Source organism: Bombyx mori, chromosome 12, assembly GCF_030269925.1.
Source record: "Bombyx mori chromosome 12, ASM3026992v2".
In the NCBI taxonomy this organism is placed as follows: domain Eukaryota; kingdom Metazoa; phylum Arthropoda; class Insecta; order Lepidoptera; family Bombycidae; genus Bombyx; species Bombyx mori.
Window position 1 is genome coordinate 2,877,563 of NC_085118.1, and position 1,048,807 is coordinate 3,926,369.

The 1,048,807-nt window shown below is 38.2% G+C and overlaps 27 protein-coding genes and 7 long non-coding RNA genes across 62 annotated transcripts; 16 read left to right on the forward strand and 18 right to left on the reverse strand.

The window, feature by feature from the left end:
• Nucleotides 1-8,355: 8,355 nt before the first annotated feature.
• On the forward strand, nt 8,356-13,999 carry LOC119629303 (uncharacterized). 2 transcript variants are annotated; one of them, XR_005245327.2, is made up of 2 exons: nt 8,356-12,894; nt 13,385-13,999. It is a non-coding gene; the product is annotated as an uncharacterized LOC119629303 (long non-coding RNA). The 2 variants fall into 2 exon arrangements; XR_005245326.2 differs by having other exon boundaries at nt 13,388-13,999.
• A 642-nt stretch (nt 14,000-14,641) lies between these two features.
• LOC119629308 (uncharacterized) lies at nt 14,642-16,340 on the reverse strand. The gene is made up of 2 exons (XR_005245332.2): nt 16,166-16,340; nt 14,642-15,564 (listed from the first exon to the last, which is right to left on the reverse strand). It is a non-coding gene; the product is annotated as an uncharacterized LOC119629308 (long non-coding RNA).
• Nucleotides 16,341-34,453: 18,113 nt separating this feature from the next.
• On the forward strand, nt 34,454-36,308 carry LOC134199814 (uncharacterized). The gene is made up of 2 exons (XR_009974451.1): nt 34,454-34,572; nt 34,893-36,308. It is a non-coding gene; the product is annotated as an uncharacterized LOC134199814 (long non-coding RNA).
• A 23,560-nt stretch (nt 36,309-59,868) lies between these two features.
• Nucleotides 59,869-63,649, forward strand: LOC101746995 (ribonuclease Oy). Its single transcript, XM_004929379.4, has 3 exons — nt 59,869-60,129; nt 60,980-61,260; nt 61,548-63,649. Exons 1-3 carry the CDS (start codon nt 60,089-60,091, stop codon nt 62,012-62,014), a joined length of 789 nt encoding a protein of 262 aa, XP_004929436.1. The 5' UTR covers nt 59,869-60,088; the 3' UTR covers nt 62,015-63,649.
• On the reverse strand, nt 63,632-67,500 carry LOC101746859 (UBX domain-containing protein 1). The gene is made up of 6 exons (XM_004929378.4): nt 67,114-67,500; nt 66,647-67,040; nt 65,812-65,996; nt 65,102-65,281; nt 64,484-64,602; nt 63,632-63,794 (listed from the first exon to the last, which is right to left on the reverse strand). Exons 1-6 carry the CDS (start codon nt 67,161-67,163, stop codon nt 63,745-63,747), a joined length of 978 nt encoding a protein of 325 aa, XP_004929435.1. The 5' UTR covers nt 67,164-67,500; the 3' UTR covers nt 63,632-63,744.
• Nucleotides 67,501-68,973: 1,473 nt separating this feature from the next.
• On the forward strand, nt 68,974-85,080 carry LOC101740240 (cGMP-dependent 3',5'-cyclic phosphodiesterase). Of its 2 annotated transcripts, XM_021350089.3 has the most exons (16): nt 68,976-69,280; nt 71,156-71,272; nt 71,352-71,447; nt 72,149-72,285; nt 73,164-73,269; nt 74,127-74,252; nt 74,958-75,106; nt 76,331-76,556; nt 77,712-77,866; nt 78,831-78,989; nt 80,387-80,475; nt 80,875-81,064; nt 81,739-81,880; nt 82,186-82,331; nt 83,908-84,004; nt 84,636-85,080. In XM_021350089.3, the coding sequence occupies exons 1-16, from the start codon at nt 69,158-69,160 to the stop codon at nt 84,759-84,761; spliced, it is 2,184 nt and encodes a 727-aa protein (XP_021205764.1). In that variant the 5' UTR covers nt 68,976-69,157; the 3' UTR covers nt 84,762-85,080. The 2 variants fall into 2 exon arrangements, with proteins under 2 accessions (XP_062527339.1, XP_021205764.1); XM_062671355.1 differs by lacking the exon at nt 74,127-74,252 and having other exon boundaries at nt 68,974-69,280.
• Nucleotides 85,064-100,325, reverse strand: LOC101747131 (phosphopentomutase). Its single transcript, XM_004929380.5, has 13 exons — nt 100,031-100,325; nt 99,598-99,765; nt 98,196-98,287; nt 95,662-95,907; nt 94,627-94,849; nt 93,136-93,320; nt 91,400-91,605; nt 90,918-91,039; nt 89,098-89,274; nt 87,982-88,078; nt 87,247-87,400; nt 85,889-85,989; nt 85,064-85,300 (listed from the first exon to the last, which is right to left on the reverse strand). Exons 1-12 carry the CDS (start codon nt 100,097-100,099, stop codon nt 85,896-85,898), a joined length of 1,833 nt encoding a protein of 610 aa, XP_004929437.1. The 5' UTR covers nt 100,100-100,325; the 3' UTR covers nt 85,064-85,300; nt 85,889-85,895.
• Nucleotides 100,326-115,405: 15,080 nt separating this feature from the next.
• On the forward strand, nt 115,406-124,274 carry LOC101735338 (acylphosphatase-2). The gene is made up of 3 exons (XM_004929381.4): nt 115,406-115,594; nt 121,501-121,627; nt 124,087-124,274. The coding sequence occupies exons 1-3, from the start codon at nt 115,531-115,533 to the stop codon at nt 124,199-124,201; spliced, it is 306 nt and encodes a 101-aa protein (XP_004929438.1). The 5' UTR covers nt 115,406-115,530; the 3' UTR covers nt 124,202-124,274.
• Nucleotides 124,275-126,238: 1,964 nt separating this feature from the next.
• LOC101740376 (uncharacterized) lies at nt 126,239-157,183 on the reverse strand. 7 transcript variants are annotated; one of them, XM_062671363.1, is made up of 9 exons: nt 154,417-154,497; nt 154,275-154,303; nt 151,971-152,100; nt 150,967-151,120; nt 148,377-148,574; nt 142,694-142,841; nt 137,658-137,810; nt 129,486-129,669; nt 126,239-128,831 (listed from the first exon to the last, which is right to left on the reverse strand). In XM_062671363.1, exons 3-9 carry the CDS (start codon nt 152,098-152,100, stop codon nt 128,557-128,559), a joined length of 1,242 nt encoding a protein of 413 aa, XP_062527347.1. In that variant the 5' UTR covers nt 154,275-154,303; nt 154,417-154,497; the 3' UTR covers nt 126,239-128,556. The 7 variants fall into 7 exon arrangements, with proteins under 7 accessions (XP_062527347.1, XP_021205814.2, XP_062527346.1 ...); XM_021350139.3 differs by having other exon boundaries at nt 151,965-152,100; nt 154,417-154,494; XM_062671362.1 differs by lacking the exons at nt 154,275-154,303; nt 154,417-154,497 and adding an exon at nt 156,853-157,183.
• Nucleotides 157,184-162,197: 5,014 nt separating this feature from the next.
• On the reverse strand, nt 162,198-224,042 carry LOC101740648 (START domain-containing protein 10). Its single transcript, XM_012693133.4, has 6 exons — nt 222,752-224,042; nt 195,009-195,156; nt 179,724-179,856; nt 172,853-172,969; nt 171,965-172,115; nt 162,198-166,981 (listed from the first exon to the last, which is right to left on the reverse strand). Exons 1-6 carry the CDS (start codon nt 222,920-222,922, stop codon nt 166,622-166,624), a joined length of 1,080 nt encoding a protein of 359 aa, XP_012548587.1. The 5' UTR covers nt 222,923-224,042; the 3' UTR covers nt 162,198-166,621.
• Nucleotides 224,043-224,644: 602 nt separating this feature from the next.
• Lzm (lysozyme) lies at nt 224,645-228,799 on the reverse strand (the record flags this gene model as incomplete). The annotated part of the gene is given in 3 exon segments (NM_001043983.1): nt 224,645-225,607; nt 226,440-226,595; nt 228,657-228,799. Coding segments are annotated over 3 exon segments (414 nt in total). The 3' UTR covers nt 224,645-225,476.
• Nucleotides 228,800-235,727: 6,928 nt separating this feature from the next.
• Nucleotides 235,728-238,898, reverse strand: LOC119629295 (uncharacterized). The gene is made up of 2 exons (XM_038014624.2): nt 238,307-238,898; nt 235,728-238,061 (listed from the first exon to the last, which is right to left on the reverse strand). The coding sequence occupies exon 2, from the start codon at nt 238,059-238,061 to the stop codon at nt 235,923-235,925; it is 2,139 nt and encodes a 712-aa protein (XP_037870552.1). The 5' UTR covers nt 238,307-238,898; the 3' UTR covers nt 235,728-235,922.
• Nucleotides 238,899-239,451: 553 nt separating this feature from the next.
• On the reverse strand, nt 239,452-244,770 carry LOC101735753 (uncharacterized). 3 transcript variants are annotated; one of them, XM_062671360.1, is made up of 8 exons: nt 244,692-244,770; nt 243,605-243,762; nt 242,758-243,018; nt 242,106-242,198; nt 241,563-241,945; nt 241,070-241,249; nt 240,425-240,587; nt 239,452-239,610 (listed from the first exon to the last, which is right to left on the reverse strand). In XM_062671360.1, exons 2-8 carry the CDS (start codon nt 243,662-243,664, stop codon nt 239,524-239,526), a joined length of 1,227 nt encoding a protein of 408 aa, XP_062527344.1. In that variant the 5' UTR covers nt 243,665-243,762; nt 244,692-244,770; the 3' UTR covers nt 239,452-239,523. The 3 variants fall into 3 exon arrangements, with proteins under 3 accessions (XP_062527344.1, XP_004929441.1, XP_012548597.1); XM_004929384.5 differs by lacking the exon at nt 244,692-244,770 and adding an exon at nt 243,872-244,507; XM_012693143.4 differs by lacking the exon at nt 244,692-244,770 and adding an exon at nt 243,872-244,063 and having other exon boundaries at nt 243,605-243,757.
• Nucleotides 244,771-247,130: 2,360 nt separating this feature from the next.
• LOC101735613 (N-acetylgalactosaminyltransferase 7) lies at nt 247,131-258,616 on the forward strand. Its single transcript, XM_004929383.5, has 6 exons — nt 247,131-247,505; nt 249,015-249,174; nt 249,871-250,042; nt 250,730-251,666; nt 252,262-252,412; nt 253,595-258,616. The coding sequence occupies exons 1-6, from the start codon at nt 247,313-247,315 to the stop codon at nt 253,743-253,745; spliced, it is 1,764 nt and encodes a 587-aa protein (XP_004929440.1). The 5' UTR covers nt 247,131-247,312; the 3' UTR covers nt 253,746-258,616.
• Nucleotides 258,617-259,063: 447 nt separating this feature from the next.
• LOC134198680 (tubulin-specific chaperone C) lies at nt 259,064-261,154 on the reverse strand. Its single transcript, XM_062671369.1, has 3 exons — nt 261,053-261,154; nt 260,501-260,582; nt 259,064-260,447 (listed from the first exon to the last, which is right to left on the reverse strand). Exons 1-3 carry the CDS (start codon nt 261,152-261,154, stop codon nt 259,462-259,464), a joined length of 1,170 nt encoding a protein of 389 aa, XP_062527353.1. The 3' UTR covers nt 259,064-259,461.
• On the reverse strand, nt 259,064-261,803 carry LOC101735477 (protein CEBPZOS). The gene is made up of 2 exons (XM_062671368.1): nt 261,543-261,803; nt 259,064-261,311 (listed from the first exon to the last, which is right to left on the reverse strand). Exons 1-2 carry the CDS (start codon nt 261,673-261,675, stop codon nt 261,181-261,183), a joined length of 264 nt encoding a protein of 87 aa, XP_062527352.1. The 5' UTR covers nt 261,676-261,803; the 3' UTR covers nt 259,064-261,180.
• A 3,722-nt stretch (nt 261,804-265,525) lies between these two features.
• LOC101740793 (spondin-2) lies at nt 265,526-276,387 on the reverse strand. Of its 2 annotated transcripts, none has more exons than XM_062671357.1 (11): nt 275,777-276,387; nt 275,022-275,198; nt 274,382-274,596; nt 273,510-273,701; nt 272,510-272,716; nt 271,523-271,777; nt 270,797-270,953; nt 269,850-269,955; nt 269,027-269,198; nt 266,194-266,290; nt 265,526-265,848 (listed from the first exon to the last, which is right to left on the reverse strand). In XM_062671357.1, exons 1-11 carry the CDS (start codon nt 275,796-275,798, stop codon nt 265,787-265,789), a joined length of 1,662 nt encoding a protein of 553 aa, XP_062527341.1. In that variant the 5' UTR covers nt 275,799-276,387; the 3' UTR covers nt 265,526-265,786. The 2 variants fall into 2 exon arrangements, with proteins under 2 accessions (XP_062527341.1, XP_012548600.3); XM_012693146.4 differs by having other exon boundaries at nt 265,526-265,851.
• A 1,012-nt stretch (nt 276,388-277,399) lies between these two features.
• On the reverse strand, nt 277,400-287,368 carry LOC101740935 (spondin-1). 2 transcript variants are annotated; one of them, XM_012693145.4, is made up of 10 exons: nt 287,092-287,368; nt 285,767-285,978; nt 285,129-285,320; nt 284,001-284,207; nt 282,574-282,831; nt 281,987-282,164; nt 281,379-281,478; nt 280,074-280,245; nt 278,323-278,446; nt 277,400-277,545 (listed from the first exon to the last, which is right to left on the reverse strand). In XM_012693145.4, exons 1-10 carry the CDS (start codon nt 287,273-287,275, stop codon nt 277,469-277,471), a joined length of 1,704 nt encoding a protein of 567 aa, XP_012548599.1. In that variant the 5' UTR covers nt 287,276-287,368; the 3' UTR covers nt 277,400-277,468. The 2 variants fall into 2 exon arrangements, with proteins under 2 accessions (XP_012548599.1, XP_012548598.1); XM_012693144.4 differs by having other exon boundaries at nt 281,340-281,478.
• A 958-nt stretch (nt 287,369-288,326) lies between these two features.
• LOC101735886 (engulfment and cell motility protein 1) lies at nt 288,327-291,666 on the forward strand. Its single transcript, XM_004929385.5, has one exon. It carries the CDS (start codon nt 288,435-288,437, stop codon nt 290,658-290,660), a length of 2,226 nt encoding a protein of 741 aa, XP_004929442.1. The 5' UTR covers nt 288,327-288,434; the 3' UTR covers nt 290,661-291,666.
• A 402-nt stretch (nt 291,667-292,068) lies between these two features.
• LOC101736014 (transmembrane protein 87A) lies at nt 292,069-306,694 on the reverse strand. The gene is made up of 11 exons (XM_004929386.5): nt 306,436-306,694; nt 305,567-305,627; nt 302,940-303,028; nt 302,336-302,515; nt 301,359-301,508; nt 299,794-299,969; nt 298,713-298,820; nt 297,119-297,337; nt 295,685-295,805; nt 294,219-294,366; nt 292,069-292,338 (listed from the first exon to the last, which is right to left on the reverse strand). The coding sequence occupies exons 1-11, from the start codon at nt 306,523-306,525 to the stop codon at nt 292,115-292,117; spliced, it is 1,566 nt and encodes a 521-aa protein (XP_004929443.2). The 5' UTR covers nt 306,526-306,694; the 3' UTR covers nt 292,069-292,114.
• A 276-nt stretch (nt 306,695-306,970) lies between these two features.
• On the forward strand, nt 306,971-309,756 carry LOC101736149 (mesoderm induction early response protein 1). The gene has a single exon (XM_004929387.5). It carries the CDS (start codon nt 307,182-307,184, stop codon nt 308,394-308,396), a length of 1,215 nt encoding a protein of 404 aa, XP_004929444.1. The 5' UTR covers nt 306,971-307,181; the 3' UTR covers nt 308,397-309,756.
• A 1,190-nt stretch (nt 309,757-310,946) lies between these two features.
• LOC101736285 (KIF-binding protein) lies at nt 310,947-313,993 on the forward strand. The gene is made up of 2 exons (XM_004929388.5): nt 310,947-312,800; nt 312,913-313,993. Exons 1-2 carry the CDS (start codon nt 311,843-311,845, stop codon nt 313,731-313,733), a joined length of 1,779 nt encoding a protein of 592 aa, XP_004929445.1. The 5' UTR covers nt 310,947-311,842; the 3' UTR covers nt 313,734-313,993.
• Nucleotides 313,994-316,254: 2,261 nt separating this feature from the next.
• On the forward strand, nt 316,255-318,844 carry LOC134199914 (uncharacterized). Its single transcript, XR_009974577.1, has 2 exons — nt 316,255-318,015; nt 318,502-318,844. It is a non-coding gene; the product is annotated as an uncharacterized LOC134199914 (long non-coding RNA).
• Nucleotides 318,845-322,137: 3,293 nt separating this feature from the next.
• On the reverse strand, nt 322,138-349,413 carry UGT46A2 (UDP-glycosyltransferase UGT46A2). 2 transcript variants are annotated; one of them, XM_062671305.1, is made up of 4 exons: nt 348,408-349,413; nt 327,664-327,889; nt 324,565-324,781; nt 322,138-323,309 (listed from the first exon to the last, which is right to left on the reverse strand). In XM_062671305.1, exons 1-4 carry the CDS (start codon nt 349,263-349,265, stop codon nt 323,027-323,029), a joined length of 1,584 nt encoding a protein of 527 aa, XP_062527289.1. In that variant the 5' UTR covers nt 349,266-349,413; the 3' UTR covers nt 322,138-323,026. The 2 variants fall into 2 exon arrangements, with proteins under 2 accessions (XP_062527289.1, NP_001243972.1); NM_001257043.1 differs by lacking the exon at nt 348,408-349,413 and adding an exon at nt 336,256-337,107 and having other exon boundaries at nt 323,027-323,309.
• LOC134199811 (uncharacterized) lies at nt 332,927-333,862 on the forward strand. Its single transcript, XR_009974447.1, has 2 exons — nt 332,927-333,169; nt 333,706-333,862. It is a non-coding gene; the product is annotated as an uncharacterized LOC134199811 (long non-coding RNA).
• A 10,640-nt stretch (nt 349,414-360,053) lies between the features above and the next one.
• On the reverse strand, nt 360,054-364,459 carry LOC101736486 (protein cornichon). Its single transcript, XM_004929389.5, has 4 exons — nt 364,263-364,459; nt 364,086-364,198; nt 361,515-361,658; nt 360,054-360,228 (listed from the first exon to the last, which is right to left on the reverse strand). Exons 1-4 carry the CDS (start codon nt 364,410-364,412, stop codon nt 360,201-360,203), a joined length of 435 nt encoding a protein of 144 aa, XP_004929446.1. The 5' UTR covers nt 364,413-364,459; the 3' UTR covers nt 360,054-360,200.
• Nucleotides 364,460-365,601: 1,142 nt separating this feature from the next.
• LOC101736625 (endoplasmic reticulum lectin 1) lies at nt 365,602-373,288 on the forward strand. 2 transcript variants are annotated; one of them, XM_004929390.5, is made up of 8 exons: nt 365,602-366,029; nt 366,099-366,330; nt 366,684-366,848; nt 367,344-367,639; nt 368,719-368,772; nt 370,005-370,169; nt 371,571-371,733; nt 372,934-373,288. In XM_004929390.5, the coding sequence occupies exons 1-8, from the start codon at nt 365,871-365,873 to the stop codon at nt 373,251-373,253; spliced, it is 1,554 nt and encodes a 517-aa protein (XP_004929447.1). In that variant the 5' UTR covers nt 365,602-365,870; the 3' UTR covers nt 373,254-373,288. The 2 variants fall into 2 exon arrangements, with proteins under 2 accessions (XP_004929447.1, XP_021205756.1); XM_021350081.3 differs by lacking the exon at nt 368,719-368,772.
• A 1,531-nt stretch (nt 373,289-374,819) lies between these two features.
• Nucleotides 374,820-791,852, reverse strand: LOC101741218 (CUGBP Elav-like family member 1). Of its 15 annotated transcripts, none has more exons than XM_038014367.2 (13): nt 791,656-791,852; nt 786,749-786,780; nt 754,917-754,983; nt 527,632-527,743; nt 521,807-521,927; nt 518,070-518,152; nt 481,121-481,169; nt 384,783-384,961; nt 383,829-384,093; nt 382,839-383,057; nt 382,344-382,370; nt 379,995-380,120; nt 374,820-379,525 (listed from the first exon to the last, which is right to left on the reverse strand). In XM_038014367.2, the coding sequence occupies exons 3-13, from the start codon at nt 754,958-754,960 to the stop codon at nt 379,254-379,256; spliced, it is 1,497 nt and encodes a 498-aa protein (XP_037870295.1). In that variant the 5' UTR covers nt 754,961-754,983; nt 786,749-786,780; nt 791,656-791,852; the 3' UTR covers nt 374,820-379,253. The 15 variants fall into 15 exon arrangements, 14 of the variants coding, with proteins under 14 accessions (XP_037870295.1, XP_012548680.1, XP_012548678.1 ...); XM_012693226.4 differs by lacking the exons at nt 754,917-754,983; nt 786,749-786,780; nt 791,656-791,852 and adding exons at nt 541,043-541,523; nt 597,773-597,824; nt 714,036-714,240 and having other exon boundaries at nt 382,839-383,021; XM_012693224.4 differs by lacking the exons at nt 754,917-754,983; nt 786,749-786,780; nt 791,656-791,852 and adding exons at nt 541,043-541,523; nt 597,773-597,824; nt 714,036-714,240.
• A 31,210-nt stretch (nt 791,853-823,062) lies between these two features.
• LOC134199815 (uncharacterized) lies at nt 823,063-826,424 on the forward strand. The gene is made up of 3 exons (XR_009974453.1): nt 823,063-823,199; nt 824,047-824,328; nt 825,540-826,424. It is a non-coding gene; the product is annotated as an uncharacterized LOC134199815 (long non-coding RNA).
• A 31,823-nt stretch (nt 826,425-858,247) lies between these two features.
• LOC101736768 (sodium-dependent nutrient amino acid transporter 1) lies at nt 858,248-893,261 on the forward strand. Its single transcript, XM_004929391.4, has 10 exons — nt 858,248-858,468; nt 880,418-880,661; nt 881,844-881,986; nt 882,279-882,319; nt 884,460-884,552; nt 885,427-885,690; nt 887,770-887,977; nt 889,178-889,394; nt 891,842-892,098; nt 892,623-893,261. Exons 1-10 carry the CDS (start codon nt 858,385-858,387, stop codon nt 893,061-893,063), a joined length of 1,992 nt encoding a protein of 663 aa, XP_004929448.1. The 5' UTR covers nt 858,248-858,384; the 3' UTR covers nt 893,064-893,261.
• An 18,288-nt stretch (nt 893,262-911,549) lies between these two features.
• On the reverse strand, nt 911,550-915,646 carry LOC134199816 (uncharacterized). The gene is made up of 3 exons (XR_009974455.1): nt 915,201-915,646; nt 912,348-912,469; nt 911,550-911,640 (listed from the first exon to the last, which is right to left on the reverse strand). It is a non-coding gene; the product is annotated as an uncharacterized LOC134199816 (long non-coding RNA).
• A 13,897-nt stretch (nt 915,647-929,543) lies between these two features.
• On the forward strand, nt 929,544-930,272 carry LOC101741359 (histidine-rich glycoprotein). Its single transcript, XM_004929503.1, has one exon. It carries the CDS (start codon nt 929,544-929,546, stop codon nt 930,270-930,272), a length of 729 nt encoding a protein of 242 aa, XP_004929560.1.
• Nucleotides 930,273-950,357: 20,085 nt separating this feature from the next.
• CYP338A1 (cytochrome P450 6B2-like) lies at nt 950,358-955,798 on the reverse strand. Its single transcript, NM_001282222.1, has 2 exons — nt 954,538-955,798; nt 950,358-950,847 (listed from the first exon to the last, which is right to left on the reverse strand). Exons 1-2 carry the CDS (start codon nt 955,760-955,762, stop codon nt 950,678-950,680), a joined length of 1,395 nt encoding a protein of 464 aa, NP_001269151.1. The 5' UTR covers nt 955,763-955,798; the 3' UTR covers nt 950,358-950,677.
• A 12,493-nt stretch (nt 955,799-968,291) lies between these two features.
• Nucleotides 968,292-969,032, forward strand: LOC119629237 (uncharacterized). Its single transcript, XM_038014416.1, has one exon. It carries the CDS (start codon nt 968,292-968,294, stop codon nt 969,030-969,032), a length of 741 nt encoding a protein of 246 aa, XP_037870344.1.
• The last annotated feature ends 79,775 nt before the right edge of the window (nt 969,033-1,048,807 follow it).

Here is a 1,048,807-nt window from a genome sequence, read left to right on the forward strand (position 1 = left end):
AAGAGTTACGGTGAGTCACGCGTTAATGACGGCGCCGGGTAATGACCGCTGCAGGCTGCACATCGCCCGCCCTCGCCTCACCCTCGCGCCTCGCTCCTTGCCCCTCCAGCGCGAACACCCTCGCACCTAAAATCGCACGACCACGATCTGCAATGGTCATCGAACTCCTCGTGCACAGCTCAAAGCAAAGCAGCTTAAACTGGTTTTCGCAAAAGTTTTCGACAGCGCCGAATTAACTGTGGGTTTATCTGCCCGTGTGTCACATACGAATGTGTATCTACGTTAAACATATTTAGATGTCGGTTCGCAAAAACACAAACCCGAACATTAAAAATAAAGTGTCGTCACAAAAAACTACAGTTTAACTGACTAATTCACTCGACGGGCAGTGTCGATTTTCGAGCGGAGAGATGCCGGTCAGAAATCATACGTTGAATCAGTTTAATCATATGGTTTGGTATTTGTTTCGCATTTCAATTACACGTTGTACATTAGTCGGACGCGAATTTCGCGTGACGCCAAGCGGACGCTGTGATATTTTCCAACGGTCTCGTCATTACCGAGGTGATTGCAAAACGTTTTTACCATACTATCAAGTCTAGAGCGGTTCGGTTAAGATTCAATGACGATTTTCGCACAAGCTGACATTGGAAAAGGACAAGTTCATTTTAAATGTAACGAAAATATTATTAAGTCTTTGTTAAGACGCACAATCCGAACAGCCAATAAAAATCCTAGTCTCGCCTGGGTGATTCATAGGAATGCCTCTAATTATCATTGTGAACGCAAGGAATTCGTCTTGTAAATTAACGTGAAAAGAGATCGAAGATTTCCTAATACGTTCTGATCTTGGCGTCTCATTCTATTCAAAATAATCTTTTACCATGAAACCCTTCGGAGAATTTTAGGTTTCTTGTCAAAATGAACTAGCCCGGGTTTCTGTCTAGACGACCTTGTACTCTTCGGGGCAGACCGAAATATCCGAACTAGTTCGATACCTACTGGCCGGTTCCAGGTATCAGCCTAATGGCACCTCGCTTAGCAATTGGGTGCAGTGACACGAACGGCCAATGTGACTCAGTCAGTACACGACAAAGACCGTTTGTTAAACACAGACCAAAAAAGATACGATCGAACGAGGCATCACAAACAATTTCGTCCGTTGATTGAATTGTTTTTTTTTTGTTTTTTTTGTTTTAAATCGAATAAAAAAAAAACGTGACGTTCGACCGTGAGGAGTTTGAATGAATATTAATTACGTTTATTATATCTGTTAAAAATGTACAGTTTCGGCAACTGTAACTGAAAGTATTGTTTTAAAAGCCTTATTAAGAATAGTTGTTATTCTTTGGAAACCATTTCCAATGAATTAAATTAGATTATCTACATATATATTGTATTTAATTAAAACAAAATCGCAAATCTCGTCTGTGGATTGCTTTGTAATTTCTAAGATTTTTTTATTGCCGTTTTTGCAATCGATTATGATATTTCAAATAATGTGATATAAACTATTTTTACGGATTAATTCTACAGTTATTTATTGCCAGTAACATTATTTCGGACGCTTAAAATACTTTTAACGTTTTCGTGGTCAAGGAACAGTGTACATAATTCGAAAATCGGTGAAGTACTTTTTATACGCCAAAAACCATAGAAAATAAAAATAAAATCATTTCGGACACATTCAGTGTATACCTAAACCCGTAATATAAAAGGAGCAAGAGAACCTAGCGAATCATTAATTACTGATTGAGTACACACGTTGATACTACATATCATGTGTCAATGACACTAATTCTGTTATTATTCTCTCAATCTAAAACACTAAACAAAACTTATACTCCGTGGCACGATGAGGCTAATACGCGAGAAAGTAGACCGTAGAAATTTTGTATACATAATTTTTTAGATATTTTTAAACTTATTTCTATGCATATTCACTAATTATATAATTTCCTCTTTGTGTCATAAACTTAATACAAAAAAAAACACAATTTATACTGCTTTGCACTAAATAAATGTTGCGAAAAAAAAAAAATACAACATGAGATCAATGGAATTAAAGTTCGCAGTGTGTGGGCGAGTGTCTCTATATACAACCAAGGAGCTTTTATCGAATATCTATTTTTAACACCCTTGCAATATTCCACTATGGTTCTTGTACTTTCTAGATTGAGCCGCACTGATGACTAATGTACAAACGTAGCGGATCTGATTCCTCATTTTGTCTTGAGATTTAGACAGGATTTTGTTCGAGTCTCGAATTTAATTATTTTAATTAGTGTATGTACACGTGTAGGTGTGTTAGGTGTGTACACGTGTATGTACACGACAAAGGGAAGATCTTCCATCGAACGGGTGATATTGCTCGGTATAGCGACGGTCCGAATGTTGTTATTCGGAACTATGTATTATATTTTATATGCAAGCGTATCTTGAAAATGTTGTAAGCGAGATTCAGGCATTTGTCAAATATTTTGTGTTCTGTGATGACTACCGCGACATGTTTTTTAATCTACTCAACAATATTAAGAAATTAACACTAGATTTGGAGCTTGGGAATATATATTTTTTTCATTTTCAATACCTGTTCAAACGACCTAAGTATCTACAGGTAAATGAAGAGTAAGAAGAAGATGGAAACACAAGTAAGCTAACTTTAAGTGGCCTACGTAATACTATACACACGACAACCAATATGCCGCCGATATATTATAACCCACCAATATACCATACACTATAGTAACAAGACTAAGTTATTCTAAAATATTAGTTATTCCAAATTTAAGCTGTATCGCATAATAATTTCAAAAATAGGTGGAGCACTGATATCGACCAACGCCAGTTCACAGCCGTTACTCAAGGTAAGAAATTAAAGAGGCGGGTCAGTGATAAAATGCTATTATTCCTACTGCATATGGAAAATGGAGTTTATTAGTTAAAAATACGGATATGCGACCTTAAAGACCACGAGCTGCTTCATTAGCTGTCCGTCTATGGTAGGTGGATGTTTTTCTCTAATTCTTAATCCTCTAGTTATAGTACCTTAATTTCTGGTGCTTAGACATAAATGAGCACAGGGGATATCACTGCGTTACCTATTTCTGTCGTCAAGCAACGGCAACGCGGCTATTTTAAGGTGAGTAGTAACAATTGTATTATGGTGGTGAACTGATTATCTGCCAACAAAAATAAGTTATGAATAAAGCTATGCGTTTCTTGCTTTCATGATTTGGTCTTCAGTAAGTTCGGATGATTCAGTATAATTTATTTAAGGCAATCATAATCATAACATTTTATTTATAATTGTGTCTATTGTGGCAACACTTGAACACGTGGACAACACTAGTCGGTTGTAATTGTACAAAATTTCCGGTCGTGCTTAGCATGTGTGTTGTATTATAAATAAAAGGCCTTCTTTCTAAATCAAGTTTAATTGAAGCTAGCCAGCGACCCAACACAAAATACAATCCACTGCCCAAAATAGAGTACAATGGGCGTATTCATAATTAAACTACTAACCACGCATGTCGCATATTCTCTGGTTAATAGTCGGACAAATTATTGAGAACCTCTGGCCTCTTTTACAATACTTTTTCGTTTTTTCTTTTCGATCCCTTCGAATATTCAAGGTATATACCTATACCTACATACTATTTCATGGCGCCACGTCTTTTAGTGAACGTCATACAAAAGCATATGCTTAAGATAGACTGCCGTCAGCATATACTTCTGAGATATGATAGATTTGCACTAGCATTGTTTTGGCACCATGCGTCATAATCGAGATGATTAAGAAAATCAAAACTACTTTTAGGGCTTAATCTCGAATTTTTCTCGTCATTGTCATGTCAGTGACAAAGAAGACTGTGAACCCTTCGAAATGCTGGAAATAATATAATAACAATAATAAGAGCGAGATTAAACCTTCAAAGTAGTTTGAATTATATCAGCGACTCGTGAAAACCAAAGGAAATAATATTATTGAGATTGAGAACTCGAGTCTACAATTTCTCCTGTGGTTGCTGCAGCCCACATGCATTGGCACTAAGTTGTCGTTTAAGCGGTTCGGCTCGAAGGACCATCCAAATGCAACTCGAAACTTGAATCTCGTCACGTTCAACAGTGATTACGGGCTCTAACAAACAATTAGCTACAGGTCGAGACCCGTCATCGAATATACAGTAGTACAAAATGTGTTCCTACCTAACTACGATATTTAATTGAAGCGAAACATAGCTGAGGAAAGACTTATACATCGTTGATTAGTTTGTACCTTATTTTTCGGATAACGATTTACCTATTTTCGTGTAAGTGGGCCACATTCAATCACCGTTTGCATAATTTTATGCGCTAAATTGAGAAATATAAAAGAAATTCACCATTATCTGCTATAATTAAAGAAGTAATTTATTTAATTTTGATCCTTCGTGTCTAAACTATTCGGCGATATTGTGAGACATTATTTTTAAATGATAATTAATAAATTAGAATACCGGAATGTATAAAAATAGAAAATCGAACACACATTCGAACGCTTTGAGTATTGATCTTTCTATTTAATGATCCGAGGCATTTTGCTATAGAAGTTTTTTTTTATATATTTAAACATCGAGAATAGTTTTTTAAAGCTTAGATGGGTGGACGAGCTCACCTGGTGTTAAGTGGTTACTGAAGCCCATACACATCTACAATGTAAATGCGCCACCCACCTTGATATATGTTCTAAGGTCTCAAGTATAGTTACAACGGCTGCCGCACCCTTCAATCCGAAACGCATTACTGCTTCACGGCAGAAATAGGTAGGGTGGTGGTACCTACCCGTGTGAACTCACAAGAGGTCCTACCACTAGCAACAAGCTACCCTCAACGAGTAAACATGTTCGAGCAATACGCAATGAAAGCATTTTAAATACCGCCTTAATAAATACTGAATTTAAAAATATTGAAATCGATCGATTTTGTCCAACGCTTAATACGAAACGAGGCCTCATTTTTTATCTGTGGAGACAGAACGGTGCTATTGTTATCTATTCGACAGGCCAAACGGAATGCTACAAGAATTTTCTAAGTTTTTTATTTATTTTTTACATCACGACTCCGCGACGGCTACTTATCAAGCTTTGTTGTTAGTTCACTGCTTATTAAATGTTTTTTGTGCTGAAGCGACGTAGTTATTTGGGTTCAGATTTGCTTAAAATTGCAAAATTAATTTGTAATTTTTTCCCCCTACCTATTCTGGTAGCCTCGAGGGGTTATTCTAGATTGAGTTATTTTTTTTCTTTCAATGGTAACGGAGTTTTGAAATGTGCCTATAAAATACGAACTATCATCTAGTACGCATATTACAGTTGACCGTAGCATCAACTTGCAACCGTTGCATCATAATAGTTAATTTCTTTTTTATAAGGTTCTGACTAAAAAATAGATTGGCACAGATCAATGAACCTTTGTTGAATTAGATTATGGAATCAACGCAAAACAAGTGAATATCCTGTTATTGAAATCTTCCGTGACACATAACATAAATAATACAGTTAAGTTCAAAAGGATAAATTTAAATAACTAACAGCAGGATAAACTAAATTTAACAAAATTTAATACCGACTTCGGCAAAGAAAAACGAGAATATCATCAATGTAGCCGAAGTCAATTAAATATGCAAAGCTAAAAATACACACCGCAACATACCTGCTATATTTTTTATATTTTCCAGAATTTCTATAAATTAAACGGTTGTCTGGAAGAGATCGCTTTTAGCCATAACACCGCCTATTGTACAAATGTATCTGCTTTTTTTGATTGTTTTTGAATGTAAATTGTGTTTTGGTGTGCAATAAAGTGTATTCTCTCTCTCTCTCTCTCTCTCTCTCTAAAAATAACTCAAAAAAATACTAGTGAAGTCTTAATAAAATTGAAATGGGACCATATGAGTAGCACCACCTTACAAATTAAAATTATACCATAGAATATATTATATGCATATAGCAAATCGGTGCACCTAGAAAAAGTTCTGAGGTAGGTAGCGACTTGGTTCTGCCCCTGACATTGCTGAAGTTCATGGGCGACGGCTACCACTTACCATCAGGTGGGCCGTATGCTTGTCTGCCTATAAGGGCAATAAAAAAAAAGTTCACAGAAAAAACCAGTCGAATTAAGAAACTCATATTGTTTTTAAGTCCTTTAAAAATGATCATGGCACGTACCAAAATCAAAATAAATCAAATTCAAAATGTAACATGTCCAGTTTTTAAAGCTCATATCTAAGTATTAAGCTAATATTTCCAGTACGTAGCGTAGAAAAAATATCTTCAAATTCATTTAAAATGCCTATTTTATAAATCGACGCTTGAAAGGCAAACGTGACTAAGCGACAATAACTGCTTTGTACATAAATGATAGGCAATAACCATATTCGATGCGCAAAAAAAAAAAAAATTCTAGGTCTATTAAAACCATTTCAATCCTACAGCTAGATTCGTTAAAATGGATTTTTTTTCAGGTATTTCTCAGGTATAATTTAAATTAATTTCAACTTTAAATTAGTTTACTGTAAATTTCACGCATTGTCGCTTAGTTACGTTTGCCTTTCAAGCGTCGAAATCATCCGACTTTGCAGGCTGAGTATTTAGAAAACAGTCTCGAGACGATATTGTATTAGCTGAGCTTTATTTGTTTTTTGACCTAAACGCTGACGTCAAGAACAAATGCGAAGCGATTCCGAGTAATAAACAGTAACTCAATATCATCGCATTCATTTTATCAACAGAGTAATTGTTTTAGCTTTTGTATAGTCTCGAGGAAAGAAAACATATTATTTATATAAGCGAACTAGCTGACCCGGCAGACTTCGTAGTGCCTCAATCGATAAATAAAATACCTAAACTTTTGTATAAAATAAACTTAAAACAAACAAAAGAAATACGTCCGACGGGGGACACATCAAAGGGAAAACAAAATTGTTATTTTTATTTAATTTCAAGCTTTTTCATATGTATCTACCTTTTAAACCTTTGTTGGACTTTCACAAATAATTCAAGACCAAAATTAGCCAAATAGATCCAACCGTTCTCGAGTTTTAGCGAGACTAACGAATTCATTTTTATATATATAGAATATATTTTATATATATAGAAGATGTTTAGTAACGAAAACTAATAACAACTGTGTTATTCAATATAGATTCCTTGGTAATGCCAATGCCAATTATTGGCAGATCGCTGTCGACAAACAAAGCCAGTCACGAGTCACGTACTTAAGCGGTTGTGTTAATAGTGTTTTTGTCTTAATTCTTCTTCATGTTTGTCTGCTTTTGTCACTTCTACTGTTTTCCTTATTCAGTAATATAGTGTAAACTAAGGAAAATCTAGACCCTTTTTTAAATTTAGTTTCTAAAACAAAATGTTCGTTTTTTGTAGATCGTGAGTTTTCAATTTAATGTTATATTTAAATTGAGATAAAAAAAAAATTGTTTTCTTGTTCTTGCTTAAAACCTAAGTCATTTATTATTGTTTATTTTTCCAAGTATTGTTTTGCATAATGTACTGCGGATTTCTGTTCTTAGAATTGCAATTAGGTACTGTTCATTGTTTTCGTTTTATTGGCGGTTAATATACAATCATTTAATAAGATTTAATTACTCGTCGTGGAAAAAACATTTTGATTTTAATGGGTTAAAAGTTATCGGAATTTGTCTTCAATGGTACATTTGCAGGGCGAATTAGATTGGAAAAGTTAAATTTCATATGTATACAGGTAAAATCATTTTCATTCAACGTCCGCTCTCCCTTTGCGTTAAAACAAAATTAAAAACATTAGGGTATTGTGAATAACAAAAAAAAGAACTTCACATTGGCTTTTAAAATCGAACAAAACTAAAACTGACAAGCCAAGTACACAAACTCAACAGAATGCATCGTTTTTAATGTGAATTCTAAACGCAAGATATCCTGTATCGTTCTACCCACGAAGAAACAATACTCGGGACGCGAACAACGTGACTTAATTAACATTTTAGTACAATTTTTTTTTACTAAACCTTAAATAAAAATACATACTCCAAATCCGACGTTCTTTATTTTTAAATATATTCCGAGAACCAGATATATTTAGTTAGATTTGTTTTTTTTTATCCTACCTAAGCTGAGAGCCTTGAGAGGACATATCTGCGTAACCTTAACTAGTAGGTGAGCTCACGGGGCTCAAACCTGACGTCGTTGCTAACACGAACCCTAGCAAGAGCCTTGCTTCGCAGAATCTACCACCGGATCAGAATCGCGACCCACTGAGAAGATACGGCGAGAAACTCAATGGGCTGTGTCTGAGGGTTAATTTACTCGTCGAGCCCTTCGTCGCAAGTGACGGGTTCGATGAGAACGATGACCGGGTTTGTTTTCTAATCAACGTAATTGCAAACATAATTTGGAGTAAAGTTGCCAACATGAGGTGGGATTTTCAACAATCTTCATCATTCTATTTGTACACGATATTTAACAGCTGTTACTAAGATAAGTCATTCTCTTTGCGCCGAATATAAAGATGTAAATTCTAGTGGCTGCCATTGTCTCACAAATCTAATCTCTCCCCTACTTTTAACTCTACTTAGTACTGAACAGCATTATAGGGAAGTGGCAGCTAAGTCAATGAAAGAAAATTACTATTATGTTATAACCATCTCCGATTTTGAAATAGTATTGTGTACTGGTGGTAGGTCCTCTTGTGAGTCCACACGGGTAGGTACCACCACCTTGCCTATTTCTGCCGTGAAGCAGTAATGCGTTTCGGTTTGAAGGGTGGGGCAGCCGTTGTAACTATACTGAACCTTAGAACTTATATCTCAAGGTGGGTGGCGCATTGACGTTGTAGATGTCTATGGGCTCCAGTAACTACTTAACACCAGGTGGGCTGTGAGCTCGTCCACTCATCTAAGCAATAAACAAAAAACTTCTGTGTTTAAAATCGATTCCGAACCTATGTGCTTAGTGCGATTTTTTTACTACTCGATCACGTAAAAGTTAACCTAACTAAATTAGTATGGAGTTGGAACAGCGCCCCTGGCGGCAAACGTAGGAATGCTGTCCAACTCCATAAAAATTTGACGTAACTTTTAAGCGATCAAGACGCTAAAAAACTCACACTAAACACACTGAAAGCGTTATTAGTTTAAAAAAAAAACAATAATCAGTTTTAGAACGCCTCGATCTACGGTAGCTTACGTCGTGGAATTAAAAAAAAATCTAACACACGACACGAACATAATCTGCCAAAATCTTTTAGACTGTAACTCGTTACAACAAAGCGAATTGACACAAATATATTTTGAGCGTGACAACAAAAGCATTTAATTCAATTAAGTTTCACTTAACTATTTTTATTTGGCTATCCATTAGACTGGTTAATTCAGTGGACGTGATCATATGAAATTTTCGTTGTTATCCGAAACAATAAGGTTAACAACTGCGGGAGCTCTAGTCGACTATGGTCTACCGAAGGGAGCTCCGGAGGTGACCCACTGATTTATGGGGGACACAATGATAGAGCTGTCAAAAAGATTAGAAAATTTGTGTTTTATTGCAGACCGTCTAGGTTTCAAAGACTTTTAATAAAGACTTATTCTGTTCAGAATCTAGATTATTAATTATTTTTCTTTATGATTGTTAAGAGTATTTGATACCACCAGTTTTTGTGTTTTTTTTTTATATTTCAATATTCAATATTTTACTGGTGGTAGGACCTGTTGTGAGTCCGCGCGGGTAGGTACCACCGCCCTGCCTATTTCTGCCGTGAAGCAGTAATGCGTTTCGGTTTGAAGGGTGGGGTAGCCGTTGTAACTATACTGAGACCTTACAACTTATATCTCAAGGTGGATGGCGCATTTACGTTGTAGATGTCTATGGGCTCCAGTAACCACTTAACACCAGGTAGGCTGTGAGCTCGTCCACCCATCTAAGCAATAAAAAAAATTCAAAAATATTTTAATATTTCTAATGTTTCTTCTTCTAATGTTTCAATATCAAAATACCATTTATGTCACCTGTGTGACACCTGTATGTCACCTGTGTGACATAAATGGTAACATATTATAACCTCCTTTAAAATTTATGTCATAAATCATATAGAGGTTACATTCTTTTTTAGAAAAGATATTCTAATGATATTCTTTCAACAATTCGTATTTTTTTTTCACGATTGATATATTTAAACCTTTCAATATGTCTATCTAAAATTCTTTGATTGTGCGTATGTATATTGTTGCCAATGTCATCTAATATAAGTATACGAAGAAAAAATTTAAGCTTAGCAACAACGCAATTCGAAAGAAAAACTTTCTAAAGGGCGTCTCGAGGTTAAGAGTAACAAACAGAAAGATCTCCCTTCGTCCGTCGCCCTCGGGAGGGTCTCGACTGGGGAGAGCCGACCTTCCTCAACGACCTTGGAGGGGTAAGGTCAATTCATACAGACGGAGTGAGTGACGTCAGTGTCTGATCTTACAGGTCCACTATTCACAAATTCTTTTGCTTTTACTACAATGAACACAACACTTCAAAGGGAATTTTTCTATCAAATTTTTTGCAAAAGAATTGGAAAAATAGCTAGCGTAAATTTAGCACTTAATAATAAACAACATTATGAATTTTTGACGGAAACTCGAGGTACGAAGCTGTGTGAATTATTTTATCTATATATTAATACGTGAAGCAAAAACTTTGTAGATATCCCTTTTTACGAAAATTGCGCGGACGGAGGAGTATAAAATTTTCCACACTTATAGAGAATATAGAGAAGAAGTGCACAATGCTAATATTTTTTGAAGATAATGCATAAAAGATACATTAAATCAATAAAGAAAACATTACACACACTACTATGTATTTGACGCACACGCATTCATACTATTTATTTATTGTCAAACTTTTGTTCTTGACGTCTGTGGTCAAATTGAGAATAGATTAAATATTGTTTGTCTTTATTAATATTTTTTTATAGTGTAGTCTTGGCGAAATTTGTGATTATAGAAGTATAATAATAGTCTTTGAAAATAGAATCTTAATAGTGTACAAACTTATAATTTCAATTAATTATAGTCGAATTTCGACTACTGCGGGACCACTAGTTTTGTTTAGTGTTGCTTCCGGTTCAAACGTGTAATAACGATGGTTTATTAACTGCTTAGCATCCATAAAAGTGTTCAAATGTGCGAAAACTAAACAAAATCGCTGAACGTGAGTACTCGGATTCGTCTGGCAACAATGGTACCGTAAGAGTCCAATTGCCATTCTTAAAAAAATAAGAAGAAATGAACATTAAAGTAACTACCTACACATAATTACATTTTTGTATAATTTTTTTTCATGAAAGTTGTGCTTAGACATAGTTAGACAAGTCCTGATGAATCAAATAAGCTAAAATACGTGAGATCCCGGATCCTATAGACATCACCACACAAAAATCAATTTTATAAGAAATCATTCACTAGATGTGGTCAGCGGTTGCATCATGTTACCTACTGTAATATAGCGTAATGCATTCGGTCAAATTTAATTTATAAATATCAATCTAAGCAAGAATGAAAAATAGCCTAGGTCCATCGCAAGAAATATCATTACGGAATTGTTTTGTTACCTTTAGGTATTCTTCACAGGCGAGAATTTTATATTTACAAAACTTTTTCTGTCATTAATCTTACCTTAGTTCGTCAATGACCACGAAAATTTGAAAGTATTCGAAACATTGGCAATCATGTAATGATAATTAAAAAAACACGAAATTAAACCATAAAAATTGTTTTATAAATATGTCTACGTCTTTTAATAAATTATGTATATAATATCTAATTTCACGTTTGCTTCCTAGCAGCAGTACAGCACGTGCCTTCGAAAGAAGCGGTCACAGGTAAGAAAGTACATGGCACTGTTTTTACAGGCGAACACACGGTCTGTCAGACGGTAAATATTCTCATTCGCTCATGACCTGGAACTTTTTTTGGGAATGAAGTACTGTAGTTGACTCGGAGACATTGCCGCCTCGGATTATCTTCGCTTGAAGTCCGTAACGTTTGAAGAATGCAATGCAGCACCTCAGACGCCGTGAGCCACTACGGGTCCCGTCTCCACCGATTCCAGCTTCGACCCAGAACTCAGATCTCAAGTTTGGATAGATTTTATTACATAATATATTATACTTACTTATTACTGGTGGGAGGGCCTGTTGACCTGTCCACACGGGTAGATACCACCGCCCTGCCTATTTCTGCCGTGAAGAAATGCGTTTCTGTTGGAAGGGCGGGGCAGCCGTTGTAGCTATACGGAGCTATCTTATATCGTAAGGTGGGTGGTGCATTTACGTTCTAAATGTCTATGGGCTCCAGTAACCATTTAACACCATGCGGGCTGTGAGCTCGTCTGTCCATCTAATTAATAAATAAAAATAAAAAAAAACTCCGGGAACAACTTTTTATAGATGAACAAGCTCACGGCCGGTCAATACCATTGTGCTTAGTGTGAGTTTTTTTAACGTTCTCGATAACGTAAAAGTTAACACAAATTTGTATAGCGTTGGAACGCTTGCCTACGTTTGCCGCTAGGGGCGCTGTTCCAACTGCATACACATTTGAGTTAGCTTTTACGCTATCCAGAACGTTAAAAAACTCGCACTAAGCACACGAATGTGTGGACACCCATAGACACAGCCCACTGAGTTTCTCGCCGAATCTTCTCAGTGGGTCACTTTTCCGATCCGATGGTAGATTCTTCGAAGCACTGCTCTTGCTAGGGCCAGTGCTAGCAACACTCCGGTTTGAGTCCCGCGAGCTTACCTACACGTCAAGGCGAAGCTGAAATAACCTCTCAAGGCTATCAGCATTGGTAGAAAAAAAAAGTGGAGCCAACATGGGTACGTATTGCCTTGAAACATGAGATTGAAGTCTGAATCGATGCCATTAAAACTTCAATCAGCCTCAACCTACGTTAATTTTGTTAACACTATTAAAATTTACAACATACAACATCTACTTGAACTCTTCATTAAGCTTCAATACTAACTTAATATGCTCAATTTGAGTGAGTCCTCTTGTGAGTCCCCACGGGTAGATACCACCACCCTTCCTATTTTTGCCGTGAAGCAGTAATGCGTTTCGGTTTGAAGGGTGGGGCAGCCGTTGTAACTATACTTGAGACCTTAGAACTTATATCTCAATATGGGCGGTGCATTTACGTTGTAGATGTCTATGGGCTCCAATAATCACTTAACACCAGGTGGGCGGTGAGCTCGTCTATCCATCTAAGCAATAAAAAAAATAAAAAAAAAGATTGTAAAGTTTTAAATTAAATATACCACTATAAATGCGAAAGTGTGTTTGATAATTTTGGTCTTTTTTTTTCAGCAGTAGCGGAACAACGTGGACTATTTACTGGAAACCTTATGCATCACCACGAGCAAGCAGTCACTCGCTTTAAGACATGAGGTCATATTGAGTCAGTCGAAGTCTCAAATGCAGTATAACATCAGATCCACCCATATATGGCTTAATAACCCTCTAACCTTTCAAATATGGCGATGTTTTCAAGGTCAGAGGTTCAGCTTCGTCATTTTGCTATTGGGATATCCCCAGTAGCAAATATTGATATCCTCAATGTAGTAATGTTGACATTCACAACAGTTCTGATATAAATGTACACCTAAATAAACAATTGAATATATTATATCGAGTCAAAGAACAAACTCAAATCAATTAATGCAATGTATACACATACCTACACAAAATTATTACTGAGAATTATTCATATTTTATAATTAGTCCGATATGTTTTAGGCGACGACACGTCGTTTGCAATCACGAGAACTGTGACTATTCAAGATTTCAGAAGAATTCAATTCTATTCATACATCTGACGTCACATTTCAAGTGACATTCAGCCAATAATATTTGTTATTATTTATTATAATACATATTACATTTAATTAAACGTTCGTTTAATAAACTTAGTTTATTGTATAACATCTGTCTTTTATTTAGGTATACTACAGGTCCCGCAGTAGTCGAAATTCGACTATAATTAATTGGAATTGTAAGTTTGTACACTATTATGATTGTATTTTATACTTCTATAATCACAAATTTTGCCAAGACTACACTATAAAAAATATTAACAAAGACAAACAATATTTAATCTCAATTTGACAACAGACGTCAAGAACAAAAGTTTGACAATAAATAGTATGCATGCGTGTGTGTGTCAAATACATGGTATGTAGTGTGTGTAATGTTTTCTTTATTGATTTAATGTACCTTATATGCATTATTTTAAAAAACTATTAGCATTGTGTACTTCTTTATATTCTCTATAAGTGTGAAAAATGTCATACTCCTCCGTCCGCGCAATTTTCGTAAAAAGGGATACAAAGTTTTTGCTTCACGTATTTCATTTTTGATGCACCTACAAAGTTATTTGCTGCATCACGCTCGATCAACTGGCCGAGAATTCCTTAGGCTTAAATTCCGCTAACGCTGAATAAGTAATACATTTCATATTCAATTTTGTATGTATGTAAAGAAAAACTTTTATTATTTAAAACTTTTTAGTTTTTAAAACGGAATTTTCTTCAGTGTCATTCAGTCTGTCATCCAGTAAAAAGAAAGTTTAGTTTGTTTAAAATATCAATTTTATTAGATTAAGGGCTTCAAATGTTTTCTTATTAAAGATATAACAAAAAACGCAATTATTAATTAATTGTTTTTTCATTCTGACGTACCCAAAAACATTATATTATGTATTAATTAAAAACGAAACTAAACTGTTAATTGTTTTATTGTTGTTCATTGTATAGACCCCTGTACAGCTTCTAATACTACAACTAGGTTTTGTAGCAATAATAAAAATATTACAAAATTACCACTTTAACTTTTGATTCGGTACCGGCTTAGCACTATAGTTGATTCCTTTCAGATCCTCCCGATCCACTCTATCCAATCTACATGCTTTCAGGCATTCCGAATACCAGTCACCTTTCTCGTCTAACTCGAGAGTTTGACGTCCAACTTAACCCATAGAGACAACCTATAGACTTTCAGGCCGGACCTTCTTAGTAGATCCCGATTCCATAGAACGGAGAACGAGCTCACGGCTGATCTGATTTAAGTGACTACTCAATCCCATAGAAATATGACGGTCAACCTTGGACCTTGAGACACGAGGGCGCAGTCCCAATTCTGTAGCAGCACGACTACTCTACCCTTGAAATCGGACTTCTTCGCAACTTCACGGCAGACAACTTTGCAGCAGAGATTGAGAAAATGTTGATGCCTGCCTGTGCAAGCTTTATAGTACGCTCTACCTACAGTAATTATGCAAATTATATTTTTCGCGGGTTTGATTTTATCACAACGTGGAAAGACCGTCTCCGATATACCCCATAGAACTGCTTTAGCTACCTCTTATCCATTCTTATCTACTATATCTGCCACTCGCAGCCTCTCAGTAGCTTGAGTCTGCCTCTGGTATTGCTGAAGTCCATGGGCGACGGAGGCCTGTCACCATCAAGTGGGCCGTATGCTTGTCCCGCCTACAAGGGCAATAAAAAATAAAATAAAATAAAACTACAACATCACTAAATTACTCTGAAACTGAATTTTAGCGTTACCGTGCTTTATGCCTAAATTTTTCATGCGTCATTTGAATCATCTGAGAATTAGTCACCACCACAGAATTCCTAGGAAATTGTAAAAGACACGAGGCTAAGCCTACACCGCTCTCTGTGTAGTCATTCAGCAACGTTTTGTCTTTAAAAGGTGCCCGTAAATTATAAGAATCACTTAAACTACTAATAATGTCACATTAGCATTATATTTTCCACACGTGGTTTGGAATTTGTAATCGGATTCACTCGATTTCGAAACAGATTCGTGATCGAACTGAGCATGAAATAAAGAGGTTTAAAAATATTTGCAATTTATATTAGTATCGGAAGTCTTTTATTTTACTTTATTTATATACTAGCTGACCCGGCAGACTTCGTAGTGCCTCAATCTATAGATAAAAGACCTAAACTTTTGTATAAAATAAACTTAAAACAAACAAAAGGAATCCGTCCGACGGGGGACACATCAAAGGAAAAGCAAAATTGTTATTTTTAATTAATTCCGGGGATTTTCATATTTATTTACCTTTTAAACCTTCTCTGGACTTCCAGAAATAATTCAAGACCAAAATTAGCCAAATCGGTCCAGCCGTTCTCGAGTTTTAGCGAGACTAACGAACAGCAATTAATTTTTATATATTATTATATAGATGGATAATCAACCATTTAGCCATAAAATAAAAAAAAAACCTTGACATGTCTTCTTCTTGACATTTCAAATCTGTCAGTTGTTTTTTTTTTAAAAGGCATCAAGTGTCTTTGTTTCGCTCTTTGAATGTGTTTGGCAGGAAATGACGACAGAATATAGTAGATAAACTGTAATACTGTAGCCTCACTTCGCAGATAGATACGTACCTATGAGAAAGCCGTTATTAAAACGCTTTGTTTAATTTATTCATTTAAAACTAACAGAGCTTGTTATTACAATGACATAAATTGGGAACAAGCTGTCAACTGTGAGCTCTCGTGAGCACAATCCACACTACTTTCACAGCAATATGATTTTCACTTCTCAACTGTTACCACGACCGACGTACACGAGCATGGGATAAATTGTATCTAGATTGACAGAAGCAAAAACTAAGCAATCTTTCTGAAGATTTTGTTAGTGAAAATATGGAAATAGTATTTTTTTTAAATAATAACAACACCGAACATTTAATAGGTACATGGGACTTTTTGGCGGGAACACGAGGACTGAAGTTGTGTGATTTGTTTTATTTTGTCTATTTAGTGTTTCTTCAGGTTTAAATGTGTAATAATGGTGGTTTATTAACTGTTTAATATCTGTGAAAGTGCACAAATGTGGGAAAATGAAACAAAGCTGCTGGACGTAACTTCTCGGGTTCCGCCAAAAAGTCCACTGAAAAAATCTCAGTAAATGACCACCATTTTACTGCGATTATATTTCATCCCATATCATTTCATTTCATTAAATTTCATCCCAGTTGATTAATGTCTCAAATTAATCATCTTCATTTCATTTCACTCCATATTATAATTTTTCATAAAATTAAGAATATAAAGTAAAATAAGACATGACTTAAAGGTCTTAGTTACCAGGTCATAAAATCTCTTAAAAAAAAAAAAATAGGTACATGAATTATGAAATGAATCTAAACCTTGAGTTGTTCTAATTATGGTCGATTTTCCATACACCAATAAGCGAACAAATGTTTATAATTTAATTTAAAATGTATAAATTGCTCGTGAATAGAAAAACAAAACTTGAATCCGATTATTAACAATTAGATCCGACCTTCTGTCTCTAATGTGAAGATTACCAATTAACATTATTAATGAGGTAATTATACATTATCTAACTACCCAGCAACAGTGCTCGCATGAAGTTTACAGGTATCTGTTGCGATGACGCCCGGTCGTTAACCCGCGACCTTGTACTGCCCACCGCCCGACGCGTCATGAAGATAAACAATCAATAACTCCTACATCTAAGACGTTTACGCATTGGCTTGTAACTGTTTTTCTTCTTCTCAGTCCTTCCCTAATTGTTGAGGATCGTGACTCTTCCATAGTTTTTCTATTTTCTTTCTATTTTTTTTTTTATTGCTTAAGATGGGAGGACGACCTCACAGCCCACCTGGTGTTGATTGGTTACTGGAGCCCATAGACATCTACAACGTAAATGCGCCACCCACCTTGAGATATAAGTTCTAAAATCTCAGTATAGTTACAACGGCTGCCCCGCCCTTCAAACCGAAACGCATTCACGGCAGAAATAGGCAGGGCGGTGGTACCTACCCGCGCGGACTGACAAGAGGTCCTACCACCAGTAAATATCTATATTTTGCATGGTGGAGAGCTTTGTAGATTCTGAGTAGTTCAGACAACCGCTTTGGGCTTCGGTCTCTAGGCCTTCCGTCTTCTAGTTTCACGGTAACAATGAGCCTCTCAAGATTATTAGAGCTTCTGTGGGCCATGTAACTGAAATATTTGATTCGATTCACGACCGTATCATTGGCACTCTCCAGTTTCTTAAACATTCTTCTTCTTTGGTGCATTTTTTCGGAATGATTCGCAAGTTCAGCGCTAACACCGTATTTCCAAAGCGTTTCTTTGATGCCCTCAGTGGCTTTCAGGGTCCACATTTTTGAGCCATGACTGAGACGGAAAATACGTGTATTCGAACTATATGTAACTTGTAACTCTCAATTCATTAGCAATAATAGTCACAAAAAAGACCTAAAAGCATGAAGCTGGTACAGCGCTTAATAAGACCGCCACCAAGCTGTCTATATCTGCCGTGTGAGAATAATACGGTGCTGTTTTCAATAAAGGCGATATTCCAAATGAGGTTTCACCATTTTGTCTCTGTCAATGGCCACCGTGAATCTCTCCAAAGAATACAAAACGCAACACCCTGTATTAAATAGGGATATTGAGAACATAAGCCTAGTTTGCAAAATGAATTGCGAACTAACTTTTTTATTGCCTCTGCGGACAGACGGACAGACGGGCATAAAGTCCAACTGATGGTAAGTAGCTACCGCTGCTCATGGAAGTCAGCAATTACAGAGGCACACCAAATCACTGCCTCGCCATAGTATACTTAATTATTAAAAACTGGAATGTCTTAATTTTGCTTCTGATATGGTAATGTAGACTTGTAGACTAATGACTGTAGACTAAACAAAATGTATTGTTAATATATTTTCAGTTAAGTGGATACATCAAGTTTTTTTACGACGAAACTGATATCTAAGAGAAAGAAAATATAAGTATGTAAATAGTGTGTACATTAACTTAATTAAAAAAGTTAATTTGAATGTTTTTGTACTGTGCATTATAATTTTTTTTAATTGTGTTTGTGTGCATAACGACAGAGACTACGGTTACGATTTAATCCCGCCTTGATTAAAAATCGACGGCTATGTGTCTGCATGTTTGTTTGCCGAAGTTGTAGAAAAAAAAATCACTTCATTTAGGAACGAGTCTAGAAAATCTGGTTTTGTATCGCACAATTAAGTATCGCCAATCTGCCTATTAGCTATGTTATATGTTATATTATGTTATAATAGTTATGTTAGAGGAAGTCTGAAAGTGGCACCTGTGACAGAGAAGCTGAGGAGTGCGCGTTTGGAATGGTATGGACATGTGATGAGACGAAATGAAAATGAGGTTGGTAAGAGAGTGTTAACTATGAATGTGGAAGGATATAGAGGAAGAGATAGACCTAAGAAGAAATGGATGGATTGTGTGAAAGACGATATGTGTAAGAGGGGAGTGAGCGAAGAAATGGTATATGATAGAAGAGTATGGAAGGAGAAAAAATGTTGCGCCGACCCCAGGTGACTGGGAGAAGGGCAGGATAATGATGAATCTGCCTATCAGCATAGGTTTCGATTAAAAGATTCCGATGTCATTATAAATTACAATTGTGAATTTTTAAAACTCCGCTAACCACAGGACAGCCCGTGACCTGACCCACCCTTTTAAGTAGTAAAAAGCACTTGAATTTACCTCTCCGTCACCAGTTTCGCTCGCGTTGACTGATTTTTATTTTGCTTGGCTGAGTATCTGTATGCATCAGTAGAATGAAAATTATTCTACGCTTTTTCCTAAGCTTCAAGCTATTTACATAGCGAATATAGTTTAAATCCATTCAGTGGTTCGAACGTGAAAATCTAACATCGTATCAGAATTACTCTCGTATTTATAATATCAGTAGCGATATCGTTTGTACAGGCTTTTTAATTTTCAGACAATTGAAAATCAGCTGACGTGGTACAATTACAACACAAAAGTGCACCTAAGCTACTTTTTCCCCTACGTAATAGCTGGTAGCCTGAGAGGTTATTCCAGCTACTCACGGATTGGTAGATAAGCTCATGGACTCAACCTGGCAAAGTTGTTAGCTCTGGCCTAAAAAGAGTGGTGCCTCGCTAAATCTATCAACGGATCGGAATCGCGACCTACAGAGCAGATCCGGTAAGAGACTCAGTGGGTTGCATCTATGGGCCTCATCTCAGCCGATAGCTGTCCACTACTGAATATAGGCTTCTCCAATCGATCGCCAGTGCCTAAAATGACAATAATGCTTAACTTAGAAAATATGCATGTTGGATATAGTGCTCCGTTCAAGTTTCATTCGCGCATCAACTACAAGTTTTTTTATTTTCCTACCTAAGCTGATGGTCTAGAGAGACCATGTCAGCGTCGCCGGGCTAGTAGAGTGTTGCTAACACAAACCCAAGCAAGAGCCGTGCTTCGCAAAATTTACCACCGGATCGGAAACGCGACCCAATGAGAAGATCCGGCGAGAAACTCAGTGGGCTGTGTCTGTGGGACAGGACGTTGGACGTAAATTTTCATTGCAAAAAAAATTTGTTTTTTTTATAAATGACGTTGATTCTTAAAATTTGTAATCTGTTTACTTATAGAAGTTTGCTATTTCTATTTATTACACAATATGTAGTCTGTATTATCTATAGGTACCCGTAATCCCCCCTTTTTTTTCATATTACGCTGTGAAAATAAGTTAACAATAAAATAAAACACTATAAGAATCAAAGCTTATTTTATTATCCAATCATTCCTATTTCCTTCAGACGGCATAACCTATATTTCAAAGTTAATTAAAACTTAGTAAATTTAAGAGTAAGAATTACACGCATTTCATGTATAACAACATATTCACATATTTCATAACAACATATTTCACTGGTGGTAGGACCTCTTGGTAGTCCGCACGGGTAGGTACCACCACCCCGCCTATTTCCGCCGTGAAGCAGTACTGGGTTTCGGTTCGAAGGGTGACGTAGCCGTTGTAACTATACTGAGACCTTAGAAGTTATATCTCAAGGTGAGTCATCATTTACGTTGTAAATGCTTATGTGTTCCGGTAACCACTTAACACCGGGTGGGCTGTGAGATCGTCCACCCATATATGCAATATTAAAAAAAAAAAAAATTGAATTGTTTGTCCTTCTCTGGTATATAAACTGCTAGTCGATTTATCACGAACCAACAAACAAAACACTGTCGTATTTATTATAGCAGATAAATCCAGTGCGGCTAATGTTATTTGCTATGATAAAAACTATCCTATACGTTAATCCACATTATAAATTATCTTTATGCGAAATTTTATGAAACTATGTTCGGCCATTTTTACTTGATTTGCAGGATTGACAAACATCAAATGACGCAATATTTCATATCTATATATTAATACGTGAAGCAAAAACTTTGTATCCCTTTTTACGAAAATTGCGCGGACGGAGGAGTATGAAATTTTCCACACTTATAGAGAATATAGAGAAGAAGTTCACAATGCTAATTTTTTTATAAAATAATGCATAACAGATACCTTAAATCAATAAAGAAAACATTACACACACTACATACCATGTATTTGACGCACACACGCATGCATACTATTTATTGTCAAACTTTTGTTCTTGACGTCTGTTGTCAAATTGAAATGAAATATTGTTTGTCTTTGTTAATATTTTTTATAGTGTAGTCTTGGCGAAATTTGTGATTATAGAAGTATAAAATACAATCATAATAGTGTACAAACTTACAATTCCAATTAATTATAGTCGAATTTCGACTACTGTTGGGACCTCTAGTTCAATTTTAATATTAGTATACTCGTAGATTTAAAGATTGACGCATTAATGATTCAAGATATATGAACGTATTCATTATTTTAATATAATTGATTTTTAGATTTTAAATTTAAAGAGATAAGATAAGATTTTTAAATGGAAACCCTTAATATAAATACTGACTCAGAAACAAAAATCTAATAATACAGGGTGCGGTTTGTGACTTAATTTTGAGACCGTCATTTCGAATCTTGAATTATCAAGTCGCTTAATCCGAACAAGCAGTCATTTATTTAAATAGGTATAGTATTTGGTAATCTGTTATAGGTTACGTAGGTTTAGTAATTGTTTATTTATTACGTAAAAAGATGTGTGGTGTCGTGGGACTCCGGATAGGAACGAAGTTCCTTATTATAAAAATATTAATTTTAAGTTCTATTCGAGGTATAAAGAAAATAAAACTGGAGGTTTCGCAACAACCCATGGTCATTCCGAACTTATCGTGGTACGCTTCATTCACGGTTGTTTGCATAAGAGTTAGTGTATTGCGCAAACGAACACTCTGAGATCGTGGTCAATGAATGATAAAAAATATGCATTTTTTTTAAAGTTATTACAAAGTTAAGTTGTACACTGTGTGCATTATTAATAAAAAATTTACGCCACGGACGCTTTTTCCCGGTTAGGGTACCCCTCTGCATCGTCCCATCATAAGGAACATCGTTCCAATAATTTTACGGAGACACATTTTTTAAAATACAGCTGTCAAAAAACTTACATTTAAATTAACGATTTGAGAATCGAATGCAGTTGGAATATATCACTATGCCAACTGCAAGCGTACCAAGCTATGTTATAATTTTTATTTAGAACCAACCATAAATGAATCTGTAAATGTCACACAGCCCACTGAGTTTTTCGCCGGATCTCCTCAGTGGGTCTCGATTCTGATACGGTAATATTAGCAAAGTACAATAGTGTTACCAAATTATCTCTGGTTAAGTCCATGAGCGCACGTACCTGTCCGCGAGAAGCTGGAATCGCCCCTTAGGCTATCAGGGAGTTAAGTAGGAAAAACAATTCAGAACGCTTTACACGAATTACGGTTCCATAGATTATGCTATTTATACCTTTAACTAGCGACCCGCCCTCGCTTCGCTTCGGAAACTGTAATTTATTATTGATTTCTCCACTATTTAATGGATGTTATTATATGTACATATAAACCTTCCTCTTCAATCACTCTATCTATTAAAAAAAACGCTTCAAAATCCGTTGCGTAGTTTTAAAGATTTAAGCATACATAGGGACAGACAGATATAGGGACAGAGAAAGCGACTTTGTTTTATACTATGTAGTGATATAGCATTTAGCTAGTTATTACGTTTAGCGGGTCTGTCATGTTTATTACATTTACAATTGTTTACAGCGCTACTAATTAATTACATTATCGTCTTTGGTAGTGTTCGTACAGGAAAACGTTTCCTTTAACAATTGGTCTTGTTTAAATAATTAAATCTATCGCACGATTCATATAGCTTCGCTTGGAACTTTGTAAACGTATCGTGGATGTCAATTGTATTTATGAACCTATTTCTAAAAATTACCTTGTAGTTGATTGACGTTGTGTTTCTAAGCCAAATTTTTTTTTTCTACCTATGCTATATAGCCTTGAGAGGCTATTTCTTATTAAGAAATACTTGTTAAAGAATACTTTATTACATTCTAGCAAAAAAACAGATCATTGATTTTATTTAAAATCAGAAACTTACTTCTTGTATTCAGTTAAAACCAGCCGATCTTTGATTTAACTTTGATGCGAAATTTACCAAACTTCATAGGAACACCCGCTGGGCGAATTAAATTTTTTTTCCTACCTCTGCTGATAGCCTTGAGAGGCTATTTCAGCTTTACCCTAACGTGTAGAGCTCACGGGGCTCAAACCGGAGTGATGCTAGCACTGACCCTAGCAAGAGCAGTGCTTTGTAGAATTTACCACCGGATCGGAAACGCGGCCCACTGAGAAGATCAGGCGAGAAACTCAGAGGGCAAGCCAATAAACTATATACTTAAGATGAAAATAAATTAACACCTGTTTAATTAAATAATTAAATAATTAGATCGGTCGGTGTGGTATTGTACGAAAATAGTCTACCACATTCCCGTCACGGTCTATGAAATGAACGAATATTAGTAGCGCTTTTGAACATTGACGTCATAGTACAAAATGAAGCGTTACCTGTCTATAGTGAAATTAAAATGTTTATAGCTTCTATATTTCTGAGTTTAAGTCAACCTTAAACTTGGTCGTTTAAGGTTTAAGGTTGACTTTTTATGAAATAGAAAATACCGTAAGCATAATAATAGTTTTATCGCGTTGAAACTTTACTTATATAAAGTTGATATTATCCGGGTGATCCGGATGATATTCCAACAATATGGATAGCTCGTCGATCGATAGAGCTGGCGTCGTGATGATCATGAAAGGCTGGTAACGGAGCCCTTGTTAACTCACTGATCATTTGACCAAGTCGACCCGCTATCTCGTTCTAGGACGTAGCTTCGTCACGATGACTGCTGATGATAAGCCATTTATTATAAATTGAACTAATAAACGCTGCAGAAAAAACTTTTTTTTTTATTGTTTAGATAGGTGGACGAGCTCACAGCTCGTTAACCTGGTGTTAAGTGGTTACCGGAGCCCATAGACATCTACAACGTAAATGCGCCACCCACCTTGAGATATAAGTTCTAAGGTCTCAGTATAGTTACAACGGCTGCCCCACCCTTCAAGCCGAAACGCATTGCTGCTTCACGGCAGAAATAGGTACCACACCTACTCGTGCGGACTCACAAGAGGTCCGCAAACTTGCTTAGAAGCTTTAGATTTACAAATTATACCATTAGTTAATCATCGAAACAAGCTGAGTGTTGTTAAAATTCACTACGCTTTTTAGAGAAGGGACGGAATTTGCTCCTTTTATGCTGAGAGAAAATGTTTGATGTACGTTTTAGAATCAAGTACAGATATAGGAGCATATAAGGCACATTAATGTATATGTACCACATTTTTGCATGTCTGCGTGTATTTTTAACTGTGGGCGTCGGGCGACGCGACCTTGCGACAGAGACGAAACTCCCACCACTGATCAATAAAATATCGGTGCTTTCTCAAACTAAATTGATCCACTGCTTATTTAATGTGGAATATTGACAATGAATCGAGTTCTTAAGCAGTAATGTATGCCTACAAAAGCGATTATGTCGCGGCAGTGTAGTGTTTAATGGCGATGGAATGGACAGGCTACTCTTCGGTCTCGTTCGCCAATTTCGCAGTGATAAGTTCATCGACTCGTTACAAGGATGTGTGAATCAAACGCAATAAAATGATATGGTTGTTCGCTCTCTGTTTATGGGACGTCATTGTTTTCAGAAGAATAAGCTTGTTAATAACATTTAAAAAAAAATCCACGTGATTAATTTGCTTCCGGATCCGAAATTAATTTGATTCAAAGTAGAATTCAGTAATTCTTATCCTATCAAATCTATTTTTTTTTTTAATTTATAACTAAATATTTGAAAGTACGCATTCAAATTTATAGCAAATATTGTTAATGGGTATAACTCGTTCGTAATCAACCTTTTTATGACTATGGCATAATTAAATTAATCTAAACTGGCCTGCTCCATATACATTTAAGAAAAACAAAAATGCCATTATAGATATTTGTGTAATGTTATATTCGACAAGATAAAAGTTCAAGAAATAAATACTAGGGTTTACGAACTCGTTTGAGTCTGGAAACGTATTGTAGCGGGTAGCACTCATAGAATACCTACACGATATTTGACGGACGCCTGAATCGCGCTACCGATATTTTCAAGATAAGGGCATATATACAAATTCCGAACGATAACCTTCCCCGGTCATCGTTCTCGTCGAATGCGTCGCTTCCGACGAAGCGCTCGACGAGTAAATTAACCCTCAGACACAGCCCACTGAGTTTCTCGTCGGATCTTCTCAGTGGGTCGCGTTTCCGATCCGATGGTAGATTCTGCGAAGCACGGCTCTTGCTAGGGTTCGCGTTAGCAACGTCGTCAGGTTTGTGCCCCGTGAGCTCACCTACTAGTTAAGGCTACGCTGAAATAGCCTCTCAAGGCTATTAGCTTAGGTAGGTAAAAAAACCGTTGTACTTTTGCAACTGACCTTAGAACTCTTGTCTCAAGGTAAGTGGCAGAATTTACGTTGTATTTGTCTATAGGCTCTCGTAACCACATAACACCAGGCGGGCCATGAGCACGTCCACCTATATAAGCAATAATAATAAAAACAATATTACCCATGCGGTGGACGACGACGTGGTATTTTGAATTAATTAACATATTCCGCAAGATCTAGGTTTTCAATATTTTTAAATAATTCGTTAAATTAAATTGAACTATTACTCCTTTTTAGAAAAACATATTTTACTTATTACGTAATCACAGTTCGTCCAATTACTAAGTATTAGTTGGTCGTTGTCTTTTTGCTATAGAATAAATAGCCTTCAATGTTCAGCCTTAGCGCGTGACCTTTGACCTTAGTGCTAATGAAAACTGAAAACACTAATGCACGTTAATTATCTTTAGTTCTTCTTATTTTTATTCAATTCAAAATTTACTAAAAAGCGTAATAAAAAAAAAAAAACAGTTCTACGACACGGAATAATAATGAAGAAATGTACATAGGTAGGTACCAACTATGTTTTTGTTGCGTGTTGAAAATTAAGTAGTAAGTAACAAAATCGTAAATTATTGCATTAACAATGTCAATTTCAACAATGTCAACAGGTAACTAGCCTTGGTCAAATTTATAAATAACAGAAGTTACGTGTTATAAACGTGAATGAAGAAAAACGGAAGTTATATTTTATATATTTTTATTGCGACTAGAGGTCCCGCAGTAGCCGAAATTCGACTATAATTAATTGGAATTGTAAGCTTGTACGCTATTATGATTGTATTTTATACTTCTATAATCACAAATTTCGCCAAGGCTACACTATAAAAAAATATTAATAGAGACAAACAATTCTATTCTCAATTTGACCACAGACGTCAAGAACAAAAGTTTGACAATAAATAGTATGCATGCGTGTGTGCGTCTAATACATGGTATGTAGTGTGTGTAATGTTTTCTTTATTGATTTAATGTATCTTTTATGCATTATTTAAAAAAAAAATTAGCATTGTGCACTTCTTCTCTATATTCTGTATAAGTGTGGAAAATTTCATATTCTTCCGTCCACGCAATTTTCGTAAAAAGGGATACAAAGTTTTTGCTTCACGTATTAATATATAGATTTCAAAGGACAAGTAAATTTTGTTTCTTAAGATAAAAATTATCGACTTAAAATTAATATTAATGCAATAATAATAAAAAAATCCCAAACTGTTTTTAATTGTTTGGTATTAAAATGTGACCTTGTATTTTAATTTATTCCAAAATGTAACTATTCGCATTACCATAAGTGTTCTAGGTCATGCACTAAGCGTTTCGACCTCAGTATTCTAAATAAACGTATCCGTGCCAATTCTACACATGTTAATTTGCTAAACCAGTTCTTCTGAACTTTTTTTTTCACCTCTCCTTTAACATATTATTTATTTATCAGGAACCATTCCCTGATAACGTCATACTACTTTTCCGATTTTATCATTACGTAATTACATAAGTTAACTGCTTTAACGTGGAGTGCTCTGTGGAATTGTTTGAGATGATACCATCATCTTGTTTTTACCTTCGCACAGCCCGCCACCGAAGTAGAGTTCATCCATACTACCTGGAGCCACTGCGTTCATCCACAATGCGTTTCCAGAGATCTTTTTAGTTTATGTACCATCCGGCTTTGGAATGAGTTCCCTTCCACGGTGTTTCCCGAGCACTATAACATATCCTTTTTCAATCGAGGCTTGTGGAGAGTACTTAATGGTAGGCAGCGGCTCGGCTATGCCCCTGGTATTGCTGAAGTCCATGGGCGACGGTAACCACTCACCATCAGGTGGGCCGTATGCTCGTCTGCCTACAAGGGCAATAAAAATAAATAACTTCTTAGTATTTCTGATGATTTTTCTAACAATTATCTACCAAAATAATTTTAACATTACCACCCATCCCCCGTGCCGTAGATTGAGAATCGCTGTGCTAAACGATGTGCAACTATGTTGATATTGTTGTGTATTTAGATATTTCCTATCAAGAAACGTTTTAATTTTTAGCCAATGTTTTGAGGATTAAATTGTATTTAGTTTGCTATATATTACTATTTCATTAATGTATTATATACCTAGAAATGTTCTATTTTAACCGCATCTGTTCTATTTTAGGGGATTAAGATTTCTCTGTACTACTTTCTGGTCCATAACCTATCGATCGATTTGCAGATACCTTGTCACGAGACCAATGACCAACGAACATGCTGTCATAGGTTTTATTTCGCATACACCCTGCGTTGCCCAAGCCATCTTATTTATTATGATCAAAATCTTATGCAGTATATAACCTAAGCTATAAACTATCATTGTACAAAATTTCATTCAAATCGGTTCAGCCATTTTTTCGTGATTGAGAAGCAAACATCCAAATAGAGGATCTTCGTAGAAGAAAGATGGAATACTAGAACTGTCAGTTCTTTTATATGGCTTTCATGGGTAGGCGTAATGCTGGGAGTCCTCAACAGAGCGAAGCGGTATTTCACGCCTGGACAGAGACTTGCGCTTTATAAAGCGCAAGTCCGACCTCGCGTGGAATACTGCTCTCACCTCTGGGCCGGGGCTCCCAAATACCAGCTACTTCCATTTGACTCCATACAGAAACGGGCTGTTCGGATGGTCGATAGTCCTGCTCTCGCGGATCGCTTGGAACCTCTGGGTCTACAGAGGGACTTCGGTTCTCTTTGTGTTTTATACCGTATGGTCCATGGGGAATGCTCTGAGGAATTATTATTCGAGATGATCCCCTCATCTCCTTTTTATCATCGCACCTCCCGCCATCGGAGCAGAGTTCATCCATATTATCTGGAACCGCTGCGTTCATCGACAGTGCGTTTCCAAAGATCTTTTTTGCCACGTACCATCCGGCTTTGGAATGAACTCCCCTCCACGGTGTTTTCCGAGCGCTATGACATGTCCTTCTTCAAACGAGGCTTGCGGAGACTACTTTATAGTAGACAGCGGCTTGGCTCTGCCCCTGGCATTGCTGACGTCCATGAGCGACGGTGACCACTTACCATCAGGTGGGCCATATGCTCGTCTGCCTACAAAGGCAATAAAAAAAAGGCGAGCTTATGGTCCACCAGGCACTAAGTGGTTATCAGAGCCCATAGACATAAACAACGTAAATGCGCCACCCACCTTGAGATATAAGTTCTAAGGTCTCAGTATTGCCCCGCCCTTCAAACAGAAACGCATTACTTCACGGCAGAAATAGGCAGGGTGGTGGTACCTAACCATGCGGACTCACAAGACGTCCTACCACCAGTAATATCTTCCCCTCTCGAGATGGGTGACAAATCAAGGTGTGAGTTTTAAAAACTACCACCAGTAAAAAGTCTCAATTTTTATAGTACAACGGCTGCCCCACCCTTCAAACCGGAGCGGCTTACTGATCCGTAGCAGAAATAGGTAGAGTGGTGGTGCCTTCAAAGCTCGTAGGTATGTAGGTGTACAACGAAATTTTTTGAGTAATCTAAGGCAATGCCACTTTAAACCATCTCTCTACATCGTTGCGGTATCTACGTATTGTATGTGTTCCGGACACCGCTTAATATTTATAAGTGAAAGATATGTTTAGCATTTTTGCCGTATCAGGCGTAGACAGAAATAAACTATTACCCCTCATTCGACTCGATTATAACTATATGTATAATACAAGAGCCAAACGCTAACAAATGTGTTGACCAAAAATTGAATTTAACTTTTTTGACCGCACTTTTTCCGTAGCCGTCGGAAGCTTAGCGCTTCATTATTGTTTGGTTCTTTTGAATTACCGAATTTAGAATGATGAATAACTCGTTTAACATTAGGACATTATGTACTCTGGCCGTGAACTCCTTTGCCTGTTTACTGAAGCAAAAAACGTGTTATTAACTCAATGTGACACTGTCAGTCTACTCTTCGATTTTCACGAGTCGAAGACCACGGAAGCTGTTTAATATTCGAAACATCAAATAAAACATAACATCAATTTAAAAAAAAAACGCGAGATTAAACCAGAAAATTCGTTATAATTATATCAATTGGACACTTTAGTTGATAGAAATTTGGAAGCGACTATTCGCGTTTATTTGAGGCCGTCAGCGCAAAAGTGGCCTAACCCACAATTTTTCATATTCGTGCTTATATATTTCAATTTATGTAAAACATTATAAATGTTGATACAAAACCGGCCTATCCCTAGTTCCACCTATGGCTTACAGATAGATGGCTTTGTAAATATTATTATTGCGCGTAGTTTTTGCGAAGCAGTATAAAAAAAATTAAAACCTCATTATCTCCGTACTAACTAGCTATAGTAAGCTTAGGCCACTTTTGCGCTGACTGACTCATTTACTTGATGAAAATGAATCTATACTTATATATAAAAATGAATTGCTGTTCGTTAGTTTCGCTAAAACTCGAGAACAGCTAATTTTGGTCTTAAATTATTTGTGGAAGCCCACAGAAGGTTGAAAGGGTGGATAAATATGAAAATGTTAGGAATTAAATAAAAATAACAATTTTGTTTTCCCTTTGTTGTGTCCCCCGTCGGACGGATTCCTTTTGTTTGTTTTAAGTTTATTTTATACAAAAGGTTAGGTCTTTTACTTATCGATTTAGGCACTACAAAGTCTGCTGGGTCAACTAGTTTGCAATAACAGTAATAGTGAATACAAAAAAAAAAAAAAAATTACCATATCCAAACACTCGATAATTAATCATTAACAATCCAGCACACGCCCACATGTGAAATCAATTGTGTCGAAGAGCGGAACACATGTGTATGTAGAGACAGCGTTTAGATGAATTTGCTCTTGTTCCGACCGTTCGTTGTTGTACGGTGACAATAAAATTTTAATTACACAATAAATATTTCTGTTTTAGCCACTGAATAACTCAACGAAGAAGTGATTGATAACAGATTAAGAGCCTTCGAATTGATTTTCTTTAATTTAGAGCTGTAAGCATTCGCCGTAGTGCTTTTTAAGTGATAGATAAAAAAAAATTATGATTGAAGGATTACTGGTGGTCCTTTCCAGTTTCACCAGGACAGGTGGGCGAGCAGAGGCTCAGCCAGGAGGGGTGGGATTTGCTAACAGCTGCCCAAGCGCCTCCGAAGGAGACCTAGCAACTCAAGAGCAGCTGCTTCGCGAATCAATCTACTACCGGATCGGAATCGCGACCCGCTGAGAAGATCCGGTGAGAAATTCAGCGGGCTGATTCATAGGTTAGGTTGCACGTCGACCTCTTGTTGAGTTCGACGAGTACGGTTACCGGAGTGCCTAAGCTTGCTCCTAGTGTTAGAGCTGAAGGTGTCGGTCATAGATAATCATTTCAACTAAACATATCTCTTTGTAACGTAAATCTAAGTCAAAAAAATACAACCTGCATTGGAGTCATATTATTATAGTGTTTTTGTGTGTTATAATGCAAAAGCAAAGTAGCTGTTAGCTGAGTGATGTCACGCACGCAACCCATGAATGCTTTGTAAAACGAATTAAAATTACTTGATGTTATATATAGGTACTACTGAGTTCGAAGTATTTACTGGTGATAGAGATTCTTTTGAGCCTGCAAGGGGAAGTATCACCACCACCCTGCCTATTTCGGCCGCAAAGCAGTAACTTGTTTCGGCTCGCACAGTGAGGCAGCCGTTAATGTATAAAATTGAGACTTAATAACTCATTTCTGAAGATCGGTTACAATCCGTAACCACTTAACGCTGTTTAAGAAAATAATTAAAAAATATTTTGCATTACCTACGGATCAAAGCGTCTCGTAACTTTAAAAAAATCTTAAACTGTTACCGAACCTCACAGATATTATAGCTAAAGCCACGGAAAACGATAGGAACATAAAAGTATATCATCTTTAAATCAGTACAATATGTCTGCACTAATTCATGGTAACCCTACGTTTAGATCACAGCTGATTTATCGTCGTCAATTATTTTAATTTCGAAACTATTGCAACGCGGAAAATATCACGAATTAAATTACGTTGAAATTTACACAACCTAATTTTTGTTTTTTAAACAATGTCTTATCACGTGTGACGATGAGGGCATTTTAGCTTGTAATTGTATGGTAGGGTATGTTGCGAGCTCGTAGGGATGATCGCCATCATGCTAGCTTCTGACGGGATGTAGAAATTCATTCCTATTTGATAGTTTTACTGGTGGTAGGACCACTTGTGAGTCCGCCGTGAAGCAGTAATGCGTTTCGGTTTGAAGGGTGGGGTAGCCGTTGTAACTATACTTGAGACTTTAGAACTTATATCTCAAGGTGGGTGGCGCATTTACGTTGTAGATGTCTATGGGCTCCAGTAACCACTTAACACCAGGGGGGCTGTGAGCTCGTCCACACATGTAAGCAATAAAAAAAAAGTTAGGAAAGACTGTATAAATGTAGAAATTTCGTCCTCTCGTCTCAAGTTGGACAGCGGATGTCAATCGTTGTGTCTTTGAGCTCTCCTAAGCGCTTTAAATCAGATGTGTCGTAGCGTAATCGGCCAGCATAACTAATTTATAAATAAATCATGAACAAACTCCATTATGCGTGATAAAAAAAAACCTAATACGGAACGTGTAAGTTCTCAGATTTGCGATCTTGTGTCTACATAACGCACGTCACGAAACCACTAGAAGTGTTTTCGACCTAATAGATCGTGCACGTGCAACCTAGTTCTATCATTAGGACACCCAGAATCAAGTAGGCATTTGACACTTGTCAGTTATCACAGAATATTCATTGACAAGTCGCTGTTAATGAGTTGCATTAGCGTTTGACGTTTTGTAGACGCTAAAACAAGTCTTTTTAAGCTATTGCATAGCTTTTATCGCGGGCCTTGAGCGCGGCGACCGAATCATGAAATTCCGTAACGAAAAAAACCTAATACCTACATGGGTTCAACACATTCACACGTTGCGCTTGTGTAATGTATATGAATAAGCGCGTGGCGTGACGACATATTGCATGCGCATCATGAAAAGTCTGCCCATCTCTCTCTCGCGCGGTCTAGCTTATGAGTGTGAAGGGGACAGTTAATGTTTTGCTTTTATTAATGTTTAATATGGCGTGGTATCGTTTTATTATTGTTTGAATATTAAATCATCATTGTCTAATTATAATTGCATAAGTTGATAAAAAATGCTAGCTTCACCGCGGCAGTTCCCGAGTGCCACAAGTTTAGATCGGCAAACGTATTCGAGACCCGAAATTGTGATCACTGAAAAAAAAACATATTAGAAGCTGAACGTTGTCTATTAGCATGAAATAAAAGAATGAAGTTTCAGTAACATTGAAATAACAGTTATCGTTTTAACACGGAACACGTGATTGTTACGAGGAGGCGCTGGTGTGGACGCTGGCACGAACACGTGCGTTCTTACCACAGGTCCCCAATCAAATCAAAGATATAAATCCACAGGATAGTTATTAAGGATAATCGATCGAATGTATCTCTGCTTCAGTTGCTCGCTTCGGGCATTTCAATATTGCAATAATTGTTGCGTTATAATACTCATTGTAAAAATGAATATTAAAAAAAAAATCTAATATTTAAAAAAAAGACATGCCCGCTGAGTTTCTTGCCAGTTCTTCTCAGGACGGAGGCTAGTTTTTGTGAATTGGCGGTAGTTCTTTTTGACGTTCAACAAGCATGTACTTTCATTTATGTTGAATAAAAAATGTTTTGATTTGATTTGATTTGGTTCAGAAAAGTATGTTAAAGAAGTAACAGCCGACTCTCCGTTGCATAAAATGTTTTTCTTTAAAATCTTCTGAATTGTTTAATTCATAAATAAAAAAGTTTCTATTACACACATCGAGCGATATAAAAAAAATTAAGTAAGGTTACGTTATCGTTTAAAAGTACTGAGACCGTGACGATGAAAACTGTAAATTATTCGAAACATCGGAAATAATATAATAATCTATATATTAATACGTGAAGCAAAAACTTTGTATCCCTTTTTACGAAAATTGCGCGGGCGGAGGAGTATGAAACACTGCACACTTATACAGAATATAGAGAAGAAGTGCACAATGCTAATATTTTTTTTAAATAATGCATAAAAGACACAATAAATCAATAAAGAAAACATTACACACACTACATATCATGTATTTGACGCACACACGCATGCATACTATTTATTGTCAAACTTTGGTTCTTGGCGTCTTTTGTCAAATTGAGAATAGATTAAATATTGTTTGTCTTTGTTAATATTTTTTATAGTGTAGTCTTGGCGAAATTTGTGATTATAGAAGCATAAAATACAATCTTAATAGTGTACAAACTGACAATTCCAATTAATTATAGTCGAATTTCGACTACTGCGGGACCTTTAGTAATTAGAAAAAACACAAGATTAAACCGTAAAAGTATCTGTAATTATGTGTAAGAAAACCGAAGAAAATAATTTATTAAAATATATTTGCTCTTAAAGTTCTGTTACGAGTTGGCGCGCGTGTGTCAGAATAAGTCGATATAAAATCGGTACTTGGTTTTACTGTAAACTGGTCGTCGACCTAAGACGTTTTCCTCGTCTGATCGCATCTGACTCATGTTTTGTTTATTTATTTTTGTCAACAGATCTTTCTGTGACGCAGCGTGGAGGCATGTTAGTAAATCGTATTCTTGTTCTTTTTTTTTTTTGCTAAATTCTAACTTTATTAAGTTCTGCTCTTTTAAATGCATTTTCTTTTCTGTGTTTAGGCTATACTAATATTATAAAGAGGAAATATTTGTTTGTTTGTTTGTATTGAATAGGCTCTGAAACTACTGAACCGAGTTGAAAAATTCTTTCACTGTTTGGAAGCTACACTATTTAAGAGTGACATAAGCTATAGTATATTTTGAAAAAAATTAGAGATCCTTACTAAAACTCCAATAATGTAACCCAAGGTGTAAAAAAAAACCTAACCCCCTACCACCCCACAGGACCTTAGTGTCGAGCACCGGGCGCCCCCGCACCCAGCAATCGACGGCCCCTGCAAGAGCCGGGTGAGGGCTTTCTGTCCGCACCACCCGCTCCGCCTTCACTGCCTACGAACCGAGGTCAACGACCTCCTCCTCACGACTTCCTCCACGGTTCATCGGCATGCCCAATTCTTCATAAAGCCCTGGTCTTCCTTGTGCCGGACGGAGGCTGGACATCTATCGGAGTCGACGTCTCGCCAAGTTGGCTTCGGTCTGCAGTAACGGGTGCGGCCGCGGTGCAGCGACGTCGTCTCTCCTCGATTTTCTTGGGGGCCTTACACAGGCCTTGCCCCCCGAAGTGTAGTCCGCTAGTCTCCCGGCGGAAGCGCAGACGGTGCATCGCGGTGCCAGTGTGCATCCGGATGCCACGTGGCCGGTCTGTCCGCACCAGTAGCAGTCGTGACTGTGGTCAACCGACGACGGGCACCGGGCGCCCACATGGCCCAGCGCGTGGCAGCGGTTCATTGTAGCCTCCGGGCCTCCAGCAGGCGGACGCGAACAACGCTCCACTCAATGCGCAGCTTCGTCACTGCGACAATCGTCTTCGCCGCTGCTATCGGGTAACAAACGAGAACTTGGCCCATTCCTCCGGGTCCAGCCTTGATAGAGCCAGCCTTGACTGCATCGACGGAGCATTCGCCGCTGTATTTTACAATGATAATCCAATTTAGTGCTCACTAATACTCAAGATTGAATCGCCGGAAAATATGTTAAAATAATGAATTATTATAATTAATTAATTTCATGATGACAATTATGTTTACGAAATTATTAATGTGGGTTTACATCACAACGATTCCTGGTAATGAATGAAGGCCTTGAAAAAAGTTCATTGACCTTACATTACGTATATATTTCAATTTAAATTAATAAAATTTTTACGTCATCTATTATTTATATAATCATAAGGTTGTTTATGAAAATTCTTGAATATTTCACGTTCTAGAACACATTTTGGTAATTAAGTATAAACAGACGCAATTTTTTTTTCTTCTAATGACTTAATTAGTAATTTAGTTACCGACAAAGGATGAAAATAATTTTAGTTTTTTTGTACGAATAGCTAAGGGAAAAGTCTGGGAGACAGTAAAACTTTTTTCATTTGTGAATGTAGAGCGTGAGCTATATCAAGTATTTGATAAAATATAGGATGCATTAAAATCGTTTTCCAAAAAATTAACATGTATACAGTTTTGAAAATACAAAGAATCATCACGATCAACACATATTTTATTATTTTATTTAAGTTATTTTCATAGAACGTAGTACGAAGAAGAACTTAGCCGGTGATTGGGGAAACGTGGATTACCGCCTCGTGCATTATAAGTTTCACTAAAACAAGATTTTAATAAAAAAAGAAAATGAACTACAACAAAATTAGAATATCATGAATGCAGCCGAAGTACGCATTATTAAGAACAACTAAAAAACGGAATAACTTAAGAAGCATCATGTTTCAATCCAAAAAGTGATCATCAAAATCGGCTCAACTAGAAAAAATATTCTTAAGTAATACACGCACATAAAAAATTGAATCGTATTGACAACCTCCTCCTTTATTGAATTCGGTTAAAAACGACAACTAGGTCTGCGTATTCCATGAGGAATGGACTCGATATCTCCGTCGTCCTTTCGAAGTTTATCAACTTTATCTGGAACGAGCGATCTTATCATTCACGCGTTAAGCTTTAGATAGAAATCCCTCTACGGTATTTCTAGAATGCAACTGCATGTTTTCCTTCAAACTATGGTGATCAGTTTTCATGGCGTAGACTTTACCTTCCTGTCGGAGGCAATGACTTATATGTTATAAGCTGGTATTTTTTTTAAGCCCCTGGTGAGTCCGCATGGGTAGTTACCACCACCCTGCCTATTTCTGCCGTGAAGCAGTAATGCGTTTCGGTTTGAAGGGTGCGGTAGCCGTTGCAACTATACTGAGACCTTAGAACTTATATCTCAAGATGGGTGGCGCATTTACGTTGTAGAAGTCTAGGGGCTCCAGTAACCACTTAAAACCAGGTGGTATGTGAGCTCGTCCACCCATTTAAGCAATAAAAAAGAAATGTTTTGACTGACTTGGTGGAGCAATAGTCAGCGCCCCTGACTGTTACGCTGAGGGTCGTGGGTTCGATTCCCACATCGGCGAAAGAGTCTTGTGATGAACACGTTTGTTTGTTCTCTGGCTGAGCGCTTATTATCTATATACATATATATTTAAACGTATATAAGTATGTATGTCAGTCTTTGGTACCCCTAAAGCCCACTGAGTTTCTCGCCGTATCTTCTCAGTGGGTCGCGTTTCCGATCCGGTGATAGATTCTGCGAAGCACGGCTCTTGCTAGGGTTCGTGTTAGCAACGTCATCAGGTTTGAGCCCCGTGAGCTCACCTACTAGTTAAGACGACGCTGATATAGCCTCCCAAGACTATCAGCTTAGGTAGGGAAAAAAAAGGTCCCCTAAGACAAGGAATCCTAAATTAGGGATCGGGACCGTGCGTGATTTGTTCCCAGTTTTTATCATTATTATTATCTGCCTCCATTTCGTATACAGCACTATAAGGTCGTCACGTGGCTCCTTGCTGATAAAAACAGAATGGTTCGTTAATTGTCCGAATTCGCGAAATCCCGAACGCCATTACAACAACTCAATTACAATATAATATCTAAATGGCCGCTTTGTTTTTATGGCTATAATCATATATTTTATGGCATTACTGTGTTGCTCTATTCAAATATAAATATAATGATAATACCTATTATATCTAGTTGAATAAAATGTCAGTAAATTAAACAGATGGCGAGATGAACTCACCGTTTCGGCTTTCGTGGTCACACTACATTGGCTTAAAACTTTTTAACGATAAAATGATAACTTGATTAATTTAATGAATGATAACTTTTTTGTGTGGGTAGGCGAGCAATACACACGCAAATTTTTCGCCCCTGCTAATATTAATTAGATTAAAATTATAAAAAGGATAAAATAGTGATTGTTTAATGCTGTAATTGTGTCTTAATCTTACCTATTCTCGCTGTTTAGTGTTATACAACTTTTAGCAACAATAAAACACACTTGTTTTGGCCGTAAACTTTACTTGCACACATCATGGATCTGAAACTTATAAATAGTCTAGAAAGCCTCGAGAAGCTTTTCCAAACACGTATGAACGACTATGACCTGAAGCTGCAGAAGGCATCTACCGGAGCTGTTCCAGCACATGTCGATATTTCAACTTTATCGCGTGAGTTTAATGATTTTAAAGCTTTTGTGTGGCAAACACTTTCTCAGATGAAGACCCAGATTGAGCTTCTCAGCCTCGGGTTGGATAGGCATGAGACCATGATGAGAAGAAAAGTTCTACTTCTACATGGTATTCCTGAAAATAAAAATGAAAAATTGCACAAATCTATTGTTGAAGTTTTCACTAGAAACATGAAACTCCCTGAAATTTGCATAGAACATATCAACAATTGTCATCGGCTCGGCAATTCTCAGGGCAAAGTCAGACCTGTCCTAGTGCGTTTCTGCAGCATGGAGCATCGCAATGTTGTATGGGATAATAAAACCAATCTGAAAGGCTCTGGAATCACTGTCTCTGAATTTCTCACCAAAACGAGACACAAGATCTTCACTGCTGCCCGACAACATTTTAGCGTCGGTAACTGCTGGTCAGTGGAAGGAAAAATTGTCATTCTAACACCTGACAAAACTCGTCATAAAATTGAGTGTAAGTCTGAACTGGACGCCTTAACATCCCGATACCCTGCTGCTGCGGCCATCCATAATTCTCCACGGACCAATGATGACCGCGAGACTGCCAAATCTCAGCCAAAAGTGACCAAATCAAGTCGGCGCCGCGTTTAGGCACCTATATCGGCGCTTTTTAAATTGCTTTGCTGGACTTCCACACAGCACATCTTAAAATAAATTAATATGTAGTGTGCAATGGTAGTTTGAAACACTATGGAGGTATCTACTTTATTACGTACAAAGTTTTATTAAAAATAAAAATAAGAATTGTCATACATGCATGTGTTTTAAATTGTCGGTAGTCGGTGATAATAATATGTTTCATGTATTCTAATTTTTCTTTATATGCTTATATTTATATGGTAATTGTATAGTTACTGTTTGGTTGGTTTATGTATCACGGATCAAATACTAGTTAATGTCGAGAGAAATTGTTTTCTGAATAATATGTTTACATTATTTGACATCGACTTGACATTGACATTTTGCTTTCAACTAAACTGTCTTTTGCGTTTTGTTCTTGTTGTTAGTTGACAAAACATACTTTGTGATTTGCGTTTTATTCGTGTTCTTTGCCAAAAAATCTGTGTGGTGCTGTGTGGTCATAAAACTTTTTTTTTTTTTTTTGTAAAACATGTCCTTTTACTATGTACTTTATAATTTAAGGTTTTTTTTTTTTTTTTAAATGCTAATTTCTTTTGTGTCTAGCAAGCATATAATTTAAGTTGTCTTTAATTTTTCTCTGTTCAATCTCTGTCACTAGGCCAGCGAGTTGGTAAGGTAATCCACTGGGTAATTGATTAATTTGGTTTTTTTTTTTATTTTTTTATTTAAGTTCCACTTTGGTTCTTCTGCATATACACATACACGTCTTAATTGTGCACGTCTGAAATCTATTAACATATCAATGTATGAAACTGATGATTTACTTGATCTCAATGATAGTTTCTTTTCGTGTACCTCTTCATCTGATAGTTTTGTCAGTGTGAATAGTAGCTCTTCCACAGTTCTGACCCTACATGATCGGATCGCCCAATGTTTTTCTACTTATTCCAATAATCTTAATATAGCCCACATTAATGCTCAAAGTGTTCCTAGTCATTATACTGACCTTCTGTCCTCATTTAGCAACTCTCCGCTTGACGTCATACTTATTACTGAATCTTTTTTAAAACCCTCTCTTCCTTCTTCATTTTTTTCACTCCCTGGATTCGTACTGATCAGAAATGACCGAACCGAGAAGGGGGGCGGTGGCGTGGCTATCTACCTGCGTGCTGAAATTCCATTTAAGGTTATAAATGCGTCACCCTCTCCTTATTCCGAATCCGCTGAATTTCTTTTTCTTGAGATCTCCATATTTCACTCTAAACTCCTACTTGGTGTTTTCTATAGCCCTAACCTCAATATTGATTATTTCAATTCTCTTGATTCTGTCTTGCTCGAACTCTGCTCAAATTACAATCATGTAATCATTATGGGAGACTTCAACACTTGCCTCATCAAAAACAACTACCGATCTCGTCAACTTCTATCTTTACTGTCTTCTTTTAACCTTCAGGTCTTACCATCTTCTGCTACTCATTTTTCTCCTAATTGTACTCCTTCTTTACTTGATCTCATGATAGTATCTTCTCCTGATAATGTTATCACTCATGGTCAACTCTCCGCTTCCTTTTCTTATCATGACTTGATTTATCTCTCCTATCGTGTTCGACCCCCTAAACGTAATTCACAATTTCTCCTACTTCGCAATTACAAGGGTATTGATCTGGGAGCGTTGCGACGGGATGTAAATAATACCGACTGGTCTTGTATTCTTGAACACCATAACATTAACGACATGGTCAATTCTTTTAATTATAAGGTAATCAGTTTGTTTGATCAGCATGCCCCCGTCCGTCGAGTTCGAATTAAACATAAACCTGCACCGTGGTTAACGCCGGATATTAAAACTCTGATGGCTCGCAGGGACAAAGCCAAAAGAAGATACAAACGTTGCCCCACTGAACACAGCCTGGCCATATACAAAGCACTGCGCAACCGGTGCAACCGTTTGTGCAGAGATGCTAAAAGACTTTACTTTCACAAATCACTTGAAAATCGCAGCCCTGCTCATACTTGGAGATTCCTTAAATCTGTCGGCATTGGCAAAACTCCGGTCTCTTCTGTCAAGGATACTGACTTGTGCGCCCTCAATAAGCATTTTTCTCTCCCTCCTGTGTCACTCAGTGATTCGTCAAAGACGACCACGTTGCTTAAGATTTCAAGTCTATCCGTACCCCGGATCCCTATTTTTGACTTAAGTCCAGTCTCGGTTGCTGATGTCCGTAATTCCTTTTTCTCCATCTCATCCACAGCTGTTGGAATTGATAACGTATGCTCTAAAATGATTGCCCTAATTCTTCCAACAGTAGCACCTATACTTACCCATATTTTCAATTTTTCCTTTACCTCTAGCAACTTTCCTGATTCTTGGAAACAAGCCTACGTTGTTCCTATCCCAAAAAGCCCCAATCCTATTTTGCCATCTCAGTTCCGGCCTATATCTATACTTCCTTTTCTTTCCAAAGTCCTTGAGCACATTGTCCACCGTCAGCTGTCGTCTTTTCTCCTCTCCCACAATCTTCTTAGCTCCTTCCAATCTGGTTTTCGCAAGGGCCACAGCACGGTTACAGCTCTTCTAAAAGTGACCGATGACATTCGCTGGGCCATGGAAAACAAACAACTAACTTTATTAGTGTTGTTAGATTTCAGCAGCGCTTTTAACTCTGTTGACTTCGATGTTCTGCTCGAAATACTCAAATCAAACAATATCTCCTCGTCTGCTATTAACTGGTTTGATAGTTACCTTCGGGGGCGCTCGCAATGTGTCCGTCTTGACGAGACTTTCTCGGATTGGCAGAACGTCAGTGCGGGCGTTCCCCAAGGTGGTGTTCTTTCTCCTCTTCTGTTTTCTGTGTTTATAAACTCTGTCACTAGGCTTATATCTTCTAAATTCCACCTCTACGCAGACGATCTCCAGCTATATTGCCACTTCTCGGAGCCTGAAGTTGAATCGGCTATTGCTGCGATGAACAGTGATCTGAAGTCTATCAGTGAATGGGCAAAAGCCTACGGTCTGCACATTAATCCGGGAAAATCACAGGCTATCATTATAGGGGGTAAACAATTGCGCAGTAGACTCAGCGATCCTATACTCCCCCCAATTTATTTGGATGGGACTCAAATAACTCTAACCGATTCAGTTAAAAACCTGGGTGTTATTGTAGATCGACATCTTTCGTGGAGTTCTCACGTTGCTGAGATTAGTAGGAAGGTGCACTTTGCCTTGCACTCGTTGAGATGTCTGCAGGGCTTCTTACCTCAGCATACAAAAATATCTCTCGTCCAAGCTCTCATTCTACCCATAATTGATTACGCCGATGCCTGCTACTTGGATGCCACTGAGGAGCTCTCAAACAAGCTTGAGAGGATGCAAAATCTATGTATCCGTTTTATATACAATCTCAGAAAATTCGATCATGTTTCTCATTTTCGCAAAGAACTTAAATGGCTCCCTATACGCCTTCGTAGGAATACTCGAATATTATGTCTCCTATTCAATATCTTACATAAGCCCACTTCTCCCTTATATTTACGTGAGCGATTCTCTTTCATTCGTTCTCCTGATGCTCCCTGCAGGTCCAACCAACGTTCTGTTTTGTTATTCCCTTCCCACAAAACCAATTTCTATTCTCACTCCTTTACTGTGCACGCGGTCAGACTGTGGAATTCGTTGCCGGCTGACATCCGAGTTTGCAAGTCTGTTTCTGTTTTTAAATACAAGGTCAAACAATTTTATCTATCATCAACCGAATGATCATGGTTCTATACTCTTCGCATATACGAGTGTTACTGTGTTACTTATAATATTTGCTATGTGTATGTGCTATAATTCTCATGTTGTATTTGTTATTTTAGTTATGTGTTATTTGTTCTACACACACTTATCACATTTTATTATTATTCTCATTATCCTCTCGCAGGTCTGCTGGAAGAGATTTCTCAAAGAAATAAGCAGTGCCTTTGTACATAATTTTCCTATTACTCTGTACTGTGTCTTGTTTTCTGTGTGTACATAAATAAATAAATAAATAATAAATTTTATTTTTGGGACAATGAACACTCCAAAATGGATCGATATGAAAGCTATCTATATATTTTTTAACTACGGGGTCGTCTGTGATCAAGAAAACTGTAAAGTGTTCGAAGCGTCGGGAAGAGCAGAATGACACAAAAAAGTGAGAAGCAACAAAAGAAGTGAGAAGCTAGAATAGAAGCGAGAAGATAGAAAAGAAGCTTTTTTTTTTTATTGCTTATATGGTTGGACGAGCTCGCAGTCCACCTGGTGTTAACTGGTTACTGGAGCCCGTTCAATAGTAGTTACAACGGCTACCTTACCCTTCAAACCGAAACGCATTACTGCTTCACGGCAGAAATAGGCAGGGCGGTGATACCTACCCGCACGGACTCACAACAGGTCCTACCACCAGTAAAAACTAGAAGCGAGAAAAGAAGCGAGATTAAACCGTAAACCGTAGTTTAAATTACGTTTATGTTTCAGTTACGTTACGTTTACGATTCGCGATAACCGATAAAAATAGTTGCCGTAATATTTGAGCCTTCACCTGATGGCGTTCCACCATTACGTTGAAACAATACGAACAAATAACACGGCCGAATAACTAATAATTATTTTGTTATCATCAACTAGAAAACAGTGAGAAGCTTGCCTCTCATCAGAGAAGCAACAAGTTCGGCCCAATATATTCACGTGTCTTGAAAGCTATTGACCTGAATTGTCTCGACTCGTAATTAATATTGAAATAAGCGGTTTTTTCAAAGGTTTCTAGAGTACAATAAAAAGAACCGCTAAACATTGAACATAAGTTATCTGTGGCTGATTTAAAAAAAAAAAACATGGCTGAGTGCGCATAGCTTTCTTCGGATCATTAAACAGCCATACTTTTAATACATTAACGGTGTAATTCGAAGAGTGGGATAGAGTAACAATAACGTATCGCGTCGCAAGATCTATGGCAGTACTAACGTTTTGATGCCCATGGACTCTGGTAATCACTTAATCTCAGATACACCGCGAGCTCGTACATCCGTCGATGTATTTTTTAAGTGAAACTTCTTTAGGCGCGTTGAGAGTAAAATTTAAATCGTGACAGATTCGTTACGGATAGAGAGAAAAGATACAATTTAGGACTAGCGAGAGTGAGAAAATAGCCAGAGCGTCTCGCTAGCTAGGTCGTTTTTCTTATACACAGCATTCCCTATTACAAGGGTAATTTGATTTAGGAATGAAAACTGAAGAAAACCTCAATATTTCACTCCGCAAAAGAAGTTTCATTTTCACGTGCACCAAGTTGCACGGGCATCATTTTTTCTTATCTATGATCTTCATAATAATCAAACATATGCGACCTTCTGAACATTGGTCACAACATCTAGAGGAATATTTTCATTCTATTAATGAAGTCGTCGTGGCATAAAGGATAAGACGCCCGGTGTTCTCCTTACCAGCAATGCGATTGTGCCCGTGCTCAAATCCCGGGGACACGTAACAATTTTTATAATGAATTTACTCTTGTTAACTTATGTTCTCTTCCACGATAAACATACCTACCATATAATATAGAGTTTTCGATATTTCTGATCTGTGTATCCTTATATTAAACTTTACGTCAAAACTATATCGTTGGCATCCTGTAGACATTGAAATCAACGTACTTCGATTCCTACCCAAAGTGGTCCTATACGAAGCTCACCACACGCCGCATCACCAGTCAATATGGTAATGAACGCAGGATTCCATTGTTCATTGTATTGTAACATCCGACTCATATTTTTATTTTATTTTTTTTATTTTTTTTATGATTGAAACTTTACTGGTGGCCCGAAGGCCTTTCCAGTTTCACCAGGACAGGTGGGCGAGCAAAGGCTCAGCCAAGAGGGGTGGGATTTGCTAACAACTGCCCGAGCGCCTCCGACAGGAGACCTAACAACTCAAGAGCAATTGTTTCGCGAATGAATCTACTACCGGATCGGAATCGCGACCCGCTGAGAAGATCCGGCGAGAAACTCAGCGGGCTGATGCATGGGTTAGGTTGCACGTCGACCTCTTTGTCGAGTTCGACGAGTACGGTTACCGGGGTCCCTAAGCCTGCCCCTAGTATTAGAGCTGAAGGCATCTAATGCAAAGGTTATTGGATCTGATGGATCCGTAAGGACGTGTCTAGGGCGTCGACGGTGACTGGCTCCTGCATGATCAGGATTCGGGGAGTAGTCAGCGGCGGCAACGATAAGGCGATTATCATGACGCATAGCCTTATCGAAGTATCGTTCCGACGCTGACTTCATGTATTTCCGAATTGATTCGAGGCCCAGGTCGTCGTGTAGGTCAACGTTCCTCACGAACCACGGAGCCCCGACAGCTAACCTGCAAAAGCGGGATTGTAGGGATTGGAGGGTGTCTATGTGTGTGCGGGCCGCGTGAGCGAACACCACACTCGCGTAAGTCATGACGGGCCTTATGCAAGTTTTGTAAAGTGTCACCTTGTTCCGAAGGGACATTTTACTTCGCTTACAGATCATGGGGTAGAGTCTACCGAGAATAAACGCGGCACGGTCACGGACTGATTTTATATGCGGGCGGAATGTCATCGATGCATCCAGGGTAACGCCCAGGTACTTGACCTTCCTGGCCCAGGGTATGGGTTGTCTAAAGAGAGTAATCGGGGGTGTGAGATTCCTCCTCCTAATCCGGGAGGAAATCCGTGTGGAGCTTCCCCTCTGAAATAGCACCGCAGTACTTTTCGCTGGGTTGATGTCTATGCGCCATTTTCGGAACCACTGTCCTAGGGCTAGGGCTGCGCTCTGAAGCTTCTTCGCGATTAGGGACTTATTTCTACTAGAATAGTAAACAGTCGTGTCGTCGGCGAATAAAGCTAAATGGGTCGGCGGCGACCGGGGAATATCGTTGACGAATAAGCTAAATAGGAGGGGTGAGAGGACAGAGCCTTGCGGGACTCCAGCTGTAAGAGGTCGTGGGGAGGAGCGGGTTCCCTCGACTCGATATCGAAAAGAGCGGTTCGACAAGAAGTCCCGTATGATGAGCACGAGACTATCCGGCACGCCCATGTTGAATAGTTTGAAAATCAAACCATTGTGCCAAACTTTGTCGAACGCTTTTGCGACGTCGAAGAAGAGAGCTCCCGTGTATAACGGTTTTGGTCGATTAAGCCCCACAAGAATGTGCTCCGTGAGGCGGTGCACCTGTTGAACGCATGAGTGATTTGTACGGAATCCGAATTGTTCATCGATGAGAATGCCCTTGGATGAGACGAAGTCTCTGAGGCGTTTGTAGAGCAGACGCTCATACAGTTTGCCTAGAGACATGAGGAGGCTAATCGGGCGGTAGCTCGTCGGATGATTTTTTGGTTTACCGGGTTTATGTATGCCGATAACGTCCGCTTCTTTCCACACCGCGGGAAAGATACAGTTCGCCATAGCGGCATTGAAAATAGATGCCAACATCACGATGAGTTGGACGGGTAGAAGTTTAATAACGCGGTTAGATATACCGTCGGAACCGGGAGCCTTGCGAGGACGTAGGTCTTTGATCAAGTCTTTAACTTCTATCGGGGTGACGGGTGGTAACGCATCCGATGGTGGCAAGGAGGCTCTGCGTTCTACCTCACTGTCTACTAATTCTACATGAACAGGGTCCACGGATTGAGTGCTGGGCGTGCACTGGGTTTGCAATGTATCGGCCAGCAGCTCTGCTTTTTCGTCATCATCGAACGCCGCGAGTCGGCCTGAGGGGCCTACGAGGGGGGGCATAGTTACTACCGTATCCGATTTGAGAGTACGAGCTAAGCGGTAGTAAGACCTTTGGGAGGGCGCGAGTCCTTCTAAGAAATCAGACCATCTGGCATCTCGGACTTCGGCGATGCGAGACTTTACGTCGCGTTATAGGGCACGCATTCGAATACGATTTTCCGCGGTAGGATACCTGTCGTAGGCGCGTATCGAGGCGTTCTTAGCTCTAAGGAGTTCCCTAATATCGTCGGACAATTTGAAGCGGTGAAGGAAGTCCTCCGCTACAACTTGTTTCGATGACCTATCTAATGTCGAGGTGATGTGTGACGTTAAGATGTCTATGGCTTCAGCGGTATCCTGAGGAGACGGGATAGAGTCCGGGTTAAACGGGAGCGATGGTGGATCAGATTCAGCCAGGCTGATGCCCAGCGTGTGCCAATCCACCACAGTCCTCGTGACGGGAACGGAATCGGGAGCGCGACCGAGCTTCATAACGACGGGACGGTGGTCTGAATCTAACTCTGAAACCACTTCGATCGAGTGTAAGCGCAGAGTTACGTTTTTTAATAACGCTATGTCGAGTATATCCGGGCGATGCGCGATATTTAGCGGGTAGTGAGTCGGGGTTAGCGGAGCGACGATATCGAAGGCGAGATCATCGACTAACGCGTCAAGCCGCCTGCCATTCGGGGTTGTGGTGTGTGAGTTCCACCTGATGTGTTTACAATTTAGGTCGCCCGCCAGAATGACAGAGCTCCCCATACCGAGCAGCGCCTCGATATCACTGCTTAGAACGATCTTATCCGGTGGAAGATAAACGGACGCGATAACGATCGGCGCGTGTCCCGTCAGTGAGATTCGGCACACTGATGCTTCGATATTAGCGAGCGCGGGAGGATCGAGCGGGACGCAATGCAGGGCTCTTCTATAGTAAATGACGGTACCACCACCACGGGCAGAGAGCCTGTCGTTCCTGACCATGTTATAGTTCGCGATTTTAGGGTCACGGCGCGCGGGCTTAAGTAGGGTCTCCTGCACTAAAAAGATATCAATTTGATGGTCACGCAAAAAGTCAGAAACCTGATCACGTTGATTTGCGAGACCGTAAGCGTTAAAAAATCCTATCGTTACGGATAGGGGCTTTATTCTACTTATATACGCCATTGATTACCGGCGGAGTGAGGGGAGGACGTACGTATTTAATGACGCGTATACGTCGGCGTATTCCTGCACAACAGCGATAAAGTGTTGCGCAGTGGAGGCAGCGCGAATGGCGTCGCCCAAAGCGTTAACGCGCTCAAAGTTGGTCGACTGAAAGAAGTCGATCGCTAAAGCGAGATTTTCGGACGCGGTCGGAGGGCAAGTCGCGGGAGAGGGACGAGTCGCGGGGGCGGGACGAATCGCGGAGGAGGGAGTTGTAGCCGTGTTCGTGTACGGCAGCGGTTTTGCCCAGGCCGAGACACTGGGCACCGCCGCCGGAACGAACGCTGGCTTAGCCTGCGACGCAGAGGGTGCCGAGACTTTGATGTCTGGGCCGGAAGCTCGGAGGCGGTTTTGGCGGGCGACGCGGCGATTTATTTTAGGGGCTCGGGGGCAACCACGGTAATTCGCGGGGTGACCCTGTGTTCGACACAGGACGCAGCTAGGCGGTTCCGCCGCGGTTTTTTGGTCGCGAGCGCAGAGGGCCGTGGCGTGATCGCCCAAACACTTAACACACCGGGGGCGCGCGTGACAGTTACGGGAAGAGTGCCCGTACAATTGACAGTTATGGCACTGGCTAGGAGTGCCTTTTTTATGGGGGGCTTCGATGGCGATACCGGAGAGCCTACAGACGGTCTGTGTGTTGAAGATTTTCTTACCCTCGGGGGTAGGCTGGAGGGTGACTAGAACCATATTATATGGCTCCCTACCGCGACCGGTGTGCATACGGTGCACAGAATTCACTGGAAAGCCCTGTTCTAACAGATCGGCCTTGACGAGCTCTACATCTAACTCTTTAGGGATTCCGCGTATTACAACGCGGAGTTCGCGCTCCTCCTGGAGCGTATAAGTATGGAAACTTATACGTTCCTTACGGAGGTAAGAAGAGAGGGTCCTATGGTCGTCGGGTGTTTGAACCTTAATTTGAATGCCGTTCGCGAGGTTACGGGCATTCGTGAAATTTATATTTTTGGCCTTAAGGGCCAGGCAAACTCGATCCCAAGCTGCCTTCTCCTGAAGGATAACCGGGGGAGGGGTCTGGGTTTTATTTTGTGCCACCGGACGCGGCAACGGAGTGGCACGGGCTGGGGGCGCAACGGGAGTCTGAGGGCGGGGGCGCGACGCGTTCACGGCTTTGCTAATTTTAGCGGCCGCGGGAGCTCGAGACTCCGCGGCACGCTTCTTACCCTTCTGTACCAGGGTGAATCCATCCGTCGATGAGGCGGGGGCGAGGTCGACCTCCATGTCCGAGTCAGAGTCGGAGCACGAGGAGGCGGGTGCAGGCGACCTACGAGCAAGTGTAGGTGTTTTAGAGGGCGCGACGGAGGCCGCGGATGATCGCTCAGCTGAAACGATGGTCACGGCGGACGACGCAGCAGCTTTTCTCGCCAGTATAGGCGACACGGGAGCGGCAGGCACGACAGAGGCTGCGGTGCTCAATGCAGAAGCTCTGCACGCAGGTACAGGCGACGCAGGAGCAGCGAGCGCGGCGGAGTCCTCGAGAGGGCTCGCAGTGTGATTGGCCTTGAAGGCCAGAAACTCTGAGGCGAGCTGTGGGTGGCGAAGTCGGAGGAATTCCGCGAATACAGCGTCCATGATCGCTGAGTACCCAGGTGGGGCGGCCCCGGGTCTTGAAGACACTCGCCTTGCGGCGAGGCCCCAACTTCTCGGACCTGAGCGGTTCTATTGAACACAGGTGGCAATGCGGCGCGATTACTACAGGACAAAGAAAAAGCACAACAAAACAGAAATTACAAAAAGAAACAAAACAAATAAATACTTGCAGGAAAACACTTTGTCGGCAAATGTTCCACGAACACAAAAATAACTAAACCAAAACAAATAAAAGCTTCCAGGAAACACACTTGGTCGGCAGATGTATCACGAACACAGGCCGCGCGAACAATGGCCGGGCTAACAAAAGCCGAGCGAACAAAGACCGGGCGATCGAGTGGACGATGAGCACGTCCGCACGTGACGGGTGCCTCTATCGGAATGGCGACTCATATACAATACGTACTCAACAATATAATTTTAAAATCTATCGCTTCATAGTTCATTTTTTTTTTATGATTGAAGGATTACTGGTGGCCCGGAAGCCTTTCCAGTTGCACCAGGACAGGTGGGCGAGCAAAGGCTCAGCCAGGAGTGGCGAGGTTAGCTAACAGCTGCCCGAGCGCCTCCGAAGGGGTTCATAGCCCTGCATCATCACGACTGCTCTTTTTCCTTTTTTTATTGCTTAGATGGGTGGACGAGCTCACAGCCCACCTAGTGCTAAGTAGTTACTGCAGCCCATAGACATCGACAACATATATGCCGCCACCCACCTTTGAGATATGAGTTCTAAGGTCTCAGTACAGTTACAACGGCGGCCCCGCTCTTCAAACCGAAACACATTAACTGCTTCGCGGCAGAAATAGGCAGGATGGTGGTACCCGTGCGGACTCACAAGAGGTCCTACCACCAGTAATTACGCAAATTATAATTTTGCGGGTTTGATTTTTATTACACGATGTTATTCCTTGACCGTGGAAATGAATCGAGAATAATTTTCAAGTACGTATTTCATTAGAAAAATTGGTACCCGCCCGCGGGATTCGAACACCGTTGCATTGCTAGATACGAATACACCGGACGTCTTATCCTTTAGGCCACGACTACTTCAAAGTCGACTCCTTGGATAGTACATTCGGGACTTGATACGCAATTTATTATTTTTTAACCTTTTTTCTTGCCTTTTTATGTATACAATCACATAGTTCAACCCGGTGGTAATTGGTCGTCTTTCGTGGACGTCAGGAATACTAGGCTGTCCGCCGATGAGCCTAAGCATCAGTCCTGCTCCAGGCTCGAAGCACCGCTTCGCTCTGTTTAAGACTTTCAACATTTTAGAAGTTTAACTTTAACTTCCGATGGCTCCCATACTAAACACCGCTTGAAATGTGGATATAGTAATAGTAGGAGGTTTCCGATCTATTTATACCGTGAAGCCCTCATTCTTAGGATTTAAGGGTTGGACGATTGCTTATATATACAATACAATGAAGTTTCCGACCTCTAATCGCAATATGGACTTCGGAAGCCACACAACACAAGCCGTATCGCAAGTTCGTACACGAGTTTACTAAAAAAAAACTTAATTATTCGTTATTTTTCGTCTTTTTTTTTAAACCTATACTGATAGCCTTGAGAGGCTATTTTAGCTTCGCCCTAACATGTAGGTGAGCTCACGGGGCTCAAACCCGTGTGTGTGCAAACGGAGTGTGCTAAAACTGGCCCAAGCAAGAGCACTGCTTCGCAAAATCTACCACCGGATCGGAAACGCGACCCACTGAGAAGATCCAGCGAGAAGCTCAGCGAGCTGATGCATGGATTAGGTTGCACGTCGACCTCTTTGTCGAGTTCGACTAGTACGGTTACCGTGGTCCCCACGGAATAGATAAATAAGGTAAACCTTATTTATCTATTCCGTGGTGGTCCCTAAGCCTGCTCCTAGTGTTATGTTATAGTGGGCTGTGTCTATGGGTTAATTCGCTCGTCGAGGCCTTATTCGGAAGCGGCGGGTTCGATGAGGACGGTGACCGGTGCTTGTGGTACCTGAAAGCACCGTTAATGGATCGGGAGGATCCGTAATGACGTGTTTTGGGCGACGGCGACTGCTTACCATTCGGTCTACAGGATCGGGTATGTAATTTCCAGCGGCCACGACAAGAGGGTTCTCATGTCGTGCTGCAAAGTGGCGCAATGATGCCGACTGTAGATAGGTACTTACTGACTGAGTCAAGTTCCAGGTCATCGTGGAGATCCACGCTCTTTAGGAACCATAATTTTCGTCACAATCGATACCTTTCTAACACGCTTTTATTATCTTAGTATGTATGTATGTTTGCACGTGTGTATTAAGGTATTTTTGAACGTCATTTTCACCAACTTATATAATAATTTTAGTGCCCGTATATTTGTAAATTATTTCGTAAGAATAAGAGGGTAAGGCAATTTGTTGAAATTAAATAAATAAACTGACGATTTTATGTTAAAATGTTTTGAATGTAAAGCTTAAACGCGCGCACGGAGGACATGTTGTGCCAGTGAGTAAGCCCTGTGAGCAGTCGTGACTCATTTCCGATTCGAATTCCAGATGACGTCATAGGGTGTGCGCCCGCGCTCCGTCGAGAACGCATTCCGTATTAGAAACAAGAGCGCTCATTGGTCTGTTGAGTGTCACGTTATTTTTATGTCAAAATAATGTATCGTAAGATTTGAAATTAAAGAATGTTGATTGGTTTAAAAGTGTCGAGAAGGTTTTTTTTAGATGGCAACAAGTTATCGTTTTTAAATTGTAATTAAAATTTAAGTCACCGTGTTTGTATGTATTCATAATACGACTTGAATAAAATTTTAACAAAGAATACCTATATTTAAAAAAAAACGAATAAAAATAAATTATGTTTTTTTTGTCATGTGGAGATCGCTGGACCTACGCGTTGGGGGCGGTAGGCGGGGCAAATCTGAGTTGAACCGACTAAAGCCTCAGTCTTGCTCAAAAACCGGCACCCGAACCTGGGATCAAACAGGATACATCGTTTGAGGCGGGCTGGATCAAGGTGACGCGCTTTGAGCGGTTACTATGTACCCCCGCCACCTTGCCTCCGAATCGGAATAAATAGTTCAGTTTTCATAGCTCAATTTAAAAAAAAATTAACGATGAAATCTGAAAGGTATCTTATTCTAAAGTGCGATTGGAATTATAGAATAGTCAAAGAGCGGCCATAAATGTTCGAAGTGAAATTTTATCTGGAATTCTTAGGAAATTGAAGAAGAAAAATTATCTAGAATTAACAGTCTGAAAGTGGAGCTAGATTGCCAGCAGATATGATGAAATTAGTATGTCTATGACTTAAAACCTACAAATGCGAAAAAATTTATTAAGGACATTAAGGATAAGTAACTGAAGCGAGATGAAATAGGATTGAAATAAAGCGTTAGTAGATGGTTTACTGCTACTTTACTGGATACTTACTGATACTTTTCCAGCGGACTTTTTGCAAGAACTCAAGAAGCTACGTTCAGCGACTTTGTTTCATTTCCCCACATTTGTTCATTTTCATAGATACTAAACAGTTAATAAACCACCCTAATTGCAGATACAAACCCGAAGAAATACTAAATTAACAAAATAAAACTATCAATACAGCTTCGCTCCCGCGTTTCCCGCTAAAACGTTCATCAGTAAGAAATACCAACATGCGAAAAAAAATTATCATTACATAATCCACCGATCCACCGGTTCGTTTATATGATGACAATTCATACACTGGTAACAATAAATAAACAGAATAAACAAAGTGTGAAGATTATTAAATAAAGTATAGGATCGCGTGCTATACGCAGTTAAACTTCATTAATTAATCAGAAATGAGCAGAAAAAACGCGTCACGCCTCTGTAAGCGCGCGCGCGTTTTTACAGCCGCTCATCACCCGGAAATGCACGCGTGTGCTTACAATCAGTTTTTTATTTATTTTGAAATCACATAAATTTCTAATAATAATAAGATTCAGTGCATTGGCCTCTTTAACAGATAATAAAATCATTTAACCTCTTTGTAAATTAATTTCGTTTCGTCCTGTCCGTTAAATTTTAAAATTGAATTTCAAACACAGATAAAAAATAATTAATTTTGAAATCTAATTGGACTTTTTGGCGGGAGCACGAGCGCGAACCTGTGTGAATTGTTTTATTTGTTAATTTAGTGTCTCTTTGGGGTTAACCGCGTAATAACGGTGATTTATTAACTGTTTAGAACAGGTGAAAATACGCCAATGTGGTAAAATAAAACAGTCACTGGACGTAGCTTCTCGAATTCTTCCAAAAAGTCAACCAAAGTCTTTGTAAATAATTGCCATTTTTTACAGTTGATTTTGTTGATTACAGTCTTCACTACAAATCAAAATCACCTCATTTCAACCATATCATTTTTACTACATCTTATTCTTCAAATAACAGAATTTATTAATGATTAGGCTGTATGGTCTAATACTTTTACCTTTTCTGTTGCAAAGCAGAACTACTACTGAATTATATAACCTTACATACATACGACCAAGCATATTCGTTCGCGAACTAGTTTAGTGAAAGGGGAAATTCCTTAAATGAAACAAAGCTCAAATAAATATTAAAATAATTAAATGACAACATTAATCGGTGGGATAAAAAATTAGTTGACAAAGATAGGAGGAAAATGACTTTTGCCTATTTATTTATAGATTCTATATTATTTTTGCAGGAATTTACTCTAAGTCTAATATTGATCAGCCACAAATTATTCAAACGTTTGACCTCAAAACGGTTGTACGAAGTTGGGTCGTCGCCTCCATCTGCGCACATCGTGAACTTAGGACAGGGCACACGGTCAAGTTCACGTTGTGACGTGTCCGACAATAACACATTGTAAATAACAAAGTTTTAACAAAAACCGACCTCAAATAGAAAAAAAAAGATATTCCAAAACAAACTGATATACACTAAAAACAATAATCATCGAAATCCGTTGGCGTGATATTGAGTTATTGAGTTATTCATCTATTTGTCGCGCACGTACTTAATGCAAATTTAAGACATATGGTTTTCTCGTGAATACCACTATCAGAAATGGACTAAATTGAAATGGGACCACACGGGAAGCGTCAGCTTTTTAATAAAAAAAGAATCATCAAAATTGATTCGCCCAGTCAAAAGCTATGAAGTAAAAAACATACACAATTGAGAGCCTCCTCCTTTTTTGAAGTCGATTAAAAAACTAACTCACCGGATACATAACTCGATCCTAGTAGCAGTGTCTAAATAGGCATCGTGGAGAGCCGTCAATAATAAAAACGCAAAACACAAAAAAAAACGGACTTTATATTTTGAGCTTCTATCGCAATGAAATTCGCATATTTTTCTACATGACTAATTTTACTATTTATGATAAAAGCTGATAACTCCAATTATTATTAACGTCAATAAATATTTTAAGGCAAACTAAAGTATATATAGCAAGCATTACACTGGAACGTTGTGCCAAAAATAATCTTCCGATTATGATATGTTTTCGATAAGGTATATTTCGTTGTATTCATAACGCGAAGAGAGTTTATTCTGGTTTGTCTCCGTGATATTCTCCTTGCGAAGGGGCGCGGCGCCGGCGGTTCGGTGTCGTTGTCCGTGCGACTTTGTTGCAAGGTGCCCTTCGATTATCTGTTTGTATAAATTAATACAACACTATGTAAATTAAACGTTGACAAAGAGATTATTTCGGGCATTTTTTAGGAAAGATATTAATGTATTGGCTCAGCGACTTGAAGTCGACTTGGTATAAATACCAAATCTCCCAGAAGAAAATGCGTTAGCCCACTGAGTTCGCGTTTCCGATCCGGTGATAGATTCCGCGAAGCACTGCTCTTGCTAGGGCCAGTGTTAGCAACATACCCGGTTACAGCCCCGTTAGCTCACCTACACGTCAAGGAGAAGCTGAAAATTAAATAGCCTCTCAAGACTATCAGCATAGGTAGAAAACAAATGCAGCTGTAAGAACGTCCCCAGCGGCAAACGTAGGCAAACATTCCAACTCCATACAAATTTGAGTTAACTTTTACGCTAACGAGAACGTTAAAATACTCGCACTAAGCACACGGTTCGTGTTATGATTAATAAACAAGCATAGGTAGGAAAAAAAGGGAATACGCGTAAGTACCTATATACATAGTTATTAGTGTTTTGTTTCTTCAAGCAGTCGCATTACTTACAATTATATAACACAGGTGGTAGGTATGTACCTACCGATCTACTTATTCTTAGATTTCTGATATATTCAAAAGTTAAGTGAAGTTAAGTAAAAAATATATTAAAGTAAAAAATAATAATATTAAAGTTTCGATTGAAAGTTAACATTTACTAATATTAATCTTTAATGCGCTCTACGCTGTGCAAAAATGAAAACGGAGTCAAAATAGATCGATCAAAACAAAGACAACATTAAACGGAGAAATAGAAAGATAGGAACAAAGTGTTTGAATAGAGAACCTCTTCTTGAAGTAGGCTATAAATAAACTAACGTGTAATATGATCGTTGTTGTGTCAATTAACTGTGGTTATTTGTGATTTATACGCCACCCGGTTCGTAAAACATGATTCGTAAAACGATATTTTGTTCTCGACATGAAAAAAATGTTTTACGTTTGGTAACAGAAATAATTTGCAACTTTCAAAATGGAAAATTACTTTACCCTACCATTACCATTACAATGGTTTTAAATAATTACTGACTTATAAATAGCATTGAAATTCACTTTGTTACGTCCATAAACTACGGCCCACCTGATAGTGAGTGGTTACCGTCGCCCATAGACTTCAGCAATGCCAGGGGCAGAGCCAAGCCGCGGCTTACTGTTGAGTACTCTCCACAAGCCTCGTTTGAAGACGGACAAGTCATAGCGCTCGGGAAACACCGTGGAGGGGAGCTCATTCCAAAGGCGGATGGTACGTGGCAAAAAAGATTTTTGGAAACGCACTGTGGATGACCGCAGTGCCTCCAAGTATACCTATGGATGAACTCTACTCCGGTGGCGGGCGGTGCGATAGTAAAAACGAGATGATAGAATCATCTCAAACAATTCCTCACATCTATTTATATCTTAATTATAAAGGTTTGAAAAAGCTTAATTTTATAAATCAAAGAATTAACCACTAGTTCACCTCGAGAATAGCTGATATTTAGCTAAAAAAATACGGTAGGTACTTTAAAAACGTTACGACTTTATGGTTGTATGAACAGATAATGTATTTTTTGCTTAGGCAGTGAGCCTAGTATTTGAATCAATTTAATGCAGTCTTGCCAGCCGTAGCAAAACCCGAGCCTTTCCCAGATCTTATAATTTATGTTCTTTTTATTTTGACTTTCACATAAATATTTTACATATAATTTATTCTTGACAGAAATTAAAATAGAGAGTTTGAACAATTTGTTTTCATTCAATGATAACGGTGTGAGACATTTTATTGTTAAATCTATATCACTAGTATAAAACAAACGCTTTCTCTGTCCCTATATCTGTTTGTCCCTATGTATGCTTAAATCTTTAAAACTACGCAACGAATTTTGATGCGTTTTTTTTAATAGATAGAGTGATTGAAGAGGAAGGTTTTTAGGTATAATAACATCCATTAAATTGTGGAGAAATCAATAATAAATTACAGTTTCCGAAGCGAAGCGAGGGCGGGTCGCTAGTATTTATGTATATAAAAATGAATTGCTGAAGGTTTAAAAGGTAGATAAATATGAAAATGCTCGGAATTAAATAAAAATAACAATTTGGTTTTTCTTTTGATGTGTCCCCCGTCGGACGGATTCCTTTTGTTTGTTTTAAGTTTATTTTATACAAAAGCTTAGGTCTGTTATTTATCGATTGAGGCACTACGAAATCTGCCGGGTCAGCTAGTAAATAAATAAAAGACTAGTGCTGCGCTCCCTTCACATCCAACTAAATAAGAAAAGCATAATATTTAATAAGCGCATTTGCAGAGTACCAATCTACAATACAAAATATGATACAAAAATGAACGAAAACTATATTGAAATTTTTTACGTATTTTATTGATTTATGAACCGGCAGCACATTGATTACTGCGATTTAAATGCAAACATGGATGCTTCGCGTTAATTGCGATCATTGTTTCATAGTTCCTTAACGCATCCGTTGTATTGGATTGCAACTTGACCATTATATCGTGATGCACGCGACTGTTTTTCATCGGTGCACTAGAGCGGGTGACGGGAGAAAAATGCGGAATTATGTTACACTGAAATAAAACGGTATCTACATTTTTTTTTGATGCGACGGGTCAACGTACCTTTGTTGCTTTTGCGCCTAGTCATTATGTAGAAGAAAAAAAAATGTGTGTGTGTGCAAGTCACATACGGTAGAAGTGAAACTTGTATAAATAAGAATAATCGCAAGGGTCAACCGCCATCCACTCCGCAGTGCAATGGATGGAGCGGTCTAACCCTGAGGGAACCGCCTGCATGATCACGGTATCTCTACGCCAACTGTGTAACATCTCGTCATCGCGATTCAGGAATTGTTGAATTTACGTGCAGCAACTCTGTTGATAACAAACTAAATAGAAATAATTGTAAATCATCTTTTATAGTAGGAATGAGGTAGCGCCCTCTGTGAATTGATATTTTAACTTCACGTTTAATTTTTTCGTTTCATCGAGTTTCAAATCACATCACAACGATTCTAAAGAAGTTTCACTTCAAAAAGTTAGGTATTAAAAGTTTCAAAAGTAACAAGCACTACGACTATGAGTGTATCTACAAGAATACTAGGTACTTAAGAAATGTCAATTGAATTTAGTGTTCCCATAAAAACAAGACATGTAAAAAATGATATAAAATATACATTGCTTCTGTGAATATTTTGAGAGCTTATCATTTCGGAATGAAAAGCATTTCATCGCATCAGGCGCAATCTTTTCTTTCTTCGTCCATCCATTTCCATGACCATCGTCGTTATTGTTTCCATTGATCTATGATGTTCCTCAATGAGCAAACGAGCTCATACGGATTAATTGGCGTTAAAATATTGCCTGAGTCTTTGGCATAACAATAAAAACTCCTCTTGCTCTTTCCATTCTTAAAACCGAAATAGATGACAGCTTCAGGACAGAAACAGATATTGCTCTCGAGTTCACAAATACATGTTCTTCTCGTTCTTCTTGTCTTTATCCTACATGTTATTATGTGGGGCTCTTATCGTATTGCATAGGGTTTTGAGATGAGTTTTGCATACGGCCGCCCGCCTGATGTTAATCCTTGGCTAACGTCTCCAGTAGTATATCCATTGCAACGTGCCATTGGGGTAATTACGTGCCGAGAAGCTGAAATAGTCTCGCAAGACTATCAGCATAGATAGGAAATAAAAAAATTAAAAGTGCCATTGGGAGGAAGTTTTCTGTTTAATCTTTTGGTGTTTTCTTTAATTTTTTTTAATGATTTTCTTTGATTGTTATAAGCATTCATTAGTTCAGAGCTCTCAATACATCTATTATTAGTAAACACGTTCAACCAATAAGACGGTTAATACCTTTACTAGCATTTAGTTAACTAACATGCTAAAAAGCGGTGCGAGTCTTAAGTATATAAAAATCTTCAGTTATTAAAATATACATAATAATAATAATATGTACATGATCTATTATACGAAAAACTATATGAATCGAAACGAAATGAAGTTGATTAATTCGATGATTTAATCAATTGGGAAGTAATTAAATGAAACAAGATAAAATCGGATATTTTAAAGTCTCAGTAAAATGGTAGTTATTTGCTGAGATTCCAGTGGACCATTTGGAAGAACTCGAGAAGCGTCTTTTTTATATTGCTAAGATTAGTGCACGAGCTCATGGCCCATATTATGTGTATTCGCTGGTTACGGCAGTCTACAGATATCTACAACGTAAACGTGCTTACCCAGTCTTTTCAGTAAAATGGCCCGCCCTTAAACCGGCACTAAGGATGCGTGGCAGAAATAGGCAGAGTGGTGGTACTTATCTGTGCCGACGCCGTCCGAAGACGTCCTACCACCAGTAAATAACCAAATTATAATTTTTGAAGGTTTGATTTTTACTGCACAATGTTATCCCTCACCGTGAATGTCAATCGTGAACATTTGTCAAGTAAGCATTTCATTAGAAAAATTGGTACCCGCCCGCGGCATTTGAACACCGGTGCATCGCAAGATACGAATGCATCGGACGTCTTATCCTTTAGGCCACGAGTAGCCACTTTGTTTCGTTTTCCTACATTTGTATACTTTCACAGTTGCTGAACAGTTATAAAGAATCATTATTACACATTTAAACCTGAAGGAACAATAAATTAACAAAAAAAGCGATTCATACAATTTCTAGAAACTATTGATATGGTTTACGAATTACGTACTTTTTCATTAGATTCAGTTTTGTTCCTTGTTAAATAAACAATACTGATATGTATTTAAAAAATAAGCGACTCATGGGCTTAGTTTTCGTTGCCTAATCCATAGGTATGTCAACCAAAAAACTTGACATTTAACATTTTTGACAATTGAAATTAATGTCATTATTAGATATTTTTCACTTTTTTATTCTAGTAATCTAGTTGGAAAAATGTGGTACATATATATGTATGTACTTAATGTATTTTAAAACGATTTAAACAATTCTCATATAAATTTCATTTAAGATTTTTTTGTAAGCTATGGTATATGTAACTAAAATTCAAAGCAGAAATATAAAATATTGATCATTTGTAAAAATGTGGAGAAATTTGAGTTATGCTATATTTTTGCTGTCGTGGTATGTATGAAAAAATAGAATTTATAACCTAGAGTAAAGACTTTTTTTATACATTTTAAATTTATTTCATCTATTTCTGATAGGTTGACGTATGAGAGAATGTTGCAGATTTTCATAAAAATAATGTTACATAAATCAGAAATATTGGCACGGTTGATGTGTATAATAAATAATAAGTTTGTTTGCAGTTTTTTCATTTAAATTAGTTACACCTATTTTTTGGAACAGTGAATTTGAAATAAAAACAAGACAGACTCAGTAACAACACAAAGACTGACTAATTGGCAATCAAATCCAGACCCATAGAGCAATACAGTGTAACAGGACAAGCACTAGTCAAATCTACAAAGAAACTTCCTATAAGTTAATCATTTCTTTACAAGAATAGCAAAAGAAAAAGATATGGGTGTCATTATATTCAGTGGTTATATAGTTGAGATACTCTCCTTAATTAGTCACCCAATTAAAATCTTAACTGAATGATCATATATAAAATTGGCCTGCAATTGAGATATAAAAAAATATGTCTATGATTGCAAAGGTTTTTTTTTTATTTTTATTTTATAAATACAATTGTAAAAATAAACTGTCATCAATTGTAATGGCTTCTAGTAATCACCAGTTGTTACCAATTACAACTTGATCACAAACTCCTCTGCACTGTGTTTCATGAGTTCCTTCCGTTAATGCTTCTTTAAATGAGGTTTATAAAACACCTAAGCAGCAGCCCAGCTATCCTCGATGTCCATGAGCATAGGTGACCACTATATTATAAGATAGACAACATCATCACTGTTAAGGCAAAAAATTAATCAAACTTGATTGAAAGGGTTTAAATTTAACTTTGCAGTTTTACATATGCAGAACTAAGCGACACAAAAAATAATGAGTGGGATTTTCTAATATTCACGCAACACTGGCCGGCGACTATATGCAGAATATGGATGGAGAAACCTACGCACTCTTGTATTATGCCACACGAGCAGAATTCATGGACTATTCATGGTATATGGCCAAATAAAAATCACTCCATGGGACCATTTTTCTGTAATAAGACTTGGTCATTTGACCCTGATCAAGTTAAATCTATTGAAACAGACTTGGAAGAATCTTGGGGCAATATTGAGAAAGGTCAGTGTAAATGTATCATCATATTATTATATGAGGTTCATATATACATGCATACATGAACATGTTTTTAAATGAAAATGTAAGATAGATGGCCACAGTTGAAATTAATAGATTTTGTCTCAGTTTTCAATGTTATTTAGAATTTAGATTTTTTTTTAGTGCTATTTTATATGTTTTGCTTAGCCTTGACAGCATATATAAATACTGCCATCTCCACATTATGTAAATTATGCTATTAATTGATGTAATTCTGAGTTACACATAAAAACTTTTGATTCTTATTACAGAACAATCATTGTACAGTTTATGGGCCCACGAATGGACAAAACACGGTACTTGCGCCGCATCAATCGAGCCCCTTAACTGCGAGCTGAAATACTTCACGAAAGGGTTAGAATGGCTGAAAAAGTATACCATGAAAAATATTTTGAACAATGCAGGTATCACCCCTTCAGACATGAAAGAGTACAAAGCTATTGATTTTCATAATGCTGTGAAAACTAAACTTGGATTTAAACCAATGGTTGAATGTCACAAAGTTGACGGTAAACAATTCTTGTTTGAAATACGCATATGCTTCTCAAAGTCACTTGAATTGATTGACTGTGAAGATACACATATGACTAATACGGATATTATTACGAATTGTAAGCCAACTGAAGGGATTATATATCCGGTAAATGAGAAACCTCCCAAAAGATATTTGATACAGCTTCATAGATTATTGTCATGGTTACGTTGGTTCACAGTGTAAATACTATTTATTCGCTACAAAGAAGCCTTCAAGCCAATCTACACTTATCCTAGTGAAACAGGTAAAGCCTCTGAGCCCCCCATACATCCCATAAAAGTTATAAATTTCAGTGGCCATCATCGTCACCTTAAATTTTTACATCAAACAAGGCAATTAATTAAAACTTCTATTTGCGTGTCTCTTAGTGTGCTGCAGTATTTCTTTTTTCAATTAACTCAACAACTTGGGTAAAAACACCATTCAACCCAATATTCGTAATTTATCTACATCATGCATAAAGTGGCAAGAATGTCAGCTTCGCGTCAGAAAAAGCATGATGATCTGGTAGTATTTACCTATACTGACTTGCAATTACGCCATACCACCAGTAAATGCGATTTTGTTTTTTATTAGTCATATTGATTCATAGCGGAAGCAGTAGGTATGATAGTACACACTTCAAAGTTGTGTGGGAATTAAAATGATTATATTATCTGACACGTGATTCGAACACAACCATAGTCGCTTCGCTTGAAACGACTACACCGTGTGTCTTGTCCGTTAGGCCACAATGATTCTAGTTAATATTTTTTTATTTGAAATAAAATGATGGCACTTATGTTAGTACTTAAAAACGTTAAAGGCATAGAACAGTACCTACTTAATTAAAGTTTACAACATTTTAAAGGATTAAAGTTAATCATTATTGGAGAAGTGCTTAGACAATTAGCGGAATTATTAAATAATTAAAATAATCATCAACATGAAATATAAACAATTAATTAATCAATATTTTTTAATGATTTTTTAATTTTTATTTAATGAAATCTGTGAGTACCTATTCCTAACAACAATACCTGATAATTTTCTATAAAGCTCTTTTACTTCTTTGATATTAATTCCAAATCAAGATTTTTTCTAACAATTTTAATGAAATTACTAAATATATATTTCATTGATCTGTGTTTCCCATTATTATGGGAGTCATAATTTGGCCTGAATTATCTATTTATCCTTTGTATAAATTTGTACTAATGTTTGAATGTAGTTAACAAACAATCATAACTCATGATATTATTTGTCATTTGTAACCTAACTATTTACAAACTTCTCTATGTCGGTTTGTTGTTTAGTAGCCCTGATTTGTACAATGAGCATAGGTGTGACCAGATTGATGTCAATATCTTTAAGTAAATATACTTTGTATTCAATTGGTGTACATTGTACATTTGTCTTGTATGTATATGATGGTGATACCCATAACTTAAAGAAATACTAGCTTCGGTATGAAAATCAAATGTGGAACGCAGGAGGTGTTGGCGTTTCGTTTTATTTTATAATCGTTTTAAATATACTGAAACTGAATGGATTTGATATGAAATGGTTGGCATAAAAAAGCAGCATGATCATTGAATGCTAGTCAAAATTATTAATTGTTAATATAGCATAACAAGATTAATCAAAACAGGATATATTATTACATTAATATTATAGCCAACATTTTCATATTTTATTACATTATTATTACGATTTGATTATTTAAATATATTTTATATTTCTTGCACATATTCATTCAATGTTTACATGCAAATCATTTTACGATAAGTATCTGTAATATGTATATTTTTGAAATAAAAATTTAATATGCACCACAAATCTTTATTTCCCAAATGGATATTAATTTGTATAACCCATGTCCTGTTTTGTGACACTCAGGCCTATTCTGAAGATAAACTGAGTTATTGTTCTAACTACTGTCCTTGGCTTTTCGAGACTATAATCACTGCAGATGGTACAAGACCTGAAATTGACATGAATAAATTACTTATACTATAAATCAGGGGCTCCCAAACTCATTTTGTCTACAGCCCACTTTGAGAATAAATTATTATATAGCGCCCCCATTTTTTCAACTACTTAAAAACCACTATAGCGTGAGCTCAGTCGGTGTCTAAGAGTCCTTCTAGATGAAATAACAAATCGCCTACACAACGCCCCCATTTGTTTTGGGTCTCTTACTACCCCCCTTAGCCCTGCAGCGCTCACACGGGGGCGTTATCGCCCACTTTGGGAAAGACTGCTATAAATAAACTTATATACTGGGTGTTAGACCGCTTTCAAAATCGAAGACAGACGATAGTACTCATGACACCTTTGATGATGGGACGGAAAAAAGTCAATACTGATTTTTTAAAAAAAATATTTTTAAAACGTTTTATTAGATTTTTTTGCGCGATAGTGTCACGATGAACCAGTTTGTTTGCTCATTGTCTAGGTGTTTATTATCTATTTACGTTTATAAGTATATGTAGGTTATAATGTTTGTCTCTGGTACCTATAGCCCAGGGAATTCTAATTTGGGGCTTGATACATGATTTGTTCCCAGTTATTATTATTATTACAAGGCAGTACTTACAAAATAGGGGATAAGTAATATTATGCCAATCGGTAATCATCATAATAAAAAATATATAACTAATTATATTTTACCCAAAAAATCCAGAGGTTTATCATAATCTTCACTGGTAAATACTTTTTTTGGAAATGTGGTCATTAATTTGTAGTTATCTGATTGTGCATATTCATGTGCATGCATTTGTAAATACAGTCTGTAAAAAAGTAAACAATGTATTAATATAAGTATTACTTAATACAAATGTATGAGTTTTTATAAACAAAACCAAAGTCAAACATATGGATAATAGATAATCACAATATGGTGTTGTGAATTCCTATTTGAACATTGGGAAATCTGTTATTGCATACAATTATTTTCTATTTAATAGATGAGCAATTAGCTTGATCTACACATTGATAGCAAAAAAAGGAAATGGTTTTATAAATGTTAAAAAAGAAATTGCACATACAAGTTTGTGACATAATTTAAGAGATCATGATGTTCTGACTACACTACACTTGGGGTCACAGACAGCCACAAGTCATGTTATAGTTTACATTTATTTGTTACAGAAACATTGTTTCTAAGTGTATACTATATATAGGTATATACATGTAACATTTAATATTAACATTACATCATTGGAAATACATTAAGTTGGTTCTTTTTTGCCATTACTATAGACTTTTAGCAAATATTTTTATATTTACCGTACTGCAGACAACTGTTCTTTAGCTCCAAATGTCTGTGAAAGAGCCCTTCCGTCGGGTAATCGCAGTTGTATTCTTGCTTGCTCATATGATACTTTGGGGTTCGGAGCTGTTGTTGGTATGGCGGCAGGGGTGGGTGCTGGGACTGAAGGTGCTGCTGTTTTTCCTAATGCTGCTAATCTGAGAATTGAGGTTTTTTTACTAAATTAACAATGCAATCAAAGCATAGTTTGTGATTAAGTGATTCATTGAAATATGTATTTGAAAAATTCATCATCAATCAATGATATGAGTCGACTATCATCAAAGGCGGCAATCTGACTTTTGGACAATGATTGGTAAATCAGAAAAACGAATTATTGACTTTGTATTCCATCGGCAGTCACAAAACTCTTCGGAACGACATCTTAGATAAATAACAGGTTAACTATTAACCTTTATTTAATGCAGGTTTTGAACCGTATTCTTTGAAGGAGACGATTATATTCAAATAAATCTGTATTGACATATCAATAAAATTTTGTTGTCCAAATGCACAGATTGCCGCCTTTGATAATAGACGACTCATATGCATATTGCAATATATATGGTAGATGACTGTCAAAAGCTTTGGTAAAAAAAATCGACCTGGCCAATAAAGGTTATGTACAAAATTATCATTATCGTTAAAAGGTGGATTTGATTTGCTTGTTTATCACAGAGAAACCTACTTTCTAGCCTGTTTGTCCGCTTCTATTTGAGCACGGACACGTTCTCTAGCCTTCTGGTCTTCAATTTTCTCCATCCTTCGTTGTTCAACCAGTTTTTGCATCTCTTGCTCTTGAAGTCGTTGCTTGGCATCTTGTAATTCTTTACCAGACTTGATTCGATCACGTTCACGATCAAGAGCTTCAGCCTGAAATTGAACAAATTATCTTGTTTTTTTTTTGGTTGATGGTTCATGCTCCAGCTGTCTTTAATTATTTGACTGTCAGTCACACAGCATATAAATTATATGTGGAATAAGCCACTATTTAAACACCACATCAACTACACCAGTCTCTCAATTGTACAGTAAGAATAGTTGCTTGTTACACTAAAATAAAATAATAATTTTGCATTATAAATAGGCAAGGTGGTCCCAATGCAGTTATTGGACACTATCATATTCATTTTATATTTAATCTGTTAACGATACTAAACTAAAAATCTTCCCCAATGTGCCAATAAAATTTCAATCTAATATTGTTACATATACGCAAACAACCCTGACAATATTCTATAATCATGAAATTGTCTTAACTTAGAAAACTCAACTTTACACCAAAGCCATAAAACTATTCCAAAAATTCATCTCATATTATTTTTATAGAGATAAAGTTGAAAATTTGCATGTATTTATAATAATATGGTAAAAAGTGATTTAGCACAAAATGCAAGTTACAACATTTATGCTTTCTCCTGTCGATATAATCAGTAATGTGTAGAACTAATTTAAGTTTTTATTTATTGTTAGAAATATTAATAATTTAATCTAACAAATCTATTATGAAATCTTAGTGATACCTTTTCTCTCTCTTCTCTTTCCTTACGCTTTTGTTTCATTCTCTCTTCTAGGAGCGCCAGTTGCGCCTTCTTTTCCTCTTCAGTTAATGGTTTTTTTTCTTCAGTAGACTCTGAGAAACTACTGTGATTCGTTTTTGCGGCGTGGTACTCAATCTCATCTTGATTTTTGAACAGCTTCCCACATTCGTCGCATTTTAAAGACTTAGCATCACTTTCTTCTGCTGTAGGAGTCTCAGTCGAAGGAGCCGGAGTTGAATCAGGGACAGGTGCTGAAGACTCGCCAGCTTGTGAATTAGAGGGTTCCGAGGATACTGCGAGGTCCTCGGCGTGAGCCAAAAGCCACTCCATGGCAGGCTCTACACCCTTATAATTGGTCACGGCTAAAGCTTTTTCTCTAAAAACACAAATCATTGTGAATTGTTTTAATTTGGTATAACCTCCAATATTTTATAAGTGTAAATACATACGCTCGTTCTTTGGGAAAACCCATCTCGATCAATGTCTGTATTTCTGCCATTATTTAAGTTTGCAAATAGTATGTTTATCGTGAAATTAGCAACCTTTTATTTTCAATTCTAATCATTACTCAGTCCACCCGTCAACGGTTCTGTGACAGACAGCAACTGACAAGTGAACCTTGTCACTTGTCAGTTGTCATAGGTGTCGTTGTCACTCCTGAAGTTAATAAGTACCGTAGGTACCTACCTACAAAATACTAACTCTGTGTTGTCACCACTGAAGTAGGTCTATGGTTGTCACTAAATTACAATATCCAACTTTATCCAAGTGTCATCACAGGCTTATAATAATATAATGGTTTTGTGCAAGTAAAAAATTAGAAGTAGAGGATAAAAGACATGATTTTTTGTTTATTCTTATTCTCCTGCTCTATGTCAGTATCGAGATTGTCGTTTCACGATGTCGTTGTTGCCATTGACCCCGGTAACCGTACTCGTCGAACTCGACAAAGAGTTCGCCGTGCAACCTAACCCATGAATCAGCTCGCTGAGTTTCTCGTCGGATCTTCTCAGCGGGTCGCGATTCCGATCCGGTAGTAGATTCATTCGCGAAGCAGCTGCTTTTGAGCTGTTAGGTCTCCTTCGGAGGCGCTCGGGTAGCTGTTAGCAAATCCCAGCCCTCCTGGCTGAGCCTTTGCTCGCCCACCTGTCCTGGTGAAACTGGAAAGGCCTCCGGGCCACCAGTAATACTTCAATAATAAAAAAAAAAATTGCCATTGTTTTACGATGTCCATCCAATGCTGATAGTAGTCTCTTCATATACACTCCATTCTTTTCGATATCTTGCCTTTCGCATCCAGTACCTACTGGTGGTAGGACCTCTTGTGAGTCCGCACGGGTAGGTACCACCACCCCGCCTATTTCTGCCGTGAAGCAGTAATGCGTTTCGGTTGGAAGGGTGGGGCAGCCGTTGTAACTATACTTGAGACCTTAGAACTTATGTCTTAAGGTGGGTGGCACCTTTACGTTGTATATATCTATGGGCTCCAGTAACCACTTAACATCAGGTGGGCTGTGAGCTCGTCCACTCATCTAAGCAATAAAAATAAATAAAAATAAAAAGTTATTTTGGCCAGGTCGTGCATCTACATCATTAACTCTCGCGCTCTAAATATAGTTAAGAATAGTACACCGCAACCCATCTGCTATGTCTTTTTCAGAGTTTCTCTAAATAAAAACGGTTGCTTGGAAGATATCGCTTTTAGCAATGAAACCGTTTATTGATTAACAATCATATATATTTGTCTGTTGACTGTTTCATAATGCTATCTTTTTTTTTCTTTTTATTGCTTAGATGGGTGGACGAGCTCACAGCCCACCTGGTGTTAACTGGTTACTGGAGCCCATAGACATCCACAACGTAAATGCGCCACCCATCTTGAGATACAAGTTCTAAGGTCTCATGTATAGTTACAACGGCTTCCCCACCCTTCAAACCGAAACGCTTTACTGCTTCACGGTAGAAATAGGCAGGGTAGTGATATCTACCCGTGCGGACTCACAAGAGTTCCTACCACCAGTAATTACGCAAATTATAATTTTTTGGGTTTCATTTTTATTACACGATGTTATTCCTTCACCGTGGAAGTCAATCGTGAACATTTGTTGAGTACGTATTTCATTAGAAAAATTGGTACCCGCCTGCGGGATTCGAACACCGGGGCATCGCTTCAACACGAATGCACCGAACGTCTTATCCGTTAGGCCACGACGACTTCAAAACTTCTGTGTTAATTTAAAGTTTACAAACATAAGGTTTATCTCTCTCTATCTTACTCTCTCAAAATCAATATAAAAGGAGACATCACAATTCATAGGCAATATGGTATTAAATTTGACTTTACGCACAGCCAATATTTTTTATATTGAAATTTGACATATAATTTCAAAAAAGAAAAATATATTGTGTGAAGATATTTTATTGTTGAAACGTGCGTATGTGATGTATTGTTTTTAAAGGGAGTTCAGCGAGAAAAAGTTACAGTCTCATAATATGGCCACACGGAAAAGCAGAAGAAAAAGTGTACAGAATAGCGATCCTGGCAAGATATTGGATTTAGTGATGAGTCTTTCTGAAGACAATTGTGCACCATTAATTGTAAAACAAAATAATTACGTGAGCGGCCTTTATCGATACATTTCTTGTTTATTAAATAGCGTCTTATGATGGAGCGAGGATTGTGGAACTCATTTCCACATTTTTAACTGTGTAGGTATTTTCTAGCTCAAGAAAAAGCGAGTCGGACAACTGTTGCTCTAAGTAAACAGTTCTGCGAAAAAAGTGAACAATCACAATTAAATTCAAAATGACGATAAAGGACAATGCCCAAAAGTGGGTCAACTTTATGTCTAAACTATTTGTACTTGAAAAACTATGCCTTATTTTTTCACGTTGTTTAGTTTATGTATTAACATTTCTTTCAACCTGGCATTGTTTTCCAAAAAAATAAATTACTTATTTGATAACATCCTAAAACTATTCATGCCATCGTTTTTAAATTCGCCAATAGGCAAAGGGCTTAGCCCATACCGCAAACCTATATGCTGTCAAACGAAAGAGTTGTTTATGACTTGAACAACAAATAAAAAAAAAATAGCTATGCTTATAATTCACAGGCTTCTTAGTTTATTTTTGTTCAATTTAATATTTATTGTAATAATAATTATTACTTAAAACCATGAATTATTTAATATTTTTAGATATTAATGATTCCATTAGTAAAAATATCAATGGCCTACCATGACTCTATTCTTATTATTGACATAAAAAATATATAACTTCGACAGACTAGGCTGTATAGGCTACGCTCTTTGCCTGCTTATTGGTGAATTTAAAAACAACAACAACAATATCGTTGCCGGCTTCCGGATTTTCATTTCATTTTATTATTAATATGAGGATATAATAATAATAAAATGTACGTAAGGGCTTATTTCGAGCAACATTAACCACAATTAACTTATTTAATACTGTAAATAATGATGAGAGCGATTATTGATTTCGAAGAAAACAATTAACAACTTAATTTTAGCTGCAGAAAAAAACAGATTTCTCTTATACCTGGGTGAGAATATAAAAATCGTTTTCTGAATATGAAACGATATTTCTTTGTCTATCAAATTAAGTTAAAACCATCATGACAGGACAACTTTTTTTAAAACTCATAGCTCTGGCCCAGCAAAAAAGAATCAGAAGCCAAAAAAATAACATAAAAAACTTCAGAGGTGTCAAGGGACACCCGGATGGAACGAAGTTCCTTTCGATTAATTAGTGAAGAAATTGTAATATTTTTTTTAAGTTATAATAATAAATTACGGCATTATGAAGAAGAAAAAAACAATACTGTGAACTTAATTACTATTGTTGAAACGCTATCTCGAGAAACTGTACTCATTACGCGGACCAATGGATACGAGCAATGTCACGCGATAAGCGCCTACACGTTGATTGGTCAGAATGACGGATCTAAAAAGTGTCGTGACAACTTTTCGTAAGAATTTTTTCCGTCTAGCCCCCTTTCACAACGCGCGATAAGGAACTTCGTTCCAATAAATTAACGCCGTATCTACGATCTATGTTACCCTTTACTGGGGCTCTAGAATGAGAAAACTCCTCACGATACGAACTATTTCAAAACCGAGCACTTTCTGTTCTAAGTCCTTGACTAAACCAAAGCATGTCTTAAGGCGTTAGCCGAAGCTTATCGCTATCAAACCGTGCGCCGACATATTTAATTAATATTATAATTAACACATTTAAGTTACAAATAAACATTAATTACAAAATAAAATAATAGCATATTTAAAAAAAATCGGTTTTTCGGTTACATCCGTCATAGTTTTATACGTGGGGAAGAGCAAAGGGCTCAGATTTTGGGAGCCAGACAAAGAATTGTTACTATACTTCGGAGGCATGAACAAACGATTTTTGTTCATACCTCAGTAGTGTTATCAAATTAATTTATTGATAATACAATTTTTATCAACGCAGCTGAAAGAGGAGTGCAATGCCGAATTCGTTATACAGATCATAGTCAACACTGAACGAATGGAAGCGTACATAGAGGCAATAGGATCGACATTGCTGCAGAGAAAATATAACATCCAAGTAGATATTCAGAGAATGCAGTTTTCGACGAATTTTAATTATTTGTTCACATAAATAACATAAAACACTATCCTTCCAGATGCCGTTAAAATTAATTGAAACACTCAAATCGTCTGGAGATCAAACTGATTTATTGAACAATTTTGAAACAGACTTCCAGACAATATTGGCTCCGGTAAAAAAACTGTAACCAATTTAAAAAGTGGAAATTTACTTTAAACTTATTAGGCATTCAGAAAGTAAGCTAGGATAACGTTACTAATAATTTTACCTGATTGCCATATGACCGTGTCTTTCGATTTAAAATCAGGCATAAGGCATAATGCCGAAAGAATTAAACTAGGTAATTAAGTACCTAGCTTAATTCTATTTAGTAGGAACCTTGGCGAGAACGTGAGGAGCGTCATTGTGTGATTTTTTTTATTCTGCTAATTTAGTTTTTCTTTAAGTTTAGACTTGTGATAATGGTAAAAGTAGCATCTGTGGAAGTGCACAAGTGTGGGAAAATAAAACAAAGTACCTAGCTGTACGTGGCTTCTAGAGCTCTTCAAAAAAGTTCATTGATGTCTCAGTAAATTTTCACCATTTAACTTCGTCAATTGATTACAATGGCGTATAAATCAACTTCACCTCGTTCCGGTCATTTCATATAACAGAATATGTATGTATTTTGTTACAATAATTGAAAATTATAATAAACTCGACACTGGCAACAATGGCATCGAAAGAACCCGTTTGCCGGACTGAAAAAACAGTATTATGAGTCCTACGTTTTCTATCGGCTTATCGGCACATGGTATCCAACAAAAACATCGCTTCTAACACAATATTACAACAATTTTTTTTTTAATAATTACCTATTTCGATTTATTTTAGTACTTCCCCAAAGACAGTTCTAAGAAGCGTCTTGTTCTCTATCCGGTGATTGACAAGCCCTTCTCAGTTATTGTCTGCGTGGTAGCCCCAAAAACGTCTGAGGACGCAGTGCCGGTCATCATTCGTGAATGCTTCTTGTGAGTTTGTCTGGTTAATTTCAATAACAGTATGCCTGTTTTTAACTCGTTCTTCCGAACTCGTCCTGTGCATCGAATAGAATGTTTTAACGTAATTTTTGAACCAACTTTAAGACAATACAATAATAACTTTATTACTTCGGCGTAATATTTTGATACTCAGATAAACAAAATATTATGTTTAATCTATTCCTCAGAATCGTCTTCTTTAAGCGAGTAAAGTTCAAAAATAACAATCAAGTGTGATATATTAATAATTATAATTAATAAATAATAATTGTGATTACAAAATCAAGGTACTGTATCATCTCAGTTAAGCTACAATGTGTAGCGGGGACTTAAACTTACTTTGCGTTCTGTTACAGACTCCCCATGTTAATTAAAGGGATGATATATCCCCTGTAATCACCAATGATGCTCAGGAAGCAGAGTAAGAAATCTCTTGGTAATAGTTACCGACCGATAGTCACCCCCCGGGAGCGGTCTCAGACAATAACTACTTTCTGCCAATTTTTAAAATTCAATTGTTTGAGAAATAGAATTAAAAAGTGAAATCTCTCCAAAAATTCTTTTTTTAAAACTTAATCTGGAAACTCAGTTGACAGTACGAAACGCGTCACCCAGCTTACCTTAGATGAGTCGGGCCTTATCCGAAGTCCGGACGCGGGCTCAAAAGCCACAAGGAGATTTCGGTTCGATATGCTCCGCCTACCGCACCCAACGCGTAGTTGGAAGCCCGAGAATTTCTTCTGGACCCCTAAAAAAATTCTTAACTACCATGTAGTCTTAGTTATTTTTTGTAAATCTCTATGGAACTACAATTGAGACCATAGAGAACATGTCGCACGAAATTTAATATAATTATCATTGTTGTGTAGATTCACTTGGCCGACGTTGAAGAAGGCCATTTCTCTAGAGCACGAATGCTCGTTGAAACAGAAGTGCCAGCAGTTGTTGAAGGTTGCCAAAAGACTATTTACCCAAGTATGTGACCATAATCGATAAGTAAAATTTAATTAACTATTGCGATATCCTTGTTCTTGTTAAGGCGTTATTAGTAGTTAGAGATGTTAGGGAAGAGCATACAGTTCAAACTTTGACCAAGGGTATCGCGACAGAATTTGATTTTTTATATTTCTAGGCTACGGTTACCTATTAAAAATAAAGATAAAGAAGCCTTTATTAACAACCTTAATTCACATTTAGGTACATACTATTGCATTCATCTATTTCTTTTTGCATTTGACATCGGCAAAGATTGTTTTGCTTTCGCATAGGCCTCCCCCAAATCCTGCCATAAGTCCCGGTCGTGGCATTTCCTCTTCCACGTAGAGCCTGCAACGGCCTTTATGTCGTCTACCCACCGATGACCACACGACCTACCCACGGTCGTCCTTTTAATTTTTTGCCCTCTAGAGTGTACCACCCGGTTACTAATTTAGCCCATTTTTCTGTTTTGCTTATTGTTAAATGACCTATCCATTTCCACTTTAATTGTTAATTGTGTATGATACATCCGTTACTTTTGTTTTCATACGGATATCTTTTAAATTTTTTTTATCCTTTCTTTTTTTTTACTGCCCCTGTGGGCAGACGAGCGTACGGCCCACCTAATGGTGAGTGGTTACCGTCGCCCATGGACTTCAGCAATGCTAGAGGCAGAACCAAGCCGCTGCCTACCTGCCAAGCTGCTGCCTGCCATTTTACCATTCTTTTAACATTTAACATGCTTCGCTCCATACTATTTCTTCTGAGTTAAATTACCTATTAATAAATCTAAAATCGGATATAAATTCCAGCTTGGATATGTTTTTACGAATAGAATTTTGTTCACCAAACAGGTGGCATCATTGGAGACGCTGCTAAAAATTGCCATGGAACAAGCCAAGCAGTTGACCAAAGCGGAATACTGCTCGGTCATGCTTGTGGATGCCTACAAAATGGAGTTGGTCGACTCTTTCAAACAGGTCATCACTAGATGTAGACATACCTACAGCTATTATTATAATTCGTTCTCATGTTTTTAATAATAAAAAAATAGTCTATGGAATTAATTTGCTCGTTTAAATTCAAAATACGGGCGCCATTTTTTCTTCTTGTGCGTTGCTGGGACCTGAAAATGTTAATTATAGATTATATTTTTCCAATCAAATAATTCATTTGAAAATTTTATAACATTAATTTTTATACTAATAACAATTAATTGCAAAAAAAAAATGTTACCTCAAAGCTTTTGATGTGATAACGTCTTCAAAATCGATGAACATCGGCTGCTCGCGCGAAAAAGTGTCACGTTCCGCCTGAGCCTCAGCGTGCAAGCGAGGACACGGAACAAGCGATAGAGAGGCACAATCAACCCAACCGTTAATTTATCGAAAAAATTGACATTTTCAATTAACTCCTTTGTATTATACAAAATAATGATAATTCAGTGATAATAACCCCATTCAATTCATAAAAGTATGCAATTTTTCATCAATGTGTCTACGATTTTAAAACGTTATCACGTAAAACTACCGTCCGTAAACCGAATTTACAGACAACAACTTTTTTTTTTAATATAGTGTATTTTAAATATAAAATAGTAGATTATATAAAAATCTATAGTATGTTCTATTTGGGAATGAAATATCGCATAGTCATAGGTTCAAGTGAGTTCGTATTTGATTCAGGATGATAAATATTCGGAACGACGGTTTCCTATGGACATCGGCATCGCCGGGGAAGTTATAAAAACCGGAGGATTGATCAATGCGAAATCCGCTAAAGAACATCCAAACTATGATCCTCTTATTGACGGACTGCCGGGAATAGATTGCAAGTCAGTTTAAAAACAATAAATAGAATGATTATTTATTTATCTGTGGATTTGAATACAATCACTTATGACGTTAATATCCAGTTACTCTCAAATAATTAATAAAATTAATAATAAATAAAACAAAAAATTAATATAACACGCTTTTTTTATTGCTTAGATATGTGGACGAGATCACGGACCATCTGGTTAAGTCGCTAGTTAAGAAGCCTATAGACATCTACAACGTAATTGCCGCCACCCACCTTGAGACACGATTTCCAAAGTCTCAGTTTTTACAGTACAACGGCTGCCCCGCCCTTCGAACCGAAACGCATTACTGCTTCACGGCAGAAATAGGCAGGGTGGTTTCAAAACGTACAATAGACTTGAAAATTTTCAAACTTATCAAGGACCGATGACAATACAATAATAGTATTTGTTTAACATGATAAAAAAAATAACTTTATTTTAAAAATTAGATGGAGTTACTACTAAACCGTGTCTTTTAAAAAAAAAATGCACTAACAGTGACTATTTACATACAATAAGATAGGTCGTATGCTTATCTGCCAAAAAAAAAACTATACATATAATATATTTATATCGGGTTAAAGATATTCTTTATTCTCAAAAGAATTACATAAATTCACTTAAATGAGAATATTAAATAGTTATAATTAATTCAGATCGTGCAGTACATGACAATAATTTATAGTAACAACAATGTGTAGTTGATGAAGCACGAGTACATAATACTAAGCATATTGTCAATAGTAAGATTTGGAGTTTGCAATTCTCTCTCAGTTTAACAAAAGGTTTCAGAGTTGGTAAAGATGAACTCCAGCAGAAAAGCGGCACCGTAGGGTAGGTAGCCGGAGAAGGAGTAATTGGTGGTTCCCACCCGTGCGGTTTTAATTGCCCAATTTATATAGTATAAAGTTTTCGAGTTTATATTTTTACTAGACGCTGTTATTCCTTCTCTGTGGAAGTCAATCGTGAAGATTTGTTTAGTACGTATTTCATTAGAAAAATTGGGGTACCAATTTGGCCTGCGGGATTCGAACACCGACGCAGTCGCATCGCGTATAGGAGTGCACCGAGCGTCTTAACCTTTTAAGCCACGACGACAACATCAACTGCCCTCTTGAAAAAATCAACAAAAAAAATTATCCAAATTGTTTTCCGTGCATGTATTCCTAACAGGTCGATTCGGAGCTGGTTTAAAAGATCAATGTTACATTTTAGAACGATCCTTTGCTTTCCCATACGGGAGCAGACCGGAATAATAGGCGTGGGGCAACTCATTAACAAGATCGGCGATCCATACTTCGACGCAATGGACGAGGAAATGGCGCTGGCGTTTAGTGTCTATTGCGGCATATGTATCATACATTCCGTGGTCTATCAGAAAATACAAGAAGCCCACATCAGGAACACGCTGGCTATAGAACTCGTCATGTACCATATGAAGGTATCTGTTTTTTTATTGCCTCAATGGACATTCTAGCGGCCAATGCGATGGAAAATTGCAGTGAAGTAAATGTAAGTAGTGCAGATTCATTCATACTATCTTCCCTTAGCGGTTTTTCCCGAGCGTCATGACATGTTCTCCTTCAAACAAAGTTTTGTGGAAGCCGTCGGTATCGGCTTAACTGTGTCTCAGATATTTATGATATTCACGAACGATGATGACCACTCATTATCAGATAGACCGTAAGTTGATCTGTCAACAAAGGCGATGAAAGTTCAATGCATACCTGTTAGAAAATAAGGTTTGTGTCTGTGTTTATTCTTGATTTGTGTACTCATGGGCTGGGGCATAGGCTTATCCGCTCGAATCTTCGGTTAAAAACAGGACTGATGGATTCAGTCAAAAGCCTCTTAGTACTTCAGGGTAGGTTTTCATAGCACCATAAATATTTATAGTACAGTAGATGGTAAGACGTAAATTTTGCGTAAGTGTTAATGGTAGGACGTCGCGTGAGTTGGATCGATAGATACCACCGATCTGCCTGTTTTTGGCAGTCATTGATTCAGGTTTGAAGGCTGTGCTCCAGTAACTAACTAGCACCAGATGGGCAGTGAGCTTATAAAAAAAGTAAGCATTACAAACATAGTAAACATTTAAAATTTTATCAATGCCGATCATTCTAAGTTAAACTGTATTTCAGATAGGCTTTAAATTGTATAATAGCGACCTCATCGATACTAATGCAGGCCAGCCCTGTTAACACAAGGCAGCTCACCGTGAGCACTCGTGAACACAGTAAAAGCTCCGTATTCGCACTTCCTTCATTCGCGTTTTTACTATTCGCAGATTAAAAAAATGCGACCCAATTCCTATATTCACAGCTAAAAATTTCTTTATTTGCGGATTTAATCAGTACATGGGTACCTCTACATACACATGGATAAAAAAGGATTCGAATATCCAAACGAATATCCTTTGTTAGCACGCTTTTTCATATTCACGGAACGTATACCCAGCGAATAAAGAGCTCTTACTTTGTACTTCATTTTACACACCTACAAATTTTGTGAGCGAAAATAAAAATACTTGTAATTGCGTCTGTTCGCGTACAACGCTCACATAAACTCACCCGAGCTCATCAAGTTCATTCCGCAGGTGGGTGACGCTGAAGTAAACCGTCTAACTCAATGTACCGGCTTCCACAGCCACCCACACTTGACCAGTCTCCATTTCAATCCGAGGGCCCTTTCCCTCAGAGAACTTCCTTGTTACGTTATGAAGATTTTCGTTGATCTCGGCTTCGAGAAAAAGTAAGTCATGAGCTGAGACATTCTGAATGCTATTTCACGGTGTGTTTGTGTTTTGTGTTATGCCAGCTTAATATCCACAGCTTCGTCCACGGAATAGTGGCTTCATCTATGTTCCTTCGAAGGGTTACCAAGGCTTACTATTAGCATGCCGAATGACATCTAAATCAATTGGTTTGTGCGTATTAATAATACTGTTGGCCATGTAATTTCTAATGTGTAACAGAATGAAAAGAAATCCCAATTTTTATGAATTACCATTTTTTTCGCTAATTTTAATGGAACATTACTAGTTATATTCTATTCCAAATTATTCTTTGTCGACTTATCAAATTATATAAAAAACCGTAGGTACATTATTTCTAAAAATGTGCGCGAATGAATTACTCCCACTCTATTTTAATTGTTTTTCTTCGATGATTCATACATAAATGCAAACAGCGGTCGATCTTCGAATACTGCTTATCAATTTAAAAACCGTCAGTGTCGCCAACTGTTTGAAAACTTTCCCCCTAAAGCAATTTCAAAGACCACTAAATTCAAAACAAAACTCCCCAACGACGGAAACAATAGTTATTTAATATTTTTAAGTATTTTTCTTTAATTTCATTACATTATGAAATTGTTATTTTTGTTGATGTACGTAGAAATTGTTTTAAAAGATACAAATAAAATTTTATCCCTAAAAATATCCCCAAAAAATCTCTGTATAGATTTTTTCCCCCTAAATTTGGGGGGAAAACTCTGGAATTGGCATCACTGAAAACCGTTCTTTCTGACTTTATCTTTCTGTTCCCTTATTTTAAAGTTGTCATCAACACTAGGACAAACGGTGACATACCTTGAATATCCTAAGCACAACGTAAAGTACTATATCCACGAAGCAAACATAGTCTGGTGTGGTCTAACCGCGGGCCTTGAAGTTACGAAAACAAAAGCAATAGTAATTGTTGGCTTTTTAATTCAGATTCAACATTAAAAGCCAGAAACTGGCCCGTTTCATATTGTACGCCAAGAAGGGGTATCGCGATGTGCCCTATCACAACTGGCTTCATGCGTTCAACGTAACTCAGTGGGCATACGCTGCTCTCGTCAACTTCAAACTTGTACAACAAGGTTACTTGACGTAAGTACCATTTTATGTCAAGTTATATAAGAAAGTATGGGAAAGGGATGGGTTTATAGTTGACGGACGTTGCCAGACCGTCAAGTCTCTTAAATGGGCCGTCAACTGGCTCTAGTCACATAGAGCTGCAATATGCACAAGGGGTATAGACTCTAAAAGGCTTTTCGCTGCAAAGCACTTTTAGGGGCGCTCAAGTTATTTTTGGTTTTATTTATTCCAATGATGAGTGGACGAGCTTACGGCCCACCTGGTGTTATGTGGTCACCGGAGTCCATAGCCTATACAACGTAAAATCTACCACCCACATTAAGACACGAGTTCTAAGTTCTAGTCTTTTAAGGACAACGGCTTCTCCGTCCTTCAAACCGAAACGCATTGCTGCTTGGCGACAGAAACTAGCGGGGTGGTGGTACCTACCCGATCAGGCTCAGAAGGCGCCCTACCATACCACCAGCAAAGCTCTGACAGTAGTTCATTCCTTAAGCAATTTTCACCTTAGCATTTACATTATCTTGATAGGATTGTTGTGAATTATTAATTACGTATCGAGGGGTGAAAGGCTATTTCGTTTAATGCGAAATTATTGCAATTTTACAGAAGCGCCATTTTAAGTAAAAAGTTGGATTTTTTTTTTTATATGGGTGGACGAGCTCACAGCCCACCAGGTATTAAGTGTTTACTGGAGCCCATAGACATCTACAACGTAAATGCGCCACCCACCTTGAGATATAAGTTCTAAGGTCTCAGTATAATTACAACGGCTGCCCCACCCTTCAAACCGAAACGCATTACTGCTTCACGGCAGAAATAGGCGGGGTGGTGGTACCTACCCGTGCGGACTAACAAGAGGTTCTATCACCAGTAAAAAATGGAAAAAATATAATGACAAAATTGTGATAAAGATAATTGAAGTTCAATTAAAACATTGAATTGTTGATACTAATACAAAATAAAACGCATCTTTAATTACAAAGACAAGTGTCGCGTATTAAGTGAAATGTCGTTTGAGCAAAATAGTTTTTCACTCCTCGTTCCATTAAATGTCCCAAGTTAGAAACGAATAGGACAAATTGAAGAGCGTCTTAAATTGTCGACCGACTGAATTTCGAGAATTTCATACTTCGCTAATTAATATAATTATAATTTTTACTGGTGGTAGGACCTCTTGTGAGTCCGCGCGGGTAGGTACCACCGCCCTGCCTATTTCTGCCGTGAAGCAGTAATGCGTTTCGGTTTGAAGGGCGGGGCAGCCGTTGTAACTATACTTAAGACCTTAGAACTTATATCTCAATGTGGGTGGCGCATTTACGTCGTAGATGTCTATGGGCTCCAGTAACCACTTAACACCAGGCTGTGAGCTCGTCCTCCCATCTAAGCAATAAAAAAATTATCTTTAGGGAACTACAAGCCTTGATGTACTTGGTCGCTGGTCTGGTACACGACCTGGATCACCGTGGGACCACTAACAGCTTTCATATACAAGGACGTAAGTGAACATGTTTACGTACCTACACAGAAAGTTCTCTTGTCACACATTTTACATACATAAAACAACATCTTAGATGTAGTTTAAAAATTAATAAAGAGACAATATTGTATTTGTTTTAGTATCACGTTACCGAATGACCGTGGGTTGTTGCGAAACCTCCAGTTTAATTTTCTTTATACCTCGAATTGAACTTAAAATTAATATTTTTATAATAAGGAATTTCGTTCTTATCCGGTGTCCCACGACGCCACACATCTTTTTTTTTTTGTTAATTAGGTACAGCAAAGTAGGCAATTACAAAAACGCACAGAAAATGAATTTTATTAAATTCTGTCACTGATCAAAATTTCGGTGAGTCTGCGAACATTATAGTTTCTGCGCGACGTTTTATTCTAGAGACCACATTAGCGGCCTTGTATTCGAGCGAAAGTAGCGTGATGGAACGGCACCACTTGGCCCAGGCCATGTGCATCTTGAACACGGAAGGATGCGACATCCTCGAATCGTTACCGAGAAAGGATTACGACAGAGCGATCCTGATGCTCAGAGATTACATCCTGGCGACGGACTTGTCTAATTACTTTAAGTACGTTATTTAGCGTATTTCGATAAGTTTTCGCTATGACATATCCTTCTTTAAACGAGGCTTGTGGAGCGTATTAAGCGGTATGTAGCGGCTTGGCTCTGTCCCTGGTATTGCTGAAGTCCACGAGCGACGGTAACCACTCACCATCAGGTGGGCCATATGCTCGTCTGCCTAGACGGGTAATAAAAAAGGAGCTAGTCACTAATTTATTTAGAATGACTTGACGTGCGTCTTCCGCAAGGAACAACATCAAGTTGTATGAAAGAGAAACGTAGAATTTGTAAATTTGCATCATTCGGTGAAACTCGTCACAGTCCAATAGGGTCAATAGATTCAGCGATCATTGACATCATAACATGAATGCCAGCGCCTACCTAGAGACATGAGGTCGACTCCTCAATTGTATCACATAGCGGCTGTCCCACCCGTTAAATTGGAACGCAGGAGCGCATCGCGGCAGAAACAGGAGGGACCTTTTTACCTAACCGTACCGACGTGCGTCTGGTTGTGAGCTCCGCCCCACCATCACCAGTAACTAGTACGTGTTGGCTGTATTTCGTTTTCCCACAAAAAAAAACTCCTGGTAATTCACACCGCGCAGCACCCGTCAGTGTGTTTCCCGATTTCAGTCAATACAAATTAAACATATTGTAGGCAAACGTTTATTTTTACAGGAACCTAAGCGAATACAAATCGATATCCCAGGATTATTTGAAGGGTAACCGCGCCCACGTGTCGTGTCTACAGGCGTTGCTAATGAACGCCGCCGACCTCAGCGACCAGCTTAAAGACTGGGCCAGTGTCAAGAAGACCGCAGTTAGTTTACCTACTGTCTAAATCAGGGGTTCCCAAAGTTATTTTGTCTGTTGTCCACTTTGAGAATTTTTTTTTTGCGCCCCCGTTTTTTCACCAATTTAAAACCACTATAGCGAGAGCTCAGTCGGTATCTAAGAGTTCTCCTAGATAAAATTAAGAACGCCCTAATTTTTTTTCTGGGTCTCTTACCGCCCCCCTTTAGGCCTGCAGCGCCCACCAGGGGGCGTTATCGCCCACTTTGGGAAAGGCTGCTCTAAACGAAGCTCCATTGTTTTATCGTAATTTCACAATCGCGTTCGCTGTAGGCGTCAGTGCTGACGGAGTTCTTCAAGCAGGGCGACGTGGAGAAGAGCCGCGGCGACCTCCCGCTGCTGATGATGGACCGCGAAAAATGCTTCATACCGCAACTAGAGATACAGTTCATGCAGACCACATGCGTGCCGCTCTTTGAGTTAGTTCGAGCAACTAGAGTTTAGTATAAAGAAGGCCGCCGTAAATAGGATGCGATCAAAATTACCCTAAAATAATGACGTAGTATTTTTGGGGTACCTTCTTCGGTTTTCAGGTCAGGTCTGTAGGAATAATTTAATTACGATTACGTCAGTTCACGGGGCTCAAACCCGGCGACGTTGCTAACACGAACCCTAGCAAGAGCCGTGCTTCGCAGAATCTACCACCGGATCGGAAACGCGACTCACTGAGAAGATCCGGCGAGAAACTTAGTGGGCTGTGTCTGAGGGTTAATTTACTCGCCGAACCCTTCGTCGCAAGCGGCGGGTTCGACGAGGGTGATGACCAGTGCTTGAACTACCTAAAAGCACCGTAAGTGGATCGGGAGGATCCGAAATGACGTCTTTGGGGCCACGTCGACTGCTTTCCATTCATTCCGCAGGATCGGGAATGTAGTTACCGGCGGCCACGATGAGAGGGTTCTCGTGTCGTGCCACTTTCTCGAAATGGCTCTATAGCGTAAAAGTTAGCTCATATTTGTATGGAATGGGATCGTTTGCGTACGTTTGCCGCTAGGGGCGCTATTCCAACTGCCTACAAAATTGGGTTAACTTTTACGCTATCGAGAACGTTAACAAACTCGCACTAAGCACACTGATCACGAAAACAATAAGCGCGAGTGAATAATCCGTAAAAGCAGTTCCGCAATTTTGTGTTTCATTTCTCTATTACGAGTATTATCTGTAAGTTACCAGCGCTCGCTGAGAACGATCGAAATTCGACCGTAATCATTGACGCCGTAAGACTTAAAGTCGTTCGTTCGTCGTCGTTTTATATTTGACGTTTTCTCATGTGTTTCATTACCGACCTTCCTTTAGCGAGTCGTCTCTTTAAAATTAATACTATTTAAAATGCTGGAACAATTTCGATATTCCCATTTAATAATTAGCTAACGAATTGCTTGATAGTGAAAATGGACTTTTGATTTAGACACAGGACTTTGATTACAAGAAAGATGTCATCACCAAACAATTCGATTGACGCAATAAATTAATAATAAGAACAAAGATAATTAGTTAAATAGTTTTTAATTGTGAAAGTTTCAACAGGGAATCTCACTACATCACGCATCTAATGTTCCCTCGCTGCTGTGTCCGATAAAAAATATTATTTTTAATTACCCTCATAGACAGACTAGCAGCAGTAGGTAAGCAGTTACCGTCCCTCATAGACGTCATGCCAAGGAGACAGTCACTGCCTACACCTAGAGAATACTCCTCAAACGTTCTTTGAAACACGGACACGGAAACACGGACGTTTTGGATACGTCATAGCGCTCGGGAAACACCGCCCATTGTAATTCAACACAGAACCGGATGATAACGGATGATAAAATATCTCTAGACTGTAGACGGTTGCAGCGGTTCCGGGTAGTAAGGATGAACTCTGCTCAATAAACTAGAACCTCCTCAATAGATTGCTGTCCTGGTGAAACTGGAAAGGCCTCTGGGCTACCAGTAATCCCTCATAAAAAAAAAGATTACTATTTGAAAATAACTAATTACAATTGTGTTCAGGACTTTAGGTAGAATTATACCCAAAGCCACTGTGTGTGTGAAGATCATTGAGAGCCATATCGAGAGGTGGGAGGCCGCCAAACCAATTTTTGCTGAGGTAATAAATACTATTTTTTAGCTTACCTTGAATGCTGACTAAATCCATAGACATAAATTAACACTTTTTAATATACTGAGATGGTGAATGCACTTTATTTCTACTATCCATACAAGAAAGAAATAAGAATACAAAATGGCGGCAAAACATTCTGACTTGTGACAAATGAAACCCGCAAAATTATAATTTGCGTAATTGCTGGTGGTAGGACCTCTTGTGAGTCCGCGCGGGTAGGTACCACCACCCTGCCTATTTCTGCCGTAAAGCAGTAATGCATTTCGGTTTGAAGGGTGGGGCAGCCGTTGTAACTATACTGAGACCTTAGAACTTATATCTCAAGGCGGGTGGAGCATTTACATCGTAGATGTCTATGGGCTCCAGTAACCATTTAACACCAGGTGGGCCGTGAGCTCGTCCGTGGGCCGTGTTTTATTCGATCGACTTAGAAATCGATAACCGTAAACACAAATCGAATATCGATCACGAATCGATTCAATAAGTTTTACCTTTTGTTTACTAAACAAATCATTAGGACCGTACGTACATACGGGGACTATACCTATACATAGGGGATTAGGGGTCATTTTACTCAAAAATGATCTATATAAGTTTACTTGATATTTATCTGAAGGTGCCAGCCACAGCCGGCTTGTCAGTCCTAATGAGTCAAGAACTGGACAACCTTATTGAAATAAATTTAAAGGAAATGGAGAAGTTACGATTAGAAGCAGAGGCTGCCAACGAGGAAACTACATAGACACGTGTGAACGACCTTTTGTGCCCATTTTTTATTATAACAAAATTAATAGGATCTGTAATGAATTCATCGGTCAAATTGTTCAATCGGATCACAGAAAATTCTAAAACATTATATAAAACCTTTTTGGAGTTTTATTACCAACGAAAAAATTATGTTGCTTGTGTACTCATTTTGAAAATATTATGACTTTATTAGGTAACTTAAATTTATATTATTGTGGATTTTTTGCTTTTATTTTTAGTGTAACAATAAATTTATTCTTAAATTAAAAGGTTGGGACGAAAATAAATAAAAAAACCTTTTATTTAAAACATAATGTATTATTTCACCTATAATCAGTACAGATAGATCTACACCGATCATGACAATACTTTAAACATTCTATCACACAATGGAATGAACATTAATTTCTTTGGTAAATAAACATTAAGAAAAATTATCTTTAAATTAAGATTCTTAGGAAGTCGTTATTTTCTGAGCTCCAGTTGACGTTGAAATTACACTGAAAATTGCATTTCATCTGCATGCTGCAATTTCTGTCGTAACAAGATTTATTAATAACATATTATAATGCTATTTATAAATATCTCCTTCAGAGTTATAAACTAGGCAAAGTTATAAATTAGACAATGTTTTTTTTTTATTGCTTAGATGGGTGGACGATCTCACAGCCCACCTGGTGTTAAGTGGTTACTGGAGCCCATAGACATCTACAACGTAAATGCGCCACCCACCTTGAGATATAAGTTGTAAGGTCTCAGTATAGTTACAACGGCTGCCCCACCCTTCAAACTGAAACGCATTACTGCTTCACAGCAGAAATAGGCAGTGTGGTGGTGCCTACCCGTGCGGACTCACAAGAGGTCCTACCACCAGTAAAAACAGATGTCGCTAGTGTCAGCATACGATAATATAGAGTAACATTTCCCCTTTGGAGCAAGATACATCGTAAGAGAATGAAGTTGATCTATCCATTATGTTTGTCTCTTTCGCTCCGTTTTAGCTGCTAAATGTATAACATTTTTTTCTTTTATCAACAATTCAATATGGTATGTTTATTAAGAAGAATAAATTAAAATACATCTCTTCTCGTTACTCTGTGAAACTTGATTTAAAATACTAACTTGCTTATTATCCTATCAGACCGTTCTCTTCGGGCTGTAGGAGCTCATTGATGAACTTTTGAACGATCTCCTTTAGTTTCGATTTCATTTCCTCTTGTTCACTGCAAAGAGTATCGTTAGATTATTAGTAATAGCGACCCGCCCTCGCTTCGCTTCGGAAGCTGTAATTTATTATTGATTTCTCTACTATTGAATGGATGTTATTATACATGTAGGATTTAATTATTTAATTATTACTAACATTTCTACTTATTGTAAAACATTTCTGAACGAGTGAAAGATTCTGAACGCATGATGTGTGAAAGGGACAGATGTAGCTCTAAGTCGCTCTCTCGCACGACGCCGCCATTAGGAGTAAGACGTGTTCAAAGTGCTCTCTAAGAATTAAATAAAAAAGTATAGTGAAACCCTAGAAAAGAGTATTTCATTTAGACCCACACCTACATACATATAACTCTGATAAACAACATTTACATTAAGCACTGACAAAAACAAAAACAAAATAGCGTGGAGCACTGGCACAAATGAGTAATAGTCTATACACTACACGGTCAGCTGCTGCGAACTACGAGTATAGGCGCCGCCATATTAGCCTTGGCTGCTCTGACGAGCGCCTTTCACTTTATCCCTACTCCGCGGCCGATCGTCACGCGACATGTAACACACAGACGAAAAGCTTTGAGACGATGTAATAAAAGTTTCACTTTAAAACTCAAAAAGTGCACATAGCAGATTTTGGTTTGACAACGACGATATCTATACTAATATTATAAAGCTGAAAAGCTTGTTTGTTTGAAGGCACTAATCTCAGGAACTACTGGTCCGATTTGAAAAATTCTTTCAGTATTAGATAGCGCATTTATTGAGGAAGGCTATATAATATCACGCCAAGACCAATACAAGCGCAGCACCAATAAAGAATGTTCCAAAATCGGGGTTTTTTTTTCCTTTTGAGAGCTTCCCCTGCGTGCGCTGCAGAAACGGTTAAAGTTTCGCTAAAATAATGTATGACAGAATTGTTCCCCTTTAAAAGACCTAAAAAAAGTTGGCCATAGCATATGTCTATATGTTAAGGATGATTCACTATAACGTTTTTTATGCTAACCAAATTTGTTCTAAAATAAAGCATTCTTTGTGAATTATTTTCACGCTTTTTTTTTATTGCTTAGATGGATGGACGAGCTCACAGCCCACCTGGTGTTAAGTGGTTACTAGAGCCCATAGACATCTACAACGTAAATGCGCCACCCACCTTGAGATATAAGTTCTAAGGTCTCAGGTATAGTTACGACGCGTTGGACGAAATCGCGGGCAAAAACTAGTGATGATATAAGATGATGTAGTAGTGGAGTCCCCACCTGACGGTGTCGGCCCGGCAGACCAGCTCGGTGTAGTACTTGAGCTTGGGCTCGGTCCCGCTGGTGCGCACGCACGCGCTCAGCCCCGTGTCGCAGCGGAACATCACCATCTCGCCGCTCGTGTAGTCCTGGTCCAGCCCGGTGCCTAGCACGCCTGACAACGACCTCCCTTTGTAATGACTTAGTTAAATAAACTAGGCACCCCCAGTAGTCGAAGTTCGACTATAATCAATTGAGAGTATAAATTTGATCATTATTATGATTCTATTGTGAAATATATTTTTAAGGGATTTTACGACCTGATAACTAAGACCTTTAAGTCATGTCCTATTTTAAGTTATATTCTTATTTTTATGAAAAATGATGAAATGAAATGAAGATGATTAATTTGAGACATCAATCAACTGGGATAAAATGAAATGAAATGAAATGAGAGAATATGGGATGAAATACAATCTGAGTAAAATGGTGGTCATTTACTGAGATTTTTTCAGTGGACTTTTTGGAGGATCCCGAAAAGTTACGTTCAGCGGCTTTGTTTTATTTTCCCACATTTGTGCACTTTCACAATTATACTAAACAGTTAATAAACCACCGTTATTAAATATTTAAACCTGAAGAAACACTAAATAGACTAAATAAAACAAATCACACAACTTCACTTCTCGCGTTCCCGCCAAAAAGTCCCTTAGAGCAGTTACTTTAAAAACTAATGTTGTATGTTCATGTACTCACGTAGGTGGGTATCGGTGCGGGGCGCGGGGGGCGCCGTGACGCCGGCCGTGAAGTCCGTGACGCGCGTGACGCCGCACGAGCCCACCCGCCGCGGGTACTGCGGGCGAGGGGCGCTCAGTCGGCGGTTGACATTGTCACTGACAGTGCCAGCCGCCGGCGGTAGGAACACGTTTTTACTGGTGGTAGGAGCTCTTGTGAGTCCGCACGGATAGGTAACACCGCCCTGCCTATTTCCGCCGTGAAGCAGTAATCCGTTTCGCTTTGAAGGGCGGGGCAGCCGTTGTAACTATACTGAGGTCTTAGAACTTATATCTCAAGGTGGATGGCGCATTTACGTTGATGTCTATGGGCTCCAGTAACCACTTAGCACCAGGTGGACTGTGAGTTCGTCCACCCATCAAAGCAATTAAAATTAAAATAAAACGTTAATTATATTACATTCGTATCGAGCAGCACGACTGTGCTAGTGTTCTCATACGACAACCTGTATCAGTTTTTCTAACGAAATACGTACTTAACGAATGACTTCCACGGTGAAAGAATACCATCATGTGTAATAAAAAAATCAAACCCATAAAAATATCGAGAGGCGAAAGGTTATTTGTTTTAAACAAAAATTTTTAAACTTTTACAAAAGATCCATTCATATTTAAAAATTGAAAAAATTATCAGCAATTGGAATGGAGTAAATTTAATTGAAGTTCAATTAAAAAACATCTGACTGTTGATGCCAATACCAAATAAAACGCACCTTTAATTACAAAATTACAAAGATAAATGTCGCGTGTTAAAGTGAAATGTCGCTTAGACCAAATAGTTTTTTACCCGTCGATGTAATCCATGTAATTACTGGTGGTAGGACCACTTGTGAGTCCGCACGGGTAGGCACCACCGCCCTGCCTATTTCTGCCGTGAAGCAGTTATGCGTTTCGGTTTGATGGGTGGGGCAGCCGTTGTAACTATACTGAGACCTTAGAACTTATGTATCAAGGTGGGTGACGCATTTACGGTGTAGATGTCTATGGGCTCCGGTAACCATTTAACGTCAGGTGAGCTCGTCCACCCATCTAAGCAATAAAAAAAAATAAAAAAATCTATATATATAACAGATCTCACTTGACCGGGTCCCTCGTAATTCCTGATCCTCCTGAAGATCTTCTGTATGGTGGAGGGCTCGTGGCAGATGTAGTAGGAGTTGTGCGACACGTGGTACCCGTACTCCGCGTAGAGCCGCTGCAGCTGGGAGCCTAGCGACATCCCCTTGGAGCGAAGGTGCGACGCCAGGGACGCCACCTGGAAACGAAGAGTTGGACGGGCATCAGTGCGAGAATTTACTGCTGTTTCCGAGTTGAAAAGTCAGCATCGCTGTCAAACACATAAAATTCAGTTTTAGTATATTATCTACTAGCGACCCGCCCTCGCTTCGCTTCGGAAACTGTTATTTATCATTGATTTCTCCACTATTTAATAGATGTTATTATATGTACATATAAACCTTCCTCTTCAAATCACTCTATCTATTAAAAAAAACCGCATCAAAATCCGTTGCGTAGTTTGAAAGATTTAAGCATACATAAGGACAGATATAGGACGACTTTGTTTTATACTATGTATTAATGCTGTTTGTACCCAGTTAGGTACTAATGACTTTTTGGCGGGAACGCGAGGAGTGAAGTTGTGTGATTTGTTTTATTTTGTCTATTTAGTGTTTCTTCAGGTTTAAATGTGTTATAACGGTGGTTTATTAACCGTTTAATATCTGTGAAATTGCACAAATGTGGGAAAATGAAACAAAGCCGCTGGACGTAGCTTCTCGGGATCCTCCAAAAAGTCCACTGAAAAAATCTCAGTAAATGACCAAAATTTTACTGATATTATGTTTCATCCAATATCATCTCTTTTCATTTAGTTTCATCCCAGTTAATTAATGTCTCAAATTAATCCTCTGCATTTCATTTCATTTCACTCCATATTATCATTTTTCATAAAAATAAGAATAAAATAAAAATAAGACATGACCTAAAGGTCTTAGTTACCAGGTCATAAAATCCCTTAAAAAAATTTAGTTACTAATGACTTTTTGGCGGGAACGCGAGGAGTGAAGTTGTGGGATTCGTTTTATTTTGTCTATTCAGTATTTCTTCAGGTTTAAATGGGTAATAACGGTGGTTTATTAACTACTAGCTTTTGCCCGCGACACCGTCCGCGTGGAATAGTTACTTTGGCATAACGCAAAATTTTACCCCCCACTTCATTTGCGTAGAAAGCGAAAACATTTTTGAATTATAATATAATGTTAAGGAGCTATTTAAACCCCTATTTTGAAACATTATTTATTGGTGCTCCACTTGTATTGGCCTAATTGTGATGTTATATCGCCTTTCTCAATAAATGGGCACTGACAAATGGAATAACACTGAACAAAATTTTCAAATCGGACCAGTTCCTAGATTAGCGCGTTCAAACACACAAACTCTTCAGCTTTATAATATTAGTATAGAAGTATAGATTTAGTATCTGTGAAAGTGCACAAATGTGGGAAAATGAAACAAAGCAGCTGAACGTAGCTTCTCGGGGTACTCCACAAAAAGTCCACTAAGACTTTTTCTCAGTAAATGACCAACATTTTACTGAGATTATATTTCATCACATATCATCTCATTTGTAAATTTCATTTGTTTTTAATCATTTATGTTATGTCGCGATTAGTTGCCTTCGTTTTTTATTATTCATAAACTGTAAATAATGAAAACTGTGAATTATAAAAATCTTATTACTTGACGCCGTCTAATGCAGAAGCCGTCAGCGACGCTGACGTCATTCTGTTTAGTTGTTGTCATTGCCTTCCATAATGACAGAAAATAAGACTCACTTTTCCAAACAAATAGTAATGTTGCGCCGATATATATAATACATTTATACTATACTATACTTACTTGCACCGCGGCCGAGACGCCATCTTTGTCTGGTACGCGCACATCGCACATGTAGCCCAGGGCCTCCTCGAAGGCGAACACCGGAATCTTGTTCTGCTGTACCAGCAGCAGGGAGCAATTACCTGCGGATTCCATTTAGTTTTTATTATTTTTTTATTGCTTAGATGGGTGGACGAGCTCACAGCCCACCTGGTGTTAATTGGTTACTGGAGCTCATAGACATCTACAACGTAAATGCGCCACCCACCTTGAGATATAAGCAGTTTGGTGGTACCTACCCGCGCGGACTCTCAAGAGGTCCTACCACCAGTAATTACGCTAATTATAATTTTGCGGGTTTGATTTTTATTACACGATGTTATTCCTTCACCGTGAAAGTCAATCGTGAACATTTGTTGAGTACGTATTTCATTAGAAAAATTGGTACCCACCTGCGGGATTCGAACACCGGTGCATCGCTAGATACGAAAAAACCAGCTCACCCATCCACTTGAAGCCGGTGAGTGTCTCCACAAACTGTCCCTTCCCGTCGACGATGGCGCGCAGCATCTTCGAGCTGACGATGCTGGCGATCACGTACAGGTCCTCGGCATTCGCAGACGGGTCCTTCTTGTAGTGCTGCGTCAGCAGCCACCAGCCCAGCAGTGCGCCCATCTCATTCCCACTGAACACCTTCCAGGATTTCGAACTGAAGAAAACGTATGAAGTGATTAAAAACAATTGTGTAATGCTTTTTTTCTATCTAAGCTGGAAACCTTAGCGGGCTATGTCAGCGTCACCGAGCAAGTAGGTAAGCTCAAAGGGCTCTAACCTAACGACTACCTAGCACTAGCACTAGTCCTAATAAAAGAAGTGCTTCGCAGAATCTGTCACCAGATCAGAAACGCGACCCACTGAGAAGATCCGGCGAGAAACTCAGTGGGCTGTGTCTGTGGGTTAATTTACTCGCCGGCCCCTTCGTCGCAAGTGACGGGTTCGGCGAGGACGGTGGCCGGTGCTTGAGGTACCTAAAAGCATCGTCAGTGGATCTGGAGGATCCGAAATGACGTGTTTAGGGCGACGTGTGTAGTGCATACACGAATATAAACTAATGAAACCAAATGATTGTGGGCGCCATCTGGTGTCTAGCTACAGAACTACGCAAGGCGACATCGGCGCTGTGAAGTGTGACAAAGCACCGAAGCGTTTAGTAAAACTAGTGGTCGCCTGGTAGTCGAATTTCGACTATAATTAATTAAAATTATAAGTTTGTACACTATTAAGATTTTATTATCAAAGACAAATACTTCTATCATATTTACAGATTTCGCCAAGACTACACTTTAGACAAATATTAATAAAGACAAACAATATTTAATCTATTTTTTTAAGGGATTTTATGACCTGGTAACTAAGACCTTTAAGTCATGTCTTATTTTAATTTATTTTCTTATTTTTATGAAAAATGATGAAATAAAATGAAGATGAATAATTTGAGACATCAATCAACTGGCATGAAATCAAATGAAATGAGATGAGATGATATGGGATGAAATATAATCTCAGTAAAATGGTGGTCATCTACTGAGACTTTTTCATTGGACTTTTTGGAGGATTCCGAGAAGTTACGTCCAGCGGCTTTGTTTCATTTTCCCACATTTGTGCACTTACACAGATTATAAACAGTTAATAAACCACAGTTATTACACATTAACACCTGAAGAAACACTAAATAGACAAAATAAAACAAATCACACAACTTCACTCCTCGCGTTCCCGCCAAAAAGTCCATATTTAATCTATTCTCAATTTGACCACAGACTATAAGCAATAAGAAAAGTTTGACAATAAGCAAATAGTTTGCATGCGTGTATGTGTCAAATATATGGTAGTGTGTGTAATGTTTTTTTTATTGAATATACTTTTTATGCATAATTTAAAAAAATATTATCATTCTGCACTCCTTCTCTATATTATCTATAAGTGTGGGAAATTTCATACTCATCCGTCCGCGCAGTTTTCGTAAAAAGGGATACAAAGTTTTTGCTTAACGTATTAATATATAGATATGGTATCGAGTAAACGTTCGGAAACGCTCGGCTGCGTCTTAGGAGAGTTGTGAGAGATTTTCAAACGTTCAGATTCCCTAGCGTGTACGTGAACAGCTTCCGACTGACGACTTCACGATTGTTCTGCGACTGAAAACAACTAACGATGAGGAAGCAAGACCTCAACGCACCTGTCGTCGAACTCAGCCACCGCCAGCCGGTCAGCGTCAGGGTCGTTGACCAGCACCAAGCTGACGCCTCGTTGCTCGGCCTCTTGCTTGCTCAATGCCAGACACTCTGACTCCTCGGGATTCGGGAATGTCACTGTCGGGAAATCTGGATCCGGGTCTTGTTGTTGCTTGACGCTGATCGGTGCCTGACGAATAAGATGACATTGTTGTTGTTGCAGACGTTTTTGACTTATAAGAGCATTGACTTATACAAATGTATAAAAGTTAAATAATCATCACCCTCCGTATTCGCCAGACCTTGCTCCAACGGACTACAATTTTTTTTTCGTGATTTGAACTATTTTCTACGTGTTAAAAGTTTTCTTTCTAGGAAGCAGTGCAATATGCTTTCTCACAGTTTATAGAATCTAGATCACCAGAGTTCCATCGCAAAGGCATAAATGATCTTCCTATTAGATGGCAGCAATGTATAGATAATAATGTTAGATATTTTTATTCAATAAATATGTTAAATGAAGAAAAAAAATGAATTACAATTTTTCAGTAGAAATCGGCAATTTCATACTTTAGCCCCTTATATAAATCATTTGTACATAACGCGTGCTAAATTGTCGTATGAGCGCGTTATACGAGAATACTCCTACAACGCGGAACCAGTCCATCGTGTTATAGCGGGGATTATTATAATTGGTTGATTTGAAATTGACGGATTTCTCGAGATGGTTTTTTATATGAGCGAACAAGCTTACGACTTATAACGGTTCCCATAGAGATCTCAACGTGGTCGCCACTACCCATGTTGAGACATGAGTCGCAATTCTATTGTATAATAAATATCCACTTTGTCTATTATAAATATAAGCGACTGGAACGCTTGCCTGCTTCGCGCCATTAATAGGCAAGTTTGTGGTTCGTCTTTAGTAATTCTCTTTTCATGTCAAATATTGTATTTTGATTTTAAACCACTTTCCTTTAAGGACTACCATTAAATTCTGATATATATCTTACGACTGCGACCCGAAGTGCGGCTATACCTAGTTCTAGCCGGCTAAAACTAGGTGTAGCCGCACTTCGGTGTTTAAACCACCTAGGTTCACCTACCCACCTAGGATTTTTTTTTATTGCCTTTGTAGGCAGACGAGCATACGGCCCACCTGATGGTGAGTGGTTACCGTCGCCCATGGACTTCAGCAATGCCAGGGGCAGAGCCAAGCCGCTGCCTACCGTGACAGATTTGTTCACGGCTAATATTAGGTGTAGCCGATTTCCTTAGCCGATAGCCTTCTTTATGCTGGCTACAACTAGATGTAGCCAATCAGCCTTGAGATATGAGTTCTAAGGTCTCAATTATTACAGTACAACGGCTGCCCCACCCTTCAAACCGAAACGCATTACTGCTTCACGGCAGAAATAGGCGGAGTGGTGGTACCCACCCGCGCGGACTCACAATCCGTCCTACACCCAGTAAAGTGATATTATATTGTAAGATACCTTCAATCCGGCCGTTTTGAAAGCCTTCAAGACATATTCGTAGCCGACGCCGTGCATCGCGCTGTACACAACATCGATGGCGGCTCTCTTGTTCGTCTCCAGCACGTCCTCGTGAAGGCTGTCCCGGATGTACGCCATGTACCTATCCGTCACTTCCGTTGTGCAGTCCCGGACTAATTCGTGAGCTCTGACTTCGGTTATATCCCAATGATCGTCTGGTATGCTGTTAATAACCTCAGTATTACACATAACGGAATAGAGAAGGCGTCGTAAAAAGATTTGATTGGGAGAGGATATGCTAGAGAGGTAATGTATGATAGACTTGAATAGAAAAAAATACATGCTGTAAAGACTCCACATAGTGGGATAAGACCCGGAATAAGAATGTCTGAATGAATATAAGGGTCCGTTCACACACAAGAGCGCGCAATCGGAGCCGGTCGGCTCTTCTTATTATTTCACACGCAACGCGTTCAAGCATTCTGAATGAAAAAAAGTGCACATGCAAAAATAAACTTTACTACAATTACGCAAAACTCTGTTTCTAACGTGATAAAAATCTGCTCTCCTCTCCGAGCAGGACTGTGTGAACGGACCTTAGGACTGCACAGATCGTGTAGCAGTTTTACGATAAATCGGACACATGAAACAATTTATGTGACCCCCAAATGACCGGGGCGTGTATGCGCGTAGCAGAAAATAGTATTGAATAACAGCTGCCCATCTTCATGTAATAAAAATCAAACCCGCAAGATTATAATTTGCGTCATTACAGTGGTAGGACTTCTTGGGAGTCCGCGCGGGTAGGTACTACCACCCTGACTATTTCTGCCGTGAAGCAGTAATGCGTTTCGGTTTGAAGGATGGGGCAGCCGTTGTAACTACACTTGACACCTTAGAACTCATATCTCAAGGTGGGTTGCGCATTTGCGATGTGGATGTCTATGGGCTCCAGTAACCACTTAACACCAGGTGGGCTGTGAGCACGTCTACCCGCCTAAGCAATAAAAAAATATATACAAGCACAAAACTCACTCCAAGCACTGCAATATCTCATCCAGTATGTTGTCGTCATGAGGCGATATAATTTGCGAACCGTTCGACCAATAAACTTTGTATCCGTTGTCCTCCTTCGGGTTGTGGGAGGCCGTCACCATGACACCGGCGGCAGCGCCGTACATTATTGTGCCAAACGACACGAGTGGTGTCGGACAAACCATTGAAAATAAATGGACCGGTATTGATGAAGATATGAACACCTTCGTTGTGAGTTCCGCGAATCTGAAATGAATAGGCGCTCATTTTTTTTTTGTTTACCCACAAAAATACGTAATACAGACATAATCACCCCCTTTAAGCCACCCCAATAAAGAAACGAATCTAAAATGGCGGCGGCGATCATGCGCTCTCACTCTAAACTATTGCTGTCTTTAGTCGCACACGACGCGTACTGCATGCAAAAAAAATTTCAGTTCTGACTGGTAAATAATATCACTCACAAACAAGGAAAAGTCCTTCACAGTGATGCACCCGAAATCGTGTATAACGTTATTAAATACTTTGAAGAGGAAAATAATCTCGAGAAATAAAATAAAATAAACAAAAAATAAAGAAAATAAATTCAAATTTTTTTTTTATGTCTTTTTACAATAAACAACTTTTTCTTTTTATCTTTCTTTTTATTTGTTGACTCTACCATCTGTCAGTGCAGGTACATAGACCCCATTTTCGGTTCGTTTATTTATTGGCGCGGCTTATTATACCTTTGGTAGGACAAGATCCCGATAGCTGAAATCGCATCCTTTCAAACGGTGTGCTTAGTGTGAGTATTTAACGTTCTCGATGGCGTAAAAGCTAACGCAAATTTGTATGCAGTTTGCCCTAAGCCCGTCATTAGGGATCTTCCCGATCCATTAACGGTGCTTTTAGGTACCTCAAGCACCGGTCACCGTCCTCGCTGAACCCATCGCTTGCGAAGAAGGGCTTGACGAGTAAAATAACCCATAGACAGCCCACTGAGTTTCTCGCCGGATCTTCTCAGTGGGTCACCTTTCCGATCCGGTGGTAGATTCTGCGAAGCACTGCTCTTGCTAGGGCCAGTGTTAGCAACACTCCGCCTTGAGCCCCGTGAGGTCACTTGCACATCAAGGAGAAGCTGAAATAACCTCTCAAGGTTATGAGCATAGGTAAAAAAATGCAGTTGGAACAACGTCCCTAGCCGCAAACGTAGGCAAACATTCCAACTCCATACAAATTTGAATTAACTTTTACACTAACGAGAACGTTAAAAAACTCGCCCTAAGCACGCGGTTCGTGTTATTATTAATACCCGTCCGTTGGCGTTTTGACCCCCAGAGACGATCTGTGACATCTCGATAAACACCAGATAAGTTACGATAAACATTTGAATGAATCTATGGAAACATGATATCGTGCTGCGAATTGTTTTTAATTAACACATGCTTCTCGCGACAGTCGTGAATAAACATATATACGCAAAGTTATTGTATGTATAGACTGGTATTCTGTGACCACTCAAACTGTAATTCAATCTGGAAATCGCAAAATGTGGTCATAGTCTCCTCATTGGAAGCATATTCCTAAGAAATTGAGATGTAAATGTAACAGCTTTTACGATTTAATCTCTTGTTTTTATCGTCATATTGTTTTAGAGGTCAAGACAACCATCGTCCATGACCACGAAAACTGTACAGCATTCCAAACGTCAGGAATATTATGCTGTATTTTACTATGAGCTGTCGCTGTCGCAAGCCGTTCATATTGTCGGCAAGCTTGGTAAGTGCTTAGTAGCAAGCGGATTGTAGTACAAATCTACCAATTAAAAAAAGTCGAACGAGATAGAAGTCTCTATGCCACTACCTAGGCTGATGGTTTTGAGAGACCATATCAGCGTTACCGGGCGAGAAGGTATGCTCAAGAGGCTCAAACCTAGCGTTGCTAACACGAACCATAGCAAGAGCCGTGCTTCGCAGAATCTACTACCGGATCGGAAACGCGACCCATTGAGAAGATCCGGCGAGAAACTCAGTGGGCTGTGTCTATGGGTTAATTTACTCGCCGAGCCCTTTGTCGCAAGCAACGGGTTCGATGAGAGCGAAGACCGGTACTTGGGGTACCTAAAAGCGCCGTTAGAGGATCGGGAGGATGCGAAATGACGTATTTTGGGCGACGTCGACTGTTTACTATTGGGTCCGCAGGGCCGGCTTTGTAGTTACCGGCGGCCACGATGAGAGGGTTCTCGTGTCGTGCCGCTGTATCGAAATGGATTATTTAGTGGACAGGTTTTAATGACATACAATAATTCGCCAGCTTTTCATATAAAGATCACGACTTCGTCATGAAAAACCAACGACAAAAGAAAAAATATTTAACAACCAGTGATCTGGCACTAATGTAACTATGTTCATTGCAGTGGTAATCCCTTTATATTTGTGGATATGTAGTTTCATATCAATGGAGCTAATGGTTCTAGAGATTTAGATGAACACATATATTTGGACATACAAATTCTTTTATATATAATATTTATATAGATGTTTTTATTTTACCTTTTACTCTGATGTCTTCCATCAAATCCAACCACGATTCCATTTTTTATTTGCGCATTATTGGATACCTTTTGTATATATGAACATATTCCCTGGATGAGAAAAAAACATCAATAACTATAAATGTCAGAAATGTTTGTTATTACCAAAATCAAAAAATAATTTCATTTGAACAAACCCCATCAAGCTATTGGGGCCAGCAACTTTTTATATTGCATATAAAATTATATTATATTGATTAGTTGGGTGAATGAACTCATGGACCACCTGATGTTAACACATTAACCTCTAAATATCATGCATGCATGTACATTTTATAGATTTTTGTAACACTTTATTTTTGTCCTAATTATTCCTTAATAAAAAAGAGTGGTACATTTTCCTAAGGAAATTTGTAAGCAGCCCTAATGGCTTGCTTCAATGTCCTGATAAGTTGCAAGTGAGAGTGTAAAAGTGTAGGAGGAATAATTTTGATGAAAAAAATATATGCACAGTCAATTCAATCTTAGTCTAATTAAATATACATTTTCATTCAATTCCTCCAGTCAGCATCAGTTTCTTTGTTATATACATATAATGTTCAGTGTCTGAATGTACTTTCATTCGTCTGAATTTTCAGTTCCCAGTCCCATATCCCAGAAGAAAATCCTATTTTTCATTGAATATTACTTATATTAATTTGTTTCACACCTGGTCCTCATGCCAGTTTGTGGTTACTGAAGTCTTGATACCATAATATGAGTCTCAACACCCAGCATGATACTTGCAGAGATTCTCTTTTCAGTTTAATTAGAATGTCGCGAAACACAAATTTTGTTTTCAATCATTGGTAACATTTTTTATCAACTTTAAAGGCATTGTGAGAAAACTTATAAAAACTAGTTTCATTGACACAATTGTGTTATTGTGCAATGGATTATGCAAGGGCTTATTTTTATTACATAACTAGCTGACCTGGCAGACTTCATAGTGCCTCAATCGATAAATAAAAGATCTAAACTCCAAAAAATAAACTTAAAACAAACGAAAGAATCCGTCCGACAGGGGACACATCAAAGGGAAAACAAAATTGTTATTTTTATTTAATTCTGAGCATTTTCATATTTGTCTACCTTTTGAACCTTCTCTGGACTTCCACAAATAATACAAGACCATAATTAGCCAAATCGGTCCAGCTATTCTCAAGTTTTAGCAAGACTAACGAACAGCAATTCATTTGTATATATATAGATAATAATAATAATAACATGATTATCATCTGACAAGAGGCTAAAGAATAATCATTTTTCAATTACTCTTTGCAAAGTTCAAAGACTTGTTCCCATTCCAAGTTAACTAGAAGAACTAATTACTACTTTAAGTGATTTATCAGAAAATCTATTACAGTTTAATAATATCATACTTGAGCAGTCTGTAAAACCACAACATCATTCATACACGTGTATCCAGCACCCATTCGTCCACGTAGACCAGCCGTGCCAAACTTTTGGCGATGTAGCATCGTCTTCTTTAATTTCTCCCATCTTGAATTTTTAATATCATCCAATACTTCTTGACGTGTTGTGGGATTCTAAATTAATAAAAAATAGAAGTCTATAATCTGTAATTTTTTTTCCTAGAATTATAATATTGTCTTAGGCCTAAAACTATAATGCTGTTAAATAAAAAATACAATTATTAAATTTTATGAAACCATAATTTTTATAAATACATGAATAATTAAAAATATCGGGGTTAATTTTATTTCAGAAATGTTACAATACACGAGAAAGATCTAGTTCATTTGCCGAAGTCATTCAAGGACGCTCTGTTTTAAAGCAGACAATCCGGTTTACCTTATCGTGTTTCAGCCAGGCATTAACTGCTGCATCTAATTTAACGTCTCCACTATTACACACACTCATTTTAAAGTTAAAAATCAATTTCAATCGCTTTAGGAATCTTTTGGAATGTTGGTACTATATTACTACTGAAATCTTCAGTTACAGTTATATAGCAAATTAACGACTGGGCAACTTGAATAAGACAACTACACTTCTCTTGGTACTCAATTTAACTGATAAATTAACGTTTGATACGAAATAAATTTCATCATTCCTCATCATTCTCAATTTAGTTGATTTCAAGAAATCAGCTGTCAAGTGTCATTTTTCAAGTTTAGTACTAATATTCCAATATAGCCATTATTTCGTTGGCATACGGTGCTAAATCATATAAAAGTTTCAGTCGCTTTTTGAACATTTGACATTCAATTGTACAACATTTATGAGTTATACACTCCCAAGCACGCAGATTTTTATTGTAAATTGAAATTTACTTTTATCAGTACCTATCTCTAAAATTATTCGTCTTGTGGTTACAAAATAATTGCATACCCTATTAAAATATCGACGTAAATTTGTAAATCTATCATGTCGTACGGTCTAATGGACGCGTTTAGTAGGTTGTTAGAGGGGGCTATTTCAATACAACTGAATCTTCAACAATATCTTCAAATCCTAAAACTAATTGGGCGAGTTCGTTTTGCTAGTGTGCGAGTGTTACTGTCGATTAAGTTTTGATATCGATGATCCTATTCGAAACTAATTTCGTAAAAATCGGCAAATACTATTTATTATACTACTATCTACTATTATACTGTTCGCGACGGACATGAATAAATGCAGCTTAATAGATATTGTTCGCGACGGACATTGATAGTTTAATAGATAAATAGTTAAATAGAGATATGTTCGCAAAGTACAGCGAGATTTAATAGAAATAGACAATGTCCGCAAATAGATAGTATATGAAAAATAGCTGTGAAATAAATAGATAGAGAATGTCCGTAATGAACATAGTAAATATATAATAGAAATGTCCGTAATAAATAGTTATGTTAAAAATAAGTTAACATAAAATAGATAATAAATAGTTTATAATAGAGAATGTCCGTGATAGACAGTATGTTAAAAAATAGTTAGCATACAAATGTAAATAGATATAAGTAAATTTGTAAATATTTGTTTGAAAATAAAGATTGGTCCTCGTGGTCTTTAATTTGGCGTGGGAACGCAGGAGCGAGTCACAATACGGGCGACTAATAGAGCGACTAGGCAAACAATAGGCGAGCGAGGCGGCCGAGAGAACAATAGACGCCCACCGTGCTCGGACTCATAATAGCGCTGGCCGAGTGCGTGTGGGCGACCATAAATAAGGGGCCTACCTCGCTGCAAATTCTGGGATTCATTCTCGCTCACGACTCGGTCGTGCGCGGACGTGCTTTCCGATCCGTGGCCCGCTTGCGAGCCGCGTCTCTGAACTCACAGTTGTGCTCGACAGTGTAGTGACCGTGAATACATCGTGCTTACAATTCAGTAGTGCGGACGTGCCGATCCGTTGGTCGCTTGCGATTTGCGTCTCGGAGTCCATTTTTGTGCGCCAAAGTGTTGTAACCGCGAACCCACCCTTTACCAACTGCCTTTTTCAAGGCAAAACCAATCGCTACGTTCAGCTTCCTGTGGCACTCACAGGCTAGCGATTTCCTAACCCTTCCCAAAAACAACAGTCTTTTTCAAGACTAGACCCCCGCTCGCGATTCTGCCTGCTGTAGCACTATACAGCCCGAGCGGGTTCCTTTCCTTTTCCCCGCCGATTGCCGTTTTCACGGCATAGGCATTCCCCCCCCCTGCTCCTTGCTGTCCTGCAGCACAGGGGGGTTACAAATCCTATCCTATCCGGGGCCTCGCCTTTCGGCGAGTTCAACAAAAGTCCCGGGGCCGCCCCCCCCGGGCAAGAAGACAGCAAGATGATTGAAGATCGTGACAGTGTCAGTGATAGTGATTTTGTCGGGTTCCTCCGGGAAAGGTACCCGACAATTAGGGCCGAATATCTGGCATATAGGGCCTCTCGTGGCAATCCCTCCCCCCCCGCGTCCGTCGCCGCGTATTTCAAACGTGCCTCGGAGGCACGCCGCGCACCCCCCGCCGCCGCGTCAAGTTCGAGCGCACGTTCCCACGATGCGACTCACGAAGCGCCTAGCGCTACCCCCACCCCCGCGCCCGCGTCGGTTACGTCATCACGCGCTACGTCCGCCGCGACCTCGATCGTTTCAAGTTCAGGCTCCGATACCGAATCGGAGATGGATTTCGAATCCGCGTCAAGCCCTCAGCCTGGAACTTCGGATGGGTTCCAAACCGTAACGCGCGGTAAAAAGCGTACTCGCGCCGTGGAGTCCCGGAGCTCCACGACGAAGCAGACAAAATCCGCGACCGCCTCCCGCCCGCAGGTAGTCGTGACACCGGAGTCGGACTCCGCTCGCCGCGTAACCCCGCCGCCGCGTCCCAAGCCCGCGCCCGCTCCTAAAGCAGCGAGCCCGGGACACCAGTGCTACGAGGCCCCGATTGTTTGTGCTGTGCGATTGTGTGTGCCCAAAGTGCGAGTGTTCGATCTAGCGGTGTTGTTTCGGCGCGGAGACGTTCCGAGCAACGTAACGCAGGACCCGGGAACAGGTGAGTTGTTCGACACTTTCTTTCTTTAACATCAGTTAATTGCGGGTAGTTGTCGTTCAGCCTGGAAAAGCTGCGTACTCATTTTATTCTAAGAATAAAAACCGAGTTACGTTAGCGCCTCTGAGTCTGGCCATCTGTGTCCGTTCCCAGTCCTCCCCTACCCTTCGGGGTTAGGAGGGGCTGTTACTAAACCCGCGTAAGCCGATTTACGGTGGTGGACCACGGCAACGTCGGGAACCCGTAATAGTTTGTTCTTAGATTTAGTAGTGTATAGTAGTTTTTCTTATTCCTTATTGTTTAATTTATAATTTTTTATTCTTTTTCTATAGTATTATTTAATTAAATTAATTTTGATTTTGATATTTTGATATTAATTATTATAATTTCACTTTAATCACAACTAGCGCCACTGTGGCAGATTCATTTCTTTAAAGCTAAGTTAATTTAAATATACCCTCCATACTTGTAATATTTTAATTTTGTAAATACAAATTCAATTTTTATGCTTCCATATTGGCGAACTGACCGACCTTTGTAAGTGGCCATTAATAGTATAATCCACCTTTATAGTATATAATCATTTTTTAGTAATTTTCTCTTTGATAATTAGTACGAACACACCGTAGGTTTCCCGCCGTTGCTGGCTGATAGTGGTTGTTTGTAGATTATAGATTTAAATTAATTTTATGTAGCTGTCGGAATTCTATCCCCACCTTACTTACAAGCTGGGGTGGAATCTTGCAGGTGCATTGGTATCGTGTCGGGGCGATTGCGCTCTCGACGCGTACATGTACAAAACTGTTAATAGTTCCTTTTCTTTTTTTAAGTTAATTTCAATTTGATTTTCATTTATTTTTATTTTATTTACACCATATTATTAGTTTATTACTTATTAGATTAAATAGGTTAAAATTTAGATACACATAGATTGGATCGAGCCGTCAGTGGTAAGTCCATTGTACTTTAGTAGATTTGTTTTCCTTTTGTTAATTTCTTTATGCACACTACGAGTGGCCGGCCGCGGCGGGCGCCTGCAGGGTGGATCGCAGAGTGAGTGTAAGTCTGTTTAATCCTTAGTTTTATTTCTTTTTGTTTGTCTTAGTTCTTTATATTCTACAATTTTTACAAATTTTCCCACTTACATTATAGCATTATTATTTAGTCAATTAAGTAGTTTAATTCAATTAACTTAAGCACCTCTAAGCTAACAATACATTGGTCGGTAACTAGCTTACAGTGTACAAATACCACGGATGTACCGACAGTCGTGGTGACCGTAAAAATATTGGCTAGAACATGTCGGGGGGGACATCACCCCCCATAATCAGCACACCCGGCCCGTCCTGCAAGGGACGTCAAGTGATGACGAACCTCAGATTCCGACCTTCACCGGCAACCCGTACAGTCTCGATGGGACTCGGGACGGACAGTCCGCCCGGGCCTCCGGTCGCGGCCCAGAGGACTCCGAGGATCGAACCGGAGGAAGATATCCTTCCCCCGTTGACCGATCCCTCTGGGCCCTCTCGGCCGCGGAAGAAGGCCAGGTCAGAGTCCGACCGAGGCTCATCGAGCGAGAAGGACAAGCGTCCAAGATTAGGCCCCTCGTCTAGATCGGAGGGAGAGGAGAGTGCGACCACATCCTCTGCACATTCCTCAACCGAATCGGTCACTCCTTCCTCATCTAGGTCTTCGTCCCCCTCTGGGAGTCCAATCCCAGCCCAACCAATTCCAAAGCCTAGGGCTCCCGCCAGGACAGGGACAGCCCTAAGGCAAGTAAGATCCCCTCCTCGATCTCCTTCCCCAACTCTATCCCCAATCCCGGTAGACTCAACCCGAGGTGCCCCCGCCCTAAGCGGCACGGCGGGCAACCTGGACTCCACCAGGTACATGGACCTCGAGTCTACCAGACCTCAACAGGTCCTTAAGCCCAACCCCACTCCCTCTACCTCCTATGCTGCCATGGCAGCTAGGCCAGGTATCCCTACCGCCCAGAGGACTTCCCAATCCTCACGAGCCCCTCCCCCGAGGCCGAGGGGTCGCGCCCAGGAGGAACTGCGCCGACACCCGCCAATTATGGTGGAGGCCCTTCCAAATTGGTCCCGCCACATGGCGGCCATTAGGGAGCGCCTAGGCCGTGCCCCCTCGGCGCGACCCTTCGGCACCGGTTTTAGATTTCTGCCGACGTCGGTTGAGGAGTATAGGGCGGTCCAGGCCTACCTTTCGGAGGCCTCTGCCAGGGACGGTACCATTAAATGGTACTGTTACGCCCTGGCGGAGGAGAAACCTTCGAAGGTGGCAGTCCGGGGCCTCCCTGCCGACACCGACGAGGCAGAAGTCATCAATGCCTTGAAGGAGCTGGGATTCCCGGCTCGATATGCCAGGTGCATTAGGTCCCAGAGAGGGCGTCCGGGCTGCGTGTTTCACGTAGCCCTGGACCACCTCTCGAAGGACGACCTCGCCCGCTTGTACGCAGTCAACGAACTGCTGTACCTGCCGGGGGTGACGGTCGAGGGATGGCGTCCAATCCGAGGGCCTGCTCAGTGTCATCGCTGCCAGGCCTTCGGACACGCCTCCTACAACTGTCATCGTGCGGTCCGTTGCGTAAGGTGTGCCGGGGAGCACATCGTATCGGACTGCCCGAGGCCGAGGGACGGCCCGTTATCCTGTGCCAACTGCGGGAAGGACCACGCCGCCGTCGACAGACGGTGTGCGGTCTTCCGCAAGAGGGCCAGGATGATGGGAGTAACCGTCCCTCCTCCTGCCCCACAGGCGCCTCGAGCCGGGAGTACAGCTCTTCCGGCTTCAGTACCTGTAGCAAAAGGGAAGGGGAAGGGGAAAGGGAAAACTTCCCAGCCCCCTCCCCCTTCCCACTCCGCTCCGTCTGCGGTGGTGGTGGAGGCATTGCCATCGGCGTCTACGCTGATGGCACAGGCCAACCCGCCACGGCAGTCAAAGAAAGTCCAACCTACTCCTGCTCCCCGTGGTCGCACTTCTGCTGGTGCTCCCACAATATCCCGTCCGACTAGCGGCATTACGACCCTAAACAAAAAAAGGGAAAAAAACAGGAGGAAAAAGCTGAAACGGAAATTAAGGAAAAGAGAGGAACGGGAGAATGCAAACGGAGGCATTCCGGTGCCTACAGTGCAGAGCTCTGCACCACAACCAACTGACCCAGAGAACATGGAGGTCACAGAAAACTCCACTCCGGCCCATACGATACCAAGCCAACCATTGCCTTCGGCCCATTCGGCCGATGCAACCACTACTGCCAACATAAATAATTTGCCCCCCCTCCCCCCCCGCCCACAGCGCGAGCGGCGCAGCGGTCGGCAGGCCTCCCAGCCTGTCGGTTTTGCTGCCTGGTTGCTCACATTGTGGGAGAAATTGTCCGAGGTGATCTCCGGAGTAATCCGCGAGATCGCCTCGGGAGCCAGTCCCTTCGGGGCGCTCCTGTCGGGGTTCTACCGAATGATTGCGCAGTTCAATGGCTAGCCAGGAGCTGCGCATCATTTATTGGAACCCCGACGGGATAAAGTCCCGAAAGAACGACCTGCTTGTTCTCGCCCGGGAGTACAACCCAGAGGTTGTGCTCCTGGGCGAGACCAAGCTTCGTCCTCAGGATGCGTTCAGGATTCCTAACTACTTCATGTACCGACGTGACGAGCTTACCCCTGCCGGGCGGCCGTTCAGGGGCACTGCGGCCCTCGTCAGGCGGGACGTGGTGCATGATCAGTTGGATTTGTTGTCCTTCACATCGACAAGGTCGGTCGGTGTGAGGGTACACACCTCGGGGGGAGATATGCGGATTTATGCCGCGTATAGACCCCCGGGGCCTGAATTTCACCCTGAGGATATAAGACGGGCCCTGAATCACGACAGCCGCCCAGCTCTGCTGGTCGGGGACCTCAACGCGAAGCACGTCGCGTGGGGCTCCCGACTTAACTCAGCAGTGGGCAGGCGGCTGCTAGAAGATGCCGATAGGGGCGACTACTCTGTGGTCGGCCCCGACGAACCCACACACGTCCCGACCACCGCGCGATATCAGCCCGATGTGCTGGATGTGTGTGTGCACAAGGGGCTACGGTGCCCCGTAACGATCGAGGCACTGTACGACCTGGGTACCCCACATCTCCCTATCCTGGTGACACTGGGAATGGGGCTCACCCGGGTTGCGACCTCGCCCCTACGACCGAAGGTCGACTGGGAGCTCTTTAAGAGACGACTAGTCGACCTTCCCGTGATTCAGGACCCCAACACCCCTGATGGGGTCGACGATGCGGCAACCCGCCTTGTTGACTCCATCAGGGGAGCGATCGACCAGGCGACGACTCTTGTGCCCAGCGGCGGGCCCAGAGGTATACTCCCGGCCCATCTGAAGGCGATTATTCGCCGGAAGAGGGGCTTGAGGAGGCTCTGGGCGACAACTCGTTGTCCCAGGATAAAGCGCGAGCTTAATGAGCTGGAAGCGGAGCTGGCGACAAAGATTAGCACCTTTAGGGGCTATTCCTGGCAGGAGAGGATCGAGGAGGCCCGCGAGGACCCCTCCTCAGTATCCCTCCACCGGCTCTGTCGCCAGCTCTCAAATCGGCCTGCCCCGACTTGTCCACTCGTGGACGAGAGGGGCAACCGATGCTTCTCGGCTCAGGCCCGCGCCGATATCCTGGCCGAAATGCTGGAGCGGCAGTTCGCTCCTAATGACTCTGCACCCTCAGAGGCCGCATTCCACCAATCGGTGGAAGAGAGCGTAGCAAGCCTACTCTCCTCCCCGGTGCCACCGTTGGGAGATGGTGATCTCATCACTCCCAGCGAATTGCGCCTCATCATTAAGCGGATGAAGAGGCGCAAGGCGCCGGGCGAGGACGGTATTCCCTCCCTCGCTTTTTTCCACTTCCCTGAAACGGTCGTGTCATTTATGACACGGCTGTTCAACTCCATTCTGTCCACAGGACACTTCCCGGGAATTTGGAAATTGGGCAAGGTTATCGCCTTGCCCAAACCCGGCAAGGACAGGAGAAATCCCTCCAGTTATCGTCCGATCACGTTGCTGTCGCACGTGGGCAAGTTGTTCGAGCGGCTGCTGCTGAGAAGGATGTCGCCGCACATCCTTCTCAGACCCGAGCAATTCGGGTTTCGTAGCGGCCACTCGACAACGCTGCAATTGGTCCGCGTCATGCATCACTTGGCGGATCGGTCCAACGCGCGCCAGTACACGGCCGCAGTCTTTCTCGATATCGAGAAGGCCTTCGACCGTGTCTGGCATGCGGGACTGATCCACAAGCTGTTGCAGAACACGGACCTCCAGCACGCCTACGTGCGACTGCTGGGGTCGTACCTGGAGGGAAGATCCTTCCTTGTCGCGGTCGAGGGCGCCAAGTCGTCGGTGCGCCCAGTCACGGCCGGAGTTCCGCAGGGGAGCGTCCTGGCACCATTCCTCTACGCTCTCTATACCAACGATATTCCCACGCTCGAGGGCAACCTCCAAGCGTGGGAAGCCGACGTGAAGTTGGCGCTGTTTGCCGACGACAGCGCCTACTTCGCGTCATCCAACTTCCCCTCTGCGGCCATTTCGAGGATGCAGAGGTTATTGGACTTACTGCCCCAGTGGCTGGACCGATGGAGGGTCGCGGTCAACGTGGGGAAGACTGCGGCTATTCTCTTCGGTCCAGTCCGCACAACAGTCGTCCCGGGACAGCTCAGTCTCCGTGGCGCTAATGTCGAGTTTAGATCCAGCGTCCGGTACTTGGGGGTCGATATCGACCGGAGTTTGAGGATGACCGCCCACGCCATGTCGGCGTTGGCGGCAGCTCGCTATGCGAGATTCCTCCTCCGGCCGGTGTTGGCCTCCAGGTTGCCGGTCAGGACTAAGCTCGGCATTTATAAGACGTATGTCCGTTCCCGTATCACGTACGCAGCTGCGGCCTGGTATCACCTCATCCCGCAGGGTATGCGGGAGAGGTTACAGGTCCAGCAAAATCTGGCTCTTCGCACGATAGTCGGAGCAGGGCGTTACGTCAGAAATGACGTAATCGCCCGGGATCTAGATGTGGAGTCGCTCGAGGAGTTCATTCGGAGGCTAGCTCGTAATATGTACGAGCGGGCTGACGGTGGACCCCACGAGCATCTCCACAATATAGCTCCCTTGCACGCCAGACCACCTGATGGTAGGGCGCTACCAAGGGAGCTACTGGAACCCCCGGCTATGGTAAGATAGTCGGCTTAACCGGAGTGATATGGGAGTGCTCATAATGAGTGCCCCCATGGGACTGAGCTGTCCACACTCGTCACTTCCCCCCACATTGTTGGGGTGCCCCCCTATGGGGACCCATTTTCCACCCCCGAGGGTGGACCACTCCCCCGTTTGGGGAGTGTTTAAGTCGGCCCCTCCCCGTGACGGACTTCTCCTTCTGGGGAGCCCGGAGCGGGTGAGCGCCATACTAGTGCCGCGGCTCCCCCTCTGACTTGTAGAGGCGGGGCCGCGGCATGGGGCCGGTGGCGGGCCCCTCGTATCCGCTGACTGTTGTCCTGTGCTCTTGTAAATAGTAGTGTAGTTTAGTTTTAGTTAGCTTGTAGTTAGTCAGTAAGGAAAAAAAAAAAAAAAAAAAAAAAAAAAAAAAAAAATAGCTTTAAGAAGCAGAGGACAGCAGCCGGCGCCGGGGTGTCACCGCCGCGGGCATCGAGCCGTCACCAGACTGCACATCGTATTATATATAAGTATATATAGATGTAAATTGCCGCCGAACACGCAGCGAACAGCGTACCTATCCCCAAGTCCTCCCTGCATCATCTCACCCCTGCCCTATGATGGCAGGGAGTTTCAGCCCGGGTAGTGGGGTTTGCCCCGAGGCCCGTTCCGTACCCCCGAAAGGGGGTACGACGACCCCCCTTCTTCTCTCTCCTAAAGCAGCTGCCCCGCCCCCGCTGATTCTCCAGGAAAAAACTGCGTGGAACCGCGTTTCCCAGGCCCTTCAGGCAAATAAAATTAATTATACCCATGCGCGTAACGTCGCGCATGGGATTCAGATAAAGGTCGCAACGCCGGGCGACCATAGGGCCCTCTCAGCATACCTCCGAAAGGAGAACATAGGTTTCCACACCTATGCTCTTCAGGAGGACCGCGAGCTCCGCGTAGTGATACGCGGAGTCCCTAAAGAACTCGACATCGACTACATAAAGGAGGATCTGACCGCTCAGGCCCTCCCGATAGTTAGTGTGCACCGGATGCACAGCGGGCGGGGCAAACAGCCCTATAATATGATACTCGTGGCGTTAGAACCCACCCCGGAGGCCAAAAAGAAGATCGCATGTCTCACGACAATTTGCGGCCTATCCGGGATCTCAATCGAAGCCCCCCACAAGCGTGGCACTCCCGGGCAGTGCTACAGATGTCAGCTTTACGGCCACTCGGCTCGTAATTGCCACGCGCGCCCCCGCTGCGTAAAGTGCCTCGGCGACCACGCCACACTAGATTGCTCGCGTGTTAGGGAAACCGCGACCGAACCCCCAAGCTGTGTCCTATGCCTTAAGCAAGGGCACCCCGCGAACTACCGTGGATGTCCTAGGGCTCCGCGCAAGCGTTCAACCCTCCCAGCTCCGCGAACCGTCGGCCCAAAGACTTCGGCACCCTCAGTGCCGAAACCTGCCTTCGTGCCGGCTGCAGTTCCCACGGTTTCAGCGTGGAAAAAGCCGCTGCCGTATACGAAGGCGGGAACACAAACCGCACCCCCGCCCCCGCTCGCGACACGCCCCGCGCCTCAGCCCCTGCTCGCACCTCGCCCCGCGCCCGCGTTCCGTCCCCCGCAACCCTCTGCCGCCAACGACTTCGCGCTCGTGCGCGACTTCGTCACCGCGGTGAACTTCGACCGTCTGCGATCGTTCGCTGACGCTATCCGTAGGTCGACAACCCCCGAACAGCGGCTCGCGGCCGCGTTCGATCACATGGACGTTTATGAGTCCGTGTCGCGTACGTTATAAAATCTTTACCGGTAATCAATGGCGCAAAAAGGTAGAGAAAAACCGTATTCCCTTACGTTAGCATTCTACAATGCTAACGGACTCGCGCGGCAACGCGATCAAATTTTCGAATTCCTCCGCGATAATCTTGTAGATATTCTATTAGTGCAGGAAACCTGTCTGAAGCCCTCGCGTCGCGACCCGAAAGTCGCGAATTACGTCATGGTTAGGAATGACAGACTCACCGCCTCCAAAGGCGGGACTGCCATTTACTATAGGCGGGCCCTGCACGTTGTCCCTCTCGATACTCCCTCGCTCTCACATATCGAGGCGTCAGTGTGCCGTATCTCGCTGACGGGACACCAGCCGATCGTCATCGCATCCGTTTATCTCCCCCCGGACAAGCCCCTTCTGAGCAGTGACATCGAGTCACTGTTCGGCATGGGAGACTCCGTCATCCTGGCAGGCGATTTAAATTGCCACCACACTAGGTGGAACTGCCACAGTTCAAACATAAATGGTAGGCGTCTCGACGCGTTTATAGACGACCTTACCTTTGAAGTAGTCGGTCCCCCAACTCCAACATGTTATCCGTATAACATCGCGCTCCGTCCGAGCACTATAGACCTGGCACTGCTGAGGAACGTAACTCTGCGCTTGCGTTCCATCGAAGCAATGTCAGAGCTCGACTCGGACCACCGACCTGTCGTTATGCAGCTCGGTCGCCCCCACAACCCAGTCACTGTTACGAGGACCATGGTGGATTGGAATAAGCTGGGCACGTGCCTAGCCGACACCGCTCCGCCAATCCTCCCCTACGGCCCGGATTCGAATCTATCCCCCGAGGACACCGTCGAATCCATAAACATCATTACCGATCACATATCTTCCGCGATCATTAGATCTTCTAAAGAAGTCGATGTGGAGGACAGCTTCCACCGCATCAGACTGTCCCCCGATCTTAGGAATCTCTTAAGAGTTAGGAACGCGGCAATCCGGGCCTACGATCGTCTTCCCACGCATTCAAACCGGATTCGGATGCGTCGTCTACAACGCGAAGTCCACTCCCGCTTAAGCGACGCGCGTAACGATAATTGGCATAGTTATTTAGAACAACTCGCGCCCTCCCACCAAGCATACTGGCGACTAGCTAGGACTCTCAAATCCGAAACTATAGCCACTATGCCTCCCCTCGTACGCCCTTCAGGCCAACCACCGGCATTCGATGACGATGACAAGGCTGAGCTGCTGGCCGATGCACTGCAAGAGCAGTGCACCACCAGCACTCAACACGCGGACCCCGAACACACCGAGTTAGTCGACAGGGAGGTCGAGCGCAGAGCTTCCCTGCCGCCCTCGGACGCGTTACCCCCCATTACCACCGACGAAGTTAGAGACGCGATCCACAACCTACAACCTAGGAAGGCACCCGGCTCCGACGGCATCCACAACCGCGCGCTTAAACTCTTGCCAGTCCAACTGATAGCAATGTTGGCTACAATTTTAAATGCCGCTATGACGCACTGCATCTTTCCCGCGGTGTGGAAAGAAGCGGACGTTATCGGTATACATAAGCCGGGCAAACCGACAAACGAAACTTCTAGTTACCGTCCGATTAGTCTCCTCTCGACGATAGGAAAAATTTACGAACGGCTCCTTAGGAAACGCCTCTGGAATTTTGTTACCGCGAACAAAATTCTCATAGACGAACAGTTCGGATTCCGCTCAAAACACTCGTGCGTACAACAAGTGCACCGCCTCACGGAGCACATTCTGATAGGACTAAATAGGCGTAAACAAATCCCGACCGGCGCCCTCTTCTTCGACATCGCGAAGGCGTTCGACAAAGTCTGGCACAACGGTTTAATTTATAAACTATACAACATGGGAGTGCCAGACAGACTCGTGCTCATCATACGAGACTTCTTGTCGAACCGTTCGTTTCGATATCGAGTAGAGGGAACTCGTTCTCGTCCCCGTCAACTGACCGCCGGAGTCCCGCAAGGCTCCGCGCTCTCCCCGTTATTATTTAGTTTGTATATCAATGATATACCCCGGTCTCCGGAGACCCATCTAGCGCTCTTCGCCGATGACACGGCTATCTACTACTCGTGTAGGAAGATGTCGCTGCTTCATCGGCGACTCCAGATCGCAGTAGCCACCCTGGGACAGTGGTTCCGGAAGTGGCGAATAGACATCAACCCCACGAAAAGCGCAGCGGTGCTCTTCAAAAGGGGTCGCCCTCCGAACATCACTTCGAGCATCCCACTCCGTAGTAGGCGCGCAAACACCTCCGCCGTTAGTCCCATCACTCTCTTTGGCCAGCCCATTCCGTGGGTCTCGAAGGTCAAATATCTAGGCGTCACCCTCGACAGAGGGATGACATTCCGTCCCCATATAAAAACGGTACGCGACCGCGCCGCGTTTATTCTAGGACGACTCTATCCAATGCTTTGTAGTCGAAGCAAACTGTCCCTCCGCAATAAGGTAACTCTCTACAAAACTTGCATACGCCCCGTCATGACGTATGCAAGCGTAGTGTTCGCTCACGCAGCCCGCACCCACTTGAAATCCCTTCAGGTTATTCAATCACGATTCTGCAGGATAGCCGTCGGAGCGCCTTGGTTCCTTAGGAATGTGGATCTCCACGACGACCTGGAGCTCGACTCTCTTAGTAAGTATCTACAGTCGGCATCGCTGCGCCATTTTGAGAAGGCGGCACGACATGAGAACCCTCTCATCGTAGCCGCTGGAAATTACATACCCGACCCAGTAGACCGAATGGTAAACCGTCGACGTCGCCCAAAGCACGTCATTACGGATCCTCCTGATCCATTAACGGTGCTTTTAGGCACCACAAGCACCGGTCACCGTCCTCGTCGAACCCGTCGCTTGCGACGAAGGGCTCGACGAGCGAACTAACCCATAGACACAGCCCACTGAGTTTCTCGCCGGATCTTCTCAGTGGGTCGCGTTTCCGATCCGGTGGTAGATTCAGCGAAGCACTGCTCTTGCTAGGGTCAGTGTTAGCAACTCTCCGGTTGAGCCCCGCGAGCTCACCTACTAACGTTAGGATGAAGCTGAAATAGCCTCTCAAGGCTATCAGCATAGGTAGGGAAAAAAAAAAATGCAAATTCAGTTCGAGACAGCGAGCCGACGAGTCAAGACCTCTCCAGAAGAAGAGGAGAGAGCCGTCGAACAAGAAGAGACTCGCTCCTACGCCCTGCGCCGGTCAAGCCACGAGGACCGTGTGAACGCCATACTTGAAGACTTCGTTATTTTCCTCGAACCAATCCCAGCACCCGTTCCGCGACAGCCACTGCGGCAATACTCGAGCCACCACGTTTCAACGAGAGTAAGAAGTCTAAAAATCACACGTGGTGGCCGAAACCTGAGCGGTGGCCGTCCGGAATATATACTATCTATTACTATTCTACTATCAACACATTACATGAATTTATTGTACTAGATAAAATAAATTAAAAAAGGTTGAAAGGACAAATTGTTCGGGAATGGTTTGCCCAGTTCCTAAAATCCAAGACCTTCAGGATATACAAATAAATTAACAAATATTTTATAAAAGTTGACTGGGAATATGAGCACTGGTGGTAGGGCCTCTTCTGAGTCCACGCGGGTAGGTACCACCACCCTGCCTATTTCTGCCGTGAAGCAGTAATGCGTTTCGGTTTGAAGGGTGGGGCAGCCGTTGTAACTATACTTGAGACCTTAGAACTTATATCTCAAGGTGGGTGGCGCATTTACGCTGTGGATGTCCATGGGTTCCAGTAACCACTTAACACCAGGTGGGCTGTGGGCTCGTCCACCCATCTAAGCAATAAAAATAAATAAAAAGAATATGAATACAGAATAATCCTCCACCCACATTAAAAGTGAGCGATTGCGACACAGGACGTTCGATTAGGAAGCCCTGCAATCACCGGTGCTTTAATTGTAATTGCTGGTCGCCGGAACCGACCACTCCGAACCCCAGGATCCCAGGGTCCAGCATCATCCGTTATTGTTTTAATTTGTACTTGTGTTCCAATTGTTTTAAATCTGTGACGAAGACTTAGATACCTAGCTACATACTACGTACCTTACCCTCCTCTGGTTCTTACATTATGTGTTAAATACAATACGAAAGAAAAGTATTGATGGGATTTAAACACGAATGCTCATTTATGTAGGTTAAAAAACGAAATATAATTAATATTTCGTATTTTAACCTACATAATTACTACCTACATTAATAATTAATTATTTTTAAATAAATAAGTATGTTTATCAAATAAAAGTTAAATTTGTAGAATTTGGTAAAAACAGAGTTGGTTTCTTACTTAAATGGGTAATAATTAGTGTAATGACAAATAACTTATTATATAAAGTTTTTACCTACCGCTTTAATCTTCCGTTTATTATTTTATTATTTCCGTGGTTACGAATAGTTTACAGTTTGCGTCACGAATAAATAACTAAAGGTTTTATTCATCGTCATTTGATTATTGTGTCCTGACCACCCTCGAATTTTCTTGAAGGTAGTTGTTTACGTCGGAAATAACAAAATTTAAAATATTAAACACCGAATTAAACCGAAGTCATTTTAATTAGGTCTACGAATCGGGATAATCGAAGAAAATGCTAAATAGTAGGTACAGCTTAAAAATAACTAATCGGTTGATGTTATGTATTGTAGTTGATTAACGGTTATCGATTTTGATGTAACACAATGGTAAACATTGGCATTTAAATATATACCTATATAGGTATAACTTTTTGGCTGATCGATGAGCAGGCAAAGTTTGGCAGTTGGATGAGGGACTGCACACTGACCGCCGTCTTGGACAGTTTGCGTGAATTTTTAATTTCTTTACTATATTGTGACGGTGTTTGTTGTTATGGGCGGCGAGGACCCAAACACTTTGGCCACTGTGGAGTTCGAAGTTTATGGCCAGGTTCAAGGTCGGTTTTTTTTAATTAAGTCTTTTTACTACAGTTGAATTTGAAAGTGGAAAAGAATGAAATCGACATTTGAACGGCATTACATTTTAAAAAAATTACTAGGTTTTTTTGATAGGATTAAATAAGTCTGAAGCAGAAGTAAGTAATTAAACAACAAATGTAATTACACAAAAACTGCTCTGAACGAACTTTAACAAAGTATACGTTTTCGTTTTTATCCCAAACTTTGTTCTGTCCTTTGAATATTTTTAAATATTTTATATTTAAACTAAAGTCAATCATTAAATACGTAACATCGATCACGAATATCGGTTTTGCTCCACCCACAGCTAGTAGGCCGAGCGTATTTATTGCAAAAAGAACTTTATTTACATTAGTTAGAAAGTCGAATTATTTCATTATCGTTTTCGATACCTTTCGATATGGTGATCGCTCAAGTGCGATATAAATAGTCGAGCCGCTGCAACTGGGTCGATGTCAATGAAAAATCTGTTAGCATGCTTATTTGGCTATCCACCCATTGCACTAGAACAAACCATAAACCCGCAGCAATCATTACTTATACCAGTGGTCGGGGAACTTTTTTAATTATTACTCCATAATATTTTTGTGTAAGTTGATACTACCCCATGGCGAAGAAGAAAAAAAAACGAAATCGCTTCTTTTTAGCATCTTTCATATTAGAGCACCCATGATAATTTTGAAAAGAAAACAATAACTAAATTTTTTATTTAAACATTATTTATTCAATAATTAATTAATGTGTTCTATCTCATTCTTTCGCCGGCTGAATCCTATACATTTATGTGTTTGTGTCTCTATGGAATTATTTTTCCGTTTCGTTCATAGACCTATATAGTAGGGACACGACATATTGTTCTATACGTACAATTGCTTATATAAATAGCACCCATTTTGAAGGCACATACATAAACATATATCTATCTCGTTCTTACTCAGCACTTTAACTCGCAGGAAAACAATATAACAGTATTTCAGTGCGTACATAAAATGAAACATGAATATACGTAAATATCTCCGTCTCCGTCTAATGAGGCCGAAAATCCGCCATGTTTAGCGCGCCAAATGTCATTGTCACGTCAGTTCGGCCGTCTGTTTTGGGTTGTACATTATTTATTGACTATGATATCGATTTAATATGATTGATTATATAAAATTTCATAATTTATCATGCTTAAAACATACAAAAATAATAATTAAAACGTATTTTATAGGATCTCAAGAAAGTCGATGTCCTAAAACTATTATCTATATGTATTTAAATTCATTATGGAGCCCTCATCCGAAAAATCCATTTTTCGGTCGGAATCTATTGATCATGACACTAATCATAAATACCACTTTAAAATATGTCATCAAAACATATTTAGACATTCTGTTTAGATATTTCGGGAAAAAGGTTACCGACAAAATCTCTTCGGAACTATTTAAATAAAATAGTTTTATTCCGCAGTGAGTAAAACACTATTGTAAATTTGTTAAATATTTAATAATTAAGTGATTTTAGAGAGGAAGTCACAAGGAATGACGTTTGTAATTAATGAATAAATGTTCTGTAGGTGTTTTTTTTTTCACGCGGTCCCTTGATAAGTTTAAAATTCAAGTGAGAGTGATTCAAATTGTGCGGCGTACCTTCCTTGAGGTGCGCTGCGGTAGTGTGTTACGGACTTTAGAGTCAGCAAAACAATTAAAATAGATTGTAATAGTCTAAGAAAAACACGTACTCAAAATACGATAACATTTAGCATGCTAGAAATGGGCTGATGGCTTTGAACTACGCCATATCTTTATGTTTTGCGACAAACGACAACTTTATAAAATCAGTGTAGCAACTTTTAAAAATCATCATATCGTTTACTTGGCAAATTCGAAGGACGAACTTGTCTTAGATTTCACCCATCTAAATAATATCATATTTGCACATAACAATATACCTACTTACTTCTCATTAAAGTATAAATTCTACAAATAAATAATACTCAACAATATTTAAAATAAAATGAGCCAAGAACGTTTATCGATAAAACCTGATAACATTGAAATCTTTTGTACAGCACTAAAGCCGCCATGTTTTGTGGCCAGATGACGTCACAGTGGCACGAAATTTTGGTTGATGTTTCATTTCCATAGGTTTCCTACTTCATTGGTTTCGTTTCATTTCGTTTCATCGAGTTTGAAATCACAACGATTCTAAAGAAGTTTCACTTAAATATATACTTTTTACTCACAAAAGTTTCATTTTTACCCCCCAAAATTTCATTTTAACCCTTTTGTGGCAAAGTACTCGGTTCCCCGACCGCTGATTTATACTATATTTATCATACATATGATTTATTTATCAAACAAATTTGCCCACTGAGTTTCTCGCCGGATCTTCTCAGTGCTAGGGCCAGCGTTAGCAATACTCCGGTTTGAGCCCCGTGAGCTCACCTACACGTCAAGTCGAAGTTGAAATAGCCCTCGAGGCATCAGCATAGGTAGGAAAAAAATAAAAATTTAATCAAAATTAGTCACCGAAGCTTTACTTACTTATTTAATATTAGACACACATTCTTTGGAACATCGTTTGACGAATAATGTAATATAAAAGAAGGTTGTACCCGAAGTATCACAGGAGAAAAGTTGTTTTATGGAAAACAACAACTATCTACTAGTAAGCTTCTCAGTCTTATGTAGTCTCCTTACTCTTGTCCGTCTTACACTTGTCAATAACCCACGATGTTTCTCGCCGGATCTCCTCAGTGGGGCGCGATTCCAATGCGTTAGTAGATTAAGTGTAGCACTGTTCTTGCTAGGGCCAGTTAGTAATTCTTTCAGGTTGACGTCATGAGCACACCAATCGGTCTGCATGAAGTTGTAGTGGCCCCTTAGGGGCCATCCATAAATTACGTCACACGAATTTTAGGACTTTTGAAGACCGGCTTTTATCAGGTACTTCATTTTCGTTTTGAATTTGAACATCAGGAACATCCTTGGTGACGTTGCATGAGAGATAAATCTCATAGCGAGAATGCTAAATTATTAAAAACTATAGTTCAGTTTCGTAGATTTTTAAAGATTATTCTCATCTAAACTTCGTGTTTTAATATTTTAAGTTTTAACATGCTACATCACAAAACTATTGACCCCCATGCCCCTTGTCACACTATGTCACATTTCGGTGATACCTCCCTCCCCATCAACGTGTGACGTAATTTATGGATAACCCCTTAGGCTACCAACCACGGAATAGATAAATAAGGTTGGAATGGTAATGTAGGCGGGGCAAGCGTGCCACTGTTATGATCGTACAAACATAACTCGACCGATTCTTTCATTCACCGCGTTTAGTGCGCTTCGGACTACTTTGGCGAACAGATCTCCGCTTTATAGTGCCGTGTTGTGCAATTATAACTTGTAAAACAAAAAATCAGACCTCAAGTATAGAGCGAGGAGGTATATCTTTCGATCGGTAAGTCGAAATTACCATTTAATTACAATATTATTTGTCTAAAACATAAAAATATACTGAGCATTATGAAATTCCAAACATTAACAATATTATTGCAGCAAGTTATAAATAGCATACATTGCGCGATGTGTACTCGCCCAATGAACGCAATGACCAAGTCAGCTTCCAATGTACTACATGCATTGCGTTCTCTACACTTCAATCTTTGAAATTTCGGCCTTTGCCCTGATTGGCCGTGCAGTTTGTCGATAGTGAGGTGACCATGTGGTGAAATAAATTCATCGACAGAATTCTCGACTATATTTACATTTGACATGGATAATTTTTGCATTATTTTATATTTCATTAATGATACCTAGTATATTCTTAGTGAGACGTATTTTGAGTAAAATAAATATGTATTATTATTATTGAATTATTATCATTGAATTAAAGTGAAGGTATAATATAAAGGGACATGTAGACCTCTAATTTACGGGTATTTACTATATTGTCTAAAACGTATTAAAATCTAAGTAAAATGCTATTTGACTTATGCAGTAAATTAAAAATTTTAGGTTTCCTAAAGAACCTAACGCCAGGGAACAATGGATTGACGTGACAGGTAGAGGAAACTGGAGACAAAGACGAGTACTATTTGCTCTAAGCATTTTACTGAAAATGATTTTATTATAAAAAAAATCAGAATACACTTAGTTTTGAAAAATTCATTCGCAATTAATAGCAAGTGCCAACTGCTTAACAAATACGTTTTATTCCAGCGACAGTGACTATTTGTAATTAATAAAAGTAAAATAGTTTTTTTTTTCAATATTTATTTCATGTTCCATTTTCTCCATTCATTCATCAGATAATTTATCGATAAAGAATATCGATTTTATCAAGCACTAGCGTGTATGAACATTTTTATTGCCTTTTTGCGTGTGTGAGTGTGTATGCCTACGGGTGTTTTGTGCTAGTTTGCGAACGAATATCTGTCCTGAGATTTATGTGTGGGTGTTTTTGTTGTGTGCGAAATACTTGTAATCACAGTGTGTGTATGTGTAGAAATTAAAATAGTGGGGATGAAGCGGCGACACTGGTTCTAATACAAAATTAGAGCAAAGGCCTTTCCAACCTTATTTATCTATTCCGTGCTACCAACGATTAGGCTGCCGATCCCGTCCACTCTATATTGTTCCTCAGTCACGATTTCTTTCGATTTCCAGCGTGTTTTTTTTTTTTTTTTTTTTATATGATTGAAAGTTTACTGGTGGCCCGAAGGCCTTTCCAGTTTCACCAGGACAGGTGGGCGAGCAAAGGCTCAGCCAAGAGGGGTGGGATTTGCTAACAACTGCCCGAGCGCCTCCGAAGGAGACCTAACAACTCAAGAGCAATTGTTTCGCGAATGAATCTACTACCGGATCGGAATCGCGACCCGCTGAGAAGATCCGGCGAGAAACTCAGCGGGCTGATGCATGGGTTAGGTTGCACGTCGACCTCTTTGTCGAGTTCGACGAGTACGGTTACCGGGGTCCCTAAGCCTGCCCCTAGTATTAGAGCTGAAGGCATCTAATGCAAAGGTTATTGGATCTGATGGATCCGTAAGGACGTGTCTAGGGCGTCGACGGTGACTGGCTCCTGCATGATCAGGATTCGGGGAGTAGTCAGCGGCGGCAACGATAAGGCGATTATCATGACGCATAGCCTTATCGAAGTATCGTTCCGACGCTGACTTCATGTATTTCCGAATTGATTCGAGGCCCAGGTCGTCGTGTAGGTCAACGTTCCTCACGAACCACGGAGCTCCGACGGCTAACCTGCAAAAGCGGGATTGTAGAGATTGAAGGGTGTCTATGTGTGTGCGGGCCGCGTGAGCGAACACCACACTCGCGTAAGTCATGACGGGCCTTATGCAAGTTTTGTAAAGTGTCACCTTGTTCTGAAGGGACATTTTACTCCGCTTACAGATCATGGGGTTCCAGCGTGTCTCCTGCCTTCGTGAAGATCATAAATGTTAAAGTTTTATATCACGAGCGCTCACTTTGGTGTGATATGTATGAATTGTTTCGCTCAATAAGCAAAATTTGCAGCTAAGTGAATTTCGGTTTACTAATAAGTACCTAAATACATAGTTTTCCGTATGTGTACATAATTTTCCTATTCCTCTGTACTATGTCTTCTTTTTTGTGTGTACATAAATAAATAAATAAATAAATAAGTTAACACTCCATGAATACGTAATGTAAAGATAAGTCCGCTAGCTAACACGTCGAATGAAATGCCAAATTTAGAGCGTCAGCTGATTTTTAATCGATTTAAATTACATTGCGTGTCAAGTTTTGCAGTAAAAAGGACATTTTTTATTTCGATTACATCGTTTTCAGCGTTTTCGGGTACAGAATCGCCATAATTACCATTAATTTCCTAAAACTAAAGTAAAACTTTCCATCAGGTTGCTATTTCCCGAAGTACTGCAAGGAGTTAGCGCAGCAGCTGGGCATCGGTGGCTGGGTTAAAAACACGAAGAAAGGCACCATCGTTGGGAAACTACAGGGGACGAAAGCGCAACTAGACCACATGTAAGATTGTGAGAACTGTTTCAAATTAACTCATGATACCCGGCCTTGTCTCACTATAATATTATCTAATGTCCCAAAACACATAATTAAATGGAAACAAGGACCTTTGTTCAAATAACTAATGCGCCATCTAGTCTACTGTTGAGTTACACTAGAAACTAGTAAAAGCTCCTGAAGACGCATCGAAAGCTAAAAAGTTTATATAAAAGTAATTAAATTACGTGCTATCATATGACGCTTAAGCCAACAAACTATAAACCACTTAGATTCATTAATTTATACATAGACTATCAATTAACAATAGGCCTGCTCAATGGAAAATGGCAGGTATCCCTGTGATCCGCCTAACAATATACTATCAGTTCATTGATGCTAAAAATCTATATTTTATATTATTTATACCTATTCTATATTTTATTAGTGGTAGGACCTCTTGTGAGTCCGCACGGGTAGGTACCACCGCCCCGCCTATTTCTGCCGTGAAGCAGTAATGCGTTTCGGTTTGAAGGGTGCGGCAGTCGTTGTAACTATACTTATATCTCAAGGTGTGTGGCGCATTTACGTTGTAGATGTCTATGGGTTCCAGTAACCACTTAACACCAGGTGGGCTGTGAGCTCGTCCACGCATCTAGGCAATAAAAAAAAAGACTAAGATTTGACGATGGTCAGTCATTAACATTCTAAAATTCCTGATAAATCTCTATATAAAAGTCGATGTGTGTAATATATGTATGTTTAAGTATTCCTTATAGACTCCGAAACGATTGAATCAATTTCGATGTACATATTTATTTATTTATTGCATAGATTGGTTGACAAGCTCACGGCCCAACTGGTATGGGCTGTAAGTAATCACATTAAGTGGCTACCGGAGCCCATAGACATCTACAACGCAAATGCCACCACCCACCTTGAGATATGAGTTCTAAGGTCTCAGTATAGTTACAACGGCTGTACGGCGAAACGCATTACTGCTTGATACCAGTAACACTTTCAGGAAGGCGTCAGATTAGCCTAGAAAGCGGCAAAGCAAAATGAGTTGAGGTTATCATATAGTATATCATCTTATGTCTTTCGGTTGACAATTATTAATCAGTTGTCTTGTCTTTTTATCACTTTAAAGAATATTGGAAGTCAACCAAAATTCTATCATCAATGATGCGGAAATTCTAATTATGACTGGCAGTTTCATGTCAATCAACGAGCGAACCTAATTAAAAACCGAACAAGAATTAGGTATCTCTCGTATTTGGCGTCTTCTTGCAAATTGATTATTGTTTATATAGACGTCCTGGGTACATAACCATAAATTAAAATTAATAAACCAGTAGAATGCGTTGGGTCTCATCATTCATTCTCCTGCCCTTCCCAGTCACCTGGGGTCGGCGCAACAAGTTTTCTCCTTCCATACTCCTCTATCATATACAATGGTCCAAGAATTGTCTTCGCTCACTCCCCTCTTACACATATCGTCTTTCACGCAATCCATCAATTTCTTCTTTGGTCTAACTCTTCCTCCAATGCGTTGTGTCTATGATTAAAAATCAATTAAAAAATGGGTTCAATAAAAATAGTAATGGAATATAAACCAACGATTTATTGAATAATTATTTATGGTCTGCCTATTTTTTGTCCCCATTTCCGGAACTACTGATTGGAATTTCAGGTATTTTTCACAGGTAGAAATAGATTGAAAATGTGAATATTAAAATGATCTCTTTCACCTGTTTCAAATACCTTTTTTTTAAGGCTGGGGAATCCATTTACTGATATCCGGTCGAGGTGAGTAACGGATCAGGAGAGGAAGAAGGGGAGTAGAGAAGGACCGAGGTCCTCCACCTCCCCCAATTTCTCACAGGAGACTACGCCTTGAAATAGGCGCGCGAGGCACTTGCCCCGCAGAACCGACTACCGACCTGTGTGCTTAGTGCGAGTTTTTTAACGTTCTCGATGGCGTAAAAGTTAAGCCAATTTTGTATGCAGTTGGAACAGCGCCCCTAGCGGCAAACGTACGCAAGCGATCCCATTTCATACAAATATGACTAACTTTTACGCTATCGAAAACGTTAAAAAGCGCGCACTGTTTCAAATACCTAATACGCATTGGCAGCACGCGATATTGTAAAAATATGTTTTACCAAAGAAATATATTCAAAATTAGTTTAACAGTTTAATTTCGCGTTTTTTACGTAGGTACATTACATCAAACATTAATTAATTGTTATTAAATATATCAGTCGACGAAACTGTATAAAGTATTCGATACATAAAAAAAAACGCAATAAATAATTCGTAAGAAGCTTAATTTTCTCCACGATTCGAATCGCAGTGCTCATCAAAATTTCATTAGACGAACGACAATTTCATCCTTTTTTATTTTACCGAAAAACAACTACCGAACCAAACGAATATAACTATCTACACCGGGTTGAACATGTAATAATGTCCTTTGATTCCAGGATCAACTGGTTAAGTACAACGGGCTCTCCAGGGTGCAAGATAGAGAAATGCGACCTCACAAACTGGGAGTACGTGGCTAGAATAGCGTACACTGATTTCAGTATACGATTCTGACTGATAACAATGAATGTCAAAAATATGAGGTGCTTGTTTTAAATGCTATCAAAATAAATGTGATTTTACTTAATTTAGTTTCTTTGCGTTTCTTTATTATTTTCATTAATTACTATTCTATTATATTGTTTTTCTTCCTCGACTTGTGTCGGCTTTGATAAATATCCCGTCCCGTTTCCACAGGAAAAAAGATATCAATACCCCAAAATTTTAATGAGATTTTATTTTAAAAAAGAAAAAAAAGAATAGAAAATGACTAAATGATGGAGAGAACCCCAGCGTGTGTTACTATAGTGTTATTGGGGTTTCTCTCTGTAAAAAGTTTATGTAATTTACCTATATATCCTGGTCCTTCTGATCTGACTAAATAACAAAACATTAATTCCCTTATTTCTTCCGTTGACCACTTTCGTCTCCTGTTATCGCTAACACTGTTATTTGTGGTCGTTGTAGATGAACCGACAGAGCGTGTGGGCAAAGCCCTACTCTGCAAAGTGTATAATTATTTAAAATCATATTAATTATACAATATTTACTTTTTTATTTATTAAAAATACAATTTTTAAAAACACTAAAAAATAGATTGGCGCTGATGGCGGTGTCTACGACACAGGCCACTTGTGGTTAGGACTTCAGAGTGAGAAACCTCCGCACAATACGCACCGTATCGAGGATAACTGCCTTCTGTATCAGGCCCCTAACCCAGCTGCATAATGAAAGTTTCATAAGGTGTTGACCGAAACTTTTCGCTATCAAACCGTGTACCGACACAACTATTGGAACAATGATAGTTGAATCAACATGCCACATGGCGGTAGTCTCGTGGACCAGGTCTAAATATTTTATTGATTTGTCCTTTTCTGCCTTCACGAGGTTCTCGTCGTGAGGGTTGGTGATATCAACCAAAACTGCTCGACGTCCAAACCTATCTATTATCACAACATTTGGCTTATTGGCAACAATAGATCTATCCATGGTAATAGATCGGTCCCAGTAGAGCGTAACATGACCATTTTCGAGAAGTGGTTGACGTTGGTATTGATAATAAGGTACAGCAGAATCAAGAAAACCATATTACAGAGAAAGTTGTTGATGGGTAATTCTACTTGGTTTGGCTTGGCCACTTGGCTATGTCTATGTAAGTATTCGCCATTAGCAAAACGAGAACAGCTAGAATCAATATGTCTAACAGACTCTCCCGAACGGTGGCATGCTCGACAAATGTTAACCGTCCCATCCTTTAGTATATATTTCTGATAGTTGTTGGTCATGATAGCTTTGTCCATAATTAGAAAAATGAAACCTTCAGTTTTCCCAAAGAGGCTATTGAATCGTAACCAGGCCGCAGAAGCTAATTGTTCCATATTTTCTTAATTACATATAATTACAGGGTATTAATACATACAGGCAAGCACAGAAATTATGAATTCCATTAAAAGTATTTAAATACCGTCAATTTTACTGGTGGTAGGGACCTCTTGTGAGTCCGCGCGGGTAGGTACCACCACCCTGCCTGTTTCTGGCGTGAAGCAGTAATGCGTCTCGGTTTGAATGCTGGAGCAGCCGTTGTAACTATACTTAGACCTTAGAACTTTCTTAAATTTCAAGGTGGGTAGCGCATTTACGTGGTAGATATCTACGGGCTCCAGTATCCACTTAACACCAGGTGGGCTGTGAGCTTGTCTACACATCTAAGCAATAAAAAAAGTCACGGTGGGTGGCAGAATTCAACTAGGTAATGATATTTAAAGATCCCGAACCTAACCGCCGAACAGGAGGTAAAACCCACCTATTGAAAGTAAACAATTATCGAATTCTCCTTTTCATTGAAATTGTCGATAAATTTCTTCCTCCATGTTGGTCATCACTATCGTTCATGAACACGAGCAGTAGTTAGGATCGCTCGCTACCACTGTCAAGCTCCCCAAACAACGTAAGAGACAAGCACCCAACGCGTAGAAGGCTTGTTCGAAATATGCCACAGCACTATTCCATATATCGAATGGAAAAATAGCATGAAAATAAAAATATCCAAAATTATTTCACAATCAGTTTATTATTGCATAATCTGCAGATAAAATTATGTACAAAAACAATCAGCCCTGCAAATCTAGTGGATCACTTATATACATGTGTATCACTATCTTTATAATCTTGTTATAGAACAAGATGGCGTAAAAAAAAAACTATAAGACCCTAAATTTGTATAAAGACAGCGAAGACATTAAATTCGTAAAATGTGGAATTTCTATTAAAAAAACAAAAAATCCACCTTGTCCCTTGTCATGGCTATCTTAATTTGGTTAAATTGTGTTCTACATACACAATAGTAATTTAAAAGTTTTTAGTGGAAATACGTAGGTATTTGTGATATGTACCGAGGCTTCAATGTGTTAAAATGTGACAACATTGAAAAAATGCGTTTCAAATATTACTGTTATTTTATTTGTTATATGAAAGTAGAGGTAGGTACCTATGTAAAAATGATTTGGCGTTGTTGAAAATTGTCCACAATTTTTTGACAATTTCATTCCATTTCACACAGATAATTTTAAAATACAGCGATCCATTTTGGAGAAATTGATATGTAATAAATTAAATAATTTCCGAGGTAGATTAATTCAATACGTATATCATATCTAAGTGTATCTAAAATATATTTTGTAAACATTAGCATAATATGTATAAACATCTATATGAATTTTCTTCTATTTACAAAATAAACATGTAAAAATAACAGTTTACAAGTTGCTTTATATGTGATCCCTGTGTTCAATTATGAAAAATATAACATCGCTCATAGATTATCATTGTGATTTTTTTTACAGAATTGTTGTTGGTTATTCTTAGAAGATTTCGATATCACTAACGTAGTACTATAAAACAAAATAGATGACTTTCAGGTGGCTACTGCAAATAGTTTTGTTTCATATGATATTTATCGGGATTTATACAATTTTTAGTATTTAATTATTTTCAGTTCTCAAAATAACTTAATAATATAATTTACGAATTCTGTTGTATATACGACACAGATGGCTTCTTTATAATAATATACGCACTAGGTACTCTAATGTTTACAATTTTTTGTTGTAAAAGTATTTTAAGAGTAATGTGAAGAATATAAAAAGATACTGATACTTACGGAGGTACAGAACCTCAGGTCGGATTATTGGAATGTCAAAAGCGAGGTCATCGACTATCATAAACTGTTCTTCAGAAACTAAGCTTGAAAAAGGTTATGTCTTAACGCTCAGAGAACACCGTGTAGAAGATTACATTATAGGATTTGATTTTACGAGGTGCACAATGGGAAACGTCTTGTACTTGAAGTAAGAGAGATTGAGGTAGACGAGATTTTTTGATTATTATTTGATAGTCTTTGGTGATCACGATTGTCAAAGTTTGAGGGAGGTACCATCTCGCACAATTGCTTAGGGCAATTCCTATGAAACATGCTAATAAAAGTAGACCTAAAAGCCGTAAATGAGTTACAAATCCACTCAAAAAACTAGGATCCCAAATAATTCGAAAACCACATTTTTGTAGTAATAATTTGTTGTTTTTATTCGGAAGCCCGGCTTTGAGGTGAGACCATTACGCACCCCATGCGAGCTCTCACTCAGTATTTTTGAGTTTTATCTTTAACGAAAATCTTTTGTAACGAGAGAATTTCCGTCGTGTCACAAACACCGCAGCTTTTCAAAATCAATTTCCGTTTTAGCTTCCTTCCGTTCCGTTTTAGCTTTCTACGCAAATTTAATTTCATATCTGAACGTTATAATAACAAAATTATTCGTACGCCTTGAATTAAACAAATAATAATTTTATTTTACAGTTATATTACTTTTTTAAATCAAAGATAATATTTGCGGTTTTGTCGTTCTAAACTTCCTTCATTTTGTGTACGAAATGGTCATTCAAATATTCGTAATATCCGTTATTTGATCACTAAATTAGCTTAGCGACTAATAGACAAACCTGTAATCGCAAAAATTAGACGAACGGTTATGTATATTATGTATTGGTGCATATGATATGTCATTATTTTACATACAAATGGAGCTGATGAGCTGAAAAAGGTTTGCAGTTTTATATACGGTACCGACATTTCATGTGTACCAACATAATATTATTGTTTGCTATCTGCTAATGATTAGGCGCTCTAATTTTAAATTAAAGTAATTCTTTGTTGGAAGTTTGATAAATTAGAAGAAGTTTATGGGAATGTTTTTTTCAGATATATCACTAAAAAATAATTTAGTTCTGTTATAACGATCCGGCTTCAGCAAGCCGTTTAGTAAACGTCTGCTCCAATCTCTTGGAGTCGCGATCTAGCGAAGTCGTCCTCCAGACTAGACTTTGTCTTCGGGCTGCAGAGGTAGACTAGCGCCTTCTTGTCTTCTCCCCTCTTTAGCGGCGGCAGCAAGGGCTCTTTTATGTCTCTTCTTAGTTCTCTCTTTGTGGACAAATAGTCTTAGATAATGACACGGGAATACTACGCATTCTCCGTCCGGTTCCTCGGCGTCAATGTAGACTCCTCGGACGAGGATTGAATTGGAACAGTTCAATAAGACGAGAAGGCAGAAACTGACGATATGTGTGCACCAGTTGCTGAATTTCGGCCAATCTGTTAAAAATCAAATAAATTTTCAAAATATATTTCAATTTTATTTTATTTAAATTATTTTCTTAACTTGACTAGCTGTCACCCGCGGCTTTGCCTGCGTGTTCAAGGAATAGTGTCGATAATTTTTTCTATAGTGTCACGGAATACACCTAAACACAATAAAACAGTAAGTATCCCGTTGGAATGTTTTTTTTTTTTTTTCGGAATTAAAAGTAGCCTAAATCACTTTTCTGAACCAAAACTATAATAAAAAAAATACATGTCAATTGCCGTTGTTTCATTTCGACCTGAAAGATGGACAAACAAATACACTTTCACATTTATAATATGATGTTAAGCATGGATTTTGGGTAGTTAGTGTAAACGAGGAATTGGGTAAGAATAATAATTTTGAATTGCTTTTTTTTTACCTAAGCTGAGAGCCTTGAGAGGCTATTTCAGCGTAACCTTAACTAGTAGGTGAGCTCACGGGGCTCAAGCCTGACGACGTTGCTAACACGAACCCTAGCAAGAGCCGTGCTTCGCAGAATCTACCACCGGATCAGAAACGCGACCCATTGAGAAGATCCAGACTTAGGGTCTGAGGGTTAATTTACTTAAGGACGATGACCGGATATTTAATTTGCCTATACTTTACTATGCATAAATACGAACCAGGGAAGAAATAAACATTGAGCAAGCCCCACACTCCTCGCCAGACGTTGACCGTCGCGAAAAACGACACGAGATGGTATACGTCGGCCAGGAGGAGTCTCGGCGCGCCTCGGAGACGTGCTGCAGCCCAACACATCGGGACTTGAAGAGAGAACGTCATAATAACCAGCGCGTAACCTAGTGCCTGAAAAAAAAACAGTCATTAATCTTAGCTTTATGGTATGGACATGTGATGAGACGAAATGAAAATGAGGTTGGTAAGAGAGTGCTAACTATGAATGTGGAAGGATATAGAGGAAGAGGTAGAACTAAGAAGAAATTGATGGATTGCGCGAAAGACGATATGGGTAAGACAGAAATGAGCGAAGAAATGGTATATGATAGAAGAGTATGGAAAGAGAAAACATGTTGCGCCGACCCCAGGTGACCGGGAGAAGGGCAGGATAATGAGTGAATGAATGAATCTTAGCTTTAAGCAGCCACTATGTTCCATCTTATACTGAACGGGTGCCCATAGAATACAACTTGAATAATGACGGTAGGTACCACCTATTTGCCTATTTCTGCCGTGAAGCAGTAATGCGTTTCGGTTTGAAGGGCGGGGCAGCCGTTGCAACTATACTTGAGACCTTAGAACTTATATCTCAAGGTGGGTGGCGTATTTACCTTGTAGATGTCTATGAGTTCCAGTAACCACTTAACATCAGGTGGGCTGTGAGATCGTCCACCCATCCGAGCAAGAAAAAAATATATGATACACTGCATAAATAATTTTTAAATATAGCATGCCTTGATTATCTCAGAATTTGAACTCTAATTAATGACTACTTCACGGCCGAAATAGGTAAGATTTTTTCAATGGGTCGCGATTCCTACCCGGTGGTAGATTCTGTGAAGCACAGCTCTAGCTAGGCCTAGTGCCAGCAGATTCTCTCAGGTTGAGTCCGTGAGCTCACCCCTCAGTCTGAACGTAGTTAGAGTAACCCCTTAGGCTACCAGCGAATAAGTAGGGAAATAAAAAACCTTGTGAAACCTTCAAAAATTAAAATACAATTATCCTAAATATCTAAGTATATGTAAAATTTTGTCATTAGTAAATAATTGTAAATCATCTTTTATAGTATGAGATAGCGCCCTCTGTGAATTAATTTTTAACTTCACGTATAATCCTAAATTAAAATTCACTACAAGAGGTTTCATACACACGCTAGTATTAAAAAAATCTTATAGATGGCGCTGTATTAAAAAAGCACTACACTGAAAACGTCTAATGTGTTCTATCTCATTCTCTCGCCGGCTGAATTCTATACATTTATGTGTTTGTGTCTCTATGGACTTAATTTTTCGTTTCATCGAGTTTGAAATCACAACGATTCTAAAGAAGTTTCACTTCAAAAAGAATTCATCAACTGATTTCGATACGTTTTCGTCCAATATTCTTCGTGTCTATAAACACTAGTACTGTTATCTGTACAGTGCGAAAATACCAATATCCATTTTGTATACTTCAGACGAGCTTACTGCTAACAACTTAAGGATGTAAAAAAATTTCAACGATTATAAGTATATACTCGTAATATTATTTTGTTATAACATAAACAATTAGTTCACAATAGACGTAATGTAGACATTTCGATTGTCTTTATACTTCCCTTATCATGTTTGTGACGTTTATTTATAAACTACTGCATTATTCAGATAATCGACGCTTTCAAAATTATCTAGTGTCACTACACATACTATTGTACGTCTCTGTCATTATTTGTACGAGTAATAGCAAACGTTCGCCTCTTTCTCTTACTATTTCCAGATCTCTCATTTCGAAAAGCAGCTGTTAAATTAATAGCACAAGTTTAAGCGCTTAATGTGCTTTTTTTTATTTATTGCTTAGATGGTTGGACGAGCTCACAGCCCACCTGATAGACCATAGACATCTACAACGTAAATGCGCCACCCACCTTGAGATATAAGCTCTAAGGTCTCAGTATAGTTACTACGGCTGCCCCACCCTTCAAACCGAAACGCATTACTGCTTCACGGCAGAAATAGGCAAGGTGGTGGTACCCACCCGCCCGGACTCACAAGAAGTCCTACCACCAGTAATTACGCAAATTATAATTTTGCGGGTTTGATTTTTATTACACGATGTCATTCCTTCATCGTGGAAGTCAATCGTGAACATTTGTTAAGTACGTATTTCATTAGAAAAATCGGTACCCGCCTGTGGGGTTCGAACACCGGTGCATCGCTACATACGAATGCACCGGACGTCTTATCCTTTAGGCCACGACGACTTGCTTATTAAACTCTTTTTAATTATACAATATATTTTTAAATACGTTACAAAAAATAGGTTAACGTTGCTCGCGAGACTTCCGATAAAATCCACTAGTGATTAGGTAATTGTGAGAAACCTTCTCATAATAAATGCCATTATTATTGTATAATCATTACCTTTTTTTTTGTTCTTTATATAATATTGTACTATGGCAACACTTCCAGAAAATATACGAAAAAAAAAAAATTAAAGCACTTACACATTTCACATTATTGTTGATCGTTTCAAACTCCACTATTAATGCTACCTACAATTTCGTTGTGTCAAAAATCTTTTATACCTACTGTAAATAGCTTTACACTGTTACAATGAACGAATATCTGTGAATGAATACTTAAAAAAAATCTAATATTTAAAAAAAAAACATGCCTGCTGAGTTTCTTGCCAGTTCTTCTCAGAACGGAGGCTAGTTTTTGTGAATTAGCGGTAGTTCTTTTTGACGTTCAACAAGTACGTACATTCATTTATGTTGAATAAACATTTTTTGATTTGATTTGAATTCCGTGATAATGGCCGAAACGGCTGAGACGTTCGGCAGATTGATATATTTATAAAATACTAGCTGACCCGACAAACTTCGTATTGTATACCTATATATATATATATATATATATATATATTTTTTAATAGGTTTGGGTGTTGATGCGCCCTTGTCACCGAAATCTTAATTAATAAAAACCTTTAGTTAACTGATCGATTTTTACTTTTTTTTTGTACACAAACCTTGCTATGACGAACACAAAATTTTTTTTATCCAATTTGTGGCCGGCGTTTTGAGGTTTTGCACGTACATACTTTATGCAGATTCATTTATATATATAGATAATGAGTGTGTATATCCAAATCACAGTTCACATTTAAATTATTTGAACACAAAATCAAATTATTTTTTTAAATACTCTGCTATATATAATTAAGAGGCTGCTAAAATGTACCCTATAAATAAATCGTAATCTGTTGATTGCTGTCCTTTGTTCACCCCTCTGAATGATAAGATAATATTATATTACCTAAGAATGACATAAATTACGAAGGAGCCATTGTACATATAATAGATGATATGAACTAGGGTTGTATTTGTCAAAGATTAGAGAGGCGCCGCATGTGCGCCGTCCTTTAAATGAAAGTATTGATTTAATTTAAGGAAAGTATTCACGCGCTCTTTATTTGGAAATGGAAAATTTTGTGCTGGCTTCAATAGATAATATGAGCCTACGTAATACTAAAGAAATATCTGAAGTGGATAATGTTAAAGGCACATAAGAAAACGTTGAGCTAGACAAGGATCTATACATAAATTGGTTGTATTTATAGTATAGGATAGATGTACAGCAGGCATAGATGCACAGGATCTTCGGTTGTGACAGTAAATGACAGGGAAATAAGCGGAAAAATAATGCACGTACCAACATTAGGTATATTGCGTCAAATTATCGAGACACACTAGCTTAGATGAATTATTGATCATAATAATGCTCAGTAGTATTTTTTATTGATGTTAAAGAATCTCACAGCCTGCCTGGCAGAGCTGGTCCGGTAATCATAATAACACCTCGCTTATTTCTATCTCAAAGTTCTAATGAGTTTCCATTAAATAATACTTTATACCTCACAATTCCGGCCTTCTCAGCTATATCTATATAATTAAAGCATTTTTTTTGGCTTAGATGTGTGAAAGAACTCACGGTCTACCTGGTGGTTATTAAAGTACCATATCAACCAACCGAAATGCCGTCACCCACCATGAGATGTGAGTTCTCAATTTCTATTTTATAAACAAGTCATTTTTCAAACGGAAACGCATATTTACATAACGGCAGAAATAGGCAGGGTGGTGGTGGTTTTATTTTTTTAACGCTGGGGAATCCGTTTGCGGATACCGACTACCAAAGATAGAGACAAGTGGAGAGGAGTTGTGCAATGGACGAGTTGTGAAACGCCACCGAACAAAACACGACCTTCAGAAACGAAGATGCAGATTCAGAAGACATAGGTTCTTTCAAATGGTCTTTAGTTTCGCACCGACCTAATCTGGATCCGAAGATGTAAATAACGAAGATTAACGAGGCATTTTAAGCTTTCGCAGCTACGTATATTACACACACTAATATTTAACGGATACGATCTTCAGATGTAGGTAATAAGTTACCCATATTTCGGTGATTACGGGTAGCCTATTGAATAGTCTACCGAGTTTACATATTAGCATGTGTAAGATGTATAAGTTTTTTAGGGTAAAGTAAGTAAGGCCAGATGATCTTACATGACGATAGTCTCGACTTTGAATATTAATGAGGAGTTACTGGTGTACACCCTTGGCCTCCTCCACAATCTACCTCCAAAGCCTACTACAACTTCCCCGTAAACCAACCTTATCAACAATATGATCAATAAAACTTTTTCTACTTGACCCTTGGGCTATTGTGGCCCAGTGTCCTGATGCGTGGCTTTCATGTGTTCGTACCGGAAAAAACAGAATAGCCACTATCCAAACGAGATTGTCACACGATTGACGACGAGCAACATTGAGTTATCTATTAAAGAGTTTTCAGATTTTATTATAATATGAGGGAGCATCCTAAATATTAGACTACAAGACAAAGTCAATCGAGCGTGTGAAGACATTTCTTGGCAAACCAGCCGATGATCCAAATGTTATTGATCGGAACATGTACGTACGCAAACATATCTTGAAAATGTCCTTAGATGCAGACATCTATGAAAAATATTTTGTTCAATAATAGCTATTCGCCACGCATACTACATATGCATATGGTATATGGGTAAAGTAAACACATTTAAGTGGAACTGGATATGTTGTATGATCTGATACGAAAATAGTCAAAAGAAATCACTATGTGCGTACCTTCATCTATAAAAAAACGGACGAGACGAACGGACAGAACAAGGGGAAAATAGATGTGAAGAAAACAGCTGTACCGCTATGGCGAAGGAAAACTGCGAATAGAAAAATATAGGAAACAATACAAACTTTTGCTAGAAGGCAATCTGACAATTAGAAATAAAGTGTTTTGGATGTGTATTGGAGTATATAGACTACAATAACTTTATATCGGTTGGACTGCGAGCTCGTAAGGCCCTAAATCGCAAATAAACAGCCTGTGTAGTTTCATTGGACTTGATCAGCGGAAGTAATTAATAAGTGGTCAGCACTAAGAATAGCTGTAAAATTCCATAAATATCCCTCATTATTCAATCAACTAAAAACGGGTAGAGTTTCAGGAAACATTAGTAGCTGATGAGTTGAATTACTTGAAAGGAAGTTGTGGGTGCACAATTAGAAAACCAAAGAAGAAATACAAAAAAGAATACAAATTCTGTTAGTTTTAAGAAACTTTGGTTGGGAACTTTATGTCCTGAGAGGTGTGTTGACCAAAAATGCATTTAGATTTCGACGTGTTAGATTTACTGTTTGTAGATTGAAAGTATATAAACTGTTGAATTTGAAATAGAGATTATTCCAGAGAAGCTATTTGCTAATGATATTAACAAAGAACCGACGATACTAACATTCCTAGAAGAATTTAAAAAGAAAAGAAAAAAAGTCTCCAAAATGACGTCTGACAATACAAAAAATACAAAAGTGATTACAGAATATACCCAAAATTAATTCAATGGAAACTGCCTTGCGGAAAATCTTTATTTGTTGCTTTGTTATCAACTTAATCGAAATAACCAAATTACCCAGCTGACCGTTACTAGTCCAAGGTAATAAAATGACTGTTGAAATACAAACATTAATATACGCACTACGTACTAGCACTTGTGTTGAGGGGACACAAGACTGCTGAGAGGAAGAATCAATTGCGTGGCGAATGTACAATGGCCATTGACTCAATACAGCGTATATCGTGTAAGCGGGAAAATAGCATCTCTAGGTTTCATTGTAGTCAGAAGATTTAGTTGAACAGATACTTTTACTAATTTTTATATTACAGAGCCAAAAATAATATGTCAAAACTAAGAACATATTTAATTAAGATGTGATAAACTAGCATTAATGTAATACTTAAACATACAAAAGTAATGATGCAATAAGACGTTTTTTTTTGTTAAATAAAATCCGTATAAATTATATAAACAAACTTGGTAAGTCAGAAATATTATACAAATATAGTAACAAAACAATTGTTACTATATTTGTAACAATTGTTACAAATATAGTAACAATTGTTACAAATATAGTGTTATAAATATAGTAACAAAACAATTGTTACTATATTTGTATAATATTTCTGATTTCGTTTTATCTTAAGACAACTGTAACTGTTGTTTACAAAGATTGAAATATTAGTGATTTCTGAGGCTTTATAGGGATAATAGGCCCCAGAAATCATTAGTTTCTAGGCGATATTTTTTGTGCCTAGATACTAAAAACATTCCTTAACGTGGAAACCTTGTACCACTCATGAAAGTCGTCATGGCTTGAAGGATAAGACTTCTAAATGTAGAAACCTTATATCACCAGCTGAAGTCGTCGTGGTCTGAAGGATAAGACGACAGGTGTATCTTTTTAAGCGATGCGACTGAGCCGATGTTCAAATCCCAGCAGACAGATATTAATTTTAGTAAAGAAATACACACTTAATCATCATCATCATCATAATCGGTTGCTCTTAGCAGAGCAATAGTGGTCATGTAGAATTATTGCTTATTAAAGCCTTGACAGATGTTTTCCATAGTTTGCGAATCGAGGCCCGGCGCATGCACTCGTTAAGTGGGGTTCCACTAAGGTCTTTCATCTGATCAGTCCGGCGCATGGGGATTCGTCCACGAGATCTCTTATCATTGACCCTACCCTGAACAACAAGTTTCTCGATAGACTCTTAATACACACTTAATACATGTTCACGATTGACTTCTACGATGAAGGAATAGCTTCGCGTAGTCGAAATAAAACCCGCAAAAATATAATTTCTGTAATTGGTGATAGGGCGTTCGGTAAGCTGACGTAGGTGGGTATATAAAAGAGAAAAGAAGCGCAATCCATCCATTTCTTCTTAGGTCTACCTCTTCCTCTATATCCTTCCATATTCATAATTAACACTCTTTTACCAACCTCATTTTCATTTCGTCTCATCACTTGTCCATACCAACCCAAACGCGCACTTCTCAACTTCTGTGTCACATCTTCCACTTTCTGACTTCCTCTAACATATTCAATCCGTATTCTATCCATTCTCGTTACTCCACACATCCATCGCAACATTCGCATCTCTGCTGCATGCAATCGCCTTTAATCCGCCACTTTAGTGGTCCAACAAGCTGTTGAGCCTTGTTGAAGTTTATATATATATTGACACATTTATACACGTATATACATGTCAATGTTATATAAATATACATGTCAATATGACTAGAACAGAAATACTCCTTAATATTGATGAATTTGACGGAGCGACTTCTGACGGAATGGAAAAAGGAATAATTCGAATGTGCACGTGAATTTCATGAAAAGGATAATGTACAACAATCATTTCACTGAAAAAGCCTACCAATGGAGTACTAAAGTAACCGAATCGCCAGGAATACCGTATTTTTTCAGGTATGAGGGGATTTATTCTGGAATAGCTTCTAAGGCTACCAGCAAATAGGTTGGGGAAAAAATAAGGCATTACGATTTTCAGCAATCACACAAATCGAACTACAAGAGAATAATTTAAAGGCTTATAATAATTTATAGGCCCCCTAAAATTGTAAATAATCAAAATTTTCACCAATTGCAAAACAATTTTCTCATATTGGGACATCATTAGCTGTGTCATATCTATAGGCACTCTGACTTTATCATGCCAAATCCTCTCCTAACTTACCAATGAAATCCACAAAGATTTAACTAGGTTGTCTGGTAAGATAAAGATGTCCAGTAGAGCCCAGGAGCCTCGCCACACGAACACCACTAGCGAGCCAACCACGCTCACTGAGAACACGCAGTCCAACACGTAGAGCGCCATGTCTTTACTGTTCTGTAAGAAATTTTAATTTTAATAATCTTAATAATAATAATCGTTGGTCTCCAACGTAGGAGAACAACATTATTTGAGTAATAACTGGTATTAGGACATATTGTTGGCCTGCACGGTTAAGTATAGTGTTCCAGATTAAAGTGTGAACAATCTTTTTACGAAATAATACTACCAATAAGGAAGTATAAGCCTCTGTACATATTATATCAATAAAGTCCAGAGATTAAGCCACGGTATCATCATCATTATCATTAGACTACAGAGGTTCACAACTGGATCATCACCATCATCTTAGGCTTACTGTGGGCCTTAGCCCGGTCCAGTATGTCTCTCCAAACTCTTCTTTACATGACTTTCTCCTTCCACTTTTTGACACCAATTCCTTTGTAGGTCCTGCTTTACACCATTTAAACATCTGAGATTGGGACTGCTACACCTTCCGTGGCCATCTGGTTTGCCTTATACTAGTTGTTGAATTCTGGTCTACATTCTAACTACATCTCAGGCATTCAATTTCAATAGTTTTTTATGATATCATACAACTCATGCCTAAATCGCGTCCAGAATAGATCGTTTTCCTGCACAGTCCCGAATATTCTTCAAAAGATCTTCGGCTCGAACACAAGTAGTTGGATGTAGGATACTCAGACCAAAATGTCTATAGGAACCTAACCCTCAACGCTATAGCAAATTTATACGGTGTTTGAGTAAGTGTATTAGTCATGAGGCGTCTGATGCAAAAGAACTTGAAGGGTATGATGAAGTGTTAACCCAGGTCCTCAAATAAAACATGCAGCCCAATAAAAAAATCCTATCACTGGGAACTCAATTGTAAATGATCGTGATGTAAATGATAACCTCCTAGATCCGTTGCCTTTGTAAAAGGTATTTATTTGCTTGTCAAAAACTTGACCTTGTTATAATTTGTTTTCAGTGCAAACAGCACAGCAGTCAGTTTATAGTTTGATTGGAAGATTTATGGCCTTTTATTTTTGTAAAATAAAATATTTAACCACCTTTTTTATATTTACGACCAAGATTAAGACTTAGGCATATAGAGAAATTATTGAATTTTCGGACTGTAATTGATTTGTCAATATAAATGTAAGTCAATATAATTTAGTATGAATACTGGTTTCGAAACAGATGACCGTGTGTTTAAAGATTTAAAAACCATACACAAAAAATTGGAACTTATAAAAATAACCGGATAATCTGGATACAAATGGGCACACCGCACTTCCCTTTTTTTTATTCGGCTCGAAGGACCAAAAAAGGGATGTACAATATGTCCAGGCTTCCCTTTTGCTATGTTAACGATAAGAAATCGGATGACTTGAGAGACTATTTACTGATAAACCTAAACTAACTGATAGATGATATGGTACAAATAATTTTATGCGAGTAGGCGATGACTTTTTGATAGCGGTATAAAAATTTAATACGAAAACACAATTTTTTTTATTGTTTATTCACTGATAGCCTCGAGGAGCTTTATTAATTTCTCTGGGTTGGTAAGCGAGTTAACAAAGCTAAGCCTGAGAGTATTTATACCTAGCTAGGCCTAATTAACTTCAGCTCGAAGCAGGGGAGCGCTTTGCTGAATATACCCCCGGAGCGAAATCGTGAACAACTGAGTAGATCCGGCGAGAATCTCAATGGGTTGTGTCTATTGTTAAGTTTTAGCGCCGTTTGATCTCGCGTTTATTTTTTTCATTTTATTGATTCCTACGACTCAAATACATTATTTTTTTCGTTTTGACGATTTAAGTTTTATTTGTCGACATTCTAGTATCGTCCGACCTACCGCACTATTGTCTGAGTCTCGTCTCGCGTTAAGCCGTAAATTGAATTTGAATATTTTAAATCTTACGTCACCAATAATTTATTAGCAAAATATACAATTGACATATCTGCTAGGCCTACATAAGTGAATCAAGTAAATAACTGAGTTATTTGGAAACGGAAGGTCAGGTCCGGCTTATTTACTTCTTGCTATGATGGATTAACAAGCTCACGGCTCAGCTGGTGTTAAGTGTTTGCAGGAGTATATACGCCAACAGCGTAAATGCCGCCACATACCTAGTATGAGTTCCAAATCACGGATTTACAGTACAACGGCTGCCCCATCCTTCAATCTGCAATGCATTACTGCTTTACGGCAATAGGTAGGTGGAGGTACTTACTCTTGCTGGCTCACGATAAAATACTACTCCAAAAATCTTAGGAAAACAATATTTGGCAGGTAATTTTTGAGTTACGCCTATTAATGCATATATAATTGACTTCGATTACATAGTTCTTATTTTAATTAGTTGAAGCAGGCTTTCTTTTTTGGTAAAATGTTTGTATTATTGTCTCATCTAGTTATTTTACGTATTTTCAACAGCCTTTAATGACGTGACGCGTAATCAGGTTTGTTCTATTGTAAGGTTTCAGACATTCATGTAAGTGTATAAAAACAATACAACGTAGAAATGTTTGTTTAACGGTAATAAAAATGTATATTTACATAATGTTTTGTTCAATAATGTTTTGATCATTAGTAATTTGTATTATTCTGTGTTGTTATTTTGAAGTGGCAGTGAAATCTTTCAAAATTTAAAAGGGAGTTCCCCTTTTTTTTGTTCCCTACCTATTCACTAGTAGCCTAAGGCGCTATGCCAGGTACGCCCAGACGGATAGGCGAGCTCATGGGCCTCAAACTGAGAGAATTTGCTAACACAGGCCCTAGCAAGAGCAGTGCTTCGCAGAATCTACCACCGGATCGGAGTCGCGTCCCACTGAAAAGATCCGGCGATAAGCTCAGTGGGCCGTGTCTATGGGTTAGTTCGCTCGTCGAACTCTTCTTCATAATCGACGAGGACGGTGACCGGTGCTTGAGGGTCCTAAAAGCACCGAGAGTGAATCCGGGGGATCCGACAAAACATGTTTCGGGTGACGGCGGCTTTGCGTTGCCCCGTCGCGATCGGATATGGGTTCATTTTTTTTTTTAAATATTATAGTGATCCGAGACAAATCACACACGATAATCTAGCCCCAGACTAAAATTATGCACCAGAGACTGATATAAATATGCTACTATATACGTTTGAATATATACATTGATAACGAAACACCCAGACAAAGAGCAAATAAATTTGTTCATTGCGCGAATATCTGCTCGATGTGGGACCCTCGTTCCAGCAGTCAAGGGCTTTACTATGAAAACGAGTTGATCACCCTAAAGTACCCCTATAAACACAACCGGCTGAGTTTCTCGCCGGCTCTTCTCAGCAGGTCGCGATTCCGATCCGGTTGTACCTCACAGCCCACCTGGTGTTAAATGGTTACTGGAGCCCATAGACATCCACAACGTAAATGCGCCACCCACCTTGAGATATAAGTTCTAAGGTCTCAGGTATAGTTACAACGGCTGCCCCACCCTTCAAACCGAAACGCATTACTACTTCACGGCAGAAATAGGCAGGGCGGTGGTACCCAACCGCGCGGACTCACAAGAGGTCCTACCACCAGTAATTAGACTAGTAGTAACCAGATTTAGTGAAGCACTACTCTTGCTAGGGTTCATGTTAGCAATTTTCTCAGTTTAAGCCCGTTAGTTCACCTACTGACCCTCAGTAGTTAGTATAGCTCCTTAGGCTGCCAAAGATTAGGTAGGGAAAAATACCAAAGATACCAGGTAAACAATTTTCTAAGAATAAATAGGGAATTGTAGAAAGATTTGACGAAAATGAAGCTGTAAAGAATAAGAGAAATTTAGGAAATTTATCTGTTTTATGTTAAGCGACAAAAACTATAAAATTTATTACGTGCTTAGTATTTTTACTCAGTTTACGAAAATTGAGGGTAAAGAAACTGTCAACATTATACAACATATATATAATATTATATTACATAACAAACATGGACGTTCTAAAGTACAAACTTCAGATCTCAGGACAACAAAGAAATATCAATTTAGATATGATTAACAATAAGGTCACGTTGCAGGGAATCACGAATCCACGTGTATATCGGATGACAACAGGAAACGAAAGGTCAGGGCAGGAATAAGATCACACTAACCGTGCGGAACATTGTCGGAACCGCGAAGTAATCGGGCGGTGAATCCACGGCTACAGCGAATGGCGCCGCGCTGATGTTGCGCAATGTGCGTAGCGCCGCGAGCGAAAGCGTCGCCGCCGCCGTCGTGGACAGCAGCGTCCGCGCGCTGTTGCCCGTGCACTCGTTCAACAGGTTCCATACACCACGCCAAGCACCCACACAACCCACTGCGGCCACGCACGTGCAACAACGCGACAGCGCGTAGTACGTCAACCGACCGCGCTCTGGCTGCAGTAGCTTGGCCAACTCGGATTGTAACGCGCAAAACGTCAAGTCACAGAGAAGACCGAAACCAGCGCTGATGGCCGCACTAGCGATCGGATGCTCGGGTAGCACATACAAGTCCATAAGGATCCATGTTGATTTCCAGTAGGCGACTACGGCGGGCGCGACCACTGTTGCTGCGAAGAGGACGTCGGCGGCGGCGAGTAAAGCGGCGTGGGCTCGGGATCCGCCCGCGAGCGTGTCAGCGAGTCCAGCCGTGCTCCCGCGCATCTCTCACTGACTCACTAACAAGTGCGGCGTACTGCCTCCCGCGCCAACCAGCGCGACTCTAATTGTATTATCAGCGCGTCCCACCACCGGAGCCGCGTGTTTGCTCTCCGGGATCCGACCGCGATTACTACGATACCGACGGATCTCTGCTTAATCGACACCACAGTGTAAATAACTAGCGGTATCTACGTTTGTATCAAAAAATCACTGTTGTTTTTAAAACAATTTGGTAAACCAATTTTGATTTGTTGACAGATAGAATATAGTATCGAAAAACTTACAATTGTCTTGAACCTCGTAGTGAAAAGGTATGTCGCTTCCTTCCCGTCAGTGTACAGCAAAAAAGGTGAGGCGAGAAAGTTGCGCGAAGACCGTAAGAGAACGGCAGAGAAGTAGAATATGAACGTGAGAACTGCTATCAGAATAGTCCTAAAAGTAAAGATGATTTAATTAGAATAGTAAAATAATATTATATCATTGGAGTGTCTAATCTTAGATTCAATTGATGAAAGATTAGATACAGATGTAGTATATACAAAGACCATATTGTATATATATAATATAATATGTATGTAGTAGTAAGATACACGCAATACAGAAATATATATACCTATACAAAACAACACCCTCTTGTCGTGGCCTCCGGAAATTAAATTCTCGATCCTGTGGACCGAATGGTAAATAGTGGACGTCGCCCTAAACACGTAATTACTGATTCACTCGATCCATTAACGATGCTTTTAGGTACCTCAAGCACCGATCACCGTCCGTCACCGAACCCTTCGTCGCAAGTGACGGGTTCAGCGAGTAAACTAACCCATAGACATAGCCCACTGAGTTTCTCGACGTGGCTTCTCACTGGGTCGCATTTCCGGACCGGTGGTACATTCTGCGAAGCACTGCTCTTCTTAGGGCCAGTGTTAGCAACACCTCCGGGTTTGAGCCTCAAGAGCTCAGTGATATAGCCTCTCAAGGTTATCCGCATAGGTAGAAAAAATTTAGATTCGCCCAGCATGTGTTCCTATGAAGTTTGGTAGATTTCGGATCAAAGTCAAATCAAAGATCGGCCGGTTTTGACTAAATACAATAAGTAAGTTTATGATTTTAAATTGAATCAATGACTTGTTTTTTTTTTATTTTTTTTTTATTGCTCTTGTAGGCAGACGAGCATACGGCCCACCTGATGGTGAGTGGTTACCGTCGCCCATGGACTTCAGCAATGCCAGGGGCAGAGCCAAGCCGCTGCCTATCGCTTAATACTCTCCACAAGCCTCGTTTGAAGAAGGACATGTCATAGCGCTCGGGAAACACCGTGGAGGGGAGCTCATTCCATAGCCGGATGGTACGTGGCAAAAAAGACCTCTGGAAACGCACTGTGGATGACCGCAGTGGCTCCAGGTAGTATGGATGAACTCTACTCCGGTGGCGGGCGGTGCGATGGTAAAAACGAGATGCCGGTATCATCTCGAACAATTCCTCAGAGCACTCCCCATGGAACATACGGTACAGAATACAGAGGGAACCGAAGTCCCTCCGCAGACCCAGAGGCTCCAAACGATCCGTGAGAATGGGATTATCGACAATCCGAACGGCCCTCTTCTGTATGGAGTCTAATGGAAGAAGCTGGTATTTGGGAGCCCCGGCCCAAAGATGGGAGCAGTACTCCACGCGAGGCCGGACTTGTGCTTTATAAAGCAAAAGTCTTTGTCCAGGCGTGAAGTACCGCTTTGCTCTGTTGAGGACTCCCAGCATTTTGGACGCCAACTTGGCTTTGCCTTCCAAATGACTCCGAAACTGGACATCGCTCGAAATGTCGACCCCAAGTATCCCGATACTCTCGGAAGGTTGCAGGGATATTCCTTGGAATTGCGGCGCCATGACAAAAGGGTCCTTCTTCGCAGTGAACGCGCAAACTTGTGTCTTTATCGGGTTGAATTGAACCAAGTTCAATTCACCCCATTCGGAGACTCGCCCCAGAGAGTTCTCCACTTCAGACACAAGTTTTGATCGTCTCTCTTGCACTGCGCTCCGAGAGAGACTCTGATGGCCGATATATCGCGCATCCCCCGTGCTGTCATCCGCATAGCAATGCATGCCATCAATAGACAGCATGTCATTGATATACAGGATGAAAAGCGTGGGGGAGAGCACCGAACCTTGTGGAACGCCAGCGTTACTGGTCATGGTATCAGAGCAGTCACCGTCTACAACGACCGTGATGCTCCGCCCATCCAAAAAGCTAGCGATCCACTTGCAGAGTCCCTCGGGGATTCCGTAAGATGGTAGCTTCGATAGAAGTGCCCTATGCCAGACCCTGTCGAAGGCCTTCGCGATATCAAGGCTCACAGCAAGAGCCTCGCCCTTGCTCTCCAAGGCTTCAGCCCACCTGTGAGTAAGGTATACAAGAAGATCGCCAGCTGAGCGACCGTGACGGAAACCGTACTGTCGGTCACTGATCAGCTGGCGATCTTCAAGATACTTCAGGAGTTGTGTATTTATAATTCGCTCCATCACCTTGGAAAGCAAGGAAGTTATCGCGATAGGCCTATAGCTCGACGGGTCCGACCGGTCACCCTTCTTGGGGATAGGGTGGACGTGGGCGGTCTTCCATGAAGACGGAACCCTGTTAGCGCAATAAGAGAGGCGATACAAACGCGTTAGCGCAGGTGTCAGCTCAGGGGCGCACGTTTTCAGAACCACTGCGGGGATGCCGTCTGGCCCACTCGACTTATGGACGTCCAGGAGTCGGAGCTCCCGCCTAACTGCACACTGTGTGAAGCAGATATCCGGCAGGGAGCTATCACACCGGGGGATGTTCGGTGGTGTGGCACCCCCGTCGTCCACAGTCGAGTTCGAGGCGAAGAGTTTGACCAGAAGGTCAGCCTTCTCTTTCGCGCTGTGGGCCAGAGTGTCATCGGACTTGCGCAGTGGTGGGAGACTAGACCTACAAAAGTTTCCTTCTGCAGCTTTGGCGAGCGACCAAAAAGCACGGCTCCCGGAGGGATAGCTCTTTAATCGCTCGCCAACTCTAGCAACGTGCTCCGCCTTCGCCTTGGCAATTACCTTCTTGTAGGACCTGGAAGCGACGTTATATTTCCGCCTTTCCCCTGAGATGTTAGGATCCCGACGTCTCCTGGCATTATCCCATGCCACGTATGCGGACCGCTTGAGGAGTGCAGCATCCCTACTGGCATTGTTATACCAGGGTCTGCTGCGACCCCCAACGGGCACTTCAGAGGAGGGAATAAACAATTCCATCCCCCGGAGCACCACGTCTTTAAGACGGTCCGCACAGACGTCAGGATCAGCAGAGGAAAAGCAGAACCGCCCCCATGGGTAGGATGCGTAAAATTCACGCAATCCATCCCAATCTGCTGACATATACCGCCAAACTCTACGATACCCGGTCGTCATTCGACGACCAGGACGAGAGAGTGGTACGGCAGCACGAATAAGGCAGTGATCAGACGATCCAAGCGGAGCGTCGACCACCACACTGTATCCGGCCGGATCCGTGGTCAGCAGAAGGTCCAACAAAGAAGGTTCGTGCCCCTCGATATCTGGGACACGGGTGGGCTGTGTCACCAGCTGGGAGAAGCCGTAGGCCAAGGCGAAATCGTAGGCAGTCCGACCCGGGAGGTCAGTGGTTCTGGACCCCAACCATTCTTGGTGGTGAGCGTTAAAGTCTCCAAGAACCACTACCTCCGCAGATGGGTACTGCTCAAGCACGCGGTTAGTCCCCTCTTGCACATGCTCAAACAGAGCTGAACCTGCATCACTGCTGTGGGACCTGTACAGGCACGCGTAGATTCGGATACAGCCCCCGTGATCCACGCGCAGCCACAAGAGGGACAGGTCCCGTTGTTCGAGGCCCCGAAGTCGGCGACAACAGACATCCGCCCGGACGAATACGCACACCCCGGCTTTACGTAGGAAGTTGTGCTCCAATACGTAGCCGGGGTATTCAAGGTATGAGGTATCGTCCGGAGCAGATATCTGCGTCTCCGTTAAAAAAAGCAGGGCAGGCTGCGCCGTCTCAAGGTGGTGGTGTACGGCGTCAAGGTTGCTATGAAGGCCCCTGACATTGCTGAAATCCACATTAAATGTGGAATGGGGAACCGCCTGTAAAACCCTTTTCTTTTTTTTAGACTTCATAAATTATATTTCCGGAGAGTAGGATTGGGAGAGGTAGGATGTTGGAGGTGAGATCGAGGCAACACCTGAATGAAGCGCGGAACATAGTACGTGCTCGACCACGGGTTGCGTGAGAGACTGACGCAGGGCATGGAAGGGCCCCCAGTCCACCCTGCGTACGATCGCCGGGATCCACTCCGGTCTCCGACTCCGGCACGACGACCGCACGACAGGATTTTGCACCGGTTGGCGGGACAGCTTCCCGGGGCGGAGTTTAGTAGAGACACCCGGGTTCAGGTCCCCTACTGACCGGCGGGCGGCAGCGGATACCGTTTCACTAGGTCTCCCTATACCCCCGTCAACCAATCACGCCCCGTGAGCTTGCACGCACGTCTGCTCCGCATGTTCCAGACGTCACCAAGATTCACCCCCAGCAAGGAAGGGGAAAGGGAAGGAATAGAACTGGCTCTCCAACCCACACGCCGGAACACAGCTAGGCTATTTGGCGGCGGACTCTAGTTGGAGGGTGGTCGCCAGCCAGTCGGACAAGTCCTACCACCGATTATGAATTCGGCTCCCGTTTTGCACCACCCAGGGGTCACTTGTAGGGAATCGCGGGTTAAACCTACGGAAGCGGGAAGCACCAACCCCCAAAATTCTTTTTTGCTAGAATGTAACAAACATTCTTTAACAAGTATTTCTTCAAAAAAATACATTTCCTACTTGAATCGCTACTTGTTAAGGGCGTGAAAATAGCCTTATTATTCACTAATATTTATTGATAATAAAAATTTAATTCATTATGCAGCACTTGTCGTTTGGTTGATGAAAAGAGCTAGTATTTATGAAGAAGAATTGTAGTATGTAGTTTGGTTGGCCCAGAACTTAACACTTGTGATAGTTCTAGCCATCAGAGCAATAAAAATATATCTTACCTATCTATATGCATAGTTCAAGAATAATCCCAGCCTTCTGGAATATTTAGATATGTATAAAATTTTGTGAGCCCTAACATACGCTACATACAATATATACGTACATATACTATTGGTATTTATGAATATCACCTACCATTATAAACAAATTTATTATTTTTTCGTGCATACACATCACGTTGTTTGTAGATAATTTATGCCAAAGCATACTAGGCTGCACTAAAAGCATCGGGAATGGAATATTTCCACTGCTCCTGTCATATTAAAAGCAATAAATACATTTTTAAATAGTAATGTTGTGTCACTTCGTTAATTCCCGAAATTTTCAGTGCCGCCCTCGTAGCAAGACTCGCCAACGAATGAACAGTCGTCTTTGTGAGTTGAACATTTTCAACGTTTACCGAGACTGCTGAAGGTATATTTTGCTATTCCAGCCTACTATCATTGCGGATTACTGACTGAGATGACACATTTTTTTTATTGCCCTTGTAGGCAGACGAGCATACGGCCCACCTGATGGTGGTTACCGTCGTCCATGGACTTCAGCAATGCCAAGGGCAGAGCCAAGCCGCTGCCTGTTGCCTAATACTCTCCACAAGCCTCTTTTGAAGAGGGATTGTCAGAAGATTTGTCAATGGAGCCAAGTAGAAATTCTTCCAGTCTGCGAAGAATGACGCATTACGTAGAGTCCTCTAGTCTAATTTCTCTCGTCACAGACTTAAAGAATGGTCCACTGATCCATGAACATATTTTTGAAAGTCCGTAACCTGACCGATCTATCCACGAGCACTCTTTGGCCCGCCATAAGCCAGCTATCAATAAAAATTGTTGTTAGTATGCATTGGTCGTTTATCTCTTATAACATTTTATAGGCAAACGCTCTGTTTCAACTAACCTATGAGGATCATCAGGATCAGGTATAACAGTGCTCAAGAACATATCCAGTACGCCCCAACCGCCACGCCACATTGTGAGATTGGACAGCACGAAGATGTAAGTATATAATTTGGACAAAAGCCTTTCTCGTATCCACCGGAGTACGCCACCGTTCTCGCCACTCCAAGCGCCGGCAGATCGGGCCAGAAACGTAGCTCTGAAATTGTAAAAGGCTTCGTTACAAAAGAACATTTGAAATTCCCCTTTTCTTTCAATATTTCTGTATCGAATCATTAACTAGAAGTGGTCAGAGTATCTCAACTCATGTCTCCGGGATGGCAGTAGCATTTACGATATAGCGTCTATAGATTCGGTGAGGTGCTTAATATCAGGAGGCTCGAAGCCCGCCGGCCTTGCTATTGGAAACGAAATGTAGCGGTAACTTCACAAACGCTAACAGTTTGCGATGGAAAACATCGACCATGCTGGTTTCATTCCAAAGTAATAACAAAAATAATCCCCAATACTTCTACAATACGATCTCGCATTGATGCTATAATACCTACATTTTCTCGAACAGATCTGTCTGTAATAACGAAAACTGAAATGATTACAAATCAAATCAAATCAAATCAAATCAAAAAAAAAATATTCAACATAAATTAAAGTACATACTTGTTGAACGTCAAAAAGAACTACCACCAATTCACAAAAACAAAAACTAGCCTCCGTCCTGAGAAGAACAGGCAAGAAACTCAGCGGGCGTATAATCTTTTTTTTTAAATATTTGATTTTTTTTAAATACTAATTTTTACAATGAGTTTTATAACGTAACAATTATTACAATATTGAAATGCCCTGAGCGAACAACACATTCCCACTTTGTGCAATCTTCTAGATAATCATTGGCTTTATTGCACAGATGTTCTTTAATAGTTTTCTTAAACCTATGTATATATAGGTTCTGAACATCTTGTGGGATTTTGTTGTACAAGCGCACAGACAAACACCCGAATGAATTTCGTATCTTATGTAACCTACTCATCGGCACAACGGCAAATTGATACCTGTCTACTAATACTCGTATGTATTTTCAATTGAATCAACGGAAGCCTCTCCGAAAATATTGTTAAATAGTATAATTGTTAATATCTAATCATAATCTAATCATTTAGAATTTGCAAAAATAAAGCAAACGGTTTATTAACACACAATCTTCAGTCGCATCAGGCGTTTAAACTTTTTTTTCCCTACCTATGCTGATAGTCTTGAGAGGCTATTTCAGCTTCGCTTTGACGTGTAGGTGAGCACACGGGGCTCAAACCGGAAGTGCTTACACTTGTCCTAGCAAGAGGAGTGCTTCGCAGAATCTACCACCGGATCGGAAACGCGACCCACTGAGAAGATCCGGCGAGAAACTGAGTGGGCTGTGTCTATGGGTTAATTTACTCGTTGAGCCTTTCGTCGCAAGCGACGGATTCGGGTAGGTCGGTGACCGGTGCTTGAGATACCTATAACACCGTTAATGGGTCGGGAGGATCCGTAATGACGTGTTTAGGGCGACGTCGACTGTTTACCATTCGGTCTACAGAATCGGGTATGCGTCATAACTGGGAACCTTTGTGGGCTTATAATGAATGTAGTATAACAAATATAGTAACAAAACCTGTTTTGTCTGAAGGTTTTCTATAATTGTATTGCATAGATGGAGCTCATGATCCTTTGGTGATTAATAAAACATCGTAAATAAACGATGCCACCTTGAAACATGAGGTGGAAATCTCAAGGAAGCCTGCACGCGACAGCTTCGCCGCAGAAACCGGGAGTATGGTAGGGAGTACATCCCCGTGTATTTCCAATAGCAGTGCAACATCTGCTATATATTTTACGAGACAGAAGAGACGAGCAAAACCATTGACCCAAGATAACTGTTAAGCTAACAAGTTAAGTGAATTCACGCCGTTAATACATGCGACTTCGCAAAGGCATCTTAGTTTCGACTGGAAGTAGTTCAGAACATTTCAGTCTCTTATTGAAATAAACACGGGTTTATATATCTTCACATAAACTGTGTGTTAAAAAACATTTCTCTGTTTTTATTGCTTAGACGGATGAACGAGCTCACGGCCCGCCTGTTCTGAAGTGGTTACCGGGGCTCGTAAACAACGTCAATGCCACCATCCACCTTCAGACATAAGTACTAAGTCTTAGTTTTGTAGTATTAATTAATTAATTAATGATTATCTAGAAGATTGCACAAAGTGAGAATGAGTTGCTCGCTCCGGGCATTTCAATATTGTAATAATTGTTACGTTATAAAACTCATTTTAAAAATTAAAATTAAAAAAAATCTAATATTTAAAAAAAACAATTGACATGCCCGCTGAGTTTCTTGCCAATTCTTCTCAGGACGGAGGCTAGTTTTTGTGAATTGGCGGTAGTAGTTCTTTTGACGTTCAACAAGTATGTACTTTCATTTATGTTGAACAATTTTTTTTTATTTGATTTGATTTGATTAATTCAAAGTCGTTCAATATCGACCGCCACAGATTCGAATCTTAATAACACGATGGCTAATCCTGAGTTAGGCCGTCGTGTCTCTTGATCACCTTAAGAACGCGAAGGATATATGAACGATAATTCCCATGAAGTATGATTCAGCGAACGGGAAGTAGTTTTCGTAGATGTCCATTATTTGCCACGTGCCACGCCACACAGACACCACTAAGGGCGCAACCACGAAAGTGCTAAACACAATGTCTCCTGAAACAACACAATTTACAATTAATAGGTGCTAGGGCCTCTTGTGAGTCCGCGCGGGTAGGTACCACCACCCCGCCTATTTATGCCGTGAAGCAGTAATGCGTTTCAGTTTGAAGGGTAGGGCAGCCGTTGTAACTATACTGAGACCTTAGAGCTTATATCTCAAGGTGGGTGGCGCATTTACGTTGTAGATGTCTATGGGCTCCAGTAACCGCTTAACACCAGGTGGGCTGTGAGCTCGTCCACCCATCTAAGCAAAAAAAGAAAAATAATAATATAATTAAATTGCCGGTATTGTCAGGTCAGGGTCGCATTCTCACTTTCTTCGGACATGTGTCCCGACGGGGTGGCAACTCAGTGAAGCGCCTTGTGGTGCAAGGCATGATTGAGGGTACAAGACCGCACAGTGGATTATCATTAATTACAATGGACCGACCAAATAAAGGCAGCTCTAAACCCGTCAACGAGTACACAAGAGAGCGGCGGTACGCGAGGAATGGCGACGTCTTGTGAAGCGCACCATCAGTGTCCTTAGTGCGAGTTTTTTAACGTTCTCGATATCGTAAAAGTTAACTCAAGTTTGTATGGAATTCGAACGTTTGCCGCTAGGCGCGCTGTTCCAACTGCATACAAATTTGAGTTAACTTTGACGCTATCGAGAACGTTTAAAAACTCGCACTAAGCACACAAGACACAAAAGTATAACAGGCTGGTCTTATTTTGTCTCATCTACACGATCACTTAGAGAAAGAGAAGAATTACAAACGAACAAAAAAAAAAATTAAGGCACATGTTACTTTCTAATTTTGAATGGGAACATTTCCCTTTCCTTTCAAACGAATACCTGTACCGTAGCTAGCCTTGTCGCAGGAACACTCCGTGACCTCTGTATCCTCACTGAGGTCTTCATATTCTGAGGCGTCATCTTTTGTATCGTGGGGAACCACTTCGAACAGACTGTCTTTGGCGTTTGGTGGCATCTGTACATAGGAAATCGTGTGGTAACTGTTGCCAAGACTTCAATAAAAACAACGAAGTACCCCTTAATTATAAATAACCAATGTCTGAGTCTTGTACGTTCTATTTATAAGCACATAAAATAAAAATAAACAATAATAGATCCTCATTTAAATAACAACATATATTTATGAATTAAAAAAAACTGGCTTTACGCTTAACTAATTTCCCTTAACTAATTTTATTATTATTGTGACAGTACCGCAACTGTGAAAACATGTTTCTCGGTTTGTTTGTGTACTGAAAATTTCTACTGGTAAAAGTGTTGCTTCAAACCGAAACGCATTACTGCTTCAGGGCAGAAATAGGTAGGATGGGGGGTACCTACTTGTGCGTCACAAGACGCCCTACCACCAGTAATTACGCAAATTATGATTAATGCGGCCTCTTTGCACGCATGTGCATGTGACTAGGAGATGTATGGAAATGGTAGTGCAAGGTAGAGGGGGGAGAGATCGACCGGAGAAGACATGGATGGAGTGTGTGAATGAAGATATGAGAGAGAGGAGTGAGTGTTGAGATGACGGCTGATAGAAGAGAATGGAAGAGAAAAATTAGCTGAGCGGCCCCACCTAGTGGGATAAGGTGGAGAAAAAGAAGTGTTCTTTGCAGGAAGGAACTCGTCTCATTGCTTGAAGCATATATACATACATATATGTAGGTGTAGAATTTCGTAATGTTCGCCTACTCTGAGTCTTATTAGGAGGGAGGGATAAATATTTTGTTCACTTTATTTTGTTGGCTCAAATGTTTTCATATTATCTGATTTGACTGTTTTAAATAGATAGATTTGATTCAGTACGACTTTTCATACTATCTGATTTTATTTTATTTTATTTATTTATTATGCGCACAATACGAATTACAAGTTAAAAATATACACAAAAATAACAAGTAAAAAAATAATTATTGATTTACCTGTTATCTTTAATTCCACACGATGTAAGTAAGCTATTAAATGTGTATAATCTTGTATTAAATGTAAAGTGTATGGTTCCAGGTGAAACGGTAGTCTTTCTAAAGCAGTATTTTTGTATCGATATATTTCAAACTAATTCAAAGTGTTGTAGCACTCTCTCATACGTTTTATTGTTTCAAACGTGTACAAACCAAGATACTTGGTGTCAAAATACTTATTACTTGCGACCTTTAGATACAGTACGGCTTGATTCTAGAATGGATTTTCGAAACGTTTGAAAAATTGTATTTTGTGGTATTCTTTTTCTAATTTTACTATTTGAAACGGGTAAATAATGCCTTTTTCTAATGAAATACGTACTCAACAAATGTTCACGCTTGACTTCCACGGTGAAGGAATAACATCGTGTCATAAAAATCGAACCCGCAAAATTATAATTTGCGTAATTACTGGTGGTGGGACCTCTTGTGAGTCCGCGCGGATAGGTACCATCGCGCTGCCTATTTCTGCCGTGAAGCAGTAATGCGTTTCGATTTGAAGGGTGGGGTAGCCGTTGTAACTATACTGAGACTTTAGAACTTGTATCTCATGGTGGGTGGCGCGTCTACGATGTAGATGTCTATGGGCTCCAGTAACCACTTAACACCAGGTGGGCTGTGAGGTCGTCCAAACATCTAAGAAAAAAAAAAAAAAAAAATTAATCACGCACGCCGGCCCAGTCGACGAATTCATTTTATAGGAACTGAGACAAGACTGCCGGTGAGCATTTAAATACCAGACGATTAAACAGAAGACAAGGAACAGAAGCTGGTTTGGATTGAACTCTCGGACGAGTCTGGAACTATATTTCTGATATCCAAAAAGCCCTTGAGAAATACTTTTTACATATTGTTAAAGGTAAGTTTAAATTAAGTGAGCAGGAAGCAGAAACAATGGCATCACCAGAAAATTAAACTAGTGCCTTATTAAATATAATCTCCGCAGAAATAGCTCGTGCAAATTATTTACGCTTTAAAAAAAGCCCGTAATATTTTTAACTCGGATAACTTAGTAAACTTTAATTACTAATCAAGAATGTGGAATTCAAGAAAACTTGTTTGTTTTTAACCAACAACTTTTAAGTAAATATTGTTTTATTTTTCTTCTAAATTTCAAACAAGTTTAATTAAACAAGGAGCTCTGTTTATTATTAGCCTCCATTCAAATTGATTAACTCACCTTAAATCGTATGTCCTTAGATCACAGTCCTAAAATAAATCATCTTATTTCAAAAACAACAATAAAAATACGAATTTAAATATTAAAAGATATACGTATGACGCATTCATGAGAAAAGACAAATAAATGAAATTCTACGAACTTGATATTTATACAAAAGAAAATTTACGGCGCCGTCAGAGGCTAATGTGTCGCGCGGACTCTACGAAGGACACTACTGATCAATCGATCGAATCGCTACCAATTTAAATAACATCATTTAAGAAAAGCAATTACAACAAAATCGATTCAAGAACGTAATTTATCACGCCACTTTTTCCAGTGGTCGCACGCGTCACAAAAATTTTCCGCGGTACCGAATTAAAATTGTAAAATGTTTTTAATTCTCTTTCTGTTCGTTGGTGGCTTTATTCAGATACAAAAACTACTAATGATCTTTTATATTTGTTTTTGTCGTAATTTATACTATAAATTATAACTGAATGAATTGTTGCATGAACGATTTGTTTTCTTGTCAAACCAAAGTCCTTTGTTTGTTACCGCTTGTGAACTGAAAATAATCAGTATTCGTTGCAAGTTAGCTGTTAGCAGCGACACCAGGGGTACGACTAGAACAATATTATTTTTTTAATGCTGAGGCCGAAGCGCACACGTAGTCGCGCCTAGGAGACTCGTGAGGTATGCGAAACACGAAAAGACTTTTTCTTTATTGCCCTTGTAGGCATACGGCCCACCTGATGGTAAATGGTTGCCATCGCCCATGGACTACAGCAATGTCAGGAGCAGAGCCAAGCCGCTGCCTACCGTAAAGAGACTCCTGCTCACCTAAGATAACTCAACCTTCATGAGTGCCCAGGACTGATGAGAGATGAATATCAATATGAGACCTCACCGCTTATGACAATATACACTATTATTACGATCGATCTTTAATTTACATACACATCAATGAAGATAATGGCATACCTAGCCTAGCCTTAGGCTACCAGTCTCAAAATACCTACCACCGTAAATAACCAATAACAGTATCGGGCCGGAAAAGTTTACATTGCCCATAACATTCCTTTGCGTAGCTTATTAATATTCCCAACTAAACCTTGTTCGTTAATAATTCCTATTAGTTTAATGTAATTAATGTTAGCTCTATGTATTTGTTTTTATAATCTGAACATGCCAGCAACAACGAGGCTCGGATTTTGCAATGTAGTTAAACCAGTAATATTTTATTACCTAATCATGTGTGTATCTATACTTCTATACTATCTAAATATATACTAATATTATAAAGATGAAAGATTAGTTTGTTTGTTTTTATTGAATAGGCTCCGAAACTACTGAACCGATTTGAAAAATTCTTTCACTGTTTGGAAGCTACACTATTTCCGAGTAACACAGGCTATAATCTTTTTTGAAAAAAATTAGGGATCCTTACTAAAACTCCAATAGTGTAATCCAATTGCGGTAGGCAGCGGCTTGGTTCTGCCCCTGGCATTGCTGAAGTCCATGGGCAACGGTAACCACTCACCATCAGGTGGGCCGTATGCTCGTCTGCCTACAAGGGCAATAAAAAAAAAAATGTGTAAAAAAATTACCTAAAATATTCTTCACATCGCGTGCCCTGCGAAAACTATTGATGATAGAATAAAATGAAGAATGTACTACGACTTTGTACAACACATTATTCTTTACAAAAAGTGTCGCGACAGCATATGTCTAACTATCATAGTTATGCCGCAATAAGTGATTTTTTATTTAAAAAAAATTAAAACAACGTCAAATATCGTTGAAATTTTTGTTAAAGACCCGAGCGGAGCCGGAGCGGGCCGCTTGTTAATTAATAAAGTTCTGCAAAATTATAATGTGTTGACTCTAGTAACAACATCAACCGAGGAAAATATTATTCATTGCTGTTTAGATCATTTAGTTAGCTCGATGGCATTACCGGTTTATGTTTTATTTACATTTAATAAAGGCTTGCAACTATTTACTACCTAGATGTATATCTAATATATAAAATTCTCGTGTCACAATGTTCGTTCCCATACTCCTCCGAAACCGCTTGACCGATTCTCATGAAATTTTTATGCATATTCAGTAAGCCTGAGAATCGGCTACTATCTATTTTTCATACCCCTAAGTGATTAGGGTTGTCCACCCCTAACATATTTTTTTTATTTGGACATTTTTTTTGTTATAATGAGGTATTATGTGGTTGAATGAGGTTTTGTTATTTTAATTATATATTCCCTCATCGTTCACAGCACTACATACCTCTTTCACTCATTTACCACATCCTTACACACTTACAATAAGTTAGTTTTTTTTTTCTACACTAGAAATTCTCTAGAAATCTTATATATGGCAAAACAATGTTTGCCGGGTCAGCTAGTCTATCTATAAAATACAAAGAAAAGGCGATTTTGTCACTGATGCATTTGTATATTACGTGGTTACATCCAAGAGATTATGGAAAAGAAGAGAAGATGCAAAACGGTTTAAGATCGTATAGTATAGTGGTGCTGGAATACGCACTTGCAGTCTTAGAAGTGAAGCAGTCGTATTGTAGTCTATCACTGACCTTAATGTTTTCGCCAACGCCAATACCCCTAAACAAGAGGGTTCTTGACAGTATCTTGCACTATAAAATAACACTTTAAGCAAAATTTAAATGAGCAGACACTTTGGGATCGAATCCTAGTGAAAATCACTAGCACTTTCCAATTAATGATTTCAGTTTTAAATAGTGTGGTGGTTAATAGAGAAGTGCCTTGTTTTTTCGTAACACGAGCGCTACCACGGGATTAATAAGAGCATATGGCTTAAAGGAAAAAGCAAATAAGTTTGAATAATTCACTATCCTTTATCTATTTACTTTTTTACGCTTCTAGGTATTCTGACGCGTTGCACACGTAGAAGACGGTTATTTATTTTAGACGCTCTTCCAACTTGTAAAAGACAACTGGCGCCAACTAATAAAAATCTATTAATATTCCATTTGGACGTAGGAAATGAATTTAAAATATATATATTATGTGTGTCCATTTCGCAACCCATCAGTAAGAGCTCAAGAAGCTTGATACCGGATTCATACTATTAGGTTGTTTTTTTTTGAACGTGAGAGTATATGGAAATGAGGTTATAATATACGAACTCGTCAACTACGGAAAGTGTGCGTCAGTGTTTAAGGCAGTGGTAGACCCGGGTCTGGTCCAATATATACGTGCTTCTAGATCAATCTACGGTTGCTTTTCTCGATCTAGTTCTAGATGTAAGCCACTTCAGGAACTCGCTCAGTACCAGCCAATCAAGGTACATCGTCCACAGTGTCTGTAGCTATCGAGAATTCCCCAGTATAATAGCCGGCAAACTTCTTGAGCATTTGTCGACGTCGTGGGGGTAAGTTCGCGCATGGTACACTCACGTGCAAAAACATTATTTACTCTGCGTCATAATGCTATTAAATTATTAAAATCAACATATTATGTATTTATTTATATATTTATTAGAACATTAACAAAAAATATAGGTTAATAATTGTAATAATTTAATCTTGGGGTAAAATAGATATTCCTTCTATTAAGTCAAAACTAGAGCTGTTGCCAGGTCTTGGTTCAGTTGAAGCGAAGCTGGTATTTGTAATTTTTTTTTCGTTATAATAATCTTGACCATCATCATCATCACTGTTTTCATCACCCGAGTCGCTATCATCGTGATGAGTCGACATAGGGCTCATCGGTGTAGTTTACAACTCGTTCGGTTCGGTCTTCTTTTTTGTCTATAATTAATTATTTTTTGAAGATATTCGATTCGTAGTAATCGAATTTTACTTTTTTCAATTACCAGCTTCCGATAACTTTCTGTTTTTTTTCCATCTGAAGCCTAGCTCTTTCATAATTCGTCGTAAGCTTCATTCCGAGACATTAAAATTTATATCTTCTTAAAATTTTTCGAAGCCTTTCTACGATACGGAGTTTCGCTGCTTGTTATGTAGTTATTATGATTACATCTTTTTATTACAGATTGAACGAAACTATCCATTCCGGTAACTTTCTTCTTCCCTGACACGGCGAGCAAGCCAGAGCCTTTAGCTTCGTTAATAATGCACCTAACAGTACTCACTGATGTTTTTCTTGCTTCCGAAGTGTTTTACTTTTTCCATATAATTCTTCCCCTGTTTTATAATGAAGCAATTTACGTCGTACATAATTTTTCTACCCTTTCGTTTGAATACTACACCAGTTTGTCGCGGCATAGTGTATTTTTTATAAAAAATCAACAAACACTCAACATATAGCAATGGCAACAAAGTCAACAAGCAATTATAACAAATAACTTAACGATTAATAACGATAGACTTTTTACTGTACGCAAGCGTACTTTTGGGAGCAAGCGGAACGAGGGCGCGGTGCGGGGCGCAAGGTTCGACTGATCTACCAATAACGCGCTCGATACGATTTCCCCTGCCGTCGCGCCTCACCCTCACCACCAAAGTGATCTAAAATTCGGTTCTGCGCAGTCAAGGTCATTTGCTCAAGAAGTTAGCCGGTTACTATACTCGCTTCGAAGTTCACGGAAGCTATTGCTTGGCTATTAAGTATACGGGATCCCACATTGCCCACATAACATTATATGATCACTGGAGTCTATAGACAATACAGCGTGAATTCGTTTTGAGAAATAAATTCGAATTTTCTATTGTATTGTTTTTTTTTTATGATTGAAAGATTACTGGTGGCCCGAAGGCCTTTCCAGTTTCACCAGGACAAGTGGGCGAGCAAATACTCAGCCAGGAGGGGTGGGATTTGCTAACAACTGCCAGAGCGCCTCCGAAGGAGACCTAGCAACTCAATAGCAATAATATTGTATTGTTTAAAAGCTGTCTAACCCTCTTAAAGTGAAACGCACTAGCTGCTTCGCGGCAGATATAGGCAAACTGAAGTTTCATCCATTATTCTCTTTGTTACTGAAACTGTTTATCAAATTGGTATTCAAATTTCCACACACTCAGTGTAACTATTTAGATTTACACATAATGAAAACCACGTATGCAATAATACCATGTATTGATTTTATTTATGCTTAATTTATTGAATTCAACAAATACAGGTAATATTAATCAATAACACGGCTACATATATGAACAGTATTCTACAATAAACTTGCAATAGAACTAATGATTCTTAATTGATTGCCTGTAGAAAATAAAATCCATTATATTTTAGAAGCAAGAGAAGTTTCTTTTTTTCTTCATTTTTTTATTACTATAGCGATGCTTAGTAACATTTTAAATAAAATAAATGTAGACTATGATTTAGAAATTCAAAAACTGTTCATAATTTTACATTAATATATTGAACACTGATCTTAAAATTACTGTTCAATACACTGCACACAAAAATAAAATAAAACTCTGAGGACCTTTCAAGGACCTTTGACTGATCAATTAGATGAATAATATATAATGATGTCATTCAACTTAGATGCTCTATTGATCCATCTTGCATAAAATATTAAAATGCTAATAAAAACATGACGCACAAACACGAGTAATTTAAATAATGAAGTAGTCGTATTTTTTTTGTATAAAAAAGGCAAAAGCATTTCACTTTTGTCTTTTCGGGTGAATTGTATAACATATATAATCACAGATTATTAACCAATAAGATTGGTGACAGCTGAAATTAGTAAAAAAATATCACTGAATATATCATTATCATCATTACACAAATCCGAAACACATTCCAGGATGAATAGAAATTTCTAATTTTGATGCCGAAGGACACAAAAGAACAAACGAAAAGCTGGAAAATGAATTAAATGATATTTTACAGAATTATTTATGTTAATCTGAACTGTGGTTTATCATTTAAGTCGCAAAAGGTCAAAGTTTAAAACAAAACATTATGTGCTGACTTCAAGTATTGTAATCACGTATGCTAGTCATTAAAAAACATGTCCACATTAAACCCAAATAAGAACAAAATAATTATGTTCATTGATTTAATTATGAAAATGTACTTTGCACAGAGAGTGAGTCTGGCTGTCCAACGAGGCAACGTAGCCAGTATCTTGGGGACTGTGCCTCCTTCAAGCGCGTTGGAAGATCTGTTCTACTGTGTGGGTTGAGTTATGTTAAATTATTTTGATTTGACTTTTTGTTAATAAACGAGATTTAAAAAAAAAATGAAAATATAAAATTTAGAATTTTTATTCTAAAATATTGTATGTTAATAAACATATATGCAACAGAATTAAGATAAGATTAAAAACTATAGTCTAGACGTCGTGACTTCAATAAAAAAAGGACATAAATCTTAGAGATTCGTATTTCGGAATATAAAGTAAAATGATTAACATTTTATGTCGCTATGTCTGTATCGATTGGCGAATAGGCGAAAGTGGATGGGAAGAGCCATTAGTTGATATTTATTGTTGGCATAAATTCTAAAATGATGGAAATCCAAGGTCGTGGCTCATCCGGCTTTATATGGATACCGAACGCCATTGAAACCACACAAAAATAAAATAAATAATAGTTTAAAAAATCTAACAATATACGCTTTTATAGAAAATCCATGCATACAAATAAGTAGTTATTCTTATACCATGCACCCCATGCTTTTTTACCATAAAATAATTTTTTCTTACACTATTTTTAATTCAAATTTATTTTCAATTTTTTAGTTGCATTTTCTATAAAAGCGTATTTTGTTAGTTTTTTTAAACTATTATTTATTTTTCATTTTTTAGTTGAATTTCAATTTTTTTTAATTTTTTTTAATATTGAATTGTCATCGGTCCTTAATAAGTATACCAAATTTCGAGTTAATCCGACGTTTTGAGTGGGGGTCAAAATCATGTTCAAAGATTCCGTTACAAACATACATACGTCTGAAGCTAATAAAAGCGTATTAAAAATAACAAATAAGATTAAATTATTATGACTTCATTTTCAATTGTCAATTCTTAATTTTACTATAACTAAAATAATAAGCCACAGCTCGCGTACAAATGGCACAGAACACAACCAATTCTGGCGGTGTCAAGATGATATTAAGCTTGATGCGGTCATCCTGTCATCGGTGTTAAAATACCTGTTCCAAACATTTCCTCGAGTATAATTATCACCTTGGCAGGAAAAACGGTGACAACCTAGAACAGTTGATATTCATCGGGAAGGTCACGTGAGAATTACACGAAGTCACAATCCTATACGATCAGATCCGCACCAAAATGGACACTTCAATGTGATATTCTACCACTTGTAACACAAGAAGCTTCTGAAAAGTGTCGCTGTAATAAAATAACACTTGAAGAGAAAATTACTATACCTTCAATTTGAATCGGGAACATTTACAAACAAATATAACTATATATTACAAATAAAAATGATAATTCAGTACGTAAATAAATTACTCGCAATCATCGCGATTTTTTTTTCTTAAATGGGGTATGTTTACATTAATTTCTTTAAAATTAATTCTGCTATATTTTTGCTGTGTTGTAATCATAATATTATTATTCATATAATTTTATTGAAACATCACATTATAAATCAAAAGTGGTAAGTCACTCGTAATTAGACAAAATCAAATTCGTGCAAATTAAAATAAGTTAAATGTTCATAACAGCTGTAACAATCGTAAACCTTTCTAAATTTATTTTTTAATATTAAGTACGTATTTCTTTATAATTATTTAATTTGTAAACCATTTTGAAGCTTGACCCAAGCTGTCTTTCCGTTTATAGGATGGCTCCAATATACTATTGTATTATGTAATAATTTGTCTTAGAACGAAACAAAGAATTGTTATTATAACTGTAACATTTATTTATACATTAACTTTCGGTTTTTCGATGCGATGTATTTACGCAAATTAAAAACTAGCTACTAAAAACCAGTTTTTAAAAATAAAAACGAAATTTTATCACTAAGTTCTTTAATGTATTGTCAATCGTCTAAAACTTGTACTATGCACACTTAAAGCATCTGAAATGATAATTCGAGGGGTGAACGACTGACTCGTGCAACTTTACATGAGAAGCATTTAAACATTAAAATTTGGAAAAAATATAATAACATAAAAACTTCTTCAGCTATATTCATGGAGTAAACTTAATTGAAGTTCAATTAAAATCATCGGACTGTTGATGCGAATACCAAATAAAACGCATCTTTAATTACAAAGATAATTGTTGCGTATTAAGCGGAATATCGCTTAAAACAAATAGTCTTTCACCCCTCGATATAATGAAAAGAAAAACCATTAATGAAGAGAGAGGAACCTCTCCAAATTACATTTATTATAAAAATACTTGACCAATTTACCGAGTCCGGTACAGTTTGCCTTAATAATTTAAGAGAAAACACACTTTTTTAGCAGTTCTTATGAAAAATGTTTAAATGAACACTATATAAATATTACTAATGACATGCAATTTCTAGCTATGAAGCCCTTCAAAGAGAAATCCCGTAACACAATGTAGTATAGGTATGTATTAAATATATTTAACTACGTAAAATTGAGCACTTAAACGCTTGAGAATATTGGAACGCTAAATAGTTATTCTGCAACAATATAACAACATTGCTAGAAAGAACAGAGACGTATTTAAGTGATATTTTATAGATGCTACAACATACATATAAGTCCATCAGCGTAAAAGTGGCCTAACCCACAATTTTCCAAAATTTATGTTTTTCTTTTATTTGAAATTGCAATTTATTTGAAACAAAATAAATTTTGACGCATAACCGGCCTAACCCTAGTTTCAGCGATAGATAACAGATGGCTTTGTAAACATTATTTTCGCGCGTATTGTTTTTTTCTTTTTGTAAAGTGTAAAAGTAAATTTAAACCTCGATATCTCCATACTAACTATAGTAAGCTTAGGCCACTTTTGCGCTGACGGCCTCATATTATGTCTTGTTGAATTCTTTGGAATAAACACGACAAAATAATAAACACGACTTTTTATTTGACAAAACATTAAATAATTTTCCTTTCATTAAGAGTAAAAGGTATAGATTTGCGTAGAACAGTAATAATGAAGACTTTCAGCCGAATACTATAATACAGCGTACAAATTATTTTATATCTTATCATAAATATGTTTGCACTTAAATTACTAGAATAAAGAAACGATTTAATTAGTAATAGATACAGATAGATAGAAAAGGCACCATCGTAAACGTATTAAAGATTGCGGTAGTATTAAAATTTGAGTAAGCTTTCGGTAGGCAGCGGCTTGGCTCTGCCCCTGGCATTGCTGAAGTCCATGGGCGACGGTAACCATTCACCATCAGGTGGGTCGTAAGCTCGTCTGCCTACAAGGGCAATAAAAAAAAAAAAGCTAAATGTGAGAATATTCTTTGAAATTATCGAGTTTTCTCTGATGTATATTGTATTAGGATGATAATCAAATTGTGTCTTTATAATAACGTAATCGTTCGATACTAAGTTTCTCAATACTTTAATAGAACAAGCGACTTTAGAAATTTTTACCCTCTGTTATTCGTAGCCTCTGACTCTGAAGATATGTAACTATTGGTTTTAAATTTTATGTTTTTTTAATAAAGTGTACGAGTGTAAAAAATAATTAATAATGCAAACGGATCTTTCAAGGAAACCTTGCATGTGTGGAACTTCCGCATAATTCGGATTGTCGTTGGTCTCTCCAGCTTAGATACCTCGATGGAGAGCTTAGCCTTTGCTGTTCTTCATGTAATTGAAAAGCACTTAGCCATTGAAATAAATAACAAATCGATATCGGTTTTATAAGTTCTACCAAAATTTAACTCGGTACGTAGATATTCGATATAAGAAAATTATTTGCTCATGACGAGCAATCGGTCCACCCACATAAAGCCGAAAATTCAATTGTATTTTATAGCCTAAAAACCTGGGCGCAGTTTACAATAAATTTGATTATGTCATTCTTATTTGGTCATAATCGTTTTATGATTGGTAATTGGTCATAATATTCATCATTGTACTCTAAAAGCATAAACCTCATATGGATATATTCTTTCAATTAAAAATGAGTCATTTTAAATAGGTTTGTTTTTTAAAACAGTCATCGCCTTTTCAAACTGTTTGTTTTGGTTAGCGAAATACAAAAATTTGTTCAAACTAAATGGCGACACTGATGATTTTGATCCATCCATATATGTATAAAGCTGAATTAACCCAATTTTCCTTAAATTATTAATGATGAATAAATAATGATTGATTCTTGTTTTATTTTCTTCGATAATACAATGCTACATTCTAAAGTATTGAATCAATTTCTGAACGAACGCTTCACAGGCTTACAAAGCGATAATTCTTTTCTGAAAAGGTGGGGTAAAAAAAAAAAAAATTCTGTCTGGTCACAAACAATACAGTTATCCTTGAACTTGATCTCGTAAAAACTGTATTGCCTATTGCGTTACAAAAACATTAAGTTTTGCTATTATAAATCTTTTCACGTGAGCCGGAATTCTCTCGAATTATTCGAAAAAAAGTTTCATTGTAACAAGATTTACGTCGTTTGCAAGATTTGCTTGTAAGTGTCGTTCTTTTTTTTTGCGAACTGTTTAACTTCTTTTTATCTATCTATCTTTTTATGTAAATCATTTACACAATGAATACGATACGAAAGATTTGTTTGTAACTAATCTAGTTTGTTTATTTTTTTGTTTTTTTATTGCTTCGATGGGTGGACGAGCTCACAGCCCACCTGGTGTTAAGTGGTTACTGGAGCCCATAGACATCACAACGTAAATGCGCCACCCACCTTGAGATATAAGTTGTAAGGTCTCAGTATAGTTACAACGGCTGCCCCACCCTTCAAACCGAAACGCATTACTGCTTCACGGCAGAAATAGGCAGGGTGGTGGTACCCACCCGCGCGGACTCACAAAAGGTCCTACCACCAGTAAGTCACGCTGTTCGTGTAACACGGGAAAGTCAAGTCAGAATAAACTAATATTTTATTATGCACTAGTAACGTTTTTCAGACTTAATTAGAAATGCATCATTAATAAACACGTAAATAAATTCTAAAAGATACAAATTGTAAATGGATAAGGTTTTTATTCTTGTGAAAGAATACAGAAAATTTTCCTCTATGTTTTTATAAATGAAAGTTAAATTACTTATCAACTTGTTTATGTTAACTACTTATCTAACGTATTTGTGCATTTAATAAACATTTCATTAAAAACCTTTCGATTTGAATATTCCGTACATTTACAAACAGTAGATATGTCGAGTGACGATCGACAATCTGGGAAAAATACGGCAAGGCGGCCTATATTTTCGGGTTACATCTTATAAAAGAAAATATATATCGATGTGGTGTGTTGCTACCGGAACCAAAAAGACATCAACTCTTAAAACAGCTATCATAATTCGAGGCTGACTGCCTTCTACGTACATAAAGCCAAATAACAATGAACAAGAAACGTTAAAAACACCCAAAACTAACACTAACGAAAATTTAGTCGAGTTTCAAGTCAGAGAAAGAGATCTAATTAAGTTGTATCAACATGCTACTTCAACACCTTATACTACACTATATACAAGTGATTTCTTTTCAATTTCACGTTTTTCTGATAGAACGTCGTAGTTCAAAATAAATGGACTTTTGCATTAAACACATTATTATAATCGTACAGCAGATATGTCCGTACTGCTCTTGCTTAGTTTGAAATAAACACTCGTTACGAATATATTGTACAAAATGGGAGCTCAGTTTTTACTTACGTTGCTCAGCTGCTAAGAAATATTATTTAGTAACGTCTCCGGTTTCCTTGACCGCGGCGAGAGATGTTTAGCATTTTTATCCATTGACTTCTGTCAAACTGTCTTTGACACTAAATGTCAAATGTTGTTAAGCCGAGTCATTTTTGTAATTTGGAAAAATAACAAATTAACAGGCAAAATGGCAAAATAAAATAGTGCTTTGTAACTGTTTTTTTTTTGTAAAATCAACTAACACACTTCTGTTAAAGTTTTTTATAATAAAAATAGATAGAAGATAAATTGTTAACTTGTAGATGATCGCTTTCTTAAACAATCGGTTTTAAAGCACCTAGCCCATTGAATATAAAAGATATAGTATATAAAAGATTGTTATAATATTTTAAAAGCAACAATATACTTTAGATATGGATAACATTTTTTATATATATTTGTTCGTAGAACCACTTTTTTTAGTCATCAATTCTTAGCTTTTTTTTTCATCAATTGCCAAAAACAAGCAGCAGTTTTAGAACCAGGCGACTCTAAGATGTTCCCCCAGGCTCCGCTGCAAAAACAACGGAGTGAACATTAAAATCCCTACTCACAACTCTTTTAAGCTCAATCTTCCCTTCCCCTGCTGAGGCTGAATCTTCTATGGAACTTGAACGTTTTCTTCTTTTCTTGTTTTTCCTCGGACTTCGCCTCCGTCAAGCTGTCGGCAGATTTCGCAACTTGCACGCTTTTCCGTCGATTCTTCATCGTTTTCACCAGCCTGTAGAACTTTCCTTTCTTCTTTGTGGGATCTTGAGCGGGGTCCGGTACGTCCTCTTCAACTTCCACACTGAACTCTGACGATAAGTCCCCGAGATCTTCGATGCTGTGGCTCTCCGCTTCGCTGTGCTGCGGCACGTCTAGTTTTGTTTTGGATGTATCGGGTTTTGGATTTTCAGGAGGCGGTGGCGCATCAGGATCTACACACTGAAATGAAGACAAATAAAAAAGTGTAATTTTACGTAACTCAACAGGTTTTTTTCGGTATGATAGTATCAAAAAGTATGAATTATTACTTTATGTAGTGTTCGCTAAATGATTATATTTATGATCGAATTTTGATCATAAACTTTGAAACCTGTAGACTTAGTTTCATTATAGTTATTTAGTTTTACACTTTTGTTTTTTTTTTATTGCTCACAGCCCACCTGGTGTTAAGTGGTTACTGGAGCCCATAGACATCTACAACGTAAATGCGCCACCCACCTTGAGATATAAATTCTAAGGTCTCAAGTATAGTTACAACGGCTGCCCCACCCTTAAACCGAAACGCATTATTGCTTCACGGCAGAAATAGGCGGGGTGGTGGTACCTACCCGTGCGGACACTCACAAGAGGTCCTACCATCCCTAAAAGTGGTTTACTAATGGTATCTATCTCGCTATAGTGGTTTCTACTAGGCTATAGAAATAAAATGAACTACAAACTTCATCAGTAAAAGCAAACATCTCTTTCGTTTCACTAATAGCTATTAAAAATGTATTTTCTCATACTCAGTTCAGTGTTAACAAATATTGCATAAGAGACTTTATAGCACCGTATGTGCGATAGATGACATAATATATATACAAATGAACTATAACTAGATTACATTAAATCGTGTTTATACTGAAAATTAAGGAATGCATTAACACCTTAACATGGTAGAAACGAAATCTAATACGACTCATAGATGTAATATATCTCCTGTGTGGCAGAGCTGAGAAAGACCTAGACTTCTCTGTCGTGTAGAAGCTGTTCTCTCACTTTAATTCGATGTAAGGGAAAGAGATGGATGAATATCTAAAAGTTCCTATAGTAAACCCGCTGTGAACGTTTTAAAGATGTGTCGTTTGATGGCATGGAATATTCAATAATGCAATATGTTTTTCAAATTCACCGCGCAATTTTTCTGATTGTACTACTGACGACATCTATGAACGTGTAGATGAACGAACCTTCCTAACAAAGATGCATGACTGTCTAGAATGAATCGAATGATAAACCGTCGAACGTCGCCCAAAGCACGTCATTACGGATCCTCCTGATCCATTAACGGTGCTTTTAGGCACCACAAGCACCGGTCACCATCCTCGTCGAACCCGTCGCTTGCGACGAAGGGCTCGACGAGCGAATTAACCCATAGACACAGCCCACTGAGTTTCTCGCCGGATCTTCTCAGTGGGTCGCGTTTCCGATCCGGTGGTAGATTCTGCGAAGCACTCCGGTTTGAGCCCCGTGAGCTCACCTACACACGTTAGGGCGAAGCTGAAATAGCCTCTCAAGGTTATCAGCATAGACAGGAAAAAAAATCTAGAATTGTGAAGGTTTATTGGTTCGTTATATTGATCCCCTTACTCCAGCAAATCTTGCTGGAGTATATGCCTGACATATACCATAAAATAATTAAAAGTAATTTCGCGTTTGTTTATGTCCGACCTTTCGTCTTCGCGAACAGAACGACTCTGGTCATCCGTGACCACGAGATGGTATCTTACATTAATCTTAATTACGTCTACGATTTGCGTACCTCAAAGAAAATCCCATACCTTCTGATATTATGCTAAAATTAAAGTAAATACAACCGGCAAATAATATCTCGATCGGTACTAGTATGGATGACAGTGGAATGAGATAACATTTTTTTTTCCTACCTAATCTGATAGCCTTGAGAGGCTATTTCAGCGTAACCTTAGCTAATAGGTGAGCTCACGGGGCTCAAGGCGGAGTGATGCTAACACTGACCCTAGCAAGAGCAGTGCTTCGCAGAATCTACCACCGGATCGGAAACGCGACCCACTGAGAAGATCCGGCGAGAAACTCAGTGGGCTGTGTCTATGGGTTAATTCGCTCGTCGTGCCCTTCGTCGCAAACGACGGGTTCGACGAGGACGGTGACCGGTGCTTGGGGTACCTAAAAGCACCGTTAATGGATCGAGAGGATCCGTAATGACGTGTTTTGGGCGACAAGATAACAGTGCTATATCCTAAATACAGCTATACGGCTTTATGTAATTTATATTGACAAGTCATTCAACACACTGCTAGCTAAGGTTAGTTACTATCTGATTTTTTTATTGGTTAAATGGGTGGACAAGCTAACAGCCCACCTGGTGTTAAAGGGTACGGGAGCCCAATGACATCAATAACGTAAACGCCATCGCTCACCATGACACTTCGGTTATGAGTCTCAGTTTAACGCATTACTGCTTCACGGTAGAAATAGGCATAGAACGGTGGAACTACCCCTGCGTGCTCACAAGACACCCTTCTTCTTTGTGTCCTCCTTATCCCACTAGGTGGGGTCGGCACAGCGAATTTTTCTATTCCATTCTCCTCTATCAACCGTTATCTCAACATTCACTCCTCTTTCTCTCATATCGTCATTCACACACTCCATCCATGTCTTCGATCGACCTCTGCCCCCTCTACCTTGCACTACCATTTTCATACATCTCCTAGTCATATCCATCTTCTCTCTACGCATCACGTGTCCATACCACGCTAACCGTCCACTCTTTAATTTATTAATAACTGGGGCTCCTTTCACACTTCCTCACAAGACACCCTAGTAGCAGTAAAAATAGTGTTCTCTGTTTAGTACATACCTATTGTCAAAGCTTAATATTTCTTATCAATAGTAAAATTGGAAACAGTAATTGCTCATATTTCTAAAAAAGCGCTACGTTAACAAAAAAAATAATTACGAATACGTTATTGTTGTTTCGTTATTTAATAAAAAAAATTGGGTATATATTTATATTGTACTAAGGCTTGGCTTTATTGAAATTAATAACATTTAGGTGAACTGAGGCATCGGGTAGGTATTAGCGGTTGACAGTCGATGGCACTGTACGGGGCTCCCGTGTGGTGCCACGCCCTGACCCGCGACAATGTTGCGGCGTTGCGACGTCCGCAGCGCGCGATTGCGGTCAGGGCGGTTCGCGGGTATCGCACCGTCTCGTTCGAGGCGGCGTGCGTGCTCGCTGGGACGCCTCCCTGGGACCTGGAAGCGGAGGCGCTCGCTGCGGATTACGCGTGGCGATGCGATCTCCGCTCCAGGGGGGAGCCGCGTCCCGGCGCGGCGGAAGTTCGAGCGCGGAAGCTTCAATCTCGGCGTGCCGTGCTCGAGGCGTGGTCTCGCCGCCTACGGGCGACGGACCGTCGAGGCGATCCGCCCGGTCCTCTCGGACTGGGTGAATCGCGACCGAGGAGGTCTCAACTTCCGAGCGACGCAGGTGCTCACGGGACACGGCTGTTTCGGTCGCTACCTGCACCTCGTCGCCCGGAGGGAGCCGACGCCGAAGTGCCATCACTGTAGTGGCTTCTACGAGGACACGGCGGAGCACACGCTCGCGTACTGCCCCGCTTTATATAGGACCAGGACTGCAAATATAGGACCAGACTTGTCGCTTCCGACCGTCGTGGCTACGATGCTCGGCAGCGACGAGTCCTGGCAGGCGATGCTCGACTTCTGCGAGTCCACCATCTCGCAGAAGGAGGCGGCGGAACGGGAGAGGGAGAGCTCTTCTTCCTTCTCGGCGCCGTGCCGCCGCCGCCGAGCTGGGGGTCGGAGGAGGGCGTTTGTCCAGCTCCGGCCCCTATGAGGAGGCAGTCTCCTCCCGGTGATGGTCACGGGGCGACCTAAGGGGGTTGAGGCTGCGCCGCACACAACCGTCACTCTAGCGCGCTGGCACCAGGAGGACGGGACGACGCGTCGGTATTTCGTCGTCGCTGTCGTCGCCGAACATACTGTGGAAGAGAAACCAGTCGGCGGTGTATCGCGTTCCGACCCGGCAGGCTGATTCTGGCCCAGCGGGGTATCCCGGAACACCAGCGGCATCGCCTGGGTGGCCTGGCAGGACCGCCGTACCGCGGAGACCGACGTCGTCGGTCGTCGACTATCGCCTCGACGACCCGTCGGTCAGGCGTCCTCGGGGTGGCGCCGCGTGTCTGGTTGTAGTGTTGACCGCGGGAACCCCCCTACTCTGACCGGGTTCTGACCCCGGACGGAGATCGGACGTCGGGTGTAAGAGTGCAGGGGAGTCGTTTAGTGGGTGGGCCCTAAAATCCTTGGGCCCGCGATCTGCTCTCAACACCTGCAGATCGTTGAGTCTCACATACCCCGCGCGCCCCCTAGGCGCGGGGACCTCGTAGGAGGTTCGGCCCCCGGACCGAAAAAAAAAAAAAAAGGTATTAGCGGTTGACAGGCCGTAACCAAAGTGAATTTGTTGCAATAAAACACACATTTTCTTTAGGTAATCATGAAAAAAACAACAAATTGTTATTAAGTACATATATTTAAATTTAAAATTGGTATCCGACACTTCATACAAGAGCCAAACAGTAAATAATACAAAGAATTTCTTCTAAGCTTGAAATGTTAAACAGTGAAACTCGAGATGCGAAACGAGAAGCTCGCTAAAAGCATTCGAGCTTTGCCCGAAAGCTACAACAGCTGTGCTCCGTGAATAAGCTTTATTGTTTTAAAAGCAACTATGAACGAATGCTCTGCGGAGAGCAAAGTTTGAGATTTCCAAAAATGTTCTCAGCGCATCTGTTTGGAGTACCTAATGTTATGGAAAACGATACGAAAATCTTATTAAGGGAATGTCGTGTTTACATTTCACTACATAATTTTGAGTTTAATTCTCGTGCATTCTAGTCTGAAGGGTACATACAGTCGGTACTGTACGGTACTGTACAGAATACAATGCGTTTCGGTTTGAAGGGTGGGGCAGCCGTTGTAACTATACTTGAGACCTTAGAACTTATATCTCAAGGTGGGTGGCGCATTTACGTTGTGGATGCCTATGGGCTCTAGTAACCACTTAACACCAGGTGGGCTGTGAGCTCGACCACGCATATAAGCAATAAAAAAAAAATTAAAATAAAAATAACAAAAACTCAAAGCTACATTTGAAATACCCACATCATCCAAGGATATTCTGTAAGGCGGTACTTGCTCCGGGTGCCTCCAGGGTTTGTGGTAGGGGTAGTCGGTGAGGGCTTTCCATCCAGGATACCTTCGAGCCGCTGCGTGTAATTGCTGCACTAATCTCGGAGCTAACTGGGCTGTTACTCTGAACAAAAACAAAAAAATACTTTTAAAGGTTTGATTAATTAAATTGTTAATTATTAAAACTCGATCACTTAAAATATGTCTGTGTTGCGGTGAAAACAAAAAATAATGGCGGGTAGCATCACATAACACAAAATATTTGACAGGAGACTTTTTGGCGGGAACGCAAGGAGTGAAGTTGTGTGATTTGTTTTAATTTTGTCTATTTAGTGTTTCTTCAGGTTAAAATGTGTAATAGCGGTGGCTTATTAACTGTTTAATATCTGTGAAAGTGCACAAATGTGAGAAAATGAAACAAAGCCGCTGGACGTAACTTGTCGGGATCCTCCAAAAAGTCACTGTCAGTCATTAATATATAAATATATATACATATATTTATATTGCTTAGGTGGGTGGACAAGCTCACAGCCCTCCTAGTGTTAAGTGTTTACTGGAGCCCATAGACATCACGCAAATGCGCCACCCACTTTGAGATATAAGTTCTAAGGTCTTAAGTATAGTTACAACGGCTGCCCCACCCTTCAAACCGAAACGCATTACTGCTTCACGGCAGAAATAGCCAGGGTGGTGGTACCCACCCGCGCGGACTCACAAGAGGTCCTACCACCAGTATAAATCTCATTAAATGACCATCATTTTACTGAGATTATATTTCATTCCATATCATCTCAGTATTGATTTGAAAAATATTCAGATTTAAGGGAAATGTATTTTCATGGATTTTCACGAATCCTTTACCTGTTAACAAGCCATGCCGGAAGGGCTCCCCTGGGATCCGACCGTGACACGTACCCCAGCCAACTTCCGACGCCCTCCCGGCTCCTCACCACGAACCCGGTCAAGAGTGATAAGGCTCTAAAGTAAGAAAAAATACACAAATGTATAATCAACATACTTTTTTCTCATTTGGTATACAAGTCAAGAATACTTCAAGTATCCTTGAAATCAGAAAGGTTTAAAAAAGTGACGGTCATAAAAATCGAATACGCTACAAAAAAATTAAATTTGCGATGTGTATTAACGCTAGTCAGTCAAAAGTCCACTTCGATAAAGCGGCACGACACGAGAACCCTCTCATCGTGGCCGCCGGTAACTACATTCCCGATCCGGCGGAAAGAATGGAAAGCAGTCGACGTCGCCCAAAACACGTCATCTCGGATCCTCCTGATCTACTGACGGTGCTTCGAGGTACTTCAAGCACCGGTCACCGTTCTCGTCGTACCCGTCGCTTGCGACGAAGGGCTCGACGAGTAAATTAACTCTCAGACACAGCCCACTGAGTTTCTCGCCGGAACTTCTCAGTGGGTCGCGTTTCCGATCCGGCGGTAGATTCTGCGAAGCACGACTCTTGCTAGGGTTCGTGTTAGCATCGTCGTCAGGTTTGAGCCCCGTGAGCTCACCTACTAGTTACGGTTACGCTGGAATAGCCCCTCTATGCTACCAGCTTAGGTAGGAAAAAAAAAGTCTAAAGTATACCCTCTACAATATTAAATGACCCCTAATCAATTCTAACGTCCCCACAAATATTGATCATTTGTCGACAAACAACATCAAAGAAATCATTTGTATTCACCTTTTTCCCTCTGCATATCGAAAACCGTGATTCGTTCATACGGTGAAAATATTGTGCAAACAAAATTGATTGTACTTCCAATAACACGGTTTCATTGTATTACCCCTACCATTGTTCCCAAATAGTAGCAAACTTTTCTTTTTCCTTTTTTATTGCTAAGATGGGTGGACGAGCCCACGGCCCGCCTGCTGTTCACTGACCGCCGGAGAACATAGACATAAACCACCTCCACCCCTCTTACGATAATTAAACCGAAACGCATTACAGCTTCACGGCATAAATACGCAGGGTTGTGGTACCCACCCGTGTGGACTCACATGACGCCGTATAATCAGCCATTACGCAAATTATAATTTTTGCGAGTTCGATTTTTATTACACGATGTTATTCCTTCAGCTTGGAAGTCATTTTTGAACAATTGTCACGTACGTATTTTATTAGAAAAATTGGTACCTGCCTGCGGGATTCGAACACTGGTACAATCGCATCGCTCGATACGAATGCACCGGCCGTTTTATCCTCTAGGCCACGATAACTTATTTTCTTAGGTTGCTTTGTTTATTGCATAATATCTGTGTTTCCCTCCAGCGTCACCCTCAATGTTATCATTCGAACCGGACTATATGACTTCGAAGCCGAAATAACAAAGTTTAATAAGGATTTCGTCCAATTACAAAATTTAAAGTGCAAACTTATATGTTCATGTGAATAATCATTGACATACCAGCCGAACGCCATAGAAGATTCTAGACTGAATATCACGGGGACATTGTCTAATTTAGAAAATGACTTCCTTCCTTCCAACTTTCATTATACATTTAATAGAGCAAAATATGTTTTGTACCGATAAGTTTTTGAATTTTAATACGAAACTAATTACTGAACTCAAGCGCTGCCCAAAGACAGTAATATTCACTTTGATATCAACGCAAAAATATTATTTAATATGAGTTTTTACAATTTATTTATATCAGTCAGCAAGGGTAGTGCAGGGTAAATAATCGTAGTTGCAATAAGACCTATTTATATATAAAAATACATACATACTATATATAAATGCATGTATTTACATAAAGATAATAAACTCGTGACAATTCTTATCAAAATATTAATTATACAATTCTTATTCATTTTACTCGCGATTAATTCGTCTTCGTTTTTACTTTTTGACGAATGCAGTAAATACAGCATAATGTGTTGTACAGAGTTATATAGTAGAGATAATAAATTATTTATATAAGGATAATAGGTATATATTTTTTCTGTACCTATCAGTTTCAATAGCTTATGCTCAAACTGTGTTATGAAATACTAAGCACAAATAATCACAATAGTCTCAAATCCCTTAACAAAAAATGTGAAAAGAAATAAATACAATACACAATGTTTCGAGAGATCTGTGTAGTGTATGTTTATAAAAGTCTATGTGTGTGTATACATATTGTTACGCCGGTAAGAGTAACGCCATCTATCGCCGAATAGTCGAACGAATATCAAAGGATCCTAGCATCATCTAGAACGCTCGAGAAGTACAACGCCATCTATCGTCAGATAGCGGATTCTCGAAAATTCTAGGGATGTGGTATCGACTATAAAAGTGTTGCAGAGAATCAGTTAGTAATCGGAACTAGTCGAAGCGAAATAGCAAACGGATTACCTGAAGCGAAGCGGAAGAAGCGAATTGAGAATTTTAAAGTGTTTTAAGTGTTCTAAGTGTTAAATACAGTTTTAATTTATACTTCGGTGGAATTTATTCATCCCAAACCCCAGCGCGTAACAATATGTTCACTATAGACTCAAAAGTGAACTCAGAGGATGCAGTTGGAACAACGCCCCTAACGCCAAACGTAGGCAAACTTTACCTTACCTTACCTTACTCCATACAAATTTAAGTTAACTTTTACGCTATCGAGAACGTTAAAAAACTCGCACAAAGCACACAGTAGCACATTAGTAAGGGACGCACAGAAGGTCGTCACTCCGTCACGGATTGACGCGCGTTGTCTAATCTTATCTGTTGAGTGGCGAACGCAAATTATGTAAATACATCTAATGAGTCGACGCCGTCCCCTCACACCCACGGGATCCTGTTTACCATCGTCAGATTTATGAACGGGAAACATTTACTTTTGAAGGCGAACAGGGTCAAGGGATTTTTTTTTATTGCTTAGATGAGTGAACGAGCTCACAGCCCACCTGGTGTTAAGTGGTTACTGGAGCCCATAGACATCTACAATGTAAATGCGTCACCCACCTTAAGATATAAGTTCTAAGGTCTCAGTATAGTTACAACGGCTACCCCACCCTTCAAACCGAAACGCATTACTGCTTCACCGCAGAAATAGTGGGGTGGTGGTACCTACCCGTGCGGACTCACAAGAGGTTCTACCACCAGAAATTACATTGTTATTATTGTAAATAGTCGATAGTGATACGAGGATGTCAGCACAACACGAGTGGGCTATTTGAGCAACACCCAGTCAGTAAAGTAAAAAGTAAAGATCCTTAGACATTAACGTTGCCAATAAAAATATCAAGTGTAATAAATAAATTGTAAAAACTCATATTAATACTTTTGCGCTGATATCAAAGTGGATATTACTGTCTTTGAGCAACGATTGAGTTCGGTAATTAAAATAGTTTTGTATTAAGTATTAAAAATCTAAAAATTATCGGTTTTTTTTTTTTGTCAGGAGGAAATCGCCGGTCTTCCGCCCTTCACTGGGGAAAAAAAAAATTATCGGTACAAAACATATTTTGCTCCATTGAATGTATAATGAAAGTTGGAGGGAAGGAAGTAATTTTTTTAATTAGACAATGTCCCCGTGATATTCAGTCTAGAATCTTCTATGGCGTTCGGCTGGTATGATAATGATTATTCACATGAACATATAAGTTTGCACTGTAATTGGTGTAATTTGACGGATATTGGACACATCACTCTTGGATTTTGCATCGACCAAGACTCTTCATTTAAAATTAATTTAAAGTATTTTTTTATTTTTTTCTCAACCTCCGGCTGTAGCTATTGGGATTCCTTTAATAAAGACATTACACGACAAATAAATCTATATATATATATATAAATGAATTGCTGTTCGTTAGTCTCGCTAAAACTCGAGAACGGTTGGACCGATTTGGCTAATTTTGGTCTTGAATTATTCGTGGATGTCCAGGGAAGGTTTAAAGGGTGAGAAAATATAAAAAAGCTCGGAATTATATAAAAACAAACAACTTTGTTTTTCCTTTGATGTGTCCCCTTGATGTGTCTTTTATTTATTGATTGAGGCACTACGAAGTCTGCCGGGTCAGCTAGTTTAAAATAGTTTAGTAATACTTAAATTTTTTTACAACCTCCGGCTGTATCTATTGTGATTCCTTGAATAAAGACATTACACGACAAATATATCGACAATAAAACATTTTGATGTTACGTACAAATGCTCACAGCGAGGACTTTGACCAGAGGATAATCTTACGACGATAATGGCATGTCCGGTTATAACGGGTACACAACTCCGGCGTCCTTTTACTGATGCTTTAAATTGTCCTTAACTCATTCTTAGTGGCAGTTATCTACTGTATTACCGTCTTCCGAATTCTACCTGTCTAAATTTCGTTTCCAATCTTACTGATAGCAAAAGCCGCTACTGGGTACATCCACCCTACCAACACGTAGCTCTTAAACAAAGTACTCATGAATACCGATTTAAGGCGTACGATAAGCTATTTAAATTCAGTAGAGGATTTCGTCATTTCTCAAAGTGTTTCAGTAGATCCAGTGAACACAATATGGATTTTGAGCGAATAATTCAATAGACTGACTCGGTGGTGCAGTAGCTAGTGGCCCTTACAGCTGCGTTGAGGGTCGTGGTCTAGATTCCCACATCGGGCAAACGTTCGCGTAATGAACAGGTTTGTCACTGAACTCCTCCTAAGCGGCTGGACCGATTTGAACGATTTTTTTGAATGCATTTGGGTGGCACCCTGGTTAGTTTAGATTCACAAATCAGCCCGGCAAATGGCGCTGCAGTCGGTATCTAAGTTATTTATCTATACTGCAACTAAACGGCTGGATCGACTTGAATGAATTTTTTGATGGCAACGTCTGTCGGGTCCCCTAGTGTACATATATATTTAAGTGTATATAAGTATGTCAGTCTCTGGTACCCATAACACAAGGAATCTTAATTTAGGACCGGATGACCATGCGTCATTTGTTCACACTTATATATTTATTCTTCTCAGTCGTACACTCTTGGCGGAGTGATCGTGGCTATGCATGTTTTATTGCTTGGTTGCGACTTTGCGAGGCTTCTCCATATCTCTCTGTTTATGGCGGTACATGTACATTCAGCAAGAGAACACTTAGTAGATGACTTAATCAAGTCTGTCCACCTTGTGGGTGATAGGCCACGAGAGCGTTGACCGTCTACTCTTCCTTGAACCATTAATCGTTCCAATGAGCTTTCATTACGGATGATATGTCCAAACTTATTAAGGATTGGTACTACTATTTACTGGTGGTAGGACCTCTTATGAGTCCGCACGGGTAGCTCCCACCACCCCGCCTATTTCTGCCGTGAAGCAGTAATGCGTTTCGGTTTGAAAGGTGGGGCAGCCGTTGTAACTATACTGTGACCTTAGAACTTAAATCTCAAGGTGGGTGGCGCATTTACGTTGTAGATGTTTATGGGCCACCACTTAACACCAGGTGGGCTGTGAGCTCATCCACACATCTAGGCGATAAAAAATAAATAAATAAAAATGTAGCTTTTTTTCATCGTAAATCAAATCACATAAAAAATGTTTAATAGATTATTGAACTCTTCCCAGCAACAAGACATCAAATAGTTTACGCTTTGAAACGCTTCACGAAAAGCTCCCAGAGCACTTGAGGGCTTACGGCCACGCCTTCGGAATTAAGTTCGCTCTTTGAGGCTTTCATTTCGCTGAATTTTCTTTTAGACTTATAACAATAATTTACTATGATAAAATGTTTCGTATTAATCCTTTAAGATTTTTTTTGCAATTTTATAATTTATCAAAACATGACATTGAATGTTAAATTCTTAGTAAACATAGTATACATTTATATTAAAATAAATTAGTGTGAATTATCATAGCATGTCTGTTAGTGTATTTTTTTATTGTATGTATGGGTGGACGAGCTCACAGTCCTCTTGGTGTAAAGTGGTTACCGGAGCCCATAGACATCTACAACGTAAATATTTACAACGGCTGCCCCACCCTTCAAATCGAAACCCATTACTGCTTCACGGCAGAAATAGGCGGGCCGTGGTACCTACCCGTGCGGACTCACAAGAGGTCCTACCACCAGTAAATTTTTGAAAACATAAAATTTTAATAGAATATATAAACCTTTAGAAATGTATTTCTTTTATTACTGTCTATCACCACTTCTTTACTAACGACTTAGCGAAACTATCCAACAGTTCCATCACGCGGCTGTTTCCGTCAGGTTTACCGTAGAGCTCTACACATTGCGGTATCTTTTCAACATCTATATATAATATTAATATAAACACTATAACACAGCAATTTCAATCGGTGTTAACAATTTCTTACCTTATTTTTTTTCCAAACCATCCTGTTTCCTGTCCTAACTTATCTGTTCAAGGCCTGCCTTTCCATTAATTGTGTAGACCAGACCGACCAATGATAAAGTAGTGAACCGAATCAATAAAGAGCATACAAGATAACAAAAAAAGCACATACTATGTATCACTACATAGTATAAAACAAAGTCGCTTTCTCTGTCCCTATATCTGTCTGTCCCTATTTATGCTTAAATCTTTAAAACTACGCAACGGATTTTGATACGGTTTTTTTTAATAGATAGAGTGATTGAAGACGAAGGTTTATATGTATAATAACATCCATTAAATAGTGGAGAAATCAATAATAAATTACAGTTTCCGAAGCGAAGCGAGGGTGGCTCGCAAAAAAAAAAAAAAAAAGTGTGTCATAATTCAATGTATGTATGATGTAACTATGCTTAAATAGAATAAATACCTCACAAATCCTTTTCTAGGCGGAAAATCTTTGTGATACACTGAATGGTTGAGGATCATCTTCTCATCACCCGTATCCAGCCAGGAGCGTTGCAGCACGAAATCGCGATTCTTGAGTGGCGCCGGACACGACACTGTGGATAAAATGATTTGCTTTTTGAGAATATATTAAGACAAGATTTCTTGACAGCATCTAATTAACCCGTAAGCCCGAAAAATGTAAAGTATGGAAAACACCGGATTAATAGTAAGACAGCTAACTTTTAAGCACAGCGAAACACGTTGCTATTTTAACAATTTAACTAATAACACGATCAATCGAGTTTTACTGTAAGCGCGCTTGTAAATTTAAACTTTAAAAACTTAATCTTAGTGTCGATATTGTGATAAGATTTTTTATTGATATTTTTTTTTTCTTTTTTTTTTACTTATTGCAGGCACAACAGCAGATCTCTATCATTCTATTTTTAATACACTTTATGTTTTTGAATATTGGCGGACCTGAAGAACTTAGCACATATATATTAATACTAGTATATACTTGACGAAAGACATGTTACAGCAATCGGGAAGCATCTACGAGTTTAAGACAATTTCATTCCGTCCCATCGTGACACATGCGATAGAACAATAAATAAAAACCTAAACAAACAAAGCTGACCGAATTTCGCTTTGTCATACAATCAAGGATGATGCTGTGCCTAAATGACAATCCGTAAACCCATCGTTATTTTAATACTAAAGATTTCTTTTGTCTTATTTTCTTTAACAAAAATGATAAATGGGAAAATGTTACAAGGCAGACAGACGGTTAACGCATTATGAATTATTGAAAGCTCCTTTCACGGACGTCCCACGCCCGAGTGTCGTCCGTGACTATAAAATAAAATTTAAATAGTAAATTTAATAAATAGAAGTTTCAAATGAATGAATCGTACCGTTATTTCAAATGAACTGTAAATCACTACATAGTATAAAACAAAGTCGCTTTCTCTGTCCCTGTATCCCTATGTATGCTTATATCTTTAAAACTACGCAACGGATTTTAATGAGGTTTTTTGGAGTTTACTCCTTTAGAATCGATTTACATATATAGGCCCGGGGTATGAAAATTATGGGGACCAAAATCGTACTAGCATGTCACACGAAATGCGTTATGCGCCTGATTGGCTCCTGATTGCGTGATGCGTGCGCGCGCCAATCAAAATCGTACTAGCATGTCACACGGAATGCGTTATGCGCCTGATTGGCTCCTGATTGCGTGATGCGTGCGCGCGCCAATCAGGAGCCAACGCGCGGCCGCGTTATTGCAGGTGACGCCGGGCTGCTGCGCCGGCAGTCCGCCACAAAGCCTCGTGCTGATCGCGCGTTTCTCTCATTATTGTATTTTCATATATTTGTTAGTCGTTTGTTTTGTGTCTCGTTAATTTGTTAATAATCTGTAGTGTATCGTGTTGTCGTAATATAGAACTATTTCTCGTATTGTTTCGTTTAATTTTTGGAGTTTACTCCTTTAGAATCGATTTACATATATAGGCCCGGGGTATGAAAATTATGGGGACCAAAATCGTACTAGCATGTCACACGAAATGCGTTATGCGCCTGATTGGCTCCTGATTGCGTGATGCGTGCGCGCGCCAATCAAAATCGTACTAGCATGTCACACGAAATGCGTTATGCGCCTGATTGGCTCCTGATTGCGTGATGCGTGCGCGCGCCAATCAGGAGCCAACGCGCGGCCGCGTTATTGCAGGTGACGCCGGGCTGCTGCGCCGGCAGTCCGCCACAAAGCCTCGTACTGATCGCGCGTTTCTCTCATTATTGTATTTTCATATATTTGTTAGTCGTTTGTTTTGTGTCTCGTTAATTTGTTAATAATCTGTAGTGTATCGTGTTGTCGTAATATAGAACTATTTCTCGTATTGTTTCGTTTAATTTTTTATATCCAGTAAACTCCAGTCGTGCGTCGGAGCGGACACACACACTTTTTTTTTTTAATAGATAGAGTGATTGAAGAGGAAGGTTTATATGTAGAATAACATCCATTAAATAGTGGAGAAATCAATAATAAATTACAGTTTCCGAAGCGAAGCGAGGGCGGGTCGCTAGTCTATAGTTATAAAAATGAATTGCTGTTCGTTAGTCTCGCTAAAACTCGAGAACGGCTGGACCGATTTGGCTAATTTTGGTCTTGAATTATTCGTGAAAGTTCAGGGAAGGTTTATAAGGTGAGAAAATATAAAAAAGCTCGGAATTATATAAAAACAAACAATTTCGTTTTTCCTTTGATGTGGCCCGTTGATGTGTCTTTTATTTATCGATTGAGGCACTACGAAGTCTGCCGGGTCAGCTAGTTATGAATATTAGTTTGTGTCCAAAAATGCTTGACGCTTTAAGAATGATATCAAAAAACGTCAATTTGATCGGTAAAAACTAAATGCTAAATCAGAACGGGACAGATAACAAACAATTCGAGTCACGGCGACGCAATTCCTTAAATCTCGTTCCGCGTTCGTGTTGTTTAAAATACGAAGTACGGGAATCGAAAATAATGTCGACGCTTGAAAGGCAAACGTGACTAAGCGACAATGCGTGAACTTTACAGTAGACTAATTTCAAGTTGAAATACCTGAAAACAAAATTTATTTTAACGAATCCAGCTGTAGTATAATGTAGCTAGTAGCTGTAGGATTGAAATTATTTTAATAGACCTAGAAATATATATAATTTTGCACATCGAAAATGGTTATTGCCTATCATTTATGTACAAAGCAGTTATTGTCGCTTAGTCACTTTTACCTTTCAAGCGTCGATGTCATCGAACATAAAAAAAAAAAAAAATTTGAGAAAATCCAAAAAAAAAAAAAAGACCGCTGAGTTTGTTTCGCCGGTTCTTCTCAGGACTGTGGCTTTTTTTGGAACCGGTGGTAGAGTTAACATTTTCTTTTACATTTTGACATTCAACAAGTGTGTTTTTGATGACATCCAAGTTGAAATAAATGATTTTGAATTTGAATTTGAATTGAACAATAAGCTATATAAGAAACTCTCTCTCAGTATAGCGATAATATATTTCAAGATATGATATACTAATTTTGGTAGTTTTATTATAGACTAGAAGCTTGCATATTGCATGTCCAATGATTCTATAACTGACGAACAAAAGCAGAACCAATAGTACTACTAGCCTCATGATTTATTAGCCTTACATTAAATGATGAATTATTTAAATATTATTGAATTCTTTTAAAACTATTCTCTTGGCGGTCCACGGTACGCGGAGCATTCTTCGCCAACACCACATTTCGAACGCTAGTACAACAACAAGGTAGAACAAGGTAGAAGGGAAAAGACCCGCCGGCCGGCCACCAAACCGTTGGTCGGATCAGATAACTGCGCTCACTGGACTCTCTGTTACCAACGCCCTGAGAGAAGCCGAAAACCGAAGCAAATGGAAGCTGAGGGTACAAAGAGCCACGAAGGGCTTTCAAGGACACGACCTTCAGCAATGAAGTATTCGACTAAGAAGAAAAAGAAGAAGAAAACTATTCGTTGCTAGATTTTTTTTTCTTTAACCAATGAAAATGTCACTATGAATAGTGCAATTCCATACAATGTAGAGTGTAGTTTGAATTTTATCCATAATATTTTTAACAATTCGTTAGTAATTCACTTGTATCTAGGAATTTTTATTCAGTTCTCATTTAGATAGAAGAGACGAATTGTCTGCGCAACGAAATATGTAAATACGATGAAATAACTTAGACGAGATAGGAAATAGTTCATTATGCGTTTTCTCATATCGACATCATGAATATAAACGACTGCTTATTTATGTAGAAGCTGAATTATTTAGGACGTACTTTTATTGCTAAAGCAAAGAGGAAAGAATTCGAAGCATTTTTAATGTTTTTTATTGCTTAGATGGGTGGACGAGCTCACAGCGCACCTGGTGTTAAGTGGTTACTGGAGCCCATAGACATCCACAACGTAAATGCGCCACCCACCTTGAGATACGAGTTCTAAGGTCTCGTGTATAGTTACAACGGCTGCCCCACCCTTCAAACCGAAACGCATTACTGCTTCACGGCAGAAATAGGCAGGGTGGTGGTACCCATCCGCGCGGACTCACAAGAGGTCCTACCACCAGTAAAAACCGTTTCACACATAACGCACATAACTGGAATTTGCTGCGATATTATAGATACCAGAAACGAACAAATGTACTTAAAGATTAAACAAAGACAATACGTCTTAAGTAATATACATTAGGGTGTGTGTGTGTGCGAATTTTCTTCTCTTGATTTCTCGTAGGTTCGAGAATGACCGGCCATTTCTCCGTGTACCCAACGAAACTTGAGATAATGGGCGACAACCACACTGACATCAACTAATTCAACTTCGAAACATTACAGCGGAATTGTTGTTGTTTCAACAAAATTCTAACCGCTTTTTAAATGTAAAAAACATCTACGAATGTTTTCTTTGCTTTTTTTTGTGACTCGTAGTCATTATGAAATCTAACTTCAAGGTTTATTCTCTCGTTTACAATTCTATTACTATTTCATTTAATAAAAAAACTTTAAATATTAAACGTGAATTGAAACAGTAAAAGTAATTATGCTATCAACTAGCTTTTAAAAAAAAGGAACAAATAATTGCCCCCACATAGATTCTATGGGTCCAATCTCATGCCTTTATTGGAGTTGTATCAGAGGTCATTTTGAAATTCAAGGAGCCCGAACTGGATGAGAACCAATAGATTTTGATTGAACCTCAACCTCATGTATTATTATTTATTACGGGGTCGTCGTACTCCCTTACGGGGGCACGGAGCGGGCCTCGGGGTAAACCCCACTACCCGGGCAGACGCTCCCTGCCACATAGGGCAGGGGTGAAATAGATGCAAGACTGGATTGGGGGGAGGGCTGTTCGCAGCGTGCTCCGGCACACTCACATCGACAAAAATACATACATATATATAATACGATGGGCAGTCTGGTGACGGCTCGATGCCCGGCTGCTGTCCTCTGCTTCCTTACAGCTATAATTTTTTTTTTTTTTTTTTTTTTTTTTTTTTTTTTTTTTTTTTTTTTTTTTTTTTTTTTTTTTTTTTTTTTTCCCCCTTATTATCTAACTACAACTAACTACTAACTAAACTAAACTAACTAAACTACTATATACAACAGGGACAACAGTCAGCAACCGTGGGGCCCGCCACCGGCCCCATGCCGCGGCCCCACCTCTACAAACCAGAGGAGGAGCCGCGGCACTAGTTTGGCGCTCACCCGTTCTGGGCTCCCCAAAAGGGGAAGACCATCGCGGGGAGGGACCGATGTTAAACACTCCCCAGACGGGGGAGTGGTCCACCCAACGGGGGTGGGAAATGGGTCCCCATAAGGGGGCACCCCAACGATGTGGGGGGACATGACGAGTGTGGACAGCTCAGTCCCATGGGGGCACTCATTATGAGCACTCCCATATCACTCCGATTAAGCCGACTATCTTACCATAGCCGGGGGTTCCAGTAGCTCCCTTGGTAGCGCCCGACCATCAGGTGGTCTGGCGTGCAAGGGAGCTATATTGTGGAGGTGCTCGTGGGGTCCACCGTCAGCCCGCTCGTAAAGATTACGAGCTAGCCTCCGGATGAACTCCTCGAGCGACTCCACATCTAGATCCCGGGCGATTACGTCATTTCTGACGTAACGCCCTGCTCCGACTATCGTGCGAAGAGCCAGATTTTGCTGGACCTGTAATCTCGCCCGCATACCCTGCGGGATGAGGTGATACCAGGCCTCAGCTGCGTACGTGATACGGGAACGGACATACGTCTTATAAATGCCGAGCTTAGTCCTGACCGGCAACCTGGAGGCCAACACCGGCCGGAGGAGGAATCTCGCACAGCGAGCGGCCGCCAACGCCTTATTGGCGTGGGCGGTCATCCTCAAACTCCGGTCGATATCGACCCCCAAGTACCGGACGCTGGATCTAAACTCGACATTAGCGCCACGGAGACTGAGCTGTCCCGGGACGACTGTTGTGCGGACCGGACCGAAGAGGATAGCCGCAGTCTTCCCCACGTTGACCGCGACCCTCCATCGGTCCAGCCACTGGGGTAGTAGGTCCAAAAGCCTCTGCATCCTCAAAATGGCCGCAGAGGGGACGTTGGATGACGAGAAGTAGGCGCTGTCGTCGGCAAACAGCGCCAACTTCACGTCTACTTCCCACGCTTGGAGGTTACCCTCGAGCGTGGGAATGTCGTTGGTGTAGAGAGCGTAGAGGAGTGGGGCCAGGACGCTTCCCTGCGGAACTCCGGCCGTGACTGGGCGCACCGACGACTTGGCGCCCTCGACCGCGACAAAGAAGGATCTTCCCTCCAGGTACGACCCCAGCAGTCGCACGTAGGCGTGCTGGAGGTCCGTGTTCTGCACCAGCTTGTGGATCAGTCCCGCATGCCAGACACGGTCGAAGGCTTTCTCGATATCGAGAAAGACTGCGGCCGTGTACTGGCGCGCGTTGGACCGATCCGCCAAGTGATGCATGACGCGGACCAATTGCAGCGTTGTCGAGTGACCGCTGCGAAACCCGAACTGCTCGGGTCTGGGAAGGATGTGCGGCGACACCCTTCTCAGCAGCAGCCTCTCGAACAACTTGCCCACATGCGACAGCAAGGTGATCGGACGGTAACTGGAGGGATTTCTCCTATCCTTGCCGGGTTTGGGCAAGGCGATAACCTTGCCCAATTTGCAAATTCCCGGGAAGTGTCCTGTGGACAGAATGGAATTGAACAGCCGTGTCATGTATGACACGACCGTTTCAGGGAAGTGGAAGAATGCGAGGGAGGGAATACCGTCCTCACCCGGCGCCTTGCGCCTCTTCATCCGCTTGATGGAGAGGCGCAATTCACTGGGAGTGATGAAAACATCATCTCCCAACGGTGGCACCGGGGAGGAGAGTAGGTTCGCTACGCTCTCTTCCACCGATTGGTGGAATGCGGCCTCTGAGGGTGCAGAGTCATTCGGAACGAACTGCCGCTCCAGCATTGCGGCCAGGACATCGGCGCGGGCCTGAGCCGAGAAGCATCGGTTGCCCCTCTCGTCCACGAGTGGACAAGTCGGGGCAGGCCGATTTGAGAGCTGGCGGCAAAGTCGGTGGAGGGACACGGAAGAGGGGTCCTCACGGGCCTCCTCAATCCGTTCCTCCCACGCATAGCCCCGAAAGGAGCTAATCTTCGCCGCCAACTCCGCTTCCAACTCATTAAGCTCGCGCTTGATCCTGGGACAACGAGTTGTCGCCCAGAGCCTCCTCAGGCCCCTCTTCCGGCGAATGATCGCCTTCAGATGGGCCGGGAGTCTACCTCTGGGCCCGCCGCTGGGCACAAGAGTCGTCGCCTGGTCAATCGCTCCCCTGATGGAGTCGACAAGGCGGACTGCCGCGTCGTCGACCCCCTCAGGGGTGTTGGGGTCCTGAATTACGGGAAGGTCGACTAGTCGTCTCTTAAAGAGCTCCCAGTCGACCTTCGGTCGTAGGGGCGAAGTCGCAACCCGGGTGAGCCCCATTCCCAGTGTCACCAGGACAGGGAGATGTGGGGTACCCAGGTCGTACAGTGCCTCGATCGTTACGGGGCACCGTAGCCCCTTATGAACACACACGTCCAGCACATCGGGCTGGTATCGCGCGGCGGTCGGGACGTGCGTGGGTTCATCAGGGCCGACCACAGAGTAGTCGCCCCTATCGGCATCTTCTAACAGCCGCCTGCCCACTGCTGTGTTAAGTCGGGAACCCCACGCGACGTGCTTCGCGTTGAGGTCCCCGACCAGCAGAGCTGGGCGGCTGTCGTAATTCAGGGCCCGTCTTATATCCTCAGGGTGGAATTCAGGCCCCGGGGGTCTATACGCGGCATAAATCCGCATATCTCCCCCCGAGGTGTGTACCCTCACACCGACTGACCTTGTCGATGAGAAGGACAGCAAATCCAACTGATCATGCACCACGTCCCGCCTGACAAGGGCCGCAGTGCCCCTGAACGGCCGCCCGGCAGGGGTAAGCTCGTCACGTCGGTACATGAAATAGTTGGGAATCCTGAACACATCCTGAGGTTTTAACAAGGTCTCGCCCAGGAGCAGAACCTCTGGGTTGTACTCCCGGGCGAGAACAAGCAGGTCGTTCTTTCGGGACTTTATCCCGTCGGGGTTCCAATAAATGATGCGCAGCTCCTGGCTAGCCATTGAACTGCGCAATCATTCGGTAGAACCCCGACAGGAGCGCCCCGAAGGGACTGGCTCCCGAGGCGATCTCACGGATTACTCCGGAGATCACCTCGGACAATTTCTCCCACAATGTGAGCAGCCAGGCAGCAAAACCGGCAGGCTGGGAGGCCTGCCGACCGCTGCGCCGCTCGCGCTGTGGGCGGGGGGGGAGGGGGGGCAAATTATTTATGTTGGCAGTAGTGGTCACATCAGCCGAATGGGCCGAGGGCAATGGTTGGCTTGGTATCGTATGGGCCGGAGTGGAGTTTTCTGTGACCTCCATGTTCTCTGGGTCGGTTGGTTGTGGTGCAGAATTCTGCACTGTAGGCACCGGAATGTCTCCGTTTGCATTCTCCCGTTCCTCTCTTTTCCTTATTTTCCGTTTTAGTTTTTTCCTCCTGTTTTTTTCCCTTTTTTTGTTTAGGGTCGTAATGCCGCTAGTCGGACGGGATATTGTGGGAGCACCAGCAGAAGTGCGACCACGGGGAGCAGGAGTAGGTTGGACTTTCTTTGACTGCCGTGGCGGGTTGGCCTGTGCCATCAGCGTAGACGCCGATGGCAGTGCCTCCACCACCACCGCAGACGGAGCGGAGTGGGAAGAGGGAGGGGGCTGGGAAGTTTTCCCTTTCCCCTTCCCCTTCCCTTTTGCTTTTGCTACAGGTACTGAAGCCGGAAGAGCTGTACTCCCGGCCCGAGGCGCCTGTGGGGCAGGAGGAGGGACGGTTACTCCCATCATCCTGGCCCGCTTGCGGAAGATCGCACACCGTCTGTCGACGGCGGCATGGTCCTTCCCGCAGTTGGCACAGGAAAACGGGCCGTCCCTCGGCCTCGGGCAGTCCCCCGAGGCCGAGGAGATGTGCTCCCCGGCACACCTTACGCAACGGACCGCACGATGACAGTTGTAGGAGGCGTGTCCGAAGGCCTGGCAGCGATGACACTGCGCAGGCCCTCGGATTGGACGCCATCCCTCGACCGTCACCCCCGGCAGGTACAGCAGTTCGTTGACTGCGTACAAGCGGGCGAGGTCGTCCTTCGAGAGGTGGTCCAGGGCTACGTGAAACACGCATCCCGGACGCCCTCTTTGGGACCTAATGCACCTGGCGTATCGAGCCGGGAATCCCAGCTCCTTCAGGGCATTGATGATTTCTGCCTCGTCGGTGTCGGCAGGAAGGCCCCGGACCGCCACCTTCGAAGGCATCTCCTCCGCCAGGGCGTAGCAGTACCATTTAATGGTACCGTCCCTGGCAGAGGCCTCCGACAGGTCGGCCTGGACCGCCCTATACTCCTCAGCCGACGTCGGCAGAAATCTAAAGCCGGCGCCGAAGGGTCGCGCCGAGGGTGCGCGGCCCAGGGGCTCCCTAATGGCCGCCATATGGCGGGACCAATTTGGAAGGGCCTCCACCATAATTGGCGGGTGTCGGCGCAGTTCCTCCTGGGCGCGACCCTTCGGCCTCGGGGGAGGGACTCGTGAGGATTGGGAAGTCCTCTGGGCGGTAGGGATACCTGGCCTAGCTGCCATGGCAGCATAGGAGGTAGAGGGAGTGGGGTTGGGCTTAGGGACCTGTTGAGGTCTGGTAGACTCGAGGTCCATATACCTGGTGGAGTCCAGGTTGCCCGCCGCGCCGCTTAGGGCGGGGGCACCTCGGGTTGAGTCTACCGGGATTGGAGATAGCGTTGGGGAAGGAGAGCGAGGAGGGGATCTTACTTGCCTTAGGGCTGTCCCTGTCCTGGCGGGAGCCCTAGGCTTCGGAATTGGTTGGGCTGGGATTGGACTCCCAGAGGGGGACGAGGACCTAGATGAGGAGGGAGTGACCGATTCGGTTGAGGAATGTGCATAGGATGTGGTCGCACTCTCCTCTCCCTCCGATCTAGACGAGGGGCCTATTCTTGGACGCTTGTCCTTTTCGCTCGATGAGCCTCGGTCGGACTCGGACCTGGCCTTCTTCCGCGGCCGAGAGGGCCCAGAGGGATCGGTCAACGGGGGAAGGATATCTTCCTCCGGTTCGATCCTCAGAGTCCTCTGGGCCGCGACCGGAGGCCCGGGCCGGCTGTCCGTCCCGAGTCCCATCGAGACTGTACGGGTTGCTGGTGAAGGTCTGAATCTCAGACTCGTCATAACTTGGCGTCCCTTACGGGACGGGCCGGGGGTGCTGATTATGGGGGGTGATGTCCCCCCAGACATGATTTAGCCAATAAGTTTTACTGGTCCCCACTGTAGGGCTGACTTCCGACCGAAATACTGAGTGGTTCATCTAAGAACTAATATGTACTGAATCTAATAGCTAATTAGTAGTACTGTAACGTAATTTAAAATAGGATTTGTAAACTAGTAATGAATAATACAACTAATAAGGTAATAAATACAGAATAAAACAAGAGTGAAACAAAAATTAAAAATACACTTACGATTAATCTGCAACGATCCACCCTGCAGGCACCCGCCGCGGCCGGCTACTTATAGTGTGCGTAAAAATTTAACAACTAATAGACGAATAATAGACCACTCTATCAAAGTTAGCTTACCATTGGGGCTCGAGTTCCAATCTATATATATCTAAGTTAAAAAAGGAGAAACATTCAATCTAATAATTAATAAACTTTAATCTAATGTAAATAAAGAAAGAAAAAAGAAAAATTAAAAATAACTATTGACAATCGTGTGTACGCGTTGAGAACGCAATCGCCCTTACACGATACCAGTGCACCTGGAGGATTCCACCCCAGCTTATAATTAAGGTGGGGATAGAACCTACAACTACACAATAATTTAAAATTATAATAAATCAAAACTATGTCAGTCAGCAACGACGGGAACCTACAGTATGTTCGTGATATTTACCAAAATAATAAAGATAATAAATGGATTATGAACTATAAGAAATGAACTATACTATAAATTACCACTTAAGGAGATCGGTCGGTTCGCCAATATGTAACCGTATTTATTAAATTATATTTACAGAATTTAAAATATTAAAACTATGGAGGGTATATTGAAATAACTTAACTTTATAGTAAATAAATCTGCCACAGTGGCGCTAGTAGGTGATTACAATATGATTATAAAAATTATTATATCAAAATGAATTTAAATAATTAAGTGGTAAAAATTAAAATGATTAAACAATAGAAAAAGAATAAGGAAAAATAACTATGCATAAGGAAAAATAACTATGTACTAATTCTAGAACAAACTGTTTACGGGTTCCCGACTTTGCCGTGGTCCACCACCGTAAATTGGCTTACGCGGGTTTAGTATCAGCCCCTCCTAACCCCGAAGGGTAGGGGAGGACTGGGAACGGACACAGATGGCCAGACTCGAAGGCGCTAACGTAACTCGGTTTTTATTCTTAGAATAAAATGAGTACGCAGCTTTTCCAGGCTGAACGACAACTACCCGCAATTAACCAATGTTAGGAAAGAAAGTGTCGAACAACTCACCTGGTCCCGGGTCCTGCGTTACGTTGCTCGGAACGTCTCCGCGCCGAAACAACACCGCTAGATGCAAACACACTCACTTTGGGCACACACAATCGCACAGCACAACACAATAGGGGCCTCTTAGCACTGGTGTCCCGGGCAACCTCATGTGTCAAAGTTGCAAATGGATACAGAATGCGCAGTCTATGAACATTGATAAAATGAGGTAGGTAATGAGCGTGTGTGTCGAACTAAAATAGTAAACGATATTTAGTTTTAGTACCCCTATAACATGAAAATGTTTAGACACTACTCAAAAATGTTTAGCCACTACTCAAAAATGTTTAGACACTAATCAAAAATGCTTAGCCACTATTCAAAAATGTTTAGTGACTACTCAAAAATGTTTAGCCACTACTCAAAAACGTTTAGCCAATATTCAAAAATGTTTAACACTAATTAAAAATGTTTGGCCTCTACTCAAAACATCCGCACAACACTCTCTAATCCGTTCCATTTTAAATACTTATTTAGGTTAGAAAATTACTGTAGTTAAAACATTACTGCCTCCTGTGGCAAATTGAAATAATTAACAAGTTGATAAATGTCCCATTTATTGTGTTTTCACTGCTACGAATACTCTTTTAATTATTTAATCTTTTCTTAATCTTCTTGTCTCTTAAATAGGATATGACATTTTAGATTTCTTTACACATTTTTAAATGATTAAGTCAAGATCACTATTTAGTAGCAATACTACTAGTGTCTTTCAGTGTTACTTATTAATAATTTATTTTTATGTACGAAAACATAAAAACGTTGTTTATTTCTATCCTATCTGTCCTGTTGTTGTCTAATTTTATTATTCATGTTTCCATCACATCTTTTCGTGTTTTAATCCAAACAAGCTAAAACCGTATGATATGGCTATATCAAATCAAACTACAAATGAGTCTGGTGGTAGGACATCTTGTGAGTCCGCACGGGTAGGCACCACCACCCTGCCTATTACTGCCAAGGGTGCAGTGTGAGTTTGTTGCTTAAAGATTATATTGCTTAAAAATGTTTATTGTTAATTTATTAAGTAAATCAAAGAAATGTTAATGTTATGAATGCACCCGGGTGACGCGGTTGTTGATAGTTTTTTTATTGCCCTTGTAGGCAGTCGAGCGCACGGCGCACCTGATGGTGAGTGGTTATTGTCGCTCATGGACTTCAGCAATGCCAGGAGCAGAGCCAAGCCGCTGCCTACCTGCACTAACGATTTGTGAAAATAAAGTTAACGCGTCACGCGAATTATGCTGACAAAGGTGTTCGGTAATATATCAACGAACCAAAGTTTTAGGTACATTTAAAGTCTGATAAGCACGAGCCTCGTTCGTAAGCAGATCACCCTAACAAAACAAAGATGAGGAATGGTAAAAGCAATCATTCGATGTTGGGCGGACGTGCGAACTGCCGTACACGAGTGCTCGTCGAATCCGGAAATATGGAAAGGCGTGAAGGCACGTGTATAGCGCAGACGGAACGTTCCGAATACGAAGCTTTACTCGTGATCCAGTTATATATACTCAGATAAAGTATTGTATTCGTTTACCACAGAATATATATATCGGCGCAAATATGACGATTCACCTACTTATTATAAAAATAATAATGATTGAATGTGATATGACTGATCATCTGATCATCAACTAATTACTCTGTGTTTATTACGATGGGAGATTGATGTTAAACACTATGTCACTATCCCTTTTATTATAATAATTTCAATACTTTAAAAACGTGTAAACACGCGCACATGTATCAAGCTCTATAAAAACGGCCGTGCTGTCTAGCGCTTGGTCACCACTTCGAGCATCCTACTCCCTAATAGGCGCGTTAACACCTCCGCCGCTAGCCCCATCACTCTCTTTGGCCAGCCCATACCGTGGGCCTCGAAGGTCAAATACCTAGGCGTCACCCTAGATGGAGGGATGACATTCCGTCCCCATATCAAAACGGTACGCGACCGTGCTGCCTTCATATTAGGACGTCTCTACCCTATGCTTTGCAAGCGAAGCAAACTATCCCTCCGTAATAAGGTAACTCTCTACAAAACTTGCATACGCCCCGTCATGACGTATGTAAGCGTAGTGTTCGCTCACGCGGCTCGCACTAACTTGAAATCCCTTCAGGTTATTCAATCCCGATTGGGAGGATAGCCGTCGAAGCACCATGGTTCCTCAGAAACGTGGATCGCCATGATAACCTGGAACTTGACTCAGTCAGTAAGTATCTACAGTCGGCATCATTGCGCCACTTTGAGAAGGCGGCACGACATGAGAACCCTCTTGTCGTGGCCGCTGGAAACTACATACCCGATCCTGTAGACCGAATGGTAAACAGTCGACGTCGCGCAAAACACGTCATTACGGATCCTCCCGATCCATTAACGGTGCTTTTAGGTACCACAAGCACCGGTCACCGTCCTCGTCGAACCCGTCGCTTGCGACGAAGAGCTCGACGAGCGAATTAACCCACAGACACAGCCCACTGAGTTTCTCGCCGGATCTTCTCAGTGGGTCGCGTTTCCGAACCGGTGGTAGATTCTGCGAAGCACTGCTCTTGCTAGGGCCAGTGTTAGCAACACTTCGCTTTGAGCCCCGTGAGCTTACCTACACGTTAGGGTGAAGCTGAAATAGCCTTTCAAGGCATAGTTAAGCATAGTTAGGGAAGAAAGAAAAAAAAGCGCTTGGTTATTCGTGCCCGAGCCGTAGTACAGTACGGATCTCTCTGGGACGTTGTTTCGCTACTCGGGAAATATACGAAGCTCACCAAGTTCTCGTGAAGTTTTGTTTCAGAAACCCAAACGTGAGTCATCGTCAAGAAATTATGTTAAACATTACGGAGGTTTCTCCTCCGTTATATATAATAACCGACGAAAGAGTATTTATTTTCCTGACGTTTTCAAGACATTTCGGATAGCAGAATCGTAGCTATCACGATTTGAAAGAAAACGTTGTCGTATCTACTTAATCTTCATAATCTTTTTGTAAATTAGAATTATTTTGTGGCTGTATTCAAAATATTAAAAAAAAAAAGTCATAATAGATAGCTTGGCTTTACTGATAAAAGCATTATAGGGCATTATTTCTGGCGGGAACGAACGAAGGAAGGGAGGAACTAGGAGCGAAGTTGTGTGAATTTATTTATTTTGTTAATTTAGTGCTTCTTCAGATGTGTCATTCTTTAAATGTGTAATAACGGCGGTTTATAAACTGTTTAGAATCTCTGAAAGTGCACAAATGTGGGAAAATGAAACAAAGCCGGTGAACGTAGCTTCTGGGATTCTTCCAAAAAGTCCACTGAAAAAATTTCAGTAAATGACCACCATTTTACTGAGATTATATTTCATCCCATAATATCTCATTTAACTACATTTAATTTCATCCCAGTTGATTAATGTCTCAAAGTAATCATCTTCATTTTATCATTTTTCATAAAAATAAGAATGTAAATTAAAATAAGACATGACCTTAAAGGTCTTCGTTACCAGGTCATAAAATCCCATTAAAAAAAAACTGCTGAGGCAATTTAGAAATCCTTTCCTAGAAAATCATCTTATCGGCACTCACTTGCGTAATACCCAACGTCGTTATTAACGTTGATGTGTCCAGCGTCCTCGGCGGCCAGCATGTGCGTGTCCCAGACGGATCTGTACTCGGGGTCGTGCAGCACGTCGTACAGCGCATCCGGTTCCACATCTCCAAACTCCGCCACCACCTAACACAACATTGAGCTCATTTAAACAAGTCTAGAAATTTAGTTTATAATACGTAAACCCTAAGCCACCCTAACCCTGAATCCAGAGGCGGATTATCCGTAAGGCAAACTAGGCACGTGCCTAGGGGCGTGTAGTTAGTTAGTTACAAGGAGCGCGCGAGCTCAGAATTTTTTAATAATTAAAGAAAATAACATATCGACGATTAAGAACTAAATGCTGATCTATAATCTAAATCTTCTGTCGTCCCTCTTGAGTTCTTCAGTTATAAAGTCCATATTTCATTCGCGCATTAGCGTAAGTACAAGGGTCTTGGTCTACTAAAGTCTAGGGTTTGATGGTACAACGTCATCGTAATTGCAAAAACAACTATAAATATAATTATATAGTTATAATTTATAGTATTATGATGGCCATTTATGGCCGGTAGAGGGGCGCCGATAAAGTGATTGCCTAGGGCTCTCTGGACCTTTAATCCGCCACCGCTTAATCTCTCTCTCTAACCGGCGCCATCTAGGCGGGCTTCTGATAGCCTGCCAACTGAAAGGGCTGGTGGTCGTGGCGCCGACGACCACCGGTCCGGCGTCCCGAGGGGGAGGGTGATGGGAGAGATGTGCCCGCACTAAACACTTCACTTTCCCCCTTTGCCTTTTCATGAGTTCTGTCTCATGCGAGGTTTGGACGTTGGTTGTTGAGCGACAGGAGGTTTTAGTCAGTTCGACTCTGACATACTCCGCCCGCCGTCCCCAGTGAAGCGCGGAAGTCCGGCGATTTCCTCCGGACCAAAAAAAAAACAACCCTAAATCAATAGTTTTAAATCAATTGGCCTTAAAGAATTGACTATTTATTATTATATTATTATACCACTTATTATATTACACTATTATATTACATTGTGTATTTGCATGTATGTTCATAGATATATGTATATGTATGGTATGTATGTGTGTATATGTATGTATATATTTCACTGGATTGATAAACCGCGCGTAATTCGTTTCCAAATTATTCTTGTCCACCTGATGGTTGTCTGGAAGAGATCGCTCTTAGCGATAAGACCGCCAATTGTACTTTTTTTGTATTTAATGTATCGCATTGTTTTTTTTTGTTTTTTTCGTTTTCTCTCTCTCTCTCTCCCCCCCCTCTCTCTCTCCCCCTCCCCCCCCCCCCCCCCCCTCTCCCCCCCCCCCCCCTCTGTCTCTCTCTCCCTCTCTCTAATTTTCGTTTTCGAGAGCAGTTCGATTACAAGAGTGTAATTAAACAAGGATTTGGGATCTAGAATCTATTGTCCATGCCCTGTATCATACAGGTTTTGCATATTAGAACTTCGAAATTCAGCATTAAATTATCGTGAGCGGCATTTAAATGAATGTAACATATTGTCCCTAACCGAAATGAAACGTGCCCCTTGAGTTTGTCGCAGTCTGATGTGAAACGGCTAAAGTAAATAAAAATACTAGGCGCGCTGATAACCGTTGTTATATTTTGTTATAATGTTTTTTGGAGTATATTTAAGTACAATATGAGGGTAGATAGACACTTTTCGGAAATATCGCTTAGTAAAATCTGTATAAAATTATGAACTAAGATTTTCTTCGAAGACTGGGGTTTGGCCTTAGGCGAATTAGGGAGTTCTCTACCCAGGAACGAAGATTTTCCATCAACTGCCCTCGAACCCTCGAAGAATTCTTGAAATCCATAATAACGAAGCATGTCGTAATTGTCAATACTTACTAATACTAATTAATTAATTTACGGCTGAAGGGCGCATCGATCGTTGATACGTTGACTTATCACAGAGGACTTCACTATTCCATTGAAAGCTCCGTGAGTGTTGCCTTACTTAAACAATTGTGTTATCGTCATGGCCAACCTTCATAATATTACACTTATTATTTAGTAGCTACACTTCAAAAGACATACAGTAGAAGCTTGTCATATCTAAAGTCGTCGGGGAAACTTAAAGTACTATGATTTTTTTCATCGTGTTCATTATGACAGATAAAGATGTTTTTTTCTATTTTTTAAGCCCCGTTAAGCCCCGTTAACCTGAACATTTCCACACGCATCAACAACCGATGGATATACAAGAATTTTATTAATTTAGTTCTATTAAACTAACCAGTATCAACATCAAAATAACATGAAATTTATTAATTAAAATAATCTGGACTGATCTGGTAGTAATAGATAAGTAGAGGCAGCAAAATTTAACTTACAACAAGCTCGCTAATCAAGAAAAAAATCTAACGGAAGAAGACCTTAAGAAGGACTAACCTAATGACCAACATCGTTTAAAAAGTCTATTTGCCAGGAACATGACAACTACAATAGTAGGTACTTACGGTGGCCCACCATATTGCCTAATAACAATAAAATATATATAATACATATATAGGTAGATATTAACATTTTGGTAATTTTAAAACTGCACAATAGTATGGTAATAAAACAGAGTTACTGGACCTGGTTTCTCGGATTTCCATTCTAATAAACAATGGAAATATAAGAAGTCGGTTGCCATACTGGAAAAATTGAAAATTCGATAAAAAAAAATTCATAATTTTGTATTAGATACGTAAATAAGTTACGGAAGTTGCCAGTCTCGCCGCTAACACTAAATAATATAATCCTACTCTAATCTTTTCTTCTAAAAGTCAGCTTATAAAATAATGGTGTCGAGTGCTCACGACTTACGAACGTGATAAAAACATTATCGTTTGTTTTCAGTGTGCTTATTGCGAGTTTTTTAACGTTCTCGATAGCGAAAAAGTTAACTCAAATTTGAATGGAGTTAGAACGTTTGCCTACATTTACCGCTAGGGGCGCAGTTCCAACTGCATACTAATTTGAGTTAACTTTTCCGCTATCGAGAACGTTAAAAACTCGCACTAAGCACACAGGGCTGCTTGCTCATGAAATCAAAATTAAAGAACTTGTTCTTCTTGCCCTTATCCCACTATGTGGGGTCGGCACAGAACATCCTCTTTTTCCATTCAAAATAAAAATACTAAACTATCGATCCAAAAAAACTTTTTCTGAATGACTCGAAAGAGCTATCCTAAAAGTTACCAACCCTAGTTACGAACTCAGCCGAAGAATACTTCTTTGGGAAGTTTAATTGATGATCTCTCTGTACTAGTTACAGCATCCAGAACACTTTTACTTTATTGTGTCCCTCTAGAGTTTAATTGGATCCGAAGAGGAACTTGATCACTCTTGAGTTGACACTGAGAAGAGACAATAAGTTCACGGACTGAGATACTGTAGAGATTAGTTTATACTCATAAAATTTTTTCCAGTGCTACCAAGAACTTTAAATTTCATATAAATTCTAGGGGGTTTTCTAGAACAAGTGATAATAAGTCGACCGTAATGAGATCTCCAAGGTCGCCGACGGTCTAGTGTTATTCCTCGGTGCTTGTATAAACATGTAGGTATAGATTTCTCCTATATATTGATAGGTATCGGTACAAGCAATATTATTATAAAAACATATATGTAGATTAGGGATCGCAGCGCATAAAATAAAACTTCCATTATTCCAAAATCTTCTGTTATAATATTAATTAAAAATTAATTAACCCTTTTATTACCTACGCCTTGCTCATTTTTTAACCGTCGCCATCTTCCTTTCCTATGTCATTCTGTCTGTCATTCTCTTTTCCCTTTCATACCGTTCTCTCTCTCTTCAAACGCTAGGCGGATGTCGATGATATTTTCAGGAAGTCTTCAGATTGGCCTAGTCAGTGATTCTGAGAAGTTTTGTAACGATCGGATCGAAGCCGAAAGATCGGCCAGCAAAGCGGGCCGGGTTGGACTGGTGTTCAAATATATATTGGTGTATCTACGACATACAGTATACATAATATATATGTGTATGTACATATGTCGTAGATCGGCAATAAAATGTCGTAAGTGGACAAAACTGCAGAGTAAGCACGATAAGGATAATAATAAATAACATGCCATCTGATTAATTCATAATTACGCAAATTCATAAATTTTGCGAGTTTGCTTCCTGATTATTAAATCCTTGTTGCAAATTTCACTTTCATTTGAGGCCGATAGATCATCTGCTGGTAGTGCAACTATTAATTTTTTATCGGTCACATTTTCCAGCAACACGAATTTTTTTTTAATCATAAAACAAGATCACGTTTTTTATCTTTTGTTTTTAGTTTGTTGTCTGTTTATGTGCAATACGTGAGTTAGAGTAAATAGCATCAATTCTTCTATCTACACAAATAGATACGCGTGAACTATGCATACTCAATGGCGGAACTGTTTCAATTTGGATGTCATTTCCATGTATGTATTTAGAGATTGGAGTGACTTCTACTGTTTGCGTTATTTAATTTAGAGAAAAAATTAGATTAAAAGTATGTGAAAGAATAATAATAACCGTATCTTCACAAAAAATTTACAGTCCAGTTTATTTGCTGCTCTTACAATCAGATTTCAGTGCAGATTAATATGGCTCGCACTGTATTGGAAAACAGCAATAGAGGCAGATGCTTTTGTTCTCTTGATTATCTTGTAGCCTTTTTTATTGCTTAGATGGGTGTACGAACTCCCAGCCCACCTGTTGTTAAGTGGTTACTGGAGCCCATAGACATATACAACGTAAATGCGCCACCCACCTTGAGATATAAGTTCTAAGGTCTCAGTATAGTTACGGCTGCCCACCCTTCAAACCGAAACGCATTACTGCTTCACGGCAGGGTGGTGGTACCTACCCGTCCGAACTCACAAGAGGTCCTACCATCTATCATAATACATGCGCTATAGTGTCTCTAGGTAGCCCTTATATCGTCATATACATTGACAAATGTGAAATCGCAGATGCAACTTGTATAAATAATATAGAAAATGTCAGTAAAATATCTCAAAGTAATATTTTCATGAAATAAGCATTCCTTAATATTCTCACTGCTCTCATCTTCCCGAGGCTGCGTCGTAACCTCATTCATTACGGGCCCTGATCGCTTCTAAACCTGTATTAATTTTCATCCTCTCCCCGCACACTTTATCTTTCAGACTTACGAAGACATGCAATAACTTAGGTTACTCGGTAACAAAAGGCTTTAAAGCTGTTTCAGTGACACATTAGATCAGATGTGGGTGCGTAGAGATTTATGTGATAATTCCTAAACTTCTAGTTTACTAATGAAGACAAATCTATTGCGTGTAAGACTATTTATTAGAATGAGGTTCAAAGGAAGTATGCTGAGATCATATCGTCGGAATATAGTAATGATATTTTGAATAAAATAATGTTCATCATAATTTTATTATCCTGCCCTTCTCTCAGTCACCTGGGGTCGCCGCAACATGTTCTCTCCTTTCACACTCCTCTATCATATACCATTTCTTTGCCCTCCCCTCTTCCGCATATTGTCTTTCACGCAATCTATCCATTTCTTCTTAGGTCTACCTCTTCCTCTATATCCTTCCACATTCTTAGTTAACATTCTCTTACCAACCTCATTTTCATTTCGTCTCATCACATGTCCATACCATCCCAGACGCGCACTTCTCAGCTTCTCTGTCACAGGTGCCACTTTGAGACTTCCTCTGACATATTCATTCCGTATTCTATCCATTCTCGTTACTCCACACATCCATCGCAACATTCGCATCTCTGCTGCATACAATAAAATAATAATGTGACATAAATAATTTAATTTCCAGGTAAGTGAAAATCAGGGTCACACATCCTTCTTCAATATAACTTGTTAATTCTGTTTTTGAACTTGATATTAAATTAGTAAATCGTCCTCTGGCAGCTCAGCCCTGGCGTCGTCGTCGGAGTGTACTGTATGGGCTACTTTTTTTTTTGTTTGCGCGTTCCCCTGACGAGTCGTTGTCAGGGACATTTTTTAGGCTTTTTTTTTTTGGTCAGGAGGAAATCGCCGGACTTCCGCCCTCCACTGGGGACGGCGGGCGGAGCATGTCGGAGTCGAACCGACTAAAACCTCCTGTCGCTCAACAACCAACGTCCAAACCTCACATGAGACAGAACTCATGAAAAGGCAAAGGGGGGAAAATGAAGTGTTTAGTGCGGAGCACATCTCTCCCATCACCCTCCCCTTCAGGACGCCGGACTGGCGGTCGTCGGCGCCACGACCACCAGCCCTCTCGGTCGGCAGGCTATCCGGAGCCCGCCTAGATGGCGCCGGTTAGAGTGAGCTATCCTACGGAATACCCCGCTGGGTCAGAACCAGCGTAGGTCGAGGATAGCCGGCCTTCCATCACCCGGATGCTCTTGCGTAAAACGCGTGCAGAGCAGCTTGCACGACGTCTTCTTAGGTACCCCTCGCCGGTCCCCAGACCGACATATGAGGGGGACCCGAAACACTTAGAGGGCCAGGGCTTGGGCGAGATCCGCCTCCCTGGCCCCCGCTCGACGGCGGCGGGCTTGCGCGTCTCTAACGCGCCCCGCCGCCTCCTTCTGCGAGATGGTGCACTCGCAGAAGTCGAGCATCGCCTTCCACGACTCGTCGTCGCCGAGCATCGATGCCACCACACTCGGCAACGACAAGTCGTTTTCTATTTTTGCGACGAGGACACGGCGCCACCCCTCCCATGCAGGGCAGGCGACGAGCGTATGCTCTGCCGTGTCCAAGTCGCAATCACAATGGTGGCACTCTGCCGTCGGCTCGGCTCTGATCCGGTGCAGGAACTCACCGAAGCAACCATGCCCAGTGAGGACCTGCGTGAGCCGGAAAGTGAGGCGTCCTCTGTCACGATTCACCCAATCCACAAGGACTGGGCGAATCACCTCGACAATTATTAGGCTTATTTAAAATTTTTAGGCTTATTTGCTTTTTTGCCAATTAAATTTTATTTTTCACTATTTGTATGTTAGGTTCGTATTTCGTTCTTTTATAAATTTCGTTTCTCTGCTTATTATTTTACATTTTATTTCTTTGCCTGCATTTACTTTTTTCCGATACATTTTCATTTTCACTTCTCATTCTCATTACATTGTCTAAATCTGTTACATTTCTCATTGTACATTTAACATTATTATTTTTACATTTTCTTTTTATTTTTATTATTTAATTACTAAATTACCAATGGGCTACGTTTAGGCTCTGTTTACTTCAACAATTCAACAAAAAAGGTTTACAAAAAAAAAAAACAAAAAAACTCTATGTGGACTAAAACAGTTGCATTCTCAAACTTGTCTTTTAAATAACTCATTTCACATAAAAATCGTAAGGTTCTTCAACGTAAATTACAACCGCTAAACCACACCGCGTACCTATGTTTAAGATTCAGCAATTTGCCTGACCTCTTTACGTTTGAAGCCTCATGAAACGGGGTCCTCTTTGAGCTCTTAAGACGTTTTTGTTTGAAACCAAGATAGGCAGGTGAATTACACGACCTAAATGTTGCCTTTGTGACTCTTAAATATTAATTATGAAATTCTGCAGATACTTTACAGCTCAATATGTAGTAGGTCCTCTGTTTTTAATGGGCTTTTATTACTTAGCTAATGTAATGTTAGCTAATCGAATCCTATGTTTGAATATATGTTTTAGTTTAATTTAATTTATAGTTTTCTTACCTCTATTGCTATCATTTATTTATTTTTTATTTATTTAATATATTTTGTACACACAGCTGTTAGAAAAAACACGACAATAAGGATACAGAGTACAAGGGCACTACTTATTTCACGTTGAAATCTCTTCCAGTAGGCCCGCAAAAGGAGAGAAGAATTAGGAACTCAAACCTAGTGCATACAGTAAACATTACATATAATAATATATACATATTACAAGATACAAAACAATATATATACATACAAATACACAGATACACACATATATATATACACACATATACTTACTTTATATTATAATACATTATACAAATATAACTAGTCAGGTCATAAGTATTGTCACACAGTAAAAACTTTTTTTTTAGAATGCTGGCCACACAAAAGTTTATTGAATTCGAATTTCGAATTGTTCATGAAAATAAAAACGTATACTTTTAAATTTTTTTACTCATTTTTAAATATGAAGTGGACGCTTAAAGAAGACCGTGTTGCAGTTATTGCGTTGCATCGTTGCGGTTACGCGCCAATTCAAATTTTTAACATACTGAAAAATTTGAATATAACCAAAAGATTTGTTTATCGATCAAACGATACAATGAATACTCTAGTGTAGATGACAGGTCAAGAAATGGTCGCCCTCGGTCTGTTAGGACTCCAGCAGTGATAAAAGCTGTGAAGGCGCGAATTCAAAGAAATCCCAAACGTATGCAGAAACTGTTGGCCCTTCAGATGGGGTTAAGCAGAACCACGGTGAAAAGGGTGTTAAATGAAGACTTAGGGCTTCGGGCATATCGAAGAAAAACAGGACATCGTTTGAATACTCGTCTAATGGACCTGAGACTGAAGAGATGCCGCGCTTTGTTGAAGCGGTACGCGGGAAAAAAATATCGGGAAATTCTTTTTTCGGATGAAAAATTTTTTACCGTAGAAGAGAGCTACAACAAACAAAATTATAAGGTGTACGCACACAGTAGTGAAGAAGAGAGCCACCGTATTCCGCGTGTCCAACGAGGTCATTTTCCATCCTCGCTCATGGTATGGTTGGGAGTTTCTTATTGGGGCTTAACAGAGGTACATTTTTGTGAGAAAGGTGTAAAAACGAAGGCAGTTGTGTATCAAAATACAGTCCTGACGAACCTTGTGGAACCTGTTTCTCATACCATGTTCAATAACAGGCACTGGGTATTCCAACAAGATTCAGCGCCAGCTCATAGAGCGAAGAGCACACAAGACTGGCTGGCGGCGCGTGAAATCGACTTCATCCGGCACGAAGACTGGCCCTCCTCCAGTCCAGATTTGAATCCGTTAGATTACAAGATATGGCAACACTTGGAGGAAAAGGCGTGCTCAAAGCCTCATCCCAATTTGGAGTCACTCAAGACATCCTTGATTAAGGCAGCCGCCGATATTGACATGGACCTCGTTCGTGCTGCGATAGACGACTGGACGCGCAGATTGAAGGCCTGTATTCAAATTCACGGAGGTCATTTTGAATAAACTTTAGTGTCATAAGAATCTATGTTTTGTTAAGTTCATTTTGGTATATGAATGGATACATAATGAATAAACTTGTTTCAATTATTTTACATTAAATATGTGACAGAATTTATGACCTGACTAGGTATATACTTTTATTTCGGATCATTTTATGTTTAGTTCAATAAGTTAAAATTTAAGAGCAATAAAGACTTATTTATTTATTTATTAGTTCGTTTGTATGTAACCGAATCATTGAACGTCACTTTCACCGACTTTGAGACGTCCAATTAATTTGAAAACTTAACAGGCATCAAGGACCGATGACAATTTGATGATACATAAATTTTATTAGCTTCGCGCTAATATTACTAGGCCAGGATCAATGAGACAAGTATAAAGGTGTGTGTGTGTAATTTTTTTGTTTTTAATATAAGTATTAATATATTATTTTTACATTGATGTCATACGTCTTTATTGTTCATACACACGGTGTGTTCCCGAAGGTTGTGTTTGTATAATCCTCCTCCTCGCGTCGTTTTCCTCATTACTGAGGGTCGTGACTCTCCCGCTGCATCAGTTTCTTCCGTACGATTTCCCTCCATCTTCTACGATCCTTAGCTTTGTGGAAGGCATTGTGGAAGTTGATGTTTGTATAATAGATACAGTACAATTTGATTTGATCAGCCAACGTTCCTATTCGCAACGGATATAAAATTTCAAAAAGAAACATACACACCCGTATCGTATTTCTCTATACAACTAAAAACGATTTATTTGAAAATAATCGATTTATTTTGGTCTTCCCTCGTTGCGGTGCTACAATAGTTAAGTAAAACGAAGACGTGTAGATGTTTTTTTTTTTTTTTTTTTTTTTTATGATTGAAAGTTTACTGGTGGCCCGAAGGCCTTTCCAGTTTCACCAGGACAGGTGGGCGAGCAAAGGCTCAGCCAAGAGGGGTGGGATTTGCTAACAACTGCCCGAACGCCTCCGAAGGAGACCTAACAACTCAAGAGCAATTGTTTCGCGAATGAATCTACTACCGGATCGGAATCACGACCCGCTGAGAAGATCCGGCGAGAAACTCAGCGGGCTGATGCATGGGTTAGGTTGCACGTCGACCTCTTTGTCGAGTTCGACGAGTACGGTTACCGGAGTCCCTAAGCCTGCCCCTAGTATTAGAGCTGAAGGCATCTAATGCAAAGGTTATTGGATCTGATGGATCCGTAAGGACGTGTCTAGGGCGTCGACGGTGACTGGCTCCTGCGTGATCAGGATTCGGGGAGTAGTCAGCGGCGGCAACGATAAGGCGATTATCATGACGCATAGCCTTATCGAAGTATCGTTCCGACGCTGACTTCATGTATTTCCGAATTGATTCGAGGCCCAGGTCGTCGTGTAGGTCAACGTTCCTCACGAACCACGGAGCCCCGACAGCTAACCTGCAAAAGCGGGATTGTAGGGATTGGAGGGTGTCTATGTGTGTGCGGGCCGCGTGAGCGAACACCACACTCGCGTAAGTCATGACGGGCCTTATGCAAGTTTTGTAAAGTGTCACCTTGTTCCGAAGGGACATTTTACTCCGCTTACAGATCATGGGGTAGAGTCTACCGAGAATAAACGCGGCACGGTCACGGACTGATTTTATATGCGGGCGGAATGTCATCGATGCATCCAGGGTAACGCCCAGGTACTTGACCTTCCTGGCCCAGGGTATGGGTTGTCTAAACAGAGTAATCGGGGGTGTGAGATTCCTCCTCCTAATCCGGGAGGAAATCCGTGTGGAGCTTCCCCTCTGAAATAGCACCGCAGTACTTTTCGCTGGGTTGATGTCTATGCGCCATTTTCGGAACCACTGTCCTAGGGCTAGGGCTGCGCTCTGAAGCTTCTTCGCGATTAGGGACTTATTTCTACTAGAATAGTAAACAGTCGTGTCGTCGGCGAATAAAGCTAAATGGGTCGGCGGCGACCGGGGAATATCGTTGACGAATAAGCTAAATAGGAGGGGTGAGAGGACAGAGCCTTGCGGGACTCCAGCTGTGAGAGGTCGTGGGGAGGAGCGGGTTCCCTCGACTCGATATCGAAAAGAACGGTTCGACAAGAAGTCCCGTATGATGAGCACGAGACTATCCGGCACACCCATGTTGAATAGTTTGAAAATCAAACCGTTGTGCCAGACTTTGTCGAACGCTTTTGCGACGTCGAAGAAGAGAGCTCCCGTGTATAACGGTTTTGGTCGATTAATCCCGACAAGAATGTGCTCCGTGAGGCGGTGCACCTGTTGAACGCATGAGTGATTTGTACGGAATCCGAATTGTTCATCGATGAGAATGCCCTTGGATGAGACGAAATCTCTGAGGCGCTTGTAGAGCAGACGCTCATACAGCTTGCCTAGAGACATGAGGAGGCTAATCGGGCGGTAACTCGTCGGATGATTTTTTGGTTTACCGGGTTTATGTATGCCGATAACGTCCGCTTCTTTCCACACCGCGGGAAAGATACAGTTCGCCATAGCGGCATTGAAAATAGATGCCAACATCACGATGAGTTGGACGGGTAGAAGTTTAATAACGCGGTTAGATATACCGTCGGAACCGGGAGCCTTGCGAGGACGTAGGTCTTTGATCAAGTCTTTAACTTCTATCGGGGTGACGGGTGGTAACGCATCCGAGGGTGGCAACGAGGCTCTGCGTTCTACCTCACTGTCTACTAATTCTACATGAACAGGGTCCACGGATTGAGTGCTGGGCGTGCACTGGGTTTGCAATGTATCGGCCAGCAGCTCTGCTTTTTCGTCATCATCAAAGGCCGCGAGTCGGCCTGAGGGGCCTACGAGGGGGGGCATAGTTACTACCGTATCCGATTTGAGAGTACGAGCTAAGCGGTAGTAAGACCTTTGGGAGGGCGCGAGTCCTTCTAAGAAATCAGACCATCTGGCATCTCGGACTTCGGCGATGCGAGACTTTACGTCGCGTTGTAGGGCACGCATTCGAATACGATTTTCCGCGGTAGGATACCTGTCGTAGGCGCGTATCGAGGCGTTCTTAGCTCTAAGGAGTTCCCTAATATCGTCGGACAATTTGAAGCGGTGAAGGAAGTCCTCCGCTACAACTTGTTTCGATGACCTATCTAATGTCGAGGTGATGTTTTTTTTTTTTTTTATTTTTTTTTTTTTTTTTTTATGATTGAAAGTTTACTGGTGGCCCGAAGGCCTTTCCAGTTTCACCAGGACAGGTGGGCGAGCAAAGGCTCAGCCAAGAGGGGTGGGATTTGCTAACAACTGCCCGAGCGCCTCCGAAGGAGACCTAACAACTCAAGAGCAATTGTTTCGCGAATGAATCTACTACCGGATCGGAATCGCGACCCGCTGAGAAGATCCGGCGAGAAACTCAGCGGGCTGATGCATGGGTTAGGTTGCACGTCGACCTCTTTGTCGAGTTCGACGAGTACGGTTACCGGGGTCCCTAAGCCTGCCCCTAGTATTAGAGCTGAAGGCATCTAATGCAAAGGTTATTGGATCTGATGGATCCGTAAGGACGTGTCTAGGGCGTCGACGGTGACTGGCTCCTGCATGATCAGGATTCGGGGAGTAGTCAGCGGCGGCAACGATAAGGCGATTATCATGACGCATAGCCTTATCGAAGTATCGTTCCGACGCTGACTTCATGTATTTCCGAATTGATTCGAGGCCCAGGTCGTCGTGTAGGTCAACGTTCCTCACGAACCACGGAGCCCCGACAGCTAACCTGCAAAAGCGGGATTGTAGGGATTGGAGGGTGTCTATGTGTGTGCGGGCCGCGTGAGCGAACACCACACTCGCGTAAGTCATGACGGGCCTTATGCAAGTTTTGTAAAGTGTCACCTTGTTCCGAAGGGACATTTTACTCCGCTTACAGATCATGGGGTAGAGTCTACCGAGAATAAACGCGGCACGGTCACGGACTGATTTTATATGCGGGCGGAATGTCATCGATGCATCCAGGGTAACGCCCAGGTACTTGACCTTCCTGGCCCAGGGTATGGGTTGTCTAAAGAGAGTAATCGGGGGTGTGAGATTCCTCCTCCTAATCCGGGAGGAAATCCGTGTGGAGCTTCCCCTCTGAAATAGCACCGCAGTACTTTTCGCTGGGTTGATGTCTATGCGCCATTTTCGGAACCACTGTCCTAGGGCTAGGGCTGCGCTCTGAAGCTTCTTCGCGATTAGGGACTTATTTCTACTAGAATAGTAAACAGTCGTGTCGTCGGCGAATAAAGCTAAATGGGTCGGCGGCGACCGGGGAATATCGTTGACGAATAAGCTAAATAGGAGGGGTGAGAGGACAGAGCCTTGCGGGACTCCAGCTGTGAGAGGTCGTGGGGAGGAGCGGGTTCCCTCGACTCGATATCGAAAAGAGCGGTTCGACAAGAAGTCCCGTATGATGAGCACGAGACTATCCGGCACGCCCATGTTGAATAGTTTGAAAATCAAACCATTGTGCCAGACTTTGTCGAACGCTTTTGCGACGTCGAAGAAGAGAGCTCCCGTGTATAACGGTTTTGGTCGATTAAGCCCCACAAGAATGTGCTCCGTGAGGCGGTGCACCTGTTGAACGCATGAGTGATTTGTACGGAATCCGAATTGTTCATCGATAAGAATGCCCTTGGATGAGACGAAGTCTCTGAGGCGTTTGTAGAGCAGACGCTCATACAGTTTGCCTAGAGACATGAGGAGGCTAATCGGGCGGTAGCTCGTCGGATGATTTTTTGGTTTACCGGGTTTATGTATGCCGATAACGTCCGCTTCTTTCCACACCGCGGGAAAGATACAGTTCGCCATAGCGGCATTGAAAATAGATGCCAACATCACGATGAGTTGGACGGGTAGAAGTTTAATAACGCGGTTGGATATACCGTCGGAACCGGGAGCCTTGCGAGGACGTAGGTCTTTGATCAAGTCTTTAACTTCCATCGGGGTGACGGGTGGTAACGCATCAGAGGGTGGCAAGGAGGCTCTGCGTTCTACCTCACTGTCTACTAATTCTACATGAACAGGGTCCACGGATTGAGTGCTGGGCGTGCACTGGGTTTGCAATGTATCGGCCAGCAGTTCTGCTTTTTCGTCATCATCGAACGCCGCGAGTCGGCCTGAGGGGCCTACGAGGGGGGGCATAGTTACTACCGTATCCGATTTGAGAGTACGAGCTAAGCGGTAGTAAGACCTTTGAGAGGGCGCGAGTCCTTCTAAGAAATCAGACCATCTGGCATCTCGGACTTCGGTGATGCGAGACTTTACGTCGCGTTGTAGGGCACGCATTCGAATACGATTTTCCGCGGTAGGATACCTATCGTACGCACGGATCGAGGCGTTCTTAGCTCTAAGGAGTTCCCTAATATCGTCGGGCAATTTGAAGCGGTGAAGGAAGTCCTCCGCTACAACTTGTTTCGATGACCTATCTAATGTCGAGGTGATGTGTGACGTTACGATGTCTATGGCTTCAGCGGTATCCTGAGGAGACGGGATAGAGTCCGGACTAAACGGAAGCGATGGTGGATCAGATTCAGCCAGGCTGATGCCCAGCGTGTGCCAATCCACCACAGTCCTCGTGACGGGAACGGAATCGGGAGCGCGACCGAGCTTCATAACGACGGGACGGTGGTCTGAATCTAACTCTGAAACTACTTCGATCGAGTGTAAGCGCAGAGTTACGTTTTTTAATAACGCTATGTCGAGTATATCCGGACGATGCGCGATATTTAGCGGGTAGTGAGTCGGGGTTAGCGGAGCGACGATATCGAAGGCGAGATCATCGACTAACGCGTCAAGCCGCCTGCCATTCGGGGTTGTGGTGTGTGAGTTCCACCTGATGTGTTTACAATTTAGGTCGCCCGCCAGAATGACAGAGCTCCCCATACCGAGCAGCGCCTCGATATCACTGCTTAGAACGATCTTATCCGGTGGAAGATAAACGGACGCGATAACGATCGGCGCGTGTCCCGTCAGTGAGATTCGGCACACTGATGCTTCGATATTAGCGAGCGCGGGAGGATCGAGCGGGACGCAATGCAGGGCTCTTCTATAGTAAATGACGGTACCACCACCACGGGCAGAGAGCCTGTCGTTCCTGACCATGTTATAGTTCGCGATTTTAGGGTCACGGCGCGCGGGCTTAAGTAGGGTCTCCTGCACTAAAAAGATATCAATTTGGTGGTCACGCAAAAAGTCAGAAACCTGATCACGTTGATTTGCGAGACCGTAAGCGTTAAAAAATCCTATCGTTACGGATAGGGGCTTTATTCTACTTATATACGCCATTGATTACCGGCGGAGTGAGGGGAGGACGTACGTATTTAATGACGCGTATACGTCGGCGTATTCCTGCACAACGGCGATAAAGTGTTGTGCAGTGGAGGCAGCGCGAATGGCGTCGCCCAAAGCGTTAACGCGCTCAAAGTTGATCGACTGAAAGAAGTCGATCGCTAAAGCGAGATTGTCGGACGCGGTCGGAGGGCAAGTCGCGGGAGAGGGACGAGTCGCGGGGGCGGGACGAATCGCGGAGGAGGGAGTTGTAGCCGTGTTCGTGTACGGCAGCGGTTTTGCCCAGGCCGAGACACTGGGCACCGCCGCCGGAACGAACGCTGGCTTAGCCTGCGACGCAGAGGGTGCCGAGGCTTTGATGTCTGGGCCGGAAGCTCGGAGGCGGTTTTGGCGGGCGACGCGGCGATTTATTTTAGGGGCTCGGGGGCAACCACGGTAATTCGCGGGGTGACCCTGTGTTCGACACAGGACGCAGCTAGGCGGTTCCGTCGCGGTTTTTTGGTCGCGAGCGCAGAGGGCCGTGGCGTGATCGCCCAAACACTTAACACATCGGGGGCGCGCGTGACAGTTACGGGAAGAGTGCCCGTACAATTGACAGTTATGGCACTGGCTAGGAGTGCCTTTTTTATGGGGGGCTTCGACAGCGATACCAGAGAGCCTACAGACGGTCTGTGTGTTAAAGATTTTCTTACCCTCGGGGGTAGGCTGGAGAGCGACTAGAACCATATTATATGGCTCCCTACCGCGACCGGTGTGCATACGGTGCACAGAATTCACTGGTAGGCCTTGTTCTAACAGGTCGGCTTTTACGAGCTCTACATCTAACTCTTTAGGGATTCCGCGTATTACAACGCGGAGTTCGCGCTCCTCCTGGAGCGTATACGTATGGAAACTTATACGCTCCTTACGGAGGTAAGAAGAGAGGGCCCTATGGTCGTCGGGTGTTTGAACCTTAATTTGAATGCCGTTCGCGAGGTTACGGGCATTCGTGAAATTTATATTTTTGGCCTTAAGGGCCAGGCAAACTCGATCCCAAGCTGCCTTCTCCTGAAGGATAACCGGGGGAGGGGTCTGGGTTTTATTTTGTGCCACCGGACGCGGCGACGGAGTGGCACGGGCTGGGGGCGCAACGGGAGTCTGAGGGCGGGGGCGCGACGCGTTCACGGCTTTGCTAATTTTAGCGGCCGCGGGAGCTCGAGACTCCGCGGCACGCTTCTTACCCTTCTGTACCAGGGTGAATCCATCCGTCGATGAGGCGGGGGCGAGGTCGACCTCCATGTCCGAGTCAGAGTCGGAGCACGAGGAGGCGGGTGCAAGCGACCTACGAGCAAGTGTAGGTGTTTTAGAGGGCGCGACGGAGGCCGCGGATGATCGCTCCGCTGAAACGATGGTCACGGCGGACGACGCAGCAGCTTTTCTCGCCAGTATAGGCGACACGGGAGCGGCAGGCACGACAGAGGCTGCGGTGCTCAATGCAGAAGCTCTGCACGCAGGTACAGGCGACGCAGGAGCAGCGAGCGCGGCGGAGTCCTCGAGAGGGCTCGCAGTGTGATTGGCCTTGAAGGCCAAAAACTCCGAGGCGAGCTGTGGGTGGCGAAGTCGGAGGAATTCAGCGAATACAGCGTCCATGATCGCTGAGTACCCAGGTGGGGCGGCCCCGGGTCTTGAAAACACTCGCCTTGCGGCGAGGCCCCAACTTCTCGGACCTGAGCGGTTCTATTGAACACAGGTGGCAATGCGGCGCGATTACTACAGGACAAAGAAAAAGCACAACAAAACAGAAATTACGAAAAGAAACAAAACAAATAAATACTTGCAGGAAACCACTTTGTCGGCAGATGTACCACGAACACAGAAACAACAAAAGGAAACAAAACAAATAAAAACTTCCAGAAAGAGCACTTAGTCGGCAGATGTACCACAAACACAGGCCGCGCGAACAATGGCCGGGCTAACAAAAGCCGGGCGAACAAAGACCGGGCGATCGAGTGGACGATGAGCACGTCCGCACGTGACGGGTGCCTCTATCGGAATGAATGTCGAGGTGATGTGTGATGTTAAGATGTCTATGGCTTCAGCGGTATCCTGAGGAGACGGGGTAGAGTCCGGGTTAAACGGGAGCGATGGTGGATCAGATTCAGCCAGGCTGATGCCCAGCGTGTGCCAATCCACCACAGTCCTCGTGACGGGAACGGAATCGGGAGCGCGACCGAGCTTCATAACGACGGGACGGTGGTCTGAATCTAACTCTGAAACTACTTCGATCGAGTGTAAGCGCAGAGTTACGTTTTTTAATAACGCTATGTCGAGTATATCCGGGCGATGCGCGATATTTAGCGGGTAGTGAGTCGGGGTTAACGGAGCGACGATATCGAAGGCGAGATCATCGACTAACGCGTCAAGCCGCCTGCCATTCGGGGTTGTGGTGTGTGAGTTCCACCTGATGTGTTTACAATTTAGGTCGCCCGCCAGAATAACAGAGCTCCCCATGCCGAGCAGCGCCTCGATATCACTGCTTAGAACGATCTTATCCGGTGGAAGATAAACGAACGCGATAACGATCGGCGCGTGTCCCGTCAGTGAGATTCGGCACACTGATGCTTCGATATTAGCGAGCGCGGGAGGATCGAGCGGGACGCAATGCAGGGCTCTTCTATAGTAAATGACGGTACCACCACCACGGGCAGAGAGCCTGTCGTTCCTGACCATGTTATAGTTCGCGATTTTAGGGTCACGGCGCGCGGGCTTAAGTAGGGTCTCCTGCACTAAAAAGATATCAATTTGATGGTCACGCAAAAAGTCAGAAACCTGATCACGTTGATTTGCGAGACCGTAAGCGTTAAAAAATCCTATCGTCACGGATAGGGGCTTTATTCTACTTATATACGCCATTGATTACCGGCGGAGTGAGGGGAGGACGTACGTATTTAATGACGCGTATACGTCGGCGTATTCCTGCACAACGGCGATAAAGTGTTGTGCAGTGGAGGCAGCGCGAATGGCGTCGCCCAAAGCGTTAACGCGCTCAAAGTTGATCGACTGAAAGAAGTCGATCGCTAAAGCGAGATTTTCGGATGCGGTCGGAGGGCAAGTCGCGGGAGAGGGACGAGTCGCGGGGGCAGGACGAATCGCGGAGGAGGGAGTTGTAGCCGTGTTCGTGTACGGCAGCGGTTTCGCCCAGGCCGAGACACTGGGCACCGCCGCCGGAACGAACGCTGGCTTAGCCTGCGACGCAGAGGGTGCCGAGGCTTTGATGTCTGGGCCGGAAGCTCGGAGGCGGTTTTGGCGGGCGACGCGGCGATTTATTTTCGGGGCTCGGGGGCATCCGCGGTAATTTGCGGGGTGACCCTGTGTTCGACACAGGACGCAGCTAGGCGGTTCCGTCGCGGTTTTTTGATCGCGAGTGCATAGGGCCGTGGCGTGATCGCCTAAACATTTGACGCATCGGGGGCGCGCGTGACAGTTACGGGAAGAGTGCCCATACAATTGACAGTTATGGCACTGGCTAGGAGTGCCTTTTTTATGGGGGGCTTCGACAGCGATACCAGAGAGCCTACAGACGGTCTGTGTGTTAAAGATTTTCTTACCCTCGGGGGTAGGCTGGAGAGCGACTAGAACCATATTATATGGCTCCCTACCGCGACCGGTGTGCATACGGTGCACAGAATTCACTGGTAGGCCTTGTTCTAACAGGTCGGCTTTTACGAGCTCTACATCTAACTCTTTAGGGATTCCGCGTATTACAACGCGGAGTTCGCGCTCCTCCTGAAGCGTATAAGTGTGGAAGCTTATACGCTCGTTACGGAGGTAAGAGGTGAGGGCCCTATGGTCATCAGATGAATGCACCTTTATTTGGATGCCGTTCGCGAGGTTACGGGCATTCGTGAAATTGATATTTTTGGCCTTAAGGGCCAGGGAAACTCGATCCCAAGCTGCCTTCTCTTGAAGGATTACCGGAGGAGGGGACTGGGTTTTATTTTGTGCCACCGGACGCGGCGACGGACTGGCACGGGCTGGAGGCGCAACGGGAGTCTGGGGGCGGGGGCGCGACGCGTTCGCGGCTTTGCTAATTTTAGCGGCCGCGGGAGCTCGAGACTCCGCGGCACGCTTCTTACCCTTTTGTACCAGGGTAAATCCATCCGTCGATGAGGCGGGGGCGAGGTCGACCTCCATCTCCGAGTCAGAGTCGGAGGACGAGGAGGCGGGCGCCGGTGACCTACGAGCAGGTGTTTTGGAGGACGCGACGGAGGCCGCAGATGATCGCACAGCTGGAACAGTGGCCACGGCGGACGACGCAGCAGTTTTACTCGCCAGTATAGGCGACGCGGGAACGGCAGGCACGACGGAGGTTGCGGTGCTCGATGTAGAAGCTTTGCACGCAGGTACAGGCGACGCAGGAGCAGCGAGCACGGCGGAGTCTTCGAGAGAGCTCGCAGTGTGATTGGCCTTGAAAGCCAGAAACTCTGAGGCGAGCTGTGGATGACGAAGTCGGAGGAATTCCGCGAACACAGCGTCCATGATCGCTGAGTGCCCAGGTGGGGCGGCCCCGGGTCTTGAAGACACTCGCCTTGCGGCGAGGCCCCAACTTCTCGGACCTGAGCGGTTTTATTGAACACAGGTGGCGATGCGGCACGATTACTACAGGACAAAGAAAAAACACAACAAAACGGAAATAACAAAAAGAAACAAAACAATTAAACACTTCCAGGAAAGCAGTTTGTCGGCAGATGTACCACGAACACAGAAATAACGAAAGGAAACAAAACAAATAAAAACTTCCAGGAAAAAAACACTTGGTCGGCAGATGTACCACGAACACAGGCCGCGCGAACAATGGCCGGGCTAACAAAAGCCGGGCGAACAAAGGCCGGGCGATCGAGTGGTCGATGGGCACGTCCGCACGTGACGGGTGCCTCTATCGGAATGACGTGTAGATGTCACTATCCTACCTAGCTTTGCTACGAAGCTTTCATACATTTCATTTTAGCAATAGGAAGCAGCTCGCATCGCTGATGTCCACATATGTCCACATGTAAATACTTAAAATTAGGAGGGCCGTATGTTGATCTGCCTACAATGGCAATTAAAAAAGAAAATTTTGAGAGACGAGACCGATCATTAGGTTTAGGTTAGACTAGCTCGGTCATGTCATAGTGAAGCCAGAATAGCACCTTCAAACTGCTGTCATATGTAGGTACGCATAAAAAAAAGTTAATTTAACCTTATATACACTATTTGTTATATCTGTAACTCGCAAAAACCAAAGGAAATAATATATGTATGGCTAAGTTCATAATATGATTGCGCGTCACGGCGCGTCACCGCGCGGTGGAAGCGTTCACATGATAGAATATGTACGCGCGAGAGTCTGGCATTTTTTTGAATTACCTACTTTAGGATGTCAGTTGTATCTCTTGATTTTTAATATGATTGCGTTGAAAACTATTTAAAATCGACAGTCGTCTTCGCTTGGTACTCATTTTTCTTTGATCTATGCGTCTGTCCGTCTCAAGCCGCTCGGATCAGCTGAACAGGTAGATACAGTTTTGCAGAACCTGTACCGCGCGGTACAAGAACTCGGGCGCGTGTCGCAGCGCACCGCGCGGTACCGCGAGGCAGCGCGCGATTATGTGAACAGTAAACACTGCTTAGATTGATCTTGTACCGAGCGGTGAGCAGTTCCACGCGGTCATGTGAACTTAGCCTCCATGTAAAGAAAAACCTTTTTTATGTAATTTTTATATATAACTTTTTTAGTATTTAAAAAAAAGGATTTTTCTTATATAGATTGACTGAGCTCTCTGTCATAGAGAAAAAAGACGAGTTCCGTTTTATTTAATTCAAGAATACTGTGTAAAATAATTTGTAGAAAATGAAGGTTTTAAATAATATTTTCTTATAGTTACTTTGGTATAACGCTAAATTTACCCGCACTTAATTTACGTAGAAAGTGAAAATACATTTTAAATATAGAATGTTATGGAGCTATTTAAATCCCCTATTTTGAAACATTCTTTATTGGTGCTCCACTTGTATTGGTCTTACCGTGATGTTATATTATAGCCTTCCTCAATAAATGGGCTATCTAACACTGAAAGATTTTTTTCAAATCGAACCAGTAGTTCCTGAGATTATCGCGTTCAAACAAACAAACTCTTTAGCTTTATATTCTAAAATTCAGTCTTATCAAATTAAATTATACGTATTTGCAATGATATTTTATATGTAAAAAAGATCATTGCGTATTTGTCAATATTTTAAATTCAGTCATTCAATTAATGGAGCCCTCAAATGAAAAGAGCATTTACTCGTGAAAGGCACCGATATCTATTACGCCACTTCGTCACATTGTTTAATCGTTCAAAGCGTACCGCTCGCTATGAAATTTGTAATCAGTCTATTGGAAAAAAAAAACGTGCCCTTTCCCTTCTTTACAAGAGTTCGACACTCTGATATCTCGAAAGAAAAATTATTACCTTTACTTTGATGTCTGTGAAAATTTCAAAGGATTTCCTTTTTGTATCTCTACCAGGACGGTTTTGTGAATATTGTGACATCCTATACACATACTCATACTTTGTGTATTATTAGTGTCATTTTATTTCGGCTGTCTATTCTACGAATAAATAATAAGTCCACAACAACTCACCTAAATCTGTCGCATCGGACGCGACAAACGCACACGCAAACAGAAAACAAAGAACCAACATCGTAAGCTATTCACAAAACGGTGATTAGCGGTAATAGGAACAATTATCACTGTTTTATTTATTATTAACGACCTATGTCGCTATTTGGTTTTATATTTATTCGTAGTGTCTATTAGATTTGCTTAAAAGAGCAGAGATGACAGTCTCAGATGAAATAGGAGCGAACGTAGCATCAGAGATATGCGCGAAAATGTCTCCGCTGCTCATTTCTGATGCTACGAATGACTTTCCGGTTTTAAGGTAGCACAGTCGTTGTTACAGTTTAACTGAGATTATTATCTCAAGATCAGTGTGCTTAGTGCGAGTTTTTCAACTGCTCGGTCGCATAAAAATTAGAAGTCGTCGTGGCCCAAAGTATAAGACGTCCGGTGCATTCGTATCTAGCGATGGACCGGTGTTCGAATCCCGCAAGCGGGTACCAATTTTTCTGATGAAATACGTACTTAACAAATGTTCACGATTGACTTCCACGGTAAAGGAATAGCATCGTGTAACAAAAATCAAACCCGCAAAATTATAATTTGGTTATTCACCGGTGGTAGGACTTCTTGTGAGTCCGCAAGGGTAGGTACCACCGTCCTGCCTATTTCTGCCGTGAAGCAGTAATGCGTTTCGGTTTGAAGGGTGGGGCAGTCGTTGTAACTATACTGAGACCTTCGAACTTATATCTCAAGGTGGGTGAAGCATTTACGTTGTAGATGTCTATGGGCTCCAGTAACTACTTAACACCAAATGGCTGTGAGCTCGTCCCCATCTAAGCAATAAAAAAAAAACTCAATTCTGTATAGACTTGGTACATCGCTCCTAGCAACAAACATAGGCAATCATTCCAACTAAATACTTTTTTTTAACGAGGTCCCCGCGCTTAAGGCGCCCTCGGTGTATGTGAGACTTGACGATCGACAGATGTTGGGAGCAGACCGCGGGCCCAAGGATGCTTTAAGGCCCTACCGCATTAATCGACTCCCCTGCACTCTTACAAACTTCATACAAATTTGAGTTAACTTTAACGCGTTCGAGAAGTTAAAAAAACTCGCACTAAGCATACAGAGGCGGCGTCGTGTGGTCGTGACTATTGGCTTTAGCTACAACATGCCGTATACGTCTAAAATAGTTAAAGCTTACCAACACCACATTTCGTGGACTTCATAAAGGCGTACTTCCAACTACAGACTAATACTACTACATTATCTTCCATCTACGTAAACTAATAAAAAAGGCCGCAAAATTATTTGGTTTCTTGGTACGTAAGCGAAGTTTCCGGAACCCTCGTAAGCCCTTTGAAGGTAGGATAATACCTATAGGGCATTGGAGGTCTATAGGGGATTAAATATTGTGAACACGTAAATAAACCCTTCTACCGAACATCAAAGCCGCTGTAGCCAGTGAACTATAAACCCTAAACGGATAAAAATAAATGTGTGAATCCTCCAACAGCCCAGCTCCCTGAGGAAAGAAATCGTTTTATATCTAGAATATAAGGGTCTGCTTTCTTATTAGTCGCTAGAATTTAGTTAATTGGAGGCAATAAAATGTAAATAGTGAGCTATGACAGTTCCGTAACTAGATCTTTGTTATTAGGGAGGGAGTTTATCTAAAATTAATGGCCTCTACGAATGAACTCGAGTGAAAATTAATGTCGACAATTTCCGAACAACGAACTTAAGTAATCAATTAATGAGATTTATTGAGCACGATAATTAACTTACAAAAGATACGCATTATTTAAAAACGAATTTAGGATTAATTCAAACGTCTTTTACGATTTAATCACGCTTTTTTTTACTATCTTTTATAATTTCCATTAAAGTTTTCGGTAATGTTTTCCGCTTCGTTTCGTACTCTTCTCGTCCTAATCCTCATCCTTACTGGTGGTAGGACCTCTTGTGAGTCCGCGCGGGTAGGTACCACCACCCTGCCTATTTCTGCCATGAAGCAGTAATGCGTTTCGGTTTGAAGGGTGGGGCAGCCGTTGTAACTATACTTGAGACCTTAGAACTTTCTCAAGGTGGGTGGCGCATTTACGTTGTAGATGTCTATGGGCTCCAGTAACCACTTAACACCAGGTGGGCTGTGAGCTCGTCCAACCATCTAATAATAATAATAATAAAAAATAATAAAAATCTTCAAGCACCGATCACCGCCTTCGTCAAACTCGTCGACTACGACGAAGAGCTAGACGAGCGAATATTATTCGTTCTAGAGACACGACCCACTGAGTTTCTCGCCGGATCTTCTCAGTGGGTCGCGATTCCGATCCGGTGGTAGATTCTGTGAAGCGCTGCTGTTTCTAAGGTCGGTGTTAGCACACTCTCTCAGATTGAGCCTCATGAGCTCACCTATCAGTCACAGCGTAGCTGAAATAGCCCATTAGACTTCCAGCGAATACATAGGGAAAAAATCACCCTAACTTCACCAATGATACGATTATCGTAATCTTGGAAAATTAGTACGAAATAATCGTTTGAAACAATTAGAAATTAAAGAACGATATTTGTATTTGGTGATATTTATTAAATGTATAGATACAGACGTAAACATCTTGGGAGTACAGAATAACTTCTCTCACACATTTTAATATCTATATATTAATACGTGAAGCAAAAACTTTGTACCCTTTTTACGAAAATTGCGCGGACGGAGGAGTATGAAATTTCCCACACTTATAGAGAATATAGAGAAGGAGTGCATGCAGAATTCTAATATTTAAAAAAAAATATGCATTAATAATATAATACATATTTAATAAATAAAAACAATACACACACTACCGTGTATTTGACACGCACACACTTATACTCTTTGTTTATTCTCAAACTTTTGTTATTGCTTAAAGTCATGGTCAAATTGAGAATAGGTTAATATTTTTTATCTGTAATACTATTTGTCTATAGTTTAGTCTTGCCGAAATCTGTGAAGAAGTATAAAAGTCTGACAATAGAACCATAATAATGTTCATAGTTATAATTTCAATTAATTATAGTCCAATTTCGACTACTGCGGGACCACTAGTATACATAAATATGTATGTACATATGTACATAGTTGAAAATTTAACTGAATTATTGACTTGTTGAAAGGAGATTCCTTAGATCTTTGTAGATTGTCTTTGTATTGTTTTCTGTTTATAATATATATATTCTAACTAAAATTCTAACATAGTTCAGAGCGCTTCGATCCCAAAGGTGTTATCGACTCACTAGCATATTATCATAAAAAAAACTTATCAGATCCACGCAACCACTTCGCAATGTATGAATCACCAGTATGACAATTAACATGTTAATCCACCAAGGCCAAATTTAATGTAAAAAGGGCACCCATTTTATTACACGGTTATATTTAAGCTTTTGTGAATAATTCCACCGCCATATTTCACTTTAACATAGAATTATTGCCCTTTAATTTCAACTTAATTGTACCTATGTATATACAATATGGCAACACACATACTACATCCATATTAAGCTAGTAAAAGCGTGCTAAATTTGTTTTAATCTTTTTTTTTATAATCCTATTTTAAAAAGATCAAAAGTACATATAATAATAAAGCTAAGACAATGCCACCAGAGGAAATTTTAACTCGACAAAGAGGTCGACGTGTAACCTAACCCATGCATCAGCCCACTGAGTTTCTCGCCGGATCTTCTCAGCGGGTCGCGATTCCGATCCGGTAGTAGATTCATTCGCGAAGCAATTGCTCTTGAGTTGTTAGGTCCCGTTCGGAGGCGCTGGGGCAATTGTTAGCAAATCCCACCCCTCCTGGCTGAGCCTTTGCTTGCCCACCTGTCCTGGTGAAACTGAAAAGGCCTCCGGGCCACCAGTAATCTTTCAATCATAAAAAAAAGGAAATCATTTTTATTTAATTGCACCTTCAAAACCTTTTTTGATTAATTTAGTATATTTATTACAATATATATTATAGTATCTTAAATAAGTAAGTAATAAGATTCTTAGGTAAGTAAGTTCTTAGGTAAGGGTAAGTAATAAGATTCTTAATGTTGGTAAAAATAATATACATTTTGATTTTAGTTCCTAGACAATTCGTGAGAACAGGACTGTCCGCAGCCTGAAGGGCTCTCTTCTTCATGTAGTCAAATGGAAGTAGCTGGTATTGGAAGCCCTAGCTCACTAGTGGCAGTAGTACTCCGCGAGAAATCGGACCTGTACTTTATAAAGTACAAGCTATAGCCGTCCGCTTCGTTGGACATTTAAAATTAACACTATTATTGCTAACCCCCACAAACATTCTCATTATTAACGCCCCCGCAACTGGTGTAGAGAGTCCAACACTCATATAAATGTTAGCCTATCCATTAAGTACATGTATTTTCTACATGGATACCAAGTTTCAAGTCAATCGGATGCACGGTTCAGTAGTTATAATGGAACATCCATAAAAACCACTGTAGATTTATATATTAGTATAGATAAATGCCTGTCAAGTCAAGCTTGAAGTAACGCTTTGGGAAGAGCCCCAACAACTTACAACGTGTTTTGGACAATATGTCTACAACTCTAAAAACATAATATCGTAGACTAGATTATGCATTACTGCACACCAAAAGTAGTAGATTCCAAACATTACAATGATGATCCGAAAGTATAAAAGTAAGTCTTATCGCTCATACCATTTTAATCCAGTTAGCCGCTGAGTCAAATAATGTTGTGCAGACGAATTAGACAGATCGCGGTTCTATTTTTTGTAAATTTTAATTGGGAGCTAATTTAAAAAAATATAACATATATTCAACAAGATATTCCCTCAATTTCATATATTATAAGTCATTATTATTTTCTTATTCAGATCTTGATAATATTTAAATAGGACATAAAGAGATACACTAGTTTTAAATTTAAGAAAATCATCAAAATCGTTTTTCCTTGAAAAAGCTTTGAGAACAAAAAATACTAGCAAAATAAGAATCTTTTGAAATAGGTTAAAAAATAGTTTTAAATTTATTACATTACCTTCGAGTGCTGCATATTGAAAATGACATAAAATCGATTGACGGCATTATATGAAATATATTATTGAGCATGTTAAATATGCACATATTATAATGAATACCGATTTACGTGAAGTATTCTTTTTCTGAACATTTTTAATATATTAGTGAGAACTACCTATATGTATAGCGTATGTAAAATTAATTGAGAATTTTATTAAATTACTAGCTGACCCGGCAGACTTCGTAGTGCCTCAATCGATAAATAAAAGACTTCAACTTCTGTATAAAATAAACTTAAAACAAACAAAAGGAATCCGTCCGACAGGGGACACATCGAAGAAAAAACAAAATTGCTATTTTTATTTAATTCCGAGCATTTTACATATTTATTTACCTTTAAACCTTCTCTGGACTTTCACAAATAATTCAAGACCAAAATTAGCCAAATCGTTCTAGCCGTTCTCGAGTTTTAGCGAGACTTACGAACAGCTATTCATTTTTATATATATCTATGAATTATTTACGCCGGTAATATAATATAGATAATAAATAAGCGTCAGGCGTTCCTCGTTACGAGAACACAAACATACCTTGACGGTTCTGAGCGCGCCGTGGGCCGCATCCTCCACCCAGACCTTGACGCCGTCGCGCTCGTACTCGAGGGTCCAGCCGCGGTCCGAAGCCAGCAGACTCTTCAGGGTTTCGAAGTCGGAGTCGTCGGCCACGCGGGCTTCACCGCGCGCCCATCCCGCGGCGCCCATTCGAGCCCGTACATCACCGAGTGACTACCTCTCGCAACTGTTCCGTGGGGGCTAGTCGATTTACACGCATGCGCATAATCGTGACGCCGCCATCTTATATTAATCTCAGGATACACGGGAAGAAATTGAATTTATTTTTCACAGCTCCTTCCTTTAGTTCAAACAATTTCACGGTATACTAACATTGTCTTTTACATGAGAATAAGTAAGGAACCATCGAATATTTTTGATTTCTTCTTTGATTCTTTATCTGCGACTTTATTTTTGATTGAGTGTTAATCATAAATCAATATTTTTTTAAATTATCGAGATGTAATTATGATATTTACCTACATAAAAATAAACATTTTCTATTTTACAAATTTAGTTTAACATCTATTAATACTTCGCACCATAAAATAAGTGCAATAGTGACAAATTCCATAGAGAGAATATAGTGTAGACAAACGCTTATAGAAAACACAACCAATCAAAAGCCTTTGTCAGTTTTTTAATTACTTTCTTTTGGTATGATAAATTGTTTATAAATTTTACGTACGGCGAGGTGATCATTTTGCTTCAAAAACATTAAATTGTGGGCTTTAATGGCTTTTATATCGATTTTCAGGATCGCGAATGTACAAGAGGATTTTTCACGTTAAACAAAAACGGACAAGTGCGAAGCCCGTAATACGCTTAATAAATCCTTTTGTTTTCGAAATAATCGTGGCTGGCTTATGGGTCTATTCCAACTACGCTCAGACGGGTAGGGGGAGATCACGGGTGTCAACCTTTTTTTATTTTTTCGGACCGGTGGCCGGTGGTTTTGAAGTCGTTGTGGCCTAAAGGATAAGACGTCCGGTGCATTCGTATGTAGCGATGCACCGGTGTTCGAATCCCGCAGGCAGCTACAATTTTTTCTGATCAATTATGTGCTTAACAAATGTTCACGATTGACTTCTACGGTGAAGGAATAACATCGTGTAATAAAAATTGAAACCAGCAGCATTATAATTTGGGTAATTAGGACGTCTTGTGAGTCCGCACGGGTGATTTATGCCGTGAAACAGTAATGCGTTTCAGCTTGAAGCGTTGAATACTTTCGAACTCATATCTCGAGGTTGGTGGCAGCATTTACGTTGTGATGAGCTCAGGTAACCACTTCTAAGCCACTTCTAATAAAAAAAAAGATTCTGCGAAGCACTACTCTGACTAGGGCTAGTGTTAGCAAGTTCTCTCAGGTTGACACCCGTGAAAATCTGCAGATCGTCAAGTCCCACATACCCCGCGCGCCCCCTAGGCGCGGGTACCTCGTAGGTTTTTTATTTTTTATTTTTATTGCTTAGATGGATGGACGAGCTCACAGCCGAGAGAAACTCAGTCGGCTATGTCTATGGACTAGGTTGCAGGTCGATCTCTGAGATGAAGCTCTTTCGCCTAATACAAGATACTTGGATACGGGGATACTTGAAGTAGTATCTGGTATTCGAATTATATATGAACTAAAACATGAAAGGCTGATGATGGAAAAATGAAAGATGATGATGAAATGATTATTATCCATAGGAATCTTAAGGAAGCTTGAAAGATTATCTTAAGAAAAAAAACTATGTATATTCTATTAAATAAAAGTTTATTATTATATTAAAAGTAACATATTTCATCTTAAATCAAAATAATTACAATTTACTGTGCAATAGATGTCTTAACCGAATAGATCACAAATAGCTATGATTGTAGTTAGGTACCAAATGAAATAACAAAAAATTAAAATCAACCTAATTATCACATTTTACCAAATAACAATTTAATTAGCAGACTTTCATTAATAAATTCGTTCGCGGCTTCAATTCAATTAAAAGTTCTGGCTTATTTTAGCCACACAATTTTCCAATTGACAAAAAGGATCGTCAGAAAACAAATTAACTCAACAATCACACACTAAAATGATTTTAGGCTACTTCAATTAATCAGGTTCACATTAGCGTCGGTACCAGCTAGAACATCGAGAAACGTCCGTGTGTTTTCATGAAGACGAATTCAATCTGGCACGGTAGTGTTTATGTGAAGAAACTCATTACGATCAAAAATCTATTTGGCCTTGCATTATCTTTACGAAATATCACCTTTTATTTTGAAGGTATCTTCTTACAGCATTAAAAAGGAAAAAAACAGCTTCATGTCAATCAGTTCGAATAGATCAATGTTTTCCAATTAAATCGATCGAGGTAGCTTCAAAAAAAAATCATTCTGAGAAGTGTTTGTTTATTTATGTCTAAAATGTTAAATGAATTGAATGATAGCCCCACATTTTTGTCGAAGCAATTGCGCTCCAGATTTGAATACGCAATCTGTACGCTTAGTGCGAGTTTTCTAACTTTCTCGATAACGCAAAAGTTAACCTAAATTTATATAGAGTGAGAATGTTTACCTACGCGTGCCGCTAGGGACGCTGTTCCAACTGCATACACATTAAACTTTTACGCTATCGGGAACGTTAAAAAACTCGCACTAAGCACACAGTTCTGTTTCGAGGAGACCGAATCGAAAGTCTAGCTGAAGCTCACAGTGGAATTTAGCAGCTGCTAATATCAGGCAGAGAGCCCTGGCAGTGGTTCTTCCAACCGTACCAGGCATCGAAGCGGTGACGTTTGTAAATTTTCTTAGCGCATTTCGCTGCCTTAGTGATGTCGTCAGTCAGGAGGTCTGAAAAAAACAAACGTTCATTCCGGTATTAAATTTTTTCCGTAATTACTAGTACTTCAAAAAATATTATTTCCGAGAACAAGTTTCAAAAAAGGGTACTATGTCCAGCAAAAGTGCATGAACAATTCCAAAGCGAAATCCTATAACGCGAGAATCGGCGCCATCTATGTGTTCGAAGTGTATTTAACAGCGCCATCTAGTAAATTTTTTGCGGACACCTTACAATACCGTCACCACAAGGGCCCTGAAACTGCGATACTTTAAGACAAATATTTTTTGTATGGAAACCAGCGACATCTTGTAGCAGATGCCCCTAAGCTTATATTTTGTATAACTAAACACAGAAAATAAAAAAAATATAAATCATACAAATCATTATTTGTTATAGAAAAAATGATTAAATTTTATCAATCTGTGGTTTCTGGAAATGTACAAAATAGTATAGGTACATAATATGTTACTGCCATGTACAGGACGAATGAGGAACTAATCGAAGCGAATCCAACTAGTGGCCGACACCCGTAAACATTTTTGTTGAGTATAATTAACTTTTAAACATTGTGAAAATATAATATATTGACAATAACTGTTTTGTACATAAATGATAGGCAGTAACCATATTCGATGCGCAAAAAAAATATATTTCTAGGTCTATTAAAATCATTTCAATCCTACAGCTACTAGCTAGATTATACTACAGCTAGATTCGTTAAAATAAATTTTGTTTTCAGATATTTCAACTTTAAATTAGTCTACTGTAAAGTTCACGCATTGTCGCTTAGTCACGTTTGCCTTTCAAGCGTCGATATGGATTTGCATATGAAACACTTACCGGAGCACTTAACGTTGCAGTCTTTGCCTGGACTGGCGCCTTTGCTGCACCAGTACCGGTCGTTGATCTGGAACAATCCGTAGTCCTTCGAGCCGTTACGGTTCGTGTTCGTCTTGGATGTGTCACGGCTGCTCTCGTGCTCGACCAGACATACCCCTGTTTAAAAATGTGGTTATATTTATTGATAAACAACGTGACATTTATTCTATCAATACCAGCGGTAGGGGAACCGAGGTAAATTACCCCAAATGGGGTAAAATGAAATTTTGGGGTGTAAAAATGAAACTTTTGTGAGTAAAAAGTATATATTGAAGTGAAACTTCTTTAGAATCGTTGTGATTTCGAACACGATGAAACGAAATGAAAAGAAAGGATTTTTTTTTTTTTTTTTCAAAATTATTATGGGTACTACAATATGGAAGATGCTAAAAAGAAGCGATTCCGTTATTTTTTATTCTTCGCCATGGGGTAATATCAACTTACACAAAAATATTTTGAGGTAATACATAATTAAAAAAGTTCCTCGACCGCTGATCTATACCAATATTAAAAAGCTGAAGAGTTTGTTCCTTTGAACGCGATAATCTCAGGAACTACTAGTTCGATTTGAAAAATTATTTCAGTGTTAGATAGCTCATTTATCGAGGAAGGCTATAGGCTATATAACATCACGCTAAGACCAATACAAGCGGAGCACCAATAAAGAATGTTTCAAAATCGGGTTATGCCAAAGTAACTATTCCACGCAGACGAAGTCGCAGGCAAAAGCTAGTACTAATATATAAATCTACAGTGGTTTTCACGGATGTTCCGTTATAACTACTGAACCATGCATCCGATTGACTTGAAACTTGGTATCCATGTAGAAAATACATGTACTTAATGGATAGGCTATTATTTAAGCTAATATTTAATTTAAGTAAGGATTCCCTAATAATAATGACAATAAATAATAACGTTAATTTGAAATGCCCAGCGAAGTGGGCGAGTACGGCTAGTTTTACATAAAACCGATTGGGTTGTATCGCTTGTACGTGACTATGTTAATGTAAATTTCATTGTTAAAAATTACATGGTTTTTAATATGGTAATAAAATAATCATGTTCACGAATCGTTGTTTTTTTAGTTATCTAAGACAAAAATCAATGGTAAAAATATTTCGGCCGTGTCTAATTTTTGCATTAGTCCAGTACTAAACGTAAATCCACTGCCGAGTGATCTATCGACTCGACACGGGAATGCCAATTAATGCATCATGAAAAAAAAGTGGTTCAAAATAGAATCTTAAACTAGTGCTATAAGAACCGAAACATAAAATTCATGCCTCAAAGTGCGTGGCACAATTTACGTTGTTGATGTCTATAGGCTCCAATAAGCACCGTGGCTAGTAGGTGAGCTCACGGGGCTCAAACCTGATGACGATGCTAACACGAACCCTAGCAAGAGCAGTGCTTCGCAGAATCTACCACCGGATCGGAAACGCGACCCACTGAGAAGATCCAGCGAGAAACTCAGTGGGCTGTGTCTGAGAGTTAATTTACTCGTCGAGCCCTTCGTCGCAAGCGACGGGTTCGACGAGAACGGTGACCGGACTGGCTACCAGAGGTCCAAATAGTACAAGCGTATTATCTAAATATTCGCTTTATTCATCAACTAAGAACTTAGACTTATGGCCGTTGTTATAGATCTTTAAATAGATAGCGCTAAGTTAATTTACCTATTTTGAAGTGTAAAATTTTGTCGCACAGCTCTATTTACTTCGACTTTTAACGAGAATACAATATAATATTTAATAAAGCATAGTTACAAAGCTTCACCTAATTATTTATTTCATAAAATATTAAGTTCTTTTTTTTATGCAGCGTATTTAATTATTTTTGGTATTTAAAATTAAAATAAAAATTAATGCTAAAATAATATTTTTTATGCATATTGTTACATAAACATCGCAAAAATGGAATAGCCGAAATTTTATCAAGTGTACAAAAAAAATGCTTTATTGTTTCATTAATTACTTTTTTATCAAGTTGTACTAATTAAATTGGATGAGATTTAATAAACTTATTCGTAAGACTTAATTCAAATATTTCCAATACTTCGCTCCGAATTTTTTCTATTTAAAAAAATACAACGGAAAACTTTATACCTTCTTTAAAAACAAACAAAAATATCACAATTTGAATATGAACAAAACGTATTTGAATCTGGTTACTCACAGTTCCTCATGAGATTTTCTTCGAAGCCATGTTTCCTCAGCTCATGCACGAGACCGCATCTCGTGAACGTTTTGGCTTCAGAACCAACGCAGAGGACAACCAAAGCGAAAATAATTAACTTCTGCATTTCGATCGTATCTTTCGAGTTACAGTAACTGAATGATGCTTTAACGCGTCTTCACGTCTTTATATACCCACGTAACAATTGCTAAGAATATTTAATTTTATCCTGGTTGTTTGTTTGCAATCGTTCAGCGTAAGAGGGGAATCCTACATATCGTATCACCGTAACGGGTCAAGAAATCGTGACGATACGAACGATTGTGAAGTATTATAAGCATCAAGCGAACAATAAACATTAATAATTTAGCTGCAAAATTAAAATATATAAAAATATATATATAAATTAATTGCTGTTCTTTAGTCTCGCTAAAACTCGAGAACGGCTGGACCGATTTGCCTAATTTTGGTCTTAATTATTTGTGGAAGTCCAGAGAAGGTTTAAAAGGTAGATAAATATGAAAATGCTCAGAATTAAATAAAAAAAACAATTTTGTTTTTCCTTTGATGTGTGCCCCAAAAGTTTAGGTCTTTTATTTATCAATTGAGGCATTCGTAGTCTGCCGGGTCAGCTAGTTATGAATAAAATTAGGTACAGTTTGGTTAATATGTGTGTGAGAAACTAATACATTAACACAGCAATGGATTTTCACAACGATTTCTGTGCTCTGCGTGTGTTCTTGATGCGTTTGTAAATTTTTTCGATACGAGTTGCAGAGTGACTGTCATAAGTTCACTGACCTCACGTAGGAATTTTAAGATTAAGCACATATGAATTCTCGTTTTCTAATAAATATACCTACGTATTGATGTTTCTATTTCCAACAGAGAAAAAAAATAGTTTTGTTGAAATGTACTTATTTAATTTAAGTACAAGCAGATAAGTGTTTTAAATATATTATGTTTTAAAAACTGTTCTCCGACAACTATCTAGAAACCACTCTTGTATACCTATTTCCGCAGCAAAGCGCTGAGTTAATTTGAAATTAATTGATGAGTTAATTTGAAATTAATTGATGAGTTAATTTGAGTTAAATATATTTCCATTTAGACTTTGGATCAATGTCCTGAGATAGCCAGCAATATACGCGTTAAGAACTTAACAAGAATATACACTATTAAATTCACTTGTAAGTAAGTACTTATGTGCGTATGAATAAATATAGCAGAATTGTTCATTTATATTTTCAGCCCCCTCTAACTGTTGTTTTATTTTGAAACGTGCTAGTTCTGTGTAACTTTGAAGGCTTGATGAGCTGTAGGATGGATATAATGACTAGACTACTTGTAAACTCATCCTGTTTGGACTCATTGTTTTTCTTACTGTGTCACGAATACTTTTTTGATGGGTAGACGAGCCTCCTTGTCTTAAGTGGTCCCCAGAGCCCGTAGAAATCAAAAAGTAAATGCTGCCACCCACCTTGAGATCTGAGTCTCAGTTGCATGTTAAATGATTGTCCCACAGTTCAAACCAGAAGGCATAATTGCTTCGCCGTAGAAAAATAGTCGTAAGATAGTTGTATCAACACGCTACACACTATCACATACAACACGGTCTACTGCTTGTAAATACCATCACAGTATGTTGGCAGCGCTTCAGATATCACTGCTGCGCGTTCTTCGGGAGTAGACGAGATGCTGATATTCCACGTTGACCACACTTATTACTCATAAAACGTCTTTTTTGGATTTTAACAAATACATATTTTTTATTATTTTAGATCGAAGTTTTAGGTGCTAGCAAGTAGATTCTGTAATTAGTGCCGGTAAGGTGGACTTTTAGACTGTCTGCCTATTATCGCAAGTAAAAAAGGGTAGGTACTCAGTTATCCATTGTCTACTTTTACTGTTAACCGTAGGAATATAAGGCAAGAAAAAACAGAATTTAGACGGGACTACAAACTAACATCACTAATATGTATGAGTCATTGGTTCGTTAAACAAAGAAACGGGGAATTACAACCAAGATGGTTGACAGCTATTCGTGTATATTACATACATAAGGAAAGTTTGTTTTGAATTTAAAATTATAGCGGCAACCCTAAAGTACCATATATCTATTTATACTTAAAATAATTTTAAGATACATCATTACCATTATTATTCCATTAAGACCCTGGATTTTACTTTAAGTTATTATTTGATAGTACCGATTTTGGTGTTACTATATATAGAGCGAAATCTCTTAATGTAAAAATCAGTTGACATTACTTTTTTCTAGTCGGACACGCCTGAATTTGTTAGCTCTTGACTTATGAACAGATGAGTTATATTGGGCCATTAATAGGCACTGCGATGCAGTATTAGATACAAGTATTGAAACTTTGTTTAGTTTATTAACAAAACTTTCAACATGCAAATTATTCGTGAACAAATCTCTGGTTTGTTTTCATTGAACACTCTCCTCGTAAAACGTTATCAATATCTCGAAGAACACGCCAAGATTCAACAAACAAACAAACAGTTACGAAGAATTAGTAAAAAACCAAAATCGTTAATAAACACTTAAAATGATGCCACAGACATTTTAATTCTTTATTAACTTTGATAGGCGCTGTTAAGAATGTTGTCCCCGATAACACACAAACATTGTAAGCACTAAATTAAGATAACAGAAATGTTTAGCGCTGAAATCATATTGGGATGAAGGAAAATATACCATAAAAATATAGCCTGCTTGAAAACTACGGTTTACAGCAAGTGGAATGGCAATAACGGCCGTCTGGTGTAGTGGTAAGTGACATGGTCACTACACAAGGGGGTCGCGGGTTCGAATCCCGCCAAGGGAAAATATTTGTATGATAAATATAAATGTCTTTTCCAGGGTTATGGATGTCTTTTAAATATATGTATGTGTATAATAAAAATCTTACATTTATACCCGTTATCTGGTACCTGTAACACAATTAAAAAAAAAAAACCTTCTTGAAAATTTTACTTTAATTAAATTCACAATATAAACACATAGGCCAATTTATTTATACAATACTATTTTTAGTTTTGTAATTGCCGCTACCCACTTTGAGACATCAAGTAAATTGTTTAATGAAACGTGAATACGGTCGATGTAGGCATGATTACAATAATATTTTTTAGTACCAAATTTTATTTGTTCATCATATAATAATTTTAATAATTTTATTATGTTAGTCGTATTTTTTTTCTTTTCATGATTGTGGGAGTACTGGTAGCCCGGAAGCCTTTCCAGTTTCACCAGGACATGTGGGCGAGTAAAGGCTCATCCAGGGGTGGGATTTGATAACAGCTACCCGAGCGCCTGCTAAGGAGACCTAACAACTCAAGAGTAGCTGCTTCGCGAATGAATCTACTACGGGATCGGAATCGCGACCCGCTGAGAAGATCCGGCGAGAAACTTAGCGGGCTGATGCATGGATTAAGTTGCGCGTCGAACTCTTTAAAATACAATCGTCCCGATGACAATTAAAATATCACCAATAACCCAATAAATGATAATAATATCCAATAAATAATAAAAAGCAGAAAGTATCACGTTGATTTATTTTAACCTCGGTTAAGATATTTTATCGAAATTAAACCTTTCTTTATCGTAAAAAGGTTATCTGCTGTTATGTCATTTAGGTTGTTGACGTAATAATGATTGCCAATAATAAAAACGCCGCAATATTGATTGTTTTATTGGCTATTTACACAGCATAGATGATACGCTTAATCTAATATATAAAATTCTCGTGTCACAGTTTTCGTTGCCATACTCCTCCGAAACGGCTTGACCGATTTTGATGAAATTTTTTGTGCTTATCCGGTATCTATGAGAATCGGCCAACATCTATTTTTCATCCCCCTAAATGTTAGGGGTAGTCCACCCCTAAATTTTTTTATTTATTTTGTAGACAAAATTTTTAATTTCTATTTTTTTATGATACAACATACAAAAATACATACAATCCTCAATGTTCACCCTTCTACGATCAACCCTTATTTTTTATTTGCTAATTAAAAACTTTAAATTTTTTTCGCGAGAATTTTGTTTTTATTATGTCATGACGTAGAATAAAAAAAATCATATTACTCTGAAATTTTCACCCCTCTACGATCAACCCCTATTTTTTATTTGTTAATTATAAACTTTAATTTTTTTGGCAAGATTTTCATTTTTATTTTTATTTTGTCATGAATTAAAATAAAAAATCTGATGTTACTCTCAATTTTTCATCCCTCTATGATCAACCCCTATTTTTTGTTAATTATAAACTTTAATTTTTTTGGCAAGTTTTTTATTTAGTTTTATCATGACTTAAAATAAAATAAAACATATTACTCTCAATTTTCACTCTTATACGATCAACCCCTATTTTTCCATCCGCAATAAGGTTGCAAGATGGCAATCAAATATTATAATTGTAGTACGATAAATTCTTATTCAGAGTTTATAATTTCAAGTTCCTTTAATTATGATTTTTTTTAAATTGAATTTGATCTCCCGCGCTCGCCGGTCGACTACTGATCAACTATCAATCGATCAGCTATCCCCACCAGGTGTCACCACTGATCCAGCAAACATCACGTAGTAGGGATGGGGACGAAGCCGCTCTCCTGTCTTACTTACTCACATACATCATAGATTATACACTTAATATATTTGAGAGCTATACAATACTATACATTTTTCAGCCATGTTTTGTTGGTTTTATTTGTGTATCAATAGTATGTTCAGTAGGTCTGAGAATCGGCTACTATCTATTTTTCATACCCCTAAGTGAAAAGGGTTGTCCACCCCAAACATTTATTTTTTATTTTAATTTTTTGGATATATTTTTTTGTTTATAATGAGGTATTATGTGGTTAAATGAGGTTTTTATTTCTACAGTAGAATTTCCCTAGAAATCTTATTTAAGGCAACACAACGTTTGCCGGGTCAGCTAGTACATATATAAGATTTAAAGGTGTATCTAGCCAATGTAGCAATCATTAATAGAGATAATAAATACACTTAAGAATCATTACTCTAGGGCAGGGGTCGGAAAGTCGCGGCTGGCTAACCGCATAATACGGTTCTCCCCCGAAATGCTTAGTTCAGTCACGAAAATAATACTTATTATCTTGCCTTGTAAGAGACTAGTAAATATTTTTGCGCACACAAGCTTATAAAAATATATGCAAAAGAAAATGGCTCTGAATAAATTTTTTTTTTTTTTTTTTTTTTTTTTATTGCTTAGATGTGTGGACGAGCTCACAGCCCACCTGGTGTTAAGTGGTTACTGGAGCCCATAGACATCTACAACGTAAATGCGCCACACACCTTGAGATATAGTTCTAAGGTCTCAGTATAGTCACAACGGCTGCCCCACCCTTCAAACCGAAACGCATTACTGCTTCACGGCAGAAATAGGCGGGGCGGTGGTACCTACCCGTGCGGACTCACAAGAGGTCCTACCACCAGTAAATTTCAATTGTTTTCTATATATTTGACTCTATTAGTGGACAAGGTTGCCAACTACTGCCCTAGTGCCTTCTAGTCAGAATGTGGTCAAAATGGAATAATGTCGGAATGGAATGGAATAGTTTTAATGGTGGTAGGACCTGTTGTGACTCCGCACGAGTAGGTATCACCACCCTGCCCATTTTCTGTCGTAAAGCAGTAATGCGTTTCGGCTGGAAGGGTGGGGCAGCCGTTGTAACTATACTTGAGACCTTAGAACTTATATCTCAACGTGGGTGGCCGCATTTATGTTGTAGATATCTACGGGCTCCGGTAACCACTTCTTACTGATATACCTACCGCCACTGCTGTTATTAGAGTCGGTGCTTGAATAAAATATAATGTAGCGACTAACTACTTGTGAGAAGGGAGGGTTGCGAGGGTGCTACCTGACGGGGGTGGCGAAGCTTAACACCGGGTGGGCCGTGAGCTCGTTCACCCACCTACGCAATAAAAAAATATGGAATAGGTATAAATATAACAGGTTCGTTGAAAATGCCGAGGCCAGTGCCCTCTAACACCGCCGTGCCCACACCCTGTATAGATAAAGATGCCTCTAATAAAATTACGTATTTAGCAGTTAGCATAAAACGCTCAGCTTTTTACCATCTCCCGACCTTTGACACAACTTTAGATTTTTTTCCTGTTATAAATCTGCTAGCAATGCAGACTATAAGCAGATAAGCCGATCCAATAAACGGGCATTCAGTCACTCGCCTTATGTTAATATCTCTACAAATAACAGTCAATATTTAGAGGTAAAATCTTTGATCCAGTTCAAGGATTGCATGCCGCTTGAGTGTCTTTTTTGGATTCCTTGGATATGGTTGTGTGCCAATTGCTTTTAATGATTATTAGTTCGCGTCTGTGTCTGATACAAATCAGATAAATTACATCTCTAGCTGTAGCTATGCAGAGTCGATGAACTTCATTATAGATGGAATTCGTCTTTAGTATAGCATTTTGAACGTCAGAACGTCAATGATAGAATTACAAACGCAACCCTATAGGTAATCCTCCTATCCCGATAATAGGGTTGTCCCGTAGACCAGGAGTTTGTTTTCTACGGATAATTTAGACATTATACCTAAAACCCAGTACGGTTCTCTGAATCACAACTGGAATTTATCATTTTGTGGCTTTAATGTGGGATGCATGCCTAAGTACTTAGCTGATTTACAGTTTCGCCTGAAAAAATCACTGGAAGGCGTTCCCTGTCCGAGAGTGAAGTCTTAAGATAAATTGATTTTAAATTATTCTAAATTAAAGCAAAATATAGAAGTTTTAGTTGGTCAATGTACTCGTAGTGAATTCATTTTAAGTGATACCTACAACAATTAGTGTTTATAAATAAATGAAGAAAGATATTATTTTTTAATCAGATAAACAGTCTTATAACTTTTATTGCATTTAATACTTCTTATTTCCTTTTAGCTTACTCAAGTTTGCATAATCTCATTGTACAGGTAGGGGAAGTCCGGGCAAAGTGGACACCTTAACGTTTGATGGGCTATAGGAAGAAAACCAATAGGCATATAAATAAAAGAAAATTTCATTGAGAATCAACATTTATTAAAGTTTTTAATATAATCAACAAAAATTGCTTAATAGCAGTTCTTTAATTTTAATTGTCAATAATATTGCAACACATGCCGGTATCCACTTTGCCCCATAGGTCGGGTAAAGTGGATAAGACGATAGGGCAAAGTGAACACAAATAGGTACTTAGCCTAGTTTTAAATTACCTAATCCGTGCAGATATCACAAAAGAATAAGCCTATTCCTCCATAAGCCGTGCATTTTTCGTGACTCCATTGCTTACATTTATCACACTGAATCCAATCCTCAACTGGTTTTTTATTTATTTCTATATAGTTCTCCCCGCAATAATAGCATACACACTGTTCTTCCTCGTTTTCCTTATCACTGCTTTTATCTTTAACAATTATATTTTTGGTCGTTTTAGTATTTTTCTTTGTCGCAGTCTTTGGTTTAGCATTTAAATCTATATTCATATTTTTCATTGCTTTGACATTAATTTTTATAAATTTTTCTTTTTGTTCTCGCTTCACCGGCGTGCTTGTTAACACCTCAGACTTTTGAACCTTTCTTTTACGTGTACCCACAGAAACGCGTGGCATCGGAAGCGGTCTTATGTCTTTAGGACTGAAATATGCTGAAGCCCGAGCCGTAGATGATTCCAGGTCCATAATAATTTCATCATCGTTGCCTTTAAATTGACCCTCTTTTATATCTATACTGTCTTGAGTCAGATCTGCACCTTGATTCATATCTTCAGTGGACATTGCTTCTTGTGGTTTAGACAATTTTTGAGTATTATCAGCTACAGCCGTTACTACAACAGCATTGCATGTAAGGGGATCTTTGTCGGGTAATTTATCCAAAATTGAAGGCGATGTATCTCGAGAATGTATTTGATTCATATTGGACACTGATACTATACCCATGATACTATTTTCCACTGCAGCTTCAACTTCTACATTCACATTGTCAATAAATTTTCTTCCAATCTGTTCCAGTGGTTCTACATCAATTTGCAGTGACTGACTTTGGAGCCCTGATGTAGAAGGCTTTTCGATGTCAATCGTAATTTCAACATTTTGACTGTTTGAGTCTATAAAAGTCTCCTGTTGGTTAGCGGTATTACGGTCTGTCATTGTAATAGAAGATGGTGCATAATCTTCTTCTCCCCATATATCTTTATTTGTTGGCCAGATACCGGTTGATTGAAAGCCTTTGATAGCATTGTTAGGAGTAGCAGATTTCAGATAAGCTGGACTGAACAGTTTGGCTACATCGTATTGGTTGATTATCCTACCTGGATGAGCCTTTTGAAATCTATTGATTTCTTGCTCGAAGAATATTTTAAATGGACCATATACAGCCACGTCCAGAGGTTGAAGTTTGTTTGAGGTGTGCGGTGGCAAAGACAAAATGATGACATTATTTTCAGTTGCGTACTGTAAAGCTGGGTAGTATTTATGGCTTTCATGGTTGTCCAGAAGTAAAATAACTTTTTTGTCTTTTGTCGGACGTACGTGGCCGACGAAAAATTTAAGCCAATCCAAAAATATTTCTCCATTTATCCATCCCGAAGCTGAACAACTTCCTCGAGTCTCTGGAGGAGAACCATCCAAAAGGCGATCTTGCATCCTTTTACGTGCAAATATCATAAACGGTGGAACGAATGATCCAGAAGCGTTGCAGCAACACACGACTGTCGTAGTTTGTCCACGTTCAGTGCTGGAAATGACTCCAACTTGCCTCTTACCTTTAACTGAAAGAACCTTGGGTGGTTTATTTGTCGAGGTCTGAATGCCAGTTTCATCTATATTATAGATTCTAGTACCATCAATTTGACACTTCTCAATTTGTTCACTTAACAGTTTATAGAACCTTTCTACTTGAGGACGATTGAAGCCTTTAACTCTGCCAATTGTGGTTGCTTCTGGAATTCTTAGTGTAATTTGTGGATTTCTTCTAATAAATCCTGCTAGCCAATCATCACCAGCTTTTTTATTTTTGTCCCAACTAGGCGGATAAGTGACATTATTGCGTTTCGCGTATTCAAAAACTAATGTTTTAAAATCTTCTCGGGTTAGCCCATAAAAAACACTATCCATTTCATACAAATACGTTCGAAGATCTCCCTCTTGACCATCGTTGAAAACTTTACGAAAACGACCAAGCTGAGCCGTCGAACTACCTTTTTTCCAATGCCTATAGAGAGTGGCGTAAGGTAGACCATACTTTTTTGCGGTCGTTTTGACAGGAATGCCAGAATTGCAGTCTGCTATTGCAAGCATCATACTGTCCTCACTCCATTGGGCTTGATTAGTCTTCCTCTTGTATTTATATACCATCTAAAAATAATAATAATTGAACGCCTAGTAAAGTCATCGAGGGCAAAGCGAATACCGTATCCACTTTACCCGTGATCACTTTGCCTTAAACCTATTTATTTCATTCAACCTAACCTAAAACCAAATGAAGTGACGACAAAGTAACAAAACTCTCAGAATTTATACTTGAAAATATGCACTTAGAGGACATAATCGTACCAAACAATATGGTTATCTTTTATATGAGTTATTAAAGTATTACGTACCTTGAAAAGTAATAAGAAAACTTCAATATTTGGTTTTTTCGATTTTTATCTCGAACGCGACGCGACCTTCCGCTACCTCTGTTTGCCCACGAATGCGGACCGGCGGGGGAGTGTAATGGCGCGAGGAGCGCGTGTTCCGACATGTTCTTGACAAGAAATAAAGCGTATTCACTTTGCCTGGCCTATCCACTATGCCCGGACTTCCCCTACCTACAACAGAAAAATGTCGCAAATGTTATCAGTATGGACGTGAATGACAGATTACAGAGATTCGATAGAAAAGTTAATCGGTCCTAGATCCTGTTACTTTCTTATTCAGAAGACAATAGCATACATAGGGATTTATTTATACCAGACGTAATCAAACCTCCATCTTATCGTAGTATTCCCGATGATACGTTGAAAAATCTTGGCATAAACTTTAACATTTATAATGTTAAGTGACATGGTATGTTAAAAATCCACCCTTGTTCTCCTTTAGTGTGCTTTGAAAATTTATATTATTTATCAAAAATCTGTAAATAAATTAACAACCGTTAAAAATCAGTGCAACCGAGCACAGAAATAAGTGGTTTCCGTAAAACGAAATCAATAATATAAAGTAGCTGTGGTAAGTCAGTGTGATGTGTGACTCGTAATGAGTTTTTTTTTTTCCCAACGTAAGCTGATAGCCTTGAGAGGCTGTGTCAGCGTAACCGGGCGATTAGGTGAGCTCACGGGGCTCAAGCCGGGAGTGTTGCTAACACTGGCCTTAGCTAGAGCCGTGCTTTGCAGAATTTACCACCGGATCGGAAACGCGACCCACTGAGAAGATCCGGCGAGAAACTCAGTGGACTGGTGACTGGGTTAATTTACTCGCCGAGCCCTTCGTCGGAAACGACAGGTTCGGCGAGGTCTTCTCTTATAACACAGTAGAAACGTTCCTACAAAGTCCCGTATTGTGCGAAGCCGCGTCATATGAGACTAGAAGCCAAGTAGTACATAGAGTAATTTTTCTGAATAGAACATCCCAACTATGCCTGTATGTATTTTTTACCTATTATACATAAAAAATGAGCAGTAAATAATAACAATAAACAAGCAGTCCTAGCAGGGTTATCGAGTGTTATGAGAGGGTCACCTGTAAGTTAAATTTAAAAACAGAATCCGCACTTAGATTTTTTATTTGGCAAAACAATGTGTATTTAACTTATAATAATTACAAACATAAATTACAACTACAAACGCCTGTTTCTCAATTTATCACACACTCTCTTCTCAGCTTCAGTCACCTTCTTCATCAGCATATCTTCGATGGATTTCAACTGAAAATAACAAGGAAACAATCTTGAATTGATCTCCCAAGTACATTAATATAAACTAGTGGTCCCTCAGTAGTCGAAATTCGACTATAATGAATTGGAATTATAAGTTTGAACATTCTTATGGTTCTATTGTCTATTATACTTCTATCATCACAGATTTCGCCAAGACTACACTTTATACAAATAATATTAAAGACAAACAATATTATTCTACTAAGGGATTTTATGACCTGGTAACTAAGACCTTTAGGTCATATCTTATAATAATTTATATACTTATTTTATGAAAAATGATAATATGGAGTGGAATGAAATTAAATGAAGATGATTAATTTGAGACCTTAATCAACTGGGATGAAATTAAATGAAATGATATGATGGGGTGAAATATAATCTCAATGAAATGGTGATTATTTACTGAGATTTTTTCAGTGGACTTTTTGGAGGATCCCGAGAAGTTACGTTCAGCAGCTTTGTTTCATTTTCCCACATTTTTGCACTTTCACAGATATGAAACATTTAATAAACCACCATTATTACACATTTTAACCTGAAGAAACACTAAATAGACAAAATAAAACAAATCACACAACTTCACACCTCGCGTTTCCGCCAAAAAGTTCAATATTATTCTATTCTCATTTTGACCACAGATTATAAACAATAACAAAAGTTTGACATTTTTTAAATTCTTCTTCAATTCGAAGTTGAGTTTATTAGCCAATGACTATAAGCAGGGCTCCTTAATTATCTAACAAATAAATATATTGTACTTTACGATTTACACATGATATTTAAAAATCTGAATAGTCACCTCATTGCAAAAGCTGTTTTTAACGGAAGCTAGTTCTTCCAGACACTTAGCTTTTTCTGCTTCATACTTGATAGTGAGCTCTTTAATCTCTTCGGTGCGTTGGAGAGCAGACTTGTTTCGTTCACGACATTTCTTATCTCTTTCTTCTGCTTCACGCAAAGCGCTGACAGGGATAGAAAAATATTTCTTTACCGCACCATAATAATCAGCATATACAAATTATATGAAACAATTGTAAAACAAAGAGCATGCGAGAGGAGACCAGGAGAGAGAGAGGGAGGAAACCGAGAGAGGAGGAGAGGGGAGAGGGGGAGAGGGAGAGGGGGAGAGGGAGAGGGGGAGAGGGAGAGGGGGAGAGGGAGAGGGGGAGAGGGAGAGGGGGAGAGAGAGAGGGGGCGAGGGGGAGAGAGGGAGAGAGAAAAAGAGAGAGGGAGAGTGGTGATAGCTACACATGCAGGCTCCCAAGACGACCGACCAACAGTAATTACATAAAATTATATCTTTTGCACGATTATGATTTATGATTTTTATTACACAACGCTATTTTTTCGTGGAATCCATTCGGTGGAATAATTGGTACTTGCCTGTGGAATTTGAACACATACACATATTTCACACAGTGATATTTGACAGATACAAATTTACCTGAGGGCCAAAGTTTTTTCCTCTTGTCGTTTCGCCTGAGACTCTTGTCTCTTCATCATAGCATCCTCTCTAGCCGCTTGCAGATCACTAAGCTGAGCGTTCAACTCACTTAACTCCGTTTTGAGTACATCCAATTCACCTTCTTTACTTTCACTGTCTAAATCACCTGATTCCAACTCCCTGATGAAAAAGAATGAGAACGAATGACTAAACATTGTCAACCAACAATATAGCAGAGATAAAAGATGGTAGAGGTCGCCATATGTTTGTGTCTTTCAGTGTCATAATAGCAATCGCAGTACTGCTGCAGTACTCCGATTGCAAGTAAAAGAAGTACACCAAGAGTCAAATATCAAGTTACTTAGTGAGAATCAAATTTTAATGAACCAACCCTTGATACTGAATAGGATAAAATTTAATTAATTTTAAATTTCAAAACATTAACATTTTCAATTATCTGGTTGTTTTTTTTCAAATAATCAAATACACATACTTCAATTCATCAGAAAGTTTCATTATTTCATGCAAAAGATTATTAGCTGTATCCAGATTGGGCTTGGTTGTCTGCAAATTCTTCAAATTATTTTCCTTTTGCATCAGGGTTTCCCTCAAAGATTTGAGTTTCTCCTCAGACTCTTGGACATCTTTAGCTGCCTTTGTAGCCTGTGCTTTAATGTCATCAGCATCATAGACCCTGAGTGCCCGTTTCCGCTCTAGCTCAGCTATCAAACTGTCCCTTTGTGATTTCTTTTGGTCTTGAAGCATCTCAACTTGTTTATTCTCTTTGATGATAGCATCTAACTCTAATTTCTCTTCCTCATAGTATTCTTTTTCTTGTTTTAATTCCTCTTCAAACATTTTAATATCCTGATCCAACTAAACAAAAATTATAATTAGTAGATAAATATACACCTCCACCAAAACTGGAGCTTTAATTAGCTAATTAAATATCAGAGATAAACAGCAAATAATGCCTAGACCAAATTAAAAAACTGAGATTGTAAAAAACAAATTAAATTTATAAAGTCATACATACATTTTCTAATCTCTCTGCTCTTTTCCCTTTCTCTTCAGCTTGTTGATTTAACATTTCTAATAGTTTGTTTTTGCGACTTTCTAAAGCTTTCACCTGAAATCATTTTATACTGGAATCAATAATCTGATTAAGCAACTGTCAGATAAGCCACAGAGTTTGCTACTTTTCGAAATTACACAAATAATTTGATCTGTCAAGGTTTGGAAAATTTTTTGATCTTGCCTTAATCTAGAAAAAGAGACTGAGCAAATAAAGGCACCATGACATAAAGGATAAGCCTATGATAGTTATATGTCTGCAGACAGGTCCCAGTCTTTCCAAGGTAATAGTACATACTTAGCATGTTTTACTTCAACTAACTTTCACACTGAAGTAATATGTAATAAAAATCAAACTCACATTTTTTTATTTAAGTAAGCTGGCACAGGTTCTTACTGCTCTCCAGCTATGCTGGCTTAGTTAATTTAGAAATTTTGTGAGTTTAATTTCACTCACATTGCCAATATATTATACTCCAAGTGTAGCTTCAAACTATTGTCTCAAGTTGGCTTTCGGTAACCTACTTATGCCTAAAGTGCTGAGATGTTTTTTTATCTTTCTAGTCAATAAATTAATAAAATATTTGATAAGGATCTCAATAATACTTTCTTACCTCATCTGTCTTGGCAAATAATTCTTCCTCGAATGGAGCAATATCCCTTAATCTCCCTTCATTAAAAAGCATCAAATTGAAAAGCAACAGAAGTATTGAATGCGACGTTATTGCTGTCGGTTGCAGGAAATGCGATATGCTAATTGTAGAAACTTGAGGCATAACAGATACAAGATGATTGATCACACGTGTCATGTTGATTACCGGTAAGAGGTCCCAGTAATATATTGTGTGCTCGTTACAGTTTTCTTCAGGGGGTGGCTGAAAAATTATTAAATAAACTATTTAGTTCAAACAATGTGACTGTTGTTCATTTTTTAAAGAAATCTAATATTTTTTGCTGAGCAGATGATGCCAGATTCTGATGATAGCATTGTTAAAATAAAGTTATTCAAAATAAATAGGACAGTGAGATAACAGATTTTCTTCAGATGGATTACTGGTGGCCCAAAGGCCATTCCAGTTTCATCAGGGGCAAGCTCAGCCCGAGAGGGGTGGGATGGCTAACAACTACCACGGGACTGCTGAAGTAGTCTGGTTGCTCAGGACAGCTGCTTCGAGAATGCATCTACTAGCGAATCGGAATCACGACCCGCTGAAAACATCTACGAGAAACTCAGGGGTCTGATGTTTTGCAGGTCCAAGTTTTACAAGTTCAACGAGTACAGTTAGTAGGGTCTCCATGGCTGCTCCTAGTGCTAGAACTATAGGCGTCTAATAATTGTGTGGATCAGGTGGATCCTAGGCCATTGACAGTTATTGGCTCCTGGATGACCCGGGACCGGCGTAGTTGGCATTGGCCACTGTGACGCAATTATTACGACGCGAGACAACGGAAAAAACTCACCGCAAGTACAGCGTCGCGATCGATTCCAAGCCTGTCGAATATTTGAAACAGAGCTCCCATCACAGCTTGAGGAATTTTAAGATCCGCAGGCGTAAGAGGATAATTCGGAAAATCGCCATTCCAATTACTAATGAAATTTTCTAATGTAAATGCCTGTGCTGAAAAGTTTTATTGAAGTAATTAGATAGTGCATCAATTTGAATTTTAAGGTCTTAAGCACAAAGCACTATATTATTAAATTATGTTTATGGATGCAAGCATAGGTACCTTTTTCCATTTCTGTACTATGTAACTTAATTTAATGTGTCAAACTTAATTTCACAATGTAAACAAACACTTCAGAGAAATAATAGATGCACCGTTATTACTGCAAACTTCAAAATAATCTCTCATTAATTTTGTGTTTATTTCCGACCGTTCAAATATAATTTCAAAAGTAATTCCACCAATAGGTGACCATTTCGTTTTTTTTTAAGAGATTTTATGACCTGGTAACTGAGACCTTTAAGTCATGTCTTATTTTAATTTATATTATTCATATTTTTATGAAAAATGATATTATGGAGTGAAATGTAATGAAGATGATTAATTTGAGACATTAATCAACTGAGATGAAATTAAATGAAATGAATTGAGATGATATGGGATGAAATATAATCTTAGTAAAATGGTGGTCATTTACTAAGATTTTTCAGTGGACTTTTTGGAGGATCCCGAGAAGTTACGTCCAGCGGCTTTGTTTCATTTTCCCACATTTGTGCACTTTCACAGATATTAAACAGTTAATATTAACCATTATTAAATGTTTAAATGTGTAAACCATTATTACACATTTAAACCCGAAGAAACACTAAATAGACAAAATAAAACAAATCACACAACTTCACTCCTCGCGTTCCCGCCAAAAAGTTACCATTTCGTTAATTAATTTGTCAAACCAGATTCTATATACCTAAGCAATGGGAATACAGTCCATACATATTTTATTTTTCGACGTATTAGGTGAAAGTTGAGATTTAATAAATAAATCTACATCTAATTACAATCTACTGAAAATAAAAGAAATATACAGAAACTTCACTCAAACCTTATGTAAAGCTAGGCATTTTATTCAATTTCGTTTTTCACCATAGCGGTTGTTTTTAGCGTGACAATATTCTTATGCCGGCCACTGACATGCGCGCAAATATTCGTACATTAATGTTCGCGCGCATGTGAAGGGCCGTCAAACATTCATTCGCAAACCTAGCGGCTGTGCAAATAGGTTCGCATACTCAATTTGCGAACCCGTTTGCGCTTCCTCCTACAGTTGTTTACGAATGTCTCACGAATTTCTCCTCCTTTTTAATTCGTCAATAGAACATTGAAGAGAAAAAGAGTTTTGAATTCTTTCCCAGACATCATTAACAGCCATGCTGTTTTTATGGGATTTCTTTTGATGAAGATACGCTACACAGTATATATTATTATACTACACGAACTATGAAAATGGCGGTACGTCCGTTACCTTCGCAATCGTCGGCGCAACTGGGCAAGCGAATGTGTGGGAGACTACGCGAAGGTTCGAGGTTCGCGCGCTTTGATGTCTGTTAAAAAACCGACACAGCTTGGAAAACTACGAATGTAGCGAAAACTTTGCATAATCATTTGCAAATGTCGTCCCACACTTGCGGGTTTGCGTATTCGTGCGCATGTGAGTGACCGGTGTTAGGCACGAATATTCCAAATCAGAATTTGAATACCTAATGATGAAGTATTTTTGCCAAAGTCAAAAATATGTTTAATTATTTATCACTCACTGTATGTGCTACAATTTTAAACTATTAAGGCAGATTTATATTGAGTCAGTAACTAACGTCAGTGCTGGCGCTGAAAACTGACCCATACGATTTATATGCAGTCAATACTTCATTAGCAGTCGAGGATATTTCTTAAAGTATATATGGTACACACGTTTGTAAAATAAGTGTGGAAAAATGAATTCGCGAAAACAGAAAAATCTCAGAGTTCATAATTTGTTGAGAAAAGGTACCTTTGTGATGATGCAAGAACTAACTGGTATGCTAGAAGAAATATCTAAAAATAAGCTAATTTGGGTAAGAAAATGGATAGGTGACAGCGATCAAACTGGAGGCTCAGCTCTGTTGTTAACTCAGTTGAGAATTGAAGATCCTGGGGAATACAAATTGGCTTTGAGAATGACGCCAAAAGAATTTGATAATTTGCTTATGTTGTTATCAAGCTCGATTCAGCGTCAAGACACATTTATGAGAGACGCCTTGCTAGCCAATATTCTGTAATGCTGTTGCGCGCATTTCTATAATTTTGTGATTTATTATCCCACAGGCATTCATTATCGCGGTATAGTTGAATAATCTTTAAGTTCTCCGTGTCGTTTACTTTTCGCGTCATTTTGTGATGTGGTGCAACGCAACGTGGTCACCGTACAATATAGCGGCAGCGACTGGACAGTTTTGGTTATGATTAAGCCATACTATGTTATTTCGAATGAGCCCATGGTAATTTGCGCGATTATTATTTTTATTTTATTTTTATCCTACCTATGCTGATAGCCTTGAGAGGCTATATCACCACCCACTCAGAAGATCCGGCGAGAAACTCGTGGGCTGTGTCTGTGAGTTAATTCACTCGCCGAGACCTTCGTCGCAAGCGATGGGTTCGGCGAGGACGGTGACCGGTGCTTGAGGTACCTAAAAGCACCGTTAATGGATCGGGAGGATCCTTAATGACGTATTTAGGGTGACATCGACTTTTTACCGTTCGATTTACAGGATCGGATATGTTTTCGCTATTATTCGTTTAATATCTACTTATTGTTAGTCGAAGAATATTAATACCTCTTTTTAGTTTAATATCTAATATTTAAGTTCGAATAGTCTGTTTTTAAGGAGACAGCCCTATCATAGATTATACACATAATATAAGCCTTATGCCGGCCACTCACATGCGGGCAAATATTCGTACATTGTACGAATGTTTGCGCGCATGTGAAGGGCCGTCATACATTCATTCGCAAACTTAGCAGCTGTGCAAATGGGCTCGCATACTCAATTTGCGAACCCGTTTGCGCTTCCTCCCACACTTGTTTACGAATGTCTCACGAATTTCTCCTCCTTTTTAATTCGTCAATAGAACAATGAAGAGAAAAAGAGTTTTGAATTCTTTCTCAGACATCATTAACAGCCATGCTGTTTTTATGGGATTCATTTTGATGAAGAGATGCTACACAGTAGACGTCACGAACTATGAAAATGGCGATACGTCCGTTGCCTTCGCAATCGTCGGCGCAACTGGGCAAGCGAATGTGTGGGAGACTACGCGAAGGTTCGAGGTTCGCGCGCTTTGATGTCTGTTAAAAAACCGACACAGCTTGGAACCACGAATGTAGCGAAAACTTTGCATATTCATTTGCAAATGTCGTCCTACACTTGCGGGTTTGCGTATTCGTGCGCATGTGAGTGACCGGTGTTATTGTTGACGTTGCATCGCTAGAATTCGTCAGTGATCACCAAATAATTGTAAATAAAATTATGTGTATTATCTATGGTCATCACTGACATTTGGCAATTTTGTCATTCGCAAGCCGCAAGTGGGTAAAGAAATTTAAAGAGGAAAAATTGCGAAGCGAGTGGTCGTGAAGAATTGTAAACGAAAATAATTTTGTTATGTATTAAATAAAGAATTAAAATGAGAATAACAAACCTTAGACGGGGTAGGTTAGTTCGTATGGGAGCAGCGTGCACTGTACTTTTACTTCTCATATATGCTTTGCACAAATGGTCCAGTGAAAACATAGAAAATACTGACGTAGTGCTACTTGCGGATTCGGAAACTTCTTATTACAAATCTCACAAAGATGTTTACCCAGTGCTTAAAACAGGTAATATATTAATGTAACTATAAATTTAAAATAAGAGGAGTGTCTTAAAAAAATTCGGCCAGTCAATTTACAGTTATGTGTAGATTCGCCGGCGACTCAGAACCCGACCAGCCACTAAATACTTAGTTCGCATTGTTTTTGTCACGTCAGTAAAACGCATTGTGTGGTTTTATACATAGCTTGACGATAGGCATTATTTCCGAGTGTAAAAATGTATTGTAAACACGCTGTAAATCAGTGAGATGTAACATTTAATTTAAACAATACAGGTAAAATGAAAGTTGTAGTAAAATTTATAGCACCGATTTTATTTTTATTAGAAAATGTAGGTGTTTACATGTGTGTGTGTGTGTTTGTTTGTTGTTTGTTATGTTGTATATTAGTGTACAATAAAAAATATTCAAACAATTAATTACATAATAGGTAATCAATTAATATTAATTTTTTGCACTTAAAAAAAAAGCATAATATGGCCTTAAGCTACTATTTTATTCTGTAGAAAAAGAAATTTAAATCCAACATGTCCTTCCTAAGTGACAAGGCAATGCAAAGCTGATGTCGCCCAAAACATGTCTTTTTGGACCCTCTGAATCTACTCTCTGTGCTTTTAGGCTCTTCAAGCACCAGCCACTGACCTAACTACCCACTGAGTTTCATTTTGGACTTTCGCAGTGAGTTGCGATTCCAATCAGTTGTAGATTCAGTGAAGCATTGCTCTTGCTAGGGCTGGTGCTATCAATTGTCTCCGCTTGAGCATGTGAGGTTACTTACCACACTGAATAGTTGGAGTAACCCCTTAGGTTAAAAACAATTAGATAGGGAATAATAAGTAAAACCAGATACCTGATGCTTTATCATACATAGTGACTTCAACTAGAAATGAAATTGGGATGGTACCCGTGGTACCATAGTCTGATTTCTGGTGTAATAATCTATTACACTCTTGTGAGCCCCCACAGGTATATACCACCACCTTGCCTATTTCACTGTGAAGCAGTTCAGCATTCAGATTTGAAGGGAGGGATGGCCATTGTATGATATAATTGGGATTTAAACCACATCTCCTCAGTTTAGTAGTGGTTAAAATGTCTATGGGCTCTCTAGTAACCATTTAACACCATCTCTGAACTTATTCATCTTAGACAGCATAGGGTTCAAAAGCGAAATCAGTCACTAGAAGACATTGAGAATATAAAATAAAGCAGAGTAATTTTAAAGTAAAGTAAATGCCAAAATTACCCATATTAGACAAGAATAGTGGCTAAGCTACATGTTAAAAGTTACATGCTACATGTTAAATGCTACATGTTAAAAGCTACATCTTAAAAGTGTAGTGTATGCATGTGGCAAGATAATTAAAGAATAGTTTTTCTGGGGGATGATCTGGTAATTTCTCCTGTGAAAGTAAGGAATGAAAGTGCACCTTCAGTGAAAGCTCGATAAAAAAAATTTATTTGTGAACCGAAACGCTGGAAAAGAACTAGGTGCAATTTTTTTTTTTTATTTTAGAATTGGGCAACTTTGAACCTAGAGACAAGAAGATTATCAAAGGGCCAGGTGAAGAGGGTAAGCCATACCACATGTCACAGAAGCATGCCAATGATGTAGCAGAGACTGAGAGTAAATACGGAATGAATATAGCTGCATCAAATGATATTGCAATGAACAGGTAATTCTATGTCTATGTATATTCTATTCTATCAGCCCACAGACGTCCACTGCTGGACTTGGCCTTGCCACGATGTTTGGTCCTATAGTCTTTCCATGCATGCAATTCTCAGCAAGATAATATTTCGAAAGTTCAAGAACAGCTTTAGTTTGTGCCTTTGTCTTTGTATTGTTAGCCCATGCGTGATGGTATTATTTATTTCGATACACGAAACAGTCACGCGTCCCGAAATAAAAGTAAGACCGATATATCCGAGAGTAGGCCAGGCATTCAGGTTAGGCTACCTGTTTGTCTATACTGCTCATCTTCAGTGTACTTAGTGCGAGTTCTTTAACGTTCTCGATAGCGTAAAAGTTAACTTAAATTTGTATGCAGTTGGAATAGCGCCCCTAGCGGCAAACGTAGACAAACTTTCCAACTCCATACAAATTTGAGTTAACTTTTACGCTATCGTGAACGTTAAAAAACTCGCACTAAGCACACAGGTGACAGGTTATCTTTCTTTTTCTTCAATTTAGCTCAATAACTCAACAGCGCCCTTAGCGGCAAACGTAGGCAAACATTCCAACTCCATACAAATTTGAGTTAACTTTTACGCTATCGAGAACGTTAAAAAACTCGCACTAAGCACACAAGTGAGAGGTAATCTTTCTTGTATTATTATTATATCATTATTTGCAAAAATATATATATCAGATCGATACCGGATACGCGGCTCGATGAATGCAAATACTGGCACTACCCCGAAGATCTGGCCAAGACATCTGTAATCATCGTCTTCCATAATGAGGGCTTCTCCGTTCTCATGAGAACCGTCCACAGCGTTATTAACAGAACTCCTGCGCAATTTCTGCATGAAGTCGTCTTGGTGAGTACTGATTTAATGGACGACCATACTAACGGCTGAGCCACTCCTGTGGCCGAGGCGTTCTAATTTTTTTTTTTCGATTTAGAAGTAACAAATTAATTAGTTATTCCTAAAAATACATTTTTTTTTATAAATGCAGTAACATTCACAACAGTAATGAGTGTAATAATGTTAATTTAATCTACTCTAATTACGTAAACATTGAATATATCTGAAAATTTGACACACAATTTGTACAGGCTTACCCAATCTAGTAATTGCGATTCTTAACGAAATACGATTCTTTGAAGATAAGTGAAAAAAAAACGTTACAAAATCGAAGAATTAATCTTTTCTTGGAAGCTCGTAATTTATCAAGTTATTAATATTGAAAATAACAAAACAAAAAAAAAAGATTACAAGATTGCCGGCAACAAAGTTTTCTAATTAACTATCTATTGTTAATTGATTTTATCGTTCAGATATGGAAACTTGTACTTGGCACCTTTATCTAGGAATCTACTCGATCAGACTTGCTTTTTAAATTACGACTATCATATTCCTTAAATATTTGAACACTAATACGCGAATGAGCAGCTGTTTAAATTTGAATAAGCATTTTAACTCGTATAACATATTATCATTGAAAATTACCGGCAACGAGTTAACAATGTAATTAATGATGTTTTATTAAAAATTATTACACAGGTCGATGATTTCTCCGATAAAGATGACTTAAAAGAAAATTTAGATAATTACATAAAGAGGTGGAATGGTAAAGTGCGTCTTGTGCGTAATGTGCAACGCGAGGGACTGATTCGTACCAGATCGAGGGGGGCCCAAGAAGCGACCGGCGACGTCATAGTCTTCCTTGACGCTCACTGCGAAGTCAATGTCAACTGGCTCCCTCCGCTCTTAGCCCCCATATACAGGGACTACAGAACTATGACCGTGCCCGTTATAGACGGTATAGATTACAACACATTCGAATACAGACCCGTATACCAACACGGAACGAATTACCGCGGTATATTTGAATGGGGTATGTTGTACAAAGAGAACGAAGTGCCCGACAGAGAAGCACATCTTCACAAGCACAAGTCGGAGCCGTACAAGAGTCCGACACACGCTGGAGGCCTGTTCGCCATCAACAGACGATACTTCTTAGAGATAGGCGCGTACGACCCTGGTCTCTTGGTGTGGGGAGGGGAGAACTTTGAGTTGAGCTTCAAAATATGGCAATGCGGTGGCAGCATAGAATGGGTGCCGTGCTCGCGAGTAGGTCACGTATACAGAGCCTTCATGCCGTATACGTTCGGTAACTTGGCCAAAAATCGCAAAGGCTCCCTCATTACGATAAACTACAAACGCGTCATCGAGACCTGGTTCGATGAGGAGCACAAGGAGTACTTCTACACGAGGGAGCCGATGGCGCGCTTCTTGGACATGGGCGACATAAGCGAACAGGTGGCCTTAAAAGAACGCTTGAAGTGCAAAAGCTTCGGTTGGTTCATGGAAAACGTTGCGTACGATGTGTACGATAAGTTCCCGAAGCTCCCTAAGAACGTTCACTGGGGGATGGTGAAGAACAAAGCGACTGGTGCCTGCTTGGATACAATGGGGAAAGCCGCTCCGGCCTATATCGGTAAGCGTACACAACATACTTTGTTAACTGAGTTTGTCGCCGGATATTCTCAGTGAGTCGCGATTCCGATCCGGTGGTAGATTCTGCGAAGCACTGCTCTTGCGAGGGCTAGTGCGAGCAATACTCTTATGTTGAGCTCGTGAGTTCATATACCGGTTCGCCTAAAGTTAGAATAGCCCCTTAGACTATCAACTATTAGGTAGGGAAAAAAACATACTATGAGAATAAATATTCTCAGCACCTTTTACCATATCGATCTCTTTAAATCGAATACATAACTTCGAACTCTTTAAATGAATACATAACTTCGGAGGTAATTTTTCGGGAACTTCCAAAAAGTCCACTGAAAAAATCTCAGTAAATGACCACCATTTTACTAAGATTATATTTCATCCCATATCATGTGTCATCTCATCTCATTTCATTTCATTTCATTTCATCCCAGTTGATTAATGCCTCAAATTCTTCATTTCTTTCATTTCCTTTCACTCCATATTATCATTTTTCATAAAAATAAGAATATGAATTAAAATAAGACGCCTTAAAGGTCTTATTTACAAGGTCATAAAATCCCTTTAAAAATTTTTTTGATCAGGTACGTCGTCGTGCCACGGGATGGGCAACAGCCAGTTGTTCAGGTTGAATGAGGCCGGCCAGCTCGGCGTCGGCGAGCGGTGCGTGGAGACCGACGGAGATAATGTTAAACAGGCCATTTGCAGACTCGGCACGGTTGACGGACCGTGGAGGTTGTTATCTATTATTTTCTTTCTAAAATTTATTGGCAGCCTCCTTTCTTATACGCGAAATAGCCATCGACAGCGCCACGACTAAGTCGTTTCAACCCACCAATTTATTTCGATGTAATATGCCAAAAAATACAGTGTGGTGTTGTTTTGTTGTCTTTAGAAAGGAGATCGAAGTTTTCAAATAAAATATTTATTTATTTTCTGACAACAAACAAAAAAGCAATTGGTATTTTTTATTGCTTAGGTGGATGGATGAGCTCAAGGCCTACCTGATGTTAAGTGGTTATCGGAACCCATAGACATCTACAACATAAATGCCGCTATCTACCTTGAGATATAAGTTCTAAGGTCACAGTATAGCTACAACGGCTGCCGCACCCTTCAAGTCGAAACGCATTACTGCATCACGGCAGAAATAGCCAGGGTGGTGGTACCTACCCGTGCGGACTCACAACACGTCCTACCACCAATAATTACGCAAATTATAATTTTGCGGGTTTCATTTTTACTACACGACGTTATTCCTTCATCGTGGAAGTCGATCGTGAACATTTGTTAAGTACGTATTTCATTAGAAAAAGTGGTACCCGCCTGCGGGATTCGAACACCGGTGCATCGCTAGATACGAATGCACCGGACGTCTTATCCTTTAGGCCACGACGGCTCACTGCTTCGGTACCTTGGTGATTGTCTTAAGTAGCTGGTAAGTATACTTGAGACCTTAGAACTTATATCTCAAGGCTGGTGGCGCATTGTGGATGTCGATGGGCTCCAGTAAACACTTAACACCAGGTGGGCTGTGAGCTCGTCTACCCATCTAAGCAATAAAAAAAATGTGTGCGTGTACTAGTGTACACACGTAAGAAGTGAAACTTGTTTATGGCCTTATTTTTCGAAAAATGATCTACATGCAACTTTCTAGAAATTGGTTAAATAAAGTTAAATTAGATAAAGTTTAAACAAAAGGATTTTATTATCATAGACATGAATACAAAAAAGTTAAATTAGATAAAGTTTAAACAAAAGGATTTTATTATCATAGACATGAATACAAAACAGATGGCGCGTAACGGAAAAATGTGACGCGTAACCGAAAAATGTGACGGTAAATTTTTTTCCAACGCCGATAAGGAAGTTTCACTTCAAAAAAAAATAAAAAAAACGTATGTTGTGATCGTTAAGCTACAACGAGGAGCGCCATCAGCTGGTGCACCGGCTACACGGGCACTGCCTCACGCTGCAACCTCACTCCGGGCAGCTCGGCCTGGCGCCCTGCGACCCAAACAACACATACCAGCAGTGGACCGTCAAACAGAAAACGCCCAACTGGTGAGATCGACTCGTATTGAGAACACGAGAACCGTCATCTCAACTCCACAAAAATTCAATATGAATATTTGAGGCCATCAGCGCAAAAGTGGCCTAACTCACAATTTTTTTATATTCAAGCTTATATTAGCGTATATTGGAATTTATTTAAAATATAATAAATTTTGATGCAAATCCGGCCTATCCATAGTTTCACCCATAGATAACAGATAGCTTTGTAAACATTATTTTTGCGCGTATTGTTTTTTTTTGCCTACTCAAATTCGAATTCATGAAAATTCAAACCTAATTGCCTTCATACTAACTATGGTACGCTTAGGCCATTTTTGCCCTGACGGCCTCATTTATTGATTTTACTGAACATACAGGGTGTAACGTTTACGAAATCGATAAGCTGCTTACGTAAACGATAAACAATACAATCGTTCGCTAAACCGAGAATGAATTCTTATCGTTTTTGGTGAATTCATTCTTCGTAACTAGAAGATGACAAGCGTCGACTGAATTTAGTTTTATATTCCATCATATACAAGAAAAAAGAGAAAAATATATTAGTGTTCGTGTTAAGCATGAACAACTCCAATACACCCTGTATGTTGTAAGTTAAATAATACAACGAAACGAAGCCTTCGTTAGTTTATATTTTTATATAAAAATCACACAGCAAAATATGTCGACCAATATATTATATAAAGTTATAAGTATACATAAGTTACTCATATAACTTCCTAGATAAAGTGAACCAATATTTTTGTGTAAGTCAATATTGATTCTCGTGGTCTCAATTACGTTTACTTAAATAGTTTGATTAGATTGTATTTTGTCTTATGTTAGTGTAAGTAGCGTTCAATTTGATTATACAAACTATTTATAAAGCAAATTTACAATTGTTAAAAATTGACAGCCATTATGTAATGCAGAAACTGTTTTATTTTTGTTTGTATCTTTCATTTTGAGCCGAACGTCTTTGCCATGTGTTCATTCATAATCTCAAAGGAGTACTTAGATTATTAGTACCTACTGCTTGATGAAACTAGAAAATGAAAAATAAAATGTCAATTTAAAAATGTTTATATAAACATCATGATAGTTTTAATTTCAAATAAAAAACTTCTAACACATATCAATTGTACTGGTGTTGTACTTAAAGACATTCCTGTTTTTTTTTTTTGTAAGATAAAATTACAAAGTATGTAAATTGATAATCTATGAGTAATTACCGAAACAATTAACTGTTTATTTAGATTTCAGTGTGGCATTATTTGAAAACGTGAAAACACAACAACTGTACTTTCCATATTTTAAAACTAATGTTTTTTTTTACCAATATACCTAAATTATTTGTTTTTATTTATTTATTAAGAAACAAAAATATTCTACCTTCATGATGTCTAAATTTTTTTATTGTATGGCTGTAAGTTATTCTTGGATTTAATATAGAAGAAAATACTTGTTTCTGAGGAACTGAATTATTAGGTACATTCTACGTCTAAATGACTCGAGAAAATTGAGAAAAAAATATTATTTTGTTTTCCATTGCCTTTTATTATAAGAACATGACAATAGAATTTATTTGTATTTAATTAAGTTAACCACAATACTATAATTGTTGTAGGGCTATTAAAAAATAATTCTAAATCGAATTCCAATCAAATGTAATTATTATTTCGAGTAATATTTTTGTGGTCGAATTATCTGAAGTCTGAGCTACACTAGACAGATTTCGGAGCCTATAAATTTTAAATTAACTGTTTATCGCGATTGATTTAACTATAAACATCAAATTTATTTAAAAAATTAAAAAATATCATCAATTTGCGCCATTCAAATCCGATAGATATTTCATTTTAGACATGGCCCGGCGTTCTGTTTTCACTATATAATAAATGTTGACAATTGACAGCAAAACAAAACAATTTACTACTACGGCTCAAAGGTAACACAGTCAAAGCAGTTTTACATTAAATTGCTAAAATGCGTCAATGGTATCGAGATGCTTAATTAATTAATTTCGACAATCCAAAGGCTGTTTCGTAAGTATAGATTGCTCTAAGCGGTACGATGTCATATAAAGAAAAGTTATATAAATATTCTTAGATGTTCCCTTAATACCGATACGTGGAATAATGAATAATTTGGATTAATAATAAAATGGAGCTAACTTCATTGTTTGTTTGAGAATATCAGCAACAATTTCCTACAGCGTCTTTTGCGATGTTTCCAAGTGTATTTAAATTGAAACAGTAAGTCTTTATGTAAACGGGCTATAAAAATTGCATCTTGTTGGTTATTTTTCTTGACTTGAATATAGCTCAATGTATTTGCAACTTTACCCTTGCTGCAATTTTATTTTGCAATACATTGCCGAGTGTAGCCCTTCAAGATTTGGCAACTGGATTGCTGAGGAGTTTTGCTCGTACATGCGGGGCATATTGCGGCTAGATCTCGCAGGACAAAATTGTGGACACCGAAGATGTTGCCGTTGCTGCAGTTTTTATTATTTTGCGTCATCGTTTAAAGAAACCGAAATCTAGAAGAAGAGTATGGATCCCGCCATATTTAAATAGACGAGCATCCATAACTAACCTTGACAAAGAGCTGATTCTCGATAAAGATCTGTTTCAAAACTTCACTGGGATGTCCAAAAGTGACTTCGAATATTTGTTGAATACAATTGGACCAAGAATCGAAAAAGGAGATACAAACATGAAAAAGGCAAGGGGAGGTGAGCGACGGAAAAGAGATGGACCTATACATCAGAGCAAAGACGATATACGGCAATATTGCAGTGAAGTCAAAGCGGGATAAATCATTTGCAATGTGGCCGGCTAGACATTAAATACTTGCAACTATAATGAAATATATTGACAATATCGCCGGGCTATACAGCAATTGTTGCACTGTGTTGAGATATACAATCAGCAACTTGGCGGCTATAATATTGGAGCAAGAAATTGTCAAAAATCTAGCCCGTTTACTAGCACCTTAACAATACGCTGCTGTAATATATAAGAGGATAAATAACATGTAAAAGTTTCGGATCTTCTCACTGGGTCGCGTTTCCGATCCGGTGGTAGATTCTGCGAAGCACGGCTCTTGCTAGTGCTAATGTTAGCAACGCCGCAAGGTTAGAGCCCCGAGAACTCACCTACACGATTAGGTTATGCTGGCATAGCCTCTGCCACCAGCTTAGATATGGAAAAAAAGTAACAGTTATTGAGCCCGCAATCTAAGACGAAGGTAGCTGGCGGATGTGGTCGTTGACCTCGCACGACGCACTATTTGTATTTTCATTACATAGCGTCTATTTTTAGACCTTATATTTAAATAATAATCGTGTCAGGGAACACGTGCGTAGGTAGATTCGATATACGTCAGCATATAGTCATAGATATGAAATAAATATTAAAACATTAAATAAATAGGGTCATGTTCCGGTCATGTGTATGTTATTGCCAGTCGTAATTTAAATATTATTTAAAAAAATATATTTGTATAATTATATAGTACTAATATATGCAAAACAAAACATTCGCTATAGAAGAATCTCATTTTAAAAACATACAAATGTAGTTATGTAATTTTGTATCAAGTTATCTGGTAGACACAAAATTGTTTCTTCTATACACTAATAGTCTCAAAAAGGCAGTCTTTTAATTGACAAAATAGCACATTGAGGTTTTTGTTATATTTGTATTTGTATTTGTGTATGAAGACAATGTTGGAAATTTCTTAATATTTTTTATTTAGACATTTTTTAAATGCAATTTTATGATTTATATACCATAAAAATCTGAAGTCAGATAAAATATGTATTTAATTGTAATTTTTTCTTAGGTTTGGATAGTTTGAACTATGCAATTTGTAAACACGCAAATTCAAAAAAGGATTTTTTTACGAAATTAATGTAACAGAATATGTTTTATGGAAATTGAAAAAAAAACCATAAATATTCGTTTTTCATCCATAAACTTATTTCTAAACTAGAAATTTAATGATGTATTACTGTGCTGTTATATTGCTCCGGTCGTTGAGATCTTGCTAGCGTAGTGTCTTCATGACAGTCCATCACTGAATCGAGCATCACGTCTTTTTGACGTGACAACGTCTTATAATTCGATGGACCCGGCTGCACGCACGAAAAACATGACCCATGCGGCGTTACCTCGCTCTGAGGCGTTCCATTTAAGGCTTGAAGTGCAAGCGAGAGCGCGCAACGATCGACAAAGAGGCACAATCGGCCTCCGCGCTCGGCAGTGTTCGACATCTGTCTCTCTCTTACTTGAGTGAGCGATGCATCCGCGTGGACAGTTGCTATTTGTTTACATGTTTTCGTCAAGTTTGAAGTTCAGTGAAAAGTGAAAAATATCTATCAAACAAATAAAATTATAATTTTCTTTTGAAAAATGAAACCATTCCATCAGTATTTTCTTATGACGTTGTCACGTTCAACTATCGTCAGTAAACCGACTTTACAGACAACCGATATTTTTTTTACGGGCAAGGAACATCCGCTCTCCTCGCACTAAATTTATCTGTCATTTCTTTCGTCATGTCTCGATCGTTAAGTGACATCAACAACAAGTTTAGTGAAATCGATTCACGACTAACTCGCCAGTTGTTCGATAAATATGTATCATTAAAATATCTTAATAAAGTGACAGCTGACAATATATACTATATAGATACATATCTTCTGATTTTTATTACCTACTGAATGTGAAATGTCTACTGTACTACGTCATAAATGACCATCAAATAAGCTTTAAGAATTCATTTGTATTACATTTAAAATTACATATATAAGAAAGAATTGTGTAACAAGTTCAGTTTCTGTGCCTGCATTTGAAAATAAATGAGATATATTTATTGTTACATTTAGTTTCATTTACTTACCTATTTTATTTTCTGATAGTTATTAAAATTTTAAAATGTCATGTATTTGCTGTTTTACAACTAAATTAACCAGACAATTGAAGATTTATTATCTATGGTAATGGTAGACTTGTCAGAATTGTGGAAGCCCTCGAATTTCCTACTACAAGATTTTTAATCAGAGTTTGAAAGACTTATTTTTTATTACTATTGCATTGTTGTCATTATGCAATAAATAATAAGGATTGAAGACTAATATGCAGGGGATCTATTCTAATCAACTAAAAACATTGTAGTAGTAAAAATAAAGGCAACACCATCATCATTTATTTCAGATTCGGCCAATGGACTTGTATCCACCTGATTTTATAATAAAAAAATAAAAATAAAAAATATATTATATTTCAGATCAGAGAAACCAAATTTAGCGGTTAAATAAAACAAATGTTGGGTTCATAAATAAAATTTAATCAAATTAATAAATGCAACTATGTCTATATAAAGGAGGCATCTTACATAAAAATTAATAGTAGGTAATTGTTTCTTCAATAGTTCTTTTCAAATAATTGCATGTACTTTGTAAGTAAGCATTGAGCTTTGATAATTATTATTGTAATGTAATTAATGAAATGTGAACAAAAAATCAGCTAATGAGCTAAATAAAGGAAATACTAGATGTTATTTGTTATATTACAATAATTATATGTAACAGCAAAGAAAAAGCACATGCACAAACAGGAGTAATTTCATACTTAAATAATGTTGTCTAGTCCGTTTCTTGTGTGGATATTCAAGTGTTGTACAATTGCACAGATATTTTAATTTATTGTTATATTCATAATTTGTTACAAAGGAATCTTAGACCACCAATCGTCCCATGAATCAATTCTTTCGGAAACATCTAAAACCGACCAATTTGGTGAACTTACATCAGGAGCTAACCAATTAAAATCATCCAAATTATCCCAGTTATTTGAATTTCTATCTAAACTGGATGATTCATAATGCTTCTCCAAGTTATCATAGAACAAATTATATGGTGCTGTGCGTATTTGGGAACAGTCCTCTACAATACCTTTACTAGTTACATGCAAATAAACATCACACTTTGTTGATGTGTGCATACGAAGCTGTTGGCATGCAATAACTATTTTACAATTTGTGCACTTATCAACAAATACTGATGATGTTACCGGCCCAGAAAGAACTATGCAGTTTTCCAAATTGATCAAATGTAATGTTCCCATTAAACCTTTGAGACCTATAGTGCAATTTTTCAAATTACGTAAAGCCACATCTCTTCGGTACAATTCATCATTTTCTAAGAGCAAAACTTCATTTTCTTTTGAACTGAATCCAAATAGATTTTCATCCCATTTGTTACTGTCTTTTTTAGCTGCTCCATCAGCTTCATCCATTAAATTTTGTTTTTGACTATGAGATTTTGGAAGCTTTTTCTTTGAAAAGCCAAATTTCTTGCGAGGAACATATCTGTCTTCTAATTCATAACATTTAGTTTGTAAATTTTGCACAATGCCAAGAAATTTTCTCAAATTGAATTCCTTAAGGAAAAATGTTGATGTTACCACATATTTCTGTAGTTCATTAATTTCCTTTTTGATGATGTCAAAGTGAGATGGGAGCATGCTGTTGTCTATTGTTGGTACTTGAGCTAAAAGATCTTCAACATATTCAGATTTGATTTTAAATGAACCCGAAAAGTAATCTTCGTTTTCATCACATGCATCTACTTCTTCTCTTGCCTTATGCGCCTTCTGTAGTTTTTCTAATCTCTGAGCATCTCTGCGGCTCAGACGTTCTAAGACAGAATGTTTATCATTCATTTTTTCAACAATGCTTGTATCTTTTGGTTCAATTCTGAATTTTGGTTGGCAGCTTCTTTAAGTTGTTCTATTGTTTGTTTGGAGAGTTTTCTTGCATCAGTATTCTTTGAATGTTCATCAAACTGGAAATATTGAAGACTTAATTAAACTTTCATATTTAAAAACAAATTATTTTAAACTTTTCAACTGTTTTTATTATACACATTATTATTTAACAAGTTCTTACCAGGATTTTCACATTTTATGAGTCCCTTACACTGGTGTGGATGCAAAAACCATGATCACATATAGTTTGAAAACGATCCGTTCAATAACAGTGTGTATAATTTTATATATTGTTAAACTTTTATTTACAACCACAAAAGTAATGACCAAACTTGATGAAGGTGATGAAGTTAATTAATATGTACAAAGGAAAGCAAAATTTGGTGAATAATGTCAAACATTTTTGATGTTTTAGTCACATTACAATATAGATCCATAAATAATAGCGGAAATATGGCACAACAAAACATGCTTAAAACTACATCTAAGGGACAGTGACTAAAACAAACATAAAAGAACTGAAATAAAATTGTTAAAAAATAATGACCTTTTTGAGAAGTTCATCATCAGGTTTGACCAACGTGAACAGAGCGTAACCAATGGTGCCAAATGTGACCACCCAGAAAGTGGCTCTTATAGCAATACTCATCTCACCAGTCCTATAAATCCCGGAGCTTACAGTTTGCCCTCGCCGTCCCACACTTTTAGGTCGAGTTGACGAGTTTTTTGATCAGCAATCTTTTCACCAAGTCCGTAGTACGCTTCCAAGACCCAGTTGTGATTTTTAAACATATATAGTCGGAAATCTGCGATTTAAATACGACTCTTTTAGTATTTTGAAATAAAACAAAATCCATGAGGTGGAGCCTAGGAATAATGTGGCATACTCATAAAAATAGAAATTAACCGAAAAGCAGCTGCGTTTTGTCAATGAAATTGTCAAATTTCAATACTCTAATTGTATTTGTCTTTTGTGGAAGTTAAAAGTTACAGACTTAAAATTTTGCTTTATTGTTAATTTAAGTTTTTTTACTCACTTCGGTCGGTGTTCAGCCTATACCAAACGCCGTAACTCACAGCAAAGGCGACAGCCTCAACAACGAATACAGTCTTTAGGGAAGTTTTGATAAGATTTTTAAATGTAATAGGTTTTGGCTCTTTTTTTAACATAATAGATAGATTACAAAGCAAAAAATGCTAGGAACGTTTGTGGAAATTTCTAATTAAAGAGACTAAACCCTGGTTGCATTTTTTACAAAAGTTGATGACCGATGACGTAATGTCTAGGGTTGCTATTATTTGCTATGTTGCTATTCATGAGAAAAAAGAGTATGGTAAATAATTTTCTACTGTGCTGCCCCTCGGCCTCGTTTCATGTAGATATTTTTTTCGAAAATGGAATCAGCTTTTTGGCATGGCACACGCTGTTGTTAGCAATATCGAGTTAATTTATTCTTACGATATTATTTTGATAATACAAATGCTTTAGTGGATGTAAAATGAAATAAACGGTATGAGATGAAGTTCAAACGAATCGATCGCTCGACGTCCGAATGTTATTATTCTACGGCACTTGTACATTTGCATTCCAAATTGAAAATGTTGCTATCACGGTTATAGTCTTAATCGAATTTACTATATTCTAGGATAGCAAACGCTACCATTTTATAAGATTTCACATACCTATATGGGTTTATATTGAATTACTACATCATTTGGATTCCATTCGTTAGACAATGACCATGAATAAGAATTAATAAATAATCGGGGACTAAAACGCAGTTAATAAACTTCGAACCAGGATTCTTTATGACCTCTATGACTGCTTATGACCAAAATGCATATACTAGGTCGTCGTGGCCTTAGATTAATACACATAATGTACCAGATAATATTTCCAGTGTACTCCACATAGTAACTAATATAATAGGTTGGGGGAAAAGTCCTTTCGCATTATAGTATGTATGAACTTGTAATAAAATCTCTTTGGCTATACTATTTGTATCTAGCTGGTTTTGGTATCATTAAAAGTGTAAATTTTAAAGAAAATAATTCCACTGAAATATGAAACCTAGATAATTCATGAGAGTTATTAAGTGTGATTTTTATTTATTTTTCGTACCGTCAAGATGAGTGAATTTATTGAAGAAATTCGATACAATTTAATATTTTACTACAAAAAAGGTAAAAATGTAACGCAAGCCGCGAAAAAATTTGCGATGTTTATGGATCTAGTGCAGTGCTGTGAGAGTAGCACAAATTCGGTTTAAGCGTTTTCAATCCGGAAGTTTTGATGTCAAAAATGCACGTCGCTCTGGTCGCCCTATTACGGATAAATTGGATGCCATTTTTGAAAAAGTGGGGCAAGATTAACATATCAGTAGTTACGACGTAGCTGAAGAACTGGGAATTAACAACAAAACAGTCTTGGCGCATTTGAAAAAAAACTGGGTACACAAAAAAGCTCGATATTTGGGTACCTCACGAGCTCACTGAAAGGAACCTAATGAAATGTGTACTCGTTTGTGCTCTTTATTACGACGTAATGAAACCGAATAATTTTTGAAGAAGCTGATAACTGGTGATAAAAAGTGGATCACGTACGACAAGAACGTGCGAAAAAGGTCGTGGTCAAAGGCCGGTCAGGCTTCACAGACTAGCGAAACCCGGGCTAACTCGCAACAAGGTGATGCTGTGTGTGTGGTGGGATTGGAAGGGCATTATTCATTATGAGCTGTTACCACCAGGCAAGACCATCGATTCTGAACTCTACTGCGAACAACTGATGAGATTAAAGCAAGAAGTTGAGAGAAAGCGGCCGGAATTAATCAACAGAAGAGGTGTGGTTTTTCATCACGATAACACTAGACCTCAACGGCGGATCCAGGGGGGGGGGTCATGGGGGTCATGACCCCCCCTGAGCTAGTTCCAGGACTTGAACTAACGTGGAATAATTGAAGAACATCTTGATTTCATCATCATCAGCCTGTATCTCTCCACTGCTGGATGTAGGCCTCTCCCATAGTCCGCCACAATGAACGATCCTCCGCCTTCCGCATCCAATCTCTCCCAGCATATCGCCGCAAGTCATCGGTCCAACGGGCAGGGGGACGCCCAACGCTGCGTTTACCGGTACGCGGTCTCCAGTCCAGAACACGTCTGCTCCATCGGCCATCGGTTCTGCGACACGTATGTCCGGCCCATTGCCACTTCAGCTTGCTAACCTTTAGGACTATGTCGGTTACTTTAGTTCTTTGACGAATTTCATCATTTCTGACTCGATCCATCAAAGAAACTCCGAGCATACACCTTTCCATAGCACGCTGAGCGACTTTGAGCTTACGGACCAAACCTACGGTTAATGTCCACGTTTCAGCGCCATATGTCATGACCGGCAGCACACAAGCGTTAAAAACTTTTGTCTTTAAGCATTGCGGGATTGCTGAGTTCAAGATGTGACGGAGTTTTCCATACGCAGCCCAGCCCAACTGTATGCGCCTATCAGCTTCCTTCTCAAAGTTGGCCCTGCCCAGCTGAATAATTTGGCCTAGATAGGTGTATTCAGACACAACTTCGAGTACCGCAGATTCGACTATTACAGGTCCAGGAATGATATGGTCGTTGAACATGACCTTAGTTTTGTCCAGATTCATTCCCAGGCCAACACGTCGTGACGCGGCATTGAGCTCACCTAGCATACAGCTGAGATCCTCCAGCGACTCTGCTATTATAACGATATCGTCCGCAAATCGGAGGTGTGAAAGATACTCGCCATTGACATTGATGCCCAGCTTACTCCAGTCCAGAGTCTTGAAGACATCCTCGAGAGCAGCAGTGAACAGCTTCGGCGATATAACGTCACCCTGTCGCACTCCTCTGTGAAGCTCAATCGGGTTTGTCTGCTGGTTTTGGATCTGGACTGTCATTTTGGCGGCTTTATATAAACTCTTCAACACCTCAACGTACCGATAATCGACTAGGCATCGCTGTAAGGATTCCAGAACAGCCCAAGTTTCGACGGAGTCGAAGGCTTTTTCGTAGTCCACAAACGCGAGACACAGAGGACGATTGTATTCTTCAGTCTTCTGAATAACCTGTCTTAGCGTGTGGATGTGGTCTACCGTACTGTAGCCTTTGCGAAACCCAGCCTGCTCCGGAGGTTGGAACTCGTCAAGTCTAGAGGCCAAGCGATTTGTAAGGACTCTCGAGAACAGCTTATAAATATGGCTAAGAAGTGAAATAGGCCTGTAGTTCTTGAGCAGAGCACGGTCTCCCTTCTTAAAGAAAAGAATAACAGTACCCTTGCTCCAGGCTTCCGGTGTAGTCGTTTTTTTGATTTACTTATTATCTATTGTTATCAAAATTAAATTATAAGTTCTTAACTTGCCCACGACTATGTGACCCCCTCCTGGCGCCAAAGCTGGATCCGCCCTTGCTAGACCTCATACATCTTTAGACACTCAGCAAAAATTAACAGAGCTTGGCTGGGAGGTGTTAATGCATCCTCCGTATAGTCCTGACCTTGCACCTTCAGATTTAGGTACCTCAAGCACCGGTCACCGGCGACGAAAATCTTGGCGAGTAAACTAACCCATAGATACAGCCCATTGACTTTCTCGCCGGATCTTGCCAGTGGGTCGCGTTTCGGATCCGGTGGTAGATTTTGCGAAGCACTGCTCTTGCTAGGGCTAGTGTTAGCAACCTTCTCAGTTCCAAGTTGAGCTCACCTACTAGCTCGGATGTTAAAGGCTATATAAGCTTAGGTAGGGAAAAAAAACTGATATTCAAATCCCGCAGGCAATTTCCATTTTTTTCTAAGAAAATACGTATGTTGGACTCATTATCACCAACTAATTCCACTAGCAAGGATAAAACTCGTCTAATCATAATCATACCCGTAAAACTTGTGAAACTCTGGTATCACTAGCGGTACAGCGTAATTTTGGCAAACAACAATTTTTGCGTATCTGACGCACCACCATCCAATTAAACTACACATTAGGCAAATAATACAACAACATACAATGAAATAAGTATTACTTTATTAAATACCATTATTCGTCTTCATATTTCAGAATTAAATCTTAATCATTACATAATAAATGCATATAAAGTGATGGATAAGTTTAGAAGAAGCAGACAATTTTGATAGTTCAATTACCTATTGATCATATTTTAGACTAGGTATACAAAAATAAAAAGTAAAATTTCAACAGACGCACAAACATTAATTTGCTACTTGAAAAAAGGGAAGGACCTTCTCAGTCGACTCCTAAGCGTTTTATTTTACAGCTTGTTCGTCAAGTTCGGATGTTGTGTCATCCCAAACGTTATCTTCGTCAACTGCTGTTTAAAATAAATTAAGTCAATTTAAATTACGGAAAACAAATCAACAAACAACAAAGAAGGTTTTTAACACATGAGCATTTATAATATTTTTGTTCAGATTTTTTTTCGTAATATCGTGTCAACAAAACGCAGTAATATCAAACTTTATTTTAACTGTTTGACTGCCATGTAGGTCATCAGTGTCCTACGTGGCACACTGAAGTAATTACGTTGATTTGATAAAATATAAGATAATTACGTTGACAACTATATAAGTAGTTGTCAGATACAAAAATAAATAATCAAATAGGATATTTTTATCATTTGGTAGTAATTAGTAAAAAAAATTTTTATATCTACCTTCCGATTCGTTATCGCATGTTTCCTCACATTCCCTAGTGTCGCTAAGACTGTATTTATCTAAACATTCCTCTGGTGTTTGTGATTCTTTTTGTTCCTAAAAAGAAAGTTTCAAAGCCTTTGTCAACACTGCGCAAGGTGCGTGTATTGACGACTGCTTACGTACGTAAGGAGAAAACGTTTAAAATTGAATTTTTGTAACCGTCACGGTCATTGCCACTTATGAAATTTATCAGTGGCAGAGTTACACAGCCCTGCCCTGCTGCCTAGCTCACCCTTCAAGATGCGTTAAAAGATGGACATGCATTTGTAACTCCATTGAGCTATATTATTCCAATGTCGCTTAATCGCTTTTTTGCTGCTGGTAGAAGGTCGTGTAAGCCCAAACTGGTACATATCACTACCCTGCCTATTTCTGCCGCGAAGCAGTATTGCGTTCCGGTTTTGCACTGGGTCGGCCTTTGCAATATAGAATTGATACTTGGATATTATGTCTCAAGGTGGGTGGCGGTATTTAAGTGGTTGATGTCTATAAGCTCAAGTATTTGAAAGTGTTCCAAACACAGCGATAACTTGACTATCACCATAGAGGCCCTGATGCTTAGCGATCCGGGATATCACGGTTCTTGACAATCCAAAATAATAATAATAATAATAATAAGTATACCTACCTACCTACGCACCCACAGTTTTTTTTTTTTTTTTTTTTTTTTTTTTTTTTTTTTTTTTTTTTTTTTTTTTTTTTTTTTTTTTTTTTTTTTTTTTTTTTTTTTTTTATTTATTTATTTATTAGGTTCACACAACTGGATGAAAACTGCACACATAAACATTGAACTTATTTACATAAAATAATACTTTATCGAATTCACCCTTTTGGATGTGAACACATCTTGCTTAAGAGCGTTTGTGCTTAAGATAAAAATATCGTTAACTAATATTAAATTAAGACAAAGAAAACAAAAAAACTGCATATACAAACTTACAAAAAAAAAAAACAATTAAAATAAACAATTAAAAGAGGGAAATTAATGTTCTATAGAAATAAAAATAAATGTGATTGGTCTACAGCTCGGTGTGGATCACGGAACTTAAATTTATTTTAAGTGAGACTAGAGAAGCATGGCAAACAAATATGTCAATTTCATCACGTATACTATTTGCCAGGGAAGTCATACGATAGACAGGAGAGTGCTGGCCAAGATTACTTTTGATTTTTGGTAGGTGGAAAGTTTTCCGATTACATAAGCGGCTGCCCAAGCGCGGTACGCTTAAGTGAATACGTTCAAGTATTTCTGGTGAGTCTATTATGCTGTGTATAAGCTTGTAAAGGAACACAAAATCAGCTGCTTTACGTCGGGTGCTCAATGACTGGATCCGATAGAACGAAAGGCGTTCCTTATATGATTTCAGTTGGTGACACTTATTATCATTAAAAGCGAGATGATAAAGGAACCGCTTTTGGATTCTTTCTATCCTGTTTGCATGTACTTGATAGCCAGGGCTCCAGACTGTACAACAATATTCTAAAATGCTTCGTACAATCGTATTATAAATAAGAATAGTTAAGCTAGGTTGCTTGAATATTTTCATTTGCCTATTTATAAAACCAGAAAGCCGAGAGGTCCTGCTAATTATGTTATCAATATGGGATCTGAAGCTCAATGCGCTATCCAAGATGATGCCCAAGTCCCGAACAGTATTGACTTCTTGAAGGGGTGTGTTGTTTATGAAGTATGTGGCTTGAAACGGAACCCTCTTTCTTGTAAATTTAATAAAATTACACTTTTGCAAATTCAAGTGCATGTAATTCTGCGTACTCCATTTGTAAATCGCATTGATATCTGACTGAAGAGCCATTATATCCGAATGGTCTTCAACAGCACGATACACTTTTAAGTCATCAGCATATAATTTAAATTTAGATTGGATGACATGCTTAATGTTATTGATGTAGACTAGGAAAAAGAAAGGACCTAGATGAGACCCTTGAGGGACCCCTGATGGGACCATGTGCACTCTAGATTTAAACCCTTGAATGTTTACTAATTGCGAGCGGTTGCGTATGTACGACTCGCACCATCTCAGTAACGATCCATGGATGCCCAGTTCTGCAAGCTTGTGTAATAGGCAGTTATGGTTAACTAGGTCAAACGCCTTTCTGAAATCGGTGTAGATAGAGTGCACCTCGCCACCTCCGTCCATAGTATCAATTATATCAGAAACATAACTAACTAAGTTAGTATTTGTCGATTTGGATGGCAGAAAGCCGTGTTGATTTGTGTCTATAGATTGCTTGAAATGAGTTATCAGTTTTTTATTAACTATGGCTTCCAATACCTTGCCAAACCCAGACAGTATGGAGACAGGTCGATATTGGGCTATATCATCCAGCCTCCCATCCTTGTAGATCGGTGTTAAGTGCGCTAATTTCCACTGAGTGGGGTAAGTACCACTTTGGAGAGATTTGGTATAAATTTTGGCTAGAGGTTTATATAAACTTAGAGCACATTTTTTTATGAATATAGGAGGTATCAAATCAGGGCCAGGTCCTTTGTCCGCATTTAAAAGCTTTAGCTGATTTAAAACTTCGGTTTCATTAACTTCAACGATATTATATGATGCATTGCCGGACACATTACAATAATGAGAGGAGCAACTTGTTTCATGATTAATGTTGGAATCATACACACTTTGGAAATGTTGAGAGAATAATTCAGAGATCTCCTGTCCTCCCTTAGCCTCTACCCGACCAAGCTTCATTTCGTTAGGCAAAGAACGACTATTAGCTGTTTTATCCTTAAAAATTTTCCAGAAGTATGATCTGTTTACTCACCTCACCGAAATATTTTCCAACAGCTACACCATCTACCATGCGGTATCGCAATCGTATTTGTATTCCTTTGATTTTCCCGTCGTTACATACTCCTTGGCAAGGAAACCATTCTTCCCACGTTGATAGTGGACAGTCATCCGGTGATGCCGGATCGACGGACGGTGGCTCTTCGCTGTATTTGTTCACAGAAGGAAAGTTGATAGCGCCTTAAGTAACGTACGCTTTATAGAGTTAAAGACTGAGTCGGTAGTGCAGGAGCTAGCGCCTCTGACTTGCGCCGAGGGCTGTGGGTATCGATTACCAAATCGGGCAAACAGTGTTATGAACAGGTTTGTTTGCTCTTGTTTGGGTTTTTATTATCTATATATGTATACATATATTTAAACGTATATAATTATGTACGTCAGTCTCTGGTACCCATAACACAGAGACTCCTAATTTGGGGCCGAGCGACCGTGCGTGATATGTTCCCAGTTATTTGTTATTATTATTATAAGGTGATTCTAATGAAAGAGATTTCTTGAAGGAAATTATCTCTGATAAACTCCAATACAATAGGTACCACTATCCTACCATATTAGCCGCGAATTAGTCATGCATTCCAGTTTGACAGCCGTTACACAATGCAATTGGGACTTTGATCACATGACTAAAATTAATGGTATTGGCGTTCTGATATCCATGAGCCCCGATAACCGTTTAACACCAGATGAGCCGGTATATCGCCCATCTATGCAAATTTCGAAACAAATCCTTTTGTTTTGAAATATGACGGACACACCGATTTTGTTCACATCATTCTATATATTTATTAATTAGATACCTTGTCGTTGTTGTCGGCGGAGTGGTCACTGGAGGATCAGTTATATAATTATGCTCTCTATCTTTGTCATTTCCGGCATCAGCATCATTATCACCTTCGCTTGTGACTGAATAAAAAAAGTGTATTTGTAGCTTGTTCGAAATCATTTTGAACCATCATCATCATTGAATGATCATCATCTCAGCCTGTCTACTGTCCACTGCTGAACATAGGCCTCTCCAACTATATCCATAAGAGAAGATCCATAAGATCTCCAGTGCGGCCGGTCCATTGCCACCGCTATTCAACGTGACCCAGCGATTCTACTATACAAATTATAAAAAAGCGTACATCCATTGCATATAGAATTCAAACACTGTAGTTTTTAATTCTAGTTACTATGTTTTAACCTAATTCGAAAGGACTTGTAGTTTTCATTTTATAAGAAAAAAAAAGTGATATTTCGTTTTTAACACGTTAACAGCTAGAGTAACAATGATGAAAATCACCAAAAACAGTGCCAATCCGGTCACGTACTAATAGAAAATCTATAGAAAAGGTGTCCTACGCGGCGTCTTGATACAAAACTGCCTCTGGTGATTTACAGTCAATACCGAGGGGTGAAAAGCTATTTAATTTAAGCGATATTTTGCTTAATACGTCATATTTAGCTTTGTAATTAAAGGTGCATTTTATTGGGTATTAGCATAAACAGTTCGATGTTTTTCAATTAAGCTTACTCCTTTAAATAGCTAAAGTTTTTTTTTTTTTTTTCCAAACTAATGGCTCCCTATAAAGTTTCAAAAATGTTGCTTGTTCACCCCTCCATATCTTAATGTTCCATATTCAACTTGGTATTGCTTTTCGATTTTTTAAATCCGAGCTATTCAATTATTTTGTAATATTAACAACTGTGTCAATTTTGTCAATATTTATCCCTTGCGAAAGTTAATATTAAAAATTAGTACCTGGTTCCTCAATTTCCATGGAACAATTAGTAGTACTATATGTTCGAACCAGCTTCAATCTAAGTCTAGCGAATGGCTTCATCAACTCTTTTGGTATTTCTTTAATGAACTTCGCAGGAGAAATAGGCTGTGGCGGGGACATTTCCTCGTTCGGTGCCTGTTGATTTTTTTTAAATTCAAATCAATACAATTGTGGGCATGTGAAAATAATTATGAGAAGATTCGGCGAGAAACTCAGTGGGCTGTGTCTGTGGGTTAAGTTCTACGAACGAACCGACGAACGGTGACCAGTGCTTGGGTCGCACCTAAAAGCACCAAGGTTGTATCGGAAGGATTGGAAATGAAGTAGTTAGGGCGACGAAGACTGTATATTGTTCGGTCGCCTGGATTGAGTATGTAATTCGCGAGGCCACGCCAAGAGGATTTTTGGGTCACGCAGCTTTTTCAGAGAAGCGTTCCGACGCTGATTCTTCAAATACTTACTGATAGATAATAATTCTAGGTCGTTGTGAAATCTAAATGGAACTTTGGAGCTTACTTATTAAGCGAACTTCTCTTGAAAATGTCGTTGGCGAGATTCAGGCATCTCTCAAATATCTTGTGTTCTATAATAGCTCCTGCTAAATATTTTCATTTTCACAAATCTCAAACATTCAAATTCAAAATTAGCCTTTTATATTTATATGTTCTATGAAATAAGCCAAGCTTAGTCTTTGAAAACCTTACCTCAAAAGTCAAACCCTTATCAGTTCCAGCATCCATTGGATACAAGTTGAAAGTTATGTTTTCGGTCCATTGATTGGTCTTGATGCTGCATAACTCTAAATTCGCGACTCCGAGGAACCAGTCCGGCGATGGAAGCAACGCCGTTGCCAATGAAATTAGATGGTGTTCTCTCGTAGCCCGAAAATTCGTGACCGTTGACATGCTTGTGTTGTAAGGAGCTGATGCCTTGATCACGGTCCGTACAGATGTACCTAGCTTCAAAGAAATAATACTTTATATACATTAAATTAAGTGCTCACCTAATACTTTATTGATATTTAATGGTTTGATAACACATAAGCAACTACTTGATAATTATACATAGCTTAAACATACAAGAGGAATAAAATGTTGGACCTCAAATGTACGGGTTTGCAAAATACCCTAAATTAGTTAGGGGTATTAGATAATTTCTAAGCCCCATGCTCTAATTTTGGTAGCGTGTGTTGCAAATTCAAATCTTTCAGTACCAACACCCTGCCTCCCTTGTTCTTTCTCTGAAACGAAGAAAAGTGTTGCTGCTTGTTGAGTTGAAGAGTCACTCTACTAATGTCATTGACCATTAAATCTCTTTATAGACAGTAGTATTCTCGTATTTAAACTCCGCTAATTAGCACATTTTTAGTTAAATAATACAAAGTCTATTCTATGGCAATCAAACCACGCTATCCCAGCAACTTTTTATTTAAAATAAATACTAATACGTATGGCAATGTATGGATGCACTAGTGCTGGATGTATGGATGTATGAATGCATGGATGTAGGATATATGAATGCATGGATGTATGGATGTATGGATGCAGGCAGCGCAGTACCGGTCTTTGTGGCGAGGCTTGGGGGAGGCCTATGTTCAGCAGTAGACGTCTGTGGGCTGATAAGAAGAAGAAGTAGGATAAGATATAATAAAATAAGACTCAATAATATCAAAAGACTCACAGATAACCAACCTGTTTTTGTATTTCGATCTCTAATTTAGTACTATTCCCTTGTTCGGCCAACAATTTCAAGCCTAAACTAGCTTCAGAAGTATATTTGTAAAGGCTGAAGTCTTTGCTGTGCGATGCTCCGACTACGTCACTGAACCGGGCCAGTTCCCGGGATTTCGGAAACAGCGATGGATGCGTGTTGTACGACCATGTACCTTCGAAGGTCAACTGTATACCACGATGTAATCATTAGTAAAAATATGCATATTGTGCTAATTTAATTTGGTAAACACACTATTTCTATATAAATGCCAAATCTAAACATGCCCTACTCCTAAATATAATGTATTTAAATAAAAAATATGACCATTCAAGCCTAAGCTTTATGTATTTATTGAGACCCGAAAAAGGATTCTTAGAATTATTTATTAATAAAAAAAAATATGAATTTGTGTAGGAGAGTTTATAAATGTCTTCATTTAAATTTAGGAGCAATTGTCAAAGTTGTAATGCGTTTCGTTCGATATCTTTAGCTATCTACTAATATACGATATTCACGTTCTAAGCCCGTGTTTGATGTCCATGCTTTTATTAGTTTCTCTCATTTTGTTTAATGTCCATAAAATAAGTTTAATCTTATCACTGACCTAAATATCAAAACTTAAGTGACACAAAATTTATGAGGTTGCATCGAGAATGTACCTTATTGAGACTACTTTTGTGGATTTTATTTATTTATTAAGTTGATTATAGTATCAAACTATAGTCTCCCTAGTGATAAACGCAACCTTTGGACCGAAACATCCGTGATAGAAATACGACAAAAGTCTAGATGTTTGAAGATACGAATTTTCATTTCATTTTAGATCTTTTTTCTTTTATATTTGTCTTATAATTATTAAAAATGTGTGCTTCTCCACCAATCACCTACCAATCAATGACGTATCATTCACAAATGTGATTGAGATTCCTAAGTAACGCGCCCGTCTCGAAAACTTTAAGCAAAACAAATTTCTCATACCTGGTACCTTGCATCTTCACAAGCTTGGCAGTTGTCATTTTCTAAAGGCTGTATATCGTCAGCCTTTCGCCTATCTTCGCAGATCCATTTTGACAGCGGACCTTCGTAATTATACCAGACATCGGGTTGTACAGCTACCACCGCGAAAACTGTAACGCATTTGTTGTCCTTGTCCGGAGCCGTCCAAAGTGCCTAAAATTTTAATTTTATACTAATCCTACTAATTAAATGACCTCAGCTTATAATTAAAAAAAAACCAGTAAAACTCAATAATCTCGCAAGGTGTCGCGAATTGTTAAACCTCACATGAAAATGATGTAACTGGATATTTAACAGTACACGTGATAATGTGACTATTGTCCCATCATCTAGGGTAATGTTAGTCACTTCGCTTTCTTGCAAAGCTTTCTGATTCTCTTGTGCACTGATAGTAGTTTGAGAGTGCTGTAGGTTCATAGGTAGTTAGATTTGCCTGTTCATCCCACTAAGGCATCATGCGTTACAGCTTCAATGGATTGGTAGGTGTATTCTGCTATCATTTCTATAGGCTTTGTCGTGAATTCAGATGCATATGGACCGTGTGAAAGTAGCACCGGTAATAAACAAATTAAAGGGCGGACGTTTAGCGTAGTATGGACATGTGTGCGTAGAGAGAAGATGATATGACTAGGTGATGTATGGAAATGGTAGGTAATTCAAGGTAGAGGGGGAAAGGGTCGACCGTAGAAGACATGGATGGAGTGTGTGGATGACGTTATGAGAGAGAGAGAGAGAGAGAGAGAGTATTGAGTGTTGAGCTGACGGCTGATAGAAGAGAATGGAAGAAAAAATTAGCTGTGCCGAATCTTTGATAAGAGTTAATATGCTCATACCTCCACAAAAGTTTTCGGCGTTATATCCAATTCGACAACAGTATCATCGCAATGCTGCTTGTATCTAGTCGTGGTAGAGTTCGGCATCAGCGTCAAACGTCCAGCGTTCAAATGGATCGGTTTCCGGGGGTTGTTCCTATTCGGCAGCGTGTCCTCTTTCAGTGCTATCGTAAACGCTATGAAAGTTGATTTGGCATCTCTCGATCTCAAACGTACTAGAATTTAAAATTAAAAAAACAAACATACATGTATTTTTTTCTTTGGTATATAAGTAAAACGGATTTTTCCGATCAGAGGAGACAAGATAACAGTATGATTTATGTGTGCGACAGGCTTTGTCCTAGTTCTCATTTTGCTGAACAAAAGCCTTATCCAACTTTCTCCCTTGCGGTTTCCCATAGCATTCGTCCATCAATCAGAGATGTCCCTATTTTCCTGTTCGACTATTGATTCTACAAGGGGCCATTCTCCATTGCCACACCAGCTTTTATTTTAGCTCTGTTGGCGACATTGTTTTTATGCCGACCTTCTTTTTGCTAACGATTCCCAATAATTAGACAGGCGGGGAAATGATGAAAAATACATTGAGATATCAGTAAATTTACTATAACCTACTATGATATTACTATGGATTATGTACCTATGTACTCTTTCTTCGGTATATAAAGGTTTTCAATTAATCCGTTTATTTCAATGAGGAACTGATTGTCAGGTGGTAGCGGATCCGTCTTAGTCCCGAGCGGTCGCCGATTGCAGACGTCTTCATCGCAAACACTTAAACCGAACAATAACGTCAGGAAAACAACTCCACGAATACCTGCAGAAAGAAATAGAAGCTTGATTTTTGGTCATTCTAAATGCAACTTAGCGCTAAACAAAGGTTTGGCTGTCTCTAGCATCATTGATAGAATATAGAAAGGGACCTATACCTAATACCTATTCTAATGGACCGATAATACCTATTCATCATTAGGTGGTTCTTGTGTGTTTCCAGTGGTAATTAACAGATATAAAAATCAAAATATGTAATAAATAAAACATTTTTAATAAATTAATTTAAAATTTAAATTTGATTGAGGCGATAATATTCTCTTTCCATTTTGTTTTTAATTAACGTTTTGTATGTACCTTCCTTTTTATTGCTTAGATGGGTGGACGAGCTCACAGCCCACCCGGTGTTAAGTGGTTACTGGAGCCCATAGACATTTACAACGTAAATGCGCCACCCACCTTGAGATATAACTTTGTAAGGTCTCAGTATAGTTACAAAAATTTTAAAATTGGTTTAAAATTTTAAAAAAAGTTTAATAAGTAGCCCAAAAGTAATGTCAATAAATTATTAAAAATAAATTTCACTACTATAACAGTTTAAATGGAAAACCCATGGAAACTCACCGAATAACTTCTTCGAATGCATATTCTATATGACACCTTTAATATTCACAACAATCATGTGCAACGTATGTAATTCACACTCGTTTGATGAATGAACTCGCTGCGATGGTCAATTGTTCATTAAAACCGTTTTAATTAACTAAATGGACTTTTCAATTGCAGTAACTAGTGTTATTAGCCCTTGTTTATTTGTCAATTCGCTAACACTTCGCGGTATATTATTGCAACTTCTGAAATTACGAATCGAGTTCATGTATCCCAGTCAATTAGACATATTTCTAGATGAGATGCCGTAGTACGGCTCGGGGTCCGCGAGCTTAAAGTAATGTAACAATAACAAAAAGAAATAGAGCAATTTATAATTTTTATATATGTATTTAAAATCAATCAAAGTTAGATTTAACTAAATATGATCCTTAAGAATATGAAATAAACATCATAATATTCTTCAGTCATGAAAATCTGAATATATGATTATCTAATGAAAATGAACCCCTCGTCACGAACGAATTCCTCAAACAATTTACTTTACTACATATTATTTTCTTTTTACGGTCCACAGGGCAAGCGGCGCGTCGGCAGACCGTACACGCGTTGGGAGGATGATATTAGAAAGGTTGTTGGACCACACTGGATTTATGTCGCCAGAGACAAAGCAGAGTGGAAATCTTTGGAGGAGGCCTTTACCTGAGAGGGGTCCATACATATATTATATAAACGAAATGTACAAAAAAAAAATGTAATTGCATGGAATAAAAGGCTTAATAAATAAATAAATAACTAAATATTTTCTTTTTATATTTACATAAACAAATAAATACTTATAATTAAGACATCTTATAAATTTTATTTTGCGTTTTTTTCATTACGTAGACGGGTGCAATATTTGAGGGTGCATCTGATGTTAAATCGTTACCGGAACCCATAGACATCACAACGTAAAATCAGCGTCAATTGTATAGAAATGGGTGACGACTGCTTATGATGTTTATAGGCTACGTTTAGTACTAAATACTGGGTAGACCGTAATTTTCAACCCATTTTGTCCAATAAAATAGTATATCATTAAGACTTTTACTGGTGGTAGGACCTCTTTTGGGTCCGCACGGGTAGGTACCATCGCACCACTTATTTCTGCGGTGAAGCAGTAATTCGTATCGGTTTGAAGGGTTGGGTAGCCGTTGTAACAATACCGAGACCTTAGAACTCATATCTCAAGGTGGGTGGCGCATTTACTTTATAGATGTCTATGGGCTCCAGTAACCACTTAACACCAGATGGGCTGTGAGCTCGTTCACCCATCTAAGCAATAAAAATAAAATAAAATAAAAATAAAAAATATTTTTTTTAGATAAAACTACTTTTACGGATTAATTTTTAGATTCATATTTTCGTTTGATTAGGGTTAAAATTTCAAATACTTTACAGTTTTCGTTGTTATAATTCATCGTGGATTCCGTTGGACAGCTCAACACTAGGGCCTATTGGGTCCAACTTAGATAAAAATATCAAAAAATTACTAGCCATTGCCTGGTATAAGTCTTCCAACAATGTCTTCAACCAATCTCGCAATTGTAGTACTTAGATACACATTGATTTAAAACAACAACAAAAAAATAAATACACAATTTAAGCCAAGTTTATTTCTTAAATGCTAAATACAAAAATGAATTATCTAAAAACATTATATTGTTAATGCTTGGTATTTTTTCTACTCGATCCACCCCATGAAGAACCAGGCATGATCTCCGATATTATCCTTCTCTCCACTGCAAGAAAATTTGTCACTTATTCAAAACGTTCAGCAATACAAATACTTAAAGATGGCGAAAATTACGTTTAAAGATAAAATAGATTAATTCGTTATTAATAAAAAAATTAAAAACATTAGTTTATAGTAAACTCAATTTGTCTAAATAAAGGATTCATTAAATGTTTGTTTCGCATTTTGTTTATTTATATTGTTTTAACCTTTCAATTGTTAATTTTTGCTGTTCACATTTCTTACATATTATAATGTGTATTTTTTTTAAAATTTAATTTCTATATTACAAATGTACATGCGTGAAAGACGATATGTGTAAGAGGCGGGCGAGTGAAGAAATGGTATATGATAGAAGAGTATGGAAGGAGAAAACATGTTGCGCCGACTCCAGGTGACTGGGAGAAGGGCAGGATAATGATGATTACATATCGACGCTTGAAAGGCAAACGTAACTAAGCGACAATAACTGCTTTGTACATAAATGATAGGCAATAACCATATTCGATGCGCAAAAAAATATATTTCTAGGTCTGTTAAAATCATTTCAATCTTAGAGCTAGATTCGTTAAAATAGAATTTTTTTCAGGTATTTCAACTGTAAATAAGTCTACTGTAAAGTTCACGCATTGTCGCTTAGTCACTTTGCCTTTCAAGCGTCGATATGTACATACATTATTTTTTTTACACATCTGTCTTTGATTTTAGAATAAGTTACGACTTTAAATAGATGTTATTTTTTGTCTTTCAAACAATTTTTTTTTTCCTTAAAACACGAGCTTACTTTTTATTTCGTCTTCATGCTCATCGTAATCTTCAGAGCATTTCTCGAAGCACTCTTTCCTTTGAAAATCTTCGACGTGATTTTTGCAATACTTTGGCACTTCTAGATTTAAAGTGTGCTGATTCTGTAACATTTTATATCGTGATATTATTCTGATATTTGCCTAATATAGGAAATTTCTTCTATAGGAAAGAAATAGTATTTAATGTATTATTTTATTCACATCAAAATAAAGTTTAGCCCAGTAAAACTGTAGCACAAACTGAGTTGCTCTATAAAGAGAAACAACATTTAAAGCTATTCTTTCACCAGTTTTTATATTTCAACTAGCCGCACTCGCCCGTTTCGCTGGCCATTTAAAATTAACACTATTATTTATTGTCATTATTATTAGGGAGTCTAACACTCATATAAATATTAGCCTATCCATTAAGTACATGTATTTACTACATGGATACCAAGTTTCAAGTCAATCGGATGCATGGTCTAGTAGTTATAACGGAACATCCGTAAAAATCACTGTAGATTTCTGTTTCTTCTTTTAGTGTTTCAATATTCAAAATACCATTTATGTCACCTGTATATCATATTGTAACCTCTTTTAAGATTTATGTCATAAATCATATAGAGGTTACAAGTATTTAACCAGTCCGGTAATGATAAGTACATTGAATTGGTTTCGGTCTGAAATATCATCACCACGTCCTTTTTACCCCTTTTTACGTCTCTTTTACAACTCAAAAGGCATTTTAATCATCGGGGAATTTACAGCAACAGTATTAAATCAGTATACTGCGATCGCGACTTACTAGTAATAGGGCGTTTTTTTTTTTTTTTTGGTCAGGAGGAAATCGCCGGACTTCCGCTCTCCCCTGGGGATGAAGGGCGGGGCATGTCGGAGTCGAACTGACTAAAACCTCCTGTCGCTCAACAACCCGCGTCCGAACCTCGCATGAGACAGAACCCATGAAAAGGCAAAGGGAGGAAAGTGAAGCGTTTAGTGCGGAGCACATCTCTCCCATCACCCTCCCCCTCGGGACGCCGGACTGGCGGTCGTCGGCGCCACGACCACCAGCCCTCTCGGTCGGCAGGCTATCCGGAGCCCGCCTAGATGGCGCCGGTTAGAATGGGTTATCCTACGGAATACCCCGCTGGGTCAGAACCAGCGTGGGTCGAGGATAGCCGGCCTTCCATCACCCGGATGCTCTTGCGTAAAACGCGTGCAGTAATAGGGCGTATTTTAATTCCGAACAGTGTAGATACTATCCTATTTATTTATGCCACAAAACGGTTAGGCGTTCCGATGGAAATAAATAATAGTTTAAAAAAACTAACAAAATACGCTTCTATAGAAAATCCAACTGAAAATAGATCATAAATTTTAATAAATTTGAATTAAAAATAGTGTAAGGTTCTTAATAAGTATACCAAATTTCAAGTTAATCCGACGTTTTGAAGGGGGTCAAAATCATGTTTAAAGATTCCGTTACAAACATACATACGTCTGAAGCTAATAAAAGCGTATTAAAAAAACATTGAAATAATGATTATTTTAGTTTTTCTTTTAATTCAAAGTGATCTGCTCATTTGTAGACTTTCAGAGAACGTACCTACAGACTTGCAAATTATTAGCAATTTATGTAGGAAATTGGAGAACCTATCAAAATTTTAAGGCAATTACTGTCCTACAAACATGCCTACTTCATGTAACTCAAATTTAGCTATGAAGATATTCAGTTATGAAAACTTACATAAGGATCGTATTTCTCAACGGCAATGCCATCGACGAGATGGTACCTCACCCGCCATTGGTACCCCTTGACGTGTCCGTGGTCGCAGGGCCCTTCACATGAACTCCAGGCTTGCCATTCAGACATGGGACATTCTTCAGAAGAATCCTGATCGAATACTATCGGATCTTCGCTGTAGAGGAAAGCAAATTTTGAGACACAGTTTTGATTCAGTTTTTAATAAGCCACCTGATTTTGAGAGATCACAAGGGCATATGGATACCATACGAGTGGCATCCTCAACCTTCCCAGTGGAGAGCGAAAGGCCGGCGATTCCCTCCTGACCAAATCCTCCACCTTGACAGAAGAACTCGCTAACTCAACTGAGAGCTACGTTTAACCAAGTCTTAAAATTAAAATTATATCTAGAAAACTCTATGGAAGGAGCAATACAAAAAACAAAACACAGTATAAAAATTCACAAGCGCCAAAACAATTTTCATTTGTTCTTTTAACGGTGTTAATTTATTTCAACAATGGGTTGTTTGTTATAGTTTTAGGCAGCGTCTTCGCTGTGCCTCTAGCATTGCTGATGTCCACAAGCGACGGTAACCACTCACTATCAGGTGGGCCGTATGCTAAGCTCCCTACAAGAACAATAAAAAAGAATGTGACGACTGATGTTATCTAAATTATTTTATTTTGGCGATTTATCGTTTGGTATTCGTCATGATGCGTAAGTGGGGGAATGCAAAAAATGTCGCCAACATAACTTTTCGGGTTTTTCTAAAAATCGATTGATGTTTGGGGTAAATTCCAACAACTTTGCCATGACAATAACTGAAGATTATTCATGGTCAGGCTATAAGACTAAGCAGACAATTCCCACTAATAAATTTCAATGAAAAAACTGCAGTAACTTAGTCTAAGTATGTATGTGGTGCTTGGCTGTTCATAATATTAATCCAATCTCTATGATGACTAATATCATTTTTTTAACATAATGTAGAAACTTGAAATATTATGTTTAATATCTTTACAACTATATGGGCATGACAGTTGTATGCATGTGTTTTCGTTCATTCAATGGTTTTGGTATGCCCGAAATAATTTCATTATTTCGTCTATATCTATTATCTCATCAATGCAAAACCGCTACAGCGATTCATGACTCCAACTGCAAGATAATCGATATAAGATCGATCAAAATCGAAATTCTCGAGAAACTTTTAGGTAGAACAACAGGTTGTGATGATGATAATGACCAAATAATGAACATAGGCTCACCGCCCCGAACCGCCGCTATCTATTGCAGGATTTTGGTACCTGGATGGCGGCTTTGGCTCGAAAGGTCCTTCCGACTCTTCCGTAGTAGGTGTCTCTGTGGTTGATGTACTTTCTAGATCTCCTTCAGGACTCGTCGTTTCTAAAATACGTAAGTTGAATACTCTTCATGATCAACCAGTTAGTAAAACTTTGAACTCGCTACCTTTTGCATTTGGACCAAAACGATATAGCTCCTTTTTTTTGCATACCTATTGCCAGTAGCTTCGCGGGGCTATTTTTGCTTCAACGAATGTGTTAACATCTGCCCTAGTAAGAGCAGTGCGTTGTTGAATCTACCACCGGATCGGAATCGCGACCCATTGATAAGATCCGGCCAAAAACTCAGTAGGTTTAGCTTTGTAATAAGTACCACACCTCATGTAATTAAGTAAAATGACCACTCCATTGGAACTGTTGGAGTGTTAAACGATTTTGCTGTAATTTATTGATTATTTTTTTTACAGCACAAGAAAATCAAAATATCTTTCAATGAGCTTTCAATATTAATGTTTAAACTACCACGTTTCAACAAAAAGCTTAAATTAACTTTATAAAAACAGTTTTTTTTTTTTCAATAATAAAATAAGCGAAATAGAATCTATCATAACCTGTAGTTTCTTCCTCGTCTTCGCATTCTCTGTGATAGCTCCTTATGAATTTGATGTGGAGTTTTCCGAACGGATGCATTTCCGTCATTGTCGTTTGGTAGAAGGGCGATTTTTTGTCGTATGAACTCATTGCAACGCGAGATATCGTGTCTTGCGGATACGTTTCAATGTTCGGTGACTAAAACAGAAATAAGATTTGGATTTGTATGAAGACAAGAGTCGCTTCGTTAGGAGTGGTCGCAAAGTCTAAAATAGAGAATCGAGTGAGTGTCTCATTTGAACGTAGTCGAAGCTGGAGGAAAATGAAAGTTCAGTGATTATCATCTATGCAAAATATAACATACATTTCACTAAATGCTCTCTGTAAAACTAAATAATATATTAGTATTAAAACCGGCCCACTTACGGAATGAAAAATTAAAGCTCTTCGACTGAGCGATTGGCTTCTAGAATGCAAGATGTAACAGATTATTGGGATCTTAATGATAATTGACTATCGACCGGTGTGACACCTCTCCCTTATCATGCATATTCACTATTATTTTCTTTCTATGTCCGAAATTCCCATTTAATAAGTCGTAACTAACCTCATACGATACACCGCTGTCTGTCCCAGCATCCCATGGAAAGAGATTCAACTCTCTCTCCCGTAGCCAAGTATTATCTTCCTGACACAGTTCAAACCTCGTAACTCCAAGAAACCAATCTGGTGATGGATGAAGAGCCACCGCAACCGACACTAAATGGTTTTTTTTATCCGCGCGAAAAATCGCGAACGTTGGATTGTTCATTTTGCGATAGCCGTGGCCTTTACCCTTAATGAGAGTACGTACCCCGTCCCCTATCTGTAATATAGTAGAAGAACAAAAATTTGTAAAAATAATGTAAATTACATTATCATGCTTCATATTCATCGTGGTTTTATTGTGACAACGTTTTTGGGAAGTAACGATATTTGGTGGTCCAAAGGCCTTTCCTGCTACACCAAGGACCTTACTATGGGTGGGCAAACTCAAGAGCCCAACCAGGAGAGGAAGGTTTACTAAACGAGGACCCTGCGAATTCTAGGAAATGCCCGTGCCGATGGGACGCGCGGTGTATCTGCCCAGACAGTTGCGGTCACCGTAATGGTTGTCGTTTAATGACTAACCCCCTACACTCTCACCCAAGCGTCCGATCCCCGCCTGAGACAGAACCCGGAAGAGGTAGGATGGTTAACGTGGTGAACACTACAATCTGAAATGCGGACTTTTTTTTTTATTGCTCTTGTAGGCAGACGAGCATATGGTCCACCGGATGGTGAGTGGTTACCGTCGCCCATGGAATTTAGCAATGCCAGGGGCAGAGTCAAGCCGCTGCCTACCCTGGGAACAGCTATAGCACATCGGATTTCAGCCGGATATGGACAAGAGATCTGTATAAATATATAAAAAGGTTGTACGCTCACTTATTCCTTTATGAAACACACAATCAATTTTATTCATATTCAACTCTTAATAATGCGATTGAATTAGGTAGGTACTTACAGAAAAAAAACTATAACATTGACATATTGTCTTGGTCATGGGTTTCTGTGTTTTACGTATTTACTTACATTATATCGTCTTCTCGCATTGAAACTGTATAATCTCAAAACTTACTAATTTTACAGGAAAGTGTTGTTTTAAAGGTTTAAAATATGTGATTTTTTAAATTATTCATCTTTGCAACATTTATTTTTTATTTTTTACTAGTTACATTATCTGTCTTTTAAAGTAAGATAAAATTATGTATTAATTTTGTTAATAGTAGGCAAAATATAGGTAAACTAAAAAAAAAAAAAACTAAAACTAAACTACGCTCTTTTGACAGTATTTATGAGAAAAATACTGGTGATACAAAATGATTCCGCATATTAACTTAATTTCGAATATTTTTAGAAATTGTACACTTGTAATGCGAAAAGACGATATGTTTGTGTGGCGTATTTATAATAACAGAGGATAAATAAAGAGAATTCAGTAAATAAAATCACCTTTTCTCTTATTTCGGTTTCGAGTTTACTCGAATTAGCATGTTCGGCTAAGTCCCGCATTCCTTCACCGGCCAAGTTGCCCGGTATCCACATTAAATAGTCCACATCGTGAGAAGCGCCAACTAAATCACTAAATCTAGGGACCCAAACGTTTTCAGGATATAATCGAGGATGAGTATTACGGGACCAAACGCCGGTGAAAGATATCTAAAAGAAAAAAGCATTAAGCAGCTGATACTCGAATAGGTTGACTTTTATAAAATATGTTTTTTAAATAACATACAATAGGAATTTACCGCACAAAAAATACTTTCATACATATACATATGTACATTTTTCGACCGCATCTTTATATAAAATATATGAATCTTAAAAGATGAATCCAAGTTTTAAGTCAACTTTTAAATTAAGTAAAACAGGTTGTAAGATGTATTCTAAATGTTTTAAAGCATTTTTTATTGCTGTGTTAATAATTGAGAAAAAAAATTAACTTACAAATGTTACACGTTCACACGTAATGTACAACTTAATTAGATGTTTTAATTATTATTTTTCGGTTTTAATGAGCACCCAAGACAACGGAAACTACATTTACAGTTTAATATAAAGTACATTTTTATTTTTTTTGTAAGTGTTAATTGATATGCTTTTTTTTTAATAACTCTGTGAATCGGATATGAATTAAATGTCGTCAAACAAAACCCTCGTCATTCGTGATCACGAAAACTGTAAAGTATTTGAAACATTAACCCTAATCAAACGAAAATATGAAAATTAATCCGTAAAAGTAGTTTTATCTAAATTTTTAATTTTTAATTTTTATTTTATTTTATTTTTATTGCTTAGATGGGTGGACGAGCTCACAGCCCATCTGGTGTTAAGTGGTTACTGGAGCCCATAGACATCTACAAAGTAAATGCGCCACCCACCTTGAGATATGAGTTCTAAGGTCTCAAGTATAGTTACAACAGCTGCCCCACCCTTCAAACCGAAACGCATTACTGCTTCACGGCAGAAATAGGCAGGGTGGTGGTACCTACCCGCGCGGATTCACAAGAGGTCCTACCACCAGTAAAAAAAATAGATGTCTCTTAACTCCGTAAGATTGTATGTTCCACCTCTACCTACCTCATATTTAGCTTCATCACAGATCTGACAATCGTAATTTATAAGTGGCGACATGTCGTCGGGCTGCCTTAAGTCCTCGCAGATCTTTTGCGTGAGCGGAGCACCATCTTCGAACCACTGTTCATCGTTTTCAACTACCACAGCACGCAATGTAACACAACCGTGACCTGTGGGTGGGGCTTGCCAAAACACCTATGGAATTAAAATAAATAATAGTTTAAAAAACCTAACAAAATACGCTTTTATAGAAAAGGGTGCTTTTGAGGATATTATCAAAATAACCCTTCTACTCATATCTGTTCATAAAATATTTATAACTACTGATAAAATGCACCCCACGCTTTTTTTTTTATAATAAATTCATTTTTTCTTACACTATTTTTTATTAAGATTTATTAAGATTTATTTTCTATATTTTTGTTCAATTTTTTATTTTGCGTATTGAAGCGTATTTTGTTAGTTTTTTTAAACTATTATTTATTTTTCATTTTTTAGACGAATTTCAATTTTTTAAATTATTTTTTTAAATTTGAATTGTCATCGGTCCTTAAATACCAAATTTCGAGTTACGTTCTAAGAAGTGTCAAAAGGGACTTCGTAATTGGAATAGAGTAATAACTAACAACTTATTTATCTACCTCAACAGAAGTTTTCCAAGTGCGCGTAGCTTGCTCGACTGAGTAGAGACAGCGGTCACTAAACTTAGCCGTTTCGATTTTCTGCGGCCTAATATCACCCGGGAATAAGGAGATGAGTCTCCGTGGGTTCTTCGGGTCTTGTCGAGTGTCCCCCTCAGCTGATATCATGAAACCCGTAAATTTGGATTCGCCATCGGTCGACGTTATTTGTGCTGTAATTATTTAATACTTTAAATTATGAGTAGGCATATTGATATTAGCATGTGTAATACCGGACACGAATGTTGATTCAGTAGGAATTTCATACAGTTAAATGTGGTAACAAAACTGGAAAGGCATCGGACGCGTGAATACCCTTTTCCTGTTTAATCAGACTCAAGTAGACCACACTTCATCTATGCTTGTGTAATCATTTCACTGAAGTTGCGTGATATCCTTAAATAATACCGTTCCTGCTCTTCGCATGAATGTCGTAAAAGACGATTTAGGGAATCAGCCCAAAATGCGGATGCAAACTTTGAGTTTTGTATCGTACTGTGATCGCTAACTGGCATTTATTGATGATAAGGCGTTTTGTGAGATCGGTCTGGTAGGTAATGTTTATATTTGATGCTAAGTAATCATCCGTTTTGGTTTAAAGGGTGGGAAAGCTATTATGCGACGCATTGATACTTTGACCCCCTCAAAGTGCCATATGACAAGTTCAGGTGAACTTTCAGTGGACCGTGAGCGCGACTTTTTGAAAGTCGGTATCCATGAAGTCTCGAAAAAATATATTTTAATGCTTTTCCTCCAGGCATTATAAAATCAAATAGGTCAAACAGTAAAGTCTAACTGAAAAAGCGTCCCTATGACGTTCTTATGACACACGTTGAGACCATAATTCAGTGTCAATGCTCGTTGTAGCTACGTTACATCGATATATGTATGTATACCTCCCGATCAACTAACGGTGCTTTTACCCCAACCACCGGTCATCGTTCTTGTCGAACCCGTCGCTTGCGACGAAGGACTCGGCGAATAAATTAACACAGCTCACTGAGTTTCTCGCCGGATCTTCTCAGTGGGTCGCGTTTCCAATCCGGTGGTGGATTCGGCAAAGCACGGCTCTTGCTAGGGTCCGTGTTAGCAACATCGTCAGGTTTGAGCTCCGTGAGCTCACCTACTAGCTCGGTGAGGCTGACATGGTCTCTCAAGACCATCAGCTTAGGTAGAAAAAAAATTATATATAATATATTCCGTACGTATTCCGGTCCGAAGAAATAACGCCCTATTAATTGAGGCTGTAAAGAGAAACGATAACTAGGGTGTCGAATTGTACTAACCTGTATAGACTTGTTCTGGTAAGTAAGCATGATTTTCAACTCCAAGTACATTGAGATGAAAACGACCATCCGGTGGTGAAGCTGGCGCTGTAGAGCCATAAGGGCGGCGATCGCAACGGAAACACATAATTTTATGAAAATTTAAATAGTGTAACAATAAGAACGCTCTCCAAATCGACTTCATTTTGTAATTGTATGTAAATTTTGCGCAAAATTTAAATGAGAAAACAAATCGATTATCAAACAACGCGCTGAATGTATTCTAGAGACTAAAAGAGCCCCGTTCGTTACTTACATGTAAATTTATATCAACAGTTCAATTCGTATCGTACCTATCGTATTTCTGTTCTAATTAAAACAATTAAAACTGTCTTGAAATATTAGATGCATATACATATATGTAATTGTTTCTCATTGATAGAAGTCGGAATGCAAAATGTACCTAAGCGTTTAAAAACGTTCATCTATGGTAATTGGGGTTTATATAAAAGTGCCCCATATTATTTGTATTGAAATTAATATCATTAACGATTTTTTATTTTTTTTATTACTGACGTACTGAGTAAGCGACGATTACGACCCAACTAGTGCTAAGTGGTGATTCCCATTTGTTTCTCTTTCACTGCCCAAAGTTGCACTAGAGATGCAGAGTTCCTTCTCACTATAACCAAAGCTGTCAACAAACTTCCGCAGTGGTGGAAGTTTAGATCGCCGAAGCATATGCCTTGCGTCTACGAAAAGTTCAACACCTATAATGATGTCGATAGTCATATAGATGTCGATAGAAGTACACACCTGCTTAAGGGGAAATAAATGAGTAAATGGTCTTGATCTTATGATGAGACCAAATCTTAATAAATTTTATTTATAATGTTTCTATAAATAGATCCATTCCCCAAAGCACGACGTCTCACCCAGTCAGTACAAATATCAGGACCACAGATAGAAAATTAGCCGTCTACTTTAACCGATAAGTTGACTTTGGTCACATATGACGCGTGAATTTTACATTGAATCTGGCTGGGTGAGTGACCAGAGATCTAGCCAAAACGAACTTTGTTGAATGAATTTTTTTCACGAATTTGTATTCATGAAATTCAAGCTGAAGGTGAAGCAAAAATAAAATTAAAAATGACAATAACAATTGTTTTTTACCACTGAAGTATGAAATAGGTCTATGTTTTCTACTAAGTGAATTGTTAACCTATGATAGCAATGAAATGCCAAGATGACACTGACAATGACACATAAGTACGGGAAAATAAACAACGAAACATTTAAAAAATCGCTAGCTGACTAGGTGTGGTGTTATGGAAAGTGTATTTCCGTCAAATGGTGATTAAATGTCTACAAAACCGATAAAAATGCCGTCGGCAACAAAAGAAAAGGATTCTACGAAACTTAAGATTGCTGTGGAAATGTTAAATGCTCCAAATAAAGTACCACAGCTCATCGAGTTAGATCAAAGCCAGCCTTTATCGAGCATAATCCAGCTTCTTTGTAAAACGTGGGGACTTCCGGACCCCGTGAACTACGCTTTGCAGTTCTCTGAGAGCAATAACCAAAACTACATTACCGAGAAAAACAGGAATGAGATAAAGAACGGTTCAGTGTTACGCCTAGAGTTATCGCCTGCGAAAACGGTGCAAGACATTTTGGCCAAGATCAATGGCGTAGAAGCAGATCAAATCGCCGCCTTATCCAAATTATCTGTCCTTAGTAGCGACCTAACATTTGCATTAGAGTTCATTAACAAAAAAGGTCTGACACTCATCATCAATGACATCGAAAATGGAAAATTCAAAGGAAAATCGCTAAAATACGCCTTAGCAACTTTTGTTGAACTCATGGACCACAGTGTAATATTCTGGGATATACTAGAAAATCAATTCATAAACAAAATCGCCAGCTTTGTGAGTAACCAGGCCATTCCGCAAGACCCCAAAGTAATTCAGTGTTGCTTGTCCATTCTAGAAAACATTGTACTGAACAGCTCTAAGAACTCTCAAGTGGAAAAAGAAATCACAATTCCAAGTTTGATATCACATTTACAGAATTCACAACAGGACAGTTTAATTCAGCAGAATGCTATTGCTCTCATAAATGCTATATTTTGCAAAGCCAATATGACAAAGAAAAAAACTATTGCAGCAACTTTGTCATCTAAACAGGTACGTAATGTCATTTATGAGAACCTCATTGGGACTGGTGAGTTCCCTAAGAACAATACTAAAGAAGCATTAGGGACTGAATTGGCTCACCAGCTCTATGTACTTCAAACATTGATGCTGGGTTTGCTGGAGCCACAAATGAGACAAAAGGCTGAGTCACAGGAACAAGAGTCACAAGAAAAAATAAAGGAATTGAGGAAAATTGCTTTTGAAGGTGACAACAATCCAAATATTGAAATAACAATGAGAAGACCTGTTGGTTCTTATTCAAAAGATTTCAAAAAACTTGGCTTTAAATGTGAAATAGATCCTATTAAAGATTTCAACGAGACTCCCCCAGGAGTACTGGCATTAGACTGTATGTTGTATTTTGCCAGAAATTACCCAGAAGATTATACTAAAATAGTTCTTGAAAATAGCTGCCGTGCAGACGAACATGAGTGTCCCTTTGGGAAGACAAGCGTGGAGCTTGTAAAGCAACTGTGTGACATCCTACATGTAGGTGAACCACCAAGCGAACAAGGCCAGACATACCATCCTCTCTTCTTCACACATGATCATCCATTTGAAGAACTATTCTGCATTTGTATAGTTCTACTTAATAAGACATGGAAGGAAATGAGAGCGACATCTGAAGACTTCATAAAGGTATCGAGTGTCGTAAGAGAACAGATTAGCAGAGCGCTCTTAGCATCACCTAAAAACTTTGATAAGTTCCGGCAAAAAATTAACCAGCTGACATATGCCGAAATAACACAAATATGGCAGCAAGAAAGAACGAACAGAGAAGTCTGGGAGTCTCATGCGCGACCTATTGTAGAGTTAAAAGAAAAAATTACACCAGAAATTGTAGACTTGATTCAGCAACAGAGATTGGGTGTACTTGTTGGTGGAACAAGGTTTAAAAAGTTTTTTTCTAGAAGTCAAAGAATAAAAGATAAGTTCTGGTTTGTTCGTCTCTCACCTAACTATAAAGTGTTGCACTATGGTGATTGTGATGAAAAAAGCACTCCGAGCTTAGAAGAACTCGGAAACAAGCTACCTGTTGCTGAAATCAAATGTGTTGTTGTCGGTAAAGAGTGTCCACACATGAAGGACTTGAGAGGAAGAAAAATAACACCACATCTGGCTTTTTCATTTATTTTGAAATCTGCTGAAGTTACTTCTTTAGATTTTGTGGCTCCTGATGAACAGATCTTCGACTACTGGACTGATGGTATCAATGCACTCTTAAAGGAAAAGATGACCAGTAAATCATTTGAAAACGATTTGCAAACTCTACTGTCCATGGATATAAAGGTTCGGTTACTTGATGCGGAAGGCATTGACATTCCACAAGATCCTCCACAAATTCCTGATGAACCTGAAGATTATGATTTTTATTATGAGAATAATTAGCATTCCCATTAATTAATTCGTTTTTGAGATATTATTTTGTACAAAGGTCCCTTTTCTATTATGATTCATATATTTTATGTGTAAGTTATGAATCACTTTTTAAATACATATATATTTATTTTAAATAACCAGACCGTTTTCCACAACTAGACATATGAAATTGCGCCTTTATAGTGTGTGGATACAGTTATCGTATGATAGGCAGTATTTTATTTAACAATAAGGTTCATATTAATTACATTGAGTTATATTTTAGTTCTAGACATACCAAATAGGGCATCACCATTTTTGTTCATCCTGTTCCTGTATGACTGTGTATGAACTTGTATAAATAGAATAAATTATAACCAATATAACAGTTTTTAGAATACAATGATTTAATTCTGATATTGAATAATGTGTTTATGATTGTAGTTAAAGTTTTTTCATTTTAGTAAAAGAACCTTAATTAGAGCCAGATGTGTCCATTATAACAATAATTGAAGTAAACGTTTGTTTGTAACGAATTTCAATGTGTTGAAATATCTTTTTTTTTGTTGTATGTCACATTCACATGGTATTTACCAGTTTTAATTTGAAAAAAATATTATTTAACCAATGTAATATTAATTAATTTGCACAAATCATTTTATATAATTGTATCATAAATGAATTAAATACTTGATGTAATTTTAATATCTGAGGATCATATTAAGTATCATATTATATAAATTCTGTCTTCAATGTATTTGAGATTTAGTGATAGTTTTTCTATATTTAAGCTTTGAAACATAGGCATTAGCAGTGGCCGCTAGTGTTTTGTCAAATTCTTATTATTATTGCAGTAAGGAAGCATTTGGGATTTTATAATAGAGGTTTTAATCATCGATTAATTTATGAGGAATATGTTGTTATTAGCCATTAATCGATATTATATTTTGTATACCAAAGATAATGTCTAAAGAACGAACAAAGAATATTCGTGTATTTACTTGGAATTAAAAAAAACTATTAAATCACGAAACAATACGTTATTATTTTGAACTCCTTCACGCGTACCAGATCATTATAGCAGTAATAAACAGGGCTGTCAAAATAAAATTTGATAGAATTATCGAAAACTATGTAAAATATCACTTTTTCTTTATTTTTAACAGTAGATTGCCTTTGACCTCTGGTGTCATGCATATGCATCATGTGGTTATATATTATGTATGTATATAATAATATAGTTAGATATTATATTATGAATGCTTGTTAGACAGCAATGTTGCCGCCCAAAAAATATGATTATGTACTGCCAATTTTTCTTTTAATGATCAAAAATGCAGAAATTCATTATATATAGTAAAAAAAAACCTTTTCCTGAAATTTTTTTAATTTTAAAACTAGAACTGTTTTAGTTACAGAAATCAAATTAAAGTCTTGGTAATAGTTACATAATACTTTATTAAAGAGACTTTGCTTATCACTACCTACTGCATTTTGGAAACTTCGAATTTCGTGTTAATGATCTCTTCGTCCGAGTCCAAAAGCGGAAGAGTACTGGCCGGTATGTTCTCCTCGACCCAACGCAGGTCTGATTCAAGAGAATTAGTGTTGGGTTCGGGCTGAGAGTCCCGGCCCTCTGGGTCCGTGTTGATGCTCGATCCACGCATCTTGACTCCGTATGCATCATTCACGAATTGCTCCTCTTCCTCTGTCAATTTAGATATATAGATAATAATATATAGTTCAGTTCCTTTATCTATATGGGAAAAAAAGCTCATACTACACTGCTGGTGGTGGCTCATTCTACTGGTGAAAGAGCGTCTTGTGAGCCCGCACGGGTATGTACCACACAGCCCCGCCTATTTCTGTCGTGAAGCAGTAATGCGTTTCGGTTTGAAGAATGGGGCAACCATACTTAGACCTTAGAACTCATATCTCAAAGTGGGTGGAAGCATTTACGTTGTAGATTTCTATGGGAAACTTGAGACAGGACGGTGATTTCGTTCTTTTTTATTGCTATGGATGGACGGGCTTACGGCCCACCTGATTTTAAGTGGTTTCGGGAGCCCATAGACATCTACAACATAAATGTCGCCACCCACCTCGAAACATAAACTCTAAGGTCTCAGTTTTTACAGTATAACGGCTTCCCCACCCTTCAAACCGAAACGCATTACTGCTTCACTCACTCATCACTATAAAATTTAGATTTGTATTTTTGTCTGCTGTCATGAAGCGATGCAGAGATCTTATATGTGGACACGCGATTAGCGTCCTGCCTTCCGATTACAGCAGGAAAAAGAACAGCAATATTTGTTTGTGTGAAGCGTTATCTTCAAATAATTATCTCTAACCAGGGGGTTTAATAAAAAAAAAAAACTTTTGTACTTCAAAGTTGTTGGCTATATCTTGTGCGTATGTACAAAAAGGGTAAAGGACAATGTCCAAAAGTGGGCCAACTTTATGTCAAAACTATTTGTACTTGAAAAACTATGCCTTATTTTTTCACGTTGTTTAGTTTATGTATCAACATTTCTTTCAACCTGGCATTGTTTTCCAAAAAAATAAATTACTTATTTGATAACATCCCAAAACTATCCATGCCATAGTTTTTAAATTCGCCAATAGGCAAAGGGCTTAGCCCATACAGCTTTATAGCAAACCTATATGCTGTCAAACGAAAGAGTTGTTTGTGACTTGAACAACAAATTAAAAAAATATAGCTAATGCTTATGATTCACAGGCTTCTTAGTTTATTTTTGTTCAATTCAATATTTATATATTGTAATAATAATTATTACTTAAAACCATGAATAATTTAATATTTTTAGATATTAATGATTCCATTAATAAAAATATCAATGGCCTACCATTACTTTATTCTTATTATATATGATCAGAGAGTTTTGGCAGCAACCCGAGTGAAGCGTCACTTGAATTTTTATTTTTATGTTTTTTTTATAGTTTATTGTGTAATTTGTATTATTTGTATTTGTAATATTGTGTATAAAAGGTCTGCGTAAACTCATGCTCAGTCATTGTGGTATTCGTCGAGTTGACGTCAAAACTCTCAAAAAGCAACAAAAAGAGATACACCGGCTTTTTATTGACATAAAAATATATAACTTCGACAGACTAGGCTGTATAGGCTACGCTCTTTGCCTACTTATTGGTGAATTTAAAAACAACAACAACAATATCGTTGCCGGCTTCCGGATTTTCATTTCATTTTATTATTATTATGAGGATATAATAATAAAACCGTTTAATAATAAAATGTACGTAAGGGCTTATTTCTAGCAACATTAACCACAATTAACTTATTTAATACTGTAAATAATTATGAGAGCGATTATTGATTTCGAAGAAAACAATGAACAACTTAATTTTAGCTACAGAAAAAAACAGATTTCTCTTAAACCTGGGTGAGAATATAAAAATCGTTTTCTGAATATGAAACGATATTTCTTTGTCTATCAAATTAAGTTAAATCCATCATGACAGGACAACTTTTTTTAGGGGCCCAAACGCCCATAGAAAATGGGCATTGTCCTTTGTGAGTTTTGAAGTTAGAAAAACATTAATTACCATCGTCGTCTTCCGCGTTGTCCAAAAGCGGAGTGAAAGCGTATCTTTGGTTATTGTTTGTCGGCCGCCAGAGTATCATGATCACAGTAAGTACACAAGCAAATAAAATGTGCCAATAGGCTTCGTCCATCCACACCTCCTTCCATTCCTGAAATAAATATGTTTTTTTTAAACTAAATTCCATTCCATGCCATTTCATTTTTGATTGTTGGCAACATTAAATTTATCAAAACATGGCCGAATTTTTTGGCGGTAACCTCAAGAGTGATGTTGTGTGAAATATTTTTTTCTTAATTAAGTATTTCTGTTGGTTTAAACGTTTATTTATTTATTTTATAGGGGCATGGACGGGCTCACGGCCCACCTGGTGTTAAGTGGTTACCGGAGCCCCCTAGACCACCACCAGGTGGGCCGTATGATCGTCTATGCCTACAAGGGCAATAAAAAAAATCGATTAAATCGAAACCCAAGACTGCTTCGCTACAAGAGCAAACGGGGCCAAGGAAACGCCCTATTAAACATGGTTGACGCAAATTAATAAATAATCAGAAGCAATTCATCTCACGGATCGTACCTACTTACGCATGACTTATTACTATTGTATGACCAAAAAAATTATACCGATACAATAATCCAGTTCGTAACTTTCCACATAAATTTTATTGAACTGGAAATTGAATTTATGTTGGCAACACAGTACTAGTAGTAGATAGCACTAAAAATAAGTATGTACTTGCTCAGTTTTATTTTTATCAAAAAATCCTTTTTTCGTAAAACAATATGGAGACGAATAAAATTATTGATGACTAGCTGTAACCGCCCGCTTCGCTGGGCATTTAAAATTAACATTATAATTTATTGTCATTATTATTAGGGAGTCCAACACTCATATAAATATTAGCCTATCCATTAAGTACATGCATTTTCTACATAGATACCAATCGGATGCATGGTTCAATAGTTATAACGGAACATCCGTAAAAACCACTGCAGATTTATATCTAATATATAAAATTCTCGTGTCACGGTGTGCGTGATTGAACTCCTCCGAAACGGCTCAACCGATTTTCGTGAATCTTAGCGTGCATATCGGCCAGGGTGGAGAATCGGGCAACATCTATTGTTCATCCCCCTAGATGTTAAGGGTGGTCCACCCCTAAATTTTATTTTTTATTTTTTAGACAATTTTTTTGTTTTTATTTACTTTATGATACAGCATACAAAAATACATACATCCCAAAATTTTCACCCCTATACGGTCAACCCTTATTTTTTATTTGTTAATCCTTACACACTTATAATAAATTAGTTTTTTTTTCTACACTAGAAAGTCCCTAGAAATCTTATATATGGCAAAACAACGTTTGCCGGGTCAGCTAGTATTAGTATAGATTTAAAAATTGTTACATAATTTTACGGCACGTCTCAAATTTGAAGATGCAATTGATTGTGTTATCGACACTCACTGTGATGCAGTTGAGGAATCTGAACGATTTAATGGAATACAGCATGAACACGACGGACGATATGACGGCGAATATCAGCGTGTTCGTGAAATGTTTGTACAGAGACAGTTTTATGGCGTTCCTGAAACAAATAATAATATAATCGGTATCAACAAATTTCACAGTCCATTTGTGAATGAACAAAAAGTCATCAATACGTTTAAATGATGTTCACGTACGTAAGCGGTGCGAATTGGTTTTTAGGTTTAACCCTTGGAGCGCGCACCGTCGATATATCGACTCTCTATTAATGCGTATAAAGTCGGAATATCGACTAAAGCGCAGTTTGATTATAGGTATCAAACTGTATGGACGTGTCTTAGCGCGCGCAATTATAACGTTTTTAAGAAGTGAATAACATTTATAAATAACAATTTAAAATTATTTTGATGTGAATTTAGCATAGATTTTTTTTAAGTTAAGGGTTTTAAAAAGGTTTTTCAAAAATTCTTTAACAATTTCTGCAAAATATCTGAAAATAAGGTCATCTCTAAAAGGGTTAAAATAATAATACACCTATACGAGTCTGAACATAGACACTATAGAGTTCATTGCGAGCGATCTGAACGCCGATGCCTTGACAGTTCATACATCCCACGTAATGGTTACTTCATGACAATTGTCGACATGAGTTATTTGAGATCCACTTTTCCTAAGTTTTATAGAAAAAGAGAGGGTAGTTAGCATAATATTATCTAATATCGACGAATAACACCATAGTCGTCAAAATCGTCAAAAATAACAAAATAGTAAAATAATTAAACCACGGCTAAGGCGTAAAGTTTTAATACGGTTAGTTTTTAAGCTTATTAGTACTGATTATTTTTGCGACCGAAATCATTCTCTTAATTTTAATAGATACCGATTTGTGTTGCGAAAGTTTAAGCGAAACTTCATTCCATTTAATTGACAAAGAGACTTGGCTGTATCGAAATTATCGGAATGTGATACTTTTTACTGGTGGTAGGACCTCTTGTGAGTCCGCACGGGTAGGTACCACCACCCTGCCTATTTCTGCCGTGGAACAGTAATGCGTAGGGTGCTTTTGAAGATATTATTGAAATAATAATTCCTCTACTCATATCTGTCAGAAAAATATTTATAACTGATAACAGCATGCACCACACGCTTATTTTTTGCAATAAAATCACTTAAAATTAAAATTAAAAAATTAATAAAATTAAAATAAATTAAAATTTCTTACACTATTTTTAATTCAAATTTATTAAAATTTATTTTCTATTTTTTAGTTGAATTTCAATTTTTTCAATTTTTTTATAATATTGAATTGTCATCGGTCCTCGATAAATCTACAAAGTTTGAATGAAATCTGGCCGTTTAGTGAGCCAAAATTGCGTCTAAAGGGGTCAGTTACAAACATACAAACATACGTACCTCCTGAGCTGCAGCGTGCGCATGGTGTGCGCGAGCGACACGAACACCCACCAGCAGATGGCGCTGTCGAGCAGCGAGAGCGGCACCTCGGACAGCAGCAGGTCGCGGTTGGAGCGGTCCGCCTTGTGGTGCAGCCGCAGCCACGCGTTGATGCCGCCCAGCACCGCCCACAGCGCGCCCGTGCCCGCCACGCGCTGCAGCGCCGGCCCCAGCCGCGGCCTGCAGCCAACACGAACGACGTATTACAATCTAACCCACCTGGTCTTAAGTGATTACTGGAGCCCATAGACATCTACAACGTAAATGCGCCACACACCTTGAGATATAAGTTCTAAGATCTCAGTATAGTTACAACGGCTGCCCCACCCTTCAAATCGAAACGCATTACTGTTTCACGGCAGAAATAGGCAGGGTGGTTGTACCTACCCGTGCGGGCTCACAAGGGATCCTACCACCAGTAAACTGCAAGACTTGCCCTGAGCTTCTCGCCGGATCTTCTCAGTGGGTCACGTTTCCGATCCGGCGGTAGATTCTGCGAAGCACAGCTCTTGCTAGGACCAGTGTTAGCAGCACTCCCGGTTAGAACCCCGTGAGCTCACCTACACACTAGGGTAAAGCTGAAATAGCTTTTCAAGACTATCACCATAGATAGGGGAAAATAAAAGCGAGACTATTTGAAGAATTTTTAGCCAGTGCGTATGAGGTCTTTCCAATGCAAAATTTAACTTGTTTACGCTATGAGACCTTATAAGCCTCAAAAATGATTTCGAATATACCCATACCTATAGAAATGTGGACTTATCGCCTTACGCACCAAGTGAAAAGTTTTGACTGCGGCATCAAAGAATAATCGCGTGTGGGGCTTTTAAGTCGCATACGTGAAGCAAAAACTTTGTAGGTACCCCTTTTTACGAAAATTGCGCGAACGGAGGAGTATGAAATTTCCCACACTCATAAAGAATGAGAAGGAATGCAGAATGCTAATCTTTTTTGAAATTGAGGCCGTCAGCGTAAAAGTGGCCAAACCCACAATTTTTCATATTCGTGCTTATATATATTGCAATTTATTTAATACATTTTGATGCAAAAACGGTTTATCCCTAGTTTCACAAGTAAATAACAGATGGCTTTGTAATTATTTTTGCGCGAATTGTTTTTGGCTACGAAGCCATGTAAACGTAAATTCATACCTCATTATCTCCATACTAACTATGAGATTTCGCCAAGACTACACTACATACAAATAATAATAAAGACAAACAATATTAATCTATTCTCAATTTGAACACAGGCTTTAAACAATAACAAAAGTTTGACAGTGAACAAAGAATATATACTTATGTACAAATGTGTTGGGTCAAATATATGGTAGTGGGTATTATGTTTTTTTATTGATATCATGTATGTATTTCATATCCATAATTAAAAAATATATATAAAGATGTTCTGCACTCCTGTTCTATATTCTGTATAAGTGTGAGTAATTTCATACTCCTCCGTCCGCGCAATTTTCGTAAAAAGGGGTACCTACAAATTTGATACTTCACATATTAATATTATAGAGATGAGCAACGTAATAGTTATGAAGGCTTACTTGACGATGCCGAAACCCAGAGACACTATGATGACCAGCATCCGCGCCAGGGCTCGTTTCGCGACAGACACCCACTCCGCAAACATGTACGCCTCGGCGTTAAAATAACTGCAATTATAATTAAAAAAAAACATTTCCATACAAGGTTTTTTTCTATTAAATAACTAATTAATTTACTTAAGCTAATTGGATATAACAATAGATAAACAAAAACACAGATTCGCCTACAACAGAATTTGCCAATGAAACTTAAACATTAAAGTGGCAGCCCTGAAATGTCTACAACAGTAGACTATTGTACGCACTTAACCACTTAAGACTGTGGTGTGATATAGTTAAGCCCATACTCGGACTATTTGGCGGGAACGCGAGGGGTGAAGTTGTGTGATTTGTTTTATTTTGTCTATTTAATGGTTTTTTTCAGTTTAAACGGTGGTTTATTAACTGTTTAGTATCCGTGAAAGAGCACAAATATGGGAAAATGAAACAAAGTCGCTGAACGTAACTTCTCGGGATCGTCCAAAAAGTCCACTGAAAAAGTCTCAGTAAATGACCATCATTTTACTGAGATTATGTTTCATTTCAAATAATCTCATTTCATTTTCATTTCATAATATCTTATATAAAAAAGTATTCATTAAAATTAAAATAAGACTCGACCTAAAAATCTTAGTTATCAGGTCATAAAACCCCTTAAAAATATTATTATTAATTAATTTGTTTGTTTTATTAATTGTAATATTTTAAGTTTTACATATTGTCACTTTTAAGCAATAAATTAATTTCAGTTTGATATTTTTCTAGTAATTATGTATTTTTGTGTATCTGAAGTAAATATGTTGTATTCTTTGTACTAGGAGCTTGAGATATAGGTTTTATTTCCTAGTTCAAGCACAGATGTAATTTTTTTAGTTACAACGGCTGCCCCACTCTTCTAACCGAAACGCATTCCTGCTTCACGGCAGAAATAGGCAGGGTGGTGGTACCTACCCGCGCAGACTCACAAGAGGTCCTACCACCAGTAAAAAGATGTAAATGTATGATGTAAATTATGATTGTGTGTTCTGAAAAAAGCCCATACCCAGATCTATTGATAGATGAGTAGACCCCGTAGTAAGTGGCCGTCTCGACCATGCCCAGCAGCGCGACGCCCCCGATCCAGTACTGTATGCGCAGCAGGTCGCGCCACTGCAGCCCGCACACGGCCAGCCAGCACGCGCACAGCACAGTGTACACGCCGCACATCGTGCCGAAGAACTGCCAACGATAGCGCACCGTCAGCCGCTTCTCGCAGATTCGCGACAATGTGCATTCCGATTGTGGGTACTTTTAACACCTAACCCATAGACACAGGTCAATGAGTTTCTCGCCGAATCTTCTCAGTAGGTTGTGATTCGGTGGTAGATTCCCTCTTGCTAGAACTAGTGTGTTTTTTTATTGCTTAGATGGTTGGACGAGCTCACAGCCCACCTGGTGTTAATTGGTTACTGGAGCCCATAGACATCTACAACGTAAATGCGCCACCCACCTTGAGATATAAGTTCTAAGGCAGTGATTCTCAACCTTTTTTTTGTTGCGGCACAGATTTAACGATTTCAAAATTTGGCGGCACACAAAAAAAAAAGATAAAAATTATTTACTTACTACAACACACTGCATAAATAGTTTAACAAAAAATTTTAATATACGAAATAAACTAAAATTTACTATAATTTTTTTTTGTGGATTTCAATATATATTCATGTTTAAAATATTTTTCTTTTAAAATGATATAATTTAATAATATTAACATTATTATATATTCGCAAAATTTGGCGGCACACAAAAGTGCCGCGGAACAGTGGTTGAGAATCACTGTTCTAAGCTCTCAAGTATAGTTACAAATTAGCAAATTCTCTCAGGTTGAGGCCGTGAACTCATCTACCCGTCCGGGCGTGAATTGGCTCCTTAGACTACCAACGAATAGGTAAAGGAAAAAAACCTTTAATCCTTTCGCTACGCCAGATTTAGCCGCAGTGTTTCGCACGAAATGGAACTCCGTACTGAAAGTTCGCAAAGGGCGGTATTTTGTGGCAGGTGACTATAGCCACCGATAGCGAAAGGATTAAATTGTGTAATTTTCAAAAAGAACATCGGAAGCTTTAGCATATTAGCATATTTAACCATATTTCTGCTGATTGCGTTAAAATTTCGATGCTCGTGTAAATTATTATTTTTGTGACTGGCAACACTTTTCATTCTGGTGATGTCTACATTAACTAAAAAAAGGATTGTGTGGTTTTATGAAACCACGGTAAAAGTGAAACTTTTTTTCACATTATAGACATTTAACTCTGACAAACAACATTTACATTAAACACTGACAAAAACAAACAAAATAGCGTGGTGCACTGGTACAAATGGGTAATAGTCTATACACTACACGGTCAGCTGCTGCGAACTATAGGCGCCACCATATTGGCCTTGGCTGCTCTGACGAGCGCCTTTCACTTTATCCCTACTCCGCGGCCGATCGTCACGCGACATGCAACACACAGACGAAAAACTGAGAGGATGTAATAAAAGTTTCACTTAAAAATCAAAACTAATTATTATACAGAATGCGTTACGTGTATGAAACGAACATCATAGAGAAGCGTGACGTACCGGAAGCAGGGGCCATATTGCCGCGGCCAGATATCCAGATGGCGCCACCATCTCGATTCGTACGAATGCTTTGAACTTCTGGTTACTCCTCACGCGCATCTGTAGCACGTACACACCCTCTTTTTCGACGATCAATAGAGGCGGTAGTTTCTGATAAAATATTAAATGCAGTCAATACCCTTTGCCCAAGGCTTTCAAGTAAAAAAAAACTATAATTATAGCTCTTATTCTAATGCAGTTTAATTCTATGAGAAATACAAAAACGGTTTCTCGGCTAATTGAATAGCTCATTTTGGACCAACGTTAGGACATGGAGCAGCGCGTTGTATTCTATCTATATCTATACGAATATATAAATCTACAGTGGTTTTTACGGGTGTTCCTTTATAACTACTGAACTATGCATCCGATTGACTTGAAACTTGGTATCCATGTACAAAATACATGTAATTAATGGATAGGCTAATATTTATATGAGTGTTGGACTCCCTACACCAGTTGCGGGGGCGTTAATGGTGAGAATCTTTGTGGGGGTGAGAAATAATAATGTTAATTTTAAATGCCCAGCGAAGCGGACGGGTACAGTTAGTCAGTTTATAAAATTAAACGGTCTCTTTTAGTACAAGAAAAGCCGAACGTGCTGTATCCATCTTTTTTAAATCAAGCGCATACCTTTAAAATACTAAAATCGAAAAACTATTTTTCCATTACATTTTAGAAGTTTAAGAGAGAGAGAGAGAGAGAATACACTTTATTGCACAAGTTACATTCAAAAAAACAGTCAAAAAGCACATATGTACAATAGGCGGTCTTATCGCTAAAAGCGATCTCTTCCAGACAACCGGTTAATTTACAGAAATTCTGTAAAATATAAAAATATAGCAGGTATGTTGCATAAAGTTTAGCATAAACTAAGAACTTTGGTTTGAGCCACTTCGATTCTATTAGGTGCGATGTGTAACTCTGGAATCACTCACAGATTGCGATGTTATGGCCGTTTCAATTTTATCAACGGGCTGATCCTTCCCGCCGTCGAACACAAGCGAAGAATTACTGTGACACGTTCTTGTCTCTTGAACGCTCATCGCTTGGTAAGACCTACTGGCGTTGACGTCTCTCGTTGTGCGTTCCAAGCGATCGGTGCACGTAACTATCCTCTGGAATAACAATAACAGGTTTTTTTTATTGCTTAGATGGGTGGACGAACGCACAGCCCACCTGGTGTTAAGTGGTTACTGGAGCCCATAGACATCTGCTACTTAAATGCCGACACCCACCTTGAGTTATGAGTTCTAAGGTATCAGTAGAGTTACAACGGCTGCCGGACCCTTCAAACCCAAAACGTATTACTGGTTTACACGGCAGAAATAAGCAGGGTGATGGTACCTACCCGTGCAGACTCACAAGGATATTCGGATCTCTTTTATAGACCAATGTGTTTGTGTACGGGTAGGATACGCAGGTTTTATTACCTTCGATAAATAGAAATAAAAAAAAACTTAATTGACAGAGAAATCTTTAGTGCCTTTGTTTCCTTAGATACGTTGCTATTGAAAAGTAATAGTACAAAACAAGATGTACCTGTTCAAAATAATGTAAGTATTCCGGAGAACACATTTCAGGTGTCCAATCGTATGTGATGTTCAATGGTACAGCTGCATCACAGTGCACTGAAAATTTTATTAAAGTTTGTAAACTTATTTTCTATCACTATGTCAAATCACTTAGTGAAAAATTCTGTAGAATTAGATGATAATGCATTCCTTGTAATTTTCATTCAATTATAAGAATAATATTGTATATAATAAATAATAATTAATATATATATAATAAATAAAAAAATGTTTTTTGCTTAGTTGGATGGACGAGCCCACAACTCACCTGGTGTTAACTGGTTACTGGAGCCCCTAGACATTTACAACGTAAATGCGCCACCCACCTCGAGATATAAGTTCTAAGGTCTCAGTATAGTTATAACGGCTGCCCCGCCCTTCAAACCGAAACGCATAACTGCTTCACGGCATAAATAGGCAGGGTGGTGGTACCTACCCGCGCGGACTCCCAAGAGGTCCTACCACCAGTGATTACGCAAATTATAATTTTGCGGGTTTGATTTTTATTACATGATGTTATTCCTTCGCCGTGGAAGTCAATCGTGAACATTTGTTAAGTACGTATTTCATTACAAAAATTGGTACCCGCCTGCGGGAATCGAACACCGGTGCATCGCTACATACGAATGGACCGGACGTCTTATCCTTTAGGCCACGACGACTTCAAATAACTGGAAACAAATCATGCACTGTCACCCGGCCTCAATTTAGGTACACCAGAGACTGATATATGTTTAAATATATATGTACCTATGTAGATAATATACACTCAGATAAAGAGCAAAAAACCCATTTATAACACAATTTTTGCCCGATATGGGAATTGAACCCACGACCCACGACCCGCGGCGGAGAAGTCAGCTGCGCCACTGGGTCAGTCTTATTATCTCTAGACGCGGGGAAACCCTAGGCGCGGGGACCTCGTGGGAGAATCGGACCCCGGCTCGAAAAAAAATAATGACTTGTTAATATTAAGTTATCTTCATCTTATTCAAGAGTATGAATAGTTATTGATAGAATTTTTTTTTGAAATTTGCAAAAATGAACTAAGAATTTTTACACTACAACTTAAAACTGTACCCCTCAAATATGGCAGAACTCTTTGTTGATTAGTAGTTAGTGATCTGAACTCAATTACCCTTTATGTCTCATATGTGTATTATTCCAGCTACCTTAATGTAGGCGAAAATCCTAGTTGTTAAACAATAAATACTTAAATATTAAAAATATGAAATATGAAAAAAATATCATGAAACTACAGTTTTAACTTAATATTGATGTTACAAACTCTACATTCCTCAGTCAGAATGCTATGAAACATATTGTGAAGTCACAAGTATTGATCTATGACGCATTTCAAAAGAGGGTCTTTTATATATCTGATATCTGCAAATAGTTATCAGTTAACCAACATAATTGTAACTGCTGAACTATCAGATTGTGTTATCTGAGTTTTTCAACTTATTTTTAACGTAAAAGTACACTTTAAATTGGTTTCACTATACTTTGCAAGTGTGGTTAATTACCTCGTTAGGTATCTAATCAATTAGTGACTAACTATAGTTATTCCAATTCAAAGGTTATTGATAGAGTTTTGCTATTTGTTTTCCCAGTAAAGTAAAATTATGAAATTTGTGTTAAGTAACCAACATTAATTATTAACAATTTCAGTTAATTATTAGTTCAGTTAGTAGAAATTATGAGATAAAGTGATAAATTCAACTGTAAAATAACTATGAGACTGATTATTAGATTGAAATTTCAATAAAATCTTTTTGCTATGTACAGAACATCACACTGTAATAAATAGTTTTAAATAGACAATTTCTATATTAGGAATGAAATAGAATGATAATTAAACTGAGCAGTCAATTTGAATTGACATGCATACAATGTCCAATTTGTCAAAATCGAAAGTAAAAGTAGATTCACAATCGGCTTGATAATTAAATTGACTTAGTCACTTATTTAACTCCTTATATATTTTTTTAGTTGATCTAATTGAAATAAGTAACAGTTATTGCCTGAGGCAGAATCAATTTTAAGTCCATTTTAAAAATATAAAAGATTTTTTTTTGGTATGACTGTTGGGTGACCATACTTTAAACTGCCAAAAAGGAAAGCAATCGTTTTCTTAAGCTGAAGATATATCTCACTATTAATTATCCCGGGAAAAATAAACCCGAAAGTGGAAATCTTGTGGATGTTGAAAGGCCAAATTTCTCCTGTGGACTATCTATAATTTAAAATTAGTTGATACTTTATGAATATCAATTTAAAAACTCCCTTCTACTGACCGAACTCTATAATTTAAGGACATCAAAAAATTAGGCAAAAACTTGGCTGTACAATCACTCACTATCAGGTGGTCCTACAAAGGTAACAAAAAAAGTAATAGTGTTACAATCTGCTTTGGATAATCTTTTTTTTTTAAATAAAACCTCATTCCCGTTTTGCCTCTCCTGTTGTACCTTGCCTTTGTGTGCCAAGATATAGTTGATTCAGTTTATCATCTGATTTAAGAAATTTGTAGTAGTTGATTTATAACAGATTTGTTTGTCACTTATTTTAAGAGCATTAATAAGTAATACTTACTTGCAATTATAAGCTTTGTATTCTTAAATAATGACTTTGCTAATGTGAAATGACAATCATCCTGAAACCAAAAAGTATATTGCATTACTGGGCATATTATGGTTTGATAGGAACTTGGGTGGTTCAGATTTCACAAGTAGAGTAGATCAGATTACATCCCTATGGTGGTGCAACCAAATTGGCAACTTAATGCCTATAAAAGGTAATTTGTCAAACAGCAAGTCTTATCTTGGGCTAGATTTATCCTAACCTAGTCTAATCTTATCTCCTTTCTTTTCTTCTTTTTGCTAACTTCTTTTCTTTCCATATGTCCCATAATAACTGGGTAACTAAAATCTATACTTAGGTATTTAAATTATTGGTATAGACAATAGATCTGTTATGACACAGCTGCTCCCAGTTGAGGATAAGATCAATTGGTTTCTAAAGTTTTGAAGCTATTTAATAATATTTGTTAAGAATATTGTAAGATTACTGCTTGTAGTATGTTTCAAACCCTGGCAGAGTTTCATCCTCAATATAAGTACATGGACCTTGTTCTCATTAAGATATGATTGTTATTTACAGTTATTACAGTTAATTATTAGTTTAGTTTCACAGCTTTTGGCTTGGGCCAAGGCTAAAGGGAGCCAAATCTACAGTTTTAACTGAAAATCATGTTTGATTGGACTATGTTGCAGCTATACCAGGTTATTATTTTCATGAACGTACACTAAGTAAAGATGTGACAATATTATCGTCTCTTTTTTTTTCAATCACTCAATTCTGACGACACGTTCAATACTATTTCTGTATCTATTATTTTTATCTAACTACCGCAGCTACCCAAGATAATTATGAAATTAAACTGAAATTTTATTTAAACTTACGCCACTAAGTTCCAAATCCCACTTTCCGACATCGGAAAAACTGTGCGTACATTTTACAATTACAATAAAAATAAGAAGCTTAAGAAACATTGTAAATTACATAAATGTACTGTAATATTATAAATATTTCATTGCAGTCAATATGTAACCAAGCAACATTTTCCAATAAAAATCTATTTTTTTGCATTAAGCCACAACAACGAATAATATGATCACCGCGCTTAGAATTAACTTTTCTGACATTGATTGATATTTGACAAATGTATGTGTTTTTTTGACAAAATATACATCGCGATAACTTTACAACCTATCTCCTCAAATATTAAGTGCATTATTTAAGATCTATCTGTAGACGTCGTTTGTTTACTTAAGTCAAGAATTATTAAATATTACTTAGATATTCTCTACTATAATACTCCATTTAAAAAAAAACATTGGCTTTACATACCCGTTGAAAATAATGAATTTTGTAATTATTGCAAAGCTTAGCTGTATGGTCAACGTCCTCTTGCCTGATTTTCAAGAAAAACAAAACGACCCACAAAAAGTAATTTGACATTGTGGTTGTCGTGTCAAAATATTTTTGTTTTGTTCTTGGAATATTTAATAAAATAATCGGTTATTGTGTTATTATTCTAATGTTTTATGTTTACTTTTATTACAAACCGTACATTTTGTTACACCTAAAGACTATTTATCATAATTAATGAAGTTAAAATTTCATCCAACTTGTTACTGTATTAGTCATGTCAGATTGCGCGCTGGTTACCAATGTAAGCGAACACGATGCGAGCATGGATGTGGGGAGCGACAAGTCTCTATTCGAGCCTACTGTTGATATGATGGTCAATGATTTCGATGACGAGAGAACTTTAGACGAAGAAGAAGCTTTAGCTGCAGGCGAGCAACAGGACCCTAAGGCCGAGCTCAATAGCCTTCAGAAGGAGGGAGATATGCCTTTAGAGGAACTCCTGGCTCTGTACGGTTACGACAGAAACATGGAAAAGCCAATTCCTGACCAAGTTCCAGAAGTAGTTCCTGAGGAAACTGAGAGAACGGAGAGGGCTGAGAGGACTGAGAGAAATGAATCTGCCCTTTCCCAATTATACAATGAGAATGCAAACCCTGAAGCTACTAGATGCCTTCGGTCTGGCTCAAGGCCTCCCTCTGAGGAGGAAGATGATTATGATTACAGTCCAGATGAGGAAGACTGGAAAAAAACTATAATGGTTGGTAGTGACTATCAAGCTGCTATACCTGAGGGTCTATGCAGCTATGATGATGCATTACCTTATGAAAATGAAGATAAATTACTATGGAATCCTTCTATTCTTGATGAAAGAATCACTGAAGAGTACATGCGAAAAGTGTGTGCTCTGAATTTAGGCACCGGGATTGAATTAATTCCAAAAGGAAAACAGCTTCGTGATGATGAAGAGGCCCTGTACTTATTGCAACAATGTGGCCACAATGCAGAGGAAGCCTTGAGACGGAAACGCATTTCTGCACAAACTCCACCTCACGCAAGTCTTTGGTCAGAAGAAGAATGCCGAAATTTTGAAAATGGCCTAAAAGCACACGGAAAAGACTTTCACTTGATAAGGCAGAACAAAGTACGAACTCGGTCTGTCGGAGAACTCGTCCAATTCTACTATATTTGGAAAAAAACTGAAAGGCATGATATATTTGCAAATAAGGCTAGATTGGAGAAGAAAAAGTATACTTTGCATCCTGGTCACACTGATTACATGGATAGGTTCTTAGAGGAGCAAGAGGCAAGTGGAGGAAGTGTGGTGCGACCTGCATCTCCATCGCCCATGATGGACTATGCAACCTCTCCTGTCACTCAACCCGACCCTCTTGCTCTTGGTGAGAAAGAAGTATTTTCACAGTTAAATACACATAACACACCCCCGAGGGCCATGTCGACAGAAGAACCAGAAGCAGACACTGGACCGTAATTTTAATTTCTCACTTTGTAGAATGCACTGTTTGTAATATACTTAAGTAAATTTTAAATTAGAAAGATAAAAAAATGCTGTAATATGTGTTTAATTCTGTGTTGATTTTATTTGAAATAGCTTTTGCTAAATTGTATATTTCAACCTAAATAATGAATATAGTTTATAGTTTATATGTCAATATTCTTACTGTAGACTTAAACTATAAGCAGTGGTTGTTTATGTACGTTAGTATAATAATGTTCATTGAAAAAAATGTAGAATGAAGAATGTCTCACTATAATCGTTGATTCAGGTGTATTGTTCAGTAACCGTGAAGCATGGAGCAAGAGCTTGTTTTTAAGTCACAAAAATAAAGTAATTTTTAAAAGTTTAAAATTCTTTAGGAATATTATCCATTAATACCTAATGTAGGTTAGTATATAAATATATCAATCTTAATGTTAAAAAAATATAGGTATAGAATTCTATCATTTTCTGTAGATGTGTATTAAGCTCTTGTGACATAGCTTTCAAGAAATCAATTTTAATGATTTTACATATTTAATTTTGGATTATCCAATTTGTAATTTAAATTAGTAATTTTCTAAAATCTGTATACTCTTTATAGACACAGCTATTGTGTTCATTAATTTTCTTAACAATGCAAACTATAAAAGTGAGTAAATGCTTGTGAGATTGTACACAGCGAAGGCTGCTTAGTCAGGGATGACTATAGATTGTTTCGAACAACTACTAACATAGATAAGACATTTAGAAACTTATTTTTTTTAACACCTATATGATACACAGACCTGTTTTTGTTCATTTTTTTTTAACACCTATATGATACACAGACCTGTTTTTGTTCATTCCTCATCTGCATGGATGCATAAATTAAAAATCGCCTATCTTTTGTTTGTTATTGTACACATAATTATTATTGTATCCATAAATAGTACCTAATTTTCTAATTTCATATATTAAATACCAATCTCAGATTTAATTCACTGTTTCATACATACAGATAGATAGGCTGCTGAAATTATCAGGGTTTATTTTATTGCCATTTTGCTATGGGATTTTAAAACGTAATAGACCTAAAATAAGATAAATTCCCTTATTCATAAATCATATTGACATTAATTATTTCTACAGTATTTTTATATTTCTGACTGGATTTTATTTAAATGAATGAGTATGGTGGTTTATTAGCATTTGATTTGTACAATGTACAAAATAATATTAATTTGTTAATAATATTTGTGAATAAGGGAGTAAAATAATTAAATTATGAATTTATGAATGTACCTGTCTATATCTAGATGGGTGTCGTATAAAATTGTGGATTATTTCATGAAAATAAACAGTGCAAAATGTTTTTGTTTATTTCACACTAGCTTTTGCTCGCGACTTCGTCTGCGTGGAATAGTTACTTTGGCATAACGCTAAATTTTACCCGCCTCTTCATTTACGTAGAAAGTGAAAATATTTTTGAATAATAGAATGTTGAGGAGTTATTTAAGGTACCAAAATCCCGTTTTTTATCCGACTTCAAAAGAGAAAGTTATCAATTCGACCGTAATTTTTTATTTAGATATGTTCATGGATTCCTCGAGAATGCTTGAACCGATTCTGATAATTCTTTTTTTTTTTTCTTCCAAAAGGTAGACTTCTCGAATGGTCCTGTTTACAACAGATTGATGATCGGATCTTGGAGAAATCCAGAAAAATCTTTAATTGTCAAAGCCTATCTTGAAGTGGTTTGGGTGTTTCAATGTTGTAATGAATAACGTATTTATTTATCATCTTCTTTATCAATATCATCTTTGTAAAAACACCTTCAGAAATAATGCTTTATTTTAGAACAAATTTGTATACCATAAAAACGTTATAGTGAGCCAACCTATATAGACATCGAGATTATATTAAATACGTACGTATAATGTACGTAGTACATAATATCTCGATGTATATAGACCTAATTATGCTGTCGCGGACTTTTTTTTAGATCTTTTAAAGGGGAACAATTCTCTCATACATTACTTTAGCGAAACTTAAACCGCAGCGCACGCAGTGGAAGCTCTCAAAAGGAACTAAAACCCCGATTTTGAAATATTCCTCATTGGTGCTCCGCTTGCATTGGTCTTAGCGTAATGTTATATAGCCTATAGCCTTCCTCGATAAATGGGTTATCTATCACTGAAAGAGTTTTTCAAATCGGACCAGTAGTTCCTGAGATTAGCGCGTTCAAACAAACAAACTCTTCAGCTTTATAATATTTAAAAAAAAAGTATAGATAATAATATCTAAGTTTGGAGCCATTAAAATTTTTAGTTACACTTCAGAATCGCTGTAGACAGTGACTACGGTCCTCCCTCTTTCTCTGAAGGAGTCAGTGTCAAGACAATTTTCTCTGAGTCTGAACAAATATGCATAACGCAGTTTGCGTCACTATGTCACGCATGAGAGTGAATTCCTTACTTTGTTTACTCAACTAGGATTTTGTGATGTGTAGGCTACGTTACCCCATTATAATGCTTCGGTAACAATTCTATTTTTTTTTTTTAGGATAGCTGTTGGCCCGAAAGCCTTTCCAGTTTCACCAGGATATGTGGGCGAGCAAAGGCTCAGCCAAGAGGGATGGGATTTGCTAACAGCTGAACAAAGGAGACCTAACAACTCCAGAACAGCTGCTTCGCGGATGAATGTACTATCGGATCGGAATCGCGATCCACTAAGAAACAGCGGGCTGATGGATGGGTTAGGTTACACGTCTAACTCTTTGCCGAGTACGATAAACAGGTTCCTTAAGCCAGTTCCTAGTGTTAGAAACAGTTCAACATGCGTGGGTTGGTTTACCTACTTATACTAATAAATACAAACGATGACATCTTAGATCGAATGCAAAAGGTAATGAGCGGAGGGGCTGTCGTAAAAAGACTGATGGACTGTGTGAAATAGGATATACGAGAGAAGTGTGTAATTGCAGAGATAAAGTATGATAGATCTGAGAGGAAAAAGAAGGCATTTTGCACCGATTCCAGATGTGTAGTAAGCATGTGACTCCGATAGTGAGTTATGGGCAAGAAGAAGAGTAGAATCGAGTAAAAATCAATAGTGTTGAATATCGATATAAAAATAAATTCCTAGAAACTACATTGTAACTTCACTAGTGTCAGTTGTTTAATTGTTCAGTTGTCAAAATGATTTTTAAACCTTGAATTTCATGAAATTTTCTCCACTCGATATGCACGTAGATACTATCAGTATGATTTTCACATAGGATTTTTTCTAAAACATTTTGTACGAAAGGTGTGTGAAATTTGAACGATATTTACTGTTAAACAATATCTGTTAAAATAGTTGTTGAATTTGATCTTGCAATTCATTTCACAACATCATACAACCTATGTTGTAACGCCGCATACAAATATTGATTGAAATTTCATTGAAAGTTCGAAACCATGACTAGAGAAATGAGTGCTAAAGAGATACTTAATGATTTTAAAGAGAATTATATTAAATTCCGGAAGCTACTTGACGAAGACAGCAAGAATGATCCTGAAAATGCACCATATTTTTCTAAGTACAAAGCTAAAGAAATATTGAATAATATGTATGTTTTTTTAAAGACCTTAAAGACTGAAGGTTCCCCTGTCGATGATACCAAACTCGATGCTATGATCGGATATGTTTTGTTGAACATTGGTATAGTAGAAATGGATACAGAGGAACCTACTGCTAGTGAAAAGAGTCTCAATGAAGCTGTTGATCTCCTTCTGGAAAATGCTCTAAAACCCGAAATAGTTGTGACACTTATTAATGTCTACAACAATATTGGAATCTTATGGTCCAACAGAGATGACCCTGAAAAAGCAAAAGCTTCATTGGTTAAGGCAAAAACTTTGTATGAGGACTTTAAGTGCACTCTACAGATGCCATTACCTATAGAAGTCATTATAAATTATGTTGGGGAAACTTTAATAGATGATTTTATGTATTTGGAAAAATCTTATACTTTGACCTTGTATTATTTAGCTCAGGTGTTTGGTGTGTTAAAGGAGAACTTGAAATCAGCAATATATTGTCATGTAACATTAAGGAGACAGCTGGAATATAATGATTATGAACCTATAGACTGGGCATTGAATTCAGCTACATTGTCACAGTTCTTTGCTGAGCAAAATGGGTTTTACCAGTCAAGGAATCATTTAGCAGCTGCATCAACAATCCTTGATCAATATAAGCAACTGTTGGAGGCTGCAGTTGATCAAGATGAGGAATACTTAGCAAAACTAGAGACTTTTAAACATAGGTCTGCAGATGTTGCTAGGTGCTGGGCCAAATACTGTCTTTTATTGATGATAGCTTCAAAAACTAGGCTACTGGATGATGATGAAAAACTATCAGAGTCTATTACAGGTCAGTTATGCATCTAATATTTCTGTATTTATCCCCTTGTCTTAATTTTCTTAAATCTATGTTTTATCTTTGAAATTTTAAAATAGCTTTAATATAAAACTCTTCATTTCAGATATGTCAAACCTCAGCTTAGAAGACACTGAAAACATTTGTGAAGGTAATCTTAAGAAACTGACTTTTCCGAATCTCGATGTTACAAAATATGAAAGCAAAATAGGAGATAAGTACCTCCTGACTTATGAAGATGCTAGAGCAATTTTTTTAAGTTGCCAAAACTGGTTGAACCAAGCCAAGGAATATTATAAACTAGAAACGTTGGCTTCAGATTATATAGAACTTATTTTAGATAGCTCTCAGGCATACAATAATCTAGCATTTTTTGAGGATAATGATGATCGTAGGGCTAAAATGTTGAAGAGGCGAATTGATATGCTTGAAAACTTATTGAATGAAATAAATCCTACATATTATTTACAATACTGTAGACAGATTTGGTACGAACTCGGTGTTGTTTACACAGACATTTTGAACATAAAAATAGATAAATGGCCCAAGAGCGAAGCGACAGTTCAAGCAAGAAAAAAAATTGATTTGCTATGCAATAAAAGTATTGAAAGTTACACCAACTTTATTAATTCGATAAACGATAAAAATGGAAAAGTACCTGCAAAAATTGACCAGGAATTAATAAGACCTCTGATAAATGCTCTTGTTGCAGTCGGTAGGAACAGTATGAAACGCATGGCTGTAAATAAAATAAACCAATTGTGCCATGTTCAGAAAAGCCTTGATTCATACCAAACTGTTGTGGACATCTGTGATACACACGAAGAAGTTGCAGTGATGTTCACTGAAGAGTATAAGTTATGCCAAGAAATGTGTCAGATTTTACCTTTAAAAATCAAGAAGTTGCAAACCGAAATTGCTGGATAGAAGAAATAGTTGAAACTAAAGAGTTTTATGAATTATTGTATGGTTATTAATAAGACTTGGTTTGCTTCATATTTAAAATATAAAAGTAAAAATCAATTTATATTCGCAAAAGTAAACATTCATTATTTTATTAAGTAAATGTTTTATGATCTCGATTACATTACATATTATTAACTATGTAATCATACCTGGCCAGGCTTTTGTTTGGCTTTGTTTGAAATTAATAACTTCCAAATTAAATAGATTTTGTCACAATTAAATGGGTTTTTAGTATAATCATGCTCGAAAAACGAGCTCTTTCTGAAATTAAAAATGCCTATGTTACTCCTTGAAACGTCGGCTATGTCCGTTAGTTAAAGCTCGTTCTGTGTGTTAAGTGCGAGATTTTTAACGTTTTTGATAGGTAACGTAAAAGCTAACTTTAATTTGTATGGCGTTTGAACATTTGCCTACGTTTGCCGCTAGGGGCGCTGTTTCAACTGCATACAAATGTAAGTGAATTTTTACACGATTGAGACCGTTAAAAAACTCGCACTAAGCGTACAGATCGGTACTAGCGTTACAGAGATTAGCCAAAAACAGACTGACTTTTTTTTTTTCTCTACCTATGCTGATTGCCTTGAGAGGCTATTTCAGCTTACCCTAGCGTGTTTAGGTGAGCTCACGGGGCTCAAACCGGAGAGTTGCTAACACTGACTCTAACAAGAGCAGTGCTTCGTAGAATCTACCACCGGATCGGAAACGCGACCCACTGAGAAGATCCGGCGAGAAACTCAGTGGGCTGTGTCTGTGGGTTAATTCGCTCGTCGAGCCCTTCGTCGCAAGCGACGGGTTCGACGAGGACGGTGACCGGTGCTTGTGGCGCCTAAAAGCACCGTTAATGGATCAGGAGGATCCGTAATGACGTGCTTTGGGCGACGTCGACGGTTTACCATTCGGTCTACTGGGTCGGGTATGTAGTTTCCAGCGGCCACGATGAGAGGGTTCTCATGTCGTGCCGTCTTCTCAAAATGGCGCAGCGATGCCGACTGTAGGTACTTACTAACTGAATCGAGCTCCAGGTCATCGTGGAGATCCACGTTCCTCAGGAACCATGGTGCTCCGACGGCTATCCTGCAGAATCGGGATTGAATAACCTGAAGGGATTTCAAGTTGGTGCGGGCTACGTGAGCGAACACTACGCCTGCTTACGTCATGACGGAGCGTATGCAAGTTTTGTAGAGAGTTACCTTATTACGGAAGGACAGTTTGCTTCGACTACAAAGCATTGGGTAGAGTCGTCCTAGTATAAACGCGGCACGGTCGCGTAACGTTTTAATATGGGGACGGAATGTCATCCCTCTGTCGAGGGTGACGCCTAGGTATTTGACCTTCGAGACCCACGGTATGGGCTGGCCAAAGAGAGTGATGGGGCTAACGGCGGAGGTGTTTGCGCGCCTATTAAGGAGTGGGATGCTCGAAGTGGTACAGCCTGACAAACACGATTTTTTTCGTATTCTAGTGATGTGATGTCGATGAGCGACGTCGACCACTCAGCATCAGGCGGGCCATAAATATTTTCATACGAATTTAGATGCTATTATGAAATTTAAATTTAATAAAAAAAAAATCTTGAGTTATGTGTACCATGACATGGGGTAAATTGGGATCCTGGGGTAAATTGGGACAAACCTGCGGAAGATTCTCAAAGTACCTGTAGCACGGAATCTACCTAATTTTGTTTATGTTAATATTTATCAATGTATAGAAGAAAAACCAAGTTAACTATGGAAGTACTAAATATGAGTTAAGTAGGTCCCAAAAATTCGTCAAATTAAATTGAAAATAGTGGTTGAAAAGTGCGTTTTAAAACAGCTTACAGAACTTTTAAAAAAAGTAATATTATCGTTGTTTTTTCAATAAGATCACAGTTTATATAAGTTTTTAATACACCTGGAAATACCACAACAAACGGTAAGTTGCAATATTCTTATTTTAAATACAATATTTCGACAAAATAAAAAATGTATAATTTTTCCTTTCTTTTTGGGGAAAATTGGGACGTATGTAGGGTAATTTGGAACGAGACTGGAAAAACTAGGGACGAGAAAACACAAAATTGGAACGCCAAAAGACAAAATAGGGATGGATTGTTAGGGTTGTCACTGATATCTTATAATAGATTTTTTAGCCTATACTATCACTCGATTGCGTGATGTAAAGAAGGTTAATGTGTTTATCAGTTAGTTTATGTAAGTACTATAGGTAAAAGAAAAGTATATATATAATTACATTTTTTCGCGACATTTACCTTATAATATCTGCCTGGTCGTATGTCCTTTATAGCAATAAAATAAAATTAAAAATTAAAAAGAACTCAAACGAATCAAAACTTTTGTTATTTCAGAATGATTTTTTTAACATTCACAACGCACATACAAATAAAAACAGGCCTCAGATTTTAAATGTAACATTAATTAAAAATCCGAGATATCTAGGTTCCAATTATGAATGAGTGAATTAATTGAGTTTAGTTATTTAGCTTAGAAAGAATTTCTTTTATTTTTGTTATTATAGGCAGTAATCAGATAAATCTGCTTTTTTATCTTATTCACCTGATATCTTACTCTTGCTCAAAGATTATTTTGAAAATGTTGATTAAATAAAATTGTATTATTGCATTTCCAGTCCTTTTGTTTTCTATTTTTTATTCTATTTTATCATTTGGTTTCAGAGTTGTGATTTTTAAGGAAATTAAATAATAATTTTCTAAAATATAACATGCACATACTTTTTTTGATCATTGTATTGTTGATTATCATTCACGTCACATCGCTTCGGAATAGAAACCAGCTTAATTTACACTATGTTGTGTATTGTGCTTAAATTATGGATTGTATTCATCATTTCGGTCCATATAAATAATTGTATGGCACCTACCTACCTACCTATATATCGCAGTACCGCGAACTGACAACCCTTACAAATATCCCAATTTAACCCTTACCCGTGTCAATTTACCCCAAATGCGGGGTAAATTGGGATGGCCATTATTTTTCCGATTATTTCTTTAAATTGAATAATTAAAATAATGTAACGGTTTTTATCACCTAGGTACGTTCAAGACTCAACTTATTTCTTTGGTTGAGCAGTGACTATTTAATTGGAACTATGTTAAAATTCAATCTGAAGTTCGATTTTGTCCCTATTTACCCCATTTTACGGTATCTACCTAATAAATATGACTACATTTAAGAGGTGAATGAAGTTAGCCCCTCAAAAAAATTTTTTTTTCCTGTTTTCTACTTATTTTCTATTAATTCGTTTGTTCATCATTTGTTCTTGATTGTTCACTGTTAATAATTGTTTGTTCCCCATTTATTTATTTTAAAAAAAATATTAAAAATATATCTAAAAGTTAGCCCCTCGATTGCAATTTTTAATATTTTTTCGTCCTTAATTACTCGTAAATATTCATTTTCGATTGTTCTTATATAAAATACGTTTGTTCTCTTTCGAAATTACTCATTTTTTGTTTAATTAATTGTATTAGTTGAATAAATGTATACAAAATATGTGTACTGCGCATGCCATAAGTGTATAATCTATGGCGCATGCGTCAACTATAATCTCAAATATAATAAGTGTATAATCTATGACTATAATGCCTAAACTTTCTACGCGGTTTTAATCGTGAAAAAAAAAACAATTATAAATCCTGAAGGATCAATTAATTGGTATACAGTTTAATTAAAAAAATAAAGAAATAAAATAATGTGCATTCGCGTAAAGTTAGACCAAATACATTTTTTCCATCCTCCTATATACCTATCGCTATGAAGGTATAAAAAAGATAGGTTAAGAGTTCACATAGGTAATATAAACAAATAAGTAAATATGTTCATTATTTATCTTTCAAGAGATAATGTAGGTATACATTATAATAACATTTTGACACAGTCGAAATTATATTCCTAACATTAGTAAAATAACATTTTAATATTTTTTTTATAGGTTATGTATTGAAATTGTTGGAAAATTATTTCATGTTTTAGCTGGAAAACGACATGGAGAATTATATGCAATACAAGATAATGAGCTCCATCAAATGAATTCGAATGAAACCAAACTGTTTACCATCCAAATTCGATTGTCGGGCAGATAGAAAACGAAAATTCACTCATAGTGAACCTCGGCCTGCATTTGTGAAACGGCAAAGACTCACTATTATCGAGGAAATTGAAGAGACGACTAAAAATGAGATGTGTCGTATTATTTATACCTTTGCCATCTTGTAGTCAAGGTAGGTGTAACTGTCAATAATTAGTTACACTCACAGATCTCCTAATCAAATAACAATATCAGAAAAAATGAGAATAGTTAGTTAGTTAGTGGAAGTAGCCAAAATGGGCAAGTGGATCTCAGTTCCTATTACATAAGGTACTAGGAAGTTTGTAAAAATGAAAATTTATCACAGTGTAATATCACTTACTTACTTTAACAGTGAAGGAAAACATTGTGATGAAACCTGCACACCTAAATGTTCTTAGGATTTTCTTAGGTGTGTAATCCACCAACCAGCACTAGGCCAGCGTGGTGGACTAAGGCCTAAAAACCCTCTCAATGGTAGTGAAGGCCAGTGTCCAGCAAGGGGATATATTATATGGGCTGATGATGATGACTAGGAAGTTAAATACTACTACTACTACTACGACAGTACACATATAATCCTATATATTTACAAACTATATGTTTGTTGGAAATTGCTAACATTATTTCATATTTCCAGATGTCCAGCCACTTGAAAATAGGTGTAGTAATGACAAAGCTATCCAAGTAGCTCCAGCACAGGAACACAAAGGCAAGGCAAGTGTGTATTGCCACATCACCCCTTAATATATCTGAAGCAAGTATAAGTAAACAATCAGAACCAGCAAAAAAAAAAAACTGTTGTTCCTGAGGACAAATTTGACAGTGATGAGTCAAATGCACCAGCAACAGAAGGATCAACTGTTGACTATGGGTTATAGAAGAAGAAGATTAATTAATAAATATGAATTAATTTAAATTATCGTGCAAAATTCGTGGTCAAAACATATGTGTATTTTATAAATAAATATTCATTCTCAGTATTAATGTTGTTTTAATCATCGATTGAAAAATTGGTTCTTAATGAATTTAGTTGGAGCTAAATGCTGCTTGGAGCTTAATACTTTCGAATAACATAAACACGTGACTTTAAGCATAAACATATTTTTTAGGTAAATACTTTATTTAGCTTTGCTGGATTTATCCAAGATTTCGACATACGAAAATTTCATACAGGAACGACGCTATCTGATTGAATACCCTTATAGAATTGAGCTTCGAAGAAAAGTTTATTCTTATTCTTTATTAGACTTTATTCTAGTTGCAGTGTCGGTTAGAGAAGCTGTGCAAGCTTCTCTAACCGATACTGCATGGAATAAATAGTCATTATAATTATAAAATATATTTCTGTTTACATACCATACAATTTTCATAGTTCAAATATGAATTTGGATTGATATGAATTTATTTCGATTATCAAAATAATTTGTATTAAACATTTATATTTCCTCAAAATTTCTATTTTTATAATAATGACTGTGACCACCCCATAAATCACAAAATTAAAAATATTAAAGATAACTTATTTTTAAATCATATATTAAAAATTATAAACAGATCGCGAATTAAAATATTATATTATGCCTATCATTCTTAAATAATTCAGTAATGAATTTTCGCATCGCCGCGCCGTATATAATTAATATGAATAATAGGGTATTGCCCACTGTGCTAAGAAAAACATAAATTATGTTTTTTTGATAGATCTACAAACAAGCAAGTGAGTAATGCTATGTTTCCATAAATAAAACGGCAAAAAAAAATTAAAGAAAGATATTATGCACAAGTTCAAATGCATATGTATTGTGCTAAAAGTAAAACTTGCTACTTTTGTGTAGCATCCAGCAACTTTGAAAAAAATAATCAGGTCACTATAATTAGTAGGTATTGATTTTGATTCCGAGTAAGTTGCACAGTTGTTAGATAATGTAGTTTCTTTTTGGAAGAATAACAATTTTCTAATCTTACACAAAAATGTAATGTTAAATATTTAAAAAAAACTTTATACCTATTTTCCTTTTAGGGAGTACAAAATATTGATGTGTACAAAGTGAATGTGATTTAATAAAAATAATATTTCAATTTAAATTATGTTTTATTAAAAATTATTCTTAACATACAGGTACAAAGGTTACATAACATTAATATTTATTCCTTTTCATATATATAAGCCCATATTTAGCACATTTGTGGAAAACCGAATTAAAAATAATAATGAGTTGCTAGCCATAGAAGACCAGCATAAAAGTCTTATTAAAATCTGTTCAGTAGTTTTTGAATGAAGAGTGAAAATACTTACAAAACTTCCTATTTATAAGTAAGGATTACTTATTTAATTAAAGAGTTTTGTAGGTGGCAAACTATCTAAAAACTTTCTATTTTCCACCAAGTTGACATCAATTATCCTTCCTGCATATATATTTATTGTATTGTTTTTTTTATAGTCTAACAAGGGGTGATATTACATTTGCAATTTCTGGGAGTTTGTTGAAAAATATATTGCTTGCTTGACTTACAGATAAATCAAAATCATCAGCCAATTGAGAGAATGTTCTATTTAATGTTATTCTCATCAGACATAATATAATATTTTGTTCAGAAACATTTGTATGTTTCTCAATCAAGCCTATTATGAAACATAATTCTTGTGGAAGACCAATATATAAACGTTGTTTATTTTTCACTTTAGATAAACTTGTTAACACATTCATTTTTTCAACTTTTTAGTCTTCTTGAGAGCTATAGTCTGAAGTGCACAAGTCTTTGATGGAGTGGAGATATAGAGAGATAACTCATAGTCAACAGTTGATCCTTCTGTTGCTGGTGCATTTGACTCATCACTGTCAAATTTGTCCTCAGGAACAACAGTTTTTTTTTGCTGGTTCTGATTGTTTACTTATACTTGCTTCAGATATATTAAGGGGTGATGTGGCAATACACACTTGCCTTGCCTTTGTGTTCCTGTGCTGGAGCTACTTGGATAGCTTTGTCATTACTACACCTATTTTCAAGTGGCTGGACATCTGGAAATATGAAATAATGTTAGCAATTTCCAACAAACGTATAGTTTGTAAATATATAGGATTATATGTGTACTGTCGTAGTAGTAGTAGTAGTATTTAACTTCCTAGTCATCATCATCAGCCCATATAATATATCCCCTTGCTGGACACTGGCCTTCACTACCATTGAGAGGGTTTTTAGGCCTTAGTCCACCACGCTGGCCTAGTGCTGGTTGGTGGATTACACACCTAAGAAAATCCTAAGAACATTTAGGTGTGCAGGTTTCATCACAATGTTTTCCTTCACTGTTAAAGTAAGTAAGTGATATTACACTGTGATAAATTTTCATTTTCATTTCATAAAACCGCGTAGAAAGTTTAGGCATTATAGTTGACGCATGCGCCATAGATTATACACTTATGGCATGCGCAGTACACATATTTTGTATACATTTATTCAACTAATACAATTAATTAAACAAAAAATGAGTAATTTCGAAAGAGAACAAACGTATTTTATATAAGAACAATCGAAAATGAATATTTACGAGTAATTAAGGACGAAAAAATATTAAAAATTGCAATCGAGGGGCTAACTTTTAGATATATTTTTAATATTTTTTTTAAAATAAATAAATGGGGAACAAACAATTATTAACAGTGAACAATCAAGAACAAATGATGAACAAACGAATTAATAGAAAATAAGTAGAAAACAGCAAAAAAAAATTTTTTTGTGGGGCTAACTTCATTCACCTACATTTAAGGATGGGTTTTGAATTTTGCATCCACATTTCATTAATTGTTAAACTGATGAGATACGGGGAATCAAGTTCATACAGCCAAAGGTTCGTATAAACGGCTGTACGGTGTAGGCTTAGTATAACATCACTCTATTTCGGTAAAAACACAGAAATGTAATAACATCAATAAAAAACTAAAGTATTTTGAAATTATTGCTTGTCGGGATTACATTATGTAGGTATGTATGGGCAAAATATAATACTATAATTATTTTACTCCAATTGCCCAAACACGGTTATGACTTTCGAACACCATCGCACTTCCCGCGACAGCAGATTTATCATATCATATGCTCAGCTGCATAAAAAGCTCATAAATACTTAGGTACCTAATTCTTTACTACGCTCTGTGTATGTAATGTCTCTTTGACGGATTTGAACATATGAGTTGCAACTGGATTCGTCTGTCGTGGGAGTGACTCAAGGTTAAATAATTTCAATAAGTTATCCACGAAATAAAGGAAGTACATATATCCATTATTCAATTTATTCTATAAAATGGAACATAAAACTAATTTCTTTTAAATTAAATATCTAAACGATGTGAAATAAAATAAAAACATTCAATATTAAACTAAATATCTTAAGATTTACATTTCCATTTAAAACATTTTTATTCGTTTATTTTGCAATACCATCAATTAGCTTTGTCTACTAGTATGAGGGAATTTATAAGAACTATTTTACGAAAATTTAAAAATTTAAAAGGTCTTCTTAATCTTTAAGGAAACATGGGGGTCACCGTCCTCGCCGAACCAGTCGCTTGCGATGAAGGGCTCGACGTGTAAATTAACCCACAGACACAGCCCACTGAGTTTCTCTTCGGATCCTCTCAGTGGGTCGCGTGTGCGATCCGGTGGTAGATTCTGCGAAGCACTGCTCTTGCTAGGGCTAGTGTTAGCAACGTCCTCAGGTTAGAGCTCCGTGAGCTCACCTACTCCCCTGGAGAATCTAGTATGCCCCCCGAGGTTACTAGAACAGGTAGGAAAAAAAAGTAGACAGCATTTTTTCCAGTTCCAGATATTGCCAATGTCGATGACGGAGGTTCCACTCAGTATTAGGCGGATCGTGTATTCGCCAGCCTTTAGAAGCAATAAAAACTTAAAAAGGGATGATGATAGAATATTACGAGTCATGCTGTAATAATAACATTGCATTGGTAATTGTATTTGAGCAAATTAGTTGATAAAGTGAGTAATTAGTTTATACTGAACACGTATCGACACAAGATATTAAATATATATATACCTACTTAATGTTAACTATACATATATATATTTATGCCAATATCCCGTTAACAGTATACTTAGGACTATACATTTCTTTATTGTGACCTTCAACCTACACATTACAATAGAGGTTAGTGTAATTTCTCTTTAGCAGTGACACTACCGCTGAAAAATCGGATTATCAATACAACAATCAATCTTAAAATCGCTATTAACACAAGAATTGCTACTAAAATCGCTGCTGCAACGTCTAGCAACAAATACTGGTGGAGTGGCAAGTCTCTCGCGGGCGAGTGGAGGGGAGCTCGGTGTCCCCAACGGATGACCCTTTCTGTCCAATAGACGGCCGTGTCCAGCGGGTCGGCTTGTCGGTCGCTCCAAATGTTCGACGCTCTTCGTGCGCTCAATCGCATTCTGAAAATAATTTAAACTTTCTTTGTGACGTAGTTGCTTCACTACTTATTATATAAAAAAGTCGCTTTCTCTGTCCCTATATCCCTATGTATGCTTAAATCTTTAAAACTACGCAACGGATTTTGATGCGGTTTTTTTTAATAGATAGAGTGATTGAAGTGGAAGGTTTATATGTATAATAACATCCATTAAATAGTAGAGAAATCAATAATAAATTACAGTTTCCGAAGCGAAGCTTGGGCAGGTAGCGCTAGTAGAATATAAATTATGTTTTATTAAGCTGCTGCCAATTGGCATGTAGGTATCTCGCCCTGAGTGACGTTATTAAATTTATTATGTAAAATCGTGTGATAGGTTGATTGTGCATGTTTTTTTATTTCACTTTTTATTGCACATAGTTCAATGAACTCCCGGCCTACCGGCTGTCAATTGGCTACCGAAACCCATATAATATGTAGGTACTACATAATATATCAAAGAATGAACCCATCCCTTTGAGATCGAGATCTATGTCTTAATTGCTCGGTAGTAACCTACACTTATTACAATTCTTGCGGGTTGGATTTTTATTACACCATATTATTCCTTCATCGTTGAATTGCTACCTGTCTGCTGGATTCCAACATCGGCACAATCGCATCGCTCGACATTTATCTATAGTTCATCATGCGTCTTAACCTTTAAGCCTTCGTCAAACAGAACGCGTAATTAGCGCGCGTCAAACCGCTAAACTGACGCCGCGCTATGACGCCGAGATGTGTTGTACTACTTTGGTAACATACCGTCAAACAGAGCCCCAGCGCTATAAGTTGGCAGCGCTCTGTCGCGGCGTTACGACGCTTTGACGTCAGGCGTTGTAATTTTTTACAAATTTTATTTTAGCGTCCGAGTGAATGTGTATTAAAATACTAGATAATGCCCGAAAAAATGATATAAATAGTTAGAAAATACCCATGCTTATACAATGCCACATCTGAATCACTCGATTTCTTAATACTTTTAAATTTTCACGCTGCTATCGAAAGGCACTATGATTTGGCAAATGCGTTGCGTCAAGGAGCGTTGGGCTCATCTAGTCAATTTGAAGAGCGCGACGTTAAGTACGCGGCGCTAAGTACGCGTTCTGTTTGACGAAGGCTTTAGACCACAACGCCTTCATATTTGAAACATAATTAATTTATAGTTTTATTAATTCATCGTTCATTAACCGTATGCCGTACTATAAAATCAAAATTTATGATAAAATTGGACTTACTCAGGAGATAGCACGCTTTGCAGTCCATCCAGAAACGTCTTCTCCGAGAGATCAGCATAAGATACCACCTTACCGAACCCTATCTTTTCAGCTTGAGCGCCGTTCAGGTGCTGGTCTCCGAAGAACGGTATCACCAGCATGGGCTTGCCGGCTGAGATTGATTCGGTCATGCCCAAAAGTCCTCCGTGCCCAACGAACGCAATTATTTTGGAATGCTCTGCGGATAATGTAAATGATTTTTACGTAATTACACATCTTAATCTTCTTCTTAATATATATAAATCTCGTGTCACGTTGTTTGTCCACGATGGACTCCTAAGCTACTTAACCGATTTTAAATTAAATTTACACACCGTGTGCAGTTTGATCCAACTTGAAAGATAGGATGGTTTTTATTTCGATTACTGGTCGCAATATTTATTAATTAACAATAAAATTATTTCTTATGTTGATTATTGTTATTGATTGTAAGTTTCATAAGTCTAAAACAGATGGCGCCTTAAATAAGTTTTTACAGACAATTGTAATATTGTCTGACATTAATATCTCATAGATAGCGCTGTGTTCAAAATACCAACGTTTCACATAACCTACAATTTAATGGCATAAACACCACGTGTTGCTGAGGCTAAAGTATAAGTGAAATTTATTTCGTAGTAAACGCAATACAGTGAAATGCAATTGTTCTTACTTTGTTAGTTTTTGGTATTAGCATAGCCGACCACGTGTTATTTAAAAACAAAAACCTTAGCCACAGCAACGTTTGGCCGGGTTTACTAGTATATTTTATAAGTTTAGTGTTTATATGGATACCGTCTAGCTTCAGCCTGTGAAGTATGATATTAAAATTAAGCCTAGAATGAAATATGAATTGTGTGCTTAATTCAAGTTTTTTTAACGCAAACGTAGGGCGCTGTTCAACTCCATACAAATTTGAGTTAACTTTTACGCGATCGAGAAGTTAAAAAACTCGCACTGAGCACACTGAACCCAGATATAAACAATTTAGACTACAATAAATAGATACATAGGTACATATATAGATTTGAAAAGCGAGTTTCCTCAATTACTTAGGTACTATGAAAATGAACAACATCCTGAATAATTTGCTAAAATACTACTAGCTAGACATTATGTATGTAATCACGAGCGAGAGGTTTTTTACGCGACTCGATACTTTATGCACGTGAAGGTGTGCCGTAAAGATAATATGTTTTTTAAATAATAATACTAGATGAGGCCCGCGCTTCTGATTCATCGAAATAAATTATAAGAATCTATGTTCAACTTGAAGTCGGAGCTCATCAATACATATTAGCCGCGCAGAGTATTAAGAAAGTGTCGATAAATTTTTACGTTATGGCGCATTGAGAGGTTTTTTAATACGCTTTTATTAGCTTCAGACGTATGTATGTTTGTAACGGAATCTTTGAACATGATTTTGACCCCCTTCAAAACTTTGGATTAACTCGAAATTTGGTATACTTATTAAGGACCGAAGAAAACTCAATATTAAAAAAAAAATTGAAAAAATTGAATGTCAACTAAAAAATGAAAAATAAATAATATTTAAAAAAAAAAAAACAAAAAAATACGCTTTTATAGAAAATCCCACTAAAAAATAGTAAATAGTGGGACTTTTACAAAAGCGTATTTTTTTTGTTTTTTTAAACTATTATTTATTTTAAACTAGCTGACCCGGCAGACTTCGTAGTGCCTTAAATAAAAGACTTAAGCTTTTGTATAAAATAAACTTAAAACAAACAAAAGGAATCCGTCCGACGGGGGACACATCAGGAAAAACAAAATAGTGAATTTTTATTTAATTCCGAGCATTTTCATATTAATCTACCTTTTAAGCCTTCTCTGGAGTTCGACAAATAATTCAAGACCAAAATTAGCTAAATCGGTCCAGCCGTTCTCGAGTTTTAGCGAGACAATAGCAATTCATTTTTATATATATAGATATATACGTATCCTGCTTTGGGTTCTCTAGTGCAAAGAAAATGAAATCGAATAAGAAATTGCAGCAATATTAATTTTTACTGCTTATAATCAAACTAGAACAGCCTCGGAATTCGTTGGGCATTGACGCAGCAATAGATATTTTAAGGACGGTGTGAGCAAGGTAGTTGGCATAATCTCGCTATTTCTGTTACACGGCTGAACTTTACTAGCAGTGACGTCACAAACTGCAGTAGGTACATAATGCATCGTTATTTTTGACGATTAATCCAAACTCATTTTCGACTGTTTTTTTTCTTCTTAAAATTTTAGCAGGTAATCGACGTTCTATTTATGTCAATGATTTTTTTTTAAACCAGCCTGTTTCTACCGAGAAGCAGTCATAGCTTTATAAGTGGATAAGTTGTTGAACAATAAATAGACTTCGACGTCATGCGTAACAGTATTTATTTACCCGACTTGAGCTAAGAAGTAGATATACTTTGTTAATTCCCTTGGGTATTTAAGATGTTCATGAATCGGAAGTCTGCTGATCTTCATCAGTGTAACGTGAGCGTGGCGGATGTTTTGTCTTTAACGCTAGTACCTACACGGATAAAACTGAAATCCGCTTTGTAAACATCGAATACCTGCCTACAACGGGTGCCTAGCTACTAAGAATGTATTCGAGGAATTTTGATTTATAATGATTAGGGTGAACGATGATTTTTATGTCAGTAGTTAACCGTCTGTTGGGTTTTTTTTTCCTACCTATGCTGATAGCCTTGAGAGGCTATTTCAGTTTCGCCCTAACGTTTGTAGGTGAGCTCGCGGGGCTCAACCGGAGAGTTGCTAACACTTACCCTAGCAAGAGCAGTGCTTCGCAGAATCTACCACCGGATCGGAAATGCGACCCACTGAGAAGATCCGGCGAGAAACTCAGTGGGCTGTGTCTATGGGTTAGTTCGCTTGTCGAGCCCTTCGTCGCAAGCGACGGGTTCGACGAGGACGGTGACCGGAATCGTCTGTTGGGTACTATGCTTGTGAACGTCCAAACATTGCAAGGATGTTTATACTTACTTATATGTCTTTATGATTATCTAATCGAAAATGATTTTTTTTTTAATTATTTCGTTCAACATAAGTTGTACTTACGTAACAGATCATATTGAGGAATCCACTTCACTTTCAGTACGTTTCCTACAAGGGTGCCTTCTTCAGCGCTATCTTCATATTTCCAGATAACTCTCTGCTTCAGTTGGGAAAGAGTTTTCATTATAATATCCTCCTTGTACTTGGGTAGCGTAGATGTCTTGATTAAGGACCCAAAACTAAATAAAACTACACCGTGTTCAGAGTCGTTTAGGAAACGTTCGAAAAACTGAAAAACAAAAGAAAAGCAGTATGTTAATAATAATTGATTTGATAGTTTTTTTTTTGGGCAGACGCACTCACAGCTTCCTGGTACTGGAGTCTATAGATACGACCAGATTGTGACCATTCTTTAACCCACAGACACAGCCCACTGAGTTTCTCGCCGGATCTTCTCAGTGGGTCGCGATTCCGACCCGGTGGTAGATTCTGCAAAGCACTGCTCTTGCTATGGCCAGTGTTAGCAACTCTCCGGTTTGAGCCCCGTGAGCTCACCTACACACGCTAGGGTAAGCTGAAATAGCCTCTCAAGGCTATCAGCATAGAAATAAAATAAAAAAAGACCTTGAAGCACAAGGTCTCTTACTCTTCAAACCGGAATGCTTAATTGTTTCACGGCAGAAATAGGCAGAAGGTACCCACAATAATACGCATGTTTTTATTTTTCCAGCTTCGCTTTTACGTTGGCAATTGGCAAAGACAAAATATGTATTATTTTTAATTATTCGATTAGTATTTAGATCTCTTACAGAAAAAGGGCGATGACTCCGCTGAACAATAAAACATTCAGCATTCATCATTCAGTTATTATTAAGTCTCGTATTAATTCTATAAATATTACAGAATGCAATGACATCGTGTCTGTACTTATTGCTATTATTAAGGTCAATAACCTAGCTACCGGCGACCGAATTTCCGATATTAACGAATTGAACTGTATTGTCTATTTTCTATTTGCCTTTTATATGCCGATAATAATATGTAAATAGTATGTAGGTATGTATGTACCGCAACCTCATTTAAATAAGGTTAAGTATAGGGATATTAAGAATCGATTACTAGTTACAGAAGTTAATCTGTAGTACAGGCGACGACAATCTTGCTTGGACAGGTTCATTGACACTTGATCGTTAACAATATGAAACATGTATTTATTTGAAAATACGATCCATACATAGTTTTATTTATTTATTGTTTATATGGGTGGACGAACTCACAGCCCACCTGGCGTTAAGTGGTTACTGGAGCCCATAGACATCTACAACGTTAATGCGCCACCCACCTTGAGATATAAGTTCTAAGGTCTCAAGTATAGTTACAACGACTGCCCCACCCTTCAAACCGAAACGCATTACTGCTTCACGGCAGAAGTAGGCAGGGGGGTGGTACCTACCCGCGCGGACTCACAAGAGGTTCTACCAACAGTAATTACACAAATTATAATTTTGCGGGTTTGATTTTTATTACACGATGTTATTCCTTCACCGTGGAAGTTAATCGTGAACATTTTGTTGAATACCTACGTATATCATTAGAAAATTATTATTATTATTTAAAATATAATATCCAAATATTACTAAACAACAAATGTTGAATATTTTGACGTGTGTGTGTGGCCTCACAATACGGTTTAATTAGTCTGCCATTAGAACAATAATGTTGATAGTGATTTTCTTGATTTTTCGTATCACTGACTAAGCTTATTAAATACCGTTTGAAAGCTTTCGCTGCTCCATTAAGCGGGACCGTTGCGGAAAATAAATAAAAACATTTACCGTTCAAAGCTCATTACAGTCATGGTCAATTTAAAAAAATTGAAGATCACTGTTAATTACGGTTGTTATAGATCTTTACATTATTATTACGTAGTTTTAATATCATTACAGAATTATCGAAGACTTTATCACTAAATACTGAATTGGTACAGTTTTATTTTAGTAGAAATTATGGACAGCTTAGCTTAAACCAACGTATGTGAATTACCAAATTCGTTCGAACAACAATCCATAGACAAAACTAGATTAATGCGCCATTTTCTTTAGGACTTGGCACAGCAGTATCAGTTAGATTGGAAGAATATTAATTCTACTCGTGAAATTATAGTGCATGATTTCTCCGCGGGCTTCACAATAGATTGTTATGATAAGTGAGAATTAGATACCTACTTGGTGTTCGATTTCTGTGTGTACTTGCGTACTTATTCTTTATGTATTCCGGTTTAAGCAATAAAAAAGAAAAAAAAAGATAATTTGTATTGAGCGCTTGGATGTACTAGTATTCATTCTTGTATTTCTGGTACGCATAACATACGAGAAAACCCGTTTTTTCGGATCAGAGTCGAACCTCCTACGAGGTCCCTGCGCCTAGGGGGAGCGCGTGGTATGTGGAATTGGTCCGCGACTGCGATCCGCGGGCCCAGGGACGTTTTCAGGACCCTACCCACTAAACGACTCCTCTGCACTCTTCGTCCATGCGTCCGATGCCCTCTGAGGTCAGAACCCGGATGAGATAAGGGGGCTACCGCGGTCAACACTACAACCAGACGGCGCAGCTCACCCCAAGGAGGAAGACCCCGCTGCACCAGAATTAGACAGGACGCGTTACACCGTTGTACAGTTGCTTAGTACAGTTACGTTGCATTGTACAGTTGCTCTTTTATTTTATTTCTCCATGGCGGCGCGCTAGAGTGCTGGTAGTGCGCCGCAAGGCCTCAACCCCTTCAGGTCGCCCCTTTACCTTCACCGGGGGGAAGCCGCCACCTACAGGTATAGGAGAAAACCCTAGCTTTTTATGTGGGTCGTGTAAAAATATATTTAATAGACTAAGTACATAGTTCTCAGTACGGTTTATAGTTTTATTCATTTCCCGATACTATACGGCTATTTCAAATGCTTGAATATATAAATAGATATTATATTCATACAAATTTCCAATTACTTATAATTTTAACCATCACGGACAACTAATGTTTTATTTTTAAATGCTGTTAAATAATTAATATTTTCTTGAAATACCACACGAAGCGCAAGTTCTGAGTAAACTGAAGGCTGATAGAATTTTAATAAGCTTTGTCACATTGTTCTTAGTTGTTCATTTAGTGAAGTTCAACGCCTGTCTGTAGCTGTCTGTCTGTAAGTCTGTAACTGTCTGTCTGTAAGCCTGTAACTGTCTGTCTGTAAGTCTGTAACTGTCTGTCTGTAAGTCTGCAACTGTCATGTCACCACTACAACCATTGTCAAATCTCCATCGTGAAAAAATAAAAAATCATGTGTCAGGTTTTCTGTCATTGTTTGTTTGTTTGTTTGGATTGTAGATTAAATATTATGTGTATTATCTATGTTGTAGATTGTCAAAGGAGTTCACTTACCACTATCACCTAACTATTAAGAAACAAAATTTGTGGAGTCTTTTAGATCGTGTGTCCCATAGGAACGCCACCACCCATCTTGAGACGCAAGGTCTAAGCCTCAACTATATGTTGTTGCTAAGAGAATGACCAGCTTATCGTCACCTGCAGTTGTTACGAAGAAGGTCTTAAAGAATGCATATTGTTCAAGATTATTAGTCGTTAAAAAGTCAATTTTACTAACTATTGTTGTCGACTAGTGAGGATGTCGCGTCACCTTGACTGTAATCGAGTTTGTGAGCGAGTTGATGTGTTCACTCACGTGTAAGTTGAAGTTATAAATAAATTATTGTTGGCAGAGCGTATTGTGGAACGCATACATCGGTTCTATCATTCGAGATACTAACCCCAGCCCTATAAATAATGCCGTATTATACTGAAGAGTTCCGTTAGCACCCAAGAATGCCGGTGCATATCTCTACACTCTTCAAGAAGTTTGCGAACAAAGATTGAATTGAGGAATGCCAGGAAAGCAGTGACGTCTATAAGTTGTACAAAAAGACTATCTTTTCTAGTATTTCTTAGATCTCTACGACTCGGTACCTACTTAAAATGAGGTAACGCAGAATAGCTGTACCGAAGATTCATTCGCAAAGCAGCTGCTCTTGAGTTGTTAGGTCTCCTCCGAAGACGGTCGGGCTGCTATTAGCAAATCTAATCCCTCCCGTCGGAGCCCGTGTTCGCTCACCTATCCTGGTGAAACTGGTAAGGCCTTCGGGCTACCAGTAATCCTTCTTTCAAAAAAAAGCTGTACTGCCAGTAAATCATACAAAACTAACGCTTCTAGTGCATTTTACAAATTGGTATTTTGATTAAAGACAGTATTGAGTTTTATCGACATGTTGTCCGTCCGCTGAAAGGATACCTTCCTGACGCAAACTCTCTTGCCTTACTAACAAATGATTATTATTGAAATATGAAATAATAGAATTAAATTTGGTGTTAGATAGATCGCAGTCTTTTCGCGGCCAGACAATATTATTCGAACATAGACAGGAGATTAAACAGTGGTCCCGACACGCTTAGTCTCGCTTCGCCTGTATGAACCAGTCTGAATGTTTCTGGAAACATAAAAATTTATTTCTCTCACTTTTTATTGGGTGATAAATACGACAGATCGCGTTGCTTAGGCGATGAACATGGATTTTTTTAATGGAGATCCTTAAAGAAGCAGTTTAATTTCAATTTTTTAAATTAGCAGATTCTCTCATTAAAGAGTTTTTGAAGATCGAAATGTCATAGTATCGTGTAGGACATTAGAATCTTATTTCATTCTGTTTTTATTTTTATCTTTTTATTGCTTATATGGATGGACGAGCTCACAGCCCACCTGGTGTTAAGTGGTTACTGGAGCCCATAGACATCTACAACGTAAATGCGCCACCCACCTCGAGATATAAGTTCTAAGATCTCAGGTATAGTTACAACGGCTACCGCACCCTTCGAACCGAAACGCATTACTGCTTCACGGCGGAAATAGGCGGGGTGGTGGTACCTACCCGTGCGGACTCCCAAGAGGTCCTACCACCAGGGATTACGCAAATTATAATTTTGCGGGTTTGATTTTTATTACACGATGTTATTCCTTCACCGTGGAAGTCAATCGTGAACATTTGTTGAGTACATATTTCATTAGAAAAATTGGTACCCGCCTGCGGGATTCGAACACCGGTGCATCGCTTCAACACGAATGCACCGGACGTCTTATCCGTTAGGCCACGACGACGTTTGTTTTATTTAGTACCTACTACAATAACGTCACTCGGTTTTTTTTTTAAATTACGTATAATTATATCAATCGTTTGTAGAACTTCTAAAAAACAAGACTTCATAATGAAACAGGAAAGACGAAACGTATTGGTGCTGACTAATGTATCGGGAAATTCAATACTCATTTATGTGGTTACTGGCACATGAGGAACTTAACCAAACGTAAAATAAAAATAAAAAAGAAAATGTTTTTTATAAAATCTTTCAACTCATATCACGTCGTATGTTTTATCGGTACCTGTACGTGTTCATAGCGCATCTGGTGTTAAGCAGTGGTCACAGCCCGTAAAAATAACAACGTAAACGCGCCACCGATATGAGACGTCTCAAAAGGTCTTATCGTCATTAGTAATATTTATTTGTGTTAACATATTACAATGATGCTTTGCTTTATCATTAACAGATGTAAATAACATTATTTATATAGTACTTACACATATTACGTTGAAGTGATTAATAATACATTTAATATACCTATGTAATGCTATATTGTACTCGCATTGAGTATTTTAATGTTTTTGACTTCACCCACACACACCCTCTTACACTCACTCATGCGCAGACTCATTACACACAGAGGGTACATTAATACATTCATTTCAATATTATTATTTTGTTAATTTTTATATTTTTAAGCTTACATTTTGTCACTTTTATGTAAACCATGAATTTCAGTGTATTTCTTGTCTATTAACTTTCTGTTTCTGTGATGTAAAGCTGTTGTATTCTTTGTATGAGGAGCACTGCTGCTTGAGAAACAGGTTTTATCACCTAGTTCAAGCACAGATGCACATTATGCTTGTGTTTCTACTTCTATGTTAATAATAAATAAATAATAATAATTGATATGGTTTTTATTGTTCTTATAGGTAGAAGAGGCCGAGAAGGGGTTCCGATCGATGGTACAGAAGAAAATAACGATAGCGAGTAAAAGAAAATTAAAGAAATTCTACCCTAGTATATATTAAATCGCATGTAATAACGATATTATTATGGATTAGAAATAAATGGGCTTTATTATTATTATTTTTGTATTGTGTTTCTCGAAATACTTAAGATATTTCGGTATAATGAAGATCACGGGCCTATGCCAAGTGAGCTTCATTTTCTACTTGCAGAATATTTAAGTCTTCCTGCAAGAATTGACGGACTATACGGCATATGTTTAATATTGCGGCTTTTTGCATGGTCATGTACGTGTTCTCTGCTATCTATACTAATATTAGAAAGAGGAAAGATTTGTTTGTTTGTTTCGAATAGGCTGCGAAACTACTGGACCGATTTGAAAAATTCTTTTTCCATTAGAAGCCGACATTGTCCCTGATGAACATAGGCTACTTTTTTAATTTTTTTTTTTTTTTTGGTTTCATGTTTCCGAAGCGAAGCGAGGGCGGGTCGCTAGTGTCTAATATTTTTAAAGATTGGAGTAGGTGTTTAGGTATAACGCCTGTACTGAATAGCACCAGTGGTACAATGTAGACTTTGTTAATTTTCCAGATTCTTATTATTATTATTATTATTCTTTTTTTAAATTTTTAACTTCTCAGCTTATGCTGGTAATACTTTAGTGACATTTACGGACTCGGTCAAGTAAATGTCACGGTTTCTTGGGGTTGGCTAACTATTGCATTATGTGGTTGATCATTATATTATTATTATTATTATTATAGGTAGAAGAACATACGGCACGCCTGATTGCGACTGGTAACCGTAGTCGTGGACGTGAGTAATGTCAGAAGCAGAACCAAACTGCTGCGTACTCTCCACAAGCCTCGTTTGAAGAAGGACATGTCATAGCACTCGCGAAACACCGTGGACACACTTGATTCCGGATGGTGCATAGCAGAAAATAACTCTGGAAACGCACTGTGGATGAACGCGTGGTTCTAGATAATTATGGATGAACTATACTCCGGTTTCGGATGACAATGTCGCGGTCATGACTGACGCGGTGGTTGCGAGAATGAGTCGTAAAAGTACTTATAGTTATATCTACGGCTCGCTAAAACCGCAAAACAATCCTATTTATATTTGTTATTCTATTTCCTAGTTCGAATAAATGTGACAAATGGCATGCAGGTAAAAAAAAAAATAAAAAAACTGAATATGGGTCTTCTGCGATACAGGTTGAGCTTGACTGGGAAACGGTATTTTTAAATTTGTTCGAGATTAAATATTGTTATTCTTATTGTGAACGAACGTGATGTGAGTCCAACGCGTGTACTACTTCCTCTCCTACTTATTTTCTATCTATTTCTTCTGTCTATTTTTTTTATCTATTTTCTATCTATTCTATTTTCTATCCTACTTATTTTTATTGTGGAGAAATAACGCTGTTTCGAAAAGGTGGATATCTTTTAGACAACGTTACTGAGTCTTCGATCATAAGCATAGCATGACATTCAAGCTCTGATGAGTTCAGAATCTACTCAACAATTAGTCCAACAAAAAATAATTTCATACCCGCAACAGTTTTTATTTATAACTGTATTTATACTATTATGACTTCGGTCTTCAGTTTGATATTAACTTTACTGCAAATATCGTGAAAAAATCTGTTCTGGTAACGGCCTAACCTGAGGTAGGCGTCAGTATTCGCGAGCATAGTTATCACAACTTTACCAAACAGCCTTGTGATAAATTTTGCAGACTTAGATAATAATACATTCCTTGTAAACTTCGTTCAATTACAATAAATAATAAATAGCTGGGAAATAATCATGGTCATCCCGCTCCAATTTAGGATTATCGACGCAATGAGGATCTCCTCATTGTACTCCTAAATTTGTACCTACAAACATGTCATTTCGGATCCTCCTGATCCACTAACGGTGCTTTCAGGTACCCCAAGCACCGGTCATCGCTCTCTTCGAACCCGTCGCTTGCGACGAAGGGCTCGGCGAGTAAATTAACCCACAGACACAGTCCACTGAGTTTCTCGCCGGATCTCTTCAGTGGGTCGTGTTTCCGATCCGGTGGTAGATTTTGCGAAGCACTGCTCTTGCTAGGGTTAGTGTTAGCAACGACGTCGACAGTTTGAGCCCCGTGAGCTCATCTACTAGTTCGGTGAATCTTGAATAAACCCTCGAGGTTACTAGAATAGGTAGGAAATAGGTAGGGAAAAAAGGAGGAGGAGATGTCATGGGTTCTAGAGACTTATAAAAATACTTATATATGTTTAAATATATACATAGATAATAAACACCCAGACAAAGAGTAAAGAAACCTGTTCATCACTGTTTGCGCGAAGTGAGAATCGAACCCACGACCCACGGCGCAACATTCAGGGGCGCTAACCACTACACCACGAATCGGCAATTAAACATACCGCATTTCTGATATTTACCTTGCTTACATTACTTGTATTGCTGTATCATGCATCGTAATATAACTTTGTGCTTAGAGTCTATAATACTCACTTCTGGAATGGGCTTTCTTTTGTGATCCAAATGCATGCCACCCACTTCTACTATACCGGGCAATAAAGGTCTGACACCGTTGAAACTGTGGTGCACGTTAACAAACATTAATGTCGTATTTCTCGCTAATTCTTCGAGGTCAACGATCTTTCTACCGTAATGGTTCTCAATTATTTCTTTCTCCTTCAATTGGATCGCGTAACGAAACCACAGCTTGTAGTAAATATTTAAAACTGTGTTCTTCAATCTTTGCACGAACGACATAGGGGTAGTAAACGTAGAAGTGACTATAGGTACGTATGATGGATTATCTGATACCCCAATACGACTCGGAGACCAATCCATTAACGAGCTTGATAATAAGGCTATAATTGGCGCTTTCTGACCGTATATATGTGCCAGGCCCAGCATACAGTCACTGTTGAAATTCTCCACTAAAATGACATCGTAATCCTGCCTCAAGGTTCGTGCCAAAGGTTCGAAGCCAACTAATTTGGAACACACATCCACGGCCATATAAGATAGCGGCTGCATCGCTGTCAATTCTTCATATATTTTTTCCGGTCCCGTCATCTTGAGTATGGAGTTCGAGCTTTCATACCAGGACAAATCAATCGTTTCAACTCCTAATTTGGCTAAGCTCTCGAGGCTGATGTTCGTGTAATTTGCTGGGGGATTTTTGACGGGAAAAAAGGATACTACAGTAACATGGTGGCCTTTCTCCGCCAATCTTCTCAATAAAGGGTCGAACACCATTTGATGGCTTTTGCCTGTGTGCGGGAAAAGGCCTAATATTTTCGCGGACGCGACTGCGTGTGCGATCAGCACGATGCACGCGATGTGAGCTCGCATGGCGATGCGTTCCCCACTGAGTTTACTGAAGCACTGATTATAAAGCTAACAGCACTGTTTGTATCTCGGCTGGTCTTGGAAGTACATTCACGAGAAGATACCTACGCTCCGGTCACAAAGTGATCGACTACTGGGCGACGCGACGTTTATTTTCAGCTTGTATATTACGTGATTAATGCGTGTAGGTACAGCTACGTATCGTAATAGTCACATCTTATTCTATTATAACGTAGTTTTCTAAAAATAGGCTATTTATTTTAAACATTGGCATGTGTATTTATTTGTATGTAATATATTTATACATAAAAAGTTACACTTTCATTTAAGTCATGCCGAGTATGGTATGTAAGTAAGTTAATGTATATATGTATATATAATGTATGTATGTAAGTATGGTCGATTGGTATTATGTCTGCGACTCGTTCGAGAGCAGCTTCGGGCTTCGAGACTGTGCAAGTTTTCAATTATTTCTTTTGAAGGGTGGTTTGTGTTTTGTTTAGCAGAAACGTATACCCGTACCTACCTATTTCTGCCGTGAAGCAGTAATGCGTTTCGGTTTGAAGGGTGGGCCAGCCGTCGTAATTATATTGAGACCTTAGAACTCATATCTCACGGTGGTTGGCGGCGTTTACGTTGTAGATGTCTATGGGTTCCGGTGTCCACTTAACACCAGGTGGGCTGTGAGCTCGTCCACCCATCTATGCAATAAAAATAAAATAAAAAAAAACCTGCGTATATTTTTAATACCACAAGATGTTATTCCTTCATCGTGTAAGTTATTCGTGAATTATATAATTCATTCGTGAATGAAGAATGTAGGTATTTTTTTAGAAAAATTGGTATCTGTCTGCGATATTTGAATACGAGTACTCACATCAGGCTCGTTATCTTTAAGGTTACGACGAATTTACCAGTATCAGGAGACGACGAAGTCCGAAGTAAATTTGGAAAGATCACTTAAGCAAATATTCATATCAATTAAGTCAAGTCATTGCACATCACGAGTGTACATATAGTGATTTAGGTTTGATACCGACTTAGTCAATATTATGTATTTTAAAATACTGATAAAACATATATTATATTGCGTCTGTAACCTACTTATCTGGCCGGGTTATAAGTTCTGTCGCGAACACTTCATATAATAATTAATTAATTAACACGTTTTGCGAATGAAAACAAACGTAACTGAATGTAGGTTTAAATTTTATTATTCGATCCGTAATTTCTGATTTACATAAATAAAAAGGTCCTAAATCATATAATAACCCTCTATAGCACCCTGTATACGATCAAATTTGTTTGTCAAACTTTACGTTTTCATCAAACAATAGCTTAAACAATCAAACCAAAGATCAAACAAGTTTGTTAACTTGCCCGTAGATTCGGTTTTCTCCTTGCCGTAACGAGACGTCGCGTTGTGTCGTGCAACGACTGAGATCTTGTTTGATAAACATGAGGGCATAAACGTTCAAATTTGTTTGTCAAACACGCCGTCAATCAAATTTCCATCAAACACGTCAGACACGGAGACTGTTTGACAAACGCGTCAAACAAAACTGCGTACTGTCAAATAATTTGACAAAGACGTAAAATTTGACAAACAATTCGATCGTTTACGACAGTCTTTCTCAAAGTGGGCGATAACGCCCCCTGGGGGGCGTTTGAAACCTAGAGGGGGGCGTTAAGGGGCCCACGAAAAAATGGGGGGCGTTGATGTGGGTTAGGGGGGCGCTGTAAAATTTGTAATTTCATTTACTTTATAGTATTTTAAATTTTACTAAAATTAAAACTCACCTACTACACAATAACGAATAATTAGTTTATATTTCTACCCTGTATGATGTTATAAAAACTTAAAATAATTAACATAGATTTCGTAGGATAGCCCACACACCGTACGCAATCAAGTTGTAACAAGTTTCTGCGGAACATGATCGATGATAATTAAAAAATTAGAGCAATTTTACCTTAATTACATTGCACCACAAATTATTTTAAACATTAGAAAAAAACTACCATGCAGATTTAAAATATTACACATACGTAAACTAACACAAATTGAGGTTTTCTTTACTTTCTTTCTTGTTTTTAACATAAGGGCATTTTAAAGCATTTTCCTAGCATTTTATAAGAAATTACTGATGTGAGAATCATAATTTTTATATAAAATGGAAATACGTTATTGTTCAAAAACTTGTCTTAGATTATTATTTTTTACAATTTACCGTCCAATGTCAAATAGTATAGTATAGTAAGCCTAAACAGCTCACTTATTGTAAACATTGTACTATTTTATTTCTATATAATAATAGGTTGGGGAAAAAGTTTCTTCGCATTTTTTAAGAAAATTTACAACATCTTTTAATATAGTTTATTCACATTTAACTAAAGTATGTCGGTACCATTTTGTTCGATAGCTTTTTGCCATCTTTTAGGTAGGGACATTATGCCATTGCTATAGAAATTTTGGGGCTTCTGATCAAAATACCGCGACAATTGGTTTTGGCAGTCCTCTCGTGATGTTAACCTGACACTGCCTAAAGAATTCTGAAGAGACCGAAACAGGTAGAAATCTGAAGGTGCAAGGTCAGAACTATACGGCGGATGCATTAATACCTCCCAGCCAAGCTCTCTTAATTTTTGCTGAGTGGCTAAAGATGTGTGAGGTCTAGCGTTATCGTGATGAAAAACTACATTACATACATACATTTTTAAGCTATTGCATAGCTTTTATCGCGGGCCTTGAGCGCGGCGACCAAATCATGAAATTCCATAACGAAAAAAACCTAACACCCCTCACTCCGCCTACCATGTAGCTCGCATTCAACACATTCACACGTTGCGCTTGTGTAGTGTCTGTGAATAAGCGCGTGGCGTGATGTCACACTGCATGCGAATCATGAAAAGTCTGCCCATCACTCTCTCGCGCGGTTTAGCTTATGAGTGTGAAGGGGACAGTTAAGGTTTTGCCTTTATTAAGGTTTAATATAGCGTGGTCTTGTTTTATTGTTGTTTTAATATTAAATTATCATTGTCTAATTATAATGTCATAAGTTGATAAAAAATGCTATGCAATAGCTTTACCGCCGCAGTTCCCGAGAGCCACACTTTTTTTTTGTCAGGTGGAAATCGCCGGACTTCCGCCCTTCACTGGGGATGGAGGGCGGGGCATGTCGGAATCGTACCGACTAAAACCTCTTGTCGCTCAACAACCAGCATCCAAACCTCGCATGAGACAGAGCTCATGAAAAGGCAAAGGGGGGAAAGTGAAGTGTTTAGTGCGGAGCACATCTCTCCCATCACCCTCCCCCTCGGGATGCCGGACTGCCGGTCGTCGGCGCCACGACCTCCAGCCCTCTCGGTCGGCAGGCTGTCCGAAGCTCACCTAGATGGCGCCGGTTAGAATGGTCTATCCTACGGAATACCCCGTTGGGTCAGAACCAAGGTGGGTCGGGGATAGCCGGCCTTCCATCACCCGGATGCTCATACGTAAAACGTATGCAGAGCAGCTTGCACGTCGTCTTCTTAGGCCCCCTTCGCCGGTCCCCAGGCCGACATGTGAGGGAGACCCGAAACACTTAGAGGGCCAGGGCTTGGGCGAGATCCACCTCCATGGACCCCGCTCAACGGGGGCGGGCCTGTGCATCTCTCACGCGCCCCACCGCCTCCTTTTGCGAGATGGTGCACTCGCAGAAGTCGAGCATCGCCTTCCACGATTCGTCGTCACCGAGCATCGATGCCAGAACACTCGGAAACGACAAGTCGTTTCCTATTTTTGCGACGAGGACACGCCGCCACCCCTCCCATGCGGGGCAGGCGACGAGCGTATGCTCTGCCGTGTCCAAGTCGCAACCACAATGGTGGCACTCTGCCGTCGGCTAGGCTCCGATCCGGTGTAGGAACTCACCGAAGCAACCATGCCCAGTGAGTACCTGCGTAAGCCGGAAAGTGAGGCGTCCTCTGTCACGATTCACCCAATTCACAAGAACCTGGCGAATCGCCTCGACGGTCCTACGACCAGCCGAAGGATCGGCCAGCCGCCTGGACCATGACTCCAACACGGACCGCCGAGATTGAGCCCTCCGCGCTCTGACCACACTGGGGCTGGGACGTGCCACGCCCCGGGCACGAAGGTTTTTTTTTTTTTTTTACAAGAGAAAATCGCCGGATCCTCACCCGCGTGGCAGGTGGGGTATGTGGGAGTTGAACCTCACTAAAAACTCCTGCCGTTCACAACTGGCGCCCTACCTCGGACCAGGCCGGAGCCCAGTCGGGGCTATTGAGACGGCGGGACAGGGTTGACGCAGAGCACATTACATCCATCCCACCGTCCCACGGACGCCGGACCGGCGGCCGCCAGCGACACGACCACCGGTTCCCTCGTTCAGCGGGCCGAGAGCCCGCCTTGATGGCGCCGCGTTACACCTTCCCGCAGAGCGGTCGGGGGAACGCGGTCTACCATCACCCGGTTTCCTACTGCGGGTGAGCGTGCAAAGCACGCCACCCCACGTCTGGGTCTCTCCCCGCACAAAACGGGTGGGACCCCTAGCTCTTAGGGGGCCAGGTCACGGATACGACCCCGGTCCCGACCCCCTGCTCGGCGGCGGCGGGTTTCTGCGTAGTGAGGAGAGCTTTGCCTCACTCGCCCCGCCGCCTCCTTCTGCGAGATGGTGCACTCGCAGAAGTCGAGCATAGCCTTCCAGGACTCATCGCCGCCAAGCATCGATGCCACGACGCCAGGCAGCGACAAGTCAGGTCCTATCTTTGCGACCAGGACACGGCGCTGCACCTCCCAAGCGGGGCAGACAGCGAGCGTATGCTCCGCCGTGTTCAGGTCGTGTCCACAATGGTGACACCTCGTCGTCGGCTCAGCCCCTATCCGGCGCAAGTACTTCCCGAAGCATCCGTGCCCAGTAGGCACCTGCAGCAGACGAAAAGTGAGACGTCCTTCGCCACGATTAACCCAGTCCCAATATTCGGGAGCAGCCGGCTCAAAGAACCGGCCGTCCTCATCAATCGGGGGACCAGCTCTGCAAAGTGAGCACGAAAAGCCCACCGGCTGTCCAACACGAGGCCGAGGTACTTCAACTGCACCCCGACCCCTATCCGGACGCCTCCAACCACGATGTGGGCGTCAACGGGTGGCGCCCTCCGCGGCCCGTGAAACCACAGAGCCTCGGATTTACTGAGCGCCACGTCGAGACCCAGCCTGTTTATCCTTCCGACGACGAGGGCCACTCCCGCTGTGGCGAGACGGGCAGACTCTCTATAATCATCCCCCCGGGCCACGACCAACGTGTCGTCCGCGTAACAAATAACGCGGAGGCCCGGGAGGAGGGCGCCTCTCAGCACCCAGTCGTACCCGATATTCCACAAGAGGGGGCCGAGAACCGACCCCTGCGGAATACCACGCACGACCGGAAAACGATGAAGGGTCCCACCGTACCCGGTACATACGACCGACCTGGCCCCCAAATAGGACCCAACCAGCCGGCGGAGGTAGAGGGGCACTCCATGCCTCTCCAGTGCCCCCCCTATCACGGTCCAGGGCAGAGTGTTAAATGCGTTGGCGATGTCAAGAGACACCGCCAGCGCCACCCCACCCCGAGAAACGGCCTCGTCCGAGAGGGACTGCACGCGAAGAATTGCATCCACGGTCGAACGGCCCTCCCGGAAGCCGTACTGCTCCGCCGACAGGTCAGGCCCCACCCCGACCAGGTGCCGAACGATGCGGGCAGCCAGAATACGTTCCAGCAATTTTCCCGCCTCGTCCAGCAGTACGATAGGACGATACCCGGCGGCTGTATCCACCGGGCACCCCTCCTTCCTCAACAACACAAGTCTACCCGTCCGCCAGAGCAACGGAAACCATCCCGACTTCAAGCAGCCATTATATAGCTCCAGGAGCCGGTCCCCCAGGGCACCGAGGGCCAAGGCCAATACCCGGCCGTGGACTCCGTCCGAGCCGGGGGCCGTGTCTTTTGCAGTCATCTTGACAACGGCCACCCGGAGCTCTGCCTCGGTAATACGGGGCACCTCAGCAGGAGCTTGGCCGTCGACGGTGTCAGACGGCCCGCCCATAGCGGGAGGGACAAAACCCTCCCGCTCCTGCGGGAACAACGCCGAAACGATGCCCCGCAGCTGCTGAGGCTGGAGACGCTCAGTCATAGAGGGGGCCCACGGGCATAACTTGCCGCGTACCAGTTTGTATGGGCTCCCCCACGGATCCGCTTCGAGCGTCTCCAAGAGTCTCTCCATGTTCTGCTCCTTGGCCCGCCTGATGGCCAGCCGCAGGGCGTCCTTCGCAGTGCGATATTCGCGGTGCAGCCGAGTCTCCTCCTCCGCGAATGCGACGGGCTCGTCGCGCCGCAGGCGGCGGCGACGGCGGTGTCTAGGGGCCTCGCCTCTGCCTCCAGGACCCAAGACGGCGTCCCAGCCAGTACACACGCCGCCTCGAAAGAGATGGTGCGATAAACACGGATGATCCTGACCGCGATGGTGCGTTGCGGCCGTTGCAGCAACATCGCTACCCCCACGGCCAGTGACTGGTCCCACGCGGGCGCCTCGTATAAGGCCATTGACCGCACCACCCCCGTATAGAGACGGCGCGTCACTTGGTCAGGCCCCCCGATGTTGGGAAGAAGCCGGCTTAACGCGCCGGCCACCCCCAACAAACGAGGGACCAGGTTCTGAAAGTGAACACGGAAGGTGTCGACTGTCCAGAACGAGGCCGAGGTACTTCAACTGCACCCCGACCCGATACGGACGCCTCCAACCACGATATGGGCATCGACAGGTGGCACTCTCCGGGGCCTGTGGAACCACATGGCCTCGGATTTACTGAGTGTCACGTCGAGGCCCAATCTCCTGATTTTGCTCATCTTGCCACCCCAACGGTGCCACCGTTGGGGTGGCAAGATGAGCAAACTCAGCAAAATCCCCCCCGGGACACGACCAGCGTGTCGTCTGCGTAACAGATTACGCTTAGGCCCGGGAGAAGGGCACCTCTCAGTACCCAGTCATACCCGATATTCCACAAAAGGGGGCCGAGCACCGACCCCTGTGGAACATCGCGCACGACCGGGAGCCTGTGCACGATCCCACCGTGTCCAGTACACGTGACCGATCTGTCCTCCAAGTAGGAAGCCACCAGTCGGCGAAGGTAGGGAGGCACTCCGTGTCTTACCAGGGGCATTTTTTAAAATAAAATAACACTTATTGCGGCATAACTATAATAGTTAGACATATGCTGTCGCGACACTTTTTGTAAATAATAATGTTTTCTACAAAGTCGTAGTACATTATTTTATTCTGCCATCAATAGTTTTCGTAGGTACGCGACGTAAATAATATTTTAGGAATTTTTTTTTACACCTTGTGTTAAATTATTGGAATTGTAGTAAGGATACCTAATTTTTTTAAAAAAAAGATTATATATAGCCTATGTCACTCAGGAATAGTGAAGCTTCCAAACAGTGGAAGAATTTTTCAAATCGGCTTAGTAGTTTCGGAGCCTATTGAATACAAACAAACAAACAAATCTTTCCTCTTTATAATATTAATATAGATATTAATTATTACAAATAATAAAAACGCTGACTTAGGCGGCGGTTTTTATTTGAACCAGTTCTAAATTATAAACTAAAATTCTATGAAAAATTACCCATATTTGTCTATAATACGAAATGATATTAATTTATTTTTCGTAGTCGTCGTGGCCTAACGGATAAGACGTCCGGTGCATTCGTGTTGAAGCGATGCACCGGTGTTTGAATCCCACAGGCGGGTACCAATTTTTCTAATGAAATACGTACTCAACAAATGTTCACGATTGACTTCCACGGTGAAGGAATAACATCGTGTAATAAAAATCAAACCCGCAAAATTATAATTTGCGTAATTACTGGTGGTAGGACCTCTTCTGAGTCCGCGTGGGTGGGTACCACCACCCTGCCTATTTCTGCCGTGAAGCAGTAATGCGTTTCGGTTTGAAGGGTGGGGCAGCCGTTGTAACTATACTTGAGACCTTAGAACTTGTATCTCAAGGTGGGTGGCGCATTTACGTTGTGGATGTCTATGGGCTCCAGTAACCACTTAACTCCAGGTGGGCTGTGAGCTCGTCCACCCATCTAAGCAATAAAAAAAAAATCGTAGTTTCCTTCCTTCTTGCGTCGATAATCCTCAGTGCTGAGGGTCGTGGCCTCCTCTAATAACTTTCTCCTGCATCATCTTGCACCATTCCTGCCTGTCCTCGGCTGTGTGGATAGCAACGTGGACTGAGATATTGAGAGTAGAGCGTATTTGGTATATTTTTTTTTTTTATTGCTTAGATGAGTGTACGAGCTCACAGCCCACCTGGTGTTAAGTGGTTACTGGAGCCCATAGACATCTACAACGTAAATGCGCCACCCACCTTGAGATATAAGTTCTAAGGTCTCAATTATAGTTACAACGGCTGCCCCACCCTTCAAACCGAAACGCATTATTGCTTCACGGCAGAAATAGGCAGGGTGGTGGTACCTACCCGTGCGGACTCACAAGAGGTCCTACCACCAATAAAAATTGGTCCGACCAGCGCATTGGATTTCTGCCTCTGTGCCTCCTCCCGCATACCTTGCCTGTTACCAGCAGCTTTTCCAGATTGTCACCTCTCTTACTGGCAATATGTCCAAAGATCTCGAAACTTCTCCGCGCGCATGTAGTGCTGAGGCGCATTGGAATCTTGAGCTCGGTAAGAATGGATTCGTTGGTTCTGTGTTCTGTCCAACGAATCCCGAGCATTTTCCTCCAGCACCACATCTCAAACGCGTTGATGCGTTGGCGATCGGCTTTCTTGAGGGTCCAAGTCTGCGCCGTTGAGAAAAATGGAAAAGACGAGGGAGGTGACGAGCTGCTTTTTGGTATTCCTCGAGATGTTTCTGTCCGCCCAAACACGGTCCATTTGGGACATAGCTCTCTTTGCCATACTGATTCGCCTTCTGAGGTCCTTTTCGGAGGATCCATTTCTAGCTAATAAATTTTTAATTATCTTATGATGAGAATCTTACATTAATGAGAACGATATTCAACAAAAATAATTTCGTTCTAATAAATTAGCATAGTAATAGTACAGTGAACTAGCAATTTATTTTGGTGATTCTGAATTTAAACAAACATATTGATGAGAAGAATTCATTTTTACTTTGCAAACTTGTAAATACACGCTCTGTAGCAATGTATGGACATATAATAATATGAAGAAACAATAATAGCATCTACAAATACATAATTATGTATTACGTGGTACTACATTTACTAAAATTAATACAACATTTATTAATTAAATTAATGAAATTGTGGTTTTAAAGTTTTAGGGGTGTATAAAAAATGGGGGGCGCTGAAAAATAATTGATTTTCAAAGGGGGCGGTAAAAGAAATAAGTTTGATAATCACTGGTTTACGAGCTTTAGATCCTATAGGTCATTCGTATCTTGTCGAATTTAAAATTTAATTAAAGCGTACAAATTGAATATGTAGGTAATTTATGGGTAAGTAATACGTTTACCGTATAACGTTCGAAAATGTAGGGTAGTCAGAGGTAAGGTTGTGTTGTTTACAGCTTGAAGCCAAACGTTATCGTTTCAAACTACAAATCCAAGAATCGGAATTGCGACCCACTGAGGAGATCCGACGAGGAATTCAGCGGGCAGATGCTATGAGCTAAGTAGCCCGGCAAACTATTCGAAGCGCTCGACGAGTACGTCGACTTTTGAAATGTTAGCGTTAGATTTAAAAGTTAACAATAATGTAAATGAATAGAGTGGGTCGATTGTAATTAAGCCACACATGAGCCGGATCAGGGGCATAACTCACGGCGGCCACAAGGCCTTACATCACTGTATCCGACGCGGATTTTAAGTGTTTCATGGTTTTTTATTTTTTTTATTGCCCTTGCAACACCCGCCCCCCCTGATGGTGAGTGGTCACCGTCGCCCATTGACTTAGCAATGCCAGGAGCAAAGCCAAGCCTACCGCTTAATACTCTCCACAAGCCTCGTTTGAAGAAGGACATGTCATATCACATGGTGTATTCAAGGTCCAAATTGTCGTTCCTCATGAACCACAGCGTCCCGACGGCTATCCTGCAGAAACAGGACTGAAGTTGATTGAAGGGAGTCTATGTGGGTGCGATCCGCATGAGCGAAAAGACTTGCATAGCTCATAATCGGACGGAGCCCAGCCCTGCTCCTTGTTGATTGTCTCTGTTGATGTTAATCTCTGAGCTTAGCAAGCTGTTCGTCTCACTCTTAATTGTGGGCATTAAGTAGTGAACTGTATTTGAGTTCACATCACACAATAACGGTTGAACCGTTTTTGATAATCTATTTTGATTACCTAAGTTCTTTTAGGTTCTTTTGAAGTCGAAAGCGGGATAGTAGGTAGGTATTATTTTAAATTTACGAAGAAAATAACGCTCATATGATCCCCTATTAATTGTCTTTCAATTGAAATTGGTCCAAGATGTATGAAGTTAATAGAACTAGTTTTAAGCTATGCATAAATATGTTGTATGTATTCAGCTTAGATTAATGTATACTTGTTTAATATATTATCCCCTATTCGGTTTCATGTTTGGTTGTATCACACACCCTGTATTTGTTGCATTTACAAACAATTTATCGCAGAAGAATCCGTAGGATACCTTATCGGCCATTTACACGTTTCCAATGCACAACCAAGTAGGTACATTTGTTTGTTTGCTCGGTGCGTTCGTGCTTTATTTGTTTGATCTAGTTGAAACTCTGTATCTTTAAAATGTATTTTGTGCTGCTCAGATAAAATTGTTGTACCTATAAGTCTCAACGAATTTGGTATAGTAATTATATCAATCAGATGGGTTGTGAGCTCGTCCAACGATATCTATCTATATATGTATATAAATGAATTGCTGTTCGTTAGTCTCGCTAAAACTCGAGAACGGCTGGACCGATTTGCGTAATTTTAGTCTTGAATAATTTGTGGAATTCCAGAGAAGGTTTAAAAGGTAAATAAATATAAAAATGCTTGGAATTAAATAAAAATAACAATTTTGTTTTTCCTTTGATGTCTTCCCCGTCGGACGGATTCCTTTTGTTTGTTTTAAGTTTATTTTATACAAAAGTTTAGGTCTTTTATTTATCGGTTGAGGCACCACGAAGTCTGCCGGGTCAGCTAGTAAGCAATAAAAATAATACCTTGGCAATAGCATATCAGATAAGTCAAAGCGTAATACATAGGAAATATAATAAATGCTTTAATAATTATGTTCATTCGCTTACTTGTGATATAGGTCTCCTTGTTTTATCCAAGTGCATGCCGCCTACTTCCACGATACCAGGGATTAAAGGTCGAACACCGTTCAAGCTGTGGTGCGCGTTCACTAACATCAAAGACACATTCTTCGCCATCTCTTGAAGATCGGGTATCTTTCTACCGAAATGTTCCTCAATTATTTTTTGTTCTTTAAGCTGAATCGCGTATCGGAACCAGACTTTGAAATATACATTAAGCACGGCATTCTCTAATCTCTGTAGGAATGTCATTGGGGTGGTAAATATTGAACTGACAAGGGGCACGTATGACGGATTATCCGTTACTCCGAACCGGTCCAGAGCCCAGTACATTGCAGTGCACGACGACAGATAAACAATAGGCGCTTTCTGTCCATAAACATTTGCGAGACCTAGCATACAGTCGCTGTTGAAATTCTCCGTTAATATCACATCGTATTCTTTCCTAAGTAGTTCTGATAAAGGCTTAAAACTCACTAACTTCGAGCACGTATCTAAAGCGAAGTCTGCCAACGGGTGAATTTCACTAATGTGTGATCGAATTCTGTCCAATCCAGTAAGTCGAAGGAAAACATTGTGTCCCTCATAGATTGACATGTTAATACTTTCAACTCTGATTTCGGTGAGTCCTTCCAGGCTGACTGCTCTGTAATGTTCCGGTGGATCTTTCAAGGGAAAGAATGTTACGGCGGTGACATCGTGTCCTCTCTCAGCCAATCTTCGTAACAAAGGGTCGTATGCCATTTGATGACTTTTTCCGATATGAGGGAACAGGCCGAGAATTCTAGCCGGCAACACATCTTTTATAAACACGAGCAGAATGTAATGAAATGGCACGGCACGCATAGCGAACTGCGAAGCTCGGAATGATTAGATAAACTGTGTGTAAAATTATATAAAAACGTTGATGCATGAGAGTGAAGCGATTTTTTTGTTGGCACAGACGCTGTCTTCAACGAGACAGCGATATTTTCGACACGACTATTTTCCGTGTACTGTAAAGTTCAATGAAACGGTAGGTACCTACATAATAAGAGTAGGTATAGGAAGGTAGGTATTATGTAACATCATTTAGTAAATAACATATTTTCTTCATAACAAAAGAGAAGTAAAATGCCATGACGTAACGTTTATGACATATTTTTCAAATTTCCAAGTTACCATGGTTTGAGGCGTCCATGACCTAATTGACCAGATGCAATATTTAGAATTCGTGATGTTCTAATATTAGTAATTTGATTTGATTGATTGCATTGTTGGCTAGCATGGCATACCTATGCTGCCTTGCCTATTTCGGCTGTGAACCAGTACACCCCGTCTTATATGAAGTGTGGGACAGCATCTATTTTACCAAATCGACGCTTAAACTTCAAGCCTCAAGGTGAGTGACAGCATCCATGACGTAATGTTCATGGGAAAAAACATATCGACACGTTTTTTTCTATTACTTCCTTATCTAGCCATCACAGTTTTTTGTTGGAACTTTTCATTAGGATACTATTTTTACACGTGTTTGAAATGCTAATTTTCAACGTAACTCGAAAACTAAACACAGGTCACGGTGCCGCAATTTTTTTTTACTCCGTAATGAGTTTCACTCTAGACTAAGATATGATGAATACGAGATGTTTCGGCTTATACTTCTTAGATTAGCTGGTCTTTAAAAGGATACTATTTTACAATTAGTTATTTATAGTATTAGTAATAGTTTAAAAAAATGCGTAAGTCATTTTTTGAGTGCATTGGACGACATCAGGTCCTATTTGGTATGGAGGGTAGAAATAAGGAGCAACATCTTGTATCGTGGACAAGTTGAAAAAGTGTCCACATGTAAAGAGCAAATTATTGTTGGAAGATCAATGAAATAACGTTAGTGTAGGAAATGGAAATGATATAAATATAGGAATGACAAAGTGAAGTGTGCTGGACACTTTTTAATATACTGAGATGGCGCTTCTTACTTCTACCCTCCATACTATTTGGATTGACACAGACATCGTTACGTGAATGAGTGAATTAATTAATGTATGAACAGTCCCCCACTTTAAGACATGTGGTTGAAGGCTTAATTGTAACACTTTGTCATATTACGCCGGTAAGAGTGACGCCATCTATCGCCGAATAGTCGAACGAACGTCGAGGGACCCAGAATGCTCGAGGATTACAACGCCATCTATTGTCAAATAGCGGAAACTACTACTAGAGATGTGTAGAATATTCTTGAGAATTCTAGGGATGAGGTATCGGCTATAAAAGCGTTGTAGAGAGGGCACGCAGTTAGTCAGTAATCGGAAGGAGCTACTCGAAGCGAAACAACGAACGGGTCACCTGAAGCGAAGCGGAACAAGCGAATTGAGAGTTTTAAAGTGTTTGTTGAGTGTTTTAAAGTGCTTGTGAAGTGTTTAAGTGTTCTAAGTGTTGAAAACAGTTTTTAGTGAAATTTTATTTATCCCGAACCCTCAGCGCGTTACATTACCTTATAAATGAAAGAACTACGCGGCCGTAAAATTAACACACAAAAAGGTGCAATCACTCTATTTCATTATTCAGAGGTCATTTAACTGTTGTTCGTATTGATGTGGTTTCTTTAATTTCCTGCATGTGCATAAATGTTACCGCATTTTCAGCTGCAAAATTTGAGACAATGGTGTTCGCTTTCTATGCAAAATTATATTCGAATCAACGTTTCTCTCATCTCTCTCTCATCAACTCTATAAGTGTGGGAAATTTCATATTCCTCCGTCCGCGCAGTTTTCGTAAAAAGGGGTACAAAGATTTGCTTCACGTATTAATCTATAGATGCAATGATGAGCGAGCTACGGCTCACCTACCGTTAAAATGTTAATGGAACACAGATATCTAGTTGCAATGCCGCCACTTACTTTAAGATTTTGTCTCAATTTTAAAGAATACCAGCTGTCCTGCCCTTCAAAACGGATCATAGATTCGCGGCGCTACGGCAGTCTGATGTGTTTTTTTTTTTTTTCCTACCTAAGCTGATGATAGCCTTGAGAGGCTATATCAGCGTAACCTTTACTAGTAGGTGAGCTCACGGGGCTCAAACCGGATCGGAAACGCGACCCACTGAGAAGATCCGGCGAGAAACTCAGTGGGCTGTGTCAGAGGGCTAATTTACTCCTCGAGCCCTTCGTCGCAAGCGACGGGTTCGACGAGAACGATGACCGGTGCTTGAGGTACCTAGAAGCACCGTTAGTGGATCGGGAGGATCCGATATGACGTGTTTGGGGCGACGTTGACTGCTTTCCATTCTGTCCGCAGGATCAGGAATGTAGTTACCGGCGGCTACGATGAGAGGGTTCTCGTGTTGTGCCGCTTTACCGAAGTGGCTGTTGTGATACAAGTTCGATCGTTTATATATATAACGCTGATTGGCTGTTCCAATCGTGAATTAGACCGACTCAATCTTGACCGTGAGTGAAAGTCAGTGAGTGCGTACCATAGAGATGATTTTACAAAAGAATGAATCAACATTGAACATCGAAATCATAATAGCTCCTCTATATGTATTACTATCCATGCTTATTAAGAGAACGTCAATTGATGTCAATTAATGCATCCTTACAGGTTAGTACCAAGTGCACATGTGACATATGACGGCAGAAAAATGTAATGAAAAAATAACTTACTGAGGAGATAGCATACTTCGAAGTCCATCCAGAAAAGTTTTCTCTGAGATGTCACGGTAGGACACAACTTTACCCAAGCCTACCTTTTCAGTTTGGGCACCATTCAGTGTGCTTAGTGCGAGTTTTTTAACGTTTTCGATAGCGCAAAAGTTAGCTCATATTTGTATGGAATTGGATCGTTTGCCTACGTTTGAAGACTGCGGCTATTCTCTTCGGTCCGGTCCGCACAACAGTCGTCCCGGGACAGCTCAGTCTCCGTGACGCTAATGTCGAGTTTAGATCCAGCGTCCGGTACTTGGGGGTCAATATCGACCGGAGTTTGAGGATGACCGCCAACGCCGACATGCGGCGAGATTCCCCCTCCGGCCGGTGTTGGCCTCTAGGTTGCCGGTCAGGACTAAGCTCGGCATTTATAAGACGTATGTCCGTTCCCGTATCACGTACGCAGCTGCGGCCTGGTATCACCTCATCCCGCAGGGTATGCGGGCGAGGTTACAGGTCCATCAAAATCTGGCTCTTCGCACGATAGTAAGAGCAGGGCGTTACGTCAGAAATGCCGTAATCGCCCGGGATCTGGATGTGGAGTCGCTCGAGGAGTTCATCCGGAGGCTAGCTCGTAATCTTTACGAGCGGGCTAACGGTGGACCCCACGAGCATCTCCACAACATAGCTCCCTTGCATGCCAGACCACCTGATGGTCGGGCGCTACCAGGGGAGCTACTGGAACCCCCTACTATGGTAAGATAGTCGGGTTAATTGGAGTGATATGGGAATGCTCATAATGAGTGCCCCCACGGGACTGAGCTGTCCTTACTCGTCACTTCCCTCCCACTTCGTTGGGGTGACCCCTATGGGGACCCATTTCTCACCCCCGTTGGGTGGACCACTCCCCCGTCTGGGGAGTGTGTTAGATCAGACCCTCCCCGCGACGGTCTTCCCCTTCTGGGGAGCCCTGAGTGGGTGAGCGCCTAATTAGTGCCGCGGCCCCCCCTCTGGTTTGTAGAGGTGGGGCCGCGGCATGGGGCCGGTGGCGGGCCCCCCGTGCTGACTGTTGTCTATCTGATTGTATATAGTAGAGTAGTTAGTTTTAGTTTAGTCTAGTTAGTTGTAGTAAGATGTAAGAAAAAAAAAAAGCATTTAGGAAGCAGAGGACAGCAGCCGGCGCCAGGGTGCGTCGTCCACGGGCATCGCTCCACACAACAACAACGAGCCCATCATATTATGTTTATGTATGTATATTTCGTCGATGTTGTGCGGCCGATTACACGCTGCGAACAGCACCCCTCCCCTATTCTGGTCCTGCACCCACATCACCCTTTGCCTCGAGGCCCGTTCCGTACGTACGACGTACGAGGGGTACGACAACCCCTCTTGCTTGCTTGCTTGCCTACGTTTGCCGCTAGGGGCGCTGTTCCAACTGCATACAAAAATAGGGCTAACTTTTACGATAACGAGAACGTTAAAAAAACTAGCACTAACCACACATATTTCGGTCTCCAAATAATGGTACCACCAACATGGGCTTGTCAGTTGTTAATGCCTCTGTGATGCCCAAAAGTCCTCCGTGTCCGACGAATGCTATTAGGTAATCTCGAATGCTCTGTGAAGTATGAAACTTTATAAATAGTTGTTAAATTGTTTATAAATAATAGAAGTATGAAACTTTATATTTTTACTATTTTGAACTTAATAGTCATATGCATTACGTACCTGCATTTTACTGAATTTATTTGTAACCTCAAACAATATATGCGTAGAAGGGTTAATAGAGGTCGCAAGAAGAATAGTTTAGCGCACACAAAGTGTCACGAATGCTTCATTCATATTATTACCTAATTTAACAGAATACAAAAATCAAACGATTTACGAAAATATAGTTATGCATTGTTTGTTAAGGACGGTTGCCAACTGTTTCGCGTTATATTGTTTTTCAAAATATGAATAAGCTGATACTAAATGTATTCATGCTTAGTTTAATAAATAGATAATGTATTCCGTTTAGTTTAGAGTGCTCTTCCAGATGTCCACGGTCAAGATACGGTCGCCAGAAACGTGCGCCAGAAATGTCACACCTAGATCTGAAAATGACATTTCATAATTTGAGTATGGATCACGGATCGTTTGGAACCTCTGGGTCTTCGGAGGGACTTCGGTTCTCTCTGTATTTTGTACCGTATTTTGTACGGGGAGTGCTCTGAGGAATTGTTTGATATAATCCCCTCATCTCCTTTTTATCATCGCACCTCCCGCCATCGGAGCAGAGTTCATCCGTATTATCTGGAACCGCTGCGTTCATCGACAGTCCGTTTCCAAAGGTCGACGGTAACCACTCACCATCAGGTGGGCAGTATGCTCGTCTGCTTACAAGGGCTATAATAAGAAAAAGAGTAACGGTAGGGGACCAAGAAAATTTACAGTGAATGAACAAGAGATTTTCTAGATCCATCTAGAATTAAATTAGGTTATGCTGCACTTGTTGAATCCATTGATGTAACCTCACCTAATCATCTCCTTGGGCATAGTTGTACACTAATAAAACTGAAATCCAATTTATAAACGTTGAAACCAATTAATAATATAGTCGTTAAAACGTGATTTATTATGATTTGGTTGAACATAGACTTTTATGTTTCCTTCTTTGATGTACCTAACAAATCCTTCTGAATCTCGAAACACGACAAGGATATGTAGCTTAGTATCCCCTCCAGGCTGAGCCTTTACTCGCCCACCTGTCCTGGTGAAACTGAAAAGGCCTCCGGGCCACCAGTAATCTTTCAATTAGTGTATACATAATAGAAAAAAATAAATTGTACTTATGTAACAGATCATATTGGGGAATCCACTTCACATCCAGTACGTTTCCTACAAGGGTGCTTTCTTCAGCGCTATCTTCATATTTCCAGATGACTCTCTGCTTCAGTTTGGAAAGAGTTTTCATTATAATATCCTTCTAGTAGGTACTTTGGTAATGTAGATGTCTTGATTAAGGACCGACAACTAAATAAAATTACACCGTTTTTACATCATTCGTTTACGAAACGTTCTAAATACTGAAAACAGTAAGTTGAAACTCCTAGCGAGTCTTAGATATAGTAGAACTAACAGAACGAATAAATAACGAAAATAATAAATAACTTTTAAACGAATCTGGAATATGTACAATAAATCGTAGGTGCTTTCCGACCAAACATCTTTTTCTTTAAAACTAACATCAAACATCTTTACTGCGATTATTTCAAAATAGATATTAGAGTGACCGGTGGTTCGTCGTTTGAATCCCTCTTGAAACTCTTATTCAAACGTTTATGAATCTCCATGCGCCTCCATTTATATTCATATAAATATTCACATACATCATGCGTATGTAATTCGGTTGCATTCGCGGTGCGCAGAGGGCGTTACAGCTGGCCATCAGAAGAGCTAAGAACCAACACATAGAGGGTCTCCTGGAGACGGTGGATGAGGATCCGTGGGCGACCCTATCATATGGCGCGTAATAAAATACCCCCGTCGTTGTAGACGGTGACTGCTATCACGACCATCAACGCTGGTGTTCCACAAGGTTCGGTGCTCTCCCCCACGCTTTTCGTCTTGTATATCAATCACATGCTGTCTATTGACGGCATGCATTGCTATGCGGATGACAGCACGGGGGATACGCGATATATCGGCCATCAGAGTCTCTGTCGGAGCGTGGTGCAAGAGAGACGATCAAAACTTGTGTCTAAAGTGGAGAACTCTCTGGGGCGAGTTCCCAAATGGGGTGAATTGAACTTGGTTCAACTTGGGCTCGTCGCAAGCGACGGGTTCGACGAGGACGGTGACCGAATATATACGACAAGATGTTCTGCAATACTTTATTGTGTGATTAATGTATACTTGAAATTTCAAGAATGTTGAATGTAATGAAATATTGGGTGCATTTAAATATATAAGAAATATACGTTATTTTTAAAAACCGTTGTATTGTGACACCCATCGTACGACAATACGAAAAATGTTTTTGTTTCTGCCACGAAGCAAACAAGCGTTTCGGTTTGAAAGATAGACTCTAATTAAACATTTCATGTGTTTGGTGGTTTTCGTAAACATTTCATGTGTTTGGTGGTTATTACGTTACGATATCTGTGAGCTTCGGCTTCCATTTAAATTCGGTCGAGAATTCGTCTTATGTGCACAGACACAGTCCACTGAGTTTCTCCGGATCTTCTCAGTCGCGATTTCGATCCGATGGTAGATTCAGTGAAGCACCGCTTTCGCTAGGGCAAACTTTAACAAAGTCGTCAAGGCTGAGCCTCGTGAGCTTGCCTACACCTTCCGTGAAGCTAACATAATCAAGCTAATAATAGGAGGAACAAAACCCAATCCTATATGCATCTAGAGCCATACTAAAAGAAATAAAATAAAGTATTGAACGAATTTCGATAAAACCAAATACAATTTGAAGCTATAAAACATATAACTTACGATCTTTGGAAAGAACTCTCCTCTATTGTGTTCTCCACTATTATATATGTTTTTTTTTTTTTTTTTTTTTTTTTTTCCTACCTAAGCTGATAGCCCTAGCGGCTATTTCAGCGTAACCCTAACTTTAGTAGGTGAGCTCACGGGGCTCAAACCTGACGATGTTGCTAACACGAACCCTAGCAAGAGTCGTGCTTCGCAGAATCTACCACCGGATCGGAAACGCGACCCACTGAGAAGATCCGGCGAGAAACTCAGTGGGCTGTGTCTGAGAGTTAATTTACTCGTCGAGCCCTTCGTCGCAAGCGACGGGTTCGACGAGAACGGTGACCGGTGCTTGAAGTACCTAAAAGCACCGTTAGTGGATCAGGAGGATCCGAGATGACGTGTTTTGGGCGACGTCGACTGCTTTCCATTCTGTCCGCAGGATCGGGAATGTAGTTACCGGCGGCCACGATGAGAGGGTTCTCGTGTCGTGCCGCTTTATCGAAGTGGCGCATGGACGCCGACTGCAGATACTTACTGATGGACTCTAAGTCCAGGTCGTCATGGAGGTCGACGTTCCTGACGAACCACGGGGCTCCGACGGCTATCCTGCAAAAACGGGATTGAATAATTTGAAGGGATTTTAAGTGTATGCGGGCCGCGTGAGCGAACACTACACTTGCATAGGTCATGACGGGGCGTATGCAAGTTTTGTAGAGTGTCACCTTATTTCTAAGGGACATTTTACTTCGCCTACATATCATCGGGTAGAGCCGTCCTAGGATGAAGGCGGCACGATCGCGTACCGTCTTGATGTGGGGGCGGAATGTCATCCTACTGTCGAGGGTGACGCCTAAATATTTGACCTTCGGGGCCCACGGTATGGGCTGGTCGTACATCGTGATTGGGCGAACGGCGGGGGCGGGGGTGTTGACGCGCCTAGTCGGGAGAGGGATGCTCAGCGTGGTGTTCGGAGGGCGACCCCTTTTGAAGAGCACCGCTGTGCTTTTCGTGGGGTTAATGTCGATGCGCCACTTCCGGAACCACTGTCCCATGGTGGTAGCTGCGGTCTGAAGTCGTCGATGAAGCAACGCCTTCTTCCTACACGAGTAGTAGATGGCGGTGTCATCGGCGAAGAGCGCCAGATGGGTCTCCGGAGACCGGGGTATATCGTTAATATACAAACTGAATAGTAACGGGGAGAGGGCGGAGCCTTGCGGGACTCCGGCTGTGACGTGACGGGGCCGGGAACGCGTTCCCTCGACTCGATATCGGAACGAACGGTTCGACAAGTAGTCTCGTATGATGAGCACGAGCCTGTCTGGCACTCCCATGTTATACAGTTTGTATATCAAACCGTTGTGCCAGACTTTGTCGAACGCCTTCGCTATATCGAAGAAGAGGGCTCCTGTCGGAATGGGTTTCCGCCTGTTCAGCCCTAGTAAGATGTGCTCCGTGAGGCGGTGCACTTGATGGACGCACGAGTGTCTGGCGCGGAATCCTTATATATGTCTTTCTTCAAACGAGCTTTAAGGAATCCCTAGCATTAGGCTGTGCAGCTAGCATTGCTAACGTCCGTAAGCGTCGATAACCATTCGCCATCAGTGTGCTTAGTGCGAATTTCACAACGTTCTCAAAACGTAAAAGTTAAGACAATTTTGTATGCAGTTGGAACAGCGCCCCTAGCGGCAATCGTACGCAAACGATCCCATTCCACACAAATATGAGCTAACTTTTACGTTATCGAGAACGTTAAAAAACTCGCACTAAGCACACAGGTGGATCGTTTGTCTGGTTGCAACAAAAAACGTAACAGATTAGACTACACCTAAAATGAATATAGTCGTATCTTATCTTTCGATATTGATGGTTTCTTAAGATGTAGGCAGTATTTTATAAACCCACTATATAAAAGACATTTTTATTTGTTCATTCAATATTTGATTATATTAGATTTGTTGAAGTATCTAGGAATTGAATTGAATTTATCGCAGGTCAACAACTGCATGAACACTTTGTATATATAGGTGAATTACGTATAGGTAGTATAAGTAAATTAACATTAGAATGAATATTGTGATTTTGTTTGTTTGGACGAAATCGGAATAGTAACCCTCTGAGAAAATCTATCGAAATACACAAATATTAATAATGTTATGGATTACGTATCACGTCAAACTCTACGAAAAGTTCGCCAAGTACGGTTACGAAGGTTTCTATACCTGTTTTATATTTATATCTTGTTCTATGCCTATACCTGTTTTATGCCTATACCTGTTCTATGCCTATACCTGTTCTGTGCCTATACCTGTTCTATGCCTCCCTCCTCGCGTCGTTTCCTCACTGCTGAGGGTCGTGACCATTATATGTCGACAGGATTTTGCTCCTTGTAATGTCCCGCCAGCGCCTCCGCGGTCATTGGCCGCATGAAGGGCGTCGTGGAACGGGATCTCTAGTGTGGTGCGGATTTGGTCGAACCACTTTGTCGGACTGCGCCCGCGCGGTCTCTTTCCCTCGATCTTCCCTGTCACGAATAGTCTCTCTAAGCTATCCGGTGTTTTCCGAGCAATATGACCGAAGTACTCGAGTGCGCGGCGAAGGCAGAGTGTGGACAGTCTAGTCTTGATCTGCAGTTGATGTAAGATAGACAGATTGCTTCTCTTCGCTTTTCAAGGTATCCAGAGCATTCTTCTCCAGCACCACATGTCAAAACCATCCACACGTTTGCGATCAGCTGCTTTAAGGGTCCAGGTCTCCGCTCCGTATAGAAAAATGGAAAAGACTAGAGTATGTCTATATCTTTCTTCGAGTTCTTCTTTTGAGTTCTATGCCTATACCTTTTCTATAATATACCTGTTCTATGCTAATATAGCTGTTCTATGCTAATATACCTGTTCTATGCTAATATACCTGTTCTATGCTAATATACCTGTTCTATGCTAATATACCTGATCTATGCTAATATACCTGTTCTATGCTAATATACCTGTTCTATGCTAATATACCTGTTCTATGCTAATATACCTGTTCTATTCTAATATACCTGTTCTATGCTAATATACCTGTTCTATGCTAATATACCTGTTCTATGCTAATATACCTGTTCTATGCTAATACCTGTTCTATGCCTATACCTGTTTTATGCCTATACCTGTTTTATGCCTATACCTGTTCTAGTGTTAGAGCTGCAGACGTCACGCTTGAATCATCTTTATGATTCTGATCTTGTGAGACATTCGAACTCATTTCTCAAGATGAGTGGCGGCATTTATATTGTAGATATCTAAATAATTTATATGTATAATTTATGTCTTATGGGTTCCGGTAACAATTAGCATCAGCTCGTCCACAGTCCACACATCTCAGCAATAAAAAACAAAACATCTTACATAATAATATATCCCTTTTGCCTTATTAATAAAATTGATGGAAACTAGCAACTGAAAACGCGGTTATTTTTTCCCTATACGAGTTGAATTTGGAACAGCAACATTTTATTAATAAATCTACTTTATGGTGGCAGAAAAAAAAATAAAAGAACCATTTAAAATTTATTTTATTTCACGAATTCACCACATTCATATAACCGACGACAGTCACATTCATAATACAAGAGTTTTGTTCTAATTAAACAATAAATTAGTGGACTTATTGGAGTATCCTATTCACTATTATTAACACTTGCTTACGCCGCAATCAACACCACGATCATTCTGAAATTAAAAGATATATTGAAAACTTCTGATCACAAAGTTTATAGTCTTCTTCTATTTAAAGCATATACATAAATCAACATTACATTCAGCTGACAGAATTTTTGTAAACAAAGGTTCAGAGTTGTTATAATCTGTTAAAAATAATTCTAATTGGTTGATAAAAAAACAATTTTTGATGCCGCTTGCTGGATGCTGTGGAGTTTTCATTAGAGCCCCCAAGATATGGAAACGAGAATGCTAGGCGCCTACCATAAGGAAACTGACTACAAACTAGAATACATGACTCGAGCAAACATGTAGGACTGTGGGACTGTTATCAATTACAATTTTTTTTAAACTAATAATGTAACATTTATGGTACTCGTTGACAAATAGTTAAAAACAATTTATCAGGTTATTTGTTTTGTTGTTATTAATGTTTACAGAATATTGTGTTTTTTAATACTGCAATAAAATGTTGCCTACTTTTGAATTTAGATTTAATTCTTTGCTTTAAATTCTATGTTTCTCGTTTTAAGGGGGAATTATTACTGCAAATGAACTCAATGAATAATAGACATCCACATATTCTGGAAAACGCATTTATAATTTAATAGGATGGCCAGCCAGCTCGAGAGATTTAAGCATACACGGAGTAAGATTGGAAAATGGAAAAAAACAGGACCAAAAATAAAGTTCCTATTTCAATCAGATTGTCAAATATTAAACACGAATTACAAGAAGAATGGATAGATAGATAGATAGTGTATGCTTAACAACAAATAGGCCGTGAGCATTTGCCTATGCTTGAAATAAATAAACAATACAAAAATGTTTTTTCTGTGAATTTTTTCTTAGTAGCTTTTTGACAAGATATTTCCAGTGTAGAATACGGTATTTGATTACATGCACTCTTTAGATTTGGGCAGCATTGTGTAAGTGTACAAAAAGTATGATGACTATGACAGTCCAATGCTATGTCAATAAAAGGGTTTTTTTCTTTTAGAAAAAACTTTAACAAATACTTATGTGATTTAGGAAAAAGCAGAGGACAGTATCAGATAGAGGCAGGCAGTAACTTTATACTGTACCATCTAGTTTAAATTTTGTCCTTTGATAAAGCTTAATCATCAGAATATTCATGATGTTTGGTTGTTATGTATGCACTTCTTGCACCTCTCTAAATTCGTCTGTTAAGGTGTGTAAGTTGACAATTGAATCCCAAGGAGTTGAATATGGATGATCTCAAATCATTGAGATTGTTTAAAGCGTGGCTAACCAAGAATGATTTTGGTTCAACATACCCATAAAGATATAGGAAGAACGACAGCAAGTAAAATGCCAGCTTTATCCAGCCTTCCCTCTGACATGAAGTTAATACATCTGCATTCATAATACTTGTCGGGTCATACAGACCTGGACCTGACATGACTGGCCTTGTGTAGTATCTGAAACATTAATAGTTAATCAAGTTATCTATCCCCTAAGAAAAGTTTTAATTTTTATCATTCTAATATCTACCAATTACTAATTTGTAAATGCAAAATAAATTATTAACCAATCTAAAATTCAATTCAATAGCTTTATTTAAGAAAGTAAGGTAGTTGCTGTTAAATTTTAATTACTAGGAAATTTTATCACTACATTTTTTTTGGTTTATTGTTATTTGTTGTATTATTGTAATTAAATCTTTTGTTACTTGTAGAAACTTGTAGTTTGAAGTTAAGTTATACTTATACATACAATTTGAGTTGTAAACAATTTTTAATGATGTTATTTATACATTATATTATTCATATTCAAATCTAATACATATTTATATAAATACAAATCATAGATAAATAACAGATGACTATAGTTGATTGGACTAGCAATTGCAATTGCACTAGCGATTTACTTTGTTTGTAATAGTATTATGTTACCTTACAAAAGCTCAACAACAAAATATCAATTCAAAGGGGATGGCCCATTTTAGGCCCAAAGCGGACAATAGATTATAGAAAAAATACTTAGTGCATTAATTTTGTCATAAATAAATATGCATTTACTTTCTTGCAAATAAGCGCCACTACAGTTTACAATAAGTAGTTTAAAAAAAGTAACTCTATTGAAAAAAGAAGGATTTTTATTTTTGCGGGAAAAATATTGCCAGCTTCAAAACCTTTTACGTATAAAGTAAATATTTGAAGTATATAAATAAAACATATAAATAAATCATTTTAAGTATTATCATTAATTAATCGACTTTAATGGATTTTATGCACATAAAATAACATCGAAGACATACCCATTGGACTTTAACTTGTAACTATACTTGAGACCTTAGAACTTATATCTCAAGGTGGGTGGCGCATTTACGTTGTAGATGTTTGTGGGCTCGAGTAACCACTTAGCAACACCAGGGTGGCTGTGAGCTCGTCCACCCATCTAAGCAATAAAAAAAACTTTACTAGTATTGTTATTTAAATATGTACAACTAAAACAAAAACATAAAAAATAATGTTTACTCGTAAAAAAAAGATTAAGATATAAATCAATTATCGGTTATCTAAAAAAATTATCGATATATGAATTTCATGTAATTATTTTTCTTTATACTGACAACACTGAATTTAATCTGACTGACTGACACTTCGCTTGCTGCTCGTGGTGTTGTGCTTGCGTACAAAATGGATGTGTTTTGATTTTTCTTCGATTTATTTTACTTTTATCAATAACGTTTCATACTACGACTAAAAAACATTGTGTGAATTGTGGTTTTACCCTGACCGAGATTTAAAACCGTGTATATGCTCTCTTTTGCTATTTTTAGATGATACTAATTGTGTATGAAGATGAAGAAAATATAGATATTTAAAGAATTAAGTTTGTTTTTTATACCCTATTGGATAAAAATACATTAGGAACATCTTAAACATTAAGAAAAGAAAAGTTCTTGAAGTATCTCATAATCCGACACTTATATAGAAAATTAACCTCAAAACGAGTTTTTATTTTTATTATATTTTTTATAATAGTGGCGTCAATTTCAATATATTTTTTAGATATCCAATACATTTAATTGATTTGAATCAGTACATTTTTATAGTAATATTTGATGTCCATCTTGGGCCTAGCACACTATGGAGAGTGGGCAATCCCCTTTGTGAAGATTTTAAACAAACAAGCAATAACTACATTTTTTTTACAATGCCTGTAGTTTAATTGTTGTGTTATACTACAGAATTAAAAAAATAAAGGCCTCTTGTGTTAAATTGGGTCACTGGACTGAAATAGCTTTGCTCCAGGCTCCAGTAAGCAATTAATACAAATCCACTGTGACCTAGTTCTTGTAATAAAAAATTTACGATCCCTATGGGGGTGCCCTTTTGGCAGGGAAATTGATGCCAATTTAGACAGAATTGACATGAAATAATTAGTGATGCAAAATAACCAATAATGTAACTTTAAAATCCTCAACGACATAATCTAGTTGCTGTTTCAAGTGTGGCATACCAGATGTATTGGAGATATTGCAAAAACAGTGACAGGCCTTACTATTGATGTCCAAGGTAGCATTAACATTGTCTAAAGTTTACATTTTACTGTTTTTTGGAGGCTCATCGATCAAGTGTAAAAATGAAAAGTTGAAAATGAGCCTACAAGCTTAAAAACTGAAGTAATCCTTTAAAAAAAAAATTAAATTTCTTAGATTTCATACATGACAGTTTACAAAAAGGTTAGCTCTTTAAAAAGCTATGAAATATGAATACAAGAGGATATATATTATATATACATGTATAATAAGTTCTATTGTTCAATTTTAGAATGCTATATCATGAATATTAATGTGTGACTACATAATAGTGTGTATTAGTAGTGTCTGCATGTCTTACCTGTGTATGTGGTATAGTATTAAAGGAATGTTGATCAATAACGAAAACCATTCTCCGGACAGCAAGAACAGTACATTAATGAGCAAATGCAGTAAATATTCCGGCAAAACCAACTGAAACAGACGTGAAATGAGGGTAATTCAAAAATACATAAACTTAGGTTATAAATAAACTTACAGGATTCAAACTATTGCATTGATCGATGGGATTTTTGTAGTCAGTTTTTAGTTCGTCGAAGGCTATAACGTGAAATATAGAGAAAAATATTAAAAATGCATCGGTTATTAAGGCAACAATATACGCAAAGGCTGGAAAACTAAACGCCATCTTCAAAGTTTTACAATGCACTTTAGAGCAAGAAATGAATTGACATTTGACAGTAGTAGTAGTAGCTTTTAAACAAGAAATGCAAAGATATCAAAGCATATTAGTTATAATATAATTTTATTTATTTTTGTTAGATGAAAAATAATATGGACGGAAATGAGGTGATATGATTAATTTGAGACTGTAATCGCTTGTTATGAAATTAAATGAAAGGGATGAGTTCGTTTAACAAAGCCTCAGTAAAATGGTGGTTATCCAATAAGATTTACATGGACTTTTTGAAAAAACCGAGAAGCCATATATAGCTGTCTTAATAAGCTACATTCCCACATTTGTGCATTTTCGCAAATCTAAATAGTTAAATCATCGATATTGCATGTTTAAATCTGAGGAAACATAAACAATTCACACAAATAAATTCCCTTTTTGCGTATGGTCTTGAACCTTGTCTTTAATACTAAAATTTTAATCTGTGACGTTGTCCGTCTTTCGTTTTTTTATTTTTAATACCCCAGACAGACGAGCATAAGGTCCACCTGATGGTGAGTGGTTATCGTCGCCCATAGACTTCAACAATGCCAAACCGCTGCCTACTGAACCTACTTTCATTAAGTATGTAATGATAAAAGAAATTAAAAAAGTCTAAATAAATATTGACAGATTTTAAGAGCTTTTCTTTACCTATTCGCTGGTAGCTTAAAAGGGAATGTTCCAGCTACGCGCAATATGAGTAAACTGAGAGTAGGACTTTTTGGGGGGAACGCGAGGAGTGAAGTTGTGTGATTTGTTTTTGTCTATTTAGTATTTATTCAGATTTAAATGTGTAATAACGGTGGCTTATTAACTATTTATTATCTGTGAAAGTGCACAAATGCGGGAAAATGAAACAAAGCCGCTGGACGTAATTTCTCGGGATCCTCCAAAAAGTCCACTGAAAAAATCTCAGTAAATAACCACCATTTTACTGAGATTATAAATTTCATTCCATATCATCTCATCTCATCTCATTTCATTTCATTTCATCCCAGTTGATTAATGTTTCAAATTAATCATCTTCATTTCATTTCATTTCACTCCATATTATAATTTTTCATAAAAATATCAATATAAATTAAAATAAGACTTGACTAAAAGGTCTTAGTTACCCTTTCATAAAACCCCATAAAAAAACTGAGAGTGAAACAATGAAAAAAAAATTCGTGACAAATGACAGCATGCCAAGTCAGTCTGGTCGAAATAAATAATCCGTCTAAATTAAATTACCCCTTATTGTTGTTCTGTGTGCAATGTTTGGGTCACGTTTCAATTTTATTGGCGGTATTGTGTTTTATTTTGACATATTCATTTAAATTGTTCGAGTAAATTAAATAAAAAAATCCAACGCTCGACTAATTATTAAATTAAAACCAAAAGATATTAAATAAATATGTGTAGGCGTGATTAGTAAGAAATAGCAAAATGAGAGTGAAAATTGTTATGTTAAGTTTAGTTTATAGCTGCATAGGTATTGAACATGACTTTAAAGGATTCGATGATAGCATTTTGTTTGGGATAAATTGGCCTGGTAATCCCAATTTAAACGAAAATTTTGTTGATGGAGAAAAAAACAAGTCTCAGGTGATATATCTACCTACCATTAAAGTTTTACACAAAACTACATGTTCTAAAATAAATAATTTTGTTTAGAACCAAGAGTTAGTTAAAGTAACAACAACAAATAAAGAGAGTTACGAATGTCAACTGCCGGAACTTCGTAGTACGGAGTCTACCAGCATTGATGATTACGATGGTCCATCACCGCTTCACCTTCTAAAGCCTTTGATGAACAAAGAAATGTGTTCATACAGATTGGAAAGCTATTGGAGCTATGAAGTATGCCATGGAAGGTATATCCGGCAGTATCACGAAGAAAGAGAGGGTATGTTTCACTGTATTTAAAGGTGTTCAACTCATTACTCTGTGAATTGATGGATTTTTTGTCCCATGAAAACACTAACCACAAGTAAAGCTGTATTAGTTCAAATCTTTTCAGAAATAACAAAACTACAAACCTTTTCGGTAATATTTTAAACAAAGAGTGCTTTTAACAACAAAATAATTGTTAAAATGTACTAATACAATTTGCCACAAACACTTGTAAAAATGAAAGCTTTTTTAATTTCCATCTATGGACTAACATTATTTTACAGATACAGTTATGAAATTAAAAATTTGAAATCCTTCAAGATATTATATATAAACCGTTTTCAAACTCATTTGTTTTTTTATAAGGCAAACAAATCAACACCCAAGAATATTTCTTGGGATATTGGAGCTCTGAAAAGCAGGCTAAGCTGGAGGCTGAAATGAAAGCGGCACAGGAATCCAAACAAATCCCCAAGACCACCAAAGTAGAGGGAGTTGCTCTACCTAACGTTGAAATAGTAATGGATGATGGTATGTTTACTAATAACTTAAATTTTCAGCCAAAAGTATGTTATATAAATAATTAAAAACCATCAATCTGGTATTTATTTATAAAACATACCTATTATTGTTCATCAATTGATTTCATTGAAATTCATCAAATCTGTGATTGAATTAAATTAATCAAAAGTTATCTAATTAATATTATAAATGAAAAAGTGAGATTGTTGTGTATTGTTACTCGTTAGACAATTATGCATTTATTCTACTTGCTGGTGAGGTTATCATCATCAGTCATATCACAATCATATCATGAGAACCGTCAACCAGCTGATTGTTAATGAGGGATGTTTTCAAACCTCATCAGAGTCTAAAATAATATGAAAAGTTGCTCTGCATCAGTTCATATTGTGGTGCCGCTTAGACCACCATATGTGTGGGAATTATGGCTATATATGTATTAATTGAGTCTTTACATTTCTCAGTCATTAAAAAATAATATTGATAAACAATTTAAATTTTTAGGTACAATTTGTGATTTAAATGGCAAACCACGACTAACTAGGGTTCATTATGTGTGTTACACACATGGAAAGCATGAGGTTTATTCCTTCAGAGAGACTTCTACTTGCGAGTACGAGATCATTATTCTGTCGCCGTTTCTATGTGAACATCCACAGTTCAAACCTATGGATGTTAGTGAGAATGTTATAAACTGCCTCCCAATCGGAGACGCTCCAAGGAAGCCAAGGGACTTATTGAAAATGGAAGCGAACAGTTTGAGATTTCATCATCAGAGCATAAGACTCATGGATAATGCTGTATGTACTATATTATTACTATATTATGTGTGAAAGATAACTAGCAGTAATATACCTTATTATGCTTGTTTGTTGAAATAGAATTTAGGCTTATTTTAGTTAAGATTTGTTCCATTATTAATTTCAAACATGAAGACTGATAGTATATTAACTTTGAGTTCCAGCAGTTTGATGATAGTCATTTGTATAAATGCTTAACAGCAAGGAATCTCTTAATGAGGTAGAACTTACAGCTTTTCTATTATATTACAAGTAGAATGGCATAATGTTTAGCTCAAAAATTAAGTCAATGTCTCAATTCTATATCTGACATCATACAATTAATTACAAGGAATTGTTCTATTTTCTAAACTTTTCTAAGTTCTAAATTTTTAACCTAAAATTTTAATATCCATTAATTTAATATTATTAAAACTAATATTGGAAAAGTTTCTTTTAAAGCCTTCATGCCTTCAAATGAGCTTTAAAATTGTCAAGGCTACCACTTATTCAGAATGCAGTTTCACCACTTAGAAGGATCAGGGCTTGACATTTCCAAATAACGCTTGTCCATTTCCAATAATTATAAACATATTAATAATATGTAAATTACAACAAATAAACATAATATATTAGATTAGTACATAAAATGACTATAACTATAGAAAACTATAGAAAAAAATGTTCTGTATTACTGAGTCTCACCTGTCTGCTCTGTAATGTTTTGTTAAGTACTGTTGCTGCTTGTAGCACAATTTTCAGCTGTAGTTAACAACACAAGGGAAACAGCCCACTGAGTTTCTCGCTGGATTTTCTCCGAGGGTCACGTGTCTGATCCGGGGTTAGATTCTGTAAAGCACTGCTCTTGCTAGGGCCAGTGTTAACAACACCTCCGGTTTGAGCCCCGATGATGCTTAACTCTAATGATATTATTTTAAACGTCATGAAAATACTCAGAACTGTTAGATCCGGGTCCGGTAATAAATGAAGCAAATCTTTTAATATTACACTTTTTGTTTTTAAGTTTATTATTTAATTTGGATTTTGTTTTGTATTTACACTGTAGTTGCTTGTATTAACACTGTTATTGGCACATTCAGGACCAGACAGTTAAGGATATACTTGCAGTTTTGAAAGTCGGAAAATTTGAGAAGGTAAGTTTTTCGTAGTACCACCTTATTCTGTCCATACAAACAAAATTAATAATTTATATTGTATTTAGCCCATTTAGAAATATTATAGTTTTTGAGATAAATTTTTTTTGGGATTGAGTAGTTAGGTTGTTACGTTTTTTTTAATGTTATACTATTACTTTTTGTGGTATCTTAATGTTTGAATATTTTACTGAATTTGCTTCCAACTGGTGGCATATCAGGAGAGGCACAACACACAATACATTAACAACAATATTCTCAATTTCTGCCCCAAAGCTGTTGTTCCGGTTTGAAGGCTTAACATTGATGATCAGTGATATTTCTAGAATTAGATTCATTTGTTTTTGGTCTTCAAAATAATAGAAAAACCAAAAAAGCTGGCTTTTTCCAACCATGGCGAACTTCTCTACAGGCTAAATAAGAAAAACATAAAACTTCATGGAAATTTTTTTTATCTCTTCAACGAACTTAATGTTGCAAATAAGAAAAAAAAATTTTTTTCATGTATCCTATAACATTACAAAACACAAAATGTAATGCATAAAAATGAATGTAAATCTTGAACTGTAAGTGATTATGGTCATAATGTCCTAAAATAGCACAACCCCGTATCTTCCCACGGGTGTCGTTTTATACAATGCCTTTCCGACTAAGGAAATCATCGGAAATTGGATAGTAGTGCTCACAGTATTACACTAACGTAGTCCGATCGCCAATCTCCATTTATTGGTGGTTGGATATATTTTAAAGCTATACGGGTAACACCATCCTGACTAGTAGCTGCTTATCATTCATTTCTTGAGGTTTGAAGGGTGTGACAGGAATTGTACAATCCAATTGGGACCTCGCGTCTCAAAGTGGGTCTCCAAGTTGAGAGCTCTACGGACTCTGATAACCACTTTAAAGCGAATAAATAGGATGTGAGAGTGCTCCTCAATTTTGACAATAAAAAAGGGAATACTAGTTTCATTAACTATATAATAACTGAGAGAGCGCAGTTATATTCATATTGTATTGTGATTTTGATAGATATGACACGTATCATTGTAGCTCCTAAGCTATGAAAACGTGACTTTAAAATATAGTTTAAAAAATAAAGCGAGAAAGAGACAGCGCGTTTTCTTACCTTTACCGTTACATTGTACTCGATCCCTAAAATTTAATCGATAGAACTAAAATCGGAATAAAGTTTTCGAATAGTTTTTTAATATTAATGACGTAACGTTTTTCAGGACGGCGAAACCCATTTGAAATTCGAACTGCACCCGCTGGGTGACGACGAGGATATGACGTCAGACCCACCGAAGCCAGTACCGAGCGTCGACAAGCGCCCTCCGCCAATCACGGATGATTCTCCCGTACGAGCCTTCCTTAACGGGGAAAATTGTCTAAATGGTGTAAGTTGAACCTGGAGCACTACCATACAATGTCTGTCGTGTTGAAATGCAACATAAACGAATGAAACGAAAGTCTTTTAATTTTTACGCTAGAGAAGTTTGACTTAGAAGTTAAACGATATATCACTGCCTTTAACTCTGATTGCCATGTAGGTCACCGGTGCCCTACGTGTCGCATTGATGGAATTAAGTCGAATTCTGTCACTAAGGTGCCGGAAGATCTAGTAGGCTTTGAGAAAGACGAATCCGAAGATACTCTGACTACAAAAAGACTAAAACATACATTAACAAACAAAAGAAATGAATTTGATTAATATGAAACATGGCATGAGATGAGTGATATGAGATGAATTATCCTCCTTGCGTCGATAATCCACAGTGCTGAGGATCGTGGCCTCCTCTAATAACTTTCTCCTGCATTATCTAAGAATGAGAATGAGAATGAGATTAATTATAATCTCAGTAAAATGGTGGTCATTTATGGTGGTAAATTATTATTATATTGTTTATTATATTGCAAAAAATAATATAAAGAAATAAATTTAGACAGATAATACTTTTTTTTGTTGCTTGTATGGAATTTACGTTTTTCCTATTGCTGTGAAACATGACAAATTCTCGTAGGTTGGCACCGTTTGCCCTTGCCCCAAAGGTCCTTTTTATAGTAATGGGAGTAGTGGCAGCATCATCAGCAGCAGTAATATCAACAGTAGCTGTAACTTTTTAGCATTCGTTAGAGAACAAACGCTGCTCTAAGTTAATTTGCGACAAAGTAAACTCAATGTCATCATTATCATTTTCATCTTCAGCCCAGGAATGGTATCGATGTTGAATAAACATCGATGTTTAGCTGGAAAACATCGATGTTTTGGTTTCGATAACATCGACACATCGATGTTATGAGAATAAAATATCGAATTATCGAAACGTCCATATATTATATTTTAGGGCTATCTAACGGTGGATGTACTTTCTAGCTTAAACTAGATGACATTGATTAACCTAATTGAAGGTAAAGGAAGGTAAGCCGTACTACATAAATGTGTGAGAAATTAAGAAAATTGTAAATTGTGAAGTGTGATGTCGGAGTCAAGTCCAATAATGAAACGGCCGCTTATAATCCGTAAAACGTAGTTTTTATTAATAAACACGTATAATAAATAAAACAGACAGTTTTTTTTAACAAAAACATCGATGTTTTGCTATCGATGTTTATCGTACATCGATACTTTTAAATCGATGTTTTTCTAATATCGAGCATCCCTACTTCAGCCTACAGACGTTCATTGTTAGCCATAGCCCCTCTCAAGATGGGCCATGACGACGTAGCCTGCACTGTTCGCGATTGGAACATTCTCACAATCCGATTTCGATAAATCATACACAATTTCTTCATTTCAGGGTACAGGCTGGTGGAAATACGAGTTCTGCTACGGGAAGCACGTGCTCCAGTACCACATAGATCGCGCCGGCGAGAAGACCACCGTAATGTTGGGTCGATTTGATGAGAAAGCGCATTTGGACTGGATCAAGGATAATAAAGGGAAAGCTCCGAAACCTATAGGTATCTGTTTGAACTATGACTCGACTGATATAGAGACGCGAGGGAGATTTAAAAAAAAATCTGCATAGATGGGTGGACGAGCTCACAGCCCTCCTTATGTTAAGTGGTCCCCGGTTTCCAAAGACATCTACAACGTAAATGCGCCACCCACCTTGAGATATGAGTTCTAAGGTCTCAGTATAGTTACAACGGCTGCTCCACCCTTCAAACCGAAACGCATTACTACTTCATGGCAGAAATAAGCAGGGCGGTGGTAGTTACCCGCGCGGACTCACAAGAGGTACCATCAGCAATTACGCAAATTAAAATTTTGCGGGTTTGATTTTTATTACACGATGTTATTCCTTCACCTTGGAAGCCAATCGTGAATATTTGTTGAGTACGTATTTCATTAGAAAAATTGGTACCCGCCTGCGGGATTCGAACACCGGTGAATCGCACGACACGAATGCATCGGACGTTTTAACGTTTAGGCGACGACGACTTTAAAAATTCGGTTCGATGAAGATCCGATATCCTTATGTATCCTATTGTAAATGTGAGAGAAGAATAAGTAAGTGAAGGTAGTAAGTGAATTGTGATTTGAAAAATTTGGATTACTGGAGCTCACTTTCCAACTCTGCGAATTGGATATCATTTGACTAACGTACTGCAGTATAAATTTATATAATACGTAAATACTACATCAAGAGGTGAAAGGCTATCTGTTTTAATCGATATTTTTGAAAAATTACAGGAGAGCCATTTATAGTTTGAAATTTTAATAATAACATTTAAAAAAAAACTTTTCCAGATATTTGAATGGGGTAAACTTAATTGAACTTCAATTAATCGAATTGTTGATACTAATACCAAATAAAACGGACTCTTAATTACAAAGACTAGTCCGGTAGTCGAAATTCGACTATTTATAAGTTTGTATTACGATTCTATTGTCAAAGACTACTATAATCACAGATTTCGCCAATACTACAACAATACTTAGATTTTTTTTAAGGGATTTTGTGACCTGGTAACTAAGACCTTTAAGTCATATCTTATTTTTATTTATATTAAAAAGTAACAGTAAAAGGGGTACAAAGTTTTTGCTTCACGTATTAATATATAGATAAATGTCGGGTATTAAGCGAAATGTCGGTTAAACAATAGTCTTTCCTGTCGATATAATATACTTAAATACTTAATTTATATTGTTTTCAGATCAAAGAATTTCAATATCGCATTTCTATTCGAACGGCGACGTTTGCGACAAAACCGGCCGACCCCGGCAGACCGAGGTCAAACTTAAATGTCTAGAGAATTCGTCGAGTCCAGCTCAAGTCTCCCTGTACTTGTTGGAACCTAAAACTTGTCATTACATACTGGGCGTGGAATCGCCTTTGATATGCGACATATTGCCTTTGGCCGACGAGAATGGCCTTATAAAAACTGTGAGAGAGGCCTTGGAAAAGAAGAAGGAGAGGAGTGAGGCTGTCGATGATGTCTCAGACAAGAATGTACCAAAATACGAGAATGATTAGTTGTAATAAATGTTTGATTTTTGTTGGTTTTAAAATTGTTGTTGTTTTTTTTAAACATATTACGACATAGGGTAGGTCTTCGACCGAGCTCCGACGCTTCGACGATATATATAGTATAGTATGGTGTATATATAGAACAGCGGTCGGGAAACTTTTTTAATTAATACCCCAAAATATTTTTGTGTAAGTTGATATCTTTTATATTATAGCCCCCATGATAATTTCGTAAAAAAAAAAATTTTTTTTCGTTTCATTTTGTTTCATCGAATTTGAAATCATAACGATTCCAAAGAATTTTCACTTCAATATATACTTTTTACTCACAAAAGTTTCATTTTTACCCCCCAAAATTTCATTTTACCCCATTTGGGGTAATTTGTAATTTACCCCGGTTCCCCGACCGCTGATATAGACCAACAGTCTGAATGTTCTTGTTCGGAACTTGTATACAATATACTTAGTCTGGCCATAAATACTGCTCCAAGTAAAAATAAACAAAATATTACATTTGAATTTGGGATCTGTCATTTTTATATGATTGCTCATAGAGTTTTCTCATTTTGGCGCCAATACATTGTACAATATTTTGCGATATTAAAATGGAGTGGGGTGATAAAGAGAACCGAATCGCTGTGATTGCATTACACAAAATAGGTATGGAGCCAAATGCAATTTTTAAAACTCTCCATACGTTTGGTATTAGTAAAATATTTGTGTACCGGGCTATTAATAGGTGCAATGAGACCTCCTCTGTTTGTGACAGAAAAATATCTGGCCATAGATAAAATATATTTAATATATAATACACTTTATATATTTGAGAGATCTGGCCGTCCACGTAGTGTTCGTACGAAAAAGGCGGTCAAAGCAGTAAGGGAAAGAATTCGAAGAAATCCTGTCCGAAAGCAAACAAACAAAACGTGGAACAAAATACAGCATGCATGCTCGTCTTCTATATCACAAAAAGAGAAGAGTAGAAAGGGTTGTCATTTCAAAGATAGCGCCAAAAGTTATCATAATAAATTTTACAACACCGCACACTTCAATCCCTTTATGTTGTGTTATACTCATATCATACCACTTGCGGCGATAGCGCTACTTTAGTGAGTTTGAGTTGTAAATTACTTTGGTGGTGGTAGGACCTCTTGTGAGTCCGCACGGGTAGGTACCACCATCCTGCCTATTTCTGCCGTGAAGCAGTAATGCGTTTCGGTTTAAAGGATGGGGCAGCCGTTGTAACTATACTTGAGACCTTAGAACTTTATATCTCAAGGTGGGTTGCGCATTTACGTTGTAGATGTCTATGGGCTCCAGTAACCACTTAACACCAGCTCTGGGCCACCAGCAGTGGGCTGTGAGCTCGTACACTCATCTAAGCAATAAAAAAACAAAATTGCTGCTTACAGCAGGACACATTTCCAATTAGCCTCTTTAAAGAATTTATGCAATTCCAACATAAGTTGACTGCATTGTCAGCGACAAATGAATGGAGAGTCTAATGTGTAACCTTGAATAAAGTGCTCTGCATTATTTTTAATAATAAAGAGGTTAAGAAAAAAACAAATCGGCGTTTTGAAACTTGACATTTATTTACATCCTTATTAAACAAAAACGGGTGTTTGTATATAAAAACAGTTCTTTGAATTTTGCATTTACTTTAGTATATTCGCTAAAGTGCCTCGAGATTTGTAAAAATATATATATTTTTTCATCTTTCCATAGATATGCTGATTATTGTACCGTGACTCTATTCAATCAAGCTGATTTTACTTTTCGCAAACAAAGTAAAATAATAAGATTAGAAACTCATTCGTAGTACCCACAATTTAATAAATAGCATTTTTGATTATTGATTATTTTTATGTTGAAACATCACATTGAAATTATACTTTTTCCAACATTCGTTTTCTCTGTGGTATCAATAAACTATACGACTCAATAGAAATGACAGTATTTATAAAATGACAGTATAAATTATTAATAATGATATTCTGAGCAAATATAGAAAATTTAGACAGAAAACAGTATAAAGAACATAAACGAATGTTGTTCTACGCTTTAAATGTTTAGTTGTAAATAATGAGGACTATCATTGGCGAATGGTTGGCGAAAATATAAAAAAAGCAAGTATTCTCCGCTAAATATTAAATGTTCAATACTTTTATGAGCTGGCAGCACCACCAACAACGAGACTGAAAAAAATTACAATGACTCGTAAAAATTAAATTTTGATTCATAGACAAACTGTACATTATTTTTTTCAAGTCTATTAGTTACATAAAAAATTGTAGGTAACTTTTATTCCCAATTTATATTTCATTTTATCTATCAAACTTGAAGCTGGACATCCATTTTCACGTTTCGAATACAAAATATTATGACTACTTTGAATGCTCGATCGTTGTTGCAAGAGCACAGATCATATAAAGCAAGCCCTCTGTTTTCTTTAATGAATCGAACAGAACCAAAATGACGGCATGATTCTTAATTAGGCTTGGTTTGATGATAGCACAGTAGGTACGGTATGGCTTTTTAAAACGTATCAAGTCATAGACAACCAGCTTCACAAAATGACAATAAATGTACGTGTCGCGGATTCCCATTTTCATTTCTTAAAAAATAATCACATTAATACAATTTACTTTATACCTTCATTTTGTTAATTTTTACTCTCATGACTTTATATGATAATAATTTATAACCTTAAATAACAATAAAATAAACAAAAAGACAAAAAAGAAATTCAGGGCGTAAGGGGACTGTTCTCGAAGACATTCGCTATTCAAGTCGAAGGTGGATGACCGCGCGTGTCTTGGGACGAGAGCGGCGCGATTTGGACTTTTAAATCGTAACACCGCGAGTAAAAAACATCGTTCGATATACGTACCAATGAGTTTTTATTCTTAGTTGTGTCAGTAAACAATAACGACTGTCTTCGTTTTCGAGAACTTTTCCGATACACCCAGTACATATTAAAGAAACGACAAAATTTCACTACTTACACAAATTCACTAAAGGAATCACAAAGAACAAGTTTTTTGTTCAGTAACGTCTAAAAGGAAACTTATTCAGTCTAAATGTTGTCTTTCATTAGACATTTAAAATTATGAACTCAACAGAGAAAATAAGGTAGCACCGTACATTTAGAAAAAAAGATTGTCGAGGCTTGTTTTTATAAAGCATATGTAAGCCATTTTTTTTACAAATGATTTGCGAACCTTATTTTCAAAGTTTGAGCATTAAACTTCACATAAAGATCATCCACATTTTAAATTAAACGATAAAACTTATATTAAGATACACAAAACGTAGAACTTTGAAATTTTTCTATCTTGACTTTATTAAAGTAATTTTATTTAATCATTATGTTGACATGTACAAAAGGTTTTTTAATTAAAATTTCATCAAATGGTCGTTTAATGGCGGATCAATGTCAAATCACAACTTTAAAAGTTAATACGAAAGTTAACTCATTTACATTTAAGTTTGTGAAAAACGATTATGTACCCCTTCTATAAGCAACTGTTAAGACAATGACATTGACAATGCTCAAAGTGCTTGTTAGTAATGCCAACTTCAAAATTAATGAGTTAACTTTCTTTTATTTTACTTTTGAATAAAAAAGGTCTAGACGAAGACAACATGTCAGTTGACATGTTAACAAACATGAATACGTTACACTTTATTTTAATGAACAAAACAAATTATTAATTATGACTTTTCACAAGCAACGTTGATTGATTCCCTTATAAGTTTCCTTAATCCTTTTTATTGAGCGAAGTCCTTACATACGACGAGTGAATACATCGAAAATAAAAATATTAATAATTAATACTTAATCGTAGAGCTAAGTAGCAGGTAAATAATTATGCGTCGTGGAAGAAATGTGGAGTAAGTTTTGAATCAAGCTGAAATCTCACAGTTAATGAAATTGGGTACAAAAGTATATATTGAATATAAATTTGACTACCAAAACCAATTAAAAAAAAAAAAAATGTGTGCGTGTACTAGTGTACACACGTAAGAAGTGAAACTTGTTTATGGCCTTATTTTTCGAAAAATGATCTACATGCAACTTTCTAGAAATTGGTTAAATAAAGTTAAATTAGATAAAGTTTAAACAAAAGGATTTTATTATCATAGACATGAATACAAAAAAGTTAAATTAGATAAAGTTTAAACAAAAGGATTTTATTATCATAGACATGAATACAAAAAAGATGGCGCGTAACGGAAAAATGTGACGCGTAACCGAAAAATGTGACGGTAAATTTTTTTCCAACGCCGATAAAGAAGTTTCACTTCAATAATTATTAAGTTATGTTTGCTTTGAAACAAACAAACCGTTTTTCTCGATTAATATAAATCTACGTATTTTTTATGCATTTTGTCATTAATAAATTGGTAGTGCTTTATTTCGGCATCATCTATTCCACAACGCAATATTTTTGAACTTAAATAATAATAATGAAAAGTGCCAGTGACTAATCAAATTAATAAGAGTAGAGAAAAATTTAAAAGTACATTTTTTTTAAATAGAAGAAAAAAAAAAGAAACACCAAACTTACATGCGAAATTATTCTAATATATTAAATTACTTACTAACAAAAAAAACTTTGACTAAAGGGCCAGTGTGTTCGATGTGTTTATTAATAGTTTAATCGTAATCGATTTGACTTTTGTACTAAAGTACTTTTGTAAAAAACTACATACAAAACAAGCACAACAAAATAAATAGTACCAATAAAACAATAGGTACTTGCTTGTGTAGGTACTTTTCAAAAGTATCAAGGGGCTGAAATTAATACCACAATACCAAATAATAATTTCAACTTGGAAACTAACGTCTGTAATGTCAAAACTGTAAACGTTAAAATAAATTGCAATAAGGTAAATAATAATAGATTCGGACAAATATCAATATAGACTATGGACTTCATTATTTCATTTTCAATTGACTTTACTTTTATTATTTGAAAAATACATTATTACTTATGACAATAGACTGCGAGTTTCTCGAATCTTTTGAAAACCACATACAAAGCCGGAAAGCAAAGGCATTTGTCATAGACAATCTATGCTTTGTCCTCCCCACTACTTTAAGTACTATTGAGTCTCAGTATAATCTATGAATCTTACAGTGACAACTTTAGATGAAATTAAAGTTTTAAAAATTCTACGTTGATCGTCAGAAATGTCAGACATTTTGATGACGACAAAAGTAAATTTTGATGAGATAGAGAACTTGTATAAAAAATACTATACACTATCCCACCACTATTTTGAATCTGTAAGATCTTTCCATTGAGATGTTGTAAAACGAATAATGTAAACAATAAATACACTGATCACTTTGAGATCATCATCTTTAATCTAAACATCTTAAATTTTTTTTTCAAACGAAATGACTGAATTGCAACTGACAATGGCCACGTGAATGAATACACATATTTTACTACGAGTGGTAACATAAAATAAAACAAACGATAATAACAAGAAAAACATATAAACTAACTTGTTCAAAACGAACGCAACCTTTAAATAAAAATCTACGAGCAATACTTATTTGGTATTCATATTCTGAATGTAAAACTTTGGGTGAAGAAATAACTAGTATCAGAAATTTACATTGTAAAGTACCAGTTCTTTGGTGCTGGTCGTCGTTGGTTCCTGATCAAATTCATCTTTTATATAATCAAAAAGTTTCTAAATGATACCAACTTTAAAAATTAATTTACAATATTAATAATAATAATAAAGAAATTTGGGGAATACTTTGGAAACGATAATCCTTTAACACAAACCTTATTAATATACATACTTATTAGTTAACAACTGTGCACTCGGAATCGCGTTCCATAATATAACTTTTCGCGCGCCTCATGGATCGTGCTCGTGTGCACCGGTTACATCACAACAAACATACAGAAACTACAACCCCTTTTCGATATAGTTTTTCTTTCGTAATTTCTTTGCACTAGGAACGAATTCTGGAATATTCTAGTACGGTCTTGACAGTTCCTTGGATCGTTTCAATTGAACTTTAAGTCTCTTTGTACCTATTTGAAAGCCGTTCATCGCCTGTATGGCCGCTTGTGCGGAGGCCGCGTTGTCGTACGAGACGAAACCGAAACACTTCGAGAGGTTCGTCTGTTTGTCTATGAACACTTTTGCCGAAATCACGTGTCCGAACGGCAGAAACGTAGACGCCAGGTCCGTGTCCGTGAACTCCTGGGGCAGGTGGTAAATGAACAGGTTGCCGCCTTCCGGACCTGAAACGGTTTAAGAACAAATTGAAAATTAATTCGAAATGACAAATTTTTGTATTTATGTATTTTTTATTGCTTGGCGGTTGGACGATCTCACAGCCCACCTGGTGTTAAGTGGTTACTGGAGCCCATCGACATCTTCAACGTAAATGCGCCACCCACCTTGAGATATAAGTTCTAAGGTCTCAAGTAGGTATAGTTACAACGGCTGCCCCACCCTTCAAACCGAAACACATTACTGCTTCACGGTAGAAATAGGTAGGGCGGTGGTACTTATCCGTGTGGACTCACAAGAAGTCCTACCACCAGTAATTACGCAAATTATAATTTTGCGGATTTTATTTTTATTACACGACGTTATTCCTTCACCGTGGTATTTAACAAGCAAATTTATTCTACTATATTAATTTTTTAGTTGATTGAGTTAATCGTATATTAATAATGTCATTGTGAGGGTTTTTACATTGCCTACCTTCGACTTGTTTCCCCGCGGCTGCGGCGGCTGCCGACCCCAGCACTGACCCGAGCGGCGCTGCAGCGAACGCAGCGCTGCCGAACTGCGCGGCGTACGCTGAACTCAGCGGCTCAGCGGTTGACCCTACATTATAAGTGTCAAAATTTGAATATCGTATACACGTGCACGTGCAAGAAAAATGTGAAAATGCAACTGTTTTGGTAGCTGACTGTAAAAAAGAAAATTTTAGTATGATGATTTATAGCGTATTTCTAATGGTTTCTTTGAGGCTTCAAATAGAAATTAACAAACAAGTATTAAGTCTTTAAAAAGTCGTTAAAATTTATATAATCTAAAAATTTAGAACACTAACGCTGTCCAATGTCCAATTATTCCCAGTATTAATTGGCAAACCAATTTTCTAATTCAATTATAAAGTCGTTAACTGATAGACAATTTTGGAACAAAGTTGATGTGACAGTAATTGAAAACCGATGTAGACGAAAAGAACGATCTTAATAATAACTAAATTAAGCAAACGGAGATTCAATGGAAAAACGTAATAAGTAACTACAAATTAAGCGAATTTTAGGACACTTTTATTTTTAAAGCTACATACTAATAATCGTTAAAACATGCCTGGTAAACGTATAGTTAACAAATATGTTTTAAATTCGAAAGCTGTTACTTGCTTAACGGACAAAGAAAATCACGACATACTTAAAAAAAAAAAACATTTTTAGCACTGTCATGCAAAAACAATCATGATTAGGCACACTGCGATGAAAATTCCGATACGTACTAATGTTAAATGTAAATTACACAGAAAAAAAAACACATTGTCTATGTCAATTTACAAACAAAACAACAGAGAAGAAAAATAAAGGTTAAGACGATTAAAAAATACACGCACACACACACACACACACACACACACACACACACAACGAACCCACTGTTCGACTACAGAATCATATCTTACAATGAAATTTGAAACCAGATAGTAGTGAAAATTAATGCTTAATATCTCATAAAACAAAGTTGTAAAATCGTTTGTATCCAAATTTCAATCTCCCACGAGTGCGGGAATTGTTAAAACAGAAATTGCTTGTTTTGTTTAAGGAAAATTCTAGGCAAGAAGTTCATAATGGATTTTCTCGTTAGTTAGATTAAGAAGAGGTGTGCAGACTCTGAGGAATCAATCCATGACGGTGCCTATGTTCCTGACTTCTTCTTTTCGCCCCCTGATTCCGGTTTTATTGTACCGTACTGACGGAAGACCGTCTTCTGACTTTTGGGCAGACACGGGATGGCGCTACCGTTTAATTATTTTTTTCAAATCAAATCAAATCAAATCAAATCGCAAAGCCTTCGCAGGTTCCATTTCGAAGGATAGAATGCGCGAGAATGAGACTTCAACATAATGTGGGAAATCGCATCAGCTACCTTTTTAAACATGCTTACATTTTTACTGTAGATTTTAATTCGTAGGAAGTTTTACTGTCGCTTTCAAACGGTTCCCCAGGGACATTACCAATGCCAGGGGGCACATTCATCACACCGCTTGCCGGTTTTTTAATTTTAGTACTACATACAATAAAAACGACCAATTAAAATAATTAAACTTAAATAGCCTAACTTCAGTTTCATTTTCCTCAAAATTATTCCCTCAAAATGTCATAAACAAAATATTGTTTTAATCCACAAACTTAACGATCACTATTTACAATTACAAAAAAATATGGAGTATTCATGCTTGTTCTCCTTTGACAACGTAGACGTAGAGCCTATCAAAAGCCAAGCAATATCAGAAAACATTATCTATTGTGATGCAAACACAAATTGAAACAAGCAAAATTCTAGATTATTCCGATAAATAAGGTGGATGTTTAAACATAAATTAAAATATGTGCATTTTTATATTTACACATTTAAAAGTAGTTGCATTAGATTAGATTATACTCAATTCCATAATGTAACAAATATTACGTGATGGAGTAATTAATGCACTAACATTTTACAGAAACATTGTCATTTTACATTAACTTCATTGTGAAAATTGTTTAAGAATTCTTCATAAATTTTATTTTAATTCAAAAGCAGAATCTAAATTAATGTTTAAATTGTATGTAGATGATATAAAACCCGGTAAAATAATCATTTCTGTGCTCAGTTTTCTTGTTGCAATTATGATTATGTATTTACGACACACCAAACATAATATGTATTTTTTTATAAATTTGCACGATTTGTCACGTCACATCCCGCCTCATTTATCATTAAAATAATCTAGGCAGTATATAAGTCTTCATTCCATATTAATAATAAACACACAATTTCTTTATTTTTTCATTTTCATTGTTTTACCTGTAATGTTAGTCTTCCCGAGAAGACCTGAAGCGTGAAAAATGTTCATCGTTAATTAACTTTTTTTTTAGTCTCAACATTTTTAAGTCCAACCTGAAATAGGAAAGTTTGCGGACTAAAAAGGATTTCCCGAAAATTTAGTGACTAAAGATTATCTCTGCTTCTTTTCAATTCATTTGATGTGAAAGTAAATTAGGACAGTCCAGTCTAAATTGAGGCGATAGTTATACGATTGATACCTAGTCGAAAGATTTTCCTTTTTCAATTCTATTGTGATTTTTTTTTCCTACCTATTCTAGTAACCTCGAGGGGTTATTCTAGATTCGCCGAACTAGTAGGTGAGCTGGTGCGGCTCAAACCTGACGTTGTTGCTAACACGAACCCTAGCAAGAGCCGTGCTTCGCAGAATCTACTACCGGATCGGAAACGCGACCCACTGAGAAGATCCGGCGAGAAACTCGGTGGGATGAATTTTGTTGTGTGCAGGGCCCTTACATAGTTGCGGCGCCGCGGATTGCGGGGCGGTGGTGGGGGCGATTGGCGCGACAGCCTGCGACTGCGACACGACGGGGGGCTGCGCTATGGCCGCCAGAGCCGCCAGGTTCTGCACGGACACGGGGGCCAGCAAGCCCCCGAGCTGTTCCGCACCCACGCTTCCCACTCCGCTACCGCTCAGTCCTGCACCATTGAAACCGATATCCTGATAGTTAACACCTAGGGAGGAGAACACAAAAGGACCAACGTAAAAAACAAAAAAAAACAAAATATCTGGAATAAATAAAAATGGACGCGGGATAAGGTTGGATACAATCATTACAAACTTGAGCCACTAAGCGGGTTAATCTATACTAATATTATAAAGAGGATTTTTTTTTTGTTTATTTGTATTGAATAGGCTCCGAAATTCCTGAACCGATTTGAAAAATTCTTTCACTGTTTGGAAGCTACACTATTCCCGAGTAACATAGGCTATAATCTTTTTTGAAAACAAATTAGGGATCCTCACTAAAACTCCAATAATGTAACCCAAGGTGTAAAGAAAATGTGTGGTGTCGTGGGACACCGGATAGTTGAAAATAAACGTAAAATTATCATAATAGTGAGTCATGCGGTATGTAATGGAGCATAATTGTCACATTTTTAATGACGCCTTTAAACAGGTTTTACCTGCACGAGCATCATTTGTAAGACGATATTTAATCATTTTGATACAGGTATTCAAACAATGTTGCATAAACTAGTTTTAAATGACATTTTGTAATCGTACAATAGCTACCACCGTTTGGCTCATTTATCTTTGTTATTATTCTGCGTTTACTTATATTAACAAAATATTGTACTAACGAGTGAGGCGGACTTCGGACTAGCAACTTTAAATTATTGCTGGAAGGATAAAATACAAAAAAAATTGCCATAAAAAAAAAAACTAAAAACATATAATTGTCGAATAACAACTGAATACGGAAGAGGACTATTTGAACAAACCTTGTAACAGAGTCGAGCCCTGCCCTTGCAGTAACTGTTGCTGCAAGCCGACCGCTTGCAGTTGCTGCAGTAGTTGCAGTTGCGTGGCTGGTGAGAGCGCCGCTTCCGACGCGAGGTACGCAGTCGGTGCCACCGGCGTCGTGATGCCCCATAGGCTGGCCTGCATCGCTTGCAACTTTTTCTGTTCTTTCTCTTTCTGCGTGTCCGCAAACTTAACGACCAGAGGCGCTGAGCAGCCTTCCATCGTTTGACTGTGATGTAACGCCTGGAATTTTTAAAGTTGGCAACACATTAATTAATTAATTTTGAATTACGCGGAGCTCAATAAACGCCCCAGCTTAGTCACGTATTACGATTACGATTAGGTTGAAGTCTCAAGACTACACCGAGTGTACAGCGGCTACCTACCTAACAGGCCGGCAATCGGTTCTATTTACACACAGAGCTAAGATATATTCTTAAAGTGTGACTTCAAGCAATCTTAAGTCAAAACAAACTTAAGTCGTCGTGGCCTAAATAATAAGATGTCCGGTGCATAGGTGTCGAGCGATGCACCGGTGTTCGTATCTCAGGCGGGCACCAATTTTTCTAATGAAATACGTACTCAACAAATGTTCACGATTGATTTCCACGCTGAAGGAATAGCATCGTGTAATAAAAATGAAACTCGCAAAATTATAATTTGCGTAATTACTGGTGGTAGGACCACTTGTGAGTCCGCACGAGTAGGTACCACCATCCTGTCTATTTCTGCCCTGAAGCAGTAATGCGTTTCGGTTTGAAGGGTGGGGCAGCCGTTGTAACTAACTATACTTGAGACTTTAGAACTTATATCTCAAGGTGGGTGGCGCATTTACGTTGTCGACGGCTAAGGGCCCCAGTAGCAACTTAAAAAAAAAAACCTATTGTAAAGTCAAGTGGTAAGCACTTTCGATTGGATTAGACTAGACTTACTTTTATGGCAGCTATAGCGGCCTGCTTCGATACGAAGGTTACAAATGCGCATCCTTTGCTTTGACCCTGGGCGTCCCTCAGCACGGTACACTCCTCGATGGCTCCGTGTCCCGAGAACAGAGCTCTCACGTCGTTCTCAGCCAATTTCTTGTTCAGCATACCCACGAAAAGCTTCCGTTCTGTTGACAAAGAAATTCCATCATGAGCTATGATATTTTTGAAAACTTCGCAAGACGTAATGTAGAATTATCATCTACTAGCTGTACCCGTCCATTAGCTAGCTGGGCATTAATAATTAACAGTATTATTTCTCACCCCCACAAAGATTCTCATCATTAACGCCCCCGCAACTGGTTTAGGGAGTCCAACACTCATAAAAATATTAAGTACATGTATTTTCTACATGGATACCAAGTTTCAAGGCAATCGGATGCATGATTCAGTAGTTATAACGGAACATCCGTAAAAACCACTGTAGATTTATATATATAGGTTAGCCTTATTTGAATGACGCATAGCTGTGGTTTAAAGTCCAGGAGGAGTTAATTCCTTCCAGATACTTCTGCTTTCTTTGGATAATGTACAGTTTTAAGGAAATGTTTTCCATAGGTCTATCTGATTTCTTTGCAAAAATAACAAAAAGGAATACTACATTTTTATTACGTATGCTAGAAATAATAAGTAATAAATAATTAAATAACTCAAATAATATACTCGTAGTTAACAAATAATAATCAAAGTACCCAATACCTATATACCTAGTATATTGTTACTAAACTTTTAAAGGTATTAGGCGCACGTGATTCACGATTGCAAAAGCACGGAAGTACGCTTCCTTTGTACCGAAGAAGCATTGAGTATTCATATGAAAGGCGATGGACTCGTTCGCATACGCGGCTCACGTATTAGCATGGGCCGTCATTGTTCGAGACAACAAATACACCGTACATTTTTCGGGGCGAACTGCCAACCGTCAAATATTCCTTCGTCTCTTCATATGATCCTGAAATATGTAGTCCGCGATCCGGAACTTCGCTGGAGTTAACTGCGAATTTACGACTTACCCCAGTCCACCACGGTCGACCGTAAAGCATTTTCGTTTTTGTGCATACACGAATATCGGATAAATCTTTCGGGCGAAACGTAAATGCGGGTCGCGAAAAAAAAAAAAAATATTTGACGTTAAAAAGCGCGCCAACAAAAACATTTTTCGGCGCTAGTTTTCGCGCACAAAAACCGTACAGGGGATGAATAAAATGCAATGCCGGGATAAATCACATTGTGGATACTACGTGCACGCGGTATCAAAAGTTCGGCATTTCCATTTCCCCGTGGAGGGGAGAAGAGGCGCGAAATTGAAAAGGTACCGAGGCCGGGCCCGTATGCTTACAAATATTTCATGCTCGCTAAATCAGCACCGAGATTAGCATGAAAACGGCGCGGCGTGTGAAAACGAGCGGATTTTACGCACAAAAAAAAAATCAACGCCAAACGAGACTTCTAATTTTATTTGCCGTTCTTCGGTACGACGGATATAAACGTTAAAATACGAATATGTGGGCACATTAATCGTATTTAGCTCCTTCAATCGTAAAGTTACCGCATCGTTGGATGTGCGATAATAATTTGTTCGAGATTTACGTATCCAAATTTAGGTATTTAAGGTTGTTATAAGCTTATATAGGGGAATAGATAAAGACCTAGAAGCAGATGGGCTAACGACATCGAAGGGACGGCTGGTAAACTGTGGATGGAAAAGGCCACAGATAGAGACTATTGGGCATCTCTGGAGGAGGCCTTTACCCTCAAATAGAGGGGTTCACGATAATTTAAACTAAAAACAAATCTACTCAAAGCCAAAGCTAGTTAAATAAAAATAATAAAATAGTAATATTAACAATAAAAAAAACAAGTTATGTAAAATGTATTAGTTTTTATGGGTGAAATAAAAGGTTTTTCTTTTTTTTTTATAAGCTTTGAGAACGAAAAATTATATTAACCAAATTGTCAAAAAATATCGTTACTTTAAATCGATCGATTAACGGAACGTAATCTCTTTCGTTTGAATAACGCATTCTAATCAGTTTAACTGCACGAGTAACAACGTATTTCGTAACAAAATAGGGCTTTTAAATGTTAATGCTTTAAGTGCGCCATTGAGGGCGTAACGGCAGCGTTTGTTAAACAATTTACATAGCCCCTTGGATGTGGCGGGAGGTGCGAGACGACTTGTGGAAAGCTACTGAAATACGTGCTTATTTAGCTGGCGATTACGAAGGCTATTTACACAAACATGTATCATTAAACGAATGCTAGTGTACTCATTGAAATTAGTAAATTTTTTTTTTGCATTGGATTGTCATTCTAACTCACGGTCCGCTGGTATATTAAATTGTCTCCGTAGTCTAGTTTTATAAAGTGAACTAGCTTTTGCCCGCGACTCCGTCCGCGTGGAATAGTTCACAAATAATGCTGTATTTTAGAACTAATTTGGTTAGCATAAAAAACGTTATCGTGAGCCAATCTTAATATACATATAGACATATGCTGTCGCTGACTTTATTTTGGATCTTCTATAGGGGAACAATTCTGTCATACATTATTTTAGCGAAACTTTAACCGTTTCTGCAGCGCACACAGCAGAAGCTCTCAAAAGGTAAAAATAGCCCCGATTCTGAAGTATTCTTTGTTCGTGCTCCGCTTGTATTGGATTTAGCGTGATGTTATATAGCTTATAGCTTTCCTCGTTAAATGGGCTATCTAACATTGAAATATTTTTTCAAAACGGACCAGTAGTTCCTGAGATTATCGCGTTCAAACAAACAAACTCTTCAGCTTTATAATATTAGTATAGACTATAGACTAAACGAATGCTAGTGTGTTCATTGAAATTTTGTTAAGTGTTTCAGTTCATTGAAAGTTTGTTTTGTTGATAAGCCATCTGGTGCATTCGTGTTGAGCGATGCACCGGTGTTCGAATTCCAGGCGGGTACCAATTTTTCTGATGAAATACGTACTCAACAAATGTTCACGATTGACTTTCACGGTGAAGGAATAACATCGTGTAAAAATCAAACCCGTAATTTTAGTTTGCGTAATTACTAGTGGTAGGACCTCTTGTGAGTCCACGCGGGTAGGTACCCCACCCCCACTCTGCCTATTTCTGCCGTGAAGCAGTAATGCGTTTCGAACATTGGTGCGAAAGGCGGTCTATGGAATCTGCAGCAATTTCCTCCAACACCACATTTCGAAGGCGTCTATACGATGTTACTGCTGTGCTATGATAAAGCGCAAAGCGATAAAGCGCGTGAAATCTGCAAGTTTTCATTACGATGTTTCTTTTTTAAATAACACCGTTACAAAGGCTCAAAGGTCATTCATTCAATTACTAAAAGTAAAATACATATTCTTCTGAAAGAAATAAATACAATAAAACATTTTTTTACATAAATTAATATGATTTATGGTTTCGCACGAAAGCACTAATTTTATGACCCGGAGCTTTTAAAATTTATTTATCGAGCGGAGACAATGAAATAATAATTAGCAATGTTAATTCGCTATTGTCTCTTAAGACGATATAATTTGCATTACATCGCCATTAACGGGCAGGCTACCTATCTCAGTAAAACGTTATAGGTACTACTAGCTTCACTATCAAGTATAAGAATAGGGCTCCGGTAATTACTGCTTAGTTTTAAAACGACGGAACTTGTACCTACCTAATGGTGGCAAGTTATATTGAACTATGAGGATTGAACGTGCAATGTTTTTTAAAAATGTACAACGTACTTTTATTCCCTACCAAAGCTGATAGCCTTGAGAGGCTATTTCAGCGTAACCTTAACTAGTAGATGAGCGTACGGGGCTTAAGCCCGAGTGATGCTAACACTGGCCCTAGCAAGAACAGTGCTTCGCAGAATCGACCACTGGGTCGGAAACGTGACCCACTGAGAAGATCCAGCGAAAAACTCAATGGGCTGTGTCTATGGGTTAATTCACTCGTCGAGCCCTTCGTCGCATGCGACGGGTTCGACGAGGACGGTGGCCGGGAACATACTACAGAATTACGAACAGTATTAGAAATAACATGTCAAAATTAATTAAAAATTCCAAAATTTCTATGGTCGCTTTTACTGTCAAACTTTAATGAAGAGTACATAAAGATAATATGTATGTATAATCTGTACTGTATGTGTGATCTGTACACATTTTGGTGTCAAAGTCAGCAAGGTCAAGTTCTCTATTCATGTGACGTTACGACGGTTTCGTGTAAACGACATACCGCCTTCGCGTCTTATGAGTTTCTTAGGGATGTCTCGGATCGGAAGTTAAAGCATAAGATGGTAATTACATTTCCGTGTTATATTATGGGAATTTAAATACAATTCAGACAGCGTTGCGTTACAACTAATAATAATTCCATAAATGCGGTGTAAAGTTAATATTTAACTGGTTAATAATGCATTGTAATCTTTCATTTCGATAATCGCACTTATTCAATCGATATCAAAGTAAATCAGAAATATCCTAACATAGAATTATCATTAGAAACTGACAACCCTTTGGCTGAAGTCGTAACTCGCGTCCTTTAGCCGTCAAAGTGCGTATGCTTGTTACCGGAGCTGCATTAACCAAAAGTTATGTTTCTCCGCCTTATCTATGGAAATTTCACACATTACGCGCTGTGTTGCTAGAAATTAGTTGGTTAATTCTACCCTAGTATTGTTAAGTGACGGAATTTATTTGTAAAAAATAATGTTTCTTCATTGTTTAATATAATTATCATCTAATATAATATAATCATAAGTAGAATTTACTACAAATTATTCTTTTATTTTAATTGTATGCTAATAAAATGACTATATCCAATTAATGTAAAATTAATAGACTAACTTTTTAAAAGGACTTCAAGTCAGAAGGAAGGAGGAGGTTGTTCATTTGTGAGGTTGATCAATTTTGTCAAGCACATGCGACGAATCAGAAAAGAGCAGTATAAATAAGCAGTAGGTATAAAATATTGTGAATTTCTTAGATTTTAGTACTTTACTAAAAACAAAACTTTGTTAGGCATCTAGAAAATTATAGAATTCGAATCAACCAGCAGTTTCTAAGATATTCGTCCATAATAACATATTCACACATCGTACAAGTGACACGTTCAGAAATATTGCCACACGTAATTATTTTGCAGGTCAAAGGTTAAATTATTATATTTTAATATACGTCCCTTTTTACTTTCGCTTTCATTTCCCAAAATGCGTTCCAAACAACTTCAATAGACATTTTAATATCGAAGAGACTTAGTAGTTCACTAGAAAAGTCAAAGACCCGCTCTACTCGTTCCATTTTCACGTTAATTTAAAGGCCATCAAAGTCGAAGCCCTCAAACTTGGGCGTCGAGGCGTGAACGAGGTGCCAACAACTTTGCTTGCATACACACACACAGCCCGACACACTGACACAAATGTGCAATTAGCGGTCTCGTGTTAAATATGGTGCGGCATCAAATGTGGGACGCGCATGTAAATTTTCACTAAATATTTTACAGTTACGTTTTATGTATTTCCAATATATGCACTGCAAGGTGCAAATCATTCTAATGCGGATTAAAATTGCAAAGATAAAATCTATTGAGATTTGAACTGAGCATGTGGGGTATTATCCCACACGTTGAGGTACCACCAACTCCTCTATTTCTGTCTAGAAGCAGTGAGGCTTATAGAGTACAACCGCCGTTATAAAATGCAATCAAGCCTTAGAGTCTCAAGTTGGGTGGCGACATTCACTATGTCCTGTTTATTGGCCATCGTAATCGACACCTAGTGCTTTTTTTTCCTACCTATGCTGATAACCTTGAGAGGCTATTTCAGCTTCTCCGTGACGTGTAGGTGAGCTCAAGGGGCTCAAACCGGGAGTGTTCCTAACACTGGCCCTAGCAAGAGAATGCTTCGCAGAATCTACCACCGGATCGGAAACGCGACCCACTGAGAAGATCCAGCGAGAAACTCAGTGGGCTGTGTCTATGGGTAATTCGCTCGTCGAGCCCTACGTCGCAAGCGATGGGTTCGACGAGGACGGTGACCGGTTGTTGTGGTACCTAAAAGCATCGTTAATGGCTACGTAATGACGTGTTTAGGGCGACGGACCTAGTGCTAGGGCGATTAATTCGTTCATCTAATTATTCGTTAAAATCGCTCTCAATGCAAAATCGATATCATGTTCTATATCATAACAATAAGGAACTTTTGTTGATTTAGATTTTGTGGTTGCAAGCGCTCCGACCGTGCGAATTTCTCTTGTTCATCATATCGAGCCACAGTTTAGAGAAGAAGCCAGTAAAACTAGCGCAGTTAGCTTATATTTATCGTATTACCTGTATCCAACATTGAATATTGCATTAATCAAAATTAATAATCTTAGGACATAAAACGTCATAGTCAATGGAATTTTTTAAGTTGACATTTGTACCGCGACAGTATTCGATCACCGTCAATACCCATTTTTAATTATATTCAAATACAAATTCCATCGATTTTCTGGTACAGTAGATAAATATGAGAACAAGAAGATTCTAGAAGATACGAAAACATTTACGACAGCGTCAATTAATCGCTTCCACCATAAAAACACGTAAACATTTTCGAACTAAAGGACGCTTAAACCACCAACGAAATTCCTGGATTCTTTAGTTCGGAACTTTAGCCGCAGCAAAGCTTCAGGAATTACCGAGCAAACATTGCACAATACGACGTCATTGTCTCTACGTAGAAAGCTCCCGTGCCTCCTATTTATCTCGCGCACTTATTTGACAAGACTATATTATGTACGCTAGCTTTTCAGCGGATCTCGCCGCGTACGAGTGCGAGCACAAATAGGGCTGCATGCGAGATTGTTTGCGGTGACATTTTAGAATTGTCTTGATTTTTTTTTTCCTACCTATGCTGATAGCCTTGAGAGGCTATTTCAGCTTCACCCTAACGTTTATAGGTGAGCTCACGGGGCTCAAACCGGAGAGTTGCTAACACTGACCTTAGCAAGAGCAGTGCTTCGCAGAATCTACTACCGGATCGGAAACGCGACCCACTGAGAAGATCCGGCGAGAAACTCAGTGGGCTGTGTCTATGGGTTAGTTCGCTCGTCGAGCTCTTCGTCGCAAGCGACGGGTTCGACGAGGACGGTGACCGGTTGTCTTAAATAAATAAATTAAATATCTTTAGTCTTCTGCTACGCAATTAATTCTTGTATTTTCCTCTTTGAACAATCGACAGCTAATAATTGAAGGAAATATGTAATGCAGAGGAATCTCTCTTAGTAGAAACTGAATTAGTAATGGACACTTCTGTAGATAAGTAATAAAATCGACCTGTTATTAAGATATAGATATATGTTATAAGATATAGATAGACCTAAGGGTCATGTTTGTCCTTTTTTAACAGGCAACCCTAATCTGTCTGGAGTCTCGTTTGAAAACAAGGCGGTTGTACACGATGACAGGAACTCGGAATGCGGTGCGATTAATTTTAAATTGCATTGCCCCTATTCTGTTTCGCAGCCGACGAGTTTCACGTTGTAGGTGTCACAAATGAAGTTTCCACACATACACACACACACACTTGGCCTAACGGATAAGACGTCCGATGCATTCGTGTTGAAGCGATGCACCAGTGTTCGAATCTCAGGCGGGTACCAATGTTTCTAATGAAATACGTACTCAACAAATGTTCACGATTGACTTCCACGGTGAAGGAATAACATCGTGTAATAAAAATCAAACCCGCAAAATTATAATTTGCGTAATTACTGGTGGTAGGACCTCTTGTGAGTCCGCGCGGGTGGGTACCACCGCCCTGCCTATTTCTGCCGTGAAGCAGTAATGCGTTTCGGTTTGAAGGGTGGGGCGGCCGTTGTAACTATACTGATACCTTAGAACTTATATCTCAAGGTGGGTGGCGCATTTACGTTGTGGATGTCTATGGGCTTCAGTAATCACTTAGCACCAGGTGGGCTGTGAGCTCGTCCACCCGTCTAAGCAAAAAAAAAAACACTCACACACACGCACACACACACACACACAAACACACACTATTGAGTTCACTGTCTTATTATTCAGTGTATTAAAAACATAATTTGTTTGCCCAACAAAAACTCAAATGCACCTTGTACCTTAGTGGATATTTGAAATAAATCATAATATACAGTGATGTGCAATTTTATCGTAACCTTGTACTTTTTGCATACTGTAATCTGACCTATCTTTAAAGCAGTGTTTTCTTCGATTTTGACGAATTTGTAGACATAATTAAAATTATTTATACGGTTTAATTTGGCATTTTGTTAATTATCTTATTGTATGTATTATTTCCGGAGCTTCGAACGAACGAGATGAAACCGTAAAAATAGTTTGAATTCCATTTTCAAAATGATAATCCGAAGCGAATATTTGAATGTCATATTCTAGTGATCTTCTGACGTGTCTGTTGCATACAACAAATTGAAAATCTTATTATTAATTAAGCTTTCAATAAAGAAAAGCTGATTATTCAATTGCAACATAATATTCAACGTACGATTAGAAAAAAAATATACATGCTGTTAATCCAAACTGATTTTTTTATTCGAGAATGTTTTGTTTACTCCGCACGAGCTATTTTTATTTGGTATAAAAAAAAAACTATAACAAATTCGGATGAGGAAAATTCTCAGCTATTTATGTAGTACTGTAGTAGACGAGTGATTTCTGTAGTACTACCAAAAAACAACAGTGTGCACTGAGCTTAAATCCGACTGATCGACCATTAAAAAAAAACAATTAAGATGATTTACATAACAAATATAATTTGATTTAATTTAAGACAGATATAATCTTAGCGAATCGAAATGTTCGAAACTTTCGCAGAGGAAATACGGTTTGACGGCAGTGATTACTTTGTCACTGTTCAGTGGCGCGCGGGAGAATGTTCCGGGATGGAAACTCGATAGATATGCTCGGATCCTACATAAAACCTGGGTTCGGATTCGATACATTTACATACACCCTTTATTGGTGGTATGACCTCTTGTGAATTTGCACGGGTAGGTACCACCACCCCGCCTATTTCGGCCGTGAAGAAGTATGCTGTGCGTTTCGGTTTGATGGGTGGGGTTGCCGTTGTAACTGTACTGAGACCTTAGAAATTATATCTCAAGGTGGGTGGCGCATTTACGTTGTAGATGTCTATGGGCTCCAGTAACTACTTAACACCAGGTAGGCTGTAAGCTCGTTCACTCGTCTAAGCAATAAAAAAAAAAGTAAATGTTTTTTTGGAACTGTTTACATTAACTTTTTTTTTGACTATTCGATTCAGATTATAAAATCTTCATGTACTTGTTGTACGATATGACTTTCGTTGCATCCACAATTAGATAGTAATGTCTAGTTGTTATCAGATAAGAGAGAGATTTTACTCAACGCACGTTCGCATTTACATATTGTATACTTTATTACTATCAAATTATGATATATTTTAAATAGATATATAACAGTCATAATCGACCATAGAGAACATCAAGAGAGTAAAAATATTCTATAGAAAAAAAAACCGATCCAATCTTAGTTCATTCAGTGACTAGTGAAGAGTGAATGATATAATAACTTAGGGAAATTTACGTTTCTCTACGGTCGAGACGTTTCCAAACTGATATCTCGATTGAATTGAATAAATTTGAATGTTCGCTTCGTGAACATTTCGGGGTGCCGGTAAGCGAAATATTGTGGTAAAGAATGATCGTTGAATTTATATAACTTGTTTTTGTTGAATATAAAGCTTGATAATCACATTCATATTGCGGCGAGATGATGGTTAATGTGATTCTTCATTTTGACGTTTGGTTCGTCTCGTTCGGATGACAGTGACATAGTTAATTCGTTCAGTGTATTTAAGCAAAGGGATTCATGATCTTACTGACCGAAGCAGTTATTGGAATCAAAACCGCAGCACAACTTTAAATCAGCGTACACCTTGGTACATGAATGGTGATCTTCAAATAACGAAGCAATTAGTAATTAGATAGTTATAAACGATATTATTTACGTTCTATTTAAACTCCGATATATCGCCCTGGAATCAATAAATTATCAAAGAAATTCATATCTTTTGTTTTATAAACGATGATTCGTTCGTTCAAAAATCAAATGACGAGAATTCAGCAAATTCGCTTCTAAGCTATTATAACAAGTAAAAACATATAAAGATGTTTGATATTGTTAATGTTCTTTACCAACTGTAAATCTTTTTAACCTGCTTTGCTTTTAAAAACAGCGTGCTTTTTAATTGAATTAACAAATTATTTAGAAATTTAATAAAAAAAAAGATGTGTAGTGTCGTGGGACACCGGTACACTTCATTCACGGTTGTTTGCATAAGAGTTAGTGTATTGCGCAAGCGAACGTTCTGAGATCATGGTCAATGAATGATAAAAAAATATGTTATTTTTTGTACGTTATTACAAAGTTAAGTCGTACAGTACAGTGTGTGCATTACTAATAAAAATCTTACGTTACGGACGTTTTTTCCCGGTTAGGGTACCCCTCTGCATCGTCCCATAAGAAACTTCGTTTCAAAAAGTATTTGAATCCAGATAGTATAATTCTTGGGCCATAATACGTACTCGCATACTAATCACGATATTACCAGTGAGTTACAGTTAGCTACACATCATTATAAATAGATAAAATCGAATGTTCGTTCAAGCGTGACTGTCTAATAGATAAAATTCGAAACGTTTTTGCCAATATTCGTTTCGGTGACATACTGTTGGCAATTTCATCGTAAATTGAAATTCGTTTGCGTATGTGTTTGTGTGTGTATCTGTAATACACTTTATTCTTTGTCGCTGTTTGATCAAAGATGAAACATGTTTACGGGTAATACAATAAATACGCGTATTCGATACTCAGGTGACTCCTTTGAGGTGAATTATGTATATTTTTTATTGAAGTTTTGTTACATGCGAAAGTAGACAAACATCGTTTTTTTTTTTTTTTTTTATTTGTTTAAGACGACCAGGAACAAATGAAAGACAAATTTTCATTGAATTAATGTTGCATAATATGTATACAGTTATCGAAGAACGTGTACATACATATCATATCATAGTTGTATCAATTTTCTTGTTCAATTCTCATATAATTTCCAATCTAAGTAAGATTGACTTCGGACAGGTCGTAACACTGTACACCAAAGGAATTGCGTGGGTAGTAATTGTCGTTCAAATAGATATCTCTATTCCCACCTGTGAAGTAGTATTCATATGCGCAGTCATATGTCAGTTGTTAAGACAATACTATTACATTTGAGACATGAGACATGAAGAGTCTCATATCTCAAGTTGGGTGGAGGCATTTAGATTATGCTAGTTGTTGGCTCCGATAACCACTACAATACCGGCAACTAAAGGGGGGCCAGCTTCTTCACCCATCAAAGCAATAATTTTTTTAAGATGAGCTACCAATATGACCGTTTACTGAACTTCGGTACTAATACATTAACTTTTGTCAAAAATGGTTTTGATACGATCGTTATTGTTGAGTTTCAATAATTGCTACACTCCTTTTTGCGAGTTTAGAACCTTTGTGAACGTGAACTTTTGAACGAAAAAAAAAAAAAAGCATTTCACCTTATATGTGAACAATACCATTACCTTACCGTAGCTTATCATTTCAGCTCATATTAATGAACAATTTACTTTGGATCTGTTTTCGCCACAAAATTCGTCTTTCTAGAAATTCGAGTTCATTAAATGGGTTTTCGTTGTATAATTAACGTTTTTGATAAAGTCTTTTCACTCGCTATGCGGGTGGTCCGTGAGGTTTTGTTAGAGTACAATTATTTAGAGGGAATATTTAAATTTCAAGAAACGTTCTGTTTTCTTCCGACGCGAAGTCCTTTGATATTTTATTATGTGAATGTTATTATAACGTAATCACGTTTGTTACAAATAGGTAAGTAATTATTTATATTGTATTTGTGAGAGAATGTGACCCTAGTTGTAGTTGAATTCAAAAATATTGGCGATGGTTTTTTATTTAATTTTAGCGCGTAGAAAAACATCCCTAATGTTCCTGGGTTTAATGACCCCATCCACCTTGAAACATGACTCTTTTACCCTTCAAACTGGAACTTGGGAGTGGCTTCGCTGCGCAAATAGGCAGAATGTTGGTATCTGCCCGTGCCCACAATGCGCTCTACCAGTAGAGTTCTGTGTGCGCTTTTTTTTTTTTTTTTTTTTTTATCAGCTCCTGTATACATAATTAGTGACGCACTGTATGCGGAATTATTTGACAAGCAAACATGTGCGCGCTCACTATATTTGCTCGGTTAGAATTTCGCGGGTGTGTGTTCCTTCGTGACGCAGTCGGTGAGCTTGGTGCGAGTTTTCTAACGTTCTCGATAGCGTAAAAGTTAACTCAAATTTGTATGGAGTCGGAACTTTTGCCTACGTTTTTTTTTTTTTTTTTATTGTTTAGATGGGTGGACGAGCTCACAGCCCACCTGGTGTGAAGTGGTTACTGGAGCCCATAGACGTCCACAACGTAAATGCGCCACCCACCTTGAGATATAAGTTCTAAGGTCTCACGTATATTTATAACCGCTGCCCCACCCTTCAAACCGAAACGCATTACTGCTTCACGGCAGAAATAGGCAGGGTGGTGGTACCCACCCGCGCGGACTCACAAGAGGTCCTACCACCAGTAAAAGAGCTGCTAGGGTCGCTGTTCCAACTGCATACAGATCCGATGCAGCTTTTACGCTACCGAGACCGTTAAAAAACTCGCACTAAGCACACTGGTGTGAATCCAAAGTACAAAACTGTACGCGATTTGTTTTAATGTACAAGAATAAAAAAAAACAAAGCACTCATTTTGCTTCGTTGATTAAACACGTAATATTCATTTGTTAGGTTAGGTTTTAGCTATTGTTAACGAGGACACGGCGGAGCACACGCTCGCGTACTGCACCGCTTTCGCGGAGCAGCGCCGCGTCCTCGTTGCAAAAATAGGACCGGACTTGTCGCTTCCGACCGTCGTGGCTACGATGCTCGGCAGCGACGAGTCCTGGCAGGCGATGCTCGACTTCTGCGAGTCCACCATCTCGCAGAAGGAGGCGGCGGAACGGGAGAGGGAGAGCTCTTCTTCCCTCTCGGCGCCGTGCCGCCGCCGTCGAGCCGGGGTTCGGAGGAGGGCGTTTGTCCAGCTCCAGCCCCTATGAGGAGGCAGTCTCCTCCCGGTGATGGTCACGGGGCGACCTAAGGGGGTTGAGGCTGCGCCGCACGCTACCGTCACTCTAGCGCGCTGGCACCAGGAGGACGGGACGGCGCGTCGGCGGCTGCGGACTGCGATGCGGTCCGCATTTTCGTCGTCGCTGTCGTCGCCGAACATACTGTTGAAGAGCAACCCGGTCGGCGGTGTATCGCGTTCCGACCCGGCAGGCTGGTTCTGGCCCAGCGGGGTATCCCGGAACACCAGCGGCACCGCCCGGGCGGCCTGGTAGGGCCGCCGTACCGCGGAGACCGACGTCGTTGGTCGTCGACTATCGCCTCGACGACCCGTCGGTCGGGCGTCCTCGGGGTGGCGCCGCGTGTCTGGTTGTAGTGTTGACCGCGGGAACCCCCCTACTCTGAACGGGTTCTGACCCCGGACGGAGATCGGACGTCGGGTGTAAGAGTGCAGGGGAGTCGTTTAGTGGGTGGGCCCTAAAATCCTTGGGCCCGCGATCTGCTCTCAACACCTGCAGATCGTTGAGTCTCACATACCCCGCGCGCCCCCTAGGCGCGGGGACCTCGTAGGAGGTTCGGCCCCCGGCCCGAAAAAAAAAAAAAAAAAAAGGTTTTAGCTATTGTTGCTTTCGGTTGTAACAATTTATGAAGCGGATCCGTAATTAAAAACGACGGCAGAAGGCCGATACGGAATTGCGTCACACAAGAGACATTTTGTTTGACATTGTGTGAATTGACCACATTTATTGACAGCGCGTTTTCAAAGTGCCGGTTTAGATTAAGTCAGCATAGGTAATCGCATCAATATATCTAGGTTTTTGACAATCCGTCTTTTTCACATAAATTTTTCGTTATTCTGATTGTGACAACCCTGCAGGCTAGTTAATAAGCATTACCCACATTGCCAGCAGAGTGGAAATCGTAAACATCCGCGAACACACTTTGCGTTATGTATACGACTTTCATAATTTCTTTTATTGCCTTCGAAGGTAGACGATTTTGCAGCCCATCTGATGATGAGTGGTCACCGCCACTCGTCGACGTCAGTAATGTTGGCAGCACAGCTAAGCCGCAGTCTACATACTCTACAACTATATTCTGAGTCAAAAACGCAATTTAGAAAATTTATATATCATTTCTAACGGTAATGGTAAAGAAATAGAAAACATCCAGTTCTGTTGTTGCCTAATCTTATCAGCAGTGTGTCGCGCTCGTGTAAACAAAGTCCGTGAGAAAATTAAACAACAACAGTTGAACGCTTTCCATTTCAATGCACGTGAAGACTTTAAAAGGCAATCCAATCAGAGTGTGTAAAGCGTAACCGAAATACTCTTAACAGATAAAACAATTCGACCTTGGGAATATTTAATGTTTTTAGCGCGTAACAATAATCACCTGGCTCGCACGATTTAAGCTTTCGTCGAATCACCAGTAGATGTCGCTACAATATACTTCAAACCGAAGCACGAAATGCATCAATGAAGTTTGAATCATTCCCGTCCAATCCTATCCTAGATTTCTCGGAATAAGGTCTAGTTCGTATAAGGTCTAGTTAATCGTATAAGGTCTAGTTCTATCATCGTATTTAATTACGAGAATTAGTGTGGATCAATTCTAACGTACGGACACGTTGTTCTATAGCACGTGTCAATATTTGCTAGACCTCAATTTGATTTGTCGAGAGCGGTACGTCGGACCGAACGGCACCGGACGCAGCCCGACCGGATTAATTGTCCGTTCGGATTGTCTCCAAGTTAGGGAGCCGCTGTAACAGTGTGTCGAGTATTATCTAGAACGTCTGTAAGAACTTCCATACTGTTTAATTTATTTGCATGTATTTTGGATTTTATTTAAAACCAGCTGACCCGACATGCTCATTTCGTAGTGAGCCTTAATTGATAAATAAAAAACCTAAGCTTTTGTATAAAATAAATTTAAACCAAACAAAATAAATCAAAATTGTTATTTTTATTTGATTCCGAGCATTTTCATATTTATCTACCTTTTAAACCTTCTCTGGACTTCCACAAATAATTCAAGACCAAAATAAGCCAAATCGGTCGAGCCGTTCTCGAGTTTTAACGAGACTAACGAACAGCAATTCATTTTTATATTATATAGAAGATAGATAAATAAAACTAGTTTTATTATTTTATTTCGCATTTATTACATTCAAAATTGTCTATTTTCATGAAAACTGCTAAGTATTCGAAGCTTTATTTAAATAATTAAAAATAAACTAATATCAATTTTTATTTAAATCTTTATTGTACAATTTTTATGATAAGAACCATTGATTATGTAAACAAACTAAGCGAGGGAATTCATTAAAGTACTTACATACAAACTAAAACAATTGTAATGTAATGTTTACGTAACAAACGAAAGCGAATTCTTCCCATGATTTTTTTGTTCGTGTCTTCAATTATGAGCCCAGTCGTTATTATTCTATTTAAAATGGTCATTTACTAATCGTCTTCTTCCTTTATCTATGAATCTAAATAATGCTATGTACTGGTTCTTTTAATCCAGACAGCAATGACAAAGCAATTTAAAAACAAAAATAAATTGAAAATGAATGAAATTGATTAGGTATTCAAAATATTTTTTGGTGTTTTTTTATTTTTATTGCCCTTGTAGGCAGACGAGCACAGCGGCCCACCTGATGGTGAGTGGTTACCGTCGCCCATGGACTTCAGCAATACCAGGGGCAGAGCCAAGCCGCTGCCTACCGCTAATTGTGTAATAATATTCCGTTTAACAAATATATTAAATCTTATTAGATCTATTTAAATTATTCATATTAGTATTATTAATATATTTTGATACATTTTAACAAGATTAGTGTTATTGTTTATTATTATAATATATTCAACGATCAGCTCGTCGCTTTCTTTGTTCGATCGAATCGTTTGATTCCCAATTTTATTATATTCAATTACCGAGCACGTTATAAATCAAAGCTAGAATCAAAAAAAAAAACGTTTTCTATCAGCCGACCCGACGAACGTGGTCCAGTAAAAATTTCAATAAATTCCTTTGTCATCGTTTAGTGAATTTCCCAATTTTTGTAGTAACATTTCCAACTATTATTTCATTAATACTGCGACCAAATATTAATGGTAAGGCGTCTGTCTGGTGAGCCTAGAGTCGCGGGTACCAGCACGCCGCCTATTTCTGCCGTGAAGCAGCCATGTTTTCCGATTTGAAAGTTGCTACCGCTATTCTATTAAAAATGAGATATTGAGAATATAAAGCTCTAAACAATTAACTATTCTTATAGTAAATTCTTATTCTAGGAAAGATAATTAAAATTATAAGCTCCACGCTGCCTAAATATGTCAGTTAATAACAAATACATCCGCGACCATAATCGAAGGCCATACATGCATAGTATCATTGTAAGTATTATTATGATAATATGTCGCTGGTACGAGGAGGCGCTGCTAATGTTTAACGCACTCGAGGTATTAAAAGTTTTAATAAAATTCACTCACATTCACTCATTCACTACACCTGCTTATAAAGCTACGATTGTATTTAAGCAATTTTTTTCAAATTTTTTTATAAATCACCATTATGTCTCATGTACATCAGTACAGTATATAGGCAAATTATTATTACATTGTTCACATCTGTATATTTATAAATATATATATGTATGTTATTTGTGTATTTATGTATAATAATATATTTAAATCGATAGGCACACCGCGTGAAATTCGTTTCCAAATATTATATCTACCTGATGGTTGTCTGGAAGAGATTGCTTTTAGCGATAAGACCGCCAATTGTACCTACCAAAAGTACCTACTTTTATTTGTATTTAATGTTTCGCATTGTTTATTCATTTTGTGTACAATATCTCTCTCTCTCGCTCATACACACACACACACAAACACATTATGTACGTATGCAAAAAAAAAAAAAAACTAAATTGTTAAAACAAGCGTAAAACTTTTATCCAATCATATATCATACCCGGATCAACGTTTCAAACGTATTCGACCCGCGGGATTCTACCGGCCATTATCGGTTTTCCCTCCTTTCAACGTTTGCAGGTGGCTATTACTGAAACGTCACTAATCTTTTCTAACGTACCTACGTAACATACAATCTTAAGGGATTCCGAGATACGTCTGAGCCGCGTTTAGTAACGTACAAGACGACCGTAAGTAAACAGGAGGAACAGAGAAATACAAACATTAAGCTCTCGTTATCGATAAAGTTAATAGTGCATGATGATCTTATTTCGATAAGTATACATACATACATACATACATCATGTTATTTTGTTACGTGTAAATACGTAAGCTTTTATTTAAACGAACATTAATTACAAGTGTTTTATGATTTATTTACTTATTAGAGAAAAAAAGAAGTACAAAAATAACGTAAAATAATAACAAAATAAAAAAGTTATTAACAAAAAAAATAACTGCTAAACAAAAACAATAACTGTATGTAAATCGTAAATTAAAACAATTGAAATAAATCAAGTATTGCGAGATTACCAAAACCTCAGTATCTATTGCATGATCATTCAATAGATTTTATTAACGGAATTATCAAGTTTCAATACAACTTTTCTTGTTGTTTAGATTCAGAATTGAGTACTACATAATACACATATGTATGTACTGTATATAGTCCACATAGTATATTATTATAGTAAAGATAAGACCGCTTGACTAGTGTTGCAGGAGTGAAAAATAAATAAATGGAGTCTTAACATTTAGTACAATACACAATATCGAAATGTGCAGAAAGAATAAAATATTTAAAAGTTTGTGCGTCTTTTTTTTAAATGTATATTTGACATGTATCGAATTGACATTTCTTTTTAATGAAATATAATGAAGATTTAAATATAATTTACATTAAAATTTACATTTGGTTACAAATAGAAATCTATAGTTAAATATAAATAGTTTACAACCAAATCCATTTATAACTCAATCGAGAAAATATCGTCTAGTATTTTTTTTATTTACAATACTAGCAACCCTGTCTTTGAGATAAGTTCCCCCTTAGAGCACGCAAGAGACGGAACGAACTGAAGATGTCTGAGTACAGATACTCCGTTATGTTCTAGATCCTTTTGAAGTACTATACATATAAACCTTTCATAGGAAACTTACGCTAGATAGATCGCTTCTTTATGTCATAATTCAAGCTTAATTTAATCTAAATATACTAGAGCACCTTTATTCGTGATTTAAGGATGTCACACGTCCTAGTAATGTCAAAAAATAATAATTGTAAATAGACATGCATTAACAAAAACCGATTTCGAAATAGAAAAAAAAAGATATTCCAAAACAAATTAATATACACTAAAAATAATAATCATCGAAATCGGTTGTCGTGATATTGAGTTATTAATATATTTGTCGCGCACGTACTTAATGCAAATTTAAGACATATGGTTTTCTCATGGATACTATTATCAGAACTGGACTAAATTGTAATATAAAAAGAATCATCAAAATCGATTCACCCAGTCAAAAGTTATGAGGTAACAAACATAAAAAAAACATACAGTCGAATTGAGAACCTCCTCCTTTTTTGAAGTCGGTTAAAAATAACGTTCACCGCTGCGCGATTTTAATTTGAATTTACACAGACCTTCATCAGACGATCAGCGTACAAAGAGATGTAGTCGAAATTCATTTTTCTGTTTTGTTTTAATGTTACCATAATTCATCAGCTCTTTATAGTGTGTGACGTATCGAGTCAACACTGGTAGATACCACCATCTTGCCTATTTGTACCGCGAAGCAGTAATGCACTCCAATTTGATGCAACGAAATGCCTGTTATACACGACACAGACTTTGACAGTTCGTTTACCTAAAGTGAATAAATACCCTACGCTTTTTTTAATTACACTATTTTTAATTCAAATTTATTAAAATTTATTTTCTATTATTTAGTCGGATACGCTTTTAAAAAGCGTATTTTTTTTAACTAGTATTTTTATTTTATAGTTGAATTTAAATTTTTTCAATTTTTTAAAAATATTGTATTGTCATCGGTCCTTAATAAGTATACTAAATTTCGAGTTAATCCGACGTTTTGAAGGGGGTCTAAATTATGTTCAAAGATTCCGTAACAAACTTAAATACTAACATACATACGTCTGAAGCTAATAAAAGCATATTAAAAAGAAAACAATTTGTCAACAATTTAGTATCACAAACATTCACCAACGCTGGATCAAAACAATGTCAACAATTTAGTTTCGCAAACGACCACCAACGTTGGATCAAAACTGCATCATAACGTATTTAATATGCAGCCTAGGTACCTACGTATTCGCCAGTTACCGATAGCCAGCTATACGACCTATTTCGCACTGTCGCATGTTGTATACAATCACAGACACACCGATGATAAACAATGGACGTCGCTTTGAAATACGAGGGATTGACTTAGACGTACCGTATTCCACGTAATATGTTCGCTTAATATCCGTTTACTATTCAGTAATGTAAGTTGTCCAGTCAAGCGGCTTTTAGAACGAAGGTTTTATCAAAAGTCTACATAAATATTTTAACGTATAAAAAATACAAAGCATAAAATATACAAACAGGTATGTATGTATAGGTATAAAATATAAAAAAAAGTGATTATATTACACTTTAAACAAAGAGATTGGGATTTTATAGCTAATAATTACAGTTTAGAGTGTTTGGTGTGACTTTAGAAATATATTGTGGCGGTAGCCTTTATAGGATTACTGGTGGCCCAAAGACCTTCCCAGTTTCACCAGGACAGGTGGGCGAGCAAAGGCTCAGCCAGGAGGGGTGGGATTTGCTAACAGGTGCCCGAATGCCTCCGAAGGAGACCTAACCGTCTCACATTATATCAGTCATAATATATGTCAGTATTAAAGCGCATTCTTGAGTCATCGCCGTAGACTTGGAGCATCAATGGTACTTGCAAGCTTATCTCGGCACGGACAATGCTAACTTAATAGCATGATCTCCGGTCTCGGAGGGGTGTGATTTGGCGTTAACCATAATCGAACACAAGATATTTGAAAAATGCCCGAATCTCGCTTACGACATTTTCAAGATAAACTTGCATATATACAAGTTCCCAAGAACATCGTTTGGACCGTCGGTCTACCGAGCAATATCAACCGCTCGGTGGAAGATTTTTCCTCCGTCATTAAGCATCCTACACATATATGTATGTACATATAAGTGCTATATAGTAAATAACATTCGGGTCGTTGGTCTATCGAGCAATTTCACATTATCGCTGTAGTTGTGTTTCGGGTAGACATCGAACTCCTACCTATTTCTACCACGAAGTGAGAGAGAGAGAGAGAGAGAGGGAGAGAGAGAGAGAGGGAGAGAGAGAGAGAGAGAGGGAGAGAGAGAGAGAGAGAGAGAGAGAGAGAATACACTTTATTGCACACCAAAACACAATTTACATTCAAAAAACAATAAAAAAAAAGCAGATACATTAAAATTTGTACAATAGGCCATGAAGTGATCATGAGTTCAGGTTTTCAAAGTGAGATAGCCGTTATATAATGATAGTTCTAGTTCATGAAGCCAAAATATATCAAAAGACAAACAATTTCTCATTTATTACTTCTTAGTAAACTTCTTCTTCTTAATCGTGATCATTATGTAACTAGACGTGGGTTTTGATCATCGAAGATGAAAATAACAGACATCTAAATGCTCAGTCATCTATTAAATTCGCCTAAATAGAACGAAAACTTATATAACGTAAATATTTCGAATTCACCTAATGATAAAAAATGTTAAAACATTAACTTTATTGATAGTTTAAATTTAATTAACAAATATATTCCAACCGTATCATTGGCTGGTTACGTTTTGCATAGCCTCATTCATCCATCATGGCACCACTGATTACATACAATGGACACCATACTCGGAAACATAATGGAGAGGCTTAGGAATGTCAATTATGCATACGAATAATCGTTTCAATGTAATTAGTAATCTATGTATCTAGTCTTTATGTTTATTTACAATTAGGAATAGGGCTTTTTTTTGAAGTAAAGTTTATTTTTACTGTCTTCGAATGAATACAGCTGGTCTGATCGTGTGTGTTTACCGTTGCATTGGATTTATTAGTTTTTGAACGAGTGAAATATGGGATATTAAATTAATTTAATGTTCAAGCTCTTTAGTTTGAGCTTGGTAAATAAAAATCTATGTATTTGTATACTTATAAATATTAACACCTCAACGCTCAACACCTATGACTCAACAACAACTATCTCTGTTAATTCTGTCATACTAATAAACAGGTCTAATTATTTTGCATGACAAAAGAATAGGTAATTTGGCATTAGGCATACATACAATTTGACGAAAATTACTCTTCAAAACTTTACGCCAGGGAAGCAATAAGGTTTTTCTAAGCAACAAATAAAAAATAAAGTGAATATATGCACAGTATAGTGTGTTTTTCAATTACATGCCTGTGCACCACACAAGCGAGGTAGCGTATACGAGAATGTACGTCTTAAGGGAGTATCGCTCTGAGGTGTGAAGTCAGCACAGTAACTGCATTGCTATCATCCTTATGTCGCTGTTTAACATAGGGTTGTCAATTCGTGGTACTTCATGAATTAAGTAATTTTTTTGAATGTTTTGTGACCACGTACATAAATTGGACCATGATAATAACTATTAAACCGCAAAAGTGTAAAACTGAGTCACGAAAATACTAGCTACTAGCTAGTTTAAATTATTTTTACTTTAAACTAGCCATATCCGCGACTTTGTTCGCCTAAACTTAGATTAAATTTAATTAGAATATGTAAATATGTCATCGGGAGTGGAATTCACGTCGTGATTTCTCTGGGCTCCGGTCGCCACTGAACATCAAGTGGGCTGTGAGCTCATTCATATGGGAAATGTTTTCTTTTTTATTTATTTTTAATTTACTAATCTTCGCGGTACGGTAGTGGCAACCATTTAAAATTCGCAGGACACGTATGTAGAGGGTGCCTGTCAGAACAAACACATCCGTGGCTTCCTGACAGTAGAGACATACAGCATGAGTTACGCCGACACACACACACACACACACACACACACACACACACACACGCACACACACACACACACACACACACACACTCGAACGTCACATCAGTGTGCTTAGTGCGAGTTTTTTAACGTTTTTGATGATGTGAAACTCAAATTTTTATGGAGTTGGATCGTTTACCTACATTAGTCGCTAGAGGAACTGTTCCAAATCCATACAATTTTTCTGTTAACTTTTACGCTATCGAGAACGTTAAAGAGCTCGCATTAAGCACACAGGAATGTGCAACACGTGTACACGCACACAAACAGCACGCAAAAACCGCAAATGCTAAACGTTGCAAAACGTCGCGGCGAATGTGGAACTATGTTACTCCCTTTTTAAAGATTTAACAGCAATTTTTGAAACTGTCTCATAGGGAATGGGACCTAAAGTGGTATGGAGCGATCAGCTCACGGCTCAGTTGGTGTTAAGTGGTTATCGGAGCCATTACATAAACATTATGAAAGCAGACATCATCTAGATATGAGATCGGAGTTTGTTCCCTCATTTAAATCGGAACGCAATATTACTGTCGCGGCAGAAATATTTGTAGGATGGTGGACCTACCAACTTGTATTTACATCATCATTATCATCAGCCTCTATCTGGCCACTGCTGGACATAAGGCTCTTCAATTACACACCACTAAGCATGGTCGGTTTCTCTCATCCAGCCACCCCGCATAGATCATCACTCCACCGAGCATGAGGACGTCCTGCACCATGTTTGCCAATTCGCGGTATCCACTAAATAACTCAAACATACACATACTGTAAGGTTTATGATTATTTATATTAATATGATTATATAGAGTCCTGTAGATATTAAGAATTATTATTAAGTATGAGGTTTATATTGCAAAACCTTTAAATATTATTGTTTATTAGTTGCTCAATTGACTGCTTTTAAAGTCACGTGACTAAGCCAAGTGACCGGTCGAGAGGGCATAGCCGGCTGAGACATATTTAAAAGAGAATGCAGGCGGTCAGAAGCGAGCAGTTGAATAAGTAAAATTGGCAGATTAAATCAGAGTGTGAATAAAGTTAGTCTGCTTAATTTATATGTCTGACGCCCAAAAATACGTTATTACGTTTCAGTTTTCAGAACATATTTTCCCTTACCACTTCACCACCTTACCTCAGCAATTTAAGTTGTTCTCTTTAACTCGTACGCTAAAGTTGACGGAGATACTTTAGCAACGATATTAAAATTTCGACAAGTGAACTTTGCAAGTGACAAAAACGTTCTCACAGTTTCGTTGTGTTACAAACAATGAACAATAATATATCGTGTTGCGTTGAAGCGCTTTGGGTCGGCGGTTGTGAAACCACCACATTCAACATTTCTTTGATGACATTAAATTTTAAAACGAATCATTGGCGATCAAACTGTGTGACATTGTGTCATTGACGAATCCGTACCTTTTTTTTCCTACCTGTGCAGTTTTTTTTTTATTGCTTAGATAGGTGGATGAGCTCACAGCCCACCTGGTGTTAGTGGTTACTGGAGCCCATGGACATCTACAACGTAAATGCGCCACCCACCTTGAGATATAAGTTCTAAGATCTCAGTATAGTTACAACGGCTGCCCCACCCTTCAAACTGAAACGCATTACTGCTTCACGGCAGAAATAGGCAGGGCGGTGGTACGTACCCGCGTGGACTCACGAGAGGTGCTACTACGCTACGCTGATAGCCTTGAGAGGTTATTTCAGCTTCACCCTAACATGTAGGTGAGCTCACGGGGCTCAAACCGAAAGTGTTGCTAACACTGGCCCTAGCAAGAGCAGTGCTTCGCAGAATCTACCACCGGCTCGGAAACGCAACCCATCCGGAGAAGATCCGGCGAGAAACTCAGTGGGCGAAGAATCAGTGACATTGAATATGTGTGCGAGGAAAATGTGATACCGGGAAAAACTAATTTAGCACTCGGCTTTGAAACAATGGCATCTCAACTGCTTTCCACAGAAGTGTGTGTGTCGAGATAGGATTTAAAAATGAAATGAAGTATTACATTTTACGAAATGAAAGACAACTGAAGCACAAAGAAGTTGTATTGTACAAAAATATGTCTTTTTTATTAACTAATTAGTTAAGGACTTCAATTTTTTTATCCAAATACATCGTACCGAGATAAGTAGTTAATGGAAACGTTTAGTTCAAAGGAAGTTTTATAATTATATTTTATTTCATTACGGCTTATTATAAATAAATAAAAAACTATTTGCATGTCGAAAAATAGCTTACAAAGCGTAAAGTTACGAGTGAAGTTACAAAAATATAAATTTAATATGATAACGATATTACAACAGATGAACAGTTGTTCAATTTTACATTTAAGAACTTAGTATTATTACTGAATAAGTTTTTAAATTCTTGTTGCATTTGATAACATTTAAATACTTTTTCTTTATCTCTCAAGAAAATTCTTAAGTGTTTAACCAAGAATAAAAAAAAAGGAAAACTCTTCATAATGTTAAATATTATTGTAAGCAATTTATTTTCACGTAAGTGCAACGTCCAATAGTCAAACGGGGTCAAGGTGTATTTTTAGGTGCGATATCTATATACAGTACTTTAATTTTACATTATTTTTTGGAGATGGTGACGATTTGTGTAAAACTTATCTGTTTTGTTTTGAAAACTGAACCTTTTTACATCACTTATGACTTATGAAAATAAGTAATTAAAATATATAAGAAGAAAAAAAATTGTTTTCCCAAAAAAAATGCAATTAAAAAACGGTTTTTGAATTAAAAAATAAAATTTACCAATTATTTTTTGCATTCGACAACTGGTCTTAATCTGATGTGCTCCGGGGGGTATGTGAGGAGCAGGTGTTGTCTTTAAACTTAAGATTGTTTGAGTTTAAAAAAATTATACACTAAGAATTTTTGTTTGGAATATTTTCTTTGTAGCTTCTAAGAAAATTTTAAGCATTAATAAAACTGACTAGCACTTTTAATAATAATAAAAATTTGATAGAAGAAAGAACTCACAGCCAATCCAAACCAACCAATCCATACCAAATGGTATTAAGTGATTATTGAAATCTATAGACATTTCAACGTGAATGATACCACCCATCTTGAGATGAGGTCCCGATTTCATTGTTTGACGGTTACCTTTCAATTCGGAACACATAGCCACAGCCACTTTACGGTAGAATTAGACGGAGCGTTGAGGTGGGTTTGCAATCTCATATACCTAAGAGACTATTAAAAAAAAATTGAGGGTACTTCACACATTTTATTCAATTCAATAAGTAATTCACGCAATAATATTTTATTATATCTATATATTAATACGTGAAGCAAAAACTTTGTACCCCTTTTTACGAAAATTGCGCGGACGGAGGAGTATGAAATTTCCCACACTTATAGAGAATATAGCGAAGGAGTGCAGAATGGCATTTTTTTTATTATGCATTAAAAATACATTAAATCAATAAAAAAAACGTTAACACACTACCATGTGTTTGACACACACACATATGAATACTCTATGTTTATTGTCAAACTTTTGTTGCTTTGTTATCGAAATCGGTGATTATAGAAGCATAATATTATATCTTTGACAATAGAACCATAATAATGTTCAAACTTATAATTTCAATTAATTATAGTCGAATTTCGACTACCAAAGGACCACTAGTAAAAGTAAAAATAACAAAAAAGTACGAATGTCATTTTAAATAGATCGAAAAAATTTAAAAAATAAATAAAGTACCGAACATAACCTTGACTATACATACCGCTCAAAGTAAAATTTAAGCGACACTGTTTGTTTTTGCTTAGCTGTTTAGTTTCGTAATTCGTAACCTTGTTACGTTAGTTGCTGAGTTATTCGTTCGAAATAACGTTCAATAACTATTTTTAAAATGATAATTGTATTCAATGCTAGTGCCATATATATGTACATACATATCGCCAACAATTAGGAAGACGATCAATGTGTAATCGGAGGGACTTTGTCCAGGGACGACTTAAACTAGGCTGGGGCCCTTGGGCACACAAGAATTTGAGGCCTTTTTGGAAAGTAAAAAAAGCGAATTATAATAACATTTTTTTTTTAGTATGACCATTTATCATATGTAATTTAATACAGTATGATATAATAATATTAATTATATTAGAATGCTGTTGGTTTTTTGGTTACGATTACGATAATGGTTTCTTTCGGGATTTCTGTTGAGCAAAATATTCCATTATATCTTTAAAGTCAATTTTTTGAAGGATATCACTTTCTATGCCCATAATTGACAAACTACTCAGCCGTTCTTGTAACATTGTTGTTCGCAATTCATTTTTCTTTTAAGCTGCGAAAATGACCGCTCCCGACTACAATTGGTAACCAAATTGTCGGTTCTTCGGGGCCCCCTGAGAATGGGGGCCCTGGGCGCGGGCCCCGTGTGCCCTTATGGTAAAGACGGCATTGACTTTGTCGGAGACGCAGCTAAATCTGTTAAGCTCAAATGTTTATCTTCTTCGATGAAATAACGAGAACATTTGTTTTAGAGTTTGCACGTGAGCAGATACGGTAGGTACTCGAAGGAAGCGATACTATGTGTCCCAAACAGTTCTTGGTAGCACTTACCAAGTAGGCACTTCCAAAGAATTAAATGAGTAACTTGGAATTTCGACGATGATTCATTTCAGTAATAACAGAGCTTGGTTATATGTTTCGTTATTGTTTTAATTCATTTAATTCGTACGAATATGATTTTAATGAATCTGCAGTGAAAATGTATTAAAATCTATCATGTCGGAAATGTGACTAGCCTTATTAACTGGGAAACACAGATATAGCGATATATAGAAGATATAGTTGTTTATTTTATTTCTTTTATTGCTTAGATGGGTGGACGAGCTCACAGCCCATCTGGTGTTAAGTGGTTACTGGAGCCCATATACATCTACAACGTAAATGCGCCACCCACCTTGAGATATAAGTTCTAAGATCTCAGTATAGTTACAACGACTACCGTACCCCTCAGACCGAAACGCATTACTGCTTCACGGCAGAAATAGGCAGGGTGATGGTACCTACCCGCGCGGACTCACAAGAGGTCCTACCACCATGAGCCCAGACTTCCATTATATTTTTATCTCATTCTTTAGATATTCCTTTCCTTTGTCGTATCACTCTTGTCAGAGCGGTCGTGGTCGTCATCCAGCATCGCGTACTATTTAGCGTTAGTATCAAGTACAAAAAAAACTTCTAGATATATAAACATTAATTACTTATAGTTCTGGAATGGGAATAGTTCCCGAAGCGATACTTCTGGCGATTAAGTGACGATAACAATAAAACTGAGGCCAAAAAAACAACTATTCATGAATGTTTTTTTGGCAATCACGCAATGAAACAAACACATTTAAAATCAGTTGACACTCGGGGTCAGATTTTTCGTGTGACGCACGGAGATGCCAATCAACGGCTTAGATTGCAAACTCACGTAAAACAATAAGTATTTATGTTAATTTTAGTAATTTGATTTCGGTATTAGTTAATTTTGCTACCATTTCGAATTTAGGGCAAGAAATAATGCCAAATTCTAGCATAAAGAATATCAACTCCTAGAAATGAAGAAAACGATAATGAAAACAAATCTAATTATTACGGAGAACTCAGAAATAAATGATCATATCTTATGTCAAAATCGGTTCACTTGAAACAAAGTTTAAAAAGTTGTAATGTACCCCAAAAAGTACAGTCAGAGTCTCTTTTTTTTTAAATCGGTTAAAAAAGCTTGGTCCCTAACCCACAGACACAGCCCACTGAGTTTTTCGCCGGATCTTCTGAGTGAGTCGTATTTCCGATCCGGTGGTAGATTCTGCGAAGCACGGCTCTTGCTAGTGTTCGTGTTAGCAACATCGTCAGTTTTGAGCCCCGTGAGCTAACCTACTAGCCCGGTGACGCTGGCTTGGTCTCTCTAGACCATCAGCTTAGGTACAAATAAAAAAAATGTCAAGCTGCGTGATGAAACGGAGCAGATTGTTACTAGTTTTCGACAAAATAGCTCACTGTTCGGATTCTATGAGCTTCGGAAATTAATCCTTATATCCTTATTATTCATTTTTATTTTAATTAATCTCATCTCTACAATATAGTCACTATTTGATATAATAAGCTAGTTTAGCTAATAGCTAGTTTGAAAGAATCGCTAATTCCACGAACAGAATCCTAGGGTTGAGTAGTGAATTGCTTTAATGCGATTAATTAAATACAAAGTGATATTTGTCCCCTTAAATTAAAGCCAAGCGTTGAACCAGAAAACCATTAAACGATTTAATATATCATGATGACAGCTATCAACCCTAGTTTCAGAACAGGCGCGTACCTATGTTTATTACAGTACACGTGAATCACACACCCCACTCGACTTAATCCGCAACTCTGTGCAACAGTAGCATATTATTTAACACGCATAATATAACGAATTTATATTCTATTTAATTTCAGTTTATTATTGTAGGCAGCTGTTTTTAATCCGCTTTTATTAGCTTCAGACGTATGTATCGGAATCTTTGAACATGATTTTGATCCCCTTCAAAATGTCGGATTAACTCGAAATTTGGTACACTTATTAAGAACCGAAGACAATTCAATATTAAAAAAAAAAATAAAAAAAATTGAAATTCAACTAAAAAATGAAAAATAAATAATACTTTAAAAAAACTAACAAAATACGCTTTTATAGAAAATCCAATTAAAAAAAGGAAGAAAAAAAATTTGATTTTCTATAAAAGCGTATTTTATTAGTTTTTTTAAACTATTCTTTATTTTTAGTGGGCAAGTCAAATAACATATCAAACGTTTAGAGATTTCGAGCGATAAACGATACGTTGTTCTGCGACAGCAATGCGAAAGATTAACAATTTCTTTGCATCTCAGTAATGTCTTCTTGAACCACACAGTTGTGGAGAGCGCTCACACGCGCAAGATCGCGTCTATGGTAGAGCGGCCCTCACGGAAGTTGTACTTTTCTCCCGAGAGGTCAGGACCCGGCTCGGTCAGGACTCGAAGTCCAATTATATGACTATGATATAACGATTTCCACTCTATGTTGATAATAGCCAAAGTAAATAAGTCACATCACAAAATCGATTACCGCGTAAGGGTTACAATGCCCAAAAATAGCAAGTGCTATTTTAAAAACAAACATGCGTGTTGTCTTCTATTATTTAAAAAAAAAAAAATTTTAGGTAGGATTCCTTAAACGTATCTATCTAAAAATAAAATGTATCGTTTGAAGAATTTCTCTTACGTAATAAATCCGCCATTAGGGAGGTGTTACATTTACGAGCGCTTTCTATCAAAGCACCGATTATATCATTGTTTTTATAGTTTGAATAATAAATTTCACTGTATCTTCATTAATGTTTACAAGTATCTATGGTGGTCTTGATACTCATTGGATGTGTCTGATCTTAAAAGCAAGTATTTAGTGCAGATAGCACATTGAGATTATTAATAGCGATATTTTTTATAGTTTTTTAGCCACCATTTTTTTAAGTCAAGTTCTGATAAGAAAATTTGATTTAAACATTGAATACTTGTTTTTTATATAATGCATCACGGTTTTTTATTACGTACATAGATGAGTGAAGGTGCGCACAGCCCGCCTGATGTGAGACGGTTACTGATACTTATAGACACCGTGAATGCAGTCACCACAAATGTTTTTTTATTTTTTTATTGTAATTATGGGTAGACGAGTTCACGGCCCACCTGGTGTTAAGTGGTTACCGGAACTCATAGACATCTACAATGTAAATGCCGTCACCCACCTTGAAATATGAGTTCTAAGGTCTCAGTATAGTAATTACAACGACTGCAGCGCCTTAACTTTTTCATTACGTGTATGTAAATTTAGCTGTAACATAATATGTATAAGTGATTGAATCAAATCTCAATCTCATCAGTCAATAATATTACTTAAAAATATTAATACTGATCCACGTTCCACACTGCGCTAATTCATTTGTCATTCATACTTGTCCAAAATGCAGGTGTTCAAAAGTCGAAATAATAAAATTTTCAATTCAATGGACGAGACTGTATTTCAGTTTTTTTGTGAATTGGCGTCACCTATGCCGTACTTCGTATTGGGTGTTTTGTGAACTTTTTGTTCATTATATCATGGAATTCTATCGTTCCGTTTTGAAATTATGATGACAGAAACAAAATCTAATAAAATCTATCAAAAAAAAAATCTTCGAACTTCACAAGCAAATTAAACATATTTTTTTAAAGTTGTATTTTTTTATAAACAAAAAAAAATTGAAATATTTTTTTCAAAGTCTGTCTGTCTGTCGGTTGACGGTCGGTATCCGGCTGAGTGGCGCGCGGGCGCAACATGCGGACGCTCCAACACGCCGAAAGAATATTAAGCGAATGAAGAGGATCAATAACCTCACGGTACGACGTATCCATAGTCAATTCTGTTATAGAAAATCGAAGACAGCACATTACACTATTTGAATAACAAAACTTTATTTTTAGAACAGGAACAAGACTCAACATTATATTTTGTTCGGTATCTAATCAAAACACTTTTTTTTATTATCTATATATTAATACGTGAAGCAAAAACTCTGTATCACCTTTTTACGAAAATTGCGCGGACGGAGGCGTATGAAATTTTCCTCACTTATAGAGAATATAAAGAAGGAGTGCAGAATGTTAATATTTTTGTAAATTATGCATAAAAAATACATTAAATCAATTAAAAAAATCATTACACACAAGCATGCATACTATTTGTTTATTGTCAAACTTTTCTTATTGCTTAAAATCTGTGGTCAAATTGAGAATAGATTAAATATTGTTTGTCTTTGTTAATATTTGTCTAAAGTGTAGTCTTAGCGAAATCTGTGAAGAAGTAGAACAGTCTTTGACAATAAAAGTGTATAGTGTTTGTACAAATTTATAATTTCAATGAATTTCGATTACCGGGGATCCACTAGTTCTATTAATTGTGTAAGTTTGGAAAACAAGAAGACCGTGTTACGAGTATTGAATAGTTCTTGGTCGTGGTAGTCGTTCGTAAACCACATTTACTTAAAAAAATTGGTACGCAAACATATACCAAGTATTTGATATTAAATGAAATTACTTCATTACTCGTAATCTGAGAGGCCGCCCCAGAACAACTTGGCGTCGCTCGGTGGAGCAGGAGCTAGGGGTCTTGGGCATGACGTGGGAGGAGCTAGAACAGACTGCCCAAGACCGATATAAATGGAAAAATTTGATACGAGCCCTACACCCCAGCAGAGGGTAATAGGAAAGAATGATGATGATGACTCGTAATCAGCGCTCATCGTCCTCACAGATATTGACATCGACCATTTATTATACTATAAATATGTACTATGCGTTGTGAACAATACGATAGGTACAATGTTTTTGGTAGAATTTTCCAATTAACTATACTGAGACTTTGGAACTTATGTGTCAGGATGGGTGGCGCATTTACGTTGTAGATGGTAGATGTCTGTGGGCTCTAGTAACCACTTAACACCAGGTGGGCTGTGAGCTCGTCCACCCATTTAAGCAATAAAAAAAAGAAACCAAGTTCAAAACGATTAGGTAAAGAGTTTATTAAAATATCTTCAGTAACTCAATTAGTTCACCAGAAAGTCGATACAAAAACGTTGGAGTACAATAAACCTAAAATTCATTAAAGAAAATTCCAAATTACGTTCCCCGGATTATTTCAAAACCGTCGGCCAAGCGTTCGCTTGTAAATATAATATATTATTTGCGTATTTGATTTATCGCTTCGTTCGGTTTGGAAATAGTGCTGAATGCTGTTTTCAGAAACTGCGTCGGTATTACGTTAACAACAATTTTATTTCATCAAAATAGTACGATTGTTAAGAATTTTTTTTATGGGCATTAACCAGGGACGTCTTAAATTAGGCTGGGGCCCTTGGCAACACAAGAATTTGAGGCCCTTTTGGAAAGTAAAAAAAGCGAATTATAATAACATTTTTTTACTGAGTATGACCATTTATTATAGGTAATCAAATACGGTATGATATAATATGTCATTAATGATATTAGAATGCTGCTGGTTTTTTGGTTACGATCACGATAACGGAAACCGAATAAATGTGTGAGAGAAATTGTCGGTCCTTAGGGGCCCCCTGAGAATGGGGGCCCTGGGCACGGGCCCCGTGTGCCTTTATGGTAAAGATGGTATTGGCATTAACAAATTGGGCAAATTAGTTAGATGAGCTTGCAACTTAACCTCATTTTAATTTATTTAATGCGTAGATAGTGAACGAGTTCACTACATTTCTGGTGTTAGTGGAGTCCACAGGCGTCACACCACAATGTTTGTTTATTTTTTTTATTGCTTAGATGGGTGGACGAGCTCACAGCCCACCTGGTGTTAAGTGGTTACTGGAGCCCATAGACATTTACGACGTAAATGCGCCACCCAACTTGAGATATAAGTTCTAATGTCTCAGTATAGTTACAACGGCTGCCCCACCCTTCAAACCGAAACGCATTGCTTCACCTCAGAAATAGGCAGGGTGGTGGTTCCTACCCGTGCGGACTCACAAGAGGTCCTACCGCCAGTAATTTGATTTGTTTTTTTCTTTGTTTTTGTTTTGCTGTTTTCATTTTTGCAAATCACATCAGAAGTTACGCCAGAAAATTTCTCCAAAGCCTTAGTAGAAAAAATATTTTTTAACAAATTTACCAACTCGTCATATTTTTTTAATCGGTCCGTTTGTTTGGGTACAAGCTTTGTCAGTTCGATTATATCTTAATTTTTTCGACGTTCGATTTGATCTCTTAGACGATATTTAGTATTATCCAAATTAAAAACTAGTGCTAACTATTAAAATAATAAAACAACAAAACAAAACATAAAATTTCCGTTCTAAAATATACAAAATCGCGTTTCGTGAACAATCCATCTGTTCCCGTATGATTTGTAAGCTCATGTCGAGTGTATATACAAAAATAGCAAACTATTAATAAATCATTTGGAAAAAAAACACACACATACAATGAGCACGCGACACCGCGACGCGCGTTTATTTTATCTATTAGACCATCATAACATTAGTGTCAGATTTAATTACTTTATTCGTGTTAAATGAAATACTGATGAACTTTTTGTAGCTTAAACTGATACGGTGATTAATGGAGGCTCGGTCGACCGTTATGATTTTGTCATTCCGTGTCACAGGTTTGTAAATATGATATTTTATATAAACTGTTTAAAATTACACGCTCTTGTTAGTCGCCACTCAATGCTTAATGAAAACGTAATCTGGGATATAGACAAATACACATTTTTTTTTGCGTCAGTTATAATCAAACCCAACTGAAAGTACTGAATACGGGACAACAGTTACGAGATACATATATAACTGGTGTGATAGAGGATAGCGTGAGCCCGCACGGGTAGGTTCCAACACCCAGTCCATTTCTATCGTGAAACAGTAATGCGTTCCAATTTGAAGGGTAGAGAATTATAAAAACGGACACTTAGAACTTTGCCTCAAAGCGAGCGTTCACGTTTTTGGTGTCTACGGGCTCCGGGAACCACTTAACACCAGATGGGCCTTGTGATCGTCAATTGAAATAAACAATTAAAAAAAATATTAAACGTAACTCGTGGTTTCAATTCTTTTTAATTTCTAATTCGTAAATCATTAAACAAGTTGCATTTTATCAAAAAGATTCCTTGTATTTTCCTCTAGTTCATAAAGTACCAGTTAATTAATAACAAATCGGCGAATATACTGTTGTATGTACTATACCCGATATAACCAGCCTTTACCATGATAAAAAGTATCCATCCATCCAACCAAACTTTCATTTTTTAAACTTAGCAATGCGTATACCTAGTTTAGAAGTATATATGATTGAGTAAAATGAGGTCTTCATTGCCTAAAAGCGGTTAAGAGGATATCATCGGAGTGCTGAGTACGAATGCCATTATCGACCTTAAAACAATATATTTTAAAATATGTTTTTCAAATCAAATCAAATCAAATCAAAAAAATTTTATTCAACATAAATGAAAGTACATACTTGTTGAACGTCAAAAGAACTACCGCCGATTCACAAGAACTAGCCTCCGTCCTGAGAAGAATTGGCAAGAAACTCAGCGGGCATGTCTTTTTTTTTAATATTAGATTTTTTTTAAATATTCATTTTTTTCTATTATTGCTTGCGACGATGCTTCAACCTTTGATCGTCGAAGTAATTAGTTTACATGTTGGTACGTGCTTACTTAGAAATGTTGATACCAGCCGGACAGCCGGAAAATTTGAAGCGTGGCATATTCGCATCGATCTCTGTGCGTAGGCAAAAAAAAGGCAATGATGATTGTTACGATTTGAAAATTAAGCCAAATTTCATCACCGGTTCATACTTTAGGTCATGGTGGCGTGTTGACACGAAGCTGACAGCACGCCCGATGTAATGCATTATCGTAACGAGTTTATTGACATGTCAATGTATCGAAACAGTGCCAGGAACATGACGAGAGACGATGTGGCTTTAAATTGTTGCTTTCGATGCGTAAAATAATACTAGTGTAATACTGTGATCAAAAGTAGAGTGTGTTATTTACTTTTTTTATTACGAAATTATCAAATTTAACTTTCCGGATGGTCATGTATATTATTAGTTATAATATTGTTATTTACATTTATATAAACTCTGATAACAGTTATAAAATAGATATCATACATAAAACTTATCCTGATATCTTGATACACTTTGACTGTAGTTTTCACTACATTTTCACAAAAATGTACTTTTGTAAATCCTTGATAAGACACACCCCACCAAACCATCACCGACGCTGGATGACGACCGCGTTGTACCTTTCCGACCACTTGAACAGCTTCTTTAGAACTGTGAGAGTCCACTTTATCATTTTGCTTATTGTAGTGTTCTTCAATCGTGACAATTTTTTCATCGGTAATGAGGATATTTTTGTGCCTTTCACCTGCGTATCGCGACAGAAGGCGTTTTGATCGATCCAATCTCTTTAGTTGCAAAGATTGATTTAGGTCATGTCCCGTATATCGACGATAAGCACCGAGCTTCAGGTCTTGTTTTATAATACGCGACCGAGTTTTAGCGGGAATCTTCATTTCTCGCGATAAGATATTTATTTATCAAAAAAATCGGTACCGGCCTGAGGGATTTGAACACAGGCATAGTTTTGTTGAGAAGTATCTCATTGTAATATTTTTTGCTTCGGGAATGAAAGCTTACAATATGTCCTACTCAATTACTGGTGGTAGGACCTCTTGTGAGTTCGCACGGGTAGGTACCACCACCCCGCCTGATTCTGCCGTGAAGTAGTAATGCGTTTCGGTTTGAATGGTGGGGCAGCCGTTGTAACTATACTGAGACCTTAGAACTTATATCTCAAGGTGGGTGGCGTATTTACGTTGTAGATCTCTACGGGTTCCAGTAACCCCTTAACACCAGGTGGGCTGTGAGTTTGTCCACCCATCTAAGGAATAAAACAAAAACAAAATTGTTTCATACATTTGGAAGTCAAATAATCGTACAAATGCTAAATAGTGTTGAAAGAATTATAATTATCATCTCAAAAATCGATTTTTTTTCGCATGTTTTGTGCAAACTAACAAAAATATACAAGCTCTTCACGAATTATTATTATAGATCAGTGTGATGCCTACATTCATTAGCTGAAGTGTATTTAATTTTTTTTCTTCTTGCTTCTATTGTCTTCTAAACACTTAAAAAATAACTCACATGACGCACCGGTCGTTAGCGACCGACGGTAAGATTTAAAGCTAGGAACGACCACTTTAATTAGACCTCTTAAGATGTCGCTTTCTATTTAGGATTCATTACTTTATTATACTTTATATTGAACTAGAGTGTTTCTCTAGATTACGATCGAATCGATTACAAATCACAGTCGTTTACGTGACTGGAAGGCGCTGATTTGAGTTTGAAAATCGATTTTACTGGTGATATTTATTGCTTTTCAAACTTTTCTAAATACTTACAAATGGTTTCAAATAAAGAAATAAAACTGAGATACGGAATATTTATTGAAGATAAGACTAGTTTTAATGGTAATGGTATATGCGATAGGTATACAACGTGTTGTAGTATCAATAGAATCGGACTTTTGAAATACGAGACTAGAGAGAAATACTTCAAATCCACTTCGTTTCACAACAATGACGACAAAATATACGACGAAAACTGAGCACGAAGACAAGACAACCCACAGACACAGCCCACTGAGTTTCTCCCCGGATCTTCTCAGTGGGTCGCGTTTCTGATCCGGTGGTAGATTCGGCGAAGCACTGCTCTTGCTAGGGTTCGTGTTAGCAAGGTCGTCAGGTTTGAGCCCCGTGAGCTCACCTACTAGTTAAGGTTACGCTAAAATAGCCTCTCAAGGCTCTCAGCTTAGGTAGAAAAACAAAAAAGACAAGACAATTCACAATAATTCGTATGGCACAGAAATATTTCAGTTACATTTCCAATAATGGTCCTAGCCTGTTACGATGGTAATTCTAAGTTCGTCGGAAAGAAATCGAGATGTCGCAGTTCTACTAGACGTAGAGACCGAATCCATTCGTGGCTATGTTTCAAGCTTTAGGCTGCTCTACATAATGCTATGCCGCGAAGCAGTTGCTCTTAAGTTGTTAAGTCTCCTTAGGAGGTGCTCGGGCAGCTGTTAGCAAATCCCAACCTTCCTGGCTGAGCCTTTGCTCGCCCACCTGTCCTGGTGAAACTGGAAAAGCCTCCGGATCACCAGTAATCCATCATTCATAAAAAACAATTATGCTATGGAGAGACTCAGATGGAGTAATGTGATAATTTTAATTAAACTATTGTATGTATGTATATGTATTTGTAACTTATTATAATATAAATTTCATTGCATCTACCACTATTTACTCTGCACTACCTTCGGTTGACTGGTAAAGAATGCCTTAGGCATTACATCCGCCAATGTAAATTTTACGTGAAGTATAATAAATAAATAAATAATTTTCCTACTTCGAGTCTTAATTATTGTACTATAAGATATTTTAATTGATATACACACAGTGAAGAGGAAGAAGTTCAATATAAGCAAAAACAACAAATAATTAGACATCTCAGTTCGATATATAAGCAGTTGATTTAAATTCTCATTGTACAGGTCTCGCGTAGCTGGTCGTCGTTATTTATAGTGATGTCAGTTAGCGGCCGAGTTCGGTTCCCGAATGCCGATGCACAACTAATGTGGAGCGGTGACATGTCAATCAGCGACGTACGCTTCTGTGGATGCGAATTCTTCAAAACATTATTTTCGGTGTCGTCTATCGCGTTTTGTGCTCACGAAATAAAAATTATGAGAGGTTGGCATGATGTCGGACTAGCAAAAAAAATTTTTTTTTTTTGACGATGGGATTCGTTTTGTTGGAACGAAGTTCCTTATCGCGCGTTGTGAAAGGGGGCTAGACGGAAAAAAAATCTTACGAAAAGTTGTCACGACACTTTTTAGATCCGTCATTCTGACCAATCAACGTGTAGGCGCTTATCGCGTGACATTGCTCGTATCCGATTGGTCCGCGTAATGAGTACAGTTTCTCGAGATAGCGTTTCAACAATAGTAATTTAGTTCATAGTATTGTTTTTTTCTTCTTCATAATGCCGTAATTTATTATTATAACTTAAAAAAAAAAATTACAATTCCTTCACTAATTAATAGAAAGGAACTTCGTTCCATCCGTGTCACCCTTGACACCTCTGAAGTTTTTTTTAAATTTTTCTAGTAACTATCCGGATTATCCGGTTAAATTTGAGTGCATCTTATGCAAAGATTAGGTTGGCGAACAGTGTGCGTCCGAGCTTGTCTGGTTAGTCCCTGTATCAGCTGACGAGAGCTTTAAAGTAAAAAATATGAGACAACGCTCAGTTTCCACCACAATTGATAATATTTGGTTCAAATGCTTGTACAGGAAGAGCCGGAAACTTCGCAGGGCGTATAATATATGTTATTTACTTGTTAATTAAACCCGCAAACGTATCCCTTGTATGTTCTTATAAAACGTGAGGATTGGTTAAAATGTTTCAAGCAACATGTCGTTTTTTTACTTTTAAAAATCCTCGTAATGTAGTACTAGCCTTATCTCGAACAATCGACTCGTTCTTAAGCGGTGCATTAGTTACAAATCGGTTTTAAATGGACGATCTCAATGCTCCATAGACTACGGGTAGCCATCGAGTCTAAGCAATTAAGTCCGTTTCCGGTTGCCATAAGTGACATCTGACATAAGTGACAGTTCATTTTGACAACGACATAATATATTGAAGTGAAAACTTCTTTAGAATCGTTGTGATTTCAAACCGGATGCAACGGAAAAAACGACAGGTAAGAGACACAAATACAAAAATGTGTAGGATGAAGCCAGCAAAGAATGATACAGAAATATACATACTATTTAATACAGCGCCATCTGTGAGATTTTTTAATACCAACGTGTGTATGAAAGCTCTTGTAGTGAATTTTAATTTAGGATTATACGTGAAATTAAAATATCAATTCACAGAGGGCGCCTTTAAAGAGACCTTTTTTAAGAGACCTTAAAATTTTTTACTAATGACAAAATTTTACATATACTTAAGACGTTTAGGATAATTGTATTTTAATTTTGGAAGGTTTCACTTCTACCACGTGTGAATTGCACACATACTTTTTTGTATTTAATTTATATGTACACATTTTCTTGAAATTTAGTTATTTTTACATATACAAATTTAAGTTAACTTTTACGCTATCGAGAACGTAAAAAAACTCCCACTAGTAACACAGATCTACAAATATTCATACAAAGATAAATTCGACCAATTCGGCCTAGTCAAAGGCGCAGTAAGAAGCGACACTAGTCTTCGATCTATTCATGTAACGATTCGATAAAAATATAAATTCTTACTTGATAAGATATTCATGAAACTCTTTTTTTTATAAATCAGTTCATGAGGTGACGCCAATAGTCAGCCGTGGGTCTGTTCGCGACTGTACCGCATCGCCCATAGTCGCCTATAAGACTGATAATAACATAAACATTAACCGGGCACGCATAGAATGTCCGCCATCTGTCTGCGTCCGTGGTCACGCCCATCTTGGCAATATCACAAGCTCCAATTATAATATTGAGTTATTACTGTATTCATTCATGTTAAAGATCATTTTGGAGAATACGTATGCAAAGATTTTGAAGACGTCGTTGTCTGAAGGATGAGACTTCTGGTGCATTCGTATGGACTGTGCCGGTATTCGAATCTCGCAGGCAGGTACCAATCTATTCAAATAAATACTACATATATGTTCACGAATGACTTCCACAATGAAGGAATAACATCGTATAATGAAAACCAAACTTGTTTAAAATTTTCGTAATTACGGGTGGTTGGTCCTGTGAGACCGCACATGTAGGTAGCACCATCCGGCAGACTTCTGCCGTGAAGCAGTAATGCATTTCGGTTTTAAAGGACGAAAAAGCCGTGGCTACTATAAAACTGAGACTTAAAACTCATGTCTCAAGGAGCGTGGCGTCATTTTGGATGTCTATAGCCTCCGGTAACCGCTAAACGTCAGATAGGCCGTGAGCTCGTCCACCCATCTAACCAAAAACAAAAGTACTTTTTGAAAGCTACGTGTAAAACGAGTTTCTAAGGTGACGATTTCAGAGTTTACTCAGATGTTCGGGGCCAATTCAAAAGCCATAATCTTGGAAAGCGTACAGAAAAAAAAACCGATTTCGTAATAAGAAACTCAGATGTGAAATTACACATTTGTTTCAAAGAACGCAGGGCAGAGTGCAGTGTCACTGGAAATTTGGCACGAAACACTGACCCCGCGACTGAGCCATTCTTCACATATCCTATTTCAAACCACTAAAACATTTATTAAAAAACTATAAACTACGAAAAGAAAAACCGATTTAAATGAAATCTATTAAACCTATCCACCAAAATGAACGTTAGCTTCTAATGAATACGGGATAGATTTCTGTGCAGTTCCAAATAGATATGTGTCATTGAATTGTCGTGATAGATCGCATCTGCGATTAGCGTCTCGACGGTGACGAGCGTATATACACAAGATCCAAACTCGGATTTGTTCGAAGAGTACAAATATTTATTAAATTACAAGAGAGTACGCTCAAAGCCCCGATGAAAGTCTAAGGCCTCAGGGAAATATGTTAAGCCAATTTTGAAATTAAACAGTCGCTCCGGGTACGAACAGAAATAGAAACAAACAAAAATATCTATATATACATATACTATATTCTTGTTTACGTAAATATGTTATAACGTAACTTTGAATAAGGAAAATAACGTTTTATTCATATTATTAAATGCTTTTATATTTTATGAGCACATGTTAGCCGTTGTTAGGAGTTTTTATCGCGTACATCACACTTAATAATTGTGTGAGGTTACCTCATACTTGGAATCGCTGCACTCATTTATAGCGGCACGGTCCCTGGAGTCAAATCCACAACGTCGCCTGGGCTAACAATATGCGGGTCTTTAAAACGAGGGCTGAAAAACCGCGTGTGTTGTGTATCGCGAATGTCAGATGATGATCTTACAACAAGACATCATCAGCCACCCGCCCTCAGGTGACCCTTACGAAGACTGTAAGAATGCAAACCAATCTACTGCCACTACTACTACAAGACTACAATCTTATGTCTCAAGGTGGGTGGACTCATTTCCATTGAAACGCTTATTTAATTATTTATTAGTATTGAAGCAGGACTGGCCACCACGACTATCACGTAGCATTAAAATAAAATTTAAAAAAGTAGACGGATAGAAGAATGCAAGAGAGAAGAAAGAAGAATCGGAGCCTGCAAGAGTAATAACCGCGTCAGCTTTAGTAATCAGCATTATCATCATATTCAGTTTCGTCATCCACAATACCATGTACACTAACCATCAACATGACCTCTGCCAAACAGACAGGGAAATAAAGCCTGGGCAGAGCGGTTTGTCCCGAGACTCCCGATCTGTGCCCAATAACGGAGACATGAGGAACCGACACGTTTTGACACGTGGCAATACCCTCCATCGAAGTTTTTGTAATGTCGCTCTTAAAATTTTGAATAGTCTACCAATCCTTCCACGAGTTCAAGTCGTTCTATTAGTTGGGAAAAAATAAATAAAAAAAACACGTCTTAAACCTATAGAAGCACTTACAAATAATAATAGTTTATTAACAGTGTTTAGTATTTAAAACAGTTTTTTCTAGCTTAGCATCTTTCACATACCCACTGTGAATAGTCAGTGCTGAAATCAACCAAGCTTCAGAAAAGTGCTAAGCCAGGCCCTAATACGGTGCCAATGCTTTATTTTTGCGATAATCATTATTATTATTTTTAACTTATTTTTTTAGTCTTCCAGGTACTAAAAAATATATGTTCTTTTTTTATATTCTCCCTCAATCGCTTATTATGTTAAATTATACTTTTTGTCGGGTATGAATCATTATTTTTAGAACTCGTTCAAACAGGATTTTAGGTTACAATGCCTTCCGTATTAATTAAAAAAAAAAGGAATATTGAATATCATTAATTATGTCCTATTAATCACCATCATGAGAGTCACTGAAGCAGATCAAAGCTTTTCTTGTTCCAATGATTTTGATTCCAGGCGAGACTGTCCATGTATAATTTATGTCATAGATACATTTTTATTTTTTTATTGCCCTTGTAGACAGACGACGGGCCGTATGGCCCACCTGATGGTGAGTGGTTACCATCGCCCATGGACTTCAGCAATGCCAGAGGCAGAGCCAAGCCGCTGCCTACCGCTTAATACTCTCCACAAGCCTCGTTTGAAGAAGGACATGTCATAGCGCTCGGGAAACACAGTCTTTTTTTTAAACCATATTAACACCAAACATACAAGTTTACATAGTACTTAAACAGATTATTGTATCGATTATTTCAATGTGCTACGAGTAAATAACGGTGTTGAAAGTTTTCCAACGAAATTCGACAATCGAATGTTAATAATCCCGGATATAATTCGCCAGGGAATTTTATTGCTGATATTTTATTGTCTTAAAGGCTGAATGAGCTCACTGTTTACCTGGTGTTAATTGGCTAACGTGGAATCCGTTACCGCAATGTGAATTATGTCATCCATCTTGAGACATGAGGTCTAAATCTTAAATATGTAGCAGAATGACCATCCTAACCCTTCAAACCGTAACGTGTGACTGATTCGCTGTAGAATTAGGCAGAGTAGTGATGTTTACCGTTGCTGGTTTACAATACCTTCTAATTACATAATTTATATTTTTTAGGATTTGATTTTTATTACTGCTATTTATTTACTTAAGTCGAATAAATACCAAATAATTTAGAATTGCAACAACGGTGGCCACTTCCTACTGGCCTGTCTTCCTATCTACAACAATAAAACAGCACGAATTGTATGAATTGTATGAATTTTTTCTGGCAGTCACGATTCCGGACACAAATATTATTTGCACCGTTGTCAGAATTCGTTCACAGCAACGCGCGAGTCGTAGTCAGACGCGCGTAATATGAGCTGTGTGTTATCACGTCGTCCCCACGCAACCTCTACTGACAACACTAAGCCGAATCCGAATCCAGCCCGCACTCTTCGCAACTCTCTGACAATTACGAGGTAGGAGATTGTCGACGAATTTATACATAAGTTTCTTTATCAATTTCAAGATCCTCCAAATAGTATTTAGTGAAGCTCCCATATAATTAAATATGATTTTCTGACTTCACTGCATGTCTCGCACGACCTGATCCGGTGGTAAATTCAGCGAAGCACTGCTCTTGCTAGAGGAAATTTTAGCAGATGTCTCGCTGACTAAGCAAGTATAATTCCTAGAGGTAGCAGTAGGTAGGCTAAAAAAAGTGAAAAGTACATATTTCTAACACTATCATATCAAAGATTATGCCCACTGAGTTTCTTGCCGGATCTTCTTAGTGGGTCGTCTTTCCGATCCGGTGTTAGATTCTGGGAAGCAATGCTCTTCTTGCTAGAGCTAGTGCAGCAACTTCGCCAGGTTAGAGCCCCGTGAGCTCAACTACTCGTTCAGTGAATATGACCCCTTGAGGTCATTAGTTTAGGTAGCAAAAAAAAACACGTGTGGCACTCGGGGACTGCCGCGGTCAATCTATTGTATAGCATTTTTTGTCAACTTATGCAATTATAATTAGACAATAATAATTTATTATTAAAATAAGACCACGCTATATTTATAAACATTAACAAAAGCAAAACATTAACTGTCCCCTTCACATTCATAAGCTAGACCGCGCAAGAGAGAGATGGGCAGACTTTTCATGATGCGCATGCAGTGCGGCGTAACGCCATGCGCTTATTCACAAACACTACACAAGCGCAAACTGTGAATGTATTGAACGCGAGCTACATGGTAGGCGGAGTGAGGGGTGTTAGGCTTTAATTTCGTTACGAAATTTTTTGATTCATCGCCGCGCTCAACGCCCGCGATAAAAGCTATGCAATAGCTTAAAAAGCTATGTTTCGTTCTAATATGAACTATTATAACGAAATGTGTTACAACGAAAAGTCTAATTAATAATAAAAAAATAATAAAAAAAGCGTAAGTAAACATGGGAAACAAAAATACTAAAATGATAATATTTAAAAACAAATGGTGAAAAAAATTTGGAACAATCGTTATACCGGACGTGCGACGACCTAACTCAAAAATATCGATATTTAATTTCCTGAATACTGTATTTTACACGAACTATTGTTAAAATGAAAAATGTACAAAAACGAAGCGGACATAGAATTCGATTCATTCGAATAACGCAACGCTGTGATATCAAGCTTCAATATTAGGGGAATGCTATATTTTAAAACTTAAGTATTTTAGATACTAACTATAGTAAGATACGTATACTATAGTAAGATAAGTATTTTAGATACTAACTATAGTAAGATACGATTACGTAAGATTTAGATACTTAAGTAAGTTTGAACTACAATACATCAAGGGGTGAAAGGCTTAAGTGACATTTCGCTCAAAAGTTAACATTTATCTTTGTCACTAAAGGTTTTATGTGGTATTAGTATCAACAATTCGAAGTTTTTCATTTGACTTCAATTATGCTTACCCCATTCAAATACATGAAGAATTTTATTAGTTATGATACTTTTTCCAAAATTTAAACTTTAAATAGCTCTCCGGTGAGATTGCAAAAATGTCAACCTTTCACCTTTCGATATGTACATAGTTTAGTAAATATTATCAGGCCCTTCAAATCGAAACTAATGATTACTTTGCGGCAAACCTAGTGCCGAGATAACAACTAACGAAGATTTACAAAAGATACCAATAGTACCAGTTTTTTCTTTTTTTCTACCTAAGCTGATGGTCTAGAGAGACCATATCAGCGTAACCTTCACTAGTAGGTGAGCTCACGGGGCTCAAACCTGACGATGTTGCTAACACTTGCCCTAGCAAGAGCCGTGCTTCGCAGAATCTACCACCGGATCGGAAACGCGACCCACTGAGAAGATCCGGCGAGAAACTCAGTGGGTTGTGTCTGTGGGTTAATTTACTCGCCGAGCCCTTCGTCGCAAGCGACGGGTTCGACGATAACGATGACCGGTGCTCGGGGTACCTAAAAGCACCGTTAGTGGATCGGGAGGATCCGAAATGACGTGTTTTGGGCGACATCGACTGTTTACCATTTGTTTCGCAGGATCAGCTACCTAGTTTTCGGCGGCCACGATGAGAGGGTTCTCATGTCGCGTCGCTTTATCGAAGTGGAAGTATCAGTAAATACAGCTGTGTACATGAAATATCTATAAAACGAATAATTACACATAAAAACATAAAATAGTAATAATATAATCCTTAACCTTATTGCTCGACGCGTTGCATAGCATTAAAACTTCATTACGATACGTCCAAAACGAAACCATAATTTTGTAAAAATTAATCACCATTAACCGTTCAATTTTAAATTTCGTGCAAAAACGTCAATGGACGTTAAGCTACGGTAAATTCTCATTTCGTTAATATCTCGCGGTATCCGCCACTGATGCAAAATGGCCTTCGCTTCGTTTGTTGTCTTACTTCATTGTTGAATTAACTGCGAATTGTGTTGACTTATCTACATATTAATACAAAAACTTTGTATCCCTTTTTACGAAAATTGCGCGGACGGAGGAGTATGAAACTTTCCACACTTATAGAGAATATAGAGAAGAAGTGCACAATGCTAATATTTTTTTTAAATAATGCATAAAAGATCCATTAAATCAATAAAGACACACACTACATACCATTTATTTGACGCACACACGCATGCATACTATTTATTGTCAAACTTTTGTTCTTGACGTCTGTGGTCAAATTGAGATTAAATTAAATATTGTGTGTCTTTATTAATACTTTTTTATAGGGCAGCCTTGGCGAAATTTGTGATTATAGAAGTATAAAATACAATCATAATAGTGTACAAACTGACAATTCCAATTAATTATAGTCGAATGTCGACCACTGCGGGACCTCTAGTTACATTTTAAACGGCTACGTTGTATTGTTATTGAGGTTGGGCAATGATTATTAATTTCTTCTTATCGCGGTCTTTCTTCTTACCTTATCTTATGTTAATTGCACATTCATAGGACCTCATAGCTATCTATATTTGATAAGAGTTTTAATAGTTGCCTTTAGGGGCTATTCCAGCCACTCATGGACCAATAGATGAGCTCACGGATTCGACCTGAGAGAGTTGCTAACACTGGCCTCAAACCAGAGGAGTGCTTCACTGAATGTTTTAATGTTGAGGATAACATTGATCTGGTTCGGATCGATCCGTGTGTATAATGAACCCTGCTATTAATGATGAATATGAATATTATGATATAATACTAATAATTGTGTATTGCCTTTTGAATTTGCAGTCAGATTTATTATCAGTAACAGTAATTCAAGATTAATGCTAGAGTTTTAGTATGGAATTTTTAATTTAATCACTAATGAAGACTTATAGAAAAAACGGTTTGTAATTTCATTAATGATGTATGTTTGTTAGAATGTAAATCAGCATGTTAACCCACACAATAATATATAGCTACATAATACTAACACTAATATAACCTGCATAAGAAGCATATATGTATTTTTATATAAATATTTATATTATATATTTTGAAAATTTACGGACACACGAGGCTGATGCGGAAAATTAGTAAAAAGTAAGCAGAACATTTAAAAGGAAATCGATTTTTTCTTCATTTAATGTCTAAAAAATAAAAAAAAACATGCAAATAAAATATAATTGGTTTTAGTACGAATCTTTAATTTGTTTCGAAGCACAAGTCACATCAAAGAGTTGAACGAAGCGATGTGATTCGGAAGCCCTTTGAGTATCTCCCAGCCGTTCATGCAACAACGGATGACGTCACACTTTTACGTCACGCATCATTTTAAGCGAGCACCTAATGTGTTTGTATAAAATTAAAAACATCAAATACATTTAACATTTATTATTTATGTTATTTACTAACAAATTGCCTGGTTCTCTCCATCGAATCAACTAAAAACGTACACTTGGATAAATAAGCAAACAGTATACTTACCCATTCAATTATTTACTAATAGAAATTATTTTAGGTAGGAGCTGTTCACAATTCACTCGTATACATTATAAAAGCAGTCTAGGATATTTCATGATTGTAACGGTGTTGTTTCGCAAATTAACTAATAATTTGGCAACAGATTGAAAACACATATCTTGACATCGGCATTTTTTTCCCTACCTATGCTGATAACCTTGAGAGGCTATTTCAGCTTCACGTGTAGGTGAGCTCTCGGGGCTCAAACCGGAGTGATGCTAACACTGGCCCTAGCAACAGCAGTGCTTCACAGAATCTACCACCGGATCGGGAACGCGACCAACTGACAAGATCCGGCGAGAAACTTATTGGGCTGTGTCTATGGGTTGTTTTACTCGTCGAGCCCTTCGTTGCAAGCGATGGATTCGGCGAGGACGGTAACCGGTGCTTGAGGTACCTAAAAGCACCGTTAATGGATCGGGAGGATCCGTAATGACGTGTTTAGGGCGACTTCTACTGTTTACCATTCGTTCCACAGGATCGGGTATGAATCTGCATAAGATCAAATCTACGTTTTAAAAAAAAAATCCTTCAAAATTTGGTATTTCGACTCGAGTTTTACACTAGTTTATTTATTCATTAATTATTTCAATAATCGTATTCTAAAATTGGACGAAAATACCTCTATATTATTTATTACATTAAAAACAATTAACGTATCAAATTTTCAATGTGAAATCTGTCCTGTGTGCATTTAAAATAGGTATCATCAACTCAACAACATCCGAAGCAAAAAATATTATTTGCTTAGATTCTAATATCAATTAATAATTTAGTACGTGACCACGCATAGCCGCGAACAATACTACAAATGCAAAATGTAAATTACGGATGCCCCCATGTAGACCTTCTCTATTGATTAGCGCAGCCTCGACAAATGTAGGTACACGGCTCTTCGCATTCAACTACTTATTAAGTACAGTCCGAAACAAAACTTATTTGCTTAAATATTCTCACTCAATACTTTTTTTTCTCTATTGCTTAGATGGGTGGACAAGCTCACAGTCCACCTGGTGTTAAGTAGTTACTGGAGCCAATGCGCCACCCACCTTGAGATATAAGTTCTAAGGTCTCAGTAGAGTTACAACGGCTGCCCCCCCTCCCCCTTCAAACCGAAACGCCTTACTGCTTCGCGGCAGAAATACGCAGGGTGCTGGTACCTACCCGTGCGGACTCACAAGAGGTCCTACAACCAGTAGAAGTACTTGCGTCTATTCTTAAACTTTACCATTAACATATTCAATCTAAAATCGAGGGATTAGTTATATAAGCAACAAATCAAATCAGAGTAATCTCAATCAAGATCGTGTTTAAGCTAGAGTGCGTCCAATTTATCCGTTCATAGTACAACGTTCAAACTAAGACGATTAAGCGTAGGGAAATTACTAAAATAACAAACCTCCATTATTAAACTTAATTGTTACCTGAATAATCACAGAGAATCGGTACGTTTGAGCAGAACAAGCATTAAATTTAGTCGGGTAATCGGAAATCGTCACTATTGTGTACTGAATAGACTGTAGAGACGATTAGAATGTAGTACGTAGGTAATTTCAGTGTTCCCCGAAGACGTTCATGTACGCACCGCTATTAACGACAACGTTATAATAATGGATTAATGAAATCGAGTCGAAACATAGATTAGTATTTAGAATTTGAATGGAAATGTTTGATCTGTCCGAAATCCGCAGAAGAACTGGTTTGATTGACATAGTCAAACTGATTGCTCGGAAAAAGTGGAAGTGGACCGGCCACATATCGTCTTCTCGCATTAAAACTGAATAATCTCAAAACTTACTAATTTTACAGGAGAGTGTTTTTTTAAAGGTTTAACATGTAATATTTTTTATACTTTACATATTTGCAAAATTATTTTGATTATTTTTTACCAGTTACTTTATCTGTCTTTTAAAGTAAAATAATGTTGTAATAAAAAATAAAAATTATGTATCAATTTTCTTAATAGTAGTCAAAATATAAACTAAAAAAAAAGCTAGCCTAAACTACGCTCTTTTGACAGTATTTATGAGAAAAATACTGGTGATGCCTACTAAATGTTACGCATTACCAAAATTACGCATATTAACTCAATTCCGAATATTTTTGGAAATTGTACACTTTTAATGCGAAAGGGCGATATGTCGTCGCAGTGACAATCGGTGGGGCACAAAAGTACTGGAGTGGAGACCTCGTACTGGACGTCGTTGAGTTTCGATAACAACTTAACATTAGGCGAGTCGTGGGCTCGTCGATGAGATAAAATAATGAAAATATATAAAAAATTAAGATATATAATAATATAATGTTTACTGTACCATAACGTGAGCGAGTATAAAACGCAAGGGCTCCGAAGTAAACCAGCAAATTTTAAACAAAAAAATTGATTAGATACCGTACCTTCATTAAGTCTATCGTTACGACGGAATATCTTATGTATTAGGCCACATACTTGTTAGACACCATTCAATTATAAAAAAATTACATGTTTTTCAATAAAACAATCTCTAATAATGTACATATTCTATACTGAAATACGAGACTGATTTGGTAAAATTAATTATATTTTAATTCAAAATAAAAATATAATTATTTATACATATTTTATTTTCGGTAAAACTTTAAGTCAGTGCGTGTACATAATACGTGGAAAACGTGTCAGTAGGTAGATTCACCGAGAAGTGTTCTAGCAAACATGTGTATTATTTAATTTTGCTATATTTAAATAAGTTCAAATGTATTATGCAAACTGCTCTTCAAGAGTAATGGACGTTCATATGCAAATACAATTTTATCGGATTCGTCTCGTATTTGTTCATCACAGACATGATAAATAGTTAAAACACATTTATTTATTTATTTATTCGGTTGCTAGGCGTGTAATGAATTAAAGAAATTGAATGTTTTTTGAGTCGATTTATTATTCAATATTAATGGCGGGAACTCATATACGAGACTAAAACATCCACACTTCGTATAGCAAACTGACTCCAATTGTGATGGTGTCTCTAATACTACGAGCAACCACAGCGGGGCCATCAAATAAATAAATAATCTGACAGAAATCACACACGATAAACAGGTTCTAAACTAGGATTCCTTGTACTATGAGGGCTAGATTTATATACAACCTTATTATGATAAGTTGAGAATAAGCAGTTAGTAACTACTTCTTCTCAACTTATGAGCTTTTATATACTTTATACTTAAGAGCAACATACAGACATTAGCGCTCTAAGCACGTCATTACGGATCCTCCCGATCCATTAACGGTGCTTTTAGGTACCTCAAGCACCGATCACCGTCCTCGCCGAACCCGTCGCTAGCGACGAAGGGCTCAACGAGTACATTAACCCATAGACACAGCCCACTGAGTTTCTCGCTGGATCTTCTCAGGGGGTCGCGTTTCCGATCCGGTGGTAAATTCTGTTTCCGATCCGGTGGTAAATTCTGCGAAGCACTGCTCTTGCTAGGGTCAGTGCTCTAGCAACCCTCCCGACTTGAGAGCTGTGAGTTCACCTACACGTCAAGGAGAACCTGAAATAGCCTTTCAAGACCATCAGCATAGGAGGGGAAAAAAGTTCATTAGCGACATTAGGCACCATGGAGTTGATGCTCAATGTGAAAAATATACACATTTAAATAATACACATTTAATACATAAAAACCAGAAAAAGAGTAAAATTTCGTCACACGAATGTCTGTCTGACGTGAGTATCGAATAGAATCAGAAACGACACCACGACATTCAGCTCAATTCTCAGGAGCGGTAGCTACTACGCCACTGAGTATGTTAATTTATAAAAAATAAAAAAATAAAAACATTACGAGACGTATTCTGCGCTTTGTCTGCGCCTTTAAACATCGCACAACCTACTTTCATAAGGTCGTAAAAACAGTTACGTATGTGTATGTACCACGAAACAACGATAGTTCGAGTGAATAGACAAATATATATATACATATGGATTTTATTCTTGGGAAACATTCCCATTTAGGGCTGTAGCAGAAATCGAAAAAAAAACCTTTTTTTTAAATATATAGTCAGTTGAAGTTCAATATTCTGTTTCGGATGAGATGGAATTTTTGATAGAGCCCGTAGCCATCCAGAATACCACTGCTCGTCTTCAGATAGAGCTTTATACTATACAAGTGAAGCTTAGCCTACAAGTGATAAATAAACTTTGAATTTTAATATAACAATTCACTCCTCCCATCGTAGAGAGAAAAAAAGATAATATTAAGCAGAATAATGGAACATACCCTTTTGGGCCCATAATACACCAGTGGTAAGCATAAGTTAAGAACATTTTTTTTTAAATACACTGTTCAGATGTTTTGATTTGAAACGTGGCATATGGTCGTTTTAAGTTTCTCCATCACCAAGATAGGCGAGCTGGTGGTAGGACCTCTTGTGAGTCCGCGCGGGTAGGTACCACCGCTCTGCCTATTTCTGCCGTGAAGCAGTAATGCGTTTCGGTTTGAAGGGTGGGGCAGCCGTTGTAACTATACTGAGATCTTAGAACTTATATCTCAAGGTGGGTGGCGCATTTACGTTGTAGATGTTCATGGGCTCCAGTAACCACTTAACACCAGGTGGGCTGTAAGCTCGTCCAACCAACTAAGCAATAAAAAAAATTAAAAAAAAGAGCATGGCTTCAGCCGGAGTAGTTGTTACGAGTATGTATATCGGGCGTATCTCCAAAATTTTACTTTATTCATTTCAAGGAATACTAACAGCTTAGATTAACATAATCTAATAACAAATAGGAAACACAAAGCCAATAAAAACATGTTAAGATATTAGAGAAACAAATAATAAAATAAAGTAATAAATGAGTATAAAAGTAACACAAAAATATACGTGGGTACTTATATTGAAATATTACAAACTAATAGTATTTTAATTCTGTTTGCTGTTGGCTGTTGTTTAATAAATTATCAATATAATAAGAATGGTTCAGTTTTATTTTTAGATTTACTATAAATCACTAAATAACTTTATTGCAGTAACTAAAACTACAGTATTTGTGAGTCACTCACGACTCGCTGAAATTTAAGACATTTAAAAAATGCTTTTGATAAATTTCAAAGTGTTTGAAATTCTTAAAAAGAAATTTCATTGCAGCCCTATTAATTTGCAAATGGCGTGTCATTTTGTTATCAAGCAAGTTGCGGCTTATACAAGTAGGTAAGTAGTCAATATTTTCCTGCACACAACATTGGATTTGTTTTTAAAAAATGTTTAAACGAGTTATTTACGAAGAATTTCTCTAGTCCTAAATGTGATTTAAAATTATTATATATTTTATTTTTTATAATGATTTTACTCATATTTTTTTTATTAGCTTTAATTAATAATCATTTTTTTAATAATTTAATTATCACAACGGCCTCAGTAAAAGAGCTCATAAAATGTCTAAACATAAATCTAAAGACGCTTGGTAAATCTAAAAAAAATCTGCGTTGCAAATTGAGCTGCGGTAGGCAGCGGCTTGGCTCGGTAGGCAGCGGCTTGGCTCGTTAGGCAGCGGCTTGGCTCTGCCCTTGGCATTGCTGAAGTCCATGGGCGACGGTAACCACTCACCATCAGGTGGACCGTATGCTCGTCTGCCTACAAAGGCAATAAAAAAAAATCCTTACGCGTCTACATGATATAAGCAAGTTGTGAGAATGAAAATACATATTAAATACAGTATTCAGTGAAAATATTGTTTTTATTTTTTTTATATTTTATATTTACATTATATTTTAAACAAAAACACAATTAAGACAAGAGTAATGCATCATTGGGCTTCACACTTCAAATTTCGTCGCTCTAAGCCCTAATACCTGATGGGCAGTATCATTTATCCACAAATAACGCAGATAAAGACACTAACTGTTCTTCAATGACATACCATTGTCCTGGTGAAGCTGGAAAGGCCTCCGGGCCACCAGTAATCTTTCAATCATAAAAAAAAAGAATATTACCCGATATAACTATTTTGTGATAGAAAGTATGCGTGTAATGTGCAACCGAGGATAATCGATTTCGTGCAACTCACAATCGCTACCGATACAAGCCGGAACGGATTGATAAACACGAGAATATTATGTATCCAATTTTTGAGGTTCGTAAAAATGCGATTGAAAATTATATGATACATCAAACGAAAACCTATTGTATTAACTTTAGCGTTAATATTGTTAAAGGTAGTTTAAGGTAATTTTTATTCACCTTTTTTAATAGACTGATACATGTATTTAGAGATCTCCATTATTATTATATACTAGCTGGTCCGGCAGACTTCGTAGTGCCTCAATCGATAAATAATAGACCTAAACTATTGTATAAAATAAACATAAAATAAACAAAAGGAATGCGTTCGACGGGGGGGACATCATAGGAAAAACAGAATTGTTATTTTTATTTAATTCCGAGCATTTTCATATTTATCTAACCTTTTAAACCTTCTCTGGACTTCCACAAATAATTCAAGACCAAAATTAGCCAAATCGGTCCAGCCGTTCTCGAGTTTTAGCGAGACTAACGAACAGCAATTCATTTTTATATATAGAGATAAAAGATAAATTGTGCAAATAATAGGGAAATTTTATTCATTCAGTGATCATTTAACACTAGACGGACCGTGGATATGTTCATCAATCTATGCGATAAAGAATACAATCGTCAAGTTTTTAGACTAGCATTTTCCGCGCGTCTAAAATTAAACATTGAAATTTAAAAAAATCTTCTTGTAATTAATGTCATTTCAGCTGCGAATTCTCATATTAATGATAGTCTTGGCAATTGTTCAAATGATAATTACTATTAAAACATTCACCGTGGTGTCGGTTAATTGAAAAAAAACTATTCTGATAAACTATAAATTTAGTATTTTCTACGGTTTGTCTCGCGTTTGTATACTGTTATTATACATATTATATTCGACGTTTTGAATACTTTACAATTTTGGTGGTAGCAGACGATTGGTAACGAATGATAATAAAAAAAGCGCCATGAAACTGTAAAAGTAGTTTTAAATTATTTTAAATTTGGCACACACAGAAAAATAAATACAATTAATATTGGTTCTTTACTTGTATTTTAAGAAGAAACAAATATAGGCGTTTTCTTAAATTTTTTTGTTTATCATTTAACCAAAAATGATTTAACATAAGCAAAACGAGATGTCACTTTGATTAGTTGCAAATGGTTGTAAAAAATGCGGTTCTATTGTTAAATCTTAGGCCAAAATAATTAAAGCACAATATAATATAAACGGGCTGTCTGTAGTGTAAACTTCTACGCTTTAAAATTTAGAAATAATATTCATTATAACTGTATTATAAGATTTTTACGTCATGGTGTAAACATAGAGTCATTCCATACGTATCTTTATCACCAATTCATTTCATTATGAGACTGCATCCTTAATGATAAAGCAGCAGTAGTTATATTCTATTGCAATTACGAAGTCCCATTTAACAGATTTTAAATGATTATTTACGACCATGAACAAAAAATGATTCTTATTTCAAACTAGCTGACCCGGCAGACTTCGTAGTGCCTCAATCGATAAATAAAAGACCTAAACTTTTGTATAAAATAAACTTAAAACAAACAAAAAGAATCCGTCCGACGAGGGATTATTATTTAATTCCGAGCATTTTCATGTTTATCTACCTTTTAAACCTTCTCTGGACTTCGACAAATAATTCAAGACCAAAATTAGCCAAATCGATCCGGCTGTTCTTGAGTTTTAGTGAGACTAACGAACAGCAATTCCTTTTTATATTTAAAGAAGATATATTATGCTTTCACGTTTCCGTGAAGAGTTATGTTCTAAGAAGTAGCAAAAGGGACTTGGTAATTGGAATAGAGTATAATACCTATTGATAGGTCAGAAATAATTGTTGATGTATAATGAAATTTTATATTGTTGGCGTCAAAAGAATTTACATAATCAACACAATGACATGTTCGTGTTATTTAATTTTAAATCTACATGATTTTTTTACTAACTTATACGAAAACGCAAAAAACAAATCATGTTTAAGTTATTCGACTTAGTAATACAGTCAAGGTGGAATCTTCTCAACGTTAAAATGATATGAAATAGTACTCACCTTGTGTAATGTAATGGCGAATATTTCTCAATAGTCGATGTTACATTCAACTTTATTAGCGCGTTAATACTATTTGCCACCTTAACGGAGCATGCTTATCGCGTTATCGCTTTTGAAAAGCCAAGGTTTTCTTAAACCTCGTATAAGGTAAACATTTGTGTGGTTAGCCAACATTATTGTTGATTTCTTGGATGATTTTCCACTTCGCGTGATACAGATTATGATGAATTTATCAAGTAATTTTGTGTTAAATGTACATTTTTTTTATTGCTTAGGTGGATTGACGAGCTCACAGCCCTCCTGGTGTTAAGCGGTTACTGGAGCCCATAGACATCTACAACGTAAATACGCCACCCAACTTCAGATATAAGTTCTAAGGTCTCAAGTATAGTTACAACGGCTGCCCCACCCTTCAAACCGAAACGCATTACTGCTTCACGGCAGAAATAGGCAGGGTGGTGGTACCTACCCGTGCGGACTCACAAGAGGTCCTACCACCAGTATGCTGATCTCTTGGATGATTTTCCACTTCGCCTGATACAGATGATGATGTTTGTTATAAGTTTATCAAGTAATTTAGTATTAAATATACATAGATAATAAAAACCCGGTGATATACGTTTTTTTTACAAAACATCTATTGATCATGACCGTATTAATAAATAATCAATAATTATGCGCTTATAAATATGAAAAAGAAAAACATAATATGTATCTCAGCCAAATATTCCAATTATGTGCCTGTCATTCAGTCTACTTATTATTTTAAGTTATAAAGTGTGTCATCAATACATATAAAAATGAATTGCTGTTCGTTAACTTCGCTAAAACTCGAAAACGGCTGGATCGACTTATTTTGGTCTTGAATTATTTGTGGAAGTCCAGAGAAGGTTTAAAAGGTAGATAAATATGATATTGTTTTCCCTTTGATGTGTCCCCCCTGTCGGACGGATTCCTTTTGTTTGTTTTAAGTTTATTTTATATAATAGTTTAGGTCTTTTATAATTTATCGATTGAGGCACTACGAAGTCTGCCGGGTCAGCTAGTAAACTATAAATGCACCTAGTATATTTTATAATCATTATAAAATCCAAGACTTCTATTGTTTTAAATGAGCGTTTTCTACGCCACCTTCCAGTAATCTAATGATATTACCATATCATTATCAGTCTCCGATAACATGTAACGAATACATCGTAAGCTGAATTATACCATATGTTCCACGCCTGAATGCATCAAGCCGCCGCTTCGCCATATTTTTTTTCTTACCTATGCTGATAGCCTTGAGAGGCTATTTCAGCTTCTCCTTGACGTGTAGGTGAGCTCGTGGGGCTCAAACCAGGTGTGTTGCTAACACTAGCCCTAGCAAGAGCAGTGCTTCGCAGAATCTACCATGAGATCGGAAACGCGACCCGACTTCGCCATCTTTTACCAACAACACACCAATAGTCAACTGGAAATATGTATTTAATGTGTATGTTCAGTTATAGAATGGTTGTCCAAGATACATGCATAAACAAATTATATATAGGCAAAACTTTGTAGGACCATAAACTTGTGTCAATAAATCGACTGTTAAAACGAAACCAGCTGCTGTTCGCTTGTACGAAGGTACTTTGTCAGTAACGTCCCCATATTTTGTGGGAGTTTAAACTTAAATCTCGTACCGTATCAAAGTCGTAAGTCGCTTGCGGCTCGCTGCATCGACTTTAAGTTACAGACTATTAGGACGCTGTCCGATCGCTAAAGAGATTCGATAATATCACAGAACGATACACTAATAAAGTACGTGTATTATTTTTCATATCATAATTCTCCTGCCCTTCTCCCAGTCACCTGGGGTCAGCGCAACATGTTATCTCCTTCCATACTCCTCTATCATATACCATTTCTTCAGTCACTCTCCTCTTACACATATCGTCTTTCACGCAATCCATCTATTTCGTCTTAGGTCTACCTCTTCCTCTATATCCGTCCACATTTATAGTCAACACTCTTTTACCAACCTCATATATATTATATTACGAGTATTATTTTTATTAGGCTTAATTATTTTTTTTGGAGCGAATTGAGCACGTTATTGGTAAAAATAATAAGAATAAATATGAGAAAATATTGAAAATAAGATTTCAATGTCAGTAACATTGTAGAGTAGAAAAACATTATGAACTTAAGTGCAGTGAAGTAAAATTTTAATCTAAATTCTTGGTTTTTGATTTGCTTATAACCAATACATTGATTGCAGATAATAACGAAACAAGAAAATCTAATAATGTTGTGTGATTCTAAAGTTCGAAACGTAATACAGTTTTATTTAGGGAAATTTGACTAAAATAAAATCATATTAAAATGTTAGTAGCTCCCTTGGCCCAGTGACGGTGGAAAGTATGTGGAATAAAGCATGCATCTTTGCTCAATTGTAAGTTATAGGCAATGGAAAAAATTAAAAAAAATCTATTCCAAACAAGCTACCTATGCATTTATTGTATGTGGAATAAAGCATGCATCTTTGCTCTAATTTTAAGTTATAGGCAAAAGAAAAAACAAAAAAAAAAACTATCCCAAACAAGCTACCTATGCATTTATTGATCAATTATTATTTGTTGCACGATTAACACATTTTATACGATAATTCAAGCACGAACATTGCAATATCAATGTCCAATCATTACGACATTTCTGGAAGTATATATAATTGTTTGTCGACTCCAAGGGTACAATAATCATGCTTGTTACTAAACATCAGGTTTGGAACGCACCATTTACGTTATAGATATATACAATCACAATGTATACTTATCTGACCGCGATGGAACAACGTAAAACTGCCGTCACATGAAACATTTCTTGTTGGATCCCCCGGATTCACTCTCGGTGCTTTTAAAACCCTCAAGCACCGGTCACCGTTCTCATCAAACTTGTCGAGTTTGAGACGAGCGAACTAACCCACAACACAGCCTACTGAAGTTTCTCGTCAGATCTTCTCAGTGGGTCGCGATTCCGATCCGGTGGTAGATTCTCCGAAGCATTGCTCTTGCTAGGACTAGTGTTTCCGTGCTCACTTTCAGCACCTGGTCCCTCGTTTGTTGGGGGTGGCCGGCGCGTTAAGCCGGCTTCTGCCCAACGTCGGGGGGCCTGACCAGGTGACGCGCCGTCTCTATACGGGGGTGGTGCGATCAATGGCCCTATACGGGGCGCCTGTGTGGGGCCAGTCCCTGGCCGCGGGGGTGGCGAAGCTGCTGCAACGGCCGCAACGCACCATCGCGGTCAGGGTCATCCGTGGTTATCGCACCATCTCCTTTGAGGCGGCGTGTGTACTGGCTGGGACGCCGCCTTGGGCTCTGGAAGCGGAGGCGCTCGCCGCTGACTATCAGTGGCGGGCTGACCTTCGCGCCCGGGGCGTGGCGCGTCCCAGCCACAGTGTGGTCAGAGCGCGGAGGGCCCAATCTCGGCGGTCCGTGCTGGAGTCATGGTCCAGGCGGCTGGCTGATCCTTCGGCCGGTCGTAGGACCGTCGAGGCGATTCGCCCGGTCCTTGTGGATTGGGTGAATCGTGACAGAGGACGCCTCACTTTCCGGCTCACGCAGGTGCTCACTGGGCATGGTTGCTTCGGTGAGTTCCTGCACCGGATCAGAGCCGAGCCGACGGCAGAGTGCCACCATTGTGATTGCGACTTGGACACGGCAGAGCATACGCTCGTCGCCTGCCCCGCGTGGGAGGGGTGGCGCCGTGTCCTCGTCGCAAAAGTAGGAAACGACTTGTCGTTGCCGAGTGTTGTGGCATCGATGCTCGGCGACGACGAGTCGTGGAAGGCGATGCTCGACTTCTGCGAGTGCACCATCTCGCAGAAGGAGGCGGCGGGGCGCGTGAGAGACGCACAATCCCGCCGCCGTCGAGCGGGGGCCAGGGAGGCGGACCTCGCCCAAGCCCTGGCCCTCTAAGTGTTTCGGGTCCCCCCTCACATGTCGGTCTGGGGACCGGCGAGGGGGGCCTAAGAAGACGACGTGCAAGCTGCTCTGCACGCGTTTTACGCAAGAGCATCCGGGTGATGGAAGGCCGGCTATCCTCGACCCACGCTGGTTCTGGTCCAGCGGGGTATTCCGTAGGATAGCTCACTCTAACCGGCGCCATCTAGGCGGGCTTCGGATAGCCTGCCGACCGAGAGGGCTGGTGGTCGTGGCGCCGACGACCGCCAGTCCGGCGTCCCGAGGGGGAGGGTGATGGGAGAGATGTGCTCCGCACTAAACGCTTCACTTTCCCCCCTTTGCCTCTTCATGAGTTCTGTCTCGTGCGAGGTTTGGACGTTGGTTGTTGAGCGACAGGAGGTTTTAGTCAGTTCGACTCTGACATGCTCCGCCCTCTATCCCCAGTGGAGGGCGGAAGTCCGGCGATTTCCTCCTGACCAAAAAAAAAAAAAAAAAAAAAAAAAAAAAAAAAAAAAAAAAAAAAAAAAAAAAAAAAAAAAAGGACTAGTGTTAGTAAATTCTCTCAGGTTGAGTCCGTGAGCTTACCTACCCGCCCCAGAGTAGCTGAAATAAGCTTCTTAGGCTAGGTACCAGCGAATAGGTAGGGAAAGCACCATATTTACGTTTCTTTTTGAAAATGTAAGTCTCACGTTACAGCTCCCAACACTAGGCTAAGGTCGGATATCCACGACTTGATCTTTCCAAATCGAATATTCCAAATTGTTATTGTACTGTAATTCAATGTAAAAAATGTCGAACAGCACTACAAGTTAAATATTTTATACAAACAAAAATATATCTTAAATAAATCGCACACCTGTTTATAGCTAGCACTATAACAAGCACCTCAAGCTAAAACTTCAACAGTAAACTATGTTGGTACATTCATAAACAAAATCGCTTCGTTTCTCCTCTCTTCATTAGAATGAAACTTAAAATGTTTTTGCGACATTTTATGGTTACGTAAATAACTAAATAACGTTAAAGAATTTCGTGATATTTTAGTATAATACTGAATGTTTAAGTACATTATTAGTTTTTCTCGAGTCGTAGACATGTTCAAAGGATCTTTAGCGGCGTAGATATGACAGTGAAAACTTTAAAGTATTCAAACTATTTCTTTTGGAGATATATAATAATATATTTATGCTGATTTCATGAGTCAAGCAGCTCATTAGACGAACGCTGAAGATGGAAAAATACGAATCCAATGTCTTTCAGTCTTAAAATTCATTAATAGTTAAATGTGAGTCTAAAATTGATCGATCGAGATAAAATCATAAGCATAAATAAATAAAGAATAGGTACATACATAAGTTACACCATTTTATATGTAAGTTCGGAATATTAAATACTAAACGATGTCTATAAAAATTCATAAACTGAAAACTGTTACTATAAATTATACCTCTCATACAGCCAAATTCTTACATATACCTACCTAAAGTAACTGATGAAAATTCAATTTATGCAGTGAACGTGATTTTTTTGTGTCTTTGTATCGACTTTCGTAATCTTTGCAGATAAAACGGATAGTATTCGATATTAAATTTCTCGGGCACGAGCAGTGTGCGAGCTACGCCAACAATATCGTGGCAATATCAAACGACCTGATAAGGCGCATCGGACTTTAAGGACGTCTAGAGACGCTTAGGCCCAGCACACGCGGTCAAAACGCATTTGGGGATCGAAAATCAAAATATCAGCCAGTAATTATGTAAATTTTATATAATTTTTTATTGGATTTAAAATTTCTGAAAAAAATAAATTGTATTTCGATTTTTGAGTTGTTGATTCGATTTTTGAGTTTCTATTTCATAAAAACATTACTATTACATTAATTTATTGGAAACCATTATTTTTAAATATGTTTATAATACGGCGTATTAGTTAGATGCCTACGATTCAACATAGTGATGTTAAAGCCGTTTTCAGACTACGCTATAATATAATAGCATATAGTATATAGCTCATAGCAAAACAATATCGCACACAATACATTGTTATGGAGACGTTCACACTGTACTGTACTATTATATTATTGGCTAAGTATAGGCTGCTATACTATATGGCACTATAGTATAGCGTAGTCTGAAAGCTGCTTTAATAATATAACATTTTTCTATAAACGTTAAAGTAATTATAATATGTCAACAAGTCTATGCAAATGTGTCATGTGTATGTATGAAACATGAACGTCATATTTCAAAATGGGTGACGGTATTCATGTTGTTACGTGCTTATGGTTACCGCTCAATAACAACGTTTGGGTCGCGACGTCGTTTAGAGCAATTATTTTTTTATTTTTTAATTTTTATTAATGCTTAGATGGGTGGTCGAGCTCACAGCCTACCTGGTGCTAAGTGGTTACTGGAGGCTACACATTTACGGACTCATAAGAGGTCCTACCACCAGTGAAAATTTATTATTAGTATCGAGAGCTTGGCAAAAAAAATCGATTTTTTTTTCTCGTTTCGAATTGAAGGGATACGTCCGGCTTTATCGGCGCAATGTTTACCGACTGAGCCCGGAAGCGATCCTGATAATGATCTCAAGCGTTCCCCTACTTTCCGAACCGCGTCGTCTGCAGACAACAAACATGAAAAAGACCAGAATTTTGTAACAATATAAAAAACATGAAAACTTTGACGTTTTCTTACATTATATTATTTGTGTAGCTAATTATGACTGTATCATTAATCTTAAAGTTTTATATAAGAAAAAAGTTGACTTGATTTGAACCTTGAAACGAAATATGTGTTTAATTAAATCTAACGCTGGAAAAAAAAAGCTGCATAAAGATAGACAGAGCTGCTGCATTTTTTCAACCGTTATACCAAAACATAATTTAGTAATATTTAATATGACGTTGTAATGTAATTAACTATAATTATAAAAAAATATTCTTGATATTGATTACAAAACGTAATGAAAACGTGATCGCCTAATACACAGTATTAATTGAAAGTGTTTACTCGCCTTTTTTATATGATTACAAAAAAAAATATGTCTGTCTTCAAATTACGTAATATCAAAGGTAAAGAAAAATCGTTCAGAAATATGACTTCGTATTGACTGAGAAATCTAAGGAAGACCGATAATAATCATGCTCGTTTGTAAATGACGTCTGACAAATAGTTTACGGAAAGATAATGCGAAATCTGTAGTCTGGTATTTCGATATAATAAGTTATTTGATTTAATTCTTCGACACTGTTATTTGGAGTACATTTTACATTTTCTGAACAACTTTGACATTTAACGACTACTAATAAATTCTTGAACGCTGTGTAGTGAGTGATATTTATATTTTGCGAACTTTACTTTAACTTCATTTTATCATGCTTTATTCTTTATATTGAACAGAATAAGACTTTTAGGAGGTCAATTTGGTTGTGAACCGGAGGCTGCTTAAAAATTCAATATCTATTGACACAGTATAAATGCAAAAAAATATTTTGTTTTGTATTTGTATTGCGAAGAAATTGGCTTTTATTATTATAGGTCGTATCCCAACCAAACGAACGAATTTCAAACTCTAATCTCAATATGGTTGCTAGTATTTATTTACCTTAATACCATTCAAACGAAATATCAGGACAAAAACCGATTCCACTTAGCCGCGTTCGTGTGAACAGCCGACGTTAAAGCCGTTAGCGCCTTGTAGATAGATGGTTATCATTCGTAACTTGTTAGCGAGGGGTGGACGTGATAGCAATTCTACTAAAATGTGTAGTTACGTGATGTCTGATGTTGACCGGTTCGTGGTCGAGTACATTGGGTTTGTTTTTATTGCTCTTGTAGACAGACGAGCATACCCACATGGTGAGTGGTTACCGTCGCCCATGGACATCAGCAATGCCAGATGCAGAGTCGGGCCGCTGTCTGCCCACCCGAGCGAGCATCAAAATCTTGCGTATTTCGGTCACGATATAGTATCGCTTTTCGGTATAAAGGGCGAATCAGTCCCAACACAATTCGCGCAATCGGCGGCGTTTCTAAAGGTGGATTACGGGATTCGCGACGTTATGAAAACCAGGTTGGCCATCAACTAGTTCAGCTATACAGGCAACAATAGGAAAAAAAAAAACCAGAACTCTATCACCGTAATGGAGAATCAAGAAAATATTACAACAGTCGTAGATTATTTTGTAATGTCTGTCGGAACCATGGTGTGTGACAAGCATGAATACTACAATACTTAAAACTTTTACTAAGAAAAAAAACACGCCAAAAGTATTCGTTCACATACAACTAATGGTTCCGTAGCTCGTGTGAATGTTCATGTTCGATTATGCCCGTGTAAATCTAAGGATATGCCCATTTTTATAAACAATATTTTGCTCTACTAGACCTTTTTTTCCGGTCAAGAGGATATCGCCGGAATTTTGAGTTAGATCTGGAGGTAGCGGATGGAGTATGTTGGGTTTATGTCTATTAAAACTCTCTGCCGCCAAATGAACAGCGTCCAAGCATCTCGGTGGAATCAGCGTCGCCACGACCGCCGGCCTTCTATAAGTCCTTAGTAATTTATGGTATTTATTGAGTGACATTCTAACATTTTTATTGTGATTTCGAAACTGTATTCATCATCATCGCCTCAGCCTATAGCTATCCACCGCTCAACGTAGGCCTCTCCAATCGATCTCCAGTGCGGCCGGCCTGTTGTTACCTGCATCCAGTGTGACTCAGTGATTTTCACTAGGTGATCGGTCCATCTGGTAGTTGCATTATATCTGCATTACAGATTGGTTAATCGATAACCTTCGAATTTACATCTGTTCAGTGTCAATGGTATAGAGGTTCTTGCTAACACGCCGCGGAACCCTAATCACATTGTAACCTTTACCTAAACAGGTCCCTGTTCCGATTTACGTAAAACCGTCGACATACGCTTTCAGACTTTTGTTTTAAACTCGATTAAAACTTGTCGGTTTGCACGGGTGCGGTTTGTGTACGTAGTTTGCCCGGGTTGGATGTACGATCTCTATGCGTAATGTGAATACTGTTTGTCAAAACATCGCCGTATTATAAAAAGCTCCTTCTATGATAAACAATTTAGGTGCAAAGCTAAGATTCAATGCTGTACGTGTGTAAAGCCGTTATTGACCTTTATTTTCAGCTTCTCCTTGACGTGTAGGTGAGCTCACGGGGCTCTAACTGGGAGTGTTGCTAACACTGACCCTAGCAAGAGCAGTGCTTCGCAGAATCTACCACCGAATCGGAAACGCGACCCACTGAGAAACTCAGTGGGCTGTGTCTATGGGTTAATTCACTCGTCGACCCTTCGTCGCAAGTGACGGGTACGACGAGGATGGTGACCGGATATTGAATGTGTGTACCAGTTCGCAGGTAACTTTGCATTAAGCAGTCACCAAAGTCCTTGGACAATGATCACACAGGTCACATGTAGCATATTTCATAATGGCTGTTCCACTATTGAAACCGGCACATATGACTACTTCGTGGCAGCAAAAAGGCCGAATTGTGGAACCTATGTATATGTGCGCTCTCTCAATACAACCTACCGCCTTACATCAGCTGCGTCTTGTTGTGCAAGATCGTGGCTAACACTTATCTCACTGGTTTCCATCATTGCAGCGAGATAAAGCACATATTATGTACAAGTGTGTACGGGTTTTATTAAAATAAGTAAAATAAATGATTCACTAATACAACCCGTATTAGGTTGGTTGAACGAATTAACTTACAAACACCTATATACACTAGAACAGAGTACATAATACTGCCTTTTTAAAATATATTCATGGTACATGATTATTCAGTTTATTTATTATTTATAAAGTATGCTGGAGGTGAAAAAAAAACTTTCCCAAAATTTTTATTGATAACACACGTTCTATCTAAAGAATCAGTGAGCTGTTTTGTCTTGTCTTGAGCTATGTAAATAATATTATCTAGTTCTCTTTCTACTTCTGTTTAATTCATACATTATAATTGGAAAACATCTAATTTTATATAATATAAATATTTCATTTTCATCAGTCAATGCTAACAGCCATCTTGTAAACATAAATGGGTCGGTACGATACAGAAATAAGGCGATAGCGTAATAGGATGCATTCTTGTTCGTATATAGAATCCGCACAATTTCTCATTTTGCACATGTCCGTCCATGAGCGATGGAAATCACACAAAATAAGGTGAGCCAAAGATTCAAATCTCCTAAATACGGAAACCTATTATTGATAATCCTGTTTTTCTTTGGGATTAGTTTGTCAAAAGTTTGACAGAGGACATTGAAATGACAGAATATTTTGATATATGCTTTACTAAAATATGATCTAGTTTAATATAAAATAGGAGTAAAAATTAGTAAAAACAATGAAAATTTTCAATAAATACATATAACAGCAACAAAATAGATTTTAGTCGAGCACAGAATTGTACGATCGTTATAGAGACAGAGATTACACAGTGAGTGAATAGATGCATCCGCAGAGCTAACTGGAATGGCTCTATATAACCAATAGGGCTGTGCTACCGTCGATTAATTTAATATTTTTGTTTGTGTCACTAAATACACATAAAATATGTCGCTTTACCTTGTGTTTTTTTTTTATAAAGCTCAAGAATGGCTCTTGGCAAGCAGGACTTTGGCACAGATATTGCTCGTGAATGGCTGCAGCTACATATGCTTCGCTATATAATAAACTAACATAGTGTACATACATGAAAAAAAGAACTTTCTCAGTACCATTTTCATTAATGGGAAATACGCTCTGATTATTTGCATTCCGTCTCTATTTAATATTTTAATCACGAAACAAAAAGAATATTTATATGATAAGTAGGGTGAATTAAAATGGGATAGCAATTTTTAATACGTCAAATGGTCCTCCTGAATTCTTGACCCCCATTTTACTGGACGCCCGTGAACTTACATCCACAATCAAATTGTATTAAAATAAAACTTCCAATTAAATTTCTTCATTTCCCATCTGAATGAGTTAGATGAAAATGCAACTGGGTAATTTAAATTGTACCACTAGTTAAAAATAAATTGTTTCTGAATGAAGTACATTTTATATTTTTGTATAGCTCTACTTTTTTTTTAAATGCTATAGTCAGACAAAAGAGCTCACGGCCTATCTGCCACAGTAAGTGGTTGCTGATGATGGTTGCTGACAGCAATGAATGCCTTCTACCTGCCTAAAGAGATGGGACCAAGGTCTTGAATGTATTGCATTGCCCAGCAAGGCTGTTCCAAATTTCAAACCGATATTTGTGTTCGTTTTGTGGTATCAAAAGACAAAGAGAAAGATACTTTGCACCCGTGCGAGTTCTTAATAAGATCTAACACCAGTAAAAAAAGGATTTGACCGTGCGTGAAAATATGACGTGTACCTACCTACAGTGCCATGTAAACAATAAACTCATTATGTTCAGTTTTTTCCTCAAATATCCATTAGCCTTCCATTATATTCTAATGAATGCGACGTAATTAAATAATAAAATCGAACACCGTTTAGTAACAGGAAATCGTTCGATTAATTAAAATGTTGCTAGGAATTCGAATATCAAAGGAATAGTGGAAAATTAGATTCCGTTTATGCCTATATAGGTATTTTTAAATTATTTTAGTATTCAAAATATTAAGTATCATATCGCGCGGGCTTTGACGATTTGCAGATGTGAGTAGTCAGTGTAGCATGTTCACTTATTGTGTTGTATAAAGATTTGTCATGAGTTTTACAACCAGCCTATCTTTTTTTTATTTTTATTGCTTAGATGTGTGGACGAACTCACAGCCCACCTGGTGTTAAGTGGTTACTGGAGCCCATAGACATCTACAACGTAAATGCGCCACCCACCTTGAGATATAAGTTCTAAGGTCTCAGGTATAGTTACAACGGCTGCCCCGCCCTTCAAACCGATACGCATTACTGCTTCACGGCAGAAATAAGCAGGGTGGTGGTGTACCTACCCGCGCGGACTCTCAAGAGGTCCTACCACCAGGACGTCAAACCGTCTTGAGTTATATCCCCATACATCCATTTCAACGTGCCACATGTAGGTACTTTTTCGGTTTTGTCTTTTGCTGTTTCTTTTAGTTAATCCGTTTTCGTTTCGATTTTCGAATACCACATTTTATTCCTTTGTTTATGGAATTTGTTTATGGAATTTCATAATGAGTCTGTCAATGACGAATCCAAATATGTTCTACGGAAGCTGCGCTAATAAAATTCACATTGCTACTAGCTACGGTTCAACCCTACGGTTAGTGCAAGTGTGACTGACGCAAATTACGTCGCGTCCCGTCGTACCGTACCGACGTCGTGGTTTAAACTATAACGCTTAAACGGTTCGCTTCACGCGATACCATTCGAATTGAGGCGTCATAATTTATGTGTGCGTTCGAAACGAAAAACACATTAATTTTGTTATTACATTATGTTATTATGCATTTCATTAAGTTGTTAGCTTGATTATTATTCAATTGCGAAGTCCCGCGGATCATATTTCGATACTTCGATGTCGGAGTTTGGTGTTTATGTGTCTTTGTTTTTAACTCATGAGTTATTTATTGCATTGAATGTTGAACGACATCACTGGTCAACAAGTGTTAAGTTATAATCCGGAACCCAAAGACATCTATACTATGAATACCGCCATCTAGAAGTGAGACGTTTAAATACTCGTTAATTTATTATACAATTAAGTTAAGTATAATACAATTAAGTTGCGATTTAAAAAATTCAAAACGGAATTTATGCTTCGCAATAGACGCAGGATAATTCAATTCTTTATACATAGTGTTTTAATATTTTCAACTAATGTAACAAGTATACAGCAAAACTACAATGAAACGGTATTTCGTGGTGTCCTGAGAATCGTTAGCGAATCAGATGATTTATTATTATTTAACAGTGCCCACTACCCTCGGAAACAGTTATTGAACGAGATTTAGTTCAAAGTTAAAAGAAACACTCACATATTTTTCTCACTTATTTAAAATAACCTAAGTAATCGAAAGCTAGATGCTCGAAACAATTTTGAGAATCGGTCAAACTTACCAAGATACTGATGGTAGAGTAACTCTATTGTAAAGCCTCATTTTTTCTGCTGCCAACCAAACATTTGTTTTGGTATGACAGTAGCTTCGAGAGAAAATTCATGAAGTCATATCTCAAGAGGGTGATTGTAAAGCTGCATGCACAGGTACTACAATGACTTTTTCTGCCGCAAAGCCAAACATTTGTTTTTGGTATGACAGTAGCTTCGAGAGAAAATTCATGAATAGCCATGTCTCAAGAGGGTGATGGCAATTGCGTTGCGATATTAGTGAGCTCCGGTAATCTATCAACAGTGTTTCGCCCGTGATCTCATTAAATCCATCTGCAGTGAGATAAAATGTAGACTAATAACACGTGATGCGGTTAATCACGCAAAAAAAATTCTCAAACACCGGTGGTTACGAATGAACGATTTCCTTCCTAAAAAGAGACACCCGCGGTAATTCTATGTTTGTGTGAGTCATTAGTCGTGTTCAAACAATGGCCGACGTGTCGCAATGTTTGTTTCCAACGGTGCCCGTGTGTGCGTGCATTATCGTTGTACAGATAAAAAAAAAAATATGTACACGTGTTTTAAATATGGAACTTTAGCCTTAATCTGCGGTTTTGTAACGATACCTATAATAGTAGGCATTAATTAAAATTACGTAATCAATAGACTGGTCTATTTATTAATTTTTCTGTGGTTCTATGGTTTTATTTTTTTTGCGAAGTGAAAATATGCAGTTTCTCTAGAAATAAAAGAAATACCTAAACATATATTAGCCCTAGACAACTAAAGTTTGAATGAAAGATAGCATTCTTAATTTCATTGTATTTTATTTAAAAATCTATCCAATCCTTAAAATGTTAAATTAAATCCTTCTTCAAACGAGGCTTGTGGAGATTATTAAGCGGTAGGCAGCGGTTTGGCTCTGCCCTTGGCATTGCTGAAGTCCATGGGCGACGGTAACCACTCACCATCAGGTGGGCCGTATGCTCGTCTGCCTACAAAGGCAATAAAAAAATAATAAAAAATTTGACTCATAAATGCAAATAATTATGCAGACTGAAATTATTAAACATTTCCGAGGTACATTAACTTTAATGTTCTAGCACAGCCAATGAACTAGGTATGTAGGTGTAATAAAATATTTCAGTGAAAACACTTAAACCTCAAGTTGATTGATATATACAGAGACTCGAACAATTAATGTTGTCTAATAAGGATTAACAATGGCGAGGAAGTCAATGGTATGCATACACCGAGCCAATGGGAGTCAATATCGAGTCCGTGTCGTGTGTTCGTAACTTACTTAATAAGGTTGTCAACTTCGATAGAGATTCAAGAGTGGCTTAAACTTAAATTATTTCAAGCTGTGTTTATTAATTTTTTTTCGGCTTCAATTGACATCTTGTAACTGAAGTCGGCGATCGTTAAAATGTTTTAAACAGTAGAAAAAACAAAGTCTAAGAGAAATAGGGCGCTCTTGCTTTACTGATGATCTGTTCTTGTAGGCACCATTTGATCGATATAATCATTAATTACACAATTTTTCCAGTTTTGATTTTTATTTAATCATATTGTCATGCTTCGTCGTGGAAGTAGTTCGTGAATATTCGTTAAGTACGTATTTCATTAGAAAAATTGAGACCTTAGCGGGAGATTCGAACATTGGCCCAATCGCATCGCTCGATACGAATACATCGGGCGTCTTCTTATTCTTTAGGCCACCACGACGGCTTCAAATTTTAGCTTACATTGTGGGTGTAAATTTTTATTTTTCACTTTGTTTTCGGGAGTAGTTTCAATATACTCTAGTCGTTCCAGTATACTCTAAATAAAAAGAAATCAAATTTATTTATCCTCTGGTAAGGATTACGATTTTTTTTTATTGCTTAATTGGGTGGACAAGCTCACAGCCCACCTGGTATTAAGTGGTTACTGGAGCCCATAGACATCTACAACGTAAATGCGCCACCCACCTTGAGATATAAGTTCTAAGGTCTCAAGTAAACGCATTACTGTTTCACGTTAGAATAGGCAGGACGGTGGTATCTACCCGCGCGGATTCTCAAGAGGTCCTACCACAAGTAAATTAAAATTACGAAATTAAAATGACATCAGATGACAAAGTATTTTCTGTTAAATACCTATACCAGTTACCTACCAGTATTATAATCGTGAACCCTATATGAACGTGTAATTCGATACTTGTAGAGCCAACTGTAATCGTTCACTTGTTCAAACAAGCCACGCGCCTGCGCAGCCTTATCCACGATCAACGTGCCACCCAGAAACGTGTTTCAATACGGATCGATTGTTATTAATATGTATAGCATTTCTAAGATAAATAAAAAAAAAAGGAAAATACAAATTTTTAACAACAAACCGATTTAAACAAAACAGAATGAGAATATCATTAATTTAATATCGAAGTCAATTAAAAATAGTTTAAATATTTCAATGCGGTCTAATCAACAACCACCAGCTTTGAAATAAAAAAAAGAATCATCTAGATCGCTTTATAGATAAATCTAGAGATTAGAAAAAAAAATCGAGTTGTGTCACACACACACACAGAAAAATTACAATCAAATTGATGACAAACTCTTTTTTGAAGTCAGAAGAAATTTATAAATGTTTCTAGCTTCTAAACGTTAGATATAAGGTGGTATCATTTCACCGTCATTATAGTCATAGATAGCTACCATAAACTTTAAATTGTTTTAAGTCCTCAAACGGGATACACTGCGCGATGGATGTAATTGATTGTTTGAAAAATATCCAGTGAATTTTCAAAATAAAATGTAATCAGCCAAGTCGGTCGAGCCATTGTCTAGTTAGAGGGGATCCGATATATCTCGCAAAAAAGAATTCAAGTGTATCTACAGATTTACAAGAAAACAGTTAAATCTAATTTCCATAGACCGATACGAGGTTACGTTAATTATTTTTTCTCCTACCTACGCCGAAAATTCGGTTTTCCTCCCGTTGTGCAGGGAAGAAAGTGTAACTTTTCCTCCCTGGGTACTGACAAGTGCGCATGCGCGTTAGTGTCTACGTCTGCTCTCACGCACCTAAAATTCTACGCTATTGTCGTGCTAGGGTAATTTGCAATATAGTGGTTAGTGTAAAAGTGAAATAAACAAAAGGCAATAAAATTTAATAGTGAAGTATTAAACAAAGATGAGTTCATCAGACAGTTCTTATTCAATTAGTAGTAGTTTACTTAAAAATTAAAAACAGTTAAATTGTTTTTTTACGGGTATGGGTACTACCCCCCGCCAGAGCTTCGCCCCTGGGCCCCGGTTCGGTACTCCACGAACTTTCGGCCTGGTAGGAGAAAAACTAGTATGTGCACCGCGGGAAAAAATTAGGACATTTCATCAAGCGTGTTTGCCATTTGCAATTTTACACCCGGGAGGAAATGTCCTACTTTTCTCCCTTGGTGCACAATGTACTATATTTCACTGTAAAATATGTGGTTGTTCATAACATCCGTTTCATCACTTGTTCGTTGTGAATATCACGAAAAATACGAAACTCATATTAGTAAAGCGTTTTTTGGATGATGGAAATATAGCTGAAGTCTTTCCTAACATGTCAACTACAAATTAAACTAACGACTTATTGACAAAACCTCTTTTTGGCTTTGACGGGGTTTTTCAAGTCTCAATTTTATGAAGTTTACAAATTTTATCTCAAGTTTACATGTCTCAAGATAACCTTGTTTTAAAACCAACAATCTACTCTTTGATGGCTAGTCCTACAACAGAACACTGCATTTCATTTAAATACATATTTATAATCTTTTTTGTCATTCTGTATAATTAGATTAGTTTATACCATGCATCATATTGCAGTAAATGTGCCATAACCACATAATACCGCCCGGATCATGAGTTGGTATGAGCAGCGAATGAAAAAAAGAAAAAAAAGAGTCCGTGTGTGCAAGTCACACACGGTAGAAGCGAAAAGATATAGATATATTATCTATACTGACTATCCCACTACACAGGAGCATACATATGGACAATGTTGAGTAGACGATAGTGGGGATGCCACGAAGAGTCGCACATAGAGGAGACCGAGAACGTCTAATGTGTTCTATCTCATTCTCTCGCCGGCTGAATCCTATACATTTATGTGTTTGTGTCTCTATGGACTTATTTTTTCATTCCGATAGAGGCACCCGTTACGTGCGGCCTCGCCGCAAGGCGAGTGTTTTCAAGACCCGGGGCCGCCCCACCTGGGTACTCAGCGATCATGGACGCTGTATTCGCGGAATTCCTCCGACTTCGCCACCCACAGCTCGCCTCGGAGTTTTTGGCCTTCAAGGCCAATCACACTGCGAGCCCTCTCGAGGACTCCGCCGCGCTCGCTGCTCCTGCGTCGCCTGTACCTGCGTGCAGAGCTTCTGCATTGAGCACCGCAGCCTCTGTCGTGCCTGCCGCTCCCGTGTCGCCTATACTGGCGAGAAAAGCTGCTGCGTCGTCCGCCGTGACCATCGTTTCAGCTGAGCGATCATCCGCGGCCTCCGTCGCGCCCTCTAAAACACCTACACTTGCTCGTAGGTCGCCTGCACCGGCCTCCTCGTGCTCCGACTCTGACTCGGACATGGAGGTCGACCTCGCCCCCGCCTCATCGACGGATGGATTCACCCTGGTACAGAAGGGTAAGAAGCGTGCCGCGGAGTCTCGAGCTCCCGCGGCCGCTAAAATTAGCAAAGCCGTGAACGCGTCGCGCCCCCGCCCTCAGACTCCCGTTGCGCCCCCAGCCCGTGCCACTCCGTCGCCGCGTCCGGTGGCACAAAATAAAACCCAGACCCCTCCCCCGGTTATCCTTCAGGAGAAGGCAGCTTGGGATCGAGTTTGCCTGGCCCTTAAGGCCAAAAATATAAATTTCACGAATGCCCGTAACCTCGCGAACGGCATTCAAATTAAGGTTCAAACACCCGACGACCATAGGGCCCTCTCTTCTTACCTCCGTAAGGAGCGTATAAGTTTCCATACGTATACGCTCCAGGAGGAGCGCGAACTCCGCGTTGTAATACGCGGAATCCCTAAAGAGTTAGATGTAGAGCTCGTAAAAGCCGACCTGTTAGAACAAGGCCTACCAGTGAATTCTGTGCACCGTATGCACACCGGTCGCGGTAGGGAGCCATATAATATGGTTCTAGTCGCTCTCCAGCCTACCCCCGAGGGTAAGAAAATCTTTAACACACAGACCGTCTGTAGGCTCTCTGGTATCGCTGTCGAAGCCCCCCATAAAAAAGGCACTCCTAGCCAGTGCCATAACTGTCAATTGTACGGGCACTCTTCCCGTAACTGTCACGCGCGCCCCCGATGTGTTAAGTGTTTGGGCGATCACGCCACGGCCCTCTGCGCTCGCGACCAAAAAACCGCGACGGAACCGCCTAGCTGCGTCCTGTGTCGAACACAGGGTCACCCCGCGAATTACCGTGGTTGCCCCCGAGCCCCTAAAATAAATCGCCGCGTCGCCCGCCAAAACCGCCTCCGAGCTTCCGGCCCAGACATCAAAGCCTCGGCACCCTCTGCGTCGCAGGCTAAGCCAGCGTTCGTTCCGGCGGCGGTGCCCAGTGTCTCGGCCTGGGCAAAACCGCTGCCGTACACGAACACGGCTACAACTCCCTCCTCCGCGATTCGTCCCGCCCCCGCGACTCGTCCCTCTCCCGCGACTTGCCCTCCGACCGCGTCCGACAATCTCGCTTTAGCGATCGACTTCTTTCAGTCGATCAACTTTGAGCGCGTTAACGCTTTGGGCGACGCCATTCGCGCTGCCTCCACTGCACAACACTTTATCGCCGTTGTGCAGGAATACGCCGACGTATACGCGTCATTAAATACGTACGTCCTCCCCTCACTCCGCCGGTAATCAATGGCGTATATAAGTAGAATAAAGCCCCTATCCGTAACGATAGGATTTTTTAACGCTTACGGTCTCGCAAATCAACGTGATCAGGTTTCTGACTTTTTGCGTGACCACCAAATTGATATCTTTTTAGTGCAGGAGACCCTACTTAAGCCCGCGCGCCGTGACCCTAAAATCGCGAACTATAACATGGTCAGGAACGACAGGCTCTCTGCCCGTGGTGGTGGTACCGTCATTTCCTATAGAAGAGCCCTGCATTGCGTCCCGCTCGATCCTCCCGCGCTCGCTAATATCGAAGCATCAGTGTGCCGAATCTCACTGACGGGACACGCGCCGATCGTTATCGCGTCCGTTTATCTTCCACCGGATAAGATCGTTCTAAGCAGTGATATCGAGGCGCTGCTCGGTATGGGGAGCTCTGTCATTCTGGCGGGCGACCTAAATTGTAAACACATCAGGTGGAACTCACACACCACAACCCCGAATGGCAGGCGGCTTGACGCGTTAGTCGATGATCTCGCCTTCGATATCGTCGCTCCGCTAACCCCGACTCACTACCCGCTAAATATCGCGCATCGCCCGGATATACTCGACATAGCGTTATTAAAAAACGTAACTCTGCGCTTACACTCGATCGAAGTAGTTTCAGAGTTAGATTCAGACCACCGTCCCGTCGTTATGAAGCTCGGTCGCGCTCCCGATTCCGTTCCCGTCACGAGGACTGTGGTGGATTGGCACACGCTGGGCATCAGCCTGGCTGAATCTGATCCACCATCGCTTCCGTTTAGTCCGGACTCTATCCCGTCTCCTCAGGATACCGCTGAAGCCATAGACATCGTAACGTCACACATCACCTCGACATTAGATAGGTCATCGAAGCAAGTTGTAGCGGAGGACTTCCTTCACCGCTTCAAATTGCCCGACGATATTAGGGAACTCCTTAGAGCTAAGAACGCCTCGATCCGTGCGTACGATAGGTATCCTACCGCGGAAAATCGTATTCGAATGCGTGCCCTACAACGCGACGTAAAGTCTCGCATCACCGAAGTCCGAGATGCCAGATGGTCTGATTTCTTAGAAGGACTCGCGCCCTCTCAAAGGTCTTACTACCGCTTAGCTCGTACTCTCAAATCGGATACGGTAGTAACTATGCCCCCCCTCGTAGGCCCCTCAGGCCGACTCGCGGCGTTCGATGATGACGAAAAAGCAGAGCTGCTGGCCGATACATTGCAAACCCAGTGCACGCCCAGCACTCAATCCCTGGACCCTGTTCATGTAGAATTAGTAGACAGTGAGGTAGAACGCAGAGCCTCCTTGCCACCCTCTGATGCGTTACCACCCGTCACCCCGATGGAAGTTAAAGACTTGATCAAAGACCTACGTCCTCGCAAGGCTCCCGGTTCCGACGGTATATCCAACCGCGTTATTAAACTTCTACCCGTCCAACTCATCGTGATGTTGGCATCTATTTTCAATGCCGCTATGGCGAACTGTATCTTTCCCGCGGTGTGGAAAGAAGCGGACGTTATCGGCATACATAAACCCGGTAAACCAAAAAATCATCCGACGAGCTACCGCCCGATTAGCCTCCTCATGTCTCTAGGCAAACTGTATGAGCGTCTACTCTACAAACGCCTCAGAGACTTCGTCTCATCCAAGGACATTCTTATCGATGAACAATTCGGATTCCGTACAAATCACTCATGCGTTCAACAGGTGCACCGCCTCACGGAGCACATTCTTGTGGGGCTTAATCGACCAAAACCGTTATACACGGGAGCTCTCTTCTTCGACGTCGCAAAAGCGTTCGACAAAGTCTGGCACAATGGTTTGATTTTCAAACTATTCAACATGGGCGTGCCGGATAGTCTCGTGCTCATCATACGGGACTTCTTGTCGAACCGCTCTTTTCGATATCGAGTCGAGGGAACCCGCTCCTCCCCACGACCTCTCACAGCTGGAGTCCCGCAAGGCTCTGTCCTCTCACCCCTCCTATTTAGCTTATTCGTCAACGATATTCCCCGGTCGCCGCCGACCCATTTAGCTTTATTCGCCGACGACACGACTGTTTACTATTCTAGTAGAAATAAGTCCCTAATCGCGAAGAAGCTTCAGAGCGCAGCCCTAGCCCTAGGACAGTGGTTCCGAAAATGGCGCATAGACATCAACCCAGCGAAAAGTACTGCGGTGCTATTTCAGAGGGGAAACTCCACACGGATTTCCTCCCGGATTAGGAGGAGGAATCTCACACCCCCGATTACTCTCTTTAGACAACCCATACCCTGGGCCAGGAAGGTCAAGTACCTGGGCGTTACCCTGGATGCATCGATGACATTCCGCCCGCATATAAAATCAGTCCGTGACCGTGCCGCGTTTATTCTCGGTAGACTCTACCCCATGATCTGTAAGCGGAGTAAAATATCCCTTCGGAACAAGGTGACACTTTACAAAACTTGCATAAGGCCCGTCATGACTTACGCGAGTGTGGTGTTCGCTCACGCGGCCCGCACACACATAGACACCCTCCAATCCCTACAATCCCGCTTTTGCAGGTTAGCTGTCGGGGCTCCGTGGTTCGTGAGGAACGTTGACCTACACGACGACCTGGGCCTCGAATCAATTCGGAAATACATGAAGTCAGCGTCGGAACGATACTTCGATAAGGCTATGCGTCATGATAATCGCCTTATCGTTGCCGCCGCTGACTACTCCCCGAATCCTGATCATGCAGGAGCCAGTCACCGTCGACGCCCTAGACACGTCCTTACGGATCCATCAGATCCAATAACCTTTGCATTAGATGCCTTCAGCTCTAATACTAGGGGCAGGCTTAGGGACCCCGGTAACCGTACTCGTCGAACTCGACAAAGAGGTCGACGTGCAACCTAACCCATGCATCAGCCCGCTGAGTTTCTCGCCGGATCTTCTCAGCGGGTCGCGATTCCGATCCGGTAGTAGATTCATTCGCGAAACAATTGCTCTTGAGTTGTTAGGTCTCCTTCGGAGGCGCTCGGGCAGTTGTTAGCAAATCCCACCCCTCTTGGCTGAGCCTTTGCTCGCCCACCTGTCCTGGTGAAACTGGAAAGGCCTTCGGGCCACCAGTAAACTTTCAATCATAAAAAAAAAAAAATAAAAAAAAAAAAAAAAAAAAACTTATTTTTTCGTTTCATCGAGTTTGAAATCACAACGATTCCAAAGAAGTTTCACTGCAAAAATAATGCTTAGGATTGAAATTTCACAAAAAGCATATGTGTGTACTTTTGTTTATTTCATTTCGGAATGCAGACAGAATTGTTTGACACTTCTTACGTCGGTATGTAGGTATGTATAAACACAAACATTGCGTTGCGTTCTCAACGATTGTAATCGATAATGTCACCTTGTTTAATTTATTTATAGTATATTGTTTATTTGACAAACAAAATAATAATATATATTTTTCTTTCAGTTAGTGTTGTTATTTTTTGTACTTCACATGGTAACGTGACTTTCACGAGTGTTATTTACACGAATAATTATTTTGTCACACACATTTTTAAATAGAATTCTTAATGACCTATATTGAATATTAATAATGCTCGTCACCACAATATTTAATAAAAAATAAACAGTACATTATCGACGAATACAAAAATAAATTGTTTGTCACTTTCTCTTTTCTTCATATTTCTTATGTATATTATTATGAATTTATTATTGACTAGCGGCCCGCTGCGGCTCTGCTCTTCGATTCCGATAGAGGCACCCGTCACGTGCGGACGTGCTCATCGTCCACTCGATCGCCCGGTCTTTGTTCGCCCGGCTTTTGTTAGCCCGGCCATTGTTCGCGCGGCCTGTGTTTGTGGTACATCTGCCGACTAAGTGCTCTTTCTGGAAGTTTTTATTTGTTTTGTTTCCTTTTGTTGTTTCTGTGTTCGTGGTACATCTGCCGACAAAGTGGTTTCCTGCAAGTATTTATTTGTTTTGTTTCTTTTCGTAATTTCTGTTTTGTTGTGCTTTTTCTTTGTCCTGTAGTAATCGCGCCGCATTGCCACCTGTGTTCAATAGAACCGCTCAGGTCCGAGAAGTTGGGGCCTCGCCGCAAGGCGAGTGTTTTCAAGACCCGGGGCCGCCCCACCTGGGTACTCAGCGATCATGGACGCTGTATTCGCGGAATTCCTCCGACTTCGCCACCCACAGCTCGCCTCGGAGTTTTTGGCCTTCAAGGCCAATCACACTGCGAGCCCTCTCGAGGACTCCGCCGCGCTCGCTGCTCCTGCGTCGCCTGTACCTGCGTGCAGAGCTTCTGCATTGAGCACCGCAGCCTCTGTCGTGCCTGCCGCTCCCGTGTCGCCTATACTGGCGAGAAAAGCTGCTGCGTCGTCCGCCGTGACCATCGTTTCAGCTGAGCGATCATCCGCGGCCTCCGTCGCGCCCTCTAAAACACCTACACTTGCTCGTAGGTCGCCTGCACCCGCCTCCTCGTGCTCCGACTCTGACTCGGACATGGAGGTCGACCTCGCCCCCGCCTCATCGACGGATGGATTCACCCTGGTACAGAAGGGTAAGAAGCGTGCCGCGGAGTCTCGAGCTCCCGCGGCCGCTAAAATTAGCAAAGCCGTGAACGCGTCGCGCCCCCGCCCTCAGACTCCCGTTGCGCCCCCAGCCCGTGCCACTCCGTCGCCGCGTCCGGTGGCACAAAATAAAACCCAGACCCCTCCCCCGGTTATCCTTCAGGAGAAGGCAGCTTGGGATCGAGTTTGCCTGGCCCTTAAGGCCAAAAATATAAATTTCACGAATGCCCGTAACCTCGCGAACGGCATTCAAATTAAGGTTCAAACACCCGACGACCATAGGGCCCTCTCTTCTTACCTCCGTAAGGAGCGTATAAGTTTCCATACGTATACGCTCCAGGAGGAGCGCGAACTCCGCGTTGTAATACGCGGAATCCCTAAAGAGTTAGATGTAGAGCTCGTAAAAGCCGACCTGTTAGAACAAGGCCTACCAGTGAATTCTGTGCACCGTATGCACACCGGTCGCGGTAGGGAGCCATATAATATGGTTCTAGTCGCTCTCCAGCCTACCCCCGAGGGTAAGAAAATCTTTAACACACAGACCGTCTGTAGGCTCTCTGGTATCGCTGTCGAAGCCCCCCATAAAAAAGGCACTCCTAGCCAGTGCCATAACTGTCAATTGTACGGGCACTCTTCCCGTAACTGTCACGCGCGCCCCCGATGTGTTAAGTGTTTGGGCGATCACGCCACGGCCCTCTGCGCTCGCGACCAAAAAACCGCGACGGAACCGCCTAGCTGCGTCCTGTGTCGAACACAGGGTCACCCCGCGAATTACCGTGGTTGCCCCCGAGCCCCTAAAATAAATCGCCGCGTCGCCCGCCAAAACCGCCTCCGAGCTTCCGGCCCAGACATCAAAGCCTCGGCACCCTCTGCGTCGCAGGCTAAGCCAGCGTTCGTTCCGGCGGCGGTGCCCAGTGTCTCGGCCTGGGCAAAACCGCTGCCGTACACGAACACGGCTACAACTCCCTCCTCCGCGATTCGTCCCGCCCCCGCGACTCGTCCCTCTCCCGCGACTTGCCCTCCGACCGCGTCCGACAATCTCGCTTTAGCGATCGACTTCTTTCAGTCGATCAACTTTGAGCGCGTTAACGCTTTGGGCGACGCCATTCGCGCTGCCTCCACTGCACAACACTTTATCGCCGTTGTGCAGGAATACGCCGACGTATACGCGTCATTAAATACGTACGTCCTCCCCTCACTCCGCCGGTAATCAATGGCGTATATAAGTAGAATAAAGCCCCTATCCGTAACGATAGGATTTTTTAACGCTTACGGTCTCGCAAATCAACGTGATCAGGTTTCTGACTTTTTGCGTGACCACCAAATTGATATCTTTTTAGTGCAGGAGACCCTACTTAAGCCCGCGCGCCGTGACCCTAAAATCGCGAACTATAACATGGTCAGGAACGACAGGCTCTCTGCCCGTGGTGGTGGTACCGTCATTTACTATAGAAGAGCCCTGCATTGCGTCCCGCTCGATCCTCCCGCGCTCGCTAATATCGAAGCATCAGTGTGCCGAATCTCACTGACGGGACACGCGCCGATCGTTATCGCGTCCGTTTATCTTCCACCGGATAAGATCGTTCTAAGCAGTGATATCGAGGCGCTGCTCGGTATGGGGAGCTCTGTCATTCTGGCGGGTGACCTAAATTGTAAACACATCAGGTGGAACTCACACACCACAACCCCGAATGGCAGGCGGCTTGACGCGTTAGTCGATGATCTCGCCTTCGATATCGTCGCTCCGCTAACCCCGACTCACTACCCGCTAAATATCGCGCATCGCCCGGATATACTCGACATAGCGTTATTAAAAAACGTAACTCTGCGCTTACACTCGATCGAAGTAGTTTCAGAGTTAGATTCAGACCACCGTCCCGTCGTTATGAAGCTCGGTCGCGCTCCCGATTCCGTTCCCGTCACGAGGACTGTGGTGGATTGGCACACGCTGGGCATCAGCCTGGCTGAATCTGATCCACCATCGCTTCCGTTTAGTCCGGACTCTATCCCGTCTCCTCAGGATACCGCTGAAGCCATAGACATCGTAACGTCACACATCACCTCGACATTAGATAGGTCATCGAAGCAAGTTGTAGCGGAGGACTTCCTTCACCGCTTCAAATTGCCCGACGATATTAGGGAACTCCTTAGAGCTAAGAACGCCTCGATCCGTGCGTACGATAGGTATCCTACCGCGGAAAATCGTATTCGAATGCGTGCCCTACAACGCGACGTAAAGTCTCGCATCACCGAAGTCCGAGATGCCAGATGGTCTGATTTCTTAGAAGGACTCGCGCCCTCTCAAAGGTCTTACTACCGCTTAGCTCGTACTCTCAAATCGGATACGGTAGTAACTATGCCCCCCCTCGTAGGCCCCTCAGGCCGACTCGCGGCGTTCGATGATGACGAAAAAGCAGAGCTGCTGGCCGATACATTGCAAACCCAGTGCACGCCCAGCACTCAATCCGTGGACCCTGTTCATGTAGAATTAGTAGACAGTGAGGTAGAACGCAGAGCCTCCTTGCCACCCTCTGATGCGTTACCACCCGTCACCCCGATGGAAGTTAAAGACTTGATCAAAGACCTACGTCCTCGCAAGGCTCCCGGTTCCGACGGTATATCCAACCGCGTTATTAAACTTCTACCCGTCCAACTCATCGTGATGTTGGCATCTATTTTCAATGCCGCTATGGCGAACTGTATCTTTCCCGCGGTGTGGAAAGAAGCGGACGTTATCGGCATACATAAACCCGGTAAACCAAAAAATCATCCGACGAGCTACCGCCCGATTAGCCTCCTCATGTCTCTAGGCAAACTGTATGAGCGTCTGCTCTACAAACGCCTCAGAGACTTCGTCTCATCCAAGGGCATTCTTATCGATGAACAATTCGGATTCCGTACAAATCACTCATGCGTTCAACAGGTGCACCGCCTCACGGAGCACATTCTTGTGGGGCTTAATCGACCAAAACCGTTATACACGGGAGCTCTCTTCTTCGACGTCGCAAAAGCGTTCGACAAAGTCTGGCACAATGGTTTGATTTTCAAACTATTCAACATGGGCGTGCCGGATAGTCTCGTGCTCATCATACGGGACTTCTTGTCGAACCGCTCTTTTCGATATCGAGTCGAGGGAACCCGCTCCTCCCCACGACCTCTCACAGCTGGAGTCCCGCAAGGCTCTGTCCTCTCACCCCTCCTATTTAGCTTATTCGTCAACGATATTCCCCGGTCGCCGCCGACCCATTTAGCTTTATTCGCCGACGACACGACTGTTTACTATTCTAGTAGAAATAAGTCCCTAATCGCGAAGAAGCTTCAGAGCGCAGCCCTAGCCCTAGGACAGTGGTTCCGAAAATGGCGCATAGACATCAACCCAGCGAAAAGTACTGCGGTGCTATTTCAGAGGGGAAGCTCCACACGGATTTCCTCCCGTATTAGGAGGAGGAATCTCACACCCCCGATTACTCTCTTTAGACAACCCATACCCTGGGCCAGGAAGGTCAAGTACCTGGGCGTTACCCTGGATGCATCGATGACATTCCGCCCGCATATAAAATCAGTCCGTGACCGTGCCGCGTTTATTCTCGGTAGACTCTACCCCATGATCTGTAAGCGGAGTAAAATGTCCCTTCGGAACAAGGTGACACTTTACAAAACTTGCATAAGGCCCGTCATGACTTACGCGAGTGTGGTGTTCGCTCACGCGGCCCGCACACACATAGACACCCTCCAATCCCTACAATCCCGCTTTTGCAGGTTAGCTGTCGGGGCTCCGTGGTTCGTGAGGAACGTTGACCTACACGACGACCTGGGCCTCGAATCAATTCGGAAATACATGAAGTCAGCGTCGGAACGATACTTCGATAAGGCTATGCGTCATGATAATCGCCTTATCGTTGCCGCCGCTGACTACTCCCCGAATCCTGATCATGCAGGAGCCAGTCACCGTCGACGCCCTAGACACGTCCTTACGGATCCATCAGATCCAATAACCTTTGCATTAGATGCCTTCAGCTCTAATACTAGGGGCAGGCTTAGGGACCCCGGTAACCGTACTCGTCGAACTCGACAAAGAGGTCGACGTGCAACCTAACCCATGCATCAGCCCGCTGAGTTTCTCGCCGGATCTTCTCAGCGGGTCGCGATTCCGATCCGGTAGTAGATTCATTCGCGAAACAATTGCTCTTGAGTTGTTAGGTCTCCTTCGGAGGCGCTCGGGCAGTTGTTAGCAAATCCCACCCCTCTTGGCTGAGCCTTTGCTCGCCCACCTGTCCTGGTGAAACTGGAAAGGCCTTCGGGCCACCAGTAAACTTTCAATCATAAAAAAAAAAAAGGCTCTGCTCTTGTCTTTAACAAAAATTGCAACGATATTTGATATCTGCCGTTGTTTTATTTTTTCAAATAAAAGAACACTTATTTCGGCATAGCTATAATAGTTAGATATATGCTGCCGCGACACTTTTTGTAAATAATGTGTTCAACAAAGTCGTAGTACATTTTTTTATTCAATCATCAATCATTCATTGAATTGATCGATACTAAATTCAATAGTTTTCGCAGGGCGCGCGATATAAAGAATATTTTAGTTATTTTTTTTACACCTTGGTTTACATTATTGGAGTTTTAGTAAGGACCCCTAATTTTTTTCAAAAAAGATTATATATAGCATATGTCACTCGGGAATAGTGTAGCTTCCAAACAGTGAAACAATTTTTCATATCGGTTCAGTAGTTTCGGAGCCTATTTAATACAAACAAACAAACAAATCTTTCCTCTTTATAATATTAGTATAGATGAAAACGAGGTCCATGACCTTACTGGCGCTCTGGTCGTCACGCCATTCATCTCGAAACATAATATCAAAGTCTCCGTGTCAGCAGTATTGTATAACCTCTGGTCCGACTTTTAAATAAGAACGACTGCGTGAGGAAATTGGGAGGATAGTTTGCGTCGCCTCACAATACGCCTCCCACGCCCAGCGTCAATAAATCAGCCGCACGACAAGAAATACAGCCAAACTTTCGCAAGCCGCACAGCCGGGTAATGCAAAGCATAGCCTCAAGTTGAAGACTACCGGATTCAAAACGTGTTTCACAGGACACCGTATCCCCAAAACCCGCGTTCTCGTTTCGGATACAAGGCTTTATGTAAGTAAGTACATTAGTTGTTCGGTAAAGCTCTCATCGTTACTATTGTTTGAGCCGTAATTGTTAACGGTAATAAGTGAGTAGGATGTCTGTGTCTAGAAATTGTTTTCAATTAAATAAATAAAGTTATTTTATCTGAGCTGTAATTTCAAAATATATTCTATTTAAATGGCCAAATAATATCACTGCAGAGTACGTGTGATTGGATTTCCCAGACACGTGTACGATTTCTGAAAAATTTCCTTTAAATTTTGTTAAATGAAGTATATAATTATATAAGCTTTTGCTATCGAATTGGGTTAAAGCACATTGCAATATCATTTTGAAATTTGTACATTACATTTTGTTTGTAAACTGATCCAAGCAAATAAACACAAACCGCCGTTAGACCCAAACCGAAATCAATAAAATAATAGAACCTTTTATAAATCAACGCAGTTCCTCCAGAGGTTAGGTTGCACAAACGCACACACACACACACACACACAAAACTCATAATCGCAAACACCATTCGTTCAAATACAAATGCAATATGCATGAATATCAAACATAATAATACGTGTGCTAATGTAAATAAGATCTGAATATCGGTTCTTTGATTAACGAATGCGTGAGCCGTGAACACACACACACACACACACACACACACACACACACACACATAGCCGACGTGTCCATTCGACGAAGTGTTCGTTCACAAAACGAGGATAGAAACCGAAACGAGGATACCCAACAGTTTATTTCGGTCTCCAAACACAATACGTTAATTAAATATGTTATAACTCAACGACGACGGGAATATTTAATACAAGCCACAAACAAAAATCGTTTCGAAATATTATGAGAAGAATATTCCCGAAATTCGTCAACGATATATTTGAATATTATTTGAACTATAGTATTTTTATTTTTATTTGTTATGGTATCTGGTTGATGCATTCCAGTTAAGAGCAAGTCTCTATTATTATATGTATGTTGACAATTCTTCTATTCATAGTATGACGATCAATTTATGTATATTAGATCTAAACAATAGCCCAAATTGATCATAGATTTGTTGTTAAGTAAAATTTCTAAGAATTTTGTATCGTCAAAAGCAAGAAGAAGTGAAACGGCTGGTTTTCACAGTACAGTGTACATAATAAGGTACCTGATAAACCAACAGAATACTTAAAATTAAAATTCCAAGCATATCAAAATTCAAATATAGCGTAACTGTCACAGATCCCGCGTCGAAAGTATCAGTAATATTAATTTAATATTTACTGTGTCCCCTGTTGTTTGGGGTAAGGGCGATTTTTGGCTCTGGCGATTGAGAACCATAAATTGCCATTTCTTTTCCTTGATTGCCTTTGCTTGACCGTGGTCATAGTCGCTCAAGAAGTCAGTAGAGGCACAGCCAAGCCTCGTTTGAAGAAGGTCATGACATAGCGTCGGGAAGCACCCTGGAGGGTGGGAATTCTAGAGCCAGATGATACGTGCCAAAAAAGAAATATCTCTGGAAACGCACTGTGAATGAACGCGATGATTCTAGGTGGTATGGATGAGCTCTTCTCTGGTGTCGGGAAATGCGATAGTACATAGTCGCACATAGAAGTCAGCAGAGGCACAGCCAAGCCTAGTTTGAAGAAGGTTGTGACATAGCGTCGGGAAGCACCCTGGAGGGAGGGAATACCAGAGCCAGTGATACGTGCAAAAAAAATTCTCTGGAAACGCACTGTGAATAAACGCGATGACTCTAGGTGCTTTGGATGAGTTCTTCTCCGATGTCGGGAGGGAGATGCGATAGTACCCATGCTAGTTTTACAATACCACAATTGAATGCCAGTTGGCGATCGTTGAAATGGTAAAATTTGTTAATTATGCTTTCGATTCGCAGAAAGAACAGAAAATACCACACCTACATGATGCGATTTTATCTCATTGCGTTTGGTAGAGCTGATTACTAAAAAATGCATATATATCATATTAATATAATATCTGAATATATGTACAATATCCAGATAAAGAGTATTATTGTGTTACAAGCGAGTGGATTAATTGTATGAAAATAATAATTTGAAGTTGTGTTTGTAATTATCATTTTAAATTTTGAAAATATACGTATCGGCTTCGAATTAGCTGTACATATTAAATGTACCACTTAGGTATAATGGTATTATGGGAAATTATTATGTTTATTAATAATCTGATGTAATCGTCCATTGCTAAATTTTAATTTTGTTATATTTTGTTTTGTTATTTTTTGGTTTATTTATCACACAGTTAATTCTTAAATTTATTATTTTGCGTTTTGGATTTTTAAATTCATTCGGTTCTAGAGACGTGTCGTATTGACGTGAAAATATTCAAAATTACACAAAAATAAATGAAATTTCACCTTCGTAATATTAAAGTTATAAACAGGACTAATTTTGAATCATCCCTATACTAAAGTTCTTAATTGAATATTTATTGTGGCCTGGCCATCGTAAAATACGGATACGATTCACAAAATCCGTATAATAAATACCAAATACTGATGCTCTTAAATAATTTCTCGGTATTTATTATAATTAGAATTACAACAAGATAATGTTTCACAAACTTAAGACATTCGCGTTAACTAATGGCCCGTTAAAAATTATCTACAAGGACGCGAGTCTGAAAGATCATCGGGCGATTACTAAAGAGTCGTCGATTTGTTACACAAAAAAGATTTATTGTTTTTCAGTCGGCAAATCGGTCAATGTCGGACGCGCTTTCCATTTCAAATGGACAAAAAAAAATTGCCCACAGACAAAAGGAAAAAAATACACCCACACTTTGCTTTGATTTTATCATCGCGAGTTTATCATAATCGCTGCCACGATAGTCAGCATTTAATTGCATTCGATGCTGGTACAAACATTCGGGCCAATGTTGGCCTCGTTAATATTGCGAACATAATTGAATATGCAATTTCGAAAAGGGCACATGTCGCATATTTTGACAAATACGTTTTTTCATATACATGTAGTTTTGAGGCTTACCTACATCCATTTTATAATAACTCCAGTAATTTTAAATTTGCTAATTAACACTAAAATATGTCTCAAAAGTTAATATTTTAAATTTTACACTGCTTTAGAAAAGAATAAGTTTTTTTCATTTCCTGAACATTTTACATTTTCAGAGATGTGCCCTTTTCGAAATTGCACTTATTCAATTAATGAATACAGGTAATCATAGCGAACCTGGCACGTGGTAGGGAGTAGGGTTCGAAGGCGGTAGCCAGTAGGCGGCGCTGATGGGCGGATAGGAACCGCGGCCCGCGCCCGCCTTGCTGCGACCGCCGCCCGCCTCGCCTCGCATCCTTCACTTAACTTCACTTCACTTCACTTCACACACTTCACATGACGCGTCTGCATTGAACCGCGCCCGAGACACAACTAAAACGTAACGTAATATAATAGCTTGGTGCGCGCGCGCTGACGGACGATCAGTCATTCTCCGCGGTCTCGACTCGTGTCACCTCGGCCCCCTCTTCTCGCGATGCTAATGAGCTCCGTCCTGCCTCGTCATCACATCGCTTACGTGCTGATGCACTAAAAGGTGAATTACAGTTGCCTCGGCGGCCCTCCGTAGCGAACTGTTCTGAATGCAGCCATTACGGCAAACGCCTACTAATGTTTGCAGCATTTGTGGGCGTAGAGCGGATAATTCGCAACTGCGAATCCAAATTTTTAAAATGACGTCATCAACGGAAAACCTCTATTCAGCCAACGTAAAAATATCTGAATATTATATAAAAAATATTAGCATTCTGCACTACTTCTCTATCTTCTCTATGAGTGTGGGAAATTTTACACTTCTCCGTCCGTGCAATATTCGTAAAAAAGGGTACAAAGTTTTTGCTTCAAATAATTTAAAGATTCTTAGTAATAAATGATGCATTGAATAATACATGTCAATAGTTTCATTACTATGCTTAAAAAAAATATATCGAACGAAGTCTACCAAATGTAGTTCGTATAGCTCGGATACGTAGAAGAATGGTCGCTCGAAAAATCGTCACGCATCCCGCATAAGGCTGTGGGCCCGAGCGTGCTACGAATTTCTAATGTACACATATTTACGATGAAAGTATAAAGGATATTTAAAAAAAGATTGTACATTGAAACTTGGGGCGAATAATTCGTGAGTAGGCAGACGATTTTACGGAATTCTTTCGATCCTTAATACATTATTACTGGTGGTAGGACCTCTTGTGAGTCCGTGCGGGTAGATACCACCACCCTGCCTATTTCTGCCGTGAAGCAGTAATGCGTTTCGGTTTGAAGGGTGGGGCAGCCGTTGTAACTATACTGAGACCTTAGAACTTATCTCAAGGTGGGTGGCGCATTTACGTTGTAGATGTCTATGGGCTCCAGTAACCACTTAACATCAGGTGAGCTGTGAGCTCGTCCACCAATCTATGCAATAAAAAAAACGCTGTTGTTCAACTGACGACTGACGAATTGACGACCCTGAATCGACTCAGAGGTAATGTCACACACTGTTATTCCACACACTGTTTACAACTTGATTACTTCTTCAATATTTGGATAATGATAAAAATATTGCCTATGGTGATACCTAAATGTTGGGTTATGGTTAAATAACTAAAGCGATAATCGGTGCTAGTTATAATATCGGAGGCACAAAAAGTCGCTGTAAACAGCCAAAGACTAAGAATTCTGCAAATAAAATGAATTTCGAATCAACATCATTATCCTGCCCTTCTCCCAGTCACTTGGGGTCGGCTCCAACATGTTTTCTCCTTCCATACTCTTCTATCATATACCATTTCTTCGCTCACTCCCTTCTTACCCATATCGTTTTTCACGTAATTCACGTGTTTCTTCTTAGGTCTACCTCTTTCTCTATATCCTTCCACATTCATAGTTAACATTATCTTACTAACTTCATTTTCATTTCGTCTCATCACAATATGTCCATACCATCCCAAGCGCGCACTTCTCAGCTTCTCTGTCACAGGATCCACTTTCAGACTTCCTCTAACATATTCATTTTTGAATTTCGAATCAACATCAGTATAATCCGTAAACAATGTAACGGACTCATACTAGTATAGAATTTTCGACTAGAGTCTACAAACAAAGAGTCAACTCAGTTCGCTGAGACACGGAAACGATTAAGGAATGTCACCAAATCATTTAAGTAAATGTTGAAATCTACAAGTGATTGTGTGCTAAATGAGTAATACATTTTTTTATTGCTTAAATGGGTGGACGAGCTCACAGCCCACCAGTTAAGTTGTTACTGGAGCCCATAGACATCTACAACGAAAATACGCCACCCATCTTGAGATATAAGTTCGAAGGTCTCAGTTTAGTAACAACGGCTACCCCACCCTTCAAGCCGAAACGCATTACTGCTTCACGGCAGAAATAGGCGGGGTGGTGGTATCTACCGGTGCGGACTCACAAGAGGTCCTACTACCTGTAAAAAAATTATCATAGTCGCATTAAATGCAAATTTCTAAGTTCAGTCTTTTTAGATTTTAATGAGAGAGAAATTAATGACAGATAATCATTAAAACTATACTTTATAGCATCAAAGTATAAAAACATACCGCAGCAACGAATCTTGAACGAATCTGTAATTGACCTTGCATGATCCTATTATATAGTATTAAACTATTGTTTGCATTTGATTCGTGTATAAATAAACTCAATCAAAATGCTATTATTTTTATTCATTACCGTACAACAATATGCATAGATGACTAGAAATTATTTTTAGATATCAAAAATCAGCATGTACATACACAAATTAGCTTCAAAAACTGTTACATAAAACTCGGAAAAGGTTTTAAAAAGCCTTATGCTTTATATTGTATGCGCTATAAATAATTATAATATAGATAATACATATTATAATATTACCTATGTATAACACAATGCGATCAGTCGATTCCATTCAATCGTTGCTATGTACGGAATTCTGTGGAATGCGTCCGTACGTGTCAGCTACGTACAATACGTAGGGATACCACAATATGTTATTAACCTGATCTATTTGTTATTAACAATAATATAGATTATTATTGTGACGTAATAATTTAAATAGTCTCGAAATTACTGGTGGTAGGACCTCTTGTGAGTCCGCGCGGGTAGGTACCACCGCCCTGCCTATTTCTGCCGTGAAGCAGTAATGCGTTTCGGTTTGAAGGGTGGGGCAGCCGCTGTAACTATACTTGAGATTTTAGAACTTATATCTCAAGGTGGGTGGCGCATTTACGTCGTAGATATCTATGGGCTCCAGTAACCACTTAACACCGGGTAGGAGGCTGTGAGCTCGCCCACCCATCTCAGAAATAAATAAATAAAGTGAAAAATTTCAACGAAACACCTGAGATTTTTATTTTAACTTCGTAAAGTAGTACCTACGTGCATTTGTATTTATTATTTATTTAAGAAGCTCATTCAATATTGACGATGTGTCCTTTACATTTGAATAAGATTACTCAAAGACATCGGTAGGTGAAGGATCATTATCCGATATAGCTTGGTCTGTGCTTTCGAATCTTGAAGTAAAATGACGTCATTACAATATGTATTTCGAAATTCCTCGTTAACATCAATGAAAATCAAAATTAGTTTTAAGGATAGTCCCAAATACATTTATGTATTATAAAATGTCGTGGTAATGATTAATAACATTAAATTCTGTATATTTGGATAAGTCTGTCATCCCTGGCAAATGTGAGCTTACTCACGAAGTATGTATATCCGGACTGTAAGTTCAGGACTCGTTAGGTCTGATATCGTCTTAGAATCACGATAAGGAGGGGATTAGATCAGAAATGACCGTATTTAAACTGCTTATAATTTGCTTTGGTTTATTTTTTAAATACACCACCATAGCCAAAGTTGTTAGCTTTTATTGTATTTCATGCTTTGACTGTTCTGATATATAAAAACTGTTACCATTTTTTTATCGCACTACCCGCCACCGTGTTATAGTTCATCCATATTACCTACGCTCCCTTTTTTTTTTTCTTCCTATGCTGATAGCCTTGAGGGGCTATTTCAGCTTCGCCCTAACGTGTAGGTGAGCTCACGGGGCTCAAACCAGAGTGTTGTTAACACTGGCCTTAACAAGAACAGTCCTTTGCAGAATCTACCACCGGATCGGAAACGCGACCCGCTGAGAAGATCCTGCGAGAAAACCAGTGGACTAGAATCACTGTGTTCATTCACAGTGCGTTTTCAGAGATCTTTTCTGCCACGTACCATCTGGGTTGAGAATCAACTCCCCTCTACGGTATTTACCGAGCGCTATGACATGTCCTTCATTGAAACGCTTGCTTGAAAACGATTGCTTAAATGCGTGGACGAGCGCACAGCCCACCTGGTGTTAAGTGGTTACTGGAGCCCATAGATATCTACAACGTAAATGCGCCACCCACCTTGAGATATAAGTTCTAAGGTCTCAAGTACAGTTACAGCAGTAGGCAGCGGCTTGGCTCTGTCCCTGGGATTGCTGACGTCCACGAGGGATGATAACCACTCACTATCAAGTCGAATGCTCGTCTGCCTACAATAGTCATTATAAAAACAACGATTTAATCGATGAAACGCAAGATTAAACACAATCGAAATTAGGAAAAAAAATATCCTAAATTAACAATGATATCATGGTGACCCTACACATACAAGTGTGCAGTAACAATACTTGACCGTGTGTCGCACAGGTTCACGGCGTCGCTTTCGATCGTTCGTACGCCGAGGCACTAACCAACTTTGACGATATCCGAGCATTGTATTCGTCAATGTGTATTGTGTTACAAAGATCATTGTTCAACTTTAGAAAAGTAGCTCTATGTAGGTACGTTTAGTTTCAAAGTATCAATTTCGCTTCAGGAAAGAACCTACAGCTATTAGCCGTGATTCGGTCCATAACTAGTTCCGTGTGCTTAGTTTTTTTTTAAGCTATTGCATAGCTTTTATCGCAGGCCTTGTGCGCGACGACCGAATCATGAAATTCCGTAACGAAAAAAACCTAACACCACTCACTCCGCCTACCATGTAGCTCGCGTTCAACACATTCACACGTTGCACTTGTGTAGTGCAACGCAGCAGCAGCAGCGCAACGTAGTGCAGCGTGGCGTGACGTCACACTGTATGCGCATCGTGAAAAGTCTGCCCATCTCTCTCTCGCGCGGTCTAGCTTATGAGTGTGAAGGGGACAGTTAAGGTTTTGCTTTCATTATTGTTTTAATATTAAATTATCATTGTCTAATTATAATTGCATAAGTTGATAAAAAATGCTATGTAATAGCTTTACCGCGGCAGTTCCCGAGTGCCACACGTTTGTTTTTTATTGCTTAGATTGGTGGACGAGATTACAGCCCACCTGGTGTTAACTGGTTACTGGAGCTCAAAGACATCTATCTACAACGTAAATGCGCCACCCACCTTGAGATAAGTTCTAAGGTCTCAAGTATAGTTACAACGGCTGCCCCACCCTTCAAGCCGAAACGTATTACTACTTCACGGCAGAAATAGGCTGGGTGGTGGTACCTACCCGTGCGGACTCACAAGAGGTCCTACCACCAGTAGTGCGAGTTTTTTAACTTCTCTATCGCGTTAAAGTAAACTCAAATTTGTTCCAACTCCATACAAATTGGTCGATGGTACTGTTTTGTCTTGTGGACCCTTCCTATATCGTATCCTATGTCACGAAACCTTGCGTAGGACATCAATAAAATTCCACCGAATTGTCGTACTCATTTCTAAAGCTGGGCAGCATTCGGACTGTGATATTAATGGTCTCCAGAAGCGAGTTTGTCTACGTCAAAAGCATACTTTTCCGAATACTTACAGTTTGAAATTGGATTTGAATTTAAATTGAATCTAAATTATTGAAACTTGAATTGAAACCTATTGTCTACGCTGGTGGTATGACGTTTTGTAAAGCCGCACGGGTAGGTACCACCACCCTGCCTATTACTGCCGTGAAGCAGTAATGCGTTTCCGTTTGAAACGCGACGTAGCCGTTGTACCGTGAAATCGGATACTTAGAATTCATGTCTCAAGGTGGGTGGAGGCATTTATGTCGATGATGTCTATGGGCTCCGCGTAATACCACGTTGGCTGTGAGTTGGTTTATTCATTTTAGCAATAAATAAAAAATTGCAATGTAATTTTTTTACGCACTTAATTCAATGGATTATGTATATACTTTAAAAAAAGAATACGATAGACAATTGAGTCGTCTATTATCAAAGGTGGCAATCTGTGCATTTGAACAAAAAAATGTTATTGATATGGCAATACAGATTGATTTCAATATAATCGTCTCCTTCAAAGAATACGGTTCAAAACCTGTATTAAATAAAGGATTAACTTAACCTGTTATTTATCTAAGATGTCGTTCAGAAGAGTTTTGTGACTGCCAATGGAATACAAAGTCAATAATTCGTTTTTCTGATTTACCAATAATTGTCCAAAAGTCACATTGCCGGCTTTGATAATAGTCGACTCAATTACAAATGTACATAAATTACAAGCATAATGTACATTTTAATTTCCTACAATACATATCATGGAAATCAATTTAAAAATAGAAACGTCCTATCTATAACACAAGATCTTCATTCTAACAATAATATATCAGTCTATTTACGTAAGTCTGTAACTTTTATGACATCGTAAAAAAAATTAAAAATAGAACTATTATATCAAAGCTCCTTTACTCTCTAATCTCTTGTTTATCTAACTGGCTTCAAGACATGCCCTGCAAACAATATCTCAAAGCACATACATTTGTTACGAAATAAAAGTATACATAGATAATACTACTACTATGAACGAAGCAGTCAGAATGCCAAGGTTTTTAGAAGTAGATTGTTAAGGATCGAATACACGTGAGACCCAGCGACTTTGAGTCAAGTAAAATGAATATTTGACTAAGATATTAGTGTAGACTGAATTTTGGCACTTGCAAATACATAATTCGAAAGTCAATAAACATGGAGAGGCCGCCCCAGAACAACTTGGCGTCGCTCGGTGGAGCAGGAGCTAGGTGTCTTGGGCATGACGTGGGAGGAGCTAGAACAGACTGCCCAAGACCGATATAAATGGAAAAATTTGATTCGAGCCCTACACCCCAGCAGAGGGTAATAGGAAAGAATGATGATGATGATGAATAAACATTGTTTTTATTTGGTGTATTGGAAACAGTGTGAGTTCAAATATCTGGTTGATACTTATTTTCGTAATATACTACAGAGGCAAGATCTTCTAATGTACTTTTTTGGCCCTATAGACTTGGTGTCTGAATGTTAATGTGCAGAAGTGTGACAGCGAGATTTTTTGAAATAGTTGTGTACATGATTCAGGTATTAGCTACTCATCGACAAAGTTAACGAAGCAAAACAGCGTGTATCAAAATCGTTTAGCCACACATTCGGCCCTCGAGTTTGGCTTATCGCGTAATCGACAAACAAACAAACACTGGTCGTATTTACTTAGATATTATGGGCCGTAATATTGAACTGAAGAGCGGGGAAATAATATTAGTTATGACTTATATAAGTAGCATTTGGCGTGTTTTCGATAAATCTTTTGCAGCTTATATACAACACGTACCTATGTTTTGAAAGTCAACCATGTTAATAACAATTTGGGTACCATAATATATTACTATAGAAGGCACCGATTTAATTCAACAACGTGCTTCTCTTTATCGAGAAAAAATTAGAAAAACTTAGAAAACGAGAGCCCGCAATGTATATCGGAATCACCTGGCAACCGATGATCATGTTTCCTTCGAGTTCGTTGACCTCGCGCGTCAGTTGATTTGTCATAAACTCCATTGCGTGCTGTACAAAATAACTAATATTTATTGTACTAAAAAGTATTCGGCCAGTTGTCGAAAAATTTAGAATAATTTTATGTGTTATGTTCACTTTGGTTTTCTTACCGTAATTTTTTTTAAATTTTAGTATGAGAAACTAAATGATTCATTGCTTAAACTAAAATTCCATTAAACGCACTAAAACTAACGCAATATCTACTAACAATTCTTTATAGTCAAAGAAAAAAAAACCTTTGATAAAAAGAGAAGGAAATGTGAACTGTATTTTGTCTTTGCCCGTTTGTACCCATAAAAGTGACAATTAGTGACGGCGCGCCAGGAATCTTTACTTCTTCTACCTATCTTCCTTCTTGACAGCGGTTCTAATATATTTTGTACAGAAACATTCAGGTATGGATGAGACATTGCGAAGGTTACTCTTTAAGAGTTTGTCTTTAGAAATAATCTCGACTATAACATCGATTCAGAATGCACTTTCAATACCGAGAAAAGTTAGAAAGAAATTAACTTTGTAAAAAGCATGTCTACGTAAAAACACAGACAATACAACATTTTTTATGAAAAATGCGTCGCCCGCGCATCAAAAGCTCCTCTGTGATCCTCACAAGCTTAATAATAAATGTTGTAACGATGAATATTCACTGTTTTCTTCATTCCCTTATCCTTTATCCTCTTCAAACTTGTTTGTTTTTAATCCAATTAGAGTTACGGCTTATGACAGTAACGCGACAATCCGAATGTTTCGAATTAAAATCGATCTATTTCGATTTTTATTAAAATATTTGTATTTTATTCTCTCGGACGTCATCTCGATTATTAAGCAGGTCTGAGTTCGATTTTCGATTGGAGTTCTGATGTTGGGAAATTTGGGATTTATGTGTGTGTTTATACTCCCCCATAGCAAAGGTCGTTGACTTTGGAACATTTCGATATTTACGCAATATGACATTTTACTAATTACTTACTTCTCTCATTGTCTTAGATATTTCAATAGGATAGGACAACTCTATGTAGGAAAATCGAATTTTCGTAATTTTGTTAGCTAGTACTACTATTCTACTTAGTCGATTTCGGCCACGGCGACCACTTCAAGCTCCGTTTCTAATATCAAGGTGTGCTCGTGTGTCGCGAACATAGCCGATCTTATTCCTAAACGTTAGTCCTAAAAGTTAGTCAGTAAGACGGCTTATCAATGTTGGCATGTAAATATTGGGCACAATTTACCTACTCGCAATGACCTTGCTGTATGATGTATTATGTATGTACATAAAGGTCTGTAGGTACTAGATACAGTGATACGTAACAAAATCAACAATGAAGAAAATAATCAGTGCAATTTCCTTCCCGAGGTTTCCAAAAATTTTGCGATAAAGCAAAGATCATTATTTAGTATTCTCCGGGCTTCAGACTAAGTTGGGTTTTTTTTTCTTGCCGACAAAGATCAACGGACCCTTGCTTCGCCTGGTCAAAAGTACCGCCTACGATAATACTCGGAGTAAAATCAAACCCCTTTAAATAACTACCTTCTTCCTTTCCTTTCGTATTTCAGTCGTGACTAAGAAAACAAAAAAAGTTTCAATTTCTAAACATCATAAGAAAGAGAGAAAGAGGGAATGAGTAAGCGAGAGGTAAAATGATACAGTACTTCCTAGAATTACAGATGTTATAATAAGAGATATAAAACACGTCTGTCTGAAAAGTTTACAATTATTATTATCATTATTTTGATTCCCTAAAAACAAAGAACGAACAAGGTTAAGTACACACTACAACTTACCGTTTCTATTTTCACTGTCAGCCGGCTTCATTTGGATGGGATGGTGCATCTGGAACGAAATGAAATCTATTAGTATGCTTAAAGTACATACGCACTTATTTAGAATAACTAGAGGACCCGCAGTAGCCGAAATTCGACTATAATTAATTTAAATTGTAAGTTTGTACACTATTATGATTGTATTTTATACTTCTATAATCACAAATTTCGCCAAGAATACATTATAAAAAATATTAACAAAGACAAACAATATTTAATCTATTCTCAATTTGACCACAGACGTCAAGAACAATAGTTTGACAATAAATAGTATGCATGCGTGTGTGCGTCAAATACGTGGTATGTAGTGTGTGTAATGTTTTCTTTATTGATTTAATGTATCTTTTACGCATTATTTAAAAAAAAAATGCATTGTGCACTTCTTCTCTATATTCTGTATAAGTGTGGAAAATTTCATACTCCTCCGTCCGCGCAATTTTCGTAAAAAGGGATACAAAGTTTTTGCTTCACGTATTAATATTTAGAATAATAATAACGTGGCATTCTCGTTCAAATTTCATTTCACCGAATAAATTTCTCATCGATCGTTTTTGATTCATACAAACTATTAAATTCGACGAAGCTCACTAAAACCGATTAACAAACAAAAGAAAACAAACAATTGATTTCGATATCAAACAATAATCGAATTTTCCCAACAATTACGCGGCCGCGTTAAACGCGAACCAATCTCGCGTATCGTAAACAAGCCTTGTACAAATAATATTGAATTACCGGGGATAACAAAATTAATATGTAAACTTTCCAAATAATTGAATGTATGTACACATACGTACGCTTTAATGGCGTATCGATTTTGTATACGGTTAAATAATTGAAACAATACGGGGCGCTCTCCCGTAAACAATCACAAATATTTAAATTATTTGCAAACACAGCGAAGTACAAACTTTATACGTTGTGGGTACAGCAAAAGTAAAATTAATACGCGGCCAGTACGCCGACTATATGTTTTGTTTCGATCGAAGCCATTAAATTATCGAAAGCGTATAGGTAAAATTATAGCTACGTTAATAATTTTTCTTTTTGTGTAATTAATGCGATACGATCCATAGATATTAAATAAATAATTGCATAGGATACTATTTTCGTTGTCTATAATTAAATTTCCTTTTCCGGTTTATCGAATGAATCAATTTCATGATTAGTTACAAACTTGCCAAAACAAAATGAGTCGGAGTAATTCTGTTTAAAAAAAAAAAAAACGCTTATCAACACTATACCCGCTAATGACACGTCCTGATCCGGCTCGTCATTCGTCGGATGGTTTATTTTAAAACAATGACATGCTTCAGTCCACGTCTCGTTATTGAGTAATGGCTAGAGGGAGTATTCACGTATTGGCAGGCCTCGGTGCTGTTCGCCGACGAATCTTTATTGTTCACCGTGTAATACGATATCACAACGATGCTTAGAAGTACCTACGTATTGTGTCGATTCTATCTGCGGTTTCAGTAATGGCGGCTCCAGGCTTTAGGCGGGAGAGTTTTGAATTTCGAAAACAATAGAGCTGTCAAAGAGTTGCATTTGTTATTTTGTTCGTTAAGAAACTATAGTTTCTATTTAAATTTCGAACACTATTAACATTCTGAACGTGTGCATGTTCCGATGCACTTAAAGTGAATAATAGTATTAGTGGCATTTCACATGCACACTCGCTAACAGCAAGGCGACATTTTGTATTCTTAGATATTTGAATTTAAATAAGAACATCATACTCTTTTTATACTTTTTTTTAATTAAGCACATATACATGTTATATATTATCTATAATTGAGGTTCATAAATGCATTATTAATAGTTGACATGGCAATCCTGAATTTGTTAATTCTCATATTTATTTGTTTTTTATCTTTTAGTTAAATTAAATTGTAAATTCAGAATCTATTTATGAGTTTAAGTGGTGATACAGCGTTACAAAGTATCTTCAAACATGTTGGTACGTATCCAGATTTGGACCCTCGACCTAGTTTAGGTTAAAGTCGATGTCCTAGTCCTATATAGGGTTGCCAATTTTTATCAAATTTAGAAGTTCGGTGTGCTCTACCAAAAAATAGATTGGGCAAAGGGATCAACCTTCTTTATTGTCGGATTCAAATTTTCAACTTTTATTTTACCAATGTTGCTTTTTTTTTCTTTTTTTGGCTGAACTGAATATGCATTTTACGGAGCCTTCTTCTAAAAATTTCAGTATGTTAAATTTAGGATACATAAACAAAGTGTCTCCTTGCGATAAACTTGTTGGAGACAATAAGAATAGAATTTGTATAGTAAATATTGATAAAATTCTTTTTTAGTATTTTTAGGTTGGATCATAGTAAAAATATCTGTTGCATAAATAGGTAGGTGGACGACCCACTTGGTATTAAGCTCACAAGACGCCCTACTACCAGTAAAATCCTGTATAGAGGTCGAAGCTCTGGATCCATAGTAGGTTTCAGCAAAAACCAGACCCGACTTTAAGCTTCTCACATTGAGATACACCAATCACCTAACTACGAACCCCAAATCACTCACTCTAAGAGAGTCTATCTCATAATCTTTTAACCGAACACACAAGGCAATGTATTATAATGTAACAGTCAGCTCGGCGACTGCTTAGATCCCTTACATAATTAGGTTTAAGTGATCATCAATCAAGAAGCCAGCTTGGACACAAATAATGTTACGTCAACGGACAATTTGTCAAGCGACTCATCCCCGGGACAAAGTTACTATTTAATCTAATATCAATCCATCTTAAATGCGTAATAAAACTTATTAGTATAAAAATGATTACTGGTTATTACTGGAGGTTTATTACTGGTGGTAGGACCTCTTGTGAGTTCGCACGGGTCGGTACCACCACCCCGCCCATTTCTGCCGTGAAGCAACAATGCGTTTCGGTTTGAAGGGCGGGGTAGCCGTTATAACAATACTGAGACCTTAAAACTTATATCTCAAGGTGGGTGGCGCATTTACGTTGTAGATGTCTATGGGCTCCAGTGACCACTTAACACCAGGTGGGCTGTGAGCTCGTCCATCCATCTAAGCAATAAATAAATAAAAAGTTGAAGATATTTAAAAACTGAAACGTGTAATCTTTAGTTTCTTTTTCATTTAAAATCATCGTCAATTTTGTATGGCGTGCTAAAATGTTTTGGTAATTTTGAAATTATTCTGTCTAATAGATCGATGAGCCCAAACAGATATGTGACGACATGAGAAAATTGCATGACAAATCTTCCCTGAGCATGACATGCATTTTATGCCTTGAGAGCCTATTTCAGCTTCGCAGCATGTAGGTGAGCTCACGGGGCTCAAACCGGAGTGTTGCTAACATTGGCCCTAGCAAGAGCAGCGGATCGGAAACGCGATCCACTGCGAAGATCCGACGAGAAATTCAGTGGGCTGTGTTTGTGGGATAGACATGCTTACGAACGATAACTCACAAATAATTTACCTAAAGCACCTCACGCTTCTTAAAAAGGAAAACAAAACTGTGGTCTATTTTATGGTCTCTGCTTAGGTTTGGCGACCGTATTGATCCGGATTCGATACTGGAGCGAATGGTTTTTCTATTCACGATTTTTGATGTTTTGAATTTTGAGAATGATGAATTTCTACTAGATTTTAAATACAGGACAGATTAATATGATAGGGTAATAGATATACACACTTTTAAATTAGGCAATAGTGTCAAGATTTTGTGAGTTAGCTCTGTATGCGTAAGTATATTGGTAAATACGTGATATAATAACGTATATTGTAGTAAAATATTTTTGCTACGTATATGTACATTTTTTTATTGTTTAATAATAAATATTTAAAGATTTGGGCTATATCGTTAGAACTTTCTGAATATTATAAATCATAGTACATAAATATATACAGAGCAATATAAATGTCATATCTTTTTCAGAAATCCCATAATTATGTGAAAATGGTTATCTATCTTCTATCTATATATATAAAAATGAATTGCTGTTCGTTAGTCTCGCTAAAACTCGAGAACGGCTGGACCGATTTGGCTAATTTTGGTCTTGAATTATTTATTGAAGTCCAGAGAAGGTTTAAAAGGTAGATAAATATGAAAATTCTCGGAATTAAATAAAGTTTAGGTCTTTTATTTATCGATTGAGGCACTACGCAGTCTGCCGGGTCAGCTAATTTAGAATAGATCCCTTTTAATGAATACAGCGCCTATTGTACAAATTATACGGACCTGTTGAGTGATTTCCAAACGATTTTCTCTTTCTTTTTCTCTCTCTCTCTCTCTCTCCTTCCCTCTTTCTTTTCTAACAATCGTGCTTTCTGAAGTGTTCATAATATTAACTATTACGCACTACGGATCAAGGATCGGACGATCACTGGCCAAGTGCTGTATTAACGAGCGGACGAGAACAATAAAATAGATCGGACATTCAATCATCTCAACTACGAACCGGACACATTATATAAATTAAATCAATAGTCGATACGAGCCCATTAATCATTGGGAATTGTTCGCAGCTGCCACGTGACGGGCCACGCAACAAACATGACGCGGCTTAACTAATTCACTGCAAATTTAGTTACAGCACCGACACGTGACTACAACTAAACCTTCTGATGGATTATTAATTATTGCAATCGTAAAATTAAAACCTTAACGAATACCTAATGTGTTAGAAAATAGATTAGAAATAGCTGTAAGAATTGTTTGTGCCTTATTTGAAGGAAAGCTTGTTTTTCATAATTAAAGCTACATTCGCCAACTAAGGTATCTACTAGGATATCTTCAACTAGGGTAGCTTTTTGTTCATATAAAAGTATAGCCCTGTTTTCTTTTTGATTAACTGACGCTCATGAAAATAATTGAATCTATTGCCATGATCTTGTTTCTTTAAAAGTATTTTATTTTTATTATTTTAAACTTTATAATCTTAGATACGAAAAATTCTTATTTTATACATAGTTTTCCAGCAATTTGAATAATGACGTGAAATGTATAAAATTAGTAAAAATATCGATTTTGACTTTCCAACTCGAGAACGGCTGGACCCATTTGGCTAATTTTGGTCTTGAATTATTTGTGGAACTCCAGAGAAGGTTTGAAAAGTAGATAAATATGAAAATGCTCAGAATTAAACAAAAATAACAATTTTATTTTCTATTTGATGTGTCCCCCGTCGGACGAATTCCTTTTGTTTGTTTTAAGTTTATTTTATACAAAAACTTAGGTCTTTTATTTATCGATTGAGGCACTACAAAGTCTGCCGGGTCAGCTAGTCTAACATAAAATACAATTTTCGGTTTTATTCACTACCATTCAGTTAAATAGCGGTACACAACATTAAATAGATAAATACGAATTGTTTAAAGACCTTCACTCATTAATTTCAATCGTTTAAGTCACAGCCGCGCTGTTACATGAAACGATAGGAAATGTCAACTTGATTGTTCAAATATAACAGCGGTAATTTTCTTCAGAACATTAATCGATGATGCTCCAAAGCGTTCCGTGTGCGATCGTGAACACGGCGTGCACTAAGCATTCCTCGCAGTTCATCTGACAAACGTATAACGTATGTCTCAAAGATCAGTCTATCGATAGAATTACTTTATTTATACACATTGGCCATGTTCCAATGTAATTGGATTCGAATCAATGTTTGGGACATTTTCGATCTTCTCTCTAACGTATTTAGTACTAAATACATAATGGTGATTATTCTCTACGAGAAAATAACAATTGTTTACTGGTTGCTAATTGAAAATAAAAAAATTTTTAATGAAATACGAACTGAACAAATGTTCACGATTGACTTCCACGGTGAAGGAATAACATCGTGTAATAAAAATCAAACCCGCAAAATTATGATTTGCGTAATTACTGGTGGTAGGACCTCTTGTGAGTCCGCGCGGGTAGGTACCACCGCCCTGCCTATTTCTGCCGTGAAGCAGTAATACGTTTCGATTTGAAGGATGGGGCAGCCGTTGTAACTATACTTGAGACCTTAGAACTTATATCTCAAGGTAGGTGGCGCATTCGCGTTGTAGATGTTTATAAGCTCCAGTAACCACTTAACACCAGGTGGGCTGTGAGCTCGTCCACCCATCTAAGCAATAAATAAATAAAAAAATGCTGATAATAGAACAAAATATAGAATAAAAAATTATCGACACACATTGCATGAACTGTAAAATGAAGGAGTACACTCGAATGTAAAATAAATTTGGACAAAAGATGGCGGCGATACAGACCAAGGAACGTGATTTCAGCAAAGGCCAGTCAACCGAATTATCAAAGTAAGAAAAAAGGAACTTGACGTAACAATACAAAAAAAAAAAATTGAATACACTTTCCCGTTCATTCATAGCTCTCTTCACACAAAGATGAAAATCACGAGTCCAGAAGTAATGCGCCTTCATTTTTTTCTAACTGAAAGCCTTTAGGGGTTACGAGGCGATGGAAAAAGAAAAAGAAAAAAATATGTAACATCAAAAAACAAAAGCGTCACTTAATGCCTTTGTGAATGTCACAGCGAGCGGTCAAAGTAGGTCCCAGATTTGACGTCACAAGATCATTAGGACCCCAAAGGTGAGTTAAAAAAATCTATAGTCGGAAACGAGAGGGTAAATCAAAAGGGGCCCTTTTAGGCTTATTGCATGGTCAGGAGGCACGACGCTTCGTGAGCTTCGGGAGGCAATTACAAAGAGTGCTGCTGTATTGTTCGGAGTGGGTCGTCGATGGATCGATAATTGTTGGATGTAGCTGTCCACGTCAATTGTAAAAGATTCATCGTATTTTAGACTTTTTTGCTAAAAAGAATACGAAGAAGTAAAATAGTATAAAAGTGAAGTGAATAAGTGAAAAATGTTTATGCTAATTTAATTTGGGTTATGTAATTTTAAGGTATATAAGGGACCAAATACGTTCCACTTTCAATACCTTAGTCCACGTTGCTATCCACACAGCCGAGGACAGGCAGGAATGGCGCAAGATGATGCAGGAGAAAGTTATTAGAGGAGACCACGACCCTCAGCAATGAGGATTATCGACGCAAGGAGGAGGGAGGAATTGTAAGGTTAAATGTAGGTAATTTGGTTTGTAATATATTGTTAAAGTGTCATCATTGTAATATTAATTTGTTATAATAGAATATTATCATATGTATATCTTCTTTTAATTACTAATTAAAAAAGTTCTAAACTCTCTAAGATGTTGAAGATTTTTCGTTGGCGATTAGAGCTTAACCTTAAAGTTTCAATATGAAAATTTTCTCCTTTTTCGTAATGAACGTAGGTGGCGACCCCAATTTGGAAATTCTGTTTTAAAAGCCCTGCTGAATGAAGTTTTAATCGTTAGAATCGCCAACGGACCGAAACAATAGAAAAACAATTTGCAATTTTTTTTTTCGGCCGTAAACTTTTCCATTCTATGACGACAAGCCTTTAGTAATTACGATTTTTATGATTTTTTTTATTTATTCATTTCCGACAGTTTTAATCTTGTTATTCGTGGTAACAAAAATATTCCTATTGGAGTTCTTCTAAAATTCAACGATAGAAAGAAGAGCTGCTATTTTAACAAGAGTCTCGTCTATTAAGTTTTAATTATCAGTAAATATTGAAAAGTATATTTTTTATATTTTGTATATTAAGGGTACCTACTATATTTTTATATTTTCCAGTATTTCTGTAAATTAAACGGTTGTTTGGAAGAGATCGCTTTTAGCGATAAGACCGCCTATTGTACAAATGTATATGCTTTTTTTTACTGTTTTTTGAATGTACATTGTGTTTTGGTGTGCAATAAAGTGTATTCTCTCTCTCTCTCTCTCTCTCTCTCTGTCTCTCTAAATATTGAAAGGAGATTCTTTATTGAAACATCACCCATCGAAAATAGTAGCCATAGTTATAAATGAATGAATTGGCGTATCTGTAGATGGGCATTATTCGGTGCATATGGGTATTTGCTCTAAATATAATCGTTTTTTAACTGATGATCAATGATATTATAATAATACATGTTAAAGACGACACGACAAGAAAAAAAAATTGGATTGGATAGTTCCAATGAAGCGAAACAGCGAACAGGTCACCTGAAACGAAGCGAAAGAAGCGAATTGAAAATTTTAAAGTGTTCTGTGTGTGTGCTAAGTAGTAAATACAGTTTTAAGTTGTACTTAGGTAGAACATTTATTTATCCCGAACCCCAGCGCGTAACAATTTGATAGCTGACGCTCACATAAGATGTATCAAGCTAATTAAACCGGAACCTTTAAAGAAATATATTTCAAGACAGGAATCTTCAAAATCTCCGAACAACGCCTATAACTTTTCCTTACGTTTAATTACCGCCCTGCCTATTTCTGATGCAAAGCAATCACGCCTTTCAGTTCGAACGGTATAAGAACCGTTTTACGTTCAGTTAATATTTCGCCTTAATTTATCAAAGTGTCTGGCGGCAGCTGTAGGTTGCGATGTCTATGGAGTCCTGACAACCAGACGGCACCAGTGTGCTTAGTGAGAGTTTTTTAACGTTCTCGATAGCGTAAAAGTTAGCTCATATTTGTATGGACCCGAGTAAAAATGAAATTATAATTTTTTGATAAAAAAAAAAATTTCAAGTCTATCGCCGAACCACCGCTTCACGGTGTCCGCACCACAACGCTGAACCACCGCCGCACCACCGCCATTTGGCGGAAAATTCCGCCGCACGCTTCGAAAGAAATCTCCCAGCACCGCCGCACCACAGCCGAAGCATAGCCGAACGTTTCGACTTTTTTACGTTTACATTTAATAAACACTGGACGTAAAAAACGCTTACATTCACACACACACACATATGTATGTATATGAGAATGATATGTCACTGCTGTAGTGCAGCGGTGGTGCGGCGGTAGTGCAGCGAACCCACTCTTCTTAAACAGTCGCGGCTATGGTGCGGCGGTGCTTCGGCGATTAAAATGCCGTGCAGTGGTGTTTCGGCGGTAGAGCAGCGAACCCACTTTTACGTAAGCAGTCGCGGCTATGGTGCGGCGGTGCTTCGGCGACCATAAAAAAATTCAAATCGTCACAGTCATAGTGCGGCGGCGCTTCGGCGATTAAAATGCCGTGCGGCGGTGCTTCGGCGGTGATTCGGCTAAATTCTGTTTTTACTCGGGGAATGGGATCGTTTGCCTACGTTTCCCCCGGGGGCGCTGTTTCAACTGCAAATAAAATTGGGTTAACTTTTACGCTATCGGGAACGTTAAAAAACTCGCACTAAGCACACAGATGGGCCGTGACCTATCGAGTACACAAACAAATCATCATTATAATTTAATTAAAATAAGTTACTTCGTTCTTGATTATTGATGTACAACCAGAGCTTGTTATGTGCAACATCACGACTAACACCATCCCTTCAGCCATCGTAATCGACCCAAATCGTAAAGATACCACAACTCACAGCCGACCCGACTAAAACTAAAGTTAAATTTTCGAAATGTACATTCATTGTAACATCAGTTTTATTATTATCACCAAAGTTTCTGTCGTGATACGCTTCCTGAACTCTGGGGTTTTATGCCCTAAACTCCACGAAATATATCCATCCTGCTTACTTATACGGCAATGAAATGCGCACGAGCAGAATGGACTGATTAAATTGACGTCTATAGTTCTTGTCTTGAAAGTAGAATTATTATTGTTCTTGTTTGTTTGAATTCGAGCAAAAGGTTCATTCTCTCGTTTGTTCTTCAGGTTTATTGAGTTTGATAGTAAAAATTTATGAAAATGCAGTTTGACCTCCATTTTAAGAGTAATTTAAAAGGATTGCTACATTTTATCCTTTATTTTTCTCTTTCGACCAGACCTTTTTATGTTTTAAAGTTTGCATTAGAGATCCGTGCTGTTAAATATGCGTTTCATGAATAATGAGAATTAATTATATGCATCATGCTACAATTTAATTATGATTAAAATTCATAGAAACATAAATTGCACATACGAAAAATAATTAGATACAGGTCATTAGAAAATCAGTCCTTTGAAAAAATATGATGTATTATATGTAGAGGTATTCCTCGGCGAACATATGCGAACTTAAAGAAACTAAATAGCACTAAATTTCTAAGCAGTGGCCCCGTTTCATAAGACGTGAGAAAATCCAAATACTAGAGTTGAACCGTACTGTACGTGAGTGAGACTATTGCAATAAAAAGTACATCTTTAAAAGTTAAGATGGTTTGCGCTCATCTAAAGCTTGGGATCTTATTATCGTGAAGTTGAAATACCACGTCAAATAATTTGTCAGACTCCTAAGATGTTGTTAGTTATTTCACTACGTAACGAAACATAAATGTAATTAAACATATTTTTAACGGTAGGTTGATCGTTTTATTGAATACCACTGTGTGTGATTGACCATCGTGACATTAAACCTTAAAGTATTTCTAATTACATACCTCTGGGACTCGCAAAAGCTGAAGATTAGAAAAGTTGAGAATAGTATAAACAATCTATATTTTTTATTATAGCTAAACTTTTTCAAATTCAAAAGGGTATAATAAAATCTAAACATCTCGTATCCACTTAAGGATCCGTTGACTACATGTATTGGTTCCTTTCGAGCCTGGTTTGCACAATTTTACCGGAGCTGACCTTGTTTCCTAGTTAACTTAATTGTATCGAGTCCCCGACAGGCCGAGTTCCGATTGTGGCCTGGGTAATTTCCCTTGGCGAGAAGTTTTCATTCGCTCTTCTTTCGCAGTGGTGCGAGGTATTTTACAAGTTTTCAGATATATATTTTTTTTTTAATTATGCATTAGTTTACCTTTAGTTAAACTCGACCTTTAGTTCGAAGGACTTCAAAAGGGATTAAAAAATAAATTGAATAGGAAATGTGAAAAATAAAAAAATTAAAAAATATGCAGGCGATTTGTTGCGACGACCCCTCATATCCTGCCTATTCCTGCCGTGAAGCAGTAATCCGTTTCTGTTTGAAGGGTGGGGCAGCCGTCGTAACTATACTGAGACCTTAGAACTTATATCTCAAGGTGGGTGGCGCATTTACGTCGTAGATGTCTATAGGCTCCAGTAACCACTTAACACCAGGTGGGCTGTGAGCTCGTCCACCCATATAAGCAAAAAAAAAAACCGACAAACGCTATTAATTAAAGTCAGAAGGATATTTACACTGATTTATTATACAGGTAAACAGAGTAAAGATTAAATAACTTAATAAGCTTAACGTTTTGGGTTTAATTTCTAGTACCCAAACAAGTTAATTTAATACCTTTCGCTTCTCAACGACAGTGTATGGTATATACAAAATTCTAAAACAGACATCCCTCTCTCTGGCGAGGTCCGGTCCATCTATCGTATATCGTCGATCATTGTCCACGCGTGACTTTTCACGTGGAAAAATAATCGAAAGAAAAATCCTCGTGATCCTTGTTTATTTTCGATAGCGCCGGGGCAGGGGGGTCGATGGGCCCAAAAGTTCGAGAGGGTCGAGAAAAAATCGGGTCCGATCTAATGGAGCGAACGACGAGAATGTACTCTTAAAAGTTGCCGTCGAAGCCTTTCGGAGGAGGAGGAGGCTCGTTTTCGAGGCGGACTTTACGGATTTTTGTCGACGTACGTATTACAGACTAAAGAAAAAAAAAAAACAGAAGATTGAGATGAATTGATAAATAATAATAATCTACATATATAAAAATGAATTGCTGTTCGTTAGTCTCGCTAAAATTCGAGAACGGCCGGACCGATTTGGCTAATTTTGGTCTTGAATTATTCGTGGAAGTCCAGAGAAGGTTTAAAAGGTAGATTAATATGAAAATGCTTGGAATTAAATAAAAATAACAATTTTGTTTTTCCTTTGATGTCCCCCCCCCCGTCAGACTGATTCCTTTTGTTTGTTTTAAATTTATTTTATACAAAAGTTTAGGTCTTTTATTTATCGATTGAGGCACTACGAAGTCTGCCGGGTCAGCTAGTAATAAATAAATATTTACTAACAATCACGCCACGTTAACTGGTTCCGTGTTAAGTTCGTAAAGAACTTGTATTACAGGTACCAGATAACGGAAATAAATGTAAGATTTTTATTATACACATACATAATTATATTTAATATACATCCATAACCCTGGAAAAGACATTTTATGTTTATCATACAAATATCTTCCCTTGGCGGGATTCGAACCCGCGACCCCCTTGTGTAGTGACCATGTCGCATACCACTACACCAGACGGACGTTAACTCAACCCAAATGACGGTATCTTGTTATATTTTTGTTGTTTTTTCCGTTTTTCAGTTCGCGAATCGTTGTATGATTAATACGTAAACTTTTCTTGAAAAAGTCGTTACCTTGATTCCGGCATCTATTAAATACTAATATCAAATGTGTTCTATGATAGCTACAATAGATTCAACCCGACTGCAACCCAATGGATTGTCACAGGTCACCGCTGCTTTGCAAGACCTTTAAAAATACCATGGGCATACCCTACCTAACCTCTGCCTATCAGGGCCCAGCTCATTCGAAGAAGAACCTTTTAAAGTAATTTTGTTTCATAAAATTATTTCCATTCATCTACCAAACTTGCCCAATTCATTTCATGTGTTTCTAAAAAAATGGATTATAAAGAGCTACGCCATATCACATTCATTTAAACGGTATTCATAAAGAGTTATATGTACATTCAGAATACATTCAACGACACGAATAGTAGTAGTACGTGAACGATTTACTTTATTAGAAGTGACGTGCGCGGCTTTCCAAACACGTACGTACCTACGTTCGAATTAAATAACTATTTAATTTAGAAAAGTAATATTAAGGTTTTTTTTTATTGACCTTGCAGGCTGACGAGCGTACGGCCCACCTGATGGTGAGTGGTTACCGTCGCCCATGGACTTCAGCAATGCCAGGGGCAGAGCCAAGCCGCTGCCTACCGCTTAATACTCTCCACAAGCCTCGTTTGTAGAAGGACATGTCATAGCGCTCGGGAAACACCGTGGAGCTCATTCCATAGCCGGATGGTACGTGGCAAAAAAGACCTCTGGAAACGCACTGTCAATGAACGCAGCGGTTCCAGATTATATGGATGAACTCTGCTCCGATGGCGGGAGGTGCGATGATAAAAAGGAGAAAAAGATAAAAGAAAGAGATAAAAAGGAGCTTATTTTTTTTTTTTTTTTTTTTTTTTTATTGCTCTTGTAGGCAGACGAGCATACGGCCCACCTGATGGTGAGTGGTTACCGTCGCCCATGGACTTCAGCAATGCCAGGGGCAGAGCCAAGACGCTGCCTACCGCTTAATACTCTCCACAAGCCTCGTTTGAAGAAGGACATGTCATAGCGCTCGGGAAACACCGTGGAGGGGAGCTCATTCCATAGCCGGATGGTACGTGGCAAAAAAGACCTCTGGAAACGCACTGTGGATGACCGCAGTGGCTCCAGGTAGTATGGATGAACTCTACTCCGGTGGCGGGCGGTGCGATGGTAAAAACGAGATGCCGGTATCATCTCGAACAATTCCTCAGAGCACTCCCCATGGAACATACGGTACAGAATACAGAGGGAACTGAAGTCCCTCCGCAGACCCAGACCGCTTAACAGTATTTTAGAATTTCGTTATTGATTCAATTGAAATTGATTGTTAGAAGCATTAGAGATTTATAATGAAAATTAGTAAGAACAACGCGGTCAGCTACAAAGTTTCTTACCGCTCGATAGTGAAATCTAGCAAGTATTTGAACGATAAATTGACAAATATTCTTGGTAGGTATCGAAGACAAAATATGGAACATCATCATAATGATTTGTTATAAATATAGAAAAACTTAAACGTGCCACATTAAAAATTACTTATATGAAACAATTAACTCCACATATTTCTGCTACAACGTAGTCAGAAGTTTTGGATTGAACAGCGAGACAGCCGTTATAAAATAAAGCATATCATACACATTTTATGAGTAATTTGATTCAATCTATGTTGCAAATGTTTGTTTATGTATGAAAATTTAGTCAAACAATTCTTAATTAAGCTTATCCATAAATTACAAAAAAAATATATATGTAAATTAAATAAATAATAAAAAAAAAATAAAAAAATGTGTGCAATTCACACCTGGTAGAAGTGAAACCTTCCAAAATTAAAATACAATTATCCTAAACGTCTTAAGTATATGTAAAATTTTGTCATTAGTACATAATTGTAAGGTAGCGCCCTCTGTGAATTGATATTTTAATTTCACGTATAATCCTAAATTAAAGTTCACTACAAGAGCTTTCATACACACGTTAGTATTAAAAAATCTCACAGATGGCGCTGTATTAAATAGTTTGTATATTTCTGTCTCATTCTTTGTATTTGTGTCTCTTACCTGTCGTTTTTTCCGTTGCATCCGGTTTGAAATCACAACGATTCTAAAGAAGTTTTCTCTTCAAAAACTTTTGTTTCAAGACATCATATGCTCATAGTGTGCTAGTATTAAAAATAACATAAGAACTATGTTAGTATTTAAATAAATCTATCAACTCCATCCCTGGCAGCTTCATTAAGCAGCATGTAGAACATGCAACTTGATCTGAACTTGACCTACCCAGGGTCGAGCCATCCAGTCTTTCAGCTAATACCCTCAAGACGTCGTTGATGCTTCCTCCCATAATGGATGCCACCTTTTTGCGCATTATCGCGAAATAGTAATTACTAGAGGACCCCTGGTAGTCGAAATTCGACTATAACTAATGAAAATTATAAGTTTGTACACTACTATGATTCCATTGTTAAGGACTATTATACTTCTTTAATCACATATTTCGTCAAGACTACACTTTACACAAATATTAATAAAGGGAAAACAATATTAAAATTTAACCTATTCTCTATTTTACCGACTATAACTGACAGACTGCAAAGAAAAGTTTGACAATAAACAAATAGTATGCATGCGTGTGTGTGTCAAATACATGGTATGTAGTGTGTGTAATGTTATTTTTAATTGATTTAATGTATCTTTTATGCGTTTTTAAAAAAAATATTAGCATCGTGCACTTCTTCTCTATAATCTCTATAAGTGTGGAAAATTTCATACTCCTCCATCCGCGCAATTTTCGTAAAAAGGGATACAAAGTTTTTGCTTCACGTGTTAATATATAGATATACCTATATAGGTTTACACGGGTTCCTAAAGTTCGTGCGCTATTTAATCGTGTACAATGAAATTCAGCTCAGTTAATATTAGCATTTTAGGTAAAAAAATTATTATATTTATTATAAAAGTATTTTACCTACGATAGGTACGCGCGAATGAATTTGAAAAGTGTTCGTATTCGTCATGTATTTTCATGTAGTCTATTAAAAATATATTAAAGTAATATAGGACTTCATTTCAGTTACGGTAGTCAGGTATTGCTAACGTCCATAGACGACGGTAACCACTCACCATCAGGCCGTATGCTCGTCTGTCTACAAGTTGGGGAATAGTGTATACTTATGTGGAGATAAATGACAAAGGGAAGATTTTCAAACGAGCTGGTCGGTAGACCGACGGCCCGAAAGTTATTGTTCGAAACTTGTTTATATATATGTAAGTTTATCTTGAAAATGTCGTTAAAGAGATTTAGGTGTTTCTTACTGGTGGTAGGACCTCTTGTGAGTCCGCGCGGGTAGGTACCACCGCCTTGCCTATTTCTGCCGTGACGCAGTAATGCGTTTCGGTTTGAAGGGTAGGGCAGCCATTGTAACTATACTGAGACCTTAGAACTTATATCTCAAGGTGGGTGGCTCATTTACGTTGTAGATGTCTATGGGCTCCAGTAACCACTTAACACCAGGTGGGCTGTCAGCTGGTCCACCCATCTAAGCATAAAATTTTTTTTTGTTAAATAATAATATCAAATGTGTTCTGTGTTAGCTATCCCGGCTATGTTTATAAAATCGCCGTAGTTTCGATACTGTTTCTAATATCGTCTAGATATAAGAGGACGTGGGTACATGTATTTGGGTCCAGACGTTCTGAGGCGGTTTTGTTTGCTCTACGCCGAGACGGACTTAGAGTTCCTGGTTGTTTATGAAAAACTAGCGGCCAGCTCCGGCTCCGCTCGGGTCTTTAACAAAAATTTCAACGATATTTTACGCTGTTTTATTTTTTTAAATAAAAGAACACTTATGGCGGCATGACTACAATATTTAGACAATTGTCGCGACAATTTTTGTAATCAATAATGTGTTCTACAAAGTCGTAGTACATTATTTTAATCTATCATCAATAGCTTTCGCAGGGCACGCGATGTAAAGAATATTTTAGGTAATTTTTTTACACCTTGGGTTACATTATTGGAGTTTTAGTAAAGATCCCTAATTTTTTTCAAGAAAGATTATAGCCTATGTCACTCGGGAGTAGTGTAGCTTCCAAACAGTGAAAGAATTTTTCAAATCGGCTCTGTAGTTTCGGAGCCTATTTAATACAAACAAACAAACAAATCTTTCCTCTTTATAATATTAGTATAGATATAGATAACTACATTCTTTTGTTCAACTACGTAATCTCTGGTAGCCTAAAGGACTACCAGACCAGCTACTCTCAGACCGAACTCAATATGAGAGAATTTGCCAACACTAGTCCTGGCAAGAGCAGTGCCATTGCATAACAAACAACCTACAGTATCCATAATTTACAAGTAAAATATAAAAAAAAACACATATACTTAATGCACCAGATTGGCATAAGATATATCAGGATCTAAATACTTATAATCAAAATTATTTATTGTATAATGGCTGTTCCATGTATCAGGCCTCAAATACTGAATGTTTCATGTTAGAAATTAGGAGTAGGCAGTAACTTCCCGTGCGGAGTTCACAATCAATCAGTAACAATTAGCTATCTGCAAGATCAAGGTGTAAACTTACTGGTGGTAGGACATCTTGTGAGTCCGGACGGGTAGGTACCCCCGCTCTGCCTATTTCTGCCGTGAAGCATTAACGCGTTTCGGTTTGAAGGGTTGGGCAGCCGTTGTAACTATACTGAGATCTTAGAACTCATATAATATTAATTTAATATCTAAACCCTAGTTTTATAAACACAACGATTCCGATGTAATATTACAAATAAATAAAAAAAAACCAGACAATCAAAGTCAAAACGTAAGTTTATATTCCTGATTTCCCTACGGAACTGAGAATTCTTCGTCGGATGCGATCCTGTGTAGGTATGTGAAGAGTATACTAGGCTTGATCAGCACAAAAGGCGGTCACGGACGACCGACTGTGTTTGCTCCTAGATCTCTTTTATGCCAGAGTAATATGCGAGACATGTATTACGTTAGGATTTATCAAAACGAACGTCCAATACATAGGGCTAGTCTTTCATTTATGCCACAACTGTTCACAATGAGGCAGATTAAAGTCTTAAATGGTCTTCAAATGTTAGACTTTTCAGTTAGTAATTCATTTATTCCCGTATCAATATATGTGATATATGTGTTCTCAAAAATCTCGTTGTCGTGTTGTAGATGTACCGCGTTATAAGAGGGTTTTGGAATTTTTTTCTTTTCATCTTATAGTGGAAGTGTGTTATAAAATACCATTTAAAAGGGGGATTACCTGTATATGATATATGTATAATATGATTTTTAACCCGACGATTCTAATTAGAATACTAGGTCACAGTAATCTAATTATTGTAGGGTCATCGGTCTTTGATGCTTTCAATTTAATAGGAAGCTTTCATGTTAGTGAAAATTACTTTGAAAGATTATGTATTACAGTATACTCATGGAATTGGAAAATTTAGAGTGAATAAAGTTTTCACTAAATTAAACCGAAATCATTTTCTAAATTATTTAATTTTGCTTTCGGCATAATACGAAATCTGTTTATTAAAGTTTTAAGTAACAAAATCTGACCAATTAAAAAAAAATACAGATTAATTTTCATTTCCAGCTAAATTCCTATTTTAAATGCAGCTATGACATTTCGTAATGTTTGACATGAGAGCAATCGAAATACTAAATTTTGTGTTTATTGTAGTTAGATTTAAGAGCGTTTTTTTTTTATTGCTTAGATGGGTGGACGAGCTCACAGCTCACCTGGCAGCACCTGGCCAAGTGGTTACTGGAGCCCATAGACATCTACAACGTAAATGCGCCACCCACCTTGAGATATAAGTTCTAAGGTCTCAGTATAGTTACATCTCAGTATAGAGCGTTTTATAATCGGACCGTAATCGAACTCAATATTGTAACTTTTCCAACGAAATAAAATTGATTCGAATTTCTGCCTGCTCTAAAGATATCGATAACAATCCAATACTACTCGAAAACGGGAACGTGAAATGATACAAACAGCAGATTGAACCGATAACTCTTAAAGAGAAGTGCGCTCGATACTGATGCAAGGATATTTCTATTATATCTTCACCCTATTCTATACATCGATTTCCAGTGTAACATGAGCTCTCTTGTCATTGAATTCTTTAATGCGACGAGTAAGATGCGAATGGTGAGCTCTCTCATATTCGCGCGGGGCTCTGAAGGGTGAATGCATAGGAGCATAGTATAGTTGACAGTACTTATTGGAACATATAGATATGTTATTGTTAATTAATGATAGACGTATAGAAAAATGCTCTGGTCATAGCTTACCTACGTCATTATTCAGTTATAAATTTGGAGTAAATGTTCCCGATCACCGAAAGCTACGCCTCCAATGTAATCTTAGACCGTAGTGTAGTAGATAATTGAATTTATTCAACTCTTTGTTTCATAGTTTCAGAAATTTTAATACTATATACATTAAGAAGGTTTTAATACTAAAATATAATATATTGAGGGCAAAGATTTTTTTAATGGAGTAATTAATTAATTGGTCACAAACTTTTTGACTCTAGTAAATTTTAATCATTAAAGATGTGGATAATTTAGTATTATCGTTTCACATCGATTTTTGTGGGTTGTAGATGTAATTAAAGCTATTTTTAGATGTTATTGTTTCGTATGCTTCTAATGCATTACTTAAAATTTTCGGAGTCACAGACGATTGAGTTGATATTATTCTTCGATGTTTGAATATTGTGTTAATTACCGCTTAAGATATATAGTAGTAGTGGGTAATGGCCTGGCGTGTCTTGACAAGCGACGATAAACACTTACTATCAGTCGGGCCGTATGCTTGTTTGTTTACAGAGACAACATAAAGAAAATACTTTCCAATTTCAAGAAAATTATAAGTTACAACGGATGCGTCGGAAATATTAAATAGTAAATATAATAATGGCGGGAAATGAATCCGTAAATATAGTTTTAATCTTTTGAATAATTTTGTAAAAACGAAAAAAAAACATTTCTTTCTATAATATAATACATACGAGTATAACTATTATATGTTCAAAAGATGTATTGGGAATATCGATGAAGCTATTGGTTTTGTATTTGATATAATGACAAAGTGAATATTCTGCTTTATTATTTGGTACAACAAATTATAATTAGACATAACGAAGTCAAAAATAAGATCTTTCTTTCTACTTCTTATAATATCTTGAATCAATTAAAATTAATGTGACACGAGTGAAGGATCAAGTGAAAAATAATACCTTAACTTATAGCAATAAAGTTGCAAATAGTCAAAGAATATATAAAATGTTTGGGCAGGTGTCAATTTTTGACAGTGGTAACTTAAGAGCTGTACCAGTGATATTATTTGTTCTATTTATGGATTAATTTAATAATTTAACACAGATAATTTAAAACAACACTGCCATGTCCATTTCACTTATGGCTCAACTGTAATGAGAAAATACCATAGTTGATAAAATTAAGAAAACCGTTTTTAAAATATATAAAATTCCCAGTATTTTGTTTATTTTTCGCGAGTCGTAGAGACGATTAAAACAATTTTACGTTGGAATTTAACCATTATTATTTTCATGAGCGCCCTCGGTACGTGACCACGAGCGTTGTAAACTACGCGAAACATAATAAATTCTAAAATTAAAAGAATAAACGCCATTTATATCCATAAAAACAGGCTTACTCATTAATTTCTACTTCTTTTTACTTTGGTCTTAGTTTATGAGTGCAATTTTACAGTTTTTGAACTAAGCGTAAAATGGCATAATCTTATACCTTTAAACGAGCAATTCTTGTATATTAATATATATGTATATAATCTGAATCTCGGAAACGGCTCCAACGATTTTCTTAAAATTTAGTATACAGGGGATTTCGGGGGCGATAAATCGATCTAGCTACGATTTATTTTCAGAAAATGTTGTTTTATTCGTGTTTTCAATAAACAACTCTTCCCGACATCTATTGGCGAATAATAATACTATTTTTCTTTATTGAGGGCAATTTAACCAATTTAAATTAATTAAATAATAATTAAATAATTTAATTTAATTCAATTTAACCGATTTAAAGATACATAAAGTTGGCGTTATCAAAAAAAAAACGAGCAAAGTTCGGTCATCAGCAAAGTGAGAATTTGAATCAATTGAAGAGTAAACGTGTCGCAGAACCGATGGCCGTTGGAGCAGACGCGTTCGGGACTGGAGACCACGTACCGGTAAGCGCAGCGTTAGGCGTCCCCCTGCCCGGTGGACCGATGACTTGCGGCGATACGCTGGGAAAGATTGGATGCTGAAGGCGGAGGATCGTTAATTGTGGGGGACTATGGGAGAGGCCTACGTCCAGCAGTGTAGAGATACAGGCTGATGATGAAGGGTAAATTTTCGATTCGATTGATTCGGATTGTCGATAATCCCATTCTCACGGATCGTTTGGAGCCTCTGGGTCTGCGGAGGGACTTCGGTTCCCTCTGTATTTTGTACCGCATGTTCCATGGGGAGTGCTCTGAGGAATTGTTCGAGATGATACCAGCATCTCGTTTTTACCATCGCACCGCCCGCTACCGGAGTAGAGTGTATCCATACTACCTGGAGCCACTGCGGTAATCCACAGTGTGTTACCAGAAAAAAAAAAAAACTGAAGTAAATGTCAGGACATTACTGCCGCAAACGAATTATTGGTAAGTATTAATATCACATATTATAAATGTGAAGTGTGTTGGTTTGTCATTCTTTTACGTATAAAAGAAGCAACTGTGATTGACATTTTTATAATGCGATTAGTTTTAGGTCAACTAATGACATAAGCTACTTTTTATCCTGAACAAAAAGTACTTTATTTTTTACGGGAAACTCTTTCGTTATTTTCTTTAGAAAAATTAAGTGACTTATGTCCTTGATCGCGCAGGCGAAACCACGGGCTACATCTAGTGATTCATAATAATTTGCTATCCTAATTTAGTCGTTTCGCTTCATGAAGCCGATAAGAGGGGACCATAAACTAGGGTGCATGTCGCATAGCGCAGTCCGTGCCGTCCGGTTTCCTTCCGGTTCATTTTGTCCGGACGAGTTGACCGGACATCAATCATGGCGGGTCGGGGACACTGCCAAAGTGTCATGCCAAAGTTGTTAAGCAATATTGATGGCGAAGAATTTCGATAAGATTTCGAAACAATTTTCATTAGTGTGGCGAGTGTGCGTTTTATAATTATTAGCTACGATTTTCAGTCGGGCTCAAGATCTAAGAGGCCTATGGACACCGCTATGCAGATGCTATTGCTCAATCTGAAATAAGCCTAAGTGTTAAGTCTTCATTGCGTTGGAATGACTGACGACTTTGTAATTTTTCGGATTGGGCGGCATTATTGCGTCGTTTAAACACCACATATATTATTTCTTTCTTTTTTTATTGCCCTTGTAGGCAGACGAACATACGGCCCACCTGATGGTGAGTGGTTACCGTCGCCCACGGACTTCAGCAATGCCAGAGGCAGAGCCAAGCCGCTGCCTACCGCTTAATACTCTCCACAAGCCTCTTTTAAACTCTGCTCCAAGGGAGGAGCGATGATAAAAAGGAGATGAGGGGATCATCTCAAACAATTTCACGTGACTATCGTACTGTTAACGCTTTATTAATTTGTTAAATCAAGTATGTATTCACAAGTGAAGTATATAAGTGAATTACACAAGGCTACAGAGTACTGATAAGCAGATGAAGAGTACGATTTAACATCTTTTTTTTAAAGGAAATTTGACACTAAAAAACTTGAGCGCAAAAAATTCGATTCTGTTCTAAATATGATTCGTTTTAATTTTATTAAAGCTTATTTATGGCCATTGGTAACTCGTCTTTTCGGCCTTATCAATTTAGTAAGATTGTCCAAATATATTTCAAATATTTTATAAAGATTACGGGAACGTAGCAATCGACCAAGACTTAGGTCGACTTTTTGAAAGAACCTATTTTGTACTATTTTTCCACGATTGTTTTTCTTATATTGTTATATAAACGGTTAATTTGGTTATATTGGTTATATTTAGTTATAATTTGGTTATAATTTTGCATTACTACACTAAGTTCTAAGGCAGGAAAACGTTTGTGAATTTTCAGAATAAACACTCTCTTTTAACCCGTAATGTAAACGAAACAAAAAGTACCATTCGACATCGCAGACAAAATTTCATTTATTCCGCTTCACCGAGGAAAGCACACGACAATTCCGCGTGAGGATAATATATCCGGGTCGTCCGGCGACCATAAGAAATCATCACGGTCGTGTAGATAAAGAAATAAAGACAGCTCTACACGCGTCCGTGCCGTGCAATCAGGGAAATTGAAAGGTCGGGTCGGGTGCGTCTTTCCGCTACATTGTCTTATCCGGCCGTGCATCATTTCGGATCGAAACCGGACCCATAGTACGGGATAAGGAATAACCGCGGTCTCTGCCCGTGCGGTTATTTTAATAAATCCACCGTTTTCATTCGCCCGGGTAGGCCCGGATCTTTGTAAAGGATTCGCATCGGGATAAGTCGAAAACGGGCTTATTTCGGTTTCTGTTTTCCTTAAGTCGTCACTAGGGTTTTATATTTGTTGAACACACAAATAGTGACGACGTGATTTAAGTGAAATCATTGTACTAGTGAAGTAGTGAATTACATTAGCGGCGATGTACTTATTTTGCACTTATTGGCTTCTTGAAATATGGACTAAATGAATTATTTAGGAATCATGTCATGTCCTTCTTCAAACGAGGCTTGTGGAGAGTATTAAGCGGTAGGCAGCGACTTGGCTCTGCCCCTTGCATTGCTGAAGTCCATGGGCGACGGTAACCACTCACCATCAGGTGGGCCGTATGCCCGTCTGCCTACAAAGGCAATAAAAAAAAAAACCTAAAAATGGTAACATGACTTTGGAAATCTAGGAAATATTATGCCCAAAATTAATTATTCTTAATAGAGACGCTCTCTAATGTTTCAAGCATTTAAATTGGTTTATCAAACGTTAGCTACGATAGAATATTAACAAAAAATATAGTTAATAGATCACGTGTTATAAATCACTTGAATCACGACCGCCGCTTACGACGAACGAACACAGACATCAACTATGCAAAGTTTCCGGGTGTGTGATATCACGGACATAATCAAGACGGGCCCTTAATAAACATATCAAGAAGAGGACGAAGCGTGTAAGACCCCCAAGTGTGGGGACAATCTCCGCCCCCCCACCTCCCCCCGAGGTGGTGACCCCTTAATGGGGGACATTATGAAATATGAGGGCACATTTCGGTCCGATACTGGGATTAAAGGGGGCCCCGCCGCTAATCTCTGTCTGACTTCAACAAAATTGCTCATTGCGTTCGACAAAAGAGCTACAAATTCGACACGGAACATTATAAGAGCGTTCCAAATTGAAAAAAGTTTAAGTCGCTATTGAATAATCGATTTTAGTTTTAATTGCACTAATTAAACAGGAGGTTTTTGGGTGGAATATTTTACGTTTTTAATAAAATAATTATCTACTGTTGTCTATTTGATTCGTTAACAATCTATTTGCCGCTTCAATGGCGTGAATACACAATACAATTCTGGTTAAATCCGGTTAATTAGATCCTCTCGTGTTGCCTATTACTGACCTTTGTTCCTTGTAATTCGGTTGCATTGTTTCGACTGGTTTTGGTTTATTAAGTGCAACAATAGTTTAGCTTGGGCTATTACATCCATATACGGAGCTGTCAAACTCTACCCATTTTGGTGTCTGATCTCTTATTTGACTTTGATCAGATCCGACAGAAGTTTTCCTGAAAATTTCATCGAAATCGGCCCGGCCGCTTCGGAGTCTATGCGGAACATAGATATAAGCATTGACCTTTTTATACACAGAGATAGAATTCAAATTAATACATTTTTCTTTTTGTTTGTCCTCAGTGTGCTTATATGGAATTTATCAGGTTGTGATAAAACTTGGTGCAGTTGTTATTATTACATCTGGGAAGGTTTCTATTACTGTACCATTAAACTACATTAGGTGGCGCTAGTGTAGTTTCAACAATTTCGTGCATTTTATATATACTCAGAAATTGTCAAAGAGGAACGCGGCCGAGTTTAACTAGTTTTTAAAATCAATAAATATCACGAAAAAACATGATTATTGTACAACATGAACCGACAATAATGATGGCATAGATAGATTAAAGAAGAAACTACACAATTCAGGTAATAATAAAATATCATCACAAAATAAGCTAAAATCAATCTTAATTTGAAGTTAAGCGTAAAATATTAATCGTAAAACGGTTTTATATTATTTTATTTGCTCGAAAAACTTGTCGTGGTGACAAACAATAGCAAATTATATTTTGACGGCAGCTTCAAATGTCATCAGCTTTCAAAATCAAATCATTCAATGCGCGGCACAAAGAAAACCTCAAACGAAATTATTTCACATAAAATCGATAAACCCACTCGAACAATAGTCTATTCAAATTTAAGTATGTGACGTGTGCGAGTTTCCGTCTCTAAGCTATTTTGTAGTCTACCATGGGACTCATGGGAGTTGGGTGCAGTAATTTCTTGAGTAAGATTTTTGGAATAGTTCGCGAATTTTGTCCCGCCACCCTCATTGACGGGTCCAACGGTGACCGCACTGCTGTAGGCAAGAATTCAAAGAACTCGTGGAACGATCAATTTCCTTTAAGTCGGACAAAAGGGAAATTTAGGTGCAGCCGAGTGAATTTCGCAGGCTACGGTATAATGTTTTCGAATAAATACCAGAGTATTTTACTTGAAAAGTGTTCGTTTATTAACCCTTAAAGCGCGAGCTGTCGTTAGATCGACTCTACATTAGTGTGTATAAAGCACGGACAGTCGGAATACCGACTAATGCGCAGTTTGATTAATGGTATTAGGTATCGACCTGTATGGACGTGTCTTATAATAAGTTAATAACATTTATAAATAATATTTTAAAATTATTTTGCTGTGTATTCGCCATTGATTTATGTATATTTTTTTAAGGCAAAATAATTCATAATTTACTTTTTTAGAAATTTCTGCAGAATATGTAAAAATAAGCTCTGCACTAAAAGAGTAAACGAGAATAAACGGAGTGCGTTTAGAATTATTATTCATCAGTAATTTATACTAGTCGAGTATTCAACTTAATTTTCGAAGAAGAATAAATACGACACTACCAATGAGATGATTGTTCTGTGGTAGATATAGACGTGTGATGCAATGCGATCAATACCGTCAAGTCTGAGTTCAAAATCAGCCACCAATGTTTCCGGTGAGGAGAGATAAAGCGTACTGTCATCGCGGACGGCTGAAGATGACTGCCACAATCCTGTCTGACTTCGACATCATGTCATGTTCTTATTCAGGTTCTAGTGCAAACGATTTCCATGTTAAAATTAACATTAGAAGAGCAGTGGTAGATGGCCTTAACTGGGATTCGTAATAATTTGTAATAATAGTAATTAAACCTATTATTTCCTTGACCGACTCTTACAAGGCGGATGCAAAACTTAACGCAATAGAAGAAGACGAAAAATAAAAGGCATCTAATATTTAACTTTAATAAAATTTGTTTTATCGAAATTATGAGTAAGTTGTAAAAGCGGTTCCACTGTTTTTTTTTATTACTCAGATAACTGGACGAGATCACGGCTTACTTGGTGTTAACTGGTCACCGGATCAAATTGACTTCAACAACATAAGTGCCGTCAACCACCTTAAGACCTCAGTTTTATAGTACAACGGCTAGCCCACCTTTCAGACCTATAGGCGGGGCGGTGGTACCTATTCGTACGGGAACATAAGACTTCTTCTTTCTAGTCGATTTCCTACGTAAGCTCCTCGACTTTGCCCTGTCTTCAGCATTCTTCTGTATGAGGTTATACTTCTCGATATCCGCCTACCGCCTAACACAAGACGCCCTACCACGAGGTTAAAGTTTCCGCGCAACCATGCTAGTGATACAACAATAGAATTTCGTTAATACCGGGGGCGCGTATGTACCCACTGACCGTACACAGGCCGGACGCGGGCGAACTTTGATCGATAGCCTCAGATTTATGATCGAGTTTCCCCGGTCTTAAGTAATTGACTGGCTCCATTAGGCCGTAGGGATGTTACAAAGAAACGAAATCCTTTTTTTTTTCTTCGTAATATCAGGGAAGTACTATATTAATGGGTTTCGGTATAAACGGTTATACAGTTTAATTGAAGCTTAGAGTTTATATCTCAAACGGCTAGCGGATTTCTTGTTGTTGTTTCGGGCAGTGGACTGTATGTTCTATTGGGTCGTGCTTTTTATATATTTTGTATAATACTAAATATCGTTTAAGAGGTCAAATCGAATGTCGAAAAAATTAAGATATAATCGAACTGACAAAGCTTGTACCCAAACAAACGGACCGATTAAAATATGACGAGTTGGTAAATTTGTTAAAAAAATATTTTCTATACTAAGGCTTTGGAGAAATTTTTGGACGTAACTTCTGATGTGATGTGCAAAAATCAAAACAGCAAAACAAAAACAAAGAAAAGTCAAATCAAATTAGTGGTGGTAGGACCTCTTGTGAGTCCGCACGGGTAGGTACCACCAATCCGCCCATTTCTGCCGTGAAGCAGTAATGCGTTTTGATTTGAACTGTAACTATACTAAGACCTTAGAACTTATATCTCAAGGTGGATGGCGCATTTACGTTGTAGATGTCTATGGGTTAATACCAGGTTGGCTGTGAGTTCGTCCACCCATCTAAGCAATAAAAAAAAGCTGGTCGCTTTTCAACGTGATACTAAATATAACATTTACCCTACGATAGAATCAGATATGTGAGCGTTACAAAAACACATCAGATCTGTGACATTAAGACACAGTATACCCGAGACACGCACTGAATCAACAATAAGGAACATCACACAGCGAGAGTACATGACGTGAACTGCAATAGATTTATTTACATTAAAATAAAACGTTCGCTTCTTCGAGCTTTTCCCAACGTGATACGTGAATTGAATCATTGAGTCGTGTGTGGTACCGGTCGTATTGTTATCGGTACCAACGATTTTATAAGTGATCTATTGACGGTATAGACAATAGAGTGTTATTTTGTGACTTCTGTGTTTTTTTTTTTTTGTAATTGTCTGTGTAATCGTCTGTGTTTTGGTACAATTAAAATCGATTTGAATGAAAAACACGTTCGAGTCCAGATACTCTCTGTTTTATTTATTTGGTCGACCTATAGCTGAGAAGACAAAGCGTACAATATTCAAATGAAAAAACACATGATTCCTTAAGAAACATAAACAACTAGTAAAAAATTTTTTTTTAATTTTTTCCGACAAAGTTTACGGACAGCCCTAAGGTTTCTGGGTTCCGCCAGGGCGGTTATTGTTCGGAATTCGGATTGTTACTTTGTACCGGGTTCCGAAGATTACTTGGGAATTAATTTCATTTCTGTTTAACTTCTGATACTAAACCGAAAGATTGTAATTAACGTTTTTGACTATGTTGTCTGAGAGGTCAATTGCATCATAGGTGTAGCGACTCTTTTTTTGAAGTCCCCTGATTACTATTACTGCGACATACTACGGTTCATCAGTAGAAAGCAGCTTGGCTCTACCGTTGGCATTACTGATATCCAAGAGTTCGGTCATCGTTCTCGTCGAACCGGACGAAGGGCTTGGGGAGTAAATTAACCCACAGACACAGCCCATTGAGTCTCGCCAGATCTTCTCAGTGGGTCGCATTTCCGATCCAGTGGTAGATTCTACTTGATGGATCACGCTGACATAGCCTCTCAGCTTAGGTAGAAAAAAAAACGTCAGTCCACAGTGGAAGTTAAATAATAATCAGTCAGTTGGAGTAGCCTCAAGTATTACTCTCTTCCTAACGTTGTACTAATTAAGGGTGGATCCCAGCACCATTTAATACTCTTATTGCAGTCACGAAGCTATAAAGCTTTTCAGTTTGAACGCTGTGTAGGTGTAGTAAGCCTACTTCTCAAGGAGGTATTGCGGTATCTCATCCATCGGTTTATCTACCCACGATCATAGACCGGTTGCGATTCATGCAATTATTTAAACATCCCGAACTTGTCAATAGTTAGGAAGGTATCTGCAAATGTAGTATTGTAATGGCAAGCATTTATTGCTTAATAAATTATTCTAGTATTTTTTTTGCTTCCCAAAGACTGTAATTTATTGCCGTTTCTGTTTTCAGAACGGTGTCATACAGCCTTTATGAATTCCACGTATTATTTGCTGAACCTGAAATTTCCCAATGTCCGGTTTTAGCGAAATACGTATTGTTAGTACCTACTTTGGAATTTCCCACAGTGTAAGATTATTTTGATTAAAAAATATTATGAGAAAAGTTTTGAATACAACTTAAATTTACTAAAATACATCTAGTCCTGACGTGGACGTCAAATGATAAGACATCAAGGCTAGTCAATTGTTCCTCTGTATTTTGTTTGGTCGGGTCAGTACATTTGTTTTAAAATAAGATCTATTATAAATTTCAATTTTTATAGATCTTATTCATGAACGTGATCATTACAAAATCAAAGCAAGCAAAAATATATTCTGGCTTGACGGATGCACGGCCGTTATACAAGACAAGTTGAGGCTTCGACCTCATGTCTCAGAGTGGGCGACACGTAACCATTTCACACAAGGTACGTCATAAGTTCGTTCACTCGTGATCGCAACAAAAAATAAAAAAAAGCAATGTACCTACTCTCTTCATAAATGTCATCACTAAAATTGAAAGCCTCATAAAAATCGATAGAACCGACAAGTGCTCATTCCGTGAAAGCGTTCCATAGTCCAGCAATAATAGTTCAAGATAGTCATACTCTCGGAAACTCAAAAATAACCTTTTATCAATTCTATCAATATCTAGAGGTCACTCGAATCGGATTACTTGTTCATGGAGCACTTCCTTTACCTCACTTACATTATGATATTTCTTCGAATTTAATTTATCCGATAGACTAAAGCCGAGGTCATCTCGGGAATCATAATTAGAAATAAAGAAAAGAAGACCTAGTTCAGTGGCACGTGTTTGGTTGTTGGTGAACGAAAGCTCTCTTGAAAATTACGGACAAATGTGGCCCAGTGGATTAATGCATGCCTTTATTTCTAGCACACAACTCTATTTCCCAGATCAAACGAAGCTCCAGTAAATTAGAATTAGAATAGAACACATATCTCTCAGGACTTGTACCTTTTTCTAGATACGGATACTCTATATCGTTTTCTTAATAACGCATTTGCAAAATTGGATCATGATTTGATTAGTAGTTAAGACGTGAAAGTGAAATGAAAAACACTCATTTTTTGCATTTACAATATTGCTATGTGTTTATGTTATCTGCAAAGGGTCTGTATCATGTTTTTAATCAACTATGAGGGCATCGATGATTTTCCTTTCCCCATTTGTATCGACGGGTATTATCTTGGGTATATTGGGTATCTATCTCATCGGACATTGCCAGAAACGACTATATGGTCAACTTTTGAGTGGTGAACATCAAGTTTTACGATCTCGTGAGGCGAATTAAGGGTTTTGGACCGATAAGGTGTTCGTCAAGCCGTGTTAGAAGTGAAAAAAGAATTGACCACGCAAGGAAGGTTCGCCTTGGACTAAAATAAACAAAAGGAAGGCACACCAACGCGCGGTGACTTCCAACAACATTTTCCGTTCCTGTCTTCGTTCTCCATGCTCTAAATTTAATTTTAAAAAAATTACATAGCACCAAGCGATTACAGTATTTATCGATTGTGTTTTTTCAAGTTTAATAGTCATTATTTTACCATTAAGCAGGCCGAATGCAGGCAACATTGGAGGAAGCTGATGCAAAAACTGGACTAAGATGGTCACGACCCTCAGTAATGAGGAAGCGATGATAAAGAAGAAGAAAATTTTACCATACGTCAACGCGTTGACAGTTGGTCTAATCAAAGAGCCGTGTAAGGTAATAAAATAAACAAATATTAAGATAAAATTTTGCCCATTAATGTGAGCGAGCCTCAAGGAACCCCTCGTGGCTATTAGTTATTCACGAACCCAACTTTGCTTTCGGTTATTATTTATTTAAAGCTAAACTATAATTATTGTGGTCCTGGCTTTAGTTCGGTTCCTGTGGCTTCGCTTCTGTTTATTAATTAAATAGTTATTCCAATGTGACTGCTGTCCATTTTCGTGAGGCTTTCAATATATTAGGGACTTTAAGTAAGTGCACTGTTTCTGGAATTGTATTTCGAATTGAATTGTTACGTTTCGTTTTATTTGTAGATAGTGACCCGCCCTCGCTTCGCTTCGGAAACATTAAAAAACACATGAAACCAAAAAAAATAAATTTTTTTTTTTTTAAAAAAAGTAGCCTATGTTCATTAGGGACAATGTCGGCTTCTAATGGAAAAAGAATTTTTCAAATCGGTCCAGTAGTTTCGGAGCCTATTCGAAACAAACAAACAAATCTTTCCTCTTTATAATATTAGTATAGATACATTTGTAGCTAAATGTCGGATTAGAGCAGGCGAGCGCGCAGTTTACCTAGTGTTAGGACGGTCTTTTTACGAGTATCCACAGTGCATTTCCAGAGGTCTTTTTTTGCCACGTACCATCCGGCTATGGAATGGGCTCTCCTCCACGGTGTTTCCCGAGCGCTATGACATATCCTTCTTCAAACGAGGCTTGTGGAGAGTATTAAGCGGTAGGCAGCGGCTTGGCTCTGCCCTTGGCATTGCTGAAGTCCATGGTGGGCGACGGTGACCCCTCACCATCAGGTGGGTCGTGTGCTTGTCTGTCTACAAGGGCAATAAAAAAAAAAGAATAGAAGACTGTATACATCAGAATATGGCATATAAATTTATTCACATGCCAAAATCTGGAAATTGGGTTTAAATTTCATATATTATTTCTTATTATTGACAAGTCGCTCACCCATCATCCAAACTGTTTACTTATTCATTATAATAAGCTTGTATTTTAACTGTGCTTAACTTTAAACCCAAGTGCTCATATAAGCTTACAAGATAATCTTTCCAATTAGTATAATATTAGAAGACAAGAATTTCTTTTCTTTTTCTTTATTGCTTAAATGGGTAGACGAGTCCAGGGCCCATCTTTTTTATGTATATTTTTTTATTGCTTAGATGGGTGGACGAGCTCACAGCCCACCTGGAGTTAAGTGGTTACTGGAGCCCATAGACATTCACAACGTAAATGCGCCACCCACCTTGAGATATAAGTACTAAGGTCTCAAGTATAGTTACATCTGGGGTTAATTGGTTACTGGAGCACGTAGATAGCGACAATGTAAATATCGCCAGTTGTATAGTACAACGACTGCTCCACCCTTCAAATCGAAATGCATTAATGCTTCACGCCAAAAATAGGTAGAGTAATAGTATCTACCTGAGCGGGATCGGTGTGAGCGCATGTATGATTTCATCAACTTTGATCTTCCCAATTCCATGGTCTTGCCTATTTCTGCCGCAAAGCAATTATACGTGATTGTTTGGACGCATGATTACTTTGCTGTGCTCGCGGTTAGGACAACCGTTGTCATACAACTGAGACTTAATCTCTTTTTTTTTTTTCTTAGATGAGTTGAGCAGCTTACACCTCACCTGGTGCTAAGTGGTTACTGGAGCCCATCGACACCCACAGCGTAAATGCGCCACCCACCTTGACATACAAGTTCTAAGGTCTCAAGTATAGTTACAACGGCTGCCCCACCCTTCAAACCGAAACGCATTAGTGCTTCACGGCAGAAATAGACAGGGTGGTGGTACGTACCCACCCGCGCGGACTCATAAAAGGTCCTACCACCAGTAAATTAAATCTCTTATTAAAAATACGTAATTTCATGTCACAAACTGACAAACCATTCCAGTAGCCACTTATTATTGAACTCCGAGTTCGTTCTAGAATGTAAAAAAATTGAGCATACAATGAATAAATGCATGTGTTATGATTAAAATAAAAATTCGTTTCACAATACAACGTTCAGGGGACATTTAAAAAACAAATACTGGTATGAAAACGATAATAATCGAGATGATATCGGTACTACGCTTCGCAAACATAATCGCCCCGGGAGAGTTACCAATAATGAGAGAATAACAATACGCATCGATAAATGTTTTTGTGTCATTATCGATTCATGATCGAATTTTGTTTCGAATGAAAATAATCAGCGTTCTTAATGGCAACGACAGAATATTGCAAATGGCTATTTTTTACCAAAGGGTATGCATTGTTAAATCTAGTTTTTTAATGTTGCTACTGGTAAATGTGATTCTTTTTTTTACCTTCCTTGCTTTTCAAGGCTCGTAAACAATTAAAAGTACTGTTAAAACAATACTTTGCACGTTTACGGTCACAAAACAACAAGAAAAATAAAACCGTAAATTGTTTACTATAAATCTTAAACATCGCAGGTAATCGATTACAAATCGTCGTGGCCTAAAGGATAAGAGGTCCGGTGCATTCGTATATAGCGATGCAACGGTGTTCGAATCCCGCAGGCGGGTACCAATTTTTCTAATGAAATACGTACTTAACAATTGTTCACGATTGACTTCCACGGTGAAGGAATAACATCGTGTTATAAAATCAAACACGCAAAATTATAATTTGCGTAATTACTGGTGGTAGGACCTCTTGTGAGTCCGCACGGGTATGTACCACCGCCCCGCCTATTTCTGCCGTGAAGCAGTAATGCGTCTCGGTTTCAAGGGTGGGGCAGCCGTTGTAACTATACTGATACCTTAGAACTTATATCTCAAGGTGGGTGGCGCATTTACGTCGTAGATGTCTATGGGTTCCAGTAACCACTTAACACCAGGTGGGCTGTGAGCTCGTCCGCACATCTAGGCAATAAAAAAAAAGGTGCGTGTACTTATGTACGCGCGTAAGAAGTTATACTTTATTTTTATTAAATTTATTTCTTTTTTTTAATTTAAATTTTAATCAATTTGAAAAAAAAAAACGATTAAACAACATCCTCAAACACGCATATTGGACATCCCTTTTCTTGACATCGTATTAATTCGGTAATTCTCGGTACGGTTCGGAAAGTTCACCTGCGGCTATATTCAGACTCGCCAAGTTACGTAGGTCGTATTGTAATGAGCGATTTAGTGGGCAACTTCATTCTGTTTCAATTTCACTTTCATCAATTTTTCATAACGCGCCTAAAGAAGTATAACTTCAATAATAATTTGAATGTATCGAATCGCAGTTTGTAAATAATGTTGTACATATTGTTGTTTTCGACAAGAGAAACAAAAACTAACAAAAACTAACGTTTTAAAATCAAACATATAAAATTGTTACACGTTCTAATGCAATCTGGGTATATATGCACTTGGGTTCATTGGAAGACTCGTTTATATGTAATTTGTATATAGGTCAAGAAAAAAATAAAACCATGAAACAAAATGATTATTGAAAAAAGCAAATATCCGATCTTTTGCGATGCGTCAATTAACTCTTGCGTCAATAACTATGTATTATAAAATAATACGTATTAATGGCATGGTTTACAACTGAGCTGAAACCATTACAGTTTTAGAACAGAAGGCGTATTCAACCCTATCATCTTGGATTATCGTCATCACGGATCCTCCTGATCCATTAACGGTGTTTTTAGGCACTACAAGCACCGGTCTACGTCCTCGTCGAACCCGTCGCTTGCGACGAAGGGCTCGACGAGCGAATTAACCCACAGACATAGCCCACTGAGTTTCTCGCCGGATCTTCTCAGTGGATCGCGTTTCCGATCCGGTGGTAGATTCTGCGAAGCACTGCTCTTGCTAGGGTCAGTGTTAGCAACTCTCCGGTTTGAGCCCCGTGAGCTCACCTACACATGCTAGGGTAAGCTGAAATAGCCTCTCAAGGCTATCAGCATAGGTAGGAAAAAAAAGGGTTAAATTCTACCGCGAATCATTTATATGCGTTTCGGATATAAGTACGACATAATCATTGTCCATGCCAATATTATAAATACGAAAGTGAGTTTCTTTGTGTGTTAGTTACCCTTTTACTTCTTAATTCAACGTTGTAGTCACTTTAAAAATTATGTACATTTTATTAATGGTATAAAAAAGAACATAAGGCATTTATTACATCCAGGCATCAAAAATATGTTTTTTGTTTTAAACTAGCGCGCATTAAACCCCTGATAAAAGCTAGAACAAGTTCAGATTTTGATTTTACTTCTTAGGGCCAATGATGGCGGTCACGTTTTATTTCTATAGACTTCGGTAGCCACTTATTCCATGGTGAGTTTTTAGCGGCGCATATAAAATATTGTGACGTCAACACAATCGCGTGATGTTCAACCTGCCGCTATCGTCGAGTGAGAGTAGCGTTCGGAAATCAATCGACAGAGGAAAAACCCCTCGATAATATAATGGAATTGAATTATCGCTGAGATGAAGATGAGACGAGACGGGGACACGAATAGGGCTGTCCGATTATCGTTGTCCTTTTTCGGCCTGCGAATTTTGTATTATTGTAATTATTTTATTCACATCAAATAAAGTTTAGCCTAGTAAAACTATAGCACAAACTGAGTTGCTCTATAAATAGAAACAACATTTAAAGCTATTGCTTCACCAGTTTTTATGTTTTTTATATTTCAATATTAAGAAATGTTTTAATATTTCTAATGTTCCTTCTTCTAATGTTTCAATATTCAAATTATCATTTATGTCACCTTATAATTAAACAATAAGTTTCCTTCATCGTGGAAGTCAATCGTGAGCATAAATTATCTACGTATTACTTACACTATACCTTATATACATATTACATATACTTTAAGCCACAAAGACTGACGACGATGGTGTATTCACATTTACCTTGCTATTTATCTATGTATTTATAATTTTTGTTTTTTTACTTTACCGTTTTTCTGTTCTGAGTGAAACTTATATTCAAGGCAACAATAAATTCACCTTCTTAAAGCATATTCATATGCATTAGAATAACAGATAAACTAATACATCATTTGAAAAAGAAAAAAAAACATATTTTTGATTACGAAAAAAAAAAAACTTTTGTTTTATCGAGCATCCCTATTTTAATAGAAATGGTGGAGCTCTGTAATTCGATTGTATTCGGTAACAATCGGTAGTATCGAGAATGGGATGTTTGTTCGTCCCCCTTCTCTGTATATTTGTAATAAAGAAAATTGTTATTACCCAGCAACAGGCGGACACTATGAAGCGCATTCGATATAACGTAAGCGAATGGTTTTTATTGAAAGTCCCGTTTTTCAAAGACCTGTATATTAATGGTTTCATTTTAATAACACTGTGGGATTGAATCCCGATTTTATTAGTTAGACTAGCGACCCGCCCTCGCTTCGCTTCGGAAACTGTAATTTATTATTAATTTCTCCACTATTTAATGGATGTTATTATACACATAAACCTTTCTTTTTAACCACTCTATCTATTAAAAAAAACCGCATCAAAATCCGTTGCGTAGTTTTAAAGATTTAAGCATACATAGGGGCAGAGAAAGCGACTTTGTTTTATACTATGTAGTGATATTACAGTTACGGTGAGCTTTTCCGGAAAATTTTCAGAAGGCCACTATTGCTTACAACATTGGAGTGCGTTTTAGGATTTCATTTCATATAATCTTATTATATTGTATCTATATATTGTGATACAGTAACCATTTTTAAATTTGTAGGCTTATGTTTTATGAGACTAATCTACGTTAGTAAAAAGGTTAGACTGTAAGTTAAAGTGGGTGCTAAATTTCTTATGGTTATCTGGAAGACTGCTCTAAGTTTATGTATGTATGTTATATGTTATGTATTTAAGAATGCACATAAACATGTAACACATTATATTTACATGATATTATGATCTAGTATACAATAAAATATACCCTATATAATTATTTAAGTAAAATATATCGTATTTGTAGGTTTGAATTGCTACCTTACTCGAAAAAAAAAAACAATCGAATGCATTCTTTGAAATAGCAATGCACTTTGATTTTGTGCTTATTCTGTGTAAAATATACATCACTTTATTATAAAAAATGCTGCCTTCAAATTCTATCATAGCTTCATAAATTATTAATTAAATTAAGAAAACTATTATATCATAATATATTATCAGCGCAAAACTAATTCCATTTACTTAAACAAAGAATGGCATTTTTAATAATTTTATCAACATTAGAATTTCATAGTCCATGTTGTAGTAAAAATCTCATGAATGACAATTGCTATTTTAAAATTGGAAATTTTCACATTTTTCTTGACGCTACTAAAGTTGAAACGGTAACAATGTATTTTCGATCGGTACATTTTCAGATGATTTACTTTCTTATATACGAGTATGTACGATATCGATTATTGTCCGAGAGCGTTACTAATCGTAGTTCTTCAAAATCAAAATAATCGATTCACAAAAAACGATTCACTGTTAGAACAACACTAATATCACACGCACAACATGGTAGGGTTGACAAAAAAAAACAAAAAAAAAGAAAATAATCAAAAACAACAACATTAAACGCACTTACCCCTGTCAATGTTTTGATATTGTGCAAAGCGTCCTGGGCTTTCAACGCGGCCTTTCGTGTGAAAAACGTCACAAAACAGCACCCTGGAACAAAAGCGGACGCTAACGTATGAGACGTTTACACGACGAACAACGGAGGAAACTCTAATGAGGTTAATAAATAATGTGATACGTTGACAAAAAAAAATTATCCAAAAAATTATGCTTCAAAAACAAACGATATCTGAAAATGATAACATATTGACATTGAAAAAAAAAAAAAAACTTATATTACTTTAATAAAATACGTCAATTTTTTTTCAAGTGCTTTTTACTATTTATCATAATTTTTTTTTTATACAATTCAACTATTATTTATATTTTGCTCTAGAGTCATTTTTAACTTGAGTGAAAAAGAAAGTTTTTTTTTGTCAGAACTCATGAAATGAACAACTCTTTCGAATTGTATCAGAAATGTATTCGTTTTTTTTTTACGTTTCTTCATAAAAATGTATTAATAAAATTAGCATAATTCTTTCATCAATGCATCACATGTTCACATAAAACATTAAAGTCTAATACAAACTAAAGCACATTTTACGAGACACATTTACATAAAAAATCTACTAGAATAGGTTTATTGGTACGTATTTTTGGTAAAGCTGCAGGCTTAAATCGTCTATTTGATGTAAAATTGTAAAAGGATCATCCTGACGTGGTTAACCTTATTAGGGTAACTGGTATGACAATATTCTGAATTCTGAAAATATCCAGTACTATCGATATAAAATAGGTGGAATGAAAGAAGTTTTAAAGGTCCCATAAACTGAGTTTACTGATGGTAGGACCCCTTGTGAGTCCGCACGGGTAGGTACCACCACCCTGCCTATTTCTGCCGTGAAGCAGTAATGCGTTTCGGTTTGAAGGGCGGGGCAGCCGTTGTAATCTTAAGGTGAGTGGCGCATTTACGTTGTAGATGTTTATGGGCTCCAGTAACCACTTAACACCAGGTGGGCTGTGAGCTCATCCACCCAGCTAAGCAATAAAAAAAGAAAAAAAATAGTTCACCGAAGGCACGCATGAACAATTGACTTGGGTTCCAGATGTCTCGAACGGAGTCCGCGATGAACATTTCGTCACCGACTAGTAACGTCAGGCTACCAATTCGTAATTAACAGGTGGTTTAATTAACCGAACGCGCCTCGGTGTACTGAAAAGTGGTTAACTTGATTTAAGAGCTCGGAAATAGTTTAGAAACTTGATAGAGAGAGAGAGCGATTTATGTTAATTCGAAAGGAGCTGCTGTGTGTCCCGGGCGTAAGATCGAAGTGAGAGGGAGAAAACATGAAAGCTTGTTCTTTGAAGACAATTATAGAGTTTGCCGATTATTGTATGTCTCGATCCATGTGAGGTTAAATTGTCGCAGGATCTTGAGACGCGGATACTCAATTGTGTTGCACAATTACAGCTGTCTCATCATTTAAACTGATGGTGAGGCAACGGGTAGGTACCACCACCCTGTCTATTTCTGCCGCGAAGTAATAATGCGTTTCGGTTTGAAGGGCTAGACAGCCGTTGTATAGTAACTATACTGAGAGACCTTAAGAATATAATTTAAAGAAAATTTATATTTTTTTTTCTTGCTTAGATGGGTGGACGAGCTCACAGCTCTCCTAGTGTTAAGTGGTTTCTGGAGCCCATAGATATCTACGACGTAAATGTCGCTACCCACCTCGAGATATGAGTTCTAAGGTCTCAGTATATTTACAACGGCTGCCCCACCCTTCAAACCGAAACGCATTACTGCTTCACGGCAGAAATAGGCAGGGTAGTGGTACCTACCCGTGCGGACTCACAAGAGGTCCTACCACCAGTAAACCGGAAAAAAATACCAGAACACATTACAGCCCCCTAAGCAGTAATCAGTCACACCGCACTGCCGTTGCGTTTCTCTGTATATCATAAGTAACAACGTATATAACTTGTTGTTGTGTTAGCGGTAGGCAGCGGCTTGGCTCTGCCCCTGGCATTGCTGAAGTCCATGGGCGACGGTAACCACTCACCATCAGGTGGGCCGTACGCTCGTCTGCCTACAAAGGCAATAAAAATTTTTTAATCAAAACGTGCAATTGTCATATTGTTATAGAATCTTAAAGTCGACATGATTTGAACATTAAGACAGTACAAAAACAACGATTTATATCACATAAGGCAATAATTTTAACAAACAAACAAACGAACAAACAATAACATGAATATAACGTTAGTTCAATCATATAGGAGTTTTATCTGTTTCTTATAATCAATAAATTATGATGTATTTTGTTCTATTTTCGTAAGTTCACGTTCCAATTGGTATAATGTGGATCCGTGATAAGAGCACATGTCAGCCTCGCGGTCGGGATAGGAATGATGATGTTACCCACCCGTGCGGGCTTGTGTTATGTCCTACCACTAGTAAAAACAAATATTTATAAATTTTCAAGTTCCATTTTTATGACTGTGCCCCGTAGTAGAGACAAGACACTGATAATGTAGACAAATCTGCTTTCGACGACAAGAAAACCTAAGCTGAAAGATAGTTTGACTATCATTAAAGATATTCATAGAAAGATCAGATTGACGCTACAATTCGCGGCTTTAGGCTGTACTGATGATGAAGTCGTCGTGGTCTATTAGATAAGACGACCGGCACATTCGTATGGATCGATGTCGCTGTGCCGGTGTTCGAATCTCGCAGGCAGGTACAATTTTTTCTAATTTATTTTTTACTTATTATACTTCTACTCATTAGCGTCCGGTCCTATTTCAGTCACGCAGGAATTGAATCCAAGTACTGCTAAAATTTCGACTTTATGCTCATAAGAAAAAGAGTGCTTAAAAAAATTATTGTAATTAAACTAGTATGCATTTATAATCAAACGCTTCAACAGCTTTGATACCAACATCGTTACAAAACTTTAATAAGTAACTTGAGATTTTATTTTTATTGTCTGTTATCTTGAAAATTCTCGTGAAGTCGTTATTTACTGTGGAACTTTAATACAAAAGGCGTCATAAATACGAGACGGAAGGTAATGGTACCCGATCTCCGCTTTCTTCCTACTACGTGTATATTGTTGACGGAACATCGCGGCTCAAGCAAGACGGTTCGTGGGTGCGTGCTTTTTATATTAAAACGAATTTATAAAATATTGGTATATTAGAATAATTCGTAAATTCACCTGACGAAATTACATAAGTGAATAAAAAAATAAAGGCAAAATAGCTTGTAAATTAGCAACTCATAAAACTCAAATCCCATCATTGCTTGTTTGTTACTCGTAAAAAATTATTGCAATTGTTTGTCAGACATAAACAGATAATGCTAAAATTGCTTCTATTTCTAAAAAATACTAATCTATACATATAAATAAAATTGGAGTGTCTGTTTGTAATATTGAAATAACCGCTTTTTACTACATGCATATGAATATATATATATATATATATAATACATACACCAAAATAACAATTTTTACAATTTTTGTCTGTCTGTTTGTTTGTTCCGGCTAATCTCTGGAACGGCTGGACCGATTTTGACGAGACTTTCACTTATAGGTAGCTGATGATATAAGGAGTAACTTAGGCTACTTTTTTTAGACTAGATTATTGTAGCGATACTACAATAATCGCGGGTAATATCGCGGGACTCAGCTAGTAATGAATATAATACTAAAAATACTATGCTATTCTATTCACAGGAAGCGTGAGACCGACCTTTGCTGACTCCGGTGATCTTATCCCGGAGCACGTTGATCTGGTGGACTCTACCAAACTCCTCAAACATCTGCCTGAGGTCATTCTCGTCCATGTGTCTTGGTACCTGACCGACGAACATCTGTAATATTCAAAAATGCAAAGATTACTTTACTGACTTTCACCAAAATTTAAGATATAGACGGAACAAGCGTTTTTTTTTTTTGGAACGAAGTTCCTTATGGGACGACGATAAGATTTTTATTATTTATGTATAATCTAAGTATAATGCCTATACAGTGTCTAATGTATAGTCTACGTGATGACGGTTATTATTATTATTCATATAAATAGCTGTTTCTTTGTATATTATTATTATATGTTTTTTATAAATCATTGTGAATAAAATAAAGTTGATAACTTTGTAAAGTAGTTTTTTTTATTTTTATCAATAAAAAAATTCAAAATAAAAATATATACCCGAATAACTATTTTCTTTATACCTCAAATAGAACTTAAAATTAATATTTTTATAAGGAACTTCGTTCCTATCCGGTGTCCCACGACACCACACAACTTTTTTTGTTTTTTCCCCCCTACCTATGCTGATAGCCTTGAGAGGCTATTTCAGCTTCTCCTTGACGTGTAGGTGAGCTCACGGGGCTCTAGCCGGGAGTGTTGCTAACACTGGCCCTGCAAGAGCAGCCCTTCACAGAATTTACCACCGGTTCGGAAACGCGACCCACTGAGAAGATCCGGCGAGAAACTCAGTCGGCTGTGTCTGTGGGTCATTTGTTTAGCGTCGGATTACATACATGTATTGCGTGTAGTTTTCCTGGAACCTCGTCTGTGAGAGTTGTTAGAACTCGTGGAAGGACGTATCATGCGCGTGTCGCTAACACTCCCTTGCTTATTCCGGGAAGCATTTACACGTCGCGAATCCCAGGTAAGCAGTACAGTTCCTTCCGCAATCAATACATAGGTTTTGTGTTTCCCAGGTGAGTAATGAGCAGTAATGAGTATTTATTTAATGATGTACTGTTTAATTATTATGTGTTTAATGATTATATGAGCTCCATTTATGCCGATAGTTAAATATGTATTGTAATTTTAAAAGTGATGAACACTTTCTTAATGTATTTATCATAATATTACAATTTACGTATGTAGTAAATAGATATATATATATACATAGGTATACCATATGAATATGAATACATACCAATGAGAAGTGCAAAATAGTGAAATTATCATATATATTTAACAACTTTTCATGTTTTGTAAAAATTCGTCGGAGTTATTTTTCCAGTAACGCGTTTTTGCAGCTATGGCAAATGTGATTTTTATATTTAGAATAGATATCGCATTTTTTTAAATATAAATTTTCCATTTATTTGCGTACATAACCATGGAAAACGTAAAAAAAAGAATATGCAAAAACTCAAAAATCCTAAGAAAAAAACTTGAACATCAATCGTTTTACCATTTTTAATTATGACAAATTCAAAATGAAATTAAAGGTTCTAAGTAAAAAAAAACATAAACAAGAATAACAATCGCATTTCATTAATAATTAAAGGAACACAAAATTTGTATGCACGAAAATTAAATCGCGTGAAACGTGTAGGCCTCCGACATACAGACAGCGCGCACGCTGAAAATTTTCGGCTCACGTAATTTACGAGCGACAATAACAAAATTCAGATAGCAGCAAGGCATATACAATAAAATAAAATTAATGAACTTTAAATTAACAGAGGCCTCGCTAATATATATTACGGTTGACAAGCGTATTGCAGCAGCATAAAAGCAATCAGGGGACGGTAATTGGACGGGGTCGCGTGACGGCAAACTGTTACAGTTTAGGCTCGTTACATTCATGACGGTTTCTGGGAACGAACTAAATTTAAAGTGCTTCGGAATTCGATAGTAAGACAATAAAAAAATTGCGAGATTGATTACGATTGATATTGCAGTATTGCAGTAAGACTACTCTGATGCAAAAACTTAGTTGCTATGCCTAAAACACGATTTCCTACGGCGCTACGACATGTCCTTTTTTTATCGAGGCTTGTGGAGAGCACTTAACGGTAGGCAGCGATTTGGCTGTGCCCATAGCATTGTTGACGTCCATGGGCGACGGTAATTACACAACATCAGGTGGGCCGTATGCTCGTCTGCCTACAAGGGTAATTTGTAATTGCAATTCATTTGTGCATATAACAAAAAATAACATCATACAGGCCATTCGACCAGATATTACTTGAAATTAATCAATTCTCCGTTCTAGATAAATCAATAGACTTTAAGTATAAAATTTCAGGAAACATACCTGTAGCAACATCGTTTGTGAGGGATTTAATATTTGTAAAAACATATTCTTTCACGCCTAACAATATCTTTCAAAGTCCACGAATATTTTACGTAAAATTTTGTGTTGGATTTTATAACGTGTCAACAAAAAGCAAGAGATAATTTTTATGATTCTGTTAGTATTAAATGCGTAAGAACTAAACCAACAAGGCCACTTCTAGCTAAAACTACTATTATCCCCATTTTTTTTTTTGTAATACATACAAAGATTAAAATGTCAAATTCTTTGGTAGGATACTCTTTGGTACCAGATATGGGCATCTTTGTTATTACATTTATTACATTGACACAGGATTATTCTGGCTTGGGAGTCTAGGCAGAACGATTTGTTACGTACTCTGTATCTCATTAAATTTTAGCCCCACACTTAATAGTGGTTGTTGATTACTTGTTGATATCAGGCGGTTGTAAAATTGCATTGTGTAGTCATATTATAAAATAGATGTATTCTAATGCTGTGCCTAGTTCATCTGGTAGTATCGGTCATCGTTCTCGTCGAACCCGTCGCTTGCGATGAAGGGCTCGACGAGTAAATTAACCCACAGACACAGCCCATTGAGTTTCTCGCCGGATCTTCTCAGTGGGTCGCGTTTCCGATCCGGTGGTAGATTCTGCGAAGCACGGTTCTTACTAGGGTTCGTGTCAGCAACGTCGTCAGGTTTGAGCCCCGTGAGTTCACCTACTAGTTAAGGTTATGCTGAAATAGCCTCTCAAGGCTATCAGCATAGATAGGAAAAATAAATCTGGTGGGATAATAGCAAGAAGGAAAGCATTGCGACTTTTTAAACATTAACGTTTTCCGTGTTGTATGTAGGGAGCCTAACACCTCCCGCGTGGCGCGGTGCGAAGTGTCGCTGCAACCGCGTCGCGATCCGTAGACGGGAAACCTTTTTAATTGCCTTCATAAATTTTACCCCTGTATTCTGTACTCGTGTCTTTACGCTGTTACGGAGGCAGATACGTCTCAATTAAACGATGGTTGCGGTTTAAATTGTCCTCTTCGTATTGGCTTTTAGTATATATTAGATTTAATGGGTCGAGATGTTTTTAGACAAAGATTTGCTGTTATCTTTACTCATATAAAGTGTTGAGTGACTGAATGAAGATCACGACTGAGTGGCAGTAGTTAGCGCAACTAGCTGGTGGACAGAGAACTGGGTTCCCAGATTGGGCAAGCATTTTTGCGGTGAACAAATTTGTTAGCTCTTTCTCTGAATGTTTAATATCTATAGATGATCTATCTGTAGATGATCCATCTATAGCTGATGATCTATAGATTATATGGATCTATGGATGTATTTATTTAAACTTTTCTATATAACAATCGTTGCTTATTTGAACTACCATATAAACATCTCCTGTTGCATTGAGTGACCATTGCTATCTTATCCTTCGAATCGGAGCTTACCGATTCGGGATGGAAGTGCGCGAATGACGGTAGCTATTCGGCTATGTAAACCAATAAATTCTGCCAGTTGGATTTTCATTACACAATTCATTCCTTGAATGTGAAAATCGATAACCAATCGTGAAAATCGATAACCAATCGATAACCGTCGTTTACTATATGTTAACGTTTGGTTTTTGGTATTAACATACTAGGTTTGATGATATGTTAACATCCTTGGGCCCGCTTTCTGCTCCAAACATCTGCAGACCGTCAAGTCCCACGTGCCCCCTAAGCGCGGATACTTGGTATGAGGTTCGGCCCCCCGCCCGATTAACAAAGGTTAGACAATAGGTTGGCGTCTATGGAGTACTAATTTTACTGTCAAGTTAAAAAATCACCAACTACTAAAACGTAATTTTTGGCACTGACGCGTGAAAAGGCGTGAACCAAGACTTCTTCTCGGTAATGTTCGGATCGCGTTCCGATTATCGTTATCATCATACCCATGTAGGTCATGTATGCGGGTCATTGACATAATATTACACAGGTAGGGCCGTTAGGTACTTATTGACTCCAGCGGGCGAGGGTTTGCGGTAAACAGACCGTAGCTAACTATTACACTGAAATTCGTGTCTTGTTGTTTGATTACTGCGTTGCGAATGATTAACTTTAATGTGATTGTCCCGAGATCTCTTCGAACAATTTATAGGTACAATTTCCTAAACCCTTCATTTCGTAAAAAAAGAAGTGTGGTGTCGTGGGACACCGGATAGGAACGCAGTTCCTTATTATAAAAATATTAATTTATAGTTCTATTCGAGGTATAAATATATAAAACTGGAGGTTTCGCAACAACCCACGGTCATTCGGCAACGTGCGAACTTATTGTGGTCCACTTCATTCATGGTTGTTTGTATAAGAGTTAGTGTATTGCGCAAACGAACGCTCTGAGATCGTGGTCAATGAATGATAAAATAATATGTTATTTTTTGTACGTTGTTACTTATTGCAAAGTTAAGTCGTACACTGTGTGCATTACTAATGAAAATCTTACGTTACGGACGTTTTTTCCCGGTTAGGGTACCCCTCCGCATCGTCCCATAAGGAACTTTGTTCCAAAAATCAAACTAGTATTATTACATATAAAATCTAATATGGTTATGGATGTAAATAACGTCTACCACTTCAATTTCATTAAAGTCTTATTTAAGCTGTTTTTTTTCTCCTACAGGTGGATAGACGAAACTCACCTCCCATCTGGTATTAAGTGGCTTCTGATTGACATAACAACGAAAATACCTCCACCCACCTTTTAATTTTATTCTATTAAGGGCCCGTTCACACAAACCGGCTTGGAGAGGAGAGCAGATTTTTATCACTTTGGAAACAGTTTTGAGTAATTGTAGTAAAGTTTATTTTTGCATGTGCACTTTTTTTCTTATTATGAATGCTTGAACGCGCTGCGTGTGAAATAATAAGAGGAGCCTACCGGCTCCGATTGCGTGTTATTTCTTGATCGCATAGGTAATTGGCTATTTTTATATATTTCAGATCTCTTCCGGGTGGGGGGGGGATGATTTGCGAGCCGGTCTGTGTGAACGGACCCTAAGTCAGTTCTACAAATCGGAGCGCCTGATTATTTTGTGGCACTAACGGACGGAATGGTAGTCCACACCAGGTAGACGAATTAACCGCCCAACAACGAATAAAGGATTTCCATGAGGATACATACATATGTATGTATGTGTATATGTGTATGTATATATATCTATATATTTCTCTGGATTGGTACACCGCACGTAAATCGTTTCCAAATTATTCTTGTCCACCTGATGGTTGTCCGGAAGATATCGCTCTTAGCGATAAGACTGCCAATTGTACTTTTTTTTGTATTTAATGATCGCATTGTTTATTATTTTTTTGGTGTACAATAAAGAATACTCTCTCTGTCTCTTTCTTTTTAAATCTTAACGGCCTTGGCATTTCCTATGAATATAAGCGTCGACAATCACCCGCCTTCAATCGTCATCTGCAATTAATGGCAGGGAAAAAGAACATAAAATAATAATGCAGTAATATATACCTTGATGTAGTCAGGATCTGGCATTTCAGATTTGTCCTCATTATTGTTGTTGTTATTGTTAATGCTGGTCGTGTTGTTGTTATTGTTGTTGTTTATATTCATATTCATCCCACTGTAACAAACAAAAAGATATAAAATTACGACTTACTCGTTTAATATTAACATTGTTTAGTACCACTTTTTTCTTTTATTATTAAATAATATCGTCCTCAATTGCTGATTCCTTTCCCAAGATAGTTATCTATATATTAATACGTGAAGCAAAAACTTTGTATCCCTTTTTACGAAAATTGCGCGGACGGAGAAATATGAAATTTTCCACACTTATAGAGAAGAAGTGCACAATGCTAATATTTTTTTAAAATAATGCATAAAATATACATTAATTCAATAAAGAAAACATGACACACACTACCATGTATTTGACGCACACACGCATGCATACTATTTATTGTCAAACTTTTGTTCTTGACGTCTGTGGTCAAATTGAGAATAGATTAAATTTTGTTTGTCTTTATTAATATTTTTTTATAGTGCAGCCTTGGCGAAATTTGTGATTATAGTATGTGTACAAACTTACAATTCCAATTAATTATAGCCAAATTTCGACTACTGTGGGACCTCTAGTTATTATAGTTGTGCAAGAGAGATTGCACTAAGCGATAAGGCTGCCCATTATTATACACATTTACATTATTTTATGTTTCGTATGTGTCATTTGAGTGTTCCAGATTCTATTCAAGCTCTGAAACTGCTATACTTTACGACAAATATTTTTTCTGTATGGGAACTAGCGACATCTTGTAGTAGATGCCCCTAAGCTTTCATGTTGTTAAAGTTAAGGCATTTAATTATTGTATAACTAAACACAGAAAATAAAAGAATAATAAATCGTACATACAAGTCTTTATTTGTTATAGACAAATTGATTAAAATTTACCAATTTTTAGTTTCTGAAAAATTACAAAACCGTTCATTAAAAATAAAATATAGGATAGGTAATAATAATATGTTACTGCCATCTATAAGAGCAATGAGAAACTAATCGAAGCGAAGCCATCTAGTGGCCGACGCCCGTAAACACATTTGTTGAGTGCTTGAGTTGCTTATCTATAACTAATTTATGTGTATTAAATAAATATGTATTCAACAAATTATTGTTCTATTCTTTCTTATTCTTATTATTCATTTGTCTTCTACTTTTTACTGGTGGTAAGCCCTCTTGTGAGTCCGCGTGGGTAGGTACCGTCTCCCTACCTATTTCTGCCGTGAAGCAGTAAAGCGTTTCGGTTTGAAGGGTGGGGCAGCCGTTGTAACTATACTTGATACCTTAGAACTTATATCTCAAGGTGGGTGCTGCATTTACGTTGTAGATGTCTATGGGCTCCAGTAACGACTTAGCACCAGGTGGACTGTGAGCTCGTCCACCCATCTAGCAATAAAAATAAAATAAAATACTCGTAATATATGTTTTATTGTTAATAGCATAATTCACATACTGTGTTATTTGAATTAAAATACAGTTTCTTTATTCCAATTATTTTCAAATGACTTGTAGATTAGGTTTTGATTGGATTGTTTTGTTTTTGACTGTTTGTCGGCGTTCTATGTTTGTTTGACTGTTTGTTTGTTCGTGTTTTACCAATATGCATTCGCGTGTCATTTGTAATTGTATCCGAAGTTAAAATGCGTGTCCTAAGAAGCGTTTCAAATGTTTTTATTCTGTACAATATAATCATAAGAATAAGAGCGACTTATTAAAGAAAAAAAAATTACATTTGAAATTATATATCTTTTTGTACATAGCTTTGGCGCGACCTTTATGTCATATTGTAATGCTCCTGTAATGGAGCAATTGAAAGGCTACAATACAGTTTTTCTTGCTTGTATCACTAATCTGACAAATGTACTAAAAGTTGAGGTCCCTTGAGTTAATTCTTTTGGTCTCACGTCAAGGGTGTTTGCAATCTTCGTGAAACAAGAGAAAATTGCAGTTTGGAGTCATTGAACATTAACAATCACTCTTGATGTGAGCGAATTTACGTCGAAGTTACTTAGCGTATCAAGGCCGCGATAGGTATAAAGCAGAACTCTGTGATTGGTGAAGAAATTATCATAGTTCTTATGTTTGTATAATATGGATAGGTATAACTTAACTTTTAAATTTTTTATCTTATGTGAGCACGGTTTTTCCTCTCTACGTTCCGAAGTTGTTCATCTGATTGTGATGAAACTTGGTATCGCTGTTGCTAGTACTACTAGCATGATAGAAATCATAGGACCATTAATGAACAACGCGTGTCGCGCGAGTAGTTTAAAAAAATTACGAGCGCAACTTTCACTAGTTATGTTATTTTTTATTTTTTATTGCCCTTGTGCCTCGAGATGAGCATACGGCCCACCTGATGGTGAGTGGTTACCGTCGCCCATGGACTTCAGCAATGCCAGGGGCAGAGCCGAGCCGCTGCCTTATTTCATTAAGGTATTCGTTGTCTTACATAGACCATGTATATAAAGGACCAGTGATCGGATGGAAGTATCAAAAAATCAAAAAACAATACTAATCCCTTTTCGTATAATAAAAAAGCGACCGGGAAAAAAATGGCACGGGAAAAATGATGACAACGCGCTCGCATTGGGCAAGGCTCGCGTTTCTGAATTATTTTTGAATTCTTATCATGCTCTGCCTTCAGGAATCCACGGAATCTACGTAAGCTCAGAGCTCGTAATACGAAATACGAACTTTACTCCTACTGTGGGTATGTGCTTTCGATAATATTCTTTCCTGCCCAGCAAGGATATAATGGTAATTAAATAGAATGAACTAGCAAGATGTTATTGTTAAAAGTGGTAGGCTTAGATTTTACTGGTGGTAGGACCTCTTGTGAGTCCGCACGGGTAGGTACCACCACCCCGCCTATTTCTGTTGTGAAGCAGTAATGCGTTTCGGTTTGAAGGATGGGGTAGCCGTTGTAACTATACTGAGACCTTAGAATTTATATCTCAAGGTGGGTGGCGCATTTACGTTGTAGATGTCTATGGGCTTCAGTAACCACTTAACACCAGGTCGGCTGTGAGCTCGTCCAACCATCAAAGCAATAAAAAAAAGGTGTTTATGAGCACCGGTAACCATTTAACGACAGGTGGGCCGTGAACTCGTCGACCCATTCTAGCAATAAAAAAAATGCCGAAGACCAGGCAAAGCGGAGGAGCTTGAGCAGGAAAGCGGATTCTGGCATTAGACCGGGAAAACGGTAGGAAGAACAACAAGAAACTAGCAGTAAACTAGCAGTAAGGAATTCTAACTGTAAAGGCGACTGTTAGTCGAGTAAACTAGCTCACGGTTCATCTGGTGTTAAGTGATCGCTGATGTCCGTAGTAGACCTGAGATCAAAGTCATGCGTAACGCCTGTTATATATACCCTTTGAAATGCATGACTGTTTTGATGTAGAAATAGAAGTCATGCCATATATCTCATCGTGCGAGCTCGCAATCCCAACTACTTCAAACTATCCATTTACGACAAAATAATACAAACACATATTCACAGAAAACAATTTCTATAACATAAAACCAACATTAATATTAATAATAAAATATACTTAGTTTAAAATAAAAAGAAAGGAAAGAATAAACGAAAATAATTTATAAAAAAATTACTGTTTAAAAGAAAAAAAAATGCGCATAACCTAAAAATAAAAACGAAACCCATTAATGATTAATCGATATCCCGTGTATACTAACAAAATATATATTAAAAAAACAAAACAATACTACTAATAACGTAACGCGACACAAAATATTTAAGCAATGGTAAAAAACAAAAACAAAAAAAGAACAAAAAAAAACAAAAAAAAAAAAACTAATCCGCCATGTATTGTTAAAATGTAAAAATACCTCACGATTCTAGAATATCCAAAGTTCCACGGGCCGTATTGCGTGCACTTGTTTGCCATCGTGTTATCACTGATAAGGGAATACATAGCGCGATTACAGGCCTTTATCTCTTATCAAAGTCGATCAACAAACGCTGGCAACGTACGTAATAAAGGATGGTGTTAGGCACAATATTATGTCGGCGCACTTATCCATGTGGGTAACTAGGAAACTAATTTCGATTCTACCCTTTGCAACAGTTACATTTAAAGATTGTGCCGTGTGTTATGACGACTGATTAATTGAAAACTACGCTATGACTCAACATGAGCGAGAAACAAAACCTTGTGGTATATTATTTAAAGTTTTAAATTGATTTTTGGTTTATCATTGAAACATACATTCATTTAATATTCATAGATCGAGATCATTCGTTTAACTGTTCCTTTGAAATGCTTGAAAGTGAACAATGGTATTTTTTGTTGTCATTAAAGTCGAGATTCAAATTTACATTAGCGGTTTAAAATCGCGTTTCCTATTTACGTAGGTATACCGTGTTCCATATTTCAATTGTTTACAGTTTACGTGGTCACCGAACGTAACTGAAGGCAAATTAGCTTACGGGCCAGATTATCGTGTTTACCGTCACACGCCGCCCGGTCATCGTTCTCGTCGAACCCGTCGCTTGCGACGAAGGACTCGGGCGAGTAAATTAACCAACAGACACAGCCCACTGAGTTTCTCGCCGGATCTTCTCAGTGGGTCGCGTTTCCGATCCGGTGGTAGATTCTGCGAAGCACGGCTCTTGCTAGGGTTCGTGTTAGTAACGTCATCAGGTTTGAGCCCCGTGAGCTGACCTACTAATTAAGGTTAAGCTGAAATAGCCTCCCAAGGCTATCAGCTTAGGTAGGAAAAAAAAAATTGCCGACGTAGGCAGTGCAACGGAGAGACTACACAATTTACTCTCAAACTTTTGACATTAACATCATTTGACAAGTAAAGAAATAGAAAAATCTAGTTTCTAAATCTAGTTCTAAACATAGTATTTAGGTTATCAAGGCATACTTTAGATTTAAAGAAGGTGACCACGCGGCTTTAGACTTGGATAAATATATCAAAGATGAGATATCAAATTAACAATTGCTTGTACTACTACAACCATCCCACCACATGTCTACTGCGTTATGCGGCTTAAAAAGCCCTATGCGCGACAGATTTCTGATGCAGCAGTCATATCCATGTTAGCTTGGTACGGGAGGCGACTATATCCAGATTTTTATGGGTGCACGTGGGTCCTTTGTGAGGCTTATCAGGTCTCATAGGCAATGCAAAGAAGCCCAATTTTGCCTCAAAAATACCCATACGCACGGGCTAATAGTCTTTCAAAAATGATCCCGCAGTCAATGCCTTAAGCATGAACGCGTGACTGCTTCGCAGAAAAAATAGTTAAGAAATTTGATTTTTTTTCTAGCCCTTGTGGGCAAAGGAGTATACGGCCCATCTGATGGTGGTTTGGTACCGTTGCTCAAGGACAACAACGATGCCAGGGAACTCAACCTAGCCGCTACCTACCATAAACTTGGTACCTGGTATTTAGGTACTTTGTTTTTTATTTTATTTTTTATTGCATATATGGATGGACGAGCTCACAGCCCACCTGGTCTAAAGTGGTTACCGGAGCCCATAAACATCTATAGCGTAAATGCCGCCATCCACCTTGAGATGTGAGTTCTAAGGTCTCAGTATAGTGATTTGTAGTTATCTCAGTATACTTTGTACACCAAGTACCAGGTAAAAGCTTAGTATGAAATCTAAATGATATTAGGCGTTTCTTAAATGTTCCAACGTAACTAAAACGTGTTAAAAGGTTTATCATGTTGCTATCTATCGATCGGTAAGCCGTGGCTTGATAAAACAGGGAATTACGGGACAAAAATTAGGGATTTCCTTATCAATACTTTGTGTCCAATTTATGAAATTCTATATGTATTATATGTACGTATATCGACGGATGAAAGGCCATTTGGTTTAAGCCACAGTTCGCTTAATACGCGACGTATATTATCTTTGTAATTAAGTATCCGTTTTATTTCGTACTAGCTGACCCGGCAGACTTCGTAGTGCCTCAATCGATAAATAAATGCCCTAAACTTTTGTATAAAATAAACTTAAAACAAACAAAAGGAAAAACAAAATTGTTATTTTTATTTAATTCCGAGCATTTTCATGTTTATCTACCTTTTAAACCTTCTCTGGACTTTCACAAATAATTCAAGATCAAAATTAGCCAAATCGGTCCAGCCGCTTTCGAGTTTTAGCGAGACTAACGAACAGCAATTCATTTTTATATATACGGATAGATTAGTATCGAAATTTCGATGCTTATAATTAAACTTCAATTAAGTTTACCTCAATTAAATAGCTAAAAAAGTTTTTTGTTATGATATTTTTGTCAAATTTTAAACTTTACATAGTTCTCTTGTAAAGGTGTAAAAATGTCGCTTAAGCCAAATATAAATAGTCTTTTACCCCTCGATATGTAACGATCGATATGTATGCTCCATATAGGCTTTGAAACGGCTGGACGGATTGCGATGAGAATTTCAGGAAATCTTCATATAACCCCAGCCGATAACCCCGTGTAGTTTGGTAATAAAACCAAATCTGAGTTCAATCAACGATCTGTTAGTGAAGCGAGCCGAGTTAGACTAGTGTATAAATGAATTTAAAGTCCTGTAGGATTAACGGGTTTTTGTAAACTGCGTTTTAATCTCGCGTTTGTAAAATATTGCACGATAGCTCGATTCATTTTACTGGTGGTAGGACCTCTGGAGAGTCCGCGCGGGTAGGTACCACCACTACCCTGCCTATTTCTACCGTGAAGCAGTAATGCGTTTCGGTTTCAAGAGTGGGGCAGCCGTTAGAACTATACTTGAGATCTCAGAACTTATATCTCAAGGTGGGTGGCACATTTACATTGTAGATGTCTATGGGCTCCAGTAACCACTTAAGACCAGGTGGGCTGTGAGCTCGACCTCCATTTGCAATAAAAATATATTTTATTGCAAATTCAGATGGGCTTTCATAGCGCCTGCTGAATACCTAGTTACCATCGCTAAAGGAGCATCAAAGTCGCTGCCTACAGCTGAGACTGTCTTCGAATCTAGTCTGAAGAAGGATATAGTCGACAAGGATAACAGTGCGTTTATCTACTAAATGCAGTAATAAAAACACGCATATATGACGGTAAGGAGTCAATTCCTTCGTGAATATCGGCAGCCAAGGAACTTGACTGTAAAATACCTGCTTTGTTTAAATAATGTTGATTATATTTTGTTGTTATATCAAGTCGCATAAACAGCTTGACTGAGCTGAATAGCGAGAAAGAAATTATAATTAAACTTTTTTTAATTGCAGTTTCTTACGTACACAAGGTATTGAGTCAAAAAAAAAAAAATTAACAAATTCATCGGAGTTATTGATTATTATTATTCGGCAAACGTTCTGACCGCACAACCATAAGTGCACCCAGCGCACATTAGGTACATTCGCGTGACGCGCGAAACGTGACCTCGGAAAAAACTGGATTGTTTCATGATTCCATGAATTTCGGTTCCGCTTTCATTGTTAGGCGCGTCGCATTCACAATTCTGGCGTGACGAAAAAATCTTAAGAAACATTTTTTATATTGGCGTACAGAGATAGATGATTGAGATATTTTTTTCACAGCCCACCTGGTGTTAAGTGGTTACTGGAGCCCATAGATATCTACAGAGACATCTAAGGTCTCAAGTATAATTACAACGGCTACCCCACCCTTCAAACCGAAACGCATTACTGCTTCGCGGCAGAAATAGACAGGGCGGTGGTACCTACCCGCGCTGACTCACAAGAGGTCCTACCACCAGTAATAAGATAATTTAAAAGGAAAGAAATTACGCGAACATATTAAATCGTAGGTGTGTATCATACATATATGTTCCTGTCGTCTTTCATCTACAGTGTATTTTCAAGCTACTTCAAAGTAGGAAGGTAATTTGATGTGTGCGATGTCTATTCGTCACAGCAACCGCAGTCAGGACATGAGCGAGCTTTCGCATCCTGATGTCTACGGGCTCCGAAAATCACTTACCTCCTACGGTAACAAATTTAGATCATTTATCGAATTAATTCATATTTTTTGTGTGTCGTGGTAGCTGTCGCGGAACACAAGATATTTGACAGATTCCTGAATCACGCCAATTAATTTTCAATCTAAGTTTAAGTTAAGACGTTCCATAAATAAGTTTTGACAGTTTTGACAGTTCCATTGGCGCACAGTCAATGTTTATATCTACGAGTATGGGCGACAGTGACCACATATCATCAGAGGGACCGGCTGCTTGTTTATCTACAATTAAAAAAAAAACTAGCTATTGCCCTTAATTTTGATATTTATTCGAGATTAATGACCTACTTTAGTGTATGTCAGTTTAAGTTGCCACTTATTAATAGCAGTTTATCACCAATTTGTTTTTCATAAAGTATCTCCGAATTTACGAACGAATAATTTCAATTCGAGTAACTTTCAAACTAATAATGATGATCATAAGAATGATACTATAGAAATCATTCAAGCACGCGTCACAATAAAATAGATTCTGTCGTAGAATGGTTAATATTTGTCTAACTTAACCCTCCTATTATCTAATTCGACTAACGCATTTGTTTACACAGACTTAACAGTTATATTATTTTTTTATCTCAACTACATACATACAAATGGTTGAGAATTAAGTTCTCATAATGAGATAAAGATAGGACAAACAACAATAGAAACAAACCATTCATTCTTCAGCTCAATAAAGATTAAAATCTAATTTTAGTGCTTACGTTACAAAGCCTAAAATGTCGTCTTTCTAAATATCGTCTAACCGATATAATATTTCAAGTCCTTTATTATATAATTATTAGAGTATGTTGAAGAATAAGCTCGCGCCACTACCTTACTGCTGGTAGAGAATCTTTTTAGCCCGCACTAGTAGGTAGACCACCACTCTGCCTATTTCTGCCGTGAAGCAGTAATGCTTTTCGGTTTTTCAGGGTAAGGCGTCCTTTGTACCTTAAAAATGGAGACTTGAAACTTTTGTCTCAAGCCGGGTGGTGGTATTTACATTGTTGGTGTCTGTGGGATCCGGTAACCACTTAATACATGGAGAGCCATGAATTCGTTCATCCACAATAGAAAAAATAAATAGTTTTTTTTATCGGTAAGATGAATGGACCAGCTATCGGCTCACCATGTGTTAAGTAATTATCGAAGCTCATAAATATCACAACGTGTATCTACCTAACTAATCTGTGTATCTACCTAAATAATCTAAAATCTATCTCGAGACATGTAATCCAAATTTCAATTGCACAGTAACTGTCCCACGGTAGAATAAGGGCAAAGTGGTCATACTTACACATATCTGCGGGCTTTCGATTAATACAATCGATGTCTCTTCGATTAAACAGTCTTTTTTTTTCATTCGATCGCATTAGATTTCAAATGGTAATCCTAAATAGATGGAGTTGTATTGGTGCGAATGAAATATATTCATATACCTACGTCCTACGTCCTACGTCCTACGTCCTACGTCCTACGTCCTACGTCCTACGTCCTACGTCCTACGTCCTACGTCCTACGTCCTACGTCCTACGTCCTACGTCCTACGTCCTACGTCCTACGTCCTACGTCCTACGTCCTACGTCCTACGTCCTACGTCCTACGTCCTACGTCCTACGTCCTACGTCCTACGTCCTACGTCCTACGTTCTACGTCCTACGTTCTACGTCGTACGACCTACGTGTTACGACCTACGTGTTACGACCTACGTGTTACGACCTACGTGTTACGACCTACGTGTTACGACCTACGTGATACGACCTACGAGTTAAAAAAACGCATCGGCTCGGTATTAACAATACCTTTCTTTCTTGCATTAAGTATCTACGCGAGAGGCTGATCTGCCTTATTTGATAAAACAAGGAAATTTCAAATAGACTTATACTGGATCGAGTTACCAAAAAAAACTCTAATTTGTGAAAATTCAGTCTTTTGTAGTAGCCTCGTAGGCAAATGAGCATACGGCCGACCTGATGGTGAGTGGGTACCGTCGCTCATGGACGTTAGCAATACTAAGGGCAGAATTAAGCCGCTGCCTACCTTTAAGTACTCTCCCTAAGCCTCGTTGGAAGAAAGTATTAATTGCATTTATAATATTACAAGATTATCTATGTAGTTGAATACATCAGGGTTGACGAAAGAAATGAATTCTGTTTTAATTTTAGATGCAATTCAATTGCAATTATGTACATTGGAACGAAGTTCCTTATTTGATGCGGAGGGCTACCGTAACCGGGAAAAAACGTCCGTAACGTAAGATTTTTATTAGTAATGCACACAGTGTACGACTCAACTTTGTAATAACGTACAAAAAATAACATATTGTTTTATCATTCATTGACTACGATCTCAGAGCGTTCGTTTGCTAATACACTAACTCTTATGCAAACAACGGTGAATGAAGTGTACCACAATAAGTTCGGACGTAACCGAATGACCGTGGGTTGTTGCGAAACCTCCAGTTTTATTTTCTTTATACCTCGAATAGAACTTAAAATTAATATTTTAATAATAAGGAACTTCGTTCCTATGCGGTGTCCCACGACACCACACATATTTTTATTTTCTTCAATTTTTACGCACTGTTACTCGTGTGCTAGTTTTAAATTTTTTTGCCACAAACCACATTGACATTTCAACTTCTTAAAACAAGGTTTGAAGAGGAGTATAATCCGGTCGTAAGCATCGGATTGATCGTGCTCCTGTCATTATTGACGTCAGTGAGAAACGGTCATCAATTATTATCAAGTGAGCTGTACGCAGGGAGAGATGGCGGGATATCGTAAGACGCATCAAGTCTGCCCATTCCAACACTATATGACGATCACGACCACTCTGTCAAGAGTTAGACGATTGAGAAGAAGAAGAAGAAGAAGAAGAGCTGTACGCTTCTCTACCTTCAAAAGCGGTCCAATATTACGTCGTAACAAACGTACTAAACCACATCCTCAGTGAGATTATTAATTACTGAACGCCTCTCAACTAAGGAATCCAAAAATTCAACGTAAGCACAGAGTTGAAACAAAAATCAAATGCCATACAAAAACATCTCAACAAATATGCAACAGGTCCCTTCCTCTGCCGACTTTACGTTGTTACTCACACATCGTCGAGTCTAGATCCCTTTACTCACTACGCACATACACGCAAACGCTCCAAAGAAAGAGCAAAGGAACGGTTGCCTTAGACAAACATTGGCACAACTTGTAGATTAGACTTGCACCGAAACTGGGCTTCGTGACGTCATCGAGCCGGAAAACTATGACGTCACGTGAATTTTTATACGATGATCGTAGTGTTAAAGCAACTAGATTGATCCGACAAAAAAAAAACACTTTCAGTACTAAGCACTTTGCGAGGTCCTTTTACTGGTGGTATTGTTGGACGTATTGCGTCCGTCCGCACGGGTAGGTACCACCGCCCTGCCTATTTCTGCCGTGAAGCAGTAATGCGTTTCGGTTTGAAGGGTGGGGCAGCCGTTGTAACTATACTGAGACCTTAGAACTTATATCTCAAGGTGTGTGGCGTATTTACGTTGTAGATGTCCATGGGCTCCAGTAACCACTTAACACCAGGTGAGCTGTGAGCTCATCCACACATCTAGGCAATAAAAATAAAAAAAACCCACATTTTTGCCTTCACATGTGTTTCAGGCTTCTACCATTTTCAGTTGGGGACTCTTCAGAAAAAGACTACGACAACTAGTAATCGAGTGACAGGAGGTTGCGTTGCGACTGGGAGATTCAGATCCTCGTGGCGTAAATTATATTAAGCATAGTCGTGAGAATCCACGCTGTTTTTTTTTTCTAAAGGAATTTTAAATCCGATTTAATTATCCATTTTCCATTAACCTCGTTGAATGTACACTTTAACTGTCAATTCAAATAAGTTCCTCTTTATGGTAACACATTCATGTAATATTGAGGGACGCTTGACTGCTCTGTAGCTTGTATCTTGTACCACAATAGGCGAGTGCTGTACACCAAACTGGTGGTAGTACCTCTTGTGAGTCTGCGCGGGTGGGTACCACCACCCTGCCTATTTCTGCCGTGAAGCAGTAATGCGTTTCGGTTTGAAGGGTGGGGCAGCCGTTGTAACTATACTTGAGACCTTAGAACTTATATCTCAAGGTGGGTGGCACATTTACGTTGTGGATGTCTATGGGCTCCAGTAACCACTTGACACCAGGTGGGCTGTGAGCTACCCATCTAAGCAATAAAAAAAATAGAAAAAAAACCCGTTGCACCACGGACGCTCATTCTTAGTGTTGTGACCTAATTAACTTAAAACAAGTCGATTAAGTATCTTTCTTTCAAACTAGCTATCATAGCGTATTATATCAGTCGCTATCAAACGTAAAGGACACGATGAGTATATGCATCACGCAAATATTTAATTATCGTAAATGATACTATATTGAATGATTGTAAGTAATCATATTGTTTATTATTCTAATAAATAAACTATTGGAGCTGAATATTTAGTGTCCTAGACTATATTGAGATTATTCGTTTTCTTTTATAATGATTTTTTTATAATACCGTATCCAAAATTGCTTAAAATTACAACTGCACTACATATTTATTGCGGTAATTTTTGAAATAGAATCTAGAATATCAAAGATCGTGTACTATTTTCAATCAGATAGTTATATCAGTTGACGATAGGAATATTAAAGAATTTATGTTTTTGTTCTTAATTAATATCCTGCAATATTCGGCGGAATATTGCACAGATTATTCCCGAAACACAATGAAACTGCAATGAATTTAACAAAAAAATCAAATTCTGTTATAGAAATCATTGTCCACCTTTATAAAATATCATGAAGATAGATATTGCGAATATTTATTTTGATATTTAAAACAGATATAAAACGTTACACTTTTGACTTTTGCACTATTTTGCATAATATCGTAACGCATGTCTTCAAGTGTACAGATATCTTAAATGAGTAATGTACATGCCATTATTTTTTGATGACAGTAAAAAAATCATGTATTCTTCTTTAAACCAGGGTCTTAGGGGATGTAGCGTTCAGACTGCAGGCACCTCAAAACTTGAAGTGGAAATCTTTTATTGCTTAGATGGTTGGACGAGCTCACAGCGCAACTGATGTTAAGTGGTTACTGGAGCCCATAGACATCTACAACGTAAATTCGTCACCCACCTTGAGATATAAGTTCTAAGTTCTCAGTATAGTTACAAAACGGCTACCCGACCATTCAAACCGAAACGCATAACTGCTTCACGGCAGAAATAGGCAGGGTGGTACCTTCCCAATGCGGACTCACAAGAGGTCCTGCCAACAGTAACAAATCTTTAAGAGGTTTTTGTTTCACAGGTGGTCACAATGGTGATGTATGTTGATTAGGAGGACTTACTTCGGCTTGGTGTACGGAGATCCCGGCGAGGTCACCTTGTGGTTCTTGTTGGGGTGCGTGTGTCGGTTCGCGTTCGTGTCGAGGCCGCCGCCCGGCGATATCTTGCCGGCGAGTGCGTTCAGTGAGTGCAACATAACGGGCGGCGGCCGCCTTGTTCCAAGCAGCCTGGTCACGCTGGTGATCCGAAAACGATTGTCGTCAGCGTGCAGGGCCACGGCGCCTTATCTCCTGATAAGAGGCGCGGGGGCACACTCGCCCCCCGCCTCATCCCACCTGACACTATCACAGCAGCACACACACACACACGCACGTAGCAAATGTTCGCTTTTAAACGCGACGGGTCAGCGTCCTGTCCGATTTAGAGGCATGTTTCGAGCATTTTCTCATATCTATGTTTATGTTTATTATTATTATTTTTAGCACTGACTTATTTTCGGACACCAACTTGTTTTTTTATGTTTATAATATCACTCTGGTTTCACTGTTTTGAATTGATTTAATTAGAGAATAGCTTGCGATGTTCAGCGTCCGATACAAAAATATTAAAGCAAAAAAAAAACGTATTTGTCAGAAGATGCGGGTACAAAATATTACGCACGTATATTTTATCTAAATGAAACACGAAATACGGTTCACGCAAATGATTTAGTGGCAGCGAAATGAAAACAATCTGAAGCCATCGCGCCTATTACGAGCGGCAGGGAAAAGCTAAGCTTAGCGCAATAAATATAAAAAAAACAAGGTGTTAACATTTACAATAACAAAAAAAAAACGCCTGAACAAAAACGAATAGCAACAAAAGGTGTATCCGAGAGCTCACCCTAATGAAATATGTGACCGCAGGCGGTTCAGAAATAAGCGTTACGTTTTTTTTTTCTTTTTGCCTTATTCCCATTCAACTTATTAAATATTCGCGAAAAAATGAAACTGTCTCAAATAAGCTGTCGCCTTTTTGTTATTTTCTTCATTATAAAACGGATATTGCTTGAGTTATGTCACAAGACACGGCTTCCAGACTTATGATGCTCATTCTCTTTACAGTATAATAACAACATTCAGAGACTACATTTTGTTAGAATGCGTGTGCTACTTTATGAGCAAAGCTTATAAAAAAAAAACTTAATATAATCTTAGTATTTTCATATATTATGTTCTGTTACTAAAGTAACTAGATGACGACCGTTTTTTTTTTATAACGCCATCTTGTTGTGTCTTTAAAGCGGTTAGTTGCCCTCAATTAAGAAAAATAGTATTATTATTCGCCAATAGATGTCAGAAAGAGTTGATTATTGAAAACACGAATAAAACAACATTTTCTGAAAATAAATCGTAGCTAGATCGATTTATCGCCCCCGAAATTCCCTGTATACTAAATTTTATGAAAATCATTGGAGCCGTTTCCGAGATTCAGATTATATAAGTATACTAGCTGACCCGGCAAACATTGTTTTGCCATATATAAGATTTCTAGGGAATTTCTAGTGTAGAAAAAAAACCTAACTTATTGTAAGTGTGTAAGGATGTGGTAAATGAGTGAAAGAGGTATGTAGTGCTGTGAACGATGAGGGAATATATATTAAAAATAACAAAACCTCATTCAACCACATAATACATAATTATAAATAAATAAAAATGTCCAAATAAAAAAAAATTGTTAGGGGTGGACAACCCTAATCACTTAGGGGTATGAAAAATAGATAGTAGCCGATTCTCAGGCTTACTGAATATGCATAAAAAATTTCATGAGAATCGGTCAAGCGGTTTCGGAGGAGTATGGGAACGAACATTGTGACACGAGAATTTTATATATTAGATTATTAATATACAAGAATTGCTCGTTAAAAGGTATAAGATAGACCAAGCACTTATCCGAGCACAATCTATTGATAGAATGTCGATTTCAATGTCGAACGATTGAATTGTAGGTAGCAGCATATCTTTATATATATATATTTCTTCTGTGCGTGTTTGTCACTGAGCTCCTCCTAAGCGGCTGGACCGATTTGAATGAATTTGCCCCTTGGATGGTTTAGATTTACAAATCGGCCCGGCAAATGGCGCTGCAGTCGATATCTAGGTTAATTTATATTTCCTAGAAATAATTTATAAGGCAAAACAACGCTGCCGAACGCGGTGGCCGATTGTGCCTCTTTGTCGCTCGTTGTGCGCTCTCGCTTGTACTTCAAATGAAACGCCTCCGAGCGAGGTAACGCCGCATGAGTCATATTTTTTTGTGCGTGCAGCCGGCTCCATCGAATTGTAAGACGTTGTCACATCAAAAATATCTGCCTAGTACTAAGACCCTTCGCGTAAAATAGCTGTCGCTCAGACAAAGACGCAGCGAACGACATTGTTAAGAGTTCCGCTTGTGTAACTCTATCGAGTCCTGAAGTGTTCAAAGTGGTAAAAAGTCGAAAAAGACAAGAAAGAAGAATTACTGGTGGTAGGACATCTTGTGAGTCCGCACGGGTAGGTAACACCACTCCGCCTATTTCTGCCGTGAACCAGTAATGCGTTTCGGCTTGAAGCGTGGGGCAGACGTTGTAGCTATACTGAGACCTTAGAACTCATATCTCAAGGTGGGTTTCGGCATTTACGTTGTAGATGTCTATGGGCTCCTGTAACCACTTAACATCAGATGGGCTGTGATCTCGTCCACCCATTTAAGTAATAAATAAATAAAACTAAACCTCTAATCAGTTTTTCGTCTCGAGAGCACTGTATAGTAACAATCATGTTTGCACGAACTCGTGGTAATAAAAGATTTTCCTAATTATGTGTATGTATTTATAAACATATATATAATCATATACCTAAAGTAATTTCGGGTAAATTTTATCTGATTGTGTTACACCTTATCGAGGGTAGGACTGCGTCCGACGCGAGTGCAATGTTTACTAATAGCTTTATTATAGTCCGTCGGATACTTTATACTAATTGGGTCCGTCTTTAATGCGTTATCGTGAACAGTGCGAGGCAGCATATTGGAGGTCTGATCACAGACACTAGACATGAACAGCTGTTTTGACGTAACGTATCTATCGTATTTTTTTTCCTACCTAAGCTGATAGCCTTGAGAGGCTATATCAGCGTCGCCTTAACTAGTAGGTGAGCTCACAGGGCTCAAACCTGATGACGTTGCTAACACAAACCCTAGCAAGAGCCGTGCTTCGCAGAATCTACCACTGGATCGGAAACGCGACCCACTGAGAAGATCCGGCGAGAAACTCAGTGGATTGTGTCTGAGGGTCAATTGACTCGTCGAGCCCTTTGTCGCAAAAATAGGGAATGTAGTTACCGGCGGCCACGATGAGCGGGTTCTCGTGTTGTGCCGCTTTATTGAAGTGTAATTTTTATTAATCTGGTAAACTTTATTGCTATAGCCGGCTTAGTGTGACTGATTGGTGCCACCAGCATGCCTAGAGATGAAACCTTAACTTGTTGCATAGTACGCACCAAGCAAAGCTACGAGTATTCAAGAGGGTTGAATGAATAATTTTTGGAACGAAATTCCTTATGTGACGATGCGGGGTGGGTACCCTAACCGGGAAAAACGTCCGTAACGTAAGATTTTTATTAGTAATGCACACAGTGTACGACTTAACTTTGTAATAACGTACAAAAAATAACATATTTTATTTTTATCAATAAAAAAATCATAACAAAAAATGTATACCCGAATAATTCCGTACACGGCGTGAATACATTGACAAGTCGAAAATGCATACTTTTCAGGGCAGCCATTTTTAAGTTTACATATTATTGGTAAATCTATTTTTTTATCCTTTTATATAATTTTTATGCGTATTTAAGTAATTTCATCGGAATTTTCACACAGTGTAAGTATAATAATAAAATAACGTTTTAATCAAGAAAAAATTGACATATCAAGTTGCTCACCGACGACTTGTCAATTTATTCACCTAAGCAATTTATTAAAATCCGAGAAAAGTAATAAGATTTTTAACATAAGAGATTTAAAAAAAATACATAAAAATGTAATAGCCATTTGATGGTGGTTGGATGGTGAGATGGGATGGGATGTGATGGGATGGTATGGACATGTGAGACCTTAGAACTATACTGAGACCTTAGAACTTATATCTAAAGGTGGGTGGCGCATTTACGATGTAGATGTCTATGGGCTCCAGTAACCACTTAACACCAGGTGGGCTGTGAGCTAGTCCACCCATCTAAGCTATAAAAAAAAAATGTGTTGAGACGAAATGAAAATGAGGTTGGTAAGACAGTGTTAACTATAAATGTGGAAGGATATAGAGGAAGAGGTAGACCTAAGATGAAATGGATGGATTGCGTGAAAGAAAATATGTGTAAGAGGGGAGTGAGCGAAGAAATGCTATATGATAGAGGAGTATGGAAGGAGAAAACAAGTTGCGCCGATCCCAGGTGACTGGAAGAAGGGCAGGAGAATGATGATGTAATAATAAGCCATTTGAATTGATCAATCTCAAACTAAGACCCAAAACATGTACTTAATTATATTTTTTATTAATTAAAAGAAACTGAAATTATTCTGCTTCTGGAATTACTATTCTATTATTCTTTAATGTTTTTCTCCGTTTCCCTCTAAATCAGGGTGTTCAGTATCTAAGTCGTGGCATTTTTTGGTGGGTTATCAGTCTTTATGTTTTTATAAAAATCGTGAAATGCTGTGTCTATTAAAGGTAATAAATCCACCAAATTCTTCTCTTTTCTCTACTCATTGGCAAGATGTCTTTGGAGACAACTTCTATATAAAAGAAACAGAAGTTTTAAGGTAGGGGGTGGGTAAGCACTGCTGAAGATCATATGTTCGAGTGGATGAGTTGCACTTTGCTTCATCTTTATCTTTTCTTTTTTCTGAATATTATTATGCTTTTTCATGCCGGTAATAACTTGACAACCGGATATGTACAGTCGCGAACACTATTATGGGCTATGTGAATAATTGATCATCTAAAGGTATTCTGTTAGTTCATTTAATTATGTGGCGTAAATAACTTAACGTGTTGAGTTATTTAAATAAATAACATTAATATGTTTAGATATATCTAAATGTCATCATGTTCTCGTTGGAAACAGAGTTGTTTAGTAATTCACAAGTGCGATATCCCAAAAATACGTGAGAGAATCGAGTTACTCATTTATTCCCCATATAAAACAAATAATCTGGACGACAATTCTGCTATAACTTAAAATTTGATATTAGTCGACTTGTCAAGTTATTCACGCCGTGTACGGAATTATTTTCTTTATACCTCGAATATAACTTAAAATTAATATTTTTATAATAAGGAACTTCGTTCCTATCCGGTGTCCCGCGACACCACACATCTTTTTTTGAATGTTTGCGCTATGATAAATAGTAATCATAGATAATACACTTAAATTAGTTATAGATAGGCAAGTCAAGCACTCAACAAAAATGTTTACGGGCATCGGCCATTAGATGGCTTCGATTCAATTAGTTTCTCTTTGCTCCTGTAGGTTAGACTATATTGAGTAGATTGATAAAATTTAGTAAATTTGTCTTTATCAAATATTATCAATCAAATTGTATGATTTATTAATTTTTTAAATTCTGTGTTTAGCTGTACAACAATTAAATGCCATGACTTTATCAACATATAAGTTTGGGGGCTTCCGCTACAAGATGTCGATAGTTTCCATACAAAATAATTAATGTCTTAAAGTATCACTTTCATGGCACTGCAGTAATAATAGATGGCAGTTTGTAAAAAAATTAAAAAAATAGTTTTGTACTTTGAACGACTTATAAACATGTATTTTATGAGTTTATAAAAATAAATTATCAAAATTAAAAATAAAATTTAGTAAGTAAATTTTCTGTTTCTTTTAAATCAAGCGGCATACCTTAAACTTTAAGGTGTCCGCTTTAAGGCTTAAAGTTTTAAAAACGAAACTGAAAATTTACAATTCTTCAGTTACATTTTTGGCGTTTACCAAAAAACAACAATTTTGAAATATGTCACTTCAATTCTAATGGTGCTATATTGTAGTATATGCCATTGAAATTGTTCCTTTTTATAATGATGTATGTATACGATAAATAGTAAAAACAAACTAATTGTATAAAATATAACCGTACGTACGTAACATCGAAACATCGCGTTTTTATTATCGGCTCAAACAATAAATGACAGAACAGAGTCCGCAATTTACCCTGCAGTGGCTATTACGTGAGCACAAATCGAAGTTTTTTTTTCGCTATCACAAGCCAAACAAATCGAAGATGTTACGAAAGGTTAAAAACGCAGGGTACAAGTAAGATTTCAGTCAAATAAAACACAAGACTAAACGTTTTTCAGCTATTGCATAGCTTTTATCGCGGGCCTTGAGCGCGACGACCGAAACAAGAAATTCCGTAACGAAAATAAAACCTAACACACCCCACTCCGCCTACCATGTAGCTCGCGTTCAACACATTCACACGTTGCGCTTGTGTAGTGTTTGTGAATAAGCGCGTGGCATGACGTCGCACAGTATCCAATGGGCATCATGAAAAGTGTGCCCATCCCTCTCTCGCGCGGTGTAGCTTATTAGAGTGAAGGGGACAGTTAATGTTTTGCTTTAGTTAATGTTTCTAAATATAGCGTTGTCTTATTTTATTATTGTTTTAATATGTATTAAATTATTATTGTCTAATTATAATTGCATAAGTTGATAAAAAGTGCTATGCAATAGCTTTACCGCGGCAGTCTCCCAGTGCCAAACGTGTTTTTTTTTACATGATATCTATCTACTCTGAAGTGGTCACGGATTAATTGATAAGACGCCTCCCTGTACTTTTATCGAATGATGCGGCTTTGTCAGGGCTGAAATAGGAATCGAAGCGTGTACCAGGAAATATAATGTTGAAATCAAAATTGTATCGACTATCGTGCTTTCAAGACACTGTACAGAAAATTTATTCACAAAATAGGATGATGGTAGCGTGTGATTTTTAAGCTATTTTTATTGCTGTGGGAACGAAATCACGGTCCATCCGGTGTTAAGTGGTGACTGAAGGCCATCAACAACGTAAATGCCACTACCCACCTTGAGAAATGAGTTTTAAGTTTTGGTTATAAACTACAACGGCTGCCTCACCCTTCGAACCGAAAAGCATTACTGCTTAATAGTAGAAATAAGCTGGGTGGTGGCACCTACCCGTGCAGACTAACAAGATGTCCTACCACCAGTACACTATAAACCATGTACATACATACATATTATTGTATGGAGTAATTTTTGTAAATCACTACATAGTATAAAACAAAGTCGCTTTCTCTGTCCCTATATCTGTCTGTCCCTATGTACGCTTAAATCTTTAAAACTACGCAACGGATTTTGATGCGGTTTTTTTAATAGATATAGTGATTGGAGAGGAAGGTTTATATGTATAATAACATCTATTAAATAGTGGAGAAATCAATAATAAATTACAGTTTCCGAACCGAAGCGAGGGCGGGTCGCTAGTTATAATAATAAAAGAAAAGAACATGACGATTCATCATAAATTTCGTTCTAAAAATAGAACGGCCAATATTGAATAACGTTCACCGCTATTATTAAAGCTAACACGTTAGCTGAAACAAAAGGAATTACGTGTGATAACAACTCTAAAAGCCTTTAGGTCGAGCCGCTGAAACACACATCCGGCCAACGCTTCCTGTACAAACACATGCAATTATACGAAACTCGTGAGATATCTAACCGTTCTATATATATACAACACTGTTCGATTTAAACAATATCCGATACAGCACTTTCATTATTTTGGAACGAAGTTCCTTATGGGACGATGCGGAGGGGTACCGTAACCGGGAAAAAACGTCCGTAACGTAAGATTTTTATTAGTAATGCACACAGTGTACGACTTAACTTTGTAATAAATAACATATTTTTTTATTATTCATTGACCACGATCTCAGAGCGTTCGTTTGTGCAATACACTACTCTTATGTAAGCAACCGTGAATGAAGTGTACCACAATACGTTCGCACGTTACCGAATGACCGTGGGTTGTTGCGAAACCTCCAGTTTTATTTTCTTTATACCTCGAATAAAACTTTAAATTGATATTTTTATAATAAGGAACTTCGTTCCTATCCGGTGTCGCACGACACCACATATCTTTTGATTTTTTAAATTGCTTGGCTGGGTGGACGAGCTCACGGCCCACCTGATGTCAAGTGGTTACCGGAGCCCATAGACATCTACAATGTAAATGCCGCTACCCACGTTGAGACATGAGTTGTAAGGTCTCACTTTTAACAGTACAACGGCTGCCCTGCCCTTTAAACCGAAACGCATTACTGCTTCACGGCAAAAATAGGCGGGGTGGTGGCACCTACCCTTGCGGACTCACAACAGTTCTTACCACCAGTAATTACGCAAATTACAAGTTTTGGCCGGTTTGATTTTGATTACACGATGTTATTTAAAATTTATCTATTTATTTGTGTACAATCTATTTGTTTAAACATATTTAAGTATGTTTATCAGTCTTTAATTTCCATAGTACATGGAGTTTTAATTTTAGGCCATAATATAATCGTGTGGGATTAATCCTGGATCATTTAGTATTATTTAAAATAACCAATACATGAAATTCGTTTATTTAAGTAGATGACAATATCGCAACCAATGTGCAGCTAAATTCAAATCGTGCCCAAAACTCCACAGTATAAATAAACTACAGTACGTCCAACGGAGCCGCTTTCACAGGCGAACACCGGCGACATGCTAACAATAGAACAACGCTATAACCAAACGGAATTTCATTAAATTTCACCCGGTGAAAGTTTCGTCACGTTTTCATAGAAAACACAGCGATTGCGAGGCTGCATGCCCGCCCAACTGGTGGCCTCTGTACCGATGTCGGGCATGAGAGACGTGACACGCGCCCTCTTATACCGCAGAGTGTTAGATACAACTAAATTATAATGTAATTGTTACAATTATTTGCTTTGTTAAGTTTAATTCTCTCTTCGTTTGCCTAAAGCATCTTTTTTTTATTTTATAGATGGGTGGACGAGCTCACAGTCTACCTGGTGTTAAGTGTACTGGAGTCCATAGACATCCATAACGTAAATGCGCCACCCACTTACGTCAAGTACGTAATTCATTAAAAAAATTGGTACCCACCCGCCTGCGGGATTCGAACACCGGTGCATCGCTCAACACGGGTTGGGGTTTGCTAACAGCTGCCCGAGCGAGTCCGAAGGAGACCTAACAACTCAAGAGCAGCTGCTTCGCGAATGATTCTACTACCGGATCGGAATCGCGACCATCTGAGAAGATCCGGCGAGAAACTCAGCGGGCTGATGCATGGGTTAGGTTGAACGTCGAACTCTTTGTCGAGTTCGCCGTGTACGGTTACCGGGGTCCCTTAGCCTGCTCCTAGTGTTAGAGCTGAAGGCATTTAATGCAAGAGTTATTGGATCTGATGGATCCGTAAGGACGTGACGTCATATCATTTAAGCCACGACGACTTCAAAAGCAAATCGCATATTAAATTTTCCTGGTCTTTTCGATAATATTATAAACGATTCTTTTCACTAACGTAACATACTCGAGGGAATGTGTATTAATTTATTAGCAATAACAAAGTATTGTCAAATGTAAATTTAAAGGCAAGCAGCCTCTAAGCAATTCTTATATTAAAATTTGCGGACGTAAAGATACATAATTATACAAATCAAATTTTAATAATTGACGAAAACAAATGAGATCATTATTCAAAGCTCGAGGAATATAATTTAGTGAGGCTCGACGCGTGAGTCATTCCGGATTTCAATAATATTCACGACATGAACACGAGCGTAGTACGTTTTTTGGCTTAGTCGAAGAATTAAGCAGTCAGTCAATTTCGTAATGCATTCGTGCCCGTAGACTCGTAGGCCCAACTAGTGTTTAGTGATTGTCGCAACTCACATACTAGTACATCAAACGTGAATTCACTGAATGAATTCGTCAGTATTTTATTGATATTTGTTGTATTTTAAAGTAAAGTTTTAAACCAGTGGAGGCTGTTGTGTTTTAAATATTATTAGTGGCCCCGCAGTAGTCGAAATTCGACTATAATTAATTGTAATTATATGTTTGAACATTATTATGGTTCTATTGTTAAAGACTATTTATTATACTTCTATAGTCACAGATTTCGTCAAGACTACACTATAGACAAATAAACATTATTAACCAATTCTCAATTTGACCACAGACTATAAGCAACAAAAGTTTGACAATAAACATAGAGTATACATAATTATTATGTGTGTGTTTCAAATACATGGCAGTGTGTGTAATTTTTTTTTATTGACTTAATGTATTATTAATGCATAATTTAAAAAAAATACCATTCTGCACTCCGTCACTATATTCTCTATAAGCGTGGGAAATTTCATACTCCTCCGTCCGCGCAATTTTCGTAAAAAGGGTTACAACGTTTTTGCTTCACGTATTAATATACAGATGTATAGTTATTAAGGTACTATATCGTTCATATCGTAATAAAACTTTTGAAAAATAGAAAAAATAGTGTATTCTAAAACGAAATTATAGATGTAACTAGCGACCCGCCCTCGCTTCGCTTCGGAAACATTAAATTTTATTATTAATAGGTAGCTGAATCTCGCGACGTTACCCGTGGTTATTGTCGTACCGCAAGTGACGCCACGGGGCAAAGCTAGTCTGAAAAAAGTAACCTAAGTTACTCCTTATATCATCAGCTACCTATTAGTGAAAGTCTCGTCAAAATCGGTCCAGCTGTTCCAGAGATTAGCCGGAACAAATAGACAGATAGACAGACAGACAAAAATTGTAAAAAATGTTATTTTGGTGTATGTACCATATATATATTCACATGCATGTAGTAAAAAGCGGTTATTTCAATATTACAAACAGACACTTCAATTTTATTTATATGTATAGATAATCTATATATTAATACGTGAAGCAAAAACTTTGTATCCCTTTTTACGAAAATTGCGCGGACGGAGGAGTATGAAATTTTCCACACTTATAGAGAATATAGAGAAGAAGTGCACAAAGCTAATAATTTTTTAAAATAATGCATAATAGATACATTAAATCAATAAAGAAAACATTACACACACTACATAATTACCATGTATTTGACGCACACACGCATACATACTATTTATTGTCAAACTTTTGTTCTTGACGTCTGTTGTCAAATTGAGAATAAATATTGTTTGTCTTTGTAAATATTTTTCATAGTGTAGTCTGGCGAAATTTGTGATTATAGAAGTATAAAATACAATCACAATAGTGTACAAACTTACAATTCCAATTAATTATAGTCGAATTTCGACTACTGTGGGACGTCTAGTATAGTATAATTTACAATGATTCAACTTACTGACTGTCAAACGTTAAACTATGTAAGAACAGACTACAAAACAAACCAAAATCCTTGAAATTCGAGGCATTTGATTGTCTCTATAGAATTGATTACAGTTAACGTGAATTGAAAAAGTTTATTTTTCAGACTTTCGTGACCATTACTCTGAATAATGTTTCGGGTAGACGGTTCCATAAAAACGTACCGAATTTATTCGCTTATCATCAAGCTAATGTCAAATTGTTTCTTTATTATCAAGAGACGTAAAATTTTGTATTCTCTGTATAAATTAAAATGTTTTTTTATGTCCTCTAAGCATTCTTTTTTTATTTGTTGTTTATTGCATAGATAGGTGGACGAGCTCACAGCTCACCTGGTGTTAACTGGTTACCATAGACATCTACAACGTAAATGCCTCCCACCTTGAGATATGAGTACTAAGGTCTCAGTATAGGTAGTTACAACGGCTGCCCTTCAAACCGAAACACATTACTGCTTCACGGCAGAAATAGTCAGGATAGTGGTACCTACCCGTACGGACTCATAAAAGGTGCTACCACCAGTAAGCCATTGTGATAGAATTTGGTACTTGAAGCTTCAAGTAATCCGTATTTTAGATTACTGTTAGATATAGTTACAGCGGAGTTATGAGATATTGATAAAACGATGCCATAATAGTTTCTAGAATGTATTTTAACATTTTGGGGGTATTAAATTTATTTAGTGATTTTTATCTGTAAGACAAATCACTTTTGTGTTTGTTTTCATTATTAGAACAAGTTGTATCAGCATTAGTCATTAGAGAGAAACTATAGTCACCCGAATTTCTGCTTATATAGAGCAATCAAGGAACACAATACAACATCGGCATTACAAGATGTGCATCATTCACATTTCCAAGTCAATATGGCTTGATGGATACAATTATACCTAATCTATTTGAATTTGATATATTCTACGGGACTAGTTAAATACTAACAATAAATCGCCAAAGTGAAGTTAAACACCAAACCGGGTTCCTTCGATTCATTCGTCACCAAATTTTAAACTAACGAAATGAGAGCTAATAAAAATTGCATCTCAACTAGCCTTTTTTTTATTGCCTTTATAGGCAGATGAGCGCATGGCCCACCTGATGGTGAGTGGTTACCGTCGCCCATGGACTTCAGCAATGCCATGGGCAGAGCCAAGCCGCTGCCTACTAGCCTCGTGTGGCTGCTCCTCCTTAAAGGATACAATTATACCTACCTAATCATTAGAATTCAATATATTCTACTGAACTAGTTAAATACTAACAATAAATTGCCAAAGTGAAGTTAAACACCAAACCGAGTTCCTTCGATTCATTCGTCACCAAATTTTAAACTAACGAAACGAGGGCTAATAAAAATCGCATCTAAACTAGCCTCATGTGGCTGCTCCTCCTTGATGGATACAATTATACCTACCTAATCATTTGAATTCAATATATTCTACTGAACTAGTTAAATAGTACCAATAAACCGCCAGAGTGAAGTTAAACACCAAACCGAGTTTCCTCATTCATTCGTCACCAAATTTTAAACTAACGAAACCATAGCTAAGAAAAATCGCATCTCAACTGGCCTGGTGCGGCTGCTTCTCGTGCACCTGTAGCGTTTAGTACCGCCCGTCTCTTCGACAATTATTCAGCAAATTAGGAGCACCCGCCGACCTCATCCCGGGACGGTAGAGCGCACGAAACGGAAACTTAATTTCCTCGCCGCAATGTTTTCCTGCCGCCGGCGCGTCCCCTCCTGCCCGAAGCCGTTGGATGTAATGTTGATACAGATAGACCGCGAAACAAAACGATTGAATTTCACTGTTTAAGTCTTACGTGTTTGGAAATATCTGTAGCAGAGTTTCTTTGAATTCTTTTTAGAGATTGCTTCACGTTTTGCGTTTGTTATGGTAAATATGTATCTTTTATAGTTATATTCGATGTTAATCGATCGTTTTTAAACTGGTACTGGAACGGGTATTAAGTAACTGTTAATGGAGTCCCATGTCATTCCCTACGGGTAGTAAATATGCGTGCAAACAATCAATATCTTATCTATCTATCTATATATATAAAAATGAATTGCGGTTCGCTAGTCTCGCTAAAACTCGAGAACGGCTGGACCGATTTGACTAATTTTGGTCTTGAATTATTTGTGGAAATCCAGGGAAGGTTTAGAAGATAGATAAATATGAAAATGCTCGGAACTGAATAAAAATAACAATTTTGTTTTTCCTTTGATGTGTCCCCCGTCGGACGGATTCCTTTTGTTTGTTTTAAGTTTATTTTATACAAAAGTTTAGGTCTTTTATTTATCGAATGAGGCACTACGAAGTCTGCTGGGTGAACTAGTCTTTTTAGATATATTCGATGTTAATCGATCGACTTTAAACTGGTACTGGAACTGGTATTCAGTAACTTGTGGTGGGGGAATCCACACGGGTAGCAAATATGCCTTCATTTCTATAGTACGTGAATGTTTCACGTACTATAGAAATGAGTCTTATAACTCATGTTTCAAAGTATTAACTTAACAGCAGATGGGCCGCAAGTCATTCATTCTCTCACTGAAGCACATAGACATCACAAAGGTGTAAATGTCGCCACATACCCTGAGATACAAGCTCAAGTCTCGATCGTTCTATCTGCTCTTGAAACGTATGACTGCTATGCGACAGAAATAGGATTTAGATCCCTATCCCTTAGGACATATGAATGCACACTTTGTACATTTGTAACATTCCAACTACCTGTGTTCGATGCGTTTCATCTAAACGTGAGGCGTATTTGCGAATCAACTGTCAAAGAGAAGCATCAAAACGCTTCGGAACTTCAAGCGGTACGGAGTAGGCTCAGCTAGTTTTAAAACGGCACCCGTTTTTAACTGAATTACAGATAGAAACTTCTCGATTCTGCTTTTAAAATTCGAGTAAAAATTAAGATAATGTAATTTTTTTTTTATTGCTCAGAAGGGCGGACGAGTTCACAGCCCACCTGGTGCTAAGTGGTTACTGGAGCCCATAGACATCTACAACGTAAATGCGCCACCCTTCAAAGATGCATTGTGTATGCATAATGTATGTATTTGTGTAAAATAAAATTGTAGGTACAGTTTGGTTTTCCACCATCAATTCATTGGTATTTCAAATTATTCACAAAGACAGTGTTGTTACCGTGTTAGTGATTCGACTAATGTTTTTTTCCAATCTTATCGCTGGCAGCCTAGGGCGCTATTTCAGCTACGCCTGGATGGGTAAGTGAGCTCACGGGCTCAACCTGACAGAATTTGCTAACACTAATCCTAGCAAGAGCAGTGTTTCGCAGAATCTACAACCGTATCGGAATCGCGACCCATTGAGCAGATCCGGCGAGAAACTCAGTGGGTCTTTAGTCTTTGGGTTAGGTCACTCGAGAACTCATTGTCGTTATCGACGAGGACGGTTACCGGTGCTTGAGGGGCCTTAAAGACCCGAGAGAGGAACCGGGGGGTCCGACAAGACATGTTTGGGGCGACGGCGGCTTTACGTTGCCCCATCGTCTGGGTAGGACAGGAGATTAGTGTCGATATCGTTGAATGTTTACAAATAAAGTTTTGAAACTCAAATAAAATTCGGAAGCTACGAGCAATATGGATATTTCATATATTTGTAACAGAGATTAATTGTTACAGGGACACCTAAATATGTAAAAAACACGCATCAAATGTCAGAAGAGTATTGAACTGCGTGGAGAATTTTCGTTATCTTTCTTACACGTCAAAACTTTAATGGTGATGATTAAAAATCCTTCATTGCATCCAGCATTGCATATAGATCCAGTTGATTTGAACTCTTTTCAAAACGCTTTTGAAGAAATGTCACAGCGCTGAGACAAAATCGTGGGGTGTGAGCATTGGTTCCAGATAGTTCCATGCCACACATGATCCTTGGAAGCGCATTGTAGATGAGTACACTGACTTTATGGAAAGATGAAGTTTGCCCGGGATATGGTACATTGAAAGGTTTCTGTTTAATTAAATTCTGAGCCGATTTATAATTACCTGTCTATTCCAGATTAAACTGTGGATTACATAACTTTTAATCATAAATCATGTTATACTTACCGAAAAGCTGTTCAATAAGACTAGACGATGACCGAGCTTTGCTCGGAAAAAAAATTTTTTTCAAATATTTTTCTTTTTTAGAAATTAGAGTATATTTAAATATGAATTACATATTGATAATATTATGAAATATTCCAAGAACCTTTAGGCATTTTTAAGCGAACACGTAAGTTAAAAAGACACAAGTAATATAAATAAACAATTCATTTTCTTGGTCTAACCTTAAACCAAACACTCATTGGCTTCGAGTGGCTTAACAACGCCATCTGCTGAAATAGCTTTAGTGTTATTGTGTCTTGCTCTCAATTCAGAAAAATAGTATTATTATTCGCCAATACATGTCGGGAAGGGTCATAAAGTTGATTATTGAAAACACGAATAAAACAACTTTTTCTGAAAATAAATCGTAGCTAGATCGATTTATCGCCCCCGAAATCGAGGTATAAGATTTTAAGCGCTAACCTCATAAATTGAATGTATTATTTTCATTCTTAAGAAGACGACGCGAGTATTTCGTTTAAGATCCAGTCAATAAATAAAAAAAATATATTGCATTGACGTTATATTTTGATTAAACGTGAACATCACATATATCCATAGAAACTCCCCTAATATCGCCATCACAAGCAGCGTTCCCGATACGCGGGACCCTTCGAGTAACATTATTTCACGCATTGATTATCTGGCAGCCAATTATGGGACAGAATTTCTTCGCTTCGTATATCACGTCTGCGACAATTATTACACGATCTCCGTTCGAACGTTCGTAACGTACAAACGCGGGGTCAGGCTTGATTTGAGAAGAGAAATAAAAATATAGCGGGAGAAAATAATTGGTCGATACGATTTTCACGGCTTTTCCATTTGTTGCTAAGAGAGATACATTTATATTAAGTATATATGAGAGATGCCAAGAATGAAGGCTTTCCTTAAAAGCAGCTATCATTATATACTTTTTTTTGTATTCTTTGTTACGGTTATACCTTTTTATTGCTTTGTAGACAAAGGAGCTAGCTATCTGTGAGGCACTGCTCTTGTTCCTAGTGTTCAAATATTAAGATTCTCAGGTTGAGTCCGTGAGCTCACCTACCCGATCCGAGCGTCGCTGGAATAGATCCTTAAGCTACTAGCCATTAGGTACGGAAAAAAGCATGCTCTGCTTTACGGCAGAAATAGAGGCGGGGTGGTGGTACCTACCCGTGCGGACTCACAAGAAGTCCTACCACCAGTAATTACGCAAATTATAATTTGTCAGCGGGTCGCAGTTACGATGCAGTGGTAGATTCATTTGCAAATCCTTTGAATTATTAGGTATTCCTTGGAGGCGTTCTTGTAGTAGTCGGCTTCTAAGTCAAGCAATTACTCCATCTCAAGAGGGAACTAGTAATACGGAGGGATAACAGAGAAATATATTCATTACAATCGTAATTAATTTGAAAAATTAATGATGCAGTAAATGTACCATACAATGGAAACCCACAAAAATGGCAATACAGATTAGTTCATAACAGCTTAATATGTAATAAATCTGTAACTAATTAAAGACTATTATTTACAATCACCGATCACAAGAAACGTCACGTAATGATATTATAAAGATTTGTTTATTTAATTTTCAAATTCTAAATCATCTTATAAAGCAATTTATATGAAGGTTGTCTTTAATAAGTCACTCTGTAAATTGTTTCACCGATTCAAGATCCACTTTAAATCTAATAACACAATTGAAAATACGTAAAGCTAATAAATGTTATCTTAAAATTTTACGTTACGACTCTCCAAAATCTATTTTCGCTATCAAAAGGCGAACGTTTCTAAATAGCAGAAGTTCCTTTGAAACGAAATAACTCAAAGACGTTCTTGAGTTCTTAGAAATGTTACCACTAGATTCTGTTAGATCTTGTTTGTTTTCCGTCATCCTATCCAACTGTCTTCCCAGAGAGTTTGATAACGAGTACTGAAAATGAATGTTGTATTTCAATTTAGGTATTGTCAATAGCAGTTTTCTGAAGAAAACATTTGTTAGTGTTGTTTGTTTCAACCGTACTTAATGGCGATCATATCCTTCTTCAAACGAGGCTTGTCAAGAGTACTTAACGGTAGGCAGCGGCTTGGCTCTGCCTCTAGCATTGCTGAAGTCCACGGGCGACGGTAACCACTCACCATCAGGTGGGCCGTATGCTCGTCTGCGTACAAGGGCAATAAAAAGAAACCATACCAATTTCGTGTAGCGTTCGCAACTTTGCTGGAAATCGTAATGCGTGTAGAATGTTTCAAAAGGTTGGACCGTGTACCAGAGCCAAAACGCTTGATGGGGCGAGTGTAGGCGTGAATTGCATTTACAGTTCAATGAATTCACGGCCCGACTGGAGCTAAGTCAATTATATACTCAATTGTTTAGCGGCAGTTTTTCTCTTAAAACCGGTACGCTTGGTACTATATAAATAAAACATGAATTCCGGATGTAGTTGTCTTTATATAAATCTATTTATTACTAAAACGGGGTAGAACTAATTTGGCTAAAATAGTGGAACATATAATTTGTACCAGCTTTTTTTTAATTTTATTTCAATAAATCAGTCACTGTTTCCTTTTTTTTTTAAAAGCTCCTAGATCCGCCCCGTGATATTACCTGCCCGTCTGAGTGATACTATTGTGGATAATATTATACTACTAAAGAGTAGTGTGGGCAGGAGTGGGTTTTTTGTATACACCCGCCTTTAAGGTAGAGTTGTATTGTGTCTAATGTATTACATAAATACATTCAGAAAAACAAAATATCTTTCACAAAAATACTGACTTCGGCTGGGGATCGAACCCGGTCCCCTTGTTACGGTAGTAGAGGGCTACTGACCACTTAACCAATGAGGTAATCTAAATCTTAACATTCTTCCTAACGATAATATTTACCAAAAGTCACCGGCAGAGAGAAATTAATTTGAAAAACTTGCAAATGTTACAATGGGTATTTTAAGCATGCTTCGGTATTAACAGACATGTCGCACACTGTACGAACGAAAAGGTATGTTTAATTTAAATTTCATTTGAAATATTTCATATAAAACGCTATTGAGAATGTACAGGATTCTGGTTCGAGAGCCCGTAATGACTTTATGAATAAAATCATAGGATTTTGGTGTTTATATTTATATTATTCACTAGCTGGCCCAACAGACTTGGTAGTGCCTCCATCGATAAGTAAAAAACCTAAACTTTTGTATAAAATAAACTTAAAAGGAATCCGTCCGATGGGGGGATCAAAGGAAAAACAACATTTTCATATTTATCTAACCTTTCAAACCTTCTCTGGACTTCCACAAATAATTCAAGACTAAAATTAGCCAAATCGGTCCAGCCGTTCTCGAGTTTTAGCGAGACTAACGAACAGCAATTCATTTATATATATATATATATATATATATATATATATATATATTATAACTTATAATATTAGCATCAACAAACTGAGATAAGTTTTCATGATAACTGATAGTAGGACGTCTTGTGAGTCCGCATGAGTAGATCACCACCACCCTGCCTATTTTTGCGGTGAAGCAGTAATGCGTTTCGGCTTAAAGGGTGAGGCAGCCATTGTACTGTAAAAAATTAGGACTCATGTCTCAAGGTGGGTGGCTATACTTACGTTGTAGATGTGTATGGGATCTGGTAACCCACGTAACACCCGACGAGCCGTCGGTTCGTCTAGCCATCTAAGCAATAAAAAAATCTAACTCTAAATAACTGCTAATATATATTTTTATAAATTAAATTAAAAGGCTTGAATTGTGTTATGAATGTATTTGTTGGTTGGACAAAATCAAGCTTTAGCGATCCTTTAAAGAAGTATTATCAACTGATAAATATACGATTAGGTAACTACAGTGCTAAATAAAAATGTTTCCGAAGAAAATCTGTTCGTCCGAAGAAACCCAAAACAATTATACGTCCAGATGCGATCCAGAGTGGCTCGTTTGACTAGCCGATGGCTACGCGCGCATTGCTGTTAGCGTGGACCTTTATGTTACTTATGACGACTCTTGTAGCTGAAAGTAAGTATTGTACTTTTTGACGAAGCATGTTGCTGATAACTCTATTTCTGTAATCTGACGAAGCATGTTGCGGATAATAACATGTACTTTTAGGTTAGGAATATTGTGTTCTTTTTTTTATAATAAAATTATACGACTAAATTGTCGTGTCAACGATTTGTGATCATTACATTGATTGAATCAGACAGACTGTAAAATACGGAAACTATTGAACAAAATTCAAACAGGTCTTAAAATACATTAAAGAGACAGACGAGACGAGGCGGTGAACCGTGAAAGCGTTAAGATTTTTAACTCCAAATCTCAAAGTCAAACAGACGGCGAGCTGAGCACTACAGAGTTCCAGTTTGCACTTAATTAACTAATATTTACATTGTACTGTGGAAACAATTTCATTCGTGCACCTGGCCGAGTACATTGCGGCTTGGAAACCTGCCTCTATGAAAACATCCGGGCGAAAATTGTCAATGTATTCGCTTTTAATTCCGTAACAGTAATTCGTTTTTTTTTATTGCTTAGTTGGATGGATGAGCTCACGGCCCACCTGGTTTTAAGTGGTTACTGGAGCCCATAGACATCTACAACGTAAATGCGCCACCCACCTTGAGATATAAGTTCTAAGGTCTCAGTATAGTTACATTTACTGTTATAGTTAGTTATATTTATTGCTGGCAGGACCTCCTGTGAGTCTGCACGGGTAGGTACCACCACCCTACCAATTTCTGCCGAAAAGCAGTAATGCGTTTCGGTACCTTAATGCTTAGTTAATACTGTTGTTAATTATTTGATTTTGTCAAACGTTTCCATCAGTCGTGTTTATTTCTTCTAGTGGAGTCAGCATATGGTAATAACCTCCACTTACTTCTGTTTGCGCATTATCCGCTGCGTAATTTCAACAAAACGTTTATCTTTCCTATAGATTTACGACCAGCAGCCGGTTTGACGTTAATATAGGTAAGAAATGTAATCACAGAACAGGATTTTATAGAATAGTTTTTGTTTGACTGAAAGATATCGTCAGACTTTCGATCAGGCGTCGTAGAGGGCAATATAATAATAATACTCGTAATATTATTATGTTGCCGTCTAAACCAATCAAAAAAAAAAGAGAAAAACTCTTTCTCTCTCTCTCTCTCCATCTCTCTCTTTTTGCAACATGACGATGGATAGTTTCTGAAAAAGTCAACCATTATCAGCCACAGTTCATTGCTGCTGGGTGACGTGGCTATGATGCCGGTAGAATTCACTTGTCTCCAATTTAGCGACCAAGATACGGGACTGTTCCTCAATTATTAGGAGGGTTAGGAAAATAGAAAAAAAATATGGAAAAATTAAGCACATAAATATCTTCGTGTGATGATTACAATTTCAAATGTTGTGATAAAGACAAAAACAAAAAACTAGAACTACTGTTTACTTTTTTTTATACAATTTCTTATTTTATAAGTTTTGAGGACAAAGCAGCTACTGTGGCACCACGACAAAATAATTATATAATCAAAACAAAGGAAGGACTTTTAGGCTGTTTTATGAGCAAACTTATTTGGTTTTTCAAACAAGTCATAACTGAAAAATGGAATCATCACCAAATAAAAATGTGTATGCACAATTGATGAAGGTTTTTAAACTCATTAGACATAAGATTCCGTGTCGAAGCGGTATATAAGCTATTAATAGTTTCGTCTAAAGGTTTTTATAGCGATCTCAATAACTATAAAAGAACATCTTTGACAAAGCTGCACAAATAAATACTGTATTATCCTGTTCCTACTTACTAAATGGCTATGCGTTTTCGAACAGAATTTATGTTCGTATATTCCGATTTCCTCTTAAAGTAAACTACGCGATAGGAGCTAACACTGTAGAGCTATTCAGCTATACATAGAAGGCGACTGTGAAATGTCGTTTTAGTTTCAAGTTACATAATATGCTATCTTTAGATGTATAAATTAATTTATAAAGTTATCTTATAGCTTAGCAAAATACGAATATTAGAAAAGTAACTTATTTTTAATTAAATTGTATGTAAATTGTAGAGCAATGCATTTTGCCCACATTAACATACAGTATAGAAACATATAGATCCTTACTCGTGAGACCGTATTACAAAATGGGCGTCAATCTGATAGATCTGGTCCGTAATACCCAGATTCGGCAAAAGATACAGATGTTGGTAAAAGAGTTGCGGATTTGAAATGAAGTTTGGCTGGAACACTTGGCAAGGTGAAATGATAACAGATGTAGAAAGACAGTGACGGAATGGAGGCCAAGATTAGATCGTATAGATGCCTGAAGAGCTATGGTACGGTGGACCGATGACTTAGTCAGTATGGCGGGGCGGAAGTCGATTAGAATGACAGGCTATTGAACGATGTGACATAAAAACGGGAAGGCCTATGCCAAGTAGTGGGTATTAAAGGGCTGAACAGAAGATATTGTTACTTGAGACAATTCTATTAATTCGTATTATAAAATGCGACTTGTGGTCAGCTTACATCATAAAGTTGATTAATATTCAAATTCATCCATCTATCAAAATAGCGAGCAAAAAAGCAGGTCGATATAAACGAAAAAAATATCTCTCCACAAAGAAAAGAGGCCAAAAATAAAAAAAATTAACAGACCTTCTAACCATAAAATGCGCTCAAACTTGAAAATACGACTTTTCGCAACATTCACACTAAGATTCACATAAAAAAGAAACTAATTCACGAGCAAACAACATATTTCCAAACAATAAACTAAAGTTACGAGCCGCACAAACTAATAAAAGAGGACGAAAAAAAAAAAGAAAAAAAACTGTCGTCGATAAGCTCGTAAAATATCTAACAAATCAAGCGCTTTTTAGTCTATGAGAATTCAATAAAAGAAAAACACGTTTTATCCTTAACCTTTTTTTATTGCTTAGATGGTTGGACGAGCTCACAGCCCACTTGGTGTTAAGTGGTTACTGAAGGCCATAGACATCTACAACGTAAATGCGCCACCTGCCTTGAGATATAAGTCCTAAGGTCTCAGTATAGTTACAACCGCTGCCCCACCCAAGCCGAAACGCATTATTGATTCACGGTAGAAATAGGCAGGGTGGTGATACCTACCCGTGCGGACTCACAAGAGGTCCTACCACCATTAAAAGTTTCGTTGCTTTATTGCTTCGCGATATGAATAGACACTAGTAGACAGGATTGATATACCTATCAAAGCGCTCTCACAATACATCACGCTTAAAGCATGCAAAGTTTGTGTTGGAGATAGAATAAGGTTGACCGAAAATTCCTAAAAAATACATTTACGTGAATAAATTAAAATAAATCCACGTTATTCGTTGAAAATCACTCGCATACTTACAGACTATGAGTAATTAAAAACAAAAAATTACTAAACGCATACTAGGTATTTAATATTTTCTCGTTAGAGCATTTATAAGCTTTATAGCTTGCGTTAGAAATAAAATAAAGTTGACTAAAAATTCCTAAGAAATACATTTCCAAGAATAAACTAAAATAAATCCAAGTCATTCTTCATAAAATCACTGCAAAACTTGCAGGCTTCTAGTAATTAAAAACATTATGACCAATTCTGAACGTATATACATAATATTCACTATTTATTATTTTTTTGGATTTTGAGAATCGCAGCCAAATTTAAAAACATATTCACCTCTATTATTACAAAGTATTCAAAAGATCCTAAATACTTGGACACTATAATTTAAAAAAAAAGACGAGATAAAACTCGATTAAACTTATCATTAGATTTTGATTTCCAAGTCACACCGACTTTGGAAATAAAAATAGATTTCTACAACAGACCAACACCACAGTGCTCTTCTTCATTTAACTTCAATTGAAACTTCTCGAGCGCTTGATAAACCTTCAAGTGTCAGTTGTTACAAAAAAAAAAAAAACATTCCCAAGACATTGCGGGTTGAAAGAATGGGGCATGAAAACTTTACCTGCTTGCGCTAACCTCAGAACCGGATTAAGTGGACCCTTGGAGGATTTGACTCGAGTACAACAACAACAAAAAAAAAGTAACAAAGTCGCAAGCTAGCCTTACGGTCGCTTCGAGAATTTTAATGTGATCGATCGTAATGCAGCATAATATATATTTAAGGTAACGGCTGTTTTAAACCATTATTAAAGGTGAAACCCATATAAGCGTGTTACTCTACCGCTCCTGAATTATCTCTATGTTCTTTAGTATAGCACCTTATATATTTCGTTTTTATTAAGAATCAAGTTACCACAACGCCGTCCGTAAATTCATTGGCCAGTGCAGGAATTAGCAAAATATTCTACATTAATTAAAATAGCTTTTATGGATTATGACTCTACTATCAAACTGTAAAAACAGTCCAAAAAAAACTGAAAAACAAAACTTAGCAGATTAAATAATGCAATGAGCTTACACAGCTTAACTAGATTATTTAGACTTGCAATATCGAAAATAGATTTCAAATAGTAAACATTTTGATACAGGGAAGCTAAAAGGTGAAAACCCTACTACAGGTCGCAAGTGGCCAACCAAACAGCTACCGTGTTAAACTCGCTGAAATCTTATTAAGACTTGCCGCGGTCCCGTCCATTTGTTTAACTTTTATTCCCGGGCACTGTGGAGCTTCGTTCCACGTCGAAAGTGTCCGGGAAAAACTACTTCGGATCCACGGGCAGCCGGAGCGTGGAGACCGGCTTAAAACTAAAAATGTAGTAGTAGCTTCACAAAATTAGTTTTCTTCAAATATGGCTTTTTCGCTCGTGATTTTGGTTAGTTTGCGTGTCTTGCAATGTTTTGAACGTAGTTTACTTTTAAGAGAAGATTTGCAATCCAATCTTTTTGATTATGCGTGCATGATGAAGTCACTGCCCGTCTAATGATAAATGATTATAGAGGCTTATAAAATAAAAGATTCCCACAAATTGGTATCATTAAGAACTATAAGTCGAAGAAACGTGCTTTATAAAGAAAAATATTTTGGAGTAAATAGCTACATTTTTTGCAATCTCACAATAGTGAAATCTGTATTGTATTAAAAGTATTCTGTCAATATGTGTCAAAAATAAACGGTCCTTGTGGAGTTGACGCCAAGAGAAATTACGAGTACTAGAGGTCCCGCAGTAGTCGAAATTCGACTATAATTAATTGGAGTTGTAAGTTTGTACACTATTATGATTTTATTTTATACTTTTATAATCACAAAATTCGCCAAGGCTACACTATAAAAAAATATTAATGAAGACAAACAATATTTAATCTATTCTCAATTTGACAACAGACGTCAAGAACAAAAGTTTGACAATAAATAGTATGCATGCGTGTGTGCGTCAACTACATGGTATGTAGTGTGTGTAATGTTTTCTTTATTGATTTATTGTAACTTTTATGCATTATTTTAAAAAAATATTAGTATTGTGCACTTCTTCTCTATATTCTCTATAAGTGTAGAAAATTGCATAGTCCTCCGTCCGCACAATTTTCGTAAAAAGGGATACAAAGTTTTTGCTTCACGTATTAATATATAGATACTTGTCAAATTGATCTATTACTTTTCACGCGAAAGTTACAGAACGGATCTAGGGAGTCTTACGAAGTCGTAATTGCACGATTAGTATTTTTAAATCAGAAAGAAAAGAAAAAAAAACGCTACACTTTTCTCTTCTTCTTCTCTGCAGTTTCGATAAAGAAATTGATTCAATTTTGTGGCCTGTCTCCTAGGTAGTAAAAACTTGGGATGGCAATTTTTAATATTCCTTTGTCGTTTGATTTAATATACATTTGGTCTTTTTATTGTTCAATTGGATTCTTTTTTTTATTGATGAAACCTTAAATGTTACGTTTTATATTTCGCAGATATCAAAAAATATGCTTGCGTGTTTTAGAAATGGATTTTTTCCTCAAACAAAATATATATTATGGATTACAATGAGAACAATACGGTTCGATTATTTTGGGCAACTACATCGATCGTAGACATTAACCGCTAACCAATTCATTAGTGCCATCAATGTTTTTAGTGAACGACGATATCATTAATTGGAAAATTTAAAAGGAAATTTTGTGTCGCGATGAATTCATGCGAGCAGTCGGCCATTACAGGAGCCCCGACCTAATTGATCGAACCGACGGCCGGCGGCGTTTCGAACAGAAAATTGATAAAGTTTCATTGAAAATTCAGTCGGCCGACAAGTTCCTTGCTGACGCTTCAACTGACACATCATTCTAATTTAATTTCGTAACTAAATCGTCCAGTGAACAAATCGCTTTACCCGCGCGAATTTTCCTTTTCAAAGAGGAAGGTGTATTTTGTTAGAAGTTCAGCGTTTTTTTTATTTATTTTTTATTGCTTACATGTTTGGACGAGCTCACAGCCCACCGGGTGTTAAGTGGTTACTGGAGCCTATGGACATCTACAACGCAAATGCGCCACCCACCTTGAGATATAAGTTCTAAGATCTCAGTATAGTTACAACGGCTGCCCCACCCTTCAAACCGAAACGCATTACTGCTTCACGGCGTGAAATTAAACTCGCTTCCAGTATGATTTAACTGATAATTAATAAACAATGCTGTTTCTGATTCGAATCTATTACGCACGTCTTATTGTTATATTAATTTTATTATTATTAAATTACAATTACAACTAATTACAAAAAAAATGGGCTTAATTTCATAATGAACTTATAACGGTATATATGTGTTTATTGTATGTATATATTTTCTATAATAATGTAACATACCTGCTATATTTTTATATTTTCCAGAATTTCTGTAAATTAAACGGTTGTCTGGAAGAAATCGCTTTTAAGGATAAGACCGCCTATTGTACAAATGTATCTGCTTTTTGACTGTTCTTTGAATGTAAATTGCGTTTTGGTGTGCAATAAAGTGTATTCTCTGTCTCTCTCTCTCTATGAACTTGAATTTCTAATAAAATAAGTTCCCCTCGTACACATGTGTTCGTCATGCCATGATAAGTTCTTAATATCGATGAGTGCGCACACTCGGAGCTGGTGATATCTCAATCTTCCATCTATATCATTTAACAGTAGCGCCCGGTGTTCAAGAAAAGTAATGAAATTAAAAAAAGGGCTTAATTAAAGAAGAGTAATAGATAATAAGCCAGCATTTTTAGAATATTTTTATCTGTATAATGTAGTTATTAAGGGATCCGACTTCCATTCCCGATTGGAATCAATCAAATGGGTTTGGTATTCAAGGTCCCAATATACTTGTTTTTGTTTAATTTTCCCAATTATTGTCTCTTATGTATACTCTTATACAAAAATAATCCTTGATTGGGATCATTATGTTATTAACCATGTGTAGCAATTTCTTTTCCTCCTTAGAGTATCAGTTTCATATCAAACAAAAATACATACATACCCTAAAACAAAAACAAAAAATCTTCGATGAGTGCAGTCATCGTATATTTTTTTGTTTTGTTGTTGACATGTTTTATTTTAAAACTAGTGAAACCCAGCCACGCTTCGCAGTGAGTGAAATGCATTAAAATATTCGTCTGTTGAAGCTAACACTACACCAGCTCATACGTTGATGGTATTATGATAAAAAACGATGCGTGAAGTGCTAACAACAACCAGGGTTCAAGTCGATCGGAATGACAATATTCGAATTCATAGGGGCACAAAACAACAAAGAAAAAACCTTTTTGTAAACGGTGTGGCGGGTAGCCATCCAACAACACAAAATATTTGACAGATGCCTGAATCTCGCTTACGACATTTTCATGATAAGCTTGCATACATACAAGCTCCGAACAACAGCATTTGTACCGAGCAAGATCACCTGTCGGTTAAAGATCTTCCCTCTGTCGTTAAACTCATACAAATCGGTTTTTATTTCTTCATCTTCTTATTTTAGTTCACGGCCTCCTCATGCTTCATCACAACTGTCAGTCCTGCGCTACTTGCATCCAGCCGATCCCCGTGAATCTTAATATTTCGTCCGTCCACATTGTGGAAAGCCTACCCACGCTACGTCTTCCGGTACGCGGTTTTTAAGCTATTGCATAGCTTCTATTGCGGACCGACTGAATCAAGAAATTCTGTAACGAAAATAACCTGACACGCGTTATGAGTGTGAAGGGGACAGTTAATGTTTTTCTTTTGTTAACGTTTATAAATATAGTGTGGTCTTATTTTTATTATTGTTTTAATATTAAATTATTATTGTCTAATTGTAATTGTATAAGTTGATAAAAAATGCTTTGCAATAGCTTTACCGCGGCAGTCCTCGAGTGCCACACGTCTTTTTATTTGAATGGATACAAATCGCGAGATATCCAGTACTTAAACCCGTCTTAAGAACCCTATCTACGCATATACCTAACTAAATATACCAGCATATGTCTGTTTCGAAGCCAGCGCCTTAAAGCCCCTCTTACCTGTAACCCTCAATAGATCACACATCGTTTGTTAAATGACAGTATAAATTACGGTCTATTGTTTGTGGATGTCTGCTGTCCCACTTCGGGCTTAGTGCCGGGATTAATGGTGATCGTTTCAATCCCGCGGGAGACACGTACGCACGGTGAACTCGGTCGTATCGCGAATCAGGGAAAACGTCGTGAAGTTTCATCGGCCTTTTAGGTCTTAGAATCTTAATCAAGTGTGACACACACACACACACACACACAATTTGTGACACATCTACACTAATTAGTTGTCGTGTAATAACCTGTAATCGTGTAAGCATCGTGTAATAAAAATCAAACCCGCAAAATTATAATTTGCGTAATTACTGGTGGTAGGACCTCTTGTGAGTCCGCACGGGCAGGTACGGTACTCTGCCTATTTCTGCCGTGAAGCAGTAATGCGTTTCGGTTTGTAGGGTGGGGCAGCCGTTGTAACTATACTTGAGACCTTAGAACTTATATCTCAAGGTGGGTGGCGCATTTACATCGTTTATGTCTATGGGCTTCAGTAACCACTTAACACCAGGTGGGCTGTGAGCTTGTTCACAAATCTAAGCAATATAAAAAAAAATTGCTGATGGTTAATAAATAGATTGAAGATTGAATTACGCGATTGCTATTAAATAGTTTTTTTTTAATTGCCTTTGTAGGCAGACGAGCATACGGCCATCAGGTGGACCGTATGCTCGTCTGCCTACAAAGGCAATAAAATAAAAAAAACCTGATGGTGAGTGGTTACCGTCGCCCATGGACTTCAGCAATGCCAGGGGCAGAGCCAAGCCGCTGCCTAGTCAAAGGTTATTGATGTAGATGATGATAATAGTATGTATTGCGTTCCGTTTTCATAGGTAAAAAATAAATGACATATATGTACCTAAGTTGTCGATCTGTAATCTCAATGGCGCTATTTACGTTAGGAAATTGAAATAAAAAATTAACACAAATGTCTCGGAAAGCATAACAGACAGTTTCACTTCTCTTCCACGCGTCCATATTACTAAGAAAGTCGTATAAACAAAGAAAAATTAACCATAATCACATACTATAAATTAAAAAAAAAAACAAAAGAAAAAAAACAAAGGATAATTATTGTATATTTTTCCACGTTTTCATTTAAAATCCCTTAGCTTCTAAATTTAATAAGCAATGCAATAAATCCCCTTCTGTATGGATAAATGGGGGTTTCTTTTCATTAAATTTGCTCACTAGGTAACTCGACGTGGGGTAGTGATGGAGTCCCCTCGTTATAGTGGCCCAGAAAATAGAGAAATATAAATAGATATATTATGTATGTTTGAGAGAAGGGGCTGTTAATTGGGGAAAATGGGAATTTTTGACAGTTGATGAATAAAAGAAAGTCGCTCATATATTTCGTAACATTATCTTAAAATCGCTTACAATTAAAATGTTACATTACATTATATTTTTTATGCTCACAAAATTTTTAGTAGTTAAGATTTTGTGTGTGTTTTAAGCCATTGATTCTTATTTAAGTGTTATAATATTCTTGAGGAAAAATTCTTTTTTTTTTTATTTTCACTCCAATAGGAACCGTTGACAACAACCTATGAGATATATTAAGTTCTTTTAGGATCGAGACATTGGTGCGATGCTCCCAGTCCAAGATATGCGGAGCATCCTTCTCCAGCACCACATTTCTAGTGCATCGATCCTTTTCGTCGACGAAACCTCATGCGCTGCACTGATCAGATGAAAACCCTTACCGAAACCCAACTTAACGAGTGCGTGCGCCAAGTCTCAGTTCGCTAACTATGGAGCTATATAACAGCTGTCAAGACTTTATCATCATCATATGATCATCAACCTGCGGCAGTCCACTGCCGGACATAGACCTCGCCCAAAGCTCGCCAAAATCTTCGGTTCTACGCATCCAATCATTGTCAGCTGCCTTGCGCATGTCGTCGCTCCATCTAGCAGGAGAGCGTCCTACACTACGTTTGCCGGTTCGCGGTCTCCACTCCAGAACACGTCTACCCTAACGGTTATCGGTTCTGCGACATATGTGACCAGCCCACTGCCACTTCAGCTTACTGACTCTGCGAGCTATATCGATCAACTTGGTTTTTTCCCGAATGACTTCAGATAAGTCACTCAAGACTAATAAACAAGGAATACACATACACACCACGACTGTTCTGCCAAGATTAATCGACTGTAATGGTATAGGAACTTTTGAAAAATGTAATGGATCTTTCCAGTTCATTCCGATTTGTAAATAAAAATGTTGAAATCCAAATTTTTATAGAAATCAAAAAAACACTTTTATTAATTCAAAGTAACAACTGCTGAGAACGGTAAAACGATTTCCTTCGACGATAAGCCGTTTTTATTTTTTCGGTCGAATGAAATTCGGAATTTTAATTAGAGTGGCCTTAATTACGGAAGCTAAAGGGTGCCCTAACTTAGATCGGTACCGCCATGTCGATGCTCCCAGTCCAAGATATGCGGAGCATCCTTCTCCAGCACCACATTTCTAGTGCATCGATCCTTTTCGTCGACGAAACCTCATGCGCTGCACTGATCAGATGAAAACCCTTACCGAAACCCAACTTAACGAGTGCGTGCGCCAAGTCTCAGTTCGCTAACTATGGAGCTATATAACAGCTGTCAAGACTTTATCATCATCATATGATCATCAACCTGCGGCAGTCCACTGCCGGACATAGACCTCGCCCAAAGCTCGCCAAAATCTTCGGTTCTACGCATCCAATCATTGTCAGCTGCCTTGCGCATGTCGTCGCTCCATCTAGCAGGAGAGCGTCCTACACTACGTTTGCCGGTTCGCGGTCTCCACTCCAGAACACGTCTACCCTAACGGTTATCGGTTCTGCGACATATGTGACCAGCCCACTGCCACTTCAGCTTACTGACTCTGCGAGCTATATCGATCAACTTGGTTTTTTCCCGAATGACTTCAGATAAGTCACTCAAGACTAATAAACAAGGAATACACATACACACCACGACTGTTCTGCCAAGATTAATCGACTGTAATGGTATAGGAACTTTTGAAAAATGTAATGGATCTTTCCAGTTCATTCCGATTTGTAAATAAAAATGTTGAAATCCAAATTTTTATAGAAATCAAAAAAACACTTTTATTAATTCAAAGTAACAACTGCTGAGAACGGTAAAACGATTTCCTTCGACGATAAGCCGTTTTTATTTTTTCGGTCGAATGAAATTCGGAATTTTAATTAGAGTGGCCTTAATTACGGAAGCTAAAGGGTGCCCTAACTTAGATCGGTACCGCCATGTCTTTTTATTTGCCTCCATCCTTTGCTTTGTCTGCGTTTTTCAAGCATAGCAAGCAATCTGCAAGTGAATCTACTTTTGAGTGCTCCAAAGTGGTGTATTTGAATTTAGTGTACGTGCCCTGAGTTATAAATAAGCCTTTGATTGTTTTGTACTGTTATAATCATTTTGTTCCACTTGTAAAACTTTGTGGTCCCAGTAGTGTTTCCGATCAAAGTTGGTAACTTGGTCGAGGATATTTGGAATTTAGGACATGGTTATACTTGTTGTTTTCTCAGATGTGTATTTCTGGGATAAATAGGAAATAAAGAAAATGTAGTTTTAAATAATAATTAAAAAAAAAACGTTTAAATAGCAAAGCGAGTTAAAAATTAATTTCACTTTTTTTAATCAGTATATTAGAGTAAAGTTATCATATAGTTGTACTAGCCGTACTCGCTCGCTTCGCTGGGCATTTAAAATTAACATTATTATTAGGGAGTCCAACACTCATATAAATATTAGCCTATCCATTAAGTACATGTATTTTCTACATGGATACCGAGTTTCAAGTCAATCGGATGCATGGTTCAGTAGTTATACTGGAACATCCGTAAAAACCCCTGTAGATTTAGATATTAGTATAGATTGTCATCAGTCCATGCTTGTGTAAACTGTGCAAAGTTTCAAATTAATCGGACGTCTTGAAGTCCGTTTATAAACAAACACGCACACATACCAAGTAAACGAAAGCGTGCTAAAATAATATCTTGGATCGTTTCAAGTATGTATTTTTGTCTGTTTGTTTGTAAATGTTGATATTTTTACTTGAAGTCCCCGAAAATAACGTCCTAAGATTACGTTATAAACAAACACGCACACATACCGAGTTAATGAAAGCGTGCTAAAATAAACTGTTGATATTTTTAACTAAAATCACGCGTGAAACGATACAACATACAAATTTATCATTTAAAAACGATTGGTTGCAGTCAAAAGACTCATGCAAAAATCTATTTCATAGTTCCGCAAATCGCCAGCTCAACAGAGTAGGTACCTACAACTTTGTGGAATAGGCACTTCCTAGTTTTTTTCTATCTCTTTGTTTCCTTGTTCCTTTCTGCTTGCATGTAATCGTTCGTTCCGCGTATAGATAGGGCTCGTTAGTGTAATGTCAGTATTAATTGTACGACCCTTTCGTTCGAACTGGGATGTCAGATTAACGACTCCGAGATCTGACTTCGAATGGGGATGATTGCATTGTGCTGGCCGATACTTTTACATAGCTATTGGTAGGATAGAAGTTTGAATTAATTGATGATGATTTTGAATTTAAATTAATTAATTTATTTTTACTAAAGAGTGCCTACATAATATGTGTAATAACAGAGGTATATTTCATATACTAACAAGAGAATATGGTATGTTGTATGTAATGCAAAAAAATGTTGAAACTTATCTTTTGTTAGAGTCAAGGACAATTACAAATTAGGCCTTATATTAAAAAAAAATGTTTTTTATCGCCTACAAAGATTTGTAGTAAGTACAATAAATAATAATCTTACTGGTGGTAGGACCTGTTGTGAGTCCGCGCGGGTAGGTACCACCGCCCTGCCTATTTCTGCCGTGAAGCAGTAATGCGTTTCGGTTTGAAGGGTGGGGCAGCCGTTGTAACTATACTGAGACCTTACAACTTATATCTCAAGGTGGGTGGCGCATTTACGTTGTTGATGTCAATGGGCTCCAGTAACTACTTAACATCAGGTGGGCAGTGAGCTCGTCCACCCATCTAAGCAATAAAAAAATAAAATAAAAATAATTATAGGTGTTCACACATTACTATCCGGAATTACAAGTTCATTTTGAATACACGTTTTTTTTTTCGAACGAAGATTCTTAATGCGACTTGAGGTAGGAGTTGATTTGCAGATATAGTCACGTAACGATAAAACGTTACGCCCCCTCCGTGTGATTTACTTTCCGTGTCTTTTCATCTTATACCTTTAAACAAGCAATTCTTGTATATATATAATCTGAATCTCGGAAACAGCTTCAACGATTTTCATAAAATTTAGTATACAGGGGATTTCGGGGGCGATAAATCGATCTAGCTACGATTCATTTTCAGAAAATGTTGTTTTATTCGTGTTTTCAATAATCAACTCTTCCCGACATCTATTGGCGAATAATAATACTATTTTTCTTAATTAAGGGCAACTAACCGCTTTAAAGACATAACAAGATAGCGTTATCAAAAAAAAAAAAAAACGAGCAAAGCTCGGTCATCATCTAGTACAGCATTATACTCGTACGAATTTGGGCGTGCGAGTATCGACATTCAAGAAACAACGCATTGTGTACAGCCAGCTTGGTAACAATACTTTGTTTGATTTCTATTCAATAAAAAAATTACATTTTCACATTTAATTTTTAATCAATGTAATTAATAGGTTTCCAAATATATGAAATTTAACTTTTTATGAGACATTACATTCCTGACGTGAGTCGTATTGGTCTAGTATTTTTTTGTCATTAATTATTATGAAGAAGAAAGAGCTCTTTGGATTTGAGCATAAACGGCCCTGTTTAATTAAACGTTCAATGATCTGGAACGTTCAATCGATTGGTTTTACTCATCCTTGAAGGTATTCAACTTAATTAATCTCAAGTAATGGTAGAAATAATATGGTAGAAATGGTAGGAATAACGCATGTCGCCATAAAACATGATCACGTGAATAAAACTTTCCAAAAACATATCCATCACCAGCAGCAACATAAAAAAAAGCACATAAAGTTTTTATTCCCCGGTTGACTTTACATCAGAAACTCGAGACATCAGCCTCGGGTGAAACGGAGAAAGGAAAAAAAAAAACAACCAAGCAACTTGTTTTTTCTATTCTCCGCGTTATGCAGATTCATCCTACGAAATTACTTATTTAAGCAATAAATGGAGCGGGACGTTGTACAAAAATCTACGCCCGATGGAATGCAGACGCCGAAATTTGGTACAAGTCATTGTCTTCAGCGATACACATTTAGAAATTTATTTATTTTTTAATTTTTTTGATTGCCCTTGTAGGCAGATACGGCCCACCTGATGGTAAGTGGTTACCGTCGCCCATGGACTTCAGCAATCCCAGGGGCAGAGCCAAGCCGCTGCTTACCGCATAATACTCTCCACAAGCCTCTTTTAAAGAAGGACATGTCACACAAATCAATACGAAACAAATTCAATGTCAAAATTTTCAGCACAAAAGTCTATTTTAAATGGTGATAGAATCGACGACTGCTGGAGTAGGCGGGTTTTTAGTTGAGACCGTGTGACGGCAAATGTAACGTCGAACGCCCCCAGGCTAGGTGGTGCGATGACCTTCGAATAGGTAGCTGGCAAGATGGATAGATAGATTAATGATGATGAGTAATTTTTTATTTTTTTATTGCCCTTGTAGGCAAACTAGCATACGGCCCACCTGATGGTGAGTGGTTACCATCGCCCATGGACTTCAGCAATGCCAGGGGCAGAGTCAAGCTGCTACCTACAAAACAAATTCCAAAAGTTAAACAAATTCCGGAGACAATAGACATTACAACTTGAAACATGAAGTTGAAGTCCCTATTATTATTAAACTGTAAAAATAACGGTCCTACCCTGTAGATTCGTCACGCTTTTTTTTACAATAAAATCATTTTCTCTTACACTATTTTTAATTCAAATTTTTTAAAATTTATTTTCTATTTTTGAAGTGAAACTTCTTTATCGGCGTTGGAAAAAAATTTACCGTCACATTTTTCGGTTACGCGTCACATTTTTCCGTTACGCGCCATCTTTTTTGTATTCATGTCTATGATAATAAAATCCTTTTGTTTAAACTTTATCTAATTTAACTTTTTTGTATTCATGTCTATGATAATAAAATCCTTTTGTTTAAACTTTATCTAATTTAACTTTATTTAACCAATTTCTAGAAAGTTGCATGTAGATCATTTTTCGAAAAATAAGGCCATAAAGAAGTTTCACTTCTTACGTGTGTACACTAGTACACGCACACATTTTTTTTTTTTTTAGTTGGATTTTCTATACAAGCGTATTTTGTTAGTTTTTTTAAACTATTATTTATATTTCATTTTTTAGTTGAATCTAAATTTTTTCAATATTTTTTTTCAATATTTTTTAAATTTTGAATTGTCATCGGTCCTTAATAAGTATACCAAATTTCGAATTAATCCGTGTTCAAAGATTCCGTTACAAAAATATACGTCTGAAGCTAATAAAATCGTATTTAAAAGAAGACAAAAGCTAACATTCAATAAAATCGCGACTATGATGCAATGGTATCTTGCGAAAAGTTGCAGTTATGCGACTGGCTCCCTTAAAAATGTTTATTTTTTCTGATACTCACCTGTACAATGTACCTACAACATGAAATGTCTTCAGGAGCGGTTATAGGTGGTAAAGTTGCATGTACATTTATATTACAGTCATTCAGTTTTAACACTACTCGATCGTGTATATAAAATCGCTTGTATCTTACAAACTGCACCAAACAAACATTGTAAGGGACAGAACAGTGATTATGTTTATGACTAAAGTTGTCTACGTTTTTAACAGTCGTACTCTGTGGCGAGTGCGAAATGGCGTCGCGAAGATTCGCCACGTCGTTTTATGACAATCCGTATTGAATTACTCGCCTTTATTGTGTCCAAGGATTTTATTCGAAAGATTTCATTTCTATATTTTCTTCACTCTGTGGAAGCGTCGAAGATTTTGTAAATTTTTTTGTAATTTACCGTATCGAAGTAAGTTACTGCAAGTGTAATGTTTGATTGTCATTGTTACTCTGTGGCTAAGTGACAGAATATTCTTTTGAGATGGAAAGATCGTGGCAGGTGTAGAGACCTTGCCCCTTGGCTAGGGCGGATGGATGAACTCCAGGGCGCAGTCTGAAGGGAATTGTTGGTTAAAAGCTACCTCTGCGTCGTCAGAGGATGACTCATAGCTCAAGAGAGCTGCGCGAGTCCATTTACCACCAGATCGGAATCGTGGCCACTGAGAACATCCGGCTAGAAGCCCAGCAGTCTGATTCTATGGGCTAAGCTTCACGTTGAGCTCAACAGCGAATTTGACGAGTACAGTAGCCTGTGCTTTAGTTGCTGGTATCATTAGCATTTAACAGCACTAAGAGTGGATGGAGTGGATCCATTAAAAACATATCTAGAGCATTACAGAATCTTGAGATTTGTGCTAGTTTGATAAAAATAAATTTGATAAAAAATTTAAATCCTAAAAACCGATTGTACAATCACGCGCCCAAATCCGTCCTCGACGTGTCAACAGCTCAACAAAGTTTCAACGGAAGCGGATGAACGATAATTTTCAAACAAACAGACGAATTAACTTTTCTATATTTCATTTTATTGAGTTGTGTGCGAGTGGAGAACTCTTTTTTTTTCTCGGGACTTTTTTTTTGGGGAGAAGGCAATCGCCGAACTTCCACCTACGCTTTCAGGGCGGTAGGCGGAGTTTGTCGAAGTTGAACTGACTAAAGCTCTAACCTCTTTCACTCAACAGCCCACGTCTAAGTCTTGGATGAGAGAATACCCGGCACTGGCGGGGATCAAGTGACGGTGCGGAGTGTATGTATGTCACCCTGACACGGCTGGCCATCGCTGGTGCCAAGACCAGAGCCTTTAGGATCGAGGCACTGTCCAAACTACACCTAGATGATATCCAAAACTTAAATCCCTTGGATACCCCGCTAGGCCACGGCCAGCGCGGGTCGCGGAATTATGTTTTCCGACCCCCTCTTGCGTTTGGGCAGCTATTTTTAGGCAGCGACTTGATACCTTGCTGATATTCACGAGCGACAATAACTAATTATTATCGAGTAAGCCGTGCATTCATCTTCCTACAATGACAAATATGTAAAGAACGTTATGTATAATTTACTATTTAGCTTTATAATATTACTAGCTGACCCGGCGTACTTCGTAGGGCTTCAATCGATAAATAAAAGACCTAAACTTTTATATAAAATAAACTAAAAGTAAATAAAAGGAATCCGTCCGACGGGGGCACATCAAAGGAAACACAAAATTGTTATTTTTATTTAATTCCGAGCATTTTCATATTTATCTACCTTTTAAACCTTCTCTGGACTTCCACAAATAATTCAAGACCAAAATTAGCCAAATCGGTTAAGCCGTTCTCGAGTTATAGCGAGACTAACGAAAGCAATTCATTTTTATATATAGAGGAGAAGAAGATTAGCCTATTAATGTTATAATTCGTGATATACATACTTCATAGTTTCATGATCACAAACAACTAAGGCCTTTATTCGTGAATAATTTTAATAATGAGTCAACTTTAAACTATCAGTATCAGTTCTTCTGTTTTCGAAAAAATGTAAATGTAAAGAAAAAATGTCCATAGAAATTTTAAGGCAATTTAAGTTGTTTTAATTAAAATATCAGATGATATGTTTTTTTTTGCAATTAAACTTCATGGTTTCATGATCACAAACAACTAAGGCCTTTATTCGTGAATAATTTTAATAATTAGTCAACTTTAAACTATCAGTATCAGTTCTTCTGTTTTCGAAAAAATGTAAATGTAAAGAAAAAATGTCCATAGAAATTTTAAGGCAATTTAAGTTGTTTTAACTAAAATATCAGATGATATTTTTTTTTTTCTTCAATCAAATAAGACAATCGTAAAAATATTTAAGAAAAACACAACCTGTTTGATTCTAATTTCCTATTCTACCACTCTCACTTTAAAGTACAACTTAAGCTGCGTTATAAACGTCGTTCGCAAGTTTTCCAATGAAAAAAAAAAAAAAAAAAAAAAACCTGCTAATTCTTGAACACCATCTTTAGTATAAAAAAGAGTTGTTCAAACAAAAGACAGGGAGGGAAACCGGTGGCCCGTGAGTTGTTTAATTACTTTTTAACGTTTAACTTTCCGTTCTCGTTTATGAATCGTGCTAGTTCAGCCCTCTCCCTCTCTCTTTGTTTCATTATTTTTTTTTTCTCTTCCCTCCTCATTTATTAACGTATTAGCCTTTCCGAATCGAGGTCATGTTTATTCATTACCTTTTCTGGTTTCAATTATGAAGACAGATCGTTTTTTTTTTTTTTTTTTACCTTAGAATAGTGAATTTTATTTTTGAATACGTAAACGCGTGAATTAGGTGAGCGCGTTCACGGATTACTTGAGCTGATGGGAATGTTGATATTCACATTGTGATTGTGATTATATGTTTTTTTCCTACCTATGCTGATAGCCTTGAGAGGCTATTTCAGCTTCACCCTAACGTGTGTAGTTGACCTCACGGGGCTCAAGCCGGAGTATTGCTAACACTGGCTCTACAAAGAGCAGTACTTCGCAGAATCTACCACCGGATCGGAAACGCGACCCACTGAGAAGATCCGGCGAGAAACTCGGTGGGCTGTGTTTGTGGGTTAAAATTTTCATTAGCGGTGCAAGTTGGAACGCATTATTAATTCGCGGTAGAACGAGGTAAGATGAGTCCCCACCCGTAGGGAGTCATAAAACAACCAGCAAACACCTGTTGGCAATCGCAGTGACTTAATATTGTTATGCGGGTAAGAGTAACGTCATCTAACGTCGAATAGCAGAAACACATATCGAAACGACTGCTCTTGCCAGGAATGTTCTCGATAATTGTAGAGACGTCGTCATCATTTCAGCCTGTCTACTGTCCACTGCTGAACATAGGTCTCTCCAACTGATGTCCAGTGCGGCGGGTCCGTAGCCATGTGCATCCATCGTGACCCAGCAATTTTCACCAGGTCGTCGGTCCATCTGGTAGGTGGCCGTCCCACACTGCGTTTGAGAGACGTATCAAGTATAAAAGCGTTTAATAGATGATACAAAGCTAGTTAGGAATTGATTCTACTCGAAGCGAAACAGCGAACGGATTATCCGAAGCGAAGCAGAAGAGGTGAATTACGAATCGTAAAGTGTTCTAAGTGTTTAATTCAGTTACACATTGTACTTCAGTAGAAGTTTTATTTATCCCGAACCCCAGCGCGTAACAATATGATACACTCTGTTAGACGTGTCCTATAACATGGCGTGGTGATTTTCCAAATCGCCATCCAGGCCAACTAATGAACCAAAATTAAAGAAAAATAAATATTACTACGTGCTGTAGACATGAATAAGCTTACCGCGTTACTACTACTAATTTTTCCGGTAATATCACCATGTGTTCCGATGCTAATATTATTGACACTTAGACTTAATGTGGATGTTGATTTTCACGATTCATAATTACTACGAGTACTAATTTCTGCGATAATATTACCATGTGTTCCAATGCTATTATTATTAACACTTAGACTTAAGTGGATGTTGATTTTTCACGATTTATAATTACTACGAGTACTAATTTCTCCGGTGATATTACCATGTGTTCCAATGCTAATATTATTGACACTTAGACTTAATGTGGATGTTAATTTTCACGATTTAGTCTCTATAAAGTCCAGGAGTAATTTTAAATTAGACGACGACTCCGAAAGGCGAGTTTAAAAAAAAAAGCAATCGGTGTAAACATCTAACTGTAGAGCTGTATTTCTTGTGCTTCATAGCATTCATCAACGCTGTTAAACCGACTAGTTCAACTAATAAATCTCAAGTTAACCGACAGTTGGGGAAGACAAAACAAGCATTAATTCCGCAGTTAAGCTAAGGACAGATCATTTGTTAAGGCCGCCTGTTCTTGGATGCATACTTGGTGCAATATTCCAGAGACTAATGGAGCTAGTTTGATTTGAATAAATAATAAAAATAGTTTGTTGCGACAACTGAATTGCCTACACGAATGTCGAACTAATAAAATAATTAATAAAAGTTTTATGAAAAAGCTTCGTTGAAAGTAAGCAATTATATTTTGTTTACTTCTAAAATTTCTTATTAATTAATCACCAGAAGAGCTTCTATACACAATAGTGTAGGACTGCTAGTAGGACCTCTTATGAGTCAGCACGGGTAGGCACCCTGCCTATTTCTGCTGTGAAGCAGTAATGCGTTTCGGTTTGAAGGGTGGGACAGCCACTGTAACTATACTGAGACCTTAGAACTGGTACCTCAAGGTGGGTGGCAGCATTTACGTTGTAGATGTCTATGGGCTTCGGTAACCACTTAACACCAGGTGATGTGAGCTCGTCCACCCATCTTTGCAATAAAAAAAGTCAGACGGGGCTGTTGTGACTTACAATATTTTCAAAGATAAGCTTGCGTATATACAAGTTCCGAATACTCATTCGACCGACGGTCCGAATGAAATTTTACCCCTTCGGTGAAAGATCTACCCTTCGTCGTAAACAAACCCCAAAGCAAACGTCAAAAGGAGCACCAACGCGCAAAATAATAATTGTAGAAAGTAAAAGAAGCATTAATTCCGTAGTTAAGCTAACGACAGATCATTACCGTACATTACCTACTAATTATTTTAAATGAATCTCATTTAAAATTCCAAAGGCCTTTCTTTAATAAAGAATAGATTTCAAGATAAAGAAAGTAAAAAAAACAGTCATGAATCTCGACTGACTGTCAACCCTGAAAACTCGTGGAAGCGACCGAATTTCCAAAAAAAAAAGAACTCTTTATAATACAATAAAGCGTATTTCACGAGTGAATCGCTCATAAATAACGCAGATATGAAAGGAAGCCATGAAAATATTTACATTTTTTTTTGTTCGCAACGCTACCGTTTGGCTTTTGTCTCATGTTTTAGGTGAGAACGCTTCGGAGGGCTGATCATGGAATGACAGGCTTGGTACGCGTTCGAAGAAAACGTAGTCTCTATAAATAGGGCTGGGAATAAACAGAATTATATAAATCAACTCAGAGACCGAAGCATAAATTAAAAATCTTCAAAATTGATTTTGGATTGTGGTTTAAGAAATAGAACGACAAAGGTATAGGACCATGATATTCAATATTTGCATCAGCTGTTTGCTCTTTGGACTTTAGAGATTAGGTTACGTAATCTCTTCATGTTTTTAATACGCTTTTATGAGATTGGTATGTATTATGTGTGTAACGGAGTCATCGATGGTCATTTTCATCGACTTCGGACTTCGGAAATTTTCATATGCATCAAGTACCGATGACAATACAAAAATTTTACGACCTCACTAATATTTCCGCCCGGTATGAACATAATTAGTAAAGGATGAAATTTATTGTTATTTCGTTTTGCTTTTTAGGTTCTAAACTACATGTTTTATTAATATTCTAATAGTTTACTTAACAATTCGAAATAGTTATACGAAACATCTGTCCACACAAATTGCAACATCACTAATTAGTGTTATTATGTTCATTAATCGCGTATGAACACGCGATGCAATGGAATAATAATATCCTTTGATGTCCCGATTGCGTTTGATCAAACGATATGGTGCCATTGAAACGTGCTACGGCTTTAATTAGCAATAAGCTCTGGCATGTATTATGCTGATGGTATATGCAGTAAATACGTTATATAACTTTATATACGACGTTCAATTTTTTTTTATATTAAATTTGGAGAGGGACTACATGTGATCAAATATTATCTATTAATATGTATGTCGTCTTTTCGCATTAAAAGTGACTACTATTAACAAAATTAATACATAATTTTATCTTACTTTAAAAGACAGTAATAATGTAACTGATAAGAAATAAAAAATAAATGTTGGAAAGATGATTAATATTAAAAATATCACATGTTTAAACCTTTAAAACACTCTCCTGTAAAATTTAGTAAGTTTTGAGATTATACAGTTTTAATGCGAGAAGACGATGCGTTAGCGATAATTATAATGCAGTGATACGTTGGGTTGTCATCCGAATATACTTTAGTAACTGAACTGAACACGTGTCTTTTTAATCAGAATTGAGTCTTTATATCGGGCAAGGATTAATAAGACACGTGCTCAGTTCAGTGACTAAAGTATATTCGGATTACAACCCAACGTGCTATCGACAGTCCGACAATCCAGAGAGTGACGTAGCATCATTGCAATATATAGTTAATTATAACATGGGAACATATATAGTCCCTACAAATATGTGGGACGCGTGCGACCAATGCTATGAATCTCGATAAAAGTATTGCTTGCGCAAAATTTGTGAATTAAACACTTTATATATTGAAATTACAATTTGAGCTATTCATCGAAGTTCGACATTGTGACGAAAACCTTCAATGAAATACCCTTTTTTAAACTTTTTTGTTGAAGAGCTATATTAAATTTTTGTATGTACATGACGGTTCTATGAAACGCCTAGAGGGTAAGCATACAAAATGATTTTAACTTTTAATTTGAACAGATTCCTTGAACACATTATTTTCACATTAATGCCTTGCATCATTATTCAAGTCGATTTGTTGTATATTGCCTCAGTCAAAGGCAAGCCATCCGAGAAAATAAAACGTCATATGCCTTCGAAGTCTATAAAAAATCGGACCCGCATCATTAACAGTAAAACATATTATTATGACGATTAAAATAAATGTACATTAATATTTCATCACATTAAAAATAACAATTACAAAAATCTAAATTGTTTAAATTTCCATACAGAACAACGATCAACGAGAAATAACTTGATTTCTAGTTACAAAATAGCTTAACGTCCACCTATCAAGGCTTTCGTCGGATTAAAAAGATAACCGGAAAAGGGTCAAGAGTTAATTATTCATTTATCGCAGGAGCTTCGTTATTTACGGCGGTCGGAGCTACGGTCGGACGCCTACGAGCGTGTCTACGGAGCTACGCTGCTACAACGAAGCTACGACGTAGGAATCAATTTCTAAGCAGTTTCCTTTTCCGAGAATGGAGTGATTAAGAACTTAATAATTAATAAATTGTATCTTGTTAAAAGAGAAGCAGAGTTCATTGCCCCTATAAGTTACTTTATATTAAACATCTCTGAATTTCTCAAACTATACGACAGTTTTATGTTATTTTCTGATTAATTTGCTCTATAATTTTATGAGCGTACTAAAATTATATCGTTCAAGTTTCAACTTTAGAGGAGATAATCAAATCAAGCCACGCGCAAACATTGGATAGATCTTAATTTAGGCAATCGTTGACGTTATCGGTCCGCCACAGGCGAGCGCTTCCCGGTCGCAGAGTTGGACTGTCTGGTGCTAAATTTCAGAGGGGTCTTACGCCTAATATATTTACCTTTACATTTAGAATCAAGCCATCAGGAAAGCAAAGTTTTCGAATCCATTACAATGACGAAAAAAAAATTCGTTAATCTTTCCTTCTGGGAACTCTCGACTTTTGAAGGTCTGTGGCGACGTTTCCTAAAGTGTGTGATAATCAACACAGCCCATAGACAACACAAAATAAATGACATCACTCACCTTGAAACGTAAGGTCTAAATCTTAACTGTATTGTAATAGTCGCTAAACTAATGTTCAAACTCGAACGTTTCATGGCAAATGCAATCCACTTGCATTCAATGCAACATGTACTTGCATGCATGCTTGTACACTTGCATTCCATCGAAGATCATAAATGGAGAGAAATCGAAAGGGACGTTCGCGGTAACTCAACGTCTCATGTAAACTTTAAGCGATTAATGATAGCATAAAGGCTCATGCGTCCCCTTCGCGTGAATAGTACATAAATTAATTACTGCCACGTGCCCAAAGTGCTCTTAGTACAAACAAATGGAATTCAAGCTTAGTGGATACTATTCTGTCAGGTTTTCACTAATCAGTTAAATAAAAGTATATATATTTGTATAATGTGTTATAATATAAAGTATATGTATGCATAGGTATATATATATGTGTGTGTGTATTTGTATGTATATATATTGATTTGTATTTTGTTATGTTTTTCTTCTTTCCTTCTGAGGGCCTACTGGAAGAGATTTCAACATGAAATAAGTAGTGCCCTTGTACTCTGAATCCTTATTGTCTCGTTTCTTCTAACAGCTGTGTGTACAAAATATATTAAATAAAATAAAATAAATAAATCCTATCATTACCGATTAACATCGAATAGAAATGCAAAGCTTCTCTCCATAGTTAACTAGTTAATGAACTGGCTGTACCACAGAGACTTGATTCGATCACCGACTTGGAATCTGTGTCACTTTTTAGAGATGTTTCTGGTCAGTCTTCAGTATGGATGTATCCCCTTGCCTCATACATATGTCTATTTAACTAATTAAAGTCTCATTCTCTGAACGAAACCCACATTATTACAAAATGTTACATCGCTAATTTATTTATTATAAATTAGTAGCTTATTTTCCCATATTTTCGTAAGCTTACGAGGTAAACGACCTTACGTTCCACGTAGTGTTGAGGGCTTCCAAGAACGTATCTAGTCTATTTAGATTACGGCCTGTATTTCACGGGCTACCGGAAGTTATCTTCAAAGTTGCATACTCAAATTATATTTTACAATCGTCATCTCACCCTTTACACTGGAACGCATGGTTGCTTTACGATAGACAGACAGGCTTACAGTGTACCAACCCTAGGGCGCTCACAAACCACCCTACCACGAGTAATTATAACACTCCTTGTCCGAAATGTGTTTATATTGTTAATGACGTTGGCGACAGTTGTATTAAACAATGTAAGCTCGTAAAAATATTAAGTGAAACCTGAAAGCTCTTAAAACAAGAGGCCTCGTTCAAGAAAATGCTTTTTACGTAAACTCAGAAAGTCGATTCTTATTCTCGTTTTTTTAATGAGCTTTTTTTCAGCATTAATCTCGTTTCTGACTCGAGGGGCCCATCAAAATTCATGTCTCGAATGTAATTTAGGTGGTACGTAGGGGTCAGTTTGATTCTGGGTTATTTTTTGTACGCAGTTCAGGTATACGCTACGAAAGCTATCTCACTCAGTACCCTTGACTTTTCTCGAAATTGAAATATCACCTCGCATGACAATATACAATGGAGGTAGCGTAGATTGATTCGCAATAAGCAGTTTGTCATGAATTTTATTTGGTATCCTACTTGTTGTATTGTCTCGAAGTAATTCCTTAAAGTCAGCTTGCTTGAGAAATCTTGTGAGTCCGCAAGGGTAGGTATAACCACCCTCCTGTCTATTTCTGCCGTGAATTTTTATTTTATTGCATCGATGGGTGAACGAGCTCACAGCCTTCCTGGTGTTTAGAGGTTACTGGAGCCCATAGGCATCTACAACGTAAATACCGCCACCCACCTTGAGATATGAGTTCTAAGGTCTCAGTATAGTTAAATACAATGCGTTTCGGTTTGAAGGGTCGGGCAGCCTTTTTAACTATACTGAGATCTTAGAACATATATCTCAAGGTGGGTGGCGGACTTTATGTTGTATTCACTTAGCACCAAGTGGGCTGTCAGCCCCTCCATCCATCGATTTAAAAAATAAATAAAAAAAAGAATTCGATCTCATATACCAAAGTAAAACTGAAAGCCACATTCAGGTTACTGTAGCTATGGACTTCAATAGCCATTTAACACCAGGTAGATCGTGAGTTTGTTTAATTACTAGAACCATAAAAAAAAAGTGAACGAAATTAATAAACTGAGATTTATTTTAGCATTACTTTTAAGGCAATTCTGCTTATGTAATTAGCTAAGCTAAGTTAAGGGGGCACTTAGGCAAACCCAAAGAACACAAAAGTGCGCGTTCATCACCCTCGGTCGGTGTTCCGCTGTTTCGCTGCAGAGAGTATTATCACTCAATCTGTCAATTAGAGCAGCGCTCTCCGCTGTACAAGTTAACGCTTCAAGGCATTTCGTTGCTTATTTCATGTTCAATACAGGCTGATTTCACAATAACCAAAGTCCAATACGGAAAATGCGTCTTTATCAGATCAACAATTTACAATGCTTTTAAAGTATATACATAAATCGATTCGTACGTGTAATAAATAATGCATTGCTAGGAATTACTGTTTTTTTTTTACTTTGGCATTAATATTGTACGACATTTTTTATTATATATTCACGTATAAATAATACCCGGAACCGGCTGTACGCACGAAAAAACATGACTCATGCGGCGTTACCTCACTCTGAGGCATTCCATTTAAGGCTTGAAGTGCAAGCGAGAGCGCGCAACGAGCGACAAAGAGGCATTATCGGCCTCCGCGCTCGGCAGCGTTCGACATTTGTCTTTTTCCTACTTGAGTGAGCGATGCATTCGCGTGGACAGCTACTATACTATAATACATTTACATGTTTTCGTCAAGTATGAAGTTCAGTGAAAAGTGAATGTGGTGTCAATTGTTTATAGCAACGATAATCGTGATAATTGAAAAATGAAACCATTCCATCAGTATTTTCTTATGACGTTGTCACGTTCAACTATCGTCAGTAAACCGACTTTACAGACAACCGATTTTTTTCCTTCGAACATGGATGTGTTTGTTTTTGTGGATGCGTATGCGTTATTTAAAAAGAAATGAAAATTGTAATAAACATTCTGTAATATAAAGCTATTTACAGCCGTGTGTGATTTGATATTTGAAAAGCGACGCTCAGCAGAAACAAACAACCTATATGCAGAATTTAGCGTATGTATGATAGATATAGAATGATTCTGAAAGTTTCACTATTATTTAGTGTGAACTGCATATGTTTGTATTTATTTATTGCACTCGGTGATTGGAGGAGCTTATGATCCACCTAGTTTTAGTCATACTCATTAAATATATTGAAATAATCATATATGTATAGTGATGAGTTTACAATTTTTATCTCTAATGAATAAAAACAAAAATGTACATGAGAGAAATATTTTACAAAAAATCTATCACGCAGCAGTCATGTGTTTCAGCTTGAAGGGTGGGGCAGCCGTTGTAACCATACTGAGACCTTAGAACTCATATCTCAAGGTGGGTGGCGGCATTTACGTTGTCTATGGGTTCCGGTTACCACTTAACACCAGGTGGGCTGTGAGCTCGTCCACGCATCTATACAATAAAAAATAAAAATAAAAACACAAGTTAGTGTAATTTAAAAACTACACAATTTCATCATTCGTCACTAAGGTATTAAAATTTTAAATTTTTTAAGAAAGAAATGCGTTCAATATCTACATAAAGTGAAACGAAACGAAAAATGACGTTTGACGTTAATAAACAATTTTACATTATCTGTGCATTGCATCACTCACCAACCACTTTAGACTTTTTGGCGGGAACGCGAGGAGTGAAGTTGTGTGATTTGTTTTATTTTGTCAATTTAGTGTTTCTTCGGGTTTAAATGTGTAATAACGGTGGTTTATTAACTGTTTAATATCTGTGAAAGTGCACAAATGTGGAAAAATGAAACAAGGTCGCTGGACGTAACTTCTCGGGATCCTCCAAAAAGTCCACTGAAAAAATCTCAGTAAATGACCACCATTTTACTGAGATTATATTTCATTCCATATCATCTCATCTCATTTCATTTAATTTCATCCCAGTTGATTAATGTCTCAAATTAGTCATCTTCATTTCATTTCATTTCACTCTATATTATCATTTTTCATAAAAATAAGAATATTTATATGAACTAGAGGTCCCGCAGTAGTCGAAATTCGACTATAATTAATTGGAATTGTAAGTTTGTACACTATTATGATTGTATTTTATACTTATATAATCACAAATTTCGCCAAGACTACACTACAAAAAAATATTAATAAAGACAAACAATATTTAATCTATTCTCAATTTGACAACAGACGTCAAGAACAAAAGTTTGACAATAAATAGTATGCATGCGTGTGTGCGTCAAATACATGGTATGTAGTGTGTGTAATGTTTTCTTGATTGATTTAATGTATCTTTTATGCATTATTTAAAAAAAATATTAGCATTATGCACTTCTTCTCTATATTCTCTATAAGTGTGGAAAATTTCATACTCCTCCGTCCGCGCAATTTTTGTAAAAAGGGATACCAAGTTTTTGCTTCACGTATTAATATATAGATTAAAATAAGACATAACTTAAAGGTCTTAGTTACCAGGTCATAAAATCCCTTAAAAAAACCAACAACTTTGGCGCCTTTTGTAGCTTTCTATAATTTCCACAATACTGTGGAATTCCACAATACCGACTTATTTATTTGTTTTTGTTAATTATCGGTCCCGAGTTTGGACATTTGTGTTTAATTAATATCAAAACCTTTAAAATACACAATGGTATTAAGTATAGATTTAACCAAACTGAAGCCATATTAATGTATAAACGAGATAAATATGAAAACTGTGTAAGTCACGACGTGTGTTGAAACTGTAGAGCGTGCCTTAATTGACACATTGAGTGAAATAGCACTTTACAGCACACGGCGAATAGTCAAGTCAATTGTAATGAACAAGTACTGTGACTTTGTTTGTTGGCACTATGTAACATTGCCGTCTAAGTTTATATTTACTTTGCCCAGCCAAATTCGACTATGATCACTGATACTTAAAGGTTTGAATTCGTTGTTTTAAGACATTTTCTCTTTTCTTTGTTTACCAAAAAAGGGATTAGTTACAAAAAGTTTTTATTGGTAACAATAAAGCTCCTCATTAATGGCGACTAACGAGAAACAAAAAAAAAAGACAGAAAATCGATTATCAAACAGAGAAGATTCATAGATTTGAGTTTATTTGCCATAGATATAATTTAATTCATCTAATGCTAAGTGGTTACTAAGTCTTTCACACATAGATGCTGCTGCACACATTAAGAGATAAGGTTCATACTTATAGCAAGAAAGAAGACTACATAAAGAGGGAATGAGTCGCTCGCTCCAGGCGTTTCAATATTGCAATAATTGTTACATTATAATACTCATTGTAAAAAGGAATATTTAAAAAAAAAACCAATATTTAAAAAAAAAGAATAAAATCTAATTTATATTATTATGTACTTTCATTTAAGTTGAATAAAATTTTTTTGATTTTGATTTTGATTTTGAAAGCAAAAAAACTCGGCAATCTTTTTTACTGGTGGTAGGACCTCTTGTGAGTCTGCGCGGGTAGGTACCACCGCCCTGCCTATTTCTGCCGTGAAGCAGTAATGCGTTTCGGTTTGAAGGGTGGGGCAGCCGTTGTAACTATACTGAGATCTTAGAACTTATATCTCAAGGTGAGTGGCGTATTTACGTTGTAGATGTCCATGGGCTCCAGTAACCACTTAACACCACGTGGGCTGTGAGCTCGTCCACCCATCTAAGCAACAAAAAAAAAAAACCTTGTGAAAATCCGACGTTGAAGTGATTTTATTTTCGTGGTGTTCGAAATGAGAGAGAGAGAATCGTAATGTCTTTGGTTCCGGATGTTCGCTTCACAGCATTCCTAAAATTAACGTACAAATGGAAACTACAGGAGGCCCGAACAAAAGCATGTCGTAAGTACAGAAACGGTGTATATTTTTTTTCTGTGGACACGCGTTCACAGAAAGGGGCGAGAGTTTTATTTTCAATTCCGACAACAATACGATGTTTTCTCGAAAACTACCCACTTAAACATAATGCGGGCTATACCATTCCGGCAATACCGTGTTTTTATTCCCGCGTATAAAGCTGGCCCGTGTTACGAGAGTCGGCGGTTGATAAAACCCTAAACAAAAGAAAGATGGCCGTTCGTTCAACCGAAACGTGTTAATGTCTTGTTATTTGTGTAATATAAGGTCTTTGTTTAATTATGTTAGAATTGTTATCATTATGCTTTTGTAGCGGTTTTACTAAGGGCTTATCTTTATAATATGTGGCTTTGGGGTTTTGTGAATGTGTAAGCACAGCGGGTGATTTATCTAATAATATATCTAATAAGGAATAAGGAATATATCTAATAAGGTCTAAAAGAAAATGTTGCAAAAATATACTTTTTAACTTGGATTAGTACATAACTGACTTTTTATCATGAGGTAAATGACATAAGCGAGCAATTATACAACAAGAGGAGATAATAAAAACGACAATAATTATTTTCGGTAATTCGTGAATTTACGTACCAATGGAACTAAAAATTCACTATGGAACAAATCTGTCCTGAGCAAATGCAAGGCATTCCTTTCATTCTCAATACATATCAAACGGGGTTGAAATCGTCGATCATGTCTACAGATAGATTTAATTCTTAAAAAAATTGAAAATACACAGAACCAAACTCTGACATTCAAATTATTCTTACGTTCGGTAACATCCACGATCGAAACAATTTATTTTTTCGACACGCGATATCGCATGATCGGAATTCGACTTAACGGTAATCGCTTCGCTTATCTGTTTAATCCATACTTACCTCAAGTCACAAAGGGAAGTATTTTATTTAGAAATATTGTTTTGGGACACATGTGAGACTCCGATAGACATTACTCGTACACGAAAAACTCTTGTATTGAGTTAAGGGAACGAAAGAAAGCAATTCAAAGTCCCTTTTATGGCCTTAAAGGTGGTGCTTGGCTATCGCAAACATGTAACGGGATTTATCGCGATACGTTTCATTAATTCAACGTGGTTCTAAGAACTAGAGGTCCCCTGGTAGTCGAAATTCGACTATAACTAATGGAAATTTAAAGTTTGTACACTATTATGATTCTATTGTCAAGGACTATTACACTTCTTTAATCACAGATTTCGTCAAGACTACATTTTAGACAAATATTAATAAAGAGAAAACAATATTTAATCTATTCTCAATTTGACAGACTATAACTGACAGACTGCAAAGAAAAGTTTGACAATAAACAAATAGTATGGATGCGTGTGTGTGTGTCAAATACATGGTAGTGTGTGTAATGTTTTCTTTATTGATTTATTGTATCTTTTATGCATTATTTAAAAAATATATTAGCATTATGCACTCCTTCTCTATATTCTCTATAAGTGTGGGAAATTTCATACTCCTCCGTCCGCGCAATTTTCGTAAAAAGGGGTACAAAGTTTTTGCTTTACGTATTAATATATAGATTCTACGAACATTTATATCGGTGGATGCGATTCATTACGTAGAAGCACTCCTGTAGCGATGTACTGTGTATGTGGAGTTCAATTATTATGAGTAACGGTATTGTTTCATTGCATTTCTAGGAAAAATATTATCGTACTTTTTGAGGTCTCTCCTTCATAACAGTATTTAGGGATTGAATTCTTGGAAGTGGAACGCTTGATTACGAAAGAAATAGGTAGTATCGTATTTACCTGGGCGGTTCGTAACACTTCAAGTGATTACGTAAATGAACATTATTCTTATTTTAATAATAGGCATTTATCTATGAAGGTATGGCTTAAGATACTGGCCATTTTAAGCGTAATTTACGTATGGCTAGCTATAAATTCTAAATTCAAATGAATTTTATTATAAAATGTGGAATTTTATTTTCAAGTTCAGTCATTTATTTATTGATTATGTAGTGTTTTGTTTTCATTACATTTTCATCTTTTTCATCAATACGGATACGACAAAAATACGAATGATTATAGAATACGAGTTCCGTCGCGGTAGTAGTGCCGCATATACGGCTCACAGCACTAATTACGTGTACAGAGAGAACACCAATTAATGGACGACTATTATTTATTGGATAGAACGCATGGAAATTTTAATTCCAAAAAATTTATCTCGTGGTCGACCGTAAACGAATGTCAACAACGATGATTTAAAGGGGATAGTAGAAACTGACGATATCCTATCTATCACTGAGAAGCAGTAGCTATGGATATGGAAAATGGTAGAGAAAAGTGGCAATGTTTTTTTTTGATACTGTACTGTACTGAGTTCCTCAAGAAAGGCGTTGAAAAATTACTACTGAACTGGCAGTGCGATGATTCATCTCGATACCATACGGTGCATATTTTGATTGATAGAAAAACATAGATTTACAAAAAAATACTTTAACTTTCTATATACTGGACGGAAATTTCGCATGTAAATAATAGCTAATATTAGTATTCAGTTTGATTGACCTAAATGAAACACTAAAAATTTATAATTCTAAATATGAAAATCATTAATATTTATTTTTCGTTAAAAGTTATCGGTCTAAGATATCAATTTTGTTATTTAATTTATCATCAAAGCTGTATTTGGAATTCAATCGAGATTGCAAACTTTTGGTTCAAAAGATGGCTCCGTTAACTTTTTAACACCACACGGAATCATCAATTGTCTGCACACAATTGACTCAAAATAATAAACATCTGATAATATAATACAAATCAGGCAATTATCAGACTTAAAATAGAACACATAAGTTTCAATATCACAATCAGAAAATACTGTTTTTCTGTCGTCTCATTTACAAAAACAAAATGCCACGCTCTGTGCGCAAAAAAGAAAACAGAAAAAAAACTAATGTAGCAAAGTAATATTTTCAATTTGAATACAACATCGGCGAGAACGTGTGTCAGCTTAATGATGTAAGAAATATGAGAAAGCAGGGGGAACCGCTAGTGTTCTCGAATATAATACATATGTACTTCGTGGCACGATGCACTACTGTTTTTGGCGCAGAGTAAAAAACGTTACGTAATATAATTGAAATTAAAATAAAATAAGATTGAAATAATCTGCAAAAGTCACATGCATTGTGTTTGTTTAATGAGATAAACTTTTTCAAAAAATACAATTTGGTTTTACTGTAAGACATAATTATTTTTGTTAATCAAATAATTGCATTCTGTTCATCTGTAGAATTCATTTAGTACTTTATTATTGAATTGAAGCAATGCAGACGCTCACCAAGCTAGCAATAAGCGGTTATTATAGCTCTTTAAGGAATCCACTACGCTATTTAAGAAAGATGACACGAACATAAGTCAATAAATCGATGAAAGGATACCATGCCAATAATGGCTTGTTCGACTGGTCATCCAGGAATTTAGGCACGCCATCAGGGCCTCATCAGGGTTCTACTACTTTATTCTATAAAGTCATATACAGTGATGAAATTATATTATATTTCTTACTATCTTTCTCATTTTCAAATTCCTTTCTGCCCCCTCATCCCTAATTCCCCTATAATTAACAATAAATACTCTGTGCTAATCTGGCCACATAATCCTACAAAAATATCAATAATTACCGATAAAAACAAATTCATTCAAAGCACCGGAGTTCCCTAGCTGTAACCTTTTTTAACTGTGTTTAGACTACAACAATTAGTAGTGATTCGACTGCACAGTGTGGGAATTTTATTCAAAACAACGGACTTGTCTAGCTGCAACCGTTTTCAACTGTGGCTAGGCTACAACAATTAGTAGTGATTCGACTACACAGTGTGGGATTTCGCGATCCTCGTACTCTCATTCCCGACGTCTCGAGGGTAAACATTACGGTTAGAACTTTTAGGGTTTCATTGGGTTATTCTATCTTGAACGTGTTCAGCCTTTCATCTGCAGCGAGGAACCAGTTTTCGATTTATTATTACGATAAAATTAAAACTAGTTTTACGGTTTAATATTGGCTTTAATGATAAAATGAAGAAAAGCGTACATAATATCATTATTTTTATTTTAATAGAGTATTAAAAATACTAGTATACTATGCTAGTATAGAGTAAGTATATTATACTAGTATTTAATATTCTATTCTTCACTAGTAATAAATCTATGGTTTTGCGGTATTTTATTGCACGAAAATAAATATGACTATAATTTAAATTCATATGTGAATACAAATCATTGATAGACTCATCCAAACCTATTAAACTTTACGGAAACTAACGTGCTCAAACGCAAAGATAAATAATAGACAAATAATTAAGATTACTTTTACGATTTGATCTGACGTTTTAAATGGCATTATATTATTTCCGAATGTTCGTATACTTTACAGTTTTTGTGGTCACGGACGAATTATTTTAAAACTGTAAAGTGTTCAAAACGTTTTAATGTCTTTGACTCGTGAAAAACGAAGAAAATATTGTTAACGTTGAATTTTCGACCTGTAAATTTTTCAGGATACACGGGTATGTGACTCTGGTCTCTTTTACTGTGTGTCCTGTTAGGTAACATATTCTGAATGTATAACAATTCTACTGTATTGTTGTTCTATTGTGTAACGGCTGTCTTAACCTTCAATCTGGAATGTGTGAGTGTGTTAAACACATTAGAGATTCATCCTTAAAATAAATAATAGTTTAAAAAAACTAACAAAATACTCTTTTATAGAAAATTCAACTAAAAAGTAGAAAATAAATTTTAATAAATTTGAATTAAAAATAGAGCAAGAAAAAATGATTTTATTGTAAAAACATTATTATTTATTTTTCATTTTTTAGTTGAATTTCAATTTTTTCCATATTTTTTTCTATTTTTTTTAAATATTGAATTGTCATTGGTCCTTAATAAGTATACCAAATTTCGAGTTAATCCGACGTTTTGAAGGGGGTCAAAACCATGTTCAAAGATTCCGGTTACATACTAACATACATACGTCTGATGCTAATAAAAGCGTATTAAAAATAAGCAAGATTAACAAAACCTTTTACAACTGCATCAATTATTGCGTAACGTGAAAAGAAAACAATATGTTGCGAGCAGTAAATCAGGTGAGTCCGCCCTCAAAGCCAACCCTTATAAGGGCCACAGTAAAGTGTGCGAACGAATTACAGTAATTATGTTGGTTGGCCCACCGGGTATAATTTGTTGGTTTTCGGACCCTCGTGAAATGTGACGCCCGCGGTGCCGCCGCGCTCTCCGGGAACTCCGAAAACGGGTCCTAGTCGTAATTGGAAATGCAAAATTTATTATTCGACTAATAATTCGGAAAATGTAATCCAATAATTTATGTCAAAGCGTGAGAAATTGGTTACATGAAAACGATCTATGTATATCACTACATAGTATAAGACAAAGCCGCTTTCTCTGTCCTTGTATCCATATGTATGCTTAAATCTTTAAAACTACGTAACGGATTTTGATACAGTTTTTTTTTTAATAGATAGAGTGATTAAAGAGGAAGGTTTATATGTATAATAACATCCATTAAATAGTGGAGAAGTCAATAATAAATTACAGTTTCCGAAGCGAGGCGAGGGCGGGTCGCTAGTCAAATATAAACATACATAATATATCGAGGGGTGAAAAGATATTTGATGAAAGGGACATTTTTGCAATTTTACAGGAGAGCCATTTTTACTGGATAAGACGTCCGGTGCATTCGTATCTGCAAGCAACGGTGTTCGATTACCGCAGGCGGCTATCAATTTTTCTAATGAAATACGTAGGTACTTAACAAATGTTCACGATTGACTTCCACGGTGAAGGAATAACATCGTGTAACTAAGAATTTAGAGTACTCAATGTTTGACAGCCAATAATCTCCATTGTCAATAATACAGCTCATAAGTCCGTTAAAATATTTATGTCTGGTATGATATTGGATTTTCTAAAGAACACCATATTCATTTAGTAAATATAGGTACATTATGAAAAGAGTTCTTTTAATATCATCACGACTAAACTAATGGAGCAAGGCGGAGACACAATAGAGAATATTGTTATAGAATGTTACGACAAAGGCCAAGTTAAAACATTCAATATACAAACTTCGCCACAATAACAAGAGAGATAAAGCCATAGCATAGAGTTGAGTCATAAATACGAAGTTAACTGCGAACAGCATCGCTTAAACTATTGCATGGTCAAGTTTTAATGGTCGAGCGTTCGGATAACAACATTCACCTCGATCGTATTTAATGGCCATTACAAAACTAATTTATCCCTGTAATGAGACTAAATTAGTTCGCGTTTTACATGCAACGTAATATATTTCAATAAATAAAAATATATTATGCGAATTAAATTTTATTATAACCTCTAGTTTACTGGTGGTAGGACCGTCTAGTGAGTCCGCGCGGATAGCTACCACCACCCTACCTATTTCTGCCGTGAAATGCGTTTCGGTTTGAAGCGTGGGGCAGCCGTTGTAACTATACTTGAGACCTTAGAACATATATCTCAAGGTGGGTGGCGCATTTAGGTTGTAGATGTCTATGGGCTCCAGTGACCACTTAACAGCAGGTGGGCTGTGAGCTCGTCCACCCATCTAAGCAATAAATAAAAAAATTAAAGTATAGAAATTTGGAAAAAAGTCTTCGTTTAAAAATCATCAAGCCAAAATATCCAATCATTAAAGAACTGAATAAGCCAGCGCTGGACCATTTGCTGGAAAATTCAAACCCTGTTTCATTTCTTTTTCTAGCAGGTGCATCTATACGCACTCATTTTTGCTGGGAAACATTTCCGCAATACCTAGTTTTAAAAATATTTTCAACAAAAAAAACATAAAGTAACTAAAAAACTAGAAAGCTTTGATAACACTAATAGTAGCCGAATTACATATACCAAAGCAAAAAAAAAAACAGTACACTGCGAAAACATATTATAGATATGAGTAAAATAATTCTTCGAAAAATAAGACAGCCACTTCCATTTGTGACTGCGTATTTCGTTCATTTTAAAAGAATAAGAAAAAAAAAAAAAACAAATTCTCTAATCAGAGAACATGGAATTTCACTTTGCATACTTATCGGTGATTGTTGAATTTATGTTAAAGTTTCACGAGAAATGCAATGCACCTGAAACAAAAGAAAAACGGTTTCGTTAGCTAAGCATTAAAAGAGTCAAGTTTATTTTTTTCTAATTAAGCTAAGTTGGTATTCGAGCACGCAGCTGAAAATCACACGTCGCCAACATAATTGCCATTGTCAAGAAGTTAATAAAGGTCAAAACCATAATAATAATAATATGTGTGACTTAATGGTTAATAATTTTTGGTACGCTTTAAGTATTTTGATAAATTAGTGCCTAAGGCATTTTTAAACTGTCAAACAAAGGTTATGCAGACAAAGTCACTAGACTGCGTTTTTTTTTTAAATCATTCGCTGAACTTTAAGCTCGGATACACATACGCGGTTAAAAAAGTTCCTATTTAATGTTAACGCGTTGAACGCCATAACGAACACCATGTGTCCACGGCATACTTTCCCCTAAGGCCGCACCAACATATCAAGGATCGTCCAAAAACTGTTGACGTGTTTTGTCGCAAGTATTGGTCAAGAAATAACTTAAAAATAATAGTTTAAAAACTAAAAAACACGCTTTATATAAAATTCAACTAAAAAATAGAAAGTAAATTTTAATAAATTTAAATTGAAAATAGTGTAAAATATATTCTATTGTAAAAAGTGTGGGGTGCATGGTGTTATTAGTAAATATTTTTCTGACAGACATAAGTAGAAGAATTATTATTATCTTAAAAAGCACCCCACGATTTTTTTAAATAAAATATATTTTACACTATTTTCAATTTAAATTTATTAAAATTTGTTTTCTATTTTTTAGTTGAATTTTATATAAAGCATGTTTTTTAGGTTTTTTTAAACCATTATTTATTTTTCATTTTTAGTTAAATTTTCTATAAAAGCGTATTTTTAAAACTATTAAGTACTATAACATCAATTTCTGCCTTATCGACTATAGACAAAAATTATCTAAATTGGCAAAAATCTCATTTTGCAAATTGAATAACGGAATAATCTTATCAAATTCGTGTATTGCCATCGGTCCTCGATAAATCTACAAAGTTTGAATGAAATCTGGCCGTTTAAAGTGGGTCAAAATCGCATCTAAAGGAGTCAGTTACAAACATACAATGATACATACAAGAGAAGCTAATATAAAGCGTGTAATAACGGACGACTTACGGAAACAGTGATTACTCATTATTTTCAGAGAGATGTCAAATGGCAGTCACAATGTGTCCGTCGCGGTCCCATGCATCCGAATTATTGGCGGTCTCAGAGACCTCGCCGGGGCCCACTGAGTTAAACATAGTTTCTAGTTTGGCGATCAACATTATAAGAACACTATTTTGCAGTGTCAGAAACATTGAAAACAGTAGGTACGTGGCAAATCTTGATACTGCGATCTGTTTGGTATACGTGAGAAATTGAATTACAGATAGAGTGTCTGTGTGTGTGTGTGCTGAATTTATTGGCAGAGATAGTCATTGAAATTTTGTATATTTTAGTTAATTAAGATACAAAAAATTCGAAGGCGTCAATGAGTTCATTTCGGCTCGCATGCTTTTCACAGTAACATGTATTTAAGTTTAACATTCTTCGATGAAAAACATTTTTTTCTAAGCTCTCTTCATCATAATATGATTGTAATTTATAAAGATAAATGACCTAAAACAAAAATAACGTAAAAAATATTTAAAAAATACTTATAAATAAATAAATATATTATCAATTAATTATCAATTGCTGCAATCAAATATGAATTGGTTATAAGTAAATAAATAAATTTATCAAAATCTTTAATTGAACCACGTAACTAGCGAGATATTAAACGCCCCTGTGTTGTCGTCATTAAGTCAGCAGGTCACGCGTTAATGAATAAATAATGAATAATTAATGATAAATCGTCGTGTTGATTCCGAATGCCGGGTTTAATTTTCATTTGATTGTTATCCCTTGCATAATTCTGTTGCTAATATTTTGGTTCCGTGTGGAACGAGATGTTTATTTTAGCGACGATTGATGTTGTCGTACATGACGTATTGTTATTGTATTGACGAAAAATAAAAATAAAAACTATTTGGGAAAGTGTTTTCCCCTTTTCTCACGATTTTTTTTTTTTTAATTGAAGCTATGTTTTGAATAACTTCGCATCAAGAGGGCCATTCATTGGCGTTCGTTGACATAGTCTATAATGTTTTCTTTTTACGCGCTTTATATTAGCTTCACTTGTATGTTTTGTAACTGACTCCTTTAGACGCGATTTTGACCCACTTTAAACGGCCAGATTTCATTCAAACTTTGTAGATTTATCGAGGACCGGTGACAATTTAATGTGTAAAATGTGATGAAACAATGAGATTAGATATACCACAATATTCTTAGGAATTACTTACGCATTCATCACTTATTGCAACAAATCACACATGAAATTCGACTTAATTACTAAAGATGTTAAGGTCGACTTTCACTTAAAATTAACCAACCACCCTTTCAACAAAATGCATTTATCTACACATTTCTCAAGAGTTTCTGTTTTATTATACTATTTATAGGGCGAACGTTGAGAAATATTTTTAATGCACGTTGATGGTTAATTAGAATAATTGACGAACAACAGTGAACGAACCAATCCATATAGTTCCATTAAGATATCAACGTTGTAACCGTTTCGCTCCCGAGGGACCAGCGATCGATTCCCGTTCGTACCGAAATAACAATATAATTCAACCGGCTAGCCAGGTTAGGGTTGTGCAATCTTGCAATTGTAATAGAGAGGTCTTTTATTTACTTAGTCTGACCATAAATACTGTTACAATAAAAAATTAAAAAAAAACCTATTGCAAATAACATTTATTACTTTTACAGTGTGTTAGTTTAATACATAAATATAAAACAATTTAAAGTATAAAAAGCTTGTTCGAAGTGGTCTCCATTGGCTGCAATACAGTCCTTTAAACGTTGAGGCCAGTTATCAATAGAAGCACGGACTCTTTCCATGGGAAAAATTTTCACTGCCAATCGTACGGATTGTTTTAGAGACTCCAAATTAATATGACGTTTAGAGCAAGCCGTACTCTCTAAAACTGACCATAAATCATAATCCAGCTGATTAAGATCGGGACTACACGACGGCCAGTCTTCAGCTCTGATGAAGTCCGAAACGTTCGCTTCCAACCAAGACTGCGTAGACCGAGCTTTATGACCTGGTGCCGAGTCTTGCTTGAAGGAGCATTCTTGATTATTGAACATGTTGTTAAGGGGCTTCACTACCTTCCCAAAAATGGTATCTTGATACACTTGTGCCGATGTTTTGATACTTTTTTCACAAAAGTATGGCTCAGTCACTCCTTCATAGCTAATACCCCACCAAACTATCTCTGAAGTCGGATAGTGCCCACGTTGCACTCTGTCGACTAATTGGGAAGCTTCCTTAGAGCTTTGAGCATAAATACGGTCATTTTGTTTGTTAAAATGTTGCTCAATTGTAAAAAAATTCTCATCCGTAAACAAAAATTTTCTATAAGTATTTTTAAGCCATCTGTAAAAATTCTTCATACAACAAATCTTCAACCTATAGACCAGACCATATATAGAATTTCCTCAAGGCTCCTTTTATATATAAAACAAGATAAACAATTTATAAATTAAATTCGTTTTTTTGTTGTTGTAAAAACGGGTAAATCAGCTCACGATACACCTAATATTCAGTGGTTACCCTAAACCATAGAAATCACAATGTGAATGCCATTTGAGGTCGATGAACCACCTTGACACATGAGCCTTAAGCCTATATTATATTGTAAAGTAACAATGGTCTCAGAAAAATCTTCTTAATGTTATGAATGCGAAAGTTTGTGAGGATGGGTGGATCCATGCAAAAAGTAGTGGACATATTCTGATGAACTCTAAAAATTTAACGGTTAATAGCTAAAAGTAGTATGATATATGACGGAGGAGAAACGCTGAAGGAACGTTTTTAAAAAGTGTGACGTCAGCATTGTTGACGTCACGGTCTTTAAGTTCTCGATGATGACTCATATTTGGGCTTCCAAAACAAAACTTCACGAGAACTGCGTATATTGCACGAGAAGCATAACAACGTTACAGAGAGATCCGTACTGTACTACGGCTCGGACACGAATGAATCAACGCTAGACAGCACGGCCGTATTTATAGGAATTCGTACACGTCAGCGTGTTTACAAGTATTAAACACGTGAGCGTGTTTACAAGATTTTAAAGTATTGAAATTACAATAAAAGGGACTGTTTAACATCAATTTCTTATCACAGAGTAATTAGTTGATGATCAGTAGGTAAATAGTCATATTTGCGCCGACACGGCCATACTGACAGGCGGTGCGTGCTCTGCACTGGCCTCATTGATTCTCGTAGGTTTTTCTTTGATTCTCATTGACCTGTAGGAATAAAAAGTTTCTCTGAGTAGCGCATCTGTTATACTTGCGTTACTTGTAACTATGAAGGTTTGAGACTTATTAATGCGATTTGATTGTAGGGTTCTCGGAGGGTATCGTAGGGTTCTCGGCGGGTATAGCAGGGTTCTCGGCGGGTATAGCAGAGTTCTCGGCGGTTCTCGTAGAGTTCTCGGCGGTTCTCGTAGAGTTCTCGGCGGTTCTCGTAGAGTTCTCGGCGGTTCTCGTAGAGTTCTCGGCGGTTCTCGTAGAGTTCTCGGCGGTTCTCGTAGAGTTCTCGGCGGTTCTCGTAGAGTTCTCGGCGGTTCTCGTAGAGTTCTCGGCGGTTCTCGTAGAGTTCTCGGCGGTTCTCGTAGATTTATTTAAGGTGTTCGGATAAGGATGTTGTGTAGTGTGATGTTGTGGCGTACACTGTGGTACTTATGTAGTGGGCGTACACTGTGGTACTTATGTAGTGGGCGTACACTGTGGTACTTATGTAGTGGGCGTACACTGTGGTACTTATGTAGTGGGCGTACACTGTGGTACTTATGCAGTGGGCGTACACTGTGGTACTTATGCAGTGGGCGTACACTGTGGTACTTATGTAGTGGGCGTACACTGTGGTACTTATGTAGTGGAATTTTAGTAATCAAAAATAAAAACTTATCTTTGAGTGTTGATTTTGTTGCTCGACCATGCTGATTTGTGAAGTAGATGTATAGGCTCATCGGCTGTTGCTGGAGGGTAGTCTTCTTCCGCCGATATGGTTAAATGGTCTCCAGGTTGTTGCTGAGCGGAGGCGGCATGTGATCCCACTTCTGATGACGGAGGAGAAACGCTGAAGGAACGTTTTTAAAAAGTGTGACGTCAGCATTGTTGACATCACGGTCTTTAAGTTCTGGATGATGACTCATATTTGGGCTTCCAAAACAAAACTTCACGAGAACTGCGTATATTGCACGAGAAGCATAACAACGTTACAGAGAGATCCGTACTGTACTACGGCTCGGACACGAATGAATCAACGCTAGACAGCACGGCCGTATTTATAGGACTTCGTACACGTCAGCGTGTTTACAAGTATTAAACACGTGAGCGTGTTTACAAGATTTTAAAGTATTGAAATTACAATAAAAGGGACTGTTTAACATCAATTTCTTATCACAGAGTAATTAGTTGATGATCAGTAGGTAAATAGTCATATTTGCGCCGACATATATATTATATATCGGTGCGGACAATAGAAAAAATAATATGTATGTGTAGTTTTAGATCGAAGAAATCGTTATTTTTCATACAATTAGCAATGACCGTGGCATTATACGCTGGTGAATATTCGGACAGTACAAAGCTAACGGTTATATTGATAGCAACACCTGTGTGTTCACAGGGCTAGCTACGCAGCCCTAACAGAGGCTTGCGTGTTCTCCCGCCGCCCCCCCCACACCCTCGGAAGAGTAAAAATACCGACATCGTGATAATTCAGCATCGAGAAGAAGAACGGCCGACATCTTGAATTGATTTAAATTCATCGAAGGTATATTTTAAATGCCATGTGTGGCGGCATTGGGTGTAATATTTTTTTTTATTGCTTATTTGGGTGGACGAGCTTACAGCCCACCTGGTGTTAAGTGGTTACTGGAGCTCATAGACATCTACAACGTAAGCGCGCCACCCACCTTGAGATATAAGTTCTTAGGTTTCAAGTATAGTTACAACGGCTGCCCCACCCTTCAAACCGAAACGCATAACTGCTTCACGGCAGAAATAGGCAGGCTGGTGGTACCTACCCGCATGGACTCACAAGCGGTCCTACCACCAGTAATCTTCAGCTACCATTTTATATTTTTCACTAATCTCCTTGATGTGGATGTCACACGAGCATCATAAAACTGTACCCCAGTTTTGGATTCAAAACGACGTGTAAAAATATGTAGTACTGTAGTGAGTTGTTATAACAATAATTGAAATAGTTAAATGTTTTTTTTTTAATCAGACAAATTTGAAGTTATTCTGACAATACAAAGACGACGAGGCTTGTGGAGAGTACTTAACGGTAGGCAGCGGCTTGACTCACCTCCTAGCATTGCTGAAGTCCGTTAGCAACGGTAACCACTCACAATCAGGTGGGCCGTACACTCGTCTGACAATAAGGGTAATAAAAAAAAAGATACGTTGAAGATCCATCTGATGTTAAAACATTGTTGAAGCCTAAAGACTTAGTGTCGCATTTGTCATGTACACATAATGGCCATACGACCTTTAAAATCGGAACATATTATATGACCGTAATGCGGTGGAAATAGATGGATTGTTAGTACCTGGCTGATCATATGGGCTCCTAATACGTAAATTCTACTTTTATTTTTATTAGGCTACGATGTTGCATCCCTGATTTTCTCTACTAATAATTTTCCCGCACGATTGTACCGTCCAAAATACTTCTTGATATCCTAGAAGTAAGATCGGATATCTATTATCGATATTCACATATTTATACTCGTAAATAATCAAGATAAACTTTTGAACTTAAAATGTTAAATGGTTCTAATGGGATTTCAGTATTTTTGGGGGTTAATATTTTCTTAAAGAGGTTTATATAAAAATTATGGTTGTGACCCTATGCATAAACAGAGAAATAACAGTAAAAAAAATTGCCCAAGCTGAATCGACGAAAAAATTATGAAAACAATAAAATTCGTTAATATCTACTACCCAAAAAAAAAAATTGTTTATAAAACTTAGTAAAAAAATGTACTTCGTTTTTGCCTATTATTTTAAAGATTATAATTTAAAACAAAAAAGTATTTTGTTGTTGTACGGATAGCACAATCGCTAAATACGAGTATAAAGCTCTTTTCAGACATTATTAGGTCAACGTCAACAAACGTTAAAAAATGTCAATCAATCTTAAAATAAATATACATATGTACGTAAACACATAAACTTCATACAATTTTTCATTACACATTTTTTTAATGGATACAAGTTTTTCACTTCACATTAGTTTGGCCGAAGTTTTCCACGCTAGCTGACGTTTACTGCGCGGAGAAACCAAACACTATATTTCTATTAGAAAAATACCGACAATCGAACATTATTTTGTTAACCCAACGAGTAGATTTAAAAACAAAATTTCACGGAGATTTTCTTGTTGTTGATAATATTGACTTGATCAAACTTCAGATTTTTTTGTATGCATTCGAAATTATAATTTGCGTAATTACTGGTGGTAGGACGTCTTGTAAGTCCACACGGGTAGGTACCACAACCCTGCCTATTTCTGCCATGAAGCAGTAATGCGTTTCGGTTTGAAGGGTCGGGCAGCCGTTGTAATTATACTGAGACCTTAGAACTCATATCTCAAGGTGGGTGGCGGTATTCACGTCGTAGATGTCTATGGGATGCGGCAACCGCTCAACACCAGGTGGGCTGTCAACTCGTCCACACATCCATGAAACAAAAAAAAAAACAATGGAAATCCTTACCTCAATTCTTATACGTAAATACGGCAGTTTTTTTTTTAATAACTGGCAACAAATCAGTCATCGTCATTCGGAACCAAACTAGGATTCCCTGTATTGTATGAACCAGAGACTGATATACATATATTACGTTTTAAGATAGACCTATATAGACAATAAACACCCAGACAAAGAGCAAACAAACCTGTTCATCGCAGTAATGTTTGGCCCAAGTGGGAACTCACTGCCTTACCGAGTTAGTAAGTTTCGCTCAAAATAAATATGAAATAGCCACAGGAAGGAAACGTGCCACATTTTTTCATAGCCCAGAGCTTTCCAACGGAGCTACTACGTTTTCATAGTATACTGTAATTGACATTTATTGCTGGGAGCAGCCAAAAATTCTGTAAGGAAAGAGGAAATCCCTCCCAAACCGCGTTATGAAGGCACTCAACCTTTTTTGATTAACGCCCCATGTGGACCGTCTCAAGAAAAGGGTTGTTACTCGATCAGGGGTGACAATTTAAATTAAAATAATATTTAAAATAAAACCTGCAACTTTTATTCATTTAAATTTCCGCATCATAGATTACGTCAACGCAAAACAACATCAAACACTTCACAAAATATAGTTCATAACACATATTATATTCGTAAAAGTTTTCCTTTTGTAAATTGCCACATTTACGTGGCTGAACTGTTTTATGTTTATTTAAATTCAACTTTCAACTTTAGAGAATACGATTTAAAAATATAGAAATTTTCAAGGGATGGGTCTCCTTACAATACAGTAGAGAAAAGCCAGCATTGAACAAAAAAGGTTTTTTTATTTAATGTTGACTGGCTTATTATTTTAGAGCCATAAGCCGATAAATCGACAACGAAAACTATATAGGTGTCCTATATGCCATAGTAACAAACACTCAACAGTATTGTCTCGACTAAAAAGAATATACCTAATATTTTACGGTAATCTGTCAAGAAATTTTAAATACTTGGCAATCTCCATCTAAAGCTAGCTGTGTCCACCAAGGTTTTTAAAAATAAATTTGTAGATATTTTACCAACTGGCCTCTTTTTAATCCGGGCGAGAGTAATTTTCCAGATCATTTTAAAATGAAATTAGTCTCTTCTGTGTATGTGTGTGTAACCGTAGTTGAAGTGACAAAAGAAAGTAATCATCTTAGGGTTTCATGACTTTAGTTTTAATTACACAAACGCCACTGATTTTCTTTCTGTACGGCAGTCAGTTGTCACCGTTTCATCAATTTATGGAACATCCTGTATTTCCAACTAACTGTAACCGTTTCCTAGAAAGTTCTCTGAAAAGCACATCTAAACGAAGCCGGCCGTAAACGAAGTTGCAAACAAGAGTGACAACCCTACTCGTTATGCGGGAAAATGTAATATATTCTTCGCGAAATATCAGCACTCAACTGTTGGACTGGCGCGTATGACTACTTGTATTTTATGACGGAACATAAAAATATGCGGTACGTACGTCAGAGTACTGTCCAAAAATAAAAATGAATTCTAAAGCTATTGTGTACAAGTGAGAAATATAACACTGGATGGATCGTTTAAAATATTACCCTTTTTTCCATGATTACTTCTTAAATTTGTGTTGTTATTAATATATAATCAGAATAATCATAGAAATAATCAGTCACACATAATATAAAACTGCACTCGACCCCGATTCGCGGCTCGACGTAGAATTAGAGTGCCATCTTTGAACTCATCTAGATGCAGTATAAACCGATTGATACCAGAGTACACGGGATACCTTAATCCCCATTGAAACAAATTCAATATGCTCATTACTTTACAATTACCACGACCCTCATAGTACAAGTCCCTCTACGGCGTTTCCCGAGCGCTATGACACGTCCTTCTCCAAGCGAGGCTTGTGGAGAGTATTAAGTGGTATTCAGCGGCCTGGCTCTGCCCCTGGCATTGCTGAAGTCCATTGGTGACGATAACCACTCACCATCAGGTGGGCCGTATGCTCGTCTGCCTAAAAGGGCAATAAAAAAAAAACAATCATCAAGTGGTACAAATGAATGACTGATGTACGAATTATGATCGTTTTAGAGAGAAACTATATAAATTATATTGTATAATGAATGTAAAATTCTATTTATGTAGACGTAAGGTTTGTTCAGCAGGAAATCAAAATCACACAAAGCCCTAAAAAAGGGTCCAAAATGATCCACGTCTTCATTTCCCTGCTTAAAGTCTTAGTCGGGTTGTAAATAACTTTTATACGGTGGGCAGAAAGTACGAACTTGCGACATAATTTCTTGTGAGTTAGCCAAAGTTCCATCCGAGGTTATAAAAGGGGATGAGGTCCGCCGCCTCTATGAAGAGAAAACGCTCGGAAATCGATAGATCATAATAAATTTTGTACGAGAGCTTTTAAAACCCGCGGCACTTCTGTTTATCCACCTGAAAATTATTATAAATAACGAGAAAAGTTCGATTTTTATTGAAGTTTCCGAGGGTTCCCTTAAATAATGAACAGCTTCATACTTTTCCGGCTTTTGTTTGGTACTTCTTAGTTAAAATAATAATATTGAAAACCTAACCTACAGTTTCTAAGACTTGCATAGTCGCATTATTATTTAAAAAAAAGATGTGTGGTGTCGTGGGACACCAGACAAGACCAGAAGAAGTTTCTTATTACAAAAATATTCATTTTAAGTTTTATTCAAGGTATAAAGAAATAAAACTGGAGGTTTCGCAACAACGCACGGTCATTCGGTAACGTGCGAGCTTATTGTGGTACACTTCATTCACGGTTGTTTGCTTATGAGTTAGTGTATTGCGCAAACGAACGCTCTGAGATCGTGGTCAATTAATGATAAAAAAATATGTTATTTTTTATACGTTATTACAGAGTTAAATCGTACACTGTGTGCATTACTAATAAAAACCTTACGTTACGGACGTTTTTTCCCGGTTAGAGTACCCCTCCGCATCGTCCCATAAGGAACTTCGTCCCAAAATGCATAATGCCATAAAAATCCGATTAAAAACGTGCATAAGCAATTTTATCGTAGACAATTTCAAATTAAAATACTACGCGTCACAGACAAAAAAGTAGACAATGAAACAATAACATTCCTACGAACAACAGCACTGGAAAGCGTTTAGTGCCGTGATGCAGACAACTTGTTAGGCGTAATTAAATTCCGGACTGCGAAATTCCATTATTATTATTTATCGGCAGGAATCTCCGGGGCGGTGCACGAAGCAAACCTTTAGATAGACGCAAATCTTGTTGTTCGTATTTTAAAATCAAATTTACGAACATTCCGGAATGTTCTCGCCTCAAACGAACTATTGCGAGCGAACGAACTAAATGTTATATGAACTGGATATGCGCAAAATTAATTCGAGATTGATTTTCAAGTTGATGTTATTTATTTCAGTATAAACGTTTGATAATTAAATAGTACGTGAATCTTTAAATATTGAAGACTAGAAATTAGGTAATTACTGAATCAGGTATTTACTGAACGTTAATAAATTATAGCTTTGATTGATAGTTCCAAGTAAGAGCAATGATCCGATTTCGAAGACTTTTAATTTCCCTACAAGCATCAAGTCAGCATGCGTTCAATTTAAAAATAAGTACGACCTTACGGCCAAATACTTTCATTTTTCAAAAAAAGATTTGCTGAATTTTTTTAATACCACTTTTTTTTTTAATGATTAGTAGGATGAACGAGCCCACAGCCGACCTGGTATTAAGTGGTTACTGGTGCCCATAGACATTTACAACGTAAATGCGCCACCCACCTCGAGATATAAGTTCTAAGGTCTCAAGTATAGTTACATCTATTATATCTCCATATATTATACTTGTAATTGGTACGCCATAGGTTGTCATATTAACTAGGCTTTGTCAAGGTTGTCGAATTGCATCGGGGATGACTTTAAACTCCCAGGAGATGTAAAATTGGACAATAACTGCTGATGGAACGATAATTAGCAATCAAAAGAGATAACTCAAAACTGAAATCGCTCTAAAAGTAACTTCAAGATATTTTGCTTAAAGCATTTTACAACACTTAGGCTGTTGGCTTAGTGAGCAACAAACAGCGTTCGTTTGAAAAATATATTCTATATAGTTGGTACGCTGCGGTGTCCGTCAAAGGTCTACGACACACCTAATGGAAGGTGATCGCCGTCTGAAGAGATCCGATTTGCACTTATAGCATGTAAACATGCCAGAGAGTTAGGAATTTGATCAAAGGGAATTTATTAGAGACGGCTGCCAATAACTTTTGGCAAGTCTACAGAGAACTCTTCATGCCATGTAAAAAACATAAAATAAACGAAATGTCACCTTAGACAAAAGAGGTTTTAAGCAATTCGTGAAATCTGGATGATCGACATTCTCCGAAATGAAAGAACCTGCCACTTGGGACTGGCAGCCTAAATCCTGAACGCAAGTTTAAAAAAAAAAAGACAAAATTATAATGAAAATGTCGTAAATAAGAAATATGCAACAAACATTAAGAGTGACACTTACCGACCGAGATGGAGGAGCAGCGTCACTTTACCCGACACCTGGGCCCCTCGGTGTAAAATACTACACAAAAAATCTAATATAAAAAAATAATATAACAAAGGACAGCAGACAAACAAAAAAGAGCCGTGAGGGTCATAATTCTGAGCACACTTCCCTTTGTCTCGTCTGCGGTACTAAATCCAACGGTGACATTATATTATTTACGGACGAGACGTAAAATCGCCCGCTTTACCTGGATAGACCCGTAAATATTGCCATGTATAATGGAATTGTAGGAGACATTGCGCGCTTAAACGTTTTGAAGAGGAAAAATTTAAAGTAACAAGCGCCAAGATTATAAATATTCTGTTTTATGTGATAAAACGCTTGGAGCACTCGTTACTGACAATGGGGCATCGATTGAATAGTAGAAAAATATACTGAAAAATATTTTTTGAAAGAACAAAAAATATACTCGTAAAATCAGTGGTACTAATTCGACACTAAAAATAGTTTGAAGAAAAAAATAGCATAAATATGAAGCACTAAAAACAATCTTTGTTTTTATTCTGATCAGGACACTGGACGAAATATAATTTTTAATATAGACTGTACAAGTATTAACAATATTATATTATCATCGGTCATTGATGCGTGTATGAAATTTCAAATTAATCGGACGTCTTTGAGTTGATCAAAACTATCTTGACGAATTTCGTAATATATTATAGATATATCGGTATCGTTCCAGGTACAGCAGATACTAAAAATTCATTTAAAATCTATCTTGACTAACGCTAATATAGAGTTGGACTGCAATGAAATTCTACATCTGTTTTTAATTTATTTTGATAGCCGAGCTAATTAGCTGACTCAATTCACCTCGCGACGAATATATCAGAGGAAGTGTGAAAGTAGCCCCGGTGATTGACAAATTAAAGAGTGCACGGTTAGCGTGGTAAGGACAAGTGTTGCGTAGAGAGTAGATGCCTGTGACTAGAAGATGTATGGAAATGGTAGTGCTAGGTAGAGGGGGAAGAGATTGACCGAAGAAGACATGGATGGAATGTGTGAATGACGATATGAGAGAGAGAGAGGAGTGAGTGTTGAACTGACGACTGATAGAAGAGAATGGAATAAAAAAAATCGCTGTGCCGACCCCACAATTACATTGTGTCACGCTTTCCTCAAACTGCGAAATGCTTTTTGTACATTCATTCACTTTTATAAAACATAATAATATAACTGGACAAGAGTTTGAATTATGTTTTTCCTATCAAATAATCAAGTTTATATACACACACCTAAACGTCTAATTATTGGTAAGTACTACCCTAAAAGGCATGTTTACATTTGAGAAAAAAATGTAATTTAGATAATAAGGGCCCAGACGTTCGCTGTAACATATTCTACTTCGTCAAGTACGAGTCGAGGTGACTCCAGAATGACCTCGATAGTGGTTTAATTTAAGTTGTTGCTGTTGGAATTATTTTATTGGTTTGTACATATTTTGTTTGACAGCCGATAAATTGCAAATTAAAGTCAACAAGGGTGAATGAAATGTATGATACTTGATAATAATCTTTAAATGTATACAAATACAGTGCATACTATGATACCAGAGGGTCTGTGTCATTCGTGCAAACAGCTAATTGTGTTGCTTTACATTTTTTAACAAATACTATCTGTAAGAATTTTTTGAAAAGCATTAATTTTTGGAACGAAGTTCCTTTTGGGACGATGCGGAGGGGTATCCTAACCGGGAAAAAACGTCCGTAACGTAAGATTTTTATTAGTAATGCACACAGTGTACGAATTAACTTTGTAATAACGTACAAAAAATTACATATTTTTTTATCATTCATTGACCACGATCTCAGAGCGTTCGTTTGTGCAATACACTAACTCTTAAGCAAACAACCGTGAATGAAGTGTACCACAATAAGTTCGCACGTTATCGAATGACCGGAGTTGTTGCGAAAACTCCAGTTTTATTTTCTTTATACCTCGAATAGAACTTAAAATTAATATTTTTATTATAAGGAACTTCGTTCCTATCCGGTGTCCCATGACACCACACATCTTTTTTTTTAATGAAACCGACTAGAATAAATTAAATACTATAAAGTAGCAGACAAGATTTTGTTGCACGTTAAGCGGCTATCGAAGTCCATGGAAAACACAACCTAATTACCACCGCTAGGAAATGAGATTTGCAGTCCTAATGATGTAGTACAAATGGCTGACTCTCCCTTCCCAACAAAAACCATGACTGCGTCGCTATAGGATTAGATGTTAAGTTGTGGTATACGGGGATCAACATGCCATATTTTAGATAGTTTTTATGATACATCTGCAACTCGTGATCCAGAGGTTTTTCATGGTGCATCAGAACAAGGTGATAACCCTGAAGCACGGGCATTAGAGGAGGTTTTAAATAGTAATTAAGGTTCGGACGTCGTCTATATTATTCGAATTGTTGCATTTCGTAAAAAGGAATATTAGAAATTTTGGTGTTAGGGCGCAGCGTAAGATCTCACGGATGATCATCATGATCCTGCCTGATTTAAATTAGCTAATAAAAATAATAAAAAATGAAATAAAAAAACCACATCGGCGAGCCTCATTAGGACCGCAGAATTTGTTTCGAATTTCCAACAGAACGTCTAATGAAACAAAGAACCCTCCTTACCATCTGGCGAATATAAATTTAATTACCAAACTCTTGGCCGGGTTCATTACAATTTGGTAGGGTTTGGCACTACGAGCAGTTGCCGCATTCGTATCGAATTAAGCATAGAGTAAAAAAAAATTAAAATAAAAACCTAACTGTACCTATCCTGTACATGTACCTAAATGTTTTTCACAACATTCCACGGTCAATGTTACCAAGTATTTTCTCCTGTGTTATGAAAGCTGAAAATGTACACGTCACATATGAGACATGAATAAGTACACCGAAAACTTTGGCGTCAAATTATCTTTAATATAGCTGCTAACTCTGACCGAAAGCCGTACCGTACTCCATACTGTAGTATGGTCAACGAAAAAAAATTAAGTGTAAGGGTACCGATGATCAGAGTCAATAGGCTTTACAAGATGACTGCTACCACCAACATTACAACAGTCGGTAGGATGACTTGTGAGTTCGCACGGGTAGGTACCACCACCCTACCTATTTCTGCCGTGAAACAGAAATGTGTTTCGGTATGAAGTGCGTGGCGGCCTTTGTACTGTAAAAACTGAGACCTTGGACCTCATATCTCAAGGTAAGTGGCGGTATTGACGTTGTTGATGTGTATGGGCATGGGTAAACATCAGATAAACAGGATGCTATTGGCTTAATATACGCCTCCACAAGTTTTTTTTGTTTTATTGCTTAGATTAGTGAACGAGCTCATAGCCCACCTGGTGTTAAGTGGTTACTGGAGCCCATAAACATCTAAAACGTAAATGCCGCCACCCACCTTGAGATATGAGTTCTAAGGTCTCAGTATAGTAACACATAGTTATAGTTACGCAAGAAAACCTGCACATCAAATTTTCCGCACATCAATCAGCATATTCAGGGAAGCTGTAAATAAATTATCGTCAAACCCGAAACATACACACTCGTATAAATAAAAAGAATACCGATAGCGTCGAAAAGCATAATAAATTCACGGAGGAATTCCGTGAGAAGTGCTTTCTTCGGTTTAGAAAGAAAAGAAAAGAAAAAAAAAGTACCGTTTCCGAATTAAATAAATCTTCGTAACATTAAATGTGGTGAGACGTTTTAAGACCGCGCGTACAGTCGAACACGTTCGTAAAACACGAAAACGAATCCGCACCAGCCGATATATTTATATATGTACCTACGTTCCGGCATGTGTGCGCGAGTGTACCTTTAATGCGCCACAGTCGATATTTTACAAAGCACTACAACTTTTCTTTATCGTACTGCTTAGTGCATTTAACCCAAACTTTTCAATAACAACAAATACTACTTATTCATCCATAGTTCATCCACCACACAGAGGCATGTTTTTTTATTTTTTTTTTATTGCTTAGTTGAGTGGATGAGCTCACAGCCCACCTGGTGTTAAGTGGTTACTGGAGCCCATAGACATTTACAACGTTAATGCGCCACCCACCTTTAGATATAAGTTCTAAGTTCTCAGTATAGTTACAACGGCTGCCCCACCCTTCAAACCGAAACGCATTACTGCTTCACGGGCGGAATAAGCAGGGCAGTGGTACCTACCCGTGCGGACTCACAAGAGGTCCTACCACCAGTAAAGTCATTCACCTAGAGATATTTGGTTATTCTATGACGTAAATATTAATCACGGCTATACTACTATTCAAACTCAATTAGTTGATTTTCATAATATTTTGATAAAAGTTGTTCATTTTTTAAAGCGCAACGTGGGACGGCCACCTACCAGATGGACCGACGGCCTGGTGAGAATCGCTGGGTCACGTTGGATGCAAGTGGCAATGAACCGGCCGTACTAGACATCAGTCGGAGAGTAATATTATATATTAGAGTTATATCATAATATATATAAATCACGTGTCACGTTGTTTGTCCGCGATGGACTCCTAAACTACTTAACCAATTTTAAATTAAATTTGCACACCGTGTGCAGTTTGATCTAGCTTGAAAGATAGGATGGTTTTTATTTCGATTAATGGTCGTGGTGTAAAAAATACCAACGTGTCACATAAGCTACAATTTAATGGCATAAGCACCACGTGTTGCTGAGGCTAAAGTATAAGTGAAATTTATTTCGTAGTAAACGTAACACCGTGAAATCCAATTGTTCTTACTTTGTCAATTTTTGGTATTAGTATAGCCACCCGCGTGTTCTTTGGAAACAAAAATCTTAGCCACAGCAACGTGTGGCCGGGTCTGCTAGTAACACATATAGGCTCAGAGTACGCCCTAAATTTAGTAAAATTAAGATAATCTGTCGAACTTTAGCACACGTTCGCATCTAATCTAAATTGTTTTACAATTTTTAAGACAGTCTAAATTTTAATAAACTGTGCCCGGAAAAGCGGCTATAAATCTCGAAACGTCTATCGTTACGGCAGCAATAAATCTAGCCATTCACTAATACGCCGCATTCAAATGTGGCGTGCGTGGTTGCCGGGCCGAGACCGAACCTCGACGCGTACCATCCACGTCTCCCACCTTGCGAAAACGTTGCGTGACATACGACCGCATTCATCTCGAATGCGATATCCGACAAACGAAACCGATATAAGTATTACGAGCGTTGATGGAGCGATATTCTTCACGCAGTTCTGGATTTCAAAAATATTCTTTTACTGAACGATTTATTTATTTATTTATTTATACTTTATGCACAAAACAAAAGTTGTACACAGGCGGACTTAATGCCATGGGCATTCTCTTCCAGTCGACCATAGGGTGGTGCAGAGATAATGCCCCTAGGCGCAGGGAACTCGAAGGAGGTTCGGCTCGAAAAAAAAAAATTGTAGGTGCAATAACAAAATAATAACAAACAACAACAAAAAAAAAAAGAACTAAATCAAAACAAAAATCTTCCTTCAGTGTTATAGAATACACATAATGTTAAATATAGGTAGTTTTATAGATTACATATGAATTTGTATGCATAAATAAACATACTACAATTTAATATATTTTTTATTTATACTTATTGTACACAAAAAGAAAATACAATAAAAACAGATTTAAAGAATGTCTAAATACTATGTACAAAGGCGAGCTTAACTCATTCATGAGTTTTCTTCCAGCAAACCATTAGCAGAGAGAAATACGATGTATAAGAGGGGAATAGTGTACAATATAAGAGCTATTAAAGCATGATTTTTAAACTAAGCATTAAAAAAATAATCTAATATTAAATGAAAAATACATATTATTATACATACATACAATATACCTATGTATAAAATAATAAAATACATACATACACACAATTACACACAATATAATATACATGTAAAGCAATAATATATAAATACACATGAAAATACACAATTTAGTATTTTACTGAAGATAAGCCGCCTGGTGGGTCCTGGACATGTGTGTATACCGCTATCCGTACTATTTTCTGTCGCGAAGCAATAATGCATTCCGGTTTGAAAGTTCAGGGTGGACAGCCGTTATAGTTGTGAGATAGTTTTAGAATAAAATATACTACAAGTTCCGAATAACAATATGTCTTATGACAAGAGTATTGTCGGCCATACTGACCAGACGCCTAATGGGTAAGAAGGATGTTTACTTTATACCTAGTTCTTAAAATTGGACACTTTGAGATATCGGCACAACATTAGCATTAATTCATGCTGAGATTTTTTTCTTGCCTTCAAAGGTATGCTTTAATTGACATGGTTGAAGGAGTATCAAAGGCATAGTGAATAGCCTCCTATCCTACTCGTTTGATAAATGGCAACAAATTTAGAACCTGCCGAACCATCGGACTTTTTGGCGGGAACGCGAGGAATGAAGTTGTGTGATTTGTTTTATTTTGTCTATATCGTGTTTCTTCAGGTTTAAATGTGTAATAACGGTGGTTTATTAACTGTTTAATATCTGTGAAAGTGCACAAATGTGGGAAAATGAAACAAAGCTGGTGGACGTAACTTCTCGGGTTCCTCCAAAAAGTCCACTGAAAAAATCTCAGTAAATGACCACCATTTTACTGCGATTATATTTCATCCCATATCATCTCATTTCATTTAATTTCATCCCAGTTGATTAATGTCTCAAATGAATCATCTTCATTTCATTTCATTTCATTTAACTCCATTTTATCATTTTTCATAAAAATAAGAATATAAACTAAAATAAGACATGACTTAAAGGTCTTAGTTACCAGGTCATAAAATCCATTATAATAAACTGCCGAACCATCAGGGGCTAATAGAGAAGCGAATGGTCACGTAGCGTGCGATATTCGTTCACACTCGGGCGTCATCGGATGCGATCGGAGTTCCCGTACGCGCAGGTGTCCCGTGACGTCACGCAACGAGATTCGCGCGCGTCTATTTGAGTGTAAAAACGTAATTTGAATTTTAATTTGTATCTTCCAGTGCCTAGCGTTGTTTACTTTACTTTTGGTTTATATTTTATTATTGTACACATTGGACGAAAGGCGATTGCATGCAGCAGAGATGCGAATGTTGCGATGGATGTGTGGAGTAACGAGAATGGATAGAATACGGAATGAATATGTTAGAGGAAGTCTCAAAGTGGCACCTGTGACAGAGAAGCTGAGAAGTGCGCGTTTGGGATGGTATGGACATGTGATGAGACGAAATGAAAATGAGGTTGGTAAGAAAATGTTAACTATGAATGTGGAAGGATATAGAGGATGAGGTAGACCTAAGAAGAAATATATGGATTGCGTGAATGAGCAGGATAATGATGATGACGATGAATGATGATATAGATATTGTTGAAATGGTGTGTTTGACTTTTATATGTACGGAGTAAAATATCCCGCGAATGCGAGACACAAATAACAAACCACGGTCATATCGAAATGTGCCAATGAAAAAAACTTTACCCGTCAATTATCTACGTCAAATATGAACAAATTCGCTCTCAGTCAACTACCAAAAAAAGTGTTTGCCGTAGATACAAAAATGTAAACTTCCCACCCTCGAGACTTCATTTGTGTTTTATCAGCTTAAAACTTCACGAAGGTAACTCTCAGGAACTTGGCTCGCTTCGCAACACTCGCGTATCCATCGCAGGAAGAGAACTTTACGAGAGTTAAAAAAAAAAAAAGAACGCACCCCACGAAAAGTCGAGATACGACCTTTTAAGAATTCTCAACAGAAAACTTGGCTCTTAAATATTACGAACAAGTTTCAACGAAGAGATGAGTGGGCCAATAAAGTTTGCATTTTTCTTGTGAAATTTTTAGCGCCCCGCCGCGCCGCCCCGGCATCACGTACGATAATGAAATATTGAAAGTTTTTAAACCAGCCAGGCGCTTATTTTGTATTTCGTACTAACGCTTAACTCAAGTTACGAGTGAAGTGTAAAATTAATTTAAGCTCATGAACTTTTTTGCGGATCAGTGGTAAGCAACCGTTATTTTTATCTTAGAATACGAAGATACTCAGTAGCTGAGGATAATATGTATTTCATTAGAAAAAAATGTGAGCCGTCACGGAACGCCCGGCAGATGTGAAACATCGACCTTATTTTGTAAAAGTAATATGCAGAAAAGAACAGAACTAAATATGTCATAATGATAAAATAAAATATTACGAAAAAATAATTTGTTTTCAAGTAAAACACAAGTTATGTGTACCGTAGTAAGCAACACTACATTCACTACGGAGTATACACTATAGGTATCCGAGCTCAGTGTAACGAGGGAGATGGCTTAACGCCGGATCGAGTGGGAGAGAATCGCACAGTCGATTGCGCATGGCGACGCATCGCCACGGCATGCGTCGCCACGTCAGAAATCGGTTTTACGTGCCGCTATAGATGTTTTACATCAAAAATTGGTACCTGTCGTATGGGATTCGAACACCGTTGCATCATCGCTCGACACGAATGCATCGGACGTTTTATCCTTTAGGCCACGTCGACGACGAAATAATTATGGAGTAATTTAATCCGAATTTACTCCTTAATTACGAAGCGTCTTAGGTACGACTCTGCAATTTCTAATATCCATGAGCAACGGGGAACACTCACAAAAAAAAAACGCACATGTAATGATAGACGAAAATAGACTTTAATGGAATTAATTACAGAAACTAATCATACTAAGTAAATTGAAATCATAGAACACGATGAAACAAATGGAACCCGCTTTAATATGGCACCGCGTGCAGGTCAACGCGTTTAAACAAGAAGTTAAATCACTCTCGGACATTTAGTTGATTAAAACTGTGTACCCATTTAAACATAGGCGTAACCGCGAATGGTCGAAGCGCGTACTCCCGAATCGATCATGTGACTTTCGCTCGATATCGAACAGAAAATCAATGTGGCATAAAAACGTATGGTATGCATAATATGGTACTAAGCTAATATGTAATATCAATACTTATAAGCAGTGTTGGATTTACACCACGGATACTAGCGAAGCCAGCGAAGTAAAATTTAGGGTTCAAGCAAAAAAAAAACCTTATCGAAAAAGCTTTGAAAAGTCTGCATGCATGCCATTACGCTCGATTTTATTTATCTTTCAATTTTAAATGGGGTTTATATGGACTGAGTCGACATTTTTCACAATGCCCCAGGGCGGTACTTATAATAGATCTGGCACTGCTCGTAGGTGTGATTGGAAAATATTAAAAAAAAAAACACGTGTGGCACTCGGGGAAAACTCGTGCCGTGGTAAAGCTATTGCATAGCATTTTTATCAACTTATGCAATTATAATTAGATTAGAGAATAATTTAATATTAAAACAATAATAAAATAAGACCACGTTATATTTCAAAAACGGCAGAAATAGGCGGGGTGGGGTGGTGGTGCGCCTACCCGAGCGGACTCACAAGATGTCCTACCACCAGTAATTACGCAAATTATATTTACAAGTACATATTTCATTAGAAAAACTGATATACCTGCCTGCGGGGTTCGAATACTGATACAGTTGCATCGCCCGATACAAATGCACTGGACATCTTATCCTAGACTATTACAATTTGCGTATATAAGTAAAACTTTTTTACTAAAATTTGTTCGTGGTCCATTATTTGGCACCTTTTTTACACGATTGAGATGAAAAAAAACATACACGGTGTTGCTTCAAATAAACATTTCTAGCTCTGCTTTCTGTCATTTTTAAACATCCTAAATTATTTTACATTTTCAATCAGAATCATCTCCACGCCGTATCATTTTTACATGATATCAGAGGTATTTTGTTATTGAAAAAACAGGGATAAGAACTCAATAAAAACTATGTAAAACTTGGGTTTTTATACAATGAAATAAAAGTCTGATGTTTAAATAAGCGTTAACGCAAAATCACTGTTTTATTAAGGTTTGTTGTTACTTAATTTTTTTCTTTGGTTTAAGTTAAAAAAACATAAAGCAATGTAAATCTACTGGCTACAAATAGAGATTAAAACCTTTTCGCAACTAAACGATAACATAAGTAGTTGAGGTAACATTACTATTACACTCATACTCGTATTGTTCCACTTTTAAACCTCACCTGACGCTATGAAACTTAGCATTGAAAAACATTATAAAAAAAAATTAATAATAATAATATCTGTATGACATTATGAAAAAAAAAAAATAATAATAATCGCTATATTTCGATAACTACGTGCTTTTTGCCAAATTCGAATGCAAATCTCGACTCTGGCCACAAATAATATCGTGAAACGGCCAAACTTGAACGATAAATTGGCAGAGAGCACGTTCACATTAGTTCACTTAATGGACCACATTACGACTCATTGGAACGAACGAGATAATGCACAAACGTTACGTTTAATGTTTACGGCTAGGGCGCGTATTTTTATGTTCATCAATTTCGCTTAAAAAAATAGTGTCTAGTAGGTAATTAAAGTTAATTAGGAGAACTTTTGTAAAGTGTAATTAATCAAAATCAATTCCGAAACGTTCACTCAAATTTTGATCTAAATTCAAATCAAATTTTGATCTAAATTCAATCTATACATATATATAAAATTCGAGTGTCTGTTTGTAATATTGAAATAAACTTTTTAGTACATGCATATACATGAATACATGTACCGGACATACACAAAAATATTTTTTTTTTTACAATTTTTGTCTGTCTGTTTCTTCCGGCTAATCTCTGGAACTTCTCGACCGATTTCGACGGGACTTTCATTGACAGGTAGTTGATGATATAAGGAGTATCTTGGGCTACTTTTTTAAAGACTAGCTTCGACCCGCGGCGTCACCCGCGGTACGAAGCTGTCGATAATAACATTTAATGTTTCCGAAGCGAAGCGAGGGCGGGTCGCTAGTGTATAATAAATGATAACACTTACATTACCAAGCTATTTACTGAATATCAAAATGGCTCTTCGATATTTTTAAAAATAAAAACGGCGAGACGATTCTTTATAACCTAACTATACAACAAATATGGCGGGAAACATTCACATAAACAAACATTTTTACGACCGTGAAACTTCATTGCCCTCAAGAGAAATATTAACAATGTTACACCTTTTAAACAATAAATTAACGCATGCGAAAAAAAGAAAAAAAAGCTACAACCGTTGAATAATTTACGAAAACAATTTGCCAGATAATAAAACATGGTCGTAACGCGTCAGCTTTGAAGAGTTTTATGTACCTGAAACAAGAAAACAAAGTCGTTAAACGTTTATTATATAGCATAATCAATATAATCCCCTATTATGTTTCCGATAGTTTTCCTTTTTAAATTCTGCAATAGGATAGAATAGAAAATAAAATCAAAAAAGGGTGCGTGTACTTATGTACGCGCGTAAGAAGTTATACTTTATTTTTATAAATTTATTTCTTTTTCTTATTTCAATTTTAATCAATTTGAAAAAAAAACGATTAAATAACATCCTCAAACACGCATATTGGACATCCCTTTTCCTGACATCGTATGAATTCGGTAATTCTCGGTACGGTTCGCCAAGTTCACCTGCGGCTATATTCAGACTCGCCAAGTTACGTCAGTCGTATTGTAATGAGCGATTTAGTGAGCAACTTCATTCTGTTAATTTTGTGTCACGGTGCGCGCGCATCGTAAAATTTCACTCTCATCAATTTTTCATAACGCGCCTAAAGAAGTATAACTTCAAAAAACGAAACTACATTTTTTTAAGCAGCCTAGAAATTTATTGTCATTATCTATGTTTATAAAAGGATTTAAGGAAGAGCGAGAAAAATAGCCATTACCATCCCTCTCGCACGTCCGCAATGTACCGACGGTGATACCTATACCATTTGAGACTCAAATTTTCTACAAATCGTTTTTGTTCAAATCAAATGCTGTATCGTAAATTCAAACAGAAGCATTGAGAGATGTGCTCAATTTAATTAGCTTTTATCATTATATTAGAAAATGCGTAAGGTTTTTTTTTTTTTTTTTTTAAATGAAAGTACATTAACCTTTTTCAATAAATTGAAATTTCAACCTCTACTTATATTAGTGTCAAACAAATTTAAACGTACGACGCGTATACGTTCGTCAGTGTGATATTTATAAAAACATTATTTTCAATTTATTTTAAGTTTAAAAATTTATTAATTCTCTTCTCATACACCGGGCAAAGGCAAACATGCGAAAAGGAATGTTAAACCCATTCTTCTCGTTTCAACAATAGGCCTTATTCACGCGACTATGTAATCTAAATATGACCTCGTTTTATCTCGACATAGGTAACCGAATGGCCCCCGTGCCCACATTCAGTGGCGTATTTATTGTCCTCGACGACAATGAGAGCTTCTGCACTAAGAATAGTATTTTGTATAGCGTCACGGACGGTTCACACTTGACGGAGGACCGTAAGGGCCAGATAGATGGACGCGGTCGGATTGTTAGGGCTGTGAGATATTGAGTTTTTTGTAAAGTATTTTGGTGTGTAAATAGGTGTCAGTAATCAATAAAGGCAGGTGGTAGGCAGTGGCCTGGCCACTCACCATCAGGTGAGCCATATGCTCGTCTGCCTACAATGGCAATAGTAAAAAAGTGGCCTCCAAATATAAACCTTTCAAGGGGTATAAGAAATAGCAGCACCACAAAGTGCTCTAGAATGGAAAAGTAGTGGGACTCTGGTAGTTATAGGGTTGTCGGTACCTTGGAATTGATGATGTTCATGTTCATTTTCTGCCCTGAAGCAGTAATGCGTTTCGGCTTGAATGGTGGGGCAGCCGTTGTAACTATACTGAGAGCTTAGAACTCATATCTCAAGGTAGCTGGCGGCATTTACGTTGTAGATGTCTATGGGCTCCGGTAACCACTTAACACCTGGTGGGCCATGAGCTCGTCCATCCATCGACGCTTTAAAAAATACCATTAAATGATTCGCCTGACTTTGTAGGCATAAAAAAAACATTAGGAAATATTGTGGAGGGCAGTTTTACCACACCTCTCCTTTTTCTTCTTAATATACTACATGAAATATAATATACATAAATAAAATATTCTGAAGGTAATCTATAAAAAAAAAGTAAATAGGCCAATTATAAAAAGCATCAACCCTAAACAAAAAGATCTGGTAAATCGCGATAAATACATTCGGCGACCCTTTATTGAGGCGCGCGGCGGGTCGCGGGTTCGAATCCGTTTCAATTTGTTCGGACCGCTTTATGTCGGGACGGTCGTGATGTGAGCGATTGAAATAATTAAATTAGTTTTCTGGAGTTTTACGAGAATCGGGTTATCGTGTTTTACACGTCGGTCCAAGATTCATTTTCGTGTTGGTTCCATGTCGTCGGTTCTTACAAGTGAAATGCTCCGTGAACATGTAACCATATCTGCTTATCTCATTTTGGAGACTTATTTCCACAGTAAAGGAGCAATGCCCTAATTAAATAATAAATAAATATTGACTAACAATCACGCCACGTTAACTGGTCCCGTGCTAAGTTCGTAAAGAACTTGTGTTACAGGTACCAGATAACGGAAATAAATGTAAGATTTTTATTATACACATACATATTATTATATTTAATATACATCCATAACCCTGGAAAAGACATTTTATATTTATCATACAAATATCTTCTCTTGGCGGGATTCGAACCCGCGACCCCCTTGTGTAGTGACCATGTCACTTACCACTACACCAGACGGCCGTTTATTGATTAAGTCATATTCGAAAAATCGCGGTGAGCATGCGTAGGTTTCCATAGTAATCTCACCTGTTTTTGCTTCAAGACACCTTTAGGGCTCACATTACCCTACTTTCGATAACAATACATTTTAATTATGGCATAAGACGAAATTCTTGAACAAGTATGATGACTATAGGCTCTGATACCTTCTGTTATCGGCTAGACATGAATATTTATTTCACACTCTTTTTTTCTTTAAATCAGACCCTTGTGAAAGCGAATGAGAAAATATCATAATAGAGTAACGAAGTAACAAATTCTCGAGTCTAACTTTTTTTATGATTCCAGAGAACAAAAGTTTGCAAGTCACTTTCGTTTTCCGTTAAGACCTCGGGGGTCGTTAAGACGCAAAAAAACTTTCAACATTTTACAGCCTTTTAAATTCGACTCGCGAAACTAGAATCAAGATTGACAGTAAAATAATTTACGGCACCCAAACTTCGGGATTAACTTTCAAACGACGCATGCCGAGAGTTCCACAATTAAATTTGTACAGCCAAAACAGAACTCAGACGTTTTTAATTAACTCAAAGCAAACAGTGTGGTGTAATTTAAAGAATTTTTAAAGTACTAAATAAATATGAAAAAAAAAAAAAAGAAAAATAATAATCTCAATGTGTATTCCGAGAAAACGTTTGCATAGCCGAATCCAAACTCTCGTCTAATGATCGCTGTACAAGTTCTCGGCAAACAAAGAAGCTAACATTAAGCTGAGTACACACCGGCGCTAATCCGCTCCGGTTGTAAGTTGTAATGCGCCCAGCCGAGTCTAAAAGTTGAGCGATATCCGCGCTCAGACCGGTGCCGCCCCGCGCCCTCATGATATTAAACCAGTTTAGTGCGGTTTATACCGGCTTTATTATATTAGCGCGTCGACGCTTCTCTGAGTTCGGCGGTTTAATTAGCCCCGTTGCGTTCTGAATGCTAGGTGAGGACGGCTGTTTAGTCTGAGCGGATAATATTAGGGAGGATTTATTTGATTGCGTGACTGATTATAGGAGTTATCTCGGTGTAAGTACGTCGCGAAGCTAGCACGCGAGCTGTCAGCATCTGTTGCGGAGATGTGTTTGTTATACTGTTAGCAAAATACAAGATACAATTGTAATTTATAATTAGTGTATAATTAGTTTCGAGATTTTACCGGTCTTTGTGGCGACGCTTGGGGGAGGCCTATGTCCAGCAGTGGACGTCCATGGGCTGACAGAATAGAAAAAAAAATGTTTCGAGATTCATTGGCAATAGATGTGGCTAATTTAAGGAATTTTCGCTAAGCAACGGCCCTTTGCCAGTTAAAGGAAGTCGTCAGTGAAGAATACTGCCGTCAAGTCAAGAAAAGCGCTCAAAGTATCAGTTGTTTCTTATTAATACATTAGTTGGGCAGATGAGTTTACGGTCTCCCTTTTTATTTTCTTCTTCTCGGACGTTACGATCCAGTCTACATAATAAAATGTGGTCAAAGCTACCCATAGACAATGACAAAGCTAAAAGCCCACTCTGATTGTACCAGAAAATACTTTCCTGAACTCCTCACTCATCCGTGAGCATTGAATCGTCAGAAATAATTTCATGACAATAAAAAAAGACAATTAAAAACGGAGACCTTAAAACTCTAACTAGATATTCTCTCAAGGCGGCATTTACGTTGTATATTTCTATGGGCTCCGGTAACCACTCACACCAGGTGGGCTTTGAGCTCATCCACCCATTTGGGCAATGAAAAAATAAAAACTAAAAACAAGATTTACATAGTTTTAATTATACTGGACTTAAGCCAGATATAACTTGCCATAACAATATACGATAGCTAGAGCAGATATAACTATGTATATTGTATATTATATAGGTAATATATCTGACAAGATCAAATATTTTGATATATTTGGATATAAAAAGATATAGCAACATCCACGCATACATAAATATAAAATGGTTGGATCCAAACGTTTTGTTTCGGGATTATTCATAAATATTTTTAAAGTGAAACTTTTATTACATCGTCTCAAACTTTTTTGTCTGTGTGTTGCATGTTACGTGACGGTCGGCCGCGGAGTAGGGATAAAGTGAAAGGCGCTCGTCAGAGCAGCCAAGGCCAATATGACGGCGCCTATAGTTCGCAGCAGCTGACCGTGTAGTGTATAGACTATTACTCATTTGTGCCAGTGCTCCACGCTCTTTTGTTTGTTTTTGTCAGCTTTTAATGTAAATGTTGTTTGTCAGAGTTTAATGTCTATAATGTGAAAAAAAGTTTCACTTTTACCGTGGTTTCATAAAACCACACCATCCTCTTTTTAAAATAATAATCAAATTAATTAGCAATAAAAACAAAGGAATTTCAATCATTATTTCGTTAAAATATAAAAAAACGAGATATCATTGCAAAAATACAAAAAAAAAAAAAAAAAACCAATCGTCAAAACAAAACAGACAACAACCAAATACACATACATTCGCAGCGAATAACAAAACGATTCACGTTTCAATGCTCCAAACGGGACCAGCAGCTAGGAGCGTTCACAGTAATGAACGCGACAAAATATGCGTAAAATTAGGTTTGTTTCACGTCTCGAATCACCTAGCAAGTTCCACTCGACTCAATTAGCGAGCGTGCTCCAATACGCTCAAATAGGCCCCAGGGTGCGCTCCGTGTACGATAAGGAATAGGGGAGGATACGTACATACGTCGTTTACGTTACAAGCGGATAGCGATTTTCTGCTGGTAGGACCTCTTGTGAGTCCGCCCGGGTAGGTACCACCACCCCGCCTAATTCTGCCGTGAAGCAGTAATGCGTTTCGGTTTGAAGGGTGGGGCAGCCGTTGTAACTATACTTGAGACCTTAGAACTTGTATCTCAAGGTGGGTGGCGCATTTACGTTGTAGATGTCTATGGGCTCCAGTAACCACTTAACACCAGGTGGGCTGTGAGCTCGTCCCCCGTCTAAGAAAAAAAAATGTGTTGGGTGTAACGTTGACGATGGCAAATTATAAAATTGTCATGACGGACATTTAGATGACTCGTCGTGTTTGTGTCTTTCGTTGAAAATATCGCAGGTCGCGTTGACATTCTCCCGGGCTAATAAGCAAGCGAAATAAAAATATTATATTAGAGTCCATTCGTTCTCTCTTTTTCGTTTTCACATCAAGTTAGTTGCTCTCACCACACATAGGATCGACAGTAACTCGAGTGTAAGCATTGTAATCGCGATTCGTATTCGTCCCGAAGTCGACTAAGTCGCTGTAGCGAAATAAAGCCATCGAGAACTGTTCAGATATTTTTACAATCGACTAGAAAATTTTAGATCCATCCATTTCTAGAACACAATACGTTTAATTTAGTCAAGTTAGCTTTGTTTTTATAATGCTAAAAGCACGAAGGAAACTTCAAGATATGTAGATGTTATGACCTTATAATTTTTTCCCTGACTAGAAAATTGTTTTTCATTTTAAGTGAATTGAATCAGAGTGAACATTGAAAACAGTTTTTCATAGCTTCATTGAGCAACTCAAAGATATAAAAAATATCGTGATTAATTACTTTCATAATTAAAAAAGTTTGGTCTGGTCTATTACGACGAAATTTATTGGCAAATAACACGCTGCCACATTGGAATTCCAATCTCAATTATTATTTAAATATTCGCCATGTAACCCGCTTCGACAAAACTCAATCCTAATAAGTGGTAAGATCGCTACGCCCAGGGGAATTTTAAAACGCTCAGATCTCATACGTACTGGCTGGTGTTGTATTTCTTGGAGACGAAGAGGCTCTCTAGCTGATGTTGCATAATACGGGTTCATGTGTGATGTGATCACTCGAGCGACGCTAAGTTTTGCATGAATAGATAATCTCACAGGAGGGAGCCGCAGAGACAGACGGCTGGGAATGGTTGCCTATTGATTTACAGGTATGGCTCGCTTAGTATTAAATACTTATTGATGTTTATAAATAATCTGGAACTGAATACCAAATAATCTATCTATCTATATATATAAAAATGGATTGCTGTTCGTTAGTCTCACTAAAACTCGAGAACGGCTGGACGGATTTGGCTAATTTTCATATTGAATTATAAATTATTTGTAAGTCCAGAGAAGGTTTAAAAGGTAGATAAATATGAAAATGCTCGGAATTTAATAAAAATAACAATTTTGTTTTCCGTTTGATGTGGACGTCGGACGGATTCCTTTTGTTTGTTTTAAGTTTAATTTATACAAAAGTTTAGATCTTTTATTTATCGATTGAGGCACTACAAAGTCTGCCGGGTCAGCTAATGCCCAATAAAAGCATTTATGTGTTCATACACTGATAAAACTAAACAAATTAAAACACAGGCTTTAGTTCCGAATAATTTTATTTTTCTGCTCTATATTTTCTAAGAACGTCATAGTCTACATAATATTAAGTGCTCATCGAATGTGTTAATATCATAACACCATTGTTTTGTTTAATAATTCAGCCAAAACCTACAAATAAAATATTGTACTGAGCACGCAATGAAAAGCAAAAAGTCTGGAAAGTTCTGATTATATTCCTAAATAAAAAAAATAGTGCTCTCATTCAAAACGTAACAGCGTTTCCAACGAAAGCCAATCAACACGGTTGATCCGCTCGCGATCGGATATCGACCCCGAGCGCGGGTACTATTAGCCAAAGGTCCGCGGATTATTCGCCACTACTGGTTCGAATAGAAGTCCGAGTCATTCACATGCAAATAGTTACACCGATGTTACAGTTCAACAAGGCAGGTAGGTATTGGAGTTTTTTTAATAGGTCGTTAACGTGTTCTTTTCGTACAAACGGACAAAGTTTTGGGTATTGATCTTTTTTTTTGTTGCTTAGATGTGTGGACGAGCTCACAGCTCACCTGGTGTTTAGTGGTTACTGGAGCTCTTAGACATCTACAACGTAAATGCCACCACCTACCTTGAGATATAAGTTCTATAAGGTCTCTGTAGTTAAGACGACTGCCCCTCCATACAAACCAAAACGCATTACTGCTTCACGGCAGAAATAGGCAGGGCGGTGGTACCTACCCGTGCGGACTCACAAGAGGTCCTACCACCAGTAAAATCATGAAAAAATCATTAGCAATCGAATTACGAATCGATCTCGCTTTAAAAACGATTCGCGAAAAATCCTCGTGAAAGCTCGATAGAATCTCGAATTTTACAATAATTTACAACTAAATTTCGAAAGTTTAAACGGCTTATCGTCAAACAGCTTTCGTACTCGACCTCCCCCGAAACGTATCCGATTGTTCGTGCAATTACTGTAGCTGTGAAAGCGTACTTGCCTCGGGCGACACTTGGCTGTTATTAACTCTCGCCGGTCCGTACGTGACGGATGCCTTCAACGGTTGTGAGCCTCGGTTGCGCACGTGTTGCCAAAGTGGCAGAGTTTACAACTCGAACGAGGGCGGACCAGAACTCGCAAGTCTTTTGTTTGTTCCCTTGTATATTACGGTAATCTTATTTTACTAATTTTGAAGTCGTCGTGGCCTAAAAGATAAGACGTCCGGTGCATTCGTGTTGAGCGATGCACCGGTGTTCGAATCTCAGGCGGGTACCAATTTTTCTAATGAAATACGTACTCAACAAACCCGCAAAATTATATTTTAATTTGCGTAATTACTGGTGGTAGGATCTCTTGTGAGTCGGCACGGGTAGGTACCACCACCCTGCCTATTTCTGCCGTGAAGCAGTAATGCGTTTCGGTTTGAAGGGTGGGGCAGCCGTTGTAACTATACTGAGACCTTAGAGCTTATATCTCAAGGTGGGTGGCGCATTTATGTTGTAGATGTTTATGGGCTCCGGTAACCACTTAACGCCAGATCAGCTGTGAGCTCGTCCAGCCATCTAAGCAAAAAAAAACCTCAGTGCAGGAAGTGTGAATGTCATTCGCTTTGCTTACGAACTTTGCTATGACCTCTACCATATTATTTCTTTATTAAGATTCCGATAATGTACTACACGGATAGCTGCGAGCATCCTGCGTTTTGTTGCCACCAAAAAATCATGTGGTCTGCTTAAAATCAAACACGCCGTAAGGTCATTTCCCTATCTATGAAATCAAACTAAAAAAACACTCACCTTCTTTATCTTCTTTTCTGTTTTCATTCTGTTCGAAATTGTCCTGATCATCATGAAGTATCACTTAAAGTTTTACGACCGATTTTCTGCTCGCGACGCCGACCCTTTGAAAAGGGTTTGGTGTGCCACAAAACGGCAAAGTGTAATTCGAATTAGTGTGAAATATCATCTAGTGTGGTTGGAGGTTACGCCGTACTTCTACTAGAACGAGAACAACCAGGAAACAATGTTAGTCCTGACAATGACAGGTTCAGCAGGAACCAACAAATACGGGACTATATTAGGTCAATGCTAGTGATCATCGGGCCCTTTAGATAGATTAATTGATAAATTCTGTAACTTGGCTCTAATAATAGAATGATTAATCTCATGTCATCGGCTTGGACAGCGCCGTATTTGGGAGATCATGATATATCCGAATTCAATTGTTCATTGTGTACCTTAAAGATTTTTTTGTAGTTTTGCTGTGTGTTCTTAAAATAAGCTTCCCGTGGTTATCGTAAAAAGCGATTAAGGTTCTGAGTATTACACCATTGAACTGTGGGATCGAGAATATCTTGGTAGCCACTTAACACTAGATCGACAGTGAATTTGGTCATTCATTTACACAATAAATGGTGGTATTTACCGGTGTGTACCCAGAATACGTCCTACCAATAAATGCCCATTGTACTGAGATCTCTACGCAGATAATTCCTAGAGAACGTTGTTACCTACTCTAGTGACACTCTTTTATGACACTCACTTGAGGGGATGGAGTGGAGTGGAGATTATATAATATCAGTCCGAATTTCAACAATTAACGCTCTTTTTCTACTAATTTCAAAAATAAACAGGCATTTAAACCAGGGCATTACATACTGATAAAAAAAAAAAAACAAAAATCATTTTTTCTTCTTATTATTTATCCCACTAGCCGGGGTCGGCATGGCTAAATTTTCTCTTTCATTCACTTCTATCAGCGGTCAGCTCAACGCTCACTCCTCTATCTCATATCGTCATTCACACACTCCATCCATGTTTTCTTCGGTCGACCTCTTCCCCCTCTACCTTGTACTACCATTTCCATACATCTCCTAGTCACATGCATACAATCTCCTAGTGAATAATTTCATTTTGTATGTGAAATTAAAGATTTAACTGTAGTTGTCAATAAACCTGTAAAAAACCACAAGTTTTCCTACTGCTAATAAATAAATATATTCGATTCGTAAATCGTTCGTTAAGCCAAAATTAGACAAAAATCTAATAATTCTCTTTAAAATATTGTAAACGTGCATTTCATATTTTTTTATTATTATAAAAGCTTCTACGTAAAGCACAGAGCATGTTCTAGTAGATAGTCATTGTGCATTGTTCGCAAGATTAATTTGTACCACCGCGAGGGTCTTAGAGGAAAAGAAAAGAAAAGTAATGTAAGAAAAACAGCGGGGTTCGTCATCTCCGTAATGCAGAGACATTGTGAGGAATGCCCGGTTATTAAGCGAGCTCTCAAAAGATATAAAAGGACACGTGCCGTTAAGTATACAGGGTCGGAATCGAGACACTAATGGGACCCCGAAATGATTTGTTATAATATGCGATTACTTTCAGAGGGCGTTTCTCTTCCAGAATAAAAGTAATAAGTAAGTTTACGTACATACGATATTATGGTATATACGAGTAGATATGTGTCAAATAATTATTATTACTCATTTATAAAACCGATGTAGAGCTATTACTTAATATTAATTCTATTTTTAAAACTAATGAATGCTTTTGATATAAATGTAGGAGCTCGACTCATTGTTTATGACTAGAAGAAGAGTGAATATTTAAAATAAGATTAATCAAATGAAACATTGCTGGTTTATCAATAAATTAATTGATTTGTTAATTAGATGTAGATACAAAAAGACATTTGGTGTCTAGGTTTGGATTTAAAGCAATGTATTTTTTTATTGCTGTGAATTAGCAGATGAGTTTACGCATCAGCTTGGTTAGGTTTGATGAATCTTGGATGAATACCGAGATGAAACCAGAAGTGTGATTTTCAAGAATTTCATTCAAATAATTTTTTCTTAAACTAGAAAACGAGTATGAATCTGACTTTGTTCCTAATAAAATCACAACCTTAATTTTGTTCAAAGCGATTCTATCACGATTTGACCCACAAACGATTAGAAACGATAAAAACTTTCGCAGGCCAGAGATCAAAGTTAGATTAACATCAAAATCGCCGGCCCCGGTTCCTGCGAGGACAAAACTTATTACCGCTCTAATTCTCGGTTCATAAACTGGACTAAACTAAAACCCTGTCGTAATTAGTATCGAGGTCGTGGGTTCAGTGACATCCGCTAAATAATTTAAAAATAGCATCAAATTTTCTATTTCATATTAATAAAAGTGATTTTATAATTTAAATGACTTATTATGATAAGAAATTCCCACAAGAACGATATTACTAATGTCACTTATGGTGTGCGTAGCCGCAGTAAATTACTTTTAGCGCATTTTGTATGAGTATGTGTGCTACGACGTAGGTCATCGGTAGTCACCTACGGCGTAGCTACATAATCGTAGCGTAACATTGTAGCTCATTCACATTGATCCAGTAACTGGAGAATTTCGTAGCGGCCAACAAGCGTAGTCACCGTAGTGCTTTGTCTACACGTGTCCAGGTAGTTAAAACTAAGGGCTTTAAACTAAAAATTGAATGTCAAGGACTACAGCAATACTTTCCCACATCTGTTCAGCCCTAGCTCAGATTACTCGTATACTAGCCACCTATAGAAATGTTACTGGTGCGAAAAATAGAAATAAATAAATAGACGCTTTACTCAATATAATAGTAATAGACAGCTTTGAATTGTTACAAAAATAGTCCTGAAATTAGAGTCTGTCAGCTGTCCTGTCAGCAATTACTAGAGCATAAACCAACATTTATATTCAAAGTAAATCTTCTATACTTTTGTTGACATTTCTGTCAATTAAAAATGTTACTTTCAAAATCAGAATGACATTAAATTGGAATTTAAAACAAACTTCAGATATGACTCAAACAAAGCACACCTTAAACTTCAGTTCGTTAACAAAATAACAGTCAAAACGGTAACTATTAGAGACGTTTTTGTTTTGCTTCGTTCTTCTTGTTCCGGAGTCGAGATTACTTTATCCGATGGAACGTAATGACAATACAACGGATTAATTAGTTTAGGATCCCTTTATCCGGAGTGAAGTTGATAAACTCCTTAGTCTAACAGCGGCTGAGCGAAATTTCGTGTCTTTGCACACAACGCCAGGTGCGTTACAATGTTTCGAGTTTACGAATTTTAAATTTCAAATTTACGTTCCATTAATATTAGAAGTGAAAAGGGGAAGTTTTAAATTTCAAATGACAGTTTTGTAACTTTAATTGAATTCCGAAACTTCCCTCTTGTGTTCGAATTTCGAATTATTGTATTTTAATTCGGCCTTCAAAACAATATTGCCGTGGTGCTAGTTGATAGTTTTTTGTATTTATAATAAATGCCACGGTATTGAAATTAAATTAAATAATCAATTGAACGGTGTTTCCCGAGCGCTATGACATGTCCTTCTTCAAACGAGGCTTGTGGAGAGTATTAAGCGGTAGGCAGCGGCTTGGCTCTGCCCTTGGCATTGCTGAAGTCCATGGGCGACGGTAACCACTCACCATCAGGTGGGCCCTATGCTCGTCTGCCTACAAAGGCAATAGAAAAAAAATTTTTTTTTAATGATTAACACAACCCGCTGGTTTTTTTTTATTGCTTAGATGGGTGGACGAGCTCACAGCCCACCTGGTGTTAAGTGGTTACTGGAGCCCATAGACGCCTACGACGTAAATATTCCACTCACCTTGAGATTTAAGTTCTAAGATCTCGAGTATAGTTACAACGGCTGCCCCACCCTACAAACCGAAACGGCAGAAATAGGCAGGTTGGTGGTACCTACCTGTGTGGACTTACACGACGTCCTATCAACAGACAAAATTATGTTTTTAACTTAAATTAAATTATGTTTTAATAGGTCTGCGTCATTCAAATAATTCAACATCGTTTAAACGGTTTTCTTTTTTACATCACGATTATCGCATTGAGATAAACAAGTTAAATGTAAAATTTCAAAGTCATAATAGATATTATAATCGTCGGGTCGGACCGTGAAGCGGCCGGACCGCCACCCATTACGAAGGTCAGAACTCGAGGGCCCAGAACAAAACCGAAACAATTTCGCAAATTTGTCATTTCGTCTCCGTGATTACAGAGAAACGTCCGAGTTAGGTCTTCGTGATTAACCCAGATGCTTCTATCACGATCTCGTGTTACGTTCGAGGGCGAATAAAAATGTTTTCTGGTTTCGGGTTTTTTTTTTGTTGTTGATTATTAAGGTGGACGAGCTCACAGCCCACCTCATACTAAGTGGTTACTAGAGCCTATAGACATCCACAACTTTAGAAAATTTAAAAAAACGAACTTTGTACCTTACGTAATTTATGTACAAGGATAATTATAATTGAATAAAAATCTACTTAGTTAACGTTTTATTGAAAACACAATATTATTATTTCGAAAGGTTAGAGAGCTGAATCCTATCAAAACAATTTACGATCGTAAAATCTAGTAATTCGTATTATTGTTTAGTTCATAGATCCCTTATACATATTTAATTCCACGTAAATATGTTACAATAATAAGGTTGCTTAAATTACGTCTTCGTGGAGATATTATATTTTTTTTAACAAATATTATCATCTGTATTTAAATAAAACAGTATTGAAATTCCAAAGAAAAACACAGTCATTATAGCACATTAATTATATTCGTAGAAGGAAACGATTTTTGTGTAGTCTCGTTTGTACACAAATTTAAGATTCTACTGGGTTTTTTTTCCAGAGCGTTGATTCGAAAAATCTTTTTTCAAATTTTGTAGTTATACCGCTGTTGGTGTTGTAGCAAGAATTATTATAATTATCTCGTAATATTAGTAGGCAGTCAATTATTTATATTATAAGACTTCCCTAGGTTGGGTATTGGAATTGAAATATAAGATAATTTATCGAATTACTCATGGCAGAATATATTGTGAACACGCCCACAACTGACCCACTAATATATGTCGAGAAATGCATTCCGGTGGCTTGAAGAGTAGTAATTTCGATATTCTAGCAGAAATTTATAAAGTGATTCTATTATCGTTTTCCGTAACCCATCAACATCGAACACTGTCGTCCGACCTACGTACATAAAAATGTTTTTGACCATTAAATATATCTTTTTTTTTAACGCTGGAGAATCCATTTACGATATCCAGCCGAGGGGGATCATTAAATATAGCTAAAGGTTCTAGATATCTTGAATATCAAATAACAACGAAAATTATTTAGAAAATTGTAAAATAATAGAAAAAAAAAACAACCAAAATCCAGATGTGAGGGAAGGCGGTCAAGCACAAAGCCCTACGCTTTGGGGCCACTAAAACAAATTGTTGAATTAGCGAACGCATTAATTCGGGCCAGAGTCGTGATAACAGCGTGCGAATGTGAAAAGTCGACGTTAACTGCTCCGGAAAGTTAGCGTTTATTATCAAAGTTTTTTTCTTTCTCGCCAATGGTTTATTTGAAAAGTTACTTTCTGTTTCGGTGACAAAGTGGATTTTATATTTGAACCGTATTTAGTACGAGGTAATGTTATTATCGAGAGTCGAGATCGAGATATCGCTAACACTTTTAAGCTATTGCATAGCTTTTATTGCGGGCTTTGAGCGCAGCCACCGAATCAAGAAATTCCGTAACGAAAATGAAACTTAACACCCCCACTTCGCCTACCATGTAGCTCACGTTCAACACATTCCACGTTGCGCTTGTGTAGTGCTTGTGAATAAGCACGCAGCGTGACGTCGCACTGCATGCGCATCATGTAAAGTCTACCCATCTCTCTCTCGCGCGGTCTAGCTTATGAGTGTGAAGGGGACAGTTAATGAATGTTTATAAATATAGCATGGTCTTATTTTATTATTGTCTAATTATAGTTGCATACGTTGATAAAAAATGCTATGCAATAGCTTACCGCGGCAGTCCCCGAGTGCCACACATGTTTTTTAATGTGGATTTGTAGTGGTGGTCATAAATGTACTCAATATGAGGGGCACAGCAAATCAATTAATGTCATACATCAATGACATGTGCATTTGGATGGCTATTTTCATCGAACCGTTTCACATTTATAACACATTAAATACAAAACGAAGTATGTTACGTCTCGTTCGTATCTCCCTTGCGCTGCGCCTAGAAATGATACTAGTCTAGAGGAATAGAATAGGATAATAATATCTGTAGTGCGGTAGCCGTAGCCGTAATTTGATTTAGGGTAAGAAAGACTTGAAAATTTATCTAAGATGTTCTTTTAAAAAATTAGGCCCGCTGTGAACGTATTAAAAGAGGGTCTGCCTTAATTATGCAAAGCGAATAATAAACCTTATATTTTATTTTAGTCACAAGATGTTCGTGACTGAATAACGCAAATAGCAATTTAAAACAATTTAGTAATTTAATTGAAATATTTCAAAATTTTTATTTGTCAATTAATTAATGCTTTCAATTAATAAATTATTTAAAATTTTGAAAATCGAAATGTACATTTCAACTGATGTCAATAATTTTTTAAGATACATAATATTGGCATTGCAATTTAATTTTAAAATGATTCAATTCAATCATTTCAAACTAGTATATTACGGTTTAATCTCGCATTAATATGAATTATTTTCATTTTATTACTTCTAATGTTTTGCCTGACGCCTGAGTCAATGAATCTGTAAAACTATTTAAGTTTGTCTACAGCTTTGCCAAAATTATGGAGAACAGAAAATAATTTAATATTATCATCGAGCCAAGGACGTTCGCTTTTGGACATAGGCCTCTGCTAAGCTTGACCTTTGCGACTACTCCTACGTAGTCCCTCATCTAGCGAATTAACACGACCTTCAGCTGGTCCAACCCACTCTGCGTGTCAAAGTGAGGAGGCGTCATTCAAAAATTTTTTGGGGCCCAGTGGCCATCGGCTCTACGAACAATGCGCCATTTTTTCTTGGTCGGGGGAAAACCAGACTACGGGGTGGTACTAATGGCCACGCGGACTTTTTCGTACTGGACGATTCGTCGATGTTGGGAGCGGGCCGCGAGTCCAAGGATGCTTAGGACCCTACCCAACCAAACGATTCCCCTTGCACTCTCTCTCTCTCCGATCTCCACCCTTTTTTTTAACGCTGGGGAATTTATTTACGGATACCCGGTCGAGGAGGGTAACGGACCGGGTTATGTCGGACTCCGGCGAGTCCTGAGAGGAAGAAGGGGAGAAAAGAAGGACCGAGGTCCTTCATCTCCCCCAATTTCTCACAGGAGACTACGCCATGAAAAAAGGCGCGCGAGACACTTGCTCCGCAGAACCGACTACCCACTAAACCCCATCCATCCTGGGTCTGAACCCGGTTAGAGTGGAGGAGGGACTACCGTGCTCAACACTACAAACAGACTGTGGCTTGCCCACTGCCACTCTAACCTCGCAATTCATCGCGCTTGACATAAAATGATTCAATCTTATTTAATAAGTCTAGAATTCTTACCACGTATAACAAACAGAACAATAGAATTAAACATTCGAAGATTTCGATTCTTCGAAAGACTTAAGCACGCTCTCGTCGCTTTTCTCACCTCGAACCATTTTCATAAATTCGGTAAACCCCTGGCATCTTTCCAAGGGAATGATCTAACCTTATTCAATATTCTGTCTCGGTGCTGTGTTGTTTTGGAATAATTACGATACTGTTACGGTGAAAAACAGTGTCGATATAGCAGTAATTTGTTGTTTCGTGTTTTTTTGGGAAATGATTACCATTCCCGACAATTGGCTATTGTCGGAAAGGTTTTAATAATAATATACTTATTGTAAATATGTGCTTGTGATTTGTCCTTGTTACATGACGCAGTAGCGACGTGTTGTAAAACTAATTTAATGTTAATAACGTAACGATCGCAGAGTTACATTGGCAACCTAAATAACAAAGTAAGTACAACCGGGTCAGAAATGCCCGTTTTTGTTGTATCTGGGTAGATTGTTTCTCGGCCCACCCTGTCTCAAGCAGTCACTGCAGCTCTTTGATATCTGCGTTTCAATATGGACTTTAGAATTACACATTTTACGATAAAACTAAAAATAGTAGCATTTTTTTAACCTAGTCGCGTTGGCTAACAATATGATTCGTAAAAATATATTTTAATTGTAAAATAAAAGCGTATTCGGGCAAGTAGATCAAAAATTTAATTTAAATCACTGATGATTTCCCGGCAACAGTAAGCTCATATTTTCCTCGCAAAAAAATATGGGGTGCGCACTAACTCCTCAAAAGTACATCAACCCCGGATTTAATGGCCCACTTCAAACTTTTTGCCCGAGCCGCATACTTTAATACGAATACATATTCATGAAGGCTCGATTCTTTAAGAGATCCTCCAACACCGCCTTATATTCAATTAGCGAACCCGCAAGGTTATTCTGACGTTGAACGATAAAGGCCTGTGTACATACAGTGCAGTGATCGGGACGATACGAAACATTTTTTTTTTAATTTCTAATACAAAGCATAAAACAATATCAGCTTTACTAATTTTACGAGTAAAAAAGAAATCATAAAACTTTAAACAAACATTAATGTATTTTCTACCTATAAATGTATCTTCTTCATGTATTTTCTTCGGGATTATAGGAGTCGTACCGTCACTGTACATTTTTTCCTTAGATTTCTTTTACGTAAATTATTATTTGTTTTTGGTTTTATCACTAGGAATTATGATAATCGTATACTACTACTACTACTATAACACAATTTGTAATCCAAATGAGTTCTATTTCTATAAGTATATCCAATGTAGACATGCCTTAATTCAAGGAAATTAAAATCGCAAGAGATGTACTTACTTGAGGGTAAATTTGAGTTTGTAAGTCTTTAATACTCGATAGAGCGCTTATCCGATCTTCGATGCCTTACTTTATTACTAGTTCCAAGCTCATGTATAATTGTCTACTTTATTCAGGCCTTCGATAAAGCTATTAAACGATTAGCACTATTGAATTTTTTGTAATTTCAATGGGAGCACGATTGGATGGACAATTTTTAATTAAATTTTTCATAGCTGGCGTATTTATTGCCTTCAAAGACAAGAGTACTAATAGGTTTTCCAATTTTTGTTTTTAATTATTATTTTGTGCTTCGTTGAGTTAACGATGTCACGGTCAACGTATTTCAGCACGTGAATGATGTCATCAAAAATGAGATACGAGGTTAAAGTATCAATTGTATTAATCTCACGACAACGGAACTGAAGAGTGGTGAGGCCACCACAGAATCTAATTTTAAGGAAGGGCCGCCTTGTAAAAAAGTGCCTCAAGCACCGGTCACCATTCACGTCAAACCCGTCGCTTGCGATAAAGGGTTCGGTGAGTATACTAACCTATACACACAGCCCACTGAGTTTCTCGCCAGACCTTCTCAGTGGCGTTTCTGATCCAGTGGTAGATTCTGCAAAGCACTGTTCTTGCTAGGGCTAGTGTTAGCAATGCCCCCAGGTTTGAGCCCCGAGAGTTCAACTACACGTTAGGGTTACGCTGACATAGCCTCTCAAGGCTATCAGCTTAGGTAGGAAAAAAAAAGAAAAAAATAGCTTCTAATACAAAAACGAACAACTTTTGTCTCGTTTTAACACATCCGGTGTAAAGAACAAGCATGTTTCGGACCCTCAATCCTGAGCCAGTGGTTTATTTATAATGAATTTATTACGTAAATGCGACTATGGGTCACCGCGAGATCTACACATAAGCTACACAAGAATTCACATGGGAGCACAGGAAAATTGGAATTTATCAACATAAGAAATATACGTTATGAGTTTATGTGTATTTTGTGGTTCTTTTTACTTGATATTAAGATAAACAGTAATTTATATTATTATTTATTTCTAAAAAAAATTCAATGTATTCATTCACCATGTGAAGCAATACCCGTATTCTGGGATAAGATGAATGTCATTGTTGAATTTAGACCTGTAGACGAAATCTGAACTACTTCCACCTTCCTTCAATTCGGAATGCCCAATTGATGGTAGGACAACGGTAGCAAGCCGTGTGGGTCAATCGTAGGCCGTACCAAGAGTGCTCATTGTTATTTGTTTATATTAAAAAAAAGAAAAAAAGCCCTTTTCATCTTTCACACTCTGGATAGTTTTCTGCAGCAGAATGTTTCACATTCACTCTGGTTTTAATTTTAAACGTGACGTCGGGATTTTTTCTTTTATAACACGATTTCTATTTTTAAAGTTTTTCTTGAGACACGCATAGTTTCCTTTGGAACGTCGACAGATGGCGTAGAAAAACGTTTGAGAAACGAATCAGGAAAATGAAGATCCAACGCTCGCGAAATAAAAGTGGATATAAATAAAAATGTAAGTACCACTAGGAAAGTATTAATAGGTTTCGTCGCGTAGACTCTCATCCTGTATAATCTGACAAAATATCTTGACAGACTCTAGAGCGCACAGATTATATTTTATAAATAGCATATTTTGCTTTGTGTGAAATAAAAAAACGTGCTCTTTATTGGCATGAAGAATGACGGTAGGTTTTTCGGTTTCCGCGGGTCTTTTTTTTTAAGTTAAGTGGTTACTGAAGCCCATTAGGGTCTTCAATGTTATTAAAATTACCTTTATGCCTTGGTGGTAGAGCGTCTCGTGAGCCTGCATGAGTAGGCAGCACCGCCCTACCTAGTTTCCTATCGTTGTGCTTTGTCGTCTGTAACCACAAACACTAAGTAAGATTCGAGAAAAGCACCGAGAATAGATCGAGAGACAGTGTGGAGTGACTGTTACTTTTAGCTGAAAGTCATCGTACCTTTTTCTCAACGAATAATAAATGTTGTTCGACTGTATTTTTATATTGCTTGATGTTAATTATTTACTTTTCTTTATACATAATAGTAATGTTGTAGATAAATTTATTCGATTTGTAAACGATACGTCTTATTTCGTTCATCCGATTTCCTTGAAACCGTTGTTGTGTTTTGGCAATTCACGGACTTTTTTTTACGTCACAGTATCATCGACTTTTTTTATTGTTTAGATTGGTGGACGATCTCACAGCCCACCTGGTGTTACTGTAAGTGGTTACTGGAGCCCGTAGACATCTACAGCGTAAATGCGACCCATCTTGAGACATAAGTTCTAAGGTCTCAGTATAGTTACAACGGCTGCTTCGCACTTCAAACCGAAACGCATTACTGCTTCGCGGCAGAAATAGGCGGGGTGGTGTCACCTACTCGTGTGGACTCACAAGAGGTCCTATCTCCAGTCGACTCACCAAAGGTTGAAACATTTTGACTAGTAAAATTAAGAAACCGATATTATTCATATATTCAGTGACTGATGATCGGGGCTTCCATAATTCCAAAAAAGTGATTGTGATATATATATATATATATATATATACATATATATATATATATATATATATATATATATATATATATATATATATATATATATATATATATATATATATATATATATATATATATATATATATACATAATAACAAAAGCACAGGCCCGATCGAACTGCACACTCGGCAGAAAACTTTTAATTGGAACCAAATCCCAAGGCGTTTTAATTACGAAAATTCGCCCATGAACAAGAGGACGCAATATAATTTCTATGCAAATTGCTCAGTTTAACTTCGCACCGTACAGTACCGAAACCGTTACTTCGGAAGACGGATCTTAGTTCATTTTATATTAATAAAGTTTGCCGAGAGATTATTACAGCGGTTGGTTTTCCGCTATGTTATAAACTTGCTATCGTAAATTATTCAATCACGATTTCGTGAGAAAGAAAGTAAACTTGCTCCGCGACGTCTTTGTTCTTTCTGTAGGTACGTTAGGCGTAAAATTACAATTACGAAAATTATTTTAGGCTCGCATTGATCAACTTTGTTGGTGTTTGATTATTTTTATTTCTTTTGTTAAGTATTATTTGCGAGTGAAACAACTACAAAACGTTTATACTTGTAATATTAGAGAAATTTAGAAGAGACCCTGAACGCTATGACTTGTTTTTCTTCTAACACGCCTTGAGAAGAGTAGGACTACTTTTGTCGCTGAGCTCAAGTCTTCATTTGTCTCAATGTGACCAGCGTTAATTACATCGTGCTCCATCATAGGGTAAGCCTTAGTTACCAGGCGTGATCGTCTTGTATGTCTATTTGGCTAAAAAAAGTAGTACCTTTCGTTTCAATTCGAATATTGTGATGGATTACACAAAACAAAAAAAAAATCATCCATATAAAATACTCGGGTCTCGCGTCCCGATTCATTCCAATAAATTAAACAAAAAAAAAAATCCTGCGAATTCATTTACGCAGATGACACGACACTGTTTGATAATACAACAGAGCTTAATCCGTAAACAAAACAGTCCGAATCCGTTTCAATGACACACACAAACAGACAGAAATCAAATTTCCTTTCGTTCACGTCATTGAGTGAGCGCCAAGCGTGTTTGATTAAGCACATTAATGTACACTCGATGGAATGAGACGATAATCCGATACGCTAGTTTTATTACTTTGATAAATGTGAATTTTAAACATGTTTATTTTAAAATTGTGTTTTTGATATCTTCCAAATTTAACAAGAATTTAATATTGTTGAATTTTAATTTGTTGCTGTATAAACAAACTCTTCTCAAGAAGAATGCATTTTATTAGTCATGGTTTTCAATCATTCTTTGCGTTCTTGGATAGATTAAAAATCGGACTCACCTTAATAATATATTCCAGCTCTATAAGAATTAAATTTATCAAGAAAAAAATAATGAAATCCAAAACAAGACAGGCTAATTTCCCACATCTAACTGATCGTTAGAAGTCGCCATCAAGGTGTCATCTACAAACTGGACGGTGCTTAAGTCTATCTATCTATGCTGAACATAAGATAACAATTTGCAAAACAGATTTTTGAAAGAAAACGAATTAAACATTTTAGGACTAAATTTACTATCTTTGGAATAATGATAATAGTCAACGTTGCTCATAATTTTTATGACGCATGGAAATTTCTTAATTACGTCCTTCATCATGACACACCCTTTGACAATCCAAGAATCTTGTACTAAATATATTCTAAAATTAGATACATCTAAAATTTTCAAGTATAATTTATATTATTATATAGATGATAGCAAGAACCGATATTTCAAAAAATCAAATGTTATTAACAAATATACATTAGAAATAAATAATATATTTTTACAACTAAGCTCAACTCTAAACAAAAGCTGTCATCATAAATTTGGTACATTATTTATTTTGAGCACACTAACTTTTTTTTTTATTGCCCTTGTAGGTAGACAAGCATACGGCCCACCTGATGGTGAGTGGTTACCGTCGCTTAAACTTACTTAATTGGGGCATTTTTCTTAAAATGCCTACCACCAAACAAACACCAAAAATAATCAAAAATTCCCTTAAATTTTTCAGGAGACCAACGTATTTGATTGCCTAAGTAATTTCAATAGTTACTTATAAACTATGTTAGCCATTGTCTGGAAAGTTGTCTCAATTTATTTCTGTAATCGGTATTCAAACCGAGTACTAAAACTATTCAACGAGGGTGAGGCCTAAGTGGAATAACTGTAGATTTAATATTTCATTCCATCTTGCTCGCTCTTGGAAAGTAATCATGTAAGCGCGACAAAGACGGTGTCTTAATAATCACAAATGGTATCTATAAGTTTTAATTCGGAGAGCAATAAATTAATGGGGTATTAAAAAGTTTTGACTTTTTATCAAGTTGTGTGACAATACTTCTTAATGATAAGTACAAGCTTCCAAATGTGAAGGTGACGGTAATGTGAGGTGAGGGGAGGTGAGGGTTTCTAAAAATATTTGGATGGATTGTGTGTGAGAGAACATGCGAGAATAGACTGTGAGTGCAGGCTTTTGTCGTCGTCGTGGCCTAAAGGATAAGACGTCCGGTGCATTCGTATCTATATGCAACGGTGTTCGAATCCCGCAGGCTGGTACCAATTTTTCTAATGAAATACGTACTTGACAATTGTTCACGATTGACTTCCACGGAAGTCCACGGAATAACATGGTGTAATAAAAATCAAAGCTGCAAAATTATAATTTGCGTAATTACTGGTGGTAGGACCTATTGTGCGTCCGCACGGGTAGGTAACACCACCCTGCCTATTCCTGCCGTGAAGCAGTAATGCGTTTCGGTTTGAAGGGTGGGGCAACCGTTGTAACTATACTGAGACCTTAGAACTCATATCTTAAGGCGGGTGGCGGTATTTACATATGTCTATGGGCCTCTTAACACAAGGTGGGCTGTGAGCTCGTCCACCCAGTTAAGCAATAAAAAAAAAGTATAACGTCTATCCCATCCGTCAAGTCAGAACGGTTGTTTCTTTTTCGGCAGAAGTAGGTAGGATGGTGGCACCTTTCCGTGTGGACTTACAATATACTCCACCAGTCTCCACAGTTCTCGTGTACGAATAAAAATAACTTAAAACTTAATAGTATGATTTGACTCGAAGCAGCAGACGATTTTCTTTAAGCGCTTGTACCAACACGCGTAACGTTAGAAGTTTTGGTTAAGCATAATTACATCGTCTTGGTTCGCCTTTATTAAGCTAATTTTAATTACGATCCCTTGAATAAAGTGAAAATACCTTATGGAAACGCCCCGAGCGGTATTAGGGAATTTAATTTACCAACTTTTACATACCTTATATTCTATTCTACAACTTACATTTATTTAGTGTCATTCCATTTTAATAGCCTCAGATTATAAAAATGGAGACTTCAAGATTAGCATTAAATTTTCTCTTCTAATTAGTTGCCGAAATATTTTCTTGAGTACGTGGAAGAAAATAATGTTTATAAATTTGTTTTTCAATGAACAATGAAATCTTTTAACTTTTCCGTTTATTTGTAAATCTGTACTCATCTCTTTTCTAAGACCTCTGAGTACAAGTTCTAAGTAAAACAATAAATTGTATTTCCTATATTATCATAATAGTATTTCTACCACGCAAATTGTGCTTTTAAACACAGTAATATTGTGGTTTGTAAACCATTACAACTACAGTTTTTAAAGACGGAATCCTTTCCAACAAATTCACGACGACTCGCGAATAGTGGCCATGATTTTCTCGGCAAATTCAAGAAAACGAAAATTTATTTGGTAGTAAAACGTATTTAGTTATCACGATAGACGCCGACTTACAACTGCGTTATTACAATAGGATGCAATAAAATCAGGCTTTCAATTGATATAATATATTTTAAACGCTTTTAATTTATATTTGTCGATGCTCGGTGGTCAAACATTTTAGATTTACGATCGCCGGTACAATAAACGTAATCCATTGCTGGACAAGCGTCGCTGTCATTCAAGCGTACACCACGAAAACACGTAATCTCCGTAAAATCAGACCAAAGAATCGGACGTTAAAACTTTTAGTGTCATACAGCGTCAAAATAACATTATTATCCTACATCGTAAAATTTCTAACCACCCTCAACCAGCCACGAGGCGGTAATTTTCCGGAGCAACTATGGAGAGCAATCAACTTACTCGCATAATGGCTGAAAAGGTTCCATTCCTTGAGCGCCCACACTCCGGTGCCCATTCGACTTTTGAAAACACCGCTAACAAGGCACTTTATGCCTGTACAGAGTACTGTAGGAGGAAAACTTTGTCTGCTTAGGTGACATCGCTCGAGTGCTGAGAAATCTAATGAGATTTTTACGAATACGCATCTCTAGATCAGTAACGGAGTTCTATTTTCGCTGGTGTATGGGCGTTTTAAAAGCCCTTAAATGGGCTATAAATGGGCTACTTATAGCCTACGCTTCTAATTCTGCATTGAAATAGTCATGTGCTATTTTAAGAGTATTTTTTCTATTGCCCTTGTAGGTAGGCGAGCATACGAACCGCTCGTTAGTGAATATTTACCGCTACTTACATGGACATCAGCAACATCACGGACGCAGCCAAGCCACTGCCTACCATTGAGTAATCTCCACAAAGCGCGTTTGAAGAAAGACATGCCATAGTATTCAGGAAACGCCGAGGAAAGAATTTGATTCTCAAGCCGGATAGTCCATAGCAGAAAATATCTCTAGAAATGCACTGTGGATGAACGCAATAGTTCTAGGTAATAAGGATGAACTCTGCTCCGGTGGCCATAGTAAAAACGAGATGAGAGGATCATCTCAAACAATTCCTCAGGGCATGCCCCATGGAACATACGGTGTAAGATATTGAGAGTTCCGAAGTCCCTCTTTAGCCCCAGAGCTTTCAAACGATCCGTAATAAAGTGATTTACCTATCTTAATCCTTGAGTAGCTGGGTAGAAAATTACTCCTCACATCGACCCTTTTAACCATCGATTTTTGTATCTATCACCTTACTAATTTCTAATCGCTTCCAAATACAATTCACATAATTATGTTTCGCGACTGTGTTAGGGCATAAAATGTCAATTGACATCTTTATCTGGATTCCTATCTAAGATCTCAACACTATGTTCTTTACATAGTACGCGCAAAGTATTTGGCGCAAAACTGATAAAATATGAAGACCACCCAGACCATCCTTCATAATTTATATATATATATATATATATATATATATATATATATATATATATATATATATATATGAATTGGTGTTCGTTAGTCTCGCTAAAGCTCGAGAACGGATGGACCGATTTGGCTAATTTTGGTCTTGAATTACTTGTGGAAGTCCAGAGAAGGTTAAAAAGGTAGATAAATATGAAAATGCTCGGAATTAAATAAACAATAACAATTTTGTTTTTCCTTTGATGTGTATCCCGTCGGACGGAATCCTTTTGTTTAAGTTTATTTTATACAAAAGTTTAGGTATTTTATTTATCGATTGAGGCACTACGAAGCCTGCTGGGTCAGCTGATATTCAATAAAATAAAACCAGTTGGAAAATTCTTGCGAACTCATTGTCCTTATAACATAAATACCAAACACGACGCCAACCTTTTACCGTATTTTAGTTATTAGTGATCGACTGCTACCCAGAAACCTGCATTTCATTCTGCGACACGAATGAAAACGTCAAGCTAAACGCTCCAGTTCTAAAACATGGTCTGTACGAAGCCTCCGTAAATGATAAAGAAGTCATGTCACATTTACAAGGCAACGCACCAGTCGACGTCCAAAACGGAAATGGGTCAGCCTCTGTTGGCGAACCACTTATTTCGTATGTATGAGAGGGATGCCTGCAGAGGTCGTATTTAAAACCAGACATTTGACTGACCGCGCTTCGTCTGAATACTAAAAACGTATATTTACGAGTGTGCCGCAAAGAAAACTACTAAAACTTTCGAGGCGTTAACGTGACGTAAAATTCGATAATGAATGCGACATTCAATTTGTAAAGCAATCTCATCTCAGATTTTATAGTTCGTTAAAGTTTTTGGTGTGGAAAATTTTATTTTTAGCCCCAGCCCCAGGAAAAGCTTCAAGTATTTTGTTTTGGAACGAAGTTCCAAACGGGACGGGACGATGCGGAGGGGTACCCTAACCGGGAAAAAACGTCCGTAACGTAAGATTTTTATTATGTAGTATGATATTGTTATGTACGTATGTCTTAGTATGATGGCTATGCAGTGTCTAATGTATAGTCTACGTGATGACGGTTATTATTATTCATATAAATAGCTGTTTTTTGCATAATATTATTATATATTTTTTATAAATCATTGTGAATAAAATAAAGTTGATAACTTTGTAAAGTAGTTTCTATATTATTATTTTTTATAATAATCAACTTCGTCCCTATTCGGTGTCCCACGACACCTCACATCTTTTTTTTTATTTTAGCACACTAAGCTTGGAACTTTAAGTTAAATCATTCAAATATGCTTTTTACTTGAACAAAAAGAGAATAAATTATTCTGTTGCCTTTGAAAAGCACGTACCTTCAGTGTAGTGAAACCATAAATTAATTAAACCTAGCGCAGGGTTACTTGCTTAGCAGCAAAAGAAACGTGGCCTATTTTAATATGGAAATTTAATAACGTGCGTGCCCACAACAATTTACACCTCAAACCGAGATTGTAATTTCCCCAATTTTTCCTTTGCTGGCAACATTCCCACGGGTAATTTACCTAATTAGACCGACAAACAGACGAAATTTAATGGTGGCGGGGGCGGAGGTATGACTGAAAATCTGGCTCTCGTAAATTATTTACATTCCTCTAGAGGACGAGACCTCTCTAATTTTCGACGAGAATACGACAGGACAAGGCCTTGTTTGGGGCCCGACGTTTCTCACAACAAAATACAGATTATTTTCAAAAATAACGCGCAAACGAAAGAGGACTTATTGTGAGATGAAGTTTTTTTTTCTTTTCCTCTTCAGAAACTGTCTCCGTTACTGCGGGCCATAATTTATTTCGCCGAACTTTTGCATGCCTTGACGTTGTCAGCGGATTTTTTTTCGGCATAATGTTTGGAATACTTTGTAAATACAATTTCTTCAACGTGAAGTCATTAGATTTATTGCCTGTTTGTTTATGGATCTGTGTAAGTCATTCTACAGAATATTTAGATCTAGTTTTCAGTGATATGTTAGTTAGTTACAACGGCTACCCCACCCTTCAAACCTAAACGCATTACTGCTTCACGGCAGAAATAGGCAGGGCGGTGGTACCTACCCGTGCGGACTCACAAGAGGTCCTACCACCAATGATTACGCAAATAATAATTTTGCGGGTTTGATTTTTATTACACGATGTTATTCCTTCACCGTGGAAGTCACTCGTGAACATTTGTTAAGTACGTATTTCATTCGAAAAATTGGTACCTCCGATCGGGATTCGAACACCGGTGCATCGCAACAACGAATGCACCGGACGTCTTATCCTTTAGGCCACGACGACTTCAGTTGTAACTATACTGAGACCTTAGAACTTATATCTCAAGGTGGGTGGCGCATTTACATTGTAGATGTCTATGGGCTCCAGTAACCACTTAAGACCAGGTGGGCTATGAGCTCGTCCACCCATCTAAGCAATAAAAAAAATATGTATATTTGTTGAGACCAGAACATAGCCTTTTCAGCTAGATTTGGTGAGGTTCCAACTATCTCTCTTATCATCCATAACAGCAATACCTTGCTTAATTCACAGAAAAGTCTTGAACAGAAAGTCAATTTAGAAAACTATACTGGCAAGCAATCAAAAAATTCACAGTGGCTAATTAAAGAAATTCTAAAGCAACTTAATGTGATACTACATATTATTATTAAAGCATTATGAAAGTCACCCAAGGTAAATATTCTTGCATTGCTGAATTTTTGCATCATATAAATCAATACAGAATCTGTCTGCCTGATTATTATTAATATTATTTCAATTTGTAAATGCAACGTTTTCATTCATTATAATATCCTAGAAAACTATCGTTGTTTAAAATATTTAAAATCGTGAAAAAAATTCGTGAAAATTTTTAATTTTAGAAAACACAGGAGTTTTCAAAGTGGACAAAATTTTCATTGTTCGCCGCTACCAAAAGTTTATTCAAAACACCAGTAGTAGCTTGCGACTTGCGGTCGCTTGGTCTGGGCCATATCTTTTCAGAGTCGTAGTGCAAGACAAATTAAAGAGAAGCTCTGATGTAGAGTGACCATGATGACAAAAATAATTTACACTCTCTCTTAAACAATTTTGTCACAGCACTAATATAAAAATTAAAAGTATGTTAAATAGAATATTACCTATTTGATGTAGTGAAATGAAATTGCATTAGCTTTCATACTAATGCAATTAAGGTACAGAATAATTGCATTCACGAATAGAAAATGTAAAAATATTTAAGTAACAGTCTAAAATGTATTTTAGAAGAGCAATCGCAACGCTGTAAGACACGCTATCTTTCATGTCTCGTTTCAATTAAAACATAGAAGAATATTATATTTCGTAGCTAATGAACCTTCATTAGTAAACGTTTTGTTATACTTACGGTGTTTAAATAGAATTCATTTTGAACTCACATTGACGCTTGTCGAATTAATTTATAAATAAACTAATACAAATTCACAAAGCAGCTGGAGTCGTCTCAAGTTATTTATACATATTTTATGTAACTATACTGAGATCTTAGAACTTATATCTCAAGGTGTGTGGCGTATTTACGTTGTAGATGTCTATGGGCTCCAGTAACTACTTAACACCAGGAGAGCTGTGAGCTCGTCCACCCAGTTAAGCAATAAAAAATATATAATTTGAATGAAATCAAAATGGTTCAAAAAGTATAATCATGTTTGTTAATGAAATAACTAGATATGTTATAAGATTTATGCTTAGATAATTTTATTAAAATTATTTGTTATTATAATGATATTGAAATTTCGGTCTAAGTTCTAAAGTTGGTGTAAACAGCACATTGTGAGGTATATGGTCTTCGCTATCCACCGCAGACTTCTAATCAAGTACATCAAATAAAAATCAAAAAAGAACACTCTAATAAATGTAAATGAAGAGTTAATGAAGTACACTGGAATAGATGTGAATGAAGAATTAAAATGAAGTGATGATTTGCGAGGTTAAAGTGGCAGTGAGCAGGGCACATTGCTTGAAGAAGAGACGCCACTGAAAAGGTCTTGAATGGCGACCGCGCGCTGGAAAACGAAGGATGATTGGGCCTCCAACGAAGTGGACCGAAGACCTGAAGACCAGAAGACCGCGGGAATCTGCTATATATCGTGTCAAATCTACAGGATACTGGTCTGAAATGACCCCATCGTTTCATTTCTAACGTCGCACTACCGTAGGAACAACGACTAGTCCAGTCATTGTCATCCCTACTAGTCGGAACCGCTGTCCTCTTCCACACTGCATTTGCATATATCATTCAATACCTACTATCTTTCATGATGTTTTCGAGCTCTCATTCTTCTCTGCAAATAAAGTTTGAAAGAAAAACTCAGCATTAGGCAACAGATTAACTGTGGCATTTACATCACTGATAATCATGAGCGATTATAATCACTTTTCAATTGGGCCATTCCTTCGTTGCATTACGTGATGTAATGAACTCGTTATTACAACAATATCTGAATAGAGTATGTTGATGTGGTAATAGTGGTTTGAGTACTAAGGGGTTGGCATTGCCGGTCAACTTCAAAGGGATACCAAAGGGATATCTTTATTTTGAATCCTTGTTAAATCCGATAATAACACTCCCGCACTCTAATGCGATTTAGACCAATAACTTCCAAAATCTACGGCCTCTATAATCCCGTTAAATTTGATAAATAAATATCAAAGTTATAGATAAATGATGGTCGCCCTAATGACGAGTGACTACTGCCAGTATTCGCAGTGAGCCTGCCGAGTCTCCCCGCGTTTTCTATTCATTGTGATGATTGCTGCTCTCTCATTACTATAGAACGTACACTTTTCACAGTGACGGCTGAGCGTGAAGGGTTCGTTTTTCAAGGAACGGACCGAGAAGTTTTTTTTTTGTTTTTGTTTTGTTTAATTTCTCTGAAATGATTCACATTTGTTTTAACGTTTGATTTTTGTATTCACACACAAAATACACAAGCATCAAAGTATACATCAAAGCTATCTTTATATTAATACGTGAAGCAAAAACTTTGTATCCCTTTTTACGAAAATTGCGCGGACGGAGGAGTATGAAATTTTTCACACGTATAAAGAATATAGAGAAGAAGTGCACAATGCAATTTTTTTTTAAATAATGAATAAAATATACATTAAATCAATAAAGAAAACATTACACACACTACACACCATGTATTTGACGCACACACGCATGCATACTATTTATTGTCAAACTTTTGTTCTTGACGTCTGTGGTCAAATTGAGAATAGATTAAATATTGTTTGTCTTTATTAATATTTTTTTATAGTGTAGCTTTGGCGAAATTTGTGATTATAGAAGTATAAAATACAATCATAATAGCGTACAAACTTACAATTCCAATTAATTATAGTCGAATTTCGACTACTGCGGGATCTCTAGTTCATTGAAAAGCGGGATTTTTCGAGAAAAATAAATTAGACGTATTTCATAATAATTTTTTGATGAAATACTGAGTTAATAAATCTTTTTTTTTAACCGTGATCTTGATAATTATAAGCAGAGATACAATTATAAACCCCGTACGCTCATCGCTGAGATTTTCCCTTAGCTCACGTGGGCAACTGTTTTCGTCTCAAAGGAGATCAAAGGGACCGTGGAGGACTTTGAAAACGGGGAAAAATATGAGGAACTGTACGCAAATAACGTTTGAAACGCAAAAGAGCACACACCTTTACCGTTTCCTTGATAAAACTCGTCCTTATTGTGTGTGTCTTGGCGCGTGTCATTTTAACTATGATTTTTTTCGTTACAAAAATAAATGTACGTGAGCTTTTGTAACAATTTTCGAACTTTGGCGAGGTTCTTGTTAATTTCAACCGAAGCGTATTTTATTTTGTACGAGAGCATAAGCAAAATAGTTATGTTTATCAGAGTGATTTAGAAAAAATAAAATATCTCAAGCTACGAAAATCTTTGAGTTAGGAACACGCAAGAGAAAATAGCACGTCGAATCTGACCCTGAATGCCAGATATCTTAATAAGATAATTCTATAATTCAGATCATTAGGTCAGATAATTCTTACTGGTCTAATAATTCAGATGATAATTTAGATAATTCCCTGCCTATTTCTGCCGTGAAGCAGTAAGTAATGCGTTTCGGTTTGAAGAGCAGCCGTTGCAACTATACTTGAGACCTTACTTAAATATCAAAGTGGGTAGCGCATTTACGTCGTAGATGTCTATGGGCTCCAGTAACCACTTAACACCAGGTGGGCTGTGAGATCGTCCACCCATCTAAGCAATAAAAAAAACATGTGTGCAATTCACACGTGGTAGAAGTGAAACCTTCCAAAATTAAAATACAATTATCCTAGACGTCTTAAGTATATGTACAATTTTGTCATTAGTAAATAATTGTAAGGTATTTCACGTATAATCCTAAATTAAAATTCACTACAAGAGCTTTCATACACACGTTAGTATTAAAAAATCTCACAGATGGCGCTGTAAATAGTATGTATATTTCTGTCTCATTCTTTTGTATTTGTGTCTCTTACCTGTCGTTTTTGCCGTTGCATCCGGTTTGAAATCACAACGATTCTAAAGAAGTTTTTACTTCAAAAAAGAAAAAAAAGTAGTACTGAATACGAGCAATAGTTGAATGCAGACTCGCGTTCGTTAAGCAAGGCGACTAGCTACCGCCACTAGACCAGCAAGATAACCAGAACGAAATGTCAGCTATGGCCATAAATATCCAGCGCCGAGAATGTATATATATGGGCCCCGGGAGGCCGGGCTGATGCATACGACCGTTGATTCGTACACTCGTCAGCAAAGGTAGCCATGGTGGGCGTTGAACTTTAGGAAACGTTGAAATATATCAACTTTAGTGTTGACTTTTCAATTATGCCGTGAGCTAAAATGCTTAAACAATCATAGATTACAATAATAGTGACTTATAAATAAGAACTAGTGAGTTAGAGCCAGCAGGTTTGTTAATGACCACCGCGTGCGACCGCTGTCAACAAGAGAATAGAATGAGTTGACATTCGTCCGCCATGGGAAACGCAATTCTATTCAGTGTCACTTGCCCTTCAATAAAATTCTCATTTAGCCGAAAATACAAGACGATTAATAATTATAAAAAATAAAAAAAATGTTTAAAAAAACTAACAAAATACGCTTTTATAGAAAATCCAGCTAAAAAATATAAAATAAATTTTAAGTTAATTGAATTAAAAATATGTAAGAAAAGACAATTTTATTGTAAAAAAGCGTGGGTTGCTTTTTAGGATATTATTAAAATAACCTTTCTACTCATATCTGTTCATAAAATATTTATAACTACTGATACCATGCACCCCACGCTTTTTTTTACAATACAATCATTTTTTATTGCACTATATTTAATTCAAATTTATTAAAATTTATTTTCTATTTTTAGTTGGATTTTCTATAAAAGCGTATTTTGTTAGTTTTTTTAAACTAATATTTGTTTTTCATTTTTTAGTTGAATTTCAATTTTTCACTATGTATATATATATTTTTTTAAATATTAATTTGTCATCGGGCCTTAATAAGTATACCAAATTTCGAGTTATTCCGACGTTTTGAAGGGGGTCAAAATCATGTTTAAAGATTCCGTTACAAACATACATACGTTTGAAGCTAATAAAGGCGTATTAAAAATAAAACTATTTACTAACGACTAAAAAAAATATAAGTCTCGAAGCTGACTCGTTCCTTTCAGAAATGACATGCGCCATTATTCAAATAATAAATCAACTCATATGTATGTACCTTATTCAGAAAGCAAAGGAAGACCAATGATACTAAATTCCCAGGACAAATTACTACACCGAAACGAATTAATTGCAGAAGTTGATAAAGCCACTGAGAGGGATTATGTTTGCTAGACCACTACAAGAAATTATTAAGGATCCATATTTTAGGATATTTTTTAGGATTTTAGGATATAGGAAGGTCTGAACCTTGATCTGTAAGAAATATCGTCATCATAATGGACAAGCCAAACATAACAGCAACATCTAAACCGCTCAACGAAGATAATTTTTCTGGTGGTACGACCTCTTGTGAGTCCGCACGGGTAGGTAACACCACCATGCATATTTCTGTCGTGAAGCAGTAATTCGGTTTGAAGGGTGGGGCAGCCGTTGTAACTATACTGGAGACCTTAGAACTTATGTCTTAAGGTGGGTGGCGCATTTACGTTATAGATGTCTATGGGTTCCATTAGCCACTTAACACCAGGTGGGCTGTGAGGTCGTCCATCCATCTAAGCAAAAAAAAATATAAGGGACAAATTTAATCTAATTCTATCATACATTTAGTTAATCTCTTTCTAATGAATACAAATTGACTCTATATTTTTTTATCGAGGCAGCGTATTCGAAAGCCATCCCGTGTAGTCCTCGGGGACTCGTCGCTGTTTCCTCGTCGCAATCCTCATTCGTTACTCGTTAAGAGAAGGACCTCCAAATATTATGAATAATTAATTTACGAGGAACCACCGAGATAATTATGCCTCGTTGTATGGGTTTTTGAAGAAGGCCAAATGGAACGGTTCCCGAATATTCCTTGCCTTCGTAAATAATATATCCGCGTCTTGAGGACGATGCGTAGATACTATTACGCATTATCTTTTGTTTCCTTCGTTTTGTTTCTGTGGTTTTGTTTCCATTCTAAATGTTAACGACTTTTTTAAGCAGCTAGCGAATACAATAATAACATGTATTATTTGAAATTGGAATTAAATTAATGGATTTGTAAAGAAAAGCAACAGAAACTTTCAATATACAACATCAACTAGGTGACGATGACAGCAATTTATTTAAAAAAACAAAAAAATATAGGGCTGGTACGTATTGTGAGCCTGTTTATTTTCTATTTCTATCACAAATGAGACACGTGTTTCGGTTCAAAGGTTAGAACGTGCTTGAAGTAATGCTATTGAAACTTCAACTGCATTTCTTAAGGTAAGCAGCAGGATCGGTTTTTAGTCACTTGTAGTCGCTTTATGGAATGTTAACCAATGACCTCCTCATCTCAGCAACTACAAAAATAAAAATAAGTTTCCACAATACCCGGTTTCGATGCATAAACTCTTTCGAGAAATCCACGGGCAGTTTAAACTATTAAATATGAATGAGCCGAGTGAAACATTACGGGCTACAAATAGCAACAGCTATGAATTAATTTCGACCGCCGCTCGCCGGTCTCAGAGGTGAAATTTATTATACACCTCTGGCTCAGGGGCAACGATGTGTCAAACTAGAATCGACCACGCGACGAACGTGTCAATTCGCAACGAAAACAATTACCGGGACAAACGATCGACCGAAATTTGCATAGAGGGCCTAGCTAGGGGGAATGTCGCGCAAGACCCTGGTCTGGGGTCCCGATTAAAATCCCTAAAATACACGTCAACGTGTTGACGTTTTGATGAGGCGAAATAAATTGTGCCAGGGTGAATAGATGCCTGCGGGGTGAACAACGCGTGCCCCAAGAAAATGAAGGCAATCAGCGGCGCCACGGCGTGTTTTTGCTTTGAAAACTGCCGTGCGCGAATTTTATCAACTCAGGCTTAGTCTACATGCCAATTTTTTTTTCCTACTTTTTTGCTGTTGCTTCATCGTGAATAATTGACAAAGTCACCAATTAATTTGTAATGCTTTTGGAGTTTCAAATGTTAATAACACTGAAGTTACCTAGTATGAAAAAAAAACGATTAATGAGATTCGTTTTGTATTCCATAGCTCTTTATGGTTCACTGATAAAAGAAAAAGTTATTGGTTTTTCCAAAAAAAAAAACTTACTCAATTACTTCGATGCATTGACAATCAAAAGATAAGCTAAAAATAAAAGCAACGACTCGAAAATGACGCGACAACAATGGCCGAAGCACCAAACTACGAACAAACGTGCACAAACCGCAAAACAGTGCAAACTGCAAAATCGAAAACCGCAACTTGTAGATTGGGTCAGGAGCTGGACCTAAATCAAACCATGGCGGTCCAGTAATGAAACAGTCAGTCAGACTGACACGTTGTCACCGGAACAAGGGTATAACTATTGAAAACTTATTCCGAGACCGGAAAAACCGCGGATATACTACAATCGTCAAGTTCATTTTCGACTCTTTTCGTCACCACATAAGGCGCAAAATGAATTAAAGGAGTTTTTGTAATGTTACCTACTAGATACCAAGAACGTAATCATTTTCATTCTGGCATAGCTCGATAATTAAAATCTAAAGCGTTCTTTATAAATTATGTCTTTACTCGGCTTCTTTAATATTTTTACCGAAATAATTACTGTTTTAGACAAGCCATATTTCTTTGAACATTTATATTCTGATTCTAATATAGCATTTTTTAACAACATTAATAAATGATACCATACATAAATGATTACCAGCAACCAAAATTTCTTCATGTGCGGTATTTAACAAAAACAACTTTATCCAATTTGTCCGCTATTACAATCACACGTCTCCCATATACCGACGTTGACTCTTCAAAGACTTAAAGCAATTTAACTTGTACAATAGACGAGATGGCGCCGTAACTCGGCTGATTGCCATCCGGAACCAAATCTATACAATATATAACTACAACACCAATTTAAACAAGTAACACTAAATATTACACAAACTTTCTAGAAGCACAGATTACAACATTGAATCTGGCAAATATTTCTTTATTCAGAGCTATGTGTATAGAATTTCGCGATTTGAAAGTAATAAAAAAAAAAACTCGATTTTTATCCCAATAATTTTGTTCAGCAAATTGAAGAAAAAGAAAATCCCTTTGTCAAACAACGATGCGGATACATTAATCGTTTAGCAATACTTTATTACAGCGAATTATATTTTAAAATAAATAATTAATGATTTCTTAAAAATAAAAATATGGAAAAATCAGAATACATTTACTTAAAATTGAAGTCTTACATTTAAAAGCTACAATGTAACTCAATAACATTTACAATTCATCAATAGATGAGCCAAAAACAATGGACATTCTAGATACCAAGATTTGTAAAAACGGATAGAGCACTCGATTTACTTGTCTATAAACCATGCCGTGACTCATAAAAACATCAAAACTAAAACAAAAATACTATGAGTATACGAAAATGATTACAACATACATACGTATGTATATCATATTAATAAAACAGTTCCACTTCATTCAAACAACCTTCTGGAAAACTCATTTTCACACAAACACATGTGGAACACGTAAAGCCCACGCCTTTCCGCTGAATTAAATTCTTTGATCAAAAGCGAAAATTATAGGCACGCCTCAATGGCTTGTTAGTGAGAAGAGACTATTAATTATGGTCTTTCGTGTTTGAATACGTCGCTCGTGAATGTCTCGGGATGAAGACGCGTCTGATTGTTGACGAACGTACGAATGGAAATGCTTAAATTAGATGACAAAAACACAACACTGTTTTGTGTGTTTGTATAACGACACTGGAATATTTACCCGGTCCATAATAACACATAGATATTTTCTTTCGTCTTTAACTTACAGGACTGTGTTTATATAAAATATCTGTTGCATTATCGACCCTCCGAGTGAAAAATAATTGTTTCCTGTGCAGTTGATGTATGAACGCGGAGGGGAACATTTTGCTTTCGATAGTAACATAAAGTATAGTGTCCACTATGCAACTACTATTTTAATACCAAATTAAAATAGACAAGTTAGTAAATTAGAACTTATTTTACTTTACCTGCAATAGAGATTGCACAGGACTCATTTCAAACAAATTTTATCAATAGTTCAGTTTTGTTATGTTGGTATTGCTCGAATAGGAATTATTATGTCATGGCTTCTTAACTAATGACTCAGACTTTCAAAATAGACATGAAATTGTGGTATTTCGAATTTCATTTGTACGAAAAAAAGCTAACCTAATATCTGATTTTGATTAGGATGCAAAATTCAGGCTACACTGTGTTTTTAAATCAAAATAACAATACATTTTTTCGACACCTAAACCATGAATTAATTTTACCATCTGGATGTTAAAAAAAACAAAACACACATCAAGAGGAATACACTCTTAAATATTTCCATGCTACGTGAGACTCGTCCCAGAGAGAGTAACTTCATTCTTTGTGTCAACGTGTGTGTGTGTACATATAAGTTTGTGTGCGTAAAATGAACGATGTTGCTAATAAGTGTAATTGAAATGGAGGCCGCGGGCGAATTCGGAATTAAAATTAGAATTCATTTTATGAATGGGAAACGTATTTGTGTCTTTACCTCTTTATTTATATAAAAGTAAAAAGCGTTTTATTGGATATTGTTTAAGAAGCAATTTCGTTTGGTACTGACAACTGGGATACTCTTTGATTTTTTGTTTTTGTTACCTCAACAATATTGATTATTATTACAAGGAGAGCTAAATTATTTACTCCTATATATTATAATATGTGTATCAAAGTCAATGAACTTCATGCTGAAGCGGATATAATTACTGATGACTTCATCTTTCATTCCCTTAGTGTCTGATATTTTGTGACCTACTAAATTCAGAATACTTTAATTATGTATTATTATTATTAATTAATTATGTATTATTGTATTTACATAACAGACTATAATATAATATACAAATTACGTAAGTTTATTAGGTATGTTTATTATTGAACTAGAAAGGCCTCAGAATCTTCCTGTACGTAGATTTTCAGATCTACTGTATTACCGTATTAGATACATGGCCTACATTTCTCAATATTCTCATCTAGTTCGCTATTTTATCAAAGTATTTGATTTGCTATATCTGAACTGAGTGTATCAAGTGTAAATACGTACATCCTGGAAAGTATTCTTTGAATATTATTTGGGTGTTTATTTGACACAATTTCCGATAACATTATAGGCAATGGAGCACTGTGATTTAGAACTCAAGACAAGGTTTATTTTCACTTTAACAATGAGCCAATCGAATCTAGTATTTTGTTTTAATTTCAACTTCTGTCCTTTCACTTATTTTTCTGAAATTGATTTAAATGAGTTCGTATTTTATGCTGAAGATAATAATATCATCTAAATATTGAATTTCTACAGCAGAATATACCATTTATATATTTACTGGAAAAAAATTACACTTTGGAATAGCAGCAGTGCACATTTGCGATCTTTCAACTTAGTCACGTCACATCACATCCATTCATACTAATTATAAATGCGAAAGTCAATTTGTCAGAAGAAATTGCCTTTGTTAGAATATGTATCTTTACTAGCGTAGAGAAAAATAACTACACACTAGTAATTTTGATTGGAAAGTAGAAGAATAAATGGGGCACAGACGGGTACAAATGAAGAAAAAAATAAGAAAGCTACCTATTTCAATACTGCACATCACATCTTAATTCCAAAAATAGTTTTCCTTAAGGATTTTTCTTATTCAACCCAAAAAAAGATTAACAGTATTTTTTGCGTCGAATAAAAAAACTAACCCATAGAATACAACTTTACCGTATCTAAGCTTTGTATTACATGTATCAACCCTCGATGTAAACATAAGTATTTGTAGATCCCTCTTCGCTCCATCTACGGTTCCAAAATAAAAGGTAACAAAATAATTTTACAAAACAAAAAATAAAGTTTCATTGTATTGTTAAGCGCTGGGGTTTGGGATAAATAAAATTCCACCAAAGAATAAATTGAAACTGTATTACCATTTAGAACACTTAAAACACTTCACTAACACCTTAAAATTCTAAATTCACTTCTTCCGCTTCGCTTTAGGTGATGCGTTCGCTCTTTCGCTTCGAGTAGTTCCGATTACTGATTGCGTGCCACCTCTACAAGCTTTCTATTCCACATACCCAGAATTATCGAGAATATTCCACACAAGTCGAGTTTTAATCACTAAATTTTCATAATTTATCTTGAATTTACATTTAGAACTTCTATAGAGGTGGAAGCAGAAATTACTAGCTCCCTACATTCATCAAGGATAGTGCTGTCAAAATGAATACATATTAATAATAATAACTGGGAACAAATACTGCATGGTCATCCGGCCCCATTTTATGATTCCCTGAGTTATGGGTTCCAGAGATTGATAAATATACATAAATACGTTTCAATATATACATAATAAACAACCAAACAAAGAACAAACAAACCTGTTCATTATACAATGTTTGCCCGATGTGGGAATCGAACCCACAACCCTCGGTTCAATAGTCACGGTCATTAACTAACACACCACCAAGTCAGTCAAAATTTGCATCTAGTACTATAACTTTCAATTTCTGTGGCATCTATCCAGTTATGCGAAATACGTTATTATTTGGGGAAATATCACCATGCGCTTAAAGAGTTCTGTCTTCGACTGATACTGCCGATGTCCATAATGGAAGGCGTATATTTATGATCGGAGCTTTTCAAATGCCTTGGACAATAATAAATGGAAAACCTTTGGGAAAGGGATCAGTGTACATATGTACATATATGTACACTCAAAACCCCTGACGGATTATATGTGAAAAACATCGTGAATCCGATTTTGATAAAGATAATATCTCTACGTTGTTTTTTTTATTTATTGCTTAGATGGTTGGACGAGCTCACAACCCACCTGATGTTAAGTGGTTACTGGAGCCCATGGACATCTACAACGTAAATGCGCCCCACCTTGAGACATAAGTTCTAAGATCTCAGTATAGTTACAACGGCTGCCTCACCCTTCAAACCGAAACGCATTACTGCTTCACGGCAGAAATAGGCAGGGCGGTGGTACCTACCCGCGCGGACTCACAAGAGGTCCTACCACCAGTTTTTATAGCGGGTGAATAATCAGATTTCGTAATTATTTTTATTTGAGATTGTAATCTTTTCCTAACAAAACCTTGATTTAAGCCAATATATCAAGCCCCTGATATTGACTGAAAAGTAAGGATCACATAAATTTTGAGAAAAAAATTTATTGCAATACCTACAAATCATAAACGTATTTAGATATATATATTTTCACTTCACATTTAAGGGATGAAAACTCATAAAATATTTTCCTTGTAAGCGCTATGAAATCCGATGCTTATTTCGTTTTATGGGACAACGGAACATAATACTAATGAGTGTGTTGGTAAAAAAAATTGCTTTCATGAAGCGAGTTTAATATAGCATAATAATATAGCATATCTTTTATAATTAATGATTGATTCATCAATGTTGTGTATTTTAATGTGTATTTATTATAAACATTACAATGAGTCTTAAATTTACAAATATACTAGCTGTACCAGTCAGGAGGCGGAGGGCGCGTGAAAGACGCACAATTCCGCCGCCGTTTTACGCAAGAGCATCCGGGTGATGGAAGGTCGGCTATCGTCGACCCACGCTGGTCTCACTCTAACCGGCGCCATCTAGGCGGGCTTCGGATAGCCTGCCAACCGAGAGGGCTGGTGGTCGTGGCGCCGACGACCGCCGGTCCGGCGTCCCGAGGGGGAGGGTGATGGGAGAGATGTGCTCCGCACTAAACGCTTCACTTTCCTCCCTTTGCCTCTTCATGAGTTCTGTCTCATGCGAGGTTTGGACGTTGGTTGTTGAGCGACAGGAGGTCTTAGTCAGTTCGACTCTAACATGCTCCGCCCTCTATCTCCAGTGGAGGGCGGAAGTCCGGCGATTTATTCCTGACCAAAATCCCTGATTCTCATCATTAACGCCTCGGCAACTGGTGTAGGGAGTCCAACACTCATATAAATATAAGCTTATCCATTAAGTACATGTATATTCTACATAGATACCAAGTTTCAAGTCAATCGGATGCATGGTTCAGTAGTTATAACGGAACATCCGTAAATACCACTGTAGATTTAAATATTAGTATAGACTCAATGAAACATACGACTTAAGCACTAAGAACAGATAATTTATCAACAATAAAAGACTGGGATAGATTTGTACTTTAGAATATTAGATGCTATGTTTAACGGGCAGTACAACTCAAGAGAATATCGAATCTTAGAACGTTAAAATTAATTATTAATTATAAAATTAATTAATAAATGTAAGTATACAGAGAAGACTGTTCATAAATGGTCATTCAAACAAAAGTGAACCAATGCTATGAACGTGGTAAAAAGAACGACTTTAGTATCTAGTAAGATCAAAAAATATTTATGCGTTCCTTTGGCAACGTTGAAGTAAAAGCTGTTTCTTCCCGTATCATCTCATCTCATTTCATTTAATTTCATCCTAGTTGATTAATGTCTCAAATTAATCATCTTCATTTCATTTCGTTTCACTCCATATTATCATCTATATATATAAAAATGAATTGTTCTTCGTTAGTCTCGCTAAAACTCGAAAGCTGCTGGACCGATTTAGCTAATTTTGGTCTTGAATTATTTGTGGAAGTCCAGAGAAGGTTTAAAAGGTAGATAAATATGAAAATGCATTTTGTTTTCCCTTTGATGTGCCCCCCGTCGGAAGGATTCCTTTTGTTTGTTTGAAGTTTATTTTATACAAAAGTTTAGGTCTTTTATTTATCGATTGAGACAGTACGAAGTCTGCCGGGATGATTTAAAGGTCTTAGTTACCAGGTCATAAAATCCCTTATACAAATAAAAGGTGTTTCCTATATTTTTACCAAGAACAGGGCGCATTTTATGCAATTTATGTACTTTTCCTATCTGTACACCTACGCTACTCTTTACTGTGACGTTAGCCATATTGGAAAGTTTCAAAATCTCATTTACAACAAGGAAATAGAATTTCGCGAACATATGCATCCGTTATGATGTCTCGGCTATGATTTTACCGTCCATGCTTTTATTTTTATCTTTTGTCCCGTTCTAGTATATACCACCTGACAAAGCAGAACGGGCTTATGGATGTGTGTAACTTGGTTAAGTATTCAAAGCGCGCAGAATCTGTTTGTTTCAATACTGCAAATGCAATGTAGTTTGTGTCTGTCTGTCTGGCTTGATATTCAAATAATCTGTGTAGAGCTGCGATAAAAAAAAAAAAAAAACTAAATTCGTATAGTTAATTAAGACTAAGCGTTTTTATTGTCATTATATTATTATTAGTTCCGATATTTCGAGTACTTAACAGTTTTTTTTCTGTTACATATAAATTTTATAGAAAAACTAGCTGACCCGGCAAACGTTGTTTTGCCATATATAAGATTTCTAGGGAATTTCTAGTGTAGAAAAAAAAACTAACTTATTGTAAGTGTGTAAGTGTTAAAATATGTTTATTTATTAATATCAAAATAATAAGTTTAATTTATACTAGCGGCATCTAGTGGTCACAATATGTACTAGTAGTGTACCATAGTCAATTACCAAGAAATAAAGTACTTCATTCTCAACCGTCATCTCATTCGTTTCAATAGGTTATGGGCCCAGTGCAAAAGTGTTTCAAATAATTTTATATAATTTTTTATCGTGTATCAGAAAATAAATTATAATGTCGTCAGGTAGTTATTTATTAAATGTGCCGAAATTAAAAGGACGCGAAAATTATGACGACTGGGCATTCGCAGCAAGAAACTTTCTTATCTTGGAAGGCATAGACATCGACGCCATTCCGGTTGATTTGAGTCATGCCGAAGACCGAAAAGCGAAAGCAAAACTCGTCATGACCATTGATCCCAAGCTATATGTGCACATCAAAAATGAAACCAAAGTCAAGGATTTGTGGCAGAAACTACAAAAGTTATTCGATGACAGCGGGTTCACAAGAAAAATCAGCCTACTTCGAACACTGATATCCATTCGACTTGATAATTGTGAATCCATGACAAGTTACGTAAGTCAGATAGTGGAAACTGCACAAAGACTAAAAGGTACAGGGTTTGAAATTAATGAGGAATGGATCGGATCATTGCTGTTGGCGGGGCTGCCAGAAAAGTTTGCCCCGATGATTATGGCAATAGAACATTCCGGAATTGCCATAAATTCTGATGTCATAAAAACCAAATTGCTTGATATGAGTTCTGAGGTAGGTGACCATGACTCAGAAATTGCATTATGGTCGAAACAAAAACAAAGGGTAGAACAAAATTTTAATAAAAAATTTGAAAAACCAACTTCAAATTACACGCAAAATGTAAAAAAGATTATAAAATGCTACAAGTGCAAGAAAATTGGCCATTTTAAGAATCAGTGTCCTGAATTGAAAGAAAAGCAAGTAAACGCATTTAGTGCTGCTTTTTTTCATAGTGAATTTAATAGGGAAGACTGGTATATCGACTCAGGGGCTAGTGCTCATATGACATCAAGCAAAGAAAACTTATTGCAAGTGAGAAAAGTACACGATATGAAGGAAATTATTGTTGCAAATAATATGACTGTGCCAGTAGTGTGTGCCGGAAATTCACAGATTACTACTGTTGTGAATAATTCTCAGTTTGATATTAAGGTAAACAACATTTTATACATACCTAATCTAACAACAAACTTATTGTCAGTAAGCCAGTTGATAGCAAGAGGAAACAAAGTTTCTTTCAAAAGTGATGTATGTTATATACATAATCAACGAAATGAGCTTATTGGAATAGCAAATCTACAAAATGGTGTGTATAAGTTGAATACAGTAAGATCAGAGAAAGTGTTGGCGGCAGCAGTTCAGACTACAGATGCAAAACAGTGGCACAGAAGATTGGGACACATTAATAGTAATGATTTGCAGAAGATGAAAAATGGTGCTGTAGACGGAATATCGTTTGATATGAAGGCTAATATAAAAAAATCCAACTGTCAAGTATGTTGTGAAGGGAAACAGAGTCGTTTACCGTTCCAATTACGAAACCATAGAAGTACAGAATTGCTAGATTTAGTTCACTCAGATCTGTGTGGGCCTATGGAGGTTCGATCGATTGGACAGGCAAGATATTTTCTATTGTTTGTTGACGATGCTAGCAGGATGGCTTTTGTATATTTTATAAAGGAGAAGAATCAGACTCTACAGCGTTTCAAGGAATTTCAAAAAATGGTTGAGAATCAAAAAGGAACAAAGATAAAAACATTGAGAACCGACAATGGAGGGGAGTTTTCTTCAGATATGATGGAAAATTATCTGATAGATAGTGGAATTATCCATCAGAAGACGAACCCATATACTCCGGAGCAGAATGGTCTCAGCGAACGTTTCAACAGGACTATAGTTGAACGTGCAAGATGTTTATTGTTCGAGGCCAAACTGGATAAAAGTTTTTGGGCAGAAGCAGTTAACACGGCAGTATACTTGAAAAATAGATCACCGGCTTCAGGTTTGGACCAAAAGACACCGATTGAAGTATGGACAGGACAAAAACCTGATCTCAGTCATGTCAGAATATTTGGGAGCCCAGTAATGATGCATGTTCCTAAAAATAAAAGATTGAAATGGGACAAGAAAGCAGTTCAATTCATATTAGTGGGGTATCCAGAGAATGTGAAAGGCTACAGATTGTATAACTTAGAAACTAGAAAAATATGTACCAGCAGAGATGTCATTGTAATGGAACCAGATACTACTCAAATAGAAATAAACGAAGGACAGATAGAAAAACAGCAGTCAGCACAAGAGGAAAGTTCTACTGAAGAAAGTGAAATAACATTGACAAATCAGGATGATCCCACTTATGTATATGATTCAGAAAAAAGTACAACTTCTACTGAAGGAGACTCTTATCAGACATTATCTGAAGAAGAAGAGCTATCTGAGAAAGAAGAGCCTCGATTGGTGGAAAAGCGTACCAGGAAACCTCCTGAAAGGTATGGTTTTACCAATCTTTGTATTTCAGATGAACCAGAGTCTTGGTTTGAAGACATAACTTATGATGAAGCTACCAACGGTCCAGAGAAAGACAAGTGGCAGCAGGCTATGTCTGATGAACTTCAAGCGTTTGAAGACAACCAAGCGTGGGAGATTGTTAAACAAGAGGAGGCAGATAGAGTAGTACAGTGCAAATGGGTGTTCAAGAAAAAGCTAGAAAGCAATAACAGTGTTAGGTATAGAGCTAGACTTGTAGCGAAAGGTTACACTCAGCAGCATGGAGTAGATTTTAACGAAACTTACTCACCAGTGCTTAGATACTCTACACTTAGACTTCTGTTTGCATTAAGTGTAAAATTTCATTTTGAAATCTTTCATCTTGATGTAGTTACAGCATTTTTAAATGGTTTTTTAACAGAAAATGTGTACATGTACGCACCTCCTAGCTTAAATTGTCCAAGTAATTGTGTTCTTAAACTTAAAAAAGCAGTTTATGGTTTGAAGCAGTCTGCTAGGGCATGGAATACCAGAATAAATGATTATTTAATAGACATGGATTATGTAAAGTCAGTTTCAGAACCATGTTTGTATAGTAAAAAATGTAAAAATGAGCAGATTATCATTGCAATATTTGTTGATGATTTTTTCATTTTTTCTAATAGTAAGACTATGACTAATGATTTCAAGAAAAAGCTAATGTCAAAATTTAAAATCAAAGATTTAGGTAAAATAAAAAGGTGTTTAGGCATGCGAGTGAAATATGAAAATAATTGTATCACCATTGATCAGGAACAATTTGTAAAACAAATTCTTAAAAAGTTTTATATGAATGATTGTAATACAAAAGATACTCCAATGGAATGTAATTTGAGATTAAATAAGGCAGAATGTGTTGACAAACAGTTTCCCTATCAACAGCTTATAGGAAATCTTATGTATTTGTCAGTATTAACGCGTCCAGATATATCATACAGTGTGAGCTATCTTAGCCAATTTAATAATTGTTTTACTTCAGTTCATTGGCATCATGCAAAAAGAATTTTAAAATATTTACAAAAAACTAAGTCTTACGGTTTGAAGTTTACTAAAGACACTTGTAATTTAGAAGGCTTCGTAGATGCTGATTGGGCTTCAAATAGTATAGATAGGAAATCCTACACAGGTTTTTGCTTTAAATTGTCAGGCTGTGTAGTATCCTATGAATGCAGGAAGCAACAAACAGTAGCGTTGTCAAGTACTGAAGCCGAATACATGGCCATTGCTGAGGCATGTAAAGAAGCAATATATTTAAAAAGTATTTTATCAGATATTGTTGATTGTAATTATACTGTTGTAATCTACAACGATAATCAGGGAGCTCAAAAGTTGACGGAAAATCCTTTGTTTCACAAACGAACTAAGCACATAGATGTGCGCTACCATTTTATACGAGAAGCAGTTTCTAATAAGCTTGTAAAAATTGATTATCTGTCAACGTCTGAGATGCCCGCCGATATATTAACGAAAAGTCTAAGTGGTGCCAAACATAACTATTTAGTAAAATTATTAGGAGTTCAAAAAGTTTAAAAACGTCAAGGTCAAGTTGTTGTTCTTGATTTTGTTGTTAATTGATATTAGATTATTTTGATAAGTGGTGCTGTTAAAATATGTTTATTTATTAATATCAAAATAATAAGTTTAATTTATACTAGCGGCATCTAGTGGTCACAATATGTACTAGTAGTGTACCATAGTCAATTACCAAGAAATAAAGTACTTCATTCTCAACCGTCATCTCATTCGTTTCAATAGTAAGGATGTGGTAGATGAGTGAAAGAGGCATGTAGCGCTGTGAACGATGAAGGAATATAAAAATAACAATACCTCATTCAACCACATAATGTCTCATAATAACAACAAAAAATGTCCAAATAAAAAAAAAATATGTTAGGGGTGGACAACCCTAATCACTTAGGGGTATGAAAAATAGATAGTAACCGATTCTCAGGCTTACTGAATATGCATAAAAAAATTCATGAGAATCGGTCAAGCGGTTTCGGAGCAGTATGGGAACGAACATTATGACACGAGAATTTTATATATTAGATAATCGGTTCTAGCTACCATAATATTCTATTGTCTGTCCGCCTACAAGGGCAATAAAAAAAAATATAGGTTAGGTGAAAAAAATAATTGTTTACTTTTATTTTGCATGTCCCTGTGAGAGTTAAAAAAAAAAACGACACAGAACACACAAAATCGTTACAGAAGCGTATACCGGAACGAATAGACAGGCGCGGGAAACCGGAGTCGAAATAAAAAAAAGAAAAAAAGTTCAGAAATAGAATCAAAAATGTTGGACATCGTATATTGGAAGGCGGGCGAGTTAAAACTCGAGTGCCATTGAAAAATGTTCATACAAACGGTATTTTTTTGTTTTTAACAAATAAACTATTGTAGATGTTGGCAATATTCATTTTGACGACTCCTTTTTTGTTTAAACACAAAAAAAAAAAAATTCTATATTCCAGGATCCTAGTGCTTCAAGGCAAATCTAAGATTTTATAATAAAATTTCTACGCTAAATAAAATGAGACGAATGATATGAAGTTCTGTATGGAATCAAATCTAATAAGTATGCTGAGATGGAATAAAACAAGCTTTTGTTTATTGCCCTTGTATGCAGATGAGCATACGGCCCACCTCATGGGGAGTGGTTACCGTCGCCCATGGACTTCAGCAATGCCAGGACAGAGCCAAGCCGTTTCAGTTAATTTCAGCAAAATGGCGGCTTTTTCATTCTTTATATTCACTTTATTTATCCGAGTTAAATGATATTTTTTTAAAAGAGCCGGAGAAACCACAAATGATATGTTCAGTGATTTACTTTGATTTTTCATACTTGTAAATTTTGCCAAATACTAAAGGTTACTTAATAATGCTCAATTTAGAAGAATTGACAAAATAAAACAAATCGCGTAATTCAAGTAATCGCATTCCCGTTAATAAGGCCAGATTTAATGCAAAATCGATCTAATTTGATTTTTGTGACATTTCTAAGACTTTTCTTTTCGCCATAGTGGCTAAAATTTGTAATCAGTAATTACGTCAAAAGTACTGTAAAAATATAATTATACTTGATTAATTAAGAGTTCTTTTTTCTTAATAGCTTTCATTATATTTTCTTTACTGTAGTTTAGTCATACAAGCTTATAGTGTAAGCGAATATCATCATAACCCATCTGATATTAAGTGGTTACTGGACCGTAGGCATGACAGGTACCGTCTCAGTTATATTATCGAGTGATGCCGTTGCATGACTATGTACCAATACCATACATAATAATAATCTAACAATTCAATAAAAGCAGTATGCTCTACCATTAGTAAATAACAACTGATGATCGTATTATGATGTTGCCCTCGATCGTATAAATAACAATGCCTCTATTGACTCCTGAATAAAATTACTTAGAATTATTTTAGGCGGATACCAAATAGACAAAATATCGAAACGATTGTTAAGCCAAGCATTAGTTTTATTTGCGTTTTGTATTTATTTATTGCTTAGATGGGTGGCCGAGCTCACAGCCCACCTGGTGTTAGGTGGTTACTGGAGCCCATAGACATCTACAGCGTAAATGCGCCACCCATCTTGAGATATAAGTTCGAAGATCTCAGTATAGTTACAACGGCTGCCCGCCCCACCTTTCAAACCGAAACGCATAACTGCTTCACGGCAGAAATAGGCAGGGCGGTGGTACCTACCCGCGCGGACTCACAAGTGGTCCTACCAGTAGAAGCACGTAAATTGACGCATTTTTGTATTCCTCCATTATTAAATTAAATTCATGATCACGCTAAAGAACATGGACGCATTGAAATCTAAAATTACCATCGACTAAACAGTGCATAAATCAAGCAAAGTGTAATATCGGCCGACAGCGGTTCATTCAAAACGTTCGACATGTCTACACGTAGTGATGCGATAAATGCCGTATCGATAATGTTAACGGGATGGTTCCGATAAAATACTCACGGTTAAAGACAACATTTACAAAGAACATTTAAAGACAACCGCCAATTGTATTTGTTTTTTTGTATTTAATGTTTCGCATTGTTTCTTTTGTTGGTGTACAATAAAGAATACTCTCTGTCTCTCTCTCATTTACGGGTAAGTCAGTCGTAACAGAGTGTGACATAATGGTATTTTCCCAATACTGAATTATTTTGCATTTGCACTGTTTATTTATTTAAATCTAAGACGTAGTTATGTGAAGCTTGAGATAAGTAAATATATTGATTTCGAATAAACATTATTCATGATAACTTTTAAGAGAAAAAGTGCATTACTTGTTTTGCAACCGTATGTCTGGTCGTATGGCTTAAAATGTAATATGTTGTAATTTATTGATAGAAAAGCATATTTTTAATATAAATTCAGTGACATGCATAGTAGAGTGCACGGGAAAAATTCACGAGCATTCCAACTAGTACTAATTGTACGAATACAAAGGAATCGATTTTAATAATCATTCTAATTTGAAATCAATATCGATAGAAGCCTCTCGCTATTGACAGCACTAGTTTTCCCCTCGCACGTCCACACAAAGCGGGCGTAACGAGGACGCGCCGGAAACGGCTCGCGAGCGCGAGCGCAGCATCCGCTTGTAGAGGGCGCCACAGGCGATATTTCCGCTTCGAGTCGCCCCGACATGTTGCAAATTATATTCTATGACACGTATCCGCGGTGGCCTCTCTCATACATGACAAGCTGTCATTAAGAAAAAAAGGCTGAATAAAAACGATTTTCAAGTTAAACGCACAAAGTGTTGTTGTGTGATTTAGACCTGTTTCACATAATTTCAAACTCACATGGCATTTCAAAACGCTAACTTCCGCTTTTGCGTGAAGACAGAAGTCGTCAATTCAATTACCACTTATAAATGACCTACTGTGAAATCGTATTAGCCAACACTTTGTGTGCTGTATTGTTGAGCAACATCACTAACTTTAAAGTACTTACAAACTACGAACGCAGCAGTAACTTCTGTGGGCGACAAAGGGAATATTTCGCGTTAGAGACGCGACGACGTTCGTCGACCTAACACATTGCAAATTATATTTCACCGCGCGCATTCGTGATAGTTTTACGATATGCGCTCTTCGGTACACAATAAAGATCGCTGTCGTACCGATAAACAATTGCCACGCATTTCGGATTACGGTTTAACTTTAAATTAGATTCAACAATTAGATCAGATATTCTTTAAAGTTTTGACGTTTTATTTTTGTTTCTCTAAGCTATAACCAACGTCCGGGTTATTATTGCGGTCAATCAGTAAAACGATCCAATTAGAAGGATGAGACTGACATTACCAGTCGTATAATAAATCTTAGACTTTAATAACAGAATCTATCGAAGTGGGTGGGTGGTGATCAACAAATTGAAATCATTTATTTCGACTTAAAACATAATTGCTGCTGAATCTAATATTTCCAAAGAAGCCGGGTGGGCTGTAAAATGGTCAGCCTAGAGTTCTATAATACTATTAAAAACTACATATAATTAAATATTAACGCAGATTTTGTTGCAATATAGTCTTAGAAAAATCGTTCTTAAATTCGAAAAATGATAGATATCAAGTAGACACGAACAAAGTTCATGAATAAAATCAATAAAAGTGCACGAAGCCGTTAACAGAAAAAAAAACTTAACTACAAATTTAAATCTGAAATAAAAAATAATAAAATATTAGACAAGCGTTTTGAGAACGCAACATGACAGATAATACGATTTCAATTTATTTTATCAGTCAGTATATCGAGAATTTATAGATGTCTTATTCTGCTGCTCAACGATTGAGTTCTATAATGCATACATCAGATTCTCGGCGAATCTGTGACCGACAAATTTGTGAACGAACTTATCAAATTGTATGGCCATCTCATTAATAGAAGAATGAATAATGATTTAAAGCAAAACAGAGGTTTCCTATGGTTTTGAATAGCATGCCGACATTTTTATGTCATTTCAAGATTTCAAGTGTAACATTTAAAATAATTAACATAAAATAATATTATTAGTAGAAAGTAGAAAAATAAAAGCAGATTTAAAAATAAATCGCACCTGGGAACATATGTCATGCAATATAAATACTTAGACGGTGACTAAAAAATAAATTCAAATTGCGTTTTCTTTTGTGTCTAAAGTAAAAAGAATGAGGCGAATGTCATTCATCATTTCATCTCGAAAATTACGTATTTTACGATATTTTTATATAAAACGTGCAGACACAGCTTTTCAGCAATAAATGATGAGCCCTTGTCGCGAATATTAAAAACGTTCCAGACACTAAAATAATAGGTAAATTTAAAATGCGGATACTACGTATTAAATATTTCTCACGAATTTAAAAGTTACTGTAATCCTAAGCTCGCTGTGAGTGTGAATCAGGCACTCTGCGTTATTTTTAACATTGCACCTATTTCTAGTCGGCCGCGCCGCGCTCTATTTCCGCTTCCAGACATTGACATAAATTCGTTTTCAGACATCCGAGAACTCAAATCGATGGTTAAAATTTGCGGTCGTGTTTATTCCGAGCGATTTCATTTCTGTTAAGCTTTCCGAAATGAATCATATGAATTTGGTATTTTATTTAGCGAAAGCTCGAATTCAACTTTGGTCAGTTTCAAATTTAAAACATTTTTTATATATTTAAAAAAAAATACACCAGTTTCGTTGTATTAAAACTGATATCACTGTCTATAATGTCTATTTTTTTTTTATTGCTTCCATGAGTGTACGAACTCATGGCCCGCCTGGTATTGAATGGTTATCGAAGCCCATAGACATCTACAACGTAAATGCTGCCATCCACCTTGAGACAAGAGCTCGTAGGTCTGAGGTTTAACAGTACAACGGCTGTCCCACCTTTCAAACTGAAACGCATTACCGCGGCGAAATCGGTGGTATCTACACGTGCGGACTCACAAATCGTCTTACCACCAGTAGACGTCCTACCACGAGTATATAACTATAAATTAATATATCCGAAAGCATTGCATAAGTACGAGATACATTTTTTTAAATCTATTTTACTATTCTACTTAAATCTCACTCACGGTCTAATGTAGAGTAAATAGTGTTTGTAATAGCCTCTATTACGTTTTTTTTTTATTACCTGAAAGCAAAATAAAATAAAATTAGTAAAAAAGTTTAGTATTCACATTTTAAACGACTAAAATACAAAAATTGTATATAATGCAAAATTTGAAATTTTAAACGCATACAATTATTATTTTGTTATAAAGGAATTGATGACAATATGTAGTCATTTTAGATTTTACAAATTTCATAATAATGAATTAACATTTCAACAATGGTACCGAATTCATTGGTCCCAAGTTAGGACTTTTTCCGGGTACCGTACTGAATGTCTACATAATATGAAATAGGTACAACTTTTTCTATTTTTATTTATTGCTTAGATGGGTGGACGAGCTCATAGTCCACCTGGTGTTAAGTGGTTACTGGAGCCGAAGACATCTACAAAGTAAATGCGGCACCTACCTTGAAATATAAGTTTTAAGGTCTCAATATAGTTACAACGGCTGCCCCACCTTTTAAACCGAAACGAATTACTGCTTCACGGCAGAAACAGGCAGGGCGGTGTTACCTATACGAATGCTAGAGTTGGACGCGGATTTTCTGGTCCAATACTCAGAGATACTAAACACTCCGCCGATGAGACGATCAAACATTGCAACGAAGCGTCGATTTGGATTTTTACACGAACAAAACACAAACACAACAGGTGTCTCTCTGCTCGCTCTATGTTAAAACAAGAACAACAACAACAGACCCAATATCGATAAACAATGTTTGTGAAGAACGCGCCGCGAAAAAGTACATTATACGTACGATTCAATATGTGCGGAAAATTCTGTTTATTTTTGAAGAATATATATTTCTTGTACATCTGTTTATCGGTTGAGTTTTACAGGTTTAATATTTTTTTTATTGCTTATATGGGTGGAAGAGCTCACAGCCCACCTGTAGTTTGTAGTCTTCGTGGCCTAACGGATAAGACGTCCGGTGCATTCGTGTTCAAGCGATGCACCGATGTTCGAATCCTGCAGGCGGGTACTAATTTTTCTAATGAAATACGTACTCAACAAATGTTCACGATTGACTTCCACGGTGAAGGAATAACATCGTGTAATAAAAATGAAACCCGCAAAATTATAATTTGCGTAATTACTGATGGGCTGTGAGCTCGTACACCCATCTAAGCAATAAAAAAAAACCTGGTGTTAAGTGGTTACTGGAGCCCATGGACATATACAAAGTAAATGCGCCACCCACATTGAGATATAAGTTCTAAGATCTCAGTATAGTTACAACGGCTGCCCCACCCTTCAAACCGAAGCACACTACTGCTTCACGGCAGAAATAGGCAGGGCGGTGGTACCTACCCGTGCGGACTCACAAGAGGTTCTACCACCAGTAAAGCGCACTAATCTCGTATTTTTAACGTCAGCGGCATAACGCGGTTACGTGGCTTAAGCGAACGTTAAACTTAAACAAATGTAAGACGATATCACATCGGCTCCAGTAACAGAATCAGCTCTTGATAATTTGAATTGTATAGTTTTAATTAAAACTATTTTTATGGTTTCATCATCATAATCATCAGCAGTCCACTGCTGGACATAGATCTCTCCAATTGTTCGCCACTGAGCACGATCCTCGGCTTCTTTCATCCAGTTCCTGCCAGCCACCCTGCACAGATCATCACTCCACCGAGCCTGAGGGCGTCCTGCACTGCGTTTTCCAGTTCGCGGTCTCCACTCAAGAACGCGTTTACCCCAACGGTTATCGGTTGTCCGGCTAATATGGCCAGCCCATTGCCACTTCAGCTTACTAATTCGCTGTGCTATGTCTATAACTTGGGTTCTCTGTCGAATCACCTCGTTCCGGATTCGATCTTTCAGTATCTTTACGGGTTACTCTTGCTTTTTTTTTACTGTAATTATATTTTTCCTGACTTTTTGATTACTGCACAGTATTGTCAGTGATCAGTGGTCACAAACTACTGAACAATATAGTACATTGTAACTAATAAATAATAGTTTAAAAAAAGCGTGCGTTGCGTTTTCAGGATATTATCAAAATAAACCCTTCTACTCATATCTGTTCATAAAGTATTTATAGCTATTGATACCATGCACCCCACGCTTTTGTTTACAATAAAACCATTTTTTCTTACATCATTTTTAATTCAAATTTATTAAAAAAAAATTTTTTTTGGATTTTCTATAAAAGCGTTTTTTTTATACTATTATTTATTTTCAATATTTTTTTTCGATTTTTCAAATATTTCACTAAATCGACGGGTAACTTATTCGAGAAAGAGGTGATCGGCGCGCCTGGTAGTTCCCCTTCTAGTCCCCTTAGTCTTGACGCAAAAACTCTGGGTTTCAGAAAAATAACAAAATCGCTAATCCTGATTATTCTAGTAAGGATAACAGATCAAACTGTTTAAAATTTTGTCATCAGTTCTTAATTAGTAAGCCAAATTTCGAGTTAATCCGACGTTTTGAAGGGGGTCAAAATCATGTTTAAACATTCCGTTACATACTAACATACGTGTGAAGCTTTAAAAAAAGCGTATTAATAACTGTAAAAAGTAATGAAATTAATGAGAATAGAAAGTGCGAGATAAAACCTTAAACATAACTAAATATACTCTTTAATTATATCGACGACTCACGAAAATCAGAGAAATTACTAGTAGTCAATTATTTTCGCATAGATGGTTGAACTCGCTCAGAAGCCACAACGTATTAAGTGGCTATCGGCGCCCGTTAACGTGAATGGGGCCACCAACATTAAGACGAGAGGTCACAATCTCAGTTATGTTGTAAAATAGCTGGCCCGCCCTAGAAACCGGAACGCATGCTCGCGGCAGAAATAGGCTGGATACTGATAGCTACCCGTGCTGGTTTAGTACTACTACTACCCCTACCTACCCTTTACGCCCTACCATCAAATGTCGACTGGTCTGATCGTGGTGCACTACAGATAGCAAAGCTGTATATTATTAATAAAAAATATTAAACTATTATATTTATTTTACACCATAACCTCGATGCAATTTAGTCAGCTGTTTAGACTATATTTGTTACTTTACTCATACGCAGTTGGTAATCAATCACTGACTGGTAGCCGGTCATCTCATAGCCCGTAGAACTCATGGCCCACCTGGTTAACGGAGTCCATAGACATCTACAACGTAAACGCTGCCACCTACCTTGAAATATGAGTTCTAAGGTCTCAATAACTCAATTAATATGAAGCATTAATATTTCATGTATAAAGTACATCAAAGTGGGCATTAGTTTCGTAATTAGTAACAGTTAAGATTGATAATTCGATATCTGAAGTCTAATATTCCGCTTACGAACCAATCGGCTTAAATCGTAATGCTATTCCAAGCATGTGTTTCATAGATCAAAGTGAATATTAAAATATATATCGAGAGGTGAAACTTTTTCATTTACAAATCCATTCTATTATATAAACATTTGTAATTAAATTGATTAAATTTACGTAAATAAAAAAGGGTGCGTGTACTTATGTACGCGCGTAAGAAGTTACGGATCTCACGGATCGTTTGGAACCTCTGGGTCTGCAGAGGGACTTCGGTTCCCTCTGTATTTTGTACCGTATGTTCCATGGGGAGTGCTCTGAGGAATTGTTCGAGATGATACCGGCATCTCGTTTTTACCATCGCACCGCCCGCCACCGGAGTAGAGTTCATCCATACTACCTGGAGCCACTGCGGTCATCCACAGTGCGTTTCCAGAGGTCTTTTTTGCCACGTACCATCCGGCTATGGAATGAGCTCCCCTCCACGGTGTTTCCCGAGCGCTATGACATGTCCTTCTTCAAACGAGGCTTGTGGAGAGTATTAAGCGGTAGGCAGCGGCTTGGCTCTGCCCCTGGCATTGCTGAAGTCCATGGGCGACGGTAACCACTCACCATCAGGTGGGCCGTATGCTCGTCTGCCTACAAGGGCAAAAAAAAAAAAGTTATACTTTATTTTTATTAATTTTTATTTTTTTATTATTTAAATTTTAATCAATTTGAAAAAAAATCTATTAAACAACAACCTCAAACACGCATATTGGACATCCCTTTGCTTGACATAGTATAAATTCGGTATTCTCGGTACGGTTCGGAAAGTTCACCTGCGGCTATATTCAGACTCTCCAAGTTACGTCGGTCGTATTGTAATGAGCGATTTAGTGGGCAACTTCATTCTGTTAATTTTGTGTCACGGTGCGCGCGCATCGCAAAATTTCACTCTCATCAATTTTTCATAACGCGCCTAAAGAAGTATAACTTCAATAATTAAATTCCAATCAATTCCATTGGGAAAACAACATATTCTACACAAAGAGATTTCGACGACTAATACATTTTGAGCCGTCGCTCGCTTGTTACGCGAGGTAATTTTTCGGGAAACTCTCATCACATTAAACGGGCTGCGGGTCAATTTACCCTGGCACGTTTTGGTTGCCATTTCGTAATAACTGATTTCCCTTTTTTTACGGTAGGGTGATGCCGTGACGTGATGCGTGCGACGGTCTAAATCGAGGGTGGAAAGTAAAGGGCGTCTGGGTATTTTTATTGTATTTTACACTCAACAATCTGAAATCGAATCGCAGACCAATCCAATTTATACGGGACTAACTGAAAACTAATTTCAAATTTTCGGTAGACTAATAAAATATAAACGTCTGTTGAATTATATACATAAGTGTGTATGTAAAGATATTAGTTATTTACAAAATCATTTGTTGCTTGCAAATTATTTATATCCAAGTAGCCTTGATTTTCTCAGTCTACTGCCTAAGATTGTTGTAATTACGAACACTGCTACCTAAAGCATTTGTCAAATGCAGATGCAGAAATAAAGGCAGCTAGCTCTAAACGGTCTCGTCAACGAGTGCATAAGAAGGGTACGCAAGCAATGGCAGCGGCTTGTGAACTGATAAAGAATAAACTTAAAAACAAAAAACATATTCAGTAGACAAACAAAAGCATAGCATTTTACTATAATAGCGCAGAAGAAAGAAATGGAGTCGATGTTTCAATTGTATTAGAATAACAGCTAGAAGAATTAATTGCCTACATAAATCCTGAGGCTAGAACAAGTAAGTTATCGATATGTGGTTATGCAACTTCAGAATGCGTATCACCTAGAAATTAAAAACCCCGTGAAATTTACCATTGCTAAAAGTAACATTTAAGATCAACGTATAGCATCAAGAGAGTATATTCCACAATTACTAGCTCGCGTAATATCGACGCGTAGTTTTGGTTATTAACGGAAACTAATTAACCACAGCATACCAGAATTAATTAAATTTAACTACACGATAATTACAGCCGAATTCCGTGGTGCATTCTAGAATGCACGTCTTATAATACTGTACCTAACAGGCCATGTAATAGCAAATGGTATTGGCATCGAACTGAATAATGGCAATATCACACTACTAATAACAGGTCAATGCTCAACTCAATCGTATGCACATAGGCATTTCAAGGCTGGTAGTTATTACCAATTGTCATCGCAATTTCGGTGATCGTATTCGTCTTCACTATGTATGAGACAAATAATACATAATATAATATGTTTTTCAATTTAGAGATATATTTACGTTTTAAACTCGCATTCTGTCCGTGACCACGAAAACTGTACAAGTATCTATATATTAATACGTGAAGCAAAAACTTTGTATCCCTTTTTACGAAAATTGCGCGGACGGAGGAGTATGAAATTTTGCACACTTATAGAGAATATAGAGAATAAGTGCACAATGCAAATATTTTTTAAAATAGTGCATAAAAGATACATTAAATCAATAAAGAAAACATTACACATACTACCATGTATTTGACACAACACATACATATAAATATAGTCTTTGCTTATTGTCAATTATCAAACTTTTGTTAGTGTTTAAAGCCTGTGGTCAAATTGAGTACAGATGAATATTGTTTGTCTTTATTATTATTTATGTATAGTGTAGTTTAGGTAAAATCTGTGATTATATTATATAAGTACAATAGTATTTGACAATAGAACCATAATAATGTTTAAACATAAAATTTCAATTGATTAAAGTCAAATTTCGACTTCTGCGGGACCACTAGTTCTAGTAAATACACGTGTAGTGAAAACGCATTTTAGTGTAGTGTTCAGTGACACACAAAAAGAATAAATGATTTTATATTATATATCAATTTAATTCGTGATTAGAAAGCGTGCAGTGTTCAGGAAATCGATGTTTTGAATTAAAATATTAATTTTTTTACATAATTATAATCTTTCTGTACGCATGTTTATTACTGAACGATTCAAAGCGGCTGAACCAGTGCTAGTTATTTTTTTTTGCGTTTTTTACTGGAGACTCACTTCAATGATCAGGACAAGCTAATAAATTAAGCGTGAGATTGAACTGTCGAAAATAGTTTTAATTACGTCTACGTCTCAAGAAACTCGATTTTTTTTTAGTACGTATTAAAATGATACTAGAGGTCCCGCAGTAGTCGAAATTCGACTATAATTAATTGAAATTGTAAGTTTGTACACTATTATGATTGTATTTTATACTTCTATAATCACAAATTTCGCCAAGGCTACACTATAAAAAATATTAATAAAGACAAACAATATTTAATCTATTCTCAATTCGACCACAAACGTCAAGAACAAAAATTTGACAATAAATAGTATGCATGCGTGTGTGCGTCAAATACATGGTATGTAGTGTGTGTAATGTTTTCTTTATTGATTTAGTGTATCTTTTATGCATTATTTAAAAAAAATATTAGCATTGTGCACTTCTTCTCTATATTCTCTATAAGTGTGGAAAATTTCATACTCCTCCGTCCGCGCAATTTTCGTAAAAAGGCATACAAAGTTTTTGCTTCACGTATTAATATATAGATTATTAATTATGATCACTAAGTAAAAAACCGAATTAGAGTGAGCGTCTATCTTACTTAATATCATTTTTAAATTACAGAGTTTATCTCTATCAAGCAAGATAACAACAAAAAATGCAACCCAATGAAAATATTAAAATCTTAATAGCACGTCAACGCCAATTGTGGATACTACAAAATGGTTACGTATTATATATTAAATAGACAAATAACTATGTTGATCAATACAATTACAATCGATTGCCCGGTCAAGTATGCTCCATAGCGATCACAGGATTACTTGATCAGCCGTTTAGCTTTGTCTCCTGTATATGGTTATTGATACAGTCAAAGCCAGATGCATATGCATAAATCGGTAACTGCAATTGCTTATAACAAGATCATTAATCATTTACGCCTAAAGATAGCTCATACTTACTGGTGGTAGGATTAGGTGGTACTTTTTACTGGTGGTAGGACCTGTTGTAAGTCCGCACGGGTAGGTACCACCAACCTGCCTATTTCTGCCGTGAAGCAGTAATGCGTTTCCGTGTGAAGGGTAGGGTAGCCGTTGTAACTATACTGAGACCTTAGAACTTATATCTCAAGGTGTGTGGCGCATTTACGTTGTAGATGTTTATGGGCTCCAGTAACCACTAAACACCAGGTGGGCTGTGAGCTCGTCCACACATATAGGCAATAAAAAAAAAATACATTTCTGTACTTAGCATTTTAAATTTTATTATTTATATACAATTTAACACGTTGAATGCCATGCGGCCTAGCTAGCTAGTAGGCCAAGCGTACTGTACCATTCGGGCCAAGCCAAAATCAGGGAATCAGTATTTTTATCAACTTGAAATTTTAATTCTAAAATTCATAAAACGCGATAATTTGCACGGAAGATAAAAAAAATTTACTTTTACCGTCTAGTTTTTAAGATATTTTAAAAGGCTATTATAAGTTTTGATAAAAACTACAATTTTCTATTGGATTTGAAAACCAAAGCGTTTGGTTCGGCAAAGGTGCATGCGGCTCACATTCATACGCGTTTTGTTTGATAGCTACAAAATGTGACTTGTAAGAAGATTTAACGTTGGTATCCTCACGCAGCTCACGGGTGACCCTCATGTCCCGAATGTTTCAGTAAGGCTCACCGGTGAGCACCGTGGCCTAAATGAAAACATTCGATTTTTCGTGTAGCTTTCAATGTGATAAATAATATATTGTATACAAATTTAAGATTGAAAGTAAGATTTTCGGCTTAATAATGTCTTGTTATTTTATTATTATGGTGTCATTTTAAATTCCTATTTTTTATGCATAAGATATACCTTTAGTTATAGAATAATTAGAGTATGAGACGAATATAAGGTCGAAAATGGCTAGCTTCTAAGCTGTACATTCCAAACAAAATTTTCAAAGAGAATATACTGTTTAAAGAAATTTTTTCTGGTTTAAAACAGGTCTTAAGGGAACATGAGCACGCTCTGAAGGAAATCACCATTATATCTTAACATCTCTCGGAACGAATGATCAATCACCTAAAAGTGTGCCAAAAATAGTGGGTAGACTAATCTTTCTGAAGCTAGCACAATACCCGCACACCACCTGTCTACCGTATGACTCAACAATAGAGCAGAAACATCTGGAATTTACTAAAACTAGAACTCATGATCAGATCCCGTTAAATAATATAATAGTGTTTATATAATTATCAACTCTGTCATTCTCAAAATAACAATACATTTGCTTTGCAAAAATAGTATGGCATACGTGGGTTCACAATATGTCCTGCAGACAATATGATTGTTGGGACTATGAAGGAATAGTTAGGGCCTTCATAAATAACAATCTGAAGTCTTTTGACACATTATTTTGAAGTGTAAAAAGAACAAATCTTCAGGATGTGTTGGGAATGTAGTAGTCAGAGACTGTTATTAGTGCATTCTCTGAGAATAATTGAAAAACATCGAAAACATTACTAGTGGTAGGACCTCTTGTGAGTCCGCGCGGGTAGGCACCACCACCCTGCCTATTCCTGCCGTGAATCAGTAATGCGTTTCGGCTTGAAGGGCAGGGCAGTCGTTGTAACTATACTTGAGACCTTAGAACTGATATCTAAAGGTGGGTGGAGCATTTACGTCGTAGATGTCTATGGGCTCCAATAATTACTTAACGCCAGGTGGGCTGTGAGCTCGTCTACCCATCTAAGCAATAAAAAAAAATCCACTTCCTTAGCAATAGTACATTTATTCACGATCAGCGGTTCTTTACTTGGTTCTTTACATCTGTAATCTAGTTAAATGCTAGATTGTTGTTGTATTGGCGCAAATGGTAACATCCCGGTTCACCAGGTCGTAGCACGGCCGCACGCATGCGCATCAAGGTTAAATAATTAGGTTTGTTTACATATTCTCGTCTCCCAAGCCCGCAGGCTACAGAACCACAGAGTAAAAAAAATTTTTTTTTTCACTTCTCCACGTTATGTAGTAACAAAATTGCAAAGCCATAATTATATAGCTTAGAATTTATTGCAAACTTGATAATCATTGGTAAAAGGAGTACTGACACAAGGTAACGGGAATTCCACTACTAACTAATGAGACGTTATGTGGAATTCTCAACAGAAATTCCTTTCAAACCGGAAGAAAAAACTGGTCCGCGACGGAAGCCGACATTACAGTTAAATACGTCCTATTAAGCTGACAATACGCTCTACGTAGAAACGACAAATAAATAAAACGTATCATTCGAAATTAATTACAAAGTCAAAAGCAGAGAATTCAATTCACCATAACCAAATCTGTACAAGGTACGTAGTTTAAACACAAACAAACGAATTTCCTTCATTCCTCAATTTTGTCTCCTTAAGCAAATTTGAATATTCATTAAATCCATAATGAGACATTTAGAATTCCCTATATACGAAACAAATTGAAAACCAAATTGTTGATTCGGCTTTTTAATTGGATGAGACGTGATCCAGCCCCACGGCTCGTCTTTTGTTAAGTGGTAAGCTGGAAACGAGGTAGAAATATCAGCGCGAATGCTACACCTCCTACTTTGATTCGTGCGGTCATATGGTCTTGATTGCATTAGAGTATTGGGATATCCTGCGCTTCGTTTTGGAGATCGTGACTGCCTAGGAGGGGGCGGGGCGCGTGAGAGACGCAAAGGCCCGTCGCCGTCGAGCGGGGGCCAGGGAAGAGGATCTCGCCCAAGCCCTGGCCCTCTAATTGTTTCGGGCCTCCTCACGTGTCAGTTCTGGGGACCGGCGAGGGGGCCCTAAGAAGACGACGTGCAAGCTGCTCTACACGCGTTTTACGTAAGAGCATCCGGGTGATGGAAGGCCGGTTATCCTCGACCCACGCTGGTTCTGACCCAGCGAGGTATTCCTTAGGATAACCCACTCTAACTGGCGCCATCTAGGCGGGCTTCGGATATCCTGGAGGTTTTAGTCCGTTCGACTCGGACATGCCCCGCCCTCCATCCACAGATGTCAATCCGTTGCTTTGTTTCGACGTAAAAAGAGGACAAATGACAAAGAAACACATCTTCAGATTTATAATAGTAAAAATCTAGATCAGTACGGATTTTTAAATTACACCAGGAGGAATTAAGCTTACTGAATATAAAATGCAATAGACATTTATTTTCATGAAATCCAAATTATTGTACGACTGGGAACAAGAGTACCATTCTGTCATGGAGTGACTGGTTGGAAGTGTATTGTGACCCCACGCGGGTAGGAACCACCATCCTGTCAATATGATGCTCTCTGATTTAAAGGGCGGAAAAGCCGTGAGAGTTGGAACATATGTCTCAAAGTAGATGGACGCATCCACGCTCTCTGCTTACGAGCTTCAGTAAGCATTCTAGACGAATTACGTGCAATTAAAAAAGTATGATGTCTCCACAATAGTGTAGTATTCTAACTCGTTATTCCATGATTTAGATTTATTAAATAGCACGTGTTATTCGAAATTAATTTCTAAGTCAAAAGCAGAGAATTCAATCTTCCATAAAAAAAATTATACATATAAATAATTTAATTTAAATATTGCAAAAATAAAATTAGAACCTATATTATTATTATTTCATCAGTAAACACAGAGCGTTTGGTATTATTTTCCTCGAAATAGTTTACTGACCTCAACGATTCTTCTTAATTTATCTAGACACAATGTATTTATTAGGTTTTATTTATGTTCTCGTGAAGACAAAGAGTATAAATAAATAAATAAATATTTACTAACAATCACGCCACGTTAAGTGGTCCCGTGATAAGTTCGTAAAGAACTTGTGTTACAGGTACCAGATATCGGGATATAAATGTAAGATTTTTATTATACAGTACATAATATATTTAATAGACATCCATAACCCTGGAAAAGACATTTATGTTTATCATACAAATATCTTCCCTTGGCGGGATTCGAACCCGCGACCCCCCTGTGCAGTGACCATGTCACTTACCACTACACCAGACGGCCGTTAAAGTAAAGTAAAGTATGATATTTTTATGAAAATTTTAAGTATTAATTACGTCCATGCAACCTACAACATGCATCAATAATATAATTTATGACGCAAGCTTTTGTAGTTAGAATAATAAATTAATACAAGTTTTTATGATTGCATCATAAAGGCGCTTTACGTTAGAGCCAGCAATATTAGTAGTTAGTGATTTACATATAAATTAAATTGTAAATAACACACGATGCACATGAAGTATGCTCACGTACGCTCAGATTTAGCATTACATCAGCACTATTAACGGCACGACAGTCGCTCGTAAGCCATGTCAAAACACAAATAGCTTTTTTCTGACTGAATTTCTCCACAACTTATGTCCTGGGATATTAACGTCGCGGGGTACAAAAAATGACAATCTTATTAACAAAAAAAAAATAATTTAATAAAAGCTACACATTACAAAAGACAAATGATAAAACCGACGAACGCCCGAGATTAAAAATCGTCATTTTATTTCTAATTTATAATCGTAAAAGAGGGCTGAATCGCGCGTGTTGGGTGCGTTTTATGGCCGCCAGAGGGCGCTAATGACGTCAAATAATTGGTGCTTTAAATGTAAATGACGACACACGCCTCCTCCCAACACCGTCTTTATTAAATTCGACGATGGCTGTACAAGTGTCGCAGGCATTGTATATCATTTACACAGACACGGCTCACTGAGTTTCTCGCCGAATCTTCCCAGTGAGTCGCGTTTCCGATCCGGCGGTAGATTCTGCGAAGCACTGCTCTTGCTAGGGCTAGTGTTAGCAGCGTTCTAGGTTAGATCCTCGTGAGCTCACTTACTCGCTCGCTATGACGCTAGCATAGTCCTCTAAGGATACTAATAGCTTGAAGACTCAAGTGATCGGGGGTTTCAGATGGATCCATTTGCTTTCGTACACAAAAAAAAAGAATAGTACGCGTGCAGTCCAGACACGGTAGAAGCGAAATATTTAGAAATATTTCTAATTCTTTGTCTCGCAGGTCGCTTTTCTGGAGTCAATCAGCTTCATCAATGTAAAAATTGTAGTGACCGAATCCGAAACCCGTGGCTTACTGATCAGCTTCAATAAGGACTAGAACAAGGAAAAACGCAACAAAACAAAAACAAAAAAGAAATTATTCCATAAATTAATGTTGCCATATTTTATGATAATATAAAATTTGGGTAGGTACTTTTTAACTTGTTTGTGTAAATGAATATTCAAAGTATCGAATTTAAATTTCGAAACATTAAATAAAGCAGAGCGCTCTGTACAAATGTTGACGCTCATTCAAGAATGAATACCTCTCAGGCCTCATTCCGACAATTCCAAGTTAATGCAAATGAATCTCGTAACACTTGCACGAGTTGAAACTCACAGCCATTTGGTTCCATTAAAACAATACGTATTTAAATCGCATTCAAATTTCGCACTTCGATTAAAACACCCCGTGGGGAAACGGCTAAGTGCACGCCAAACAGTACCGTGCCGACTTAAATCTACAACGGTCTGACCACGTAAATTTGGCACGTGACCATTGCCACATTAGACAATATCGAACGGCAGAGGGACAGGTCATCTTAGTTTGGTCAGGGACGTGTGATCCCAATTACTATGTGTAGAGGACGAAGCAGCTTATGCAAATGACGATTTCCCGCGGACGCATCTAATGGGCCGTAAAGGGCGGGCGAGGGGTGGCTTCGTTGCACTTTTAGAGTTAGCACTTCTGCCGGACTAAATCAGGAACTTAAGGCAAATTGACCGGAGAATGGACAGATACGGATTGTGTTAGCATAACTTTGGAAACGAAAGGCAGTGGTTTGTTGAGATCCACTAAAATAGTACCGGTCGAAAGTAAATATTGTTTAATGGCAACCATTAACACAATAGTTTCTCTTGGTTCACTCAGAAGTAGGTTTGAGATTAGATTTTACTGGTGGTAGGTCCTCTTGTGAGTCCGCAGGGGTAGGTACCACCGTTCCGCCTATTTCTGCCGAGAAGCAGTATAACGTTTCGGTTCGAAGGGTGGAGCAGCCGTTGCAACTATACTGAGACCTTAGAACTTATATCTCAAGGTGTGTGGCGCATCAGCAATCCTGGTTCATCTCCACCCTTTTTTGTTAACATTTAACACTGTCTTCATATAATAATATGTATAAGGGCTGTTCTGTCTTTAATACCGATATTCAAAGAGGTTATGATGTCGTAAGTATAGAACAAATAAATCATACATATATCAGTAATATTCGCGAAAGTATTACTTACTTCCAATATCCACATTACGATTGTACAAGATTGATAAAATCGATTATCTAAATTTATAAAGAGGCACAGGTCAGGGATCGTAACATCGAGAGCCGAACACGATTTCGATAGATCGATTCCGGTCTCGGTACATCGGTCTGTACCCCGCAAATTGATCAATTTATAACTCGATCCGAGACTTTTATTGGCGCTTACTCTGTTTAATTGCTGACCCTGTACGTATTAAATCGGAAATACGGTGCTCTCGTAACGATATCAATATTGGTTTGGGAATCAGGAAAATTTATCTCATGAAAATGTTATCGTTGGTCTAACTAAGGTAATGTTCACGTAACGCTTTCCTCTCAATATTGAAAGCTTCGCTCAGAATGACCACTTTACCAAGATCATGTTTTGCGATTACACTCCCTCTTAAGCCTTCAATAACACTTCTTTTTTTTTTCTTCACGAAAACCATTTTTTGTTGAAGCATACTCAATTTTTGATCATTTTTTTACTGTCATCAATGCGTAAATGAATTTGCGGTAAACTTAGAATCAAGCGACTCCAAGAGTATACAATGATGCAGTTCCAATTTCGATAGAATTAGAATAACATCTACCTTTTTTTTTTTTTTTTTTTTCGGGCCGGGGGCCGAACCTCCTACGAGGTCCCCGCGCCTAGGGGGCGCGCGGGGTATGTGAGACTCAACGATCTGCAGGTGTTGAGAGCAGATCGCGGGCCCAAGGATTTTAGGGCCCACCCACTAAACGACTCCCCTGCACTCTTACACCCGACGTCCGATCTCCGTCCGGGGTCAGAACCCGTTCAGAGTAGGGGGGTTCCCGCGGTCAACACTACAACCAGACACGCGGCGCCACCCCGAGGACGCCCGACCGACGGGTCGTCGAGGCGATAGTCGACGACCAACGACGTCGGTCTCCGCGGTACGGCGGCCCTACCAGGCCGCCCGGGCGGTGCCGCTGGTGTTCCGGGATACCCCGCTGGGCCAGAACCAGCCTGCCGGGTCGGAACGCGATACACCGCCGACCGGGTTGCTCTTCAACAGTATGTTCGGCGACGACAGCGACGACGAAAATGCGGACCGCATCGCAGTCCGCAGCCGCCGACGCGCCGTCCCGTCCTCCTGGTGCCAGCGCGCTAGAGTGACGGTAGCGTGCGGCGCAGCCTCAACCCCCTTAGGTCGCCCCGTGACCATCACCGGGAGGAGACTGCCTCCTCATAGGGGCTGGAGCTGGACAAACGCCCTCCTCCGAACCCCGGCTCGACGGCGGCGGCACGGCGCCGAGAGGGAAGAAGAGCTCTCCCTCTCCCGTTCCGCCGCCTCCTTCTGCGAGATGGTGGACTCGCAGAAGTCGAGCATCGCCTGCCAGGACTCGTCGCTGCCGAGCATCGTAGCCACGACGGTCGGAAGCGACAAGTCCGGTCCTATTTTTGCAACGAGGACGCGGCGCTGCTCCGCGAAAGCGGTGCAGTACGCGAGCGTGTGCTCCGCCGTGTCCTCGTTGCAGCCACTGCAGTGGTGACACTTCGGCGTCGGCTCCCTCCGGGCGACGAGGTGCAGGTAGCGACCGAAACAGCCGTGTCCCGTGAGCACCTGCGTCGCTCGGAAGGTGAGACGTCCTCGGTCGCGATTCACCCAGTCCGAGAGGACCGGGCGGATCGCCTCGACAGTCCGTCGCCCGTAGGTGGGGTCCGCCAGGCGGCGAGACCACGCCTCGAGCACGGCACGCCGAGATTGAAGTTTCCGCGCTCGAACTTCCGCCGCGCCGGGACGCGGCTCCCCCCTGGAGCGGAGATCGCATCGCCACGCGTAATCCGCAGCGAGCGCCTCCGCTTCTAGGTCCCAGGGAGGCGTCCCAGCTAGCACGCACGCCGCCTCAAACGAGACGGTGCGGTATCCACGAACCGCCCTGACCGCAATCGCGCGCTGCGGACGTCGCAACGCCGCAACGTTGTCACGGGTCAGGGCGTGGCACCACACGGGAGCCCCGTACAGTGCCATCGACCGCACCACCCCCGTGTAGAGGCGACGCACTACCACGTCAGGCCCCCCGACGTTCGGCAACAGCCGACTCAGCGAGCCGGCAGCCGCCATCAGTCGGGGACCTAATCTTTCAAAGTGAGCGCGGAAGCTCCAACGACCGTCCAGTACGAGACCGAGGTACCGCAACCCGGTTGCCTCGATCTCGACGCGAACGCCTCCGATCACGAGGTGGGCCCCCTGAGGCGGCGCTCTCCGGGCCCCGTGAAACAACAGGGCCTGGGATTTATCAAGCGCCACCTCCAGACCCAACCGTCGGATCCTGCCGATGACGAAGGCCACCCCCGCGCAGGAAAGACGGGCAGACTCTCGCAAGTCCCTCCCCCGGGCCACGACCAAAGTGTCGTCCGCGTAGCAAACTACGCTCAGACCCGGGAGAGGAGTGCTTAGGGTGCCACGCAAGACCCAGTCGTAGCCGATGTTCCACAAGAGAGGGCCAAGGACCGACCCCTGTGGAACACCGCGCTGGACGGGGAAGCGGAGCACCGTCCCACCGTGCCCGGTGCACACGACCGACCTATCCTCGAGGTAGGACCCGATCAGCCGACGGAGATACGCAGGGACGCCGTGATACTGCAGCGCCCCCGCGATCACCGACCAGGGCAGGGTGTTGAACGCATTGGCGATGTCCAGGGACACCGCCAGTGCAACCCCGCCCCGGCTGACAGCCTCATCAGAGAGGGCGCGCACGCGCATCACCGCGTCAATGGTCGAGCGGCCCTCCCTGAATCCGAACTGCTCCGCTGACAGATCAGGACCCACTCCCGTCAGGTGCTGGACGATGCGGGCGGCCACCACTCGCTCGAGCAGTTTTCCCGCCTCGTCCAGCAACACGATGGGACGATACCCCGCAGGTGAGTCCGCAGGGCGTCCCTCCTTCCTTAGCAGAACAAGTCTGCCCGTCTTCCACTGCTTTGGAAACCGCCCCGACTCGAGGCAGGCTTCAAAGAGCCGCACGAGCCGGTCCCCAAGGGCACCGAAGGCCAAATCCCAAACCCGACCGTGAACACCGTCAGGGCCGGGGGCCGCGTCTTTCCTCCGCATCCTCGACACGGCCGCACGCATCTCCTGCTCCGATATGCTCGGAGGGACCACCTCAGCAGGGGCATCACCGCTCGCGTCAAGGCGTGGCGGCACGCCCATGAAGGGGGGCTCAAAGTCCCTCTCCATCCGCGGGAATAGCCCGGAGACAATATCCCGCAGCTGCTGAGGCTGGAGACGCTCCGTCACCGGGAGCGCCCACGGTCGCAATTTCTTGCGTACCGTCTGGTACGGGCGCCCCCAGGGATCCTGATCGAGCGTCTCCAGGAGCGTCTTCATGCTCTGAGACTTGGCCTCGCCGATGGCCCGCCGCAGAGCCTCCTGCTTCTCACGGCAGTCGGCATGTAAGCGGGCCGCCACCTCCGCGAAATCCATACCGCGAAGACGGCGACGGCGGTGGCGGGCGTTTCGGCGGCGTGCCCGCACGCACTCCTCTCTGAGGAGTGCGATCTCGGGCGTCCACCAATACGCACCGCCACGTGGGGCGCGGCCACTGACCCGGGGCATCGCAGCATCGCAGACGCGACGCATCGTACCCCGGAACCAATCGGCCTCCGACTCCACGTCCACTAGACGCGCGGGCATCGGCGCCCACGCGGCCACTGTGGCCGCCTCCACCGCGAGCACCTTATTCAGGCGCTTCAGTGCCCATCGTGGGAATGATCGGGGAGCGCTACGCGGGAGCTCCTCCTCACCGCGGGCGTCTTCGGCCGGCGCATTCAACAAAGTGGAAACGGAGAGCTCAAATCGAACAAACCGATGGTCCGAGAGCGTCTCCGCCCCCTCGAGAACACGCCAGCCACGGACACGGCGTGCGGCGGACGGAGACGCGAACGACACGTCCACGTGTGATTCCCCGTTCCACCGCACGCAGGTCGCGACCGAACCTCTGTTCAGAAGACAGAGACCGGTCGCGAAAGCCCACTCCGACAGGAACTCGCCGCGCGAGTCCGTGCGGGGGGAGCCCCACGCTGTACATTTAGCGTTGAGGTCCCCCGCCAGTATCACCGGGCGAGACTCGAAGCGATGAACCAACGCCTCGAGCCCACCCAGGAACCGTTCGAACTCAGCGAGACTCCTGTTCGGAGAGAAGTACACCCCGATCACGACGGTTTCATTGACCCTAACTACGACGTACCCGGATCCCCTGGCCACCATTCCAAGGGGGGGTAGCGCCGCTGACTGTCGCATCACGATCGCCACGGAGCCATCAACATCTCCGGCCCAGGAATCCTCCCGGTCGGGAGGTACGAAGTATGGCTCCGCAACGATCGCGATGTCGATGAACCACTCCGCCATGGTGTGGACGAGGAGATCCTGCGCCCTGGCGGAGTGGTTCACGTTGGCTTGGAGGAAGCGATGGACGTGATCCATTATTGAGGTGTCACGTCCATCGCTCCCTCGTCTTCCGTCCCACCTTGCGGCCCGACGGCCGCGGCGGGAACTGACTGGCCGGCTGCTTTACACGCAGCCGGCTCTTCCTCTGCTATCTTCTTCTTTTTCCCGCCACGCCTCCTCTTTGTGGAGGAGGGGGCGGAAAGACAGGCCGGGCCCCCAGCCCGATGATCGGCCCGCCGCTTCGCCGCGTCGCATAGCACGCAGTGTGGCGCGGCGGCTGCGCAGGAGACCGCTTTGTGTCCTGGCTGGCCGCAGCGGAAACAAAGCCCGCTGCGGTCCACGGCCGATGGGCACCTGGCGAGGCCGTGCCCGGTGCCGAAGCACCGGAGGCATCGCCAGGGGCGGGCCTTCTGTAACTGCACGTGGGCCATCACCCAGCCCACGCGCAGCCTCCCTGGTGAGTCGGCGGGCCGACCTTGTGGAGGCGTAGCCAGGAGCGTGGCCGCCTGCATAGGGCAACGCGCCCACGCAGTGAAGGCTCCAGAGTAAGAGCTTCGCAGCTCTCCCACCCTGACCTGCGTGAGGGCGCAATTGCCCTGCGATGCAATGGCAGCGGCCACTTCCTCCTTTGTGGCGCATTCATCCAGGCCCGTCACTTTGACTTCTGCCATTTTGACGGGCCTGTCTATACGCACCACTTCTGGGTCCGGTAGGATTTCACGGAGCCGGGTTGCTAGCTTATCCGCGGCCGCACTGGTGTTGGCACCAGGACACTCCAGCAACCGGGCCCCGTTGGCGGTGTGCCGGACTCGGAGGCCACCCTCCACGCCCATAGCATCCACGTCGACGCTAGCGCGCGCCCGGGCCATGACCTCCCCATAGGTGAGGCCCTTTTCCTTGGCAGCCGGCAGCAGCTCCAATACGACAGCCGCCGACCGCGGAGCGCGCGGTTTTCTTGCCTTGCGCCCTCCCTTTCTTTTCCCTTCAGTTGCTGCTCGACCCACTACCTGGGGAGCCTTGACTGTCGGGACGGGACGGGGGTTAGGTACGTCTTGCGCCCTCCTTCGACCCCGCTTCACTACCGTCGTCCAGGCTGCGTCCATGTTGGACGGGGCGGGAGGCAATGGACGGGGCTGGGGGTGTTGCGCTGGCTGGGCGGCATTCACACACCCCTTTGGATTGTTGCGGCTTCTGCCAGGCCCCGCCTTCGCAGGCTGGGGCGGGACAGAAGCAGCAGCCTGAGGCCTCGCAGGCTGGGCGGGTATTCGTCGCCCAGCAGTCTTGGACCGTGTAGCCAGTTTGGCCGCAGTGGCGTTCGCGGGCGCCGGTGCAGCCGCGGTCTTAGGCGTTAGTGATACCTGCGCTGGCTGCTCGTGTGCCAGCGGTGGCCTCGCACGCACCACTGTAGAGGTGCGAGCCTCAAGAATGGCTAGGCGCCTCTTGAGGTCTTCGATCTCCTTATCTTTTTCCGCCACTATAGCCTCTTGCACTTGGGGCGGTGGTGGTGGGGAAACCGAACTGCCCCGCTGTCTCCTTACACCATCAATGGCCACACGCATTGCGGCCATCTCCTCCCGCAACTTTACACTCTCCGCCCGAAGCTCTGCATTCTCACTCTGAACGCAGGCGTACAAAGCCTGTAGGCTCTCCAGCTGCGACCGCAGGCCAGCTGTTTCCTCCGTGGCCGTGCGCTGGAGAAATGCCTCTAGGAGCCTACCCATGGCAGTGACCACGGAATTCAGGGCATGCACGTACGTGCCCTTTAAGGAGCCTGATTTGCTCGCCACCTTGGAGACAATATCCAGAGAGATATCGAAGATTTTGTGCAGGTCAGTGGGTTCAGTCTCCATAAGGGAGCGGCACAACCGCTCAACCTCTCCCTCCCTGACTCGTTCGGCCTTCCCACAACGGGTTCTCCCGCCTCGCAGCGAGCCGGCTGCCAATCCGCCGCAGGTTATCCGAACATCCTGTTCTTTGGCGGACGACGCCGCAACAGTCGCCGGTCCTTCCTCGACCGCCAAAAACTTGGCGGGCGCGGGTTCAATTTCCGAGGAGTCGGAGGGAGCGGAAGTCACTGGTCGCTTGACCGTCTTCCGCTTCCTCCGAGTTTTCGCATCAGCGTTGGCTCTGCTGGCGAGCCGTCCGGTAGTATTCCGGAGCAAAAGCGGCGACTCTCGACCACTCGACGCGTAGCCCCTCGCAGAGCTTCGCGTCGAGCGCAGTGAGAGTGCACTGTCGCAACGCTCAGGGTGCACGAATAGATCGTTTTCGCGGCTCGTGCTGCCGCCTCCTTCCTCTAGGCAATTGTTGCCCCCCCCAGAATACGAGGGGCAGCGTGCCTCCGATTGCTCGGAGGCACGGAGGGATTCTCCTCCCGCTGAGCGGGAGGTACCCTCCTGGGGTAATACTGTTTCGCAATTGTCCATGTTCATTTTTTTTTCCTTTCTTATTTAACCAGGGGTGAGGTCCCCTGGGATCAGGTGATGCCCTCGGGACTGGACTCCCTCCAGCCATTCATCCCTTCGCCGGGCATCGGAGCTTGGGATTGGGGTATTTTTTATAGAGGTTTACGTCCTCGCGACCCCGTGCCTTGCGGCAGCGGCCACCGCCCCCCACTCAGTGAGGATTACGGGTTGGTCGGCAGCCCACCGGGTGCACAGGGCAACTCGGCAGACCACCGCCCGACGCTCGAAACGAGCGACCACGAAGCCACGCCGGCGAACCGGTACCCCCCATATCTGGGGGGCGTTCCCCTGTAGCCGAAGCCGGGGACATAGCAACCAGCGGTCAGCAGCTGCGAAAATGCAGCGCTGACTCACTTCCACGATTACGGGGCACAGGGTGCCACCGCTCACGGCAGGCCGGCGAACCAGTGCCGTCGGAAGCTGCGATCTCCAGAAGGAGCACTCTTCACTTAGTGAAGAGTGTGGAGAGCGCAGTCCTTCCACTCCTCCTAGTGCTGATTTTGGTCCGCGTCATCCGATCTCTTTCGTTGCAAAGCCTATCTAAGCTATCCTAAACCTAACCCTAAACCTAGGACCTTAACCTACATCTAACCTAATCATATACCTAGGACCTTAATCTACATCTAAACCTAACCCTATACCTAGGACCTAAACCTAAGAATCCTTGCAACGAAAAAGATCGGACGATACCTCTGGGAATGTCGCCCAGAGGATCCCGTTATCCGCCACCTACGGACGCGCCACGGTGGAAGTCCAGCAAAACTCCCCCACAGACGGAGCCCCCGGCCACGCAGAGTGCGCACCGGGGGGCCCGCCCAGGTCCCGGGAGAATAACATCTACCTACCCTATCCTCCAAACTGGATCGAGTAACTACATACTTCAACAATGAAAAGAACAATCATTACGCAAATTTCTTCATTTTGTGAACACGCTTCTATTTGACAATGCTATTGCACTTTGATCGTTATAGTCATTAATAACACCTAAATGACGCAGACAGGTAAATACAGATAGTCGAGCAAACAAATGCGACTGCAATTACTTCGGAAATTACGTTTTCATCTTTAAAAACATTCATGGTATTTACAAAAGGCGAATGGACGTATTTTTTTTTTTACGGAACGCTTCTCCAACATCTCGGTGAAAATAAACATGCTTGCGTTGTATTACGGTAGGACGACTTCACAAAGTGTATTCTGAAATGAGGAAGTTAAAAAGTAAAAATGGTTCGCAAAGTTCATATTATACGTGGTTTCACGGGAATATATTCATAGAACAGTGTTATTTGGCTCCGTGTTGTAGTCTTACGGAACCACGCTGGTACATAAGGCCCTGGCAAGCTTTCTCCACTTGACCCTGTCTTGCGTTTGGTCCGTGACATCACTCCAGGTCATGCCGGCAGTCCTCATCTCACTCTCCACTGTGCACTACCAAGTGTGTACAGGGCGACCAGGTCTTCTCCTGCCACGCGGCTGCCACTCAAACGGGATTGACTCCGCAGCGCCGTAGAGTGTGTCCTATCAAACGCCACTTCCGATGGGCAATGTCTTGCGCGATGAAGGTTTGGTCACATTTAGTCCTTGGGTCTTTATTAAAGATAGTGAAAGACCAGAAAGTGCGGAGTATTTTGCTTAATATGGCTAATGAACTCGTATCGTATTGCGTGGACATCACAACGTTAATGCTACAACTCACCTTGAGACATGAGGTCAAAGCCTCAATTGTACTCTTATCGTTCAAAGGTCAATTGTATTCTTATCGTTCAAAGGGTAATTGTATTCTTATCGTCCGGTTTCAAAGACCGTCCAGTCGTCTCAGTAACTGCTTCAATTAGAAGTCGTACCCATCGTATTATGAATGAAAGTGTTTTAATGTATTTTGGGACATGACGTATCTGGTGGATGTACAACTGTTATCCGATCTTATAACTGCTTCGAAGCAGAAATATGCTTTCACCTTGTCAATCAGATGGCAATCAAATTCTCAGTACAACACTGTACGCCGAAGTACATTGCATCTTGATGACATCTCTGCCCTATTTAGATGTCGTGCCAAATCGCCTAGATGCGGTGCCCAAACACGCACGTCTGATGATTGACATGAATTTTCATCGCGCAAACTGTCATTTGTAACAATATTGGTGATGTTTCAATGAAGTGCCTTTGGATTTGATGAAAAGTACTTTAAAATGCCAATCAAATCTACTTTATGTTACGATCTTATCATCTGTCGATGGATTTACATGTATGCAGTAGCTCACTCATTGGAAAATTTTCAATTTCATCATTTTACGCATGTTTTCGAAGAGTCCAGTTGCTTTTCTAATAAAATTCTACTATTACTACTAATGTTGATAGCTCCCGTACTATATGCTCTTTAGAATATTCAATTTTGATTAAAATTTTAAGATCCGATAAAACCTGACCTTTTAAATCCGATACCTATAAAACATCAAACTATACTACGGTAGAAAGCGTTGAAAGGCATTATTATTGAAAAAAATCCAAATTTTTTATTTTTGTCCCAAGATTAAATTTTAAGAAAAAAAGAAATTTATGAAATTCCATAGTTCCATGTGAGGTGGAATGAAGTTCCTTAAATTAGGTCTGCTCCCTCCAAGGCTACATAATGGTCACGACCACTCTGACAAGAGTGAAACCATTATAATGAAGACAGGAATAAAGGTCGGCTCTATGTGCTTGTTGTGCTAAGCGCTTGTTTGAGCCCATAGGTATTGCGAATACCACCAACTCTTGACACACGAATAATAAATACCTATAACCTGGAAAGTATGATTATTATTATTTTCTTTTTTTTCCTACCCATTAAGTAGGTGACCTCAGGGGCTGAACTTGAGAGAATTTGCTAACACTAGCCCTGGCAGGGGCAGTGCTTCGCAGAGTCTACCACGGGATCGGAATTACGACCACTGAGAAGATCCGGCGAGAAACTGAATGGGAAAAGCATGACTACTTAGAGGCAACTACTTGATTACTTAGAGCCACATACATATTTCTGTCACGAACAAATCTCTCCGGCTTAAAGTACACTATATTTATCCGGAGCACTTTGTCAAGAAAGTAAAGACTAAGAAGAAAAAGTGGTGATCTAATGAGGTTTCAATGTTTCATAGTGAATGGCTACATTAACTTAGTGCAATCGACGACGTAAGGCATCCGTTGTATCATTAAAAAAAAATTCAGACTCTACCAACCTTGAATGAAAACATTTCCCAATAGCCTGTAAACTTTGTCAATATCCATTGAAAAGGTTTTTTTTTATTCCCACCCAGTATACAAACTTTTTTAATTTGAATTCACGAATGCGGAACCCAACACACTGATACGAGTCATGTTGATTTATTTTATTGGAAGTGTGTGGATTCTCCAAAAGTTAACGTAGCCCATAGCTTGTAAGCGAATACTTTAAAAAGGTTTGTTATTTTCGGAATATTGACCTTTTCTTTTATACAAGAATCAATTTAGATAACTCTCGACGATGAATTCTTCTGACTGTTGAATCGATTGAATTGAAAAAATAATTTATTCATCAACCATCGTTACTTTATGCCAACATGCCAAAATCCTTCCACAGAGTGCCAACATTTGAACAACTGAAGCCAAAAAACACAAGAATTCATAATAGAACATGAAATAACAAATAAACAAACTTACAGATATTAATACATATTATTCTTGATAAAACTTTCTAATGTCGAAATTTAGCAGCACTTCGTGAACTAGAATCGAAAAGTGTGATTAAAATTAATGTAATAGAAGAAGTACAGAGTTTTAAATTTCTGTAGCTCCAATAGTTTTACCGAGATCAAATACTACCTCTAACTTTAGACAATTTTTTAACTAATGTTTATAAATAAATATACAAACCAACATCTAACAGAGATTTATCGAAAATCCGCATACATAGGTAATCCAAGTACGCAGAGGGATTCGACCGCTAATGTAGTCAAAGCATTAAATTATTCACGAAACCGAACTCCGGCCCTAATTCAAGCCACGTCATCAATAGTAATGAATTTCCCAATTGTTTTATATTACGATTTTATATCGCATTTGTGTACGTTGTCTTGTTGTTTATTCTAACGTGCATTTTATTCTAAATTCGAATTTCCCAATTGTTTTAAATTAGGATTTTACATCGAGTTTATGAACGTTGTCTTATTGTTTATTCTATCGTGCATTTGATTTTAACTTCGACAATGTATACAATTCAGAACTTTTTAGACCATTTAGATTAATTTAGTTTTTCTTATATTTCATACTCAATAATAAAGTAATGCAAGCACTAAGCAAGAGTGCTTGGTGGGCGCATTAGTGGTTAGATACACCACCCCTAGTTATAACTGGTAGAGAATGCCATTAACATTAGGACCGCCACTGTATCCTTTGAGCGTAAAGTTGATTAAATAAATTAAGGAATAAGCTAAATTTTATTCGTTTTGATTCTTTTTTTATTTGAAAGCTAGTGCTCTTTATATTTTGTGTGTTTTCCGATCATATTTCTATTGCTATCATATGATCATATTACTAATCTCCGTTGCTCATTTACGATTTCTTTAGTGGTTGACTCCGTTAAACATTCTCCTACAGCATCGATATTAACAATAGATATCAATATGTTGTAGCAATAGCCCAAAAGCACTTTACACAAATTTTACAAGTTATTTTTACTTTCCGACACTTTTTTTTTTTTTAACTCTGGGGATTCCATTTGCGGATACCCGGTCGAGACGGGTAATAGACCGGGTGATGTCGGACTCCGGCGCCTCGAGAGAAGAAGAGGGAGATTCCTACCGGGAGACTACGCCTTGAGACGGGCGCGCGAGGCGCTGCGCGGCGTCTACCACGCAGGACCCACCCTGCAAAACGGACTAAACCCCATAGAGCTCCACCACTCCGACTCCACGAAACCTACGGTACCGCACAATGCGCCTTTCCGACACCTAAAACATACAAGACCATAAATTTATAATCTAGTAATGAAAACGTATCGTTTATTCCATTACACAATCACACAATATGTTCAGAAACATATCCTTCTGAGAGTGAAAAAAAAACAGAAGAAAAGAAAAGAAAAAAGAAATACATAACATAGCAACTGACGAAATAAGTCAGTGCAAAAAACCAGGACGCGAGACCACAAAATGAACACCACCTAATTACATCGTATATTTTACATGAGTACGTTAAAAATATATCATGTGTTAGTGCAAATTGCAACACGGAAACGTTCTGTAATGGCTCGCCGTCGACCGCGCTCCGGGGGTGGCCTGGTGTTATTATTTTGCAATATTAGTGTGTCGCCTCGTTGGCTTCCCGCACGACCGAATCGAATAGTGATTACTGCTTTATGCACTCTACCGATTGAGAAATTATTATTATTTTTAACATCTTACACCTTTAAACGAGCAATTCTTGTATATTAATATTATTATATACTTATATAATCTGTATCTAGGAAACGGCTCCAACGATTTTCATAAAATTTAGTACGAGTATACAGGGGATTTCGGGAGCGATAAATCGATCTAGCAACGATTTATTTTCAGTAAAAGTTGTTTTGTTTATATGTTTATTCGTGTTTTTAATAATCAACTCTTCCTGACATCTATTGGCGAATAATAATACTATTTTTCTTAATTGAGGGCAACTAACTGCTTTAAAGACACAACAAGATGGCATTATCAAAAATCATCTCGTCATCATCTATCATCATCTAGTTACTTATTACGTGGTTTTTTTTTTTCAATACTGATTTAAATATAATTATTTACAATATCTTCTTTCTCTGCGTCGTCAGTGTGGTCTGATTGGGTTTTTCCATCATTAAAAGGTTCTGGTGGGGGTTTTTCAACAGATACTGATGATGTATGCCTAACGCTATAATAGATAATATCAGTCAGATATCTTATCAATTATCTTAATAATTATCTTAATCAATTAGTCAATTAGAATCTTAATCAACTAGCAAGATTAAGTAATTAAAAAGTAATATCTGTAACAGATTCATCTAAAGAATAAGCCAAAAATTCAAATGGTGAACCAAATCGAAAACTTCAATTAAAAACAAAAACAAAAATTGGGGAAATCCAAATTGTAAAACCAGGAAGTATGAAAACAAAAGAAGTTGAATTTATTTGCTAGGAACTATAAAGTATTATTGTTGTTGACTTATATGATAGATAGCGACCCGCCCTCGCTTCGCTTCGGAAACATTAAAACACAAATGAAACCCAAAAAAAAAATTAAAAAAAACAAATAAAAAAAAGTAGCCTATGTTCATCAGGGACAATGTCGGCTTCTAATGGAAAAAGAATTTTTCAAATCGGTCCAGTAGTTTCGGAGCCTATTCGAAACAAACAAACAAACAAATCTTTCCTCTTTGTAATATTAGTATAGATAAATGAGCACACGTTCGATCTGTTAGTGAGTGATCACCGATGCTTATGTATGTTAGTATTGATACAGATATGACTGTGCTATGGTATGCCGACTATTACTTGATTCTGACAGAGGGATTCAATATCAGGTAGAATCCAATTTACACGATATACCTACTTGTATTTGCTGGCGTTCTAAAGCTTAACCAAGGTCTAACAGCAACATAAAAAACCAAATATTTGGAAGCCGATCATAACGCAAATGGCTCCCAGAAAACTATAACATGGTAATTATGGGATATGAAGTCGTCGTGGCCTAAAGCATAAGACGTCCGGTGCATTCGTATGTAGCGATGCACCGGTGTTCGAATCCCGCAGGCGGGTACCAATTTTTCTAATGAAATATGTACTCAACAAATTGTTCACGATTGGCTTCCACGGTGAAGGAATAATAACATCGTGTAATAAAAATCAAACCTGCAAAATTATAATTTGCGTAATCACTGGTGGCAGGACCTCTTGGGAGTCCGCACGGGTAGGTACCACCACCCTGCCTATTTCCGCCGTGAAGCAGCAATGCGTTTCGGTTCGAAGGGTGGGGTAGCCGTTGTAACTATACTTGAGACCTTAGAACTTGTATCTCGAGGTGGGTGGCGCATTTACGTTGTAGATGTCTATGGGCTCCAGTAACCACCTAACACCAGGTGGGCTTTAAGCTCGTCCATCCATCTAAGCAACAAAAAAAATGAAAAAAAAATATGGCTAAAAATAAACTTATCTAAAAACAATCATACTGATAGTACAAAACTTATTAGATCCCTTGAATTATCAAGAAAATTGAAAAAAAGGAAAACTACTTTAAAAATTAAACAATCTAAACAAAACTAGTTTAGAAGCTAATTTTCAGAGTACGTTAAACTTGAATCAGGACTTGTTTTGAACATCCTCTAGCATTCTTCACAATACTAGCAACATTGTGTAAAAAAAGTTATATTTCGTTTCCATTAACACGTCTGTATCAAACATTTCCGTACGAAATAGTAGTAGATAAGCAATTCTTAATCAAATTTTTTATGTTCATAAACAAAGTTTTCATTTTACAAGTAATTCATAGTATTTCCGCACTGACGACAAATGAAAGTTCATGAAAATTATTGGGTACGTATCGAGAAATTATGGTGCATTGAAAAAAAATAAATAAATAAATATTTACTAACAATCACGCCACGTTAACTGGTCCCGTGATAAGTTCGTAAAGAACTTGTGTTACAGGTACCAGATAACGGGATATAAATGTAAGATTTTTATTATACACATACATATATTTAATAGACATCCATGACCCTGGAAAAGACATTTATATTTATCATACAAATATGTTTCCTTGGCGGGATTCGAACCTGCGACCCCCTTGTGTAGTGACCGTGTCACTTGCCACTACACCAGACGGCAAATAACAGTATTATGCATCGAAAATAGACAGTTGTATTCAGTAAGTTGGAATATTTCATTTCGTGTTACGTAATGTTATCATTTCATACTTTCGATGGAACTTAGGCGGTAGAGGGTAGATTAGGTAGTAGAGGGGGAAGAGGTCGACCGAAGAAGACATGGATGGAGTGTGTGAATGACGATATGAGAGAGAGAGAGGAGTGAGTGTTGAGAAAACGGCTGATAGAAGAGAATGGAAGAGAAAAATGAGCTGTGCCGACCCCACCTAGTGGGATAAGGTGGAGAAAAAGAAGAAGATGGAACTTAGTCGATGTAATAATTTTTTTAAAAATATTCTAAATCTTACGAATAATAAAAAATAGATCACAAAATCGTTATACATGATCTCAAGTTATTACTCCAATAATCTGCAGCATTTACTTTCACCTGTAAAGATCGGTTAAAATATAAATACTATAGATATTTTTTTAACTAGTGTCGAACATAAAAAAAATTATCTATTTAAGACATCTAATCATACGATTATAACAAAAGAAATCGCTATTTTGCCACCTTAATGTTATTTGTACACTCATTGTAACGTGAAAATACGCAATCAACTTTCAAACAATCGTTAGGTAATTAAATTCCGAGAACCGAATTCCCACTGACACAAATTGAGGCGTTCGATTTCAAACTAAGAGGAGACTTCTTTGAGTAAGCTTCTACAATTTTGATAGGCCCCTTTGATGTACAGAAATTACCGAGATCGGAATCCGTACAGTATTGGAATTACTCGTTTTGTATTATTAGACGTATAAAATTGAAAACTAAGCACGTTTCAAATTAAAATTAATTTGAAATAAAAAGAACACCCATAACTTCAAGGATTCAATGAAGACCTTGAAACAGCAGTATTCTATGTTACTTAAAGCGCCTGCAAAATTATGTTATTAGGGAGGTCTTTATTGAAGTTTCTTTATTCAACTGTTTCATTATTAATCAAAATTGCCGTTGTAACTATACTGATACCTTTTAGAACTTATATCTCAAGGTAGGTGGCGGTATTTATTTTGTAGATGTCTATGGGCTCCGGTAACCACTTAACACCAGGTGGACAGTGACCACCTAACTAAGCAATAAATAAAAATATAATGTCATTTATCTGTAACTTTTAAACTAACTAATCATCTTCTTGTCCTCATTTTAAATGTCTTGAAATCCCTGCAGCACATTCAAAAAAACGATTTCTCAAATAAAGCTCTTCATTGTAAATCATTTAAATGCGAACAAATCATTATTTATTACGTAGTTTGCTCCGCGTAAATCAATTAGTTAAATTCCCCATTAGCTCCGCAGATAAGTGCGTGCAGTCAATCTGTCCCTAGACTCCATTAAATGTGAATTATATCGTGATATTACGAAGTGTGCCGTGCAACCACATGCCCCCCGGGACCGGTCTCTCATTAAAGAACAATTAATGAGGGTAGAACAAAAAACCACAGCAGTCGCCCTCCGTAATGAATGTTGTCATGGGTTTCGCGAGAGGCACGCTGCTTGTAAAGCTTGTTTACAATTATAATAATGACAATCGCCCTAGATTAACAAATCGGTGCTAAGCTTTCAAGATTTCAACATCTCAACACCCTTTCATCTACTGGTGGTAGGACTTCTTGTGAGTCCGCACGGGTAGGTACCACCACCCGGCCTATTTCAGCCGTGAAGCAGTAATGCGTTTCGGTTTGACGGGTGGATCAGCCGTTGTAACTATACTGAGACCTTAGAGCTCATATCTCAAGGTGAGTGGCGGCATTTACGTTGTAAATATCTACAGGGCTCCGGTAACCACTTAACACCAGGTGAGCCGTGAGCTCGTCCACCCAACTAAGCAATAAAAAAATCAAACTATTTGTCCTACGAGTTTATCTAGGAAATAAGTCCAAAAGGTTAGATTCAAAATAACAAATTACTTAGTAAAGATATTTCTATATGTGTACTTTTTTACCCGAAATACTATGTGCGTGATTTTTTTATTAAACTTCCAGACCAATCCTCTAGATAGCTAAATAATTTCACATGACCGAACGAGACGTGCCCAAGAGAAACAAATTTACTCAGAAGATAAAAATAAAGATTGATACACAAATCCCAAAAGGTCGGGCCTTGTTAAGGCTTTGTTGCAGTCTGTTTTTGCCTTCGCATACTAAAGATAAGTTACGATCAGAGGCGATCTCTGCGTAATCCAATATAAAAACATAAAACTAAACATTTTGCTTACAGTATATAGTAATTCAGTCAACAGTAAATTATGTGAAAAAAAAAATAGTTTTATTTAAAAGTGGATTATAAATTATGTTAATTTAATGATCGGATCAAAAGCGTCCCTGGTCTAACAGGTGAGAGGCTCGGCTCTTCGTATCGAGTCATTTAGTTATACCGAAATTCTAATTCCGGAAATATTATACTTCATACAATATGGTGGTAGGACCTCTTGTGAGTCCGCGCTGGTAGGTACCACGACCCTGCCTATTTCTGCCGTGAAGCAGTAACGCGTTTGGGTTTGAAGGGTGGGGAAACCGTTGTAACTATACTGAGACCTTAGAACTTATATCTCAAGGTGGGTGGCGCATTTACGTTGTGGACGTCTATGGGCTCCAGTAACCACTTAACACCAGGTGGGCTGTGAGCTCGTCCACCCATCTAAGTAATAAGATAAAATAAAATTTTTAGCCGACTTCAAATGAGAAAGAATGAAGTTCTCAATTTGTCTACGTGGAATTGTCGGCCTAGAATAGCACCATCCCTTCTTTTCCCGTGGGCATCATAAAAAGCAAACTAAGGGATTCATTGGAGAATAGACAAATATGATATTCCGAGTATGCCTCTCTGAATGTTATAATTTAACGATAGCTATTTCAGTCTGGAAGAAATCTGACAAAAATCTAAGTAACGCATTTTCAGTATGATGTTACGCAATTATTTTTACGAGTGAAGGAAAATAAAAAAAACTACATTCAGGCCCTCCGGTTCCACAGAAATATCACTAGCTCGGAGCAAGGATCTGAAGTGTTGCAAAATCAAACCACCCACACAATTTCAAACACTATCAATTTATTTACGGAGTACAAGTTCAAACCGAAACACAATGCTACTTCATGGCTGAAATAGGCAGAGTGGCGGTACCTACCCGTGCCGCCTCATAAAACGTCCCACCACCAGTAACGACGCGGGTTTGATTAAATAATAACTGCGGGTTTGATTTTTTATTACACGATTTTATTTCCTCAATCGTGAAAGTCAACCGTGAACATTTTTCGAGTACGTATTTCCTTAGAAAAATTGGTACCCACCTGCGGGATTCGAACGCCGGTGCATCGCTAGGTACGAATGCACCGGATGCCTTATCCTTTAGGCCACGACGACTTTAACGTATAACCGACTTTACCAATGTTATAGCTCGGAACTTGTATATACGCAAGCTTATCTCGTAAATATTGTAGGCTAGATTCAGGCATTTGTAAATATATTTTGTTTTAGATAGCTGTTGTCACAGATCTTCCCATTTTCATTTCCATATAATAGCAGCGTACTTCGCACTCCAACCAGCATTTACTGATGGTAGGACGTATTATTAAGCCTGCCCGGTTGGCTACCGTTGCCATGCCCGTTTCTGACATGACGCAGCCATGCGTTTGATGGGTGGTACTACCGTTATTCGGTACAATTGACACTACATCCTCGTGTTTCAGTGTGGGCAATGTCATTTTCGTAGCGACCTCAATGGAGATCCATCTACAGAAGAAAGAAAATGACTTACCATTGCATTTGACACGTCATCAAAAACTATTCTAGATCATTAAATAGTCGTCTAATAGCCTATAGTCTTAAAATTTTATTCTTATCGTCATCACGATAAAAGCTGTGAATTTTATCACGATAACGTATCAAATGTTATTTGCACTTCGTGTATAAAACACTAAAGTTTTAAAGAAAGCATTTGTCATCGTTTATTTAAGTTGTCGCTCGTAAATATCCATACACGCAATATTAACCTGTAAACGAGCAGATATTGTAGGACCTCACAGCCGCCTCCTGATGTTAGGCGAGTCCATATCGCATCTTTTTTTTTCCCTACCTATGCTGATAGCCTTGAGAGGCTATTTCAGCTTCACCCTAACGTTAGTAGGTGAGCTCGCGGGGCTCAACCGGAGAGTTGCTAACACTGACCCTAGCAAGAGCAGTGCTTCGCTGAATCTACCACCGGATCGGAAACGCGACCCACTGAGAAGATCCGGCGAGAAACTCAGTGGGCTGTGTCTATGGGTTAGTTCGCTCGTCGAGCCCTTCGTCGCAAGCGACGGGTTCGACGAGGACGGTGACCGGTGCTTGTGGTGCCTAAAAGCACCGTTAATGGATCAGGAGGATCCGTAATGACGTGCTTTGGGCGACGTCGACGGTTTACCATTCGGTCTACTGGGTCGGGTATGTAATTTCCAGCGGCTACGATGAGAGGGTTCTCATGTCGTGCCGCCTTCTCAAAATGGCGCAGCGATGCCGACTGTAGATACTTACTAACAGAGTCGAGCTCCAGGTCGTCGTGGAGATCCACATTCCTAAGGAACCAAGGCGCTCCGACGGCTATCCTGCAGAATCGTGATTGAATAACCTGAAGGGATTTCAAGTTGGTGCGGGCTGCGTGAGCGAACACTACGCTTGCATACGTCATGACGGGGCGTATACAAGTTTTGTAGAGAGTTACCTTATTACGGAGGGACAGTTTGCTTCGACAACAAAGCATTGGATAGAGTCGTCCTAGAATAAACGCGGCGCGGTCGCGTACCGTTTTTATATGGGGACGGAATGTCATCCCTCTGTCGAGGGTGACGCCTAGATATTTGACCTTCGAGACCCACGGTATGGGCTGGCCAAAGAGAGTGATGGGACTAACGGCGGAGGTGTTTGCGCGCCTACTACGGAGTGGGATGCTCGAAGTGATGTTCGGAGGGCGACCCCTTTTGAAGAGCACCGCTGCGCTTTTCGTGGGGTTGATGTCTATTCGCCACTTCCGGAACCACTGTCCCATGGTGGCTACTGCGATCTGGAGTCGCCGATGAAGCAGCGACATCTTCCTACACGAGTAGTAGATAGCCGTGTCATCGGCGAAGAGCGCTAGATGGGTCTCCGGAGACCGGGGTATATCATTGATATACAAACTAAATAATAACGGGGAGAGCGCGGAGCCTTGCGGGACTCCGGCGGTCAGTTGACGGGGACGAGAACGAGTTCCCTCTACTCGATATCGAAACGAACGGTTCGACAAGAAGTCTCGTATGATGAGCACGAGTCTGTCTGGCACTCCCATGTTGTACAGTTTATAAATTAAACCGTTGTGCCAGACTTTGTCGAACGCCTTCGCGATGTCGAAGAAGAGGGCGCCGGTCGGGATTTGTTTACGCCTATTTAGTCCTATCAGAATGTGCTCCGTGAGGCGGTGCACTTGTTGTACGCACGAGTGTTTAGAGCGGAATCCGAACTGTTCGTCTATGAGAATTTTGTTCGCGGTAACAAAATCCCAGAGGCGTTTCCTAAGGAGCCGTTCGTAAATTTTTCCTATCGTCGAGAGGAGACTAATCGGACGGTAACTAGAAGTTTCGTTTGTCGGTTTGCCCGGCTTATGTATACCGATAACGTTCGCTTCTTTCCACACCGCGGGAAAGATGCAGTGCGTCATAGCGGCATTTAAAATTGTAGCCAACATTGCTATCAGTTGGACTGGCAAGAGTTTTAGCGCGCGGTTATGGATGCCGTCGGAGCCGGGTGCCTTCCTAGGTTGGAGGTTGTGGATCGCGTCTCTAACTTCGTCAGTAGTAATGGGGGGTAACGCGTCCGAGGGCGGCAGGGAAGCTCTGCGCCCGACCTCCCTGTCGACTAACTCGGTGTGTTCGGGGTCCGCGTGTTGAGTGCTGGTGGTGCACTGTTCTTGCAGTGCATCGGCCAGCAGCTCAGCCTTGTCATCGTCATCGAATGCCGGTGGTTGGCCTGAAGGGCGTACGAGGGGAGGCATAGTAGCGGTAGTTTCGGATTTGAGAGTCCTAGCTAGTCGCCAGTATGCTTGGTGGGAGGGCGCGAGTTGTTCTAAATAACTATGCCAATTATCGTTACGCGCGTCGCTTAAGCGGGAGTGGACTTCGCGTTGTAGACGACGCATCTGAATCCGGTTTGAAGGCGTGGGAAGACGATCGTAGGCCCGGATTGCCGCGTTCCTAACTCTTAAGAGATTCCTAAGATCGGGGGACAGTCTGATGCGGTGGAAGCTGTCCTCCACATCGACTTCTTTTGAAGATCTAATGATCGCGGAAGAGATGTGATCGGTAATGATGTTTATGGATTCGACGGTGTCCTCGGGGGATGGATTCGAATCCGGGCCGTAAGGGAGGATTGGCGGAGCGGCGTCGGCTAGGCACGTGCCCAGCTTATTCCAATCCACCATGGTCCTCGTAACAGTGACTGGGTTGTGAGGGCGACCGAGCTGCATAACGACAGGTCGGTGGTCTGAGTCGAGCTCTGACATTGCTTCGATGGAACGCAAGCGCAGAGTTACGTTCCTAAGCAATGCCAGGTCTATAGTGCTCGGACGGAGCGCGATGTTATACGGATAACATGTTGAAGTTGGGGGACCGACTATTTCAAAGGTGAGGTCGTCTATAAACGCGTCGAGACGCCTACCGTTAACGTTTGTACGATGGCAGTTCCACCTAGTGTGGTGGCAATTTAAATCGCCTGCCAGGATGACGGAGTCTCCCATGCCGAACAGTGACTCGATGTCACTGCTCAGGAGGGGCTTGTCCGGGGGGAGATAAACGGATGCGATGACGATCGGCTGGTGTCCCGTCAGCGAGATACGGCACACTGACGCCTCGATATGTGAGAGCGAGGGAGTATCGAGAGGGACAACGTGCAGGGCCCGCCTATAGTAAATGGCAGTCCCGCCTTTGGAGGCGGTGAGTCTGTCATTCCTAACCATGACGTAATTCGCGACTTTCGGGTCACGACGCGAGGGCTTCAGACAGGTTTCCTGCACTAATAGAATATCTACAAGATTGTCGCGGAGGAATTCAAAAATTTGATCGCGTTGCCGCGCGAGTCCGTTAGCATTATAGAATGCTAACGTAAGGGAATACGGTTTTTCTCTACCTTTTTGCGCCATTGGTTACCGGTAAAGATTTTTATAACGTGCGGGACACGGACTCGTAGACGTCCATATGATCGAAAGCGGCCGCGAGCCGCTGTTCGGGGGTTACCGACCTACGTATCGCGTCTGCGAACGATCGCAGACGGTCGAAGTTGACCGCGGTGACGAAGTCGCGCACGAGCGCGAAGTCGTTGACGGCAGAGGGTTGCGGGGGACGGAACGCGGGCGCGGGGCGAGGTGCGAGCAGGGGCTGGGGCGCGGGGCGTGTCACGAGCGGGGACGGGGGTGCGGTTTCCGTTCCCGCCTTCGTATACGGCAGCGGCTTTTTCCACGCTGAGACCGTGGGAACTGCAGCCGGCACGAAGGCGGGTTTCGGCACTGAAGGTGCCGAAGTCTTTGGGCCGACGGTTCGCGGAGCCGGGTGGGTTGGACGTTTTCGCGGAGCCCTAGGACATCCACGGTAGTTCGCGGGGTGCCCTTGCTTAAGGCATAGGACACAGCTAGGAGGTTCGGTCGCGGTTTCCCTAACTCGCGAGCAATCTAATGTGGCGTGATCGCCGAGGCACTTCACGCAGCGGGGACGCGCGTGGCAATTACGCGCCGAGTGGCCATATAGCTGGCATCTGTAGCACTGCCCGGGAGTACCACGTTTATGGGGGGCTTCGATTGAGATCCCGGATAGGCCGCAAATTGTCGTGAGACATGCGATCTTCTTTTTGGCCTCCGGGGTGGGTTCTAGAGCTACCAGGATCATGTTGTAGGGCTGCTTGCCCCGCCCACTGTGCATCCGGTGCACGCTAACTAACGGGAGGGACTGAGCGGTCAGATCCTCCTTTATGTAATCGATTTCTAACTCCTTGGGGACTCCGCGTATCACTACGCGGAGCTCGCGGTCCTCCTGAAGAGCATAGGTGTGAAAACCTATGTTCTCCTTTCGGAGGTATGAAGAGAGGGCCCTATGGTCGCCCGGCGTTGCGACCTTTATCTGAATCCCATGCGCGACGTTACGCGCATGGGTGTAATTAATTTTGTTGGCCTGAAGGGCCTGGGACACGCGATTCCACGCTGTCTTCTCTTGAAGTATCAGCGGGGGCGGGGCAGCTACTTTAGGAGCGGGCGCGGGCTTGGGACGCGGCGGCGGGGTTACGCGGCGAGCGGAGTCCGACTCCGGTGTCACGACTACCTGCGGGCGGGAGGCGGTCGCGGATTTAGTCTGTTTCGTCGTGGAGCTCCGGGACTCCACGGCGCGAGTACGCTTTTTGCCGCGCGTTACGGTTTGGAACCCATCCGAAGTTCCAGGCTGAGGGCTTGACGCGGATTCGAAATCCATCTCCGATTCGGTATCGGAGCCTGAACTCGAAACGATCGAGGTCGCGACGGACGAAGCGCGCGATGACGTAAACGACGCGGGCGCGGGGGTGGGGGTAGCGTTAGGCGCTATGTGAGCCGCATCGTGGGAACGTGCGCTCGAACTTGACGCGGCGGCGGGGGGCGCGCGGCGTGCCTCCGAGGCACGGTTGAGAAACGCGGCGACGGACGCGGGGGGGGAGGGATTGCCACGAGCGGCCCTATAGCTGAGATACTCGGCCCTAATTGACGGGTACCTATCCCGGAGGAACCCGACAATGTCCCTAGCACTTTCACTGTCACACACAAAATCTTCGCTCATCTTCGGTCTTCTTGCCCGGGGGGGGCGGCCCCGGGACTTTTGTTGAACTCGCCGAAAGGCGAGGCCCCGGATAGGATTTGTAACCCCCCTGTGCTGCAGGACAGCAAGGAGCAGGGGGGGGGAATGCCTATGCCGTGAAAACGGCAATCGGCGGGGAAAAGGAAAGGAACCCGCTCGGGCTGTATAGTGCTACAGCAGGCAGAATCGCGAGCGGGGGTCTAGTCTTGAAAAAGACTGTTGTTTTGGGAAGGGTTAGGAAATCGCTAGCCTGTGAGTGCCACAGGAAGCCTGATCGTAGCGATTGGTTTTGCCTTGAAAAAGGCAGTTGGTAAAGGGTGGGTTCGCGGTTACAACACTTTAGCGCACAAAAATGGACTCCGAGACGCAAATCGCAAGCGACCAACGGATCGGCACGTCCGCACTACTGAATTGTAAGCACGATGTATTCACGGTCACTACACTGTCGAGCACAACTGTGAGTTCAGAGACGCAGCTCGCAAGCGGGCCACGGATCGGAAAGCACGTCCGCGCACGACCGAGTCGTGAGCGAGAATGATCGCATCTTGACCAAAACTTACTGATTTATACCAGAGAATGTGCTCATTTTACGACAGATATATGTATGTGTAACCTGGACTGTGAAAGAAAGAGAAAAGAGAAGGATCGATGCATTAGAAATGTGGTGTTGGAGAAGGATGCTCCGTATATCTTGGACTGAGCATCGCACCAACGCCTCGATCCTAAAAGAACTAAATATCTCTCACAGGTTATCGTCAACAGTGCAATCCAGGATTCTTCGATATTTTGGCACGTATCGCGTCGGCCAGCATAGTCTATCGAGAAACTTGTTGTTCAAGGTAGGGTCAACGGTAAGAAATCTCGTGGACGAATCCCCATGCGTTGGACTGATCAGGTGAAACACCTTACTGAAACCCCACTTAACGAGTGTATGCGTCGGGCCTCGGTTCGCAAACTGTGGAAAACATCTGTCAAGGCTTTAATGAGCAAGAATTCCACATGACCACGACCGCTCTGCCAAGAGCAACCGATTATGATGAATATGTGTGTGTATACACATGTAAGATTGCGATACCTACGCGCAATATTCCACACAATAACAAAAATATGAAAAACCTAATATCTCGTACACAGATTATTACAACTGAGACTTGAGGAAAATTCCTTACATTGGAGTAACATCTAGCAAACTACGTCAGCTGTCATAGCATAGAATAAATCCAGCAATGACCATACTCATTAACAATATTTACATGCGACATTTGGTATTAGGATCGTTGACAAAAACCGGCTCGGCAGAAGATCGAGCCTTTTTATCGGTTTACCCAAAACCAGCCGGTCGGTTGTAGCGTCCATCTAAACTACCCATACACCATGTCTACTGGTAAGAAGTTATTAGGGGATAATAAAAAGTGTGAAGGTTCGAATATTGGATGTGTTTTTGTAAGTCACGCAGATTCTGTTCAAGTAAGACCCTCTGCCCGCATGAACCTTGCAATAGCGTTTGCAGATAAAATCCTATAGACATATTAATCCGGGTAACCAAGATGGTCATTTTTGTCTTTACTAGGCCGTCACGATAATTGAATACGAGGACGTCAGAGCACAAAAGATAGAGTCGAAGTGCCTTTAAGACGATATGAGTGCAACTAGGCGATCTAACGACCATGCAATTTAATTTATTTTCTTTTTTTGTAAATAGAAAAAGCTGAGATACTAACAACCAGTTACCGACCTCAAACATGCGATTAGTATGTATCTGTTAATTTTACGAGTACAATAATGTACTATAACACTACTGTAATCATTTTTTTTTTAATCACAGCTTTAAATTTCTATTGGGCTACTGACACAACCTTGAAAAGCCTTCTTGAATGGACAGTTAAATATATAAAACGAGAATAAAATGTAAATTTAGTTTGAGAAGCAGTGGATTTTTCTCTCACACGCTGTGAGCCTGTCGGGCAACTTAAATTACAAGTTATCATTTACTTTCCTCTATTGATAAAGATTTGTTTGAAAACTGCTAATTGCTCCAATTAAACTATCAAAATATTTAGCAACCTAAAACTGTATTAAATTGGTTCGTGCCTTTATTTGGTTTAAAATGTCTGAAGAATATGCACGGTAAATTTTTCATGACACCATTTTCATTTATTTAAAACGCAAAGACTTCTTTAAAAAAAAAAGTATTTGTGTATCGATTAATCAATATTTGATAATTAATAATTATCTCAGGTAGTCTTTGTTATTATGAAATTAAATAAAAATACGAAACAACAGCAAATTTCTAACAATTTTTTAATAGTATAAGATTTGAACAAATTTACTTAAAAAATGCTTTGGCTAACGATAAAGTTTATACTTAAAAAAAAATGACCAACTTTAAGAATAATTTCCAACAAATTTTTGACTAGCTCAAATGCAACAGACAGATCGTATGACTTCAACCACATACCACAGGCCACCATAATAAACTTGTATTACTTTACTGCGGTGATAAAAACCCAATTGACTTTATGTGCAAATAATTTTGTGTTCTTTTTGTGTATCGAATACATATTGTAAATAAAAATGTATGTTTATAAATAACATGTATTCGATAATCAATCAAATAAAATTGTCAACCAAAAAAATATCAATTAATTTAGATTCGTTGTTGGATGTTATTCAAAAATTAATTTGATTCTCAAATTTAGTGAGTCATGAACTTCACAAGTTTGTAAAGTAAACATGCAATAAACGATAAGCAATTTAGCTCGGCTTTTATATTTTAATTGATTTTAAACGAAATTGTTATAAGCTTTTCTCCTCTAAAATGATTATAGTATCTGCAAAGTTAGATTTTGCTTGTTTTTTTTTAAAGACCAGTACTATTAGTTTGGTTTCTTGGTAAATTTAACTGAATAGATCCTAAACAGAAAAGTCAATTTAGCAAATAAAAAATGACAATGTAAAACATCATCATACTTAACTTTTACAATTAAAACTGAAAATTTAATTTCGGCTTCGAAAATTCAAACTAAAACTGCCATAATTATCGAAAAACCATTAACAATGACAATAAATGACCAAAGCGTAACGGCTCTTAATCGAGCATCGAACACCAAAATTCTCAAACAAAATAAACAGAGTTAGAGTTACGTACCGTTCGTAAGCATTACAACTTCCGTATGTAGCGCACACATCACGTTTTCCAACTAAACAAATTATTTCTCGAGACGCTGAACATCGTTTTATATTGCCCACTGATTGATTACTTACAAAACGACCGTGTCAAAACACTGTGATAACACGCGCGCGCTCGTCTAGTTCGGTGGCTGTGTGTTATCGGCGAGAGTTCGGCCGGTACTGACTGTTAGCTCGTAGAGCGCTAGCCCCCGCCCGCCCTAACACGGCCCTTTCTTTGTTTCCTTCATGCGGGGTTGCTGGTGTGCTACGGCTCGCGTTACATTGTGGGATTTCGTAAAATTTAGTTTATATCATTACCTACCGGAACGAAGTAGATTAGATTAACGGTAACACAAAAAGGAGCGGGTAGGCTCAAGCTAATATCATGTTTGAATTGTTACCGGTATCCGCTTACAACGGAAAAGCTGTTGGGATTTTCGGTCGGTAAGGGTCAACCCCACTTAATCGGTAATCTAAAGCATCGTCAAAAGTCCAGACACGTCGACTGCCTCTCGTATTACGCGCCACTCAATTTGGTTTGGATTCGCTTTATTTAAAATATACTTATATATATACATACGTATAGATTCAACTTCATATGTATATTAAACATTTATTGATATTACGCGTAAGAAATTCAAAACACAAAAAAGCGTGTGTAGGTATTATGAATTTTAAAAGACATCACTCTGGCAACACAGTGACGCGTCCCCTCTGAGCTTTATGTTAAGCAAATCTCGCGTGTTGCAATCTCCGGGTTTTATCAATTGATTCGATTCTAAAGAACTCGATAATACTCTGTGGCTTCATGAAATTCGCAATGATATAAACAGAGTGATTACAGTTTCTTTATTTTGTCAAAACGAAATGGTACATGAAATGAAAGGGATAAAATGTATTTAAACGAATCTTAAGATTCTGTGTACCTACGTCTATTTATTGGGGCGGGGTGTATTGTAAGTAGGCACGAGTATAGCTTCTATTAAAAGGCCGTAATGCCAGCTTATTTTTTGGCCAAGCTAACTACCAGTATCCTCTATTGGCGATTCTGGATTCGCTTTGGTTGATGAACGAGTGAGGTCGCGGGGCTCAGCTTAAGAGAAATTTCCTAACAATTGTTCTAGCCAGAGAAGTGCTTCATTGAATTCATCATTGAATCAGAATCGCGTCCCATTGAGAAGATTCGGTGAGGAACTCAATGGGTTGAATTTGCTTAAAAAGCCGAAAAGCTTTTATAGAAATCATCCCAGCTCTAGTTTAAAAAAAATTAATGGACAAATCTGGCACAAATGAATTGTAAGTAATTTATAAAAAAGAGACCATAACCAGCTAATACAACAATACTACATACTATGTCACTAATTGATCGGCGTAGAAGCGACCGCGTAGCAAACAATTTGAGCGACGTAGCGTAGCAGACGACTTGACCGTCGTAGCAGCGCCGCTATAATAATATGTCGCAACTACTTATGCCCATGGCATTGCTGACGTCCATGACTATTTGAATCAGGTGGAGTATATTCCCGTTTGCCTTGGAATGCATTACAAAAATCGCATAAGTGATCTAAACGTTTCGTCCGTACATGATTTTGTGTATGTGTGTACTGATTTGAAGCCTTGCACTTTATAATATTACTAGCGACCCGCCCTCGCTTCGCTTCGGAAACATTAAAACACACATGAAACCAAAAAAAAAAAAAAAAGTAGCCTATGTTCATCAGGGACAATGTCGGCTTCTAATGGAAAAAGAATTTTTCAAATCGGTCCAGTAGTTTCGGAGCCTATTCGAAACAAACAAACAAACAAATCTTTCCTCTTTATAATATTAGTATAGACTAGTATAGATTATGTACAAATAAGGTACCAAAGGTTGCCTCACATAAGATTCTACCGGCCAACTGAGCTCAGCAACTATCAGCTAAACGGTGTAATGTTTGATGTTCATTCGTATCGGTAACGGTTGTATTCAAGCACTTCATAAAACGCCGACGTCAAGGGATAATTAAATAAAAGTATTTAAACATGTACAAGCTAGGCGGTTAAGCCCATGTACTGATGTCAAAGTGCGACTTAATTTTTAGAAAACAAATTTGGAGTAGTGAGAAGCTCTTAGCGACTTCACTTTACGACCTCATTGGAGATCAAAAAAGCTTAACATTATGAGTGAACATTTAAGAGTTTTTCTCTGACTAGCTTATTACAATATTCGACGTTCTTCTATCAAAGTATTTCATACTTGAAGATGCTTTAAAATGCTCTTAAATGTACCGTTATTCAATTTCCTTTGCGTTTCTTATTCGTTCAGTAACTTAATTTATTATGTCGTCATTGACAAAAGACGAAAAAAAAACAAAATTTTCGTGCTTCAATTTAGAGAATACTTACATTGGAAGTGGAACAATTACAGCAGAAAGTATCTGGCCATTATATTAGGACCTATCAAAGACGTGACATTATGTATGTGTCCTACCCTCTTACGGCTGACATTATATCCGCCGCAGTGCAGTAGAATGTTTTTGCTTCGGCCGCATCTACAACTTGTAATAGTACTAAGTGATACACGTCACCTTTAATACTGAAAGCAATATTACCATAGTCAGTCTGGTATGAAGACAAGAATTTGATGAATCTTATTAATACTGATGTTAGGGCACATTGCAAGCTCACACAACTAGTTGCTACCGTCTTTGGAGAGTAGGAGAGCCCTAAAGAAAATGAAAATAAAAAAAAAATACTTTGGTTCTGGAAGCTACTCGTAATCAAGTGGGCCATGAGCTAATCTGGTAATTTAAACAATAAAATACCAAGTGACATACAAATACTTGATCCACGAGACCTTTTAAAAAGATTATTTTCGTCCAGCTAAAATCTATCGCTTCTTAAGTTGATGTTTAAAACCTTTCTAAATTTAATATCGAAAAAAATAATTAACGCAAAGTTTTTTTAGCTATCAAATTTATAACATTGCTCTGATTAATCTTGGTATTTTCAGACTGGTAGTTGTTCTTCTTTCTGGTCGTTCCCTCAATGCTGAGGATCGTGACTGTATGTCAATCTTCTCCACTCGGTCCGGTTCTGCGCCATATGTACCGCTCCCCATATCTGGCCTCCAGTCACCTCCTTGAGTTGGTCAACCCATCTAGCTGGCGCTGGTAGTTGTTACATAGTATGTTATTATTTGTAGCAAAAATCGTAATTAATATCGCCGCATCGTCAATCAATTAGGCAGCCTAAATTTGATAATAAATACGAAATTATGTTAATAATATATCCCCGATAACGAAATTAGGCAATCATTATGACAGGTTCAGCGCACACGATATAATTTTTGGGGCGAAATTTGCGTACTTCGTACAGTTTTACTGAAATATTTTAAATTGAAAATTAAAGCTATGTAATGTGTTATTAAAGCTGTATTTTATTCTTAGTTCTAATGAACTAAAATTTGACCTTTCATAGATTGTGATTAATCAAAATAATTGGGTTCGTTGACGGTTCGGGAGCATACGTAATTAATTTATCTGCAAATTTAAATATGGGACCAGATTTAAAAAAAACTTACTTTCTGCTGTCAACTACACTTTATATCATGTTATATACATGTACTGGTGGTAGGACCTCTTGTGAGTCCGCGCGGGTAGGTACCACCGCCCTACCTATTTCTGCCGTGAAGCAGTAATGCGTTTCGGTTTGAAGGGTGGGACAGCCGTTGTAACTATACTGAGATCTTAGAACTTATATCTCAAGGTGGGTGGCGCATTTACGTTGTAGATGTCTATGGGCTCCAGTAATCACTTAACAACAGGTGGGCTGTGAGCTCGTTCACCCATGTAAGCAATAAAAATTCTTATTACAATGAGGAGTATCTTATCTTTTATTTTGAGACATAGGCAGCCCGAGCAAACATTACTTTTATAGAGATAATTATACTTGTCTTTTTCTCCTTCTTCCTAGCGTTGTTCTGGTCTAAAGTCAAGGTCCGCTTTCTAACTTAAGCTCCTCCACTTTACCCGGTCTTTATCATCCTTGTAGTTGAGACTATTTTTCTCCATATCCGAAGTAGTCTGGTGCCTGCAGCTTATCATTATACTTGTTTACTCTCTTAAAAATAACTACTTCTCATTTTGAAACGTAACTAAATCCAAAAAAAATACACAACATAATCCAGGGTCTGATCTCTCGAATTACATCACTACGTCAAGAATGACATGTTATAACGCTCAAGAAACACTGAGCTAACTCCCCCTGAGTTAAAATGGACTATCATGACAATCGTCGTATCTTCGTGAAGGCTCACGCATTGTCTGCTGATTTCTAGTACGAGGGTTCTCGAAGCGATTGTTTATCTCATCGATAAAGATCTCACCAAGCCCTAAACATCCTTAACAATGATATGAAGAAATTTTGTATTTATACTCTCACCAAGAACAACAACGTTTGTCTGTCGACACCTTCGGTGGGAGGATATTATTAAGTTCACATCAACTAATATATAATGACTCGAAAAAATTCGTTTAAAAAGGTTTAATCGTGTAATTTAATATTATTTATTATTGTTTTAAAATTTAATGAAAATATCTCATTTTATTACTGTTATTATCATTGCAGCATAAAAAATATATTATAAATTTTTGCACATTATAATTTACTATTGCAATTGAACTTAAGGATCAAACATTTTATTTCGCTGCTTCAGTATTTTATCATTTTTGTTATTGAACTTGTAGGTAGACGAGCATACGGCCCATCTGATGATGGGTGGCTACCGTTGCCTATGGACTTCAGCAATGCCAAGGGCAGAGACAAGCTGTTGTCTATCGTTGAATATAATCTTAGTAAAACTCAGTATAATCTAAGCGCAATTACCTTACCAAACACACTTCACCTATGGTAACAAAATATTGGTATTGATACCAAAACACAACTACCTCAAACTCTAGATGAACATGCAACTCAAAATTACTAGGCTAGTACATTCTCGACTCTACACAAATCCGTTCTTCGTTGCAGCAATACGGTACTACACGCATTCCGACGTCCCGATTCTCGACGCAAACGACAATTTCCCCGATTTCACAATACATTGCTCGCCGACTGCAACAACGGCAGGTGCCCTCGATCCCAGTCGTCGTGGATACGCTAGCGACTCCGTCAATGAATAATGTAACGCTCGTGAGAACTTGTACGGTCGATTGCAACCAGTCGCTTATTATAGTGGCAGGGTTGTTTGTACGATGCACGATGACGTTTATTGAAAATTATTGTTCCTCCAGGACATAATATCACATTTAATTATTATTTTAACGTATGTACTCGCTGTACTTTAACGATAGCACAGTAAATAATATTTATCCGTGATCTTTGAAGCATTCATTACATTCATAGACTTTGTAATAACAATAATAATAATTAAATAAGACTGCTCTCTATCAGGCTCTGTGGAATGACGATCTATGCAGGGTAGCTGGCAAAGGCTGGATGAGAGAAGCCCAATATCGTGCTCAGTGGCACGTAATTGGAGAGGCCTGTATCCAACTGTGGACTGCTATAAGCTAATGATGATGATGATGATGAAGGTCAGTTAGTTAGTCTTATACAGAACGCTAGACGGGGATTGCAACAAGGTTTGCGGTAGGCAGCGACTTGATTGTGCCCCTGATATTGCTGATGTCCATGACCGACGGTAACCGCTCACCATCAGGTGCGCCATATGCTCGTATTGTTTTTGCTAATTAGGTTGGAAGGTCTCTTGACCTATCTGGTATTAAGTAATTGCCAGAGCTCATAAACATGAGCAAGGTAAAGGTTGCTTCTTCAAAGAGGCTTGTGGAGAGTATTAAGCGGTAGGCAGCGGCTTGGCTTTGCCTCTGGCAATGCTGAAGTCCATGGGCGACGGTAACCACTCACCATCAGGTGGGCCATATGCTCGTCTGCCTACCGAGGCAATAAAAAAAGGTAAATGGCACCACCCACCTTGAGACGTGCGTTTTTATAGTACAACGTCTGCCTTACTCTTCAACCCGAAACACATTACAGCTTCACGGCAGAAATAGGCAGCGTCGTGGGACCTACATATGCGGGCTCACAAGTACCTACCTATTACCAGTAATTGCGCAAATTATAATATTTGCGAGTTTGATTTTTATTACACGATGTCATTGCTTCATCGTAGAGGTCACTTGCGGATATGTGTTAAGTACCTATTTCATTAAAAAAATTGGTAGCTGCTTCCGGGATTCGAACACCAGCACAGTTGCATCGCTTGCTACGAATACACCGGGCGTCTTATCCTTTAGGCTACGACGACTTGGTACAAAGGCAATAAAATAAATAATGAAATAGACTTATTTTATTATACTTTATGTAGGTCAATTAAGGATGGGTGGCGGCATAATTCATCAATTCAAGAAAATACCATTTTGTGAAATTACTATAAAGTAATCTATAAGTATACAAGTAAATTAAATTGGGGTGTCTGTTTGTAATAATAAAATAACCACTTTTTACTAAATGCGTATGTATACCACAGTACATATACCAAAACATATATTTTTTAATTTTTGTCTGTCTGTCTGTTTGTTCCGGCTTATCTCTGGAACGGCTGGACCAATTTTGACGAGATTTTCATTGATAGGTAGCTGATGATATAAGGAGTATTTTTAGTACGACAATAACCGCGGGTAACATCGCGGGACTCAGCTATCAATAATAAAATTTAATATTTCCGAAGCGAAGCAAGAGCGGGTCGCTATTTTACTATAAATTATTATTATTAGTAAAATTAGTATAAAATAATTACTATAAATTTCTATTAGACTACTAGAACTACGAGAATACTACTAGGAAAAAAAGTATACTTTACTAGGGCCAGCCCTAACTTTTTTAATGACAGCAAGTGAGAAGGACATTCATTCTTTGTCATTACTCGATCGTATTAATTATACTTTGTATACAAGGTGTTTTCATTTTAAAGTCACCTTGCCCGTATTTAGACTTCCTACATCGCGGGGCCAAGGTTTGAGTGGCGCTTAGGATTTTTGTTTTCTTCTTCAGTTCGCACATACATATTATATGCAATCGACAACCTTGATAGACATGAAAAGTCAAGTTGGGATAGAATGTATACAAAAAAAAATACTCTATCCGTTTGAGGAAATTTTACTCGATCATTGAAGTTATTGAAAAATTACTTGTAGGGCCACTTGGAGGGCTGCGGGTACAGATTTTATTTATTATTATTTTTATTACTTAGGTGTGTGGACTAGATCACGGCTCACCTGATGTTGAGTGGTTACCGGAGCCCATAGACATCTACAAAGTAAACACGATGTTATTCCTTCGCAGTGGAAGTCAATCGTGAACATTTGTTAAGTACGTATTGCATCAGAAAAATTTATACTTGCCCGCGGGATTCAAACACCGTTGCATCGCTACATATGAATGGACTGGACGTCTTATCCTTTAGGCCGAGATGACTTCAGAGTGACAGTTAATTTTTAATGAAAACTAAAAACACTCTTCTAGGTAATATTGATGGTGGGGTCTACTGTCGATAACACATCGGTAGATACTACCATCCTTCCTATTTCTTTTGCAAAGCTATTCGGTCTGAAGACTAGGTTAGTACAACACAATTGAAACTTCAAGATTGGCACTCTCCAAGTCGGCTACGATTACCTTTTAGTATCAAGCTCAACGAGACCATCCAACTAGTGTATGAAAAAAAAGCACCAATATTTTTTTTAGCTTAGATGGGAGGACGAGCTCACAGCCCACCTGGTGTTAAGTGGTTACTGGAGCCCATAGACATCTACGACCTAAATGCGCCACCCACCTTGAGATATAGTTTCTAAGGTCTCAAGTATAGTTACAGCGGCTACCCCGCTTCACAGCAGAAATAGGCAGCGTGGTGGTACCTACCCGCGTGGACTCACAAGAGGTCCTACCACCAGTAATTACGCAAATTATAATTTAGTGGGTTTTATTTTTATTACACGATGCTATTCCTTCACCGTGGAAGTCAATTGTGAACATTTGTTGAGTAGGTATTTCATTAGAAAAATTGGTACCCGCCTGGGATTCGAACACTGGTGCATCGCCCGACACGAATGCACCGGACGTCTAATCCTTTAGGCCACAACGACTTCAGACTGACTTTCAATCAAGTCGAGATTACGTTGACGACAGCTTCGTCTTTGACTAAAATAGCAATATCAAATCATAACGTATAGTTGCAAGCTTTATATTGGCTCTATCCAGGTCAGATAGGCACCGTAATATTTAATATTCGTGTATAAATCGATTAAGTTTGATACTATCGACACGGCCTAACGCTAGTGATGGGCACTCAATGCCGATGTACGGGCCACGTTTAATTAGATCTTTTAATTGACATCTTGCTTAGTTGAAATTTATTGATCGGTCGGAACGTGAGCTAAATTGAGCGTAACGTCACTCCAAAGCTCATATTCATTTAAGTTTTAAAAATTATGCTTATCGGTATTATGGTGATAAGACCTCTTGTGAGTCCGTTCGGGTAGGTACCACCACCCTGCCTATTTCTGCCGTGAAGCAGTAATGCGTTTCGGTTTGAAAGGCGGGCAGCCGTTATAACTATACTTGACACCTTAGAACTGATATCTCAAGGTGGGTGGCGCATTTACGTCGTAGATGTCTATCGGATCTAGTATCCACTTAACACCAGGTGGGCTGTGAGCTCGTCCACCCATCAAAGCAATAAAAAAAATAAGAAAAAAAAATATAAAAAAAGAAGTCCCCGTTCGCGCGTAGTTGGAATTGATCCCTTAGACTACTAGCAAATTGGTAGGGAAAAAAACAAAGGTCACAAATATTATATTTAATGTATCAGAAATAAATTATGTTAATTAAGCAGTTTTATCATCTTTTTGTGCGAGTCGTAGGCGTAATTATCAAAAGACAATTAACAGCTTAGTCTTTCGTGACCACGAAAACAGGAAAGTATTCAAAACGTCGTAAATAGTATATATGTAATGAAATAATAAACATGAGAGTAAGTAAGATTAAGTATGTAGTAGTAGTAGTAGTAGTAGTAGTAGTAGTAGTAGTAGTAGTAGTAGTAGTAGTGAGTAATTTGAAATGAAGTGTTATACAGACATGATCATAATATAGAGATAGGTATCAAATAATCTCGGTAGGCAGCGGCTTGGCTTTGCTCCTGGCATTGCTGAGGTCCATGGGCGACGGTAACCATTCACCACCAGTTGGGCCATATGCTCGTCTGCCTACAAGGGCAATAAAGATAAAACATTCGAACTACTTACAGTTCATTTAACAAATCTTTAATTTAATGACAAAATGCGCCTGAAAATGATACCCCTAAAGGTATACTGACATCTGAAGCTCCCTCATAAAATTACAGTTCATTTAATTACGTCCAGCTGACACGCCCACCATATTCCAACACAATCCAACATTTTACAACGTCACAACCGTATCAAAGAACCTTTCAACGCCCCAACATAATTGAAAGATAAATTTTAATAACGTCCACTCATCGAGCCCGATATATACGTATAAATATACGTACGTACGTATATAAAGGGTGTTACGCACTCGACGAGGACGCGTCGGACAGTCGGCAATAAAACGCACAAAAGAGTCGCCTCGTCGACGCTCGTCGGCAACAGTGCTCGGCGACAACGGGTGATTGATGAGCGACGATCGATTACTGGACCCGGGAAGCGGACATGTCGCCGTCAGGCTAACGCACCTTTGTGTGTACGCCTCTTTATAGAGTGCTTTGATAAATTAGAAAATAATAAAAAAAAAGAGGGAAATGGAATTCAACAATGAAAATTTGTATTTTCAAATAAATCGAATAAAGGTTTCCAGTTTTTTTTTTTTTTAATAAAAAGTACAGGCTTTGAAAATAGACAGCCAATAAGGATTTATTTAAGTCATTTTATAGAGACTTTGAAAATAGACAGCCAACAAGGCTTTAATAGAAAGTCATTTTACCAATACACCGTGTCACCGATCGGCCCGCGTTGTGGTTACAGTTATGAGTAGTAGCAATGCTCGTAGCACAACCGAGCCGTTGCTTCCGTTTGAAGCATCATATTTTATAGAAACCAGAAATAAGCGCAAATCTAAAAAAAAAAACTAAAAGACAAGAACAGTATAATCTCGAAGCTTCTAGAACAAATTTAGAACACGAATTAACATACTTTTAGTACGACCTAAAAGATAGAATGATGTTCATGACAGTATCGTTGCCAGCAATATACGGTAATCAATTACTTGAAGGGCATGATTGATAAGGAATGATCGATTGCACAACCCAAACGTGTGCCGTGTCACCGCCAGACTGAGCACCTCCCTAAACGTGTGCTCGTTCAAGGAGTTTCTGAATGAAGAAAAAAAAAACCTTTTGAATAATTCTACGGAACACTACAATTTTTAATTAAAAAAAAAAACTAAACAACAACAAAGTTGATTATTTTTTTTTTCTTAGATGGGTGCACGAGTTCACAGCCGACCTGGTGTTAAGTGGTTACTGGAGCCCATAGAAATCTACAACGTAAATGCGCCACCCATCTTGATACATAAGTTCTAAGGTCTCAGTATAGTAACAACGGCTGCCTCACCCTTCAAACCGAAACGCATTGCTTCTCGGCAGAAATAGGCGAGGTTGTGGTACCTACCCGTGCGGACTCACAAGAAGTCCTGCCACCAGTAAAAAGAATCTCCTTTGATATAATATCAAGAGTTGAATTTAGTTTATGCTGCTATGAGTTCGGTGAACTTTGTCATGGTCATCCCTAGGAATATTAGACGAAGCAGATTTTAGTAGAAGGATAAGCTCAAAAAAAAAACCGCCTACTACTGCTGCGAAGCACTTATGCGTTCCAGTTCAAAGAATTGGGCTGCCGTCATACAAGACAAAGGACAATACGACCTCATGTCTTGACGTGAGCAACTCATTTACTATGACCCTATTTATTAATATAATATATATGAATTAAAACGTAACCGCTTAGATTTATATAACCTTGATATAAAAAAGTGTGTGTGTCCGCTCCGACGCACGACTGGAGTTTACTGGATATAAAAAATTAAACGAAACAATACGAGAAATAGTTCTATATTACGACAACACGATACACTACAGATTATTAACAAATTAACGAGACACAAAACAAACGACTAACAAATATATGAAAATACAATAATGAGAGAAACGCGCGATCAGTACGAGGCTTTGTGGCGGACTGCCGGCGCAGCAGCCCGGCGTCACCTGCGATAACGCGGCCGCGCGTTGGCTCCTGATTGGCGCGCGCACGCATCACGCAATCAGGAGCCAATCAGGCGCATAACGCATTTCGTGTGACATGCTAGTACGATTTTGGTCCCCATAATTTTCATACCCCGGGCCTATATATGTAAATCGATTCTAAAGGAGTAAACTCCAAAAAACAAATATAACAGAAAAAAAAATCCTTGCTCAAAATTAATTTCAGAAAAATATATGTTTACCCATAAACTGTGTTGAGGATTTTGGATTAAAATTCAAAATTTTTGTGTGTGTGTTCATTCAAAGCACACAAATTACTTTTACTGTTGATTTAATTCAAAATCTCATTTTGAACATAATACAGTAATTAAACCAATAAACCGGGGCACATTCACGTGTTTTATAATTATCGTCATAATTAATTTTCATTTCATGACTACATTAATACCTGGATTGGGGCTTCACTCATGTGCGGTTAGGTGTATAGCTTCATAAATAACTATAGAACAGTTCTATAAGCCTTTAGACATTCCTAGCCCATAGATAAAACCCACTGAGTTGCTCGCCGGATCTTCTCAGGAATTGCCGATCCGGTAGTAGATTCAGGGATGCACTGCTTTTGCTAGGACCACTGTTAGCCAATCCTCCCAAGTTGAGCCCCGTGAGCTGACCTATCAAACTGCTTATAGCTAGAATAGCCCCTTAGACTACTAAAAATCAGGTAAAAAATGGACACTTGTATCTCAGTTGACAAAAATAAACAAGATCGCATTGGTAATCCATGTAAATGTGGTAGGCAATGACCCGGAATAAATCTAGTTGTGTTTTACATACATGCCGAATCATTCTAAATAGGGGTTTTGTTTATCAGCCCCATATAATAAATAGTTGTTCATCTAAATAAAATAAATATTCTGTTAATGATAAATGGCGCTATTATAATTATTTTTTTCCATGTAGTTGTTCATTTATCGTCAAATGTTCCTTTTGATTCTATTTTGATTTCAACTTACTTTATTATATATGATTTACAAAATACATACAAACCTACAAAATAATGACTTCACCACCTATTACGAATACAGCTTACATTTTTGAGAACATCAGTACAGAATGTTGTGTTCCTTCAGTCGCACGTACACATATTACGTACGTATTTACGTAAATATTCTAGAATTTAACACCGACCCACCCACGTCAGTTACAAAACGCTGCACAGCTCAATTAAAATACTCTATTTAACTCACGCAAATACACCGCGACAGAAAAAATACGATGGCTCGCCAAATACATTTTGAATCAAAACAAAAACATTACTCGAATCGAATCCTCAGCCCGCAACAATAACTTCAACGACAAAGGAAACGCTATCTCGCTAGACTGTTGAGCGCAAACGTAAATAATAGTCGATGACAGTCCGTACCGGTAACGTACGACCAGCTGTGCCCTCGATATCTACGTTCGGAATACGTGCAACAACGACATTTAAATTGATCATAATCTATTTTGAAATTATTGACATATGTATATGCATGGATGGACATTGAAGGCGTTGCTTACGCGAGGTGCATAATATTCATGATCACGTCATGTTTTGGGAACGAAGTTACTTATGGAGTACCCAAACCGGGTATAAAACGTCCGTAACGTAAGATTTTTATTAATAATGCACACAGTGTACGACCTTATTTTGTAATAACGTACAAATAATAACATATTTTTTTATCATTCATTGACCACAATCTCAGAGCGTTCGTTTGCGCAATACTTGCGCAATACTAACTCTTAGGCAAACAACCGTGAATGAAGTGTACCACAATAAGTTCGCACGTTACCGAATGACCGTGAGTTGTTGCGAAACCTCCAGTTTTATTTCCTTTATACCTTAAATAGAACTTAAAATTAATATTTTTATAATAAGGAACTTCGTTCCTATCCTGTGTCCCACGACACCACACATCTTTTTTAATGTATTATCGGTGCATTGCTAAGCTTTTGACTGACTAGTTCTTCAGTTTCACATCGGACCTTTCAAGCGATTCTTGAGCTTGGTGGACGAGCTTACAGTCCACTTGGTTGTTAAGTGGTTACTGGAGCCCATATGCATCTACAAAGTAAATGCAAATGCGCCACCCACCTTGAGATATAAGTTCTAAGGTCAAACCGAACCTTCACAGCAGAAATAGGCAGGACGGTGGTACCCACCCGCGCGGACTCACAAGAGGTCCTACCACTAGTAATTACGCAAATCATAATTTTGCGGGTTTCGATTTTATTACACGATGTTATTCCTTCACCGTGAAAGTCAATCGTGAGCATTTATTGAGTACATATTTCATTAGAAAAATTGGTATCTGCCTGAGATTCGAACAGCGATGCATCGCTCAACACGAACACACCGGACGTCTTATCCGTTAGGCAACGACGACTTCAAAAGTGATGTAGATGCTCTCTGAAAAAGGATTCTAGGGAATTATCTTCTAGGGAATATTCACCACATAACACGCAATTAGTCACGAACTTGTCAACTCATACTTTTTTTATAGCAGATTGGCAAACAATATATACAAGAGGTCCCGCAGTAGTCGAATTTCGACTATAATTAATTGGAATTGTAACTTTGTACACTATTATGATTGTATTTTATACTTCTACTAGCGACCCGCCCTCGCTTCGCTTCGGAAACATTAAAACACACATGAAACCAAAAAAAAAAATTAAAAAAAAGTAGCCTATGTTCATCAGGGACAATGTCGGCTTCTAATGGAAAAAGTATTTTTCAAATCGGTCCAGTAGTTTCGGAGCCTATTCGAAACAAACAAACAAACAAATCTTTCCTCTTTATAATATTAGTATAGATAATCACAAATTTCGCCAAAACTACACTATAAAAAATATTAATAAAGACAAACAATATCTAATCTATTCTCAATTTGACAACAGACGTCAAGAACAAAAGTTTGACAATAAATAGTATGCATGCGTGTGTGGGTCAAATCCATGGTATGTAGTGTGTGTAATGTTTTCTTTATTGATTTAATAGATCTTTTATGCATTATTTAAAAAAAATATTAGCATTGTGCACTTCTTCTCTATATTCTCTATAAGTGTGGAAAATTTCATACTCCTCTGTCCGCGCAATTTTCGTAAAAAGGGATACAAAGTTTTTGCTTCACGTATTAATATATAGATTTTCAAGTGGGTCAATCATTCTACAATACAAATAAGATTTCAATCTTTCTCAATGTAAGCCGTGAGCTCGTCTATTCACCAATTAAATAAAAATGGCTTGGCTCCAATATAATAATGGACGAGTATATATGCTCAAAGCAACGTTCGCGTACTGGATGATATCAAAACAAACAAACGTATCTGAAAGGTTTCATCGTATTATCTGTTTGCGCAGTGAAGTTTAATTGACCAAGGACCGATTGTTTCCTATTTATATCGGCCTGTACAAGACCAAAGGGCCACGTAATTTAGTCCACCCCTGAGGGGTGTATGAAGCATGCGGGATCCTAACGGAAATTTTACCTGAATACTTAGTACAATTGCGTACAAAATTATTATCTTCAAAATTCTTCGAATTGTTATTTTTTTTATTTTATTGGCTAGGTGTGTGGACGAGTTCACAGCCCACCTGGTATTAAGTGGTTACTGGAACCCATAGACATATACAACGTAAATGCGCCACACACCTTGAGATATAAGTTCTAAGGTCTCAGTATAGTTACAACGGCTGCCCCACCCTTCAAACCGAAACGCATTACTGCTTCACGGCAGAAATAGGCAGGGCGGTGGTACCTACCCGTGCGGACTCACAAGAGGTCCTACCACCAGTGTTGTACTGTAAAAACTGAGAACTCACGTCTCAAGGTGAGTGGCACTATTTACGTTGTAGACGTCCATAGGTTTCCGTAATCACTTAACACCAGGTGGGTCGTGAGCTCGTATCTTATCGTTTAGGCCGTGGAAGTTAATCGTAAACGTGAGTTACGCACAGCATTCATTGTAAAAACTGATATTAGCCTCCAAGATTAAAATAAGAGTAAAATATATAGGAATAAATAAGATTAAAATTAAAAACTGACGTGATCGCTACGCTTATCACCATCAGGTGCCTTATCGTTAAGGCTACCTTAGAGAAAACCTTAGACGTTTTATGAATGCAAACTTTACCTGCTGTTCCTTTTTTTTATTACTTTGATGGATGGATGAGTCCACAGTCCACCTGGTGGCTAACCACGGTTAAGTGGTTACTGGAGCCCATAGACATCTACAACGTAAATGCGCCACCCATCTTGAGGTATAAGTTCTAAAGTCTCAGTACAGTTACAGCGGCTGCCTCACCCTTCAAATCGAAACGCATTACTGCTCCACGACACAAATAGGCAGGGTGGTGGTACCTACACGTGCGGACTCACAAGAGGTTCTACCACCAGTAACTATTACTATTACTACAGTCCTATTACTTTAATTCCGATATTAACGGGTGTCAGTGATTGTACATGGAATCCGACAGGCCGCGGCGTTACGTATGTATGCGCGATTTACATACACACACACACACACACACACACACACACACACACGTGTAGATTTCGAAACTCCATCGGGAAAGTTTTAGGACGTCCGGCGAGTAACACAAGTTACACGATGTTTGTTTGTTTTTTTTTTTTTTGTCAAAAAATATCGATCCAACTTCGCGAACTTTTGCAAATATGAGATCGGCGTAGCGTACATATAAAGTTAATTTAAATTATTTTAGTTTAAATTTGAGTTAATTTTTGGATGCGGCGGGTCATAAACTAAAGGATAAGATGCTCGGTGCAGTCGTATGAAGCGATGACTGTACAGGTATTAATTTTTCAGGGATTTTGAAACATCATTAATACACGACGAAGTGATAGATATAGAGACGGGAACTCTATGGACAAGTTCAAATCGTTTTTTTTTTCATAGAACAATAAAATAATTCAGCTTACTCTACATTCGATTGTACATTTATTTTCTTGATGGATTGGTATAAAAACCAAACATTCCATCCCCGGTGTATTAGTACCAATATTTGTACGATACGGAATAAAACGAAATTGATTGATGTAGACCAACAAGCCTTTGCTAATAAATAAAAGCACGTTTATTTTGTGTTTTTTTCCATTAAATTGTATGCTATTGTTACATTTTGATGTGACAGCGTCTTATAATTCGATGGAGCCGGCTGCACGCACGAAAAAACATGACTCATGCGGCGTTACCTTGCTCTGAGGCGTTCCATTTAAGGCTTGAAGTGCAAGCGAGAGCGCGCAACGAGCGACAAAGAGGCACTGTCAGCCTCCGCGTTCGGCAGCGTTCGACATCTATCTCTCTCCTACTTGAGTGAGCGATGCATCCGCGTGGACAGCTGCTATACAATAATATATTTACATGTTTTCGTCAAGTATGAAGCTCAGTGAAAAGTGAATGTGGTGTCAATTGTCTATACAAAATATCTATCAAACAAATAAAATTAAAATTTTCTTTTGAAAAATGAAACCATTCCATCAGTATTTTCTTATGACGTTGTCACGTTCAACTATTGTCAGTAGCCCGACTTTACAGACAACCGATTTTTTTTTTAACTTTATCTATTACTTTGATTAACTTTAACATTGTTACTATTTATTTAATCGATTATGATAGCCCTTGATATCAACTGCACATCACTAAAATATTTGCCAAAAGTAAGTCAACATTTCTTGTTACGTACTGTTTACATCATAATTTGGAGCTACGTATGATGTTCCTGGCCATTACACTGTGTTATATTTTATTTTTATTGTAGGGTTGACCATCTTACGGCCTACATTTGGTAATTCACTAGTCACATGAAGCCACACAGGAAGAGGGGCTCATTTTGAAACACGAAGTCTAATTTGTATTACCACTGCACCATAATTTCAGCCAGAACGCGCGGTTGCTTTGCGTCAAAAATAAGCAGGATGAAGGGAGTTCAATCTGAGCTTTATAAAAAAATAGCATGTCACAATTCATTCAGTGAGATTCGTGAGGAATGAAAGGATTTTGTTGATCTTTGCGTGGGCTTGTGTACTCCACGAGGCGTACACCAAGAAAATTGGTCTCGGCAATATCTCCAACGTATTACGTCAAGTAATTGAATATAATATTACGTTTATGAAAAAAAAAAATCTACTTACGTTACATAACGTTAGTGGTCGCTTATTAGATACTAAGGGTAAAAATCTCTATATTAATTTTATAGAATATGTCGGCGTTAAGCCAGGATTTACACACATAAGTTCTTTTACAATGAAAATACAATACAATTCTATAAAACTTTAACATTACTTGTTTACAACAAAAAGCTACGCCTAAGTTATTCAGTGGTTTTTAAACAATTGGCCATTTTGTGTTGGTTATAGCAACTACAACTTCTTTTATACAAACAAATGTAATTACTGCGAATAAATTCACAAAACATAGCTTAATATTCAAAATACATATTTTAGTGATTTTACATGACTCACATTTAATTTATTTTACATGAATTACTTTTAAGTAATATTAACTAACATTATTATTATCCAGCCTGATAATAGATGGCGCCAACAACATCATTGCATAACAATTACAATACTTAATTAAATTATTAGTACTGTTAATTATAATATAAATTATTATTAATATTTATGCTTTATTCATATTTAATCATTTATACAGTAATTTGTGTTTTTAAACAATAATATAAACATTAAACATATTCTGAACATTTTCACATCAAAACAGTGTCTGCTAATTATTAAATATGGTAGAATAACAGTTTTGTTGCTAATAATAAATAAATATTAACATAGATTAGCTAAACTATATATTATTATGTTAATTATTGCCAACAGTGGCGTTTGCGCCCATAAATACGTACATAGTTGTAATTCAAAGCTCTGTTCGACTTAAGCAAGAAATTAGTGTAAAAAATTGTTGTTTGTAAATCAGTATAGATTGACTATGTTTCTGAAAAACGGCTTACTTTACTAAGTAGTTTATATAAAAAAAAATATCCCTTGATTAAATTAAATGAAATGAGTGGTTATATTTTTTGTGAAATTAAATTTTGTAACCTTATTTTACAAAATTTGTATATTATTTACAATTAAAAAAAGATGTGTGGTGTCGTGGGACACCGGATAGCAACGAAGTTCCTTATTTTAAAAATATGAATTTTAAGTTCTATTCGAGGTATAAAGAAAATAAAACTGGAGGTTTCGCAACAACCCACGGTCATTCGGTAACGTGCGAACTTATTGTGGTACACTTCAATCGCGGTTGTTTGCATAAGAGTTAGTGTATTGCGCAAACGAACGCTCTGAGATTGTGGTCAATGAATTATTAAAAAATATGTTATTTTTTGTACGTTATTAAAAAGTTAAGTCGTACACTGTGTGCATTACTAATAAAAATCTTACGTTACGGACGTTTTTTCCCGATTAGGGTACCTCTCCGCATCGTCCCATAAGGAACTTCGTTCCAAAAACAAAAGAGTCATTTTTTGTTTTTGGTGTTCATCCTGTCCCACAGAAAACCAAAGGACCGGTCAGATCTGTCCCAAACGTTCACGTTCAGCGCGCGACGTTTTCCCCGTTCGACTAATCACCTTCGTACTTCATAATTCGATATTATAGATTCCTTCGAATCTCCTATTCGACGTTACTTGGAAACCGACTGACTCAATTTGATCAGTATAACTGCGTTCCGAATGTCGCCCGTCGCCCAGCAACCGCAGCCCGCTCGCCAAACCAAGTCACGGACGCGATGCCGGCGCACTTGTAGCGATTTGTAAAGACATTTGAACAGAATAATTTTACCAGCAAAAACTGGTGACCGCCATTCCACCTGTTTCTACTGTTACGCAGCAATGCGTTTCGGTTTGAAGGATGGGTCAGCCTATTAAGCGGAGACTTACAACTCATCTCTCAAGAGGGATCAATGTATCACGGGTAGGTACTACCGCTCTGGCTATTTCAGCCGTGAAGCAGTATTGCGTTTCGGTTTGAAGGGTGGGGCAGCCGTTGTACTATAAAAACTAAGACCTTAGAACTTTTATTTCAAGGTGGGTGGCGCATTTACGTTTTAGATGTCTATGGGTTTTTTTTTTTATAACAACTAAGAGGCAAACGAGCAAAAAAAAAACTTGTAACCACTTCTAACCAGATGAGCTGTAGGTTCGTTTACCCATCTATGCTGACTTTAAATATACAACACCACGTGTATAATATTTCTGATAGCACTCGTTTTAGATTTTAAATGGTATCCATTATGTAAGCTTGTATTGTGCAAGTTTAGAATAGAAACACATATATAACATGTATAAAATTGTGCACTAGAGAAAATAATCCGAATTCAAAACGAAAATACAGTACTGATGTAACGTGAATAGTAAATAATAGAAATTTGCCAAATTTATTATAAATTGTATAATTGACATTTTCTATCAAGCAGTCTCAGGTGAACTGCATGTTCGTTCGTCTTCGGGTTAAAAACCGTGACGACTTAAAAGTTTAGTAAAAAGTTTTAAAGTTTTAAATAAAATGTTAATAATTACAAAATACGATTTGTTCAAGTACACATGGATTTTTAAATGGTTAAAATTTTAACATCGATTCAATATGCGATTTCACCACTATGAAGACTGGACATGGAACAGAGAGAAAAGAGGAAAGTAATAAGTACATTTCTCAAATTATACGAAATGATCATGACTAGAACTAAAACGAATCTACGTTACTGATCAAATATGTTTTTAGTATAACAGTATTGTAAGAGCAACTGCTTGCTAAGGTAATAGAAAGTGTATGAAAGATTTAGCCTGACATTAATTTTCCTTGCCCAATAGCTTAGAGTGTTGGACAGCCATTTTATGATTCAATTGAAACCTCTTATTTCAAGGCAGTATTGTTTTGAGATATGTAATTGGTTTCAGAAACCAATCCATAGTTAGTTGACCAATATAGTATAGTCACATATAACACAGATAGGTCAGCATAAAAATCTAATGATTTGTCGTGACACTTATACCTAGATGTTTAATTAATTATTTTTTTGCAATTACAACGTTATCATCTAGCACTCGAACCCCACCTTCCTGAAACTGCGGACAGAGTTCACTAAGAGGTGTTTGTATTGAAATTGATTTATGGAAATTTCGCGGTGAAGACGCGTCGTCTGCCCGACGAGAGTTGGCGTTCTGATCGTTAAGATGAATACATTAAAATATTTTGAATTCCAATATACACATTCTACGAAGAAAAACTTCTTACTGAGATCAAACATTACAATATGAGAGTTTGTTAAGGGCATTTCGACTTCAAAGAAACGGTTTTGTTAATCACTTCGGCACGTAACGAGTCGGATACTCGCTTCATCTCATGAATTTGTGTCATGGAAGTCATAAACATGTGGCATAATTTAGCGATAAAAATTGAGGCGACTTTACGACTGTCATCAAATAAAAATGAATATTTATAAATTTTATCCTTCCTAAAACTAAAACTGATGCAATAAATAGCTAAAGATTTGACAATTGAAACAAAATATTAATTGTATAAACATTTTTTTTAAATTACGTAATTTGTAGCGTTGTGCAAGTTTGATTTTTCCCACCAAAGCTTTGTATATTATTATGTACCTATACATATATATCATTGCTAGCTTACAAATTTTGAAATCAATCAAATTTTAAATATTACGCATGGGCAATCAAATCTGATTTTTATTGTTATTAAAACGGTCAGTATTGTCGCATTGACTTCAAGAAGCGAGAGAGTTGCATCTCGTTGAAAAGAAATCTAGGTTATCGAGGACAAATATTATCAAATTTTCAATTCTCGTAATAACATTATTTAAGTAAACGAGATTACTTTAAAAACAAGACTCCAATTTCGTTTCTGATTACATCCACCCGTGACCAGAATATAAAATCATCCGAAGGTTACATCAAAGAGTTTCTTTTTAATAAAAAAAAAGAAAAGAAAAGGTGTGTACTTTATCAATATTCCATCAACTTAGTCATAATAGGGTACGCGAGAGAAATAATTTTTGACAAGATAAAGAGGGAGTATCAGATTACGATAACTTTTACTTACAAAATGTTTTTGCTTTTCGATTTTCTTTTTTTTTTTCTTTTTGATTGTAACTCAATTAATATTCAATTAGTTTCCTTAAGGAATTCGATGGTGGTAAAAAATGGTCTAGTCTACTTTCAGTGCTTTGAATGATACAGTATAAACTGAGTACTGAGCAATAGAGTGCCTATTCCTCAAATTATATTAAATGTAAATTTCTGTCTCAACTTTGTAGATAATTTTACCTTTTACTGGTGATAGGACCTCTTGTGAGTCCGCGCGGGTAGGTACCACCACCCTGCCTATTTCTGCCGTGAAGCAGTAATGCGTTTCGGTTTGAAGGGTGGGGCAACCATTGTAACTATACTGAGATCTTAGAACTTATATCTCAAGGTGGGTGGCGCATTTACGTTGTAGATGTCCATGGGCTCCAGAAACCACTTTACACCAGGTGGGCTGTGAGCTCGTCCACACATCTAAGCAATAAAAAAAATGAATGATGAGAGTGAAATTTTACGATGCGCGCGCACCGTGACACAAAATTAACAGAAATGAAGTTGCCCACTAAATCGCTCATTACAATACGACCGACGTAACTTGGCGAGTCTGAATATAGCCGCAGGTGAACTTTCCGAACCGTGTCGAGAATTACCGAATTTATACGATGTCAAGAAAAGGGATGTCCAATATGCGTGTTTGAGGATGTTGTTTAATCGATTTTTTTTCAAATTGATTAAAATTTAAATAAATAAAAAAAGAAATAAATTTAATAAAAATAAAGTATAACTTCTGACGCGCGTACATAAGTACACGCACCCTTTTTATTATTTAAAAAAAACTGATCGACAAATGTACCGTGTTAATTTTTTTTAATAAAAGTTACAAAACAATAATCAATAATTATTAGACCTGTCACTTAAGACATCCCCTCGGGTCTGGGAAGACACTCATCGGTCGATTAAACCTTGAAATTAGTACAGCGAGACGCACCGCAGCTGCGTCCCTATCATATTTCAATAACGTGCAAAACTTTTTGCGCAAACCTTGCTTTGGACGTTGTACATTGACTTTCCCGACGTGGGTTATTTATCCTTCAAAGAAACATTATGCGGCACATTGTTCGCTTTCGCAAACTCGTGTTTTAATTTACTTTGATGCTCGAGACGAGTTAGCGAACGTTCAAACTTAAAGTGTCGGATTATTTTGCGATGAACTGATAAACGCAAGACAAGAACGTTCTCTTTTCTTTGATTCTCGTATTTCTGATGTCGCCGTTCATATTTGGGTATATACATATATACTTGAGTGTATATATCGGTATTTGAAGTCGTCGTGGCCTAAAGGATAAGACGTCCGGTGCATTGATATGAAGCGATGCACCGGTGTTCAAATCCCGCAGGCGGGTACCAATTTTTCTAATGAAATACGTACTCATCAAATGTTCACGATTGACTTCCACGGTGAAGGAATAACATCGTGTAATAAAAATCAAACCCGCAAAATTATAATTTGCGTAATCACTGGTGGTAGGACCTCTTGGGAGTCCGCACGGGTACCGCCTATTTCCGCCGTGAAGCAGTACTGCGTTTCGGTTCGAAGGGTGGGGTAGCCGTCGTAACTATACTGAGACCTTAGAACTTATATCTCGAGGTGGGTGGCGCATTTACGTTGTGGATGTCTATGGGCTCCAGTAACCACTTAACATCAGGTGGGCTGTGAGCTCGTCCATCCATGTAAGCAATAAAAATAAAATAAAAAATTCAGTGTTTTTGGGATACAATATAACTAGTCTCAATTCAGAGATTAGGCAATAATCTTGTTCACAGTTATGAAACTATTAATTCGGTCAAATTTATTAGTCTATAACAGTGGTGGGCAAGCTTTTTTAATGGCGGGCCACAAAGTTTAAAAAATTCTAAAGGAAGGCCAGAATTATAGGAAAAATACATTTTGTATTAAAGCTTTTTAATATACAAAATACCTTTTACTTTTTTACACCTTGTAAGGTGTGTGAGACATGATGCGTGTGATAGATAGGTGATGTTATAGACTCTATAACATTAATGAGCCGTTTACGATAAATTTCGAGATTTCGATATTTAAAATTTGACACGTAAAAAAAGCATATTCGGAAAACAAACACACAATGATGACTGCCGCCACTATTTCATTTTCATTATTTTAACAGTAAATTATTCTTACTACTCACGTCCTACCCTCTACTTCATCTATATTCCATTACTGTATAGTTACTTACCGCCTTATTATATTTTCATTGAGCGTGTTATAAGACCGCTTTGGACTATACGATCGTCTGGGCCCGAAGTAGATCCGACACAATACGACTACATATCAGTTCCAGCCGAGAAGATTATAAAACAGCTCTAACAAATTGTTTCTAATGCAACTCAAATATGATTCGATCAATTGTCCACAGGCTTACAGAACATACATTGTAATATCAATGAGCTCCAATGCTATTAACAAGATACCAGCGTTTGTAGGAGAGAACTTAACATTTGGAAACAAAGCATCGGGGTCATCACTGATTGGTTCTTAAGCTTCTTCATAGATTTACTCACTCACGTAAACGGGTCAACTTCACTTCTTTAGAAAGAACTTCATTTTGATTAACAGCTAACAATGAGACGGTCAGGTGATCAGCGCTGGTGAAGCTAGTTGAAGCCGCTTGCTTTGTTTAAGATATTTGGTACTTAGAGCATTGTTCTTCTCTTGGACGAGTATTTTTTCTGCACATTTGACACAAGGTAATCTTAGTTTGAGACTGATTTGACTGAAAATTGGTGGGGAGATAGCTTAGAATCAGGAGAAGGACATAAGATACTTTTTATCACGTTTCCATAGGACGTGACATATAGCGTGGTATCAAAACGTAATGTAGTCTATGGTTGATTATAGTAGAATTTTGAAGTTGACCAGTTGCTGTTTTTGTTTCGAGTTTCTATTAGCTTATTGTGCCGAGATTAAGAAAGCCATGCTGCGACCAACACGATCAAATCTTTCCCGACGAAGCCGTAATGCAACTAGGATTCGAAACATTGCGAGTGAAAGGACTGAAGAAGAAACAAGAAAATATAATAATAATAATAACAACTAAAATACATGGCCAATAAAGAATCATTAAAATACTTTCTTTTTTAATTTACATTAATTATCCAAATAAAAAATTTACCTTGATAAAACAAAAGACTGCTCGTTTATTGCTTCTAAGGCAAAACAAAGTTCGCCGGGTCCGCTAGTAAGCAATAAAAAAAAGAACCAAGTTAAAATTATTGTTTTGTCATCGGTCCTTGATGTGTGTGCAAAATTTAGTGTTAATCAGGCGTTTGAAATCTGTAAAAATGGCAATCAAAGATTCCATTATATGCATAAATGATAAGCTAATAAAAGCATGTAAAAACATAGCACTATTCCTTTCCAACTTGACTTCTTTGTCCTTTAAAGGCAAGTCACTTAAGCTCAGCTTCCAATAACAGCTGGTGAAAAAAAGCTTTTACGTTATAAGCACGCTTCGATAGAGATTTCTCATTAATAGAACAACAGCTATAGATAGAGAAAGAGCGTTCAGGAAATTGAGTTTTAAAATTATATACATTAAATGCGAAAATAGACAATCGTTTGTATGGCCATTATGCTTGGCTTCAATAAAGCACTGCGAAATTATGAAGTCAGGTTATTTAGTAGTGCATTGACTATTATGAACAGACAGTAGATAAATATGTTTTTTTTAAGATATAATTATATTTGTACATGCGCATCAAAATTATCATCACCATCATATCATCAGTCTATAGTCATCCAATGTTCGATCCAGGCCTCTACCGATTCACGCCACGGAGACCGTTATTTAAATTTATATAACATTTATTGTTCGTATATGACTAACAATGCATTTTATCCTCTTCACAGGAAATGTGGAAATGGAAAATGATAGGATGCTTCCCTTCTCTGAATCATTATGGTAGTGGTTCTTGAGATCTTAATTTGCTTCGTTGCTGTTTCTACCCATGCAGGAAGCTGTAAAGCCTTCAGGCCAACGAAAATCCTTACAAAAACCAAAGATGTCCTTTAGATCTTTGTCTTCTCTCTTGTATCAATGTTGGAGGTTGTAAAGACCTATAGGCCCACGAAAATTCTTACAAAATTAAACTAAAACAATAATAAGTATCATTCCGTTCCCACAGTTTAAATTGCAAAGTTTTGTATTTAATAATACAGTGGAATTGTTGACAATTATAAACGATTTATGTGGCCTTATTAACGAATTACCTGGTAAAAGAAGAGTTTAACCAAACTTGTTGTAGTCGAATTTAGTTTGGGTGATGCTACTAGGGTAACACCAAACAGGACAGATGACAAAAATAATAGCTGGACGCGGTCTAAAAATGTACGCAGGGACTTCAAAGAGTACACAGAAGGAACAGTATAATTTAGACATCAGTAATATTTCTATACTGAGATCTTAGAACTTATATCTCAAGGTGGGTGGCGCATTTACGTTGTAAATGTCTATGGGCTCCAGTAACCACTTAACACCAGGTGGGCTGTGAGCTCGTCCACCCATCTAAGCAATAAAAAAAAAAAAAATCTAAAATTATTTGAAGAAAATTGGAAATTCATTTTAGCATAAAAGCTGGCCACTTTTAAGCAGTCGATTCCATGACACGAGCATAATAAAGCAACTAAAGAAAGTAGTTTAGACAAAGCCAGAATAAGAGCCACGATTCTATCAATAAAAGAACGACCCACATCTCACCCGATAATCTTACGCGCAGTAGGTACACAACAACAAACTGGTTTTACCAAAGAAAGTCCACGTGCTGATAAAAATAATACCTTCGAATACAAAACCCGATAAACATCCGACTTATTTTCGTTACATCAAACAACGCTTGCCGAAGTGAAAAAGGTCGATAAGGACCTACCTACCTAGGATAACCTACAGTGTTATCCTTCGTTCTTAACACCGCTCCGTGTAATTCTCTTTATGTTTTTATTCCATTACGTTGCGGCTCCGGGTAAATGTATACCGCGGTTTATGCCCCTGGCGGTTGTCGTTAAGGTAACTTATTGGCGCAAGGTGATGCCTTTAAAGGCATATTTGTCTCAAACTTTTCTTGTAGCAGATTGTACAGGGGACGCGAAAACGTGGAAGCTGCATGAAATCCTCAATAAGTTTTGATTGAAGGAGCATATGGGTAAAAATGTTCCATTCAAACGTTGCATATTTTCATTTCTCATAATTTATGGATAATTACGTAGTGTTGATTCACTATAAGGAAAATCGCTCCACACACTTTGGTAACCGCAGCCATTGGTAAATTTTGACCTCGTATTTCACGGTACGAAGCCTACTACTACGCGAAAAGAGGTTTAGTTTTGCAATACAATATATCAAAGTCTAGACTATATAATATTAGATATTTTCTTATGCACTACAACAAGATTCTGATCTATGCCTAATTAGATATGGTACTTTTGGGGAAACATGTTGAAAAAAGATCACTTATTTGTTCGCTCGCCTTTTGAGCATTGAACTCATTGAACACATTGATGTTTTAGTGAGAGTTCTTATAATTGTAAATACAGAAGTCGTCGTGGCCTAAAAAAGATAAGACGTCCGGTGCATTCGTTTTGAAGCAATGCATCGGTGTTCGAATCCCGCAGGCGGGTACCAATTTTTCTAATGAAATACGTACTCAACAAATGTTCACGATTGACTTCCACGGTGAAGGAATAACATCGTGTAATAAAAGTGAAACCCGCAAAATTATAATTTGCGTAATCACTGGTGATAGGACCTGTTGTGAGTCCGCGCGGGTAGGTACCACCGCCCTGCCTATTTCTGCCGTGAAGCAGTAATGCGTTTCGGTTTGAAGGGTGGGGCAGCCGTTGTAACTATACTAAGACCTTACAACTTATATCTCAAGGTGGGTGTCGCATTTACGTTGTAGATGTCTATGGGCTTCAGTAACCACTTAACATCAGGTGGGCTGTGAGGTCGCACACCCATATAAGCAATAAAAAAAAAAATACAGACAACGAATCTACTAATTAATAACTAAAAAAAATATTAAAAAAATTTTTTTTTTTTCAAGCTTTCCAAAAACAAAATACCGGACTACAAAAGAACCGAAAAAAAATATAATCACCAATTCGAAGTTCAAAATCAGATACAATACCGTAATCAGGGACGAATACAGAGTCCAGAGTATCGGCGTTAATTAAACTCATTACTCCGCATTCTCGTGTTCCGTACGAATCCGGCGACAAATTCAAACTTTTCCAAGTACAGACTTCCTGTACGTGAGTAATTTACTAATGCGTCGAGCCATCGCAGTTTCGTTATGCCGCGCGAAATGAAACTAAAAGACTACGGACACGTTGTTAGAGCAGAGCGATACGCTGTCAATTTAGGCTTTTTTTATTGCTTAGATGAGTGGACGAGCTCACAGTCCACCTGGTGTTAAGTGGTTACTGGAGCCCATAGACATCTACAACGTAAATGCGTCATCCACCTTGAGATATAAGTTCTAAGGTCTCAAGTATAGTTACAACGGCTGCACCAACCTTCAAACCGAAACGCATTATATGTACTGCTTCACGGCAGAAATAGGCGGGGTGGTGGTGCCTACCCGCGTGGACTCACAAGAGGTCCTACCACCAGTGATTATTACAATTTAAGGTATATTTTGAAATTCAAATTTAAACCAATATAATTATATTATATTTATCAAAAAAAAATCATTAAAATTTTGATAATTACAATGAAATCTATATAAGGGCGAGTAAAATTTTTTAAATACGAGTCTTAACCCAAAAAAATCGTGAGCTTGTTTGTTTGTATACACTAGAACAAATACCAGTTTCAAATAGTTTATTGTATGTGTGAAAGATCGCACATCCCCGTTATAGTACCGTCAAAAACCATCTAGACGTTACAATGCACTGATCAATCAGTTTTGGGACTTCAAATTTGGATTAGACATAAATCGCCATTCGCAACGTTCCGAGTGAAGACCCTGCAATCGTCGGGCGTATGCAACCCTTCCATCATATTTGCAGCTTTCATTAAAGGTATTAAAAAAAACTATCAGCGGAGACAGGATTCATTACTAAACTGAAGCAAGACTTGCATATAATTTTTTTGAATATACCAATGTAGCGTGAAGGGGTTTTCAGCATAAGTTTTGTGTCTATAATCACAATTTCAATTAAATTTTATATAATTGTTATTTACGGAACAATTAATCTACGTTTTTGCCATTTTATAGTAGGAATTAAACAAATTGATAAGTAGTTATCTACTATAATAGATATTTTTATTATTATTTATTTATTTATTTAGACACACAAACAGCAATACACACAAAACATTCAAGCTTAAAATTAACATGTATAAAATTAAGTACTGGTATGTAAGCCAGTTACAGGCATGTACAGCAATCTCTTATAACACACTATGACGTGTTACGGAAATTTTACGAACAGCGGAAAAATAGGTTAAATTTAAATGTTATATTGATATAATATTAAGTCTGCATACAGTATAGCACATAATTTACAAAATATACCAGAAATCTAACCTACTTACACGACAATGATAGTAAATACTCACTTAAATTTCTGATGACTCGAAAAATCAGTTTCATAGGTTCTGGTGATACTTCAAGCCAACTTCATCATGCGTGACTGCTTTAGACAAACGAGATGCAGGCGAATCATCAGTTCCTTGGACTTCCCAAAGACTAGATAGAACGGGCGTAGAATACATTGTACTAGTATGGCACGAAGCTATAGGTATTTATTACTCTGCTATATGCGTTGAGGGAATCGCCAAACTTTTTGGTGCATTCGATTGAAATAAACACACCCTCCTTACCTTGCAATCACTCCATGACAAGAGGTCAATGGGACAGTTTTTTTTTTTCTAATGATGTTTGTAGAGTAATAGGCTTTACTAAGTATTGTACTCTTCCTTTCTGTTTCCGTGTATGTGGTATCTCTCACCTCGACGGCTATGCGTATGACCCAACCCTGAATGGTAGTTACCAAACTATTTATTTTTTTATTTTTTTATTGCTTAGATGGGTGGACGATCTCACAGCCCACCTGGTGTTAAGTGGTTAATGGAGCCCATAGACATGCACAACGTAAATGCGCCACCCATCTTGAGATATAAGTTCTAAGGTCTCAGTATAGTTACAACGGCTGCCCCACCCTTCAAATCGAAACGCATTACTGCTTTACGGCAGAAATAGGAGGCGTGGTGGTACCCACCCGTGCGGACTCACAAGAGGTACTACCACCAGTAATTATTTAATTTAATACCACTTGTGCACAAAAATAATGGTGATACAAAAAACTTTTTTTTTTTAAATCCATTATCTATAACTATAGTTTTAAATATTATTCCTGCCTACCAAGCCTGATGTCGCCTATACGTGACTACTCCCAAAACAACACACTCAATACGTTTTCGACAAATAAAATTAACACCGCAACACAATTCAAACCAATTTCAATGATACCTTATTAAGAGTGGCTTTCAAATTTAATTTTATCATCTCGATCGTAACCAGAGACTCGTTTTGATATTATTTAAATTTGATTGTAATTGATTTATCGTATTTTCTTTGTGTTTTTTGGCGAGTCGTAGACATAATTAAAGCTACTTTTACGGTTTAATCTGGCTTTTTTTACTGTCCTTAAATTATTTCCAACGTTTGTGCCACGAATGACCAGACATCTGACAGACGACTGAGTGATCCGTGACCGCGAAACTTGCAAAGTATCGGAAATGTCGGAAATAATCTGATGATTGTAAAAAATAATATGATTTTTCATCGATCAATAATCGATTCGATCGAATCAATATCAATTAATATCGATTTAATAATATTTTTCTTGTTTTGGATCGAAAATCAAGCTTAAAACCTATTGGGTGCTAATTGATAACCGGAGCCAGTAGACATCACAACGTGAATTCCGTCACCCACTTGGAAACGTAAAATTGAAGTCTCATTAGTATTGTATTTAAATATTCCTACCGTATAAACAGAAATGCCGGTTTTGCTCATCATCATCATCATCATTATCATCAGCCTTTATCTGCCCACTACTAGACATAGGCCTTCCCCAATGCCTTCCACATAATGCGGTCCTCCGCCTTCCGCATCCAACGACTTCCCGCCAAAAAACAACTTGACTTGCTCACAACACCCCAAATCAATACATTGACAAAATTACTTTTGCGTGTTTTATAATATAACAACATGAACTTATTCCTATTTATAACTAATTATTACCATCGGATTCGCTCGCAATAGTACAGTATAATAAAATAGTGCTATCCCGAAGATCGATACACCGACGTCTTTCGAACATTGAAATAAACCATATACATTTAGCCTTTACAAAAACCTATCCAAAGAATAGATTTTAAACTGGTGGTAGGACTTCTTGAGACTCCGCGCGGGTGGGCACCGCCACCCTGCCTATTTCTGCCTTGAAGCAGTAATGCGTTTCGGTTTGAAGGGTGGGGCAGCCGTTGTAACTATACTTGAGAACTTAGAACTTATATCTCAAGGTGGGTGGCGCATTTACGTTGTAGATGTCTATGGGCTCCAGTAACCACTTAACATCAGATGGGCTGTGAGCTCGTCCATCCATCTAAAACAATTAAAAAAAAGAAGAAAATATTGTGAAGCATATAATCTAGTTATTTATTTTTAAGAATATTTATCTAGAGTTTCAAGATAATACGCCAAAGAAATACGTGTGTTTATACAAACTTTACTATTCTATTGTTCCTCCCAAGGGAAACTTACTCAAACATTATGTATTCCACTTTTCATTATTATCAGTACGAAGTTTGTGTATTAGGCTTTGAAAGAATGTTATCTGGTTATGAGAAATATGATAAACGACGCATACATTGATACACTTTTATACTTCGCTTCTCTCTGCATTTTGTACCGCATGTTCCATAGGGAGTACTCTGAGGAATTATTTGAGATGATTCCATCATCTCGTTTTTACTATCGCACCGCCCGCCACCGGAGTAGAGTTCATCCATACTACCTGGAGCCACTGCGTTCATCCACAGTGCGTTTCCAGAGATTTTATTTTCCGGCTTTGGAATGAGCTCCCCTCCACGGTGTTTCCCGAGCGCTATGACTTGTCCTTTTTCAAACGAGGCTGGTGGAGAGTACTCAACGGTAGGCAGCGGCTTGGCTCTGTCCCTGGCATTGCTAAAGTCCATGAGCGACGGTAACCACTCACCATCAGGTGGGCCGTATGCTGGTCTGCCTAAAAGGGCAATAAAAAAGTAATAAAAAAAATACAAAAAATTAGAAGATGGTAATCTCATCAGAGGTATCATCAAGGAGCGATGAATTATTAACAAAATTAACATAATATTTTTCTGCAAACAATACCTGCACACTGAATTTAATGAGTGCAGGGACAATCATTGACGTTTTATCTATTATTAAAATCATGGTTCACAACGGAACGTTAGACGTCGTCGCTGCAGTTTTCAATTAAGTACACTCACCACCAGAAGCGATTAACGTTATCCCGTCTAGTAACATTGTTCACTGAATATACTAGTGTTGTGTGATAGGAAAATGTATTAAACGATTTAAATACAAAACCTAAACTAAAATAAATAAATAAACTCATTTTATAACTTTATATAAATTTTTACAGTTTTATCTTACTTTTACTGTGTTTATTCTTATTTTAAATTTAGTTATTTCCAAAGACACGAACTTACTTTTTTACCTTAAAAGCGTCAATTAAAACTGTATTTATTCAAAGTGTCGGAAAAAATAAACGGCAAAAAATAAATCCCTGATTAAACATTAAAAATAGTGTTTATTATGTCCACGACTCGCGAAAGATAGAGAAAAATATATTATTTTATAACTATTAATTTCTATTTTATCACAAAATAGTAATGCAAACACATTCACAATAAACTAAGTAGTTAAATTCGAAGAAAAACCACGTTCTCGAAATAAACCGGCGAGACATTTTAATGATAAATTCTCAGCAATCGCCTCAGTATCGCACTGCTTTTAAAAAAAATCCTAGCCTATGATTGTGAGTATGGTGTTTAGTATGTATCTCTCTACTCATCATATTTACTGGTGGTAGGAAGACGTGTTCTGAGTCCGCACGGGTAGGTACCACCACCTGTCGTGAAGCAGTAATGCGTTTCGATTTTAAGACTGGGGCAACCGTTTTACTGAACTGAGACTGACTTAACTGAACTTACTCTGAGCTAAGAGCTATACATAAGGTTGAATATTAATTATGTGGTGTCGTGGGACACCAGGTAGGAACGAAGTTCCTTCGGCTAATGTAGAATCGACACAAATTGCAAAAAAAATCGTGCTCAATTTTATGTAGGTTTTCTTGAATTTTCTCTTAAATTTTGCTGATTAGTTTGTATTTAAGTACAAGAAAGTATTTAGGAAATTCAGTATTTTAGGTAATAATAAATTACTTAAAATAAAAAAAACATCGTAATTCAAATTTTCAACTAAAATAACAAAATATGTCTCTTTATTTTTGTTTGACAACATAAAATTACATAGAAATAGAAATAATAACAGAAAGAGAATGGATATGAGAACGAAAAGAAAGAGGGAGAAAGATAAAGGTATTATACACTACTCGCTTGTGTATGCGACTGTCGCGCCTGCGCACGTCTCATTTAACGGTTTTATTCCACGCACTTTTTTCCACTGATTTTTTCTTACGGTTTTACTATCACATTTTTTCAGTTCGGTCGCGCAGCAAAATCCCTATCCCCTCCAAGCCTGCCGTAAGGAACTTCGTTCCAAATATAAATTGCATTGCCACCAAACTTCTCCTATCCTTGGAACGGGTAGGGTCTTTGCTGTGGTACCTTATACAAATTCAAGACCCATTTGGCACTAATTGGCGTAGTCGATTTAGACCACATCATGAATAAAGATATATATTGGATTGTATTATAAAATGATTACCTCACTCTTAGAATCGAACCTTTCACTGCCACGTGATATATTATTGAATAATTATATGGTTAGTCGTCTCTACATAAGCTAATACGAACTCCAACTTGAACCTTACTTACAATTAACGTCAGTCGTAAAGTTTAAAGTACTTTCACGCTGCATTCACACGTCACGGAACCAGCATCCATTATCTTTGACAGCTCAATTCAAACTTTTCCAACTTACCCTACGTTCGCAATGTGCTTCTTATTTATTGCAAACCTCACATCGAATCTCTCACACGATCCACTATACTTATATAAAGACGGTTTCATTTATTTTTATCATGGTTTTATTATACTTTGAATCTATGTCACTATCTATGTTACTTATATAACTGGGTGCTATAAGAAAAATTGCACGCGTATCAATGGCCGATGACAATACAATAATTAATTGGCCTGATCTCTTAATCTGGATTATCACGATTGAAAGAAAATCTTTCAGTTCACTTTGCTATTTTATTTTAAAAATATTACTAATTACATCACATTTAGTATTTTTACGTTGTCTACATAGGAAGGCTTGGGCTGGTAGTAGGATATTTTGAGTCCCTTCACTGACCAACACATTTCTGCTGCAAAGCATTCATGAAATCTGATTTTAATGCCACCTTACACATACATAACCTACACACTACACACCTTACACACACATACACAATCGAGTTCGATCTCCTAACGAAAGGCTGCATTTATGACGTCATATAAATTGATTTCAGAAACCACTTTACCAACTGTTATATGAGCGTATAACTTACACCGCTACAAAAACGCTACTTAAATAAGGTACAGTCATACTTTTAGTTCAAAAAGCAAGCAATAATTATGACTAATGGTTTTACGAAACAAAATAATTAAATTACTAAGAAAATTATTATCTATATATTAATACGTGAAGCAAAAACTTTATATCCCTTTTTAAGAAAATTGCGCATACGGAGGAGTATGAAATTTTCCACACTTATAAAGAATATAGAGAAGAAGTGCACAATGCTAATATTTTTTTAAAATAATGCATAAAAGATACATGAAAACAATAAAGAAAACATTACACACACTACATACCATGTATTTGACGCACACACGCATGCATACTATTTATTGTCATACATGAATATATTTATTTTGTTCTTGACGTCCGTGGTCAAATTGAGAATAGATTAAATATTGTTTGTCTTTGTTAATATTTTTTATAGTGTAGTCTTGGCGAAATTTGTGATTATAGAAGTATAATATACAATCATAATAGTGTACAAACTTACAATTCCAAATAGTTATAGTCGAATTTCGACTACTGTGGAATCTCTAGTAAGAAAATAGCACGCGAAACGTTCAATTTTAAGGTCGAATCCCTAACAAAGTAGAGCGCGGAGAGTCAAGGGGACAACTAGCGAGAGTCGTTCCTATCGAGACAGTAGCGTCCGAGCCGGAGAGCCCTTCACTACTAATTTACGAGTCAACTTCACCTCTACTTGACTCGCAAACTCGTCCATTGAGTCTCGGATAATGATGAAGAAAAAAATCACAAATATTTTATTTTGTTAATTTGAGTATTGATCTACACTAATATTATTATAAAGAGGAAAGATTTTTGTGTGTTGTTTGTATTGAATAGGCTCCGAAACTACTGAGCCGATTTGAAAAAATCTTTCACTGTTTGGAAACTATTCTATTCCCGAGTGACATAGGCTATAATCTTTTTTGAAAAAAATTAGGGATCCGTACTAAAACTCGTATAATAACTCAAATAATGTAACCTAAGGTGTAAAAAAATTTCCTAAAATATTCTTTACATCGCGTGCCCGGCGAAAACTATTTGTGATAAAATAAAATAATGTACTACGACTTTGTAGAACACATTATTATTTACAAAAAGTGTCGCGACAGCAAATGTCTACCTATTATAGTTATAGCCGCAATAAGTGTTCTTTTATTTAAAAAAATAAAACAACGTCAAATATCGTTGAAATTTTTGTTAAAGACTCGAGCGGAGCCGGAGCGGGCCGCTAGTTTATAATATTTTGATATAAATGGAGATTGCGGAGTGTATTATTCAATTACGGGACAAATTGAAGTTTCGAATTTCTAATGACTTGGACTATTTACTCAGTAGACTATATTCGATCAATAAGTAGCTTTTTATTAATTGCCTTTACTAAACAAGCTCATGACTCATCTAGTATTTGTAATCATCACTGGAGCCCATGGACATCATAACTTAAATGCGACGGGCGATAACGAAGCCGCATTAACGAGTTCACGGTCCACTTGATGTTAAACAGTAACCAAAGTATATACTTGAGATCTACACTCTTCATTTTAAATTACGAAAATTAAAAAAAATCCGGATTTGTTTTTTATTACACATACATTCGCTTCCGATCCGGTGGTAGATTCTGCGAAGCACTGCTCTTGCTAGGGTCAGTGTTAGCAACTCTCCGGCTTGAGTCCCGCGAGCTCACCAACAAACGTTAGGGTGAAACTATATAATAGCCTCTCAAGGCTATCAGCATAGGTAGGAAACAAAAGAAAAAAAAACACATGTGGCCCTCGGAGACTGCCGCGGTAAAGCTATTGCATAGCATTTTTTATCAACTTATGCAATTATCAATCGACAATAATAATTTAATAGTAAAACAACAATAAAATAAGACCACGCTATATTTATAAACATTAACAAAAGCCAAATATTAACTGTCCCCTTCACACTCATAGCCTAGACCGCGCGAGGGAGAGATGGGCAGATTTTTCATGATGTGCATGCGGCAGTGCGACGTAACGCCGCGCGCTTATTCACAAACACTACACAAGCGCAACGTGTGAATGCAATACCTTAAAAAGTGTTCGAATGTAAAAGGCGTTATGGAATCCTGAATGAATTACCCTGCAGTAGCATCAATACGCAATTGTGATATTTCTGTTTGCCCACCAATAATAAGGAAATCAAAACCATAATGAAATAACTGTATTTATTTGAAAACATCAAGACTGCATCGGATCGATAACCAATCAGCGCTCCGGCGATGGCGGGCGAGCGAAATTACCTGGCCCCTGATTAGGTGCCGTGTAAGCACAGTTGCTTTTACCGAGACCGTCAATAAAGTTTCCCGGCTACGAAACTCTTAATATTTCCTCGACACCACTATTAGTTTCACGACTCGGCCGACGATTTGTCTTCGGCGTGTAATCTTGAGACGGTGATTTTTCAATTTCCCTGTATTGTTTCTTCGCACAAATAAATAGAGCAATGTATATTGTTTTTGTTTTTTTTTTGGGTTATCTTTGTACAGGATTACGGTCAAAATTGCAACTTTATAGAAGACTAAGTTTTGGCGATTTCTTAAAAATAAGGTTCGGCTAGTGATTAAAATTCGATCACATTCATCGATACCTCAAAATAGAGAAGGTTTTTCGTTCGACATTTTGTATCTTTTCTTTTTTTTTTTCCATCATTAGGTATACTATCAGAGAGGTTCGATTGACCAGTTTAATTAATATCGACGAATTTAAGTCATCTTTAATTTTTTATTATATCCAATTAACTAGATCGTGTGATTAAAAAATAAATTCTAAAGTAACTTAAACTCCAATTTGAAGTATTCAAATAACCAATTTCATAAATCTGAGTACAGAAGAGGTTATGAAGAAATCTAAAACAGCTGTTTCGTTAGACCCTTTAGAACAAAAAAAATATATACGATTTTTTTTTGTTGCTTAGATGGTTGGACGACCTCACAGCCCACCTGGTATTAAGTGGTTACTGGAGCCCATAGACATCTACAACGTAAATGCGCCACCCACATTGAGATATAAGTTCTAAGGTCTCAGTATAGTTACAACGGCTGCTCCACCCTTCAAACCGAAACGCATTACTGCTTCACGGCTGAAAATAGGCAGGGCGGTGGTACCTTCCCGTACCAGAATGTTTCGTAGTCAATTTTTGAGTTTTTAAATTTGTACTAAATTTAAATTACACGTAGTTAAAGTATTTTACATATAAAGGGCCAGTCGAAGCATGTGGGTTTTCAAACAGGTCATCGAAGTGTGATCCTTTCACATGGTGAACAGAATGTGTACACGCATCATACGGTACACGGACCAAACGGAGCGAGTATATGGGTTATGTTTCTGTGCTATTCTCGTATTTGACCTGGGCAACGTAATAAAAAAAAAATAGAATAAAATATCAGAGCAAAACCTATCTTTGGACCAGATTTAAATCCAGTGCAGGTTGTTGATATTTGCCAACACTTTTATCAAGTTCGCAGCGAATGAAGGCTATTGGAAAAATTATATTTGAAAAGTAAATAAGGTCGCAACTTTTTTTATAGCCCTTGTAGGCAGACAAGCATACAGTCCACCTGATGGTGAGTGGTTACCGTCGCCCATGGACTTCAGCAATGCCTTCTTGAGATATAAGTTCTTAGGTCTCAGTATAGTTACAACGGCTGCCCCACCCTTCAAACCGAAACGCATTACTGCTTCACGGCAGAAATAGGCGGGGCGGTGGTACCTACCCGTGCGGACTCACAAGAGGTCCTACCACCAGTAATTACGCAAATTATAATTTTGCGGGTTTGATTTTTACTACACGATTATTCCTTCACCGTGAAAGTCAATCGTGAGCATTTGCCAAGTATGTATTTCATTAGAAAAATTGGTACCCGCTTGTGGGATTCGAACACTGTTGCATCGCTAGATACGAATGTACCGAATCTTCAAATGTCTTATCCTTTAGGCGACGACGACTTCAAACTACATCAAACCAGGCTTGTGGAGAGTTGATAACGGTAGGCAGCGGCTTGGCTCTGGTCCTGGCATTGCTGAAGTCTATGGGCGACGGTAACCACTTACCATCAGATGGGCCGTATGCTCATCTGCCTATAAGGGCAATACAAGGGAAATAAAAAAAAAACAAAGTTTAGAATTATTTTTAATAATTAAATGAAAATTACGACGAATCGCAGAATAGAACCTTAGTCCATGAAAACTGTAAACCATTCGTAACGTCGAAAACGAATAAATATATAAAACGCGCGATAAAGCCGTAAAATTAGTGTTATTTTTAATATTTTTATTCTCAAATTTAAATTGCTTAGCTACAGCACATACCGTAGCAACAGCGTAGACACGTGTAGATCTACGATTACTCGTAGCGAGGACTCGTACCGCGGCGTAGTACGTAGCAAGCTACAACAACCTGATCTCATGGAATTAAAATAAAATTATTCATTGTATTAAAAATGTACAGGTGTTTAAAGAGAAAATGGTTAATGTCTATATTATTATTATTATTTTTTTAATTTAGTGCTTAGATTCTTTTACGAGCTCACGGCCCACCTGGTATTAAGTGGTTACCGGAGCCCATAGACATCTTCAAAGTAAAGGCTGTCACTCACCTCGAGACATGAGTTGTATGGTCTCCGTTGTAACATTACAACGGCTGTCCCGCCCTTCAAACCGAAACGCATTACTGCATCACGGCAGAAATAGTTAGGGTGGTGGGTAGGTACCGCACGGACTCACAAGACGTTCTACCACCAGTAGCTATTCTGCTATGGATACATACTTTAAAAGATTTTTAAATATATACTACAAAATTGTGTGAGAACATAACACAAAGACGAAAAAAATAAACAATTCACACATTAGGAAAATCTGGTCGTTTTTCGTTTTGTTATAGTCGAGATTGCAGCGCGTAATACGTTTGTAACGCTCGTATCACTCCACGACAAAATCATTTCTAGAGTCGACGTGCCATGAAATACGCCTTGAGTGACTCGGCACAAGGCTCAGGAACTAAGAGCATAAGGTTCGCGATCTAGTTGAAGCTATACTTTACATTAGCGATTCCCAATCTGTGGTACGCCTACCCTTGGGGTATTTTTTCCCCTACCTATTCGTTAGTAACCTAAGGGGCTATTCCAGCTTCTCGCGGACTTCGTCCTTGGGGGATAGGAAGTTGAATTGTGGTACGTGAAAATTATATAAAAATTGGTCAAGCTGAGAAGAAGACGCATTTAATTTATGAAAAATATTACACTTTATGTCTGCAATATATAGTTTAAATTGAATCTAACATCTTAATAGAAACCCATAGACTTACTTATAAGAGACGAAACACATTTTTAAAGGTAGGTTTGAACTTATCGGAGAGAGAGGTACTCATATAGGAAAAAAAGTACTGGAATGAAAAACAGTTTGGCAACACTGCTTTACATAATATACTTAAATGATTTTCAGCGATTTGAAACGAAAATTTGCTTTTCGTTCGACTTGCATTCTCTTCGCAATCATCGACGCAACACAAAAACTTGTCTATAATAACGATTTTCGTAATAATGCCATGAAAATGTACCTAATGCCCAACCATATTTTTGTAGTTATTTAGTTATTGGTATTCAGTCAGTTTAAGTATAAGATAAAAACAACAATCAACTTCTAAAAATTTATAAATAGAAGTTAAAAATAAAAAAAATCCTGAAAGAAAAGTCCGTTAGAACAAGACATAGATTCAATGAAAATCTTCAAATAGCGTATCCTCGGGTGTGTAATGCCGACGAAACTGCGAGTCTCCTCAACGTACCGAAGGCTCACTCGTCGTAATATTTTATCCCCTCTCTTGCTCTACGAATCGCGAAACTTCCTTTGCAGCGATTTGATGATATTGCACTTTGACGAATGACAGAGTTAGGGATATCCGGGGCCAACGAGCGAACAAAAAAAAAAAACGGAAAATAAGATGGATGATTCGCTGCGAATGAATGCTGGCATACGTGAGGACCCTTTCGACCTTACTGATAAGTACTACAGAGAAACGTCAGCCGTGAACTTTTTCATGTGTACACACATAATATATGAACGAGATGCTTTTATGTTGATTAAAGTGTCCCGTTATTACTATTGTGTATCATTTTGCCCGGTACTCTTACGTTTTTGTTTTAGTGTGATTCTCGAGAGCCTTTACATATTCCACAAAAAAAAAACTCAAAAATATGATGCAAATTTATTTTATTCCAGATTCTTTGTCAGTTCATGGCCTGCTTGATGCTTAGTGGTATCGGGACCCTCAACACTGTTTGTGATGAAAGTGTCAAGATAACTTGAACAGGTTAACCCAGCAATATATTAATAAGGCGAAGAATAAAGGCATAGAGTAGAAAGAATAATGTTGAAGAATGTAAGCTGCTACTACGGATGAGTTAAGGAATGTTAACCAAAATCTTCTATCAGTGGTGCCTAGTCTCTTTTAATAGAAAAATTACATTTGTTCATTATTAATTCACTTTCAAAAAGGTATAGGTGATATTGCCTACGCTTACCTAAGACCAAAATATAAAAACTAAAGCATCTACATTTAATGTGAGCACCCCGTGTATTTGTTGAGTTTACCTGTCAGTTACTCCCATCATGCCGGAGTAATCTTGTATCTCCATCTCGTCAATGTACTGGGAAAATTCTGAAAACAAACGAAACTCAAATTAATGGGATTACAATTCTAAAAACATTTTCGATAGAATTCATCGTTTTTCATTTTTATTTATTGCCTAGATGGGTGGACGAGCTCACAGTCCACCTGGTGTTAAGTGGTTACTGGGGCCCATAGACATCCACAGCGTAAATACGCCACCCACCTTGAGATATAAGTTCTAAGATCTCAAGTATAGTTACAACGGCTGCCCCACCCTTCAAACCGAAACGCATTACTGCTTCACGGCAGAAATAGGCAGGGCGGTGGTACCTACCCGCGCGGACTCACAAGAGGTCCTACCACCAGTATAAAATCGTGGCCAAAACGATAAGATACGATACCTACGACAATATCATTTTTACGAAGGAATTGCGTAACTTAATACGCTTTTATGAACCACTTCCAAACGATACAGATATTGTCATCACGTAATCAGAATGCAAACTATTTATGTATTCCGGTTTGAAAGGTCTGTAGTCATATAATAATACATACTATTCAGATTTCGATTTTATGTTCAAGGTGGGTGCATTCTTAAGGTCTATGTGATCCGATACCACTTAATACTAATTGAGCCATAAACTAGATATGAAAAATTTTTTTATTGAAATCACGGACCATCAAAACATAAATCACGAACAAATCAAAGACGATAACGACCATCAATATTTCTCGGTGCCCTCCTCCATCACGAGTACTCTATTTGTTATTCGAAGCACGTGGTCTCACCCCGAACACAAAACTGCGAGCTACAAAATCACGAACCAACCGCGTGATGAATATCGACATTTGTACACAAAATTCAAATATTAATTCGAACAGAAAAAAATCGACAACTTTTATCGATATTAATAATTTCATCATCATCATCATCATCATTCGCATCAATGGCATCGATTCGCTATTCGCACGGTGGACTATTCGATTTATTATTCGAAACACGTGGTTCACCCTCTACGGTTGCGGACAGCGTCCGACGGTACAAAATCACGCGCGATGGCCACACTCTAAATGAATATTGACATCCCACAGCCGGATAACGGGTTGAATTGATAATTTATAGATTATATTGATTGGACTACGGTTACAATATTAGTCTGGTTTCAAATTTAGTTGATGCGTTGATTACGATAATTTACAAAACTGAAATTACCAAACTATCAAATTCGCTGCTTCCAATTTTAGTTGAATTTCATTAATGTGGTTATTGAATTCAATGAGATATAATAAAAACATTTTTAAAATTATAATTTTGGCAATATCTTTGATAACTGTCAATATTTCTATTCTCAATATTTGACTAACAGAGATATTCCTAACGTAGTCCTTATTTCTATCTTCAAGAATCAAAGCTTTAAAATCACTTTATTATATTTATTTAAGGCACAAATAGTTAGACAATTTAACGAACTAAAGTTTCCATTTCACCCAAGATTTTAACCAATACAACATTCGGTAAGAAGCTCGCGACTTTTACCAAGCCAATTAAAAAAAGGCCTAAAGATTTTTTTATAAACTTTCATTAATTTTTTCTTCTATATCTATATTTATATCTTCTATTCTATATATTTTTTTCTAATCTAATCTATTCTATTCTTTTATTCTATATCTTTAGAGATGTACAAATACCTGTACAATCGTATTCGCGTTCCGTAAACAATAACACCGAAGAACGCCCACCGCTTTAAAATTAAAACAGATGACATCATCCGTCTTATATTTTTCATAATTTCCTAGTAAATAATTTTGTATTTTCCTCAAGATGTCAAGGGGTGAGGTGACGGTGCCCGCGAGGGGTGTGGGGATTCCGTAATGAATGGGACAGATTTTGCATAATTAAAAAGGGCTGTTTTAGATGATTGCTTATTGCTATGAGTAATGGCCCGCTGGGAAGCGGCGTGGCGACACTGTATCGTCATTTTGATAAGTGTTCCATTATTCAGACACTTAGTGTTTCAAAAAACGAGTCCTTTCAAGATTTCAGTGGATAGCCATTATGAATGAGCATGATGAAGATTCCTTTAGTTCGTGCCATTTTTTGAGTGAAATTTTGACCTTTCATATTTTCGTGATTAATTTCGAATTTTAAATTTTAGAATTCTCCTCATAATTTGATTTTTGTATTTTCTCACGTATTGGGTAATGAAAATATGATTCTGATTTGATTTCTGTAGATAACTAGTTTCATATAACTTTACGTGAAATTTTATAAGAGCTTCATATTAATAAATGAAGCTACATCTTTTATAAGTCTTCCTCAGATAATGGCCCTTTCGAAAAAAAAATGCAAAAAAATAAGTGATAATCAATTTAAGCAACTGAACCATACAGGAAGACTTCACTTAATTCTCCACGCATTATCTGTTCAAAAGGACCTCTGTGACATCCGACTCCCCCTAACGTATTTTTGATGTTGGGGTTGCCATGGCTCTAATTTACAGAAAATATAAATTTCTACCATTAACTATTAGTAATTTTATTGAACGACTCTCGATCGCATTTTCGCTAAGCGCAGGCAGTCTTAATTGGGAAATCGTAATGAGAATGTAATTTTTTTTACAAACGATTAAAATTCTTATCCTGAAACAAACAGTGTTAGTCAATGATTGCATAGATGATCAAATTAAAAAAAAATCGATTGTCTGTAAAGTCGGTTTACTGACGATAGTTGAACGTGACAACGTCACAAGAAAATACTGATGGAATGGTTTCATTTTTCAATTAACGCAATTATGGTTGCTATAAACAATTGACACCACATTCACTTTTCACTGAACTTCATACTTGACGAAAACATGTAAATGTATTATTGTATAGCAGCTGTCCACGCGGATGCAACGCTCACTCAAGTAGGAGAGAGACAGATGTCGAACACTGCCAAACGCGGAGGCCGATTGTGCCTCTTTGTCGCTCGTTGCGCGCTCTCGCTTGCACTTCAAACCTTAAATGGAACGCCTCAGAGCGAGGTAACGCCGCATGAGTCATGTTTTTTCGTGCGTGCAGCCAGTACTCCATCGTATTATAAGACGTTGTCACGTCAAAAAAACATTACTGGTAGCTTTCATAATAAAGTTACCATATATTGGATTCAATACATTTAAGAATATAAGGTACATTAGTAACAATATATTTAATAATTATTATTATTATAATTATAATGCGCTTTGGTTTCAAAGTTAGAGCAGCCTTTCTATTGTAAACAGAGACTTAGAACTCTAGATAGATAGAACTAGAATATAAAATACAAAAGTAATAAACTTACAAAAAAAGATAACTATTTAACATACATAGAAGGAATGATTGCACTAAGTCTTAGGAGGTAAAGTGAAGTTAGCGTCAGGTATAATTTTTGTATCCATTTTGTAGAAATCCGTTTCGCGGCCTGTGAACCCCCAGTTTGATGGCTCCCATCTATTTCGTCTACATAATATTCTCGTCCCGATGAATAATGATGTTTCGAAATTTATTTTCAGTTCTCGACTTTGACAGAGCGGTATTTATTACTTAAACGGTTGAGAGGATCTGAATAAATCACGGAACGCTTCCTTTGAAGGAATATGCTACAGTTTATTACGAAATTAGGAAATTAATATTTGCGACAAGAAAAAAAATATACAAAAGCATTCTGCCAGGCGCTCACAATGTAATTTTTTTATTTTTCCTCTAAAATTTTTGTATGTACACGTATCCGGTAGGTATTTATCAGCTCATCTTTGTAATATTTAATCTTTAGGTAGAAAATAGGAGTTGACAAGTTCTTGAAAGTATTACGCTTCGACATCGTCATCTACTAATATAGTAGGTATTATAAAGAGGAAAGATTTGTTTGTTTGTTTGTATTGAATAGGCACCGAAACTACTGAACCGATTTGAAAAATTTTTTCACTGTTTGGAAGCTACACTATTCCCGAGTGACATGTGCCACAATCCTTTTTGAAAAAAATTAGGGATCCGTACTAAAACTCCAATAATGTGAAAACTATTGATGATAGAATAAAATAATGTACTACGACTTTGTAGAACACATTATTATTTACAAAAAGTGTCGCGACAGCATATGTCTAACTATTATAGTTATACCGTAATAAGTGTTCTTTTATTTAAAAAAATAAAACAACGTCAAATATCTTTGAAATTTTTGTAAAAGACCCGAGCGGAGCCGGAGCGGGCCTCTAGTCAAATTATAAATTTAATAGAACATTATATAAATGTACCATCATCCGTTACTTCAAAAGATGTACCTGTACACAGACACTGCGAGGAATCTTACGAACCCAAACTTGTAAAATCGATTCATCCAACTTCACTTGGCACGTGCGAAACGGGCAAAGGGACCAGGGACCTGTGAAACTTTTCAAATTTCCGTACGTTTTCTCAACGAAATTGTTTTTTTTTTTTCACACCCTCCGTGTAATCTCGAAAGAAATGTGCCCCTTTATAAATTGCACGGGGAGATAATTTAGTCGACTCGGCGTGTCGTCTTCGAAAAATTGGCAATTGTCAAGTTTTGGACGTTCAAACGTCGTTTGAATATTTCTTGTAACGCTATTTCATTGTTTTTGCGATAAAATAAATGGAATTTATCTAAAACAGATTTATTTTCGCTGTATATTCAAAATTTTAACGTATGAAATCATTTTGAATTTTCTAACAGATTTTTTAATAGAAAGAATTATTAGAGAGAAAACTTGTTATAAATATGAAAGCCTAATGTAGATAAGAATATATTTAAAGAAAATAGTTAAAATAACCAATGCCTTCAAGAATCAAAATCGCAGTTCTTTTTGTCACAATTTAAATTTTATTTTGGCTTTCAAATCATTATCAAAATATGATTGATTTGAATCTACGCACATTTTAATTCTGCTTCTTTCTACCATTCGCACATTATTCCTTTTCAATAAACTGTATTGATAAAGGAATTTACTGTATTGCTAAATTCACTAATATTAAATATTATGGTAATAGCTCACCTTGCCTATCAGAGGTCTAAATGGCCACATCTTGAGTCAAAGTAACAGTCGTATTATATTTTAAATAATCGAAAGTACGTTAGTTAAGTTCTGTCCGATGATAGATGATTAGATAAATTATGAATATTAACAATGTCAGGAGCATTCTCAAATCGCTATCTGCCCCTGGAAACTTTTTTCACACCGAGACGAACATGACATTAATAGTACAAAAAACAAAAATGGTGTGACCTACTGAATTTACAACTACAGCACCGGAATTTTTCCAGCGAAATCATCGCTATTTATATTTTTGAACAATAAAATGAAAAATGCCCTAGCGTTTATCCGCTTTTTCTGTGTTCACGACCTAATTCTACCTCTCCGTCTTATACCTTTTCCCTGGCTATATTTCTTATTTCCTGTCAATTAGATAGTTTATGAATATCAACAATGTCAGGAGCATTCTAAAATCGCTATCTGCCCCTGGAAACTTTTTTCACACCGAGACGAACATGACATTAGTGGTATACAAAACAAAAATGGTGTGACCTACTGAATTTACAACTACAGCACCGAAATTTTTCCAGCGAAATCATCGCTATTTATATTTTTGAACAATAAAATGAAAAATGCCCTAGCGTTTATCCGCTTTTTCTATGTTCGCGACCTAAATCTACCTCTTCGTCTTATACCTTTTCCCTGGGCCATATTTCTTGATCCCTGTCGGCGGCACAAAAGTACGAAAACGCTGTTAATCTTTTTACGTCGACTGCATTATTTTAGGGTCTACTCTCTTGTTATTTGAGGTGCTTTCGGGTACGACCTTTGCGGATTTAGTGGAGTAGGTTAGAGATTCAAGCGATCCACGAACGAACATGTTTTCGTATGCCGCTTTTATACGGCTTTATTTGTTTTATTCTTAAAAGATTTTCGAAGTTAATTCAAATGAAAGCAACACAGATTAATATGAATTGTTTATGCTGTTTTTTTTTTACTTCATTAATCCATATTATATTTTTTTTAAGTCATCACAGTGTTGTTTCTTTGATTTTGTGTACAGAGTATATTCATTAGGTAAACTTAAACGACAAACAGTATCAAGCTAAAATCAGTTCTTTTGGAAGTAATCCATTTAACGCTATCTATCTATATGACCAAATATGAGGCCGTCAGCGCAAAAGTGGCCTAATATAGTTATTATGGAGCAATCAGGTTTAAGTTTTCATGAACACAATTTTAGTAGGCAAAAAAAAAAAAAACGCGCAAAAACAATGTTTACAAAGCCATCTGTTATCTATGGGTGAACCTATGGATAGGCCGGTTTTGCATAAAAATTTAGTATATTTTATATTAATTGAAATATACATAATAAGCATGATTATGAAAATTTGTGGACTAGGCCACTTTTGCACTGACGGCCTCATATATGCACTACATATATTTGCGTCATTAAATATAAAACATCAAAGATACAAACTTTTACATTTATAAAAGCAATATATTATATTGAATAATATTAAGGATTTGGGGTTCCGAAATAGTAGATACTTCCATTTGACTCCAAACAGAAGATGGCCGTTCGTATTGTCGATAATCCCATTCTGATGGATCGTTTGGAATCTTTGGGTCTACGGGTTCGATTCTCTCTATATTTTATGCCGTATGTTCCATGGGGAGTGCTCTAAGAAATTGTTTGAGATGTTTGATTTTTGTGGTAGGACCTCTTGTGAGTCCGCGCGGGTGGGTACTACCACCCTGCCTATTTCTACCGTGAAGCAGTAATGCGTTTCGGTTTGAAGGGTGGGGCAGCCGTTGTAACTATACTTGAGACCTTAGAACTTATATCTCAAGGTGGGTGGCGCATTTAAGTTGTGGATGTCTATGGGCTCCAGTAACCACTTAACACCAGGTGGGCTGTGAGCTCATCCACCCATCTAAGCAAAAAAAAAAAACATGACACCGTCATCTCGTTTTTACCATCACCCCACCCGCCACCGGAGGAGAGTTCATTCATACTACCCGGAGCCACTGCGGTTATCCACAGTGCGTTTCCAGAGATCTTTTTTATGACGGACCATTCAGCTTTGGAATAAATTCCCCTCTACGGCGTTCCTTGAACACTTACGAAGAGTACTCAGCTGTTCTTCTTCTTTTGAGTCGGTATCTTCATTGCTGAGGGTTATGTCTAATTTGAAATGTTGACCACTTGTGGGGGTGGGGGAGGAATGCTTCCCCACGTCTTCCTGACCTCGTCGGTTATAGCCGTATGGGTTGTGTTCATTGGATGCCAAAATTGTTACAGGATATATATATTTAAATTAAGATTATCTGTAGTAAGTCAAGTAATTAAATACATATTGAATAGATTTTTTTAGAAGCGAATAGCAATTAATTATAATAGTGTTCAATTTCATTTTGTTCATTAGCTTAAAAACTGAAAATAAAATAATAATGCTGTTTAAGTTGATTGCATTTTCTGCATACCGGTTGAGAGCAATGAAAGCTAACTAGAACTTTATGAAGTTTCATGAAAAACTCTCTAATGTTCCAAGTCCAAAATGAAAATTTTCCGAGGAAAAAAATTTAAAGAGTCACCAAGTCGAGTCAAGTAAAGGACGCTGTGACTCACACACCGTCCTTCCAACACACCGTACACACAATAAACGAGTCAATAAAATAAAATTTAAAATCATATTGTGCAGCAAGCATAACATCAAATTTACAGAGGCCAATACTTTTACTTTATTTAGTATATTTTTTCAAATTAGAAAAGAATAGTCATACTACGCAAACCTATATCGTGGACACAAATCCATGCCGTTCTTATTTAGAATTAAAGAGTAACGCCATAAATTAATTTGTCTAAAATTATAATATTTAAAACCAAAATCATTCATCAACAACATATTTCTAGAAATCGGGTATCAGTAATGATAATATTACATATATTTACAGACTAATAACATTCCTAATCAATTCATAGCATTTTAAACAAATTTCCGTTTTTTATATAAATTACTAGCTTTTGCCCACGACTTCGTCCGCATGGAATAGTTCACAAATAATGCTTTATTTTAGAAGAACAAATTTGGTTACCTAGCATAAAAAACGTTATAGTGAGCCAACCTTAACATATAGACATATGCTGTCGTTTATTTTACTGGACTGTCTGGACTTTTTTTTTTAGACATTTTAAAGAGAAACAATTCTATCATACATTATTTTAGCGAAACTTTAATCGCTTCTGCAGCGCACGCAGCTGAAGCTCTCAAAAGGTAAAAATAACCCCGATTTTGAAACATTCACATGGTGCTCCGCTTCTATTTGTTTTAGCGTGATGTTATATAGCTTATAGCCTTTCTCGATAAATGGGCTATCTAACACTGAAAGAATTTTTCAAATCGGCACAGTAATTCTTGAGATTAGTGCGCTCAAACAAACAAACTCTTCAGCTTTATAATATTAAAAATAATATTATAGATTTGCATAAATTGCAATTTCAAAATTCTGGACCTACTAACAAATGGTACTGGTGAGATAATAATATATGTATGTATGCCATAAGTTAAGAGTAAAATACCCGTTTAGAGTAATTTTTTTCACAATCTTGCTTCGGTGTGACAGAATCACGGCTGTTATGTAAAAAGAGGAAGCCACGTTCATTTTACGTGCCACAGGATAATAAAGGTTCAGAATAGACAAGCTCTAGGATATTACATATAACACGTGAACATTATGAAAAGATGCTTGTTTAAAATGAAGACGAGAAAAGTTTAAGAGACGCCAAGATTGTTTCGCAAAAACTCTGTATTAAGCATTGCTGTGAAGTATAGTTTGAATGTCAGATCTGAAATAGATGGTGAGGATATTGGATTATTTAACTTTCCTTTGTAATGAGATAATATTAGAGTCTATTTTAAGCATGGATGGCCGCGAAGCTGTCAATATCCCAGTTTGAAGCATTTTATCAAACAAGTGGGATTTCGACTTCATTTCGCAGAGCGGCGGTTGGCATTAGAGTTGTTATATTATAAGTTCCAGTAAACAATTACCTTGAAATAGGCCGCAAATTGGTTCACCCATCAATGTAATACATATATATATATACATATCTAGCTGACCCGGCAGACTTTGTAGTGCCTCAATCGATAAATAAAAGACCTAAGCTTTTGTATAAAAAATAAACATGAAACAAACAAAAGGAATCCGTCCGACGGGGGACACATCAAAGGAAAAACATAATTGTTATTTTTATTTAATTCCGAGCATTTTTATATTTATCTACATTTTAAACCTTCTCTGTACTTCCACAAATAATTCAAGACCAAAACTAGCCAAATCGGTCCAGCTGTTTTCGAGTTTTAGCGAGACTAACGAACAGCTATTCATTTTTATATACTTATATATAGATAGATAGATGACAGATTTCAATATCAAAGCGTGTCGAATGTAATTTCAAGTTAAAAGTAAACTTCACTCGAAGATAACAAAAACAATATCAACGTCACGTCCCGAAACACTGGACGTGTACGTATCACGCAAATGGCGGGCAGAGGAACGTTCGAGAGGTTGCGATGAAAAAAAAATCAACGCAAGTGAATTTCGAGCAGTTAGATTAGCATAAAGACGCGACTGCGAACTGTAATCATTGCCGTGGCACATTGTGAGCTGAATACAGATGGGTTATGGAGATTGTACGGTGACTGGAATGTTCTCGACGTTTGGCAGCTTCAAAATTGCTGTCAAATCTACGGGCGCTTTTTTTTTAGTATCGAGATATTGTGGAAAGATCTGATTACGATAATCGAGATATTTCGTTTTATTGGAACGAAGTTCCTTATCGCGCGTTGTGAAAGGGGGCTAGACGGAAAAAATTCTTACAAAAAGTTGTCACGACACTTTTTAGATCCGTCATTCTGACCAATCAACGTGTAGGCGCTTATCGCGTGACATTGCTCGTATCCGATTGGTCCGCGTAATGAGTACAGTTTCTCGAGATAGCATTTCAACAATAGTAATTTAGTTCATAGTATTGTCTTTTTCTTCTTCATAATGCCGTAATTTATTATTATATCTTTAAAAAAAAATTACAATTCCTTCACTAATTAATCGAAAGGAACTTCGTTCCATCCGGGTGTCCCTTGACACCTCTGAAGTTTTTTTCGTGTTCTTTGGCCGTCATCAATTCTATAGTCGGTCTGGTAATGCTAACAATTTTTGTTTTGTCTTTTTGTATTTCCATTTTTTCATTGCTTTAATACCTAAATAGCTTTCTTCCATATATCTTTCAGAGCTCGATCCAGTGAATGTGGAACTCATTATTATTATTATTTTTATCCCTAAGATGAATGACCAAGCTCATGGCCTACCTAGAGTCATATTATAGGAGCCCATAGACATCAACAAAGTAAGCGCTGCAAACCACCATGAAACATGAGTTCTCAGTTTTAATATAACGGCTACCCCACTCTTCAAACCAGAACGCATTACTGCTTCACGGCAGACATAGGCAATGTGCTGGTATTTACACGTGCGAACTCTGAAGATGCCAGTTACAAATTACATTTACTAGATAATTTACTAATAGCTTTAAAAAAAACAACAACTTTCATTTGATTTTGCTGAATCTACTGAAGATACCATAATTCAGTTGGTTTGGTTGATCTAAGTAATTCGGTAAATGCTTACCATGAAGATCCTGTTAGCGTTTTATTTTTTATTGCTTAGATGGGTGGACGAGCTCACAGCCCGCCTGGCGTTAAGTGGTTACTGGAGCCCATAGACATCTACAACGTAAATGCGCCACCCACCTTGTGATATAAGTTCTAAGGTCTCAAGTATAGGTATAGTTACAACGGCTACCCCACCTTTCAAACCGAAACGCCTAATTTTAGCGCTTTAAAAAATTATGTATTTACAGTTTCCCAAACTGGTCGAGAGCTTTTAGCGCACAATAAACGGCGTAAGATTAATTGAAACGTTATCCGAGTAGTACAATTAATGTTACCGAATTCGAATCTCGCAAATTTATTTTGTCAGTTTAAAACGTTCTGCTCATTAAATCCAAAAAAGGTAGGATACACACAAATTTAATTTGTCAATTTGAAACGTTCTGCTCATTAAATCCAAAAAAGGTAGGATACACACAAATTTATTTGGTCAATTTGAAACGTTCTGCTCATTAAATCCAAAAAAGGTAGGATACATACAAATTTATTTTGCCAATTTGAAACGTTCTGCTCATTAAATCCAAAAAAGGTAGGATACACACAAATTTATTTTGTCAATTTGAAACGTTCTGCTCATTAAATCCAAAAAAGGTAGGATACACACAAATTTATTTGGTCAATTTGAAACGTTCTGCTCATTAAATCCAAAAAAGGTAGGATACACACAAATTTATTTTGCCAATTTGAAACGTTCTGCTCATTAAATCCAAAAAAGGTAGGATACACACAAATTTATTTTGTCAATTTGAAACGTTCTGCTCATTAAATCCAAAAAACGTAGGATACATACAAATTTATTTTGCCAATTTGAAACGTTCTGCTCATTAAATCCAAAAAAGGTAGGATACACACAAATTTATTTGGTCAATTTGAAACGTTCTGCTCATTAAATCCAAAAAAGGTAGGATACACACAAATTTATTTTGCCAATTTGAAACGTTCTGCTCATTAAATCCAAAAAAGGTAGGATACACACAAATTTATTTGGTCAATTTGAAACGTTCTGCTCATTAAATCCAAAAAAGGTAGGATACACACAAATTTATTTTGCCAATTTGAAACGTTCTGCTCATTAAATCCAAAAAAGGTAGGATACACACAAATTTATTTTGCCAATTTGAAACGTTCTGCTCATTAAATCCAAAAAAGGTAGGATACACACAAATTTATTTTGCCAATTTGAAACGTTCTGCTCATTAAATCCAAAAAAGGTAGGATACACACAAATTTATTTGGTCAATTTGAAACGTTCTGCTCATTAAATCCAAAAAAGGTAGGATACACACAAATTTATTTTGCCAATTTGAAACGTTCTGCTCATTAAATCCAAAAAAGGTAGGATACACACAAATTTATTTTGTCAATTTGAAACGTTCTGCTCATTAAATCCAAAAAACGTAGGATACACACAAATTTATTTTGTTAATTTGAAACGTTCTGCTCATTAAGTCCGAAAAAGGTGATACACCACATTTCTTTGGTTTAGGCTGTACGATGTAATTTTCAGTGACCGTTATAGACATAGAGAAATAGCAGATTGTTCTATTTCTATACATAATTTTAATGGCTAGAAAAGATCCAAGCGTTAAGACCGATTTGTGAGTGTAATGTATCTTCTGCGCAGGTCTGGTTTTGAGTCCTTTCAGATTTGCACCCCTATAAGGATTTTATGCTTTTTGGTTTTTTTTGAAAGGAGTACAGAGTCCTAGCTTAATATCCGCTCGGAAACCCAGTATCTTTATTAAAGATAAGCGTATTTGCTTTCGTCTTGTATGTGCGTTTCACTCATAAAACCTGAGAAAATCTTAATCCGGAGCTATCGAATGTATTAAAGTTAAAAAACTGGTGGAACAACTGAAAATCATGAAATTGCATTTTTACTGGTGGTAGGACCTCTTGTGAGTCCGCGCGGGTAGGTACCACAGCCCTGCCTATTTCTGCCGTGAAGCAGTAATGCGTTTCGGTTTGAAGGGTGGGGCAGCCGTTGTAACTATATTGAGATCTTAGAATTTACATCTCAAGGTGGGTGGCGCATTTACGTTGAAGATGTCAATGGGCTCCAGTAACCACTTCACACCAGGTGGGCTGTGAGCTCGTACACCCATCTAAGCAATAAAAAAAAAGAAAAAAATATGCAGAATTAGTATTTTCTATGTGCACTTTTGGTTATTTTTTAGTTATTACATCTAGTTTGTTAATCAAATTTCGTATAAACCGTAGTTGTACTTATTGAAAATATCATATATTAAATTTAGCAGATATTAAATTTCTCCTAGCAGTAACACAAACGCAGTGCTTCCATGGAAACCGAACGGATACCGAGGTTAGGTTGACCAATCCTTTGTCGACAAATTCCAATATCGGATGTATGGGATCGTGAGCCATAAGGGTGAGTTTATTCACGTTATCCCCTCGAGTACAATCATGTGCAATCATTACGGACATTTCATTTTTAGTTCTGTTTTATTTATACCAGTATTAATATTGTTGGAAATCGTATACCAAATCTACGTTATAATAAGCGAAACAAACTATTTTGTGTACATCAACTACACTGTTTCTTTCAATATTGTCATTGAATTAATATATAAATATCAACGAATATATTATTTTTTTAACCGTAATTATGTGAGGCTAATCTGTGCCATGTACAGTATATCCAGGACGTATGTACAAACCGCCACAGGGAATTCCGAGGAGTTCAATGTAGCAGCGGGCTTACACTAAAGGTTTGCGCTAAATTCCTATCTCTTCCCGCTGGTAATGGATGCCTTGACGTCGGAGATACAGAAAGAGACCCCTTGGTGTGGTGTGGACCCCAGGTGACTAGGAGAAGAGCAGGAGAATGATGATGATGATGATTATTATTTTTTTAACCGATAAGGACACAGTGGTTAATTTCTTTCCCCAAATTATTCTTGTCCACATAATGGAAGTGATGAACTGATGGATTGTGTGAAAGAGATCGCAGTAAAAGATAAGACCACCCGTTGTACTTTTGTTATGACTGTTTAGTATATGTGTTTATTTTAGTGTACAAGCACAAGGTGAAACGTATTATTGCTTCACGACAGAAATAGGCAGGGTGGTGGTATCTACCCATGCGGATTCACAAGGGTCCACCACTAAACGTTCATCTCAATCTCAAAACGTTTTATAACATCTATTTAGAAAAAGTTCATCCTTAAAATTTAATTGGTAAAATTTTAAAATTTCTATTGCAGACTGTACTTAATCTGTCGCACATAAGAATCTGAAACACAGTACTGTAGATCCTTTCGGTAGAATAGTTATCAATTTGTTCCCCTTATTACGACCTCCGCATTAATAGAGATTTGACCTTTTACCATTGAAAGGACAGCGTGTAAGTTCTGAACCGAATTCCTGTACCGCAAATTCTCAACATTGTTAACGTACGGAATGATTATTATGTTCTCGATCCATATAATATTATCCTTATATTGAATAATACTTTATGGAGATTATTTTATGCGAAAAGGTACATCAGACAAGCTCATGGTTCGATTTATGAGGGTTTCAGTTCCGGTTAGGTTTATACCTACCATAGGTAAATACATTCTACAGCCTTTTGTTTATACCATTTAAAGGACAGATTATCTTACGTGAAAATCACCAGTCATCTTGAGCCATGAGCCGTGAGGTTTATGTTTCATTAACAGCTGTCTCAAGGCCTTCAGATCTGAAAGCATTACTGCCGTGCACAGGCATAGGCATAAAAATAGGTAGAGCGATGGTACCTAGCGGACTAAATTGCTGTTTAAGCAGATGAGAATGAGATGCTGATTTTTCCAAATTTTTTTTATGTGAAATATCTTTAGCCGCACGTAAAATCGATTACTGGCGTGGCGACGCATCGCCACACTATATGATAGTATACTATATATATAAGATATATTATACATAGTCTATAATTATGTAGTAGTGTAGTGATGCGTCGCCATGCGCAGCAATTGTTTTCTTAAATATTATTATTTTATTTTTCATTATGCCACATGAATTTCCATTCGTTAACTATCCTTATATGCATCTATCTATACTTGTAAATAATAATATTGATGTTTCACATTTTCCAGACCTCCCGCGATAGCTAATTTATTTAATTCAAATGGAATTAATTTGCTTAATTTGTAATACTGTGTTCAAATTATCATAAATACAAAATCATAAAAAATATAAACAAAACATTAGAGAACTATTCTAGACAACAAAAAAATACAATACATTCTGCAAAAACTTTTTAAAACCGATAAAAAGCCCAAGGGCCACATAAAGCATAATACAAATCAAGTAGGGTACATAAATATGACAACCCCTCATATTAATATCTTACCCCACAAAAAGGCCTTAGTAACGGCCGTTTAATTTTTTTTTTCCAAAGGTGTATTGATTTCTATCCCTCAGTGAGGGCCGGTTGTGTCGAGGGGTGTCCCTGATACCCAATATGTTAGAGGATTTAAAATACAACATCATCGTTTTGAAGAAATAATTGAGTGAATATAAAAAAAAATCGATTTCAGGTATCGATTTGACATTAAAACAAGAAACAAAAGAAATAAACAAAATTATAGGCTTTAATAAAATCTAAACCGACAAACATTTTTTTGACAACAAAACATGAGATAATAATATCATCTATGTAGTCAAAGTTAATTAAATACGCATAATTAAGTATAATTCAAAAAGTACTGGTCAGATTTTCGCAAAAGTTAAACGACACCACATCAAATGCACCAGTTTTCAAATAATAAAATTCTGCTCACCTAGAAAAACTTCAGATGAGACTTTAAATCAGTTGAAAAGAAATTCCTCCTTTTTTGAAGTTTCGTGTTCAAAAGTAAAGGTTCACTGGATCTCATATTATGAATCGGTTGACAGAGGGTATAATACGTATATGAGTTCCGCTATGAATCCTGAATCTTGCAATACAACCTGAAGACACTTCTCAAACTAGAATTACCCAAGACTTGAAAGACATTCACCATATTGCCAGAGTATGTCCAAAATAAAACCCTCAAAACACTAATATTACAAGTATTGTAACTCACACTCGGATTATCCTACAGTGGAAACGATAAATAAGTAGTACCTTCTATTTTCACGTGCTATTTTAAAATGTAATTAAAATAACGAACCTTATTTGATACTGCGATGATTATTAGTTTGATAACGTGCTTAACAATCACGATAATGCGATAAAAAAACTTTAAATTTTACAAAAAAACAAACATTGACGTTAGATTCTCAATTAGATTCAAGTTTCAAAAGTTTTGTAATAAATTATTCTTTTGTTATCGAAACTGTAACCGATAGTTTAATTTGTTTATTGTGTACGCCGATGAAGAAGCTCAGCATTTACTGGTCACCGGCTACTGGACTCCGTAGACATTAGCATGACTGCTGTCATTCTGGAGACACGAGGTCTGAGTATTAGTTTGTTTTTTTCTATGACTTGTGGCCCGGAGATTTCTCCAGTTTCATCAGGACAGGTGGGCGAGCAGAGGCTCAGTCAGGAGGGGTGGGATTTGCTAACAGCCGCCCGAACGCCTCCAAAGTAGACCTAACAACTCAAGGGCAGCTGCTTCGTGATGAATCTACTATCGGATCGGCGACTCGCTGACAAGACCCGGCGAGAAACTCAGCGGGTTAGGTATGAGTATTAGTAGCATGGCATAGCTGCTCTCTCCCACTCTTCAAACCAGAATACGGCTTCGCGGCAGAAATAGACGGGGCGGTGATACCGAACTGTGTAGGCCTACAATACCCTCTACCACTAGTATTTATGGAAGTTATATTATTTTCTAACTTAAGTCTTAAATTAATGAATTAATTGATAATAATATTTGTTTATATATGTTTTTATATGTATATATTTATGATACGTATATGTATATATTTATGTATATGTATTTATTTAAGTACGAGTATTTGTATCTATAAATATTATGTATGTTATATATACACATATTATTATGTTTCAGTAATATCACCTGCACACTACACCTACCAAGCTTCATCTCTGCACTCCCCTAAGGTAGACTGTTAGAGAATGCCTATGGCATTAAGTCCGCCTTTATACTTTATAGTATAAGAAGTTATAAATAAATAAATAAATAAATTAGAAGCTAGTATCGTCAGATAACTGTTTCATTTTAATCAACACGTTTGTTCAAGAGGGTGTATTGTAGAACAATGTAAATTCACACAACCCTATGTCACTTGATACATTTTATGCAATAATGAAATGTACAGTATGCTAACTGTGTAGATGTAAATGAATGAATTTATACATATATTGAATGAATGAATATTTAATGTGACTTAATATTATTTGGTTTTAAGTGATGTTTCGAACATTTTCAAGCTCACTGACAACTGCGATTTTAATTTTGATTACCTCTTATAAATCCACTTCCACACACATAAACTTTCATATTCACTGATGTTGACGTTTGTATACAAAAACATATAAAATCTTAAAATATTATAATCTTCTCAACAAATCATTTTGGCTGTTTTGTATCTATCTTTGTATAATATAATAAAATTATACGAGATTTAGTCGTAAAAGGTACGTGAACGGCCCGTGAAATGTTTATACTTTTTTATGTATCACCATTTTTGCATTGGTGAATTTTATTCCAAAGCTTACTTTAAGCAATTACATTAGATAAATTCAGGAATGATTAGTGAGTTTTTTGTATTTTTGTAGTTGTCGTAAAGGCGTAGTGATTACTGTCATATTAGTTTTGATTTGTCCAAGTTTACTTATTCCTTCATTTTAGTCGCAATCTAATTTAAGAATACTATGATTGGTAATCTAATTTACACCACATTGACTGGCCTTGTTTAAGATTGCGATGTATATAATACATAAAATTAGAATTCTAGAAGAATCAATTAACTCACAGACATAGCCCACTGAATTTCTAAGCGGATCTTCGCAGTGGGTCGCAATTCCGATCCGGTGGTAAATTCAGCGGAGCACTACCCTTGCTAGGTCTAGTGTTAGCAAAGTCGCTAGGCTAAGCCCCGCGAGCTCTCCTACACGTTAGGTGAAGGTAGCGTAACCTCGAGGTTCTAAGGTAAGCAAAAAAATAAAAATATTTACTCGTCTGTCCTTTTCTACAAGAAAGTTTTAAGAAGTTATCGTACTGTGTATTTTCTTGCTCGTGTTGATAGGGGCGTAACTCACTTACGGCTATTCAATTTGACGGGATATTTTTGAATCAATTTCTCGGTCGACTTGTCGTACTCGGATCGGAGAGTACGCAGCTCGTGCGTATAGTTTTATGATAGCGAGTGACGCATCCAAGGGGAAAAAGACAACGGTTTGTATGATATCGGCTTTTATCACGATCCCAATGGATGTTTATACCTTTAGGCTTTTTTGTACAGTTTGGTAATTCACTTAATCACTAGTTACACTGTGAACTAGTGAAATGATTTGAATAACATATTACATACAGCATGATATTTTATATTAAAATACATATATTAATACGTGAAGCAAAAACTTTGTACCCCTTTTTACGAAAATTGCGCGGACGGAGGAGTATGAAATTTCCCACACTTATAGAGAATATAGAGAAGGAGTGCAGAACGCTTATTTTTTTTTTAAATTATTCGTTATTAATACATTAAATCAATAAAAAAAACATCACACACACTACCACACTACCATTCGTATCGAGCGATGCGCCGGTGTTCGAATCCCGCTGGCGGGTACCAATTTTTCTAATGAAATACGTACTCAACATATGTTCACGATTGACTTCCACGGTGAAGGAATAACATCGTGCAATAAAAATCAAACCCGCAAAATTATAATTTGCGTAATTACTGGTGGTAGGACCTCTTGTGAGTCCGCACGGGTAGGTACCACCGCCCCGCCTATTTCTGCCGTGAAGCAGTAATGCGTTTCGGTTTGAAGGGTGGGGAAGCCGTTGTGACTATACTGAGACCTTAGAACTATATCTCAAGGTGTGTGGCGCATTTACGTTGTAGATGTCTATGGGCTCCAGTAACCACTTAACATCAGGTGGGCTGTGAGCTCGTCCACACAACTAAGCAATAAAAAAAAAAAAAAAAAATACCATGTATTTGACACACACACATATACTTACCTATAAATTCTTTGCTTATTGTCGAACTTTTGTTATTGCAGTCTGTGGTCAAATTAAGAATAGCTTAATATTGTTTATCTTTAATATTATTTGTCTATAGTGTAGTTTTGGCGAAATCTGTGATTATAGAAGTATAATAGTAATAATAAATAACAAACTTAATTTCAATTAATTAAGTCGAATTTCGACTACCGGGGGACCACTAGTTAAATGATTTCATAAAGAACCTTAGAAATTCAATAACCAATATCTTCATTAAAACAAAGTTAAATCTGCCTGAAATAAGCGTGTATATTAGTCGAACCCTCCAACGTTCCCATACCAATCTGTTTTCGAATGTATACGCAAAATACTTCAAATGCTACCTACATTATTAACCCGTATTTTGTAAAGTATGAAGCTTCGGATACAGGTATTAACAATTAATTTCCAAATTAATTTTGGGTGATTTTTGTAAACGAAACAAATATGTTTTTTTTTTTACATAACGGAACGCGCCTCTGATGTTAATGGCTACTGGAGTTCTTACATCTCTACATATAACAATGAATTGCTGTTCGTTAGTCTCGCTAAAACTTGAGAACGGCTAAACTGATTTGGCTAATTTTGGTCTTGAATTATTTGTGGAAGTCCAGAGAAGGTTTAAAAGGTAGATAAATATGAAAATGCTCGATATTAAATAAAAAAATTGTTTTTCCTTTGATGTGTCCCCCGTCGGACGGATTCCTTTTGTTTGTTTTAAGTTTATTTTATACAAAAGTTTAGGTCTTTTATTTATCGATTGAGGCACTACGAAGTCTGCCGGGTCAGCTAGTACTACAATGAAAATGTCACCACCCGCTTCGATACCTGAACTTCTAAACTTTACGTTTAGAACCTTACTCGATTCCCACTAATTTCCTATCATTAGTCGTGCTACCGTTCCAAATCTTTAACATCTCGTTCTAAATCCTACCTTAAGTATCAAGACTACAGGTACTAAAAAGACATCAGTATCATCGCAGTCATCGTATCGTCTATTTTTGGGGCAAACTAACCACGCGTTCCGGCTAGCTGGTACGTGTAATCATTATTTCAATGGATGTAATTTTCCAACCTCATAACTAAAGGAGGTAGATAGTTATAGAGCTTCGGAAGCCGCTAACGTAAATCATCTGATCTTACATCTACAAATAAATAAAAACAACGAAGTGGTCGTGGCCTAAAGGCTAAGACGTCTGGTGCACTCGTGTTGAGCGATGCACCGATGTTCGAATCCCGCAGGCGGGTACCAATTTTTCTAGTGAAATACGTACTTAACGATTGCTCACGATTGACTTCCACGTTGAAGGAATAACATCGTGTAATAAAAATCAGACCTGCAAAATTATAATTTGCGTAATTACTGGTGGTAGAATCCCTTGTGAGTCCACACGGGTAGGTACCACCACCCCGCCTATTTCCGCCGTGAAGCAGTAATGCGTTTCGGTTTGAAGGGTGGGGCAGCTGTTGTAACTTTACTTGAGACCTTAGAACTTATATCTCAAGGTGGGGGGCGCATTTGCATTGTAGATGTCTATGGGCTCCAGTAACCACTGAACACCAGGTGGGCTATGAGCTCGTCCACCCAACTAAGCAATAAAAAAAAAACTAAAGCAACACGTGCTGCCATCTATTGTTCGATTACATCAGGCTTTCATTATTCTACCCTCATCTACCGTCGCGAATGACGTATCCTATGATTGATTACACGGTTTGTCCCTTTTCAACGTTTTATTGAAATTGATGGCTTGTGCACTCCATCAGAACGACTGCAGGCTATTTGGTGATTGTATTTGGAAAGTAATTACGCGGGTATTATTTGTTTTTGTCTCGCCTACTGAACATCCATCAAGTGTTTAAATTTAGCTTAGAGAATTTGATTACTCTTACGGATACAGGAAACTAGAGTATAGATATTTAATTGTGACAGAATCGAGTACATTAATGATAAACAAGGCAGGTCTATACTTGAGACCTTAGAACTTATATCTCAGGGTGGGTGGCGCACTTACGTTCTAGATGTCTATGGGCTCCAGTAAACACTTAACACCGGGTTGGCTGTGAGCTCGTCCACCAAACTAAGCAATAAAAAAAAAGGTCGTAGAGTTTATTTAGGTATCAACAAACGTCCAGCTTAAAGTACAATCGTTATATGACACAGTGGATATTTCGATCTCACGTCTTGGGTGGCTGCGGGGTTGTGATGTTTGTGAGCTCCGATAATCACTTAGCGCCATTTGGGCCCAAACAAATGAGCTAGGAGCCTGTCAGCAATGAAAAAAACTGTTAATGTACATTCTTTTTTATTTTTTATTGCTCAGATGGGTTGGACGAGCTCATAGCCCGCCTGGTGTTAAGTGATTACTGGAGCCCATATACATCTACAACGTAAATGCGCCACCCACCTTGAGATATAAGTTCTGAGGTCTCAAGTAGAGTTACAACAGCTGCCCCACCCTTCAAACCGAAACTCATTACTGCTTCACGGCAGAAATAGGCAGGGCGGTGGTACCTACCTATGCGGACTCACAAGAGGTCCTACCATCAGTAATTACGCAAATTATAATTTTGCGGGTTTCATTTTTATTACACGATGTTATCCTTCACCGTGGAAATCAATCGTGAACATTTGTTGAGTACGTATTTCATTAGAAAAATTGGTACCCGCCTGCGGGATTCGAACACCGGTGCATCGCTCAACACGAATGCACCGAACGTCTTATCCGTTAGGCCGCGACGTCTTCATAAACATTTACTTATAACACAACCAAATACTCTTGCGAAATCAATTAATTTACCAAACAATTTAAACTACACAGAAATTTATTCACGTAACGATTAGCTACGTTTTCTGATTGAAACCATTACAAACATTGAATCCTTGTTAAGATCTAAGCGAGGCCTTCGAAACCGCTCCAAAAGCCTGTAATTAACCGAAAATCAAATACAAATTTATTAAGATGAAAAGTAAATTAGTGTTTTCACCGAAATTTCACGGCTACACCTAACAAAGCAGATAGGCAAAGATACATTAATTAAGCCTAAATTAACAGTACCGAGAAAAAAAGAATTTCTCTTCGATCGAACGATAGCAGAAAAATCATACATTAATTGTCTAACAAGAGACTTATAAATTGGGTCAGTAACGACGCTCCACTCAAATTTCTGAAATCATTTAATATTATATAACTCGTTTTAATGAATTTACCATTTAAAAAAAATGTTGCTTATCGTCCCACTTTGGTATATAAGCTATATTATTATTTACTTACCTATTTTTGCTTAAGCGTGACTTATGTATGGCTTATTTATGTGCTTATTGATACACAGCGACTTGACTATGCTTCTAACGTTTCTAGAGTCAATTCTGACGAAGGTAATCGTTTACCAGTAAAATTTGTTGGGCTCTATGCTTGTTTTCCATAAATAAGATTTTAAAATATTGGCTTTACATATTTAGCATTAAAGGTTCATGATGATGACACCCTGATGATAAGAACGGAACAAAAAAACCGTGTACGCTCAAATTATTTGAGAGAACTTTACAGAGAATTGATATGAGAGCAGCGCGCTTATTTAAAAACCATTAACATTTCCATTAACCATCATATAATACACAACTTACCACATTATTAACACAAGCATCCGATTCAATCCAGAATGCTAATGGATAATAATTATACGAGTATTTAAAAATAAGTGCTGTAACAAAACGAAAATTGACTAGTAACCTAATGAAAATTAACAGAATTAAAAATGATGTAAAGTATATTACAAGTCAGTTCTTCTACAGATCTACAGGTCTGTGTTTTTTTTTGCTTACCTATGCTAGAACCTCGAGAGGTTACACTACCTTCACCTAACGTGACTAGACCTAGCAAGGGCAGTGCTTCGCTGAATTTACCACCGGATCGGAATCGTGACCCACTGCGAAGATCCGCCGAAAAATTCAGTGGGCTGTGTCTGTGAGTTAATTGATTCTTCTAGAATTCTAATGTTATGAATTGTATACATCGCAATCTTAAACAGGGCCAGTCAATGTGGTGTAATTAGATTGCTGTGTTTTCAGCAAATGCAAAAATAGAAATCCATTTTTGCATTTGCTGAAAATACAGAAAACATTTTGCATTTTTGCATTTGCCTGCCAAGATAAGGTATGTACCTTATCTTATCTTACAACAAAACATAATACATATATTATGTCTACTACATTTTGCAAGTAATCGTGTGTAATATTTTCTTCTTCAGACGACATCTATACCTCTATACTTTTGGACTATCTATATCTATACTAATATTATAATAATATTAAGAGGAAAGATTTGTTTGTTTGTTTGTTTCGAATAGGCTCCGAAACTACTGGACCGATTTGAAAAATACTTTTTCCATTAGAAGCCGACATTGTCCCTGATGAACACAGGCTACTTTTTTTTATTATTTTTTTTATTTTATTTTTTTGGTTTCATGTGTGTTTTAATGTTTCCGAAGCGAAGCGAGGGCGGGTCGCTAGTAATTAATAAAATTCTTACCGTAAAAACGCCAGATTTGTTTAATACTTTTAAATCAATTGTAAGTTTCAATGCTCATGTCGAAATGTTAAAATTCTAGGTTCCATGTCGATTTATTTAAAATCATGCACGTTTATCATTGTAATATTTTCTTAGTAAAATAACACCAAAAAAGAAAACTAAAAATTTCTCCCCAACAATATGGCCTAGTACTTAAAACTCAAGTAAATTTATTTAGTGCTCAAAATATCTCTAACTATTCTCTGTGGAACAATCTCGAGATGCTTGACTCACAATTGGGTCATTACCGGTGACTGTCACCATTGCCATATTTATTTAGTAAAAGAAGTATTTATGCCAAGTTTGCACATTATCCACTTAGTTGATTATCATCGACCTTGTATCTTCTTATTCAACTATAAAGCCGAAGTTGTATACTAACGTGGAAAAATTAAAAAAAATTCCAACTTTAAGATCTAATTAGTTATTCAAAAATTTCTTCTTCCAAAGATTTCTTCCTATTAATTAGTGTTTTTTTTTTTGTTGTTTTAGGATTGTTTTGGTTTACTTTGTTTATCTCAGGTAATTTGTAAACAGCCGTAATGAGAAAACAATAATATTTACCAATTTTGGAATACAAAGTAAGGGTTGTAAAAATTTAGAGAGATTAATTTTCTGTAGCCTTCACGTTTATTTAGGGTTGGAGGTTGGATTGTTAATGACCCAGAGGCGTTTCTTGCGAGGGTGAGCGAGCTCGGAATCAGCTGGGAGAGGACGAATTTACTAACAGTTACCAGAGCACCATCATTGTAGATCTGACAACTCAAGGTCCGCTGCATCTACTAACGGATCGGAATCGCGACCGGCTGAGAAGCTACACTGAGGAACACATCGTGCTGACGATATGAGCTAAATACACGTCGAACTTGATACTTGGATGAGTTCGACGAGTACGGCTACCAGGATTTCAATGCCTGATCCTAATATTAGATTTAATAAAATCTGTGAGTGAACGGGGTGGATCCGTAAGGACGTGGGTATCCTTCCTCCAGTTGTACTGGCTTAACACAGGTTAACACTGCCTATTTCTATTGCGAAGCAGTATTGCGTTTATATGCGTTTCTGTTTGAAGGGCGGGGCAGCCGTTGTAACTATACTGAGATCTTAGAACTCATATCTCAAGGTGGATGGCGCATTTACAAAAAAGGTGGTATGTTTTAATTGGGTACCCTCCGCTTCAAACTAAGCGCATTACATTGGCGAACGGACATCGTCAATCCGCCACAAAATGAATAATAGATAAAATGATTTCTTTTTTCATTAGAATCGACCCTGTAATCGTGTTTATAGCCGAGCATCGTGACTCGTTCATGAAAGGGTAACGTCGGGGTCCTGCAGGGCTTCCTGCACACACAAGGCTTCACCGAGTAATGAACAAGTTGTTTGCGGCAACGGAGAAAGTAATTGAAACTTTTTAAACGTTTCTTGGAAATTACGAACAAACTAGACTTGTTGTGATTCGTTTGCCTTGAGAGCTATTCTAATTTTAATCGGGGTTTTTTTTTTTTTTTTTTTTTTTTATTGCTTAGATGGGTGGACGAGCTCACAGCCCACCTGGTGTTAAGTGGTTACTGGAGCCCATAGACATCTACAACGTAAATGCGCCACCCACCTTGAGATATAAGTTCTAAGGTCTCAGTATAGTTACAACGGCTACCCCACCCTTCAAACCGAAACGCATTACTGCTTCACGGCAGAAATAGGCAGGGCGGTGGTACCTACCCGTGCAGACTCACAAGAGGTCCTACCACCAGTGATTACGCAAATTATAATTTTGCGGGTTTGATTTTTATTACACGATGTTATTCCTTCACCGTGGAAGTCAATCGTGAACATCTGTTAAGTACGTATTTCATTCGAAAAATTGGTACCCACCTGCGGGATTCGAACACCGGTGAATCGCAACAACGAATACACCGGACGTCTTATCCTTTAGGCCACGACGACGACGTATGAAATTTTTGCGTTGCAAAATTTTTCTACATTTTACATTTTTTTGTTCTACAATAATAAAATTTCCAAAATGCGACCGCTAAACATTTCAAAGTACTTTTACTCTATTTCAAATACGGGTCCGTGTTAGCAAAAAAAGGTTAGAGCCCCGTGAGCTCACCTACTAGTCAAGGTTACGCTGCTATAGTCTCTCTAGACTATCAGCTAAGGTAGGAAAAAAAATCCCAATTACGAAGTCCGTTTTGACACTTCTTAGAACGTAACTCTTCAACGTTTCGCATAATTTGAAATAATAATCATTTTTTGATCATGGTCGTAAACATCATTGAAAAAAAGTATACTTATGTACGCGCGTAAGAAGTTATACTTTATTTTTATGAAATTTATTTCTTTTTTTTAAATTAAAATATTAATCAATTTGAAAAAAAAAAACGATTAAACAACATCCTCAAACACGCATGTTGGCCATCCCTTTTCTTGACATCGTATAAATTCGGTAATTCTCGGTACGGTTCGGAAAGTTCACCTGCGGCTATATTCAGACTCGCCAAGTTACGTCGGTCGTATTGTAATGAGCGATTTAGTGGGCAACTTCATTCTGTTACTTTTGTGCCACGGTGCGCGCGCATCGTAAAATTTCACTCTCATCAATTTTTCATAACGCGCCTAAAAAAGTATAACTTCAAAAATACACAATCAATCTAAATCATTATACAATTAATTCACATACACAATAACATAATATAATAACATCTGTCCCATGGGACTACGTAACTGGAATAGAGTATAATCATCAAATAATCACCTAGATTCACTATTTCTAAATCAAAACTAGTAAAAAAAACGTACATACATTTTTTTTAACTTTGTGAAAGTATCGATTAAATTTTGAGGAAACTGCGTGCGATATGAAAATATTTAAAGACCAGATTTCTTAGAAAAGCAGCAACATAATAGTACCATTAACAAGTTAATAAGTGGGCAGACGTAAGTTTTATTTTCTTATTTCTTCGTTTGACATGTTAGTTCTATCCCTTCTCTATTGTTTAAATGTTACAGCGAAAATTTAGGCCTACTTTTCGACAATGTCTCAAGGTTGTTGCCTCATTGGAATAGCGAAAAAGCAAGATTTCTTTCTGCAGTTATTTTATTATGAGACGGGTTACGTGGAATCCCAAATTTCTGTCATTAAGATAATTTGTAGTAGGTTTTTTGTAATGGACAATGACCGAAAATTTACAAATATTAAACAAAGAAAATAGTTAAACATTAAAAAAGAAAAACAAATATTGCAATTGGACACTAATTACGACACTAAAATTTTTAATTAGATCAATAATTTTCTAGAGAAAATTAAATTAAAAAAAATATATTTAAAAAATATAACATTTAGACATACTCAGATAATTGGGGGAACGGAAAACATAAGTAAAATATAAGCTGAAGACCTAACAGTAGAATTATTATTCATTTTATGCATTCATCTTTAAAGAAAAAGTCTTGACCTAAATTGCTTTAAGAAACGAAATAAAAATCACATATCAAACGCATCCAATTCTTGAATATATCCGTAATCTCAACTGAAATTTCAAAATCACACATCAAACGCATCCAATTCTTGAATATATCCGTAATCTCAACTGAAATTTCTCAAGTTTAATAAGCTCCAGATTACACAAACAAAAACAATATAGTAAGTGTAAAATAACAAAGCATCTACAGACTACACGCTGCAGCCTTGTTCGCAATAAAACTGCACTCCGCAATCACAATCCTGTGGGATTGCTGTGAACAATCAATCCCCAGCTTGCAAGTAATTTAGTTTTCCCGCCTTGTAAATAAGTATCAAACGTCTGAGCCAAAGCTGCACAGTCGTGCCCTCCGGGAACCAAACGAAATGAACTCGGAATTAAACTAAATAAAACCTCTCCATTCATTTCGATATTCAATGTGGAATGAGTGTTGACGATGGCTGGCTGTTCAAACAATATCAAAATATATATAAAGCTTTAAAAGGTTTTTTTTTCGGTTCGTTCTCTTCTTCTTTTTCTCCACCTTATCTTACTAGGTGGGGTCGGCATAGCTAATTTTTCTCTTCCATTCTCTTCTATCAGCCCTCATCTCAACACTCACTCCTCTCTCTCTCATATCGTCATTCACACACTCCATATACATATTATAACAAACAAAATATGGGCCTCAATATTGGTCTACAGAACCAATAACCGAAGTATTTTTGGTCCGTATCCGTTGTACTTGGCAATGTACGTGCTTAGTTTCTATAAACAGTTTACAACCAGACGTCTTTATGGCAACTCTAGAGATGGTATGCTATTTTATCAAATCTTCCGATATTCTGAAAGAAGGGGACCTTAAAACAGTCGCACGTGGACGGCTTATTCTCATCGCGTCAAGTCTTGGTGGGCTGTGCTCAACTTCTGCCAGTGCACTATAATACAGAACCAAGATATGCGGCATAAAAGAAATTCATCTTCTATTTCCGGACCAAATCCGTTGACGTCGATCCAAGAACCAGAATGAATTTAAAGAACTGGATGTTTAAGTGCTTTTATATGCGTATTTCTATGTATAACCGAGATCGCTATCCCCAAATCATGCGTGGTTGTAGCAAAATAGTGGGGAGAAATAGGCTCCAGACAAAACCTAGCCTTCTGCCTCTGTTTTGATTGAGTTGGGTGGGAGGGGGGTGTTGGAGTGTTAATCAGTTCGATACTTGATAATTAATAATGATGCGATGCGACATAACTTTTCCCTATTCAGTTACATATCTAAAGGAATAAACCATCTATATATTAATACTAGAATCAAAAACTTTGTACCTCTTTTTAAGAAAATTGCGCGGACGGCGAAGTATGAAAATTCCCACACTTATAGAGAATATAGAGAAGGAGTGCAGAATGTTTATATATTTTTTTTAAATTATGCATAAAAAATACATTAAATCAATAAAATTACATTACAAACACTACCATGTGTTTGACACACACGCGCATAAATAAATATTCTTTTGTTTATTGTTTATAGTCTGTGGTCAAATTGAGAATAGATTAATATTGTTTATCGTTACTATTATTTGAATGTCGAACTCTGTAATTATGGAAGTATAGTCTTTGATAATAGAACTATAATAATGTTCAAACAATGCTCAAACTTACAATTTTAATTAGTTATGGTCGAATTTCGGCCACTAGATGACCCCTTTTTTTTTTTTTCCACAGGAGAAAATCGCCGGATCCCAACCCGCGCGGCAGGTGGGGTATGTGGGAGTTGAACCTCTCTAAAAACTCCTGCCGCTCACAACCGGCGCCCTACCTCGGACCGGGCCGGAGCCCAGTCGGGGCTATTGAAACGGCGGGACAGGGTTGACGCAGAGCACATTACATCCATCCTACCGTCCCACGGACGCCGGACCGGTGGCCGCCAGCGACACGACCACCGGTTCCCTCGTTCAGCGGGCCGAGAGCCCGCTTTGATGGCGCCGCGTTACAACTAGATGACCCCTAGTAATATTATATTAATTATTATAATAATTGACAAGCCGCTGTCTACAGAGTACGTACGCCCTCTTACGAATACAAATAAGTTAATTGGTATACAAAGATTTTGACTTACGTTTTTTTTATATAAATTTCTTTTCTTTGATGTATTTCTGATCCTTAGCATTTCTTTGTGACGATAGCAAGTAAATAAAATTACATTCAAATCGACATCGACAGTTCAAAGATGAAAATGTTAATTTTCTCTCGCGGAAAACTCATTTTCGAAACAAATCTCAATTGACTGATTATTTTTTTCATGGAATTTGACGTACAAACACTTTACCCGGTAATTCAATATGTAAGCGAGTTTTTTTTTTTTTGCGTTGTGTGTTTATGATAAATAAGCACTGAAGCAGATGCTGTGGCCTGTAGCCTGTAGAATAAAGGGCCCGTTGCGGTATGTTGCGGCTTGAAGGATAGGGTAGTCGCTGTAACTATACCGAGGCCTTAGAAGTTATATCTCAAGGTGGGCGGCGCATTTACGTTGTAGATGTCTATGGGCTCTAGTAACCATTTAACACCAGGTGGGCTGTAAGCTCGTCTATCCAACTATGCGAAAAAAAAAAGAAGATTCATATTGAATATGTAGGTTCATAGAGAATAATATGTAGATTCCAGCGAATTACCAGCACCTCTAATAGCTCATTTCTAAGGATCGCGATGCCTGAGATCTTTTCTTGTGATCTGTTGCCACCTATGCCAGTCAATGACAGAGTGAAGTGCATCGCTTCGTATCCATTTCCAGAAATTACGAAAGAGATTATCGTGCGAAAAAAAATTACCCACACATATCTGTACGCCCAGCAGAATTTGGAAGCGACCGAGCTACAAGTTAAAACAGAAATACCATTTGTTTTACTTAAAAAAATATGTATATATATTTACGGATTTTGGCCCGTATTAAAAATATAAGTAGCTTAAAGTAACACAATTTTCCTGCGCCAGCAAAGAGGTGGCGCACCGTCATTCAGACTTTATCTTTCTGGAAAGTTTTTTCATTCGGATGAAAAGTTTTTCAAAATCTACCTCGCCGCGAATTTGATTTCGGATCTTTTATACACAGGTGGTGGTGGTTTTCGCTTTTTTCACTTTCAACTTTATGCTAAATAGTATTTGAGTTTAATATCGCGGGCAGCGTGCTATTATGTTTTATAAATTACTTTGTGAATTTGCTTTCTTTTTCGATCTCGTTTCCTTTATTATTCTAATATTTTGTGGAGACTGTTTTAAAGGGATCTTACATTGATTCGTCTACACGTTTTTTTTTTTAGCTAACGTTAGCGATTAATACGTTAGCAGTTGTGGTGTTATCTTCTTCTTCTTCCGTCCATATTCCCGTTATCTGGGGTCGGGTCTCCTCCTTCTACGGCGCCAGGTTGATTTGTCCTGGGTTGTCGGTTTTGGCAATTGGACCTTCTTAAGATCTCGTCCAATGTTTGACTACCAGGTCGATGACGGGCGACCACTATCCCTCTTTTGTTCTGGCAAGTTTAATGCGATTTTCACTACATGGTCTTCGGCCCGTCTCATGATATGACCATACCATCTAAGGCGATTTCCCGTCATTTTGTCTGTGATTGATGCGATTTTAAAAAGCCTCCACGTATGTATACATTTTGAACTCTGTCCATCCTGGTCACCGTTATTAATGTTGTTTAATTATTTATTTTAAAAGTAATGTCAAAATGAAAGAGTACTAAATTATTAGTTTTACAATCGTCTGTGATTGTTATTAATTTAAAATTAGTAAAGATGTTGTCGAAGTCAAAGTCTGTAGATTACGCCTCTCATCTAATGATGTGGCCGTCACTCATGGACATATATTATGCAAAGTCAGCGGCACAGCATACTAAATATATCTTAATGATATTAAATATATTATAAAGAATTTGAATGTTGGATCAAAGAAAATAATAATAATTTAAAAAACGATCTGTAATATGTTTATTTACGAACTTAAACCTAAATCGTCCTAATGTACTGGAAAGATTAAATTACATTTTATAAATCGCATCAGAGTAAAATCGTTTTGAAAAAAAACATTTTTTCAGTTTCACTTAAGATATTTAGTAGTATGAAAGCCCTAAAGTTCGTTAACATGAAAGTTAACTTCAAAGAGATCTTATTAGTTCAATTCCATAAACTTTCAATAAAATAAATTTTATGAAAAAAAAAAAACAATATCAATTACAAATTACTGGTGGTAGGATATCTTCTGGGTCCGCGCGGGTAGGTACCACCACCCTGCCTATTTATGCCGTGAAGCAGTAATTCGTTTCGGTTTGAAGGGCGGGGCAGCCGTTGTAACTATACTTGAGACCTTAGAATTTATATCTCTAGGTGGATGGCGCATTTACGTTGTAGATGTCTATGGGCTCCAGTAACCACTTAACACCAGGGGGGCTGTGAGCTCGTCCACCCATCTAAGCAATAAAAAAAAATTACAAACTGTAAATTTATGTATGTGTGTATATATTATTATGTATGTATATGTATAAGTGATTTTGTATATATGTATACATATATACTTTTTTGTATGTATTCGTAACTTAATATAAATTTCATTGCACCTACCACTATTTACTCTGCACTACCTCTGGTTGACTGGTAGAGAATGCTTTAGGCATTAAGTCCGCCAATATAAATTTTACATGAAGTGTAATAAATAAATAAATAAATGATGCCTTCATCCATCAACAGCCATGGCTTCACCTTGTTAGATCAAAATGCTACATCCCTCTTTAAACTGTACTATACGCTTTCACATTGTGCAAACATAACAAGATTTTTTATTTGCAAAAGTTAGACACGATCAGAACTTACTTATATGCGCCAGCTTGCCAAGCTCCGAAGACCTGTAACAAAAAGTTATATTCTTTGCGTAAGTAAATGTGGTGCTTTATAAAATAAGAGTCAAATAAACTTTCACTTCCTTGCTCTTTGTTAAGCAAAACTTGGTCATTAACTTAGACAACAACAAAGCAAGTATTATGGATGCATAATTTTAGAGGTTATCTGAAAAACGAACAGATCTAAATTTTATGCCGAGTGTGTTTGCAATATTCTCCGATATTCTTAGCTTGATTATTAACAAACAATCAGGCTAGCCAATTGCTAAGCTTAATTTTCAATTTTTACTTATTACATTGCCCTTTTTCTGTCCGAAAAGATTCTAAATTTATCAAAGCCTTAAACAAAATACTGAATAATTAAATACGCTAAAGACATTGCTACACTGTTGAGACAGATATCCGCTAAATCAAATAATGAATAAAATTCCAAGAATAAGGAGTTTCCATCCACGCTCTAACGAGAAAAGTTGAATTCGCATGATACGTCGCGTCGGTTCGTACATGATGCCCTGATGATTAGTCACGAGCGGAAGCGTTTTAAATTATATTAGTAGTCCCCCAGTAGTCGAAATTCAATTATACCTATAATTATTTGAAATTATAAGTTTGAACATTATTCATGTTTCTATTGTCAAGGACTATTTATTATTCTACTTCTTTAATCACAGATTTCGCCAAGACTACTCGTTTACTATAGACAAATAGTATTAAAGACAAACAATATGAATCTATTCTCAATTTGATCACAGACTTTAAACAATAAACAAAAGAGTATAATATATGCGTGTGTGTGACTAATACAAGGTAGTGTGTGTAATGTTTTTTTATTGACTTAATGTATTTTGAATGAATAATTAAAATAAACACGTGTGGCACTCGAGGACTGCCGCGGTAAAGCTATTGCATAGTATTTTTTATCAACTTATGCAATTATAATTATACAATAATAATTTAATGTATGTATGTATGTATGTAAATTTAATGTACGTATGTACGTTATACTTACATTATACATATTACATATTATACGTACATACATACATACATACATATATGGAATCATTAGTTCTAAACACACATTCCCGATCCCGCGGACCGGGTAGTAAAGAGTCGACGTCGCCCTAAACAAGTCATTTCGGATCCCCCGATCCATTAACAATACTTTTAGGTACCTCGAGCACTGGTAATCGTTCTCGCGCGTAATCGCACATATCGCTTTGCTTGACGAGCAAATTAACCCACAGACACAGCTCACTGAGATTCTCGCAGGATCTTCTCAGTAGGTCGCGTTTCCGATCCGGTGGTAGATTTTACAAACTACTGCTCTTGTTAGGGTTAGTGTTAGCAACGTCGTCAGGTTTGAGCCTCGTGTGCTCACCTATTTCTTAGGTTACGCTGACGTAGCCTCTCAAAGCTACCAGTTTAGGTAGGAAAAAAAATCTAAACGCATTTGTAGAAATGTTCAACGCTAAGTTCGTCAATAACACCAAAGCCGCATACACGAAATGATTGCCGTGCGCTAGTGTCAGCGTTTCCAGCTCATCTCCCTCGTTAGGGCACAATTGCGGACGTAAAATTAAAACTGCTGCACACAGAGAATACGCCTTTATCATATTCAAACAATAAATTTTATTATCAGTATACAAGATTATCATTGCCCAAAAATGGTATTGGAGTAGATTTAATATAGTACATCTATACCTATATATATATATAAATGAATTGCTGTTCGTTAGTCTCGCTAAAACTCGAGAACGGCTGGACCGATTTGGCTAATTTTGGTCTTGAATTATTTGTGGAAGTCCAGAGAAGGTTTAAAAGGTATATAAATATGAAAATGCTCGGAATTAAATAAAAATAACAATTTTGATTTTCCTTTGATGTGTCCCCCGTCGGACGAATTCCTGTTGTTTGTTTTAAGTTTATTTTATACAAAAGTTTAGGTCTTTTATTTATCGATTGAGACACTACGAACTCTGCCGGGTCAGCTCAGTATTTAATAAATATTTTTGACGATAGATAAAATTATGTTTGTATGTACTGTTAACGTAGTTAAATCGAAAACAGATCATGAAAAAAATACCAAAGCATCATAACTTTAATATTGCGTGGAATTCATTCTAACTAGAGGTCCCGCAGTAGTCGAAATTCGACTATAATTAATTGGAATTGTAAGTTTGTACACTATTATGATTGTATTTTATACGTCTATAATCACAAATTTCGCCAAGGCTACTCTATAAAAAAATATTAATAAAGATAAACAATATTTAATTTTAATCTATTCTCAATTTGACCACAGACGTCAAGAACAAAAGTTTGACAATAAATAGTATGCATGCGTGTGTGCGTCAAATACATGGTATGTAGTGTGTGTAATGTTTTCTTTAATGATTTAATGTATCATTTATGCATTATTTTAAAAAAATATTAGCATTGTGCACTTCTTCTCTATATTCTCTATAAGTGTGGAAAATTTCATACTCCTCCGTCCGCGCAATTTTCGTAAAAAGGGATACAAAGTTTTTGCTTCACGTATTAAGATATAGATGACCTATATAACCTATATAACGCGGATAAATTCTGAAAAAATGGTAAATATAAAAAAAAAAAATTATACATATCTAGAAACATATCTATAAATTGAACGTAAAAGTCTAGAAATGCTTATTATAGAAATATTCACGGCAGTTATCACAATATTTAAGTATCGACACGTCTGTGACGAAGAAAAGTATAAAGTATTATTCTCAACGTCGGAAATAACATAATGATTATAAATTATGCGAATTTAATCCTTAAAAGTGCTTTAAATTATGTCTATGCAAAAACGGAAGAAGACAATAGAATCAAAAATATTAAAAAATCATTTAGAAGACTGTTCTTAATTGTTCACCAGTTAAGTTCACATGTGAAAGCCAGCTGGGAAATAGAATAAGAAATCATTTTTAAGATTTTAGTACTACAGAAAATTAGTGGTTGAAGCTTTAAGACTTACATTTAGGTTTTGATGCTAATTTCAACAATTAAATGCTAAATACTAAATACCTTTTAAATGTATTCACTCGACTGTTAATTTTCAAGAAAGCTGTTAAAATAGTTAATATTTTACTTAAAATTCATTACATTTTACGTCTTATCTTATCTTTGATATTTTTTTTCTACCGAAAAGTATGTTTCAAAGCAAATAACATTAACTAGTATGATATCTAAATTCTCCTTTTCGCAATTATGAGACTAAGTAATAATATTTAAGTAGCTTTTTCGAATGGATGCTGCTGCGCCGAAACGGTAAGCCGATTAAAATCCCCGATGAGACTTATACGTGAAAACATACACCTCTATATTACAACCAACTTAACAACTGAATATTCTTATTTTTAATACGCTTTTATTAGATTCAGACGTGTGTATGTTAATACGTAATGGAATCTTTGAACATGATTTTGACTCCTTTCAAAACGTCGGATTAACTCGAAATTTGGTTATGAAGAACCGAAGACAATTCAATGTTTAAAAAAAATTGAAAAAAATTAAATTCAACTAAGAAATGAAAAATAAAAGTATAAAAAACCTAAAAAAATCGCTTTTATAGAAAAACCAACTAAGAAATAGAAAATTAAATTGTAATAAATTTGAATTAAAAATAATGTAAGAAAAAATTATTTTATTGTAAAAAAGGCGTGGGGTGCATGGTATCAGTAGTTATAAATATTTTATGAACACTGAACAGGTATGAGTAGAAGGGTTATTTTAATAATATCCTGAAAAGCTAAATAATAAAATTATTTCTTTTTCATTTTTTAGTTGAATTTCAATATTTTTTTTATTTACTTATGTGACTATTTAATTTAAGCTTTAGATGTGATATTCTTTCCGAGGCATTTTATTTTGGTACAGTTACCCTAATACTAGCACTTGAAAAATGATTTAGGTTGCAACACTTCTAGACTATCTTTGTCTATATATTTTAAGTCCTAGATATACGTAATATATTATTATGTAGATGAACTCTCGTTTACGACTTATTCCGTCGTCATCACCTTATTGTCTTGTAATAATATGACGTTTGAATTTTAATTACAAAAATTTTATTTTTTTTTAATTTTTTTTTATTGCTGAGATGTGTGAACGAGCTCACAGCCCACCTGGTGTTAAGTGGTTACTGGAGCCCATATACATCTATAACGTAAATGCGCCACACACCTTGAGATATAGTTCTAAGGTCTCATTATTGTCACAACGGCTACCCCACCCTTCAAACCGAAACGCATTACTGCTTCACGGCAGAAATAGGCAGGGCGGTGGTACCTACCCGCGCGGACTCACAAGAGGTTCTACCACCAGTAATTATGCAAATTAGAATTTTGCGGGTTTGATTTTTATTACACGATGTTCTGTCATCGTGGATGTCTTTGGTAAGAAAGTGCTACCTATGAATATTTGGTACTGGTTAGAGATGTTAAGTCCCGGCATAGACCCATAACTTTATTTCGGTATACCGAGCGACTTACCGTTTAAGCCAAGTACCTTCTTGCAACTCGTCTCGTGGCGTGTTTAAAGAAGTTATGCTTAATAACATTTATAAGTAAGCCAACATGCGCAATGCTGTGCAATATTTCGTATGTTTACAAACATATTGGTCTGAAATAAGACCGCATCAAACTCATAGTTTCATAAAAACATATTTCATTTAATACATATATCATTTTTAAGCTCTTTCGGCCAGTAATAGGCATATTTCGACTAAGCTTTGTTGTTGTTATAATTTAAAGGATGCTTTGGATGAGACAAATTGGCGTGGCTTAGTTTACGGGCTTAGTTTGTCCCACTCCAGATGTCTACGCGCTTCCCAAGATAACGAATGAATACACTTACTTCAGTCAAAAGAAAAAACAGCCTTGAAAGATCCGAGTCACGGTACCGGATAAACAATTACAAAAAAAAAAAATACAATCACAACAAATTTTCACTGTGAATTTCGTACAAATATCGATATCAAAAAGACTACATATAAAAAAAAACACACAACACAAAAATTAAACTAAAATTTCAATCACATCTCTTCGCTACTTTTGTAAAACTAATAATGTAATTTTTTTTTCATGACAATAATTGTCAAACTATTAACTTCAATTTGTAAAGTAGGTTTCATGTTATTTATTATATTAAAATCTGTTTTGTAGTATAAATATCTTCTTAAATTTTTTATTACGAATGGTTTACATTCCTATTTTTTTATTGCCCATGTAGGCAGACGAAAATACGGCCCACCTAATGGTGAGTGGTTACCGTCGCCCATGGACTTCAGCAATGCCAGGGGCAGAGCCAAGCCGCTGCCTACCGGCTGCCTGCCTATTTCTAATGTGATAATTGGTATGGATAGCTTACGACCCGCATGCTTACTATTAGGTGGAAATACTGTTAACTCACCTAATGTTTAGCAGAAGGCACATCACAAGGTAAATCACGTCATCTAGTGATATCAGAACATAATCTTAATTGTATTTTATAACATCAATCCGACCCCAACCTAAGCTTTTCGAAGTGGAATACATAATTGCTTCGGTCCATAAATAGGAAGATATATACCTACATATACAAGCTCATAATAAGTCCCACTAGTAGCCGAGGGATGGCCGCTACGATCGTTCACAATATCGATAATATTAGAGGCATATTAAAACTTCCAGACCAGTGTCTACTGCCAAGAATTGTTATGAAATTTTGCTTGGTAAAGGACGCGAATTGATTCGTAGAAAATCTGGATACATCGTTGATTTTTTTCAAACGTTAATTACCGATTCTTATCATGAGTTAGCATTGAAAATGCAAAAATAGCTACAATTTCACAATACACTACAATACAATTACTTACAATTACAATTACGCACTACACTACAATTAGTACAATAGATACAAAATCGGCAAGATTTTATATGAAGTATGAAGTTCAAATAGAAACGAAAACAGAACGTTTCTAAGCATTTTTACGAATCGCAGTCGTGCCTACAAGAAAGTGCAGAGTTTGTTTATAGCAAATTAAATACACTAGATGATGACCGAGCTTTGATGGGTTTTTTTTGATAACGCCATCTTCACATCTTGTTGTGTCTTTAAAGCGGTCAGTTGCCCTCAATTAAGAAAAATAGTATTATTATTCGCCAATAGATGTCGGTAAGAGATGATTATTGAAAACACGAATAAAACTACATTTTCTGAAAATAAATCGTATCTAGATCGATTTATCACCCCCGAAAACGCCTGAATACTAAATTTTATAAAAATCGTGGGGGCCGTTTCCGAGATTCAGATTATTATTATTATATATATATACAATAATTGCTCGTTTAAAGGTATAAGATAAGATTCCTCCGTGATCACGAAAGCTGTAAATAATTCAAAACATCGAATTATAAAATGATTAAAGCGAACACGATATTAAACTCTAAGGTATTATTATTATTATATCCAAACGAACAAAAGTACCTACCTTTTTAAATATCTTTATATTTGAATATATATTTTTTTTAATAACATTCTCAAATTAGAATAATGGATGCGGTGACACAACGCGCGATCGGTCAATACTTGTTTTGTATTAACATCGTATCTAAGTAACTGGTGACCTCATAAAATATTGAACGATATTGACTACAGTTCGCCGAGTTCGTATATGGTAATTTACTGTCACATGTCCGGCGAGGCATGATTTGATATGTCTTGTGACACAGTTTTTCTATAGTGGACTATCAATTTTGTTTTTGGATCACAGGGCTCATTGGCATTGTTCTTTCCGTAGCTGGCTGAATATAATCCGTAACGAATATCAATATAATATACTTCTATACTTAATATTATAAAGAGGAAAGATCTGTTTGTTTGTTTGTATTGAATAGGCTCCGAAACTACTAAGCCGATTTGAAAAATTCTTTCACTGTTAGAAAGCTACACTATTCCCGAGTGACATAAGCTATAATCTTTTTTGAAAAAAATTAGGGATCCTTACTAAAACTCCAACAATGACCCCAAGGTGTAAAAAAAATACCTAAAATATTCTTTACATCGCGTGCCCTGCAAAAATTATTGATGATAGAATAAAATAATGTACTACGACTTACTAGAATACATTATTATTTACAAAAAGTGTTGCGACAGCACATGTCTAACTATTATAGTTATGCCGCAATAAGTTATATTTTATTTTTAAAAGTAAAATAACGTCAAGTATCGTTGAAATTTTTTGTTAAAGACCCGAGCGGAGCCTGAGCGGGCCGTTAGTCTAATATAATTTTAAAAGCGTCTATCTTACGGTGGTATTTTGAAACATACGCTGTTTATTGCAGTAAGTTTCACAAAATAGAAGGAAAAATTTGGAATCACACCATCAACACTTTTCAACATCTTGTATCGGCACACAAATTCCGAATAAAAACAGTCAGAGCAGTTGGCAGCAGACCTTCCTCCGGTGAAGGTCAAGGGGCGACCTGAGGGGGTAGAGGCCACGCGGCGCGCTACCAGCACTCTAGCGCGCTGCCAAGGAGTTACGAAAGAGCGACCGGTTGGCGGTGTATCGCGTCCCGATCCGGCAGGTTCTGGTCCACCGGGTTATTCCGGGACACCAGCGGCACCCTCTGGGCGACCTGACGGGTTGCCGTAACGAGACGGATGACGTTTCAGAGCATTCGATTCGCCTCTAAGGCTCCGTCGGCTGGGCGTCCTTGGGGTGAGCCGCGCTGTCTCGTTGTAGTGTTGACCGCGGTAACCCCCCCTCATCCGGGTTCTGGCCTCGGAGGGGATCGGACGTCGGGTGTAAAAGTGCAGGGTAGTCGTTTAGTGGGTGGGCCCTAAAATTCCTTGGGCCCGCGGTCTGCTCTCAACACCTGCAAATCGTTGAGTCCCATATACCCTGCGCGCCCCTTATGCGCGGGGATCTTGTAGGAGGTACGGCCCCGGCCCGAAAAAAAAAAAAAATTGGCAGCAGACATAGGAAGAATAGTTGGTGCCTATTCGTACTGCCTTTTAAGACGCCCTCCATCATGAATGAATTATTATTTTTGCGGTTTTGATTTTAATCGCACTATTCTATATCTTTATTGCGGAAGTCATTCGTGAACGTGAATAAAGTACGCATTTCATTTTTAAAAAAATGATCACTAGCCTTTGAGATTCGAACATTGACTTGCATCACTCAATAAAAGTACGCCTTATCATTCCTTCAAGGCCACAACTACTTAGGAAGAAAAATATACGTTAGGTATTCAAATCTGTTTCATAACAATTTGAGAGCGCTGTCAACACGAATCCACAATAATCTTTATTAATTACCCACATTAATATTCATAGAGTTTTGTTGCAAAATAAATCAGGAGCGACATTTAGTCACAACATGAAACTTCAGCAAGACTTCAGCGTGTAAACACACACGAAGCACACATTATTATTAGGGGACGCAAAATTTATATCGGATTGCAAAATAGATCGATAAAAGGTCAATAAACTTACAAGCAAAAATGTACAACGTGATTAATAAATTATTATATACATTTTTTAAAGAAATATTTGTGTAATTATTTTTATTGTATTGTTACGCAGGTAAGAAGTAACGTCATCTGTCGCCGAATAGTTGAACGAATATCGAATGATCTAGTAGCATCTAGAACGCTCGAGAAGTACAACGCCATCTATTTTCAGATAGCGAAAACACAGTACTCGGCTTTTGTGGAATATTCTCGATGATTCTAGGGATTTCGTCTCGACTATAAAAGCGTTGCAGAGATGGCACGCAGTTAGTCAGTAATCGGAACTACTCGAAGCGAAACAGCGAACACATCACCTGAAGCGAAGCGGAAGAACCGAATTGAGAATTTTAAAGTGTTTGTGAAGTATTTTAAGTGTTAATAAAGTGTTAACTTGTAATTCTGTAGAATTTTATGTATCCCGAACCCCAGCGAGTAACAGTATTATATTTTTTTACAACAATTCGTGACTGTAATGCTGACCGTTGCGACCCCGATCATCACTATCTGCATCCTCTTAAAGAGTGTCATCTCCTCTCTTCGACATTCTTCCTGCTCCAGCCACTAATTTCCCCAAAGTGGTGTTAGGCTGAACTGGGAACTGTTATGATTTTTTTTTATTTTTTTTATTTCTTAGATGGGTGGACGAGCTTCTAGCCCACCTAGTGCTAAGTGGTTACTGGAGCCCATAGACATTTACAACGTAAATGTGCCACCCACCTTGATATGTAAGTTCTAAGGTCTCATTATAGTTACAACGGCTGCTCCACCCTTCAAGCCGAAACGCACTACTGCTTCACGGCAGAAATAGGCGGGGTCTACCCGTGCCGACTCACAAGAGGTCCTACCCCACCAGTAAAAGTGTTATGAGCTGGTACAATATTAAAATCAATTAGAAAATTAATGGACAAATTTAACAAAATTTAATAAATAAATTTAGTAATTGTCGTTAAAACTGTAAACACTATATGTAAGCATTTAGGTGAAAAATACAAAACGGTTGATCGGCGGTTTGCCAACTAAAACGGTATGCTTGACGGCGTTAACGATATTTATGTTATATAGCACGTGCAATAGGAGTGACTCACACAAGCCAGGCGCGCCGGCCGTGTCGTTCCACTCGTAAACAACAGCTACATCAGAAGTGAGATCAGGACTCTACTCTCACTGGCGTGACGTGTTTGAACATGTTCGAAGTACAGCAAAAAAAACATGATGCAGATCAGAATACTAGTAGTGGTACGCCACAAGAGCGTGAATGCAGCATACGTAAGTCGTGTAATAACGTCTCTGTTACCTCGATGGAAGATCTGAGCCACGAAGAAATCGTCACATCTTACGTTCTGGCTCATGTTGCCCAGTTTGACTGTCGACGTCATCACATGGCGTTTAGTAACGGAAATACAACACGTAACAAGCTATTGCAAGAAATTAAGGCAAGTGCAAATCTCAAGTGAAACTTCGATCGCAATAATGGATCTGTCATGACGAGTGGGTAGTTCCGACACGAATCGTTTTTAAGCCAATGACTACTGCTAGAGTTACATGGCACTAGTACAGTAAACCAGGACATGAGACTGTGAATTGTCGCTGAAATTTTAGAATCTATAACACTACACGTTCGATGACTTCGGGCTCCAGCAAGCAAGCAAACAAGAAAGCAAGCAAGTTTCCGTGGGGAAGAAAAATTGACACATCTGAAGTCGTCGTGACCTGTAAGATAAGACGTCCGGTGCGTTCGTGTCTGGCGATGCGGCGGTGTTCGGGTTCCGCTGGCGGATGCAGGTTTTTCCGGTGAAGTGCGTGCTTGTGCGTGCTTGACAAGTGTTCGCGGTTGGCTTCCTCAGTGTGGGAGTAACATCGTGTAAGAGAGGTGGAACCCGTAAAATTGTAGTTTGCGTGGTGGCTGGTAAGATTTGTTGCGGTAAGAAGTTTGCATGGTGGTAAAATGTCTTGTGAGTCTGCACAGGTAGCCGGAGGTGAGACTTCCGCGGTCGCGGCCCACCCAGTCCGCGAGAACCGGGCAGATCGCCTCGACGGTACGGAGGCCGGCCGACGGGTCCGCCAAACGACGAGACCTCGCCTCCAGCACGGACTGCCGATATTGGAGCCCCCGCGCTCCGGATGCACTTGCGCTAGGGCGCGCCGCCTCGTAGGAGACTGTGAGGTATCATTGAATAACTCTGACTGCGATCGCGCGCTGCCGGCGTCGCAGCGAGGCGACGTTCTCGTGGGTAAGGACGTGGCACCAGACGGGTGCTCCGTATAGTGCCATCGACCGCACGGGTACCATCACCCTGCCTATTTCTGCCGTGAAGCAGTGGTGTATTTCGGTCTGAAGGGTGGGGCAGCGGTTGTAACTATACTGAGACCTTAGAACTTCTATCTCAAGGTGTGTGGTGCGTTTACGCTGTGGATGTCTATGGGTTCCAGTAACCACTTAACACAAGGTGGGCTGTGAGCTCGTCCACACATTAATACGAAGAGCATAATCAAACGAAATTAGATACGAAGTTTAAAGGGCCGTTTAAAGTAGTTGAAGTATTGGATGGTGTCGATTTAATTTTGACTCTCACACATTCGCTTAAGGCTCGAGCTGCTACTTGCCTCACAAAAATACAGCCTGCAAAACCTGAACAACCACCTCATCCGTGGGCGCCCGGCTCTCGCCTGCAAGTCGGCTGTTACGTGTGCGGTGATGCGGGCCATGTAGCTTCTGGGTGTTCCATGCGCTACAAGAAGAAAAACGACACTGCTCCAGGTGCTGTGGCAGGTTCAACCAGAGACGTCAACGTGTGTTCCAGAGCTTCAGTGTGTTACAGATAAGTGGTTTTGGCTTCCCCTTTATGTTCCATTCAGGGTCAGAATGTAGTCTTATAAAACAAAGTCATAGTAATTTATTCAATGGTAAGCGGTTTCATGAACAAGTCACTCTTTGATCTGAAAGTAACTTAGACCAATCATGATGGCAAGAGCACTTAGGGGATATTCAACTCGCCCTTAATAGTGCACGTTGTCGAGTAACAGGGTTTACTCCAATAGAATAGACGTTTGCCGTTCAGTGTAGTTCACTTGAAATATCTTAAAGTTTCAACAGAGTGATAATCCCTCTAGATTAGATCTTGATTTAGCACGGTCGAAGACCGGCGAAAACATAAAAAAGGGGCACAAACAGAAGCTTGGTTTAGTCGAGGCAAAGCTAAAGTCAAACTCTTTTCCGCTGGGGATTTTGTTTTCGTAAGTTGACCGAAAATGTAAAGGTCCCTTCAACATTACTGCAGTTTTGGAAAACGATAGGTATAAATTGAGACATGTAAATAGTTCTAATAGAGTGTATAAATTTCCCCATGAAAACTTACGTGAAATACCTCGAGGCCCGTCAGGCCTACTAGAAATTTCTGAAAATTATAGTGACGATGACGTGACGGCGTACACAGATGGGTTAATTAATCTTGTTCATGAAACTGATCTTAATGATGACGACTCTATCACTGACAATAGAAGCGACATTTTTGTCCGCAAATAGCGATACAGCAAACATAGTCTGTGGGTAGTGATACAATGTCTGTAAGCTCAGGCACCTCAGGTGCAGGTGTTGGAAATGTAGAAAACGATGGTCGGTCTCGCACTATTTCTGAAGAAATTCCGTATAAATGTTCTGGTTTAAGAAATGTTTTAACAAACGCTACCGTACACGCAGATTAAAAAAAAAAAAAAAAAAAAAAAGAGAATTGTATGTGGCTAGAGAGATGTTAATCCGGACTAGCAAAAAAAAAGAGGAAAAAAAAAAGAAAGTGTGAAGTCATTGAAGGGTCTGTCCGGTCCAATGGCTTGGCTATAGGGATTTTCATCCAGATTAGCCACAACAATTAGCTACAGGGATTGCGATTCGGTCTAGCATTATCCGGTCCAGTTCGAAAAACTGAAGGGATAACAATTCCGGTCTAAGTTAAAAGGGACATACTTACATACCTGAAGAGTTTTAAATGAACTGGCCCAGGTATGTAAGCAGTCTGAAGGTTATTTATAGCCAGTATAGGATTTTCTGAAGAATTATGCGAACCGAACCGTACTAGATTGTTAATATCATAGACCACGTTTTAAGTTGCATCCGTTAATGTCAGGATGAACGAACACGTTTGTTGTTCACAGACATACCATAAGAATGCGCGCACGAGGACGAGCGCACGTCAGTATGGCCGTGACGGCGTTAACGATATTTATGTTATATAGCACGTGCAATAGGAGTGACTCACACAAGCCAGGCGCGCCGGCCGTGTCGTTCCACTCGTAAACAACAGCTGCAACAGAAGTGACTCATAAGCCAGCTGCGCCGGCTAGTATAAAAAGGCGGAACGTGCCTTGAAATGGACATTCGTTGGACTGCGCTTGCCTGGTGCACTTACTATATTCTTGTTACGTTGTGTGATTCAGTGACTGTTGTACGTACTGGTTAAAGTTGGACAAGTGTTAAAGTGAATTGTTACGATAACATATTGTTGATTAAATCAGGAATCAAAAAGTGACATCGTTTTACTTGGTGTTCAACAAGATAATATCTACCCTCAAGCTTACATGCTCATTCATTTATTAACATATATTTTGATTCGGATTTCAACTGTCTTGCATAAACATGTAGCGCTAATGAGGAGTTATAGTGTAAAGGAGGTTTGTTAGCTTTTTCTTTCAGAATGTGGGTAATAAGGGCATTTTAAACATGTCTCGATTTTTAGACTATTATGTTTTATGTAGATATAATTTTTTGAATTTCTGATTGCATTGCAGACGTTAAAATCAAAACTGAATACTGTTTTAGTGTCATTAACATAAACAATGACAAATAGACATTCCAGTCGACTTATTTTATTTACCTGCTCGACTTATTTTATTTACCTGCCTATCTACGAGCCCTTCGTCGCAAGCGACGGGTTCGACGAGGACGGTGACCGGAAAATAGGAAACGACATTTTGATGATATAATCATGGGCTCGAATGTAGTACATTCTTCACTGCGTACTTGAATCCATAGTTCATACCGCTAGGCCAGCAGTAGTCCCGCGTCTCAGTAATGTAAATCGACATAATTCAGTACGCACAGTTAACTCATGTTTCAGCCCACTGAGTTTCTCGCCGGATCCCCTGCCGGATTCTGCGAAGCACGGCTCTTACTAGGGTTCGTGTTAGCAACATCATCAGGTTTGAGCCCCGTGAGCTCACCTACTAGTTAAGGCGACGCTGATATGATCTCTCTAGACCCTTAGCTTAGGTAGGATAAAAAAACATGTTTATGAATAACCTTTACGAACTTGAACGAATAAGATAGCCGTAATACCGTGAGCTCGCTCGGGAAAGTCCACAACCCTGTCTATTTCTGTAGTGAAATAGTCATGTGTTGGTTTGAAGGGTGAGGCAGCCATTGTAAAAGCTTAGAATCTATGTCTCAAGGTCATCACCTGTCATCACAGCCATTACGTTGTTCGCATCCAGTAACCACTTAACACCAGATGGGTAAGCTTGTTTACAACTTTAGGCAATGAAAAAGAAAATTCATGAATTCTAAAATACATTGATGATGTTTATTTTCTTCCACCCACAGTCTGCTAGTACATGCAAATCTGGCTAGCCCATCAGCTCCGAGAACCGAAGCAACGTAATATAATGAAACAATTTTCAAATGCATCGTCGTACCCATGAAATTCTGGTAAGTACGTATTTTGGATCGAGTCCAAAACAATTAGCGCCTGTGTTGTGCTGTATGCCAACGACTCGGAAATTAAGAGAAACGTCCTGAACTCATTTAAAAACGTTTTCACCGATTTAACTTAAGCCGATTGACTTATTATTCTAGAAAACAAATGACGTCATAAAATAACTTAACAAGAAGTAAAACATGAAGTATGTAATTACACACGATTTATCTGTAAGACTACTTCAAAAACTATCCGTAGAAGTACTAGTATGTTCGACATATTGTCATTTTCCACCCAACTCATTACTTTATTTCTGCGTGGTATAATTACATTATACTGACTTTATATATTAACTAGCTGTGCCCGCAACTTCTTCCGCGTGGAATTTAAGAAAACCTTATTTTATTGTATGACAATTATAGATTTTTTCTAAAATAGAAGTAGGTAGCCTAAGCTACTCCTTATTACATCAGCTATCTGCTAGTGATAGTCCCGTTAAAATCAGTCTAGCCGTTCAAAAGATTATTTGGAACAAACAAATAGACAGAGAGACAGACTGATAAAAATTGTAAAAAATGTTATTGTGGTATATGTACCGTATATACATTCTTAAGCATGTAGTAAGAAGCGGTTATTTAAATACTACAAACAGACACTTAAATTTTATTTATTGGTATAAATTAGAAGATTGATGTTAAATGACGGGATCCAATGGATGCAGGCAGCGCAGGACCGGTCTTTGTGGCGAGGCTTGGGAGGAGGCGATTTGTGATTTCATCTAGTAGGACTCTTAGACACCGACTGAGCTCTCACTCGAATTTTTTTTCTGGGTCTCTTACCGGCCGGCCCTCTTTAGGCCTTCAGCACCCACAAGTGGGCGATATCGCCCATTTTGGGAAAAGCTGCATATAGGCTAATGTGGCTAAGGCTAACGCTGAAGATACCGTGGGCTGTGAGTTCGTCTGCATCTCTGAGACTGAAATAGTCTCGTGCGGTACGAGAGCGGAATATTCTTTGCCAGCAAATGATACGAAGAGTGCTATGTAAATAATAATGTTTATTGCAAAAATAAACGTCACTTCAAACTGCTGTTCGGAAATTAAAATTGAGAAATAATCAGAAATGATAATTTTCTGTCGTTAAAGCAAATAATTATAATATTAAAAAGCACCCGAAAACATTACAATTGAATATTGTTAATTTGTTTGAATGTTAATTAGGCAAACTTTAATGCGGCTCCGAGGGCTGTAATCCGGAAAGCTTTGGTTTTCACAGTGTAAACATTTAGCAATGCTCCATTATTGTCGGGTTATTTAATTATATAACTATGGGTTTTATTTAAAACTAGCTGACGCGGCAGACTTTGTAGTGCCTCAATGGACAAATAAAAGACCTAAACTTTTGTATAAAATAAACATAAAACAAACAAAAGGAATTCGTTCGACGGGGGACACATCAAAGGAAAAACAAAATTGTTTGTTTTTATATAATTCCGAGCATTTTCATATTTATCTACCTTTTAAATCTTCTCTGGACTTCCAGAAATAATTGAAGACCAAAATTAGCCAAATCGGTCCAGCCGTTCTCGAGTTTTAGCGAGACTAACGAACAGCAATTCATTTATCAACATGCTGTAAAGTATGATCAAAATATTTGCAATCGTAAATGCTTGCCACTTGACCCTTTGAAATACGTCCTTGACAAATATTCACGATTGACTTCCACGGTGAAGGAATGACATCGTGTTATAAAAATCAAACCCGCAAAAATTATAATTTGCGTAATTACTGGTGGTAGGATCTCTTGTGAGTCCACACGGGTGGGTACCACCAACCCGCCCATTTCTGCCTTGAAGCAGTAATGCGTTTCGGTTTGAAGAGTGGGGCAGCCGTTGTCACTATACTGAGACCTTAGAACTTATATCTCAAGGTAGTTGGCGCATTTACGTTGTAGATGTCTATGTGCTCCAGTAACCACTTAACATCAGCTGGGCTGTGAGCTCGTCCATCCATCTAAGCAATAAATAAAAAAATCACTACCAGAATGCGGCTTGGCTGTGACCCCGGCATTCCTGATACTGACCCTGGCTTTCCTGATGAACAACACTAACTACTTACTATCAAGAGGGCCATAGGTTTGAATACTTAATGTAGCAATAAAAATAAATGAAGTAATCTATGATTTTTATTTAATGAAACCATTAGTAAAAGAGCTATATAGGCAAGCTGTGTTTATGTGTGTTTTATGGCTTAGGTGGATTAGCTCACTGCCCACCTGGCGCTATGTGTTATTGAGGCTCATAGATATCAACAACGTAAGCACCGCTACCGCTTACCGAGAGATTTGAATTTTACTTCCTAGTTTTTTATAGTACAAGGGCTGCCCCATACTTCAAGCCGAAACGCATTCCTGCTTCTCGTTAGAAATAAGCAGGATGGTAGTATTTACGTCTGCGGGCTCACAACCCTACCATCAGTAATTTGCAAAATATCATTTTTGCGGCTTTAATTTTCATTACACGATGTTGTTCTTTCACTGTGGAAGTCACTCGTGAAGATTTGTTAAGTACGTATTTCAAAAATTTGTACCTGACAGCGAGATTCGAACACCGGCACAGTGGTATCGCTTGTTACGAATGCAATGGGCGTCTTATCTTTTAGGCCACGACGACTTCAGAGGTATTTCCATGAAGATTTTCAACAAAGATTTCAACATCGTTTCTCTGCCTATCTCTTAGGAGTTTTCTCTTTCAGATTTAAATCTATATATATAAAAATGAACAGCTGTTCGTTAGTCTCGCTAAAACTCGAGAACGGCTGGACCGATTTGGCAAATTTTGGTCTTGAATTATTTGTGGAAGTCCAGAGAAGGTTTAAAAGGTGGATAAATATGAAAATACTCGGAATTAAATAAAAACAACTATTTTGTTTTTCCTTTGATGTCTCCCCCGTCGGACGGATTCCTTTTGTTGTTTTTAAGTTTATTTTATACAAAAGTTTAGGTCTTTTATTTATCGATTGAGGCACTACGAAGTCTGCCGGGTAAGCTAGTTCTAAATAAATATATTCTTATAAAATGAGACTTTAATCGAATTTTATTATAACGTTACGAACATTTTATAATATGTCTGTTTCAATTGTATTAGCACTTGGTGACAGACCATCTCCGTGCATACGTTTTCGCATTGCAAAGACCGATATAATTATCGTCGAGGTCACACCCACGCATTCGTGTTTTATTTTATCTCTTGCATCTCGTTTTAATCTATGCATTTTGGATGAAACGAATAGCTTTGTTTTTCGCATTTCTCGCGTTCATTTATTTTGAAGACATTGCGTAATTTTGTTATAGGTCTAGATTATTCTTTTCGAAATGCACTTACAATGGATGAGCTGTTATCTAAGCGATATCACAATTAAAGTCAAATACGAATCGCGGAACAATTAATAATGTACAGTTATTTAATTCATAGCAAAATACATCATCATCATCATCAGTCTATATCAGTCCACTGCTGGACATAAGCTTCTCCAAAAAAACAATTATGTAGCAAACTCTAGCAAAACACATTGAGTTAATATTCTAGATAGATAAAATATAAGCCCTCGGTCAGCCCACTATTTTGTGGTAATCGGAACTCATAGATATAAATAACTTTTGAGACTCAAAACTATATAATTAATATAATTAATAACTTTTAGTAAATCATACACGGTCATCTGGCCTCAAATTAGGATTCTCTGTGTTATAGGTACCAGAGACTGACACGCATATTTATATACGTTTAAATATACACATATATGTAGATATATATAAACACTCAAGTAAAGAGCAAACAAATCTGTTCATCGCACGAATGTTTGCCTGATGTGAGAATCGAACCCCGACCCTTGGCGCAACAGTCCGAGGCGCTAACTAGAGCTGCACCGAGTCAAAAGTCGAAAACCTTTCATCGGGACTTATGGTTGCTTTATGGCGGCTAGAGCCCAGATAATGGCGGTAGGACCTCTTGTGAGTCCGCACGTTTAGGTACCACCGCCCTGCCCATTTCTGCCGTGAATCAGTAATGCGTTTCTGTTTGAAGGCTGGGGCGGCCGTTGTAACTATACTGAGACCTTAGAACTAATATCTCAAGGTGGGTATCGACATTTGCATTGTAGAATGTTTATATGCTCCGGTAATCACTTAACACCAGGTGGGCTGTGAGCTTTTTTTAATTGCTTAGATGCGTGGACGAGCTCACAGCCCACCATAAGCTCATCCACCCATGCAATAAAAAGATATAACTACCAACACGCCAATACAATACACGTAATACGTATTCCACCAGTGAATGCTGGTTGGCGATTGCAGTATGCTGGTATTATCTTAACAGTCTTTTACGAAACCTACGCGTAGACACGGAGTGGTCCTATTCTTAGTCGTGAATCTTTTTTTTTTTCTACCTATGCTGATGGCCTGGAGAGGTTATTTTAGCTTCTTCTTGACGTGTAGGTGAGCTCAAGGGGCTCAAACCGGGAGTGTTGCTAACACTGTCCCTAGCGAGAGTAGTGCTTCGCAGAATCTACCACCGGATCTGAACGCGACCCACTGAGAAGATCCGGCGAGAAACTCAGTGGGCTTGGCCTGTTCTCGAACTATGATGTATCAGCTTTTGTTACTACGAATAAAACTTTACAATTAACAAATAAATAAACGAGAAATACGAGAACAGGTGCGGCAATGAAAAAACACATGTTATGCACAAAAAATACGTAAATTTTAATTGTGCTTCCTCATAAATCACATTCCCGTGTGCCGTTTTAAAATCTAGCTGCATTTTTATTGTGTTGAAGAACGTTGTAGAATGTAATGTTCAAATAAAATAAAATAAAACAATTGCAGCATTCTCTAGGAATTTGATTTAACAAAATAATGATTTGAACAGTTAAGGCTTTTAGATCAAAGGGCATTTTTATTTTTTTTATTGCTTAGAGACGAGGTCACGCATCACCTAGTGTTAAGTGGTTGCCGGAGCCTATATACATCTACAACGTCAATGCCGCCGCCCACCTCGAGAAATGAGTTCTAAGGTATCACTTTTAACAGTAACCTTTCAAACCCAAACGCATTACTGCTTCACGGCAGAAATAGGCAGAGTGGTGGTACCTACCCGTGCAGACTCACAAGACGTCCTTCCACCAGTAATTACGCAAATTATAATTTTTGCATGTTTGATTTTTATTACACAATTAGCTGACTCGGCCGACGTCGTAGTGCCTCAATCGATAAATAAAATACCTAAACTTTTGCATAAAAAACACTTAAAACAAGCAAAAGGAATCCGTCCGACAGGGGACACATCGAAGGGAAAACAAAATTGTTATGTTTATTTAATTCCGAGCATTTTCCTATTTATCTACCTTTTAAACCCTCTCTGGACTTCCACAAATAATTCAAGACCAAAATTAACCAAATCGGTCCAACCGTTCTCGAGTTTTAGCGAGACTAACGAACAGCAATTCATTTTTATAAATATAAATAGATAATAGATGTCGTTCCCTGGCCGTGAAGGTCATTGGAAACATTTGTTAAGTACGTATTTCAAGTAGAAAAAATAGTAGCAGCTTGCGGGATTCGAACTCCGGCACAGTCGCATCGCTAGATACATACGAACGTACCGGGCGCCTTATCCGTTAGGCCATGACGGTATCATAGAATAGTCATGCGGTTCGATTCGCAGGAAACAAGCATTATATAATAAGGCTTGGATTGACTGCCTGCATTCTTGTGATTTCGAAAGAATCCAGACATTCATTACATTCTGTCTATAGACGCAAATACAAAAATAGAAAGGGCTACGAGCATTCAGCAGTTACAGTTATTCTGAGCTCTCACAGTTTTCGAAATTGAATTGTATCTTTATGTAGACTAGAGGTCCCGCAATAGTCGCACGCATGCGTGTGTGCGTCAAATACATGGTATGAAGTGTGTGTAATGTTTTCTTTATTGATTTAATGTATCTTTTATGCATTATTTAAAAAAAAATATTAGCATTGTGCATTTCTTCTCTATATTCTCTATACATGTGGAAAATTTCATACTCCTCCGTCCGTGCAATTTTCGTAAAAAGGGATACAAAGTTTTTGCTTCACGTATTAATATGTAGATAACATGTCCAAACAAACGCGGAAGACGAAAGTCTAAATGTAGCCAGAGCAAGGACCACGCTGACCCGTGCTTATCGGCGATGCGTCGCGCGGGTCAATGCACATTGAGCTATCTTTGTCTATGTCACTTGATCGATGTTTTGTGCAAGCTTTATCCACAATAATGTTACGAATGCGCACTAAAACCGTTAGATCATAAAATTATCGTTTAATGAATCAATATAATACTGGTACTGTTCAGTTCTCGCATATTTGGTTAATTTTTTGGAGACATTTTCGCCCCTAGTTGACTTTATTTTTAATTCCAGAATAATTCAATGCTAGCTTTCGTTTCGAACGCTAAGTTAATGATGACCAATTACATGTTTCCATAACATATTATTATACTAAGGAAGGCAAAAAAATACAATAATTTAGAGAGTTTGGTTAATTAAGTACAGTATAGTATATAAAGCTGTATGAAACTAAATAATATTGCTAAACTTTAAGTTCACGTCTACAAAAATGGTGTTAGTGGTGTTAGTTAGGTGTTAATGGTGGTTCTAAATAAAAACTATAAAAAAGAGAAATCATGTCACTGCCTGTTAAGGTTTTTATTGTCTTTTCCTCTTTTGTTTTCAATATTAAGCTCAACAATATTCAGCTATATATTTGTAGTATAATCTAAACTAGATTTACGGTTTAATGTCGTGTTATTTTTTGGCATTATAATAATTATTTCCGATGTTTTCAGTACATTATACAGTAGCCGTGATCAAGTCGATAACTAAGATGTTAATTTACATTTGTCACTTAAGTCAAATGTTGACGAAAAGTTTTGAGTAAGCTTATAAATTATTTTTAATCTAGTCTACAATTTGCGAAAGTCCACAAAGATACTATGCATATAATAATATTATTAGTATCTTGAAATTAGGATACGTGAAATATGCATTTTAGTAAGGTAAATAAAAGAACTCTCTATCGGATATTAAATGGTTCTTGGATCCCATCACGGCAAATTCTGTATTGTGTAGTAAATACAGTGACAGTGTGTGATGACTATGTGACTGCCCCACCCTTCAAATCAGGAAGAATTATCGCCTTGCAGTTTTCATAGGCAGCATGGTAATACTCAACCGTGTGGACTCACAAAGCTCCATATTTTCAGTTGGTGAGGTTAATATTTTGGTAAAATATTCGGAGACCGTTATTCCCCTCCCATCCGCAGGAGATATCCCCTAATCGACTTTACGACTTGAAGAGGACCTTCATAATTTTTTACTGTCATTTTAGGCAGAAACGTGTAGCCTATCTGATGACCACTACCTACTGAATACCGCTCGTATTCTAAACACTATTTAGCCGCAGTTTAGAAGGAGTATCGTAACCTTGTAAACACATGTTGCTTCGCGACAGAAACAGTGAAGTGATGCTTATCATCAGCATCAGCTTTCTATCGCTGAGAAAGGGAGATAAAGATCACGACCTCAGTGGCTTTGACGGCATCAGCACCGTCCGTTGTTTATGAGCTCTTTATCCTCAAGATACACCGTGCACTTTTGGGATGACGTGACGGATATGGGGGTTTTCTTTAGTTATTTTCTATCTCTAAAATTATCGTTTTAAAATTTCGGATCAGTCAATATTTACTCTTCAACGTCTTTATTATTTTAGTTCATTCCGTGATTATACTAAGCATACCCCGCGATTTCACTCGCGTTATAATTATAATTTAGAACAAATGAAAACCGTTGCATTTTTCTTCAATAGTGTTTCTCTCTGGTCTAAAATCAACTAGTCGATTTAAAGGACTGCTGTTATCCCTCAACAATGTTTCTCTCTGGTCCATAATCAACTAGTCGATTTAAAGGATAGTTGTTAAGTGAAATCTTGAATCAGAGAACACACTTTCGTATTTCTTCTTCTTCTTCTTCCAGTGCCTCTTCAATCCTGAAGGTTGGCCGTTAGCTTTCTATATTCATTTTTATCAGCAGCCAGCCGGAACAGCTGTTCAACGGAGGCAATACCGGTCCACTCCCGGATATTCCGGAGCCATGACTTCTTATTTTTATATTTATATTCGTATTTATTACAACTATATATGTATATGTTAACGGAAATGTATGTAATCCGTCATTGTATACAATTCCTAGGAAATGTATGTAATTCCTAAAATCGCACGGAAATGTGTGAAATAAATTATATTATACTTACACATTACACATTTCCTAGGAAATCTATACATTTCCTAAATAGCAATCGGAAATGTAAAACATTTAAGATATTGGTGGGTACGCGGGGACAGCGGGACGAGTCTTGCACTACGGTCAGTTGCCAACTTGCAATCCACTGAAACCGGCCAGGGATTTAAGAAGTGCCTTTGCAAGAAAAACTGTGCTACATGTCTGTGTTTTAAAAATAAAGTATTATGTACTTCCAAATGCCATTCGAGCTTACCCTGCAAAAATAAATAGCTATATGGACTGACAAAGTATTATAATATAAAGATTTACTTTTATACTTTGACATTTATAATTAGTTAATTATCAGACTGATTACTTGCCAAATAAAAATTTGATTTTATAAGAATAAATATAAGTTGATTTTGTGATACGTTAAAAGTTAATAGATAGTTGATTTTAGAAGTTTTAATTAGTAAGATAATATGAATATATTATTATTATTTTACGGTATGACTGTTACTCGATTGTCTCAATAAGTGTTATAATAAAAAAACAACGTGTTTTATTACAGAAAGCATTTACTTTATACATTTCCTAATACGATATTGGAATTATATACAATTCCGAGGAAATTTATACATTTCCTAGGATATCTATGCATTAAATAGTTTTTCAAACAATATTTTATACATTTCCTAAATAGCATCGGAATTGTACACATTTCCTAGGATTTGTATACAATTCCTTGATTTCATACATCTCCGGTAACATATATACGAGTATATCTGTGGCGTTGCCCGGGCTGTTTAATTAACCTTGATAAAAAGTAAGATAAAATGTATATGTGTTGTTAATCCAGAATGTAAGCTGCATTTGCGCGAAAATGCATCTAAATTCTTAAAAAAAATTTGGCGTGATTAACTAACAATCATCCAAACATAAAAATTTTTAGATCTTTAATATTAGTATTATTCCTGTAATATTCAAATTTATATCATGATGCAAATGCGTCACTGTCTGAAGATTTTACGACTTTTTTCCGTTCCACGAATAAGTTATCTTTGAGACGAGATCTCGTTATTTTCGGAAGATTATCTTTTGGTACTTATGGCCATAATAAAAATGCAATTGATGAAAGAGTGAAAAATATTTTCACAATTTTGCCTTCTTTTTCCGTTAACATATTTGTATTGCATTGTGCACGGGAGACCAGCTGCGTAATATATTAAGTCCAAATGCCATTCAAACATACGTGATATTAGTGGTATGTAAAAGAGTCTGAAGAATATGAAAGAGTCCAGTGCATAATCATAGAGTATATTTGATTGTGCGCTTGGTCGAACGCCACAGACAAGTGTCAAGCAATTATAAACCTTCAGCTATTAGTAATACTTTATAAATCTACTATCTGCGTTTATGTACTTAAACTTTTAACAGAGCTAAAGTGTTTTCATATATTTTCCTAAAAGACACTATAGCCTAAAACAATCATATTTTTCTAGTTTTTTTGTTATGTAGACAATGCGTAAATTAATAATTAAGTTTATTTTAGCTTAAACGCTTATATTCCTTCAAATAAAACATGAGATAAATGTTTTTATCATTAGTTCGGTAAGCAATAAATAAATTTGTCATCAAGATAAATCTTCTCTAATGAATATTATTATTTTTTAAATATGTACCTATGTTTATTTATCGAAATTAATTTAGTTGAAACGTTGTGCTAATTAACTCTCACTCACAGAAACATCAAGGGAGCCTGTAAAAAATTATCGCTCGGAATTTTTCAGTTACCTGGAAAAATCACGTTCGCACTTTTAACTTAAAGTCATTGAACTCACCAAAACAAACGTTATACCCTCATCAAAATAGCCGTAAACTAATTAAAATTTACTTCCAAGGACCACAACACAACTCACACACACACACACACGCGTAATTAAGTGGCTAAACAGGCAAAGGGAAAGTTCACTAATCACCCGAAATTGTTTGCAACTCTCCCGGGCGAAACCACGTGTTGCACGAAAGCAAAAACCCGATTTTATTTTTCCGTATACAACGACACCGCACGCCCCTTTCCCGCAAGTAACTGACTAACTGACAACCGACTGACCGAGGCATATTTTCTTTGTATATACATACATATATAAACAATTTATTTTCATAGACGCATCATAGCGACGCACACGAATAGTCGAGAACTATGAAATAGAATAGGTGGTGTGTCGTTTTGAATTTTTAATGGTCTATTTTTGATAGTTTGCCATTGAAAAGCGACTGTTGTCTGTATGCACGTCGAAATTTTTTTATATTATATTTAACTTATTGGAATTTTTTGTGTTTTGCAATTTAGAATACTTATTAATTTATTTAACAAAAGTAGAAGTTAGGATAATACTAATATAGAAATTAAGACCAGCAGGGTTCTATATGCTAATTCTAGACAGCGTGATGCCAAATGGCATGCAATGATTAATAAAATCAGGTTTTAAGGACAAACTATTATTTTCTGATGAGTTTTTATTATATAATATAAATTACGAATACTTTTTACAGGTCAATTAAGTTAATACCTATAGTAGTATAGATAGCATTGTTAATGCATTTGTCACCCAATGCGGTAGTACTATTAATGAACGGGAGTTACAGATTAATTTTGAATTAAAAGACGTACAAATAGCTATGTAAAATTGAAAATATGACATTTGTATTTTAAAAATCCACGAAAAATTACAAAAAAATAAAACAAATCTAGAGCCGCATGTGTTTTATCGGTAAAACCGTCAATACATTAATTATATATTTACCTCTCTGTTATTTAATGCATCACAATTATTTTGATTCGACCAAGTAATCATATATAATGTTTTCCTTAATCGTTTTTATTGTTTATATTCTTATAGAAAGGATTTTAATGGTCATATAGCGTGTCACTAAGTCTAAGTTATCGAATTCAATGCATTAGCTATCGGCTGACGTACAATTGAAGGGGAAATGTTTTCCACGTTGACTATAATTATGCTTAAACAAAAAGTATGATTGATATAATTACAAATCAACGTTTATATATAAGTTTTTGGTGTTCTATTAATCTTATCATACGATTGAAAATTTACAGTTATTTATTACTGGTAGTATTATTTATTACTGGTGGTAGGACCTCTTGTGAGTCCGCGCGGGTGAGTACCACCACCCTACCTATTTCTGCCGTGAAGCAGTAATGCGTTTCGGTTTGAAGGGTGGGGCAGCCGTTGTAATTATACTTGAGACCTTAGAACTTGTATCTCAAGGTGTGCGCATTTACGTTGTGGATGTCTATGGGCTGCAGTAACCACTTAGCACCAAGTGGGTTGTGAGCTCGTCCACCCATATACTCAATAAAAAAAAAAAAGGTATTTTTGGCACTCCACGAGGTCTCCCGATAAGTGACCAATAATTTCAGAAACCGATTTTTTCATACAATTAGTGCATGTCACGACGAAGCGTGATCTGTTTCACTAGTACGTAATAGTGGTATGGTTATTGCTTAGGCCGATTATTGAAATATGTTGGATATCACTGTATTTATGTCACACAAAATGATACGTATTCCGGATAATACTGTAAATATGAAACAACACAATTTTGTACCAAAACTATGATTACTTCTGCCTTGCCTAAATCAATATTTGAGCACTAGAACGGTAGTGGCATACTGAGTGAAAATATAAATTTATGAGCAATATTTTATTCTTTCATTTTCTGTGTTTCGTAGCGTATGATCCGTGCTCCGAAAAATTGTTAGGTTATTCAATAAATTTTTGTTTAACCTCTCATAAGCCGCAATAAAACAAAGTTTGTGTATACCAATCTAAGCGTTACCTTCAAATCATGGTGAAGCCTAAATAGGTGAGATTAAATTGGTGGGTAGGCAAAAAAAGGAAGCCAGGAATTTTTGTGTTCATTCATAGTTACCATCAGGCTCTGTAATGAACCTCTCCTCCACCTCCACGAGCTGCTCATCTGACTTTGCAAGTACTTCAGAGCATATGAAAGTAGAGATAAAAATGTTAGAACTATTCATTTATAGAATTTATTTTAATGTGAGGATACGAAGAAATTTAGCTTTTTTAATGAATAATATAATTTGAGTTAAGTTACTTACAATACAATAAGCATATAACGTTAAGTCTTGCAAGCGGATACATTTTGCGAAAATGTTCATAAAAATTAACAAACTACTGATTGTCTTGTTTGGCGTGACGTCAGGCGACATCTATTTTGAATGAAGATAAATTACAGTTCAATAAATAAAATGATCCCCATATCCGAAAAGAGATTGAGGTTTCTCAAGCCTCCAGCCAATCCACGTGATGCGGCTAATAAACTACGATATTGTCTCAAATTTAGTGCGTTTAATACATATTGTTTTTTTTTTTTAAATAAGTAATAATTAAACAAAAATACCTAGTTGAAGTTAGAAAAGCATTTTATCTGTAGCATTTTTGAGCTCAATGTGCCCTCTAAATTGATGAAGTAAGGGCCAGAAAGCAAATTTCCACAATCGATAGAACTTTTAATAATTGATACAATAGCCGCCGGTCGCTTGCCTACTTCGATCGTCACTTCAATATTGACCGCGCTCATGTACATCGATCGCTACACGATACACACATATTACTATGATTATTGTAACTTTTTTTTTTCGTAGATGGGTGGGCGAGATCACAGCCCACCTGGTGTTAAGTGGTCACTGGAGCCCATAGGCATCTACAACGTAAATGCGCCACCCACCTTGAGATATAAGTTGTAAGATCTCAGTATAGTTATAACGGCTGCGTCACCCTTCAAACCGAAACGCATTACAGTTTCACAGCAGAAATAGGCAGGGCTGTCGTACCTACCTACCCGTGTGGATTCACAAGAGGTCCTACCACCAGTAATGACAACGTAAATGCCGCCACCTAACTTGAGATATAAGTTCTAAGGTCTCAGTTTTTACAGTACAACGGCTGCCCTCCCCCTCCATTCAAACCGAAACGCATTACTTCTTCACGGCAGAAAATTTATCATGTAATTATAGATCGTTTAAAAGAAACATTAATTTAACTTTGACTTCCACATGAAGTGCAATTTCTTGGGTAGACGTTATCGAATCACGATAGTATCATAAATTTTATTCTGTACTAGCTGACCTGGCAGACTTTGTAGTACCTCAATCGATAAATAAAAGACCTAAACTTTTCTATAAAATAAACTTAAAACAAACTGGTGGTAGGACTTCTTGTGAGTCCGCACGGGTAGGTACCACCACCCCGCCTATTTCTGCCGTGAAGGACTAATGCGTGTCGGTTTGAAGGGTGGGGCAGCCGTTGTAACTATAGGTATACTTGAGACCTTAGAACTTATATCTCAAGGTGAGTGGCGCAATTACGTCGTAGATGTCTATGGACTCCGTCCGACGGGGGACACATCAAAGGAAAAACAAAATTGTTATTTTTATTTAATTCCGAGCATTTTCATATTTATCATTACCTTTTAAATCTTCTCTGGACTTCCACGAATAATTCAAGACCAAAATTAGCCAAATCGGTCCAGCCGTTCTCGAGTTTTAGCGTGACTAACGAACAGCAATTCATTTTTATATATATAGAAGAAGAAGATATGGATATCTGTTTAAAATTCCCTTTTGCGGCTTAAACATTTATTTTATATTCTTACGACTTGCGGTAATTCCTAGCAATTTTTATATACCATACATACGAAATTTTCGTTCTTGGTTCATTGTAGGAAGCCTGTTGAATGCAGCACGTACGATCTATTATATGCGTAGCTATAAATTCGTATATGGTACTCACAGTTGTATCGCTATAAAAAATTTGCTAACCTCAAGAACTTTCATCAAAATCTTTATTTAAATAGTATAATAACATATGTTCCACACTAAAAATAACAGCTATATTTTTATTCCTATATGTATATCGACTAACTAAATTAATAAATAAATATTAAAATTAAAATTACTGAATAAATAAATAGTTACGTTCACCCATTCAAAAACGACAGAAGCAATATACTGGATAATCCCAGCTCGTGATTGATAGCCGCCCAGACGTGAAACCTGGACTTTTTGATTTCGAGGCACCACTAAAAGATTTGTTTAGATTTTCATTCTCAGAAAAGTATTAAGCGGTAGGCAGCGACTTGGCTCTGCTCCTGGCATTGCTGAAGTCCATGGGCGACGGTAACCACTCACAATCAGGTGGGCCGTATGCTCGTCTGCCTAAAAGGGCAACAAAAAAAATAACAATGGAATCACGAACAAGGTGTAGACAGAGCCAAGCTATTTCATAGCAGTCATAAACATATCGTTGTAGTACTGGGCACTCCGACAATTACAGAACAAAACGTTTAAATATATATTGATATAAGATCTCGGGGTTTAGTGGAATATATTGTGCATTTCATTTGGCATTACGCCAAATGTCTGTCCGTGCTTGGTTACTTTATGATGAGCGTTTGTCTTTAAGATATAGGAGCTTCTAGCTGATGGTTGGGTGGCGGGTTCCTAGTTACTGAAGAAGGTAAATGGCATTTTGCTATGGGGCAATGCGGCCGATGTAGAAACGATATTTATTCTGCAGAAAAGAGCTATACGCGCTATTTATAACATGCACTCAAGGGAATCCCTGAGGGAGAAATTTAAAGAAATTAAAGTTCTCACTATGCCATCCCAGTACATTTTTGAAAATTTGATGTATGTTCGTAAACATATTGAGGAGTTTCCTAAAAAGTCGGACATACATAATAGAAATACTAGGAACAAACACAAGCTTGTTGTGCCGATGAGTAGGTTACATAAGATACGAAATTCATTCGGGTGTTTGTCTGTGCGCCTGTACAACAAAATCCCACAAGATGTTCAGAACCTACATATACATAGGTTTAAGAAAACTGTTAAAGAACATCTGTGCAATAAAGCTTACTATAAAGTCAATGATTATCTAGAAGATTGCACAAAGTGGGAATGAGTTGCTCGCTCCGGGCATTTCAATATTGTAGTAATTGTTACGTTATAATACTCATTGTAAAAAACTCATATTTAAAAAAAAAAAGTAATATTAAAAAATTAATAAATAATAATTTATAAAAAAAAAAAAAAACATGCCCGCTGAGTTTCTTGCCAATTCTTCTCAGGACGGAGGCTAGTTCTTGTGAATTGGCGGTAGTTCTTTTGACGTTCAACAAGTATGTACTTTCATTTATGTTGAATAAAAATTTTTTGATTTGATTTGATTTGATTTGATAAATAGGGTAAAGGGTAATATCCTCGATGTACTTGCATGGAACGTTGCATATATGCCAATTTTTATAAGGAATAAACCAAAAAAGACGAAATTAACACGTTCATGGACGACTCCCAGCATTAAAATATGAGTTAATGAATGAATATACACTGTAATAGTATTTTTTTCGGCATTGGTGAGTTGCAGAAATAATTAAAACTACTTTTAAATTTTAGTCAATCGGCCGTGACTAGATCGAAGTAATGTATTAGAAACGTCGGAAATAATATAATTATATCCCTCCGCAATAAGGTAACTCTCTACAAAACTTGTATACGCCCCGTCATGACGTATGCAAGCGTAGTGTTCGCTCACGCAGCCCGCACCCACTTGAAGTCCTTTCAGGTTATTCAATCCCGATTCTGCAGGATAGCCGTCGGAGCGCCTTGGTTCCTTAGGAACGTGGATCTCCACGATGACCTGGAGCTCGATTCAGTTAGTAAGTATCTGCAGTCGGCATCGCTGCGCCATTTTGAGAAGGCGGCACGACATGAGAACCCTCTTCATCGTAGCCGCTGGAAATTACATACCCGACCCAGTAGACCGAATGGTAAACCGTCGACGTCGCCCAAAGCACGTCATTCCTGATCCATTAACGGTGCTTTTAGGCACCACAAGCACCGGTCACCGTCCTCGTCGAACCCGTCGCTTGCGACGAAGGGCTCGACGAGCGAACTAACCCATAGACACAGCCCACTGAGTTTCTCGCCGGATCTTCTCAGTGGGTCGCGTTTCCGATCCGGTGGTAGATTCTGCGAAGCACTGCTCTTGCTAGGGTCAGTGTTAGCAACTCTCCGGTTGAGCCCCGCGAGCTCACCTACAAACGTTAGGGCGAAGCTGAAATAGCCTCTCAAGGCTATCAGCATAGGTAGGGAAAAAAATAAATAATTATATTAAACAAAAACGCTAGATTACACCATAATAATAGTTTTAATTATAGTATGTACTAGAAATACCGGTGTCATGGTAAACAGTCGACGTCGCTCTAAGCACGTCATTCCCGTGTCCCTCCCGATCCATTAACGATGCCACCGTCCTCGCCGAAACCGTCGCTTGCGACGAAGAGCTCGGCGAGTAAATTAACCCACAGACACTGAGTTTCTCGCCGGATCTTCTCAGTGGGTCGCGTTTCCGATCTGGTGGTAGATTCTGCGAAGCACTGCTCTTACTAGAGCCAGTGTTAGCAACGGTTTGAGCTCCGAGAGCTCACCTACACGCTAGGGTAACGTTTTAAAATTCTCATTTGAGGACACGATTTTGTGGCATGGAAATAACATGGAGAGTCGTCCCAGAGTCTAGTGGTACTTGGCAAAAATAAGCTCTGGAATGGCCTCCAGCAGTAAAGAAGAACTATGTATCGTTAGTCGCGCGATGGAGATGACGAAAATTGAGCTGTACATTTATTCTGTGTTCATTATCGCAGTATGTTTTTATGTTTCTACATCTCTGCGTTTTTTTCGGAAACGGTTGTCTAAGAGACCGCTTATTACTCGTACATACATATCGACGCTTGAAAAGCAAACGTGACTAAGCGACAATAACTGCTTTGTACATAAATGATAGGCAATAACCATATTCGATGCGCAAAAAAATTATATTTCTAGGTCTATTAAAATCGTTTCAATCCTACAGCTACTAGCTAGATTCTACTACAGCTAGATTCGTTAAAATAAATTTTGTTTTCAGGTATTTCAATTCTAAATTTTTACTGGTGGTAGGACCTCTTGTGAGTCCGCGCGGGTGGGTACCACCACCCTGCCTATTTCTGCCGTGAAGCAGTAATGCGTTTCGGTTTGAAGGGTGGGGCAGCCGTCGTTACTATACTTGAGACCTTAGAACTTGTATCTCAAGGTGGGTGGCGCATTTACGTTGTGGATGTCTATGGGCTCCAGTAACCACTTAACATCAGGTGGGCTGTGAGCACGTCCACCCAACTAAGCAATAAAAAAAAATAAAAAAAAAACTGTAAAGTTTGTCGCATTTTCGCTTAGTCACGTTTACCTTTCAAGCGTCGATATATTGCAGCACCTGTTTTTGTTGCAATGAATAAAACGAGTGATAGTAACGATCAAACGTTAATTTAAATGTTTTAATACAGTACAGAAACAAATATTTCAGCTGACGTAATTCAACGTACAATCTTGTAGCAGATTATTCTAAATTTAATGTGTACAATCTAGATCAAACCGGGGGCGTTACTGTGGCAAGAAAACCAGATTAAAGATTACGTTTACTCACGTACTAATAAAAATTCAGATATCTATCTAAGCATTATGGGTTTTATTTCGGAGCGCAAATTTTTTTTTTGCATAATATAATCCTATTTAATACCTATCGTAAAATATACTTATAAAAAATCAATAAAGAAACTGGTTTAGCCTTTGCGTAAAGCATTTTTTAAATTTTATTGCTTACTAGCGACCCGCCCTCGCTTCGCTTCGGAAACATTAAATTTTATTATTAATAGTTGAGTCCCGCGATCTTACCAGCGGTTATTGTCGTACCGCGGGTGACACCGCGGGGTAAAGCTAGTCTAAAAAATGTAAGCCTAAGTTACTCCTTATATCATCAGCTACCTATTAGTGAAAGTCTCGTCAAAATCGGTCCAGCCGTTCCAGAGATTAGCCGGAACAAACAGACAGACAGACAGACAGATGGACAGACAGATAAAAATTATTAAAAATGTTATTTTAGTCTATGTACCGTATATATATCCATATGCATGTAATAAAAAGCGGTTATTTCAACATTACAAACAGACACTCCAATTTTATTTATATGTATAGATTTTGAGCTTACGCGGGTAGATATCGCCATATAGTTTCGGCCGCGAATCATATGTAAAGTGTCTTCCGATCTGAAGGGTAGGACAAGCAGACAGAAGGGCAGTTGTTAGGAAACCATTTCCTTCTCGCTGAGCTCTTGAATTCACTCACCCATTTATCGTAGCTAAGCGGCAAAGTTTCTAGGCCAGCCGCAATCCCAAACAAACCAAATCGCAAAAAAACCCAGCTTACACATACAATTTTCTCCTTGATTTGTTAATATTTTTCTTAGCTATCGAATATTTATTGCCATCCAATATTTTTGTTCGGCAAATTAAAAAATGTGTTCTCGTCCAAAATCCCTCAGTGCCTTAAGACAAAGGTATACAACCAATGTGTGCTACCAGTGATGACTTACGGTTCCGAGACGTGGTGCTTCACAAATGATCTTTTTAGGAAGCTCAGTGTCGCGCAGCGAGCTATGGAGAGGGCTATGCTTGGTATTTTTCTACGGGACTGAATCAGAAATGAGGAGATTCGTAGAAGAACCAAAGTTGCTGACATAGCCCGTAGGATTAGCACGCTGAAGTGGCAGTGGGCAGGCCACATAGCGCGAAGATCGGACGGCCGATGGGGCGGAAAGATCCTCGAGTGGAGACCACGTACTGGCAAGCGCAGTGTGGGACGGCCACCTACCAGATGGACCGACGACCTGGTAAGAACCGCTGGGTCACGTTGGATGCAGGTAGCAACGGACCGGCCGCACTGAAGACCACTTGGAGAGGCCTATGTTCAGCAGTGGACAATGGACAGGCTGAGATGATGATGATGATGATTTTTGTTGGAATAGCTCACGTCTTTTAAACGCCAATAGCGAAAAAAACATCAAAATTTCACCTAAAAAATAATGTAAATCTTCACAGGTTTCAGGTCTCAGTGCAATTTTGATCAAAAAACGTATCACTAATAATTATTAAAAATATCTAAATACTAATTCGGGTAAAAGCGTTTTTGCCAAAATCAGATCCAACTTTATGCCCGCGTTGTCGATATTTTATTAAATGGAGTATTCAGTGGCTAATTACATTTCGCTTTCAGAGATTCGCTTATAAATTTAATATGTATCTGGCTAAATGCCAAACACGTGCAATAGTGTCCAAGCTTGGTCACTTTATAATGAGCGTCTTCATGTAAGATTGGTAATGAATAACAATATTATATTGTATGATATCATAGGTTGATGACCTTTTTAATTTGATCTACTGACTAAAGATGACAAACAAGCTCATTGAAACTTATAAACACGGAAAAATATGGAGATATAGATATGTATGCCCATAAAAGGAACCATGCTATAAAATCCTAGGAAACTACGAATTTATTTTAAATCTTTATAACAATCTAGCTGACCCAGCAGACTTCATAGTGCCTCAATCGATAAATAAAAGACCTAAACTTTTTTATAAAATAAACTCTAAACAAACAAAAGGAATCCGTCAGAAGGGGGACACATCAAAGGAAAAACAAAATTGCTATTTTTGTTTAATTCCGAGCATTTTCATGTTTATCTACCTTTTAAACCTTCTCTGGACTTCCACAAATAATTCAAGACCAAAATTAGCCAAATTAGTCCAGCTGTTCTCGAGCTTTAGCGAGACTAACGAACAGAAATTCATTTTTATATATATAGATAACACCTAATTCACTGAGGCGTACATTCAGAACAAATTTTCGATGATACATTTTAGCTCCGGAAACGGAAACAGCGAGTGGCTGAAAAACGATCGACGGGCACTATGATCGGGGCAACAACATCCTTTTGGCGATCTGCCAACTTCTACATAGAAAGCCTAACAAGTCAAAAATATATAATAATTGATAGTTCTGAGTATTTAGTGAATAATACTACCTCTATATGTACTATCTCTATCTCTATCTCTATCTCTATCTCTATCTCTATCTCTATCTCTCTCTCTCTCTCCAGTTATATCTCTGTTATTTCTGGTAAATGTAAGTTTAATTGAGCAACTATCATTGTATCTAGGATTCTTAAAACGATTATCAGTAAAATGTTGAAAAACAGCGTTGAAATTTCGACTTCTAGAACTTTCTGGATCTTTAGGATGATGTAAACGTTGATAATGTTCCCGAAAATAATGCTTCCATAATCCGTCTATTAAGTGAAAAGTTAGAGCGAAAACGTCATAAATCTCATAGAGACGGGCACTAACAATAAGGTATGAACAAACATCAGGTGTGTGCGTCAAAAAAAAAATATTTCAGATAATCGTCGACGGCACAGTGATCGAAGCCGAAACATCCTGTTGGCGGCCTGCCAGTATCTCTGCGGATAAATGTTTCATTCAAAATCGTAGGATAGGAAAACAACGAAAAACGTTGCTCTAACAAATGTGCGGTAGTTATCGTTTGAATACAAATGCGCTGTTGACCGGCCAGTCGAATACTTTGGATGAACGTCTTATCCATTTAATGAATACATTGAAATCGTTTTAGAGGAACTGTTAAAAGAATATGACTGTTAAGAGATTTTCATTAAATACTAACTGACCCGGCAGACTTCGTAGTGCCTCAATCGATAAATAAAAGACCTAAACTTTTGTATAATATACACTTAAAACAAACAAAAGGAATCCGTCCGACGGGGGACACATCAAAGGAAAAACAAAATTGTTATTTTTATTTAATTCCGAGCATTTTCATATTTATCATTTAAACCTTCTCTGAACTTCGACAAATAATTCAAGACCAAAATTAGCCAAATCGGTCCAGCCGTTCTCGAGTTTTAGCGAGACTAACGAACAACAATTCATTTTTATATATATAGATAGATATATTTGACGATCTGTTCAAAGATTTTTCGTCATTCGTTCGCGGTCGTTTCTTCAACTTTGCTTCAGCTTGGTGTTGATGTAGACAGCTCTGCTTAGTGACCTTTCTGATATACTACTGTGAAACAGTGCTACGTTATCGTATGAACAGAAAATTGAAACTTTGACAGAAATATGTTCCAATCAACGTTAACAAAGCGCATTAAATATTACGTGTCTTGACTGATTACATATGACCTAGATTGATAGAAGAGTCTATCTCGTTCCGAATTATCCCGAAATTCTTATACACCCTAAAATGAATATCACCACCGTCTTTAGAAATAAATGATAATCATAATACCATTGCCGTCCGATGGGTGAGCTCAAAATAATTCTATCCACAATCAATAACTGAACTTACTAGAAATTTGACCAGATTAGTTCAATTTGTTTAGAATTTAGGTTAAAAGACTTGAATTATAATCAGGATCGTTCAAATTCTCTTTTTGAATATAATGTTCTTCTTACATTTACAATGTTAAAATTGAATGTTTATTGCTAAATAAAACATAGCACTTATCGTCTATTTAACATGTATTGTTAATCAAAATTAACAGTCGACAAAAATATATTATACACAATACATAACAAATGCACGGAAAACCTATATTTCATCTAACGTACTACACTGTGTAACCCTAACTTTACGTAAACACAAAACCCTTTTTTCATACATCATAAAGGCATGATTTGTTACAGTAGGTTTGGTCTGGCAACAATCCAAGTCTGGCAGCACTCGATTACGGATGAATGACACATAAGTCTCACTTCTTTCGCTCAGATTATAACCGTGATGTATCGCTCTCGGGATATTCGATTACATATAAATAACTCTGATATTTCGAGTTAACCTTGATCTTTGAAATATCTCGGACGCTATTATCCAATATCAGTTATTTGCGTGCGAATAAAAAGCTGGTAACAAAATTTATGTTTTTTTTTGGTTGAATTTGATTATAAACATATTATTATTATAATTATGTATCTACACACGTAAAACATAATTTAATCGGTAGCTGGCGACAGTCACGTAGTGATGTTTTTTAGCTCTACTAACTACTTAACAAAAGATAAAAATCTTGCTTTAAATTTAGCGGAATACATGATTTGCTAATAAGTTCTTTTTTTTCGGGCTGTGTTCCGAAACTCCTACGAGATCTCCGCGCCTAGGGGGCGCACGAGGTATGTGAGACTTGTGACGATCTGCAGAAGTTGGGAGCAAACTGCGGGCACAAGGATATTTTTATGGCCCTACCGCACTAAACGACTCCCCTGCGCCATTACACCCGACATCCCATCTCCACTCGGGGTCAGAACCTGGTCAGAGTAAAAGGGTTCTCACGGTCAACACCACAACCAAATTGGCGGTGCAACTCCTACGACGCCCGACCGACGGGTCGTCGAGGCGATAGTCGGCTACCAACGACACCGGTGTCCGCGGTACGGCGGCCTTACCAGGCTGCCCGGGAGACGACAGCGATGACAATAATGCGGACCGCATGGCGGACCGCTTCCAACGACGCGTTGTCCTATCCTCCTGGTGACAGCGCGCTAGAGTGACGGTAGCGTGCGACACAACCTCGACCCTCTTAGGTCACCCCGTGACTATCACCAGGAGGACACTGCCTCCTCACAGGGCCAAAGCTACATGAACGGCCTTCCAGTTTCTCCTTCTGCGAGATGGTGGACTCGCAGAAGTCGAACATCGCCTGCCGCAGAGATCACATCGCCACGCGTAATCCGCAGCAAGCACCTCCGCTTTCAGGTCGAACGAGACGGTGAGGTTGTTCCACAAGAGAGGACCAAGGACCGATCCCTGTAGAACACCGCGCTGGACGGGAAGCGGAACACCGTGCCACCGTGCCCGGTGCACACGACCGACCTGTCCTCGAGCTGTAACCCGACCAGCTGACGATGCTAACAACTGCCTTTTTTTCGGACCGCGGGCCTAACCTCCTACGAGGTCCCCGCGCCTAAGGGCACTAAGTAACTGGGAACAAATCAGGCACGGTCATCCGGCCCCAAATTAGGATGTCCTGTCTTATGGGTACTACAAACTAAAAACATACTATATGTTTAAAAATATACATATTTAAGTAGATACATATAAAAACCCAGGTAAAGAGCAAACAAACCTGTTCAGCACACGAATGTTTCTTCGATGTGGGAATCGAACCCACGACCCCCGATGCAACAGTCAGAGCCGCTAATTACTGCACCACCGAGTCAGTCAAAAGTATTTAATGATAGAACAAATAAAACTTAAATAGGTATTCCGTATTCGATTGCAATAATCTCATCAAACATTTTTACTTCTTCCCTTAACATTAACGACGTCAACAAGAACTCTTAGAAATGAGGGATACTCAGTTTAATTGTGCACTTGTGTGTATTTAAGGGACGATTATGCTCTTACACTTGAGGAGTGGACAAAATGGCGGCGAGTTCTTCGAGCCGCTTCAGCCCGCACTCAAACGTTATTTACAACGGTTTCCGTTGAAGGACAATGCTTACAGAGCTTGCCTTGATATAAGTAATTGCCGAGACTGAAATTGATCTAGAGAAAGAAATAGCAATTCTCTGAATGATATTTTAAGATCGGTTTTAAATAATTGAATAATTCTATCTAGTTTTTTTTTTATTGCTTAGAAGGGTGGACGAGCTCACAGCCCACCTGGTGTTAGGTGGTTACTGGAGCCCATGAACATCTACAACGTAAATGCGCCACCCACCCTGAGATATAAGTTCTAAGGTCTCAGTATAGTTACAACGGCTGCCCCACCCTTCAAACCGAAACGCATTACTGCTTCACGGTAGAAATGGGCAGGGCTGTGGTACCTATCCGCGCGGAATCACAAGAGGTCCTACCACCAGTAACAATTCCGTAAAATTATAATCTAAGTCTTTTGTTCTTCCTTTTATGCTTCTCTTGAGCTTTCCAGACAGGCATACACAATTTATGAGTTAAAAATTGAACAACAACATACTTAGTCAAAAAACTTATACTTTGTATCTTCTTATATTCGAAGTTAACAAACAAAAATGCAATAAAAACAATCCATATATCGAAATAGATGCGACAACCAGTTAAGGTTTAAATTTAAACTTATATTCATAGAAAAACGTGGACCCGGGCATTTATTATGGCGATAAATTTAATAGAACATTATTTACACAAAGCTCAGTGGACGTTAAAGACCATTTTCGAAAGACGCGCCCCAGGAAAGCGATCTGTGTAACAATAAATTTATGTTTTAGGACCAAAACGGCGGTCTGTATGAAGAAACTGGTCCCGTTTGAAAAGGCGTATTGTTCATTTTAAATTGGATTCGTCCGCGTGAAATATCGAGGTGGGTAGCGTGAAATGTTTTATTATATTTTCGTGTACATTGCCTTTGTTTTTGGAAAAAATAAGATAGTTAATTGAAGTTAAGAATGAAGCCAATTAAAACAGGTGAGCTGTTTCCACTCAACTCAACAATTAAAAAATATTTAAAGAAGATACATCATGCTCTTCCAACTCTTAATTAGTGTCTGTAAATTAGCGTTAGCTTAAATTAATCTCCTTAGGAAACGAAATTCAATACAGTTTTGTGCTCATTTAGGATATCTGGGAATGATTAAAGATTTTGTCCTCTTACGGTCACCAATTCAAGTTGCGCATTATCTCAGTCAGTCAGTCAATAGATGAAACTATTCCATATCTCATACTCATCAACAAAAAATACTTACGATGAGTTAAAAGTTCGAAGTGAAGCAATTGTAAAAGTAAAAAAGGACCATCTAACTCAAACAAAAATACAAAAGGTAAATACGTACAAATTTATAAAACACCGTTCAATATTCAAACATGTTTGTACAGAGCCTCACACTTCGCAAAGTAAGTGAGCTCTCTCTAATTATGTGCAAATAAACCCGGGAAACTTCGCTTGATCTCATTCAGTTTCGGCAATTTGGTCTTTCACTCGCGAGCGTTGTTTGGCAGATTTCCGTTGGCAAACAAAACTTCGTCTTATGTGATTTTAATCGGCGAAATTCGAAAGGTCTCGCAAACATATTGGGACGTATCAACTCGACGGAGTTATTAAAAGTTTCACCCTTGTTTGGAAAACATATATTGAATATTAAATTTGATCGAAGCTACAGGATGTTTTAATTACCTAGATGTATGTACTCTATTAATTTTTCAGCTTTTATACAATTTTTTACTGCTGGTAGGACCTCTTGTGAGTCCGCGCGGGTGGGTATCACCACCCTGCCTATTTTTGCCGTGAAGTAGTAATGCGTTTCGATTTGAAGGGTGGGGCAGCCGTTGTAACTTAATTGGTATCTTAGAACTTATATCTCAAGGTGGGTGGCGCATTTACGTTGTGGATGTCTATGGGCTCCAGTAACCACTTAACACCAGGTGGGCTGTGAGCTCGTCCACCCATCTAAGCAATAAAAAAAAATAAAAAATGTATGTTCGAAATTAACTCGTCTTTATTTTCGCGTGTCTTCTAAATTTATCGTACAAGCTGTTTTTAATTGGCTTAAGACGAGCAACAGAAATTGTGGTATGTCTGCTGTGAAACGTAAAATAACCAAAATATCGGGTCGCCCTTAAACACAAGGTCAAAGCTTCAATTACAATGGGATTAATAGGGATCTAGTATTTGCGAAAAGCAACAAAATATTTTGCATGTTTTTTACAACATGTCTGTAGTTTATCGTAGAAGTGTGTGAGTACAGATTAGAGACATCACAGCTCTTCAGAAAAAGATAATTGCTTTAAGTGAACCACGGTTTCATGACATAACTACGGGTAGATCAAGCATTTTACCTATAAAACCATGTAAGCTTTTAAATTGTAAGGAATTAGCATTTATTTTTAAACGATTACATCATTCATTGCCTTTACACTACCAGATCTTCTCCCTATTGTCATTCCAGAAGTACACCTCGGTGATTAATTTTTTGCCTCTCAAATTCAGTACCTTCGTGTGATTACCTCAGACGAGTATCCAAAGGGTAAGTATCCAGTTGGTTATGTTACGCCGGTAAGAGTAACGCCATCTATTGCTGATTATCGAAAAATCCAGAATGCTCGAGAATTACAACGCCATCTATTGTCAGATAGCGGAAACTGCTACTAGAGAAGTGTGGAATATTCTCGATGATTCTAGGGATGAGATATCGGCTATAAAAGCGTTTTAGGGATGGCACGCAGTCGGTCAGTAATCGGAACTACTCGAAGCGAAACAGCGAACGGATCACCTGAAGCGAAGCGGAACAAGCAAACTGAGAGTTTTAAAATGTTTGTGAAGTTTTTAAGTATTTTAAGTGTTGAATACAGTTTTTAGTTGTACTTTGGTGAAATTTTATTTATCCCGAAACCCAGCGCGTAACAGTTATACCTATCCAAATCCAAGCAATAAACAGCCGGAGCTACCTACCAATTTGAATCACGATATACATATTATATAAAAACTGTCAATTCGTTTGTCTATGGAGTTATTCTGGAGCACTCCAGGAGCACATTGGTAACAGAGAGAGATCATTTACCTTCCTATAGAACGTCGATTAAAACATACAATGGCGTCGTATTAAGCACCTCCATGTACAGGGTGGGTGATTAAACTATGATAAAATCTGTACTTAAAAAGCCTTATCCTTAGTTGGCTGGCTCATTATCTAAATCATCTCTGAGCATATTACACACCTGACAAACGAGGGGTGAATATAAGGGTACAAAGTAACTAACCCTAACTTTAATGTATTCGAAAGTTACTTTTGAATTTTGAAATATGTTTTCCGTTAGATTAAGCAAAGTTAATATTTGTGACATAATATATTATATCATTCTATAGGTATTATAGTATATTTTTTTATAAAATAAATATAGTGAAACTTTTATACAAATTAAATTTCTTTACAATAGGACTATATTAAAGTTTCTTGAAGCATCAATAAAATAATTTCATAAAATTATTGAAGACTTTTTTGGTCTATCTTTTGTCTTAACAAATCGTTCTTTCGTAGAACCTTGATATTGCTTCTTTGTAATGCAAGTTTAAGATTCTTTAAGACTAGTAGGTTTTTTTGTCAGGAGGAAATCACCGGACTTCCGCCCTCCACTGGGGATGGAGGGCGGGGCATGTCGGAGTTGAACCGACTAAAGCCTCCTGTCGCTCAACAACTAGCATCCAAACCTCGCATGAGACATAGCTCATGAAAAGGCAAAGTGGGAAAGTGAAGCGTTTAGTGCGGAGCACATCTCTCCCATCACCCTCCCCCTCGGGACGCCGAACCGGCGGTCGTCAGCGCTACGACCACCAGCCCACTCGGTAAGACTAGTAGGTAGCTAATGTTTTGTTGTGAGATTATTGGCATTTGTAAATCCGGGCAGTTTGGATTACGCTGCGTACGTGAATAAGTACGCTATCGATATGAATATACAAAATTAAAATATTGACATCGATTAGTTGCGTAAAACAATATATATTGCATGAATAGCAATTTAAGGGCGTCTTACGGGCTCGTACGAGTAGGCACCAACATATTGCCTATATCCACCGCGAAACAGCAATGCTTTATGGTTTGAAGGATGTAGAGTGTCAATGTGGATATTCACATTGCGATATATACGGGCCCCGGTAATCACTGGGCCAGGTGGAGCTCTTTCCAGATGGAGGAGATTAATATGTCCCAAGTTTCGTTTTAAATGTGATATCAACATTGAACGTACATACTTCGAGAGACGAAATCAAGTCTTCCGAATTCAAGCCAGGTAAGGCACGGTTGGTAAATAAGTCTGCCACTAAGTGAGCCCACACAATAGCGTCGAGCTAATTTATTAGACCTTACTAAAGACCGTCGGGCCACTAAATATGTTTAATAATCTATTAATGATAAAGAGAAACTCTTTATTTACATTCTAAATTATGATCGATTTAATAACAATCATATATGGATTAAATAGAGATAACAGAGAGAAAGTATAAGAGATAGAGAATAATAAAATTATTGTTCTGAACTGAACTCTTGTTAGTTTATTGTCTGCAAATCATCACTGGTTTTCTTTCCTTTATTCGTTTCATGTTCAGCAGTATCCACTTTTTATTTATCAACATAACTACTTAATAACTTCATATCTATAGTCTCCAATACAAGGCCCATAACATTATACATAACATATTTACTGTATATCAAAACATTAAGCTATCCAAAATTTGGCAAGAATATTCTTTACGTGCTCAAGAAAAGTATTGAGCTTACGTTTTTTTCCTACCTATGCTGATAGCCTTGAGAGGCTATTTCAGCTTCTCCTTGGCGTGTAGATTACCTCACGGGGCTCAAGCCGGTTGCTAACACTGGCCCTAACAAGAGCAGTGCTTCGCAGAATCTACCACTGAGAAGATCCGGTGAGGAACTAATGGGCTGTGTCTATGGGTTAATTTACTCGTCGAGCCCTTCGTCGCAAGCGACGGGTTCGGCGAGGGCTGTGAACGGAGCTTAAGTAAGTTAGAGAGCTCTTGTATATTCCCGCTACCATTAAAAACTATCAAAAAAATAACAGGAGAATGTAAAAAGGTCACCTTCGATAAGGTGTCGGCGTGCAAAAGTTCGCACTGGTCAAGCACTGCGTCTTATAGCCCCTCTTTATAAAGTAAACAATTTCATTTAAACGGAGTGACTATCACGAATAATTTATGGACACAAAAATAAATTAAACATCAGAAATATTTCTGCCCTGATAATAGTTAACTTGGGCAGATGTTTCGAACTATCTCGAACCATATTACGCTCAACCATTGTTAAGGATCTCTAAATCCTTCAAAACAAGTTTTTATTCTCGCCCACCACCGAGCTTCACTTCATCGAGCGATCGCGAACGCATATACATCTTTAACGATTACATTATCTACTACAATCATATTGCACTTCATTATTATTTGTTCTTCAGTTTTTATCTTTTAATAAACCTGTAAATACGAGCCAAATCGTTTCGTTGAAGAGAACAACAAAACATCCAGCACGGAACAACCATCATAACTGACTTTTTCTATAACTATTATGGATAGTTCCGTTCCCACCATCCGATATCTTGACAGCGCACTTCGTGGCCCAATTAGAATAGGTAGTCGCTAAAATTTACACCCGTACTCGCTCTCGTGTGCTCTTAACAAGCTTTCTAACAAACACTGAGTGGAAATTATAGTATGAAATCGTAGTTCGGTCCCCGGTTTTAAGTCTGTTTAATTTTGGGTAAATCATGATCAGTTTTTGGTTCTATTTATACTCATTACAATGATTGTATAATACGACATCATTGTTCCTGGATTTAGGTTCCCTTTGAAATATTTAATTATAATCGAAAGGGCACATTAAACATTGATTGATTGTTTTCAATTTGATGTAGACGCAAGATTCACTTTTTTTTAGAATAATTTAAAAATAGTTCATTGTTTAGTGATTTTTAGTGCCTTTTCATAATATCATATCCACCAAAATAGCACAAAAATGCAATGTGAGTATCCATCACCTTCGTTCTCAAGATCTTACGTGCCAGTGTTGTGGAGCTCGTGTCGGGTCAAGTGGTCGTTTGGATCTCCAGAATACACCTTCTTGATACTGCAACCTTCTATCATTCTTAACAGATGCAGGTGGAGTTTCTTGTCTTTACTGTCTCCTTAGAGGCTTATCTCAACTATAAATTTCTAAGACCAAAATCCCGGAGATATTCAGCATGGCCAATTTGAATAGAGATGTGTTGCGTTGTGGTAAATGAGAGTGGACTGTATTTATTAGTTTTGATATATTTATTAGGCCTTATGTGACAAATTAAAGATATATGAATATATGAAATGTGAAATCGATACGTCGCCCTTGGCGGTTGGAATTGAAAAGGGAAAAGTGTCATAGCGGACGTCGCTCGTTGACACTTTTGACGTTCCGAAATCAAACAGATGTCTCAATAACTATTCTGTTCGTTTTAAAACATTATATTATAGCTTATAGTGTCAGTTAAATTGACATCGTTTCTAATATTATACACTATAGAAACCTACTGTAGTAAGTATTTATTCCTAATTTTTACTGTATTTTTAAATGACCCTTTTTCATGACGAACAACGTCGATTATAATGAGTTCATTGTTTAAAAAAAGGTTTTCTCCTTGTCAAGTCCTTTAAGAGCCCTTTTAACCACCAATTTACTAAGAATTTAACCTATATTTATCTAAATGTGGATAAAGAAATATGACTTGAAATATTACTTCAATATATGGCTATAAAATTGTAATAACCCTAAATTTTCATATGCGAGTCCAAATCCCTCATATTAAGAATACATCAATATAGAGTCTTATGTAGCAATCAAATATTCCCCTTCCATGTTCATTACCATTCCTTAATCATCCCTATAATTACAGGGGATGTTTCAAATCAATACCGAGCTGTGTCACAACTTAAGCCCCCCGCTTCACAAGCCTTTGGTGACTTAGTCAGCGATTACTTGTATTTTCATTTCGATATTTTTTGGAACGAAGTTCCTTATGGGACGATGCGGAGGGGTACCCTAACCGGGAAAAAACGTCCGTAACGTAAGATTTTTATAAGTAATGCACACAGTGTACGACTTAACTTTGTAATAACGTATAAAAAATAACATATTTTTACTATATATTTTTTATAAATCATTGTGAATAAAATAAAGTTGATAACTTTGTAAACTAGTTTTTTTTATCATTAATAAAATCATAATAAAAAATGTATACTCGAATAATTATTTTCTTTATACCTCGAATAGAACTTAAAATTAATATTTTTATAATAAGGAACTTCGCTTCTATCCGGTGTCCCACGACACCATACATACCTATATTTTCTTAGCTCTGCGATTCTAACTTTTAAACAATATGATTAGATTAGATTTTATATGATTAACGCCACAAATGTATTTTTGCAATGTCAGAGGCAGATTAATCCCGTAACTTATGGGTTGTTGCTGAGGATGGTTTTATGCGTAATGATTCCACGTACCAGTACCGATGCCCGCAGCTCCTGTGGCCGATGGGCGATGGGCGATGGAAAAAGGGATATAACAGAATGCTCTCCAACGTACCATTGCCGGGAACCCAAAAACATTGGTAAGAACTGTAAAATTTCGTGTCAAACCTTAAGTGCTTCAACAATATGTAAGTCAGTTTTAGAATGAAAGGCACACTGTATTACCAGTAACTATATAAAGAACCTTGATTAGCTTTAGTTGTTTTCAAAGGTCCGTATATGTATGTGTATATATCAAGCAACAATCAATGGCGGATCCAGGGGGGGGTCATGGGGGTCATGACCACCCCTGAGCTGGTTCCAGGACTTAGGTGGACCACTAATTGAATATAATGATTTTATTTATATATTTTGTCACCATACAGATTTTATGTAACTACATACCTTCAATATTTAATTCATTTAATATAATAATAATAATAATAATAATGTTTTTATTTCAAGTATCCATGACTCATATAAATTGTTAATAAGACTTAGACCTATGTTAGTGCCCTGGAGAATATAACCGTAGGCGAGCTGCGCCTCGGTTATACCGGGGCTGGCTCTGTTTGGGTGCGTTGCCCGGTAGAGGCGGCCACCTCCTTGGCTGCTCCTCCGCCCGGGAGACCGTCGGGGGAACCGGGCAGGTTGCGCGTGGGCTGGATAGCGGCCCGCGTGCGCCTTCTCGAACCACGCGCCTGGCGGTGCCTCAGATGCTTCAGCACTGGGCACTGCCTTGCTAAATGCGCGAGTGCCGTTGACCGCAGCGGATTGTGCTTTCGCTGTGGTCAGCCGGGACACAAGGCGGCCGTGTGCTCGGCTGCGCCGCACTGCTTATTATGTGCGGCGGCCGGGCGCAAGGCTGACCACCGGGCCGGGGGCAAGGCCTGCCCTCCGGCCAGCAAGAATGCTGAACGAAATCGGCGCCGCCAAGCTAAGCGGCGTCAAAAGAAGCGGTTGGCCGGGGGAGCACCGGCCGGCACTTTGTCCCCCGCTGAGGCGTTCGCGCCCGATAGCGGGGGCAATGGAGTAGGGGAGGGAGCGATGGATGTGGTTCAGTCTTAATGGATCACACCTATCGCTTCCTGCAGGGAAACTTGAACCACTCCGCTGGGGCTCAGGACATGTTGCTCCAGACCATGGCGGAGTGGTCAATTGACGTGGCTGTGGTCGCCGAGCCATACTTCGTTCCCCCAGCGGATGACTGTTGGTTTGGGGACGTTGATGGCTTGGCGGCCATACATATCAGAAGAACCGCGATGGTCCCCCCCCTGGCGATGGTGACCAGGGGCCCCGGGATCGTCGCGGTACAGTTAGAAAATATCGTCGTGATCGGGGTGTACTTTTCTCCGAATCGGCCTACCGTCGAGTTCGAGCGGTTCCTGGACGGGCTAGAGGTGATCGCTCGTCACCTCGCTCCCCGTTCAGTGATACTGGCGGGGGACTTCAATGCGAAGTCTGTCGCTTGGGGTTCCCCATTCACGGACGCTCGTGGTAGGCTGCTGGAGGAGTGGGCGGTCGCGGTCGGTCTCTGTATCGTTAATAGGGGCTCGATCGCGACTTGCGTGCGGTGGACGGGCGAGTCTATCGTGGACTTGACGTTCGCGAGCTCGCCCGTCGCGCGGCGCATCCTCGGCTGGAGAGTGGTGGTGGGGGCGGAATCGTTGTCCGATCACCGGTATATCCGGTACGATCTTTCTGCCCCTGCGCCGACGCCGGCTGCAGGTGCCCGCGGGGTTGACCCCCCGCAGAGTGCATCCCGGTCATTCCCTAGGTGGGCACTGAAGCTCCTGAACAGGGAGCTCCTGGTGGAGGCCTCTATGGTGGCGGCGTGGGCGCCCAAGCGCCCACAACCTGTCGATGTGGAAACCGAGGCCGAATGGTTCCGGGGCGCGATGCACCGCATATGTGATGCCTCGATGCCCCGGGTCGGCTCTCGGCACTCTGGACGGCGACAGTCGCCCTGGTGGTCGCCCGAAATTGCAAGACTGCGTGCGGTCTCCATTCGGGCGAGCCGCCGGTGCACTAGACACCGCCGTCGCCGCCGCCTGCGGCGCGACGAGCCCGTCGCGTTCGCGGAGGAGGAAGCTCGGCTGCACCGCGAATATCGCGCTGCGAAGGACGCCCTGCGGCTGGCCATCAGGCGGGCCAAGGAGCAGAACATGGAGAGACTCTTGGAGGCGCTCGAAGCGGATCCGTGGGGGAGCCCATACAAATTGGTACGCGGCAAGTTGCGCCCGTGGGCCCCCTCTATGACTGAGCGTCTCCAGCCCCAGCAGCTGCGGGACATCGTTTCGGCGTTGTTCCCGCAGGAGCAGGAGGGTTTTGTCCCTCCCGCTATGGGCGGGCCGTCTGACACCGTCGACGGCCAAGCTCCTGCTGAGGTGCCTCGTATTACCGAGGCAGAGCTCCGGGTGGCCGTTGTCAAGATGACTGCGAAAGACACGGCCCCCGGCCCGGACGGAGTCCACGGCCGGGTATTGGCCTTGGCCCTCGGTGCCCTGGGGGACCGGCTCCTTGAGCTATATAATGGCTGCTTGGAGTCGGGACGGTTTCCGTCGCTCTGGCGGACGGGTAGACTTGTGTTGTTGAGGAAGGAGGGGCGCCCGGTGGATACAGCCGCCGGATATCGTCCTATCGTGCTGCTGGACGAGGCGGGAAAATTGCTGGAACGTATTCTGGCTGCCCGCATCGTTCGGCACCTGGTCGGGGTGGGGCCTGACCTGTCGGCGGAGCAGTACGGCTTCCGGGAGGGCCGTTCGACCGTGGATGCAATTCTTCGCGTGCGGTCCCTCTCGGACGAGGCCGTTTCTCGGGGTGGGGTGGCGCTGGCGGTGTCTCTTGACATCGCCAACGCATTTAACACTCTGCCCTGGACCGTGATAGGGGGGGCACTGGAGAGGCATGGAGTGCCCCTCTACCTCCGCCGGCTGGTTGGGTCCTATTTGGGGGCCAGGTCGGTCGTATGTACCGGGTACGGTGGGACCCTTCATCGTTTTCCGGTCGTGCGTGGTGTTCCGCAGGGGTCGGTTCTCGGCCCCCTCTTGTGGAATATCGGGTACGACTGGGTGCTGAGGGGCGCCCTCCTCCCGGGCCTCCGCGTTATTTGTTACGCGGACGACACGTTGGTCGTGGCCCGGGGGGATGATTTTAGGGAGTCTGCCCGTCTCGCCACAGCGGGAGTGGCCCTCGTCGTCGGAAGGATAAGGAGGCTGGGTCTCGACGTGGCGCTCAATAAATCCGAGGCTCTGTGGTTTCACGGGCCGCGGAGGGCGCCACCCGTTGACACCCACATCGTGGTTGGAGGCGTCCGGATAGGGGTCGGGGTGCAGTTGAAGTACCTCGGCCTCGTGTTGGACAGCCGGTGGGCCTTTCGTGCTCACTTTGCGGAGCTGGTCCCCCGATTGATGGGGACGGCCGGTTCTTTGAGCCGGCTGCTCCCGAATATTGGGGGACCGGATCAGGTTGTGCGCCGTCTCTACGCGGGGGTGGTGCGATCGATGGCCCTGTACGGTGCACCTGTGTGGGCTGAGCCGCGCAACCGGGCCACTATGGCTCGGTTCCTGCGCCGGCCGCAGCGCACCGTTGCCATCAGGGTCATCCGCGGATATCGCACCGTCTCCTTCGAGGCGGCGTGTGTTTTGGCGGGGACGCCGCCATGGGAGCTGGAGGCGGAGTCGCTCGCTGCCGACTATCGGTGGCGCAGCGAGCTTCGTGCTCGGGGCGTGGCGCGTGTCCCCGAGAGTGAGCTGCGGGCGCGGAAGGCCCATTCTCGGCGGTCCGTGCTCGAGTCGTGGTCGAGGCGATTGGCCAACCCCACGTGGGGGCTACGGACCGTCGAGGCGGTTTACCCGGTCTTTGATGACTGGGTGAATCGTGGCGAGGGACGTCTCACCTTTCGTCTGGTGCAGGTGCTGACCGGGCACGGATGCTTCGGGAAGTACCTGCGCCGTATAGGGGCTGAGCTGACGACGAGGTGTCACCATTGTGGACACGACCTGGACACGGCGGAGCATACGCTCGCTGTCTGCCCCGCTTGGGAGGTGCAGCGCCGTGTCCTGGTCGCAAAGATAGGACCTGACTTGTCGCTGCCTGGCGTCGTGGCGTCGATGCTTGGCAGCGATGAGTCATGGAAGGCTATGCTCGACTTCTGCGAGTGCACCATCTCGCAGAAGGAGGCGGCGGGGCGAGTGAGGGAAAGCTCTCCTCACTACGCAGAAACCCGCCGCCGCCGAGCAGGGGGTCGGGACCGGGGTCGTATCCGTGACCTGGCCCCCTAAGAGCTAGGGGTCCCACCCGTTTTGTGCGGGGAGGGACCCAGACGAGGGGTGGCGTGCTCTGCACGCTCACCCGCAATAGGAAGCCGGGTGATGGTAGACCGCGTTCCCCCGACCGCTCTGGGGGAAGGTGTAACGCGGCGCCATCAAAGCGGGCTCTCGGCCCGCTGAACGAGGGAACCGGTGGTCGTTTCGCTGGCGGCCACCGGTCCGGCGTCCGTGGGACGGTGGGATGGATGTAATGTGCTCTGCGTCAACCCTGTCCCGCCGTTTCAATAGCCCCGACTGGGCTCCGGCCCGGTCCGAGGTAGGGCGCCGGTTGTGAGCGGCAGGAGTTTTTAGTGAGGTTCAACTCCCACATACCCCACCTGCCGCGCGGGTGGGGATCCGGCGATTTTCTCCTGTGGAAAAAAAAAAAAAAAAAAAAAGACCTATGTTAGTAGTTATATTTACATCACAATGAATTACTGTGGTAACATCCCATGGGAGATGGCACCACAGCGACCCATGTATATACAGTCCAGCCTGCTTGCGATCATGCTCAGGATACTGTTGGAGCTGGCCCTCACTCTGTTTACCAGAGATGCACACCTCTTACGCATGGTAGCGTAAAAACATTATATATATATAATATAATAACATTGCATAATGGCAAACGTTTGGGAACGAACGCATCTAAATTTGACTATGTGACCCCCTCCGGGCGCCAAAGCCGGATCCGCCCTTGGCAACAATGCCAGCCCCTTTTGGAGCGAGTGCGAATGTTTTCGTTAGATAAGCCAACACGCGAGGCGGCTTTTTGTCGTTTAATACTTGTGTCTCAACGTGTGAACGTACGTATTCAATCTTTAGCTCAAAACAAGGGGATTAACTTCTTGTGAATCTTAACATACGACTTAGTCAGTTTAATTAAGTTTTATTCAATTTTGTTATTTTTTTAATTTTTTTATTGCCTAGATGGGTGGACGAGCTCACAGCCCACCTGGTGTTAAGTGGTTACTGGAGCCCATAGACATCTACAACGTAAATGCGCCACCCACCTTGAGATATAAGTTCTAAGGGTCTCAGTATATTTACAACGGCTGCCCCACCCTTCAAACCGAAACGCATTACTGCTTCACGGCAGAAATGGGCAGGGTGGTGGTACCTACCCGCGCGGACTCACAAGAGGTCCTACCACCGGTAAAAAGTTGGTTCACGTGATAGGTTAAGAAATTAATGTAAAACACCCTTTAGCTCAGCTCATGTTCCAATTGTCATTAAGTGGTTAGCAGAGCCCTCATTAGAACGTGAATTCCGACAGCCACCTTTGATACCTGAGATCGAAGTTTCAAATACATTGTATATAAATTACATTTAACCAACTACAAAAGAAAATGAGTTATCCACAAGTTTGTATGGTATTTGTTATTGTATAAAAAAATATTTAAAAAAGCATTTCTTAATTAACATGTTTTTAATTCTGGATTGATTAATAAGCCGATTATGTTAGTTCTTGTTTTGATCAATCAATTCGATTCGGCCTAAAGTGACTCCGCACTTTCATTAAATTTTGAGGATTACTTTTGACATAGTTACCAAGAGTATTGTTTGGGCCCAAAATGCGCCTTTGAAATCATACGAGCAATATGTTTAAAAAAACTTTCAACTCTTTCTGGTTTTCAAATCATTCATGATTTTTATTAATGAGGTGTCGTTGACATTCAAATAAGTGGAATGCATTTGATTCGTTTTTAATGTACCGTTTTTTTTTTTTTTTTTTTTATACCGTTCGCAAAATATTACAAAATAGAGTATAAACAATATTTAAAGTTATCCTTCGACAACGGTTACAATTAAGAGAAAGTCCAATTGCTTAGAACTACTACAAAAATTGCTTACTGAAATTTTGGATGATGGGATTTTTTTGTTTTTGGATTTTTTGGTCTCGCAGTCGGCACGCGCAGCTTGTGATTACCGGCACTCATGGATGTCAGCAATATCAAGGGCAGAGACAAACCTGCCTAGAAATGTCAGATGTTAATGCGATTTCATTTTTGGAATTTTTGTTAATTTTATTGTTTAGTTTTACATGACGCGCTTTTTCGACTTGAAAATCATACAGAAAATGCGAACCCTGTCCAAACAAAAATGATTTTCTTCAGAGTACATTATTGATAACGGTCTTACAGTTGCTTCGTCATCCTTAAGAAAATTCACATTTTCAAAATTTTTTTATTACTTAGATGGGTAGACGAACTCACAGCCCACTTGGTGTGAAGTGGTTACTGGAGCCCATAGACATCTACAACGTAAATGCGCCACCCACCTTGAGACATAAGTTCTAAGATCTCAAGGTAGTTACAACGGCTGCCCCACCCTTCAAACCGAAACGCATTACTGCTTCACGGCAGAAATAGGCAGGGTGGTGGTACCTACCCGTGCGGACTTACAAGAGGTCCTACCACCAGTAGTTTCTGTTTTCTTTTTTGTAAAATAGACACACCACCCTACCTACGCTTTGATTGGTAATTATTTTGATATTATAAATTATTTCCATATTAAATACTAAGAGCACTAATATTAGTGCTTTGGACTATGTTTTAGACATCACTAATATGATTAATTGATACATCTTAGTTTGATTGTATTAAAACATCCAAACATACATAGTTTTATATTTATCATATTAGTATTTATTGGGTACATTTGGATACAGAATCCAGTACGTAACATGTCTCTAATCTCTTGTCAGCTGTTAGCAGATTGAGCGCTGGGACTACATCAATCAATGTTCAATATTGAACGTGGCTCAGTGATTTATTGTTTATTGGGTGTTAAGTGCATTGTTTTTTATGTTGAAATTAGTTATATTGCGAGATTAATATAGAAAAAAATCCCACCGAATTGGAATTAGATTTTTTCTGGTTAAATATTTTTTTATTAACAAACTCGTAAAAGGGACGACACATGCAACGGAGACAAATGTAAATCCTATAGTTTATCTGAGTAATTATGTACCTTATACGTTTTCATGTATACTGAAACATATAAGATCTCTCCATAGATCGTTAGAATAATACTCCAAATAGATATAAAACATTAAAGTCTATCATTGTTACATCAATCAGTACTGTATTTTTTACAATGTTTTAAATTGCTTCCTTCGTAACCTTTGTTCAGAAGAAGAAATTCTGAATACAATACATATTAGCAATGTTGCCATGTGTTCAATGACGATTACCACAAAGAATAAATAAATATTAAAACTATTGAGTGAATAAGTTTTTTTTTTTTTTTTTGCTTAGTTGGATGGACGAGCTCACAGCCCACCTGGTATTAAGTGGTTACTGGAGCCCATAGACATCTACAACGTAAATGCGCCACCCACCTCGAGATATAAGCTGTAAGGTCTCAGTATAGTTACAACGGCTACCCCACCCTTCTAACCGAAACGCATTACTGCTTCACGGCGGAAATAGGCAGGGCGGTGGTACCTACCCGTGCGGACTCCCAAGAGGTCCTACCACCAGTGACCTTGCCATTTGTTTATTTCATACTAGCTGACCTGGCAGACTTCGTAGTGCCTCAATCGATAAATAAAAGATCTAAACTTTTGTACAAAATAAACTTAAAACAAACAAAAGGAATCCGCCCGACGCGGGACACATCAAAGGAAAAACAAAATTGTTATTTTTATTTAGTTCCGAGCATTTTCATATTTATCTACCTTTTACACCTTCTCTGTACTTTCACAAATAATTCAAGACCAAAATTAGCCAAATCGGTCCAGCCGTTCTCGAGTTTTAGCGAGACTAACGAACAGCAATTCATTTATATAAATAAATAAATAAATAATAAATAAATATTTACTAACAATCACGCCACGTTAACTGGTCCCGTGCTAAGTTCGTAAAGAACTTGTGTTACAAGTACCAGATAACGGAAATAAATATAATATTTTTTATTATACACATACATATATTTAATATACACCCATAACCCTGGAAAGACATTTATATTTATCATACAAATATCTTCCCTTGGCGGGATTCGAACCCGCGACCCCCTTGTGTAGTGACCATGTCACTTACCACTACACCAGACGGCCGTTAAATATATATATAGATATTTGGTAGACTACGTGTGGGTCATTATGGTCATTGTGCTTAGCCTTGTTGATGTCCTCGAGCAATGCTAATTAGTTAGGTACGAACTAGTGAGCCGTATGGTCATTTTCATACAATGTCAATTAAAAAAAAAAGTGTGTGTGTCCGCTCCGACGCACGACTGGAGTTTACTGGATATAAATATAAATTTGTGTCAGTTGAATACAGTAAAATATGGAAGTTACGTATTCTAGTGAGAATGATCCGGGAGTTGCGGAACACGTGGATGCGGTAATTAAGTAAGTCTATATAATTCACTTTTACAATTAATATATAAGTTGTCCATTCACTGATAGAAGGAATTGTTGAAGTGAAACTTCCTTATCGGCGTTGGAAAAAAATTTACCGTCACGTTTTTCGGTTACGCGTCACATTTTTCCGTTACGCGCCATCTGTTTTGTATTCATGTCTATGATAATAAAATCCTTTTGTTTAAACTTTATCTAATTTAACTTTTTTGTATTCATGTCTATGATAATAAAATCCTTTTGTTTAAACTTTATCTAATTTATCTTTATTTAACCAATTTCTAGAAAGTTGCATGTAGATCATTTTTCGAAAAATAAGGCCATAAATAAGTTTCACTTCTTACGTGTGTACACTAGTACACGCACACATTTTTTATATTTAATAAGCTTTATTAATAAATGATTTGTAGCGGGTTATATTCGGGTATCAACCCACTAACAGTTGATACGTTCAGGAATCGAACCCGAACGGCGTCCGGCCACAAGCAAAACGATGTCGGTAAATTAAACGAAACAATACGAGAAATAGTTCTATATTACGACAACACGATACACTACAGATTATTAACAAATTAACGAGACACAAAACAAACGACTAACAAATATATGAAAATACAATAATGAGAGAAACGCGCGATCAGTACGAGGCTTTGTGGCGGACTGCCGGCGCAGCAGCCCGGCGTCACCTGCGATAACGCGGCCGCGCGTTGGCTCCTGATTGGCGCGCGCACGCCAATCAGGAGCCAATCAGGCGCATAACGCATTTCGTGTGACATGCTATACTCTCTAGTACGATTTTGGTCCCCATAATTTTCATACCCCGGGCCTATATATGTAAATCGATTCTTAAGGAGTAAACTCCAAAAACTTACTGCAATCGTTCGAAATTCATACTGAACTTTTTGGCGGGAATGCCAGGAGCGAATTTGGGTGAATTGTTTTATTTCATTTATATAGTGTTTCTTCGGCTTTAAATGTGTAATAATGATGGATTAACTATTTAGAATGCGCATACAAATGTGGAAACCAGAGACGAACTTGGCTTCTCGGATTCTTCCAAAAAGTCAATTGAATTTTCTGTAAATAACCACCATTTTACCGAAATGTAATTTCTTTCCATCTCATCTTGTTTCATTAAATTTCAATCTAATCCAAAGTCTCAAATTAATGAACTTTATGGCATTTCGCATCATGAAATCTGCATGTATTTAATATGATTTAATAACTAAAGATTTTTATAAACTCGACATTGGCAAAAATGGCGTCGCAAAAAGCAAATTGCCATACTTAAAAAAAGTAAAAATGGCAAAAGGAATATCAAGCTGAAATATGAGTACATACGTTCGGACGTTTTTTCGATTTTTGATGCATTAATCGATGTTATCACTCAAACTCATTAAATACTTTTTCGTAACGTCCCTATAAATAAAAATCCAAATGTTTGTTGACAAAAACTGCGCGAAGATTTGTCGAGTGGCCTTCCTTAAACAAATGTTTGTAAGGTATGACGAAAGAACCCAATAGTGTTGATTACTTTAATACATTGTCGAGTACTTCATTTTGGCGGGTCACGATCATTTGAATGTAGCGTTTATCAATTATATCCCGCTGGTACAATGCGTGTAATTCAAATATTATAATATAATAGAACATAAGTAAAATCAATTCATTAGCTTAATAGTGTTTTTAAAAAATACGTGTTATTTTCTTTAATTCTTGTATAATTATGGGCAGATTAGCTTACAATTGAACCCAGTGAAATGATAATGTTATTCCGTTCAGAGACCTGAGATCGAGGTCTCAGTTGGATTGCTTTATTTTTGTTTTATTATTTAAATTAGATTTAATAACTGCATCGTGGAAAAAATCGGCAGATAATTAAATACAATTATGGATTTTTATAATCAGGTCCTGTGGATGTTTTGACGGGACAGGGCTCCAAAGCGGCATTTACACTGTAATAATTGTGGATTCGGATCAGGGACATCGGCTCGGTGTAAAATTTCTGGATGCAGTCAATTCTTACGTCCCGAAATTGGCGGAGGTCTGCGGAGTTTTCGGAAGCTGTTGCGGCCCCTCGGGACGAAAACCCCAGTTAACTACTAACTTTTTATCCACTAACTGTCCCTAAGCATCCAAAGGTTATACTTAGGATGTTTGGGAAAACGCAACGATCTCAAATTTCCTATTTAATAACAAATTGATTGAACTTTAATCTAACCCGATGCACAGTCGATATTCCACCAAATCCGATCGTAGGTAGCCCAAGAATGGAGAGGCAATTCCTATTTGATTTATTATTGTTCTTCGCCGATAAATCAGGCCACAATAGGGCTCCCGGGCGCGAGCTCCATTCGGAAACTTCTATTAATTCTCCTTAGAACAATCCCGAAGTTACCGCACAATGGGATTAGAGACAATACGTCTCAAACGTGAGATGTTATCACGTGATAAGACTTCAGTATATAAAGTGCACGGGAAATTGAATTCTGTGGTTAAAGGATAAAGGGCTTTATTTGTCTCCTGTTTTGGCCGAGTAAAACATCGATTGTCACCTATAAGCTCTGTTACGAATCACGGGTGCTGGACTGAAATGCTTCGGATTGGAGTAAATAATTGAGTGCAAGACAGTTGATATATTTTTATCTTGTGTTCGTGAACATCATCTTTGTTGGCTTTTTAAGGAGATGGTATGGACATGTGATGAGACGAAACGAAAATGAGGTTGGTAAGAAAATGTTAACTATGAATGTGGAAGGATATAGAGGAAGGGGTAGACCTAAGAAGAAATGGATGGATTGCGTGAAAGACGATATGGGTAAGAGGGGAGTGAGCGAAGAAATGGTATATGATAGAAGAGTATGGAAGGAGAAAACATGTTGCACCGACCCCAGGTAACTGGGAGAAGGGCAGGATAATGATGATGATGATGATGACGGTAGACGAGGAAGGAGCTTATGTGCTGGTTTGATATTCTGTCTGTATATATATGTTTTTTTCCACAGGAGAAAATCGCCGGATCCCCATCCGCATGGAGGGTGGGGTATGTGGGAGTTGAACCTCGCTAAAAACACCTGCCGATCGCAGCAGCCGCTCTACCCCGAACCAGGCCGAAACCCAGTCGGAGCTATTGAGACGGCGAGACAGGGCTTACGCAGAGCATATTACATCCATCCCGCCATCCTCCAGACGCCGGAACGGCGGTTGCCAGCGACACGACCGCCGGTTCCCTCGGTCGACGGGCCAAGATCCCGCATTGATGGCGCCGTGCTACACCTTCCCCCGGAGCGGTCGGGGGAACATGGCCTACCATTAGCCGGTTTTGTATCACGGGCGAACGTGCCGAGCACGCCGCCCCTCGCCTAGTTTCCTCCCCGCACAAAGCGGATTGAGCCTAAAGCTCTTAGGGGGCCGGGTCACGGACGGGACCCCGGTCCCGACCCCCTGCTTGGCGGCGGCGGATTTCTGCATAGTGAGGAGAGCTTTTCCTCACTCGCCCCGCCACCTCCTTCTGCGAGATGGTGCACTCGCAGAAGTCGAGCATAGCCTTCCAGGACTCATCGCTGCCAAGCATCGACGCCGCGACGCGAGGCAGCGACAAGTCCGGTCCTATGTTTGCGACAAGGACACGGCCCTGCACCTTCCAAGTGGGGCAGACAGCGAGCGTATGCTCCGCCGTGTCCAGGTCATGTCCACAATGGCGGCACCTCGTCACCGGCTTAACTCCTATCCGGTACAGGCACTTCCCGAAATATCCTAAGTCGTCGTGGCCTAACGGATAAGACGTCCGATGCATTCGTGTTGAGCAATGCGCCGGTGTTCGAATCTCAGGCGGGTACCAATTTTTCTAATGAAATACGTACTCAACAAATGTTCACGATTGACTTCCACGGTGAAGGAATAACATCGTGTAATAAAAATGAAACCCGCAAAATTATAATTTGCGTAATTACTGGTGGTAGGACCTCTTGTGAGTCCGCGCGGGTAGGTACCACCACCCTGCCTATTTCTGCCGTGAAGCAGTAATGCGTTTCGGTTTGAAGGGTGGGGCAGCCGTTGTAACTATACTTGAGACCTTAGAACTTATATCTCAAGGTGGGTGGCGCATTTACATCGTAAATGTCTATGGGCTCCAGTAACCATTTCACATCAGGTGGGCTGTGAGCTCGTCCACTCATCTAGCAATAAAAAAAAAAAAAAAAAATCCGTGCCCAGTCAGCACCTGCACCAGACGGAAGGCCAGGCGTCCTCACCCTGATGGCAACGGTGCGCTGCGATCGGCGCAGGAGCCGAGTCATAGTGGCCTGATTACGCGGCTCAGCCCAGGTGTGCCGTACAGGGCCATCGATCGTACCGCCCCTACGTAAAGGCGGCGCACAACCTGATCCAGCCCTCCGATATTCGGAAGCAGACAGCTCAAAGAACCAGCTGTCCTCATTAATCGGGGCACCAGCTCCGCAAAGTGAGCACGAAATGCCCACCAGCTGTCCAACATGAGGCCGAGGTACCTCAACTGCACCCCCAACCGCTATCCGGACACCTCCAACCACGATGTGGGCGTCGACACGTGGCCCTCTCCGCGGACCGTGAAACCAGAAGGCCTCGGGTTTACTTAGCGGTTTTGTTTGTCTATGGATGAATTTAGATGAAATGTAAATGGATAAAGTGTATTTAATAAACATGTCGGGGGCAACGTTGGGTACATCTGTTACAGTCAACACAGCAATGCTTTCGCGTTCATAATTTTATGTAGCGATGAATCTATGATTCGTGTTTTAGTTTGCGAACCAAAGAAAAGGCACAAGCAACTCTTAATCGCGGGAAAATGCAACGTGCTTTCTACTAGTACCTTCTTCGGATTTTACAAATATATTTTCTATATTTCTAATCTGTTTTTATATGTAAATTTTAAAATTTCTATAGAAATGAAGGACGTTTGATTATTGAAAAAATAAAAGACGCGAATTTTCAAAATAACAATATTTGCAAACGAGTTAAACTTATTATTACTTACTTAGTTTTAAACACGACTACGAGTTAAAAAGGTTAAGAAAACACTAAGTCATTAAAAGCTGAAGTTTCAGAAAATTATTCTTAAATAATATTTTTATTTTACTTAAAAGGTACGAGTTTGAGTTAAGTTGGAACAAAATTGCAAATTAAAAAGCTGGTCCAGAATTTTTCGGACCGAATTCGGCGAAATGCCTACTCAATTTACTAAGTTGATTAACGTTTGAATTTGCTTAAAGAATATTTAATTTAGTGTAAGGAAAAGTTTATATTACAAAAAAAGTCTTAGGAACAGACTATTCACGCATTATATATACTTTCCCCGGGCTTTTAATTAATCTATAATTCGACCACAGATTAGGTAAGATTTTTATATATCATTATTATAGATTTTCCCGCTATAACTAGTTTTTCAGAAACATTACAAAAAGGAGCTTAGGTGTGCAAACATTTTTTTTTTTTTACTTCAATAATGTTTAGCATACAATGGACAATGGCCAAGTCGTCCAAGGAAGAGTTTATTACACCACAAAATTATAACTAAGTACATCAAGTATTTCGAACGAAAAATGATGGAATATGTCGCATAAATTATTAAAGAAAATATAAAAGTTTGATTGTATAAGAGCGCAGAAAGTAAAGTTTGGTCGACCGGCTCTTAATAATATTAGAGAATCATGAATTTTTAACAGCAAATAAAAGTTTACGGTCTCCTTGTCTACCATTTTTAGTCGCCGCGAGTACCAACCGGCCATTGCGGATTCCGATCACGCGCCATAGTTCTTTCTGAACGGGATTGCTTCCAATAATCTCGTGAATTAATTGAATTGAAACCTTCTGAGGTTGTAACACGCTGCATTTTGGCGCGGACCGCTTCGCCGCCGTGATTCCGACGTCGAAATTTGAAAATCTTGGAAACGCGTGTGCACTTTGTATGAGACGCGTTACGTTTGCGCTCTCAACGTACGGCGTGCCGAGGCTTTTTACATCAATTTTCGTATTACCAATGGATTAAATCCAAAGGTTATCCCCCTAAGGAAAGTTTTCGATTGGATTCGTTGGGATCGCTCGTGAATCAACGTTATAAAAATTTGTATTCAGGTGGTCGTGCCACTTTACTTTCTCTGGACGTCGTTTGTTAGTTGGATTCAAAAAATGTTTGGTCACGTTTGGATACGTTCGATCAATCTGAGGGGAGACATATTACGTTTATATCATTAACGAGATTTCTGGGGGCCAATAAGTCAGGTGTGATTTTGGAAGATGAAAAGAGGAAACGTTGCTTTGTATTTAATAATCGGTACAGTAAAGAGGAATGAGGCGGGTGATTTGTGTGGGCTTGCATTGTGTCCTACCACGGTACTTAAGATGGGAATTTAAGTGGAGAAATCGGTCGGAGGAAAAATGATATAAAAAAAAAAAGCCTTTATTCCTGATTTACTTACTAATTACTAACTTAATTAACTACTTAATAATAACTAAAATCTAAGTTCAGCTTATAATTAAGTATTCTATTCGGCGTTCGGTGTGGTTTTCAAAACAGCTTGTCTCTCGACAAAAGCCTCCTCTAAAAATTGTCAATATTCTATATGATATCACTGCTAATGAATATATCTATGACACTAACAGTAACACTAACTCATGAATTTATCGTCATAAACTTATGTCTTCTGATTCATAGCTGCCACAAAAAACATTATCTGATAGACATTACATTTAGAAGCCATCGTATACTGCAGGCTAAATTTACTGGGCAATTAATGGATGTTTCTTTGTAGGATCTCAAAGGCACGTTTTTTAGTTTTATAGATACGTATTTCTAGCGGGAACTCGCGATGTAGAAAAGATATCGTGTAATAAAAATCAAACTCGCAAAATATATTAAATCTCCACATTCATTACTTTAGGATCGTAATGTAAGCTCGCACGGAAATTTGAGACAGTCCTACCAATTTTTTCAACCAAATGTAAGTAGCAGTGGTATCGTTAACAGTAGTATATGGCTAGGCTCCTTCCTAATATTCACAACTCCTCCTCATTTGTGATGAGAGATTTTACTCTGTGTGAGCGTATGTACAGAATCCGTAATCCTGTTGATTTCCAGCGCGAAGTATTCACGCGTTCCGGTCTTGAAGGTCGTGATGGGAACCAATGAAATCTCAACCTAATGTCTCAAGCCGTAAGGTAGCACTCACATTGTCTGTTCTACATATTAATAGACCCGATAATCGTTCACATTTTTGTCTATATATTAATACGTGAAGCAAAAACTTTGTACACCTTTTTATGAAAATTGCGCGGAGGAGTATGATATTTCCCACACTTATAGAGAATATAGAGAAGGAGTGCAGAATGCCAACTTTTTTTTATTATGGCTTAATAATACATTAAATCAATAAAAAACATTACACACTACCATGTATTTCACACACACACGCACACACATTTTATATATACCTATTCTTTGTTTACTGTCAAACTTTTGTTATTGTTTAAAGTCTTTGGTCAAATTGAGAATAGGTTATTTTTTTTTTGCCTTTGTAGTCAAACGAGCACACGACTCACCTGATAGTAAGTGGTTACCGTTGCCCATGGACTTCAGCAATGCCAGGGGCAGAGTCAAGCCCCTGCCTACCGCTTAATACTCTCCACAAGCCTCTATAGTTCTGTCTATAGTGTAGTCTTGGCGAAATCTATGATTATAGAAGTATGTATGTATATTAATTAGTCTTTGATAATAGAACCATAATAATGTTCAAACTATAAGTATTTCAATTAATTATAGTCGAATTTCGACTAGTGCGGGACCACTAGTAATAATAAAAGACCGAATCAGCGAAATCTCTATTTTAAATATGCTATAACTCGAATGAAGTTGAAATCAATTAATGTACCGTGTAACCACATGGGAGTTAATGCTTGGCTGATTCGAAATAACTAAAGACGATGTCAGGGCCGGCACCGTGACGGGGTCGAGACCGACAAGGATGCGCTACCACGTAAACGAATGCTTTGTAATCGGAAATGTGCTCACGCGAGCAAAACTGCTATGAAGTAATACATTCAATTTTGAACGGCTCCTGTATGGTATGTCGAATTTGAAAGTTAATTTGCGCTTAAGGACGCCGCGTGCGAATTATTTTGCTTAGTGAATTCCTGAGTCTTCACCAAAATGCTAAATATTGATAGTTCAGTTGCTTGTGATATAAGTAAATCTGATTGGAAATATTGTCATTGATAATTCGTCTCTGTGGTTTAATGTTGAGCGAAATGTGATTAGATGACGTCAATCGAACTTTTGAGGTACCTGGACTAAAGGTACTTAAGCTTACGATCCCTTTCGGGATAGACGGTATCATTGACGACAAGACTATTTTGATTTGTGATGTGATATGAAAAAATCAAATTAATATCTTATTAGACAGCGGCGATTATTTAAGTAGTATGCCCTTAGTATTCATTCATTTTGTCCATGGCCACTTGTAGTAGCACTTTCCATCAGGTTGTCATCATGCTCGTCCGCTTGTTAAGACAACATATTATTATGACGTAAATCTCGATGTCAAAGATCGGATCTTCGTGACATTATTTTTTTGTTTAGTGTATTACCTAAGTTGGAAACGCACACAGCTTTTCTGTAATAAAAACTATTTAAATATACGTATATTAAAAAAAAAACTGAGTACAAGAATCAGAATAAAATCAATTTTAAATCGACTTCAATAAGAGGAGTATTTATCAATTCGTCCCTATTTTTTTTTAAAGTGTGTTACCTCAAAACTTTTTCTAGTTGAATCAGTTGGTTGGTTTTATTTTATTTGAAAGTTGGTTCTCGTGTGATTCGGTTTAAATTTTATCAAGATCTGAGCAGTTGTTTTTGAGTTACCCTTAATTATGCATGTTTAATTGACTCGAAATTGATGATATTCTCATTTTATTTTGTTGAAGCCGGTTTTTTTTTTGTATAAAATAGTAGATCTGACAAAGTATACACACTGGCACTGGTACACTACACTGGCGATTTAAGAAGGTATGCTGCTCACATTTCAATACAAAAGCTGAGTTAATATTACGCGTATGTTTGTTCAGATGACGGAGGCTTTGCTTGTTGAGCTTGGTTTATCATGTTATAAATGACTCACACGATTTACACTGTGTCTCGAGTTTTGAACTCATTCAGTGTCAATTAAATTAAAAGTATTATTTTTTTAACGCTTCAACAAAAGAAAACAATTCCACGTTCGTTTTTTAAATGTTTTTTTTTTTACATTGTCACCGTTGACATTGATATCTGACCCAACCTTTTTGTTGCAGGGGCCGAACAAATCCCGTGAAAGAGAGAAAGAGAGAGAGATATATATGAGAGCTCTCTATCTGATTCTCCATCGTCGTCATCTGTGATACGGTGGACTCGCAAAAGTTGTGCAGTACCGTCAAAAACCAGTTGCTGTAGACCAGTCGCTGTGATCTGCTGTATTACAATCGCAGTTATAATGGAGGTGTTATGTCATAGGTTTTCTTCCGACATCGTACAGTTTTACTAGCATCTAGATCCGGTAAGACTCTGATGAGCTGATGAGCATGACAGATACCCCTATTCACGATTCACCCAGTCCGCGAGGAGAGCAGTATGCTTAGTGCGTGTTTTTTAACGTTATCGATAGCGTAAAAGTTAACTCAAATTTGTATGCAGTTGGAACAGCGCCCTTAGCGGCAAACGTAGGTAAACGTTACAACTCCATACAAATTTGAGTTAACTCTTACGCTATCGAGAACGTTAATAAACTCGCACTAAGCACACTGGTAGTTTGTTAATATTATGGTCTTATGTATGTCGTTTATAAATTGCATGCAATCTAAATCAACAGCATACAATTTTTTGAACTTCCACGATCCACTTCGAATTAGCCTCACAGGGCATCGTTATTGCAATAACACATGTTCTATAATATTGTTATACCTACTGAATTACAACATAACAATAGACGACCGTGGTCGTAAATAATGTTTATTTTGTAACGAAACATTTAGTAACTCAATTTCTCAATTGTGGTTCACTATCAGTGCATATACAGTAAATATTGTATTTACAAAGAAAACTAAAAACGCATGTTTTTATTAAAAAAAAATATTGCTCAGATGGTGGAGCCCACCTGTTGTTAAGTGGTTACCGGAGCCCATAGACATCTACAACGTAAATGCGCCACCCACCTTGAGATATAAGTTCTAAGGTCTCAGTATAGTTACAACGGCTGCCCTACCCTTCAAACCGAAACGCATTACTGCTTCACGGCAGAAATAGGCAGGGTGGTGGTACCCACCCGCGCGGACTCACAAGAGGTCCTACCACCAGTAATTACGCAAATTATAATTTTGCGGGTTTCATTTTTATTACACGATGTTATTCCTTCACTGTGGAAGTCAATCGTGATCATTTGTTGAGTACGTATTTCATTAGACAAATTGGTACCCGCCTGAGATTCGAACACCGGTGCATCGCTCAACACGAATGCGCCGGACGTCTTATCCGTTAGGCCACGACGACTCTAAAATCGTCGTGCTTGGTGCGATTTTTCTTGGTCCATTCTTGCATAATAAATCATTCCCTGTTTATCTGTGCAACACTTTATTTTAAAGGTGTTGGATAGAAATATTTAAGGGCTTTTGTTTGGTAGTTCAAAGAAACAGGTGATGTTTTCACATCGAATTTATCCTCTAATATCGTCGAGACTGAAATAGTAAAATAGTTCACATTCAAATGAATTATTTTCCAAAAATTCAATCGGACCTAAGAAATGTACACTACTCAGGTTTTACAAACATAATTTAATTTTACATACAAATATAATTTTACAATTACTATTTCTTGCTTAAATGGGTGGACAAGCTAACGGTCCACCTGGTGTTAAATGTTTACCGGAGCGCATAGACATCAACAAAGTAAATGCCACTAGCCACTTTGAGACCTGAGTTCTAAATCTCCATTTATAGTACATAATATATAAACCCCATAAATCCGAAATGCATTACTGCTTCACCGCAGAAATAGCCAGGTAGAAACGTACCCATGCGGGTTCACAAGACAACCTACCATCAGTGAAAAGAACAATCACAATGTCCGTATTAGTTTTTTTATTTTACCGAATTAATCAAACATTAAATCTTAAACAAAATAAATATGTATTGGTACTATGATCATCACTCCAAACTTAAAAGACAAGCTGAGTTTTGTAAACAGACGGCAGTTTATTGTGAGGCGTTATCTTTTTAACGATTTAAAATATCGGTTTATTAAAGTGAAACCATTACAGGAGTACACTCTATTGTGATTATTGGTACAACTAAATGCTATAATTATTTATTGCACTCGGTAAGTTCAGCGATCACCCGTTATTAAGTGGTTACCGGAACTTAAGCCATGAAGTCTTTTTTTTTCCTACCTATGCTGATAGCCTTGAGATGCTATTTTAGCTTCACCCTAACATATAAGTGAGCTCACGGAGCTCAAACCGGATGTGTTGCTAACACTGGCCCTAGCAAGAGCAGTGCTTCGCAGAATCTACCATCGGATCAGAAACGCGACCCACTGAGAAGATCCGGCGAGAAACTCAGTGGGCTGTATCTATGGGCTAATTCGCTCGTCGAGGCCTTCGTCCGGTGACCGGTGCTTGTGGTGCCTAAAAGCACCGTTAATGGATCGGGAGGATCCGTAATGACGTGTTTTGGGTGACGTCTACAACCATGAAATCGCGATCGGCAAGTCTCAACGTCATTTTATAAAGACTATCCTGCACTTCAAACCGAAACGCAAGTATGCTTCTCTGCGAAAATAGGTGGCATGGTGGTATTCTCCCGTGCGGCCTCAAAATACGCTCGGACGCTAATATTCACGCAAGCCATAAATCGTGTGGGGTTTTTATTTTTATCACATCCTTCATCACGTAATCCTTTATCGTTGAGCTGGTTCATAAATATATTATGTACTTTACTTATAAAACTTCTAAGAAAAAAATAATTAGAATCTCCGCAGATTAAGCCCCAATGCAACACTTGACTTTATTATATGTCTTACACGTTAAGGCACGTTGCCTTCATTAATGGACCACAGATGTTGATGATTCGTTCCAAAAACCCGCTAACGAGGACATTAACGGCCGTCTGGTGTAGTGGTAAGTGACATGGTCACTACACAAGGGGGTCGCGGGTTCGAATCCCGCCAAGGGAAGATATTTGTATGATAAATATAAATGTCTTTTCCAGGGTTATGGATGTATATTAAATATATGTATGTGTATAATAAAAATCTTACATTTATATCCGTTATCTGGTACCTGTAACACAAGTTCTTTACGAACTTATCACGGGACCAGTTAACGTGGCGTGATTGTTAGTAAATATTTATTTATTTATTTATAATTCGTTGAATAAATTACGTGTTCATGGAATACAAACAAACATTCGTATTTGTATATATGTACTAGAGGTCCCGCAGTACTCGAAATTTGAGTATAATTAATTGAAATTGTATAATAAGTTTGTACACTATTATGATTGTATTTTATACTTCTATAATCACAAATTTCGCCAAGGCTACACTATAAAAAATATTAATAAAGACAAACAATATTTAATCTATTCTCAATTTGACCATTGACGTCAAGAACAAAAGTTTGACAATAAATAGTATGCATGCGTGTGTGCGTCAAATACATGGTATGTAGTGTGTGTAATGTTTCCTTTATTGATTTAATGTATCTTTTATGCTTTCTTTTTTTTTTTTTTTTGCTTAGATTTGTGGACGAGCTCACAGCCCACCTGGTGTTAAGTGGTTACTGGAGCCCATAGACATCTACAACGTAAATGCGCCACCCACCTTGAGATATAAGTTGTAAGGTCTCAGTATAGTTACATGCATTATTTAAAAAAAATATTAGCATTGTGCACTTCTTCTCTATATTCTCTACAAGTGTGGAAAATTTCATACTCCTGCGTCCGCGTAATTTTCGTAAAAAGGGACACAAAGTTTTTGCTTCACGTATTAATTTAAAGATGTAAGAAGATTTGCAAACTAATGTTTTAGTGTAATGCGGACGTACTTCTTTACAGACGCATCGAAGCGAGACTCTCATCATAGGACGTTAAAATTAGTCACACTGCCGGTACATTAACAATGTCAACAATTGTTTCTCCTTGACGGGATTCCCTCTGAGTACAACAAAAGTTTGACATTAGCTGGACCGTGAGATTGTCTTTTCCTGTTTAAAAGGCATATTTTAATTACTTTTGGCATAATGGTAATAATAAGACTACAGAGACGGTTGACTATCGCCTAGACGACGTCGGGCGTCCTAGGGATAGCGCCGCGAGTCTGGTTGTAGTGTTGTCCGCGGAAGTTCCCCTACTCTGCCCGAATTCTGACACCAATAACATAGTCTCATCAGTCAGTCAGTCATGGTCATAATAAAAATTAAGCCCGCAAAATTATAATTTGTGTAATTACTGGTGGTAGGACCTCTTGTGAGTCCGCACGGGTAGGTACCACCGCCCTGCTGATTTGCCGTGAAGCAATAATGCGTTTCGGTTTGAAGGGTGGAGCAGCCGTTGTACTGTAAAAACTGAGACCTTAGAACGTATATCTCAAGGTCGGTGGCGCATTAACGTCATAGATGTCTATGGGCTCCAGTAACCACTTAACATCAGGTGGGCTGTGAGCTCGTTCACCCATCTAAGCAATAAAAAAAGAACATAGTTTTGAATAATATTTCAATTATAAATCTTATTATATTTCTGATTTTTATGCGTGCATGATGAATGATCATGCGGAATTCCGTCTCGTTGCTAATTATCATCTTTAATTTGATATTACTCAACATCCAACATTCAGAGGCTCTCTCTCAAAATTTAAATAAATTGCTAACAATCTGTCAGCCGTAGGTGCTCACTACTAAATGGTTCTTTGCTAGATTGTGCTCACAGTTTTGCCTCATGCGCCCTTATATATTCATAGGTGAGTATCGCGCAATTTGCTATTGAATGGCTCTTATTCGTTCTAGATTGAACTCATAGGGCGACTTTACCATAAAATACATATTAGGCAACTAGGTCATTAGAATATTCAATACAACAGTTTAGTTATATGGGTGGCAGGTGAAAAAGTTAACATATTTATGGCGTTGCTTCGTACCGGTTCTTTTTAAATAAACAAGTTGTCTCCTGGTAGTCGAAACTTGACTATAACTAATGGAATTTATAAGTTTGTACACTATTATGATTCTATTGTCAAGGACTATTAAACTTCTTTAAACACAGATTTCGTCAAGACTACACTTCAGACAAATATTAATAAAGAGAAAACTATATTTAATCTATTCTCAATTTGACAGACTATAACTGACAAGCAACAGACTATAACTGACTGCAAAGAAAAGTTTGACAATAAACAAATAATATGCATACGTGTGTGTGTCAAATACGTGGTAGTGTGTGTAATGTTTTCTTTATTGATTTAATGTATCTTTTATGCATTATTTAAAAAAAATATTAGCATTGTGCACTTCTTTTCTATAATCTTTATAAGTGTGGAAAATTTCATACTTCTCCGTCCGTGCAATTTTCGTAAAAAGGGATATAAAATTTTTGCTTCACGTACTAATATATTATAGATAGTTTATCTAATAAGTACTGATGAGTGAATTCCACGGTGAAGGAATCATACGAAACCCTGAAATTTACAAATTTTTGCAATTAATGCCCTCTGTTTTTAGGTGATGGTTCTTTGTTGTAACATTCGAAGGTTAGGTTATGTAATTATTGGACAAACCCATTTCCGAGAAAGAAACGTCTTCCGATATCATATTCAATTCTAAATGTTTTCTTCTGAGCCTATAGTGTTTTTTTTTTTCATTTTGTTATGTAATTTTGTCATTTTCGTAAATCAGCTCATAAACACGATTGCCACCACCGACCCCGAGACGTGAATTGGAAGCCGATGACTTAATCCGTATGGAATAATTTCACCCGTTAAATAAGAGCTCCTATATCTGCTTATCTGCTAATAAATCTGCTTCTTGACCTTTTTTTTTTCTTATTTTATTAATGTTAATTGTGTTTAATTGTGCAATAAAGTATCTGCCATCAAATACCAATTTATAAATTATACAATTTTCATTTTTACCACAGATATTATTTGTCTATGAAGAATTCACTAATAAACACGTAGTAGGTACATGTTTTATTAGAAAAATAGGTACTCGTCTGCTTGATTAAATACCGACAAAGTTGCGTCCCTTACTACGAGCAAACCTTGCATCTTATACTCGAAGTACTATTTTTTTTATTGCTTAGTTGGGTGGACGAGCTCACGGCCCACCTATAGACATCTACAACATAAATGCCGCCACCCACCTTCAGATATGAGTTCTAAGGTCTCCGTTTTTACAGTACAACGGCTGCTCCACCCTTCAAACCGAAACGCATTACTGCTTCACCGCTTAAATCGGCAGGGTGGTGTTACCTACCCGTGTGGACTCACAAGACGTCCTAGCACCAGTAATTACGCAAATTCTAATTTTGCGGGCTTAATTTTTATTAGACTATGTTATTGGATGTCACGTGGAAGTCTATCGGGAAAATTTTGTTAAGTACCTACGTATTTCATTAGAAAAATTGGTACTTGCTAGCGGGATTCGAACACCGGTGTATCGCTAGGCACGAATGCACCGGACGTCTTATCCTTTAGGCCACGACGATTTCATAGTATGTACTATCCTACGAGTCGTTACTTTTGTGATCATTTATATTAAAAAACACTATACTATTATCAGTCGCATACAATATTGCACGTAATGCAACAATCGCAGCGTTACATATGGTTATGATAATTTGCTCAGCTGTTGTATGGTAATTCAATTTATCTAACACCGGAAACGGAGAGTTTCTTTAGTGTTGTGCCAACAATTCTTGTATCTAAAGACATTTTCAATGGCCAGTGATGGTCACTGAGCATAGTAATTATGCTCGTTTTTTATTTTTAACTGGCTGATGTTAATTTCCATAACTGAGTACAGTATAATACGCGGCGTAGCGTGCCGTGCGAGTGATGTAGTGATGGGAACTACCGATGTCACTTCCGGAAGTTTAGTTAATATTTTTTTATTATTATTTGGCATAATTATTTGTTTAACTTAATCGATTGTAGAATATAGTTTGTAGATACTGAAAAATGTTTTCAGTTAAATTCAAAGACGTTTATGTATTTTAGTCCTAAATTTGTGTGGCTTGATTAGGATAAGATAATTTGCGACAAAAAAAATTTGTCTAAGCTTAGTTTTGTTCTTAGTGATTTTAAATGAATTGCATTACTTACGTGAATCACGAAAGGGTTTAATGGACTGGTCGAACTGCTCGCGAGGGTACAGACCTCACACGAACAAAGCATTCGTTTAATCAAAGACGGTATTGTGATGCAATTGTCTGCCGTTTCACGATATGTTCAAATAAAAATTATATGTTCAAAACCCTAAATCGATTGTTCGATCGTTCGATTCGATCGCCGATCGTTTATTTAATACACCAATTAAATTTTTAAGCTATTGCATAAATTTTATAGCGGGCTGTGAGCGTGGCGACCGAATCAAGAAATTCCGTAACGAAAACAACCTAACACCTCTCCGCCTACCATGTAGCTCGCGTTCAACACATTCACACGTTGTGCTTGTGTAGTGTTTGTGAACAATCACGCGGTGTGACGTCGCACTGCATGCACATCATGAAAAGTCTGCCCATCTCTCTCTCGCGCGGTCTAGCTTATGAATGTGAGGGGGACAGTTAATTTTTTGCTTTGTTAATGTTTATAAATATAGCGTGATCTTATTTTATTATTGTTTTAATATTAAATTATTATTGTCTAATTATATTGCATAAGTTGATACGCAATAGTTTTACTGCGGTAGTCGCCAAGTGCCACACGTGCTTTTTTTTTACAAAATTTATATCTGTTTGAGAGCAAAAACAATATAGCTAAGTAAGATTTTCTTCTAATTTTTTTTTTGTTTGATACCCATTAACTATCTAGCTGGTTTTTCTCAGTAACAAGTGAATTACAAAAATGAACTTAGACCATAAAGTATAAGTGATTATTTTCGATTTTTGAAAATTGAACGAACACTAGTTACATAAAACTGCGCTACTTATTCTATCGATAAATGAACACGACAAAACTATTATATTATTATGTCTATCGACACAACAGCTGCTGCACTATTCGTTCACCTTCCTTGACTCGACTTCAGTTTAACGAGTAGAACGCGTGCGCGCGATCGTCTCTTATTTATCTTTTTTTTTACAATATTATTTCGCGGTTTCTCGAAATATAGATAATTAAAATTTATATGGCAGTTGTGACACGACCGTGCGGTGACTTCCGTTGGATACGTAACAGCGCCTGCAGGAAGGGCACATCGCGAAATGGCTGGGTAAAGACATCGTGTTTGTTAATTTTAACATTGACCTTGTTATGTTTACTGCTCGAATCTGTGACTTCTAAGGCTGTTTTGTTAATTTATTATCACGTTTCATTGAAAATTATTTGAACATTTTTAATCAATGAAGATTTATTCAGATTTAATAAACAGTTAATTATAGGTGTTTCAGTGATGAATGCTACCGTGTTTTACGCTATTTTTTTAATAACTCAACTGACAATGACGACACATAAAAACCAAAATACTTCCAATTCATAAAATGTACACTCTTTAAATTCTTAAAACAACATTGAATTGTGGCATTCGGTTTGTTTACGTAACAAACTATTTAGTGTTTTGCTGCTATGTGTGTGTATCCAGCAAACAGAACGTGACTTCTCATATGAAAGAGCTCGATTCTTCTCCATCAAACTATAAAAACTAAATTGTGTGTCGTTATATAAAATAATTCACAGTAAAATGTGAGTTACATGTACCCTTACTTTGTAGGTATATCATACGTAGACGACAATAGATTCCGTCTGGTGGCTAATGATAGAGCACGCATTGCTTGGATACGTAATCGAGTTCAGAGCTCATCTAGAGTTAAGTAGCTATCGGACTTCACTGATATCATAATGTGAGCGTCACTTGCTACTTTGAGACATATGACGTATGACATTTTGTCCGCACGGGTAGGTACCACCGCCCCGCCTATTTCTGCCGTGAAGCAGTAATGCGTTTCGGTTTGAAGGGTGGGGCAGCCGTTGTAACTATACTGAGACCTTAGAACTTACACCTCAAGGTATGTGGCGCATTTACGTTGTAGATGTCTATGGGCTCCAGTAGCCACTTAACACCAGGTGGGCTGTAAGCTCGTCCACACATCTAAGCAATAAAAAAGAGATCGAAGTTTCTCTGGCATAAAGGCTCACCCCTTCAAATCTGAATCCTAGACAATTTTCCGAAAATTAGTTAATGGCGAAGCGAAGTCAGCATTGAAGCCATTCGGGTATACGTGTTAAGTACGTATTTCTTTAAAAAAATTGGTACCTGCGTCCGGAATTTGAATGAGTACACTGAAAGTGAAGGTTTGCCACGAACACAACGGCTGTCGTATGCTTTAGTCCAGGACGACGACCAGCTTATACCAGTTAACCCCCATTTGTGCTAGATCCCACAACGTGAACGCTGTCCTGTCTCCAAATATACGATTGAAGGGTCAGTTGAATTTATACAACCGTCTTGGCCTTTGAACCTCAGAGCAAGATAAGTCCGCCGAAGTCGACAAAATGCCCCTTCAGCCATATTTTCAATTTCCCATTTCAACCTTCTACGCTTTTAAAATGCTTCTAGTATTTTTAGCGTAATAAAATATCAAATGCAAAAGGAAATACCTCATCAAAAACAGTATAAATGTTTAAAAATAGAATCAATTAATGTATAATTACTTCTCGGTTTATTTACATTTTTTTAAGTACGTAACTCTATCACTATAACAATTAATTGTGAAATGAAAAATTTACGTAACCGCTCACTTAGACGTGTTCATGGTAAAGTGCATTAATTATGTCATAAAATTTTATCTAGGTTAAAATTACACTGTATGAAATTTGAAAAAAAAAAATGCAACCGACCACTAATTTCATTATTTAGGTAATTCATTCACTGTTTTTTTTTAGAGTTTATAGAGTTTTCGTTTTTATAGAGTACTAGCTGACCCGGCAAACATTGTTTTGCCATATATAAGATTTCTAGGGAATTTCTAGTGTAGAAAAAAATACTACCTTATTGTAAATGTGTAAGGATGTGCGAAATGAGTGAAAGAGGTATGTAGTGCTGTGAACGATGAGGGAATATATAATAAAAATAACAAAACCTCATTCAACCACATAATATCTAATTATAAAAAAAAAAAATCCAAATAAATAAAAAAATGTTAGGGGTGGGCAACCCTAATCATTTACGGGTATGAAAAATAGATAGTAGCCGATTCTCAGGCTTACTGAATATGCATAAAAAATTTCATGAGAATCGGTCAAGCGGTTTCGGAGGAGTATGGGAACGAACATTGTGACACGAGAATTTTATATATTAGATATTAGTTAAGCTACACGTCTTAAATATGAAATTTTCAAACTTTTTTATTAACAAATATTTAAAAAATATGTACTGGATCGAACTGCGATCCTAAGCCAATCTCTAATCCACTATAACACACACAAAAAAATCATTAAATCAATTCAGCTGCTTAAAAGCAGTTCAGTCATATATAACGCATAGCAGAATTAGGTCTAGACCGAACGCATATAGCACTAGTTTTACGGACGTTTCTTATATATCGTCTTTTTTTTTATTGCTTAGATGGGTGGACGAGCTTATAGCCCACCTGGTGCTTAGTGGTTACTGGAGCCCATAGACATCTACAACGTAAATGCGCCACCCACCTTGAGATATAAGTTTTAAGTTCAAACCGAAACTCATTACTGCTTCACGGCAGAAATAGGCAGGGTGGTGGTATCTACCCGCGGGGACTCACAAGAGGTCCTACCACTGAATTTATCTATCTATCTCTACGGCACCCGTCAAATTGACGGGTGAATAAAAAAACGCATTTTCTTTAAAAAGCCGATTTATTCAAGCTAACTCCAAATTGCACAATATTAGCCTTTACTTTTAAATAAAGTATCAAGAGCTTTAAACGTCCAAGCATTTAGTGGCTTACTGTTTTGGACTTATCAGGATAACAGCTTAAGCAATTAACACGAATTCACTATTTTTAAACATATTAACAGATAAAGAAATAGACTTTTAGAATTTTAACTACATCATCAAGGCTTGATAATAATGTTTTCAAAAGCAAAAACAGGGAAAAACCAACCAAAAAATCTGTTTCGAACATGCTTAGAATACTAATCTTGAAATCAGAACAATAACGTCAAAAGTGCCAATTATTTAAAAATATTAAACTTCCTTACTTCAAGGGCTAGTATGTATTCTTTCCAAGTTAATGCAACATAATTTGAAAACAGCTGACGTGCGGATTCTCAGATCGCATTAAATTGCGGCATTGCTAGGAGCTGTTGTCAGTCCGTACGGGTAGGTACTACCACCCTGCTTATTTTAGACCTGAAGCAGTAATGCGTTTCGGCTTCAAGGGTGGGGCAGCCGTTGTAACTATACTGAGACCTTAGAATTCATGTCTCAAGGTGGGTGGCGGCATTTAGTCTATGGGCTCCCGTAACCACTTAACACCAGGTGGACTGTGAGCTCGTCCACCCATCTATGCAATACATAAAATAGTAGCATACATTATTTTTGGCTTACCTTAGTTGAGAAGTATAATATTATTGCTTTTTCTGCTTCGGCTACGTTCTCCATATCACGTCCAATCCATGAGTATCCAATGAGTCATTAGTAGTTTTGTGAAGTTATCATGGCCTAAATCGTATCGAACGATGCGACTAGGTCGGTATTTAAATTCCGTTGGCAATTACCAATTTTACTAAGGAAATTCCTTTTTAAGTCTGCACCCATGAACGACTGACACATAAAGGAGCATTTACTTTGGATTGGATTGGATTCGATAGATCGGTATGGTCTATTGTAAGCCTGTACCCATCCGCTTTGCTGGGCATTTAAAATTAACATTATTATTTCCCACCCCCACAAAGATTCACATCATTAACGCCCCGCAACTGGTGTAGCGGGGCTAAACTCATAAACATATTAGCCTATACATTAAGTACATGTATTTTCTACATGGATACAAAGTTTCAAGTCAATCGGATGTATGGTTCAGTAGTTATAACGGAACATCCGTAAAAACCGCTGTAGATTATATTAGTATAGACTAGATACTACCTTAAATTTCTCTGTGAGCGGCCGGAGTTTTTGTTGAGGTTCAATGAATGTTTTAAAATTAATTGAGAAGAGATGCCCAAGAAGTAGGGTCTTTTTTATAATAAATAGTATAGTGTAACCATAACGGCTGTTGCACCCTTCAAAATTAGAACGCATGACTGCTTCGAGCAGAGACAGGTAGGGTACTAGTTTTGGATGGTTTATGGAATTATAAATGATCCGTGCAGTACAGACGTGTTAGCGATCTTTCCAAAAACATTCATTTCACCGACAAACCATTTTAAACTCAAGCAACATATGCTCTTGATTACAATTTGCCGTGAAGTGCAGTGCGAGAAAAATAAAATTTATTTAACTTATTTTAAAACCGCTACTATTACAATTTCGACCATAACAGTTTAAGCAGTGACTACAAATTCGCCTGACCTCTTCGTGCACCTTACAACAAAGTCACTAATTGAGCCACGGATCTACAATGAGCGTACTACTCTCACCGAATGGAGGCGGCGTGTCTCAAACGTATGGAGGATCTCAACCAAACCCATCGGTAACTCCTGATTGTGATACTCAAAAAATTACATTTAGAAATAAACGAAGGTCATCTAATAGCAACGATTGTGTCATCGAAAAAATCTTAGATGTGAAGAAACAGATGGCAGAAATGATGTCTCTTATGGCGTCAAGTAGTGTTGCCCAAACTGAGAATATAAACAGATTGTACCAAGATGTCAGTGCTATGAAAGGGCAAGTTGATAAAATATGTAACAATATTGAATCCATCATCATCGAACAGGAAAAATTGAAGGTGGATGTGTCAAACGTGATGACGTCTACCAGTATATTGGGAAATAAAATTGAACTTCTTGAAAAAGAAGTGGAAGGACTTAAGTTTAAATCGTTGCATACACAAGAATCTGCGTCCATGAATCGCGTCAATTATAACAAGATGATTGCCGAATGTCAAGAACGTAGTCAGCGAGCAAAAAATATAATCGTATGCGGTGTCATAGAAGCCACCTCTGAAAATGCTATAGAAAGATTGGAATATGACAGAAAAGAAATAATAAAACTTACTAAAATGGCCTCAAGTAACTGTCCTGAACCTGAAAACATACACCGTCTAGGAAAATATCAACATGACAAAATCCGCCCCATTAAAGCTATTTTTAAATCAGAGGACACTGTTAAAGTTATACTTAGAAACCGAAATAACATGGCAGCTGCTAACGTCAAGATATACAGTGATCAAACTCCACATCAGAGAGAAACCTTAAAAATCCTGAAACAAGAACTTGAAAATCGAATTTCCAATGGCGAAACTAATATTTCTATTAAATATGTAAAAGGAGAACCAGCAATAGTAGAATCCTTACCAAAAAACTCTGCGCCGGCAACAAACAATCTAGTACCAGAATAGGAATTTTACAAATTGAGAACATTTCATACCAGATTACAAACGACTACTCACAAATTGAAACGTTCTACCCATCTCTCAACTTTCTCTACGCCAATGTACGCAGCATTGTTAAGCCGGGAAAGTTTGATGAGCTCAAGTGCGTCCTGAAGTCTATCGATAAGTAGTTAAAAAATGAAACGAAAAAACAACGAAACTAACAACCTGCAAACATTTTACCAATGCCACATCCATGCGAACTAGCTCCTTGTGGCGCCAATATCTACCCGCCACCGAGCGGCCGGCGGCTGGTCGAGGCGATCTGCTGTGGTAATCTACCCTGTTTATACATTTTAAGAAAATAATAATCTTTATAGTTTTTGTTAAATATATTGTCATAGCACCGCATGTTGTTACTATAAAATATTTTTATGTACTGCACGAACTGAATTAATTATAACTATATTCTCATTTAAGTGAATTTATGTAATTCTTTTGAGAATAAAGAATATCTTTAACCCGAATTATATTAGGTCTTCTCACCAGCCAAATTTGGAGAATAATAGGGGCAAAACTAGAAGTGTTTGCTATAAGGTAACTGGGAGCACACTGTTATTGCGCATGAATTAAGGGAACGTAAATCTTCGGGGTGGCAACGCAAGTCTGGTTGTAGTGTTGACTGCGGGAACCCCCCTACTCTGACCGGGTTCTGACCCCGGACGGAGATCGGACGTCGGGTGTAAGAGTGCAGGGGCGTCGTTTACTGCGGTAGGGCCTTAAAAGTCATTGGGCCCGCGGTCTGCTCCCAACATGAGCATATTATCGTCAAATCCCACATATCCCGCGCGCCTAGGCGGGGGGATCTCGTAGGACAGAAAAAAAAACTACCTAAACCTTAGTGGTAGGTTTTCAATTCAAGGCGCATTTACCAGTAGTAAATAAATATGTTTACATTTGTTAAATTTTTATAGTCAGGAGTTATTTCTTAATTTTCCTTATAGGCACACGAGCGTACGCTTCAACGGATGGTGCATGGTTAGGGTCGCTCATAGACATGGCAGCAATACCATGGGCAGAGTCAAGTCGCTGCACACTGTGGAACATTTTAACTCTAACAATATTCCTTTCACGGAACGCTATACAAATCTTTTGACAATGATCAATTCTTGCGATTCCACGACTTAAAACGGTATCTTTGTTTTGCTTTAAAAATATCAAATGTTATGAAAACCTAGAATAACGTCGTCACCAACACGACATACCATTTACGATCAAAACAATGAGTTATTTGTCTTTGTTTACAAAACACATTACGTTAGTGTTACATTTGAAATAGAAGCTTTGATCATTAGTTTTTACAACACACCGGTCGCTTGAACGAAGAATAATGTTGCGAAAGATTATTTTTTGATAAGATAACAGACCACATTTTATATCTAATATATAAACTTCTCGTGTCACAATGTTCGTTCCCATACTCCTCCGAAACCGCTTGACCGATTCTCATGAAATTTTTTATGCATATTTAGTAAGCCTGAGAATCGGCTACTATCTATTTTTCATACCCCTAAGTGATTAGGGTTGTCCACCCCTAACATAGTTTTTTTTATTTGGACATATTTTTTTTTTATAATGAGGTATTATGTGGTTGAATGAGGTTTTGTTATTTTTATTATATATTCCCTCATCGTTCACAGCACTACATACCTCTTTCACTCATTTACCACATCCTTACATACTTACAATAAGTTAGTTTTTTTTTCTACACTAGAAATTCCCTAGAAATCTTATATATGGCAAAACAATGTTTGCCGGGTCAGCTAGTGTTAATGTAATATTGGCTTCCTCTATTAAAATTTTTGTAGTGGTCGGCAGAATTAGATCACACTGTCAATCAACACCGCGCTTGGCAGACTAAATAAGACTTGTCACGTCTATGTGTGTCCAAGTCATTAAAAAATGCTGGAAAGAAAGATATGGAATGGTGTACGAATCGATTTCCAAAACATCTGTACGAGACGACTTTTAGGAAAGAAAATTACTATAAAGAAGTTTTTTTTTATTGCTTTGATTTGTTGGACGAGCTCACAGCCCACCTGGTGTTACTGGCTCACAGCTCACCTGGTGTTAGTGGTTACTGGAGCCATCTATAACGCAAATGCGCCACCCACCTTGAGATAATATAAGTTATAAGGTCTTAGTACAGTTACAACGGCTGCCCCACCCTTCAAACCGAAACGCATTACTTCTTCACGCCAAAAATAATATACAAGTATAGCTACAGGGCAAAAATAAACAGGGTGGTGGGACCTACCCGGGCGGACTCACAAGTGGTCCTACCACTAGTAAAATGAATGAAAGAAAGAAGGATTAGAAGCGGCATAACGAATGAGTAATTTCAAAGGTCTGATTTTAACTTCTATACCAATTCTTGTTGTACCTATATAATCTATATAGGCAATCCGCAAGATTATCTCCATTAGTAGTAGTATTAGTACCATTACAGTTTTTAATGAACTGCTTAGAAGAATAAATTAGCGCCTTTCTACTTAAGTTTCCGTGTCCCGTTATTTTTTTCCTTCCTATTATTTATAGTTGGTAGCCTAATGGGCTATTTCAAATACGCTCACGGCCTCAACCTGAGAGAATTTTCGGACACTGGCCCTAGCAGGAGTAGTGCTTCTCCTCACTACGCAGAAATCCGCCGCTGCCGAGCAGGGGGTCGGGACCGCTTCCCATCCGTAATCCGCCCCCCCCCCTAAGACTTTCAGGCTCCACCCACTTTGTGCGGGGAGGCACCCAGGCTTGGGACGTCATGTGGGGATCCTGTGATTTTCTCCTGTAAAAAACAAAGTCAGGATCAGGGCTTCGCAGAATCTACCACTGTATTGGAATCGCGTCACACTGAGAATATCCAGCGAGAAACTCAGTGGGCTAATTCCTGAATAGTTCTTTCTTAAAGTGACTACGTACACTTAAAAAAGAAATAATCGTGATAAAATGAGCAAGTTTAGACAAGACCATTACTGATTCTTCGTAAAGACGCGACAAAGATTGCGTGCAGCACGCGGTCCATTAGAGCATTACTTTCGATTTCCTACGAAACACGCAGCACATGCGTAGTTTACACATGCATCCGATATGTGTACCTGACAGCTTAGTTATCAATCATGTGTATCGATGAATACATTGTGAGTGTCTTGGTAAAAGCTGGTGTGAAACGTATTGCGTTATTTGGCTGATTTCCGACGCAACCTTTTCCGTTTTTTTACTACCTATGCTGATAGCCTTGAGAGGCTATTTCAGCTTCGCTTTGAAGTGTAGGTGAGCTCGCGAGCTCAAACCGGGGTATTGCTAGCACTGGCCCTAGGAAGAGCAGTGCTTCGCATAATCTACCACCGGATCGGAAAAGCGACTCTACGCGTGTCTATGGGTTAATTTACTAGTCGAGCCCTTCGTCGCTAGCGACGGGTTCGGCAAGCACGGTGACCGGTGCTTGACGTACCTAAAAGCACCGTTGATGGATCGGGAGGATCCGTGATGACGTGTTTTGGGCGACGTCGACTGTTTACCATTCGGTCCACAGGATCGCGTATGAGTCTTTTCCGGTGAATTCATTTGTTTTTAATTGAAACATTTTCAGAGTATTCGAATAAGTACAAGAGCATTGCGTGCCAGATGCTAGCGAAGCCCACGAAGTGCAATCCAGTCGTACTAATTAGACTCAGCCGCAGTCACACTATATTGGAATAAAACATAATTTCCAACTAAAACGATATCTTTGTGATAAAAAATGTGTTCGGTTTATCAGAAGATATTAAGGTCGCTTCAGCCACCTTGAACTAATAGTGTTGCGATTTTCCCAACACTTTTCATTTTTAACCCTAAAATTAGCAAATTTTATCTTACTTCTAGATGCTAGATGCTAGATGCTAGACCGGTTGCCATAGTATACCTGGCGTTAAGTGGTTACTAGATCATAAACATCACAAAATGAAGACCACCACTAATCTTAAGGCTCAAGTTAGGAGTAAAACTCGTTGTCCCACTCTCAAATCCGAACACACGACGGTTCTGGGTCAATGTGCTAATGCTAGTACAGACTTGTAAGGTCCAAGAAACTACGCCCCAACCACCAGTAAATATCAGTTAACAATCGGTGCTGTCCTTTCCACTTGTGAATTCTTTGGTCGAGTGTTACGATATCTAGGTGAAAGAAATAAAGAAATAGGGTGGTGCTATTATGGACTTAAGGTACGTCGGTCTACTAGGCAAGGGGTGGGGCCACGATTCTGGTTGTAGTGTTGACCGCGGGGACCCCCTTATTCTGAACGGATTCTGACTCCAATCGGAGATCAGACGTCGGGTGTAAGAGTGCAGGGGAGTCGTTTAGTGCGGTAGGGCTCTAAAAATATCCTTGGGCCCGCGATCTGCTCCCAAAATCTGCAGATCGTCAAGTGCCAAATACTCCGCGCGCCTAAAAAAAACCTCGGTCTACTCGGCAGGGTTAACATGAAAAAAATTGAGAGCACTATGTTATTGAAATGGTATTAAAAAATATATAAAGTTAATTATTTTATGTTAGGAAGGAAGGTTTGAAACGTTAAATAATTAATATTTAATGGTTTGTTTTAGGAAGCAACCTTAGTGTTTTTGGTCATTAGGGTCAATGATCGTTTGACACACGTTCGTAATAAGCATTTGTAAATAGGAAACAGCAGTAATTACCTTAATAATTTTAACACGAAAAACTGTGCCGTTACAGCTCATTTATTTAAAAATTCAACAGCTTAAATCAGACATGATAGGATCGGGGTGGCGCCGCGTGTCTTGTTGTAGTGTTGACCGCGGGAACCCCCCTACTCTGTCGGGTGTAAGAGTGCAGGGGAGTCGTTTAGTGGGTAGGCCCTAAAATCCTTGGGCCCGCGATCTGCTCTCAACACCTGCAGATCGTTGAGTCTCACATACCCCCGCGCCCCCTAGGCGCGGAGACCTCGTAGGAGGTTCAGCCCCCGGCCGGAAAAAAAAAGAAAAAAAAAGACGATAGGATAAGTTAAAAAAGCGTAAAAATCAGTTAGGATTTTTCTGGAAATATATCATACTTCAAAAGAAACATTGCTACAGATTTTGAATATTATTATTACAATACTCGTCTCGAATGGGACTGGGATAAGTAAAACATCACTTTTATAGTCAGAGTCGGAACCGCTAATCAAATAAGACGATTGAGAAAGAGAAAAAATAAAACTAAACGAGCACAGATTTCAAACTAATTGATTTTTACATAAGGTCCAATTTTGTAACTAATCAAGCTACTACTACTAAATTTGATTACTGATCGCTTTCATTTGAGTTCAGAGTAATTACAGTTCATGTGTCTGATACGGTCGTGATCTTCCCGCGTGGTTTGAGTCACTGGGCATATTCGAGACTTCAGATCTCTTAGCAAGTCGAACTACCACTTCCATCAAGATGGATTGAAATATCTAATGGAGGGACTCTCCGGGTCAAACGGGACTCACAGAGGGTCAAAGCTCATTATTCTACGTTTAATAATCTACCAAGCTTAATTACTCACTTCTTCCTTCTAAGATAAACTCCCCCTAATTGTTACTGACCTTTTTTTTTATTGCTTAGAAGGGCGGACGAGCTCACAGCCCGCCTGGTGTTAAGTAGTTACTGGAGCCCATAGACATCTACGACATAAATGCGCCACCCACCTTGAGATATAAGCTCTAAGGTCTCGAGTACCTATATAGTTACAACGGCTGCCCCACCCGTAAAATCGAAACGCATTACTGCTTCACGGCAGAAACAGGCAGGGTGGTGGTACCTACCCTTGTGGACTCACAAGAGGTCCTACCACCAGTAATTACGCAAATTATAGTTTTGCGGGTTTTTGATATTTATTACACGATGTTATTCCTTTGCCGTGGAAGTCAATCGTGTAAATTTGTTGAGTACGTATTTCATTAGAAAAATTGGTACCCGTCAGAGATTCGAACACCGGTGCATCGCTCAACACGAATAATACACCGGACGTCTTATCCTTTAGGCCACGACGACTTGTCCTGAGGGCAATGGCTTGTTTTTCTACAAACGTGTTGTAAAGAAAGAGTCTCTCGGTTGATTCACGACTCTCTAGTTTTACTCAGTTATCTGCCTTCAAAATTGATATAGAACTGTCAAGCATTTTTAGTGATAGTCGTCATTCATTTTAATTCTACAATAAACTTTGGTATTGATAAGAACTCGTTTGTGAGAATTTGCAATTTATTGCGACACACGATAATTCAATGTAAATAGGCCAACTAACTCAATAATGATAATCGAAGCGAAAGAAAATCATTGAAGCGTATCACCGAAATATTTTTAACGCAACAAAAAAACCATTTAACTCAGCGTATTCAAAGTGAATTTTTCTTTTGATTACATTCCATATACAAAACAGTTAAAAACGAATTTAAATAGTAAATACAGATACATAATTATCGGAATAAATATTATGTATACAAGAATTCGTTTTGTCAAAATAATATTTAGAAAATATTTTTTATAGAACACTCCCTATCATTGAATTTAATAAACCTTTAATACTATTGACAGACGATTCACAATGAAAAATATTTATTAATAAAATAATCAATTAAAAAACAATTATATATCCAGTAAATATCGGTTCAGTGTTCAAGAAATTTAGTCGAAACTGGAAGACTTTGCAGCAGCCATAGGTAAGATGATGGTGCTCACTCGTGTGGACTTTCAATGCGCACTATCAACAATACCTAATGCTAGTGAAATATGTTACAATAAGTCATCGCCACCTAGAACCTTTGCTTGTTTGTTTGAACGCGCTAATCTCAGGAACTGCTGGTCCGATTTGAAAAATTATTTCAGTGTTAGATAGCCCATTTATTGAGGAAGGCTATATGCTATATAACATCACGGTAAGACCGTAATCACGGTAAGTGCACCAATAAAGAATGCTTCAAAATGTTTTCACTTTCTACGTTAATTAATGGAGTGGGGGGTTAAATTTAGCGTTATGCCAAAGTTACAATTCCACGCGGACGGAGTCGCGGGCAAAAGCTAGTCGTAGAATAAAATTCAAATCACTATTAATAAGTTCTGATTTGAAGTGTGAGACAGTAGTTATATTATACAATTGAGGCTTTGAATCCATGTATCAAGGTCAGAGGTGACATTCAGGTGGTTTTGTGTAAAAAAAAACAGTGCTTAAACCAAAAAAAGGTTTAGAAGTTGGTTTCACAACCTATAATAACAAAAAATCCACTACAGACGAGACCAAATCCTTGTCTTAAACGAAATGGCGTGAATTGGCATACGAACTCATCGTACTGTTACGCGCTGGGGCTCGGGATAAATAAGAATTCCACCAAAGTACAACTAAAAACTGTATTCAACACTTAGAACACTTTACAAACACTTTCAAATTCTCAATTCGCTTCTTTCGCTTCGCTTCAGGTGATCCGTTCGCTACAACGCTTTTATAGCCGATACCTCATTCCTAGAATTATCGAGAATATTCCACACATCTCTAGTATTGGGTTCCCACTATCTGACAATAGATGGCGTTGTACTTCTCGACCGTTCTAGGTGCTACTAGATTCTTTGATATTCGTTCGACTATTCGGCGATAGATGGCGTTACTCTTACCGGCGTAACAGTACTGAGTAATTACTACTGGAGTCCACATGAATTGAATTAATCTCGTCTTTGGCTACTCGGAGAGTATCTTAGACTGTTGAATAAAGGTGGTTCGGATCTGGTCAAAGCAACGTATAGAGTTGCGCTGCCACTAAAATTTTCCTCTCACTTTGCCAGTAATCACCGATTTCTCAAGATTATCTTCGTCTTTTCCTGGAATATGTCCTAAGTAATCAAGGAATTTCTTGAGGTAAACGCTAAAAAGCCTAGTTTTTATTTTGAGCTTCGTGAGTACCTATGCGTTAGTCCGATATGCACTCCGTATCGGACATACCAATGTCATGCACTAAAAACTAATCCGCAAATGTGCTCAATAAATGCGATTAAAATATAAATAAATCTATTACATTATTGTACTTACATTATTGTATTTACTGGTGGTAGGTCCTCTTGTGAGTCCGCACGGGTAGGTACCACCTTCCTGCATATTTCTGCCGTGAAGCAGTAATGCGTTTCGGTTTGAAGGGTGGGGCAGCCGTTGTAACCATACTGAGACCTTAAAACTCATATCTTAAGGTGGGTGGCGCATTTACGTTGTAGATGTCTATGGGCTCCAGTAACCACTTAAGACCAGGTGGTCTGTGAGCTCGTCCGTTCATCTAAGCAACAAACAATAAAAAAACTCTGTAAAATTAAATACAATTAAATGCATTCTACAGCCAAGTAGATAAAACAAAAATATTTCAAAATTTGTAGCAAATACATTATTATAATGCGAAGTATGTTAATGAGATTAGGAAGCGTTTATTACTGAGCCTGTTTATTACAGCTTTGACCTGTTTCGTCGAGGCTGATAATGTAATACGCACGTGGATTATAATTGTAATAATAAAATTTGACGTTCTATATAAATCGTGGCGATTCGCCCAATTCGTGAGAATGAATATTTATGAATTAATATGCGAATAGAAAACTTATAGACTATAATATACTATTACATACTTTATAGACTAGACTAGAGATACTTTATAGCTTTATATACATTGCGTGTACGAAGTATAATCTTATACCTTTAAACAAGCAATTCTTGTATATATAGGTATATATATAATCTGAATCTCGGAAACGGCTCCAACGATTTTCATAAAATTTAGTATACAGGGGATTTCGGGGGCGATAAATCGATCTAGCTACGATTTATTTTCAGAAAATGTTGTTTTATTTGTGTTTTCAATAACCAACTTTATCGATAATCAACTTTATGACTCTTTCCGACATCTATTGGCGAATAATAATACTATTTATCTTAATTGAAAGCAACTAACTGCTTTAAAGAAACAACAAGATGGCGTTATAAAAAAAAAACTCGATCAAAGCTCGGTCATCATCTAGTATTGATGAAATGTGATTTAGTTAAAAATACATAATATAATAAATAAATATTTACTAACAATCACGCCACGTTAACTGGTCCCGTGATAAGTTCGCAAAGAACTTGTGTTACAGGTACCAGATAACGGAAAATAAATGTAAGATTTTTATTATACACATACATATATTTAATATACATCCATAACCCTGGAAAAGACATTTATATTTATCATACAAATATCTTCCCTTGGCGGGATTCGAACCCGCGACCCCCTTGTGTAGTGACCATGTCACTTACCACTACACCAGACGGCCGTCGTCTCATAGTCCATGCGGCGCACTCAAAAGTATAAGTTCTGTATTTACGAGAAATGGGAAATTCATATCTTCAATAACGTTCAATTTTAGACTGAAGGATTCAGTTTGTTAGTTTGTCCGGTCATCGTTCTCGTCGAAACCGTCGCTTGCGACGAAGGGCTCGGCGAGTAAGTTAACCCACAGACACAGCCCACTGAGTTTCTCGCCGGATCTTCTCAGTGGGTCGCGTTTCCGATCCGGTGGTAGATTCTCCGAAGCACGGCTCTTGCTAGGGTTCGTGTTAGCAACATCGTCAGGTTTGAGCCCCGTGAGCTCACCTACTAGTTAAGGTTACGCTGACAAACCCTGTAAAGGCTTATCAGTTTAGGTAGGAATAAAAAATTTCATTTTCTTTTTCGTATACACTCGTAATTACAAAACTTCAATGTGATTATTATTTATAGTTTAAGTAGAGTAGTTACTTTAGATATGCCGATTGAAACTATTGGCAAGTCAACCTATTGTTCTTACAAAGTCGAAGGGGATTCCAAGTGTAAAATCGAAATAATCCATTTGAGACACGAACTTAAAGCGTTAAACTTTTCTTAAAGCTGTGTCTTAGAAGCCAGCGTCGGAGTACTTTTAATAGCCAACTGGACGCTAATAAACTGTTCGAGCTTGGACTCATGATGCTGCTCTTAATGAGCATTAGGTAGTCAGTCATAAGGGATATTTTTGAAGTTTTCCAAATTATATAATTTGAAGGGTAGAGTAGCCGTTGTAACTATACTGAGACCTTAAAACTCATATCTCAAGGTGGGCCGCGGCATTTACATTGTAGATGTCTATGGGCTCCGGTAACTATCCGGCATCTATGCAATAAAAAAAACGTAAATTTCATTAGAATATTAGAGATTAATTACAACTAGTGGTCCCCGCAGTAGTCGAAATTCGACTATAATTAATTGAAATTTTATGTTTGAACATTCTTATTTGTTCTATTGTCAAAGACTATTATTATATTATATTAATTATATATTCTATAAGCACAGATTTCGCCAAGACTACACTATAAACAAATAATGTTAAAGACAAACAATATTAATCTATTCTCAATTTGAGCACAGACTTTAAAGAATAACAAAAGCTTCACGTTGCTTATATGGGTAGACGAGCTCACAGCCCACCTGGTGTTAAGTGGTTACTGGAGCCCATAGACATCTACAACGTAAATGCACCACCCATCTTGAGATATATTTTCTAAGGTCTCAAATATAGTTACAACGGCTGCCCCGCCCTTCAAAACGAAACGCATTACTGATTCACAGCAGAAATAGGTGGGTGGGGGTGGTGGTACCTACCCGTGCGGACTCACAAGAGGTCCTACCACCATTAAACTTAATCTAAATTACTCTTATGGACGATTTGTCGGTGACCACAAATACTGTATGTGTTCGAAATGTCAGAAATAATTTAATGACAATTAAAATTGCGAGGTTAAACCATTAAAGTAGATTTAATTGTTATCGTAGATGTTTATTATTACGTCCAACAGTAATGCATTTCAGTAACTACTTCCGGCGGCATATACAATTACAGTATTATGCTTTCCACATTATTTACGTAATGTAAGCGTAATCTGACTTAAGATGGCTTTTTCTTGGCATACTAATTTATCATCGACTAGCCAATGCATGTAGCTTCACTAGCATTAATGAATGAATTCCTGTTCGTTAGTCTCGCTAAAACTCGAGAACGGCTGGACCGGTTTGGCTAATTTTGGTCTTGAATTATTTGTGAACGTCCCGAAAAGGTTTAAAAGGTAGATCAATATGAAAATGCTTGGAATTAAATAAAAATAACAATTTTGTTTTTCCTTTAACGTGTCCCCCGTCGGACGGATTCCTTTTATTTGTTTTAAGTTTATTTTATACAAAAGTTTTGGTATTTTATTTATCGATTGAGGCACTACGAAGTCTGCCGGGTCATCTAGTGAAGAATAAAATAACATCAATGAAAGGTGCCTTATGCCTTTGTCTATGACCCTTGGTAATGTACACACAATTTCATTTTGATCGGTTGAGTAGTTCAGACGTGAAAGCGTAACAAACAGACAAGCCCCATATTACATTTATAATATTAACTTAATTATTTGGATTACGCTAGTAACATGTTTCAGAGATATAACGATTTACATTGAATTTAAATTAAATTAGATAACTCATTGTTGGTAATTTCTCGTTAAAGATTCATTTTAAATGGACGCCATCTATAGTAATTATTTCATTAGGTAGAGTCAAATCTATATATATAAAAATGAATTGCTGTTCGTTAGCTCTATATCAGGTTCTCCACTACCAGACCATTCCAATAGTCAAAATCAATATTCTATTTCTACCTGTAAGCCCGTTGTAAACAATATAATTAAACCTTTGCTTACAACAAACATTATAAAAATATTCAGTGATGAACTAGGGAAAAATATGGGTGTAGCGCTGAATGATCTGTGTTCGGGACAATCTGTCATAAATTATTGTATGCCAGGGGCTTCATGTACCCACATCCTTAATAGAATTTTCAATGTGACTCATTGCTCAAACACAACTATAATTATAATGATTGGGAGAAGGGGAAATGCAGATATAAGAGATATAAAATATCAAACAAATCAATTATTAACACTACAGGTGAAAAAGATCATCATGTTTGCATTTCCATTTATTCAGAGTATGCCAGCGGAAAACAAAATGAGACATAGTATTAATGATTTTATGCAAACAATTTCAAATGTAAATAATTATTATGTCATGACACCATGCAAGTCACAAAATATATTTTACACTATTGACATTAATTGCATGATAAAAAATAAATGTATTAGTATGACAAAACCTAACAAATACTATTTAGGTAAATTGGAACATGTTTTATTAAAGCTTTCTGTTTCTAATAAACATATTTTTATCTGTGGTGATTTTAATATAAATTTATTAGAAAATACAAATGCCACTATTAGATTCAGAACATTGTTAAAATCATATAACCTTAGCAATTTATTTTCAGAGCCCACAAGAAAAACTAGCACATCGGCAACCTGTATAGATAATATTTTCACAAACCTTTGCATAAATATATTATTAATCATTTAAGTTCAGACCACAGTGGACAATTCATATCTTTTAAAATTAAATCTGTTACAGATGTTAATAGTTCAAGAAACCTACAGTTTGTTCCTATTAATATTAGACGTATGGAGAAGTTTAGAGGTAAAGTTTTGGCAAAAATTGCGAATGTTTGTTATAGTGAAGATCCTAATGTTCACTACATGGATTTATTTAATTGCATTAATGATGAATTTAGTGCCATCTTTACTTCTAAAACTCTGATCTTACATAATAAAAGATCATTCAATGAATGGGCGACTGTTGGAATTCACAAAAGTAGGCAGAGATTATATGACCTTTATCCTGAAAAATCATATAATCATAATAAGTCATTTCATGAGTATGTCTGTAAATATTCCAAGCTGTTTAAAAAAGTCTGTACATTGGCCAAGTCATTGCACTTAGGCAATCTTATAAAAAATGCACCTGACAAAATTAAAATGACTTGGAATATCATTAATAGGGAGACTGGGAATGTCAGAAACAGCAATGCTGAATCAATTTTGAAAATTAATGATAAAATAATAACTTCTCATCAAGAAGTGGCCAGTGCTTTTGAGCGCTACTTTGCTGATATCCCAGCTTCTACTACAAAATCTTTAATTTCATCTCCTACCGTCGCCGAATCATTACTGCAAGATCATGTTGATAAATGCAGTGTTAACTTTAAGTTCACAAATATTGCTATAAAGGACATAATTGATAATTTCAAGCTCATTAATATTAAAAAAACTGGTGATTTATGGGGAATATCAATTAAGGTTATAAAATCCATTATTGATATAATCGCACCTTACCTTGCTACAATATTTAATGACTGTATTGATAGTGGTGTGTTTCCTGATCTAATGAAATATAGTAAAATAATACCTCTGTTTAAATCTGGTAGTACTTTTGACCCCACTAACTTTAGACCCATTTCAGTACTACCAACATTGAGTAAAATTTTTGAAAAAATTATTTTGGAACAGCTTTTGAACCATTTCTATTCCAATAACCTGCTTCATAACAAACAATATGGATTCACTAGAGGCCGTTCGACTATTGATGCAGGTGTAGATCTTATTAAAAATATTTTTCAGGCTTGGGAGGAATCGCATAATGCCCTTAGGGTATTCTGCGACTTATCTAAAGCTTTTGATTGTGTTGAGCATAATACATTGTTGAGGAAATTACACCATTATGGTATTAGGGGCGTTTCATTAGAACTTATTAAATCTTATTTATCCGGAAGAATCCAAAAGGTAGAGGTTAAAGGAAAGAGATCTTCCGGTGTCTTACTTAATATGGGTGTTCCTCAGGGTTCCATATTGGGTCCCTTCTTATTTCTTGTGTATATCAATGATTTACCAAAGTTTATTGAAACCCGTCACGAGGTCGTATTATTCGCTGATGATACATCATTATTGTTTAAAATTAAACGACAATTGGAAGATTATGACGATGTGAATGATGCTATCTCGCGCGTGGTACATTGGTTTAGTGTTAATAATCTGTTATTAAATAACAAAAAAAAACAAAATGTATAAAATTTACCACACCTAATGTTAGACAAGTAGACACTAATATCATTGTAAGTGGAGAGACACTGGAGCTTGTTGATTCGACAGTTTTTCTTGGTATAACAGTTGATTCCAGGCTGCAGTGGGGTCCTCACACATGTAAGTTAGCGAATAGACTTAGTTCTGCAGCGTTTGCGGTAAAAAAAATACGAACGTATACTGATGAAGATACGGCACGTCTAGTTTATTTCAGTTATTTTCATAGTGTTATGTCCTATGGCATTTTGCTATGGGGCAATGCTGCCGATGTCGAAACGATTTTCATCCTGCAGAAGAGGGTTATTTGTGCTATTTATAATATGCACCCGAGGGAATCCTTGAGGGACAAGTTTAAGGAAATCAAAATTCTAACTTTAGCGTCCCAATACATTTTTGAAAATTTATTGAACGTGCGTAAAAACATTGTAGAATTCCCCAGAGTCTGCGATTTGCATAATGTGAACACTAGGAACAAACATAGGCTTGCGTTGCCGGCGGCTCGAATTAAGAAAATAAGCAACTCTTTCAGGGGGCTGGGTGTACAGCTTTTCAACAAGATCCCACAAAACGTTCAACTACTACCTGTTCATAGATTTAAGAAAACTGTTAAGGAACGTTTGTGCAACAAGGCATATTATAAAGTTAAGGATTTTTTACTAGATGACACTACGTGGGAATGAGGCGTTCGCTCCTGGCCTTTTCATTTTTCATTATTATTATTATTTATTTGAATTGTATTTTTTTGACTTGTTTTTTTGTATACTGTAAATATGTTTTCTTGTTTTAAAAAAAAAAAAGAAAATAGTTGAGAAAATACAAAAAAAAAAAACCCCGCTGAGTTTGTTTCGCCGGTTCTTCTCAGGACTGTGGCTTTTTTTGGAACCGGTGGTAGAGTTAACATTTTCTTTTACATTTTGACATTCAACAAGTGTGTTTTTGATGACATCCAAGTTGAAATAAATGATTTTGAATTTTAATTTGAATTTGAATTAGTCTCGCTAAAACTCGAGAACGGCTGGACCGATTTGGCTAATTTTGGTCTTGAATTATTTGTGGAAGTCCAGGGAAGGTTTAAAAGGTAGATAAATATAAAAATTCTCGGAATGAAATAAAGTTTCTTTCTTTTATTTATCGATTGAGGCACTACGAAGTCTGCCGAGTCAGCTAATAATCATATTATTATAATAAATTACGTGAATTAATAGTAAATTGCCTGAGAACAATAACACAATGAAAACGGTTTATTTGTATCTTACAGTTTTTATTTCCTTTGGTTTATATTATTTTTTTAAATTTTCCGTTCATTAATTTGATCCTCCGTCCTTGAATTGTAAAATAGAATGGTCAATTGTTTCACATGGGTCATTGAGCTCACAAGGGACGTCTTTAAGGCGTCTCAAAGTCTCGAATACAATAGATATTATTATATAGGTACAGTACTCTTCAATCGAGAATCCATGATTCCTAATATTTTAATTTATGTTTGAAGGCGTAACGTGATAGGATAGTCGATGGTAATGTTTTTTGTCACAAAACAACTATGTTTGCATTCCGATTTGATATTTAATTGTACAATCCAATTTAAACTTTTACTGGTGGTAGGGCCTCTTGTGAGTCCACACGGGTAGGTATCACCGCCCCGCCTATTTCTGCCGTGAAGCAGTAATGCGTTCCAGTTTGAAGGGTGCGGCAGCCGTTGTAACTGTACTGAGACCTTTAGAACTTATATCTCAAGGTGGGTGGCGGCATTTACGTTGTAGACGTGTATGGGCTCCAATAACCACTTAACACCAGGTGGGCTGTGAGCTCGTCCAAAAATATAAGCAATAAAAAATAAAAAAAAACAACGCTCTCGTGTCTGGAGGCGACCAGATTGTAATTTCCATGGACTCAGGTAACCACTTAACATTGTCATCGGCCGTTAATGTTTGTCCGACATCCAAATTTCACTTCAAAGAAGTGTGAAGTTTGACACTTGCTTTTGTTTGACAAGTGCTTACAATATGTCATTGTGACGTAATCGACATCTGTCACAATGAGATTGTCGAACGAAATGTTTTGCATCAGTGAGCTAAGGTTTTTATTTTATTTTATAGTTGCGGATTTTTTGTTTTTTTATTGTATACTAGCGACCCGCCCTCGCTTCGCTTCGGAAACTGTAATTTATTATTGATTTACCCACTATTTAATGGATGTTATTATACATATAAACCTTCCTCTTCAATCACTCTATCTATTAAAAAAAACCGCATTAAAATCCGTTGCGTAGCTTTAAAGATTTAAGAATACATAGGGATATAGGGACAGAGAAAGCGACTTTGTTTTATACTATGTAGTGATATATTGCATTGCCTGTACCAGACTAGACTGTAATAATCGATAGAACGGTCTATTGACACTTCTATTGATGTTTCACGTCTGAATATCTCTATTTGCAACGAGCTGAAATACTTTTGTATGAAATAAGTTTGTCAAACCACACATATACTACTTAACTTACTTGTGGTGGGACAAATTATTTTCAATAGTAGGACAGCTATAAAATATATTGTCTTAAAGCTTAAGTCGCATAGCTGAGTTCAGATGAACATTTAGCAGCATTTGGTTTCTTCGTTCTCTTGATCATCAATTAAAGTAAATAATAAAATATACTTCTCTTCCAGAATGTAAGATCAGCGTGTGACTTCGTCAAGACACAAATATGTACTGTGGCCCTTTCACTGACGCTCTTCAACTGCGCGCGTCTACCGAAAGAGGCATTCAAGTATGGCGCTGTTCCGTACCTGGTGGTCTACACATTCTGGCTTCTGGCCGTTGGGCTGCCAACGACTTTGCTGGAGCTCGCCATGGGACAGCTTAGTCAGCAAGATCCGGTGGGAGTTTGGAGAGCTGTTCCTATATTAAGAGGTGATACTGCATTGCCGAATATCTATATATTAATACGTGAAGTAAAAACTTTGTATCCCTTTTTACGAAAATTGCGCGGACGGAGGAGTATGAAATTTTCCACACTTATAGAGAATATAGAGAAGAAGTGCACAATGCTAATATTTTTTTTAAATAATGCATAATAGATACATTAAATCAATAAAGAAAACATCACACACACTACAATGTATTAAAAACACACACGCGTGAATACTATTTGTTTATTGTAAAACTTTTTTTATTGCTTTCTGCGGTCAAATTGAGAATAGATTAAATATTGTTTGTCTTATTAATATTTGTCTAAAGTGCGGTCTTAGCGAAGTCTGTGATTATAGAAGTATAATAATCTTTGACAATAGAATTATAATAGTGTACAAACATATAATTTAAATTAATTATAGTCGAATTTCGACTACCAGGGGAGGACTAGTACAAATAAAGTGTTCTACGTTCAATATTAGTTTAGTACGATTTTTGATTGATTATTAAATCATTACAATTGACAAGAACCAGCAGTGTATTATGTATTATTTATGTTAAAAAATATCATAAATTTCAGTACTTTTATAGTACACGTATTTTTTTATAATATTGTATGAGAGGTGTCGTCATACGACTTACATTTCGATGTTAGCAAAACAACGCAATCATTATTCACATATGTTTACAAGATTTTACATTTAAAATTGTAAGTGTAATTTTACAAATTTGTCGGGCTTTTTTGGCCTCTCGACTACAGGCTATATCAATGTGTGTAGAGAGCGCTACCAATGTCTCTAGGTACATCAATCCGTCAGATTTTCGAGTCGTAATAAAAATCAACATTTATTTATAATCGGGACGCAATTTTACCGCACATTATAATATTGTGGCCGTGATTTACGTTGATCTTACTGTGAGCTTGGCACTAAATCTCCTTTTCATGTTTGGACCCTCCAACCCGATTACAACCTCTCACGCTGAGTGAATAGGGAGAGGCGACCTGAAACACATACATTATTCATCTAATTTTGATTATTTTATTACGAAGATGATCTTACGATTTCTAATAGAGAAAACATTTTATTTTTCTCACAAATCAGTTTGGCGGCAATAATTTCATTCATGACAGAATATCGAATATTGAATTTTATTCAATGTTAATATTTAATGTTATTTCAGGTGTGGGTCATCTAAAAGTTTTGACTTCGTATATATGCTGTGTTTATTACATGATGTACGTAGCTTTGGCCCTGGCCTTCCTCGTTTGGATAGGGAAAGGCACTTTTCCGCTGAGAGACTGTACTAGGCTTCAAATGACGCCGGTAGGTAATTTATATATTTTGTTCTCATATATGACTCTTTCAATAACAGGCCAATGTAACGTTCATAATATATGATTTGAATTGTTTTTGTAGAATTGTTTATTGCTTGGACTCAATGTCTCAAAACGGGGACTCTCGTGTTGTAACTCGGTTATGGATCTAACATAGGGTTGGTGCTTAACTACAATTTTGAGCTAATATCAGGGCTGTCCGGCATAGAATTTTTTAATTAATTACTACTTCATCTCAAACTTTTTCACCTTATTTATGTATAAATATTTTCTGTTTCCAGAACGGATACGAAAACAAAATGAACGCATCTGAATGTTTCAAGTAAGTCGTGTTAAATTTATTAAATTATTTATTCAACTGAAACATTAGTGGGTTCGCGTGAGTTGAGATATTTAACATTAAATCTGACACTATCTTTTTTATTGTTTGTGTAGGCGACGTGTAGACGAGCCTACCTGATGGTGAGTGGTTACCGTCGTCCATGGACATCAGCAATGCTACGGGCACACCCAAGCCGCTGCCTACCGCACATTTTATTACAGTTGATTCTCTAGTTCTGCTAAAGTGGAAACTGATAACAACGAATCGATTTTCTTCCAACAATAAAATGCGGAAATCTATCAAGATAGTGTTAGATTTGCCGGTTGCTCTACCAAATATCGACACGTGTCAATTATATCATTCTCCTACCCTTCTCCCAGTCACCTGGGGTCGGGGCAACATGTTTTCTCCTTCCATATTCCTCTATCATATACCATTTCTTCACGCACTCCCCTCTTAGACATATCGTCTTTAACGTAATCCATCCATTTCTTCTTAGGTCCTCTTCCTCTATACCCTTCCACATTCATAGTTAGTACTCTCTTACCAACCTCATTTTCATTTCGTCTCATCACATGTCCATACCATCCCAAACGCGCAGTTCTCAGCTTCTCTGTCACAGGTGCCACATTTCAAACTTCATCTAACATATTCATTCCGTATTCTATCCGTTCTCGTAACTCAACACATCCATCGCAACATTCGCATCTCGGCTGCATGCAATCGCCAAATATCCACACGTGTCAATATCGAATTAATTTAAATCTATTGTCATGGAGCAGTGGCTCAGTGGTGTGGATTGAGAGAGGCCTATGACTAGCAGTGGACGGCTGTAGGCTGATGATGATGATGATGATGTCATGGAACAGCCAATGTAAGCGGCTTATTGCATTAACCGTCTAGGCGCCAACAGGATACGAATCGTGAACGCGTATTGAAATATTTCAAATGAATTCATGAATTTTACAAAAATGGGTGTGCTTCCAACATCATTATATTATTATAAATAATTCTGTAACATTTTGCATATCATATCTCAAAGTAGGTGGTGCCATTACTTTGTAGATGTATAGGGGCTCCTGTAACCACTTAATGTCAGATGAGCCGTGAGCTCGTCCACCCACCTAAGGAATAAAAATAAAAATAAACTTTAAATTATTGAAAGTATTTCAAATACTTCGGAATATCAGCTGCTGTTTTAGAAACAAAATCAATTGTCATAACAAACTCCAGATTACCAATAGGTACTCTATGAATAATGATGGGATAGCATTTGAAATTTGTTTACGTATTTATTGCGTTAACAAACTTTAAATTCCAAATAAATTAAAACTAATACACGGTTTTCTTTGGTATTTACGTGTCGTAGGCATACTTAAAACTATTATATATTTATGGCTTAATCTCGTGTCTTTTATTTTCAACTTATTACTCGTCAACATTTCAATGTTATGCTAAACTACCCTCCACTTTTTTTAAATATATTTTCTTATTATATTTTTAATTTTCATAAATAAAATTCGTCAAATCTAAGCGGAGTGTGACGTCATCTATACATTAATTAATTAGTACATTCGATTTATTTTTTTGTTTCGCAAAGTGTATTTTTATTACACGGTGCTATTTCTTCACCGTGAAATTCATTCCCACAGATAATACACAAATTAGTTATAGATAAGCAACTCAAGCACTACACAAAAATGTTTACGGGCCTCGGCCACTAGATGGCTTCGATTCGATTAGTTTCTCAATGCTCCTGTAGACCGATCCTATATTTTATTTTTAATGAAGTATTTTGTAAATTTTCATAACAAAAAAGACCTGTATGATTTATTATTTTTTTATTTTCTGTGTTTAGTTATACAATAATTAAATGCCTTAACTTTAACAACGTAATATAAGTTTAGGGGCATCCGGTATAAGATGTCGCTAGTTGCGACATCCACCTGCGGTATTTGAAAACCGGCACAATCTCATCGCTCGATACGAATGCACCGGCCGTCTCATTCCACAGGTCACGACAACGTCTCAAACACTTTAAAAAAAAAACTGAATTACATTTATGTTGCCCTCAAAAGAATATAATACATACTTTATCTATGTCTACAATTTGCTAAGTTGATTTTGTCTCTATTTTCAGATCAACATTCTTGTCACCTTTCACGGACTATCCACAATATTTGGGAATCATGGCGATACTTATCTTCATTTTATGGTTTTTCTTGCCTATACTGTGAGTGTTACGATATGACGAACATAATAATATTATAATAGACTACATAGAACCTGAAGCCATTTTGATGAATGAAAACATCCGCGCCGTGCAATTATTTTAATCTGTAGTAATCGTGAGAGAATCCGCAAAGATTAGATCAATACCTCCTTAAATTATAATTTAATAATATTAAATTTTTTGTCACAATATTTCAAGGTAGTGCGTTGAACGCGACAAAAAACAGTTTACGTAAAATAACTCAACTGTGAATACACAAAAAAAGCAATTAAGTAATTTTATTAGTTGAACTGGCAGAGATGCAAAATAAGTTATTGTTTAATTTATAAAATTATATTCTGAGATTTTAAAATATCAAATTATGTATATTTCAACGCATATAATAATTGTTCTCTCGTCACAGCCAGACGTGAATGTGGTGTCAATTGTTTATAGCAACGATAATTGTGATAATTGAAAAATGAAACCATTCAATCAGTATTTTCTTATGACGTTGTCACGTTCAACTATCGTCAGTAAACCGACTTTACAGACAACCGATTTTTTTTATTGCTTATATGGGTGGACGAGCTCACAGCCCACCTGGTGTAAAGTGGTTACTGGAGCCCATAGACATCTACGACGTAAATGCGCCACCCACTTTGAGATATAAGTTCTAAGGTCTCAGTATAGTTACCACGGCTACCCCGCCCTTCGAACCGAAACGCATTTATTGCTTCACGGCAGAAATTAGGCGGGCTGGTGGTGCCTACCCGTGCGGACTCACAAGAGCTCCTACCAATAGTAAAACCTTGACTGTTTCAAGTGAAATGCTTTAACACCTCATGCGACCTCAACGATTATTAAGTTACTATTGAAACGCTCACCTTTCCAGATTATATCGTCTTCGAAAAACGCTTAAAGTAGCTATGACTGTGTTAGTGCCATCTGTCGTACTATTTGCTGCATTGCTAGCTACGTTTCTGGCCAAGAGTGACGTGTTGAATGCCATGTTCGAATCTTGCGAGCAATGGACGCCGTTATCAGAGCCGTACATTTGGCACAGCGCTTTAGTGCAGGCGTTGCTGTCCACGCACATATCTGGAGGCTACCTGATCAGTTCCGGGGGAACGATTTATAGGCATTCGGATGTGCGATGGTAAGTTATTATTTATTTTTCGGTATAATAATAAGGGAAAAGAGGGGGTAAGAAGGGAAAAGAAGGGGTAAGAAAGGGAAAAGAGAATGACAGACAAAAGCAATATGGCGAATATTGGCAAGAGGATTAAACGAGCAAAGCGTAAAAAAGGTGTCATATAATTTTTAATTATTATCTTATAGAAGATTTGGATACATGGATATATAACGACAATAAAAGTGCAAAAAGTTCAAAATGTTCACGATTGACTTCCACGGTGAAGGAATAACATCGTGTAATAAAAATCAAACCCGCAAAATTATAATTTGCGTAATCACTGGTGGTAGGACCTCTTGGGAGTCCGTACGGGTAGGTACCACCACCCCGCCTATTTCCGCCGTGAAGCAGTAATGCGTTTCGGTTCGAAGGGTGGAGCAGCCGTTGTAACTATACTTGAGACCTTAGAACTTATATCTCGAGGTGGTGGCGTATTTACGTTGTAGATGTCTATGGGCTCCAGTAACCACTTAATATCAGGTGGGCTGTGAGCTCGTCTACCCATCTAAGCAATAAAAAAATAGTCTTACTTTATTTGCCACGATCCCAATTCTAGAATAATAATATGTTTGATGGTAAAAAAAATATATAAAAGTATAATTTATTTTTAAAAAATTGCATCAAATATTATTTGAAGCAATAAAGAGCAAGTAAGCAATAAGTTAAGAACCGGTGAAAGCAAACTTAATATGTGGTTACCGCAGGTCATAAAAATCACAACATGAGTATCACCACTCACCTTCAGACATTAGGTCCAAATCTCAATTGTATTATATAACGCCTATCCACCCTTCAAACTGGAAAGCATTGAGGCCACGCAACATGATGGTGGTACAATATAGCACTTAGTGACAGTTTCAATCAAGCTCAGAAATAAGTGTCTAACTTACGTGAAGTTACGTGTTTATTCGTATGCAACATGATGGTGGTACAATATAGCACTATAGTGACAGTTTCAATCAAGCTCAGAAATAAGTGTCTAATTTATGTGAAGTTACGTGTTTATTCGTATTTCTTTAACTGACTCGATGCAGCTGTTATCGCCCCTGACTGCCGGGCCAAGGGTCGTGGGTTCGATAACTACATCAGCAACATCTGTAATTTAGATGTATATCGAGGGGTGAAAGACTATTTGGCTCAAGCGACATCTAGAAGGATATTTTTGAGTCATATACATATTCAGAATCAGCGAATTTTCCCTGTCGAATAATGGCGGATTCGATGATTTAATTGATTACTGGTGATAGGAAGTCCTGTGAGTCCACACGGGTAGGTACCACTACCCTGCCTATTTTAGCAGTGAAGCAGTAATGCTTTTCGGTTTGAAGGGTGGAGCAGCCGTTGTAACTATACTGATACCTTAGAACTCATACCTCAAGGTAGATAGCGGCATTTACGTTGTAGATGTCTATGGGCTCCGGTAAACATTTAGCATCAGGTGGGCATAAGCAATAAAAGAAAAAAACTTGGATTGAATTTATCCCATTCAAATAGCTGAAGAAGTTTATTTTGATATGTTATTTCTTCCAAAATTTTAAACTTGCAAAGTTGCAAAATGTCGCTTAAACCAAATAGCCTTTTACCTCTACCTCTACCCTATTATCTATGTATGTATGTATACATATCACTCTCTGGGTCTTGCAGTACAACCAGTTCTATTTCGAGGTTACCTAACTACATGTCATCTGTCCCCGGTCCTTATTGTCCTCGTCGAACCCGTCGCTCGCGACGAAGGGCTCGACGAGCGAATTAACTGACAAACACAGCCCACTGAGTTTCTCACCGGATCTTCTCAGTGGGTCGCGTTTCCGATCCGGTGGTAGATTCTGCGAAATATTGCTCTTGCTAGAGCTAGTGTTAGCACCACTACGGTTTAAGCCCCGTGAGCTCACCTACACGTTAGGGCGAAGCTGATATAGCCTCTCTAGGCTATCAGCATAGGTAGGAAAAAAAAGGTTCTTATTGTTATTTAGACTCGCAAAGACTTAGATTGCCTCTACGTATATTTGAAGCGGGAAAACTGAATCCTGAATACATTTACAGGACGTCAGCATGCGTTATCATGACCAGTATATTCTCGGGTTGGCTTTGGGTGCTTCTCTGGGAGTCTATCGACGCAGAAAGCAAGAAGAACACTGATTTCGTATCAATCCTCGTGTTAGTTTATCAGTCTTCTATATCAGAGAGGAGATCGAAGCAGTGGCCTTTGCTGGCTTATGGAGTTATATTCTTATCTGGTATCACCACTATGGTAATTATGTTTTTTTTTTTTCATTAGACGTCCGAAAGCAAGTACCTACTCTTAAAGCAGATCATTGTGTGATCACTTGCATAAGTTTTTGAATGGTTTTTGGTGTCGAGAATGCACGATTGTTTTTTACTATTGCCTTAGACACGTAGACAAAATTTAATTAATAGGTACAACGAATTTACAAAAAAAAATCACATTGTTGATGCCTATGAGCTCTGGCAACCACTTAATGTCCGGTAGGCCGTGAGATCGTTTAACCATATAGTATATGAATTAAAAACATTTTTTTTACATTGGTTATTATGCATTATGACCAAGCAATCTCTGAATTGATTCACTGGAATTTGACAGTAAAAAATATGTTTTACAAATGCATTATATACGACGGAAACTTAAAGTTATGTTTAAAGTCGTGATGGGTTATAGTTCTAACACAGATTTGTGTTTTATTGTAGATAAATTCATCGGATGTGATAATATAATATCTAAATACCTAATATAAGATTAACAACTTCTCTTTTGATTAGATTACAATAATGGACGCTACGTCCAACGTATTAACAAGCAACCTCAAAAAACCGTTCTGCTTACAGTAAGCACAGTCGGTAGTCTGGCGCTCCGTTTACAACGGGATTTTTGAATGGAACTTGGGGCCAGATTCTACAGAATCTGTGGATTTTGGTTGGTTAAAATAAAAGCTATGTTAGTTTTCCTGTAAATAACATTACCCAAGATGTACATGATTGAAGTCATCGTGGCCTAAAGGATAAGACGTCCAGTGCATTCGTGTTGAGCGATGCAACGGTGCTCGATTCCCGCAGAAGGGTACTAATTTTTCTAATGAAATACGTACTTAACAAATGTTCACGATTGACTTCCACGGTGAAGGAATGACATCGTCTAATAAAAATCAAACCCGCAAAATTATAATTTGCGTAACTACTGGTGGTAGGACCTCTTGTGAGTCCGCACGGGTAGATACCACCACCTTGCCTATTTCTGCCGTGAAGCAGTAATGCGTTTCGGTTTGAAGGGTGGGGCAGCCTTTGTAACTATACTGAGAACTCAGAACTTATATCTCAAGGTGGGTGACGCATTTACGTTGTAGATGTCTATGGGCTCCGGTAACCACTTAACACCAGGTGGGCTGTGAGCTCGTCCACCCATCTAAGCAATAAAAAAAAAAGTGAATTCCCGCAGGTTACCCTCCTGTTTCCTGTCTTCGACAAACTACATCGTCTCACCGGTGACCACTGGAGGTTGTTCGCCAGCGCGTCTTCAGCTGTTGGTACAGCCTTCACCGTGGCAGTGTTGGCCCGAGGTCTTGAAGTCGCCACGATGCTGGACGATTTGGTCATTCCGCTGCTAACAACATTCACCACGGCCGTTGAAGTGGTCGGATTTGTTTTTATTTATGGTGAGTTAATCATCGTTCTGTGTGTGTGTGTTATTTTTATTGCTTAGGTACCCAAAGACAATTTTTTTTGGTACAATTTTTCCTTATTAGGAAAGGCAAGGGGATCTAAGGCCATACAGCCTTGTTTGTTCTATATAATTTACCCATAGACTTCAACAACATAAATGCCCCCTTATACCTTCTATAGTAAGTTCCATATTACAACGGCTGCCCCACTCTTCAAACTGGAACGCATCACTGCTTCGCGATCGAAGTAGACGAAATAGAGAGTGGTGGTAATTAGCTGCTCACATTTCCATCTATATACTTGAAAAAGGGCAGTATATTTTAGCATTTACACGTTTTGATATAAAAAAAAAAACTGTCTTAAGTTGAAGCTCATGGCTCACCATGAGCTTATACTCTTTACGTTAAATGAACGTCAATGCTCATTTTAAGTGAAGTGAAGTGGAAGCTTAAAATGTATTGCCTAATGATTGCCCCACCCTTGCAACTGTAAAACGTCACTACCCCGTGGAAATAATTGGCAAAATACCGATAACTATCCGTGCGAGTTAAAAATACATCCCCCTACCCCCAGTAATACACGCTAATATTAAAATTTCGAGCATTTTTGTATTATTAATTATACGTTCTTATGTTATGTTATATGTACCTAGTCAGGTCATAAATTCTGTCACATGTTTAATGTAAAATAATTGAAACAAGTTTATTCATTATGTAACCATTCATATACCAAAATGAACTTAACAAAACATAGATTCTTATGACACTAAAGTTTATTCAAAATGACCTCCGTGATTTTGAATACAGGCCTTCAATCTGCGCGGCCAGTCGTCTATCGCAGCACGAACAAGGTCCATGTCAATATCGGCGGCTGCCTTAATCAAGGATGTCTTGAGTGACTCCAAATTGGGATGAGGCTTTGAGCACGCCTTTTCCTCCAAGTGTTGCCATATCTTGTAATCTAACGGATTCAAATCTGCACTGGAGGAGGGCCAGTTTTCGTGCCGGATGAAGTCGATGTGTGCTCTTTGCTCTATGAGCTGGCGCCGAATCTTGTTGGAATACCCAGTGCCTGTTATTTAACATGGTATGAGAAACAGGTTCCACAAGGTTCGTCAGGACTGTATTTTGATACACAACTGCATTCGTTTTTACACCTTTCTCACAAAAATGTACCTCTGTTAAGCCCCAATAAGAAACTCCCAACCATACCATGAGCGAGGATGGAAAATGACCTCGTTGGACACGCGGAATACGGTTGCTCGCTTCTTCACTACTGTGTGCGTACACCTTATCATTTTGTTTGTTGTAGCTCTCTTCTACGGTAAACATTTTTTCATCCGAAAAAAGAATTTCCCGATATTTTTTTCCCGCGTACCGCTTCAACAAAGCGCGGCATCTCTTCAGTCTCAGGTCCATTAGACGAGCATTCAAACGATGTCCTGTTTTTCTTCGATATGCCCGAAGCCCTAAGTCTTCATTTAACACCCTTTTCACCGTGGTTCTGCTTAACCCCATCTGAAGGGCCAACAGTTTCTGCTTATGTTTGGGATTTCTTTGAATTCGCGCCTTCACAGCTTTTATCACTGCTGGAGTCCTAACAGACCGAGGCCGACCACTTCTTGACCTGTCATCTACACTAGAGTCTTCATTGTATCGTTTGATGGTACGATAAACGAATCTTTTGGTTATATTCAAATTTTTCAGTATGTTAAAAATTTGAATTGGCGCGTAACCGCAACGATGCAACGCAATAACTGCAACACGGTCTTCTTTAAGCGTCCACTCCATATTTAAAAATGAGTAAAATTCTAAAAGTATACATTTTTATTTTCATGAACAATTCGATATTCGAATTCAATAAACTTTTTTGTGGCCAGCATTCTAAAAGAAAAGTTTTTACTGTGTGACAATACTTATGACCTGACTAGGTAGAAGTCGTTGGTGAATACATGTATGATTTAGATTTCGTTACAAAAATTGGTACCCGCCTGTGTGATATGAACACCCACACTCGCATCGCTTGATACGGACGTACCGAGTGTCTTATTTTGCAGGCCACGTAGACTTTTATTTTATATTTATAAGTACTAGCTGACCCCGAAGACTTCGAAGTGCCTCAATCGATAAATAAAAGAGATTAATAAGCTTTTGATAAAATAAAACAAACAAAAAGAAACCGTCCGACGGGGGACACATCAAAGGAAAAACAAAAATGTTATTTTTATTTAATTCCGACCATTTTATATATATTTATTCCATATCTACCTTTTAAACCTTCTCTGGACTTTCACAAATAATTCAAGACCAAAATTAGCCAAATCGGTCCAGCCGTTCTCGAGTTTTAGCGAGACTAACGAACAGCAATTCATTTTTATATATATAGATAGAAGATTAGGAATTTTATTTTGAAGTATGTGACGATTTTTTCTTATCCTTAGGTTGGTGCTACCTCACGATTGACATAGAGTTTCTCACTGGCATGAAACTACCCTGTTTCTGGATAGCGACGTGGTGGTGTACGCCTATATTAGTGCTGGGTACCACTGGCTGGTGGCTTCGAGCTCTGCTCCGAGCTACTTGGGGCCAGGAGGAGACGCTGTGGCCTCTAGTCGGAGCTTTCGCGGGGATTCTCATAGTCATGGTCGTCATCGCCGCTGTGGCCGTGGCTAAAGAAGAACAATTCAATTTAACTTCGGTTTGTGTTTAAATTGAGTTTCTTTATTTAGTTTTTTTTATTTTAATAAAAGCCTAAATTACACAAAATATTGACGGACAGATATTGTAGAGAGAACATTAAGTGGTTATGATAAACATCTTATCTCACTGATGGTATAAGCGTGGACGGGACATCGTAGGTTATGATGCTTATGGACTAGTATAGTTTTACGAGGATCATCATAACCATGGGAATATTTTTATTTTTATCCTAGGACTAAAGGGACCAAGGTTCAGAATGGCTGGCTGACTTTATCAGCCTGAAGTAAAAATGTGACAAAAAGTCATTTAATTTACAAAAGTCCTTTAGTTGTAAGATTGACAGATGTTAGTATTTTGGTATTTTCATTAATTACTATCATTCACAGCCCACGAAACGACATCGCGGTTGTTTTTTTTTTCATTAATTTATAGAGCAGCAAACCTCACAGTCCGAGGGCGATGAACCTTGAATTACGTCATCGGTCATAAACGCACATAATTCTATTTAAGCGAACGTTCCAGAAAATATCATCGGCCTTCAAGTCGTCGCGGCTGTGGGGTCCCGAGGAGCCGATGGCGCGGTACGTTTGGATGTCGCAGCGTTACCTCAACGACACGCTCAGCAGCACCAATGACGTCAGCTACGAACGGCCCGACAGCGACACCGCCCACAACAAATACAAAGAAAACTGGCTTAGCCATAAAGATAAATACCAAAAAGAATACGATTATTACTCGAGGATCGTCGCGACGAAAACTCCAAGCAAAGCCTCCAAAGAGACATACCCAGCGCACACTATCCCAAGAAGCGAAACGAAGGTTCCAGAAGAGAAGTTCCGGTCGCCCAACATATGCATCGCTGAGGCCCAAATCGGGGGCCCCACGAATTGCAACTGCAACAGACATTTCAAACTAAACGTACCTAAAGATCTAAGGAACAATGAAGTTACGACGAGCTTATGAACAACGAACGCGACCTAGTCCTGTAATATTAATTTATTTATCTAATTTATATGCAATATAGAATAACGTTGTAGGCCATTGAACATAAGAAGACATCGACATTAATACAAACAAATGTTAATAGATTGCATTCATCGAACAAGTATAGTTTAATGTACAAAACGAAGTTAATGATAATAAAAACTTTAATTAATCTAATGTGTAATATGATTTATTGAAAAACAAACGCTTCTAGTTTATATGAACCGGCTTGGAACCTCTCGGTCTACGGAGATACTTTATTGCTCTAAACTTGAACATCAGTACTCTCTGTTTTAACCGCATTCTATAGTGCTCCGAGGATTGGCTTGAGAAGATCCCTTCATTTCGTATTTAGCATCGCTCGACCTTAAAAATACTAACAGTTTGGATCCAAATACCTATTTCGCCACTTACCATCTGGCTTTCAATGAATCCCCCCCTCCACGATGTTTTAGGAGTATTGAAAGATGCTCTTTTCAAAAATAAGTTTTAAAAAGTTCAAAAGCTGTTGGCAGCGGTGTGCAGTTTTATTTCTTACATTACTGATGTCCATGGGCGACATTCATAACTCACCATAAAGTCGATTACGTTTTTAGTGAATATAAAGTCGCATGAAGTACATATTCAACAAAATTATCTATTTAACCTCATTGTTATGTTTGCGACGGTATCAATTATCCTTATTCCGAATATATTGTACTTAATTGATAATAAAAAGATAATTTATATCCAAAACTAACTTCTTACTTGTATTAATTAGAAAGTACAAGAGAAACAAAGTTACATCCGGGAAAATAGGCGGATGATAATCGTTCGCGCAGTGAGAGCAAACGGTCAGATGGGGAAAAAATGAGAAATGTCCAAAGTTTTTAACATAAATCTTATGGAAACTCTGTAAAAGTATTAGTTGCGAGGGCACTTCCTCTTTCTCTTCTCAGTTTCCAAGTGGGGTATTAACTTGTTTTGAAACAGACTTGTGACAGTCACTTTTTTGTGGTCGAAATTGTTTTTTGTGTATTAACTGAGGCTTTGCCTTTATCTATACTAATATTATAAAGCTGAAGAGTTTGTTTGGTAATCTCAGGAAATACTGGTCCGATTTGAAAAATTCAATGTTAGATAGCCCATTTATTGAGAAAGGCTATAGGCTATATAACATCACGCTAAGACCGATACAAGCGGAGAAATAATAAATAATGTTTCAAGATCGGGTTTTTTTTCCCTTTTGAGAGCTTCCGCTGCGTGAGCTGCAGAAACGGTTAAAGTTTCGCTACAATAATGTATGACAGAACTGTTCCCTTTTAAAAGATCCAAAAAAAAGTCCGCGACAGCATATATCTACATGTCACGGTTGGCTCACTTTAACGTTTTATATAAATTATTAAATTATTATTTATTAAATTTGGTTAGCATATGCTAACCAAATTTGTTCTAAAATAAAGCATTATTTGTGAACTATTCCACGTAGGCGAAGTCGCGGACAAAAGCTAGTCAAGAATAAAATCTTAGTTATCTGATTTCAAACTTATAAATTAAGGTATATTTAATTACATTTAGAATTAAACTCGAATGATTGTTTCGCCATTGTGGACCGAACAAAACATGGTCTACTTAGCTTAATATAATTATTTTCCACTGATATACCTTCGAAGGCAGATGCAGGAGTAGGGGCTTTATGCTCGTCCAATTTTTAGGTAATGCAAGAAACACCAACGTCCCCAGAAAATTACGGGAGACTAAGCATATTTGAAGGTCAGGCGATCGGTACTAATTTCCTACCTATTCACACAGCCTTCCACGATACCTACCAGTGAGACTTCCACCCTGCCTCTGAAGATGGATGATGGAACTCACATTGACATGTCTATAGGCACAATGTGTCCAGCCATTTCTCCTCTTCTATGCTTAAATAGCGGCATCTAAAAATATTCCACGAAGTCGTCGTGGCCTAAAGGATAAGACGTCCGGTGCATTCTTATGTAGCGATGCACCGGTGTTCGAATCCCGCAGGCGGGTTCCAATTTTTCTAATGAAATACGTACTCGACAAATGTTCACGATTGACTTCCACGGTGAAGGAATAACATCGTGTAATAAAAACCAAACCCGCAAAATTATAATTTGCGTAATCACTGGTGGTAGGACCTCTTGTGAGTCGGCACAAGTAGGTACCACCACCCCGCCTATTTCCGCCGTGAAGCAGTAATGCGTTTCGGTTCGAAGGGTGGGGTAGCCGTTGTAACTATATTGAGACCTTAGAACTTATATCTCGAGGTGGGTGGCGCATTTACGTTGTAGCTGTCTATGGGCTCCAGTAACCATTTAACACCAGGTGGGTTGTGAGCTCGTCCATCCATCTAAGCAATAAAAAAAAAACATAAATAAATATAAACATAGAACAAGATACTCTTTACTTACTATTATTAAATACTGCTAAAATATTTTCAATTTCATTGTTTTGATACAAACTTTTTAATGGTATTAATATATCGTGCTGTTCTAGTGAACATCCCTAATCCCAAACTCGAAATCCAATATCAAAATTCACCGTAAATATAGGTATTTAATTTAAAAGCAATTGATTAAACGCTTCAACCATTATTAGTAGCCTCGCTTAGTTAGCAATTTAATGATAAGGCACGCGTGGAAAGCCATTACAGGTTTCATTTAATTAAATCACGGACCCCTTAATGAAAATAATAAACTTTATCACGGCTGTATAGCCTTAACGTGGAATATAAAATTAAGGGTGGGTTTAAGACGCTTGTTTTTCTATTGAATAACTCAACACGGGTAGGAGGACGTAACGACAAAATGTTTCACGTATCGCGAATGGTTGATATCTTAATAATGCTGTGATTAAATCTACCTCATAAATGGGGCTATTTGAGGTACTAAATCTTGAAAAGCGCAGCGTCTAAAGCGTTATTTATTCACTGAACTACTCAGTATCGTAAGAGTTACTAAATAGAACATACTAAAGGCTTATAACGAGACTTTACTGGTGGTAGGACATCCTGTGAGTCCGCACGGGTAGGTACCACTAGCCCGTCTATCTCTGCCGTGAAGCAGTAATGCGTTTCGGCTTGAAGGGTGGGGCAGCCGTTGTAACTATACTGAGACCTAGAGCTTATATCTCAAGATGGGTACCGCATTTACATTGTAAATGTCTATGGGCTCCAGGTGGCAAATGTACTAAAAGTTTATGTTTTAAAAACAACGTATGTTATAAATATTTAAGTGTATTCCAGAGTTCCTTATATATTTTTAAAGCAAATAAAACAAGCTCATAGACATCGCAACGTATGTATAATATTTATACGAAGGCATAAGTTTCAATTCTATCATGACTAGATGATCCTTCCAACGAAATCAGGGCAAATCATACAGACTTGTCTGTCGATCTACTTTATTTATCTAATTTACTGGTGGTAGGACCTCTTGTGAGTCCGCGCGGGTGGGTACCACCACCCCGCCTATTTTTGCCGTGTAGCAGTAATACGTTTTGGTTTGAAGGGTGGGGCAGCCGTTGTAAATATATTTGAGACTTTAGAACTTGTATCTCAAGGTGGATGGCGTATTTACGTCGTAAATGTCTATGCGCTCCAGTAACCACTTAACACCAGGTGGGATGTGAGCTCGTCCACCCATCTAGCAATAAAAAAAAATGAATTTTAACGTAAGCATCTAAACAACGCGGAAACGTTTTAAAAGAATCGATAAAGGAATCGAACCGAATGCACTTGAATTGAATTCTGAACTTCACGAGACGACAAAGAGGAATTCAGGGAATCATTGAAATCGATTCATGATTAGAGCTAAGCGTTAAACCGATAAAGTTTCCCGGCCAATAAATTGAATGATAATTTGTTCGGTGTTCGGGACATAACGAAAAATCGCCTTCGAACGACTCCGACAAGATAGATAGGCGGAGATAGCGCAGCGATTCCCGCCCATAGCGAATTTCAATCGACGAGTATCAATTGGCGAAAACATATCTCTTTTACAAAGAGCTGTACTGAAAAAATTTAAATGTTTCATTATGTCTTAAGTTTTTTTCACTTTTCAATTTTGAAACGTTATTTTAAACCGCCCTAATTACCACCTAGTTGATCTGGTCTACTTACTGGTGGTAGGATCTCTTATGAGTCGCACGGGTAGGAACTATACTGAGACCTTAGAACTTATATCTCAAAGTGGGTGGCGGCATTTACGTCGTAGATGTCTATGGGCTCCAGTAACCACTTAACACCAGGTGGGCTGTGAGCTCGTCCACCCATCTAAGCAATAATAATAAAAAAAAACATGATTTATATTTATGTTAGAAACATTTTCCCGTAATAACATTACGAAAAATCTTAAATAAATTTTAATATTAAAGCACTATGCTAAAACCTAGTAATATAGACGTTAAACGCAAAAAATCACGTTATCATGAACGAGGTAAACTCCAAAGGAAATATCCGGGCATTACTCGTAGGGGGAAGGTAACCAGTTTATAAGAAATCTCTAGAGGCCTCCGGGACGCCATGAGTTACGAGCACATTTGTCCCTGCCATGCGACCTCACCTATCTGATTGTGTGTAGGTGGACCCTTAAAATGCCCCTAATATCTTCTCATTAGTTGTATTCAAGTATAGGTTAAGTACCGAAGTCTCTTCCTTATACATGTAATATCAATTATATCTCTAGTATATATTCACAAAAAAATGTTTGATGAAAATGTTTATGATGGTTTATAACAAAAATAAATTGAATATTAACAATTGCTTTGTTATTTGCACTATAACCTCATGACCTACCTGCTTTTAGAGAGATTGAGAGTATCAGTCTCAATTACGATGGAATTAAAGTCACAAATGAATAGGCAGTATCTTCTGGATAATAGCGGAAAAAAAACAGTTTTCAGGCAGTACAGAAATTCATTGAGTCAAAATAAAACATGATATCATTAAAATCAGATTTATTTTAAATGCAATTCATTCATGTCGTTTATTATATTCACTTAAGGTATGGAGTTATTCGTTTCCATCCCTAAATCTAAAGACCGACTCCCTCCGAAGTTGGTTTAATAAATTGACAAATAGCCCGAGATTACAATACTCAGAGCTGAAATATCACGCACTGTTAAGCCAGGAATCAAATCTGAGATTCGTGGTATGTTAGTCGGCAACGTTTTTTGATCAATCTCAAAACCTACTTGTAAATTTCCTATTGTTTTATAAGACGTTTTTTTATTGCCCTTGTAGGCAGACGAACACACGGGCCACTTAATGGTGAGTGGTTACCGTCGCCCATGGACTTCAGCAATGCCAGCAATGAAGAAGGACATGTCACAGTGCTCGGGAAACACCGTGGAGGGAGCTCATTCCATTGCCGGATGGTACGCGGCAAAAAATACCTCTGGAAACGCACTGTAGATACCCGCAGTGGCTCCAGGTAGTGTAGATGAACTCTACTCCGGTGGCGGGCGGTGCGATGGTAAAAACGAGATGTCGGTATTATTTCGAACAATTCCTAAGAGCACTCCTTTGTTTGTTACGCTTAGACATTTTAACTACTTAACATAATGGAATTTTGCATATAATACGTACGTTGTCAGTGGTACAGAAAAAGCCATAGAGAACGTTACATCCAGAAAAAACAAAATGTGTGCAATTCACACGTGGTAGAAGTGAAACCTTCCAAAATTAAAATACAATTATCCTAAACGTCTTAAGTATATGTAAAATTTTATCATTAGTAAATAATTATAAGGTAGCGCCCTCTGTGAATTAATATTTTAATTTCGCGTATAATCCTAAATAAAAATTCACTACAAGAGCTTTCATACACACGTTAGTATTAAAAAATCTCACAGATGGCGCTGTATTAAATAGTATGTATATTTCTGTCTCATTCTTTGCTGACTTCATCCTACACATTTTTGTATTTGTGTCTCTTACCTGTCGTTTTTTCCGTTGCATCCGGTTTGAAATCACAACGATTCTAAAGAAGTTTTCACTTCAAAAAGTACCCAAGGGATAGATTCATTTTCTACATTACCGCGAGTTAGGCCGCGGGTGAGTATAGTATAAATTGCAAAGCAGCATTTTAGCGCTCCGAGTATTATATTAAGAAGCCATTATTAGGGTAGTAAGAATTAATTCGAAACGATTTGTTCTCGTTTGTTTTTTGGGATAGTAATATTTTTGTGCTATACATTCTACGGACGCCTACATGTTATTGTTATAAAATGAATACACGTAGATGTTATTGCTTAGTAAAGTTCATCTAATATATAAAATACTCGTGTCACAATGTTCGTTCCCATACTCCTCCGAAACCGCTTGACCGATTCTCATGAAATTTTTTATACATATTCAGTAAGCCTGAGAATCGGCTACTATCTATTTTTCATACCCCTAAGAGATTAGGGTTGTCCACCCCTAACATAATTTTTTTTATTTTGACATTTTTTTTTGTTATAATGAGGTATTATGTGGTTGAATGAGGTTTTGTTATTTTTATTATATATTTCCTCATCGTTCACAGCACTACATACCTCTTTCGCTCATTTACCACATCCTTACACACTTACAATAAGTTAGTTTTTTTTTTCTACACTAGAAATTCCCTAGAAATCTTATATATGGTAAAACAATGTTTGCCGGGTCAGCTAGTTTAAATATAAAAAGCAAAGGCTCTCTTAGGAAATTGGCAAAAACGCTGTCTCTCAAGCGATTTGTTTTTGTTTTGTTTAGTATTATACTTAGTGTTATACTTACAATATTTGGTGTCATCCATTAAATAGTTTTATACAGTTTTTTCATATCTCTATAAGAAGTACATTTAATAAATAAAAATTATAAAAAAAATTAATACACGAAAGGATTATCGTCAAATTTCTACCATTAGACGATCATTAATTAAAATAAACATTGACGCTTTGTCTTAAACAATGTTCTCTGAAGAATACTTAATTAAAAGAAACCAACAAAAAAAATTAACACTGAAAAGAAGCTAATCAAAGCTACGGATAAAAAACTACATTTCTACAAAAAAATCGTCTAAAATTTTATTAAAATCATTAACTTATCCGTACCTATCTGCTTTAAGAAAACCTGGCACAACTCTGATATTGAAGCGGAATGTCTTGTAATTAAGATGACCCAGACGTCAGGTGGGCTCTTATTAAATTTCCCACAGTCTCAACGTACCTGAAATATAGTCTGAAATCATGAAGCTGAAATTAAATTAATTCATTTAGGGTTGTCACAGGGTTTGAACGTAAACTAAGTTCCTTAATATTAATAACCATTTATCGTCTTGAGGAGTACTATGTAAATTCCATTGATGCGTCGTACTGTTAAAACTGAGATCTTAGAACTCTTGTCTCAAGGTGGATGGCGGCATTTACGTTGTAGATGCCTATGAGCTCCGGGAACTACCTAACAACAGGTAGGCCGTGAGCTTGTGCACCGGTCTAACCAATAAAAAAAACTATGAATTCATTGATATAATGCTGGATCGTCGGCAATGCCAAAGGTATTAAATAAAACAGAGAGCGGTAGAATTTGAAAGCTTATCATATTTTGAAAGTGATAAGATAAATTTAAACGAATAACTAACATTTTATGAAATATTGAACTTTTCCCCCTACTTTCTTGACAGAGTACTTTAATTTTCTTCTTCTCAGTCGTGTCACTCTTGACAGAGTGGTCGTTATCGTCATGTAGTGTTGGAAGGGGCAGGCTTGATGCGTCTCACGATGTCGCGCCATCTCTCCCTGCTCGAGGCCATTCTACTGCACTCATTTAGGCGACCTCCCACTGCAGTTTTAATTTGGTCGGTCCACCGCATTGGTGGCCTCCCGCGCGGTCTTGTACCATCAACGCTTCCCTGTACAACGAGGCGTTCTATGGACCGGCCATCTCGTCGCGAAACGTGTCCGACTTTAATTTTACAAGAGCATTATTCACTATCATCATCATCAGAATGTATCTCTCCACGGCTGGATGTAGGTCTCTCCCATAGTCCGCCACAAGAGCATTACTCTACAATAATTAAATTATATACATCATACACAGTATAACTGTAAAATTATATACGCACGCTTAAGAATTTCAAATAAATAAAATTTAACTAAAGTTAATAAAAATTCTGTTATTTTTTTTAACTCGAAATAATAATAAAATTATCATAGTTAATGTAACAGTACTCACGAAAATCAGCTTAATAATCCAACTTAGACATTCGTACAATTTTCTTCTAAATATGCTTCGAGATCGCTTCAAAGTTATCTCTAGGGTCGTGTCGTCGTAACACTTTAGAGCAGAAGTACTCAACCTTTTTTTTTGTAAAACTAGATAAGTAAACATTTTCATGGTATCGTTGAAGGTAGACCACTCGATGGGACACCTATGGTTAGTGGTTCTCAAAGCTTTAAACCTCGCAACTTTAATGCGCTTGTGCACATTTTGAAGTGAGGTTTTAGTCTCAACGTTGTAATAATGGCTGGCCTACCCTACAACCTGCACACTATGAATTATCTAGAAATCTCATTTTCATATCATAATAATATTTAAATATTCGTCGTTATTAACTCTGAGTATGTCGATAAGATCGGTTTCCTTAATGAAAGCAAACATCACTTTAAGTGAAACATAAATAAAGCCCCAAAAAGTTACAACAGTTTGGGAACCACTGAAATAGACGTTAAGATCCCAACACACAAGTTTCTAAGTCTCAGCTGTTACTTATAATATGAAACTCTGAACACCGAATTAGTTAGAACTTTAACATACTATTTTATTTATTTTGTAGTGGTCAGAGAATAGACGATCGCTACATAGCTGTCATAATAGAAACTCATTCGCTTAAATTAATATTATATTGTATAATTGGTTGATTTAAACAACCGAATATCTATATCTATATCTATATATTAATTAATACGTGAAGCAAAAACTTTGTATCCCTTTTTACGAAAATTGCGCTGATGGAGGAGTATGAAATTTTCCACACTTATAGAGAATATAGAGAAGAAGTGCACAAGGCTAATATTTTTTTTAAAATAATGCATAAAAGATACATTAAACCAATAAAGAAAACATTACACACACTACATACCATGTATTTGACGCACACAGGCATGCATACTATTTATTGTCAAACTTTTGTTCTTGACGTCTGTGGTCAAATTGAGAATAGATTAAATATTGTTTGTCTTTGTAAATTTTTTTTTATAGTGTAGCTTTGGCGAAATTTTTGATTATAGAAGTATAAAATACAATTATAATAGTGTACAAACTTACAATTCCAATTAATTATTATAGTCGAATTTCGACTACTGCGGGACCTCTAGTTTACAGTAATACACATACTTTTTATACTTTTTAATATCTTTTAGAATAATTAACATGGTTTTCAAAGCCATTTGTTTGAAGTACAAAAAGTTTCTACACATCGCAATCTCATTGTTGATGACTCTGGCAACACGTTCGGTCGAAACAAACGAGTTTTCCATTGGCAGAAACTAATCAAAACTGCGTGGCCGCGGTTTACCCGGCTGCCAAACGTAACCCGGGCATTACGTCATGACCATTTTATCCGGTATGGCAATGAATAATTCGTCCAAAGTTCAACGGTGCAACTTTATACAAATGGCGGGGTTCGCTCCAAAATGACTCTGGTATAAGTCATGAGTCACCGCTCAAGTTTATTCAATTACGGTGTTTATGTCGAACTGGATAATACGGAAATAAACGGGAAAAGCTCTTTGCGATTTTTCCACTTTTGAAAAACTATATCTCATACCACTTTATGTCCGCAGCGTAGATATTTTCTTTTTAAGTAATTTCTAAAGATTTCGAGTTTTTTTTATGTTGCTATTTACTTTCATCCATCACGACTCGAATAATCATGATTATGAAAACTAAAGCATTAAAAGCATCGATTTTTTTAAAATTAATAACAAAATCAAATAACAGACAAAATAAGTAGCTTATTTTTTTACATTTTTCAACGACAATACTTTTTAATAAACCAACGTTTATTACCAAAAAATAAATATAAATAAAATTATTGACAATATTGAAATTAATAACTGAATTAATAACTTAATTATTTTAAATAGCTGTAGTGAATGTCCACCGCAATTCATGTACATTATCTAAGAGCACGATCAAAACATATCAGAGATGTGATGTTGCTGGGCTTTTTTAAATTTTATTAAAAATTACGTACCATAATGACATTATCTATTTCGGAGATTAAAAATACTTCATGGAACGCACTGTGTTGAGACCATCTCAAATGACTCCTGAGTCGTTTTTGTTTCAATATTTTTGTTCACAAATAATTATTTAAAATTATTTGATATATTTAATATAAAATAAATAAACAAAAAATATATTTAACTTAAATTACGTTTTTTACGTATCATATTATGTTAAAAACCTGTTGATGAACAGATGATGATGAAAAGAAGAAATGTATTCTGATCAGAAGTGTGACATAAAAATGTTCAAAATACCGGTATATATGACTGTGTGACCTTTTTGTCATGGAAATGTCTATGCTCGACTTCTGCGATCAGTGACCTGGCCCCCTAAGAGCTTTGAGCTCCACCCGCTTTATGCGGGGAGGGACCCAGACGTGGGGCGGGGTGATTTACACCACGCCCGTAATAGGAAGCCGGGTGATGGTAGACCGCGTTCCCCCGACCGCTTTGGGGGAAGGTGCAGTGTGGCGCCATCAAGGTGGGCTCCCGGCCCCTGGGAACCGGTCGTCATGTCGCCGGCGGCCGCCAGTCCAGCGTCTGGGGGCCACGGGATGGATGCTCTGCGTAAACCCTGTCCCGCCGTCTCAATATCTCCGTCTGGGCTCCGGGCCGGTCTGGGGTAGGGCGCCGGCTGTGAGCGGCAGGAGTTTTTAGTGAGGTTCAACTCCCATATACCTCACCCGCTGCGCGGATGGGGATCCGGCGATTTTCTCCTGTGGAAAAAAAAGGGTAGCCTTTGTCAAAATGGAAATCTGATAATCAGAAATGAAGACATTTGAATTTAACAATATTAAAATTATTTATGCTCTGTAATATAAAAAAAAACTTCAGAACTCTCGTGAATTAGACCGACAAATAAAATTTACTGCGTTTTGTACGATTGTTGCAATCCACCATTTTGGTTATACCCGTGCACCCATTCGTGGTTCGTTAACTTTGTTATACGAGTGTTCGGTGCTTAGCTTGTGTTTCCGTTTCATATGCAGTGGGTTTAGTATGACTATTCATCATTATTTTGGCCGAGAAAAGGTTTTTCATCGTAACTGTCATTTCAGCACGTATTTTTTATTGATCACCGGAGGCATGTATTGTATAGTTAGTTTGTCTCATTCTTTGAAGAGAACAATTTTTTTGCTACGTACAGGTAGAAGAGATCAGCAGGGCTGGTGGAAACTAACTACCCCCCAGAGCTCCCAACGCGCTGCCACCAGTGACTTAGGGAATTTTAATTTTATTTGATTTATTTTATTAAAATTTTTGGGGGCATGATTTTTATTATACAATATTATTCCTTCATTGTGGATGGCATTCGTGAATATGTGTTAATCGTCAAAATATCGAAGTATCAAGTATCAAAAATTTGTACCTTTTAATGCTAAAGATTCATAAATATAATAGTAAAGTAGTTTAGGCAACGCACTGGCGTAAACGCTGGTGACCGTGGGCGGCGGTGAATCACTTACCATCAGGTGACCCGTTTTGCTCGTTTGCCTCTTAGTTGTTATAAAAAAAAAAAGTAACTCTGTTAGTTAATAGCTCTAGAAACAACTAATTACGGTTATCTTAAAGAGAAATCGTTTATTTGTAGCAAAGTTCGCTTTCTTTCGATGGACTTAATTTATTTGTATACAGGACTGGTTTTTTGATTTACCAGTGAACACATTTATTGTGGTATTTTAGACTATATTACTTTACAATATAATACAGATTACAACATAAAGCAATTGGAACTTCTATATCATGCTTTTTTTTTTTTTTTTTTTTATGATTGAAAATTTACTGGTGGCCCGAAGGCCTTTCCAGTTTCACCAGGACAGGTGGGCGAGCAAAGGCTCAGCCAAGAGGGGTGGGATTTGCTAACAACTGTCCGAGCGCCTCCGAAGGAGACCTAACAACTCAAGAGCAATTGTTTCGCGAATGAATCTACTACCGAATCGGAATCGCGACCCGCTGAGAAGATCCGGCGAGAAACTCAGCGGGCTGATGCATGGGTTAGGTTGCACGTCGACCTCTTTGTCGAGTTCGACGAGTACGGTTACCGGGGTCCCTAAGCCTGCCCCTAGTATTAGAGCTGAAGGCATCTAATGCAAAGGTTATTGGATCTGATGGATCCGTAAGGACGTGTCTAGGGCGTCGACGGTGACTGGCTCCTGCATGATCAGGATTCGGGGAGTAGTCAGCGGCGGCAACGATAAGGCGATTATCATGACGCATAGCCTTATCGAAGTATCGTTCCGACGCTGACTTCATGTATTTCCGAATTGATTCGAGGCCCAGGTCGTCGTGTAGGTCAACATTCCTCACGAACCACGGAGCCCCGACAGCTAACCTGCAAAAGCGGGATTGTAGGGATTGGAGGGTGTCTATGTGTGTGCGGGCCGCGTGAGCGAACACCACACTCGCGTAAGTCATGACGGGCCTTATGCAAGTTTTGTAAAGTGTCACCTTGTTCCGAAGGGACATTTTACTCCGCTTACAGATCATGGGGTAGAGTCTACCGAGAATAAACGCGGCACGGTCACGGACTGATTTTATATGCGGGCGGAATGTCATCGATGCATCCAGGGTAACGCCCAGGTACTTGACCTTCCTGGCCCAGGGTATGGGTTGTCTAAAGAGAGTAATCGGGGGTGTGAGATTCCTCCTCCTAATCCGGGAGGAAATCCGTGTGGAGCTTCCCCTCTGAAATAGCACCGCAGTACTTTTCGATGGGTTGATGTCTATGCGCCATTTTCGGAACCACTGTCCTAGGGCTAGGGCTGCGCTCTGAAGCTTCTTCGCGATTAGGGACTTATTTCTACTAGAATAGTAAACAGTCGTGTCGTCGGCGAATAAAGCTAAATGGGTCGGCGGCGACCGGGGAATATCGTTGACGAATAAGCTAAATAGGAGGGGTGAGAGGACAGAGCCTTGCGGGACTCCAGCTGTGAGAGGTCGTGGGGAGGAGCGGGTTCCCTCGACTCGATATCGAAAAGAGCGGTTCGACAAGAAGTCCCGTATGATGAGCACGAGACTATCCGGCACGCCCATGTTGAATAGTTTGAAAATCAAACCATTGTGCCAGACTTTGTCGAACGCTTTTGCGACGTCGAAGAAGAGAGCTCCTGTGTATAACGGTTTTGGTCGATTAAGCCCCACAAGAATGTGCTCCGTGAGGCGGTGCACCTGTTGAACGCATGAGTGATTTGTACGGAATCCGAATTGTTCATCGATGAGAATGCTTTTTGATGAGACGAAGTCTCTGAGGCGTTTGTAGAGCAGACGCTCATACAGTTTGCCTAGAGACATGAGGAGGCTAATCGGGCGGTAGCTCGTCGGATGATTTTTTGGTTTACCGGGTTTATGTATGCCGATAACGTCCGCTTCTTTCCACACCGCGGGAAAGATACAGTTCGCCATAGCGGCATTGAAAATAGATGCCAACATCACGATGAGTTGGACGGGTAGAAGTTTAATAACGCGGTTAGATATACCGTCGGAACCGGGAGCCTTGCGAGGACGTAGGTCTTTGATCAAGTCTTTAACTTCCATCGGGGTGACGGGTGGTAACGCATCCGAGGGTGGCAAGGAGGCTCTGCGTTCTACCTCACTGTCTACTAATTCTACATGAACAGGGTCCACGGATTGAGTGCTGGGCGTGCACTGGGTTTGCAATGTATCGGCCAGCAGCTCTGCTTTTTCGTCATCATCGAACGCCGCGAGTCGGCCTGAGGGGCCTACGAGGGGGGGCATAGTTACTACCGTATCCGATTTGAGAGTACGAGCTAAGCGGTAGTAAGACCTTTGGGAGGGCGCGAGTCCTTCTAAGAAATCAGACCATCTGGCATCTCGGACTTCGGCGATGCGAGACTTTACGTCGCGTTGTAGGGCACGCATTCGAATACGATTTTCCGCGGTAGGATACCTGTCGTAGGCGCGTATCGAGGCGTTCTTAGCTCTAAGGAGTTCCCTAATATCGTCGGACAATTTGAAGCGGTGAATGAAGTCCTCCGCTACAACTTGTTTCGATGACCTATCTAATGTCGAGGTGATGTGTGACGTTAAGATGTCTATGGCTTCAGCGGTATCCTGAGGAGACGGGGTAGAGTCCGGGTTAAACGGGAGCGATGGTGGATCAGATTCAGCCAGGCTGATGCCCAGCGTGTGCCAATCCACCACAGTCCTCGTGACGGGAACGGAGTCGGGAGCGCGACCGAGCTTCATAACGACGGGACGGTGGTCTGAATCTAACTCTGAAACTACTTCGATCGAGTGTAAGCTCAGAGTTACGTTTTTTAATAACGCTATGTCGAGTATATCCGGGCGATGCGCGATATTTAGCGGGTAGTGAGTCGGTATTAGCGGAGCGACGATATCGAAGGCGAGATCATCGACTAACGCGTCAAGCCGCCTGCCATTCGGGGTTGTGGTGTGTGAGTTCCACCTGATGTGTTTACAATTTAGGTCGCCCGCCAGAATGACAGAGCTCCCCATGCCGAGCAGCGCCTCGATATCACTGCTTAGAACGATCTTATCCGGTGGAAGATAAACGGACGCGATAACGATCGGCGCGTGTCCCGTCAGTGAGATTCGGCACACTGATGCTTCGATATTAGCGAGCGCGGGAGGATCGAGCGGGACGCAATGCAGGGCTCTTCTATAGTAAATGACGGTACCACCACCACGAGCAGAGAGCCTGTCGTTCCTGACCATGTTATAGTTCGCGATTTTAGGGTCACGGCGCGCGGGCTTAAGTAGGGTCTCCTGCACTAAAAAGATATCAATTTGATGGTCACGCAAAAAGTCAGAAACCTGATCACGTTGATTTGCGAGACCGTAAGCGTTAAAAAATCCTATCGTTACGGATAGGGGCTTTATTCTACTTATATACGCCATTGATTACCGGCGGAGTGAGGGGAGGACGTACGTATTTAATGACGCGTATACGTCGGCGTATTCTTGCACAACGGCGATAAAGTGTTGTGCAGTGGAGGCAGCGCGAATGGCGTCGCCCAAAGCGTTAACGCGCTCAAAGTTGATCGACTGAAAGAAGTCGATCGCTAAAGCGAGATTGTCGGACGCGGTCGGAGGGCAAGTCGCGGGAGAGGGACGAGTTGCGGGGGCGGGACGAATCGCGGAGGAGGGAGTTGTAACCGTGTTCGTGTACGGCAGCGGTTTCGCCCAAGCCGAGACACTGGGCACTGGCGCCGGATCGAACGCTGGCTTAGCCTGCGACACAGAGGGTACCGAGGCTTTGATGTCTGGGCCGGAAGCTCGGAGGCGGTTTTGGCGGGCGACGCGGCGATTTATTTTCGGGGCTCGGGGGCATCCGCGGTAATTTGCGGGGTGACCCTGTGTACGACACAGGACGCAGCTAGGCGGTTCCGTCGCGGTTTTTTGATCGCGAGTGCAGAGGGCCGTGGCGTGATCTCCTAAACACTTGACGCATTGGGGGCGCGCGTGACAGTTACGGGAAGAATGCCCGTATAATTGGCAGTTATGGCACTGGCTAGGTGTGCCTTTCTTGTGTGGGGTTTCGACGGCGATTCCGGAAAGGCTACAGACCGTTCGGATGTTGAATATTTGCTTACCCTCGGGGGTAGGCTGGAGGGCGACGAGAACCATGTTATATGGCTCCCTTCCGCGACCTGTGTGCATGCGGTGTACGGAGTTAACCGGTAGGCCTTGTTCGAGAAGGTCGGCCTTGACTAGCTCGGCATCCAACTCTTTAGGGATGCCACGTATGACGGCACGGAGTTCGCGCTCCTCCTGGAGCGTATACGTGTGGAAACTTATACGTTCCTTACGGAGGTAAGAAGAGAGGGCCCTATGGTCGTCGGGTGTTCGAACCTTAATTTGAATGCCGTTCGCGAGGTTACGGGCATTCGTGAAGTTGATATTTTTGGCCTTAAGGGCCAGAGAAACTCGATCCCAAGCTGCCTTCTCTTGAAGGATAACCGGGGGAGGGGTCTGGGTTTTATTTTGTGCCACCGGACGCGGCGACGGAGTGGCACGGGCTGGAGGCGCAACGGGAGTCTGAGGGCGGGGGCGCGACGCGTTCGCGGCTTTACTAACTTTAGCGGCCGCGGGAGCTCGAGACTCCGCGGCACGCTTCTTACCCTTTTGTACCAGGGTGAATCCATCCGTCGATGAGACGGGAGCGAGGTCGACCTCCATCTCCGAGTCAGAGTCGGAGGACGAGGAGGCGGGCGCAGGTGACCTACGAGCAGGTGTTTTGGAGGGCACGACGGAGGCTGCGGATGATCGCGCTGCTGGAACGGTGGCCACGGCGGACGACGCAGCAGTTTTACTCGCCAGTATAGGCGACGCGGGAACGGCAGGCACGACGGAGGCTGCGGTGCTCGATGCAGAAGCTTTGCACGCAGGTACAGGCGACGCAGGAGCAGCGAGCTCGGCGGAGTCCACGAGAGGGCTCGCGGTGTGATCGGCCTTGAAGGCCAGAAACTCTGAGGCGAGCTGTGGGTGGCGAAGTCGGAGGAATTCCGCGAATACAGCGTCCATGATCGCTGAGTGCCCAGGTGGGGCGGCCCCGGGTCTTGAAAACACTCGCCTTGCGGCGAGGCCCCAACTTCTCGGACCTGAACGGTTCTATTGAACACAGGTGGCGATGCGGCACGATTACTACAGGACAAAGAAAAAACACAACAAAACGGAAATAACAAAAAGAAACAGAACAATTAAACACTTCCAGGAAAACAGTTTGTCGGCAGATGTACCACGAACACAGAAACAACAAAAGGAAACGAAACAAATAAAAACTTCCAGGAAGAGCACTTAGTCGGCAGATGTACCACGAACACAGGCCGCGCGAACAATGGCCGGGCTAACAAAAGCCGGGCGAACAAAGACCGGGCGATCGAGTGGTCGATGAGCACGTCCGCACGTGACGGGTGCCTCTATCGGAATGTCTATATCATGCTTCACTGCGTTCTAGTCTATGATCTCCGACAAAATTCGTTAATTCATATATTTCATAGCAATTCATTCATAACAATAGACTACATTATTGTATATTTGATTTTTCCGGCGACATTCCAATATCCTAGTAAACAATATTTACGATTCTTACCTTTAAGGAAGGAAAAAGAATACACAAGTGAATCGAAATTCTTCATATTCATTCCAATACTTTTTTCTGGATGGTGTTCCACAGGTATGAAACAGTGCATCTCTTTTGCATCTATTTTTATCTAAGATGTGCTCAAGTTCTCTGAAACAAACAACTTCATTGCCAATGCCATGTTTAATTACTGGAGCCCGGGAAATCGAATCCAGTAATCTATTTTGAAATATGAAATTAAATTATTTCATAGCATTACATTATTTCATACCTATTTTTATCACTGATGGTAGGTCCTCTTGTGAGTTGGCACGGGTAGGTACCACAACCCCGCCTATTTCTGTCGTGAAGCAGTAATGCGTTTCGGTTTGAAGGGTGGGGTAGCTGTTGTAACTATACTGAGACCTTAGAACTTATATCTCAAAGTGGGTTGCATATTTACATTGTAGATGTCTATGGGCTCCAGTAACCACTTAACACCAGGTGGGCTGTGAGCTCGTCCACCACCAATCTAAGCATTAAAAAAAAACCTTATAACAGAAATACACCTGTTCGCATAAAACTAACTACGTATTTCGCTGTGACGTTATAATCCTTTAAGTTCCTTTCTGATAATTAACGTGCAGCAGACTGCTAACGACGTTCATTTCAACATTTTTTAACGTCCTCCCGACTCCTTGGGGAACTCGCAAAGGATTAATTACCGGGCTCCGCAGACGTATCTTATTTTTTATTGCTTTCAGTACGTCAGTCTAATGTTGTGGTGAATATTTCATTAACCTCACAGGGGCTCGCCATTTATCAGTCGCCAATGACCGTTAAATGACCGAACTATTATTATTTTATGGAACCTCAAAAATATTTGCTACACCCAAGTAAAATACTGTTACGCGCTGAGGATAAATAAAACCTCCACCAAAGTACAAATTAAAACTCTATTTAACACTTAGAATACTCACAATTACAATTCGTAATCCACTTCTTCCGCTTCGCTTCAAGTAGATGCGATTACTAACTGCCTTCGTGTTAACTATGCAATGCTTTTATAGTCGATACGATATATCTAAAATTATCGAGAATATTCTCGGCAAGATCAGTCGTTTCGATGTGTGTTTCCGCTATTTGATAATAGATGGCGTTACACTTCACGAGCGTTCTCGGTATTACTAGTTGTTTTGACATTCGTTTCTTCAACGATCGATGGCGTTATTCTTACCGTAACAATACTTTTAACTGTAACATGAAAACAGTTGCAAAAGTCTTATGCAAAAGAGGATTTAATATCATAACTCAAGATGGGCGAAGATATAGGTGATCTATTGACTCCGATAGCTGCTTAAAAGCAAATGAGCTATGAGAGACGGCTGGCTACTTACTCTAATAACAATCGGAACAAGGAATTATTTTTGAGTGTGCATTTTAATGAATGTTTATATATTTATAAGAATTCAGTCTTATTCAAATAAATACATTATTAGATTGGCTTTAAGCATTCAGATTGTATGGCAAGGCCACGCTATCATAGCTTGGTGGGCCCGGTAACCGTACTCGTCGAATTCGACAAAGAGGTCGACGTGCAACCTAACCCATGCCCGCTGAGTTTCTCGCCGGATTTTCTCAGCGGGTCGCGATTCCGATCCGGTAGTAGATTCATTCACGAAGTAATTGCTCTTGAGTTGTTAGGTCTCTTTCGGAGGCGCTCGGGCAGTTGTTAGGAAGTCCCACCCCTCCTGGCTGAGCCTTTGCTCGCCCACCTGTCCTGGTGAAACTGGAAAGGCCTTCGTTACAATATGTCGGTTTTACTTATATTGTGTTCTTGCTACGAGCAGATTTGGTACGCCAGCCAATAAAACATTCGAAAACAGTATTTTTCGCGAATTACGGATTATAAAGAATTATTAGTCATATTCGTTTTTTTCCATTAAAAATGAACCTCTTACCTACAATTTATTTGTTTACTGGTAAATAAACATAAACGTGCGAGAGGCGGATATCAGGAATTTGTACTTCATATCCGGCGCGCGCCGTGACTTCCGGTACAGCGCGGTGCTTCGTCCGGATTCTGTGGAATCGAAAACAGTTTCTGTTTTTTTTTGTAGACGGATATATTTTTATGAAACTATAAATATATTATTAACTTCTTAGTTTTTACTCATTCTTTAGCGATTAAGTACCAACGTTATTCTGCTAAGAGTTTCTACAGAGTGTAGGAAACAGCTCCAGAAACCACCGGATCATAAACATGAATCTAACATAATCAGAACGTATTTGAAATTCAGTAAATGATAATATCGTCGGCTTATTGCAAGAAGTTATTATGTGATATAATCAATATTTTGGGAAAAGGGCATTTTAGTTGGAATTAGTTAGTCGTTATGTTGATTAGCCCATATTATCCTTAAATTACAGTGAGAAAAAAATGAATGTTTTGGATTTGCTTATTACGTATATTGATTAAAATAAGTGAGAGTCGGTAGTCATATTAAATTATATATTATTTATAAAGCAAAACAAAAAGTTAGTGACTTCTTGCTACTTCATATGTTAATTCAAATTCAAATTCAAATTCAAAATCGTTTATTTCAACTTAGATGTCAGTATGACACACTTGTTGAATGTCAAAATACAAATAACAATGTTAACTCTACCACTTAGTTAGTTACTTAGTTTCATATGTGAATTAATTATTTATTAAATTAAAATAAAACAAAAAAATTCTTATCAAACCTTTATTGAACTAAACAAAAACGAATAATAACATAATAATTAAAAACAGCTCTTTCTTGCAGTTGCAGTTGCAATAGCTATTATTGTCAAGTACTCACGACAACGTCGCAGTCTCAAAAGTTTTCCATAATATATATATTTTATTGCTTAGATTGGTGGACGAGCTCACAGCTCACCTGGTGTTAAGTGGTTACTGGAGCCCATAGACATCTACAACGTAAATGCACTACCTACCTTGAGATATGGGTTCTAAGGTCTCACTCAGTATAGTTACAACGGCTGCCCCGCCTTTCAAACCGAAACGCATTACTGTTTCACGGCAGCAATAGGTAGGGTGGTGGTACCTACCCGTGCTAACTTACAAGAGGTCCTACCACCAGTAAAGACTTTCAAAGTGAGTGCGTAAATTTTAAAAGAAACATAAGAAGGTATAGCAGAATGATTTAGTAATAAAATTACTAGACTAATTACTACTTCGCACTATATATGTACATAGGCATATAGGGATTTCTTAGATTTAGAGAAAAAAAACTAGAGGGATTAATCAACTTATCATAATAATAAACAAATTGATCACTTCACCAGCGTTAAATGTCTTTTAGAGTCGTCTCCACATTGAAAATGTCAAGCAAGCTATTTAGCATGTATGAGGCTAGTGCTAGATGTCGGGTCAAAGCTGTCAAAGCAAAGCCTGTTCAAATGATATGCGATACGTGAATAGAGATAATAACCGCCTATTAATCATAAGCACCCATTTGTATTGCCATTGAAGGCAGACGTATAGCTGACGGTAGTGTATCTCGTGGACGTCAGTAATGCCAAGGGCACAGCAAGCTACTGCCCACGGACTACAATATATAATCAAATCATATTTTTGCAATTTTGCGTTGTAAGACATATTTGTCTTAGCTAAACTATACGTAGAAGTAATGAAAAAGATATATATTATCCGAAATATATAAATTGGATGATCCATTTATTTGATTACGCTTGCCCTTAATGTCTGATTCTTAATTCGGCTTCAACGTCGAACTGGCACAAATTGTGTTAACGTCGTGAGATCACAAGCTTTATCCGGATTTCATTTGGATAATTGAATGAGAATCTATTCTGACTGAGAAAAGGCTCGGCGAGAGTGTAACGTTTGGGCCACAGAAAGCGGGATTGCTCCGGAAAGTTCTCAGAGGAATTTATGGATATGACCCTTTATCTCCTTTTTACGATCGCACCGTGCGCTACCTAAGTAGAGTTCATCTAAGGCTTAAGCCTAAATGTTAAGACGCCCGTTGCACTAGGTATCGAGCGATGCAACTGTGCTGGTGTTCGAATCCTAGAGAAAATACTATCTAAAACCGTTATGTATCTAACCATTCCGTATATGCAAGCGTTCATCCAGATTAAATTTTTAAAGATGCCTGCCTGCGTTTCTAGAGGTATTTTTTGCGTCGTACCATCCAGCTTTGAAATAAGCTCCTTCCACGGTGTTTTCCGAGCGCTATGACATGTCCTTCTTCAAACGAGGCTTGTGAAGATTACTTAGCGGCATTGCTGACATCCATTGCTGACTTCCATGAGCGACGGAAACCACTCAGCATCAGGTAAGCCGTATGCTCGTCTACTTGCAAAGGCCATAAAAAAATACCTATTTTACATTTTAAACTGCTGCACTCGAAGGTTTGTTGAAAATTTATAAACTACTAACTGACCCGGCAGACTTCGTAGTGCCTCAATCGATAAATAAAAGACCTAAACTTTATTTAATTCCGAGCGTTTTCATATTTATCTACCTTTTAAACCTTCTCTGGACTTCCACAAGTAATTCAAGACCAAAATTAGTCAAATCGGTTTAGCCGTTCTCGAGTTTTAGCGAGACTAACGAACAGCAGTTCATTTTTATATATATTATAGACAATAGACAATGAAATTTGTAAATTTTTAAGCAATCACTTTATCAAGTAATACATGCATGCATTCTCTCGGACTCGCGGCTTTAATGGCCGCACGTAGCGAAACGCTGAATAGTTCGATGTGTAATCTTGAAGGTGTGATTAATTCTGCACGTTTACCTGATCCGGCACGGCACCAACCCTCGTTCGGTAACAGAACCTTTTTCCTTTGGGTTGCTTGAATCGCGATAAATCTTCTTTGTGGATTTCATTACAGGATGCATTTTTATTGGCTCGATTATAATCTATATATTAATAAGTGAAGCAAAAACTTTGTACCCCTTTTAACGAAAATTGCGCGGACGGAGGAGTATGGAATATCCCACACTTATAGAGAATATAGAGAAGGAGAGTATTTTATTTAATTATGCATAAAAGATACAATAAATCAATAAAAAAACATTACAAACACGTCCATGTATTTGACACATACACGCATTCATACAATATATTAAGTGTATAATCTATGATTCATACTATTTGCTTATTGTCAAACTTTTCTTATTGCTGTCTTATTGTCTGTGGTCAAATTGAGAATAGATTAATATTGTTTGTCTAAAGTGTAGTCTTGGTGAAATTTATAATTATAGAAGTATGATAGTCTTTGACAATAGAATCCTAATAGTGTACAAACTTATAATTTCAGTGAATTATAGTCGAATTTCGACTACACGATGCCCACTTGTAAATGTGAAACTACCTACGTCATAGTTATGTAAGTCAAACCCGTGTTTTAACGTTGCGACAGTGCGACAGTAAATAGGTTTTTTAATTATTATTTTTCTAATTTTTAGTTCGCAATCGAAACGGTGGTGAGCGAATAGAAAGATTGGAAATAAACGTTGAATTTTTAATTAATAAAATAATGCTGCATTGTTATGCAAAACAAAAAGGTGCTTACAAGTCCTGGGTCTCTGCATGCAGCCCGGGATTGTTCCACCTCGGCCGGCTTATTCCGAGCCGATGCACCGTTTGTTCCGCATTGTTCCCGACGGTTCAGCTCTAATTAACTAGCAGTCAATAGCAGGCCGCCTTCAGACGTAGCCCGCTCGGGCGCGGCCAATTACTCGCCTATTAATTTTGTAATAACAACCGGATTGTATCTACAGTCAGTTTGCCTGCTTCACGAAAATCATCTCGACTCGCAAACATCTTTTTTTTTTATTGCTTAGATGGGTGGACGAGCTCACAGCCCACCTGGTGTTAAGTGGTTACTGGAGCCCATAGACATCTACAGCGTAAATGCGCCACCCACCTTGCGATATAAGTTCTAAGGTCTCAGTATAGTTATAACGGCCGCCCCACCCTTCAAACCGAAACGCATTACTGCTTCACGGCAGAAATAGCCAGGGCGGTGGTACTTACCGGTGCGGACTCACAAGAGTTTCTACTACCAGTAATTACGCAAATTATATTTTTGCGGGTTTGATTTTATTATACGATGTTATTCCTTCACCGTGGAAGTCAATCGTGAACATTTGTTAAGTACGTATTTCATTACAAAAATTGGTACCCGCCTGCGAGATTCGAACACTGGTACATCGCTACACACGAATGCACCAGACGTCTTATCCTTTTGGCCACGACGACTTCGAAACTCCGAATCGCTCTATCGGTAGCTATAATCCAATCGTTCGGAAGACTAAGCTTAGTACCGAATGGAATGAATACCATTTACCAGCCTATTAATACAAATCGTATCGCAAGATCGCTATCAAGATCGAAATCCTCAACAGTAAGAGAATGAGTGGCAGATAATCCACATAAGAATATTTTTTTTTGTTTCTGTTTTAATAAAACTTTAAGTGGTATCATTATCATTTTGGGTAAATCAAGAAGAAAAATTTGTTAATCTAAAAATATTTAAAATTTATAATAATATGTCGATTGAAAATTTTGTTGATCTTGACAGACAACGGGTTATAACGAACATTTGACAAACTGCTTGTAATTAATTGCCTGCAAGCAAATCAAAACTTTATGGGAAAATAATACGAAACATAATCTCATACTTTCACGTCGTATCGGATGGACGATGCGAATTGTTTGCATTGGAATTTCATACATTAATTTCGACCCGAGCAAAATTAGTTTTCGATGAGTTTCGTAAAACTTTTCAGAGTTATTTTAACAATACTAATTAGATTAGAAATGTGAGTGGAGTTTAGAATGTATCTACGTAGTTTAAAATTAACTGGAGAAATTTATTGAATAACTAATAAATAGCCCATGGACTTTTTGGAATACTAAACGTGAATAACATTGATTTTTACTAGTATTTTTTTGTAATTGTTACCTAAATCAAGCTTATTGAACACATATTGGTAAAAAAGATACGCATAGTGCGGTTTTGATGGTCGCAAATGAAAATAAAGAAATAAAAAGAACGCAATTTTTAGTACTTAGTTTTAAATGGTTTTTGTAATTTTCACAGTCTATTCGGATTTTGTGCGTTAGGGAAGTGAAACTTTGTTAGTTAGTCAGCACTTTGCGGAAAGTAAGTAGAGTATATCCTGGCTTGGAACAATTGTAACGTTTTAATGTTCGTTTTCTGAGCTAAGCATAAGTTTTTCAACTCAAAATCCAACGAAAAAAATGTTGAGAAAAACAGGAGTCACAAAAATCATCCTGTATACAAAGAAACCGTGGACCAGGCTCAATACCTGACTATAATAATATTATATTACACTACGTCCAATACAAATAGTAACATAAATGGTCGAAACAATATACATACTTTTAGTAACTTTACCGCTATTATGTAGCACTTTTTTTTTTTCCACAGGAGAAAATCGCCGGATCCCCACCCGCGCGGCAGGTGGGGTATGTGAGAGTTGAACCTCACTAAAAACTCCTGCCGCTCACAACCGGCGCCCTACCTCGCACCGGGCCGGAGCCCAGTCGGGGCTATTGAGACGGCGGGACAGGGTTGACGCAGAGCACATTACATCCATCCCACCGTCCCACGGACGCCGGACCGGCGGCCGCCAGCGACACGACCACCGGTTCCCTCGTTCAGCGGGCCGAGAGCCCGTTTTGATGGCGCCGCATTACACCTTCCCCCAGAGCGGTCGGAGGAACGCGGTCTACCATCACCCGGCTTCCTAATGCGGGTGAGCGTACAAAGCACGCCACCCCATGTCTGGGTCTCTCCCCGCACAAAACGGGTGGGACCCCTAGCTCTTAGGGGGCCAGGTCACGGATACGACCCCGGTCCCGACCCCCTGCTCGGCGGCGGCGGGTTTCTACGTAGTGAGGAGAGCTTTGCCTCACTCGCCCCGCCGCCTCCTTCTGCGAGATGGATTATGTAGCACTTGGGAATCTCTTATCGTAAAAATGAAAACCCAAGGCCAAAATGCCAGACTTAACAAGATACTGTTAGTTTTTTCGGTATGCAAATCAACGTAAATAGCAATAACTAGTTAATAGAAAATAAAAAAGACTGGTTGTAAATTTTGTTAAAATTCAAACATCGACAAATAAACTTAATATGATAACGAAAATCATAAAGTATACGAAATGTTAGAACAAAACAATAAACGCGGTTTCATAAAAGTCATTTGAAATGTGTCTACGGTTTGCGAGCAAAAGACGAAAATATAGTAACTTTATTTTTCCCGTAGTAGAAAATGCATATTTTTACTTACATTACGGGTTAGGATCCCTCTATGCTATTTATTGGTATTGTTACTATTTTAGTGCTCAATAAAGTCTAAATTGTTCTGTTCCAACTTACAAAATAACATTTTCTCGTCTCTTTGTAACTCTTAATGCATTTATCTTGTTAATTTCGCACGTCTTATTAAACATTCAAAACAATTTATTTTAGGATTGAGAAACTCTCAGAGGCGGTAACGTATGGAGCATGGAGGTAAAATACGTAGTGCATATTATATTAGACTACGATCTGCACTTAAGTTATTTTGAGGTAAATAATATAAAATTTTGTTAAATTTTGCTGTTCACATATCCCGTGTGTAGTGGCGGAAACTATTTTTCATTTCGATTTAATTCGTAACAAATGGTTTAGTCAATATGACCGATTTTATTTTCCTTCGTACAATATAATAGATACTTCGACTAATAGCACGAGACCTCAATCTGCATTCACGCTATGAGGTTCATGGTCTCCGATAACCACTACCCATCTGTGTAATAAAAAGGTAGGGATGACGTTAAGCTGATCTTAAAACTGATTTTAAGTGGTTTTCGGAGCCTATGGACATTAACAACGTAAATGCCACTACCAACTTTGAGACATGAGCTCTTGACGGCTACTGCTTCGTGGTAGAAATGTCGCGGCAGTGGTTCCTACCCGTGCAAACTCACATGATGTCGTAGTACCAGTATTATAATTTCAACGGATTTGATTTTTATTCAGTGATGCTATTCCTGCATCTGAGAAGTCATTCTTGAGCGTTAAGTACGTATTTCACTAGAAATTCATTAGTAAAATAATCAAAAGCTAATGAAGGCTTACAACTTAAATATTTAAAATAAAAGAATTTACAATCCTAAAGCTGCTTTCAGATTACGCTATACTATAATAGTGCCATATAGTATAGCAGCCTATACTTAACCAATATTATATAGTACAGTACAGTGTGAACGTCTCCATAACAACGTATGGTGTGCGATATTGTTGTGCTATGAGCTTTTTTTTTATTGCCCGTGTAGGCAGACGAGCATACGGCCCACCTGATGGTAAGCGGTTACTGTCGCCCATGGACTTCAGCAATGACAGGGGCAGAGCCAAGCCGCTGCCTACCGAATACTTATTTTTTATTGCTTGGATGGGTGGACGAGCTCACAGCCCACCTGTTGTTAAGTGGTTACTGGAGCCTATAGACATCTACAACGCAAATGCGCCATCCACCTTGAGATATAAGTTCTAAAGTCTCAGTATAGTTACAACGGCTGCCCCGCCCTTCAAACCGAAACGCATCACTGCTTCCCGGCAGAAATAGGCATGATAAGGTGGTGATACCTAATATCATGGTATATCATATGGTAAATATACTATATGATATACTATATGCTATATACTATATGCTATTATTTTATAGCGTAGTCTGAAAGCGGCTTAACTAATCTAAAAAGCCTTAGCAAGAATAACCTCCATGAAATAATTATGTAACGTGTGGCCACATTAACGCACAATGGACACAAAAGTGCACAAACGCGGGTAGCCGACGCGACGGTAATCTTACTTTGACAAGGGTCCTACCGCAGGACACCTGAACACTTGAAATATTATTAAGGATAGTCATGAGTGTGCAACCCTAAAGCTGTTGAGTTTATTTTGCTTAGACTTAATGTAGATTCTCTTTCAATATCATTTTGGTAGTACTCTTTTATTTATTTATATCTTGTTTGTGCATCAAATGAGTTAACGGATAGTCGCCGTAGCCTAAAAGGATAAGACGTCCGGTGCATTCAAATCTTGCAATGCACCGGTGTTCGAATCACGCAGGCGGGTGCCAATCTTTGTAATAAAATACGTACTTATCAAATGTTCACGTTTGACTTTTACATCGTGTAATAAAAATCAAACCCGCAAAATTATAATTTTCGTAATTACTGGTGCTAAGACCTCTTGTGAGTCTGCACGGGTAGGTACCACCGTCCCGCCTATTTCTGCCGTGAAGCAGTAATGCGTTTCGGTTTGAAGGATGGGGCAGCCGTTGTAACTATACTGAGACCTTAGAACTTATATCTCAAGGTGGGTGGCGCATTTAGTTTGTAGATGTATATGGGCTTCAGTAACCACTTAACACCAGGTGGGCTGTGAGAGTCTTGAGACGCAGAGATGTTTTTTCATTACGATGTCACTATAGCTTTTAGTTCAGGCGTCAAGTTATAATTGGCACTTATTTGTAACAACTTAATGTCTTGGAATAGCTCCCATATTGATTATGTCTCATTCGACGCACTGATGCATTTGAAGGTTGTTTTTTTTTCCCTCACCTATTCGATGGTAGCCTAAGGGCTGTTCCAGCTTCGTGCAGACGTATAAGTGAGTTCACGGCACTCAACCTGAGAGAATTTGCTAACATCAGCCTTTTTTTTTTTTTGTCATGAGGAAATCGCCGGACTCCCCACCCTCCACTGGGGATGGAGGGTGGGGCATGTCGGAGTCGAACCGACTAAAACCTCCTGTCGCTCAACAACCAACGTCCAACCCTCGCATGAGACAGAACTCATGAAAAGGCAAGGGGAGGAGAGTGAAGCGAACATCAGCCCTAGCATGAGAAGTGCTTCGCAGAATTTACTACTTAATTGAGATCGCGATCCATTGAGAATATCCGGTGAGAAACGCAATGGCCAGTGTCTTAGTTAGTGGGTTAGTTCACTAGTGAAACTCTGCGTCGAGATCGACGAGCTTGACGAGGAATCAGACCGGTGCTTGATGGGCTTAAAATAATAATAAATAAATAATAAATATTTACTAACAATCATGCCACGTTAACCGGCCCCGTGATAAGTTCGTAAAGAACTTGTGTTACAGGTACCAGATAACGGATATAAATGTAAGATTTTTATTATACACATACATATATTTAATATACATCCATAACCCTGGAAAAGACATTTATATTTATCATACAAATATCTTCCCTTGGCGGGATTCGAACCCGCGACCCCCTTGTGTAGTGACCATGTCACTTACCACTACACCAGACGGCCGTTAAAAGCACCGAAAGTAGACCCGCGGGACCCGACCAGATATGTTTCGGGTGACGCCAGATTTCCGATTCTCCTGGGCCAAATATGTGGTCGGTTAGTCATTATACAATACAATTGAGACTTCAAACTAATATTTCAGGGTTGTGGCATTCTCGTCATGATGCTTATGGGCTCTGGTAACCACTTTAACCAAGTGGGCTGTAATCTCGTTTACCCAAGGCATTAAAAAAAACAGATTTTTAAATTGATATTGAAAACTGAAAATATTATTTTCTAAATTAAATTTATTTAATTGATCATTTTGTGAGATTTGAATTTTGGAAACGACTATTAAACGGATTATCGTTGTTTTATATTAACAAGAATTATGTGTTATAGTAGGCCTTCATATTGGATTATTTGTATAATAAAAAAATCGGTTGTCTGAAAAGTCGGTTTACTGACCATTGTTGAACGTGACAACGTCATAAGAAAATACTGATGGAATGGTTTCATTTTTCAAATTTTTTTATTTTTATTCTCGGAGGCGAGGCTTAACGCGGCGGCCGATTGTGCCTCTTTGTCGCTCGTTGCGCGCTCTCGCTTGCACTTCAAGCCTTAACTGGAACGCCTCAGAGCGAGGTAACGCCGCATGAGTCATGTTTTTTTCGTGCGTGCAGCCGGCTCCATCAAATTATATGACGTTGTCACGTCAATACTATTGCGATTCTGATCGGGCAGTAGATACATCACGAAGCAGCTGAAAGGAAACCTTCAAAAGCACTCGAACAATTTTTCTCACCCAGCCTGGCTTGGCCTGGTGAAACTGGAAAAGCCTCCGGGTCATCATAATTCCTTCTTTCCTTACAAAAATAATTATGACGTAACCGAAAATCGATTTAGATTCAGATAGGAAATTCTAAGAGTATTCAATAGTTCTATTAACAATTTTTCTAACATTCATCTAACTATACATTCGATCAACGGGACTCACTCTCACAACAATAAGCTTCGAATGGTTCTCATTGGTTAAATTAACACTTAAAATACAGAATAGTCGCGTCGTACCGTTAGAATGTAGCATTAAGCTGTGAATGTACACATGAACAGTTTTAAAAACTAGCGGCAAATACACAATGTTTTTTTTTTTTATTAGTTATATTTATATATCATATATATTATATTTCGGGTCGTCTAGAGGCCGGGCTGCAGCATATGGTTGTTGGTTCTTTTAGGCACTCGTCAGCACAGGAATCCTTGGTGGGCGTTGAACTTTAGGAATTGTTGAAAAATGTACCTACTTTCGTGTTGACTTTTGACTATTTTACTATACAAATGCTTAAAATGCTAAAATAATCAGGGATTATATAATTAGTGATTTAGAGTCAACGGGTTTGTGTATGACCACAACGTGAAGACCATCCGGTATGGACATGTAATGAGACGAAATGAAAATGGGATTGGTAAGAGAGTGTTAACTATGAATGGGGAAGGATATAGAGGAAGAGGTAGATTTAAGAAGAAATGGATGGATTGTGTAAAAAACAATATGTGTAAGAGGGGAGTAAGGGAAGAAATGGTATATTTTAGAGGAGTATGGAAGTAATAGAGATAACATGCTACGCTGACCCCGGGTGACTGGAAGAAGGGCAGGAGAATGATGAACATCGGTATAAATAAAGATTGGATAATAAAGAATGATAATATAAAGATTATATATTGTGAACGAGCCTGTTACGGACACTTAATGCAATTAGATTTGCAATGATCATTTGTTTGATTAGCTTTTAATGTCGCATATAATGTTACGTTAGCAGCATTAAGCGTTTGCCGTTTATATGTATAACGGAAATGCTGGCATACATCGTAGGCATTGGTTTGAAGATCCATATGCTTTGGCATCACTGTTGTGTTAAATGATAATAACGCTAGTAAAAATGCAGTAAATTATTTGTAATCTACACAAGGTTATCCCTCCTATCTCTATTTCTAGACAAAAGCTAAACTCCGACTATTAAATTGAGAGTGAGCTGTAATATCACTAAACTTTTGACACAATCTGCAATGTTTTAGTTTTTTCACTTAAATTCACGAATCTTAAAAAAGTAGCTATTATAATAAACACACTAAAGACTTTTTAATATTTAATTAAATACGAGTTAAGCATTTATTAGTTGTATGCACTGTGAACCTTCTCCTACATCGCCAAGTCAGCCTGTTGCTTTTATTTTCATTTATCCAACGTAACCTAATAAAGCGGTCTTCTCTTTCCACAGAGTTTTGTCGTTTCATTAAAAAAACATATTTTCAAGGGAAAGGATTTTTCTTTTGTAATTTTTTTGCGGCTCCGGCTTGCTCTCGTAATTATTGTTTCACGAATTTTCGAGTAAGTGCTAAAAGGCAATTTTTATTGCGCTAAAACCCTGTCCGCACTGACTGGGTTGGTCAAACTTAGCCCAAGCTTAGAACCGAATGATTGTAATATTAGCCCCATTGTGATTTGACGAGGACAACATTAAATTTAACTAAATAGAGTAAGATCTAACTTCATAATTTCTAGCCGCATATTACCGATAGTACTCCTTGCTAGTAGGTCTTGATGCTGCACGCAAATCAACCAAATATTCCATTTCTTGAAAAGGATAGCCGTTAAATCCAATCCAGTTGAATCTTCAATCTTATTTCTTGAAGTATACAGCTGCATTCACGCAGTGCCATTACCCATAATTCATAATAAAAATAATTAACGGACAGAGATAGCAAGTCAAAGTCTCAATTCGATGCCTCCAATGAACACTACGCTAACTCCAAATTCGTAGATTTACAGGAGGAGCGTTTAAACGAAAAAAGTTGATAAAATCTTTATTATTGCAGATATATTTATGGTTTTTTTTGTGTAACTAGCTGATTTACTCTTGCTTCGAACCCCATCAATAATGACTGATTGTAATACTTTTAACATAGTGAAGCAATTTGCGTGGAAAACCAAAATTTCAAAATTTTGAGTTAGAGTAGTGTTCATTGGAGGCATCGAATTGTATTCTACAAAGTCCAAACTGTAACGCGTAAATGCCTCTCGCTAGAAATAGGCAGAATAGTAGTATCTAGTCATAAAGCGTCTTTGTACTAGTTGTAAAATACAAATTACAATAACAGGTATCGATTCAGAAATGACGAAAAAACATCAAATATCGAGAAGCTTAAAGTAAAAATGCGCCTCTAGTTTCAATATTGCTGTCAATTACAGTATGATTAGGTTAAACAGATTTTATCTTGTTTTAAAAAACATAAAAATCAGTCAAATGCATCTTCTTCACTACCGGCTTCCCAAATTAGTTTATGAATGGATTGTGACTTTCCATAATGGATTTTAGATAAAATTATTTGTTCATAAAATTGTGATTTTAGTCCACATCCTTATTCCGACAAAAAAACCTTCAAAAGTACATTAGCTGAGTTTAGTTCATCTGATTCAGTGAGATATTACAAAAAAACTTCTATCAAACAATATCTACGTCTCATGATCTGGAAATAATTTATTTCACTGTCGAAAATACACTGTGGAACTTTTGTTCGGAGTTTTTTTTGGGGATTGAGTGCGATAACACAGAATAGGATGAAACTGTAGATAATGATTTTGAGCACATCGCTTTTTTTCCTTTCGGCCACACGAGAAAGTTGTTCAAAACTTTGGTGAAACTATATAGGCAGAATTATTACATATTATATGTAATTAATATCTTAAGTGTTATTCTTTTTCTTATTATTCTTCTTAAATTTTCTCTAAATTAAACAGTTTGGAAGAGATCGCTTTTAGCGATAAGACCACCTATTGTACAAATCTATCTGCTTTTTGACTGTTTTTGAATGTAAATTGTGTTTTGGTGTGCAATAAAGTGTATTCTCTCTCTCTCTCTTTTTAATACACGTATAACATTCTTGATTAAGTTTGTTTGTTTGACTTCTATAAAATTGGTGTGTCATTTACACGAGTGAGTTACAGTTGTTTGTTTCTTCCGAACATGTTTATGACGTAACGACCTGAAATTATGATTCATTTTTGCGTAAAAGAACAAAAAGCAAACCATTCCATACATTCATACAGCATGCTATTGGTTCGTCGGCATGATAAGTATTCTTCGGTTTAATTCCATGTTTGCTTTATTGGTTTTGTAGCCATAGACAAGACATGTTGTATACAAAAGTCTGTTTTCTAATCCTCTATATTTTAAATTGTACCGAATTTTTTTTTCTGAAATATAATTATGTACTGAATTTATAATTACGAAATGAAATAAAATAAAAATTCCTAAGCTGTAATTGTAATAAAATGTAATCTATTGAAAACGAGTCCTTATTTATGTACTTCTTAAGTGCCACCTAGTTCCGATCACAACAAAAACCTTGGCCAACGAGAGCACAATTCATGGGCTGATTTATATAAATGTGAACCTCAATAAAAGAACTTAATAGCTCTCACTGCCCCACTCCTTATAGGAAATCAATCCAGAGCCTTTGTGGGCGGCGATAGAAGCGGCGGAAATTCCAACATTATTTGTCCGACTAAAATGAGCACTATTAGAGTTTGAAACACGTGTCACTGTAGGAAATACACAAATGTGGGTACAGTTTAATTTTTTATTATTTTCTGTTTAAGTAGTGTAATTTATTTTATAAAAAAATGAAGATATTTTTCTAGGTAGATATGTGATTTCTTAATATAAATCATTAACTTGAATTCAACATATAAAACAATATAATTAAATCAATGATATATATATACGAAAGCAATGGATTAGATTTTCTTTGGCAAAAAAATATCTGTAAATTTAATTAGCTAAGACTGTTAATTCATGCTATCGCATCATTTGAAGCTTACAGATTTCACTAAATCGTATACATCTGCTACAAAACTATAAAACAGAAATATTACAACAAAAACACGCATTACTTCAAACAAAATAGAGGCGTACAAAACCAGCACCACTCGTAGTATTAGCAAATGATTTGTCTCTTGAACTCGAAAAGCCCTCAAGATTGCTCCTGACAAATCACGTAACGACCTGTTACATTTCACTACAAGTAAGTATTGAAGATTTGGATTTTTGTATGAATTCCAGCGGAAATTTTATATTCTTAGATCAGATATTTCATTGAAATGGAATGGAACGAGTTTACCGCCAAAAATTTATAAAGCAGACAACCTCCATAATAATATGACCTTAACTGCCTATTGCTATACGATTATTGAGCTGAATTGAACCATTATTTTAAGAATCATAATGTATTCTATTATACAATAACTTTACAATCCGCTTATCGAACCATTTATTTATAACAAACTAAAAAAACGTTAATGATCATATAGTTTCATCAGTTAAAACGTTTTTTATACGTATAACTGAAGCTTCCTGATTCTGCGGAAAAGATTAAGTATTTCTTTATTTTTCAGAACATTCATAAAAATTCCCTTTACAAAACCCTTAGTAGTAGCTTTGCTAATACAAAAATCTGTTTGGGGCTTAAAAAGCTATCTCATTTTTATTTTGGGATGTTTCGACAAATTCATTACAATGTATTTTTCTAAAGATTTTCTCATCGGAATTTAGAATATTCTGTGTCTAAATCCACCTATAGCTGCACTGATCACATTCAAAGAAGATAAATTGAACCGAATACAATAAAAAAGTTCTCATTGAGTAATACAGCTAATTAGTTAACTTAATTTAAGCCGTCGTAATTAGTAATTAAAGGAATTTATTTACAAGATACATTTAATCCATTGACATTTTTAATCCATTTAGATCGAAATTGCAAGGATAAATTCAAAATAAAATCTTCCAACAGACTATTTGTAGTATCTTCTGGATTATTGGTTTTTCCGTCACTTTTCGATTATAAGCGAGGTAGATATACCTTGTCGCGCCTGTTAAATATACAAACAGCTGTAAAAGTTGAAAAAATATTTGCCCATTTTGGTACTTCACAGCCCCAGGAGTACTAGAGGGGTCGTTTGTTGAAAGCCTCTTTGCCCCGGCCCTATTCTGGATATAGTTCTGAATAAACTTGTTTGGTTTTTGTGACGATTCCACTTATTTGTGTAATTACATACGAGAAGTTATAGAAAATAGAGATTTTGTCGCAATAACTATTTGTTTAGTTTTCTTTTAATCTTAGCAGATCATCGAGTCTAATTAACCAAAACCGAACTATACCTATACTTCATGTAATAAATATCTAATATATTTTGCTTGAATCTAGATTTACCTTTAATAAACAGATGAGTTAATGGCAAGCAATATTGGGCAGTCATAGAACCCCGAACAAAGCGTGAATATTTTGGTGTTTTTTGAGACAGGCTCTTAAACTCAATCGAATTGGCAGAATATATGTCTATCAGATAGAAGGCAGAGGGCTAAGAACTAATCAGTTCGATAGAAATACAGAAGAGGAAACTGCTACCACAAAACAATGACAGGGGAATACATAGTAGCTACGGAGTCACATATTTGTATCCTGTAAAAAAATTGGAACTATACTGAGACCTTAGAAATTATATCTCAAGGTGGGTGGCGCATTTACGTTGTAGATGTCTATGAGCTCCAGTAACCACTTACACCAGGTGAGCTGTGAGCTCGTCCACCTATATAAGCAATAAAAAAATAAAAATAGTAGAACAGAAGATTTTCATGAATCCTTTGACAAACTTTGCCGCATAGTTATGTGCCTCCCATCTAAAAAATCAAAATGGAATTTTATGCAAAAATATATTCCCTAAACAACAGAATAAGGCCACGGGCAGGGTCTGCCTACGGACAAACCCTATTGTTGTTTTGATTAAATTTGGACAGGGAGATGCAGATTGTTCTTTTTATGCAGCACCGAAAATATTGGACTAGACCGACAATATTTTTACGGCTGAAACCGAGCACTGGAATAAAAGTTTTCTACCTTGAATAGACACTACATTCGTAAGTTTCATTATTAACTGCTAACGAAGCGTGTCTCTCCATGCTCTCCGACGCTATATATCATTTTTTCAGCGTACTTAATCACTACATAGTATAAAACAAAGTCGCTTTCTCTGTCCCTATATCTGTCCATATGTATGCTTAAATCTTTAAAACTACGCAACGGATTTTGATGCGGTTTTTTTTAATAGATAGAGTGAGGAGAAAATAATAATAAATTACAGTTTCCGAAGCGAAGCGAGGGCTGGTCGCTAGTCCTAGATAAAACAACTCAATTAAATTTTAATATTGCCTGAATCTTACCTCAATATTTGAATACCTTAATATTTACTGGTGGTAGGACCTGTTGTGAGTCCGCGCGGGTAGGTACTACCACCCTGCCTATTTCTGCCGTGAAGCAGTAATGCGTTTCGGTTTGAAGGGTGGGGCAGCCGTTGTAACTATACTGAGACCTTAGAACTTATATCTCAAGGTGTGTGGCGCATTTACGTTGTAGGTGTCTATGGGTTCCAGTAACCACTTAACACCAGGTGGGCTGTGAGCTCGTCTACCCATCTAAGCAATAAAAAATAAAAAAACATGATTTAAATGGCAATAATTTCGGGCGAGAATCCGTTCCATATTAAAACGGACAGATTTAATTTGTCAATCAATATCGAGTGTACGACATCAAAGTAATTCACAATGAAATCAACGGCTGACCGTGACGCATGAGCGCGCACAGCTCGTCTCGAACTTGTCCCTGAGCTGTTGCTTACCCAACGCTTTCTTCATACTCTAACTATAAATAGTCGTAGCTTCAACAAATCAGTACAGAGCAACGAACATGAAGCTGTTCTTAGCAGCCGCAGTCCTCTGCCTTGTGGCCGTCAGCGCCCGGGAGTTAGGGGAGGAGGAGAAGGATTTGGTGGCAGCCGCCAGTGGCAAGAGCAGCCACCACGAAGAAGGTGGTGGTCATGAGCACCACGCTCACCACCACCACGATCATGGTGAGAAAGGACACAAAGGCCATAAAGGACACCATCACCATCACAAGGGCGATCACGGACATCACGGTAAGCATCACCATGCAGGGCATCATGAAGAACATGGTGGTGGCCATAAGAAGCACTGGGACGAACATGATCACCACGGTCACCACCATGAACATGGACACCATCATAAGGGCGGGAAACACGGCCATCATAAACATCACGATAAGGGAGAGAAAACCGACGGTTACCACAAAAAATACCACAAGGACCACTTCCACAAGGATCACCACTTCTACGATGACCATCACGATGAAGGCAAGCATCACAAGCATGGACATCATCACGGTCATCACGATAAGAAAGGAGGTCATCACAAGAAGGGAGGACATGGCGAGCACGGACATCACGAACATCATCATGGCAAGCACGGTCATCATGATAAGCATCATCACGACGAAGATCACCACGGTCACAAGGGTCATCACGGCCACGAGGAGCACCATCACCACCATCATGACCATGGCAAGAAGGGCGGTCATCACGACCACAAAGACTGGGGTTTCCATCACGGAAAACACTAATCTTTTACCAAAGTGCTGTGATATATTGTTTTTATTATTTACGGGTTTTGTTAGTTTTTTACCATAAATTATGAATCATGTTACATTAACTCTGTTAATAAAATAATATTATAAAAAATTAAAACTATCATTATTGACTAGTGGAACACGGCCATACTCAGCTATGGCACATTCCACATCACTACATAGTATAAAACAAAGTCGCTTTCTCTGTCCCTACGTGTATATCTGTCTGTCCCTATGTATACTTAAATCTTTAAAACTACGCATCGGATTTTGATGCGTTTTTTTAATAGATAGAGTGATTGAAGAGGAAGGTTTAGATGTATAATAACATCCAATAAATAGTGGAAAAATCAATAATAATTTACAGTTTCCGAAGCGAAGCGAAGGCGGGTCGCTAGTAATTCATATCTTCATGGTGTGACGAAAACCTTTCTTAAAACGCCAACAATAACTGCTTAAAATTAAAATCCACCATTCACCAGACACACAGATTAGATTTTACATATTCGTTTGAGAAGAACGATTCATTCAATCGAGCTACTTTTATATTATAGAATTGGTAATGTGAAATAATTGTTTGATAGAAGGTCGACAGTCGATATCGAAATTAGAAAAGTATAAAAGAAACTGAATTAGAAAACGGTACATTAATTTGAACCACGTTTCAGGTGAAGGTGTCTGTCAATTGAGCAATAAGCTATTTTTTCTTCTACGGAAGATTTACTGCGCCTAGGGATTTCTTTAATAATAATATTCTCTGGATCAGCAATTCTCAATCACTACATCGTGGCAATTTTGGTAATCCGCAATATCCTTTAACTATTTTACACAGTTATTTACATAAGCAAGTGAACAGCTTTTAATCTCTTCTATATATAATTTTTTTCTTAGATGGGTGGACGAGCTCACAGCCCACCTGGTGTTAAGTGGTTTCTGGATCCCATAGACATCTACAACGTAAATACGCAACCCTCCTTGAGATATAAATTCTAAGGTCTCAGTATGGTAACAACGGCTGCCCCACCCTTCAAACCGAAACGCGTTATTGCTTCACGGCAGGACGGTGGTACCTGGGTAGGTACCGCACGGATGTGCGGACTCACAAGAGTTTTTACGCAACCTACCACCAGTTTTTACGCAAATTATAATTTTGCGGGTTTCATTTTTAATACACTATGTTATTCCTTAACCGTGGAAGTCAATCGTAAACATTTGTTAAGTACGTCTATAGTGTGGTTTTGTCGAAATCTGTGATTATAGAGGTTAGTCTTTGACAATAGAACCATAATAATGTTCAAACTTATATTCAATTAATTATAGTCGAATTTCGACTACTGCATGACCACTACTTTCTACAAAAACAACATCTCTAAAATTTACCGATTTGAATCATTATTAAAGAAAAAAACAATACTAGATTTTGTAGCGGCCTTTTTTCTCGATTAATTTATAATTCCTTTTAAACTGGGAAAACGTGCTCCGAAAATTACTTGTCCACTCATCGTAATCAGTCTTGGTCGGACGAGGGTACACCTATCCAGGATTAGCGGAACACACGGCCGGCTAATTTCAAATCCGGAGTGATGAATTGCTTTACTAAGCGTTTTTATACCTCGCCTCTGCCGAATTGTATTTTAAATTTAAGATTAAATAAGAATTAAAGTTGCTTATATCGAGGCCTTCGACATATGTGACTATCTCGGTATACACCTCTTTTTCATTCCTTAAAACTTAACCGTAGTCCAACTATTGTTCAAATTTTAAAAAGTTAATACCCCTAAATTTATTATTGGGGTCAGTTAGCATCTAATAAACATCGCGTTTCTTATCTTTAAAAAATTTACTTGAACGCAATTTTACAAATAAAAATAACTCAAGAAAAGAAAAGAAATCAAGAACCTTCTGAACGTTGGTGTGCCAAACAAAGACATTCCGCTCGATGGAGGAAGGATCTTTCAATAGAAACAAGTCCTACATCATGCTGTCACCAGCTTACGTGTGATTGCCCAACTTACCTACCTATTTAATAGAATATTACATATCTGATAGACTAATCATGGGACCACAAACATGCTAAATTAAGTACATTTTTCATTATTTCTCTTAGTAGTAAATTCAATTCAATACAGAATGAAAACGCCGCATTATAATTGTAACGTGAATCACAAGAGCACGTGAAACCTTCAAGCCATCATATTACTCGGGATTCAAAGGAAACCATTTTTATATTTATCGGTGGCCTAAAACATAAGCTATAGCTGGTCAATAAAAACAACCTATTTCTTGAATACATTCAACATTTTTGCTGCATGATTATCCTAAGTGGGAATCGAAGAACCCTTTCTTCGTGGCCGCCGGTAACTACATTCCCGATCCTGCGGACCGAATGGTAAGCAGTCGACATCGCTCTAAATACGTCGTTTCGGATCCTTCCGATCCAATAACGGTGCCTTTAGATACCTCAAGCACCACTCGTCGTTCTTGTCGAACCCGTCTCTTGCGGTGACGGGCTCGGTGCGCAAATCAATCCACATACACAGCCCACTAAGTTTCTCGCCGGATCATCTCAGTGAGTCGCGTTTCTGATCCGGTGGTAGATTCTGCAAAGCACTGCTCTCGCTAGGGTTAGTGTTAGCAACGTCGTCAGATTTGAGCCTCGTGAGCTCACCTACTCGTTATGTTACGCTGGCATAGCCTCTCAAGGCTACCAGCTTGTGTAGGAAAAATAAAGAGCGGTTAGAAATTACAAAGTAAAAATTACCGCCAAATTGAACCACGAGATTGAGGTCTTGATTGCAAAATAACGGCTGCAAAAATCACCGGAATGGTAGTACTGTTATGTAGTGCACCCAAAAAATCTTAGTACCAATAAAGTGCCCAAGGTGCATACTGGATTCGCACTATTTCGTTACTTAATCATTTGTCTTTAATATTTGAGCATACTATAAATACAAGTAAATAAAGATATATACATATATTTCCAGTGTGTCGATGGCCTTAACGTTGTGCCGATAGCAAAAAAATATATTTTAGCTTTATTAAAACTTTGGCTCAGTTAAACTATGGCTCAGTTCTCGTCTCGACGTTTTTCGTGACTATTCAGTTATTATGATTTCTTTGTAAGCAATCAATCGCTATCTTCTTTAACCTTGGCCTGCACTAATCTGACGTTTTCGTTCGTAGAACTCGGTTTTGTGGCAGCTTCGACATCATCCGACCGTATCCGTTTGAGACTGTTTAAGAACACTTACTTTGCTCCATTGGTACGTCACTTTAACGTCGATTGAGCTTTTGACATTTGACCTAGTTACTTTGAGTGAATCGTGTTTTATATGAAAATCAAAGAAGTATATACGCATATTTACACTAGGGAGAAAGGAATAGGGTGGTACATAGTTCAAGCCAAAAGCCCTTCGTTGAGCCTTTCTTTAGCAGTGTTTTTGGAGTTTACTCCTTTAGAATCGATTTACATATATAGGCCCGGGGTATGAAAATTATGGGGACCAAAATCGTACTAGCATGTCACACGAAATGCGTTATGCGCCTGATTGCGCATGTCACACGAAATGCGTTATCGCAGGTGACGCCGGGCTGCTGCGCCGGCAGTCCGCCACAAAGCCTCGTACTGATCGCGCGTTTCTCTCATTATTGTATTTTCATATATTTGTTAGTCGTTTGTTTTGTGTCTCGTTAATTTGTTAATAATCTGTAGTGTATCGTGTTGTCGTAATATAGAACTATTTCTCGTATTGTTTCGTTTAATTTTTTATATCCAGTAAACTCCAGTCGTGCGTCGGAGCGGACACACACACTTTTTTTTTTTTTTTTTTTTTTTTTATTGCTTAGATGTGTGGACGAGTTCACAGCCCACCTGGTGTTAAGTGGTTACTGGAGCCCATAGACATCTACAACGTAAATGCGCCACCCACCTTGAGATATAAGTTGTAGGGTCTCAGTATAGTTACAACGGCTGCCCCACCCTTCAAACCGAAACGCATTACTGCTTCACGGCAGAAATAGGCAGGGCGGTGGTACCTACCCGCGCGGACTCAAAACAGGTCCTACCACCAGTAATCTCAGTATAGTTACAACGGCTGTCCCACCCTTCAAAAAGATAGCGACTGATAACCATAGACCCAATGATAGTGGGGCATTGTCTTCCCAGGCAGGTAGCAAGGGGGCGGCCCTATCATATGGTGCGCAATAAAATGCGCCCATGGGCCCCCCCGATCACAGAGCGTCTCCAGCCTCGGCAGCTGCGGGACATCGTCTCGACGCTGTTCCCGCGGGAGCGGGAGGGATTTGTTGCTCCCGCTATGGACGAGCCGCCGAAATACGACGGCGAAGCCCCTGCCGAGGTGCCCCATATAACGGGGGCGGAGCTCCATGTGGCCGTGCGCAAAATGTGCGCGAAGGACACTGCACCCGGCCCGGACGGCGTCCATGGTCGGGTTTGGGCCTTGGCTCTTGGTGCCCTAGGGGACCGACTCTTGAGGCTTTATAACTCCTGCCTCGAGTCGGGACGGTTTCCTTCATCGTGGAGGACGGGCAGACTTGTGCTGTTGAGAAAGGAGGGGCGCCCGGCGGATACTGCCGCCGGGTACCGTCCCATCGTGTTGCTGGATGAGGTGGGCAAGCTGCTGGAACGCATTCTGGCGGCCCGTATCATCCAGCATCTGGTCAGGGCGGGACCCGATCTGTCGGCGGAGCAGTATGGCTTCCAAGAGGGCCGCTCAACGGTAGACCCGATCCTTCGCGTGCGGGCCCTCTCGGAGGAGGCCGTCTCCGGGGGTGGGGTGGCTTTGGCGGTGTCACTCGATATCGCCAATGCTTTTAACACCCTGCCCTGGTCCGTGATAGGGGGAGCGCTGGAACGACACGGAGTGCCCCCCTACCTTCGCCGGCTGGTGGGTTCCTACTTGGAGGACAGATCGGTCACGTGTACCGGACACGGTGGGATCGTGCACCGGTTCCCGGTCGTGCGCGGTGTTCCACAGGGGTCGGTGCTCGGCCCCCTTTTGTGGAATATCGGGTATGACTGGGTACTGAGGGGTGCCCTCCTCCCGGGCCTAAGCGTAATCTGTTACGCAGACGACACGTTGGTCGTGGCCCGGGGGGGGAGTTTTGCTGAGTCTGCCCGTCTTGCTACCGCTGGGGGTGGCGCATGTCGTCGGCAAAATCAGGAGATTGGGCCTCGACGTGGCGCTCAGTAAATCCGAGGCCATGTGGTTCCACAGGCCCCGGAGAGTGCCACCTGTCGATGCCCATATCGTGGTTGGAGGCGTCCGTATCGGGGTCGGGGTGCAGTTGAAGTACCTCGGCCTCATTCTGGACAGTCGTTGGACCTTCCGTGCTCACTTTCAAAATCTGGTCCCTCGTCTGTTGGGGGTGGCCGGCGCGTTAAGCCGGCTCCTTCCCAACGTTGGGGGGCCTGACCAGGTGACGCGCCGTCTCTATACAGGGGTGGTGCGATCAATGGCCCTATACGGGGCGCCCGTGTGGGGCCAGTCCCTGGCCGTGGGGGTAGCGAAGCTGCTGCACGGCCGCAACGCACCATCGCGGTCAGGGTCATCCGCGGCTATCGCACCATCTCCTTCGAGGCGGCGTGTGTACTGGCTGGGACGCCGCCTTGGGTTCTGGAAGCGGAGGCGCTCGCCGCTGATTATCAGTGGCGGGCTGACCTTCGTGCACGGGGCGTGGCACGTCCCAGCCCCAGTGTGGTTAGAGCGCGGAGGGCCCAATCTCGGCGGTCCGTGCTGGAGTCATGGTCCAGACGGCTGGCCGATCCTTCGGCTGGTCGTAGGACCGTCGAGGCGATTCGCCCGGTTCTTGTGAATTGGGTGAATCGTGACAGAGGACGCCTCACTTTCCGGCTCACGCAGGTGCTCACTGGGCATGGTTGCTTCGGTGAGTTCCTGCACCGGATCGGAGCTGAGCTGACGGCAGAGTGCCACCATTGTGGTTGCGACTTGGACACGGCGGAGCACACGCTCGTCTCCTGCCCCGCATGGGAGGGGTGGCGCCGTGTCTTTGTCGCAAAAATAGGAAACGACTTGTCGTTGCCGGGTGTTGTGGCATCAATGCTCGGTGACGACGAGTCGTGGAAGGCGATGCTCGACTTCTGCGAGTGCACCATCTCGCAGAAGGAGGCGGCGGGGCGCAGGCCCGCCGCTGTCGAGCGGGGGCCAGGGAGGCGGATTTCGCCCAAGCCCTGGCCCTCTAAGTGTTTCGGGTCTCTCTCACATGTCGGCCTGGGGACCGGCGAAGGGGACCCAAGAAGATGACGTGCAAGCTGCTCTGCACGCGTTTTATGCAAGAGCGTCCGGGTGATGGAAGGCCGGCTATCCTCAACCCACGCTGGTTCTGACCCAGCGGGGTATTCTGAGGGTAGACCATTCTAACCGGCGCCATCTAGGCGGGCTTCGGATAGCCTGCCGACCGAGAGGACTGGTGGTCGTGGCGCCGACGACCGCCAGTCCGGCGTCCCGAGGGGGAGGGTGATGGGAGAGATGTGCTCCGCACTAAACGCTTCACTTTCCCCCCTTTGCCTTTTCATGAGTTCTGTCTCATGCGAGGTTTGGATGCTGGTTGTTGAGCGACAGGAGGTTTTAGTCGGTTCAACTCCGACATGCCCCGCCCTCCATCCCCAGTGGAGGGCGGAAGTCCGGTGATTTCCTCCTGACAAAAAAAAAAAAAAAGGCAGGTAGCAAGCACCGTCGTATCAATTTCTGCCGAGATGCAGTCATGTGTTCTAATTGAAAGCATGAGACAGCATTGAACTATGCGTTTGAAGCTTCAATCTTACGGCTCAATATATATAAAACTGCACGTATAGGCAACGCAGGAAATTCAACTAGCCATGCTTGAGCAAAAATAAAAGATGCTTCACATTGCAAATAAAATTAACTTGAAATCATATTATTTTTCAACATCATTTCATTTCATTTTACAATTTTTCTAATCAAATACGTACTCAACAAATGTTCACGATTGATTTCCACGGTGAAGGAATAACATCGTGTAATAAAAATGAAACCCGCAAAATTATAATTTGCGTAATTACTGGTGGTAGGACCTCTTGTAAGTACGCGCGGTTGGGTACCACCACCCTGCCTATTTCTGCCGTGAAGCAGTAATGCGTTTCGTTTTGAAGGGTGGGGGAGCCGTTGTAACTATACTTGAGACCTTAGAACTTGTATCTCAAAGTGGGTGGCGCATTTACGTTGTGGATGTCTATGGGCTCCAGTAGCTACTTAACACCAGGTGGGCTGTGAGCTAGTCCACCCATCTAAGCAATAAAATATAAATAAATAAAAATATCAAAATTTCATGTCCAATGAAAATATAATCTCGGTTTATTTTATGTAATGCCCTTAAACACGATTGTTCTGTACAGTGGCGCAGTAAACACTAACTGTAGAGCACCATGGTTCTTCCGAAAGCTTAGTGAATGCAAAATTTATAATCTCATCGAAAATTCATCACCCAAAGCGCATATTGATTTTACAAAACAGTGATTTTGTTTTAAATGACATGAGACTTATTAGTTTAGACGTTTTTACCGCTTCAATGTATTCAATAGTAAATACAATATTACAAAACCATACCTTAGACCAAAACAGAACGAGCGAGTCCACTCAAGCGATACAAATAAATGCGTTACTAAACAAAGTACTTTCCTGATATTTGTTCGTATTGGTGTTTCCGCTTTAGCCGTATTAAGCAAAGTACTTGGATACTTCGCGTTAATGACATTGCATTAAGCACTGACGCAACGATCCGGCTACAACGACGTAACATATCGAAACATTTCCTGTAAAATAAAAGTCTTTTACGAACCTTATTGTTATAACAATAAGATTCAGTATTTGTAATTGACTTTTGATATCAACATGCACTGAATAAATGAAAAGACAGTATTTTCCTGTCTCGATGTTATTTTAAAAGACAGAGTAATGTCTTTCACAATTTTTTGATGAATACGGTATACCACATTCATAAAAAAATCTATAATGTTCAATACCTATAATTAGACCTTCGAAACCCGACAAATTTCTCAATTATAATTTTTTTTTTATACTTATTGTATACAAAAGAAAATACAATAAAAACAGATTTACAGAATATCTAATACTATGTACAAAGGCGAGCTTAACTCATTCATGAGTTTTCTTCCATTATTTATTGTATTAAAATAGAAAAATTAAGATACGAATAACTCCAACAGTTGTGGTTCTATCATTGCCAATTTCTTTGGAGTAATATCCTCTTCTTTCCGGGCTGCATGATATATCTGACGTCATTAATAAACAAAAACCATAATTTTGTCCACTCACTCCAAATACCGATCCCCGTTTTCTTCCAAATCGAATGTAACAAAAAGTTCAATAAGATTTGGTAGCGAACGTTATGCGTTGTTCATTGTCATTTCCATTTATTTCTGTCATGAAGCATTCACGGGCTCAGGTGTGAAGTCTATAGTGGCTTTATTTAAATGTTATATAACAATTTATTACTTTTCATTGGGTGAGTGGATATCATTTGCTTTGTGATAACTGTAGACACCGGTAAGTCGAATTAAATTTATTGGGGCGTCTGTTAAGCTAAATATCTTTGTCATTAAATAAACAAATACACATGTTAGATCAATACAAAAATTAAGCCAATTTATGAAAATTACTCAAAAACCAATCATGGCTCCGACACCAATATTACGTCCATTCCCGATTACTTGCAAGTACTGCTTTCCGTACTTCGAAAAATGCTTAAGAAAACGCTCGTATTTCTCTAAAAACGTACCGGTAATTCGTTTCGTAGCTTGTTCCAGGTAATGATCATGTTTTGTAAGTGCAATTCGAATCGGAACTTTTGTATTTGAATGGTATTTAAATATCAGTTTTATTTAAAGTTAATATTAATTTAACACATCTGGTATTGGAGTGTCTGAGACTAGCAGAAGTCATAACGTGAATGTCGCGACTCATTTTGGTACGGTTCCATGATATAGCTACTCGGAAAAGGTACCAGTAAAAGTTCTTAATCACGCTATCACAATCGTCATTAAGCAAACATTCTGAAAGAAAAATAGCAGTTACGAAATCATCGTAGCCTAAAGGATAGACGTCTGACGCACTCATATCCACCGATATAACTGTGCCGGTATTCGAACCCCGCAGGCAGGTACCAATTTTTGTAATGAAATACTTGGTTAACAAATGTTCAAGAATGACTTTGACGTTAATGGAATAAACATCGTGTAACCATAAATCAAACCTGCGAAAATTATAATCTGCTTATTTACTGGTAGTGCCAGCGTACCTATTTCTGCCGTGTATGCGTTTTTTAAGTGAAACTTCTTTAGAATCGTTGTGATTTCAAGCTCGATGAAACGAAAAAATAAGTCCATAGAGACACAAACACATAAATGTATAGGATTCAGCCGGCGAGAGAATGAGATAGAACACATTAGACGTTCCCGGTCTCCTCTTTGTGCGACTCTTTGTAGCATCCCCACTATCGTCTACTAAACATTGTCCATATGTATGCTCCTGTGTAGTGGGATAGTCAGTATATATCTTATTTATAAGCTTCACTTCTACCGTGTGTGACCTGCATACACACACACTTTTTTGTTTGAAGGGTGGGGCAGCCGTTGTACTGTAAAAACGGAGACTTGAAATTCATTTCTCAAGGTGGGTAGCGACATTGCCGTTGTTGATTTATATGGGCTCCAGTAACTTAGCACCAGGTGGACCGCGAGCACCCATCTAAGCAATAAATAAAATGCCACATATATTTTTATTGAATCAAATACGAAGTCATTGACCCGAAGCTAGACTTACCTAGCGGTAAGAACGAGCGTTCCCTGTACGATAGCCGATAGTCAAACGATTTTGTATACAAATTGGTTTAGTTATAAAACTGCATGCACAATTTGCTTTCGTGTTAAACGACTCGATCGGGGTATTGGCTTCTTGTTTTGTTTACTAGCTATTGCGTCTGTTGGCTTTAAGGTCCAATATTAAATTTTATTTAAAGATCAATAAAAAAGTTTTGCTTTTGTCCCTTATATCTTGCTCTGTCTATAAAAAAGCACGAATCATTGTCTCTTAATGCGTTAATGAATGACCGAATTAACAACTGATCTATTGGTTACAAAAAACTTATCACCTTGAGAAATGAGCTCGAAGTTATATCGCGCGTTGGCTGTCCCATACCTGAAATCGAACCACTTGACTGTTTCGTGGTAGACAGGATGGTGACACCTACTAGTGAGGCCTTACAACTAAATTTTGGTTAGCGGTCATATTAGGCTGGTCTCAAATCGATCAAAGATCGCGCGGGAGGTTACTAATGCGGTGGACCGCCAAATTAAAACGACTGTGGGAGATCCCTTAAATGAGTGCAGTAGAATGGCCTCGAGCAGGGAGAGATGGCGGAATATCGTGTGTCGCCTCAAGTTTGCCCCTTCCAACGCTACATGACGATCACGACCACATTGTCAAGAGTGACACAATTGAGATGAAGAAGAATACTCAAATAACGCTGATGCCTAGACTCCGATGAATCTCTTAGTTGCCTTTTACGACACGTGAAAAAATGGCTCTCAGGCTGATACCTTAACTCTAGGCCGAAAGCATACAGGTAAAGGCCAAGGTGGGTGGCGCATTTACGTTGTAGATGTCCATGGGCTCCAGTAACCACTTAACACCAGGTGGGCTGTGAGCTCGTCCAACCATCTAAGCAATAAAAAAAAGGACAGCTTTATTATTACAGATTAGCTTGGAACAGTCATAGCTAATCCCCAAATAGCTAAACCAATACGGATGTGATAGTTAGAAGCACAGTGAGACATGATGATCGATTATATATCTTTTTCTATTTCATCTACAAAATCTATTTAATAAATTATTAATCATAAATGAATGTTTGTCGCATGGGCTTTTTGAATCGGGTCAACCTCGTAATAATGAAATATACAAAAACTTTTATTACAATTTTAATTAACTAATTAAGTAATGAAAATATTGAGTTTTTTAATATCGTTTTAGAGAATTTTAACCGAATTAATTGGGCCATTTATTACACGATCTTACTTTTCGTTGCATTTGATCTTATAATATTCAATACAGTTGAAACCTTAAAATCGTCTAATTGAAGTGCAACTGAATAGTGGTACCCACCATTAAATGTAATTCTGTACCTGCAGATTTCAAAATCTCACAGTAAATACGCTACGCGACTTATGGCTGTTACATGCAATAAATGCGGTTAAGCTGCGATTTAGAAACCACATAGATTTAAACATCTATATACAAAAATATATATATGTGTGTATGTTTGCTTAGATAAAACTCGCGAACCGTTAGCCCAATTGATTAGGACCTAAGCAAGTGTAGTTTTTGCTCACACGGCCCATACTTCACATAAACACCCCACAAATCATTCAATCCCGTTTTTTGCAGGATAGCATAAATTTGCATATTGTTGTGGGCGAAGCCGCCGGCGAAGCAGTGGTCAGAGCTAGTCTATACTAATATATAAATATGAAGTGGTTTTTACGGATTTTCCGTTATAACCACTGAACCATGCATCCGATTGACTTGAAACTTGGTATCCATGTAGAAAATACATGTACTTAATGCATAGGCTAATATTTATATGAGTTTTGGACTCCCTACACCAGTTGCGGGGGCGTTAATGATGAGAATCTTTGTGGGGGTGAGAAACAATAATGTTAATTTTAAATGCCCAGCGAAGCGGACGGGTACAGCTAGTTATTTATAAAAACAATACCAATGATATAATTGACATTATGAGCTTTCTACTTCACCAACGTGAACATTTGTTATTTAACTGGTGGTAGGAGCTCTTGTGAGTCCGGACGGGTAGCCGGGTGCCGTGAAGCAGTAATGCGTTTCGGTTTGAAGGGTGGGGCAGCCGTTGTAACTATACTGAGACCTTAGAACTTATATCTCAAGGTGGGTGGCGCATTCACGTTGTAGATGTCTATGGGCTCCAGTAACCACTTAACATCAGGTGGGCTGTGACCTAGTCCACCCATCTAAGTAATAAAAAAAATACTAGGTAGTCGTTTTGGAATTTAACGCCAAATTTTCAAGAGCGAATTCCTACGGTGAAATGAATATTCACAACAATATGCTGTTGGCGAAGTAAAAATTTTGCATTTTCCTTACGGAGCTATAAATCTTGGAGAGCTAACTCGCCGTCTAAGCTAGTCTGAAGTTCGCTCTCCCGAGTATTGTAAAAGATAATCATCAGTGCTCGTTTAAAATCCAGTCGCAAAGTTATTCAGAACAATATTATGTACTTTCAAACAATATTAGTATCGGTGCGATAACTTTAACAATCACGGTATAAAAATGCCACTGTGATTTATAAATCAAATGATTTCGTCACATTTCGCGAGTTATAGACATGATTAAAACTGTTTTTATGGGACAATCTCACCACATACCTTACGCCTTAATCGTCCGTGACCACGAAAACTGTATTCGAAACATCGGAAATAATAGCTTGACAGCTAAAAAAAAATTGTGATTAAACTTTTTAAATTTTTTTTTATTGCTTAGATGTGTGGACGAGCTCACAGCCCACCTGGTGTTAAGTGGTTTTTGGAGCCCATAGACATCTACGACGTAAATGCGCCACCCACCTTGAGATAGGTATAAGCTCTAAGGTCTCAAGTATGCCCCACCCTTCAAACCGAAACGCAATACTGCTTTACGGCAGAAATAGGCAGGACGGTGGTACCTACCCGCGCGGACTCACAAGAGGTCCTACCACCAGTGATTTATAAATGAAATGATTTCTCCAAATTTCGCGAGCTATTGTCATCATTGAAACTGTTTTTATGGGTCAATCTTACCACATATTTTACACCTTAATCGTCCGTGACCACGAAAACTGTATTCAAAACATCGAAAATAATAGCTTGACAGTTAAAAAAGTTTAAAGTAGTTTTAATTTTACAATAAATTCGCTTAAGAATAATAATTGTTTTTATTTTTTTATTGCCCTAGTAGGCAGACGAGCATATGGTCCACCTGATAATGAGTGGCTACCTTGGCTCATGGACGTCAAAATATTAGAGGCAGAGCCAAGCCGCTGCCTACCGTTAAGGGAATTTGCGTTATTAAAAAAAATGTTAATTGTATTTTTTAAGTGCGGCATAAACTAAAGGGTTGTCAAATATTTTTTTTATTAATATTAAAAAAAGGGATTCGTTTGAATTACACAATTTAATAAATAAATAAAAACTCAATTATTGTTAAATAAATAAATAAATAATAATAATAAATATTTACTAACAATCACGCCACGTTAACTGGTCCCGTGATAAGTTCGTAAAGAACTTGTGTTACAGGTACCAGATAACGGAAATAAATGTAAGATTTTTATTATACACATACATATATTTAATATACATCCATAACCCTGGAAAAGACATTTATATTTATCATACAAATATCTTTCCTTGGCGGGATTCGAACCCGCGACCCCCTTGTGTAGTGACCATGTCACTTACCACTACACCAGACGGCCGTTCGATGAATTTATTATGAACGAATTAGATTTGGGTAACCAGAAAACTTCCTCCTTTCTGTGTTTTTGTTTGTAGGTGTCGGCGCTTTGTGCTTCTGAGGCCATCGTGTATAACCATCCTGCTAATAGCTACCTGCATAATTAGTATGCTGTAAAACTAATTATTAAAACTCATATCGCAATGGGCGGTGACTGACTGTGTCCATTAATACGGAATGGCTTGACTTTAGCATCAACACAAAGACATTTATCTATCATCGAGCGTGGTCAGTACTTGGATGGGTGACCGCCTGGGAACACCACGTGATACTGGCTTTTGGCAAAGCTAACGATGAAAACACACTTAATTTTTTTAGAAAGTAAGGAGAAAGTAAGAAGTAAGAAAGGGTTAATACGCTTTAGATCGTCATACAACGAAATCCCAAACCAAATAAATCCAACCTCTAGATAATTACTGGCTAGGTAATTAATAGCACTCTAGTCAAATGTCAAAAATTTATTTACTTTTTTTTTGGAGTTTACTCCTTTAGAATCGATTTACATATATAGGCCCGGGGTATGAAAATTATGGGGACCAAAATCGTACTAGCATGTCACACGAAATGCGTTATGCGCCTGATTGGCTCCTGATTGCGTGATGCGTGCGCGCGCCAATCAGGAGCCAACGCGCGGCCGCGTTATCGCAGGTGACGCCGGGCTGCTGCGCCGGCAGTCCGCCACAAAGCCTCGTACTGATCGCGCGTTTCTCTCATTATTGTATTTTCATATATTTGTTAGTCGTTTGTTTTGTGTCTCGTTAATTTGTTAATAATCTGTAGTGTATCGTGTTGTCGTAATATAGAACTATTTCTCGTATTGTTTCGTTTATTTTTTTATATCCAGTAAACTCCAGTCGTGCGTCGGAGCGGACACACACACTTTTTTTTACCTACCTAAGCTGGTAGCCTTGAGAGGCTATTCCAGCGTCACCTCAACTAGTAGGTGAACTCACGGGGCTCAAACCTGACGACGTTGCTAACACGAACCCTAGCAAGAGCCGTGCTTCGCAGAATCTACCACCGGATCGGAAACGCGACCCCCTGAGAAGATCCGGCGAGAAACTCAGTGGGCTGTATCAGAGGGTACCTATTTACCTTAGTCGTGCATTACTACAGAAACAAGACTTAAAAACGTCTGATGTTAAAAATAATAAACATGATTTGAAACTGTAAAAGTGAGTAGATTTATTTAGAAAAAAAAAACACCCAAATTAACAAAAGCCCGACTTGTAAAGCAAAGACGCTGGCTACATCAAATTCATTACTCGGTTCATAGCCCCCTATAAAATTCCACGGAGAATTCTTTGGCAACCACTAAACGGTTAGTTTGCAGTAGATTTACGGCACTAACGTTATTTATTCGAAGCTTAGGCCATCCGTAAACATTGTTGCGTTTTTGTGGCTGAAATATTTCGACGACGCAATCTATTGCTTTTGTATTACGTCGGGCCATTCTTTATTTGCGTTTGTAAGAAAAATTATGTTGACTAGAGGTCCCGCAGTAGTCGAAATTCGACTATAATTAATTGGAATTGTAAGTTTGTACACTATTATGATTGTGTTTTATACTTCTATAATCACAAATTTCGACAAGACTACACTATAAAAAATATTAACAAAGACAAACAATATTTAATCTATTCTCAATTTGACAACAGACGTCAAGAACAAAAGTTTGACAATAAATAGTATGCATGCGTGTGTGCGTCAAATATATGGTATGTAGTGTGTGTAATGTTTTCTTTATTGATTTAATGTATCTTTTATGCATTATTTTGAAAAAATATTAGCATTGTGCACTTCTTCTCTATATTCTCTATAAGTGTGCAAAATTTCATACTCCTCCGTCCGCGCAATTTTCGTAAAAAGGGATACAAAGTTTTTGCTTCACGTATTAATATATAGATTTTAAGTAGGAAAATCGCATAAAATGCTTGTTATTGCTTCGATACATTTACATAATATTGTTTAAAGTTTTCTAAAAAAAAAAAAAAAACTCAATTAAAACTACAATAGATTTTTTTTTCCGTGAAACTAATGAAATTAATGATAATGCGAAATACACGCCAACATTTTGAACAAGCCTATGTGTGTAACGTGCCTAACGCACTCTTGCTGCATTTACGAGATACGTGATACCTGCACGATCGGTTGGATATCGGCGGGTGTACACAAGGTACCCTGCGCCAAAGCCTCATATGTTTACAGATCACGCCGGCGCGCGCCCTTGTTTTTTTGCGAATACATTGTTTGTATTGAAATTTAATTTGAAATTTTCAAAGGATTCACCGGAATTACGATTCGTGCTTATAATATGCGATATTGCAAAACCCGAATGAACGATGGATTTTGTTGGATATTAAATTTCCAAGGATTATTAATTTTGCGTATTTATAAAAGCTTGTTTTGTTATTTTAACTGTTCGTATGTATCATTATAATCTCTACATTCATGTGAGATCCCATTTTTCCTCGATTCCTTTCCGGTACGATGCAGCTGCTGGCTCATTTCAGCGTCAGTTGACAAAGGAGGTTTCCAACGCAATGACTATTCGTTGAGACTTCGACCATCTCTGTGTGCATTCATAGCTCCTTTATGTAGGACTAGTGACTCCGGTAGCCACGAAATTCGATCCCCGAATGAATAATTTTGTCCGGATAAAAATTACAAATCATAAAATCCAGTCCAATCCAAAATACCAGTCACAAGATTAAGACATGTAGAATCACTATTTCTCCCACCGATCCGTTGGCAGCCTAAAGGGCGATTTCAGCTACGCGCGAATAGGTCGATGAACTCACAGGCTCAACCTGCAAGAATTTGCTAACACTAGCCCTAGCAAGAGCAGTGCTTCGCAAAATCTACCGCAGGATCGGAATCGCGATCTACTGAGAAGATCCGGCGAAAAACTCAATTGGCTGTGTTTATGGGTAATTTGCTCGTCGAACTCTTACGAAAGAAAAAATACTTCGCTTTCAGATAATTTTGTAGAGTCGGCCGTGTAGGAGCGCGGTTCAGTCGCGTACTCTTGTTTATGTTTATTATCTATGGCGTACTGACTTAATGTGGAGACCGAAAGTCAACCTTTTGTCGAGAGTGATGGCTATGTTCGAAGTCGTCGTGGTCTAAAGGATAAGACGTCCGGTGCATTCGTATGTTTCTATGTTCGAATCCCGCAGGCGAGTACCAATTTTTCTAATGAAATACGTACTTAACATGTTCACGATTGACTTCCACAGTGAAGGAATAGCATCGTGTAATAAAAATCAAACCCGCAAAATTATTATTTGCGTAATTACTGGTGGTAGGACGTCTTGTAAGTTCCGCACGGGTAGTTACCACCATCCTGCCTATTTCTGCCGTGAAGCAGTAATGCGTTTCGGTGTGAAGGGTGAGACAGCTGTAGTACTGTACTGAGACCTTAAAATTCACATCTAAAGGTGGATGGCAGCATTTACGTTGTAGACGTCTATGGGCTCCGGTTACCACTTTACACCAGGTGGGCCTTGAGTTGAACCACTCATCTCAGCAATAAAAAAATGTCCTTGGCAAGGCCAATGAGGTTTCGAGGCCCTCAGTATAGGTGGTCAAAGACCTGGAGGAATGGAGGAAAGGAATGGAATTACCGCCCTAATTCATGACGAAATGCTAATAGTGGTGTCGGGAGGGCGACTCCTTTAGAAGGGCACGGGTGTGATTTTCGGGGGGTTGATGTCCGAAAACACTGTCCTAAGTTGGTAGCCGCGATCTGCATTTTATCATGCTGGAATGAGAGCTTCCTACTCCTAGTATATAGCTGTATTTTCAGCGAACCGGCGACCTGGATAAATCTTTAATATATAAAAGTTAATATGTATGTAGAATCGGCAATCGAAATACATCAAACACGAGAAGGGAATTTGTCATCAGAATTAAAATCCCTTCAAAGATTCGATCGCGTATCCCTTCAATTATTTATGTTTATTTTGCTTTTACAAATAATGTACACAAATGAGCAATCGCTTTGAATAATGCTCTCCTTTCGGGGAAGGTATTAAGGCACGAGCGGAAGCGTGTTTATTGCGTTCATTTTTCTTTTTACCATAAACTGCCATTGATGATTTTGGCGGTTAAATGGAAAATACTTCTATTATTATGTATATTTTGAGGCAGCCGTGAAATACTGTATTTATTATCAAATTATAATAGTATATTTTTCAGAATGTCTACTGATGTCTGAAATAGATTGATTTAATCAATAAGACCATGAGAATATGAGAGGATAATGAAAATATTGTACAATTATATTATCTGTCTGTTGACTATTTTTTTAAGTTAATTGAAGACACCAGTGAATGAAGGGGCTAAGTACCATATTTAAGATTATTGAGTTTTTCCATTGAATAAAGGTGTTATGTGCCTATGAAATAAACCCTTAAGCTTCCGGATTTAAAGGCTATTTTTAGAAAATTTCATGTGATGAAGGAGTTATGAAAGAAAAAAAAGGCAACTAATAAAAGTTTGTTGCCCGTTTTCTCAAAATTAACAAATTGTATCGTAGCGCCTTCATCCACTGATGTCTTCAATTATGTTTTGGAGTTCAATATTCTATCTCTCCCTCTGTCTCTTATAAAACATAAATGCAGGCCTAACAAAAACAAAAAAAAATATTATGTCGTCAGTCTCGACGCTCACGGTCTCACACGCTGTAACACTATGGGTCCCCTAGCGCAATGAAACAAACACGAAAACAAAATAGACGAAAAATAAATAAGTATATAAAATTTATACCTTGTACCAAACAACGCGTCTGTGTAAACATGCCGCTCGTAAAAGGCGTCGATCATAAAAATATTTGATTAGGTTGTTCTCTCACAAAACAGCCAATTCGCCACGTTGAAAGTTTTATAAGATCTAACATTGTTTACTTGAATTATTTAGAAACTACAAAACTTTAGTGCTACACTGAAGCTGTACCTACTAAGTTCTTCGTGTCTAAGTGCGATTTTCACAAGATCCGAATATCACCTGCAGAATTGATACTGTCCTCTCAAAACAATTGAAGTAATAACTTAAAGGTTCAGAGCATCGCGATTACCTTTTAGAAAAATCTATTTTATACAGATATGTGTGCTTTATTTTTTTTCTCGAAACATCGACTGAATACTTAAATTTTCTAAAACAAACTATTTAAGGAGTTTCCTACATCTTGTAAAGTCAATCCTGACCGGAGCCCTCTTCTTCGACATCGCGAAGGCGTTCGACAAAGTCTGACATAACGATTTGATTTACAAACTGTACAACATAAGAGTGCAAGACAGACTCGTGCTCATCATACGAGACTTCTTGTCGAACCGTTCGTTTCGATATCGAGTAGAGGGAGCTCGCTCTCGCCCCCGTCAACTGACTGCCGGAGTCCGGCAAGGCTCCGCGCTCTCCCCGTTATTATTTCTCTGACCCATCTGGCGCTCTTCGCCGATGACACGGCTATCGACTACTCGTGTAGGCAGAAGTCGCTATTGCATCGGCGACTCCAGATCGCAGTAACCACCATGGGACAGTGGTTCCGGAAGTGGCGCATTGACATCAACCCCACGAAAAGCACAGCGGTCCTCTTCAAAATGGGTCACCCTCCAAATACCACTTCGAGCAGCCCACTCCCTAATAGGCGCGTTAACACCTCTGCCATTAGCCCCATCACTCTCTTTGACCAGACCATACCGTGGGCCTCGAAGGTCAAATATCTAGGCGTCACCCTCGACAGAGGGATGACATTCCGACCCCACATCAAAACGGTACACGACCGTGCCGCCTTCATATTAGGACCCATCTATCCTATGATTTGCAAGCAAAGCAAATTGTCCTTTTGTAATAAGGTAACTCTCTACAAAACTTGCATACGCCCCATCATGACCTATGCAAGCGTAGTGTTTGCTCATGCGGCCCGCACCCACTTGAAACACCTTCAAGTCATTCAATCCCGTTTTTGCAGGATAGCCGTCGGAGTACTATGGTTCCTAAGGAACGTGGATCTCCATTATGACCTGGAGCTTGACTCAGTCAGTAAGTATCTACAGTCGACATTGTTCCGCCACTTTGAGAAGGTGGCACGACATGAAAACCCCCTTGTCGTGGCCGCCAGTAATTACATACCCGATGCTGTGGACCGAATGGTAAACAGTCGACGTCACCCTAAACACGTCATTACCGATCCTCCCGATCCATTAACGGTGCTTTTAGATAAGTACCTCAAGCACCGGTCACCGTCCTCGCCGGATCTTCTCAGTGGGTCGCGTTTCCGATCCGGTGTCAGATTCTGCGATGCACTGCTCTTGCTAGGGCCAGTGTTAGCAACACTCCCGGTTTGAGCCCCGTGAGCTTACCTACATGTAAAGGAGTAGCTGAAAGCCTCTCAAGGATATCAGCATAGGTAGGAAAAAAAATAATTGTAGAGTATAAACGATAAATCTAGATTGTGATTAAGTAAAACATCTTATTATGTAATCATGAATTTATAATACCTATAAATATAAAAGTAACCAGTAGGCATAATCTTAGAGGAATAAACTCGCATACTTATTATTATATTTTTATTATTATTAAAAGAGCACAGCTTACGCTAGCTTAAGTTAAAAACCGTTACTCATCAGTGATTGGATTTTCGAGAGCACCATTTTAAATTATTAGTAAATTAAATTAATAAATAATATTAAACTAATGAAAACAAATAAATGGATTCACAACCAATTCAGGTTCTTCCAGTTACATTAATGCAGTTCTAAGTGTTGCATTTGAGTATTACTAGATGGCGCTGTTTTAAAATTCTCTGAGCTTAAAATTCAGCCATAATTCTTTATCGATAACCCTCCCGAAATCATGATCCACTACGGCTAACTTAGATGGTGTTTTACTGCAAGTTTGTAATTCGTATTTGTTCAGAATCATTTTAGTAACGCCTTTAATAATTCGCAACGACAATTGTTCGCCTGAAACAAAACAAAAAATACATTAATGTAAGTCTCACGACTTATCGACTATATCTTTTTTGATCTTAAGTCATTAATTAGTCAATCTATTTGTTGAAAACTTCAATTGCATTCTAATAAAGATGTCCTACATTCCTGAAAGCACCATGAAATAACCTAATTTACACTTTTAATTTACTGTAGATTAAAAAAATCTTTAATATTATTCAAACTTTTTCTACGGTTTAATCTGCCGTTTCTTTTTAATTATTGTATTCAAATATTCATAAACTTTACAGTTTTCGTGCTCACAGACAAACCCTGAGTTACGAAGACTATAAATAAGTAATTTTAATTATGTCTACGACTCCCTGAAGCCGAAGAAAATACTTTTATTATCATTTCGTTTGTTTGTGCATACAATATCATATTATGACATATGACTATGACATCTTCATGACCGGTATTTTTATTTTTTGATAAATTGTGTTTTTCGGGTGTCTTAACAACGCCATCTGCTGAAATAACTTGAGTGTTATTGTGTCTTTAAAAATAGTATTATTATTCACCAATAGACGTCTGGAAGAGGATTATTGAAAACACGATTAAAACAACATTTTCTGAAAATAAATCGTAGCTAGATCGATTTATCGCCCCCGAAATCCCATGTATACTAAATTTTATGAAAATCGTTGTAGCTGTTTCCGAGATTCAGATTTATACCTAGTCAGGTCATAAATTCTGTCACATGTTTAATGTAAAATAATTGAAACAAGTTTATTCATTATGTAACTATTCATATACCAAAATGAACTTAACAAAACATAGATTCTTATGACACTAAAGTTTATTTAAAATGACCTCCGTGATTTTGAATACAGGCCTTCAATCTGCGCGGCCAGTCGTCTATCGCAGCACGAACGAGGTCCATGTCAATATCGGCGGCTGCCTTAATCAAGGATGTCTTGAGTGACTCCAAATTGGGATGAGGCTTTGAGCACGCCTTTTCCTCCAAGTGTTGCCATATCTTGTAATCTAACGGATTCAGATCTGGACTGGAGGAGGGCCAGTCTTCGTGCCGGATGAAGTCGATTTCACGCGCCGCCAGCCAGTCTTGTGTGCTCTTCGCTCTATGAGCTGGCGCCGAATCTTGTTGGAATACCCAGTGCCTGTTATTGAACATGGTATGAGAAACAGGTTTCACACGGTTCGTCAGGACTGTATTTTGATACACAACTGCATTCGTTACACCTTTCTCACAAAAATGTACCTCTGTTAAGCCCCAATAAGAAACTCCCAACCATACCATGAGCGAGGATGGAAAATGACCTCGTTGGACACGCGGAATACGGTTGCTCGCTTCTTCACTACTGTGTGCGTACACCTTATCATTTTGTTTGTTGTAGCTCTCTTCTACGGTAAAAATTTTTTCATCCGAAAAAAGAATTTCCCGATATTTTTTTCCCGCGTACCGCTTCAACAAAGCGCGGCATCTCGTCAGTCTCAGGTCCATTAGACGAGCATTCAAACGATGTCCTGTTTTTCTTCGATATGCCCGAAGTCCTAAGTCTTCATTTAACACCCTTTTCACCGTGGTTCTGCTTAACTCCATCTGAAGGGCCAACAGTTTCTGCTTACGTTTGGGATTTCTTTGAATTCGCGCCTTCACAGCTTTTATCACTGCTGGAGTCCTAACAGACCGAGGGCGACCACTTCTTGACCTGTCATCTACACTAGAGACTTCATTGTATCGTTTCATGGTACAATAAACGAATCTTTTAAATTATATTAAAATTTTTCAGTATGTAAAAAATTTGAATTGGCGCGTAACCGCAACGATGCAACGCAATAATTGCAACACGGTCTTCTTTAAGCGTCCACTCCATATTTAAAAATGAGTAAAATTCTAAAAGTATACATTTTTATTTTCATGAACAATTCGAAATTCGAATTTAATAAACTTTTTTGTGGCCAGCATTCTAAAAGAAAAGTTTTTACTGTGTGACAATACTTATGACCTGACTATATATTAATATACAAGAATTACTCGTTTAAAGGTATAAGATAGTAAAAGAAACTGCAAAGTACCTACGTGTAGCTTAGTTACTAATTAAAATTCATTCACGCACTGAATCCAAAAGCCTACGAATATGAAGAATACTTCCAATTTGCGTATTAACATGGCGGGCACTGGTAACTTTCTCTTGACTTCTATTGTGTATAGTGGCTCGGCAGATATGCCGTTTCACACAACGGTATGGCACTTAAAATGATTGAACGTAGATTTAGTATAGAATCGGTTAATAACGGTTTTAGCGGTAGGCAGCGGCTTGGTTCTGCCCCTGGCATTGCTGAAGTCCATGGGCGACGGTAACCACTCACCATCAGGTGGGCCGTATGCTCGTTTGCCTACCAGAGCAATAAAAATAAAAAATAAATAAATAAAGTACATCGACTGTAGAAATCGTGTTGTGTGTGTGTGTGTGTGTGTGTGGAGGGAGTGTGACTTGTGAGTGTGAGGGAGGGAGAAAAAATAATATAACTAATAAAAAAATTATACATCAAATCTGTTAGTCTGTTTTTAGTCACTCCAAAAGTATATTAATCAAGTTCTTCATGAGACAATGCAATCTACACTATCTATTACAAAATTTGAAAGTTTGTATGTTTGAATGACTGCTCAAAAATCAATCACGCTTGAAATTTTGAAGGAATTTTGGATGGAATTTAGCACAAAAGTACTTTATAAGGTAGATAGTTTTTATCGTGTAAGTGACTTGAATATCATCAGGCTTATCTGCCAAAATAGTGTATTCGCTGGTTCCTGATTTTTTGCGCTGGTTCGTGATTACTCGGACCTAATTCGGATCGTTTGGAACCTCTGGGTCTGTGGAGGGACTTCGGTTCCCTCTGTATTTTGTACCGTATGTTCCATGGGCAGTGCTCTGAGGAATTGTTCGAGATGATACCGGCATCTCGTTTTTACAATCGCACTGCCTGCCACCGGAGTAGAGTTTATCCATACTACCTGGAGCCACTGCGGTCATCCACAGTGCGTTTCCAGAGGTATTTTTTGCCACGTACCATCCGGCTATGGAATGAGCTCCCCTCCACGGTGCTTCCCGAGCGCAATGACATGTCCTTCTTCAAACGAGGTTTGTGGAGAGTATTAAGTGGTAGGCAGCGGCTTGGCTCTGCCCCTGGCATTGCTGAAGTCCATGGGCGACGGTAACCACTCACCATCAGGTGGGCCGTATGCTCGTCTGCCTACAAGGGCAATAAAAAAAAATCTAAATCGATTGATATTTTATTGTTCGGAATGAGACACACACAATTGCGTATCCCGAGAAATTGCATTATTATTTCAATAATAAAAATCGACCTCTGACAACTTCACAACCGACCTTATGCAAGTTGTGTTCACACCTAAAAAGGTGAATTCAATAAATAATTTATTCATTTTTTCTATTTAACTTAAATGTTAATGTGTGTAAATTTTATCCGGTTGTGTGAACTTAATAAAAATAAAAGTTCTGAATTACAAATTTAACGAGGCTGAAACAGTAGGGCACTTTTTTATGATTCTAATTGTATTATCAGATGTACTAGAGTTTGTTTGGGTAGCAATTAAAACAGATAACATTGAAAATTTAATTAAAAGATGACGTAAGTAACATAGCGAACATTATAACAATAACGTAAAAATCTTACCGATGCATTTTCTCGGACCAGCGCCGAATGGTAAATAGCTGTAGCTATGTTTTGTAGGGCCATGGTCATCGAAAAACCTCTCCGGATTGAAGACTTCAGGGTTTTCATAATGCTCCTTATCTTTGTGTATCGCCTCCACTGGCACATTAATTGTGACGTTTCTATCAATAGTTAAGTTACTGTCAGGATATTGATACATCTTGACGCATTGCCTTGAAATGATCGAATGAGACGGATGTAGTCTCATAGTCTCTTTGATGATCGCATCCAAATAGTTTACCCCTTTATCCTTTTCGATAGAGTTTCTGGCCTTTTCTTGTATTTGAGGATTTACGGCTAATTCGTAAAATAAAGCGGTCAATGTATACAAACAAGGTATGTAGCCTTCTGTGACAAACAATGCTAAGGTCGAACTCGCAAATTCGTTCTCAAAAGCGTACACGTGTTTATCTTTCAAACTGACTTGATGCATATAACCAGAATCATCAATCAGCCTCTGCAGCTTCGAACTCTCCATATATTTACGTGTATTTTTCAACACGTTATTCGGAAGCGTCGATAATCCGAACGTCACGTATATTGACGGAAAAATATTCTTCAAATAGCTTTTAAGCTTCACGATCATCGACCGCTTCTGTAGAGTAGTCCTCAGTTCTTTTATCGATGTTCCTTCGTCGCCGAGAAGTAAATTGTCGAAAACACTATCCAGTACAACAGATAATAACTGTTGAACGTTTGTGTCGCCGTTTGCTTCAGACAAACATGCATGTATGTCGAATTCGCGACACAAGCCATTCAAAACTGCCTCCAATCCCTGTCGCAGCAGAGTCCATTTCTCGGCGTCAGCGTAAAACAAATTGTTTCGTATACAAACGTCCCGAGATTTGTCTAAACCGAGACCTCGGCTGTGGAAATACGCGAAATCCGTCGACAACATCCTCTTTATCGCGTCCGGATCTTTTACGATCAGATCCGGGATCCTGTTTTTAAGGCGACCGACGAATTTGTCTCCGGGATGTTCGTTGTACAGTTTGACAACTTCATCAGTGCTGTTGGTCAATCCCAGCACCCTGTGGTAGTCACTGCCGAAAAACGGGATCGGCGTCTTGTAGGGCACGTGCCTAACGTACCAGTAGCTGAAGAACTTGGTGACGTAATCGAATACCAAGGCGACTATCAACACGATGAGTACGGACAAGTTCAATAGGAAACTTTCGAAGAACATTTTGCGTTCGCACGATGCGGCGTTACGTCGGATACTGGAGGATCGCTGGCTGGGTTCGCATCTCGGTCAAAATAACGGTTTCTCTCTGTTGAGTTCATCTCGGCTGAGTGTAATTTTTTTTTTAATCCAAGTTCAAGTTCACGCCAGAGGTGTTTTTAATTTGTTTTCTTTTTTTTGTATACGATTCGGGTACTTACTTGACGTGCGTATGTAGGCCGAGCTACTGTTACATGTTTTTCAAATTACGGAATAGTAGACAGTTAGTTTTGTTCTGCGTACCTACTTACGCAATATATTTCAAGTAAATGTTCAATAAGAAGCATCAGTTTTACGGACATTCGAAGTCGTCGTGGCCTAAAGGATAAGACGTCCGGTGCATTCGTATCTTGCGATGCACCGGTGTTCGAATCCCGATCGGAGGTACCAATTTTTCTAATGAAATGCGTACTTAACAAATGTTCATGATTGACTTCCATGGTGAAGGGATAACATCGTGTAATAAAAATCAAACTCGCAAAATTATAATTTGCGTAATTACTGGTGGTTGGACCTCTTGTAAGTCCGCACGGGTAGGTACCACCGCCCAGCCTATTTTTGCCGTGAAGCAGTAATGCGTTTCGGTTTGAAGGGTGGGGCAGCCGTTGTACTGTAAAAACTGAGACCTGAACTGAAACCTTAGAACTCATATCTCAAAGTGGGTGGCAGCATTAAAGTTGTAGATGTCTGTGGGCTCCGGTGACCACTTAACATCAGGTGGGCCATGAGCTCGTCCACCCAACTGAGCAATAAAAAAAAATCTTATGTACTTATCTATTCACGAATACACATGAGCGCTTACATATATAAAAAACCCACAACTTGTAATATCAATACGCAAACAATATGATTTTATAGACTATGAACAAAAAAAATTTAATGTGAGATATTTTATGATTCAATAGCTAGAACCTAAATACGTCTTTCAGTTTTTTTTTCAGTTTTCATATAAAAAATAAGCCTTTATTGCTGTTAGATTTTAACTTATTTAACTAAACATAAAATGATAACAATAGGGGTAAGAAAACTATAAGTTAAATTAAACTATAACGCATTCACGGCCTTCGGCTTATACCTATCTCCTCTTAACAGCTAAATTTAACTTTCAACTCTTCACATATTTCACGACAAATAACAAAAACCCTAGTCGATCGTGGCCCCAGAAACTAATATATTTGAAACGACGGATATAAGAAAATTAATAGATATACTTAGTCTGGCCATAAATACTGTTACAATTAAAAATAAACAAAATATTACATTTGAACTTGGAATCTGTCATTTTTTATGATTATGATTTTATATGATTGCTCATTGTGTTTTCTCATTTTGGCGCCAATACATTGTACAATAATTTGCGATATTAAAATGGAGTGGGGTGATAAAGAGAACCGAATCGCTGTGATTGCATTACACAAAGTAGGTAGGGAGCCAAATGCAATTTTTAAAACTCTCCATACGCTTGGTATCAGTAAAATGTTTGTGTACCAGGCTATTAATAGGTGCAATGAGACCTCCTCTATTTGTGACAGAAAAAGATCTGGCCGTCCACGTAGTGTTCGTACGAAAAATGTGGTCAAAGCAGTAAGGGAAATAATTCGAATAAATCCTGTCCGAAAGCAAAAGATTTTATCTCGGGAGATGAAGATAGCACCTAGAACCATGTCGCGTATTTTAAAAAATGACTTAGAACTTGCAGCCTATAAGAGACGTACTGGTCATTTCTTAACTGATAATTTAATACAGAATGAAGCGGTACGCAAAGGGAGGTCATAGAAAAATTTTGTTTACGGATGAGAACATTTTTACAATTGAGCAACATTTTAACAAACAAAATGACCGTATTTATGCTCAAAGCTCTAAGGAAGCTTTCCAATTAGTCGACAGAGTGCAACGTTGGCACTATCCGACTTCAGTGATGGTTTGGTGGGGTATTAGCTATGAAGGAGTGACTGAGCCATACTTTTGTGAAAAAGGTATCAAAACATCGTCACAAGTGTATCAAGATACCATTCTTGAGAAGGTAGTGAAGCCCCTTAACAACACCATGTTCAATAATCAAGAATGGTCCTTCCAGCAAGACTCGGCGCCAGGTCATAAAGCTCGGTCTACGCAGTCTTGGTTGGAAACGAACGTTTCGGTCTTCATCAGAGCTGAAGACTGGCCGTCGTCTAGTCCCGATCTTAATTCGCTGGATTATGATTTATGGTCAGTTTTAGAGAGTACAGCTTGCTCTAAACGCCATGATAATTTGGAGTCCCTAAAACAATCCGTACGATTGGCAGTGAAAATTTTTCCCATGGAAAGAGTGCGTGCTTCTATTGATAACTGGCCTCAACGTTTAAAGGACTTTATTGCAGCCAATGGAGACCACTTCGAATAAGCCTTAAATACTTTAAATTGTTTTATATTTATGTATTAAACTAAACACTGTAAAAGTAATGAATGTTATTTGCAATAGATTTTTTTTTATTTTTAATAGTAACTGTATTTATGGCCAGACTAAGTATACTATTATAAAGAGGAAATATTTGTTTGTTTGTTTGTATTGAATAGGCTCAGAAACTACTGAACCGATTTGAAAAATTATTTCACTATTTGGAAGCTACACTATTCCCGAGTGACATAGGCTATATATTCTTTTCTGAAAAAAATTAGGGATCCTTACTAAAACTGCAATAATGTAACCCAAGGTGTAAAAAAATTACCTAAAATATTCTTTACATCGCGTGTCCTGCGAAAACTATTGATGATAGAATAAAATAATATACTACGGCTTTGTAGAACACATTATTATTTACAAAAAGTGTCGCGACAGCAAATGTCTAACTAATATAGTTATGCCGCAATAATTGTTCTTTTATTTAAAAAAATAAAACAACGTTAAATATCGTTGAAATTTTTGTCAATGACCCGAGCGGAGCCGGAACGGAGACGGAGCGGGCCGCTAGTAAGTGATAACTTGAATCACTTTTATCTCACAAAAATTTATATACAAACGTAAACCGAGCTTGAAACACGAAAGAATAAAATTTTACCCGTACTCGTCGAACTCGACAAAGAGTTCGACGTGCAACCTAACCTAAATATCAGCCCGTTGAGTTTCTCGCCGGATCATCCGAGCGGGTCGCGATTCCGATCCGGTAGTAGATTCATTCGCAAAGCAGCTACTCTTGAGTTGTTAGGTCTCCCTTGGAGGCGCTCGGGTAGCTGTTAGCAAATCACGCCCTTTCTGGCTGAGCCTTTGCTCGCTCACCTGTTCTTGTGAAACTGGAAAGGCCTCCGGGCCACCAGTAAGCCCTCAATCATAAAAAAAAGTAAAAATAATCATAAAAATGAATTAATGTAATTTCCAGAAAATATACTTTTTTCTTGCATGTTATTAGACATAAATTTCCAACATTTCAAGTTTGTAGCTTCAAAGATTTTGGCTTTGTGTTAATGAATCAGTCAATCAGTCAGGACAAGTAATCATAGTAATACAGATAACAAATGTTTATAATGATCCAAATAGATATGCCAATCTATAAAAAGAATATTACACACTTAAGTTTAGTTAATAATATCGCCAGTAAGAAAATTCATTGTAAATACATATTAGCTCATTGTTTATCTTTTTATTTTACATTGTAGATTCGTTGGTTCTCTTAGTCCATTAATAAGAACCAAAAACAAGTTAAAGTAAAAATTGTTTTACAAGATTTAAAATGATTCAGAAGGAAGGAAGAAAAGAATTGATGATTAATGTGATTTACAAATTAAATTAAAGAAAAAAGAGGAAATGAAAAGGAAAAATAATAAAAAACATTAAATTTTAAGAAAAATATATACAAGAATCAACAGTATTACTTCCTAGAATTTTATCTGACCTCATTGAAGAGATTTCACTTTTCAACACCTTAGCTTTTGATTTTAGTGACATCTAGTGTCATTTGTATTAACTAACTATGCTTCATATTCTTTATTGCTTGGCAAGGAAATACCTGAATAACTTAAATACTAACTTAGTTCTTTTAGAGCCCGCTAGATGTCACGATACTCATATTTTTTGCATAAGCAAGTTCTCGTTCAAAAAATGTCTTCTACATGAATTTTGACTTTACGATACCCCACTAGATTTCCAATGTAGTTAGAATAAACGTTTCTTCATTAAATGCAAACCATATATATGAAATAAAAAACCTGAACTTAATCGGATAAGCAATGCATACACGAACAACAAAAATAAACAGAAATGTTCGTTTATAAACCAATAGTATTGTATAGATTAAGCAGATTACTGTGTGCTCAGTGCGAGTTTTCTATAGCGTTAAAGTTAACTTTTTGTATGCTTATTGGAACAGCGCCCCTAGCGGAAAAACGTTCCAACTCCACACAAATTTGAGTTAACTTTTCCGCTATCGAAAACGTTGAAAAACTCGCACTAAGCACACCGGTGTTTAAGGTCTATTGCGTACTCCCTACGGTTCGAGGCATTTATATATCATAATTTTACGGTTTAATCTCGCGTTATTTACATTAATTTCACTATATTATTATTTCTGAATATGCCTTTCGAACAGTTACAGTTTACAGTTTTTGTGGTCACGGACCACTAAGATACACAGCCCACTCAGTTTCTGGCCGGATCTTGTCAGTCACCTCGTCAATCAGTCAATATCTGCAGACTGTCAAGTCCCACATACCCTGCGTGGCCCCTAGGCAAATATCTCGTAGGAGGTTCGCCCCCCTGCCCGAATAAAACAAAAAAAAACCATCTGTCAGAGTGAATCCAGAATAACCCCTCAACGCTACCAGCAGATCAGTAGAGGAAAACAAGGTGTTACTCGTGGACATTAGAATATTGTGCTAAAATAATAGCAATTATAATGGCAATAATAAACGCGAAATTAAACGCTAAAAGTAGTTTTAATTATTTTTTTTATTGCCTAGATGGACGAGCTCACAGCCCACCTGGTGTTAGGTGGTTACTGGAACCCATAGACATCTACAACGTAAATGCGCCACACACCTTGAGATATAAGTTCTAAGGTCTCAGTATAGTTACAACGGCTGCCCCACCCTTCAAACCGAAACGCATTACTGCTTCACGGCAGAAATAGGCGGGGCGGTGGTACCTACCCGTGCGGACTCACAAGAGGTCCTACCACCAGTAAAAATTACATCTACAATTCGATAAAACCAATGCAGTTGATTACTTCGATCTCTTCTCTCTAAGCATCAAACGACCTGCGTTTGTAAATAGATTACCAATCATAAATTGCAATACGTAGGTGACGGAGAATGTGAGATTTACTCATTCAACTTGAACACAGGTACTATAAACTGTAACATATTAATAAACAAGGAACGCATAGCTTCAGGCTCAATAGATATGTAATCATAAAGCGATTGTAGTGCGGTAGTACTTACTAGTTCAATGTAGTTTCAATCGCTTCGGGGCGTCGCAAGGCTAGTGAGGGGACGTCTTGATAATTTCGTTGTCGATATTAATAAAATCGAATAATAATTGTATTTAATTATTATTAGGTAATTTAATAGAAGAAAGAAAGAAAGAAATCATTTATTCGCCAAGCATAGTGAAAATGAGTTATTACATAAATTAAAAGCAGCGTGTATGCTTTGTCATTATTTGACACGCGAATTTTAGTGCAGTGCATAGTTATGATATTATATAATTTACCATTCATTCATCCATAATTCAACTAATAATTAAAAATCCATTTATTTTCAATGTCATGCATAAGAAAATCATTTATGTGATAATAATTTTCACTAATAAGATTACCTTTTAGGTTTTTTTAAAAATTAAAATCATCTAAGTCTCTTAATTTCTTCGGTAGTTTATTAAATATCCTAACGCTCATACCTAGTATACTATTATTCTTTAATGTAGTTTTGGATATTGGAAAACATAGTTTATCATCGCGTCGATTTCTGTTTGCCACATTAGACATCTTAGTGAATCTATTGGGACAAGTTTTAACAAAAGATGCAACTTCGTATATATATAGACAAGGAAGGGTAAAAAGTTTATGCTTTGCAAAATATGGCTTGCAGCTGTCGGCTATTGCCGACAATAATTATATTTATTAGATTTTTGGACGGTTCTTTTTGGTGGTTAATTGGTTAGCCGAGCCTATGGATATCACGTGATGAATACCGTCACTCACCGCTTAAGTGTATTATCTTTTTTTATTTTTTTTTTATTGCTTAGATGGGTGGATGAGCTCACAGCCCACCTGATGTTAAGTGGTTACTGGAGCCCATAGACATCCACAACGTAAATGCGCCACCCACCTTGAGATACAAGTTCTAAGGTCTCAAGTATAGTAACGACGGCTGCCCCACCCTTCAAACCGAAACGCATTACTGCTTCACGGCAGAAATAGGCAGGGTGGTGGTACCCACCCGCGCGGACTCACAAGAGGTCCTACCACCAGTAATTACGCAAATTATAATTTTGCGGGTTTCATTTTTATTACACGATGTTATTCCTTCACCGTGGAAGTCAATCGTGAACATTTGTTGAGTACGTATTTCATTTGAAAAATTGGTACCCGCCTGCGGGATTCGAACACCGGTGCATCGCTCAACACGAATGCACCCGACGTCTTATCAGTTAGGCCACGACGACTACAAATCTATGAATGGTTCCCTTCAACCCGGAACGGATGACTCCTTCTCAGCAGAAATTGGCAGTGTGGTTGTGCAGACTCAGAATACGTCCAACCAATAAATCATTCCAAAAAAAACTTGGCAGAACTAAATAGTGCAGAAATAATGATGAAATTACCATCGAAGATTATCGGCTTATCAAGTGAATAATCATTTCCATTTATTTTTAATAATGTCTCATATTTTAATCGGATTTAGAACTAGCTTCTTTAAAGTTTCGGAGTAGTGACAAAGGGAAGATCTTCCACCGAGTGGGTGTAACTACTCAGTAGACCAACGGTCCGAATGTAATTGTTTGGAATTGTATGTATGCAAGCTTATATTGAATATGTCGTTATAAAAGCATCAGTATTAGACAAATCTTGTGGTTTAAGATAGTACTCGATATAGCTCGACTAATGTATCCGATTCCAGACCCCTATTCCGAGTTCCAATCTTTGATGTATTTTTTGTTCTACGTGTATTTCTTTTGGTCCGGTAAGTGTACGTTTTCAATACTCATATAGATATAATTATTAGAAATCAATTATTTAGCCTGATTTCTGTACAGCGATTCCTGTTAATAGTTACTTTATTTACTGCACACACTACACTTACTTGCACTGAAAGCAAATGATCGATACAAAAGTTCGGGTTGTTTAATGCGGACCTTTAGCAATGAAGACTTCCACCTCATTACTCGAGATGAACGGTTGCATTCATTGTCCAGGTAACTTCAATCCAATTGAACCGTGAACTATATATACTACTCACTCTGGACAAAAAAAAACATTTATCAACAAAATAAATCGACACTATACAATAACTGGACATCTCTAATTCAACTTTGCTCGCTCACAATTTTTCATGAGTACGTGACGTCATAACCGAAGATATCGATAAACCGCGATAACGCCTCGCCCATCACTCATACCTTTGTTAGTTAACAGAACGAATGCTTTGTGACAAAACTTAATTATTTGTTCGGAATTAATTGTTCTTCGTTATCGAGTCGCTAGTGGTTCGTAATTAATCAATACATTTTGTTACGAAATAAATGTCCCGGGTCGTTCGGTAGCTTCGTTTTAACGAGCGACTTTCAGTGCTTTAAGCGCTTTAAGCATTTCTATAAGTTGGTATTGGTTCACGAGAATTCATTTCTACCTACCTAAAGCGATAATTGTTAAAATGCGCTGTAAAGGAATATCTTTAAGATTATGTTTTCCATTTATATTGAGGAAATTAAGATAGGGGACAAAGAGACCGGTCGCGAAACGAGAATGAATTATCTACTACTGTAAAACAGACGGGATATAATAATATTCTTAATTAGTATGTTATGGGTAAATACTTTTTTATTGACTAAGCTCAGATTTCCGCAATGGTTGACCGATAGGCCGTTGAGAACTGTTTCTGTTCGTTAACCTCAAACAAAATTTTAATGGAGTGTGCTATGCAAAAAAAAAATTGGAAAATTTTGTTTGGATGTTAGTGCTATTGTGTGCTTTTGTCTGCTTAGTGCTATCCTTCTTCAAACGAGGCTTGTAGGCAGCGGCTTGATTCTGCCCCTGGCATTGCTAAAGTCCATGGGCAACGGTAACCACTCACCATCAGGTGGGCCGTATGCTCGTCCGTCTACAAGGGCAATAAAAAAATTATCGAAAATTACCACTTTTCTATACACTCTGAAATATTTCTATATTCTATATTATATCTTATAATTCTATATTATTGACCTGTATATTAGTAGTAGTAATAATAGTTCGTGGCCACGATGATTGTTAAGTATTCAAAATTTTACAAATCATGTTATGAATTTGATGAACGCGGTATTAAAATGTATGAGAAAATTTAATATATACCTACAAATTACTCGCGAAATCAGAAGAAAATATGATTAAAATATAGTCTTTATGTTAATTCGATTTAAATTAGATAGATTAGAACATGATATATATAAGACAGAGAAAGATTTATCTTTCTTTTTATGACACATAATTTTTTTTGTATTTTTTGGCATTTTTGTCTGTTTGTTCGAAGATCTTAGGTCCGAAAGTAGAGGGCCTAAAGGATAAGACGCCTTGTGCATTCGTATTGAGCGACACGACTGTGTTCGAATCCCGCGAGCAGGTATCAATTTTTCTAATGAATCACGCACTTAACACGTGTTTACAAATTACTTCCACGGTGAAAGAATAAGACCTTCGACAAAATCAAACCTGCAACAATTTTGATTTGCATAATCACTGGTAGTGGGACGTCTTCTACGAGTAGGTACCATTGCTCCGCCTATTTTAGCCGTGAAACAGTAATGCGTTTCGGTTTGAAGGATGGGGCAGCCGTTTTGCTGTAAAAACGGAGACTTGGGACTCTGTCTAAAGTTGTGTGGCGGCATTTAGTTTGTTGAAATCTATGTTCTCCAGTAACCACGTAGCGATAGGCAGGCTCTAAGCTCCTCCACACATCTGAAGATTCTCACGCGACGACAACTCACCAGCAGTTGGTCCGTATCGTCTGGCCAAAGTAACAATAAAAAACCAATTTTCTAGTTATCTGGACGATTTAAAATTTTGAAGAAATCAAGTCGAATTTTTTTAAATTTCTTAATTCGTTTCAATAAAAAAAAATGCAATTTCTTGTTTAACTTAAAAAGTCTAGAGTAAACCCATTATTCATATGGTGATGCGGGGCATTACTTTGCGAAATGACGTTCGCATCCTAGACGTAGACGGTATAATTCGTCCGGATTTTTTTATTAGCTTGCCCACATATTATTTGTAGTCGAATAAAAAACTCGTTAGTGTTATTATCCCTAATAAACGCAGTGGTATGGGACCGTAATGGGGCGCGGTCATTAGCCTAATGTTGGTTATAACCGTCTTTGTGTCGCCGTAGGATCGTATATGATTTTTATTGACAGCTAACGCGCGACCGTGTCTTCGGTTGCTTTTTTAATGCATCATATTTTATCTATTTAAATAATATTATAACATAAATATAGGGTTGAAAGGATATTTTGTTTAAGCGAAATTTTAGCTAACCTTAGAGAAGAACTATTTAAAGTTTGAAGTTTGAAAAAAATAATCATAAAAAGATACTTCTTCAGCTGTTTGAATGGAGTAAACTTAATTGAAGTTGAATTAAAAAACGAACTGTTGATGCTAATACCAAATAAAACGCACCTTTAATTACAAAGATAAATGTCGCGTATTTAAGGAATTGTCGCTTAGAGCAAATAGACTTTCACTAGATTCCCTAGATATGTAGTATAAAAAACTTTAAAAAAACAAGCTTAATCTTCAAACATAACCAACAATAAATTTGATCTTATTTTATCATTTTGGTACAGGCTGTTAGAACGAAGTTATAACAATATTGTATTGTCAGTCCTTGATCGGACCTTGATGTGTTTGTAAATTTTGAAGTTAATGTGAAGTCTTGAAGACGGTAAAACTGACGTTCTATGATACCTTTATTTACCGCGCTCAAACACCAACAAAAGCGTTTTAAAAAAAGACGTTTGTGTGTTTGTTTGTCGCCCATGCATTATCTAGCGCTATGAAAACTGGGTAGGTATCTACAGTTGGTTGATTCCAGTCCTCCAAAAATAGTTTATATCATTATACCATCAAATTAATTATAGGTGCCATGCGAGAGGTTTAGAAAACATCGATAATTTTTACACATTCATCCATAGTCATACCGAAGCGCGACTGGACTTCACTAGCTAACAATAAAATATGTGTAACAACGGTGCAATGTATATTAAAAATAAATTATAGTCTAAAAAAATAGTGCTTTTTTACAATAAAATCTTTTTTTCTTAGACTATTTTTAATTAAAATTTATGTTTTTTTTTTATTTTGTATTTTCTATAAAAGCGTATATTTTTTTGTTTTTTTTTAAACTATTATTTATTTTTAATATATTGAATTGTCATCGGTCCTTAATAAGACATTTTGAAGAGGGTCAAAAACATGTTCAAAGATTCCGTTACATACATACGTCTGAAACTAATAAAAAAAGCGTATTAATATTGCAAATAGGCATACATAATCGATGTAATGTATGTATAACTGAGTAGTAAGATAATTTCATTAGTGAATTATGGTAGTCCATCTTCGAATAGCTGATATCACGTTATGATCAGGGTTTTTTTTCATCTTTGTCGTCATCCATGAACGGGTGTTTGGTACTTACGTATTTTAATGGAAAAATTGGTAGCTGCCTGCGGGATTCGAACGCGGGCATATTCGCATCACTTGTTATGGGTACAACGGGGGTGCCTTATCCTTTAGGCCACGACGACTTCATAATTCTTTTTTTATTACTTTGGACTATAGTTGGGTTTTTTTTAATATCCGCCTAACACAAAAACTCTTAAAACTTTTCCTTTTTTTTATTGCTTAGATGAGTGGATGAGCTCACAGCCCACCTGGTGTTAAGTGGTTACTGGAACCCATGGACATCTACAACGTAAATGCGCCACCCACCTTGAGATATAAGTTCTAAGATCTCAGTATAGTTACAACGGCTGCCCCATCCTTCAAACCGAAACGCATTACTGTTTTACGGCAGAAATAGGCAGGGTGGTGGTACCTACCCGCGCGGACTCACAAGAGGTCCTACCACCAGTAAAAACCTTATGTAATGATTTTTAAATCATCTACATAACTACGCGCTGTAGAATAAGATCGTTATTATGCTTGCTCGTTTTTCAATACACAAACATCCCCTCAACGTTTTTGTTCATAGCATAGACAGTTTCTTTGTCATATACACCTGTTATTTTTAAGGTTTTTTTCTTCTTCGTAATGGTATGATGATGGTCTTTTACGGCGAGAATTAGGAAAGCATTGTTCTAAACAATTTTGATAATTCGCTAAATGTGTCGGTATTAAAATATAATTTGTAACTAAAAATAAAATGAGATGGTGTTAATATTACAGTTTTTTTATTTTTTATTGTTTAGATGTGTGGACGAGCTCACAGCCCACCTGGTGGAGCCCATAGACAGTACAACGCAAATGCGCCACACACCTTGAGATATAAGTTCTAAGGTCTCAGTATAGTCACAACGGCTGCCCCACCCTTCAAACCGAAACGCATTACTGCTTCACGGCAGAAATAAGCGGGGCGGTGGTACCTTACCGTGCGGACTCACAAGAGGTCCTACCACCAGTAATTACGCAAATTATAATTTTGCGGGTTTGATTTTTATTACGCGATGTTATTCCTTCACCGTGGAAGTCAATCGTAAACATTTGTTGAGTACGTATTTCAACAGAAAAATTGGTACCCGCCTAGGCCTGCGGGATTCGAACACCGGTGCATCGCTACATACGAATGCACCGGACGTTTTATCCTTTAGGCCACGACGACTTTGTGGTTTCGTAATTAAATAAATTCGGCCTTTTTATTTAAATACAATTTTTTCATCATTGATTATGTAGTACTATGTAATATCCGGAGATTCCGGTTCCGGTACTCGTATCATACATGTCATAGTATTGTCGCTCCGAAAATAATCGCACAAATAAATAGATACAAGGCAAGGTTCGTTAAAAATTACTATTAAATGTGAGTACGAAGGTGCCGCGAAGTGTTGAAATTAGTCACCGCCACACAACTATTGGATTTGACAAAAACACGGACGAAAACAAACCAACAGTATTTGGAGGTTAGAATATTGTTGTAACCAGAAAGCACACACACTAACGTAAAACTACTGAGAGTCTGTCAAAGTCACCTCGTACGCAACTATCAACGTCAGTTCAGTGCTGCCAAGGCTATAAACTAAAATAACCTTAAATAATACGTTCCATTCCACGCAAATATGGATGAACAATTTGAACTATTCTTCGAAAAAATTAAAACTGAAATGAAGAACCAATCAGATTCTATAACAAGCACTATTATGGAAAAAATTGGTGAAAAATTAGAACCTGTGATAGAAGAAAACAAAAAATTAAGAATTAAAGTTGAGCTTTTGGAAAAAAAGATAGAAACTTTAGAGAGAGACAAAAAAAACAACAATATAATAGTCCACGGGCTGAAAGAGGGAGAAAAGACTACAGAGCAACTGCTTAAAAATACCAAGGAAGTATTTTTGAAAACATTAAATATAAATATTCAAGATTGTGAAATAAACAAGATTTATCGTATAGGGAAAGAAATCAAAGGTAACAAACCTAGGCCGACACTCTTATCCTTTGTTAGTGGATTGAAAAAAAACGAGATATTAAGGAATAAGAAGAAGTCGAAGGAAATAACATTCACAGAAGACTACTCTAAAGATATTTTAGAAAAGAGGAAAGCACTAATACCGCAATTAACAGAAGAAAGAAATAAAGGCAAAATCGCTTACCTAAAATACGATCAACTCATAGTAAAGGAAAAATCAAACACATGTTATGAGAAAAGAAAAAGGGAGGTATCTACTTCTCCGCAATACTCTCAGCCAAAAAAACAACAAATTTCATCTTCATCGAAGGAGATAGTGAACGTATATGACATGATGAGAGCTAGGTCCAACTCTCTTACCTCTACAACCTGTTCAAGAGACAAAAAATCATAGCAATTGGATATCGGCGAACGGAATCAAAAAACAATCTGTAAACAACTTTACAAATCAATAATAGCAAACAACCCTCCCCCAAGCCGGCTGGTCCCCGTGGGGGAAAAAGACCACAACCCTCCAGCAAAAATTAACATTAATAATACAACTAATGCAACCAAAACAACTGGCATAACAAAACCACTACAACCAACCCTCAAAATTGGAACATTAAATGTAAGATCACTAGCTACAACAAAAAGCTTTATAGAACTAACATATATGTTGCAACAAATAAAAATCGATATACTTGGTTTAGCAGAAGTTAGAAGAATGGGGTATGCAATTGAAGAACATGAAAATTATATATTTTGTTACAAAGGTGACACACTCGGCCAATATGGAGTTGGATTTTTAATAAACAAAAAACACAAGAATAACATTGTCAGTTTTTCAGCGTTCTCAGAACGAGTCGCTCTATTGAAAATGAAATGCAACAACCAACTGCTTTCAATAATACAAGTATATGCACCCACTGAAAAAGCTACAGATGAGGAGATCAACTCGTTCTACACAACTCTACAGATAGCGCATAGTCACACAGGAGAAAGCGTATTCTTAATCGGTGATTTTAATGCAAAAGTTGGCCAACTGAAAACTGAAGACAGTGAAAACTTTGTTATGGGAAAATTCGGTTACGGAAATAGAAATGAAAGAGGAGAAAAACTAATTCAATACGCACTGGAACATAAGCTGTCAATTATGAACTCCTTTTTTAAGGCTCGAAAAAACCGCAAATGGACTTGGCTCTCCCCTTGTGGTAAAATAAAAAATGAAATTGACTTTATACTGTCAAACCACCCCAAAAGGATTAGAAACATAGAAGTACTACATGGCTTTGGATTCAGATCTGACCATCGTTTAGTTAGAGCTACGTACACGTTAGAACAAGGTAAGAAGAGCAGAACATCATTTAATGCACAACCTAAGCTACTAAGGACAAATGAGGATACATCTTCATACTTAAAAAACCTTGAGATCAATATACGTCAACTGGAAACATACCAAGAAGAAGATATTCAACCTTTTTACAACAAACTAGCTAACATCATCAATACTAGCCTTGCTTGCAGATCAAAAAATAAAGAACAAAAAATGATTAATAAAATACTTAGCGAGTCTACAAAAACTTTTCTCACAAGACGAACGGAACTGCTAAAAATAAAACAAAAAACGAAAGAAATGAAGGAAGAACTAAGCACACTATTTAAAACTACAAGTAAGGCATTAGATAAAGACTACAAAGAATATAGACATAAAATCATTGAAAATAACCTAAACGAATACAGAAGTACGAAAAAAGCCTATAAGAAATTGAGCACACACAAAAATTGGATTCAGAACTTAAAATCTAAATCAGAAGAAACGAAAACCAGAAATGATATCATGAACTGCGCCACAAACTTCTACAGAGAATTATATTCCGAATCGATTTCTTGTATTACTACAGTCGAAGCAGCAATAGCAAACTCTCAAAATACGAATGAATTGCCACCAGTAGATGAGAAGGAAGTCATAAAACATATCAGCAAACTTAGACCACATAAAAGCCCTGGTCCTGACGGCATACAAAATGAAGCACTGAAAGCTGGCGCTATCCTATTAAGTCGGCCACTTATGTATTTATTCAACAAGGTTCTGAACATAGGCCAAGTACCGATCCAATGGAAAAGATCTGATATAATCCTTATATACAAGAAAGGAGACCCTCAAGACATATCTAACTACCGCCCGATTAGTCTTCTTTCAAGTGTATACAAACTGTTCACGTCAATACTACAAAGCCGGCTGAGCCCGCAGATAGATAACTATCAGCCAGTAGAACAAGCAGGGTTTCGTTCTGGATTTTCTACAACGGATCATATACAAGTTTTACAACAAGTAATGGAGAAATACAAGGAATTCAACAAGCCACTTTACATTGCTTTCATTGACTACGCCAAAGCGTTTGATACGATTTCTCATGATGCTATTTGGGAAGCGCTGAATAAATGCTACATAAACGAAAACTATGTAAGAGTACTGAAAGACATTTACGAAGGTAGCGTAAGCCAAGTCAAACTGGAGACGCGAGGTCCTGATATACCGATCCGTAGAGGCGTAAGACAAGGAGACCCTCTCTCACCTAAGCTGTTCATAATGGTACTACAACACGTTTTTGATAATCTTAACTGGCAGGCGGAAGGGATTAGAATTAACAAAGATCGGCTTACACACCTCAGATTCGCAGACGATATTGTCTTATTTTCTGAAACAAGTAAAGGATTAGAAAGAATGATAACAAGTTTAAATGAAGAAAGCGAAAAGGTGGGCCTCAAAATGAACGAAAATAAAACAAAAATAGTTACTAATCATTACATTAACGCCATATACTTGAAAGGAAAGCCGCTTGAATATGTGAGCAATTACATATACCTGGGAAAACAACTATCATTCGATGACAAAAATGAAGAACTAGAGGTGGAGCGGCGTATCAACATGAGTTGGAAAAAGTTTTGGTCCCTGAAGGAAATCTTGAAAGGGGAATTCTCCCTTTACCTAAAGAAAATTGTGTTGGATACCTGTGTCCTACCTACTCTTACATACGGATGCCAAACGTGGACATTCAGCACCAAAACAAAAAATAAACTAATAACATGTCAAAAAGCAATGGAAAGAAGCGTACTAAAAATAAGAAAAATACAAAAAGTAAAAAGCGAAAAAATTAGACAAAAAACTAAAGTTATAGATGCCTTACAATATGCTTTAAAACAGAAATGGCAGTGGGCAGGACATATAGCAAGACGCACAGACAAAAGATGGACATTACAGACAACTATGTGGAAAGGACCAAAAGGAAAAAGAAGAAGAGGGCGCCCTAGAAAAAGATGGATAGACGATATAAAAACGATAGCAGGAAGCGATTGGATAAGGAAAGCCATGGACAAAGGGATTTGGAAGAAGCTGGAGGAGGCCTTTACCCGAGAAGGGGTTCCGATCATTGATACAGGAGAAAGCAACGTTAGCGAATAAAAGAAAATTAAAGAAATTCTACCCTAGTATATTTAGATATTAAATCGCATGTAATACATTATCATTATGGATTGGAAATAAACAGGCTTTATTATTATTATTATTATTATTATTATGTAATATCCGATATCCGTGCATAAGCCATCACAATAACATTATTGTTAATCAATGTTTGCAGCTGTCAATGGTATTCTTAGGATGGCAAGTCTCAAATTGAATTCCGCGTTGGAGAGCATCAAGTTTGTTAATATGACTTGCAACAAAAACATAACAGTAATTTGTTCGTTGACAGTGTCATTGTGTTGACGATACACAACAGCTGGTAGGACGTTTTATGAGCCCGCACGGGAAGGTACCACAACTACCCTGTTTATTTCTGTCCCGCAATAAATGTTAGTATGAAGGGTGAAGTTCAGCAGCCATTTTACTATGGAACTGAGACTTAGAATGAATAGCTAAGACAACTTTAACTGATTGAGTTTCTCGCCGGATCTTCACAGTGGGTCGCGATTCTGATCCAGTGGTAGATTCAGCGAATCACTGCTCTAGCTAGGGCCAGTGTTAGGACATAGTCTCAGGTGGAGCCCTATTAGCTCACCTACAAGTCACATCGTAGCTGGAATATCCCCTTAGGCTACTAGAAAAAATATATAAGTGAAGTTCTTTTGACACAGATACGGCGACGGCATCGGATTCCCGATGGCTTCATAGAGAATTTTATTTATTTGAAATAAATTTGTAAATGAAATGCAGACATAAATGTCTGTAGACATAAATGTCTACATTTCGTTTGCAACTTTAAAAACGTTCTGTTTAGATTTAGTATTTAATTAACGAGAAATAAACGCATGGAAATATTTACTAATTCATTTTTAATTTTCTTTAGTTGTAAATACTGACTAGGTGGTGCAGTAGTAGTAGCAATTGTCTGTGGCGCCGAGGGTCGTGTGTTCGATTCCCGCATCGGGCAAACACTGTGATGAACAGTCTGTCTGGGTGCTTCTTATCTATATAATAATATGTATGTAGAATAAGAATCGCAGCGCGTAAAATAAAACTTCCACTGTTCCAAAATCTTACGAATAGAAGTATGTGTGTCAGTCACTTTTTTTTGTTGCTTAGATGAGTGGACATGCTCACAGCCCACCTGATGTTAAGTGGTTACTGGAGCCCATAGACATCCACTACGTAAATGCGCCACCCACCTTGAGATACAAGTTCTAAGGTCTCAAGTATAGTAACGACGGCTGCCCCACCCTTCAAACCGAAAGGCATTACTGCTTCACGGCAGAAATAGGCAGGACTTTGGTACCTACCCTTGCTGACTCACAAAACGTCCTACTACCAGTAAAACTCCGATACACATAGCACAGGGAATCGTAATTTTGATTCGCATGACCGTACGCGACTTGTTCTCAGTTATTTATTATCACTATTATTAAACGCATCGGAAAGATTTATTCCGAAAAATTCGTTCCACCGCGCGCCACAGATGCACGTACCCTTTGTAGAACGATAGACGATCTAAAATCAATAATGCTCACAAAGAGATCACTTTACCGATCGCAGTGAGAGATCGTTCGGTGATCGATAAATCTTTTGTTGTCCGGAATCGATTTAGTTTTCGATTGCGTCGCTAAAGAAACTCAGTGACTGATGGCTTAGGCCACCCGTCTATGTTCTTTTTTTTTTGTCACACGCGGGGTCAATTAGTGTGCTTGATTGCATTCTGATGCTGATGCAATAATGCTGTTCCGTTTGTATTGAGATATCGAAATGCAAACCGAAGGCTTTTATAGAATCGATGATTTTATCGATTAATTTGTCGAACCACAATATTGTTTATCAGGGATGAAACTATACTGAGACCTTAGAACCGATATCTCAAGGTGGGTGGCGAATTTAAGTTGTAGACGTCTATGGGCTCCAGTAACCACTTAACAGCAGGTGGGCTGTAAGATAGTCCACCCATCTAAGCAATAAAACATTTTTTAAAAGGCTTTATAAAACGTTCAATGTATATGTAACATATTAATTTTATTTGTCATTATAATACTCGTATGTATATTTATTGACATACTTTTGTATTCTTAATCTGAGTATCTTGATTTATCTATTGGCTGACTTAATTTTTAACTAACAAATTTTACTTTTACTTTGAAATTAAATCCAAGCCTGAAATCCTTGAAGCACTGAAAGGGAAAAGCATTTTTATATTGGAAACATACGGCTTATCTTATTCGCCCAAAACTTGATGCACATCTTTATGCAAATAGTTGATATAAATAGATTTATTATCTTCAATATGACCCCTTATAGTGATAAAGTGTCTGAAAAAATACATAAGCCGGATCATTTATTACAGGAAAACTTTCTCGCCCGATCTTCTTGGTGGTCAGAGTCGCGATGCCGATGCAGTGATAGATTCTGCGAAGCACTGCTCTTGCTAGGGCTAGTGTTAGCAAATTCTCTCAGGTTGAACCCGTGAGCTCACCTGCCCGTCCACGCAAAGTTATACCTACCAGGCTACTAGTGAATAGGTAGGAGGGAAATTAGAAAATAACGATCATGCACATTTATGGTCTGAAACAAAAAATGTCGCCTAATTAATAGCCACACGAGTTCCCAACTCAACTATCAATGTTACGAAATTACATGTTCCGTCAATCAATTTATATGGGATATGACGTGTCTCTACGGAGCTGGTCCGATGTTAATTCCATGTTTTTAATTGTAACTGGTCCGGTGAGTTATCGGATAGCGGTAAAGCGTTATCGAATCTCTTATCAACTTTGTGCTTGATTCAAGTGGGATGTGTATTAATTTTGTGAGCCTACGCATTTTTTTTACAGATTTTAGTCGTAATAGTTGGTACGTTTCTTTATATTTTCTCTTTTTAAGATTTTATAATTTATGTTTCGACGATTTGTCCTAAATATTCAATAGATTTTTTTTTAGTTCACTCCGTATTTAAGTTAATACTTTGTAAAGGCTGCGTTGATTTCTTTATTATGTCAACCAGTTGATTCATATTGAAAAATATCTTTGGAAACTTTTCCATGTCTGAGAGTGCATTGATAGCTCAAGAACTCAAAATAGCTTTAACTAATAATTGGGACTTTCCAACGAGACTCTTAACGCATTTATCATGTGAATCTATGAACTACTGTGTATTTGTAGCCATAACATTTCAAGGTAAATTACATCGTAAATACTGCATTAATTTAACGGGTTTTTACCAATTTTTATTTCAGCGTGCTTTTTTTTCCCCTACCTATGCTGATAGCCTTGAGAGGCTATTTCAGCTTCACCCTAACGTTTGTAGGTGAGCTCGCGGGGCTCAACCGGAGAGTTGCTAACACTGACCCTAGCAAGAGCAGTGCTTCGCAGAATCTACCACCGGATCGGAAACGCGACCCACTGAGAAGATCCGGCGAGAAACTCAGTGGGCTGTGTCTATGGGTTAGTTCGCTCGTCGAGCCCTTCGTCGCAAGCGACGGGTTCGACGAGAACGGTGACCGGTGCTTGTGGTGCCTAAGAGCACCGTTAATGGATCAGGAGGATCCGTAATGACGTGCTTTGGGCGACGTCGACGGTTTATCATTCGGTCTACTGGGTCGGGTATGTAATTTCCAGCGGCTACGATGAGAGGGTTCTCATGTCGTGCCGCCTTCTCAAAATGGCGCAGTGATGGCGACTGTAGATACTTATCAGCGTGCTATGAATATTTTGCTTTTGCAAGCGCCTTAATTACGGGTACACCTGCAAAAAAACGATAAAATATTTTTGTAATAAAATAATTTCGCATAGTCAGCACTGAAAAAAAATTATTGAAATATGTTTTTGTACAAAAATAATTTTAAATACTACAGTTTTCGTCATTATCTACCACCAAGAGTTTATTCGTCGACAATTGAATATTGTTCGGTGACAATAACAAAAAAAAAAACATAGATAAACTTTTTGCCATAATTTCCTTTACAGCGCATCTCAAGATATTTTCAATTTAAATAACCCAGGCTGAGCCGATTGGCAATCCTACTTTCACTCTTCTCAGCTTAACAAAGGGACGAATAAAACATTGTTGTCATTAGTTCCCGCTGACCTTGCGCGCGTGGACCGTTATACCGATCGTTTTGCTTAAAAAAAGCCTACAGTAAACTATTCCCGCCGATCAGGATGCCGCAAAGGACCGAGTGATATACAAGTTGGCAAGGGACCGTGCACATTAGGACGATTCCGATTATTTTATTTCGGATAACGTATATTTTAATTATGTCCTTTTTGATGGTTTTTTTTTATGGTGAAAGCTTACTTGAGGTTCGGAGCCCTTTCCAGGTTTACCAAGACAGGTGAACGAGCAAAGACTCAGCCAGGAGTAATGGGATTTGCTAACAGCTGCCCGAGCGCCTCCTTTTTTTTCTATCTATGCTGGTAGCCTTGAGTAACTATTTCAGCTTCGCCTTGACGTGTAAGTGAGCTCACGGAGCTCAAACCGGGAGTGTTGCTAGCATTAGCCCTAGCCAGAGCAGTGATTTGCAGAATCTGGCACTGGATCGGAAACGCAACCCACTGAGAAGATCCGGCGAGAAACTCAGCGGGCTGTGTCAATAGGTATGGACGTTGGTGCGCCTCCAAAGGAGAACTAGCAACTCAAGAGCAACTGCTTTGCGAATAAACCCACAGCCGGATCGGAATCGCAACCCGCTAAGGTTAATCTGATGGATTCGTAAGGACGTGTCAAGGGCATGATGAAATAATAAGTGATGGAAGTTTTCAAAGGATTTATATTTTTATGATTTATATAAGGAGATTCTTAATTATAGCTCGGTTACAATATCTCTGAACCTCGCTGGAATATCAAGCCCTTCCCCGTTTCCCTTTCGCCAGGTCCATAGATAATATAACCGGATTGTAAACAAAAATAGGTTCTAGAGATGTTTTAAGATTCCCCTTAAAAATACCTATATATTAAGTCTTTGTTTCATTTTATGTATAGTCCCTATTATGAAGGCAGCCAGGGCGCTATGGGAGACATTTTGACTATAAATAAGTGTTGTATTGTATTCAATGCGAGCGGCTACTGTGCTCCCGTCGGCGATCAACAAAAGAATTTAGAATCTTTATACCGTGACTAGACTGGATCTGGTTGTTTGTTTTTCAACAACTTAACTGTATTTCGGTCTGATTTGCGTAAATTACTGCTTAAGCACAACGGCGATGTTTCGGTACATTTAAAACAATAGTATAGGTGTAACGTATAAGTCGTCGTGGTCTAAATGATAAGACGTCCGGTGCATTCGTATATAGAGATGCAACGCAGGCGGGTACCAATTATTGTAATGAAATACGTACTTAACAAATGTTCATGATTGACTTCCACGGTGAAGGAATAACATCGTGTTATAAAAATCAAACCCGCAAAATTATAATTTGCGTAATTACTGGTGGTATTTTATATTTAAAAGTTACCTCTTGTGAGTCCGCGCGGGTAAGTACCATCGCCTTGCCTATTTCTGCCGTGAAGCAGTAATGCGTTTCGGTTTGAAGGGTGGGGTAGCCGTTGTAACTATACTGAGACCTTAGAACTTTATCTCAAGGTGGGTGGGGCATTTACGTTGTAGATGTCTATGGGCTTCAGTAACCACTCAATAGCACGTGGACCGTAAGCTCGTCCACCCACATAAGCAATAAAAAAAAAGTGTTTGTTGCAACATTAATTTGTAGTTTACCTATTAAAGTGGAATAATGACGAGGTTTTTAATTCAAATCACGTAACAAAACTTAGCTGATACTTATCTTTTCAACAGAAATAGAATAACGCGTAAAAACGCTATGCTCTAATAGAAGATATAAAATTCAAACATTATCTTTCAGAATTCGTTATCTTCTCTATAAACTTGCAAATCGATATCGTTGTATTCCTATAGGCAATAATGTAACAACGAGTGGTCTGGAATTTTGATAGCTCACTTGGACGGTAGCCTATTGAAATAGAACTAGATTATAGTAATTTCTTGTCCGCGATACATGTTGGGGTCACCAGCATTTTTTTATGTTTTGCGGAGAAAATTTTATTTACACAATTAATTTTCGTAACATGATATTCCACTGGATGTATGGAAACACATTTTAATTCAGATAAAATCAGTCGGATGAACATACTAACGTTTTGTTATTTTAATTAAAAAAATTGGGACAAGTGCATTTTTGAATTTAAAATTTCAAAACCTAATTTATAATTTCAAATGGCTTATCAGGACTAAAATAAATTCACTTATCGCAATAGAACATGTGACAACAAAAATACGAGCCATTTTTGGCTCGAGAAATTATTTTTGTCACCTCACTTCGTACAAGCATTCTATCTCGGCTAATATTACAAAACTTATAATCCGCTTCAAATCATCCTGTAAACACTATATAAACATCTATCCTTTAGTTCAAAAGACAAACAAACATACATAGAGGAGAATAATATTCTAAAAATTTATAGTTTAAATTTTATTAAGTTTCATTGAGGTTATAGATTCACTAAAATTTACTGCTTTATCATATGTATATATTATATGCATGTCAGGCAGTTCAGAATTTCTCACAGCAGACCGTAAGATGTTTTACGTATCTCAATTTTATACCCCGACTCTGCTTATGGATCTAGTCTTACAAAGACAAGTCTCGACCAAGTCATTGAAAAATATGTTAAAACCATTTTAAATATAATAAAGTATATAAAACGTTGTTATAATTTCCGACGTTTCATATATAGGTATATAGGTACATTGCAGTTTTCTTGGTTACCGTGAACCTAATACATAATAAGATATGACTTACTGGTGGTAGTACCTCTTGTGAGTCTGCACGGGTAGGTACCACCACCCCGCCTATTTCTGCCGTGAAGTAGTGATGCGTTTCGGTTTGAAGGGGCAGCCGTTGTAACTATACTGATACCTTAGAACTCATATCTCAAGGTGGGTGACACATTTACGTTGTAGATGTATATGGGCTCCAGTAACCACTTAACACCGGGTGGGCTGTGAGCTCATCCACTCATAGAAGCAATAAATAAGAAAAAGCGCTGTAATAAGTATTCAAACATAAAATAATTTCCTAAAATTTTCAAAGTTTACATACTCACCCTTTCCATAGATTACGTGCCCCACATCACTGTATCGATTTCATTATATCGATTATAAATCCGACCAGCACCGGATGGGTGTTTGCCTTTTTATTATAGCTTATCAACCAGAACGGTAATTACATTGTATCGGTAACATTTTAGATTAATAATAATAATAATAATAATAAAACAAAATAAAAACGCATACGTCAAACGCAAATGAACTTAATGATTTATTGAATATTTCATCAAATAACTTGTATTTGGTATTATAAATTAGAGTAAGTCGCCGAAGTCATAAAACGGCAGTTAAACGTAATTTTGGAGAACTAATGGTCCCGCAGTAATCGAAATTCGACTATAATTAATTGAAATTATAACTTTAAACATTATTATGGTTCTATTGTCAAACACTATTAAACTTCTTTACTATAATCACAGATTTCGCCAAAACTACACTATAGATAAATAATATTAGAGACAAACAATATTATCAATTTGACCACCGACTTTAAATAATAATAATAAAGTTTGACTGTTGACAATAAACAAAGAATGTATTTGTATGTGTTGTGTCAAATATGTACATGGTATTTGTGTAATGTTTTTTTTATTGATTTAATGTACCTTTTATGCATTATTTTAAAAAAATATTAGCATTGTGCACTCCTTCTCTATATTCTCTAGAAGCGTGGGAAATTTCATACTCCTCAGTCCGCGTAATTTTCGTAAAAGAGGTATAAAGTTTTTGCTTTACGTATGAATAAATAGATACTCTGCCCAAACACATTTCACTTTTTAGATCAAAAATGTAGAGGTTAATTTTTAATAGACCTTATGATACGAAAAGTTAAAAATGTATTGTTAATTTTGCAGAACACCGTCCTTTATTACTGCTTGTCCATATACGACTCAAGAGAAGAGCAAGGCAAAGCCGCCATGCAATCATGTCTTGTCTGATTCCCTCTGTCGGTGTCGGATCCACTTTCGGTGTTTTTAGTCTCTTCAAGCACGGGCCACCGTCCTTTTTTTTCCTACCTAAGCTGATGCTCTCGAAAGATCATATCATCAGAACCGGCGAGTAGGTAAGTTCACGGGGCTCAAACTTAACGCTGTTGTCAACACGAATTCTAGCAAGAGCCGTGCTTCGCAGAATCTACTACCGGATCGAAAACGTGATCCACTGAGAAGATCCGGCGAGAAACTCAGTGGGCTGTATCTGTGGGTTAGTTTACTCGCCGAGCCCTTCGTCGCAAGTGACAGGTTCGAAGAGAATGATGACCGGTGCTTGGGATAACTAAAAGCACCGTTAGTGAATCTGGAGGATCCGAAATGACGTGTTTTGGGCGCACCGTCCGACGAGCGAACCAACCCATAGACACAGCCCACTAAGTTTCTCGCTGGATCTTCTCAATGGGTAGGGATTCCGATCCGATCCATAGAACCTACCTATGAAGCACTGCTCTTGCTAGGGCTAGTGTTAGCAAATTCTCGCAGGTTGATTCCGTGAGCTCATCTACCCGCCTACACGTAGCTGAAATAGCCCCTTAGGCTACCACCGAATCATCATCATCATCATCATAGTCGGTTGCTCTTAGCAGACCAGTCGTGGTCATATGGAATTCTTGCTTATTAAAACCTTGACAGATGTTTTCCATAGTTTGCGAACCGAGGCCTGGCGCACGCACTCGTTAAGTGGGGTTTCAGTAAGATCTTCCACCTGATCAATTCAGCGCAGGGGGATTCGTCCAGCGAATATATATATTTATTTATTTATTGCTAGATGGGTGGACGAGCTTACAGCCCACCTGGTGTTAAGTGGTTACTGGAGCCCATAGACATTTACGACGTAATAATGCGCCACCCACCTTGAGATATAAGTTCTAAGGTCTCAAGTATAGTGACAATGGCTACCCCACCCTTCAAACCGAAACGCATTACTGCTTCATGGCAGAAATAGGCAGGGCAGTGGTACCTACCCGCGCGGACTCACAAGAGGTCCTACCACCAGTAATTACGCAAATAATAATTTTGCGGGTTTCATTTTTATTACACGATGTTATTCCTTCACCGTGGAAGTCAATCGTGAACATTTGTTGAGTACGTATTTCATCAGAAAAATTGGTACCCGCCTGAGATTCGAACACCGATGCATCACTCAACACGCATGCACCGGACGTCTTATCCGTTAGGCCAAAAAACTGTTTGTTTTTTTATTTGCCTCAAGTCTCCCAACTCAAATAGCAGCCAAGCATAGTCACATAGCGTAATGTACCGCAAAACGCGCATCTATTATTCAAGAAAGTGAGCTCGTTCGCTTACACAACCGAGCTCTTGCACACGTTTCAAAGTGATCTTTAAATTAGACAGCGCGACAGGAAATGGCTTCTTAACCCGTCAGTGGGCAGGTGATTAGCGATCACCGCGATCACTGTTCGGGTATCGCTTGTGATCGCCTGATGACTGACCGCGGGGCCGGTAAAATGCTTTGCGTCACAGATCACGAATAGATATCTCGTAGAATTGACGGAATATCGAATATTGATTTTATGATTTCGATAAAAAAAAAATTGTATTATTAATTTACGTAATGAAGCTGGAAATTATTGACTTTAAACGGCAGAACAGATGGCCAAAAAAGGAAGTTAGTGCCAGAAAAAAAAAAAAAATTAATCTCTTGAAGTGTTTGTAATTGAACTTAAAGCATTCAATGCCTTACGCAGTAAATTTTTAAGATCTATATTCATATGTACCACCAATGCAATCTCTGATTCACACTTATAATAATCGCGTCATTTCGGATCCTCCAGATCTACTAACGGTGCTTTTAGGTACCTCAAGCATCGTTCTCGTCGAATCCGTCCCTTGCGACGAAGGGCTCGGCGATTAAATTAACCTACAGACACAGCCCACTGAGTTTCACGCCGGATCTTCTCAGTGGGTCGTGTTACCGATCCGGTGGTAGATTCTGCGAAGCCCAGCTGTTGCTAGGGTTCGTGTTAGCAACAACGTCAGGTTTTTGTCCCGCGAGCTCACCTACTTGTTCGGTGAATTTAGAATAACCCCTCGAGATTACTAGAAAAGGTAGTTAAAAAAAACCTCAAATATTAATAGTTCAATTGGTATATATTTGGTGAAAGTCCGCAATAAAGCGTAAAGCAATGAATAGAGGTATCCCTCACATTTCCTATTAAATTAGAATTATCGTGTCGTCTCTATGCATTCTATGCTCTATGGAGTTCAATATGCTTAGCCGTCGTATGTTTAAGTAAGGCACGATAATTGACGATATTCTGTATGATACCCACGAACCACTTACAATGACTGACGTATCATTACTCTACAACTGATGAGATACGAGATTATACAATTTTTATCGATTTTTTTTATATTCAAATAGCCAAAGCTCACGGCCCTCCTGGTGCTAAATGGCTACGAAGGTCTACATAAAAACGTGAATAACCCTTGGTACCATCATAGGCAAATCACGATTGCTTGATGTTTAATTTGGTTAATTTTAGTGCATTTTAGGGTTTAAGAAATAGGTTTCTGAAGAGTATATGAGTCGACTATTATCAAAGCCGGCAATCTGACTTTTGGACAATTATTGGTAAATCAGAAAAACGAATTATTGACTTTGTATTCCATTGGCAGTCACAAAACTCTTCGGAACGACATCTTAGATAAATAACAGGTTAACTATTAACCTTTATTTAATGCAGGTTTTGAACCGTATTCTTTGAAGGAGACGATTATATTCAAATCAATCTGTATTGACATATCAATAACATTTTTTTTTCCAAATGCACAGATTGCCACCTTTGATAATAGACGACTCATATATAAAAGTCTATTAACTTATCAAATAAGTAGCTGCTATTGGAATTAACAAGCTCGGCCAATAACAATCAGGGTTGTGATATGAGCTGGCTAAGGTAACGATGTAACTTAAGTCATCTTATCCTCGTAGGATATTTCACCGATGACAAAATCTACATTTAAATTATTTAGTATTCAAGTAATCTTCTTTTTGTTTGAAGCTGAGAAATCTGTTTACCCAAAGAAGAAAAATCGGTACCAGTCTGCGGGATTCGAACGCCGGTGCATCGCTACATACGAATGCACCGGACGTCTTATCCTTTAGGCCACGACGACTTCAAGCAGGTATCCTATTTGAAGTAAGTACCCTTATTAATGCATATAGATCATTCATTCGTATATAACAATAAGCAGCATTTTAGAATATTGTATGCCGCTATTAGTCGGCGTTCATTTCAGCTGGCATCGATTCATGAGTTATGCCTCCGGCGAAGTGTTTATGTACAAGAAAATATGACAACCGTTCCGATGTAACAAAAAAGCTATTATTGTGTACGGTAGCCCTCTGTGATCTGCCTCAAGGAACGGAGCCGCGAGACATTGCAACCAGGTACAATTGTGCACACAAGTGTTCATGTGGATTTAGTTAATTTAAAGTTGATGATTGTGGATCTAAGCTAAAGATCTTCAAAGTTACTCAAAAGAATAAGAAGCATTTACTATTTAAAACGCTAATACCAAGGAGCAATCGTTAATTTCCCCGATTATTTGTTCTTTTTATCACATGAGTGGATTTAAATTTTATGTATTGTAATAAAAAATGCAAATCAAAATAGGTTCAGTATTAAAATAGGTGTCAGATCCATTTAATCAATAACATTACTTGCTAAATATTATTTCTCCGTATGTTCCACGGGGAGTGCTCTTAACAAATATTCGAGGTGTTCCTTCCATCTTCTTTTAACCGTCACACCATGTGCTATTGGAGTAGAGCTCATGCACACTATCAAGAATCGTTGGGTTCATTGAGATTGCGTTTCCAGAGATATCTTTTTGCCACGTACTATCCGAGACTGGAATAAGCTCCACGGTATTCCCTGAGCGCTATGACATCGACCTTCTTCACACGTGGCTTGCGGATAGTACTGAACGGTAGGCAACGATTTAACACTGACCTTGGCATTTCTGACGTCCATGACCGACAGTAATCACTCACCAGCCAGATGGATTCTGTCATTCTGGCTTAGGGACCAATATAGAGATCTCCAAACAAGAAAAGCCCTGGGCGATCACCTGCATTCTAGTTTCTATAAAAATTATTGTGTATCTCAATCAATCCCATTCTAGGTAATCTATCTCTATATATAAAAATGAATTGCTGTTCGTTAGTCTCGCTAAGAGTCGAGAACGGCTGGACCGATTTGGCTAATTTTGGTCTTTAATTATTTGTGGAAGTCCAGAGAAGATTTAAAAGGTAGATAAATATGAAAATGCTCGGAATTAAATAAAAATAACAATTTTGTTTTCCTTTGATGTGTCAGACGGATTCCTTTTGTTTGTTTTAAGTTTTTTTTTATACAAAAGCTTAGGTTTTTTATTTATCGATTGAGGTACTACGAAGTTTGCCGGGTCAGCTAGTAAATGATAAAAGTGAATAAATTAAAAGATGTTAAATGCTATATAAAAACAAAAAGCATATTATAACATTAGTTTTGTGCACAATGATACCGCGGTGAACAGTGATTATTACGAGTTTTTGTACTGGAAGTCCCCAGACACGTGGAGCGGCGGAATTATGGTAATCATAGTTGATGTTTCGTTGCGAACCTTTTTTACTAACTTGGTTCTATATACTATACCTAGTCAGGTCATAAGTATTGTCACACAGTAAAAACTTTTCTTTTAGAATGCTGGCCACAAAAAAGTTTATTGAATTCGAATTTGGAATTGTTCATGAAAATAAAAATGTATACTTTTAGAATTTTACTCATTTTTAAATATGGAGTGGACGCTTAAAGAAGACCGTGTTGCAGTTATTGCGTTGCATCGTTGCGGTTACGCGCCAATTCAAATTTTTAACATACTGAAAATTTTGAATATAACCAAAAGATTCGTTTATCGTACCATCAAACGATACAATGAAGACTCTAGTGTAGATGACAGGTCAAGAAGTGGTCGCCCTCGGTCTGTTAGGACTCCAGCAGTGATAAAAGCTGTGAAGGCGCGAATTCAAAGAAATCCCAAACGTAAGCAGAAACTGTTGGCCCTCCAGATGGGGTTAAGCAGAACCACGGTGAAAAGGGTGTTAAATGAAGACTTAGGGCTTCGGGCATATCGAAGAAAAACAGGGCATCGTTTGAATGCTCGTCTATTGGACCTGAGACTGAAGAGATGCCGCGCTTTGTTGAAGCGGTACGCGGGAAAAAAATATCGGGAAATTCTTTTTTCGGATGAAAAATTTTTTACCGTAGAAGAGAGCTACAACAAACAAAATGATAAGGTGTACGCACACAGTAGTGAAGAAGTGAGCAACCGTATTCCGCGTGTCCAACGAGGTCATTTTCCATCCTCGCTCATGGTATGGTTGGGAGTTTCTTATTGGGGCTTAACAGAGGTACATTTTTGTGAGAAAGGTGTAAAAACGAATGCAGTTGTGTATCAAAATACAGTCCTGACGAACCTTGTGGAACCTGTTTCTCATACCATGTTCAATAACAGGCACTGGGTATTCCAACAAGATTCGGCGCCAGCTCATAGAGCGAAGAGCACACAAGACTGGCTGGCGGCGCGTGAAATCGACTTCATCCGGCACGAAGACAGGCCCTCCTCCAGTCCAGATTTGAATCCGTTAGATTACAAGATATGGCAACACTTGGAGGAAAAGGCGTGCTCAAAGCCTCATCCCAATTTGGAGTCACTTAAGACATCCTTGATTAAGGTAGCCGCCGATATTGACATGGACCTAGTTCGTGCTGCGATAGACGACTGGCCGCGCAGATTGAAGGCCTGTATTCAAAATCACGGAGGTCATTTTGAATAAACTTTAGTGTCATAAGAATCTATGTTTTGTTAAGTTCATTTTGGTATATGAATGGTTACATAATGAATAAACTTATTTCAATTATTTTACATTAAACATGTGACAGAATTTATGACCTGACTAGGTATACACACACACGAAATTTCAACTTGTTATGTGAAAACCGAGCTCATGCTTTATAGATACATATAATATATTGAGCGGGCGATCGAACCCATAAACGCCCTGATGGAGAGTGATAGCGCATCTTAAGATATGAAGTCAAATTTCCTTTCCATCAGATAAAGCCCGCACTGCTCGTCTGCCTAACCAAACCATAAGGATTTCTCTGGGGAAATAGAGAATTAAAAACTAATGAATCAAAACTTATTTACACAACAGGGTAAGCGGCGCGTGGCAGTTCTCTTTTGAATTATAAAATACCTATATTAAGATTCCGCTGCATACAAACAAATACACCAAATTAGTAAGAGCGGTACTTCGACAAAGCGGTGCGACAGGATAATCCTCTTATCGTGGCCACCGCTAATTACTTAACCGACCCAGGCCCAGACCCAAGACGCAAAGCCGTCATCGCCCGAAGCATGTCTTGTCAGATACCCTGAACCCTCTTTCGGTGCTTTTAGGCCCCTCAAGCACCGGTTACCAAAATCACGACGAGTTCGACGAGTAAATTAACCCATATACAGAGCCCACTGAGTTTCTCGCCGGATCTTCTCAGTGAGTCCCGATTCCGATCCGGCACGGCGGTGGTAGATTCTGCGAAACACTACTCTTACTAGGGCCAGTGTTAGCAAATTTTCTCAGGTCGAGTCTCATTTGTAACTTTATGGAAGTTTCTCTTGTCAGAAAGTATGCTTGTCTTTTGTATGTGTCTTTATCACGCATAGATGCAGAAAAAAAGTCGTTGAGTATAAGTAGTTTAAATTAACTTCATTTGATATTTTAAGTCTATGCACCTCGGTGTTCCACAGGGGTCGGTACTCGGCCCTCTTTTGTGGAATATCGGGTATGACTGGGTGCTGAGGGGTGCCCTCCTCCCGGACCTAAGCGTAATCTGTTACGCAGACGACACGCTGGTCGTGGCCCGGGGACGGAGCTTTGCTGAGTCTGCTCGTCTTGCCACCGCTGGGGTAGCGCATATCGTCGGCAAAATCAGGAGATTGGGCCTCGACGTGGCGCTCACTAAATCCGAGGCCATGTGGTTCCACAGGCCCCGGAGAGTGCCACCTGTCGATGCCCATATCGTGGTTGGAGGCGTCCGGATCGGGGTCGGGGTGCAGTTAAAGTACCTCGGCCTCATTCTGGACAGTCGTTGGACCTTCCGTGCTCATTTTCAGCACCTGGTCCCTCATTTGTTGGGGGTGGCCGGCGCGTTAAGCCGGCTTCTTCCCAACATCGGGGGGCCTGACCAGGTGACGCGCTGTCTCTATACGGGGGTGGTGCGGTCAATGGCCTTATACGGGGCACCCGTGTGGGGCAGTCCCTGGCCGTGGGGGTAGCGAAGTTGCTGCAACGGCCGCAACGCATCATCGCGGTCAGGGTCATCCGTGGTTATCGCACCATCTCTTTTGAGGTGGCGTGTGTACTGGCTGGGACGCCGCCTTGGGTCCTGGAGGTGGAGGCGCTCGCCGCTGACTATCAGTGGCGGGCTAACCTTAGTCCCCGGGGCGTGGCGCGCCCCAGCCCCAGTGTGGTCAGAGCGCGGAGGGCCCAATCTCGGCGGTCCGTGCTGGAGTCATGGTCCAGGCGGCTGGCTGATCCTTCAGCTGGTCGTAGGACCGTCGAGGCGATTCGCCCAATTCTTGTGGATTGGATGAATCGTGACAGAGGACGCCTCACTTTCCGGCTCACGCAGGTGCTCACTGGGCATGGTTGCTTCGGTGAGTTCCTGCACCGGATCGGAGCCGAGCCGACGGCAGGGTGTTACCATTGTGGTTGCGACTTGGACACGGCGGAGCACACGCTCGTTGCCTGCCCCGCATGGGAGGGGTGGCGCCGTGCCCTCGTCGCAAAACTAGGAAACGACTTGTCGTTGCCGAGTGTTGTGGCATCGATGCTCGGCGACGACGAGTCGTGGAAGGCGATGCTCGACTTCTGCGAGTGCACCATCTCGCAGAAGGAGGCGGCGGGGCGCGTGAGAGACGCACAAGCCCGCTGCCGTCGAGCGGGGGCCAGGGAGGCGGATCTCGCCCAAGCCCTGGCCCTCTAAGTGTTTCGGGTCCCCCTCATATGTCGGTCTGGGGCCCGGCGAAGGGGGCCTAAGAAGACGACGTGCAAGCTGCTCTGCACGCGTTTTACGCAAGAGCATCCGGGTGATGGAAGGCCGGCTATCCTCGACCCACGCTGGTTCTGACCCAGCGGGGTATTTCGTAGGATAACCCATTCAAACCGGCGCCATCTAGGCGGGCTTCGGACAGCCTGCCGACTGAGAGGGCTGGTGGTCGTGGCGCAGACGATCGCTGGCCTGGCGTCCCGAGGGGGAGAGTGATGAGAGAGATGTGCTCCGCACTAAACGCTTCACTTTCCTCTCTTTGCCTCTTCATGAGTTCTGTCTCATGCGAGGTTTGGACGTTGGTTGTTGAGCGACAGGAGGTTTTAGTCGGTTCGACTCCAACATGCCCCACCCTCCATCCCCAGTGGAGGGTGGGAGTCCGGCGATTTCCTACTGACAAAAAAAAAAATGCGCCTACAAATACAAAACTAAAAATACAATCTATACCACTTGCCAGAAGTTCATGTAGAGCTACATGGTTTCCTTGTAGATATACATATTACGTTTGTACTGAACTTCAAGCATTTGTAACTATGCTGAGATCTTAGAACTTATATCTCAAGGTGGGTGGCGCATTTACGTTGTAGATGTCCATGGGCTCCAGTAGCCACTTTACACCAGGTGGGCTGTGAGCTCGTCCACCCATGTAAGCAATAAAAAAAAAATTACGCAAGTAGTATTTGACTTGTCAAGCTCTCCTAGACGGCACCCTCATTGTGTTCAAATAACTCTTTCGAAACTAAATTACTAATTTAAAAAAAATACCATAACAGTTTCACCCACATACACTGACGAAAAAACTTATTATGATAATATCGGTTACAAACGGTATTTTCAGAAGGCATTACTGTAGCAATTTAAGCACTGCACATTTATTTTCATAATAATTGTCATTCTCAGTCATCAACGTCTGCTCTATTTATCCTATAATCATCACGCACACCACCATCTGTACTCACTATTTTAAATGTACCTATGATAATAGGAATAAAGGTGAGAATGCAGTGTCAAGAGTTAGCGGAAACAAAGTTAAGATATTTTTGACAAAGATTTAAAATCACAATGTTTACTACCTACAAACACTTGAAAAAAACACATAAGTCTAAGATATGATTCTTATACACTTTCTCAAGTTCACGCTATGAGCTAAATCTAACTGTATGAAGCGAGTATGACTAATTTTAGACTGAAGTTTATCTTCACAGAATGAATGCGATTGGTTAAAAAAGCTCCTCATTTATCATTGCTACAAATATGCATCAATCGAAAAGTGTGCAAAAAAATAAAAATATTTTATTATTCTATAACAGTAAAAACCTAAAAGTCAACAAAAACATGAAAATGGTTTCTTACTACTATTATAGTTAAAAACCTAAAAGTCAAAACAGAACGAAAAAATTAGAAACGCCTCCGCTTATGCGATACGATCGAACCTTTATAAACCGTTCAGTACACCGGTACACGTAGACGACAATTATAACAACGAAATGGAATACTATTTTGGTTAATCGCAAATGAAAATGATTTGACACGAATGTTTTCAAACGGTTGCTCGAACAAAGGTGGGAAAGGTGTATTTAAAGAAATGAATTATGATTGTCTTATATAAAAAAAAAATGTGTTTAGTTTGAGAGTAGTAAGTCTTTTTCATAGCTATATTCATTTGGTTTTATTGCATTGATGGGTGCACGATAACGAGGAGTCGACAGACATCATGATAAGAATGCTACCACCCACCTTGAGACATGGTATCCAAGTCTCAACTGTCCCCATCCTTCAAACAGGAGCAAGCCTACAATTATAATTGTTGCAAGGTATATTTTTTTAACATGACGTTACTCCTTCATCAGGGAAATTATTCCTGAGCATGCGTGAACTAAAAGAGTGTCTCCGAGGAAGGTGTAACAAACAGCTCAAGGGAAACTGCTTCGCGATTGCGTCTATATTTTGTTTAATCCTACCTATGCTGATGGCGTTGAGAGGCTATATCAGCTTCTCCTTGACGTCTAGGTGAGTTCACGGGGCTCAAACCGGGTGTGTTGCTAATACTGGCCCTAGCAAGAGCAGTGCTTCGCAAAATCTACCACCGGATCGGAAACGCGACCCACTGAGAAAATCCGGCGAGAAACTCAGTGGGCAAGCGTCTACCTATACAGCTGGAATATTATAGTGAACTGTTGACAATTGCCGGCGAGAAATTCAGCGCACTATGGGCTAAGTACCATCGAAATCATCAACGAGTTCTATATGACGTCATTGTTATAGTCGAGTTATAACGAGATAACAAGTTCTTGTTCAATCGAAGTTCTTATTAGCATGCAGCCTGGCTCTGCAGAGGTTTTTTAGAGATTTCGTCTACGCAAACATAACTGCGATGAGATAAGACACGATTTCATTACGCAATTGACCTAAAAATGATTGCGCACAGTATTAGAAGTTTCGAAGAGAAAACAAAAGATAAATAAAAAAATGTGTGCGTGTACTAGTGTACACACGTAAGAAGTGAAACTTGTTTATGGCCTTATTTTTCGAAAAATGATCTACATGCAACTTTCTAGAAATTGGTTAAATAAAGTTAAATTAGATAAAGTTTAAACAAAAGGATTTTATTATCATAGACATGAATACAAAAAAGTTAAATTAGATAAAGTTTAAACAAAAGGATTTTATTATCATAGACATGAATACAAAACAGATGGCGCGTAACGGAAAAAAGTGACGCGTAACCGAAAAATGTGACGGTAAATTTTTTTCCAACGCCGATAAGGAAGTTTCACTTCAATAAATAAAAGTGTGGTGTCGTGGGACACAGGATAGGAACGAAGTTCCTTATTGTAAAAATATTAATTTTAAGTTCTATTCGAGGTATAAAGAAAATAAAACTGGTGGTTTCGCAACAACCCACGGTCATTCGGTAACGTGCGAACTTATTGTGGTACACTTCATTCACGGTTGTTTGCATAGGAGTTAGTGTATTGCGCAAACGAACGCTCTGAGATCGTGGTCAATGAATGATAAAAAAATATGTTATTTTTTGTACGTTATTACAAAGTTAAGTCGTACACTTTACACTCGCATTACTAATAAAAATCTTACATTACGGACGTTTTTTCCCGGTTAGGGTACCCCTCCCTATCGTCCCATAAGGAACTTCGTTCCAAAATACGTTTTCGTGAAACGAAAGTCTAAGTTATGCTGTTTGAGATTTGACTATCGGACTCCCATCATTCTAAGCTCATTTAACTTACCTTTTCCTCGAACATACAAATCCATTACAAAGTTAATTAATTAATTATTCATTACCGAAACGTTATCCGTCACTTCGACAGGAAATCAAAAGAATTTTTTTCTCTCTCTTTTGAGTAGGTAATTAAGTTCGCTCTAAAATGTGAAAAGCTTTTACATTTTATCTCTTCGTTATACTGTCCGGGGCTACTGTTCGTCATTCGTCAATAATTATAGTTTATATTCAATTAGATTGACTGTTGTTTTGTGTTCATTCCGAAATCCCATAAAGATGAGGTATTCGTCGTCGATTCGGCTTACATTTGATTTGGTTTACTGCGTATTCATAAAGTTTGGCCGCTAAATACGGAGATGCGATTGAATATTGCACAGGGGAACTTTTACATTTTTACCTTAAATTTTCAATAGATCCATTTAAATTAATGATTTAATTAAGGATTTTTGCTTGATTTTATGAGTAGCATGAAAAACCATTGTGTAATAAATAAAGCCCACAGACGTCCTCCTTAGCTTGCATCCATCCAGTATTTATGTAAATATGTATGTACTACTACTTAAGACTTAAAGAACTTAAAATATGGCGATAGCTACCATAGAACTCAGGATATTTGACGAATGCCTGAATCTCGCTAACGACATTTTCAAGATAAATTTGGACATAATACTGGTATTCGGACCGTCGGTCTACCAATAAATTCCTCCTGTTCCGTGGAAAATCTTTCCTTTGTCGTTAGCTCCAAAATTATCTACTAGCTTCATACTGTTTTGTGAGCCTATGAGCTTCGTCTGCCCAAAAAATACTTTTACCGACAAGAATACTTTTTGATGTGTGTTTCCACCATCTGACAATAGATGGCGTTGTACTCCTCGAGCTTTCTAGATGTTACTATATCTGTCGATATTGGTTCTGCTAATGGCCATAGATGGCGTTACTCTTACCAGTGTAGCAGAAGTAACAATTGATTTAATTTACCATATATTTATGTATGTACATATATCTCGTGGCCGCAATCCAATGCCAACCAAACCAAATCCGCACCACTCTGGAAACCACAGTCTACGATGTCATAGACACTGCCAAGAACAGAGGAAGATGGCGAAATATCATCCAGAGAAGAATAACGTTAGGAGATGGTCAATACCCTCAGACATGAGGAATGCGACTTAGGGAGGAGGAGGTATTTACATATATCGACGCTTGAAAGGCAAACATGACTAAGTGACAATGCGTGAACTTTACAGTAGACTAATTTAAAGATGAAATACCTGAAAACTAAATTTATTTTAACGAATCTAGCTGTAGTAGAATCTAGCTAGTAGCTGTAGGATTGAAATGATTTTAATAGACCTAGAAATATATTTTTTTTGCGGATTGAATATGGTTATTGCCAGCATTTATGCACAAAGCACTTATTTTCGCTTAGTCACGTTTGTCTTTCAAGCGTTGATGTTTTTATATACATATAATACGAAACGATATATATTATAAAAAAACTGCTACATAAATTTCGCTCATTCTCTGGCCTACGATGGTCTGGGCCACGGTGCAGACAAGCCCCTGTATTTATTGAGCTAATTGGTAGTAAATCCAAGACGGATTGTTTCAAAATGGCCGGCAACCATTTTGTGTAGTAAAACTCATAAACCTCCCTATGTGTTCGTGGTCGGTTAATGGCTTCATGATAAGACCGCGTTTATGACCTAATTGGTGATTCAAATGTTCTCTCCGTATATCGCTTTTTTTAATAATGAATAATTAAAACACCAATAATATTTATTACAAGACTTATATGAAGATTACCTTTTTTCCTCATTTTTCGTTCACTGTGTAGGTTCTTTGATATTGCGTGAGGTCGATAGACGATATACCCAAGCTTTATTTGTATGGTTTTAGTGGTCTATTGCTGAACATAAAGATATTTGAATGATAAATCATTAAAGATAACTATTTTACTAAAATTGGCCACGTCTTTTGTCTAAACAACCGAATCTCAAACCAGTTAATTCTGAGACCAGTCTTATATTATAATTTTCATGGTAATAATTTCAACAATTTGTAACCTAAGGCTTCCAAAATTTGATGTTTGAAGGCCAATCCACTTCGAACAAGAGAAGCGAGTAATGTCAGCGTATTATTACGTTATTACCATAATGTACTTGAAATTTGACAGGGAATGTTATGAATAATACAACGATTAGTATGTATGAAGTTTAAAATCGTTTGGTGGGTAGTTGTATTTTGTGCTTGCTAATAACATAGATTGAATGATTTTTGCCATACACGATGATGCCTCGATATTATTGATTTTAAAGTGGGTTTCTTAGTTCTTCCTTCCAATGGAACAGAAGGACGTCCACAATAATGAAATAAAATTGTATAATAAATATGAACTCGCAAAATTTTCATAATAACGGATTGCTCCGTTCATTGTCTGAAAATTTATTAGTCTCTTTAGAGTTTCAATTTAGTTTCTTATGTATGCAATTAAATGCTAATTTTAATAATAAGCAAACAAAAACGAATGTAAAATAATTACGTTTGTCATGGCAAGGGATAGTCAAATCATTCTATTCTCTTCATAGATAATAAATACACTTATGTTTAATAATTCTCTTATTGAGAGCGGTCCGATGTGGTGATCAAATATAAGCCAATTGGCTTTTAATCGCTAAATATCGTTGTAATCTCTCATTGTTTAAGTAGTTTAAGCGTCTTTATAATAAAGTAGTGAAAAGTGAACAGTACAGACGATATATTTCTTTGATATAGTCGATATATAACTTTTCCTTATGCTAAAGCTCTTTCCTATGCTAGAGCTCAGCTTCCAGATACTCCGATATAGAACTAACTACTAACTGGAAAAATGCGCAATTTGCAGCTCCTTTATATTTACATATCATCTGTCTCTGCAGTGAATTCCTCCCCACGGTGTTTCCTGAGCGTTATCTTCTAACAAAGTTTGAAAGGAGTCTTAAGCGATAGACCTACCTCTGGTATACCTGATGCGCATGAGCACTGATAACCCTGTAGCTACTCGGCCGTACGTTCGTCTAACTGGTGACGCAATAAAAAAATTCTTATTAAAAAGATACATTAGAAATAGCATCACAAATAACAATATCAAATCAGGAGCATAGACATACAAAGCACGTACAAAAATCACTAAGATTGTAACAATCAGGACTCGTTCGTAAACCAGTGGCCCAACATACACTTCATTGTCAATCCACAGCAGCGGTAGCTATATCGGAAACTAATGATAGGATCGACGAATTCAATCGAGGGATTTTAAGCTCTATTGTGTCAGACAAAAGTATGATATTAGTACGTTAATATTTGAGGGTAGGTGTTCGGGATAGCATATCTTTAATAATTTAATGTTACCAGCAAATTGCATGGCACGATGGAACCCGGCTGGCTGTCACGTAACTTCGTAATGAATCCCTCTCAATAATTACAGCAAGGTAATATCCTGGACTGGGCCGGATTTGTGCAGCTAACACAATGTTTTGAAGTTTCTAGATCGGACACTGCACGTGCCGATAGTATTCTGTTGTTTTGCTTGACTAAGAAACGCACGTCTCACATTAAATCTTCATTGCTGCAAACTATCAGAAAGTGAATAAAACTGATATTAGAGTGGCCGTAGTAATGTAACTACTACCTGAGACCAGACAGAGGATCCTATCAAAATATTGAGGGGTGAAAAGCTATTTATTTTGTATAAGTGATATTTTTTGCAAAATCACAGGAGACCCGTTTATCTAAAGTTTGTAATTTGAAAAAAAAAGTCATAACAAAAAAACTTCTTCAGCTATTTGAATGGGGTGAACTAAATTGAAGCTCAATTAAAAACATGAAATTGCTGATGCTAATACCAAATAATGAAGACCTTTAATTACAAAAATAAATATCGCGTATTAAGCGAAACATCGCTTAAACCAAATCCTTTCAACCAAAGCCTTTCACCCCTCGATATGTTAAGTACGTATTTAATTAGAAAAATAGGAACCTGCCTGCGGGATTCGAACACCGTCACAGTCATATCGCTTCGATACGAATGCACCGGGCGTCTTATCATTTAGGCCACGGCGACTTTGACGCCCGCGTAAAAAAGTTAAATTTTAAATACGTCCCTGTTCCACCAATGAACCCGTTCTGTATCGTCATTCACATGGCGCTTGATAAAGCTGGCATATTGAATACGTAGATCTATCGATTCGATACGAGTGATTTCCAATAGCCCGACTCTGATGACTTAGTATATTGTAGATTTCTCCAATTAAACATTAGGTTCAGTGTATTGAGAGTCATTGACGGAAGAAATTGTGATTCTGTCGAAGGATCGGGTTAATCGATGAAAGGTTCTCTTTGTAATTCAGAGAGAATGAAGCAGTAATGCGTTCCGGCTTGAAGGGTGGGGCAGCCGTTGTACTGTAGAACTGAGATTTAGTATTGTTACGCGCTGGGGTTTGGGGTAAATAAAAAATTCACCAAAGTACACTAAAAACTGTATTCAACACTTAAAACACTTTAAAACTCTGAATTTGCTTGTTCCGCTTCGCTTCAGGTGCTTCGTTCGCTGTTTCGCTTCGAGTAGTTCCGATTACTGACTGACTGCGTGCCATCTCTGCAACGCTTTTATAGCCGATACTTCATCCCTAGAATTATGGAGAATATTCTACACATCTCTAGTAGTAGTTACCGCTATCTGACAATAGATGGCGTTGTAATTCTCAAGCATTCTGAATCCTTCGATATTCGTTCGCCTATTCGACGTTAGATAGCGTTACTCTTGCCGGCGTAACAGTGAGTATGTCTCAAAGTGGATGGTTGCATTGGTTCTTGTGTTACTTTTCGGTCCATAAACTAACGGTCGATTAGTAAATCCGTCAGTACAACGAACAGAAACGATAACAGTCAATACAACGAACAGACAAATGAACTCCTGTATTTTTTATAGCAAAAACAATTGGGCTAGCTCATTTAACTTTACTGGTTACTTATTTATTGGTGGACCTCTTGTGAGTCCGCACGGGTAGGTACCACCCCTTCTATTTCTGCCATGAAGCAGTAATGCGTTTCGGTTTGAAGGGCGGGGCAGCCGTTGTAACTAGGTATACTGAGACCTTAGAACTTATATCTTAAGGTGGGTGGCGCATTTACGTTGTAGATATCTATGGGCTCCAATAACCACTTAGCACCAGGTGGGCTGTGAGCCCGTCGACCGAAATAAGAAATAAATAAATAAAAATTTAATCATGTAGGCTTTTAGTTGTGTAACTAAGACACATCGTTATGCTAACGAATACAAAGTTATATGATTTCAGGATCAGTGAAACGTGTTTATCATTTAAAATTTAAATAGATTAAGGCAACAACATATTTAGTGTTAATGCAAAAAAAAAAGGTCGCCTTTTTTTTCTTCACAATACAAAAAAAAGCAGAATGCGTCAAAATGAAGAATAGGAATTAAAACTAAATACTCAATGCTTATTTTAGTAATAGACATGTAATATTAATAAAACATGACAACGAGTCGCTTCTAACGCACCCAATATAATGCGTAATTTGTTAAAGCTATAATATAACATTCAAAAGGAAGCGTCTAATAATGTTCAAGACATTACCTTCGGGCTATATTGTTATTGCTTTGGTGATCGGAAACTGCCTTAATTTTCGTCCAATGAATTTGTGAATGCAAATCACTTAAATGTTCCAAGAGAAACATGCTTTAATCCTATGTGCTAGAGTCGAAAATGTAATGAAAGTTTGAATAGTACCTACTGCATCCGGTCACAAATCATAGCTCGAGGCAAAATTTTATTAACGTTATTTTGGTTACGTCTTGATAGTTCGATATAAAGGAATTTCTTAAGAAATCCACTGAAACACTTCGAGTGCACTGACTCGTATTTGCTATCAATCAAATAGTCGAGACTGTAACTGGTATCCGTGTATCGGTAATGGCTCAATCAAATAACTCAAATTTTATTTATTGGACGTCCATCAACCGATTCGTCACGATTTTCGCCAATTTTTTTTTTGTTTGCGTGTTTATAATAAATTGAATTAAATTCGTTCTTTACTTTCTACTGAATTGATTTTAAATGTTAAATGATATCAATAAACGTTTATTTCGAAACATATAAACGTCAGTTTCATTTGCTTTTTTGTTTTATTTATTTGCTAGTTTTTGGAACGAAGTTCCTTATCGCGCGTTGTGAAAGGGGGCTAGACGGAAAAAATTCTTACGAAAAGTTGTCACGACACTTTTTAGATCCGTCATTCTGACCAATCAACGTGTAGGCGCTTATCGCGTGACATTGCTCGTATCCGATTGGTCCGCGTAATGAGTACAGTTTCTCGAGATAGCGTTTCAACAATAGTAATTTAGTTCATAGTATTGTTTTTGTCTTCTTCATAATGCCGTAATTTATTATTATAACTTAAAAAAAATTACAATTCCTTCACTAATTAATCGAAAGGAACTTCGTTCCAACCGGATGTCCCTTGACACCTCTGAAGATTTTGTTTTCATTAAAACGCACTAGTTTATTTTCTCTACAACAAAACTTCTTACTATTTGTACGCAGCGGCTTGGCTCTGCCCCTAGCATTGCTGAGGTCCATGGGCGACAGTAAACACTCACCATCAGGTGCGCCGTATGCTCATCTATCTACAAGGGTAATAAAAATTTTTTATTTTGAACTATTCAGACATTATGTTCTAAGACCCTTTTTCCTGTGAAGCGCTCTGGATTCATATATTTACACTAAATATAATTCTTTTACTATTTTAGATAAGTACTATTAAAACACCATATTAAAAAAAATCATAAAGAATAAAGACGTATATGCTAGACGTATATGCTAAAAAGATCAGGTCAATGATAGATTGTCGATCCGGTTATTGATCAAAAAATCTGAATATACAACTATGTTCTCCTCATACATACTCATAGATCATAGATACATACCTCTACCTCTTATTTATTTGTCTCGACATTATTAATTTGAGAAGCGCTGCTTTCCAAAGATATGTTCGTCGCGATGAACTGAACGCACGTCCGCCTTGTGCTATCTCTAACTTAATCTAATTTTTAACTTATAACTATTACTAGTGGTCCACCGGTAGTCAAAATAGTTCGCATTGTGCACGAAGGTTTATGAATAAGATAGGCTATGTTAGCCACACACGAGCTTGACGTGACAATTGGCAATAGAGTTGAAGTGGTCGGCCGAAATTTTCTAAAGAGATTATTCCTCATATGTATTTGTCATTCGTCCGCAGTAAAAACAGCAGCTAAAATAGTTTGTCTACAGAATTTTCTAATGCCTGACTCTTGTACTGGTGTTATAGCATGTTACAACAAGCTTAAACGCGAAAATAAAAAATCATTAATTCGCAAAGTTAAGCAAATATAAATTATCTTGAAGTTTTCGTTGCCTAATTAATAAGACGTGTACTCTTATCGAGCGAAGGAAATATGTTACCTTACCTTACCTACCTACTACTTTGTTACCTTTTATTCTGGGAAAATAATAAAATTTTATAAATTACTCGAAAAATTTGTAGCATGTTCATCATTACGACGTGCGTCTCAAAGTTGACGGCAGTATTCACGGTTTGTAGTCTATGAGCTTAAATAAGCACTTAATGTGATATGCTCATCTGTCTACGGTAGCAGCAAATAATATAGTTAAGGTATTTTTTTAATCCGTACCTTGTTCTTTTTTTGGGCTGAGGGCCGAACCTACTAGATCCCAGAGCCTAGCGGGTTGTGCGGGATATGTGGGGCTGGAGTCCGCAAAAGTTGAGAGCGGACCGAAGGCCCAAGAGATGGAACAGTTACAGTAGGGGTGTTCCCGCGGTCAACACTAAACTGCTTCACGGCAAAAACAGGCTGGTTGATGGTATCTGCCCGTGCGACTCATAAGATCCCTTACCACTAGTAAGCTAGATAGATACCCTACCGTTACGTATTACCTGCCGGGTACTATCACTAAATAAACATTGTAAAAGTTCTTCGAAAAATATTTACGCGAAAAACCCTTGCCCATAACCCATCGAAACATAATTACAGCGTCTATACAGTACGACGATAAAAATTGAATAACAACATCGCTTTATCGGCGATAACATCTGGCTAAGGCGGCATACCACAATAATTCAAACTTTCATACAGTGCGGCGCGTGCCGCGTTCAAACCTCTCATCCAAACGTAATAACTATTCATTGTGGTATAATAAAAAAAATTCGTATCTCCATCCAAATTACTGGTTTACCGTAATAGCTGGAAGCTGATTTCTTAGACTATTTATTACTCTTTATATGATCACGAGTTTCGACCAGATGTATGGACAGTAAGTTTTATATACATATATATATTAACTGTTCGATATGCGTGAGTGCTCTGCGGTTGTAAAAATGAATTAGCATCTAAAATGGCGTAACGCTGTTTCGCTCGAAGCAGTTATGGAAAGCAAATTTGTTTGATAAATTACTTTTTTTTTTATTGTTTAGATGAGTGGACGAGCTCACAGCCCACCTGATACCTGATGTTAAGTGGTTACTGCAGGCATAGACATCTACAACGTAAATGCGCCACCCACCGTGAGATATAAGTTCTAAGGTCTCAGTATAGTTACAACGGCTGCCCCACCCTTCAAACTGAAACGCATTACTGCTCCACGGCAGAAATAGGCAAGGCGGTGGTACCTACCCGTCCGGACTCACAAGAGGTCCTACCACCAGTTATATGTAAGTGATTTTTAGTTTTATTTGAAACAAATTAAGACCGATCTTGATATAAGATTTAAAAAAACAACGTCGATTATTTATTATTAAATTTTTATACAAATACTGACAATTGCTAATACAATAACAAAAATAAATTAGCAAATTCGGCCAGAGTCTTAGGGTGGTACATGCTGTAATTATTTTTTTATAACGAGATAGAAATGTCACAAAATTTGTTCGTTCTTGAAAGAGATAACTATTTTTTCATTATTATTCGTAGTTGTATTACTCACCATGTATACTTGTATAGGGTTCTTAAAGATCGAGTATTATTTAGAAAAATATGAACACTCCTTTCTGTCCAAGAGACAAGTGAGTAATGTAATAAAGTAGAAGCTATAATTAGACAATATTAAACCCAAAATATTGCTAGTTGTAATTTGGCTTGCAGTACCGTTGCAACTATAGATAAGATCAGGTGTCGCTGCCTGCGGGTCTAATCTAGAATCAAGGTATAAGCGATAGCGATAAAGTTAATTCATTAGTATTAGTAATAGTCCTTGGTAGTTATTTTAAAATAGCATAATTGCATTTGGTTTGATAGCCAAAATCGCTATGATACTTCTTCCATTAAATTTGTACATTTCATTGTTGCCATCGATTAAAATGAAAGTTTCTTTAGTCAGATTAGAATTTTCTAAAAAAAAATTGATTTAAAAAATAATTACAAATATAGGAGAAGACTTATCAATATTAGGTTTTTTAATAAATCTGTTGATGAAGGAGACTATGAATAAAAATACAAAACTATGTTACGTAACAAAAAATCTAAGATGTTGTGAAAAGAGAGAGCGCCGAGAGAACGAAGGCGATGTAGCTTTTATTTAGCGCAAATGTAACATTTTAAGTAAACTTAAATATTAATTAACTGGATAAATGAAAAAAAAAACATCGTAAATTCAAGGGCCAGATTCGCACCGCTCTTGGTTCCACATTTGACAACGCCCTCCACACCGCCTGAGACAAGAAGAGATGGAGAAAGATGCAGAAATATCGTGTTTGAGATAGTAATACAGAAGGGTGGTCACAACCCTCAGTATTAAAGAATACGATGCCAGGAGGAGGAAATTGAATGTCGCTTTTTTGACACATTATCCATTTGATTTTTGATCGCATTATTTTAGCTGCCTGATAATCGATAGCATAACTATAGATTGCAAGATCAAGAAGAGAGTTATCAAAAGAACCTCCGATCAAATGGCAGAAAAGCATAAAGAAAATCTGACGCGCAGTAAAAAATAAACAACGATAAAGGAAATCATTTTTGTAGTAATTGACAGCTTAGAATATGACCACCTGCACTCTACCAATGGATCTCGACAAAAAAAGCGAATTAAGTAATCACTGGAAAATGCGCAAAAATCGAAGTACTGTAACAAAATATTACGATCACCAAATGATGATGATGATGATTTTTACTGATGGTAAGGCATGTTTTGAGCCCACACGAAGACAGCCAACTAGCTTAGAAGCAGTTGTACACTTCGCTTTGAAAGGCAGTACAGACGTTACGTAATTTATTTAAGACTTCGAATCCAGATGGATAGTGGCGGTTGTTCAAAAAATATGTCAGAAATGATTCATTCTTAATATCAAATTTAGCTTATTAATAAAATGAATAATATTATATTTAATCGCTTTAATCTCCTCAATCGTACCACAATTAAAACGGATAGCAGGTGATTTTAGCCACGACGCTGTCCGCATGGACGCAACGAACTCGTAGCAAAAGGACATTTCTTATGCCATTCCATTTTAAATTTCCCAACAAGTTGTGAATAAGAAAGCTAAATAGAATCTATATATAGATTACAACATTTAAAATACATTGTAAATGTCTTTTCTTGATAATGAATATTCATACAGGTGTTCGTAGAGCCAACGAGAATGTTGAACTTGAACAACAGACATTCTTCCTAAATTAAAATTTTTTAATCTATGTATTAATACGTGAAGCAAAAACTTTGTATCCCTTTTTACGAAAATTGCGCGGACGGAGGAGTATGAAATTTTCCACACTTATAGAGAATATAGAGAAGAAGTGCACAATGCTAATATTTTTTTAAAGTTATGCATAAAAGATACATTAAATCATTAAAGAAAACATTACACACACTACATACCATGTATTTGACGCACACACGCATGCCTACTATTTGTTGTCAAACTTTTGTTCTTGACGTCTGTTGTCAAATTGAGAATAGATTAAATATTGTTTGTCTTAGTTAATATTTTTTATAATGTAGTCTTGGCGAAATTTGTGATTATAGAAGTATAAAATACAATAATAATAGTGTACAAGCCTACAATTCCAATTAATTATAATCAAATTTCGACTACTGCGGGACCTCTAGTATACTTAAATATCTATGAATATTTTTTTTTCGTTGCTATGATGAGTGTGCGAGTTTACGGCCCGTCTGGTTTTAAGTGGTCATCCAAGCGTGAGATATACATACATCGACGTCGTAAATGCTGCATTCCATCTTGAAGCATTTCTTCAGTCCTTCAGTTTTTCTTCAGTCTTCTTCAGTTCTTATGCACAGTATTGTTAAGCCCGTAAGAACAGCGCCATCTATCGTCGAATAGCAGAAACGAATATTAATAGAACTATTAAAGTCGAGAGCACTCGATAAGTACAGTGCCATTTCTTTACAAATGGCGGAAGCGCATATCGAAAGCACTCGACTTGTGAGGTATGTTCTCGAAAATTCTAGGGATGTCGTATCGACTATAAAAGCGTTGCAGAGATGGTACTAAGGCAGTTGGTAATCAGAACTACTCGAAGCAAAACAGCGAACGGATCACCTGAAGCGAAGCGGAAGAAGCGAATTGAGAATTTTAAAGTGTTCGTTACGTGTTTTAAGTTAAATAGATTCATAATTTGCACTTCGGTACATTTTTTATTTATCCCGGACCCCAGCGCGTAACAGTATTTACAGTACAGCGGCTGCACCACCCTTCAAATCGAAACGCATTACTGCTTTACGGCAGAAATAGGCAGTGGTATCTCAAACACTAGTGAAATATTTAAATACCAATAAAATCAAAATATTCAATATTTAATAACACTGTGTACTATATCAGTCAAGGACATTATGAGTTTTGTTTTGGAAAGACTTATGTCATTCCACCTTACAGAACTAGTGTTTATTGGTATAAGCAATCGGATCAGCTATTTTGGCTCGTGTTAAATCAATTCAAACGATTCATAATTAGGTTACATAATGAAACTATATTTAAAAAACGTTAAATAATTGATAGCAGGCGCTTACTTTGATCTGCAATTATATATATACATATTTCAATAAAAACGAATCGATTTGTATGCGTGAAATAACTATAATATCGGTATTTAGTGAATGTAAATCACTGTCTGGTTTTCTTTTTAGATTTTTGTTGTAGGTTTTGGGCACGTTCCATTATGTATTTTCTTAATGGCTGGTAGCCTAAGGGGCTATACCTACCAGCTACGAATGGTTTGGTGGGTGAACACACGAGGCTCAGCCTGGGAGGACTTTTACTGGTGATAGGACCTGTTATGAGTCCGCGCGGGTAGATACCACCGCCCTGCTTATTTCTGCCGTGAAGCATTAATGCGTTTGGTCTGAAGGGTGGGGCAGCCGTTGTAACTTTTTTTACTGTTTCGAATTAACGGGATATTTGGTCCAGCTATATAAATATATAAATAAATATTTGCTAACAATCACGTCACGTTAACTGGTCCCGTAATAAGTTCGTAAAGAACTTTTGTTACAGGTACCAGATAACGGAAATATGTGTATGATTTTTATTATACACATACATATATTTAAGATACATTCATAACCCTGGAAAAGACATTTATATTTATCATACAAATATCTTCCCTTGGCGGGATTCGAACCCGCGACCCCCTTGTGTAGTGACCATGTCACTTACCACTACACCAGACGGCCTTTTATATATTATTATATATGTTATTATTATATATAGGCCGTTACGTGTTATAGCTATAGTTCCACTTCAGTCATAAAAACTGTCTAAATATGTAAGAGAATCCGTTGATTTAATCAACAGGTAACATCACCAGAAACCAGTTTTAGCTGCAGGGCGCGTACTTATTATATAAACTTCTTAAATTCGAAAGCTAAACAACAATTCACTAATTTAATGGCACTTTACGTTGTAACAAATTAAAAATGGCTACCGTACGTGGGTGTCCGTACTGTACCTAATATATATTGCGTAAAATTTCAAAGTTTTTCTCCAACAAACTTCACGGCGCAGTGATCGATTCTGACCAGAGCGCTTAGTTTAATTATTCGTACGGAACGATCGCCCACGCGAGCGGCCTTTTTGGATGGCCGGTTATCAAACCACATAATGATTTATTAGTTCAACGATAAAAGTCGAGAAAATAGACGGCGTTCTGTCGAATGTAGATTCGAACTAAATGTATTCGGTGAGAGTAATTGAACCTGTAAGTTTAAACTATATTGCTTGATTGGTTGCGTTAATTAATTTTGAAAAAGAAAAAAAACTCGATTTATATTGATTGTGGTATTTTTTTATATGCACGAATAGTTGTTTTCGTAAATTATTATAGTTATTTTATTGAATCGTGTGTGTAGAAGCTCGTTGACGACATCACTGTCAACTGCTTTGAGGCGTGAGGTCTCAATTGAACAGTATAGCGCCTATTCCATCCACCAAATCTAAACTTATGTCTGCTTCGCGTCAGAAATAGATATAATGGTAGTGCTTATCCGCGTGGGCTCACAATACGCTCTACCACAAATAATTAAGCAAAAATTTTGAGGATTATTTATTACACAAAGCTATTCCTTCATGGTAGAAGTCGTTCGTGAGCATGACTGTGCCCAAAATGTTAATGTAAAAGTATATCTAACTATATATCCGCATTTCTCGAAGTTTCTCGCATTTTTTGGGTACCTAACCTATACTACCGTTGACTAAATTAATTGTTCAATCCCAGATGTCTTATTTATTACTCAATACTTAATTTAAGCGGTAGTGGTGGTAGCAGCAGGTGCTATATTTCAGGTAAGTTACAAAAATCAAATTAAGTTGTGACAAAGATATTTAGGGTCCAAAATGCGGCGGCATCGTATTTTTTGTGTCTTTACAGTTGAGCGTCGCTCGTGCCACTGCCGACACCACAAAATTTCCGTTCGTCATACTCAGATGGGTGATCCGTTTTAGAGATCTCTGAAATAGCAACGTAGGTATTTGGAAATTAATTACCAATACCCAAAGTTTCCCTTGTCAGTTTAATCAAACATTGTTTTATAACTTAAATTTATATATGGAAAAGTTTTGGTCTGCCTACGAACTTATAATCATAGAACGTTTATCTTTTCGAAATTTAAAAATATAAATTTTAGTGTCAATGTTTGTATTTGTTGGAGAAGCCACAATTATTAACACCATCGTCAGACATCGTAAGGGCGAATAGGATGATCGAGTTAAGAGAAATATTGAGTACACCAATCGCTTTTGTTGTCTTAGACCTATTTAGAAATCTTCTCTTGACGTTAGCAAACGAAAAGAAATGACAGTTCTTAGGACGAAAGCACCGCTCTTCAAGAAGGCTGGTTGGTAAGTGTGTAATGGCGTCTACGCGCCTCTACCGGCTAAGCTCTGTCGTTGCACGAAGTTAGCCGAGTTCCGACGATAGCACAATCGTGCTACCATTTCTCGGGAATCGTGTTGCGTTACGTTTAGCTACCAAACTAATGACTGTCTCCGACATATTAATAAAACGCAAATCATAAAAACGATTACGGATGAATTAAGAGAAATACCAAAAGAATAAACAGAAAAATTATCTCGCAAGTCAAACATTGCAATGAATATAATATATTAACAGAGATAACCCTAGGAGAGTTGAAGTTAGGCAGACGGTCGGTCGTAAAACTCCCATAGAGTTTCTCGCCAGATCTTCTCAGTGGGTTGCGATTCCGATCCGGTGGTAGATTCTGCTCTTGTGTTAGCAAATTCTCTCAGATTAAGCCTGTGAGTTGAGCTACCCGTCCCGAACTAACCGAAATAGATTCTTAGGCTATCAGCTAATAGGTGAGAAAAAAATGCGTGAGACTCATACCAAATCTCTATGCAGCATGATAAGAGGATGCACTGCACCGAACTACCCGATCCTCTTAATTTGGGATAAGGACAAGAAGAAAAAGAAGAAGTACATATTCTCAAGACTGTAGATCTCTGAGGGATTGTGCTACGAATATCCCTAAATCTTTTAAAGTCTTTGAAACCCGCTCCAACACTTTACATCTCACGGTATCAACAGTTATTGAGAAGACATTAAATGATATATCATCATTATTATCCTGCCCTTTTCCCAGTCACCTGGGGTCGGCGCAACATGTTTCTCCTTCTATACTCTTCTCTCATATACCATTTCTTCGCTCATTCCCCTCTTACCCATATCGTCTTTCACGCAATCCTTCCATTTCTTCTTAGGTCTACCTCTTTCTCAATATCCTTCCACATTCATAGTTAACATTCTCTTCCAACCTCATATTCATTTCGTCTCATCACATATCCATACCATCCCAAACGCGCACTTCTTAGCTTCTCTGTCATATATGTATGTATATTATTGATAGACTTTTCCATTCCTTATAACACATTTTTACTAATTTTATTTGTTTGTATGTACGCAACGCAAGCTTCAAAAATATAATTTTTCAAGCAATCAGCTTAACCGTTACTTCGATTGGTTATTTATGTTTCTTTTTTTAGGTTTTAAGCTATGTTGTTGTTAGGGCTAGATCTGTTTAAGTTATTGATCGTGTTGAAATCATCAAATAAATTTAATCTATGTCGACAACCCGGAATTGCTACGTTCTTCCATACCAGAAATCATTGATGTCAGCTACGTACTACTGTGTAATGAAGTTCAAAATATTTCCAAGGGTTTATGATTTAAAATTATTAATACAAGTTCCCAAAGAGGTCTTTATAGCTGTGCCCTTGGCATTGTTGCTGTCAATGAGTGATGTTCACCACTCAGCAGCATATGCTCGTAAAAATGGAAGCCATCAATATGAAAGACTGAAAAATAATTTGGGAGTAACAGTTTCAGTTCACCCCCACGTATGAGTGACGGATAGGATCTGGTGTACGTTATTTTTGAATTCACTATAAAAAACCATGAAAAAAGACGTGTGGTGTCGTGGGACACCGGATAGGGACGAAGTTCCTTATTATAAAAAATAAAAATATTAATTTTAAGTTCTATTCGAGGTATAAAGAAAATAATTATTCGGGTATACATTTTTTTTATGATTTTTTTATTAATAAAAATAAAAATAATCGCAAGGGTTAACCACAACGCAGTGCCTATCTACGCCAGGTAAGTATGATCTAGCAAGAGAAATACGAGAACGTCTATCAACTGTTTAACATCTCGTCACTGCGATTAAGGAATTGTAGAGATTACGTGCAGCGACATCTGTTGATAGCAAACTAAATAGAAAAATCTTACGTTACGGACGTTTTTTTCCGGTTAGGGTACCCCTCCGCATCGTCCCATAAGGAACTTCGTTCTAAAAATTGGATTTTCTACAGAACACCTACTAGAAACGAACTGTGTATATTTCGGTGTAAAAAAGTCGGAAACCAAGTAAGGGGCGCTGGACCGCATCGAATCTGACCACGCGACGCGCCGTGACCATTCGACGGACGCGCTTTTGAGACGTACACAGAAGAAAGAAAAAAAAACGAAATCAGGTTAAGAATCACAATAACGATCAAGCTATGTGACGCGATGGTGGTGAAATAAAAAGAGTAACAGTTCCTAACAGAAGTTCTTAGAATGTGAAGTATTAGTTGGGTAGCTTCCGGAGCTCATAGGCGTTACAACGTGAATGCCATTTTGAGATAAGCCTCAATTAATCGACATTCCACTAATCAAACTGGAACGCATGATTACTTCTGACGGTAGAGCCTACCCGAGCGGGCTGGGTATACACATACTAAATATGACCGCGATCAATAAAATCTGGCTTGGTTTTGTAATTACTCAATGTTATTAACGCAATTTCTTAAATATGGAAGTCATTTTCACTGGTCGAATTTCAATTTCACTTGTGGTAGGACTTCTTGAGAGTTTGCGCGGGTAGGTACCACCGCCCCGCCTATTTCTGCCGTGAAGTAGTAATGCGTTTCGGTTTGAAGGGTGGGGCAGCCGTTGTAACTATACTTGAGACTTTAGAACCTATATCTCAAGGTGGGTGGCGCATTTACGTTGTAGATGTCTATGGGCTCCAGTAACCACTTAACACCAGGTGGGCTGTGAGCCGGTCCACCCAAATAAGCAATAAAAAAAGTCATACGTAATTTTAGTGAATTCGTTCCTTTTTCGTAAACTTTGAAAACCGTTGATTTTAAACTGCTCTTAACAATTTGGTTTACGAACGCTGTTTGTTTTATGAAAGTAGGTAAATAAATGATGTTTTCACAATTTTATTGGCAATATTCATATTCGTTTGCTTAATGTTAACGCACCCATTTAAAATTCGGTATCCGAAACACCAACGACGAGTTATTATAATAATAAAAAAATACCAGATAATGCCTCATAAATATTCAAGGTACAGCAATCGATGCCTTATGCTCCATCGAACATGTGTTGCGCATATGTCTCTCTCTGTATACATATTCATAACAATCAGGTAATTTTACCTATAACACCTTTTGTTGTTTTTTTTTATTTGACCCTTTCGAGTGCCGACGTGGAATAGTAGCAGACAAGAAGTCAATTAGGCCCTTTGTGTTTGTATGAGGAAGATGGATGATTCTGATGTTTTTGAATTTTAGCTTTTCGTGTTGTGAATGAAGCTTTGATCCGTAATGTACCGGGAAAGTTGTTTTATTGTGTTTTATTGATCTGAGTATTGTTGAACGCAAACTGGATTCGCTTTAAGCTGTTTTTTATGTTCTTTATCCGTTTAGTCACTTGTAATTCTAACAGATTGATTGTTTGCATCAATCGATATACTTCGTCGTCGCTTTCTTCATTGCTGAAGGTCGTGTCCCTGAAACTTGACCGTGGCCTGTCTCGTGAGCTGTTTCCATCTCGTCCGGTTCTCAGCTTCTCGAAGGGCGGTTGCGGCTGGAAACCCAGTTAGAGCGGTTACTTGATCACACCAACGGCTAGGTAATCGGCCGCGGGGTCTCTTTCCTTCTACTTTGCCCGTCACAATCACTATGTTCAAGTTATCTGACTGTCGGCGGTCGAATCGATCTACAATGAAACTTAAAAGTAATAAAAAATAATGAAAATCAAAGTAATAAATTGATTATATTCAATTTAAGAAAGTTGTTTAGTCGCAGTGATCGGTCATGCCACTGACGATGTGCTAATCTGTTGTCAGTTATGAGCAAACATTAACACAGTTCGCGTTTCGTTCACAAGATGACTTCGGAGTAACTAGGACACGTTGATACGAGCCCTAAGGCCTGTATAATTAAGTCAATACGTACCTACGCGTAGACGATAAATATTTTCCATGAAATTAATCAATGAAAGTGCGCATGCACTCACTGTGTATATCAGTTTTTAGAGAGAGGAATATAGATAAGCCGAACAGGTAATACATAAATTACACGAACATAGATCATGAATAATAATTCACTAATTACCGTTATGGATTAAAGAGTTTCTGCTATAAACTATCAGGGACATTGTTCACATATAATATGATTTTCATATATTATACACAAATTATTAAATTACATATAATTTAATAGTAAGTATTCGAATAGTAAATGAATAAGGATTTTTTTTTATTAAGTTTTCGTTCCCCTCCGCATTTTGAAATAAACCACCATTCGACCGTTGGTCCAACCGTCTTCACAATGACTGCTTCCGTTTCCTTTCCTAATTGCGGAAGATATTTTTTGTTTGTTCCAATTTATTTTGTTTTAATTTCGTGACCTATTTCATAGATTCAAAATATGGATGCCTTATGAAAACATAATGATAAGATCTTATTCATCTTACATGTAGGTAGATTTTTCCGGCCTATTTCTGCTGCACTGTCGTGCGATTGGAGGTGGGGCAATTGTTACATATTACGATTGGGACTTTAACCTCAGGATGGCGGTATTCATATAGTGATGTCTATGGGCTCCTTAAACCACTTAATTCTAATAAGCTCACCAGCAACAGCACCTTAAGTACAGCGACTAAATAAATAAAAAGTATACAATTATGTATCCAGGTTTGTTTACCTTTTGATTTTATTTTCACCCACTTCTTCTTATCCATATCCTACAATATGTCGGCGCGGGATGTTCTCTTATCATGCTGCATAATGATTTTCCTCTCGTGAACCCTGCTTGCGTTATATCTTTAGTAGTATTCCCATTTCTACATGCCAATTGCCAGGGGATATTATGTATACTAAACGTAATACTTGTAGACGCTTAGAAATATATACATAATTCCAACTTGTTATTGATGATCCTCGTCCATATCTAATCTAAGGAGAAAACAAAACGCACGATCGGCTTACAGTCAGCAGATGAAAATGAGGAGCCACCAAAATGAGGCCAACACAAAACACTTTAGTGGTACTAATATAATTTAAAAATAATTTATTAATTTATTACTATTATAATATTATATTATTATACTGCTATACTATTATATTATAAATTAAAATATAGTAAATAACTTAAATAATTTATTTATAATCTTTAACCTTCAATGGAACAGAAATTCGAAACAAAATAATACGTGTTACTGGCTCTCCAAAGGTTGGATTTAGGAAACTCATGAACCAAACAAAATACAATGGATTCTTCAAGAAAACCCATTCTAATTACTGTTCCAGTAACAAGTTCATCTCGAATGTAAGGCATTAGCAACATTGCAATAAGAGCGACGCAAAAAACGAATAGTCGTGTAGTTAAGTAGATGAAACAACAGCAGCCGTCAAATTTCTTTCAGACATTAATCACACAAGTTCGGCGAGTTGCTACGATGACCATGATAATAGTGTTAGATGGACAAAATGACTTCTAAATATTTTATCTATCTATATATATTTGAAAATGAATTGCTGTTCGTTAGTCTCGCTAAACCTCGAGAACGGCTGGACCGATTTTGCTAATTTTGGTCTTGAATTTTTTGTGGAAGTCCAGAGAAGGTTTAAAAGGTAAATAAATATGATAATGCTGGGAATTAAATAAAAATGACAATTTTGTTTTTCCTTTGATGTGTCCCCCGTCGGACGGGTTCCTTTTGTTTGTTTTAAGTTTATTTTACACATTGAGGCACTACGAAGTCGGCCGGGTCAGCTAGTATATTAATAAATAAAACAGTAGAATCTGAGATGTATGTACATTGAAGAAAAGTAACAAAAACAGAAAGGGAGTAAAGTAGAAATGAGCCAGTGATTTTTAGTAATCTTCTGTTTGTTTGTTTCTTCGCGTACAACTCTGGAACCACTTCATGGACTTTGTTTTCACGCGTAGTGAATTAATTTGGAGCAGAGCACAGTTTGCTTAGTGCGAGTTTTTTAACGTTCTCGATTGCGTAAAAGTTAACTTAAAGTTGTATGCAGTTGGAACAGTGCCCCTAGCGGCAAACATTCCAACTCCAACGCACTAAGCACACAGGCTTAGTTTTGTTAGTATCGGATGTTGCAAAAATAAAGTGTTAAAATATAAACGAATTTTATATAGTTAGAAATTTCAAGTTACATAGCAATTGCATGTTGCTACTCACTGGTTCTCAAATTTAAAAAAAATCTACGTTCCACGTTTTAATACTCCAACCATGAGATCATATATGTGTAACGCGTTTCGGTTTCAAGGGCGAACCAGCCGTTGCACTATAAATTGAGACTTAGAACTCTTGTCTTAAGGCATGCGTTGGCACCTACTCATTGAAGAAATAAATAAATAAAGAGCATACACCATTTATTTTGACGAAGATTTTGACTTCTACTAAGACTCGAACTCGACTCCAATGCAAGCTATTTCAGAGTTATTATATTTTGGAACTAATAATTCAATTATTATTTTTGTCTCTAACTACACCTAAAATCATGGTGTACGGAATTGCGTGCCATCGCGGTCGCGCACTTTCTACTGCTAACGGTCGGCGCGTGCGCTCCGCACCTGTCCCGGGACCCTAGATATAGTGTGGTTACCATTATGTATTGCATTTGCTTCATTACACTCGTGAAATGAGGTCTCAATAACCGTATATAATGGACAAGGAAATGCAAACATTGCGTACGTGACAAATATTTTTCCTTTGCAAAACTAATTAAAATGTTTTAAATCGTGCGTTTCAAAACAATGCACGAGCTCGCTTAATTTTTTAAAACCTATTAGTTAAATAAGTATTTTCAATGAGTTGTACAAAATTACATTTCAGTTCGAATCTTTATAAATGACTAGCTGATCCGGCAGACTTCGTAGTGCCTCAATCGATAAATAAAAGACGTAAACTTTTGTATAAAATAAACTTAAAACAAACAAAAGGAATCCGTCCGACGCCGCGACGGGGGACACATCAAAGGAAAAACAAAATTGTTATTTTTATTTAATTCTAACCATTTTCATATTTATCTACCTTTTAAACCTTCTCTGAACTTCCGCAAATAATTCAAGACCAAAATTAGCCAAATCGATTCAGCCGCTCTCGAGTTTTAGCGAGAGTAACGAATAGCAATTCATTATTATATATATAGATATATGCATGCACTTAAGCCATATTATTACGAGTAGATATACTATGAGCATTTTTTTACTGTATCGTATGTGTCAGAAGCCTAAATATTAAAAACAACACACGGATTATCCTCGCATTTAAATCACACATTGTATAAGTCCTGGAGCTTCGGAGACTACCAGTTGTCGTGGTGGGAAGGTGAATAAGCTAAAAGCGAGATTAAGCCTAAGAAGTGATTAAATCACTTAATGTATAATTAATCACTTTTGTACTGTTAAAAGTGGGACCTTACAGATCATGTCACAAGACGGGTGGCGGCATCTACGTTGTAGACGTCTATGGACTCCAGTAACCACTTAACACCAGGTGGGCCGTGAGCTCATCCACCAATCTATGCAATAATAAAATAATAATAATAAATGTCTGTACTTTTAATTATTCACCTGTTACAACAGACAATTTTTTCGATGTGATTTCGAGTCTTTTTTTTTATAAAATACATGCCTTATATTTTGAACGAGAACTAGGAATTACATAAAAAAGGATTAAAAGAAAACCTAAAAAACCTACTAAATAGGTCACCACATTAACTAATTCAAACCAAAAATGGACAGATCTTCATTATTTCATTTCTTGGGATCCAAGTGATAAGTTTCAAAAAAATTGAAGATCGCTCTTTTTTCTCGATCCTTGATTTAATCGTCTTACGTCACACGACTCGTCCGATAACGGTCGCTCGGGCTACATGGGGGAGACGGTCCACAACAGGTGAACAAGCACCTGCGCCAACCGTCGTTTCCTTTACGCGCATGCCATTACGATGTTTTGATTAGACTTATGGACCACTAGCGTTACTTATGTGGAGAATGTTTTTTTGTCATTTAATTTATTGAGTTTAATTTTAATGTTGCAGCTGATGGCCCCGGCCGGTGTGGTCAATTTCGATTGTCGGATTGCACCTATCAAAGCGTATTACTCATTTGCTTATGGAAACAATGTAAAATATATTTTTTGAAATATAATTTTTTTCAGTCAATTTCAATATCAATACAATTATTATCCGTGTATTACAAAAATGGTTGTAAGTCCATGAAAGTTGTTGCCCACGTCATGCTTAATTCTGCCACACATTAGTTTGAAGAAATTCTTATTTCGACTTATTTCATCAAACGTCTTGGAAATTCAAATTATTCTAGGGATTACACAAAATCCGTGTCCGTGTTAGTGTTATCTGAACGTGGTTCTATCCTTCGACAAATCTGCGGACACCTTACCTTCCGGTGCTGGAACTGAGGATAGCTAATTCGAGAAGTACTTGCAACGGATCGGAGCTCAACGGACGACAGAGTGTCACGCCGGCGGATACGCTTGCGGTGTGACTCACATCGGAGCGGCCCCGCCGGAATCGCGACGCATAGGAGCCGATTTGACCCTGTCGAGTATCGTAGTAGCGATGCTCTTAGCGGGCGATGTTCGATTTCTACGAGTGAACCATTTTATAGAAGCAGACGACGCGGTGTGAGAGAGACCGCTCTTCTCTGTGCGCACCAACTCGTAACCATCAATCTCGGGGCTGAGATAGGGATCTCGCTCGAATCATGGTCTCTTAAATGTTTTGGGTTTCCTACGTGTGCTAGGTCCAGAATCAGCGAGGGAAACCCAATCAGCAGACGTGTAAGCTAACGTCTATACGCGTTTTGCGAAAGAACAACTGTGTGACGGGTAAACACTTCGATTCACACTGGCTCTGATCTAGTGGTGTATCCTGGGGATATGAGTTGGCTGGGTTGTCAGGCTTCGAATATTCCGCTGACCGCGAGGCCCAGCAATCGTGGTGCCAACGATCTTCGGCTCGCTATACAGTGAGGGTAGGATGACGGGGCGATATATGTCCCACGCGAAACGCATCACCTTGCCCCTAGTCTGCCTTTTTTATGTTCTGTCTCATCCGAGGTTGAGACGTCGTTGTTGAGCTAATTAATGGAATTTTAATCGGTTCAACATCGACATGCTCCACCTACCTACCACCCTCAACGTGTGGGTTGAAGTCCGGCAATTTCATTCTGACCCAAAAAGGGATGGTATCTACCTCATGAAATTTCAACAACTTTTTGGATTTTAAATTGGTTTTATAGCTATATCTACCTAAGATTGCTTTATATCTGGCACGTCTACATTCTAAATCGTTCGTGTTAACAATAGTCGGATATATTTTAAGGAACACGACCAGGCATCCATTATAAAGATAAGTCACGCAATTAAATACTGGATCTGCTGTTCCAGTCGGAGTCGAGGCATCATAAACACAGATTGGCGCTCATTGCCAAGTTATGTTCTCTTAGCACGCCACCACGTAGCATTATGCGAACACGATAAATCCTCAACTTCGCACCCCGATAATGCTTTGCACCAATCGAACACCGATGATTTATGAACAATTATCGATTAATTCAAGCAGCGATCGTAATTTTAATCGATATTGGTGAAGTGAAGACGCCGTTCGTTTATCGCGTCAGCTAAACAAGAACGCGATCTGTATCGTTTTGTGTATGAACTAAAAATGTGTAATGACGTCAAATTTAAGAATGCAAATGTTTGTTGAACGCAGAAATTTTTTGGAATTCGATAATCGAAAACAGAAAAAAAAATGTAGCTGCAACATATTAACTAATTCAATAATTCTATATTAACTAATTCAATATTTCGATGTAAATGACCATTAACAGTTTTACACTCTGCACAATAAATAAAAACTAATAGAAGATTAATTAAGATTAGAAAACGAATTATAATAATAATAATAAATAAATATTTACTAACAATCACGCCACGTTAACTGGTCACGTGATAAGTTCGTAAAGAACTTGTGTTACAGGTACCAGATAACGGATATAAATGTAAGATTTTTATTATACACATACATATATTTAATATACATCCATAACCCTGGAAAAGATATTTATATTTAACATACAAATATCTTCCCTTGGCGGGATTCGAACCCGCGACCCCCTTCTTGTGTAATGACCATGTCACTTACCACTACACCAGACGGCCGAATTGAGTGGTTAATTATAATATTATATGCGCACTACGAACACTACTAAAGTATAAAATAATGTAATCACATTAAACTACAATTTAATTACTTTACTTTAATTACCTACATAATGACGATTGTCACACAAAGCCTTCATTATAACTTGAATAACTGAAAGTAATACAATCAATAGAAAACCATTGCCTTTGGTTGATCCGCATCAAGCTACACCATATAGAAATGAAAAATTTAAAACTATGTAGAACGACGTTCTACTTTAAAATAATAATGTGTTCCAGATTCATTTCAGGATTATACTTCAAAGCGACATCCAAAAAATGGATCTCTTATTTATATAAAGTCATTTGCGTACTGTACATCATTTGTATAACGCGTTTGTTTTACGCAAAAGAAGATACATTTAAGCCTCTCGTATTCCTCTTCAGTTTATAGGAAACTCGATTGAGAGCTTACGAACAGGCGAAGGGCATGTTTTAAAATGTTACAGTACGATTTTTTCTTTAAAACTAATTCGGAACTACCTACCGGATTCCAATAATCACATTCCAATAAGTAGTATAACAAATTTCTTAGTAATTATCTGGAAAGTCTTTGACCAGGTTTACATCGTCCTAATGCACTATTTCTATACTACGGATATAATAATTCACTTAAGGATATTGTCTATTTTAACAACGATTGGTGTGAATCTAAGTTTAATGCCTATTATAGTGATATTTGAGTTAATGTGGCGAGCAGTGAAAGCTTTAAGGAAATCATTGGGAGAACATTTAAAGGGTCCTGTGCTTATTGAAGGAAGAGAAAGGCTTAAAGCGCAACAAATCCTGCGATGCTTAAATGTGTATAAGGATTTGAATGCAACTCTTAAGTTTAATAGTACTCCAATGAAAACAATGGTAAGAAATTAAAGAATATACTACTAATGGTGTAATTAAAATGTTTTTTTATTTTATTTAGTTACTGCTACTACTGTCTGATTCTGAAGTCATCGTGGCGTCATTGATAAGAGACACACATAGGCGTAGCCGGAATAACCCCTTAGGATACCAGCAAATTGGTAGGATATAAATGATAAGAGGTCCGGTGTACTTGTTTCAAGCGATGAGACTGGGCCCGTGATTGAATCCCGAGGCAGGAGTCAATGATTGTCAATGATGAACTTCGTTCCATCCAGATGTCCCTTGACACCTCTCAAGTTTTTTTAACTTATATTTTTTGATAAAAGTGTTAATCTGCAATAAAAAATGTTTTATTGCAGATTCTAATCAGCACACTTGCAACTTTCATAAGATTGACGTTGTTTCTTTACCAAGCGATTTTAGGTCACAACGAAGGTTTGGTAAGTTTTACAAGACATACAGTAAACTAGCGAACCCAATCTGCTTTACCGCCTAATCTGTGATCTGACTTTAACCCAATCGCTACCGTAAATCCACAGCGTCACCCGCCAGAACAATCTGGAAACTTCCTGACATTTTCATCTAAATCGAGAACATACACATACATCGATTGTCATAGATTACAACTACGAGTAGATGGGTAACACTATTGTACCTTAAATATATACTTTGTGATAATATGTGTTTTTATCTAAGCCACAGAAAGAACAAGCCTTTTCACACTTATTAGATGATCAAACGGTCCAACTGATGGTGAGTGGTCACCGTCGATCGTGGACGTCAATACCAGAGGTATAGCCAAGCCGCTAACTACGGCTGAGGGCCCTACTAAGAGCCCATCTTCTCTGAAGAAAAACATGTTATAGTGTTCACAAGGCACTGTGGAACACTTCCGATACGGTGGTAGATTCTGCGAAGCACTGCTCTTGCTAGGGCCAGTGTTAGCAACACTCCCGGTTTGAGCCCCGTGAGTTCACCTACTAGTCAAGGCGAAGCTGAAATAGTCTCTCAAAGCTATCAACATAGGTAAGGGAAAAAAAGTGGAACTCACACGACTAGTCGCAACATCGTTGAGCACTTATGAGCGTAAAGGTCTACAACTACATAGTTCCATTGTATGAAATTCAAAGTTTCATTGGATATTCCATGCTTTATTGCAGCCAAAACAGTAACTTTGGAATTATATTTATGTGAAAAAAATAAATCAAATAATAGTGTCGTTAGCTATTGTATTACATAATAAATGGATGGTTCGTAACAAAAATTCTTTAACTACTCTTACATTTTCAGCATTTACCAAGGAAGATACTCGCGATCATATATTATGCTTTGCCAGTGTGCCTACTTGGCGTTTTAATGGAATTGGTTGCCAGGGAGTGCGACAAACTCAAAACATTAATGACAAAAGAACTTCTCGTATGTAAAGGTATGTTGACAGCTGATTGTATGTACGAGTATTGTTTTTTAATAAAACCCTATAATAACTGGTTTTAATAGGGGTGGTAATTCAAGGATACCCAAACATATGATGTGCCCTTTTTCAAACGTGGCTTGCGAAGAATACTCAGCCGTAGTCTGTGGCTTGGTTCTGCTCTGAGCATTGCTGACATACATGAGCGACGGTGACCACTCACGGTCAGGTGGGCCATATGTTCATTTACAAGCGCAATAAAAAGGCTTCATTATCATGCCTACTTCTACTGCAGTTTGAACAATGCGGTTTGAAACTTAAAACACCTGTTAAATAATGCAATGGAGTTTTCGGCCTCATTTTAGGTGGCATTAAAATAGGTGATGGCTACGTACTCCTAAACTAAAAAACACAAATATGAAATACAAACAGGTTAAAAACTAAAAAAAAAACTGAAATTAAATAGCAAATCGAACTAACAATTAATTTCATTTTCTTTATCCTGTACATACAAGTAGTTAAAATCGAAATTCAAAGATTCTGTTAGATACAAACACGCACATATCAAGCTAATTAGTGTGATAAAAATTATACCAAAAAGATGCCAAAAATTTTACGAAATTATTATTCTGAAGTGCGCGTTTGGGATGGTATGGTCATGTGATGAGACGAAATGAAAATGAGGTTGGTAAGAGAATGTTAACTATGAATATGGAAGGACATAGAGGAAGAGGTAGACCTAAAAAGAAATGGATGGATTACGTGAAAGACAATATGGGTAGGAAGGGAGCGAAGAAATGGTTAATGATAGAAGAGTATGGAAAGAGAAAACATATTGCGCCGACCCCATGTGACTGGGAGAAGGGCAGGATAATGATAATGATGATTATTTTGAAGCTCTCAGCAAAATTTTACCGTGGGCTGCCCAGGTCTTAAGGACCTATGATTATAAATATTTAATTCAAAAATTCAATATTTTTAAACCTCTAATCGCACTAATTTTAGTTTTAATCTTATAAAATCTATTACAATACGTATTACTTTGTATTTATGTGTAACGAAAATACTTATTTTTTCAGACGATTCTTATTGTACCGTAATCGTTGACGCTGTTTCATACATCGAGCTTAATCCCTTGAAGTTTTCAATTCTGCGAGCTTTCAACGTGAACTCTACGCTTATACTAGGCTTAACGAACCTCTGCACGACCTACCTTATTGCGGTAATACAGTTCACGTATTCCTGTGAAGATATCAACGGACTTTCACATTCACATTCTCATTAAATCTGTTTTATAAACAAACAAGGACCACAACTCTCTAAAAGAAAACACATAGACAAATTACAGAATTAATAAACGATAAACTCAATTGAAAGTTGCAACCAACAAAATCAGAACCTTGTCATCATGCGAAGGCGTTTTGGAACTAGAAGAAGCAATAATGGAACTTAATGACGACATAATAGCTATTTCAGAAGTGAGAAGACTTGTTAATAAAATAGGAGAATATGAAAACTTAATATTCTGGCCACATAGAAAATACACCTGGTAAATACGGAGTGGTCTTCATTATGAAGAAGTCACTTAAAAACAACATAGAGAGCTTTATTAGAATTAACAGTTCGTGTGGCAACGCTAAACTTAAGCCTCCAAGGGCTTATGCTATCCATTTACAAGTATACGCACGACAAAGGCAATTGGGCATCTTTGGAGAAGGCCTTTACCCAATATGGGGTTTTTACAGATATTGCTTAGAAATATATAAAAAATAATTATATTATGTATTTATTGTGTTAAATTAAAAAGAGGATTTCAGAAAAAGAGTTAGTAAATAAATCAACTATGAATATTACTAGCAAAGTATATTAAATTAGTTAAGTGATTATAATTGTTAATAACTATTAAATATTTAGTAGGAAATAAAAGGCTTTTATTTATTTATTTATTCTAAACTAATGAAATTATTTTTTTATTGTCTACCAACAGTAAGCTAGATGCATAGTTAAAAAATACTTTTAGCTAACTATATTTACATATTATGCAAACAGTAAAAAATACGACAGAATCAGTATCACCTTTGGTTAAACTCTAACATCGTTACTTGACTGAAACCAAGCCAAATCATTTTTTTTTTGTAATATTAACTACATCCTAATGTTACGAAGAGGAAGATGTGTAATTAAATTTCCAGTGAACATCAACTGATGGAGTAACCACCGAGAAGCATCTAATTTTTATTTACATAGATTGGATCCACAATTGAAACACGTTTAATACGAATTCACCAACGCGAACGACTCTGACAATGTACACAGACTTTCTTTACTTTTAATTCAGAACCTTTTAAAATATCAATAAATTAATTTTATATTACTATAGCTGACCCGGCAGACTTCCTAGTGCATCAATCGATAAATAAAAGACCTAAACTTTTGTACAAAATAAACTTAAAACAAACAAAAGGAATCCATCCGACGGGGGATTTTTATTTAATTCCAAGCATTTTCATATTTTTCTACCTTTTAAACCTTCTCTGAACTTCCACAAATAATTCAAGACCAAAATTAGCCAAATCCGTTCCAGCGTTCTGGAGTTTTAGCGAGACTAACGAACAGCAATTCATTTTTATAGATATAACTAGTCAGGTCATAAGTATTGTCACACAGTAAAAACTTTTCTTTTAGAATGCTGGCCACAAAAAAGTTTATTGAATTCGAATTTCGAATTGTTCATGAAAATAAAAATATATACTTTTAGAATTTTACTCATTTTTAAATATGGAGTGGACGCTTAAGTTATTGCGTTGCATCGTTGCGGTTACGCGCCAATTCAAATTTTTAACATACTGAAAAATTTTAATATAACCAAAAGATTCGTTTATCGTACCATCAAACGATACAATGAAGACTCTAGTGTAGATGACAGGTCAAGAAGTGGTCGCCCTCGGTCTGTTAGGACTCCAGCAGTGATAAAAGCTGTGAAGGCGCGAATTCAAAGAAATCCCAAACGTAAGCAGAAACTGTTGGCCCTTCAGATGGGGTTAAGCAGAACCACGGTGAAAAGGGTGTTAAATGAAGACTTAGGGCTTCGGGCATTTCGAAGAAAAACAGGACATCGTTCGAATGCTCGTCTAATGGACCTGAGACTGAAGAGATGCCGCGCTTTGTTGAAGCGGTACGCGGGAAAAAAATATCGGGAAATTCTTTTTTCGGATGAAAAAATTTTTACCGTAGAAGAGAGCTACAACAAACAAAATGATAAGGTGTACGCACACAGTAGTGAAGAAGCGAGCAACCGTATTCCACGTGTCCAACGAGGCCATTTTCCACCCTCGCTCATGGTATGGTTGGGAGTTTCTTATTGGGGCTTAACAGAGGTACATTTTTGTGAGAAAGGTGTAAAAACGAATGCAGTTGTGTATCAAAATACAGTCCTGACGAACCTTGTGGAACCTGTTTCTCATACCATGTTCAATAACAGGCCCTGGGTATTCCAACAAGATTCGGCGCCAGCTCATAGAGCGAAGAGCACACAAGACTGGCTGGCGGCGCGTGAAATCGACTTCATCCGGCACGAAGACTGGCCCTCCTCCAGTCCAGATTTGAATCCGTTAGATTACAAGATATGGCAACACTTGGAGGAAAAGGCGTGCTCAAAGCCTCATCCCAATTTGGAGTCACTCAAGACATCCTTGATTAAGGCAGCCGCCGATATTGACATGGACCTCGTTCGTGCTGCGATAGACGATTGGCCGCGCAGATTGAAGGCCTGTATTCAAAATCACGGAGGTCATTTTGAATAAACTTTAGTGTCATAAGAATCTATGTTTTGTTAAGTTCATTTTGGTATATGAATGGTTACATAATGAATAAACTTGTTTCAATTATTTTACATTAAACATGTGACAGAATTTATGACCTGACTAGGTAGATTGTCTGCGCAGTTGAAGATGCTTTTTCCTACTTATCGCCAATGGCCTCAACGGGCCAGCAACAACAAAGCTTTTTTTTTTATTGCTTAGATGGGTGGACGAGCTCACAGCCCACCTGGTGTTAAGTGGTTACTGGAGCCCATAGACATCCACAACGTAAATGCGCCACCCACCTTGAGATATAAGTTCTAAGATCTCAGTATAGTTACAACGGCTGCCCCACCCTTCAAACCGAAACGCATTACTGCTTCACGGTAGAAATAGGCAGGGTGGTGGTACCTACCCGCGCGGACTCATAAAAGGTCCTACCACCAGAATCGCAACCCATTGCGAAAGTTCGTCGAGAAGCTCGGTAGGCTGTGTCTATGGATTAAGTTGCGCCTCGAGCTCTTGATTTCCTCTCAGTGTTTTAGTCATTCCAAGCTCTGATCAGCGGTCAAGAGCTCGAGGCGCATTCAGTTCATCGTGATCGCTTTTTACGTATGGACCCACAAGATGCCCTACCACTAGTAAATAAGACGTCCCATCATCAGTGAAACCACGCGTCGGTGTCGACTCTTTGAGGGGTTAGACCTGCCCACGTCATAAATTCACCATGACAACATTATCCTTTATTGTCATTCATGTTCATTGATTGAAATTTAATATTTATTTCAAATGATCAATATTTTATAATTATGTTATTAATGGATGATGATACAATCTCTAGCATTGAGTGCTTTGTTCATTATAAGTAGAGCACTGGATTATTTTAGTAAATATAGTGTTCGCTGAAGGAAACCACTATGGAAGATAGTTTTAATAGACTTCTTTCAATACGAAACATGATAATATTTCAAAATGTTTGTGGTTTCTATCACATGTGTACTGAAAAGTTATATATATCACGTATCATCAAAATGTATTGTGTAGCTTTGGCAATAGTCCTAAGCGTTTTTTGTTTCCAGAATCCAGATATCACTTACTTGTCTTGGGATGTTGTTTGGGTTACTTTCGGATACACCCTTAACGTCATCATCTGCTTGAGATATAATGGCAATTATTTCTTTCAGTATTGGAATGGACTCCATGAGATCGATATAAAAATGAATTTAACCTCAATTGATAAAGAAAAAGTGCCCATTTCTCGTGCAGTTTTTACTGTATTTCTTATTTTGCGTTCAACGGCCTTTGCAATGACAATTTTTGTTTTCGGCTACTTAGAAACGGGCATTTTAAGCAACACCATTATTTCTATTTATAGTATCAATTTAACTGAGTTCTATCGAAACATGAGCAATATACCAATGATTCTTATGTTCGAAACATTTTATGTAAGAATAAAAATTTTGAAAGAGCAATTGTGCTCTGAGTTGTCAACGGTTTTGGGATGTAACAACGATGCCAGACAATTAAAGTTAATATTGAAATATCTACGTAATTATCGCAGCTTAGTTAGGCATTTGATGGATACTACTCTACCATTTAAGATTTTAGTAAGTACGGAGATGTATGTTCTAAATTGATAGTTGATTCTAAATGTGATAATGTTCTTTGTCACTTTTCAGATACTTGTAATATTGGTCGGATCTTTTCTACGTTCTTTGCTTATTGGTTACGCATTCGTATACAATTCAGATCAGGTAAATAAGCTAAATACAATGACAAAATATAATGTTGTATTAAATTAATCGAAAGTATTGGATAGTGGATGAATTATCTCGAATACTAGTGTAGGACGTCTTGTGAGTTCGCACGGGTGGGTACCCACACCCTGCCTATTTCTGCCGTGAAGAAATTATGCGTTTCGGCTTCAAGGGTTGGGCAGCCGTTGTAACTATACTGAGACTTTAGAACTCATATCTCAAGGTGGCTGCCGGCATTTACATTGAAGATGTCTATGGTAACCACCTAAAACCTGGTGGGCCGTGAGCTCGTCCACCCATCTAATCTATAAATAAAAAAAACACTACACAGTAAATATTCTATTGTTAGTATGTTTCTCTGCTATTGTATCCTTCTAATAACGAAATTGTGATTATATCTTTCAGGCGCAACTTTTCATGGCAATCGAATTAATTTTACAGATAATACTATTATCATTACCTGTCATGTTTTCTACGAAAATTTTAAGTGAAGTTGTCGAAATTAAGCTAATATGTACAAAAGAACTACTGAAGAACAAAAATGAAGGTTTAGTATTATTAGATTTAGACAGTAAAAAACCTACTTTTCTGACAAGTCATCAGTGCTTATCCACATAATGCTTGCAAAAGGAAATTAGTTGAGTAGAATTTATTAAGGACTAACGCCAAGGGATCTTAGAGGATATTAATTATTCTCAAAGCCCATGCGTCCCTGGATTTTTTTTAGGTACAGCTGAGTCTTCACATTATCAAATATATTTCTTAATAATAAAAATAATAATCCACGTAGTATAGTCTCAAATGGGCTCATCAAAAGTGAATTGAAGAACGTCAAAGCCCCGATGACATTTATATCCATGCTTATTAGTATCAGTCTATAGATCATAAAATACTAATACATCATAAAATAGTTTATCATAAGCCAGTGCATTTAATGACTTACTGACTGAGTGACTTTTAGTTTTCTTATGTTTTAGGCAAAGCCTGCGGCGAACAACTGCAAGATGCTCTTTCATTTCTGAACAACAGATCGTATAGTTACACGTTACTTCAAGTGATTGAATTCGATTGCTCTTTAGCTTTTGTATTCACGAGTTTCTGTATAACGCACTTAATTGTTGTTGTACAGTTCACACATGTTTTAGATTAAAATATTTGGACAATAAGAGTTTAAATTTATGATCAAAAAAAAGATCCCTTAAGCTTTCGTTAAATTCATATTGGCTAAGTTGAAAAATCTAGGGTGGATATGATTTCACAAATTAGTAACGATATGACTATTTAAAAGTTTTTGAATATACTTATAATTAAAAAACTAAGATTCAGATGCTCGTAGCGCGATTTTAGTATCGAAATTACTAACATAAACCAAATTAGGCGAGTTCTATCATACGTTTAATAGATATCTAAGTAATAAGAAATTGTTCTTAAAACGAAAGATACCTTCTCAAACAGGGTGTTAAAGAAACTTCTTTTTTGGTCCGGGGGTCGACCTTTCTACGCCTTAGGGCACGCATGGGATCTATGAGACTCGGTGGTTGATGATGGTAAGGCCCACCCAATAAGTGACTCTCCTGCATTCTTTCTCGACGCTTGGGAGAGAACCAAGGTAAGGTAAGGGGCAGCTCAACCCTAGGAAGCCGGCCCATATGCCTCGACGAGTCTACATCGGCCGTCACGGTACGGCAGGTAAGTAGGCCACCCCAGGCGGTGCCGCTTTTCTTCCCGATTTCGAAATTTAAAAGGATCCTGATCGATAGGTGGCAGCTTGGCTGTGCTTCTGACGCTACTGATGTTCATGAGCGCCATAACTTGCCATAACTTGGACTTACCATCTTTTGAATCGCATTAAGCCTCGCATAAACGCAATATGAAATTGTAAAAATAGATTAAGTTATGAAACTTTAGAAGAGTAAGTGTAAGCTCTATGGGCATCTTAGAATGGGATCTAAAGTCCGGGTGACGGATGAAGCTGGTTCAATACCAGTCTAGTATACCGGGGTACGAGATGGAGGCGATGTCTAGACATACTTAGGATAGCTCGCCTTGAAAGGCCAGCCGATTATCGGCGCTACGATTTAGAGTCCGGCGGTGCCAGAGTGCCGGGGAGATATGTGCTCAGTGCAGAACGTGTCACTTTCCTTTCACAGCGTCTGGAGGGTTCTGAATCATTCCAAAAGGCCTTGACTAGGTATCATCCTCGACGCCTAGGCGAAAGTCCAGCTATTGTTTTTTACTCAAAAAAAAAACAGCTAAATACTACCCTGTCAAGTAAATTCCGGGAAAAGATTAATAACACACAAAATGCCGGTTATTGGTTCAAATTTATTTTATCACCTTCAAAAACCAAAACGAGTGTAACAAAGTGGTAATTTGAGAATTTGAGGAAAAAGTAAGAAGTTGGCTGGGGCAATATCTGGTGAATAAAGTGGTTATCTACTCGATGGCCTTTGTTGAGTTTTTACTTTCCACAATTCTGGACTATTTCGTCGAATTTGTAGTCTTAAATGCAGCATAACGCTTCCCGTCCGAGTGTAGTTGGAATAGCCATTTAGCCAACCAGCGAATTAGGAGGGAGAAAAAAAAAACCCGTAGAAATAAAATAGTTTAAAAAAACTAACAAAATACGCTTTTATAGAAAATCCAACTAAAAAATAGAAAATAAATTTTAATAAATTTGAATTAAAAATAGTATAAGAAAAATGATTTTATTGTAAAAAAAGCGTGGGATGCTTTTCAGGATATTATCAAAATAACCCTTCTACTCATATCTGTTCATAAAATATTTATAACTACTAATACCATACCATTTTTCTTGCACTATTTTTAATTCAAAGCTATTAAAATTTATTTTCTATTTTGTAGATGGTTTATCTATTAATTATTAATTATTGCTTCTAGTTTCGTGTACCTGCTTGTGTGGCTTGGACTATCTATTTCTTGTTTACTTTCTCCTTCTTTCTATATTTTGTGTTCGTCTTAAATAAAAACTTTTATGTGTCCTTTTGTGCTTGTAACAAATTGCAAATACATTATAACACCAACCCAAGACGACTAAATTGGTAACCCCTGACGTGACGACGTGACGACTAAACTCGTATATAACAACAACAAAAAAAAAAGTTTGGAGCCATAAACAAACAATACAATTTACAATTTACAAACAATAACAATTTAATTAAGGTATACAGTTAACTAAAATACATTTATGAGGAAAAACACTTAATCTAAAACATGTGTGAACTGCACTAGAACAATAACATAAGTAACAGATACATCCAAAATTCTAAGGATAAATGTAAAATCAACTGTATAAATTCTACACAACGCATATTTGAAGGATCTGATGTTTAAAATTGTCAAGGCGTCTTGCACTCTTTTAGTGTTTGCTCCTTCTGCAAATAAACAAACTGCTATTGAATTAACTTTGATTAGCTTGGCTGATAAATTGACTATTAAACTTATTAAAAAATATTACGTTGGGCGAGATGTGCTCCGCACTAAACGCTTCACTTTCCTCCCCTTGCCTTTTCATGAGTTTTGTCTCATGCGAGGTTTGGACGTTGGTTGTTGAGAGACAGGAGGTTTTAGTCGGTTCGACTCCGACATGCCCCGCCTTCCATCCCCAGTGAAGGGCGGAAGTCCGGCGATTTCCTCCTGACAAAAAAAAATTTCAAATATCCTATAAACTAAGGATTTTTTTAAATTAAAAAAGGCCCTGCATTTTATATAGAAAAAAATGTACTGAGCTGAAGATTAAGAGCTCCTCTTTCTTCGCATTGATAAGCTGCACTCCAACCGAGGGTCGTAGGAATGTTTTGTGGCCCACTACGCTATTTGACCTTCCTAAATTGCTGGATTTGAGAGCCAACGCAGAATCCCAAGAATGTATAGACCAAGCCATGTGTAATTGTATGCATTTTTCTTTAACCAAAGCAGCTAATGACAGTTGCGGTGACATTGCGTGTCCATTGTTGACTTTTATACAGCAGGATACCCCGCATGTTTGAGCAGATAGCTTTGTCTAGGCGGACCTTGAAAAGTTCACCAATATATCCTGTCGGTGAAGGTTACGAAAAAGGGTGTGTATTGCACTAAACAGCTCACACCACTCCATTGCCTCGATCGAATTAAACATTTGGTGATGTATTGCTCGCGAATACGGCGAAACGGGAGGCGTTAGACGTGGATGCGAAGGACTGGCGATCGAAAATTACCGCATAAAAAGGGCCTATGCCTAGCTGTGGGTATCAAAGCGTGAAGGCAAACAGACAGACAATAACCTAAATCGTGCTTATGGTAGTTTCACAGAAATCATTCCTAAATTCGAGTACCGAACTACATGATATATGGACCAGTTTACCACATTGAGTGCTTGCCACTCGTATCCGAGTGGGGAGGGGCCCTATTAGCGGTGCCGCCCACTCGGATACGAGTGAGCAGCAAGTGAATTTTGTAGTTGTCATAAGCCGCCGGCGATTGTGGCGAGTGTATGTTGGTTTGCGTGGCCACTCTGCCAATACATTCGACTTACGAAAACGCGTATTGGTTTTATATTTACAGTTTAATAGTGACTGGTACACACGATCATATCAAAGGTATTGTTCGATCAAAATGGATAGTAGGGCTGGGCCATCTAGAAGTAAAAATAGATCGAAAACATCAACACCTAGTAGTGGAAAAAAACGTTGGTTGAGTGATGACTCGGAAGGTTCTGAAGGATTTAGTGATGAAGAAGTGTGTTCGCAACGAGCTCAGGAGGAGCAGTTGTCTTCAAGTTCAGAGGAATCTAGTTGCGGCAGTGATGACAGTATCTTTGATACAAGACTGAAACTGAAAACGCTCAGCCGTGGACCACCAGCTCAGTCTTCAAGGTCATCTGCCGCAAAGACGACGAAAAATTTTGTTTTAACTTTTCTGTGAAGAAATCACCTTCAGTGTTTTAATTAAACTTATAATTATGATTTTTATACGTTTGATTGTATTGATAATTATGATTATATCATTGCTTCGCTTAGATTTAAGACATTTATGCCTTCTTAAATAAATAACCATTAAGTGCGTGTTATATTTTAAACTTAAGCTTATAATTATGATTATATCGTTACCTACTCACATTTAAGATATTTATACCTTCTTAAATAAATAACCATTCAAGTGCGTGTTATATTTTAAACTTAAACTTATAATTATGATGTTTTTGATACTTTTGATTGTACTCTGATCCGAGAAAACACCTTTTTCGGATCCGAGTGTCCGGCATTTGGCGTGCTATGTGCCGACCACTCGGATCCGAAAAAGGTGTTTTTTTATTAAAATAATAATATTATCAACATACTTTCATCCATATTTTTAAACATACATATATACTTAATCAATATACGCTATAAAAATAATTGGCTTCTGGCTAATAATTTTATATCATTTCGTCGGCAGCCAATGTGTTACAACCCCAAAAAAATCAGATGGATGGATGAATGGATATTCGCTTTATAGGAATTTTCATAAATACTATCTGTGTCACAAGAAAAAAAAAATTACTTGTTTTTTTGTAAAAATTATTTTCATTATCAAATTTCCTTTCTCCCGAAGCCTTCCTAATATCTAAGTATCTATAATTTGTATTGAAAATTAATAAAGATTGCATACGTTTGCAGTATCTTAGCTGCGCTAAAACAATTTGTCTGATGTCTTCGATTTCATTGAAGATGGAAATTATTATCGACGACATGACGAAAAACAAGAAAACTCCAATCGCAAATTCTATGAAAATGAAGACATGGATCTGAAACAGAAATGTAAGATATATATTAAAACATGAGAATTCAAATAGTTAATCACTAATTTAAGTTTCAGCAAACTCTTTAAAACCTTCCATTGATTTAAATTTATTTCATATTAAAATTTGATTAATATACATATATCTGAAATAGCATTTCTTAACAAACAAAAGTGCAAAAATTGCTAGATTTGTATGAATGATTAAAAATTGTCATCTTAAGTATCTACGATATGTAGGGTGAACTGAAGTGCTAAAAGTACATTTGTATAAAATTACCCCATCTTCACAATAAATAAACGCATACGCAGTAGCCAATGCTTTGATTATAATGTACAATGCACTCATTGACATCTGAAATCGAGAAATTTTCTTAATTCTATTTAAACGTTAGTTAAAATAGAATACTTGTTTGTGAATGTTTGACAAGTACTTGCCAATATTTTAAACTGTAAACTATTTTGTTGTAAATTACGAAGAAGAAGCTTATAAAAATTTATATATTTCATTATGACTTTAGAGCAAACAAATCCAATAGGATACAAGTTTGCATGAGCCAAATCATTTCTAAGTTGTGACTTCAAATAATTAACACGTTTGTAAAACATTTCAAACATAATCACTCTTGGAAAATAGCCAATGGTTCTAGCGAATTCCGTGAAATTTGCCCCAAAGACAGAACTTTGTGCAGGTAAAAACAAGCTATCTTTGATACCGTCAAACATTAATAAGCATGACAATAAATAGATGACTCTAGTGATAAAAATTAAAGAGAAAAGTGGTTGAGATATTGGAAGTTTTTCTAAACTTTCTTCGATACCAGCCTCTCTATCGATTAGCTTTAAATCATACAAATAATTTAAAAAATACTGTCCATCATACAGCAGGCAAACTAAAACACTTGTCAAGTATTCAATTACGTAAAAAAAAATATTGTATGTTAAAAAGTCGTTAGTAAAACGGGGAATACAATTTATACACAAAAAAGACAGGAATAAACTATAAAAACCGCAGAATATTTTAAGTAGTACGCCAATTGATCGATTATCGGTGAACTTATGGTAGAAACCAAACATATTCTGCATGAGAGTCATATTTCGGATTGACACGATTTTTCTTAGAGATATTTTCATGATAATTGTAGCTATGACCAGATCTCGCGTATAACAAATGTATGAATTCGAATTTCGAAACAATTTTTCATTAAAGTTTTCTTCGTGTTCAACTACGCCGATTCAAGTATCGTTGTGAATGGCAATTAACAGAAAAGCTTTTACGTAAATTATTTTTTTTGCTGTATTTGTGTCCATTGTTTTCAATTATTTTAATGTTGTCATTAAATGATATATATTTTTGTTAAGGTTCTAATTCGATCAAAGAATGAATAAAATATTGAAAATCGTCCCATTCCTTTAAATTTATGTAATTTAAAAAACAATTGAATTGTCATTAGTTCTATCCACATTTTATTTACTGAGCTGTTGTGTGGATAAACTCTTCTTAATTAATGAACATTCCTAAAACCATACTACACATTATTTGGGTTAACTTCCCAAATGTATATATTTCACAATTATTGTTTTGCTAAAACACTTTCAATTCTTCAGTTCTTTATCTGCACAATCACGGACTATTTTAATTAAATTAAACCTGTTCCTAATGTGCCCCAGCTGAAGTATTCGCGAAAAACTCTTGCAGAATCAAGAACATTTAAACATATCTATCTATTTTAAAGATAAACTGCAGGGTTATGAACTCTTTTTCTGGTAGGTATATTGAAGTATAATTTCAATTCATAGTACTCTGTACTGCAATACACTTCCTCTAAAGCATATTGTTCAGGTTATTAAATAGAATAGTAAACGATTAAAAGCACGATACGTGGACTTAGCAATTACTACGAACGAATACACTCTGTCACGTAATGGAAGCTATGTTGTCTAGATTTACAATAATAATAAACATGATAATAATACAAATTATTTTTGGATTTTATCATAAACACTTATAATTTTAAGAGTCTCGACCATGTTTTTGTGGTGTTTGGCTACACGATTAGTGTCATTGTATGTTTCTATTACCGCGAAAATTATTTTTTGTACATATGAAATTACGGAATAATAGACAGTTAGTTTTGTTCTGCGCAATCTATTTCAAGTAAATGTTTAATAATGAAAGTTAGTTTTACGGACATTCAAAGTCGTCGTGGCGCAAAGGATAAGACATCTGGTGCATTCGTATCGGGCGACGCACCGGTGTTCGAATCCCGCAGTACGTACGTATTTCAGTACCAATTTTTGTACTGAAATACGTACTTAACAAACGTTCACAATTGATTTCCACGATGAAGGAATAACATCGTGTAATAACAATCAAACCAGCCAAAATTATAATTTGTGTAATTACTGGTGGTACCTACCCGCGCGGGTAGGTACCCACCATCCTGCCTACTTCTGTTGTGAAGCAGTAATGCGTTTCGGTTTGAAGGTTTTTTTTAGGATTGATGGATTACTGGTGGCCCGGAGGCCTATCCAGTCTCACCAGGACGGGTGGGCGAGCAAAGGCTTAGCCAGGAAGGGTAGGATTTGCTAACAACTGGCCGAGCGCCTCGGAAGGAGACCTAACAACTCAAGAGCAGCTGCTTCGCGAATGAATCGAGTCAGGATCGGAATCGCAACCCACTGCGAAGATCCGGCGAGAAAGTCAGCGAGCTGATTATGGGATTATGGGTTAGGTTGCACGTCGACCTCTTTGTCGAGTTGGACGAGTATGGTTACCGGGGACTCTAAGCCTGGTCCTAGTGTCAGAGCTGAAGGCGTCTAATGCAAAGGTTATTGGATCTGAGAGATCCGTAAGAACGTGTCTAGGGCGTCGACGGTGACTGGCTCCTGTATGATCTGGATTCGGGAAGTAGTCAGCAGTGATAACAATAAGGCGAATATCATGACGCATAGCCTTAACGAAGTACCGTTCCGACACTGACTTCATGTATTTCGGGATTGATTCGAGGCCCAGATCGTCGTGTAGATCAACGTTCCTCACGAACCACGGAACTCCGATGGCTAACCTGCAAAAGCGGATTGTAGAGATTGGAGGGTGTCTATGTGTGTGCGGGCCGCGTGAGCGAACACCACACTCGCGTAATGACGGGCCTTATGCAAGTTTTGTAAAGTGTCACCTTGTTCCGAAGGCACATTATACTCCGCTTACAGATTATAGTGTAGAGTCTACCGAGAATAAACGCGGCACGGTCGCGGACTGATTTTATATGCGGGTGGAATGTCATCGACGCACCCAGGATAACGCTCCGGTACTTGACCTTCCTGGCCCAGGGTATGAGTTGTCTAAAGAGAGTAATCGGGGGTGTGAGGTTCCTCCTCCTAATCAAGGAGGAAATCCGTGTGGAACTTCTCTCTGAAATAGCACCGCAGTACTTTTCGCTGGGTTGATGTCGATAAAGAACTGAATAATTAATATTTCAACAATTTAAATTTGAATTTCAAAGTGTTAATTGGGTATTCTCTTTTTTTATTATTATTATTATTATTATTATTGTATTCTATCTTCGAGCCGATGAATTGCCAATGTTATGTACGCCATTATTGTCACATGCATCAGGCCATAAATTAAATAGTTCAAGTTATTTTCAATGTTAAATGTTTGTGATGTGGCAGTACTTTTTTAAATAAATAAATAAAGAATTGAAAGTGTTTTGGCAAAACAATAATTGTGAAATATATATTAGATATTAAGGGAAGTGTCATAGTTAACCCAAATATGTAGTATGGCTTAAGGAATTTTCATTAATTGAAAAAAGTGTATCCACTAAATTTATTGTTCAGAAAATAAAACGTGGATACTATTAATGGGAATTAAATTTTTTAAATTACTTAAATTTAAAGGAATGGGGCGATTTTGAAGATCTTATTCATTCTTTGATCGAATTAGAACCTTAATAAAAAATATATCATTTAATGACAACATAAAATTAATTGAAAATAATGATAAAACACAAATATAGCATAAGAATAATTAACATAAAAGCTTTTCTGTAAATTGCCATCCACGACAAAACTTGAATCGGCGTAGTTGAACACGAACAAAAGTTTAATGAAAAATTATTTCGAAATTCGAATTCATACATTTGCTATACGCGAGATCTGGTCATAACTACAATTATCATGAAAATATCTCTAAGAAAAATCGTGTCAATCCGAAATATGACTCTCATACAGAATATGTTTGGCTTCTACCATAAGTTCACCGATAATCGAGCAATTGGCGTACTACTTAAAATATTTTGCGGTTTTTATAGCTTATTCCTATCTTTTTTGTGTATAAATTGTACGCCCCGTTTTACTAACGACTTTTTAACATACGACATTGTTGTTTTCGTAATTGAATACTTGACAAGCGTTTTAGTTTGCCTGCTGTATGATGGACAGTATTTTTTTAATTATTTGTATGATTTAAAGCTAATGGACAGAGAGGCTGGTTTCGAAGAAAGTTGTTCACAAAAACTTCCAATATCTCAACCACTTTTCTGTTTCGTTTTTATCACTAGAGTCATCTATTTATTTTTATGCTTATTAATGTATGACGGTATCAACGATACCTTGTTTTTACATGGACAAATTTCTGTTTTTGGGGTAAATTTCACGGAATTCGCTAGAGCCATGAGCTATTTTCCAAGACTGATTATGTTTGAAATGTTTTACATACGTGTTAATTATTTGAAGTCACAACTTAGAAATGATTTGGCCCATGCAAACTTGTACCCTATTGGATTTGTTTGCTCTAAAGTCATAATGAAATATATTAATTTTTATAAGCTTCTTCTTCGTAATTTACAACAAAATAGTTTACGATTTAAAATATTGGCAAGTACTTCTTAAACAATTGTATTCTATTTTAACTAACATTTAAAAATAATTAAGTAAATTTCCCTGGTTTTCAGATGTCAATGAGTTCATTGTACATAATAATCAAAGCATTGGCTAGTGCATATGCGTTTATTTATCGTGAAGATGGGGTATGTAATTTTATATAAATGTGCTTTTAACATTTCAGTCCACCCTATGTATCGTAGATACTTAAGATGACAATTTTTAATCATTCATACAAATCAAGCAATTTTTGCAGTTTTTTTTTGTTAAGAAATGATATTTCAGATACATCCTATTAATCAATTTTTAATCTCTATATATAACAATGATTTGCTGTTTGTTAGTCTCGCTAAAACTCAAAAACGGCTGAACCGATTTGGCTAATTTTGATCTTAAATTATTTGTGGAAGTCCAGAGATGGTTTCAAAGGTAGATAAATATGAAAATGCTCGGAATTAAATAAAAATAACAATTTTGTTTTTCCTTTGATGTGTCTCCCGTCGGACGGATTCCTTTTGTTTGTTTTAAGTTTATTTTATACAAAAGCTTAGGTCTTTTATTTATCGATTGAGGCACTACAAAGTCTGCTGGGTCAGCTAGTATGAAATAAATTTAAATCAATGGAAGGTTTTAAAGAGTTCGCTGAAACTTAAATTAGAGATTAACTAATTGAATTTTCATGTTTTAATGTAATATGTATTACACTTCTGTTTCAGGTCCATGTCTTCATTTTCATAGAATTCGCGACTGGAGTTTTCCTGTTTTTCGTCATGTCATCGATAATTATTTCCATCTTCAATGAAATCGAAGATATCAGACAAATTGTTTTAGCGCAGCTAAGATACTGCAAACGTATGCAATCTTTATTAATTTTCAATACATGCTATAGATACTTAGATAAATAATTAGAGAAGCTTCGGGAGAAAGGAAATTTGATAATGAAAATAATTCTTACAAATAAACAAGTTCATTTTTTTTTTGTACTTGTAACAAAGATAGCATTTTTGAATATCCCTATAAAGCGAATATATTCTATCCATCTAATTTTTTTGGGGTTGTAGACTGGTCCATATACCATTTTGTTCGGTACTCGAATATAGGAATGATTTCTGTGAAACTACCATAATAACTATTTAGGTTATTGTCTGTCTGTTTGTCTTCGCGCTTTGATGCCCACAGCTAGGCATAGGCTCTTTTTATGCGGTAATTTTTGATCGCCAGTCCTTCTCATCCGCGTTCAACGCCTTCCGTCTTTGCCGTATCTGCTCAAACATGCGGGGTATGTGTATAAAAGTCAACAATTGACTCGCAACGCAACTGTCAAACTGTCATTAGCTGCTCTGGTTCAAGACATATACACACAATCACACATGGCTTGGGCTATACATTCTTGGGATTCTGCGTTGGCTCTCAAATCCAGCAATTTAGGAAGGTCAAATAGCGTAGTGGGCCACAAAACATTCCTACGACCCTCGATTGGAGTGCAGCTTATCAATGCGAAGAAGAGGAGCTGTTTTTCTTCACCCCAGTATATTTTTTTCTATAAAATGCAGGGCCTTTTTTAATTAAAAAAAATCTTTAGTTTATAGGATATTTGGAATGATCCTTTAGAAGAACATGGAAACTCGGGAGGCAACGATATTCCAGCAGTCTGATTAATTAAAATTTTATTACATAGTATTTTTTTAAATAATTTTAACTTGATTAAAAGAGTCATTCGTAATATTTTTTAGTAGTTTGGTTCTCTGCTTATTTATTAGCCAAGCCAATCAAAGTTAATTCAATAGCAGGTTGTTTATTTGCAGAAGGAGCAAACACTAAAAGAGTGCAAGACGCCTTGACAATTTTAAACATCAGATGCTTCAAATATGCGTTGTGTAGAATTTATACAGTTGATTTTACATTTATCCTTAGAATTTTGGATGTATCTGTTACTTACGTTATTGTTCTAGTGCAGTTCACACATATTTTAGATTAAGTATTTTTTCCTCATAAATTTATTTTAGTTAACTGTATTCCTTACATTAATTAAATTGCTTTATTCAGTTGTCACTTTATTTCTTCCTAAATTTGTTATATTCTCTTTGTAATGTTCATAAATGAATGTTTATAAATGTTCATAATATTTATAAATTATATCTAGACAATGAATTAGATTTCTTTTACTTTACGGTTTTTCCCGAGCGCTATGACATGTCCTTCTTCAAACGAGACTTGTGGAGAGTACATATCAGTGGGCAGCCGCTTGGCTGTACCCCTGGCTGGTCTGGCTTTCCTCTTACGTCCATGGGTGACGGTAACCACACACTATCAGGTGGGCCGTATGCTCGCCTGCATTGAAAGGCAATAAAAAAATCCTTTCTTTTTTCTTTCTTTTGTGATTAAAGGATGGCCCGGAGGATTTTCCAGATTCACCAGATAAGGTGGGCTCAGCCAGGATTGTTGGCTTTTGCTAACAGCTACTCGAGCGTCTCCAATGAAGACCTAATAACTCAAGAGCTGCTGCATCGCGAATGAATCTACTACCGGATCGGAATCGCAACTCGCCTTATCGAATTACCATTCCAACGCTGATTTCATCTGTTTGCGGATCGATTTGAGGCCCAGGTCTTCGTGTAGGTCAACGTTCCTCACAAACCACGGAGCTCCAAGGGCTAACCTGTAAAAGCGGGATTGTAGGGATTGTAGGGTCTCTATGTGTATGTGAACCGCGTGAGCGAACATCTCACACGCGTAAATCAGGACGGGCCTTATGCATGTTTTGTAAAGTGTCACATTTTACTCCACTTAGAGATCAAGGATAAAGTCTGCCGAGAATAAGCGCAGCGCGGTGGCGAACTAATTTTATATGCGGGCGGTAAGTCATCGATGCATCCAGGGTGACTCCCAGGTACTTGACCTTCTGGGCCCAAGGTATTGGTTGACCGAAATGATCGGGGGCGTGAAATTTCTCCTCGTAATCCGGGAAGTAATATGAATTGAGTTTCTCCTTTGAAAGTGCACCGCTGTGCTTTTCGCTATGCGTCATTTTCAGAACAACTGTCCGAGGATTGCGGCTGCGCTCTGGAGCTTCCTCGCGATTAGGGATACGGGGAAGAGCGGGTTCCCTTGAATCGATATAGAAAAGAACGGTATCGAAAGAAGACTCATATGATGAGCACGAAACTGTCTGGCATGCCTATGTTGAATAATTTGAAAATCAAACCGTTGTGCCAGACTTTGTCCAACCCTTTTGCGACATCGAAGAAGAGGGCTCCCATGTTGAGCGGCTATGGTCGGTTAAGCCCTTCGAGAATGTGCTCCGTGAGGCGCTGCGCCTGTTGTACACAAGAAAAAAGGAACCCTCTGTTATTGAGTAAGCCTATAATTTTATTCTTAAATGGATAAAATGGATAACATTCATAAATGGATATAATTCATAAATAGATATAACTCATAAATGGATATTCATGAATTGGTAAAACAAGGCGAAGCGCGCTTTAGCTTGTTACAAAAATTGTCCTATTACATTAATTTCAATAATCATCATTCAGATATAAATACGAATTTAAGTAAATTATTTTTTCATTAATCCTATAGATTTCTATATTTCTAAAATATCCTTTCATATTATGTAGTTTTCATTAATGTGTGGATCTGAAAACCTTGTATACATTGTAATGTTTATTTATTTGTAATACACAGAAGCACGCAAAAATAGAAACTTTATCAAGTGAAATTATCGAGGCATTCAGTTATTTAATTATTATGTTGTCTCTTAAATGCAAAAAGCACTCAGATAAATTAGTAGTAAAATTGATCATGTCATTGCGTTGACTAGAGCAGGTGAAGATCACGTTTTCACTAAGCACACTTCACATAAGCCTCGAAATAATGTGTATCAATAAAAAAATTCAGAGTATTATAAAGTCTTTGGTGTCCATCAGAACGATTATGCTAGTGCAAAGTATCCTAGGCTTTTATCACAAAATGTCCAATAATTTCTTTGTATCGTTTTTGTTTTTGACATACACAACTATATTAATCTCAGTTCTCTCTTTTTATTCAGTTAATGATGTAATGGCTCATAAATTTGCGTATACATTAAGTATGATATTGGAGTACGATATCAATACAATACTATCACTGATAACAGCCGGAAGACAATATTTCAATTTCTTTGAAGAAATGAAAAAAATCGATTTTTCCATTGGTTTCGGCGAATTAAATATAGAAGACTTACCGTTATCACGTACTCTCTTCGTCACTATATTTGTTACAAATATATTACTTTCTATTATGACTGCAGCATTAATATTATTTTTTAGTACTCCATTTTTAATCATATCATCAGGATCGACGTATGCCATGGCAATCGTTTTTTTCGGCTTAAGTCTAAATGTTTTACCAAGAATAATTATTTTTGAATTAATTTACAAAAGAATTAAATACATAAATTTATCATTGAAGAGAAAACTTAAGGCATTAGCACTGGAGTGTGATCATACGATTGCAAGATTCGAGATAATCAACGAGAATTTGATCATCTACAACAAATTGCTTCAGAGCCTTGGCAACGTGAATGTGTCATTGAAATCATCAGTAAGATACTTAATTATTACTGTGTTGTTCTGCAATGTTGATTGCTTTATAACTGATTTATAAGAACACGTTTACCTTTTTTTACAGCAGTAACTGCATTTTTGTTCATTCATGCTAATTGATTTTAGACAGTGTTCAATAACAATTTCCACGTACCAATAATTATTTATAATTATTCTATGCTTCCAGATACTACTCACGACCTTTACTTGCTTCTTCCGCTGCAGTCTCATATGTTATTATGTAATTACTATGAACGAAGATAAGGTAATTGTAATGTACTAATAAATTTTTTTTATTGCTTACTTGGGTGGACGAGCTCACAGCCCACCTGGTGTTAAATGGTTTACTGGAGCCCATAGACATCTACAACGTAAACGCGCCACCCACTTTGATGTATAAGTTCTAAGGTCTCAGTATAGTTACAACGGCTGCCCCACCCTTCAAACCGAAACGCATTACTGCTTCACGGCGGAAATACTTACGTAGCATACGTTTTAGTTATATACTACCAGGACTAAGGAATTCATCAGGAATTATATTAGTCAATTCTTCTGAGCAACGTCCGCCCACTCTATATCAGTCGTCTATTATCAAAGGTGGCAATCTGTGTATTGGACAAAAAAATGTTATTGATATGTCAATACAGATTGATTTGAATATAATCGTCTCCTTCAAAGAATACGGTTCAAAACCTGCATTAAATAAAGGTTAATAGTTAACCTGTTATTTATCTAAGATGTCGTTCCGAAGAGTTTTGTGACTGCCAATGGAATACAAAGTCAATAATTCGTTTTTCTGATTTACCAATAATTGTCCAAAAGTCACATTGCCGGCCTTGATAATAGTCGACTCATATACAGTGTATTTTGCGGTGGCAAATTTGCTGGTGACAAGCTATTTAATAATCATAAAATGGCCGTAATATTACAAACTCTATTTGAATGTCTCGTTGGTTCAGTGGCTAATAAACCGACTACTTTACTACTTTAGAATAGTCTTTATATTTGGCATTCGCGGTTATGTTGTGTTGTTTAACTCATATGTTTGCTTTCGGGTCTTATAAAAGATAGGCAGATCCTAACTTAGAGCATTTTAATGTACATCGTAAATTTTACTTTTTAGTTTTTTTTATTGCCGCATTAGTCAGACGTATGCTACGTTCAGTTCTAAAGTTCATAAATCATTGAAGGGTTAAATTTGTTCTATACCATAAAATATTACCGAAAATAATTTCAGGTATACATCATGCAAATCATAGAACTCACTAAGCAGACGTTATTTCTGGGTGTATTAATAATATTAGCGGAATATATAAAAAATGAAATAGAAAACTTGAAAATGACAGTGTCACTACAATTATTTACGTGTACAGGTGAGAATGGTTTCAATAGGCTTGAAATTTAAATGTAATTAATATCTTTAAGACATTAACAAATATGCTTTCGTTTATAAACATTATAAGAACGTACATTATCTATATAGGTATATTAATACGTGAAGCAAAAACTTTGTATCCCTTTTTACGAAAATTGCGCGGACGGAGGAGTATGAAATTTTCCACACTTATAGAGATTATAGAGAAGAAGTGCACAATGCTAATATTTTTTTTAAAAGAATGCATAAAAGATACATTAAATCAATAAAGATAACATTACACACGCTACCATGTATTTGTCACCCACACGCGTGCATACTATTTATTATTGTCAAACTTTTCTTTGCAGTCTGTCAGTTATCTCTCATTAATATTTGTCTAAAGTGTAGTCTTGACAAAATCTGTGATTAAAGGAGTATAATAGTCCTTGACAATAGAATCATAATAGTGTACAAATTTATAATTTCCATTAGTTAGAGTCGAATTTCGACTACCAGGGGACCACTAGTCTATATATTAATAAGTGAAGCAAAACCTTTTTACGAAAATTGCGCGGAATGAGGAGTATGAAATTTCCCACACTTATGGAGAATATAGAGAAGAAGTGCACAACGCTAATATTTTTTTTAAATAATGCATAAAAGATACATTAAATCAATAAAGAAAACATTACCCACACTACATACCATTTATTTGACGCACACACGCATGCATACTATTTCTTGTCAAACTTTTGTTCTTGATGTCTGTTGTCAAATTGAGAATAGATTAAATTAATATTGTTTGTCTTTGTTAATATTTTTTATAGTGTAGTCTTGGCGAAATTTGTGATTATAGAAGTATAAAATACAATCATAATAGTGTACAAACTTACAATTCCAATTAATTATAGTCGAATTTCGACTACTGCAGGACCTCTAGTACATATAGTTACCCTAAAATTTTAATGTTTTGATCAATACGACCTGAAATTAGCTACCGAGGAGGATATTTTTTTACGAAAAACACAATAGTTGGTGGATGGAATAGACACATGAAGTCGTCGTGGCCTAAAGGATAAGATGTCCGGTGCATTCGTATCGAGCGATGCACTGGTGTTCGAATCTCGCAGGCGGGTATCAATTTTTCTAATGAAATACGTACTCAACAAATGTTCACGATTGACTTCCACGGTGAAGGAATAACATCGTGCAATAAAAATCAAACCCGCAAAATTATAATTTGCGTAATTACTGGTGGTAGGACCTCTTGTGAGTCCGCACGGGTAGGTACCACCGCCTCGCCTATTTCTGCCGTGAAGCAGTAATGCGTTTCGGTTTGAAGGGTGGGGCAGCCGTTGTGACTAATACTGAGACCTTAGAACTATATCTCAAGGTGGGTGGCGCATTTACGTTATAGATGTCTATGGGCTCCAGTAACCACTTAACACCAGGTGGGCTGTGAGCTCGTCCACACATCTAAGCAATAAAAAAAAAAAAAAAAAAAACACATTTTTCAAATAGGCGTTCTTTTTTTTTTCAGATACTCAACTATATCATCAAGTCAGTGATATTTTGAAATACATCGAATTACGCCCATTCAACTATGTGGTTTTAAGAATATTGTCTGTCGACACCAACCTATTTCTTGGACTTATCAACGTTTGTAGCACATACCTTATAATTATAACTCAGTTTTTGAATGCTTATGTTAATTAAACTACTATTTTCATGAGAGTGCGTTTCTATAGAAGTCAATAGTATTGGGAACAAACAAGTTGCTAGTTTGAATAACACTATGAAAAGCTACGTTTATTTATTTATTAGTAAATTAAGAAATGGTTCTCGAAAATGAGCCTTAAAGGATATTTTTTATTTTATTGCTTAGAAGGGTGGACGAGCTCATAGCCTACCTGGTGTTAAGTGGTTACTGGAGCCCATAGACATCCAAGACGTAAATGCGCCACCCACCTTGAGATATAAGTTCTAAGGTCTCAAGTTCTCTACTATAGTTATAAAAGAAAGCTACCTATCTTAACTTACCAAAAATACCACAAGCACACGAACGAACATGATCAGACGTCCAAGAGACCTCACGATCGTATTGACGCGTGGAACGTGCGACCGCAACTGTTTTTGTCAGCAAAATGGGAGCAGTACTCATCAGATAACGTTACAAAAACTTGATGACGGGCCCGGCAACAAAGGCGCCACCGTCTCGCTTCGATTACGCTTTATGACAAAGCATTTTTTTCCAAATAACACTCATATTGATCCGCGCTCTTCGTTTATTTTGTTTGGGCTTTATTAGATATTTTTTGTGGGGCAGATATTCTGATAGATATCAGGAGGAGTCCACTTTAAGCGGAGCTTGTTGTAAGTTTTGATGTTGCAGTGTGGAGGCTTATGCATTAATGGAGATGTGAATAACTCCCGTGGCGAGAACTATGGTATTGTGAGCTAGCGTTGGTCTCAATTGTTGGTTTAATCGAGGTTTTTATAACTACAATTTGTATTGCTAAAGCATTGTTGTTAACTTTAAAGAGCAATTTCACTGTCTAAAATGGTCATTCATCATATTGTTTAGATCGTAATAGAGATTGGTTTGTCTAGAATTATACTGGCCATAAATACTGCTGCAATTAAAAATAAACAAAATAATACATTTGAATTTGGAATCTGTCATTTTTATATGATTGCTCATTGAGTTTTCTCGTTTTGGCGCCAATACATTGTACAATATTTTGCGATATTAAAATGGAGTGGGATGATAAAGAGAACCGAATCGCAGTGATTGCATTCCACAAAGTAGGTATGGAGCCAAATGCAATTTTTTAAACTCTCCATACGCTTGGTATTAGTAAAATGTTTGTGTACCGGGCTATTAATAGGTGCAATGAGACCTCCTCTGTTTGTGACAGAAAAAGATCTGGCCGTCCACGTGTGTTCGTATGAAAAAGGTGGTCAAAGCAGTAAGGGAAAGAATTCGAAGAAATCCTGTCCGAAAGCAAAAGATTTTATCTCGGGAGATGAAGATAGCACCTAGAGCCATGTCGCGTATTTTAAAAGATGACTTAGGACTTGCAGCCTATAAGAGACGTACTGGTCATTTCTTAACTGATAATTTAAAAGAGAATAGGGTGGTAAAATCGAAACAACTACTGAAGCGGTACGCAAAGGGAGGTCATAGAAAAATTTTGCTTACGGATGAGAATTTTTTTACAATTGAGCAACATTTTAACAAACAAAATGACCGTATTTATGCTCAAAGCTCTAAGGAAGCTTTAAGGAATACATAAGTATTAAATTAACACACTGTAAAAGTAATAAATGTTATTTGCAATAGATTTTTTTTTCCCTTTGTCTCAGTATTTATTGCAAGACTAGGTATATGAACGAAGTTTCGATTCACAGACCAGCATTAGACCAAAGTATTGTTTCAAATATCAATATTTTTAGTTAACGTGATTTCTCATGTTTAAATATCTTAATCTTAATCAATTTTAATGCATTGAAGGGTTGAGTAGCACATTATTTGCTAAACGGTGTTAAACAACATTTAACATTTGGAGAGTTTTAAGAGGAAATTCATCGTTCCCAGCCATTTGTTTCAGATTTATTTTTTGTTGCTTAGATGGGCGGACGAGCTCACAGCCCACCTGCTGTTAAGTGGTTACTGGAGCCCATAGACATCTACGATGTAAATGCGCCACCCACCTTGAGATATAAGTTCTAAGGTCTCAGTATAGTTACAACGGCTGCCCCACCCTTCAAACCGAAACGCATTACTGTTTCACGGCAGAAACAGGCAGGGTGATGGTACCTACCCATGCGAACTCACAAGAGGTTCTACCATCAGTATATTAGATTATTATAGCATTGTTAGATATTTCTTCGTAAGTTTGTGAATTAGAACCATTTAAATTACATTTAGTTACTAAAACGCGTTCGTTAACTGACCTTGAAGACGCGTGTAATTAATAAAATCATGAATCGTGATGCATCAATGATTCCAATGGCCTATTTTAGACCACCCAAAGGACGGTAACGTAGTAATCGTTTTCGTTCATAATTTATGACATTACGGATTGATTTTGAATTAAGAAGATATTTCTTATAGTTACCTTTAATTAAGTAATTTCTAATGTTAACGTTTCACTGTCTTCTAGTTTGGAGGTATTGTTATGTTGTAGGTATGGGGGCGTCCATTAATTACGTGAGGCGTTTTTGAGATTTTTTTGACCCCCTCTCCCCCCTTGGTGAGATATCGTAAGATTTTTCTTAACTCCCTCCCCCTCCTCTAATCTCACGCGAGATTCTTCAAAACTTCAAAACAAAGCAGCTTAGAACGTGTCGGCGCGTCGCTGTTATTGAGCTCATTACGTCGCGATGTTTGTCGACTCGCACTTGTCGATAGATCTAAACAATCGAGAGCTACTTTGCTGCTCTGCAAAGTTAGGACGAATACGAAAAATACTATTTTCTCAGATTTGGCCATATTTCATTCTAGAAAGAGTTTTTCACGCAATCTTAAACCGTTTTCGGTGAGAAATATAATTACGTGATATTTGCCAAGACCCCCCCTCCCCCCTAAGTGAGATTTGGAAAGATTTAGCTCGATCCCCTCCCCCCCTAGAACACCTAACGTAATTAATGGACGCCTCCTATTGTAAAATAATATTTTAGCTAAATAATTTAGAAATTTATTTTTAAAATTGTTAAAGCAATTACTATAACTATGCTATATTAATAGATAGACTTGTTATTCGAATACGAAACATTGACAAATGAGAAGTAAATCATAGTGGTGGCCTTAATGCTATTTCTATGCTATTACTACTTTTTCCAAGAAGACCTGTTCAAATACTAAAATTTTGGACATTTGCAAAACAAATTAATTACAAGCGTTTCATAAAAATACTACGTTTTTCTCTAGTTATCAACCGATTTATTTTGTTGTTGCTATTGACCCAATACATATTGTGAAATAAAAATGAAAATTAACCGCTTTTTAATCTCTAAAGTGAAAATAACAAAACAAAAAAAAGGAGCTATTAAATAAATGGAATTTAAAACCTTGAAGAACCAGTATGTATAGTCAAACTTCGATCATTAGGGGAAGTTTAGTAAAATAAATCATACATACATCATCATTTTCTATATTTAAATATTCCCACTAATCTGGTGGAATAATTGATGTTTCAATACTTAGGTTGAATGCGATATATAGGCGGATTATATGGACAGACGAAAGATAATGTCTTACGGAACCATGAATATACGTGAAGATGACGCTTCTTTCTTCTATTTATTTTTTTATTGCTTAGATGGGTGGACGTTACTGGACCCCATATACATCTACAACGTAAATACCGCCACCCACCTTAAGACATGAGTTCTAAGGTCTCACTTGTAACAACAGTACAACGGCTGCCCCGCTCTTCAAACCGAAATGCATTGCTGCTTAGAAATAGGTGAGATAAGGGTAATTACTGGTGGGGGAGGTCCTACCGCCAGTAATAACGCAAATTATAATTTTGCGGATTTGATTCTTATTACACGATGTTATTCCTTCACCGTGGAAGTCAATCGTGAACATTAGTTAAGTACGTATTTCATTAGGAAAATTGGTACGCGCCTGCGGGATTCGAACACCGGTGCATCGCTCGATACGAATGCACCGGACGTCTTATCCTTTAGGCCACGACGACTTGAACATCACCTTTCACATCACCTACACATTCTGTATACTTATCTGCAGAATTACGCAGGTCTATGAAAAATTTGACAAACAAGAGCTTTTCTTGATATATTGGCATTTTGCCACGCACCATCCGGCTATGGAATGAGCTCCCCTCCACGGTGCTTCCTGAGCGCTATGACATGTCCTTCTTTAAAAGAGGCTTGTGGAGAGTATTAAGCGGTAGGCAGCGGCTTGGCTCTGCCCCTGGCATTGCTGAAGTCCATGGGCGACGGTAACCACTCACCATCAGGTGGGCCGTGTGCTCGTCTGCCTGTCTCTCTCTTCGGTCCCTCACTGCTGAGGATCGTGACTCCGTTCGATTCCGTCAACCAGCTGTCTCCATCGATCCCGTTTTGTAGCTTGGTGGAGTGCGTCGCTGACAGGTATCCCCAGTTCCTCCACGATTTGGTCCGACCATCGTTTGGTACCTCTACCCCTAGGCCTTTTTCCCTCTATTTTACCGGTCACCACAAGGCGTTCCAAATTGCTGGTGTCCCTGCGTGTAACATGACCAAAATACCGCAATATTCTTTGTAGGCAGGTTGTGGATAGACGTTGAGTCTTTTCTATTTTTATCTGCCTGAGAATAGAGATGTTGGTGCGGCGGCCCGTCCATGGTATTCGTAGCATATGTCGCCAGTACCACATCTCAAAAGCGTCAATTCTCTGCCTATCTGCACTGTATAGAGCAATGGAGAAGACAAGGGCAATAAGAAAAAAATATATAATTCGAATGTCTTTAAAATCATTCGATCGATCAACAATTTCACCTTCATAACGACTTGAACACGCTTATACAGAAAACGAGGCAGCGAATTAAACTGGTACAAAACCCGTCAATGCATACCTTCGTTACGATTAATCACAACGACGAGTCTAATGTAAATTGAGTGGAGTGAAAGCGTCTATTATGTCAAGAACTGGATCTGTAATTTGAAGTGATTTGTATATACATCGCTACTTCTGTAGATTACTTTAAATTCATTTACGGGCTTAGTATTCTAGATTGGCGATTCGGTACATCTGACATGCGTACCCCGTCGAGGTACGTGGTACGTGAAAATTATATTGGTGATGGCGGAACTACCTTTTTTTTTATTGCTTAGTTGGGTGGACGAGCTGACAGCCCACCTGGTGTTAAGTGGTTACTTGAGCCCATAGACATCTACAACGTAAATGCGCCATCCACTTTGAGATATAAGTTCTAAGATCGTCTTATAGTTACAACAGCTGCCCTACCCTTCAAACCGAAACGCATTACTGCTTCACGACAGCAATAGGCAGGGTGGTGGTACCTACCCGCGCGGACTCAGAAGAGGTGCTACCACCAGTAGAAAAGTATAGTACCTATATTAACATTTTTTTTTTTATAAATTTTATAAGTTGTGTAATATAGTTAATATATGTAAGTATTAACAATATTCTATGTCTATATCTACAATATTTATTTCAAAATGAAACGTATAATTATTAACTTAATACATACAAACCGACCGACCGAAAGACATCAAGAGATATATAACACACTTTTAGGAGTAGGTATGAAGTTATCAATCAGATGAGGTTTACTCATAAATGAAAAGTTTTTTAAGGGCTCAAGATGATTAGTCATAGTTGTCTAAAGAAAAAGATAGCTACCTGCTATCTTTTACTTATTTTGTATTTAATTGCATATTTTTAGTATTTATTTGTATTTAATCGTGTGTAAGTCTATCTTATATTGTATTTATTTTTCACATGTCTATATAAGTATATATTTTTATGTAAGTTTATTATGATATAGCACCGTCCAGTTCCCTTATTCCTCTCCCTGCAAGGTTGCCTGGAAGAGATGGCTTTCAGCGATAAGACCGCTAATTTATGTCACCGACTATGGTTTGTTTTATATGCTCACTCTGTACATATGATGTTAAATAAAGTGTTATTATTATTATTATAGCTAATGCTCTCGTATTGGACGGACAAATTTTTATATTGAAAATATATTTTATATGCGTCCACAACGTCGAAGATCGGTGTAATAATAACTGTATTATGCACAGTGTAATAAAAATCAAAATCAGAAAGTTAATAATTTACAGCATTATTGAAGATATTGAGACAATTTCTACTGCAAATCTGTTACTAAGCTGTTATGAGTTCCGGTTTTTTGGGTGTGCCAGACAAATTACATTGCCATAATCCATGTACATAATATGTACTTCGACTCCTGTTTCAAGTTGTGTGGCGGCATTTGCGCTGAGATATCAGATTGACTATGGGTTGGAAGCCAATTCAATATAGTATTTGTTTCATTCCAACATCTATTTCCGATGTTTGTCTAATAATATTATGTTCAAGGTTCTTTCTAGTCGAAACAGAAGATTGATTTAAAATTCATCTATTTTCTAAAAAAGAAATATTTTTGATTACTTTAAAGTGGTTAACCACAAGCAT

What these genes read in the sequence shown, in the direction of transcription:
- LOC101746995 (XM_004929379.4), top strand. Translation starts at nt 60,089, where the DNA reads ATGTGGAGAAATTTGAGTTATGCTATATTTTTGCTGTCGTG. An exon ending in GCTATATTTTTGCTGTCGTG is followed by an intron (nt 60,130 to 60,979) that starts GTATGTATGAAA and finishes TTAACTTTGCAG; the next exon opens with TTTTACATATGCAGAACTAA. An exon ending in TTGGGGCAATATTGAGAAAG is followed by an intron (nt 61,261 to 61,547) that starts GTCAGTGTAAAT and finishes TTCTTATTACAG; the next exon opens with AACAATCATTGTACAGTTTA.
- LOC101746859 (XM_004929378.4), bottom strand. Translation starts at nt 67,163, where the DNA reads ATGGCAGAAATACAGACATTGATCGAGATGGGTTTTCCCAAAGAACGA. An exon ending in GCGGACAAACAGGCTAGAAA is followed by an intron (nt 65,282 to 65,811) that starts GTAGGTTTCTCT and finishes CTCAATTCTCAG; the next exon opens with ATTAGCAGCATTAGGAAAAA. An exon ending in TAAACCTCTGGATTTTTTGG is followed by an intron (nt 63,795 to 64,483) that starts GTAAAATATAAT and finishes TGTCAATTTCAG; the next exon opens with GTCTTGTACCATCTGCAGTG.
- LOC101740240 (XM_021350089.3), top strand. Translation starts at nt 69,158, where the DNA reads ATGGCCACACGGAAAAGCAGAAGAAAAAGTGTACAGAATAGCGATCCT. An exon ending in CTGCCGGGAATAGATTGCAA is followed by an intron (nt 75,107 to 76,330) that starts GTCAGTTTAAAA and finishes GTTACATTTTAG; the next exon opens with AACGATCCTTTGCTTTCCCA. An exon ending in CCAAACCAATTTTTGCTGAG is followed by an intron (nt 84,005 to 84,635) that starts GTAATAAATACT and finishes ATTTATCTGAAG; the next exon opens with GTGCCAGCCACAGCCGGCTT.
- LOC101747131 (XM_004929380.5), bottom strand. Translation starts at nt 100,099, where the DNA reads ATGAGTGTGTGTAATAGTGGAGACGTTAAATTAGATGCAGCAGTTAAT. An exon ending in CCTGGCTGAAACACGATAAG is followed by an intron (nt 99,766 to 100,030) that starts GTAAACCGGATT and finishes TTATTAATTTAG; the next exon opens with AATCCCACAACACGTCAAGA. An exon ending in TGCCGGGCCGACACCGTCAG is followed by an intron (nt 85,990 to 87,246) that starts GTGGGGACTCCA and finishes TACTCTTTGCAG; the next exon opens with TGAACAAGAGGAAATGAAAT.
- LOC101735338 (XM_004929381.4), top strand. Translation starts at nt 115,531, where the DNA reads ATGGGCGGCGAGGACCCAAACACTTTGGCCACTGTGGAGTTCGAAGTT. An exon ending in AGTTTATGGCCAGGTTCAAG is followed by an intron (nt 115,595 to 121,500) that starts GTCGGTTTTTTT and finishes ACTTTCCATCAG; the next exon opens with GTTGCTATTTCCCGAAGTAC. An exon ending in AAAGCGCAACTAGACCACAT is followed by an intron (nt 121,628 to 124,086) that starts GTAAGATTGTGA and finishes CTTTGATTCCAG; the next exon opens with GATCAACTGGTTAAGTACAA.
- LOC101740376 (XM_038014573.2), bottom strand. Translation starts at nt 152,100, where the DNA reads ATGCCACCAAACGCCAAAGACAGTCTGTTCGAAGTGGTTCCCCACGAT. An exon ending in CAAGGCTAGCTACGGTACAG is followed by an intron (nt 151,121 to 151,964) that starts GTATTCGTTTGA and finishes GTGTTGTTTCAG; the next exon opens with GAGACATTGTGTTTAGCACT. An exon ending in ATATCCTTCGCGTTCTTAAG is followed by an intron (nt 148,575 to 150,966) that starts GTGATCAAGAGA and finishes TTACAATTTCAG; the next exon opens with AGCTACGTTTCTGGCCCGAT.
- LOC101740648 (XM_012693133.4), bottom strand. Translation starts at nt 222,922, where the DNA reads ATGGGCGCCGCGGGATGGGCGCGCGGTGAAGCCCGCGTGGCCGACGAC. An exon ending in CGACGTTGGGTATTACGCAA is followed by an intron (nt 179,857 to 195,008) that starts GTGAGTGCCGAT and finishes TTTTATCCACAG; the next exon opens with TGTCGTGTCCGGCGCCACTC. An exon ending in CCGGCATGGCTTGTTAACAG is followed by an intron (nt 172,116 to 172,852) that starts GTAAAGGATTCG and finishes GTTTTTGTTCAG; the next exon opens with AGTAACAGCCCAGTTAGCTC.
- LOC119629295 (XM_038014624.2), bottom strand. Translation starts at nt 238,061, where the DNA reads ATGGTATATAAATACAAGAGGAAGACTAATCAAGCCCAATGGAGTGAG.
- LOC101735753 (XM_004929384.5), bottom strand. An exon ending in AAACTTTCTGATGAATTGAA is followed by an intron (nt 241,250 to 241,562) that starts GTATGTGTATTT and finishes CTTTTTCATCAG; the next exon opens with GGAGTTGGAATCAGGTGATT. An exon ending in GAAAAAACTTTGGCCCTCAG is followed by an intron (nt 240,588 to 241,069) that starts GTAAATTTGTAT and finishes TATCCCTGTCAG; the next exon opens with CGCTTTGCGTGAAGCAGAAG.
- LOC101735613 (XM_004929383.5), top strand. Translation starts at nt 247,313, where the DNA reads ATGAGAATAACAAACCTTAGACGGGGTAGGTTAGTTCGTATGGGAGCA. An exon ending in TTACCCAGTGCTTAAAACAG is followed by an intron (nt 247,506 to 249,014) that starts GTAATATATTAA and finishes TTTTTATTTTAG; the next exon opens with AATTGGGCAACTTTGAACCT. An exon ending in TTCTGCATGAAGTCGTCTTG is followed by an intron (nt 250,043 to 250,729) that starts GTGAGTACTGAT and finishes ATTATTACACAG; the next exon opens with GTCGATGATTTCTCCGATAA.
- LOC134198680 (XM_062671369.1), bottom strand. Translation starts at nt 261,154, where the DNA reads ATGAGTATTGCTATAAGAGCCACTTTCTGGGTGGTCACATTTGGCACC. An exon ending in ATGATGAACTTCTCAAAAAG is followed by an intron (nt 260,583 to 261,052) that starts GTCATTATTTTT and finishes CAATATTTCCAG; the next exon opens with TTTGATGAACATTCAAAGAA. An exon ending in TAAAGAAGCTGCCAACCAAA is followed by an intron (nt 260,448 to 260,500) that starts ATTCAGAATTGA and finishes TGAATGATAAAC; the next exon opens with ATTCTGTCTTAGAACGTCTG.
- LOC101735477 (XM_062671368.1), bottom strand. Translation starts at nt 261,675, where the DNA reads ATGTTAAAAAAAGAGCCAAAACCTATTACATTTAAAAATCTTATCAAA. An exon ending in TAGGCTGAACACCGACCGAA is followed by an intron (nt 261,312 to 261,542) that starts GTGAGTAAAAAA and finishes TTTAAATCGCAG; the next exon opens with ATTTCCGACTATATATGTTT.
- LOC101740793 (XM_012693146.4), bottom strand. Translation starts at nt 275,798, where the DNA reads ATGCATTCGAAGAAGTTATTCG. An exon ending in AGATCGAAATACAAAAACAG is followed by an intron (nt 271,778 to 272,509) that starts GTTGGTTATCTG and finishes ATTTCTTTGAAG; the next exon opens with CTAGGTACATCTGTACGGAC. An exon ending in CCGCCGACAACAACGACAAG is followed by an intron (nt 269,199 to 269,849) that starts GTATCTAATTAA and finishes GAACAAATACAG; the next exon opens with CGAAGAGCCACCGTCCGTCG.
- LOC101740935 (XM_012693144.4), bottom strand. Translation starts at nt 287,275, where the DNA reads ATGAAGTCGATTTGGAGAGCGTTCTTATTGTTACACTATTTAAATTTT. An exon ending in TTGAGAAATACGATCCTTAT is followed by an intron (nt 278,447 to 280,073) that starts GTAAGTTTTCAT and finishes AAAATGTTACAG; the next exon opens with AATCAGCACACTTTAAATCT. An exon ending in GCATGAAGACGAAATAAAAA is followed by an intron (nt 277,546 to 278,322) that starts GTAAGCTCGTGT and finishes ATTTTCTTGCAG; the next exon opens with TGGAGAGAAGGATAATATCG.
- LOC101735886 (XM_004929385.5), top strand. Translation starts at nt 288,435, where the DNA reads ATGTCTACAAAACCGATAAAAATGCCGTCGGCAACAAAAGAAAAGGAT.
- LOC101736014 (XM_004929386.5), bottom strand. Translation starts at nt 306,525, where the DNA reads ATGTTTCTTAAGCTTCTTATTTTTATTGTAATTGTAAAATGTACGCAC. An exon ending in CAATATGGCCCCTGCTTCCG is followed by an intron (nt 299,970 to 301,358) that starts GTACGTCACGCT and finishes TATCGTTGGCAG; the next exon opens with TTCTTCGGCACGATGTGCGG. An exon ending in CTGGGTTTCGGCATCGTCAA is followed by an intron (nt 297,338 to 298,712) that starts GTAAGCCTTCAT and finishes TGTTGGCTGCAG; the next exon opens with GCCGCGGCTGGGGCCGGCGC.
- LOC101736149 (XM_004929387.5), top strand. Translation starts at nt 307,182, where the DNA reads ATGTCAGATTGCGCGCTGGTTACCAATGTAAGCGAACACGATGCGAGC.
- LOC101736285 (XM_004929388.5), top strand. Translation starts at nt 311,843, where the DNA reads ATGACTAGAGAAATGAGTGCTAAAGAGATACTTAATGATTTTAAAGAG. An exon ending in ACTATCAGAGTCTATTACAG is followed by an intron (nt 312,801 to 312,912) that starts GTCAGTTATGCA and finishes TCTTCATTTCAG; the next exon opens with ATATGTCAAACCTCAGCTTA.
- UGT46A2 (XM_062671305.1), bottom strand. Translation starts at nt 349,265, where the DNA reads ATGCGTGCCGTGCCATTTCATTACATTCTGCTCGTGTTTATAAAAGAT. An exon ending in TCCTCAATATGATCTGTTAC is followed by an intron (nt 324,782 to 327,663) that starts GTAAGTACAACT and finishes CATTATCCGCAG; the next exon opens with AGCATTCCAAAATAATTGCG. An exon ending in CAAAGCGTGCTATCTCCTGA is followed by an intron (nt 323,310 to 324,564) that starts GTAAGTCCAATT and finishes AATTATTTTCAG; the next exon opens with AATGCGATTGAGCGCACGAA.
- LOC101736486 (XM_004929389.5), bottom strand. Translation starts at nt 364,412, where the DNA reads ATGGCGTTTAGTTTTCCAGCCTTTGCGTATATTGTTGCCTTAATAACC. An exon ending in AATGCAATAGTTTGAATCCT is followed by an intron (nt 364,199 to 364,262) that starts GTAAGTTTATTT and finishes CGTCTGTTTCAG; the next exon opens with TTGGTTTTGCCGGAATATTT. An exon ending in TTCTTCCTATATCTTTATGG is followed by an intron (nt 360,229 to 361,514) that starts GTATGTTGAACC and finishes TTTTAATTTCAG; the next exon opens with AATGATCGTGGTGTTGATTG.
- LOC101736625 (XM_004929390.5), top strand. Translation starts at nt 365,871, where the DNA reads ATGAGAGTGAAAATTGTTATGTTAAGTTTAGTTTATAGCTGCATAGGT. An exon ending in TGAAATAGTAATGGATGATG is followed by an intron (nt 366,849 to 367,343) that starts GTATGTTTACTA and finishes TTAAATTTTTAG; the next exon opens with GTACAATTTGTGATTTAAAT. An exon ending in GAAAGCTCCGAAACCTATAG is followed by an intron (nt 371,734 to 372,933) that starts GTATCTGTTTGA and finishes TATTGTTTTCAG; the next exon opens with ATCAAAGAATTTCAATATCG.
- LOC101741218 (XM_062671370.1), bottom strand. Translation starts at nt 791,359, where the DNA reads ATGTTATTAAGCATAACTTCTTTAAACACGCCACGAGACGAGTTGCAA. An exon ending in TGGCAAGCTGGCGCATATAA is followed by an intron (nt 754,984 to 786,748) that starts GTAAGTTCTGAT and finishes GTTTGTTTTCAG; the next exon opens with AATTTTCCCAGTACATTGAC. An exon ending in GGGCTCGACTCTGTTACAAG is followed by an intron (nt 383,058 to 383,828) that starts GTTTGTTCAAAT and finishes TCTCCTCCCTAG; the next exon opens with GTGTTAACTATCAGGATATC.
- LOC101736768 (XM_004929391.4), top strand. Translation starts at nt 858,385, where the DNA reads ATGGCAGTTGTGACACGACCGTGCGGTGACTTCCGTTGGATACGTAAC. An exon ending in AACGCATCTGAATGTTTCAA is followed by an intron (nt 882,320 to 884,459) that starts GTAAGTCGTGTT and finishes CTCTATTTTCAG; the next exon opens with ATCAACATTCTTGTCACCTT. An exon ending in AACAATTCAATTTAACTTCG is followed by an intron (nt 892,099 to 892,622) that starts GTTTGTGTTTAA and finishes CGAACGTTCCAG; the next exon opens with AAAATATCATCGGCCTTCAA.
- LOC101741359 (XM_004929503.1), top strand. Translation starts at nt 929,544, where the DNA reads ATGAAGCTGTTCTTAGCAGCCGCAGTCCTCTGCCTTGTGGCCGTCAGC.
- CYP338A1 (NM_001282222.1), bottom strand. Translation starts at nt 955,762, where the DNA reads ATGTTCTTCGAAAGTTTCCTATTGAACTTGTCCGTACTCATCGTGTTG. An exon ending in TGGTCCGAGAAAATGCATCG is followed by an intron (nt 950,848 to 954,537) that starts GTAAGATTTTTA and finishes GTTTTGTTTCAG; the next exon opens with GCGAACAATTGTCGTTGCGA.
- LOC119629237 (XM_038014416.1), top strand. Translation starts at nt 968,292, where the DNA reads ATGGATGAACAATTTGAACTATTCTTCGAAAAAATTAAAACTGAAATG.